At 43.7% G+C, this 1057597-nt stretch overlaps 2 protein-coding genes and 1 non-coding gene across 7 annotated transcripts; 1 reads left to right on the top strand and 2 right to left on the bottom strand.

The window, feature by feature from the left end:
* Positions 1–50106: 50106 nt before the first annotated feature.
* Positions 50107–72369, top strand: LOC126092065 (von Hippel-Lindau disease tumor suppressor). 2 transcript variants are annotated; one of them, XM_049907479.1, is made up of 3 exons: positions 50113–50244; positions 52639–52766; positions 71288–72369. In XM_049907479.1, exon 3 carries the CDS (start codon positions 71304–71306, stop codon positions 71802–71804), a length of 501 nt encoding a protein of 166 aa, XP_049763436.1. In that variant the 5' UTR covers positions 50113–50244; positions 52639–52766; positions 71288–71303; the 3' UTR covers positions 71805–72369. The 2 variants fall into 2 exon arrangements, with proteins under 2 accessions (XP_049763435.1, XP_049763436.1); XM_049907478.1 differs by lacking the exon at positions 52639–52766 and having other exon boundaries at positions 50107–50244; positions 71288–72368.
* A 44621-nt stretch (positions 72370–116990) lies between these two features.
* Positions 116991–1035318, bottom strand: LOC126092261 (uncharacterized). 4 transcript variants are annotated; one of them, XM_049907771.1, is made up of 9 exons: positions 1035119–1035318; positions 798244–798266; positions 633812–633883; positions 508991–509064; positions 372316–373056; positions 128463–128600; positions 127258–127460; positions 125728–125896; positions 116991–118872 (listed from the first exon to the last, which is right to left on the bottom strand). In XM_049907771.1, the coding sequence occupies exons 5-9, from the start codon at positions 372671–372673 to the stop codon at positions 117884–117886; spliced, it is 1857 nt and encodes a 618-aa protein (XP_049763728.1). In that variant the 5' UTR covers positions 372674–373056; positions 508991–509064; positions 633812–633883; positions 798244–798266; positions 1035119–1035318; the 3' UTR covers positions 116991–117883. The 4 variants fall into 4 exon arrangements, with proteins under 4 accessions (XP_049763728.1, XP_049763731.1, XP_049763730.1 ...); XM_049907774.1 differs by having other exon boundaries at positions 508991–509061; XM_049907773.1 differs by lacking the exons at positions 508991–509064; positions 633812–633883; positions 798244–798266; positions 1035119–1035318 and adding an exon at positions 397757–397887.
* Trnat-ugu (transfer RNA threonine (anticodon UGU)) lies at positions 384903–384977 on the bottom strand. The gene has a single exon. It is a non-coding gene; the product is annotated as a tRNA-Thr (tRNA).
* Positions 1035319–1057597: the final 22279 nt, after the last annotated feature.

Here is a 1057597-nt window from a genome sequence, read left to right as displayed (position 1 = left end):
TGGAAACGAAACGATGCTAAGAAAACGATATCTATGGTTAGAAAATCGGACAGACTATTCATCCAATTCCTTGCATCTGGGGAAAAGTTTCTGATTGATACAGGTTCAGAAGTTAGTGTGTATTTTAAAAGAAAGAGTTACATCCAAAAAACTACGTCACATCACATGCTCACTGTCGCCAACAACTCTGCAGTCCCCACTTACGGTGAGAAACGATTGGCATTACATCTCGAACCTGATTTCAAACTGGTATGGACTTTCATTATAGCAGATGTACCGGTCCCTATTATTGGTGCAGATTTCTTATGTAAATATCACGTTATGCCAGACCTTGTCAATCGACGATTGGTTCCGATACGTAAGGAAAAGACATTGCCTCCCCTCACTTCCGCATCGGGGCAAATGCAGTGCGAAATGCTCGGTCATTCTACCACTTCCTCCGTGCCAGAACGCGTCGTTGCGAATTCGTGCTTATAACAATGCGGGACGCACATGTGAGAGCCACACAAGAAGAAGTTTCTCAAATGCAACGATTCGTTTGCTGTAGGCAATATGACAACATCAAAGGAAGATGCATCTTTTTGCAGCATACTTCAACGCTTTTCAGCAGTCATTCGCCCGGCGAACGCCACCAGGAAGTGCTTTCATAAGAGTCAGCATCACATTCTCACGAAGCCCGGCCAACCAGTTGCATTCCGTCCAAGACGTCTGTCTCCAGAGAAACTACTTGCGGCGCAAGCGGAGTTTGATCGACTTTTGGCGACAGGTATAGTAACTAGGTCACACAGTGCGTGGTCCTCACCCATCCACATGATTCACAAAAAAGACAATTCTTGGAGGATATGTGGTGATTATAGGGCACTCAATTCTCGAACAATACCGGATCGGTATCCTGTTCCCAATGTGATGGATTTCAATTATAGTATCGGCAATGATACCATCTTCAGTGCGATAGACTGTGCGAAAGCGTACTTACAAATTCCAATGGCACCAGCAGATGTTCAAAAAACTGCAGTGATCCCACCGTCTGGCCTGTTTGAATACAACTTTATGCCATTTGGTCTTAGAAACGCGGCCCAAACTTGGCAGCGGTTTATGCATGAAGTGCTACGAGAGCTGCCATTCGTTTTTAGCTTCATGGACGATGTTTTAGTTTTCTCCTCATCGGCGAAAGAACACAAAGAACACCTGCAACTGCTTTTACAGCGCTTTGAACGCTATTGTATCTTAGTTAATGAGGCAAAGTATGCATTGGGCAAGCAGGCAGTCAAATTTCTCGGATATGTGGTCTCGGCAGCAGGTCTATCACCGCTGCCTGAACGTGTGGAGGCAGTTCAACGGATGCCCCTCCCAATTACATACAAAGGACTTCGCCGATTCCTCGGCAGGCTCAACTACTACACCTCAGGAAACCTTGTAATACCATGGACATATGAGGCTGAATTAGCGTTCCATAAATTAAAGGAACATTTGCAACAAGCAACCTTGCTGGCTCACCCAAGAGTACATTCGTCCTTGGCGATTATGGTCGATGCAAGCCAGACAGCAGTAGGAGCGGTACTGCAACAGGAATTTAGTGGTGAATGGCAGCCACTCGCCTTTTTTCCAAAAACCTTGGACCAAAGGCAGCAAAAGTGGAGCGCTATCGACTGTGAACTGTTAGCCGTGTACCTTGCAGGCAAGTACTTCCCTTCTTCGATAGAAGGGCAATATTTCTCAATTTTCACAGATCATAGACCGCGAGTGGCCATCATTGAGAGTGACGCACACCCCACTTCACCACGGCATTATAGACAGATAGAATACATCACACAGTACACATCGGATATACGTCACATAGCGGGGTAGAACAACCTGGAAGTAAACTGCCTATCACGCAACTGTTCTAGTTTGAACGCCGTACGATGGTCAGATACAGCAACAACACAACAACATGATCTGTTCCTGTGCCGTCTCCTACAGAGCCAGCCAACGGCATTACATCTTAAACGCATTTCGATTCCGAATGCACCAGAAGGAATTTAGTGTGATGTCAATAAAGGAAGACAAAGACATTACATAACAGAAGAATACCGCCGAGAGATCTTCAAGGCCTTACACGATCTTTCTCACCCTGGAATTCGAGCAACAGCAAGACTAGCATCCGCCAAAGCAGTGTGCCCAGGGATAGAGAAAGACTACCGTGACTGGACACGCGCAGGCTTAACGTGTCAGCGCAATAATATGTTTTTTCACCAGTAGCTCAATTTCCAATACCGTCAGCAAGGTTTATGCACATTCATGTCGACGTTGTGGGACCACTTCCATATGGTGGAGGCCACCAGTATTTACTTATGGTCCTCGACCGTTTCACTAGATGGCCAAAGGCCTACATCATAAGAGACATCACAGCCGAGTCAGTAGCAAATGCGTTGGTATGCTCCTGGTTCTCTCGGTTCGGTGTACCATTCGATATTACCACTGATAGGGGCAGACAGTTCCAGAGCCAGTTTTTTAAGGAACTTTTGCTGTTATGCGGCTGCAACCATTTTCGTGCAGCTAGTTATCATCCAGCTAGCAACGGGACGGTGGAGCGGTTTCACCGCACTCTCAAAACTGCTCTAAGGTGTAGTACGTCTGACCGGCCCGAAGCACTGCCTCTGGTCCTCCTCGGATTACGAACAACCGTGAAAGAAGATTTACAGTGCTCTCCCGCGCAATTAGTTTATGGCAAAGAGTTGAGAGCCCCAGGGGAATTAATCCCCACACAATCCTCTCGATTGTCCACTTCAGAGCTTTACACGCAGTTTGCGCAACACCCTAGCAGCAGAATGCGAAAACTCCAGCCTACCAGTCCTGTCAGGCACGGGGAACGAAATGTGTTTGTGAGTAAAGACTTGACGCAGACATCTCATGTGTGGCTCAGAGACGATGCAGTATGCCCACCACTCGTTTCTCCATACTGTGATGCCTACCAAGTAATAGAGAGAGGTGAACACTGGCTCAGAATCGATAAGAACGGCAGTCAAGAAAAGTGTCCATTGAGCGCATCAAACCCGCGTACACCGGCGCGAACACTCTCAGCATTCAAGCCATGGTGTCAAGTTCACCCAACGAGGAACCCATCATGGCGAGGCCAGAGAACATGGACGAAAACCCAGGAACACACACAGAGGAGCAGGAAGAACAGGATCGGGTTCCAACAGTGGTTACAAGAGCAGGTAGACAAGTGAAGTGTAAGTTCCCTGACATACTGGGAGCATCCGGTTTTTTTAAAAAAAGGGGGGCTCATCAGTGGCAACACTTTGACGTTCTTTGCCACGAGAGTTTAGCGCGATCGCATCGCTGACCTATTAGAGCATAAACTTTGCCGCTGTTGGCATAGTGACTTAGAGTTGTTTATGTTTATCGTTATGTTTTCGAGTGTGAAGGTAATAAAAGTTATTCTGAGCAACAGCGTATTATTCTATAGTTCGGCATACTAGAGAGCCGCCACAGTATCTTTTATCCCCTTTCTTATAAAGAAGCTTAACTTTAACGTATTTTAGCCACTCTGGAAATGTTTTGCCAATGAAAGATTGCTTACATAAATAACTTAAGATAGAACTCAACTCACATGAAAACTCTTTGATTAACTTTACTGTTGTATTATCATAACCATTAGAATACTTTTATTTTAAGGATTTTACGATGGATGCTACTTTTTTGGGAGAAGTGAGTGTCATTTCCATTTCACTAAAGTTATTTGTAGAGATAAGACTCAGATATTTCATTGCACCACTTACTGAACCTGATAGACCCACACAGTCATCAACAGAGACAAAGTATTTGTTTAACAGGTTTGCAACACTACATACACATGTTACCAGTGTGTCATTTATTTTTAGAGCTATCTGTTCCTCTTCCTTTCTGGCTCCACCTGTCTCTGTCTTCACTATATCCCATATAGGTTTAAAGTTGTTCCCTGATGTAATTATCTTTTTCTCGTAATAAAGCTGCTTAGATTTCTGGATTACTTGCTTCAATGTTTTGCAGTATTCTTTGTAATGCATTGCAATGCTAACATCAGAGGTGTTCCTTGATAGCAGATACATTTTCCTTTTTGCCCCACATGATACCTTTATTTCTTGTGTAATCGATTATTTATTTTTAGACTTGTGTTTGATTTGAGTTACCTTTGGAGGAAAACAATTTTCAAAAGAAAAAGTAACTTCATTAATGAATCTTTTGTAGTCTCCATTTGTGCCAGAAGTATTGTAAACATCTATTCAGTTCATGTTTAGAGCAATCTCCTAAAATTTTCAATTTTTGTATGATTTATTCCCCTCCTGTTCTCAGATTTAATAGATTTTTATCCAGGCATGTTTCAAATTTTAAAACAAGTTGCTGCATGTCATGGTCAGATAGCCCATTTACTATTGCTTTTGTGATATGAATTTTTTTCCTAGATTTGTTTGCAAAGATATTATCAATAGCAGTCTCATAACGTTTACATACCCTAGGCGCGAATTTCACAGTAGGAATTAAATTGAATGACAATGTTACTGATTGCAATAATTGTTCACTGACAGGGCTTTTCAATAAACCCACATTAAAATCATCAACAATCGCTATTTCTTTGTTTTTTACTGTGAAATGAGACAACAGAGTTTCCAGACTTTTAATGCAGAGGTTAATGTTTCTTGAAGGTCCTTTGTACATACTTGTATAAAGGCAGGCAAAAAAGAGGAATTGCTGAATAAAACTGACTAAGGGACTCCACAAATACTGCATTACAATAACTTGCAACCCACTGTGGAACCAGATACCTGTTATATTGCCCTGCATATTGAAAAGTCTTCCAAACCCGATGTGAAAACAATCTGAATACAGCCTATGGTCAGTAGCGCTAATTCAGTTAAAGTGTCAGACATACAATTTGTGTAGGCATACTTTGTTCCCAAGGACAATCGTAGAAAGTCGATTCATCAGCTCCTTCTTACACAAGAATGGAAGGAAAGAACGGATTTTTCAAAACTGCTGAAGGAACATAACAAACATCGCATCTGTAGGGAGGAGCAGAATTCGAATAGACCAAAATTCCACATAAGCTGCAAACATTTTAACAGAATCGTCGCCGCTTCACAATAAACAGTCATTACTGATGAAGAATTAATTCAAGCCATAGGATCACCGATAAAAGTACTCAGCATCAGAAGGATGACTAAAGCCAGGTTTACACACGCAACTTATGTGGAACCACAGTTTGTGTCTTCTGTGGTGGCACCATGAACTATCTTTCACACAGGATGCAACAAATTCTGCATAATTGTACAGCTTTCAACATGGCATTAACTGAAATCATATGGGCAGTTATTGATATTATAGAGCAGGTTATGGCATTATAGCTGCGACAAGAGTTAAATACAAGGCAGACGAAACCCAAATGTTAGATCCAAAAATAGAGTTCGCACAGTGATTAATCAGAGGCCACAAATTTAGGAATGAAATAACGCTCGAAGATGAAAATGCTATGCGCTATGTCAAATTAACAGTTAGCATGTAAATACCATATGCAGATACGCCACTCTTCCAAGAATTTAAAAATCTATATTATTCGTCGATTTAAGCGTTTTGAATAACTAATTTTTAGTTTAACAGGTATCTCATCACACTTGCATATATCCACAATCTATACAGAGACCAAATCAGGACTCGCTTTTTTGATTGCATATTAAGTTTAGTTATTATGCATCCAAATACCTTTCAAGATTCGTTTCAGCACACACACACACACACACGCACGCACACACACACACACACACACACACACACACACACACACACACACACAGACACACACAGACACACACACACACACACACACACACACACACACACACACACACATGTACAAACATAGTAAAATGCACACACTGCTACAGAAAATTAAACATAGGTTTTTGTTCTTGTAGTTCCAAAAGCTGCAGAAGTTTACCTGCCGACCACTGTTTTGACATTTTGTAGCAATAAAATGAAAACACAGTGAAATCGAATGGTGTATAGCAATGATAACTGTGACAGAATGTTCATGTTTCGAAATACAACCACCAGGCAGCAGTGGTGGAAGAAAAGTGGCATGATAAAGTACAATCAAGTTGAATTTTTTGTGGCATGACAAAAGATGTGTCTCTTGAATAGCGCCACTGAAAACTGGAAGTTCAGACATGCAGCTGCTTTGCAGCTGCAGTATGCCTCTAACTGTGGCGACACTTCTGTTATGTTTGTGAACCCAACTTAAGTATGCTTTAAATAGGATTTCTTAGTCATCTTTCTCTTACAAAACCTGTGTAACTGTGTACAGGATGAAGTGTCAAGCCCAACTATATATAGGAACACTCAGAGAATGTTCCAGTTGCCTAAGGTTCGACCATATGTCGTTTTCAGAAATGACACAGAAATCTTGGTGACAATAATTCAGCACTTGAATCCTCAAACTCAAATCCCATACATATTCATTGTTAAGGAAATCATAAGTCAGTGGGGAACAGGGTCCAGAGTATGAGAAGCAGAGACAAAGAAAAAAAACACTTCTGCTGAGCTCAACATTCCATACATTGAAGCTAAGAATATAATAACTAGCAGATCTTATGCAGCTATTATGCTGATAAGTGGAAGAGAGAAGACAAGTAAGCTTACTGCATTTTACCTAACACAATTCAGGTTCACGACACACAGGCAGTCCCAGCAACAAACAAAACGTCCAGTAACTTCCACTGTACCATGATTCTAGTCATTCATTATCAAAGTGAACTACCATTAGAGCCCATCATAAATATCCTTCTCAAGTGGAAACAGATACAGACGGCAGTTCTCCTTCAGATGTGTCATGCAAGATAAAAATTAGTGAAAAACTTGTGAACCTTGTTGCTGGACTTATAAAACAAGCCCAGTCACCTAACACAGAACCAATAAACTCATTAGCTATACAACTGGCAGTTGCTAGCATTTTATCTTAATAAGTGAAAAAAGTACACTTGAAAATTTTGCAGTGGACCGCCCCTCAGCAATCTCAAACAAGGACACTTTAGAGCTGTGGTCTTCAAAATATGGCCCACAAATCGGATGTGGCCTGAATCAAGTATTTGTGTGGCCCACAGTTCTCAGCTATATTTTACAATATGTGCATCAACCAACTGAAAGCCAAAACCATAGATGTCAACGAAAGTGAAGAGCTTCTTAAGAATTCATTTTTCTTGCTCACTAACTAACAAAATTATTTGCAGAGACATTTTAAGACATGGTTAATTTTAATTGACGTTGGTAAATTTGGCCATGACCTGGGTAAAGTTTATTGCTTACATCAGGGGCAAAGTAGTATGTATCACGGTCACTTCAGGCTTACCAGATGTGAGAGAGTGAATACTTTTTTTATTGTTTTGTCTTCCTGTGCTGACAATTAACGAGCACTGCACAACTAGCGCTGATCTGATCAGTTGCTGTTGTATAAATACCAAACAGAACTAAAACGGATTTGTGAATAGTCATTATAGAGATGGTCATCTTCATATGTATTACATTTTTGCAGCAAGTAATGTACAAGCAAATTAATGCTGTTGTAATACAGTGCAACGAGTAAAAGAAAAATGTCCTACAAAACATTTGTGATCAAGTCTCACACTGCAACTACTGTTATTAATTAGTATAACATACTAATTGATGGATATTACCAGTTAATTAAGATCGGTAGGGAAAAGTGTGGAAAGTAGCCAATATGGGAAAAGTCGCCATTGCGTCATTTTTTTCCCTGAACAGCGGTGCTTCAGGCTGAGAAGTGGTCAGACTAGTTCTGAAATACATCGCCATTGTCGTCAGTGAGACTGACAGAGAAAACTTTTCCGGTATTTTTTTAGTAAAAATGTTTTTGTTTTTGAGTCATCTCATGTAAGATAAGAGATTTACAACATTCTTGTTATTTCATTTGTATGGATAGTAATAATTTTTTACCATATCAGTATTTAAACTATATCTTTTGGCTTACAAACGTATTACTGCTTCTTCAGTTTGATAGTTTCTTATGTGGATCACTAATGCTGATACGGCATATGATCTGGAAAAGTGGCCACTCTACTCATCAGGAAAATTGGTTAAGGTGTTCACCCCAATTGGGGTTCACTCTCTCCAAAAAAAACACCCATAATACAACACAAAAAATACCTTCTAGGCTCATTTATACAAAAATTATCAATGTCTTTCTATACCTTTGCGTCAATTTATGAATTAATGAAGCTGCATTATTTAAAACCATCTCTGTTCTGTTGCATTTAGACAAATACAAAAGACCTATTGTATATGGTCTGTTGCAGCACTTAGTATTCTTTCAGATACTAGAGTGGGTGTGTGAAGAGGACTAGAAAAAGTGCCCAGACATCGAAAAAAACATGGGATTCTGATGCGACGACACTGGCCACAGTACCTTCTTAGGTACATTCAATGTATTTAGTTCCAATATATTGTTATCTTTCTTGCTCAGAAAATTTGGTGTGATACATTATAACATGTGGATTCAAAACTGTACATACTGAACTTCTATCAGTAACCATTGTTTGCTGAAAACTGACATTCTCTTTGAGTGGCCACTTAATGCTCCTGCCATGCATGCCACCCTTCCTATGAAGGTCAAGGTGTCCACCTACAGTGTCAATATTTTGTCTTAAGCAAAAAAGTTTGACAATCACTTCTTTAGAGCATGAACTTTTTGTGAATAATGTCGATATCACAGCGATCTCATGACTGGAATCAAATATCGAGTTTAAAGGTTATCATGTTCTCTATCAAGATAGAAATTATAGGAAATCAGGCATAGGTCTGTTAACTGGATTTGTTCAAATTTACCCTGTGTCCATAATCACGTTGTATAAATGGAGATGTTGTCTTAACTGCTAACGACGCCTTTGGCGCAATTGTTTTATTAATCTCCATTGCAAGATGTAATTTTAGATATTTCACTTCTGATGAAGGTATATTTATATATACCGAAACTTTGGTCAAGAATTTTAATAAATCTTTATCCTGCAACTGTTTTGGCTGTAATCATTTACCGTGTATCATTATTTAATCAGTTAAATCTACAATTTTTAATATGTGCAGAGTATGGTTCAAAATGGCTCTGAGCACTATGGGCCTTAACTGCTGAGGTCATCAGGAGTGCAGACGGTAATGCTCATAATTCTTCATAGGGATGTGAAATCGATGACATCCTTGGACAATCCATTTGGGAAACAAGGGATGCATTTAATTGATTTACATTAAATGATGGATCTCCAAGACTGTTTACTGTGCCACATTGGAGAAAATCGGCTGTCAATTTATTTATTTGTGCATCATCACTAGCAGACACTTTTGAGTTAACTCATATCCAACAGTATACAATCATTTTCGAATTGAAATATCGTTATATAACCCACCAGTTGATATTACCTATGAACCAAAATCAAAATGGAATGTGAGGAAAGCAAACTTGACTAGATATCAAAGACTTTTAGACAAAGAACGTAGTACATTTGACCTGTGAGAAGGGTGCCTTAGCATCCACAGTAAATTTGTAAATATAATCAAAGCTGGAGATCCAGCCACCATTCCTCAGAAAAATATGACAAGAAATCAAAAATTTCGAACTGTGCAATGTAGAATGCTGAGTATTCACATGTAGCTGGTCAATGTAAATTAGCATTTACACAGCACAAGTGCAACACCATATGGGAAAATTTTTGCCCTAAAGCTAAACAATTCTTAAACTGCAAAAGGAGTCTTCCTGGAAAAAATGATGTAAAAGTATTGCAAGAAATACCCATCTCTCAGAGGTCTGGACAATGATGAGAAGAGTCAACAATAAATCCTTACTGCCAAAATGTATAACCAATTGGCTTGAAGACTTCATAGGTATTATTGCACCTTCAGCAGTAGAAAGAGACATATTACAGTTTGGAAAGAGCATTCATGAAGGAGCACAGGCATGTACTGAATTATTTGCAAAACCTTTTACAGTCCAAAAATTAGATATAGTACTTGTATATTCTACTTACAAAGCAATGGGAAATGATCAAATAAATTGCTCTTTGATATCCAGGTTACCTACAAAATCAAAAACTTATTTTTACAGATTTTTAATGCAATATGCACACAAAGCAAAATTCCTCAACAATGGACCACACATATTATTGTACATGAACTAAAGCTCAGCATTTATGCTTCAACATCAGAGTCATATCGTCAAACTGCACTGGCGTTGTGCTTCTGAATGCCTTCTCAAATTACATTTTGAGTGGTGGTTGGAACATAATAAAATTTTGCCATTGTCATAGTGCGGATTTTGGAAAGGGAGTAGCACTGTTGACTATTTAAGTATCCTCATGATGGACACTTGACAAGAAAAGTTATCTTCCAACTTTATTGTTGGATATATTGGGAGCATATGACTCTATTGACGTTTTATTGTTCTTGCAGAAGTTAGACCACTTAGGTGTTCTTCAAAATAATCTACACAGTATAACTGTGTACCTTGGAAAGCAAGACAACAATTTATATGGACTCTTCGCAGTGTATAGAGGACTACCTCATGGTGCTATTCTAAGTCCCCACTTACATGCCTTTCTTGTAGCAGACTTGGAAAATATATTTGGCCACACTACTCATGTGCTACAATATGCAGATGATGTCTCCATATATACAGTGTCCATCAGCCTGGAATTGTGTTGATCATGGACAAATAATGCCGCTGATCTATATATGAATGGTTGCTGAGGAAGTGTCTCCATTTGTCACAAAATATTCCGTATTTTTCTTTATATGAAAACACAAAACATATCCAACAAAGATAAGCCTGGAACCTTTTCGATTTAATGTACGAACATCAGCAAAGGTATTAGGGCTTTTTCTAGGTAGTAGATTAACCAGGACACAACATATTAATGATACTGTTATGAAAACAGAAAAAGCTCTGATTGTCTTATGTGTAGTGAGGAGCCCAACCAGACATACTCCTCATCCTTGACTATGGACAACTACACTCTATAATGGACTATGGAAGTTTTCTATTTGGAATGTCCTGCAAAATGTGCTAGAAAAACTAAATACACTTCAGTATTGGTCTATTACACTGTGCCTATGAGCAATAAAGTCATCACCAACTAATGCCCTTCCGATATAAGCCAAAGAAATGCATCTTGATATCCATAGAGATCTACTTGCTAAAAAGGTTCTGCTTCAAAGATCCATAGTAATTAAGCATCCTGTCACAGTTAAAGCTGAACAGTTATCAGAAAGAAGATACCCAGTTGAATACAAATGAACACGACTGTCAATGATAGGCTTCCATAGCCTCAGATTTATGTTGCCTTTGGCATGGCAGAAAGGAATATTATCAGTGTTCAGTAAAGAATATAAAACAACAGTCTGCCAGTCTGAAGTTTTTTATCTACATGACAGAATGGGTCAAGAGCTTAGAGTTTATATGGTAGTCATAAATTAGCTAAAAAGTTTTTATTACCTTCATTATGAAGTATTTACTTTGCAGAAGTGGCAGCTATTAAAGAAGCAGTAAAGTTTGGAACTGAAAAAGGGATCAACACACTAATTCTGGCTGACTCTAGAAGTGCTTTGGAGCAATTAAAGCATCGAAAGTGGAAAGCTGAAAACAGTTTTATCTACAATATTATGAATTAATAACGACAGTCGACAACAAAACTTAAGATGTACATGTAATGTGGATAAAGGGGCACTCAGGTATTCACAATAATGAAGTAGCAGATCATCTCTCCAAAGAAAGCATCAAAAAAATGCACCCGATTTTTACATGGTTTCCTTATTCTGACTTACTTCATGTTTCACAAAAGAGGCATATAATCAATGGGAACAGCAGTAGCAAACATCACAGCATGAAAAGTGTGTTTCGTTCGTTTCCACCAGTGCAATATACAAAAAAGAAGAGGTGCAATCAGAAGAATCTCCAAAGGTGGTATGGCACATCAGTTTTTAGACTAAAGTTATGAAATGCATGTTTCATTGCACACCCCTAGGGGATTGGAGTGGTAGACCTGTACACACGCAGTGAACATCCATAAGAATACAGAGATTTTTATCATATCATTTTGGAATGTTTCACATATGCTTCATGTAAAAATAAACAGTCAAAAAAAATGAAGACTTCCTTACCAAAAATGTTAAAACATTAATAAGTGAGAACAACCTCAAAATCAATAGATTCATAGTAAGCTACCCTCAAGAAGCAGAGATAAAGCTCTGACACATAAAAAACTGAATTTGTAATCGTAATTTTTTAATATATATATTGTATACTTAAAAATTAACTGAAGTCATTAAAAATTGAAAATAATTAAATTTAATAAACAGAATATTGGAGTTATTTAACAGTGAAACCATGGTCCAGGGTTAGCATCTTTGATTAGTGATCAAAACGTCCTCTGTTACAAGTTCAAAACCTATCACTTCTTTAATTTTGATTAATAATCAACATTGGCAGTCGAAGACTACTGGCACAAGAGGTCACCCTCATTCTACCTTCAGAGGGTAGAGGAGCGGACAGAGGTTCAGGGAACTCTTTTGTCCTTGGGGTGGGAAATTGCCCCTAAAGGCGAAAATATCAACAAGGATGAGTGGCATGAAGATGCAGAAGGAAATGGAAACCACTGGATTAGCCCGCATCTCGTGGTCGTGCGGTAGCGTTCTCGCTTCCCACGCCCGGGTTCCCGGGTTCGATTCCCGGCGGGGTCAGGGATTTTCTCTGCCTCGTGATGGCTGGGTGTTGTGTGCTGTCCTTAGGTTAGTTAGGTTTAAGTAGTTCTAAGTTCTAGGGGACTCATGACCATAGATGTTAAGTCCCATAGTGCTCAGAGCCATTTGAACCATTTGAACCACTGGATTAAAGACACATAACGAGTATCCACAGGACATGTTATCTGTAATTGAAAATGTGTCATGGTGACCTCTCTTTTGGCAAAAGATTCCAGAATAGTACCCATTCAGATTTCAGGGAAGAGACTGTCAAGGGGGGGGGGGGAACCATGAGAAAAAGATTGAATAATCAATGAAAGGATAACACCCAATGAGTCAAGGTGTGGAATGTCAAAAGTTTGAACATGTTATGGAAGCTAAAAAATATTAAAAGGGAAATGCAGAAGCTCAGACTAGATATAGTAGAGGTCAATGAAGTGAAATGGACAGAAGATAAGGATTTCTTGTCAGATGTTTATAGGATGATGTCAGCAGCGCCATAAGATGGTGTAAGGGGAGTAGTGATTCGTTATGAATGGGAATGTAAATCAGAGAGTGTGTTCCTGTGAAGAGTTCAATGATCAGGATTAGCAGAAACCAACACTGACAATCATATTTCAGGTATACAGCCTGACATCACAAGCTGAAGATCATATAGACAGACAAAGTATATGAGGATATTGAAAGAATAATACAGTACATAAAGGGAGATGAAAATCTAATAGTCATGGGGGACTGAAATGCAGATGTAGGGAAAGAAGAAAAAGAAATGGTTACAGAATAATATGGGAACAGGACAAGGAATGAGATGGAAGAAAGACTATTGAGTTCTGTAATAAATTTCAACTAGTCAAGAATCACAAGAGGAGGTATACTTGGAAAAGGCTGTGTGGCACAGGAAGATTCAGTTAGATTACATCATGGTCAGTTAGTGAATCCGAAATCAGATACTGGAATGTCAGGCTTACCCAGGAGCAGATATCGACTCAGATCCAACGTAGTGCTGAGGAAGAGTCGGCTTATGTTACAGAGATTAGTCAGGAAGAAAAAATATAAAAAGAAGTGGGATACATAAATACTAAGGAATGATGAGATATACTTCGAGTTCTCTAAGGCTATAGATACAGTACTAAGGAATAGCTCAATAGGCAGTAGAGTTGAAGAGACATGGACACCTCTAGAAAAGAAAATCACAGAAGTTGGAACGAAAAACATAAGTACAAAGAAGGTAACTGTGAAGAAACCATGGGTATGAGAAGAAATACTTCAATCTATCGATGAAATAAGAAAGTACAAAAATGTTCATGGAAATTCAGGAATACAGAAATACAAGTCATTGAGGAATGAAATAAATAGGAAGAGCATGGAAGCTAAGTCGAAATGCTGCTAGAAAAATGTGAAGAAATCGAAAGAGAAACGATTGTCAGAAGGACTGACGCAGTATATAGAAAAGTGAAAACAACCTTTGGTGAAATTAAAAGCAAGTGTGGTAACGTTAAGAGTGCAACTAGAATTCCATTATTAAATGCAGAGGAGAGAGCAAAGGCCTGTGTTGGGAGGGAGATATGTCTGATGAGACAGAAGAAGAAACAGAAGTCGAATTACTAGAGATAGGGGATCCAGAATTAGAATCAGAATTTAAAAGAGCTTTGGAGGATTTAAGATCAAATAAGGAAGAAGGGATCGATAAAATTCCATCAGAATTTCTAAAATCATTGGGGGAAGTGGCAACAAAACGATTATTCACATTGGTGAATAGAATATATGAGTCAGGTGACATACAGTCTGACTTTCAGAAAAATATCTTCCACACAATTCCAAAGACTGCAGAAGTAGATAAGTGCTACAATTATCGCGCAGTCAGCTTAACAGCTCATACACCCAAGTTGCTGACAAAAATAATACGCAGAGGAATGGAAAAGAAAATTGAGGCTGTGGTAGATGATTATCAGTTTGCTTTAGCAAAGGTAAACGCACCAGAAACGCAATTCTGACGTTGTGGTTGTTAATAGAAACAAGACTAAAGAAAATCAACGCGTTCATAGGGTCTGTCGACCTGGGAAAAGCGTTTGACAATGTAGAATGGTGCAAGATGTTCGAAACTCTGACAAGAAACAGGGGTAGGTTGTAGGGGAAGATGGGTAATATACAACACGTACAAAACAAACGGAAAAATAAGCCTGGAAGACCAAGAACGAAGTGCTTGGATTAAACTGTGCAGGAGAGGTATGTATTTTTTCCCTTACTCTTCAATCTATACATCGAAGAAGCAATGTTAAAAATAAAAGAAAGGTTCAAGAGTGGGTTTAACATTCAAGGTGAAACGATATCAATGATAAGATACACTGATGACATTGCTGTCGTGAGTGAAAGTGAGGAGGAATGCAAGTTCTGCTGAATGGAATGACCGGTTTAATGAGTGCAGAATAGCTGTTGAAAGTAAATCGAAGAAAGACGAAAGTAATGCGAAGTAGCAGAAATGAAACAGCGAGAAACTTCAGACAGGATTTATAGTCACAATGTAGATGAACTTAAGGAATTCTACTACCTGGGCTGCAAAAGAACCAATGATCGTCGGAGCAAAGAGAACATCAAAAGCAGACTTGGCCAAGAGAAGTCTACTATTATCAAACATAGGCCTTAATTTGAGGAAGAAATTGCAGAGAATATACGTTTGCAGAACAGAATCGTATGGTAGTGAAACGTGGACTGTGGGTAAAAAGGAAGAGAAGAGACTCGAAGCATGTGGTGCTACAGACGAATGGTGAAAATTAGATGCACTGATAAGGTAAGGAATGAGGAGGTTCTGTACAGAAACATACAGGGAAGGAATGCTTGGAAAACACTGACAAGGAGAAGGGACAGGCTGTTAGGACATCTGTTAAGACATCAGGTAATGACTTCCATGGTACGAGAGTTAGCTGTAGAGGACAAAAACTGTAGAGGAAGACAGAGGTTGGAAAACATACAGGAAATAATTGAGAATGTAGGGTACAAGTGCTACTCTGAGATGAAGTGGTTGGTACATGAGAGGAATTTGTGGTGGGTGACAACAAACCAGTCAGAAGGCTGACAACTCAAAAAAATAGTGAAAAATATAACATTATTCTTTCTCAGTTGCATACAGAAAATATTGTTAGGCAGATCAGGACTGTAGCTACATTTATAAAATGTACTGGAGCAACAATTTGAGGAGCAGCCATTACCTCTTCTCTAAGACCATTCTCACTACCTCTCCAAGCTCATTTTAACAATGTTCACACCTCGTCTCTTACAGCCATCAAACTGTCTGCTCTTATCTAATTTGGGAACAAAACAAGTAAGAAAAACTTTTTCTCAAAACATAGTTTATTTTATTTTTAATACTGATGTGATAGATAAATCACCTTAACAATATCATTTCTGCTTCTTGTATCATTGCACATGCCAAGTAATGCTCACTAGTTAGATTTATTAGATTTTAATTAAATACAAAAGCACTTTCCTTGGAGATGTGTGTTTAATTAGTAACACAATCTTCCTATGTGTAAAATAAAAAAATAAAAATATATTACAGACAACACAGAAAACTGTGAGATAAATAAAATAACATCTAATAATGTATCATAGCTGGTAGAAGTGAAAGTATGCTGACTCACAACTCATTAGTAAAGGTAGTATAGGACATGTGGAGTGTCCACAAACTATGAGCAACACTGTCGCTTGAGACTGAATTTGCAGTACTGGAAGGTGTGTTTGATAGTACCTTTGCTTATTTTATGATTTTGTTAAAAGTGATGTGAGTAAACATTGCAGAGGAAGGCTGCGGTGATAAAGTGATGTAAAGAGTTATAGTTAATCATATTTAAAGAAGAAGAAGAAGAAGAATAAAAAATGACAATGTGTGTCATTCCAGTGTGCAAATCTGGCTGCAGAGTAAATAAGGATAAACTTTTTTTCAGCCCTCCAAAAAACGAAAGAGGGTTTTCCAAATGAGCGAGAGAGATCTGACTCATAATTGATGTGTGTGATTCACATTTCACTCAGCAACTTATCACAAAACCAGACTTGTTTGTCATCGACAGTGAACAAGTTAAAATTCCAAGACAAAGTTGGTCCCCAAAACCAGTAGCAGTTCCTCATTTATTTCCCAGATTAACTGAAATATATACCGAAAGTATTACACAAAAGAAAATCACCAGTAAAATACTCACAAGAGAGCAACCATGGCAAAGAAAACGTTGAACGAGAAGTTACAATGTCGCTGAGTGTTCATTCTGCCAAGGAATATTTCCAGGATGAAACATTGCCAGATGCTGCAGTAATTGCATTAAAAAGAATATCAAAGTGTAAGGAACCAAAAGTTGTGTGATTATGTAATAAATGAAGAACAGCGAATGCCAAAATAAGTTTTCTGCGAAACTCATATGAAATGTGTAACATGGCTGAGAAATCTCCTTGATCGTTCTAAACTCAGTAAGCAAAATGTAGGAATTAGTAGCAAAACCAGAAAGTTATTTGGTCTATAGGAAATCTGGTTGACGACACCAGAATAATTTGGACGTTTTCAGACACTGTGCATGAAATAAAACTGGTAAGAAATAATTTTTGTGATAAAGCTGAGGTACTTTTCGACAATTTCTTATCGAAGAATTTGTGTGTCAGAAAATTCCCCAGCATTCTCCAGATGAAAAGTTTGTCACAAATTAACTCTCACCCACTTGGATCCGATGTCTTATCAGCGAATGAAAGTAGAATTGACTCTGCAGTGATTCAGTAACTCAGTAGCCAACAGAATAAAGTACTTCAGGGAAACTGAAGCAGTAGGACTCGGAGGCAGTGAATCAACAGTATCATTCACTAGCATGAACAATTTAGTGGACGCACTTAACTCTTCGTTTCCTAAGGGAGCTTTGCACAATAAATCAGAGCCTTGCAAAATGGTAACGTAATGGAGAAGCGTTCTCTCCATTAGAAGTAAAAGCTTTGCTTTAAAAAAACTCTCCAGTCTCTCAGAACAACCATTGAAAGTAAATTAGGACTATCTGATTACTTTTGAAAAAGAAGTCTCAGCTATGTCCCAACAGCAAAATTTAATCAGGATCCATTTCAGCGTATATTTCCGTATCTTATGGTCCCTGAGTTGCAATGAACATCCATCACTAATAGAATTCCTGAGTTTCCATATTTTACAGTGTGTTTCCATTCCTGTTCAACTTTGATTATCTTCTGGTGAAAAAATTTAACATAAATGTGGATTGTCTTTGATGTCACATATAAGGCAGAAGTAGACGTTAGCTAGAATTTCACAGCAAAAGAACAGACTTCTGGAACTGAAAGACCCAATGAAAAAACGCTGTGTGTTCCACATAGCTTCACAGAGGCTAGACTCGATCAACAACATTTGCTGGAGAATCTTGAAAGCTCTTTAGTGAAAGATTATTTGGTTTATCATCTGGTAGGTTATGTGATGCATTAAGCAAGAAGATTCACAAAATACCTAAAGCATTTGTGCCTTCTAAATGGGAATACATGTGATATGCCACTTTGCTTACTGACGAATGTTAGATATTGTAGCTTATCTAAGACCGTGTCCTAAGTGAGCGACAGAAGCGACCGACAACGAGCAACTTCTGGATATGCGACACTCCAATGACAAGCAGCAGCATCTTGCGAAAAGCTCGAGTGTCCTGCATGCGAGCGACCATATTGCGCTACAAGATGGCTGCTCAGAGCCAACCAGCTGTTTCTCTAAAATGGAGCCCCTAAACTGTAGCATACTGTAGCTGGAGTATAAGGCTACTACTTTCCCTAAGAAAATAAAGCGAGAAGGAATGCTGTGCATGAAATTTACAAAGGGAGGAATCTCCATGGAGAATTTCATAAATATCATCAACTACGAAGATCACCAGAGAAATTCTTCGAATACACGTGAATGAGCAGAGGAGCATTCGATTACCTCAACAATAAATTAAAGACGAATGTTTTTTACATGATCAAGAACTTTTAACAGCCAATAAATGTCAGAGAATGACTGACTTCATTACTGAACATCCTAAATACAGATCTAAATAAACAGTTAGACACGAATTTGCAACAAACTGCTCTGGTGAAAAGCCGACACGGTAGCTCAGCTTGTTCGGACAGAGGGTTTAACTACCCTCTGTAATTAAAAACTGAGTGAACGGATCAATATAGAACAAAATGAGATCAACAAAAAAAATGTTATAACAGTAGCGTTGCAGACTGTGGTTATGTGCACTGAAAGATGTTCGGTTCGATTACATGTGCTTTTTTTTATATTTTAACTGACTCAGTTAAAATTCATTATACAATGTTTTATGTATACTGTTTACACTGCATCTCTAAGTATATTTTTAAGGTTTTTCCAAAGAATTTGATCTTTTTATGTGTATACACACCTATCCCAGTATATCACACACACTAAATTCTTAATAAGTTACAATGAACCTGAAATTTTACAGATATTTCATGTTGGGAATGTAATTCAGCAGCATACAGTTTTAAGGCCTAGCGTTTCAATTAAACTAAATAGTCTGTAAAAGTAAAGCATACAACATTTTTGAAAAGTAAGTCAAACGCTCTGTGAAATGATCTGTCTAGAAGTATGAAATAAATAATATTAGGGAAATGTTTGGTGCACATCATTTTCTGTTCATTATTTCGAGCATCATTCAAAGGCAGATAGAACGTTTCTCTGATCTACTTATTTCTTTTACACAAACAATTTCATAAAATATTTGACAGATTCCTTTCATTTTTTATTTTCAAGTTTTCTCAGAAAGCATGCATGACTCCTCGTTCGCCTACCTTACGTTTTCTGTGCTCGAAAATCCTAACTTTGGTACTTGATTCGAAGGATGTCTTTTTGACATTTAAATACTGCACCAATGTATCATTTTATATGCAAAATAGCTAGGCATTAAACAGATGAAATTTTTTGGCACTTCATTTACATTGTTTGACCGCAGCTTTCAGTGAAATATTTCTATTTTGTATCAACTCATTAATTAAGTTTTCGTTAATTAGCCTGATTACTTGCAAGCAGTTAAATATATTCAAGTAAAGCTGGACCTCACGCTGGTCACTTTGATCCCCCGTTTACCTATCTCTTTCTCTTTGTTTGGCTATGAAAATTCGGACTAAACCTCACGGTATAATTTATAGTGAGACTTTTTTTTGCTCTGCTCACGCGCTTACAAAACCGTATCGAGTGTTAATCATACGATACAATAGTCCTTTTTAAGTGCTGTCATTTCCAAAAATCGTCGTTTCGATATCTTGAACCGATTATGAGATACGACGATTTTTACGACCACTTGATTCCCAAAACGCAGGAAAGGTTCGGACGCGCTGCGAGCGACCCATCCGCAGATAGAGCAAACAATATCTCTAAAATGAAAAGAGATACCATTCTGGTCTCAACTTTAAATACGATTTAGGTATATTGGTTGCATTTCATACACAATAATGTATGGCCTTCAATGAACTATACGGAAAGCCTACGCAATGTGATTTTACCTCTACAAATTCTTAAAAATTTCTTGCAGCCATGTACTCAATTTCGAGCAGCACAGTAACTACGACGAATAACGAAAATAAATTCAGGCCTTTAGCGAACAAAGATATCAATCTATAAGATGCGGAAGAATAAAATTTTTACACAGAATATTTTTATTAAAATCGGATCATAGCTGCCAATGCGTTCACACCACTGCTTTGCCAAGAACACACGTGGCTGCCGCTCTCTGTCGCACGTGCTGCAGCAACAAGATTCAAACACGTTTGAATTAAAACGTCGCCAGTTGCAGCGGGAGACAGGCAGCGACACAGATGTCGCTCACTTCCGTAACTATACCTGGCACATTCGGCTGTGTTTTTCTGCCTTAAGCTGTCGGTCGCTTCTGTCGCTTAAGTAGGACACGGCTTAAAAGAAAAAATCTGTGCACATACCAGTCAAAAGGCGTCTGCAATGTTCTTACCCAGGTGGAAAATATAGTTGCGGCAAAACTTTATAAGGACAATTTATGGGGCGACGTTTATGACTTTGCAAATAATTTGGATAACATTAGTGTTGAGATATCGAAAGCTGGACGCTGTAAAGATTTTGTGAGGGACGTTGCTCCTAAGCTGAGTCTTCACTTTATGAACTGCTGGTTTTGCACTGGTATTAAACAAATTCGGAAGGAACTGAAGACTTCAGAAATTTCCAAGCTGCTTGGAAACTGTCTAAACTAGCAGGCAACTTTCTGTCCACTGACGTAAATTAATTATATCCACGTACTTTCCATTTCATTACATAAATTTCATGGTTGGATCAGTTCATGTGCTGTGTTTACTGTACTTCCATGGGTCACAAGCGAAGCAACTGACACCTCGCATCAGAAACGGTGAATTAGGAGAGTCAAAAAACTTTCTCGTCTACTCAATATGACAGTGTTAAAAAAGCAAAATGGAAATGGAAAGTTAATTTGGAATAAGTGCTGTCTCATATGTATTAATATCAGCTTTCAATATAAACAATTAACGTCATGCAAGAGCTGTTTACTTTGAGAGTTTAATGTCTGGTGTAGTTAAATGTTTTCCTTAAACTTGTACCTGCAAAATGGCTATGATTTTAGAAAAAGAAATATTTCATTACACAGAGAAATCACGGACAAACAACATACTATAGAAACTGAGTGGCCTTCTTTTACTACTTTTAGCTTGGAACTACTAAATGGGTCACTTGAGCGCACTCAGCTGTTGCATTTAGATAATTGCTTTACAGAAATTCCCAGTGTAATTTTTGGTGTCAGAAAAAATAAAAACTTAGTTTAATTACCTTTATGCGTTGTTTCATAATTTTCTAGAACTATTCTTTTATCATATTGAAATGAGAATTGTTTCTTAACTTCCTTGTTGATTAAATTTTTGTGTTAACATCTCTGGTTGTACGCTAATGAATCTTTCTTTCACTTAATTCTCAATTAATCTTCTCATAGATTTGCCATTAAACTTTTTAATATTCCTATAGTTGAAGCTAAATTTTTTACCTTCATCACAGTATTTTCATAATTTTTCTCTAGACAGTAACTTTTAGGTCTCGTCAATGTCTAATTTTTAATCCAGTTGTAGCCTTCCCCATCAGTTCATTCACACAGCATACAACCTGTTTATATAGTACTTTTACCATTAGGAATATATACTATATTGTTTGTATCTAAATATATAATTGATTCTCCTAGCTTATCTAATATATCATTCAACTTAAGCCTCGTACGTGATTTACTGAATGCTGCTGTAACAATATTTGTGGATGTATTATTTTCCACAGAATAATCCTCAAAAATTCTCATAACAAAATTTATATCTATATTTTCATCTACATACATACTCCGCAATCCACCATATGGTGCATGGCGGAGGGTACCTCGTAACACAACTAGCATCTTCTCTCCCTGTTCCACTCCCAAACAGAACGAGGGAAAAATGACTGCCTATATGCCTCTGTACAAGCCATAATCTCTCTTATCTTATCTTGTGGTCTTTCCACGAAATGTAAGTTGGCAGCAGTGAAATTGTACTGCAGGCAGCCTCAAATGCTGGTTCTCTAAATTTCCTCAGTAGCGATTCACGAAAAGAACGCCTCCTTTCCTCTAGAGACTCCCACCTGAGTTCCTGAAGCATTTCCATAACACTCGTGTGATGATCAAACCTACCAGTAACAAATCTAGCAGGCTGCCTCTGAATTGCTTCTATGTCCTCCCTCAATCCAACCTGATAGGGATCCCAAACGCTCGAGCAGCACTCAAGAATAGGTCGTATTAGTGTTTTATAAGTGGTCTCCTTTACAGATGAGCCACATCTTCCCAAAATTCTACCAATGAACCGAAGACGACTATCCGCCTTCCCCACAACTGCCATTACATGCTTGTCCCACTTCATATTGCTCTGCAATGTTACACCCAAATATTTAATCGACATGACTGTGTCAAGCGCTACACTACTGATCGACCATCCAGAAGTATCTCACAAAGTTGTTGTAAATCTGTAACACATTCTGTTTTACTCAAATTTTTTGTTGTCTAAATTTTCACGATAATGAATTCCTGGATTTTCTTTTATTTTACCAGGATCTAATTCAATATTCAACTTTTATTTCACTGTTTTGATATATAACGCACTGGAATGAAAATTATGGGGACTGGTTTCTAATTTTATAATCATAAATGGTTTTACATAATTTTTAAACATGCTGCTTTTATTTCTTAAATACTATACATATAGATATCTAAAATTTGTAGCCTTTTTCCACACCTTTCTTTACTTTATCAGTTGTCTAAGCCCCAAAATATCTTATTTCATCATAGTTGAGATTAAGTTTCCTTATTTTATCTTATGCACATTTGACACACATAGGAAACAGCACTATTTCATTTTTATCAATCCTTACTATACTGGCAAAACAGAATGATATGAACTTCTAGATGCCGATAAAATTTACTGTAACATTGTTCAGTTGTGTTTTCTTCCTTGCAGATGGTATTATGAAAAAACATGCATAATAGGAAAGTCGTGTTCCTGGCTTATTTGCTTATAATCAAAATATTACTACACAATCTGAATTGTACAGAACCTGTGGCTTATCAGAACCTTAACTCACACTAAAAATAGAACAAAGAAGAACTCTTGAGATAACAGGCTTAGTTTGTGAGTTATCTTCTGAGTATTGTAGATAGCAGCCAAAATAACACATAAATGTAAAGACAGTGACTTTAGAAATCCGCTAAGCATTGTACAGTGACAATAAAGAGATCTCCAAGATCAGGTGTCTCAGTGTTACATCTAATATATGGCAAGCTGTCATCTCACCTTTCAGATGTGTATCTGACTTCTGTATGGAACAAGAAATATAGCTCAAAAGGTATTCAGTAGTAGTTTGGTTCATTCATTTACTTTTCGATTTACACTTTCTCCTCTTCAGAAAACACTTTTCTTTGCATTTTTCACACTGCCAAATAATTGCTATGACAAATATGTTCTCATAACCAACTTTTATTGGATTGTGTTCTTTTCATTAGCATTTCTGTGAACTCCTGATCTAAAACCTGCGAAATAACAATTGAAAATGGACTACTCACTTCTTTTAATGACATGTTAAATACAGTGTCAGTAGAAAATCAGATTGAGTGTGTGGAAGTATTTATTAGTGGCTAAAAACGATGGTGGGGGGCATGTATGCACAAGTTTTAAAAACATCATCAGGACAGCACATCACTTTTAAGTTCTTAGTTGTCGATGGTAGACATAAACAAAATTTACAATGCTCTTTATGCATCCATAACTTATGTCATTCCTGAAACTGTCTGTTTAATTCTGATAAATGGTGCTAATCATTGAGTATACATCCATCAGCTACTTGACTTCAAAATTGCTGGTGAAGTTTCATATTATGGTTTTTATTCATTTGTTACAGAATTTACGCTCAATGCTAGAACTTTCACAGAAGTTGAAAACTGCATCAAACATTTTGTTCTATGATTTATTGATGATTAGATTTCCATTAATACTGTTCTGAAGATATCAAATTTAGCTATACCATATATTGGGCCTAAGCTCAAAATTCAAGGTGTTATAGTAAATGATTACAATTCAGCAGCATATTCATTTACACCATATGTGGGTACAGGAGAAGTTGTCACTTTCATTAGAAATGAATATAAATTAAAAAATACAGAAATAAGTAAATTTTCTATCGATCAGGAAATAGAAGCAGGTGCTTATGAATTAACATTGGAGACTATATCATCTATTGTTCTTAGATCTCAGATCACAAGGTACAGTCAGTATCATTACATAAATTAGCTGCATGTATAGTCTAGGAACACTCTATGAAAACAATGATTAATGACTAAATAATGGAATATTTCAACAAAACTTGATAAATTTTGACTAGGGAGAAGTTTAAAAGAAAACTAATGCCAGTTCTAATCAAAATAAGTTCATAGTAGTTTTCCCAGAAAACAATAAAATGTAATGCATGGAAGTATACAAAGAACCCTCAGATCAGTGTCTATGTTAATGTACCCTCTGGAAGAAAGAAAGACAATTAAAAAACAGTCAGGTCAAGTAAAGATGTAGGAGTACAGACATATTATGATCAGTACCATAACATTTCAAGAAAAATGTCCAGCAGTAAGATCATCTTGTCAGAAATAGACACATCACACAACGAAACCAAAGCAATTAGCCTATTGTTGAAAGAGAGATACTTAAGGAGTCTTAGAAGCTGATACTGTTTCCACTAAAGAGAATTGAAGCATCGTGAAGAACAGTTCATATGCACCAGATATTTTTTAATAATTTAATTTTAAAAGTAAGTGAGAAAATCTGTTCAAGAAGCTCAGAAGTGAAACGAAAACAATATATGAAATAATGACAATATAGTGAAATGAGATTTTCTCACAGATTCCCATCCACAATAAATAGTATTATTATGTCCTTCAACAATAAAAGTTTGTGTTTGTTATGGCTTTGATGAAATCTCCAAAAAACACTAAAAAGGCATTAGTCCTGTGTCTCGTCCCAAATAGATAAAAAAATATGCCATTGTTAGGCCTCTCTATAACCAAAGTAATTCTGCAGATGTCAGTATCATAACTTAAGTGGTAATTGGAAGCTTAATCAATCATATTTTGGATTCCCAATGCAGTGCTCTACTGAAGTGGAGGTGTATACCATCCCTGAGCATATGATAATTTTTTAAATGTTGAAATACTGTCGGATGTGGGTCTTCTCTGCCTTATCAAAATAATAGTGTCAGTTATAATACTACATGAAAGAATTAAGTTTTTGTGGAATACATAGCTCAGCACAAGACTGGATTAATTCCTATTTTCAAAACTAAATATTTGTATAATACAAACAAGATTGCCAAAGCATCATCCCAGTGGGTGTTCTACAGTGTTTGAAGATGGGCATATTGCTATTATTGCTCTGTGTTAATCATCTAGCGTTCTATTTTAATCAGGAGGCAAACTTACTCCTTTTTGCAGATGATGCATATATCATTATCAGCCAGCAAAATAAATATCCACAGAGAAAACAGTCAGTGATATTATGGTTAAAGGTGTTAAATGATTATGATAGGTGGACTACCATTAAATGTTGACAAAAAACAGATGATTCAGTTTTCTACTGTTAAAAATACCTCACCTGCTATGAATGTTGTCTACTAATGAAAATATATACGAACAGAATAGAAAATTTCATGTAGCTGGATGTGCATATAAATGAAAACTTAAGCTGTAAAAACCATGTAGTAAACATATGAAGAAGTTTAGGTACTGTTATTTCTACCATAAGAATAATTTGCCAATTTTGACAACATAAAAATCAGCACGTGAACATATTTTCACTTACTGTTAGCTAACAGGATAATATAATGGAGTAACTCTTCACTTTGGCAAAAAGTGTTCATTGCACAAACAAAGTTTTTAGAATTATATGTGTAGGGGTAAAATATCCCAGAGGTAAAATAGTTCTCCAATTGGATCTTTGGGTGGTGACTGCTCAGGACGACGTGGTTATCAGGAGAGAGAAAACTGGCATTCTACGGATCAGAGATTGAAATGTCAGATCACTTAATTGGGCAGGTAGGCTAGAAAATTTAAAAGGTGAAATGGACAGGTTAATGTTAGATTCATTGGGAATTGGTGAAGTTCAGTGGCAGGAGGAACAAGACTTCTGGTCAGATGAATACGGTGTCATAAATGCAAAATCAAATAAAGGTAATGCAGGAGCAGGTTTAATAATGGATAAAAAATTAGGAGCATGGATAAGCTACTACGAACAGCATAGTGAACACATTATTATTGCCAAGATAGACATGAAGCCCACGCCTACCACAGTAGCACAAGTTTATGTTCCAACTAGCTCTGCGGATGGTGAAAAGATTGAAAAAAATGTATAATGCGATAAAAGAAATTATTCAGATAGTTAGAGAGACGAAAATTTAATAGTCATGGGGCACTGGAATTCGAAAGTAGGAAAAGGAAGAGAAGGAGAAGTATTAGGTGTATATGGACTGGGTATACTTAATTATAGCTAACACTCGGTTTAAGAAATATGAACGATTATATAATGGTATGACAGAGATTTAGGAAACAGGTTTTAAGTTGCAAGAGATTTCCAGGGGCAGATGTTGTCTCTGACCACAATTATTGGTTATGAACTGTAGATTCAAACTGAAGAAACTGCAAAAAGGTGGGAATATAAGGAGATGGGACCTGGATAAACTGAAAGAACCAGTGGTTGTAGAGAGTTACAGAGAGAGTATTAGGGAAATCTTGACGAGAACAGGAGAAAGAAATACAGTAGAAGAAGAATTTGTAGGTTTGAGAGATGAAATAGTGAAAACCGCAGAGGATCAAGTAGGTAAAAAGACAAGGATTAGTAGAAATCATTGGGTAACAGAAGAGATATCGTATTTAATTGATGAAAGGATTAAATATAAAAATGCACTAAAAGAAGCAGGCGAAAAGGAGTACAAGGGTTTCATAAATGAGATCGACAAAAGTGCAAAATAACTAATCAGGGACGGCTAGAGGACAAATGTAAGGACGTAAAGGCATATATCACTAGGGGTAGGATAGATACTGCCTACAGGAAAATTAAAGAGACCTTTGGAGAAGAGAGAACCATCCGTATGAACCTCAAGAACTCAGATAGAAAACTAGTTCTAAGTAAATAAGGGAATGCAGAAAGATGGAAGGAGTATATAGAGGATCTACAGAAGGGCGATGTACTTGAGGGCAATGTTATGGAAATGGAAGAGGACTTAGAGGAATATGAGAAGGGAGGTATGGTACTGCATGAAGAATTTGACAAGGCACTGAAAGACTTAAGTCAAAACAAGGCCCTGGGAGGAGTAAACACTCCATTAGAACTAGTTGTAGCCTTGAGTGAGCCAGCTATGACAAAACACTACCATCTGGAGAGCAAGACTTCAAGAAGAATATAATAATTCCAATTCCAAAGAAAGCAGGTATTGACAGATGTGAAAATTACCGAACTATCAATTTAATACGCCACCGACGCAAAACACTAACACGATTTCCTTACAGACGAATGGAAAAAGTGATAGAAGCTGACCTCAGGGAAGATCAGTTTGGATTCTATAGAACATGCGAGGCAATACTGACCCTACAACGTATCCTATAAGACAGATTAAGGAAAGGCAAACCTACGTTTCTAGCATTTGTACACATAGAGAAAGCTTTTAACGATGTTGACTGGAACACTTTTTTTCAAATTCTGAAGGTGGCAGGGGTCAAATACAGGAAACCAAATTCTACTTACAATTTGTATAGAAATCAGACGACAGTTATAAGAGTCGAGGGGCATGAAAGGGAAGCATTGGTTATTCAGACTGTATATTGAGCAAGCAGTAAAAGAAACAAAAGAAAAATTTGGAGTAGGAATTAAAATCCATGGAGACGAAATAAAAACTTTGAGGTTTGCTAACAACACTGTTATTCTGTCAGAGACAGCAAAGGACTTGGAAGAGCACTTGTGCACATTGGACAGTGTCTTGAAAGGAGGATATAAGATGAACATCAACAAAAGCAAAACAAGGATAATGGAAGGTAGTCGAATTAAATTAGGTGATGCTGAAGGAATTAGATTATGAAATGAGACACTCAAAGTCGTAGATGAGCTCTGCTATTTGTGGAGTAAAATAACTAATGGTGATCGGAGTAGAGAGGATACAAAATGTAGATTGGCTGTGGAAATGAAAGCATTTCTCAAGAAGAGAAATTTGTTGACATCGAGTATAGATTCAAGTGTCAGGAAGTTTTTTCTGGAACTATTTGTATGGATTATAGCCATGTATGGAAATAAAACATGGATGATAAATAGTTTGGACAAGAACAAAATAGAAGCTTTCGAAATATGGTGCTACAGAAGAATGCTGAAGATTAGATGGGTAGATCACATAACTAATGAGGAGATACTCAATAGAATTGGTGAAAAGAGAAATTTGTGGCACAACTTGACTAGAAGAAGGGATCGGTTGGTAGGACACATTTGGAGACATCAAGAGATCGCCAATTTAGTATTGGGTGGAAGTGTAGATGGTAAAAATCGTAGAAGATGACCAAGAGATAAATACACTAAGCAGATTCAGGAGGATTTAGGTTGCAGTAGTTGCTCGGAGATGAAGAAGCTTGCGCAGGATAGAGTATCATGGAGAGCTGCATCAAACCAGTCTCTGGACTGAAGACCACAACAACAACAACATGTGTAGTTCATACATGTATATCTCGTAGGCATCTGTTTAAATAACTGGGAATATTGGCCAAACAGTGTAATGCATTTAATCATTCATGAAGTTTGTAGTCAACAATCAACTGCAATTTCAGAGCATTACTAATAGTCAACAATATAATACAACAATGATCCGCACTTTCTTCTGTCAAATCTGGCTTTAGTTCAGAAAGGAATGCAATAGAAGTTTTGGTAACCTTATCACTCAGGTACAATATCAGAAAGAAGGAAAAAGTGTTTTAAAATGTACTGTATTTTAAGGTTTCTTGAATAGAAATACTTAGTTGTATGCTGGATGTCTCTCCAAAAGGTCGCCAGGCGCATTTTCTCTGATCTTTCGGCAGAGATTTCCAATTTCTGTTGTGCAATCTGTAGCTGGACACAGCCTAAAAAAGATACTGCTGATCATGTCTTTTATGCAACACTAAATTTCGATGGAAAGCATCCATTTGTTTCCTGTTATGAACAAAATTATTTTTAAGTTGGAACTTTATTTGCTCACACAGTAGAGTGGTTCCAAATTAGACTAGTGCAATATTCGTTTTGTTGATATGTACTGCCCTGCCCATGTTGACTGCTACCACCATGCAGCAGCACTTCTCAACCACTGTTAGAGTACGGGTTATTCTTTGTTTTTTGCTATTCCTATTCATGCATATCTCCAAAAGGAATATAGCACTAGACTAATTTGGGATCGCTATGTCAAATGGGCTCATAAAATTCCCCTTTAAAAATCAACTTGCTTTAATAAGAAACAAGGCGACGTTGTCTGTCGACAGCAGGCTTAGAACGAAGGAGATGACGAGCATTATTCCTGTGAGCCGATACCAACTACGCATTGCAGAAACAAAATTGTAAATATCTTCCAAAATACCAGAGAAAACGCGCCTGTCTTAGGAGAGACACTATACAGAGGGTCAGGCATTTAAAACTCTTTTTGGAAATATCTGGAAAGCTAGAAATCGCATTAAAAATGGTTATAATAGAAGTTATTTATCTTGAAGGGGGACATCCAATGGCAAAAGACACAACCATCCTGGCCCCTGCGCCTGTGGTGTGAGAGGGGGTCAATTTTGATACCTCAAACAGGCACCCATCATTTTTTGTTGTGGATTCAGAGCCTCCAGAAATAATGGGATAACCACTGTATTTAACTTTATTCATTGCATGATAGATAGAAAAAAATAAAAATGATTCAAAAATTGTTTGAAATGATAATATGAAATACACGTCAGACTGAGATCTCACGAGGTTAGAAAGGTAGTTATTCTAAACTTCTTAATGAGAAACCATTTATGTATAGCAAAAACACTTGGACCTCCAGAACATAATATACTACTTTTCCATATTACTGGTGTATTTTTTTCACAGATGTTGCTGAAATTTAGAGCAGTTCGTTGTTTATCAATGAAATGAAAACTACTTTTAGCGTTATGGCCACAGTCATGCTCCAAACAGTGGAACTACTTCCTTGAAACTACAAGTGTTACAACTTCAGAGAGAGATGGACAAGCGACAGTGATGCATGATTACAGTCTGTGTTACATCAATGGTAATTTGACTCGTAAATAGTGTATTGCAGAAAAAGTCATCATTTCAAATATTTCCTTGTTGTTTAACAGATTTTTAACACATTTTGGTTTTTATCGGTTGCAGCACCATCTTTCACACAACAAAAACAATACTAAATACAACAGTTAAGTATTTTTTCCTCAAGTATCCCAATTGCATCACAATACGTCAATTACATGCCGAGAAATTGCGAAGCAAAGCTGACGCTTGAAATAAATGAAGCGCACAGCTAGCGCACATCCTGAGACTCAAGCATGAACCTCACGCTGCCTGTATCAGCGGCTCACACAATGGGAAGGTATGCCAACCCTCAAAAATAAACAAGTTACTGTCCAACCAAAGTTACGTTATTCGGATTGTAAATGTATGTTTATTCTAGCAAAATGACAACTAGAGCTACAATTAGAATTAACACACTTGACTTCACTTTGCTAAACACATTTAGTACAGAAACTGTATTGTTGGGCATTACATCCAGCACAGAAAATACACCCACATCTTGACAAATGAAACTGTGTCATGTTACATATGTTCGAAGTGCCCTGCGTTTGCATCTATACACTTTTGCAGATGGGTAACTAGAGAGTGTTGCACAGATTGTAGAGTTTCTACAGATATTGCTACACATGCCCCAGTAATACGTTGTTGCATATCCTGTAATGTCATTGGGGGTTCTTGATACACTCTGTCTCTCACTGCGCCCCAGAGAAAGAAGTCTAATGGCATCAAATCGGGGGACCGTGCTGGCCATCGCACAGTACCTCCCCGCCCCATCCACCTATTTGGAAATGTCGCATCTATAACGTCTCTGGCAACTTTTTCGTTGGGTGTTGGACATCCATCACGTTGGTACGACATTACATTGGCAAATGTAACAAGCCACAAGGAAACAGATTTTAATGTGGCAATGTATGTGAAATATGTTACAGTATGAGAGCAGTTCAGCAGACCAGATTAGGAGACACTTGTACACTGAAGATAGAGTGTGCCGTGGTGATATTGGTATGTTTATGGCTGGACACAAGCGCTAGTGCAGGCAACCCCTGCTCTGAGCACAGTGCTACATGCAATGCATTATGTCAGAAACTGTGACTCCGTTGCTATCCTTTACAAGCCACATATTTCAGAACTTACGAGGTTTAGAAACGTGAAACCAAGTGTGTTACTACTAACTGTACCTCTAGTTGTCATTTTGCAACAATATTGAAAGATGTTCTTGTAGTTTATAAGTGCATTGAAAGCCCATTTCTTAGTCTTCCTTAAAAGTACTGAAAAATATTTATAAATAGGAAGCTTGCTCCATACAAGGTTGACTACCTTTGAAAGTCAAACATGGAAGGAAATCTTTCAAGAAAAAATCCACCGCTTGGCAATAACCAAGGAAGACTGCACTCGGATACGGTGGGCAGTCACCTGAAAGATAACTTGGATGAGGCATCAAAATGAAAAAACAGAAAAATCATATTTGGAACTCACAAAACAAAGGAAGACAACACAAAAAATAATAAGGAGAGTTAAACGTCAGTACCAAAAAGATATACTTCTAATGATAGAAACAAATAGTGAAAAAAACAAACTCAAGAGACTATTACACAATATTTGGCAGACAATTACAAAGATATGATCCTCCAACATTTATGTTAAAAGATAAAGATAATAACCTAGCCCATAGCAATAGTAAAAATACAGAAATTCTAGCAGAAACATTTAACAAGTTACTAAATTGTGAAGATCCCCCAGAACTTCTTCAGATAAGCACAGAAACCCCAATTAAAACACCAGCAGAAAATATAAATCCACCTACAATTAATGAGGTCTACAGAGCTTTGAAAGAACTCAAAAACTACAAAGCAAGAGGAGAAGATCAAACGTTTGCTGAACTTTGGAAATATGCAGCAGAACCAGTAAAGATAGCATTACACCAATGCATAGTAAAAATCTGGAATGAAGAAAATTACCAGAAAATTGGACTACTGCTATAATACATCCATTACATAAGAAAGGAGAAAAATCAAATCCAGACAACTATAGAGGAATTTCCCTTTTGGACTGCACGTATAAGATCATGCAAGAATACTATACAACCGCTGTAAAGATCAACTAGAACTGGAACTGGGAGAATATCAAGGAGGATTTAGATCCTGGAGAAGCTGCCCAGAACAGATAATCACCTTGAAGTTAGTTATGGATATCTACAAAAGAAGGCAAAAACAACTAGTCATAACCTTTGTAGATTTCAAAAAGGCGTATGATTGCATCCATAGATCTTCAATGATGAAAATATTAAGGAATTTCGGACTTCATCCTAAATTAATAAAAATTATACAGTTAACCTTAACAAACACCAAATCCAAAGTAAAATTTAGAGGAGAAATATCTGAACCATTTACGATTAAAACAGGGTTGAGACAGGGAGATTTTTTATCACCATTGCTATTCAATTGTGCTCTTGAATATGTAATGAGAGAATGGTACAAGGAAAATCCTATGAATATTAAAATTGGAACTAAGAAAGATAAAATAAACCTAAATTGCTTGGGATTTGCTGATGACCTAGCACTACTAGCTAATAATATTCAGGAAGCCACGAAACAAATAACAAGCTTACAAAATATAGCACAAAAATTAGGACTCCAGATATCATTTGAAAAGACTGAAATAATGGTAACGGATCCACTTGTAATAGATCACATCACAGTGAACAATAGGGAAATTAAAATAGTGAAACAATTTAAATACCTGGGTGAAATTATAACACATAAATTGGACGAGAAACCTGCATGGCGAGCAAGAACTAATAAAATGATAAAAGCTCAAAAACTAACATGGTCTACGTACAATAAAAAATGTCTATCAATTAAAACCAAATTAAAACATTACAAGACGGTGGTTCAACCAGAGGTTACATACGGAAGTGAAACTCTTTTTAAAGTCACCCAGAAAAACAGAATTGACAAAATTTTAAAAGTAGAGAGAAGAATTGCTAGAACATGCATAAATAAGAAATATCAAAAAGCTGGGCAATGGCGGATAGTTCCAAATGAAGTGGTATACAGAGAACTGGAGCCCATCACCGATACTATACGAAAGAAAAGGATCTCTTTTTGTGGTCACATTCTGAGGACACCAGAAACCAGATTATCAAGGAAAATTATTGAGAAACTCTGGAATTTGAAACAACAAGGAGGATGGCTTAAGGAAATAAGAGAGGATATGGAAGAACTGGAAATAACTCTGGATGATTTGCAGAACAAAACGCCAAATTTAAAGAAGTTGAGGGACACAGAAATAAGATTTAAACCAAAAATTGACAAACGACATACAATGAAAAGGGTATTTCCAGATGAGGAACGACGAAAAGCATCGGAACGAATGAAGAGATACTGGGCCACTCGGACGGGGAAAATACCAAAGAAGAGGACCAGAAATGATTGACTGAAGTGGTCCAATGAGGCTGTAAAAGCAGAAGAAGAAGAAGAAAATAGGAACCTATGTACCTATTTGTCTACAAAACTATTTTCAATTTCTTAATACAATCTTCAAATTAGGTAACGAAATTCAGAATATAATGTGATATCAAGATCATATTTCACTTTGTAACCTCTATGCAACTCCCACAGCAAAATTCTATCCAAATGTGAGTCTGTTCATCTATCATACAAGGTGTTCATGACTAATTGGGTTTTAGGAATAATATTGTTAATCAATTTTCTGCTTTAATTTGAATGACCTTGGATAAATTATATTGATTTATAAATCAGTGTGATACTTTAGTGCTCCAACTTTGGTATCTTTATTAAATGCCCTGGATAATACTTCCAATAATCATTCAGTCTATGCTTACAATGGATACAATAGAAATATAATTAACAGAATAAAAGTTCAGATATTAAAAATAAACTGTGGTTTTTGTATGCAACAGCGTTCATATTATACTCTTTGCCTATATAAAACAAATAATACAAAATGGGATTGAGAAAGCAATAAATTCACTGCCGCAAATGAATGTTTGTAAAACGCTCATGGGCCTCTGCATTACAGAACACCTTCATTTCCAGCACACCTCAATAATTATCTTTGACAAATAGCAGCAATCCTAAACACTGTACAAGTGATCTTCTATTAGCATGCTGTCTGAATTGGTTTAATATTATAAAACAGGAACTACTATTTCAGACAATGATATGTTTTAGTTTAAATAAATTTTCTGTGATTCAGTTCTTTAATAAATTACTTTCTCAACAAGATTATGGGAACAAAAACTCTCCATGTGCAATTTATGGCTTCTCTATCATTCGTCCAACAGATAAATGATATGATCCAAGGTCCATAGTATGTGTAAGAATTGGATGATGACGTTCTATCTTCATCTCCTTAACAATTTGAGATGGAAATGGGCATTTGGTCAGTATTTTGGCTGCAAGAAATAATTCTACTCACATACCACTGAACCATCACTTTCATTGATGTTAAAATGAATGCCTTTTGCACACAAATCTTTAACCATGTCCATCCAGTCCTTTGGAAGGTCAACTTTTGTTTTTTTTTGTCTGATGAGGCCGATGTCTTTGTCGCCTTCCAGAATCGATTCAGAACGCTTTTCATGATGGCCAAACAGTGGATGAACGTGAAAAGTCACTGCTTTTGATTTGACTCCACATAAGTCACTGAATACTTCCAAATTTTTAATCTCTGGATCCAGAATCCTAGGGACATAATGACAGAGGACAGAAACTACGTCATTTCAATACTTCTTCCCTATTATTTCAGAATAGACATAAAATACTACTTTACCATCTGAGAGTCGATGTATGTTAAACAAATCTAGAGAAATGTAAGAATACAGAATCTCAGAGTGGTAACATTGAATAAAAAGTTCTTGGGTTTCCAGCTGCATCAAGTGATTAAAATTACATGAGCTTTCCACCAAACACTCCTTGGATATTGTCAAGTGATATGACTGGCAGTAGGCTGCAGATACCCCCCTTATATACACTAGCTGCCGCCTTTGATGTCACTTGTGCCTGCGGCATCACCATGGGCATACATTGTCACAGCAATGGGTGTACCCAATTCAACCACACGATCACTGGATACCACTCCATGCTAAGCTGCAGGCCACCGTCTCCATTTGGGGTATTACCGGTTATCCATATTTCAATGACTTCTTTAATTATACAGTCCCAGGAACTGTTAGTGCGAACCATGGCGGATGTTTCGTCAAATTTTATCCAGTGTCCGTTTCCTAAAGCATGCTCAGAAAACGTGCTCAGCTAAAGCAGATTTGTCGAGGTAGCTAATGCGATAAAACCTCTCACACTCTGTCCTGTGTTATTTCATAGTGCGTACTGTTTGTCCAACATGAGACTGGCCACACTTGCGAGGTGTGTTCTAGACCTCAAGTATTTTAAGACATGCTGTATCTGTAACTGGTCGTAGTGTCTGAGATTTTTGTCGAAGCCCTGAAGATCGATTTGATCTTGTGTCTTTTTAGCAGATGGTTTATTTTGCCTGACGAGAAACACAGAATGACAAGAAAGAAAGTTTCTTTTTCTGCTCCTCGTCATTTGTCTTATTGTAAGTCTTGCTTCAAATAACTTCATTTAATCCATGAACGTTATAGTTGTTGTTCCTGAAGACTTTTGGTAGGTGACACAGCTCATGAGAAAGGTTATCAGCGTTTGATATCACTCTTACACAATGCGTGAAACGAGCCATATTTTTACGAAAGCAAAGTTGCCAGCACCCAACATGACCAGGACTAAGTGCAGTGGCCTATGAGTACTACGAAATGATGAAAACATTGTGGTCCTTCCTGCTGACAAGGGGAATGCATCGTTATTATGGAATATACAGACTATGCACAACTGAACGACAATATTTATTGGAAAATCCCACGCGACCCAACATCGAGAATAAGAAGACAGGCACCTGAACTTCTTAAGCGCTCTTCGGTAGAAGACAGTGTGTTCAACAATCTTCTTCCACAGGTATCTAGTCCTCGTTAGTCCACTTACTGCTCATGCTTTACTGAAGACACACAAGGACAGGACGCCACTCCGCCTCATCATATCATCCACTGGTTCAGCAACATACAAGCTGGTGAAGTAATTGGTCAGTCTCCTCGCTCCACATGTGAGACGCTGCAAACATCATATTAAAAATTCAGCAGACTTTATCAGCCAAATTAACCGTCTTTCACTTAGTGAGGGTGACATATGGTCATGTGGTGTCGCTCCTTGCGAATGCGCCATTCAAAAACTCTTTGAACCTGATATCCCCGTTCTTTGCAAGTGATGTGGTCAAACTATTCAGCCACGCTCTTACGTCTTCTTACTTTGTGTACAACGGCCAGTATTACGATCAGATGGATAGCGTTGCAGTGGGTAGCCGATTAGCCCCAGCTTTTCCAAATCTCTTCATGGATGATTTTCAGAATATTGCCTTAGACATGGTGGCATTAAAGCCTAGTTGTTTCTTTCGACACGCTGACGACATGTTCGTCATTTGACCCCATTGACGTGAAAAAGTTGAAAAGTTCTTGGAACCCATCAGTGGCATTAACAATAATATCCAGTTTATCTTGGAGGCAGACAAAGATGCCCTTTCTCGACGTACTCGTCCACCGCAAACAAAATGGGTGCCTTGGCCACAGCGTCTATAGAAAACCCTGCCCCACCGATCTGTACTTGCATGCCATCAGCCATCATCACCTAGCACAGGAGCGCACTGTTTTACAAACATTGGTGCCTCGAGCAAGAGTGATATCAGAAGCTGATAACTTACCCCATGAGCTGAGTCACCTTCGCAATGTCTTCGGGAACAACGACTATAATGTTCATCAAATAAATGAAGTAATTTCAAGCAAGATTTATAATAACAACACCGACGAGGGACGAGAAAAGGAACTTCCTTTCTTGCCATTTTGTGGCTCTGTGTCAGGCAAGATAAACGATCCGTTGAAAATAGACAAGAGCAAATCGATATTCAGGCCTCTGACAAAAATCTATCAATAACCGCGACCTTTTAAAGAAGAAGTAGGTCTCAGAATACCTAGGTTCTACAAGATACTTTGCAAGTGTGCGGACTTAGAAAAAGATATGTGCTCCTTTAGTTTCAGTCTGCACTCTTATTCCTTAATTATCCTCGATTGCGTACTAAAATCTTATATGTTCCTTATTAGAGCAACTTCTTATTGATTTTTCTCTTCCATTGTTAAATTTGAAGACTCCTCACATTTATCCTTCACTTGTCTTTATTACATGGTTTCGTTACCAGTGTTAGCCTTGTCCTCCTTCCTTTACTTCCACACCTTTATTTATTTTAGTATTCAAACTGCTTATATTTTTCTTCTGATCCTCATAAATAATACTGTTATTTAGCTTCACCTAAAGTTGTCGATTATTCACACTTATATGCATTTTCTCATTTTTAAGGTCCAATAGGACATCATAAGTGACTGACCAATCCATTCCTAAGAGAACTGGTACGTTAAGCATAATACCACCAACACAGCTTGTTGTAAAATGATTCCTGAAATAGTGAAGTTCAAAAAAACTTTGTGCCCTGCCAAGGACTTCTATTCTTTTCCCACATTTCCTTGGACAAAAAACTCGTCTGACCGCCTGTACCCAAAATAAAATCGATAGTTTGATCTTCCACTCTCCCTGCATTATTAATGTGGATATTTTCCGAACTTATTCTTCCTTCTCAAACAACAACTGTTTATTAAAAGGTTGTTATCGTTGATATCTTATAGGATCCTCTCCGTGCACCATTAACTTCTCTCCAGTTGGATGTCTTAGTTTCAAGTTTATCTTTTGCTCTATGGAAATAACCCAACTGATCTAAAAATTTCAGTGTGGTTGGGACAGAGTCAATCTTTTACCAACTAATGTCTCTCTCACATTATCTTTTAAATGTATGATGAGAACTTCTATCAAGTGTACTACATTTACTGGTTCATCAAGGTAAAAGGTTGGTTGAGGTGATATTCTACAAAATTTCGATACCCATCCCAATCGTCACTGTATCTCTGAGGTTAAAAAAATTCCAGCTTCAGCTTCCTTGGTGCTTTTTCTGTCTAACATTAGGCTTTAAAAGCATGACTGAACTCATCAGTAGTGGAGAAACGATTTAAATACAACATAGCATACTGCAAGGCATCTTATTGCCGGTGACTAATGATAAACATTATACTTCAAGTGTTATCCAAGACAAAAGAAATGTCTCTTGAAACGACTGCAAAAAATAACAGGATGTACTGAACCCCTAAGTTTAAAATAAGGAAAATGTTCACCACTTTTCTTCATGCCTAACATTACTTCTTCTAACAAACTCCATCTACCATTTGTAGTGATTCGAGAATTTCCACGTAAATACTGGAACCACTCGACCTTCTGCCGCCTCGAACACGTGATGTTTTAAATATCAGTGTGAGAAAGAGAGCCTATTTACTGCCCAACACATGTCTTTGTGTGCAGGATGGACATTGGTCATGGGAGGACAGGAGTTGCGTCAGACGAGCGACGCCGACAAGTGTTTGCCGCTCGTGCCATAGACCCTGCATGGAGGTTGCAAAGAGTAACTACATATTATTCCTTGGTGGTCGAGTAATTATAATTGTTATAGACAATTGAAACGAGATGTGTCTAGAGACTCTTACTTAATCTTCTACATTTGCAGCCACATCCATACCCCGCAAGCCACCTGACGGTGCGTGGCGGAGGGTACCTTGAGTACCTCTATCGGTTCTCCCTTCTATTCCAGTCTCGTATTGTTCGTGGAAAGAAAGATTGTCGGTATGTCTCTGTGTGGGCTCTAATCTCTGATTTTATCCTCATGGTCTCTTCGCGAGGTGTGCGTAGGAGGGAGCAATATACCGCTTGAAACCTCGGTGAAGGTATGTTCTCGAAACTTCAACAAAAGCCCATACCGAGCTACTGAGCGTCTCTCCTGTAGAGTCTTCCACTGCAGTTTATCTGTCATCTCCAAAACGCTTTCGCGATTACTAAATGATCCTGTAACGAAGCGCGATGCTCTCCATTGGATCTTCTCTATCTCTTCTATCAACCCTATCTGGTACGGATCCCACACTGTTGAGCAATATTCAAGCAGTGGACGAACAAGTGTACTGTAATCTACTTCCTTTGTTTTCGGACTGCATTTCCTTAGGATTCTTCCAATGAATCTCAGTCTGGCAATTGCTTTACCGACGCTTAATTTTATATGGTCATTCCATTTTAGATCACTTCTAATGCCTACTCCCAGATAATTTGTGGAATTAACTGCTTCCAGCTGCTGACCTGCTATCATGTAGCTTTCTTTTGCAGCACATTACACTTGTCTACATTGAGATTCAATTGCCATTCACTGCACCATGCGTGAATTCGTTGCAGATCCTCTTGCATTTCAGTACAATTTTCCATTATTACAACCTCTCGATATACTACAGCATCATCCGCAAAAAGCCTCAGTGAACTTCCGATGTTATCCACAACGTCATTTATATATATTGTGAATAGCAACGGTCCTACGACACTCTCCTACGGCACACCTGAAATCACTCTTACTTCGGAAGACTTCTCTCCATTGAGAATGACATGTTGCGTTCTGTTATCTAGGAACTCTTCAATCCAATCACACAATTGGTCTGATAGTCCATATGCTCTTACTTTGTTCATTAATCAGCTGTGGGGAACTGTATCAAACGCCTAGTGGAAGTCAAGAAACACGGCATCTACCTGGGAACCCGTGTCTATGGCCCTCTGAGTCTTGTGGACTCGAACATAATATCTGTTCCAAAATTCTACAACTGATCGACGTTAGAGATATAGGTCTATAGTTCTGCACACCTGTTCGACGTCCCTTCTTGAAAATGGGAATGACCTGTGCCCTTTCCCAATTTTTTTGGAATGGTACACTCTTCTAGAGACCTACAGCACACGGTTGCAAGAAGGGGGGCAAGTTCCTTCACGTACTCTGTGTAAAATCGAACTGGTACCTCATCTTGGTGTTGGACTTGCTAGAAGCAAGACCTGTTTTTGAATTTCTGGTGGCTATTAAATCCACTACATTGTAATTATAGTTAATAGTACCTAGTGGCTATCCACGTAGTTGACTTGCAAGAGTTTCTATGCTTATATGAAACTTGTGGAAATGAGCTTAACTGAAAGTATGAGTATAGCGAGTCATTTCTAGTGAGAGAGAGAGAGCATTTTTTTAGGTCCTCTAACTAGCATTATTACTTCGTAGAAGAAGCTGTGGAGATTGACGCAGCTGCTTATCCAGAGAATAGGATTGGATAAACGTTTCAAGTTTCTTACCTGCAGTAAGAAAAGTGTGATGTTCGCAATCCAGTTTCGCACCACGTCTCTTGTCACCGAAACTGTTGGAACGTGGCTACCGACGTGATCAGAACTCGAAGAAAGAGGAATTTTGAAACAAAAGCAAGATAAAAAGATATTGTGAGTTGCCATAGCAACCAGTAGTAGCCAAACAGGGAAATTGTTTTGCAGAGTGGGATTCTGCATAGACAGTGAAAAGGGGTGAAAATTAATAAATATCATGCAAGAAAAGATGCAAGGAAAATCTCAAAATCTCAACAGTTTAGACTAAGAAGAGGTACGACGAGATCTATTCGACAATGAAGATCCAGTGTGGAGAGTAAGCAGCCCTCACACACATTGTGGGGGCATGGATCCTGTAACCAGAAACCAATGCCAACAGCGCCAGCTGCTGCTCACCGGTGCTGACTACAAATCCGTTCAACAGCACCAACACTGAAACCAACCTTCGATGTTGCCGGCATCCGTGCCGTTAACTGGCGCTGATTCCACACTGGCTCACCGATGCAGCCTAAAACTCTATGCCGGGTGAGTGAAAGACAATAATTATTTAAGTGTGAAGTTAAGGACACGACTCAATACTAGACTGTTAGTACAGTTATTATACTCAGAAGCGAATTTATTTTAATGGTCATTAGACCTAAAAGTAAGGGGAATGTAGCTAATACTCAAAAAACTCGGGAAACATCAGAACCAGTCATGGCCATGGCAGTGAGAAAAGAAATGCCAGACTGGACTGAGGTCGCAAATTTAATTAAAGCATTAAGTCTTAAATTAGACTCATTGAATACTCAACTATATGCTACATTACATGAACAGAAAGCGGATTCAGCTGCTATAAAAAGGAACTAAGTGCTACTTTAAGTGAAAAACTAGAAGCACAGAGTGACGTTTTAAATGCTAAGTACAGTGTCTTAAATGATAAAGTGGAGAGTTTGCAATTAGATTTAAAAATGAATTAAGTAATTCCCTGACTATCCATGTAAACCAATTGTTCACTGACTTTAGTCAGACACAGAGTAACCAATTTCAGGACTTAGATTAAAAAAACTGGAATTTGATATTGAAGATAAATATACTAACGTAGAATATTAACTTGGCGAAAAGTTAGGATCATTTCAAAGTGTATGCAGTGTTACATTAGATGCTGTAAAGCATAGGTTGGGCACAGTTATTATGCTGCTACTTTGCCCTATAGTGACAGACAGTCATGACATGCACCTTTGGCAAATTTATCTTGCCTATACATCAATGTACATATTTGCCAAGGGTATATCCAGTATATACATTTTTTCAATCGACAATGTGTGGATTCAAAATTTATTTTAAGTACATAGCCTTTATGTACAGCTCTTTGTTTCATAACCACATCAACCATATGAGAGAAGTAGAGAGCTAAACCGAAATGAAATGGCAGAAATTCATAAAAAAGAACAAGAAAGCTATGTGCCACTGTCACTTTGTGCATAGACTTCTAAATGGCAAACAAATTTTATTCTCTTCAGGTGTTGGCATTATGTGGATCCACTATTGTGCCCTACTTTAATTAACCACTCATCAATTGAAGCTGGAAGTAATAGTAGCTTTCTCACATGTTTACTTCAGTGGTTCCAGTTGGGTACTGTTTATCTATTACTAGCAAAATATCTACAATTAAAGGGTAACTTCTGCTACATGACCACAGTTATTACAAATACTAATACCTGTTTGTAAATTACTCAGGGAATTTTGAGTACTTTTCTCAACGAGAATCCTAAATTCACCCATCCACAATCACAGAAATCACAGTATTAATCACAGTATTATCTCAGTGATGCCATTACAGACACTAAAATCGCAATTATTCATCCTCATGGTATGCTGACCACCTAAATACACATATATGCATATATCCCAAACATCCTAATTCCTTGAGCACACAAACAGTATCACTAGTTAATATGCATGGAACCAATGATTATAAAGGAACCTAAGTGCCAATTATCAATGTCTGGTCTAACTACAGCGCTTACTACACATTGTTGTGAGCTATTAATCAATTCTTAATATCCTTGAAATCAACAATTGCCAACATAAACAATTCAATGAACTGTAGCACAACTACTGATAATTAATGTTAAACTTCGACATACCAAAATCTGTCAAATACGATCTTAACCACTTATCCAAAAACTATTTCTCTGAATAGACTCAACCGAACAGTTAAATAATGACCATCAGTATGACAGCTCACAAGTTAGTCCTCTACTGGCCAGTGCTCAAATGATTTGTTCAAGGTCTGGTACTCCAATGACCATTTGCCCCATGTTAAAACCATATAGGAACTATTCAACAAAAAAACCTTCATGCTACTTTTACTTTTAACAATTACTGCCTTAGATTCCACAGCTGGGAGGTGTTGCATCTATGGCGAACTACAGCAGGATCTACCATCTTTGCTGCAGATTGTTACTGCTGGCAGTGAAAGCAAGTTGCACCATCATTGGCCACTTGCTATGACAATATTAGTGACGAATCTCACAGCATCAGTACTACACCATTTTCTTTAAAACAAATGCATAAAAGCAAAGCTTTGTACTAACATAATTTTGTATCTTCAACTTATCTCTTTCTACTAATTCAGTTGCTAATATTACAAGTTAAGATGATGTAACTCTTCATGATAACAATTAAAACTTTATTATTACTTACTGACCTGCTACAGATTGCATTCAGGAGGGGTGGGGTTCTACCCCAATTGGCTGTCCCTATGTAGGTTTTCCATGGCTTTCCTAAGTTGCTAAAGTGAATGCTGGGGTAATTCCATTCATAAAACCATGGCTAGTTTTCTGCCATATCCTCGCCTAATACTATCCTACTTTGTATATGTTTCACATATGTATATATTTTTTTCTCTATGTATCCAACATATCTGACACTGTTATGCTGAATGGTCTAAGGATGAATATATAATTAAATAAATAAATTACCAATAACTTCTGTTCCTCTCATTCATAGGAAGACAACACCTATTTAATGTTCTAATGCAATGTGGATGAAGAACATACATATTAAATACATGAAAATAGCGTTATTAGATCCGATCAAGAGTCTAATGAAGAAAATATTGAAGTTGAATCCTGCAGACCTATTACACTTCTTCCCAGCCCAATCAAAGTATTAGGAAAGCTAGTAAGGCACAGACTTCAATACTGGTCTGAAAACTAAGGCTGTCTACAAGAAACACAAATCGAATTTCGATAGGGGACTGAATATCAGCGAAATTCTGATGCATTTAAGTGAGGTGCACCGAAGTACTTTAACAGAAACAACTATATTGTGACTGTCTTTACAGGTATGCAGAGTGGCTGCAGTAACATGTCTCTGACAAAAATAGATAGTAAACTGAGTGCCTAGAGCATCAGGATTAACCCAACTCTTTTCTGCCCAAAAGGCAAAGGTTTATAAAAGTAGCTCATTGTTTCTGGACCAAGGAAAATCACAAGGTTTGAATATGTTTTTGCTGCTGTCTAACATACATATAATTGGTCTTTGTGAACTGGTGCATGGTAAAATTAGACTACTCCAATATGCTGATGATACTGTATACATATTTACACAGAAAGTGTGATATCAGATGCCTGTTTGGTGGTTTACGATACAGTCATGGTCAAGCTACAGTTATGGCTAATAATTAATGGGCTAATAATAGTTCTGAATAAAACTACGATGTTAACCTTCCCGAGGCATCTATTCTCTAATATAACGGATGTATTCATGAGCCCAAGCTACAGTCATGGCTGATAAATAATGGGCTAATAATACTGCTGAATAAAACTATAATGTTAACCTTCCCTAGACATCTATTCTCTAATATAAAGGATGTATTCATGAGCCCAATCACCCTTCCAGTTAAAATGTTGTTAAATACCTGGAAGAAACTTTGCTACTAAACTAACCAGTGAGAGCTGTAACAGATAAATGCAAACGATTGTTAAGTATAATGATAGGCGTCACAGGACTAAAGCAGAGAGTACATTCATTTGTATTTGAATATTATTGAACCAGTAGTTCGACTTACTAAGGTAGTATCTGCTATGACTCAGCAAACTTCAATATCTTCTCTAAATTTGACAGAACACAGTACAAAATGCAGTGGATATGTATAGGGGTGACGAGCTCCACATCAACAAATGCCCTATCACTGGGAAAAATTAAAACCGCTGTTTCACTTGAAGAGATGGTTCATAGCAGCCAAATTTATATTTAGGCAGATCAGAAGGTCCACACTCTAAGAGAAGAAACAGAAACTTAGGATTGACTTCTGCTTTGACCAACAATGGGTTTTAATCCATTAATCACCAAAAGAAAATGATAAGCGCTGAAGAAATGTTATATCATGAGAACCTGTTTCATTTGTCTCTAGAGACACTGACAAATAAGGATGACACGATAGAGTACATTAACCTCACGGAACATATAAATAGTGTACACAATTATGTGTGAGTATTGGTAGCACTGACAACCACACATACACGCAGTACATAAAGCTCATCTGGTAGAGTTTGTACATATATAGACATAAGAAAGCGAAGTAAAGGGGCTGCTTTAAGGTGCCTAAAGAATATCATGACTGCTTAACTGATTACCATATTAACAACCCTTACATCCAGGGTGAAGTACACAGATGAAAGAAACATAATATGCCTAGATTCATATTTAGCTACTGATGTTTCTAAATAACTGTACAATGAACAGCCATAACAACCATTTGGAGTACAAAATTCTGAAGTAGTTTGACTAGTTACAAGACATGAACAAATCGTTTAGGACTATGTAGATGAAACGGACACGGCTGTCTTAACGGCAGTAAATTCACAGATAAACCTACTGAAGATAGTAAAAAAATGGACCATAACGAAGACAACTGAATTCTGTATTCTGACCTAACCACTCTACTCAAGAGCAACAAAGACAATTGAAAGAAGAAAAAAATATCGTTCCTATTTAGAGGCAGGCATCGTAGGTGAAGGTATCTGAAATAATATACAAAATACTGGTTCATGAGGAGAAGTATTTCATGAGGATTATATATAATAATTACTTGGGTTAAGTTTAACCATAGCTGTTTTGGGCTACACTTACACAGAACCGATAGAAAAGACACCCTCCAATTATTAATTGTGAGAAGTAGAGGATATTGATCACATTGTAAAAAAGTGCACTCTGTACTAAACGAAACAGACAGCCTTTTAACGCAGCTTTACAGTGTAGGTGTTGAGAGTCCCCTAACGATCATCACTCTTTGAGCGAAGGAAGGTTTAAGAATCTTCAAACTAGTTGCACAATTTCTCGGTGTTGTGATGTCTCAGTATAGCACCAGGTGGGCCAGCTTCAGAAGAAACCCTCTGTAGAGCACAGATTTACTGCAAAGTCTACATGAATCAACACATGAAATAGAGGTCTCCTGAAGACAACAATCCAGCAATATTGAGAATGGAACATGTATAGCTAAACTACTTGTGCTGTTTTCACAACTGTTCAGGTGTCTTTATTTGGAGCACCAGAATACATGTAAATTTAGAAAATTTTATTCATATTGAAACATATAATGGTTAGTTGAAATTTTGTTCCAGGAGAGAGAATTTTGTATTTGTTGATGGCTGTATGGGTCACAACACAAAAGCTGAATAAATTTACAAAACTATTGTTGTAACATTGAATTATAATGTAACAAACATGTGTGTACAGTTTATCATGAGGAAGACAGATAAAGTATTCAAGGGTAGTTCAGATAGTTTGTAATCAAAATCTCCACTGGGGAGGATTACGGATCTCACGAATCAGTTTTGAGGCTGAAAAAATTGCAGTAACCCGCACAGAGTGTGATATCTACAGTAGGGCTATCTCAGGGTAGTGCAGAAACTGTTGTAGAGAATCCTTCGTTTAAAATAGGCTTTATCTTCTATGACTTACTGCAAGTTTTTTTTCTATCATTTGCAGCTACAGTGACACAACCCCATAAGTGTATGTTACAACTGCCTCCAACTACATATGTAAATAAATGGAAATTGCTTAAATAAGGGGACCAAAATGCTACTACAGATTCGAAATGTTGGAGGAGGCATTAGGGGGGACTGTATGCAGAGATGATGCAGAAATCAACTGCAGGAGTCGTTACTGTGATTAATATTGTCTGTGGAGCTGTAAAACGCAAGTTTAAACGTATCTTTTGGCGAAAAATCCCTCAGTTTCTTAAAAGTATGGTACTATCTGTATCATCTCGTCTATCCAACTGAACTTGCCTATAGCGCCAACAACGAATGTCGAATTTGAATTTTAGCAACATTTTGCTCAAAGCAACTGGAAACAATTGTTCTGGAAAACTTCTCTCTAAAAACTTCTCTTTTAGCTAGAAAGCAACAATCATTCCCTTAAATCAGAGAATTAATCATTAAAGTTGTCTGCTGAGTTCTTACAAATTTGCATACACAAATTTTTCATTTTTGAGATGATTGTACCTGTGGGAAACAAGTAATAACCAGTGTTCATATTCATTATATTTCCTAGCATATATCTGAACTTCTGACGCTTCAAATTGGGCTCTGAAGCGTTTAAATTGTTGAATAATTAAATTGTTACTTTGATTACTATCCATTGCAAGCTTGTTCATTTACCCATGTATACTATTTGTGACCTGAGAACAAGATTATGTCACTGATGAAATGGTGTTGCGTATGGTGGAAATATGTAAGCCAGGATCCTAAGAATTTGCATTTATTTCAGCATTTTGTGGGATTGTAACCGACCAGTCTGGGCCAAGGTAATTCAGTAGGTTAGGGAAATTGCTTTGTTGGATTTACACTCAATTATGATGTACTTCTTGGGGTATAACAAAAGTTTATTTGCTGTTGAGGTGTGGTGTGCCTGTTCTGTTCCTCTTGTTGACTGACATTAGCAAGAGCTAACTTCGACAATGCAGATTTGTTGAGTTACTATCTTTCTATTCACAATTTTCAGTTCTTTATTGTTGCTTTGGGCTTTCATTAATATCATGGCGTCCTGTTTCACATGCGATATGGAAACCTGTAGATTCTTGTTTGGATTTCTCGGCTGTCATCTGGACGCCTGCAGTGGGTCAGATTCATGCTCATGGCCGTTTTTTTACAGAAGTGTTTTTCACATATGCTATGAGCTGCATCTTTCTTATAGTTTGTACCTCTTTCGCTTCATAATAGAGTGTATGTTCTCCTTACAGGTAACATACTCGCACAGAAGTTCCTATCACCTACCACAAAACATTCATTAATACAATGAAAGACACCTGGCCAGTGTAGATATTCATGTCGTTCGTGAGCTTTTACTCACAAGTCACATTTGCCATTTCCATCTATCAACAAACTTTACTTATGGTAAAGTAAAGAAGAAAGCGCTACCTACAGTCCAGAAGCGCTGTGATGATTAACGGTTGTGCACTATATTTACACTTCTCCATGAAAACCTACAGTAGTGGAAATCAGTATATAGGCGTGGATATTTGTAGGAAAATTAATATTGTTATTAGTAATACTTGCACGCAGTGTATATGCAGTAGTATGAGACCCAGTATACTAACAAATGCAGTCAAATGGTATATCATTTGACGCCAGTATTACACCATACAACAACACATTAACGATTCAAGTGATAGAGTGCGGAACTCAGTATAAAGGTAGTCAGCCATGATTAGTGTTATTGTGTGTGTACATGCCTTCTGTGCTGATAGGACACAGATGCCATTAGTGACAGTGCATATTCTGTACATAAGCCATGACTGTGACATAGTAACATGGAAAACAGTTATCATTTGATGAAAAAGGAGACATCGGTGCATAGAAGACTCTCTAATCGTCAATCGCCAAGCAGTTGCACCGTTCGAGTGCAGTGATTTATAATTTCGTTAGATTCTGCCCACGATATGGAAGGAACAGAAAATATGCGCAAAGTTGAAAATTATCTGAGGCGTTGAAATGGCTACTTTTGATTAAAGTGAGGAGCACAACCGTTACTCTTCTCAACTTGTTACTGATTTAAGTTTCCAATAACTGCCAGACGTTTATGACAAATTTTGCCAAATGAAAACACCTTGCATTGAAGAAACGACAAACAGGTTCGTTTGGAGTTTGCTGCATGACAAATGTTATGTACTAGAGAATGGGATAAAGCGATCTTCTATGATGAGAATAATTTTAATGGTTCAGATGGATTTCAGAATAGTTCGCATGGTCTGAGGACAGAGCAACATGTAAGAATCAGAAGAAATTTTGGTAGTGAAAGTGTTATGATTTGGGTAGCGTTCTGCACTAGATGTAAATTTCACATTGCTTGGTTGAACACTAGAATGAAATGTAATATGAACGCTGAGATGCTAGAGACAGAATAGATTAGAATGTACGAGGACCTACAGGGCGAAAGGTTAATGTTCCAACAAGATAACGCATTTGTGCAGATATCGATGTCTTTTCCTGGCCTGCAAGTAATCTGAATTTGAACTCCGTGGAAAACCTGTGGGGAATACTTGCAAGGCGTGTTTATGTCAATGGATGTCAATTTGAGGCTGTATGTGAGCTAAAACAGCGATGTGAGAAGAATGGGTGACAATTTCACTGCAAGAACTGCAAACCCTAAGAAAATCGATGCTGAAGAGAATGTACTAAGAATGCATGACACAACAGGATAGTTTGTCCTTTTATATCAATTTTCGACCAGGAAATGCAAACGTCTTATTTTGTCGCTCTTTTTATGAAAGAGACTATGAAATTCCTCAATGATTATTTATGTCTTAGACGTATCTACTACTTTCGTAATAAATTCGATACATGTATGCTTCAGATATTGTACATAACCCTGCCCTTACACTGATTTTCACTACTGTTCCTATACGTGTTTGGCATTTTGACAAACCAAGTTTATCTTATAGCCACAGTCTAACATGTGGTAGAGCCTACATACCTATATCACGTGACTGAGTGAAAAAAGAATTTTATTTAGAATTGTTTTATAGTTTAATGTTGACTCAACCAATTGATTTATGTAGCTTTGTTGTGTTCGAAGAAGATACAGTTTTTCCCCCTTTCGTTTCGATTGTCGGTTTGACTGTATATCGATAAGTCGATCGAGGCTTAAAGTGTTTGTTACTGTCAGTTCGTCAGAGCTTATTACGTTATTAGTTTATGTTTGGTCGAAGTTGACGGTGTGTGGTATTAGTGGGTAATTAGTTTCAATCTCACGTCACCATATTTTGTTGGTAAGTTTTAAATAAGAGTTTAAGCTTGGTATTCATTAATTATATTTTTACCCTAATGTACACTTGTAAGTTGTTGACATCTGATGGTAGGAGTAAACATGTTAACAGGCCGAAACATAGGCATAAAATTGCGACTGTAATTTTAAGTTGTGGAGGAAATGAAAATATATTTAACAGTTGACATAACGGTAGGTGGGTTCTACATATCGTGCCGTCGATTATGTGTGGGATGTATTGATGGAATGTGAGAAGGCGTTGTTGTAAACTCATAAAAAATGGAACATTTGTTTTTAAAATTAGAAAACCTTTCATCCGGGAATTTTTTTGTCATGTGAGCTTTAGTTGTGCAGAATATTTTTGGTGCGGCATTTAATGTTGCAGTTAGGTCCAATGTATTGTGCCGTCCGGTATCTTACGTTGGAAGGTGACAATTGTGTTGTGGTAACAGGTCGAGTTCTATTGCAACTTTATGTACGTGAAGAAGTGTGGTCTTCATTTCTCAGATCAGTTTGGTTGTTTTGCGCACATGTTGTGCTTTTATTGCATACAGAAATCATCCTGCAGAAAATATTTTTCGGTACTGTTACATCAAAAAGTTAGCAAGACACGAAGTATTAATTTTGAAGCATATCTCCAAAATGGTGGTTGCTTGTATGTGAGAAATAAAATAATTTTTTTTGCCTCCTCGGATATGTTTGTAATTATTGTGTGTTAAGATGTGTGTATAAAGTATGTTAACTGTTTTCCCTTCTTGAAATAACACGAATTTAATGTTATAATTTATTTTACTAGCCTGAGTTCACATAAACTGTTGAGATTATTATTATTATTATTATTATTATTATTATTATTAATTTCTTTAGTGAGGGGCTAGCCTATGTAGCATTTGTGATTTCTTCCCCTTGAATGTATTATTGGAAAAAACTTTTGAATATGTATCAAAATGGGCTAATGCGTTATACTGTAAGCTCCCAGCCACCTCCCTCTTGAAATGTTGGTAGTGGTGACAGTCAGTTCTGTAATGTCACCAAAGGTATACATTGAGTTGAAAGGTGTTAACTTGGTTGTGTTGGTGAAACTAATGTATTTGGCTGTTGAATAGAGGTTCTGGTAACAAGTTGACCTGTATGACAGGCTAATGTTTGTGTGCCATATTTGAATGCAGTTTTCATCATAACAGCAAAAACTGGAAGGGAAATTCAGAAAATTTTTATTAAATGATGGACCAGATACAGAATATTTTGATTCATATTATGTAGACCTACATATATTGGACATAAACTAAGAAAAAAGCAAGGGAGGTTCATTAAGTGACTTTTATCAAAATGATGTATCACACACTGAATGTCATCTGAGTTTGTTTGTAAAGCAGGTGTAAAATTTTGTTTCTGAGGGGCTGTCAGCAGCTGCATGCTTATTTTCAGTAGAAGCTACTTAAAAGGGTGATAGATGTGCACTCTATTCTTGGCTTTAGCTAAGATATGTTTGTTGCCTACATTAATTATTTACAAATCAGTATAGGAAGAAGCAGCATTGTTCAGTTCACGTAAATGTCCTAAGAAAGCCTCAAAGCACATGATTATAAAGAGGATTCAAATTGTACAAAGATTGTGTGATTAGGTTTCATTGAAGACTTGTTATGTTCTGTGTAGTAATGTCAGCCTTAGTGTTAAAGGGAATTCATTGGCCATTAATTATATTACATGAAATAGGCTTCATCTTTGGTGCATAACAGAAATTGCTGTTGTATACAGAAAATCACTATGGGTGATTTTTGTGTAAAACTAAACCTGAGATTTTTTAAATTTCATTTTTAATTAAATTTGTCATCGTTTTTCTGAATCTATTAAAGTAAAATGTTACTGCTCTGGACCATTATTGAAGTTATAGCATTGTTGAGATATTATAGTTAAACTGTCAGAGGAGGTTCGAGATCAGTAAGTTTGCTTTTTATATTTAAATTTAGGTTGCAGCTATTGTTATTGTGTCAACTGTTAAGTTTCAGTAGCTGAACCTTTTGGACAGTCTTCAGTTTTTAAAGAAAAGTAATATATTAAGTAAGCAGCTAATTTACAAGAGCAGCAGTGTATTTAGTATCCCATCTGCAATTAAGAAACATAAAGTTTGGCCTGTAACTCAGAAATTGTAGCAGTTCTGTTTGTTTTAGGTTAGGAGTGAGTAAACCCAATAAAAAAAATCTAGTGACCTATAAAGCAGTGTGTAATGTACAAACTATCAAGTATAAATATTGGAAGTAATTGTCTCACATGTTACTGTTTGTTAGATTGTTACAAAAATCCAACTGTTTAACACTTCATGCCATTTTAAGTAATGTGGGATGGTATAACTTGTGCCTTAATGAATTGTACTTATATTGATTTATTATTTATTCAGAAGATGAAAAAAACAGTGTCAGCAGCAAATATGGGAAAACTTTGAGGAAAGTTACAGAAAGATGCCAGCAAATAAAATTCCAATAAAGAGGACAGAATAAAAGCAGATGGGAAAACATGAAGATAAAGGTATCCTGTGAAAATTTTTTAATTGAACATTGTAAGAAGGAAGGTAAAAGAAGAAATACGGCTGTAAACTAAAATCTGTATTGACTGAAGATGAGTTTGAGACATGTGATTACCATATAGGGTGATATAAGATTTTCAGTCCCTCAGCAAAGAAGTGCTTCTTTCCAGTTACCCCTCCCCTCCATCCCCACCCCCCGCCCCCAAAAAAATTAGGCGTGGATGAGAGAGCCTAAAGCCTGCTGTGCCAAAAAAGGGAGCAAAACAGATTTTTTAGTGAAGAAGAAAACTTTATCTTGTAAATTTAATGGTGATAATGTGCTCAAAATGCAAAACATTTTCACAGTTGATAAAATAAGAAGGCAATCGAACAATATGAAGAATGTAAAGTCTATTGCAGGCCCAGTGACTTGGAAGTGGGTTAGTTTCCAGAAACATTGCACGAATTTGACAGTAAAGGAAGTTTTTTTAAATCCGGATTTGAAATAAAGTTTTTCAAGTTATATCCAGTGTAAATTATCTCATCTTTACAGGGTCTCAGGTTTGTGATGAACAGTCATGTGTTGAAGATCTGCAGGCACATGATCTCGAAGGAGTTACAGTGCCAGCGCCAGTTGTGAAAAAGATTATGCCAAGAACATTTATTTTGTTGGATTTTCAGACTGTGATAAGCAAATCTGCCAAATACACATACCCTGGAAATGCAGAGAGAAATGTTGAACAGAATTGAGACAAACAGATTATGTGTATGATATTTGTAGGAAATGAGAAGGATGTATCCTACATAGTTTGAACAAGTTCTTGCTGTTCTTACAAATCTAGTTATTGTGCACATTATAAACTTTTTATATAATGAATTTTCAGGAAATTTAGACATTTTTGAAAGTGAGTGAGAAGTCATCTGCATTTAGTTTCTTTAGTGGTGGGTTCTTAAAATTTAAATAATTTGGTACACAGAACATTAAACTAATACTCTGCTCAAATGTATCATATTTATAGGTAACAAAACTTTTCACTAGGTTGTTTAATTGGGAAGTGAGGTCTAGACATGTTATGGGTAAAAGTTTATAAAGGGCTGTTGGGAAATCTAAGATGGCTGAATAGCCGAATTGTGAATCAGTGTTTCATATGATTTGTGTGCGTGTTTTAAATTGAATCATGAGGTTAGGGAGGTTGATGGGTGAAGATAAGTTATCTCATTATATTGTTGAAAGTAACAACACTTTCCCTCATAATCATACATGCATAGGCATTGCCAGCATCTGCATAGGTGTGGCCCATTGTAAACTTTAGCTTATGTTACATGCTGATTCATCTGTAAATGAATACAGTAGAATTGATTTTAATTTATAAAAAACTGACCCTGGGTGACATGATTGATACCTATGAAAATTCCTTGCCCCATCTGTGACAATCTTAGATTGAAATTTTTATAAGTAAATAGTAATAATGAAAAACTTATTCATGTTTCATCACATAGAGATTTAAAAATTAGGTTGTTTTGAAAAATCAGCCTTCTACAAATATTTATTTTACCCAGATATGTTTCAACATCTATGTGTCATATTCTGTAGGTCAAATTTTTATTTCTGAAAATTACATCAATAAAGGAACTGAATTTTACTATACATTGGTTTTTGTGCCCTGTTTTGTCTTTTGATAGCATGTCATGTGCAAAATTTTTCGTCCTATTGTGTGTGTCTGGCTGATGTCTCGATCAACTGCTACTCAGTGTACTGTTTCCACACAGTTCTTCCCAGAATTTTTGCTCACTACTTCATCTCACATGAACTTTCACAAAATGTGGTGGTGACACGTGATCTGAGCACACTCTTCAGATTCCATACCCAGTGAGAGGTGTTATAATAATGCACTTCATTTAGCGATGTAATTTTAAGAAACAAAAATTTGACCCGCAAAAGATGACACACAGATTTCAAAACGTGTGGGTAAACAAATAAAAAAAGTTTGCACGTGGCTGATTTCCAAAACAATACAATTTGTAAATCGCAAACACGGGAAAACATAGAGGAGCTTCAGACCTTGGTAAAATGAGTCTCTCTTAGAGATTTGTTTTAACAGAGCGGATTCAGTATTTTAAAAAGACGTACATAATTCACAGAGCTCTTGTAAAATGCTGGTCGACGTTCAGTGCTATGTCGTTTTTCTGTCCCAGCCATGACAGGTTTAAACCTGATTTTAACATCTGACTTTATAAATTTCTGACTTTCAGATTTAAAAGGAAGGTAAAACAACTCATATGATCACCAATCTATGTTTAATTCATTCCTGTTTATTCTATTTGTTACATTAACTTTTAACTGACAAAAAACGTATTGCAACTTTCCCACCTGTGATTATGGAATCTCCCCCGTGTAATAGAAGGAATTTGTAAATACTGTAAATATTAATTTAGTGCTCAATAAACACAAAATTACTAATATTGTGAACACAGTTAACGTACAAATCATAATAAATATGAGTATTGAAATAGTGAATACAATAATTAAATAAAATTAATAAATCAACATAAATGACATACAACAAGTATTTGTAAGATAGTGAATACAATTATTATCTTAAATTCTGATATCCGTTGTACTTTTGTTAATTGATAGATAAGTAGATTAAACATGGGCCATCCACAGACTGCCCTTATTTGCGATATAGTGCAGATCTTGGCAGCTTGTCATATTGGTAGCAACCAAGTGGAAGATCTAGTATGTAATAGAAAATAATGAGCTGTAAGCCAGAAAATAAGAATTACTTTATTTCTTCACATACTGCTTTGGCAACATATTGACATTTCTCATATATTACTGGTGAGTACTGATGGCCATTTGTAAAGTTTTACCATCAGTGATTATCGTTGTTTTATAAATTGATCTCAGCACTATTCACATCATAAAACTCATTCACACAGTAAAATGAGTTATCTGATTGCCAGTTATTGTACAATCTTTGTTTTAAGTTTTTTTAATGGCATAGCCCGAGTAATTTGTGGTAGTTTATTGAATATTTTTCACATTAAGCGAGTTACCAGTTTTGGTTACCCTATATCTTGATATGTCATAATCTGCCTTCATTATAGTGCTGTCATGAATATCTTACCAACAGCTCATTTCTTGCCATTGTCTTCAACAAATAATACACAGATACATGCGTACCAATTTATAAGCCAGTAGTAAGAGCTTGCTCTAGAGATGACAGTGCTCCCTAGGACCAGTGCATTAGGTGTAGTCCATATCAATTCAGGCAGGCTAGGAAAAAATCTTACCTTCATAGCTTCGGTTGTTATTGGATTTAGCATATGTTATAATGAAGAACTAAGTAAGGAATACATATTTTTTTGCTTTCTCCAGAAAAGTTTCTGCTCAGAGGTACAGCCCTCCACAGATGACGCTGTGCATACCCTTTTGAAGATGCAAATTTTAGAATTCTGTATCTCTGGAACCATTCTAGATATTTTGTTGTTTTTTTATTTGAAAGATAATTGCTTTATGATTACAAAGAAATCCTCCATTTGGACTTGGCTGTCAAAGTTCTTTTTCTCTAAGGTTCTGAGCTTTTTAATTAATTAAGGAAAAATATTTATTTTCAAAAATGCCAATACATAAAATTTTGATATTTTCTGTTGTTTAGTACCATATAGTTCCCCATTCCCTGAAAAGGAGGGCTTCAACTTAGAAGTCTAACAGGTTTTATAAACAATTCAAATTTTTGCCGTACATAAAACCTGTTTTATTTCCACATTATCACATAATAGGCTCTTAAAGTCAAAACCTAGCGTTATTTAGCATTATTTTAATTTTGAAAGATGAGTAAGAGACTCATTTTTTAAGCATTTTAATTGGTTCAAAATATATGTGAAAGGTCCAAAGACGTAAATGTTTCAATTTATACAACTTCTGTGCAGTCTGTTTTGTACTGAAATTAGCCAGTCAATGAACTAAACGTGTGTTGCACTGCTTCAGTACCTTCCTTTGATATAGAGTGGTGCCTTCCTGTTGAATGAATAGAAACTGGAGCACTTACAGTCTTCAAAACATTGTGAACGGGAAGTGAACCCTGATGGTGGTGTTGCTGTCCTCCAACTGGAGCTCATGGAATTCTTAGATTTCTTCTTTTGACAAAAGAATGAGGGCTGTGGATGTGTAAGATTTCACGACTCTCGTAAAAACCTCAGCATTCTGAATCACAGCTTTATTTAAGGCCCATTCCCGAGACCATTAGCACTGTATACTCAGTCTGTTGGAACAAGTGACTTACTCAATTCAAACAAGTGGTAATGATTTTTAAAATGACTAGGAGTGCTATCAGAAATGATGATGATATTGTGTGTCCCTATTTGCAGTTGAAGAATTTTTGGCATTGCTTGCAAAGCATGTGCTGATTCCTGTCCTGTGTCATCACTTAAGTCCAACACTTGTGGTCTTGTTTTGAAAATATGTCACTCCTGTAAAAATTGGAACCTGGTCATTACTCCAATCCTTGTACTTCTTGTGGGAGAATTGCAGACCAGTTCTCGGCAAAATTACAGTGAAGCACTAAACATAGGCCTAGCTCTTCAGCCTGTACAAACCCCTTCACTTCTACAACGTGTTGTTGTTCCAGTTCTTGTTACTGCTTTCATTGACCATTTACTAAGTTCATCAATGAAAGTGTCAAAGGCAGCAGTTTTCTTAATTAGTTTATTTTCCTCCTGTGTCGCATATGTAATTTCTGCAGAGTTATCTGCTCCGTCTTCCAGACCAAGTGTCTGTAAAGACAGTCCTCCCTTCCCAGGGCAGTCATCACATTCTTGAAACAAACAAGTGTCTCGCTTAACTTCACAGACCACCAGTGACTTCAAACGCCCAACCATGGTGTCATATGTCAAATGCTCCAGTAAGTTCTTCAAAGTTACCACAAGAAAGTTCAAAATTCGTGTAGTACACACATAAACAGACATCTCTAGGTAGGTGTGGAACTACCCACTTAAGTTGTAGTGCGTAATCCTCCAATATGTGAAGTTGTATAGTTGCTCTTGTAAATTGCAAAAGTTTCTTTAATACTGCAAGTCATGTATCTCTTCACTTTCACAACTTTTAGATCTTCAACTGTTACAATTATAGTGTCTTTCTTGTTGGAACTCTGGTGAGAACAGTCCCATTTATCTCCCAGATAAAATGACTGCACTATTTGAACTTGAGCTGCTTCTGCAGGATGACTGTAATAGGGATCTGGTCTTCCAAAGATTCCTTTTATAGAGCTCACATTTCTTGATTTGTCATGCACTTTGGTACATATGGAACATAGTTCAAAATTGTTTTCTTTTAAAACGTCTCTGGAGTAATAGTTAAAATTTGCACCTTTTCGCTATAGGATGCACAATATTCAACAGCCGAATTGATATTTATGATAGATTTCTGGCAGGAGGTGCAAGAGTGCTTTGGTCCATTTTCTTCTGAAAATGGAATTTCTATTTTGAAGAGTGTGGTCAGCGTTGCTGTAGTGTATTCATCCATAACTTAAATAATTTCTCTGTGCTTTCTTGATGCATAGAGCTTATGACTCGACTTCAATGACCACGGTTTCTTAACAGGACTAACACCTATCTCTGTAGTTGACCGATTCAGGGTATTTAATTCTTCCAAAATCTGCATCATCTACACCATGGGAGGCTTCACTTTGTTCAGATGCTATCATTGTTGTTATTATGTCAAAACATTTAGAACACAAAAAGTTGTCACTGGAAACATCTTCACTTTGAAACAGAGTCATCAAATAAAACACTTATTCCCAACCTGAAGGAAGTCTGTTTTTTGTTTGTCTTATATATCACTCTTCAGATAGCTTCTGTGATATAGAATAAGACCTCCCAGTTGCTGTGGTAAGTTAAAGCACTGAAAGTTTCCTTAAAACATTTTTTATTGGTATCCAAACTTTGTCACTAGTAAATTTTTTGAATCATGTTCTTGGGCCAGTAGGGTTGTGAAAATGCACAAAAACATCATTGTTTTCCTAACTTATCTTTCAACCTCTGCAAGCCACCACTGTCCGTCATACACACATGCCACTATGTCATTCAATATTAAAGACAGAGATGTAATTTTACATAGCATCAAACTAAGTTTTCTGCAATGCCAAGGAATTTGTAGAAATGCCTTGTTCCTTTTATTGCTATACAGTTTTCAAATCTGGATTGAAGTGTTGTTTTCATATGCAGGACCACTTCTTCTTTCTTGATCAGAAAATAGGTAATGCCTTTAATATTATCCTTGCAAGAGACATACATGTCCTGTACTGTGAGAATTTGGTCTGTGGTTGGTCTTTGTAGGCTAGCTTTACTTACTTCACATTTTGTTGTACCTCCTACTCCACCACATGCATTTTTACCTTGGCAGGATGCAAAAATGTGCCATTCAGCCTCCAACCCATAGTCTACTTTGCGGTTGCACAGGTTTGAAAAATTCTTTTTGTTCTTATACTGACTACCACTTCCATCTGAAAAGTATATCAGCTTTGGAAAAATTTTCTTTTATGTAATTTATTACATACTTTTTGAAACACATGTACAGCCAAAGTGTTGTGCTCCAAGTAGTCACTTAGAATGCAAATTGAAGAACTGCAAACGTTGTCTTTCTCATTTTTAAAGAAGAGAATAAATGGATGCGCTGTTGTCTGGTCATTGACCCAGTGGTACCCTTGTATTGCATTCTGAATGACAAATGTAAAATTTTCTGCAAAATCAGCTAGTACTATGCATTTAGTTTCATGAAGTTGTCCTTTTTTTCCTTCAAAAACTTACTTTGGATTTTAGAAATGTAGTGGTGACTTTTGAGTTTTTGTAAGTTATCCATTAAAGATTCCAAGTACTCTTACTGAGATTTAACCTCTGTTATCATTTCTGCCCTGTCAGTTGTGACCCACTGTTTGAAGGTAATATTGTCTGGCATTTCCTCCTCATATTTGTGAAACAATACAATAACTGTATCCTTACCAACTCATCATGCAGTCATACTGTTACTGTCACAGACCATTAAATCTGGTTACTCTTTAGTTAAGATCACGGAGTTTTGCACCCGCAATCATCGGTTTGACATTTTGATCATGTAAACAAACACATGTGGAGTATGTCCCTGAGGATCCAGCCAAAATACACCACTTAGGGAGGTCACAAAATTTTGACCTTCCAATTTTGCATTCAGGGTGAGAATTTTTGAAAGCTACATAAAGTTCATTTAAATTTGACAGCATTAGTCGTTTCTATTTATAACAACTCTTTTGCTATCTTTGCAATGTGGACACAATCTACTGTTTTCATCATCTTCAAAAAAACTGCTGGATCTTTTTAATTTTTTCTTCACTTATATCTATTCCTTTCTTCTTTCCTAAAACTGAAAGAATGCCGTGCTCTTTCACTAATTTTTGGGTTAGTTTAACCAAATGATGAGAAATGTCGAATTCATGAACTATTTTTTCTCTTGACCATGAGTCAGGGAGCAAACTTAAAATTCTAACACTTTCATCTGAAGATGTCACTGAACATTTAATTTTTAATTTCTCTATTAAGCTCAAATATTAAGTGTCAGATGATGCTGGTGGTAGGTTTTCTTCTTCTTTAGAAATAATGTTTGTATCTGTATTATTAAAGCATAATTCCAAGTCTTTTCTAATTTTGTCTGAAATTTGTTATACCTTATTTTCCTTAGATGCTTTTCTTCCTCTGCTACTTAATTTTATTATTTTTGAAACAGGAGATAAGTCTAACTTAGAACAAGCAAAATCCAATATGCTAACAGCTTCCTCATTAGGAATATAAATGTCATTAACAAGGTTACATAATTCTGGTTCTCGATTCACAGCAGATATTTTTGAGTAACAATTTGGGCACAGGGAATTTCCAGGAATCACATTAAGTTTGACTTGGGAAGCTGTTTTACTCACATAATAAGGACAAATGTTCAAGTTTTATTTCCCACAAACCTTTAGTAATAGGCTTTTTATTAACTTTAAGTGGATCACAGCATTTTCTTCCAAAAATGTGTTTGTACTTCAGAATATTTTTCTTCTCACGATACTCACACACTGATGTTACAAAAGAACTTACTTGAAATTTAAACAAAGTTTGTCTAACATCATCAAAGTCGTTGACATTTTTCAAGTTGCTTGAAACTGAACCGTAAACTGTTTTGTGACACACTTCAATTGCTATCTGTCCAACAGAGCAATCCAGTTACTCTCAAAATTAGTTACAAATTATACACAGAACAAAGCACATAACACATTGTACACTCTCGAAGTGTGTACATCCACTCTTAACAGAGGTTTCAGAACAGACTGGCTACAGCAATGTCACACCCAGCAATAATGTACTTCTACAATGCCACACCCAGCAATAACATACTTCTTTATTGACAATAAACCTAAATATAAATGGCCATTTTTATTACCACGGAACAGTAGTGAAAACTCCTATTGTTTAATATTGCATTATTAAAATAAACTAAATGAATATTGAGTGATCGTGTTAACTAAATGTATGCCACAATTAAATTTTATTACAATGAAACAATAAACCATTTAAATAGGCAACAGCCATCAGATCAGTTGTAGAGTAATGTGAATTATTTCCTCATTTTCAAAAATTCATATCTTTGTTCACAGTCAGATATCAATGTTGAAATTTCTGCAGTATGTTGCTATCATATAGGTGTACAAACTGTGCAAAAATCATATTTTTATATTCAGTCCCACCTGGGATAACTAACCCCAAAGGTTACAAAAATGAAAATTTTTAAATTTCAAAAATTCATAAAAAAACTAAGGAAAAATTAGCAAGTGTTCTTGCTCTATATGAGGCTAGTAGTGTATGATATCTAACTATAGGAAAAAAATACACTCACTCCTTGTTTGTTATTTTTGGGCCTAAAAAGTGGATTTTTGAAAATTTGGATACCAAACTTTGAAGGTCATTTTGACTGGTTATTTTTGAATTTAGGGTATTTTGTGTAATAGACAATGTTGCAATGTTGTAGGGGACACTTTTCTAAAAGCAATCATGTCAATTGCAATGTTGTACTTAACCCAGTGCAAAGATGTTCAAATTTTTGCTAATGTCTCCAGACTGAAAAATTGTTGTGCACCTACAAATAAAAATGCCGCCATCCAGTAAAGGTGCAAGATAAATTATTTTAAAAACTGTTTTGAACTTCTCAAATATAGGGTAATCACATATAAAAAAATTAAAACATTTAAAAATGGTCAACCAACCATCAATGAACCGCTTCATATGGATTGACCGTTTTGTCCGTTCAAAAGTAGACTGCGAGTGTTTCGTTTATGCATCTTCACGTCCGTCCCTCTTATGCTGTCTCAATACTATCCACCACCGTGGCATCTGTTTGCCAATGGCACCTTTTACACAGCCTGTTTGAGAGTCTGTATGCAGAAGCTGCCAAACTACTGCTGTCGTACCTCCGCGACTTTCACCTCAGCATATATGCATGCCGTTTGTCTGCCATGTGTGACGCACCCGTCCTATCCCTCCTCCTTCAATGACTCCTTTGATCGTCATTATGGGGTGTATCCCTTTTTTCTGTTACTTCCTGGAGTTCGTTTTCGGCTCTTGCTCTGTCAGCTTACCTTCACACTACCAGAAACTTTCCCATTATGAACCTTTCACCACCTTGGCTTCGTGTGGCGGCCCGTGTTCACCTTGGCCTTCATTCGCTTCCAAAGGACACTACTTCAGCCTCACTCTATCTTGTTCAGTTTCACAACCTTTGCATGGACCTTCGTGATAGTGCCTTTACGTTCGCTGATTGCTCTTGGACTGACTGTGGTGTCGGATGTGCCTTGGTCATTGGCACCTATGTTTTTCGGTATCTGCTTCCGGAACACTGCTCAGTATTTACAGCAGAGCTCTTTGCCCTGTATCAGGCCACACAGTACACCCAATGATATAGGCATTACAATTGCCATCTGTTCAGACTCTCACACTACCCTTCAAAGCATTTATGTGCTGTACACTGCCCATCCCTTAGTGCAACAGGTCCAGGAAAGCTGCTACTCGCTAACTCTTGATGGAGCCCTGTAATGTTTATGTGGATTCCTGGTCATGTCTGTCTGACAGGAAAACAAGGCCGCTGACACTTGTACCAAGACTACTGTCCTTGTACCTCAGCCTGCTAGTTCTTACTGTCCCTCTGATGATATCTACGTTGCCGTCTATCAGCATGTGATATCACTTTGGCATCACAACTGGTCCTCCCTTCGTGGGAACAAGCTTCGGGCTATTAAGCCTCTCCCAGTGGCTTGGACCCCCCTGCAGGTTCGGGGGTTAGAATAGGCCCGCGGTATTCCTGCCTGTCGTAAGAGGCGACTAAAAGGAGTCTCACATGTTTTGGCCTTATGTGATGGTCCCCTCTCGGGTTTGACCTCCATCTTTCTAAATTATTCCGAAGAGCGAGCCAATTGGGGAAGGGCGCCTTACATGGTGCACTGTATCCGTCGTGCAATTAGACCTTTAGCCGTCTTTCTCGTCGTTGCAATGGTGTCCCGCTCGTTTTCGATCTCTTGGGCGATTACCACACTGCACTCTGCAGTGTTTCTTTTAACTGCGACGACGACCTTGGCCATTTTTGCACCTAAGATCCAGCACGGTAGCCAGTCCGTTGTGGTGGGGCCGCCATGTACCCTCTTGGTTGTAGCCCCCTGACAACACAGGGATCGCTCTACTGATGCCTGCACCGTTAACTCCCCACGTATGCCAAGGAGTAGATGCCTATCCTCCTGGGGTATCAGGACTCCCGGCAACGGCCATCCTGCCAGGTGGCCTTTGCTGTGGCTGGGTGGCGCCCGTGGGGAGGGCCCTTGGTCGGAGTAGGTGGCATCAGGGCGGATGACCCGCAATGAAGCGTGGTACATCATCTCTTGCTGGCGGCCAGCCGCCAGCAGTCTCTAAGCGTTCTCGGGCTCAATTTAATGCTCAGAAGTACGATCCGAAAACGTTCCCCTCCCTGGCCACGCCGTGGGAAGAGCGTAAGTCCCAGGATGGAGGTAACAGTTATTCGCCCCGATTCTTAGTTTGCACGAGAGCTGATGGGGAGTCTTTTCTCTGCACAAAGCCTCAGTTCTTCGTCGAGCATTTAGAGGACAAGTTTGGGGAGGTGGAGGGCTTGTCTAAAATGCGCTCTGGCTCAGTACTGATACAAACGGTATCCTCCGCCCAGTCACGCAGGTTACTTGCTTGTGACAAGTTGGGGGATGTTAACGTTACTATTACTCCACATAAGAGTTTAAATATGGTCCAGGGTGTTATTTTCCATAGGGACCTCCTTTTGCAGTCTGATGACGAGCTGCGCGCCAACTTAGAACGTAGAGGTGTTCATTTCGTCCGGCGCATTCATCGGGGTCCGAGGGACAATCAGGTTGCTACCGGTGCCTTCATCTTGGCCTTCGAGGGTGATACGTTACCGGAAAAGGTCAAGGTGATGGTCTACCGATGTGACGTCAAGCCCTATATCCCTCCCCCGATGCGGTGCTTCAAGTGCTGGAAGTTCGGCCATATGTCTTCCCGCTGCACTTCCAGCCTCACATGTCGAGATTGCGGACGCCCATCTCATCCCGATACTCCATGTGCCCCGCCTCCCATCTGCGTCAACTGCGGGGAGCACCATTCACCTTGCTCGCCAGACTGCAGAATATTCCAGAAAGAGCGCAAAATCATGGAATATAAGACCCTGGACCGACTGACTTATACTGAGGCCAAACGGAAATACGACCGATTACATGACAACTTCCTACGCCGCTGCTACAACACCTGTGCTAGCCCCATCAGTTTCGCACCTTCCGGCCGGATCGACGAGTGGTACAACCCCTCCTGCCCCCTTGCCAGTTGGGGGCTCTACCCACCGGGTTGCTCCTGTGCCACCTACCTCAGGAGCAACACCATCCCCCCATCGGGGACGTCGGTCCCCGCTTCTAAGCCGGAGAAGTGTCCAACTTCTTCGGCTTCTCACGCTCGCAAGGGGTCCCTTGGGTCCCTCCCTTCCCAGGTTTCCACCGGCGGGAAGGCTGACGATCGACAGTGGCGTAAGTGCCCACAATCTGCAGGTCGAAGGGCTTCCCGATCCTCCTCAGTCCCGGAGACTGAATCGGTGAAGCCCTCCCAGCCAGTTAAAGCCAAGGAGCAGCGTGAGAAATCAAAGAAGAGCAGCTCTAAGCCCAAGGAACGCGCGGTGGTAGCCACCCCATCGCAACCTTCTAGCTCTGCGTCTGGGGACGAGGTGGAGATTCTGGCGTCCGCTGAGGACCTCGATCTCGCCGGTCCCTCAGACGCCGTGAATAGCAATAGCACTAGCACGGGTGCTCAATCGGAGGCAGCAGGTGACCCAGCGGCGTAATCTGCCGTCCCAGTCCCGGCACGCCTTTCTCAGCCATGGACAAAACCATCCTCCAGTGGAACTGCAGCGGTTTCTTCCACCATCTAGCTGAGCTCCGCCAACTTATCAGCCTTCACCCTTTCCTCTGCATTGCTCTGCAGGAAACTTGGTTTCCAGCAATGCGCACCCCCGCCCTCCGTGGCTATCGGGGTTATTATAAGAACCGAGCAGCTTATGAAAGGGTGTCTGGTGGCGTCTGCATCTATGTCCTTAACTCTCTTCACAGCGAGTCTGTCCCTCTACAAACAGCTTTAGAGGCTGTCGCTGTTAGGGTGTGGACGCCGCAGGCTCTTACCGTCTGCAGTCTTTACTTTCCACTGGAGGGTGATGTCGCGCAGCATGTCCTGGCTGCGCTGATAGCCCAATTGCCGCCACCTTTCTTATTACTGGGCGACTTTAACGCCCATAACCCTCTGTGGGGTGGGTCAGTGGCAACAGGTCGAGGCGCCACCGTCGAGCATTTATTGTCACAGCTCGATCTCTCGATTTTGAATGATGGTGCCTCCACACACTTCAGTGTGGCGCATGGCACCTACTCCGCCATTGACCTTTCAATCTGTAGCCCTAGCCTCTTACCATCTGTCCACTGGAGTGTGCATGACGACCTGTGTGGTAGTGACCACTTTCTGATTTTTCTGTCACTACCACAGCGTCACTCTTCTGGGCGCCCTAGCAGATTGGCTATGAATAAGGCTGACTGGGACTTGTTCTCCTCCACTGCCGCTATTGAGCCTCTCTCAACTGATGCCATTGATGCGGTGGTTACATCGGTCACCGCCGGCATCGTCACTGCCGCCGAGTCTGCCATTCCCCGTTCTTCTGGGTCCCCTCAGCGGAGGGCTGTGCCTTGGTGGTCGCCTGAGATCGCTGAAGCGATTAAAGATCGCCGGCGGGCGCTCCAGCGTCACAAGTGACATCCCTCCATGGACCACCTTATCGCCTTCAAACGGATGCGTGCGTGGGCCCGCCTCCTTATCCGCCAATGCAAGGAGGAGTGCTGGGAGCGGTATGTGTCCACCATTGGACTCCATGTCACTCCATCGCAGGTCTGGGCCAAGATTCGACGGGTCTTCGGCTATCGGACCCCTGCCAGCGTCCCTGCACTCTCACTGAATGGAGCAGTCTGTACTGACTCCGACGTCATTGCAAACCGCTTAGCAGAGCATTTTGCTATGAGTTCCGCTTCTGCGAATTACCCCCAGGCCTTCCGCTCCATTAAAGAGCGGATGGAACGTCGGAGCCTTTCTTTTCGCACCAACGCTTCTGAACCCTACAACGCTCCATTCAGTGAGTGGGAATTTCAGAGTGCCCTTGCCGCTTGCCCTGATACCGCTCCCGGGCCAGATCGCATCCACTGTCAGATGCTGAAACACCTTTCAGTGGACTGCAAGCGACGCCTCCTCGACCTTTACAACCGTCTCTGGGTCGAGGGTGAGTTTCCGTCGCAATGGCGGGAAAGTATTGTCATCCCCATTTTGAAACCTGGAAAGAACCCTCTGGAGGTGGACAGCTACTGTCCCATTAGTCTCACCAACGTTCTTTGCAAGTTGCTTGAACGGATGGTGAGCCAGCGCTTAAATTGGGTGCTGGAGTCTTGGGGCCTTCTGGCTCCGTCTCAGGGTGGGTTCCGTAAAGGCCGCTCCGCCACCGACAATCTGGTGAGCCTTGAGTCGGCCATCCGTACAGCCTTTGCCCGCCGTCAGCACCTGGTCGCTGTCTTTTTCGACATGCGGGAGGCGTACGATACGACATGGCGTCATCACATCCTTTCTACGCTTCATGGATGGGGTCTTCGGGGCCCTCTGCCGATCTTTATCAGAAATTTTCTGTCGTATCGTACCTTCCGCGTGCAAGTCGCGGCCTCGTATAGTTCCTCCCTCGTCCAGGAGAACGGGGTACCCCAGGGCTCTGTCCTCAGTGTCTGCCTGTTTTTAATTGCAATAAACGGTCTCGCTGCGGCAGTAGGAAATTCTGTCTCCGCTTCCCTGTATGCTGACGACTTCTGTCTTTACTATAGTTCTATTAGCATTGCAGCAGCTGAACGTCAGCTACAGGGCGCAATCCGCAAGGCGCAGTCTTGGGCTGTAGCGCGTGGTTTTCAGTTTTCGGCTGCCAGGACCCGCGTTATGCATTTCTGCCGGCGCCGAACGGTCCATCCTGAGCCGCGGCTTTATCTTGGCGGCGAACTTCTTGCTGTGGTGGAGACCCACAGGTTTTTGGGTGTCCTTTTTGATGCCCGGTTGACTTGGCTGCCTCATATCCGGCAGCTTAAACAAGCGTGTTGGCGGCATCTCAACGCCCTGCGTTGTTTGAGCCACACCCGCTGGGGCGCCGACCGATCTACCCTGTTGCGGCTCTACCAGGCGTTAATCCAGTCTCGCCTGGATTATGGGTGCCTAGCTTATGGCTCAGCATCCCCATCTGCGTTGCGGGTGCTGGACCCAATTCTCCACAGCGGGATACGCCTTGCCACTGGTGCTTTCCGCACCAGCCCTGTGGACAGCGTCCTAGTGGAGGCAGGTGTACCTCCACTGCAGTTCCGACGCCAACGTTTGCTGGCTGCTTATGCTGCCCATGTTTTTAGCTTGCCCGGGCATCCAAATTATCGTGTCCTGTTCCCGCAGTCAGTCGTCCATCTGCCAGACCGTCGGCCCCGGTCAGGTTGTCCGATCGCCGTACGCATCAAGGAGCTTCTCTGCGGGCTTGGGTTTTTCCCAGTTCCACCTCCTTTCCGGGCGCCTCTGCGTACACCCCCGTGGTGTGTTCCTCGCCCTTGCCTTCGGCTCGACTTGGCACAGGGCTCGAAGGACTCGGTCCCTCCAGAGGCCTTCCACCGCCGCTTTTATTCCATCCTGGCCACGTATCAGGGCTCTGGAATTGTTTACACCGACGGTTCGACGGTTGCTGGTCGTGTCGGGTATGCGCTAACTCTAGGGGACCATTCCGAACAACGGTCCTTGGCGGCTGGCTGCAGCGTTTACACTGCTGAGCTAGTCGCCATCTTTCATGCCCTAGAGTATATCCGCTCCTGCTCAGGTGAGTCCTTCGTTATCTGTAGCGATTCCCTGAGTGGTTTACGAGCTCTCGACCAGTGTTTTCCTCGTTCTCGTCTGGTGATGGCTATCCATGAGTCCCTGCATACTCTTGCGCGTTGCGGCCGCTCTGTGGTCTTTGTGTGGACCCCTGGTCATGTCGGTATCCCGGGCAATGAACATGTTGACCGCCTGGCGAAAGAGGCCACGAGTAAACAGTCTCTGGACGTTGGCCTCCCAGAGACTGATTTGCGGGCAGTCCTCCGCCGAAAAGTTTTTGCGCTTTGGGACGCTGAATGGCGCAATCGGATCATGCCCAATAAACTCCGTGCCATCAAGGAGACGACGACTGTGTGGCGGTCATCCCTGCGAGCCAACCGCAGGGACTCTGTCGTCCTTTGTCGGCTCCGCATTGGCCACTCCCACCTGACACACAGTTATTTACTGCGCTGGGAGGACCCTCCTGTATGTCGCTGCGGGGCGGCTTTGACAGTGGCCCACATTTTGTTGGCCTGCCCCCTTTTAGCTGTGGTCAGGCAGACATTTGCGCTGCCTGATACGCTCCCTGCCCTCTTATGTGATGACCCTGGTATGGCTGACTTAGTTTTCCGTTTTATTCGGGCAGGGGGTGTTTATTATTTACTCTGAGTGTTTGTTCTGTTCTTTTGTGTTGATTCTGGCCATTGGCCTACGATTTTACGCTGAGTTTTTAATGTGTTCTCGGTGGTTGGCTTTTCCTTTTTATCTCTATGGTCGGCCAACCACTGTCACACTCTGTGTGATTTTAATTTGTTTCGTCTGATCTCTGTAGGAGTATTTCTTGTCCTGTGTCGTCTGACGTCTTTCCTGTTGTTCCTTTATTTTTATTCTCTTTGGGTGGTTTCTTTTTTGGAAAAAGGGACCGATGACCATCGCAGTCTGGTCCCTTTAATCCCCCCCAAACCAACCAACCAACCAACCAGTGGCTTGGACGACTACCTCTTGGCCCTCTCACCACGAGATCATTTTAACTAGGTTACCTATTGGGCACTGTCTTTTTAGCCATCACCATTTATTAAGTGGTGCTCCCTCACCACTTTGTGCATACTATGCTTAACTTCTGGTTGTCCACCATTTACAAGTGGAATGCCCTTTTGTTAACTGTGTATGTTCCTGTTTGTGTTTGTCATCTCAGAGGTCAGCCATTTTAGCGAACAATGTATGAGCTGTTTACCACATTTTACTTTTAATCCGTCATAGCAATATGGCGAAGGCCATTTAATTTTTAGTTCTGGGCTTCCTTTTCTCTATGGTATATTTTGTAGACCTTCTCCAGACCCTGTTTTTAGCTGTCTTCTCTTCCATCGATTGGGGTTGATCTGTAGTTGTTTTTAGCTCCTCTTTTTGTCTTCATGTTCTATCGGTTTTGACATGGGCAAGTATGACACTAGTTGTTTTTGCACTCTAGAACAAAAGAAATGCCAGCAATGACATCGGGGCACTTACAAGTGGGGTAGTGTTTGCAGGGTAGTCCCACATCCAAAATCGCTGTGTACACAGTCACAGATGGTGCTGTATGGCACAGAGAAGATGTCTACAGACACTCTGCTGTGGAGGGCCATAGGAGGAATGGGAGCAGGAGAGTCACAAACTGATGTGGCCCAATTGCTTAATGTGAATTGTTCTTCTGTTTCTGGGATGAGAGAACCAAAACTGTATCCTGGACAGAGCCGGACTACATGTGACATCAGAAAGAATGGACCATTGTTTGCCTGTAAGGGCACAGTACCGCCTTACTACCGCACTGCAACAGGCATCTTACCTTGCAGCATCCCTTGGACATGCCCCTGTATTGAGGCAAACGGTGTACAAAAGGCTTCAGCAGAGTGGCCTTTATTGTTTGAGACCTGCTGTCTGTTCATCTCTTGCGTGTCTTCTCAGAAGGGAATGTCTAGATTTGAGTCTTCAACATGCCTCCTGGATGGTCGAATGGTGGGCCAATGTTCTTTTCACAGATGAGTCCCTATTTGGTCTGGAGAGTGATTCTTGACGGATTCGAATCTGGAGGGCTTGTGGAACACGATTTCAGACCCAAACATTGTGAAGGAGGACCTGTATCGAGAAGAATCCCTAATGGTTTGGGCAGGAATTATGTTGACCACTCGAACACTTCTTACTGAAATTGTATGGGTGAATCAGCAAGATTTAGCTGCAGTCAGGTACTGTGAGGAGAATTTGGGATCTCATGCACGGTTGTTGCGAGGTGCTGTGGGCCCAGACTTCATATTGATGGACAATAATGCTCGACCTCATAGAGCACGAGTGGTTGATGTTTTCTGGGTAGTCGAAGATATTTGCACGTATGGTGTGACCTGCTCGCTCTCCTGATTTGAATCCCCTAGAGCATGTCTGGTATGCACTAGGGAGATGGGTTGCATCACATCAGCATCCAACTACTACTCTCAAAGACGTGTGAGCAGCTCTGCATGAAGAATGGGTGTTATTTTTGCCTCAACATGAGATTGATGACACCATTCATAGCATTTCCCATTGTTTTCAGGCCTGTATTTGTGCCAGAAGTGGTCACACCACATACTGAAGACATTAACCTGTTGTCAGAACATGCGTGCAAATCTGTTAAGTTGGGAAAAAACTAAGAACATTTTTGTCTACTATTATGCATGTTGCAGTTGATTATGTTCTGTTGTATTCTTTACACGGTTTCTACTTTACAGTCATCTGTTCATACTGTTTTGTGGCAAAATGAATTCAACCTTGCAAAGTTTCCATTTGTTGCTTTAATTTTGGACACTGGTGTATATGATCTATTTCAACATAATCTAATTTTTTCATCTGCATTATCCAAAGAACGATTGCTTCAGTTGAGACACATAGGTTCTTTTTGTTTTGAGCTTGTTTGTGATGGGTTCTGTTGATGTAATAACTGGGACGCTGTACTGCTTGTGTCCTGTTCTTTCTGATTTTTGAAGTTGTATTGTTGTTCAATCAAAATAGTAAATAGTTATAACAAATAATTATACAGTTGCACTTCCATATATCTTCATTGCTGTTTCTTATCTTTCAGATGGGTGACTACAGTTATGGCGGATGAGGAGAAGGTCCTCAGATCTTTGAAAGCCACAAACAGTGCTTTTCTTAGGTTCATTAACAGCACTGAACGCAAAGTTGATGTTGTGTGGATGAACTACCAGGGTCAACATGTGAAGTTCAAAACCCTATTACCAGGCACGTTCTTCGATGCAAACACTTACGAGTCACATCCGTGGCTTTTCATTGATGCAGATACTCGTGACAGACTAGTTGTAAAATCAAAAGATGTGTATTTACCAGAACCATGGTTCAAACAGTATGAAAGGATACCCATTCCTATAGCTGCATTGCCCATGAGGATTGAAAGAACCAAAGTATACATTACAATACCTGTCTTTCCTCTGCGACAGAGGGCTCTTCAGATTGTAAGAGATATGCTTCAGAGGCCAGAAGATGCTTTCAAGCTTGAAATTCCAACAACACTGCAGAAGCAGCTGGCAAGAATGGTTAGGGAGTGTTCACAAACACGCTTGAATTGCAACCCACCATAATATTTATATAAGATGCTATGTTTTTTTATATGTTTTTGTGCAGATTAAGTTATCCTTCAGTTAGGTTGTAATTTGCATAGGAGCTAATTGTCTGTGATCGTTAGGGTACTGATGAAGTTAGCCAAAATGACAGCAAATTATAACAGCAGGGATGAGGAGGGAGGTGCACATAATATGTGGTGCTCTACATGCAAGTCATATGGACTTGTTTTCATGGTAAAAATAAATAATTTTTATCTCTCAAGTGACTACTCCAGATAATGGAGTTATACTTCCAAATTTGCTAGCAATAGTGGGAACAAATAATTTTTTCAACACATTTTGATGGAAGCAGCAGAATATATTATTGTTTTCTTTTTGAATCTTTTTGTGCTTTCATTATTCATCTGTATAGAGAAATGTTAATCAAGAAGTTTGACATTTGTATTTGTTTAATGTGCACAGTTAAAGAATGTAAGATAAAGGAAGATAATGTGACTTTATTTGTCAAGTTAGATGTGAATTATGAAACAGTGTCTTATATTTTCTGTGTTGATAGTTGAATGAAAATTGTTGAAATTAATAATAAACAATAGTTTTGAAAACCTGTTTTCTTTTGTCTCAAGATACCACACGTCTGAGAATTTGCTTCTGTTCAATGGTGATTTATTTATTGCGTGTTGTATTTTATTTGAATTGTGTTGACTGGAGCATAATTAAATATGTATAAATACTATCCTGTGCTATATTGCAATTTAACTTAGATACAAAACAGAAAATTTTGTTACTTTAGGTTTCTACAATGCTCGCACATTGAAAATTTGCCCAAAATGGTGGTAAATATCTGTTGGAATATTTCTCAGCTCAACTGTTATATTGGAACCGGTCAAAGGAGTGTGCATACAACATGTTCAAAAAGCGTAAACATACTTTTGCCAGTAACCTGATATTAATTACAAGAAAGAATACATCATGTAAGACATGCCCTGATGAATGAAAATATTATGACCATCTGCTTAATAATGTTTTAGTTCACTTTTGGAACACAGTGCAGCAGTGATTCTGCAGAACATGGATATGACAAGTCCTTCTTAGGTTTCTGGATGTATGTGGCACCAGGTGTCTGCACCCAGGACACCAGATTTCCATGCATTACAGACCATTGGTTTGTGGATGCGGACTGGTGCATGATAATGTCTCCCAGAAATGTTCCATCAGGTTCAGATCGGGTGAATTTGGTCACAGCGATTGTGGTGCTTTTGGCTCCTACCACAGGTCCCTTGGAAGGCCAAATGAATATTCCCTATATTAGCATAGTACTGCCCCCATTGGCCTATGTCTGTGGCATGGTGCACATTTTGAACAGCAGTCAACTCTGGCAGCTCAGACCTGAGCTGCTGGAGTTGACGGTCGTGTGCATGAGGTTGCTTGCTTATGTGTATGAAAGGTGTATGTGTGTGTCTCTATTTCTCTCCTACTGATAAAGGCTGTGGGCGAAAGCTTTATGTAAGTGTCTTTTAATTATGCCTGTCTGCGACTTAACACATCTTTTTTATGGTAAGTAAGTCTCTTTTCCTACATTGTTGCCCTTTTTCGAAGTCAACTTACATCGGTGGATTTCTCCATTTGTGGCCCATATCATCACTAGAATGATTCCAGTTCATCTCTGCTCTGTTTGGTTACTTTCCTGACCACGTTGCATGCCCACATCAGCGCCAGGAGGCATTCCATCTCATGGTGGCAGTGGTTTTGCTCATCAGTGTCAGTTCAAATGTTACATTGGTTTAGGTATAGGCCATTTCTTGTGAAGTACATTGTGGCCTATTAGATAGCTTGAGTAATGTAACAAGGAACATTTCAGTAAAATTCTTCTGGGTATGTGATCATGTCATATGTGATATAATGGCTGGATACCCTGGTGTATTTTGTTGGTGCTTAGTAACTCGTACATTAACAATGAGAGTACACCGAAATGGCAATGTTAACAGCCAGCGGAGTAAATTTCCCAAGCTTCGAATAACTTTAAAGGCAAATGGCTGCTGCCCAAATACCACAAAGAAAACTGTATCAATAAGGAATGAGATCCAGGGCGCACAAGAAGGACCACCACAGCAAATTTTCTGTCATGTGTAATAGATGTTTGCAAGAGCGTGGACAAGATTCTAGAACACTGGTGAATAAAACCTCTCTACTACTGCACTAATAAAAGACGACTTACTGGGTTCCAATAAAGATGCTATGCACAAGGTTCATATGCCATTAGTATATCAACTTACCTGTAATTGTGGACTGTTCTGCATTGGTGGCATGTATGCATCATATACAGACAGGTTAAGGAGCATGAGAGATACATACCACTTGGTCCTAATTCTACACTGACAGTGGCAGAACATGAAGAGAAGTGTGGCAGATCCATAAAATTTAAACAAGTCTGTATATTAGTTGGGCAGCCACTACTAGCAGAAAAATTAGAGGCTTTCGAGATACTGAAGTGGCCGGCCAACATGAAATGTGCAGAGGGCTTCCCTGCCCTTGCTGCTTTGGTTACCAGATATGAGCCAGCCACTAGGAGGGTTGTCATGGTGCAAACACCTCACTAGAGGCTACAAGGAGTGCTGACAGGTATGTTGCCACTGGCCACTATGTAACTAGCACTGGAATTTTCCACTGGATTCACTGACAATCAACATTTATACCAAATATCCTCAGCAATAAGTATCTGATATATCTATCACTCAGTCATACATAGTATGTTAGGACCCCCAGACATTCTCAAACAATGTCTAAAAAGCAGTTGCTATTAAGCAAATGTAGTCAATCTTAAAGTTTCGTGCAGTAGCAAGTTACAGGTTGGCAGTTTTATCAGTCACACGCAAACAGGCTCAACTCTTCTGCCAGAAGAAGGAGCCACTGGCTCCGAAAGTTTGTAAAAGTTAAACCCTTCTATGCATGCACATGCACATGTGCCACCGCCTTGAAGAATAGATTTTTATCTATCCGTTTACACTAATTTGTTATTGTGTAAGATTTATGACAATACCAAGTTGCAATCAATACAGGTGCTTACAATATTTTGCAAACCAGGCAAAGAAAATACTGGAATGTCTCTCGAAGGTAGTCTGCATAACAAAAGATCACTGATTTGACTGAATCCCATTTTTACTTTCAAAATTATTGTTGGGTGAGCAAAAGACAACTGTCCCATAAAATATTTAAAAGTCCAACATGGAACTGACTTTATTAATGAGAAGGAGAACTGTCCATCACAGAAAATGCTGGACACTGTTATTTTGAAGCACCAGTTGGTTCTGCCAAATGTGTGCACCTGCGCATCACCAACATGCCCTGCCCGAGAATTTCACTGTCATTATGTTTGAGTGAGTTAGAGGAGCATACATGTTTCATGATCTGTTGGAGGAGCACAAAATGGTGCTCATAATAAATCAGTGTGTGTCCATTGTTGAGAATTACGTAAAACACAGTTCATGGAAAACATGTATGGAACGGTTTGTGCAAGTGCCTGAGGCTAGAAATGTTTTGATAAAACTTCCAGTAATCTCTGCACTATAAAACTTGAGGTAAAATGGCACAAAACGGGTTCTGTAGTGAATAAAAACTGATAACTACCCGAAAAGTGTTTGGACACAAGAAAACATTTCTCGAGTGCAGGGAAGCATGGAACAAAGTCCAACAAATTCTCAGTACTGTTTCCTGTGCAAGTGGGACTTGAGGGATGGTTGTTTCCAAACACTATTAAAAAGGACCTGCATCTGTATCCTTACAAATTTACTACTACTACTACTACTACTACTACTACTACTACACATGATTTAAAGTATACAGATGAACCTTTACGTGTGGAGTTTCGCTACTGGTTTTTGAATGAAGGGGAATCGATACATTTAGAACTACAGTTTTTCACTTCTCCAGATGAGGCACAGTTTTGCCCGTGAGGGTATGTGAACTCTCAGAGCATGTGCCATTGTTGTTGTCTTCAGTCCTGAGACTGGTTTGATGCGGCTCTCCATGCTACTCTATCCTGTGCAAGCTTCTTCATCTCCCAGTACTTACTGCAACCTACATCCTTCTGAATCTGCTTAGTGTATTTATCTCTTGGTCTCCCTCTACGATTTTTACCCTCCACGCTGCCCTCCAATGCTAAATTTGTGAGTGATTCCTTGATGCCTCAGAACATGTCCTACCAACCGGTCCCTTCTTCTTGTCAAGTTGTGCCACAAACTCCTCTTCTCCCCAATTCTATTCAATACCTCCTCATTAGTTATGTGATCTACCCATCTAATCTTCAGCATTCTTCTGTAGCACCACATTTCGAATGCTTCTATTCTCTTCTTGTCCAAACTATTTATTGTCCATGTTTCACTTCCATACATGGCTACACTCCATACAAATACTTTCAGAAACGACTTCCTGACACTTAAATCTATACTTGATGTTAACAAATTTCTCTTCTTCAGAAACGCTTTCCTTGCCATTGCCAGTCTACATTTTATATCCTCTCTACTTCGACCATCATCAGTTATTTTGCTCCCCAAATAGCAAAACTCCTTTACTACTTTAAGTGTCTCATTTCCTAACCTAATTCCCTCAGCCTCACCCGACTTAGACTACATTCCATTATCCTCGTTTTGCTTTTGTTGAGGTTCATCTTATATCCTCCTTTCAAGACACTCTCCAGTACGTTCAACTGCTCTTCAAAGTCCTTTACTGTCTCTGACAGAATTACAATGTCATCGGTGAACCTCAACATTTTTATTTCTTCTCCATGGACTTTAATACGTACTCCGAATTATGCCATTATGCATCAGAAAATTCTCATCAGTACTTCGAAGACCATAGCACAACCTCAAGATTGGTTTTTGGTGCACAATGTCTGGTGTCCACATCATAACACGAGTCCTTCACCAAACTGTTTATACTAGATGGTATATCCATAAACTGTTTAATCCGTATGTGGATGAACTCTCAGAAGATGAACGACAGTATGGATACTTTCAGCAAGGTGGAGCTACAGCACACTCTGCCTTGATGACCTTGCTAAAAATTTCATTGAGGAGAGGATGTTCAACAGAGGTAATGCAATCTTGTGGCCATCTCGATTGCCTGATCTCTCCCCGTTATTTCTACCTGTGGAGAAAATTGATCAAGTATACTCATATAACCTTCACACATACTAAAAGACAGAACTACTCACAATTTGATAAATCTGTCATAGCGCTGAACCAACAACATTGGTGACAGTTTCCAGTGTCTTCTGTTGACTAACAAGGGTCAATCCTGCATCAGTCTTACTCTATTTTTTTTCCTTCTTTGGGACAGATTTATTTTGCCCATACTATGTAAGATATTCACATTCTACCAACTATTGCATTGTTGTGCTCATTTAGTTTCATAATTAGAACTGAGTGAAGTTGCACAGCAGGAGAAACCATGGACTAATATTTGAGCAGAGTGAGTTATACTCTCCATATGGCATATTTTGTGGGATTTCCTTAAAATGACTGCATTTGAATGCCAGAATTGCTCCTTGAATTGCACTGTGTGTAATTCTCGTCTCGCAACACTGGAACTAATGCTCTGTCTTTAATTTTCATCATGTGAACACAGTATTAAACATGCAATTCCACCTCCATCCTCCACTGTCCCTTTGGAAACTGATTTGAAATGGATTGTGAACTGTTACTTACATAAGGTCCTAGTACTGAGGAAGCTCCATAAATACTTTTGGTGTGTATGTAGGAGATACATTCTACTGTTAATGGCGATACAGAAAGTTTGTTATACAATTTATGCAGTTGCATCTTTATTCCTTTCAATTACTTGTAGAACTTAAAAGTATTTTCTTAGACCAACTTTAGAAGTCGAGTGTACACAGGTGAGTCAAAAAAACCTAAGATCCTTTGTACGGCAGCACTTTATTAGCTCTTTTTTTCCTGTGACAGTGACATAGAGGTGCTCATCTACCTATAGTGACGTACAGATCAAGAGAGGCATTGTGCATCACAATACGGTTTACTCTCAAAATCTTGAAAGTATATATTCTTAGAAGAGGTGAGGAATATATTGCTTTTATGTATGTCTTTCAAAAAGAAAAAGGAGGTAAAATTAGAGATTCTAGCTCACGTGGAGGCTTATCAGAAACCATTCTTCTGGCATATCATTTGAAAGGGGAAATGGAATTTGGGGGGGGGGGGGGGGGATGAATTGTCTGTAATGCAGCATATAGATGTTTACAGTTTGATTGGTGTGAGCAAGATTGCTATGTCTGCTATTATTGTAACTTGTGTAGTGTCTCTTCTCTACAGAACAAATACTTCCTTATACATGGAATATTCTTATTATTTCGTATTCTGATCATCTAATGTCAGTTTGTCTGGCAGAGAGTTCATCGAACCATTTTCTTACTACTTCTCTAGCAATCCACTCTTGAATCCGGCTTTAGCCAGCTTTCTGTTCCTATAACGATTTCAGCTTCAATGCTTTCTATCAGGGATTGAAGCTTTGGTACTTTTCCAACACAGTTACGACACTTTACAACGACAATACTGACTGTCACTTGTTCGACTCTCTTCATTCCTTTGCCCTGTACTCTTTGAGACTGGAGCCCTTTTTGATCTTTCCTGAGACTGTCTAACCTAAAAAATAAAAAAAAAAATAATAAAAAAAAAAAAAAACTGTCCAGTCCACACCACACAGCCCCTGCTACCCGTGTAGCCGCCTTCTGTCTGTAGTGGACACCTGACCTATTTAGCGGAGCCCGAAACCCCACCCACCCTGTGGCGCAAGTCGAGGAATCTGCAGCCTACACGGTCGCACATCCTTCTGAGCCTCTGATTCAGACCCTCCACTCAGCTCTGTACCAAAGGTCCACAATCGGTCCTGTCGATGATGCTGCAGATGATCAGCTCTGCCTTCATCTCGCTAGAAAGAGTGGCAGTCTTCACCAGTTCAGATAGCCACCAAAAACCAGAGAGAATCTCCTCCGATCCATAGTGACACACGTAATTAGTGCCGACATGAGCCACCAGCTGCAGCTGGCTGCACCCTGTGCCCTTCATGGCATCCAGAAGGTCCCTTTCCACTTCTTGGATGACTACCTCCAGTATGCAAACAGAGTGCACATTGGCTTTCTTCCAGTCCTTAGTTGCCTTATCCCTAAGGGGCTCCATCACCTGCCTAACATTGATAAAAAATTGACGGTGTGGAAGAATGCAGTTGAGAATTTAAAGCAGACAGGTAGCATCGGTGTGAATTATTTTAGACATACATGAAATTAGTGTTATGGAAGTTTTGTGCAAGGTTGGCCTGCCAAAACAACTGTTTTTTCTTGGCATTAAAGTTTACCTTGCACTAGTAAATTTAATTATATATGTTTTTAAGTGGGCACAGTCATTGGCCCCACTCAACACCTTTGTTGTATCATATCCTCAGAAACCGAAAACTCAATCTCAAATTTATTACCTTTACTCTAGGGCTCTCTGAATTCCCTAACAATCCACATCAAGAGCACCCAAACAGTAGTTTGTGCTGGAGGGGGGTGGTCCTGTGGGTATGGAGTATTTTTAATATTTTGGAAGATGAATAGTGAGTTGTAAGTAGCCATAAAAAAGTTCCAGCTCCACCCCTGTTAAAAATGTTCGTAATACCAAATTTTAAATCATTTTCATGAAAGAAAAACATCTGACTGTTACATTTTTCCTTTCCACAAGAGCTTATTGATTTGGGAGCAGGGGCTCTGTTGTATTCATATATACTCTGCAACCATCACAAAGTGCTTTGAAGAGGCTACTTTCCTTTGTACCACATTCGGCATTTACATGTTGACTGTGGGAGCTGCTTAAATGCCTTTGTGCATGTTGTAATTAGCCTTATCTTTGTGGTCTCTACGGTGGTGTTATGTGCAAGACCGTAGTATATTCCTAAATTTCTCAGTACTTATTCTTGGCACTATGCAGGTAGACTTTCACAGGGAAATTGGTGTATGTCTTAAAGAGTCTGCCTGTTTATGTTTTCCAGCATTTCTGTGATTGTAGATTGTATTTTATTGGTCCTGTTGCCTACATAGCAGCTTATGCATAAGACATTGGACAAGTCAAGTTATAAATATACAGGCTGAAAGTCATTTCAAGGCATACATATTTAAGCTTAAAATAATACACTTTACACGTAAGTATTTATATAACACATTTCATAAATTTAAATATTCTTCAATGGAGTAAAAGCAGTGATGCTGTAAATATGACTTTAGAGATTTTCCAAATGTATTGACCTCAGGAAGTTTGTTATAAAGCTTAACTCCCATGTAAAAAGTACCTTTTTGGCACAGTCCTGTGCTGATATAAGTTTCTGTTTTGTCTGGTAAAGTGCTCATGTATATCAGTTTTTTTGCAGTCTCCGGTCCTTGCCTATTACATTTAATTTAAAGAACAAAAGGGTTTCCATAATGTATACACATGGTAATGGTGGAATACCAGATTTCTTAAACAGGGGTTTACAAGAGTCTCTAGGCTTGCACCCAAACAAGATTCTAATGGCCCTTTTTTGTAGTTTAAAAGTGCTATTAGCTTTTCTAGAGTTTCCTCAGAAGGTGACCCCATATCTAAGACGAGAATGAAAGTACGCATGATATGCATTCAATACTGTTTTCTCACTACAGCATGATTTTAATGAACAAAGAAGGTAACATGTTTTGCTCAGTTCTGCATTGAGATATTAAATATGCTTATTCCATCTGATGTTACTCTGCAGCCAAAGTCCTAAGAATTTGGTTTCAGTACTGTTACCAACTGGTTCATCATTGATAGAGACTGATGGGATAAACATGTCCTTGTTAGGAACATTGTGGAATTTTAGAGCAACGGTTTTCTTACTGTTTATTACAAGCTGATTACTCTGTGCCCAGCTGCTAAGTTGTTTCGTGACCGTGTTTACTGTCTGCTGTAACTGTTTATCGTTGTCTCCTTTTAGTAGAATCGTGGTGTCATCTGCAAATATGATTGTTTTGTGTGCATCAACATTTAAACTTAGATCATTTATGTACAGAAGAAACAGAAGGGGTCCCAATACTGATCCTTGGGGTACACCACATTTTATTTGTTTATAGTCAGATAAGTGGTTAGATACAGTTTTTAGTTCAATATTTGTGTGCTTGATGCACACTGCCTGCATACGATTTGTCAGGAAGGAACTGATCCACTTGTTGGACAACCTCGAATACCATATATTTCTAGCTTTGATAGCAGAATTTTATGGTCCACCATGTCAAAAGCTTTTGACAAGTCAATAAAGACTCCTATTGTTTCCTGTTTTTTGTCCGTCAGGTTTAGGATGGAATTGATGCACTCATAGACAGCAGTTGTCGTTGACCTCTTATTTCTGAATCCATGTTGTTCATTACATAGGATGCTGTTTTTATTTATAAATTTCCTAAGTTTCTCATACTTAACTTTTTCCAGTACTTTAGAGATGCAGGAGGAAATTGTGATGGGTCTGTAGTTATTTACATTGTCTTCATCCCCTTTTTTATATACAGGAATAACTTCTGATGTTTTCAACAGATCAGAGAAAGTGCCTGCCTGAAGTGAGCAGTCACATAAGTATGTGAGTACTTCCATTAGGTTTAATGCGCTCTTCTTTAACATTGTTGCAGGTATACCATCAATACCTGCCGATTTGGAATTTTTTAGTCCTTCCTATCATTCAAACAAATCTGTGGCCATGCTGTCATCATTTGTATGTGTTCTGTGTGCACTGTTAGCTCTATTTGATATGGGTCATACACTCTTGAGCAATGTTCTCAGATGAGTCTGGCAAGTGTTTTGTAAACAGTGTCCTCTGTAGAGAGACTACATTTTCCGTGTGACCTACCAATAAACTGAAGTCTGCTACCTGCTTTACCTGTAGTTGAGCCTGTGTTATCGTTTTGGACCATATCCCCACAAATCGCCACACCCTGGTAATTGGACTGTTGTAATTGATTTTATTGTCATAGGATACTACATTTTTGTGTACTTTATGCTGGCCTAATATCTGGAAAGGTCAGTAGACTCATGTGGAAAAATGGCATCCAGTGAATTTCATTCTCTTGACATGTTAAAGATGTCCCATGTCTTCATAAGCCAGCTGTAGATTGCATTCCATGTGAACTATCAGCAACACATCCGACTAAAACAGCCAAGCAAATCAGCTGTTGCTGAAACTACCTCGAATGTAATTGTGAAATGAGGAGACCAGTATTGTGGAGCAAATGACTAGCTTTTGGGACAGCAATATTAAGGAGCCTGTTGAAATAGAGATATCAGCAAACCTTATAAACAGGGATGTAAAATTTAATTTAAATAATATGTACAGTCCATCACTTAAGATATTAACCATGCCGAGAATAGAATTCAGCTACAGATAGTGGGCATGAGACTAACAATAGCTAACAGTGTGATTGGACTCCAGACAGCAGGTACACATAATAGTAAGGCTCACAGCTCTTGCTAAAGACAGCTTTGTTGGTGATGGAAATACTATGCAGAAAATGGAAACAACAACTGAGGTGAATACCTGGATCACTCTTATTACATGCACAGTTTTTTCAGGCAGTACTTCACTACAGATAACTGCCTCTGAGTCTGAGGTTACTATTAATATCATCTTGCAGGTCATTAGTGGTACGGTGTGTATAGCAAGGATCTGAACACACTTCCCTGGGACGTACCTAAAGTAACTTCAGCTGTTGAATACTCTCCATGTGAGATAACATGCCGTGTCTTTCCTGGCAGGAAATCTCAATCCATTCACAAATTTCATTTGGCACTCTATATGATCATACTTTTGTTAATGAGTCTTGGTGTGGTACTGAGCCGAAGGTTTTTTGGAAGTCAATAAATACTGCATCCACCTGTTTGGCTTGATCCCCTGCCTTTCAGGATAACTTTTGAGAAAAGTGGACGTCGAACTCCACAAAGTATTCACTTCAGAAACTCAGCATACAGAAAAAGGCAAAATACCCACCAAGAAAATGCAACAATTTTTGTGGGTACCATTTTAAGTGAGTGTCCAGGAGAGCAGAATGACTGCAGAATGAGTGAGGACTAGAGAAAATAGTTGCCTGCTCTCTGTCAGTTTGATTGCCATGCCCCCCATTACTGAAGAGAAGAGGCTGCAGAACATGATGTAAGATTAGGTTCAACTGAACCAATGGTTTTAATAAGGTATGTAGTCATTTGGCTTCTTGAATTATATCTCCATAAGACATAACACTCTAGCTCATATAGTATGTACAGGAAGAAAGTTTTACTGTGTTGCACTCCCTATTTGCTACTCATAGATTTTTGTGTTTTGGTGACCAGCATTGTATCACAGGAGATGGTGGTCAAGTGCTGTATATAGTATATTGCCCATTTTTACAGTTACTCTTGGTGTAAAAACACTTATGGCTTTTAATGTGCTTTACAGTGGTTCATTATTTTTTGTACTTAAAGTGACCACAAAAGTATTAAGCTTTTGCTCTTTGTGGTTATGTCATTTGTTGCTCAAGAGTGCAATCATCTTGAAGTGCTTTAAAGATCTACTTGTGATATTAATATATGATTTTTTTATTACACTAACTACAAGTGATTTAGACTTTGGTTTACTTTGATAACTTTTAGAATATTTCGTTGACTTTTGGAATAACTATTTGCAATAAGAGGAGAGTGAGGGCAGCACTGAACATTACTGCTAATTGGGACAGCATAGTGGTGAAGATGGGACTCTCATTCAAGATGATAGGTGATCAAATCCTGTCCAGCCCTCTAGATGAAGTATTTGTGTGGTGTCTCTAAATCACTCGATAGATGCCGGTATGGTTGCTTTGAAACAAAGAAGACCAGTCTCCTTCCTCAATCTGAGCTTGTGCTCCATCTCTATGATTCTCATCTGTGGGATGTAACATTTTTAAGTTAATTGAAACTCACTGACAGATTAAACTGTATGCCCAGAACTTAGCCTTTCATGGAAAATGTTCTTACAGACTTTATACGGGGCCAGATCAGCAGCAGACGTCACAGCCTCAGTTCTGCCAGTACCTATCTCCTCTTCTCCAAATATCAGAGAAGCTCACACACATACTTGCCTGGACTGAAATTTCTGGAAGAAAGAACCTTGCAAAGAAATTACTGTGGCACATTATAGGTCATTGTCCTGAGAATGAAATTTTCACTCTACAATGGAGTGTGCACTGGTTTTGAAAGGCCAAAAGATTAGAACTAAGTACTAGCACTGGCACACAAAACCTTGAGTATTGTGGACAATAATCCTGCTGAAGCAGTTCTCCAGGCACGACTCAATGACCTAACCCCCCCCCCCCCCCCCCCTCCAGCTTCAGTTTTATTAATAAACCTTTACTGCTTTCTAAACTTGAAGCTGTGGGGTGGAAAAGGTTGCTTAGGAGACTGTAGCTATGGAGGCTGTTCCTTTGGGGACAATTCCTGAGGACATGTTTGCTATGGAGACAGTTGCTATCGAAACAGTTCCTATGGATATTTTTGGATACAGTTGCTATGGAGATTGTTCCTATAGAGACAGTTTCTATGAGGTCAGTTATTTTGGAGATGCTTGCTTGGGAGAAGGTATCTATGGAAGTCGTTCTGTGATGAAGCAGGTTGGCTCCCATTATCCTACTTTGTATGCACTCCTATTCATGTATTAACTTTCAGTAAGTTTTTTCTTTCAAAATTCCAATTTTAAAGTTCCTACATTAAACACACAGTATGCAAATAATCAAAATTGTAGAAAGAAATCCCCCCCCCCCACAAAACGTAATTATTATCATTATTCAGTTTGTTGTTCTGACTATAATGAACCAATTAGTTTCATCAGAAATAATGGCAATCAAAAGTTCTTACAATTAAGTTTTGGGCATCTAGCCCTAGGCAAAATCTTACGTGCTCATACATAGATACAGAAGGAGAGGCTAATTCCAAATTAAAAGACTATTTTTCCTGTTTTCAGTAACATATATGCATTATCCCAGGCTTCATTAGTTCGAAATTAAAGACTTCACATGGTTTGAATTTTCAGCGTGAATTATAGCCAAACTACTGTACATTTCAGGGATATGTTGATATATTTTTGATTGCCTGATTTTTCTGAATTCAGTGACACCCATATTGATGAGCAAGAGTTCCTAATTAAAATTACTAAATTTTTAATATACAAGATGTATCCCATGGTCATGAACCTAGAATTTCCACTGCATAGGCATAAATTGTAGTTGGAGTCATAAACGATGATGGTAGAGTTTAGGCTTGTTCTGCGCTCCTACATCAGCATTCCCTGACAGCCAGTGAGCATTCAGTATTGTTCCAAGTAGTCTGCTGTGAATTTCATGGATAATAAAAATGTTAAATGTGATCATAATGTGTTATTTAGTGAATTTTTATTCCATTTGTTGCGAGTTGTGATGTTCGATGGTGGTGGTAGGCGAAAAATTCTGCGCAAGCAACTGAGAGACAATTTGTAGGATACACACTTTGATCAAGCTCAAAGCACTTGCATGAGCATACTGCAACTGACACTCGAAATTGACAATTACACAATCCTCATCCACACCTTGACCTGCATGAATTGCCACAATTTGTGAATCAGACTATAGTTGTGCGTATTTTAATAGATGATACCCATGATGAATATGATAAATAATATGCAAACAAAATTGAATGACAGACTCAATAGCCAATAAAAGATGATATTTTTAACTTATAGAATGTATAAACTGCTGTAAATTAACAATGTTCGTTAACATCGTGGAGCTGATCGTTGGAGGCCAGCAATCGTGCTATTTCAGTCAGCTTGTTCTAAGTCTTTGTTTAGTTTTGTTCTAGCTTCAGTATTAGCTTGGAATCAGTTTCGTATAAAGTCCAGCCTCGGGACCCATTTGTGCTTTTTATATCTTTGGTTTAATTAAAACTGAGCAGGCGTATTGAATCGATATGAGCACTGTCTAATAAAATATACAATTCTGGTTCAGTTTGAAGGCAGTGGTAATTGTTTTGTGACATATTAGGTCTGTTCAAAAAATTCTAGAAATTTCTCCACAAAATTTTTCTGTGCTTATCTTTCACTTTTTGTGCGTGGTCTCCTTTGAAATCCTCTTCTCCACAATTGATAAACCTCTTCCTATGCATTTCTACTTCTGGAAGCAGTCTTGGTATGCCTCTTGCTGGATCACCTGAATTGCCACATGCAAATTTTCTTTTATCTCGTCTATCGTGGCAAATCTTCATTCTTTTAATGGGTTTTTCAACTTTGGAAACAAAAAAAAGTCTGCAGGGGCCAGGTCTACATCTATATCTGCATGATTACTCTGCTATTCACAATAAAGTGCCTGGCAGAGGGTTCAATGAACCACTTTCAATCTGTCTCTGTACCATACAATGAAGGCTTTCACGACCGGATGGTACTGTTGTTGATAATTCTTCCGGGTTATATGGCCATGGCCCATGGAATTCTTCTATTCCTAATGTTTCGTCCAATACTACGTTGTACATCTTCAGAGGTATGGCTGGTCCTGCTGAGTCCTGCCGACTCAGCAGGACCAGCCATACCTCTGAAGATGTCCAGCGTAGTATTGGACGAAACGTTAGGAATAGAAGAAATCCATGGACCACGGCCATATAACCTGGAAGAATTATCAACAACTGTCTCTATACCATTCCACTCTCGAACGGTGTGTGGGAAAAACGAGCACTTAAATTTTTCTGTGTGAGTCCTGGTTTCTATTATTTCATCGTGATGATCATTTCTCCCTATGTAGGTGGGTGCCAAAAGAATGTTTTCGCAATTGGAGGAGAAAACTGCTGATTGAAATTTCATGGAAAATCCTGTCGCATTGAAAAATGCCTTTGTTTTATTGATTGCCACTCCAATTCACATATCATGTCTGTGGCACTATCTCCTCTATTTCATGGTAATACAAAACAAGCCGCCCTTCTTTGTACTTTTTCGATGTCATCCATCAGTCCACCTGATGCGGATCCCACACTGTACAGCAATACTCCAGAATAGGGCAGCCAAGCGTGGTGTAAGCAGTCTCTTTAGTGGACCTGTTGCACCTTCTTAGTGTTCTGCCAATGAATCACAGTCTTTGGTTTGCTCTACCCACAACATTATCTATGTGATCATCCCAATTTAGGTTATTTGTAATTGTAATCTGTAAGCATTTTGTTGAATTTACAGCCTTCAGATTTGTGTGACGTTGCTTAATCGAAATTTAGTCAATTTCTTTTACTACTCATGTGAATAACTTCACACTTTTCTTTACTCAGGGTCAATTGCCACTTTTCACACCATACAGATATCTTATCTAAATCATTTTGCAATTCATTTTGGTCATTTGATGACTTTACAAGACTGTAAATGACAGCATCATCTGCAACAATCTAAGAGGGCTACTCAGATTGTCTCCTATATCATTAATATAGATCAGGGACAATAGAGGCCTATAAAACTTCCTTGGGGAACGCCGGATATTACTTCTGTTTTAATCAATGACTTTCCATTTATTACTACAAACTGTGACATTTCTGACAGGAAATCACAAATCCAGTCACACAACTGAGGCGGTATTCCATAGGCATGCAGTTTGGAGCACAAGGAGTGCACAGTGGCTTCCTTCCCCTCCTTGGCAGCCATGTTCCTAAGGGGCCCCATTATGTTCCTAATGTTGGAGCTCCCAACTACCAGCAAACCCACCCTCTGTGAATACCCAGACCTTGCGGACCAAGAAGCTTCCTCTGGAACAGGGTGGACATCTGCATCCGGTTAAGAGACGTCGTCAGCCACAGATAACGCCCAAAACCTGTTTGCAAAATGAACTGGGGAGGCTTTACGATCGGCTTCTTGGAAAGTTTTTCGCTGCCTGCCAGACTTTGGAATGATCCCCCATTGGACCACGGTGAGAGGTCAGGCAGTACCCAGGGTGGCCACAGCAGTGGACCAATCAGGGGACACTTGGGTCGTCCTCAACGTCCCTTGCATCCCTGCGTCCGACCCCCCCCCCCCATAGTAAGCCCCTTTGCAGCAGCCTCATGCTGTGCGATGGAAGCCAACACAGCCTGGAGCTGTGAGCGAAGGGTCACCAACTCAGCTCGCATCTGTACACAGCAATCAGGTCTGGAGAGTACGGAGGATGAGGCAACACAGTGATTTCTTATTTGTGCAGTAGTCATGCACTAACAGGGTGATCATGTTGTTGACATTATTGTTTCATTGACATTCCTGACATACGCTTAATTGATAGACATTGAAGGGCGTCCTGAATGAGGGTCATCTTTAACTTCTGTGCGGCCATTATTAACCCATGTGAACCATTTGCAACACCTATTACAGCTTAAGCACTCGTCACCATAGGCTTTTTGCATGATTTGGTGGTCTCTGTAGAGGTTTTCTTGAGTTTCATGCAAAATTTAACACACACGCATTGCTCCTTAAACTCTGCCATCTCAAAGTTCGCAAACTTTGTGACATAATGATCTACTCAATACAGCATTGAACAATAACTAACACACATACAACAATGAAACTTCTGGCATTTACACATTATACATGGGGTGTGCAGGGATGCCAACTGCATTTTGCTCCAAGACATTTTAGGTGTGAGATTAAGAATGTTCCAGAATTTTTTGAACAGACCTTCATATTTACTTAATTGAGAGTGAAGCAACCTCAGAGCACCACACAAGTATTGCATGAAATCTAATCTTCACCAGTAGGATCTAGGTGAAGCAATTAAAGACTGGTGAAATTACATTTCGGACTTCCAAATGAGACTTCTGGCTCTTTTTTAGTTGAAGATCCCACACCTTATTTCAGGAGGTCACTTAGTGAAAGTGTGCGGCTGCTGAAGAAGACCTTTACAACAAAAGTAATGTTACAGTTCCTATAGACATTGTTGCTATGGACAAGGTCGCTTTTGAGATGGCTGGTGTCAGGACAGTTGCGATGGAGACGGTTGGTGTGGAGGTGGTTGCTGTGGAGATAGGTATGAACTGTGCCTAGGTATCCTTATTGATTTATGTTGTATGGACATGAAGCTGTTGCCTAAGGCAAGTTTCCGTGCCTAATTTGTCTCCTAATGCTGGAGACATCATTAGAGGCTGTAAAGACTTGGACAGTTGTATAAAACTCAAATGACTATCTGTATCTTTATACCCTCTGTTGGTGTCTCCATCACAAGAAGACAAAATGTTAGGCACAAAAACGTGCCTATGGCCTAATGTCCATGCAACAAAAAATCAGCAAGAATGCAAATACCAAATATGAGAACCTACAATGACCTGGATGGCTCTGTCAGTAAGAATGTCTCCTGAGAAAGGCAAGAGTCTGGGTTCGAGACCTAATTTGGTACAGTTTTTATCTGGCAGGAAGCTTCAAAAATAGTGCACACTCCACTGCAGAGCGGAAAGATTTATTCTTAAGCTTCCCCCTTTTTTGGATGTCAGTGACAAAACCAAACTATTTGCTAGTCTTCAACTAGGAACTACAAAACAGCGTTTTGTGGACAATACTGTATCCATTTTGCCATCATAGCACATCTCACAGACATGGGACTGTTGCTTGTAAACATGTGCCATGTCAGTGCTCTTGGAAAAGAGCTGTGGCAGTGACGTGGCTCTGATGTTGTTCCCACATAGTGTTTTGCGAAGATGTAAAAATCAAGATTTGAGCAGTGATTAGGTAATTCCCAAGAATAATTGCCTATCAAAGTCGTGGGGTCCAAATGACACATATCGAACGTGCGATTGAAAATCGATCATGCGATTGGAGGTGGGCGTTATGATCAGTTATTTGTGATCGTCATTCTCTTAATTGCTCTAAGTTACGTACCTCCACAGATTATTTGTGAGTTGCTAGGGAAACCGAGACAATTCATGTCAGTAGGGATTGGGATGTCTGGTGTTCTTGACGTTACTTCGGCGGATTCTCTCACATGGAAAAATCTAATTCCATGCTTATCCAGGGTAGAAAATCGTTTCACATTTTGTCACAAATATGGAGTACTACCGGACGAAGAAAGGAGGGACCGCATAGACTGTTGATGTGAAGTGTGTAAAACTGTAAGAAGAGTTTGGATGCTGAAATACCATTACAATTTTACTGTGGACAGTGCAAAAAACGAATGAGTATCAGGAAGAATACATGGTTCAACTCTTCCAAATTATCCATCCAGACCAGCGTAATTCTTCTATCTTGCTGGATTCGAGACTGCACCTTGCAAGTAGCAGCATTGGAAATTGACTTATCTGCTACTACCATGTGCGACTATTTCGGGTTTTGCAGAGAAGTGTGTTATGTGGTAGTGACGAACGACAGTGTCCCTATAGGTGGACCGAGTAAAGTTGTTGAATTGGATGAATCTCACATAGCAAGAAGGAAGAAGCAGAGAGGACGACCTTCAAAGAGTGAAATTGATCATATCTGGGTATTCGGTGAAATAGAATGAGAGTCCTGGAAGTGTTTCATTGTCACAGTATTGCCCACAGACAAGGTCACTTTAGTGCATCTGAAAAAGCACTGCATACTGCCTAGCAGTAAAGTTATTACAGATGGGTTTCAGTCCTGCAAGACACTCAAAGCAGAAGGATTCGACCACAAGTTCATCAACCACTCTGTAGAGTGGTTAACACAATGGTTCAAAACAAATAAGCTAGTAATAAATTCTGAAAAAACTGTGCCAGTCGGTTTCCACACTTCATAGAAACTCCACCGAACAACACTTATTTTTGACATTGACAGAAAAACTCTCTCATTTGTGATGTGAGAAAATTTTTAGGTTAACATATTCAGGATAACCAGAAATGGGAGACACACCTGAATAATGTATAAAAAGTTAAAAACACTTAATATACTATAAGAATCCTCTCACAAAATAAAAGCTGTGCATCAGTGGTCACAATGTGCCACAGCGGTATCCATTCACTACTGATGTATGGATTATCTTTTGGGGGAATTCCATACGTAGGAGAAAAACATTATAACTATGTAAAAAGATTGTTAGAATAGTAACAGAGACTCCCGTAGACCAATATTTAAAAGTCTCATTATACACCCCCTTCCTTGTTTATATATCTATTAAGTACTAATCTTCATAAAAGAAAGCGTATAAAAGGAAGAAAATATCTTCAAGAATAATTGTGATTTCCACTCTTGTGATACTGGGCATTGTGTTGTATAACCACACGCCACCTTATCGGAAACAGATACAAAATTTATCTAAGTTGAAAGTGAAACTAAATGATACTTGCTTGACTGCTGCTTCTTTTCTGATTCTCAGTTTTTGGAGCACCAATAAATTATAGTGTAATTGATCACATAATTATTCTTAACCATACTATTCTTTCTATCATCTTATCGTATTTATAATTATGTTACCAGTATTCAACACATATCAAATGTTGTTTTCTAAATCACAATATGTGCAAATCTGTATGTACTGTATTAAACCTGACTTATCCTATATCAATTAATCATAATTTACAGGTTGAATAAAGAAAAACAAATACAAATATGAGTAAGTCTGATACGCCCAAAATATTGTGCCAATGAGAGATAGCAGGTGGGATGGGTCATTTGATTGTAGGGCACAGAAGGCATTTTTCACACTTTTTGGTTTGTTCCCTCCCTCCTCATGAGAAGACTGAATAATTCAGAGATCTCTTGTTGGAAATTTAATGTTTTATCACATTGTGTGGGGTGTGTGAGTGGGCATTTGTCATGTTTTCACAGAAGAGCAATAAAATCAAAGCTTTTCAGTGTGCTCTAGCACTGATCCCACTCATCAGATAATCAAACCTGGTTAGTGTATATTGCAGGAAATTTTGCCTACTTTAATTTTTCATAGTGTAATCAACTTCTAAAAATGTATAGTTTTCAATATATAAGTTAAAGCCAAAAAAACGAGTGATAATTTTGAAATTTTTGCTCTTTTTGTGAAGCTGACCTCCAACAAGGTAGCAAATTTAAAATTTGGATTCTGAATCCCAAGAAACATATAGAGCAGTCATGGAAAAACTTCCACAATTTTGTTATGAAATCCGGTGTTGTGAAGACTGATTTACCAGACTGCATGGGAACTCATATAGCTTGGATCACAGGTGTGAAGTAATGGAGACTTTGAAAAGAGGCTTTGAAAAAAAGGTACAAAATAAAAAGAAAAACGAAATTGTCTACTGTATATTCTGTTCTGACAGATTCTGACCAAACATAAGAACCTATTTTCCAGTGAACATTTCTCTATTAGGCTCTACTTTCTAAACAGAAAAGTTTCAGACCTTTGCCTTCCTGCTTTTTCCTTGATGTTGTGGTCTTCAGTCTGAAGACTTGTTTGATGCAGCTCTCCCCACTGCTCTATCCTTGCAAGCCTCTTCATCTCTGAATAACTATTGCAACATTCATTCTTTTGAATCTGCTTACTGTATTCATCTCTTGGTCTCCCTCTACAATTTTTATCCCCCACACACTCCTCCAATACTAAATTTGTGATCCTTGATGTCTCAGAATGTGTCCTATTAACTGATCCCAGTCTAGTTACACCACAAATTCCTTTCCTCACCAAGTTTATTTAGTACCTCTTCATTAGTTGGTTACGTGATCTACCCACCTAATCTTCAGCACTCTTCTGTAACACCACATTTCAAAAGCTTCTGTTCTCTTCTTGTCCGAACTGTTTACCATCAATGTCTCTCTTCCATACAAAGCTACACTCCAGGCAGATAACTTCAGAAAGACTTCATGTCAATTAAATTTATATCCAATGTTAACAAATTTCTTTTCTTCAGAAATGCTTTTCTTGCCATTTCCAGTCTACTTGTTCTATCTTCTCTGTTCCAGTCATCATCAGTTGTTTTATTGCTGAAATAGCAAAACTCATCTACTGGTTTCAGTGCCTCATTTCCTAACCTGATAGCTTCAACATCACCTGATTCAATTTTATTACATTGCCTTACTGTGGTTTTGTTTCTTATATCCTACTTTGCTATTTCTAGTCCTTTGCTATCTTTCACAGAATTACAATGTCATCAAAAAACCTCAAAGATTTTATTTCTTCTACTTGAACTTTAATTCCTTCTCCAAATTTTTCTTTGGTTACCTTTACTGCTTGCTCATTATACAAGTTGAACAACATTGGGGATAGGCTACAACTCTTTCTCACTACCTTCTCAACCACTGCTTCTTATTCAGGCATCTTGACTCTTATAGTCTCCGTATGGTTTCTGTATGAGTTGCATATAAATTTTTGCTTCCTGTATTTTACCCCTAATACCTTCAGAATTTTGAAGAGTGTGTTGCAGCTGTCATTTTCAAAAGCTTTCTCCAAATCTACAAAAGCTATAAACATAGGTTTGCCTTTCCTGAACCTATCTTCTAAGATAAGTTGTAGGGTCAGTATTGCTTTGAATATTCCTACATTTCTCTGGAATCCAAACTGATCTTGAGGTCAGCCTCTACCAGCTGTTTTATTCTTCTGTCAATAATTTAGTATTTTGCAACGATGATTTATTAAACTGACAGTTCGGTAATATTTGTAGCCATCAGCACTTGCTTTCTTTGGAATTGGAATTATTACATTATTCTTGAAGTCTGAATGGTATTTCACCTTTCTCATATGTACTGTGTAGCAGGTGGAATGGTTTTGTCAAGGCTGGTAGCAAAGCAAGCTGGGGCCCATTCCCATTTTGTTTTGTTATTTATCTTCTTAAGTGATATATTGTTTTTAGCTTTCTGAACTATAATGTGCCATAAGAGAAAGCTGCCGTTCAGTAATTCTGAGTAAAGACCAGGCCCAACTTTGCCAAATTACATTAGTCAGAATAATTTCTTGATCAATATGAACCATTTCAAGTAACTAGTTTTGTTAAAGTCCAGTTCAATTAACTAACAGTAATTATTTCCCATTCCAGTCAAATTGTTGAAATGAAACAGATCTAACTATTATACTACTGATAAAGTTAGGAAAATAACCCGTAAAAACCCTTAAAGTATTCATGTAGCTAATTTCCAAAACTTGATAGGAACATTGGTACTTAATGAGTGTCCAGCTAATTCACACTTTTATGTGTGGTATTGTTTATTTAGCTAGTTTTGCAGTTTTCGTCACAAAGAAGGCTTATTTCAGTCAAAACTCTTATTGTAATATAAATTTCAGCCCAAAATTAATTTTTCTGTACTATTTAATTAATTTGGAATGTAAACTTCTAATTGTAAATTACGTATATAACATGTGAAACTTTAGAAGCCATTTTTGCAAAACTATACAAACACTGGGCCTGAAGCAATTTAAAAGTCAGCGTGTTCCTAGTTTCGAGCATGGAACCCATGTCAGTCAAAAGAGCAATAGTGTAGTGGTCCATTGATGTGCTGTTGTGACTTGGAAGATGGACAGTAAAGTAGGACAATTAACAATGATTACTCCAGAATGAGATTTTCACTCTGAAGCGGAGTGTGCACTGATATGAAACTTCCTGGCAGATTAAAACTGTGTGCCGGACCGAGCACGTGAGTTGTGCTCGGGGAGGTCAGTCGGTAGAGTGCTTGCCCGCGAATGGCAAAGATCCGAGAGTTCGAGTCTCGGTCCGGCACACAGTTTTAATCTGCCAGGAAGTTTCGTATCAGTGCACACTCTGCTGCAGAGTGAAAATCTCATTCTGGAAACATCCCCCTGGCTGTGGCTAAGCCGTGTCTGCACAATATCCTTTCTTTCAGGAGTGCTAGTTCTGCAGGTTTGCAGGAGAGCTTCTGTAAAGTTTGGAAGGTAGGAGACGAGGTACTGGCAGAAGTAAAGCTGTGAGGACGGGGCGTGAGTCGGGCTTGGGTAGCTCAGTCGGTAGAGCGCTTGCCTGCGAAAGGCACAGGTCCTGAGTTCGAGTCTCGGTCCAGCACACAGTTTTAATCTGCCAGGAAGTTTCAACAATGATTACTGATTTAACTTGTACTCCCCCAGTAGATGAGTGGTCAGTGCGACAGAATGTCAATCCTTAGGGCCAGGGTTTGATTTCCGGCTGGGTTGGAGATTTACTCCACTCAGGGACTGGTTGTTGTGTTGTCCTAATAATCATCATTTCATCCCTATTGACGTGCAAGTTGCTGAAGTGGCGTCAAATCAAAAGACTTGCACTCGGCGAACGGTCTACACGAAGGGAGGTCCTAGTCACATGACACTTACATTTTACTGATTTAACTTTAATATTAAAGTGTCACACATATTGTTCATCTGAGTGTGGCTGTTGTTGTTTGTTTATGTTATACTGCACAATGATTATTATTGTGTAATTAGAAGGTGCAGTATGTGCATACCTGGTAAATAAGACTTATTATTATTATTATTATTCGTTACAGTCAACTTTGGACTACGCTAAGCATCAGTCATTTCTTGTGCTTTTTCTTGCGTTCTTCCCAGTACTTCTTCATTTTTTCTGAGTGGGCTTCTTTACGTTCTTGCGACCAGGTTGTTCCCGTCTTCTTTGATTGCGTTCGGTCTTTGAATCCCTGTATTTTGTTGATGGCGTTCCTATATTCCATTCTGTTGTAAACTGTCTCTGGTATAATGTTCATTTCTGCAATGTCTTCTTTTACTTCTTTCAGCCAGTTAATTTGTGTCTTTCTGCTTTCCATGTATTCCAGGATTTTCTTTGCCGTTCTTTCTGGTGCCATTCTTTTGACATGCCCATAGAAACTCAGTCTTCTCTTTTTAAAGGATGTTGTCAGTTTTTCAATTTTCTCGTATAACTCTTTATTGGATCGCAATTTATATTCTTGTCCATCCTTTTTAGGTCCTAAGATCTTTCTCAGTATTTTTCTCTCTTTTATTTCCAATTTCTCCAACAGACGTTTTCTGTTCAGTGGGATGCATTCAATCGCATACAAACTTTCTGGTTTTATTACCGCATTGTAGTGCCTGAGCTTGGCATTGATGGAGATCGACTTTTTATTGTATACATTTCGGCATAGCTGGTATGCCGTTTCCATCTTTATTGCTCTTTCCTGTAGTGAAACATTTGGTAACCCTGTCGGTGTAATCCATTCCCCTAGATACTTAAATTTATGAACTCTCTTAATTATTCCATATTTAGTTTGCAATGTCTGTGTTGGGTCTGTTTTGTCCTGTATCATCAGTTCTGTCTTTTCATACGATATTTGTAGACCTGTCTTCTCAGCGATCTCATGCAGCATTTCTATCTGAATCTTTGCTGTTTCGATGTCATCTGCCAATATTGCCATGTCATCAGCAAATGCCAGACATTCAATTTTTGTTTTATTCCTTCCTAACGTTATCCCATTTTTCACTCCAGCTTCTGCCATCTTCTTTCTCCATTCCCTGACCACTTTTTCAAGGACAATGTTAAACAACAGTGGGGAGAGCCCATCCCCTTGTCTAACACCTGTTCCAATTACAAACGGTTGTGACAATCTACCCAAAAACTTCACTTGCGATTTTGTTCCCGTAAGGGTTTCCTGGATTAGACTTCTGCTTTTATCATCAATCCCAAATTCTTCTAATGTGTTAATCAGAGTTGGTCTATCAATAGAATCATATGCTTTTTTGAAGTCTATGAATGTAATTACTAGATTTTTCGATGTGCGTGCGCGAAGTTGTATTATGGAGAGTAGACTGAATATCTGTTCACTGCATGATCTTCCTTTTCTAAACCCAGCCTGATATTCACCCAGTTCTTTCTCTACCTGATTTTCAATCCTGTTTTGTAGTGCCTTGGATAGGATCTTATAGGCCACTGATAACCTGTAGTTATTTGCATTTGTCTTGGCACCCTTCTTATGTAATGGATGAATCAATGCTGTCTTCCATAGACTTAATTACATAATTATTTCATGGTGACTGCTGCCACCAAGGAACTACAAGCTGATTTATGACCAGATGTGTCTCAGGCTCTCCCATGGATATCAGTAGTTCTTATGGAATGTCATTTACACCAGTGGCCTTGTTTCGACTTAGGTCTTTCAGCGCCCTGTCAAATTCTGCTTACAGAGTCATTGCTCCTAACCATCTTCATCTGTGCACTCTTTTCTTTCTATAATATTGCCTTCAAGAACATTTTCCTTATATAGCCTTTCTATATACTCTTTCCACCTTTCAGACTTCCTGTCTTTGCTTAGTCCTAATTTTCTATCCGAGCTTTTGATATTCATCAACTGCTTCTCCTTTTTTCAAGAGGCCTCTTTTAATTTTCCTGTAGACAATATCTATCCTTTCCCTGGTATAATATGCTTCTAAATCCTTACATTTGTCCTCTAGCTACTACACTCTCTGTCAGTCTCATTTTTAGACATTTCTATTCTCATTCACTTGCTTCATTTGCTGCATTTTTATATTATTCCCCTTCATTAATTATATCCATTATCTCCTGTGATATGAAAGGATTTCTACTAGGCCTTGTTGTTTTACCTATTTGATCCTCTACTACTTTCAGTATTTCATCTCTCAAAGTTACCCATTCCTATTCTGCTGTATTCCTTTGCCCATTTCAGTCAATAATTGCCTAATGCTGCCTCTAAAACTTTCAACAACCTCTGGTTCTTTCAACTTATCCAGGTTCCATCTCAATAATTTCTGACCAATTTTCAGTTTCTTCAGTTTTAAGCTACTCTTCATAACCAATAAATATTATTTTGGTCAGAGTCCACATATGATCCTAGAAATGTCTTATCATTTAAAATCTGGTTCTGAAATATCTGTCATACCATTATATACTCAATCTGGAACCTTCTGGTGTCTCCTGGTCTCTTCCATATACGCAGTCTCCTTTCACAATTCTTAAACCAAGTGTTAGGGATGACTAAATTATGTTCTGTGAAAAATTCTACTGGCAACTTCCTCTTTCATTTCTTTCCCTCAGTCCATATTCTCCTCTCTTCCTCTTCCTACTACTGAGCTCTAGTGCCCCACCACAAGTAAAATTTCCTTTCCTATAACTATCTGAATAATTTCTTTTACCTCATCACATAATTTTTTAAATCTCTTCATCATCTGTGGAGCTAGTTGTTGCTTTGTGTCTATCTTAGCTAATGCATTCACTTTCTGTTCATAGTAACTTACCTGCATTCCTATTTTCTTATGAATTATGAGACCTGCTCCTGTGTTTACCACTGTTTGATTTATAACACTGTACTCCCTTGACCTGATGTCCTATTCGTCCTGTCGCCAAACTTCGATAATCTCCATTATATCTAACTTCAACCTATCCATTTCCCTTTTTAAATTTTATAACCTACTTGCCCAATTAAGGAATCTAACATTATATACGCTGACCTGTAGAGCGCCTGTTTTATTTTTCCTGGTAACAACAGCCTCCAGAGTAGTACCCTCCTGGAGATCTGAGTGGGAGACTACTTTACCTCCAAAATATTTTATCCAGAGGAGTTCATCATCATTTAAATGTACAGTAGAGCTACATGTCCTCAAGAAAAGTAACAGCTGTAGTTTCCTCTTGCTTTCAGCCATCCTCTTTCTGTATTAAGGATGATATGATATAATCAAGATGTTCTAGTCTTTTGGTACATTTAAGCTTTTTTTTGAAAGATGATGAGACTTACCAAACAAAAGTGCTGGCAGGTCGATAGACACACAAACAAACACAAACATACACACAAAATTCTAGCTTTCGCAACCAACAGTTGCCTCGTCAGGAAAGAGGGAAGGAGAGGGAAAGACAAAAGGATATGGGTTTTAAGGGAGAGGGTAAGGAGTCATTCCAATCCCGGGAGCGGAAAGACTTACCTTAGGAGGAAAAAAGGACAGGTATAAACTCGCACACACACACATATCCATCACATATATATAATATATATATATATATCTGTGTGTGTGTGTGTGTGTGTGTGTGTGTGTGTGTGTGTGTGTGTGTGTGTGTGTGTGTGTGTACGCAAATATGTGCGTGTATGTTTGTTCATCTGATGAAGGACTTCAGTTGAAACTGTCTTCTTTTAAATGTGTGTGTCTGCTACTCAGTGCCTCCTCTATGTAACTGACATTGTTTTTATCAGATATTTTCTTTAGACTCTTTTCAGTTAGGCAGTGGCATCATGGAGCTGGATTCAGAGGATGTGTGGGAAAGAAAAACAACAGACTTTGTAAATCATGACAAATAATAAGTAGCATTAATTTCAAAGCATAAATGTGTCATAGCTTTTTCACTATCCTGCTGTGAGCACCAAAAACTGGAAGTATGGCTGGTCTCTCTCTCTCTCTCTCTCTCTCTCTCTCTCTCTCTCTCTCCCTCCCTCCCTCCCTCCCTCCCTCCCTCCCTCCCTCCCTCTCCCTGTTACACACACACACCACACACAGAAGGAGAGAGAGAGAGAGAGAGAGAGAGAGAGAGAGAGAGAGAGAGAGAGAGAGATCATCTTTACGACACTGTGACAAATGGCACACACGTACTGAGGCACAAATGCATTTGTAATGTTGCATTGAGGCTGGTGTGAGTAATGGGAAGGAGCCAAGGGAAAATAAGTAGGTCTAGTGGCTAGAAGTGCTAGGATTGTGGTTGAAGTGGAGACATGGAAGGGACCCTGTGATGTAGTGCAAATGAAAAGAGCTATGAAGGGGCTTTTGAAGCTAGCCTTGTTGTGCTTAGTGGTCTGCACTGAAACTGGGTAGATGAGACAAAGGCTACACCATAGCTCTGCTGACACTAAAATCATTATGTAATTCTTTTTTGCTGTTTTTCAACATGGTGACCAAATCAGTCACGGGGTGATATGGCTCTGTATTTGGACACAGTTTTTCTGTGTTAAAATTGGTTATGACTATCTAGCTGTAACCAGTTGTTATACGTGCTGCAGTCTCAATCATCCCACCAAAGTCCTCAATAGACTGACGAAGTGTGCAAAAAGTGTACAGCTCACAGGCATAAAAAAGAATGTAAAAATGAGAAAGTCAGTGCAGGCTGCAACCCCTTCAAGAAAAGAAATAGGCAAGGCTCTAATAAAGGCAGTGTACCAGGCTGCCCAACATACCAATTTCTGAACAAGCTGTTGGAAAGGATTTAGTCTGACTAAAATAAGAAATTGACAAATACAATATTAAAATGACAGGTAGACAATTATTACATCACTCCACATATAACACTGAAACAAGATATCTGGAGGACATAGGAAACAAAAGAGACTCACAGCACAGGTACAAATAACCCTCAATGAGAGTGAAGGCAAGTGAGCTTCACAACACAGGTGCATATCACCATAAATGAGGGTGAAGGAAGGTGGGTTGACATAATGAGAATCAACATAACACAGACATTTTCAATCCACTAGTGCATACACATGTGGTCCAACTGAGCTAAGTAGACGCTATAGAATACATCAATGATATGAAGGCAATCAAAAAGTTTCCATCTGAAGGCCATATAATCCAGAATTAGTATGCCAATCAGGCAAAATCACCATGAGCATTAAGGCAACCATCCCACTGGTGCACTAGACTGAAGATACCTGTTTGGTAAAACACCATGTCCTGCTGCATGAAGAAGACCAAAACTGCCTGCTGCATATTCATATCTAACAGGCATTGTTGACCCTTCAAGGTCTTTTATAAGGAACAAAGGAGTGATAATTGCATAGGGAGAGATCAGGACTGTAGGGTTGGTGCTCAAATGGGTCCCTCTTCAGTGTTGTCTGTAAGGGATGAGGTTGTCTTCTCAGATTGGCTGTGTCTTGTGTCAAATCATGGCCAGCAGGGAACTTGGTGCACTGTCCCCCAATGGTGATTTTTGATAGATGTGCTGCCCCCTACACAATCTTCATTCTCTTGAGGATGTCCTTCAGCAGCCAAGAAAAGGATAACAGCAGTCAAATGGAAATGTTATGATTACCCCTCAAATGACAATGGCAATCTCAATTAATTATGGGGTGGCAAGGCAACTGAAATGGGAACTCTTGTAGTGGGCCACCATTCAGACAAATCAGCTGCTATGGATTAAAGAAGCAGAAGAAGAGATATTAAATACAAACTCAGGAGAAATGCATCACAGCACGCACATAAACAGAAACAAAGGTACACTACAAATAAACATTGAGGACTGAAACAAGTATTCCACCACACAGAGCTGTAAAACAGTTAACAGACCTACATCAAACAGAAAATACTCAAGTGTAGAAACTGCTGAAATTAATAATAGAAAGCAGATCACAAACTGCACAGAAGACATCATATGATGCTAATTGTGGGCAACTGCAGGATGATGACTCATCAGACAACGACACACAACATATTTACACAGACATAAATTATACAGCAGCAAGACTTACTGTTGCTGCATACACAAAGGAGAATCAACATCAGAAAACCCCATATGACAACACAAAGTGTTGGGGTTACATTAAGCTAGTAAGCTCTGTCTCAGATGGATTTGCAGATGTGAATACATCAGTGAATACTGCAAACCCAAGGGATGTAAGTGTAAGTGATATCTTCACAACACCTAACTCCCACCACACATGAACCATCAATCAAGAATAACTGCAAGGAGAGAAACACTGCCTCACCACTAGATGTTGCTGTGTCAAGCTCTGCATCACTGACATCAAATGATGCAGAGAGGCTGCCACAATCAGCGAGCTGTTACAGGACTGCTTCTAGTTCTGAAGAAACAGACAGCATGGAGAAATTGACACCATCATCAATGCTGACCAACACAGAATCACTATCTATCTGTCATCATCTAAACTATGAGACTATACTCAAAGACATTAGACTAAATAGACTTGAAAACAAAGATTTTGTTCAAAATGCACAGTGGCTAGTTACATGACTAATACACCCTCTAGAGAATAATACCTGTTCTCCAGTGATGCAAGAGACTGTATGGTGTCACAAGGCTAAGGCCTGTCCCACCCCTCATTAAATCGACCAAGACTTATACTAATAATTGTAAGAACAGTTATTATTATTAATATTATTATTATTATTATTATTATTATTATGTTCTTTAAGTTTGTTTTTGGGTTTTCAGAAATACTGTGGGAAGAAAGTTTATTTATGTTGCAGATAACGTGGAAGACGTTGCCCAACAATCACCATGAAAGTTCGACTTAGTGGCAAGTGGGCAAGGAATAAAACGAATGCTGCAAACTACTGCTAGCCATGGAAGATCCTGGGCCGCGAGGGCGTGGAGCTTCCTAGGTCATTGTTGGAAAATGTCAAAGGAAGAGATATTCTGCTTTCTCTTTGTAAACAGATCGATCGAGTCTTGAAAGGTTCATGTAAAACGTATAGGCGGGTGACACATTAGGTGGGACCCGATGCCTGTAATACTTCCACAGTTATTAAAAAGTTGTTAAACAGCAAAACCAATAGTTCATCATTTATATAGATAAAAAGTAGTAAAAATATAGGAAAGGAAGAGTTGCGGCCTCAGAACAAAAAGTGATACATTGCTCAGCAACGAGGAAGGACGTAAACAGCGGGCATTACGTGGCGAAAACAAATCAACTGATAAAATAGTAAGTCTGTAATTAAGCATAAAGCCACGTAACACTGCAACTGATTGTATGATGTTAAGATCAGAAAGCCTACTAACTGACCCTAGAGAACTACATGATATTCTAATTAAAGTGTGAGCGAGAAGATCTGAAACATTGAACGTTGACCAAATCTATAAGGACTTAGTAAGAACATGTGCTGGGACACACTTCAATCACACTAAGTCCACACTGCAGTCTTGCAGTTTCATTGAATGGCAGTCATTAAGATATTGTGACTTAATGCCATGAAGATCATCTTTGTATGCAGCAAATTAGGCAGAGTGGTGGAAGAGCGTGGTGCAGACTTGATGTCTCTAAGAACCTTAGACAAGGGAGGCAAAACTAACATTCCTCTCCCCTACTTCTGCCCCCCCCCCCCCCATGTCATAGTGATCTCTGGAGGTAACAACAGCATGGTAGCTATCTATCATGGCAGTAAATACAGAAATAAATGTGAGAGCAACTGTACAACTGTCAATTAGCCATGTTGTGACAGTAAAAATTGGTGCCAAACCAAGACATGGGTGACAGCAACATTTTATGCCCAACACAGCTGTAAAAGGAACTGTTACACTTAACAAATACAAGACATGGCAGTTTATGCAGCTGACAGACCATTAATTATGTGTGCAAAAATAAATAAGCAAATGCTCCATGCTGTGATGTGCACAACTGATGTAAGGTGACAAATAATAAGTGATATCAAACCTGTAGATGTTAAACAGAGGTCAACCACCTGCCACACAAGTTACACTGATATCGCAGTGGTAAGTGAGAGGGCCTTGAGATCGATAGTCAATTGAAAAGTATTGGAAGAACTTACACAGAGTGACCAACCGTACTTACAGGGTCTGCAATTAATAGACTTACAGGCTTTGACAATAAGAATAAGCTTCTTATGAATAATGGCCAGTCAGCCACAGCAACCCCCCCTCTCCCCACCCCTCCTGTCCCCAGCCACACTCTTTGGCTCACATGGATAGCTCCATGTTGTGTTTACTTGCTGGTATGTCCTTGTTACATTGCATACAATGTTTTTGATCACCCAATTTTTTATTCACTGACATTCCACCCAAGGACAGTATGGTTTGAATATGCCACATTGTTTACTGTGTTTTAATGTCTATATGCACCTAATGATGTGGCTGTAAATGCCTTAATAAAATTAATTCAGAATACAACTGTTGCGGAGTGCTTGCCAAAAAATGTGCAGATATCCTGACCACAGAATTGTTTGAAATCAACAGATGATGCATGATGTTTGCACATCTTAGAGAAATGCAGATACTTTCAGTGCTATATAACAATCTCCTTGACTCTTGTAAAGACAGAATAGCAGAGTGACTTGCTGTACATTGTAAGGTTATGAAGAAAACCAGTAACGGATTCCCACAGTGCTCTGTCTGTAGGCCAGTTTTTTGGAGTATTGTCTTTGAATGAATACAACTGGTAGAGGAATGTGAACACTCCAGTGGAGTCATTGCTTATGCAGATGATTTGTTCATGATAGTAGCGGCAGACTGAACAGCACACACAGATAAACAACTGGTGTAGAAGCAATAAATTCATAGCAGACAATGTAACAGCCTACATATTGCTGAAAGGCAAACTACAAAGGAACCCTAAGATAGCCCCGCAGTGCCCTTGTGGTCACGCATTAACAGTGCGCCATGTTTTATTGTCGTGTCCCCGTTTTAGTCAATCTCATGTTGTCCTGTCTCTGCCATCTACTTTACAGGATATTTTAGCGGATGACGCTCGAGCAGCTGCTCGTGTTCTTCGTTTCATTACTTTGACTGGATTGTCCAAAGACATCTAACTCTTTCACTTATTTTATCTGCATCTTTGTAAGAACTTTCTGGTGTCCCCCCCCCCCCTCTTGAGTTTTACTAGATTCTATGTGCTCTAACAATTGTAACTGGGCGCTAATGACCTCAGTAGTTGAGCGCCCTTAAACCCCAAACAAACCCAAAAGGAACCCTAAGATCAAACTAGACAAGACTTCCATAACACACAACACAGCAACATGATACCTTGGCATATACACTAATAAATCACTTAACTTCCATAACAACATATAGATATTTCTGATAAGACCAAATGACTATTATGCAAACCAACCAGTTGTTGTTGTTGTTGCGGTCTTCAGTCCTGAGACTGGTTTGATACAGCTCTCCACGCTACTCTATCCTGTGCAAGCTTCTTCATCTCCCAGTGCCTACTGCAACCTACATCTTTCTGAATCTGCTTAGTGTATTCATCTCTTGGTCTTCCTCTACAGTTTTTACCCTCCATACTGCCCTCCAATACTAACTGGTGATCCCTTGATGCCTCAGAACATGTCCTACCAAACGATCCCCTCTTCTAGTCAAGTTGTGCCACAAACTACTCCCCAATTCTGTTCAGTACCTCCTCATTAGTTATGTGATCTACCCATCTAATCTTCAGCATTCTTCTGTCACCACATTTTGAAAGCTTCTAATCTTGTCCAAACTATTTATCGTCCATGTTTCACTTCCATACATGGCTACACTCCATACAAATACTTTCAGAAATGACTTCCTGACACTTAAATCTATACTCGATGTTAACAAATTTCTCTTCCTCAGAAATGCTTTCCTTACCATTGCCAGTGTACATTTTATATCCTCTCTATTTCGACCATCATGAGTTATTTTGCTCCCCAAATAGCAAAACTCCTTTACTATTTTAAGTGTCTCATTTCCTAATCTAATTTCCTCAGCATCACCCAACTTAATTCGACTACATTCCATTATCCTCATTTTGCTTTTGTTGATGTTCATCTTATACCGTCCTTTCAAGATACTGTCCATTCCATTCAACTGATCTTCCAAGTCCTTTGCTGTCTTTGAGAGAATTACAATATCATCAGCAAACCTCAAAGTTTTTATTTCTTCTCCATGGATTTTGATACCTATTCCAAACTTTTCTTTTGTTTCCTTTACTGCTTGCTCAATATACCAACCAGTATAAACACTGAAAACTGTAGATTACCACTTGTCACACCTTGCATGTATCTCTTTGTGAGCTTTGAGTTGACCATATGTCTTGTGGCGAGTACATGGGCACACTGCCTGAGCTTTGTTACTAACAAAACAGCTCTTTGCAAAGGCAAAGAAGTGTGCTGCTCAGGCTATTGACAGCTTTGCAGTCCAAATCATCTGAAGCTCTGTGTGTGACGTTGGTAATATACTCATTAGACTGCACTAGCCCACTCAGCTAGCCTTGTGGTCTAACGCACTGCTTCCCAAGTGGGAAGGCGTACTGGTCCCTGGTACGAATCCGCCCGGCAGATTAGTGTCAAGGTCTGGTGTGCCAGCCAGCCTGTGGATGGTTTTTAAGGCAGTTTTCCATCTGCCTCAGCGAATGTGGGCTGGTTCCCCTTATTTCACCTCAGTTACACTATGTTGGTGATTTCTGTGCCAACACTGTCTCCACATATGCGTTCACCATAATTACTCTACCATGCAAACATCAAGGTTACACTCGTCTGGAATGAGACATTCCTGGCGGGGTCCAATGGGGGCTGAACCGCACAATAACCCTAGGTTCGGTGTGGGGCAGCGGTGGGGCGAATGGACTGCTGTAGCCTGTTGTGGGGTTGTGTACCACTGAGGGCTATGGTGGGGATGAAGCCTCTCTCTGGTACCGAGCACCGTGGGTTTTGAATCCACACCAGATGGCATGGAGCTCGATGACCACTAGAGGTCTCTGCAGCAGTCGTGCCATACGCCGTGGCTGCGCGCGGTCCTGGCCCCGGGTCTAACGTGAGGGCACCACTGTAGAGCACGTGGTCCCAGCAGCTAATAGCGACATACCCTGTCATGTATTTAGGCGGCTGCTTCTCACTCAGTGAGGCAGTCTGGTATTCCCATTGATTCAGTTGATATCTCCCTTACAGACATTGTGTTTAGGTTGCGTGTGCTACTTCCCGTTTACGAGTGGATGTTGTTTTTGATTTCTTGAGGTTATCTCTTGTGACCCCATTGCTTAATACTTTGTTGTTGATCTTGTTGTTTTGCTCAGTTGTCTGTCATCATGCTTGTCCTATTCCCCTTCGTCCGTCTTGTTTGTTCGCAGGCCGCTCCCATTCGATCACGCCACGTTTTCATTAGGGGCAACCCCGCTACCGTTCCTGTCACAGTTACAACACCTCTCCATCATTTCTAGGTCCCCAGTTCAATACATACATACATACATACATAGATAGGCTGCACCATCAGATATCAGGCCGTAGCTTATTGGCTCAACTTTCGAAGACTGGACAAGGTAACTACCATAACAGGGGAAGAAATAAGAGACAAATATCACTTAAAGAAATGGTGGAGATGGGAATGGGATAGCAGTGATAAGCCCCAGATAGTTTATACTTTATTCCTCAACATCAGGGAATGGCTAGGAATGAGATATATCGGGCAAGTAGAGGCATCATCCACTTCCCATCTGGACATACGCCATACCCAGTGAATTACACTGCATGAAAGGGAAGGATGTACTTATGGGGAGAGAGGTTCCACGGAGCACCTTATGATACACTTCACACTTCTCACACAGGCCAGATGACTAGAGCTCACATACAAGGACTTGTACCATGTAATTAGAGACGAAACAGCATTGAAAGAAATCAGTTGTATGGCAGATTCAATATCAAAGGCCCCACACCTTCAGTATATCCAAGAAGGCAAAACAGATTTGACATAAGACCAAGGTAAATACTAAGGCTCAGTCTAGGTATAATGGGGATCAGTGAAGTGAAATGGAAAGAAGACGAGTATGGGGTAATATCAATAGCAGCAGAAAAGGGTATAATGGGAGTAGGATTCATTATGAATAGGAAGGTAGGGAGAGGGTGAGTTACTGTGAACAGTTCAGTGATAGGATTGTTCTCATTAGAGTTGACAACAAACGAATACTGACAACAATAGTTCAGTTATACATGCCAATATTGCAAGCAGAAGATGAAGAGATAGAGAACTTACCTGAGGATAGTGAATAGGTAATTCAGTACCTCAAGGGCAATGAAAATTAAGTCATGAAGGATTCAAATGCTTTTGTAGGAGGAGGAGTAGAAGAAAGGGTTACAGGAGAATATGGGCCTTTTGGTAGGAATTAGAGAGGAGAAAGAATGCTTGGGTTCTGAAATAAATTTTAGCTTGTAATAGTGAATACGTAGTTCAAGAATCACAAGAGGAAGAGGTACGCTTGGAATAGGCTGGCTGGAAGATATGGGAAGTTTCCAGTTAGATTACATCATGGTCAGGCAGAGATTCTGAAGTCAGGTATTGGATTGTAAGTCATATCCAGGAGCAGATATAGAGACAGATCACAGTTTAGAAAAGATAAACAGCAGGCTCAAGTTTATGAGACTAGTCAGTAAGAATCAACAAAAAATGAAGTGCAATATGGAAGTACTAAGGAATAAAGAGATAAGCTTGAAGTACTCTTAGGATACAGATACTGCAATATTGGCTGTTAAGTTGAAGAGGGACAGACATCTCTAGTAAGGAAGAGTAATCACAGAAGTTGGAAAGGAAAACTTAGTTACAATGAAGGTATTTGCAGATTAACCATGGGTAACAGAAAAAATACTTCAGTTGATTGATGAAAGAAGGAAGTACAAAAATGTTCAGGGGAATTCAGGAATACTTAGGACTGAAATAAACAGGAAGTGCATTGGAGCTAAGGCAAAATGGCTGTACGAAAAATGTGAACAAATCAAAAAAGAAATGGTTGCCAAAAGGACTGGCTCGGTATATAAAAAAGCCAAAATAACCTTTGGTGAAATTAAGAGTAAAGATGGTAACATTAAGAGTGCTAAGGAAATTCTACTGTTAAATGCGCATGAGAGAGTGGGTAGGTGGAAAGAGGGCAATGGAGGCCTCTGTGAGGGAGAGAACTTGTCTGATGATGTTACAGAAACAGGAGTTGACAAGGAAAATATAGGGGATCCAGTCCCAGAAACAGAATTTAAAAGACCTTAGGACAACTTAAGATCAAAAATGACAGGAGAGGTACATAAAATTCCATTGGAATTTCTAAAATCATTTGGGGAAATGGCAACAAAATGACTATTCATGTTGGTGTATAGAATGTATGGGACTCCTGATATACCATAAGACATCTGGAAAAACATAGTCCACACAATTCCAGAGGTAGCAAGAGCCGACAAGTTTGCACCATTAGCTTAACAGCTAACAAGAATAATATACAGAGAAAGGGAAAGGAAAACTGAGGATCTGTTAGATGACTATCAGTTTGGCTTTAGGAAAGGTAAAGGCACCAGAGAGGCAGTTATGATATTCTGGGTGATAATGGAAGCAAGGCTGAAAAAAAATCAGGATACTTTCATAAGATTGCCTGACCTGAAAAAAAGCATTTGACTACTTAAAACGGTGCAAGATGTTTGAAATTCTTAGAAAAATAGGGGTAAGTTGTAGGGAAAGATGGATAATATACAATATGTACAAAACAAACAGGGAAAAATAAGACTGTAAGACCAAGAACAAAGTGCTTGGGTTAAAAATTGCTGGAGAGGGATGTGGTCTTCTGCCCTTACTCTTCAAAGAACCAATGCTAAAAATTAAAAAAAAAAAAAAAAAAAAAAAGTTCAAGAGTGGGATTGAAATTTGAGGTGATAGGGTATCAGTGGTAAGATACACTGATCACATTGCTATCCCCAATAAAAGCGAAGAAGACTTACAGGATCTGTTGAATGGAATGTACAGTCTAATGAGTACATGATATGGATTGAGAGTAAATCAAAGAGAGACAAAAGTAATGGGGAGTAGGAAAACTGAAAACATAACATCAGAATTACAGATTGAAAAGTAGACGAAGTTAAATAATTCTTCTACCTGGGCAGCAGTATGACTCCTGATGGATGGAGTAAGGAGAGCATAACAAGTAGACTAGCACTGACAAAAAGTGCATCCTGGCCAAGAGATGTCTACTAGAATCAAATGTAGAGGAAGAAATTTCTGAGAATGTATGTTTGGAGCACAAAATTCTATGGTAGTGAAACATGGACTATGGGAAAACCAGACCGGATGCAATTCAAGGCATTTGGGATGTGATGTAACAGAAGAATTCTGAAAATTAGATGGACTGATAGGATAAGAAACGGGGAGGTTCTCTACAGAATCAGGTCAGAAAGGAACATATGGAAACCACTGACAAGAAGAAGGGACAATGATAGGACATGTGTTAAATCATTGGGGTATAGCCTCCAGCCTAATAGAGGGAGCTGTAATGGGTAAAACTGTATGGGGAAGACAGAATTTGAAATACATTTGAGGATGTAGGTTGTAATTGCTGCTCTAAGATGAAAAGGTTGGCACAGGAGAGGAACTAATGGTGGGACTCATTAAACCCATCACAAGACTGATGATATACAGACATAGATGGTGAAACTGACCCAAGCAATAATACAGATGATGATGATGATGATGATGATGATGATGACAGTTGCCTTGACTAAATCTCCTAGTATGTAAGCCAAGACAGGTTACTGTTCCTAGAGTAATGTTAAAGCTGTAAAGTAGATATACTCTTAGGCACATAGTGTACTAACAGCATGAACCAGTGGTTGGTGCGGGGCTTGATATCTTTCTAAGGTATTCCCCATAACTCCCCTGCCACCCCACCCCTTTTCTGCTGAATTCAGGCGTCAGGAATCAATAGCTTATCTTTAATCTTTCATCTCATCTTTAAACTTCCTTCAGTTTCAATAAATTACCAAAATTCTTATTTAACATTCACCATTTCCATGAATTAATTACTTAAATTTTCCTTTGCAACTTATCATTGTTACTTAGATTTTTATTGCTGAAAACAGTGTTTGCTTGGAATAATGAACAATTTATATTACCGCATGGAAAAATTTTAAAATGTATGAGCTCTTTTTAAAATAATGGGCAACAGGTCTCTAAATATTCAATAAATAAAAAAGTGGTCTTCATTCTAAAGACTAATTTGATGCAGCTCTCTGTACCAATCTATTCAGCACAAACCTCTTCTTCTCCAAATTACTACTGCAACCTATACACATTTGAACCTGCTTACTTGATTAATCCCTAAGCCTCTCTCTACAATTTTTACTCCCCACAACTCCCTCCATTACCAAACTGATGACTCCTTCATGCCTCAGGACTTGTTCTATCAATCTATCCATTCTTTTACTCAAGTTGTACCATAAATTCCCTTTTTCCAGAGTTTGATTCAGTATCTTCTAATAATCCACCCATCTAATCTTCAGCATTATTCTGTAGCATCACATTTGAAAAGCTTCTGTTCTCATTTTGTCAGCACAGTTTACATCCATGTTTCCTTTTCCATACGAGGATACACTCCAGACAAATACCTTCAGAAAAGACTTCCTAGCACTTACATTTACAGGGTGTATACGTGGACAAGGAAAAAAAATTCCCGGATTTCCCGGTTAAAAATACACGTTCTCCCGGGTGACAATATATTTTTCCTTATCAATCCTTTGAATGGTTATGGTTTTATACACGGGTGTACAATTTCCCGGCACTTTAAAAAAACTAAACTCAGGGAAAAAGATACGTTTTGGAAATATCTTTGATGTGCAGCAACATGTATGCTGCGTATTTTCGTATTACGAAAATTCCACCAAACACCGCATGTTATTTTCCGAATAATTGAAATCGAGATTGCGATGTGCTTTTGTAAGCCGTTCTGGCTCATGTCACGTGATGCCGCCAGCCGATGACAGCGGATATTCAGACCATAGGACACGTGATGTAGTCAGCCAGCAGCAACATCATTGTTAAGTAGCACGAACACACAAACGGGGAAAGTAAATAATTTAAATTAATATACATAGTGTTGCTACAAGAAAAGCAAAGCTTTCACATATAATACCGGCCTCAAGCTGCAAGAGAAGCTAATCTTTCTCATATACTGTTGATCTTTTTTGCGCGTGTTACACTTTAAGATATATCGCACAAATGTGCCGGTAAAATTTTTAATTACGACATAAATGTCTGATCTTCAGGGTTTGAAATTCTTCTAAATGGCTCGTCATCAAAGAGTTGATTTTTAAATGAGAGTCAAACGCTCTGTGGTTTAATAAATTCATGGTACATTCGTTTCAGCAGGTGCCAGAGAGCGCAGATAACAGGAGACACCACGCTTGGCTAGCTATCATGATGTAGGAAGCCCGTATGTACGTACGTGTAAAATACAGAGGATACTGCAAGAGCATCGGAATTTTGTGAACCATATTAAAATGTACACATTTAAAGTGCATACCTAAAGGGCACATTCGTATGTCCAGATTCCCAATGAAGTAGACCTCGATCTGATATTAAGCTTTTCAGTGTGGTTTTTGGGATGTAAATTTTCTTGAAGCACCAGTACTGAATTATATCATGTTTGGTTCTTTATTATGGCATAAAGATGGAAAGGTGGAAATAAAATAAAATCTGAAACTAATGACATATTTCAGCCTTCTGTAATATGTGAATGTGTTTTAATTCACTTGATAGCTCCCGGTCACAGATATCCGTTTTCTTTTCATTTGACGTGAGAGTAAGCGAAGGGGAAACAGCAAAACCACTAAATGTAAACACGGGTCACGTGGAGACTACCCACTATTACTCAGACTGCTCTGCGCATCAGCCCCAGATCTACGACATTTGCGAAGCGGGTCAATACTAAAAAAAAATCGAATTTTCAAAATATGTTCATCTTGTAGTGCACATCTTGCTGAAAAGTCTGAAATATAAAATATATGTATTCGAGGAAATGTAAGACATATTATTTGGTCTTCAGTATGCCAAAGTGCAGTGCCACGCCTGTTCATAAAGCATTTTTCTACAACACGTTCAAACTATATTCAGGACAGTGCAAATTGAAATGTCCTGTGGTGCCTCTTCTGCTCCCAGTCGGCCGGTTTGACAGCCTGACCCTCTTTAAAAAAAATCTCGCAATTAATAGCGGATGGGATTACTTGTAATCGAGAGAACAACAACTCTTCAGAAAATCTGAACTCTTTATTGCCTATTAGTTAATAACTTGCTGTTTTGTGCGATAAAAAATTAAATATAGGATATATAAAACCAATACTGACAAGATATAAGCAAGAAATTACACATTTCTTCAAACCTTTGCTCCTAGCATTTTTTTCTCTCTAATCTTGCTACAGCTTTACATGGCGTGCTTTCCTTTCTGCGAAAGAACCTCATCAAAGTTCGTCAAACGATTTGCTACATGAAAAATCAAAATGTCGTTATCTAATACCGAAAAATCTGTTAATACAAATAATACCTAAGACTGGTGTTGGTTCTCGATCTCAGCCGGCCGCGGTGGCCGTGCGGTTCTGGCGCTGCAGTCCGGAACCGCGGGACTGCTACGGTCGCAGGTTCGAATCCTGCCTCGGGCATGGGTGTGTGTTATGTCCTTAGGTTAGTTAGGTTTAAGTAGTTCTAAGTTCTAGGGGACTTATGACCTAAGATGTTGAGTCCCATAGCGCTCAGAGCCATTTGAACCATTTTGTTTCTCGATCTGATTACGTCTATTTTGTCACTGTCTGCTAGATAAAACAAAATAGGCCTTTCTAATATGGCAGCAATTTTGTAACACACCAAATAAACGAGACTGTTTTGGCACAAATGGCCATTTTTATAAGACGACAGAATATAGTTCACGAAGTACCAATATCAAATGCCTATTAGGCCTACTACAAGCGAAAAGTTTTATGTTAGGAAATAGTTTTACATTTCATTCATACGCGCCAGCTTCTCAAGCATGAGATCGGAAAGTAGTACCGGTATTACGAAATTCTTATATAAATTTGGAATCGTCTTATTCTTCCATAATTTGTGTGATGTCCCCGTCCGTTCTCCCCTTCCTCGTTCTAACAAACAATCCTGTCGTCACCTATACTGTAGCTATTGGTGCCACTGTCAAAATTTGTTCGCCGATCAACTTCACTAACCCCGCCAGAATCACAGGTTTAGTTATCCCGCGATTATTTTCCGGTTAGGCGTTATTACGTGTTCGAACAACGTTTTCCGCATTACTTCCAGAATAGAACTTATCGGCTGCTAGCCGGGGACTGTACTACTGGTCCTTACTAGTGTAGCGATCTGGCCAAAAATTTTCTGTCAAAATTTCATTTTTTTTTGGATACACCGAGAAGATAATACGTAATCTTTCTCACCTGTTATTCCTGTCAGTCGTTTATTTCCATTCTGATAGACTGAATCTATGGATTTCGCTAGTAATTATAACAATGCTGATCATTCGCAAACCCAATCAATCAGACAGTGATTGGCATTCATCCGTTCGGCTTTACTCCCTCAGCTCGTATAGTCTTGTCCCCTTTTATCTGCGAAAGTTTATTTCTAGATACGACGAGGATTCTTCTGACAGACATCACGTACACAATGCATGCATTCAAAAGTCAACTTATGATTCATTCAGAAATCAATTTAAAATGTGTTCAAAAATGTTCAAAAACCAACAGGGAAGCGTTTCAAAATCATATGAATAATCGATAGGCAAATGTGCGCTGGATGCTAGGCGCTTTGTGAAACAAGTTTTTTTCCTCAGGAGTATGAATTTGGCGCCCCCTTTTCCCGGTAGCATCTAGCTTGCTGCGACGGCTTGTACAGCCAACAGCCACATTCCTGTAGCCAGAAGCGGGAGAATCTGCTACTGAAACGTGATTCAACTGCGCATGCGCGCGAGCCCGCTCGTAACTCTAAAACGAATCCAATGTAAACAGTTGTGACTTCACGCTCATTGGAGGCAATTTGTTGTTATGAAGCACTGCATAATCTCCCTAAAGCCTTTGACACATTTTGAATTGGCAGACGCTTGCATGAGCACTGTGTGTCGTTGTTGTATATGGTTCATTTCCTATGCAATTTAAGTTATTTTTGTTTTTTTCTCTCGTTTATGTTTTATTGTTGAAGTATTATAATGCAGTAGCGGGATACAGTAATATCCTTTGTTAGAGATTCGGTTCTTACCAGTCAAAATTACAAAAATTTAACTGTAAACTAAAACAATGAAAAATTCCCGGAATTCTAAAAATATCCCGGGTTTTTCCCGGTTTTCTCCCGGATGAAAAAATTCTCGGGTTTTTCCCGGATCTCCTGGTTGTCCCGGGTCGTATACACCCTGATTTATATTTACTGTTAACAAATTTTCTCTTTCAAAAACAATTTTCTTGCTATTGCATTTTATATCCCCTCTACTTCAGCCATCGTCAGTTATCTTGCTTCCCAAATAGCAAAACTCACCTACTACTTTTATTGTATCCTTTCCTAATCTAATTCCTCCAGCATCACCTGATTAAATTAACTACATTCCATTGAACTTGTTTTACCTTTGTTGATGTTCATCTTATAAACCCTTTTCGAGACACTATCCATTCTGTTCAACAGCTTGTCCACGTCCATTGCTGTCTGATAGAAATACAATGTAATCAGCAAATGAGAATGCTTTTATTTGTCCTCTCTGATTTTTAATTGCTTCTCCACAGTCTTTCTTGGTTTCTTTTGCTGTTTCCTCAGTGTTTTCCTTTCATATCCTTCAACTTGTAGAACTGCAGTCTGGTTTCTGTACAAGCTTAGATAATCTATTGCTCCCCATATTTTATCTCTGCTAGCTTCAGAATTTCAAAGAGCGTATTCCAGTCAACATTGTCAAAAGCTATAAGAAAAGGCATTCTATAAACACAGCATGCCTTTCCTTAACGCATCTTCCAAAACAAGACACAGAGTCAGTATTGCCTCCATGGTGCTCCATTTCTCCAGCAGCCAAACTGATATTCCTTAAGATCAGCTTCTCCCAGTTTTCCCATTTTTATGTAAGTAATTCATGTCAGTATTTTGCAAGGTGGAATTATTAACTGATATTGCAGACACCAATCAGAAACTGCCTTCTTTTGAATTGGACTCATGACATTCTTCCTGAAGTCAGAGAATATTTTGTCTACCTCAAGTATCTTGTACCACAGTGGAATAGTTTTGCTCTCTCACGAGAATGGTGCTAATTCTGAGGGATTGTCGTCTTCTTCAGGGGACTTATTTTGACTTAGGTCATTCAGCGCTCTGTCAAATTCTTTTCATTTTCATCTGCTTCCTCTTTTCTTTCTACAATATTGGCCTCAATTTCATATCCCTTGTATAGGCCTTCTACATATTCCTTCCAACTTTCAGTTTTCCATTCTTTGCTTAATACTGGCTTGCCATCTGAGCTCATAAAGCTGCTTCTCTTTTCTCTAAGGGTTTCTTTAATTTTCTCATAAGTGTCATCTATCTTTCTCATGCCTCTACAGCCAAGCATTTCATACTGAGCCTTACCTGTTTTGTCATTTTGCACTTGCAGTCAGTCTCAAGCTTTAGATGTCTGCATTCCCTTTTGCCTGATTCATTTTATGCATTTTTATATATTTTTTTCCTTCATCACTTAAATTCAGTATGTCCTGTGTTATCTAAAGATTTGTGTTTTTTTATCTATTTGATTTCTGGTGCCTAGACTATTTTTTTTTCTCAAACCTGCAACACATGTGTTTACACTTTGTGGTACCAGCCTACAAGAAGCTATTTGTGGACCAGCTTTGAAACTTCATATTACATCACAAGGGTAGGCCACTTGTTCAGATTCAGTGTTTAATTGTACATAACCATTACCTATGCCAAAATACATTATTCATTCCTTTATAATCTTAATGCAATATCATTAGTGCATTTCATTCATGTGGTATTTGCTTATGCAATAAGGCCATATTTTTTTATACGGACCTAAAATTTTCTGGTGGCTCCATAAAAACTTAAGTGCATATTAATTTTCAAAACCACCAACAGTATTTCGACTCTTATAGCTTCTCCCCCTTACACACCAAAAGGTTCCTTACCTTACACCTGACTACCTGTGAAAATGGAATATACAGATTGAATAGCAACTATTAAAATGTGCTGACTGTTGTGTAACAGATTTTCTTAGCTTTTTCATGTTCTCTCATCCCTGTGAAACTTTATCTATCTAAATAATGAATATGAAGATGTAACAGTACTGTTCTTATCACTTGGTTGGTACCAACCCAATGACACCAACCCCCAGAACTCTCTCTTTTTTATATCTTGGAATCAGGATTACCCTTCCTTAAGACACTCCTGCCCTCACTCATACACCAATTATGCCAACAATTGAACCTGAGAAATACTTTGAGGCAGCAGGATGCTTGTCCTGTTCCCGACAACAACTCTCATAAGCTACGCCTATGTAATTAGTCCAGATGGAAGACATTTCCTGCCCATTCATCCATCAAGAGAGAAAAGTATCTCTTAATGAATACTGCTGAAACAACCCATCAAAAAAATTACATTATCTATGAACTCCACATCAACACAGTCTGTTTTGATGTGACTAACAATCAGTTATCCAAAGGCAATGTGACTGTGATCAAAAGTAAACTCAGTGTCACAAGCCACTGCTGTCAATTTCCAAAATTTTGCTTTAAAAAGTATTCTCAGAGCATTACCAAATTAATCAGATCATTTGTAGTCATTTATTTTCCCTGATATTATAATGGTGGTGTTGGGGGGGGGGAAAAAAAAAAAAAAAAAAAAGGAACTGTATTTATTTAGTTCAAATACTGGACTCACTATAACTAAAGCACATGGAAAATTTCTTTCAAATTTTTATTTTCAAATGTTATTGCATAAATGGAAATTCTACATTTTGTCATTTTACGTACAGTATATACATTAGTTAGTACAAATGAGATGCATGATTTATGTTTACTTTGTAGCACTCCATTAAATTATTCACATTTGAAAATTTATCTTCCAGGGTCTTGCATATAATGAGTGATCGTAGTTTTTTCAAAATCAGTATATTGTTTATAAAGTGCAAAGTATTTTTGAACAAGCATGTTCAGAACCTTTCTTTGTACCTAATCATGTTGTATCTTGGATAATCTTTTCAGCCATTATGCCTCAATTATCCCATTTAAAAGTGTAGCATTTTAATTTTTGAACACATGACTCACACTTGTACAGTCTTGAAATAGTGTGTGTTCATCTGAACTTTCTACATATAGAATGGAGACATACACTGAAAATTTGTTAACTGAAATTCAATGAACATCTGGTATAAGGAAGTGAAAGAGGAGGAAATGGAAGCTTACTCATTGCATACAAAAGTATTTCTGCAATTTGCTCACAATTTGATGTGTACCTGTGGACAAAAAGCTAATATTCTGAGCAACAGATACTTTTGTATCAGACTGCATTGATACACTTCTGTAACTGTTGAAGTGTAACATAATTCAGTGCAGAACATATTTATGTGCATGTTTGACTTTCTTCCTTTGTTTTGATACAGAATTAAACATATAATCAGATGAACCTGATGATTTTTTTTATAAATTCAGTAAATGTGTTAAATGCGACATCACAGTTGCTTACAACAATTAAAATTCAGCCATTATATTATCTGTATTGATAACAGTACAGAATTTTTGCAGATAATTCTGACAATTTTAAGCATTCTGAAAGCTAAATAATGTACAGTCAATATCAGCAAACTGTATCGTAAGTTACTTCTTCCTTTAGCACTGCACTGCTCTCACTGCCACTATCAAACTGCACATAATAATAATCTTCTTTGAGTTTCTCTGCACCTCTGTGTTTCAGGAAATAAAAGTCTAGTTTCCTGACATCTCTAGAGGAGGAATTCTTTGGCTCACATATTTCTGCATATATATTTTCTTCATCAATAGTATTCTCACCATTTTTAAAATTGTTTACTATTGCATCTGCAACATGAGAGTAAGGGAGGTCATCAGGCGAAAGTGACAGTCCAGATGATACCTCTTTGTTCCTTAAATTTGCATTTGGAGGTGGCAAGGGAGGACTCTGAATTCTTTGCTGTAGATGAGATGTAGATGCAGTACGACTTTGGCCAGATATTGCAGATGATACCTCAGGCTGATACATTGGTGGGTAGTTTTTGTTGTTGATATATTGCTGAACCTTTGGAGATACGTGGTTATGGTGACAGCGATTTTCACTCGGTGGACCACTGTCGGGTGGTATTCGTGACTCGTTTCTCGGTGGCACAGCAGGAGGCAAGTTACGCCCTTCTTCTACCTTTACATTTGCATTTCCATTATATGGCATGTAAGTAAATGATGCAGACTTCTTAGTAGCTTGTCTTGTTTTTATTTTCTCTGCCTTCTCCTTGGATGCTGGTAATGGTACTTGCAGTAAGGTCTCATTCGATGGAAATATATGATGCGTCACTTTAATTTGACGTCTCCAGCGATCACCATGTTCACGACAAAATGCAAGCACACCCTGGAGTAGAGGTGATTTGAACATTCGCATCTCTGTCTCGTGGTGCAGTAAAGGTCGTGACAGCAGAAACTGGGAGTCTGCATCGATTTCGAGGAACTTTGGCTGCATCTGGGATGTAAACTGTCCATGACATGAGAGATCAGCATCTGGTGGCAGTGTACACGCCAGGATAACATCTTCCTGCTGGCAGCTTTCAAGCCAAAGATTGCCTGGAACATAAAAAATGGAACAATAACAAAATGATAGTTTAAATAGTAACTACTGTTGACAAATGCTTATTACTGCATCAAGTCTATAACCACTGATCACGAAAAATTCCTGGCAAGAGTAGTTAACATTATTTTATTCATTTATTTGTTCCTCTCTTTCATGTTGTAACATGGAGTTTCACTGTGCACAGTGGCACTAGTTTCTCTCATCTACAGTGAAAGTGTGTTGGGCATGGGAGACTGAGGGAACTTGGGCAGTGTGTCATTACATAAGGGACATGCCCAGGTACTACTGTACCAGTGCCTTGCTACATTGGTATTATTTGAAATAAAATACCATGACCCATAAGTAGGCTGCTGCTTACATATTACTCCATCTAGGAACTGTATACTGTAGAATCACAAGGGCTGAAGATAAGCTGCCGAAACTGGAATATGGGGAACATATCAGGAGAAATGTAATTTCAAATGTATAAAGGACTGAAGGAGGCCAAACTGAGCTCCAGTCAGGATATGTCTTAGTCCAAAGAGACATACCAAGGAGGGTATGGAGGAGTAGGATGTATTATTGATAAAAGATCGAAATGAAGATGCTGTATCTGAAGGTCTAGCAAAAATAGTTCTAAAGATAACTATTAGAAATTGTACAAGTTTAATGCCTAATATCGTTCCACACAGAGGAACAGGCTGAAAGTCTATATACAGTGTTTAAAAAAATGAAAACCGAACTGTAGGAAAATTGTGGTTTATTTTAATGTGAAAGTAATGATGAAGCTCAGGACGAAAAGAGGTAGCATATTAAATACATTTACCAAGAGAAATCTAAATGGTCACTGGGTTTGGAAATAAAGAAATAGCATAGGGTACTGTGGACTTAATGTGACTCAACATTTTTGCTTTCCACAGCCTAATAAAACACGGAACTGAGTTAGCAAGATAATTAGTAATTAAACAGAAGTCCATACAATTAAGCACAAAGAAAGAAGACAATCAAAACTGAAAATGAAGAAGTTCTTGGCTTAAATATTAGAAATAATACTGTAACCAACATTCTGTTGGAACAAAATTTAAACAGAAACTTGATAAACAGAAGAAAATAAGAGCCCATTATTAGTCCAGTACTATAGAATTTGCAGAACTAACAAGTTAGAAACATTTACAACAAAGATGTAAGTGATAGCTGAGATCCAACTAAAGCCTAATGTCTAACAAGAACCTACTACCAAGTGAGGTGGCACAATGGTTAGCACAATGGACTCTCATTCGGAAGGATGACAGTTCAATCCCATGACTGACCAATCTGATTTAGGTTTTCTGTGATTTCCCTAAATCGCTTCAGCAAATGCTGGGGTGATTCCATTGAAACAGCATGGCTGACTTCCTTCTCCATCCTTCCCTAATTGAATAGGACCAATGAACTTGCTGTTTGGCCCCCTCCCCCAAACTAACCAACTAACCAAATTCAGAGGTTCAATTTTCAATGTGAAACCTATGAATATTCTATTATTCTAATGCCCCCTTTATGAATGGAATGAAATGTGATTTATTAGTCTCATTACATACTGTATACAGATAATTGAATCGTTGGGCAGGAGACATGTCACGTTTACAAAAAGTATAATGATTTACAAAAGGTCTTTTTATACTGTTTTAAGAATGTTATCCATTATAGATGAACAGTTTGCAAGTATATCTAATAAAAATACATATAACACTACAATATATGTTACATATTAACAGTTTACAGATTAATAGTCTCTGTTCAAAGTGTAAAACTGTCTTCCATAGGTTCTTCAATGATAAAATAACATTTTTCTCTAAAATGTTATGATGTAATATTTTCAAAGAGCCAAAGGCTGAAGAATTTCATATGGCTTTCTTCTGTCACAAATCGATTATTATGGACTGTTTTTATAGGACACAATGCTTATGATTTAGAGACAAAGTCTATCTCTTGAAAACATTTATTTTTACTCTGTTTTTATGGAACCAAGATTCAAGTTTTCCTAGTACATTTTGTACACTATCTGGAATTTTTTCTATAGTGTCATTTTCTATCAGGACTGAGGTGTCATCTATCAACAGGACTGAATGGGCATTGATATTTAATGATAAATCATTGACATACAACAAAAACAGGCATGAATGCAGTAATGAATCCTGTGGTACCCCTTGGGAAATAGTTTTTCATTTGGAGTAGTAGTTAACTGAATTTAGTTTTAAAATAACTCATTTTTCTATCAGGTAGGAATTGAACCACTGTAATGCAGTATCCTTGATCCCAACAATGGAAAGCTCCTTCTGCATTCCCTTTCTGTAATTTACACAATATAGACAGTTGTAGGAAGCAAGGATTACACTCTATTAATTCAATGACACTGTTTTGAACAACATGAAGACTAACATATGGGTCTTCAAAGATTTCTTAAAAATTCATATACAGAGTGTTTATAAATGAATATCAGGGTTTTAACACTTTATAATATTTATTATATTAAACTTACAGTTATAAATGATATGTCAAATGAAATAGCAACTCAAACAGTTTTACCAAGCACCTTATAAATGTTCAATGTGAGCACCATTTGTCACGTGGCACACATCAAGTCTACAGCTGAGTTCTTTGCAAACGTTGATAAGTGTGTCTTCAGTGACTGAAGCAACATCTGCTTCAATCCAGTTTCTTAATTCACGGAGGTCTGCTGGTAGCGGAGGCATGTACACACGATCCTTGATGAAGCCTCAAAGGAACGCATGGCGTTAGGTCGGGTGAATGTGCAGGTCATGCAAAGCAAGCCTTGTCACTGGGCTCCTTGTGGCCTATCCAGCACTTGGCTGTAGACTTGATGTGCGCCGTGTGACAAATGGTGCTCACATTGAACATTTATAAGGTTCTTGGTAAAACTGTTTTAGTTGCTCTTTCATTTGACATATAATTTATAACAGTGAGTTTAATGTAATAAATATTATAAACCATTAAAACCCCAATATTCATTTATAAACACCCTGTAGTTTACAAGATGCAACTGTTGTGATTATGAGAATGAATGTGTTTCTGAAATGATATCAAAAGATGAAGATGAAGATAAAGACATTTGACACATAAAAAGCAAGAAACAGTTGGGAATGATTGAATGATGGCAGAGATGAGAAGACCAGAGAGAGATGCGGAGAAAGAAAAATTTGCAGAATCATTCTGACACAGTATACATATTAAGACAAGACCTGATATTTGGAACAGCTGTATAAAGCTATTCATTTACAAGGAGAGGAAACAAAGATGATGTAGAGAATTGTAAGCTCTCTAGGCTTTTGTTATTGGTATAAAAGCAGACACCCAACTTACTTTGTACATTACAAGCTTTACCTTCACTATCAGCAATTTCTGGAAACATTATTTCCATTAATTGCAGAAATATAAGTTTTTGTTGTCCACAATCTGAAATTTGGTTTGAACACTGTAGTGCTTTTTTAGACACGGTTCAAATGGGTATGGTATGTCTTTGTTTCCTTGTGATTTTGAACTGATTTACGCAGCCAGATACAAGTGGACCTTTAGATCAGTATATACTCTGAACCATGGTACAGCTTCACATTTTCCACAGTGGTGAAAGGAGCAATAACTGACAGAAAAAAATCCCAAGACCAATGGAGGATTGGATTCTGAGCCTTAGGATTTGCAATTTGAGACACTTAGTCACTTGGCACTGAGCCACAATCTCTATATATAAAAGGCAATGTCTGACTGACTGACTCATCATTGCCCAGCCCAAACTGCTAAGGATACAAAGCTGAAATTTGGGGAAGGTGTGGAGCTTATGCTGTAGGCATCATTTAAGAAGGGATTTTCCGAAATTCCAACCCTAAGGAGATGAAATAGGGGATGAAGGGATTTTTGGAGAATGTCGCTATTAAGGCAATTTTGAAGCTAGATCTACAAAAATTGGTATTTGGTTTCTCAGTCAGAAATAAAGAAATATGTTTTTCAGCATTTTTTAAAATTTTACGCTATGGGGGTGAAATAGTGGGTGGAAGCTTTTTTTTTGGAAACATATCATTATTAAAGAACTACTAAAGTATTTTTAAAGCAACATCAATAAACATTGGTATTTGACTCCTCAGCTACAAATAAAAAAATATGTTTCATTGTTTCTGGAAATTGAATCCCTAAGGGGGTGAAATAGGGACGAATTTTTTTTGTGAAAATATTTTATTATGAAATAATTTTAAGGTTAAATCTATGAAAATTTAAATTTGGCTTCTGAATTAGAAATAAAAAAATTACATGTTTCACTGTTTTTGGAAATTCAATCCCTATGGGGGTAGATGAAAGTTTTTATGGAAATATTTCACTGTGCAAACATTTTTGAAGCTAGTTCTATGAAAATTTGTATTTGGCTTCTCTGTTAGAAACAAAACATACCCATTTTGGAAATTCAAACCCTAAGGGGGTGAAATAGACGGTGAAATATTTTATGAAAATATTTTATTGCAAAAGCATGTTTAAAGGTAAATCTTTGAAAATTGGTGTTTGGTTTCTCAGTCAGGGATGAAACTTAAACCCTGAGGGAATGAAACAGGGTCAGACTCATCACTGCCCTGCCCTAACCGCTAGGACAGAAACTTGAAGTTTGGAGAGGGTGTGGATCTTATTTTGCAGGCACTGTTTAAGAAGGGATTGTCTGAACTTCCACTCCTACGGGGATGAAATAGGGGAAGAAAGGCTTTTTGGAGGTACATCACCATTAAGGGAATTTTGAAGCTAGAACTATGAAAACTGGTATTTAGTTTCCCAGTCAAAAAATAAAAAAATATATATGTTTCAGCATTTTGAATTTTTGGGAATTCAACCACTAAGGAAGTAAAATAGTGGGTGAAGGTTTTTTTAAAATAAATAAATAATTACTAAAGAACTACTAAAGGATTTGTAAGGCTATATCTGTGACACTTGGTGTTTAACTTCACAGTTAGAAATATATTAAAAAAAACTTGTTACAGTGTTTCTGTGAATTCAGCCCCCAAGGGAGTACAATAGGGGATGAAAATTTTTAACAAAATATTTTGTTACATTAAAAATTTTAAAGCTAAATTTATGAAAATTGCTATTTCACTTCCAAGGCCTGATTGACAAAAACTTTGGACTCCAGCTAGCAGAATCACTTTTTGGTCACAAGTACATTTGGAAAAGACAGTGCTCATTTGGCCTTAATTAGCATGAAAAGTTTAGAAGATGTTGCAATATCTGAACAACATAAAAAATTTGATTAAATAAAAACAAAAAAATCTCTGCAAGCCATACAGTCCATGTGAGCAAAGCAGCAAGTGGTAAGCTAGTGTTAAAATATGCTAAACATGAGAACACTGGCATACACAGTAAAAAGTAATCCACTGGATGTATTGCTTAAAAAATGAAATTTGTCTCCATCTGCAATTGAACAATGAGCCATCTTTGTTATAGGTTGGATCATTGTATCTGCTATCTGACAAGGAAGATCTTCTTGTCTTTGGCTTTGTTAGGTTTGTCTCCCATATCCAATGCTGGCATTAAGTAGTCACATTCACAATGTACAAATTAATATTCAGAAACTATGAATTAGATGGTGTTTTAGCCCACACATATTATAAAAATGGATGTCTGTATGTGTGTACATGCCACACATTTTCCTAAACCACTTGACTGATATCAACTAAACTTTTTACACATATCCCTTAATGCCACATAACAATAGCTGTGGGGATAAGAGCTACCTACCTATAATAGTTCAGGAGATGTGACATCAAAAACAATTAGATGTGTTAAATCTGCTGCATCATGTGTGACATTTAAATTTATTACTTCTTTCCTACTGGCTCTATTTGTAACATATTTTACTTACAGTATCCACATATGCTGCTGAATACACCTACACAAATACATGCATTTCAAGATATATGCCATCATAAACACTGAGATGCATGAAAAAATGCCACATCATGCATGAAGTTTTAATACATTTATTGTTTACTACAATGACACTCCTGCAGTGAGTCAACTTAAAGAAATGCCTGGCGCCTGGCAGTGCTTTTAACAGCTTTCAATTGGAAAGCACAAATGGGTGTAGGCAAAAGCAATAGCTGTCTACAGAGCTCTGAAGAGGCATTGCCACAGAGACATTTACAAAATCGTGTTGTAGATTTGTGAAGCAGCTGCATCCAGTGTACAGACACTGTCTGGGATCTTTCTACAACTGTTTCATACTTTCAAAAGCATTTTCATGGAAAGATGGAAATGAATTTTTGCAATATTGCACTATGAACATGGTTAATTTCTTGTTTTTGTCTCTAATAGAAAACGCAAAATAAATAACCAGGCAATGCCAATTTTGTCAGATAGTAACTTAATAAGAAGCATATATTATTTTGTACCATGACTCTTTTTTTAAAGTATAACCTGCAAATTGACTGATTAATTATACATGTCATGTACAATAATTTCTTCAGTGTGCATGGTTCTCTGTAAATTAAATTGTTATTTGCATACTGTAGTACAATTTCAGTATGATATATTATTAAAATAATTTTTTGGTGCTTACATTAAAATTTCTCAATAAAGAATAAGTTGCATGTGATGATTTATGTCTTTGCTGCATGACAGTTCTAACAAAAAAGACCCACTTTCCCAAAAAATTAAAAATTAATTAAAAATCAGGTCACTATGAACATTATCATTGATTACACCATATAGACTGCATATTGTGCTCAGCATATTATAGGACGGTCTTCTGGCTTAACACCATTTCTGTGTACTTGTTTCATCACCACTACAACTATGTTGTAAATGTCCTTGTGAGTTAATAGGATATTCAGTGTCAGTACCTGTAAAACCAGCAGGTAAAGGTGATGGCAATGGTCCTGCCACAAGGCACACTCTGATTGGGAACTGTCCATCCCTGAGCAGGTGTGAGAGCTGAGACACGATGTGCGTCTCATCCAAACCAGACACTGCATACAGCTGACCTGTTGTTGTCAACGGGATGAACACCACCTGCAGGAAACATTCAACCACTTACTTCCATGTCATGTCAAGAGCATGGGTACAAAATGACATTTATTAACTATTTGGAAAAAAAATATTTGCTGCAACACAAAAACATTACACGTGGTTCTAATCACAAATTGTTGAGCTATATTTTTTTACACACAGTTTCCTCTGCCTTTGTTTCATTCATTAAATAACCAAACATTAAATTTAAAATTTAAAAAGGAGCTTGGCTGCTGTACTTGCAACATTCTTAAAATAAGCCCCCAAAGCTAGTTTTTAGTTTTCAGCAATTGTTCACTAGAATGAAATCCTTATATAAACAGAGACAGAAATGCTGGTTGGTTTGATTTTGTGCTTGTAAGAATTCACTGGTAATTTTGCTCCACTGTGAAATATTTTAGATCACTGTAATGTTACAAATGTTAAAATTTCTTTTCCTGAAGTCATTTCATGCTTTCCGTTTTCTCATACTTGTGTCAACCTATAATACTTTAGAATCTAAATCTATGTTAGAGAAAAACTCTTGTTTCTCTTGTTGCCTTTATGAACCTTTTGCTTTCTCTTTCTCTTTTTCTGTTCTCTTTGGCGAGTTGAAAAAGATAATTCAGTAATACAAGAGGGAGAAATTTAAACAGTGCTAGTATAAGGAAAAAGAAGACACAAACAGTGCCATGAAAAAAAAAATAGTAATAGATTGTAAAACAGGATGTGAAAATGAATTTAAAAAGCCTTTGGAAATAGCAAATATAAATTGAGTGTTAAAAAGTGAGAGAGGAGGTTCACGGGAGATAGAGGAAATAAAGATATTAAAATGAGAGTATCCAATAAACAGTAGAATTGATTTCTATTTGCACTGGGGATTGGTAGTGGGTGGAGGAATCAAAATTACCCACATGGTGCCACAAGCATTAGTGCCCTGCAACCAGTCCTGGAGAATGTTTCATGCATCAGGTAAGTTGCAGTTGCCTGAGATGCTTCAGCCTGGTTGTTAGACTGTCAGTGATCATTTTTGTTTGTGTATTTATGACCACAATACTGAATTAACACTAGTATATCTGAATGGAAAAACTTGTCCTTCCAGTTATCATTGAAATTTCTGAAAACATTTTGGTGACATTTTTGTTTTATTTACCACAGAATATCCAGATCTATTTGTGCATCTTAGCAGGGATTTATCTCAGAAGCACAATGACTTCAGCACTCATGAACAGTGGACTGATTTCTACAGTGAACCACAAAAACTTGAATAATAATTAATCTGTCTTCAACAGAACTGAGCTGTTTGGAAATAGTTCCAATGAAGTGACACCTTTTCAGTTTCCTGAAACCTGTTACTACAGTTTTATCTAGCAATTTTAACTAACCTGGTTCTTATCATCAAGGCACTGGGCATATTTGTCTCCTTTGCTGCTGGCTCGTCCAATGAGAGGCAGTGAAAGGCGCTTATTGTTGTGCACTTGGACATTGTTTACATCTTCAAAAACAGCCAACAGTTTAATGGCGTGACCAGCTCGTACGCTTGTCTTCAGATATTGCATCTTCTTGTTTACTGATTCCTGCTGGATCTCTGCAAACAATATTACGATGCATTCAGTCATTAAAAGTATTTACAGCTTATCATGCAAAGCTGCACATTTATATGTATTTAAGAATGTATCAATCACAACTTGGAGACAAGATTTATGGTAAATACAATGCATAAAAGAACAGTTTGCACAACATGCCAAAAAGTAGCCCAATAATTTTATATCCACAATTTTTCTGATTACAGTTTTATATTTTGTTTCATTCAAAATAGTTTTATAGAAAACTTAAAATCTGTCCTAAGAAATATGGCTCAATATTCGTGCTTATTTTATGCAGCTTACTTACCTTCAGAACATGGGCTTTAATTTGCTGTAACACATCATATGTTATTTGTAAATAACAAAATGGATCAGCAATGATTTAAATATTTCATCACCATTTGTGCATCCTGCCAAAATTGTCACTATGTAAGGAGTGAGTGCTTTGTTGGGAGCAGAGTTCTAACTCTGAACAAGTTTTGTTAACATTCATATTGGAAGTTATTATGTGCTGTGAACTTTTTGTATTGGAAGGGTTGCTACAGGAGTGTTCATAATTCCTTAAATAACACAAAGGGTTAAACAGTTCTTCATATGTAACTGAACCCTGAGTAAGCTACCATGGAACCAAATGAATCATTATTTATTATAAAAATCATATGCAGTCATAAAACTAAAGCAAATAGATTATTGGAAGTAGAAATGACTAAGTTCCAATCATATTTAGTTGAATCTTTTCCCCCAACATAATACACAGTTTATTCTGATCTGTTAAAATTATAGAAGAAATAAATTTGTACTAAGGGCACAAGGTAGTATATATTGGTGGAATATATGCAGTAAACCAATTGGAGGGAAGGAAGGGGGGGGAGTTAAAATTTGCATCTCCCTAACTATGGGATACGAACTAAATTTCAAAATCACTTTAAAAAATTATTGCTATGAAGAGGAATGATACTGTATTGAAGCAACCTGTTTTGCCATCCTGTATTTCTGGAACTTACCTTTTGTATCGTTGAGTCTGTAGGCAGTTAGCTCAGTTCTGGTGACAAAAGTTGTGATCTGTGCAGCCACTAGCTGCTGTATGTTTGTGTAACATCGTGCAGTAGGTTGGCCTTTGGAATTTACTCTTGAGAACCAGCCTGGAATATAATTGTTTATATTAGGTAATTATACTAAAGATGTTTTATTATTGATTTTTATTCTTACAAGCATGGAATACATATATAACAGAGCAGGTATCAGAGTTAAAATTAATAAAAAAGTTCTAAATTAACTTTTTTATGCATATAAATAGGGAATAATATTTGAAAAGATTGCTTGTCTTGTGGTCATGTCAGTATTAAGCCCTTCTAAATACGACCATACTGGCTAAACATTGTATAAGTGTTTCCAGACATTTGTTATTAAAAATACCTAACCCTAGCAGATTTTTTTAGGTAACAAAAATCCATGTGTGTCTTATTTATTGTAGCATAGAAATTAAAATAAATGTTTAAGTAAGGCTATGCAGTCTGTGGCTATCAATGCGGTAATGCGATCATCTTTCCTTTCTCTTTCCCTTCTTTCTATTTCAACACAACATGACACTTTGACAGCTCTCTCATAAATCTTTCCAAAATGTGGAGAACAGCTTCCAGGCCTTTACAAGCAGACTGCCACTAATTAAAGCGCCAGCGGATGACTGTAAGTGCAAGTGCAAACACAGCCAATACAACTACAACTTTTTTTCGTGAACTGCTGAGCTGACTGGATAAACAAAACAGAGTCACTGGAACTTTTCTAGATTTATCTAAGGACTTTGAGTCTGTTACTCATTCAGTACTTTTATTCAAACTGATGTAGGAGAAGTGACACAAAATTTCTTAAGCTGCTATTTATGCGATAGAAGACAGTGTGAAAAAACTATGTTATAAGAATACCTGGAAAATCCTAACAGTAAACTCAAACAATGGAAACTCCAGGATGTGGAGTAACAATACTATGAAAACGACAGTTGTTACTTGCCATATAGCAGAGATGGTGAGTTGCAGATAGGCACAGCAAAAAGACTGCCAGAAAGTGAGCTTTCAGCCAACAAGATCTTTGTCGAAAATAGACAAAAACACACACACACACACACACACACACACACACACACACACACACACACACACACGACCACAGCCTCTGGCAGCTGAAGCCAGAGACTAGTTTCAGCTGCCAGAGAATGTGGTCATGTGTGTGCGAGTGGCATTTGCATGTGTGTGTGTGGGTGTGTGTGTGTGTGTGTGTTTTGTCTATTTTCAACAAAGGCCTTGTTGGCCGAAAGCTCATTTTCTGACAGTCTTTTTGTTGGGCCTATCTGCAACTCAGCATCTCTGCTACATGGTGAGTAGCAACAACAGATTGCTGCCCATCCTGTCTGCCAAATCATTTATGTATAAAGAGAACAATAGTGGTCCTATCGAACTTCCCTGGGGCACTACGACGATACCCTTGTCTCTGATGAACATTCGTTGTCAAGGACAACATATTGGGTTCTATTACTTAAGAAGTCTTTGAGCCACTCACATAACTGTGAACTTATTCCATACGCTCATACCTTCATTAACAGCCTGCAGTGGGGCACCGTGTCAAATGCTTTCCGGAAATCTAGAACTATGGACTCTATTTGTTGCCCTTCATCCATAGTTCACAGAGTATCATGTGAGAAAATGTCAAATAGAGTTCTGCACAAGCAATGCTTTTTAAAACCATGCTGATTCATGGACATAAGCTTCTCAGTCTCAAGAAAGTTTATTGTATTTGAACTGAGAATATGTTCAAGGATTCTGCAACAAACTGAAGTTATGGATATTGGTCTGTAATTATGTGGGTCTGTTCTTTTACCCTTCTTATATGCTGGAGTCAGCTGCACTTTGTTCTGTTGCTTGGGACTTTTAGCTGGATGAGAGATTCACAATAAATGCAAGTTAGATAAGGGGCCAGTACTATAGAGTGCTCTCTGTAAAAACTGACTGGGATTCCATCTGGATCTGGTGATTTATTTTCGTTCAAATCTTTCAGTTGTTTATCTGGATGCTTATTACCATGTTGTCCATACGGGAGCCTGTCTGATGGTCAAATGGTGGGATGTGTGTATGATTCTCCTTTTTGAATGATTTCTTGAACGTGAAATTTAAAACTTCAGATTTCGTTTTGCTATCTTCAACTGTCACACCAGACTCGTCAACAAGGGACTGAATGGAAGCCTTAGACACACTTAGTGATTTTACATTACATTTACATTTACCAGAATTCTCTTGGGTTCTGTGACAGATCTTTTGCTAAGGTGTGATGGTGCTAGTTTTACACTTCACGCATCAATCTTTTAACAGACACACGAATCTCTACTAACCTTTGCTTGTCATCATTTATGCATTCTCTTTTGAACTGAGAATGTAACAGCTTCTGCTTCCTCAGCATCTTCCAAATTTTGTTAGCAAACCACAGTGGAACTTTTGATCCTTTATCCACTAACCAGGCACATAACTCTCCAGATCACGATTTACAGTCTGATTAAACTTGGGAGCAGTACCTACCACATGTGATATGAGTATTTCAAGATGTATTAGAAGATATTTAATATGAGAATATCCATTTGTTTCCATAATTATAAAAACACACAAAGCAGCAATAACTAGGGAAGATATAAAATAAGTGACACAGAAGCTGGGTATGTCATTACTACATAAATACTGCACAAAATGAGAACCTGCAGACTGGTGAAAATGGCTCTGAGCACTATGGGACTCAACAGCTGTGGTCATAAGTCCCCTAGAACTTAAAACTACTTAAACCTAACTAACCTAAGGACAGCACACAACACCCAGCCATCACGAGGCAGAGAAAATCCCTGACCCCGCCGGGAATCGAACCCGGGAACCCGGGCGTGGGAAGCGAGAACGCTACCGCACGACCATGAGATGCGGGCGCAGACTGGTGAAGTGGGTCACTTATATTAAAATACTAGAAATATCCTTGAACAGCCTCCAAAATTTTATCAGTGGAGTTTGTGTTCCCCTGTATAGATACAGTGCAAGTTTGGTTTTGATGGTAGTCAGTTGGTTGTTATGTTTTAATGTGACAACCACTTGTGTTTGATGTCAACATGCAATTGCAACTCGCAGATGACAGGTGACAGCACTAACAGTGGAGGGTACATAAACCCTCTTGGGGGGGATGTGAAAACAGTGCACTTCTTATCATAATGTTGAAATAGAGCAATTTATATGATGTCCAAAAGGACACGACCATTGGCATTCGGGTCAAGGGTGGAAGCATTTCAGAAATGGCTAAGTTTATAAACTGTTCACAGGTCGCTGTGATTAAAGAATAGCACGCATGGCAAAATGGCACTATCCAAAACTAGTCCCAAGGCAACTGTGGTGCACCATGGACAGCAGATGAAAGGGGCAAACAATGACCGTGGAGATGTGTATGGGTGAATTCACATGCAACTATTGAGCAACTGACAGCCCCGATGAACAAAAGGGCTACCAACAGTGTCTCCTCAACAGCACTTCAGAGAATGTTTCTGTGTATGGGCCATAGCAGCAGGTGCCAGGTTCATGCATCCATGCTGATCATCAATAATCAGCGACAAAGGCTGGAGTTTGGGCACCAATTTTGCAACTGGATATCTACTGAGTGGTGACTGGTGACCTTTATAAATCAATCACATTTAATTGGACAGATGACCATTGGCATGTACCATGTGAAACAAATGAAAGCAAACATGCTGTAAGTATTGTCAGAAGGGTCTACACTGGAGGTCATTTCCTGGGTGATTTCATCCTTCTGGAAGTCACAGTGGATCAACACAAACATGCATCTACATTGGGGACCATGTCAACCCTTACATGCTGTTTGTGTTTCCTTGGCATTATGGCATCTACCAGCAGAACAATTCAATGTGTCACACAGCTAGTAGTGTACATGCATGGTTTAAAGAGCACTAGTATGGCCCCTAAACTCCCCAGATTTAAACCCAATCAAGAATCTGTGGGACCAGCCTGATCAGGCTGTTCGCACTTGGATCCTCAGCCGAGACAGTGCAGCTGCCCGTGGTAGTCTAGTCAGGATGTCTCAAAATCCCCGTCAGTACTTTCCAAAACCTTGCTGACACTCTTCCTGCTTGTCTCGCAGTGATCTATGCTGTGAAAGGTGGTTATTCAGGCTTTTGACTGGTGGTCACATTATGTGACTGGACAGTACATAAATAATCATTAGTTTCAGTATACTTTAAGCAGGTAACAAAGTTGAAGGTGTTTCCCTTTAAATTACACCACAGGTAAATACAAAAAATGCAGGTGTTTGTTATTTATTTAATGCAGCTGAGCATTGTGCACATCCCATCATTGGTTAAGTTTCACACATTATCATTGTTCTTAAGAGTTGTCTTTATATTTACAGTTTTTTCTTGATTAATGGAAGCCAGCATATAATGGTTGAAAGTTCATTTCATCTGTTTTTTTGAGCAAGTCAGAAACACAATAACGGTACACATACTTTTTCAATAATATGATTGATGGACAAAGTATCAATCTCGCCATTAAAAGATCACACTGGTTGTTTAGGAGCACAGCAGATAGTGTAGAAGAGGTACCAGATGGTCTCCTGACTCTCCATTACTGATATTAGTCACAGCAGTGAAGTGATGTGTATGTGCCAATTGGTTGCATGAAATTAGTGCAGAAAGGTGGGTTAGGGACAACATGTGACGCTATAGCAGAAAGAAAATATTGTGTTTGAGTGTACCTGTGAACACATTGTGAATGATGTTGCTTGATTTGTTTACGTATCAAGGTGACTGTCCAATGTGTCTGCAAGGACGATATACCACTTGCAGTCACCTAACATGGCATAAAATCAGAGATCACAAGAGGTTCCTGACCAATAGAAATTGTCCTGCAATTTCGAACCTAACTGGAATTATTGCTGGCAGCAAATGCAGATGCCTGTCAGCCAGTTTCTGAGCAAAGATTATGAAGGAAACTACATGTAACGGACATTTTGTAGTCAAGTACCTCGCAGAAGGCTATTACTGACAATGGCTGCAGAGCTGTAATTATTCAAGCAGCTCAATAACATGGTAACTAGCTAATTAGAGACATGCAGTATAGTCCCACGAATCGTAGTTTTGCCTCTTTGCAAATGATGCAAGGCACCTAGTGTACTGACAGTTGAATGAAATGTTTAACCTGCAGTTTGGAGGGGTGTTGTTTGGGCTGGAGGTTGTTCTTTGTTGTTTTAGTTGCGCTTTTGTACAAAGACTTGGGAGTATTCGTTCAGCAAACTGTGACCATGAACTAAGATATTTATTTCAACATTTTTGGTGATCAAGTGCAGCACTTTCGCCAACATCTTCACGATGAGCATGCTGTGGACACTTCTGTCGTCCTGGATGACAACAGCTGTATCCATATGGCCGCGCATATTGCACGCAGATGGGGGTTATACAAAAATCTGGGAACACTGTGAGAAATGCTTGCTTGAATGTAAATGCAGATGCTAGTCGCACCTGCAGGTTGTGCTGTTGTATTTGACCACAAACAGAACCTTTGCTATGTCTTCAATAAATACATTGTGAGTGTCAGTCATGTTCAGAACAGTGCTTTCTGTAGTTGTGAGTACATTATGTTGGAGCTAAGTGAATTTGGACGCAGGTGCTCGTATTGTCAGTGCTTCCATAACCGAGGAAACCAAACTGTTTCGAAAGGCACTTTATCAATGATTTATACTATATACAGGAAATAGGGGGAAGATCAGTTTGGATTCCGTAGAAATGTTGGAACACATGAGGCAATACTGACCCTATGACTTATCTTAGAAAATAGATTAAGGAAAGGCAAACCTTCGTTTCTAGCATTTGTAGACTTAGAGAAAGCTTTTGACAATGTTGACTGGATTACTCTCTTTCAAATTCTGAAGGTGGCAGGGGTACAATACAGGGAGAAAAAGACTATTTACAATTTGTACAGAAACCAGATGGCAGTTATAAGAATCGTAAGACATGAAAGGGAAGCAGTGGTTGGGAAGGGAGTGAGACAGGGTTGTAGCCTATCCCCGATGTTATTCGATCTGTATATTGAGCAAGCAGTAAAGGAAACAAAAGAAAAGTTGGGAGTTGGTATTAAAATCCATGAAGAAGATATAAAAACTTTCAGGATCGCCGATGACATTGGAAAAGTTGGGACTAGAATTTAAAATCCATGGAGAAGAAATAAAAACTTTGAGGTTTGCTGTTGACATTGTAATTCTGTCAGATACAGCAAAGGACCTGGAAGAGCTGCTGAACGGAATGAACAGTGTCTTGAAAGGAGAATATAAGATGAACATCAACAAAAGCAAAACGAGGATAATGGAATGTAGTCGAATTAAATCAGGTGATGCTGCGGGAATTAGATTAGGAAATGAGATGCTTAAAATAGTAAATGAGTTTTGCTATTTGGGGAGCAAAATAACTGATCATGCTCGAAGTAGAGAGGATATAAAATGTAGACTGGCAATGGCAAGGAAAGCGTTTCTGAAGAAGAGAAATTTCTTAACATCGAGTATAGATTTAAGTGTCAGGAAGTCGTTTCTGAAAGTACACTCCTGGAAATGGAAAAAAGAACACATTGACACCGGTGTGTCAGACCCACCATACTTGCTCCGGACACTGCGAGAGGGCTGTACAAGCAATGATCACACGCACGGCACAGCGGACACACCAGGAACCGCGGTCTTGGCCGTCGAATGGCGCTAGCTGCGCAGCATTTGTGCACCGCCGCCATCAGTGTCGGCCAGTTTGCCGTGGCATACGGAGCTCCATCGCAGTCTTTAACACTGGTAGCATGCCGCGACAGCGTGGACGTGAACCGTATGTGCAGTTGACGGACTTTGAGCGAGGGCGTATAGTGGGCATGCGGGAGGCCGGGTGGACGTACCGCCGAACTGCTCAACACGTGGGGCGTGAGGTCTCCACAGTACATCGATGTTGTCGCCAGTGGTCGGCGGAAGGTGCACGTGCCCGTCGACCTGGGACCGGACCGCAGCGACGCACGGATGCACGCCAAGACCGTAGGATCCTACGCAGTGCCGTAGGGGACCGCACCGCCGCTTCCCAGCAAATTAGGGACACTGTTGCTCCTGGGGTATCGGCGAGGACCATTCGCAACCGTCTCCATGAAGCTGGGCTACGGTCCCGCACACCGTTAGGCCGTCTTCCACTCACGCCCCAACATCGTGCAGCCCGCCTCCAGTGGTGTCGCGACAGGCGTGAATGGAGGGACGAATGGAGACGTGTCGTCTTCAGCGATGAGAGTCGCTTCTGCCTTGGTGCCAATGATGGTCGTATGCGTGTTTGGCACCGTGCAGGTGAGCGCCACAATCAGGACTGCATACGACCGAGGCACACAGGGCCAACACCCGGCATCATGGTGTGGGGAGTGATCTCCTACACTGGCCGTACACCACTGGTGATCGTCGAGGGGACACTGAATAGTGCACGGTACATCCAAACCGTTATCGAACCCATCGTTCTACCATTCCTAGACCGGCAAGGGAACTTGCTGTTCCAACAGGACAATGCACGTCCGCATGTATCCCGTGCCACCCAACGTGCTCTAGAAGGTGTAAGTCAACTACCCTGGCCAGCAAGATCTCCGGATCTGTCCCCCATTGAGCATGTTTGGGACTGGATGAAGCGTCGTCTCACGCGGTCTGCACGTCCAGCACGAACGCTGGTCCAACTGAGGCGCCAGGTGGAAATGGCATGGCAAGCCGTTCCACAGGACTACATCCAGCATCTCTACGATCGTCTCCATGGGAGAATAGCAGCCTGCATTGCTGCGAAAGGTGGATATACACTGTACTAGTGCCGACATTGTGCATGCTCTGTTGCCTGTGTCTATGTGCCTGTGGTTCTGTCAGTGTGATCATGTGATGCATCTGACCCCAGGAATGTGTCAATAAAGTTTCCCCTTCCTGGGACAATGAATTCACGGTGTTCTTATTTCAATTTCCAGGAGTGTATTTGTATGGAGTGTAGCCATGTATGGAAGTGAAACGTGGACAATAAATAGTTTGGACAAGAAGAGAATAGAAGCTTTCGATATATGGTGCTACAGAAGAATGCTGAAGATTAGATGGGTAGATTACATAACTAATGGTTTAAATGGCTCTGAGCACTATGGGACTCAACATCTTAGGTCATAAGTCCCCTAGAACTTAGAACTACTTAAACCTAACTAACCTAAGGACATCACACACACCCATGCCCGAGGCAGGATTCGAACCTGTGACCGTAGCAGTCCCGCGGTTCCGGACTGCAGCGCCAGAACCGCACGGCCACCGCGGCCGGCACATAACTAATGAGGAGGTATTGAATAGAATTGGAGAGAAGAGAAATTTGTGTCACAACTTGACTAGAAGAAGGGATCGGTTGGTAGGGCATATTCTGAGGCATCAAGCGATCACCAATTTAGTATTGGAGGGCAGTGTGGAGGGTAAAAATTGTACAGGGAGAGCAAGAGATGAATACACTAAACAGATTCAGAAGGATGTAGGTTGCAGTAGGTACTGGGAGATGAAGAACCTTGCACAGGATAAAGTACGAGGGTCGGTCAAAAAGTAATGCCTCCCATTTTTTTTCTACTTAAAGAAATTAAGTTAAGTGAAAAATTTGAATTTGGCGCCATTCCTCAAACCTTCTTCTGCAATCCACTGCAGTAGTAACTTTCTGTGTCAGCAGGTGGCAGCACAGCAGAAGTTTGTAAGATGGCCGACATCGATGTTCGTTTGAGACAGCGTTGTGTGATTGAATTCTTGAATGCAGAAGGTGAAACGCCCATACGCATTCATGAAAGACTGAAGAAGGTGTATGGTGTTGTGACAGTGGATGTCAGCACTGTTAGACGATGGGTTCGTCGTTGTAAGGAAGCTGAAGGGCAAACACCGTTGACTGACGAAAAGCGGAGCGGCAGGCCGGTGAGTGCAGTGACTCCACACAACATTCAGCAAGTTGATGACATCATTCGTGGTGACCGTCGGGTGACGGCAGATGAAGTGTGTCGCATTATTTCTCTTAGTAAAGGCAGTGTGATCACGATTATTAAACAATTGGGGTACTCAAAAGTTTGTGCACGGTGGGTTCCAAGAATGTTAACCGATCAGAATAAAGAGGCAAGGAAAACAATAGTCTCCCAACACTTGCAGCGCTTCCGTTTGGAGGGAGCTGAGTTTCTGAAAAAAATTGTGACCGGGGACGAAACATGGGTGCATTTTTTTGAACCCGAATCAAAGAGGCAGTCAATGGAGTGGCGTCACACAAGCTCGCCGAGGAAGAAAAAATTCAAAACTGTGCGATCGGCAGGGAAAGTTATGGCAACAGTTTTCTGGGATACAGAGGGTGTGATTCTGGTTGATTTTTTGGAGCAGGGATGCACAATAAATTCTGTTCAATACGTCACAACCCTCAACAAACTTAAAGCACGTCTTCAGCGAGTTCGCCCAACAAAATCAATGGCAGATGTTCTTCTTTTGCATGACAATGCAAGACCACACACCAGTCGTCACACCTCTGACGAGATTGTCAAAATTGGATGGGAAGTTTTGCCTCATCCCCCATACAGCCCTGACCTGGCACCATCAGACTTCCATCTGTTCGGGCCACTAAAAGAAGCTCATCGTGGGATTCATTTTGAAGATGAGGAGGCCGTCAAAACATCCGTGCGTCAATGGCTTAGGAAGCAGAGCTGTGATTTTTACCGTGCTGGGATACATGCCCTTGTTCAAAGATGGACCAAAACTGTAGAGATGGGCGGAGATTACATTGAAAAATGACAAAATGATCCTCAATGTTGTGGTTTTCAACCTATGTAATTGCATTTAAATTTCCTGACAATTAAACGTAGAAAAAAAATAGGAGGCATTACTTTTTGACTGACCCTCGTAGCATGGAGAGCTGCATCAAACCAGTCTCTGGACTGAAGACTACAACAACAGGAAATTGGAGAAACACCATCAGCTAAGTCAAAACATGAACATAAGCTTCTGTTGAGCAATTGTTGCAGACAGTCATTGAAGAGGACTGCGACAAAAAATAAGGGCATAACAGCTGCAAAAGTCACTGCAATCTGACTGTCACATTTGTGAATCCAGTCAGCACCAAAACAACATGAAGGGAGCTTCTGTAAGCAGGCAGTTGCAGGTTTCCTGAAATTACAAAACCATTAATTACTGATGCAAATGCCTGTAACAGGAAAACTTGGTACTGAAGCCATAAAACCTGGATCATGGAAAAATGAAAGAAAGTAATTTGGTCAGATGAGTCTTGCTTCACCCTGCGTCCAACCTCTGTGTGAATTTTTTGTCCCAAGAGCGAAACAGGGCAGGGATTCAGTGATGATTTAGGCAGCCATATCGTAGTATTTCATGGCCCCCAACGTTACCCTCAGAGGTCGCACTACAGCCAAGGATTATGTGACCGTTTCCGCTGATCAGATCCATTCCATGCTACAATGTTGGTTCCCCAGTGGCGACGCTGTGTTCTAAGATGACAGGGCCCCTGTTCACACGGATTGCATCGCCCAGGACCGGTTTTGTGAGGACGTGGATGAATTGTCGCATTTGTGGTGGCTGTCAAAGCCACGAGACCTCAATATTATTGAGCCTTTGTGGTCTACTTTGGAGAGCAGTGTGCGTAGCCGCTTATCCACCAACAACGCCGTCACACGAACTTGCCTCTATTTTGCAAGAAGAATGGTATAGCACAGCACTCCGTCTGCAGGCCACAAGTAGCCCATCGGGACCATCCGACCGCCATGTCATCCTCAGTTGAGGATGCGGATAGGAGGGGCGTGTGCTCAGCGCACCGCTCTCCCAGTCGTTATGATGGATTTCTTTGACCGGAGCCGCTACTATTCGGTCGAGTAGCTCCTCAATTGGCATCACGAGGCTGAGTGCACCCCGAAAAATGGCAACAGCGCTTAACTTGGGTGATCTTACGGGAACCGGTGTATCCACTACGGCAAGGCCGTTGCCTAGAATGATATAGATTCTCTTGAAAACCATACAGGACCTGTATTTATCCAATCCTAGACGATTGGAAGCTATTTTAAATGCCAACCGGGTTTCCTAAATCGCATTAGACGTGGTAAAGTGTTGTCTTTTTGATGTTTCCATATTTTTATCTGCTTCCTGTACATTTCTGGTCGACAGAAAAACAAGGCAGTCTATCACACCTCGGAAGGTCCGCTACAGCATCCGATCTTAATCCCACTGATAATATCTAGGATTATTTAAGACACTGAGTACAACGTAGCACTCAATATCTTCGCAGTTTGGTAGCTATGAGCGATCTACAATGGGTAGCTTCATCTGGATATGGCACAAAGTGTGGACTGTCCCTCGACGAAATGAGGCCGCTACCAAGACGGGGGGCGATGTTAAAGGACAGTGGGTGGTGTCTTGTGAGGGTGGTTAACTTTTTTGTGCGGTGTGCTTACTGTACGAAGTACAGCTCCAGTTGCGCAGCAGGACTTACTGACTCGAGGAAACATGCCTGCGATGGTAATGCTTCAACATTAGCTTTCAGTATACTTAATAAAACCATATCCAAGCGAACGTCGAAATTCAGACTGAAGTTATGGGAGTAGATTACAGTGCGACGGGTTGTGTATACTAGGGGTATCAAATGGCGCGGATTGTTTGCGTTCGGTTTGGAAGCGGAGTTCCCGACTGCCCGGTGGAACAGGCAACAACAGATGTGCGCTGGCTGGCCGTCGGGCCATTATGCAAATGGGGGGGCCGAGTCACGTGTGCGCCTTGTCCTTGACTTGACGGGATCCCCGCCCACGCGGCGTGTGTACACACGTGCGCCATATGGCGGCCGGGACACTGGAATCACCAGGGCATCGACTACTGCCACTCCCATTTTCCGAAAGAGCTGTGACCAGTCGTTATTTCCGGAACTTGCAAACGGAATATTTCTCAGTAGCCACTACTTTGTACAGGCATACAGTGCACTCGTCCTTCATGCTTATTCCGAACTATCTGTACACATACGTAAGACTACATCCGCAGACGACGCAGTCGTGTACTTGGAGGTCACGACGTTAGAAATTTGTTGTGAAATGTAGGGGAACTTGTAGATGATGCGTTCCTTGCAAAGACTCAGTCTAAAAAGTTCGAGACTGGGTTAACCCTTTGAGCCGCAGGGTTTCTGTCTAAAACCACAATTTTATTATTTATTCATTTATTTTTATTTATTTTTTGAAGCACCAGTACCTTTCGCATGAAACCACCGATGCTATTGCAAGACAGAAATTCCAAGCGGTACTCAGAAGTACTTCTACGAAAGCAGCGCAATGCAGCAGTCGCTTACAGCGTCAAAGCAACAGTCTGTGCGGAGACTGTGCTACGTATTTCCAGGAACTTGTGTCTGCCAATTTTTTTCACGTACTTTACTTAACGTGTGGTTTTTGCAGAGTGATCAGATTGAGGAGATTATTGAAGTGAAAGTAAGTACAGGGTGATTATAATTAAAGTTAAACTTTAAAATCACCGTAGAAATAACACCACTGGTCAGAATGAAGTCAAATTGCAACGGAATATTATTGGAGATGGGAGCAGAAGAAAAATAAATAGTTACAAAAAGTAACAATCATAATTTAAAAGTGGTCGACTACCAATGACAAATGAACCATACAACAATGCCTAAGGTATACGTTTGACGTTAAACAAACTGTACTACTCAGTATGCATGGGTGTACAGGCGTGATACTGTAAGCCCACCCATCAAGGCAAGGTCATATCACATCGGATGGCAAAAATCGGTTTTTAATTGTCCTGAGGCCAAAAACCGCATAAGAAGCATCAATAAAAATCAAATCGGATTATTAATTTCCGTGTGACTGGCTCGAAACATGTTCAATATGTTGTCCACCGTTCCCTGCAACACGTTGAAATCGAGAAACAGCATGTTCCACAATTGATCGAAGTGTTTCCGGGGTCACGATCAGAATGTGTTGCGCAATGCCTGCATTAAATGCAGCTAAGTTTGCGGTCGGAACACTGAATACAACATCTTTTAGATAGCTCTACAGCCGGAAGTCACACGGATTAAGATCCGGTGATCGGGACGGCCAGACTGTAGGGAAATGGCGGCTGATAATTGTAGCATTTCCCAAATGGCACTTCAGCAGCTGCTTTAACTGGATTTGCAATGTGCGGAGGTGCGCCATCTTGCATAAAAATAATCCCATTCACACATCCACGCTGTTGGAGAGCTAGAATGACGTAGTTGCGCAAAGACACTCATAGCTCTTACCAGTGATGGTACGGATAACAGGACCGGAAGCAACTGTCTCTTCGAAAGAATATGGCCCTTTGTTAAATGATGTCGTAAACCCGCATCACACACTGACCTTTTCAGGATGGAGTGGTGCTGGTTGATTTGCGTGTGGATTTTTCGTTGCCCATATTCGACAATTCTGTGTATTGACATATCCTGTCAGATGGAAGTGGGCTTCGTCTGTTGACAAAATCTTCCACTGCCAATCATTGTCCACTTCCATGCGAGCAAGAAATTCTAAAGCATAGGACTCTCCTGCTGGCAGGTCAACAGGAAGCAACTCGTGCACATGGGTAATTTTGAATGGACAGCAATGAAGGATGTTTCGTAGATTTTACGCACCGTTCTCACGGGTATGTCCAATGTTCGGGCAACTCTCTGTGCATACACGTTTCCACACCACCACTCGTCTCCTACTGCATTGCTGTGGCCACTGCTTCCACTGACGTGAATCAATTCGTTTCGTCCCTCTACCGGGTTGCACACACACAGAAAAAGTCTTTTCGAATTTCCGAAAAAAATGTTCAAATGTGTGTGAAATCTTATGGGACTTAACTGCTAAGGTCATCAGTCCCTAAGCTTACACACTACTTAACCTAAATTATCATAAGGACAAACACACACACCCGTGCCCCGAGGGAGGAGTCGAACCTCCGCCGGGACCAGCCGCACAGTCCATGACTGCAGTGCCTGAGACCGCTCGGCTAATCCCGCGAGGCTCGAATTTCCGAACCATTTTCTCCAGACCCACTGCAGTCATCGGACCAACACCTTTTTTCAAACCCTTCAGTGTTCGGAACTTCTGCAGAGCGACGTGTGCACAGTCAACATTCTTGTAATACAGCTTTACAAGCAGAACGCGATCCTGCATTGAGACAGTCATGGCGAACGTCGCAAACGCGAAAGGAGTGTACCCGACTTGTTTATATCAACTTCAATGGGTCTTGCGCATGACAGGGGTTTTCATTTACGTATTCTGACACACAGAGCGCCATCTATTGATCAATTTTCACACTATTTTTTCTTCTGCTGTACGTTTTCCCCTTTCTCCGATAATATTCCGTTGCAGTTTGACGTCCTTCTGAACAGTGGTGTTATTTCTACAGCATTTTGGAAGTTTAATTATAATCTCCCTGTATATCTAAAGTTACCGTAAGGTACATTTGAGTATGAGTGTTTCAACAGGGAACCACTGGGGCTGTATGAACTTTTATAATTTATTTTATAATTGGAAGTAAAGTTATTAAATTTCAGGCTCGTTTATTGCTTGCTATTTAGGACTATAATTTGTTTTAGGGATAATGAGTTCATGGAAGTTTCGAGGCGTCACCCATGATCTAAACGTTCGTCTTTTAGAAGAAGAAATTCCGAGTGATGTGATGTGATGTGATGTAATCTGAGGCAGAAAGTGACCCTGAGGATGCTTCTGTGGATGTTCTCCATCAGGAGAGTACTACGGAGCAACAGCTCCTTTCCCAGGTCCTGAACTACTCGTTGAAAATACAGCTCATGACCATTTTGATGACGACCGTTAAGATGAGCCTGTACTCACAAGTAAGATGGTTTACATCGTACAAGCTAGCAGCTGTGCGTGACTTCTCTCGAAGAGGTCGGACCAAATGTTGATGTAAGCTGTGAAACTCCCGTGGAAATGTTTCCGAACTTGTTTTCACAGCACATGATAGATCGGTTGTTTATTTTTTGACAATTTCTCGTTCTCGCTGCTTTGGATGACAAAGGTTAATTTTGCTAAAAATTTCCAAATTATATTTTCTTTCATAAGAAAATAAAGAAAATTCGAGATAGTGGTTTTAATGCTTCAGATGTTCCACGTAGTACCCCCACCCCCCCACCCAAAAAAAAAAAGAAAAAGATTGAGAAGAACGCACAGAACTTTAGTAAAACCATGTGAAGCTGTCACAGAAGTTGTTCTTAGTGATGTTGTTCAACTTATGCGTCACATTGACTAGAATGTAGGTTATGCCGTCAGAGCGTTGATCTTTCATGTGAATTACTGCACTCCCTCGTTTAGTAGTAGGTTCGTATTGCTAACACAGTCTCGCATAGTAGTAGGTTCGTATTGCTAACACAGTCTCGCAATTCGCGGCGAGCGTCCACGCGTCGGTCGGTCCCCCCCTCCCCCCCCCCCCTTTGCACAGACTTACGGACTTTTCTCTTTTTTCAAAACATTCTACTGATTATTTTGAACACCTAATTTAGACATGTTTCTCCATTGCGACTCGAGGTACAACATCGCTGACACATTACGGCCGCACGTCCTCTACTTAACACTGTCCGGTCACAACTGACTGTGAAACACATCTGTTATTAACAGTTCTAAGTTCAAACAGCCATCTTAGGTACTGCTCTGACGTCGTTTATACGTCAGGAATAAAATCAGTCTCGGGAACTTTTTAGACGGACGGTATGGAACTGATCCTGAAATAAAGGTAATGTTATGAACCGACATAGCTAGAAAGGTGCGATATCGTTTGGTTACAGCATCTGCCACCAGTCACAGGAAAGTGATAAGTCGAGTATCTGGGGCTATTTATCCAGAACAATTAAAGCTGAAGTGTTCTCGTAAATCTAGCTCAAGAGTTGTCTGATATCAAGTTGATATTTATGGAAAACTTCTTCATCTACATCTATATCCATACTCTGCAAACCACTGTCTAGTGAATGGCAGGATTTGTTCGTATTCGCCATGTTGTTGACATAGAGCTTCACTGAGCACACAATTACTAACTCCTCTAGTAGGAAACTTGAGGAGATGCACGCAGCCACCGGTTAAGAAGTAATATGGGTATTGAGAATGACTAAGTGTGGAACCCGATTTATGCAATATACGAGTAAACCGCCGATTTCCTAAAGAATCGAATTCCCGTCTATAAAACAGCTTCGAACGTCTGATTACCTTACAAACAAGTTAATGTGTTAAACATTTGAAGTTAAGCATGTAAAACTTTCAAAGTGCGAAAGGGTTCAGTAAATGTTTGAAATTATTTTTAAAGTTTGTTGTGAGCCGCCAAATGCTCTAATTATCAGGCACTGAGTGAGTAACTTGCACTCCGTTTTAAGCAGAAGCTAGTTCTCCACGCAGCTCAATCTTTACAACGCCGTATCTCCTGAACTACGTGTCGTAGAATAATATAATTTTGCAGATACGTTCAGTGGTGTATGAGGATACTGTCTGAAAAATGTGTTACGAATATACTTAATAGTAAAGAAGAAATATATTAAAACATCACACCTGATGGTGAAGGTATACTGCATAAACAGCGAACATGCAATAAGCGATAAACTTTTCCCTTTCAACATTTTGTTGAGAATATATCAGCGAGAAAATGTTTCGTAAAGGTTTGAAATCATGTGCAAAGTCTGTTGCAAGTCAGTAAGTGCTCTCATCAAATACTGGATGAATGTGGAATGGGTATTTGCGGCCAGTTCGTTACACTGACTCGAGATACGTACAGACTTTCTAAGTATAAAACTTGTCTTATTGAGTTAAACCTTTGTCGTAAGATCATATCTCTTAATGAGCAGATTACGACAGCATTTTAAATTTTGCAATTCTGTCAATAATTATATGGAATACAGAAAATAAAATTTTTGTTGTCCCTGGAAACCATTAGGTAGGCACTCCACAACTAGGCCCGTGTGTCATGCACAATGAACTGGGTTAGCTGTTGAGTGTGTACCGTCCCCAGTGAAATATTACAAATAACTTGGAAATGACAGGGAAAGAAAAAAACATTTTAATATTAGATTATAAGTGAACACTAACCGCTCAGGCGAGATACAGTTTTCTCTCATGCGTATTATTATTATCTAAAATTCTATGAATCATTTTCGAGTGCAGAGAATAAAAAGATGCACTCGAAACAAGAATGGACCAGACAGCTGAAAAAGAAGCTATCATTTGTCTTATTTTAGCCGTTATCACTTCTCTTGTCTTCGTTGGATTAGACGGACATCTTGGCGAGTGCCGTTGAATGTAAGCAATACTGTATCTTTAATCAGATATTATATTAATTTCATGTTATTATTCACTTTAATTTGTAAGAGGTGAGCCCTATCTCATGTCCGCTTCCTTGACTGTATTTTGAGTAATTTACAGCGCAACAATTGCGGCGGCCGTTGCAGCCAACGACGCCACGATGTGGCAATCTAAACATATAAAATTATCGGAAGCGAAAAACTCTGCCGCTACAATTATAACAACATTTTTTTTCACAGCCGCCAGACGTTTCAGCAGAGCACGTAGTTTTAAGATTTCTATTTTAAGTTCAATAGCCGAGATCCAGAGCCACGACCCATACTACAATGCAAACTCGAGAAGTGGTAAGAAATAATTCTCTCGCGCGTGTGTGGGCAAAATGCAAATAATAATTAAAGATCTCATACTTTATTAAAAAAACCTAATTAGCCGAAGCAATAATCTGAAAAACTTTATTCGAATTTTCGACGTATATGTCCATGTCCTAAGATCAGTGTGTCTTAATAGTTAGTAAAGTGACAAATAATTTTGCTAAAGATTAACTTTGATTAAACGGACAATTTCCACAAAAGCAATTTAATGTAACTCAAAATCAAAACCAAATCATCAGTTATTTTGAGCAAAGTCCACCACGTTACGATAACAATACTCCATCAATATCAATGGATAATTTGTGTAAAAAATAACAAATCACGTTGTCACGCGAGAAGTGACATACAGTGCCGAAAAAAAATGTACACCCTTTTAAAGGTTTTTCAATCCACTCAGGATTTATTGCTGCAACAGTACATATGGAGTACATGAAATGATTACAATTGCAGATCGAGAGCACAAGCGGTTCTGAGGTACCAGGTATCGAACCATGCTGAACCACACGGGCTGCAGTGCTGGCGCTGACTTTGGCATCCAGTCGATCGTACAGATGACGAATGCTGTCGTGGGATACGTCACGCAGTCCCTGCTCGACCTGTTCACGTAGTTCTTTGAGAGTTGTCGGTTGACAAGTAGTACGAGTCACTTCTAGTCCCAGCACGTACTAGATTGGAGACAAGTCCGGATATCGTGCTGGTCACGGAAGTTACTGTACGTCTTGCAGAGCACGTCTAGTTTCTCGGGCGGTGTCTGGGCGAGCATTATCCAGTTGGAACAACACATCACCTTCCTGTAGGTAGAATGGCAAAAGAACGGCTCTAACAACATTCTATACATACTGAGCACTGGTTAGCGTCCCCTCTAGAAACATCAAAGATGAACGAGAGTTGGCCGGCCGGAGTGGCCGAGCGGTTCTAGGCGCTACAGTCTGGAGTCGCGTCACCGCTACGGTCGCAGGTTCGAATCCTGCCTCGGGCATGGATGTGTGTGATGTCCTTAGGTTAGTTAGGTTTAAGTAGTTGTAAGTTCTAGGGGACTGATGACCACAGCAGTGTCCCATAGTGCTCAGAGCCCGTGCGGTCAAGGCGCTGCAGTCGTGGACTGGGTGGCTGGTCACGGCGGAGGTTCGAGTCCTCCCTCGGGCATGGGCGTGCGTGTTTGTCCTTAGGTTAATTTAGGTTAAGTAGTGTCTAAGCTTAGGGGCTGATGACCTTAGCAGCTACGTCCCATAAGATTTCACATACATTTGAACATTTTTTTGCTTAGAGCCATTTGAACCATTTTGAACGAGAGAAGTACCTTATCACACCCCTAGCCTGGGATGGGGCAAGTATGTCTTGGATAAATTCACTCTACGAGACAGCGCTCGCGAAGTCTATGTTGTACGTTCAAACGGCCATCATTTGCATGCAGGCAGAATCTACTTTCATCGCTGAAGACCACGGCGCGCCATTCCATCTTCCAAGTGATCCTCTGTTGGCACCAGTCGAACCGTGCACGTCGTTTCTGTGGCGTGAGTGAAAGACGGGCTAAGTTGTGTGTGCCCACAGTTTGCGACAGTTGGTTTTGACACGTCTGGGCTCAAAAGCCCTCTCACCTGTGCTGTGATAACTGTACGATTTGCCACTGCTATACTGCTATCCTTACAATACGGCGATCCCGGAGGGGGGTGGGGGGTGAGAGTGCTGGGTGCTGCGTGAACGTCCAGAACCTCGTCTACTGGTGTGAGAATGTTCACGTGAGCACGGATACCAGCATCGTTGCACAACTGATGCAGCGCGTCCAACAGGTGGGCAATTCCCCGAAAGGAACTTCCCACCTCTCGGAAAGCTACAATTTGACCCCTTTCAAACTCGTCCAGTTGACTGCAGGAAGCACGAGCGCGTCATGGCATGGCTGCCTGCTTGCTTTACACGTTTGCACCACTCTGAGCCTTCTGGCTGTGAGCATTCCTAGAGCTATGCCTCTACGCTATTTGTTGGCAGACGACGTGGTAACTGTTATCAGTACATCTACTGCCCACAGGAAATATATGTCATCATCGGAACAAAGTCGACATTGTTCTTCCAGGTGCACTATTTTTTTTCTGGCGGTGTAGATATGTGAGCATTAACTGATAACATCTGTTGGCGTAGTGTAGTTAGAAGCTACTCTCCTCTGTACCACACTAGGTTTTCGTCCCTTTACATTCTCACATGGAACACAGGAAGAACAACTGCTTAAATACCTCTCTATGCACTGTAATTAGCCTAAACATGCCTTAGTTGACCCTGCGGGAATGATACATATGGGGCTGTAGCATACTCCTAGGTTCCTCACTCAACACTGATTCTTGGAACTCTAAGTAGGCTTTTATGATATACTTGATTTCTGTTTTCAATCATCTACCCATTCAGATTTTTCACGCTTTTCCATGGGCAAAACAAATCTGTGACCATACATTTTGCCCTTCTTTGTATTCGCTCACTGTTCCCTGTTGGTCCTATTTCGTATGGATCCCACAGACTTGAGCCATGAATGCTTTTGTAAGACATCTCCTTAGTAGACTGACTACATTTTCCGAGAATCCTACCAATGAACTGGAGTCGAAAACCTGCATTACTTGCGATTGAGTCTAAACCCAGAATCCTACCAATGAACTGGAGTCGAAAACCTGCATTACTTAACCCACGAAGGCGTCCACGCACGACACTTCATCGACCTATTGTAACATACGATTTCTGAGCCAGAAGGTGAAAGTTTCCAGAGGAGTTGTTATCGGATTCACATTTTATTGACCACAGATTCTTTCGAATCTGGCCAGACACAATGTCGCATCTTGGGACTGCGATCCCCGGAGTAGATATCAGAAATGGAGCGAATTTGAGACCAGTGTCACAGGTTACATACTTTGCAAATCAAGGCATCACTGTTACGTCAGTGGTATATCACCTTCCTTCCTTCCCGCTGAAGTTAATGCGATTATGCGAGTCTGAGAATTGTGGTACTGCAGTCACTTCATGCTTATCGACTCATTCTGTCACTAGAGCGTTCAGAAGTGTAAAGCGACTTAGATCTGAAGTTGAGTACACATCTTCCTGTTGTAAAGCAGCACTGATAAGGCGAAATGATCAATTAGTGGGATCAGACAGCCTTTAACGACGCCATGTTTTCTGAGACTACGTAGTACGCAAGACGAAAATTAAACGATGCAATGTATACACTTCCTGATTTGTTCCACTGGAGGAGGAGTGGTCTCCGAATGAATTCCATACCTTAGTCCGCACTTCAAGCGAAAAACTTACAAATTTCGTCCAGTGACCAAAAAGCGTGCTAATTCTGTATTCTTTAGGTCGTGGCAATTTGCCTTCATGCCCTAATAGCGCCTTGGGAAGGTTAACACTCATTTCTGTATCTTCATCCTCGTGTCACGTTTTCTTGTACTGTCGTCAAGACGTCTCGAAGGAGTGTACATGTAAAGGTAATGGTGAGACGGTGTTAGACACGGACAACAATAGTTTTACACACACACATACACAGAAACAAACAGAACAAAATTCACTGTTAACCGATCATTGATTGCACTGGTGTAGAATAATCTTCATGTCCAACGGTTACATATGTAGTGGCACTGCCCGAGTCTGCAGTTATAACTGCGAACTCTTGTATTCACACTCCTTTCTGCGTGGGTCGGGTCCACCTGTAACCGATAACAGACTCACGTGACGAGTTTTCAGCTGAACGAGCAGTGGCCGAAACTCGCGACTCGCGTCTCCGAGCACGAGGAGACGGCGAGGTCGGAGATGACGTCATAGCACTCGCCGGCGAGTTTAAAACGAGTATATGGAGCTCAATCCTCAACTCTCCTCCAAAGATCAAAGTGGTAGTGTCTTGGCTTTGTCTGTAAACCTGGAGCTGATGTGTTGGTTTTACTTAATCTGCGTAAAGTTTGCTATAGGGTAGGTATATATGCCGAAGGCTCTGGCCAAAGTGTGCTAAGCTCTACAATGATGAGCCAAAACATTATGACCACTGCCCAACGCGAGGTTTAATGCCTTCTGGTGGTGCTGCGGCACGTGACGCAGTAAGGAAAGAATGTATACTGAAGAGTGACTAATGGGCAGTCGTTATAGCGAAGATATGAGCCGCAAATTCAGGAATCCACTGAAATAAGTGGCTCTGACAAAAGGGCACATAATTGTGGTGCTGCGGCTGGACACGAGAATCTCTGAAACGGCGACGCTGGTTGCCTATTGGCGTTCTAGTGTCGTGAGCACCTACGGAAAGTGTTTGAAGGATGGTGAAATAACAAGTAGGCCGTATGGTATTGGACGAACACGACTCATCACAAAACGTAGAAATCGGAGGATTCCCCACTGTGTAAGCAAGGATAGGCAGCGATCTGTGGCAGATCTGACGACAGAGTACAATGAGGCGCCACATCACACGACCCCTACGCGTTCTTGTGCTGACTCAATGACATCGTCTGTTATGACTGCAGCGTGCACAGCATCACTGAGTTTTCACCTTGGATCCATAGAAACGTGTCGCCTGTCGAGCATTTTTTGTTGATGGTTGTGTTCTTACATGCCGTCATCCAGGCGAATGGCTGTACGAATCATGCACCGCGCCACAGATGCAGGTCAGTGAGGGCAGAATTATGCTATCGGGTACTCTGAGTTGGGCTTCCACGGGATCTGTGGTGTTGATCGAAGGCATCATGATAACAGCGAACTACTTTTTATTGTGGACCACCGGCATCGCTTTGTGCTTGAAATCTTCCCATACGGCGATGACATCTTCCTGCACGGTAAGTGTCCGTGTTGCAAGGTCAGAAACGTGCTACAGTGGTTCGGGGTGCATTATAGTGAACTCACATTGATATCTTGGTCAGCAAATGTGTCTGATCTGTACCCACTGGAACACATATCGGGCGCCAGCTGCATGCCCATAAACCACCATCCCGTAAATTGCGGGAATTGCTTGACCTATGCTTAGACATCTCGTGCCATATACTTCTGGAATCGTATCAAGGACTTGTAGAATCCATACCAAGCAGAATCGCAACTGTTTTGTGTCTGCATAGTGGACTGACCCGCAATTAAATAGGTGTTCATAATGTTTTGACTCAGCGGTGTATTAAGGTTTAGTGAATTGGTCATAATGTTTTGACTCAGCAGTGTGTTAAGGTTTAGTGAATCGGTCATAATGTTTTGGCTCAGCGGTGTATTAAGATTTAGTGACTTTCTATGACGTCGAGTAGTTTTCCAACACGATTTAGGTTGGAGATACGCTTGAGACAAGTCATTGCAGGAGGCAGTCCCTTCCAGAGACTTTTTTTCAGTGGGAGGCGGGGATAGCCGAGAATGCCCAAAGCTCGAATGTTTAAACAGTTCTGAAGTTTCCAGAATGATACTTTCACTCTGCAGCGGTGTGTGGCGCTGATATGAGACTTTCTGGCAGATTAAAACTGTGTGCCGGACCGAGACTCGAACTCGGGACCTTTGCCTTTTTTGGGCAAGTGATCTACCAGCAGAGCACTTGCCCGCGAAAGGCAAAGGTCCCGAGTTCGAGTTTCGGTCCAGCACACAGTTTTAATCTGCCAGGAAGTTTCAGTTCTGAAGTTGTTTGGAGGTCGGAATATGTAGAAATTGGCCAGCAGCCGTCCTGGCTGTAGGAGGCGAGTTGTGGGCTCGCTGGGGTGGAGGTTGTGCTTGACAGTGTTACACGTTTCTGATGTCGGAGATCAGTGATCCACAAACTTATTCTCGCAGAATGGAAAGCTTATGTTAGATTGCAGCTGTGTTGATCAGGTGAACAAAAATATGGAAACACCATAAACACACTACCATGCCTCATACGGTGTAGGAAACACGTTGGGCATTCAAATGAGCTTCCAGTCGTCTCGGAATGGATAAACCCGGGCCCTGATAGGTTTCCAAGGGAACCTTGTACCGCTCTTCCTGCAAAATAGTGCCAAATTCACGTAACGTTGATGGAAGTTGACAGCGATCGCGCACCCTTCTCTCCAAACTGACGACAAGCGCTCAGTAATATTGAGATCTGATGGTGTGGTGGTGGCCAAGGGAGATGCGAACAATTCACCCTTGTGCTCACAAAACCAATACTGTACGATGTGAACTTCGTCACCTGGGACGCTGTCGTCTTGGAACACAGCATCACCATTGGGGAACAAACAATGTACCATGGGCTGGACCTGATCTGCCGAGAAGGTCACATGATGTTTGGCAGTAATGTGATCTAGCAGAGTAGCCGTGGGGCTCATAGAACACCACGTAAGGCTGCCCAAATCGTCAACAAATCCTAGCAGTGTTTGTTTCTTAGACTGTAAACTCTGCCAGAAGTTGGAAAGAGTATGAAACAGTCCGGAGCCGCGCTGCTGCTACGTCGCAGGTTCGAATCCTGTCTCGGGCATTGATGTGTGTGATGTCCTTAGGTTAGTTAGGTTTAAGTAGTTCTAAGTCTAGGGGACTGATGACCTCAGATGTTAAATCTCATAGTGCTTAGAGCCATTTGAACCATTTTTGAGTATGAAACAAGACTCATCCGACTAAGTGACATTCTTCCATTGCTTCACAGTCCAGATTCCGTGACTTCGGCACCACGTATTCTTGGGGGCGGGAGGGGCATCTGTATCACTAATGAGTGGTTTTGGAATTCCAGCTAGCCCGGAAGTTCCCTGCCTATGAAGCTCCCTTCGTGTTGTTGTGACGGAGGCAGGGTTCGCGAGTGCGTCACTCTGCAGTGGCTTTTGCAGCAGTCGCCCCTTGTGTTTCGTTACATTCCTCTTTCGTCCGCGATATGATACAGCGGATGAAGTTTTTCCGATTTCCTTGTATGCGGAGTAAATCTTCGATTCAGTGCCTCCTGAAACAACAAAAACTTCAGCGCCCTTTGTTACAGAAGTACCCACCAAACAAGCACCGACAATTTGCCCAACTTTGAATTCACTTGGCTCCGACATAATGTGCTCACAGCTGACCTGAATGAGACTGACACTTGCTGCTTATCGAGGGCATTGCCCACGTACCGCTCTTGGTCAAATACAATACCACAACTTCCAGGCTTGGCTAGCAACTGCATTTATGTTCAAACATGCATTTCTAGCAGCGTTTTCAAATTTTTGTCCAACTCCTGTATATCCAGGCTTGGAATTGAGATCAGTTCTTTCGGTATTTGTTGGCATGTGATGCGGCTTAGTGCATACGCGCCACGCGGGATTAGCCGAGCGGTCTCAGGCGCTGCAGTCATGGACTGTGTGGCTGGTCCCGGCGGAGGTTCGAGTCCTCCCTCGGGCATGGGTGTGTGTGTTTGTCCTTAGGGTAATTTAGGTTAAGTAGTGTGTAAGCTTAGAGACTGATGACCTTAGGAGTTCACACACATTTGAACATTCTTTTTTTGGCATTCGCGATTGATAGGCGAACACCTCGTATTAGTTACGCAGACACCTCGCATTAGATGGTAGAGTTTTTATCTAACTGGAGTTAGTGTTTGATGGAAGAGAGAGATCTGGCGAGGTTTCATTAACGCAATCGAACTTCATTTGTTTCTTTGGAAACATGAAACCTTTCAAATTTGTATTGGATCTCGACCAACATAACTTTGAGGTATTACCGAGGTTTCGCCTTTGTGAAGATCTGTATGGAAGTTGCGGAGGTGTTTATTGTCTATTAGTGGTGCACATTTTCGAGTCAGCGAATGAGGCGTTGTTGTGGTAAGAAATTGGGGTCATATTTGGGATGAAGCCCGTTGAAATCCCCGTTCTGCTATCCAGATAGTTAGGTTTTCCGTGATTTCCCTATAAATTAATTAAGACTAATGCCGTGGTGGTTCCTTTGAAAGGACACCGCCCATTTCCTTCTTTATGCTGTCCCAATCTTAGCTTGTGCTCTGTCTCTCATGACCTCGTAATCGGCGGGACGATAAATAATAATCTGTCTTCTTTCATTTTCCAGTCCAGTGGTCGGATCCCGGAAGCTATCTAGATGCATCTAACCTCTACATCTACATCTACATCCATACTCCGCAAGCCACCCGACGGTGGATGGCGGAGGGTACCTTGAGTACCTCCATCGGTTCTCCCTTCTATTCCAGTCTCGTATTGTTCGTGGAATGAAGGATTGTCGGTATGCCTCTGTGTGGGCTCTAATCTCTCTGATTTTATCCACATGGTCTCTTCGCGAGATATACGTAGGAGGGAGCAATGTACTGCTTCACTCCTCGGTGAAGGTATGTTCTCGAAACTTCAACAAAAGCCCGTACCGAGCTACTGAGCGTCTCTCCTGCAGAGTCTTCCACTGGAGTTTATCTATCATCTCCGTAACGCTTTCGCGGTTACTAAATGATCCTGTAACGAATCGCGCTGCTCTCCGTTGGATCTTCTCTATCTCTTCTATCAACCCTATCTGGTACGGATCCCACACTGCTGAGCAATATTCAAGCAGTGGGCAAACGAATGTACTGTAACCTACTTCCTTTGTTTTCGGATTGCGTTTCCTTAGGATTCTTCCAATGAATCTCAGTCTGGCATCTGCTTTACCGACTATCAACTTTATATGATCATTCCATTTTAAATCACTCCTAATGCGTACTCCCAGATAATTTATGGAATTAACTGCTTCCAGTTGCTGACCTGTTATATTGCATCTAAATGGTAAAGGATCTTTCTTCCTATGTATTCGCAGCCCATCACACTTGTCTACATTGAGATTCAATTGCCATTCCCTGCACTATGCGTCAATTCGTTGCAGATCCTCCTGCATTTCAGTACAATTTTCCATTGTTACAACCTCTCGATATACTACAGCATCATCCGCAAAAAGCCTCAGTAAACTTCCGATGTCATCCACAAGGTCATTTATGTATATTGTGAATAGCAACGGTCCTACGACACTCCCCTACGGCACACCTGAAATCACTCTTACTTCGGAAGACTTCTCTCCATTGAGAATGACATGCTGCGTTCTGTTATCTAGGAACTTCAATCCAATCACACAATTGGTCTGATAGTCCATATGCTCTTACTTTGTTCATTAGACGCCTTGCGGAAGTCAAGAAACACGGCATCTACCTGGGAACCCGTGTCTGTGGCCTTCTGAGTATCGTGGACGAATAGCGTGAGATGGGTTTCACACGATCGTCTTTTTCGAAACGCATCCTGATTCCTACAGAGCAAATTTCTAGTCTCCAGAAAAGTCATTGTAATCGAACATAATACGTGTTCCAAAACTCTACAACTGATCGACGTAAGACATGGCATGGATAGCGAGTGAGGATTACCATTCCGCGTCGCCACTTGATTGACTAACCGGCTTGGTCAAGTGCGGAGGAGCCGCACTGTGTACACAGTGGACAGACGACGCTCTTCTGGGAAGCTGTGAGTCACGAACCTGCCTGGCGGAGTTCCCATTAGCACTCATTATGGTTGCGGCTGCTGCGGGCGCAAATAGTTCGAGGAAATTTGTTTTTTGGCGCCAGCAGCGTCTCTGTCCTGTGACGCAATATCTCGACGCGGCAGCCAATCATTATTGACGTCCCATATTTTGGACCTGTCAAATATACTCAAGTCAGGACTAACTGGTTTGAATTTTTCTCTTTAATCTCTCGTATAATTTACTGTATTTATTAATCCTGTCAAGATAAGGGCTATAAGGCTGTCTCTTACATCTAAGCAAGCATTCTTCATATTTTACATTACATTCAGTACGACGTACACAAAAAGAGAGTTGTGTGGCATCGTTAGCTGGGAGACACCCCCACCGTACACAACGGCACTCCTCCTTGTGGTGTGTGTGCGACCTGTTTTAAGGGTGACTGCGATGGGTTTATGTAGAGTGCGGTGTTATGTTTGTGTCGAAAAAATGGCTCTGAGCACTATGGGACTTAACATCTGAGGTCATCAGAACTACTGATACCTAACTAACCTAAGGACATCGCACACATCCGTGCCTGAGGCAGGATTCGAACCTGCGACCGTAGCGGTCGCGCGGTTCCACACCGAAGCGCCTAGAACCGCTCGGTCACAGCGGCCGGCGTTTGTGTTGAAACTCAGTCGTGGCACATAGTCCATCCGACTCGAATAACATCAAAGGAACCGTCCCCATCCAACGGAAGGATCACCATCAACAGTGCCCCATGAGACACTGCGGAGAGGTTTGGAATTTAATCCAGGACGTTAGCGCAAAGACTAGGTTGAGCAGGCACCTTTTGTCACTACCTCTCCTCCCATTGCTGGACAAGTACTGGTTTCGAACTTTTCTTCTAGCGACTTCGGCTGCGGAAATGGGTCGACATACATAATGTAGAGGTGTTACATGTAACGCGCATACCAACATGTAGAAATAATAAAAACACTAATAGCTATAGCAGACAAAAAACACTGTATTTGTGGAATTCCAACACTGCATTGTTAGAAGAATCGCAACTGTGTTCAATGTATTACTTACTTTTCAGTATCAGTTGCACTGACAATTTGGGTTAATGATGAATAGTTTCGAACTTTCCCGTTCATCATCGAACCATTACCTGCATGGCTGTTGTGAGCTATTCGTAAATTCAACTTCGAACATTCTGCGTCCTTAATGTAAGCGTCCATTTTACTCTAAGTCATACCGCTAACAGATGACTTAGTGTGAAACGGCACTTAAGGACACAGACTGTTCGAAGCTGAACAGTTATGAATAGCACAGAATGTGCGAATGTTATTCATAAATCATTTCAGATGGACTCGAATAATGGTTCGCTGATGAACGAAAAAGTTTAAAGCTAGATTCCCAATAGTAGATACAACTTATACTGAAAAATAAAAAACAAATTATTATGACTAGTAGAATAGTGGAGATATATTACAGGCAGGTACCTTTAGATTGTGGACCGTGGCAGTAAGGGAGAAGGATTGAGGAACAAGGTAATACAAATGATACGTGACTGAGCTAGAAAGCAAAAGAGAACGAAGCGTAACCGAAAACAGAAGTGAGCATTTGCTTCAACGTTTGGGGGAAAAATGGCCATATATGACAACTGTTTAAAATTTTGCCGTCAGCGAAATATAGCATTTGAATGGTTTACCGCGTATGACATTGTTCAAGATGCAGCATGCGTAATGTACTGCCTTGGAGAGCTACCCCAGGGATAGTCCTGGTTCTTCATGGCCCTGCACAGGGCCGTGAGATGTCTTTTGTGTTATGCAAACTGAGTACGGGGTTTGTAGGTCTTATTTATTTCACTGCTTGCATAAATACTATCCTGGGGTCGTTCTTTGCGAGACAGGGATACTGGATCCTCCTGTGTGAGGTATCTGTTTTCCACGCCAATTTAAACAAATGATGCGTCTCCATCTCCGCGTCAGAAACACAAGACACATGTCGCTTTATGACGTCAGGAAATTCAGAAGGTGGCCTACTGTTACGGACTAAGAATTGCTTGATATTGAGCCACTGAGCTGACACAGCTCAGGTGTGGCATGAGTGTTTTGTCGAGGTAGACCCTCTTGTGCTCAGTCTGAAATTCTTTTGCATTTCTTTTTTAACCAATCTCCTTGCCTACTTTCTCATTAAACCTTCACTATATTGAAGCACAAAGACATTTCACAAAACCAAGTTTTCTCAGACTTGTGGCTTCAAATACCGCTGACTCTTCCGTTGGTGAAAGGAATTAATTGAACCTCGTATGCGGCGTAACGCTTTGGTCACTAAGATTCGGTTTTTCTTTTTTAGTACTGGCGCTTTATTTCATCACAGAAATCTTTATTGCGTCATTTCACACGCAACGCTATTTGTTTTGTTGACAGTTTAAGCTTTCCTCTCATCAAACAATTTATTACATTTTTGGTGAGTTTCATAGTACCGAAAACCCACCCCATACTACTCTATGACGCTCAGATAGTTTTCAACGTGATAGTGAACCTAGACAATAAACGCGTTCTACGTCAAAATATCATGTAATATGCTCTATTGATCCGCATCTCTGCCGTCCTTCCTAAAACGTATAGCTAACTGATTATGTCCCAAACGGTATAGGCACCTCTGTATTGTCCAGAGCGAAGACCGGTAGGTATAGGTGCGTGGGTAGACAGAAGAGTGAGCGCTGGTGGTTTTGTCGGAGGACGGGGTGTAGAGAGGGGGAGGGGTGAGATAGACGACTTGCCTCCACTGCGACGCAAGTGGAGCGCGCAGCGAACGAATTTCCTGAGTGAGCGCACACTGTAGAAATCCGACACACTTCTTCCGTTTACGCAAGGCGCCAACACAGATCGCCGTTCTAGAATGACTTTCCTCTCGCTCTTTATAGAGCCCACAAAAAAATTGTACGTATACATTATTCCTGTTAAGTTTCACTAAATGTCTTCGTGGTTTGACCAGAGTAAAGTAAACGTTTAGACCTCAACCTTCTTTTACATCATTATTATTATTATTGTAATTATAGATGGCGTCTGCCTCCTTGTCTGTGCGACCATGGCATCAGACTGCTACAGGGAGGAACGTGTTATTATTACAACGAATGGTCTTCAAAAATAAGTTACACGTTAATATGACAGTAACTTTCACTGAATGGTGCACTATGCTTCAAAGTGACACATGTGTATGACAGTAGTCTTCAATATCGCCGCCAAGTCTCTGTAAACAACGATCGGAACTTCCTACCTATCGTTCCATTCTTTGATGGTAGAAATCCGCTCTTTTGTCACGGAGCCATTTGAAAATTGAAATGTGAAACGTGGAGCTATAAAGAAGTGAGAAAGCGCTATACACTTGTTGCTTTGAGACAGGCGCCGTCATGTTAGATGCCCCAGAACAGTAGCAGACTACTGTTTCCGATTGTTTCTTGTTCTTCATTTCTCTCGTGTGCACGCAATAGTTGTTTTAAATAGTGCTTCCGTGAATAACACAGCGTGAGGAAGGCATTTTCAAACGAATTCCTGATCTTAAACGCATATGTGATCCAGTAATCTGAGCATTTCGTCACGTTAAAGGAACTTTGTTTTTGTTATATGTTTCGAATAACCAAGAAGAGAAGCGCGTGTTTTGAACAGGCTGCTTTCGTAATCCAGCATTTTCCTTAATATGGACTTACAAGTGGTATGTGATTCCCTTACACTTTAAACTACAATCAGAATTATCAGTACTCCCGTATGTTTGATCAAAACATTTTTACCATAAGCTAATGTTTGGGGCAACTAACACGGCGGACGTTCAAGTCTGTGACGTCATGACACCTCTCCTAGTTACACTTCCATGGTATGAACGTTCTTGCGCTTGGGAAATCTGCAATTGCCGCGAATCAGTTCCTCGGTTGGCTGGACACGCTCGTCTGCGGTCGATGTCGACGGCCTTCCTTCGCATTCAGCTTCATCCACGTCTGTGTGGCCTTGGTCAAGTTGTTGGCACCTTTTCATTACAGCTGCACTCTACATCGCGTTTAGTGCATATACCGCCACAATTTCGCGATGAATCTGCGTGCAGTTTACACGTTTTGCTCATAAGCGTCATACTGTCTCTCGTACTTCAACTTCAGAGTATGTTTCCAGTTGCCGTGCCATTTCTATGGACGCTGGGGGTGATGCGCCTGTTAATCGTGCCACAGCGCAACTGTGTCTGCTGGAAACCAACAACAGGTAGTCTCTTTTGATAATGCAGAATTCTTATTATGCAATGGTCTTAGCGTAGGAGGACATGTGTGACATCACTTACAAGCCCCCTCGTGCTATTACACTACTGGCCATTAAAATTGCTACACCACGAAGATGACGTGCTACAGACGCGAAATTTAACCAACAGGAAGAAGATGCTGTGATATGCAAATTATTAGCTTTCCAGAGCATTCACACAAGGTGCTGACATGAGGAGATTTTCCAACCGATACTCCATACACAAACATCAGTTGACCGGCGTTGCCTGGTGAAACGTTGTTGTGATGGCTCCTGTAAAGAGGAGAAATGCGTACCATCACGTTTCCGACTTTGATAAAGGTCGGATTGTAGCCTATCGCGATTGCGGTTTATCGTATCGCGACATTGCTGCTCGCGTTGGTCGAGATCCAATGACTGTCAGCAGAATATGGAATCGGTGGGTTCAGGACGGTAATAAGGAACGCCGTGCTGGATCCCAACGGCCACGTATCATTAGCGGAATCTTATCCGTATGGCTGTAACGGACCGTGCAGCCACATCTCGATCCCTGAGTTAGTAGATGGGGACGTTTGCAAGACAACAACCATCTGCACGAACAGTTCGACGACGTTTGCAGCAGCATGGACTATCAGTTCGGAGACCATGGCTGCGGTTACCCTTGACGCTGCATCACAGACAGGAGCGCCTGCGATGGTGTACTCAACGACGAACCTGTGTGCACGAATGGCAAAACGTCATTTTTCGGATGAATCCAGGTTCTGTTTAGAGCATCATGACGGTCGCATCCGTGTTTGGCGACATCGCGGTGAACGCACATTGGAAGCGTGTATTCGTCATCGCCATACTGGCGTATCACCCGGCGTGATGGTTATGAGGTGCCATTGGTTACACGTCTCGGTCACCTATTCTTCGCACTGACGGCACTTTGAACAGTGGACGTTACATTTCAGATGTGTTACGACCCGTGGCTCTACCCTTCATTCGATCCCTGCGAAACCATACATTTCAGCAGGATAATGCACGACCGCATGTTGCAGGTCCTGTACAGGCCTTTCTGGATACAGAAAATTTCGACTGCTGCCCTGGCCAGCACATTCTCCAGATCTCTCAGAAACTGAAAACGTCTGGTCAGTGATGGCCGAGTAACTGGCTCGTCGCAATACGCCAGTCACTACTCTGGATGAACTGTGGTATCGTGTTGAAGCTGCAAGGGCAGCTGTACCTGTACACGCCATCCAAGCTCTGTTTGACTCAATGCCCAGGCGTATCAAGGCTGTCATTACGGCCAGAGGTGGTTGTTCTGGGTACTGATTTCTCAGGATCTATGCAACCAAACTGCGTGAAAATGTAATCACATGTCAGTTGTAGTATAATATATTTGTCCAATGAATACCCGTTTATCATCTGCATTTCTTCTTGGTGTAGCAATTTTAATGGCCAGTACTGTATTACTATCATTCTAACAGATACCAACATTTGCGTCTACACTGTTTTTAGTATATAAAGAAATATACGTACTGACTGATTTAACTCCAACAGTCATGTGTAATCCTAAGATTTAATTTCAGTTTGTTTTATACTTGTTTTTATGTCTTCTTCAGGATGGCAGTTACATGACTTTCACGATTAAATCGAAGAAAATGGTATGAATTTGTGCCATTATATCAATTTGTTTTGTTATACATAGGCATTTCTGATTGATCTACGTGGGTGGATCGGGAGTTGTCAAATGCCAGTAAAATAAAAGAACGTTTTTATCATTCCATGTTATTTCGGGATTGCAACAGGATGATGTTGACTTCCTCACTCGATATTTCGGCTGACAAAGAAACAGTCATCATTACGAAACTTTACAACAGGATATAACTTACGTGCGTCGCTATGCTTACAACAGAAATATAGCGACGCGCACAGGTAATCTCCAGACGTAAGATACGCGTGAGGTGGCTGTCTAGTTGTCGGCGGGAATATCACGACAAGAAGTCAGCATCATTCTGTTGCAATCCAGAAACTTCATGAGATAACATCCAGGCTGACCACATCATATCGGCTCTCGTCGTTAGTGAGACGGACGGATTCGATCTGCAGCCGGGGCGCCACCCCGAATCCTTGAAGCGGAGTGCAGCTGTCCGGGCGGATCTCATGCAACAGCCGTTACGTCAGGAAACTTCAAGACGACCAGTATTAATACCATAATAGTTGTTATTATTATTATTACTGTTATTGCAGGATTCCATTGGTGAAGAACAGTTCGCACTATTCAACAACTGTGCGAGTCCGTGATCATTTTTAACCTTAAACTACATTCATGGGGTAATTTACTACCCCGGAGGTAATTTATTACCCCTTGCGTCACTCTTTTGATTGCATTTGCATTCTTATTGTAACGCTGCCACTCCGCTTCTATGTAATCTTAGCACCGTCTGTGTTTATGCACTGTGCGGGCGTGTGCTAACAACGACCATTGTTTCCATCAGTACATACCGTTGGAGTGAAGCACGTCTGAACAATGATAACATTTGGGGTTATTGTTAGCTAGTGGAAACTCTAACTCACCGGATACACCAGATTTTCAAGATGCAGCCGAGTTTAATTGGGTCTAAGCACAATGGGACTTAACATCTGAGGTCATCAGTCCCATAGACTTAGAACTACTTAAACCTAACCAACCTAAGGACGTCACACACACCCATGCCCGAGGCAGGATTCGAACCTGCGATCGTAGCAGCAGCACGGTTCCGGACTGAAGCGCCTTGAACCGCTCGGTCAATGCGGCCGGTCGGCTTGGCATTGATCAAAGTAAATATCAAAGAGAGGAAAATGAATTCCAGAAATTTTCTATGGACTTGCAGACTGCGATGGACGAAGTTCTTTGCAAAAATTGTGAATATGATAATAGAATTGACGAATCTCCAGTGCCAGACCAATCGGGGCGGAGTCTTACATGCCCACGCCGTAAAGACACAAGAACTACCATAACGGGTTCTAAATGTAAAAATACGTGTGCAGAAGTATTCCTTTGACAAAAAGGTGTGTCTTAACTGTGATGAACAAAAATAAGTACTTAGATGATTCGCTTATCCACCTACTGTCATTTTTAAACTGAAAGTCATTATTTATTTTTTTCTTTATAGTGTCCTTAATTCATCATTATTTGACCTCATTGGCTTTTTAAGTTAATTCTTGAAACTCTGCTTAAGAGGCCAGTGTTAATGTAAGAACCTTAACTATTTAAGATCGTGTTTTCTTTTTTAATAAAGATTGATTTTTCATAAATAGAAATCTTTCTTTTATTGGTTCTTTCCCGTAAGTTGAGAGAAACATAGATGTTAATAAGTTTCAGACGGTTTTTATTTTTGGCATCGAAAATTATCCCACGAAGTTACAAACGTAAGTCTAAATAGTGAGTTTAGGTAAGGGTTAACAGCTGATAATTCCTATCTTTAGCACTTGTTAATGGCAATGGCCTATCTTTAGCACTTGTTAATGACACTGGTGTGTACAGTGACACACTTGTATCGAAGAACCCTTTAGAACGTTATGGTATGATTTTCAGCTTTATTGTAATTGTTATTTGCTGTTTGATCTTGTTTTACTGAATTTTTAAAGATAAATGTTGGTGTGTTAGGCTGAAATCGTTATTACACTGAAGAGAGCTTGGCTTTTTTCTCGTTTATTTTTCCGAAACACTTCTCGTGTGACTAATCTGACCAAGTTTGTGGGAAAACATTATCTCCCCCGACTCCCTCTCTCCCGGAGGCGTGAGTGTTTTTAAGATGAGGCGCCCAGAGCTTTGCGTGTTGGTACTCCGCTCTGCAATGGAGAGTGGGCCCGGGGGCTGGACCCATTCTCAAGGACGCCGCATCTCAAGTAGGGTGGGAACACGCCACCGTACCACACTCGCTAACGAGAAATTCTAATTAGCACTCGGAATTTAGCGCCAGAGGTCAATTTCTTCGGACGTAACGAAGTGAGTCCGTGGTAGCCCCTAAAAACAAAGGCAGCGCCCGAACCGGGTCCCAGTTCCATCGCATGCAAATACAGCAGACCACAGCCGCGCTCCCATTACCGCCAGGAAGAGAGAGCAAGAGCCACTGCATATAATAAGTCTATTCCGCACGTTGCGAACGCCATGTGAACCGCAGTTCGATTACTAAACTCTCTGGAACCACGGAATGATAACACATTTGGCTTGAACAATGACGAATTTCATCACTGTTATTTAACATCTATACCAGGGACCAACCACTCCCCGCAAACACAAAGAGTTTCCGTTATACCGATGATCTACCATTAGCGAGTCAAGCGAAATATTTTGCTGTCGAAGCCCACCTGACAAACGTGTTGAGCGAGTTGAGTGCCAACTCTAACAATCCCAGCTACAACTCAACTGCTTGTGTTACATCCTAAGCACATTCAGATACGTCACGTACTTAACAGTACATGGTAAGGGGTAGAATTAGTATATATGTCCTTTCCAAAATATCTGCGTATTCTGACGTACGAGAACACGAGCATGAAGGTGGAAGCTAGAAACAATATCCTACACAAGATCACTGATAGCACGTGGGGTTCTCGACGACAAAACCTGATAATGAAGACACTACCAACAAGTCGGTTGGTCGGTCGGTTGGTTGGTTGATTTGCGTGGTCATCGGTACCAACGGATTAAGGGAGGGTGCGGAAGGAAGTCGGCCTTGCGCTTTCAGCGGAACCATCCTGGCATCTACCGGAAAAGAGTCAGTAAAATCACGGAAAACCTAAATCAGCATGAACCGTCGTTATAGTGCTGAAGAGTACGCGTGCCCAGCCTGTTACAACACCACGCAAACATAGAAGACAAGGTACTAAACGAAACTGTAGGCTTATTACAGGTTGTTTGAGACTTATGCAATTTGTGCGACTCTACCTGTTAGTAGGCATAGTGCCACCAGATATTCGTCGTGAAGTAGCTGCCAACGCAAAGAGAACTAATCAGGCTCATTAGGAAAACCATCTATTACACGGGCACATTCCAGCAGCTTCGTTCTGGAGTTGAAAATCCAGGACTAATGTCCAGATATGACACTTCCCTGTGGGTACCCCCAACTGTGACTGCGGAGAATCAGAAACCGCGGAACACTCACTACGCCCAGTATCCTGTATTTAACATTTGCTCGCGACTCCGAGCGCAATTAACGTTGCAAGATTTCTGTCAGCGGTAGTTTAACTTTATAATTCTTTCCTTCATTTGCTTTTAATAGTAATTAACATGTATTGTAATTGTTTCTATTGCGAAAAACACAAATATAATAGCTGGGTTTCTGTACAGAAAGCTCTATTCGCCTTCGTAGTGTCCCCCCCCCCCCCCGCCTCTCTCCCAATTACCCCATTAGTCAAGTCAGCAGAGCACTGAACAAAGCATTATTATGTGTTAATTTAAATTAAGACATTTTGTCTTTTAAGTAACATTTGTCTGTATGCATAGCCGCTGATAATGAGCTAACGTGCTTCAAACACGATACAATATGCTAAATTAAACGTAAAATAAATAAATTTGAATGGTAGCAGAAAAATACAAATAATTATTCCACACAGTCACGGTTTCTAAACGTAGCCAACATAGCCACAATTAATTCAAAAGTACTTGATACTGAATCTCTTTTCTGTACACTTTCTTTTCTTTGAAAACTTTTTCGTCACTTTTCTATCAGTTACGGTATTTAAGATGATAATTTACCATCGATTAAATTTTTTAATACAAGTGTACTAGTATTCTTTAGCTTAACATTGCCACACTCTTGCAATATGGCATACTGACGTATTGAAGGGAGTAGCCAAGACAATATCATGTCTGTTGTCAGTTGCGGAGTTCGGATACTGAGGTTAAGGGCAGTTTTAGGCAACTTGCAGAGTTCGTGTGTTGGACAGGCAAAAGTTGCGGAGTTCGCGTGAACCTTTACAGGGGACCTTCCTCTGTTTTTCTACACGTGGTCGTACAATTCACCGGAACACAAACTAATCTTCAAGTCGTTTCATTATTCTGTAAATAACGCTTGATGGTATTTTCAACCATGACTTATGAAACTGTTGATTGAAACACTCACACATGCCTTCCTTGGTATATTATTAGATTATTATTGAAGTCTGACCGTATTTCTCTCGTTTCATATATCCCGCACACCGGGAGGAAAAAATTTGTCGTGGTTACGAAGACATCACAGTTGAACAAATCTTAGGCAAAAAGGTCACTAACATTAGATAAGCCTGAACAAAGAATTTCTTCTTCTTCTTCTTGACATGTGTCGTTATGGTTGTGCAGTAGTTCCCACAGAATTGACAGGAGTAATAATGAGGATTGGGAAGATCTCTTTCTTTCACTGTGAGGAACAGATTTGTATTTCCCAGAGACCATATCTTTCCTCTGTTTTTGTCTAGTGTATTTCTGTTCTGCCTAATACTAGGCAGGCAACTTTCATTCTATTTAGGCGATATTTACGAGTTGCATAATTCCGTTTAATACTGGGATTGTATGTCTCAGCAAATTTATTTTGTGGCATAATTTTTATGCGTTCTTCTTGATAGCTGCTTTGAGGGTATGTTTCCGTAACGTCTCGCAGAAATCTGTAATCTTTTTCCCTTGCATATGCTCCGAGATCCATCGGAAGACGTTATTTTGCATATGCTAATATTTATTGAGCTATACCCCTTACTGTACAGTCATACAGTTTTGCAGTTCTGTGTAGTCTTAATTTGGTCATCGTCTGTAGATCTGTACTTTTGATAAACGTTTGTATAAATGTCGCCATTTGGATACATTTAGACCGTTTGTCTTCATCATGCGGCATGAGAAAGAGTTGTCGATTCGACATGATTCATAGTTATCTAAAGTTGTTGGTCCATGGAATGTTTCTGTACTGATTTCTGGTGTTGACACGTAGTACAACCTGGAGTGAATCGGTTAAGGATTCATAGAAGGAACCATCCCTAAAATCTCCAGAAGTGCTTTAGGAATTTTCAGATGTAGAAGTAATTTCGAGCGTAACGTAAAGAAGTGTTATAGGACTATTACTGTTCACAGTAAATATAAATGACCTAGTCTGCTCGAAGACTTGTACACAGAGAAGTCGAAACGTTAGAAAATTATGGCAAAATGCAGGAATATCTCCAGAGACCGACGCTTCGTGTAGGATTTGGCAGTTGACCCTCAACGTGAACAAATATTAAGTATTGTACGATTACGTGATTGCGCAACAAGCACTGGAAACAGTAGCGTCTATTAAATAACTGGGAGTACGCGTACACAGCGTTTTACAGTGGAACGACCACATAAAACTAATGGTAGGAAAGGCAGCTGCTAGACAGAGCATTAGGAGAAACCTTATGTAACGTACAAAACGCTTGTTCGATCGATGCTTGAGTATTGTTCGTCAGTCTGGGACCCTTACCATATAGGACTGATAGAAGAAATAGAGAAGATCCAGGGAAGAGTAAGCACATGGAGATTCTCATCCAACTCCCGTGGCAGACATTAAAAGAGAGTCGTTTGTAACATCACAGTTTCATTCTAACGCCTCCAGCGTAGAAAGTATATTTTACTTACGATATATTTTAAGTATGTTGTCCTCTGCGATTTTTACCAGAGAGATGTCCCTACAGACTCACGTGGTATGTTGCTTTTAAGTGCGAGCAGGTGCCGCCATGTTAGATGCCCTAAAACATTAGAAGACTACTGTCTACGATGGCTTATTGTTTTTAATTTCTGTCGCGTAACCCAACATTTATTTCAAATAGAAAATATTACAGTGCTTTCGTAACTAACACGTCAGGTAGGCATTTTCAGACGTTTTTCTGGTCTTAAACGCATATTTGATTCAGTGAGGCGACGCGTTTCGCCTCGTTAATGTAACTTTCTTCTTGTTACACATTTCGAATAACCAAGAAGAGAAGTGATGATGATGAAGTCCCATACTCCTTGACAGAGCGTACGGGACGATGCGGGAGACCCGCACCGCCTTACTAGGCAATGTCCTAGTGGAGGGGGTGTGCCACTGCCTTCCTCCGACCATAATGGGGATGAATGACGATGATGATGATGAAGACGACACAACAACTCCTAGTCATCTCAAGGCAGGGGAAAATCCCTGTCTCCGCCGGCAATTGATCCGGGGACCCCGTGCTCGGGAAGCGAGAACTCTACCGCGACACCAAGAGCAGCGGATGTGATACGAAAAAGACTGCTTTCGTAATCCAACATTTTCCTTAATACGGACTAATGGAGCTGTTATTTGGTTATGTCCACTTTCCGAAAAGGAACGTATTTTGCTACATTTGGTCAGTTTCCAAATTTTCTATCTCACAGAGTTCACCCAGAGAGATTTTCGAGTTGGACTGATAGGAAATCTACAGTCACATGACAGAAATAAATACAGTACGTTAGAAGTGAACAGCACAACAAAAACCCATGTATACCAAAGAAAATATTGCTGGAACAACTTCACTTGCGAATGAAATGTGATTCCTTTACACTTTCGATTATAAATGGATCTGAGCACTACGGGACTTAACAGCTATGGTCATCAGTCCTCTAGAACTTAGAACTACTTAAACCTAACTAACCTAAGGACATCACACAACACTAAGTCATCAAGAGGCAGAGAAAATCCCTGACCCCGCCGGGAATCGAACCCGGGAACCCGGGCGCGGGAAGCGAGAACGCTACCGAACGAGCACGAGCTGCGGACTATCGATTATAACCAGAATGATTAGTACACCCATAAATGGCACAAGCTGTCATTTTTGATCAAAACGCTTCCAGCAGAAGCTAGTGTTTGGGACAACTATCACGTCGGACGTCGCCTTCAAGTTTGTTTACCTCAGCACATCTCACCTTATTACACCTCCACAGCAGAGATTTGAATTGTTACTCTCTCGATTTTCAGTTGTCTTCTCTGCAGAGACGCAGGCAGTTTCAGAGTTGCTTCTGCTTCACACTCAAATAAGCCAGAAGCATTTCTGGAAAGTTCCGATTTATTCATTTAGCAGCCATCTTATGAAATCATAGTTTAATGAAATGTTACTGTGGCATATGAAGTACTGACCACGATCATATTAGAATGTATAGAGTGCATGATCGATAGAGTGCTCAAAAATAATTGAAGAACAAAGAACGAAATTCTGTCTTTCGTCATTTAACAAAAACTACGAATTCTTTAGGAATTCACATTTGCGGAACTATCGAACAGTGACGGAAGGTCAGAGATAAAATAATTGTAAACTGTTGATGGTGTACAGCGACCAGCCACAAGTAACCTAAAACCAATTTGTGGCTGGTTGCTGTAGACCATCAACAATTTATTTCATATAACATCCACGGTCTCCTATTGTGTCTTTATTCGGCAAAACTGCGATAAAGTAATTGTTTCCATATATCGCATATGGACTCTAAAAAGACAAAATATTTATTACTACCAAATTATGAGCCGGCCGGTGTGGCCGTGCGGTTAAAGGCGCTTCAGTCTGGAACCGCGTGACCGCTACGGTTGCAGGTTCGAATCCTGCTTCGGGCATGGATGTGTGTGATGTCCTTAGGTTAGTTAGGTTTAAGTAGTTCTAAGTTCTAGGGGACTGATGACCACAGAAGTTAAGTCCCATAGTGCTCAGAGCCATTTGAACCATTTGAACCAAATTATGACTATTGAACAATATAAAATCTTTTTTCCCAGAACGTATGTTCATAGGCTGCCTGCTGCCCATAGCTCACGAAAAGGCATGAAGGCAAGATTAGAGAGATTCGAGCCCGCACAGTGGCTTGCCAACAATCTTTCTTCCTGTGCACCATTTGCGGCTGGAACAGGAACGGAAAGGAAAGGAGTGGCAGTGGTACACAAAGTGCCCTCCGCCATACAAAGTAAGGAGATTTACGGAGTATAGATGTAGATTTAGAAATTACGTTGTTGTGGGCTACAAGAGGGAGGTTAGTTTGATGCAGCTCTCCACGCTACTCTGTCCTGTGCAAGGCTTTTCGTCTTTGAACAACTACTGCAACCGACATCCTTTTGTACCTGCCTCCTATGTTCTTCTCCTGGGCTCCCCCTACAAATGTTACAGCCATCGCCTAACACTGTCCTCGAATGCTTAACTGGTGATCCCTTAACGTCTCAGAATGCGTCCTATCAGCCGATTCCTTCTTTTAGTCCCGGCGTACCATCAATTCCAATCAGAACCTCCTTGTTGGTTACATGAAGGGCTTATTTCAATAGTGGTACAAGTCTATTTTTGTTCATTCTGAGATACAGAGCCCTAAAGTTAGAAGAGCGCTGAAAAATCTGCAGTTGAGATACTAGAAATATTAAAGTGTATATATATATATATATATATATATATATATATATATATATATATATATGGACTTCTACCACTATTGAAATAAGTCCTTCATATGATCTACCTATCTAATCCTCAGCATTCTTCTGTAGCACAAAATTACAAAAGCTTCTCTTCCTTTCTTGTCTGAACTGTTTATCGTCCACGTTTCATTTCCATGCAGGCTATACCCCAGATGAATACAGTACCTTCAGAAAGACTTCCCAACACTTAAACCTACAGTCGAAGTTAACAAATTTCTTTCTGTAGAAACGTTTTACTTGTCATTGCCAGTCTGCATTTTATATTCTCTTTTTCTTCGGCCATCATCAGTTATATTGCTGTCCAAATTGCAAAACTCATCTCCTACTTTTAGTGTCACATTTCTTAATCTAATTCCCTCAGCATCATCTGATTTAAATCAACTACATTCCATTAATCTTGTTTTGCTTTTGTTGATTTTCATGTTAAATCTTCCTTTCAAGACACCGTCAATTCTGTTCAACTGCGCTTCCAATTCCCTCGCTGACTCTGACAGTATTGCAATGTCATCGACAAACTTCAAAGTTCATATTTTTTCTCCCTGAATTTTAATTCCATTTGCAAATTTTTCTATGTTTTCCTTTACTGCTTGCTCAGTGTACAGTTTGAATAACGTAGGGGATAGGCTGCAACCCTGTCTCACTCCCTTCTCAAGCACCGCTTTCCTTTGGAGTCCCTCGACTCTTACACCCGCCGTCCGGTTTATGTACAAGTTGTACACTGGAGCACCAAAGAAACTGGCATAGACATGCGTATTCAAATACAGAGATACGTAAACAGGCAGAAAAGGCACTGCGGTCGACAACGCCTATATAAGAGAACAAGGGTCTGGCGCAGTTGTTAGAGCGTTTACTGCTGCTACAATGGCAGGTTATCAAGAGTTAAGTGGGTTAGAACGTGGTGTTATAGTCGGCGCACGAGCGAGATATCGATGAAGTGAATATCAGGAATGCGGTAAAACATCAAACCTCCGACATCGCTGCGGCCAAAAAAATATCATGCAAGAACGGAACCAATGACGACTGAAGAGAACGTTCAACGTGACAGAAGTGCAACCCTTCCGCAAACTGCTGCAGATTTCAATACTGCGCCATCAACAAATGTCAGCGTGCGAACCATTCAACAAAACATGATCGATATGGGCCTTCGGAGCCGAAGGGGCCCTCGTGTACCCTTGACGACTGCACGACACAAAATTTTACGCCTCGCGTGGGTCCATAAACACCGATATTGAACTGGTGATAACTGGAAACATGTAGCCTGGTCGGACGAATCTGCTTTCAGATTGTATCGAGCGGATTAGCGTGTACGGATATGGAGACAACGTAATGAATCCATGGACCCTGCATTTCAGCAGGTGTCTGTTCAAGTTAGTGGAGGCTCTGTAATGGTGTGGGGCATGTACAGTTGGAGTGATATGGAATCCCTAATACGTCTAGATACGACTCTGACAGGTGACACGTACGTTAGCATCATGTTTGATCACCTGCATCCATTTCGTGTCCATTGTGCATTTTGACGGACTTGAGCATTCCAGCAGGATAATACGACACCTACAGATCCAGAATTGCTACGAAGTCGTCCCAGGAACACTCTTCTGAGTTTAAACACTTCCGATGGCCACCAGACACCCCAGACATTATTGAGTATATCTGGAATGCCTTGCAACGTGCTGTTCAGAAGAGATCTCCGCCCCCTGGTACTCTTTCGGATTTATGGACACGACTGGAGGATTCATGGTTTCGATTCCCTCCAGCACTACTTCAGACGTTAGTCGAGTCCATGCCACGTCGTGTTGCTGCACTTCTGCAAGCTCGCGGTGGCCCTACACGATATTAGGCAGGTGTACCAGTTTCTTTGGCTCTTCAGTGTATATAAACTGTTGTCCAAAAGCAAATGAGGATAGCCAGATCGAGATTTGAATTCTGCTTCTCCTAGTACACGAATGCGGTGCACCTTGCTGGATGTTCGTCACGATTACTACTTGCGTTTCTCCGTAAACAGATTACTGTTAATGGCCAGCCCACTTCCTCTTTGTGCGGTCCAGGACCGTGAGAGCGCCGTCGCGCCCCTGCCGGCTGGCCCGCGGCACTGCCAGAACTGGCGGATCGTGCACGTCGGGTCGACATGATCGTGCACGCGACTCGGGGCTCGCTTCCTTACTGGCGGGGTTCCGCTACGCCGCGTGGCGCAGACTTCGCCAGACCATTTCTCCACCGTGAACGCAGGACAAATTTCCTAACGAAATAACATATAGCTGTTGCAGAAAGCTATAGAAATATCGCGAGAAATGACGTGCTTGAACATAAATGTATGTGCTAGCCAAGTCTGCAGGTTGCTCTGTCGTATTTGAGGACGAACGGCGACTGCGCAATGTCCTCAATAAGTTGCAAGTGTCTGCCGTGGTCAGAACGGTGCTCTGTGAAGCTGTGATTGCATTATGTCGGAGCTAAGTGAATTCGAACGTGGGCAAATTGTTGTTGCTCGTATGGCAGGTGCGTCCGTAACCAGCGGAGGCGTAGTGTTTGCAGTTTCGAAGACTTATTCCGCCCACGGGGAAAGCGGTAAAAATGTTGTCGCTAAGCCACAACGGGGACGAGTGTATGTTGGTTGTCACTGAAAAGAATTGCGATGAAAATTAAGAGGACGATAGCTGCAAAATTCACTGCAAAACTGAATGTTGCACTTGTGAACCCTGTCAGCACCAAAACAACAGGAATGGAGCGCACTGAGCAAGGTACTGCGAGCTGGAATTCCAATACCATTCATGAGTGTTGCAAATGCTTGTAACAGAGAAACGTGATGCCGAGGGCATAAAACCTGGTCTATGGAAGAATGGTAGAATGTCATTTGGTCGCATGAATATTGTTTCACCCTGTTTCCGATTTGTGGCCGAGTTTACGTATCTCCGACGTAATGCACTGACAGCTACACAGAGCACCGTTCTGACCTCGGCTGACACTTGCAACTTATTGAGGACATTGCGCAGTTGCCGTTCGTCGTCAAATACATACATACTTGGCGCGGGTTCGGTGATTATTTGGGGAGCCATATCCTGGTATTCCATGGGCGCCATGGTTACACCGCACGGTCGTGTTACTACCAGAGATTATGTGTTCATTTTTACTGATGAGGTCTGTCTCATGGTAGAACGTTTGTTCTCCAATGGTGGTGTTGTATTCTAAGAAGATACGGCCCATGTTCACACAGATCGCATCGTCCATGACTGATTTTGTGAGCATGAGGATGAACTGTCGCATCTCCTCTGGCCACAACAGTCACCGGAGCTCAATATTATTGAGTGTTTCTGGTCTACTATGGAGAAAATCGTATGTGCTCACTATCCACACCCATCATTAATACCTGAACTTGCTATTATTTTGCGCCAACACGGTATAACACTCCCTTGAAAACTACACAATACCTGCTTTTATCCATTCCGAGAAGACTGGAAGCTCTTCTGAATTCCAATGGTTTTCCTACACCAAATTATACATGGTAATCTGTTGTGTTTATGGTGTTCCCATATTTTTATGCCCCACCAGTAGCCATATCCGCCTCCATAGGCGAGATTACCGACGCACTCACGTGTGGCGGTGCTCGACCCGACCGTAAGTGATTCGAGTCCTGTTGGTTGAACAAATCACCGTCATCAATATTTGGCAGGCACGGGTAGGAGAGGTGATGGCGTGAAGTCCAAGATCATCAGACTGTGTGCCTAGGTTTCCAGACTTCTCCGAGGTGATTGTTTGATCCAGTGTAGCCGGCCGCTGTGGTCGAGCGGTTCTAGGCGCTTCGGTCTGGAACCGCGCTGCTGCTACAGTCGCAGGTTCGAATCCTGCCTCGGGCATGGATGTGTGTGATGTCCTTAGGTTACTTAGGTTTAAGTACTTCAAAGTCTAGGGGACTGATGACCTCAGATGTTAAGTCCCATAGTGCTTAGAGCCATTTTTTTGACCCAGTGTAATGGGTATTTCATGAGGTTACGGGACTACAGCTGGACAGCGTTGACATGTTGCCAGGATATTTCGGCTGACAACCAGGAAGCCATATTCAGGGAGTTTTACAACGAAGGCTACTGGCGCACGTCATAGGCAATACTGGAAGCAGAATCCTGAAGAGATATTAAGTTAAGTCATCTTCCGGCTGTCTACAAAGGCCTGCTGTGATCTCCTCAGCTCGCTATAAGATGATCTGGATTTACGGAAGTCACAGACAACCATTTCAGCGTGGCAACGCTTACATTGGTCAAGGACACGCAAGACAGATGAAAAGTACTGGGAACATGATCGTCCCACTCATCTTTCGCAGCACAGTAAACAACCCGCAGCTCAGGATTGTACCTCGACGGGACATTCTATGGATCCTGCCACGAAAATATTGGCCACGATGAGATCAAATGGCTCTGAGCACTATGGGACAACATCTTAGGTCATCAGTCCCCTAGAACTTAGAACTACTTAAACCTAACTAACCTAAGGACATCACACAACACCCAGCCATCACGAGGCAGAGAAAATCCCTGACCCCGCCGGGAATCGAACCCGGGAACCCGGGCACGATGAGATCCTTCTTCTTTTTTCCCCCTATCATTCCGTTTAGTAAGAGGGTCCGATTTTTCAGAATTTTGCAAATTTCATTTAACTTTGTGGCCAGATGTTCTTCTAACGCCACAGTCGTTATGTAACAAAATGGGAGAGGGGAGTGGGGTGTGGAAGGTCGCTTACGCCACCTGTCTGTAAATCGTATGAAGTTTGTTCTGCGTTACCATTTTTTTAACGATTTGTATATAGTAGTCTCTGAGGGGAACTTGAGGAACAGTCCAGCATTTACCTCCATTTGCGTGGGAAACCATCTAAAAACACATTCCGGATGACCAGTGTACCAACCCACGACCGTTAGTTAACTCGCCGCACGGATTCCGTCCAGGCTGCGCGCAATTTGCTGTCCCGCAGGCTCGCGCGCTGCGCTTTACATCTGGATTTCAATTATTAAGGAATATGTGGAAATACGGAACTCGCTGGCGGATTAAAGTAAGTGGTGGAAGTAAAGCTGTGAGGACGAGTCGTGAGTCGTGATTGGGTAGTTCAGTCGGTAGAGCACTTGCTGGCGAAAGGCAAAGGTTCCGAGTTCGAGTCTCGGCCCCGCACACAGTTCGGTGCACACTCCGCTGCAGATCGAAAATGTCATCCTGTGGAAGAACGTCTGGTGTAAAATACGAGGGTAATCCCAAAAGTAACGTCTCCTATTTTTTTATAAGTACATAGACCTGTTTATTTCTACAATGGTTTACATAAGTTTACAGCTGGAACATTTAGCTATTTTTCGACGTAATCACCATTTCTGTCGATGCATTTTTGTAGACGATGTGGCAGTTTTTGTATGCCCATGTCATACCAGCTCGCCGCCATGCTGTTCAGAAAGTTATCAACCTCTTCTCTCACCTCGTCGTCGGAGCTGAATCGCTTTCCGGCCAAATGTTCTTTTAACCTAGGGAACAGGTGATAGTCGCTGGGCGCCAAGTCAGGACTACAGGGTGGGTGGGTGATTATGTTCCACTGAAACTGTTGCAGGAGAGCAACAGTTTGCCGTGCAGGAGAGCAACTGTTTGCCGAGCTATGAGTGGGCGAGCGTTGTCAAGGAGAATGTGTACGCCCTTGCTCAACATTCCTCTTCTCCGGTTCTGAATTGCCTGTTTGAGTTTTTTCAGAGTCTCACAGTACCTGTTCCAGTGGGCATTAAGTCGACCAACAATACCCCTTTCAGATCCCAAAAAACGGTTGTTATGACTTTCCGGCAGACTGTTTGTTTGAATTTCCGCGGCTGTGGCGAACAAGGATGCCGCCGCTGGCGTGGTTGTTGCTTGGTCTCAGGTGTAAAGTGGCATGCCCAGGTTTCGTCACCCGTGACAATTGAGTCCAGAAAGTTGTCCTGTTCGGCTGCAAGTCGATGAAGAAATGCGCGGGAAGCATGTGGTCCTCAGTCAGCTTGCGTGGCACCCATTTTGCGCACACCTTCCGGTAGTTCTATGTTCCCGTTAAATTCTGTAAGCGGTGCTTCGCGAAACCTTAGGAACCAACGTGCAGAGATCATCCAATGTCATCCGTCGATCTTAACGCATGCTTTGCTCAACCTTAACACTGTCTCCTCAGAAATTAACGGTCTCCCGCTCCTTTGTTCGTCGTGAAATTCGGTCCAACCAGCTGCACATTCTCTATACCACTTGACGAACATTTTTGACATCCATGCACTACTCACCATACACTTCCGTCAATTGGCGGTGGATTTCAATCGGCGCAGTGACCTTTGCGTTCAAAAACCGAATAACTGCGCGATTCGCACTTGGCGGTGACATCCAACGGGAGCTCCATTCTCAACGGCTACCAAGCCAAGACTGAGCGCCTCAGCGCGGCGTGCGCATGTTTACACACAGCGCGTGAAGCACTCTTCATAACAGTGTGACCACCTGACACACAGAGTTCTGCACTTATAAAAAAAATAGGAGAACTTACTTTTGGGATTACCCTCGTATTATTAACCGTTATGGCAGCTTTCGACTTGATAAGACATGGGATCCGGTAATTGTAGTAATTTATTCCGCGGTTCCACGTCTATCAAAAATTAATTTTATTATTTCGACCATTGCATTTTAACTCCGAGAGCTCGCAACTTGAGAGAGGGCGTGCACGCAGTATCTCCGCTATGCATGTGCCGGCGGCGACCCGTGCACATGCGCTACTGCACCACTTTTTGGTATAAACCTAACGACGTGTATCAGCAATTGCCATTGTAAAACTAATCCGAAGACGGCTGCCTGGTTTAAGCCGAAATGTCGTGGCAAGATATTGATGCCATTCGGATGAAACCCCGGAACTTCGTTGAAGGACTGTCCACAGTGTCTCTTGGGAGTGAGGCCTTGAAACACTGCTGACGGGGATCCGTCCATCGGATGGGGCCGTTAAGCAGGACGCCTCCCTTTGGCGGGATTCGAGAAGCGCAGGCAGCATCGGGTTTCACCCCTTCCCTTCTCTCATCATCATACAACACAACCGTAACACATCCTTTTTCCTCATTCCTCTTCAAAATGGCTCAAATGGCTCTGAGCACTATGGGACTTAACATCTGAGGTCATCGGTCCCCTAGAACCAACTACTTAAACCTAACTAACCTAAGGACATCACACACATCCATGCCCGAGGCAGGATTCGAACCTGCCACCGTAGCGGTCGCGCGGTTCCAGACTGAAGCGCCTAGAACCTCTCGGCCACACCGGCCCGCTCATTCCTCTTCCTTTCCCTTCAGTCGTACTGCCTGAAAAAGCTCCGAAAGCTTTCCTTAAGTTTTACGAACTTCCAGCATGCTGCAGTATTTGTTGGGCAGCAACTTATGTGAAGCAGTACAACGGAAAAATGTACAGTTATGCTCTGTAACTGCTCATCCGCACTTTGCTATGCGCATATGTTTGTTATCCTCTTACATGCTCTGTCTTCTTCCATTCTGACCACTTGCCCTGCCCACCGCAGTCTTCTTGTTTTAATGGTAGTGACACTGTCAGGTTCTTTAAAAAAGTGTTGGAGTTCTGCATTCGTACGTATGCGCCAACCTTCTTGATTATATATTGGGCCACATACACTCCTGGAAATTGAAATAAGAACACCGTGAATTCATTGTCCCAGGAAGGGGAAACTTTATTGACACATTCCTGGGGTCAGATACATCACATGATCACACTGACAGAACCACAGGCACATAGACACAGGCAACAGAGCATGCACAATGTCGGCACTAGTACAGTGTATATCCACCTTTCGCAGCAATGCAGGCTGCTATTCTCCCATGGAGACGATCGTAGAGATGCTGGATGTAGTCCTGTGGAACGGCTTGCCATGCCATTTCCACCTGGCGCCTCAGTTGGACCAGCGTTCGTGCTGGACGTGCAGACCGCGTGAGACGACGCTTCATCCAGTCCCAAACATGCTCAATGGGGGACAGATCCGGAGATCTTGCTGGCCAGGGTAGTTGACTTACACCTTCTAGAGCACGTTGGGTGGCACGGGATACATGCGGACGTGCAGTGTCCTGTTGGAACAGCAAGTTCCCTTGCCGGTCTAGGAATGGTAGAACGATGGGTTCGATGACGGTTTGGATGTACCGTGCACTATTCAGTGTCCCCTCGACGATCACCAGTGGTGTACGGCCAGTGTAGGAGATCGCTCCCCACACCATGATGCCGGGTGTTGGCCCTGTGTGCCTCGGTCGTATGCAGTCCTGATTGTGGCGCTCACCTGCACGGCGCCAAACACGCATACGACCATCATTGGCACCAAGGCAGAAGCGACTCTCATCGCTGAATACGACACGTCTCCATTCGTCCCTCCATTCACGCCTGTCGCGACACCACTGGAGGCGGGCTGCACGATGTTGGGGCGTGAGCGGAAGACGGCCTAACGGTGTGCGGGACCGTAGCCCAGCTTCATGGAGACGGTTGCGAATGGTCCTCGCCGATACCCCAGGAGCAACAGTGTCCCTAATTTGCTGGGAAGTGGCGGTGCGGTCCCCTACGGCACTGCGTAGGTTCCTACGGTCTTGGCGTGCATCCGTGCGTCGCTGCGGTCCGGTCCCAGGTCGACGGGCACGTGCACCTTCCGCCGACCACTGGCGACAACATCGATGTACTGTGGAGACCTCACGCCCCACGTGTTGAGCAATTCGGCGGTACGTCCACCCGGCCTCCCGCATGCCCACTATACGCCCTCGCTCAAAGTCCGTCAACTGCACATACGGTTCACGTCCACGCTGTCGCGGCATGCTACCAGTGTTAAAGACTGCGATGGAGCTCCGTATGCCACGGCAAACTGGCTGACACTGACGGCGGCGGTGCACAAATGCTGCGCAGCTAGCGCCATTCGACGGCCAACACCGCGGTTCCTGGTGTGTCCGCTGTGCCGTGCGTGTGATCATTGCTTGTACAGCCCTCTCGCAGTGTCCGGAGCAAGTATGGTGGGTCTGACACACCGGTGTCAATGTATTCTTTTTTCCATTTCCAGGAGTGTATTTTACGTAGCACCTTTTTCTCCCAAATGCTAAGGATCCTTTCCTCATTTACAGTCACGGTCCACGTTTCGGCACCATACGTAACAACTGGTCTTATAATTGTTTTGTAAATGAGGATTTTGGATTTTCGTGATAGAAGCGAACTCCTAAGCATGGGTAATGCAGCAAAGTAGCATCTGTTACCTGCTGCTATTCTGGCTTTCACCTGTAAGAGGATTTTTGATGGCAAGGCTGGAGGCAGACGGCGGAGGGGACGCCCCAGAAAGAGATGGGTGGATGGAGTTGAAGAAGACATGAAAAAGCTGGGTGTCAGAGGATGGAGACGGAAAGCCATGGATCGGATAGAATGGCAGGATATTGTGATGCAGGCCAAGGCCCTTCAAGGGCTGTAGAGCCGAGGAGTAAGTAATATGTTTGGTATCTTGACAGCATTCTTTTATTTTGGGAAATACGATTTTGATTATCGGGATGGTCAGAAAACAGGTCCCGATCCGAAACTAGTCAAACACGTAAATAAAAGTGAAATATCCAATACTGAGTGTTTCTCCTTTTGTTCTCTCATTTTCGCTTGGCGATTAAATACTTTTATCCATCCAGTTGTGTTTTGAAACATTATACTGCGCTTTACATGCTTCCATTACAGTCACGCACACTCTAGATATACATATACAACACAGCTCCCACATATCATCACCGGAGGGGGCCAATGTGCGCCGAGGAAGAACACGTTTTCCGAAAGGCGGCTGAACCCACCCCGTGGGATTTCCCGGCCAACAGTACCATACGACATTTGATATTTCAGTCTTAATGAAAACTTCTTTCCGCACTCAGCCACTCACAAATTTTGCTTGATACCGCATACGATCGCACTTCTGATAATAAGCTTGGATGTGATACTGAGTCAAATGCTTTTCGGAACTCGAGAAATGTGTCATCTAACTGACGGCGCTGATCCAAGGTCATGTGAGAAAATGGGAGTTGAGTTTCACGTGATATGCGTTTTCGGAATCCATGCTGGTTGGCATGGAGGAAGCCATTCTGTTCAAGGTACCTCATTACGTTTGAGTTTTGAATGTGTTCTAAGATTCTACAAGAAACGGATTCAATAACATTCTACTGGACAGTAGTGTTATGAAAAACTTCTGCAACAATTCTTGTTGACAGGTGTGAGCTTTGCTCTCTTCTAACTATTGGGCGAGAGTTTTTATTCGAGGCATCTACGGTAGATTATCGTTAAAAGAGGGGCTAACTCAGTCGCCGTCTTCGATAAGGTCTACGTCGCCGAGACCTACGGTGTAAATAGACAGTCGCAGTAATACACGAGAAGCTCGTTACTCTGAATGCGCAGGCAGTTTGTATCACATCGAACTACAGATTCACGTAAAGATACAAGTTTACACTCACTTGGCGACAGATCGCCTTGAACCTTGCCGAGATGGTCGCCGCTAGATAGCTCCGCTGCTCGAGCGTATTTCATCCCGAGTTCCATTTACTACTTCGCCAGCGGACGCGGTCGCCGGCCATTAGGAGGACCGCAGGTGACAAGCAGGGAGCAGAGTCTGACGCGACACAGGTTTCCGGTCGTAGATCGCTCACAGGCCGTGCCCACCTGCCCACGCGAAATCCTCCGCTGGCTTGCTGTTCTTATATGGATGGCAATAAACAGCAACCGCCACAGAGGCGGTATTACAAGTCTTCGCCACTATCGGAAGCTACTCCCATGCTACGTCTCACAGCATCAACGGCTCCTCATTCATTCTCTGAACTACTTACACGGTCCAGTCACATTACTGCGACCACCTGTCAATAGCCCGAGTAACCAACTTAGCGCAGACAGCTGCGAGACGGGCAAGAAAAAAGTCAGTCAAGGACGTTCTGGAAGATACCGACAGGAATGTGGAGCCATGCCGACTACAGTGCCATGGGACAAAAAGCCCGATCGAGGTGAACCCATAGATACTCGACTGGGTTTAAATGCGGGGAGATGGTGGTCAGGCAAGTACGGTAAACTCATCCTGGTGCTCTTCGATCCACGCTTTGTACACCGTGAGCTGTGTAACGCATTGCTTTGTCCTGCTGGCAGATGTCATGACGCCGAGGAAAAAACGAAACAACAAAAGAATTGTATTTTGGGTTGGATTTTGCCTTCCAGAATGATGAGGTCACCAGGGAAAGCGACGAAAACATTCCCCAGACCATAACGCTCCCTCCTCTGGCCTGGTAACTTCCGACAATCCACCGGCCATCTGCCCGACAGAGTCACCTGTTGCCACTCAGTGGACAGTTGCGGTACTGGTGCGCAAATTCCAGCCTTCGTCGCTGATTAACAGCAGTGAGCATGGGTGCATGACTGCTGTGGCGATCCAAACGCAGTAACGTTCGCTGAATGGTCGTTGCTCTTTGGTTCATTTGGGTGGTCAGTTGCACGTCTCTTCGTCTGTACACATCACCACTTCTGTCGTTCACCCCTACATCTATGGCCCGGTGTGCATCACATTTGCCTCGGTGCCGGTCTCTGATAGCGCCATTTTGTAATGCACAGTGTACTTTAACCACGGCGGCAAGCGAAAGGTTTATAAACTTAGCCGTTTCGGAAATACTTACACCCCTGGCCCGGTAACAAATGACTTTGCTCTTTTGGACGTCAGATAAATCGTCCCGTTTCCGTATTACGACGACTTCATTGTTTTCCGTGTTTTATATACCCTCCACTGCTAGTGCTGCCAGATGCTGCCTGTGAGTAATTCTGCACGTTGACGTCGAACATAGGTGGTGTGTATGATGTGACTCATCATGTTCTGACGGGGAATTATTTCATCGATAAAATTACGGAAATTCAGCTGTAGCCAACCCAGAACTAAAGACATTTTTTGGACGGATAATAAATGTAATGATAATCAAGCAAGGAAGAATAAGATGAGTTGGCCACAAATCGTCAATAGCAAATCCTTAGACTTTGTTTTTCCTTGCGCAAAGGTGGTCAGTTGCGAACCTGACTAATATGTACTATCCATGCGTCATACTATCCATGCGTCAGTTTACATTTGCAGTTTGAGGTTATGTTGTTTGTTGTTTTTTGAAAAACTGTGAATAGGAATTTAACTACAGAACAACTTGTATTTGTTTTGCAAACACTATAGAAACATGACCATAATTATAGTGATGTTTTTGATTTGTCTGTGTAACGTTTTCCAAATATCCAATCTATATCTCGACAAGGAATTCACAAATTTAATTTAATATTTGCAGACGATGGGTTGGTAGCGAAGATTCATCGTTCGTGTTGGCAAAAATCTGTTACTATGGAACAGAATCTTAATATTGTTACGGAGTGTTTTGTGCAATCACCAACTAAATCTGAAAGAAAAGCGTCAAAGGAGTATGGAATAGCAAGAACAAGCCCACAAAGAATTCAGAAAATGCTGAAATTGGGGCCATATAGGCCTACTTTAATTTAAGACCTAAATGAAGATGATCTGGACAAGCTTACGGAAGACTGCGCGTTGTACACAATGCGACAAGAATACGATCCCAAGTTTTACAAAAGCATCTTTCGAGCGACGAAACAACTTCTAAGCTAAATGGCAGAGTGAAAAGACACAGCTGTGTCTACCGTGATTCTACTAGAATTCTCCTGGCGTGAGTGTATGGACAGGGCTATTTGCCGATGGTCTCATCAGGTCTTATTTTTTAACGGTATTGTCAGTTCTGTAAAGGACCTAGATATTCTTCAAGAAGGTTGTTAAAACTGGAAAATAATCCCTTTTTTGAACATCTGCAGCCGGTCAAGGAAAAGTTTTGGCAACAAGATCGAGCGCCGCCGCATTATGGAGTTACTGTGAGAGACTTTCTGCATAAAAACTTTAATGAATGGATTGGCAGACAAGTTACTACTGAACAGCCTCATGATCCTCAGATATCACACCCACGGATTTTTCAGTCCGGTGTATACAAAAAAATGAGGTTTGTTCCGTCGAGATTCGTGATTTTGAGCATTTGAAGGAACGACCTCAGTCAGAATTTGGATATCTACGGTCACGGAAGATTTGCGACAAAATTTGTAAATCAGTGTTTAAAAAATGTAATGTTTGCTTAGAGCAGCGCGAAAACCACGTTGAACATCTTATGTAGTTTCAATGAACACTACACGTACTTCTCATTTACTCAGTATTATTGCATCAAACGCATTTTTGACAACTGACTTATGGCACAGACTACGAAGAACATGCTAGGAAGTCTGAGTATTAAAAAAGTGTTTATAGGAAAGCCCGGGTTGAGAAGTAGAAGAGGAGGAAAAGGTGGCTTGAAGATATGGAAGAGGACCTCAGAGGACTGGGAATCAGGAACTGAAAAGGGAAAGCAATTGATAGAGACGAATGGAACCAGATAACAAAGGAGTCCAAGATTCTATAAGGACTGTATCGCCGACCAGTGGGTAAGTAAGCCGTAACCAAAATTAATAGAGAATATGTCCTCCAAAATAGGTCGCATTCTCTCTGAACATAAAGTCAAGGTTAATTTTCTGCTATCCTCAACGACATCCAAGCTCGTGGGATCTATGAAGAATGAGTTGTTTCTATGAGAGGCAGTCTGGATTTTGTATACGAGGCGTACTTGACGTACAGTTCACGAAAGGTGCGTGCATCATTGTTGCTATGCCCGTCTGCTAAATCCTGATAATTCTACCGTTGACAAGCATTGTATTTAGACAGGTCAAGCTGTGGACTACGCGAACACTCAGGTCTTAACATCTGTCTCCTGAGATTTGATGTTGTGGGAATTGATTGAAATATGTTCGACTAGTGATTTAATTAATCATGATGATGCATTCAATCCTGCTAAAATGTGGAATCCGGTAGAAGTCAGATCTCACAGACGACCAGAATTTGAGACACAACACTCATTAGCGTACATCTCTGCCGCCCGTGTGGTACATCTTCCATGACAGTGGTCTGAACTTATTTTATGAATCATTGAGAACTTCAATTAGGGTGACAGTACGCTGACTTGAGCCAACCCCTATAATAAAAGGGGCCCGTGTCGTAACCAGCGTGCCGTTTCATTGGGCCCTGATCTGTGATGAGGGGCCTAAGCAGAGGATGAGAAAGAGCGCTTTTAGTGATAATCTGAAAGTTAATACATGCGATAAAAACTCTAAATCTAATTATTTCCAGACCAGGAAACAGCCACAAAATTAGACAGGCGTCAGATCCTGTTCTATAAGCGGCAGTCAAATAGTTTCCGTTCCAAGGTCGTACAGTCCAGAATAGGTGTGCCAATCAGGCAAACTCGCCGTGAGCACTGAGGCAGTCATCCCACCAAAGCACTAAGCAGAAGATACCTGACGGGTAAAACATCGTGTCTTGTTGCGTGAGGAAGTCCGTAACTGCCTGCCGCACATCCTCGTCCAACAAGAATTTTGACCCTTCAAGGTCTTTATGAGTGACCGAAGGCATGATAATCGCATGGGGAGAGATGAGAACTATAGGGTGCGTGCTCGATTGTCCCCCATTTGAACTGGTGTAACTTCTGTGATACGCCATTTGTGATACAGGGACGTGCGTTATCACGAAGCAGCAGTACCCCTCAGAGCACCATTCCACAACAGTGGTTTTCGACATACATGCTGCCCCATACAATTTATTCATTCTTCGATGGATGTCTATTGGTGTTTGTCCTTCAGCAGCCGACAAAAAATAGCTGCACATTCGCCCTCTTTGGATGCATTTGGTAATAACATCGCCATAGTTCAGGTTTCCCCATTTATCGCACGCACGTCGGAAAGACACGAATGCCGTACTAATTCCTTGTCTACATGTAGGTGCTTGTATACCAGCGTCAGAGTCGCGCTACGTTGCATATACACATGAAGCAATGCCTTCAAACGGAAACTATTTGATCCTCCCCGATAAAGTGTCATATTTTGAAGTAAAGTGTTTAATACTCTTAAACGAACAGGACGTACTATCAGAGTGAGCCGTCTTTTTCACAATATCTCGTTTGTACTGTGGCGTCAGCATGAATACGAGAAACAAGCCGGCAACAGAGGTTCGTTGTGGCTTACCGCAGTCGGTAGCGTATATCCGTGGGATTTCGTGCCACTGAAATCAAATTCCGCATTCCTCGGGGTGCTGCGGTTTTACCAGCTCGACCTTTGTTTTTAGCGCTTCGATCATTTTTAGCGACCTTCAAACTGGAGATTCACGTTTCACAACTTCCAACATGTTCGACCTTCAGGTAAATCTACGTGAGGTATATCCTGAGTTGCATCTGTATATACTAAGCGGCAGAGCAATCTGATTCTTCGTGCAACAAGCCACTGCGATTCACAAAATGGCGGAAATTCATCCGTAACGCAATTTTAGCTGCCGCTAACATTTCGATTCTACAACAACGTTGAGCCATCTTTGGAGACAGCTGTAAAGTCTGACGATAAAGTGCTACCGTCAACCTTATATGTCGGAAACAAAAGCAAAATATGTATGAATACATGGCATATCCCAGAGAAAGAAATACCGCACGGGCAGCAAATATACAGGGTGTTTCAAAAATGACCGGTATATTTGAAACGGCAATAAAAACTAAACGAGCAGCGATAGAAATACACCGTTTGTTGCAATATGCTTGGGACAACAGTACATTTTCAGGCAGACAAACTTTCGAAATTACAGTAGTTACAATTTTCAACAACAGATGGCGCTGCCGTCTGGGAAACTCTATAGTACGATATTTTCCACATATCCACCATGCGTAGCAATAATATGGCGTAGTCTCTGAATGAAATTACCCGAAACCTTTGACAACGTGTCTGGCGGAATGGCTTCACATGCAGATGAGATGTACTGCTTCAGCTGTTCAATTGTTTCTGGATTCTGGCGGTACACCTGGTCTTTCAAGTGTCCCCACAGAAAGAAGTCACAGGGGTTCATGTCTGGCGAATAGGGAGGCCAATCCACGCCGCCTCCTGTATGTTTCGGATAGCCCAAAGCAATCACACGATCATCGAAATATTCATTCAGAAAATTAAAGACGTCGGCCGTGCGATGTGGCCGGGCACCATCTTGCATAAACCACGAGGTGTTCGCAGTGTCGTCTAAGGCAGTTTGTACCGCCACAAATTCACGAAGAATGCCCAGATAGCGTGATGCAGTAATCGTTTCGGATCTGAAAAATGGGCCAATGATTCCTTTGGAAGAAATGGCGGCTCAGACCAGTACTTTTTGAGGATGCAGGGACGATGGGACTGCAACATGGGGCTTTTCGGTTCCCCATATGCGCCAGTTCTGTTTATTGACGAAGCCGTCCAGGTAAAAATAAGCTTCGTCAGTAAACCAAATGCTGCCCACATGCATATCGCCGTCATCAATCCTGTGCACTATATCGTTAGCGAATGTCTCTCGTGCAGCAATGGTAGCGGCGTTTGCCGCGTTTGAATTTTGTATGGATAGAGGTGTAAACTCTGGCGCATGAGACGATACGTGGACGTTGGCGTCATTTGGACCGCAGCTACAACACGGCGAACGGAAACCCGAGGCCGCTGTTGGATCACCTGCTGCACTAGTTGCGCGTTGCCCTCTGTGGTTGCCGTACGCGGTCGCCCTACCTTTCCAGCACGTTCATCCGTCACGTTCCCAGTCCGTTGAAATTTTTCAAACAGATCCTTTATTGCATCGCTTTTCGGTCCTTTGGTTACATTAAACCTCCGTTGAAAACTTCGTCTTGTTGCAACAACACTGTGTTCTAGGCGGTGGAATTCCAACACCAGAAAAATCCTCTGTTCTAAGGAATAAACCATGTTGTCTACAGCACACTTGCACGTTGTGAACAGCACACGCTTACAGCAGAAAGACGACGTACAGAATGGCGCACCCACAGACTGCGTTGTCTTCTATATCGTTCACATCACTTGCAGCGCCATCTGTTGTTGAAAATTGTAACTACTGTAATTTCGAAAGTTTGTCCGCCTGAAAATGTACTGTTGTCCCAAGCATATTGCAACAAACGGTGTATTTCTATCGCTGCTCGTTTAGTTATTATTGCCGTTTCAAATATACAGGTCATTTTTGAAACACCCTGTATATGCTACCGTAGTGGCCTCGCTGAATTATAATGTGCGTCCGGTAAATGGTGTCAGAAAATAAAGGAAACAAGAATTACAAACCAAATACTTTTACCGCAATTAGCTACAAAAAACTTCGGGCATTCTTTGTAATTGGAAGCTGTCAGCAAACGCTTCTCCCGAAATCGCTCGAAGTACTGTGGTCACGCGTCGTCGGATGTCCACGTCATGAGACCTGTGCTATCAATACGATCATGGTGTTCACCACCCTCTCAAAAAAGCCATCTGACAAAATCCAAGATAAAGACAATGTTGATCGCCTTTTTCAGCAGCAAGGGCTTCTTACATCATGATTTATACCCGAAGGAGGTGCGGGGAACACTGCTACCACCGTGTCACTCACTGTTACTTGGTCTCCAGGTTGCACAGGTGGCATCGGGCACGTAATGATGTGTACATCCAATAACGCGTGACCACGATGCTTCGAGCGATTCCACAAGAAGCGTTTGCTGACAGTTTTCAACGGCTTTACAAAGGACGCCAGAAGTGTGTTGTACTTGATGGCGAATAGTTTGAATGCCAGTAAAGGTATTATCTCCTGTTTCCTATATTTCCCGAGACCATTCACCGAACTTCTCAGATGCAGCTTCTATGTTGAGTCAAAAATGCTGTTCGATATGGGAACAATATCGTTTGTGAGATCTAACTACAGCCAGTTCTGGACTCATCGAGCTTGAAATCATCATCACGATTGATTGAAACACTGGACAAATGTGTTTCATTGGCTTTCCTGTAAACTGAATTCCAGACGGACGAATCCGATATTAAAATATGGACGTTCACGTAGCTGGCAGCGTGGCCTGCCTCAATACAGTGCTTCTCCACTCCAGGCTGTAGCTGGAGGGATAGTGTCGATGTTCCACGCAACTTTCTCGAGCTGATCGTAAAGTACGTCCGATATGTGATAATCCACATTGACATGGAATCTTATACTCCTTCGCTTTCTATAGCACAAGTCGACCTACACAGAACCAGCGACCGTGGCTATTTTGGTGCTGGTTGAAAAAAAAACTTGAAATTAGAGAGGATACGACGTACTTTAGACTGCAGATTCGCTATGAGCGTTAGGAAGGGCATGGACTTGAACCTTCCCTCTTCAGTTCTGGAGGCGATACATGCACAAACGGGTTGAACTGGAAAACCTTTCGTATCTCCTGTGATGGACAGCAATTACGTTCAGTCCATACGGCTGGCTCCGAAATGTTAACCTAACCTAAACTAACCTAACCTAAGCGAAAGATAAAGTTTGATTACGGCTAAATTCCTGCAATTTTGTGCATCTACACTACTGGCCATTAAAATTGCTACACCACGAAGATGACGTGCTACAGACGCGAAATTTAACCGACAGGAAGAAGATGCTGTGATATGCATATGATTAGCTTTTCAGAGCATTCACACAAGGTTGGCGCCGGTGGCGACACCTACAACGTGCTGACTTGAGGAAAGTTTCCAACCGATTTCTCATACACAAACAGCAGTTGACCGGCGATGCCTGGTGAAACATTGTTGTGATGGCTCGTGTAAAGAGGAGAAATGCGTATCATCACGTTTCCGACTTTGATAAAGATCGGATGGTAACCTATCGCGATTGCGGTTTATCGTATCGCGACATTGCTGCTCGCGTTGCTCGAGATCCAATGACTGTTAGCAGAATATGGAATCGATGGGTTCAGGAGGGTAATACGGAACGCCGTGCTGGATACCAACGGTCTCGCATCACTAGTAGTCGAGATGACAGGCGTCTTATCCGCATGGCTGTAAAGGATCGTGCAGCCACGTCTCGATCCCTGAGTCAACAGATGAGGACGTTTGCAAGACAACAACTATCTGCACGAACAGTTCGACGACGTTTGCAGCAGCAGGGACTCTCAGCTCGGAGACCATGGTTGCGGTTACCCTTGACGCTGCATCACAGACAGAAGCGCCTGCGATGGTGTACTCAACGACGAACCTGGTTGCACGAATGGCAAAACGTCATTCTTTCGGATGAATCCAGGTTCTGTTTACAGCATCATGATGGTCGCATACGTGTTTGGCGTCATCGCGGTAAACGCACATTGGAAGCGTGTATTCGTCATCGCCATACTGGCGTATCACCCGGCGTGATGGTATGGGGTGCCATTGGTTACACATCTCGGTCACCTCTTGTTCGCATTGACGGCACTTTGAACAGTGAACGTTACATTTCAGATGTGTTACGAACCGTGGCTCTACCCTTCATTCGATCCCTGCGAAACCCTACATTTCAGCAGGATAATGCACGACCGCATGTTGCTGGTCCTGTACGGGCCCTTCTGGATACAGAAAATGTTCGACTGCTGCCCTGGCCAGCACGTTCAACCAGATCTCTCACCAACCCAAAACGTCTGGTCAATGGTGGCCGAGCAACTGGCTCGTTACAATACACCAGTCACTACTCTTGATGAACTGTGGTATGATGTTGGGCAACTGTACCTGTACACGCCATCCAATCTCTGTTTGACTCAATGCCTAGGCGTATCAAGGCCTTATTACGGCCAGAGGTGGTCATTTTGGGTATTGATTTCTCAGGATCTATGCACCCAAATTGCATGAAAATGTAATCACATATCAGTTCTAGTATAATATATTTGTCCAATGAATACCCGTTTATCATCTGCATTTCTTCTTGGTGTAGCAATTTTAGTGGCCAGTAGTGTAGAAATACACCGTCAATACTTGAAGATTCATAACAAGCCACTATATTTACTCGTACATGTGCCAGACTTATTTCAATTGATCTGTTAGCTGCTTCAATTCCTAATCTACACTGTTGAGCAGAACTTACAGACGGAAGTAACTTTTGGATGATGTGTTACTGCTAATTAACATAGCTCGCTGGAACGTGGACCATACATAGAAAGAAATGCTACACATAGAACAGGAAGGAAACTGATAGAAATATGCAATGAGTTGAACAGAAATGACACTTACTCATAGAAAATACTTATGCTGAAGTCAACGCCATTCAGGATGGTCCCATGGATATTAAAAAAGGAGGAACAAGGCTCTTAGTAGAATGAGAGATCACCGCAGATGGCAATGAAGGCTCTGCAACGTGCTCCGTACTGGCTACAAGGTTGGCAATGAGTCCTTGTGGTAGGGCGTTCCACCCCTCCAGAAGCGCGCTTCACAACTGCTGATGGTCGTTGGTGCATGTGCACTTGCTGCAGTAGCCCTCTTCAATGCATCCCACGTGTGCTCGGTGGGATTTATGCCGGGGGCAACGGGCAGGCCAGTCCATTCGCCGAATATCCTTTCGTTCCCAGAGCTCTTCCACTTGCGCTGTTCGATGCGGTCTGACACTGTCATCCATAAAAATGAAGTCAGGGCCGAATGCATCCCAGAGAAAGAGAACATGGGGAAGGAGTAGATATCACAATAAAGTTGACCAGTGAGTGTGCTTTGTTCAAAGATTTGGCGCTCAGTACGCCAGTGCAACATTATGCCTCCCGACACCATAATACCAGGAGCACCAAAACAACCACGTTCGACAACGTTCCTGCGTGCGTATAGCACCATAATATGACGAGGGGTGGCCATTTTCCAGATGGTGTCCACACATGCCACTGAATGCACCCGCAAAATTTTATCATTTTACGACACATACTTCAAGAGATCTGGTATCATACACACTGAACACCCAGACGTAGCTCCCTCTGATTTTAATTTCTATTCAGATGAACCGCTGGCTATGAAGACAACATTTTAGTACAGACAACAATCTGCAGACTAGCGTAGAGAATTGACAGAAAGCACAGGCGGCTGCCTTCTATGAAGAGTTTATTGGAAAGTTGCTACAACGCTACGACAGATGTCCACGTCAGAGTGGCGACAGTGTAGAGAAATAGCTGGAAGGTATTGCTAACTGTTGCAAACAAAACATTTGACTTTCAGTGTGGTTTTCATTTCGCGACGATTGAAACTTACTTTCCAAATAACCCTCGTATAAAACAATAAACGAAAAGAGATAAAATAACCAAAAACGTGTAGACGAGTTTCCTCACACACGAAAACAACACAAACGCATTGTCCCTGTTGTGTTGAGAAATTACTAACAGTGAGTGAAGAGTTGTGGCGGATTAACCACGCTTCTCCAGCGAAGTCAGCGCCGTCTCCAAGGTCGGGTGAGAAAGGCAGTGCTGTAAGAGAATGTTTAAAAACACGATGTATGACATATAGGTCTAAAATTTGAAAAAATCCTCGGCAGTCATAAAATTCTCCACCCCGGACATTTTTGCAACCTCGGACAGCGCTAAAAAAATCAGAAGTGTGACGGCTAACCCCCGGACGTGTGGTAGGCAGAATTCTTAAAACCACCGTAGGCTACCCTAGACTAACACAAGTAAGCGTAGACTACATCAGTTTTCTTAATAGTCTTGGCCAGTTAAGATCGTGCCCACATTACCTGTACAATAGATTTGCTACACATCTATCGTGAGTTACCTCATATCCATCGTTTTGTTTATGTATGCGATCATTGTCTTACTAGATTTACCTAGAAATTGGAAGCGGTGAACCATCTAGAAACTAAGCGATTATATGTAAAGAGTTGGGTAACCTACGTAACATTTTTCTTCTACATAGTTGCCCTCCTTTCTGTTGCTTAAAGGTGGACATTATTCATACCAAAACTGAAACTGTCAATGTTTGATTCAGGTTTCATTCGAAAATTATTAATATATGACATGAAACAGAGGGATGTTGCCGAACGATTCTACTGCGGCCAACATACATCGCGAGTAAGGAGTACGAAGACAAGGTACGAGAAATTAGGGCTCATACGGAAGCGTGTAGACAGTCGTTTTGCCCTCACCCTACTTGCGAGTGGAACAGAAGGGGAAATGACAAGTAGTGGACCAAGGTACCCTCCGCCACGCACCGTACGGTTGCGGAGTATCTATGAGAATGCAGATGTTGTACTAAAAAAAAAAAAAGATTTATCACATAATGATAGAAAACGCAGTTTCCTCCCACGTTCCAAAAAAAGTAGAATAAAAAAAAAACAAATATGTATCAAACGTCGCATCAATACTTCGTAACATGTTTTTCTTATTCATAACAACTTTAGCATTTATCAATAATAACAGGAAACTATTGCCTTTGATCATGACGAAGTACGCAGTATTGAGTACAAAATAACAACAATAGCTATGTAGCACCTGCCCGCGAAAGGTAAAGGTCCGCGTTAGAGTCTCGGGCCGGCACACAGTTTTAATCTACCCGGAAGTTTCAATACCTATATAGATTATTTAACATTTGGGCATGTAAACTGTTCTTGCATCGAAGGTTATTGCTTTGGTTGCATACAAGAGCGGAAGTTATCTACTGACCTAATTTTTTTTATTTATCGGTTGTCGTGTTTTATTTGTGTTTCACTGTTGCTATTTGAGTTTCTATATTGTCGTTTTGTCATTTGGAGGTAGGGAGTGGAGTTGTGGACGCTAGCTGTAGAGAAATCGGAACATTTCCAACATATTCTTGTGTTTGACCTCAACAGAGCGGTGGCAGAAGCAGAGGCAGCCAGAAACATTTGCAGAGTGTATGTGAATAATGGCATTGGACAGAAAACGGCAAGAAAATGGTTTTTTCACGTTTTAAGGAGGATCGTTTTGTCATTCGTGACTTTCCACTTTCATGAAGGCTTTCGAGTTTAATGAAGATCGTTTAAATGCATTAATCCACAATGATCCACGTCAGTGTATTCTAGACCAGGCAAATGTAATGAAATGTGATCATTTCATCATCGTGCGACATTTGCATGCAATGTGGAAGGTTTAAAATCACAGACATCAGCGGTTGGCCATATGTGTATCTCGGCTTGCTCACAGTCAATTGGCTCGTGAACAACACCGACCATTCCTATCCCGTAGGTGACGTGAAATGATGTCTTTACGCTATCATAAGGAAAAGAAGGGAATGGTTGAGCCCAGACAAAGCAGCAACTTTCCGCACAAAACCTGCACGCAACCACAAACAACAATGTTATGCATCTGGTGGAGCAGCGACGGTGCGTTGTACTACGAATTGCTTCTCGGAGTTGTAACCACCACCGCTGACATTTATTGACAACAACTGAGACGTGTTGCAGACGCAGTCCAAGAACAACGGCCAGGGGAACTGCGTGAAATGATGCTACTCCACGGTGACGCCAATACGCGTTCTGCTACGCTGACAAAAAAACACTATACACGACTTGTGTTGAGAAGTCATTCCGCACGCACATTATTCGCCTGTCCTTGCGCCCTGAGATTTTCACCTTTTTTGCTCTCTATCCAGCAACCTTCCAGGAACTTCCCTTTCGGATGAATATACACTCCGAACATGGCTCGACAAGTTCTTCGCCTCAAAACCACGTGATTTCTACAGATGCGCATCGAAAAGTTACCCCAGCGTCGGCAGACTATTGCAACTAGTGAAGGATAGATTATTGATGACTAATGTCTCTGTTGTGTGCATTTGTTGTGTTTATTGAACTTACGCTCGAACTTACGCACGAACCCAATACTAAAAAAATTGTATTTATATTCTGTAATAATATGAAACAGACAAAGGATTACCACCGAATGATGTGCGGTTCTAATTATGTGCAAAACAAATGTTCAAAGAAATAAAAAACAAAGAGAAGTCGCTAGGTCCAAATGGCTCTAAGCACTATGGGACTTAACATCTGATGTCATCAGTACCCTAGACTTAGAACTACTTAAACCTAACTATCCTAAGGACATCAGATATATCCATGTCCGAGACAGGATTCGAACCTGCGACCGTAGCAGCAGCACTGTTTCGGACTGAAGCGCCTAGAACTGCTCGGCCACCGCGGCCGGCAAAGTCGCTAGGTCACAGATTCTCTTTTCCGAGGGAAATTTCACAAATAACGCTCAGACTTGTATTACTGTGGATTTTTTGAGGCAACAACAATGAAAATTATATCAGATGTAGTTGGGAGTTTAAGGAAGACGCACGTATTTTTTTTTTCTCTGTGTACTGTAACATAAAATTGGCGAGACGTAGAAACAGGTCCTGCAGGGGTCTCGGGTACTAAGACTGTTGAGACCAGTGGTCGTCCATCAACATCGAAACTTTACGCGGAGAAAACCGACAGAAATACACTGTGTGTTGAGTGAAGATTGTGGCGATTTACAGTGGACCGTAGTACAGATTCACATTAGGTTAATCGTTTTCGTGGTGGTCGTATGAGCATACACAATAATCCAGGATCCAGAAGGCCAATACCGTCAAGAGATTAACGAAGTGTGAAGCTTGTGGGTGATAGTCTTGAAGAAGAGCCGGCCGTGGTGGCCGAGCGGTTCTAGGCGCTTCAGTCCGGAACCGCGCGATTGCTACGGTCGCAGGTTAGAATTCTGCCTCGGGAATGGATGAGTGTGATGTCCTTAGGTTAATTAGGTTTAAGTAGTTCTAAGTTCTAGGGGACTGATGACCTCAGATGTTAAGTCCCATAGTGCTCAGAGCCATTTGAACCATTTTTTTCTTGAAGAAGACCACAGTGCGAGTTGTGAGGAACCCTCTGAAGCCACAGAATTCCCCAGCACCAGTATTCTGAATTCTGTCAAATGATTTGAAGAAACGAAAAATTTCTGTGCGAGATGGCTCTCACATGGATGACTGCTGATGGCAAGCACAAACGCTTGGACATTGCAACCTTGCTGAAACAACATTTCGACTGTGAATGTCAAGGATTCTTGTATCGCATTGTCGCTATTGATGAAACGTGGATTAGAGACTTTGAACCGGAATTGAAATCACAATCCTACGAGTGGAGAGCTTCAAATTCCCCAAGTCCAAAAACATTTTGACGTGCTCAATCACAGCTCAAGCAAACGATAAGTTTGGCTTATTATCACCAAGGAATCATCATGACAGATAAAGTCCCACGTGGAACAAGTGTCACAGCTGCGTATTATCGTTAACTTCATGAACAACTTGCATAGAAAGATGCACAATACCCGACCTCAGTTGATCGAGGCTGGACTACTCATTCTCCCCGACAATTCTCGCCCGGATATCGGATATACTGTAGCCCAAAAACTGCCCGAATACGGATGGGAAGTGTTGCCGCATGGAAAGTGTTGCCGCATCCTGCCTACAGCCCGGTTATGAGCCTAGCAGACTTCGGCTGGTTCCGGTTGAAGAAACCTATATGTGGACGTCGTTATCTTTCTCTGGAACAGCTTTAAACCACCGTTACCCGAGCCATTCGACAGATGAACAGAAGTGGTATCCCGGAAGGAATAGCAGAGCTTCGGAAACGTTGGGCTGAGTCATAGAGAAGCAGGGCGAGTATATTGAACACCTGTAAAGATATTGAAAAAAGTAGATGAGTAAAAACAAAAAAATAAATGTGGAAGCAAAAAAAAGTTAGTGTGGATTATTTATAAAATGTCCCTCGCACACATTCATTTATGTTTGTTTCCCCACCAATGCTACCTGTAACCCTACTGTTTACTACACTGAAGAGCCAAAGAAACTGGTCCAAGTACCTAATATCGTGTAGGGCTCCCGCGAGCACGCGGAAGCGCTGCAACACGACGTGGTGTGGAATCGACTAATGTCTGAAGTAGTGCCGGAGGGAACTGACACCATGAATCGTGCAGGGCTGTCCATAAATCCATTAGAGTACGAGGGGGGCGGAGATCTCTTCTGAATCGCACCTTGCAAGCCATCTCAGATATGCTCAATAATGTTCATGCCTGGGAAGTTTGGTGGTCAGAGGAAGTGTTTAAACTCAGAAGAGTGTTCCTGGAGCCAGTCTCTAGCAATTCTGGACATGTGGGGTGTCGCATTGTCCTGCTGCAATTGCCCAAGTCCGTCGGAATGCACAATAGACACGAATGGATGCAGGTGATCAGACAGGATGCTTACGTACGTGTCACCTGTCAGAGTCGTATCTGAACGTATCAGGGGCGCCATATCGTTCCAACTGCACACGCCCGCCGGCCGGTGTGGCCGAGCGGTTCTAGACGCTACAGTCTGGAACCGCGTGACCGCTACGGTCGCACGTTCGAATCCTGCCTCAGGCATGGATGTGTGTGAAGTCCTTAGTTAGGTTTAAGTAGTTCTAAGTTCTAGGGGACTGATGAGCTCAGAAGTTAAGTCCCATAGTGCTCAGAGCCATTTGAACCATTTTTTGCACACGCCCCGCAACACTACAGCCTCCACCAGCTTGGTTCAAATGGCTCTGAGCACTATGGGACTTAACATCTGAGGTCATCAGTCCCCTTGAACTTAGAACTACTTAAACCTAATTAACCTAACGACATGACACACATCCATGCCCGAGGTAGGGTTCGAAACTGCGACAGTAGCGGTCGCGCGGTTCCAGACTGAAGCGCTTAGAACCGCTCGGCCTCAGCAGCCGGCCAACTAGTTTGAAAAGCCCCTGCCGACATGCAGGATCCATGTATTCATGAGGTTGTCTCCATTCCCGTTCATGTCCATCCGCTCGATATAATTTGAAACGAGACTCATCCGACCAGGCAACCTGTTTCCAGTCATCAACAGTCCAATGTCGGTGTTGATGGGTCCACGCGAGGCGTAAAGCTTTGTGTCATGCAGTCATCAAAGGTAGACGAGTGGCCCTTCAGCTCCGAAGCCCATATCAATGGTGTGTCGTTGAATGGTTCGCACGCCGACACTTGTTGATGGTGCCGCACTGAAATCTGCAGCAGCGGAAGAGCTGCACTTCTGTCACGTTGAAAGACTCTCATCAGTCGCCGTTGGTCCCGTTCTTGCAACATCTTTTTCCGGCTGCAGTGATGTCGGAGATACGATGTTTTATCGGATTCCTGATATTCATGGTACTCTCGTGAAATGGTCGCACGGGGAAATCCCAACTTCATCGCTAACTCGGAGATGCTGCGTTCCATCGCTTGTGCGCCGACTGTAACCCACGTTCAACCTCACTTGTATTTCGATAACCTGCGATTGTAGCAGCAGTAACCGATATAACAACTGCGCCAGACACTTGTCGTCTTATACAGGAGTTGCCAACCGCCGCACCATATTCTGCCTGTTTACATATCTATATATTTGAATACGCATGCCTATACCAGTTTCGCCGGGGTGACCGAGCGGTTCTAGGCGCTTGAATATGGAACCGCGCGGCCGCTACGGTCGCAGGTCGAAATCCTGCCTCGGGCATGGATGTGTGTGATGTCCTTAGGTTAGTTAGGTTTAAGTAGTTCTAAGTTCTAGGGGACTGATGACCTCAGATGTTAAGTCCCATAGTGCTCAAGCCTTTATACCAGTTTCTTTGGGGCTTCCGTGTATGCCATTTATGTACTGTACCAAAACCAGTGAACCGTAGTTTTCGTAGAGCGCAATTCTAACGGTAAGCCAATGTAACGTGCTAATGCGTTTCTATGCCGTGCTGTTTACCGTAGATTCGTATTGCAAACTGGCAACATTTCGTCGAAACGAGCGTGGCAGCGCGCCGCGAGGACGGGGATCAGCGCGGCGTTGCTGTGCGGCGGAGGCGCCTCCAGCCGCCGGCCTGCCCTGCAGGACCGGCCCGCTGCATGTGCATCCCGGCCGTGCAGCGGCCGGCTCAGCCCCAGCAGCCGCCGGCCGCTGGCTGGCTGGCGGGCGGTCACTCACCCCGGCGCAGCCCGCGCCGAGGTCACGGCGCGCTCTGTCCGGGCCCCAGCCCTCAGGCCTCGGGCGCGCACTCCTCAAATGTCACACCACACGCTACTTTGTTGGCCGCACATTTTACGCCGATGACCAAAAACTTTATGGCCACCTGCTAAATAGCGTTTAAGTCTCCTGTGGAACGGATTCCAGACACCAATTAGTACATCTACATCTACATCTACATGGATAATCTGCAAATCACATTTAAGTGCCTGGCAGAGGGTTCATCCAACCACCTTCACAATTCTCTATTATTCCAATCTCGTACAGCGCACGGAAGGATCGAATACCTATATCTTTCCGTATGAGCTCTGATTTCCCTTATTTTATCGTGGTGATCGTTTCTCCATACGTAGGTCGGTGTCAACAAAATATTTTCGCATTCGGAGGACAAAGTTCGTGATTGGAATTTCGTGAGAAGATTCCGTAGCAACGAAAAACGCCTTTCTTTTAATGATGTCCAACCCAAATCATGTATCATTTCTGTGACACTCTCTCCCATGTATCGCGATAATACAAAACGTGCTGCCTTTCTTTGAACTTTTTCGATGTACTCTGTCAGTCCTATCTGGTAAAGATCCCACACCGCGCAGCAGTATTCTAGAAGAGGACGGCCAAGCCTAGTGTAGGCAGTCTCCTTAGTAGATCTGTTATATTTTTTACGTGTCCTGCCAATAAAACGCAGTCTTTGGTTAGCCTTCCCCACGACATTTTATATCTGTTTCTTCCAATTTAGCCGTCCAGGGTGGCCGAGCGGTTCTAGGCGCTACAGTCTGAAACCGCGCGACCGCTACGGTCGCAGGTTCAAATCCTGCCTCGGCCATGGATGTGTGTGATGTTCTTAGGTTAGTTGGATTTAAGTAGTTCTAAGTTCTGGGGGATGATGACCTCAGAAGTTAAGTCCCATAGTCCTCAGAGCCATTTCAACCATTTTTTCTTCCAATTTAAGTTGTTCGTAGTTAATTCCTACATATTTAGTTGAATTTACGGCATTTAGATTTGACTGATTTATCTTGTAACCGAAGTGTAATGAATTCTTTTTAGCACTCATGTGGATGACCTCACACTTTTCGTTATTTAGGGTCAACTGCCAATTTTCGCACCATTCAGATATCTTTTCTAAATCGTTTTGCAATTTGTTTTCATCTTCTGATGACTTTATTAGGCGATAAACGACAGCGTCATCTGCAGACAACCTAAGACGGCAACTCAGATTGTCTTCCAAATCGTTTATATAGATAAGGAACAGCAAAGGGCCTATAACACTACCTTCGGGAAAGGCAGAAATCGCTTCTGTTTTACTCGATGACTTTCCGTCTATTACTACGAACTGTGACCTCTCTGACAGGAAATCACAAATCCGGTCACATAACTGAGACGATATTCCATAAGCACGCAATTTCACTACAAGCTGCTTGTCTGGTACAGTGTCATAAGACCTCCGGAAATCCAGAAATACGTAATCGATCTGAAATCCCTTGTCAATAGCACTCGTACGAATGAAGAACTAGTTGTTGTGGTCTAGCGGTTCTAGGCGCTCGGTCCGGAACCGTGAGATTGCTACGGTCGCAGGTTCGAATCCTGCCTCGGGTATGGATGTGTGTGATGTCCTTAGGTTATTTAGGTTTAAGTAGTTCTAAGTTCTAGGGAACTGATGACCACAGATGTTAAGTCCCATAGTGCTGAGAGCCATTTTTTTGAAGAACTAGTTGTGTTTCACAAGAACGATATTTTGTAAACCCATGTTGAGTGTGTCAATAGACCGTTTTCTTCGAGGTAATTCATAATGTTCGAAAACAATACATGTTCCAAAATCCTGCTGCATATCGACGTTAATGATTTGGGCCTGTAATTAAGTGGATTACTCCTACTACCTTTCTTGAATATTGGGGTGACCTGTGCAACTCTCCAGTCTTTGGGTACGAATCTTTGGTCGAACGAACGGTTCTATATGATTATTAAGTATGGATCTAATGCACCAGCATACTCTGAAAGGAACCTAATTGGTATACAGTGTGGACCAGAAGACTTGCTTTTATTAAGTGGTTTAAGTTGCTTCACTACTCAGAGGATATTTACTTATACGTTATTCATGTTGGAAGCTATTCTTGATTCGAATTCTGGAATATTTACTTCGCCTTCTTTTGTGAAGGCATTTCGGAAGGCTTTGTTTAGTAACTCTGCTTTGGCAGCACCGTCTTCGATAGAATCTCCATTGCTATCGCGCAGAGAAGGCATTGAGTGTTTCATGCCGCTAACAGACTTGACATACGACCAGAATCTCTTTGGATTTTCTGCCAGGTTTCGAGACAAAGTTTCGTTGCGGAAACTGTTATAAGCATCTCGTATTGAAGTCAGCGCTAAATTTCGAGCTTCTGTAAAAGATCGCCGATCTTGGAGATTTTGCGTCTGTTTAAATTTGGCACTATATACATAACAGGTGTATGAAAGCAGTTTGTAGGTAGTTGACTACATGCGGAACTTTGGGTCTGTTGTGAAGCCTGCTCGGATAGCCTAGTGGTAGACAATTACATGGGGTGCGTCCACCCATCACCTTTATCACGCGTCGAAATCTGCTGGAGACGCTTTCAGTGAGATCTCTGGATGTCTGTGGACGAATGACAGCCCATACTTCCTACCAGAGAAGGTAGTGTGCTGGACGCTACGGTAACGAGCGAAATCGACGTTCGAACTCATTCCAAATATACACGGAATGTATTCTCAGTTGCGAACATGGACAATCATCGGTTGTATAGCGGAACAACGACAGTGCAAATCTGCGCCGGACTGGGATTCGAACCGGGATTTGCCGCTTATCGCCAGCGATGGCCTTACCACCAGGCAATTCGAGCAGGCTTCACAACAGACCCAAACTTCCTATGTTGTCAATTACCTACAAACTGCGTTCATAAATCCATTATGTATATTCCCATACAGGGGGATATTTTAATTGCAGGTCACTTTCCCGGTGTCGGCAGATAAATACAATACTGTTGGCTGTGAAGCATGCTCGGATAGCCTAACGATAAGGTGACTGCTCGCGATAAGCGGGAAATCCAGGTTCGAATCGTGGTCTGGCACAAATTTTTGCTATCGTCATTCCATTACACAGTTGATCGTTGCTCATATTCACAACTGTGAATACATTTCATAACAGCTGTAGTCACCGCATGCATGTCCGAAGGAACATTGCATTGCACTTCTAAACAACACAGGCGCTACAGTATCGTATAAAACCCGAAAGTGTTCGACTGCGGCCAAGCCAACACTCTGGGAAGACCAGTCTACTCCAGTTGTGGTATCCTGCCCACTCGTCTAATATAGGGTGCCTAGGAAGCTGTTTTCTCGGATTTACAATTCAAGTAAATCTTATTAATGGAGTTTATTATTGTAAGTTAAATTGACAATACTGAACTTGGCACACAAGAAGGTGACATACAAATAATCAGTGTCCTTTGGTACATACAATTTCAATGCAAGCAAAACACAACAGTTCATAAGTCACGGCTACAGCTTTTGTATGACTGATCGTCGTTTAGTGTGGCCCCTGCTATTTTTTTTCTTTCTTGTTATTTTATACCTTTACAAAAGGTAGGCCGGCAGCGGCCTATCTACGCCGCTCTTCAGCCACAGAAAGAAACATAAAAGACACATGAAGACATAAAAACAGATGTACAAGTAGGATAAAAACGGAAGACATACAATGAAAAAGAAAGGAAGTCGTTCACGGAAGGCACTGGTCGCACAGGGAATATCAGCTCAGTGCACAAACGTTGACAGACGGTTGAACACGTGAACATAGGAGCACTGACGAAGAAACACCATTGCACTATTGCACTAAGACGAAGAGAAATACTAACACAATGATGGCGATCTTCGGCGCACTATAAACACACTGTTGTACGAAAAAAAGGGGGGGGGCTGTCACAGGGAAATATGGGAGGGTAAGGGGGAGGGGGGGGGAGGATTCCAGGTGGAGAGAAGATGGGAGGGAGAGAGGAGAGGGTATGAAGGGGATGTGGAAGTCCAGGGATGGGGGGAGAGGGAGAGAGGAGGGAGGAAATGAGGAGGGAGAGAGGGGAAAGAGGGTGCCCTGGAGGAAAAACACAGGAGGAGCAAGGGGAGGATTATATCTGGTAGGAGTGATAGATGGAGGGAATGAGGGAATCATCCAGGAGGGGAAGTTGGCAGAAGCTACCTTGGACAAAGGGTATGGAGTGTGGTAAGATGGAGAATGGGTGGAATGCAGGTTTACAGGTGTGGCAGCGGATGGGGGTGGGAAAGGATGGCAGAGACAAGTGGGTGAGGGGGATCAAGTTTATGGGAGGTGTAAAGGATCTGTATCCATTCAAGGAAGAGGAGGAGGTGTGAGAAAGAAATTAAGTTGCAGGGGATCGGCATGAGGGATAGGCGAATGCGATAGTCGAGGTGGAGCGCATGGCGTTCCAGGATTTGAAGGGACTTGTAGAAGGTAGGAGGGGCGGAGATCCAGGTGGGATGGGCATACCAGAGGATGGGGAGGATGAGGGATTTATAGGTGTGGAGGGATCCAGACTCCATGTGCGGCCAGAAAGGAGCTTGAGGAGGCGGAATCAGGAGCATGCCTTGGCTTGGATGGTCCAAAGATGGGGGATCCAAGAGAGGCGACAGTCAAGGGCAACGCCAAGGTACTTGAGGGTGGGGGTGAGGTTGATAGGACGGCCGCAGACAGTGAGATAAAAATCTAGGAGATGGAAGGAAGGGGTGGTTTTGCCTACAATGATCGCCTGGCTTTTGGAAGGATTGACCTTGAACAGCCACTGGTTACACCAAGTGGTGAACCACTCAAGATGGGATTGGAGAAGGTTCTGGGAGCATTGCAGGGTGGGGACGAGGCTAAGGAAGGCGGTGTCATCGGCGTATTGGAGAAGGTGTAAGGGGAGTGAAGGCGGAGGCATGTCCGCCGTGTACAGAAGGTAGAGAAGAGGGAAGAGGACGAAACCTTGGGGCACACTGGTGGAGGGGTGGAAGGTGTAGGCATCCGCGTTATGGATGGTGACATAGGAAGGACGGTGGGAAAGAAAGGAGCCGATCAGACGGACGTAGTTAATAGGAAGGGCAAAGGTTTGGAGCTTGAAGGGGAGACCGGAATGCCATACACGGTCGTAGGCACGCTCAAGGTCGAGAGAGAGAGGAAGATGGCGGAGCGACTGGAATTTAGTTGTTCGGAAAGGAGGTGAGTGAGATGAAGGAGAAGGTCATCGGTAGAGAAGGACGGCGGAAAGTCACATTGGATAGAGGGAAGGAGGCGCTGGTGGATGCGTCGGGTGAGGATGGATTCCAGGACCTTGCTGAATACCGAGTTAAGGGTGATGGGACGGTAGGAGGAGACAGCGGATGGCAGTTGGCCGCTGCTCGGGGAGCGGCGCTTATATTCTCTTCGTATAGGGGCCCTCCTGTCGTGGTGTCGTCCTAGTCAGCGTAACGTTCCAGGCCGACGTGCCAGCGCTTAATGTTACACTGGAATACTAGCATTGTTATTGTCCACAAAGCACAGCAACACAGTGCTGCTTTATGACACAGTGCACTGTCATGCTGGCACAACCACCGCTTCCAAACTGTTCCTCTACTGTACGCAGTACACGATGCTACAGAATCCTTCCGCGTTTAATGTTCTCTTAAGAGCAATAAAGCGACAGCACCCTTACCGCGAAAAACACCTTCATACTTTAACATCACCTGCTCCATTCTTTACCCCTGGCACTATACATTGCGGTAGGTAGCGTTTTCCGGGCTTTCGCCGAACCAGAACCATTCCATCGGATTACCACAGCGTACAGCGTGACTCATCATTCCAAATCACTCCAACCACCTCCTGTCCGATGTCGTCGCTCTTCGCACCACCTCGAGCGTCGCTCAGCACTGACTGCAGGAATGTGTGGCCTATGGGGAGCTGCTCGACCGTTGCACGCAATTCTTTTAATCTTCCTACGCGCAATCATTGTGCTAGCTGGATCGCTGGCAGAACTTTACGACTCACGAGTGATTCCTTCTAGTGATATCGTGCGATTTTTATACATACGCTTCGCAATGGTCGACGGTCCTTGACCATCAGTACGTGAGGCCTTCATTTGGCTGTGGTCGTTCTTTCACTGTCACATCAGTCGACCTGGGCTGCTTTAGAAGAGTTGCATTGTCCTTGGTGGATTTGTTACTTATATCCCCATCTACATTGGGAAAAATGATCATTACAACAAAATAAGAGAAATAAGATCTCCTGTGGAAACAATTAAGTGTTCGTTTTTCTCGTGCGCTGTTCGAGAGTGGAACGGTAGCGAAATAGCTTAAAAGTGGTTCTATGAACCCTCTGCCAGGCACTCAATTGTGACACTGCAGAGTAATCACGTACAGGTAGATGACATCCGACGACTAGTCCACATCTGAAGTCACTTGCTCTCCTGACTAACCCAGTCTGCCGTTACTACTTTCCCACCGACTACACAACACTTGCCGCCTCCTTACATACAGGCGGATCCGCTTCTCGTGACGTCTAGTGGTCAACACGTATGAGGTGCCCGGTACTTTGGATCAGGTCGTGTATATGGCACCAGATCTCTACGCAGACGTTACATAACTCGCGTAAATTACAGACCTGTGAAGCGTAGGTACAGATGTGTTCCGTCGCTTTCAGATCAAGCGAAGTTGGTGGCCAAGACATCGACGTGAGATCGCTATCATGCTCCCCAAACCACTGTTGTACTATTCTGGCCTTGTGTCAGGGCAGTTTCCAGATGCCATCGCCGTCGGTGAAGAAATCAAGAGCCGGCGGCTGTGACCGAGCAGTTCTAGGCGCTTCAGTCCGGAACCAAGCGGCTGCTACGGTCGCAGGTTCGAATCCTGCCTCGGGCATGGACGTGTGTGATGTCCTTAGGTTAGTTAGGTTTAAGTAGTTCTAAGTCTAGGGGACTGATGACCTCAGATGTTAAGTTCCATAGTGCTTAGAGACATTTGAACCATTTTGAAGAAATCAAGGATGAAGACAGATGATATGCAATAACGTTCACGCCGTCCACAACTGCCACGGTGCCCTCGATTACTATCACGTCCCATGGAAACCCAGGCGAATTTCTCTTACAGAATAATAGTGTCGTCAATGTCTTGCGTCTGTGGCGTAGTCCATGTTTCGAGCAGCCAATTCGACCTGATGGTTGCGTATGCGGACACGACCATCGGCAAACGTGACTCTTCCGTTCAGCCGACATGTTTCCATTGATCTACTCTTCAATGCCGCGCGGGATTAGCCGAGCGATCTAAGGCGCTGCAGTCATGGACTGTGCGGCTGGTATCGGCGGAGATTCGAGTCCTCCCTCGGTCATGGGTGTGTGTGTTTGTCCTCAGGTAAATTTAGGTTAAGTAGTGTGTAAGCTTAGGGACTGATGACCTTAGCAGTTAAGTCCCATAAGATTTCACACACATTTGAACATACTCTTCAATTTCGATGGTTCCGAGCCCACTGCCAACATAATTGACGATGTCTTTAGGTCAACATGGGAATACAGGGGTTGGACAAAAATAGAGAAACGCCGATAGAAATGCATGATTTAAACATAAACGCAGAACCTAGCCAAGCTTTCAGGTTACGCGGTTGTATTTAACCGCGAACGGAACCTGTCCAGTGTCCACAATACGTTGCAAGTGTCAGCCGTGGTCAGAACGGTGCTCTGGGTAGATCTGAGCGCATTATGTCAGAGTTAAGCGAATTCGGTCGTGGACAAACTGTTGGTGCTCGTATGGTGGCTGCTTTCGTAACCAAGGAAGCCGAAGAGTTTGGTCTTTCAAGAGGCACCTTATCGAAGATTTATACCGTACACATGCAAAGCAGAAAACGTCATCCGCTAAGTCACGACGCGGAAGAAAGTGTATGAAGATTACGATGAAAAATAAGAAGACGACAGCTCCAAAAGTCACTGCAAAACTGAATGTCGCACTTGCGAACCCTTGCAGCACCAAACCAACACGAAGGGAGCTTCATAAGCAGAAAACTGTAGGGCGAGCTGGAATTCCAAAACCACTCAACAGTGATACAGATGTGCATAATGGGAAAACGTGGTGCCGAAGATGTAAAACCTGGACTGTGGAGCCGCGGAAGAAAGCCATTTGGTCGGATGACTCTTGCTATTTTGGCTGATCGCGTATATCCTGTGGTACAGTGTTTGTTCCCCAATGGTGATTATGTGATCCAAGACGATAGGGACCCTGTTCACACACTTCGCATTGTCTAGTGTTAGTTTTGGGAGCGCGAGGATGAAGTGTTCCAGTTTTCCTTAGCACCACACTTACCAGATCTCACGGTTATTGATCCTTTGTGATTTACTTTGGAGAGAAGAGTGCGTAATCGCTATCCACCTCCATCGTCGGTACCCGAACTTGCCTCTATTTTGCAGGAAGAATGGTATAAGATTCCCTTGAAAACCATACCGGACCTGTATTTACGCACTCCGAGGTGACTGGAAACTGTTTGGAATACCATATTAGGTATGCTAATGTATTATGTTTTTGTATTACCAGTTTTATTATCCAACCCCTGTACATGGTGGTCGGCTACTGTGGAGCCCCATCTTCCTAAAATCTGTGCCAGGTGGCATTTAATCCCGTGGTAGAGGTGATCATAATGTTTTGGATCATCAGTTTATGTGTCACCAGCATCACCTATCTGACATCCATTGTTCGATGATACTTCATCAAGTCTTTTCCATCTAATCCACCTTGAAACTTAGCAAACTACCTCACAGTGTGTGGTGCAGAGAACATCCGGTACTATCATGTTTTTCCTCCTTCTCCTGTTCCAATCACAAACTGCGCGTGTGAAGAATGACTATTGATAGGGCTCCGTATGAGCTCTAATTTCCTTAATTTTCTCGTCGTAAACATCTCACGAGATGTATATGGGAGGAATTTCAACAGTAAACATCTAACCAAAAGAATTCAGAAATCTGTACTTAATAACTGAACCAATGTAGTCCGTGGACATCATTCTGATTTGCAAGAAATCATGTATGGACTTCCCCATGGTTCAATCTTAGGTCCACTATTGTTCCTCATACAAGTAAACTATCTTCCGCCTAAAATACTACAACAAGGGAATTAGTTCTTTTTGTAGATGACATTAGTATTGTAATCAATCCAAGCATGTATACAGAAACAGAAGATATGATAAACAATGTCCTTAAAAAACCATTCATTAGTTTTGTGCGAATGGTGTCGCCCTCAGTTTTAAAAAGAAATGCAACACATTCAGTTCTGCAAAGCTGGGGATACTACACAAGGTGATGAAATAATAAGTATGGTGGAAACATCAAAATTCTTAGGTGCCAATACTGGTGAGGATTTAAACTGGGAAAGATACATTTTGGTACTCCTAAAACAACTTAGTTCAGCTACATTTGTACCTAGAATCACTGGAAATCTTGGGGACAGACAAATCAGTAAGCTGACATATTTTGCATATTTTCATTCAATAATGTTATGGAATTGTGTTTTGTGGTAACTCATATGAAACGTCCCCATTGAACAATTTTACATGTGAAACGTCCACTTAGAACAATTATACAAGCCTGTGCTTAACCTGACACACAATATTATTTAGCGCAACGCAATCTGACTTTCAATAACCCCTACAAAACAATGGCCCTGACTAACTTTAACCTATACCTTTTACAAATCACTTACCTCACAAAAATCTTCGCTACTCAAGCTACTGCAAAACAGCGAGCGCCACTACTGCCAGCTAAATAAAAGATTCAAACCACTGAAGGTACTAACTACTGATAGGGATAGTTAGCAAATGAAAGATATTAATAGAGAACAAACAATGTATTTACCTTAATATTCATAATTGACATTCAGTCTTACAGATTATCAAAACTCCGCCATCTCTCTCCCCGCGTCCACCACTGCTGGCGGCTCACCTCCAACTGCCCAGCGCTACGCGCTGTTCGCATCCAGCTATAGCAGTTCATGACAATAATGGCAGACAACAATGCAAACTAGCCACATACTGCACACAGCACAGCCAGTGATTTTCATACAGAGTGCTATGTAACGTTGCCAATAAAAAACATAAACAGCAAACTTACATAAAGAAAGCCTAAACAGCCTACTTACACTCATCTTAAGAATGAAAGTCTTCATTGCTCAACAACTTCCTGTATGAATAATATGTGTTGCTCACCGACGATCATCTTGTAGACATCTGTTCAAGGAGTTGAGCATTCTAACTACTGCTTCACTATACATTTAAGTTTAGTGCAAATAATCCACTGCAGTTCAAAAGGAACAACATAATTACAACACCAGAAGGAAGAGTGATATTCATTACTCTGCATTACGGTCGTCTTTAGCACAAAAATTGGTGTACAGTGTTGCAACTAAAATTTTTGATAACTTACCCAGAGAGATAAAATGTCTGCCAGATAGTAAAGTAAAATTTGAAAAGAAACTAAAGAAGTTTCACTCTGAGAACTATTCTACTATTGTAACGTGTAAAATGTGATAGGTACGAATTACTAATTCACATCTGTATACTTCGTAATAATAATAATAATAATAATAATAATAATAACTAAGAATTCTCGTAAATGTTCCGCATGTAGCCACGTTTACAAACTAATTTGCAATGTGAATGTAAAACGACTCGCTCTACATCATTACGATTTTTCATGTAAAATGACTCGCAGAACATAAAACTAGCTAATTATCTCCGTGGCGCACAAGGGCTCTCTTCTAGCGTCTACCACTGGAATTTGATGAGCATCTGTGTAACATTCTCGATTCTAGCAAACGATCCCGCAACGAAACGCGTCGCTCTTATTTGGATGTTCTCTATCTCTTCGATTGGTACTAGTTGTTAAACGTCGCAGACTGATCAACAATAGTCAGTAACGAATGTTTTGTATGCTACTTCTTTCGTGGATAAATTACATTTCCGTAGCATTCTTTTATTGAGTTTTGCTCGGCATCTGCTATTCCTACAACTTGTATTACGTGGTCATTCCACTTCACAGTCGCTCTCGATGGTTGGTTCTCCGTGTTTGCATTTATCACTCTTTCCAGTGATTAATCGCCGCTAGTTTAATCGGTCAGTACTGGAGCTATCAGCCTATTTACGTGCAACACGCTACACTTATTTACGTTCACGAACCACTACGAATCCAAGAACCAATAGTCGGTTCTCTGGAGGCCTTACTGCATTTCGCTACAGGTTTCTGGCGTTGCAGTCTCCCTACATACAGCGGCGTCGCGCGCGAATAGCATGATGGTGCACGCAAAGTTTACCACTACGTCATTAATATGAACTGTGAACAGTAACGCCCTGAAACTTCCTGGCTGATTAAAACTGTGTGCCGGACCGAGACTCGAACTCGGGATCTTTGCCTTACGCGGGCAAGTGCTTGGGTAGATCAATCGGTAGAGCACTTGCCCGCGAAAGGCAGAAGTCCCGACTTCGAGTCTCGGTCCGGCACACAGTTTTAATCTGCCAGTAAGTTTCATATCAGCGCACACTCCGCTGCCATGGTGAAAATATCATTCTGGAAACATACCCAGGCTGTGGCTAATCCATGTCTCCGCAATATGTTTCTTCCCGAAGTGCCAGTTCTGCAATGTTCGAACAACTTCTGTGACGTTTGGAAGGTAGGAGAAGAGGTACTGGCAGAACTGAGGTTGTGAGGACGGGTCGTGAGTCGTGCATTGGTACCTCAGTTCGGTTGAGCACTTGCCTGTGAAAGGCAGAAGTCCCGACTTCGAGTCTCGGTCCGGCACACAATTTTAATCTGCCAGGAAGTTTCATATCAGCGCACACTCCGCTGCAGAGTGAAAATCTCGCTCTAGTAAAGGCCCTGTAACACTCCCTTGAGGTACGCCCAAAATCACATATCAGTTCTGTTCCGTCAAGAACGACATCTTGAGTTATATCTGCAAGAAAGTCTAATCACAAATCTGGTCCGATACTTGATAAGCTCATATTTTGCTCACTGAACGACAGTGCAGAACTGTATAGAATTCCTTCCGGAAGTCAAGGAACGTGGCGTCCCTATGCGGTCACTTGCGACCACACTTTTGCGGTCTGTGCTAAACTCTGTCTCATGGATTTGCGTGGATCTGGATATATCAGACCTCACGATAAAGAACCAGACCTGGAACAAACTCCCGTCTTGGCATATTGCAGACTCACTGTGATTTTAACTTTGAAAGAGTGCAAGAAATTTGTACTTCAGACATTCTTACTTCAGTTTTAAGACTGGATCAAAGCTTTATCGTTATATAATACAGATGGATGCAAGCAGAGTAATATATTACGGGATAGCGCCTTCAATGTTCAACCCCCCCCCCTCCCCCCCGCGAACTATTAACAAATTGAACCATTTGTAACTATGGACACCTTGTATACACCAAATTTCAGGAAGTTTGGATAATACTTAGATGTTGCACACGTCGATCAGTTTTGCAAAAGTAGGAAACATTTACGATTTTTCAGACTTCATGTTTCATCAGGAAAACGAAGAATGAACAACTTAAAATAATATTAAAACTAGACACTAAAGTTAATAGGAATTACGATAGGCAAAACATGTTAATACATTAACCAACTCTGAACGATGTATTCCCTTTTTTGTTCGGCTGATAATTGTAGCATTTCTGAAATGCCTCTGCAGCAGCCGCTTTAGTAGCTGTGTAATGTGCGGAGGAGCGCCATCTTGCATAAAAATGATCCTAACCACCATTCATACTGTTGAAGGGTTGGAATCACACTGGTGCGCAAAAGGCTCTCATGCTTGACTTGTCTTAACAGGAATGGTTTTTTTGTTGCTGGTTCTTAACGGATTAGTTAAAACTTTTTATCAGAGCAATTCCTCTTTCTGCTGTACCACTGACCACCTTAAGAGCGTTCACATGGTTTCTTAGTAAGTCACTGCAGTATTCTGTCATGTCATGGAACCCAAATAATTCAAAAAACGTCTTTTTTATTAGTAACGAGGTGGCTCAGGTCTTCTCCTTCAAAAACTAGGTTTTTATCTTCTAATCGCTTCATTTCCTTTTCCTTTGCAGGTTTGGTTTCTAAATTTTTAGTCATATTTTCCTTGACAGCCTGAGTAATATGTTCTTCCAAAGAAGCCAATCATATTTTTGTTTCTGACAGATGATAAAGGTGTTTCTTAGCGACTGTGAGAACTATTTTTTGTGACGTCTGCTTCTGAGTATGTGCTCGGAAGATGCAGCATATCCAAATCATTATTTTGAGGCCACAGACTTACAGCCAACCACTTCGTGCCAAAAGCGAACATACGAGGCTGACAAAATCTGTAACCCTGTCATTCCTGTCAGTTCTCGTTGAGGAATGTTCAGTTGTTTAGTGAACAGGACAACTTTAGCTGAATATATTGACTTTGGCATCTACTTTGCTCGATGCAGAGCCCATGAGATCCTGAAAGTGAAGTTTTTAGAGGTGCCTCCCTGGTCCACAGAATTTGAAAGTCCAGAAAAATCTGGATGTCAAGACCACTGATAGTATGCCACAACACTCTTCAAACACTTCTTTCAGTATTAGTTCACGGGCGTGATAACAGCAAGCCAACTACAACAATTCCTCTTCAATTATCGTACATGGCCCTTGGATCAGTCCTGTATTATATGCTGTAGCGTCAGAAGATATACCGGTGACATTGTCACGTAGCCCACTGTTCACCAGGGCCTTTCAGAGCAACAGGTACATCAAGCAAATGCTCAAAATCTTTGCCAGTCACTAGACCTGCAACTCTACCTTCCAAAGTTTTGACACGCCCGTTGGCAACTGAGGGTTACAATTTACTACCTTCGTTTTCTTTGTTATTTTACTTCTATTGGTTTCCAGAACTCGGTGAATTGTAGCTGGAGATTCGGAAATGTTTGAAACACAGCGATCAAGTTTCCTTGCACTTGCTATAAATGAAGTAGTTGCTTGTCGAATAGAGGGCTATTCTCGACCCCAAGCAGACATGAGCGTCTAGTCAAGAGGTTTTAATCTAGGACTTGAACGTAATTTCATCGTTGCTGGAGGCGAAAAATCGGTCTCTTTCACTAGATGCTGCTGGTGATAAGGATGTCTTCCAGTTTAACTGTCTTACTGATTTCAGCGATTGCTTTGTATTGTTTATTCTTCTATGAATCTTTTTTTCATCTCCTGTATACTTAGTTCTTAATTTCGAGATCTTCTCTCTGTGAACTAAGGAATTCTTTACTTTTTCGTGATATACTAGTCACGTCCACCACATTTTGCCGGGAAATATATTGCTTTACTCATATTTTCGATTTCTCTTTAGCCAAATTTTGGTAGGTCTATTCCTTGTACAAATTCTGTATACCATCACTGATATTTGCTTTCCTCCACACTTCCTGTAGTTTAGTACTGACAGATTTAGCAGCATCCGAAAGTGTTTTTTTCATTTCCTTGTGACGGTAAATAAAAACTAAAAGTATTTGTTTCTTTGAAGGGAGCCGAGCTCCTAAAGACTCACCACTAGGCACCTTTTCTAGCAGCCAAATTCCTCTTTTGGTTCCCATTTTAAAGTTCAATTACCTGCAAAAGATGAAAGAAATACATGAGAATCCAATTAGTGCAAAGCACTGCAATGTTAGAAATTTCATTAGTTTGAGATAAAAGTGAGCAATGCGCACAACCCCTAAATATTATTCAATCTTCTTGAAATCTGGCATATACAAGGTGGTTCAGCTGCCCCTACCGCTGGGTTTTATGCATCTACAACAGTTTCAGACATCACTTGCAAGATTTTCATAAATTTTCATATACTCTCGCTCACTATATGCAAACTATCAGTCGTACAGAAAAAATGAACAGGGCCTTTTTAAAGGGATATTAAGGTAGTTAACTTTCATACTGGGATGCGTTTTCGCTAGAGGCCGTAGTTTTCGACTTATTACAAAAAAGTTCAAAAGCGAATTTCAAATAATTCAAATTGAATAGCCAGAAAACTGTGGCCTCCAGCGGAAAGGTATCCCAGCACAAAATACACCTACATTCAATTTTCTGCAAGAAGGTCTGGTTCATTTATTTGTGTGCGACGTGACGAGCGAGAGAATATGAAAATCAGCAACAGGGACAGCTGAATCACCCTGCATACCTTTTACATCACTAAAACTCGGGCTGTACGTGAAGTCCTATGAAAATGACATCTTTGGAAAAATGAAACATGCTAACGTCCCCCACCAAATAATACTGCAACCACTGGCCTACGTTCCTGACGCGGTGCATACATTACTGGCCATTAAAATTGCTACACCAAGAAGAACTGTAGATGATAAACGGGTATTCATTGGGCAAATATATTATATTAGAACTGACATGTGATTACATTTTCACGCAATTTGAGTGCATAGATCAATCAGTACTCAGAACAACCACCTCTGGTCGTAATAGCGGCCTTGATACGCCTGGGCATTGAGTCAAACAAAGCTTGGATGGCGTGTACAGGTACAGCAGCCCATGCAGCTTCAACACGATACCACAGTTCATCAAGAGTAGTGACTAGCGTATTGTGACGTGCCAGTTGCTCAGCCACCATTGACCACACGTTTTCAATTGGTCAGAGATTTGGAGAATGTGCTGGCCAGAGCAGCAGTCGAACATTTTCTGTATCCAGAAAGGCCCGTAGAGGACCTGCAACATGCGGTCGTGCATTATCCTGCTGAAATGTAGGGTTTCGCAGGGATCGAACGAAGGGTGGAGACATGGTTCGTAACACATCTGAAATGTAACGTCCACTGTTCAAAATGCCGTCAATGCGAACAAGAGGTGACCGAGACGTGTAACCAATGGCACCCCATACCATCACGCCGGGTGATACGCCAGTATGGCGATGACGAATACACGCTTCCAATGTGCGTTCACCGCGATGTCGCCAAACACGGATGCGACCACCATGATGCTGTAAATAAAACCTGGATTCATCCGAAAAACTGACGTTTTGCCATCCGTGCACCCAGGTTCGTCGTTGAGTACACCATCGCAGGCGCTCCTGTCTGTGATGCAGCGTCAAGGGTAACCACAGCTATGGTCTCCGAGCTGATAGTCCATGCTGCTGCAAACGTCGTCGAACTGTTCGTGAAGATGGTTGTTGTCTTGCAAACGTCCCTATCTGTTGACTCAGGGATCGAGATGTGGCTGCACGATCCGTTACAGCCATGCGGATAAGATGCCTGTCATCTCGACTGCTAGTGATACGAGACCGTTGCGATCCAGCACGGCGTTCCGTATTACCCTCCTGAACCCACCGATTCCATATTCTGCTAACAGTCATTGGATCTCGACCAACGCGAGCAGTAATGTCGCGATACGATAAACTGCAATCGCGATAGGCTACAATCCGACCTTTATCAAAGTCGGAAACGCGATGGTAAGCATTTCTCCGCCTTACACGAGGCATCACAACAACGTTTCACCAGGCAACGCCGGTCAACTGCTGTTTCAGAAATCGGTTGGAAACTTTCCTCATGTCAGGACGTTGTAGGTGTCGCCACCGGCGCCAACCTTGTGTGAATGCTCTGAAAAGCTAATCATTTGCATATCACAGCATCTTCTTCCTGTCGGTTAAATTTCGCGTCTGTAGTACGTCATATTCGTGGTGTAGCAATTTTAATGGCCAGTAGTGTATTTCGAGCAGCCATTGGTCTGGATGATTGCAATCCGGACACGACCATTGACCAGGTGTACCAAGAAACGCGATTTATCATTCCAGGGGACACGTCTCTACTGATTTACGGTCCAGTCTCTACGATCCTCTGCCCACTGCAATCATAACGTAAAAGTCGTCTGCTGTGGAGCTGCGTATTGAACAAAATGCGCTGAACAATGTGCTCTGAAACACATCTGCCTGCACCAGTAGTGTATTCTGTTGTTATATCTGCCACTAATCGCCGGCTGTCTTGGTTTACGAAGCGGCCAAACGTGCGACCTCAACGTCCTTTGATACTAAGTGAACGTCCAACGTCTCGTCGCTTACTCGTGGTTCCACCTACCTTCAAGAACTTTCCGTAGACGCCTGGGACAGTAGTAGATGAACAGCCGACTGGCTTCGTCGAATCTGCGATGTTCATTCGGAAGTGTGGTACCATAACAATCAACCGTTTGTCGTAGTCGCTTATGTCAATGGGCTTCCCCTTATTTGGAGTCCCTGCTAGAATATTTCCCCATTCGTCTCTGGCCACGTGCACGCATCCCCACCAGTTTCGTAAGGAAATTCTTACACATCATCCATACAGCCCCGATATCTCGCCACGCGAATATCTGTGGCAGTCGATTCGCTTTGGACGACAAAGTGCACGCCAGGGTACACTCACGGTTTTATAGGAAAACGAAAACATTTTTCCGTGAAGGCACTGACCGTCTTGTCTCACAGTCGGGTAATAAACAGTAAAATAATAAACAGTTTAATTACTTTTTTCCATCTGTCTCGTTTTCATTTGACTGCCCCTTAAGTGAGACAAGATTCACAAGCGATGGTATCGTAAATTACCACAATACGCACGTCTGAACACATGCAAATCTTCGAGCAATCATGAGGGTGATGCATCAGGTTCGCTTCAGTATCAGTATATAGCTTAGAATTGTCAGTGAGAGACTCATACGGCCATAAAGCTTACCAAAAAGATCAATAGGTGCTGTGTATTACCGATTTCTGCATAATGAGTTACCAAAGCTACTGGAGAATGTTACCGTTGGAAAATGACAACGACTGTGGTTTATGAACGACGGGGCATCGCCCTGTTTTCTGTGGACCGTGCGACAGCACCTTACCTTGGTGTAGGAGGCCCGGCAGCATGGCCTCTCCACTCACCGGAGCTGAATCCGTTGGATTTCTGGCTGTGGGGGCATTTAAGGGCCCTGGTGTACGCTCAACCCACCGACCATGCGCTGACATCATAAGAGCGAGCGACCAGCGCATGTGACACAATCCGAATGGAACCAGATGTCATCAGTGATAAAATCCACTACATCTGTAAAACTATTTATTTCCAAATAGGAACGCACAACCCAGTTTCAGGACCTGTGTCGCATCGTCAGGTGCATGTTAAAATGCGAGTCCGTAAATGATGAGGCTAAAATTTGTTAAAGTAGTGCAAGAGTGCAACCTCAGTTGAAACTTCCTGGCAGATTAAAACTGTGTGCCGGACCGAGACTCGAACTCGGGACCTTTGCCTTTCGCGGGCAAGTGCTCTACCAACTGAGTTACCCAAGCACGACTCACGCCCCGTCCTCACAGCTTTACTTCTGCCAGTACCTCGTCTCCTACCTTCCAAACTTTACAGAAGCTCTTCTGCGAAACTTGCATAACTAACACTCCTGAAAGAAAGGATATTGCGGAGACATGGCTTAGCCACAGCCTGGGGGATGTTTCCAGAATGAGATTTTTCACTCTGCAGCGGAGTGTGTGCTGATATGATAGTTTCATATCAGCGCACAGTCCGCTGTAGAGTGAAAATCTCATTGTTAAACCTCAGTTATACATCATTTATGGACTCAAATTTTAATATGCTCCTGAAGATGGACACAAGTCCTGAAACCGTGTTGTAGTTCCCTTTTTAGAAATAAGTAATTTTACAACTGTAGAGGATCTTATCACTGATGATGAATAGCAGTTGTGCATGTCCCATCAAGAGAAACGGAAGCAGGTGTATTTGAAAGAGTGCGTGATTCACTGCGCAGAAGGGTTGAAAGATGCGAGCTACCCAAGTGCAGCACTGGCTATAGCGTTTATTTATGCCTAACAGGCGGCTCAAATGGTTCAAATGGCTCTGAGCACTATGCGACTTAACTTCTGAGGTCTCAGTCGCCTAGAACTTAGAACTAATTAAACCTAACTAACCTAAGGACATCACACACATCCATGCCCGAGGCAGGATTCGAACCTGCGACCGTAGCGGTCGCTCGGTTCCAGACTGCAGCGCCTAGAACCGCACGGCCACTCCGGCCGGTCCCTAACAGATGGGAATGAGAGGACAGACTGACCCACATCTTAACAGGTTTAGATTTCGGACATACGATGGTAGGAACTTATCTTCTAGTTTTGACCCAAAGCGTCTGCTGGACGAAGATATGACACTTTTATTCTACACTCAGTATTTAATGAGTGTCACAGTTTCCAGAGATTGTGCAGCAATCGTGTAATTAAAAACTAAAGGGGATTTCTGACTATTTACGTGCAATAATTTACAAACTGGCAGTTCTCGCACTAAGCGTCGATCCTCTCGAGTTCCACCTGCATTTCGCAGCCGTTTCCTCGAGGAGCTTCCGACATTATCCACCAGATGTGTGTGCGCGTGTGTTTGCGCACGCACGAGCGACCAGTGCGGCGTGCGCTTTGGGCCCGAGCGGCACGGCGAGGTGCGGCGCTGCGCGGCGGAGTTCCTTGAACCTGGTCGTGGGTCGTGAGCACTGAGGCGGGAGCGCGGAATGCAGCGGCCGCTGACGCCCCGGGGCCGCGGCTCGCTCTTCTCGAACAGCCTCCCAAAGCCTCGAGTCGAGCAGCTGCCGACTCAGCCACATACGGCGCGCTCCTCTACTGTCCCTCCAAGTTAGCAGACATTTGCAACCAGACGCGGACTCCTGATTTCCAGTCTTTGTTGGACTAATAATGAGCGTATGCCCCCTTGCGAGTGAATGAGGATGAAATGATGATGAAAGACACACAGCACCCAGTCATCTCGAGGCATAGAAGATCCCTGACCCCGCCGGGAATGGAACCCGGGACCCCGTGCGCGGGAAGCGAGAACGCTACCGCAAGACCACGAGCTGCGGACTTCGTTGGACTACTTACTTCAAAGCGAGAGCGCCCAAGTCGAATTCGAGCCTCGTATGGTACCTTTTTACTCAGGCTACTCCCCACACTTCTGTGTAGCTACCTTTACCTAAATGGCAACATGGGTGAACCGTGGGGCTATGCACATGCGCATGGGGGTCGGCGCGAGGAAGTCACGTGATCTGCAGGCCACATAAAACCTATTGAGTACTTTCCAGATACACCTGGAGTATATTACACACTGAAGTTCATATGCATAGTAGAGAGCGGGTAAAACAGAACTCGCCCAGAAGACCCTTGTTAAGAACAGGAGAACTGCCCATCACAGAAAACACTGGAAAACGCGATTTCAATCTGTCAGTCGCTTTCTGTTACATGTCTGCGCATGCTCATCTCCTTCGTGCCACTGTCCCGATACTTCGCTTTGTCATTAGTTTGAGAGAGTGACAGGAGCAGATGTATTTAGTGACCAGTTTAAAGCAACACAAAATGGTGCTTACGATAAAATAGCACGAGTTCATGCAGGAGTGCTACGCGAAGAAGCATGATTTGCGGAAGACGTGTGAGGAATTGTTTGGGCATATGCTTAAAAAAAAAAAAAAGTATGGCGCCTCAAAATAAGCACTCACTTTCCTATCACGAAGAAGAAGATTTTTAAATCACGATCAAGATCGTTGAGATCCCCTCGGGACAGAAAGTGTTTCACTCAACACTCAAACACTCACAGCCGGCGTGGAGATCTCCTTTGTCTTCTGCGTGTTAGTCTTGTCTCATAGTTACCGTTTTCAGGAGGCACTGGTATCTACAGTTATACACTGTGGTACACATGCCTTGTAGCGAATGGTAAATTAGAATATTGCTCAGTTTCGCATTATTCGGAGGTGATTCCATCTACATCTACATCTACATGGTTACTCTGCAATTCACACTTAAGTGCCTGGCAGTGGGTTCATCGAACCATTTTCATACTACTACTCTACCATTCCACTCTCGAATGGGGCGTGGGAAAAAGGAACACCTAAATCTTTCCGTCCGACCTCTGTTTTCTCTTATTTTATTATGATCATATCTCCCTACGTAGGTGAGTGTTAACAAAATATTTTCACATTCGGAAGAGAAAGTTGGTGAATGAAATTTCGTAAATAGATCTCTTTCCAATTTAAGTTGCTCGTAACTGTAATTCCTAGGTATTTAGTCGAATTGACAGCTCTTAGATTTGTGCGATTTATCGTATACCCAAAATTTATCGGATTTTTTTTTTTTTAGTACGCATGTGGATGACCTCGCACTTTTCTTTGTTTGGAACCAATTGCCACTTTTCGCACCATACAGGAATTCTCTCTAGAACATTTTGTAATTGGAATTGATCGTCTGATCATTTTACTACACGGTAAATTTTTATCTAAAAAAAGTCCCTTATGTGGTACCTTCCAAACGGCATGTGACATGATGCTTTTAATCAAGCTGTCGAGAGTGTATGCGACAGACAGAACATCTACATCTACATCTACATTTATACTCCGCAAGCCACCCAACGGTGTGTGGCGGAGGGCACTTTACGTGCCACTGTCATTATCTCCCTTTCCTGTTCCAGTCGCGTATGGTTCGCGGGAAGAACGACTGTCTGAAAGCCTCTGTGCGCGCTCTAATCTCTCTAATTTTACATTCGTGATCTCCTCGGGAGGTATAAGTAGGGGGAAGCAATATATTCGATACCTCATCCAGAAACGCACCCTCTCGAAACCTGGCGAGCAAGCTACACCGCGATGCAGAGCGCCTCTCTTGCAGAGTCTGCCACTTGAGTTTGTTAAACATCTCCGTAACGCTATCACGGTTACCAAATAACCCTGTGACGAAACGCGCCGCTCTTCTTTGGATCTTCTCTATCTCCTCCGTCAACCCGATCTGGTACGGATCCCACACTGATGAGCAATACTCAAGTATAGGTCGAAAGAGTGTTTTGTAACCCACCTCCTTTGTTGATGGACTACATTTTCTAAGGACTCTCCCAATGAATCTCAACCTGGTACCCGCCTTACCAACAATTAATTTTATATGATCATTCCACTTCAAATCGTTCCGCACGCATACTCCCAGATATTTTACAGAAGTAACTGCTACCAGTGTTTGTTCCGCTATCATATAATCATACAATAAAGGATCCTTCTTTCTATGTATTCGCAATACATTACATTTGTCTATGTTAAGGGTCAGTTGCCACTCCCTGCACCAAGTGCCTATCCGCTGCAGATCTTCCTGCATTTCGCTACAATTTTCTAATGCTGCAACTTCTCTGTATACTACAGCATCATCCGCGAAAAGCCGCATGGAACTTCGACACTATCTACTAGGTCATTTATATATATTGTGAAAAGCAATGGTCCCATAACACTCCCCTGTGGCACGCCAGAGGTTACTTTAATGTCTGTAGACGTCTCTCCGTTGATAACAACATGCTGTGTTCTGTTTGCTAAAAACTCTTCAATCCAGCCACACAGCTGGTCTGATATTCCGTAGGCTCTTACTTTGTTTATCAGGCGACAGTGCGGAACTGTATCGAACGCCTTCCGGAAGTCAAGAAAAATAGCATCTACCTGGGAGCCTGTATCTAATATTTTCTGGGTCTCATGAACAAATAAAGCGAGTTGGGTTTCACACGATCGCTGTTTCCGGAATCCATGTTGATTCTTACATAGTAGATTATGAGTTTCCAAAAACGACATGATACTCGAGCAAAACACATGTTCTAAAATTCTACAACAGATCGACGTCAGAGATATAGGTCTATAGTTTTGCGCATCTGCTCGACGACCCTTCTTGAAGACTGGGACTACCTGTGCTCTTTTCCAATCATTTGGAACCTTCTGTTCCTCTAGAGACTTGCGGTACACGGCTGTTAGGAGGGGGGCAAGTTCTTTCGCGTACTCTGTGTAGAATCGAATTGGTATCTCGTCAGGTCCAGTGGACTTTCCTCTGTTGAGTGATTCCAGTTGCTTGGTGGGGGGAGGGGCGAGGGCTCAGTTCTTGTCCTGATCGCCAACGTTACATTTGAAATAAATTCTGTAGCACTTCTCTGCAAGAAAATTAAGTTTCCATTTCTTTTATTAAAAAATTAAATGTCCACAGTTAAAACAAAAAGAATTTGTCCTGTTCATATAGGTAGGAGACTTTTTCTTCTGAATTTACGCCAAACACAAACTACAAAATTTCAGAACATTAGAACAACAATAGTCACGTTCAGTAATTATCAGAAATCTCTTAGATGGAATTTGCAATAAAGACAACGTGATTCTATATGTTCAACGATAGCCCACATGTAGTGGTGCAAAACCACTTTTGTTTCCTCGAGGTAGAATTATCAGCTGCAAGTCATGTGTGGTAATTCCTTGTACATACAAATTTTTCAACAGTTAAAACTGCAGCACATCTAAGTTCAGCTACAAAAGAATAACCAATGTGCAGCATTTTCAAGGATTTCATGTCACGCGCTAACTGAACCCGATCACCGAAAACTGATTTTATTTTAGAATTCAGCACCCACGATTTACCAAAGTATACTAGTTACATTCTTTGCAACAAAAATGTTGTTGACCGCTGCTATACATTCACTGAACTTCTCAGACACGTGCTAACAAGAAACTTTCTAACAGTGTGCATTCTTTTACACAGCCAACGTTTCGTTCTGGAAATAATCCGTTAAACTGTGGACACGTCATCGTACGCGACACACTTTCTATCGGAGATGTTCTGCAGGGAACGCTGTGGAGCCTCTGGTGCTAAGAAAGTGAGAGAAATGACTCAGAGCATTATAACTTTGAAGCGTGTCTGCTTACCTCTCTCGGTAAGTATACTGCCGCCAAAAGGTAACGACATGATATCGAGTACCAATATTGAGCACAGTCGTAACAACGTAATACGTCGTATACCTCGTAGACTGAAAGATTCATTCTCTATTTTCAAGTGATAATATGTTCCAACACTATGCAGTACCTTGAAGAAAACGACCTATTGTCACATAACCACATCACTGTTATGAAACAATTATCTCTTTGTTCACACGAACATTTGATTCCATATATCTAGATTTCCGGGAGGCTTTTCACATCTTTCCTCACAAGTGGCTTTAAATCAAATTGCGTGGCTATGCAGTATCGCCTCAGTTGTGGGACTGGATTCAGTATAGCCTATCAGAAAGATCACAGTTCGTAATAATTACTCACTGAAACCAAAGATACGTAGTTGGGTTTCCCCAAGAGGACTTACAGGTCCTCTGCTGTTGCTAACCTATATAAACAATTTAGGACACAATTCTTATGCTGTTCGCAGATGAAGCTGTCGGTTAACGGACCAAAATTAATTACAAAATTTAGAAGAGATTAGAGTGATTAGAAAAATGACAACCGACCGTGTACAATAAAAAGTGTGTGGCCCTCGTCATAAGTACTAAAACAATTTCGTCAAATTTCGGTTACACGATAAATCACATAAATTTGAAGGTTGTCGATTCAACTAAATACCTGGTGATTACAACTACGAACAACTTAAACTGGAAACATCACATTAGTGAATCAAAGACTGCGTTTTATTGGCAGAACGTATAGAAGATGCGACAAATGTACTATAGAGACTGTCTACACTAGTTTGTTCGTCCTATTCTTGAGTATTTCTGAGCAGTATGGGATCGAGCCACGGATATGATTAACGAGTTGGAGTGGTAATCATTAAAAAAAGACATTTTTCGCAGCGGCCAGGTCTTTTCACGTAATTCCTTCGAATGCCAACATAGAGAGGAACGACCACCATGATAAAATAAAATGCATCAGAGCTCGTAGGGAAAAATTCAGGTGATCAATTTTCCCACGTGCTATTCGAGAGTGGAACGACAGAACAGTAGCCTGAAAGTACTTCTATGCACCCTCTGCCAAATACTTCAGTGTGAATTGCAGAGCAGTAATGTGTGTTACAGATGATCACTGACGCGTTCCTCAGGAATTCAGTCTGATGTCTTTACCGAATTCTGGAGAAAGTTCAGCTCCAGTGTTTCCTAGTTCTCACACCCAGACATTGTATTTCACAGCTTCTATCTGGAAGAAAAATCCCACGGACGTAGAATGAGGATGACGTTCCTGGTGACGCTGATATCTCTCGGCGTTCGATGTGACGTACTTACAACCGGGGACGTGAGACGAGTCAGGGTAAGTTATACAAGGAAATATTTCTTACACTTACACTAGATTTTGTATCCCGCCGGGAAGGCAGCGCGTGGGTCTGCTCCTGTAAACTGAATGGGTAGGCCGAATGTATAAGTGAGCAGGAGCAGGTGAGGTAAGACTCTCGGTACAGCTTTTTACGTGAAAGTACATTTAATTATTAGTCAGTGACATACGTAACTTTACAATTGAAGAGCCCGTAGGTGCAAAACCATATTCCGTCGTAAGTAGTACATAGTCTCAATAGCAAGCTGAGGTTGAAGCGATGTTTCCAGGCCGTCTGCTCTTGATGAAAATGGGCAGAATCTGGAGCGGAGCTCGTAGAGCTCTCCCGCACCGGGTAGAGTGCGCTGTCGTCGGTGTCTGCAGAGCGCACCTACGCATCGTAGCTATCGATACCACACTAGAACTACAGTTAATGGTCTGCTGCTGCAGCCTCGTGTTTAACTGTTTTACGCCTCGAATTCAGACATGGGATTAGCTTTTGCTTAGGAGCTCAAATTTCTATGAAATACCATTTTTGCGAAATATACGTTACATCTTAATAAGTTAAATCCATGGATCAAATAATAAAAACTAAACCCGGAATTTTTATTGTAGTTTTATACTAATATTATTATATACAAAAACAAAGGAAAAATACCTCTATGAAACCAATCACTAAACAACTCGTAAGTTTTTTTCAGTGACGTTCTTGTACGTATTTTGGAACAGTCCTCTTCACCAGTAATTTGGCGCCCATCCCATCTTCTTTGTTAGCGGCCCTCCTCGCCAATCTCTGCTAAATATTCAGGAAAACGGACCGAGTGGTTGTATGAATAGTACACCTTAAGATTCGTGTTACACTCTCTCCCCCTCCCCAAGGGATTTGAAACCATTAAATATCTTGTTCAACAATTCAACATAGTTTTCAGTTTTGCATTTTTCCTAGAAAATTTCTGACAACTGCAAGAAATGAAGTCCAGGATTTTCGCTCAGCCTCATTCATCGAATGTACGAAGGCAGAATCGTTAATGAGTTATTTGTGGGCCTCCTGGTATTCTTGCCTTTTTTTGTGCTCAACCGAGGCTTTTTTTTCTTTTATACGCAAATCATAATCCGTTCTTATCAAGAGCCTTTACAAACTGCATCATAAGGCCCTGCTGGATATGTAGTGGAAGAAACATGATTTTCTCTCGTTCATAAAACGGGCCGTTAATGACATTCTTTTTCCCAGCGTCCTTACTCTCTTAGGCCACTCTTTTCTAACCCTGTTGTGTGTTTCGCTTCTGCTAGCCCAGTGGCACAAGAATTTAAAAGCTTCATAACCTAGTATGGAAAATACACGGCGAAAGCCAGTAGGTCAACGTACTTAACAAGAGCGGGCGTTCATTATCAAAGCATGCGGGTGACACGGTTTTCCGTCCACAAACTGCCCGCATTATCACGGTTTCGACACTCTCATGGCGATGCTTTTCAGTTTAAGGGCGCGTTTGATACATTCAAGAGACATTCAACTGATGAATTATCTAAAACAGGCTATTATTACACTTTACTCGTAGTACAAGGGTCAACGCTTTGACGTTGTAACGGCATTCAAGACAACGTGACTTGCGAGTTGAACAACCTCCCGAAGAACGTTTCTGTCATTTTCGCATGGTTGTATGAACGTTCTGTGCGCTTTACTCAAGTGGGGGGAGATTATGTAAATCACCTGAAGCGTTAAAACCACCACATAAACTTCCCTCTGTTTTCAGGACTGAGAGGGTCTGTTATTTTTTGGAATGCAGATTGTCGTGAGTGTGTGTAGCGTAGACCGAAGTCTAGATTACGTTCGCAGGTGAGTGGTTGTGAGTTATACACTCCTAGAAATTGAAATAAGAACACCGTGAATTCATTGTCCCAGGAAGGGGAAACTTTATTGACACATTCCTGGGGTCAGATACATCACATGATCACACTGACAGAACCACAGGCACATAGACACAGGCAACAGAGCATGCACAATGTCGGCACTAGTACAGTGTATATCCACCTTTCGCAGCAATGCAGGCTGCTATTCTCCCATGGAGACGATCGTAGAGATGCTGGATGTAGTCCTGTGGAACGGCTTGCCATGCCATTTCCACCTGGCGCCTCAGTTGGACCAGCGTTCGTGCTGCACGTGCAGACCGCGTGAGACGACGCTTCATCCAGTCCCAAACATGCTCAATGGGGGACAGATCCGGAGATCTTGCTGGCCAGGGTAGTTGACTTACACTTTCTAGAGCACGTTGGGTGGCACGGGATACATGCGGACGTGCATTGTCCTGTTGGAACAGCAAGTTCCCTTGCCGGTCTAGGAATGGTAGAACGATGGGTTCGATGACGGTTTGGATGTACCGTGCACTATTCAGTGTCCCCTCGACGATCACCAGTGGTGTACGGCCAGTGTAGGAGATCGCTCCCCACACCATGATGCCGGGTGTTGGCCCTGTGTGCCTCGGTCGTATGCAGTCCTGATTGTGGCGCTCACCTGCACGGCGCCAAACACGCATACGACCATCATTGGCACCAAGGCAGAAGCGACTCTCATCGCTGAAGACGACACGTCTCCATTCGTCCCTCCATTCACGCCTGTCGCGACACCACTGGAGGCGGGCTGCACGATGTTGGGTCATGAACGGAAGACGGCCTAACGGTGTGCGGGACCGTAGCCCAGCTTCATGGAGACGGTTGCGAATGGTCTTCGCCGATACCCCAGGAGCAACAGTGTCCCTAATTTGCTGGGAAGTGGCGGTGCGGTCCCCTACGGCACTGCGTAGGATCCTACGGTCTTGGCGTGCATCCGTGCGTCGCTGCGGTCCGGTCCCAGGTCGACGGGCACGTGCACCTTCCGCCGACCACTGGCGACAACATCGATGTACTGTGGAGACCTCACGCCCCACGTGTTGAGCAATTCGGCGGTACGTCCACCCGGCCTCCCGCATGCCCACTATACGCCCTCGCTCAAAGTCCGTCAACTGCACATACGGTTCACGTCCACGCTGTCGCGGCATGCTACCAGTGTTAAAGACTGCGATGGAGCTCCGTATGCCACGGCAAACTGGCTGACACTGACGGCGGCGGTGCACAAATGCAGCGCAGCTAGCGCCATTCGACGGCCAACACCGCGGTTCCTGGTGTGTCCGCTGTGCCGTGCGTGTGATCATTGCTTGTACAGCCCTCGCGCAGTGTCCGGAGCAAGTATGGTGGGTCTGACACACCGGTGTCAATGTGTTCTTTTTTCCATTTCCAGGAGTGTAGTTAGTGCGCTTGCTATCTGGTGCAACGATTACACACATCTTGTGAGTCGGAGACATTGATAGGAATGATATGGCTGCCGGTAGGTTCTGAATGGCCTCACAGGGCCCTAGAAGAGTCACAGGGGTATGTTGTCATAGTTCTTCTACTTCCAAAAGCCATCTGCCGAGCTTCTTATCTCTTGGAATCCACCAAAGAATTTCCTTGGACAGCTACCACCGCTCTGCCTGGAAGCGTGTACTTCCCACATCCATTTCGTATGCAGGCCTACTACGATCATAATCACGTCTCCCTCTCCAATCCGTTCACTGACCCATGTGTTTGGTTTTCGTACTCTCCTCGTAGTTTCTGGCACATTTCTCTCCAATGTCTGCTGAACAACCATTAGTTTTAAAATGGTTTTCACGTTAAAAGTACTTGCAGTTAGTTATAAATAGTAATACTCAGTGATTATTTACTTTTCTTTTCGTAAATCGAAATTTTGTTTTGAAAATTCTGTTTAGATTGCTAAAACTACTCTAGAGCATGCTTTAATCTGTTTATTTCTTTTGCTGTGCACCCAAGCGTTGTACAAAAACTCAGTCGGTTCTATCGCTCCATTGTTAATTTGACCAGTTTTCTAGAAAGAAATACCATGCAACAAATCAGAAGTAAAGAAGTCATCAAAGAAAACATCAGAAGAGTGACGATGATGAGAAGATTTTTTTTATCAAAAGATCTCTTCTGCAGTTAAATGTTTTCCTAGAATTGCGGTAGAACATGTCAGCATACACCATATTACGGTCAGGTTGCCAATAATGCTATACTACCAAAGTATTAATGCCTAAGTAAAAAATACCGTGCATTTAGAGAACTTCATATTCACCGACTGAACAAAAAATACATGTCCATCCAGCATAATCAATACAGGTAATACTATGCAGTAATCGCTGAAATATAAGCTGCGAAATTTTATTATATTGATAAGTACTGATGACAGATTGTATTGCACTCATCACTTGATAATGTAATGGCGTCGATCTCAAATTACGAAAATGAATGAGACTCACTGTCTAAAATTTGTAACTGACACTAAATGACTGTCATTGCAATGACGCTTTTATGACGAGGATAGTTTATAATGAGTCCTACTGTTCACAGGTTAGGACTGTCGTCATATGACTACCGATGCCTTACATCAGTGACTATAATAGAACACCCACAAGTTATATTTTACTGTCGACGACTTTCTACTATCTGTGTTTAATACTTTGTATTGTATGGGATCTAAAAAATTGTATCATTGTACACGTGGTTGAGAAAATATGGCGTCATAAACAATGAGACGCGTGAAAAACTGTCACTTCATCCATGATGTTTAAATCTATTACTTCTCTGCTACTAATTTAATTGACAACACATTTTGCAGACAGTATCTACATATGCCGCTGAACGTACCTGCAAAATTATATCATTGTATGACAAATAGTTCAGTGGACATGACATCATAAACATTGGGCTACGTGAAAACGGAACTGTGGGGTCACATTCGCTAGAGATACAGGAGAAATGCGTTTACAAATATGTGTGAAATATGTTAAATATACTAGAAATACACGTGTCATATGCGTACATGGGCAAAGCCACGGATAAAGAATTCCCTCCAAAAACCCTGGATCGATTTCAATAAAACTTGGGACACACATTATTACTATGTGGGAAGAAATACTGTGGGGTACGAACCTCCAACCTCCTATTCTGGTGGGGTTATAACTTTGAGAGAGAACAGGGAGAGGAAGAGATGGACAGACAGAGAGGGCGGGAAGGAGACGCAGATATGGAGGAGGATGAGATGAACAGAAAGAGGGGAATAGAAAATGGACAGACAAAGGGAATAGAGACATAGGGGGGAGACGGTGATGGACAGATGAAGGAAAGAGGGGGAGGAAAAGAAGGACTGAGAAAAGTAGCAGGGGATATCGAAAGAGAAAGGGAAGAAGAGGTGGACATCGAGAGAGGTGAGGAGGAGATGGAATGAGAAAGTGGGAGGAGGAGATGGACTGTGGAAGGAGGAGGAGATGGACAGAGAGAGGGGGGAGAAGCACATGAGCAGAGAGAAAAGGAGGAGGAGGAGATGGACATAAAGAAGGAGGAAATAGAGGGGGTGAAGAGGAAATAGAAGGGGCAGGAGGAGATGGACACAAGGGGAAGGAGCAGATGGACAGGGAGAGGAGTGAGTAGCAGATGGACAGAGAAGGGAGCAGGAGGAGATCGACAGAGAGTGGGAGGTGGGGGAGGGGGAGGTGGAGGAGATGAACATAGAGAAGGGGGAGAAGTAGATGGGCAGAGAGCGGTGTGCAGGAGACGAACAGAGGAGGAGGAGTAGTAGATGGACTAATAGAACTGGAATAAACACATACCTGGGCAACGCCGGGTACTCCGCTAGCTGATTCAATATTTACAAGCTACTAACACATTGTCGTTTCACGCCCTATCGACATAATAGTTGTAACAGCTCGTGCACCAAATATTAGCGTGTAACCAACCAACCAAAATTAGCTTAAAGCAACTGAAGAAAATCAGATGGTATCAAAATAAGAATCGTCACAGAGGAATTTCAACGTCCCTGTCACTGTTATGAATCCAGTGTCCAGATCACAGGATGGCGACGCTCAATGTCTTGTAAAGAGTCGCTGTTTCCCTCGGCGATCCCACGAAGACGGGAGCTCTCACTTATTAACAAAATTATCACATTTAATTACGAAATTAGAAAATACGTTGAAAAAAGGCAAACCTACATATATAACATTTATAGATTTAGGGAACGCTTTTGAAAATTCTGAATGGAATACACTCTTTGAATGTAACATTTATAGAATTTAGAGAAAGTTTTTGAAAACGCTGAATGGAATACACTCTTGAAATTCGAGGGTATCAGGAGTAAAATACAACGAGCGAAAGGTTATCCACAACTTGTACGAAAGAACGGAGTGGTGCAGGGTTGTAGCCTATCCCCAGCGTTATTCAGTGAGTGTACCGAGCAAGCAGTTATGAAAATCAAGGTGAAATTTGTAAAGGGAAATAAGATTCACGGAGAAGAAATAAAAGAAATTAAGATTCCCCTATGACACTTTAGTTCTGTCAGAGACGGTGAAGGACTTGAAAGAGTAGTTGAACGGAATGAATATTGTCTTTAAAACAAGTTATAAGATTAACAGCAACAATAAAAACAAAAGCAACAGATAGTAGCCAAATTAAATTAGGCGATGCTGAGACAATTACAGGGGTTGGACAAAAACATGGAAATACCAAAAACTCAAAACATTACCATGCTTAATACGGTGTAGAAAACCCATTGGCATTAGAGACAATGTCCAGTCGTCTCTGAATGGATAAATACACGTCCTCTACGGTTTTTGTTCTTCCTGTAAAATAGTGCAAGTTGAGGCAACGATGGCGCGGGTGAATAGCAATCACGCATCTTATCTCCAAGTAGACCACAAATCCTCAATAATAATGAGATCTGGTCACTGTGTTGGCCAGGGGAGATGCGACAATTCATCCTCGTGCTCACAAAACCAGTCCTCAACGATGCCAGCTGTGTAAAGAGGAGGCCTCTCGTCTTGGAACATAGCGTCGCCGCTGGGGAACAAACACTGTACCATGGGACGGACCTGATCAGCCACAATGGTCACATAATCCTTAGCATTCATGCAACCTTGCACAGTAATCATAGGGCCCATGAAATACCACGATGTGACTGCCCAAATCATCACCGAAGCCCCGCTAAGTCTCACTCTCGGGACGTTAACTCGGTCAGACGTCAAAGGAGACTTACCCATCCGAATGACTTTCTCCCGTTGCTCCGTCAGCTTTTATGACTCCGGCACCACTGTTTTACTTTTACAGGTATTTACGTCACTGATGAGTGGTTTCGGAATAAGCTCGGCTTGCAGTTCCCTGCTTATGGATCTCCAGACATGTTTCTTTTTTTGTGCTGACAGTACTTGCGAGTGCGACGTTCAGTTCTGGAGTACTTTTGCAGCCCTCGTCTTATTTTCCGTCACAATCATCTTCACTGTGTGTGTGTAACGATTCCCAACACACACTTTGGTCCTTGTGACTTAGCGGATGACATTCTTCTGCTTTCCCTACATACGGTATAAATCTTTGATGCGGCGGATCTTGAAACACTAAACACTTTTAGACTCCGTTTGTTACGGAACCACCCACCATAGGATCACCAACGATTTGCCCACATTCGAATTCACTTAGTTCCGGCGTAATTCTCTCACAGCTACACAGAATACTGTTTTGACCACTACTGAGACGTGGAATGCATTCAGGGTGTTGCCCAGGTGCTGTTCGTGAACAAATAAAATAGCGCAGCTTGCAGACTTGGCAAGCAGCTGCTTTTTCTGGTTGTGCTACTTGTGCAGCAACGTAACTGTTGATATCCGAAATAGAGAAGATATACACTGAAGAAACTGGTATACGCATGCGTATTCAAATATAGAGATATGTAAACACGCAGAATACGGCGCTGCGGTCGGCAACACCTGGCGCACTTGTTAGATCGGTTACTGCTGCTACAATTTCAGGTTACCGAGATATGAGGTTGAAGGTGGTGTTACAGTCGGCGCACGAGCGATGGGACATAGCAATTCCGAGTTACCGATGAATTGGGAATTCCCCTTAGGACCATTTCACTAGTATACCGTGAATATCAGGAATCCGATAAAACATCATATCCCCGACATCGCTGCAGCCGGGAAAAGATCCTGCAAGAACGGGACCAAAGGCGACTGAAGAGGCGCGTTTACCGTGACAGAAGTGCAACTCTTCCGCAAATTGCTGCACATTTCAATGCTGGGCCATCAACAAGTGTCAGCATGCGAACCATTCTACGAAACGTCATCCGTATGGGCTTTCGGAGCCGAAGGCCCACTGGTGTACCCTTGATGACTGCACGACACAAAACTTTACCCGTCGCCTTGGCCCATCAACACCGACATTGAACTGTTGATGACTGGAAACATGTTGCCTGGTCGGACGAGTCTCGTTCCAAATTGCACCGACCAGATGGACGTGTACGGATATGGAGACAAACTCATGAATCCGTGGACCCTCCAAGTCAGCAGGAGACTGTTCAAGCTGGTGGAGGCTCTGTAATGGAGTGGGGAGTGTGCAGTTGGACTGATGTGGGACCCCTGATACATCTAAATACGACTCTGACAGGGACACGTAAGCATCCTGTCTGATCACCTGCATCCGTTCATATCCATTGTGTATTCCGACGGACTTGGACAATTCCAGCAAGACAATGCGACACCCCACATGTCAAGAATTGCTAGAGAATGGCTCTAGGAACACTCTTTTGAGATTAAACACTTTCGATGGCCACCAAACTCCCTAGACATGAACATTATTGAGCATATATGGGATGTCTTGCAACGTGCTGTTCATAAGAGATCTTCAACCCCTCGTACTCTTACGGATTTATGGACAGCCCTGCAGCCCTCCAGCAGTTCAGACATTAGTCGAATCCATGCCACGTTGTGCTGCGGCACTTCTGCGTGCTCACGGGGGCCCTACACGATATTAGGCTGGTGTACCAGTTTATTGGCTCTCCAGTGCAAAATGCATTGTGGCAATAACAAGAAAAGCATTTTTGAAAAGGAGGAAATTGTTAACAACTAATATAAATGCCAGTGTCAAGAAGTCTGTGCTGGAACGTTTCTCTGGAATGTAGCCTTGTACAAAAGTAAAACATGGACGGTAAGCATCTCAGACACAAGGCACTAGAAGTTTTGAAATCCGGTCGAATAGGAAAACGGTGAATATTAGATCGGTATTTCTGGTAAGTAATGAAGACTTTAAAATTAATTCCATTCATTATAAATGACAGGTGAAAGCATGTGACTGTAAAAGCAATGACTTTGTTTATGAAGTAACTTTGTGCGCTACCTGACACGATTTTCTTTTTATAACCATGCCCATAAATTAAGGATAATGCTGATACATGGTGAAACAACGCTCTGGTGGGCGGTTTGCGGGTTTAAATCACCTCAGGGTATAACCATGCGGTGCATCTGACCTGGCGGTCGTCGCACGGTGACGCTGGCAGCAGTCCACATATGCAGAGGTGTGTTGGTGCACGTCAGAGTACGGTGCAGCGAGTAAGTGTGCACACGTTTTCAGACGTGCTAATGGTGAGTGTGTGTTGAAAATGGTTCAAAGAACACATACTGATGACGTTATGAGGGGTAGAATACTAGGGCGACTGGTGGCTGGTCAAACAGAGCAGGTCGTAGCACGGGCCCTCCGTGTGCCACAAAGTGTGGTCTCAACATTATGGCAACGGTTCCAGCAGACAGGAAACGTGTCCAAGGGCTACATTACGGGACGTCCACAGTGTTCAACGCCACAAGAAGTCCGATATATCACCATCAGTGCCCGCAGACGGCCACGCAGTACTGCAGGTAGCCTTACTCGGGACCTTACCGCAGCCATTGGAACGGTGGTCTCCAGACACATCGTGTACAGACGACTGAACAGACATTGTATATTCGCCCGGAGACCTGCAAGGTGCATTCTACTGACCCCTCGTCACAGGAGAGACCGTAAAGCCTGGTGCCACGAACACATTACATGGTGATTGGAACAGTGGTCCCAGGTTATGTTCAGGGACGAGTCCAGGTATACACTCCTGGAAATTGAAATAAGAACACCGTGAATTCATTGTCCCAGGAAGGGGAAACTTTATTGACACATTTCTGGGGTCAGATACATCACATGATCACACTGACAGAACCACAGGCACATAGACACAGGCAACAGAGCATGCACAATGTCGGCACTAGTACAGTGTATATCCACCTTTCGCAGCAATGCAGGCTGCTATTCTCCCATGGAGACGATCGTAGAGATGCTGGATGTAGTCCTGTGGAACGGCTTGCCATGCCATTTCCACCTGGCGCCTCAGTTGGACCAGCGTTCGTGCTGGACGTGCAGACCGCGTGAGACGACGCTTCATCCAGTCCCAAACATGCTCAATGGGGGACTGATACGGAGATCTTGCTGGCCAGGGTAGTTGACTTACACCTTCTAGAGCACGTTGGGTGGCACGGGATACATGCGGACGTGCATTGTCCTGTTGGAACAGCAAGTTCCCTTGCCGGTCTAGGAATGGTAGAACGATGGGTTCGATGACGGTTTGGATGTACCGTGCACTATTCAGTGTCCCCTCGACGATCACCAGTGGTGTACGGCCAGTGTAGGAGATCGCTCCCCTCACCATGATGCCGGGTGTTGGCCCTGTGTGCCTCGGTCGTATGCAGTCCTGATTGTGGCGCTCACCTGCACGGCGCCAAACACGCATACGACCATCATTGGCACCAACGCAGAAGCGACTCTCATCGCTGAAGACGACACGTCTCCATTCGTCCCTCCATTCACGCCTGTCGCGACACCTCTGGAGGCGGGCTGCACGATGTTGGGGCGTGAGCGGAAGACGGCCTAACGGTGTGCGGGACCGTAGCCCAGCTTCATGGAGACGGTTGCGAAAGGTCCTCGCCGATACCCCAGGAGCAACAGTGTCCCTAATTTGCTGGGAAGTGGCGGTGCGGTCCCCTACGGCACTGCGTAGGATCCTACGGTCTTGGCGTGCATCCGTGCGTCGCTGCGGTCCGGTCCCAGGTCGACGGGCACGTGCACCTTCCGCCGACCAGTGGCGACAACATCGATGTACTGTGGAGACCTCACGCCCCACGTGTTGAGCAATTCGGCGGTACGTCCACCCGGCCTCCCGCATGCCCACTATACGCCCTCGCTCAAAGTCCGTCAACTGCACATACGGTTCACGTCCACGCTGTCGCGGCATGCTACCAGTGTTAAAGACTGCGATGGAGCTCCGTATGCCACGGCAAACTGGCTGACACTGACGGCGGCGGTGCACAAATGCTGCGCAGCTAGCGCCATTCGACGGCCAACACCGCGGTTCCTGGTGTGTCTGCTGTGCCGTGCGTGTGATCATTGCTTGTACAGTCCTCTCGCAGTGTCCGGAGCAAGTATGGTGGGTCTGACACACCGGTGTCAATGTGTTCTTTTTTCCATTTCCAGGAGTGTAGTTTGAACAGTGATAATCGCCGGGTTTTCATCTGGCGCGAACCAGGAACCAGATACCAACCTCTTTATGTCCTTAAAAGGGACCTGTATGGAGGTCGTGGATTGATAGTGTGGTGTGGGATTATGATTGGTGCACGTACACCCCTACATGTTTTTGACAGAGGAACTGTAAGAGGCCAGGTGTATCGGGACGTCATTTTGCACCAGTATGTCCGCCTTTTCAGGGGTGCAGTGGGTACCACCTTCCTCCTGATAGATGATAACGCACGGCCCCACCGAGCTGCCATCGTGGAGGAGTACCTTGAAACAGAGGATATCAGGCGAATGGAGCGGCCTGCCTGTTTTCCAGAGCTAAACCCCACCGAGCACGTCTGGGATGCTCTCGGTCGACGTATCGCTGCACGTCTTCTAACCTCTGGGACACTTCAGGAGATCCGAGAGGCACTGATGCAAGAATGGGAGGCTATACCCCTGCAGCTGCTCGACCACCTGATCCAGAGTTTTCCAACCCGTCGTGCGGCCTGTGTACGTGTTCATGGTGATTACATCACATATTGATATCGGGGTAGACGCACAGGAAACTGTGGCGTTTTGTAGCACACGTGTTTCGGGACGGTTTTCTCAACTTATCGCCAATACCATGGACTTACAGATCTGTGTCGTGTGTGTTCCCTATGTGCCTATGCTATTAACGCCAGTTTTGTGTAGTGCCAAGTTGTGTGGCACCACATGCTGCAATTACCCTTAATTTATGAGAATGAGTGCATTTGAGTTCTTCACGCACTTGAAAATGGGAATCGTTTCCCGAAACGCGTCGAGCGAAACAATGAAAAGAACATCTTGACAGGCATCAGAAAAAGTTATTTTATAAACAAACCCAAAATGAGGTGATACTGAATCGAATTGGGGAGAAAAGATTTTTTGGGACAAACTGACGAAAAGAAGGGATCGGGTTGATGAGACATAGCCTTAGACATCAATGAATCATCAGTTTGGTAAGGAACAGAAATGCAGTGGATAAAATTACACAGGTAGGCAAAGGCTGGAATACAATAAGCAGGTTCAAGTGGCTGTAGGTTGCAATACTTGTACAGAGATGAATATTGTCTTACACAGGATAGTCTAGGTGCATCAAACCAGTCTTTTGACTGAAGAGCACTACAACAATACGGAGAATAACGGAAACGCACCATGACGTGTCAGCTTACTAGTTCAATGTATCACTTCCTAGAGCATACTCGTTGAAAGACGAGATAAGGGAAGTAGATTGCGGGCGGCGAGCAGAAGATAAGCGGAGTAATTGCCGGTGTGGGAGGACTGTTTAGGCGGTTCCCAGGGCACGCGAGGCCAGAAGTTCGCCTTCCGTCTCTTGCCTCACGATTGGTATCGTCCGCCGGTATCTGGAGCCCGCGACTCCGCGTTTACGCAACGCGCACGGCGTGGAAGTGGAACCTGTTCTGGGAGTAGCACGGAACTCTGCCGGCGCGCCCTCTACAGGCCGCACTCCATGTGCTCACTGGCCGACAACACGCTGCCACTGGTGCGGCGCACGGTTGGGGTCTCCGAAGCACAGACCAACTATAAATGGTTCATTCGTTTACAGAGTTCTATATTTTCCAAAGCGTGACATGTACAAATATGATCGATACATGAACAGAACCGTGAACTCATCGACTTTGCATTGCGCACACCATTTACGGAGAAACTGCGAGAAAAAGAGATAAAAATCTGCCTGAGGAAAAAATCACACTCACTCTCACCCAACATCACGGAAGACAGCGTTAAAAGTGTTCAAATGTTTTTATACTGTTTATTAAAACTTCTTTCTTTGGGAGAAAGAAATTTTATTTAACGATCCCAAAGAAAGCAGGTGTTGACAGATGTGAAAATTACCGAACTATTAGTTTAATAAGTCACGGCTGCAAAATACTAACGCTAATTCTTTGCAGACGAATGGAAAAACTGGTAGAAGCCGACCTCGGGGAAGATCAGTTTGGATTCCGTAGAAATATTGGAACACGTGAGGCGATACTGACCCTACGACTTATTTTAGAAGCTAGATTAAGAAAAGGCAAACCTACGTTTCTAGCATTTGTAGACTTGGAGAAATCTTTTGACAATGTTAACTGGAATACTCTCTTTCAAATTCTGAAGGTGGCAGGGGTAAAATACAGGGAGCGAAGGCTATTTAAAATTTGTACAGAAACCAGATTGCAGTTACAAGTGTCAAGGGGCACGAAAGGGAAGCAGCGGTTCGGAAGGGAGTGAGACAGGGTTCTAGCCTCTCCCCGATGTTATTCAATCTTTATATTGAGCAAGCAGTAAAGGAAACAAAAGAAAAATTCGGAGTAGGAATTAAAATCCATGGAGAAGAAACAAGAACTTTGAGGTTCGCCAATGACATTGTAATTCTGTCAGAGACAGCAAAGGACTTGGAAGAGCAGTTGAACGGAATGAACAATGTCTTGAAAAGAGGGTATAAGATGAACATCAATAAAAGCAAAACGAGGATAATGGAATGTAGTCGAGTTAACTCGGGTGATGCTGAGGGAATTAGATTAGGAAATGAGACAATTAAAGTAGTAAAGGGGTTTTGGTATTTGGGGAGCAAAATAAATGATGATGGTCGAAGTAGAGAGGATATAAAATGTAGACTGACAATGGCAAGAAAACCGTTTCTGAAAAAGAGAAATTTGTTAACATCGAGTATAGATTTAAGTGTGAGGAAGTCGTTTCTGAAAGTATTTGTATGGAGTGTAGCCATGTATGAAGTGAAACATGGACGATAAATAGTTTGGACAAGAAGAGAATAGAAGCTTTCGAAATGTGGTGCTACAGAAGAATGCTGAATATTAGATGCGTAGATCACATAATTAATGAGAGGTATTGAACAGAATTGGGGAGAAGAGGATTTTGAGGCACAACTTGACTAGATGAAGGGATCGGTTGGTAGGACATGTTCTGAGGCATCAAGGGATCACCGATTTACTATTGGAGGGCAACGTGGAGGGTAAAAATCGTAGAGGGAGACCAAGAGACGAATACACTAAGCAGATTCAGAAGGAGGTAGGCTGCAGTACATACTGGGAGATGAAGCAGCTTGCACAGGATAGAGTAGCATGGAGAGCTGCATCAAACCAGTCTCAGGACTGCAGACGACAACAACACAACAAATAAAACTAAGAAAGACAAGAGGAAAACTAGAGGACAGTTACAGGGACATGAGTGCTGTACCACCCGAACAAGACAAAGCCAGAGCAAAACAACCACACGCGCAAAGATGCGAGTTGGTGCTAGGGCCATAGAGACTCGCCACTTGTGCGAGTTCCGCCATCGCCCAGGGTTGACTTAGAAGTGAACAGACAGTTGTTATAAATTGCATTTGCTATGTAGTGTGAAGTTTACCTACGATTGAGGGCCTTTTTTGTGTTATATTACACGCAATATTGCACAATTAATCATTCAACAAGTCACAAAGATAAGTAAACCTTTTTAACTCATTTGTGTGACTTTATGATTAATTTGTTGGAGTGTTGCAGTACCGCCGGCCGCGGTTCTAGTTGCTTCAGTCCGGAACCACGCGGCTCCTATGGTCGCAGGTTCTAATCCTGCCACAGGCACGGATGTGTGTGATGTCCTTAGGTTAGTTTGGTTTAAGTAGTTCTAAGTCTAGGGGACTGATGAAAAAAATGTTCTAATGTGTGTGAAATCTTATGGGACTTAACTGCTAAGGTCATCAGTCCCTAAGCTTACACACTACTTAACCTAAATTATCCTAAGGACAAACACACACACCCATGCCCGAGGGAGGACTCGAACCTCCGCCGGGATCAGCCGCACAGTCCACGACTGCAGCGCCTGAGACCGCTCGGCTAAGCCACGCCCGCGCGGCGGACTGATGACCTCAGATGTTAACTCCCATAGTGCTTAGAGCCATTTGAACCATTTTTGTTGTATTACGTTCTCCTATCGTGTTATCTGACCCTGGGGCATAGCTGCGTAATACTGGCATGGAGAAATCGTCTTAACAGTGTACTGGTCCGGCGCTCGTGGTCTCGCGGTAGCGTTCTCGCTTCCCGAGCACGGGGTCCCGGGTTCGATTCCCGGCGGGGTCAGGAATTTTCACCTGCCTCGAGATGACTGGGTGTTTGTGTTGTCTTCATCATTTCATCATCATCCAGGAAAGTGGCGAAATTGGACTGAGCAACGGTTGGGAAATTGTACGGGCGCTGATAACCGCGCTGTTGAGCGCCCCACAAACCAAACATCATCATCATCATCATCATCAACAGTGTACTGCACCAGAAGCAGATTCACGAACTCACCAACTCGGCCGCCACAGCAGAAGCGACGAGTCCTTTACAAAAACTGGCGACGAGAGGTTACAAAAATGTGGCTGGCTGATCACTTACCAAAAACACTGATGAGCCAGTCGCTCTGAAAACACATCAGAACGTCACCATAAAATTTTAGGGAAGCAGTCGCATTATTCACAAAATTTTAAAAGTCGTGGCACATTCGTTTGATTCTCAGCTAAAGCAGAGGGCAAATCTGTCGGTAAATGAACACCCGCGTTTTGGTTCGAAAATAAAACACACTCTAATAAAATATGGCACACTGTGATCTGTGTCGCCGGAGCTAGAAGCCACCGGTCATCGGGCTATGCCTATGCGCAGAAGAGTAAGGAGGACCTGATCTCGTCTGTGTGGCTGAATGAGGTACGCCATGGCCGCGTCATTGCAAGATGCAGCTTATTATCTGTAATTTCCAACCACTCCTGTTCCCACCAGCGCATGACTATACCTGGACGATGGCCGCTGTACTAACTGATGATTGCGACATGCTTTCTTGGCTGCCACATCCGCCCTTTCGTTCCCCTTGATACCCACGTGCCCTGGCACCCAGCAAAAAGACACCTCCTTCCCTAGCCTTTGTAGCTGGAGGAGGGCATATTCCGGACTGCTTTATCTGCTGGGTACAAGCGTTGTAGAGAGTGAAGGTCACTCAGGAAATCGGTGCAGACAAGGAATTTAGCGCTCGCGACATGCCTCACCCGCTCTAGTGCCCGCAAGATCGCGTATAGTTCCGCGTCGACGACAGTACAGTCTTGCGGCAGTCGGACCTTGAGAATGCCATTAGGGAAAACAGCACCGCAACCAACGTGATATTCGGCGAGGAAGCAACCTTCCGTGTATCTGGGAAGTTTAATCACCACAATATGAGTGTCTGGGGTACTGAATTTCCTCATGAAATTGTGGCACATTAACGAGACTTACTGAAGGTTGCTGTTTTCGCTAAACACGTCCGACGTTACCTGAATGACGTCGTTCCAGGACGCTGGACTGGAAGAGGAGGAGCAGAAGATGAACATCACCAGTGGCCTGCCAGGTCTCCAGACCTCACACCTTGTGACTTTCATCTGTGGAGTCACGTAAAAGACCGCGATTTTATCCTCACCATGCTTCACACTCTTGAAAGTCTGCGACATCGCACTGTTGAAGCTGTGAATTCGATAACGAAAAACCAACTGCTTCGTGTCTGGTAGGAAATGAGCCACCGTTTTGACACTTGTCGCGTAACACACGAAAAACACACAAAAAATTGGAACTTTTCTCTTTCTCAGGAGCGTTGAAACTGTATTCCTATCTTTTGTAGTTTGGAAGCAATAAATGTTTGAAACCTGTTCCTTCTTTGTGAATAGCCCTGTAGTCAAAGTAGAGTGTCTAATGCAAGTTCGCGTATGCATAATATCCATATTTACCATCTGACACTACCCTGAAGTAACGTACTTCATCACACAGATTTCAAGATTGAGATTTGTTTTCGTAAATTCATCTGTGTGGACGAGGAGATCTTTTCGAAGCTACTCAGCATCACTGAAAAAGATTTACTAGCAAGATACAAAGATGAGGCAGCCCATAAAATGAAGAGATAAATACATATATTCTACACAAAGTTTCATAATAGCAAAAACTTCGAGTCTGTAATTCCTGTTTCTTTCTGACAGTCTGGTAGGCACGTTACGATTTTTGACCAATTGGGGAACATTCCAGTTGTTAGTCTATGGAAGAAGAATTTCAGGAACTATTTTATTAAAAAAAATAATATCGACCGTTGGAGATAATAATTCTATTAAATTAATAAGGAAGACCCAGAACCTTTTAGAAAACAAAAAGCGAAAAAAACTGAAAGTAGGTGGACGCAAACCTGCTGCCTTTCTCTTCACAGCTCAGTACGGTATCAGCTACGCTACAGCTTCGACATCGGAGCCAGGCCTCCATGAGTGTTATACACAGTGTAAAGTCTGTATCCACAAATGTCGTATTTGATATTTAACTACGACAAATAGTACCAAAACGACGAACTTATGATAGATAATCATTGTACCGTACCACTGAAACAGTATACGTTCACAGCACCCAAGTTATCAGATACCGACATGTAATTTCCTGTCATTTTATTACAACAAATCGTATCTAAAACTACCCGTTTTCCAGAGATTCTCAATTTGTTGATGCTTTGAAAAGCTTAACTTATACCACCTTCTCTATAATAATAATAAAAAAAAAACAAATACGAAGTTTAACTCACAGAACATGGGCGTCTGCTAAGTTCTGCTTGTGACGTGAGAACGATGTCGCAGCACACTGGTCGTGTTCTTCTCCACGAGGCAACAGTCTGACATGCCAGATTCTTCATTTCACGTTCTGCAGTGTAGTGGGACGTAAGAAGTCTACGCTCTGACGCCACCAGCTCCACGTCCACGTGCGTTTTCACGTCCCGTAAGGGGACGGTTTCAGTATAACCGACCTCATTGGCGACAAGATGGGCACCCGGATACAAAGTTAAAATTTAAAAAAATGTGCTAAATCATGAATGCAGCAAACCCAGTACAACGTGATATGCGCAAAGAGATAGACTGAGCGAAGTGGCGCAGTGGTCAGCACACTGCACTCGCATTCGGGAGGACGACGGTACAAACCCGCGTTACATCTACATCTACCGGGTGATCAAAAAGTCAGTAAAAATTTCAAAACTTAATAAACACGGAATAATGTAGATAGAGAGGTAAAAATTGGCACACATGCTTGGAACGACATGGGGTTTTATTCGGAAAAAAAAATCACAAAATGTCCGACAGATGGCGCTGGACAGCAAAACGTCAGTGACTGCTACCGTGACGGGTGAGAGGTACCCCGATATGTTACAGAATCGCATCATTCCCAGCCTGGCTGATAAACACCTGCTGGAACGTACGATGTTTATGCAGGATGGCGCTCCACCCCATATTGCTGGACGCGTGAAAGATCTCTTGCGCGCGTCGTTAGGTGATGATCGTGTGCTCAGCCGCCACTTTCGTCATGCTTGGCCTCCCAGGTCCCCAGACCTCAGTCCGTGCGATTATTGGCTTTGAGGTTACCTGAAGTCGCAAGTCTATCGTGATCGACCGACATCTCTAGGGATGCTGAAAGACAACATCCGACGCCAGTGCCTCACCATAATTCCGGACATGCTTTACAGTGCTGTTCACAACATTATTCCTCGACTACAGCTATTGTTGAGGAACAACGGTGGACATATTGAGCGTTTCCTGTATTGAATATCATCTTTGCTTTGTCTTACTTTGTTATGCTAATTATTGCTATTCTGATCGGATGAAGCGCCATCTCTCGGACATTTTTTTAACTTTTGTATTTTTTTTGGTTCTAATAAAGCCCCATGTCATTCCAAGCTTGTGTGTCAATTTGTACCTCTCTATCTACATTATTCCATGATTTATTCAGTTTTCAAATTTATACTGACTTTTTGATCACCTGGTATACAGGCACTCCGCAAGCCACCATATGGTGCTTGGCGGAGGGGGCCCTGTACCACCACTTTTCATTTCCATTCGCTCTATTAAACTCGCAAATAGAGCTAGGGAATAACGGCTATCTATATGCCTCCGTATGAACCCTAATTTTGTCGTATCTTATTTTTGTGAGCCTTACGTTCAATGCAGTAGAATCGTTCGGCAGTCAGCACAAATGCTGTTTCTCTAAATTATCTCAATAGTGTTTCTCGGAAACAACGTCCCCTTCCCTCCAGAGATTCCCATTGGAGTTCCCGAAGCATCTCCGTAACACTTAAGTGTTGTTGGAACCCACCGGTAACAAATCTAGCCCGCCTCTGAATTTCTTCGATGTCTTCCTTCAATCCGATCTGGTACGGATCCCAAACGCTCGAGCAGTACTCAAGAATAGGACGCACCAGCGTCTACACGCGGTTAGGTGAACCACTCTTCCCTAAAATTCTCCCAATAAAGCTAAGTCGACCATTCGCCTTCACTACAACAGTTCTCACACGGTCCTTCCATCTCATACCGCTTTGCAACGTTACGCCCAGATATTTAAAGGACTTGACTGTGTCAAGCACTACTAATACTGTATCCTACCATTGTTGTTGTTGTGATCTTCAGTCCAGAGACTGGTTTGATGCAGCTCTCCATGCTACTCTATCCTGTGCAAGCTTCTCCATCTCCCAGTACCTACTGCAACCTACATCCTTCTGAATCTATTTGGTGTATTCATCTCTTGGTCTCCTTCTACGATTTTTACCCTCCACGCTGTTCTCCAATACTAAATTGGTGATCCCTTGATGCCTCAGAATATGCCCTACCAACCGATCCCTTCAAGTTGTGCCACAAATTTCTCTTCTCTCCAAATCTATTCAATACCTCCTTATTAGTTGTGGTGATCTACCCATCTAATCTTCAGCATTCTTCTGTAGCACCACATTTCGAAAGCTTCTATTCTCTTCTTGTCAAACTATTTGTCGTCCACGTTTCACTTCCATATATGGCCACACTCCATACAAATACTTTCAGAAACGGCTTCCTGACGCTTAAATCTATACTCGATGTTAACAAATTTCTCATCTTCAGAAACGCTTTCATTGTTATTGCCAGTCTACATTTTATATCCTCTCCACTTCGACCATCATCAGTTATTTTCCTCCCCAAATAGCAAAAGTCCTTTACTACTTTAAGTGTCTCATTTCCTAATCTAATTCCGGCAACATCAGCCGACTTAATTCGACTACATTCCATTATCCTCGTTTTGCTTCTGTTGATGTTCATCTTATATCCCCGTTTCAAGAGACTGTCCATTCCGTTCAGCTGCTCTTCCAGGTCCTTTGCTGTCTCTGATAGAATTACAATGTCATCGGCAAACGTTAAAGTTTTTATTTCTTCTCCATGGATTTTAATGCCTACTCCGAATTTTTCTTTTGTTTCCTTTACTGTTTGCTCAATATACAGATTGAATAACATCGGGGATAGCCTGCAACCCTGTCTCACTCCCTTCCCAACCACTGCTTCCCTTTCATGCCCTTCGACTCTTATAACTGCCATCTTGTTTCTGTACAAATTGTAAATAGCCTTTCGCTCCATGTATTTTACCCCTGCCACCTTCAGAATATGAAAGAGAGTATTCCAGTCAACATTATCAAAAGCTTTCTCTAAGTCTACAAATGATAGAAACGTAGGTTTGCCTTTCCTTAATCTATTTTCTAAGATAAGTCGTAGGGTCAGTATTGCTTCACGTGTTCCAATATATCTACGGAATCCAATCTGATCTTCCCCGAGGTCGGCTTCTACCAGTTTTTCCATTCGTCTGTAATGAATTCGTGTTAGTATTTTGCAGCCGTGGCTTATTGAACTGATAGTTCGGTAATTTTCACATCTGTCAAGACCTGCTTCCTTTGGGATTGGAATTATTATATTTGTTGTGTCTAGACAAGAGAGCCTAGACACAATGAGAGGAAGCCGAAAGGCACGCGCTTAAACTCACGCAGGCTGGCGTGAGGTCTGAAACAGGATACGTAATGAATGCTATAAAGAAAAGTACGTAGCTTCTGGAATACTTAACTTTAATCAACATTTGTAGAACATCGCTCTTGATGATACATTAATAGAATCTCAATATCACTTGAATACGGCGCCTTGCTAGGTCGTAGCAAATGTAGCTGAAGGCTATGCTAACTATCATCTCGGCAAATGAGAGCGTAATTCTCAGTGAACCATGGCTAGCAACGTCGGCTGTACAGCTGGGGCGAGTGCTAGTACGTCTCTCTAGACCTGCCGTGTGGCGGCGCTCGGTCTGCAATTACTGACAGTGGCGACACGCGGGTCCGTCGTATACTAGCGGACCGCGGCCGATTTAAAAGCTACCACCTAGCAAGTGTGGTGTCTGGCGGTGACACCACAATATTCTTCTTGAAGTCTGAAGATATTTCACCTGTCTCATACATCTTGCCCACTAGATGGTAGAGTTTTGTTAGGCCTGGCTCTCCCAAGGCTGTCATTAGTTCTACTGGGATGTTGTCTACTCCTTTTCCTACCATTACAGGTTTTATATTCCTACTCATCCGCATTAACTTACAATTTTCCACATTTGGGGCTAGCTGCCACTCATCACGCTGGAAATTCTGTCTTAAGTCATCCTGATTTAGGTTTTCCGTGATTTCCCTCAATCGCTTCAGACAAATGCCGGGATGGCTCCTCTGAAAGGGCACGACCGATTTTCTTCCCTGATCCGAGCTTGTGCTCCGCCTCTAATGACCTCGTTGTCAACAGGGCGTTAGAAAACTAAACTCATCCTCCCCTCCTCCGCAGAGGGAGAGGGAGAGAAAGAGAGAGAGAGAGGGAGGGAAAGATATCTTGTGTGTTCAGTGTGTGAGAGAGGGAGAGAGAGAGAGAGAGAGAGGAGTGAGAGAGGACGGATGAAGTAAGTTGGTCAAGATAAAATTGGTAAAACTCTCGCCCCCCCCGCCCCCCCTCTCTCTCTCTCTCTCTCACACACACACACACATACACACACACAGTTACTGCTACCAGAAAGGGAGTTCATCGCAGTCATAACATTACGGCGGCGTAACACGCATTACCATAATAACGGCAGCCTCCCGGCCGCCTAATAAACACGAGCGATCGGCAGTAAATTCGCCATCGGAGTAGGCCGCCGCCCCTCCCCTGACACGTCTACACAGCCGCTGTGGCGTCGTTTGTCTGGCTTTTTTCCCCGCTAAAGGCAACGCCGCGGTGGGAGGAGATGTGGGCGTCTGGCAAGGGCGGTGCAGTTGCGACAGCTGCCGAGCAGTTTCCCTTAAACGGGGTAAGCAGAAAGCCGCCTCAACAGGCTGTCCGTCATCCGAACCGTGTAGCCGCCTCAGATGAAGCATGACACTACACGGGCCAAAACGTCGCTTTCGAGGTATTCTTCCTCCAGGCAAGCCGCGTGTTCGTATTTTATCGCCCTGCCTAGTGCATAACCGTCCAATAATGTAAATCAAAATTTTCTTATATAGTGTGCCGCAAATAGTGACTTGCTCGTTTTACTAAACACGGTATCAGTTTCAAGCCTGTCAGCTTGATACAAGTAACAACCTGAGTGTGGTTTTTAGGTAATACTCCACTTCTTTTTAGTCATCTGTCTTCTGACTGGTATGACGCAGCTTACCACGATTTCCTCTCTTGTATCAACTTATCACCGTACTAGCTTCACAACAGCGGTGGCATCCTACGTCCTCAATTATTTGATGTATTCCAATCTCTGTATTCCCGAACGGTTTTGGCCTCCACAGCTCTCTCTAGTATCATGTAACTTACTCCCTGATCTTTTAACACATGTCCTATATCGTGTCCCTTCTTCTTGTCATATGTTTCTTTCTTCGCCGAGTCTGCGAAGAATCTCCTCATTCCTGATATTATCACTCAACGTAATTTTCAATATCCTTCTGTCGCATCACATCTCAAGCAATTCGATTCTATTCTTCTCCAGTTTTCCCACAGTACGTGATTCATTTCCATACAATGTTGTGCACCCAACGTACATTCACAGAAATTTTTTCCTCAAATTAAGGCCTAGGTTCAAATGGCTCTGAGCACTATGAGACTTAACTGCTGTGGTCATCAGTCCCCTAGAACTTAGAACTACTTGAACCTAACTAACCTAAGGACATCACACATATCCATGGCTTAGAGCCATTTGAACCATTTGAAAGGATATGAACGATAAGATTCGCTGATGGCATTGCTATCGTCAGTGAAAATGAAGAAGAATTACAGGACTTACTACACTGAAAGAGCAGTGTAATGAAACCATATTATGGACTGGCAGCAAATCGGACGACAACGCGCAGGACTCGCGCTCTCAGAGTTCAGTACAAACTTATTCAAATGGTTCAAATGGCTCTGAGCACTATGGGACTTAGCTGCTGTGGTCATCAGTCCCCTAGAACTTAGAACTACTTGAACCTAACTAACCTAAGGACATCACACACATCCATGCCCGAAGCAGGATTCGAACCTGCGACCGTAGCGGTCGCGCGGTTCCAGGCTGTAGCGCCTAGAACCGCTCGGCCACTCCGGCCGGCTAAGGCCTAGGTTTCATATTGAAAGGAAGGTCCTCTCTGTCTGTGGTAGTCCAGTTTTTATGTCCTTGCTTCGTTCGTCATATGTTCCTTTTCTTCTAAGGTAGCAGAATCCATTCCGTCAACTTCGTGACTCTCAGTTTTGACGTTGAGTTTATCGCTAGTCTCATTTCTGCTACTCCTCATTACTTTCGTGCTTCTAGCTCTCCGTGCCTCAATCTGTAGAAACGAAACCCTTCTTGGATCACTTTATTGTCTCTCTGGTAACATTACTGTTTCTTAGGAACGGGTAAACGTATCAAGTTGAAATTTATGCCATACACTGAAGTCGATGGTCCCTTGGTGATGTAAAAAATTTGAGCTTCTAAGTCAATACAATCAAAAGCTACGACCACTTATATCACATATTTTGACACTCGCAAACTACCCCTCAAAATCTATGGATTAAATTTGTGCTGGCCTCGGTGGCCGAGCGGTTCGAGGCGCTTCAGTCCGGGACCGCGCGACTGCTACGGTCGCAGGTTCGAATCCTGCCTCGGGGATGGATGTGTGTGATGTCCTTAGGTTGGTTAGGTTTAAGTGGTTCTAAGTTCTAGGGGACTGATGACCTCAGATGTTAAGTCCCATAGTGCTCAGAGCCATTTGAACCATTTGATTAAGTCAGTTCCCTAGACTTAGAACTACTTAAATCTAACTAACCTAAGGACATCACACACATCCACGCCGATGGCAGGATTCGAACCTGCGGCCGTAGCAGCAGCGCGATTCCGGACTGAACTGCCTAGAACTGCTCGTCCACAGCGGCCGGCCATATCCTTTCACCATGAATTTTAATCTCGCTCTTGAACTTTGCTTTCACTTTCGTCTTTGCTTCTTCGATGTAGGGACTGAAGGGTAGGAGTGAAACACTGTATCCCTGCCTTAAACCCTTTTCAATCCTGGCGCGGCCGGCCGGGGTGGCCGAGCGGTTCTAGGCACTACAGTCTGGAACCGCGCGACCGCTGCGGTCGCAGGTTCGAATCCTGCCTCGGGCATGGATGTGTGTGACGTCCTTAGGTTAGTTAGGTTTAAGTAGTTCTAAGTTCAAGGGGACTAATGACCTTAGATGTTAAGTCCCATAGTGCTCAAAGCCATTTGAACCAATCCTGGCGTTTCGTTCTTGGTCTTTCATTCTTATCGTTCCCGCATGGTTCTGGTACATATTATCCCTCCTTCCCTATACTTTACTCCTATATTTCGCAGAATTTCGAGTATCTTGTACCATTTACACTGTCAAACGATTCTTATAGAACGAAAAATCCTATGAACTTATCTCGATTTTTTTAAGTGTTACTTCCTTTATCAAATGCTACATCAGAACTGCCGGTGGCTTCGCCTCTCCGAAAGTCATAAATATCGTCATCAAACAAATTCTCAATTTTCCAGACAGGTCAGGAAAAATGTGACACTTTTCTCTTTCTGTTTCATTTAGTACTATCCTTGCACTAATTTAAACCAAAATTTTCTTACGAGGATGTGCTGAAACGTAATGCTTCTGAATTTTTTTACCAGTAAATTCTTGAAGTTTTTTAAACAAAACAAATGTTATTAACATTTTACATCTTTATTCTTCGTGCCTACATATTTGCAGTACTCTGTCACTAGAGCGGACCGAATCGTAGCGTGCAAATGGTGGTGTGGAACGTAACTGTTTCGGATCGTGAGAAACAGTATACTGCAAAGGAGTTTCGAATCCGAAGATTTTGTGCACACGGGGAATACCCTCTCCTTCAGCCGCACACAATGCCAGACCACACATGTGTGCTGCGACACCTGCAACAATCCTACAGCTTCGGTTCAGTGTCATCGATCATCTCTCATACATACCCGACTTGGCTCCATCCGATTCTCACCTAACTTAAAGAACACGTTCGATGACTTCATTATGATAGAGATGAAGCGGTGCGAGGAGAGGTGAGGTTGCAGGCTCCGACAACAAAATCGAACATTCTACACTGGTGGTATCAACAAACTGGTCTCTCGCTGGTAGAAATGTGTTCGTCGCCGGAATGACTATGTTGAGAAATAAATATGCAGACATGAAGAATAAAGATACAGAATGTTAATAAAGTTTTTCTTTTTTGAAAAGCTTCACGTTTCACATAAATAACTCGGAGGCATTACTTTCCAGCGCGCCCTCGTATACAGTGTTGTTGAGAAGAGGGACATACTCGTGTTACTTAAAAGAATGGAGATTCAAATCAGTTGGCTTGCTACAACGTAAAACCTGAGTGTTTTTTATTTGATTTTCCAAATTCGTCAACACAAATGTCAGACTTTTTTTTATTAGTATGGTTACCGTTTGCGCTTTAAAGGTAATCTACAACCAGTAGATAGATACCTCTTGTTATTATTCTCTTGCCACAACGTCTTAATCGTCTGAGTCTGCCGTCCTTCTAGTATCATGCGTCTTGAGTTTCAGACTCTATCAAATGTCTGGAAATGAACTTACGGGATTCGATCTTCTGACGTCCGCTTGGTTGCCGGTGGATTAACAACTACTTCTATGTCATCCCTTTCGGTACCGGCTAGCCACTGTACACTGTGGGTCCCTTTTACGACTTCTTTTTTGAGTTAATCGTTGGTTATCCATTCGTGCTATAAGTCCGTAATATTTCAGATGACTCTTCTCTTGCTGTAGAGCGAGATCATTCTGTCAGCTCTTCTGAGTTTTGTGTACCCAGGTGCTACCTCGGATTTTGATTCTGAATATTTTCTTCAATATCTGCCGTTCCAATTTCTGGATGGTAATGAAATTTAGTGAATTATGATGACGTCCCAACTCTCTGACTGTGATGAAGTTTGCCTTTGATGGTAGAATTTTCACTCTGCAGCGGAGTGTGCGCTGATATAAAACTTCCTAGCAGATTAAAACTGTGTGCCAGACCGACACTCGAACTCGGGACCTTTGCCTTTCGTAGGAAAGTGCTTTACCATCTGAGCTACCCAACCACGACTCACGACCCGTCCTCACAGCCCCAATACCGCCGGTACCTCGTCTCCTAGCTTCCAAACTTCACAGAAGCTCTCCTGCATACCTTTCAGAACTAGCACTCCTGGAAGAAAGGATATTGCGGAGACATCAGCCGGGAAGTTTCATATCAGCGCACACTACGCTGCTGAGTGAAAATTTCATTCTGTAAACATCCCCCAGGCTGTGGCTAAACCACGTCTCAGCAATATCCTTTCTTCCAGGGGTGCTAGTTCTGCAAGGTTCGCAGGAGAGCTTCTGTGGAGTTTGGAAGATAGGAGACGAGGTACTGGCGGAACTGAGGCTGTGAGGACGGGTCGTGTGTCGTGCTTGGGTAGCTCAGATGGTGGAGCACCTGTCCGCGAAAGGTAAAGGTCCAGATGTTCTGCAGCACATCTAAAAATTAGACTAAAATTGTGTCTAACACAGAAGAGCAACGATGTGCTAGCAGACGGCATTTCCCGATGTAAGCGAGAAATCAGCCGAAAAATCACCCTAAGTACAAATCAATCTATTCTTAACGAACTGTTTTCCGATCTAAAAGCAAATCAGAATGTAAATAACTTAATTAAAGACCACTGATGACGCTTTACGTCAATGAAGCGAAACGCGTCTGGTGAAAAAATCACCCTTTTTTGTAGCTGCAGCGACAGAACAAAAATACCCTGAAGAATTTAAAGCAACTACGGGCACTAAGGCCACACAAATGAAGAATTTAATGGAGGTCTAGTTATTTGGTGTTAAATTTCCAGTTATAGCGAAAATTCCAAGACTGGGCCATAGACTTAGCTACGCACAAACAATATGCTTGAATATTTTTCTCTGTGTCAAAACATTAATGACGGTCTAATCACCGATAAAACTTTCCTTGAGATTTCTGTCGGTTATCAGGCGAAAAGGCGAATGCTAGAACTGGAAATCCCCTCCTATGTACTTCCAGTGGGGAACTACTTTACTCCACTCCCAGCTAAATGCAATTTGGCTATAAATTTCTACAACACCCATGCTTCCCTAGCTGGGTAGAGAGCGATGTCTGTGAAGCAAAAACAAGCAAGACTGAAGTAAAAAATGAGTTTTCTCCGAAGAACTGTGAGGCACAAGACACGTCGAGAACATATCCATAACCTAATGGGAGAGCCTGCTCCTGAACTACCTTACAAGAACAAGTTTGTTTGTGTGGCCATCCTCCGCAGCAAGCATATAAATACTTGTTTTGTAAATAAAACTGACTCTTCTTGCTGCTAGTTACTTTATTTATCCCATACGTGTTTCGCCTTCTCCTGTTCTAAGGCATCATCAGTGGGATCTATAACGATACAGTTTTGTTAGTTTTAGATTATTAAACAATTCACTTCGCGATTTATTTTTTTTTGTAAAAAAGTAATTACTTACGATTTGCTGATCTACGTTTCCTCACATCTGGTCTGGAGGTCGCACTACCCTTTTATCACTGCCATATAATCACATCTTTGTGTTCTCGCATTCCACACACTATTTACCATGTTTCTCACTCTTTTTTGTGGTGGACTATTGTTCTTTTGTCACTCGATACAACTATTTCGTCATACACTGTTTTTCACCTTACAAGATTTGCAAAACACTGAATATACGAGGTGTGGCTAGAAAAAAACCGGACTAGTACTGGTGAAACAATAAAACGAATGCAATAAGGCTGAAAGTCACGTGGCCTGTCACGTGACTCTCGCTCCGCCTACTGCTCGAGTTTCATCTGCCTCCTGCACTCAATCTGCCCGTGGCGTCTGTTTTAAGTAGTTGACGTTTTGCCTGTGCGTCGGAAAATGTTGAGTGTACAGAAAGAACAGCGTGTTAATATCAAATTTTGTTTGAAACTAGGAAAATCTGCAAGTGAAACGTTTGTAATGTTACAACAAGTGTATGGCGATGATTGTTTATCGCGAACACAAGTGTTTGAGTGGTTTAAACGATTTAAAGATGGCCGCGAAGACACCAGTGATGACACTCGCACTGGCAGACCATTGTCAGCAAAAACTGATGCAAACATTGAAAAAATCGGTAAACTTGTTCGACAAGATCGCCGTTTAACAATCAGAGCAGAGCAGCGATCTTGTCGAACAAGTTTAACGATTTTTTCAATGTTTGCATCAGTTCTGGTCTGCCAGTGCGAGTGTCATCACTGGTGTCTTCGCAGCCATCTTTAAATCGTTTAAACCACTCAAACACTTGTGTTCGCGATAAACAATCATCGCCGTGCACTTGTTGTAACATTACAAACGTTTCACATGCAGATTTTCCTAGTTTGAAACAAAATTTGATGTTTACACGAGGTTATTTCTGTACACTCAACATTTTCCGACGCACAGACAAAACATCAACTACTTAAAACAGACGCCACGGGCAGACTGAGTGCAGGAGGCAGATGAAACTCGAGCAGTAGGCGGAGCGAGAGTCACGTGACAGGCCACGCGACTTTCAGCCTTATTGCATTCGTTTTATTGTTTCACCAGTACTAGTCCGGTTTTTTTCTAGCCACACCTCGGTATTGCGAGTGACGCAGTGCAAAAAGAACTTAGAGTGGTGGGGATTCACAACTGAAGATGCAGCCTGAGAATGCGGTGTACATAGAGCTGCAGAGCACCACTTAGTCCGCCCGAATGTAACTGTAAGCCGGCCGCGGTGGTCTCGCGGTTAAGGCGCTCAGTCCGGAACCGCGCGACTGCTACGGTCGCAGGTTCGAATCCTGCCTCGGGCATGGATGTGTGTGATGTCCTTAGATTAGTTAGGTTTAAGTAGTTCTAAGTTCTAGGGGACTGATGACCACAGAAGTTAAGTCCCATAGTGCTCAGAGCCATTTGAACCATTTTGTAACTGTAAACTTTTGGCTGGAAGACTTAGGTACAGCAAAATTCCGAGCAGCCAAGCCTGTCACAACGTGTGCTTTTAAATCTATATGATATGTAGAAGTCTTCTGTATACCAGTAAATTTGTTATTTATTTGTAAAAGACTGCTGAATTGTCGTGAATATGAAAAGAATAATAATAATGATTCAACTCACTCTCTCCTTGCTCGTTCCAAGCAAATCATCGGCATAATAGTCTCTTTCACTATGCAAACACGTTTTTTCGTGCAATTGTTAATGTGGACATACTGAATCTACCGTTAGCACCAGTCTGAGTCATTCACGACATCATCAAAATGGCACACATAAACCACTCATCGAAATCGAAAATGCGTAACATACTCGCAATAACAAGAAATACAATTATTCTCATGATATCACATTCATTAACTTATCTAACTCACAACCACTCACCTGCGAACGTAATCTAGACTTCGGTCTACGTTACACACACTCACGACAATCTGCATTCCAAAAAATAACAGACCCTCTCAGTCCTGAAAACAGAGGGAAGTTAATGTGGTGGTTTTAACGCTTCAGGTGATTTGCATAATCTCCCCCCACTTGAGTAAAGCACACAGAACGTTCATACAACCATGCGAAAATGACAGAAACGTTCTTCGGGAAGTTGTTCAACTCGCAAGTCACTTTGTCTTGAATGCCGTTACATCGTCAAAGCGTTGATACTTCATGTGAGTGTCTCCATTTTGCCGTTTTGTGATGTGGTTGTATAGACAATGCCAAGGCTCGACTCGCATGATGACTTTTTCAGTAAGAGAACTGTGCGCGTTTTGCAGTTTAAACAATTGGCCGCGAGCCGACCGCGGTGACCGAGCGGTTCTAGGCGCTTCAGTCAGAACCGCGCGACTGCTATGGTCGCAGGTTCGAATCCTGCCTCGGGCATGGATGTGCGTGATGTCCTTAGGTTAGTTAGGTTTAAGTAGTTCTAAGTTCTAGGGGACTGATGACCTCAGATGTTAAGTCCCATAGTGCTCAGAGCCATTTGAACCATTTGAACTGGCCGCGGGCGCTGAAGCGTGTTTTTTTTTTTTTTTTTTTTTTTTTTTTTTTTTTTTTTTTTTAGGGAGACAAAGTGTGCGACGCAAACTTTGCACAGTCTGGCGAATATGTTGAAGACATGATTTAGAGATGTTGCTCTATTGCAACTTGTGACACACTGCGACCGCACGTCCATTACTTGGCACCGCCTGGTCACAATTGGCTGGTCGAATGCATGTCTGTTGCTTACACTTGTTGGTTCAAGCTGCCAGCGTAGCTACTGCGCTGACATCGCTTATACGCCAGTAATGAAATCAGTCTCAGAACTTTTCGGACGGACGCTTTTACCAATTTTCTGATCTCTTTCTGTTCGGCGCCACACGCTACAGTATCATTACGCCGCCGGTCAAAGCCAGCGCTCGGTATCGGTAGATTATTTTGACCCGTTAAGCGCTGTTAGTAAGGACTTCCCCCATAAGAACGCACGAGGACTCGGAAGCAACGCTGTACAGGGTACGGACCGACGCGTTCTCCGGAGCGCCTTACGCAACGGCCGCCGGGCGACAAAGGCGCTGGCAACCTCCCACGCAGTCGCAGTCACAGGGCTGGGGCCGCTGCTTTGCATTTCCGGTACTCGGCTCGGCCGCGGTGCGGCTCGCGGGCCGGTTGCGCCACGCATTAGCTGCTCCCGATCTTCATTTTTATTGCCTTCCGCGTGCCATTGTGTCGGTGGCCGCGCTCCACGTTTTTCCTTGGGAATTGCGAAAGCCTCGGCGCACACGCGGGCGAACGGCCTCTCGCGTTACGACAATAGCGCCGGCACTCGCGTCCCACACAGACGCGGCGAGGGAACGCGTAACGGCTCCTCCCTCTGTCCGTCTCTTAAAGCACCCCAGGAAACTCACGAAGGTGACAGCCCGGTTGTCGCCATTCCTCAGATCCTCCAATACGCTGAGAAGTACACTACTGGCCAATAAAGTTGCTACACCACGAAGACACGAAATTTAACTGACAGGAAGAACATGCTGTGACATGCAAATGATTAGCTTTTCAGAGCATTCACACGACGTTGCCTCCGGTGGCGACACCTACAATGTGCTCACATGAGGAAAGTTTCCAGCCGATTTCTCATACACAAACAACAGTTGACCGGCGTTGCCTGGTGAAACGTTGTGATGCATCGTGTAAGGAGGAGAAATGCGTACCATCACGTTTCCGACTTTGATAAAGGTCGGATTGTAGCCTATCGCGATTGCGGTTTATCGTATCGCGACATTGCTGCTCGCGTTGGTCGAGATCCAATGACTGTTAGCAGCATATGGAATTGGTGGGCTCAGGAAGGTAATACGCAACGCCGAGCTGGATCCCGACGCCCTCGTATCACTAGCAGTCGAGATGACAGGCATCTCATCCGCATGGATGTAACGGATCGTGCAGCCACGTCTCGATCCCTGAGTCAACAGATGGGGACGTTTGCAAGACAACAACCATCTGCACGAACAGTTCGGCGACGTATGCAGCAGCATGGATTATCAGCTCGGAGACCGTGGCTGCGGTTACCCTTGACGCTGCATCAGACAGGAGCGCCTGCGATGGTGTACTCAAAGACGAACCTGGGTGCACGAATGGCAAAACGTCATTTTTTCGGATGAATTCAGGTTCTTTTTACAGCATCGTGATGGTCGCATCTGTATTTGGCGACACCGCGGTAAACGCACATTGGAAGCGTATATTCCTCATCGCCACACAGGCTCGGATGTGTTACGACCCGTGGCTCTTTCCCTGCGAAACACTACATTTCAGCAGGATAATGAACGACCCCATGTTGCAGGTCCTGTACGGGCCTTTCTGGACACAGAAAATGTTCGACTGCTGTCCTGGCCAGCACATTCTCCAGATCTCTCACCAATTGTGGCCGAGCAACTGGCTCGTCACAATACGCCAGTCACTACTCTTGATGAACTGTGGTATCGTGTTGAAGCTGCATGGGCAGCTGTACCTGTACGCGCCATCCAAGCTCTGTTTGACTCAATGCCTAGGCGTATCAAGGCCGCTATTACGGCCAGAGGTGGTTGTTCTGGGTACTGATTTCTCAGGATCTGTGCACCCAAATTGCGTGAAAATGTAATCACATGTCAATTGTAGTATAATATATTTGTCCAATGTATACCCGTTTATCATCTGCATTTCTTCTTGGTGTAGCAATTTTAATGGCCAGTAGTGTACTTCGTTTCCGACTTCGTTATCCTTTATGATTCCAGATCAGCGCTGAAACTGTTGAGAAATTAGCACCAGTGAAAGATCTAACCATCCGACAGCATATGACATCGTGAATCTAATGTTACAGATCACACACAGGAATGAAGTTATCTCGTGACAAGCCACTGGGATTCACGGGTCCTCTGAATCAAAATACTCGGAAAATATCCCTGAACAGCCTCAGAAATTTTGTCTGTGTGGTTGAGAAATGTTCAAATGTGTGTGAATTCCTAAGGGACCGAACTGCTGAGGTCATCAGTCCCTAGACTTACGCACTACTTAAACTAACTTATGCGAAGAAAAACACACACTCCCATGATCGAGGGAGGACTCGAACCTCCGGCGGGAGGGGCCGCACAATCCGCGACATGGCGCCTCAAATCGCACGGCCACTCCGCTCGGCGGAGTTAAGAAAAAAAAAATTAAGAAATGGCTCTGAGCACTATGGGACTTAACATCTGAGGTCATCAGTCCCCTAGAACCAACTACTTAAACCTAGCTAACGTAAGGACATCACACACATCCACGCCCGAGGCACGATTAGAACCTGCGACCGCAGCGGTCTCGCGGTTCCAGACTGTACCGCCTAGAACTTTACGGTCACCCTGGCCGGCCAGAGTTAAGAGTTCAGCATATAAACAGGCTGATTTTGCTACGTGAGGACAAACTGCTGGAAACTATTCCTGAGAGGATAAAGAGCAGAAGAAAAGTCTATGTTATCTGATGGCCGGAAATGCGTCACAAGGGAGGTAAACCGACTTGAATGTCTGTCTTTGACAGTCACGTCAATATCAGCAGCAGGCAGGTGGCCCGCTACCTTGGGGTGAGCCAGACGGCTGTATGGAACATTCTCCACGACAGCTGTCACTATCCGTGTCACTTAAAGCGCATACAGAGTTTTTTACCTACGGATCTGGCGCTGCGTAGTTAGTTCGTCGCACAGGCCATCACGGTGCTGGGATTTTTGCCGTCCACCTTATTCACAGATGAGGCTGCCTTTGTGAAGGGCGATACTGTCAACCTTCACAACACCAACCTGCAAGAAATGGATTTGGTTGATTGGTTGGTTTGGGGAAGGAGACCAGACAGCGTGGTCATCGGTCTCATCGGATTAGGGAAGGATTGGGAAGGAAGTCGGCCGTGCCCTTTCAGAGGAACCATCCAGGCATTTGCCTGGAGTGATTTAGGGAAATCACGGAAAACCTAAATCAGGATGGCCGGACGCGGGATTGAACCGGCGTCCTCCCGAATGCGAGTCCAGTGTCTAACCACTGCGCCACCCCGCTCGGTGCAAGCAATGGAGAATTCCCACAGTATGTTGTAAGCGAATCAGCACCGGTGCAGCCTCACTGTGTGAGCAGGAATTATCTGTGACCACCTCATGAGACCAGTAGTCCTTTTACAATGCTTCACAGGCGAGATGCATCTGCACTTCCGGCGGGTGACCCTCCCTCCCCTGCTGCAAGACATGCCTTTGCTGGTGTGAAGGATATTGTGGGTACTGTATAGCGGTATGCTACTCCAGTTCACTGCCCTTTTGAGTGTGGAGCTAAAACACTAGCACTGACAGAACATTTCCACTTGTCTGGTGTATTCTCATAGCTGCTCTCCATCAAAGAGACCTACACTATCAATGATCCTTTATCTCCACCTTCAAGTGGATGTACCTCCCTTGGAACGCATTTCCAGCCGTATATCCCTATTAGCACCTGTCCATAATGCACGGCCTGTGGCGGAGTCGTTACACGACAATGACATCCCTGTAATGGACTCGCCTGCACAGAGTCCTGACGTGAATCCTATAGAACACCTTTGGGACGTATTGCAACGCCGACTTGGTGCCAGGCCTCACCGACCGGCACCGATACCTCTCCACAGTGCAGCACTCCGTGAAGAATGGGCTGCCATTCCCCAAGAAACTTTACAGCACCTGATTAAATGTGTGCCTGCGAGAGTGGAAGCTGTCATCAAGGCTAAAGGTGGGCCAACACCATACTGAATTCCAGCGTTCCCTATATGGGGCGGCACGAACTTGTAAGTCATTTTCAGCCAAGTGTCCGGATACTTTTGATCACATAGTGTATATTCCTCATAAACACTAAACCTCAAATTCTCTAGTTCATGTTTTATATATTTTAATTATTGTCTGCCCCGACACTTTTTCTGATATAACAAGCTGACTATTCCAACTATCCTTTACACAAGCCTCATTAAATGTTTCCTCCACGTACTTGGGGTTTTCCACAAAGAGGGTGTTCCAAGCATTTACGGTCAAAGTTGTACAAACGACAGCCAATCCTAAAATAAGTATTCAAGATAAAGTACACATTGTCGAAAATTATGGTGTGTAGAACAGCGGAGCTTTGTTTCTAAAGGATTACATGAGATCGTTGATGTAGTAAACCGCAGTTGAAACTGAAATGAAATGATCGTATGGCATTGTTGGCCGGGAGGCCCCATTAGGTGGAGTTCTGCCGCCGTATTGCAAGTCCTTTCTAATTGACGCCATTTCGGCGACTTGCGAGTCAATGATGTGATGATGAAAATAATTCTGAAGGACACACACAACACCCAGCCCGCTGTCGGGAATCGAACCCGGGCCCCCTGCGTGGTAGGCGGCAACGCTACCAGTACGCTACGGAGGAGGACGAAACTGAAATGGAATTGACTGGCCTCTGGTGCCGCTCGAAGAGTGCGTTCCGAAGATACTTGGGGCCCTCTGGAATTCAGCGCTTCAGTCCGGCCGTGTCAATAGCTTCCACTCGTCCACGGCGTATCTTCTGGTATTTGTTTCCAGGAAAGGTTCATTATTCAGGCCGAGAGCGCTTCCCGAGTAACACGATAGCGGCTGGGATTCCGTCCGAGAGCTGTCCCGAACCCGCAGCTGGGCCGAGCCCTTACAGCCGCCGCACACGTTGGTCTTACGGCCTAAAGGGCTTGTTACAGCCCACTTCAAGAAGGAATAACGGTACGCGCGCGTGTGTGTATGTATATAAGAGAGAGAAGTGGTGGGGAGGACATTTGCTATTTAATATTCCCTTTGGACATGCCCTTGTTAAAAAAAAAAAAAATATTTTTGCGGAAGGCATTGCAAGAATGCGGGTGAGGAATGATTTGCCTCCACTTCTTTACGATGTAAAGAAAGCCCGAAGTTGCAACTGTCATTGGTGTGCTCTAGTCCAAACAAAGCTTCCTCAAATCCGTAATAATACACTCCTGGAAATGGAAAAAAGAACATATTGACACCGGTGTGTCAGACCCACCATACTTGCTCCGGACACTGCGAGAGGGCTGTACAAGCAATGATCACACGCACGGCACAGCGGACACACCAGGAACCGCGGTGTTGGCCGTCGAATGGCGCTAGCTGCGCAGCATTTGTGCATCGCCGCCGTCAGTGTCAGCCAGTTTGCCGTGGCATACGGAGCTCCATCGCAGTCTTTAACACTGGTAGCATGCCGCGACAGCGTGGACGTGAACCGTATGTGCAGTTGACGGACTTTGAGCGAGGGCGTATAGTGGGCATGCGGGAGGCCGGGTGGACGTACCGCCGAATTGCTCAACACGTGGGGCGTGAGGTCTCCACAGTACATCGATGTTGTCGCCAGTGGTCGGCGGAAGGTGCACGTGCCCGTCGACCTGGGACCGGACCGCAGCGACGCACGGATGCACGCCAAGACCGTAGGATCCTACGCAGTGCCGTAGGGGACCGCACCGCCACTTCCCAGCAAATTAGGGACACTGTTGCTCCTGGGGTATCGGCGAGGACCATTCGCAACCGTCTCCATGAAGCTGGGCTACGGTCCCGCACACCGTTAGGCCGTCTTCCGCTCACGCCCCAACATCGTGCAGCCCGCCTCCAGTGGTGTCGCGACAGGCGTGAATGGAGGGACGAATGGAGACGTGTCGTCTTCAGCGATGAGAGTCGCTTCTGCCTTGGTGCCAATGATGGTCGTATGCGTGTTTGGCGCCGTGCAGGTGAGCGCCACAATCAGGACTGCATACGACCGAGGCACACAGGGCCAACACCCGGCATCATGGTGTGGGGAGCGAACTCCTACACTGGCCGTACACCACTGGTGATCGTCGAGGGGACACTGAATAGTGCACGGTACATCCAAACCGTCATCGAACCCATCGTTCTACCATTCCTAGACCGGCAAGGGAACTTGCTGTTCCAACAGGACAATGCACGTCCTCATGTATCCCGTGCCACCCAACGTGCTCTAGAAGGTGTAAGTCAACTACCCTGGGCAGCAAGATCTCCGGATCTGTCCCCCATTGAGCATGTTTGGGACTGGATGAAGCGTCGTGTCACGCGGTCTGCACGTCCAGCACGAACGCTGGTCCAACTGAGGCGCCAGGTGGAAATGGCATGGCAAGCCGTTGCACAGGACTACATCCAGCATCTCTACGATCGTCTCCATGGGAGAATAGCAGCCTGCATTGCTGCGAAAGGTGGATATACACTGTACTAGTGCCGACATTGTGCATGCTCTGTTGCCTGTGTCTATGTGCCTGTGGTTCTGTCAGTGTGATCATGTGATGTATCTGACCCCACGAATGTGTCAATAAAGTTTCCCCTTCCTGGGACAATGAATTCACGGTGTTCTTATTTCAATTTCCAGGAGTGTAGAAGATAACTTACGCAATAAGTGGATAATAGGAGACTAAAAACAGTTACGGACGTACGTTCTTATATTGTGGAAAACTACTCATCATATGAAAAGATCTGTGGACAAAAATAGGATGCATACTAAGGGGAAAAGAAATAAAAATCGAACCTCACCATGATTAACTTTCTCGTCAGTACTCTTTCTCCGTCAAGGCTATATCCTTCTACATATGCCTACATACTCCCCAAGCCACCAGACGCTGCACGGCGGAGGGAACCTCTATTACTGTTAACCCACTCCCTTTCCTGATCCAGTCGCAAATGGGGCGAGGGAAAAACGGCTGCCCATATGCTTTCGTACGAGTCCCGATTTCTGTTATCTCGTATTCTCGGTACTTGCCCGAAATATACGTCGTCGGCAATAGAATCGTTCTCTTTATTTTCTCAACAGAGTTCTGCGAAAAGAACATCGTCTTCCCTCCAGAGAACCCCTTTGAGTTCACGGAGCATTTCCGCAATACTCGCGGGTTGATCGAACTTACCGGTAAAAAATCTAGCTGCCCATTCTATCTGTCATATCATTTATGTACCTAGATGACAATAGCGGTCCTCTCACACTTCCCTGGGCCACCCCTGACGATACCCTTGTCACTGATGAACACTCATCGCCCTGGACAACATACTGGATTCTATTACTTAATAAGTCTTGGAGCCACTTACCTATCTGGCTACAATCTATTGCGTATGCTCGGGCCTTCGTTAACAGGCTGCCTTCCTCCTTCTCCATCCGAGACGATGCTCTGTCTGTGACGACCCCGACGTCGACTGCCTCCGCACAGGCCTCTGAGACCAGCGGCGTGGGCGTCCGCTCGCGTCTACATCCACAGCCATAGCCACCAGCTACGCCCACGCTCGGACTGCCCGCTATTGAGGCCGGCGCGTAGTGCTACACGCTGTTACGACACGCTTTTTCACGAGCCGGCACGGTTCTGCGCGGCTGCGAGGTGACAAGCGTAAATAGCCACTCGGTAATTGCAGCAGTTTGCTCGCCACTACCTCATTGTGTCGCAGTTTGGCGCGAAATACGCGCGCCGCTTCGCTCCAACATTTGTGCCACCTCTTTGTTGACCGTATGATTGCTAAAACCGCAACCACTGATAGAAAATAACTGTGCAAAATAACTGTGCCCTCCCAGAGGTGGACGCGGTACGAGCACATCACGTCAAATTAAACTAAAGCAAAAACTCGTAACGGATCCGTACTACACGGTTTGTTTTTAAATAATGTCTCCGAATCAGATTCATTGGGAATATCTTAAGGAAATATAGATGATCCACAAAACAAGTGGCTTACAAAACACTTACAAGACCGACTTAAGAATAGTGTTCATAAGCCTGGAACACTTACCAATGCAGCGCATTTCATAACTAGCCTTAAATGTTCAAAAATGTAAACTTTCGCTGTATATTGTGTTTATTAATATTTCCACAAGAGGCATGAAACGTAGACGCTTGGGATTGCAAATAAATTCCCAGTAAGGCATAGAAAGGTGTACACGATAACTTCGTAAATAAAATTATACAGGATGAGTCAGGAGGAGAGGTACATGCTTTGAGGGGTGATGGTATTAGTGATTCTGAACAAAAAAACTTCATATGGTCGTATGCCCTATTCCGAATGGTTACCGAGATGGAACACACTTAATATCACTTTTGAACGTTTTTCTTGAATAACTCGAAAACGGCACCCTCCAGCGAAAACGTGTCGCAGTACAAAATTAAACTATATTAAATTTTCTACAAAAAAGGTCCTTTTCATTTTTTTCTCTATAACTAATAGTTTGCGCGAAGACAGCGCGAGAATGTTGAAAAACTCGCTCGACGCGCATGCGCTGTAGCTTACGTAGTTTTTGTAGGCCAATTTGAGGTGGCATATTCAGGTAGCAAGTTGAGACGAACAGTCTGATACGGGGCACTTGTGCTCTATCCAGTCGGGAAACTACCTCAAATTGGCCTATAAAAACTGCAGCCGCTGCCTTGAAGCTGACATACGTGGTTCAAGCCTCGCCCAATCCGCGTCAAATGGTTCAAATGGCTCTGAGCACCATGGGACTTAACAGCTGAGGTCATCAGTCCCCTAGAACTTAGAACTACTTAAACCTAACTAAGGACTTCACACACATCCATGCCCGAGGCAGGATTCGAACCTGTGACCGCAGCGGTTGCGCGGTTCCAAACTGAAGCGCTTAGAACCGCTCGGCCACCCCGGCCGGCAATCTTTTCCTAACGACTGGCCATCTGGACCTCCCATTTCTGTTACTCTCATTCCTGGCCAGGTTCTGCATATACCATAAATGTGGAGGAAATCGGTGTTGACGAATAGGAGCGATCCCATTTTTCGCTCGCAGTAGCAGACTTCGGTTTATTGATACAGTACAAGGAAGCATAACGTCAACAATGAAGACTATTTAGAAAATACCCTTGAGATTCACCGTAGAATACTGCTCGAAAGTGTAGACCCCGTTCCAAACAGGACTAACAGGGAATAATGAACGTAATACAACGAAGGACAACACGAACGGTTAAAGGTTTTTTTGATTCACGGGAGAGCCTCACGGAAACGCTGAAAAAACCTGAATTGGCAGACTCTTGTAGACAGACGCAAACTATCCCGCGAAGTCCTACTTACAAAAAAACAAGAACGAATATTATTTGAACAGTTTGTAAATATTCTACTGCCCCCCCTCCCCATGTATCACTCCCGTACGGAACACATTGTTTGCAGCATATTTATGTACCTGAAGATGGACGAGGGGCGTTCAGCAAGTGATGCAACACATTTTTTCCGCGGCAAACTTCGGTTGAAAAAACGCATAATTTGATGTCGGACATCTTGGATAGTTTAATGAAGTTCCGACAGGTGGCGACACTAAACGTATCTTTCAAATTAGCGTCTGTAACGGTGGTGTGTTCCAAGCAGAGAGCTGAGTTCCAAGTAGAGCAAGTAGAGAGCTGTTACTGAATTTCTTTCGGCTGGAAATCAGGGCATCGCAGGTATTCATAGGCCTTGTAGAAGTCTACGGAGACCTGGTGGTGAACAAAAGCACGGTGAGTCGTGGAGCGAGGCGTCTGTCATCATGGCAACAAGGTAGCGCAAACCTGTCCGATCTCCCGCGTGCCCTCAGGAAATTGAAAAAAAAACACTTTAACGTCTTTGTCGCCAAAAAAATGTAAACGAATTTCTGCTTCTCTACGCATGGCCTTACGCAAGCCTGCTCATCCGACAGGAGCTCACAAGACTTCGTTGGACTGTTCTTGGTCATCCACCCTACAGTCCGGATATCGCACCTTCTGACTTCCATGTGTTTGGCTTAATGAAGGATGAACTCCGCGGGAAGCAGTACGTGGACGATTAGGAGGTTATTGATGCAGCAAAACGTCGGCTCCGACCACGAGGGTATACAGGCCCTCTCTGTGGTGGTGGTAATTTCCTATGGGACCAAACTGCCGAGGTCATCGGTCCCTGGGCTTACACACTACTTAATCTTAAACTAACTTACGCTAAGGACAACACACACACCCATGCCCGAGGGAGGACTCGAACCTCCGACGGGGGGAGTCGCGCAAACCGTGGCAAGGCGCCTTAGACGCGCGGCTACCCCGCGCGGCATGCCCTCGCTGTAAGGTGGCGTAAGGCCGGCCTATTGAACAGACATTATGTTGAAAAATAGCATTCTGTAGCCAAAAGAGTGGGGAATAATATGGTGTATTGCAATCCTGAATGAAACGAATCTGCCGTAAATAAATAAATAAATATGTTGCATTACTTATAGAACGCCCTCATAGTTAGCCCCCACCGAGAGGTCGAATTTGCCAGTCCTCTCACAAGCGGGTTATTGGGGTATTCACACAGGGGGACGGTCAGAAAACTAACGTCAGGTGGAACGCATAACGAGTCCGCTGCGAAGTACTGTTACAAAACAGTCATTGCAGGGTGCTGTTTCCAAGCGTTCCTCTCAGGGGGCAGTGTGTCTCGTTTCTTGCGCGGTCTTGCGTTGCCGCGGGAAGAAAACTCAGCCATCTGCAGAAGTGTCGCACGCTCTTTCACAACGGATAACGTCCGTGAAGCTCATTTCATTCTGTCGTAACCTCAAACAATAGGCACTGTCCCAGAATGGTGGTTAATTTTCTCGGACGAGCCATTCAACAAACTGCAAATCGCATTTCTCAAGAGGCCTACTTACAGTATCTGTTTTCTGGTTTATATTACACCGGATTCCACTGTAATACTATGAGCAGGTTTTTTTTTTTTTTTTTTCATGTAAGGGGGTAGTATAGAGGCTTGCATACAAACAAGAAATGAATTACGGAACTATTTTTTGGCGGTGACAATTACAACTTTACGGTATTCCCTCGTATTTCTCGGGGCAGTTGGCGTCTCTCTTCAAGCCTCTGCCAGGTGCGATTTCTCAGTATTTTCGTGGCTCTCCACTGCGGGTCACGAAAATCTGTCACAATTCGTGTTGCCCTTTTTTGTGTATGTTCATTGTTCCCTTTTAGGTATATGTGATACAGATCCCACACACCTGAGCAACATTAAGATTAGTCACACGCATCGTTTGTACCTGGTCTACTTTGTAGATCAATTACTGTTTCCCGGTATCCTCCGAGTGAACCGAAGTTTGCCACCAGCTTTATCTACGACTAAACTTATATGATAATTCCATTTAATATCCTCACAAAGTGTTACATCTAGCATTTACGTGAGTAGAGTGATTTTAATTGGGACTCACTGATAGTGCAGCTATAGGATAGTTCGTTTTTGCGTTTTGTGAAGAGCACAATTTTATATACCTGAACATTGAAAGCAAGAAGCTAATCTTTCCAGTACCTTACAATCCTATAAGGATCCGAGAGGAAATCTGTGCATCTTTTTTTGCGGAAAGTTTTGCATTATAGATAACGGTATCATCTGGAGAAAGTGTGACATTACTCTTAATACATTAAAATTAATGAATGTATTTGTGCCTGTTCCACATCTTCTCCTAAACCACTGGATCGATTTCAACCAAACTTGGTACGCATATCTCTTACTGTCAGGCAACAATCGCTGTGGAGGGGGGAGTAATAACCACCTTCCTAGCATAGTTCAGGATGTATGACGTCATAGCCACTGAAATGCAAGAAAAACTGCAGCATCATGCAGGACGTTTAACTTTGTTACTTGTTTACTACTAACTCCATTCGTAACGTATTTTGCAGACAATATCCGCATATGTCGCTGAATGTACCTACACAAATACATAAGTCTACAATACGTATTTCAAGAGATACGACGTCATAAGCACTCACTGAGATGCATCCAAAAACAGCGCACTAGGGATGAAGTTTAATCCATTTATCCTTTACTACTGACAGACTCCTATAGTCGAGTCAACTTACGAAAATCCCTGACGTTTACCAGCACTTTTGATGGCTTTCAACTGCGAAGCGCAAACGGCTTCAGACGAAAACAATAGCCGTCTACAGAGCTACGAAGAGCCGTTGAAAAAGAGACGTTTACAAAATCGTCTTGTAGACACGCCCAGCGTACAGAAACTGTAAGCTAAAAACTCAGTTCACTTTGTGTTTTAGTTTCTAACGGAAAATTGACAAAATAAATATCCGGACAATGTCGGGTTTGTCATCTAGTATTATCTAAAAAGACTATGCACGAACAGGCGGCGGAAAGCCCCGCGGTACCAACCGACCGCCGGGTCATTCTCAGACGACTGTCGTGGGGATATGGAAGGGCGTGGGTCGGCACGCAGCTGTCTTCTTGACATGGAGCCCCTACTGATCGATCAAGTAGCTCCTCCAGAGGCGTCACGAGGCTGAATATACCACAGTAGTTCAACGGCGCATTGCTGCCCAGATGGTCACCCATCCAAGTACTAACCACGCCCGACGGTGCTCAACTAAAGTGATCTGCCGGGTCGTCAACAAGATGCTTCAGTGAGCTGGACAAGTTTTCTGTCTCCTGCAGTTATGTACAGTGTCTATGCTACAAACCATAGCAGGCAGAACTTTCTCCCTAGGGTACGTGACGTTATGATGAATGCCTGTGAGTAGCTGTTTCGATCAATATATACGATATATACAGGGTGGTCCATTGATCGTGACCGGGCCAAATATCTCACGAAATAAGCGTCAAACGAAAAAACTACAAAGAACGAAACTTGTCTAGCTTGAAGGGGGAGACCAGATGGCACTATGGTTGGCGCGCTAGATGGCGCTGCCATAGGTCAAACGGATATCAACTGCGGTATTGAATAGCATATTTCATGACGGGTGATTGGTTGTCGAAGCACCATACCATGGCCCGCACGTTCACCGGATCTGACGTCCCCGGATTTCTTTCTGTGGGGAAAGTTGAAGGATATTTGCTATCGTGATCCTCCGACAAAGCCTGACAACATGCGTCAGCGCATTGTCAATGCATGTGCGAACATTACGGAAGGCGAACTACTCGCTGTTGAGAGGAATGTCGTTCACGTATTGCCAAATGCATTGAAGTTGACGGACATCATTTTGAGCATTTATTGCATTAATGTGGTATTTACAGGTAATCAAGCTGTAACAGCAAGCATTCTCAGAAATTATAAGTTCACAAAGGTACATGTATTACATTGGAACAACCGAAAGAACAACCGAAATAAAATGTTCAAACGTACCTACTTTCTGTATTTTAATTTAAAAAAAACTACCTGTTACCAACTGTTCGTCTAAAATTGTGAGCCATATGTTTGTGGCTATTACAGCACCATCTATCACAAAGCGAAAAAACTGGTCCATCTAAAACATTCATATTTCTTTACGTACTGTACGAATATGTATTAAAATGGGGGTTTCTATTTACAAAAAAAAAAAAAAGCAGTTGATATCCGTTTGAGCTATGGCATCGCCATCTAGCGGGCAAACCATAGCGCCATCTGGTTTCCTCATTCAAGCTAGACGAGTTTCGTTCTTTGTAGTTTTTTGTTTGATGCTTATTTCGTGAGAAATTTGGCCCAGTCACTATAAATGGGCCATCCTGTATAATATAACTCTTTAATCAAACTTGTACTGTAACTCAGTATGGGGCTGGACACCTTCGGCTACATAATTTAAACAGCAGGCACGTGTGTCAAGGTGACAGTTGGTGTGGAAGTTTCCTCGCTACCAAATGGAGACTCTGGCTGTTTTATTATGCCAAGAGGCGAGCCACGTGATGACGCAATCTCCTCTATACGCGTATCGATGTCGTCAGAAAACCATTATGGCGACTACTCTAGCTATCTAAGTGGCCTGCAGGTGTTTAATGTGTTCTCCTTTGCTGTCTTAGGGGTCACTTTCTTCAGCCGACAAATAATCATCTACGATCGTTTGTTTTCCAATCCCATGAGGTACTCCGCGAATGATGCTGTTGCATGTAGAGATGTCGCAACACTAGGAAACTGTAGAGAAATGCAGGACGACCTCCTGTGGTGCGATGCTTGGTGCAGGAATTGGCAGTTGATCCTCAACGTAAGCAAATGCGTACAACGCCACTTATTTTATGATCACACGATAACCTAAGAAGTACTGGAAGCATTTACATCCACTTAATATCTGAGAGTATGAGTAAGGAGCAATTTACCATTGGAACGACCACGGTTAGTAAAGAAACGACGAGCTTATCGACTATCTGACCAGATTTTCGACTGGATTCAAGACTTCCTTGAAGACAGAAGTCAACACGTCGCTCATGACGGAACAAAATCGACAGATGAAAAAGTAATTTTCGAAGTACTCCAAAGAAGTCTGATAGGATCGATACTCTTTACAATGTATATAAATGACGTAATAGAAAGCGTCGAAAGGTCTTTAAGACTGTTCGCTAATGATGCGTTTGTCTACAAGGAAGTAGCTACGCAAGAAGACAGTATCGCTTTGCACAGTGACCTGCAGAGGTTTCGTGGATGGTACAGTCTGGCAGTTGACCCTCAACGTAAACAGATGTAACATATTGCGGATACATAGGAAAAAGGAAGCCATTACAGTACAACCGCACTATTGATGACAAACTGCTGAAAACAGTACGTACCGTAAAATATTGAAGAGCGGCATTACGTGCATTGACCACATAAAACAAATAAAAGGAAAAGATGCCAGTAGGTGATTCATAGGAAGAATCTTGAGAAAATGCAACTCATCCACGAAGAAAGTGGCTTACAAGACACTTGTTCAACTGATTCTCGAGCACTGTTCATGAATATGGAGCCTTAGGAGGTACGACAGGTAGGAGAGAGAGAGAGAGAAAGAGAGAGAGAGAGAGAGAGAGAGAGAGAGAGAATCCAAAGAAGAGCGGCGTGCTTCGTCACAGAATCGTTTAGTCGGCGCGAGAGCGTTACCGAGATGCTCAACAAAGTCCAGTGGCAGACGTTGCAAGAGAGGCGTTGTTTATCACTGAATGGTTTACTACTGAAATTTCGAGAGAGCACTTTCCGGGAGGATTCGGACAACATATTACTTCCTCCCACATTCATCTCCCGAAATGACCACGACCAGAAAGTTCGAGAGATTAGAGCTAATACAATTCACCGACAGTCATTCTTCCTACGCGCCATTCGCGATTGGAACTGGATAAGGGGGATTAGTTAGTGATACCAGAGGTACCCTCCGTCACACACCGTTAGGTAACTTGTGAAGTATGATGTAGTTATATACACTCCTGGAAATTGAAGTAAGAACACCGTGAATTCATTGTCCCAGGAAGGGGAAACTTTATTGACACATTCCTGGGGTCAGATACATCACATGATCACATTGACAGAACCACAGCCACATAGACACAGGCATCAGAGCATGCACAATGTCGGCACTAGTACAGTGTATATCCACCTTTCGCAGCAATGCAGGCTGCTATTCTCCCATGGAGACGATCGTAGAGATGCTGGATGTAGTCCTGTGGAACGGCTTGCCATGCCATTTCCACGTGGCGCCTCAGTTCGACCAGCGTTCGTGCTGGACGTGCAGACCGCGTGAGACGACGCTTAATCCAGTCCCAAACATGCTCAATGGGGGACAGATCCGGAGATCTTGCTGGCCAGGGTAGTCGACTTACACCTTCTAGAGCACGTTGGGTGGCACGGGATACATGCGGACGTGCATTGTCCTGTTGGAACAGCAAGTTTCCTTGCCGGTCTAGGAATGGTAGAACGATGGGTTCGATAACGGTTTGGATGTACCGTGCACTATTCAGTGTCCTCTCGACGATCACCAGTGGTGTACGGCCAGTGTAGGAGATCGCTCCCCACACCATGATGCCGGGTGTTGGCCCTGTGTGCCTCGGTCGTATGCAGTCCTGATTGTGGCGCTCACCTGCACGGCGCCAAACACGCATACGACCATCATTGGCGCCAAGGCAGAAGCGACTCTCATCGCTGAAGACGACACGTCTCCATTCGTCCCTCCATTCACGCCTGTCGCGACACCACTGGAGGCGGGCTGCACGATGTTGGGGCGTGAGCGGAAGACGGCCTAACGGTGTGCGGAACCGTAGCCCAGCTTCATGGAGACGGTTGCGAATGGTCCTCGCCGATACCCCAGGAGCAACAGTGTCCCTAATTTGCTGGGAAGTGGCGGTGCGGTCCCCTACGGCACTGCGTAGGATCCTACGGTCTTGGCGTGCATCCGTGCGTCGCTGCGGTCCGGTCCCAGGTCGACGGGCACGTGCACCTTCCGCCGACCACTGGCGACAACATCGATGTACTGTGGAGACCTCACGCCCCACGTGTTGAGCAATTCGGCGGTACGTCCACCCGGCCTCCCGCATGCCCACTATACGCCCGTCGCTCAAAGTCCGCCAACTGCACATACGGTTCACGTCCACGCTGTCGCGGCATGCTACCAGTGTTAAAGACTGCGATGGAGCTCCGTATGCCACGGCAAACTGGCTGACACTGACGGCGGCGGTGCACAAATGCTGCGCAGCTAGCGCCATTCGACGGCCAACACCGCGGTTCCTGGTGTGTCCGCTGTGCCGTGCGTGTGATCATTGCTTGTACAGCCCTCTCGCAGTGTCCGGAGCAAGTATGGTGGGTCTGACACACCGGTGTTAATGTGTTCTTTTTTCCATTTCCAGGAGTGTATGTAGATAAAAGAAATCATAAGAAAGGTAAATGCCGGAGTGGGATCCATCGCAAGATTCCTCTGTGCATCTATGGAGGAGACAGCTTTCAAGACCCTCATTCTACCAATTCTTAAATATTGTACTTAAGTCCGGGATCCTTACCAGGTACGACTGATAGAGGAAATAGACACAAGTCTAAGAAGAGCAACGCGTTTCGTCACAGATTCGTTTAGTAAGCACGAGAGCACGACGGAGAAGCTCATAGAACTCCGGTGACAGACGCTGAAGCATTGTACGTCATTGTGTGGTTTATTGCTACAACTAGTTGACGAACCCAGCATTTCCCAGGAATTCATTTTGTCAATTTTCTATTAGAAATGAAAACAAAAAAAATTAAATGTATCTGTAGCGTAATATCGAAAAAATTTCGTTTCTATCTATTAGTGAAAATACACTAGAAATTATGAAACAGTTGTACAAAGAAACATGCACAATGTACAAAGGTATAAGTACAGTATCCATATTAAGAAACATAGTATGCAAAAAATAAATTCTTTGTTACGTTTACGAGTATTTAACTCAGATCTTTATTACAAATAATATTTCTAGTTACATGTCCAGGAGCTACGATGAATAAATTCTTGGGTGAGCCCACCCTTGAGCAATCGATATAAAGTTGACAATGAGAAAAAAACGGACATCTCAGGTCCATTCGGCAGTATTTAATAAGCTGCCCCTGTGACTTGTTAACTGTAATGGCAAATGTAAGTTTCGCTGGAAACTGAAATCTCTTGAAGTGCTAAGGAAGATCTATCGAAGTAAGAGGTATCCGTGGGATTTACACAGTTGCATTCTCTTCCTTTTCTGTTAAGACGAAAACCTCAAGTTTATTACCCAACATCTTCCTAATACACAGCCTTGTGCCGCTGCAAAGTTTTGTCGGACTGACGTTTCGTCGTAAAGTAATCGCTGAGTCCACTTTCAGTAAGGGGCGTTGTGGTGGCTATTGTTATCGCGTACAGCCGTTTCCACTTCGCCGTTGAAAGCTGTCGCTGCCAAGTGACAAGGATTTCCTTGAGATGAGCGTCTTAGTAATAAAGAATGAACGTATTAAAACTTCATGAATGATGCGGCATTTTTCGCGCACCTCAGTTTTTACATCATATCTCTTGAGCTACGAGTGCAATGATATATTTATGTATGTACATTCAGCGGCATGTGGGGACACTGTTTGCGAAATACGTTGCGAATGGAGTTACTGGCAAAGAAGTAATGAATTTATACGTCATGCACAACACTGCAGTTTTCCACGCTTCTCAGTGTTTATGACGTAATATTTACTGATCTATGTGTCATACAATGATATAAATTTGCAGATACATTGAGCGGCATATGTGGAAACTGGCTGAGAAATTTATTTATATTGGAGTTGCTGGCAAAGAAGTAATAAATTTAAACGTCATGCACAATACGGCAGTTTTCCACGCATTCGAGTGTTTGTGAAATCATATCTTCTGAAGTATGGGTGGTACGATGTTATAGTTTTGCTGGTGCATTTAGCGGCGTATGTGGATACTGTCCGAGAAATTTATTGCGAACAGAGTGAGCAGCACATAAGTAATAAATTTAAATGTCATGCATGATACGGCAGTTTTCCACATCTCTCATTGTTTATGACGTCATATCTCCTAAGCTATGAGAGGTAGATAGCTCTTATTTCGACAGCGATTGTTGCCTGACAGTAATGGATGTGTGTATCACGTTTGCTTGAAATCGGTCAAGTGGTTTAGGGGGAGACATGGAACATACACACAAACATGCCTCCGTTTTTATAATATGTATTTATTTGGAGGGCGTACGTTGCCGGAATTCAGCCGACATACACTGCTGGCCATTAAAATTGCTACAACACGAAGATGACGTGCTACAGGCGCGAAATTTAACCGACAGGAAGAAGATGCTGTGATATGCAAATGATTAGCTTTTCAGAGCATTCACACAAGGTTGGCGCCGGTGGCGACACCTACAACGTCCTGACATGAGGAAAGTTTAAAACCGATTTCTCATACACAAACGGCAGTTGACCGGCATTGCCTGGTGAAACGTTGTTGTGATGCCTCGTGTAAGGAGGAGAGATGCGAACCATCACGTTTCCGACTTTGATAAAGGTCGGATTGTAGCCTATCGCGATTGCAGTTCATCGTATCGCGACATTGCTGCTCGCGTTGGTCGAGATCCAATGACTGTTAGCAGAATATGGAACCGGTGAGTTCAGGAGGGTAATACGCAACGGCGTGCTGGATCCCAACAGCCTCGTATCACTAGCAGTCGAGATGACAGGCATCTTATCCGCATGGCTGTAACGGATCGTGCAGCCACGTCTCGATCCCTGAGTCAACAGATGGGGACGTTTGCAAGACGGCAACCATCTGCACGAACAGTTCGACGACGTTTCCAGCAGCATGGACTAACAGCTCGGAGACCATGGCTGCGGTTACCCTTGACGTTGACGTTGCATCACAGAGAGGAGCGCCTGCGATGGTGTACTCAACGACGAACCTGGGTGCACGAATGGCAAAACGTCATTTTTTCGGATGAATCCAGGTTCTGTTTACAGCATCATGATGGTCGCATCCGTATTTGGCGACATCGCGGTGAACGCACATTGTAAGCGTATATTCATCATCGCCACACTGGCGTATCACCCGGCGTGATGGTATGGGGTGCCATTGGTTACACGTCTCGGTCACTTCTTGTTCGCATTGACGGCACTTTCAACAGTGGACGTTAAATTTCACATGTGTTACGACCCATGGCTCTACCCTTCAAAACTGGTTCAAATGGCTCTGAGCACTATGGGACTTAACTTTTAAGGTCATCAGTCCCCTAGAACTTAGAACTACTTAAACCTAACTAACCTAAGGACATCACCCACATCCATGCCCGATGCAGGATTCGAACCTGCGACCGTAGCGGTCGCGCGGTTCCAGGCTGTAGCGCCCAGAACCGCTCGGCCACACACCAGCCGGCTAACCGTCTAATCTTCAGCATTCTTCTGTAGCACCACATTTCAAAAGCTTCTGGTCTCTTCTTGTCCAAACTATTTATCGTCCATGTTTGACTTCCATACATGGCTACACTCCATACAAATACTTTCAGAAACGACTTCCTCACATTTAAATCTATACCGATGTTAACAAATTTCTCTTCTTCAGAAACGCTTTCCTTGCCATTAACGGTCTACATTTTATATCTTCTCTACTTCGACCATCATCAGTTATTTTGCTTCCCAAATAGCAAAACTCATTTACTACTTTAAGCGTCTCATTTCCTAATCTAATTCCCGCAGCATCGCCCGATTTAATTCGACTACATTCCATTATCCTCGTTTTGCTTTTGTTGATGTTCATCTTACATCCTCCTTTCAAGACACTGTCCATTCCGTTCAGCTGCTCTTCCAGGTCCTTTGCTGTCTCCGACAGACGTACGTCATCGGCGAACCTCAAAGTTTTTATTTCTTCTCCATGGATTTTAATTCCTACTTCGAATTTTTCTTTTGTTTCCTTTACTGCTTGCTCAATATAGAGATTGAACATTGGGGATAGGCTACAACCCTGTCTCACTCCCTTCCCAACCACTGCTTCTCTTTCATGCCCCTCGACTCTTATAACTGCCATCTGGTTTCAGCACAATTTCAGCTAATTCACTAAATTCTTTATTCTGAGTTTGTGAGTGGATCACGGTTTTATTGAGCCTGATCATTTCCTTTGAAGGAACCGCTCACAAAATGCTAACTTAGCAGTGTTGGTTTTCCCTTTATACACGCGGGATTTAACCGCCTTTCGTAATGTTAATATGACGATAATCGAAACAGTGCCTTTTGGAACTGCCGGAATGTACAAGACAGGTGATTCTACTTATCAGACGTGGTGCCCGTAAATTCTTCTCCAGTAATTTTTATAACTTGCGGCATTGCACACGAGAATACGTAGCGTCAGTAATCGCATAAGGATACTAGGCTTGTAATTGCATTTCTCCTCATTCGTGTATCAATCCAGTGTGATCTTGTGCAGTTCAGTTGTTCAACTTACGGAAGTAATAAATAGCGAAAATTTAAACAAATAGTTTACCTTTTATATGTGGTATAGACCCACACGTTTATCGGCTGATGACTTCAACGTTATCAGCACCAATTCAGATAATTCAACCTTCCAAGAGAACTAACAAATGGCAAAAAGGACGCCTGGATTCCCCCTCTCCCTCCTTCTCTCTCTCTCACGTATAGCTCCCCCAGAAGAACAGAATAGAGCAAAAGCTAGCGTTCCGGCATAGACATCAGACAGGGGCCGACAGATAAATCAGAAGTAGGCAGCCGACCTTGTTTCAGCCACGTCAGACCGTCTTTCTTAAACATCTTGTTAGGGCTATCAGGCTAGGCAATGAAGTCAGACGATGATACCTCGATTCACAGAGCAATAGAAGATTTAAGGTTCGTGACACTGGCCACACTCTTAGTTCTATATCTAGAGTTCAGATAGGCTATAAGCGCACATCACAACAGACATGTATAGTTACCGAGTGCTTGGGAAACTGAACATGTATAGTAATTATGTCCTATTAGAATGCAATAGCAGTTTTAATACTAGTACAAGGTTACACTGTCATTCACGTTAACTTTAGACCAGCCTAAAAAAAAGAGTTACGCTTTTCCTATACCTAATGTTCTCGGTAACTTTACACCATGCCAAAATAAAGAAATAAGAAGGGTGTTAATTCGGTATTAAAGGTTTACTTTGAAATATGAAGTTATTTGTATCGACTAACCACTGTTCAGTTGAAATCACTACTGCAAACTCTCTTCACAGCCAACGCAATCAAAGAATAAACACAAGCCTAAGAGCTTATTCGAAAGTAGAAAGACAGTTGAAAAACTGTTACTTTTAGTACAAATACTTTCAGTAGATGGGTCACCAGCTCTTTGAAACAAAAGTACTACGTGGTACAAAGGTACCCTGCCTCGTAAGAAGTTACCCTGGTTGGCTGTATTTACAGTAGGAATAGTGCTTGAGTCACTGGTTTATTAATCTGCGAGGCGGCTCAGCGAATTTCTCACCAAAGATTCGCAGAGAACTCGAACAGCCACGTGTTGCACGGCGCTGCTCGCCGAAGCGTTATTAACGGAGGCGGCTTCTTTGTGTAGCGAAGCTGATCAGCGCCGCCAATGAACCTACAAGGACACACTTGTTTGTGCTGCAGCAAAAATTATTACAGCGCTCTGATAACATCTATATTATTTGGAAGGCAGCCATTTGTGAAAATAAATCGCCCGCCAGCTGAACTCGAGCTGAATATTACTAATTCATTCGCAGCGATTCAACTGGCGGAGCGAGCGCAAGATTTCATCAGCGTTGTCAGTCATGTCAAAGCATAACTTGCTGAAAGGCAGCTTTCCACTCAGTGAATGGACCGAGTCTTTTTTTCCGAAAAAAAGCGCGCTTTTTATATTACCTTGGCAGAGAGGTCATTAACAACAAAGTCTTGCCTCAGATTTCGGGGAACATTGAGTGTGGCCTCCATTAATGCGCTAAAAGAGATCTCTTGGTTCAGGGACCGATATCTGGATGCTTCTTCAAAAATAAAATCCAGATATTTAAAAATGCCTTGATTAACTGTGGTGGAGTGATAACACCTGGAACACGCCAGATCAGAACTGACTACGTAACTTGAGAGGTGGAGATTTCTGTTATAACTGTATGCCCGAAACACAATGGCAGTTAACAGCACTGAAATATGGTATACTGACTAAAATGGAAGGTGTTAGAACATGAAGCATTGCTCCGCTATTTATCAAATATTTGTAGAGATGATCATCACATGCCAGACGTGGGACAGCTTGTGCTACATAATGTTCCAAAACCCCACGCATAAAAACAGGATTTTTCCGGGGCTCATATCTCGAGTGCACTCACATCTCGAGTCCTGTTGGCGATAGAAAAGTAGGATCAAGTGTTTCGGATAGTCCTTGGGCTAACACACCAACAGAAGGATCATCCTACTGCGACCATCCTACAGTACAGGTCCAAAGTTTGAATATTACACACTTCCTCCAGCTTAGGAAATTGGAACAAATCGGTTGGTTTTTTTTCGTATTACATGAGGCCTATGGCGCACCTGCCTATGGCGCACCTTAAAGGGCTTAAGTAGGCACTATTTAGTTCAAGGTCGGTTCCTGAGGAAATCCGCGGACTCCACAGCGGCTTGCACAGCAAATGGCTGAAATTTTTCCGACGTGTTCCTAAGATCCCGATCCCGAATAACATTGAAAATTTTCTTGATATCTTCAACCGTTTACGAGATACAGAAGTTCAAGGTTGTCCTACTTTTACACATATATTCCGGTGGACGGTAAAACCTAGTTTACAAAGTGATGTAGCCGGCCGGAGTGGCCGAGCGGTTCTAGGAGCTTCAGTCTGGAACCGCGCGACCGCTACGGTTGCAGGTTAGAATCCTGCCTCGGGCATGGATGTGTGTGGTGTCCTTAGGTTAGTTAGGTGTAAGTAGTTCTAAGTTCTAGGGGACTGATGACATCCGATGTTAAGTCCCATAGCGCTCAGAGCCATTTGAAACATTTGAACAAAGTGATGTACTACGGAGAAATATGCTGTCAAGTGTCTTCGTTATCATCAGAAGGGTTCAGGGAATCCCATATTGTTCCAGCACTGAAGCAAAATTTTAGTGCAGGTAAAATTCAGTCTGAGGTTAAAATTAAATAGTTTTGCTCAATTTCAATTTTACGTAAATAAACTATCAAAATTTTACTGACTCGTAAAGTTCTTTTCGTATGAGTGACATTCCCTGCCGTTGCAGGGTCAAGAAGGGAACCAGGGGGAAAATGCTTCTATCGGAGCACAAACAAGGCGAATATACTTCTGATTAATAGACTCGCTGAAAAGGGGTGTACCAGCTGCCTCATTCTACCTTCCGCGGCAACTTCAAAAATTTTTGCAAAACTTTTGGCATGCGAAGCAGTGGCAATGGGAAAGAGACGGAAATGTAACAAATACTGGAAGATAGTAGACAGTGGTTGTGATATAGAAAGAGCGTAGGAGACAATGACACTGTGAGAGAAACAGACGGACACAGAGGCAGTGCAACATACACTGAAGAGCCAATGAAACTGATACATCTACCTAATATCGTGTAAGGCCCCAGCGAGCACGCAGAATTGCCGCAAACAACGTGACGGACTCGACTAATGTCTGAAGTAGTGCTGGAGAGAACTGACACAATGAATCCTGCAGGACTGTCCGTAAATCCTTAAGAGCATGAGGGGATGGAGATCTTTTCTGAACAGCACGTTGCAAGGCATCCCAGATATGCTCAATAACGTTCATGTCTGGGGAGTTTGGTGGCCAGCGGAAATGTTTAAACTCAGAAGAGTGTTCCAGGAGCCACTCTAGCAATTCTAGGCATGTGGGGTGTCGCATTCTCCTGCTGGAATTGCCGAAGTCCGTCGGAATGCACAACGTACATGAATGGATGCAGGTGATCAGACAGGATGCTTACGTACGTTTCACCAGTTAGAGACGTATCTACGTATCAGAGTCCCACATCACTCCAACAGCACACGCCCCACACCGTTACGGAGCCTCTATCAGCTTGAACAGTGCCCTGCTCACATGCAGGGTCCATGCATTCATTAGGTTGTCTCCATACACGTACATGTCCATCCGCTCGACACAATTTGAAACGAGACTCGTCCGACCAGGCAACATGTTTTCAGTCATCAACAGTCCAATGTATGTGCTGACGGACCCAGGCGAGGCGTAAAGCTTTGTGTCGTGCAGTCATCAAGGGTACACGAGTGGGCCTTCAGCTCCGAAACCCATATCGATGATGTCTCGTTGAATGGTTCGCATGATGACATTTGCTGATGACTCAGCAATTTGAAATATACATCAATTTGCGAATGGGTTGCACTTTCGTCACGTTGAACGATTCTCTTCGGTCGTCGTTGGTCCCGTTCTTGTAGGATCTTTTTCTGGCCGCAATCGTGTCGGAAATTTGATGTTTTACCGGATACCTGATACTCACGGTACACTCGTGAAATGGTCATACGGGAAAAACCCCACTTCATCGGAGATGCTGTGTCCCATCGCTCGTGCCACGACTATAACACCATATTCAAACTCACTTAAATCTCGATAACCTGCTACTGTAGCAACAGTAACCGATCTAACAATTGTGACATGACAGACACTTTTTGTCTTACCGGTTTACATATCTCTGTATCTGAATACGCATGTCTATACCAGTTTCTTCGGCGCATCTTGACAGTGACAGAACATGACTGGGAAATGAGTAAACGAGAAGGAGACAGTGTCGGTGGTACGGGAATAAAAACAAGAAGAAAGTGGAAGGGGTGAGAGACAGTGATAATGAGAGACAGAGTCTATGACAATGTCAACGAGGAAGAGAGAGTGACAGTTAAAACCTAGTATTAGTAGGACAGAATGAAGGATACTGAGGCATTGAGACAGGGGATAGTGACAGTGACAGAGAGACACAGAGAGGTAATGAAAATGAGATGGGTTGAATGAGTGAGAGAGAATGGGCAAGTGGGAGTGGACGGTTATGAGCGACTTACAGCGATGAACTAATGGGTGTGAACGAGTTACACCCCTTAAGTGGTGCTTTTGGGAATGAGAAGAGAGTTGCATGTTAAAAAGAACGCAAATATGTTCTCATGACAAAATTTTTGGCAAAATTTTAAAAGCGCTGAGGAACCTAGAATGATGTAGCTGGTACCCCACTTTCCAGTTAGTCTTCTAATACACAAGAGTGTATTCGCCATTTTTGTGCTCCGACAGGAACATCTTCCCGCTGGTTACATGACTGAACTTTCACTGCATTGTAAATATATGTGAACTTTCACTGCATTGGCTGGCTCTGAACACTATGGGACTTAACTGCTGAGGTCATCAGTCCCCTAGAACTTAGAACTACTTAAACCTAACTAACCTAAGGACATCACACACATCCATGCCCGAGGCAGGATTCGAACCTGTGACCGTAGCGGTCTCGCGGTTCCAGACTGTAGCGCCTAGTACCGCTCTTTCACTGCATTGTTTGACAGTTTTCGCTCCAGCGATGCTTCATGTGCAGAGTAAATTATACCGCAGGAAGTTTAGGGATGGTGTTTGACTTTCAAAGACTGTGAATTTGTAGTTGTGTGAAGTAGAGAGCCTCTTATATAGGCCCACTAAATGCGAAGGTTAAGGTTATCTATTGTTTTTTATGTGGCATGTCATTTTTATTCTTCATATTTTTCTGTTCTTTCAAAAAAGTTTTCTAAGTAGCTTTTAAGTTGCAGACCTCTTTGTTCTTTAAGGATGTCATTCGGCTACTTTTTCGTATGTTTGTAAATTTCTAGTTCTTCATTGTTCATAGAATGACCTTTAGGTGATCTGGAATCACATTTTAAGAACGACAAAGAAACGCTTCAAGTAACCAATAAAATTTTTACTTACACCTAAAAAGCCAAAACGATAAGGCAGAATAAATCGAAAAAGGGGCAGAACAAATCCAAATTGTACATAAAATACATAAAACTCATGCTATGAACGTTCTAGAAGAATCGGAAATTTGCACACATACGAAAAAATATCGGAACAACATTTTTAACGAAAACAGATCCGAAAACATAAAAACTATTCGGAAAACTTTATTGAAAACCGTAAAGCATAAAAATGATACGACATAAAAAACTTTACTCTCCGCATACCTACAGATTTATAATTTTTGGAACTCCAACACCGTACCTGAACTTCCACGGTATAATTTACTTTGTAAATATAAAGCAAGCAAAAGCTGTCAAACAACTGTCAAGAAGTACTGTACACTAAAAGTCCAATACAAAAGAAACTACGTGGTTTATAGTAACTACATATTACCAGGCAGAAAACTCGCTCCAAGATGCACTATGGACGTCATTGCGCCTTGACGTAAGTATAACGTAATGTAATATTACATAGAAAATGGCAGTTACGCTGAAACAAGCTGCTTTTGAATCAGTATAATCATCACGAGGCGAATAAAATAATTTGCAGCTAAACTTGTAACAACTGAAGGAACATGTCATATTTTTCTCGGTGCATAATTACTAATTTTCATCAAGGTTGTGGTGATTATGTATGGGTTCCTTTGTATGAAGGAGCGCCCCAAGAGCGCGGAAATAGCTGTGGTGGCAGGTAGCCGGCGGTCGCGGCAACCTAACATATCCGAGAAATTTCCTCAGACCTCACATGTAAAAGCGATCCACTTTTTTCAGAACGTCCACGAGGAGTATGAACAGGAAATGATATCAACCACGACAGTACGCTGTTTTCCGCCTGGTACTCGGTAGTGAAACAGGTCCCCAGCAGGATCACTCAATCGAACGCGACGCTGTCTTCTGGAGCAACCAGTAAGTGACGTTTGCACCAGGTAGTTAGCGTATGAAACAGTGATGGCTCACACACCCAGTGGACGAGCAGTTTAATTTCTTTAAAACTGATATCCTCCTTAAGATGTGAAGCCTTATGTTCTAGACTATGGTCTGTTTCAAACTACTTCGGGACTGACACTTCATTAAGCGCACGTGGAAGCACGGAGCAAAGTGGCCACATCTCGCACGGAACACATGCGTAGTCCTACACTTCATTCTGCATACACATCTGCAGCTGTACTCCGAAAGCCACCTTACGGTGTGTGTACCAGTGTCACTTTCTGATCCACTCGTGTATGATCGCGGGAAGAACGACTGCTGGTAAGCCTCTATGTGAGATCGAATCTCTCTGATTTTATATTCGCGGTCTTTGCACGAAACGTATGTAACGCGAAGGAATATACTGACTGTCTTACTTCAAATGTGGGCTAATCATTGGATGTGAGCTGAGTAATAAATCCATCAGGGTTATTTCAGTCCTTGTAAAGCTGCCCAAGTCACCTGTTGGTGATGTTATTGTGAAGCAGAAACGCGAAGGATCACCCACAGGTGACTTAAGGCCAGTCAGACATGTACTGATGGACAGGGGCCACCGGGCATTGCGGAGGGTGGTCGTAAACAATCTAATAAATTCGGCACCAGTAATCACTGAGAGTTCTATGAACAGTGCAGCTGACTAGGGAGTTCAAAGGAATGGGCTAAAATGGTCGAACAGCTCCTCATAAGGCACACATTTTTGCTGTCAACGCTAAGCGATGCTCGAAGTGGCGCCAAGACCAACGCCACTGTACAGTGTTTTACTGGAAGTGAGTGACTTGGAGAGATAAACCACTGTGTATCCTGTGGTAAGGCGATCTGGCGATTTGGGTTTCGGTTCAAATGGCTCTAAGCACTATGGGACTTAACATCTGAGGTCATCAGTCACCTAGACTTAGAACTACTTAAACCTAACTAACCTAAGGACATCACACACATCCATGCCCGAGGCAGGATTCGAACCTGCGACTTTGGCAACAGCGCGGTTCCGGACTTAAGCGCCTAGAGCCGCTCGGCCACGAGAGCCGGCATTTGGGTTTGGTGAACGCCTAGAGAACATTACCTGCCATCGTGTGTGGTGCCAACAGTGAAGTACAGAGGATGTCGTGTTCAGTATGGGGGTGTTTTTCGTGACCCTTATTGCTCTTAAGAAAACGCTAAATGCGGAAGGATATGATGGCATTTCACAATGGTGCATACGAGTGTTGGAACTTAAATGGTGGCAACTATTTATTCACAACCGATACGAAAGAATTACATGTTTGCACCTATTACTGTCCTTCAGAGTAGTCATCAGCGTTGTGTAGAACCCGTTGCCAGCGATGTTTAAGGCGTAGTACACCGTTAGCAGAGCCTGCTCTGTTGATGGTGCGAATGGAGCCGTCTACTGCCTGTCGAATCTCTGGAACAGCGAATGCCACGAAGTGGTTCCTTCATCTTCGGAATCAAACCAAAGTCACAAGGACTTACGTCCGGGGAGTATGGTGGATGGTACTGTACTTCCCAGTCCCATCGACCGAACAGAGCACCCACAGCTTGTCCGCAGCTCGTGGTCGTGCGGTAGCGTTCTCGCTTCCCACGCCCGGGTTTCCGGGTTCGATTCCCGGCGGGGTCAGCAATTTTCTCTGCCTCGTGATGACTGGGTGTTGTGCGCTGTCCTTAGGTTAGTTAGGTTTAAGTAGTTCTAAGTTCTAGGGGACTGATGACCATAGATGTTAAGTCCCATAGTGCTCAGAGCCATTTGAACCATTTGAACCCACAGCTTGCGCTGTATGCGTCCGTGCACTGTCGTGCAAAATGATGGGTAGGTTGCGCATAAAGCGTCGCCGCGTGTTTAGCAAAGCTGGTCCAGGTGATGTTCCAAAACCGATCAGTAATACTGTGCACTGACGGTCTGTTGTGGAGGAACGTAATAGAATCACCATAACTTTAGACTGCTCCATTCGCACCATCAACAGAATAGGCTCTGCTAACGGTATACTACGCCTTACACATCGCTGGCAATGGGTTCTACACGACGCTGGTGACTACTTTGAAGGACAGTAACAGGTACAAACATGTAACTCTTTTGTATCGGTTCTGAATAAATAGTTGCCACTATTTTAAGTTACGACCCTCGTATTTGGCAGCATTATATACTGCGTAAAGCAGAGGAACAGTTCGGAGACGACGATGACTGATTGTGCCAGAATGGCAATGTGCCCTCTCATAAAGCAGTATCTGTGATCTGTGGACAGTAACATTTGTGAAATCCACTAACCTTCTCACAGTCCCGGCCTGAACCCAAGGGAGCATCTTTGGGTGAATTAAAATGTAGAGTTCGCTCCCGACAAAAGCGTCTAATACCACTATCTTCTCCAGCTCTTGAGGAACAATGGACGACCACCTGTCCACAGACACCTATTCTATGAAGTCTCGGGACTGCAGCCGGATCATATTGACTTCTTGCGCGGGCACTCACCTGAAAGTGGCTGGACGGTTGCTAGCCGAAATATTGCGGCAAAAAGTCAACATGATCGGGAGCAATCCCGAAACATCACAGAATATTCAGTACGCCGGGAAAACTTCGAGAATGACATTCAGACACCTCACTGAATATGTCCCCAGCAAAGTTAAAGTCATCATAAAGCCAAAGGGTGGACACACATTTCATATTAGTGTCCACTAACAGGTGTCCGAATACTTTTGATCAGAAAATGTATTTCAGCTATAGAGTAGAATCTAAGCTTGTAACCTCTTCCCCGTATTACGATCGTGGTACGGGCCTTCCTGTTCACCTGCATACCAGTGATTAATCTTGATAAAAAAAATACTGTGCTACTTTGATACAATGTACTGGATTAAACATTGCAGACATGCCAGGACGTCGCCGACTAGGACAGCTATCTCAGTGTCGGTGTGTTTACATTTGGGCCTGCCAGAAGATGGGTGGTCCTTCAGAAGAATTTCGCAAAACATTGATCAGTACATAGCCTAAATTTGTGTCGAATGCATTACAACATTCTTGAAAACTAGTGTCATGAATAAAAACATTTCCTTACCCGATGTACGAGGGCGTGCTGATGAGTAATGCCTCCGAATTTTTTATATGAAAACTCTTAAAGATATTTAAATAAAATATACGTTATAAAAATTCTACATATTTATTTTTCATGTCTACATATTTATTCTACCACATAGTCACCCTGGCGACGGACGCATTTCTCCCAACGAGAGAGCAATTTGTCGATATCGTCACTGTAGAATGTCTGACTTTGCTGACGGAGCCAACTTCACTATCAAAGTCAAGTCCTCGAAGGTGTTCTTTAAGTTTGGGAAACAGATGAAAATAGGATGAGGTCATGTCAGGACCGTATGGACGATCATCGATGACAGTGAATCGAAGGCGTCTGATTGTTGCAGCCATCGCGGCGCTCCGTTCGTGTGTGGTTTGGTATTGTCTTGTTCAAAGGCAGGGTGCTCCGTGTGTAAACGGACCCTTCGGATTAGAAATTCTATTACAGCACTCTGTTTCTCACGCATCGACATACTTACGTTACGTACCACCAAGTTACACGCTACAATTCGGAGCCATCTAGCGCAGAGGGCCACAAATATGTGGAAATGAAGGATAAAGAAGTAAAATGTTAATAAGGTTGTTTCACTTAAAAAACTTAAAGAGTTTTCACATAATAATCCGGAGGCACTGCTTTTCAGCACACCTCGTTATCTGCAAAGTTGCAAGTGTCTGACATTTAAACAGTAATAGAAATTGAGTCCGCCTTGATGCAAAACACCTTGTTATTCGTTTATTTCTTTATTATCCCCAAACTAGTTTCGGCGAAAAATATCACCATCATCAATGGTTTTTGTTTTCTCTTATTTATTGTACACTACTGGCCATTAAAATTGCTACACCAAGAAGAAATGCAGATGATAAACGGGTATTCATTGGACAAATATATTATACTACAACTGACATGTGATTACATTTTCACGCAATTTGGGTGCATAGATCCTGAGAAATCAGTACCAAGAACAACCACCTCTGGCCGTAATAACGTTATTAACATTTTACTTCTTTATCCTTCATTTCCACATATTTCTGGCCCTCTGCGCTAGATGGCTCAGAATTGTAGCGTGTAACGCCTGGGCATTGAGTCAAACAGAGCTTGGATGCCGTGTACAGGTACAGCTGCCCATGCAGCTTCAACACAATACCACAGTTCATCAAGAGTAGTGACTGGCGTATTGTGACTAGCCAGTTGCTCGGCCACCATTGACCAGACGTTTTCAGTAGGTGAGACATCTGGAGAATGTGCTAGCCTGGGCAGCAGTCGAACATTTCCTGTATCCAGAAAGTTCCGTACAGGACCTGAAACATGCGGTCGTGCATTATCCTGCTAAAATGTAGGGTTTCGCAGGGATCGAATGAAGGGTAGAGCCGCGGGTCGTAACACATCTGAAATGTAACGTCCACTGTTCAAAGTGCCGTCAATGCGAACAAGAAGTGACCGAGACGTGTAACCAATGCCCCCCCATAACATCATGCCAGGTGATACGCCAGTATGGCGATGGCGAATACACGCTTCCAATGTGCGTTCACCGCGATTTCGCCAAATATGGATGCGACCATCATGATGCTGTAAACAGAACCTGGATTCATCCGAAAAAAATGACGTTTTGCCATTCGTGCGCCCAGGTTTGTCGTTGAGTACACCACCGCAGGCGCTCCTGTCTGTGATGCAGCGTCAAGAGTAACCGCAACCATGGTATCCGAGCTGATAGTCCATGCTGCTGCAAACGTCGTCGAACAGTTCGTGCAGATGGTTGTTGTCTTGCAAACGTCCCCATCTGTTGCCTCAGGGATCGAGACGTGGCTGCACGATCCGTTACAGACGTGCAGATAAGATGCCTCTCATCTCGACTGCTAGTGATGCGAGGGCCGTTGGGATCCAGCACGGCGTTCCGTATTACCCTTCTGAACCCACCGATTGCATATTCTGCTAACAGTCACCGGATCTCGACCAACGCGAGCACCAATGTCGCGACACGATAAACGGCAATCGCGATAGGCTACAATCCGACCCTTATCAAAGTTGGAAACGTGATGATACGCGTTTTTCCTCCTTAGACGAGGCATCACAACAACGTTTCACCAGGCAACGCTGGTCAACTGCTGTTTGTGTATGAGAAATCGGTTGGAAACTTTCCTCATGTCAGGACGTTGTAGGTGTCGCCACCGGCGCCAACCTTGTGTGAATGCTCTGAAAAGCTAATCATTTGCATATCACAGCATCTTCTTCCTGTCGGTTAAATTTCGCGTCTGTAGCACGTCATCTTCGTGGTGTAGCAGTTTTAATGGCCAGTAGTGTATGTTACAGCATGTTTTAAGCAATTATTGGCGCTGTTTGCGACATATTTTCGGTGCTCTTTTTTCCGTCGCCGTTTTTTACTTAGCGAACATCATGTTCGCGAACAGCACGATGGCGTAATATTCTGGATCAGAAACTAAGTGCGAAAGTTTTGTTTTTCTGTGTGTAAAAGCAGACACATACCATCCAACGAACATGACATTATGTTCACTAAGTAAAAAACGGCGACAGAAAAAAACACAGAAAATATGGCGCAAACAGCGCCAATAATTGCTTGTAACATGCTGTAACATACAATAAATAAGATTAAAAAATAAAGAAATAGACGAATAACAAGGTGTTTTACATCAAGGCGGACTCAATTTCTGATATTACTCTTTTTCTATGCGAACACGGACCAAATGGAAGAGTTCCAAGATAAAATCATTGTCTGACATTAACTTTGTCTGCTATTGAATTAAATTGTGCCCCCATAGTGCTCAGAGTCAGCCATTAATTGTGCCGTAATTGTGGGCAAAATTCTGAATGTCAGAAATGTTATGTAACTATCACACAGGATTCGGTAGCTCACGATAACAATGAGAGACCAAGTCTGGATTTAATGGACAGCAGCATAGACAATTAATCGCGCACTGTCGTCTTCTTTGTGTCTCCAAACGGAACATCGAGAGCGATAAACAGAATGCAAACTTTTTTTTGTCTAGATGGTCATAAGACAGCACAGGAGTAAGGAACAGGGTTAATATGGAATCTATGACTATGCTCGAAATGAATCAGAATGTTGTCGTTTCCAGGAAGTGGGCTGAAGTCACTGGAAGTGCTTGGAGAAAATTCAGTTGGATGGAGAGTCTTCCGCGAAGAAGGGAAGTATTCGCTGGCCATCACACGACAGTGGTGACGACAATGGAGAAAGTGAGAGCTGGCTAGGTGTGACGGAAGGGCAGCAGACCGAGACGTCGACGGGACGCAGAAAGGACACCACGCGGTCTGAAGAGCGCAGGTAGGCGATAGGAGACTCCGAGAGTCGATGAGTACGAGGGGTCTTCGCGCGACCCTAGTGTCAGAAATCGTGGCGCCAGGGCTAGGCAACCGGGGCAATAGGAAAATGCAGTTATGTGGCGAGCAGCTAGGTGCGTCACCTTTACAGGTCACCTCTTGAGGTCTGCAAATGCGTAAAGGACGTAGGGGTGATATTTTACAGATATCAAGTTGAGTTAACGCCAGAAAAGAATCCGTTTTGTTTGGGTTTACAATGAAGGAACATTCTAAATACAGGTAAATAACAGATGTTAATTACACAAGATCATGGAGAATAAATACACGCACATGGAGACAATGAACTGAACAATAATCAAAACATCCGAAAATCCTAGAACAGTCCTTCTTTCTTCATTCAGCGTAGAAGGAGAAGAATAAGCAACAGGAGGAGGAGGAGGAGCAGGGCAGAAATTATCAAAGCAGTGTTGTATACAGAGAAGTCGCAATGCTAGAAGAGTAGAAAAATGCATTAAAACCTGTAGAGCGTCGACGCTTGACGCAGGGTTCGACAGTTGACCTTCAGCATAAATAACAGTAAAGTATTGCGCCTATATAATGGGAAGGCCCTTACTTGTACGATTAGACGATTGCAGAACAATGACTGGAAGCAATCACAGCCATTGAACGCGTGGGAGCATGCGTACGAGAAGATTTAAAATGGAACGAACACATAAAAGTAATCGCAGGAAAGGCAGATTGCAGACAGAGATTCATGAAATGTATTCGCAAACTGCGAATTCGGTATCACCACAACTATACAAATTACTGGAAAAAATGAAAATTTGTACCGGACCGGGACTCGAACGTGGATTTCCCGCTTACGGAGCAGTCGCCTTAACCGCTTTTTTTCTCTATCCTTTTTTTTTAATCTCATTTTGTTCGCTTTTGTTCGTTGCATCTGGTCGGGGCGGATGTCGTAAGACACCCGTTTAAGTTCGTCGTTGATCGATTAACTCAGTTTTTTTTATTACAGAGGGCAGCTAACCCTCTGACAGAACACGCTGAGCTACCGTGTCGGCAACCGTTCGGCTGTCCGAGCACGCTTCACGGACACGCCGAAACTTCCATTTAACTTTGTGTCTGCTGTTCATACTGCTCGCACTGTTATGTGATTCACGCATAGGGAGAGACTTAGTTTTATCGTCAGACTGTCCTCGCTATTTTCATGCATGTCCGAAGGTACATTATATCGAACTTTACAGACACAGTCAATACAGACACTGCACTAATGTACAGACTGAGATACGCTGGAAGAATCCTGAGGAAGCGTGGAGGTAGCTTACGAAAATACCGTTCGGCTGATAACTGAATATTGTTCGTCAGTCTGGGGCGTGTACCAGATACGATTGTTATCAGAAGCAGAGATGATCCCAAGGGGATCGGCACTGTTTCTCCCAGCTTCGCCTAGCATGCGTGGAAGCTTCACCAGACGACACAAGAGATGCGTTGCGCATCATCGTGTTGTTAACCGTTAAAAGTCCATGAACGAACTTTTCTGATGGGAATCAACCAATATATTGCTTCCTCCTATGTATATCTCGCGGACAGACCGTGAAGGTAAATTAGAAAGATTCGAGATCTAACAGAGGCTTACCAGCAATCGTCACTCCCGCGCACCATTCGCGACTGGTACAGAAAAGGGGGAAATGACAGTGGTATGAAAAGTACCCCCTCCTCCCCCGCCGCACACCGTAAGCATGCTCTTGCAAGAGTGTAGATGTAGTGTCAGAACAACGTAACAGCTATCCCCCCCCTCGCCCCCCCTCTCCCCCACACTTCTCTCTCCTCCGCCAACCTCTCCAACTCAGCGTAGCACTTGCGCTCAACGCCCTCAATTTTTTCTTGAATGTATTATAGTCTTTCTTTCCCTACAATTTCTATCTTTTACAGCTCCCTCTAATAGCACAGAAATTAATCCGTGACGTTTTAACACATGTCCTATCATGCTATTCCTTCTTCTTGTTACTGTTTTCCATATGTTCGTCTCCAAGTCGATTCTGCGGAGAACCTCTTCATTCCTCACGTTATTAGTCCACCTAATCTTCAACATCCTTCTGTAGCACTACACCTCAAACGCTTCGATTCTCCTCTTTCCGGTTTTCCACAGTCCGTGATTCAGTTCTGTACAATGCTGGGCTCTGAACGTACGTAATCAAAACTTCCTTCCTCAAACTAAGGCCGATGTTTGATACCAGCAGACTTCTCTTGGCCAGGAATGCCCTCTCTGCCTGTGGTAGTCCGCTTTTTATGTTCTCCTTGCGTCGTCAGTCATGGGTTAATATGCTGCCTAGGTGACAGAATTCCTTCACTTCGTCTACTTTGTACTCCCAAATTCAGATGTTACGTTAATCGCTAATGTTACTTCTGTTCCTCCTCTTTACTTTATCCGTTCTTAGGTTTAATCTCAGTCCGTATTGTCTTCTCATTAGCCAGTTGATTTCGTTCATCGAGCCGTGCAATCTTCACTTTCACTGATGATAGCTACGTCATTAGCGATTGTTATCAGTCATATCCTATCACTCGGAAAACCAGTCCTGAACCTTTATTTCATTTCTGGCATTGTTTCATCGATGAATGGATTGAACAGTGCAGGTGAAAGACTACTCCCTGTCTTGTACTCTAACCCAATCCGCGTGCTTCCTTCTTCGCCTTCCATTGTTATTGTTTCCTTTAGGTTCTCGTACACACTGTATACTACCCGTCTTTCTCTAAGCGTACACCTATTTTCCTGAGAATTTCGAACAACTTGCACCATTTTACACGGTCGGACGCTTTTCAAGTCGACAAATTCTACGAACGTGCTTCGAATTTTGCATAATTCTTGCTTCCACTATCAAGCCCAAAGCCAGAACTACCTCTCTGGTATCTTCGCCTCTCCGAAACCCAAACTCGCAGTCATCTAACAGATCCTCAATGTACTGTACCATTTATCTGCTAAAGAGAACGGTGGAAGGTAACTACAGCTAGTGACGCTCGCCTAGCAAGTTGAGGCGTTTGAAGAGCGCAGTAGGTTATCGGGTGGACGACGTTCTGCAGACTCCATATGTTACGAGAGCTGGCGGCGTGTCCAGCGGACGTGACCTTGCGGCCGAGAGTGAAAGCGGGTCCCCGTGGGCGGCAGAAATGGCGTCCCTGCAGCTTCAGCCTGAACCTGAACCTCGGCTCAGGCAGGGCCACCTCCCGACTGGTGGATCTGCTGCAGCAGATTTACCGCCCACTTCTGCACGCGTCTGCGCTACTTGCCGCTATGCTCTTATTATCACTATCATTTTGCTGTCGAAGCTCTTTTCTTGGCCGCACATGCTTCCCAATATGTACTAAGAAAATGTGGTTCTGTCATGAGCGAAAACAATTTTTCTTGTTTTGCTACTCATACATGTTCCGGAGAAGTTTCTCCATATTTAGTGGGTTTTATTTATTATGTTATTGTTACATATTGGTGTTCGAAAGTCTGTTTAGTATTTGTAGCACGGCTACAATTATTGCTGGTGCTGAGAATGTGGTTTCTTACGAAATGCATCCGCAATTTGCGGATACGTATTGACATCAACTGTTTGTGAGAAGAAAAATTGTGCCAGACTGGGACTCTAACCTGGATTTTCCGCTTAACGCGAGCAGTCGCCTTAACCTCTTCGGATATCCGTGCTCATGTCGAGGAACTACCCATTCTTCCATATCTCCCGTTGTCCACAACCCTTTTGCTCGAACTTTTCGTGAGCCCTGCAGAGGTGGAGACAAATATTTTGTTATCGTTAGTTTAGTGTTTACTGTCCCGTCGACAACGAGGTCATTAGAGACGGAGATGGCTCGTAATAGGGAAGGATGGGGAAGGAAATCGGCCGTGCCCATTCAAAGGAATCCCGGCATTTGGCTGAATCGATTTAGGGGAAATCCGGGAAAACCTAAATCAGTATGGCTGAACGCGGGTTCGAACCGTCGTTCTCCCGAATGCGAGTCCAGTGTGAAAATATATATGTCAATATTTACAGTGTTTATATAGTCTCTGTACACATCAGAATGTCCAGCAGACATGCATGCATTACGTTGAGAGGGCAACAATTTACTGAATTTTCTCTGTGCCTTGTTGAAAGTTCCGACGTTATTATCGAGAGACTGAACGAATGACTCAAAAAGCTCATTTTTAGTGTTAGCTGCGGAAGTTTGAAATGTCATGAAAAGCCTCGCCGCAAAGAAAAACGCGTTTGTTTTAAAGATTGCCATCCCAACTCGCTTCTCGTACCCCTGTCACTATCTCCCGTATTTCGCGATAATACGAAACGAGCTGCCCTACTTTGAACTTTTTCGATGTCCTCCGTCAACGTATCGGGTAAAGACTCCATGCAGCACGGCAATACTCTAACCGAGGACGAAAAAACGTAGTGTAGGCCTATGTAGGCAGTCTCTTTAGTTGACCTGTCACACTTTCTAACGGTTCTGCCAATAAAACGTAGTCTTTGTTTTGCCTTTTGCCTGTAATCACATTTAATAATGGATGTAGTGGCAGACAGACTACTTGAGAAGCTGAGAATGATTTTGGGGAAGCATACAGTGGAAGGCCTTCACAAAGTGGACATCAGAAGAGTGAAAAAAGCTGAGGTTTCAGCAAAACATGTGACCAAAGAGGCAAGGAAAAGGAGAAAGCAGCTGTTACTTGATAGAACTGGTGGTGAAGATGACCTAGAATATGGAGCAGGATGTTTTTAATAACATCATATAACAATAAAGGTAAGGAATTTCATATGAAAACTTTAATCGTCCTTTTCTCAGTTTATACATTTTTCACTACAAATGCCCCGTTTTCTCAGAAACTATTCACCCTGTTGCACTGAAACTTTTACAGGGTCCTGCACAACTATCCAGTAAGCCATGGATTTACAACCAAGACTATGCGTTCAGCTCAGCTATTTTTATGTATATTTATGTTAACAAAATTTTTACAGAAATACGGGCATTGAGTAAAAAATTTGTAAAACTTTTTGTTTTGATGCAAAACCTTCCATCGTAGATCAGTAGAATAAAGAGACAGTAGTTAATATAATGCAGAAATTTTAAATTCGTATCTACAACAGTCTCTGAGATAATGGGTCTTTAACATTGGTGAAGTAACATAGGCGTGATAGGGGCCCGGGTCTCCCCTTAAAACAAACCTGATTTTCATCCTCATATTGGCGCTACTATCGGTACCCTTATGCGACTGGCGCGAAATCTGAGTAGACATATTCTTGTTGCGAACTTTTTATGTGGCACAACTCCTTCTTGGTGTTGTTATTTTTTTCCGTCAGTGTAAATACTGCGTTTCATGGCTACTATTTCAAAAATATTTTTTGGAAAATTCAACAGTAAAATTCATGTACTGTTTACTGATACAATTGTACGATGAAATTGGTTAAACACTTATTCTTGTTAACAAACAATTGCCTCGTTACACCATGACCCTAGTGCCACCTACCAATTTATTCCATTTGATATCATTCGTAATCCTTGAAGGCAGTTCGCACTTGCCAGTTGTGAAGGTAAGTTGACTGGACATCACGTATTCAGTTGGACAAGTTTCTTCTAACTCATAGTAATGAAATTTAGCATTTGATAGCTTTCAAACCACATTTGTACCTTCTGTATTATTGTTCCTCTTAATAGTGAAAACGTAACATGTCGCATATTTCTGTTGATATCAGTTATGCCTCTATATTTTTATAGCCTTTGATAATAAGTTAACTCGAAACGCATAAGGCATGTGGAATAATAAAGTTGTGGTCGAGACATCTCAAAGTGTTTAAGTGCCTAATGAATTTGTTACTCAGGTGACATCCAGTGACTTGTCGTCGTTCGAATTCACTGAGTTCTGCTGCCCGATCCACCCTGATGTTAGTGCTTCTCCACTGACAACACAACAGTCCTGCCGCCACCTTCCCTTTTTTATATTGGTGGTTGAGCCTCTCTTGACATCTAGCGATCAATTCAACATAACGCAGTGATATCCGGATATTTTTGATCAGATACTGTACCTTTCCCATAGGAGTGCCTGCGTCTACAGCTGTGCCTTTCTGCTCTAGCCATTCCTGTTTCGCCATTTTGCACTTTGTGGGTTTAGATAACTTTATAGTGGTTACGTCGAGATCTCTTTACAGGGAAACTATGGAACAGTAGCTTAATTAATTCTTCTGGTCGAGCACGTGTTACGTAGCTCGATTGCAAAACGAAAGTTGGCTACCTTCTTTCCGAAGATCACACCTAAGATCGTACACCACATGCGAAGATTAGTAAAATTATTAGTTATACAGGTTGTTTTCCGCCTCAGCAGTCGAATTGTGGACACTGAATAATACTCATAGCTCAAAAAATTATCTTCCTAATGTAATTACGTGAGTTGAATTAAATATTCCCTCTACCAGTTAATTTCGGTTACTAAGCCGACCATGGATTACTGTTAACTCCAAGATCAGCAAGTAAAGCTCTCTCTGGCTGGCGTATTAATATTCTCAGGTATGAGAAGTTATTTGTGGAATTTGTGCTCGCTTTAGTCACCTCCTGAACAAGGAACTAACCACTTTTGGTTCAAATGGCTCTGAGCACTATGGGACTTAACAGCTATGCCCATCAGTCCCCTAGAACTTAGAACTACTTAAACCTAACTAACCTAAGGACAGCACACAACACCCAGCCATCACGAAACTAACCACTTTTCATAAATATATACTTTATCATACTTTATTCCGCCTCAGCTACACTATATCGGCGATTGCTGCGCAAACAAATTCCCCACGTACGAGTACACCACCATTACTCTACCACGCAAACATAGGGGCTACACTCGTTTGGTGTGAGACGTTCCCTGGAGGGGGAGGGGGGGGGCACCGGTGACCGAACCGCACAATAACCCTGAAAGAGTGGTTCAGTGTGGAGCGGCGGAGGGGTGAAGTGGACTGCGGTAGTCGTCGTGCGGTTGTGCACCACTGCGGCTGCGGCGCGGACGTAGCCTCTCCGTCGTTTTTAGGCCCCCGGTTAACATACAATACAATACAATTTAACATACATATGTGTGCTGTCGTGGCTATCACAGAACCGCTGTCATGCAGCTGAACATACGTCACTTCATTTTTCTTTTTCAGCGCACACTCCGCTGCAGAGTGAAAATCTCATTCTGGAAACATCCCCCAGGCTGTGGCTAAGCCATGTCTCCGCAATATCCTTTCTTTCAGGAGTGCTAGTTCTGCATAGTTCGCAGGAGAGCTTCTGTAAAGTTTGGAAGGTAGGAGACGAGGTACTGGCAGAAGTACAGCTGTGAGGACGGAGTGTGAGTCGTGCTTCGGTAGCTCAGATGGTAGAGCACTTGCCCGCGAAAGGCAAAGGTCCCGAGTTCGAGTCTCGGTCGGGCACACAGTTTTAATGTGCCAGGAAGTTTCATGTCGGCGCACACTCCGCTGCAGAGTGAAAATCTCATTCAGGTTTTACATATATTTAACATAGGCCACAACATCTTTTTGCGCGCGGCCATCGGCGTCTACACCCGACAACGTCAACATTTCGTACAAGATTGCGGTTCCCTTCTGCTGTGTCCTAAGAACAAGACACAGCCAGGGCAAAAGCATCACAGGCGCAAAGACGCGAGCTGATGCAAGTGCCATTGAGACTCGCCGCTTGCGCGAGATCCACCAGCGCAACGGGCGGCGCTGAGGATGAAGATATCGACTGCACCTCGGCCAGTTGCAGGCGTAGTACAATCCGCCTATGACCGAATAACAACGGACAGAAGCCTACTCGGAAGATGGAAGAGCAGCTCTCACTCGCATGTAGATTATCGTCCAGGGCTGACTTCGTCGTTTAGTGAAGTCTTTGTATTGCTATGTAATGTGAAGTTTATCTAGATTATTTGCACTTAGCCATGGAGGGCTTTTTTGTGTTAGATTACATGCAGTGTTGCAGACTTCATTAATCACCATTTAACTCATTAGTGTGACTTTGTTACTGATTTATTGGAGTGTTGTAGAACCTTCATTCTCAAATGGCTCTGAGCACTATGGGACTTAACTTGTAAGGTCATCAGTCCCCTAGAACTTAGAACTACTTAAACCTAACTAACCTAAGGACAGCACATACATCCATGCCCGAGGCAGGATTCGAACCTGAGACCGTAGCGGTCACGCGGTTCCAGACTGTAGCGCCTTTAACCGCTTGGCCACACCGGCCGGCCCTTCATTCTCCTATCCTGTTACCTGGCCCTGTGTAATAGTGGCAGGGAGAAATTGTCTTAGCGGTGTCCCGGACACCGTTTACGAACTTACAAACTCGGCCTACCGTAACAAGAGTGGCAACTCGGACTGCACAGCAGTAGCGCAGAGGCGTTTACAAAACAAGCGACGAGGGTTTTCAAAACCTTCGATTGCTGCTTAGCTGCTGTGCCGCCATGAAACATAGGAAAGAAACAAATACACACATTTGTAGTTTTTACTTAAGTTACATGGCCCTTTGATTGTGGCACCATACACAATCATTAACCTGGCTCCAGGGAGGTAGGGTGCCCTTCCCTATTCCTCCACTGGGGTAATTCCTGTCTGGCGCGTCCACGTCGCGGGGGTGGGCATCCTACACTTCAGTAGGCCGAAGTGCTAGGATGGCTGAGTTCAGGCAGGGACCCAATCCCGTGGGGTATAACACGGAACCCATGCCCAGGGTTACGGGTGAAGACCTTAATGGCAGCGACGGCGGAGAAGGAAGACTTCGGAACGGCGTAGCTGGCAGATGAGGCAACCCTCCTTTCTGGGGATTAAATGAGAAGGGAACCACTGCCTTGTGGTGGAGGAGAAACTCCAAAGGCTAAGGGAGACAACCCCAACAGAAAATCCTTCCTTGCGTTAGGCCTAGCAAGCCAGTAGGAAAGTGTTCATATATTGCTTTCAACACACAGACGAGCCTCGGAACGAACCACTCAGGATTTGACCCCACTGCTTCTTCAAGTACTGGTGCAAATGACGGGAGACCTGATGTTACTCATCAGTACAAGAAGAAGAAACCAACTGGACTAAAAAATAACCTAAATATTGGCACCCTTAATATATTAACCCTCAATGGAAAAATGGAAGAAATGACAGATGTACTGACAGAGAGGAAGTTAGATATATTGGGATTAAGCGAAACAAAGTGGAAGGGAAAAGGTGAGAAGAATTTGAGAGGAGGAGGAAAACTGTACTGGAGTGGGAATAACAGGTCTGGAAGAAATGGTGTGGCAGTGATGGTGAATAAGAATGTACAAAGCTGTATTGAAAATGTGAGATATATATCAGACAGGATCATAATCTTAAACCTGAGATTCCAAAAAGAAACACTAAAAGTAATCCAGATTTATGCACCTCAAGTGGGATGTAGCGAAGAAGAGAAGATGGACTTTGAAAATGTGTTAGAAAACCATATAGAGAGTGCTAATATAGTGATGGGAGATTTTAATGCACAGGTAGGCAAAGACAGAAAGGGATTTGAGCAAGTATTGGGATGTTTTGGATATGGAGGTAGAAATGAAGAAGGGGAAAGACTCCTGGATTTGTGCCAGAGAAATGGAATGAAAATAGCAAACAGCTGGTTTATGAAGAGAGAAAGTCATGTTATCACCAGATACAGTTGGGATGGAAGAACGAAGAGTGTAATTGATTATATTCTAGTAGATAGGGAATGGGGAGAGAAAGTAACAAATGTGAAGGTAATTCCAAGTGTGAGTGCTGATGGAGACCATAGATTACTGGTGGGACAATGGAAAATGAATCAGTGTGTGAAAAATAGAAAACAGAAGAAAGTGACGAGGATACGGGATTGGAAATTGAAGGAGAGTGAATGTGCTGAGAAGTACAGAGAATTAATAACACAAAAATTTCCAAAAGAAGTTTTCTGCGATGTAGAAAAAGAATGGAGTTTATTCAAAGACACTTTAGTCGAAGCAGCACAAAAAGTATGTGGCAGAACATCTGGAAAGGAAAAAATAAGACAGACAAGTTGGTGGGATGATACCACAATCCAAGCAGTTAGAAGAAAAAATGGAGCATGGAGAAAATGGTGGAAAACTAAAAATGACGAAGACCATAAAAGATATATAGAGGAAAAGAAGAAGTGTAAAGAAATAGTGGAAACAGCAAAGAAAAAGGCATGGGAAGAGTTTACAAAAAAACTTGAAGAAGATGTGAAGAGCAATAAGAAAATGTTCTATAAAATGATGAAAAATAAAAGGAAGGCTTCTGAAGTGCCAGTAAAGATGGAAACAGAGGACGGAACCATTATTGAAGATCCAGGGAATATAAAAGATCTCTGGAAAGAACATTTTAAGAAGCTGTTAAACGCTGAGGACCAGGTACATGAGGAAACAACAAATAATGGAGAAATTGAGATAAGTTGGGAAGCAGAATTAGGACAAATTACACAGGAAGAAATGGAAAAAGCTGTGAAGAAGATGAATGGGGGGAAAGCCCCAGGACCTGATGAAGTATCAGTGGACATGATAAGAGCAGCAGGTCCAGTGGGAATGCAGTGGCTGTATAGAGTACTATCAAGCGTGTGGAGAAATAGTAAAATACCTGGCGACTGGAGAACAAGAGACATTGTTCCCATCTTCAAGAAAGGCAATAAAAGACTTTGTAAAAACTACAGAGGAATAACCCTCATGAGTCATACAGCCAAGATTTTTGAAAGAATTTTACTAAATCGAATAAGTGAAAAGATAGAAAAGGAGCTGAGTGAAGAATAGCATGGGTTTAGGAAAGGAAGGAGCACAATCGACCTGATATTTTCTATCCGTCAACTGATGGAAAAAAGTTGGGAGTATAACAAAAGGGTGATAATGGTTTTTATAGACATAGAAAAGGCATATGACTCAGTTGACAGGGAAAGACTCTGGGAAGAACTGAAGAAGATAGATATAGAAGATGGATACATTAATGTTATAAAGACAATGTACAGAGGCCACAATTGTAGAATTAGAACACCATTGGGGAACTCTGAATACTTCGAAATAAGACAAGGACTTAAGCAAGGAAGTATTCTATCTCCTGCGCTTTTTAATGTTGTGATGGAGGGAATGAATAGGGCAGTTAAAGATATAGTAAAAGAAAAAGACAAAAAGATGATTTTTGCAGATGATATGGTAATATGGGGTGATAAAGAGGTAGATGTACAGTTACAGCTTGATGCGTGGAAGGAAATAATGAAAAGGTATGGATTAAGAATAAATAAAGATAAGAGTGAAGTAATGGTATTTGGAAGAGAGAAAGGAATCAATGGAAATATTACCTTGAATGGAAAACCCCTCAAAGTGGTAGAAAGTTTCACTTATTTAGGGAGTGAAATATCTAGGGATGGAAGAATAACTAACGAAATTAATAGGAGGTTACAGAAGGGAGGCAATTTCTACCAAACAATAAAACATCTGATTTGGAATAATGAAGTTTCAGAAAGAGCAAAACTCCTGATGTATAAGAATTATTACTTCCCTATTGTCACCTATGGTGGAGAAACATGGACAATGAAAGAAAGGGACTGGAACAGACTGCAAGCAGGGGAAATGAAATTTCTCAGAGCAGTTAAGGGAAAAACAAGAATGGACAGAGTAAGGAATGTAGAGATTAGAAAGGACCTCAAACAAGAAAGTATGAGAGAAGAAATTGAAAGAAAGAGATTAAGATGGTATGGGCATGTTAAGAGGATGCATGGGCAGAGACTCCCCAAAATTATGGAAGAACTAAAGATGGATGGGAAACGACCTAGAGGGCGCCCAAGAACACGGTGGAAAATGGGAGTGAGAATATCTGTTGAAAGGAGAGGTGTGACCTGGCAGCGAGTGGAGGAAGAAAAGTGGTGGGAGGACCGAGCCAAATGGAGAGGATTCGTCAGCACCCAGATCCGGCAGTAGCTGGAGCGGGATTCGGATATAGATAGATAGATAGACTTAAGTTAAATAAACTCGAGTAGACACCATATGGTGAGGCTGCGGTAAGTGATACAGAAAAAAACCCTTATCATCAGGTGTATCTCATTTTTTCGTATTACATTTGATCGTTTTTTGCATTTTAACGTTTTTTTCTTTTTTTCTTTTCATCGGTTAAATTCAAATTAAAGCGCATGGGTACGAAATGCGACTGCTCGGTTTCCTGTGTCCACGGTACTTGGAACACATCGAGCGAATAAACGAGCGACCAGAAGACACTCTCGCATGTCGCTGTCTTGTCTGGGTCGAAGTTTTAACGAGCGGCGGTCTGCACGGGGGCGCACGTGGTCGCGACGATTTAGCAGCGGCCGGCATTTATCGCGTGCTAATTCGCGTGACAGGCCGGCGGTCGGATGCCGAGAAACGGTGGAATAATTCACTGGAACCGGAGGGCGAAACTGGTGGCGCGGCGCAGCCTTTCCGGGGCCTATCTGGCGGCTGGATCTGGCGCTGGCCGGACAGTAAATTCGCGGAAATTCGGGCGGACCGTGCGAGCGCTTCTGGGAGTGGGGGCATTACACGGGGGCAGGGAACCCGACCGGATCGTCCGATTCCGCCGCCGTCGACAGCGCAGAGTTATGGCTGGCTGCCGAGACATAAAGAAGGCCGGCCGCGGGGAAAAAACGGCGAGATGGCGGACCGAGGGGGCACGAAAAACTCCAGCCGGCCGCCGTGTTGGCAGCGTGTACTTCTGTCACTCGCCTCATTTATGCTTCTGGATCGAATAATTCGTGAAAATGAACGGCTGGTGATGTTGCTTGTTGAACCGTAGTTCGCTGTGCTCTAGCAGCTTAGGCACTCCGTAGGGGATGACAATTAATTACGTGAGCTCAGAAGAGGAGGAGGAGGGGGGGGGGGGAAGGAAGGGGGGAGAGTGGTCCGGCAAAATCTCACCGTCCAATTTAAAGGGATGGGAGGAGGGCATTGAATATCTCACGTGAACTTTTTAATTCCAGGAATATGCAGTGACGGAAAAAAGTCGCAGCACTAAGAAGGTTCAAATGGCTCCGAGCACTATGGGACTTAACATCTATGGTCATCAGTCCCCTAGAACTCAGAACTACTTAAACCTAGCTAACCTAAGGATATCACACAATACCCAGTCATCACGAGGCAGAGAAAATCCCTGACCCCGCCGGGAATCGAACCCGGGAACCCGGGCGTGGGAAGCGAGAACGCTACCGCACGACCACGAGCTGCGGACACTAAGAAGGAATTGGGCTACTTAAAAGATAATTGGCAACCGTGTTTCTGCATCTGAAAGATGACGCCTAATCGCGCCAGAGTGATACTACATACTATGAGGATGTAAATTAAGTTTGCTTTACATACACGCTGTAACGGTGATGAGCGTTAGTTACCTTTGAAAGTGGACGTGGTGAGTTGACGTTGGTCAAAAGTGTCTTTAAGGCAACAAAGACGTCATTGTCAACACCCCACAGCGTTTGAAAGAGGTCTGTAATACGGCTGCGAGAAGCTGGATGTTCCTGCTGCGATACTGCAGAATGTCTTGCCTGGTATGTAGTCACTGTACATGATTGTTGGCAGTGGTTGTCACGAGAATGTCTCAGCAGCAGTTGGCACCATACTGAGAGCGCCAACTGTTACGAATCGGTTACTTCGAGGACAGCTCCGAGCCAGGCGCCCTGCAGCGTGGATTCCATACCGCCGCCGTTTGCGACTTCAGTGGTGTCAAGCGAGAGCTAATTTGAGGGCAGCGAGGAGGTCTGTTGTATTTTCCGATTAAATCTGGTTCTGCCTCAATGCCAGTGATGACCATGTGTCGTTAGAAGGAGGCCAGTTGAGAACCTGCAACCAGGCATGGAACTCCATCCCACAAACTGACGTCCGGCACCTTTGTAACACAATGCACGCACGTTTGCATGTTTGCATTCAAAATTCTGGCGGTTACAATAGTTGCCCATTGAATTACAGACCCATATCACTGACCTCAATTTGCATTAGGATTTTGAAGCATATACTGTACTCGAACATTATGAACCACCTTGAAGAAAATAACTTATTGATACATAACCAACACAGATTCAGAAAATATCGTTCTTGTGCAACACAGCTTGCTCTTTATTCCCATGAAGTTATGAGTGCTGTCGACAAGGGATGTCAGATTCAATATCCCTAGATTTCCAGAAGGCTTTGATAACGTTCCTCACAAGCGACTATTATTCAAATTGCGTGCACATGGAGTATCGTCTCAGTTGTGTGACTGGATTCGTGATTTCCTCTGAGAGAGGTCACAGTTCGTAGTGATAGACGGTAAATCATCGAGTAGAACAGAAGTGATATCTGGCGTTCCGCAAGGTAGTGTCATAGACACTCTGCTGTTCCTGATTTATATAAATGATCTAGTTGATAATCTGAGCAGTCCCCTTAGATTGTTTGCAGATGACGCTGCAATTTACCATCTAGTAAAATCATCAGGCGATCAATTTCAATTACAGAATGATCTGGAGAGAATTTCTGTATGGTGCGAAAAGTGGCAATTAGCAAAATGGTTCAAATGGCTCTGAGCACTATGGGACTTAACATCTATGGTCATCAGTTCCCTAGAACTTAGAACTACTTAAACCGAACTAACCTAAGGACAGCACACAACACCCAGCCATCACGAGGCAGAGAAAATCCCTGACCCCGCCGGGAATCGAACCCGGGAACCCGGGCGTGGGAAGCGAGAACGCTACCGCACGACCACGAGATGCGGGCGGCAATTAGCACTAAACAAAGAAAAGTGCGAGGTCATCCACATGGGTACTAAAAGAAATCCGATAAATTTTGGGTATACGATAAATCGCACTAATCTAAGGGCTGTCAATTCGACTAAATACCTAGGAATTACAATTACGAGCAACTTAAATTGGAGAGACCACATACATAATATTGTGGGGAAGGCGAAACAAAGACTGCGCTTTGTTGGCGGAACAGTTTGAAGATGCGACAAACCCACTAAAGAGACAACCTACATTACACTTGTCCGTCCTCTGCTCGAATATTGCTGCGCGGTATGCGATCCTTACCATGTAGGATTGACGGAGGACGTGGAAAAAGTGCAAAGAAGGGCAGCTCGTTTCGTATTATCGCGATATAGGGGCGAGAGTGTCACAGATATGATACGCGAGTTGGGGTGGCAGTCACTGAAACAAAGGCGGTTTTCTTTGTCGGCGAGATTTATTTTCGAAATTTCAATCACCAGGTTTCTCTTCAGATTTCGAAAATATTTTGCTGTCACCCACCTACGTAGGGAGAAATGATCATCATAACTAAATAAGAGAAATCAGAGCTCGAACGGAAAGATTTAGGTTTTCCTTTTTCCCACGCGCCATTCGAGAGTGGAATGGTAGAGAAGTAGTTTGAAAATGGTTCGATGAACCCTCTGCCATGCACTTAAGAGTGAATTGCAGAGTAACCATGTGGATGCGATGTAGATATATTAATGTAGCAGCATTTCACATTTGAAATGACTCATCTCACGCCTACATCAGCCCGTGATCTTGCAATGTTAATCACTTGAACACGTTACCTAGACGAAAATATTTCTGAAATTTCATTACCCTACATTAATTATGCGTTTGTGTTACGCCGGGCGGGATTAGCCGAGCGGTCTAGAGGCGCTGCAGTCATGGACTGTGCGGCTGGTCCCGGCGGAGGTTCGAATCCTCCCGCGGGCATGGGTGTGTGTATGTTTGTCCTTAGGCTAAATTTAGGTTAAGTAGTGTGTAAGCTTAGGGACTGATGACCTTAGCAGTTAAGTCCCATAAGATTTCACACACATTTGAACATTTCGTTTGTGTTACGACTTATTTTTCCGTCAGTGTATACTGAAGAACAGGTGGCGCTTATGTATTCCTATGCCTGCAATTAAGGGCAAAATTTTTAATAAAATGAATAAGCGTTGTAAGGGATGGAATGGTTCAAACCAGTGCACCCGCACGCCATGCTGCAGTCAGGGCGGGATGAGGGAGGCCCAAGCACTACAAGCCTTGTCCGCAGCGGAAATTCCCCTGTGGCTACGTCTGCGACGGCGCGGCCCCCCAGAACTATAATGGGGACCGTGCTGGCGCCAGTCGCTCGCCCAGCCAGCACTTCTTCCTGGAACGGCCATCCACGTGGGAGGCCCCACCTGTTTACTTCGTCCCACGCACCACCTCTCCTCACTGTTAGCAGTTGTTAGGGGACTTAAGTGATTGACTGCTGCTGTTCAGAGCTGTAACTGATTTAGTGGACGGCATACCTGCCACAATGTATGGCTTACTACTATTGTAGTATTGAGTTCAAAAAGCAGTTTGATGTAGCTCTGTACATTACTCTGTCCTATGCAAGCCTCTTCACCTCTGTATAGCTATTGCAGACTACAACCATTTGAACTTGCTTATGTATTCATACCTTGGTCTCCCTCTATATTTCTTACCATCCCACAATCCCCTCCAATAATAAACTGACAATTCATTGACTCTTCGGGATGTGTCCTATCAACAGATTTCGTCTTTTAGTCAAGTTGTGCCATAAGTTTCTTTTTTTCCCCAATTCGGTACAGTAAATCTTCACAAGGAACTCGTTCTACCATCTAATCTACATTCTTTTGTAACACCGCATCTGAAAAGCTTAGCTGAACAACATAATGGATAGGTTAGACCCTGTCTCACTCCCTTGTCAACCACTGCCTCCCTCTCATGTCCTCTGTTTCTTATGAGTGTACTCTTGTTTATAAGTGTGGATTAAGGATAAATAAAGCATCCGTGCTGGATATTACTGATCTATGTGGCAATTAATCATTTAAAAATAATTGAGGATCCACAAATATTTTGTAAGAACTTTATTTTACAGGTGTGGTCGGTTGCGGGCCCATTTTCAGATGGCTACACGTTTTTTATTACAATATATCAGTTTCTAAATTTCTCAGCTAACTTTCGGAGAACAAAGAAGCATGAAAACTACGTATGTCTCTAAAATTGTAATGAATCTAGTAGTTACAAGCTACAGGTGTCAAGTTATCGACGAGAGTACTAAAAGGATTCCACTAAATTTCGGTTACACGATAAATCTCACAAATCTAATGGTTCTGAACTTAACTAAGTACTTGAGGATTACAATTACGAATAACTTAAATTGGAACGATCACATAGACAACGTTGTGAGGCAAGTAAACCGAAGAGTGCGATTTATTGGTAGAACACTAAGAAAATGCATGTATACTAAAGTGACTTGTCCGTCCTCATCTGGAACACTGCTGCGCAGCATGGGATCCGCATCTGACACGATTTACTGAGGGCATCAAACAAGTTCAAACAGGGGCAACTCATTTTGTATTACTAGGAGATTTTCGTTGCGGGAGGATCTCCTCATGAAATTTCAATCAATCCTCTCTTCCGAATAAGAAAGTATTTTGTTGGTGCCCACCTACACAGGTAGAAGTTATCATCGTAATGAAATCAGGTCTGTGATGGAAATAAACAAGTGTTCGTTTTCCCCGTGGACCGTTCGAGAGTAGAAAAGTAGAGAAACATCTTGAAGGTGGGTTGGTAAATCCTCTGCCAGTCACTTAATAGCGAGCTGCAGAGTAATCATGTAGATGGAGATGTAGATGTACATTTTTATTACAGAATGCTCTTCAGTTGCTTTGCCACATGCATAGGCTCGTGACCTGACCGCTCTCAAAGCACATTCCAACGAGGCAGAGGCGTCCAGTCTCAGGCTGACCGTAGTTGCTGTCAAGAACAAAGGAGCTACGGTTCGTGTGTTCACAGGTGGAACCCGCAAACCACAGGACATTGAATAAGGCGAGCCCGAAAGGAAAGGACTCCACGACTAAGAAAAAAACTCACACAAAAAGAATGGCTTCTCGGACGTTGGCGGAAATGATTGAAAGAAACGACGATCCCCCCATCTACATGCTTGCACAGCCACCGTCTGCAGACCCCTGGTCGCAATGGTAGCGCAAAGTGAAGTACTAATACTGATGAGAGCGCACCTCTGTTTCATACTGCGTAAATTGTGACACTGTCAAAAGTGTGAGAGTTTATTGGTAATATACTTCTTAAATCAATTCCATGACACGATTCTTCTCAAACTTTCAGACGAAGGCTGACGCATTGTTAGAAATTGTAAAGTGGTCTAAATCGATGTAATAAGCACCTATGGAAACAAATAATAACAATTACAATACAGATATCAAGCAGGATTCAGACCGAATAGGTCACGCCCAGAACAAGTTTTTCACCTCAAAACCGCACTCAAAATGCATGCCATCACACGAACTCTGTAGTATGCATATCTATAGATTTTAAATACACGTACGACTCTACAGACAGGCCTTCACTATTCCAAATTTGGGCCTAGATCCCAAAACCGAGAACTCAGGAAACAAACACTAACTGGCACGAAATCTAAAGTAAAATTTATGGGGGAAATCTCAGAACCCTCTGACATGCAAACGGGTGTAAGCCAATCCTACTGTGTTTTCCCCAAAACAACTTTTATATCTTGCGATTGCGGACAACCTGGCGATACTTACAGAGGACGAAGAGACTGCCGTCAAACACTTAGAGATACTTCAAGAATGTGCAGAGAAAATATGGTTACAAATCTCCTTCGAGAAAACTGGATTTTTTGCTCAAAGACAGAAATTGCGAACCTGAAAACAACATACGATAAAACCAACAGGGTCCCGTACTTTAAATAGGCCATAAATCGGAGAATACGTCGAACCAACGGGCTTTGAAAAAATTTGAAGCAAAATCGGCTCCAAAAACTAAAAAACCGTAAGGGTTAGTACAAAACCTCTACAACAAAAAATCCATGTCAAGATAGACGTAAAAACCAGAAAAACACAAGTCAAGATAGACAAAAATTCAGCACTACCACACAGTCAGAAACACAGACACTTAACAGAAAACACGACTTCACATGTCAAGATAGACAAAAATTCAGCACTACAACACAGTCAGAAACACAGACACTTAACAGAAAACACGACTTGAAGAAATATAAAAAAAAGAGACACAGAGAGAGAGAAAGATGGTTAGGAAAATATTACGAGCAAGACAGCCAATCAAAATAACGGAAAAGTTTTCAAACATAAAAAAAATGTTCAAATGTGTGTGACATCTTATGGGACTTAACTGCTAAGGTCATTAGTCCCTAAGCTTACACACTAATTAACTTAAATTATCCTAAGGAAAAACACACACACCCATGCCCGAGGGAGGACTCGAACCTCCACCGGGACCAGCCGCACAGTCCATGACAGCAGCGCCCTAGACCGCTTGGCTGATCACGCGCGGCTTTTCAAGCACCAAAATTGACATTAAGGAAAGGCGAAAGAAATTCTTTGGTCATCTCAACAGACTACCAGAAAAACTATTGACTAGAAGGTAATAGTGTATGTATCATCACTTAAGAACTCAACACCCTGACTGAACGGAATTTGAAAGGACCTCAAAATCGCAAACACAAAACCAACCGACATTTCAGAAAGATACGCCTTCAGACACAAAACAGATAAATGGGAAGTTACATCAGAACAACCAAAACAAAAATAGTACAGACCATAGTGGTCGGGAAAACGTAAAGAAGCTTTGTCAAAAAGAGTGAGAGCCTAATGCAACAACAAGAGAAACCTAACGATAAGTTTATTGAGTTGTTTGCATAACGTATTCCATTTATTGAGAGAATTCGCTAATAATAATAATAACAAAATCTTTTATACCTATACCTTATTCTATTGAAACAATGACAGAATTAAAAGAAAGGTTGAAAAGTGGAATTAAAATTCTCGGTGAAAAGAAGATAAGAATAAGAGTAGCTGATGACATTACAAATCCCAGTTAATGTGAGGAAGAATGTGAGGACCTATTGAATGGAATTAATAGTTTAATGAACACGCACTACAGGCAGAGAAAACCGAAGAAAGAAGGAAGTAATGAGAAGTAGCAGAAATGAGATTAGCCATTAGCCATGGTGGGCAAAGTGAAGGAATCCTGCTATCTCAGAAGCAAAATAAGCTACGACGGAAGAAGCAAGGAGAGTATAAAAAAGACTGGCACACGTGAAGAGGGCATTTCTGGCCAAAAGAAGTCTAACAGTATCAAATATTGACCTAAATTTGAGAAAGAAATTTCTGAGAATGTACATTTGGAGCACCATTTGGAAGTAAGGCATGGACTGTGACATACCCGGAGAAGCAGAGAACTGATGCATTTAAGATGTGGTGCTACAGAAGGATGTTGAAAATTGAGTGAACTGATAAGATAACAAAGTCGGATGTTCTCCGCAGAATCGGCGATGAAGCGAACATATGGAAAACAGTGACAAGAAGAAGGGAGAGGATGTGATAAGACGTAAGAGAATAACCTCCACGGCTCTAGAGGGAGCTTACAAGGGAACCTCCCCATCGCACCCCCCTCACATTTAGTTATAAGTTGCACAGTAGATAGGCCTTGAAAAACTGAACACAGATCAATCGAGAAAACAGGAAGAAGTTGTGTGGAACTATGAAAAAATAAGCAAAATATACAAACTGAGTAGTCCATGCGCAAGATAGGCAAGATTAACTACAGAATGAGCTCAGGACCGCCGTGGTCCCGTGGTTAGCGTGGGCAGCTGCGAATTTTTTTATTTTCTGACAATTATTATCTCCTTGACAGCTATACAGGACATAAGGATCAGGCATTGTACAATTTTAGTGTGGGAGTAGACGTGATTACCATTCCTCCAGGTTGTACACCTCTTGTGCAACCGTTAGATGTGTTTGGTTTTCGGCAAGTGAAATACTTTGTGAAAAGATTCTATGATTTTGCGAAGCTGCACAGGTACACAGAGCAGTATTGTTTACGTGATCGTGTGACAATTATCAAAGTTCAGGCACTCACACATAATCAAATTCGCTCTCCAAAATTCCAGGACATGTTCAGATTTGCTTGGACATATGCAGGATTTGCCGGTCTACACACGGAAAAAATTGAAAACGTTAAAAACGTATGTTTTGACAGAGCACAGGGTTCAAAAAATGGTTCAAATGGCTCTGAGCACTATGGGACTCAACATCTTAGGTCACAAGTCCCTTGGAACTTAGAACTACTTAAACCTAACTAACCTAAGGACAACACACACGCCCATGCCCGAGGCAGTATTCGAACCTGCGACCGTAGCGGCCTCGCGGTTCCGGACTGCAGCGCCAGAACCGCACGGCCACCGCAGCCGGCTCAGAACACAGGGAAAACTGTGCGACTGTGAAACTGTTGCATTCATTTGTTGCAGTTTATGTGACAAACTCTTATGTTTTCATCACTTTTTTGGGAGTGATTATCACATCCACAAGAAAACCTAAATCGGGCAAGGTAGAAGAATCTTTTTACCCATTCGCCAAGTGTACAAGTTAGGTGGGTCGACAACATATTCCTGTCATGTGACGCACATCCCGTCAATAGTGTCGTATAGAATATATCAGACGTGTTTTCCAGTGGAAGAATCGTTTGACCTATGAACTTGCGATTAAATGTTTTCGGTTCCTATTGGAGAGGCACGTTTTTTCGTCTACTAATCGCACGGTTTTGCGGTGCGGTCGCAAAACACAGACACTAAACTTATTACAGTGAACAGAGACGTCAATGAACGAACGGAAATAAAGAAAGTAAACTGTTCACTCGTGGGAAGATTTGAACCAAGGACCTGTCGTTCCGCCGGTGCTCACGCTAACCACGGGACCACGGCGCTCCTGAGCTCATACTCGCCCTGATGTTGCTTATGTTGCGCATGGACTACTCAGTTTGTATATTTTGCTTACTTTTTTCATAGTTCCACACAACTTCTTCCTGTTTTCTCGATTGATCTGTGTTCAGTTTTTCAAGGCCTATCCACTGTGCCAACTTATAGCTAAATGTGAGGGGGGTGCGATGGGGAGGTTCCCTTGTTAGAGGATACAAACTGTAGATTAAGACAGAAATTGGAATACGCCCAGCAAATAATTGAGGAGGCGGGGTGCAAACGCTACTCTGAGAAGCAGAGGTTGGCACAGGATGGAAATCGTGACGATCCGCATCCGTCCAGGCAGAAGACTAATGAACACACAAAATTGAAAGCTTTACCATTATTATTCTAAAACGTCTCAACTTTTTATGGTCGATATTATTAAAATACTAGGCACTTCTGGCACATTAAAAATGGGGTTTGCGACACGCTATACAGTAGGGCCGGCCAGAAATTCTGCACGCGTGCGGTGCTCCTGCACATGTGCAACTTCCGGGTCACAGCGTGTACACCGCAGCCGTCAGCGTTCATGTAGTGCATGTTTCTACCCACAGATGTCGCTTTATCCACTTGCTGGGATACTCTGTACCGGCGCATTCTAGTGCTCTTTCCACAGCTTGCAAGCCAACCATGGGAAGGTATTTCGCGTATTAAACATTTAAAATACTGTCACAGTCTACTAATTGAGACGTCTACTTTTATGTTAACATTTTAACCCACTAAGACAAGTAATGCAGTTAACAACCGTGGGCTTTTATTAAGGCAGCTTGACTAACGACACGTAAATACGAGTAATGTTTTTGATCTAGTATTTAAGAAAGAGAGCACTTAGCGACTTCCAACGAACCTTATTCGTGATTTCAAATAACATTAAACTAATGCAAGGTTTCCTATAACTAATTCTCGGTGCCCTCAGTTACACCCACATAATTTCTGTCTCACTGACCTCTGAACAGAATGATAACCGCTGCCCTCTCGATGATCACCTGTTATTTCAATACCATTATTGCTACATCTTTCAACAGCTCCGTCTGAAATCTGCATAATAACCGACAATTAGATGAATGTTACGTTTTATCGACTTCAGCTGAGCGTAGCCCTTCACACATTAAAAAAAAAAAACCCTAAATGTAAGTATACATTGGAACAATCGGTATAATGACCAGCTTTCCTGGTAATAATGTAACATTGAGCAGAATGAGGCACTAATGCACATATAGTAAACAATAATTTTTAATTATGAAAGGAATAAATCCAGACACGTTTATCACTGGTCTTGAGAAATGATAATCTAGTTGATGTGTCTCATCCATTTTCTTAAGGACATTTAATTTTGCTTGCCGTTCTTCACTCTTGAGTACACTACACTCGTTTTTGTGATATGTATCGTAGTGTCTTTCAATTGAAAACTTACGCTGGCCGCCCATTATTCGGCGGCATAGCAAACACTGTGAGTTTTCACCAACGGCTACAAAAAAGAATTGCAGTTCTCAGTCATTTTTAAACGACTGAGAACATAGATCTCCCGTCCTTTGCTTTTTCACAGTACCTGCCATTTCTCAGTACTTCTCTGTTAAGGTTAAGGTTACCAGAGGTAAACGAGACTCGGTATGTTGCTTGTACCACATAAACAGGGAAGTGGAGCCGCCGCCGTTCATTTAGGACACATGTCTAATAACAGATGTCGCTGTGGCTCGCTGTCGCACACGTGCGCACATGTGCAGCACTTCCGCACGTCTGCACACTGTGCAGCGTTTTGCCGGCCCTGATATACAGGGTGTCCCAGGGAGAATGGTCAACATTCACGGATATTAAAGGAACGATCATTCGAAGCAAAAAAGTCTGGGTAAACATGGATTCTAAGATGCAGACCTTAAGAGCTACGAGCACTTCTTCATCTCCGATATTGTGAAACGAACCTCATCTACTGCAAGCTCCTTGATTTGCATATTTTGAGAGACGATTATATGGACCAAGAGGAGAAACAAAAGTACATTTTTTCGAATGAAAATATTAGATTATGACATAAGGATGTAGACAGTTTGACATATGCAAGTTTGGATCGATCCCGGGTGAGCCCTCACGATAAGCGGGAAATCTGGGCTCGAGGCACGGTCCGGTACGAATTTTCATATCTCACCGATGGGTAGCACAGTTATACCTAACACAGCTGATGCTAAAAGAATTCGCAATTCAGTAATTATATTTCGAAATATACAGTATTTCGATTGCTGTAGATTCGTGAAGTACAAAAAAGTAAAAACAAAAGGCCAGTAAACATCGGCTCTAAAGTGCATACCTTAAAAGGTATGAATACTTGTTCATCTTCGTTACTGTGAAACATATCTGACACATCTCTTCTATTGAACAAGTGCCTATAGCTCTTAAGGCATGCACTTCAGAACCCATGTTTACGGGACTCTCTTTCTTTTTCTAGTCCATACTACCATCTCTCCAAATATGGAAAGCAAAGAGCTTGCAGTAGAGGACATCTGTTTCACGGTATCGAATATGAAGAAGTGCTCATAGCTTTTAAGGTATGCAATTTAGAGCCTATGTTTACTGGCCTTTTATTGCATCAAATGATCTTTCCTGTCATATCCCTGAATACTGACCATTCATCCTGGGACACCTTGCACTTAGTTGGATGGGTGAGGGACAGTAACAAATTATGACCCCCCCCCCCCCCTTCTCCTGCCCGCGCGAACAGAACGGTTCCGTACATGTTCAGGGTCGTCCAATGATTCAAATGGCTCTGAGCGCTATGGGATTTAACTGCTGAGGTCATCAGTCCACTAGAACTTAGAACTACTTAAACCTAACTAACCTAAGGACATCACACACATCCATGCCCGAGGCAGGATTCGAACCTGCGACCGTACCGGTCGCGAGGTTCCAGACTGCAGCGCCTAGAACCGCTCTGCCACGCCGGCCGGCCAGGGTCGTCAGAAACATGTCGTCCACTCCTGTGCTACCTAGGGATATTTAACTAATTAGAACCACTTCATATACCATGTGGATGATTTGTATAACATAGATAAAATTGGTAATTGCATGCATTTGAAAACATATCAGCGTCACTAGAACGCTATCTGTCGTACATTTGGGGGTGGTGTAGGATTTGGATTACTATCTAGTAAACAAGAAGGCCAGCCCTCTTTCCTTTGCGTCGGCAGGGTACGATAATTTCTACCAGGACGGAGATTCGCACCGGCTACACTTGGGCCATGGGCTGCGTTTTCGAACCTTATATTTTCTCGTCTTCATTACAAAAAGTAAGTCACACGATTAGATTTGAACTTCCCATCGTTAACGATGTCATTACGGACGGGTGATAAGCTCGTATTTGGTTAGAAAGGGAAGGGAAATCAATTGTGTCCTTTTCAAAGAATCTGTCCTGGAATCGGAGAAACGCTGGAGAACCTACATCTGGAATACTGCGCCGGCACTTCAACTGCAATCTTCCCAAGTGCGGTCACCGCAAATACGCTGAGCTCCACTCTCAACCCAGAAAATAGGATTTTGCTAAACCTGCCGCACGTACTGCATTCCCTTGCTGCGGTTACTTGCTGGAGCTATTACTGCAGCTTTCGAAATATGCGAGGGAGCTGGCACGGCGACGTGCCTAAGCCGCCGTTTCGCTGTAAATTCACGGAAAATCGACGAGTCAGGTATTTACTGTGTAAGCATTGCTGTTGCGCGCCCGGCGCTAGCAGCTCGCGGACCCTTCTCGCTCCGGAGAAAGAGCTCGCTGCGCTCACCGGCTTGGCGGGACACTTTTTGTGCTCCTCATCTGCATAATAACCGCTCCCCTCCGGGTATTTCCTTTACAGGTCAGAAATTCCAAAGAAGGCCGCTGTTAACTCGCTACTGGAAACAGAGTTACCTACTATGCGTCGCCACGCACTGCAGTCCCTCGAAAGTTTTCGGTCTGGCACTACTTGTGCCAATGAGATTTCATTCGCTACGGGTTTTGCGGTATTTCTTCATCAAAACAATTTTGCGTAATTTTCCCATTCCTACGATACGCAAATAATAATAACAATCCTGCACCGATATGAATTTACATCATTATTCCACAAATTTCGCGTCAATATGGACGTTCTTTTACCAGGTAACCCTACGATAAAGATCACAGTTTGTTGATTAGGTGTTGATATTTGAAAGATAGCTAATGAGAAAATTAGTATTCCCGTCATGATGTATAATACGAAACGGCCTCCTATGCAGTCGTCCGCAGCTCGTGGTCTAGTAGTTAGCGTTGGTGCCTCTGGATCAGGGGGTCCCTGGTCCGACCCACGGCCAGATCGGGGATTTTCTGGGCACGGGGACTGGGTGTTTGTGTTGTCACCATCATTCGGGAAAATGATGAGACTGGACAGTGAATAAGATTAGAAATGTGTACGTGCGCTGATAACCGCGCAGTTGAGTGCTCCAAAAACCAAAAATCATTATCATCATCAACTTATGCAATCTCTCGGTATCAAGGACCCACTTCCACGCACTGACTCACTCAATAATTGTGACACAGTGAAAAATGAATATGCGGAGAGTCGATAATGAAACGGTTTGTAGTAGAATCGCTAATAACAGGATATTTTAATCCGACTGACAAGGGCCAGTGCAGTGGATTGTTGAAATTCAGAAGAATCCGATGTGAAAGACTTCTGATGGCTGTTTCTATTAGATGGAAATGAGCGTTTGGCATCGTTGGCAGGGAGGCCCCTTACGGGGCAGATCCGGCCGCCTTGGTGCAGGTCTTATTACATTCGACGCCACATTGTGCGACCTGCGCGACAGATGGGGATGAAGTGTTGATGAAGACAACACCCAGTCCCTGAGCGGAGAAAATCTCCCACACAGCCGAGAATCGAACCCGGGCCCGTAGGACGGCAATCCGTCACGCTGACCACTCAGCTATTGGGGGGGGGGGGGGACTTTCTATTAGATTCTTCCGCTAGATAATAATCGCAGCGTTTAGTAACTTCTCCAATACGCGAAAAAAATTGGCAAAATGCAATTTAGGCTCTTTCTAATATTTGTTTCATTGTCGTTGATATTTGGAGTTCTAAAAACGCAACTTGCACCGTGTTATGTAAGTTGTACAGATGATGTTTAAAAATGTTTACGGACTTACAAATCACGCGGTACAGTGTTCCCCGCGTAAATACATTACTTATACGTGTGTAAGTTAAAATCTCTTAGAAAATTCCAGAACATTCTGTTCATTTTGCATTTTCTGATGTCGAGATACTGGTGGTACTAGTGTAAAAGTGTTGCTTAACTTCCATGGTCTCTTCTATATTACTGACATGCTGATCCCAGTACAACTCACGGCGAAAGAGTGGGTGATTTGAATCAGATTCCGATGTCCGATCGCACGGACTGGTTGAGAAGTCTTTGTCGCCTGTCCTGTAGAGGTGACAGGGAATTTTTCGTTATGGAAATCAATCCTTAGCATTGACGAATCCTCAACTGCGTTTCCAGTTCGTAAAGCACGATCTCGCGGACGGGGCAGGTTGCACATTATAGTACTGATAGACTCTCTGCTGTCGTGGTTCTTACAATTCTTCTTTTCATATGACATATAGGCTCGCTGTACATTGAGCAATGTGACCGGATACATTGAAACCAGTGACAAACAAGTGCCCGTTTTATGTTGCATCCTTTGCGAGGAGGTCTTCATTTTGTTGGTAACTTGATGCGTTGGTACCCATAGATGGTTCACGAAAGTTGTGTGCCATTACTTGCTTACAGTTAATCACGCTAGTTCGACACCTGAGGTAGGATTGAGAAGCACACCGCTGAAGTTCAAGGGCGAAGACCCAAGATAGCGTATAGCCACAGTGTCAATAGCGTGTGCCATCAGCCAACGAAAGCACGACACACATCCCGTGTCACACTAATTTCCACTCGCGCGAAGGTATTTTTAACGCAATCTAGGACCACGCGAGTCAATATTGACCCTACGACCTACCTCAGAAGATAGGCAAACCTACGTTTATTGCATTTGTAGATTTAGAGATAGCTTTTAACAATATTGACTGTACTACATTCTTTGAAATTTTGATAGCAGCGGGGATAAAATACAGGTACCGACAGATTATTTACAACTTGTACAGAAACCAGACAGTAATTCTAACAACAAAATGAAAGTAAAGTAAAGCAGTAGTTGAGAAGGGAGTGAAACACGATGTTACTCAATCTGTACATCTGATACCACAGTTCATCAAGAGTACTGACTGGCGTATTGTGACGAGCCAGTTGCTCGGCCACCATTGCCCAGACGTTTTCAATTGGTTAGAGATCTGGAGAATGTGCTGGCCAGGGCAGCAATCGAACATTTTCTGTATACAGAAAGTCCCGTACAGGACCTGAAACATGCGGTCGTGCATTATCCTGCTGAAATGTAGGGTTTCGCAGGGATCGAATGAAGGGTAGAGCCACGGGTCGTAACACATCTGAAATGTAACGTCCACTTTTCAAAGTGCCGTCAATACGAACAAGAAGTGGCCGAGACGTGTAACCAATGACACCCCATACCATCACGCCGGGTGATACGCCAGTATGGCGTTGACGAATACACGCTTCCAATGTGCGTTCACCGCCATGTCGCCAAACACGGATGCGACCATCATGATGCTGTAAACAGAGCCTGGATTCATCCGAAAAAATGACGTTTTGCCGTTCGTGCACCCAGGTTCGTCGTTGAGTACACCATCGCAGGCGCTCCTGTCTGTGATGCAGCGTCAAGGGTAGCCGCAGCCATGGTCTAAGAGCTGATAGTCCATGCTGCTGCAAACGTCGTCGAACTGTTCGTGCAGATGGTCGTTGTCTTGCAAACGTCCCCATCTGTTGACTCAGGGATCGAGACGTGACTGCACGATCCGTTACACCCATGCGGATGCCTGTCATCTCGACCGCCGTTGAGATCCAGCACGGCGTTCCGTATTACCCTCCTGAACCCACCGATTCCATATTCTGCTAACAGCCATTGGATCTCGACCGACGCGAGCAGCAATGTCGGGATACGATAAACCGCAATCGCGATAGGCTACAATCCGACCTTTATCAAAGTCGGAAACGTGATGGTACGCATTTCTCCTCCTTACACGAGGCATCACAACAACGTTTCACCAGGCAACGCCGTTCAACTGCTGTTTGTGTATGAGAAATCGTTTGGAAACTTTCCACATGTCAGCACGGTGTAGGTGTCGCCACCGGCGCCAACCTTGTGTGGATGCTCTGAAGAGCTAATCATTTGCATATCACAGCATCTTCTCCCTGTCGGTTAAATTTCGCGTATGTAGCACGTCATCTTCGCGGTGTAGCAATTTTAATGGCCAGTAGTTAAGTTCATCGGCACCGCCTGCCATCATGGTGTAAAATGGTCTCAACATGATCACATTTTGACCGAAACCGGTTACCATTGTCGATAAATATTTTATTGCCATCAAGACTGGTGTCGTTGTCCGGTATTCGGGCCAAATGTGATTATCACGAGCCTGGCCGATGGCACGTCAGTCGAATGAAATGTTTTCTCAGGCCAGACCTGCGGTATGTCGGTCGGGTGGGACCGTGTAGAGCGTAGGTTAGGGGGTTAATTCAGTTTTAAAATAATAGATACTCGTAGAAGTCTACGCGGATAAGACAAATTCTACACACACTCGCACCGTATCAGAAAGTCGCTAATCCACAAACGCAATCGCATCTGTAAGTCTTTCACCTGCACCTGCGATTATTAAAGTTTTGTGAAGCTCTTGGGGCATGCCTGAAATTATTCGTAAGTCGGTCGATGAACCTCCGTCCTAGATGACATCATGCGGCCCCCCTGCGGCAGACAGTAGACGCCTAGCAAAAGGCGAGATGCATCTGCAGTGCCTGCCGTCCTTTGAGACACGCGTGACGACGCTGCCGAGATCTGTTAAGCGGCGTCACGCAGCCGGTCGCTGACAGCCGGTAATGGATGGACGGAGAGCGACGGCTGGGCAGGCGTCCCGTCCTGTAGGCGCGCCACCCCGCCGTACCGTGTCCGATTTCTGCCAGAGAAACTCTCGGAGGAGCACTTTCATCCAGGGACCTCGCGTCTCACCTTACACACCGGGCGACCACCTACCGCCTCCTATTCGAGCTTTCTGTGCCCGCCTCGTTTCACGTGTCACCAATGCAGAGAAAATACAACACCAACTATCCGTGCACAGAACGCTACTAGAATTTCCACACTTTTATGGCCGTCGAGTTCGACATTTGCAAATCATTGTTATGTGCTTGCCTGGGAAAACGTGGTCTTCCATGGAAGGGAGATACCAGACCGGTATTCGCCGGAGGAAACCTCAGTGGGTTTAATCCGTCCTCGAAGGAGGTACGTTTCGGAATTCTCGTTCGACAGATACTTCTGCTTCTCAATCTAGGGCCCTTACTAGGTAGGGCTGATAGTGGAAAAAGAGAAGATCCGAAGAAGAGCAACGCGTTTCGTCACAAATTGGTTTAGTATGCATGAAAGCGTCATGGACATGCGCATTCGGCTCCTAGAATTTCTCTCCATACTAAGTATCACGTCGCAGCCCCTGACGGACTAATATAGAAGGGAGTACAGGGCAGCGCTGCGACCTTCTGCAGGCTTTAATATCGCAAAGTTTAATATCAGTTGTACTCCAGAATCATGTTGCAATTGACTTCGCTTAATGACATAACTAAAGTTACGAAACCGTTTGTGCTTTTTAAATAAAAGTAACCACACAGCTGCAGGGGTGTTCGTTACTCAACACGAAGTTGTTTAGCTGTGAATATCCGTTAAATGAACTTTTGTGTCCAAGACTGCCTAGTCCGGTAGAGAGAGGCGTCGTGCACTACGATGTGGTTTACTGTTACATTCCGACAGCATCGACGCTAGCTCAGTCAACTAACGTATTGCTACATACAGTACATCTTACGAAAAGACAATGACGGTTGTGCCGGACGAAAATACACTCGCCGGTGCAGCAGTGGTTTCTTTAGTTTGCTTCGGTTGGAGATCGAGTGGGACTACTGTTGTTGTCGTCTTCAGTCCAGAGATTAGTCTGATGCAGCTCTCCATGCTACTCTACCCTGTGCAATCTTCTTCATCTCCCAGTACCTACTGAAACCTCCATCCTTCTGAATCTGCTTAGTGTATTCATCTCTTGGTCTCCCTCTACAATTTTTACCGTCCACGCTGCACTCCAGTACTAAATTGATCATCCTTCATGCCTCAGAACATGTCCTACCAACCGATCCCTTCTTCTAGTCAAGTTGTGCCACAAATTTCTCTTCTTCCAAATTCTATTCAGTATCTCCTCAGTACCTCTTCAGCATTCTTCTGTAGCACCACATTTCGAAAGTCATTATTTTCATCATGGCAGCAACAACAGCAACCGTTACAAATTGTCTCGAATGAAAAACAGCCCATAGTTACACTAAATTACATTTATTTTAAACCTTGACCATGGTTTCTGCTATAATAATATAGCCTTCTTCAGAAGTCATAGACACTAATAAATGAAAATGTCTTAGCCCTGCGACTGAGTCGATACCAAAAAAATAACTTCAACAGACATAAGCCTGTTTCGAACATAAGTAAAATTAGATATGTAATCTGTTCACAGCTAAAGCAGTATCAGAATACGTGAGGGCAGCTCATGCATTTGTGTGCAGATGCATTTTGGACATGAAGTGTATATTTTTGTGTTATACGAATGTGAAAAAAGGCAAAAAAAGTTTCGTTTAGCTTATGCATTGTCCGAACCTATTCCTCACATAGAAATTGCCACGTAGCTGAAATACACTAATTGTGTAAGACATATCGACCTTCGCCTAGTTATTCTAGACAGGTAAAGGAACAATGGGATGACGTAATGGTTGACATATGTGGTTGCAGTTTTAAGACTTTCTCCACTAGGATCATCTTCAAGTTAAATAGGACCCGGACATAATTCACTAACCCAAATCTTAACTATGTAAATGGAGTAAACTCCTTATAAATCTTCATTAGTTTTGGACGAAGTTCAGCTGCTGGTGTCTACAACATGCAATTTTGTCACTCCAAATATTTCATTTCATCCATTAGAAGAAATCCATACGAACATAATGGGTGGCTAGGAGCCTCAAACAAACCGTGCTTACAGACTTCGATCCCACAGAAGAGAAACATGCAGCATAATAAGTGAAACGCGCATTCCCAAAATTTTCACACTAAAGACTGAAGTGCAACAGTGTTGCATTCTACACAATTATTCTTAAAATGAGTCTGTTTGTGAAGGTAGTCATAAGTTTCAATTAAAGCCTTAAAAATATAGTTACGTGATTAGTTTCTTGTTTATTAGCAGGTGCATATATCTAGCAGATACATGTCTACAACTGTGGTACACATGGAGAACACAGCGATACAGTACCCTCGGACGCCGCTAGAGTAGGAGTAGATAAAATAAAATGGTGTTGCCCATCCTCAATTTATCAATGGAGTTTAACTATTCTAGCAGTGTGCTACAGTACTGTATAATGGTTGTAAACAAACAAAATATTAATTAGGTAACTTTATTTTCGAGGTGTTACTTAACGTTTTATGACAATTTCTCGCATTGTCATGTAAATACGAAAAATTTTATAATTTATTAAATAAAATTTTGAAAAACAAAACTAAGTAAGTGCGGAAAAGTACTAATGCAAAGGTCTAGGTTTCAGTTTCAGTTCAAAGGTTGGGCGGAGCCATGGGCATTCCACCTGGAGCAAAACCATTCCTAATGAAAATTGAACTCCTAACGAAATCTTGGACTCTGCTCCGGACGCTTTCATCGAGGTGTCTGAATATCTGCGGTGGAGAAATGGCACCCAATTCGTCCCTAAGAGCCGAAACCAAGTTCGATGGTGGGGCTGAAGCAGAATCGACATTCTAACTCATCCCAGAGGTGTTCAGTTGGCATCAGGTCGAGACTTTTGAACAGGCCAGTCCATTTACGGAATGTTGTGAACACCAACCACTGCCTCACACATGCTGCTTTACGATAGGGTGTATTGTCGTGCTGATACAAAGAATAATCGCCCTCAAACTCCTTCTCTACATACGCCTTACACAACTCTGTAAAGTGTATTGATGTCCTTCAGCACTGAGCGTTTTCTTAAGCGCAATAGGGAGACCACGCCCTAACCACGAGAAAGACGGTCATACCGTAGCACAACTTCCTCCGTACTTCAGCGTTGACACTACACACGACGGCAGGTAACGTTCTCAAGCTCAAAACAGGATACAGCGTTATTCGTCGCTCCAAATCACTCGTTTCCAATCATCCACTATTAAGTGTCGTCGCCCTTTCACCACCTCAAGTGTCGTTTTGCACTGACTGAGGAAATTTGTGGCTTATGGGCAGTTGCTCGACTATAGTCCCCCGTTCTTCCCTCAGCACTGTCATTGTACTAGTGCACTGCCGGTAGCATTTAAGAATTCACAGGCGACTTTTTACCACCACGCTCCGCGATGCTCGACGGTCCCTGTCCAGCAGTATATGACTTCTGATCGATCTAGGCTTAGCTGTGGGCCATTCTTCGAGTTTCCACTTAAGAATTACATCAGTCGACTTTGGGCAGCCTTAGGAGGATTGAAGTGTCCCCGACGGATTTGTTACTCAGGTGCCAACCAATTGGTAGTCCCCGTTCGAGGTCACTGATCTGTCTCGATCGACCGGATCTGGTGTTAGCGCTTCTCTGCTGACAACACAGTACTCCGCGCCTCATTTTATACCGCGAGTCCGGCTGTCGTGACATCTAGTGGCCAATTCCGCATTACGTAAGCGTGTCCGGACACGTTTGACTACATAGCGTGGTGTAGAAGAGGGTAAGTTATTGACTGACTCTTCGTGGCACATACGCTCACCGAATACCACGAGTAAACCTTTCTGTGATGCAAAGCGCCTCTTGTAGCGACTGCTATTGGAGTTTGTTGAGCATCTTCGTAACGCAGTCGTCCTGGCCAAACGGTCCCGAAATCAAACGCATTATTGGTTCTTCCCTATATCTTCCATTAATCTTAACAATACTGTCACAATTTGCATAACGCGTAACACGGTAAGGAGGAGGGCACTTTATGCCCGCCACAAAATAAAATAAGAAAACAAGTTTCGTGAATGAAACTTCCTGGCAGATTAAAACTGTGTGCCGGACCGAGACTCGAACTCGGGACCTTTGCCTTTCGCGGGCAAGTGCTCTACCAACTGAGCTACCCAACCACGACTCACGCTCCGTCCTCACAGCTTTAATTCCGCCAGTACCTCGTCTCCTACCTTCCAAACTTGACAGAAGCTCTCCTGCGAGTTGGTAGAGCACTTTCCCGCGAAAGGCAAAGGTCCCAAGTTCGAGTCCCGGTCCGGCACACAGTTTTAATCCGCCAGGAAGTTTCATATCAGCGCACACTCCGCTGTAGAGTGAAAATTTCATTCAAAGTTTCGTGAATTTTGTTCCCTTTTATTAACAACATACTTTTTAAAAATACATTGATATGTAAGAGGAGTCTTGAACCTGAAAATATGAGTGACAGTTGTTGTAAAAAAGCAACATCCACTACTAAGACTTAAATTTTTGCGTTAAGTATGACTGGAAAACGAATACAATTGCGGAATCTGGTAAAAGAAATAATTAAAAACCTATTTTTTATTCTATAGAACAAAACATATGATTAAATTACAACATTTGCAAAAGGTAGGCATAAAGTACACCCCAACCCCACCCAGCTTGGTACTGCGATGGTTAATCCTACTTGTTAAGCGTTCCAGACTGATGGCCAGTATTCAAGAATCAGTCCGGCAAGTGTGTGGTAAGTTGTTTGTTTCTGGGATGAATTACATTTTGTTAATTTTACCTCAATGAATCGCATCCTGGCATCTTCATCGCGGCGGAAACTTTCAATCTGGTCCTCGTGCCTTCTGGAGTATAAACACTGCTGAAGCAGGCTAAAAATAGTTTTAGCACGCCAAGGTTGGAACGGTGCAAAATATAGCATACAGTTCAAATGGCTCTGAGCACTATGGGACTTAACATCTGAGGTCATCAGTCCCCTAGACTTAGAACTAATTAAACCTAACTAACCTAACGATATCACACACATCCATGCCCGAGGCAGGATTCGAACCTACGACCGTAGCAGCAGTGCGGTTCCGGACTGAAGCGCCTAGAACCGCTCGGCCACAGCGGCCGGCTAGCATACAGTATGTGTGTGTGTGTGTGTGTGTGTGTGTGTGTTTTGTGGCGAAAGTGCGGTTGTATTTGATAGTCAGGAGCCCGCTGTGGCGCAGTTAACAAGTGGTCCCACATTACGTCAGACACGTACCCCGGGGCAGGCAGCCAGGCAAACGAGACACTTAGTTAGCAATTCAGGAGGCCGGCGACGCAGCGCGCAGCTGCAATAGCGCCCCGGCTGGCCTCTGATCCCTCACATTCGTAGCGAGAGAAACGTGCCGGGTCCCGATCGCCGCCCCTGTCAATTTGCAGCGCCGTCTCTATAACGCGGAAGCCCAGCTCCAATCAGCACTCGCTGCTCCCTGATAGGGGGCGTGGCCGAACGGCCGCGCTCGCCGATCGGAAGCGGACCTTCGAACTTCTGGCACTTTCTCCGCCGTTTCACCCGAGTGCGCGTCAGCACCCAGAAATTCGGTCGCGACAACTCATACCTGCAGTGATGAAGTCCGACATCGTCACGATGAAGGTATATGCGATTACGATGCTCGAAGTTTTAATGTTTATACCAGTCTCTGGCAGGCAGGGTTTTTGATTTGATTTGATCTGATTAACACTTCTAGTCAGTAATGATCATTCCTAAGATCACCCTACAAGACTGAGAAACAATACGAACACAATTATAAGCGAAAGTAGCGCACCACAGTTAGCAATATTAGCAACAATATCTAGGAACAAAGTGAGAAGAAAGGCAACCTGTAACACAGGTTTGTTACCATATGACGATATAACAATGTTTCCAATGTTGTAGTCCTTTCACGTTGTAAGTAGACATTATTGCTGATAGTTTCTTATTATGTTACATAGTTTTCATATACGCTATCTGATCAACATTATCCGGACACCCGTATGTAATACGGAATTGCTATTTATATGTCACGAGAGGCGCATCTGCCATTATACGTTGAAGCGCAAATTTTTTTTGTTATTTGTGTTCTGCCTTACGCCAGGTCTTGTCATGCGGGAAGCCTCGTCAGACAGGTCCATCGCATGAGCGTCTACGGAAGTGATTCCAGTGGTGGTTTCCCGTTGCCTTCCACTGATGGTGATGAAAGTATAATGAGGACAACACAACACCCAGTCCCTGAGCGGAGAAAATCTCCGACCCAGGCGGGTATCGAACCCGGGTCCCTTGGCGTGACAGACCGCCGCGCTGACCACTCAGCTATCGGGGCGGACTGAAGCGCTAAAGAAACTGCTATAAGCATGCGTATTCAAATACAGAGATATGTAAACAGGCAGAATACGGCGCTGCGGTCGGTAACGCCAAATACGACAACAAGTGTCTGGTACAGTTTCTAGATCGGCTACTACCGCTCCAATGGTAGGTTATCAAGAGTTAAGTGAGTTAGAACGTGGTGTTATAGTCGGCGCACGAGCGATGGGACACAGCGTTTCCGAGGTAGCGATGAAGTGGGGTTTTTCCCGTACGACCAAAAAAGGGTTAAAATGTGTGTGAAATCTTATGGGACTTAACTGCTAAGGTCATCAGTCCCTAAGCTTACACACTACTTAACCTAAATTATTCTAAGGACAAACACACACATCCATGCCCGAGGGAGGACTCGAACCTCCGCCGGGATCAGCCGCACAGTCCATGACTGCAGCGCTCTAGACCGCTCGGCTAATCCTGCGAGGCCCGTACGACCATTTCACGAGTGTACCGTGAATATCGGGATCCGGTATCCGACATCTCTGCGGCCGGAAAAAGTACCCTTGCTGACTGCACGACACAAAGCTTTACGCCTCGCCTGGGCCCGTCAACACCGACATTGTACTGTTGATGACTGGAAACATATTGCCTGGTCGGACGAGTCTCCTTTCAGATTGTATCGAGCGGATGGAAGTGTACGGTTGGAGACAACCTCATGAGTCCATGGACCATGCCTGTCAGTACTGCACTACTCAAGCTGGTAGAGGCTCTGTAATGGTGTGGCGTCTGTGCAGTTGGAGTGATAGGGGACCCCTGATACGTGTAGATACGACTCTTGACAGGTGAGATGTACGTAAGCATCCTGTCTCATTACATGCATCAATTCACGTCCATTGTGCATTCATACGGAATTGGATAATTTCAGCAGGACAATGCGACACCCCCACACGTCCAGAATCGCTACAGAGTGGCTCTAGGAACACTCTTCTGAGTTTAAACACTTACGCTGGCCACCAAACTCCCTAGACATTAACATTACTGAGCATATCTGAGGTGCCTTGGAAAGGGCTGTTGAGGAGAGATCTCCACCCCGTCGTACGAATTTATGGGCAGCCTTGCAGGACTCATGATGTCAGTTCCCCCCAGCACTGCTTCAGATATTAGTCGAGTCCGTGCCACGTCGTGTTGCGGCACTTATGCGTGCTCGAGGGGACCCGTAACGATATTAGGCAGGTATACGAGTTTCTTGGCTCTTCAGTGTAAAAGGAGGCGGGGAGTATCCTGCTGTCGGTAGTATAACAGTATAAAGAATCGCTCAGGAGAGCGCAGTGGACTGGTCATTGGATGCCATCTCAGTAAGAAATACTGCAGGAGCATTTTAAGCGATCTAGAGCTGCCGAAGTCGACTTTTGGTGATGTCAGTGTGAAGTGGAAACACGAAGGAACAATCACAACTACACCTAGACCAAGCACGCGCCGTATACTGACGGACACGGACCGTAGACCATTACGGAAACTGGTGTAAAAAGTCGCATGATGTCAGCGGCAGGCGTCACTCGTGGGCTTCAGTGTGGTATCAGGAGTCAAAGAAGCACAATGACTGTTCGTTAAAAGGGTTGGGGTACAATGAACGAGCAGCTACTCATAGCCCGTACATTTCGGTACTCAGTGCTAAGTGACGAAGTGGTGTAAAAAGAGTAACGCCACTGAACAGTGGGTGATTTGAAATGAGTGTTTTGGAGTGATGAATCACGCTATAGCGTGTGGCAATCAGATGGAACGGTGTGAGTTTGGGAATATCTGGAGAGCGTCACCGGCCATCATGTATAGCGTTAACAGTGAACTATGAAGGAGGTGGTGTTGCGGTATGGAGGTGTTTCTCGAGGTTAAGGATGGTCCCCACACTACTCTAAACGCGGAAGGATTTGAACACATTTTACAGCACTGTGCCGGCCATAGTGGCCGAGCGGTTTTAGGCGCTTAAGTCCGGAACCGCGCTGCTGCTACGGTCGCAGGTTCGAATCCTGCCTCGGACATGGATGTGTGTGATGTCCTTAGGTTAGTTAGGCTTAAGTAGTTCCAAGTCTAGGGGACTGATGACTTCAGAAGTTAAGTCCCATAGTGCTTAGAGCCATTTGAACAGCACTGTGTCCTGCGTACTATAGAGGAGCAGTTCGGAGACGATGACTGTACCAGCATAAAAATGGACCGCGTCATAAAGTAGCGCCTCTGAAGCATTGGTTTCAAAGACAATAACATTCCTAAAATCGACCTATCGACCGACCTGCCCCGAGTCCCCATGTGAACCTAGTGGAACATCTTTGGAAAGAATCAGAACGTCAGAATGTCCACTAGTACGTATGTGGATACAATTTGATCAGAGAGAGTACTTGCGAGCGCTTAGACCGAATTTCGGTACGCAGTAAGTGAGGTGGAATCCGTCAGGGTGGTCATGTCCGTAAAAAATCGTGTCAGATGCGCGCACCATACGCAGCGACAGCAATTTCACACTACTCATTAAGAGGTACAATCCCACGTTAAAAGCTGAAATTAGTATACGATTTGAGGCAGCGTAATTCACGCCAAGCAAATTACCCAGGCTGTTTGCATTTAGTATTTGAGAATAGGAACATTTAATAACTTTCAGCACACTTTACACGTAATTTCAGAGCTTTATAAAACTTTTTCTTGCTGACACGACCCACGATGTCCTTGAAGGAAAATCTTCATCGCTTACTACATTTTCTCTGTTCAAGCAATAAAGCTTCAAGCATCACGCACAACGTTTTAATTTTTTACTTCTTCACAACTAACTCTATCGGCAGCTCATTTTGCAGACAATATCCACAGGTACCACTGAATGTAGCTACAAAATTACATCATTGTACGACACATAATGCAGGAGATACGACGTCGAAAACATTGCGATTGGTGAAACCCTGCCTGTTTTGTAAATGGGAATTCCGTTTTGTAAAGAATAGAAGGTGAGGGTCACTTCTTCTCACTAAATGCCGAAAACAGTTTTCGGATCGGTTTTGTTATGACCGCCTTAAAATAGCTCGCCTGGAGAACTGTACGTATAGGATGTTCTAACACGTCGAAATGTCGCAGTATCTGGACAAGTCACAACTGGAAAACGTCCACCACAGCCTAACATGGTGAGTGTTTATGGTCAGAAGTCTCGATAATTATGCGAAGCCTTGTCTTCCTAAGATGTACGCTGTGTACCTTTCAGACCTCCTGAATTTCAAATGATCGCAGAAAGGAAAGTTGTGTCGTAGCCGGACACTAAACTAGGCAGGTCACCACGAAACCTGTGGAACGAAGACCGACTCTAAGCCGATAGCCAAAAACGCAATAGAAAGCGACCGTTACGAGTACGACAAACGTGAGACCGAATCAGTACGATGAACGAAGACCAGAATAATCTTGCACAACATCAAGCTCCAACAAGGTTACAACATCAAAATAAAAACAGAGAAATTCTGGCCATCACGTAGAGGTACCGACATTCTTTCCGTGTACCGACCGTGAATGGATCAGTCAGTGAGGGGGGGGTGGGGGGAGTGGGAGGAGGGAAGCTGATGGGAGGGGAAAATACTGGTACCCTCCACCGCACACAGTGGCTTTCGCAGTACTCGTGTACGTGTAACCGGTTACAGTCTTATTCCGGAACACGCTTCTAAACAAGAATGGCTCACACCCCATTTTACACAAATGTTTCAAACTGCTACATACATAGTCTGACAAGATTAATGAAGCGCCGAGAAAGTAAGGAGGAAACGAAATGAAACGAAACGGGTTGAGAGTTACGTGATGTTCTGGAATCAGCTTCAAATGGTTCTCTACATTTACTCAGTAGCGTTCTTCGAAAAGTACGTCGCTTTCCCTCCAGCGATTCCCATCTGATTTCCTGAAGCATCTCCGTAATACTTCTGTGTTTTTCGACCTTACCGGTAACAGCACCCCGCCTCGGGATTCCTTCGATGTCTTCCTTTAATCAAACCTGGTAAGCAACCCAAACACTCGGACAGTACTCAAGAATGGGTCACACCAGTGTTCTATATGCGGTATACTTCACAGACGAACCACACTTTCGTATAGTTCTTCCAGTAAACTGGTGTCCACCATTTGCCTTCCCCACCACAATCCTAACATCCTAGCTCCATTTCACACCACTTTGCAACATTATGCTGGGATTTTCAGTCGATCTGACTGTGTCAAGTAGCACACAATTAACGCAGTATTCGAACATTGCGGGATAATTTTTACTGCTCGTCTGTATTTGCTTCCATTTTTCTACGTTTAGAGCAATCTGCCATTCATCATACCAAACAGAAATTTTATGCAAGTCGTCTTGTATCCACCTACAGTCACTCAACGACGACACTTATCCGTACACCACAGCACAGTCAGCAAACAACCGTTAATTGCTGTTCTTCCTGTCCTCCAGATCATTTATGTACCGGGTGAACAAAAAGTCAGTATAAATTTGAAAACTAAATAAATCACAGAAGAATGTAGATCGAGAGGTACAAATTGACACACATGCTTAGAATGACACGGGGTTTTATTAGAACCAATAAAATACAAACGTTCAAAAAATTTCCGGCAGATGGCGCTTCATCTGATCAGAATAGCAATAATTAGCATAACAAAGTAAGACAAAGCAAAGATGATGTTCTTTACAAGAAATGCTCAATGTGTCCACCATCATTCCTCAACAATAGCTGTAGTCGAGGAATAATGTTGTGAACAGCACTGTAAAGCATGTCCGGAGTTATGGCGAGACATTGGCGTCGGATGTTGTCTTTCAGCATCTCTAGAGATGTCGGTCGATCACGATACACTTGCGACTTCAGGTAACCCCAAAGCCAATAATCGCACGGACTGAGGTCTGGGGACCTGGGAGTCCAAGCATGACGAAAGTGGCGGCTCAGCACACGATCATCACCAAACGACGCGCGCAAGAGATCTTTCACGCGTATAGCAAAATATGGGGTGGAGCGCCATCCTGCATAAACATCGTACGTTCCAGCAGGTGTTTATCAGCCAGGCTGGGGATGATGCGATTCTGTTACATATCGGCGTACCTCTCACCCGTCACGGTAGCAGTTTTGCTGTCCAGCGCCATCTGTCGGACATTTTGTGAACTTTTTTTTTTGTTCTAATAAAACCCCATGTCATTTGAAGCATGTGTGTCAATTTTTACCTCTCTATCTACATTATTCCGTGTTTATTAAGTTTTCAAATTTATACTGACTTTTTGATCACCCTGTATACAGAGAACAACAGCGGTCCTATCACACTTCTCTGGGACACTCCTGACGATACTCTTGTCTCTCATCTCCACTCGCCGTCGAGGACAACGGGCTGGATACTGTTACTTATATGGAGCCGAGCAATCGCTACGGTCGCAGGTTCGAATCCTGCCTCGGGCATGGATGTGTGTGATGTCCTTAGGTTAGTTAGGTTTAAGTAGTTCAAAGTTCTAGGCGACTGATGACCTCAGCAGTTAATTCGCATAGTGCTCAGAGCCATTTGAACCATTTTTGAACTGTAACTTAAGCAGTCTTCTAGCGACGCACATATCTGGGGACCAATTCTATACGATCGTGTCTTCGTTACGTTTGCTTTTCGAAAACCTAGCAATATGGAATCTGCTTGTTGCCCTTCATCTACAGTTCACATGATATCATGTGAGAAAAGGGTAAACTGAGTTTCGCTGGAGCGATGCTGTCCAAAACCGTGCTGATTCGTGGACAGAAGCTTTTCGGTCTCAAGGAAATTTATTATATTCTGAGAATATGACCAAGAATCCTGCAGCACACCGATGTTAAGGATATTGGTCTGTAATTTTGCGGGTTCGTTCGTTTACCCTTCGTATATACAGGAGTCACGTGCGCTTTCTTCAGTAGCTTAGGACTTCGCGCTAGGCGAGAGATTCGAGATAAATGCACGGTATGTAATGGGCCAATGCTATTGAGTACTCTTTGTAAAACCGAACTGGGATTCCATCCGAACGTAGCGATTTATTTACTTTCATCTCTTTCTTTACACCGGAATTGCCTATTACTTTGTCCTCCATATGGCAGTCTGTGTCATGGTCAGACGACGGTATAATGACTATAAAGAATCTGCCTCGATTGCAAATAGAAACCGGATGTTGACCTAGGTTTCGGCGCGGATAACTACACCTTCTTCGGAACACGATATCACCGACTCCAGGTAATTGAAAAATGGGTTATTCCCCCCCCCCCCCCCATATTTTTAGCCTGCTTCTTGCTGTTAGTATTTTGTCTGTGCTGCGTGCATGCATTTTGACTATCCGCGGAATTTGCTATCCCACATATAGAGTTTCGGCCCATCCACGTTCTGTAATTCTATAAAATCGTCCTCGAGATAGGACATTATATATACACACGCATTAACTTCCTGCGCCTTTGACCCGGTAATCGGATCACTTTCATAAAACATTTTATGCCAATCACATGGAAGAAGACGATTTCTCAATTTGCGCATGCGCGTTCCTTTCTGACATTCTCACAGCTTAGCTGCCCGATCCACCTCAGTTTACATGAGAGTCCGCGGCCCACAAAACGTTGACTGGGGTGAGGAGGCACGCTTCTGACGTTCGAGCTAAGTACAGGTACTGACATGGTACACACGTACCGTTTATTTTACATTTTATGCGAGTCTTTTGGCCTTTTTGGCGTACTGTATTAATGTTTGTAGTTTTAGTGTGCTCCGAAGAAGGCGTGGTTATCCGCGCCGAAACCTAGGTCAACATCCGGTTTCTATTTGCAATCGAGGCGGATTCTTTCTAATCATTTAATTATTCACGATTGCTGACGCGCTGCAATGTTAAAAGTTCTCCAGACGACAGTATGTTTGTACGATTTAACGATTTCTTAAATGCAAAATTTAAAACTTCAACTTTCCTTTTGTTATCTTCTACTGTCACACCAGACACGTCAACGAGTAACTGGGTACAAGCTTTCGACCCGCTTAGCGATGCTATGTGAGACAAGAATTTCGTCGGGATCTCGGCTGGGGCCTTTGTTACGGTATCATGGAGGTAACTGTTTATGCTTTGCGCATCGATCTTTTTACATATGTACGAACCACTACTAAATTTTGCCGGTCGTCATTCGCGCATTCTCTTTTGAACTGAGAGTGAAACAGGATTTGTTTTCTCAGAATATTCCGAATTTTGTAATTACAGCATGGTGGATCTTTTACGGCCTTAATCCAATCCAGTCTATTTAAACTTTGCCCATAATTCCTCTACGTCCATCATACTGGAACTAAACGATGTCCATTCATTGTAAAAGTGTGATTCTAACAGCTGCTTATCTGCTCTTACTAGCCGAAATACTCACCTAGCCTTCTTCATTGATTTATTAACTTTAGTAACCGCAGTAGCTACGATCACATCACGATTAGTAATCCTTGTCTCTATACTGAAACCGTTGATAACGTCGAACCTGTTTATAGCTATAAGGTGTAAAATATTTCTATTGTGTATGGGCTGTCGAACTAGCTGTTCAAGATAATTTTCGGAGGGTGTGTTAAAAAGTACTTCTGAAGACTCCCTGACAGTACCGTTGCTGTCCCAGTATGCACTCGAACGGTTGTACTCCTACTGTATACTCCAAACGCAGCTGTTTGTGTTGTAACACTGACGTCAGCCTACGCATGGGACAGTAATTTCCTGGTCTGGCTGTTGCTACTGTCCGATCAGTGGTGCTGGATGGCACAGAACGTTTCTGTTAGTCCATTCTTCTGGCAGGCGCAAATGTGAAGCGATTACGTTGTGCTTTGTGCACAGTTAGGTGATCCTTCCTTCTAGTGATTAGACGTGGAACCTTGACGACGATGATGCCCGTTTTCACATTCCCATGCAGTCCAATAAATGGCAACTCTCATCCGAATGAGTCACAAACGTGTATATGCACGATTCGACCAGCCAGTGAAATGGACCCCCACAATGAGGCCCCTTTCAGACTGCGTCAGGTGGTGACGACGGTGTGTCACACGAATACGCGGTATCTCCGTGTCGTTTACAGCGATAACTAACCATCCGACGCTGTTCACGTCCCTTATAACCCCTACAAGGCCTGGTAACTACACTAAGCACGAACAACACTAATGCGCTCTGGTGGCCGTTGCGAGTGTCTCAAACAATTGCTACTCTAATCATTCACATACCCGCAAATGGTGTGTGCATGTTTGAAGTTACATGGATATCTGACCAAGTCTTCTGAGTGATTCATTTTTCTGTCAGGCAATGTAGATGCTTGCCAGGTCTGTGGATGTGTCGCAAGTTGGTCGCTTTTGTCCCTGATCCCCGCCCCCTGGTATCATTAGTACACTCAGCGTGTGATTCTCGCCTCTGGGAGTTCGTAAGTAACCAGAGCTGCTTAGTAAGCATGGGGAGAACTCAACTCTTGCTTGAGTCTGTCTTCGCGCATCATACTGAGTGCATCTATCGTAGCCGCGGAAACCTTTTACTGTTCTCTTAAGTTTGCAGTGAGATCATGTAATAATCTACACATCTATATACATATTTCGCAAGGTAATGAACATGCATTGCATTGTGTACTTTGAACTACTATTACTACTCCTGTTCCACTTGCACATGAAAGCTCCTTCGTCGACTTGAGTGTTCCTCATCTACTCCAGGTGCTGTTAACTGTGGCTCTGAAGGAATCAGGTGTGGATGTTTCTGGTGTGAATGGATCAGCCGTCATTCTCTGACGTTCATCAGGGTACGCCCGATTGCTACTTAACAATAATAAACAACCGTTCGCTCGACGAAAGATCCGTACTCGAAGACTGGAAAGTTGCACAGGTCACACCAATATTCAAGAAACGTAGTAGGAGTAATCCACTAAATTACAGGCCCATATCGTTAACGTCGATATGCAGCAGGATTTTGGAACATATATTGTTTTCGAACATTATGAATTACTCGTACCTCGGAGAAAACGGTCTATTGACACACAGTCAACGTGGTTTAGAAAACATCGTTCCTGTGAAACACAAGTAGCTCTTTATTGACCCGAAGTGTTGAGTGCTATTGACATGGGATTTCTGATCGATTCCGTATTTCTGGATTTCCGGAAGGCTTTTGACACTGTATCACATAAGCGGCTCGTAGTGGAATTACGTGCTTATGGAATATTGTCTCAGTTATGTGACTGGATTTGTGATTTCCTGTCGTAGAGGTTCGTAGTAATTGACGGAAAGTCATCGAGTAAAACAGAAGATATTTCTGGCGTTCCCCAAGGTAGTGTTATAGGCCCTTTGCTGTTCCTTACCTATATAAACGATTTGGGAGACAATTTGACCAGCCCTCTTCGGTTGTTTGCAGATTACGCTGTCGTTTATCGACTACTAAAGTCATCAGAAGATCAAAACAAACTGCAAAACGATTCAGAAAAGATATCTGAATGGTGCGAAAAGTGGCAGTTGACTCTAAATAACGAAAAGTGTGAGGTCATCCACATGAGTGGTAAAAGGAACTCGTTAAACTTCGGTTACACGATAAATCAGTCTAATCTAAAAGCCGTAAATTCAACTAAATACCTAGGTATTACAATTACGAACAACTTAAATTGGAAGGAACACACAGAAAATGTAGTGGGGAAGGCTAACCAAAGACTGCGTTTTACTGGCAGGACACTCAGAAAATGTAACAGACTTACTAAGGAGACAGCCTACACTGCGCTTGTCCGTCCTCTTTTAGAATACTGCTGCGCGGTGTGGGATCCTTAGCAGATAGGACTGACAGAGTACATCGAAAACGTTCAAAGAAAGGCAGCACGTTTTGTATTATCGCGAAATATGGGAGAGAGTGTCACAGAAATGAGACAGGATTTGGGCTGGACATCATTAAAAGAAAGGCGTTTTTCTTTGCGACGGAATCTTCTCACGAAATTCCAATCACCATCTTTCTCCTCCGAATGCGAAAATATTTTGTTGACACGGACCTACATAGGGAGGAACGATCACCACAATAAAATAAAGGAAATCAGAGCTCGTACGGAAAGATATAGGTGTTCATTCTTTCCGCGCGCTATACGAGATTGGAATAATAGAGAATTGTGAAGGTGGTTCGATGAACCCTCTGCCAGGCAATTAAATGTGATTTGCAGAGTGAGGTCATTCACACGAAGTAGATGCTTTCGTTGTCCTGATCATAATCCATCGCATGTCCTGTTTGGTATGATTCAACACATGCCACATGCCAAATAGGTGGACATAGCACTCAATGGGACCTGCAGAATCATAACAGGTTGTACAATTGAAGACAAGTTTGTAAACAGGTTGCTGTAAACAGGTTGCTTGAAATCTATTTCAATCGAATGGCCTTACCACCTCGCAGGAATAGCACCACCTGCTGTTCGAAGAGAGACACCTGCGAATGAGGAAAGAAAGAAAGTGGAGCAGAAGGGAACATATCCTCTGTATGGGCACGAACCGTGCCCGCAACAACTGAAGTCAGGGAAGAGTTCCTTAGAACATTGACCGTCCTTGGAGCCCCTGCTGGAGAAACTAGGTTGCAAATATGGAGGGCTACAATCTTCCTTCCCCGTGGCTGGAAAAGAGTTCCAGAAACTTCACCTCCTGTCTATGGTGAGAAATGTACGACTTGCAAGACCTTGAATAGACTGAGACCTGGAGATGGGAGAAAAAAGAATTTGATAAGATGGGGCTTCACTGATTAAGACGATATTCATTATGACTGTGGAGAAGGTCAGGTAGTTCCATATGCTTCAATTCTGTGTCCAGCCTCCTACGGAGAAGATGAACTTCATCAACTAACAGAAAATGGATTAGATGTGGCCAAGTTTTGGGCAATGGTAATATGATAATAACTTTGTATAACATGTATGTTTCTGATACGATAATAAATAAATAATCCCAGTTATCCAATCGGGTACCGGCGACCTACTGTTTCACGTGGAATCAGAACCACGTGTTCCTGGTGACTCGTCACATCAGAAAACTAAACGCTCTATGAAAGGCACACTGAAAACTTCCGTGATTCGACCGGAATTCGATCCCGCAACTACTCGGTTGCCAGGCACGCACTTTGCCGCTAGACCACCAAGACCAACACAGAGAACAGTGGGCTTTAGGGAGCCAGGGTTAGAACTGCCCACAATAATAGTACAAGTTGGATTATCCGGCTTGCAGATGAGTGCGTAGTTCGGCGGTTTATACATTTCTGGTTGTGAAGACATAGACTGCGAAAACATCGGTGAGTATTCTAAATAACGATGACTATAAACCGGAATTCGAGCAGCTAAGTGGCGTGGGTGTGAAGAACAAAGTGTGTTTCGTAGAGGAAAAAAGGGAAGAGGATCGAGGAATCCGTTATGACACACACCGAGGCACTGAAATGCGTTTGTGTTGTTAGAGTGTGCAGGGCAAAATTCGCTTGATTATGCCGGTGTTTTGGCTCTTCTCAGGAAAAAGTACATGGAAAAGGGAAACAAAAAAATAGACGACTATTTCACGGGAGTGAAATGAAAGCATGGTGATAAGAAACACAGTGTCTTATGGGTGTAATTTGCAAACAAATTATCATTTTCCGGTTATTAAAGCGTAGGTAATGCAATCGGCTTTCAAATGAGGCATGTAGCATGTTTAGTAAATACGATAAATAGCAGATTCCGGTGAAGATATCTGTATTTCGTGTTATCTCTGGTTTTTTAATCACAGCGCTGGGGTCCGCTGTAACCCGGACAGCCGGCAGCTTTCTGTGCTACGTTGTGAGCCGCTGCGCCATGTAGCCGTGCAAAAATGTGATTCGATTGTTTTGATTAACAGCTCTACCGATTGTGAGAAAACCGGAATGCAAAATGAAGTCCCGCGTCCGCACCGGCAAAGTTCATGCGATCTGGATTTTCAGTGTGAAAAACCTGTCTGACATTGGATGAGCACTGGATGACCAGTATTACTGAGCGACAAAAACGCTCCCACTTGCAGGTTTCCCACCCAAAGGCTTCCGGGGGAACAAAAGAGTAGATTTCCAGTACTTCATATAATTATTTACCTAATTTCAAAAACTGTCAAAACCTACACATTAAGAAATATAATCAGTGCACATCCCTTGCGGCAGCATAACTCAGACGCGTATATTACCGAGACTGTATTTATCCAGTATTTGAGAATGAGTCTACTTACCTATTCCCAAAAAACTTATACATACACTACTGGCCATTAAAATTGCTACACCAAGAAGAAATGCAGATGATAAACGGGTATTCATTGGACAAATATATTATACTAGAACTGACTTGTGATATCATTTTCACGCAATTTGGGTGCATAGATCCTGAGAAATCAGTACCCAGAACAACCACCTCTGGCCGTAATAACGGCCTTGATACGTCTGAACATTGAGTCAAATAGAGCTTGGATAGAGTGTACAGGTACAGCTGCCCATGCGGCTTCAACACATTACCACAGCTCATCAAGAGTACTGACTGCCGTATTGTGACGAGCCAGTTGCTCGGCCACCATCGACCAGACGTTTTCAATTGGTTAGAGATCTGGAGAATGTGCTGGCCAAGGCAGCAGTCGAACATTTTCTGTATCCAAAAAGTCCCGTACATGACCTGCAACATGCGGTCGTGCATTATCCTGCTGAAATGTAGGGTTTCGCAGGGATCGAATGAAGGGTAGAGCCTCGGGTCGTAACACATCTGAAATGTAACGTCCACTGTTGAAAGCGCCGTCAATGCGAACAAGAGGTGACCGAGACGTGTAACCACTGGCACCCCATAACATCACGCCGGGTGATACGCCAGTATGGCGTTGACGAATACACGCTTCCAATGTGCGTTCACCGCGATGTCGCCAAACACGGATGCGACCATCATGATGCTGTAAACAGAACCTGGATTCATCCGAAAAAATGACGTTTTGCCATTCGTGCACCTACGTTCGTCGTTAGGTACACCATCGCAGGCGCTCCTGTCTGTGATGCAGCGTCAAGGGTAGCCGCAGCCATGGTCTAAGAGCTGATAGTCCATGCTGCTGCAAATGTCGTCGAACTGTTCGTGTAGATGGTTGTTGTCTTGCAAACGTCCCCATCTGTTGACTCAGGGATCGAGACGTGGCTGCACGATCCGTTACAGCCATGCGGATAAGATGCCTGTCATCTCGACTGCTACTGATACGAGGCCTTTGGGATCCAGCACGGCGTTCCGTATTACCCTCCTGAACCCACCGATTTTATATTCTGCTAACAGTCATTGGATCTCGACCAACGCGAGCAGCAATGTCGCGATGCGATAAACCGCAATCGCGATAGCCTACAATCCGACCTTTATCAAAGTCGGAAACGTGGTGGTACGCACTTCTCTTCGAGGCATCTCAACGACGTTTCACCACGCAACGCCGGTCAACTGCTGTTTGTGTATGAGAAATCGGTTGGAATCTTTCCTCACGTCAGCACGTTGTAGGGTCGCCACCGGCGCCAACCTTGTGAGAATTCTATGAAAAGCTAACCATTTGCACATCACAGCATCTTCTTCCTGTCGGTTAAATTTCGCGTCTGTAGCACGTCATCTTCGTGGTGTAGAAATTTTAGTGGCTAGAAGCGTATTTTCAAACCTATTCGCAACTTTTTCTCACTAAAAACTCGAACAAAACAATAAAAGTACAAAGGTTTATGGGATACTATGGTCACACAGTTTAACTTCAGCATCACGCATGACGTTTTCATTTACTACTCTGTACTACTAACTCTATTCGCACTACACCAGGAGACAGTATCCACATATACTACTGAATGTAGTTTGTGTTGCGCCAGAATATTTTTATTGGAGGGTCACGGTTTCTCTGTTCGCCTTCTCTTATTATGTATTACAATTAAGTTTAATTTTTTTATAGATTTTGTTTATTGTGTTGTATGATTATGTTGTACTAATGTTTGTATGCAAACCATAGTTGCAGATGCACAGTGAGTAATCGGGGCGCCCTTCACAGGGTGAAACTGCCTTCTCCTTGCCTAGTAGCCAGGGCGACGTCAGAGAGCAGTGAATGAGAGACCAATGCTACACCACAACTCAACTGAATGGAACTGAATGGGAGCAGGCGGTGTGATTGATGTTCGTAAGGTCATTGTCAATGATCGATATCTTGCAGACGGCGGCTAAAGACGCGTGGACAATTCTGGGAGGTTAGACGTAGAAAACATTCAGCTTGTGTTAATTTTATTCAGAATCTGACGTTTCAGTGTCGAACGCCGATGGTTTTGAATGAGGGAGGCAATATTAAATTTTCCGTTAAACTTCATGGTACTGTAGCACAGGCGGTTACATAATTCTTGTTGTCTAGGATGGGAGATCTGCTCGGAGGACTGTAAGCCAAGTGAGTGACGTATAGTTTATCATTTGGATCACTGATACAGAGAATAGCTGCACTGAGTACTAGCTAAGTTCTCAGCAGCACTGGAAACTCCTATAAAGGTACTGTTTCTGAAAGTTGCATCTACAAAAATACCAGTAAATGTTTAAAAAAGCAAAAAAAGAGAAAAGTGAACGCCAAATGCAATTTTGAGTTCTGATTTTCATTTATTTCTGTATTAAAAGAGAACTACCGACTTTACTGTAAATATCCACTTAGTAAGTCATGATATGACATGTTCATAATCCTAATTATAGTACTTGAACGAGTAATTCAAGAAGTAAGGGTTCTTATATTGAATTATATGAGAGCTGGTTTCTGTTATCGAACTGATACAGAGCTAATTCGTCTAAAATATATTGGTACGGCTTTGAGAAGAAACGAAATCTGAATTCATAAAGTCTAAAAAGAAATAAGAGCAACTCAATGATATTAAAGCCTAATGATTAACATCTGAAAGTCTTACAGTACATTGATAGTTTACATTTTGTTAAATATGGTTCAAATGGCTCTGAGCACTATGCGACTTAACTTCTGAGGTCATCAGTCGCCTAGAACTTAGAACTAATTAAACCTAACTAACCTAAGGACATCACACACATCCATGCCCGAGGCAGGATTCGAACCTGCGACCGTAGCGGTCGCTCGGTTCCAGACTGTAGCGCCTAGAACCGCACGGCCACTCCGGCCGACTTTGTTAAATAACTCGATCTTTAAAAGAAAAAGTATTCATGAGTTTATGTCACTTCAGTATGTATGTATGTATTGAACCAGGGACCTGGAAATGACGGAGATGCGTCATCCCCGCCGTGGCCCTCAGTGGTTCACAACCCCACAACAGGCTGAAGCAGTCCACTCACCCCACCGCCGCCCCACACCGAACCCAGGGTTATTGTGCGGTTCGGCCCCTAGTAGACCCCCCCCCTCTTGGGAACGTCTCTTTCCAGACGAATGTTAAAATCCCAATGTAGGCGTGGTAGAGTAATTATGGTGTACGCGAACGTGGAGACAGTGTTTGCGCAGCAACCACCGACATATCGTAACTGAGGCGGAACAAGGGGAACCAGCCCGCATTCGCCGAGGCAGATGGAAAACCGCCTTAAAAACCGTCCACAGGCTGGCCGGCACACAGGACCTCGACACTAATCCGCCGGGCGGATTCGTGCCGGGGACCGGCACGCCTTGCCGCTCGGGAAGCAGCGCGTCAGACCGCACGGCTAGCCGGGCGGGTTACTTCAGTATGTTCGTAATATCTCGGAATAAACTGGTGCGAGATGGTTACCTCTGGTGTTGTCAGGAGTTTGTGAAATAATAAAACCAGTCAATCGATGTACCAACGCGATTTAAGTATCAGAAACGCAAATGGGTAAACTTGAAACTCACATTAAAGAAAACATTTACATACGATCTTATCGTATTTACGTCAATAAGCTGTAGTTACTTCAACAGTGATATTTCGATTGAGTGTTACGCCATTGCGTGTGATTTGATTTACAGAGCGTAAGTGCGAGAAATAACGTCTAGCGAAAACAACAAATTATAGCTTACTTCATGACTGTTTTAGAACATGAATTATTAAAATGTTATAACTTACTAATTAATTCCAAATTTTGTCTTGAATTCATACAGCACACTGGCTGAATGAAAATAGAACTCTAATAGATTAGACACAGAATCCTATCCTGATTTAGACAGATGTCAAGTGAGTTCCTGTCCATTTGTCCTAGACAATTTATGTCTTTAAGACTTAGACGTAACTATTCAAGTACTGACAAGCGTTTCTAGTCCGTAATTATCTGGCTGTGTTTGCACGTTCTAAATACAATTATAGTACTTATATAGACGTTCACACTGTATTCATACTTGCATACTGCTCTGAACAATTGGTACTTAGCCGGCCGCGGTGGCCGTGCGGTTCTAGGCGCTCCAGTCCGGAGCCGCGCTGCTGCTACGGTCGCAGGTTCGAATCCTGCCTCGGGCATGGGTGTGTGTGATGACCTTAGGTTAGTTAGGTTTAAGTAGTTCTAAGTTCTAGGGGACTAATGACCACAGCAGTTGAGTCCCATAGTGCTCAGAGCCATTTGAACCATTTGAATTGGTACTTACTGTTTTTATGAAAGTTCTGAGTACCGAATTTTGGATGCTTTTGAGATATTCTTTACGAAGTCAGTAGAGCCACGCACGGAACAGTTCATTATATAGGTCGAACTAAACAAAAACAAAAGCAGTCTGTTGCAGTGTCAGGAAGAGCGGTGTACAGGCCTTACACCTGGCAGTCTGTCGTAAACACTGCTGAGCAGAGTTGTCTGACTTGGTGGGTGGATTAAAAATTACTCTTAGCTAGAGACATTACTGGAGATTTTAAGAATTCTGTCATTGTAGATACTATGAATTCCTGATCTGCATCATTACAACCAGAAAAATTATATGACTGTACGCCACATGTTGCAAGAGTTATGACTTCGTAAACGTTTGTAAAGTATTAGTCGTTTGACGCTGTTGTATGCATGTGAGGTCGATTGTTTAAGGAATCGGATGTTTGGGCGGGGCGGCTTGCTGGTGAAATCATGAAAAATATTCTTCATTTGCGTGGTCATAGCATGCGTAGTCTTTTTTTACAATTATTAAAGTTATTTAAAATCAGCCTTTGCTGCTACTCAAAATGTGTTTTTACATTACCTTTCGCGTTTCGTTTTGTTGGGTTCACACTTCGTAGATGGCGTGAAATAAACCACATTTACAATTTTCGTTTTCTCTCTAGAGATAAAAACAGTTAGTTACAAAAGATATTGGGGTGTTATTTTTCAGTAAAGGCAGTTTCTGTTCAATATCCGCTTGCATGTGCAAGTGTCGTCCACCAGCACATTTTCCAGGTATTCGTGCGTGTAGCACTAGGTGAAGTGAAAAACAAAATTAACGATTTAGTTGACAACTCTACACACGGAATACACGCAAACAAAAGGTTAGGCAGCAGTACGTAAATAAACTCTTACTGGCTGCTATTTTGGTCGCACTCCAGACGAAGAAATTATGCGTAATGCTGTAAATCTACGTGGGAGTAGGGCAAAAACATCAGCGCCAAACGCAGGAATACCTGACAGTTCCTGTTGATAGCGGACAGCAGAAATCCAATGCCGCAAGCAAAATGTCATACTTGAATATCTTTTGTAACGCATTGTTTTTAGTTCTAGAAAGCAAGTCAAAATTATAAATACGTTTGATTCCTGACCACTGGCAAGTTTGGTGTGTTTGTTGATGTTACGTGTTATTTTTAAACACATCTGACCATTTATACGTCAAGTCTTTCTATAAGAACGTAAAATGATCATGTAAGGTATAAGAATAATAACAATAATACGAGGGTCACTCCAAAAGAAATGCAAACTATTTCTTTTTAAAATCCATCTTTTATTCTACATGTTTGAAAGTTTTACAGTGTGTTAGATACATCCTTTAGGAACAATACTTTCATTTCTCCACATAATTTCCATCCCTCTCAACTGCTTTACGCCATCTTGGAACGAGCGCCTGTATAACCGCACGGTAAAATTCTGGACCAGCCTGTTGGAGGCACTGTTTGGCAGCGTGCACAAGGGAGACATCATCTTCAAACCTTGTTCCACGAAGAGAGTCTTTCAGTTTCCCAAAGAGATGATAGTCACATGGAGCCAGGTCAGGACTGTAAGGCGGGTGCTCCAGTGTTGTCCATCCGAGTTTTATGATCGCTTCCACGGTTTTTTGACTGATATGTGGCCGTGCATTGTCGTGCAACAGCAAAACATCCTGCTTTTGCCGATGTGGTCGAACACGACTCAGTCGAGCTTGAAGTTCCTTCAGTTTCGTCACATATGAATCAAAATTTATGGCGGTTCCACTTGCAAAGATGTCCACAAGGAAGAGTCCTTCGGAATCGAAAAACACCGTAGCCATAACTTTTCCAGCAGAAGGTTTGGTTTTGAATTTTTTTTTTCTTGAGTGAATTTGCATGATGCCACTCCATTGATTGCCTCTTCGTCTCTGGTGAAAAATGATGGAGCCATGTTTCATCACCTGTGACAATTCTTCCAAGAAATCCGTCTCCACCATTCTCGTACTGTTCCAAAAGTTCGCTGTATACAGTTTTTCTTGTTTCTTTGTGAGCCACGGGGAACCCACCTGGCACAAACCTTTTTTAACGCCACACTTTCAGTATTCTGCAAACACTTCCTTCCCCTATCCCAACGTAGCGTGATAATTCGTTCACTGTTATGCGTCTGTCAGCAGTCCCAATTCGTTAACTCTCTGCACATTGTCTGGAGTGCGTGCAGTACGAGGCCTGCCGCTGCGAGGACAATCTTCAATATTGCCGTGCCCGCTTTCATCACGTAACCTGCTTGCCCACCAACTAACTGTACTGCGATCGACAGCAGCATCTCCATACACCTTTTTCAACCTCTTGTGGATGTTTCCCACTGTCTCGTTTTCACAGCACAGGAATTCTATGACAGCACGTTGCTTCTGACGAACGTCAAGTGTAGCAGCCATCATGAAGACATGCTGTGACGGCCCCACTCACGGGAACAGGTTGAACTAAGTTTGAAAACAAGCGGGAAGGATGAATCTACAAACTGTAAAACTTTCACACATGCAGAATGAAAACTGTATTTTTACAAAAATAGTGTCCAATTCTTTTGGAGCGACCCTCGTAATAATACCTTCAATATTAATTACAGTTAATGATCCTAAACATCACTGTCCACATAGTGGAACCCTCATTGTCCAAGTTACGATTTGACGGACGAATAGGTATTAGGGAGACCGGAAGTACGGTGGTATGCTGATGCGGCGTGCAGGCGGTGTCAAGATCAAGACCGACGAGGAAGGCCGCGGCTACGGCCGGCGCGGCCGTGGGAGAGAATAAGTGCCGGCTGGCGGGAGCGGCGAGCAGCGGGGAGAGAAAAATACCAGCAAAACTGGAAGAGCTGGAAAGCGCGCCGCCCGCCACGTGCCCGGGGCGCTGGCTCGTTTCGTAACGGAGGCTGCGCGGCCCACACCTAATGAAGCGCGCACACCTCTAGAAAGCCGGCAGACTGGCCAGCCGGCCACTTCCGCCACACAGCTCACCGCCAACCTGTGGTGAGCGGCCGATCTGCGGCAGGCTTCAGCGACAGCTACCGTCTCCTTTAAACTGTGCCGCCCAGATCTGACAAAATACACTACTGGCCATTAAAATTGCTACACCAAGAAGAAATGCAGATGATAAACGGGTATTCATTGAATAAATATATTATACTAGAACTGACATGTGATTACATTTTCACGCAATTTGCGTGCATAGATCCTGAGAAATCAGTACCCAGAACAACCACCTCTGGCCGTAATAACGGCCTTGATACGCCTCGGCGTTCAGTCAAACAGAGCTTGGATGGCGTGTACAGGTACAGCTGCCCATGCAGCTTCAGCACGATACCACAGTTCATCAACAGTAGTGACTGGCGTATTGGGACGAGCCGGTTTCTCGGCCGTCACTGACCAGACATTTTCAGTTGGTGAGAGATCTGGAGAATGTGCTGGCCAGGGCAGCAGTCGAACATTTTCTGTATCCAGAAAGGCCCGTACAGGACCTGCAACATGAGGTCGTGCATTATCCTGCTGAAATGTAGGGTTTCGCAGGGATCGAATGAAGTTTAGAGCCTCGGGTCGTAACACATCTGAAATATAATATCCACTGTTCAAAGTACCGTCAATGCGAACAAGAGGTGACCGAGACGTGTAACCAAAGGCACCCCATAATATCACGCCGGGTGATACGCCAGTATGAAGATGACAAATACACGCTTCCAATGTGCGTTCACCGCGACGTCGCCAAACACGGATGCGACCATCATGATGCTGTAAACAGAATCCGGATTCACCCGAAAAAATGACGTTTTGCCATTCGTGCACCCAGGTTCGTCGTTGAGTACACCATCGCAGGCGCTCCTGTCTGTGATGCAGCGTCAAGGGTAACCGCAGCGATGGTCTCCGAGCTGACAGCCCATGTTGCTGCAAACGTCGTCGAACTGTTCGTGCAGATGGTTGTTGTGTTGCAAACGTCCCCATCTGTTGACTCAGGGATCGAGACGTGGCTGCACGATCCGTTACAGCCATGTAGATAAGATGCCTGTCATCTCGACTGCTAGTGATACGAGGGCGTCGGGATCCAGCACGGCGTTCCGTATTACCCTCCTGAACCCACTGATTCCATATTCTGCTAACAGTCATTGGATCTCGACCAACGCGAGCAGCAATGTCGCGATACGATAAACCGCAATCGCGATAGGCTACAACCCGACCTTTATCAAAGTCGGAAACGTGATGGTACGCATTTCTCCTCCTTACACGAGGCATCACAACAACGTTTCACCAGGCAACGCCGGTCAACTGCTGTTTGTGTATGAGAAATCGGCTGGAAACTTTCCTCATGTCAGCACGTTGTAGGTGTCGCCACCAGCGCCAACCTTGTGTGAATTCTATGAAAAGCTAACCATTTGCACATCACAGCATCTTCTTCCTGTCGGTTATATTTCGCGTCTGTAGCACGTCATCATCGTGGTGTAGTAATTTTAATGGCCAGTAGTGTACATTCCCAGAGAAGAGTATTCTTCCGACGTAGGTCCGCAGGTGGTATGTGGCTCAAAATTGGCAGCCATTGTGTTGGGGTTGATCTCATGGTTCCGCTGACAATTCGCATCGTGCTATTCAGCTGCACGTAGATTTTTTTTTGTGTGTGTGTGTGTGTGTGTGTGTGAATACTGTTCATCCAGACTGGAGCACAGTACTCTGCAGTCGGGTAGACCAGTTCGAGTGCTGACGTGTGTAGTGTCTCCACCAAGGAACCCCAAGCAGTGCCGCACAGCTTCTGGACAATATTTTTCCTCGTCTTTAGTTTGGCTGTAGTAGTTATCAGATGTCATTTATGAGTGAGCGTTCGGTCCAAAGTGACTCCAAGATACTTTGGATGCTCATTAGATCGGAGCCGTTTTCCCTCGAGACGAACGTCAGTTTGTTTGCTTGCTAATTTATTACTGAGATGGAAACATGTAGTTTCGGTTTTTGTAGGATTTGGCTGTAATCTCCACTTACGAAAGTATGTACTTAATGTCTCCAAGTCAGATGTCAAAATTGTTTCCATGACCTCAAAGTTCTTGTGTTGTGTTGCCAAGACCCAATGGTCTGCGTACCCAAACTTTCTTGGAGGTGTGGACAAGCTGAACAGTAGTGGAGCCGACACGGAGCCCTGTGGTAGAGTTGTTCAGAGTTCTCTGAACGCTTATCTGTTCTCCTGCTACTACTTGGAATGTTCTGGCTGCAAGCATGGCATCTGTAAGTCTGGTAGTTCTCAGGCAAGGCACTGTTTGCACGAATTTGCACAACAGGCCATGTCTCCAGACAGTGACGTAGGCAGCAGACAGATCTATGAAAACAGCTGATGTTTTTATTTTCTTTGGTAACCAACCTCTAAACACGTAGTTAGTGACACAATCTGGTCTGTACAGCTGCGCGCAGGGCGGAACCCGGCTTGCTCCATGGGAACTGACTGCAGAATTTTGGTGGCAATGCGGTTACAGAGAAGTCTTTCCAGGAGTTTATAGACAGAGCTCAATAATGCGTCGCTCGCCATGACGGGAGAGGTTAGGAATGCGACGAGTGAGTTGAAAAACGTCCCAGAGTAGGACTTTGCTGACAACTTCGCAAGGTTGTACAAACGTTCTGTGCGTTGTACTCAAGTGCGGGGGGACTCTGTAGAACACCAAACGCATGAAAACAAACTTTTCTCTATTTTTTATCAACCCAGTCTCGAAACTTTTTGGACTGATACCGTACAGCGTGTACCCACACACCATCGGCAAAATTTCGAAGATCGTTCAGGAATATTTTCTGAGTATTTTGGGATAAAATACCTGTGGTCTCCTGTGTCTCGTTACAAAGTAATTTCATTTGATTTCTTACCCCGATTTATCTTCACTTCTGCACTGCAATGAAATATCTGCATAACAGTGCAAATGTGGACGGTATGTGCCGTGTGCCTGGTACGTTTGTATCCACTGAGGCACAAAATTATTACCTGACTTAAATCCGACTGATGGAGTTTTAATTCTAAAATCCAATAGCGGAAATAAAAAAAATTCTGTGTGAGGAATTCGCGTCCACCGCCGTAGGATTTCGTGAAAACGTCGGGATAAAATCATAAAAAGTATTTCGTTTTAATATGCAAATTAATTATGAATCTCTTTAATATGGTGGTTACACAGACTAATATAAAGGTTACAGAATAGATAAATCACGAGCTTATCGCCTGTAGCGTCGGTTAACAACATGACGATACTTGATCGTGGCCATAGACACTCGTCTGACGCTGCCAAGTTGCCATCTGAGTATATTACCTCTGTGTTGCCTTGCAACAACGCCTGCTCGTGATCCGTAGACGTTTCGACTGTCGCTGGCCGCTATATGCGCGATAGTACAGCTACGTAATCGCTGTGTACCGTTTTCTTTCATTTCCTTTTCGACGCTTCCGTAGCTGTCGCATTCGCTTAGTACTGGTCTTTTCAGGCATTTTGGACTCCTTTCGATGCGAGATTATCTTTTACTTGCGTTTTCTATAATTCGGAGCATATTTACGAGTCGTATGGAATAACAGAAAGGGAAGAGGACGTAGATGAAGATGGAAAACAGAAGCCGACCTCGGGAAGATAAAATTTGCGTTCCGCAGAAATGTTGGAATACGAGAGGCAAAACTCACCCTACGACTTCTCATAGAAGATAGGTTAAGAAAGGCAAACCTACGTTTACGGTATTTCTATAGTTACATAAAAGCTTTTAGCAATGTTGACTAGAATACTCTTTTTCAAATTCTAAAGATGGCATGGGTAAAATATAGGGATCGAAAGGCTATTTACAACTTGTACATAAACCAGACGGCAGTTATGAGTCTAGCCGAGTGGTTCTAGGCGCTTCAGTCTGGAACCGCGCGACTGCTACGGTCGCAGGTTCGAATCCTGCCTCGGGCATGGACGTGTGTGATGTCCTTAGGTTAGTCAGTTTTAAGTAGTTCTCAAGTTCTAGGAGACTGATGACCTGAGATGTCAAGTCCCATAGTGCTCAGAGCCATCTTCTTATGAGTCTAGAAAGGGAAGCAATGGTTGAGGAGTAAGTGAGACATGGTTGTAGCCTATCTCCGATACTATTCAATCTGTATATTGAGCAAGCAGTAAAGCAAAAAAAAAAATTTGGAGTAGGAATTAAAGCCCAGGGAGAAGAAATAAAAACTTTGAGGTTTGCCGATGACATTGTAACTCTTCAGAGACAGCAAAGGACCTGGAAGAGCAGTTGAACGGAATGGACAGTGCATTAAAAGGGGGATATAAGATGAACATTGACAAAAGCTAAACGAGGATAATGAAATGTAGTCGAATTAAATCATATGATGCTGAGGGAATTAGATCAGCAACTGAGCCACTTAAAGTAGTAAATGAGTTTTGCTATTTGGGCAGCAAAGTAACTGTTGATAGTCGAAGTAGAGAGGATACAAAATGTAGACTGGTAACGGCAAGAAAGGGGTTTCTGAAGAAGCGAAATTTGTTAACATCGAGTATAGATTTGCGTGTCAGGAAGTGTTTTCTGGAAGTTTTAGTATGGAGTGTAGCCATGTATGGAAGTGAAACATGAACGATAAACAGTTTAGATAAGGAGAGAATAGAAGCATTTGACACGTGGTGTTACAGAAGAATGCTGAAGATTAGATAGGTAGATCCTGCAAACAATTGGGGAGAAAATATATTTGAGGCTCAGGGATCGGTTGATAGGACACATTCTGAGACATCAAGGGATCATCAAATTAGTATTGGAGGGAAGTGTGGAGGGTAAAAATCTTTGAGGAAGATCACTAGATGACTACAGTAAGCAGATCCAGAAGGATGTAGGATGCAGCAGTTATTCGGAGAAGAAGAGCCTTGCAAAGGATAGAGTAGTATGTAGAGCTATTTCAAACCAATCTTCGGACTGTAGACCACAACAGTATGACATGACATCTTTCATTTAACACCGGTTTTCAGTTATATTCCGGCGAATACTTTTATTGTCTTACTCTGTATCCTACTGATGCGCTGCAAGCTATTCACAAAGACGTCCGCCCCCGGTAGCTGAATGGTCAGCGTGACGGATTGTCAATCCTCTGGGCCCGGGTTCGATTTCCGGCTGGGTCGGAGAATTTTCTCGGCCCAGGGACTGGGTGTTGTGCTGTCCTCATCATCATCCCATCATCATCATCATCATCATCATCGACTGCAGGTCACCGAAGTGGCGTCAAATTGAAAGACCGGCACCCGGCGAACGGTCTGCCCGACGGAGGACCCAAGCCATACGATTAAATAAATAAATTCACAAAGACACGTGAAGCGATGTCTAGCTAAACGCGTTGCCACGCTACGAGTTATGACTCCACACGAAGGTAATTTGAAGAATCACGCGTATGCGCCTACGATGACGTCACAGAACAAATACTGCACTACAAACACGTGCAGATATAATCTATCCGTCGTGGACACAAGCGGTATTTGCGCGTTATTAGTCTCGTAGTTGTTAGCAACGTAAATCTGACGGTATTTTGTCACAAAATAAAGTTCGACCACCTCCTAACTGTAACGAGCGAATAGGTGTTTCGACGTCAATAAATTATCACTGGTTGCAGCAAACTTGAAGTCTCAGCTGATTTTCGTAACAGTCATCATGAGGCATTAACTAAAATGTTCGCATGTAAGAAACATTATCAGAATCGCATTCCATGTTTTGACCGTTCCTGGAAAGGAACATCCGCATTCTCTGGCGCGCCGTTCTCCACGCTCGAGGGTTGCAGAGCCGGCACGATCTGAGTTAGATGGCGGCGGTAACGGCGCTGGCGAATCAGTCGGTGGCCACCGGCCGGAGATGGCGGAAGCGGCCGCTGAGCTCCGACACGGTCCATCGGCGGAGAGGTTCAAGAACCGCGACCGCACTCTGCCGGCTGCCCTACGGCCTCCCGGGCAGACACCGACTCCGCTGTTCAGAGAAGGGCGACGAAGGGTCTGGTAATACTCGAACCCGATTTCTGCAACTTGTCTTTCAGGTGGGAGAGCGAGCGTCTACACTGACGAGACGAAACGTTACGACCACTGCCCATCGGTAGACTGATTGCCGCCTGGTGACGTTGCGGGCATGAGACGCGGCAAGGAAAGTATGAGAGTCGTTCCAAAAGTTCGGTCATTGTGAGATAGAATTGAATAAAATAATTTATTTTACCTGACAGGACACCTTCACTCTTGAACTGTCTGATTGGTCGGGTCATCTTACTGGAAGCTTCAACAACTGTAACAAAACTTTTTCCACGGACTTGTTCCTTCAATTTCAAACTTTGGTGCGCTCATATCAGGACTCTATGGTGAGTCGGGAAGTATTTCCCATCCTTATTTGTCGAGTGTTTCTCTCACTGGTAGGGCAATATGCGGTCTTGCACAGTCGTGTGAAATAAGGACACGAACTGCAACCATGACGAATTTTTGGTCGCAAAATATTTTGCAGAAACGGTTTCTAGTACGCGCCTGTTGCGGATGCCGCCTGGACAACTCTGTAGCTACGACTCCATTCATGTCATATACAAAGACCATCATCAGTTTCACCTTTCGCCGTTGGCGGCGGAACATTTTTGGATGTGTAGACTCGGAACTTTTCCACTGTGACGACTGAGACTTCAGTTCTGGCTCAAAATCTCGTATCCAGGTTTCATCAAGTGCAACAGTCATTTCAGAAACTGTTCTCCAACTGTTCGATAACGCTGGAGCAATTCTTCGGAGACTCTTTTGCGACATGCTGTGTGTTCTTCACTCAGGTCATACGGAACCCATTTGGCAGCAACTTCTCTCATCTTTAACTTTTCAGTTATGATTCTGTAAACTGAAGTGACAGACCTTCTAGCGTCATATACAATTTCCTCGCATGGTTTTCGTCGACCCCCTTCCAAAATGTCATTATCAGTAACCTGAGAGGTGTCGTCTGTTTCAGTTGACGGCCTGCCGCTTCTTGGGTTGTCCTCAGCGCTTACCCAACCTTCGCCGAAACGAGCAGACCACCGTGATGTTATGCTACTATCTACTACACTATTCCCACACACCTTTCTCAAAGTGTTTTAAATTTCCGTTGGGTTATTTCCACTTAGGGATTCCATTTTGATGTAGGAACGCTGCTGACTACGTGTAATCCGAACTGATTCAATTTCATCTTCAATTTTAAAACTGAATTACTTGCGACACATCCACACGAAGCAACAAACACATTCACGACGGTCACGCCTAAAGTCTCGTTCACAACTGTCATGAATTTCAACTTAATCATGCCACCGTAACACTTGCGCATGCGAAGTGTGCAAGACTTTTGAAATGATCCTCGTATATACAGGGTGGTCCATTGATCGTGACCGGGCCAAATCTCACGAAATAAGCGTCAAACGAAAAAACTACAAAGAACGAAACTTGTCTAGCGTGAAGGGGGAAACCAGATGGCGCTATGGTTGGCCCGCTAGATGGCGCTGCCATAGGTCAAACGGATATAAACTGCGTTTTTTTAAAATAGGAACCCCCATTTTTTATTATATATTCGTGTAGTACGTAAAGAAATATGAATGTTTTAGTTGGACCACTTTTTTCGCTTTGTGATAGATGGCGCTGTAATAGTCACCAACGTATAAGTACATGGTTTCCAGGGGTCAAAGAGATTTTCCTCTGACAAGTTGCTAAGCAACTCACGTTAATTATGATAATTCGCTTGGAAGTAAAATAACGAAAACGCTAGCTAATGCTGCGAATAATGACTCTACTAGTGGCATCTGTGATAGCAGAATAATTTTCACCTTCCCTTTGAAAGCAAAAGAAAAGAACTTTCATGGCATACTCAGATGGTTAAGCATATCTCGCCAACCTACGTAAACTGAAATTCCATAAATTCGCTGCTAAAACACTTTCTCTGATGTCTTAACATCACCTATTGCTGCCTTACTTTCTTCAAAACTACTCAACTGTACGAAGAGAGGTCACCGGCCGGTGTGGCCGAGCGGTTCTAGGCGCTTGTCTGGAACCGCGCGACCGCCTCGGGCATGGATGTGTGTGATGTCCTTAGATTAGTTAGGTTTAAGTAGTTCTGAATCTAGGGGACTGATGACCTCAGATGTTAATTCCCATAGTGCTTATAGCCTTTTGAACCATTTGAAGAGAGGTCTTTTGACCCTTCGCTTCAGTATCTGGGATAATCCTAGTACCTGTTGGCGTATGTTTCTGACTAGAACGGCTCTCAATGAAGAAGAGTCAGATGGAAATGAAAGCAACTCAGGACGCCAGGCTGAGGCCAACAACAACAGATTCAGCAATTTCCTTCGCTCCATACATTAATGGGGCAGGTATGAAGTACTCTTGGGCATGCAGTGTGGGCATTATCTGATCAAAAGTATACGAACAACCCTGCGTAATGCGGAACTGGGAACTAGTTTTCACGAGAGACGGCCCCGCCACTGTGAAAGGAGTCTGGGAATATTGTGTAGTCAGCAGAGAATCAGTAACAGCAGGATAGGTCGCTCAGAGACTTCGAACGCTGACTAGTCACCGGATGTCAGCTCCGTAACAAATACATCAGGGACGTATCAGCCATTCTATAGCAGCCCGCCGCGCGGGATTAGCCAGCGGTCTAGAGGCGCTGCAGTCATGGACTATGCGGCTGGTCCCGGCGGAGGTACAGAGTCCTCCCTCGGGCAGGGGTGTGTGTGTTTGTCATTAGGATAATTTAGGTTAAGTAGTGTGTAAGCTTAGGGACTGATGACGTTAGCAGTTAAGTCCCATTACATTTCACACACATTTGAACGTTTTTATAGCTGCCCAGTTCGACTACTGGTGATGTGGCTATGAAGTCGAAACACGACTGAACAACCACAGATAAACCAAGACCAGGCAGACCACACGTATTAACTGTCAAGGATCGTCGAGCATTGCGAAAGGGGGTTGCAAAAAATCGAACGAATTGAGCAGAAGGAATCACTCGTGAGTTCCGAAGTGCTACCAGCAGTCCAGTCAGCACAGTGACTGTGCGTAGGGAGTACAGAAGAATGGGATATCATGGTCGAGTAGCCCCTCAAAAGCCACACACTTAGCAACCCCTTAGGCTGTTTAAAGAGAGACGCCACTGGGCAGTCGATGACTCGAAAAGAGTGACTTGGACTGATGAATCACGCTGTACCCTACGGTAATCCGATGGAAGGGTCTGGTTTGGCAAATGCCTGGAGAACGTTAGCCTACATGCCGCCATATGTAGGTTCGACAGTGGAGCGTGGAGGTCATGATATTCCTGGTTATGGTGAGATCCTCATATTCCGCTTAAGAAAAATACTATATGCGGAAAGGCATGAACGCATTTCACAGGATTCTGTACTGCCTACAGCAGAGGAACAGTTCGGAGACCATAATTACAATAACATGACAATTAACACTGTATTAATGCACCCGTGATGTAGGGGTAGCGTCTTTGCTTCATAATCAAAACTTCTTCGCTCCCGGGTTCGAATCCTGCCGCTGCTTAAATTTTGATTGACAATCAGTATTGGCGGCTGAAGACTTCCGGTATAAGAAGTCACCCCTCATTCTGTCAACGGCCTTGTCAAAGAGGGCGGAGGAGCGGATAGGGGTTCAGGGCACTCTCTTGTCCTACGGGTGGGAAACTGCCCCAAAAGGCGGAAGAATCAGCAATGATCAACGGCATGAGGATGCAGAAGGCACCGCATTAAAGTTACGAGTCGGGGCGTGGAATATCAGAAGATTGAACGTGGAAGAGAAAATGGAAAATCTGAAAAGGAAAATGAAAAGGCTTACTCTAGATACAGTAGAGGTCAATTAAGTGAAGTGGATAGAAGACAAGGATTTTCGGTCAGGTGAGTATAGGGTACTATCAACACCAGCAGAAAGTGGTATAACGGGAGTAGGAATTGTTATGAATGGAAAGGTAGGGCAGAGAGTGTGTTACTGTCAACCGTTCAGTGTTAGGGTTGTTCTTATCAGGATCGACAGCAAACCAACACCGACAACGAGAGTTCAGGTATAAGTGCCGGCGTCGTAAGCTGAAGATGAAGAGACAAAGAAAGTGTATGAGGATATTGAAAAGATATACAGTATTAAAGGGATACAAAAATCTAATAGTCATGGGAGACTCGAATGCAGTTGTAGGGGAAGGAATAGAAGTAAAGGTTACAGGAGATTATGGACATGGGATAAGGAATGAGAGAACAGAAAGACTAATTGCGTTCTATAACAAGTTTCAGCTAGTAATAGCGAATACTTTGTTCAAGAATCATAAGAGGAGGAGGTATACTTAGAAAAGGCCGGGTGATACGGGAAGTTTTCAGCTACATTACCTCATGGTCAGACAGAGATTCCGAAATCAGACACTGGATTGAAAGGCGTACCGACGAGCAGACATAGACTCAAATCACAAGTCAGGATGAATCAATATGCAAAGAAGTGGGATACGGAAGTACTAAGGAATGACGAGATACGGTTGAAGTTCTTTGCCGGAAGGACAGACTCAGCATACAGGAAAGTCAAAACAACCTTCGGTGACATTAAAAACAAAGGTGATAACATTAAGAGTGCAACGGGAATTCCACTGTTAAATGCAGAGGAGAGAACGGATAGGTGGAAAGAATATATTGAAAGCCTCTATGACGATGTGATAGAAGAAGAAACAGGAGTCGATTTAGAAGAGATAGGGGATCCAGTATTATATTCAGAATTTAAAAGAGCTTTAGAGGTTTTAAGATCAAATACAGCAGAAGGGATAGATAACATTCCATCAGACTTTCTAAAATCATTGGGAGAAGTGGCAATAAAGCGATTATTCGCGTTAGTGTGTACAGTATTTGAGGCTGGCGACATACCATCTGACATTCGGAAAAACATCATCCACACAATTCCGACGACTGCAAGAGCTCACAAATGCGAGAATTACTGCACAATCAACTTAACAGCTCATGCATCGAAGTTGCTTACAAGAATAATATACAGAAGAATGGAAAAGAAAAATGAGGATGTTCTAGATGACGAACAGTTTGGCTTTAGGAAACGTAAAGGCACAAGAGAGGCAATTCTGACGTTGGTTGCGGTTAATAATGGAAGCAAGACTAAAGAAAAATTAAGCCACGTTCATAGGATCTGTTGACCTGGAAAAAACGTTCGACAGTGTAAAATGGAGCAAGATGTTCGAAATTCTGAGAAAAGTAGGGGTAAGCTATAGGGAGAGACGGGGCATACACAATATGTAGGCCTACACCTGCCAAGAGGGAATAATAAGAGTGGACGACCAGGAAAGAAGTGCTCGTCTTAAAAAGGGTGCAAGACAAGGATGTAGCCTTTCGCCTCTACTGTTTAATCCGTACATCGAGGAAGCAATGGTGGAAATAAAAGAAAGGTTCAGTAGTGGAATTGAAATTCAAGGTGAATGGATGTCAATGATACGATTCGCTGATGACATTGCTATCCTGGGTGAAAGTGAATTACATGATCTGCTGAACAGTCTAATGAGTACAGAATATGGATTGAGAGTAAATCGAAGAAAGACGAAAGTAATTAGAAGTAGTAGAAATGAGAACAGCGAGAAACTTAACATCAGGACTGATGGTCACGAAGTAGGTGAAGTTACGGAATTCTGCTACCTAGGCAGTAAAATAACCAATGACGGACGGAGCAAGGAGGACATCAAAAGCAGACTAGGGCATTCCTGGCCAAGAAAAGTTTACTAATATCAAATATCGGCCTTAATTTGAGGAAGAAATTTTTGAGAATGTACGTCTGGAGTACGGCATTGTATGGTGGTGAAACATGGACTGTGGGAAAACCGGAACAGAAGAAAATCGAAGGATTTGAGATGTGGTGCTACAGACGAATGTTGAAAATTAGGTGGACTGATAAGGTAAGGAATGAGGAGGTTCTGCGCAGAATCGGAGAGGAAAGGAATATGTGGAAAACACTGATAAGGAGAAGGGACAGGATGATAGGGCATCTGTTAAGACATCAGTGAATGACTTGCATGGTACCAGAGGGAGCTGTAGAGGGCAAAAAATGGTTCAAATGGCTCTGAGAACTATTGGACTTAACATCTGAGGTCATCAGTCACCTAGAACTTAGAACTACTTAAACCTAAGTAACCTAAGGACATCACACACATCCGTGCCCGTGGCAGGATTCGAACCTGCGACCGTAGCAGACGCGCGGTTCCGGACTGAAGCGCCTAGAACTGCTCGGCCACTGCGGCCGGCTGTAGCGGGCAAAAAACTGTAGAGGAAGACATAGATTGCAAGTGCTACTCTGAGATGAAGAGGTTAGCACAGGAGAAGAATCCGTGGCGGACCGCATCAAACCAGTCAGAACACCGATGAAAAAAAAAAAAAAAAAAAGAGAGAGAGAGAGAGAGAGAGAGAGAGAGAGAATTGCAACAACTGTGAGGCAATGGTTTGAGGACAACAACAATCCTGAAATTGACTGTTTTGCGGATAATCCCGACCTCAACCGAATGGAACAACTTTGGAATGAGTTAGAATATCGAAATTGCCCCTACCCATTGCTTTCTAGGGTTTGGGCTCTTGAGCAAGACTGGGTTGCCATTTCTGAAGACCTCATTGAAAGTGTTCGCAGCAGAGTGGAAGCTGTTATACGGACGAAGGGTGGACATATCACATATTAATGTCCATTATATGTCTAGATGCTTTTGGTCATATTGAACGGTTGTAATATTTTAGCTACTGCGATGGTACGCCAGGTCGACGATCGCAGCAATCGCTGTGCTGTGAGCGCTTGGGTGTGGTGGCTGGGTGGGCGCCAGTGATCCCACGTCAGCCCAGTCTTGAGCAAGCCGGAGCCGCGGCTAGCGGTGGGCGGCGTCGCCTGCCGTGTCGACGCCCTCGCGCCGGGAGATTCATGGCCGACGGCCGGCGTCGATCGTAAACGCTCGCCTCCTATCAGGTGTCAGGCGACGGCAGCGGCAGCGGCAGCGGCGGCCAGAGACGTCCACGTGTCCAGTGGTCAGGGGACTGCGGCGGAGGAGTGCCGGCAATTCTGCGTGGGCGGCGGAAGCGGTTGCACGTGGCGACGTCCCCGACCTGTCTGCGCCCACTTCCTCACACTCGCTACCATCTACATACCAAACCAGGGGCCGATACAGGGCCCCATTCCGTGGGGAGTCACAGTTGGTTAATGTCTTTGTCTCACTCCCCCCACCCCCTCGCCCCCTTCCCTCCCAAACATAGGATGTTAAAGGAAGAACGGGACTCGAAGCAAAAAGAAAAGTCTTGTAAACACGGACTTTAAACTACATACCTTAAGAGCTATGAGCACTTCTTCAGCAGAAGAGGTATGTTTCACAGTAGAGAAGATGAAGTGCTGATAGCAGTTAAGTTGTGCATTTTAGAGTCCATGTATTCTAATCTTATTTATTTCGAATGATCGTTCCCGTATTTGGACAGGACGACTTGCAAAGGTTAGGAGAAATCCGTGCGTCTGTTAAAAGATCAACTGCTCGAAACATACAACTATCACTGCCATACCTTAGCAAAATATCTGATAGATAACCCAAGAGAATCGCTAGGTGGGTCTAGGGCTTCCATCCAGTCACTTGTTGACCAATCTGGTTCAAATGGTTCAAATGGCTCTGAGCACTATGGGACTTAACTGCTAAGGTCATCAGTCCGTTAGAACTTAGAACTACTTAAACGTAACTAACCTAAGGACATCACACACATCCATGCCCGAGGCAGGATTCGAACCTGCGACCGTAGCGGTCGCGCGGTTCCAGACTGTAGCGCCTAGAATCGCTCGGCCACCGCGGCCGGCGACTGTCGAATACAGTCCCTTGTGGACGACATAGTAATAAGCATCCCTGGAGTAGAAAAACAACTTAAAGAGCTGAAAACAAGTCACCAGGTCAAGGTGGAATCCCAATTCGGATTTTCAGGGAGGGGGACCGTGGCTCCTTACCTAGCTTGCATTTATAGCGAATCTCTCGCCTAGCGCAAAGTCCCAAGCGACTGAAGAAAAGCGCATGTGACTCCCGTGTGTAAGAAGCGCAAAAGAACGGACCCATAAAATTTGAGTCCAACATATTCTCAGTTCGAACACAATACATTTTCTTGAGACAGAGTAGCTTACGTCCACAAATCAGCTTGGTTTTAGAAAGTATCGCTCGTGCGAAACTGAGCTTGCCCTTTTCTCACATGCTATACAGCGAACTGTGGATGAAGGGCAACATGCAGATTCCATATTTCTAAATTTCCGGAAATCGTTAGACGCGGTGCCCCACTGCAGGCTCTTAAAGAAGGTACGAGCCTATGGAATCGGTCCACAGATATGTGAGTGACTGGGAGACTTCTTAAGTTATAGAACACGGTATGTTGTTCTCGACAGCAAGTGGTCATCAGAGATAAGGGTATCGTCTGGAGTGCCCCAGGGAAATGTGATATGACCGCCATTATTCTCTCTATATATTTAAATTATATGGCGGGCAGGAATCTGCCGTTCTTTGTCGATGATGCTGTTGTGTATGGGCAGGTGTCGAAGTTGAGTGACTCTCGGAGGACACAAGATGACTTAGACAAAATATCTAGTTGGTGTAATGAATGGCAGCTAGCTCTAAAAGTAGAATAATGTAAGTTAATGCGGATGAGTAGGAAAAACAAACCTGCAATGTTCCGATACAGCATTAGTAGTGTCCTACATGGCACATACCGTCCTTTAAATATCTGGGTATAACGTCGCAAAGCGATATGAAATGGAACGAGCATGTGAGGACTGTGTTAGGGAAGGTAGGTGAATGGTTGACTACGGTTTATAGTGAGAATTCTAGGAAAGTGTGGTTCATCTGCAAACGAGACCGCACATAAGACGCTAGTGCGACCTATTCTTGAGTATTGCTCGAGTGCTTGGGATCCGTACCAGGTCGGATTAAAGGAAGACATCGAAGCAATTCAGAGGCGGGCTGCTAGATTTGCTGCTGGTGGGTTCGAACAATAGGCAAGTATTACGGGCATTGTTCGGGAACTCAAATGCGAATCCCTCGAGGGAAGGACACATTCTTTTCGAGGAACACCACTGAGAAAATTTAGGGAACCGGCGTTTGATGCTGACCGCACAACGATTGTACTGTCTCCAACATAGATTTCACCTAAGGACCACCAAGATAAGGTACAAGAAATTAGGGCTCATACGGAAACGTATAAACAGTGTGTTTTCCTCGCTCTGTTTGCGACTGGAAGGAAAGGAAATGACTAGTAGTGGTGCGTTGGACTGGGGAGTATCTACATAGATGTAGACGCAGATCCCTGAATACTGACCATTCCTCCTGTGACACCCCGCATGATGTCATTTTCTATGTGCCACTGGTATGTACGATTTTAATAATAATAATAATAATAATAAAATCAATAAAATATATAAAATGTTTCAGTGTAATAACAATCAGTTGTTTAATTACCACAGAGTGTATTAGGTCTAAAACTTTGCTTCCGCCGTTTTTTCTTGAGGTTCGAGGCTTTATTGTGACAAAGCTACAAAAAGATTTACGATTCAAAGTATTATCCATCGCTAGCCACTATTTTGTCCCATCTATCGGACATCTTACGAATCCCACGGCGGAGGAACTGGTCGTCTTTTGTGGAGATCCATGAATCGATCCAATTTTACACTTGTTCATATGACCGTAAGTGATGGTCAGCTAGGCCGTGTGTTACTGATAGAAAAAGGTGGTAATCAGAGGGAGCAATGTCTAGAGAATACGGCGGCTGGTGTAGGACTTCCCATTTCAACGATTCCAAGTATTTTTCGACGGATTTTGAGAAATGGAGTCGAGCATTGTCATGATGCAAAATCACCGTTTCATGCCTACCGCTATAATGGGGCCGCTTGTCATTCAGTACTCGGCTCAAATGCATCAACTGCTTTCGACAACGATCCCCTGTGATTGTTTTCGTCGGTTTCAGTAACTTTGACAACCCTCCCTCTTCCACCGCCATGCCGGTCTTCGATGTCGAAATCACGGATCGTGAAGCGTTGAAACCATTCTCTACACGTTCTTTCAGCAATAGGTGCCTCACCAGAGATCTTACGCAGCATTTTATAAGCCTCGGCCGCAGATTTCTTCATATTAATGCAGAAAATTATAACTTCCCACAAACGATGACCATTGGGGTACTAAGTTGACATATTCAATCGAGACTAACTTCGTGGTGTAATCACAAATCAGATAATACTTTCATGGCGTTATGGTTAAAAGCGCCTAAGATTATTGCATGACACTTAGGACCAACTACCCGCAACACCACTTGACGCTACTGTTATCTGTTGCAAAATGGCGAAAGCAAACTCGCAGAACTAAATAAAATATTTTAAGACAATAACAATAATTTGCTTCCCATCAGCTCTTTTTGTAATAGGCCTAATATCGTGTAGGGCCCCAGCGAGCACGCAGAAGTGCCGAAACACGACGTGGCATGGACTCGACTAATGTCTGAAGTAGTGCTGGAGGGAATTGACACCATGAATCCTGCAGGGCTGTCCTAAATCCGTAAGAATACGAGGGGGGGTCGAGATCTCTTCTGAACAGCACGTTGCAAGGGACCCCAGACAAGCTTAATAATGTTCATGTCTGGCAGTTTGGCGGCTAACGGAAGTGTTTAAACTCAGAAAAGTGTTCCTGGAGCCACTCTGTAACAATTCTGGAAGTGCGGAGTGTCGCATTGTCATGCTGTAATTGCCCAAGTCTGTCAGAATGCACAATGGACACTAATGGATGGAGGTGATCAGACAGGATGCTTAAGTACCTGTCACCTGTCAGGTTCGTATCTAGACGTGTCAGGGGCCCCCTGTCACTGCAACTGCACGCGCCCCACGCCATTACACAGCCCCACTAGGTTGAACAGTCCCCTGCTGAAATGCAGCGCCCATGGAGTCATGAGGCTGTCTCCATACCCGTGCACGTCAATCCGCGCGATACAATTTGAAACGAGACTCGTCCGACCAGGCAAAATGTTTCCAGTCATCAACAGTCCAATGTTGGTGTTGACGGGCCCAGGCGTGGCGTAAAGCTTTGTGTCGTGCAGTCATCAAGGGTACACGAGTGGGCCTTCGGCTCCGAAAGTCCATATCGATGATATTTCGTTGAATGATTCGCACGCTGACATTTGTTGATGGCCCAGCAATGAAATCTGCAGCAATTTGCGGAAGGGTTGTACTTCTGTCACGTTGAACGATTTTCTTCAGTCGTCGTTGGTCCCGTTCTTGCAGGTCTTTTTCCGGCCGCAGCGATGTCGGAGATTTGATGTTTTACCGGATACTGGATTCCGGTGCACTCGTGAGACGGTCTTACGGGGAAATCCGCACTTCATTGCTACCTCGGACATGCTGTGCCCCATCGCTCGTGCGCCGACTGTTACACCACTTTCAAACTCACTTAAATCTTGGTAACATGCCATTGTAGCAGCAGTAGCCAAACTAACAATAGCGCCAGACACTTGCTGTCTTTTATAGATGTTGCCCGCCGCAGCGCAGTATTCTGCCTGTTAACATAGACCCGCATTTGAATACGTATGCCTGTATCAGTTTCTTTGGCGCTTCTGCGTATATTCACGGAATATGTTAACAGATTTGACACGAGGAGGGTCCTCTTAAAAGAAACGGTGCATTGATACACTTCGTAGTAAGCTGTCACTTGAAAATGGCCCAACAGGCCGAAATCACTACCGTATTTAAATACATTTAATAACTGTGCAAGCGGAAACTATTGTCCTGCAGGCATGTGGACGTAAAAAAAGACAAAATACATGAAGTTTACCAGGAAAGACGATGAAATGACAGACTGAATCTATTACCAGCGGTAGGCTACAGTTTTGAACATGTAGGTAAACGTAAGCAAAAGTTATCTTCCACAAAGCCAATCGCGCTCGACTTATTCCCGTGTCATCTTCTACCAACTGCATCAATGCATGCATAATGGAGGGGCCTGTGATCAATACACCGCTCTCTCAGTTGCTGTCGGGTTTGTTGACTATAGAACAGCTACTACCCGGTCAAGCAGCTCCTCAGTTGGTCTCATGAAGCAGAATGCGCCCGTCCCAGTCCTCTCACCAAGGAAAATGTATCTGGCCGTACTGGGAATTGAACCCGGGTCCCCCGCATTACAGTCAGCCGCACTGACCACTTTCTTTAAAATCTCATTTTGTTCATTATTGGTCGTGTATTTGTTCGGGGCGGACGTCCCATGACGCTTGTTCAAGTTCATCGTTGATCCACTTTGTTTTTTTTTTTAATTTTTTTTTAATTACAGAGGGCAGCTATCCCTCTGACCGTACATGCTGAGCTACCGTGCCGGTTACCACCCAGCTATGGAGACGGATGTTGAACATGCACAGAACCTATACTATCCAGCCCCTTATATTGAGAGGATACACGCCAAGCGAACTCAAACAGAATTCTGCATCTTAAGCAGAGGTCGATGCTTCCAGGATATTAAATAGACAGATTAAACTATAACTATACGTGTACAAGGTGGCTGGCTGAGTCGCAATTTACGAATGAGTACACAAGAGCAGCTGTTCAGAATATTTGGACACAGGGCGCTGCGCGAGATCTGTGGAGAAGTTCGGGGTAAGAATGGTGCATGAAGATTTAGAGTGAATGCTGAATTGGACGGCCTTACACAAAGAGCTGACGTTGGAAGAACAGTAAAAAGTATGAGAATAGCCTAGCTCGTACACGCTTTTAGGGAGGGGCGCTGGAACAAAGACAAAAAAATGAACGGACGTTATCTGGAAGAAAACAAACACCAAGAAAGCGGTGGATAGACAATGCGGAGAAGGATACAAAAACTCTTACAGTTAGAAGATGCCGAAGAACCGCAATGCAGGGATCAGAATGGGGTAATCCTGTTGAAGTGGCTAAGATATACGAAACATTGTAATACCACGCGAAGAAGAAATACATGTGGGAGTACGTCAAGTGGTGCTCGGCTCTTGTTGGAAGTTAAACGATCGGAATTTTAACAGTAAGTTGCTACGTGATAACGCCTCTCTAGAAGAGCCTCCGACGGTACTTTGTAACCGTCTCCGTAACACTCTTGCGCTTAATATACGATTCAGTGCCGAGACGAACATCTGCAATGGCAGATGTTAGGAGAAGCGTCTTGTTTATAGCAGACAGTCGTATTTCATTACTCCTACGCACTGCAGCTAGCGTTAGGACCACGAACGTAAAATTAGAGGAGTTCAGTCACTTGGAGAAGTGAGCCGACAGTTTATTACCCTCTGATTGCAGGTGTTTTGTTGCAACACGACAATGCTCGTCTTCATACTGCCTGATCAACCGCAGGAACACTAAAGGATATCGAATTTCAATGTCTCGAACACACAAGCGACGAAGAGGTCAAAACAACTGTGCGCGCGTGGCTGTATTCACAACCAAAAGAATTCTTCTCACGGTCCATGAAATTCCGAAGCGTTGGAATGCTTGCATTACGAGTCATGAGGACTACATTCCCCGGTAGCTGAGGGGTGCCGGCACGGTAGCTCAGCGTGCTTGGTCAGAGGGTTAGCTACCATGTGTAATAAAAAACTGAGTGAACGGATCAACAAAGAACCTGAACGGCTGTCATCGGACGTCCGCCACGAACAAATTCATCGACCAATATAGAGCAAAATGAGATAAAAAAAAAGTGGTCAGCGCGACAGAGTGTCAATCCTAAGAGCCCGGGTTCGATTCTCGGCTGGGTCGGAGATTTTCTCCGCTCAGGGACTGGGTGTTGTGTTGTCCCAATCATCATCATTTCATCCCCATCGACGCGAAAGTCGCGGAAGTGGCGTCAAATCGAAAGACTTGCACCAGGCGAGCGGTCTGCCCGACGGGAGGCCCTCGTCACACGACATTATTGTTATTAGGACTACTTCGAAAACTGATGACCTGTAATTTTTCTTATTACAATTTTGGGTAATAACGAATAATTAAAGTTGAAAGGTATCTATATTAAGACAAATGATTCTAAAAAATGTAAATATCACGATAAAACAGAGTTTATATGGTATGTTTGCCACTTGGCGTATCTTTGAATATAAAAATCAAAAGAAATCACAGTTGTGGAACGTTTGCCACTACGAACATCTTTGTGTGCCTGAACACATGAGTGCCATTCTTTGGCTACCAGAGTTTGTATTATTTAGCAGAGGGACGATAGAAAGAGTCAGTAGCACTTGTCGGCCAGAGAGCGAGAGAGAGAATGTTGCGTCATGGCGGAAGTGCCGCACAGAAAGGAAATTTGAGATGTTCCCTGATATGATTGGAGATAGAAAATGATTTTGACATGATTTTTTAGAGAAACGATTGGCCGGCCGCTGTGGCCAAGCGGTTCTAGGCGCTTCAGTCCGGAAACGCGCGACCTCTACGGTCGCAGGTTCGAATCCTGCCTCGGGCATGGATGTGTGTGATGTCCTTAGGTTAGTTAAGTTTAAGTAGTTCTAAGTTCTAGGGGACTGATGACCTCAGATGTTAAGTCCCACAGTGCTCAGAGCCATTTGAATCATTTGAAAGAGACGATTGTTTTGGCAGAAGGTAACAAGCGTCAATATTCATTTGCTGTAAGCGCTAACTGCGAAGTATTGTAGTGTGAAAATTTCATTGTGTCTAACAATATCTACATTTTAGCATCCAGGATGCATTATCAGTCAAGTGATCAGTATTCTAATGAGTTTACGCCCACCATTGTCAGTTAAAAGTGTTTCATTAGGAGAGTAAACGGTAATTTTACATACCCTAAATATTTGTGTGTGTAAAAGATAATTTTACAATTAATGATAATGCTATAAAAGGTTATCTTTCATGTTCGTTCCAGTTTCTTTGCTGTCATTAAAAGGATTACGTATAATTTCAGAGTACTTTCCTATTCATTTATAGATATTTCTCGAAGTTTATCCCCATTATTAGATGAAGAAATAGAGTTAGCAAAACCTGTACTGTCACGCCTTGGTCTATTGCGTGATCAGTGAACCATATTTTCAGGAAAGGAACAAAAGTTTAAAAAACAAAAACCAGCCTGAAAAATAAGGTAAAAAGGCAAACTACCGCGCGGGGATTTATTTCACCTCATCATTCTTGCAGTGAGTCTGTGCAGAGGCAGGTTATCCGTTGTAAAGTAAGACCTAAATGAACATTTTGAGACGAAATTAGAAACAGTTTTCATTTACAAAATGTCATATAAATTCAGTGGATGCGTTTTGTAACGGGGCATATTTTCATTAAGCAACAGTTAGTCATTGCGTACGATTGTTTCTTGACAAAGGCTTTGTGAGTGTTATTGAAAACCATTCTTTATTTTCCATTTCATTTACAGACAGTCGTATGCGTTTCAGATAAATTAAAAGTAGGGTAGCAAAGGTAAGTTTAGATCAGACACTGTAATCGGAATTTAAAAGGTACACGTGCTGTGCTGTTGGGCGGCCGGTATGTTTGGTAATGAACACACTTCGTACGCCGCGATCATAGTGTAGACACTTTTATTGTTCCAAGATGACCAGTTTCACCAGTCTTATGTTGCCATCATCTGATCTTATAGAACTAGTCAAAGCATAAAAGGTATTCCCCATCTGTACATGTATTGATAAAGATCCAGTTGATTTTGTCAACTGTGCACATTTTACCAACTGCGTGCGTTTTATCAACTGGATTTTTTTCAAGACATGTATAGGTGGGGAGTGTCTTATATGCTTTGACTAGTTCCATAAGATCAGACGACGGCAGCATGAGGCTGTTGAAGCGGGTCATCTTGGGACAATAAAAGTGTCTACACTGCGATCGCGGTGTACGAACAATGATGATCTTTCCCAGACATTAAAAGTACTTGCTGTCACATTGGTAGCGAGAGGTTTTGTCACACAAACACACACACACACACACACACACACACACACACACACACACACACACACACGTACTCACACAGTTTCCAGTTAACTGGTTTCAACCTCTTAATTAGTTTCAAATTTTTCAGTCGAATCGTACCTTGCAGGACGTCCACCAGAAAGTGGAGGAATCGCAACGAAGATGCAGCACACGTGCTTAGCGTGAAGAAGTATAAGCATAAAACACCGAGCCTGTGCAGAACTGCGAACAGCTGCAGCACTAGAGAATGATGGCCCGCGGCCCCAGAGGCATGTCCCTGGTAATGAGAGCGCAAGAAAAAGGAAGTAGGTTACCGCAGGAACAAGGCAACAAATCTGTCCCGCGCCTTGTAATTTTACGAAATAATTAATCAATCAATAAAAGCTGAAATTACTTGGTCTGCTTCGATTAAAAATACAGCAGACAAGGCAGCCTTGGCAGAAGGCGGCCTTCGACTTGAGCCGCTATTTTTGTATTGTACTGAACGTCATGTGTGGCAGAGGACGCCGGACAATTGGAGACGACAGGTAGAGGGGGCGAAATCCGGTGGTAGAAGCACGTCATAATACCCAATATCGTAACATATAGAAGGAGATATATCGGTCTTCCAAGTATGCCACACTCTATAGTGCGCGTATAACAAATAGCAAAGGGAAACAGCAGGTGCTAGAACGTTATTATCTGCACTGTTTTTCGCAATGTATCCCTTTTACAAGGTTATAAGAGGAACGTCAACACCGTCAGAAGCTGAAGTAACTTCAGGCGTGCGCAAGGGAAGTACCGGGTGATCAAAAAGTCAGTATAAATTTGAAAACTGAATAAATCACAGAAGAATGTAGATAGAGAGGTACAAATTGACACACATGCTTGGAATGACATGGGGTTTTATTAGAACTAAAAAAATACAAAAGTTCAAAAAATGTCCGACAGATGGCGCTTCATCTGATCATAATAGCAATAATTGGCATAACAAAGTAAGACAAAGCAAAGATGATGTTCTTTACAGGAAATGCTCAATATGTCCACCATCATTCCTCAACAATAGCTGCAATCGAGGAATAATGTTGTGAACAGCACTGTAAAGCATGTCCGGAGTTATGGTGAGGCATTGGCGTCGGATGTTGTCTTTCAGCATCCCTAGAGATGTCGGTCGATCACGATACACTTGCGACTTCAGGTAACCCCAAAGCCAATAATCGCACGGACTGAGGTCTGGGGACCTGGGAGGCCAAGCATGACGAAAGTGGCGGCTGAGCACACGATCATCACCAAACGACGCGCGCAAGAGATCTTTCACGCGTCTAGCAATATGGGGTGGAGCGCCATCCTGCATAAACATCGTACGTTCCAGCATATGTTTATCAGTCAGGCTGGGGATGATGCGATTCTGTAACATATCGGCGTACCTCTCACCCGTCACGGTAGCAGTTACAAAACCACAATCACGCGCCATCTGTCGGACATTTGTGAACTTAGTTTTTTTTTTGTTCTAATAAAACCCCATGTCATTCCAAGCATGTGTGTCAATTTTTACCTCTCTATCTACATTATTCCGAGGTTTATTAAGTTTTCAGATTTATACTGACTTTTTGATCACGCTGTATGTTGAAGCCCTGCTGTTCGTATTGTATATTAATGACGTGGCAGATAGCAACTTATTTTAAATGTACATAAATGTAAAATTGTGTATTCCACAAACACAGCAAATTAATACACCATTACGACAATGTCAATGAGTTATAAGCGGAATCAATCGACTAGTACATATACCTGAATGTAAAAATAGCCGTATATCAGTTTATTAAACTACTGGTTTCGGTCAAACAACGTACATCTTCTGGGATAAAAATACGATATTAGCTACAGGACAAATTCCAGTCATGATCATATGTACCTAGATAACTGTTATACGTGTGACCTCCCCCTTAGCTGATCTGCCATGCAGTGAGCCCGGTTTCCATGCCCAGCCGGGTCGGAGAGTTTCTCCATTCGGGAACTGGGTGTTGTGTTGACCTCATCATCATTCCATCACCATCGCCACACAAGTCGCCTAATACGACGTCAACTGGAAACGCTTGCAACTCGGCGGCCAAACTTCCTCAGCACCGTACAGTGCATGGCGGAGGATTCCACGTGCCACTGCTGGTCATTCCCTTCCCGGTTCCACTCGAAAATACAGTCAGGAAAAAAAAGACTGTCTAAAAGCCTCTGTACAAGCCTGAATCTGTCTCGTCTTATCTTCATGGTCATTACGCGAAATGTAAGTTAGCAGCAGTAGAATCGCTCTGCCGTGGACTTCAAAGATTGGTTTTCTACATTCCCACAATAGCGCTTTGCGAAAAGCGAGTCTTCTTCCTTCCAGGAATTCCCATTTGAGTTCACGAAGCATCCCCGAAATCCATGCGTGCTGACTGAACCTACTGGTAAAAAGTCTAGCAGCAAGCCACAGAATTGCTACGATGTCTTCCTTTAATCCTAGCTAGTGCGGATCCCAAACACTCGAACACTACTCAAGACTGGGTCGCAGCAGCGTTCTCCACGCAGTCTCTTTTATTGACGAGCTCCACTTTCCCAAAATTCTCCCAATAAAACGAGTCGAGCATTCGCCTCCCCTGCTATCAACCTGACGTGTTCATTCCATTTCATATCGCTTTGCAATGTTACACCTAATTAATTATGAAAAATCCGCCTCGATTGCACAAACTATCTGGTGTTTACCTAGGTTTCAGCGGTGGAGAGCCTGTGACCATCGTACGTTGGCTGGGGCGAGGCAGCACACACAGGGTTGAGATAAGTTATATTATTGACTTGGTACATATTTTTATGGGGTCTTGCCGCTGTAGGTGTTGATTTTAGCCTTTGACTATGCCTATTTAGGCAAGCTGTTTTATATTTGTTCTGAAGAAGGCGTGGTTACCCACGCTGAAACCTAGGTAAACACCAGGTAGTTTGTGCAATCGAGGTGGATTTTTCATAATTATTTCAATACTTACGATTGCTGACGCGGTGCAATGCCGAAAGTTCTTACACCTAAATATTTAATCGATGTGACTGTACCACGCTGCACCCTAGTAATGCTGTATTCGAAAGTTACAGGATTGTTCTTTCTAAACATCCGCATTAACTTACATTTTTCTACATTTAGAACAAACTGCCATTAATGAAAACGACTAATAATCTTGCCTAAGTCGTCTTGTGTAGTCCTACAGTCAGCAACGACGATACCTTCCCGTGAACCACAGCAGCAGCGCCGTAAATTCCTGCTTATCCTGTCCGTCAGATCACTGATGTAAGTAAAGAATAAATGAGATCCTATCACACTTCCCTGGGTCATTCCTGACGATTGCGTTGTCTCCGATGAACACTCGCCGTCGAAGACAACGTGCTAGGTTATCTTACTTCAGTCTTCGAGCCAATAACATAGCTGGGAACCTAATCGTATGGTCGGGCCTTGGTCCACAGTGTGAGTTGTTTGACATATGGCCATTGTGTCAGAGCACGATTCTGGAAAACATTTTAGAAGTACTGGAGATGCCCAGCTTATTCGAAACACACTGTATAATGTAACCGAAAAAAAGTGACTTGTCAATGTTGCAAACATTCTTTTCCTACCATCACTGCCAGCTATGCGATCTGGTGGCTATTATTTGGTGAATTTTTGGGATACCTTTTGTACGGCGGAGATGAAGTGCCGTCTGTGCGACCTTGGTGGAACGTCGGAGCGCAGCTGGCGGCGTGGGTTCCACCGTCGGCTAACAGATGGCACGATCGTCCCAAAACCACCCAAAATGAACGGCCGCGCCGCCGGCCGCGGAGTTATTAGGCGTTTTAGGCGCAGCTACATTGTCTACGGCGCGGCGGCGAGAGTTATCGCCCGTCGTGACCGCGGGGCGTGGGCCGGCCAACAGTTGAGTGTCTGAAATACGAGCCGCCGGTGGAATGGAAATGAGGAGGTGTGTGTGTGTGAGGGAGAGAGGCGGCGCGGGGGCGCGACAGCCAGCCCTGCCCACTGGCTGGCCGCAGCGCGCCATAACCATAACCACCCGTACTGGTCACCACCTGCTGCCGGGGATCCACTGCAGTGCTGACCAACATATCCGGAAAGAAGAATTAGCGTTTAACGACCCGCCGACGACGACGTCACTACGGACGGAGAACAAGCTCGGACTCAAGACGTTCGATGCTAATTTATCTGATGTGAATTTTAAAATTTTCCCTGCGAATTGACTGTTCAAACTAATTTCGGGCTTGCAACCGGTCGTCGTTCAATACTTCGCACGATATTTTAACTGGGCACCTGCCAGTCATCTTCAGGTGAGCCATCACAGACTGGCGAAAACGTTTTTTTTTTTTTTTTTTTTTTTTTTACTTTATTGAATTTCGATTTCCCCCGAAGGGAGCGGGCTGGCAGCAGCTTAGTACGCTGCTCTGCAGCCTACAGCCTTTTTAAAACGTAAGAAGAAGATAAGAAGCAATAAAAGCAGGCGATAAAACGGTGACTTACATTGTAAAACGGCGGAAAATTGGGGAACGTTAAAACATAAAGCGAAGGGTTGAGAATGGTAATAAAATATACAGGAAGCAGACAAGTAACACAGTAGACAGACAATTAAAAAACATGGCGACAGTCTGGTTTCTGTTTGCAAGAGATATAAAAATCATACCCAGCGACAGTATGATGTCCGTTCGCAACGCTTCCGAAAAGACACACAACACTGAACACTCACTGTAAACACTACACGAAAATGTCGGCACAAAGATGACACACCCTAGCCAAGGGCAGATGGGGGGGGGGGGAGGGGACTTGGACAGATGAGGGGGAAAACAAGGAGGGAGGAGAGGAAAAACGAAAGGGGGGCGGAACCAAAGGAGGGAGAGGACTCATAAGGGGGGAGGGGCAGGGCAGACGCGAGAGGAAATGGGAAAAGGCAGAGGAGGGAAATGCAAAAGGACTCGGGGGAGAGAAGGGGGGCAGAGAGAGGGTAGGTGGGGAAAAAAGAGTATGGAGGGGGGGGGGGGGAGAGGGAGCCCAAGAAAAGGACGGAGGAAAGGAGGGGGGGGTGAGGATCAGAGAGCGCTCAGAACATCCGATTCCGTCCCATTCAGATTTTTTTTCCCACTTGGAGCGTATTTGGTAAAGTGCGTGATGAACACAGTGCTGTCTTGGAGATTACACTAATGGCCATTAAAATTGCTACACCACGAAGTCCGCAGCTCGTGGTCGTGCGGTAGCGTTCTCGCTTACCACGCCCGGGTTCCCGGGTTCGATTCCCGGCGGGGTCAGGGATTTTCTCTGCCTCATGATGAGTGGGTGTTGTGTGATGTCCTTAGGTTAAATAAGTTTAAGTAGTTCTAAGTTCTAAGGGACTGATGACCATAAATGTTAAATCCCATAGTGCACAGAGCCATTTGAACCATTTACACCACGAAGATGACGTGCTACAGACGCGAAATTTAACCGACAACAAGAAGATGCTGTGATATGCAAATGATTAGTTTTTCAGAGCATTCACATAAGGTTGGTGCCAGTGGCGACACCTACAACGTGCTGACATGAGGAAAGTTTGCAACCGATTTCTCATACACAAACAGCAGTTGACCGGCGTTGCCTGGTGAAACGTTGTGATGCCTCGTGTAAAAAGGAGAAATGCGTACCATCACGTTTCCGACTTTGATAAAGGTCGGATTGCAGCCTATTGCGATTGCGGTTTATCGCATCGTAACATTGCTGATCGAGTTGGTCGAAATCCAATGACTGTTAGCAGAATATGGAATCGGTGGGTTCAGGAGGGTAATACGGAACGCCGAGCTGGATCCCAACAGCCTCGTATCACTAGAAGTCGAGATGACAGGCATCTTATACGCATGGCTCTAAAGGATCGTGCAGCCACGTCTCGATCCCTGAGTCAACAGATGGGGACGTTTGCAACACAACAACCATCTGCACGAACAGTTCGATGACGTTTACAGCAGCATGGACTATCAGCTCGGAGACCATGGCTGCGGCTACCCTCGACGCTGCATCACAGACAGGAGCGCCTGCGATGGTGTACTCAACGACGAACCTGGGTGCACGAATGGCAAAACGTCACTTTTTCGGATTAATCCAGGTTCTGTTTACAGAATCATGAAGGTCGCATCCCTGTTTGGCGACATCGCGGTGAACGCACACTGGAAGCGTGTATTCGTCATCGCCATACAACTGGCGTATCACCCGGCGTGGTAGTATAGGGTAGCATTGGTTACACGTCTCGGTCACCTCTTGTTCGCATTGACGGCACTTTGAACAGTGGATGTGTTACTACCCGTGGCTCTACCCTTCATTCGATCCCTGCGAAACCCTACATTTCAGCAGGATAATGCACGACCGCATGTTGCAAGTCCTGTAGGGCCTTTCTGGATACAGAAAATAATCGCCTGCTGCCCTGGCCAGCACATTCTCCAGATATCTCACCAAATGAAAACGTCTGGTCAATGGTGGCCGAACAAGTGGTTCGCCACAATACGCCAGTCACTACTCTTGATGAGCCGGCCGGAGTGGCCGAGCGGTTCTAGGCGCTACAGTCTGGAACCGCGCGACCGCTACGGTCGCAGGTTCGAATCCTGCCTCGGGGATGGATGTGTGTGATGTACTTAGGTTAGTTAGGTTTAAGTAGTTCTAAGTTCTAGGGGACTGATGACCTCAGCAGTTAAGTCCTATAGTGCTCAGAGCCATTTTGAACTACTCTTGATGAACTGTGGCATCGTGTTGAAGCTGCATGGGCAGCTGTACCTGTACACGCCATCCAAGCTCTGTCCGACTCAATGCCCAGGCGTATCAAGGCCGTCATTACGGCCACAGATGGTTGTTCTGGGTACTGATTTCTCACTATCTATGCACCCAAATTGCGTGAAAACGTAATCACATGTCAGTTCTAGTATAATATATTTGTGCAATGAATACCCGTTTATCATCTGCATTTCTTCTTGGTGTAGCAAGTTTAATGGCCAGTAATGTATTTGTTCATAAATGATTTCGGTCACTGATCATCTTCAGAGAGGAAAAATATTTTTTACAGAGAGAACACGGAAAGACAGTGACGCTTTCAGAGAGGAAGACTGCGGCCTACCTGTGTAGGAGGCGGGCAGCACGAGCGCGGGCCCCTGCACCTTGGGCGCGCGGGCGGCGGCCGCGAGACTGCGCGCCTGCACCTTGGCGCTGCGGTACTGGCGGAACAGCAGCAGCGGCTGCGGCTGCGGGCCGGGCAGCCAGGAGACGCGCACGACGCGCGGCAGCGAGTACTTGTCCAGGAAGTGGCGCGGCGTCAGGCGCTCGCTCGCGCGCAGCTCCAGGCTCGCCGACAGCGGCATGCGCGCCGCCGCGGCCGCGGGCGCCGGGTGCTGGTGCGTGTACGTCGGCATCGTCGTCGAGCGCCGCCCGCCCGACGAGCCCGAGCTGCGCCCGCTGCGCCCCGAGATGGACGACATCCTGCCGGGTTCCACTTCCGCTCCTCAGAGCCGCATTTCCGTCCGCACCGGCACTTCCGTCACCCTCGCCGACGGGGCAGTTCCGACTTCACGACAGGTCACCGGCAGGCCGACGAGCGGCAGCGTTCTCGCGACTGCACACCGCGCACTCTACTCCGAAACCCGTCTCCGACAGATCACCAGTCCCGGCCAGACTGACCATCTCATTCGCCACGCACTGCACCCTCTCCTCGAGAAATCACATCTCGACACTTCCTCTCGCGGGGAGAGAGTCGAGACTTATTTCCCACAGTACGCAGGCGCGCAGCGATGTCTCCACTCTTCCGGTCCCTCCGGCTGCACACGGCTGTCGGTGTGGGGATGAGGCCGGGCGGCGTCGTGTCCTGCGGGAAGAAAGCAGGCGCTTAGTGTCATGTAGGAGGCGTAGCGACGCCGTAGCGGGCGCACAATGGCTGGCGGCTTCCTGCACGGGCTCACGACCACCGTCCGCATGCGGCGGGCGAGCCGCGCTGCTCCCGACAAGGCAGCGCAGCGCGTGACGATATGTCGCCACCGCGATCGAAGGCGCTGTCCGCTGCACGTGCTGTCGAGCACTCAACGCAGTCGCTCAACAGCACCAGCACAGCGTAGCCCAAAAATGTTGTCATTTCAATAGATTATTCCATCGCTTTTTGGTAGAAATATTTCATATACAGCCTGTGTCAAAGCCTTTCTGTCAAACGTCTACACTTCAGAGATCTCGATACTGGGAAGATGGTTCAAAATGGTTCAAATGGCTCTAAGCACTATGGGACTTAACATCTGACAAGGGAACCTCCCCATCGCACCCCCCTCACATTTAGCTATAAGTTGGCACAGTGGATAGGCCTTCAAAAACTGAACACAGATCAGTCCAGAAAACAGGAAGAAGTTGTGTGGAACTATGAAAAAAATAAGCAAAATATACAAACTGAGTAGTCCATGCGCAAGATAGGCAACATCAAGGATCATGTGAGCTCAGGTGCGCCGTGGTTAGCGTGAGCAGCTGCGGAACGAGACGTCCTTGGTTCAAGTGTTCCCTCGAGTGAAAAGTTTACTTTCTTTATTTTCGCAAAGTTATGATCCGTCCGTTCGTTCATTGACGTCTCTGTTCACAGTAATAAGTTTAGTGTCTGTGTTTTGCGACCGCACCGCAAAACCGAGCGATTAATAGATGAAAGGACGTGCCTCTCCAATGGGCACCGAGAACATTTGATCGCAAGGCCATACGTCAACCGATTCCTCCACAGGAAAACACGTCTGATATATTCTATACGACACTGGTGACGGCATGTGCGTCACATGAGAGGAATATGTTGTCGACCCACCTAACTTGTACACTTGGCAAATGGGTAAAAAGATTCTTCTACCTTGCTCGATTTAGGTTTTCTTGTGGATGTGATAATCACTCCCAAAAAAGTGATGAAAACATAAGAGTTTGTCACATAAACTGCAACAAATGAATGCAACAGTTTCACAGTCACACAGTTTTCCCTGTGCACTGTCAAACATGGTTTTAACGTTTTCAAATTTTTCCGTGTCTAGACCGTCAAATCCTGGATATGTCCAAGCAAATCGGAACATGTCCTGGAATTTTGCAGAGCGAAGTTGATTGTGTTTGAGTGCCTGAACTTTGATAATTGTCTGAAAATTAAAAATTAAAACTTTTCACTCGAGGGAAGACTTGAACCAAGGACCTTTCGTTCCGCAGTTGCTCACGCTAACCACGGGACCACGGCGCTCCTGACCTCAGATGTTGCCTATCTTGCGCATGGACTACTCAGTTTTATATTTTGCTTCTTTTTTTCATAGTTCCACACAACTTCTTCCTGTTTTCGCGATTGATCTGTGTTCAGTTTTTCAAGGCCTATCCACTGTGCCAACTTATAACTAAATCTGAGGGGGGTGCGATGGGGAAGTTCCCTTGGGAGGTCATCAGTCCCCTAGACTTAGAACTACCTAAACATAACTAACCTAAGGACATCACACACATCCATGCCCGAGGCAGGACTCGAACCTGCGACCGTAGCAGCAGCAGCTGCTGAAACTCCTAGGACCGCTCGGCCACAGTGGCTGGCCTACTGGGAACAACTTCTGTCAAAGACAAAATGTTCGCTGACACTATCCAGCGATCCTAAGCGTCCCTTTGTGTTGGTTTTGTTGGGTTGTTTCGGGGAGAAGACCAGACAGCGAGGTCATCGGTCTCATCGGATTAGGGAAGGACGGGGAAGCAAGTCGGCCGTGACCTTTCAAAGGAACCGTCCCGGCATTTGCCTAGAGCGATTTAGGGAAATCACGGAAAACCTAAATCAGGATGGTCGGACGCGGGATTGAACCGTCGTCCTCCCGAATGCGACTCCAGTGTGCTAGCCACTGCGCCACCTCGCTCGGTGCTGGTTTTCTACCTGAGGTCTATGAGACTGGCGACGCACCATCAGATTTTCGGAAAAACATCACCCACGCAATTCCGAAGATGGCAACAGCAGATATGTGCGAGAACTATCCCACAACCAGCTTAACAGCTCATGCATCCGAGCTCCTGACAAGAATAATATACGGGAGAATGGAAAAGAAAATTCAGGATCTATTAAATGACGATCAGTTTGACTTTACGAGAAGGGATGGTACTCTGAGTCAGTTCTGACGTTGCGCTTCGTAGTGGAAACAACGGTCGAGAAAAATCAAGACACGCTTATGCGGCACATCCAACTGGTAAAAACGTTCGACAATGTAAATGGAGAAGTGAGCTACAGGGAAAGGGAAGTAATGTACGTACAATAAGTACAAGAACCAAGAGGAAACAAAAGATTGGAAGATAAAGAAGATCAAAAGGGGTGCAAAACAGGGATGCAGTCTTTCACCCCTACTATTCAATCTATACATCAAAGAAGCAATGTGGGTAATACAACGAACATTCGAGAGTGGTATAGAAACTCAGGGTCAAAGGGTTTCAATAAGATTCGTTGATAACATTGCTATCCTCAGTCAAGATGAAGAATAAGGGAGTCCGCCTCGTACATGAGGGATCAGCGCAAGAAATTGCTAACCATAGGGGACCGGGTTCGATTGCCGCCCGGGTCGGAGACTTTCCCCGCTCGGGCACTCGGTGTTGTGTTGTCCTTGCATTCGGATCGTCGCAACTGACTCGAAAGTCACCTCAAACACGCTGTCGTATCGTCTTTTCACTCAGACAGCTGTATGGGCACGAAGCGAAAGCCAATGAACTGAAATAATAATATAGTCAATAGATTACAAAATATGTTAAATGGAATGAACAGTCTAATGAATACAGAACATGGACCGAAAGCAAACCGGAAAAAGATCAAACTAATGACAAGTAGAAGAAATGAGAAAATCGAGAAGCTTAAAATCAAATCTGTTGATCACGAAATAGACGAAATTAAGGAATGCTGCTACCTTTGATGCAAAATAATCCATGACGTACGATGCAAGGAGGACGTAAAAAGCGGATTAGCACATCCAAAGAGGGCATTCCCAGAGAAAACTGCTATTACCAAATACCGGAGTTAATCTGAGAAAGAAATTTCTGAGACTGTACGTTTAGAGCACAGCATTGTATGTGTGTGAATTGTGGACTACAGGAAAAGCTGAACATTGACAACACAAGAGTTTCAGACGTAGTGCTATAGAAGGATGTTGAAAATTAGGTCGACTGATAAGGAATGGGAAGATTCTCCACGAAATCGGCGAGGAAACAAACATATGAGAAACAGTGACAAGAAGGACAGGGTAATAGAACATATGTTAAGGCATCAGGGAATAATCTCCACAGTACTAAAGGAGTTGTAGAGGGGAAATCTGTAAGGGAAGACAGATTGGAATACATCCAACAAATAATTGAGGACGTAGGTTGCAAATGACGAGTTTAACGCAGGAAAGGAATTCGTGGCGGGTCCCATCATATCAGTCTGAACACAGACGACCCAAAACAAAATGCCCGTTAGAGGTGGTAGGATGTCATCACTCTCTTGTGTGTTACCTGCGATCCAGTCATCTGCTCCATACGAAATTGGTAAGGCCCATCAAAATTAAAATTCCTGAATCGCTTCTAAAATACCTTTCTCCTCTTAGAAACACTCATTCTTAAGGTATTCTTGTTGAAAATCACTATCAGTTTAGTGGGGTAGGTAGTATGCAGCACACCTGGTTAGTAAACGCTGCTGGTTCGGTGAAATTTAATCGTCTCAGGGCCGTGGAGTACTATAGGAAGCCCAGAGTCGCTGGTAAGCATGATCGGACATTTTGCCCTTAACGTCGTTTATCGCCCCTCGACGTCTGATGTAAAGGCTTTGAAGCACCTTGTATGAGAGTGTAAACAAAATATATAGAGTTTTCTTAGAAATCAAGGAATATTAAGGTTCAGTGTCTCAATACAGGCCTATAACGAAGAGAAAGAATACAGTCCAATGAATCTACATCAGTAAACACCTAAATCGGTTAATCGGTACCGGTTGCAGGTTGTCTATCTAATGGCTTCAATGGGCAACAAAGATTCGATTTTTAGTACTTCATATAGTTATTGACCAAATTTAAAAATTTAAAATGCTCTCATAATCTACTCATTAACAGGTACAATCTTATGTTGAAAGTTTAACACAGCAAATCAGTTATTACTGTTAGAAACTGTGTATATGCCTTGAGGTAGCGTAACTCAAAGCGCATATTACCCGGATTACATCCATCTATTATTTGATAACGACAGCACATCGCGAAGAAGAAACTTTTCAGCTACACTGAAGAGCCAAAGAAATTGGTACACCTGCCTAATACCGTGTAGGGCCCCCGCGAGCACGCAGAAGTGCTGCAACACGACGTGACATGGACTCGACTAATGTCTGAAGTAGTAATGGAGGGAATTGACACCATGAATCCTGCAAGGCTGTCCATAGATCCGTAAGAGTAGGAGGGGGTGGAGATCTCTTCTCAACAGCACGTTGTAAGGCATCCCAAATATTCTCAATGATGTTCAGGTCTGGGGAGTTTGGTGGCCAGCGGAAGTGTTTAAACTCAGAAGAGTGTTCCTGCAGACATTCTGTAGCAATTCTGGACGTGTGGTGTGTCGCAGTGCCCTGCTTAAATTGCCTAAGTCCGTCGCAATGCACAATGGACATGAATGGATGCAGGTGATCAGACAGGATGCTCACGTACGTGTCACCTGTCAAGACTTGTATCTAGACGTATCAGGTGTCATATCACTCAAACTGTACCCGCCTCGCACTATTAGAGAGCCTCCACCAGCTTGAACAGTCCCCTGCTGACATGCAGGTTCCATGGATTCATGCGGTTGTCTCCATAACCGTACACGTCCATCCGCTCGATAAAATTTGAAACAAGACTCGTCCGACTAGGCAACATTTTTTCAGCCATCAACAGTCCAATGTCGGTGTTCACGGTCCCACGCGAGGCGTAAACCCCATATCGACGATGTTTGATTAAATGATTCGCACGCTGACACTTGCTGATGGCCCAGTACTGAAATCTGCAGCAATATGCTGAAGGGTTGCCTTTCTGACACGTTGAACGATTCTCTTCAGTCGTCGTTGGTCCCGTTCTGGCAGAATCTTTTTTAGGCCGCAGCGATGTCGGAGATGAGATGTTTTACCGGATTTCTGATAGTTATGGTACACTCGTGAAATGGTCGTACGGGAAAATCCCCACTTCATCGCTATCTCGTAGATGCTGCGTCCCATCGCTCGTGCGCCGACTATAACACCTCGTTCAAACTCACTTCAATCTTCATAACCTGCCATTGTAGCAGCAGTATCCGATCTAACAACTGCACCAGACACGTGTTGTCTTATGCAGGGTGGTCCATTGACCGTGACCGGGCCAAACATCTCACGAAATAAACATCACACGAAAAAACTACAAAGAACGAAACTCGTCTAGCTTGAAAGGGGAAACCAGATGGTGCTATGGTTGGCTCGCTAGATGGCGCTGCCATAGGTCAAACGGATATCAACGACGTTTTCTTTTTTTAAATAGGAACACCCATTTTTATTACATATTCGCGTAGTACGTACAGAAATATGAATGTTTTAGTTGGACCACGTTTTTCGCTTTGTGATAGATGGCGCTGTAATAGTCACAAACGTATAAGTACGTGGTATCGCGTAACATTCCACCAGTGCGGACGGTATTTGCTTCGGGATACATTACCCGTGTTAAAAGGGACCGTTTACTAATTGCGGAAAGGTCGATATCGTGTTGATGTATGGCTATTGTGATCAAATGCCCAACGGGCGTGTGCTATGTATGCTGCTCGATATCCTGGACGACATCATCTAAGGGTCCGTTCCGTTCGCCGGATAGTTGTTATTTAAGGAAACACGAAGTGTTCAGGCACATGTGAAACGTCAACCACGACCTACAACGAATGGTGATACTCGAGTATGTGTTTTAGCTGCTGTCGCGGCTAATCCGCACATCAGTAGCAGACAAATTGCGCCAGAATCGGGAATCTCAAAAACGTCGTGTTGAGAATGCTACATTAACATCGATTGCACCCGTACCATATTTCTATGCACCAGGAATTGCATGGCGACGACTTTGAACGTCGTGTATAGTTCTGCCAGTGGGCACAAGAGAAATTACGGGACGACGACAGATTTTTTTGCACGCGTTCTATTTAGTGACGAAGCATCATTCACCAACAACGGTAACGTAAACCGGCATAATATGCACTATTGGGCAACAGAAAATGCACAATGGCTGCGACAAGTGGAACATCAGCGACCTTGGCGGGTTAATGTATGGTGCGGAATTATGGGAGGAAGGATAATTGGTCCCCATTTTATCGATGGCAATCTAAATGGTGCAATGTATGCTGGTTTCCTACGTAATGTTCTACCGATGTTACTACAAGATGTTTCACTACATGACAGAATGGCGACGTACTTCCAACATGATGGATGTGCGGCACATAGCTAGCGTGCGGTTGAAGCGGTATTGAATAGCATATTTCATGACAGGTGGATTGGTCGTCGAAGCACCATACCATGGCCCGCACGTTCACCGGATCTGACGTCCCCGGATTTCTTTCTGTGGGGAAAGTTGAAGGATATTTGCTATCGTGATTCTCCGACAACGCCTGACAACAAGCGTCAGCGCATTGTCAATGCATGTGCGAACATTACGGAAGGCGAACTACTCGCTGTTGAGAGGAATGTCGTTACATGTATTGCCAAATGCATTGAGGTTGACGGACATCATTCTGAGCATTTATTGCATTAATGTGGTATTTACAGGTAACCACGCTGTAACAGCATGCGTTCTCAGAAATGATAAGTTCACAAAGGTACATGTATCACAGTGGAACAACCGAAATAAAAGGTCCAAACGTACCGTTCTGTATTTTAATTTAAAAAAACCTACCTGTTACCAACTATTCCTCTAAAATTGTGAGCCATATGTTTGTGATTATTACAGCGCTATCCATCCCAAAGCAAAAAACGTGATCCAACTGAACCATTCATATTTCTTTACGTACTACACGAATATGCAATAAAAAATGGAGGTTCGTATTAAAAAAAAACGCAGTTGATAACCGTTTGACCTATGGCAGCGCCATCTAGCGGGCCAACCATATAGCGCCATCTGGTTTCTCCCTTCAAGCTATACGAGTTTCGTTCCTTGTAGTTTTTTCGTTTGACGCTTATTTCGTGAGATATTTGGCCCGGTCACGATCAACGGACCACCCTGTATAGGCGTTGACGACCGCAGCGCCGTATTCCGCCTGGTTACATATCTCTGTATTCGATTAAGCATGCCTATAACAGTTTCTTTGGGGCTTCAGTGTAATTTCAAACCTTTTATTCATGAGAGTTCGATTCTATAAGAATTGGTGGTTATAACAGATCACGCCATGTTGTGCCGACTCCATTGTAGCTTGAATGGGTAGCTTGAATGGATTTTTAAGTTTGTTTTATATACCCGACTTCTAATTTCAGCACACAAGTCTCCAGGGTTGAGCAGTTATTGCCCGATGACGACACGCAATACAGCTTGTTAAAGCGGAGTTCGCCGTTATTAATTATGTTTTTAGATTTAATTTTATTACTCGTACAGAGACTCAACGTTCCTTTGTTTAACAGCGCGTCGTCAAAATAAGTATGAAATGCGCTGCAGTCTGGAACCGCAAGACCGCTACGGTCGCAGGTTCGAATCCTGCCTCGGGCATGGATGTTTGTGCTGTCCTTAGGTTAGGTAGGTTTAACTAGTTCTAAGTTCTAGGGGACTAATGACCTCAGCAGTTGAGTCCCATAGTGCTCAGAGCCATTTGAACCATTTTGAAATGCTAATGTCTTTGCAATACATAATGTCGACTATTGAGTTAATGTTTGTACCTTTTCCGCTTCTATAGTCTCAGTATCAAATGTTTGCTAATTTCAATGTACCTCCTATCTCAGTTCAGTATTTAACACAAATTATATATCAATGTCATTTCAGAGATATTACGTCAGTTCCACACTAACGGAATAACACGTAATTGTCATTTAACATCACTTTTATTAATAATCCTTTTTCTTATGACGTAAATGTTAATGAATGACCACTATCTAGGAGGAAAGAGGGATTGATCCTAATCATGAGATAATAGCTTTTAATGAGCCCCCAATCGTTAATTAAATAAAAAGTCATGTTCAAGGATGATATGGAACAACTTTCGTTACGTCCGTTTTCATGTATCTGTCAAAACTAATCCAGTCACCCACAATTCAAATTAACACTGACGTTAACCCCTTTTGTCGGAACATCGAATCGTAACTATTATGTGAAAGTTTACTCTAGTCCCCGAATTAATTCCTTTCAGATACGGGCACGACCGAACAGCAGAACGGAACACAAACGACTTGCTTTAACAACAGAACAACGCAATGACGTTACATTGCGACAACGTCCGCCCAATGAACATCTCTTTGACTTTATCTTTTCTAGTCTGCTTACTTAAATTATTGCTAATTACAGTTTATTCAGCTATTTAACGAAAACATCTAACAAAAAAAATTATCCCAACGTAAAAGATCCGTTATATGGTGGAGAGTGTTTACTGGTTCTTTGTAAATTTGACTCAATATTGTAATCACTGGACTGACATCACATACGCTTTCACCGCGTCAAGTTTCGTTTCCTCTTCCCTTCCTGGTGGTTCACTCTCATTGTCACGCAGTGTACCAGACGTGCCCCGCGTTTTTCTTTGTACCGGCAGGCACCTCAGTATGTGGCCAGTGGAGGGGACGTCCTTGCCTTGTCGATGGCACGTGAGGAGCGTGGTCTGGGGAGCTGGCGCCTTGCCCTCTATGTGCAGCACGTCGCGCGGCTGCGGCACCGTTACGCTGCCGCGGCAGATGACTCCTTTATGGTCATTCCCGAAGACACTCGTAACTGCACAACTGCTCGCCGCCACGTCGAGCGGCTCGTAACCCAGCCACTGTTACTGCCCCTCTAGCACCTGCTGTGTCTTATAGCTAGGACGTTCACATGGGCTTCCAAATCCGCTTCAAATGGTTCAAATGGCTCTGAGCACTATGGGTCTTAACATCTGAGGTCATCAGTCCCCTAGAACGTAGAACTACTTAAACCTAACTAACCTAAAGTCATCACACACATCCATGCCCGAGGCAGGATTCGAACCTGCGACCGTAGCAGTCGCGCGGTTCCGGACTGAAGCGCCTAGAGCCGCTCGGCCACTGCGGCCGGCCACAAATCCGCGTTTCGTACCTGTAAACCCTACATAAGTAATCTGCAAGCCAGTGTTCAGTGTATTTTCAGACTGATCCGCAGCGTCAATTCACAGACTTCGTTGTTCAGGTGTCTCGGAGCTCTACCTCTGCCACCCCTGCGCATCATGGGATCTGTTGTTGACCGTATTGATTCGTTCACAAGCATCTACCATACAATGAAATTTTTTTTTAGTTTATTGCATCTAAGTATCAAGCGCTTTCAATAAGTACTGCAACACATCTTTCTCTCAGACCAGATTGGTTTCAATCGGGATTCCAATACCCCATATTATTCCGCACTCTTCTGGATACAAAACCTGTTTTTTAACGTAATGCGGCGGCCATAAGCCATCTCATTGGGAGGGTCTGTATGCCCACATGGTACCGCTCTACTGATCAACGTCGGAGCGAACGCCTTGCTGCATCAGTAACCTTCCCATGGAAATGGAAATGCCATGTGGCTAGGGCCTCCCGTCGCGTAGACCAGTCGCCTGGTGCAAGACTTTCGAGTTGACGCCATTTCGGCGACTTGCGTGTCGATGGGGATGAAATGATGATGATAAGGACAACAAAACACCCAGTCCTTCTACATCTACATCCATACTCCGCAAGCCACCTGACGGTGTGTGGCGGAGTTACCTGGAGTACCTCTACTGGTTCTGCCCTCTATCCCAGTCTCGTATTGTTCGTGGAAAGAAAGATTGTCGATATGCCTCTGTGTGGGCTCTAGTATCATTTTATCTCATGGTCTCTTCGCGAGATATACGTAGGAGGGAGCAATATACAGCTTGACTCCTCGGTGAAGGAATGTTCTGGAAACTTCAACAAAAGCCCGTACCGAGGTACTGAGCGTCTCTCCTGCTGAGTCTTCCACTGATCATCCTGCTCCTTGCCGGCCTTTGTGGCCGAGCGGTCCTAGACGCTACAGTCTGGAACCACGCGACCGCTACGGTCGCAGGGTCGAATCCTGCCTCGGGCATGGATGTGTGTGATGTCCTTAGGTTAGTTAGGTTAAAGTAGTTCTAAGTTCTAGGGGACTGATGACCTCAGTAGTAAAGTCCCATAGTGCTCAGAGCCATTTTAACCCAATCCTTGAGCGGAGAAAATCTCCGACCCAGCCGGGAATCGAACCCGGGTCGTTAGGTATGACATTCCGTCGCGCTGACCACTCAGCTACAAGGGGCGGACACCTCCCCATCATCTACGTACTGCTTCTCGTGGAGTGCGTTCTTCGTTGGGCCAAACAGATGAAAGTCGGAAGGCGCGACGGCCGGGCTGTGAGGGGGTCGAGGAAGAACAGTCCAATGAATGTCTCTGAGCACTATGGGACTTAACATCTATGGTCATCAGTCCCCTAGAACCTAGAACTACTTAAACCTAACTAACCGCTACGGTCGCAGGTTCGAATCCTGCCTCGGGCATGGATGTGTGTGATGTCCTTAGGTTAGTTAGGTTTAAGTAGTTCTAAGTTCTAGGGGACTTATGACCACAGCAGTTGAGTCTCATAGTGCTCAGTGCCAGTTTTGAACCTAACTAACCTAAGGACATCACACAACACCCAGTCATCACGAGGCAGAGAAAATCCCTGACCCCGCCGGGAATCGAACCCGGGCGTGGGAAGCGAGTAGTCCAATGAAGTTTCGTCAGCTCCTTTCGGGTGTGCAGGGTTGTATGAGTCCTTACATTGTCATGTAGGAGGGGAAGTTCGTTTGTTTTTTTGAGGCAACGAACACGCTGAAGTCGTTTCTTCAATTTCTCGAGGGCAGTACAAAGTACACTTCAGAGGTGATCGTTGCACCACGAGGGAGGATATCAAACAGAAAAACCCCTTCAGAGTCTCAGACGAGCGTCGCCCTGAGGGCGCGGCTTTGAAGTTTTTCTTCGGAGGAGAGGCAGTGTGTCGGCATTCCATGGATTGCTTACTTTCCTTCCGGTTCATCGCCTGTAACGATGTTCAGCCACGTAAAGTGCAAGCAATTCAGCACAGATGGTCCTTCGTTCCTCTTTATGGCCTTCTATCAGGTGGCGAGGAACCCAGTGGGCACACATCTTGGAGTAGACGAGTGTGTCAGCAGTACCAACAGGGCCGTCCATTTGAGCAGCGAGGTATTTGACTGCGACCCGTCGATCACCTCGAACGAGTGTGTCCGCACGTTCCAACACCGCAGGAGTCAGAGCTGTGTACGGCCGACCGGCGCGCAGGGGATCGCACAGGTTTGCGCGACCTTGTCGCGATGATCAGAGACTCCTCGCCCAACGACTCACCTCACTTATGATCACTGCCAGGTCTCCGTAGTCATTAAGCAAGTGCCTATGAATGTCTGTGATGGTCTGGTTTTCAGCCAAAAGAACCTCAATGACAGGTCCCTGCTTGGAACGCACCTCCATTAAATGAAATGATAATTATATGGACACCCTAGCTGGAAATAGGCGTTGATATACTTCATTGGCGACATGTTGAAAATGTGTGCCCCGACCGGGACTCGAACCCGGGATCTCCTGCTTACATGGCAGACGCTCTATCCATCTGAGCAACCGAGAGCACAGAGGATAGTGCGCCTGCAGGGAATTGTCCCTTGCACGTTCCCCGTAAGACCCACATTCACAACATGTCCACACCACTACATTCGTAGTGCGCCTAACAGATGTTTGCCCTTCATTACAGCTGCCATTTTGAAGGACACCGATCGGAGCTTCATGAAACTATAGGGAATGAAGCGGGTATACTCCATGATATCCCACAACAGATTCCGCATTTTCTTAATCCAAATTGGCGGAGAAAAAAAATGTGATTCATTACTCACTCATTTTAATGTTCAATTACGTTACATTATTTTTGAATACTTATAATTTTTTCATGAAATTGAGCTTAACTGTAACATGTGCAGACGTACTACCTATAGTGACATACGAAAATCTGTAACAGACCACTTAGGCTACCCAAGCACGCTATATGGACCGATCCAACTTCCATATGTCACACACCTATCTACTTCTTCTCATATATGCATTTCAAGAATAAATTTCAGTATTTGAAAATGTAGGTCGTCATTAAATATAAATATACTAAATACTTAGTCACAAACAGAGATATAGCTCTTGTCCAGGGATTGCACAAAATTACTGAAACACCGCCGGGAACGCATATCAAAACATTAAATGCAGATGTTAGCCAAGCCTACAGAATGCACTGTTGTACTTGTCCTCTAACAGCAGCTGTCCACTGCCCTCAATACGTTCTGTGTAGCTGCGGTTGCATTATGTCGGAAACGTGTTGGTAACGTATGGTGGATGCTTCTGTAACCGAAAGTGTGTACCGAGTGATAGTAACAGGCGACTATTAAAAAGGAATGTGACAAAGAATAAGGGGACGAGAGTTGCAAAAGTCACTGCACAACTTAATGCCATACTCTCGAATACTGCCAGCACCAAAACAACACAAAGGAAGCTCCTTAAGCAGCGAAATGCAGAGCGAGCTGGAGACCTGAAACCAGTCGTCAGTGATGCAAATGCCCGTAACAGGGAAACGTGTTGCCGAAGCCATAAAACCTGGACTATGGAGGAAGTCAAGAACGTCTTTTAGTCGGATGAGACTTATATTACGCTGTTTCCAACTTCTGGCCGAGTTTACATCCCAAGAGTGACAATTTGCGGGGCTTCTGTGATGATTTGGGCAGCACGTTCGTGGTATTCCATGTTTCCAATGGTTGCTCTGCAAGGTCGCATTTCTGCCAAGGACTATGTGACCATTCTGGCTGAGCGGGTCCAGCCCTCGGTACAACGCTTGTTGCCTAACGTGATGCTGTGTTTCAAGACGACAGGGCCGTTGTCCACACAGCTGCTATCATCCAGGACTCGTCGTGTGAGCACGAGGATGAATTGTCGCATCTCACCTGGCCACTAATGTCACATGATCTTTGTGTTCTACTTTCGAGAGATGGCTGCATGATCGTTATCTACCCCCATCATCGTTATCTTGTCACTATTTTGCCGGAAGAGTGGTGCAAGATAGCTTGAAAACCATATATGACCTGTATTTATCCATTCCAGGACGACTGGAAGCAATCTGAATGCCAAGGGGCTTCCTCCACCGTATTAGGCATGGTAATATGTTTATGGTGTTTCCATATTCTTGCCCACTCCCTGTCTGTATCTGATGGTATTTGGGGTTGCCATCAGGAATTCCTCATATCCTTTCTCTCATATGGATGGCGCTGCATTCTTCTCTGATGTGTTAGACAGGCTGCCTCGGTGTGCCGCAGTCGCACCCTGGTGAGGGCAGCATTCTCCATTTAAAAAGTGAATCTGCACACATGTTCCATGTCCCATTCTAAATCAGCTGAGAGTTGACTGTATCTTGCGGGGTTGGTCAAACCCAGGGACTATCTTAGTAATACAATTGACATGTTGCTGGAGCATTTTGGAGACATTCTTTCCTTCTAAAACTGGTGATGTGATCCCCAGTGAAACTGTTTGCAACTGAAAAAGGTGGATGTCGTGAACGAAGTCTGTTGGTTCGGAGATCAGGGGCGTCAGAATGCATCTGTACTCCAGGATTTGCAAGGATCAAGTTTTCTATTCTTCTTATATTGGTGGATAGTGTGTAACGGGACAGATATCCAAAGGGTTGGAGCAGACTTAAATGGCTCCCGAAATGATATGCATGGTATTATTAAGTTGGACATCAACTTTATTTACAGGAGCGCTGTTCAACCGCGTCGGTGGGCAGTACTTCGCCGCAGAGTATACCGAGCCCAGCGTAAAAGCCACAGAGCTGTCGTTGGTGATACCCATGTGGTTCCACAAAGGTCTTGAACTAGATTATTTATTGTCCTCTGCCTAGCGGCAGTTTTTGTGATGTGAGATTTAACACAACAGCATTCTATCTAGTGTGACACCCAAACATGTTGTGTCTTTATGGTGGTTAAGGCGTGTGTCACGGCTAGACTTCCAGAGACCTGTTGGGTTGTCTTTTAGTAAGATGAAAGTTTTTTTATGTTTTAGCAGCATTACATCGAAGCATCCATTTTCGGAAATATTCTCACAGTACAGAAAAATCAGAGTTCAGGACTTCTTCGCACAGTTTCAAAGCTAGTTTACAAAACAATATGGATTTGGATAACACTTCCTCGAGCATTGACAGAAAAATATGCGCTATCTATCTGGTTTCACTTTCAGTAACGTTGTAGCTGAAATGAACTACAAAAATCGAACTAACTTTATATTCGTCATAGCTGGCTAAAGCGTACTCAGTCTATTAGCGGCAAAGACTCTTGTACATAGTCAGTGGATGGTGACAAAAGTTTCACTAATTCTGCACAGTAGCAGCAATGTGTATTTAGCCATTCGGTTATGTTGTAGCCATTTCAAGTTGGAGTTTTTGCGTAACTCACGTTGTCTACGAGGTCCTAATAAAACAGTTCCGCACGCATTAATTGTCGTAGATCAGTTTTTAACCATCCATTCTTCAACTACTTCCTCCTCCTCCTTCTCCTCCTCCTCCTCATGCGTTCAGTGACATCGTACTCCTTTCATTTTGCAAAATCACTATTTTACTGATAATCGCACTTCAGTGCGCCGACGATAACGGAACAGTATGATTTTCAGATTTTCAAACGAGATTCATGTCAGAGAAATGACGCTAGGAAAATCGACGTTTGATCGGGCTATCAGAATCGGTTCAAGTCACACGACAGACGAACAGATTTCTGGAAGTCGCGTTTCGCCTTCCCCAAGTCAAGTGGCACGTTAACTCAGTGAACGAGTAGTCTCCTAGTGTGTAAGGAATATTCAGAAGCCTCGTACTACGCTTTGTGTTGCATATATGTGCTCTCAATGATCGCATTTGTGGACAAACTGGCTGTACGCACTGAAAACTATGCAGCATAACCATCAATGTTGTTTAAATGTTAAATGATATGTCAAAGAAATGTGGAAGAAAAACCTCAGTAGGAAGAAAGGGCAAGCGGAGAAGAGACCAAAATTCTAACCTGTAGAAAGACCTATTTGTCCGCAACGGAAGTGATTAACAGTAACAGAAAGTGAAATGCAGATTAGCTCAGCATAAAAATTGAGAATTATACTGCAGTAAATTAATTTTTTCTTTTAAATAGAAAGCGAGATTATGCAGAATGACAGAAGCAAGGTCGCTATCAGATATGGGATAGTGTAGGCGAAGAAAAAATTTCTGCAACGTAAGAGCTTGAAATGGTATCAAACACTGTTATGGAGTTAAGGGAGAGATTTGTATACGTCTAGATATCAGAATTTTGCGTAAGTGCAACTTGGACTATTGGAAATAGGAGAAGAAAAAATTACTACAGAAAAATGTTAAAAATTAAATGGACAAATAAGCTGCGGAAAGAAGAGGTGCTAAAAAAATTAAGTGACGGTAAGCTTATATAGACAAACCATATCAGGCGGAGAAACAAGTCTGTAGCACCTGCAACAACATACAGGAGCAGATAACATAACGCTATAAAAGGTAATGAGCAAAAAATTATAAGGACTAAGAAACACTGTTTTTCAACAGTTTTCTGACTGACGTGAATGAGCCCAACGCAAGTTACTCAATTGTGCCAGCGTGTTGTGCCAAGTGCTTCGTCTCAGAGCAACACTTGCACCCTCAGTTACTTGTTGGATGTATTCCAGTCTCTGTCTTCCACTTGCAGTTTTTACCCTCAACAGCTTCCGCTGGTACCACGAAAGTTATTCCCTGATGTCGTAACACATGTCGCATCATCGACTCTCTTTTTCTCGACAGTGTTTGCCGTATCTTCCTTTCTTCGCCGATTCTGTGGAGAACCTCCGCATTCCTTATCAGTCCACCTAATTTTCAACATCCTTTTGTAGTACCACGTTTCAAACGCTTCGAGTCTCTTCTGTTCCGGTTTTCCCACACACCATGATTCACTACCACGCAATGCTGTAATCCAAACGTACATTCTCAGAAATTTCTTCCCCAATTAAACACTATAACGTAAAGAAGATGTTGTTTGTAGAATTTATGTAGACATAAAACGGTTGGTTCAAGGTAAAAAGAAGGGCTTAACGGCGTCAAAAAAGTCGAAGGAATGATGAAAAAAATGGTATAAAATTCACCAGTCTCCGGGACGCGTAGGTGTCACGAACTGGAAACTGCAACTGTTCCCTCGCGATTACTGATGCAGACTGAATGAAGCGGTGCGGCAGTAAAACATTACACTTCTACATGGCACCGATTAAAATCGCTGCTCACTTATTCTGATCGATTTTTTGCTAGATCTTTATAGACGTTCGCCCATTTGGCTCGATCGAAGTTAATTGCTGCTTCTGACCATATTCAAACGTGATAATCCCGTTCCTCTAACGACCTCGGTTTCAACCGACCATCCAGCCACTACAAACTCCCAAAAGGGAACGACCAAACCTCTGCGCGTGGGCGCGAACGTTCGCCCGACGTCGCTGGGCAACTTCATCTTGACCACTGCACTTACTCCTTCCCCTCGTGATCATTTGCTGCGGAAAAATGTCCTTTTAATACCTTGCGTCTGATCGCAGAGCCATATCCATACGTATTATAAACTGGATGTATTTATGTCTCATCTCCTCCGAAACCACTGGAGCAATTTCAACCAAGCTTGGTATACATATCCTTTACTGTCGGGCAACAATCGTTGTGGCGCTAAGAACAACCCACCTAACGTAGTGCAGTAGATATATCATAAACAACAAGATGTGTGAAAAACTACCACAGTTTGTTTGACGTTTACATTTATTACTTCTTTGTTACTCACTGTATTCGCAAAATATTTTGCTGAGAGTATCCGTATGTGCCGCTGAATGTACCTACACAAATTTCTGTATGATGCATAGTTACATAGTTCAAGAGAAATGACGTCATGAAATTGAGATGTGGGAAATTACCACATCGTGCATGAAGCTTTAATACATTATCCTTTTCTACTGAGACTCTCCTAGAGTCGAGTCAACTGAGGGAAATCCCTCGCACATGGCAGCGATGTTGACAGCTTTGAACTGCGAAGCGCAAATGGCTATAAGCGAAAACTTGTCGCCGCGCTGAATGGCAGCGGTGTTTGAGACGCCATGTCACGGATTGCGCGGCCCCTCCCGCCAGAGGTTTGAGTCCTCCCGCATGGTGTGTGTGTGTGTGTGTGTGTGTGTGTGTGTGTGTGTGTGTGCGTGTGTGTTGTTCTTAGCAGAAGTTAGTTTAAGTAGTGTGAAAGTCTAGGGACCGATGACCTTAGCAGTTTGGTCCCTTTGGAATTAACACACATTTGAACATTTGAAAACTGTGGCCACATATCGAGCTATGAAGAGGTGTTGCCATGGAGACGTTAACAAAATCGCTTTGTAGACACGGGAAGCAGCTGCGCCTAGCGTACAGAAACTGTCCGGGATCATGTTTCTTAATCTGCATACTGTACTTATACATCTGTACATTACGCGTATTTTTATACGACTATTTTATAATTTTACAGCTATTTTTCAACGAAACCATGGAAACGAAATTTTTTCGATACTTCATAATAAAAACCGTTCATTTTTTGTTTTTGTTTCTAATAGAAAATTGGCAAAATGAATGTATGAGCAATGCCAGGTTTGTCAGCTAGTACTCTGTGAGACATTATCTACGGAGAAGGGTAGTGTGAATGTTCACACGCGTGTTTGGCTACTGAGAGACTTTAACAGGAAATAATAAAATTCTCTCCCGCTTCCAGCCGCGTTATGAGGATGTTTAACCGCTTGACCGCGGCTGGAACCTTGGGAAAATTTTATTAGTTCACATCGACATCAGACCAGACATAGTGTAGCAGATATGTTGAAAAATCTTGAGTGAAAGACATGAAAATAAAGACGGCGTGCAACTCGCGACAACAGGCTGCGAAATTTTCACGCAATAACTACGAATATTCTTCACCCCACCATGCTTGTATCCCCTAGAGATCGTGCAGGTAGAACCACGCAAATAAAATTTCACAGATAAGCACAAAGAAGTCATTCTGTCCACGCTCCATATGTGAATGAAACATTGAGAAATGCAAATATACGCAGAATAAAAAGTACCCTCTGCCACAAATTCGCAATTATTGGCACTATATAGATAGCAAACCAATCAGACATTGGGACGCTCTCATTAGAGAGTAAGGAGACTATACAGGATGTTAGTGGTATAAGAACATATATTGTTATCATTGGTGCCTTAATATGTACCCACTTCAATGTGTTGTTTTTTCTCTGGGTCTAACAATCTTCCCATAACCACATTATTTACTACCTGTTGTTTTCTGCACGGTCGTAACAGCACTACGCCTGTCGGTGTAGGCTAACCTTTTTGCGTCCATGTGTGTCCTGAGCTGCTGCCCAGGGAAAAATCAATATTAGTGGCTTGCACATACTACATGTATTTGTAGATAGTAACCAACATAAATCATGCTCCTCGCAATACCTATAATTATTAGTCTGCAAATGATGTAAACACTGATTTAGTGTTGTTTAGTACACTTTCCTTATATCTGCATTAATACCCCGATGCCCTGTATAAAGGAGTAATGTTCATCAAAGGCTGCAGCACGATTAGGGCATTGAGACATAGACAATTAGCTGATGGAAGTTGCTGTCGCTGTCGGGGAAGACATCAATGATTACTGGTACAGGTCACATGCGAGTCCAAGTGCATCCCCCCACAGCATAATACTGCCTCTAAAGGCCTGCATCAGTGGCGCGTGCATGTTTCGAGTAGCCGTTTGCCTGGGTGATGATACAGTCGTACACGGCCACAGACCTGGTGTAACGGGAAATGTTATTCCTCCGGCCATGTCACTGATCCACTCTCAAATCTCTATGAGCTCGTGCCCACTGTAATCGTTATTGACAATGCCGTTAGGTGAATATGGAAACACACAGGTGTTGTTTGCTGCGAACCCTCGTATTCAACAACTTGTGTTGACAGGAGTGCTCTCAAATATTTATGCCTGAATCAGCTTTGTGCTTTATCGTCAAATCTGCCACGGATCGACGAATATGCTGCTTTATAGTGGACAAGCATCCCACCTCCAAGTTCTGCGATAAAGCGTGAACGTGCAACACCTTGGCGCCTACTCGTGGTTTTAACGTCCTTCAACCAGATGCTCAAGACAGTAGAATGCGAACAGCATCGCCGTTTCCGAGACGCTCGTTGCCCGGCAATGGGCCAACACAATCTGCCCTTTGTCAAAATCGCTTGTTTCAGTGGGTTTCCTCATTTACGCCTCGCAAGAATTATTTCCCATTCGTCTCTCCTCGACTTACACGCTTTCTTTTCCGTAACAGGTGGCGCACAGCCACCAAGTATCATTCAAAATCGTGGTGGACAGTAGTCATAACGTTCTGGCTCACGAGTGTAAATCCAAAGTACTTGTACATAGTCTGCTCACTAAGAACTGGGGTCCACCATCTCTGCTTTGAGGTGATGAATATTTCTTCATTCACTCTGTTCTGTAAATTTCCGGATCGAGCGTATGCTTAGCGATCTCTTCTCTGGAGGTGATTGTTAACACGATATTTTCGAACATAAAAGGAAATGCATTCAAAAAAATATTTTTTCACCTCAGCATCCTGTTAAATTAAACATGAAAGATTGAAGAAATATTTTGGTAGCCGCTTAAGTTTCTACTTCGATACTACAGCTAAAATACGCACATGTATCATATACACTGTACAGTCAGAATACTGTGTCTGCCTTTCAAAAGCCTGAGTAACCACATTTAGCAGCGCGGACAACTGTGAGACGTCCAGAGAGAGAGAGAGAGAGAGAGAGAGAGAGAGAGAGAGAGAGAGAGAGAGAGAGAGAGAGGTAGAGAGAGAGTTAATAAGGCTCTGGAAGGTACCAACAGGGTTATGGAGCAATGCCGACACCAGTGTCGTGCCAACTGCGCTAGGTTTCTCGCTTGAGAGTCCATGACGTGAGCAGCCCGATCGAGGTGCTCCCACAGAACCTTGATTGGGCTTAAATCCGGGCTGTCAGGTGGCTAGGAGAGTACGGTAGCCTTCACTCATTCTGGCTCTCTTCGACTACGTACGTACACTGCGAGATGTGTGACACGTTGCACTGTCCTGCTGATAGCTGCCATCCCGGCGAGGAAAGACAAATTGGATGTAGCGATGGACACGGTATCAAGAAAAGATGCAAACTTGGATTGATCCATTGTGCCTTCCAAAATGACGAGATCCTTCAAAGAATGCCACGAAAACATTCCCCAGACCACAACGTTCCCTCGTCCGTCCTGGACCCTTCCGACGGTCGTTGCATGGTGTTTCAGACATTTCACGCCTTTCACGCAAACGGCCATCTTTCCGATGGAGCATAAAACGCGACTGATCTGAAAAGTTGACCTGTCGCCAATCAGTGGACGTCCAGTTAGGGTAATGACGTGCAAATTCCAGTCTTCGTCGCTGATGAGCAACAGCCAGCATGGGTGTACGAATCAGGCGCCTGGTGCGGAGGTCCATACACAGCAGCATTCACTGAATAGTCTTGAAGAAACATTGTTGGTATGAAACTTCCTGGCAGATTAAAACTGTGCGCCGGACCGAGAGTCGAACTCGGGACTGGCAGAATTGAAGCTGTGAGGACGGGTCGTGAATCGTGCTTGGGTAGCACAGATGGTAGAGCACTTGCCTGCGAAAGGCAAAGGTCCCGAGTTCGAGTCTCGGTCTGGCACACAGTTCTAATCTGCCAGGAAGTTTCATATCAGAGCAGAATCCGCTGCAGAGTGAAAATCTCATTCTGGGAACATTATTGGTAGTTCATTGCTTCATATGGGCGCTTAGTTGCTCAAGAGTTGCTCGTCTGTTCGCCTGTATACACATACTCAGCCAGCGTTCACCTCTGTCATGTATTGCCCGTGTGCATCATAACTGCCTCGGCACCTATACTGGTGAACGAAACGTTGAAGATATATCTCTTAGTGGCTGCCTACATTTCTACATCAGTACTGCAGCTTAATCATACACATGGAACGACATGATTATCTCCTTTTATAGATCAAAATATACCATTATTCTTGCCGTATACAGTACACATCAATCATGTGGCATGCAGTGTAATGCAATACACTCAGATGAAATGAACTCTGAACGCTTGTGATTTGATCAAACGCCTGTTGAGATTCAGCTAACCCCATTATTGCTGTGTACCATATACGGTGCGAATAATTGCATCTTACGCAATAAAACAAGGTATGTACAACTATTCCTGTTTATGACTGAATGGTGTAGAAGCTTCGCCACCTACAGAGCTTATTTCCATAATGTTATTTCACCTATGATGGATCTTGGGCGTTGTTCAATGGACACACCGCAGCCAGCGACAAATACCTTTAAAAACGCAAAAACTTTTTAAAAAGTATTTTTGGCTGGTTGTGGTCTTCCTCGAACAATTTTTAACCTAGATCTGCTATTTAAAAGCTCATTTACCACAGCCGGTATGTAAAGAATACTGTAAACATTCTGGATTTAATAGCTGCAATGTTATGTTTTAGCTTGGTTATCATCATTACAGATTGCAACGTGTAGTAGTTTTTAAGTGATCTACGTTCATTTGACTCGATAACTAGGTTTTTTAATGTCTAGTCTACATTCCAGCGCGCTGGTGGCAATGCAGGTTCTCGAAACTAAGTTTGTATTAATGAATATTTGTTATTACCGTCTAGCAATATATTCATTAAAAATTCGAAATATTCTTCTCGCAAACTCAGTGTCCTACGATACTACGCATGGAAAACAAACTTTGTCTTCTCAACATGTATATGTACAATAGTTTTTCTTTCTCTTAATACATGCTTTCCTTCTGTTACAGAGATACAACCATGAATACGCCATTACCGTATTAATGTGGTCGTTTTGAAATGGAAGCGACATCATTAAAATCTGAACGACTGTTGAAAACGTATAGCTCGAAACAGATTTCGTAAATAACTGTGAATGAAGAGTATGTGTCACATCTAAGGGTAATCTGAAAAATAAATGATGAATTATTGGTGCCCGAAAAAAGCTTAAGGCGATTACTTTCAATCATTTGAGGTTTAATGGCGCCACATAGAAATGGATTGCTGTTTAACTGGCTGCAATGAGTCCACGAAGTAATTTTTAGTGTTCACGTCCGATCTCTGTTCGGAGGTGCCGCACTACATCTCTGTCAAATCAAATTAACACATTTCACGACAGAAAAAAAAAACAAAAAACGAAAACACATAGCAACATAATGCGTTAGGAAAAATCATCGCTGAGAAGAAACAGAAATAATACATGCCGAATCAAACAACGTCTCCTTCCATTCCAAAGTCCGCTGCACGTGGTCTCGCGGTAGCGTTCTCGCTTCGCTACCACGGGGTTTCAGGTTCGATTCCCGGCAGGGAGATGACTGGGGGTTGTGTCGTCTTTATCATCATTCATCCCCATTACGGTCGGAAGAAGGCAATAGCAAACTACCTCCAGTAGGACCTTGCCTAGTACGGCGGTGCGGGTCTCCCGCATCGTTCCCCTATGCTCTGTCACGGAGTATGGGACTTCATCATCCATTCCGAAGTTCATCAAGAATCGAAATAGCCAGAGGTCAGTTACGCAATTGCATTAGTTTCATATTTTTTAAAAACTGACCCATTAACTGCTTTTATCGATGTTACAACACACAAACAGCCATTTCAGTAAATAAAATGCCGCCTACAATATTTAAAGTCGTAATTCCTCCTGAAAATAGTCACGTTTTTTTAGTGGATGTTAACTACGAATCGATGCACTTTTTTTTTTAACTGCACCAAAAGATCTTCCAAATCCATGCACTTAACTTAAGATGGTATTCTCCTTGAAATACTTCTTTCCCGTAACAAAGATAAGTACTGTGGAACGTAACGTGGTAACGCGGCATAATGCTCATTAACATGCTTACCGCATTGCGAACAGTTGTGTATACAACGAGGGGAGAGCTGCGAAACCACTCTTAATGCCGCTGGTTGGACATCGAAACAGCACTTCACCGCTGCCGTCGTATGAGACGAGTCATGAAACATTACCTACGTTTGAGATAAACTGTCACGAGACAACTACCAGTTTTTCGAGTAGCGATGAAGAAGTACTGCAAATGCGAATCTTTGCACTTTGCTAAAATATTTAATCTCTGTTTTTGTTTGAAGTGACCAGCTAGCAATTACAATTAGACGCGACCGATGAACTCACACTACAAGTCCTTTAAACCCGGCCATGCAAAAAAGTTTATTGTCTTTTACTATATAGGCCTTGCGAGATAATGTGCAGTCGAAACGGAATGACACAATTTCGAAAGGGTAATATGAAGTAAACCAAATGCTGTAAAGTCCTTTGATGAAAGCTTCGCATTCAAAAGTGTGTGAATTTCTTTTAATGGCGTTACTGATGAAAATTGCGTCAGACTTCTGTCGTGTAATTACACTGAATGATGCTATGTAAGTGGGATATGAAGGAACCACGAAGTGCTTGGTGAAACTGTTCGTCGACAGTAAAGTACGATAGTAAACTTCATCAGTACAGTACGATAGTAAAGTTCACTCCCTCACCCCCCCCCCCTTCCCGCTCCACCTTTCTCTCTCTGTCTCCCTAGCGTGTCTACGATCCAAAAAGTTGTATACGGTGCGACATGCCGTGTGATTCCTTGGCTCAAATGGCTCTAAGCACTATGGGACTTAACATCTGAGGTCATCAGTCCCATAGACGTACAACTGCTTAAACCTAACTAACCTAAGGACATCACACATGTCCATGCGCGAGGCAGGATTCGAACGTGCGACCGTAGCAGCCGCATGGTTCCGGACGTGATTCTTTGGACGATACATGCGAAACATCAAAGGAAAATGTGCCTCTAGAAGCGTAACACACCGGCATTTGAGCGGCAGAACATTGTTATTACGTAGTAGCCCGGAGACAATGAAGAAATAACGTATAAAACAACAATAAAGCGCTGCTTTACAATAAAACTTATTCTGACGAAAACGAAGTAACGAACGTACGAAATAAAGCACGACAAACTTGTACAGAATGCGCGCAAAACTCAGCATGACATAAAGCCATTTGCGGTCATTGTTTCTACACGCCGACTGGAGGCAAATGAACGACATCCGGCGAAAGACATTTACTTCCACGTGGGTTGTCTGTATGACGCTGTACCATGTATGCATCAAGAAGTATAAAGCATAACGAGCTAAGTTACAGGTCATGACACAAGGACAGTGGTTTTGTAAAATAAAACAAGTTTGAAAAGAACCTGGACAGACGACGAAACGTGAATGGTAAAAGATACCACGTCACTCACCTGACAGAGATCCTACAGTCCCGTGCATCAACAGGTATCGAAGAAAGGAGCACAGTCTTTACACTTCTCGCTTGCCGGCTGTGGAGACACTGCGCACAAAGAAGAGTATGCGTACCACTGGACAGTCTGATCTTGACTGAGCCATGGGCGCGCAGCAGCTGTCAGAGCGTGTAGGGTGCCGTTGGTGGGGGAACGGCAGGTGGAGGGGGAAGTTAGACACCGACAGAGGGGGGAGGAGCGGCGGAGGGGGTTAGCTCCACATTCCACACGGACGTCTACCGCGAGGGCGCCCCACATCACGAAGCTCGGTCATTGGCGATGCAGGAAGAAGTCTATAGAACACAACGCGGAATAATGTGCGAGGAAACGCGCGTAAATGGTCCAATGGCAGAGGTAAATGACAGGGAAAATTAACATCGATAAGTCAAATGGCTCCGAGCGCTATGGGACTTAACTTCTGAGGTCATCAGGCCCCTAGAACTTGGAACTACTTAAACCTAACTAACCTGAGGACATCACACACACCTATGCCCGAGGCAGGATTCGAAACTGCGACCGTAGCGGTCGCTCGATAAGTTAAAAAAGGCCGAAAAAAAACTGCAAGAGAAACGAAGGGGAGAAAGGGATTCATGACCAGGTGAGACGAAGCGAAACTGAAAAATGAATAATGGTATTCTTGGGTCCGTTGAGTCATAGGTAAATCATGTGGCAGACTTGGGTTGGTTGGTATATTAATTTTACTGCCTATGGGGAAACTGCAGTCACTCTACAGAGGGGATTGTTTGCAAAACATTCATGCGATACATCTTAGAATATTACTCAAATAAGTTGAGGTCTGCGCGGATAGGAAAAATATTGTCAGCATCTGCAAGTCCCTTATCTACATCAGCAAGTCTTTTATCTATGGATATTAAAATCTATTAACCACTTCAACACGTTGAGTTCGCTGAAGCCCTGACGTTAGGCTTATGTCTGATCTGAACGAAACTGGGGAGAAAAGAAATTCTGGTGTAACTTGACTAAAAAGATGGACAATCTGAGACATCAAGGAAACGTCAGTTTCATATTGGATGGAAAAGGGGGGAGGGCAGAATTTTAGAGGGAGACCAAAGAGACGAATACAATACGCAGGTTCAAATGAACGTGGCTTGTACTAGCTATTCCGGAATGAAGAGGTGGACAGAACAGCACGGAGACCTGCATCGAGCCAGCCTTCTGACTTAAGACTATAACAATGACAACAACAACAATAACAATCCGTCATATTATTAATATGTTCCTGACGTTACAAATTTCTGTTGTAAATGTTGACGCGAATTTTGAGAAATTCTCTGCAGCATATTTTCTCAATGTTGGGAAGCGAAATGAAGTCGTGTTACAAGTTTTCACACACGTCTTGCATATCGCGTAATGTTAGTCATATAGTTCGTTCATCAAATGTACATTAATGGCCACAACGTGAAGTCGTGATAACATGCTACACATGTAAACATAATAAGTGTTGTGCTATGTACTTGCAAAAATATTGGAGGGGAACGTTGACAGAGACACTGATTTCAGACGTAAAGGCATATATGTCTAATTTGATACACGAACAGAAAAAGTAAGACCATGAAGCGAAGAGTCCGATGGGTGCTATCGCAGCTTTCAGGAATCACGTAAGCGACCTCTGTTAATGCAAACGAAACAGTAATGGTCTTGGTTTATCTGCGGTTGTTGATGTCGTCGTCGTTGTTGTTGTTTGCTTTTCCACTTCACGATCATATCACCACGGTTGACTTGGGCAGCTTTAATAGGATTGAAATGTCCCCGATTTGTTACTCAGGAGCCGGCCGGTGTGGCAGAGCGGTTCTAAGCGCTTCAGTCTGGAGCCGTGCGACCGCTACGGTCGCAGGTTCGAATCCTGCCTCGGGCATGGATGTGTGTGATGTTCTTAGGTTAGTTAGGTTTAAGTAGTTCCAAGTCTAGGGGACTGATGACCTCAGATGTTAAGTCCCATAGTGCTCAGAGCCATTTGAACCAATTTTGTTACTCAGGAGACATCCAACGACTAGTCCACGTTCAAAGTACCTGAATTCTCCAGCCCTACCTGTTCTGCTGTCGCTGCTACTCTACTTGCAACACAGTACTCCCCCCCCCCCCCCCCCCGACCCTACCTCACACTAGCGGGTTCGCGTCTCGTGATACCTAGTTGTCAATTCCGGATTGCATAGCTGCGGCCGGATGCTTTCCGTCAGATAGTGTAGAAAGAAAGGCGGCACGAATGGTCCTTAACATCACGCCCCATACGCGAATGGAATGGGAAGAAACCTCTATCACGCACTTTCAAGTCATTTACAGTGAATGAATGAAGATAAATACGTAGATTGTTTCATACAAGGTGATTCAGCTGCCCCTAGCGCCGTCATTTTATACAACACACAATGTTTAGATGGCCTTCATATACCACACGTGAGATTTTCATATTTTCTCGCTCGCTATGAGCTAACTATTAGTCCCACAGAGAAATTGAGCAGGACATTTTTGTAGAATTTTTTTTTTACTGGGATACATTCTCTCTGGAGGCTGTAGTTTTCGAGTTATTCAAGAAAAACTTACAAATGTGACCTTCAAACTCACCCCCGCTCCCACACTCTAAGCCTAGCGATCAGGACCTCTAGTACATTGTCCACAGCACTCCCTGTTACCATTTTGCAAATGTTTACCGCTGCACAAATTATTTACCACACTCGACCTTTTGTGGTTTTCATTGACCGGCCTTATTACGCCACCGGCTTAGCCGAGCGCTTATAAATTGTAAAATTAAACTTTGCGTAAATTTTACTTAACAATTTTGTGAATTTTTAACAGTATGAAATAGACAATAACCTCGTTGTATTCCTCAGACCATCTGACTACGAAACCACTGTGCTTTGGACCGAATCATCAACGTAATTTGTTTTAGCGTAACGTTTAGAATAGTCGTTTTCTTTCATTATCCTCACCGTCACGTTTAAATTAATAATGTTAATTAAATAGCCGAATGTGCTGTTGGTGTAACAGCGCAATTAATAGAGACAAAAGAATGTCGAATATCGGAAACAGTTCGCGTTGACGGAAATTTTTGTACAGAGGTGGGAGGGAGTGCCACGAACAGCCTACTACAAATCCTGACTGGTGAGGGATGTGTGGAGTAGATGTGCGTTTGAAGGCAGCTTTTGTAAGCTTTATTGAATAACTCGAAAACCGAGGCCTCCAGCGAAAACGTGTCCCTGTACAAAATTTAACTACAATTAAATTTCCTCCAAAAAACTATGTTCATTTTTTCTGTAGGATTAATACTTCGCGCATAGCGAGCGGGAAAATACGAAAATATCGCTCTTCGCTTATGAAGGACAGCTCTAATATTGCGGGTTGCATAAAACGACAGCGGTAGTGGCAGCTGAATCACGATGTATAGCACCACAAGCTCTACTTATATTGGATAACTAATGAGGAATTAGGGAAGCAAATAGTGAAGAAAAGAAATTTTAGAAATAACGTGAATACGAGAGGAGAAAATTGATTGCCTGATGGGACATAAACTGAGGCGTCAAAGAATCTTGTAATTTAGTAATGAAGGGAAATGAGGGGTGGATTGAAGAAGGAGACCAAGGCTCGAATAACGTGGATGTAGTAGTTATACAGGAATGAAAAGATTTGTACAGGATAGCCAAGCGTTTAGAGCTAGGATTCACGAACTCTTTATCTTACGGAACTCTTTCAGGATTCTGGTACATTGATGGGACACCTTGTTTATCCTGAAGTTTACAAAAATTTAAATTTTTTTATTCAGTGATTATTTAAATCGAAAAAATTAAAAAAATGTCATTTTAGTAATAGTTCAATTCACGGAACACAGTTTGGTAAACCCTGGTTTGGAACTTCATCAAACCTGTTTTCGGACTACACACTACAACAACATACCTTTCCAATCATATCTCCACAACACTGCAATGTTCTCTCGTACAACGTTGTATTCAGAACAAGGAAACGGCCCAAGTGTTCATGCTGCATACAGAAATCAACATATGACGCATATATGTCCTTGGCGCTCCAATGTCGTACGCAGAATTTAAAAAAAAAAAATCGTTGGTGGGCTAATAGACGTAATGGCCCCTCCTCTCTACGAAACTTCCCGATTTAATCGGCGACCGCACACAAACATCGGTGAGCAGGAACACTTAAGCAGCTGACGGACTGGCTGGAAGCATGCGCGGATGATTTCACCCGGCCAGCGGATTCCGCGGCGGCCAGCAGTGGTGGGGGGAGCCCAAGTGGCCGGCTGGTGGCTGCCCTTGATCCACGTAACAGGCGGATCATCTCCGCGCCAGTCCGCCGCTGCGGCACAGACTGGGCCCCCACATAATCCGCGACTTGCAAAACGGGACAGAGCGCCACTTGACCATTAACGGGCAGCGACGTTTGATGGATTATCCGCAACACCTACTTCTACTGCATCTTCACCAAAGGAGGCGAAATAAATATACCAGAATTTGAAACAACAACGGCTTCCTGCATGAGTAATTTTGATGTATAAGGGGCAATTAGGAAGTTTCCGTTCGAGGGAGTTGCTGCAGGATATATGTAACGCAGCGCCACTCCGATGAGGGTGTATAAGCACCGACATGCAGGGGATGGGTTTGCCTGGCTTTCGTGTCCTTCCCACGTGCGTGTCGTAAATGTGGAAACGTGATCTATGGCGACGTTACTGACAATTGCGTCCACACAGCGCCAACATTCTATTATTCTTTTCTTCGCTGTCGAACGACAAGCACCGGTAGATATCCACTGGGGAATCAGGAATGTATATGGGGCAGAATGTCTGTCGAAAACCATCGCTGCTCCATATCACAAATATCGTAATGCAGAAGTTACGACAACTCAAGTGCACCCGTCCTACAGTCCTGATCTCGCCCCATGACTTCGGTCCTCTAAAAAAGGTCTCAAAGAGTCGATGATTCCTATTGGACGAGGATGTGCACCCGACAATTAGGACATCTTCACGCAGCAGGACACGTGTTTTACCAAACCCTGCGCGTCGGGGGATGATTGCCTCAATGTTCACACCGAATTTGACTGGCATACCGATTCAGGGCTGTACACCCTTCGAACAGAAACGTTTTAATCGCCCCTTATCGCTACCCTCGATATAGAGAAGCAACAGTTTAAACCGCTCAATTAACGTAAGCCTTTCGGACCAAGTTCTGTACCAATTGGATTTCTTTCGGAGAATACTGATGAAAAACTCCATTTTAGCAATAATGATCAGCCACTCGCTAGAAAGTTGCAAAGGTCATACGAATACACAAGAGAGAAAATACAAGTAATCCGCTGAATTATAGACCCATCGATTTGCATTGGGTTTTTAGAATGTATACTGAGTTCCAATATTATGAAAGTGCTCCCCACAAGCTCATTTCCTCCTGCCCCTCTCCCCATCTCCCCCTTCCCCTCTCTCTATCTATCTCCTCCTTCCCCTCTCTCCAACCATCTCCTCCCATCCACTCTCTCTGTCCAGCTGCTCCTTCCCCCTTTAATTCCATCTCGTCCTCTTCTTGTCCACCTCCTTCTCCCCCTCTCTTTCTCCACTTACTCCTCCCCCTCTCGCTGTTCATCTACTCCTTCCTCCTCTGTCTGTACATCTCTTCCTTTTTCCTGTCTCTGTACATCTCCTCCTCTTCACTCTCTCTGTCCATTTCCCCCTCACTCTCCTGCTATTCATCTCCTGCTTCCTCCCTCTCTGTATCCATCTCCTTCTTCCCCCTCTCTGTCTGCCTATCTTCTTCTCCTCCTCACTCCACGTTATCACCCCCCCCCCCCCCCGCAATAGGAGGCTGATGTTTCTTACCTCACAATAGTTCTCTCCAGATTGTAACTAATATGAGTATCAGGTTTGATTGAAATCCTTCCAGACGTGTAGTATCAGCTTTCTATCCTTGACTTTTCCCACATACGCACATTTAAAATATATTCCATATGTATTTAAAATATTTCACACATATTTGTACACATATTTCATCTGTATCGAATTACGCCCTGCATTTTTATTTCGACCTAGGTCAATGTTTATGGAACTGTATCTCCTAAGCTATGTGTCATACAATTACATAATTTTGCAAATACATCGAGTAGTAGTGTAAGTAGGCAGTTTAGGTTTTTACGTTGGTAACGCCACGTTGGGCTCTGTATGACAATCACTGGCTGTGCTGTGTACAGTCTGTGACTGGTTTGCATTGTTACAATATTCACTATTGTAGTGTTGGGCAGTAGGATATGAACAGCGCGTAGCATTGCGCAGTTGGAGGTGAGCCGCCAGGAGTGGTGGATGTGGGGAGAGATGGCAGAATTTTGAGAGCGGACGATCTGGACGTGTGTCCATCAGAAAGAGTAAATTAGTAATACTGTATTTCATGAACTGCCATATATATATATATATATATATATATATATATATATATATATATATATGATGACTTTTGAATATTATTAAGGTAAATAAATTGTTTGTTCTTTATCAAAATCTTTCACTTGCTAACTATGCCTATCAGTAGTTAGTGCCTTCAGTAGTTAGAATCTTTTATTTACCTGGCAGTATTGGCACTCGCTGTATTGCAGTAGTTCGAGTAATGAAGATTTTTGTGGTGTAAGTGATTCATGAAAGGTATAGGTTACTGTTAGTCAGGGCCATTCTTTTGTAGGGATTATTGAAAGTCAGATTGCGTTGCGCTAAAAATATTGTGTGTCAGTTTAGTGTTGATCAGAATAAGTAAAGAGAGAAATATCGGAGTACGTTCAGTTTTGCTCAACTGTTTGAAAATCAAGTAACGTAGAGGTTTACCAGCACAGTCATTCTTAATTATTCTAAGGGGATGTTTCAGTATATGTATATGTGTCTACTGTCTGCGAACTGTCTTGCGAATAGAATTAGTAGTGCGGAAGTAAAGAATTAAAACGTCACGCTTCATGCGGCGATTTTACGGCGTGATCAACGAAAATGTAATAAGCGATAAACTTTTCCTTTCGTCTTTTTGTGTGTGTTGCCAGAGAGAAGTTTCGTAAACGCTTGAAATTATGTGTAATGTTTGTTGCAAGTCTCCAAGTGCTCTAATTCTCAAATACTGGGTGAATAAAGTATGAGTATTCACGCATCATGGGCTACACTGCTTTTTGGCCCCCACCCCCCTTTGATAGGTAGGTGGGTCCTACCCCCACAGTGAGTTTTCTCAGGTAGTAAGTGATATGTGTACCAGGTTTTGTTGAAATCGTTCAGGTGGTTTAAGAGGAGATGTGGACCATACAAACATAGTGTATCCATTTTTATAATGTACAGGCTGAACATGAGTAAAACCGACAAACTGCTTTGGACGGAAATTGAGGAGAAGAGGTCCTAGGAACATTTACCCAGAAATGCATCTTTGCCACATTAGATGGTGCTGACGAATAAAAGTTCCTCAGACTACGTGCCGTGTGTTCCTTCTGTGTTCCAGGCTGTGCGATTGACGCAGCGTACTGTAAGCATCAAAATGGTCCGGTATTCATGTTGGGAACAAGTGGAGTGGCGTTTGTGTACAGCAGAGAAGATGAGAACGCTCGAGAGGCAGCACGGTTGTACCAAAACAAGTATCCTCACAGTCACCAGCCCCATCACACAACCTTTCAAGTCCTCTTTGGCTTTGTGTAATGACGAATCCTTTCAGACAGACGCACGTGCAGAGAGGCAGTGGACTATGCGTTCACCAGATTTGGAGGGCTGGGTTCTGCAGGGCACTGAGACGAACCCTAGTATAAGTAAGCTACAGGCAAGTGGCACACCAACATGATGTAAACCGAAGTACGATTATGGGTGTCCTGCATGACAACTGCTATCCTCCCTTTCACCTGCCACGAGTGCAAGGATTAACAGCAACGGATTTCCCCCTATGGGAAAGATTTTGTCGATGGTTTCCGCATCAGACCATGACAATTGTGTGATTTCTGCCATCAGTCCGCTTTACAAACGAAGCAACCTTTACGAGAACTGGCATCATCAATCTGCACAATCGTCATCTGTGGGTTACAGACAGCCATTGGGGAATGGTTGGGCCGCCTCATCAACATTCGTCAGCATTCACGTGTGGGCAGGAATTCTTGGCGACCAGATATTTTTACCGGTTATTATTCCACAACGCCTCTACGTAGGAGCGTACCTGAAATGCTGCGGAATACTATGCCTAGGCTGCTTGAAAATGTGCCTTCGGCAATACGACAATTTACGTGGTTTCCGCGAGACGAAGCAACACCCCACTTCCGCATTACAATTCTGACGTAGGATAGGACACGGAGGCCCTGTAGCATGGCCTGCTAGGTCACCGGGCTTAAACCCCCTAGATTTTTACCTCAGGGGGTATCTGAAAAGCATTGTGTATGCTGAACCAGTTCGTGATGTGCAGGACCTTCAACAGCGTGTTCACGACGCCTCTGACGCTATTTGGTGAGAGGCTGGCACATACGGAAGAGTCCGGCAGTCCATGATACGACGTGTGAAAGCGTGCATTGCATCCCATGGAGGCACTTTCAACATGTGCTGTGACACCGATGCGATGCAGCTCTATACTCTGTTCAGCAACCATTTGTTGTAGTTGCACGCTCAACGTCTACTTCTGGACATAAGTTCGCGTAGGACCTTTTTTCCTTCGTTTCCAGACAGGAATCCGTCCCTGCTGTTTGTCGGTTTATGTTCATTCGGTGTATGGATGTGAATCAACATATTTGGTGCGGCCGACGCTGGCAGAGCGAGAAAGACCCACATAACGGTTGCATTATATCATTTTACAGGCAGAAATCACATCTGTGAAGCTTGAAAATGCCCAAAGGGGACAAAATTAGTTAACAGCGAAAAATCATAAAATAAAGTGTTTCTTCAAACACCAAAATAGTCTGCGCAGGGCAATGATTTCCCTGAAGGACTCTGAAAATGGGTCTACGGACACTGTGTTGAGCAAATAAGTATGAGTTGTAGAATATCAATGTAGATGTAGATGAACCTGAACTACGCTGACAACATTTCGGAGACCGTTTAGGTAAGTTTTCTGAGTGTTTTGGTATCACGGCCCTGTGGTCTCTGGTAGCTCGTTATAGAGTAACTGTATTTCGTTTTACTTCTTACCCTCATTTACGAGGACGTAATGTATAACTGTCACTTTTGTGTCATCTCGTTGCAACTGTCGAGCCTTGTACCAGGGGAAGCAAGGAGAGGATGTTGTTTGGTGGCCAGTATCCTCTTTCTACAACACAACTGCACGACAGAGATTTTATTAACATAAACAGAGAACTACTTATCTTTAAGCAAGTTGTGGTGGTACAAGCTCTTCTGTAGTAGTCCATGGTACTCTCACTGCTGGTGAAGTACAAGTCCCACTATAAACACTAGACTCTCGTAGCCGATGATGTGAACTGACAGACGCCAACTAGAATACTAACTCAGCTAGTAGCTGATCTGACTCTGTCTGCAACTGGGCTGACTGTCTGTGACTGACTGCATTTGGGCCCTCCTGTCTGCAGCGGCGTTGTCGGCACATTGTTGCGAGTCTGTCTTTGGCCTCTCTCCTGAAAGACGAGATTGCTCCGGCGCCTACTATAGATCTTCTCGCAACCTCTTTGCCGACCAGTGTGCTGGCGACAACTTATGCCAGCACACTCGCCTCCAAAAAATCAAGTTACGATCACGAAAGCTGGTAATGGTGTGGTCCTTCTCTACATATTCAACCTTGAATGTGACACATTTTTCCAACGTGGGACCGCTTGGTGGAGACCTTCGTTACAGAAGCCTGTACAACCGACTGGTCAGGAAACATTCCTCCCTGAAAATCATCTCGTCGTCATTCTGGAAACCCTGTCACACAATGGGTTCTTCATCTAAGGGATGAGCCTTGTTACCACACCAGGAGAATACAGAGGGCCACAGAGAATTTGATAATCAAAGGGAGCAACATGACTGGCTGCACTCTGGTGCAGAATGAACAGAGATGTAGTATTGGACCAAAACCACCCACTTGGAAAGCTTCCTGTGTTGCTTAGTATTCACACCCTCCTGTAAGATTGTCATGAGATATAGGAGGGATGCTCCTGTGATGGCTTTTGCCTTAAGAGCACAATCTCTTAGCACAAAATCATGTAACGCATCAAAAACACTCGACATCGCCTTGTTCGATATGGTTGATGTTAGGCGACTGTCTTTTCGGAAACTGTCCTACAACGAATATAAAATACGTATATAAAGACTCATTACATCAGAATAATTAATGAACAATGAGAAATGTAATGCATACCAGTACCAGTGATTGTCAGTACTTAATTACCGTAATTTCCACTTTCATTCCAAACTGTATGCTTTTTTATAAATAAGATGACTTTGGCAGCACATTGGGTTGAGAGGATAGCATGACAGGCTCCAGTTCACTATGTAACAAAGCAGTAATAGGACCATTCCCTTTATGGATCTGTATGTCAGTATTGATCGTTGTTCGATTAATTTTGATATTTTTAGGAAGAAAGCCACTTCTGACGTCGTTATACACAAACTATCTGACCACATATTGCGGTTCAAAAAGACGACATTCAGGGCTCTGTTCCACAGACCGTACTGTCCCTTTTCCCGTGAAGTTCATGGTCCGGAATTCACATAGGCAGACAGAGGGTCCAACCTCGTGGGAGTTCTCAGAAGGACGTGCCGGGACGGGTGATGATTCATTGTCATGGAGTCCGCTGGATTTCCTTATTTCCTTGATAGTCCGTCCCGCGGCTGGGTGCTGGATGCATCACAACAATACAGATACGATCTCCTGTGGCATAAGATCTCCAGTAGTGACCGCTTTACAACTCAGGAGTGGAAAGAGAAAAGTCCAGGAAGACACTATTGAGCACAAAACGTAGTAAGCTGTGCTTCTTTGGAATGCATGGGAAGCTATAAATAAAATTATAAAATACAGTGACAAACCGCTTTTTTGGGCACTTTTGAAAGCATGGGCCGCCGCCGAACGTTGGCTTCACAAAAACTAAATGTGTATGCAACAAAAAAACTGTCAGGACTGCTAATGTTCAAATGGTTCAAATGGCTCTGAGCACTATGGGACAACATCTATGGTCATCAGTCCCCTAGAACTTAGAACTACTTAAACCTAACTAACCTAAGGACATCACACAACACTCAGTCATCACGAGGCAGAGAAAATCCCTGACCCCGCCGGGAATCGAACCCGGGAACCCGGGCGTGGGAAGCGAGAACGCTACCGCACGACCACGAGCTGCGGACGACTGCTAATGTAAATAAACTGAAGGTTACAGATAGAAAATCGACTGTTTGTCACAGACTCACTTCAGTGGCAACAGACAGAGACTGAAAGAGGGTATGCTGCCTTTTTCATCTCTGAACGGTAGGATACGCGTTACTGGTTAACTGTCTAAAGAAAAATTAACGGAATGGGTCCAGGACCTTCTAAGGAATACATTTACTGATTTGATTGGCACTCAGAATATACACTCATCAACCAGAACATTATGACCACCGACTTACTATCGATATAAACCCGTGTAGGCGATAGCACCTTTACTTGGCGAGGAATGACACAATCACTGTGCATGTAGTGTCAGTCAGCGAGCTGTCCGTGTGTAGAATGGGAAACGCGCGATCTATCTGAGTTTTTTACCGAGGGCAGATTATGAAGGCCTGGAGGGTCGGAACGATCATTTCGGAGACTGCACGACTTGTCGGGTGTCCGAAATGTGCTGTGGTGAGTGTCTACAACACTTGTCGAAACCAAGGTGAAACCAAGTCCAGACGTCATGGTAGCCACCCCTCATTACAGATGTCGGCTGGGCAGACTGGTAAAACAGGGCAGGTGCGAACTGTGGCAGAACTAACATCAGACTTTAATGCTGAGCAACGTTCAAGCATGTCTGTGTGCACCGAACACTCCCAACGATGGGCCTCCACAGCCGATGACCCATGCATGTGCCAATGTTAACACCACGACATCGGCAACTACGACTGAAAAGGGCACGTGACCATCGGCACTGGACGATGGCGCAGCGGCAGAGCGTTGCGTGGTCTGACGAATCCCAATATATTCTTCATCATACCGATCGGAGGTTGCGAATACGTCGTCTTCCACGGAATAGCTGCGGGGTGGAGACGAAGCTGGCGGCGGCTCCATTATACTCTGGGGCACATTCACGTGGGCATCCATGAGTCCAGTGGAACTCGTGCAAGGCACCACGATGGCCTAGCAGTACCATACACTGGTTTCAGTCCACGTACACCCTTTCATGATGATCGTGGCACTGGCATTTTCAACAAGATAATGCGCCATGTCACAAGGCCAGAAGTGTGATAGAGCGCCAAAGGTAGACATACAGGCTATTAAGTCGGTGGTAATAATATTCTGGCTCATCAGTGTACACAGGTCAGCCAATCTAAACGGAGTAAAGAATGCAAAACGCAGAAATATGAGTTTTCCTTTTAGTGAGTATTCGGTACAAAATTACTTCTTCACTGTGAGCCACCACTGTCAGCTCTCACCTACGCCGTCCTGCGGCGCCAGCACGGCCATCTCTGGGCATCCGAGATTCTGAGCTGATTCGAACTTAGCTACTGGCAAACGTCGTTGGTGTGCTGCCCACGAATGATTCTGCAGCTACTTGAGCTTCGACCGACAGTTTCATATGGTGAGATCGAGCTACGACCATGAGATGATCGGTAGGGATAGTATAGTCAGTTTTTTGGAATTTTCTTAATCTCAAGCCTCACTATGAAGTCATGTTTTCAGAGTCAACAGACCAGTTTGCTTCCAACTCCAGCCACAGGAACAATGCATTCCTTCCTCTAGTACCAACTGTCGTTTGTGCTAACATCAACACAGTCATGGTGCAATTGGTTCAGTTTATATGTGATTACTAGAATCTTGCTCCAGACCTTTTTGTCAGATGTGTCAAGTTTGTACTTGTGTATTATTGTTGCTTGTCATGTCTGTTCGTTCGGAAACGTCTGAAAGAATGGACTCCGTAATGAACTGAATGAATTGTGATTCTTGTTTTATTTATAGTTCAAATACGGTTCAAATGAGTCTGAGCACTATGGGACTTAACATCTGAGGTCATCACTCCCCTATAAATTAGAACTATTAAACCTAGCTAAACTAAGGACATCACACACATCCATGCCCGAGATAGGATTCGAACCTGCAACCGTAGCGGTTGCGCGGTTCCACACTGAAGCGCCTAGAACCGCTCGTCCACAACGGCCTATTCATTTGTAGTTTAAATGGCTGCGTACAACAGCAAAGCACAGCGGACGACCACCTTTTTCGTGTTTGAAACGTCGTGTAAGATGTCGAAAACAGTTGCACCAGTGATCTTTCACTTTTTCCACTACTGTCTGCCACACCATTCTTTGTCATTCAGACTTGTTTGATAAGGGTTGTACAGAAGCCATGGAGAACCCGCTCCCAAGGGCCCAGGCACAGAGGGGGCGCAAATACTGACAGCTTAAGAACTAATCAAGAGACGCACATGAGTTCTGCAGTGCCACGTGTACCTTACTTCTGTCCGAGGCTGTAAAAGCGCGCTTTCGTCTCACCAGTGACATCATACTGGTAATATACTGTTTGAAGTAGGCTTTCGGTTTCTGCCGATTTCTGCCCGCTGAGGACTGCAGTCAGATTATTTAAGCTTGAGTGCTTGAAAGTATTTAGCAGAATAATTAGTGAAAGGAGAAAATAGATCTCACATGTAACATACCTTTTTATCTCCCTTTATCATTCTGCCAGAAACGCTGAACTGGCAGCTCTGTAGCTTAGTCTTAAAAATATGCAGCAGATTTTTTTTGCCAAATATAGCAGGAATATCGGCACAGCTGAACTAGTTTACGAAACAGAGGCTCTCAAATACCAGTAGAAACATTTTGAATCAAATGAAGGGCACTGGCTGCAAAATACTTTTTGATTAAAACTGACTACCAATTTCGTGTCAACTAAAGACGCATTCTCAGGTTATCTATGCAAAATTAACAAGGAAATTAATTTTAAAATGAATGTTTAACAGTGGTCTGAAGAATAAAGGGATGCTGAAAAGCAGTATATAAGAATACTCGAAGAGTACTTGCAGAGTTTCGTTTTAACAAGTCATAACTGTAAAGTAACTGCCTTAGAGTCAAATCCCATCTCTCACGTCAAGTTGTGAACAAGTAGAGCGCTAAAAGCGATAGTCGATAGTTAAAATGTAGGGGATAACAGAACTTACAAAAATTAAACCAAGCTAAAGCCAAACAAAGCTATAGACTAGTAAAGTACCTAGACAACTACTGCCTTGCCAACATTTTTATGACTGCTTCGAGCACAGTATGACGGATAACTTAAGCAATTCTTCTACCACGATAGTTCTTTGGGCCAGATACGTAGATGACATCATTTTGCTATACAAGGGTTCATTTCATGACTGTGATACGTTTTTATGTGAGCTCAACAAAATGCATGACAGGATCCAGTTCACTATGTAACAAAGCAATAATAGGATCCTTCCCTTTATGGATCTGTCTGTCAGAATTGATCGTTATCCGATTAATTTTGATATTTTTAGGAAGACAGCGACTTCTGACGTCTTTACACACAAACTACCTGTCGACCCATTGCGGTTCAAAAAGACAGCATTCAGGGCACTGTTCCACAGACCGCACTGTCCCTTTATACCGTGATGCTCATGATCAGGAATTTAAAATAATACAGTTCACCGCGTATTCAAATGGATATGACGCTAATTGTGTTGATAAAATTAACAAAAATATAGGAGAGAATTTGAACGCGAAGCGTAATGCTGCTCAAGCCCCACTAACATCGGGAGCTTTCACCCTCCTAACTTCAGCAAGTAGCAGGTCATGATAATAAATTCCACAGGATACCATTCTATGGTCATAGTTCCAGCAGAATCAGCAAGTGTTTGACTTGTAAGGATATAACTCTGGCTTTTTACATCCCAAAGAATAATGGCCAAAATTCAGGCATAGGAAGGCTGCAAAATGGGATAAATTTAACTCATCAGGGATATACAGGGTGTCCCGTTATCTTGACCACCCTCAATAACTGTTTGTACAGACGCAAATTACAAAATGTTTCAAGCAAATGTTCTTTAGCCGTCAGGGGGACATCAATCAGCATGACTGCCTTCGTTGTAGGTTTGTTTTTTTACAAAGATATGAACCACGGTATGACTTTTTTAAATGGCACCCTGTATTTTTTATTCGGTAATTCATTTCCTCTCCTAAATACCTATTCAAAAATGTATCACAGTGTACCATTCACCGAAAATAACGTTATTAATTACATAACACAACACTGACTTTGATCCCGGGATCAGAAACTCGTCCACTTGCTGGAGTTGTCAGAAAACAAATGAAAACCAAGTAAAAACATAACACAAAATTGACTTTGACTCTCCTGCACCATTGCCCATGAATAGAACATTCAAAGGTGCTCAAAGTGGTGACCCTGGACACCGATACACTGGTGCACTCGTTGAATGAAAGAATTATTTACTGCTTCCAGTGTTGCCTGCTGAAAAGAGGTACAAGCAAGCACGATACGTCCCTGCATGTCCTCTGGAGTTGTTGGAATATCGCGATAAAAAAATGGTTCAAATGGCTCTGAGCACTATGGGACTTAACTTCTGAGGTCATCAGTCCCCTAGAACTTAGAACTACTTAAACCTAACTAACCTAAGGACATCACACACATCCATGCCCGAGGCAGGATTCGAGCCTGCGACCGTAGCGGTCGCGCGGTTCCAGACTGTAGCGCCTAGAACCACTCGGCCACTCCGGCCGGAAATATCGCGATAGACAACGTCTTTAATGCATCCTCAAAGAAAAAAGTCCTGAGGATTTATATCAGGAGACCTAGCAGGCCAAGTAGTTGTTCCTCCTCGACCAATCCATCTGGCACGATACCTTCGGTTCAGAACACGACGTGCACGCAAGGCGTTATGTGCTGGACAGCCATCGTGTTGATACCACATAAACATTCTGGTCCTTAGCGGCATTTCATACAGAAGAAGAGGAATAATTCGTTTAAGTTGGTATACGCTGTACAGTTTAGACTACCATTGATGAAATAAGGGCCAATAATTATAGTACCAAGTATCCCACACCAGACGTTAACTCTCCATTGACGCTGATGTTCCACCTGTTTAAGCCATTGTGGGTTGTCGCTGGACCAATAATGCATGTTCCTTGTATTTAACTGTCCTTTTTTGAGAAGGAACATTCATCGGTAAATAGAACATTGGAGAAGAAGTTCGGGTTGGCGAGGATTTGCTGCTGTGCTGACAGAACTGTACACGATTCTGGAAATCATTCCAATGCAATTGTTGATGTAGGTGTACATGATAAGGATGGAACCGGTGACGTGTAAGAATACGTTGTACACTGGTTTTAGGAATGAAAATCTCGTGTTCAAGCTGTTGTGTGCTCACATGTGGATTCATAGCAACGGAAGCGAGAACAGTAACTTCAGCAGCTTCATCAGTGCGAGTGCTACGACGATTGCGTTGTAGTGGGTTGAAACATCCCGTTTCCTGAAGCGTCGCAACAAGACGAGAAAACATCAGTCGAGAAGGTGGGTTCTTGTCAGGATATCTCTCTCTGTATAGTTTCACTGCTTGCGTAGCATTTCGCCTACCTTCAACAACAACAACAATAAAAGAAACGTTATGTCGATGCAATTTGTAGGAAGGACAACCTTCACTGTATGCCTACTCTACACAACAGTATTTAAAAGGACTAAACTACTCTACTAAATGTACACGTACATAACAAAACAGTATTGCGGTTACTGTTCTGCTAACTTACATTCCACATAGATGAGTAGCATTTCTACCTTCTCTTCGTTGGTGAACATTCTACTCACATAACTCTTCAACTGACGATGGTTGACGGAATGACTGGTGTGCATTCTACTTATGTTTACATTTGTCCTCTGTCAACGTCAGGACATGAATGTGTTCCATTACCCCGAGTACCTGCACTACGAGCTGGGAGCGTCAACGTCAATGTTGTGTTTGTAATTAATAACGTTGTGTTTCAGTGAATGGTATACTATGATACATTTTTGAATAGGTCTTTAGGAGAGAAAATAAATTACCGAATAAAAAATACAGAGTGGAATTTAAAAAGGTCATACCGCTGTTCATATCTTTGTAAAAAAACAAAGCTACAACGAAGGCAATCATGCTGCTTGATATCCCCCTGACGGCTAAAGAACATTTTCTTGAAACTGTAATTTGCATGTAGACAAACAGTTATTTAGGGTGGTCAATAAAAGTCGGCCCTAAACGCGTATTTGCGCGTAACTGGTCACCGTATAACCGACATTCGAAAGAATATGGACGTACTACATTTCGAGAGCAAAGACAATACCCTCAATATTTCAGAAGACGTGGAGATTTACCTGCTATTTACCTAGTATTCTACCTTGAACGCACAGACAGATCTGCGACACAACGGTCTTTTAGAATATTTTGTTTGTCTAAACAAATAAGCATTACTTCTATAGCCCACTATATTATCATCACAAGTCTTTCTTTCGCTTCTCAGATTAGGCTTTTCTGTTTTCCCTCTAATACTGTGTTGTTTTTGTGAAAGTGGTAATTTCTATTACCAATCAGGCTTTATTTTTTCATTTTAATTATCCATTTTCAGTATTTTTACAAATTGTAATTGGGAAACAGGAAATTTGTATTACCCTCAGACCTTATTAATATTTTACATTTTAACCGTCCACTTTTAGTATTTTTATAAACGGGGTCAATCTTTTCTACACTCTGTTACATACACTATGTGATCAAAAGTATCCGGACACCCCCAAAAACATACGTCTTTCATATTAGGTGCATTGTGCTGTCACCTACTGCCAGGTCCTCCGTATGAGCGACCTCAGTAGTCATTAGACATCGTGAGAGAGCAGAATGGGACGCTCCGTGGAACTCACGGACTTCGAACGTGGTCAGGCGATTGGGTGTCACTTGTGTCATACGTCTGTACGCGTGATTTCCACACTTCTAAAAATCCCTCGGTCCACTGTTTCCGACGTGATAGTGAAGTGGAAACACGAAGGGACACGTACAGCACAAAAGCGTACGGGCCGACCCCGTCTATTGACTGACAGGGACCGCCGACAGCTGAAGAGGATCGTAATGTGTAATAGGCAGACATCTATCCAGACCATCACACGGGAATTCCAAACTGCATCAGGAACCACTTCGAATACTATGACAGTTAGGCGGGAGTTGAGAAAACTTGGATTTCGTGGCCGAGCGGCTGCTCACAAGCCACACATCACGCCGGTAAATGCCGAACGATCCCTCGCTTGGTGTGAGGAGCCTAAACTCTGGACGATTGAACAATGGGAAAACGTTGTGTGGAGTGACCAATCACGGTGCACAATGTGGCGATCCGATGGCAGGGTGTGGGTATGGCGAAAGCCCGATGAACGTCATCTGTCAGCGTATGTAGTGCCAACAGTAAAACTCAGAGGCGGTGGTATTATGGTGTGGTCGTGTTTTTCATGGAGGGGGCTTGCACCCCTTGTTGTTTTGCGTGGCACTATCACAGCACAGGCTTACACTGATGTTTTACGCACGTTATTGCTTCCCAATTCCGGGATGGCGATTGCACCTTTCAACACGATCGAGCACCTATCCATAATGCACGGTCTGTGGTCGAGTGGTTACACGACAATAACATCTCTGTAATGGACTGGCCTGCACAGAGACCTGACCTGAATCCTATAGAACTCCTTTGGGGTGTTTTGAGACGCCGACTTCGAGCCAGGCCTCACCGAGCGACATCGATACCTCTCCTCAGTGCAACGCTCCGTGAAAATGGGCTGCCATTCTCCAAGAAACCTTGCAGCACCTGACTGAACGTATGCCTGCGAGAGTGAAAGCTGTCATCAAGGCTAAGGGTGGGCCAACACCGTATTGAATTCTAGCATTACCGATGGAGGGCGCCACGAACTTGTGTATCTCAAGTAACTAGTTTTGCACAGCTGTCCCCACCCTTCATGTTCTACAGCGACAGTTTTGTATCCGTCGCCTCTGTCGCCAACTGTAAACATTTCCGCATTGCAGAGCGGTCAGCACAGCTTCGCCAGCTACCGCTCAACCGCTTCCAGCTCGTCACATGGTAAGGATTTTCCTCGTTTATCGGGTTCGTACATTGACATTGTCTAGGTGCGTTACTATGGTTTTGTTTATTCCGTTTGGCATTATCAGTTTTTATTTTTATAGGTTCTGCTATCCCCTTAATTTTAACTATGGACTAATGCTATTAGCGCGCTTTGTTTACATCTTGACGTGAATGAGAGGGAGTAGCTCTACGACAGTTAGCTTTCGCCATGGCTTGTTAAAACGAATTTTTCTGAGTAGTCTTCAAGTATTGCTATAGGGGGTATTCGAATAAGACTTATAAAGTGGACCGAGTACATAATATTTGCTTACCCAGCTAGCCGCACGGTCTAACGCGCTGCTTCCCTAAGGCGGTTTTCCATTTGCCTCGGCGAATCGGAGCTGGTTCTCCTTATTCCGCCTCATTTACACTATGTCGGCGTTTGCTGCGCAGTGTCTTCACACATGCGTACACCATAATTACTCTACCACGCAATCATTTGGGGTTACACTCGTCTGGTATGAGAAGGTGCGGGATGCGGGGGGGGGGGGGGGGGGGCTCCACTGGGGAGCAAACCGCACAATAACCCTGGGATCGGTGTGGGGCGGCGGTGGTGTAGGTGGACTGCTGTGGCCTGTTGTGGGGTTGTGAACCGCTGAGGGCTATGCGGGATGAAGCCTCTCTGTAGTTCCTAGACCCCAGGTACAATACATACATAATACTTTGAATAGGAACCCGCGTCTAGAAGCGTACCGCTTCCGTTCTACGACGGCTTCAGTTTAGATGTGTAATGCGTCCACGTCTGATGAGGGATTGGTTGGTTGGTGTGGGGAGTAAAGGGACCAAATTGAAGGGGTCATCATCCCTTTTTCCACATTCAAACAGGTTTAGGGTCAAAAACATTCCGAAAAGGAGTCAGAGAAAGTAAAAAGCGTAAAACTAACTCGGAACTACACTGAAGAAGAAAACTGAAGGAACTAGTGAAAAGAGGAAAACGTACACTAAAAGGAAAAATTAGTGGAAGGTATTGACATAATATAGCAGATGGCTTGGGCTGGTGATCACAAAATTGAAAAGGATGAGCCAGCCACTCTGCAACACACTAAAATCTTCAGTCTCAAAAACAAGGCTAGAAGAACACAGATTGGGGAAAGACGAATAGCAAGGCGAACAAACAGCAAAGAAACAGTGAGGAAGCGTTAAAATGGAGAGAGGTTGGAGATCTGGAAGAGAAGACAGACGCTCACCATTAGATTGTGTGATAAAAACCTCCCTCACGAATAAAACGTAAAACGATATCAGCCGTTGAAGCATTGTCTTCCAACACTGTTGACTGTGCGGTGGGAAGGTTAAAAGCGCGCCGGAGAGCGGCTAAAATTAGGCAGACCAGTAAGATATGGACGACAGCCAAGTGGGACCCACAGCGACACGGAGGAGATGACCATGAGTCAGCCAAGTATGGCCGACGCGGAGCCGGCAAAGGACAACGGAGTCCCTGTGAGTGGCTTGCATGGATGACTGCCACACATTCGTTGCTCCTTGACAACACATAGTTAATTTGGTGTATTGAAGTTGCGCCATTCAGCATCCCAGATCCCGAAACCTATATGGCGTAAGACTGATTGGAGATCAGTTTCCAGTGGGCTGAGCTATAGATTTCGTTTACTGGTAGCCTGTTTGGCCAGCCTGTCAGCAAGGTCATTGCCCAGGATCCCAACATGTCCTGGGCTCCAAATGAAGGTCACTGTTGATGAGGGCATAGAAAGTCTCCTGGATGGTCCTTACTGAAGGATAGCGAGGGAAGCACTGGACGAGAGCTTGTAGGCTGCTTAAGGGATCACAGATGATAAAGGGGTCGCCTGTGCAGGGGCGGAAATGCTCAACAGCGTGAGAGATGGTTACCAGTACCACAGTGAAAACACTGCAGCCTGCCATGAAGGAGCGTGTTCAGTATGTCCAACGTGAGCGTAAGCGAAGCCAATATGACCGTCGATCATTGAGCTATCGGTGTAGGCTAGTCTGAGCCCTGGAACTTGCCGAGAACAGACGAGGGCCTCAGGTAGAACTGAGCCTTTAGGGCCTTGCGATAGGTCCAGACGAAGCTGTGGCCGAGGCATGGACGATGGAGATGTATGTAAGTGGACCTTCAGGAAAGGTGGTAGAGGAAAAGTGCCGAGTTCAGAAAGAAGCGAACGGACACGGACTGCAATTGGAATCCCCGATCTGGGCCGCCGTAGCAGGAGATGGATCGCCATGTTAGGTAAAAGGAGACGGTAATTTGGATGGTGAAGCGAACAATGCATGTATGCGGCGTAATTCGCAAACAATTGCTCTCGCCTGATTCGCAATGGAGAAACGCCAGCTTCTACACGGAGGCTGTTCACTGGGCTCGTTCGGGAAGCTCTCATTGCGAGGCGAACTCCACAGTGGTGGATAGGGTCCAGCAGACGCAGTGCGGAGGGCGATGTTGAACCATACAGAAGGCTCCCATAGTCAATACGGGACTGTACGAGGGCTTTGTACAGCTGCAGCAGTGTAGATTAGATTAATACTTGTTCCATAGATCACGAATACGACACTTCGTAATGATGTGGAACGTGTCAGGTTAATAAAAGATGTCTATACAAGATATTACATTACACAAAATATTACATGACACTAATGTTTAGGTTTTTTTTCCTTAATTTATATCTAAAAATTCAGCCAATGAGTAGAAGGAGTTGTCATCTAGAGATTCTTTTAATTTATTTTTAAATGTTGGTTGGCTATCTGTCAGGCTTTTGATGCTGTTTGGTAGGTGATCAAAGACTTTTGTGGCAGCATAATTTACCCCTTTCTGTGCCAAAGTCAGATTTAACCCTGCATAGTGAAGATCATCCTTTCTCCTGGTGTTATAGCTATGCACACTGCTATTACTTTTGAACTGGGTTGGATTATTAACAACAAATTTCATAAATGAATATATATACTGTGAGGTTACTGTGAGGATCCCTAGATCCTTAAATAGATGTCTACAGGATGACCGTGGGTGGGCTCCAGCAATTATTCTGATTACACGTTTTTGAGCAATGAATACTTTTCTGCTCAACGACGAATTACCCCAGAATATGATGCCATACGAAAGCAGTGAATGAAAGTAGGCATAGTAAGCTAATTTACTGAGATTCTTATCACCAAAATTTGCAGTAACCCTAATAGCATATGTAGCTGAAATCAGACGTTTCAGCAGACCATCAATGTGTTGCTTCCAGTTTAACCTCTCATCAATGGACACACCTAAAAATTTTGAAAATTCTACCTTAGCTACAGACTTCTGTTCAAAGTCTATATTTATTACTGGAGTTGTGCCATTTACTGTACGTAACTGTATATACTGTGTTTTATCAAAATTTAAAGAGAGTCCGTTTGCTGTGAACCACTTAATAATTTTGTGAAAAACATCATTTACAATTACATCACTTAGTTCTTGGTTTTTGGATGTTATTACTATACTTGTATCATCAGCAAAAAGAACTAACTTTGCATCTTCATCAATGTGGAATGGTAAGTCATTAATGTATATCAAGAACAGTAAAGGACCTAAGACCGAACCCTGTGGGACCCCATACTTGATAGCCCCCCAGTTTGAGGAATCAGCTGTTGTTTTAACATCACATGAACCACTTATTTCAACTTTCTGCATTCTTCCAGTTAAGTATGAATTAAACCATTTGTGCACTGCCCCCCTCAAACCATAATGATGTAGCTTATCTAAAAGAATTCCATGATTTACACAATCAAAGGCCTTTGAGAGATCACAAAAAATACCAATGGCTGATGTCCGGTAATTCAGAGCATTTAATATTTGATCAGTGAAAGCGTATATAGAATTTTTTGTTGAAAAGCCTTTCTGAAAACCAAACTGACATTTTGTTAGTACTTTATTTTTACAAATATGGGAGGCTACTCTTGAATACATTACTTTCTCAAAAATTTTTGATAGAGCTGTCAGAAGAGAGATTGGGCGGTAGTTGTTGACATCCGACGTATCCCCCTTTTTATGCAATGGTTTTACAATGGCATATTTCAGTCTATCAGGGAAAACACCCTGCTCTAAAGAGCTATTACATACGTGGCTGAGAATCCTACTTATCTGTGGGGAACAAGCTTTAAGTACCTTGCTGGAAATGCCATCAATTCCGTAAGAGCATTTACTTTTCAGTGAGTTTATTATTTTACTGATTTCAGAGGGAGAGGTTGGTGGAAATACAGTTGTTTCAAACTGCACAGGTATGGCCTCTTCTTTCAGTAGCCTTGCCTCTTCTAGTGAAGATCTAGATCGTATTTTCTCCAAAACATTTAAAAAATGATTATTGAAAATATTTTCAATTTCTGATTGTTTGTTAGTACACTTGTCATTCAGTTTTATGGCACTAAAGTCTTCCTGTGCTCTTGGTTGCCCTGTTTCTCTTTCAATAATATTCCAAATTGCTTTAATTTTATTATCAGAGTTACTGATCTCAGACATGATACACATGCTTCTGGACTTTTTATTAACTTTTCTTAGTACCACACAATAGTTTTTATAATATTGAACAATTTCGGGGTCAGTACTCCCTCTCGCTGTTAGATACAGTTCTCTTTTACAGTTGCAAGATATTCTTATTCCTTTAGTTAGCGAAGGTTTTATATATATTTTCTTGGGAAAACAATTTTCAAATACCCTTAAAAATGTATCGTGAAATAAGTTATATTTCAAGTTTGCATCGGGTTCCTTATACACTTCATCCCAGTCTAGCTGCTGTAGGCTTTTCCTAAAGTTTGCAATATTTATATTGTTAATTGAACGCACTGCTTTGAAATTCTGATTTGATATACTGCATGGAGCTATGTCATGTACTGTAACTAGCTGTGCAACATGATCTGAAAGACCATTCTCAACAGGATAAGCATTTATGTCCTTAAACTTATCTTGGTCTATAAAAAAGTTATCTATCAATGTCCTGCTGTTCTTTGTTATCTGAGTGGGAAAATCAATGACGGAGCTCAAATTGAAAGAACTGAGTAATACTACAAGGTTATTCTTCCTATTACACTCTTTCAGGGAATCAACATTGAAATCCCCACAAATGATAATTTGCTTCCCCCTGTCTGACAGATTGCACAACAAAGCATCCAAGTTTTCTAGAAATAGCTGGAAATTCCCTGAGGGGAACCTATACACTGTTACAATTATGAAAGTGCCATCATTTAGTTTTAGTTCAGTGGCACATGCTTCCATATGTTGCTCTACACAAAATTTTTTAGTTTCTAAATTTTTTACACTGTGTAAGCTTTTGACATATATGGCAACTCTTCCTCTCATCATATTATCTCTACTTACATGTGCAGCTAATTTGTACCCATTCATGCTAACCTTTTGCGTATCAGTGACAATGTGATGCTCAGATAGGCATAGTACATCTATTACATTCTCAGTTTCTATATCTTCTAAACAAAGCAGAAGCTCATCAATTTTATTCTTCAATCCCCCAATATTTTGATGAAATATACTAACATTATTTTTCACTTTACTTTTGTGAGTATCTTGAACTTTTTTAACATCTTTAGTACTTGGTTGGTTGAGTTTCCCACTGGACACTGATCTTACACTAAAAAAGAGTTTCCACCTTGAGATGTAGTTCCTCCCCCCTTTAAATTTCCTGCTATCGGCCCAGCCAGTTTACCCTTCCCTTTCTTGTTGAGGTGTAGGCCATGTCTAGTACAGTCCCACCTACAGAGTGAATCAACAGGAACCACACCAAAGTGTGACCCTGCACCATATCCAAGTAGCTGTACCAACTCCAAATTAACTCTCCTGACAGAAGAGCTCAAATGAGGTCGGTCGTGGCGCTTCAGAACCGACACAAACCGAACACTGGTATGACTCGATGTTGATGCAATCTTTGCCAGGTCACACTCTATGCTGTACCCCTGCAGAAGTTGGCCCACACCCCTAGCATGCGAACTACCTAACAACAAGACTTTCTTTCTCTTTGCAGACTTCCCTACATTCTTATTCAATTTGCCGCTGAAAGCTTGTTGAGCCCTGTCTACATCTACTTCTGTGAGAGGCTCATCAGTTTCTGACTGAGGCAACAGGTCAAACCTATTTTGTACATCAATAACAAAGCTGTCAGAAGAATTTCTTGGCCTGTTCCTTATGCCTGTTGCCACTTCCCACCCCTGTTTACCCTTCTCCCCCCTTAACCTGCCCAGTTCTCGCCTAGCCTCATCTAACTCAGCCTGAAGGGCAGCAATTTTCCCCTCCTGTTCCACAATCTTTCTATCTCTACTGCATAGCCTACAGAACCACTGATGAGTCTCGCTCATTTTCCCAATTCCCACGCCACTACAATCGCCCCAATGAAAAAAGTTACTACATCCATCACACCAGACCCCGGAGCTAACGGTTCTACGGCATGTCAGGCACTTTACACTCATGGTACAAGTCGATTTTAGTGACAGAAAGACAATTAAGTTACCGGAAAACAATGAAAATACGTGTACGAAAAATTAGGCATACTCGCGACAATGTAAACAGTGGTTCAGAAGTTTATTACTGGAAATTACTTAAGAGATGACGATACTCTACAGATATAATGGGGCAGCAAACGTATTTAGCACACTAAACTATCAGTAAATCCACTTAAAATTGCGGTACGAAGTTTAATCTGAAAGTTCAAAAGTTCGGCCTGGCCGCGATATGTAAACAAAACGAACTTTACGTGATTACTGTGAAAATACGCGAGTAAGACAAAACCCTTTAATGGTACGCTTGAAGAGTACTATACTAAACGTAATAAATTAGTTTAAAGTGTTAAAAACAGTTTATTACTACTTAAATTACTTATCTTGTACGAGAGCTGTGACTCAGACGTCCGAATAGCAGGACGATTAGCACCCCAGTCGGTGTGACTCAGGCATCGAATAATATTAAGATGCCGCCAGCACTTCTCCTTACGATGACAAAGAAGGGGAAGCCAAGTTAAGTGGGTGTCGGACACCAGTCCCAAAAAGCGGTAAGTCTCCACTACATCAAGTAGTTGGTCACCCAGGTAAAGCTCTGGATGGGGGTGGACAGTACGACGACGATGACATAAGTGCATGACGCAAGACTTTGCGGCTGAAAACTGAAAGTTGTGAGCGAGGGCTCATGGCTGCGCCTTTTGTGTGGCTCCCTGCAGTCGACGTTCAGCCACACCAATAGAAGAGGAGCAAAATTGGTTCAAATGGCTCTGGGCGCTATGGGACTTAACTGCTGTGGTCATCACGCACTTGTCAGCTCTTGCAGTCTTCGGAATTGTGTGGATGATGCTTTTCCGAAAGTCAAATGGTATGTCGCCAGACTCATACAGTCTACACACCAACGCGAATAGTCGTTTCGTTACCACTTCCCCCAATGATTTTAGAAATTCTGATGGAATGTTATCTATCCCTTTTGCCTTATTTGACTTTAAGTCCTCCAAAGCTCCTTTTACGATAGTTAAAAAGAGTGGGACAGAGCCCTACGGGACCTCATTCACTTGGATATGGGGCGAACTATGGGAAGCACCGACCCGAACTCTGAAAGTGTTGAGCGACAAAAAGTTCCGTATAATAATCGTGAGCGGGCCCCGGAGAGTGGCGAGTATGTTGTGTGCCAAGTTTCGTCAGGTTGAAAGACAGCAATAAGATGTTGTCGCCGATGAAAGGCCGATCGGATGGCAGAGTCCAGGTGGACCAAGTTATCGATGGTGGAGAGCCCTTGGCGAAAACCGCCCTGGGACGGAGACCTCGAGACTCGACGAGCCAGTACAACCGCCGGCTCACCATGCGTTCGAGCAACTTGCAGAGAACGTTAGTGAGGCTGATAGGACGATAGCTGTCCACATCTAGCGGGTTCTTAACAGGTTTCGGCACTGGAACTATGATACATTCTCACCATTGCGACGGGAATTCACCATCCCTCCAGATGCGGTTGAAGGCGGCAAGGACGTGGCGCTAGTAATCCGCTGACAGATGGATAATCATTTGGAAATCGATGCGGTATCGTCCAGGGGAAGTGTCAGGACAATTGGCAAGGGAAGTGAGAAATTCCTACTTGCTGAAGGGAGCTTTATATGGGTCAGTGTGGCGTGGAGCCAAAGATAGGTGTTGTCGTTCCACCCACTGTTCTAGCTGACGAAATGTGGGGCAGTAATTCTCAGATGCAGAAGAGCGAGCATAATGATCAACAAGACGCTCTGCGATTATGTCTCGATCGGTATACACAGCTCATTGTGGAAAATCCATGTATACCTGCAGAGGTCTGATATCCGTAAAGGCGTCTGAGCTTGGTCCAAACCTCTGAAGGAGAGGTTCGTGTTCCAGACGTGGAAACGTAACGTTCCCAACACTGGTGCTTCCATTCTTTGATGAGTTGAGGGAACTGGGCACGGAGCTGTTTGGAAGCAATGAGGCGCTCCAGGGACGAGTGGCGCTTATGACATTGGAGGGCTCGCCTATGATCTCGAATGGTCGCAGCGATTTCTAGCAACTACCAAACACTGTCTTCTTTATATAAAGATCTTAATATTTTGGAAAATTAAACAAATGTTATTATTAGCTTTCTACATTTTCATTTTATTTGTCTGTACATAATTATTTCCCAAAATAATCTCCCTGGCGACGATCACATTTCTGCTAAGGAGAGATAAGTTTGTTGATACCGTCACTATAGAATGTTTCACTTCTTTGACGGAGCAACAACCTCACTTCTACTCGCACCGATTTATTAAAGCGAAACCCTTGAAGGTGTTAATTAAGTTTTTGGAGTAAATGAAATCGGATGATGCCACGTCGGAACAGTATGGAGGATGATCGACGACAGTGCATTGCTGCAGATGCCGTGTGTGGTCTGGCATTGTCATGCTGAAGGACAGCTTGCTCCACGTGTGGACGAACGCTTCGAATTAGAAACTCGATTACAGCACGACGTTTCCCACACACCGACATAATTACGTTACACACTGCCACGAAACACACTACACTTTCGAGTCCTGCAGCAACAGTCGGCTGCAAATATGTAATGTAAAGAATTACGACACAGCAGCTTAACAGCGTTTGTTTTATTTAAAAATGTTTCGCTCTGGTACGACGGAACGCCAGCCTTATGACGTCGATAGCGGCAAGCCTATGCTGGCCAGTGCATACCGTGTTGACCGGCTTCCTCCATCCCCCCTAGAGGTGGCTGCCTCAATATCGACATCTCATCTGTTGTATTATGTGCACAATACGTATCTGACGTTTTAATATTGTTCCAATGACGCCTTTGGGCGCCAGATGGGCATCTACACTACTGGCCATTAAAATTGCTACACCAAGAAGAAATGCAGATGATAAACGGGTATTCACTGGACAAATATTTCATACTAGAACTGACATGTGATTAAATTTTCACGCAATTTGGGTGCATAGATCCTGAGAAATCAGTACCCAGAACAACCACCTCTGGCCGTAATAACGGCCTTTATACGCCTGGGCATTGAGTCAAACAGAGCTTGGATGGCGTGTACAGGTACAGCTGCCCATGCAGCTTCAACACGGTACCACAGTTTATCACGAGTGGTCACTGGCGTATTGTGACGAGCCAGTTGCTCGACCACCATTCACCAGACGTTTTCAATTGGTGAGAGATATGGAGAACGTGCTGGCCAGGGCAGCAGTCGAACATTTTTCTGTATCCAGAAAGACCCATACAGGACCTGCAACATGGGGTCGTGCATTATACTGCTGAAATGTAGGGTTTCGCAGGTATCGAATGAAGGGTAGAGCCACGGGTCATAACACATCTGAAATGTAACGTCCACTGTTAAAAGTGCCGTCAATACGCACAAGAGGTGACCGAGACGTGTAACCAATGGCATCGCATAACATCACGCCGAGTGATACACCAGTATGTGCGTTCACCGCGATGTCGCCAAACACGGATGCGACCATCATGATGCTGTAAACAGAACCTGGATTCATCCAAAAAATGACGTTTTTCCATTGGTGCACCCAAGTTCGTCGTTGAGTACACCATCGCAGGCGCTCCTGTCTGTGATGCAGCGTTCAGGGTAACGGCAGCCACGGTCTCCGAGCTGATAGTCCATGCTGCTGCAAGCGTCGTCGAAATGTTCGTGCAGATGGTTGTCGTCTTGCAAACGTCCCCATCTGTTGACTCAGGGATCGAGACGTGGTTGCACGATCCGTTACAGCCATGCGGATAAGATGCCTGTCATCTAGACTGCTAGTGATACGAGACCGTTGTGATCCAGCACGGCATTCCGTATTACCCTCCTGAACCCACCGATTCCATATGCTGCTAACAGTCACTGGATCTCGACCAACGCGAGCAGCAATCGCGATAGGCTACAATCCGACCTTTATTAAAGTCGGAAATGTGATGGTACGCATTTCTCCTCCTTACACGAGGCATCACAACAACGTTTCACCAGGCAACGCCGGTCAACTGCTGTTTGTGTTCGAGAAATGAGTTGGAAACTTTCGTCATGTCAGCACGTTATAGGTGTCGCCACCGGCGCCAACCTTGTGTGAATGCTCTGAAAAGCTAATCATTTGCATATCACAGCCTCTTCTTCCTGTCGGTTAAATTTCGCGTCTGTGGCACGTCATCTTCGTGGTGTAGCAATTTTAATGGCCAGTAGTGTACCTTCCCAGTCGGTATTACCCAGTTCTTGGGTGGTGCTCCGTCGACCTCCTCACCTCGTTGTGACCTCTGTCCACCAAGCATCGAATCGTCCACCCGGGGCCGCTACAGACATCTACGACGCAATTTGAGAAGTAAAACGAAGACTCAGGACAAGTATTAAAATTCAGAGCGACAGAATATAATTGATATAAGATTCACTGATGACATTATTATCCTCTGTGGAAGTAAAAAAGAATTTCAGGGACAGCGAAAATACGCAATGCGGACTGAGAGTAAATTGAAGAAAGACGAAAGTAATGAGAAGTTGGAGGAATGAGATTAGCGATAAACTTAACGTGAAAGTTAGGAACTACGAAGCAGACGAAGTTAACGAATTCCGCTATCTGGGAAGCCAAATAACAAATGACGGACGAAGCAAGGCGCCAACAAAGAGAAGGTCAGGGCGGGCTAACAGGGACCTCGTGACCTATGAAGCCCACTAGTACCAAGCATCGACCGTATTCTGAGGAGGAAATTTCTGAGAGTGTGCGTTTGGAGCACTGCATTGTTTTTTAGTGGATCGTGGTCTGCGGCAAAGCCAGAAAAGAAGACAATCGTTGCGTCTGAGTAGTGATGCTGTAGAAGAGTGTTGAGATTAGGAATGAAGAGGTTCTCTGAAGAATAGGCGAATAAAGAACACATAGAAAATACCAGTAATAAGGGAACATATGATAGAACATAAAAAGCACTCTGTCGTCAGGCCACGAGTGGCCTACCGGGACCATCCGACCGCCGTGTCGTCCTCCGTGGAGGATGCGGATAACAGGGGCGTGGGGCCAAGACACCACTCACCCGGTCGTTATGATGGTATTCTTGACCGAAGCCGCTACTATTCGGTCGAGTAGGTCCTCAATTGGCATCACAAGGCTGAGTGCATCCCGAAAAATGGCAACAGCGCATTGTGGCCTGGATGGTCACCCATCCAAGTGCCGACCACGCCCGACAGTGCTTAACTTCGGTGATGTCACGGAAACCGGTGTAACCATTGCGGTAAGGCCGTTGCCTCATATGATAGGACATGCGTTAAGATATTAAGGAATGACTTCAATGGTACTAGAGGGGCTGCAGAAGAGAGAAGAGGGGAGACAGTAATATAGCCAATAAATAACTGGGGAGGTAGTGTGAAAGTTAAACTGTGAGATGAAGTGCTTGTCACAGGAGAGGAATTCGTGGCGGCCCGCATCGAAGTAGTCAGAAGAGTGAAGAGACAAAAAAATAAAAGAATGGGAGGCGCCTGTTTCCTTGCACACCTCTATATGATGATGATGATGAGGTCCCATACTCCGGGGAGCGTAGGGGACGATGCGAGAGACCCGCACCGCCGTACGAGGCAAGGTCCTAGCGGAGGTGGTTTGCCATTGCCTTCCTCCGACCATAATGAGGATGAATGATGATGATGAAGACGATACAATAACATCCAGTCATCTCGAGGCAGGAAAATTCCCTGACCCCGCCGGGAATCGAATCTGGGAACCCGTGCGCTGGAAGCGAGAATGCTACCACAAGCCCATGAGCTGCGGACCTCTCTCTCTCTATGATAGGAGTGACCAAATGCAATGAAAGTCTAGAAAACTACGGAGATCCGAACGGTGTCGTGTAGGGGTGTACAAAGTAATCTCCGGACCAAAATAATCTGTGAGGAAGAGATCGCCCACCTTCTTGGATGCGCTCCTGGCAGTGACAGTATAAAGACCAAAGCAGATATTTGACCTTCGTTAAATGAGAGGAAAGATCAACGAGTATTATTTCTGGAAGAAGTAAGCTGGTAGGAACGATCAGGAATGTTGATATCGACGCTAAGCTGCGAACAGAACGAGTTCTAAGAAATGTAAACACACATTAAAATTCCAGCGGCCGGTGTCGGTTGGCTAGGGGACGAGGAAGAAGTAAAAACCTTTTGGCTGTCGACCTCTCCTCTCGAGAGCACATCTAACTCGGCAGCTATTTGGCCCGGCGTGCGTCGGCAAACACACACGAACCCACACACTAGCGTTTTTAAGCGCCCTCCGAGAGCCCGGCTGTCGCTGCGTGTCGGTCCCGTCGTGGACTCGTTTGGCTGGTGACCGGCTGTCAAGGGACCGCGGCCGGTGCTCAAGGTCGTTGCTACCGGGCGGCTTGTGGACGCCGGACACGGCGCGCCGGCGTTCGCCGTGACTCAGCTGGGCGGCGGCGCGCGCGTGCCGCGCTCAGGCTCGCAGAGGTATGGCGCAGCGCCGCGGTACTTAGTCACCGCGCACGCGGCACGCATCTAGCCAGATTTTCTGCGGACAGGGCCCCCTAACGGTGCCCGGCTCACTTACACTGCGTACGGAATTTTGGTCAAGGCACTCGTACGTACGCTATGAGGCTAGCCCATTCCGTGGATGTTATTGCCCACAAAGCACTGGCCCCACAGACACTGCTTTATGACAGGGTGCATTGTCACTCTGACACAATTATCGTCTCCGAATTCTTCCTCTACTGTACGCAGTATTACCACACTCTAACCATGAAAAAGTCCCCCATAACGTAACCCCATTTTCTGTGTACTTCTATGTTGACACTACACATAAACATGAAATGAAATGATCGTATGGCATTTTTGGCCGGGAGGTCCCATTCGGGTTCGGCCGCCAAAGTGCAAGTCTTATTTCAGTCGGCACCACATTGGGCGACTTGCGGCCTTTTCTTTATTCTAACTATATATATTTATTTAAATATATTAACAACGATACATTTAAAAAAATTATTCTATTAACCTATTATATTCCAAGTGTTGGTTAACAAAAAAATAAAAAAAAATGGCTCTGAGCACTATGGGACTTAACATCTATGGTCATCAGTCCCCTAGAACTACTTAAACCTAAGTAGCCTAAGGACATAACACAACACCCAGTCATCAAGAGGCAGAGAAAATCCTTGACCCCGCCGGGAATCGAACCCGGGAACCCGGGCGTGGGAAGCGAGAACGCTACCGCACGACCACGAGCTGCGGACGTTGGTTAACATCACTTTCATTTTATAGGTTTTGGTTTTTATATTCTTTTCTTCTCGTGAGGATGAAATGATGATGAGAACAACAAAACACCCAGTCCACGAGCAGAGAAAATATCCAACCCCACCGGGAATCGAAACTGGGTCCAGTGAATGGGAGACAAGCACGTTACCACACAGCTTCTTCTTTTTTTTTGCGTTTTGTTCGTTGTTGATCGTTGTTTTTGGTCGTTGCGGACGTCACATGACATCAGTTCAAGTTCGTTTTGTTGATCCTTCTACGCAGTTTTTTATTGCAGAGGCCAACCGACTCTCTGACCGAACACGCTGAGCTACCGTGCCGGCAACAGCTAAGTAGGCGGACACACTGCACACGATGGCAGATAACGTTCTTCAAGCATTCACTGACTCAATTTCCTCGATCGCTTTATCACAGGGTACAGCGTGATTCATCAATGCAAATAACTCTTTTCCAGTCATGCACTGCCCAGTGGCGTCACTTTTTACACAACCTCAAGCGTCACTTACAAGGGAAACTCCCCATCGCACCACCCTCAGATTTAGTCGTAAGATGGCACAGTGCATAGCTCGTCAAAAATTGAACACATATCAGATATGAAAACACGAAGAAAATGTACTGAACTGTAAACAAAGAAGTAAAATAGAGACAGTGAGTGAACCAATCTCAGAATATGCAGGGGAGACTCGCGTTGAAATCTGCTCCTGCCCCAAATGTTTTATTTTTTATTTATTTTTTCACGAAATTATGATATGTCCATCCAGTCACTGACATGTCTGTATTCAAATGTGTGTCTGTGTCGTGGTGTAACGTCCGTTTGCAACAGCGAGATACGTACCTCCTACACAATTGGCCATCACAATTGCTCACCAGAAAGATCACGTGCTACAGATGCGAAATTTAACCGACAAGAAGAAGATGCTGTGATATGCAAATGATTAGCTTTTCAGAGCATTCACACTAGGTTGCCGCCAGTGGCGATACCTACAACGTGCTGACATGACAAAAGTTTCCAACCGTTCCTCAAACACAAACAGCAGTTGACCAGCGTAGCCTGATGAAACGTCCCTGTGATGCCTCGTGTAAGGAGAAATGCGTACCATCACGTTGCCGACTTTGATAAAGGTCGGATTGTAGCCTATAGCGATTGCGGTTTATCGTATCGCGACATTGCAGCTCGCGTTGGTCGAGATCCAATGACTGTTAGCAGAATATGGAATCGGTGGTTTCTGGAGGGTAATACGGAATGCCGTGCTGGATCCCAACGGCCTCGTATCACTAGCAGTCCAGATGACAGGGATCTTATCCGCATGGCTGAAACGGTTTGTGCAACCATTTCTCGATCCCTGAGTCAACAGATGGGAACGCTTGCAAGACGACAACCATCTGCACGAACAGTTCGACGACGCTTGCAGCAGCATGGACTATCAGCTCGGAGACCGTGGCTGCGGTTACCCTTGGCAGTGCATCACAGACAGCGGCGCCTGCGATGGTGCACTCAATGACGAACCTGGGTGCACGAATGGCAAAACGTCATTTTTTGGATGTATCCAGGTTCTGTTACAGCATCATGATGGTCGCATCCGTGTTTGGCGACATCACGGTGAACGCACGTTGGAAGCGTGTATTAGTCATCGCCATACTGGCATATCACCAGCCGTGATGGTATGGGGTGCCATTGGTTACACGTCTCGGTCACCTCTTGTTCGCATTGACGCCACTTTGAACAGTAGACTTTGCTTTTCAGATGTGTTACGACCCGTGGGTCTACCCTTCATTCGATCCCTGCGAATACCTACATTTCAGCAGGATAATGCACGACCGGATGTAGCAGGTCTTCTACGGGCCTTTCTGGATACAGAAAATGTTCGACTGCTGCCCTGGTCGGCACATTCTCCAGATCTCTCACCAACTGAAAACGTCTGGTCAATGGTGGCCGAGCAACTGTCTCGTAATAATACGCCAGTCACTACTCTTGATGAACAGTGGTATCGTGTAGAGGCTGCATGGGCAGCTGTAGCTGTACACGCCATCCAAGCTCTGTTCGACTCAATGCCCGGGCGTATCAAGGCCTTTATTATGGCCAGAGGTGGTTGTTCTGGGTACTGATTTCTCAGGATCTATGCACCCAAATTGCGCGAAAATGTAATCAAATGTCAGTTCTAGTGTAATTTATTTGTCCAATGAATACCCGTTTATCATCTGCATTTCTTCTTGGTCTAGCAACATATACGTTCTCCATACGTATCACATGTTATGACTCTTGCGTTCCGTTTTGGAAGTTTTGGCTCTTGAATTCCTTTGTTGTAACATGGTTCACAACCGTTTATTCGTTTTCATTTCTGTGAGAGGTTATGCGCCATGTCGCCTGCTCTCACTATTCATCACATTTACTTGCGACGGTAATATATTCTTACCAAATGAGTATATTCTATAACGAATGTATACTATGACAATGCCAAGACTATAGGAGAACAGACACGTCGGTGACCAGAAGGAAAGTTCATAATTTTGTGAAAAAAGTCTGGCGTACGAACGAGATTTGAAGCCCAATCTCCCTCGCCGCAGTCCAACGCCGAGACCACACAACCACGGCGCGGCAATCATTACGATTCGCTCGATGTGGCACAACCTGAGCTTGGATTGTTCACTGTTTCTATTCTTTTTTATTCACAGTTCCTGTTTTCATGCTTGATCTTTGCTCAGTTTTTGACGGACTATCCACTGGACCATCTTACGACTAAATCTACTGAGTTTCCCTTGTTAGCATGGAATACAGAAATATATGGCTTATGGGAAGCTGCTCGACCGTTGTACCCCATTCTATCCAACTCCCTACGCACAGCCACTGCGCTAACTGGACGGCTGGTTGCACTTGGGAACTCGCGAGTGATTCCTTCTACTGATTTCGAGCGATTTTTACAGCCACCCTCCGCAATCTTCGATGGTCCCTGTCCATCAGTACATCAGGTCTGCCTGGTCTTGGTTTAGTTGTGGTCCTTCCTTCGATTTTCCACTACAGAGTCACGCCACCAACAGTCAACTCGGACAGCTTTAGAAGGCTACTCAGTTAACGTCGAGTGACTAGTCCACATTCGAAAAGACTTGGCTCTCGTCGCTGGCCCATTCTGCTGTAGCTGCTTCTCTAATGACTACACAATACTCAAAAATGGTTCAAATGGCTCTGAGCACTCTGGGACTTAACTTCTGAGGTCATCAGTCCCCTAGAACTTAGAACTACTTAAACCTAACCAACCTAAGGACATCACACACATCCATGCCCGAGGCAGGATTCGAACCTGCGACCGTAGACAACATAATACTCCACGCCTCTCTTTTTTATTGGCGGGTATGCCTGTCGTGGCGTCTAGTAATCAACACTGGATACATTCGTGAGATACTGTAGCATGCTGTTTTTAACATTATCAGCTCGTACTTAAGAGCGTGTTGGTCCATCTTTGGAGCGCAATACAGAAGCGATTCAGCGTGGCGTAGATTTGACAAGGCCTTAACGAGTTGCCAAATAGCCTCCCCAGTGCGTTCTATGAGGCTCAGATCAAGCTAACTTGGTGGCTAAAACATTGGCGCGAGCTTAATGCGGCGCTTCTCAAACCAGGTTGTAGCACCATTTTGGACTCTTGACGCGAGCTGGAATATGCCATTACCGTGGGGATAGACACCAAGTTGAACGAATTCTCGAGGTCCGCAATAAAGTTCACGTAGTCCACAGCTGTGATGATGCCTTCGATTACTACCACAGATCCCACAAAAGCCCAAGTGAAAGTCCTCTATAAAACAATACTGTCCTCATAGGCTTGCAACAATTAATCAGAGCTTATTTTGATGAGGTATTAAAACTTTTACGTGAACAAGAACGGCTACACCACAGATGTAAAAATCAGGGGGTCCCGAATTTGACCCACTAACTGAAATGTATTCTGCATTTAAAATTTACAGACGAACAGGAAAACGAATATTAAACACTGGACTCGTAGACCGTTTTCTAAATGATTGCGTGGCGAGAGTAGGAGGTGGAACGTGGGCACCATCCCAGTATTTACCTACTTGGATGTGAAAAACCGCCTGAAAACCTCATCCTGGCTGGTCAGCTCACGATCCCTCGTCTTTAATCCGCAAGGCAGGTGCCATTCGAGGCAGGCGCGGCTCCCCGTATCCCTGAAGCGGCGCTTTAACGCGCTCACCTATCCGGGCGCGTTGAAATCGGCAGGAACACAGCACTGGGATTCAATAGAAGTTTTCACACGTTATCAAGCATAAATTAAAAATATAAGTTACATAATGATATCAGGGAAGCCACTACGGAGGTGAGACGAGCAAGATCTCTCTCTCTCTCTCTCTCTCTCTCTCTCTCTCTCTCTCTATCTCTCTCTCTCTCTCTCTCTCTCTCTCAAGCAATAGTGAAGCATTACGGCGTATTATCTAGCCTACATGTCGCAGCATCTCGCCATGTTATACAGACGGCGGCCGGTCGTATCTTCCGACTGCGTGAATCATATAGACCATTTGCGTATCGTGAATGGTAAAGGTCATACTCGATTTTCAAAGCTCTCACGACTCCTATAATTGCTTCCGGTCTTAGAGACCAAGGCAACATGGCGCCTACCGTGAGATCCTCTGTGATAGACACTGACTACGCGGAGGCTACGTGCTGACTGCTTCAGAACATCGACAAAAGTGATGCTGAATGATCCTATTTAAAAACTCGCACCCTACAAGAAAACAGAAGGCTGTCTGGATGGGCGCTATTTCCTATCTGCCCTAAACAATCTTCAAAAAACTGTGTCTGTCTTACCAGCGAGTTCTGAGAAAACTCTCCAAATCTGTTACGTTGCCATTACCTAGCTGGTCCAGAATGTCAGCTACCTCCCACGAAGGTATTCATGCACTCCTGGCGTCCTTCTTCAAACCAAAGAGTCAGTCTCTCTAACAGACACCGCCAGCGTGGTTGGTTGGTTGATTTGGGGGAGGAGACCAAACAGCGAGGTCATCGGTACCATCGGACTAGGAACGGAAGTTTGGTTGGTTGGTTTGGTTTGTGGGGCGCTCAACTGCGTGGTCATCAGCGAGGGAAGGAAGTCGGCCGTGCTCTTTCAAAAGAACCATCCCGGTATTCGCTTGAAGTCGTTTAAGGGAAATCACAGAAAAGCTAAATCAGGATGGCCGGACGCGGGATTGAACAGTCGTCCTCCCGAATGCGAGTCGAGTGTGCTAACGGCGTCTTGGTGACTGCCAATAGTTACAGTTTTAGAGGCGTTGATTAAAATTAACCTGGGCCACAATTAATCATGCACAGAGAGAATAATGTAATTGCAGACTCCGTCTCGTCTCCGTCACACATAGACAATCGGGAGACAAGGTCTTTTTTTATTTTAATTTATAACTTAATTTCACTTTGACGATGACTTACTAATGTGAAAAAATGCTGCTTCGTACCATGTTCCCCATAAAGCTGGCTACGTAATTCACATCAAAGGTCGGAGGAAGGCAATGGCATGCCACATCCAGTGGTACCATGCCTTACTTCCATACGGTGTCCTGTAATGTACTGCAACACTGTCGTGTTCAAACCATCCTTCGAGGTTGGTGACAATTTTGCGTAGGTTCGAAAAGGAATCGTCATAAATATAAAACTGTATAAATCTATTGCTCGCACGCATCGTTGGGAATGAGACATCAAAAACTCCGGAATCATTTATGACGATTTCTCAGAAATTTGACCTTACGAGGTAAAATTACTCGTTTTTGATGGCTTCTCAGTTCTATTAACGCGCACCAGCTGACGCCGGTGGCAGCAACCATCCGCATGTACTTTAGTTTTAGATCGGAAGATGATCTAATACGGCTCAAATCGGTAATTATAGTCAAATCAAAAGTGATGTAGACTTTTGGCAGTACGGACACTCTGTAGGCACGGGGCTCACTGCGACGATATGATATGAGATACGAGACATTCCACTGAAGATCGCGCGCCCTGCGGTTGTCCATGTGACACTCGCGTTCCCGCAAGAGCGATACGACAGGAAATAAGACAGAGGCGGCGCCAATAGCCTCGCGTGTGGTGCAACGCAGCCAGCCTTGTCACAGACAACTTCCAAATATGTCACGTATTTACTTGAGGCTGGAAAGAGCTACGGCTGTCCTTCCAGCGTTAAAAGCGGTTTCGGTATGGTCTCTACATCTGGCATGCAGCACTGTATGACCTAAAATGCATCAAACGTAACCTGGGCAGCGACTACATTTTTTACTGCAAACTTTTCAAAATGTACTCCGTCATTTTCTTAATTTCGCAGTATCGCAATAACTATGGGCAACAGCGTGGAGAAAATCAGTTTGTTGTCAAGCTGTATCAGACTATAAGATGCAAAAAAATCATTTTTTTATTGAATAGTTTTCAAAAAATCGAATGAGAAAGGCTGCTTAGTGGAGAATACGCACGAATCACGAAACAGTGGTCTTTAATTTTTTACACAAAACTAAAGGTGTGACTGAGAAACTAACTTCAAAGGCGGATGTAGCTTGATCTACGTGTAACAATTTCTTTGAGACATAATAGATGACTTGAAATTTCGTCCTTCTTGTACCGTAGGATACAGCAGAGCAACCAGCACTCCGTGTTGCTCCGCGCGATGCTACAGAGAAATGAATCAGTGTTGCGTCGCTGTCATCCTACAGTGAAACAGAAAAGTTGTTTCAGGTACGTTTCTGCACGCTCTACCGATGCCGTTGCTTCTGCATTGTATCGCGGCTCGCATTGCGTATCGTCTCGTATGTTTTTTCGCCTCAGCGAGAACCACGCCGTACAGTCAGATACACGAGACAGATGCAATTTGAGACACATAGACGCCCAAGTGGCGTCCTGCAGAAATGATGAGTAAATAACGGTCAAAACGATGCAGAATCTCGGGCATGGATGTGTGTGATGTCCTTAGGTTGGTTAGGTTTAAGTAGTTCAAGTTATAGGGGACTGATGACCACAGCAGTTAAGTCCCAAAGTGCTCAGAGCCATTTGAACCATTTGAACGATGCAGAACATAGCGCGAACGCTATAGCGAGATCGTAAACAAAAGGGAACCTAGACCACTTGAGGGGACAGGAGCGGTGTGGGGGGAACAAGCCCCAACTCCCGGCTCGCAGGACGGGCACCCTACGTCCGTGATCTGTGCCCCTGCGAAACCAAATCTGACGCACGGTCTAAGTTTAGGAATTCCTTCTGGCGAGAGTCGTACTCAAACGTGGTGATGGGCCAGGACCAGCCTCTTCGCTAATGTCAAAATAGAAAAAGAAAACAAAGAGCAACACGCAGCACAAAGCAAACCGGTGGGCACAAAGCTCTCGCTAAACGCTGCCACGCAATTGCTTACTGATGACGTCAGAGTCGTAAACGAGGTAATTCAGAGTCGACTTCCATCGGGATCTTACACAACATGCCCATTCCTCCATCTTAAAGTGCCACGTTAAAATGTCCGTATAGCAAACGAGGACTGTTATGTGCGGTGCAAGAAAGGTTAGAGTGTTTATGAATAGAATAGAATCGGAACGTTCACAATTGCAGGATTAGTGATAGACGGTAAATCATCGAGTAGAACAGAAGTGATATCTGGCCTTCCGCAAGGTAGTGTCATAGGCCCTCTGCTGTTGCTGATTTATATAAATGATCTAGGTGATAATCTGAACAGCCCCCTTAGATTGTTTGCAGATGACGCTGTAATTTATCGTCTAGTAAAATAATCAGACAATCAATTCCAATTACAAAATGATCTAGAGAGAATTTCTGTATAGTGCGAAAAGTGGCAATTGGCACCAAACAAAGAATAGTGCGAGGTCATTCACATGGGTACTAAAAGAAATCCGATAAATTTTGGGTATACGATAAATAGCACAAATCTAAAGGCTGTCAATTCAGTAAATACCTAGGAATTACAATTACGAGAAACTTAAATTGGAAAAAACTACATAGATAATATTGTGAGGAAGGCGAAACAAAGACTGCGCTTTCTTGGCAGAACACTTAGAAGTTGCGACAAACTCACAAAAGAAACAGCCTAAATTACACTTGTCCGTCCTCTGCTGGAATATTGCTGCTCGATGTGAGATCCTTACCAGGTAGGATTGACGGAGGACATTGAAAAAGTGCAAAGAAGGGCAGCTCGTTTCATGTTATCGCGCAATAGGGGTGACTGTGTCACTGATATGATACGCGATTTGGGGTGGCACTCACTGAAACAAAGGCGGTTTTCTTTGCGGCGAGATCTATTTCAATCACCACCTTTCTGTTCCGAATACGAAAATATTTTGTTGATACCCACCTAGGTAGGGATAAATGATCATCACAATAAAATAATTAAATGAAACAACAAGTTTACTGTTACCAGTCACCGTTTTATTTTATTTTTTCCACGACGCGTTTCGATGGTTTAAACCTCCATCATCGGGTGGATTTACATTAGTTAGTATTACATATGTGTGTATGTTGTGTTACGATTTTGGAGGAACTTGTGGCACTGCCTAGTGGGGAAACAAGACACTATTTCAGAATATGGTTTTGGATAACTTTTGACAAAAAATAAACTGATATCTAATGGTAAACTTTAATAAGTAAACTAGAGTACCTCCAGTGGTCACAGGTTCCTTTTTCTGTCGTAACACTTCACATGTATACTGCCACATTTGTAAACAAATATGGCGTCTGGAATCAGCTGGGCGCAAGGTTCGTACAGCAGAAGAGAAGACATAATTGCAGAATGCAAAGAATATAGATCGTAACAACATTATTACAGAATAATCGTTTAAACCATTTGGGTGTGTTTGTTTTGAGGTTCGTACCTCAATATATGTGTACACACACATATATTCGTACCTCAATATATGTGTACACACACATATATTCGACACCTCAAAACAAACACCCCCAAATGGTTTAAACGATTATTCTGTAATAATGTTGTTACGATCTATATTCTTTGCACTCTGCAATTATGTCTTCTCTTCTGCTGTACGAACCTTGCACCCAGCTGATTCCAGACGCCATATTTGTTTGCAAATGTGGCAGTATACATGTGAAGTGTTACGACAGAAAAAGGAACCTGTGACTACTGGAGGTACTCTAGTTTACTTATTAAAGTTTACCGTTAGATATCAGTTTATTTTTTGTCAAAAGTTATTCAAAACCATATTCTGAAATAGTGTCTTGTTTCCCCACTAGGCAGTGCCACAAGTTCCTCCAAAATCGTAACACAACATACACACATATGTAGTACTAACTAATGTAAATCCACCCGATGATGGAGGTTTAAACCTTCGAAACGCGTCGTGGAAAAAATAAAATAAAACGGTGACTGGTAACAGTAAACTTGTTGTTTCATTTAATGTCAGTAACAGTCACGGTAAAGCCTAACCTAAAAATGTTCACAATAAAATAAGAGAAATCAGAGCTCGAACGGAAAGATTTAGGTGTTCCTTTTTCTCACGCGCCATTCGAGAGTGGAATGGTAGAGAAGTAGTATGAAAATGGTTCGATGAACCCTCAGCCAGGCACTTAAGTGTGAATTGCAGAGTAACCATGTAGATGTAGATTTCGGTAACGACGAGCTTTTAGGTGCACAAAATATGAGTGAATCAGATATTCTTCAAGAAATCTACTGAAGATCATGAATCAAAGTAAGAAACAGTGCACACAATAGAGTATACTTCACAGAGTAAACACCTATACTTCCAATTATTGATTCTACAATCAACGCTTTTGTTCGAACAACATGCAATAACACCCGTTCCCATCAGACCAAAATACTTTCTGTCGCACTCCATCGTTTAGCTGCATTCTCGAAGTTCTTCTCAGCAGCAGTAACACGATTATGGAATAACCTCCCTCATTTTATTAGGGAACTGAATACCATCTCCATTTTCAATAGACAGTTAATGACATATCTACTGAAGCAACAATAAAGACCGCAATTGTCGCTGTACCCCAGATCTTCCTCATGGTCCAGTATTCTTAGCTGTCCTTAAATTTACCTTCATCAGAACTCGCTACATCATAAAACCTCTGTTTTGACACCTACAAATTCTTTTTATATCTGCCACTATCATTATTATTATTATTATTATTATTATTATTACTCTCGTATTAATGGCAGCAGCAACACTAGTAGAAGTACTGACACTATTAACGTTTATTAGTTCCTAGTCAGCATTATTTACTTACACTGTCTCTAGAAACGCTCAACTCATTCTCATACAATCTGTCATAATAAAATTATTTTTCTTTCTTAAGTAATTATTATATGGAGAAGGTACTGTATGTGTGAAACCCTGGTCTCATGCAAGAGAGGGCCAAATGGCTCTCACCAGATCAGGTTAAATAAATAAAATCTTACTTATTGTATGAATATCCATGGTACCTAACGCGACCAAAGTGGAAAGTTGATTTTTGTGGGGTTTGGCACAGAATAAATGAATATACCTACAAAATGAGATCGAGCGAGGTGGCGCAGTAGTAGGCTAACCCACTGAATTCTTTTGCTGGAAGACGGTGATTCACATCTCCGTTCAGAAAACACAATCACAGAAAAAATTTGCACTGACAACGAATATTTCTGTTGACGTCGTCACACACCAACAAATCACAAATTCACACATTGCGTCGGATCACAGATTTCACAGTGAGTATTTGCTGCAATCGTGTTTAATGCATTTGGAAACCTATTAACACGCAAATCTCACATGAGGTTGAGTTTTGGTACTACTTATGCATTGACCCGGCCACGTATACGCCACTGTCTGCTGACCATGGCCTTTCACTCTGGCGAGAGGACCCACTAGTTTGTAGAGCTTGTGGACTATGTATTTAAGTATCTCACATTTTCATTGGGCGTGTTTTATATTCTGAGGAGAGGGCAGCAGTAGATTTAAATGGAAAAATTTTCCGTATTTTAGCTGAAGACGAAAGTATCGTGTTACGTGTTATAAAATTTTGTGAGTTGTCCAGACTATAGCTATACCTTATGAGTATTTTAGTTTGTTGCAGAGAGGCTGTCCCATCAACATAGATCTGCTGTAGAATTTTAACAATTTTGTCTTTAATCTCTGTCTTTACTTCTGATCCCATGTTTTAAGAACTGACACGTGTGTGTGTGTGTGTGTGTTTTTTCGCTTAATTTTATGGAAAATAGTTATTTTTATTCTAAGTCTATTTTTAACGCTGGTAAGTCGTTGTAACCATAGTCGCCTCATCAGACGCTAAAGATCTCGATTCTGTGCTGTCAAACATTTTTCTTATTGCCCCGTAAAATTGCGGGCGATCTGCTGTATGTCAACAATTTACTGCCGCGATATTTCAGTGTTGGCGTCTTCTGGCCATCTTCTATATCTACATCTACATCTACATCCATACTCCGCAAGCCACCTGACGGTGCGTGGCGGAGGGTACTTTGAGTATCTCTAACGGTTCTCCCTTCTATTCCAGTCTCGTATTGTTCGTGGAAAGAAAGATTGTCGGTATGCCTCTGTGTGGGCTCTAATCTCTCCGATTTTATCCTCATTGTCTCTTCGCGAGATATACGTAGGAGGGAGTAATATACTGCTTCACTCCTCGGTGAAGGTATGTTCTCGAAACTTCAACAAAATCCCGTACCGAGCTACTGAGCGTCTCTCCTGCAGAGTCTTCCACTGGAGTTTATCTATCATCTCCGTAACGTTTTCGCTATTACTAAATGATCCTGTAACGAAGCGCGCTGCTCTCCGTTGGATCTTCTCTATCTCTTCTATCAAACCTATCTGGTACGGAGCCCACATTGGTGAGCAGTATTCAAGCAGTGGGCGAACAAGTGTACTGTAACCTACTTACTTTCTTTTCGGATTGCATTTCCTTAGGATTCTTCCAATGAATCTCAGTCTGGCATCTGCTTTACCGACGATCAACTTTATATGATCATTCCATTTTAAATCACTCCTAATGCGTACTCCCAGATAATTTATGGAATTAACTGCTTCCAGTTGCTGACCTGCTATATTGCAGCTAAATAATAAGGGATCTATCTTTCTACGTATTCGCAGCACATTACACTTGTCTACATTGAGATTCAATTGCCATTCCCTGCACCATGCGTCAATTCGCTGCAGATCATCCTGCATTTCAGTACAATTTCCCATTGTTACAACCTCTCGATATATCACAGCATCATCCGCAAAAAGCCTCAGTGAACTTCTGATGCTATCCAGAAGGTCATTTATGTATATTGTGAATAGCAACGGTCCTACGACACTCCCCTGCGGCGCACCTGAAATCACTCTCAGTTCGGAAGACTTCTCTCGCCGGCCGGAGTGGCCGTGCGGTTCTAGGCGCTTCAGTCTGGAGCCGAGCGACCGCTGCGGTCGCAGGTTCGAATCCTGCCTCGGGCATGGATGTGTGTGATGTCCTTAGGTTAGTTAGGTTTAATTAGTTCTAAGTTCTAGGCGACTGATGATCTCAGAATTTAAGTCGCATAGTGCTGAGAGCCATTTGAACCATTTTTGAAGACTTCTCTCGATTGAGAATGACATGCTGCGTTCTGTTATCTAGGAACTCTTCAATCCAATCACACAATTGGTCTGATAGCCCATATGCTCTTACTTTGTTCATTAAACGACTGTGGGGAACTGTATCGAACGCCTTGCGGAAGTCAAGAAACACGGCATCTACCTGGGAACCCGTGTCTATGGCCCTCTGAGTCTCGTGGAGGAATAGCGCAAGCTGGGTTTCACACGATCGTCTTTTTCGAAACCCATGCTGATTCCTACAGAGTAGATTTCTAGTCTCCAGGAAAGTCATTATACTCGAACATAATACGTGTTCCAAAATTCTACAACTGATCGACGTTAGAGATAAAGGTCTATAGTTTTGCACATCTGTTGGACGTCCCTTCTTGAAAACGGGGACGACCTGTGTCTTTTCCAATCCTTTGGAACGCTACGCTCTTCTAGAGACCTAAGGTACACCGCTGCAAGAAGGGGGGCACGTTCCTTCGCGTACTCTGTGTAAAATCGAACTGGTATCCCATCAGGTCCAGCCGCCTTTCGTCTTTTGAGCAATTTTAATTGTTTCTCTATCCCTCTGCCGTCTATTTCGATATCTACCATTTTGTCATCTGTGCGACAATCTAGAGAAGGAACTACATTGCAGTCTTCCTCTGTGAAACAGCTTTGGAAAAATACATTTAGAAGTTCGGCCTTTAGTCTTTCATCCTCTGTTTCAGTACCATTTTGGTCACAGAGTGTCTGGACATTTTGTTTTGATCCACCTACCGCTTTGACATAAGACCAAAATTTCTTAGGATTTTCTGCCAAGTCAGTACATAGAATTTTACTTTCGAATTCACTGAACGCCTCTCGCATAGCCCTCCTCACACTACATTTCGCTTCGCGTAATTTTTGTTGGTCTGCAAGGCTTTGGCTATATTTATGTTTGCTGTGAAGTTCCCTTTGCTTCCGCAACAGTTTTCTAGCTCTGTTGTTGTACCACGGTGGCTCTTTTCCATCTCTTACGATCTATACTTCATAATCTCTCATTATCATAATCGTTCTCGTTTATCTTCGAAAGTACCTATTAATATACTTACCCAAATCATAACAAAATGAACTTAGGTATAATTGTAGCCAAAGGATGTCTTGTATTCATCGAAGAATATTCTTCTATCGTTAGACCATAGCTTTTCAAGTGATCTGCATAATGATTTCTACACAAGGGAAAATATTTCATGAGTTAGTAGTTCCGGATTTTATATAAGGGGCGATGAAAAAGTTCCTGTTCGAAGGTAGTACAGTCCAGATTCGGAATGCCAACCACGAAAAACAACTGTGAGTATTGAGATAATCATCTCCACGTGACTAAGTCCGTAACTGCCTGCTGCGCCTCATCGTCCGACAGGAATTGTCGACCCTTCAATGCCTTTCTTAAGGGACTGAAAGCGTTATACTCACGTGGAGAGAGATCAAGACTACAGGGCAAGTCCTTTAGTGTTTCCCATTTGTCCGAAATGGATGAGACTGGTCTCTCATATTGACCGGCGTCTTGTGTCGAACAGCGACCAGCAGGGAACTTGGCGCACCATTCCACAACGCTGGTTTTCGACAAAAATGCTGATCCGTTCACGTTCTTCATGCTCCAGTAGATGTCTAGCGGTGTTTGTCATTCAGCAGCCAAGGAAAGAATAACAGCACATTGGTCCTGTTTGGACGCATTTGGAAATAACGTCCCAATAGTTCATGTTTCCGCATTTGCCGCTCGCCCGTCAGAAAGGCACAAATGCCACACTAATCTTTCCCCTATATGTCGGTGGTTATATATCTGCATCGGAGTCGCATGTAGGCTGCAACAACGCAGTAAAACGGAAACTTTTTGAGCGCACATTATACGTGTTACGCAAGTCCTCGGTCGTCTGCTAGTAATTGTTGTCAAACATAAAGACATCAATGTCATTTCAACACAGTTGTAAACAAAAGCACGTCCTTTATATTGCATATAAAGGAAACGGTAGATCTGATAGCAAACTGTTAATTTTTATACTCACTTATACTGTGCTAGCTGTAGTACCTTAATGGTACTTGTGTTTTTGTGTTATAGTTATTATTATTCTAAACAATAACGATAGTGGTAAACTAGTTACGTAATACGTTTGGCCAGAAGAACGCTTTAGTGCAGGTAAAACGATCGTCGTTCTTTAGCCTCGGTCCCAGGCGTCGCTCTCAACAATGAAACACGATGTGTGCTGTAGCCAAGCATCGTTTCAGTGTTAACATAGAACTGTGTTTGCTTGTTCTCACTTGCACTTTTTAATAATACGTGCTGTTCATGAAAAATTTGTGAAGAGAGTTGATTTTTAGGGAATCTGAAGGCTAAAGCAAGAAGCTGGAAAGTGAAATGTAGGCGAGCGTGCGTAAGCAGCCAGCCTCCATTTGTTATCACTCATTACAAACCAATACTACATAGTCTACTATAAACAGCTATACTGCTAGAGGCTATGACACCACATGTCTAATCAGAAGTGTAAAATGGTTCAAATGGCTCAAAACACTATGGGACTTAACATCTGAGGTCATCAGTCCCCTAGGCTTAGAACTACTTAAACTTCACTAACCTAAGGACATCACACACATCCATGCCCGAGGCAGGATTCGAACCTGCGACCGCAGCAGCAGCGCGGTTCCGGACTGAAGCGCCTAGAACCGCTCGGCCACAACGGCCGTCTCAGAAGCGTATAGCTTTATTTACAAGTTCAGTTGTACCAAGTACACTTTAGTACCGAGATCAGTTCACACTAGTGATCCAAATTGATACACAATTTACGATGGTAATTTGACATGGTAAACTGTAGGAAATGATATCGCAGTATCAGAAAAAAAATTGTTGATACGTATGGTGTACTTCATTCTGGCTGGCCTCTACGATCTCTAGTTAGCATCGCTGCCTAGTAAAGCGGGTTTCAGGGGTGCGAGTCCTTTGTACGTGTGTGCACTGGTGCACACATTGTGTGTGTGTGTGTGTGTGTGTGTGTATGTGTTACATATCTGAAGAATCAATGTACAGCAACGCGCAAATGTTTGTGTATAGCGTACATACAACTTACAAACATCCTCTAAATACATAGGATATGGGTCGGACCTCCGCGGGACTGCTACGGTCGCAGGTTCGAATCCTGCCTCGGGTATGGGTGTGTGTGATGTCCTTAGGTTAGTTAGGTTTAAGTAGTTCTAAGTTCTAGGGGACTTATGACCTAAGATGTTGAGTCCCATAGTGCTCAGAGCCATTTGAACCATTTCTTCGAGATGGCAAAGATAGACCATTTATTTATAAAGAAACGTAAAAAACACGCAATCTATTTTAGTCAGAAAATAAAACTAAATTAACGAGACAACAGCGGGAATGATGGGTTCTGGGCTGGGCAAACTTATAAGGGTTAATACCATTCAATATCAACCAAAAATTCGAAAAATGGGTTACTCGGATTCATCTAGAATAATCAGTACTAAAATATAGAGAAAACAAAAAATCAGAACCGAAAAATTTGCTTGACTAATATAGCTCAAACGAAGTGAGCGATACCGGACTCCCTTCCCCCTGACCCTCCCCACCCACCAAACCGACAAGGTAACTGAGAAATGATGCTCACGAACATTCTAGAATAAGCCGAATATAAAAATACAAAAAATTGCACAATTGGAACCGAATTTTTCGCTTGACCTCAACAATTTAAGCTGTGGTCTCAGGTTCCAACCAAACAACACACTTGTAAAACAGACGTATCTGGAATAAACAGCGTAGCTTAGAAGCATCATATTTTAACTACAAGAACAACAGGTAACTCTTAACAGGCCGCTTATATCCTTTCCGTCATAAACTCGTGACGTCAGACAGGACTTCATGGATCAAAGCGAACGGGTGGATTCGGACGTTGCTCTTTACCGTAGTCGAGGGTGGTGCACGGAAATGACGATTGCTGGTAAGCCTCCGTGTGAGATCGAATCCAACTGTTCGTTCATGGCTTCGCGAAGTATACTCGTAGGTTGGAGCAAGCAATGTATTGTTTGATTCGTCTATGAAGGTTACGCTCACAAAATTTGAATAGCAACCTGTACCTTGCTGCAGAACGCCTCTCTTAAAATAACGTCTGCCACTGGAGTTGGATGGGCTTTTTCGTGACGCTTTCACACTTTCCAAACTACCCTGTGACGCAATGCGCTGTTCTTCTAAGGATCTCTTCTATTTACTCTATCAGTCTTGTTTGGTAAGAGTTGCTTATTGACAACCAATACTCAAGCAAAGGTTGAACGAGGGTTTTATAAGGTACCTCCTTCGTGGGGGAGACACTTTAAAGCATTCTTCCAATGAATCTCAGCCTGGTGTCTGTCTTTCCCACAATTTTAGTTTTACGTCGTCGCTACACTTTAAATTGTTCCGTACGGACATTCCCAAATATTTAATGGACGAGATTTTTTTCAAATCAGCAACCGTCTAACCACAAAATAACGGGATTTCGCTACAATCTTCTTGCGCTATGGTCTCTCTGTATGCATTAGCATGAGCTGCAAACATCCCCATTGAGTTTCCGGATAGAAATCATGGTAAATGATCATTTGTTTACCGATACATTGATACCAGTATCGCAATAAGTGCTTGGAATAACGTATGAACTGTATTTATGACAAGCGCGTGGAAGTATAGACAAATAAATGTGTATTTGATCACGATTCCTCATTCATTGTACAGAATTGTTGTCTTGTGACAGCCAGAGCGAGAGCACCAGCAGCAGCGAGTACTGTTTGTATAAAGCGTTTATTTTGCATTTTGTTTACGACCTTGCACTAAGGAAGGGATTCTATTTGTGTTTATCTGCTCTGCATAGTAACTAACAGTTCTTGATAAAACTTTACGTAGTTTTCGTGTTAGATTTCTTAGTGTTTTCTTGATCGTTTAGAACAGAAAGCGCCCTAAAACCGTCTTTTGTTTGTTTCGCGGCCGTTAGCCACTAGTCACTTGAATCAGTAGTTGTCTTGTGACAGCCAGAGCGAGAGCACCAGCAGCAGCGAGTACTGTTTGTATAAAGCGTTTATTTTGCATTTTGTTTACGACCTTCCACTAAGGAAGGGATTCTATTTGTGTTTATCTGCTCTGCATAGTAACTAACAGTTCTTGATAAAACTTTACGTAGTTTTCGTGTTAGATTTCTTAGTGTTTTCTTGATCGTTTAGAACAGAAAGCGCTCTAAAACCGTCTTTGTTTGTTTCGCGGCCGTTAGCCACTAGTCACTTGAATCAGCAGTTGTCTTGTGACAGCCAGAGCGAGAGCACCAGCAGCAGCGAGTAGTGTTTGTATAAAGCGTTTTTGTACTTATTTACTGCGCTTAGCTTTTAAATAGTTTTTCTGGGAAAACCTAGCGTAGTTTTCGCGTCTCGTATTTCAGTGAGTGTTTCTTGATTATCAGAGCAGCTCATCAGAAGATTATCTTGGGAATTTGTCACCGTATAGGGTAGGGTAAACATAGTCATGTGTAGGGACTGTGGTTGTTGTGAGCGGACGCAAGGAGAATTGGCCACTCTTCGGGGGCAGGTGGAGGCTTTGTCTGTTAGGCTCATCGAGCTCGAGGCGCAGGCGTCGGCTCGTAGTGGCGTTGGGGCAACTGTGGTGAGACCTATGCCTACTTCGGTGGCCTTGGAATCACATGGAGCCCCTGATGTCGCTGCGTCTTCCGGCAGTGAGCATCTTACCGGTCAGCCATCACTCCAGGGTGAATGGCGGACAGTGGTGGGCTCGCGCGTGCCTGGCCGAAAGGCGAAGGTGGGATCTGGCCGCGTGGCAGCTGCCTTACCCCTTTCCAACAGGTACGGGGTGCTTCCTAGTGGTGATGACATCGTTTCCGAGCCACCACAGGATGCCTCGCCTGTTGGGCAGTGGCCGATTCTCCGGCAAGGTCCCGACAGTCACAGAAGGCGGGCCTATTAGTTATAGGGAGCTCCAACGTTAGGCGGGTTATGGAGCCCCTCAGGAAAATAGCGGGTAGGTCGGGGAAGAATGCCAGTGTGCACTCGGTGGGCTTGCCGGGGGGTCTCGTCCGTAATGTGGAGGAAGCCCTTCCGGCAGCTATTGAACGCACTGGGTGTGACCGGCTGCAGATACTAGCACATGTCGGAACGAATGACGCCTGCCGCTTGGGTTCTGAGGCCATCCTTGGTTCCTTCCGGCGGCTGGCTGATTTGGTGAAGACAACCAGCATCGCACGCGGAGTGCAAGCTGAGCTTAATATCTGCAGCATAGTGCCCAGAGTCGATCGCGGTCCTCTGGTTTGGAGCCGTGTGGAGGGTCTAAACCAGAGGCTCAGACGACTCTGCGACTATAATGGTTGCAAATTCATCGACCTCCGTTATTGGGTGGAGAACTGTAGGGCCCCCTAGACAGGTCAGGCGTGCACTACACACCGGAAGCAGCTACTAGGGTAGCAGAGTACGTGTGGCGTGCACACGGGGGTTTTTTAGGTTAGAGGGACCCCCCCTTGGGCGAAACGATAAAATACCTGACGGCTTACCAGAGAGGACATTATCATCGTTGATAAAGAACGTCCGTCCTCAGAGACCAAAAACAGGAAAAGTTAACGTAATATTGGTAAACTGCAGGAGTATCCAGGGCAAGGTTCCTGAATTAGTATCTCTTATTGAAGGAAATAGTGCGCATATAGTATTAGGAACGGAAAGTTGGTTAAAACCGGAAGTGAACAATAACGAAATCCTAGACACAGAATGGAATATATACCGCAAGGATAGGATAAACGCCAATGGTGGAGGAGTATTTATAGCAGTAAAGAATTCAATAATATCCAGTGAAGTTATTAGCGAATGCGAATGTGAAATAATCTGGGTTAAGCTAAGTATCAAAGGTGGGTCAGATATGATAGTCGGATGCTTCTATAGACCACCTGCATCAGCAACCATAGTAGTTGAGCGCCTCAGAGAGAACCTGCAGAACGTCGTGAAGAAGTTTCGTGATCATACTATTGTAATAGGGGGAGACTTCAATCTACCAGGTATAGAATGGGATAGTCACACAATCAGAACTGGAGCCAGGGACAGAGACTCTTGTGACATTATCCTGACTGCCTTGTCCGAGAATTACTTCGAGCAGATAGTTAGAGAACCAACTCGTGAAGCTAACGTTTTAGACCTCATAGCAACAAATAGACCGGAACTTTTCGACTCCGTGAATGTAGAAGAGGGTATCAGTGATCATAAGTCAGTGGTTGCATCAATGACTACAAGTGTAATAAGAAATGCCAAGAAAGGAAGGAAAATATATTTGCTTAACAAGAGTGATAGGGCACAAATCGCAGAATATCTGAGTGATCACCATCAAACGTTCATTTCTGAGGAAGAGGATGTGGAACAAAAATGGAAAAAATTCAGAAACATCGTCCAGTACGCCTTAGATAAGTTCGTACCGACTAAGGTCCAAAGCGAGGGGAAAGATCCACCGTGGTATAACAATCATGTACGAAAGGTACTACGGAAACAAAGAAAGCTTCATCATAGGTTTAAGAGTAGTCGAATCATAGCTGATAAGGAAAAGCTGAACGAAGCGAAAAAGAGCGTAAAGAGAGCAATGAGAGAAGCATTCAACGAATTCGAACATAAAACATTGGCAAACAATCTAAACAAGAACCCTAAAAAGTTTTGGTCATATGTAAAATCGGTAAGCGGATCTAAATCCCCTATTCAGTCACTCGTTGACCACGATGGCACCGAAACAGAGGACGACCGAAGAAAGGCAGAAATACTGAATTCAGTGTTCCGAAACTGTTTCACTGCGGAAAATCGTAACACGGTCCCTGACTTCAGCCGTCGCACGGACGCCAAAATGGAAAATATTGAAATAAACGATATCGGAATTGAAAAACAACTGCTATCACTTAGTAGCGGAAAAGCATCCGGACCAGACGAGATACCCTTAAGATTCTACAGTGATTATGCTAAAGAACTTGCCCCCTTTCTATCAGCAATTTATCGTAGATCGCTGGAAGAACGTAAAGTACCTAGCGACTGGAAGAAAGCGCAGGTCGTTCCCATTTTCAAGAAGGGTCATAAATCAGATGCGAATAATTATAGGCCTATTTCGCTTACGTCAATCTGTTGTAGAATAATGGAACATGTTTTGTGTTCTCGTATTATGACGTTCTTAGATAATACAAATCTCCTTCATCATAACCAACATGGATTCCGCAAACAGAGATCATGTGAAACTCAGCTCGCCCTATTTGCCCAAGAAATTCACAGTGCCGTAGACACTGGCGAGCAGATTGATGCCGTATTCCTGGACTTCAGGAAGGCATTTGATACGGTTCCGCACTTACGTTTAGTGAAAAAAATACGAGCTTACGGAATATCGGACCAGGTTTGTGATTGGATTCAGGATTTCCTAGAAGAAAGAACACAACATGTCATTCTTAACGGTTCAAAATCTGCAGATGTAGAGGTAATTTCGGGAGTACCGCAAGGAAGCGTGATAGGACCTTTATTGTTTACAATATATATAAATGACTTAGTTGACAACATCGGTAGCTCCGTGAGGCTATTTGCAGATGACACGGTTGTCTACAAGAAAGTAGCAACATCAGAAGACTCGTACGTACTCCAGGAAGACCTGCAGAGGATTAATGCATGGTGCGACAGCTGGCAGCTTTCCCTAAACGTAGATAAATGCAATATAATGCGCATACATAGGGGCAGAAATCCATTCCAGTACGATTATGCCATAGGTGGTAAATCATTGGAAGCGGTAACGACCGTAAAATACTTAGGAGTTACTATCCGGAGCGATCTGAAGTGGAATGATCACATAAAACAAATAGTGGCAAAAGCAGGCGCCAGGTTGAGATTCATAGGAAGAATTCTAAGAAAATGTGACTCATCGACGAAAGAAGTAGCTTACAAAACGCTTGTTCGTCCGATTCTTGAGTATTGCTCATCAGTATGGGACCCTTACCAGGTTGGATTAATAGAAGAGATAGACATGATCCAGCGAAAAGCAGCGCGATTCGTCATGGGGACATTTAGTCAGCGCGAGAGCGTTACGGAGATGCTGAACAAGCTCCAGTGGCGGACACTTCAAGAAAGGCGTTACGCAATACGGAGAGGTTTATTATCGAAATTACGAGAGAGCACATTCCGGGAAGAGATGGGCAACATATTACTACCGCCCACATATATCTCGCGTAATGATCACAACGAAAAGATCCGAGAAATTAGAGCAAATACGGAGACTTACAAGCAGTCGTTCTTCCCACGCACAATTCGTGAATGGAACAGGGAAGGGGGGATCAGATAGTGGTACAATAAGTACCCTCCGCCACACACCGTAAGGTGGCTCGCGGAGTATAGATGTAGATGTAGATGTAGAATATGTGCGCATATCGGAAGAAGTCACATTGAGCTATACCTGCTTTGAAAAATATTCATTGGATCTGCGGTACACCCACGAATGCATCGATAAGTAGATGATCATTTTATCATGATTCCTAGGTTAGCCCTCGACCATCTTCCGCAGTAAATATATAAATATTCGTTATTATTCATCTCTTTGTATGTGTATGAGCTCATAGTTTTTTCATCTTGAATGTCGGTTAAGGAGTGGGTTAAGAGTGATTGGGTCTTGGGTGTTCGGATGGTTGGATCCTTGGTTCATATATATATATATATATATATATATATATATATATATATATATATATATATATATATAAAGAGAGAGGGGGAGGGAGAGAGAGAGAGAGACAGAGAAAGAGAGAGAGAGAGAGAGACAGAGATCAAGAACAGAAAGGAACAGATGGTAGGTTGACATTTATGTACACAAGTACAACAACAAGAGAGACGTAATTTGCAAATTATGTTAGGAAAATATCATTCAAAGGTCCTCGGAAGGGAGATCTGGAAGTTTCACCTGATGAGTAGTGAAGTGTTCCACATCATTTGGCGTGCGAAACTCAAAGTATGAAACCTGCAGAACCAAAAGATCTCGACCTGAACATGTGACGAGTTTTGATAAACGTAGCGGAACTGCGCCGTTTAGCTTATGACAATATGAGGGGAAACGCGGATTTTAGCAAGGCAAACTGTGATTAATAATGTGTTCTTGTAAAAATTTTAATGCGAACTGTTTTCGAATCTACAAGGATAGGTGAATCAAAACAGTATTTTCCAAAATTATTCACTAAAGATGCTCGTAATATAAATTGCGAAATCCGTCTGGAATATAATTAAATATTGTATTGCAGTAAGAAAGAAGTTTCAGCTTAAGAAAAGAAATACCGCCGTGATTATCATTATTATTGATGTTTTTTCGGAATAAAAATGATTTGTTGTATTTACAAATTGTTTGGTGGAAGATTAGGAAAAAGAATGTGACAGACTCATATACAATACGTACAGACTTCTGGTCTGCCATCTCAGCCGGTTGTGCGATCGTGCGAACGCCGCTGCTCCACTACGGGCGCTGTAGTGTGGTGCACGACAAGGTCGTAAGAATTTAGATCTGGTTCCTCGAAACCGCTTTAGAAGCGCAGAGTACAAGAGCAGCGTTCGTCGTATTTAAGCACGTAATACACTGGTGCGAGAGATCAGCTGGATCACTGACCCATAGTCAGAGTACGCCACTGCGACGCAGCGAAAGCCATTTCGTAACCGTGTGTTGAGGAAGTGAGCAGCCGGCTCGTCATCGTGAACTGTCGGCAGCTGTGGAGCACACGGCACGTGCGAGCAGAAAGTGAAAGCCGGCCGCAGGTACCAGCTGCACACCGCGCGCCGCGCTTCATTTCCGACAGGGCCCAGCCAGTGACGTCATCCCCAGCAGGTCTGACGGGGGCGGTGAATAGGCCGTAACTCTGATATACGTCCGCAAACTACACCCTAGACACGAACGTCAGGGCCGCGTGTGTGAATAGGCAGTTCGTTATCAACTCCGCGTTGACCGAGGAACGTGTCGTAAAACATGTTTTACATGATTGTGGCTATAAGCGTGATTCAAAGGACATGGAATGCGGAAAGAAGTATAAGGGAGAAACACGACATTTAAACTCCAAACATAAAAAATGAAAACAATTCACTTCGCAATGGAGCTGGGAAGCACTTCTATTTTTTTTTTTATCTTAATAGAGACATTAGCACAAGGAGACACTTTTTTAGAATTTAAAGAAAATAAAAACTGTGCAAGTGCGAGAAGGACTCGCGCTCCGAGGTATCCATGCAAACTTAATTATCCACGCACACTAAGTTGACAAAAGTCACTATATAACGCTGTTGTTGTTGTTGTTGTTGTTGTGGTCTTCAGTCCTGAGACTGGTTTGATGCAGCTCTCCATGCTACTCTATCCTGTGCAAGCTTCCTCATCTCCCAGTACCTACTGCAACCTACATCCTTTTGAATCTGCTTAGTGTATTCATCTCTTGGTCTCCCTTTACGATTTTTACCCTCCACGCTGCCCTCCAATACTCAATTGGTGATCCCTTGATGCCTCAGAACATATCCTACCAACCAATCCCTTCTTCTAGTCAAGTTGTGCCAAAAACTTCTCTTCTCCCCAATCCTATTCAGTACCTCCTCATTAGTTATGTGATATACCCATCTAATCTTCAGCATTCTTCTGTAGCACCACATTTCGAAAGCTTCTGTTCTCTTCTTGTCCAAACTATTTATCGTCCACGTTTCACTTCCATACATGGCTACACTCCATACAAATGCTTTCAGAATGACTTCCTGACACTTAAATCTATACTCGATGTTAACAAATTTCTCTTCTTCAGAAACGCTTTCCTTGCCATTGCCAGTCTACATTTTATATCTTCTCTACTTCGACCATCATCAGTTATTTTCCTCCCCAAATAGCAAAACTCCTTGGCTACTTTAGGGGTCTCATTTCCTAATCTAATACCCTCAACATCACCCGACTTAATTCGACTACATTCCATTATCCTCGTTTTACTTTTGTTGATGTTCATCTTATATCCTCCTTTCAAGACACTGTCCATTCCGTTCAACTGCTCTTCCAAGTCCTTTGCTCTCTCTGACAGAATTACAATGTCATCGGCGAAACTCAAAGTTTTTATTTCTTCTCCATGGATTTTAATAACTACTCCGAATTTTTCTTTTGTTTCCTTCACTGCTTGCTCAATACACAGATTGGAAAACATCGGGGAGAGGCTACAACTCTGTCTCACTCACTTCCCAACCACTGCTTCCCTTTCATGCCCCTCGACTCTTATAACTGCCATGTGGCTGGTAACGATATGAACTTATAAAAATGGCGGCAGTATCGCACACGCAAGATATAATTCGCATTGAGAGAGCTGTGAGTTGTACTCAGGTGACTCACGTGAAAACATTTCCGACGTGAGTATGGCACGACAGAAATTAGCAGACTTTGAACGCGGAATGGTAGTTAGAGCTAGACGCATGGAACATTTCATTTCGAGATAGGAATTCAAAGTTCCGAGATCCACAGTGACAAGAGGGTGCCGACAACACAAAACTTCAGGCCTTACCTCTCATCACGGAGAATACAGTGGCCGTGGGCCTTCATTTAACGATCAAGAGCAGCGGCGTTTGCGTAGAGTAGTCACTGCTAAGAAACATGCCACATGCGTGAAATAACCGCAGAAATCAATGTGAGACGTACGACGAACGTATCCGTTAAGACAGAGTCGCAAAATTTAGCGTTAGTGGGCTACGATAGCAGTGGACCGACGCATGTGCATTTGCCTGCAGCGCCACACCTGAGCTCGTGATCATATCGGTTGGGCTCTAACTACTGGACAATCGTAGTCTGGTTAGATAAGTCCCGAAACGGGGTTCCTATTTAAAAAACGCAGTTGATATCCGTTTGACTTATGGCAGCGCCATCTAGAGGGACAACCATAGCGCCATCTGGTTTCCCCTGCAAGCTAGACGAGTTTCGTTCTAGTAGTTTTTTCGTTTGACGCTTATTTCGTGAGATATTCCCCACAGAAAGAAATCCGGGACGTCAGATCCAGTGAACGTGCGGGCCATGGTATGGTGCTTCGACGACCTGTCCACCAGTCATGAAATATGCTATTCAATACCGCTTCAAACGCACGCGAGCTATGTGCCGGACATCCATCATGTTGGAAGTACATCGCCATTCTGTCATGCAGTGAAACATTTTGTAGTAACATCGGTAGAACATTACATAGGAAATCAGCATACATTGCAGCATTTAGATTGCCATCGATAAAATGGGGACCAATTATCCTTCCTCCCATAATGCCGCACCATACATTAACCCGCCAAGGTAGCTGATGTTCCACTTGTCGCAGCCATCGTGGATTTTCCGTTGCCCAATACAGCAGCTTAAATACCTACTTGGGCATCAACATTTGTTGCAGGTCGTGGTTGACGTTTCACATGTGGCTGAACACTTCGTGTTTCCTTAAATAACGTAACTATCCGGCGAACGGTTCGGACACTTGGATGATTTCCAAGCAGCATAGCATGATTACCGAGCAGCATAGCACACGCCCGTTGGGCATTTTGATCACAATTGCCAAACATCAACACGATATCGACCTTTTTCGCAATTGGTAAACGGTCCATTTTAACACTGGTAATGTATCACGAAGCAAGTACCGTCCGCACTGGCGGAATGTTACATGATACCAAGTACTTATACGTTTGTGACTATTACAGCGCCATCTATCACAAAGCGAAAAAAGTGGTCCAACTAAAACATTCATATTTGTTTACGTACTACACGAATATGCAATGAAAAATGGGGGTTCCTGTTTAAAAATAACCGCAGTTGATATCTGTTTGACCTATGGCAGCGCCATCTAGCGGGCCAACCATAGCGCCATCTCGCTTCCCCCTTCAAGCTAGACAAGTTTCGTTCTTTGTAGTTTTTTCGTTTGACCCTTATTTCGTGAGATATTTGGCCCGGTCACCATCAATGGACCACCCTGTATACCCTCCGCAACTAGCGCTGCCACTTCACGTGTGTGAACGGTTTTTGCGAGTTGACGTCAAACATAGACTGTGCTCCCATTAATGTGACTGGTCCATGTATGTTCTTACGAGTGATGTTCGCTTCTGTCGTCCACCAGATGTCAACATATATTAGCGTGCACACAAAACAGAAAACTGGACATGTATACTGGATTCTTTCATGGCAATCCACATGAGTAAATGTATTCAGTTTGTGTGGACTAACGTATCTCTAAAACTTAGAAGCAAAGCTAAAGTATCAGTAGGAAACAAGTAAGTAGCCACATCCTGATAGTGTATCAATTCAGTTTTACAAATGGTACTCTTCGCTATTGCCCCCTTACTTAGCTTACATTTATGGCTAATCTCTTGCCCAGCGCAAAGTCCCAAGTACCTGAATAAAAGCGCGGGTGACTCTTGTATGTAAGACGGGTTAAAAAGAAACGGACTCACAAAATAACAGGCCAATATTTGTAATATATGTTAGCTATAGAATTCTCGTCCATAATTGAAGGTCGAGAGTAACGAATTTCTTTGAGAGAGGGAAGCTTCTATCCACTTATCAACAAGGATTTCAGCTTGTCCCTTTCTTACACGATATTCTGTCAACCGTGGATGACGGGCAACAGGCAAACTTCGTGTTCCAAGATATCCGGAAAGCATTTGGCACATTTCCAGGCTACAGACTGTCAACGAAGGTCCGAGAATACGGAATAGGTTCTCAGAAATTGAGTATCTCGAGGACTTTTTCAAATGATAAAACTCAGTGGGTTGTCTTCGCGGTGAGCATTCATCGCAGATACGGGGTCTTACTCTCCATAAACGATCTGATAGACAGCATTAGCGGGAATCTGCGACTGTTTGCTGACGACGCTGTAGCGTACGGGAAAACTAATCGTTGAGTGACTACAGGAAGATGTACGATTACTTGGACAAATTTCTATTTGGTATGATGAGTGACAGCTTGCACTAAATGAGGAAGATTGTAGGTTAATGCAGAACAGTAGGGAAAACAATCCTTTAATGTTGGAATTCAGTATTAGTGTTGTGCTACTCCATACAATCAAGTCGATTAAATATACGAGGGTATTCCCAAAAATAAGGTCTCCTATTTTTTATAAGTACATATACCTGTTTATTTCCACAATGGTTTACATCAGTTTACAGCTTGAACATTTAGCTATTTTTCGAGATAATCACCATTTCTGTCGATGCATTTTTGTAGACGCTGTGGCAGTTTTTGTATGCCCATGTCATACCAACTCCTGCCATGCTGTTCAGAAAGTTATGAAACTCTTCTTTCACCTCGTCGTCGGAGCTGAATCGCTTTCCAGCCAAATGTTCTTTTAACTTAGGTAACAGGTGATAGTCACTGGGCGCCAAGTCAGGACTATAGGGTGGGTGGGTGATTATGTTCCACTGAAACTGTTGCAGGAGAGCAACGGTTTGCCGAGCGATGTGTGGGCGAACGTTGTCAGATTGTGTACGCCCTTGCTCAACAGTCCTCTTCTCCGGTTCTGAACTGCCCGTTTCAGTTTTTTCAGAGTCTCACAGTACCAGTCAGCGTTAATTGTGGTCCCAATGGCATAAAGTCGACCAGCAATACCCCTTCCCGATCCCAAAAAACGGTTGTCATGACTTTATCGGCAGACTGTGTTTGTTTGAATTTCCGCGGCTTTGGCGAAGAAGGATGCACCCACTGGCGTGATTATTGCTTGGTGTCAGGTGTAAGGGGTATGCCCAGGTTTCGTCACCCGTGACAACTGAGTCCAGAAAGTTGTCCTGTTCTGTTGCAAGGCGGTGAAGAAATGCGAGGGAAGCATGTGGTCCTCAGTCAGCATGCGTGGCACCCATCTTGCGCACACCTTCCGGTAGTTCAATGTTTCCGTTAAAATTCTGTGAGCGGTGCTTCGGGAAACCTCAGGAACCAACGTGCAGAGATCATCCAGAGTGATCCGCCGATCTTCACGCATGCTTTGCTCAACCTTCAGCACTGTCTCCTCAGAAATTGACGGTCTCCCGCTCCTTTGTTCGTCGTGAATTTCGGTTCGACCAGCTGCAAACTCTTTGCACCACTTACCAACATTTTTGACATCCATGCACGACCCACCATACACTTCCGTCAATTGGCGATGGATTACATGGGCCCAGTGCCCTTTGCGTTCAAAAACCGCATAACTGCGCGCAATTCGCACTTGGCGGTAACATCCAAAGGGAGCTCCATTCTCAACGGCTGCCAAGCCAAGACTGAGCGCCTCAGCGCGGCGTGCGCATGTTTACACACAGCGCGTGAAGCACTCTTCATAACAGTGTGACAAACTGCCACACAAACAGCGTTCTGTACTTACAAAAAAATACGAGACTTTACTTTTGGGATTACCCTCGTATGAGTAACACTGCAAAGCGACATGAAATGGAACGAGAACGTAAAATTGGTAGTAGGGAAGACGAAAGGTAAGACTTCGCTTTATTGGAGGAATTAAAGCAAAATGTAGCGCATCTACACTGCGCTACACAATTAAAGGGTCACTTTCTCGAAACCACGCAATTGTCTCCCATTGCGACGACTAAGTTTGTAATTTAGCTCAAAGATGCCTACAACCTTCCTCTGTAACGGCACAAAAGCAAGGCGTCCTGCGACGTCACCGTTGGACTCGGCGAGGCTCCAAACAGCAGGCAGTCGACACATGCTAAAAGAATACTACTTTATCAGAATAATTTTCCCTCTGCAGTGGTGATATGAAACTTCCGGGTAGGTTAGTACTGTGTGCAGGGCCGAGACTCGAACTCAGGATCTTTGCCTTTCGTGGACAAGTGCTCTACCGACTAAACTGCCCAAGCAGAACTCAGAACCCGTCCCCATAGCTTTACTTGCACCAGTAGCTCGCCTCCCTCCTTCTGCTCCTTTAATCCGCCGGGAAATTTCAGGCTAGGGGTTATGCTTGTCACGTTCGGTGTGGAAGCGACGAGAACGTACAGAGAGCTGACCTAATATCTTGTCGGGCCTTCTTTTGCGTGGCATAGTGCCGTAACTAGATGTGGCATGAAGCCAACATGTCGCCGGAAGTCCCTGCAGAAATACTGAGCCAAGCTGCCTCTGTAGCTGTCCATAATTGCCGGTTATCTGTGTGGCCAAATCATTCGCTCGAATTGTCCAGAATGTTCTTCAAAGCACTGGCAAGCAACTGTGACCCAGTGACATGGCGCATCGTCATCCATGAAAACTCTTGGGAAACATGAAGTCCATGAATGGCTGCAAATGATCTCCAAGTACCCGAACATAACAATTTCCAGTCAACGATCGGTTCAGTTGCACCATTGGACCAAGTCCATAGCACGTAAACACAGCTCACACCATGATAGGTCAACCACCAGTTTTCACACTGCCTTGTGGACAACTTGGATAAATGGCTTCGTAGGGTCTGCGTTACACTCGGACCCTACCATCAGCTCTTATCAACTGAAATCGGAACTCATCTGAGCAGACCACTGTTTCTCTGTCGTCTGGGTGCAAGCGATAACCGATATCGTCACGAGCCCAGAAGAGCCGCTGCAGGCGACTTCACGCTGTTAGCACGGTCCTCTGCGGCCATAGCCCACTAACGCCACATTTCGCCGCACTGTCCTAGCGGATACGTTCGTTTCTCACTGATCACTGCGTTTATTTCACGCCGTGTTGCTTGCTTGTTAACAGTGAAAACTCTGCGCAAACGCCGCTGCTCTTGCTCGTTAAGTGTGAAACTTCTTTATTTAAATGAGTGTCTCTCTACTTAAATTACTGAATGACTGAGACCCACAATATCCTAGTGCAACGTAATCTGACTGCTCAAATAATTAATTCGAAAGAATGGCCCTGGCTAAAAAGAAATCCTAACAATAATCTACGCATTTCATTAAGCACTTACCTCACAAAAATCTTCATTATGCGAACTACTGCAATACAGCGAGCGTCAATACTGCCAGCTAAATAAAAGATTCTAACTACTAAAGCCACTAACTACTAATAGGCATGTGATTAGCAAAGGAAAGGTTTTGTTGCAAACCAAATAATGTGTTTTTTTTTACCTTAATAATGTGACATCCAGTTCAAACACGAATATAAATCGTCATTGACATCTACTACAAAGGTATATAATCATGAATAATATTCACTCTCAAAGTCGAATACGTACAGATCGTTTGCCCACGCTAACACTTCAGACCTCTACCCTCCATCAATGCTAACTTTTCACATCTAACATCGATCACTGCCCAACAGTACTTCCATCACTGCTGGCAACTAACTTCCAACTGCCCAACACTACTGGCGATTAAATTCCAACAAGTCCAACCAGCCACAGAGCCTCTTACAAAGAAAGAGCAGTAAGAGATCCAACGCATAGCACTACCAACAGCACTGCCAACACAGGTGCCGCCCACTTACAAGTCCAGGTCGTCGGCCACTGTGTTGTCTGCGGTGTGAGGTAAAGCCTGAAATTTTGGATTCTCAGCACACTCTTTACATTGTGGATCTCGGAATATTGGATTCCCTAACGATTTCCGATATGGACACTCCCATGCGTCTACCTCCAACTGTAGTTCCGCGTTCCAAGTCTTTTAATTCCCGAAGTGCGGCCATAATCTCGCCGGCAACCTTTTCACATGCACTGCTTTTCTATATTTTGTGTATGCGATAGTATCGCCATCTATATATGTACATATCGCAATCCCATGACTTTCAGTCACTGCAGTATATTAGCATGGTTTTTCTTCTGTGATTGCAAGCCAGTGACCGCCTCAATGAAGTCGTGGGCTGTTTGTTACGCTTCACTGAGCGTCTGTTGTGGTAGAAGCTAATTTTTCTGTTTTCCTCTATAACGCCGCGTGCTGGTAGATCAGGCTGACGCTACACAGAGTGTGGCGTAAGGGTGATTTTTCTTTGCAAATTAGTTTTTACAGCCAAGTGCAGCATACTAAAAAAAAAAAAAAATGACTCTGAGCACTTTGGGAGTTACCATCTGAGGTCATCAGTCCCCTAGAACTTAGAACTACTTAAACCTAACTAACCTAAGAACATCACACACATCCATGCCCGAGGCAGGATTCGAACCTGCGACCGTAGCGGTCGCGCGGTTCCAGACTGAAGCGCCTAGAACCGCTCGGTCACATCGGCCGGCAGCATACTGATACCATGTTTATTAGTAAATGATATCTAGGAACTATGTCCAGTAAAACCCTCAGCACGTTCCCCTCCCCACGACCCACGGTCTTACAGTATCAGTTTTTGTGTGTGATCCTCCTAGTCTCTTACACCGATGTACGAATTACTCGTATTACGGCTATATAGTCAGAGAGTTTCTGATAATTGCAGTTATTAATCTATGTACTTAATATTACGAATATTTAACGGTTTGAGGGTTTAATTACAAGTTGGAAGGCAGAAAGTGAGGAAGAACCTGGTGTATGTGGAAGAACCGTAGTACCAAGAGGATAAGGGATAGGGAATTATAGTGAGGGAAGCGAAAAGTGGAGCCCTGGTGGAGAGAGGGATAGGTGGGGAAGAGTTATGAAGGGTGAGGCAGCGAAACAGATTATTGGCAACCATGGAAATAACACATTATATTAGGAATCAGAAAACGAGAAGGGTGCCATCTGGACAACAATTCTTTGAGGTGTCAGTTGAGATAGAGATGGACCGGTGAACAACGCGCTGTTACAGTGAAGGCGTTTAACAAAAACAATAGCAATGTAGCCGCGCAGCGTGTATTTCGTGCTCATTATCATTCACGTCATTCCCCAGTTTAGTTGGAACGTGCTGTCAAAGTGTGCCTCTGAGGAGAGCGGGTGATGCGGTGCGAAACAGGGGTAGAAGTGCAAAATGCGTCTGTACACCAGAGAATGTTTCAAGAGCGGAAGAAGCTTTCAGCCAATGTCCCAGGCGTTCTGCACTCAAGCGGGCGCTACAACTTCATATATCGGGTGCAGCGTACGGCCAATATTGCACAGGGAACTGCAATACCACCTGTGCAAAAGTCAGATAGTGCAAAACTGAATGCGGACGACGTCCCAAAGAGATTACACTTTTGCCAGGAATTGTTGCAACTCATGAGTGACAGCCCAGTGTTGTGCGACAATCTGGTCATGAATGATGAGGCCAAGTTTTATGTGTCAGGCTTTATTGAGAAGGAAAACTTTAGATACTAGTCACGTGAAAATCCCGAAGTGCTTCATGAAACGCGCTTCATAGTCAGAAAATGGTAGTGTGGTTCAGCATATCATCGTTTGGAATTTTTTTTAGACAATTGCGGCAATGCTCTTACCATGAGTACAGGAACACATTCTTTCAACAAGACGTGGCCACACGCCATACCTCGCGGCATTCCATTAACGTGCCACAGAACATCTTTCATGGTCATGTAAGTTCCAAGTACGGGGACATTTCCTGCCCTCCAAGATTCCCTGACTTTCCAGTGTGTGTTTCTTCCTTTGGGCTAATTTTAAATCTGAGATCTTCCGGTGTGATCTACCAAACCCTAAACAGGAACTGAAGGGAATTCGTGACGAAATTAACCGAATTCCAGCGTCAGTTCTGCAAGATGTGATATCTAACCTTTGTGAAAGACATTGAAATGCGTGTAAAGGAAAATAGTAGCCACATAAGTGTCATCATTTACAAATGATGGACATTTTAAACTGCAAGCTTTGTAAATTCACGGTGTATTTCTCTTTACATCACTGTGCATAAATTTTTACCGGTTACGGAGATTCCAGCCGCGCAGAGTGGCCGCGCGGTTTGTGGTGTCATGTCACGGGCTGCGCGGCCCCACCCGCCGGAGGTTCGAGTCCTCCCTCGGGCATGGGTGTGTGTGTTGTTCTTAGCGTAAGTTAGTTTAAGCAGTGTGTAAGTCTAGGGACCGATCACGTAAGCAGTTTGGTTCCTTAAAAATTCACACACATTTGAACATTTGAGTTATGGAGGTTTCAAAATCGCCTGTTTCACTACCGCAGCTGTCGGTAGGATGGATAAATACGTGACCGATTTCACTGTCTGGGAGAGGCTGGTTGGTTCAAATGGCTCTGAGCACTATGCGACTTAACTTCTGAGGTCATCAGTCGCCTAGAACTTAGAACTAATTCAACCTAACTAACCTAAGGACATCACACACATCCATGCCCGAGGCAGGATTCGAACCTGCGACCGTAGCGGTCGCTCGGCACCAGACTGTAGCGCCTAGAGCTGCACGGCCACTCCGGCCGGCTCTCTGGGAGAGGCAGGTGGCTCAAGTTGCATTGCGATTACATATAGTGTGTCAGTGTAGAGTTGGTGAGATGAATTTGTAAAGACACGCAGCAAACCAGGATTGGTGATCAGACGGGGGAACAGTGAGTTTATTGGAATATTGTGCGGTTAGTACGGAGGTGTTCACTGCGAATAAGGACGAGGCGGAAAGGGAGGGGGCAGGGGGGGGGGGGGGAGAAATTTGTGATGACATGGTGGAGATTCCGTGTGTGGGAAGGTAAATGGATAAATGGATTTGGCGTTCAAGGACTGAGGGGCAACAAAGTGGCGCGACTCGCCCAGCATTCAGGGCAAAAGCCTTGTACCGGAGCGACGTTACTTTGCGCGACCTGTACTGACCATTCACAGAGCGTGCCGCGGCGCCACCGGCGCTCCCGAATGCCTCTCCCTGTCGCCGGCAGTTACTGCGCTGGCCGGAAGCGCGAAACGGGTCCTGCGCGGAGCAGCACTTTCTCACGTCGCTACACGTCCAGCCCTATCTGGCCCGGCTACACTTCCGCCCGTCCATCACGGGCTGCGTCTCCGCTGACGTTTTTACCTCCGTCGGGCTTCCGGTCGCTCGGCTCTACATTTCCCTCTCGGCACCTCCCGCGCTGCGTTCATAGAGAAAGTCGCAAATTCCATTGTTGACACCGCACAGGAAGGTATAAATTTCCTCACCCAGTCTCCCCTCCCTCCCCTCTCCCACCACTTCACCCCAGTTTCCGCCTAAATGGCTGTTTAACGCTAAACGGAACGACAGGCGATGTCACCGATGAAATGGAGGTGTTTCAGACTTGACGGAACGTCGATACGCGTCATTTCGCTAAGCCCAGAAGTGAACCGTGAAAGTGAGCTTAATACGATACCATCCATTGCTCGGCTAGTCCCGCGCGGCACAGTCGTTCACGCGTCGCTGTTTTCGTTCGGGATTCAAGGTGTGCGGACAAACTTTGCACACACTTTTCCCTTCTTCAAAATATTCAGGAGAGTGTCTTGAACACTTGATTCAGAAACGTTGCTCCATTGCAGTTTGTGAAACAATGACGTCGATACGCTAGCGTCGCACGTCCACTGCTTAACACTGCCTGCTCACAGCTGACTCGTGAATGTACATCTGCTGTTTACAATTGTTGGTTCAAGCTGCCATCGCAGTTGCTGTGCTGACGTTGCTTATACGTCAGGAATTAAATCAGTCTCAGCATTCTTAGGACAGTTTATGCTAAAGCGGATGTTTCACTTTCGTGGAGAGGACACATCAGACATACGATTTCTAGAGTGACCATGAACATGAGAAGTGGTTCTATCGTGAATTGTACATTAGGTTGCAAATCATGCTTTATCTGTTCTCGCTCTTTCCTACGTGTAATTTCTTTCCTCATATCTTACACTTTCCATACTGTGATCGTTTGAAAATGAATGTTGGGCAGAGATACACTGAACGGTTATCAATAATCGAGTATTGTTTTCGATAATGCGTCCAAAACGGTTAGGCCGTGTTCCTTTTCAGAAATGATCTGTGTTTCATACAAAACTTACGTTCGCAACATTCTCTTAAGCAAACTGGTGATGATCATGTGAATTCTAAGATTTCCTTATCGTGGTGGATGTGGGGGCTGACTGTCCCTTAGTGATGGGGTTCTTACGCGGTGACGCGGATGCTGCCAGATCAGCGAGTGAAATTTGACCCGCCTAAACGAGCGTCGGTCACTTTCATTCCGGTTGCTGTAAAGGCGAACACATCCCACAGCGAGATTCCCCAGTATGGCTGAGAAAGCTGCCCAAACCGTGTAGCGGCTAGGAGCTTCTCGGAATACACAGACACGCTCTGAATGTTCTGTCGTGGTTCAGCTGCAGTCATTCCTTTAGACCAAAGTTTAATTTACTGCTGCTATCATTCTTACCTTTCCTGACGGCTACTGGAAATCTATATGATTCATTTCACCTTCAGCATCCTTAAGTCACAGCAACGTACAGCAGTATCTTGGGCAACTTGATAATGTTAACTGTTTACTATTTTTAATAAATTAATTTTTTCTATCCATACATTGATAGAATGACCTTTCACTGAATTGTGTCTTGTTGTATAACATTCTATTTCGCTAATTTTAAAAGTTATTGGTGGAATTTCATTTTGCTAGTACTGCGGCAAGATGGATTCGACCACAGGGTAAGACAAAACTGTTAAGAACTGAATACATTTTCATTCTTAGAAGTTATAAAACAGAACACTGATTAACTGAACATTGTTGTATCTTGTTGACTAGTATGTAATGAAAGTGTTATTCTGTTGAAAACTGCCGGCCGGAGAGGCCGTGCGGTTCTAGGCGCTACAGTCTGGAACTGAGCGACCGCTACGGTCGCAGGTTCGAATCCTGCCTCGGGCATGGATGTGTGCGATGTCCTTAGGTTAGTTAGGTTTAATTAGTTCTAAGTTCTAGGCGACTGATGACCTCAGAAGTTAAGTCGCATAGTGCTCAGAGCCATTTGAACCATTTTTTGTTGAAAACTAACGTAGGTCATAATTAATGTTTTTGATTAACAAAAACACATGCACAATTTTCTCTCCGTGAGCATTTGCAGTCTTGTAGCGGAGAATCGACGTAGATCCCACCACATCCATCGCATTGCGTTATACTGTCATGGGAAGCTTTTCTCTGTGATTCTAAATGTTCTGGTTCCATCTAGCTTCTCTATCGCGCAACATATGTCTGATAAATAACTATCTACTAACTGTTAACTAATTCGTCCGAACAGGCCTCGGTAGGCCCAACGGTACCGACCGACCACCGTGTCATCCTCAGACGATAAGCATCATTGGATGCGGATATGGAGGGGCACGCCGCTCTCCCAGCCGTTGTCAGTCCTCGAGGCGGGAGCCGCTACTTCTCAGTCACGCAGCTCCTCAATTGGCCTCACAAGGACTGAGTGCGTCCCGTTTGCCGACAGTGCTCGGCAGCCTGGACGGTCACCCATTCAAATAGTAGCCAGGCCCGACGATGCTTAACTTCGGTGATCTGATCGGAACCGGTGTTATCACTGCGGCAAGGCCGTTTGACATCTATCTTATAAGTGAGATTCTTAAAACACTTAAACTTCGCGTACTGATAATTTTGCGTTTTTCCGCTTATATTGAATGTCTTGAAAATTATAACACGTCACTCAGTAAGACGCTACTTATCTAACGGCCACTGAAATAGCGGCAGCTGCTTCACTGTGCGACTTTTTAGTGCACTACCGTGTGAGGCGTTAGTGGAATCCGTATGTTGGTGCTACATGGAGAACGAACATAAACTTACAGAGTCATCTAGACCCAATACCGGACTTGCCCTGGTCTCTCTTGCCGCACTTATTATGTAAACTTTACGGATACAGCAAAGCCGGCCGGTGTGGCCGTGCGGTTCTAGGCGCTTCAGTCTGGAACCGCTACGGTCGCAGGTTCGAATCCTGCCTCGGGCATGGATGCGTGTGATGTCCTTAGATTAGTTAGGTTTAAGTAGTTCTAAGTTCTAGGCGACAGATGACCACAGATGTTAAGTCACATAGTGCTCAGAGCCATTTGATCAATTTGATACAGCAAAACTCGAAAAGACGTAAAGGCAGATTTTAAGCAGTCATTGGGTCGTAACAATAGTGCTGTACAGCACAAACACATGCTAACTAGTGGCGCTACAGATCCATTACGTCATTTATACATGGCAAACGGTTGTTTGAGCATAGAACCACAGTGGGTGCCTCTGTGTGTGTGTGTGTGTGTGTGTGTGTGTGTGTGTGTGTGTGTGTGAGAGAGAGAGAGAGAGAGAGAGAGAGAGAGTACACAGATAAGAAGGACAGCTTGTTCGAGAAACTGACGACCTGTCACAGGCAGAGTGGAGTAGGTCAAACCCAATGTTGTCTTTTTTATGCCACGAGTCCTTCGATTGGTCTGATGCTGGGCTCCATCTTTACTTATCTTGTGCTAAACTTTTCGTATTCCTGTAACTACTACGGCTAACATACTCTATAACTTACTTTTCATACCCTAGTCTTTGTTTGCCCTTGCTGTTTTTCCCCCTGCTGCTCCTTCTAGCGTCAAGTAAAGTAATCCATCGTAAATTGCTTCATGACGCCTGAACAGATGGCTCTTCTGGCAACAGCTTCCATAGGGTTCTTCCCTCACTTTTTCTTTCACGCTTTATCTGTCCGCTTAATTTTTATTATTTTTTGATGGTACTACATTTCAAATGATACCACTTTCTTGCTATCCAGATTTACGACAATCCACATTTCACTTTATTACAATGCTGTTCTCCACACGTTCACTTTCATAAACGTCTTTCTCAGTTCAATATAAATATCTTAATACCATTACAGTACTGATTGCTGCGTAATTAAATTGTTGTCGCCCTGTTCATAGATTAAGGCAGCAGTTTGCAGGCACACGTATGACTTCCATAAAGTTCAGACAAGATCCACCAGTGGCTGCGAAATACACAAATGACGTGGAGCTAAAGGGGTAGCTACAATTCTATACTGAAACAGCTCTGTAGAGTCGTTTCATAAGGCTGTTCATTTCATTCAATTACGGCTTATGTGGTTCACTGCGTAGTTGCGGTTGTGCTTGTTAATTTTCGCAGGAGGAATAAACAGCGGAACTAAGTGTAATTCCAGACCTATGCGCCGTAAAATGAATTAATTTTTTAAAACATTATGTTCTATTTTATGTTTCCTGATCCTCATGTATTATGTTCCTTCCTCATTTTAACATGTATGTGCGAGAATATGGGCGAATGAATGTCTTCTCGTATCCTTCTGTGTTTAATTTGTAGTGGGGGTGGAGTTGGTTGTCGTGTGCTGCGAGCAGGAGATGTGTGCTTCTCATTACGGGGGGAACATAGGATGATCAACTTAGGATCCCCGCGTAGAACCCAGCTTGCTCCGTTCGTTCTCGAGACCCAGAGGGCATCACTTGGTGCCCAGCTTGATGCGGTGTTCCTTATCTTCAAAGTTCCACACTGTCACCTAATGAACAAATGACGAGCATATGGACTATCAGATCAACTTTGTGATTGGACTGGAGAACAACAGAACACAGCATGTCGTTCTTAACAGAGAGAGATCTTCAGACGTAACGATAGGTTTGGGCACACCCAAAGGGGTTGTTATTGGATCATTCCTACGCACAATACACTATCTCATCAATAGTACCAGCAGAACTATTTGCTGACTTTAATACTGGATCTGACACCCTTCGCCTTCATGACGGCTTTAACTCTGCTGGGGACACTTTGAATAAGGCGTCTGAATGTCTGTGGAGGAATGACAGCTCATTGTTCCTCAAGTGCCAAAAGCAGAGAAGACAGTGATGTTGCACGTTGGGGTCTGCAGCGCAGTCGACTTTCTAACTGATACCAAATGTGTTCCATTGTGTTCAGACCACTCTGCTTGTCCACAAACCATTGCCTCGCAGACGCTGAATTAAGGCAGGGAGCATCATCAAGCTGACAGAATCATCGTCTCAAAACTGTCCCTCTACTGGATGTCCTATAAAATACTGTAAAGCCGGGGCGGAGTGTCCGAGCGGTTCTAGGCGCTACAGTCTGGAACCGCGCGGCCGCTACGGCCGCAGGTTCGAATCCTGCCTCGGGCATGGATGTGTGTGATGTCCTTAGGTTAGTTAGGTTTAAGTAGTTCTAAGTTCTATGGGACTTATGACCTCAGCAGTTGAGCCCCATAGTGCTCAGAGCTATTTGAACCAACCAAAATACTGTAAAATATGTACATATCCTGGTGCATTTACCGTTTTCTTAAGCGCAATAAAGGGACTACACGCTAACAGCGAAAAACACTCTCATACCGTAACATCACCTCCTCTACACTTCACTGTCAACACAACACATGATGACAGTTAACATCATCCGAACATTCACCAAATCCAAACCATTCCATCGGACTACCAAAGGGTATAGCGTGATTAATTACTCCAAATAAGTCGTTCACATCGAGTCTCTGTCCCGTAACGTCGCTCTTTACGCCACCTCAAACGTCACTTAGCACTGACTACAAAAATGCGTGGAATATAAGGCGCTGCTGGACCACTGAACAGTCAGTGTGCTAGCTGGAGTAAGTTTGGAACTCAGAAGTGATTCCACGTGCTGATTTCATGCAGTTTTATTACAACCACTCTCGCGAAGCTCGACGGTCACTGTCCGTTAGTGCATGAGGTCTTTCAGGTGTTGTTTAACTGTGTCCGTTCCTTCCCTCTTTCACTTCACAATCGCGTCGCCTACAGTCGATTTGACTGATTTGTTACTCACGTGACATCGAATGACAAGTCCACGTTCGAAGTCAATAAGCTCTCCTAACCTAGATAGAGTATCCGTAAGTGAGCTAGAGGGTAACGTCGGCAGTTGAATGACACTGAACGAGCATGATGCTGTGCTGTACAAGAGAAGTCGCCAAGTCAGGAAACCGTAGAGGAATACTGGAGGACCTGTAGGTGAGCGACGCTTGGTGTAGGGATGGGCAGACCAACAACGTAAACAAATGTAACGTGGGAAAGAAACTGTCTGTCTGTCGCTGTATGCGCTGTAATCCTTTTACCGTTTTGTCATGTTTTCTACGCACGACGTGCTCAGGTTGCAAAAGAATTGTCACACAGTTATCGTTGTTTCTCTAAAATTTCCCGAAAGGAATTGGGGAGAACAAGATCCCCATTTTGCAAAGAATAGCATTTCTGTTCCTCAAACAAATGTCTCTCTCTCTCTCTTAGTTTTTCGTGCTACTGATCTGTTACTATCTTCTAGCCGCATGTCCTTGAATGTTTGCTGTCATGCCTTGCTGGTGGTGGCTCTGAACAATGTACCAGTACGCTAGGATTGCTCGCACTACCGTCTCGTTTTACTCAAGTTGTATTGTCAGTGCTGTCCACTCATCTTGATGTGACCACCTGTCAAAAGCCTGAATAACCACCTTCCGCAGCGCGGACCGCGGTTAGACGTTCCGGAAGATACCGACGTGGGCGTGGAGTCATGTCGACTTCAGTGCCGTGGCAAACGTATCTAGGTTTCGCGGTTCAGGATCCACTTCGCAAACAGATCGATCGAGGTGGTCCCAGAGATTCTCGACTGGGTTTAAATTCGTGGAGTCTGGTGGCCAAGGAAGTGCGGTAAACTCGTCCTGGTGCTCTTCGAACCACGCATTTACACTAGGAGCTGTGTGGCAAGTTGCATTGTTGTGTGTGTTGGTGGATGCCATAGTGTGAGGAAAAACGAACTGCACGTAGGAGTAGACATGGTCTCCAATGACAGAAGCATACCTGCGTTGACCCATTGTGCCTTCCAAAATGACGAGATCACCCAGGGAATGCCACGAAAACATTCTCCAGACCATAACGCTCCCTCCTCCGGCCTGGACCCTTCCGACGATATAACGACCACGTGTCCAGTGGAGCATAAAACGAGATTTCCCTGCAAAGGCCACCTGTCGCCAGACATAGGACGTCCAGTTGTAGTATTGGTGTGCAAATTCCAGCCTTCATCGCCGATGAACAGCAGTCAGCAAGGGTGCACGATCCAAGTGTATGCAGCGGAAGCCCATATGCAGCAAAGTTCGTTGAACGGTCGTTGAATAGCTTCCCCGTACACATCTTTGCAGCCGTAGGTCACCCCTGTTACCTACGGCCCTTGATGCACCACAGTTAACTCAGCGCTGCATTGTGCATTTTAACAATGACAGTTTGCCATCTGTTTCGAAACAGGCGTTTCGGAAACGTTTCAACCCTTGTCCCGAAAGCCAATGATCATGTTATTTTGGACGTTAGATAAACTGCTCCGTTTCAGTATTATGACATCGCCTACACTGTTTTCTACGTCCTCCCGACACACTTTACGTACCCTCCACTGCTAATGCTGCCACCAGCCCACCCAGAACATAGGTGGGGGTCACATTGTATTGTATGTTAACTGGGGACCTAGAAACGATGGAGACACTCCGTCCCCGCAGCAGCCGCAGTGGTCCACAACCCCACGACGACTACCGCAGTCCACTTCATCCCTCCGCCGTCCCACACCGAACCCAGGGGTTATTGTGCGGTTCGGCCCTCGGTGGACCCCCCCCCCCCCCCTAGGGAACGGCTCACACCAGACGAGTGTGGTTAAGTAATGGTGGTGTATGCGTACGTGGAGAACTTGTTTGCGCAGCAATCGCCGACATAGTGTAGCTGAGGCGGAATAAGGGGAACCAGCCCACATTCGCCGAGGCAGATGGAAAACCGCCTAAAAGTCATCCACAGACTGGCCGGCTCACTGGACCTCTACACAAGTCCGCCGGGCGGATTCGTGCCGGGGACCAGGCGCTCCTTCCCAGTCCGGAAAGCCGTGCGTTAGACCACTCGTCTAACGGGGCGGGCGGTGGTCACATTAACATCACAGTACCGTGTATTTGCGGCACTTTTCGGAGAGCTGGTCTGTCAATTCGCCATTCAGACCTGTTTGACCAGACTAGAAGCGTCTGCGCCAGGTAACCACTGTGTCATACGATTGCGCATTGTTGCCGTCCACCTCCACTACTTAGCAGACATTGCTGCAGCGTTGTTCCCATCCAAAATTACACGACATTACTCACGGCCATCACTGCGCCGCATTCTGGCGTCAGGAGCCGTTCAGCATCGACTGGCCGCCGTGTCATCTGGCCGCCGTGTCATCCTCTGCGAATGATGTTCGTATACCGGTACGTTATTGAGGGGTGTGGGGTCAGAACACCATTCTTAGCTTCCCAGACCTTGAAGCAGTTATTTTTCTCTCAAGTGGCTTCTCAGTTGGCATCACGTGAGTGCATGTGAAAAACACATAGATGAAGTTTACCGTGTAAACTTCTTGGGATTGAAGTTTGATAATAAATTCAACTGGTAGGAGCAAGCCACAGAACTGCTGAAGCGCCCAAACAGCTCTCTATAGGCAATGCGAGTGTAGTGAAACATAGGTGATATAAAAATAAGAAAGGTATCATATTATGCTCAATTTCATTTCTAAAAGGCACATGGCATTATTTTTTGGAGTAAGTCATCAAGCCAAGCTGAAGTTTGCCAGAGCAGAAACGTATAATAAGAACTGTTTGTGGAGCGAACTGTAGAACATCTTGCAGAGGCTTGTTTAGGGAACTAGGAATACAAACTATTGCTTCCCAATATATTTATTCGTTTATGAAATGTCCCATTAATATGTATTAAAAAACTAGAAACCCGCCTCGATTGCGAAAAAGCACCTAGTGTTAACCTAGGTTTCGGCGTAGATAACTACACCGTCTTCAAAACAATAAAACCCACAAGTGCCTAAGAAGACCTTTGTCAATGATTAAAAGAACACCATAGCTACACATTTATAAATGAAAAAAAGGGGAATCACAAACAGTACATGTGTACAAAGTCTAAACCGTTACTTAACTTAATGGTGTAACCTCCACCTCACACCGGCCTATGTTCGATGGGCCATGACCCGCCATAAACTGCCTAAAGGATATATTGGTGGTCATCTCCTTCTACCCCACTGACGAATGTGGTAACAGAACCATCTAATGAGTATACGTTATTAATAATACCGAATAATGCGAGTATTAGTGTACTCCAACTTCTGCATATATTCAGTGCAGTAATGCGATCGCAGTAATTATGCGTTCTAAAATGATTTTTCTATTTGATGATACATGGCTACAATGAGAGAGCTGATTATATTTTCAGAAAGTGAGATAAATTTTCAGAGGAGAAAGGAAACATTTCCGAAAATTTTGAAATAGTACAGATTTCGTTGAAAAAATGTAAAAATAAGAGAATCATCCTATCAGGGCGTTTCGACATTGTTGCAAAACATGCGGAATATTTGAGAGCAGTTATGAATAATGAAAGTACCAAATAAATCAGTGGTATTCGTGGACGAAACGTGGGAGCATACGCGTTACGCTATGGAAAAGTTGACTAACAGCAGTGCAGGCCAAACAGCTGTTGTTGTCCACGCTAGATCAGCAATGGGTTTCATAGGGGAAGCGGATTGAATTTATGATCCAAAATCTAAATCCCAAGATCATCACGATGAAATAAGAGGGGATAATCATCAGAAATGATTAGAAGAGAAACTGATTCCTAGCATTTCAGCTGGTCGTATGATTGTTCTTGATAACGCAACATATCATACTGTTCAGGCAAATGAGGCCCCCAGAACTGCGACTCGCAAAAATGAGATAACTGAATGGCTCGTTCACAACCAAATCAGTTCTGAACCGAGCTTAACAAGAAATGAGCTTTTACAAATTGTGAATTGTAATGGGCCAACTTCCGTTTTTAAAGCAGATGCAGTTTTAAAGCGTCAGGGACATACTGTTGTCTCCCACATACCAGCGTTATCTGAACCCTATGGAGCTAATACGGTATACAATGAAATAGAAAATTACAGAAAAAAAGTTTCTTCCATTAACTCAACTACCCTAAAACAAACATCCAACATGTTTGGTGAAAAGCCAGCGAACATGTGAAAGGAATTGAAAATGAATATTGGCGCAGAGATGGGTAATTGGAAAAAGCAACAGAGTGAACAGCAGAGTGAAGATGAATGTGCACACATGACGACAACAGTGATGTGAAAACTGACACAGCGGATGACATTCGCACGAATTCCAGTGAAACAGATACAGCAGATGAAGTACCTGGCGTCCATCCCTTGCTTGATAGACCATCCTTTCCATAACTGTAATCATTAAGGTTAGAGCAGTTTTATTGCATAACTGTAGCTGTACCACCCTTGCTTCCCTCCGCAACTCCAGTTATGCGCTGACTCAGGTAAACCGACCGATGCGCCCTCACTCTCAGGTGCAATATTATTGTTGTCGACTAATACATAAGCACATTTGTTTCTCTTTGCAAATATTTATCGTGTATTCTTGTTTTTATGATATGTCCTACATCACGCAATACCTTCTCACTATGTCTCCATTGGAACAAAAGATACATGTAATCAAACACCTGACAGTACCGGGAACTGAACACGGGTCCTCCGCACAGCTCTTACACACGCCGAACCCTCAGCTATAGAGCCGGACTAATGGCAGCAGTTCATCAGTGGTCTGCGCCACCTTTTTCTCCTCCACTGTACTGTGGGGTGAAGATGTCAATGTGTACCAGGACAGCAGTCCGTTACTTACTTATTTTACTTTACGCGATCAGGACCGGAGGACCACACGGAACTACAAGCCTCCTCTCTTCCACTGGAGTCTGTTTTGTGCCTTCTCTCGCCAATCACTCTCTATCCCTATCTGCAGCAGGTCGCCTTGGTTTCCATCTCTCCCCTTTCCTTTTGTCTTTCTCGTTGTCTTCGTCCGTTGAGACTAAAATCCATGGATTTCAAGGGCTATCGCTGTTTATTCATCCGTGCGACATTCCCTGTCCATACTAGCCCCCGCTTCTTATCAGGTCTACAATGTTTTGTCTATTTTATATTTTATCCAGCTCACAGTTACGCCGGATCCTCTATTCCCCAGAGATCTCATCTTGTTCCCGACCATCTTCCTTGAGACTTTTCGCTCGAAAACGAGAACATTATTTAAGACTTTTTTGTGGACCTTCCAAATGTCGCAACCATACAACCCTGCGGGTGGGATCACTGTTTTGTGCAGCTGGAGTTTGAAATTCCTTGAGAGTCTGCGCGATTTCAAAAGTTGAGTCAGACTGAAGTATGATGATTTGCGGCTTGGATCCTCGCTGTTATTTCTGCCTCACACATCTACATCTACGTGATTACTCTGCTATTCACAATAAAGTGCCTGGCAGAGGGTTCAATGAACCACCTTCAAGCTGTCTGTCTACCGTTCCACTCTCGAACGCACGCGGGAAAAACGAGCACTTAAATTTTTCTGTGCGATCCCTGATTTCTCTTATTTTATCGTGATGATCATTGCTCCCTATGTAGGTGGGTGCCAACAGAATGTTTTCGCAATCGGGGGACAGAACTAGTGATTGAAATTTCATGAGAAGATCCCGTCGCACAGAAAAACGATTTTGTTTTAATGATTGCCACTCCAATTCACGTATCATGTCTGTGACACTATCTCCCCTATTTCGTGATAATACAAAACGAGCTGCCCTTCTTTGTACTTTTTCGATGTCATCCGTCAGTCCCACCTGATGCGGATCCCACACCGCACAGCAGTTCTCCAGAATAGGGCGGACAAGAGTGGCGTAAGCAGTCTCTTTAGTAGACCTGTTGCACCTTCTAAGTGTTCTGCCAATAAATCGTAGTCTTTCGTTTGCTCTACCCACAACATTATCTATGTGATCGTTCCAATTTAGGTTATTTGTAATTGTAATCCCTAAGTACTTAGTTGAATTTACAGCCTTCAGTGACTTATCGCGTAACGAAATTTAGCTGATTTCTTTTAGTACTCATGTGAATAACTTTGCACTTTTCCTTATTCAGGGTCAATTGCCGCTTTTGGCACCATAAATGTATCTTATCTAAATCATTTTGCAAGTCGTTTTGATCATCTGATGACTTTACGAGACGGTAAATGACAGTATCATCTGCAAACAATCTAAGACGGCTATACAGATTGTCTCCTCTGTCGTTAATATAGATCAGGAACAATAGAGGGCCTAAAACACTTCCTTGGGGAACGCCGGATATTACTTCTGTTTTACTCGATGACTTTCCGTCTATTACTACGAACTGTGACATTTCTGACAGGAAATCACGAATCCAGTCGCACAACTGAGGCGATACTCCGTAGGCACGCAGTTTGGTTAGAAGACGGTTGTGAGGAACGGTGTCGAAAGCCTTGTGGAAATCTAAAAATATGGAATCAATTTGACATCCCCTTTCGATAGCACTTATTACTTCATGAGTGTAAAGAGCTATTTGTGTTTCACAAGAACGATGTTTTCTGAATCCGTGATGACTGTCAATAAATCGTTTTCTTCGAGGTACTTCATAATGTTCGAATACAGTATATGTTCCAAAACCCTACTGCAAATCGACGTTAGTGATATGGGCCTGTAATTCAGCGGATTACTCCTACTGCCCTTTTTGGGTATTGGTGTGACTTGAGCAATTTTCCAGTCTTTAGGTGCGGATCTTTCTGTGAGCGAGTGGATGTATATAATTGCTAAATATGGAGCTATTTTATCAGCATACTCTGAGAGGTACCTGACTGGTATACAATCTGGACCGGAGGCCTTGCCTTTATTAAGTGATTTAAGCTGGTTTGTTACACGGAGGATATCTACTTCTATGTTTCTCATCTTGCAGTTGTTCTTGATTGGAATTCAGAAATATTTACTTCGTCTTCTTTGGTGAAGGAGTTCGGAAAACCGTGTTTAATAACTCTGCTTTAGTGGCACTGTCAGCAGTGACTTCAGCGTTGTTATTGCGCAGTGAAGGTACTGATTGCGTCTTGCCACTGGTGTGCTTTATGTATGACCAGAATCTCTTTGTGTTTTCTGCCAGATGTGTCTTTGTGAATATTATCCCCGAAATATTTATAGTTACGAATCGTTTTGTTTGATCGGGTTCCGACTACCAGTGGCTGGAGAGGGTCTCTCGAATAGGCATCACCAGACACTCTAGTCTGCGATTCATTCACAAGGAGACCAATTCTGCTCGCTGCCGTCTCCACGCTGTCCATAACCTGCGACAGTTTTCCCCTGTATCTGCATAACAGGGCCACATCGTCCGAAAATGCGAGATGTGTGACTTTCTCACCCTCTACCTCGATCCCCCCGAAGTTCTTGCGGAAAGCTTTCTTCACTGTCTCTTCAAGCGCCAGGACGAACGATACGGTAACACACTATCTCCCTGCCTCAACCCTGTATTCATGTAAAAGCTCACCGTGACAAGCTCGGACTAAGCTGACGAGTTTCTTGGTTATTCCAAACTCAGTTACGCAACTGATCAGGTTCTCCCGGTGGATGCAGTCGATCATATAACCGTAATTTTTCGAGGTAATAATTCCAATTTATGACTACTCTTCGTATCTTACTTTCTTTACTTCTCGAATCCTTTGCCTTATCCTGCCTCCCTTACCCTACTGATCCAGTTTTTTAGCCTCTAATGGTTTCGACGCCGGAGGGAAGGGAAACTGTATCTTTCCTTGCAGGGAGGGTATCGCGAGGATTTGAGAGACGGCTGAATAGGTAAGGAGGTGACGCTAAAGGCGGCGGCAGACTTATTGGGTGCGAGGCGGGCTGATCTGTCGGCGGCCCCGCTGGGCAGCTTTCGCTGCTGCCGCCGCCGCCGCCGGCGCCGTCGCCAGATGAGGTATCGGGGGCAAGGTGAGCCGAGGCGCCGTTCCAGCCAGTCTGCGGGCACGCACCGCGCTTGCGTCACTCACGCATTGTTCTCCAGCAGGGTCCGGCCACCTCTGATACATCGGCTGGCAATGGCCGCAAACATACTAGCGAACGCGAATAGCTAAAATACTGGCCATTAAAATTGCTACACCACGAAGATGACGTGCTACAGACGCGAAATTTAACCGACAGGAAGAAGATGCTCTGGTATGCAAATGATTAGCTTTTCAGAGCATTCACACAACGTGCTGACATGAGGAACGTTTCCAACCGATTTCTCATACACAAACAGCAGTTGACCGGCGTTGCCTGGTGAAACGTTGTTGTCATGTCTCGTGTAAGGAGGAGAAATGCGTACCATCACGTTTCCGACTTTGATAAAGGTCGGATTGTAGCCTATCGCCATTGCGGTTTATCATATCGCGACATTCCTGCTCGCGTTGGTCGAGATCCAATGACTGTTAGCAGAATACGGAATCGGTGGGTTCAGGAGGGTAATACGGAACGCCGTGCTGGATCCCAACGGCCTCGTATCACTAGCAGTCTAGATGACAGGCATCTTATTCTCATGGCTGTAACGGATCGTGCAGCCACGTCTCGATCCCTGAGTCAACAGATGGGGGCGTTTGCAAGAGAACAACCATCAGCACGAACAGTTCGACGACGTTTGCAGCAGCATGGACTATCAGCTCGGAGACCATGGCTGCGGTTATCCTTCACGCTGCATCACAGACAGGAGCGCCTGCGATGGTGTACTCAACGACGAACCTGGGTGCACGAATGGCAAAACGTCATTTTTTCGGATGAATCCAGGTTCTGTTTACAGCAACATGATGGTCGCATCCGTGTTTGGCGACATCGCGGTGAACCCACATTGTTGTTGTTGTGGTCTTCAGTCCTGAGACTGGTTTGATGCAGCTCTCCATGCTACTCTATCCTGTGCAAGCTTCTTCATCTCCCAGTACCTACTGCAACCTACATCCTTCTGAATCTGCTTAGTGTATTCATCTCTTGGTCTCTCTCTACGATTTTTACCGTCCACGCTGCCCTCCAGTACTAAACTGGTGATCCCTTGATGCCTCAGAACATGTCCTACCAACCAATCCCTTCTTCTAGTCAAGTTGTGCCACAAACTCCTCTTCTCCCCAATTCTATTCAATACCTCCTCATTAGTAACGTGATCTACCCATCTAATCTTCAGCATTTTCCTGTAGCACCACATTTCGAAAGCTTCTATTCTCTTCTTGTCTAAACTATTTATCCTCCATGTTTCACTTCCATACATGGCTACACCCCATACAAATACTTTCAGATACGACTTCCGGACACTTAAATCAATACTCGATGTTAACAAATTTTTCTTCTTCAGAAACGCTTTTCTTGCCATTGCCAGTCTACATTTTATATCCTCTCTACTTCGACCATCATCAGTTATTTTGCTCCCCAAATAGCAAAACTCCTTTACTACTTTAAGTGTCTCATTTCCTAATCTAATACCCTCAACATCACCCGACTTAATTGGACTACATTCCATTATCCTCGTTTTGCTTTCGTTGATGTTCATCTTATATCCTCCCTTCAAGACACCATCCATTCCATTCAACTGCTCTTCCAAGTCCTTTGCTGTCTCTGACAGAATTACAATGTCATCGGCGAACCTCAAAGTTTTTATTTCTTCTCCATGGATTTTAATACCTACTCCGAATTTTTCTTTTGTTTCCTTTACTGCTTGCTCAAATTACAGATTGAATAACATCGGGGAGAGGCTACAACCCTGTCTTACTCCCTTCCCAACCACTGCTTCCCTTTCATGCCCATCGACTCTTATAACTGCCATCTGGTTTCTGTACAAATTGTAAATAGCCTTTCGCTCCCTGTATTTTACCCCTGCCACCTTTAGAATTTGAAAGAGAGTATTCCAGTCAACATTGTCAAAAGCTTTCTCTAAGTCCACAAATGCCAGAAACGTAGGTTTGCCTTTCCTTAATCTTTCTTCTAAGATAAGTCGTAAGGTCAGTATTGCCTCACGTGTTCCAGTATTTCTACGGAATCCAAACTGATCTTCCCCGAGGTCGGCTTCTACTAGTTTTACATTAGAAGCGTGTATTCGTCATCGCCGTACTGGCGTATCACCCGGCGTGATGGTATGGGATGCCATTGGTTACACGTCTCGGTCACTTCTTGTTCGCATTGGCGGCACTTTGAACAGTGGACGTTACATTTCATATGTGTTACGACCCGTGGCTCTACCCTTCATTCGATCCCTACGAAATCCTACATTTCAGCAGGATAATGCACGACCGCATGTTGCAGGTTCTGTACGGGCCTTTCTGGGTACAGAAAATGTTCGACTGCTGCCGTGGCCAGCACATTCTCCAGATCTGTCACCAATTGAAAACGTCTGGTCAATGGTGGCCGAGCAACTGGCTCGTCACAATACGCCAGTCACTATTCTTAATGAACTGTGGTATCGTGTTGAAGCTGCATGGGCAGCTGCACCTGTACATGCCATCCAAGCTCTATTTAACTCAATGCCCAGGCGTATCAAGGCCGTTACTATGGCCAGAGGTGGTTGTTATGGGTACTGATTTCTCAGGATCTATGCACCAAAATTGCGTGAAAATGTAATCACATGTCAGTTCTAGTATAATATATTTGTCTAATGAATACCCGTTTATCATCTGCATTGCTTCTTGGTGTAAGAATTTTAATGGCCAGTAGTGTACATCGTTAGATGCCACCGTAGTAGAAAGTTTACCTGTTCAGACTCTTTCAGTACCTTTCGGTCAGTACAAAATATGTATCTAATGGAAAAAATGACTTACACTATTCTAGATACCTTACAGCAGATCCAGATCCAAGGCAAGTGCTCGTTGAAGAATATCATCAAGAAGCCACCAAAAATGCTGTAATGTTTATTTATTTATCGATAACCAGTTTACGTCGAGCTGTTATCTTTTAGTTGCGGATAACATTACATCACCTTTAAGTATGGATCCAAGAGGCGTCGAGTACATAATTACGTATTTTCAGTTGCAGACCCTGTCATTTACAGATGCATCCATTGTCTTATACATGTATCTAAGTGCACAAACTAGCGTTGTTTCGCATACCGTCTCACTGAAATCGTGTCATAAACTCTTTATCGTTGCAGTAGAGCAGTGGTTACCACCATTTTTTGATAGCTGACAACACGAGCATTTCATTGTATTTCGGTCACGAAAGTAAATTACTTTTGAAAACATCGTTGCTATTATCATTATCTCATAAGAATCTGTTGGTGATTATATAATTTACCAGTAATTAAATGGGGTGGAGGTTACAGCGAGTGAAACTAATGTGTGAACATAATCTTCCTCACACAAGTCCACGCTCAACACACACACTTTGTGCCTTGCATTATGACAGTAAAACTGAGAACTTGTCACGTGTGCGTAAGTATCTCGTAAAAATGCCTTCCCGCAATGGACCATAAGTTGCTCCATTACTCACTACGTAATGGATAAACGCACTAATCGATACTGCAACACAACAGTAGTTCTCTAGTGGCTGCTATATTGCTGTACGAACTACATAGTTTATTATTATTATTGTTATACTTACTGGTGACAATGGTCAGACACCAAGCATTGGTACCTTGAAATTTCCATTTCCTGCCAGTTCAGAAGGAAGAAGGAAGAAAGGTTAAGGTTTAAAATCCCGACGAAATCTGGGTCTTTAGAGACAAAGCAAAAGCTCGGACTGTCGCAAGGTTGGGGAAGAAATAGGCCGTGCCCATTCGAAGGAACTATCTCGGCATTTCCCTGGAGCGATTTATGGGAATCGTGCAAAACCAAAATCGGAATGGCCGCACACGTATTTCCACCGTCGTCTTCTCCAATGCGAGTCCAGTGTGCTGACCACTGCGCCACATCGCTCGATGCCAGTGCAGATGTGGGGAGTTCAGGAGTCAAATGGTTTACAAACAATACGTATGGTGTACACATTTTAACTTGGTTGATTTTCAACAGCAGTGCTGGGGATGTATGAAGCAAGCATTGCGAGGGAGGGTAGTGGTGAAGATGAAGCATGTTCTGTAATAAGTGTCTTCCCTCACAGTGGACAGTTAGCTCTCTTTTCTGGGAAGGAGTTGTAGTTAGCACTCACGATGCACTGACAACTGCTTCATCATTGTGTACAAAACGTTGTCAGGAGTAAGTAGTACCAACTGTCTCATTGAATGATTACTTTGTGATTCAATAAAACACACGCAAAAACTAATCAGCATTTACCTTTCGTCATTATAAAAATAAAAGTGTTCAAGGAAAATTCTTTTTCATTCCAAAGTTTAGTTAGGCGTTAATGTTGATGGTGGTAGACGCAGGGGGGACGGATACTAGTTAGTACCTGGTTGCACACAGACGGAATGGTCTCAGAAAGGTTGCAAAGCACTGCCGCAGCGCTCCCCACAGAGTCCCTCCTTCAGTGGGGCAGAAGAATGGAAGTCAGAGGGTACGAGATTCAGTCTGTAGGGCATATGAGGACGAACAGACCACACGAGTTTTGTAATCTCGGGTATGCACACTTGTGTGTTGTTTTGGGTAATCGTGGAGAAGAAGAGCGTTCGTTTTTTGTAGCCTCGATGTAATCATGCAGTATCCTCGGGCTTAGATACTGCTGCAGTACCGCCACGTTCGTCAGATGCCAACACAATGTAAATAACAACATGTTTACAGGCCGGGTTGCGGAAGACTCCACTCAAACTGGCGGCACCACCATCGTCGCAACATTTTTTTTAAGCTCTTGAAATTTCCACTTCCTGCCATTTCAGAAGGAAGAAGAAAGGAAGGTTAAGGTTTAAAATCCCGACGAAATCGGGGTCTTTAGAGACGAAGCAAAAGCTCGGACTGTCGCAAGGTTGGGGAAGAAATAGGCCGTGCCCATTCGAAGGAACTATCTCAGCATTTCCCGGGAGCGATTTATGGGAATTTTAAAATCCTAACGAAATCGAGGTCTTTGGAGAAAAGGACGATTGAGACAGTGCACTACAACACACGGTGACTACCGTCACAAAAAATTGCTTATTCAGTGTCCTGAGAGTCTCACAATAGACCTCATACTTGCTTTGTGGTCTTGTGTCAGCGAGCGATTAGGATGCATACTCATCCACTTTTCCAGTATTTAAGAGGAAGCACGGATCCAAGCGACGAGTTCCGACTGTGGAGCCACGTCCGACTTCGCTGCTCTTCCACGACTATCGCCGAATTCAGCAAGCAGCACGACCTCGGTCATCGAGAAGCTTTTGACTGTCCGTTCAGCACTTCATATACAAGAGTTTGTTATTGGACCTGGCAGCTAAGTGACTGCTTAACTCCCTGTTAAGTATGGACTCAGTGTCTAACTGGTCCATTAAACTCTCTTAGTTCGGACTAGAAACAGAAGCGATCATATGGCTTTGGACTGTGTGTAATTTACATTCCATCTCTTCACAAGTTCAACTGTATAAACTGTGACTTGAATACAATTTAGGCTTTAGTTAAGCTAATTTTGACAGTTTTGCGCCTTTGGAGAAACGGACGATTGAAAGAGTGTAATACAACACAAGGTGACTGCCGTCACAAAAAATTGCTTATTCAATGTCCTGAGAGTCTCGCAATAGACTTCAGACTTAATCATTTGACCACGAGAGAGAGGACATCGAACAGAATACCTCTTCAGAGTCCCAGAAGACTGTAGCCACGCCTTTACCAGCTGGGCGTACTCTTCCGAACTTCTTCTCTGAAGGAGACATTGTGTGGAATCACTCCATGGATTGTCTCCCACATGAACGTTACTGCACCGTGCAAGATGGCTAAGAAACAATTCCCTTCTAGCAGTGCGTTTCTGCGTATAGTGATTATTGTACATTCTGATCGTATGTGTTTCTTGCTTTTGTTGTGTTCTACCAGTGAATCCTCATTTCCTACAGAATCGAAGTCCCATGTATAAAACACCTGCAGATGTCTGAGTACTTTATATATGATCAATGCGTGGAAAATTTGACCTTATGCTTCTAAGCGAGAAAAAGTTTAGAAATGGTTCGAAATCATGCTTAAAGTTTGTTGGAAGTTGCTATGTGCTCTCATTATTCGATGAATATAATCTAGGTCGTTATTCTGTAAAGATATAAAATTCACACGGACTAACACTGAATCATGTGCGGTTCTAATTATTTGCATAACAAACAACCAAAGAAATAAAAATAAGTCGTCGGCTCCCAGTTTCTCTCTTTCACTTTCCTTACCAGTGCTACCAATACTACCGGTAATCCTTCTATTTACGTGCTGTAACAAAATAACAAACCGTTGTTTTGGTACAGCGCAACTCTACGACGGTGAGAAAAAGAGTGGCTGCAAGAGACGGATGACAAGCTGCGTCTCGTTAAGTCCTCAACGCGGCCGCGGGGCACCTCCTTCCAGCCTCGCAGGCGGGATGAGGTCCTCTTTACTCGCCTTCGCACAGGCCACAGCACGACGCATGGATTCTTGCTTCGGTGAGAGGACGCTCCAATGTATGGTGCTTCTGGCGCAGAGATCACAGTTTGCCGACAGATTTGTCCTCTATTTTAACTGACAGTCAAACGTATGTGGTACGACTTTAAAGATTTTGTGAATTGTCCGACTTGTTCCCTAAAATTTTACGGCGTTTTTAAGGGAATATCTGTGTTTTTCGTAAGTGATCAGCCAGCCTCATATTCCCGTGAATCTATTTTAATTTTCCTCTTGCTTCACTTAGATTTACTTAACAATTTTAGTTCGTCTGAACAATTTTAACTCTATTTTCCAAGATTAGAGCTAGTCTGATTGCACGGTCGATCACGGGTGAAATTGGGGCACAGTGAATGCCATTTTACCTGGGGTGAGAGTGAATGCAATTTTATCTCAGATTGCTCTTTTTCTCTTTTCTCTCATTTTCTCCGTTTTAATCACACTCGTTCCTACTACTCTGATATGGGCGCTGATAACCGCGCCCTTGAGCGCCCCTACTCACAAACACGCACGCTTTAAGCAAAAGCAAGTTTTCCACACATCTTAATGTTTACGACAACATGCCTCCTGAACAATGAGTTGTGCAATGATATGATTTTGCAGATACACTCAGTGATATATGTAGATATCGCTTGCAAAGAGTGTTGAGAATAGATTTAGTAGTGAAGAAGTAATAAATTAAAACATCATGTCTCGTGTTCAGGTTCTACTGCGCGGCATCCTAAGCAGAAGCTAGTTTTTCACGCATGTCTATGATCTAGCCCTTGAGTTACACGACCTACAATGATATAGTTTTGCAGTTACTGAGATATATGCGGATACTGCCTGCAAACAATGTTGCGAGTGGAGTCGGTAATAAATAAATAATAAATTAAAACGTTTTACCCATGAACAGCGAAAATGTAGCAAGCCATGAAATTTTTCCCTTTAATCATTTTGTGGGGGATCTCAGAGAGAAACAGTTTAGAAAGACTTTTCAATTACGTCTAAAGACTGTTGAAAGTCGCTATGTGCTCACATTCTCAAATACCGGACGAATATAGTCTGGCTGTTTGCGTGCCGTCTTTACGCTGCCTCAAGACGAACACACAGTTTCTAACTGTAATACTTGTATTATTGTGTTAAACTTTTAACATAAGATTATTCCTCTTAATGAGTACTTTATGACAGCATTTTAAATTCTTAAGAGCGGTCAATAATTACGCGAAATATTGAAATTCAAATTTTTGTTGCCCTGGTAGATGTTAGATGGGCAGCCTGCAGCTCGTACTGAACTATGGTTTGTCGTAATGTTGAAAAGCTGAACAAACTGCGACCCGTCACTGTTTTATGATAATTTATTTAATTCTACCAGTTGCAGGCTGGTTTGCCCAACTTCAGACGGGGGTCTAGGATAGGCCGGAACGTGTCGATTTGATTGCGAGATGGCGAAGCTGACGAATGTGAAAGAAAAACAAGTTGGTTGTGGTGATAGATTGATCTGTAGCTTAGACCGAGGTCTAGGTTAGGTCGGAATGCGACAGTTTGTTTACGAGTTTGCGAAGCCATATGAAAAATAAACCTATGTGAAGTTCCTGGGGTTTGCACAGACAATATAATTATCATCGCATTTCGTATCTCCACACTAATTTTATTCTGCACAATGACACAAACTCGGCTTTTGCAGCCAATGACTGAAACTACATCCATTGCTTTTCCGCGATTTTTGACCACTCATTGTAGATAATGATGAGAAAATTTAAAAGAGCCAGGAAATAGTGTCCGAACCACATATGTGAGCTTTGTGGATACGAGAATACTTTAATTACGGCTCGTACAGAAGCGAAATAGCTCGCTTTGTCCGTATGTGATAAGAGAAGTTTCTGCGATCAGGAGTGATACAATAGAGAATGGAATCTACGGTGAGCTGTCAGGCGGAAATGCGTATTTAATGAGGCTCGGACATAGTGTCTGGCGCCCGCTACGGTTCTCCCGTTTCTTTTGCGCACCCAAACAGCGCAGCTGCCGTTAGCTAAGCACGACTGCCGGGCATCCGGAAGGCTAATTGCCGGCGCAGCCGCGGACCCCGGCGCTGTACGTGGGAGCGTGGCCTGCGTCCCGGACCACTCCACTGTCCCCCTCCCTTCCCCGGCCCAGCTGCCGTGACGTCACCAGCTGAGCATGGGACGGGGCAAACACCTCGCGATGGCCAGCGCCAATCACAACCGGAGGCCTCTGGAGGATATCAGCTGACGAATAAAACCCTTGGTACCGTGTGTTCCCGGCGATGTCCATCGCTTTACGTACCACGCCCGTTATGCATTGCGCTCACTAAGATTACACTGAGCCTCAAATGGGTTTTCCCGTAACTATATATTCCAATACCGCTTCTGGATGCTCATGTACGCTCCCCAATATCGAGTCTTTTTGCGTGGCCCTTATCCGGAACACACACACACACACACACCACAATTTATCCGTATTATATGGAATGTTTTGAAGAGCGTGACTGCATTGCAAATTTATGAAATAATTTCTGCTGACTAAGGTCATTTGCTACACGAAGCGTTTCAGCAGCATGCTGCTATTATCAGGAGCATTCCAGCTACACTACTGGCCATTAAAATTGCTACACCACAAAGATGACGTGCTACAGACGCGAAATTTAACCAACAGGAAGAAGATGCTTTGATATGCAAATGATCAGCTCCTCAGAGCATTCACACAAGGTTGGCGCCGGTGGCGACACCTACAACGTGCTGACATGAAGAAAGTTTCCAACCGATTTCTCATACACAAACAGCATTTGACCGGCGTTGTTTGGTGAAACGTTGTGATGCCCCGTGTAAGGAGGAGACATGCGTACCATCACGTTTCCGACTTGGATAAAGGTCGGATTGTGGCCTATCGCGACTGCGGTTTATCGTATCGCGACATTGCTGCTCGCGTTGGTCGAGATCCAATGACTGTTAGCGGAATTTGGAATCGGTGGGTTCAAGAGGGTAATACGGAACGCCGTGCTGGATCCCATGGCCTCGTATCACTAGCAGTCGAGATGACAGGCATCTTATTCTCATGGCTGTAACGGATCGTGCAGCCACGTCTCGATCCCTGAGTCAACAGATGGGGACGTTTGCAAGACAACAACCATCTGCACGAACAGTTCGACGACGTTTGCAGCAGCATGGACTATCAGCTCGGAGACCATGACTGCGGTTACCCTTGACGCTGCATCACAGACAGGAGCGCCTGCGATGGTGTACTCAACGACGAACCTGGACGCACGAATGGCAAAACGTCATTTCTTCGGATGAATCCAGGTTCTGTTTACAGAATCATGATGGTCGCATCTGTTTTTGGCGACATCGCGGTGAACGCACCTTGGAAGCGTCTATTCGTCATCGCCATACTGGCATATCACCCGGCGTGATGGTATGGGGTGCCATTGGTTACACGTCTCGGTCACCTCTTGTTCGCATTGGCGGCACTTTGAACAGTGGACGTTACATTTCAGATGTGTTACGACCCGTGGCTCTACCCTTCATTCGATCCCTGCGAAACCCTACGTTTCAGCAGGATAATGCACGACCGCATGTTGCAGGTCCTGAACGGGCCTTCCTGGATACAGAAAATGTTCGACTGCTGCCCTGGCCAGCACATTCTCCAGATTTCTCACCAACTGAAAACGTCTGGTCAGTGATGGCCGAGTAACTGGCTCGTCACAATACGCCAGTCACTACTCTTGATGAACTGTGGTATCGTGTTGAAGCTGCATGGGCAGCTGTACCTGTACACGCCATCCAAACTCGGTTTGACTCAATGCCCAGGCGTATCAAGGCCGTTATTACGGCCAGAGGTGCTTGTTCTGGGTACTGATTTCTCGGGATCTGTGCACCCAAATTGCGTGAAAATGTAATCACATGTCAGTTCTAGTATAATATATTTTTCCCATGTATACCCGTTTATCATCTGCATTTCTTCTTGGTGTAGCAATTTCAATGGCCAGTAGTGTACATGTACATTTCAATTAGTAAACCTGGAAAGGTGAATCAGTACACCTGGAAAGACGACATCGACTTTGATCCGATGACGGTACCTGCCACCTGGCGGATAGTAAATGCACTGATACTGGTTTCGACGGCGTCCGCCAACAATAGAGTACTGGCATAGCTACCAGAGCGGCACCTGTGTCTACTCTTTAATAGGCAGTGCTAACAACCAGAAGGCTTAGTTTGGTGCAAACGTGTGAAGCAAGCAGGTAACCATGCCACAGAGATGCACCCGTGCTCCCTACATCCAACTGAGCTAGTTTGAAAGTTGTGATTAGGCTCATTTGCTGTATGTATCCTTCTGATTATGTGTCGAAATAAAATTCTGTACAGAAAGATACATATACTTTAGTATGTACGTTAAAAGATTTGCATGTTTCGATCATTTCATTAGTGCATTTACTTACGCTGTTGCTGGTATTTAGTTGTCTTGCACACTTTCACATGCTGGTGGTTATGTTACTCCAGAGATACTTAACTGCTAAGATAAACTAGTTTCAATTGCTAAGATGTGCAATGAAGATGAAATTTGGAGGTATACTGGGTCTCAGAAACAGTCTGATAAGCTTGTATGAGTGTTGCAAGGTAGGTTGTGCTGAGATATAGCTGTTAAGAAAAAAAATTCGATACGTTACCCCATTTCCTAGTTAATTAGCATTGGAGTTAGCCAATAAGGCTGTTGCTCACGCAAATTCAAACGGCCCGTTAGAGACGGAGACGTCAACCATGTTATTCGTTTGGTTTCCTTGAACCGAACAAGAGAGCGGTACAAAAATTGGACATGGTACGGTAATTAGGTTCGAACCCGAGTCAGTGACTGAGCAGTCTCGAGCACTATCATCTGCGCTTTGAGAACTTCTGATACTAATTGTCGCTGACGGACCGCTGGAATTTGCACGCCCAAGGACGTTATTGGCCAACTTCAATGCTAATTAACTCAGGAACGGCACAGCTTATGGAAGTTTTTCTTAACAATTATTTCTGAGCGCAACCTACCCAGCAGTGTGTTACAAAAAGGTACGGCCAAACTTTCAGGAAACATGCCTCACACACAAATAAAGAAAAGATGTTATGTGGACATGTGTCCGGAAACGCTTAATTTCCATGTTAGAGCTCATTTTAGTTTCGTCAGTATGTACTGTACTTCCTCGACTCACCGCCAGTTGGCCCAATTGAAGGAAGGTAATGTTGACTTCGGTGCCTGTGTTGACATGCGACTCATTGCTCTACAGTACTAGCATCAAGTACATCAGTACGTAGCATCAACAGGTTCATCACGAACGTGGTTTTGCAATCAGTGCAATGTTTACAAATGCGGGGTTGGCAGATGCCCATTTGATGTATGGATTAGCACGGGGCAATAGCCGTGGCGCGGTACGTTTGTATCGAGACAGATTTCCAGAACGAAGGTGTCCCGACAGGAAGACGTTCGAAGCAATTGATCGGCGTCTTAGGGAGCACGGAACATTCCAGCCTTTGACTCGCGACTCGGGAAGACCTAGAATGACGAGGACACCTGCAATGGACGAGGCAATTATTCGTGCAGTTGACGATAACCCTAATGTCAGCGTCAGAGAAGTTGCTGCTGTACAAGGTAACGTTGACCACGTCACTGTATGGAGACTGCTACGGGAGAACCAGTTGTTTCCGTACCATGTACAGCGTGTGGAGGCACTATCAGCAGCTGATTGACCTCCATGGGTACACTTCTGCGAATGGTTCATCCAACAATGTGTCAATCCTCATTTCAGTGCAAATGTTCTCTTTGCGGATGAGGCTTCATTCCAACGTGATCAAATTGTAAATTTTCACAATCAACATGTGTGGGCTGACGAGAATCCGCACGCAATTGTGCAATCACGTCATCAACACAGATTTTCTATGAACGTTTGGGCAGGCATTGTTGGTGATGTCTTGATTGGGCCCCATGTTCTTCCACCTACGCTCAATGGAGCACATTATCATGATTTCATACGGGATACTCTACCTGTGCTGCTAGAACATGTGCCTTTACAAGTACGACACAACATGTGGTTCATGCACGATGGAGCTCCTGCACATTTCAGTCGAAGTGTTCGTACGCTTCTCAACAACAGATTCGGTGACCGATGGATTGGTAGAGGCGGACCAATTCCATGGCCTCCACGCTCTCCTCACCTCAACCCTCTTGACTTTCATGTATGGGGGCATTTGAAAGCTCTTGTCTACGCAACCCCGGTACCAAATGTAGAGACTCTTTGTGCTCGTATTGTGGACGGCTGTGATACAATACGCCATTCTCCAGGGCTGCATCAGCGCATCAGGGATTCCATGCGACGGAGGGTGGATGCATGTATCCTCGCTAACGGAGGACATTTTGAACATTTCCTGTAACAAAGTGTTTGAAGTCACACTGGTACGTTCTGTTGCTGTGTGTTTCCATTCCATGATTAATGTGATTTGAAGAGAAGTAATAAAATGAGCTGTAACATGGAAAGTAAGCGTTTCCGGACACATGTCCACATGTCTTGTCTACGCAACCTCGGTACCAAATGTAGAGACTCTTCGTGCTCGTATTGTCGACGGCTGTGATACAATACGCCATTCTCCAGGGCTGCATCAGCGCATCAGGGATTCCATGCGACGGAGGGTGGATGCATGTATCCTCGCTAACGGAGGACATTTTGAACATTTCCTGTAACAAAGTGTTTAAAGTCACGCTGGTACGTTCTGCTGCTGTGTGTTTCCATTTCATGATTAATTAGATTTGAAGAGAAGTAATAAAATGAGCTGTAACATGGAAAGTAAGCGTTTCCAGACACATGTCCATATAACATATTTTCTTTCTTTGTGTGTGAGGAATGTTTCCTGAAAGTTTGGCCGTACCTTTTTGTAACACCCTGTATAAGCTTTTCAGATTGTTTCTGCATTGCCCGTATATGTCAAGACATACGTTAGGTAACACGATAATATGGTAAAGAAAATGTTTTTTTATTAAAGACAATGTTTTCAATGAGATAAGTATTCAACATTAATATTGTTACTTTCGGTCTTATCATTTAGTAACATGTTACTATGTACTGAGCCATGAATGAAAATTTCTAATTTTTCATATATGTTCAGTCAGGAATACATTCCTGAAGTTTGTCGGACTTATTAATGTTCACCCTGTATACAATTAAAGAAAAAAGATTTCATCTTCACTGAATATTACTATGTTAGCAATGGAAACTAGTTTATCATAACAGTTAAGACTCTTTGGAATGATGTAAACAATTATATGTGAAAGTGTTAAGCTGTGATGTGTTTGTGTGTTTGTCACTGTTCTCTGTTTGCCAGACAACTAAATTTCCGACAAAAATGTAAGTAAACGCACTAAGGAAATGATCTAAACATGCAAGTCACTTAATGTACATTCTACAATATATGTATTTTTCTGTACTGGATTCTGTTTCGACATACACCTTCACCGGCACGTACAGCAAATGGACGTAATCAGAGTTCAGATTAATGTATTGTACATGTAGCTAGGATGCACCTGATAATGGCAGAATGCTGCCGAAACACGTCGTGCTAATGAAATATTGGTTAAAAAGCGACTGTTAGCAGTAGAAATTATTCCACAAATATACATATTCAGTGTTATGCTGGATCTCGGGAACTTTGCGGCCGTAAATGATTGTTGGTGAATTACGCAACTAACCCCAAATACTTTTAAAATGCTTTATTTCAGTCCCATAACTGGTTCAGGTATTCATGCACGTCTTCAGATGGGCAATGTTTCCAAGTACGTTAGTGCTGTTAATGAAAATATTAATGTAATTGCAGACGTTAGCCATCCGAAAACGGGCATCAATGCCTGAAACTGGTTACGGGACTGAAATAAAGCATTTCAAAAGTATTAGTGACTGCCTGCGTTGTTCACTAAGAATATACATATTTGTTTTGTAGCCTCAAAACGCCCTTTTCATTACACAGTATAATGTTTATTTACATTCCAGACAATTCAAAAAATGGCTCTGAGCACTATGGGACTTAACTTCTAAGGTCATCAGTCCCCTAGAACTTAGAACTACTTAAACCTAACTAACCTAAGGACATCACACACATCCATGCCCGAGGCAGGATTCGAACCTGCGACCGTAGCGGTATCTCCAGTGCATTTGTTCTGTAAAATACATTTCTGGTATACTTAGAGATTCGAAAAAGTTCACATCAGAGTTTGAACACGAATAAAATATTACATAGAGCTGTTGGTTTGACTGTACAAAATCTATTTCCTCTCATCTGGTCATAACTCATAGGGCGCTGGTGAAACCAACTAGCCGCCTGTGGCGTATCTTACACCCATCGCTCCGACACAATGAAGCCACCCTGCCCTGTTTCTGAATAGGACATTGCCCATTAACAGATGACTTCATATTCTGCGAAGAAGATGACCCAGTCTGTGATGTCAGTGGCATACCACTCACCATAAGCCATGTTTCATTAGAGTGCATTTTATATTTGGATCATAGGGCAGCGGCTATTGTAAGCGGTGATTTGCACTTAGCTTTAGCAGATAATGAGACGAATATGACAAAACTTTGAAAATTTTATGCTTTGTGTGGATTTCAGAATGACTGGTTCATCCATTACTGACAAGTGACCAGCCTGTCACAATTATATGATAATGCTTTAATCACTTCTTTGTTGGATCTAACTCTCTTTTGAGCCATTACATAACTTTTACAATCCGTGCGCGCGCCTATGTGTGTGTGTCTGTGTGTTTGTTGTGTGTGTGTCACCTACACCGAAGTACTTTAAAGACATTATTTTATTTTTTATTCCAGTAGAATATTCTTTTACACTGAGCTAATTTTACGAAACGCCTCACTATACATTGCGCTGTAAAATTTAAGAACGAGGCAGATAAAAAAAGGAACACAAAATATTAATTTTGTCTACATCATTCCGTGTTGTCAGCATGTACACAACTTTCCAGCTAGAGCGCGCCCCGCTAAGCACAACAGCGCAGGCGCAGCGCTCGTCCGTCTCCGCACTACAAGATGGCGCTGCCTTAGGGACGGACCAAATTCTGCTTCCGCCGATCCGCGTATTAATATGTAACGCAGCCAATGAGATTGCTGCTAACGTAGAACCTTTTCTCCTTGTGGATCACACTCGTGCAGTGATACATGAACGCGCGAGGTATTATAACGAATGTACAGACCTCCGATTAGTCAGTCTGCATTTGTCTGCACCAGTCTGTACCAGTCTATAGTCAAGTTTCAGTCTGCGCCAAATAAGATTACCATATTGCTGTACATAGCCATGAAGAGAAATGTATAGACACTCTGTCAAGTATCAGAGATATGTGAGAATAAGATTCACGTACCAAGACCAAAGGAACTTCAGATTGTCAATTGTAAATAGCACCCAGAAACAAGTTACGTAAGGTTTATGCTTTTTATTATTTTAATAAATGTGTGTGAAAATTAATCAAGTTCTGTTTAAAGCTGGTCACCGTCAATCTGCTACTCTAAGCGTGCAAGTGGCATTTCTATCATTTGACCTAACGGCAGAAGATAAACACCCCACGATAAGACCAATAGACATATTGCTGACACTCGCCTACTTCGTTAGAGCGACAAGTCAAATAATCTGATGGTGTGTGCACCGAAGGTCTTACAGTGCGCACACCACAATTAACTAGGTGGAAGTGTATGAAAGTGCGGGAGTACGTTACCAGAGGTCTTTCAGTCGTGCACAGAACGCTGGACGTCATATGGCGTGAGCTCAGAGCGACTGTATGTCAAATGCCTACCCCTTCCCCTCCCCCAAACTCTTTTCGTAACCAAAACGAGATAGTTGAACGAACGGGAAACGACACCCTGTCAACCAGCGAACAGTAAGGTTCACTGTGGTGGTGTTCTTCATTTCAACATGGTCCGGAGACATTTGGACAATTCATACGAGGAAGAATATAATCAGGATACTAGAAGAAGGGAGTAGTGTGATGAGTGTATCCAAGGGGCAGATCCAGTCTCTGTAGTGTTTCTGGACACATCCTCCTATGGAGAGCGGCCGTAGTACGTAATGCACCCAGGAAAGTCGTCGAATATAATCGTTTCGTTGCTTCAGGTGTTATGGTGTGGGGAGGCAGAGTGTTGCATGAGCACACTGACCTCCAAATCTATGAACACGGGACACTCACTGCTCAGCGTTATTATGACACTGTACTCCTTCCCCATGTGCGTCTTTACAGGGGTGCATTCGGCCCTGATTTCATTTTTATGGATAACAATACGTGAGCACATCGAACAGCGCCGGTGGCGCAGCTCTTGGAACGAAAAGATAATTGGCGAATGGACCGACCTGCCTGTTCCCTCGACTTAACTCGTATCGAGCACGTGTTGGATGCGGTAAGAAGACATATTTCAGTATGTCCACAAGCACCAACGACCATCTAGCAGTTATCAACTGCAACGGTGGTGGAATAGAACACCTTACCACAAGAAGTCCTTACCAACCTTGTGGCCAATATGAGAACACGTTACAGAGCTTGCATTCCCGACTGTGGTGATCATGCACCCTATTAAGAACTACGTCCCGCCATTTGTAATGTCCAGTGGACAATCGTTAAGGGGAGGTTTACTATCTTTGGTCCGAAAAAAAGCATGTTCTTTGAGAACTTTTTCTCGGGATGTGTTATAGATATCAATGTCAAATTTGCTCAAAATGTTTACTGATATTTCGTCTTTTTTTTTTTTTTTTTTTGTTCATCAGTCTACTGACTGGTTTGATGCGGCCCGCCACGAATTCCTTTCCTGTGCTAACCTCTTCATCTCAGAGTAGCACTTGGAACCTACGTCCTCAATTATTTGCTTGACGTATTCCAATCTCTGTCTTCCTCTACAGTTTTTGCCTTCTACAGCTCCCTCTAGTACCATGGAAGTCATTCCCTCATGTCTTAGCAGATGTCCTATCATCCTGTCCCTTCTCCTTATCAGTGTTTTCCACATATTCCTTTCCTCTCCGATTCTGCGTAGAACCTCCTCATTCCTCACCTTATCAGCCCACCTAATTTTAAACATTCGTCTATAGCACCACATCTCAAATGCTTCGATTCTCTTCTGTTCCGGTTTTCCCACAGTCCATGTTTCATTACCATACAATGCTGTACTCCAGACGTACATCCTCACAAATTTCTTCCTCAAATTAAGGCCGGTATTTGATATTAGTAGACTTCTCTTGGCCAGAAATGCCTTTTTTGCCACAGCGAGTCTGCTTTTGTTGTCCTCCTTGCTCCGTCCGTCATTGGTTATTTTACTGCCTAGGTAGCAGAATTCCTTAACTTCATTGACTTCGTGACCCTCAATCCTGGTGTTAAGTTTCTCGCTGTTCTCATTTCTACTACTTCTCATTACCTTCGTCTTTCTCCGATTTACTCTCAAACCATACTGTGTACTCATTAGACTGTTCATTCCGTTCAGCAGATCATTTAATTCTTCTTCACTTTCACTCAGGATAGCAATGTCATCAGCGAATCGTATCATTGATATCCTTTCACCTTGTATTTTAATTCCACTCCTGAACCTTTCTTTTATTTCCATCATTGCTTCCTCGATGTACAGATTGAAGAGTAGGGACGAACGGCTGCAGCCTTGTCTTACACCCTTCTTAATACGAGCACTTCGTTCTTGATCGTCCACTCTTATTATTCCCTCCTGGTTGTTGTACATATTGTATATGACCCGTCTCTCCCTGTAGCTTACCCCTACTTTTTTTCAGAATCTCGAACAGCTTGCACCATTTTATATTGTCGAACGCTTTTTCCAGGTCGACAAATCCTATGAAAGTGTCTTGATTTTTCTTTAACCTTGCTTCCATTATTAGCCGTAACGTCAGAATTGCCTCTCTCGTCCCTTTACTTTTCCTAAAGCCAAACTGATCGTCACCTAGCACATTCTCAATTTTCTTTTCCATTCTTCTGTATATTATTCTTGTAAGCAGCTTCGATGCATGAGCTGTTAAGCTGATTGTGCGATAATTCTCGCACTTGTCAGCTCTTGCCGTCTTCCGAATTGTGTGGATGATGCTTTTCCGAAAGTCAGATGGCATATCGCCAGACTCATATATTCTACACACCAACGTGAATAGTCGTTTTGTTGCCACTTCCCCCAATGATTTTAGAAATTCTGATGGAATGTTATCTATCCCTTCTGCCTTATTTGACCGTAAGTCCTCCAAAGCTCTTTTAAATTACGATTCTAATACTGGATCCCCTATCTCTTCTAAATCGTCTCCTGTTTCTTCTTCTATCACATCAGACAAATCTTCACCCTCATAGAGGCTTTCAATGTATTCTTTCCACCTATCTGCTCTCTCCTCTGCATTTAACAGTGGAATTCTCGTTGCACTCTTAATGTTACCACCGTTGCTTTTAATGTCACCAAAGGTTGTTTTGACTTTCCTGTATGCTGAGTCTGTCCTTCCGACAATCATATCTTTTTCGATGTCTTCCATTTTTCCTGCAGCCATTTCGTCTTAGCTTCCCTGCACTTCCTATTTATTTCATTCCTCAGCGACTTGTATTTCTGTATTCCTGATTTTCCCGGAACATGTCTGTACTTCCTCCTTTCATCAATCAACTGAAGATTTCTTCTGTTACCCATGGTTTCTTCGCAGCTACCTTCTTTGTACCTATGTTTTCCTTCCCAACTTCTGTGATGGCCCTTTTTAGAGATGTCCATTCCTCTTCAACTGTACTGCCTATTGCGCTATTCCTTATTGCTGTATCTATAGCGTCAGAGAACTTCAAACGTATCTCGTCATTCCTTAGTACTTCCGTATCCCACTTCTTCGCGTATTGATTCTTCCTGACTAATGTCTTGAACTTCAGCCTACTCTTCATCACTACTATATTGTGATCTGAGTCTATATCTGCTCCTGGGTACGCCTTACAATCCAGTATCTGATTTCGGAATCTCTGTCTGACCATGATGTAATCTAATTGAAATCTTCCCGTATCTCCCGGCCTTTTCGAAGTATACCTCCTCCTCTTGTGATTCTTGAACAGGGTATTCGCTATTACTAGCTGAAACTTGTTACAGAACTCAATTAGTCTTTCTCCTCTTTCATTCCTTGTCCCAAGCGCATATTCTCCTGTAACCTTTTCTTCTACTTCTTCCCCTACAACTGCATTCCTCTACAAACGGGAGTTTCTTCGACCGGAAATGTCGAGGAGCAAAGGCGAAAGTGCCGTCGGAACGAAACAAAATTTCGATGTAGACCTCCACGCGCGGTATGTCACACGTCAGCCCGCTATGAAATCAAAATTGAGTTGACGTTAGCAAAGTATAAAAGATTCTTTAGGAGTTGTACCACGCTTAAGTTATTTGGACCATAGGAAACAAAATGGCGGCCATTTGAAAAAATAGGTTTTTTTCATAGATTTTTCGACTTCGTCGGCCAAGTAAAAATATTTATAGTTAATGGATCGGAATAAAAGTGGTACAACTTCTAGACAATTTAGTTAGCTTCGTCGGAAACAACGAATCATGCCAATCGGTTCAGTAGATTTGAAGTTACCATACCGCGCGATAGAAAAAAACAAAAAGGTCATTTCTAGAAAAACGCGTTTGAAATTTTGACTACGTATAAATGCAGTATTATGCAACTTACGTTTAATCTGCTATTCCGGGTCCATAAACTAGTCCTTCCTCTGTTCGTTCTGGGCCATCCTGCGCTGCTCCAGAGCCGCTCGTACGGCCGGTGACAAGCGGTTTTCGGCCGCCTGAAAGCGGTGGTCGTCCGAATGCTTGGCGAACTGCATCGAATAGAGTCCCAGGGTGACGTTCATCGTTGTCATGGTCTTCAGAATTGCTGAACACCCTTCGTTGAAGGTGCTCACTGCTAGGAAAGTCGCAATATTCACAACACAGTCTTCTCACCGGAATGCAAATGCTTGGGGGCTAACTTCCAAACACACGCGTTCAAACTTTCATTTTAATTTTATATTTTTCCTCCCAAGCACCGGTACAAAAACTCGTCCTCTGTAAGAATAAAACTGGTGCGTGAAAAAGACCGATTTCAAGCAGGTGCATTTTTTTGTTCAACCGCGAATAACAAACATTTCCGTTCCATATTCGGAAAAACCGTTTCAGGGGTTGATTCTACACACTTTTATGGAACCAAAACTGCAATTTAAAAAAACCGATTTTTTGAACAAAAAGATAGTAGACCTCCCCTTAACTGTTGTGAATTCAATGTCATTATTGTCTCTGAATAAAAGGGTCATTTTTGTTCATCTCACTACGTATTTCTTTCAGTCACGTTCTCTACTATGTTATAACAGTATATGTCACATCCGTCTTTAAGTTCTGTGCACCACTATATTTTAGTAGGGTGGTAAAGAGCTCGACATAATACGCCAAAAAACTGACAACTAATGAGTCCTTTCCTACTTCTTCGCTAGTACTGCACTGTCGTCAGAACTCTGGCGCTTGCTATGAAAAATGTATGTTACCTTGTTATTGGCAATAAACAATTGGCGAACCATTAACAAGAACGCTGCTAAGCATTGTTTGAAAACTAGCCAGTACTTTTGAGTTGGGGAAACAGCGAGAAAGTTAAACCACATTGTCTAGATGGGCATTTGAAGCATGTCTCTTAACTATTTCGTGAAATCACTAGGTAAATTGTTAAGAAAAAGGAGAGGTACCTTAAGGATGCAGTACCCAATCAGAGAATGTTGTAGGCTTGCCAGTGGACAGAAAATGCCATACGTTTCTTGAGTACTCATGAAGTAAAGGGTTCAGAAGATCTACGTCAAACCAGGAAAATCTTTCTGAACATTCAAAAATCAGCACTTCAGTAGTTTCCTAATTTTGTTGTCGAACTTTGTCAGCCGACGTAATTCCGCAACCGAAATAAACGTTTCCAACCACCTCTGCTGCCTTCAGTCCTGTTATCTTTTTATTTCACGCGACACTCTTCTTTCATCTTCATAAATGAAACAGTAGACCTCATGGTCTAGTGTGGCTTCACTTCTCTATCTTCTTTCACTCACAAGCAGCGGAAAGGTGCATCAAGTCTGCAAAATTCGACTCCTTTTTATAAACACTACACTTCAGATAACTACTGGCAAACGATTGAAGAACATGTCTATCGCGAAACATTTCAAAAAGCGACATGAATTGCAGGCACTCACTTTACACTTTTGACGTTGATTGTACTGACAGCATGTTTTTCATTTATTTCGAGAACTGTGTCTCAACAGTTCGTGGAAGCTAAACGTTTCAAAACTTTACTGCTCAACCTGGTTACCCCGTTAGCTAGTTCCACAGTATAAAATGATATTCTTTTGTTTTATGACCGCCGCCTTCCTTTTTGAAATGCTTCTCGTACGGACTACCCGCTGCAACACGTAACTGGCAGCTCAGTGTAAGTACCGTAAAGGACAGGGCGCGAACCAGTAGCGTAGCAACTGTTGAAAGACTATAAAACTGTGTTGCCACACTGAACACGCGCCTTTGTTCGCCCGGCTCCGTGGTTTGAATTCCACAGCAACTGAGCGGCACTGAACTACTGGTCGGATGATTTGGGGGTGGCGGCGCCATTTGGCTTGCGATGAGTCCAGTTATTTCCTGGTCATGCTGTTGCGAAGTTATAGCCCCCGCATTGGTAGCGTGTTCCATTTTCCTTCTCTCTTAACTTTATTGTTTATTGGCAATGACTGACAGAATCGGCAAGTCACTGTTAGAGCCCAGATTTCCGTGCAAATACATGTTGCATGCACGTTTGCATATTCTGGCCATTTGGGGAGTAAATGCATATTTCTAAAGTTTCACCGATTTAACTGCATGAAATTGGATATACAAATGATATCATTTATTTACCTCAGTGCATCTGCTGCAATAACTTACATAATACTCGTAGCTGATTATATGGCCATTTTTCTTGTGAATAACGTCACAAGTTGCAACATGTCGTGAATTTTGTTACAGTCTGTAAATTTCATGGTTCCTTCAACCACCCTGGTTCTGCTCGGTAGATGTCGGTAGAAATCAGTATACCTCGTGCCAATAAATTTAAATAAAAAAGTTTCTATTGTTGTTAAGCGACGCTACCTTGTATATGGTGTAGGGCAGGAAAGCAATTAAAATTTTTTATCCTAGCCTAAAGCAAGTTACATGTTTTGGTCATGCGCTACATCGTGAAGCGGAAACAGTAAACTTAAAATATGAGAATCTGAACACACTGATGTACTCCAGAAACAAGGTAAATAAACCGCACAACATCCAAACGTTTGATCATTGTGACAGCATTAATTAAGTCGTATGCTCACTTTTCTCACTTTTCAGGGGATTCTTGAAAGCATCTGCACGTGTCGCAGCACTGAAAGATACACAGGTGGATTTAGCTTTGCCACCGTTATCAGATCAAATTCTGATTTTGAGTTGACAAAAAATATTGTGTGGCGGAAATATAAAAGACTTTCAAATTTATCTGCCTTTTTCTGAAATTTATTCACTTAAGTATTCATCAGTCACTTCGCGTGATGTAGAAAGTTCGTTTTCTTTGTAAAGAAATGTTTTGGCTAATATACGCACGAGCCTAAGTTAAGGAAATTCGGAGATATTGGTTGTTGTGTACTGTTTTACAGTAAAATAGAAATAATTAAAGAAATGAATTTGATACCGCATATTTCTGTTGTCTTAATGCCTCACTGCGCTTGTTTGGTGATATGATATTGCAAGAATGCGCGCGCTTTAACGATTTCATAGTGCATGAAAATCTGGGCTCTAGTCATTATTTCGTCTGAAGTGTAGAACAACAAAAATTATTGCAAATAGTTGTGGAATTGTGTCAAAAGTACCCCTTCGCATGGTTATTGCACTGAAGAATTGGCGTCCGCAGCTCGTGGTCGTGCGGTAGCGTTCTCGCTTCCCACGCCCGGGTTCCCGGGTTCGATTCCCGGCGGGGTCAGGGATTTTCTCTGCCTCGTGATGACTGGGTGTTGTGTGATGTCCTTAGGTTAGTTAGGTTTAAGTAGTTCTAAGTTCTGGGGGACTGATGACCTTAGATGTTAAGTCCCATAGTGCTCAGAGCCATTTTTTTGAAGAATTGGCATGATATAGGTAACTAGGTTTTCATCCAGTCTTTGCTCATATTATAATTTAATTAATGAAAATATCTAGAGTAAACTAATATACCAGCATATCGGAAAAAAATCATCAATCAACAGCAGAAAAATTGCTTTAATTTAATAATTTGAGAACCTATGTTATTTGCGTTCTCCAAGGAGCATCAAGGAATTTTGATCATCGTTTGTTTATTGCGTTTTCCTAGCGCTCTCCTGTTACTGACGTAGTCTAACATGCCTCACGTAGAATACTATGTATTTTTTTTCCCTAAGTTAACTGGTTGGCCACATACACATAAACAATCTTTTTAGTGAAAATTACATTTATCGCCACATTTACCAGTCCAAACGCACTAAGCCACACAAATTCGTACGCAAAATACTCACAAAAATGATTTCTTCCAGCGATAGTTACTAAGAAGATTTGGACGTAAAGAACTGTCACTGTAGATCAGGATCATTCCGTGTATAAGGGGTGTAAGGCTCATTCTGAGCTTTTCATCAGAAATATTTGTAACCGATCTCGATCAATAATGTTGTTGTTGTGGCATTCTGTCCGAAGACTACTTTGATGCTGCTCTCCACACTGCCCCGTGTAACCCTCTTCAGCTCTGTTAACTAACGCAGTCTACAGCCATTTGAGTTTGCTTACTGTATTCGAGCCGTGGTCTGTCTCCAATTTCTCCCTCCACACTTCCTTCCACTATCAAACTGGCGAGAGCCGGCCGCAGTGACCGAGCGGTTCTAGGCGCTACAATCTGGAACCGCGCGACCGCTACCGTCGCAGTTAGTTTCGAATCCTGCCTCGGGCATGGATTGTGTGATGTCCTTAGGTTAGTTAGGTTTAAGTAGTTCTAAGTTCTAAGGACTACCCCCATGAGCCATGGACCTTGCCGTTGATGGGGAGGCTTGCATGCCTCAGCGATACAGATGGCCGTACCGTAGGTGCAACCACAACGGAGGAGTATCTGTCGAGAGGCCAGACAAAAGTGTGGTTCCTGAAGAGGGGCAGCAGCCTTTTCAGTAGTTGCATGGGCAACAGTCTGGATGATTGACTGATCTGGCCTTGTAACACTAACCAAAACGGCCTTGTTGTGCTGGTACTGCGAACGACTGAAAGCAAGGGGAAACTACAACCGTAATTTTTCCCGAGGGCATGCAGTTTTACTTTATGGTTAAATGATGATGGCGTCCTCTTGGGTAAAATATTCCGGAGGTAAAATAGTCCCCCATTCGGATCTCCGGGCGGGGACTACTCAAGTGGACGTCGTTATCAGGAGAGAGAAAACTGGCGTTCTACGGATCGGAGCGTGGAATGTCAGATCCCTTAATCGGGCAGGTAGGTTAGAAAATTTAAAAAGGGAAATGGATAGGTTAAAGTTAGATATAGTGGGAATTAGTGAAGTTCGGTGGCAGGAGGAACAAGACTTTTGGTCAGGTGAATACAGGTTCATAAATACAAAATCAAATAGGGGTAATGCAGGAGTAGGTTTAATAATGAATGAAAAAAATAGGAGTGCGGGTAAGCTACTACAAACAGCATAGTGAACGCATTATTGTGGCCAAGATAGACACGAAGCCCATGCCTACTACAGTAGTACAAGTTTACATGCCAACTGGATCTGCAGATGATGAAGAAATTGATGAAATGTATGATGAGATAGAAGAAGTTATTCAGGTAGTGAAGGGAGACGAAAATTTAATAGTCATGGGTGACTGGAATTCGAGTGTAGGAAAAGGGAGAGAAGGAAACATAGTGGGTGAATATGGATTGGGGGAGAGAAATGAAAGAGGAAGCCGCCTGGTAGAATATTGCACAGAGCATAACTTAATCATAGCTAACACTTGGTTCAAGAATCATAAAAGAAGGTTGTATACATGGAAGAATCCTGGAGATACTAGAAGGTATCAGATAGATTATATAATGGTAAGACAGAGATTTAGGAACCAGGTTTTAAATTGTAAGACATTTGCAGGGGCAGATGTGGACTCTGACCACAATCTGTTGGTTATGAACTGTAGATTAAAACTGAAGAAATTGCAAAAAGGTGGGAATTTAAGGAGGTGGGACCTGGATAAACTGAATAATCAGAGATTGTACAGAGTTTCAGGGAGAGCATAAGGGAACAATTGACATGAATGGGAGAAAGAAATACAGTAGAAGAAGAATGGGTAGCGCTGAGGAATGAAGTAGTGAAGGCGGCAGAGGATCAAGTAGGTAAAAGACAAAGGCTAGTAGAAGTCCTTGGGTAACAGAAGAAATATTGAATTTAATTGATGAAAGGAGAAAATATAAAAACGCAGTAAATCAAGCAGGCAAAAAGGAATACAAACGTCTCAAAAATGAGATTGACAGGAATTGCAAAATGGCTAAGCAGGGATGGCTAGAGGACAAATGTAAGGATGTAGAGGCTTATCTCACTAGGGGTAAGATAGATACTGCCTACAGGAAAATTAAAGAGACCTTTGGAGCAAAGAGAGTCACTTGTATGAATATCAAGAGCTCAGATGGAAACCCAGTTCTAAGCAAAGAAGGGAAAGCAGAAAGGTGGAAGGAGTATATAGAGGGTCTATACAAGGGCGATGTACTTGAGGACAATATTATGGAAATGGAAGAGGATGTAGATGAAGATGAAATGGGTGACACGATACTGCGTGAAGAGTTTGACAGAGCACTGAAAGACCTGAGTCGAAACAAGGCCCCGGGAGTAGACAACATTCCATTAGAACTACTGACGGCATTGGGAGAGTCAGTCCTGACAAAACTCTACCATCTGGTGAGCAAGATGTATGAGACAGGTGAAATACCCTCAGACTTCAAGAAGAATATAATAATTGCAATCCCAAAGAAAGCAGGTGTTGACAGATGTGAAAATTACCGAACTATCAGTTTTATAAGTCACAGCTGCAAAATAGTAACGCGAATTCTTTACAGACGAATGGAAAAACTGGTAGAAGTCTACCTCGAGGAAGATCAGTTTGGATTCCGCAGAAATGTTGGAACACGTGAGGCAATACTGACCCTACGACTTATCTTAGAAAATAGATTAAGGAAAGGCAAACCTACGTTTCTAGCATTTGTAGACTTAGAGAAAGCTTTTGACAATGTTGACTGGAATACTCTCTTTCAAGTTCTAATGGTGGCAGGGGTCAAATACAGAGAGCGAAAGGCTATTTAGAATTTGTACAGAAACCAGATGGCAGTTATAAGAGTCGAGGGGCATGAAAGTGAAGCAGCGGTTGGGGAGGGAGTGAGACAGGATTGTAGCCTGTCCCCGATGTTATTCAATCTGTATATTGAGCAAGCAATAAAGGAAACAAAAGAAAAGTGCGGAGTAGCTATTAAAATCCATGGAGAAGAAATAAAAACTTTGAGGTTCGCCGATGACATTGTAATTCTGTCAGAGACAGCAAATGACTTGGAAGAACAGTTGAACGGAATGGACAGTGTCTTGAAAGGAGGATATAAGATGAACATCAACAAAAGCAAAACGAGGATAATGGAATGTAATCGAATTAAGTCAGGTGATGCTGAGGGAATTAGATTAGGAAATGAGACACTTAAAGTAGTAAAGGAGTTTTGCTATTTGGGGAACAAAATAACTGATGATGGTCGAAGTAGAGAGGATATAAAATGTAGACTGGCAATGGCAAGGAAAGCGTTTCTGAAGAAGAGAAATTTGTTAACATCGAGTATAGATTTAAGTGTCAGGAAGTCGTTTCTGAAAGTATTTGTATGGAGTGTAGCCATGTATGGAAGAGAAACATGGACGATAAATAGCTTGGACAAGAAGAGAATAGAAGCTTTTGAAATGTGGTGCTACAGAAGAATGCTGAAGATTAGATGGGTAGATCACGTAACAAATGAGGAGGTATTGAATAGAATTGGGGAGAAGAGGAGTTTGTGGCACAACGTGACAAGAAGAAGGGACCGGTTGGTAGGACATGTTCTGAGGCATCAAGGGATCACAAATTTAGCATTGGAGGGCAGCGTGGTGGGTAAAAATCGTAGAGGGAGACCAAGAGATGAATACACTAAGCAGATTCAGAAGGATGTAGGTTGCAGTAAGTACTGGGATATGAAGAAGCTTGCACAGGATAGAGTAGCATGGAGAGCTGCATCAAACCAGTTTCAGGACTGAAGACAACAACAACAGCAACAAGTTCTAAGGGACTGATGACCTCAGAAGTTAAGTCCCATAGTGCTCAGAGCCATCTGAACCAGCGAAACTGGCGAGTTCTTGATGCCTCAAGATGTGTCGCATCAATCGCTCCCTTCTTTTAGTCAAGTTCTACATCTATATGGAACTCTACAAATCACATTTAAGTGCCTCGCAGGGGGTTCATCGAACCACCTTTACAGTAATACTCTATTATTCCAATTTCGTACAACGCGCTGAAAAAACGAACACCTGAATCTTTCCGTGCAAGCTCTGATTTCTTTTATTTTATTACGATATTAATAAATTTTCTTTTCTCCATTTCGACTCAGTACGTCCTGATTACTTAATCGTACTATGCATCTAATAAAGCAATTTTCTGTAACATCACATTTAGAAATATTCTAATCTCTTCTTGTCTGAACTGCTTAGCACACACATTCCACTTCTGTACATGGCCACTGTCCAGACAAAAATCCTCACTAAAGACTTCCTTACACCTAAGTGCATATTAGACGTTAACAAGTTCCTCTCCACCAGAAATGCTTTTCTTGTATTGCCAGTCTGCATTTTATATCCTCTCTACTTTGGTTATCACTAATTATTTTGCTGCTCAAATAACAAACCCCATCTACTACTTTTAGTGTCTCGTTTCCCCAAATTCCCTCAGCGTCGCTTGATTTTCTTCTATTTCATTCCTTTACCTTTGTCTTACTTTTGTTGATGTTCATTTTATAACTTCTTTTAAAGACTGTATTCATTCCATTCAACAACTTTCCCACGTCCTTTGCTGTGTCTGGCAGAATTGCAATGACACCAGCAAGCCTAAAAGTTTTTATTTCTTCTCCATGAACTTGAATTCCCTCTCCAAATTTCTCCTTTGTTTCCTTCACCGCTTGCTCAGTGAACAGACTGAATAATATTGGGGCAGGCTACAACCCCGTCTCACTCGTTTCATAAACGGTGCTTCCCTTTCATGTTCTTCGAGTGTTACAACTGCAGTCTAGTATCGGTACAAATCAACTGTAGATAAACGATTCACTCTGTGTACTTTATCCCTGCTACCTTCAGAATTTTAAAGAATGAATTCCAGTCAACACCATCAATAGCTAACTCTAAATCTTCATATGCTATAAACGAAGGTTTTACTTCCTTTAACCGGCCTTCTAAGATAAGTCGTAAGGACAGTACTGCTTTCTGCTTTTCTGCATTTCTCCGGAACCCAGACCGTAATTTTCTCAGGTCGACTTCCACCAGTCTGATTTTTTTGCCGCCTACGTCACAGTTAATTTAAATTAAGTTGACATAAAGAATAAAATCAAGAAGAACTAAATAAAAGAGGTGAGGAAAGACGTCTATGTAAGAACGTGATCAAAAGAAGGGAAAGGTTGGTGCGACGGCTGCTGCTGTATCGAAGAACAGTCCACTTTCAGCTGGAAGGAGCCGTGCAGGGGAAAAACTGTAGGGCAGACAAAGGTTAGAATACGCAAAATAGATGATACAGGATGCTAGGTATTGTAGCTGCGGAGAGAGGAAAACATCTGCACCTGGGAGGACAGCAGCAAACCAGGCGAAAGATTTATGAGTCACAAAATGGTACGGTTGTGGTTTGGTAGCCAAGTGAGTAAATGTCACACTACAAATGCAAGTTCTCGAGATTTTTAACTGTCACTTACAGCTTCGTTCAGCTCTGGAAATGATACTTGAATGCGCGAAAAACTGTAAGTTGAACTCTGTTAGGAGTCTGCGACAAAGCGTAGAGTCCTCTAACCGGGTGAGTCTGTCCAGAGTTCCGAGGGAAGGCAACAGGAAACTACCTCCCATAGGATAATACCTAACAGAGCAGCGTGGTGTACAAACCGGATGTCAAACTGAGGACTGATTTTCTTTGTGATAAGATCTACATCTAGATCTGCACTCCACAGGTCATCTTACTGTCTGTGGCGGAGAATACTTTTCATTACCCCTTTCCTCTTCCACTCACGAATGTTGTGTGTGAAGTACAACTGTCGGTGACCTTTAATTCCTCTCATTTTCTCGTCGTGATCATTTCGTGACGTGTATACAGGAAGAAGTAATACGTCGACTGACTCTTCTTGGAATGTACGTAACAGTAAAACTCTCCTTGATTTACAACGCCTCTCATGTAGCGCATGCCGCTGGAGTCCGATGTGCATCGCGCTTACTGAACAAACCAGTAACGAAACATGCCGCTCTTCTTTGAATCTTCGATATTAATCCAACTTGATATGGGTGCCAGATGAGTGCACAAGAATCAGTGGAGCGAATGTTTTGTAAACCACATCTTAGCTCAAATACATTTTTTTAGAATAGTTTCAAAAAGTTTCAGCTTGGCGTCTGCTTTTTCTGCGCCTATAGTGTGATTTAAATTACTTGGCAACTCACGTCAGGGTCCAAAGTCGCGACGTTGTGGCGATTGGTACCGTCTGCAGGCAGCCACCACGACGTTCCGCTCTCTGCTGCAATAGAAAATCTCTTTGAAGTGTTTACCAACTAAACTACGCAAAAAATCTGATATTAACGTGCAATATAGATCTCTCTAGTGTCTGTGAGCATGTCAAAGAAGTGTTCTTAGTTTTAATTCTTAATGATTGCATTGGCTTCGCCAACGTGAGCACGAATCCCCTGGGAAAATATATGATCTGCACCATGGACGACGAAGAATTTGGCACACGAGCAGTGTTCTTTCTCACGTACCACAGCTCTCTCGCCTGGCTGCACAGCTCCACTATCACCACACCACACTGCCTGAGTGTGAGGCGGAGGAAGAGAGGGAAACTACGATAGTGTCGCGTTTAGGAGACAGTGCAGCTACCTCATACAAATTTATTTCATGTTTATCAGAAACACAGATCACAAACAACAGAATTTTTCAGTATCATTTAACTATTTTTGGTGTGCTGGAGACTTAATTTTTATCTTGTGTAAACTGCCGGCACAGGGACAGAGGCAGACAAGTCCTGAGATTTTCACACTCAGGTTGCCAAGTGAACGTGACTTATTTAGCTTCGCAATCGAAAAAAAAAGCCTTTCACACAGTAATGTTCATCGAAATATTTTATTGCGCTTGTAACTTCATTATACAGACATGGAAACTCTTCCCAATGGAAACAACTAAGCCCTCCCGGACAATTTTAACGCAAAAGGGTTTGTCTTTTAAACGGAAATTACATGCAGATCGATCAGTTCCATCTGCTTACACGTACATGTGCTCTTTCAATAAAGGACAAATGGTCTCTCAAACTGCAATGTCCTTGAAAGGTTTAGAAAAATATCCTTGTAATTCTTTCAGGGCCACAAATAATTCTTCATACCTCCCATTTTCTTTGACGCCAATGACCTTAGCAGAACGCACCGTGCTTTTTTTCAGAATTTGGCCCTCCTACAGCGTGCTTTTTTAAAAATGCATACCCATCGAATCACAAATAAGTTATCACCTAGCAATGTGGGCAGTGTGCAGTTGGTGAGGTCTGCAACCCATTCCGGAAGATCTAATTTTCGTTCCCGCTCCCCTCTTTCCCAGGCATGCCCCTTGATTTAAGCAACGTACCTTGCAGTAATGCAGGGTGTAACGGGTATAACAGTAGATACTTTTATACGTGGCATCTTAATATGTACACACATCAGTGTATTGGTTGTTTTTCCTCTGCATCGAACAGTCTTCCCAAAAACACATCACAAACTTTGTGATGTTTTCAGTTCAGTCGTACTGCACTATTAAGTGGACTACGCCTGTCAGTATAGACTAACCGTTTTGCAGCCACGTTTCCACACTTCATCACCTGACCTCTGCCCAGGGCAAAATAACGTTTAATGGCTTGCTCTAGCCACATGTACTTGGATGTACTAACCAACCTAAAAACATAAAACTTGTAATGGCTAAATTATTAGTCTAAAATGATGTAAATACTGATGTAATGTTGTTAAGTACACCGTCCTCAGTCACCAATAGAAATATCTGCAGTTACACACAATACCCCCTGTATACAACGTCTCCATACTCTCCTTTCCATTTCATCGAAATCTGTTGCAAATGACAGTGGAATAATGCATGCGACTTCAGAAAATTTACTATTCGTACCTCCAATTTCATCACGTTCTCCGTGTCTGCAAGTTTAGCACGAAGTGCTTCGTGATGTATGGAACAATGAATTCTGTCTGTCGATGGTTGTAATTTTTTGCTCTTTCATTGTCCACCATCTATAATTTTTTTCTGCAAGTTGTTGCGATGTCGTTCCATAACATATTTGCGGTATCCGTCAGTTATGCGACTTTATCTATTATACGATACTGAAAATTCGTACCCTTCTCTTCTGTGATTCCCATTCATTTTAAAGGCTTGTGACTACAGATTAGTATAGCGCATCTTTTTGTGCAAAAATAGACTGGACCTGTGAATTCCTTTATAGAGGGAACAAATATCAAAGGCAAAAAGTGCTGATACTATGATTCTGCCGAAATGAAAAAAGTCGTGCCGACAGAAAAATGCGCCTCCACTATGCTAACTGAAATGTAGAAGGACAGAGCAAAAGCCTAGACAAGCCGAGCCTCGGCCCGCATGCGGTTTTGCACACCGTGGCCGACCATCGTCTAGATGCTGATAATACCGATTAAAGTTGTGAAACAACCGCAGGCTACCGTAGACTATCGTAAGTCAGCGTAGACTATGGTTATTTTTCCTAGTAGACTTCGTCAGCATAGATCGTACATGCTTTACCTGTATATTAGGTGTGTTGCATACGTATTGGGCGTTACCTCACTGCAGTCACTTTGTTTACATATGGGATCAGTTTCTTACTAGGTGTCACCAGAAACCGGAAGCGGTGAACCATCTAGAAAATGAGGGAGATATACACTGACGGAAAAAAATCGCAGCACCAAAAAATAATTAATGCAGAGTAATGAAATTTAGGGAATACATTTGTCTATGTAACATATTTAAGTGATTCACAATGCAAGATGACAGGTTAATGTAAGCGAGAGATAAGCCATTGCATATGTGAAATGCTGGTGCATTAATAACCGATGTAACTGCTAGAATGTTGACTGCAAGCATGCAAATGTGCATGCATTGTGTTGTACAGGTGGAGTAGGAGTAATCCGCTGAATTACAGGCCTATATCACTAACGTCGATTTGCAGTAGGGTTTTGGAAGATATACTGCAGTCGAACATTATGAAGTTCCTCGAAGAAAACGAATTATTGACACATAGTCAGCACGGTTTCAGAAAATATCGTTCTTGTGAAACACAAATAGCTCTTTATACTCATGAAGTAGTAAGTGCCATCGACAGGGGATGTCAAATTGATTCCATATTTTTAGAGTTCCAGAAGGCTTTAGACACCGTTCCTCACAAGCGTCTTCTAACCAAACTGCGTGTCTACGGAATATCGCCTCAGTTGTGCGACTAGATTCGTGATTTCCTGTCAGAAAGGTCACAGTTCGTTTAACAGACGGAAAGTCATTGAGTAAAACAGAAGTAATATCCGGCGTTCCCCAAGGAAGTGTTATAGGCTCTCCATTGTTCCTGATCTATATTAACAACATAGGAGACAATCTGAGTAGCCGTCTTAGATTGTTTGCAGATTATGCTGTCATTTACCGTCTTGTAAAGTCATCAGATGATCAAAACGACTTGCAAAATGATTTAGATAAGATATATGTATGGTGCCAAAAGTGGCAATTGATCCTGAATATGGAAAAGTGTGAAGTTATTCACATGAGTACTAAAAGAAATCAGCTAAATTTCGATTACGCGATAAGTCACATAAATCTGAAGGCTGTAAATTCAACTAAATACTTAGGGACTACAATTACAAATAACCTAAATTGGAACGATCACATAGATAATGTTGTGGGTAGATCAAACCAAAGACTACGATTTATTGGCAGAACACTTAGAAGGTGGAACAGGTCTACTAAAGAGACTGCTTACGCCACTCTTGTCCGCCATATTCTGGAGAATTGCTGTGCGGTGTGGGATCCGCATCAGGTGGGACTGACGGATGACATCGAAAAAGTACAAAGATGGGCAGCTCGTTTTGTATTATCACGAAATAGGGGAGATAGTGTCACAGACATGATACGTGAATTGGAGTGGTAATCATTAAAACAAAGGTGTTTATCGTTGCGACGGAATCTTCTCATGAAATTTCAATCACCAGTTTTCTCCCCCGATTGCGAAAACATTCTGTTGGCACCGACCTACATAGGGAGAAATGATCATCACGATAAAATAAGAGAAATCAGGGATTGCACAGAAAAATTTAAGTGCTCGTTTTTCCCGCGTGGCCGGCCAGAGTGGCCGAGCGGTTCTAGGCGCTACAGTCTGGAACCGCGCGACCGCTACGGTCGCAGGTTCGAATCCTGCCTCGAGCATGGATGTGTGTGATGTCCTTAGGTTAGTTAGGTTTAAGTAGTTCTAAGTTCTAGGGGACTGATGACCTCAGAAGTTAAGTCCCATAGTACTCAGAGCCATTTGAACCATTTTTCCCGCGTGCCATTCAACAGTGGAACGGTAGAGAGACAGCTTGAAGGTGGTTCATTGAACCCTCTGCCAGGCACTGTATTGTGAATAGCAGAGTAGTCACGTAGATGTAGATGTAGATGTGGAGGATGTCAGTATGTGGGATGAAGTCTCATGCCCGTTGCACTTTCTCAGTTAACACAGGAACGGCACATATGTCCCATCTGTGCTCGACTGGAAACAGATCTGGTAATCGAGCACATGTCGACACTCTGTAAGCATTTTGGGTTACAACAGCGGCATGTGGGTGAGCGTTATCCAGCTGGAAAACACCTCCTGAAATGCTGTTCATGAATGTCAGCACAAGGGGGCGAATCGCAAGATTGACGTACAAATTTTCAGACGGGGAACGTGGGATGAGTACGAGAGTGCAACTGCTGTCATATGAAATCGCACCCCAGACGATAAGGGCCGGCCGGAGTGGCCGTACGGTTCTAGGCGCTACTGTTTGGAGCCGAGCGACCGCTATGGTCGCAGTTTCGAATCCTGCCTCGGGCATGATGTGTGTGATGTCGTTAGGTTAGTTAGGTTTAATTAGTTTTAAGTTCTAGGCGACTGATGACCTCAGAAGTTAAGTCGCATAGTGCTCAGAGCCATTTGAACCATTGTGAACAACAGGCTTTCATCAGAAAACAGAACAGACCTCCACGCCGCCCTCCACCAATGAGCTCTTGCTGGACACTACTGAACTTGCAAATGGCGGTGGTTCGGGGTCAGTGGAATGTACGCTTCAGGGCGTCTGGCTCGGAGCTCTCCTTGAAGTAACCGATTCGTAACATATGCGACTGCAGTCTTCCTCGGCGTATTCCACTGATGAACCCGAGAAGAATTCATCAACGATTCGTAACAGTTCATCGTGTCACTGCGGTGCCGACTGCTGCTGCAGATGCTTTGCGATGCGCCAGGGCCACCGGCGTTTCGCTGTCGGCGGTGCTACTTGGCCGTCCGGAGCCCGGTCTTCTTGCGATCGTACATTCTCGTGACAACCGCTGCCAGCAATCATGGACAGTGTCTACATTGCTGCCAAGTCTTTCTGCGATATCGTAGAAGGACCATCCAGCTTCTAGTAGCCTACTACACGGACCCGTTCAACTTTTGTGAGGTGATGTTAATGGCGTCTTCGTGGCCTTAAAACGTTTCTTGGCAAACATCAACTCACCACGTCCAATCTCAAAGGTAACTAACGCTCACGACAGTTACAGCATGTACACTACTGGCCATCGAAATTGCTACACCAAGAAGAAATGCGGATGATAAACGTGTATTCTTTGGGCAAATATATTATACTAAAAATGACATGTGCTTACATTTTCACGCAATTTGGGTGCATAGATCCTGAGAAATCAGTACCCAGAACAACTACCTCTGGCCGTAATAGCGGCCTTGATACGCCTGGGCATTGAGTCAAACAGAGCTTGGATGGCGTGTACAGGTACAGCTGCCCATTCAGCTTCAACACGATACCGCAGTTCATCAAGAGTAGTGACTGGCGTATTGCGACGAGCCAGTTGCTCGGTCACCATTGACCAGACGTTTTCAATTGGTGAGAGATGTGGAGAATGTGCTGGCCAGGGCAGCTGTCGAACATTTTCTGTATCCAGAAAGGCCCGTACAGGACCTGCAACATGTTCTGTTCATCTTCAGGCGTTGGTTGGTTGGTTGGTTTGGGGAAGGAGACCAGACATCGAGGTCATCGGTCTCATCGGATTAGGGAAGGACGGGGAAGGAAGTCGACCGTGCCCTTTGAAAGGTACCATCCCGGCATTTGCCTGGAGCGATCTTCAGGCGTTTATACATACATAGGCTACATACATATAGAGAAATGTTACTTAAAAATAAAAGTGTTAAACTAGTTTATGTATGTAGTATGTATAAACGCCTGAAGATAAGCAGAACATGTCCGAAACGCGTTGCATTATGTTACATTAAGCAAAAAATAAAAAGTGACTGGTAGCAGAAACTTGAAATAAATAATCATCCTGATTTAGATTTTCCGTGATTTTTGTTAATCGCTTCAAGCAAATGCCGGGATGGTTCCTTAAAGGGCACGGACGGCTTCCTTCCTCGTCATTCCTTAAGCCGATGGGACCGATGACCTTGCTGTTTGGTCCCCTCCCCCGAGTGAACCAACCAACCATTTACTTACGCATTGAACCGCAGTTTTGATAGAGAGTGCAACTCTACCGTCGTTGACCAGAAGCGCGTGAAAACTTGCTGCAAAATTATACGCTGCGAGAGATGCTAGGGAGGTGGTGAGCGCAGGGCGAGGTTCCGCGATGGCGTGATGTGGGACACGGCACCCCACGCACTGCAGGCGCAGGTATTTGTACCGCCGGACAGACGGACAGCTGCGGGCCGTTTGCGCCACGCTCCTCGGAAACAAATCGCCGCTGTCTCAGCGGCCAGGTGTTAGCTGCAGCGCCGCCCCGCATTGCATGCGCGCAGATTGCCATCATGATAAATTCGAATCAGCGCGTGCATCTAGTCTGTGTTTCATAAGGCACGTCTTAAATGTTCAGTGGATGCCATAATAACACAGTGAAAACGGAAGACACAAGCAAAATACCTGATGAAATTACGGTGAAGAGCAAACATCGGCTAAGGATGCGTTTCGATGGCCGATATTTTACGACAATATTTGGCACCAATAGCGCTGCTGTCTACTTTTGGTGCAATGTGGCCGCAATACACAGTAATTTTGTGGTTCGGCTGGGCAATATTGCTGCCGTTGCTGATGTACTGCCGAGGGTTTGCCTATGTTGTTCACAAAGGGTGGAGAATTTCGCACTGCAGCGCAGCGCAATGTCTGTCTGTTTCCTAGTCTGTATATGGTTCCCCCTCACTCTCACCTTTGCTCCCTACTTCATTATTACCATCTTCCTTTCAGGGATTAGGCTGTTGCCTGTTCCGAACTCAGAAACAAATCATTTTCGTCTTTTTCAAGGTCTTCCAATATCTCGTTTCCCATTCAGCTTGTAGTTCAGGATCTTTTGGATATTTTTGAATTTTTTTCATTCATGTCGAAAATATTTAATTCTTTTCTAATATCTTCATTTGTGATCGCGTCTTTTCTTGTGCAGCCCTTCCTCTTCCTTATATTTTTCGGGATTTCGTTTCCGTAGGACAGCACAGGAACCGTCATCCCTTTGTAGAATTTGATGATGGTCTCTTTTTGTTCTTTATGGCCCAATGTTCTGCTAATGGTGACACAGAAAACTTAGTTTGTGAACTTCATTATCAATATCAGAGCCAAAATCAAAACTTGAAGTACAGCCTAAATAAGAGATTTGAGAGACTTGTTCTAAAACGGAATTATCCAAAACAATTTTTAATCAGACTCGATATTTTCCGTTACAGCCATTCTTTTGCATACTTCGTTCAGCTGGTATACAGATCTTTGGAGGTCATCTTCATTCTTTTGAATTATAACGATGTCATCTGCAGATAAAAGTACATGCAGGTATTCCTCATTCGTTATCTTAATCCCTTTGTTTACTTTTATTTCCGTTTACGAAGAATGAAATCACTGTAAGTATTAAAAAGGGTAGATGATAGTCAACATCCTTGTCTGACACCCTGGTTAATAATTATTTCTTCTAATTGATTCCTACCGGTGCTTATGACAATCCGCGTATTTTTGTAAAGACTTTTCACTACCTCTATTAGGTAATGATATCCACATTCAGACCTAATCTAGCATAGACTGTCATGGCTCACAATGGACAAGTGTATTTTGTAAATGCGATTTATGCGGGACCAGTGCTGTGGGACGTCAGAATCAGTGTGTAAAGGATATGAGGATAGCAACCTAGCCACCCCCACCCCCGCAGACAGGCAGCGGCGGGCCGAAGAGATGCCCCGTCCCCCTTTCCGGATCGTCCAGGCTACAGCTGAGATGAAAGACAACGTACCACAGCTTCTACAGTCGCTACAATTATACTGAGTATAATCAATAAAAACATAAAATTTCTGTCTTTTTTTTGTTTAATATTCGACGCGTTTAATTCTATAATTTACACATTATTTCACTCTCTATCGGAAAAAGTGGGACAGCATTTTAAAAAATAACTTCTTATTTTTTACTGACGTATTAAACGTAGGTACGGTTTAACTTCGTAAACTGTATTTTACATGAGAAGGAAATCCACCAATAAGCACCTAAAATTTAGTAAATTTTGCGTGTAAGCAGTTTAAACTTGATAAACTTTGCAAATTTTGTATGTACAGAACTGAAAAGGAATTTTCTGTGCGATAGGTAAGATAAATACTGTCTTAATAAAGTCATACTTAATTCATACAGTTGCTCAGTATAGGTACTGAAAGTTTTACCCTTGGATAAAACATTATATTGAACTTTTTCTATCCTGTAATCTTTCAAAATAGAATACGAACCATTGACTTCAAGGTATTTTTTTTTTCTTTATTGAATTTCGATTCCCCCCGAAGGGGACGGGCTGGCAGCAGCTTAGTATGCCGCTGTTCAGCCTACAGAATTTGTTTTAAAAAGATGAAGAGAATAAATAATAAAAACAGTCGATAAAATCGGAGACTTAATAGTAACATGGCGAAAAAATCGTGGAACTTAAAACATAGAACAAAGGGGTGATGATGCGAATAAAATACATACGAAGCAGACAGGTAAACTAATAGACAGATAATTAAAAAACACGACAGTCTGGTTTCTGTTCGCAAAAGACATAAAAGTCACATTCAGCGACAGCATAGTTTCTGTTCGCAACATTAGAAAGACGAACAACACTGAACATTCACTGGAACACCGCACTAAAAGTTTGGCAAATGTGACATACCACAGCCGAGAGCAGGTGAGGGGAAACTGGACAGATGATGGGAAAATAAAAAGGGGGGAAGGAGAGGAAAAGCGAAGGGGGGAGGGGGGGAAAGGAGCCGATGGGAGACGAGGACCCATAAGAGGGGTGGTGGGTGCTGGGGAGACGCGACAGAGAGAAGGGAAGGCAGAGGAGGGGAACACAAAAGAGTTCAAGGTATGATTTTGGATAGTTAAAGTTGACAGTCCACACAATCGTTTCGAGAAGATGTTGACCTAAGAGAAGTCGGTATCAACTTGACTCTCGAAATACTCCATTTACCACACGTAGCGAGCTGACCTGGTATTGTATTTTTTATTAACGTAGGCCTTGGGTGAAATTTGAGGCCTTTTAGATGGCGGTCTTGGTATTAAAGTCTACTCTTCAACCACATTTATTGTAACTAGGACACTGGTACTCAAATCAGTGGCAGCCTGTAACCACGACATTCGTAGTTATCCTGCAAACGACTCGTCTGCAGATCCATGTTTTAAGCAACATCTTTGCTTTTATTATTCACCCATTTCAGTTTTCGCTACAACACGGTCCAGCTAAATTAATGTGACCACAGACTATGTTCGACGCCAACGTGCAACAACTACTCACAGACGCTAGGTGGGAACACGAGCAGTGGAGGGTGTGGTGTCATCGCCAGACACCACACTTGCTAGGTGGTAGCCTTTAAATCGGCCGCGGTCCGCTAGTATACGTCAGACCCGCGTGTCGCCACTGTCAGTGATTGCAGACCGAGCGCCGCCACACGGCAGGTCTAGAGAGTCGTCCTAGCACTCGCCCCAGTTGTACGGACGACATTGCTAGCGAAGCTACACTGACAAATACGCTCTCATTTGCCGAGACGATAGTTAGCATAGCCTTCAGCTACGTCATTTGCTACGACCTAGCAAGGCGCCATTTATCCTTTGCTATGTATCTAATGAAGCATGAACCATCAGACCGATGTACACCAATTATGGATTAAAGTTAAGTATTACATCAACTACGTACTTTATTTAGTAGACTCATCTCCTTTAACTGTTACAGACCTCACGCCATCCTGCGTGAGCTTATAGCGTGCATTTCGGCCTCCTCTAGCAACACGGTGTTGGCTCTTCTGCCAACACATCAGAGGGTACATAAAGCGTGTCGAGGGGACGCGGAAAACAGAGCAGCCATTGTCATAATGAGGAAGCGGAGCGATTATCTGGTCTCCAAAAGGGCATGATCATGGTTTTCGGGCCAAGAGTGGAAGCATTTCCGAAACGGTTAAGTTTGTAAACTATTCGTGTGCCAACGTGGTTAAAGTATGCCGCGTATAGTAAAACAGCGCTCTCCAAATCCGTCGCCAGGGCAATTGTGGTGCTCGCCGGCTGTAGATGAGAGGGGTGAATGACTGCTGCGGAGACTTATAAGGGGGAATAAGCTTACTTAAGCAACTGACCGCCCAGACGAAGCAAAGGGTTACCAGTGCAGTGTCTCCTAAACGACGGTTCAGTGTACATTGCCGTGCAGGTCTCTGTAGCAGGCGCCGGTTTCATGCACTCATTCTGACTGCTGTTCACGGGCGATGTACGCTAGAAATGTTCAAATGTGTGTGAAATGTTATGGGACTTAAATGCTAAGGCGATGAGTCCCTAAGCTTACACACTAGCTTACACACTACGTAACCTAAATAATCCTAAGGACAAACACACATACCCATGCCCGAGGGAGGACTCGAACCTCCGCCGGGACCAGCCACAGAGTCCATGACTGCAGCGCCTTGCGCCTCAGACCGCTCGGCTAATCCCGCGCGGTGATGTACGCTAGAATTTGCACCCCAGTACCGCAACTGGACATTCAATGAATAGCGGCAGCTGGCCTGTTCAGATTAATCTCGTTTTATTCTCCATCGGACATACGGCCGCTGGCGTTTACGGAGTCAAACGTCTGAAACAAACACCCTGCAACAATCGTCAGAGTGTTATTGTCCAGGGAATGTTTTCGTGATATTCCGTGGGTGGTCTCGTCGTTCTGGAAGGCACAATGGACCAACACAAGTATTCATTTGTCACTACATGCAGTTTCTTTTTCCTCGGCACGACGGCATCTACCAGCAGGATAATGCTACGTGTCACACTGCTTGCCGTGTACGTGCGTGGTTCGAAGAGCATCAGGATGAGTTTACCGTACTCTCCTGGCCACCAAACTCACCGGATTAAGCCCAGTCCAGAACCTGTGGAACCACCTCGCTCGGGCTATTTGCACCGTGTATTCTCAACCGCGAAACTAGGCGCAGCTGGCTACGGCATTGGAGTCGGAATGGCTCCACATCCCTGTCGGTGACTCCCAGAACCTCACCGGCTCTGTTCTCCGCGGCTCGTGATCTTACGGTAGCGTTCTCGCTTCCCGTGCACGGGGTCCCGTGTTCGATTCCCGGCGGGGTCAGGGATTTTCTCTGCCTCGAGACGACTGGGTGTTGTGTGTCTTTCATCATCGACCTGCGAGGTGTCTCCCGGCTCTCTTTCTGCATGTTCGCCCTGCGAAAAGCGGTTTCCAGGCTTGTGACAAGTGGTCACATTAATGTGACAGGACCCTGTAATTACACTACTGGCCATTAAAATTGCTACACCACGAAGATGACGTGCTACAGAGGCGAAATTTAACCGACAGCAAGAAGATGCTGTGATATGCAAATGATTAGTTTTTCAGAGCATTCACACAAGATTGGCGCCGGTGGCGACTCCTACAACGTGCTGACATGAGGAAACTTTCAAACCGATTTCTCACACACAAACAGCAGTTGACCGGCGTTGCCTGGTCAAACGTTGTTGTGATGCCTCGTGTAAGGAGGAGAAATGCGTACCATCACGTTTCCGACTTTGATAAAGGTCGGATTGTAGCCTATCGCGATTGCGGTATATCGTATCGCGACATTGCTGCTCGCGTTGGTCGAGATCCGGTGACTGTTAGCAGAATATGGAATCGGTGGGCTCAGGAGGGTAATACGGAACGCCGTGCTGGATCCCAACGGCCTCGTATCACTAGCAGTCGAGATGACAGGCATCTTATCCGCATGGTTGTAATGTATCATCCAGCCACGTCTCGATTCCTGAGTCAACAGATGGGGACGTTTGCAAGACAACAACCATCTGCACGAACAGTTCGACGACGTTTGCAGCAGCATAGACTATCAGCCCGGAGACCGCGGCTGCGGTTACCCTTGACGCTGCATCACAGACAGGAGCGTCCGTGATGGTGTACTCAACGACGAACTTGGGTACACGAATGGCAAAACGTCATTTTTTCGGATGAATCCAGGTTCTGTTTACAGCATCATGATGGTCGCATCCGTGTTTGGCAACATCGAGGTGAACGCACACTGAAAGCGTGTATTCGTCATTGCCATACTGGGGAATCGCCCGGCGTGATGGTAAAGGGTGCCATTGGTTACACGTCTTGGTCACCTCTTGTTCGCATTGACGGCACTGTGAACAGTGGACTTTACATTTCAGGTGTGTTACGACCCGTGGCTCTACCCTTCATTCGATCTCTGCGAAACCCTACATTTCGGTAGGATAATGCCCAACCGCATGTTGCAGGTCCTGTACGGGCCTTTCTGGACACAGAAAATGTTCGATTGCTGCCCTGACCAGCACATTCTCCAGCTCTCTCACCAATTGAAAACGTCTGATCAATGGTGGCCGAGCTACTGGCTCGTCACAATACGCCAGTCACTACTCTTGATAAACTGTGGTAATGTGTTGAAGCTGCATGGACAGCAGTACCTGCTCAGTCGTATCAAGGCCGTTATTAAGACCAGAGGTGGTTGTTCTGGGTACTGATTTCTCAGGATCTATGCACCCAAATTGCGAGAAAATGTAATCAATCACATGTCAGTTCTAGTATAATACGCTCCTGGAAATTGAAATAAGAACACCGTGAATTCATTGTCCCAGGAAGGGGAAACTTTATTGACACATTCCTGGGGTCAGATACATCACATGATCACACTGACAGAACCACAGGCACATAGACACAGGCAACAGAGCATGCACAATGTCGGCACTAGTACAGTGTATATCCACCTTTCGCAGCAATGCAGGCTGCTATTCTCCCATGGAGACGATCGTAGAGATGCTGGATGTAGTCCTGTGGAACGGCTTGCCATGCCATTTCCACCTGGCGCCTCAGTTGGACCAGCGTTCGTGCTGGACGTGCAGACCGCGTGAGACGACGCTTCATCCAGTCCCAAACATGCTCAATGGGGGACAGATCCGGAGATCTTGCTGGCCAGGGTAGTTGACTTACACCTTCTAGAGCACGTTGGGTGGCACGGGATACATGCGAACGTGCATTGTCCTGTTGGAACAGCAAGTTCCCTAGCCGGTCTAGGAATGGTAGAACGATGGGTTCGATGACGGTTTGGGTGTACCGTGCCCTATTCAGTGTCCCCTCGACGATCACCAGTGGTGTACGGCCAGTGTAGGAGATCGCTCCCCACACCATGATGCCGGGTGTTGGCCCTGTGTGCCTCGGTCGTATGCAGTCCTGATTGTGGCGCTCATCTGCACGGCGCCAAACACGCATACGACCATCATTGGCACCAAGGCAGAAGCGACTCTCATCGCTGAAGACGACACGTCTCCATTCGTTCCTCCATTCATGCCTGTCGCGACACCACTGGAGGCGGGCTGCACGATGTTGGGGCGTGAGCGGAAGACGGCCTAACGGTGTGCGGGACCGTAGCCCAGCTTCATGGAGACGGTTGCGAATGGTCCTCGCCGATACCCCAGGAGCAACAGTGTCCCTAATTTGCTGGGAAGTGGCGGTGCGGTCCCCTACGGCACTGCGTAGGATCCTACGGTCTTGGCGTGCATCCGTGCGTCGCTGCGGTCCGGTCCCAGGTCGACGGGCACGTGCACCTTCCGCAGACCACTGGCGACAACATCGATGTACTGTGGAGACCTCACGCCCCACGTGTTGAGCAATTCGGCGGTACGTCCACCCGGCCTCCCGCATGCCCACTATACGCCCTCGCTCAAAGTCCGTCAACTGCACATACGGTTCACGTCCACGCTGTCGCGGTATGCTACCAGTGTTAAAGACTGCGATGGAGCTCCGTATGCCACGGCAAACTGGCTGGCACTGACGGCGGCGGTGCACAAATGCTGCGCAGCTAGCGCCATTCGACGGCCAACACCGCGGTTCCTGGTGTGTCCGCTGTGCCGTGCGTGTGATCATTGCTTGTACAGCCCTCTCGCAGTGTCCGGAGCAAGTATGGTGGGTCTGACACACCGGTGTCAATGTGTTCTTTTTTCCATTTCCAGGAGTGTATATTTGTCCAATGAATACCCGTTTATCATTTGCATTTCTTCTTGGTGTAGCAATGTTAATGGCCAGTAGTATATGATACACCTTCTTTACAAATATGCTGTTGCGCTTCTTCTCAGCTTGGTGCCTCAAGAGGCGCTTGTCACTTGAGTCTGAAACAGGCCCTGGCTGTGAGAACATGACTCTGACACTGCCCAGATAGAAAAACTCATCTGCCGCTTTTAATGTCTCATTTCTTAATCTAATTCTCCCCAGAAGCACCCGATTTGATTCACCCTTAAGAGTATTGTAACCACTTGGCTCGGATCACAGTGAGGTCAGATACTGAAGGCATACCGTGATGTTGCAACTACACCAGAAATGTATTTATCATGAAACAGAGAGACGGGCGTGCGATGGAATTGGAACGCTGTTAATTTTATTCCCACCACTGTGCAACAGCCGTCACAACTTAATCGCTCCTGTCGCTGGCACTGGTGTGCCAACACGATATGGAATGTATTCTTGTGGGCCAGCCCGAAAACCAGTTCGGGGGCCACCTTATGATTTCTTAATAGGTGACCAGAACGACACCTCCCACACACGGGTGCCGGCGGTCCACAGTAGCAGCTCGCGCGCGGCATGCTGGGAAATGACAGGAACACCGCGTCGCGGGTGCGACAAGACCCGACGCCGGGGCATTATTCTCTGTACCTGTCCGTGTAATCGTAGGCCGGCACGCTCGATTGCATCTGGATTTGCGTAATCCTTACATTCACTTGGAACGACTTCTTTTTCTGACTTGACATATTTACACAAACAGCGACTTTCTGTCCGACTTTCGTACAACGTTTCCAGTGCCCTTCCATCATCAGCTGAGACAGCTATGCCAGCTTTACACGCATTCAGCGTTGAGCAAGACACGGCTCTATCGTCAAAATGAACACGCGATCGTCAGACAGCAAATGACCTGTTCCGAACGTCAGAATTCATTATGCGATGTACTGACCGCGAGGTGTGACAGGTTACCTAAGATATAGGATTTGAACTCGGGAGCAGGAGGGGTTGAGTTATGCCTTACTTTCTTTCTTTTTTTCCTTTTTCACGTTTCTTTATGGCGTCGGCATTATTGTAGTTTTGTAAGTGTTACTGTCTTTCCTCTGATTAGTCGGGAACCGCTGCAGGAATAGCATTCACATTTGACAGCTGGTGAAGACGTGTTTGGGACTGGTTTCGCGATATATAATTATGGGCATATGATTCCGTCATGAGCAAATGCAAGTTATTCTTCTTTAAGTCCTAAACATTTTTTTGGCCAAGTTTCGACGTTGTCATAAGGTTCATTTCTTTTCCAAATATCACATAAACCCACTGATGATGGTGAAACTTCGCCGAAAAAATATTTAAGTTTTAAAGAACAAGAATTTGGTTTGTTCAAGACAGAGCCATATTCCCCTAATTATATAGGGCGTGTGCAAAATGTACGTTTGGAGCGCAGCATTGCTGTTGCTGTTGCGGTCTTCAGTCCAGAGACTGATTTGATGCAGCTCTCCATGCTACTCTATCCTCTGCAAGACTCTTGATCTCCGAATAAATACTGCAACCTACATCGTCCTGAATCTGCTTACTGAATTCATCATCTCTTGGTCTCCCTCTATGATTCTGATCCTCCACGCTTCCCTCCCAAACTAAATTGGTGATCCCTTGATGCCTCAGAATGTGTCCTATCAACCGACCCCTTTTTCTAGCTAAGTTGTCCCACAAATTCCTCTTCTCCCAAATTCTGTTCAGTACCTCCTCATCTGTTACGTGATCTACCCATCTAATCTTCTGCGTTCTTCTGTAGCACCACATTTCGAAAGCTTCTATTCTCTTCTTGTCTAAACTATTTATCGTCCATGTTTCATTTCCATACATGGCTACACCTCATACAAATACTTTCAGAAAACACTTTCTTGACAATTAAATATATACTCGTTGTTAACAAATTTCTCTCCTTCAGAAACGCTTTCCTTGCCATAGTCAATCTACATGTTATATCCTTTCTACTTCGACCATCATCAGTTATTTTGCTCCCCAAATAGCAAACCTCAGCTACTATTTTAAATGTCTCATTTCCTAATCTAATTCCCTCAGCATCACCTGATTTAATTCGACTACATTCCATTGTCCTCGCATTTCTTTTGTTGATGTTTATCTTTTCCCTCCTTTAAGACATTGTCCGTTCCGTTCAACTGCTCTTCCAAGTCCTTTGCTGTCTCTGATAGAATTACAATGTCATTGGAAAAACCTCAAAGTTTTTTTTTCTTCTCCATGGGCGTTAATTTCTACTCCGAATTTTTCTTTTGTTTCCTTTACTGCTTGTTCAGTATACAGATTGAGTAACATCGTGAATAGGCTACAACCCTGTCTCACTCCCTTCTCAACCACTGCTTTCCTTTCATGCCCATCGGCTCTTATAACTGCCATCTGGTTTCTGTACAAATTGTAAATAGCCTTTCGCTCCCTGTATTTTACCCCTGCCACCTCCAGAATTTGAAAGAGAGTATTCCAGTCAACATTGTCAAAAGCTTTCCCTAAGTCTACAAATGCTAGAAACGTAAGTTTGCGTTTCCTTAATCTGTCTTCTAAGATAAGTCGTGGAGTCGGTATCGCCTTGCGTGTTTAACACTTCTACGGAATCCAAACTGATCTTCCCCGAGATCGGCTTCTATCGGGTTTTCCATTCGTCTGTAAAGAATTCGTGTTACTGTTTTGCAGCCGTGACTCATTAAACGGATAGTTCGGTAATTCTCACACCTGTCAACACCTGCTTTCTTTGAGTTTGGAATTATTACATTTTTCTTGAAGTCTGACGGTATTTCACCTGTCTCGTACAACTTGCTCACCAGATGGTAGAGTTTTGTCATGGCTGGCTCCTCCAAGGTTATCAGTAGTTCTAATGGAATGTTGTCTACTCCCGGGACCTTGTTTCGAGTTAGGTCTTTCAGTGCTCTGTCAGAGTCTTCACGTAGTATCATATCTCCCATTTCATCTTCATCTACGTCCTCTTCAATTACCGTTATATCACCCTCAAGAACATCGTCCTTGTATAAATCGTCTATATACTCCTTCCACCTTTCCGCTTTCACTTCTTTGCTTAGGGCTGGTTTTCTATCTGAGCTCTTGATATTCATACAAGTGGTTCTCTTTTCTCCAAAGGTCTCTTTAATTTTCCTGTAGGCAGTACGTATCTTACCCCTAGTGAGATAAGCCTCTACATCCTTACATTTGACCTCTAGCCATTCCTGCTTAGCCATTTTGCACTTCCTGTCGATCTCATTTGTGAGACGTTTGTATTCCTTTTCGCCTGCTTCATTTTCTCCTTTCATCAAATAAATTAAATATCTCTTTTGTTACTCAAAGATTTCTACTAGCCCTCATCTTTTTACCTACATGATCCTTTGCTGCCTTCACTATTTCATCTCTCAAAGCTAGCCATTCTTCTTCTACCGTATTTCTTGTCAATCGTTCCCTAATGCTCTGCCGGCCGGTGTGGCTGTGCGGTTAAAGGCGCTTCAGTCTGGAACCGCGTGACCGCTACGGTCGCAGGTTCGAATCCTGCCTCGGGTATGGATGTGTGTGATGTCCTTAGGTTAGTTAGGTTTAATTAGTTCTGAGTCCTAGGCGACTGATGACCTCAGAAGTTAAATCGCATAGTGCTCAGAGCCATTTGAACCATTTGAACTTAATGCTCTCTCTGAAACACTCTACAGCCTCTGGTTCTTTCGTTTTATCCACGTCCCATCACCTTATATTACTACCTTTTTGCAGTTTCTTCAGTTTTAATCTACAGTCCATAAACAATCAGTTGTGGTCAGAGTCCTCATCAGCCCCTGGAAACCCCGGTTACAAAATTGTCAAGGCTTTTGTGGCCACTTGTGGGTAGGCGCGAGCTTCATATCTATCTTGGCTATACTAACGCGTTCATTATGCTGTTCGTTATAGCTAATCCGCGCTCCTATTTTTTTTATTCATTATTAAACCAACTCCTGCATTACCCCTATTTTATCCTGCATTATCCCTATTTGATTTTGTATTTATAACCTTGTATTCATCTGACCAGAAGTCTTGTTCCTCCTGTCACCGAACTTCACTAATACCCGCTATATCTAACTTTAACTTATTCATTTCCCTTTTTAAATTTTCTAACCGACCTAACCGATTAAGGGATCTGATATTCCACTCTCCGATCCGTAGAACACCAGTTTTATTACTCCTGATAACAATGTCCTCCTGGAGTAGTCCTCGCTGGGAGATCCGAATGGGGACTATTTTACGTCCGAAATATTTTACCCAAGAAGACGCCATCATCATTTAACCACACAGTAAAGCTGCATACTCTCGGGAAAAATTACGGCCGTAGTTTCCCCTTGCTTTCAGCCGTTCGCAGTACCAGCACAGCAAGGCTGTTTTGGTTGCTGTTACATGGCCAGATCAGTTAATCATCCAAACTGTTGCCCCTGCAGCTACTGAAATGACTGCTGCCCCCCTTCAGCAACCACGCGTTTGCCTGGCCTCTCAACAGATACAGGATATTCGACGAAAGGGTTTACTTGCCCATTTCCCGGACTTGAATCAAGCGTCTGAGGCATGCGTTGCGCAGACGTACTTTAGCACCTCAACATACATCAAAGGGCTATCTAGCAGCTGTAAAGCGCGATGGTGGAGAAGCAGAACACCTCACCACAAGAACTCATTATCCAACCTACAGACCAGCATGGAAGCACGTGGCAGAGTATGCACTGCCGTCCGTGTCATCACACACCTTATTAACAACTATGCCGTCGGTCGTTGTCACCGAGCGGTTCTAGGCGCTTCAGTCCGGAACCGCGCTGCTGCTACGGTCGCAGGTTCGAATCCTGCCTCGGGCACGGATGTGTGTGATGTCCTTAGGTTAGTTAGGTTTAAGCAGTTCTAAGTCTAGGAGACTGATGACCTCAGATGTTAAGTCCCATAGTGCTCAGAGCCATTTGAACCATTTTTGAACAACCATGTCCTGCCTTTTTGTAATATCTACAGGATCATCGTAAATCGCGGTTACGTCTTCGAATAAAAGTATCATTTATGCTCCTCTCATTGTGTATTTCTTTCATTTACCTTCTGCTCTATACTGTATCAGTTAGTTCTGTGTATGGTCTAACTTTCATCGAGCTCCGTTACCTTGCAGTGATACATCATACGAAAGTTACTTTCGTCCTTAAGTTTTACACATGAGTGTTTTTAATGTCAGAGAATGATGTTCATTTAATTTCCTTGACCCTGCATTTTGCTTCTTTGAGTAAAGGTCTGCCCCAGACGATATCCCCGTAAGATTATATCTCGACTATGCTACAAATATAGCACCATTCTTATCCATCATCTATCAGAGAGCATTGGAACAGCGGGAAGTTCCACGAGACTGGAAGAAGGCCCAGGTCATAGCAATCTATAAAAAGGGTAGAAAATCGGATACACATAATTACCGGCCAATTTCACTGACATCCATATGTTGTAGAATCATGGAACATATTTTGTGTTCAGACATAATAACCTTCCTACACTCTGAGAAGCTCATATGCAGAAACAAGCACGGTTTTAGGAGACAGCGGTCATGCGAGACACAGCTGGCTCTCTTTGTGCATGATATACAACAGGCTCTAGACACCGGCTCCCAGGTTGATGCCATATTTCTCGACTTTCGAAAGGTGTTCGGCTCAGTTTCGCACTGTCGCTTGCCCCAAAAATTGCGCGCTTACGGTCTATCCGATGACATATGCGGTTGGATAGAAAGTTTTCTAACAGACAGAGAGCAGTATGTCGCCCTCAACGGGGTGACTTCAACAGAAACAAGCGTAACTTTAGGTGTGCCCCAGGGCAGCGTAATAGGTCCGCTCCTCTTTACGACTTACTTAAACGATCTGGTTGATGGTATTGACAGCGGCATTATACTGTTTGCCGATGATGCTGTAGTCTGCAAGAAAGTAGTATCACCCGAAAGTTGTGAACAAATCAATGAGGATTTGCAGAAAATAAATGAGTGGTGTAATGACTGGCAGTTATGTCTCAGTATTAGTAAGTGTAACCTACTGCGTATTACAAGGCGAAAATCCCCATTAATGTACGAGTACAAAATAAATGCCCAGTCTTTTGAAGCGCTAACATCCGTCAAGTATCTGGGTGTGACTATTCGAAATGATCTCAAATGGAATGATCAGATTACACAAGTGACGGGCAAGGCGAACTCTAGATTGCAGTTTATTGGTAGAATCCTGAAGCGATGCAGTCCTTTAACAAAGGAAATTGCTTACAGTACGTTAGTTCTTCCAGTCTTAGAGTATTGTTCGTCTGTATGGAACCCTTACCAGTTGGGTCTGATTCAAGAGATTGAGTTGGTCCAAAGAAGAGTGGCAAGATTCGTGACTGGTACATTTAGCCATCGGCAGAGCGTTACAAATCTCATAGAAATTTTGAAGTGGGACACACTTTCAGATAGACGGCGCGCTAAACGGAAGGGGCTGCTCACAAAATTCCGAAATCCGGTCTTCGCCGAGAATGTAGAGCGTATATTATTACCACCAACTTTCAAATCGCGCAATGATCACCATTCAAAGATAAGGGAAATTAGAGCTCATACTGAGGCGTTCAGACATTCCTTTTTCCCTCGCGCGATCCGCGAGTGGAACAGAGTGGGGGAAATATGACTTTGGCGCGAATTGTGCCCTCCGACACACACCGCTTGGTGGCTAGCGGAGTATATATGTAGACATGTAGATGTAGATAGCGAGTACACCAGTACCGCTTTATTGATTTTGAATTGTGCGGTAAATTTAATTTTATTCCTTTCACTTCAGAATCTAACATTTGGAATTGCACTTGACGAACACACTCAAGTTCATTCCGTGTAACATAACGAGGATAGGTCATCTCTTGCTTACACAGGTATTTAGCCTGCACTACTTAAATTTAAGCCGACTATCGTTTGTATTACAAGGCCTATGCTCCGCAGCTGGCGGAGGCGTTTCAGAGCTTCGGGCGTTGAGGCCGGAGTGTGTGGCGAGCCCGCGACACCGTTAGCGTTCTCGCGCGGTCTTTTTCTGCCCAGAAAACGGCGCTCATCCCAGCCCATTCTTCAGCGGCACGACGGCCGCCGCCGCGGTCACGTTTCGCATTCAGCGGTGCCCTCGGAATTAGCGTGCATGACTGGCCGGCTCCGAGCCCCGGCCGCCTGATTTTGACGCGGTCGCTGCGCAGAGCGAAGGCCAAGTCCAAACACCTCGATACACCTGCCACTCCGCGTGTCATTCGACGCAGAGGCAGAGGCGTGATTTTACGGGCGGCCGTGTCGCCGCCAGACGAGCGACGAGCCGAAATAATAGTCTAGCTATGTGGTAATGGCATTGCCTTTCGTGACAAGCAATATCTCGCGCTTCAGACGAGACGCTGGCGCTCGCGAGTCAAACCACAACAAGCTGTCAGAACTGTAAATGGTGACCGCAGGGAATGAAGCTTTCGTCAGAACGTCTGCAAAATAAGTGAAACAGGTTCCAGGTACGCGGACAAAAAAAAAAAAAAATCCCAACAAGCTCCTGCGATTTACTCGTTTCTACCAAGTCATTGCCACTCGGCAGAGTTTCGCGCGATGCTGGTACTTACAACAGTCGAAACATAAACAACTATACGATCTTAGGCTTCTTCTGCAAATTTACACTCTTCGACATAAAAACTGGCCGGCGGCCGACCGTCGCAGAGTTTCAGTACGCGCCGATCGAGACATGGCACAAATAACCTGGCCATCTCGATTATTCTCGAAGTCCGGCAGTCTTCACAATTTCGCAACACTGTAGGCTGCGGCAGTTCCTTGAGGAAACCTTGTCCTCTGTTCGAACTGTTGTGCAACATCTGTGCCCGTAGTCAAGGTCCACGTATGGCTTCATGATGAATTTAATGCTGATCGAAAGTGATAGGTAAGGTACTCAGATTTAGTCGTTTATGGACGTTTAGTCTTTTATCGACATATAAAGTCATCAGAAGATCGAAACAAACTGTAAAACGATTTAGAAAAGGTATCTGAATGGTGCGAAAAGTGGCAGTTGGCCCTAAATAACGAAAAATGTGAAGTCACCCACATGAGTCCTAAAAGGAACTCGTTAATATTCGGTTACACGATAAATCAATCTAATGTAAAAGCCGTAAATTCAACTAAATACCTAGGTATTACAATTACGAACAACTTAAATTAGAAGGAACACATAGAAAATGTTGTGGCTAACGAGAGACTGCGTTTTATTGGCAGGACACTTGGAAAATGTGACAGACCTACACTACGCTTGTCCGTCCTCTTTTAGAATGCTGCTGCGCGGTGTGGGGTCCTTACCACATAGGACTGACGGAATACATCGAAAAAGTTCAAAGAAAGGCAGCACATTTTGTATTATCGCGAAATATGGGAGAGAGTGTCACAGAAATGATGCAGGATTTGGGCTGGACATCATTAAAAGAAAGGCGTTTTCGTTGCGACGGAATCTTCTCACGAAATTCCAATCACTAACTTTCTCCTGCTAATGCGAAAATATTTTGTTGACACCGACCTAGATAGGGAGGAACGATCAACACGATAAAATAAGGGAAATCAGAGCTCGTAAGGAAAGATATAAGTGTTTATTCTTTCCGCGCGCTATACGAGATTGGAATAATAGAGAAATGAGAAGGTGGTTCGATGAACCCTCTGGCAAGCACTTCAATGTGTTTTGCAGAGTATCCATGTAGATGTAGATGTAGATGTAAAGTAACAAAATGCTTCCAGAATGGAGGGGAGTTGTTAACGCCCGTGTCAGCAAATGTCCACAGGTGGTGCCTAACTGCTATTACATATAATTAGCAGAAACCCACGTGTCAGCTAAATTCTTTCTTTCCTACGTCACTTCGCTTACTTCGTCAAAAAAAGTGGGCTCACCACAAAAAATGGTCCTCTCTCAATATCACAATTTTGCATCGTGGTTCGAACTGTACAGTGTTGAATCCAGTATGCCATTTATTACTCTCTAAAACAATAACACAGCTCTCATAGGCTACGCTCGATATATCTTCCGTTCCCTCTAATGTAAACCCTTCTTCACAGATTCAAGCGAACGATAGTGAACAGTGGCGAATTGTCTGTGAATGCGCATTTGCTTGTGTACGCTTTAATGTCATACACTTTTAAATACTCGTATGGGAACGTTTGGTAGATTTGTTGATTTTATACCGAATATTATGCATGCCATTTGTGTTAGACAAACTGAAGTCAGGCCATGAAATGAATCCAGTTCTGAAACAGCCTTCACGTCGCTTGCTGTCAGTTTTCCTTGCTCAAGTAAATGAAAAGTAGAAAACCACGAAGATCGCCATGTTGCACACTTTAGCGCTCGCAGATGTCAACATCGCACCTACCGTCTTCAGAATACTCGTCTATTCAAGCCAATATAGCGGAACAATAACAATTATTTTAAACTGAAATATGTCCACATTTCATGGAATTCGTTGAGGTCTGCGTCTGTATTACGGAATTTATAAAATAACGCTTTCTCAGATCTACTCACGTTTATTTTCCACAGTTACTGACACGGAAAGTTTCGGCAGGATGATGAGGTCGTCAGATGCCTAACAGTTACTCATACATCAGTTACTAATTTACGATTCATGTGAAGTCCCGAAAAGATTTTGTACCTAGTGTGCAAGTGAGGCTATGTTCCGAATGTTATTGATCCTTCCCAGAAACATTAATTTATTTTAGTGAGCATCAGTATTTACATAATCTCAGTGACATCATTAATTACGTATTGTGGAAATATATCCTCATTTGGCTTACAATGAACATGAACAAACACAACACGGTAACTTCACACATTGTTTAAATGATAAAGGATCTTCAACTGGTAAAGTAACAAGTACACAATAACGCACCCACTTATTTGTACGGGTATTACCTTAGAAGTTAAAAGTGTATAATATCTTAGCAACTGAAGAATCTTTGGCAGCCGGCCGTGGTGGCCGAGCGGTTCTAGGCGCTACAGTCTGGAACCGCGCGACTGCTACGGTCGCAGGTTCGAATCCTGCCTCGGGCATGGATGTGTGTGATGTCCTTAGGTTAGTTAGATTTAAGTAGTTCTAAGTTCTAGGGGACTGATGACCTCAGATGTTAAGTCCCATAGTGCTCAGAGCCATTTGAACCATTAATCTTTGGCATATAAACAACTTCGTGAAGCGATGGTGTTCTGTTTGTTCCTGTGCTTTGTGTGCCGAAGAAGGATGTATTCGCACAACATGTAAGTCATTATATCACTAAGACTGTTTAAAAATACAACATATATAACATTGCACACTAAAATAATCTTTCTCAACAGGGAGAGCAGTATTTGAAATACAACGTTACTGGCACATTCAGCAAAAATATATTCTCGTCAGCTTACGTGAATCGCAAATGAATACTAATTTACATTTAGGCGCCTCATGATCACAGCATGCTGCCCAAACGCGTCGTACCAAAGAATATTTGACAATAGATGTGACTGAAATTGAGAAAGTACGAGGGCGTGCTACAAATAATGCCTCCGAATTTTTTATGCCGAAACTCTTAAGGCTTTTTAAATAAAACAGACATTATTAACAATCTACGTCTTTATTCTTGCCTACATATTTGTTTCTCAACGTAGTCTCCCTGGCGACGAACACATTTCTCCCAACGAGAGAGCAGGTTGTTGATACCATCACTGCAAAATGTTAAATTTTGTTGACAGACCCACAACATCACTTCTTCTTGCACCGCTTCATCATTATCAAAGTGAAGTTCTCGAAGGTGTTCTTTAAGATTTGGAAACAGGTGAAGATCGGATGGGACTGTAAGGAGGATGATCGTGGACAGTGAACCCAAGGCGTCGGATTGTTGTAGATGTCGCATCGCTCGTTTGTGGTCTGTTGTAGGAGGGGGTGTTCCATGTGTGGACAAACTCTTCGAACTCGAAATTCAATTATAGCACGCTCTTTCTCACGCACCGACGTAGATACGTTACAAATCGCCATGTTACACTCTACAATTGGAGCCCTCTGCCGACAGAGGGCCGCAAATATGCAGACATGAAGAATAAAGATGTCGAATGTTAATTACGTTTGGTTTATTTAAAAAGCTTTAGGTGTTTTCACATAGAAATACGGATAGCTAACTTTCGGACATTAAAGTAGCAGAAAACTCGGGAATGGCAAGGAACTCTCGAAATTACAAGCTAGTTTAACACTGGACACTATTCAGTTACTTGCGTGGGGACCTTCTCACGTGGATGAACTTGCAGCTGCCTACTTGAAGGTAACATTCTGGCCAGTGGAAGTTATTCATTCATAGGCGGAATGTACCTGCCATCAAAAACAAAATCTTCGCCAGAAGATGATGGGTACGAAACTCATTGAAACGTTGCGACAAGAAGACGCCACCACTCGGCTAATAACCCGAGAAGAATTCATCAGTAGTTTTTTGTTTGCTTGCGGGAGGTGGCGTTCAGGAGGATACACCTGCTGCATATGCATATAGTTATTATTGTGGCATTGCCAGTATCCTTGGTCCTGGGCGACGTGCATTATTCAGTTTTAATCAATTTTATCTGTTGACGGTGATGTGGATATACTTCTTAAGAGGACACGGCTGCAAGGCAAGTAACAACGTTACTTTATTATTACTTTCATTGTTCCTCTTTATGTTTTATATCGGTCACTTGTAGAGATTCTAGTACTATAATTCTGATGATGAAGGCTTGACCTTCGAAAGACGTGAATTCCAGTGCTTTTTAGATTGCCAGTAGGTTCAATAAGACCGAAAAACTGACTTTCCGAATGTAGGGGCAAACGACTGAAAGAGACAACATTTCTCTCATTCACACGTTCATGTAGCTATAGTTTGTAAACCGGCATTCACAGTCTTCGTGCTTGGAGAAATACTTATTTTATGTTATGTAGATTTTATATTGTGTATTGTGTACTTAAACCGGGGACCTAGAAACGACGGAGAGGCTTCGTCTCGCCGTAGCCCTCAGCGGTTCACAACCCCACAACAGGCCGCAGCAGTCCAACCGCCCCACCGCCGCTCCACACCGAACCCAGGCTTATTGTCCTGTTCGGCCCCCCGGAACGTCTCATACCAGACGATTGTAGCCCGAAATGTTTGCGTGGTAGAGTAATTACGGTATACGCGTACATGGAGACAGTGTTGCAAAGCAGTCGCCGACATAGTGTAACTGAGGCGGAATAAGAGCATTCGCCGAGGTACATGGAAGGGCGGATTCGTGCCGGGGACCGGCACGCCTTCGCGCTCGGGAAGCAGCGCGTTAGACCGCACGTCTAGCAGGTCGGGCAGATTTTGTATTACTTCGACTTTATATCATGTAGATTATGGCTTTATCAAAGTTATAAGAGTTTGTTGCTGTTATACATCTTAAATTAATTGCTACTAGAATTTTTCGGACGTATGCTTTTCAAAAGTTATATTGTATCGAACTGTTTTTTTCTTGTACACTAAGCTCCAGCAATATACGAGGGATTTTTTTAAACCTGCGATCAATCGCGAAATTAAAACCACGGTGAAAATACGGTGAAGCTTTGCGCAGATGTGTTGCGTAGTATCTCTAGTATGCCCGTGCGTCGCGTCACATCGCACTTCTCAGTTCTGAGCGTACAGCATGTAAAGATGCCGACAACAACAGCGTCTTCCGCTTGCTAACAGCCCTCGTACTGCAACTGTCATGCGTTTCCTTCTTCGTTTTAATTCTCGGCTGCACACTGCAGGTGCGACGAAGACGCTCCTGCAGCGTTTTCGATGGGAATTCTGTGATCGCCCACCATACAGCCCGCACCTGGCTCCCTCTGGTTTTCATCTCTTCGCTCATATGAACCACTAGCTATGAGAAAAGCATTTTTGAATAGACAACGAGCTGCAGACCAGCGTAGTGAATTGGCGAAAAGCACAAGCGGCTACCTTTTACAACGAGGGTATTACAAAGGTGCTCCCATGCTATGACAAATGTCAAACTAAGAGTCACGACTATCTAGGTAAGTAGCAGGTAGGTGTAGCTAAAGTTGGCGGATAAAAATTTTTAATTTTCACTACGGTTTCCATTTCGCGACTTGCTGGAGGTTGAATAAGAATAAGCCTCATACTGTCCACTGATGTAAAGAAATTACTCTTCCTGAAAGACATATTTATACAGGGTGATTATGCTGAAAGGAGACAAAAACTGCAGGTAACGATGCCTGAAAGCATTATGATCAGAAAAGGTCATGCGAGCATATAGCCGGAAATGCTTTCCAATGAAGGTAAGCCCATTTAATAGTGGAAATGAACAATCCGCAGGTTTTAACGATTGGAGGCACACGTGAGAACACACCAAGCTAGTGAGAATATTACATCTCTACTAGTGTTTCAGGTCCACATTCAAGACGGCCGTAACCTTGTCCATGACAACTGCCACTATCGTATCACTAACAAAACGTGAAAGTTTACTACCTACAAACTTTCCTCTGTAGCATCCTTGTAGCATAGATAGCATGAATCCCCTGTTGAACGTGGAGCTATAACACTAGCAGAGACAGAATATTACCTCTTGTCTAGTGGATTCTCATGTGCGTTTCCAATAATTGAAACCTGCACTGTTATATATCATTTATTTCCACCTGCAAGTGGGCGTATCTCCCTTGGAACGCACTTCTGGCCACATGTCCACATGAGCCGTGTCTGACGAGGCTATGTGTGTTCTTGTTGTACACGAAGTATCACTGGGCTGTGTCCGTCTGAATTAGGAATCTACATCTACATCTACATTTATACTCTGCAAGCCACCCAACGGTGTGTGGCAGAGGGCACTTTACGTGCCACTGTCTTTACCTCCCTTTCCTGTTCCAGTCGCGTATGGTTCGCGGGAAGAACGACTGCCGGAAAGCCTCCGTGCGCGCTCGAATCTCTCTAATTTTACATTCGTGATCTCCTCGGGAGGTATAAGTAGGAGGAAGCAATATATTCGATACCTCATCCAGAAACGCACCCTCTCGAAACCTGGACAGCAAGCTACACTGCGATGCAGAGCGCCTCTCTTGCAGAGTCTGTCACTTGAGTTTGCTAAACATCTCTGTAACGCTATGACGGTTACCAAATAACCCTGTGACGAAACGCACCGCTCTTCTTTGGATCTTCTCTACCTCCTCTGTCAACCCGACCTGGTACGGATCTCACACTGATGAGCGATACTCAAGTATAGGTCAAACGAGTGTTTTGTAAGCCACCTTCTTTGTCGATGGACTACATTTTCTAAGGACTCTCCCAATGAATCTTAACCTGGTACCCGCCTTGCCAACAATTAATTTTATATGATCACTCCAATTCAAATCGTTCCGTACGCATACTCCCAGATATTTTACAGAAGTAACTGCTACCAGTGTTTGTTCCGCTATCATATAATCATACAATAAAGGATCCTTCTTTCTATGCGCTAGGGGTCTTTTTTTAAAATAAGGGATTTGAGTTGTGTGCCTGTTTTCTGTGTGTAAGCTTGTCTTTGGTGTTTTATGTATGTGTTATTGGTCTCTAAAGAGGAGTGTCAGGGTTAATTTTGGACGTTTGTGAGAATCTTCTGTTGGTTTGTTTCCTAAATTTTGTATGAGAAAGTGGGGCGAAGTTTGTGTAGTTTCGTAAAATTTTGTGGATTTTTCCTGAATAAGTGTGTAGTTGGTGGGTTGGCCTAGGAGGTCTCTTATGCGTGTGTTAGGGACGTATCTGCCCGTCCCTAACACACACATAAGAAGCCATGTCTGGACAGCGTTGGATTACCAGCCTGACTGACAACCGCCGTACCGCCCGACAGCCAAGAGTGATGGTCTCGGACGCCATTTCATTTTAAGGCAGGAACGTTTTTGTCATCTGCGGCACCGTTACAGCGCAGCGGTATGTCGACGATATTCTACACCTGATTTTGTTGCAGTTCACGGAAGACCATCCAGGGCTTACATTTCAGCAAGATAATGCCCTCCTGCACACGGCAAGAGTTTCTACTGCTTGTCTTTCTGTTTGCCGAATCCTACATTATCCAGCAAGGTCACCGGATCTCTACCCAACTGAGAACGTTCGGGGCACTATGGGCAGGGTCCTCCGACCATTTCAGGATTTTGATGATCTAACGTGCCAGTTGGACAGAATTTGTCACGATATCTTTCAGCAGGACACACTACAAGTCGATCACTCAATGCCAAACTGAGTAACGGACTGTATACATCTACATATATACTCCGCTAGCCACCAAGCGGTGTGTGGCGGACGGCACAATTCGCACCAATGTCATATTGCCCCCCCCCCCCCCCCTCTATTCCACTCGCGGATCGCGCGAGGGAAAACGACTGTCTGAACGCCTCAGTACGAGCTCTAATTTCCCTTATCTTTGAATGGTGATCATTGCGCGATTTGAAAGTTGGTGATAATAATATATGCTCTACATCCTCGGCGAAAATCGGATTTCGGAATTTAGTGAGCAGTCCCTTCCGTTTAGCGCGTCGTCTGTCTGCAAGTGTGTCCCACTTCAAACTTTCTATGATATTTGAAACGATCTCGCGATGGCTAAATGTACCAGTCACGAATCTTGTCGCTCTTCTTTGCACCTTCTCAATCTCTCGAAGCAGACCGAACTGGTAAAGATCCCACACAGACGAACAATATTGTAAGACTGAATGAACTAACATTGTAAGCAATTTCCTTTGTTGAAGAACTGCATCGCTTCAGGATTCTACCAATAAACCGCAATCTACAGTTCGCCTTGCCCGTTACTTGTGTAATCTGATCATTACATTTGAGAGCATTTCGAATAGTCACACCCAGATACCTGACGGATGTTACCGCTTCAAAAGACTGGGCATTTATTTTGCACTCGTACATTAATGGGGATTTTCGCTTTGTATACGAAGTAGGTTACACTTACTAATATTGAGAGATAACTGCCAATCATCACACCACGCATTTATTTTCTGCAAATCCTCATTGATTTGTTCACAACTTTCGGGTGATACTACTTTCCTGCAGGCTACAGCATCATCGGCAAACAGTATAATGCCGCTGTCAATACCATCAACCAGATCGTTTAAGTAAGTCGTAAAGAGCAGCGGACCTATTACGCTGCCCTGGGGCACACCTAAAGTTACGCTTGTTTCTGTTGAATTCACCCCATTCAGGACGACGTACTGCTCTCTGTCTGTTAGAAAACATTTTATCCAACCGCATATGTCATCGGATAGACCGTACGCGCAGTTTTGGAGCAAGCGGCAGTGCGGAACTGAGTCGAACGTCTTTCGACAGTCGAGAAATATGTCATCAACCTGAGAGCCGGTATCTAGAGCCTGTTGTATATCATGCACAAAGAGGGCCAGCTGTGTCTCGCATGACCGCTGTTTCCTAAAACCATGCTGGTTTTTGTAGATGAGCTTCTCAGAGTCTAGAAGGTCATTACGTCTGAACACAAAATATGTTCCATGATTCTACAACAAATCGACGTCTGTGAAATTAGCCGGACCGGAGGTGGACCAAAGCATTATAATAAATCATGTAATTTTTTTGAAGTTGTAATCATTTGTTTATTTGTACATGCACATCACATCTACAGATTTCTATCCCGTTCTGATAAGTCCTTCGTGGTGCGTCGTTTTTTATCTAAGAGTGTATCACATATAGTTGCTTTAATCTCAAGTTAAATAGGGAAATATGAGTGTTGTTAACACGTATAACTAATATACTTCGTCTCTACTTATATTGGTGTGACCTGTGCTACTTTCCAGTCTTTAGGAACAGACCTTTCGTCATGTGGGCGGTTGTGCTAAGAAAGGCGCTATTGTATCTGCATACTCTGAAAGGAACCTGATTGGCATACCATCTGGACCGCAAGACTTGCCTTTTTTAAGTGATTTGAGTTGTTTCGCAACACCTAAGTTATCTACTTTTATGTCACTCAAGCTAACAGCTGTTCTGGTATCGAATTCTAGAATTCGCTCGTATCGTGGCGCAGTGTAGACGTTGACGGCGGAGTGGAAGGCAGCAGAGGGTTGCAGCGAAACGAGGAAGTCGACAGAGTAATAGGTTCAAATGGTTCAAATGGCTCTGAGCACTATGGGACTCAACTGCTGAGGTCATTAGTCCCCTAGAACTTAGAACTAGTTAAACCTAACTAACCTAAGGACTTCACAAACATCCATGCCCGAGGCAGGATTCGAACGTGCGACCGTAGCGGTCTTGCGGTTCCAGACTGCAGCGCCTTTAACCGCACGGCCACTTCGGCCGGCAGAGTAATAGGCACGGCATGTAATACCTCAAGTGATACTGAGAACAGAATCAAAAATCGAAGGTATTGCGTTTCAGCACTCCCTCATAACAACGAAGGAAAGTAAAAGCTGTAGTTTCAGTTTATCAGCTCACCCGGAAGATGGCCGAAAGATACTCCGCCAGGTATACCTCCGTAATCTACCGGACGTTTCACTGCGTCGCAAAATCATAAAGACGCACATTGTAGCTTTTTGCTCGCCTGAAATTCTCGAATCCAGAGGGGACTTCTGATTACCGCTCGCGTCGTGGCGCAGTGTGGACGTCGACGGCGGAGTGTAAGCCGGCAGTCCCCTGGGCGTTCTTCCCGGGGCTGGCGTGCGGCCAGCGCGGCCTTGCTGCCCGCCGGCGTGTCCTTGGCCGCCGTCTGCGGACTCATATTTCCGCCGTCTGGCCGCGCCGGCGCGCCAGGGTGAAGGACCGCGGCCGCCTGCCGCCCGCCGCTGCCGCGCGCCCCCAAATGGACGGACACGCCGATACCTGCCCTCCCCACTCCAGCCGCCCACACAGGCCGGCCGCCGCCGCCAAAATCCCTGTCACACGGCCCGGTCGGCAGGCCTAATGAATGACCCGCCTACTGCCGGCTTCGGGTTGTCTCTACTGTGCCGCTACGGTATCGCCGCAAGGTCGCACTACATCACCCGCAGCAGAGCCGCTTCGTTCTCACGTACCGCTATCAGGGAAGGCCCAGGGCCTGGGCGTATGCGGACAAGCTCCTGTCCAGGCTTTTGATTTTTTCTTTAGTCGGCACGGGAGGGGGAAGAGGGGTGTGTCATATTTTGTCTCCCACCCACCATCAAATATAATACCACTTCCCCTTTCAACTTGTCTCAGCTCTTTTTCTTCTTCTTAGCGCCTTCCTTTGGAACGGGGCCCGCTTTTTGGATCAGCGCATGCCATTTCTTGCTGTCTAAAACTTCCTACGGATTTATGTTTCTTGGTCTTAGATCTGAGCTCTTAGTGTCTAGGTCTTCCACGTTGTCTCTGGCCTTCGACAATGAGATGATAGGCCGAGCTGATGACTGAAGTAGATGGCGCCCGTATGGCGGGTCCATCCCACCAAAGATTCCATTGTTGTACCGTTTCATTGATTGGATCCACTCCAAGTAGTCCTCGGATCGTTCAATATTTTATGTGGTCGAGCAGGGAAATGCAGAATGATCTTCTCAGGATCCGCGTTTTCATGACATTTAATGAGTACTCAGCACTTCAGGGTGTGGGCCAACACTCAGTACCATATAACGCAACGGTCCTCACCATTGTACGGCATACAGGGTGTCCATAAAGTCCCTTTACAACGTGAAAATTTTATTACCATGATAGTTGTTGAAATATTTTAACAACATTTTTTTTATTCTAATCAGTGTTTATAAAAGTTTTTTTGATAATGTTTAATAGACCTCTATATGGACGTCTTTAGTTGCACGAAGCACATCAAGACGGTACTCGATTTTTTTCCATGTTCGCTGTAGCATACCGTCATCAATGGTGGCAATGGCATTACGAATCCTTTGCTTAAAATCAGCAATGTTCCGTATATGTGTTTGATACACGATATCTTTAACATAACCCCAAGGGCGTGATATCTGGCGAACGCGGTGGCCAAGGAACTGGCCCATCCCTCGCAATCCATCTGCCTGGAAATGTTTCATTGAGGAACCGACGAACATGCAGTCCTCAATATGGTCGTGCACCATCTTGCTGGAAAATGATAGTTGGTTGTAAGTCAATCAGTTGTGGTGCTACATAATCGGTCAGAAGGTCGAGGTAAACATCTGCAGTAATTCCGTTAGATTGAGCAGCAATCAGTCGTAGAATTAAGTTGCTTTAATATGGTATGCCAATCAGGTTGCTTTCAGAGTATGCAGACACAATAGCGCCTTTCTTAGCAATCATATACAAACGCTCACATGACGAAAGTTCTGTTCCTAAAGACTGGAAAGTAGCACAGGTCACACCAATATTCAAGAAAGGAAATAAGAGTAACCCATTGAATTACAGACCTATATCACTGACCTCAATTTGCAGTCGGATTTTGAAGCATACACTGTGCTCGAACATTATGAATCACCTCGAAGAAAATGACTTATTGATACATAACCTACATGGATTGAGAAAACATCGTTCTCGTGAACGCAGCTAGCTAGCTATTCCCATTTATTCCCATGAAGTAATGAGCCCTGTCGTCAAGGGATCTCAGACGATTCCATATTCCTAGATTTCCAGAAGGCTTTTGATACCGTTCCTCACAAGCGACTGTTTATCAAATTGCGTGCATGTGGAGTATCGTCTCAGTTGTGTGACTGGATTCGTGATTTCCTCACAGGGAGGTCACAGTTCGTAGTGATAGACGGTAAATCATCGAGTATATCTCGCGTTCCGCAACGTAGTGTCATAGGCCCTATGCTGTTCCTGATTTACAGAAATGCTCTAGTTGATAATCAGAGCAGCTCCCTTAGATTGTTTGTAGATGACGCTGTAATTTACCGTGTAGTACAATAATCAGACGTCCAATTCCAATTACAAAATGATCTAGAGAGATTTTCCGTGTGGTGCAAAAAGTGGCAACTGGCACTAAACAAAAAAACTGGGTACTAAAAGAAATCCGATAAATTTTGGGTATACGTTAAATCGCACAAATCTAAGGGCTGTCAATTCGACTGAATACCTAGGAACTTAAATTGGAAAGAGCACATCGATAATATTGTGGGGAAGGCGAAACAAAGACTGCGCTTTGTTGGCAGAACACTTAGAAGATGCAACAAGTCCACTAAAGAAACAGCTTACACTACACTCGTTCGTCCTCTGTTAGAATATTGCTGCGCGGTGTGGGATGCTTACCAGGTAGGATTGACGGAGGATATCGAAAGAGTGCAAAGAAGGGCAGCTCGTTTAGTGTTATCGCGCAATAGGGGTGAGAGTGTCACTGATATATGCGAGTTGGGGTGGCTGAAACAAAGGCGGTTTTCTTTGCGGTGAGATATTTTTACGAAATTTCAATCACCAACTTTCTCTTCCGAATGCGAAAATATTTTGTTGACACCCACCTACGTAGGGAGAAATGATCATCATAATGAAATAACAGCGGGCCGGAGTGGCCGTGCGGTTCTAGGCGCTACAGTCTGCAGCCGGGCGACCGCTACGGTGGCAAACTGCTGTGGTCATCGGTCCCCTAGAACTTAGAACTACTTAAACCTAAACTAAGGACATCACACACATCCACGCCCGAGGCAGGATTCGAACCTGCGACCGTAGCGGTCACGCGGTTCCAGACTGTAGCGCCCAGAACCGCACGGCCACTCCGGCCGGCTTCGAATCCAGCCTCGGGCATGGATGTGTGTGATGCCCTTAGGTTAGTTAGGTTTAATTAGTTCTAAGTTCTAGGCGACTGATGACCTCAGAAGTTAAGTCGCATAGTGCTCAGAGCCATTTGAACCAATAAAATAAGAGAGTGAAATGGTAGAGAAGTAGTAAGAAAATGGTTCGATGAACCCCCTGCCACGCACTTAAGTGTCAATTGCAGAGTAACCATGTAGATGTAGAGGGCTCCGAATTGTAACGCATAACATGGCAATGTGTGACGTGACTATATCGGTGCATGAGATACAGTGCGTGCCGGCCGCGGTGGTCTAGCGGTTCTAGGCGCTCAGTCCGGAACCGCGCGACTGCTACGGTCGCAGGTTCGAATCCTGCCTCGGGCATGGATGTGTGTGATGTCCTTAGGTTAGTTAGGTATAAGTAGTTCTAAGTTCTAGGAGACTGATGACCACAGATGTTAAGTCCCATAGTGCTCAGAGCCATTTGAACCATTTTGAAGAAACAGTGCGCTGTAATCGAGTTTCTAACGCAGAAAACATTCGTCCATTTGAAACTGTAGAAGCATAAAGGCTGTGTGCAATGAAAATTGTATCGACACCAATAACGTGGAGGTTTGTTGTTTGTGCACGTAATGAAGGAAATTCAAACCTCAACGTGTGTAGCAGAGCTCAGAATGGACGATGGCATACGGCGTCTGTTTGCAAAGCTTAAGAAACACCTTCGAGGACTTCGCTTTGATAGTGATGAAGCAGAAATGTGATTGTGGCCCCGTCAACAAAGTCAAACATTCTACAGTGGTGGTATCAACAAACTGGTCTCTCATTATGAGCAATGGCGTCGTCACCAGGGTGGCTATGTTGAGAAAGAAATATACAGACATGAAGAATAAATATGTATGATGTTAATAGAGTTTGTTCTATTTTAAAAACTTTAAGACTTTTCACATTACAAATTCGAAGGCATTACTTTGCAGCACACCCTCGTATATCAGTTCCTCACGAAGGGACAGGATGGCTGTGGGTAAAACCGCACTAAAATACATACAAAGCAAATGACAAAAAATGACGTTTTTTTAAGTGATACGTTGATGGCGGATCTATGATTTTCAATCCTTTTCAGATACTACGCTTAAAATGTAATCACGGATAATAATGATGAGCCGGTCGAGGTGGCCGAGCGGTTCTAGGCGCTTCAGTCCGGAACCACGCGGCTGCTACGGTCGCAGGTTCGAATCCTGCATAGGGCGTGGATGTATGTGATGTCCTTAGGTTAGTTACGTTTACTTAGTTCTAAGTTCAAGGGGACTGATGACCTCACATGTTGTGGCGTTTCTGCTATTTGGGGGCTGTGACTGATTAAGCAACTCTCTGTTCCCACACTCACGTTCCTGACCGCTCAAATAATTATTCAGCAGTGATTCAGGCCAAGTGTCCAACAACACGGGCCTAATATTCAAATCTCCGAATATGTGCCCTTGATATTTAACTGAAACTATGTTTTAGCCCTGGATATATATCTGAATGTGTACTGAAATAAATTCTTTCCTACACCAAATTTAAAGCTCAAATTCCAAAGAGTTTGTATAAATTCCAGAGAATAAGTGTTCCGCTTTGTTAATATTTCTTTAGTCAAAATGTACAGGGTTCCTTTTACAATAGACTGCGACAAATAAGATGTATAATGTGAAAATGTGCAGTTCCGTATTCTTCTCGCAGCCAGTTTTAACTACATAATAGGGCACTTAATCTATTAGAAGACTTGTGTCTCCCATATAATCCTGGCTGATTCAAAAGTAACTGTGCGCACTTATTGGGTGTCATGCATCAAAATAAGATGAATCTGCATTTTTTTCAGAGTTATGCGGTAGAACAGGGATGACAAGTGCAACACAAACAACACAAAATTAACTCTCCTCTGAAAGTAACGACACGAAGAGACCAGAAATTCAACTCAGCTACGCACTGTACGTTTACCCCAGGACATTAAAAATCTGGTGTCCATGTACATGAAGACTTCTTAGCGCTCTCGGTATGCTGTAGACTTCATCCATATGATTCTGCACAGTTGCACAGTTGTTTTCAGTTCGCTGGTGTAGTTGTGCTACATCATCAGTTGCAACACCATACACAAGCTTCTTGAGGCGGCCCCAAAGGTAGAAGTCCAGGGTTCAGATCCGGAAATCTGGCGGGCTAAGCAACTGCTCCTGCTCGGCGTGTCTACTTAACGGAATAATCAACACTAGGATACTCTCTCGCCTCCTGACTGAAATGTGCAGGGGCACCGTCGACAGAGTAACATTAGCCGACATGCAGGCGAACACGACACGCCAAAAACCTGTATTGGTCCATGACGTAATGCCTACCACAAACAACATTATGAATCGTAACTAGAAAATAAATCAAGTTCAGACAAAACTTTAACATTTTACTGCTATTTTCATCTACACATTAGACCAACGAAATATGTGCAGTTACTTTTGATACATTAAAAAAAAATCAGACATACAACAATGTGCTGTTCTGTTGTCTTCCCCGCAATCGGTTTTAAGAGAAAATGGGAAAGCTTTGTTTATGGCTTATCGGCTTGTGATTATAGTACTGCCACGGAATCATCCGAAACTTCGTAATCCTAACCGTTTGCAGAAAAAAACTGTGTGAAATACTATATTGAGATACTACCCCACTTACCCAGCAGCTGCAGAGGTCTATCTTATACCCCATATACCAATGATCCCAAGCGATTTTACCATTAATTTTAAGCAACTTCAATTCGCAATCAAGGTTTAGTTTGCACTAACAATAAACAAGGTTCGAGGGGAAGAGGACAGATGGGGAGAGGAAACATAGAGCGGAGGAAGGAGGAGATGCGAAGAGAGAGGGGGAGGAGCAGGAGGAGGAGGAGACAGAGGGAGAGGAGGAGATGGAGAGAGAGGGAGGAGAAAATGATGAACAGAGAGAGGGGGCGGGAGATATCCGATTGTCATACATTTTATTTTATTTTATTGTTAAATTACGAAGTATTGCCTGGTTTGTTAATAACTTCAGAAAATGGAAGAGAGTATCCCAGTCTTCTTCGGTAGCCAAACTGACCTCCCCTCACGCCGGCTTCTACACAGTAGTCGTTCCATCTTTCTGCACGTAATTCGTGTCAGTATTTTGCAATCGTGACGTAAACTCATCGTTCTGTAATATTCACAGGTGTTGGGGATACGGCCAGGAAACCAAGTAAAACTGGACTGAGGCGGCAGCGCAGAACTCTGCAGGGTTTACTCTTTTCTATATCATATTTACCGACACTCTATCGCGCGGGGGATAGTCCTGTGTGAATGGAAACGAGAATCGTTCACTCCTGTTCAGAGAAAGCGTAGAAACGTGATGTACACAATTACAGGCCAACATCGCTAAAATCCTTCTCCAGTAGAAACGCTGTAGTATCCTTACAGTGTTAATATTTTTGAGATCTTATTTTCCATTTCAGCTGTTTAAACGAAGATATCTATGTTCCAGATGTCGAGCCACTTTCGGATATTCTGCGACCGCGATATGCCTCTAACTCCACGTCTCCGTTTCCCTTCTTTCTTCAAAGATAGGGTGCATCAAGCAGCACTTTTCTATTCGAAAAATGAGTCCTAAGCGCACTGCTTTTCTGGTTGTTATGACTTTAAGAATTTTAGCAGCAGGATGAAGTACATTTTCGTTGGTCGGGTGATCTGTTTATGGGATTCTTAGGATGGTACGTCTACATTTCAAACTCCTTTTATCTGTCCCTGCATGAGTTTTTGATTGTTTGAGCTTCTACGCTGTTCAGTCGAGATAAGTCATGACACTTTACGACTCGCTAGTGCGTTTCACATTGAAGATAACGGCTGCACATCAGATATTCACTTGAAGGGAGGAAGGAAGACTATGATTTAACCTCTTAACCTACAACTACGTGTGAGATTAAAGGTCCGGTATTCGGAGCAAATGTGATTATCACACATGTGATTATTGTGGCCCGTCAGTCGGGCGAAATGTAAACTTCATGGTTCTGAGCCGTGGTACTTCGGTCTGGTGATCGAAAGCCCTGCAATCGTGTTCACACCTTGGGCCCAGGCCGCTGGAACTTACAGCGTCTGTTAACGGACTAATGTCCCATCGACATTGAGATCATTACACACAGAACACAAGCTCGGATAGGTTTTTTTCGAAAGCATCATCCCGACATTTGCCTTAAGCGTCTTTGGGAAAACGCAGAAAAGCTACATCTGGATGGCTGGATGCGGATTTGAACCTTCGTCCTCCGGAATACGATTCCAGTGTGCTAACCACTGCGCCACCTCGCGTGGTGATATTCACTTGAAGATGGTTGTCTATTTGTCAGCTGAAATACCGTGGCAATATATCGGCGATATCCGACTGCAAACCCGAAACCTCATGGAATACCCATTACGCTGGGAAAACATCACGAATCACTGCATACCAGGTGATTTAAGTTTCAGAAATGTTCTCAGTGCAATACCAATTCTAGTTTTCATACCTTCAGCTAGATCCCACTTTTTTCCGCTAGCCATCCTCACAGGTATTTCATTCTGATCAAGTACGTTCCGCTCCAATTTTATGATACTACTGTCTATCCTCTTCTTGTTGACGACAATGATTTTTATTTTTTGGAAATTCATATTACGTCGAAACTCTTTGTTGGCCATATTAACATACGGTTTCGTATACACACTGGTGTGGTTTCTGAACGCGCCAGGACGCACTTCCCCTACCGCTGTATCAGCAAGGACTGCTCACACGTGGGCACAGACTGTTGAAACGCGATGTGTAAATGCCCGTCTCTTTTCGCACCGCTATTCCCAAGGTCCAGATGCTCGAGTTCCATGTTGAGACCCAGTTAGTGTCTTTAAGAAACGTAAGCGTCGTTCAAACACTTGAAACTGGTTGCGGCTTCAATGGTAGTGTTCCAAAATATATTACTTTCCTCACGGGCGGATGCGGGGAAAAATTCACTCGTACCTTGTTGTTCTCATGAGACAGGGAAGTCAATGCCTAAATGCAGCTGACTCCTACAACTTAGACGTTATTAAGTTGCAAAACTGCACTAGGCAGCAAGAGGAAATAAATTGCAGAGTACTGTTAAGAATTTTTGACTATTACAGGAGAATATCTCAATAAAGGTAGACAGCGACATTACAAGCAGGGACAACCCGCAAAAACTTGAAACACTGTTTTCGCAGTTCTTCACTTGGTAACGTCTACAAGATATAAATTGTTGTTGCGGATTTTATGAATAAATATTTTACAGTCATGACGTCTTTTAAAAGTTTTCACAAGACTGTGAACCTCGTCCACAAAAGGTTACTCCGACTGAATACGCGTATGTTCATTCAATTTAAATTAAGAATAAAAAATATTTTATTTTTTTAGAAAATTATGGTTCAGTATTTGTTGATTAACATTTCAGGTTGAAATAAATACAGAATTCAATAGACATAAAAAATGTGACTAGTCAGAATTTTACGGCAATCTCTACAGACTAAAATGCTACACATGCAATAGTGGACGTCTCTGTTACACCGGGTGATCATTAATAAAACCAAAAAGCTGCAGGGACGGATTCCCGACTGAAAGTAGAGGAGCATGTGTCCGGAAACGGACGGTGGACGTGCAATGACAGCAAGTCATCCCGGAACGCAATACAGAGCTGCATCGCATCCACGTCACAACAGACGTTCAAACTAGCCTCACGGGATGTAATGCACGAGTTCACACGTCGCATCATGGATTGCCGCATTCTTCCGCACGCTCCCATCTCCCTCCGAAGAGAGTCACAGGCGTCGTGGAAACGCTGTTGAAGGGTCTGCACATCATGAACTGGTTCAGCATACACAACGCTTCTCAGACGCAGCCAGAGGTAAAAGTCCAGGAGGTTTAAGTCCGTATCAGATCTAGCAGGGCATGCTACAGGGTCTCCGCGTCGTATCCAACGTCCGAGGCAGATGTGGTGTCAGCGAACTCTAATGCGGAAGTGGGGTGGTGCTTTATCAAGCAAAAACCACATTTCCTGTCGTATTGCCAAAGGCACAAACGGTCCAGGGAGAGTATTCCGCAGGAAGTCCAGGTACTTTCAGCCGTCAGGCGTTGTGGAAAAACAACCGGTCCAAGCACGTGGTCGCCAAGGGTCCCCGTCCACACATTGATACTGAACCGATGCTGATGAGACGCCTCAACCATTCCCTGAGGATTGTCTGTGGCCCACAGATATGATAATGCAGATTGATGATGCAAGTTGTGGTAAAGGTTGCTTTGTCGATAAAGAGGATTAATGACAGAAATTCCATAATTGAGATGGTCTGGTGCAAAACCCATCGACAAAATGTTTCCCGTAGAGGGAAATCCACTGCTGATAATCTTTTCTCTCGTTGCATGTGATGGGGATAGTGGTGGTTGTCGTGCAGGATACACTTAATCGTACTTTGGCTTACACCATGTTGGCGGGCCACTTGCCTAGACCTTGTGCAAGGGTTCATTCAGTCTTCCGCAGCACCCGGTCTTCCAGATCTGGTGCACCCACAGTTCGCCGGCTCCCTACACGTTCGTTTGTGTGAAAGGACCCATGATCGCACAACGCCCAAAAAGAGGTTGAAATGTTGTGTGATGTGGGTGGTGTCTGTGAGGGTACTTGTTCTGGTATAGCCGTGCTGCCTCTCGACCGTTGCCTTCTGCTTGGCCGTGCACAAACACCATCTCCGCTTGCTGCTTGCAGTATGCTGCGTCAAACACACACACTGCAACACACGTCACGTGGTCAGAGGAACTGTCATTCGTCAGCGCAATCTTCCATGGCAATGGTGCATTTCCGGTTACATGTTCATAGGACCTATTTTCCTCTGTTTCCAGTCAGGAAACGGTCCCTGCATTTTGTCGGTTTCATTATTCTCCCTTTATACACATACCAGAGCGAGCAATGCTTTGGACACCTTTCAAGTAGATTTTTTTGAGTTTTTTTGAGAATTGCTTCGTACCGCTTTAGGAAATTAATGTCTTATTTGTTGTTGCGGTATTCAGCTCAAGACCGGTTTGAACAGATTTCTACGCTGTGTCCTTTGGAGACGTCTTCATCTGTGCATAACTGCTGCAAGTCACTCCCCTTCTAACCTACCTATCGCAATCAAGCCTTAGTCTCCCTCTACAAGTATTACCCTCCCCCCCCTCTCCGCCACCCTCCCCCACCACTACGTCCCCGACACCCCCCCCCCATTTCCTTCCATAGAAAAATTCACTATTCCTTAATGTCTCAGTATGTGTACTATCAACCAATTTCTTATTTTACCCCAATTATGCCACACACTTCTTTCCTGCCCAATTCAGTTCAGTACCTTCTCGTTATTTATCCGATGTACCCATCCAGTCTTCAGAATTCTTCTATAAAACTTTCCTTGATATCTCAGAATGTGTCCTATCAACCGATTCCCTCTTATAGTCAAGCTGAACGATAAATTTCTTTTCTACTCAGTTATATTCAGTACCCCCCCCCCATTAGTTATTACATCTACTCACACAATCTTCAGCATTTTAGAACCTTCTATTCTCTTCTTGTGCGAACATGTTGATGTAAAAAGCTACACTCCAGGCAAATACCTTCAGAAAAGTCTTTCTAATACTTACATACATATCTAGTGTTAAGAATTTATTTTTCCTGACAGATATTTTTCTTGCTATTGCAGTCTGCAGTTGACGTCATCTCCACTTCAGCAACTATGAGTTACTTTCCTGCCCAAGAAACAAACCTGATGTACTGGAACAACTTTTAGTGTCTCATTTCCTAATACGGGGTGTTCAAAGAGTCTCTCCGCAGTGCCGCAGATTGTTAGCCGCTTGTGCCGTATGCCGTAGTGAATATACCGAAATGAAACTCAGTGAAATACAAGTTATTAATTTATTGAATATTCATTTTTGCTTACAAATTTTCACATTAAATGTTGAAAGTATCAGCCCTCTGGGTGAATACACAATTCTGTTTCCAAACAGAAGCTGTAACATTTCTTCTATAACAGAAGCAGTGAAAGTGGATATTGCAGTTTTCAATTTATCGATGGATTTTGGTCGGTTTTTAGAGATAGTTGCTTTTGCTGCACCCCAGAAGAAAAAATCAGGTGGTGTTAGGTCAGGCGATCGTGGAGGCCAAAGTCCCTGTGAAATTATGCGATCACCAAAAACATCAGCAAGCAGTGACATTGAAACGCGAGCTGTATGGGCGGTTGCACCATCTTGTTTAAAATAGCCGTTCAGTATTTCACTTAACACAAGTTCTGCTATGAATGGGTACAGAATATCATTGCAGTATCGTTGTGCGTTTATTGTTTCGTTGAAAAATATGAGACCCACAATCCGACGTCTAGAAATTGCAAACCAGACACCTATTTTCACAGAATGAAGCGGTTCCTCAGGAATACACAATGGATTTGCAGTACTCCACATACGAGAATTCTGCGAGTTCATGTACCCGGATAAATGAAACTACGCCTCATCAGCGAAAAACGTTTCAATAAGAATATCCCATTTTGTTGAACGAAATTTTTGAACCATTGATGACAATAATTCAGTCTCTTGCCATGATCAGTATTTTTCAGTTCTTGCACGACTGTCACTTTGCATGGGAAAAGATCTAATTTTTTCGTTACAGCTGTGTGGGCCGTTCCTGTACTAACATCGATTTCCTGGGCGAGTTTTCCTACTGACTTGTTCGGACCCATGGACATTTTATCGGAAATATCCAGTTGTTTTTCCTCAGACAAAACGCTAGGACGACCACTTCTCGGTGCATCTGTCACTGAACCCGTACTTCGAAATTTGTTAATGAAATCTCTCACAGTATCGCGATGTTGGAGTGTTGTTTCTGGGAAAACTGAACTAAATGTTTGATGAACTGAAACTGTGTATTTACCGCCAGCTTTGAACACTTGTTCGACTGAAAACACACGTTCTTCAATGGTTAGCAATTTAACAATGACAAAAACAAAACAAACGAACAAACAAACTAAACTTAGACGTTCACGTCAACTCGTAACGACACACACCAACGATACTACTGACGCTGGCTGAGATAAATGAAACAGTGGAATGTTGGGAGAGTCCACTTGAAGGGAAGTAACCCAGGCAGGCGAACAATCATACGGCACGCGCGGCTAACAATCATACGGCACTGCGGAGAGACTTTTTGAACACCCCGTATAAGACCTTATGTCTCGTCTAATTTAATTCGACTACACTGCATTTACCATCGTCTTGATTTTTTTGACATTCATCTTATAACCTCTTCACAAGACATTGTCCGTAAGTATGAATAAAATCTCTTTGCGAGAGGACCAAACGCCGGCGCGCCGACCGCCGAGCTGCAGACAACCCGCCACGCTCCCCGCTCTCGGTCTATCCAGCGCCGCACCTCCGGTCTACCTAGCCTCTGCGTGGCCTTTTACGGGAGCCCCACACCGCCGCTGCTGCCTCACGGGTCAGTCCACGCAGGCGCCACGACGCTGTCACCGGTGGACCACCTCGGCCTGTCTCACTGCCTCACATCGTCCTAACAGCGCCACTTTCCACTCTGAGGTTCCGTAAAACATAATGTGCACGCCATATAGTCGAGGCTTTCATGGCCGCTACATGCGTCCTTGCTGCTTTTTGTTTTACAGGCATTAGGCTGTGGGATAGGGCATGTTTATCCGCCTAACTTTTGACCTTCTAATGATGGAGACGCTATAAAGGCTTAGACAGCAGTTTCAAACTCAAAAAGACCGCAGCAAGTCTCAGCTGTTTATTTACTGACGAAAAACGAAATCGTCACAAAGAGAAGGAGATGTGCGATATACACGAAAGTTGGTTGGCGTGTTCCTAGATCTGAAAAATGATATCTATTCAAATTTCGCGCCAGTCGCATAGCGCCACAATAAGGATGCAAATCAGGTTTCTTTTAAATAGACCCTGTAACGATCGTGAGCGTTAGTTACCTTTGAGTTTGAGTTGATGTTAGTCTAGAATGCGACAAAGAAGCCATCATCAACATCTCACTGAGTTTGAAAGAGGTCGTGTAATAGGGCTACGAGAAGCTGGCCGTTCCTCCTGTGATACTGCAGAAAGACTTGCCAGGAATGTAACCACCGTACATGATTTCTGGCAGCGGAGGTCACGAGAATGGGTTCTGTAAGAAGGCCGGGCCTCAGACAGCCTGATAAAACCCTAGCACTGTCACGAACGACAGTTGCATAGATACGAAAACAGTTATGGTTGTTGCCGCGCGGGATTAGCCGAGCGGTCTAAGGCTCTGCATTCATGGACTGTGCGGCTGGTCCCAGGGGAGGTTCGAGTCCTCCCTCGGGCATGGGTGTGTGTTTGTCCTTAGGATAATTTAGGTTAAGTAGTGTGTAAGCTTAGGGACTGATGACCTTAGCAGTTAAGTCCCATAAGATTTCACACACATTTGAACTTTTTTTTTTTTTTAGTTATGGTTGATCACCTGTATAAGTTTGATACTTAAGTCTTTATAGCCTCTGAGAATATCTAGAGCATTGGAAGACGAAGCTTTAGGCAGAGGATAATGCACTGAACCATGGCCTTATGCCAATGAAACAAAACTCGACAAGATTTTCACTTATAACCCGCTTTCTCCGATGTTTCCGTGACTACATTATATGTCTGTAGTTGATTATAAGCCTCATTTTATCATGGACAGCAACACAGATGAACTATTTATTTTAAAATCGTTAGATGGTCACTGCTGCAGTAGCCGCGTGTTCTCTCTTTGATGCAAAAAGATGAAAAAAGTCTCTGAATTCGTTCGATGTTTGATAAAGATTCCAAACAGTTGGCAACATTCTAGGACTGGTTCCATTACATCTACATCTACATGGATACTCTGCAAATCACATTTAAGTGCCTGGCAAGGGATTCATCGAACCACCTTCACAATTCTCTATTATTCCAATCTCGTATAGCGCGCGAGAAGAATGAACACCTGTATCTTTCCGTACGAGCTCTGATTTCCCTTATTTTATCTTGGTGATCGTTCCTCCCTATGTAAATCGATGTCAACAAAATATTTTCGCATTCGGAGAAGAAAGTTGGTGACTGGAATTTCGTGAGAAGATTCCGTCACAACGAAAAACGCCTTTCTTTTAATGATGTCTATCCCGAATCCTGTATCATTTCTGTGACACTCTCTCCCATATTTCGCGATAATACAAAACGTGCTGCCTTTCTTTGAACGTTTTCGATGTACTCAGTCAGTCCTATCTGGTAAGGATCCCAAACCGCGCAACAGTATTCTAAAAGCGTAGTGTAGGCAGTCTCCTTAGTAGGTCTGTTACATTTTCTAAGCGTCCTGCCAATAAAACACATCTTGAATCCGATTTCTTTTACAAATGCGCTGCACTTTCCCACAATTCTTCCGTTAACCTTCCCTAGCATTGAGCAAAGAAAATCTAACCTTGAAAATATTTACATGAATGATGCGGAAATGGACCTTGTTAATGAACAGGAGAACTGCCTTTCACAGAAAATGCTGGAAACCGTGATTTCTATGAAACAATCGGCTGCTGTCACATTGTCTGCGCACGCGCATCTCCCGCGTGTTGTGTCCTGAGTACTTCGCTGTCATAACGTTTGAGCAAGTCAGCTGACCAGATGTGTTTCGAAACCAGTTGAATGCAACACAAAATGATGCTCCCAACATAACGGTGCGTGTTAATCGTCGAGGGTTTATCGTAGGTCGCTTGAGCAACGAAGGGTACCTACAGTCCAATTAAAATTACTTGCTAGTTGACACTTCACGCATTGGAGCAGGTTTCCTCCAATCACAGCGCTCATCGTCACCCCCAAAACTTTCGCCGTTGCCAAACTGCTACAACATTGGTTAGTTGGCTTTCAGTTTGTCCGGCATTCCTTTCTGACGTGTTAGGATCCCGAGTTATGGGTCTGGCACATTTATTTCGTATTTCATCACACATGATAACAACACCAACGATGCTAATGAAATATATGTCTTTTATACAAAGCAGGAACCAAACACTACTGGATACTTTCGCACAAGACGCGATTTAGCGTCACATATACAGTTATCATAATCACAACGGTACGCTTACATTAGGTAAGCTTCCACGACATTGTGTGAAGCCGAATTTTGAAGGCTACAATTCATCGTTACGACTGGGTCACTACAGACATAAATATAACTATTTAACACAGTGTTACGGCGTAGCGCAATAGATAGCGTATTAACCTTACGTGTGGAAGGTGATAGGTACGAAACTCGTCAAATGTAGAGAAAAATTTTCTATTTTTTATCTAATCGAAAGGGTTTTATCACTATTTTCATTCAACTAATTGTTTTAAATGTATTTTTTTTTACTTCTGATTCTTTGTCACTTCTTTCCCGTCACCGTATTGACTTTTTTATTTGCTCATATTTTTCTACCTAACATTCTTTTTTTGTTTGCGTCGCCTACAATCTGCAACCAAGTGCCAACGAGAATTACTGATCGGCTAGTAACGCCGTAGCACTTGTAGCCAATATGAAGATAGTTTCATGTAACAAATGATAGCAAGAAATTTGTTTTCTTTTAACGCTGCAATTATTTGAGATTAGAGATTAGCTTTAATGGCCGTGAACAAAGGGCTCGTGATTTTAGTCCTGCCACGGATTGTTGACAATCGCGAGATTGTGGTTAGCTTAGGACACGAGTTTAAATTCAGAGCTACAAAAGGCTTCGCCTGCCGCAGTTCAGTCACTGGTCATTTAAACCAGTTGTCGACAAAGTATCTCGCATTTCCGAAACACCTGGCGGAGGCCACTTCCAACATTGCTCCGCATTACAAATTAACAGGATTTGTGAAGTGACTCGCTGTTTTTGTGTGTCACCTATAACCGAGCGGTAACCAGTAGCCGATATGGCAACACTGTAGCGGTAAGTGAAATGCGTCAACTATAAATTAATTTTAATCGGACAAGAGCGACTGGAAAAAAGCGCAGATCATTCCCATTCTCAAGAGGCGTCGTAGGACAAACAGGCCTATATAGCTGACGTCAGTCTGTTGTACTATTATGGAACGCGTTTTATGCCCATGTTGTTGTTGTTGTTGTTGTTGTGGTCTTCAGTCCAGAGACTGGTTTGATGCAGTTCTCCATGCTAATCTATCCTCTGCAAACTCCTTCATCTCCCAGTACCTACTACAACCTACATCCTTCTGAATCTGCTTAGTGTATTCATCTCTTGGTCTCCCTCTACGATTTTTACCCTTCACGCTGCCCTCCAACGCTAAATTTGTGATCCCTTGATGCCTCAGGGCATGTCCTGCCAATCGATCCCTTCTTCTAGTCAAGTTGAGCCACAAACTTCTCTTCTCCCCAATCCTATTCAATACCTCCTCATTAGTTACATGATCTACCCACCTAATCTTCAGCATTCTTCTGTAGCACCACATTTCGAAAGCTTCTATTCTCTTCTTGTCCAAACTATTTATCGTCCATGTTTCACTTCCATACAAATGGCTACACTCCATACAAATACTTTCAGAAACGACCTCCTGACACTTAAATCTATGCTCGATGTTAACAAATTTATCTTCTTCAGAAACGCTTTCCTTGCCATTGCCAGTCTACATTTTATATCCTCTCTACTTCGACCATCATCAGTTATTTTGCTCCCCAAATAGCAAATATCCTTTACTACTTTAAGTGTCTCATTTCCTAATCTAATTCCATCAGCATCACCCGACTTAATTCGACTACATTCCATTATCCTCGTTTTGCTTTTGTTGATGTTCATCTTATATCCTCCTTTCAAGACACAGTCCATTCCGTTCAACTGCTCTTCCAAGTCCTTTGCTGTCTCTGACAGAATTACAATGTCATCGGCGAACCTCAAAGTTTTTATTCCTTCTCCCTGGATTTTAATACCTACTCCGAATTTTTCTTTTGTGTCCTTTACTGCTTGCTCAATATACAGATTGAATAACATCGGGGAGAGGCTACAACCCTGTCTCACTCCCTTCCCAACCACTGCTTCCCTTTCATGCCCCTCGACTCTTATAACTGCCATCTGGTTTCTGTAAAATTTGTAAATAGCCTTTCGCTCCCTGTATTTTACCCCTGCCACCTTTAGAATTTGAAAGAGAGTATGCCAGTCAACATTGTCAAAAGCTTTCTCTAAGTCTACAAATGCTAGCAATGTAGGTTTGCCTTTACTTAATCTTTCTTCTAAGATAAGTCGTAGGGTCAGTATTGCCTCACGTGTTCCAACATTTCTACGGTATCCAAACTGATCTTCCCCGAGGTCGGCTTCTACCAGTTTTTCCATTCGTCTGTAAATAATTCGCGTTAGTATTTTGCAGCTGTGACTTATTAAACTGATTGTTCGGTAATTTTCACATCTGTCAACACCTGCTTTCTTTGGGATTGCAATTATTATGTTCTTCTTGAAGTCTGAGGGTATTTCGCCTGTCTCGTACATCTTGCTCACCAGATGGTAGAGTTTTGTCAGGACTGGCTCTCCCAAGGCCGCCAGTAGTTCTAATGGAATGTTGTCTACTCCCGGGGCCTTGCTTCGTCTCAGGTCTCTCAGTGCTCTGTCAAACTCTTCACGCAGTATCATATCTCCCATTTCATCTTCATCTACATCCTCTTCCATTTCCATAATATTGTCCTCAACTACATCGCCCTTGTATAGACCCTCTATATACTCCTTCCACCTTCCTGCTTTCCCTTCTTTGCTTAGAACTGGCTTTTCATCTGTGCTCTTGTTATTCATACAAGTTGTTCTCTTTTCTCCAAAGGTCTCTTTAATTTTCCTGTAGGCAGTATCTATCTTACCCCTAGTGAGATAAGTCTCTACATCCTTACATTTGTCCTCTAGCCATCCCTGCTTAGCCATTTTGCACTTCCCGTCGATCTCATTTTTGAGACGTTTGTATTCCTTTTTGCCTGCTTCATTTACTGCATTTTTATATTTTCTCCTTTGATCAATTAAGTTCAATATTTCTTCTGTTACCCAAGGATTTCTACTAGCCCTCGTGTTTTTACCTACTTTATCCTCTGCTGCCTTCACTACTTCATCCCTCAAAGCTACCCATTCTTTTTCTACTGTATTTCTTTCCCCCATTCCTGTCAATTGTTCCCTTATGCTCTCCCTGAAACTCTGTACAACCTCTGGTTCTTTCAGTTTATCCAGGTCCCATCTACTTAAATTCCCACCTTTTTGCAATTTCTTCAGTTTTAATCTACAGTTCATAACCAATAGATTGTGGTCAGAGTCCACATCTGCCCCTGGAAATGTCCTACAATTTAAAACCTGGTTCCTAAATCTCTGTCTTACCGTTATATAATCTGTCTGATACCTTTTAGTATTTTCCACTAACATACTAAAATGTATGCTCATATATTAAGACGTTTTTGGATAACGAAAATCTCTTATATAAAAATCAGCATGGATTTCCCAAACAGAGGGCTTGCGGAACTTACGTCGCTCTCTTCGTACATGAGATCACAGCGCTTTGGACATTGGAGCTTAAGTTGATGCCGCGTTCCTCGATTTCAGGAAGACATTTGACACTGTCCCGCATTGCCGTTTAGCGAAAACGTTTTTTAACTTACCGAGTATCTGACCAGATTTGTGACTAGATTCAAGACTTCCTTGGAGACAGAACTCAACACGTCACTCCTAACGGAACAAAATCGTCAAACGTGGAGGTAATTTCAGGGGTACTCCAAGGAAGTGTAATACGACCGTTACTGTTGCTGAAGGATTGGTGGCGGAAGCAAAAACTGCTCCCGAGTGGCGCTGAGCATGTAAACGATACAGCAGAAGCTCTTCAAGGCCGCTCGCAATGCCAAAAGACAGTAACCATTTTCAGAAATACCTACAGAGTATTTATGAAAGGTGCTGAGTTTGGCAGCTAAGCCTGAACGCGAATAACGTAACGTACTGTGCGTACATAGGAAAGGAAATCCACTACTGTACAACTCCACTATCGATGACAAATTACTGGAACCAGTAACCACAGAAAATATGTTGCAGTATCTGTCTCGAGCAACCTTAAGTGGAATGATCACATAAAACAAATAGGAGGAACAGCAGATGCCAGACTGAGATGGTTCAAATGGCTCTGACCACTATGGGACTTAACTGCTGTGGTCATCAGTCCCCTAGAACTTAGAACTACTTAAACCTAACTAACCTAATGACATCACACACATCCATGCCAGAGGCGGGATTCGAACCTGCGAACGTAGCGGTCGCGCGATTCCGGACTGTAGCGCCTAGAACCACTTGGCCACTCTGGCCGGCGCCAGACTGAGAGTTATAGGAAGAATCTCGAGCAAATGTCATTCATCCATGATGGAAGCAGCTTAAAAGGCGCTTCCTCGGCCGATTCTTGAGTATTGTTCTTCAATCTGGACGTTTCTGGAAATTTGTGGTAATATGTTATGGGACCAAACTGCTGAGGTCATCGGTCCCTAAGCTTACACACTAAAGCTTACACATGACTTAATCTAACTTAAACTAACTCACGCTAACTACAAAACACACACCCATGCCCGAGGGAGGACTCGAACCTCCGACGGGTAGTGGGGGGGGGGGGGGGGGGGGAAGCCGCGCGCACCGTGACAAGACGCCATAGACCGCGCGGCTACCCTGCGCGGCTTCAATCTGTGACCATAACTAGGTTTACAGACGCGCTCAACAAACTCCGTTGACAGACGCTACAACAGAGACATTTTGAATCACGGAGAAGTTTGCAATTGAAATTTCGAGAGATTATTCTCTGGGAAAGATGTCGTGCAGAGCATTGATGTAAATGTGGTAATGCGGAGCGCAAATCATGGAAAACTTGTGCGGAACTACTTACACAAAAGTTTGATACTGGAAGGGTTTTGAGAAAACCTCCAGCAAAGTTTGCAGTGTAAAAGTTATTGACTTCACGAATTTTTTAAGAAAATGGAGATAGTTAACGTGGTTAATGCTGATAGAGGTTTTTGCCTCAACCTCACTATTGAGACGAAGAATTAAATGAAACATCATGAGTGGGTACTGTTTCAGTGTACGTAACACACAACGGTAGGCAACAAATATTTAACAACATGTTGCAGAAACAGTGCTCAAACAACAGAAAATAAACAAAAATTGTGAGACTACAGTCCATATCAGCAAGTTCAAATTCCTTTCCTTCCCCTAACGACAGTTATCGGTTACAAGGGCAATAGTAGCTAAAGTCACTACCTGTCACGGTCTTCGGTGTGATTTCTTGGGCGTCCTGTCCTTTGCGTAACAGTTTGTTGTCACGGATCTGAGTTCCTGTGTCCTTGCTTCACGGCTTCTGCAATCCGCGTCCAATCGTTATTGTTACGCTGATTCAGTCCGTTCCCATGGCTTTCCACTGCTGCCGTCGATTGTGGGTCGTGCATTCACAATTATGCACAGAAGGACCAGTTTCCCGTTCGCGGAAATTCAGTACAAGGCGGGTAATCAAGGAGAAAGGACATCGTCGTTGTAAGCAACATCGCAACCACGGGCCTTAATAGCACCCCCCCCCCACCCCCCACTTAGTGACACTGGACACCTTGTCCTGGGAAATACTCCTGGGAAATACTAACCTGCATCGACTTTAGGCTACACAGGTCACTCTGCAGGAAAATGTTCAAATGTGTGTGAAATCTTATGAGACTTAAGTGCTAAGGTCATCAGTCCCTAAGCTTACACACTACGTAACCTAAATTATAATAAGGATAAACACACACACCCATGCCCGAGGGAGGACTCGAACATCCGCCGGGACCAGCCGCACCATTCTTGAGTATGCTGTGGAGTGTTCTTCGTATCGATACTACCCATTTCATTTCCTACCTCATTCGCGTGTGCACTATCGATCCAAAGTATCCGGACACCCCTACGTAATGCGGATGTGACAACTAGATGCCACGAGATGCGGACTCGCCAGTATAAAAAGTGGGAGGGAGTATTTGGATTCTCAGTAGAGAAGCAGTAACAGCACAATGAGTCGGTCAGGAGAGCTCAGTGAGTTCGAACGAGCGCTACAGTCACTGGATGTCAGTTGAATAACTAATCCATAAAGAAAATTTCAACCCTTCTAAAGTTGCACAAGTCGACCGTGGGTGATGTGATTGTGTGGTGAAAACGCGAAGGAACAACCACAACAAAACGAAGGCCAGGTGGACCTGACGTACTGAGAACAGTGACCGTTGAACATTGGGAAGGTTGTTTGTAAAATCCGCATGAAATTAGCGGCAGAATCCAGCCAGCACAATGACCGTATAGAAATAAAAAGAATGGGTTAGAATAATCGAGCAGCTCCTTATAAGCCAAATACTGGGTGTTCAAAAAGTCTCTCCGTAGTGTCTTATGATTCTTAGCCGCGCGTGCCGTATGCCGCAGTGAATATACCGGAATGAAACTCACTGCAGTATCGTTGAGCGTTGATTGTTTCGTTGAAAAATGTGGGACCCACAATCCGACGTCTAGAAGTTGCAATTCAAACTCCTATTTTCACAGAATGAAGTGGTTCCTCATGAATACACAATGGATTCGCAGTACTCCACATACGAGAATTTTGCGAGTTCATGTAACCGGATAATCGAAACCACGCCTCATCAGTGAAAAACGTTTCATTAAGAATATCCATTCTGTTGAACGAAATTATTGAACCAAGTTCTAATTTTTTCCTTATAGCTGTGTGGGCCGCTCCTACACTAACAGCGGTTTCCTGGGCGAGTTTTCTTACTGACTTGTTCGGACTCATGGACATTTTATTGGAAATATCGAGTAGTTTATCCTCAGACAAAACGCTAGGACGACCACTTCTCGGTGCATCTGTCACTGAACCCGTACTTCGAAATTTTAATCAAATCTAGCAAACAATCGCGATGTGGAAGTGTTGTCTCCGGGAAAACTAAACTAAATGTTCGACTAACTTAAACTGTGTATTTACGCCAGCTTTCAACACTTGTTCAAAAAATGGTTGAAATGGCTCTGAGCACTATGGGACTTAACTGCTGAGGTCATCAGTCCCCTAGAACTTAGAACTACCTAAACCTAACTAACCTAAGGACATCACACACATCCATGCCCGAGGCAGAATTCGAACCTGCGTTCGTAGCGGTCGCGCGGCTCCAGACTGTAGTGCCTAGAACCGCTCGGCCACTCCTACCGGCAACACTTGTTCGACTAAAAACACACTTTCTTCAATGGTTAGCATTTTAACACTGACAAAAACGAAACAAACGAACAAACGAACTAAACTTAAACGTTCACGTCAACACGTAACGACACACACCAACGATACTACTGACGTTGGCTGAGATAAACGAATCAGTGGAATGTTGGGAGAGTCCACTTGAAGGGAAGTAACCCAGGCAGGCGAACAATCATACGGCACGCGCGGCTAACAATCATACTTCACTGCGGAGAGACTTTTTGAACACTATTACTTCTGTAGTCAGTGCTAAGCGACGCTCAAGGTAGTGTCAAGAACGATGCCATAGGACAGTGAATAACTGGAAAACGATTGATTCGGAGTCATGAATGACGCTATACCTTGTGACAATAAGGTGGAAGGATGTGGGTTTGGTGAAGACGCGGAGAACGTAACATGCCATCACATGTACTGTGTAATGGAACTGAAATGATGGTGGGCTGACAGTAATTTGGAGCCCGCGCGTCGGAAACGGGCGCGCTTGTGTGAGACTGCCAGGGAGTGCACCCTGATGCCATCTATTGGCGAAACTGGGAATTAGCGCTGCCTGTCAGACAATGCACTAAGCTCTCAGAGTCAAATGTATTCTTTTTCTTGGTAATTATATGTTATTACTGTATAATTTAATGTTGTAAAGCGCTAGTAGTAAATTATTATGACTGGTATGAACTCCAGGGTAGTAAATATAAATATTCTTAAATACTAAATGATTTCGGTAAAAAGGTGGTAGGGGAACGCCCCACTCTTGGTGATACGAGCGTAGCTAGGGGTAGCTGGAGACGCAGGGATTGAACAATGGAATGGCCTGGGGAGTGTTGACGTGATCGGACGTGCGTAACTGTGCTCATGCAAAAGTGATTGTGCAACAGCGAAGAGGCGAATATCGTCGCCGTTTTTGGAGTAAAACGCGACGAATGGTTGTTGAAGCCGCCTCTATGCCACTGGGGCTGATTGTAAGAGTTCCTGTGCCCAGATTTTATGGCGGACGTGCAGTAGCTTATACGAGTGCTACAGCTCATAGTTCCAGCCGCCATTAAGGGCATGAGGCGTGAAGAGCTGCGTTAGCCACATGCATCTCACCACCAGCACCGACACGTCTACCCAAGGCAAGACTGCTTGCAATTGTTAAGTCGAACTTTGTATACATGTAAAAGGAGAATACCAGTTTTCTTTTATGCAAGTGCAGAGGACAGAATATAGTAATGAGTAAAATTACGACGCATGTTGTTCATTGTAAAGTGTAGTAACCTCAGACATACTATAGTGAAATCAGACTGAGGCCACCATCGCCTCTTTCATTTACAATTCTTTTGGTTGTAGAATACTTTAGCGTATAAGAATGTTGAAAAGAGCAATGGTCACACCAGAATGAGTCGCCTATTTATAGTTAGTTAAATTTTTCTGAGCAACCTTTCAAGTAAAGTCACTTGACTAATTCTGTATCAATGGTCCAAAGAGTAATATCCAAAATCATTAAATAAGTTGAAGGATAGAATTTTGTTAACCGAAGTTGCATAAACTGTCTTGGTAGTAATTACCAAGCCAACTCACAGAAATTGAGAGAGTATTTGCTTTGTAGAATCATCTAGAATGATCAGAAATAGTAATATTCAGAATTAAGTTTAAATTCAACTCAAGCCATTTCACTTTGAAACGAGCCCAAAAATTGATTTATTCTTTTGCTCCTTCAGAGCTGGCGACCGTAGTTATAAGTATTTTCAGGAGGATTCGACGGTAAGTCTGCTGCTCTCGTCGTGCTGATAGGATTATCCACTGCTGCTAGCAGTGGTGATTGGATACATAAGCTCACTACCAAGTTAAGTGGGTCAGGTAGGCAGTGTTACCGTGTGAACTGTAGGGCACTGTAGGCCGTGGATCGAACCCATTCAATCATCACAGCTCTTAGGGAAATAGTCCGGTTAGGAGTGTACTAATCATTAGGTAAATACTGGCGAGTAACGGTCAAAAATGTATACGCAAGTGAATTTAGCAAGGTCCACGTAGCATCTAGTTAATGTGGTGCAATGGCGAGGGTAGGAGTGGAGTAAAAGTGAGCTGAGCTTGTGGCAGCTGTGCTGGATTCAAATATTAACTACGTGAATTCACTACTGCCTCTTACCATTGGGACTGAGCTATTTACAGTTAAAATACGTAGCAGTAAGCGCAAAGGCGTGACAGCTACAAGTCCGTATTGGTTTTATACATACGGAATTGGGAAGTGGGTCATTCCGTCAGTGGAGGGGGTTAAAACAACCGAGTCAGTGGAGAACATACCCCATTTACTGATGGAAAGATTCAGCGGTTCGGTCGCAACTGCCAACAGTGAAGTACAGAGGAGATCGTGTTGCGGAAGGAGAGTGTTTTTCGTGGTTAGGTTGTGGTCGCATTATTGCGGTTGAGAAAACACTTATTGCATAAGAATATGAACACATTCTACAGCATTGTGTTCTGCATACAGCAGAGGAACAGTTCGGAGACTATAACTCTGTATAAGGATGAAAATGCACCCTGTCATCAAGCAGTGTCTGTGACATAATGGTTTCTGGACACTAATATTCCTGAAATGGACTGGCTTTTCCAATGTCCCGATGTGAAGTGAATGGAACAACTTTAGAATGAGTCAGAACGTCGATTGCGCTACAGACCTCGGTGTTCAACGTCACTATCTGCTCTGGTTTCGGCTTTCGAGGAAGAATGGGCTTCCATGCTTACACAGACATTCAGACATCTTACTGAAAGTGTCCCCAGCAGAGTTCAAGCTACCAAAAATTCGAACGGTGGACACACCCCATATTAATTTCCATTAACAGGTGTCCGAATACTTCCGATCAGACAGTGTAGAGCGAGGAAAAAGATATCTCTATGCCCCGACAAGTGGCCTAATTTGAGATTCAGGTTTTCTGGTAAATCATATGCGAAATGTACCATGGAGTCAGCCATTGTACAACCTACCTTACATATGGGTTCTACAAATTTTACCAATTGGCTTCCCATCCTTTTTTCTTCCAGAGATTCTCACTCATATTCCCTGAGTGTCCCTGTCAAAACGTCAGTAATGAGCCCCTTGACGAGTTACGGTCTTAAACAGTGTCTTTCTGAACCGCTCCTACATCTCGCATCTGCTTGACTTTTACTCGTAATACGAGGGACGTTCCGGAAGTAAGTTCCGTCATTGCTTTTCACACGGAAACTTTGTTGTCAAAAACAAATACACTAAGTTATCATAATCTATACATCTTGCACTATTTTTCGACAGCTGTCGTAGAGTGCGATCAGTTTGAAGAAACCACTCTGGTAAAAATCGCTGCCTCACTCGTGAACTGGAATGCTTGCACATCACTGAGGCGACGACAGTTTCTGGTGTGAAGTGGTGCACTCATCTCTCATCGCCTCTATGATTCTGAACAGGAACTCATTTCCCTCTCGTAGGTACCGTATCTAGTGGATGAGGCTGATACCTATTCTCTTGTTATTCGGGGTAAGGTTTCACGGCACATTCTTGCAAACACTTTTCGGTAACCCAACATATCATGGAGCATGTGTCTGGTCTCAGCAAGGCCAACACGCAGTGTGGACGTCACGTCTGACACAGTTAAGCACCTGTCCGCAGACACAACGTTCTGTACTGTAGCAACGTTATTTTCATTCGTGGATGTGGAGGGATGCCTACTTCGATCTTCAGCATCGGCACTCTGCCATTCTTCGCCTAGCGTGCAACGCCAGCGACGAGACGTGGCCTCTTCACCATGCACAGTCCTTAGGCGTTTATGGATGACGGACAATCTAGTCCCACGTGCCCATTCGTACTGGATAACAGCACGCACTTCCATTAGCGACCACGTTGTCAGTGCACGTCTGTCATCGTGATGTGTACGCGAAGAACAGGTCTGCCGCTATTCTCTCTTCTTCGTCGCTCTGCGCATGCCCCATTCCTCCTCCGTTGACGCCTCTTCCGTCGTCGAACTAGCAACGGCTATTGGGTCATACGGCGTCTGTTTGAGCCATCTGGTGTTCTAGCTTCTCTTTCGAAAATAATGACGAAACTTACTTTTGGAACGTGCCTCGTACATCGAAGCAGAGTCCCGCTTAAGATTCCTTGTCAGATCCATCTGATTTAACCAGAATCTAAACAACAAATACGAACAGGATAGTTCATAGGCACTTCTGGTGTTGCAGAAGACGTCTGCGCGAAAGCTACAAAATATAAAAAAAAATTAACACGCCCTCTGTGAGCTATAAATGACCACCGCGATAGTCAATGGCTCCCGACGAAGAGCATGGGGGTGATTGCCGATAGCTCGAGATTTTACTCAAAGGTGACGCGCCAAGAAAATGAGAATATTTTGTAGGAGGATGTGGCGAGGTAAAACAGCGTTTGGCGAGTAATATATTCAGTCTGTTAAAACGGAATTGCTTTTCATACACTGGTGTGACTGATATTAAACCTGAAAATGGCAACGACATCGAAACTGGCCAGTCGTTGGAGGTACTGGGGCTAGCCGAAATAGACTTCGGGTCTTGGCTTTTATATTGTTTTTTGCAATTCTTAGAGAGATTCTGCTGAACGTGGCAGCTATCTTAACTTTTTGACTATAAAATCATGAAGGATGCATTAATGAAATACATGTTTACGTAACCCAAAAAACACTTTTCCGAAAGGCTTGTAATTGCGCCAACCACCAAGGGTGCATAGTTATTTGCACATCTTTAGGGGTGAGTTAGAGTAACATTGTATGGATAGGGATAATGAGGCACAACACAAAAATTTTCTAGGAAAAACAGTTTATTTTATCTTAATTTTTCAAAGAATAAATTCTTCAAAAAACAAATTACTCGTGAAGGAATAATACTTGAAGAAGAATAAATTCTGCTTGAATGTGTAGGCACCAGTATGAACGTAAATGTAAAAATAAAGAAAGAATTCTTGGTGAAAAATAAAATTTGCTTATTATTATAGCTACCTATAGGTGCTCAGATTGAATTAGCTCAATGTTTTAAATCCCCACGAATATAGGAGTTGGGTGCTCGTTTATTACAGTAGGTGCGTTCAATTTCTCCACAATTTTACTTTGATGCTGTCAAATTGCGTCATCCTCGTTGGCCATCTTCAGTTTTTTCCATTTTTGACTATGGTAGAGACGCGAATATCGTTGCCATTCATTTCCATAACCCTTCCAGGCGGACAGGGTAATTCAGCAAAACAAAGTCATTTACATGGCATTTAATGAGTTGAGGAGGCCCTTCAGATTGTGCTTGATTCGTTGTTTGTCTTGTTTAGCTTCATTACAAAAATAGAAGCTGTTTGCCAACTAGCCTCTTACGCTAACTAACCCCGGTCTCCCCTACGTATAACTGTTTTTTTTTTCTGCTGGTGATGACAGCCATTTAAGGAAAATAATGTCATTTAACAAAATCATCACGGCTGTATGCTCTTGGTTTAAGATAAATATTCATGTAAGAAATTTAAATTTGGGGTATCTCTTAAGGTTGTCGAAGGAGCTCCAAGGCGGCAGCTAAGGCCACGCAGCTACGTCAAGATTTGTGGTTATGATCTTGCATTGGCTAAGGCTTTCGCAACCTCATCAGGTTTCAGAACGCATCTGCAGTAAATGCTTTTTACTTTCAGATAAATTCTTCACTTTCATCAAGGTCACTGCAGCAGCCCATTGCTTTTATATGCTTAGCTTAACTTCTTACCCAAGTCTGTTAATAAACGTGGTAACTGTTCGTGGTAACGTTCGCAATTTCACTTCGTTTTTGTGGCCGCCGGATACCTGAATGATTGCAAGGTTACAGCTCAGCGTGGCTAACAGATGTGACCTGATCTCGATACGTTGGCTTCGGCGCAGCGAAGGTATTAAGTCTGATCATCTTTAATGGGGATATCAGAAGCACGGCAGCCCAGCGCTCGGCAGAGCAAGACTGCTAATGGCTCCGCCTAGGAAACCGTATCAGTGATAGTCTCAGACGAAATAATAATAGTAAAAAAAGTGCTTTGGCAATTAAGATACCGCGAAACAAGTTCGTGAGCATTAGGAACAAGTTTCTTCTGCGGTGCAACACAGCAACAGTGATATTAGAGGAAAGCGAGAAGCTCTTGAGATCAGCGAGGACAAGCTGTTTGTCCGAGCTTAAGAACTACCCAGCACGCCGACCGTCTCACGGACGAAAAACCGTCATCACGAAGGATATAAACGTATCCCTCTCACAGACGTGTTTTTATTTCATCTCGTATGATATCGCTTCCGCGAATGTAATACGTACAGGAGATGAACAACAACATGGAAACCCGAGAGAAATACATGCTTGAACATACACTACTGGCCATTAAAATTGCTACACCACGTAGATGATGTGCCACAGACGCGAAATTTAACCGACATGAGTTCACTACACAGCTGGCGGCTACACGGGCAGCGGAGGCTGTGTGGCGTGGACTGGGCGGTTTTTTAGGTTAGAAGGTCTCGGGAAAGTACGGGGTGGGCTGCAATCTCAAAGGGTGCATGGCAAATACAGGACGTGCTTGGATCAGGGAACAGTCGGAATTGTGGTTGTAAATTGTTGTAGTTGTGCTGGGAAAGTCCCTGAGCTTGAAGCGCTAATAGAAAGCTGAAATCGTTATAGGTACAGAAAGCTGGCTAAAGCCTGAAATAAGTTCTGCAGAAATTTTTACGAAGTCTCAGACGGTGTTCAGAAAGACAGATTAGGCAGAATTGGTGGTGGAGTGTTTGTGTCTGTCAGTAGTGGTTTATCTTGTAGTGAAGTCGAAGTAGATACTCCGTGCGAATTGGTATGGGTGGAGGTTATACTTAACAGCCGAACTAAGTTAATAATTGGCCTCTTCTACCGACCCCCAGACTCCGATGATATAGTTGCTGAACAATTCAGAGAACATTTGAGTCTCGTAACAAATAAACACCCCACTCATACGGTTATAGTTGCTGGGGACTTCAACCTTCCCCCGATATGTTGGTAAAAATATATGTTCAAAACCGGTGGTAGGCAGAAAACATCTTCCAGATTGTCCTAAATGCTTTCTCCGAAAATTATTTCGAGCAGTTAGTCCACGAAACCACGCGAATTGTAAATGGTTGCGAAAACACACTTGACCTCTTAGCCACAAACAATCCAGAGCTAACAGAGAGCATCATGACTGATACAGGGATTAGTGATCACAAGGTCGTTGTAGCTAGGCTCAATATCGTTTCTTCCAAATCCACCAGAAACAAACGCAAAATAATTTTATTTAAAAAAGCGGATAAAGTGTCACTAGAAGCCTTCCTAAGAGACAATCTCCATACCTTCCGAACTGACTGTGCAAATGTGGACGAGATGTGGCTCAAATTCAAAGATATAGTAGAAACAGCAATTGAGAGATTCCTACTTCATAAATTGGTAAGAGATGGAACTGATCCCCCATGGTACACAAAACAGGTCCGAACGCTGTTGCAGAGGCAACGGAAAAAGCATGCGAAGTTCAGAAGAACGCGAAACCCCGATGATTGGCTAAAATTTACAGACGCGCGTAATTAGGCACGGACTTCAGTGCGAGATGCCTTTAATAGATCCCACAACGAAACAGTGTCTCGAAATTTGGTAGAAAATCCGAAGAAATTCTGGTCGTATGTAAAGTACACAAGTGGCAAAATGCAGTCAATACCTTCGCTGCGCAGTGCCGATGGTACTGTTACCGACGACTGTGCCGCTAAAGCGGAGTTACTGATCGCAGTTTTCCGATATTCCTTCACCAGGGAAGACGAATGGAATATTCCAGAATTTGAAACACGAACAGCTGCTAGCATGAGTTTCTTAGAAGCATATACCTTAGGAGTTGCGAAGCAACTCAAATCGCTTGATACGGGCAAGTCTTCAGGTCCAGATTGTATACCGATTACGTTCCTTTCAGATTACGCTGATACAATAGCTCCCTACTTAGCAATCATATACAACCGCTCGCTCACCGATAGATCTGTACCTACAGATTGGAAAATTGCGAAGGTTGCACCAGTGTTCAAGAAGGGTAGTAGGAGTAATCCATCGAACTACAGACCTATATCACTGACGTCGGTTTGAAGTAGGGTTTTGGAGCATATACTGTATTCAAACATTATGAATCACCTCGAAGGGAACGATCTATTGATACGTAATCAGCATGGTTTCAGAAAACATCGTCCTTGTGCAACGCAGCTAGCTCTTTCTTCGCACGAAGTAATGGCCGCTATCGACAGGAGATCTCAAGTTTTCCGTATTTCTAGATTTCCGGAAAGCTTTTGACACCGTTCCTCACAAGCGACTTCTAATCAAGCTGCGGGCCTATGGGGTATCGTCTCAGTTGTGCGACTGGATTCGTGATTTCCTGTCAGGAAGGTCGCAGTTCGTAGTAATAGACGGCAAATCATCGAGTAAAACTGAAGTGATATCAGGTGTTCCCCAGGGAAGCGTCCTGGGACCTCTGCTGTTCCTGATCTATATAAATGACCTGGGTGACAATCTGAGCAGTTCTCTTAGGTTATTCGCAGATGATACTGTAATTTACCGTCTAGTAAGGTCATCCGAAGACCAGTATCAGTTGCAAAGCGATTTAGAAAAGATTGCTGTATAGTGTGGCAGGTGGCAGTTGACGCTAAATAACGAAAAGTGTGTGGTGATCCACATAAGTTCAAAAAGAAATCCGTTGGAATTCGATTATTCGATAAATAGTACAATTCTCAAGGCTTTCAATTCAACTAAGTACCTGGGTGTTAAAATTACGAACAACTTCAGTTGGAAAGACCACATAGATAATATTGTGGGGAAGGCGAGCCAAAGGTTGCGTTTCATTGGCAGGACACTTAGAAGATGCAACAAGTCCACTAAAGAAACAGCTTACACTACACTCGTTCGTCCTCTGTTAGAACATTGCTGCGCGGTGTGGGATACTTACCAAGTGGGAATGACGGAGGACATCGAAAGGGTGCGAAAAAGGGCAGCTCGTTTTGTATTATCACGTAATAGAGGAGAGAGTGTGGCAGATATGATATGCGAGTTAGGATGGAAGTCATTAAAGCAAAGACGTTTTTCGTCGCGGCGAGATCTATTTACGAAATTTCAGTCACCAACTTTCTCTTCTGAATGCGAAAATATTTTATGAGCCCAACCTACATAGGTAGGAATGATCATCAAAATAAAATAAGAGAAATAAGAGCTCGAACAGAAAGGTTTAGGTGTTCGTTTCTCCCGCGCGCAGTTCGGGAGTTGAATGGTAGGGAGATAGTCTGATTGTGGTTTGATGAACCCTCTGCCAAGCACTTAAATGTGAATTGCAGAGTAATCATGTAGATGTAGAAGAAGATGCTGTGATATGCAAATGATTAGCTTTTCAGAGCATTCACACAAGGTTGGCGCCGGTGGCGACACCTACAACGTGCTGACTTGAGGAAAGTTTCCAACCGATTTCTCATACACAAACAGCAGTTGACCGGCGTTGCCTGGTGAAAAGTTGTTGTGATGCCTCGTGTAAGGAGCAGAAATGCGTACCATCACGTTTCCGACTTTGATAAAGGTCGGATTGTAGCCTATCGGGATTGCGGTTTATCGTATCGCGACATTGATGCTCGCGTTCGTCGAGATCCAATAACTGTTAGCAGAATATGGAATCGGTGGGTTCAGAAGGGTAATACGGAACGCCTTGCAGGATCCCAACGGCCTTGTATCAATAGCAGTCGAGATGACAGGCATCTTATCCGCATGGCTGTAACGGTTCGTGCAGCCACGTCTCGATCCCTGAGTCAACAGATGGGGACTTTGCAAGACAACAACTATCTGCACGAACAGTTGGACGACGTTTGCAGCAGCATGGACTGTCAGCTCGGAGACCATGGCTGCGGTTACCCTTGACGCTGCATCACAGACAAGAGCGCTTGCGATGGTGTACTCAACGACGTTCTTGGGTGCACGAATGGCAAAACGTCAGTTTTTCGGATGAATACAGGTTCTGTTTCAGCATCTTGATGGTCGCATCCGTGTTTGGCGACATCGCGGTGAACGCACATTGGAAGTATGTATTCGTCATAGCCATACTGGCGTATCACCAGGCGTGATGGTACGGGGTGCCATTGGTTACACGTCTCGGTCACCTCTTGTTCGCATTGACTGCACTTTGAACAGTGGACGTTACATTTCAGATGTGTTACGACCCGTGGCTCTACCCTTCATTCGATCCCTGCGAAACCCTACATTTCAGCAGGATAATGCACGACCGCATGTTGTAGGTCCTGTACGGGCCTTTCTGGATACAGAAAATGTTCGACTGCTGCCCTTGCCAGCACATTCTCCAAATCTCTCACCAATGAAAACGTCTGGTTAATGGTGGCCTAGCAACTGGCTCGTCACAATAGGCCAGTCACTACTCTTGATGAACTGTGCTATCGTGTTGAAGCTGCATGGGCAGCTGTACCTGTACACACCATCCTAGCTCTGTTTGACTCAATGCAAAGGCGTATCAAGGCCGTTATTACGGCCAGAGGTGGTTGTTCTGGGTACTGATTTCTCAGGATCTATCTACCTAAATTGTAATCAAATGTCAGTTCTAGTATAATATATTTGTCCAATGAATACCCGTTTATCGTCTGCATTTCTTCTTGATGTAGCAATTTTAATGGCCAGTAGTGTATATGCAGCTGCTAGCCAAATCTGCAGCCGCGCTGTTTATTTGACCACGAACGGCACTTTTCCAATGTCCTCAATACATTGCAAGTGTAAGTCGTGATCAGAACAGTATCCCATGCAGTTGCAATGGCTTTATGTCGGAGCTAAGTTAATTCTAAGTAGGCGAATTGTTGGCGCTCGTATGGTGGACGCTTCCGTAACGAAGGGAGCCGAACTGTTTGTGGTTTCAAGAGGAACCGAATCGAAGATTTACACGGTATACATGGAACGCGGAAAAGCATTTTCCGCTAAGTCACAACGCGGTCGGAAGTGTGTGTCGAGTGATCGTGAAGGATGGTCATTGAAGAGGACTGCAACGGAAAATAAGAGGAAGACAGCCGCAAAAGTCACTGCATAACTGAGTGTCGCTCTCGTGAGTCCTGTCAGCACCAAAACCACGCGAAGGGAGCCCCATATGCAGGGAATTGCATGGGAGCTGGAATTGCAATACCAATTACAATGAATGTTATGCCAATGCCCGTAACAGGGAAACGTGGTGCCGTAGTCACAAAACCTGGACTACGGAGCAATGGATCAGTGTCAATTGGTCGGGTGAATCTTGTTTCACATGGTTCCCACTCTCTGGCCGAGTTAAGGGGTCAAGAATGACACACGGTGGGGTTTCGGTGATGATCTGGGACGCCATACTGCTATATTCCATGGGCTGCACTGTTACTCTACAAGGTCGCATTACTGCCAAAGATTATGTGACCATTTTGGCTGATCAGATCCTTCCCATGGTACAGTGTTTGTTCCCCAGTGGTGATGCTGTGTTCCGATATATACCTCCATCAATGTTACTTGAAAACCGTAAAAGACCCGTATTTATCAGTTCCGACACGAGTGTAAACTGTTTAGAACGCCAACGGGTTTGCTACACCGTATTAGGCGTGGCAACGAGATATGTTTTTGGTGTTTGCATATTGTTGTCCACCACCTGTACTAGTGTACAGTAAATTTTAAAATTTAGAGTGCTAAGCGATATTGCATTTATTGTTGAGGTGGCCCTTGGGTCGAACTTGAGGCCAATTAGATGCTGGTTTAATCGCAAAGTTTACATTTGTACTGATATATTTCATACTGAAGTCAGTGGCGGCACTTAACGACACATTCGCAAACTTTGTCGACACTTAACGACACATTCGCAAACGTTTCGTTTGCAGACCCATGTTTACTGAGACATTTTTGCTTTTGTCATCGAGTACTTTCACTTGTGTCAGTTTTCACTAATTATAATACACCCTGCACATGTAGTGGACGTGCCCGCATCTCGTGGTCGTGCGGTAGCGTTCTCGCTTCCCACGCCCGGGTTCCCGGGTTCGATTCCTGGCGGGATCAGGGATTTTCTCTGCCTCGTGATGGCTGGGTGTTGTATGCTGTCCTTAGGTTAGTTAGGTTTAAGTAGTTCTAAGTTCTAGGGGACTGATGACCATAGATGTTAAGTCCCATAGCGCTCAGAGCCATTTGAACCATTTGTAGTGGACGTGGTGGTCTAGCGGGTAGAGCGCTACACTGCGGCCCATTAGCTCCCGGGCACGAACGGAGATATACTAAAAATTTACGTTAGTGTTCATTATAATTAACAACAGAATTTAAGATTTTCCCCGTTCGGAAAGCTCGAGCATGCAAAAGTAAAAAGTGGCACCCGTAGGTGTAGAGTGAAATTACATAAACTAATAACGAAAAGCGTGTTACGAGATGTGCAGAACTAATCGAGCGTCAACCCGCTGGACAGCGCAGCTCGTGCGAATGTGTGCCACAGGAAGCTAGGCCCACTGACTGACTTTGCCGAACTCTGCCAGCATATTAAGAGGCACAATGGCGACCGTATTAGTAGACTGGAGTCTTTTGTATAGAGCACTGTAGTTAATTCCTGTTCCATGGTTTCAGTTTTTTTATAAAGGTCGCGTTCCCCCTTCACCCTCCTACACACCTCCACCCCTTCCCCCCCCTCCCCCAGCACACACACACCCGCACACATACACACACACACACACACACACACACACACACACACACACAATCACGAGCGCGCACGCAAGTCACGTCCATTGACAACGGAAAACCTTAGAAAGAACGTTAGAAAGAAAACGTTTTTTGGAGCGAGAGATTTTATATGCCCGTTTAATAGAACGGACCCATATTATTCAAGTGCGATATTCGGTTCGGAGTTATGTGTTAAAAGGGCTAGAAATACACGAAGGAATATCAGGTACTTGAGCATCTGCTACAAGGTATACAGGGGTTGAACAAAAATATGGAAACACAAAACCACAACATATTACTATGCCTAATACGTTATACGAAAACCTGTGGCAATGGATAAATACAGTTCCTGCATGGTTTTCAACCAAGTCTTATACCATTCTTCTCGCAAAACCAGTAGCAAGTTCAGGTAACAATGACGGACGTGGGTAGCAAACAGGCAACCTTCTCTCCAAAGTAAGTCACAAAGGCTCAATTATATTGATACCTGGTGACTGTGGTGGCCACAGCCGATGCCTCAATTCAGCCTCGTACTCACTAAACCAGTTCTGGAGGATGCGACCTGTTTGAACAGGGGCCCTGTCCGTCTTGTAATACAGCATCACTACTGGGGAACAAAACATTGTACCTTGGAACGGACCTGATCAGCCAAAGTGATCACATAAGCCTTGGCGATAATCCGACCTTGCAGGGCAAGCAGGGGCCTACGGAATACCCGATATGGCTGCCCAAACCATTACCGAACCCCCGCTGTCTTTCAACCCCGATCAGAAACTAGAAACAACGTGAAACAAGACTCATCCGATCAAATGGCATTCTTCCGTTGCTCTTTAATGCAAGTTTTGTGGCTTCGGCACCACATTTCCCCGTTACGGTCATTTGCATCACTGCTGAGTGGTTTTCGAATTTCAGCTCGCTCTCCAATTCCCCGCCTATCAGACTCCCTCCGTGTTGTTTGGTGCGAGTGCGACTCTCAGTTTTGCAGTGACTTCTGCAGCTGTCGTCCTCTTATTTTTCGTCACAATCCTCTTCAATGACCATCAGCCACGATTACTCAACATACATTATCGGCCGCGTTGTGACTTAGCGGATAATGTTTTTCCACTTTCGATACTGTGCCTCTTGAAACACCAAGCACTTCGGCTACTTTGATTATGAAAGCACCCACAATACGACCACCAACAATTTGCTCCGACATAATGCACCCACAACTATACAGAACACTGTTGTGAGCACGCCTGACATTTGCAACGTATTGAGGACACTGGACAGGGCAGTTCGTGGTCAAATACAACAGCACAATCTGAATTTATGTCCAACTACGCATTTCTCACGTTGTGTTTATATTTTTGTCCGTTCGCTTTAAGCACACCGAAAAAAACATTACTTACCACTTAACATGTCCACCCCCGGTAGCTGAATGGTCAGCGCGACAGAATGTCAATCCTAAGGGCTCGGATTCGATTCCCGGCTGGGTCTGAAATTTTCTCCGCTCAGAGATTAGGTGTTGTGTTGTCCTAATCATCATCATTTCATCCCCATCGACGCGCAAGTCGTCGAAGTGGCGTCAAAACAGAAAGACTTGCACCCGGCGAAAGGTCTAACCGACGGGTGGCTCTAGTCACACGGCATTTACATTTTATTTACCACTTAACATAACGCACTGGTCACTTTGGGGCGTTGTGGATGGTCTAGAACTGGTGCACATCTGACCCTCCAGCTCTGACATAAGCCATGACAGCGAAGTGATGTGTACGTGCCAGTCAATTGTATCGAATCAGTACAGTAAAATGCGTAGATGTCGAGATGTGGAGACACAACACCAGAAAGCAGATATCATGTTTGTACGCGCCCATGAGCTCGTCGTGAATGAAGTTGCCTGATTTGTTGGTGTATCGACGAGGACTATCCAACAAGTCTCCAAGTATTGGTCGAAATGGTCAACCACGCGCGGCCGTGTAACAAGGGATAAGAAAAGTGGCTCTAAAGACAGCCTAACGATAGGAACTCGAGGCGATTGTCACGCCTCGTCAATGACAACAGATTAAAAACACGACGGTTTTCGCGAGCATTTACTGTTTACAAGGCGTCGGGTATGAGTGAAGCAAGTTGGACGTCACAACGGTGGTACTTTTTGCGCAGTACGATATTTGAATCAGAATAAGAAAGCGACTGCCAGCCAGCTGTTTACAAATGAGCTACCACAGCAACAACAAATCAGAGAACGAGCTCGGTGGCGCCTTCTGCTTTGTTCGCCGTCGTCATATCGCTCTGCAAAAAAATGTTCAAATGTGTGTGAAATCTTATGGGACTTAACTGCTAAGGTCATCAGTCCCTAAGCTTACACACTACTTAACCTAAATTATCCTAAGGACAAACACACACACCCATGTCCGAGGGAGGACTCGAACCTCCGCCGGGACCAGCCATATCGCTCTGCAGACGACGACTTAGCCCTCTACTGCTGTTGTTGTAATTGTTTGTACTGAGATATTTTTTTTTGTTATGCACAAAAGAATGTACGCGCTGATACTTCCCTATTTATCCACAATGCAAAGGAAACTGGGCTAGTGGCGAATGAGGATAAAACGATTTATCTCACTGTACCACGCCGTCAAGTTCTTGTTCCTTTATTTGTTATCGACAGGTATACCTTCGAATGACTTCAGGAATCCACGTACCTGGCTCCATACTGACTAATAAAAGTGAGGTGACGAAAGAAATGCATCAACGAATAATAAACGCCAGTCGCATGTCTTTAGTCTGAGCGATTTATTCAAGTCGCGACTGACATTGCAGAGGAATAAAATCCAGCTTTACATGACATTAGTTCGGCCGGTACTTTTACGTATATGGTTGTGAACCCTGGGCGACATCAGCAACACCTGAAGAAGCAATATCTGCCTTCAAGAAGAAGGTACTTCGAATGATGTATGGACCAGTCTAGAATGCCACGGAAGATAAATGGGAACGAAGAACGAAAGAGGACCTGTACCAGCGGTTTGGAGAGCCACGTACTCGCCGAATATTAGGGCACAAAAGCCTGCAGTGGTTTGGCGACATCTTTCGAGCTGGTAGATCCCTCCCATACCGATTCCTCCTTCTTAACCTGCTGGAAAACGTAAACGGGGGAATGGAAGGATCGAGTATTAATAATCCTTAAAGAACTGGACGTGGCAGCGGTGGAAGATGAAGCTAGAGAGCGGCAACGATGGACTACTATCTGCAGTACGTATCTCCTGTGTTGTAACTGATCTTTCTGACCTCCTTTATTATCCTGCTTTTTGTAACGTATTCTTTTATAATTTGTAATATAGTGCTGCTTCTTTCTCCTTTTGTAGTGTGGCTATTTCTTTTGTTTTTCTGCTATAGGCCTTAAAGGCCCTTTAATGCAGTAAATGATGATGATACACAAAACAAAGTTCGCAGATTATATCGAAAGTGAGCAGAAAAGTGATAAGGCTATTACCAACCTTCAAGTGCAACTCGAAACTGAAAGATTAACGCAAAACTCACGAAGGAATTGGTCACCGGTTCGAATCCTGCCTCGGGCATGGATGTGTGTGATGTCCTTAGGTTAGTTAGGTTTAAGTAGTTTTCAGTTCTAGGGGACTGATAACCTCAGAAGTTAAGTCCCATAGTGCTCAGAGCCATTTGAACCATTGTTTGAACGAAGGAATCGGACGTACAAGTAACGGCGAACCGACAACATCGCTCCTTTACGTGTATAACTGCCAATCTATTTTGTTGTACATCTTCATCTTTTCAGGACGCAGTGACTGATTCATTGTATTACGTGCATGCATTCACAGAAACTACATTTCTTCAGCTGATATTTGGAACGTACATGTTTCGTGCATCTCCCGACTGAACCGACAGGCGGAAGCTTCTGCTTTTGGTGCGTCCTTTTAAACGCGAGGATGGCGCCACTGCGCAAGCTGCCACAGATACACAACGACGAAGATTACACGAACACATTTAAATCCATGGCTTTTCTACTGTACGTGGGAAGCCTGCCGAGCAAAATTGGCCAGATCCTCAGCAAAAGGAAAGTTAAAGTGATTTTTTCGAACTCCATCGAAGACAGCGCCACTCTTCGGTTCCGTCAAGAATGACTTAATGCTCCGCAAGGCTGGTGTTTACAATGTACTCTGCAAATGTAGCCTTTCATACACCGACAGGACACGCGTACAGTCCATGAGAGAGGCACGGAACACCGAAGGTACACTCGGGTCTTACAGCCTAATTAATCGGACTTGGCGGAGCACTGCATCGACACTCGTCACCATGCGCTGCATAACGGTGCGGAAATTGTAGTGTCGACTCGTACTCGGTCATGAGGGAAGCAATGGGAATTCTGGCGAAGAAATTAAGGAACAGAGATAAATCTGTTTCAGCTTGGACAGCAGGAATTCCAATTCTTTCTTTAATCAAGTCGCAAAGACGTCGCTGTACTGCAGCTCCTACTGATGCATCGAGAGCATCGTTACGCCAGCACGGATCGATCGTCTAACCACAGATTCTTTGCCGCCGAACAACATTTCTACTCCTTGGGTGTCTGTGGCGGAACGTGCAGTGGCACGGTCCTCGAGCTTAACAGGGTGGACGCGAGTGTTGCAACTTCAGTCTGTCGTCTCACTCGGAAGATGGCCGAAAGGTATACGTCCCAAATATCAGTTGGAGAAACAGAATTCATGCGGTTGCACTCTCGACATCTAATTGATCACTTTTTTATTCTAACCCAGGTATCGCGTATTTGGGAGATTATTAATTTTGCCCGTAGCTGTTGCTGGTTAGTGATTCTTTCCTTAACTTGTCGGAGTTAGCGGTAGCGCATTAGGACGCGTAGCGCCTTGCACAGGGCCGGCTGTCGTTGGTGCGGAGGGTGGGTTCCAGGAGGCGGCGCCTGGGTGGCGGGGAGCAGCGGCGTGCGCTCGTGCGCGGCCTGTTTGCTCGCGGTTCGGGTTTCGCGCCGCAACCCGAGACACCGCCGGCCATCACGCCCACACACTGCTCGCGTGCTCACACCGGCGGCGGTCTAAGGCGGCGTTTCTGTGCCAGCACGGTAATACCCTGGTAGCATTTGAAAACTGAACCTTCGTTTGGGAGTGTATTTTATTTTTTAAACTTCAAGTTTAGTACGAGGTGCATTCAAGTTCTAAGGCCTCCGACTTTTTTACTAATTAACTACTCACCCGATATCGATGAAACTGGCGTTACTTCTCGACGTAATCGCCCTGCAGACGTACACATTTTTCACAACGTGACGCCATGATTCCATGGCTGCGGCGAAGGCTTCTTTAGGAGTCTGTTTTGACCACTGGTAAATCGCTGTGGCAATAGCAGCACGGCTGGTGAATGTGCGGCCACGGAGAGTGTCTTTCATTGTTGGAAAAAGCCAAAAGTCACTAGGAGCCAGGTCAGGTGAGTAGGGAGCATGAGGAATCACTTCAAAGTTGTTATCACGAAGAAACTGTTGCGTAACGTTAGCTCGATGTGCGGGTGCATTGTCTTGGTGAAACAGCACACGCGCAGCCCTTCCCGGACGTTTTTGTTGCAGTGCAGGAAGGAATTTGTTCTTCCAAACATTTTCGTAGGATGCACCTGTTACCGTAGTGCCCTTTGGAACGCAATGGGTAAGGATTACGCCCTCGCTGACCCAGAACATGGACACCATCATTTTTTCAGCACTGGTGGTTACCCGAAATTTTTTTGGTGGCGCTGAATCTGTGTGCTTCCATTGAGCTGACTGGCGCTTTGTTTCTGGATTGAAAAATGGCATCCACGTCTCATCCATTGTCACAACTGACGAAAAGAAAGTCCCATTCATGCTGTCGTTGCGCGTCAACATTGCTTGGCAACATGCCACACGGGCAGCCGTGTGGTCGTCCGTCAGCATTTGTGGCACCCACCTGGATGACACTTTTCGCATTTTCAGGTCGTCATGCAAAATTGTGTGCACAGAACCCACAGAAATGCCAACTCTGGAGGCGATCTGTTCAACAGTCATTCGGCGATCCCCCAAAACAATTCTCTCCACTTTCTCGATCATGTCGTCAGACCGGCTTGTGCGAGCCCGAGGTTGTTTCGGTTTGTTGTCACACGATGTTCTGCCTTCATTAAACTGTCGCACCCACGAACGCACTTTCGACACATCCATTACTCCATCACCACATGTCTCCTTCAACTGTCGATGAATTTCAGTTTGTTTCACACCACGCAAATTCTGAAAACGAATGATTGCACGCTGTTCAAGTAAGGAAAACGTCGCCATTTCAAGTATTTAAAACAGTTCTCATTCTCGCCGCTGGCGGTAAAATTCCATCTGCCGTACGGTGCTGCCATCTCTGGGACGTATTGACAATGAACGCGGCCTCATTTTAAAACAATGCGCATGTTTCTATCTCTTTCCAGTCCGGAGAAAAAAAATGAGAGGCCTTAGAACTTGAATGCACCTCGTAGTATTCGGCAGACAGCAGAAGTAATTCGCTGCTCTAAGCAGTGCAGCAAAATACGATGGCACTGAGTTGGTAGCTGGCTCCCACCAATTCAGTCGTTACGAGTAGGCCAAATGGCCCGGTAATGAATCATAGTTGAGGCGAAGTGGGCGAGGCCTGAGAGCTAATCTGCTTGGCAGTCAATACGTGGGGAAACCACAAGTGTTCTGGCGTGAAACTCAGAATTTTCTTATTAAAACTAGTTATTTAAGTCCACTTATGACATAGCAAATACGAGGATGAGCCTACGGGTCATCAGGGCTTTAATACTCATACCGTAATATCAGTATGCAGGAAACCACTCAATTCAATGGACATTTGAATAATTGCGAAACAAACGAAGCTGTAAAAAGAGTTAAGAAGTTTTACGATGTAAGCAAGGACATTGCGGTCGTCCGAAAATCTCACAAGTCGGCGATAGGATGTACTTGGAGCCTGTTCAAAAATGGTTCAAATGGCTCTGAGCACTATGGGACTTAGCTTCTGAGGTCATCAGTCCCCTACAACTTCGAACTACTTAAACCTAACTAACCTACGGACATCACACACATCCATGACCGAGGCAGGATTCGAGCCTGCGACCGTAGCGGTCGCGTGGTTCCAGACTGTAGCGCCTAGAACCGCTCGGCCACTCCGACCGGCATCAGGAGCCTGTTCTTATGTAGTCTTGCCATGCTTTCGAATTTTATTAACTTTTTCAGAGGACTCATTTCAAAATATTAAAACGTTACTGTTTTACTATTGTTTGCTAATAAAAGCACAATATTGGCATTCCAGGACTTGTTTCAAATAAATTAGCTATCAGCGTGTCCACTTATAATGACAGGTAAGCTGCTTGCATCTTCTGAAGAATCCAGTGCACTACATGAACTGCTTCGAGGCACAACATCTACAAGAGATTCATAGAGAATAGGTAGGAGGCAGTCCTACGCGTCGATTCATTAAGATAATCCACGAAAGGGTCAGCTTAACTAGCGCAGTCTTGGGTGGGAAGGCATGACCATTTATACTGTACATCACCTATACAACTTTCTACACAATCGTGGCTGAACTTCATATCGGTTTAGAACAGTGAGGAGATTTTGCAAGCCCCTAAAAAATATCACGTAGGAACATTCGAAGGTAATTCTGAGAGTAACTATCTAATGTGTATTCCCTCTGCACAGACCAATACTGTTAGATGACGATCAGTTCGGCTTTAGCAAACGTAAAGGCACCATAGACAGTCCGGATGTTGCGCTTGGAAGAAGACTGAAGAAGAATCAAGACACGTTTAAAAGATTTTTCGACTTGGAAAAAGTGTTTAGCAATGTAAAATGCTGCACGCTCTTCGAAATTCTGAGCAAAATAGGAGAAAGCTACAGGGAATGACCGTAATATATAGTACGTACAAGTCTTCCGGTCCAGATGGTATACCAATCACGTTCCTTTCAGAGTATGCAGACACAATACCGCCTTTCTTAGCAATCACATACAACAGCTCACTTGACGAAAGCTCTGTTCCTAAAGACTGGAAAGTAGCACAGGTCGCACCAATATTCAAGAAAGGAAATAGGAGTGACCCACTGAATTACAGACCCATATCACTAACCTCAATTTGCAGTAGGATTTTGGAGTATATACTGTACTCGAACATCATGAATCACCTTGAAGAAAATGACTTATTGATACATAACCAACACGGATTCAGAAAAATATCGTTCTTGTGCAACACAGATAGCTCTTTATTCCCATGAAGCAATGAGTGCTGTCAACAAGGGAGCTCAGATCGATTCCATATTCCTAGATTTCCAGAAGGCTTTTGATACCGTTCCTCACAAGCAACTATTAATCAAATTGCGTGCACATGGAGTATCGTCTCAGTTGTGTGACTGGATTCGTGATTTCCTCTCAGAGAGGTCACAGTTCGTAGCGATAGACGGTAAATCATCGAGTAGAACAAAGTAATATCTGGCTTTCCGCAAGGTAGTGTCATAGGTCCTCTGCTGTTCTTGATTTACATAAATGATGTAGGTGATAATCTGAGCAGTCCCCTTAGAATGTTTGCAGATGATGCTGTAATTTACAGTCTAGTAAAATCATCAGACGATCAATACCAATTACAAAATGATCTAGAGAGAATTTCTGTATGGTGCGAAAAATGGCAATTGACACTAAACAAAGAAAAGTGCGAGGTCATCCGCACGGGTACTAAAAGAAATTCGCTAAATTTTGGGTATACGATAAATCGCACAAATCTAAGGGCTGTCAATTCGACTAAATACCTAGGAATTACAATTACGAGCAACTTAAATTGGAAAGACCACATAGGTAAAAATCTGGGGAAGGCGAAACAAAGACTGCGCTTTGTTGGCAGAACATTTACAAGGGAACCTCCCCATCGCAACCTCCTCAGATTCAGTTAAAAGTTGGCACAGTGGATACGCCTTGAAAAACTGAACACAGATCAATCGAGAAAACAGGAAGAAGTCGTATGGAACTATGAAAAAAATAAGCAAAATATACAAACTCAATGGTCCATGGGAAAGATAGGCAACATCAAGAATAGTTTCAGCGCAGGGGCGCCGCGGTCCCGTGGTCAGCGTGAGCAGCTGCGGAATGAGAAGTCCTTGGTACAAGTCTTCTCTCGAGTGAAAAGTTTAATTTTTTATTTTCATTACTATTTTTGGGAGTGATTATCACATCCACAAGAAAACCTAAATCGGGCAAGATAGAAGAATCTTTTTACCCAGTCACCAATTGTACAAGTTAGGTGGGTCGACAACATATTCCTGTCATGTGACGCACATGCCGTCACCAGTGTCGTATGGAATATATCAGACGTGTTTTTCTGTGGAGGAATCGGTTGACCTATGACCTTGCGATCAAATGTTTTCGGTTCCCATTGGAGAGGCACGTCCTTTCGTCTACTAATCGCACGGTTTTGCAGCGCGGTCGCAATACACAGACACTAAACTTATTACAGTGCAGAGAGACGTCAATGAACGAATGCACAGATCATAACTTTGCGAAAATAAAGGAAGTAAACTTTTCACTCGAGGGAAGACTTGAACCAAGGACCTCTCGTTCCGCAGCTGCTCACGCTAACCACGGGACCACGTCGCTCCGGAACTCACACTATCCTTGAAGTTGCCTATCTTGCGCATGGACTTCTCAGTTTGTATATTTTGCTTATGTTTTTCATAGTTCCACACAACTTCTTCCTATTTTCTCGATTGATATGTGTTCAGTTTTTCAAGGCCTATCCACTGCGCCAACTTATAACTAAATCTGAGGGGGGTGCGATGGGGAGGTTCCATTGTTAGAAGATGCGACAAACGAACTAAAGAGACAGCCTATATTACACTTGTCCGTCCTCTGCTGGAATATTGCTGCCCGGTGTGGGATCCTTACCAGGTAGGATTGACGGAGGACATTGAAAAAGTGCAAAGAAGGGCAGCTCGTTTCGTGTTATCGCGCAATAGGGGTGAGAGTATCACTGATATGATACGCGAGTTGGGGTGGCACTCACTGAAACAAAGGCGGCTTTCTTTGCGGCGAGATCTATTTACATTTCAATCACCAACTTTCTGTTCCGAATACGAAAATATTTTGTTGACAGCCACCTACGTAGGGAGAAGTGATCATGACAATAAAATAAGAGAAATCAGAGCTCGAACGGAAAGATGTAGGTGTTCCTTTTTCCCACGTGCCATTCGAGAGTGGAATGGTAGAGAAGTAGTACGAAAATGGTTCGATGAACCCTCTGCCAGGCACTTAAGTGTGAATTGCAGAGTAACCATGTAGATGTAGATGTTGTGTAGATGTAGAAACTAGAGGGAACAATAAGGCTGGAAGACCAAGAACGGAGTACTCGGATTAAAAGGGGATAAGACAATGATGCAGGCTTTCGCTCCCACTGTTCAATCCATACACCCACGAAACAATGAAGAAAATAAAGGTTCAATAGCGAGACTGAAATTCATGGTACAAGGATATCAATGATCAGATTCGCTGATGACCTTGCTATCCTCAGTGAAAGTCAAGAATTACAGGATCTGTTGTATGGAATGAACAGTCCATCTAAGTAGTGCAGATCATGGTTTGCGAACAAATGGAAGAAAGACGAAAGTAATGAGAAGTAGCAGAAATGTGAATAGCTGAAAACTTAGCATCAAAACTGCCGTTCACAAAGTATGCTAAGTTAAGGAATTCTGTTAGATTGTAAGCAAAATACACCATGTCTGGCAGCGCAAAGAGAGTACAAAAAGTAGACCGCACAGTCAAAGAGGACTTTCCTGACTAAGCGAAATCTACTCGTATCAAAAATTGGACTCAATTTAAGGAAGAAATTTCTAAGAATGTACATTTGTGGCACAGAATTGTATGGTATTGAATCATGAACAGTAGGAAAATCAGAAGAGAATCGAAGCGTCTGATATCTGATGCTACAGAATAACGTTGAAAATTAGGTGCACTGATAACGTAAGGAATGGCGATGTTCTCCGCAGAGCCACTGTACTTTACATGGCGGAGGTATCTCCCTGTTCTGTCCCACTCAAATATAGGCCGAGCTTTATAGTGCTTCCGGGAGATTACGTAGTCCAAGAGATTTCACAAAAACTTGAAAAAGTTAATTCATCATGTGAAGCAAAAAAATTGCATTTAAATCATTCTTGTGATGTTACTTATTATTAATGTGCTTTAGTTAAAATCTTCATTAGGCGGTCTGATAAAGTTTTGAATTTTCCACGTGGCTCTGCTAGCAAGTCTGCCAACAGTCGCTGTATCTACAACAACGAAATCAAATTTCATCAGAATTCTGAAATATACATAAACTAAAATCAAACTATAAAGTTACGTGTAAGAAAGTAGGTTGTGAATAGAAATTTACAAGTTAATACATATGTTTCTCTGCTCTAATAGACACCAACCACTGTCTTCCTCTCCTATGTTTCTTTCCCTTTCTCACCATACTGCCACATGACGGCACTACAAAGGCGGCTGGACCAATTATGAGTTCCGAATCGCTTTCCACTCTGTACAGCTGCAAAACGGCGAATATTCGTTGTCCCCAGATTGACTCTTATGCAGAATGAACCGCAGAAGATCAATCCCCCATTTTCTTTCATGAATAGTTCAGAATACTGGAACGAGGTTTTCGGCAATGATAGTATGCAGACGAGAAAGTAATTTTGTTGTCTGTTTAATGCCCTTAGCCCTTCTAACAACCGAAATTGAAGCAAATCTTTCTTAATGGAAAGATACTCTTTAATGACATTCTGAAGCTCTTGATAAAACGTCTACAGTATTGTAATGCTTGTTGATGTTGGCTTTCAAACTTCTCGCAAAAATACCCCAGAAATGTGCTGAAGCTGAAGTGTAAGGCAGTCGGCATCGCCTATTGCCGTGTAAACAACACCAAGAGCCGCTCTCATGCCAAGCTCCGTCGGTATATGCAGCAAGAAGACACGCCTACATTACTACCATAAAATGTATTTCATCATGGTTCCACATCATACGAATCAGGTACAAGGTCAGCCGATAAAAAAGTACATCCTTACACTGAGAAAAACATATTTTCTTTATTATACCGACTGATACAAGAGTTAAAAGGATTAAACATGCTACAAAAATATGAGCCCCTCCGCGTACTAACATTTGTCGAAACCATCACCGAACGAAAGAAGTTTTACGGTCCTCTCGACACACCCTATAGGTCGTGCTAAACGACGGTTTGAGTGATGGAAACATGCCTACGCAGTCAACATTGGAAACATGGATGCTACGTGGAAACTTTCCAAGCTCCATAACGCTCGCCCGTGAGCACTCGACAGCTAGATTATATACAGCACGCAGGAACACGTGGATGCCTCGCGCAGTTCACGCAGCCAGTGGCCCGAACCACAATCAGGACTTTATTGCCCTGTTCCATAAGGACCTAAATCATGAACTTTATGACTTAACCTGAGTAACCTTTCTCCCAAGCCGATATCGCAAATGCACTCAGATGCGACAGTATCTAAGGCGGAGTTACCGGTTCCGTCAATGCTTTTTTCAGTGCCGCTCACACTATTGGTTAGTGAACTGTTTTCCTGCAAATTCCTGCACCCTCTGCATTTCCACGATCACGTGATCTGGCGGGACAAACCTCTTCTCATCACTTATCTTGTATCAGGCGCATATGAGAAACGCGGGAATAGCGCTGCAACATATCCTTCACACCAGCAAAATCTTGATCGGACCTATTCTCTCTAATGTGAGTGGGGCCTAACTAACCGCCTCTTGAATGTCACACACACTGCCTTCCCTTCCGCGTCGCTATGGCTTTCTTCTCATGGATCTTCTGCCACCTCATCAAATTTCCAGTCTTCCTCACACAAAATGAACGCTTCCGAATATCTGCACTTTCCGCAAACTTGAATTCAGCTATTCCGTTGTTGCTTCTTTAGTTTTAAATCCTAGTAGACTGCCACGTCCTACTAATATCTCACCAACCCTACACCAAAACGCACTCTTTTATGCTCTCTAAAAATAATTTTAACCAATCTTCTCCCACACGATGAAATACGTCTCACTATTTAATCATCTTTACTTCTACTCTTCCTTCGTTATCGCACTACACATCACGATTATCTCCTTCCCTATCAATCTTTCCATACTTCTTCTTGTCACTACAGTCTGACCCAACAACGACATTCATCGCCACAATAACAGTTCATGCGACCCCTTTGCTTATACTCATACTCTATGAGCTGCTATTCTTCTCACTCTTAACTATCCTTCCCCAGTGCAGCTCTTTCAAATGTCATTGGATTCAAAGTGCTTCTTTTCATGATCTCAACACTTCTGTCATGTCTTTTCATCTTTTTAATTCAAAAACGGAAAATTCATTTTAATATCATAAATGAGAGCTACCTTAACAATAATTAGAAAAAACCTAAGTATGTGATTCTCATTTTTACTAGACTCATGCTCATAAATTAAGGATAATTGCAGAATGTGGTGCCACACAACGTCGCACTACACAAAACTGGCGGTAATAGCAAAGGCACATAGGGAACACACACTAAACAGATCTGTAAGACCACGGTATTGGTGATAAGTTGAGAAAACCGTCCCGAAACACATGTGCTACAAAACGCCACTGTTTCCTGCGCATGTACCCCGACACCAATATGGGATATGATCACCATGCACTCGTACACAGGCCGCACAATGGGTTGGCATACTCTAGATCAGGTGGTCGAGCAGCTGCAGGGGTATAGCCTCCCATTCTTGCACCAGTGCCTGTCGGAGCTCCTGAAGTGCCGTAGGGGTTTGAAGACGTGCAGCAGTACGTCGACCGAAAGCATCCCAGACGTGCTCGATGGAGTTTAGGTCTGGACAACAGGCAGGCCACTCCATTCGCCTGATATCTTCTGTATCATGGTAATCCTTCACGATTGCAGCTCGGTGGGGCCGTGCGTTATCGTCCATCAGGAGGAAGGTGGGACCCACTGCACCACTGAAAAGGCGGACATACTGGTGCAAAATGACGTCCCGATACACCTGACGTTCCTCTGACAAAGACATGCGGGGTGTACGTGCACCAATCATAATCCCATCCCACACCATCAAACCACGACCTCCATACATGTCCCTTTCAAGGACATTGAACGGTTGGTATCTGGTTCCTGGTTCACGCCAGATGAAAACCCGGCGAGAATCACTGGTCAGACTATACCTGGACTCGTCCGTGAACATAACCTGGGACCAGTGTTCCATTGACCATGTACTGTGTTCTTGACACCAGGCTTTACGGGCTCTCCTGTGGCCAGGGGTCAGTGGAATGCACCTTGCAGGTCTCCGGGCGAATAAACCATGTCTGTTCAGTCGTCTGTAGACTGTGTGTATGGAGACACCTGTTACAGTGGCAGCGGTAAGGTCCCGAGCAAGGTTACCTGCAGTACTCCGTAGCCGTCTGCGGGCACTGATGGTGAGATACCAGTCTTCTTGTGGTGGTGTACTCTGTGGACGTTCCGTACTGTAGCGTCTGGACACGTTTCCTGTCTGCTGGAATCGTTGCCATAATCTTAAGATCACACTTTGTGGCACACGGAGGGCCCGTGCTACGACCTGCTGTGTTTGACCAGCCTCCAGTCGTCCTAGTATTCCACCCCTCATAACGTCATCAACATGTGTTCTTTGAGCCATTTTCAACACACAGTCACCGTTAGCACGTCAAAGACATGCAGGGGTGTACGTGCACCACGTCTGCACACTTACTCACTGCACCGTACTCTGACATGCACCAACATACCACTGCGTATGTGGACTGCTGCCAGCGCCACCGTGCGACGACCGCAGGTCAGATGCACCTCATGGTCATACCCCGAGGTGATTTAAACCCGCAAACCGCTCACCAGAGCGTTGTTTCACCATGTATCAGCATTATCTTTAATTTATAAGCATGAGTGTATATTGTTTCAACTGCATGCATTTTTAACCTGTGGGCGAAGAGCGGAATGTTTTTACCTTTGAGTGCCGTGAATGGCACGCCACTTGAGGTTAGCACTACTTCCTCCTGCGAGTCATAGTACATCACTAGCGAGCAAGGTGTTTATCTAGCGAGCGCGAAGCGGCAAGTGAGAATTTACAGTTAGTCCGGAGTCGGCGGATATGTGGCTATCAATGTGTGATTTGTGCCCTATGCCGCGTGGTTTTGGAGCCCTCGCTGGGTTGTTGTATGCTAAGGCGATCACATCAACAGGTTTCCTGGCGGAAGATTGTTCTACGGATACTCTGCAGAAGTGACTGTACTCCGTGTTTGCTCCGTGGTAATACTATTTTACCGTTTGTGGAACAAGCGTAAAGCAGATGCTTTTGTGAAGATTGTGCTCCGAGATGTTGCAAAACTGTGTTTCCCGGAAGTGTCAAACTCAATTAGATCTGAAGCATTGGGCTCTCCAGGTTGTTTTTGTTGCTGGTGTTTGGTCTTCAGTCCGAAGACTGGTTTGATGCAGCTCTCCAAGCTATTGTATCCTGTGCAAGCCTTTTCATCTCCGACTAACGACTGCGACCTACATCATCCTTCTGAATCTCTTTACTGTATTCATTTCTTGATCTCCCTCTAAGATTTATATCCCCCTCCCCCCAACCAACGCTTCCCTCCAGTACTAAATTGGTAACCCCTTGATGTCTCAGAATGTTTCCTGTCAACCGATCACTTCTCCTAGTCAAGTTGTGCCACAAATTTCTTTTCTCCCTAATTCTCTTCAGTACCTCCTCATTAGTAATGTGATCCACGTATCTAACCTTCAGCATTCTTCTCTAGCAGCGGTTCTAGGCGCTTCAGACCGGAACCGCGCTGCTACTAAGGTCGCAAGTTCGAATCCTGCCTCGGGAATGGATGTGTTTGATGTCCTTAGGTTAGTCAGGTTTAAGTAGTTCAAAATCTAGCGGATTGATAACCTCAGATGACAAGTCCCATAGTGCTTAGAGCCACTTGAACCATTCTTCTCTAGCACCACATTTCAAAAGCTTCTATTTTCTTCTTATCTAAACTGTTTTTCGTCCATGTTTCACTTCCATACATGTCTACACTCCATACAAATACTTTCAGAAGACTTCCTTACACTTGAATCTCTTCTTCAGAAGCACTTTTCCTGCCATTGGCAGTCTACATTTTATATCCTCTCTACTTCGACCATCATCAGTTATTTTTCTGCTCAAATAGCAACACTCATCTACTACTTTTAGTGTCTCAGCATCATCAGATTTAATTCGACTACGTTCCATTATCCTCATTTTGCTTTTGTTAATTTTCACTTTTTATCCTTCTCTCAAGACACTGTCCATTCCGTTCAACTGCTCTTTCAAATCCTTTGCTGTCTTTGACAGAATTAAAACGTCATCGGCAAACCTCGAAGCTTTTATTTCTTCTCCATGGATTTTAAACCCTACTCCGAATTTTTCTTGTTTTCCTTTACTGCTTGCTCAGTAGACAGATTGAATAGCATCAGAGCATATGCTACAACTGTGTGTCACTCCCTTCTCAACCATTACTTCCCTTTCATGGTCCTCGACTGTTATAATTAACGTCTGGTTTCTGTACAAGATATAACTAGCCTTTCACTCTCTGTGTTTTACCCCTTTAGAATTCGAAAGACAGTATTCTAGCAAACATTGTCAAAAGCTTTCTCTAAGTCTACAACTCCTATAATCGTAGGTTTGCCTTTCCTTAACCTATCCTCTGTGAGAAATCGTAGGGTCAGTATTGCCTCGCGTGTTCCTACATTTCTGTGATCTTCCCCGAGGTCGTCTTCTACCAGTTTTGCCATTCTTCTATAAAGAATTCGTGTTTGTATTTTGAAACCGTCATTTATTAAACTGATAGTTCGGTAATTTTCACACCTGTCAGCATCTGCTTTCTTTGGAATTGTAATTATTATATTCTTCTTGAGGTCTGAGGGTATTTCGCCTGTCTCACACATGTTGCTCACCAGATGGAAGAGTTCTGTCATGGGTGGCTCTTCAACGTCTGTTAGCAATTGTAACGTAACGCTGTCTACTTCCCGGACCTTGGTTCAAATGGCTCTGAGCACTATGGGACTTAATATCTGTGGTCATCAGTCCTCTAGAACTTAGAACTACTTAAACCTAACTAACCTAAGTACATCACACACATCCATGCCCGAGGCAGGATTCGAACTTGCGACTGTAGCGGTCACGCGGTTCCAGACTGAAGCGCCTAGAACCGCTCGGCCACCAGAAGCCGGCTCCCGGACCTTCTTTCGACTTAGGTCTTCCAGTGCTCTGTCAAGACCTTCGCGCAGTATCACATCTGTATCTCATCTTCATGTAATTCCTCTTTCATTTCCATAATATTGCTCTCAAGTATATCTCCCTTGTATAGACACTCTACATGCTCCTCCCATCTTTCTGCTTTCCCTTCTTTGCTTAGATCTGGTTTTCCATCTGAGTTCTTGGTATTCAGACAGGTGGTTGTCTTTTCTCCAAAGGTCTCTTTGATTATTCTGTAGGCGGCATATGTCTTTCCTTCTTGACATATGCTTCTAAACTCTTACATTTGTCCTCTAGGCATTCCTGCTTATTTGTTTTACGCTTCCTGTCAATCTCATTTTTAGTCCTTTGTGTTGCCTTTCGCCTGCTTCTTTTACTGCGTTTTTATATTTTCTCCTTTCATCAGTTAAATTCAATACCTCTTGTGTTACCCAAGGATTTGTACTAGCCCTCGTCTTTTTTCCTACTTGATCCTCTGCTGCCTTCCCTACTTCATCTCTTAAAGCTCCCCATTCTTCTTCTGCTGCATTCCGTTCCCTGTAACTGAGGTGAGTTGATTTGGAGGAAGAGACCAAAGAGCGAGGTCATCTTTCTCATCGGATTAGGGAAGGATGGGAAAGGAAGTCGCCGTGCCCCGTCAAAGGAACCATCTCGGCATTTGCCTGAAGCGATTTAGGGAAAATACGGAAAACATAAATCAGGATGGCCGGGAGCAGGGATTGAACTGTCGTCTTCGCGAATGCGAGTCCAGTGTGCTAACTACTCCGCCACCTCGCTCGGTTTTCCCTGTAATTGTCAATCGTTCCCCAAGACTCCATCTGAAACTCTCTACAATCTCTGGTTCTTTCAATTTATCCAGGTCCTATCTCCTTAAATTCCTACCTCTTTGCAGTTTCTTCACATTTAATCTACAGTTCATAACCAATAAATTGTGGTCGACATCTGCCCCTGGAAATGTATTACAAGTTAAATCTGGTTCCGAAATCTCTGTCTTACCATTATATAATCATTCTGGAACCTTTGGGTCTCTCTAGTCTCTTTCACGTATTCAACTTTCTTTTATCATTCTTAAACCAAGTGTTAGCTATGATTAAAGTATGCTCTGTGCAAAATTCTACCAGTCTCTCCATAATGAGCTGAATGTTAGTCTGTTTCAACTCACGTCTTTTACTGTGGTTTGGGAAAGTATCGAAATGTCACGCCATCTTGGTGCTGATGTAATGTAATGTGGTGACGTTCAGCTAAACAGACCAGTCTATCAGCGACGACATTCGGGATGACAATTACTGCAGGTACTATCTCGATAAAATTAACCTACTTCTTCTCGAGCTGCACTGCTTAAGTTGTTATGTATTTTAAGAGTGTTCACGTTAATATATATATGGACATCGATCACCTTTAAGGATTGAAACTAGTGAGCTGTTAGAAATTTGACTCTTAGACAAGATCTAGTTGCATTAGTTAGTTGCTAAGTTATCCATTGTTTTCTGCATTTCTGCCTCTGAAGGTAAATTTATTGGATTGTACTAACGTAAACCTCAGTTGAAGATTAGAAAAGATATTTGGCTTCATTTAAGGGATCATTTTCGTTTGAAAATACGTGCTCACGTGGAGAACTAAGTATAATGTGATTTTGAGTTGTGTATTTGAGTATATAGTGTTTTCATGAATATGACTTGTAATCACCCTGAACACTGTGTGCTCATGTAAATATGTAGGTTACAGAAAATTGCTTAGGCGATTTGACCCCATAACCATGTTGGATCATACAGAATTGCAATGGCCATCTTTTACGGCTTTCAGACTGTGAACGTTGAGTGTATATTTAGAGTTCACATCCAGTTATGATTCCGGAATACGTTATCAGCATTTCTATTATCGGTTAGACTTGAAATTTTTATGTTAATCTGTTTATAATAAATATGTTGTGTTTAAACTGGCACCTACGGTGAATCAGTCGCTACACACTTTCCTAAGTTCCATAATCCTGATATATCCGGGATATCCTTCCCTAAGTTCCATAATCCTGATATACATCTGGGATTTATACCTCCCCCATCCATCCGTTTGGGACAAGGGGGATGGAATAATAAAGAATACAAACAGTCTGTGGCTCTGATGACCTCACGTCCGAGATGAGAAGAAGGCTTTCTAGCGGCTGCTTCTCAGAGCTGTGAGTGCACGTCGCTGCAATGAAGCCGGACGCCAGAGTTCATGGTGCACCTTCACTTCTTTTAGACGAAGGGCAGGGATAGTGGACGCAGTTTCGCATGATAGGTGGGGGCACAGTTTGCTACAATACCGGCCATTAAAATTGCTACACCTCGAAGATGACGTGCCACAGACGCGAAATTTAACCGACGGGAAGAAGACACTGTGATGTGCAAATCATTAGCTTTCAGAGCATTCACACAAGGTTGGCGCCGGTGGGGACACCTACAACGTGCTGACAATGAGGAAAGTTTCCAACTGATTTCTCATACACAAACAGCAGTTGACCGGCGTTGCCTGGTCAAACGTTGTTGTGATGCCTCGTGTAAGGAGGAGAAATGCGTACCAACAAGTTTCCGACTTTCATAAAGGTCGGATTGTAGCCTATCGCGATTGCGGTTTATCGTATCGCGACATTGCTGGTCGCGTTGGTCGAGATCCAATCACTGTTAGCAGAATATGGAATCGGTGGGTTCACGAGGATAATACGAAACGCCGTGCTGGATCCCAACGGCCTCGTATCACTAGCAGTCGAGATGACAGGCATCTTATCCGCATGGCTGTACCGTATCGTGCAGCCACATCTCGATCCCTGAGTGAACAGATGGGGACGTTTGCAAGACAACAACCATCTGCACGAACAGTTCGACGACGTTTGCAGCAGCATGGACTATCAGCTCGGAGATCATGGCTGCGGTTACCCTTGACGTTGCACCACAGACAGGAGCGCCTGCGATGGTGTACTCAACGACGAACCTGGGTGCACGAATAACAAAACGTCATTTTTTCGGATGAATCCAGGTTCTGTTTACAACATCATGACGGTCGCATCCGTGTTTGGCGACATGGCGGTGAATGCACATTGGAAGCGTGATGGTATGGGGTGCCACTGGTTACACGTCTCGGTCACCTCTTGTTCGCATTGACGGCACTTTGAAGAGTGTACGTTACATTTCAGACGTGTTACGACCCGTGGCTCCACCCTTAATTCGATGCCTGCGGAACACTACACTTCAGCAGGATAATGCACGACCGTATGTTGCAGGTCCTGTGCGGGCCTTTCTGGATACAGAAAATGTTCGACTGCTGCCCTGGCCAGCACATTCTCCAGATCTCTCACTAATTGAAAACATCTGGTCAATGGTGGCCGAGCAACTGGCTCGTTACAATACGACAGTCACTACTCTTGATGAACTGTGTTATCGTGTTGAAACTGCATGGGCAGCTGTGCCTGTACACGCCATCCAAGCTCTGTTTGACTCAATGCCCAGGCGTATCAAGGCCGTTATTACGGCCAGAGGTGGTTGTTCTGGGTACTGATTTCTCAGGATCTATGCACCCAAATTGCGTGAAAATGTAATCACATGCCAGTTCTAGTATAATATGTTTGTCCAACGAATACCCGTTTATCATCTGCATTTCTTGTTGGTGTAGCATTTTTAATGACCAGTAGTGTATTTGCAGCACTCTTCCCAGAAGCGATCACGGTCCTCGTACATGCCTTATCTGCGACGAGTTGGTATGCGTGTTTCACTACATCTTCATCTACTCCTCAAGCCACCATATAGTGCATGGTGGTGGGTGCTTTGCACAACTACCAGTCGTTGCTTTTTCTGTTCCACCCGCGAATGTAACGAGGGAAAAACGGCTGTTTACAGGGTATCCGGGATAAATAGTCAGTATTCACGGATATGACTGGAATGATCATTCGAAACAAAAATGTCAGTTAAACATGGGTTCTAAAACGCTTATTTTAAGAGCTATGAGCACTTCCTGATCCTCGATACTGTGAAACAAAACTCTTCTACTGGAAGCTCTCTGCTCTGAATATTTTGAGATTGGCAGAATGAACCAGAACAAGGAAAAAGTTTCTGTTAAACAAGGGCTCTACAATGCATATCTTAAGAACTATGAGCACTTGTTCATCTTTGCTACTTTGAAACACAATTCCTGTAATGACCAAGTGCTCATAACTTTTAAGGTATGCGTCTTAGAGCCCATGTTTACTTGACGTTCTTGCTTCGAATGATCATTCCTGTCATATCCCTGAATGTTGGCCATTCCTCCTGGAACACCCTGTAAGTATGTTTAAAGATGGGGATATTCAGCCACCAAATATTTTATAAAATTTGTTGTGTAACTTTCAGCTGTCATTTATTTTGCACAATTCGCTACTATTTTAGGTCAATGACCATTATTAAGATTAGCTGACAGGAACGGCTGATTTGAGTAAACGTTATTTGCTCTTTAAGCCCACCACAATACGTCAAAAATTTCTCACAATAGCAGCGCGGTCTGGGGCGCCTTGTCACGTTCCGCGCGGCTGCCCCCGACGGAGGTTCAAGTCCTCCCTCGGGCATGGGTGTGTGTCTTGTACTTATCGTTAAGTTAGTTTAAATTAGATTAAGTAATGTGTAAGCCTAGGGACCGATGACCTCAGCAGCTTGGTCCCGGTAGATCTTACCACAAATTTCCAAATTTTTCTCACAATGCTGTGTACGATAATTTTCGTGAAGAAGCAAGTACTCGTCGACAGCTAGTAACACACTGACTTAATAATTATAGTCCTGTATCATTAACGTCCGTCTCTTCTTCAAATTAAATGGTTCATATGGCTCTGAGCACTATGGGACTTAACATCGGAGGTCATCAGTCCCCTAGAACTTAGAACTACTTAAACCTAACTAACCTAAGGACATCACACACATCCATGCCCGAGGCAGGATTCGAACCTGCGACCGTAGCGGTCGCTGCGGTTCCAGACTGAAGAGGGTTTCTTGATTTTCGGAAGGAGTTCGATACAGGAGCGGCGCGATGCGTGTTTAGCAACACGGCCCGTGCGGATGCGTACAGTCCGTGTGTAGAAGTAATTACAGCGTCTGTGCGAACCCAGCGAGCGTAATGAAAGGGAAAACAGAAGCGGCGGCGTTCACAGCCACCGCACACAGGCGCTAATAGTCAAATATCACGCGACGTTCCCGTGCGGAAAAACATAACAAGTGCTGGCTGTTTCACGCGAAGCTGGATGCTTCTGTCGTTAAGCTGGATGCTTCTGTCGTTCCATCACGGCATTCTTACCCTGTAGCGGAGTATTCGCTGAAAAGTACGCTTATGGATGACAATGGGGCGGACCTGCACTCAAACCGTCTTTTAAAATGGTAGATATTTTCCATCCAAATGCAAAGCGACCTAATGTTAGTCTCGATATTGCAATCAGATTTAATCTGTCAGGAACAAATTATTACAGTTCTACAATAAAACTGTATGACTGACAGATTGCTCTGACAGACGGATAGGGGGGAGGGGGGAGAGAGCGGGAGAATGTAATGTTTTAGTGTGCAGCGAGCCACGCTAGAAAAGTCTCTGACACAAACTAATATGAAGTTACAAAAGGAAAAGATGATTGCTCCACACGTTATACGTCATAGACGAAAACCAGAATGCATGTTTTCAATGAAATTCTTTTGACTAGTAAGCAGGGTACTTTTGCATCACTAGAACAACTATACACAGGGCACCCTGTCTATAGAAGTCAACTAAATGTCATAAAATCGAGGCATCGTCGTAGAATCAAATACGGGGTTCTTAATTGCAAAATAACTGCACATTTGATACTTGTCGATTACAGCGCCATCCAACACGAATCGGAAACATTTTGCGTAGAATCTGAATATGCAGTATAAATGCGGGGTTCCTATTTGAAAATACAAAGTTGACCCCGCACACGGAGGAGGAGGGGTGGTTAACAGGTGGTCAGCAACAGCAAAGACAGATGGCCCCTTTGCTAATATTAACCTTTCACCTAGAACATTTTTTGCCTGAAGCTGTAGAAAGGGCACAACAAGCTTTCAAGGACTTGAAAAAGGTAGGGAAATTTGTAAAGAGAAAGAAAGTTCTGTTGTTAGGTAGTTCCCATGGTAGAGGTGTTGGCCAACTACTGCAGGAAAATCTAGGTCCAGAGTACCAGGATACAAACTTTTTCAAGCCTAGTGCAGATCTGGGTCAGGTAACAGAGGATGTAGGTTCTTTATGTAAGGATTTCACAAAGGAGGATGTCGTGGTTGTAGTGGGTGGTCCGGGAAATAGCACTGACAGAGACTCTGAACATTCCATAGAGAGTGACCTGGTGAAGATAGCATCAGCAACGACGCATACGAGTGTGGGATTTGTGTCTGTGATGAGGCGCTATTTGAACTCTTCCGTCGGGAGGGTTAACTTGCAGTTGGAGTGGCTGCTTAGGACGGATATAGCGTCCCATATTGGTTTGATTCCTGTGGATGTTATCGATAGGTGGGACTACACTAGGCATGGCCTTCACCTCAATAGGAAAGGGAAGGGAAAACTGTCTGGGTTGATTGCAGAAAGCTTAAGGGGGGGACACTGTCACAAGTAGTAAAATACCAGTAGTCAAGGTGTCAGAGGGATGCCTTTTTTAGGATAGGGAAAGGGGAAAGAAAACGAGTTTTAAGAGAGATTGGCAGTCACACTCAGTTTGAGAAAACAGATGAACAGGAGTGAGATTTTAGCATACAGCCTCCACTTAAACAATGTTTAACAGAAAGTAATCAGAAACTGCCAATTCATCTTCGCCGAAGCAGTTATAATCCCATTAGTATGCAGTATCAGTTATCTTTATTACACCAGAACATTCCGGACTCAGAAATAAAGTCGATGAACTACTCATTTTATTGATGAAATGAATTCATCTAACCAAATCGACATAATCTGCCTCTCTGAACATCAAGCGACCACTGGTATAGATATGTTAGACATTTCAGGATTTAAGCTAGTTTCCTACTGACATTAAACTTCGAAAAGACTCACTATATGCAATTCAGAACCTGTAAGAGGTTTCCACCCAGCATATGCATAACTTATGAAGAAGAGCAGATAGAAGAGGTTGACAGTCTCAAATTCCTGGGATTACAACTTGATAATAAATTTAGTTGGGAGGAGCACACCACAGAACTGCAGAAACGCCTTAACAAATCTGTATTTGCAATTCGAGTGTAAGCAGACATAGGCGACATTAAAATGACAAAGCTTGCATACTTTGCCTACTTTCATTCCATAACGTCATATGGTATAATATTTTGGGGTAACTCTTCAAGTCAAACAAAAGTTTTCAGAGTCCAAAAGCGTGTAATACGTATTATTTGTGGAGTAAATTCACGGACGTCCTGTAGAAACCTCTTCAAAGAACTGGGTATACTAACTACTGCCTCTCAGTATATTTACTCCTTAATGAAATTTGTCCTGAATAATATATCTCTTTTTCCAACAAACAGCTCAGTTCATACATACAATACCAGGAACAAAAATGATCTGCGCAAGGACTTAAAAGCACTTACTTTAGTTCAAAAATGGGTCCACTACTCAGGAACACCCATCTTCAATAATTTGCCAGCAAACATAAAAAAATTATTTTCAAATAAAGATCAGTTTAAAAGGAGCCTGAAAGACTTACTAGTGGCCAACTCCTTCTACTCCATTGACGAATTTTTTAATAGAAACAAATGATGTATTGTATATACTCATACTATTAGTATTGTTATTTCAGCTTAAAAAAAATTTGACATGTTCCACATTGTAATGGTACTTGAATTACGCAACCATTACGACACCTCACCTGAACCTCTCGATACCAGCTATATTCTACAGTGTTTCTGCAAAGTAGTTGACATATTTCTGAGACAACATTCAGATTTGATTTCATTTGTGATACATCGATATGTTTATATTGCAATGATATTATTCTTATGTGTATTCTTTCTTTTGTCACTATGATATTTTACGTACTTGTAACTCTGATTTTTGGGCGCGTAAGCGATTGTTAGTTTGTTGTTAAGTTGTTAGAGAGTCGGACCTTGAGAAAGTCAAGTCTTGGACGTCATGTTGGAAAGATGCATATTGTAGTTGGCTTATAAAATGTGAGGAAGATGTTTTCAAGTATGTTTTGTATTGTGAAGTGATGTTTTGTGTGTTACGTGATATTGCAATAAAAGCAATTAAAAGGAAGTGTAACTTAAATTCGGAGAGCTGATTATTTTTTTTTACATCACTATTGTGCTAACTTTGAAAGGTGTAATCTTCAAGAATGGTTTGTGAAGCGCATCTACAAAACTTTTGAATATAGCACGATAAAACCTAGGCCTTTTTGCATCCGAGCTTGGAATCATAAACACCTAGATTTTCAACGATTGAGCCATGATTTTACGACGAGACCAGCGTGGGAAACACAAAAAGATGAGTGCCTAGTTTTTTTCATTATTACATGACATGACTATTAACTGTGCTCTAATGACACCTGCCACATAATATGACTGTTGCTGCCAGATAGTGCAGTATTTAGCAGCGTGAGCAACACCACAATCGTTATTAAAATTTTGAACTTTGTTGTGGTAGGGTTGTTAGAACATCCACGAGGATCTCTTCAGCACGGATCTATGGAACGAAAAACTAATCTAATCTAATCTCATGCGTCGTTTCAGATATATTTATTTGTCTCAAGTTAAAATAAACAGCCTGTATAAAAAAGGACATTACGACCATCTTCGGAGAGGTCCTCTTCAGGCCGACGAAGTTGCTCAGTTCTGACGATGATCTTTCCTCTGAACTGTCCTGTCTCGCTTGATAATATTTATCTGCACTTCGCACTATCATCAGAGACCTGTTTGGGCAGGAGGTTTATGTCTGTGTTTCGTTATGACGTCAGTTGTGATGAAACAAACAAAATAAGACAGTAAATACGAAAGACCATCAGCATAAATCAACAGCTGAGTCCGGCTGAAGAGGACCGCTGAAAAGAGGATGGAAATGACCGTTTTTTATTCTTGTTTGTAGTGTTACAAAATGACAGGACTAATATCCAAAGTAATTTTACTCAAAATGACAATGGCCGTGCAGGCCTACACATGTTCGCTGCTGAGCCAGACATGATGACCAGCTGGTTAACGGCTTTGTTGGCCGACCTCTGGAACGCAGCACAGCAGTGATTCTGCGTGGCGTGGATCCGACACGTCCTCGGGAAGTTTCTGGAAGTAAAAGGCAGTAGGTGACGCAATTCCCGTAAATTAAGCGCCAGTGGTTTCTCTGAGCGGAGCTGCCGTCCGATAGCGTCCCACTTGTGTTACATAGAGTTCAGATCATGCGAATTTGGTGGCCGACACACCAGCGTCAGTTCACTGTTGTTGTACTGAAACCACTGTAGCACGAGTATGGGCTTGTGGCATGGTAAGTTATCTTTATGGAAGATTCCATCGCTGTTGTGCAAGACATCAAGCATGAAGGGATGCAAGTGGTCCACAATAATGTTCACGTAGTTCACAGCTTCCATGGTGCCGTAGATTACTACCACAGGTTCCACGGAAGACCAGGTCAATTCCCCTCATAGCACACGAGTAATTCTGCCCTTACCGTAACGCAGCCGTGGCGCGGCGAATGTTTTTTGAGCAGTCGTTCTCCTGGATCAGAGCGTATCCGGAAACTAGCACGGATTCGGTGTAACATGAAACGTGATTCATTGGACTAGGATGCAACTTTACATTGACCCGTGCTCCGAAACACTTTAGTCTGGACCAGCATTGCACTGTGTCGTCAGATCTGCCACAGATCGCCTCCTATCCTGCTTTACAGAGCAGACAAGCCTCGGACCTGTACGTTCTTTGATGAGGCATGGACGTCCAACACCTGGTCATCCACTCCCGTGGCTTCACCGTCCTTCAGCCACACTCCACGACTCTCAGGGCAACAGTAGATGAACAGCCGGTTAGCTTCGGTGCTTCCGAGACGCTCTTCCCAAGGCACCAGGCCAAACCAATGTATCCTTTTTCAAAGTAAATCATGTCAGTAGATTTCCCCATCTGTGACCCGTATCTTTGATTTAGTGATTCCCCTTTCGTCCTTGGTCCGCTTGTATACAAGTTTATTATAAATGACTGAAGCGATTTCAAAAATTTACTGTAGCTGCATTAGTTGACATACTATCACAAAACTGAACACGCATATGGAAAAACTCAAAAAGTGTTGTACTGTTGCAGCCGCAGTTCAGATTTCTGCCACTAGAGAGCAGCAGTGAGCAGTTACGCAAAATTACGACAGGCGACGAGAAAGCTCTTGTGCTTGAAGTGCATTCCCATCGGTCTGCCGAAATAGTGCAACGACACTTCAGCACTATGTTCAACAAAGATCCACCAACCGCCAACTTCATTTGGCGTTGGTATGCGCGGTTTAAAGCTTCAAGGTGCCTCTGCAAAGGGAAATCAACGGATCGGCCTGCCACAATTGGAGACCGACAGAGTGGACTTCGTCCACCAACGGGAGGGTCTTCACCCCACATCCATCATGCGGTTTGTGAGTTCTTGAACATGAAGTTGAGAAACCGATGGCTCTGTCGTTGTGGAGTTGATGATTAGCAATTCATGTCATGGCCTCCACGCTCTCACCAAACGATTTTTTGCTGTGGGTTTATGTATAAGATTCAGGATTTACGCCTGTTCTATCAACAAATCTACCGGAAATGCGAGCTCGCAACAACAGTACTTTTGAATAGATCGATAGGGACGTGCTGCGCCGAGCGTGGGAATAACTTGATTGTCGGCTAGATCTCTGCAGAATCCATAGAAAGGGTAGGGAGAAGGACTTGTAATATGCAAAAAATGTTTTGTGTTTTTCCATGTATGTTCAAACCCCTGTGAGAATATGTTAGACAATAGCTACAGAAAATCTAGGTATTTATAATGACCTTGCACTTTCATTATCGCATCATGTTCCCGCATCTCCACCAGGGGGCTTTCAGAATCACGGTGGGCACGGGTCGTAAGGTTTTTGCTCACTAGTGGTCTCAGAATGTGTCGTCTTGCTCGGTATGATAGAAGTTGTAGTGGTCATAACCTCTTTCCTCCTTTTGTTTATCATTGCAGTACGTCAGCACTCTGAGAGTTGTCAGGTGCCACTGCGGCGCTCTTCAGGCTAAACTGAGAGCTGACACATGTGACAGTCATAATGGCTCTAACCGGCTGTGCATCGAGGCGAACTGAAAATACGGGTATGTCATTCCGTGTTGCTTCGGCTCTGCGCCAGAGTTCAACCATCGTAGTGGCCGGCAAATAGTGTATTGCCATTCTCTCGTCAATCCATGACCAGATGTTACCAGTGGGTGAGACAGCTGGAGGAGGAAAAGGCCAGGGCAACAGTCGAACACCCTCTGTGTCAAGGTACAGGGGTTAGGCAGAATATGGAAACACCAAAAACACAACACAGTACCGTGCGTAATACGGTCAGGGATAACACTCAGCAACTGCACAGCCTGCACAGCCTGCACGTTTGGCTAGCACCTGGTTTTATGTTAAAGCGTGCATTTCTCGCGATGTTTCCAGTTTTTTTCCAACCCCTGTAGGTCAGGATAGCACGGGCTACATGCGATTTTGCCTCGCCTTGAAGAGAGATCACGTGAAGGACGCCTCGGAGCACAGCGAACGGCTTGAACATGTCAGAAATGTGATGACTGTTTTCCCAGTTACCAGCTATGTGAATCTAATTAATGGTACTGTATACCCAATGACACTCAAGGTGACAATGACGAACACAGTCTAGCAAGTATTGTTCTCCTCAGAGAACAGATACGTCCATCGTGGTGCTATACGCAAAACCAGGACACAATGCGGTGCCACTGCTGTGTATAGTACTGTCGCCTGACAAACTACTTGCGTCGCACGTCTCTCTCTCTCTCTCTCTCCTGCCGCGCAAGGGAAGCCACAACATCGGTCGACATGCTAATAGTCCTTGATGATCCAGACGTCGCACTGCATACTTTCATTGGTACAAAGAAGCCCATGAACTAATTCGGTGTGGCTGCACGGCCCAGGAAACAGAATTCCTGTCCTCTCAGGCGCTAGTCGCATGGGTCACTGACATCCTGGATGGCGTTAAGTATGCCCCCTTAGCCCAACGATTCCATAATTGTATGAAAGTAATGGGATCCCAAACAGCGCGACCAGAAATATCACGATAGGATAAACCACCATCTCAGTAGGCAATGTTCCTGCCGCTGTCGACTCCAACACGTGTTGGTGGACGTGTTTCCTTCTGTAAGTATGTATTAAACCGAGGACCTAGAAACGACGGAGAGGCATCGTCCTGCCGTAGCCCTCAGTGGTTCACAACCCCACAACAGGCCACAGCAGTTCAACCACCCCACCGTCGCCCCACACCGAATCCAGGGTTATAATTATTAAACTATACATAAGATCATCTTCTCATAAACGACCAACATTCAAATGCAACGAGAAACCCGGCACGTAACTTCTTTATACAGAATATATCTGCCATTTCTCCTTTCCTACTTTGTGCGGTTGCCTGAAATGCTACTCTCTTGCATGTCCGAGCGTGTAATGCATTTCGCGCCAATCTGGAGCTTGTTGCACGCCGCCTTCGTGGTGTCGCTGTTTTAATGGCAAGCAGTGTATCGCGCTTTTGTAGCATTAAAACTGAGACCTCTTTATTGCTGACTTACCCTAACATTTATATTATTAGCTGTACTCCCCTCAGCAAACGGCTGAGCGAAATAGCCCACTTGCACTGAGTTGGATAGGCCTTCATACTACCGAGCGGCCATCGAATTTTGGTTATCTGAAGTTTCCCCCAAATCGATTAAGTCGAAGGCTGCAGTGCAGCACAGAAACAGTCTTGGTCGCAGTGTTGTAATTATTTATTTATCAGTGAGACGTTTTCGTCTGATCAAAGCATCTTCACATTGGCTGATAGCCAACTTCCAGCAAATAACTGCATAACTGCTCTCGTCAAATATTCGGAAACATTACGCGGTGTTTCCGAATATTTGACAAGGGCAATTACTTGCTGGGAGTTTTTAATCCACGGTATCGCATGTTCCTAACACCATCTAATGTGAAAATGTCTAGATCAGGCGGAACGCCTCGTAGTAAATATATAAAAACTACAACCCTGCAACCAAGATTATTTGTTTGTTCATCGTATATTACACGTTCCTGTACCATCCCCGCTATGAGTTGGAAAACGTTTTAAAGTCGAAGGCCGTCATTTTCTCCTTGAAAAAGAGGCGGCCAGCATCACTCTGAATCCTTGGTAAATACGAACTTGTGCTCCGTCTCAAATGATCCGTCGTCGACGGGGCGCTAAAACACAATCTTATTTTATCCTAAGGAACATAATGTGGCTACAGTTTTAATAACTAAATGGTATAGAATCAGATGATTCCGACGTACAATTAAACGGAGTGAGTGAATTAAAACTAGAAATCTAGAAGTAATGACTTTCCTTCGAACGCCGCTCCCTATTAGCATATGACACCAATGCTGTCGCAGGCAGCACCGTCAAACCTTTCGCAAGAACGTAATGTACAGCCGCTCTATCGACAACGTAGACAAAGACAAAGAATCTATGCTGTGGGAAAGAGGTCACTCCACAACCGGCAAAAGCATTTTCCTCAGAAAACACCACAATGCCGCTGTGCTAAACGGCACTGTTACCGACTTTCCCACACATTTAAACACAGGCGCGGGACGCGGTCCTGCCTGTGATGTCGGTCAGTATTACAGGGCGGAAAGTGTTGTTGACCGCAGGGTTGATCTGAAGGAAAGTGAAGTCACGAAAGGAGATACATGAAACACAAGGTTATCACACGGAAACTGTCTTAAACCGATCGGGAATAACCAGCTGTTGTAAACAACCAGTTTCTGTTGTTGTTTTTGTACGACATGCTGTCGTTTATAGGATAAAGTACCCGATATAAGAGTTCTCTCCCCCTTTTCTTGCTCTTGCCCCACTTTTATCTCTCTATCTTTAAAAATTTCAGTGTATTTCAATTGTTATTGAGCCTTACAGTTCCCCAGATCACTATGGGGCCATATTTCTGTATAGCATGAGGCGAATATTACGCACGGGAGTGTCTACGAGGCAATACGCACTTTACGTAGATAATCTTTTGTCCAGATGAAAAATTAAATACATGAAGCGAAAATTATTTAGCTACCAGGGGAACATTAACGAGCATTGCTTTTTTTGTACCTTTGTTCGTTATGAAGATACGAACACATGTACGTCTTTTTAAGTAGCAACGTATATGTTTTATTCAGTGCTCCATTCCTCTCTCCATGACCTTCTCAAAACGTATTACGTATTCACGTAAACACAACATTCTGCTCAGTAAGACAATAGTCAACTTAATAAGAAACAGAAGGGGCATCTTTATCATCATTTTCTAATACTATAATCCCCTGTGAGCACAAGAGGAGTGCTCAAAGTGATGAGCAAGGATTGTAACAATATGGCCCACGCGATCGATGAAAGAATCAATCGCTGCTTTCAATGTTGAAGTGAATTACAAGCAAGCACGATACGTTCCTGCACGTTCTCAGGCCAATCATTTGTTCCTTGACGACCAGTCCATGTGGCAGCATACATTCGGTACACAGTAAAGCAAGGCATTATGTGCTGAACATCCATCGTGCTGGTACCACGTGAGCATTCTAGTTTCTAGCAGCGCTTCATCCAACAGGTAAGGAAGATTTCGTGTGAGAAATTTGGCATAGCTCCTGCTATTTAGGTTACCACTGATTGAATGCACTGAGGTGACAAAAGTCATGGAATACCTCCTACTATCGTGTCGGACCTCCTTTTTCCCGGCGTAATGCGCCAGCTCAACGTGGCATGGACTCAACAAGTCGTTGGAAGTACCCTGCAGAAATATTGAGCCATGCTGCCCAATAGCCGTCCATAATTGCGAAAGTGTAGCCACTGCAGGATTTTGTTCACGGACTATCCTCTCGATTATGTTCTGTAAATGTTCGATGGGCGGCCAAATCATTCGCTTGAATTGTCCAGAATATTCTTCTAGCTAATCACAAACAGTTGTGGCTTGGTGAGATGGTGCATTGTCATCCACAAAAATTCCATCGTTGTTTGGGAACATGAAGTCCATGAACGGCTGCAAATGAGCTCTAGGTAGTTGAACATAACCGTTTTCAGTCAATTATCGGTTCAGTTGGCCCAGAGAACCCAGTCCATTCCACGTAAACTTAGGCCACATCCTTATTTTACCTGGCACAGTGCCTTGACAACTTGGATCCATGGCTTCGTGGGGTCTGCACCACACTCGAAACCTACCGCCAGAAATCGGGACTCATCTGAATCCCGCCACGGTTTTCCAACCGAGCCCAGGAGAAGTTCTGCAGGCGATGTCGTGGGTTAGCAAAGGCACTTGCGTCGACAGACTGCTGCCATAGTTATTAACGCCAGATTTCACCGCACTATTCTAACGGATACGTTCGTGATACGTCCCACATTGATTTCGGCGGTTATTTCATGCAGTGTTACTCGTCTGTTAGCACTGAAAACTACACGTAAACGCCGCTGCTCTCGGTCGCTGCTCCGGGCTCTGCGCTGTCCGTAGTGAGAGGTAACGCCTGAGATTTGGTATAGTCTGTCGGTAAACTGAAGAGCGAGCGAGCGAGTCCCCACTCTGCCTACCCAGCTACGTCACGAGGCGCTTCTACAGGCTGTTTCACAAATTAGTACCGGTCCTGCCGCGGCGCGCGTTTTAAATCTTTGTCGACGCCGTGTACAGATACGTCCTGGCAGCGTTTATTTTTAAACAAATGCGTTAAGACCATAATGAATCCAAAAGACGATAGCTTCTTCCGAAACACAACATTATAGAGTAAGTAATATTAACGTAGGAACGGAAGTCAGGATTCTGCTACAAATACAGAACCGAATGCCTGTTCATGTGAATGTATGTACCCTCTACTGCTATTCGCAAAACGAACCCCGTATGGTGCAATCAATCTGTAGAATTTACGCCTTGTTCTTACTTTATGTTTCTATTAAAAGCTAGAAATTTCCAGGTAAATCCCATTTTACGCTCTGTCTTACGTAAAATATCTTTCTGCCAAAGAAAACAGATTTTTTTTTTTTGACGGCAGTAAGCAATGTCCATAATGTCGTCATTATTTTTTGGTTTATGTGGAAGACCTCCATCGTTTGTCGAATGACCAATTTTGTGAAACTGCCTATAACGAAGAGTTTCCGCCCAAAATTATCAGTTTTCTTTCGTGGCGGTTCCAGTAAACCACGCGGTTTATTTTCGCGTTTCTTCCTTATGCGTCCTGTTGTGGCGAGGCTGACGTTTGCATAACTTGCAGCCCTCTGATTGGGACTGGTAATATTAGCCCAGAGTTCTTTTGTGCCGCCTCTTTAACACATGATGTTGTAACATTACAGACAATCGAACGCTCGTTACTCCATTAATACCTCCTCTTCTCCATATTCTGCACATTTTCTTGCAATGCAGGGCGATTATCCATCACTTCCGGATACCGAAGTATATCAGTAAGCATACAAAATTAACTGTCTGACACTGGCAATTAAGATCCCACGAACAGAACGACGTGTACCACTGCTCGCTGATCTACACCGCTAGGCAGGTAACGGGCAACTGATTTTGGGTGCCCCTGTAGGCCAGTGGCAGGGTTCTTCTGGGAATGGCCGCTTCCCCCACCAAAAGCACTGCTCGCTCTTCAGTTTACAGACAGACTATATTCTCGGCACACTCTTGACACTGCGGATCCCTGAATACTGAATTTCCTAACGAAATTGTAAATGGAATGTCCCCCGCGTCTAGATCCAACTACCATTCTGGTTCAAAGTCTGTTAATTCCCCTCGTGCGGCCATAATCACGTCGGAAACCTTTTCATTTGAATCACCTAAGTGCAAATGACAGCTCTGGCAATGCACTGCCCTTTTATACCTTGTGTAAGACGTACTACCGCTACCTGTATATGTCCATACCGCTATCCCGTGACTTCAATCACCTCATTGCAATGGCCAATAAATCTAGAACCAAGCACCCCTTGCAGATATTAATACTCCATTGCTGATGTTGCACCTCTATAATACACTGTTGGTTTTCGTTGGGCCAATAATGCACGTTCTGTGTATTTTCCCGCCCTTTGTTTGAGAAGAAACGTGCTTCAATGGAAAAAAAACTATTGGAGAAGAAGTATTGATCGGAGAAAATATGCTGCTGTGTTCACTGACGGAACCGAACACGATTCTGGAAATCATTTACGCGCAGTTCTGAGTGCAAGTGTGCGTAATAAGGATGGATGTGTTGATGTGTTAGAATGCGACGTACACTGGTTTTAGAAATACCAATCTCCTATTCAATCTGTCGTGTGCTCACATGTGGATTCATTACAACTGAAGCGAGAGCATTAACTTCTGTGAGTTCTACGAATATTGCATTGCTTTGAGTCGAAACTTCCCGTTTCTGAAGCGTCACAACATGACGAGAAAACATCCGTCGGGAAGGTGAGCTTTTGTCAGGATATCGCTCCCTGTAGGGTTCCTCTACCTGAGTAAGTATTACGCCTACATTCAACTACACTGTAGGAAATATCATGATGATACAGTATTTAATCGGGCACTGCCTTTACTGTCACATCATAGCATTTAAAAGCAGTTCGGTACTGTACTAAGTATACTCCTGTTGTAAATAATTAAACATTATTCTAATTACTGTCCTGTTTACTTACACTCTCCATAGCTGAGTAGCATTTCTACCTTCTCTTGATTGGTGTACATTCACTTATACAAGCCTTCAACCAAAGACCGTTTAACTGTATGACCAGTGTGCATTTTCTTTGTGTTTCCATTTATTTACAATCGACTCCATCAAGGAGACGAGTTACACTACTCCGGGTAACTGCACTGTGTGCTAGTACATAGAGTAACATTTAATTTCATGTTATATATTTACTGAATTCACGATTATGAGAGTGGTACACTGTGATTCCTTTGTGTTCGGCTCTTCAGGAGAGGAAGCGGATTACCGAATAAAAAGCTCTTTATATCGAACAAAATTCCAAAGAAGTCAGTCATCCTGGTCAATGTTCCACTTCTAGGTAAACAACATTTGCTTGAGCTTTTTTTCTTATTTTGCTTCTGCACATAATGTTATTTGTGATGGTCGTTATAAATGGGGCACCCTGTATAACTGAAAAAAATCCACCTCCTTACCTGCACAAAGTATCAAACATGCGAACATTCAAACAGTAACCCAGATATAAGAAAGGAGATAAGATGGCGTGTAGCAATTACAGAGGGATCACACTACTTAATATGGGATATAAAATATTCTCTAATATACTATTCGACAGAATCCTCCCAATCATACAGACGGAGACGGGGCCGTGCCAATGTGGATTTCTCCCCGGGAAGTCGAGAAACTTGGTAAGGTTTGTGAGAATGACAATGAGCGAATCACAAGATAGCATATGAATACAAGGAATGACGTCCAATGCATTGAGTATTAAAAACGAAGTGCGACAAGGGGATACACTGGCACGTCTTCTCTTTAATGCTACCCTGGAGAGGGTGATGAGAAATTCAAACCTTCTGAATAGGGGAACGATCTTCTACAAATCAGTGCAGATGCTGGTCTACGCAGATGACGTAGATACAGTAGCAATAACCCAAAAAGCAATGAACGAGACATTTATGGCTCTCGAACAGGCTAGTAGGAACATGGGGTTAATTATTAATGAACAAAAAACAAAATATATGGCAGCTGGAAAAGCACATAGGGAAAATATTCCAAATGCAATAACAATGGGCAGTTATACGTTTGAGAGATTTGATCATTTCAAGTACCTGGACTCTACAGTTACCCATCTAAATGATACCTCCTATGAAATTAAGCAGAGATTAATACTAGCCTATAGAACCTATTTTGGCCCAACAGGACTTCTATCCTCAAGGCTCCTGACTAGTACCTCTAAATTACCTATGTATAAATCACTTATACGGCCAGTGCTTACATAAGCCTCTGAAACCTGGACATTAACAACTAAAGATATTGAAATACTGGATGCATTTGAAAGACAGGTACTTAGACGAATTATCGGCCCAATCTGTGAAAGAGGAAGATGGAGGAGGAGATACAGCCATGAGTTGTATATTATATACATAGACCAACCCATCAGAAGGATAGTGAAATCATCCACACTGAGGCTCGCAAGAATGATACAGACGTACCAAAAAGAGTATTAAAAGGAAAGTCTGCAGGGCAGCGAGGACATGATCAACCAAGATCCAGATGGGAAGATGGAGTAATCGAAGATCTTAGGAAGATCGTCTATAGAAACTAGAGAGTACTGCCAAAAGACCGAGAGAAATGGAAGGAAACTGAAGAAGAGGCCAAGGCTCATCATGAGCTGTAGAACCAAGAAAGAAGAACTATTTCACTTAATGAGCAGTTAAATGAAATTTAAGTGATTTCGGACTTTTTTATCTTATGCGAGGGTTGGAACTTTAATAGCGACAACTATTTATTTACAGCTCGTCCAAATAGATAGGTGTTTCAAAGTTTTGCTGACCTTAAAAGTAGTCACCAGCATTGTGTATAACCCGTTGCCAGTGATGTGCAAGTCATAGGATACTCTTTGCAGTGCCAGTTGTGTTGACAATTCGAGCGGATCGCTCTATTGCCCGACGAATTTTTAGCAGTTCTGAAGCGAATACTGCCCTGCAGAAAGTGTCGTCACAACCTGCGACCAGCTTGGAGACAGAAGTGATGACACTTTCTCAAGGACCTGACCATCATTTTGCAGGACAATGCTCATGCACATACAGTGCAAGCTGTTACTGGTTTGCTTGACTGATGGGGCTACTAAGTGATACACCACTTACTGCACTCCCCTAAGTACTAAGTGATATACCACTTACTGCACTCCCCTGAGTGAAGCCCTCATGAGTTCAACTCGATAGCCGGCCGCGGTGGCCGAGAGGTTCTAGGCGCTTCAGTCTGGAACCGCGCAACTGCTACGGTCGCAGGTTCGAATCCTGCCTCGGGCATGGGTGTGTATTGTGTCCTTGGGTTAGTTAGGTTTAAGTAGTTCTAAGTTCTAGGGGACTGATGACCTCAGATGTTAAGTCCATAGTGCTCAGAGACATTTGAACCACTTTTTTTCAACTCGATTTCTAAACTGACAGAAACAGTTCACAGCCTTCGCAATGCTGGTGACTACTTTGAAGGTCAGTAAAACTTTGAAACACATATCTATTTTGTGCAAGCTGTAAATAAAAAGTTGCCATATTTAAGTTCCATCCCTCATATATATATATATATATATATATATATATATATATATATATATATATATATAGAGAGAGAGAGAGAGAGAGAGAGAGAGAGAGAGAGAGAGAGAGTACATGTGAATGTCCAGAATCTCCTCCCAAACCTATTGAACGATTTCAACCAAATTTGGCGCAGTAACAGCACGCCTCACCAGCATCAGCACTCTGGGATTTATAACCTCCTAGCTTAAATAGTAGCTAAGATATGGGCTAAAACTTGTTTTCTCCAGCCCCTAACATATAGGGTGCTCTACATAACAGCTATAACAGCCATTTTGTGTGTGAACAGTATTGGCCTGCCAAATCAACCTGCTTTGCAGGGCAACCTATATGTCAGGAAAGAAGAAGTGGTTTTTCAGGCCCCAACATGTAGGCCACTTTTACAATGGCAACATATGGAAGGGTGTAGTAACTACTACAAAAATACGCATAATGGCATTTAAACCTCATATACACAGTTTGCATCAAGAAAGTCTACATAGGTAAGCAGAAAACAGTTTTTTTATTCTCCCATAAGATTTTTGTTAGATACAAAGTTCTTCGGGTGAAAAAGGTGGCGGTGCCACATGATAAACCCAATTCGTTGTTTTTTCACAAGGGTAATGACTCCACTAACTATGTCAATTTGTCATGCAAAAATAGATTATGAACAGAAGCTTTTAATGGGTCCGGTAAACTGGACGACTCCTATGAGTCTGTCACATACTGTTCCAGTCTATGCGTTGATACTAAAGAGAACTTGGACAACTCATCAAATGATTCACTGAATGACATTTTATATGCATGACCAGAAAAGACAAACGTGATATGTAGCAGTAACTGTGATAAAAATTAACAAAATGTTGTCCCTCAAATTTTGTAAGTTGTTCATCACTTGTTTTATACACTATCTTTTCTTTCTTCTTCTTCAGCTATCCTACTGTCTCCTGCAGTGGCCACTGCTTATGTACGTATTTGTAATTCTAAGTTAATAATAATTACACTAGTTGGAAATAGTGTACATGTGTTTATCTTAAGAGTAATAATCACCATTTTCATACGTGACGAACCATAGCATCCGCTTACTGTAAGTACTTGTGTCACTTTCCGGAATAACAGCTTGCTGACGAACAATTATCAACCATTTTCTACATCTCATGCTGATCGCTACTAACGGTAGCAAATCTTTTCGAGCATGCAGCTATTACTTCACTATGAAGTCCGATGTCAAAGCGAAAATAAAATTGGCTTATCTATAATAATCAATATTCACGCAGTCGCGAATTAGTAATTGCGGGCCTATTATCCCGGCATTGGATTACGAATCTACAAATCTTCATTCTCAAATAATTTCTTTCACCAACGTAACACATCTCTTCAGTCGGACAGGGAGATTCATAAACCTTATGCATTCTTCCATGATCACTCGAGGATTAGCATCTGCCCACATGCAGATGTCGTAAATTACTACCCAACTCTGTGTTAATCGCACTTCAATAGTAAAAAAAGCCAGCTCTAAAGTGTGGATCTTCGCATTCCATCTTGGAATCCATTGACAGAACTGTAATCCGTGATGGTGGTTTGTGACCTAAGGGATTGAGTAACTGCTCATGCAGAACTGAACATATACGCTGATGAACCAAAATATTATGAGCACTGCCCACCGTGACGTTGGATGCCCCCTGGTGACGCGGTAACAAAAATTTGTAAGCGGAGCAGCCTAGCAAAAATATGGGCTGCAAATGGGAAAATCCACTGAGATAAGCGACTTTGACAAAGGGCAGATTATTTTTATGCGGGGTCTGTGAACGAGTTTCTCGAAAAGGCGAAGCAGGTCGAATGTTCACGCGCTACTGTCGTGAGCATCTACGGAAAGAAGTGGGTCAGTGAAACTACCACTAGGCGCTAAATGGTTGAACGTCAACGACTCTTCATAGAACGTGGGGTTCTGAGGCTTGACTGCTCTGTAACATAGGATAGATGGCGATCTGTGACATCTCTGCCCAGAGAGAATAATACTTGCGCACGCACAAGTGTTTCGGAACACACCATTGTTGAACATGGAGCTCTGCAACAGACCACCCCTACGTGTTCACATGTTGACCTAACGACATCGTCAGTTACGATTGCAGTGGGCACGGGAATTCGGGATTCGACCGTCGATCAACGGAAACGTGTCTGTTCTTTGGGTAAATCACTTTTGCTACACTGGGTCGACAGTCGTCTCTACAAACGTCGTCGGCGAGGTGAACGGAGGTCTAAACGTGCAGCGCGCTCGCGTGGGACCTGTGGTAGTAATCAAGTACATGCTGACAGTTGCGAACTACCTGCATCCCTTCATGCTTGATGACTTCCCCGATGGCGATGTCATCTTTCAGCAGCATAATCGTCCGTGTCTTGGAGCCAGAACCGTGCTACAATGGCTTGAGGACCATTATAATGAACTCAGGTTTATGTTTCGGTGACCGAATTCGCCTGATCTACATCCTATGGGATTCATATGGGTCGCTATCGGATGCTGTCACCGTGCACGGGCCGCGCAGGGTAGCCGTACGGTCTTAGACGCCTTGCCACGGTTCGCGCGGCTTCCCCCGTGGGAGGTTCGATTCCTCCCTCGGGCATGGGTGTGTGTGTGTTGTCCTTAGCGTAAGTCAGTTTAACTTAAATTAAGTAGTGCGTAAGCCTAGGGACCGATGACCTCAGCAGTTTGGTCCCATAGTCCTTACCACAAATTTCCAATTTTCACCGTGCACGCAGATCAGTGGCCCGTTATTTACGCGAGTTACGTGACCTGTGCGTAGACATCTAATGCCACATACTTTCACAAACCTACCAACAAACTGTCAGATCCCCGACATGCAGAATCAGTGTTGTATTTCGTTCCAAAAAAGGACAATCAAGCTATTAAGCAGGTGGTAATAATATTTTGGCTCATTAGTATAAATGCATGATAGAAGTCTTCAGCAACTCCAGTTCGTCGTAGTTTGCTGTAAGGTAACATCTTGAAGTATAAAGTTTCTTTACTAAGGGATAGCGAGTTTTGTTCGCAACCTGCTTTTTTGTGCGAATAAGAAATGCAGATAGTTTTCTCTGCATCCGAAGGACATCTCAATTTAAATATATTTTTTTAATGCAGTGTGGGAAAAGAGGGATGGAAAGTTAGCCATTAATTTGTTTTTTCCTTTTTCTTCATGCCGTTTAATGTACACTCTTGAGAAGAAGGACACACAGTGACAGACAATATGAGTGCGACATCCTGCGGTGAAAAATGAGAACTATTTAGAAAATCAGTGCCATCTGTGAGTGAGTCATAAAAGCTTGAAACATATCCGTGAGATTTAATTAAGCATTCGTACCACAGTTAAAAAATTCAATATTCTTGATTTTTTGCGACGATTTGTGACAGGAAGGGTAAAACGGCATACGCGCATTAAAAAAGTTATTAGATTTTATATTTACGTGCATTATAATTTGTTCTAGACTGCAATACAATGTACTATGGGAAAGACTGTTTTTCATTATCCAGATTGCAGCCTGCTAAATTTCTAAAAAAGCTTCAGTTGCAGCTTTTAAGGCAGAAACATTTTCTGGGGTTTGCTGTTGCTGTGATAGAGGAAGTAACTAAATTTGAATTGTACCATCACACTGCACTTAGGTGGTAATGTTTACAGAGAGTAGCGTAGCTTGACAAAATCTTCAAACAAGTAAAAATAAAAATCCATTTCATGGCATTAGACGGAACGTGTGACTTACAGTATACGGTGGCCATCGTGGTGACGTATTATTGTGAGATTACAGAAGAGAGAATATGCTAGCTGAATGCTTTCAGTTAGACAGAGATCTGCGTGTTCTCCTATGTATGGATGTTAATTATTGTCTCCTAGTGTGTGACTCTATGAGACTTAGTCTCAGAGACTATGGTTAACGGACCAGTGACATTTACTTAGCCTATGGGGATTCTGATACCATTCAGTTGACGTATTTACGCAAATATTACTGCACTGGAGAACCAATATTAATTTCGTTGCACATTTAAATGATACTCTTTAGGTCCACAATTTATCAGTTTCAGTGTTTTATCTGACTGAATTAAACAGGACATACAGTTTAAATATTTGTTGACACCTGTGTCAGTTATTCACTTGACTTCAATTCTTCTTCCTTTATTATCCTTATCTAACATGTTTCAAACTATGTTACTTAGTAATTAGCATTACATGCCAATACTTCGGAATTCCACTGTAATGTCACATATAAACTATGCAGATGAGTGCAGCTCGAACCTATGACTGTATCGAGTAATATTTGTTAATAGAGACGTATCTAGAATGAGATTTTCACTCTGCAGCGGAGTGTGCGCTGATATGAAACTTCCTGGCAGATTAAAACTGTGTGCCGGACCGACACTCGAACTCGGGACCTTTGCCTTTCGCGGGCAAGTGTTCTACAAGGTTCGCAGGAGAGCTTCTGTAAAGTCTGGAAGGTAGGAGACGAGGTACTGGCAGAAGTAAAGCTGTGAGGACGGGACGTGAGTCGTGCTTGGGTAGCTTAGTTGGTAGAGTACTTGCCCGAAAAAGGTAAAGGTCCCGACTTCGGGTTCGGTCCGGCACACAGTTTTAATCTGTCAGGAAGTTTCAATAGAGACGTACATTGCCCAAGTACTAAACCACACACCACAACAGCAACACTGAATCTACGAGGAGCGTTCAGTAAGTAATGCAACACTTTTTTTGTTATTATTCCCAATTCTTTTGGTTACAAAACACAATTTTTCAACAATATCTCCGTTCTAAGCGACGGCCTGACGCCAACCTTACTGGGAAGGCCCTTATGCCCACATGATACCACTCCACTGGTCCACGACGGAGCCAACGTCTGGCTGCATCATTAACTTCCCCATCCTCCACGTATTGCTTCCCGTGGACTGCATCCTTCATTGGCCCATATAGATTTAAGTCGGAAGGTGGGAGACCCAAGCTGTAAGATGGATGAGGAAGAACAGTCCAATGAAATTTTGTGAGCTCCTCTCGGGTACGCAGACTGTCAGCACTACCAACAGAGACGTCCAGCTGTGCAGCGAGGTGTTTGACAGCGATCCGTCGATCTCCTCGAATGACAGTGTCCGCACGTTCCAACATTACATGAGTGACAGCTATGTGGGGCCGGCCGCCACGCGGGAGATCGCATAAATTTACGCGACTGTTTTGCGATGATGTCAGACGCCTCACCCAACGACTCACCGTGCTTATGTGCACAGGCAGTTTCGTGTAGACAGTTTTCAAGCGCCTGTGAGTATCTGTGATGCTCTGGTTTTCTGAAACTCAGAGACAGCTCTCTGCTTGAAACGAACCTCCGTTACGGGCACCACTTTGAAGGCTACGTATCATCTATCCGAAATTCATGAAACTATAGGGACTGAAGCGGGAATGTTCCACGATGTGGCACAGCAAATTCCACTTTTCTCAAACCAAACTGGCTGAGAAAGAAAGTGTTGCATTATTTATTGAACTTATTAAAGAAAAAAGAAATATGTCGCACAGCTTGAGTAAAAGAAGTGATTGGTTGCTGGGACACATCGTGAGGCATGAAGGGTCCGCCAGCTTCCTGTGTGGAGGGAAGTGCGGAGGTTAAAACTGATTCAGACCAACTCCTGCTTACAGTAAGCGAGTTCATGTAGCGCAGAGATGAAGAGGCTTTCCCAGTATAGACTAGCGAGGTGAGTTGTGACAAACCAGTCTATGGACAGAAGAACACCATAAGAACATAGAGAATACCGTAAGTCACAGTTTCAGATAATCCAATAGTGCTCTGATTATCAATTGGCGCGAAACCTCTGAGAAATTGAGAAATGGTGGCGATACATTTGTAAGTAGGCTGTTTAGGTTTTTATGTTGTTAACGCCACGTAGCGCTCTATATGAAAATCACTGACTGTGTTGTGTGAAGTCTGTGGCTGGTTTGTATTGTTGGAATATTTGCTATTGTAGTGTTGGGCAGTTGGATGTGAACAGCTCATAGCGTTGCGCAGTTGGAGGTGAACCGCCAGCAGTGGTGGATGTTATTTGTTCTCTATCAAAATCTTTCATTTGCTAAGTATGCCTATCACTATCAGCAGTTAGTGCCTTCAGTAGTTAGAATCTTTTATTTAGCTGGCAGTATTGGCGCTCGCTGTATTGCAGTAGTTGGAGTAACGAAGATTTTTGTGAGGTAAGTAATTCATAAAAGTTATAGGTCATTGTTAGTCAGGGCCATTCTTTTGTAGGAATTATTGAAAGTCAGACTGCGTTGCGCTAAAAATATTGTGTGTCAGTTTAGTGTTGATCAGAGTAAGTAAAGAGCGAAATGTCTGAGTACGTTGAGTTCTGCTCAGCTGTTTGAAAATCAAATAACGTAGAGATTTACCAGCACAGTAATTCATAAAATTTTCCTAAGGGGATATTTCACATTGAGTACTGAGACTTCCCAGGAGCAAGTCTCGGTCCGGCACACAGTTTTAACCTGCCGGGAAGTCTCATATCAGCGCACACTACGCTGCAGAGTGAAAATTTCATTCTCGACATTGGGTATTGTAGACAACGACATTGCCACTTCAGAAACACCGATTCTCTCGGCGTTCTCAATTAATTCTTAGGTGGGTGATCAAATGGGTACGACTAGTTCCGTTGGCTCTGGGACACCAAGTCGCCGAAGTGGTGTTCAATAGAGCCTCGCACCCGGCCGTTGCGCCATAGAGCGTTATTGTTATTGGGTACAGTACTATAGCTGGGGGCGTGGTGAGGAAGAGGCTGCATGGTACGAAGCGGAGCGCGTCGGAGGTGGCGGGGGCGGCGGCGGATTTCCGGCAGCTCCGGCTCGGCAGAACAAAGCGGCCAGAGGTGAGGTTCGCACAGCGCTCCTCTCGTGGTCTCTCTCTCTCTCTCTTTCTCTCTCTCCCCGGACCGCACGCCACAGCACGCCTCAGCTAGACCTGCCGTTATATCTGCCGACTACGGCTTCCGGCCGCCGCCGACCGCCGCGGACACAGGAGGGGAAATCTGCCAATATGCAGGGGAATAGTCCATGCCATACAGCCTCCCTACAGTTACTTGACAAAATTTGTCTATGAAGGGCGTGCAATAAGTAACGCAATATATCTTTTTTTAAAGGCTGGTTTTATTCAAGATTTCAGTACACCATATTATTCCCCACTCTTTTGGCTACAAAACTGTATTTTTCAACACAATCTCCGTCCAACGTGACGGCCTTACGCCACCTTCCTGGGAGGGCCTGTTTGGCCGCATGGAACCACTCTACTGGTCGACGTCTTGCCGCATCAATAACCTCCCGATCATCCACGTACTGCTTCCGTGGAGTGCATCGTTTATTGGGCCAAACAGATGGAAGGTGCGAGGTCCGGGCTGTACGGTGGATGAGGAAGAACAGTCCAACGAAATTTTATGATCTCCCCTTGGGTGCACAGACTTGCATAAGGTTGTTATGCAGAGAGAGAAGTCCCTTTGCATATTTGTGGAGAAGGACATGCTCTTCATTTTCCTGTGGGTAGCACAATACACTTCACAGTCGATCGTTGCACCACGAGGGAAGACATCAAACAGAATAATCGCTTCCGAGTCCCAGAAGAACGTCGCCCTGACTATGCTGGCTGAGGGTGCGGCTTTGAACTTTTTCTTCGGAGGAGAGGTTTTTAGCACCACTCTGTGGATTGCAGTTTTGTTTCAGGTTCGAAGTGATTAACTCTAGTTTCTTCGCCTGTGACAATCTTCGAAAAAAAAAATTGTGACGCTCAGCCTCGTAACGCGCAAGCAATTCCGCGCAGATGGTCCTTCGATGGTCTTTATGGTTTCCCATTTAGCTGTGCGGAAGCCAGCAGGCACACAACTGTGAGTACCTCCGATTGGTGGGCGAGAGTGTCAGCACTACTAACGGAGACGTCCAGCTGTGCGGCGAGGTGTTTGGTTGTGATCCGTCGATCACCTCGAAGGAGAGTGTCCGCACGTTCCAACATTGTGGGAGTCACAGCTGTGTGCGGCCTGTGACACGCGGAAGAAACCTTACTGCGATGATGTCAGACGCCTCGCCCAACGGCTAATCGTGTTTTTGTTCACTACCAGGTCTCTGAAGACATTCTGAAAGCGCCTATGAATATCTCCGATCCTTTGGTTTTCCATCGGGGCAGGACTCGAATCTGAAGTCTGGAAAGTAGGAGATGACGTACTGGCGGAAGTAAAGCTGTGAAGACGTATCGTGTGTTGTTCTCTGGTAGCTCAGTTGGTAGAACACTTTTCCGCGAAAGGGAAAGGTCTCGGTTTCGAGTCCCAGCCTGGGACACAGTTTTAATTTGTCAGTAAGTTTCATGTCAGAGCACACTCCGCTGCAGAGTGAATCATTCATTCTGGAATTTTTCATTTTTTTAGTTTGTAATTTATAATGTAGACAGTGAACAAAATTTGGAACATGGGTTGTGTTAGTCATGGGGACTCGATTGGTTGCATATGTAGGTTAATGTACCATTTTCTATTTTAATATTCTGTGAAATCTCAGATATTGTAACATAGATGTAAAAAAATTTTTGGGTTTTGCTGTCGTATATATAGGCAGAAGCTCAAAATTCTTTGAGTCGACACCTGTATCGTTGAGCTGCATCGATGTATCCATGTATTACAACGTTACTCAGTGAAGAGAGTTCTGTGATAGCGTTGAGAGCGACCAGTAATTAGGCCTTAGCACCATGTTTTATTTATAACATAGAGTCTTATATGTATGAAAATGCATTTCTGCTGCTTTTATATTTTTGACTGTGCCTAATGGCGAAATACTCGTACTTTTATGGTACGTAATACTTTCCGGACGACACACATAGCTATCCATTAAATTTTTATTAGTTTGTGAAATAACTCCAATTACAAATCGTTGCTTCCTTATAGGATCATATTGTGTTTTTAGATTAAATAAAAACCCCTGTTGTAAAATAGGTTCGTCACAATCTCCGTATTGACAATTTTCATCACGTCATAGACGAACTTCTGAGTGGGTATGTATATGGTTGGGTATAGTTTATCAGTTATTGCTTCAGATTAAGATTTAAGCAAAAAGATCCGGTTATGTATGGAATTGGCATCACGTAGCCCTGTTTTCGCCGAGGACATCGTATTTATCAGCCTACTGACGTGTTCCACATCATGTCGCGAATATGATACCGCAGACACAAAAAGAAGGTTACTGTATCGAGAAGCGCTTCATATAACTTACGGGAATGCAGCCGGATGATTTATTCGACAACCGCCGATATTTCGAGATATGTACACCGTGCAACGAGAGATACAGGCTGACAATTATTGAACTACATGAAAAAAACGTAAATTAGTTACAAACTATGGCGTGCACCACTTTAGTCAACACGTAAACGTCACTACAGATATTCTGATTTATGTTATGACATGTTCGATACGCCTGCCATTACTGGCGATGATGTGGCGCAGACGGATAGGGAAATTCTGTATGACCCGCTGAAGTGTCGGAACATCGATGCTGTCGATGACCTCCTGAATGGCCGTTGTCAGGTCAGCAGTGGTTTTGGGGTTTTTGCTGTACGCCTTGTGTTGAATATAGTGCCACAAATAGGAGTCTCATGTGTTCAGATCCGGAGAATATGCCAGTGACCTCTAGGTACCACAGAGCCAGAACGCGGTCCCCAAAGTGCTCTTCCAGGACATGAGGCAATCTCCTGCTTCATTGGGGTCTGGATCGGTCTTGCTGAAACCACATCTTGTCGAAATCAGGGTCACTCTGGATAATAGGATGAAATCACTTTCCAAAAACTTCACGTATCGTTCCGTAGTCACCACGCCATCAAGAAATATCGCACTGGATATTTCGTGACTTGACACTGCACACCACACAATCACCCCTTGAGGGTGCAGAGATTTCTCCATCGCAAAATGTGGATACTCAGTCCGCCAAAAGCGCCAATTTTGCTTGTTGACGAACCCATCCATATGAAAGTGGGCTTCGTCGCTAACCCAAACCTTATGCACATCATTTCTGTAGACAACAGTATTGGTGAAACACAACCACTGTTCCATGGCCCTGGGGCTTAATGGCTGATGGGTTTCAATTTTGCATGGGGAGAGATGTAGGTCTTCAACAACAATTTGTTGCAGTGCCTCCAAGTTAATTCCCACCTGTTGTGCACCTCGTCTGATCGATTTCCTGGGGCTGGTTTGAAACACAGCGCGTGTCTTCTCAATGTTTTCAGGCGTTTTCACCCTTTTCGGACGACCGGTATTGCCAACACTGTCATCACGAACACTTCTCTCAAACTTGGGTATCAAATTCTTGTTTTTTAGCAGAATTGGACCGGTTGTCTTCACCTTGAACTCGGTCGCAAGCTTCCTTGGAGCCGCACTTAGGCTGTTATTGTTCGCATACGTCTCCCCCCCCCCCCCCCCCCCCGGAGGTTCGAGTTCTCCCTCGTGCATGGATGTGTGTGTCATCCTTAGAGTAAGTTAGTTTAAGTTAGATTAAATAGTGTGTAAGCTAAGGGACCGATGACCTCAGCAGTTTGGTCCCATAAGATCTTACCACAAATTAAAAAAAAAAATTGTTCGCATGGCGGGCCTTCACAAGCGCTATACGCTCAGGCTGGTACCGTGATAATTTCATGTGAGAATGGCCGACAACAACAACGCGCGTGCACATGCGCATACTATTTCCTATCATGTCCCGCAGCCAACCGTACAGTTCGAACGTCCTAACACAAACCGTTCAGAAGTTATGACGATTTTATTTCATATAGTTCAATAACTGTCGTCCCGTATAAAACCTCAGTATGCGGGACTTATGCCGTAAGAAAACACGCACACGCACGCACACACACACACACACACACACACACACACACACACACACACACACACACACACACATTAAAAAAAACTAGCGCCAACAAACAACCGAAAGTGAGCAACGTCTGAAGTTGCCGACAGTGATTATTAATTACCAACAGGTGAGGTAGTATAAACTCCGTCCCTCTGATGTTCGAACAGAGAGAGCAGGATTCTAAGCAGAATTGAAGCATCTCATAAGACCACTTGCTAATTCTACCTCAACTGTTACTTTCAATAATACGATCCCGACAGCTGAAAGTGTACGCCAGACTCTCCGTGTTTCTAAATTCCATAGGATGACTGGTACAAAGCGATGTTTTACAATGACAGATTTGAGCGGTTGTTGTAAGCGTCTGTGACGGTTATTTTCAATACATGGGTCCTCGACGGTCCTGATAGTTTGAGCAATTATTACATGCCACATCTACAAAGAACGAGGTAGACGCCTGCCTTACGAAAACCAAAATCAGCCTTTTGCGGAAACTAAAAGGACCCTAATCTTAAATGGTGGTCGAAAAACACATTTCATATATTATTTACGCAGAATACGATCAGTCCTGTTGGAAATGCTACTTAGGTAAGGCAGAAAGGCCGTAGACTTCATTGCGACTTCGTTAGTTTCATCAGTTATCCAAGTCACGATTGGTCGGTAGCGCAAAGTTGGTCCGAAGTGTCTTTGTTGTTATCATATTGGACAAACGTGATTTCGAGATGGGCTAACTCAGCTGACAGATTCTCTAGTCTGAGATGACGTGGACCGCATAAAACAAGACACGAAGTACCGTTTCATGCTGAACATTATGGTGACAACCATCAGCCTAAAGATACAAATCTGTGCTACATATAAATGCAGACTGAAGTGGCGAATGACAGTTTGTACCAAGGCCGAGATTCGAACCCAGGTCAGCTGCTCGCTAGAGAGATGCGCCAAACACTACCCAGCCCTGCAAAGTGGCTTTGCACAACTGCACGGACGAACCTAAGCACGCCTCCCTCCTCTATCCACATTCCCATTCACGGCCCAAACCAACCTGGTTTTCCCCCCAAAATCGAACAGCATTGTAGAGGCCTTGCAACTGTATTGGAGTAGCACCTCAACATCGAAGGAAACGGGAGATACCGCCTGAAACCCAAGCATAGATATTTTTGATCAAACGAAACTACATGGTTCTAGAGACCTTTTCAGTTCAGTGGAATGAAGTGTGAATGGGAATTTGGACTGAGGAGGGAAAGCATGCTAGAGTGGTCCGTGCAGGTGTGCACAGCCACTGTGCCAGGGTGGCGTTGTGTTAGCGTATCTGTCTAATGAGCAGGAGATCCAGGTTCGAATCCTGGCCTTGGTACGAATTTTCATTCGTCACTTCAGTCTGCACATATACATCAGAGATGTCTGAGATGTGAAAAAGTTCTCTGGATCCTAGAGTTTCATTTGACAGATTTGTGTGTTGTCTTCCGATAAACGGCATGTCCCAACGTATCATCAACCTTGAAACCTCCCCTTAGACGGCCGGAGTGGCCGTGCGGTTCTAGGCGCTACAGTCTGGAGCCGAGCGACCGCTACGGTCGCAGGTTCGAGTCCTGCCTCGGGCATGGATGTGTGTGATGTCCTTAGGTTAGTTAGGTTTAATTGGTTCTACGTTCTAGGCGACCGTTGACCTCAGAAGTTAAGTCGCATAGTGCTCAGAGCCATTTGAACCATTTGAGCCAAACCTCCCCTTAGAAAAGTTTATAATTACTGTGCTGGTAAACCCCTTACGTTATGTGATTTTCAAACAGCTGAGCAAAACTGAACGTACTCAGGCATTTTTCTCTTTACTTGTTCTGATCAACACTAAACTGACACACAATATTTTTAGCGCAACGCAATCTGACTTTCAATAATCCCTACAAAAGAATGGCCCTGACTAAGAATAACCTATACCTTTCATGAATCACTTACCTCACAAAAATCTTCGTTACTCGAACTACTGTAATATAGCGAGCGCCAATACTGCCAGCTAAATAAAGGATTCTAACTACTGATGGCACTAACTACTGATAGACATACTTAGCAAATGAAAAATTTTAATAGAGAACAATGTATTTACCTTAACAGTGTTCAAAAGTCATTATATATACAGGGTGTCCCAGCTATCTTGTCCACCCAAAATATCTCTGGAACAATAACAGCTATTGGAAAACGACTTTCACCGGTATCAATGTAGGGCTGGGGCCAATGAATGTACATATTTGGAAACGTTCTAAAACGAAAGCATATGTGTTTTTTAACACAAACTTACGTTTTTTTAAATGGTCGTCCCATATTTTTTCTTCAGCAATCCATAGCATGACAAAGCACATACACAATGGCGTTGATTGCATCGCAATATTCCCATTACATCCCGAGATATTGAGACGCGAAGTTGACGCTTGAAATACCCGACATGCGCTGCTAGCGCACGTCCTGAGGCTCAGGCGTGAACCCCATGCTGCCCGTAATCGCGATGTGATTGACATGTGTAATCACACCTCCATACTTATCAAGAGGATGGCAGCAGACAGTATTATTCGTTTCGGACCATCGCGATTACGGGCACCATGGGGTTCACGCCTGAGCCTCAGGACGTGCGCTAGCAGCGCATGTCGGGTGTTTCAAGCGTCAACTGCGCGTCTCAATATCTCGGGATGTAATGGAAATATTGCGATGCAATCAACGCCATTGTGTATGTGCTTTGTCATGCTATGGATTGCTGAAGAAAAAATATAGGAGGTCCATTCCAAAAAACATAAGTTTGTGTTAAAAATCACATATGCTTTCGTTTTAGAATGTTTCCAAATATGTACATTCATGGGCCCCAGCCCTACATTGATACCGGTCAAAGTCGTTTTCCAATAGCTGTTATTGTTCCAGAGATATTTTGGGTGGACAAGATAGTTGGGACACCATATATATATATATATAAGTTCATGGCATCCAGTCTTATAAATTTCGTTTTTCTGTCGGACACACGTCCAGAGCGTCCGCTCTCAAAACTCTGCCATCTCTCTTCCCTGCATCCACCACTGCTGGCGGCTCACCTCCAACTGCGCAACGCTCCGCGCTGTTCACATCCAACTGCCCAACCCTACAATAGCAAATATTCCAATAATGCAAACCAGCCACAGTCTGCACACATCACAGCCAGTGATTTTCATTCAGAGCGTAACGTGACGTTACCAACATAAAAACCTAAACAGCCTACTTACAACCTTCCTCCAGACCAAGAGAAGAGAACTATGTTTTTCCATCACCATCGTGAAGCAAAGATTCGGGTGGATTGAACTCAGATGTTCTAAAAAGCCGTTTACATGATCACTTCGATGGTGTACAACAACGAAAGTACCGTCTACAATCGCTTCAGCTTAGTGCCTCACGATGCACGCTCTCCCGAGTGAAATGGCAGACCGCCGTGCGGCTGAATTTTTGGACCTGCTGAGACACGAACGGCGCATCTCATTAATAGTGGTATGGTCGGTACTGGAAGGTGAGGGCGGATAGAAAGTAAAGAAAAGCACCTTAAGAACGCTCCGCCTAAATGAGACTATTTTCGTCTGCGGTGGTACAAACGTAAATGAAACCCTATGCTTCGTTTTAGAGTGGAGACCATTACTGTAGAAGAAGAGCCGTGCCACAGTGCCTCATAAGTGCGGTTAGCCACAGTCGGCGACCCGACCGGCGCATAGCCTGCACTCTTTACGACTGGCTGCTGCCCGACACGAGAGAGCAAAAGGACCGCAGTTGACCCCTGTCTAGAGGGGGGAGCTGGAGGCAGATAGTGGTGCGCCGGCTGCCGCTACGCTCCGGACTCGCGACGCCCCCGCAATTCTAAATCAGTCACGGCCGGAATGGATTTGCCGGCCGCATTGGCAGCGCGATTGAAAAGCCATCGCGGCGAACGAGGTGTCACAGGCGGGCGGGCGTGGGCGGCTGGAGACGCCGGTGATTGCCTGCTCTCCCCCGGAGTCCTTGGACGTTCCCCGACGGGGCTGCGGGTCCCGTGACTCACCGTTGCGGAAAGTGTCGTCCTGTCGTCCCGACACAACCGGTCGGGGTAGCGGACGCAAATCCCATTACGCGGCAAGGACGCCCGCTATTGCCAGCGTCTCCGCTCGACTCCCGTACCTGTCAGCTGCTTCCACTGCAGCCGTCTCAAATCACGCAAGTTAATCAAAGGGACACATGCTCAAAGAAATCTCGAGTTTGCAACTGGTCATCGTTAACTACACTCCACGATATATCGAATGGGTACCTGCTAGTCACTTTTAGGTGGGCTGCCCAAGACGGTGAAGACGTCCTGAAAACCTCAGTTTATTATTACGCTGTGAAAATTCCGCGCTTGCGACGAGCTCGTGTTGACAGACCACGCTAGCAGAGATCAGAAACGCAGCAAGTACGAGTCTAATGTTGAATGTTACGTACATTAGAAATCGAGGCGGCACTATTACGGCAGTGCTGTACTGGCTCCTTCCTTCCCACCGTAGTTCTGCGAGTATGGGAATGATGGCGCTGCCATCGCTTCCTATTCGTTGATTCGTTCTCTCTTACTGAAGTGTCCAGAGTTGTAAGGCAAGTCGTGATGCTGTACGGATGTTGAGCGCACAATCTTGCTGCTGTAATGTGAAACTGACAGGGTGAAATGATCGACTGTCGCATTAAGATGGCCTCCGGCTTTCCAGGCGGGAAGGAGCACCTGGTCCCCGGCACGAATCCGCCCGGCGGATTTGTGTCGAGGTCCGGTGAGGCGGCCAGTCTGTGGATGGTTTTTAGGCGGTTTTCCATCTGCCTCGGCAAATGCGGGCTGGTTCCCCTTATTCCGCCTCAGCTACACTATGTCGGCGATTGCTGCGCACACAAGTTCTCCACGTACGCATACACCACCATTACTCTACCACGCAAACACAGGGGGTTACACTCGTCTGGTGTGAGATGTTCCCTGGGGGGTCCACCGGGGACCGAACCGCACAATAACCCTGGGTTCGGTGTGGGGCGGCGGAGGGGTGGACTGCGGTAGTCGTCGTGGGGTTGTGGACCACTGCGGCTGCGGCGGGGACGGAGCCTCTCCGTCGTTTCTAGCATAACGTAACATAACAAAAGATGGCCTCTAACGCAGCTCTTTTTTGTTAGGCTGTGGAGGGTGCCAGATAGGAATAAAGTAATACACTGTATTCAACTGCAAATGCGCTTCATTACAGGAAAAGCGATGTCTGGGAAAAGTTCGATTCGATGCCTTCAGACGAAAAATATACAAAGCTGATGAAAACAGAATAGTTGTATCCTTGTTTATTTCTTGTATTTTTGTTTATTCCGCCTCATTCTGTGTATGTGTGTGTGTGTGTGTGTGTGTGTGTGTGTAACCTCTAGGGATTGATCAATGAGAGGATACGGAACAAAATAGCTCTCATGAACTTATGTCATGATGAAGGTGGAATAAAGAAGAATACAACTACTTTGTTTTCATTAGACGAGGTTTGTATGATTTTCGTCTGAAGCATCGAATCGAACTGTTGCCAGACATCACTTTTCCTGTAACGAAGCGCATTTTCAATTGAATACAGTGTATTACTTTATTTTTATCTGGCACCCTCTACAGCCTAACTACTTCAAATATTGCGGAAATGGAACTGCACATAGAATGGATTGGTCGTCAGGGACTCGTATTGTTACTAATAATATTTAAAAAGCGTATTTTGTGCAAACATACACTTTTTAAGTGGAACAATGCTTACTGACATTACCAAACTAAAACTAGGGTAAAATAGAATGTCAGATGGAAATGAACAACGCGTTGCCATTCCTCCACGGACACATAATTCAAAGTGTCCACAGCTGATTTCAAGCCGACATAAAGGCGAAGGGTGGACACACCCTGTAGTAAAGTCTAATAATAAATGTCGAGAATTTTTCATCAGACAGTGAATGTTGGCGAGCTAACGTTTCATGTCAGCGCATATCCAGCTACTGAGTGAAAGGTTCTATTTTACGCTCGGATCGAGTCTTTCTTTAACACGCGCTTTCTCCCATCGTTGCGATCTGATAACATCTTTCCACGACCGTCGTTGACCTGCAGCTGACTATCTCTTTGAATTTAGTGATAGAGGGCACTAACACTGTCTGTCCCAGAGGAATAGGGCGGAAGTCAATTATCAGCATAACTTTGCTTAGCGGTGAGCTCGGAAGACAGTGTACGGCAAATGCAATAAATTGTATTGAGACGCAGCTGCCGCAGTGAATATTTCTTTCTCCACGTCTTATATAAAACTAGAAAACGACATTGTATTGGCCACCAAAGAAGCTTAATTTCTTATTCAATTAATATACTCCACCCTTGAAAACCCTGTCCTGCTGCGCCTCTATAACCAAGTCTCAGCTTCCTTACATCTCCACACACACACACACACACACACGCACGCACACACACACCATGTTCTTTCTCGGGGTAGTTTCAAAGAGATTTTCCTACGATGAGGGCGTTCACTTTGCCGTTCTCGAATTGCTCCGTGACCAATGAGAGGATGTCTATCGTCGAAGAATTCAACGATTGGTAAAACGTTCAGTTCAAATGGTTCAATTGGCTCTGAGCACTATGGGACTCAACATCTGAGCTCATCAGTCTCATAGAACTTAGAACTACTTAAACATAACTAACCTAAGGACATCACACACATCCATGCCCGAGGCAGGATACGAACCTGCGACCGTAGCAGTCACGCGGCTCCGGACTGAAACGCCGAGAACCATTCGGCCACCGCGGCCGGCTAAAACGTTCCGTCTGTTGAAACTTCCAGGCAGATTAAAACTGTGTGCCGGACCGAGGCTCGAACTCGGGACCTTTGCCTTTCGCGGGCAAGTGCTCTACCTTTCTTCCAGGAGTGCTAGTTCTGCTAGGTTCGCAGAAGAGCTTCTGTGACGCTTGGAAGGTAGGAGACGAGGTATTGGTAGAACTGAAGCTGTGAGGACGTGTCGTGAGTCGTGCTTGGGTAGCTCAGATGGTAGAGCACTTACTCGCGAAAGGTAAAGGTTCCGAGTTCGAGACTCGGTCCGGCACACAGTTTTAATCTACCAGGAAGTTTCAAATCTGTGCACACTCCGCTGCAGAGTGAACATCTCATTCTGGTTCCGTCCGTTGTTTACAGAGACTTGGGGACTGTGTGTCATCATGTATCTGTTTCATTTTGAAGATCATGATTCAATAAAAGTTACTTGGCCAGTTACAATAACAGGTAACAGTTTTTGAAGACCCCCTCGTATATTGATGTAAATTGCCTAGTCGAGAGTACCTTTTTTCGTTTATTGCCAGGCTAATATGGGGCGCATCTTACATACACTGTTTTGAAACAAATAATCCGCACTGGCTGTAGAATACCTTTTATTAAAAGTGATGATCGGTTTCGCTTCAGTACAAGACGCAACCACAGGTGATAAGGTTCCTTTTTAACAAGTCATCACCTAAATGCAACTGCCTTAGAGCCACTCCACACCATTCACATCAAGCTGTAAAGAAACAGCGTGCTAAAACTGGTTGTCCAAATTTAAAACGAAAGGTATAGCAAAAACTACAAAGATAAAATCTGGATAAAGCCAAACGGGCCTAACAAAACCGTCCTGCTTGTGGCACGGTTCCGCTATACCCCTCGTTTTAAATATGGGCTATTTGTTTACAGCTTGACGTGAATGATGAAGAGCGGCTCTAAAGCAGTTACATTTCGGCGACTCGTTATTATAACAGGTCAAGTAACTTTCATCGAATGATGATCTTCACATCAAAATGACACAGGTACATGACACGATTTTTCAACATAGCCGCCAAGTCTCTATAAAAAAACGGCCGGAACGTGCTACCAATCGTTAAATTCCTAGACGATAGGAATCCGCTCCTTGGTCACGGAGCAATGCGAGACCGGCTGTGTAAAAGCCCTCAACGTAGGAAAATCTCTTTTCTCCCAGGCGTTCCTCCTCAATGCCTGACATCGTCCTCTGTGGTCCATGTCGATTGCGCTGCCCGCTGACCACCACCATCCACGTCTGTCAAACTGTGGCCACCATTTCACTGCGGCTGCTCTCCACAAAGCGTTTCATCCATATACCACCAGAATTTCACGGTGAACTTATGTGGCCGGCCGGATTGGCCGAGCGGTTCTAGGCGCTACAGTCTGGAACCGCGCGACCGCTACGGTCGCAGGTTCAAATCCTACCTCGGGAATGGATGTGTGTGATGTCCTTAGGTTGGTTCGGTTTAAGTAGTTCTAAGTTCTAGGGGAGAGTCATTTGAACCATTTTGGACTTATGTGATATTTAGACGTTTTGCTCACAAGAATCCCACTGCCCCGGGTACTTTGGAGTGGGTTTCCTAATGCTGTGCCATTTCATTCCCACAGTGTGGTGCACCTGTTACCCGTATCTGCAGGACATATACTCTCTTCTGACAAAGTGCCACTCTCTTTGCGAAAAAATCTTAGAATAGCATGACATATGTAACTTACTTTTTGAAGTCCCTACGTGCCAGCTGAACAATACCACATGTATAACACAAGATGCAAAACTTTGAAGATGTGTTGCCGGTACGTCGCTTAGTGTAAGTAAATTAAAAGGACGAACAGTAATGTCCCCATTGGGTAGTGTTGACAACACTCTGGGCAACAGTCTGTTAGAACGGGAGGGTCTAAAAGTCTACAGAGATGGCGGCCGGGCTAAATATCTCATTTTTTCTCGATTAGAGAAAACAACAAGAACAGAAAGTTAAAGAATCCTAAGATCCTTCAGTTCGACCTGTAGCAACACATCCAAATATACCAGATGGTTTTAATTAAAATGAAGTCCCAGTGTGGGTTGCAATTATAGTACGGATGCGAAACTTGTCAGATATACTAATGTGTTAATGCTGAATCAATTTACGCTGAAAAAAAGTTAGATTCTGGCCACCAAGTGCAAATTCGGCTCTGTGAATTCGAGAGAGACGCACAGAAATTTTTCCTTGCGTAATGGTTTAGGAACGGGACACGGGCAGAAAAGATCAAACAAACGAGAAAGGCATAATGCTGACTCTATTATTACCCGCCGCTTACACCATTTGTTCAGTATGAAAACTGGAGACGTTGACAAGATGCTGTGCAGTGCCAGATTTGCACCTGGTGGCCAAAATTGGAACTCCGTAAATCGATTCCGCATTAACGCATTAGCATATCTACCAAGTTTCGCTGCCATACAATAATAATTACAGCCCACACTGGACCTCCGTGAGTAGGTGCACTCAGTTCTGGATCACGACTAGTGTTTTGTTGTCTTGGCTCGGCACGGTCAGGGAGGTATCAGGCAGATCGCGCAGGGCGCGGTGGAGCAGACAGTGGCTACGTCACATACTGGGGCGACGCTGGACACTGGACACTGGACACTGGTCGTGAAACCGATACTCACCTCACCTCAGCGTCCCTCCCCTTCCAGCGACCTAGCGACCTGGTTGCGCAGACCGTGAACTCGACGCAACGCCTGCAACACAAACACACGCACCACTCTCAACACTTTCCCTGTTACTGCACGGCACGGCAGCCGCGTTCATCTTGGTACCAAAACAAATATGTCATTATTTTTGTAATCATAACTGGAAAAGCAGCGATATACAAACTATACTCAATATAAATTAAAAAGCAATGTTTATGGCATGAACAGATTTATTTAAAAATAGAGATCATTTCAATCCGATTTAGATCATTATTAGGCGATACTTATTTATTTTTGTTTTACACATCTAGTTCCGTTGGAACAAATTGAGGAGCAATCTACAAAGCCATGGAACGTATCAGAACGTGAAATTACAACATAAAAGTAATAACAAATAAAATAAAATGTTTATGTACCCAAAAAAGAAAAGTCATAAGTTTATGTAAACGCAATCAACAATACAACACAGGAATCAGCTTAATTTTTCAAGGAACTCCTCGACAGAATAGAAGGAGTGACCCATGAGGAAACTCATCAGTTTCACATTGAAAACGCGAAGGTTACTGCTAAGATTTTTGAATTCTTGTGGTAGCTTATGTGAAGTGCGATCCAAATGCAGACTGGATTTCGCCTAGTATTAACAACTGAGTGAAATCTGCTAATTCTTGGGAATAAGCTGATATTGTTAATAAGAAACGACAATAAAGAATATACGTATTGAGAGACCAGTGTAAGAATACCCACACTAGTGAACAGAGGTCGACAAGAGTTTCGCGAACTTATATCACTTATTGCCCGAACTGTCCGTCCGTTTTTGAGCCAAAAATATCCTTGGAGACTGGGAAGAGTTATCCCAAAATATAATACCATACGTCATAACCGAATGAAAATAAGCAAAGTAGACTACTATTCGTGTCGAACTATCATTTACTTCAGATACCGTTCGAATAGGAAAATTGCAGCATTTCGTGGGCTTTCCACGACAGTTTACTATCTATCTGTATAAATAGAAATTTGAACTGCTCAGTTTCAGTAATCATATGTCCACTCTGTGAAATTAAAACGTCGGGTTTTGTTGAATTGTGTGTTACAAAATGAAAAAACTGAATCTTACGGTGATTTAGCGTTAGTTTATTTTCTACAATCCATGAACTTATCTCTTGAACTACACTATCTGAAACAGTGTCAATGTTGCACACAACATCCTGTACTACCAAGCTCGTGTCATCAGCAAACAGAAATATTTTACAGTTACCTGTTAAAACTAGAGGGCATACCATTTATATAAATAAGGAACAGGAGCGGCTCCAGCGCTCATCCCTGGGGCACTCCTCCCCCCCCCCCCCCCTCCACCCATTTGACCGAGCCACACTCATATCCCACATCATAGCCATTTTCAACACTGTGGATAATGACCTTTTGTTGTCTGTTGTTAAAGTAAGAGGTGAACTAATTGTGAGCTACTCCCTCGTGTTCCATAATGGTCCAACTTCTGGAGCAATATTTTGTCATAAACACAATCAAACACCTTAGTTAAATCGAAATAAAATGTCAAGCGTTCAAAACCTTTTGTTTAATCCATCCAGCATCTCACAGAGAAACGAGAACATGGCTTTTTCAGTTGCTAAACCACTTCTAAAACCGAACTGTACTTTTGATAGCAAATTATGTGAAATAAAATGATAAATTATCCTTACATACATAGCCTTTTCAATAATTTTAGCAAATACTGCTGGCACAGAAATAGGTCTAACATTGTCTATATTATCCGTCCCTTCCTTTTTATAAAGCGGCTTTACTACTGAGTACTTTTATCGTTCAGGAAATTTACAAATATAGCCAAGTACAGCGCTAACATGTGCAGCATAGTACTTTAATTGTCTGCTAGGTACTACATTTTATCCATTAGACTCCTTAGTCTTCAGTGATTTAAATATTGATTCAGTCTCCGTCTTGTCAGTATCACAGAGGAGTATTTCAGACATCAGTCTCGGAAATGCATTTCCCAAGTGAGTTACGTGCTTCCCTGTAGAAATTAAGTTTTTATTTAATTCAACAGCGATGCTCAGAAAGTGATTGTTAAATGTTGTACGTATATATGACTTATCAGTAACAGAAATATTTTTACTTCGAACTGACTTTATGCCGTCGACCTTGTGCTGCTACACACTACCCTCATGACTGGCCATACACTTTTAATTTTATCCTGTGAATTAGCTATTCTATTTGCGTACCATACACTCTTTGCCTTCCTAATAACGTTTTTAAGCGCCTTACAGTACTGTCTGTTCTGTCTAACATTTTGATGTAATTCCCACTTTTTTTCTACACGATATCCTTATCCCACTAGTCAGCCACCAAGGCTGCCTTTTACTGATAATACCCAGTGTAGAGCACTCTATTAGAAAGCAACTATCAAAGAGTATGAGAAATGTGTTAAGGAAAGCATTATATTTGTCATCTATGTTATCGGCACTATAAACACCCAGCCACTTTTGTTCCTTAACGAGATTTAAAAAACTCTCTATGGCTCTGGATTAGCTTTTCTACATAGTTTGTAATTGTATATAACATCTGTTTAAGCGCAAAAACCTTTTAGTGTCAAAACTGGTGCACCATGGTCTGAAAGGCCATTCACCCTTTTACTAACAGAATGCCCATCTAGCAATGAAGAATGCAGTAAGAGTAAATTAGAGACATGGAGATATGTCTCAACAAGAATTGCAGCTTAAATTAAAAGTAACTGCAGTAATTAATTGATGATATACCCATACGGTGACACGAGTAGGAACACTACGTACGGGTCATGGATGTCAACTGGTGGATAGCGTGAGGTAGCCACACGTTAAGGAGAGGAGGCCCCACCCCCATCTCCCGCCTCACGTCAGTAGTAGTCAGTCACGTACAATGTAAAGAGAAGAGTGACAAATGAGTTGTACATACGCAGTATGTCATCGAACCCATCGTTCTACCATTCCTAGACCGGCAAGGGAACTTGCTGATCCAACAGGACAATGCACGTCCGCATGTATCCCGTGCCACCCAACGTGCTCTAGAAGGTGTAAGTCAACTACCCTGGCCAGCAAGATCTCCGAATCTGTCCCCCATTGAGCATGTTGGGGACTGGATGAAGCGTCATCTCACGCGGTCTGCACGTCCAGCACGAACGCTGGTCCAACTGAGGCGCCAGGTGGAAATGGCATGGCAAGCCGTTCCACAGGACTACATCCAGCATCTCTACGATCGTCTCCATGGGAGAATAGCAGCCTGCATTGCTGCGAAAGGTGGATATACACTGTACTAGTGCCGACATTGTGCATGCTCTGTTGCCTGTGTCTATGTGCCTGTGGTTCTGTCAGTGTGATCATGTGATGTATCTGACCCCAGGAATGTGTCAATAAAGTTTCCCCTTCCTGGGACAATGAATTCACGGTGTTCTTATTTCAATTTCCAGGAGTGTATGTTATTAAAGTTATAGCTCTACTCCTTAAAACCCTTCCACGGTTTGACATTGCCTTTCTACCAAGCAGCAATCGTCTCCTGATTTCACGGCTGCAGTCATCATCAGCACAGACCTCTATTGTTTCTCCTCCTATATCCACAAAATTATACGTGTAGTTGCCGTAATTTTAGTTTTCTTAGGATTCACCTTAAGTGCAAGTTTTTCAGTTTCTTCTTTCACCTTCAGCGGAAAAGTATTTAACTCTTCTTCACTTTCTGCCAACAGTATAGTATCATTTGCATATCTGATTTCTTTATATCTATCCCAGTTACTTTAATTCCGGTTTCTTCTTCGTCTAGCCCGGCAATCCTCATAACGTGCTCTGCATACATATTGAATAACTAAGGTGATAAGATGCAGCCTTGCCGTACCACTTTCTGAAACTTGGTTCATACACAGTTCCCACCATGGCTTCTTGATCAGAGTATAAACTTTGTATGAGATGAATGAGGTGATCTAGTATTCCTATATTTTTTAGTACTTCCCATAATTTGGCATAACCAGTAAAGTATACATACATGTCTTTCTGGAATTCTCTTGCCTTTTCCATAATCCACTAAATGTTTGCAATTTGACCTCTGGATCCTTTCCCTGTACAAAACCCAGCCGCTAGTTCTCGCTCTAGATACTGGCGAAGTCTATTTTCAGCATGACTTTGCTAGCATGTGACATAAGTGTTCGGTGATCTGAGAATCCTTTAGAAATTCCCTCCTTTGGGATCGGGATGAAGACTGATTTTTTCCAGCCTTCTGGCCACTGTTGCGTCCCCATATTTTCTGACATGTTGAATGCATCAGCTTCCCTGCATCCTTTCCAATGACTTTGAACAATTCTGCTGGAATTCCATCATGTCCACTAGTTTTGTTTTCAGCCATATTTTCAAAAGCCCATTTAACTTCACTCTCCAAAATATCTGACCATAGTTCTAAAATAACATTAACTTCATCACCATCCGCATTGTCAGTATGCAGTTCTTTCTTACACTGATCTCCTACATATTCTGCCCACCTTTCCTTAACGTCCTCTGCTGGTGTTGAATCTTTCTCACTTTTACCTTTTATCATTCCAATTTTCTCCTGGAATTTTCCTTTGATGTGTCTAATTTTCTTGTAAACATCCCTTGTTTTCCTCATTCTGTTATCTTCAATTTCTTTGCACAGTTCGTTTAGGGAGACATTTTTATCTCTTCTAGCTAATTTCTGAAACTCCATATTTAAACAATGCTGATCTATCCCCTTTGATTTTTGCTTTCCTTCGTTCTTATGCAACTTGCAGTACCTCAGCCGATAGCCATCTGTCCTTATTGTTATTCTTTTTCTTGGGAATGTGTTTTCCTGTTGCGTCCTTGACAATATTGGCTACTTCTGTCCACAGTTCTTGTGGGCTTTTGTTTTCTAGCTCTAATGTATTAAATCTGTTTCGAACTTCTGCAGCGTAATCAAAGGGTATGGTCTTAAGGTCGTATTTGCAAGATGGAACAGCTTTTGCTACTTTCCTCAGTTTCAGACGGAATTTTGCAATTAAGAGCTCTTGATCTGTACGCAATCAGCTCTACGTTTTGTTGCAGTTGACTGAACCGCACTCTTCCGTATCTGATTAAAAAATATGTAATCTATTTGATTCCAAGTATACAGGCGTCATTTGGGTAGGCTGGAACAGTGTGTTAGTAATAAGAAACGAATTATCTTAGCAGAATTCGTGTAGTCTCTGTCCTTTTTCATTTGCTCTACCAAGAACAAATTTCCCACTTTCGCGATCCAATCTCCAACTATGAAGACGGCATCCTTTTTTGGTGTCGACATCAGTAATTCTTGTAAATATTCATAGAACTGATCAATAACTTCCTTCTCAGCATCGGTGGTTGGCGCACGAACTTGAATGACTGTGATATTAAGGGGTTGACCTTGAAATCTCAGCCGGCCGGAGTGGCCGAGTGGTTCTAGGCGCTACAGTCTGGAACCGCGCGACCGCTACGGTCGCAGGTTCGAATCCTGCCTCGGGCATGGATGTGTGTGATAAACCTAACTAACCTAAGTCCTCTAGAACTTAGAACTACTTAAACCTAACTAACCTAAGTAGTTCTAAGTTCTAAAGGACTGATGACCTCAGAAGTTAAGTCTCATAGTGCTCAGAGCCATTTGAACCATTTTTTGACATCTGAGCAGGCCGGAGGGGCCGAGCGGTTCTAGGCGCTACAGTCTGGAACCGCGCGACCGCTACGGTCGCAGGTTCGAATCCTGCCTCGGGCATGGATGTGTGTGATGTCCTTAGGTTAGTTAGGTTTAAGTAGTTCTAAGTTCTAGGGGACAGTCCCATAGTGCTTAGAGCCATTTGAACCATTTGAAATCTGATGGACGTCATTCTATGATTTTGACAGTTGCATTCCATTACAGCTTGTTCTTCTCTGTCACTAACTATGAGGGCTACTCCATTACTTCTGCTGTTCTCTTGTCCAGAATAGTGTACCATACGGCCATCCGAAGCAAATTCTCCCACCCTATTCCACTTCATTTCACTTATTCCCAATATGTCGATGTTAATCCTCTCCATTTCCCTTTTGACTACATCTAATTTTCCTTGACATATGGTCTACATAACTGTAAAATGAGTATTGTCTCTTTGTAGTTACTAAAAAAAATTATGAACGCACCTTCCAACTTGAATTAAACTGATCGTCATAGCATTGCGATGGGTTCCAGTGGTATATAGCGTGAAGAATAATTGGTCTTCTTTTTACGGAGGTTTCAGTATGTACGAGAGCTGCCGTTGAGATTCTCCAGATGCTGAGTTTGTAAGACGTATGCGTTGCCGGCGATGGTGGAGGCATGACAGAGTCTCTGACCAGAGAATAGTATGTAGTTAGTTGTTGCTTGTCGCTAGTCGGCAGTAGTCTTCAGTAGTCTGCAGTAGTCGACAGGAGTCGGCGCGTGCCTGCGCGTGTCGGCAGTCTGCTCTGGTCGGGACTCTGGAGGATGAGTACTATTGTAGAAGGTAAAGAAGCAGCCTTGCGCATATCTAGTAATGTATATTAACTGTCATTAATTTCTTTTTTAAAAAATGCCCCAATAATAATTTTTATAATATAAAGTAATTTTTTTTTCAAAAAAAAGCATTCATTTCAATTTAAAGAATATTTCTAATGCATGATCATTCCTTCCAAGAATCAGAAAAAAATATACGCCAGCATTGCACGAAGCTGTGCCGAAAAATTTCTACATAAGAGCAGATATATTCGCAGTTTTTATTGAGGTAAGAATTTTTTCCTTTTTTTTAATCAGAATACAGGGCCGAGGCGCAGCGCTGCTGTCGTCATAAAATTTACCAGGTTACTGAATTTTTTTTATTATTTCCGGGTTTAGGAATTGAATTTTGTGGTTACATTAAATGTGAATGCATTTCTGCACAGAGATTATAAATGGGAGTCAATTTTGTTCAGAGGTTACAATATAGAAAATTCATTTAATTATTATTTTTGTGCGGAGGTTACACTTGGTTCATGGTTTCTAATATAAATAATTCTGTGGGGAGGTTACAAGTTTATGCAGAAGATGATTCTTCATGCTCATAAAGACCATTATTCTCGGACTTTAAGGTACTCTCTGCGATTCATAGCACAATTTTTCTTTATTACGGCTTTGAAATATTTGTAAAGGATGTCTTAAATTCAATAAGGAACCTAATTTCTTTGAGAAAGACATTTTATGCGAGTAATTCCACTTCAGGTCAGTTAAGAGTTAATACTCATAACAAGGCTTAGCAATGAAATTAATAATTATCCATCTTTTAATAGCGGATAAAGTCGTTAGACACAGTGCACTGATGTCCAGCAAATTGGTGTGTCCTGCAATTGGAGTGCCTGACCTTCGCCTTCCAGTTTATAACCCGGCCATTCACTGAGGTGACAAATGTCAATGATCGGTTCAGTTGGACCAGAAGACCCAGCCCAATCCACGTAAACACAGCGCACTCCAGTATGGAGTCACCCGCAGGTTGCACAGTGCTTTGTTGACAATTTGGGTCCTTGACTTCGTGGGGTCTGCGCCACAAGAATCCTATCATCAGCTCTTACCTACTGTAATCGGGACTCACCTAGCCAGGCTAAGGGTTTCCACTCCTCTATGGTCCATCCGATACGGTCACGAGTCCAGGAGAGGCGCTGCAGGCGATATGTCGTGCTGTTAGCAAAGGCACTCGCGTCGATCATCTGCTGCCATAGCCCATTAACGCCAAATTTCGCCACACTGTCCCAACGTATACGTTCCTCGTATATCCCACATTGGTTTCTGCGGTTATATCACGCAGTGTTGCTTGTCTGTTAGCACTGACAACTCTACGCAAACGCCGCTGCTCTCGGTCGTTAAGTGAAGGTCGTCGGCAACTGCATTGTGCTTGGTTAGAGGTAATCCTGAAATTTGATTTTCACGGCACACTCTTGACACAGTGGATCTCGGAGTTTAGAATTCCCTTAACGATTTTCGAAATGGAATGTCCCACGTGTGTAGCTAAAACTACCATTCCGTGTTCAAAGTCTGTTAATTCTCGTCTGCGGCCACAATTCACAACAGGGAGCGGCAGCGTTCATAGTAGGATATTAAAAACACACCATCAGGCAGTAGCTGTAATTTATTTATTACCTCTTATGCCAATTAATAGTTAAAGGTATACATCTACATCTACATTTATACTCCGCAAGCCACCCAACGGTGTGTGGCGGAGGGCACTTTACGTGCCACTGTCATTACCTCCCATTCCTGTTCCAGTCGCGTATGGTTCGCTGGAAGAACGACTGTCTGAAAGCCTCCGTACGCGCTCTAATCTCTCTAATTTTACATTCGTGATCTCCTCGGGAGGTATCAGTAGGGGGAAGCAATATATTCGATACCTCATCCAGAAACGCACCCTCTCGAAACCTGGACAGCAAGCTACACCGCGATCCAGAGCGCCTCTCTTGCAGAGTCTGCCACTTGACTTTGTTAAACATCTCCGTAACGCTATCACGGTTACCAAATAACCCTGTGACGAAACGCGCCGCTCTTCTTTGGATCTTCTCCATCTCCTGCGTCAACCCGATCTGGTACGGATTCCACACTGATGAGCAATACTCAAGTATAGGTCGAACGAGTGTTTTGTAAGCCACCTTCTTTGTTGATGGACTACATTTTCTAAGGACTCTCCCAATGAATCTCAACCTGGTACCCGCCTTACCAACAATTAATTTTATATGATCATTCCACTTCAAATCGTTCCGCACGCATACTCCCAGATATTTTACAGAAGTAACTGCTACCAGTGTTTGTTCCGCTATCATATAATCATACAATAAAGGATCCTTCTTTCTATGTATTCGCAATACATTACATTTGTCTATGTTAAGGGTCAGTTGCCAGTCCCTGCACCAAGTGCCTATCCGCTGCAGATCTTCATGCATTTCGCTACAATTTTCTAATGCTGCAACTTCTCTGTATACTACAGCATCATCCGCGAAAAGCCGCATGGAACTTCCGACACTATCTACTAGGTCATTTATATATATTGTGAAAAGCAATGTTCCCATAACACTCCCCTGTGGCACGCCAGAGGTTACTTTAACGTCTGTAGACGTCTCTCCTTTGATAACAACATGCTGTGTTCTGTTTGCTAAAAACTCTTTAATCCAGCCACACAGCTGGTCTGATATTCCGTAGGCTCTTACTTTGTTTATCAGGCGACAGTGCGGAACTGTATCGAACGCCTTCCGGCAGTCAAGAAAAATAGCATCTACCTGGGAGCCTGTATCTAATATTTTCTGGGTCTCATGAACAAATAAAGCGAGTTGGGTCTCACACGATCGCTGTTTCCGGAATCCATGTTGATTCCTACATAATAGATTCTGGGTTTCCAAAAACGACATGATACTCGAGTAAAAAACATGTTCTAAAATTCTACAACCATTTATTAATGTGTAAATCATTGTCCATTGCGTGGATTACTTTTTAATATGCCTCCTGTCAAATAATGCCCCCTCTGCACAGCACATAACTCATCGTGGCGTATTCCCTGGGACATTGCCGACGGCAGTTCTGATGCGAACCTTCAACTCAGGTATGGTGACACAACGTGTTCGGAACACTTCTTGCTTCAGGTAGCCCCAAAGGAAAAAGTTTGCTCATGAAAGGTCAGGTGAGGGAGGCGGCCAGTAAATGTCACCAAAACGGGAAGTTACTCTACGGGGAAATGACTGTCGCAAGAAATCCATGCAAATTCTGGCTGTATACGAGGTCGCTCCGTCTTGTTGAAACCATAATTGTTCCACATCCACATCAGTCATACCTAATTGGGGAAGAACGATGTCTTTCCACATCTGTAGGTAGCGTTCACTGGCGACAGTTACAGCCACACCGCTGTCATCCTCAAAGAAGTAAGGGCCAATAATCCCAAAGGAAGCAACTACACACCACACTGTGACACGAGAACTGTGCAAGGGCTCGATGTGCAGTTCATGCGCTTTTACATCTCTCCAATAACGCATATTCTGTTTATTCACTGAACTACATAACTTGAGATGAGCTTCATCTGACATCAGGATGGTGTGCAACATTTGTGGATTTTGGCGAAGGAGATCACGCATGGTTAAGCAGAATGTTTCGCGTGAAACCCAATCGCGAGGCCTAATTTCCTGAACAATCTGCAGCTTATATGGGTGAAAATGGAGAGCTTCGTGCAATATTCTCCTGAATGAGCGATCGGACATTGCACAGTTTGCGCATGACGACGAGCAGATCTTTTTGGGCTATGCAGTAGTGCAACACGAACATTTTGTACGGCTTCTAGTGTCCGCAGAGTTCTTTCACTTCTTCCCGGTTTGCAATTGCAAACAGAACCTGTTGTTCGAAACGCACGTACGAACCTGACAATGGTCCGTCAATCTGGAACTTTCCCATGACGTCCCAAGTTTAAATGTTGCCGAAATAGACGCTGTGTAGCAATAACACAGTCGTTATTCTTGAAATAACTTTCATCAGCAAAGGCACCATGGTGTGCACTCCACCGCTCCATATCACTGTCACACTCGAAATGGCAGCTCACTAGTACACGAATGCAGCACGAGCTGGCGCGCATTCCTGCAGTACGTCATTGTACTACGCAAATCAAATTACGCTACGAACGTTGCCGCACCCTCTAAATCACCTGAGTACAAATGACAGCTCCGCGAATGCACTCCCCTTTTGTACCTCGTGTAGGCGATACCACCGTCATCTGTGTTCCGCGCATATCGCTATCCCCAGACTTTTTGTCACCTTGCTGCTTGTCATACATTTAAAGAGAGCCCTTCTTCACTTTAAGCAATGCGCCGTCAACCATATGTGCCTGCATCTAAGGCTACCGCGAACTTAACGCACGGCCTTTCCTCTGAAGTAGCGCACAGTCTGCACTTGCCCCGCGCTGCACACCGACGTCCGAACACGCCATTTTACCGCGATTTCTCACTGCCCAGGTGGCGAGTGAGACAGAGCGTTCGTGTTCGCCTTGTCGCCTCCTGAACAGGCCGGGACTACAGTGCTGTAAAAGCGACCGATGTGCCCTTTTGTTCGGTAAGCTCACTATCAAGGGGACACTCTATACTGTAAACCACGGATTTTGATGCGCTTCCAATATGTTGTAGAGGCACTTAGCACTTACCCTGAGTACCTGGCTATCCGGTTTTTTAGAGACGGGAGAGGATTTTTGAAAAAAATCGATTTTGAAGTTCATTGCGCGTTTTGTGTATCTGTAACACTAGTGGTATTTCGGGTATAGCGGCGTAGTGCAGCGGTAAAGGTTCATGGCTACCGTGCTGGAAGTACCGTGTTCGAATCCTGCTCGTGTAATTTTTTTTTTAAATCGACGGAAATTTTCAATTTCATTTTAAAAGAATATCGACAAACAATGTAAGGTGTGCGAAATTATAAAGTTGTACTCAGTTATTAATTTCTTGAAATATTCAATCCGTTTGTGGTTCGCATCATATTCTCCCAATTCATCATCAATAATGATCTGTCTTTCGGCCAAGAGATCCTGTATTGCGATACATATCTCATCGCCAATTGCAACTGAATAGGCAGATATCACGCTAGGCGGTGTATTCGTTACGAGATTCAAATCACGGAGTAGATTTTCGAAGTATTTAATGGCATTTGTGATTTCGCCTTTTGATTATTCGTTCAACTCCTCTACTTACGGATCTTCTTCTCGCTGCACAACTGCAGAAACACTTGATTCTTCCATTTCACAGAATTTTTCTAACACACAGCTCTAGAGACGCTTTGCGAGCAACTGACGCTGTAGTGTGATGCGAACGTAAAGGAATGCTACTCGCATTCTGGCGTTCCCATTACGGCTAACGGTATTCACGGGAGAGGGGGCGATAATGGGCGAAGATAGATTTCAGGTAATACACGAAGCGACCGTTGTACGAACATTTGGAACTCCAACTGCGAACCACAAACGGAATGAATATTTGAAAAATTAATAACTGAATACAACTTTATAATTTCGCACACCTTACGCTGTTGTTTATATTCTTTGAAATAAAATTGAAAAATTCGGTCGACTTTGAAAAAAAAAAAAAAAGTACATGAGCAGGATTCGAATACGGTACCTCCATCGCGGTAGCCATGAACCTTCACCGCTGCGCTACGCTGACCTACTCGAAATATATCTGATGTTACGGATATACAACTCCAAAATCGATTTTCTCAAAAACCAAGGCCTGTCGCTAAAAAACCGGATAGCCAGGTACTCAGGGTAACTGCTTGTACAACATACCCGGTGATCAAAAAGTCAGTATAAATTAGAAAACTTAATAAACCACGGAATAATGTAGATAGAGAGGTAAACATTGACACACATGCTTGCAATGACATGGGGTTTTATTAGAAGCAAAACGAATCAAGTTCACAAAATGTCTGACAGATGGCGCTGGACAGCAAAACGTCAGTGACTACGCATGAAAATCGTGTATAAAAGGAGCTGTAATGTGAGAGAAAATCCTTCCTCCCTCCTTCTGAGCGGCTTTCCCCTCCTACTCCCCCTCCATGTCTTGTGCCTCCTTTCAGTGTCTCTGCGCTCCCTCCTGTCCTGTCTTCCCTTTTCCTCTCCCGCCCCACGTGTCTCCTGCCTCTTCGTGAACCCACGGTTGCCCCCCTTTCTTCATTCCGCCGCTTCCCCAGCTGCCCCATGCTCTCCCCTCCTTTTCCATCCTCTCTGACCTTTCCCTGGGCAGGTCCCACCTGGTAGTTTTATTCTTCGTCGTGTGTGCTCCAAGTGGGTTTTAAGTGTGTTGTTTTGGAGTGTTTTTAATACAGTGGCCAACTTTTAACCTGTGCATGCGCATTCAGTGTCTTCTCTGTGTTTTAAGAATCGCCAACTGTGTTTTTTAACTTTCTGGTGACTTTTTTAACAGTCCCCCATGAACATCTACATGTCAGTGTATTTTTACCTCCATTTTCTCCCCTTACTCTCTTTTATGTTCCCCTTTTTTATCTCCTTATGTATGTATCATTTTATTCTTGTTTTAGTTGTCATGTCACTCGGCTGAAGAGCGGCGGATTGTGACGCTGAGAGCCCTTCCCTGCCCATATGGGGCAGGGGAATGAAATCACAATAAAGAAAAAAAAAAGAGAGAGAGAGAATCAGATGCGCCAGCAGTCGTAACATGTTGACGTTACCTGAAAAGGCGTTTCTAGTGAAGCTGTATTATCAGAATAGAGAATGTGCTAGTTCAGTGTTACGATCCTATCGCCATAGGAAGGGGATTCGAACGGGTAAAGGTCTGTTGACAAATGCAAGTGTGGCAATAATGATTTCGAAGTTCGAAGCCACAGGTTGTTTAGACGATAGACCCCGTAGTGGCCGACTGAGCACAAGGCGTAATGCTGCTGAGACAGTTCAGGAAGAAATGAAGACTGTAGCGGGTTCGTCTATCCACGGGGAAGTCAACACTCGTGCAGTCGCCCGTCGCCCGTCGCTAGTCGCCTCGGCATTCCATACACTACTGTTTGGTTGGCATTTAGGCGTACCCTCCGATGCTATCCGTACAAAATCCATCGGCATCATGAACTTTTACCTGGCGAATTAGTGAAGCGGAGGGCATTTGCGGTGTGGGCGTTTCAAAAGATGGCGGAAGATGATCATTGGTTGAGCAACATGTTGTGGACCGACGAAGCACGTTTCATGCTCCGAGGGTCTGTCAACGGCCACAACTGCAGAATATGGGCTACCGAAAATCCTAGAACTGTCGTGGAAACTCCATTGCACGACGAGAAAGTCACGGTATGGGTTGGATTTACCACATCTACCGTTATCGGACCTTTTTTCTTCGAGGAAATACTTGATTCTGGTTTTGTAACTGCTACCGTGACGGGTGAGAAGTACGCCGTTATGTTACAGAATCGCAACATCCCCAGCCTGGCTGATAAACACCTGCTGGAACGTACGATGTTTATGCAGGATGGCACTCCATCCCATATTGCTAGACACGTGAAAGATCTCTTGCGCGCGTCGTTTGGTGATGATCGTGTGCTCAGCCACCACTTTCGTAATGCTTGGCCTCCCAGGTCCCCAGACCTCAGTCCGTGCCATTATTGGCTTTGGGGTTACCTGAAGTCGCAAGTATATCGTGATCGACCGACATCTCTAGGGATGCTAAAAGACAACATCCGACGGCAATGCCTCACCATAACTCTGGACATGCTTTACAGTACTGTTCACATCATTATTCCTCGACTACTGTTGTTGAGGAATGATGGTGGACATATTGAGCATTTCCTGTGAAGATCATCATCTTTGCTTTGTCTTACTTTGTTATGCTAATTATTGCTATTCTGATAAAATGAAGCGCCATCTGTCGGACATTTTTTGAATTTTTGTATGTTTTTGGTTCTAATAAAACCCCATGTCATTCCAAGCATGTGTGTCAATTTGTACCTCTCTATCTACATTATTCCGTGATTTATTGAGTTTTCAAATTTATACTGAGTTTTTGATCACCCGGTATTTGAAGCGCATCAAAATCCGTGATTTACACTATGGAGGGTCCCCTTGTTAGATGGAACTCAGTCCGAAGTATATTAGTTGCGTTTTCACTTCAGTCCCTTCAGGAGGAGCCTGTCGATTTCATGAGAATTTACAGCGGACTGCCCTCATTTCAGCTGGTGGAAATTTTGCCGGAGCAGTCCCTAAACGCCATCACAGGTGCGCGCTCCCCTCGTCGGCCGTCGCAACAGTACTGCCTGCGTGGTGCGGTGCGGTGCGGTGCGGTCGGCTGCCCCCGGGGCAATTACTGCGCCGTTACACGCTGCTCCCACGGCCGGCCGGCTCCTAGATGAGCGAAGATATGCAGACACGCGCTCTGTCGCAAGGAAGTGCCCGCGCTGCCTTTGAAGCGTACAACGCACATTCTAATATGGGAACACAGCGGCGGCCGGACTGTGTTTCGTAAATTTCGGTCACTGAATTCCGCCGCGCATAATCTGCTCTGGGAAAGAACGGGCGGCCGCGTGTGAATGTGTAAGGCTATGTCCGCCGGTGCGTGGTTGTGCGGTCCGCGTCCTGTTAGGCAACGGTCTGGGAAGGGCCGAACGACGTCTTTGTTGAAGCTCTCAGTTTTCCTTTCACGCTGAGAAATATCTCAAATTGCTTCCGTCAGTGAAACAAGAAGTTGCCGCGTCCTCAAAGTTCCACAGAGTAGCAATGAAATGGCCGCGGTAGTGAGACATCAAAGTTACGGAAGTTTCGATTTACGAGAGTAGTTTGACAAGTTCTCGGAATCAAATAAAAGGAAACGACTTTCCTTAGTGAAACTTTTTTATTTTTCAGCTAGCTGACAAAGCAGGCGTTGTGCGGCTATTCATTTTGCCACTTTTCTATTAGAAACGATAACAAAAAATCAACTGCGTTTGTAGCGCAAGATCGAAGGCATTTCATTTCCAAGTATTCGTGAAAACAGATTATGAAACAGGCAGACAAAGCAATATGTACACTACTGGCCATTAAAATTGATACACAAAAAAGAAATGCAGATGATAAACGTATGTTATACTAGAACTGACATGTGATTACATTTTCACGCAGTTTGGGTGCATAGATCCTGAGATCACCCTGAACAACCACCTCTGGCCGTAAGTAACGGCCTTGATACGCCTGGGCATTGAGTCAAACAGAGCTTGGATGGCGTGTACAGGTACAGCTGCCCATGCAGCTTCAACAAGGTACCACAGTTCATCAAGAGTAGTGACTGGCGTATTGTGACGAGCCAGTTACTCGGCCACCGTTGACCAGACGTTTTCAATTGGCGAGAGATCTGATGAATGTGCTGGCCAGAGCAGCAGTCGAACATTTTTTGTATCCAGAAAATCCCGTACAGGACCTGCAACATGCGGTCGTGCATTATCCTGCTGAAATGTAAGGTTTCGCAGGGATCGAATGAAGGGTAGAGCCACGGGTCGTAACACATCTGAAATGTAACGTCCACTGTTCAAAGTGCCGTCAATGCGAACAAGAGGTGACCGATACGTGTAACCAATGGCACCCCATACCATCACGCCGGGTGATACGCCACTATGGCGATGACGAATACACGCTTCCAATCTGCGTTCACCGCGATGTCGCCAAACACGAATACGACCATCATGATGCTGTAAACAGAACCTGGATTCATCCGAAAAAATGACGATTTGCCATTCGTGCACCATAGTGGTACGGGCCAAAATTCCGTTCAGATTATCGCGTATTTGCGTTTGTCCTATTACAATAAACATACCAGGAAGGTTAAAAACATTCGCGGGGTCACCACGATATGGCAGCGCTAGTGCAACGATGTTCCTTCGTAATAACAGGTTATCCTTTATGAGTAGTGTGGTGTCACCGCCAGACACCACACTTGCTAGGTGGTAGCTTTAAATCGGCCGCGGTCCATTAGTACATGTCGGACCCGCGTGTCGCCACTGTCAGTAATTGCAGACCTAGCGCCACCACATGGCAGGTCTAGAAAGACGTACTAGCACTCGCCCCAGTTGTACGGCGACTGTGCTAGCGACTACACTGACGAAGCCTTTCTCTCATTTGCCGAGAGACAGTTAGAATAGCCTTCAGCTAAGTCCATGACTACGACCTAGCCAGGCGCCATTAACCATATCTGGAGAGAGTCTCATTTGTATAGTCAAGAGCGATGTACCACAAGGATGAATTAAAGTTAAGTAAACAGACGATACGTACTTTTTTTTATAACATTAATTACGTATCCTGTTCCAGACTTCACGCCAGTCGGCGTGTGTGTACGCGTGCCTTTCGGTTACCCGTCACTGTGGACTGGCTGTCTTGTCAGTCCACTACAAGTAGAATTGTAAAACTTCCGTAGGCTAACGTAGACTATCATAAGTAAGCGCAAACCATGATAGTTTTCATAGTAGCCGTGGTCAGTTAAGGTCGGTGCATCATTACCTGTACGTAAGGTGTATTGCATACCTATCGGGCTTATCTCATATCCATGGCTTTGTTTACGTATGTGATCAGTGTGCCATCAGATTCTCCTAGAAACCTGGAGCGATGTACCGTCTAGAAACCGAGTGAGGATGTATAAAGGGCCACGTCACCTATGGAACGTTTTTGTTATCTTCCTGTATAAACGGTATTTACAGAAAAAACTGAAACTGTCAATGTTTAAGTCAGGTTTTATTCGAAAACTGTTGACTTGCAACGCGAAACAAGACTGATGTTGTTGTAAAAATTAAAAAAATAATAGATTTATTATATAGTGCTCGAAACGCAGTTTCCTAAAAAAAGATAGAATCAGAACAGAAAAATCGGAACAGAAATATATTAAACATTACTTCAATACTTCATCGAACTTACGTAAGACATGTTTCTGTTGTTCGCAAACTACTTTCGCATTTATCTGTAATAAGCGGAAACTCTTGTCTTTGATCATAATGAAGAATGTTCTTGTGTTGTGTTGTGTGGAAATGAACATCAGACGACCCATCACATTCTAACAAGTTGTAGCAGAAGAGCCTACTATGGGAACTTGGAAGATTTCTTTGAAGTGACAGAGGCAGCCCTTGAATGGATCGACAGATTAGATATTAATTTATAGGCTTGTTTTTTAAATTATAAATTAATATATTTTTGTAAAACTTTGTAAAACTACGTAATCGACAATTGCTATTCGCTGTTCATATGTAATAATAAATAAATAAATCCTATAATGTGTGACACTTACTGTCACTAATGTCATGTATGACACATTAGATGTGTTTTCCGGTGGAGGATTCGGTTGACTTGTCGCCTTGTTATCAAACGTTTGCTGTTCCGATTCGAAAGCTACTGCCTTTCGACTGCTAACAGACTAGTTGTGCAGAATCAACAGTCATTATAGGTCTCTACCTTATATCTAGCTGTTGCAGACGGACGTTACACCAAGACATAGACGCAAATTTGAATAAACGAACAGCGAAAAAAACAAAAAGGTGATGTGGGGCAGATTTGAACGCGGCTCGTCCGCTTGGCGGTCCAACACTGTAACCACTATTTTTTCTTTTAAACCACGACTCCATTTCTCTTCTCGGCTGCTCTATATTGTACTTCTTGAGCTTGGACCATCCACTGTTTCTGTTTTACTTTTTTTCACAGTTCAGTACGCCTTCTTCCTGTTTTCAAGCTTGATCAGTGTTCTGTTTTTGACGGGCTGTCCACTGTGCCCTCTTACCACTAAATATGAGTGGGGTGCGAGGGGGACCTTCCCTTGTAAGCAACGGCCTGTTCGCGTCTCTCCAGAGGGCACCCACGCGCTGACTTAACGGGGCACCAACCAGCTCGCATTCAGTCGTTTACCACCCATAGCTGGCGGATGGTCATCCACGGGTAGGTGCTGGTAGCCATGTGGGACACGGGAGCTATGAGCAGTTGCTGGAACTGAATGTTATTTCGGTAGAGTGGGTGGCGCTATTTCATCAACTTGCCTACCTGGGAAACACGTCGCTCGGATTTGGTCGATGACAACCCTGGAACAATCTGCAATTGATAACTACAGAATTCAAGGGCAAAGTGGAATTACTAAATCGTAGGCATTGGCACCCGCTGGAGTTGCTAGGTGAGCACAGTAGTATGTAGACTGTACGAACATTTGGAGCTATCCGCTGGGTCGTAGGGATCATTATATTATGTGTTTTAGGTTTGAGTTAATTCAACTTTTAGGTTTGAGCTAATTCGACTTTATTTAAGAGGTCTGCCAGTGGCTAAAAGGTTTCTGTCCGTTCGGAGTCATTCTATTTTAGCAGGTTTCAGCCCGGTTTTTAATTTATCAATGTCCGTGTTGCATTTGTGTGATTTAATTTTGAACTCAGATTTAATATAACTGTTTGTTGTTTTAGTGAAAGCTCTGGGTGTTGTTGTTTAAATTTTATTTGTATTTTCTTTTATGCAACCACCTTGAGTCATTTCCATTTTACTTAAAGACTTTAAACAACATCTAATTGATTTAGCTAAGCCTTTATATTACCATTGCGCATGTGTCATTTTCATTTTACCAAAGAGTTTAAACAACATTTCCTTGATTTAGCTAAGCCTTTGTGTTACGATTGCGCATTGCTTCATTTCATTTGCTGGGCTTATTTAGGCCTCAGTTGATGTGTTGACCACTGATGCATTTTATTTTTCTTTAAAAAATGCGTTAAACCTTATAGATTTGTTTTAGTAAGGCCTGGATTTCATATGGTGCCATTTGAAATTGTTTTGAAAGAAGATCCACAGTATCTAGTGCTTTCAAACATCAGCTGATAGTTTGACAAAATTCAGTTGTTAATCTTTTTGCTTGTTCTCTTAAATTTCATTGGAATTGTTAAAGTTCTTTCGAATATCAGCTGGAAGTTTCTCAGTTTTCCTTGGTTCCTTAAATTTAACTGCACTTTATGTGTTGAAAAGGAAAAATGGCAATACAAATTTTTATTAAATAGTTCTGTGGATGATGAGTTACGCTTTGGTGACCTGGCACCTTACCACTCCCAGTCACTCCCTTGCTACAGTATTTCAATACGAATTTCAAACAGAAACAAAAGTAATAAAGGATACGCCTCAAGAAGGCGTACTAGGATTCCTAATGTTAACAGTTAACCTAAACAAATTATAAGACAAGTTCAACAGCACATTCGATGTTATCGATCGTCGCTGGATGATTGTAACGACTTATAAAGTAACTTACGATTTACGTGGCAGGTCCCTCTAAATGTGGATAAATTCATTAGAATGCCTACAACATAAAGAAAGAACCCTACAGTTTCTGGTTACAAAATTAATGGGAAGCTTCCGAAATATGGCTGAATGTTTGCGAAAATACTAAGAAGCAACATGAAATGGAACGAACCTGTAATATTAATGGTAGGGATGGCGAGCAGAAAACACAGTTATTGGAAAGATTCTCAAAAAGACCAATGCGTCTACAAAAGCCACCACATACAAGACGCAAGAGCGACCAACTCCACAATACTGCTCCAGCGCCTACCGTGGCTACGAAGCACGCACAACAGCAGATATTGAACGAATCCGAAGTCACAGTATGAAGATCGTAACAAATTCATATACCGGGTGATCAAAACGTCAGTATAAATTTGAAAACTTAATAAACCACGGAACAATGTTGATAGAGAGGTAAAAATTGACACACATGCTTGGAATGACATGGGGTTTTTTTAGAACAAAAAAAATACAAAGTTCACAAAATGTCCGACAGATGGCGCTGCACAGCAAAATGTCAGCGACTGCGCATGGCAATCGTGTGTAGAAGGAGCTGTAATGAGAGAGAGAATCAGATGCGCCAGCAGTCGCAGCATGTTGACGTTAACCGAAAAGGTGCTTTAAGTGAAACTGTATTATCAGAATGGGGAACGTGCTAGTTCAGCGTTACGATTCTATCGCCATAGGAAGGGGATTCGAACGGTGAACGGTCCGTTGACAAATGCAGCTGTGGCGAGAATGATTCTGAAGTTCGAAGCCACGGGTTTTAGACGATAGACCCCGTAGTGGCCGACCGAGCACAAGGCGTAATGCTGCTGAGACAGTTCAGGAAGAAATTGAGACTGTAGCGGGTTCGTCTATGCACGGAGAAGTCAGCGCTCGTGCAGTCGCACGTCGCACCGGCATTCCGTACATTACTGTTTGGTTGGCACTTACAAAATCCATCGGCATCATGAACTTTTACCTGGCGATTTAGTGAAGCGGAGGGTATTTGCGGTGTGGGCGTTTCAAAAGATGGCGGAAGATGATTGGTTGAGTAACGTGTTGTGGACCGACGAAGTTCATTTCACGCTCCGAGGGTCTGTCAACAACCCACAACTGCAGAATTTGGGCTACCGAAAATCCTAGAACTGTCGTGGAAACTCCATTGCACGACGAGAAAGTCATGGTATGGGTTGGATTTACCACATCTACCGTTATCGGGCCTTTTTTCTTCGAGGAAATGCGTGATTCTGGTTTTGTAACTGCTACCGTGACGGGTGAGAGGTACGCCGATATGTTACAGAATCGCATCATCCCCAGCCTGGCTGATCAACACCTGCTGGAACGTACGATGTTTATGCAGGATGGCGCTCCACCCCATATTGCTAGACGCGTGAAAAATCTCTTGTGGACGTCGTCTGGTGATGATCGTGTGCTCAGCCGCCACTTTCGTCACGCTTGGCCTCCCAGGGCCCCAGACCTCAGTCCGTGCGATTATTGGCTTTGGGGTTACCTGAAGTCGCAAGTGTATCGTGATCGACCGACATCTCTAGGGATACTGGAAGACAATATCCGACAGCAATGCCTCACCATAACTCCGGACATGCTTTACAGTGCTGTTCACAACATTATTCCTCGACTACAGCTATTGTTGAGGAATGATGGTGGACATATTGAACATTTCTTCTAAAGATCATCATCTTTGCTTTGTCTTACTTTGTTATGCTAATTATTGCTATTCTGATCAGATGAAGCGCCATCTGTCGGACATTTTTTGAATTTTTGTATGTTTTTGGTTCTAATAAAATCCCATGTCATTCCAAGCATGTGTGTCAATTTGTACCTCTCTATCTACATTATTCCGTGATTTATTCAGTTTTCAAATTTATACTGACTTTTTGATCACCCGGTACATTAAAAGTGTTCGCAATTGCGAATATGGAGAACCATCAGCTGTAGCATGAAATGACAGCAATGGAAATTTGTGCCGGGTCTAGACTGGGACCCGGATTTCCCGCTTATCGCGAGCGGTCGCCTTACCACGTGGCTATCCGTGCACGGCTCACGGCCACACCTTTACCTCCATATGCCATCAATCATGCATCTAAAGCCTGTACTCGTTCATCCATTACGTATATTCCTGTAGAGGGGAGCCATTTTACTTGAAAGCCGCTTGCCCGGTGTCGGCGGATAAAAACGATATTGCAGTGCTGTGTTATTCTGAATTAGCATGCAACCTTCGGACAAGCATGCACGTTTTTCATTACGGCTATAGTCGCCGCAGTGCCTGTGCCTTCGGACATCGATGTATATCCAAAGGAACTTTGCATCGTTATTCAGAATAACAAAGGCACTGCAATATTGACTCCAGCTGCACAATGTATTGGTGACAATTTGTGTCACAACGGGACTCTAGCCCGTATTATCCGCTGTGCGCGAGGGGTCGCCGTAACAGCATCGGACGTCCGAGCAGGCGTCTTATGCCGGCCCAAACCTCCACATATCACACTGTATCCACATTCCGACTCGCACAAATGCTGTGATTCCCGCACCGGGAGATACTTACGGTTATTGTCGCGGCCTTGGTATGAAATATTATATTGCAGTGTCTGTGTTTGTAGGATGCTGTCGCAATGTTATTCAGACATTCATGCAGGTCTGAAGGACACTGCAGAGTACATAGCAAAAACATAGGCACTGCGATGTAGTAACAAGTAATTATTGAATAGTTGTCGTTCCTCAGAATCGTGATAAGTATACACTTCTGGAAAAAAATTCATACGCCCGGAAAGAGGACGTCGATTTCGATCCGATGACGGTATGGAGAAGAAATTAAAACTTTCAGGTTCGCCGATGACATTGCAATTCTGTCAGATACAGCAAAGGACCTGGAAGAACAGCTGAACGGAATGGACAATGTCTTGGAAGGAGGATATAAGACGAACTTCAACAAAAGCAAAACGAGGATAATGGAGTGTAGTCGAATAAATCGGGTGGTGCTGTGGGTATTAGATCAGGAAATGAGACGCTTAAAGTAGTAAATGAGTTTTGCTGTTTGGGGAGCAAAATAACTAATGGTGGTCGAAGAAGAGAGGATATAAAATGTAGACTGGCAATGGCAAGGAAAGCGTTTCTGAAGAAGAGAAATTTGTTAACATCGAGTATAGATTTAAGTGTCAGAAAGTCTTTTCTGAAAGTATTTGTATGGAGTGTAGGCATGTATGGAAGTGAAACAAGGACGATAAATAGTTTGGACAAGAAGAGAATAGAAGCTTTCGAAATGTGGTGCTACAGAAGGATGCTGAAGATTAGATGGGTAGATTACATAACTAATGAGGAGGTACTGAATAGAACTGAAGAGAAGAGAAATTTGTGGCACAACTTAGCTAGAAGAAGGGATCGATTGGTAGGACATATTCTGAGGCATCAAGGGATCACCAGTCTGGTATTGGAGAGCAGCACGGAGGGTAAAAATCGTAGAGGGGGACCAAGAGATTAATACACTAAACAGATTCAGAAGGATGTAAGCTGCAGTACGTACTGGGAGATGAAGAAGCTTGCACAAGATAGAGTAGCATGGAGAGCTGCATCAAACCAGTCTCTGGACTGAAGACCACAACAACAACAACGACGGCATATGCCACCAGGAGGATAGTAGATGTAGTGGTAATAGTTTCAACGTCGTCCAACGGCGTAGTGCCATAGCTACCACAGCGCCAGCTGTGTCTACCCTTTAATAGGGAACGAACGCTCAGAGCCAGAGGGCTCAATGTGGTGCAAACGTGAGCGAAACAAGCAGACAACCTTGTCATGGAGACGCAGTCGTGCTCCTTACAGCTAAGTGAGCGAGTTTGAAAGGAGTCAAATTGTTGCTTTCCGAGTGGCGGGATGGTCCTTTCGCAGAATTGTCACGCAAGTTGGACGTGCTGCGTCAGTTGTCTAACGATGCTGCTGTGAGTGGTTACGTGGACGTTCTCACGTTCGCAGACGAGGTTGGGGACTTCCTCGCAGCACAGACTCCCGCTAGAATCGTCGTATTGTACGGGCAGCAGTGGCAGATCCCAGCGTTTTGATAAAGGTCGGATTGTAACCTATCGCGATTGCGGTTAATTGTATAGCGACATTACTACTCGCGTTGGTCGAGATCCAATGACTTTTAGCAGAATATGGAATCGGTGGGTTCAGGAGGGTAATACGGAACGCAGTGCTGGATCCCAACGGCCTCGTATCACCAGCAGTCGAGATGACACGCATCTTATCCGCATGGCTGTAACGGATCGTTCACCCACGTCTCGATCCCTGAGTCAACAGATGGGGACCTTTGCAAGATAACAACCATCTGCACGAACAGTTCGACGACGTTTGCAGCAGCATGTAGCATCAGCTCGGAGACCATGGCTGTGGTTACCCTTGACGCTGCATCACAGACAGGGGCCAAGATTTTCGTGTCCTTCTCAGTTCAGTAAGGCACGATCTTGGTCTGCGGAAGGCCGGGATCTGTAAAATTCCTTGCCAGTGTGGCAAAGCTTACATCGGTCAGACGACACGCACAGTACATGACAGGTACGTTGAACATGAAGCGCCACACTCGCCTTTCGCATCCCAGTAAATCGCCCGAAGCTGAGCACTGTATTACCACAGGACACGCTATGGATTTTTATGCCACGAAAATCTTGGCCCCAGCGAAAACTTTCTGGGATTCAGTAATTAAAGAATCTGTGGAGATACGCCTAGCGCAAAATCCTATAAATCGAGATGGTGGTTTTCAAGTGGACAAGGCTTGGGACCCGGTGATCTCTCTAATTTCCTGTGAGAGAAGACAGTTTATTCATAATGGGAAGTCTGGCGACATCTGGCGTCTGTTTTTAGCGACGCGGGCGCGCATTCTGACAGAGGGCGGACATTTAGTTTTCACCTCACGCATGCGCCTGTGCGCCACAGATAGAACAGTACCTGCAGAGGGCGCGGATTTTGATAGAGGACGCTCCTGTGACGGAAGGCAATGCGCATGCGTTTTCGCGCCAGTTTTTTGCTATAAAGTTGACTCTGGGAACTTGCAGTCTCCAGTGACGGACACTCACCTGAAGATGGCTGGACGATTGCCAGCCGAAATATCGTGGCAAGAAGTCAACATGATCCGGCTGCAACCCCGAAATCTCATCGAACATTCAATACACCGGAAAAACATCAAGAGTCACAATATTTCGTTTCCTTGTACAAAGTCAGCTTCCCGTTGGATGGACAAAAGAAACTACTTCGATTCCAGGACGACCTCCTAGAGGAAACTCGTCGAGCTGAAATCGATACTAATGAATGGCTAAACTGGTGACCGCAAGGAGGGGCTGCAGAGGGAGAAGAAGGCGATAGCAAAAGTTAATAAAAAAGGCGTACTGTTTAAGGCGAGTACTCGCGAGGGGCGGGGTATAAGGGTTCGGATCTCGACCTGCCACAAAATTTCATGTCCCTTGACATGTGAATTTTACCTGGTTTGTCGCCGACACTGATAACACTATCTTGTTTGAAACGCCTTTCTCTTTCTGAAGCTTTATACAGTCTTAAACATTGTGAACTGGATACTTTTAGTGCTGCGTTTACACTAGACGCTGGCGAAATACGCAGGCGTTTACACGTCAGAGTCGGATGTAAAGTAACGTAGCTAATTCACAACGATAAAAGCTTGAATCTTTCGGATGACATCTGGATGTAAGATAGGAGTGGTATAATGCCGTATTTAAAGTCGGAATAAGGAGATTCTACGTCTTCATAGCTGTGTTTATTGCCTCTAGGTTCCTGAGACGTATGACGGCTGGCGGTAGTCGTTTAATACGCAAGTGGTACCGTATATTCATTATTCAACGAGGCCGGTTAAAGTGCTTCTCGGATTCCCCCAGCACGACTACCGGACGCCGCGGTCAGTAAAACATCCACGCGGAGTAATGAGCAATCCTACATTCATAGACCAGAGCGGTGACGCCATGGCCTTGTACATCTTTGATCGCATCTGCGAACAGGACGCAATGCTAATCATGCGTCCATTTATCAAGGAGGGCTTCCCATTGCATGCATGAATACGGGATCTAACGCAACCGGTACAGAAAGGAGTGCACTCGGCGCCTGGTGAGAGTCTATAAACTACAGAGTTGCTTCCACCTCTCTCTCTCGTCACACGTATTAGAACGCACGTCCACCTAGAAACGTCTCGCTGTACTCTGACAAGTAACGGAGGAAGGAAAGAAACAAGATGACAGAGTAGCGTCCCGTCGACGTCGAGGTTATTAGAGAAGAAGCTCAAGCTCAGTCCAGACACATATTTATCTTTTATTTACTTACTTACCTATCAGTGGCAACGGCCTTGCCGCAGTGGATACACGGTCCCCATCAGATCACCGAAGTTAAGCGCTGTCGGGCGTGGCCGGCACTTTGATGGATGACCATCCAGGCCGCCATGCACTGTTGCCATTTTTCGGGGTGCACTCAGCCTCGTAATGCCAATTGAGGAGCTACTCGAACGAATAGTAGCGGCTCCGGTCAAAGAAAACCATCATAACGACCGGGAGAGCGGTGTACTGACCACACGCCCCTCCTATCCGCATCCTCAGCTGAGGATGACACGGCGGTCGGATGCTCCCGATGGGCCACTTGTGGCCTGAAGACAGAGTGCTACTTATCTATCAGATTTCATAGATCCATGCAAGTCAAAGCTACTTGATCATTCAGCGAGTCAGAACATAGTTTACAGAATGCTGATTAGAAAATGTATGAACGAAAGAAGTAATAAAACACGAAGAAACAGAGAGCATACTAATAAATAACTCAGTGCAGAGAAAATTTGTTTACTGTTGCGATGAACACCTGAACACAGTAGAAGAAGCATGATACAAGAAAATCTTTCGTCTGCGCTTTCAATACTTGGGGTTAATCACTCAGTTCTTCTCAGTTGTACTGGACTAAAACCTGCTGAGTAGTGCCCACCTTTCTGTACAATGCTTAAGGAAGTGTTATACCAGTGCGAATCATTTTTCCGTGTAGTCTTCATTTAATGAATGTTGCAGTTTCTTCTGAATGAGTGTATGTTAACAACAACAAATCACGTGATGAAATATACACCATCTGATCGAAAGTGTCGGAACACATATTAGTGGACGTTAATATGGGGTGTGACCACACTTGGCCTTTATAATGCCGAACTCTGCTGGGAGTGCTTTCAAATAAGTACCTGAATGTAGGTGTGGAGGAATTGCAGCCCATTTTTCCTCGAGAGATGAAAGCAGAGAAAGTAGTGACGGTAGACGTTGGCGTCGAGATTCAAGCCGACGTTCTAACTCATCTCAAAGCTGTATCGCTGTTTTCAGGTTGCGACTCTGAGCAGGACAGAGTACTTCAGGAATGTCGTTGCCCACACACAAACCACTGCCTCACAGAAGCTGCTTTATGACAAGGTGCATTGTCATGCTGATACAGTCCGTCATTGTGCCCGAAGTGTTTCTTATTGTATCCAGTACACAGTGCTGTAATATGGTTTCATATCCGTCCGCATTTAATGTTTTCTTAAGCGTAATACCAGGACCACGCCCCAAACACGAAAACCATGCCTATATTGTCACACCATCTCCTCCGTACCTCACACCGAGCGAGGTGGCACACAGGCTTGCACACTGGACTCGCATTCGGGAGGCCGACGGTCGAAATCCCCCTTCGCTCGTCTACTTTTAGGTTTACCGTCATCTCCGTATGTTGCGCCAGACAAATTCTGGTCCGATCATTTTGCAAAAGACGCTACCGATTTCTTTCCCCATGGTTTTGTAACCCGAGCTTGCGCTCCGTCTCTGAAGACCGCGCTTTCGAGGGGTCGTGAAATTCTAATCTTCCTTCCTTCCTTCCTTCCTTTATTCCGTACTTCACTGATGACACTACGAATGATAGTATGTAACGTTCTCCGGGCTATCTCCCAACCCAAACCCTTCCGTCGAGTTATGACAGGGTATAACGTGAGCCATCATTCTAAATTACTCGTTTCCAGTCATTCATTATCTAGTGGCGTTCCTCTTTACGTCACCTCAAATGTCGTTTGGAATTGACTACAGAAATAAGTATCGTACGAGGATACCTTGCTTACGTAATACCCTAATTAATATTATTTTACTGTACTGTCACCTAGCATCTTCGCTATCTGTGTATTACTAGCTCGGACTGTGCCTTCGTAATGAGTCAAAAGTTTCAGTATCCAGATTTTTAAAAGTTCAGATACTTGATTTAGTACTTCGAGAATTGCCCTATTTTCACATTCTTTTCACCACTTAATTTTCTCCGTACTAGAAGGAGACCTGCGGACGTCTCAATGCCTCCAAAGAAGACAACGAGGCCCACGTCAAGATAATCAGGTAAGTAAAACTTCCTATGTTCCTATTTGGATGTATCCTTCGATGGAACTCACTTCAAAATAATGATCACGTCCGGTCTGACGCCAAATCACTGAGCACAGCAGAGGATGGGCCCATTACAATGTCTACAAGAAGACAGCCCGTCAGTGCCATACAAAATGCCAATAAAAGTGGTTGCCTCTTTGTCAAACTTCGCCTGTAGTTTGACGAGGAACTTCGTTAACACTGAAACGCAGATCTTCGAGGACAGCAGCGTCCGATGGACGTAGCACGTAGGACATAAGAAGCAAACCTGCAAAAGCAAAGGAACCAGCCCTCGCCAAATGTACCTCTGGCTGGTTGGTTGGTTGATTTGGGGGAGGGGACCAAACAGCGAGGTCGTCGACCCCATCGGATTAGCGCGGGAGGGGGAAGGAAGTCGGTCTTGCCCATTCCAAGGACCCATCCCGCCATTTGCTCGAAGCGATTTAGAGAAATCACGGAAAATGTAAATCATGATGCGGGTCTGAACCGTCATCCCCCCGAATGCGAGTCCAGTGTACTAACCACTGCACCACTTCGCTCAGTGTGTACGTCTGTAACACAGCTTATGGGGAAATGATTCATCGACTGTGGGAAAACCGGAAAACAACAGTGTCGACGTCTTTGAGATGTGGGTGTTACCGGTGAATCCTGAAAAGAAAGTGGACTGACTGGGAACGAAACGCCGTTCGCAGAAAACTAAAGTAAACAGGGAGACCGTCATCCCAGATTCCAAAAAAGTCAAAAACCTAGGTAACAAACAAAAACTGCACGAAGCAAAATGAGCGTAACGAGAGCATTGAGAGAAGAGTTCAATGAATTCGAAAGTAAAATTTTGTAAACCGATCTGAGGTTTTAGTCTTATGTAAAAACACTAAGCGGGTCGGAATCCAGTATTCATTCACTTAATAACAATACTGGCAACGAAACGGAAGATAACAGAGAGAATCCCGACTGATTTCGGTCTTCCGAAACTCTTTCACGGTGGAAGATCGTGATACGTTTCCTACTTCCTGTCATCGTGCGAACTCCGAAATGGCAGTACTTGAGATAGCCCGCCGCTGTGGCCGAGCGGTTCTAGGCGCTCCAGTCCGGAACCGCGCTGCTGCTGCGGTCGCAGGTTCGAATCCTGCCTCGGGCATGGATGTGTGTGATGTCCTAGGTTAGTTAGGTTTAAGTAGTTCTAAGTCTAGGGGACTGATGACCTCAGATGTTAAGCCCCTTGGTGCTCAGAGCCATTTGAATCATTTCAGTAGTTGAGGTAACTAGTTGCAGTTTAGAAAAACAACTAAAAACGCTTTATAGCGGAAAGGTATCATGACCAGATGAGATACGTGTAAGAATCTACACAGATGATGCGAAAGAAGTTGCTTCCCTTCTTGCAGCAGTTTATGGTAGATCGCTGGAGCAACGAAGGCTACCTAGTTACTGGAAAAAAGGACGGGTCATTCCCGTCTTCAAGACTGAACGTAGGACAGATACATATAATTAAAGACCTATATCGTTGACGTCAATCTGTTGTAGCATTATGGAACATGTTTTATACTCTTGAAACATGACGTCTTTAGATAAGAAAAATCTCCTCTATAAAAATGAACCTGGAGTCCGCAAACAGATCTTGCGAAGCTCAGGTCTCTTTCTGTTCCTCTATGAGATCCCTAGTGCTGAAGATACTGGCGCTCAAGTTGATGCTGTGTTCCTCGACTTCAGTAAGGCATTTGACACTGTCCCGCACTGCTGATTCGTGAAAGAAATACGAGATTACTGAGTATCAGACCAGATTTGCGATTGGATACAAGACTTCCTTACAGACAGAATTCAACATGTCGTTCTTAACGGAACAAAATCGACAGATGTAAAGGTAATTTCCGGAGTATTCTAAGAACGTGTGACAGGACCGTTACCGCTTACAATATACTCTTAACAGCCAAAGAAACTGATACACCCGCCTAATATCGTGTAGGGCCCCCGCGAGCACGCAGAAGTGCCGCAACACGACGTGGGATGGACTCGACTAATGTATGAAGTAGTGCTGGAGAGAACTGACACCATGAATCCTGTAGGGCTGTCCATAAATCCGCAAGAGTACGAGGGGATGGAGATCTCTTCTCAACAGCAAATTGCGAGGCATCCCAGGTCTGCTCAATAATGTTCATGTCTGGGGAGTTTGGTGGCCAGCGTAAGTGTTCAAACTCAGAGGAGTGTTCCTGGAGCGACTCTGTAGCAATTTTGGACGTGTGGGGTGTCGCATTGTCCTGCTGGAATTACCCAAGTGCGTCGGAATGCACAATGGATACAGGTGATCAGACAGGATGCTTACATACGTGTCACCAGTCGAGTTGTGTCTAGACGTATCAGGGGTCCCATATCACTCCAACTTCATACGCCCCACACCATTACAGAGCCTCCATCAGCTTGAACAGTCCCCTGCTCACATGCAGGGTCCATGGATTCATGAGGTTTTCTCCACACCGGTACACGTCCATCCGCTAGTCGACACAATTTGAAACGATACTCGTCCGACGGACCCAGGCGACACGTAAACCTTTGTGTCGTGCAGTCATCAAGGATGCATGGAAGGGTCTTCGGCTCCGAAAGCTCATATCGATGATGTTTCGTTGAATAGTTCGCACGCTGACACTCGTTGATGGCCCAGGACTGAAATCTGCACCAATTTGCGAAGGGCTGCACTCCTGTCACGTTGAACGATACTCTTCAGTCGTCGTTGGTCCGTTCTTGCAGGATCTTTTTCCGGCCGCAGCGATGTCGGAGATTTGATGTATTACTGGATTCCTGATATTCGCGATACATTCGTGAAACGGTCGTACGGAAAAATCTCCACTTCATCGCTACGTCAGAGATGCTGTGTTCCTCGTGCGCCTACTATAACACCTCGTGCGCCTACTGTAACATCACGTTGAAACTCACTTAAATCTTGATAACCTGCCATTGTAGCAGCACTAACCGATCTAACAGCTGCGCCAGACACTTGTTGTCTTATATAGGCGTTGCCGACCGCAGCGCTGTATTCTGCCTGTTTACATATCTCTGTATTTGAATGCGCATGCCTATACCAGTTTCTTTGACACTTCAGTGTATATAAATGGTCTAGTAGAAAGCATTGGAAACTCTTTACGACTGTTAGCAGATGATGCTGTTGCCTATGAGAAAGTATCAACGTCAGATGATAGATTCGCAGAATGACCTGCAGGATTAATGAATGGTGCGGTGTAGGACAGTTAATGGAGCACGTAGCTACACTCATGTTCATAAATTAAGGATAATTGCTGAATGTGGCACTATATAAAACTGACGCAAATAGCATTTGCACATAGGGAACTCACACGACACAGATCTGCAAGCCCCCGGTATTGGTGATAAGTTGAGAAAACCGTCCCGAAACACAAGTGCTACAAAACGCCACTGTTTCCTGCGTATGTACCCCTACATCAATATCGGATGTGATCGCCATGCACACGTACACAGGCCGCACGACGGGTTGGCAAACTCTGGATCAGGTGGTCGAGCAGCTACTGGTGTATAGCCTCCCATTCTTGCACTAGTGCCTGTCGGAGCTCCTGAAGTGTCGTAGGGGTTTGAAGACGTGCAGCGATACGTCGACCGAGAGCATCCCAGATGTGCTCGATGGGGTTTGGGTCTGGAGAACAGGCAAGCCACTCCATTCGCCTGATATCTTTTGTTTCAAGGTACTGCTCCACGATGGCAGCTCGGTGGGGCCGTGCATTATCATCCATCAGGAGGAAGGTGGGACCCACTGCACCCCTGAAAAGGCGGACATTCTGGTGCGAAATGACGTCCCGATACACCTGACCTGTTACAGCTCCTCTGTCAAAGACATGCGGGGATGTACGTGCACCAATCACAATCCCACCCCGTACCATCAAACCACTACCTCCATACAGGTCCCTTTCAAGGACATTAAGGGCTTGGTATCTGGTTCCTGCTTCACGCCAGATGAAAACCCGGCGAGAATCACTGTTCAGACTATACCTGGACTCATCCGTGAACATAACCTGGGATCACTGTTCCAATGACCATGTGCTGTGTTCTTGACACCATGCTTTACTGGCTATCCTGTGACCAGGCGTCAGTGGAATGCACCTTGCAGGTCTCCGAGCGAATAAACCATGTCTGTTCAGTCGTCTGTAAACTGTGTATCTGGAGACAACTGTTCCTGGCTGCGGTAAGGTCCCGAGCAAGGCTACCTGCAGTACTCTGCGGCCGTCTGCGGTCACTGATTGTGAGATATCGGTCTTCTTGTGGTTTTGTACACTGTGGACGTCCCGTACTGTAGCGCCTGGACACGTTTCCTGTCTGTTGGTATCTTGATATCACACTTTGTGGCACATGAGGGCGTGCTACGACCTGCTGTGTTTGATCAGCCTCTAGTCGCCCTAGTATTCTGCCCGTCAAAACGTCATCAATATGTGTTCTTTGAGCCATTTTCAACACACAGTCACCATCAGCACGTCTGAAAACGTCTGCACACTTACTCGCTGCACCGTACTCTGGCATGCACCAAGACACCTCTGCGTATGTGGACTGCTGCCAGCGCCACCGTGCGATGACCGCAGGTCAAATGCACCACATGGTCATACCCCGAGGTAATTTAAACCCGAAAACCGCCCACCAGAGCGTTGTTTCACGATGTATCAGCATTATCCTTGATTTATGAGCATGAATGTAAATGTAACACACTGTGCATACATTGGAAAAGAAATCACTACTAAACAACAACACTTTTTTGCTACTGCTTTTATCCCGCATTGTGCGCAGGGTCGGCAGGATTATGTACGGAATTGGCATGATTAATTTTAAGGGGGTGGCCGGATGCCCTTCCTACCGCCACCCCATACCCCCCGGGACAGTAGTAATGTACCCCAGCTGTCTACGTCTAGTGTAAATCGTGGAATAGTGTGAATGTGTCTCAAATGCCTGCGAGTCGTGGAACTGAGGCGGGATGGGGGGACCAGCCCGGTATTCACCTAGCAGGATGTGGAAACCCGCCTAAAAACAACATCCAGGCTGTCCGGCATACCGGCCCTCGTCGTTAATCGGCCGAGCGGATTCGATCCGGGGCCGGCGCGCCTACCTAAGTCCAGGAAGCAGTGCGTTAGCACTCTCGGCTATGCTGGCGGGTTACTATACAACTACACTATTGATGCCAAATTGTTAGAAACAGTAAGAAAACTGGAATTGACCACATGCAACAAATAGTAGAAAGATCATTTGCTATACTGAAATTCATATGAAGAAAAACGAGAAAACTGAATTAGAGCTAATACAGAGAATTATCGATAATCATTCTTCCTGCGCACCGTTACTGTGTAGAATAGGGCATGGGGGATCAGTTAGTGGTACCGGAAGTGTTGTATACATAGTTCTGCGTAGTCAGCGCGTACACAACTTTCCCACTAGAGCGCGACCCGCTAAGCACAACAGCGCGGGCGCAGCACTCGTCCATCTCCGCACTACGAGATGGCGCTGCCATAGGGAGGGACCAAATTCTGCTTCCGCTGATCCACGTATTAATATGTAACACAGCCAATGAGATTGCTGCTAACATAGAACCTTTTCTCCTCGCGGATCACACTCGCGCAGTGATACCTGAATACGTGAGGTATTATAACTAGTGTACAGACCTCCGATTAGTCAGTCTGAATTTGTCTGCAGCAGTCTGTACCAGTCTGCATTAGTCTGTACCAGTCTGTACGTGTTCTACATTAGTCTGTACCAGTCTATAGTCAAGTTTCAGTCAGCGCCTAATAAGATTATCATATTCCTGTACATAGCCATGAAGATAAATGTATAGATACTTTGTCAAGTATCAGAGATATGTGAGAATAAGATTAACGTACCAAGACCAAAGGAACTTCAGATTGTCAATTGTAAATAGCATCCAGAATCAAGTTAAGTAATTTTTATGCTTGATATTATTTTAATAAATGTGTGTGAAAATTAATCAAGTTCTGTTTAAAGTTGGTCACCGTGAATCTGCTACTCTAAGCGTTCAAGTGGCATTTCTATCGTCTGACCTTATGGCAGAAGATAAACGCGCCACGATAAGACCACGAGACATATTGCTGACACTCGCCTACTTCGTTAGAGCGACAAAAATAATCTGACGGTGTGTGTACTGAAGGTCCTACAGTACGTATACCACAGGAAGTAACCTCTGCTACACAGCGTTAGGTGGCTTGCGGAGTATGACGTAGATATGGAATTGGCGAGGGAAGTAATACAGTGAGAAGACAAATGTACAGCATGATAGAACATGAGTTATGGCGCCAGGGAATAATGTCGCAGTAGGCCGCATAAAACTGACAAGAAGACCGATAAACGTAACGACAACTGCCGCTTTTGCAGCGGAGGCCCGAGTCATTGGCACCGTCAGCTGCTCCACGGCGCGCTACGCCACGCCCCACTTGCTCTCCGGAGCGTGGAGCGTGCCGCAGTGACTGGCAGCCGTCTCGGTCTCGGTCCGCGCATGCGCCGCTCGACTGCCTCGCCGCGAACGCTCTGAGGAGTCCCCGGCATACGTAAACAGGCGCCACCATGTCCTGCAGCGGCGACCGAGGGCGTGACGCCGGCATACCGACGCTTGGCGCCGCATCGCGCCAGCTGTCTGGTGACACGTGCCAGAATGCCTCTCCCAAGGCCACCGGAGTGGCTGCGAGTACGTTTCGGTAACACTGGTAACAGGCTAGCCAGTAATTTCGTCACTAGCGATTCTTTAATGTGCTCAGTCCTTGTGCACCGAACACAGCATCACCATTGCTGAACAGACGTTGGGCACGATCGGCCAAAATAGTCACATAATACTAGGCAATAATGCGACTTTGCACAGTAACCGAGGGGTCCAAGAGAAACAACGATATGTATGCCCAAATCGTCACCGAACCCCCACCGTGTTTTACTCTTGAGACATAAACTCAGCCGGAAGGTGGGAACGGTGTGCAACAAGACTCATCCGACGAAATGACTTCCTTCCATTGCATCAAAAAATGGTTCAAATGGCTCTGAGCACTATGGGACTTAACTTCCAAGGTCATCAGTCCCCTAGAACTTAGAACTACGTAAACCTAACTAACCTAAGGACATCACACACATCCATGCCCGAGGCAGGATTCGAACCTGCGACCGTAGCAGTCGCGCAGTTCCGGACTGAAGCGCCTAGAACAGCTTGACCACCGCGGCCGGCGAGGTACAACATTACCAAATTTCAGAGAACTTCATATTACTATAAGAAGTATCAGAGTATCGGCATAGGAATAACCATTGGGGAAGACAGTAATATTATCCTGTTACTATAAAAATAGTGTTCAAACAGAAGTTAAAAAATACTGCTACTACAGAAAACCGAATAATCGATCACGATTATAAGACTTCTACGATACGCACTTTTGTTTTCAATTCAGTTAACTGCGGCTCTGTAAAACTGCTCGAAATATTTTGCACTTAGCAGTGCTGCAAAGTCTTAAACTATGGAAAGACAGATTTTTCAAGCTTTTTTGAGAACTGAGTCGTAATGCTTTCGTAAACTGATGTCTACACACTGACCTCCACATCCTCCAAGTTTAAAGGAAATCTAAGAAGGCCAGTGGGTAAGCTTTCGTTGCGGGTGTAACTGAAAGATGTTCTCATTGACAGGATTCTCCTCCTGGAATGCATCACAAATAGATACTTCCTGCTGGCCGCGGTGGCCGAGCTGTTCTAGGCGCTTCAGTCCGGATCCACGCGGTTGCTGCGATCGCAGTTTCGAATCCTGCCTCGGGCATGGATGTGTGTGATGTCCTTAGGTTAGTTAGGTTTAAGTAGTTGTAAGTCTAGGGCACTAATGACCTCCGATGTGCTTACAAGGGAGCCTCCCCATCGCACCCCCCTCAGATTTAGTTATAAGTTGGCACAGTGGATAGGCCTTGAAAAACCGAACACAGATCAATCGAGAACACAGGAAGAAGTTGTGTGGAACTATGAAAAAAAAAATAAGCAAAATATACAAACTGAGTAGTCCATGCGCAAGATAGGCAACATCAAGGATCATCCGAGCTCAGGAGCGCCGTGGTCCCGTGGTCAGCGTGAGCAGCTACGGAACGAGAGGTCCTTAGTTCAAATCTTCCCTCGAGTGAAAAGTTTACTTTCTTTATTTTCGCAAAGTAATGATCTGTCCGTTCGTTCATTGACATCTCTGTTCACTGTAATAAGTTTAGTGACTGTGTTTTGCGACCGCGCCGCAAAACCGTGCTATTGGTAGACGAAAGGACGTGCCTCTCTCCAACGGGAACCGAAAACATTTGATCGCAAGTTCATAGGTCAACCGATTCCTCCACAGGAAAACACGTCTGGTATATTCTATACGACACTGGTGACGGCATGTGCGTCACATGACAGGAATATGTTGTCGACCCACCTAACTTGTACACTTGGAGAATGGGTAAAAGATTCTTCTACCTTGCGCAATTTAGGTTTTCTTGTGGATGTTATAATCACTCCCAAAAAAATTATGAGCCTCGTTAGCAGGAATACTCTCTCTTCCGTGCGCCGTAGTCGACTGACGTCGTGTGTTTCGATGTTTGTTTAGGTGTAGCGTCCCCATAATACGTTGCAGTTACCTCGCATCGGATGGGCGGACGGACGGACAGATAATAATTGTCTGAAAATAAAAAATTAAACTTTTCACTCGAGGGAAGACTTGAACCAAGGACCTCTCGTTCCGCAGGTGTTCACGCTAACCACGGGACCACGGCGCTCCTGAGCTCACATTCTCCTTGATGTTGCCTATCTTTAGCATGGACTACTCAGTTTGTATATTTTGCTTATTTTTTTCATAGTTCCACACAACTTCTTCCTGTTTTCTCGATTGATCTGTGTTCAGTTTTTCAAGGCCTATCCACTGTGTCAACTTATAACTAAATCTGAGTGGGGTGTGATGGGGAGGCTTCCTTGTTAGAGCCATTTGAACTATTTAGATACTTCATTTTCTCCCAGAGTTCTACGGTCCGGCCATGCCATATATTCTCTAGGACTTTGCACTGGGGTGTTTTAGTTTCAGGAAGCAGGGCCTGTGCCACATCGTTTTTACATCAATAGCATCCGGAAACCCGTTGGACTAGATAGCAATGAACCGGGCGTAAGTGAACAGGTTTGCGACGCAGCCACCGTGGGTTGCACGAGCGATCCGCACTGGAGTGTCTGCACCGTTTCTAGGAAAGCAAAGGCCAGGAACAGAAGTAACCAGACCACTAGATGCGGGGTACTTGACGCTGCGTTCGCCGAACAGAATCTAAGTGGCGAGCGCCAAGAGGAATTGAAAAAAGGTCACATCTGTTGTGTCAACGCACTAAGAAAGCACCTAACCGAGGCACAATTCTTCAGAAACTCCAGATTGTTGTTTATAAGTTATCATGATGAAATGCTAACGTTGATATATCCAGCCACGCTACCGTGAAATAAAAAATAAGAACACGTAATGATGTGACGTGCTATTTAACAATCGTACCATGGAATTTCATCCGACTTGTTGTACTTGAGGAGCCAGCTGTTGACAATTAACAGCGTAGGGCACAGGACATCTACACGGTGTTCCAAACCTTACTGGGCCAAAATTAGAAGGATGACAGAGAAAATTAAACTGAATACTTTGAGATAAGTAATTAATAGTCGGAAATGAATACTTACAGCAAGCTTCCGGTTATCGTGTTTCCAGATTATCCATACATAGTTGGCGATTTTTGAAAAGAAAAATGCCTGAAGTGTTACAATTACAACGAACATTTTTTCGCTTAGGATTGCGCATTTGAATCGAGTTTTACCTGCCCTAATTGTCCATCTGACATCCTTGAAATATTACTCCGTTGTTCTTCATTTCAGATGTAGTCAATGAAAGGAATCAGTCCTTATTAATGTCCCCGCGGCGAACAGCTTTTCCCTAGAAGCTAAAGGCCGATAATTTCCAACTCATCTTAACCTTATTGTCAGTGAAAGTGATCTGGGTTTACTTCTGGGACGGTTCCCCTCAAAACTTTTGCTCTCTGTTGATACAAAATGCAAGCATACTGTTAAGACTAGACTACGGCTGTGTACTGGATCCCAGCGCGCCTGGGCTTTATCTCGCCGAATTAGATACTCTATTCTGACCTGTCTACAAAATACACGTTCGACGCCACAGCTTTCCCTGTCGGGGAGGCAGGAGTGAACCCCTTGAGCATTAGACGCCAAATGCTGTCACTTAAATGTTTCGTTCAAGGCTTGGCATTCATAAACAGTTCTGTCTACAAAGAAGAGACTGCATTTACCAATTATAGACTGTTCCTAGCAGAAGAACCAAATTTGCTGTCATTTGTACTGGTTTGAAACTTGGTCTCCTATCTTGCATTCTATAAGTTGTTCCTCGCATTTAAATTTATTGAATATGGTCCTGACACACTCAGCTGGCAGATTCCAGGCTATTATTTTGATATCACAATCTCGAAAAGTACAAATATAAACTGCGTATTTAATGGTGTTGTTGAAGCTCAGTTGCCTGGTTATATCTGTACACATATAGATGAATTCAAAATTCCTCAAAAAGGGTATACTGGATGTGCTTTTTTGTGCCTTCAGATCCCAGTCAGTAAAGCCTTCTAACTCCCTTGAATGTTTACGGCGCGGCGGATACAGTGGCAATTTTGAAGCACTCAGATTTGTATCTGCAAATGAGTTCTTAAAAATATTAAACGCGGCCGACGCCCAGAGTGTGATTCTGAGTCAGAAGCTGATGTAAACCCAATCTCGTTTTTGTGTCTCAAATCTGAGCGTGAAAGATAGGAATTTTGTAAGACGTTGAAGACTATGGGATACCGCCTCCCTCAATCAGCTTCTCCTACTTTATTTACTAAAGACACTTGCCTTGATAAATTGATCGATCATTTGCCTAACAGTAGAGGGGAAAATACAAGGGTTGAAACTTTAATAGTGACAACTATTTGCTTACAGCTCGTACAAAATAGATACATGTTTGAAAGTTATACTGACCTTGAAAGTAGTCACCAGCATTGTGTATAGCCCGTTGCCAGCGACGTGGAAGTCGTAGGATACTCTTAGCAGTGCCATTTGTGTTGACAGTTCGAGCGGTGCGGTCTATTGCCTGATGAATTTGTAGCAGTTCTGAAGCGAATGCCGTGAAGCGTTTCCGTCAGTTTAGAAATCGAGTTAAATTCACGAGGGCTTAAGTCAGGGGAATGCAGTAGGTGGTATCCACTTAGCAGCCCCATCCGTCAAACAAATCAGTAACAGCTTTCACTGTACATGCTTGGCCGGCCGAAGTGGCCGTGCGGTTAAAGGCGCTGCAGTCTGGAACCGCAAGACCGCTACGGTCGCAGGTTCGAATCCTGCCTCGGGCATGGATGTTTGTGATGTCCTTAGGTTAGTTAGGTTTAACTAGTTCTAAGTTCTAGGGGACTGATGACCTCAGCAGTTGAGTCCCATAGTGCTCAGAGCCATTTGAACCATTTGTACATGCTTGAGCATTGTCTTGCAAAATGATGGTCAGGTCCTGCAAAAAATGTCATCATTTGTGTCCTTATGCTGTTAATTTTTGGAACACAACCTACGACAAGCTTAAGACAGAAGTGATGACACTTTCTGCAGGACCTGACCATCATTTTGCAGGACAATACTCAAGCACGTACAGTGCAAGCTGTTACTGATTTGTTTGACTGATGGGTCTGCTAAGTGCTATACCACCTACTGCACTCTCATGAGTTAAGCCCTCTAAGATCAACTCGATTTCTAAACTGAAGGAAACACTTCACGGCATTCGATTTAGAACTAATACAAATTCGTCGGGCAATAGACCGCGCCGCTCGAACTGTCAACCCAACTGGCACTGCTAAGAGTATCCTACGACTTCCACATCGCTGACAACGGGTTATACACAATGTTGGTGACTACTCTGAAGGTCAGTAAAACTTTGAAACGCGTATCTATTTTGTACGAGCTGTAATTAAATAGTTGTCACTCTTAAAGTTCCAACCCTCGCATGTAGGTTTTTAATAACATTCTTATTTTCATTTCTCTGTACTGTATTTAGATTTAAGAAATAGTTTGAACTGATAGCGCTGAAACGTCTAATTTATTTATCGTATAATTTGGTAAAATCTTTTGTTAAAAATTGTGACAACTTGAGCTTTTGATTCTGTAAGTATGCATTTTTGTATTTTCTCGGTACAAACAAGAATACAAAGTAAACATTTGTATTTAATGGCTAAATACGAGTATAGTAAAAACTTAAGAGGCGAAATAAAACAATAAGAAAACATCACAGGGATGAATGCATTGTCGATCGTACGTTGCCAGACGTCGTTAGATCTCATAGTACCGTAGCTTCTGAAATGGATGATTGACAGTGAGTGTTATCACACTGATTATGGTCGCTGAAGTTGCTGACGAACTGCAAGTGTGACCATGATGACAGAGAAGCTCAAAGGTGTTGTTCTAGCGATCAAAAATAAATTAGAAGCTGCAGGTTTTGTATCCCGCCTGGATAGGCGGCGCCTGGGTCTGCTCCTGTGAACTGTTTCTGTAATATAGGCCGAGGGTGAAGGAAGCGAGTAGGAGCAGGAGACGTGAAGCACTTCGGTACTGCAGGTAACTTTAAAACTTATAATAGAGTCAAAAACACAAGTAAATATCAAATCCACATATAAATTTGGCCAGGATGAACACCTAGATGTGAAGCCGTAGTCCATGTTTAATCCTGTGAAGTTAGGATGACTGTCCTGTATAATCTCAAAGCTAACAAATACTCGTTGCTGTTCACACTTTAACTGAACGTAACTACTACAAAGTCTCAATAGCAAGCTAGCCCACTCGGTAGTAGAAGCGATATTTGATGAAATGCGGCGAAATCAAGACGGCACTCCCTGAGCTCCACAGCGTCGGCCAGAGGGCGCTGTGGTCGGCGTAGTTAGTCTTCTCTCGCAGTGCCAACTTGTGAGAGCGTGCACCTATGTTGTGGCATCGTAACTATCGACACCATAGCAGGTAATTTAAAAAAGAGCGAATCTGCAGTAAAACTTACTCAGGATTATGGGATTCACATAGTGAGAAACTAAAATAAAAATAAATAATACCGGCTAAATTTTGCTACGAAAACTGGCAGTGACAGACAAACTGGACCGTCGCAGGTGTCTGAATGTCTGTTACCGCACGGCAACCCATTCTTCCTCAACAGCAGAAACACGAAGAGGTAGTGATGTTGGACGTTTGGGTCTAGAGCGAAGTCCACATTATGATTGATCTTAAAGGTGTTCCATGGCGTTCAGGTGTTAAGATTGAGTGGACCAGTCCATTTCAGGAATGTTATTGTCTAACAAACTATAACTCCATAGATGCTGCCTTGTGACAGGGTTCATTGTCATGCTGGTACAATCATAGTCTACGAATTATTCTTCTACATTAAGCAGTATACGGTGTTGTAATATGTGTGTTCATAATCCCTCCGCATTCCGTGCTTTCTTAAGCGCTATACGGGAACCACACCCTAACCCGGAGCCGGCCTGAGTGGCCGAGCGGTTCTAGCCGCTACAGTCTGGAACCGCGCGACCGCTACGGTTGCAGGTTCGAATCCTGCCTTGGGCATAGATGTGTGTGATGTCCTTGGGTTAGTTAGGTTTAAGTAGTTCTAAGTCTAGGGGACTGATGATCTCAGAAGTTAAGTCTCATAGTGCTCAGAGCCATTTGAACCATTTTGAACCTAACCCTGAAAAAAAAAGCCTCATAACGTACCACCATCTCTTCCGTTGATCTGATGGCAGGTGACGTTCTCCAGCCATACGCAAAGCCCAATCCCTTCCATCGCATGGACACAGGGCATAGCGTGGTCCACCACTCCAAATCACTGGTTTCCAGTCATCCACTCTCCAGTGACGTCGCTCTTTACACCACCTCAAGCGTCGCTTTGCACTGACAACAGAGATGTGTGGGCTATGAAGAGCTGCTCCACCGTTTTACAGCATTCTCTTCATTTCCCTACAGTAGCTGGACTGCTGGCAGCACTTTGGGATGCAGGGGGTGAATCCTTCGCTGATTTTACGCGATTTTTTACAACCAACTTCCGCAAATCTCGACGGTCGCTGTCCGTCGGTACACGAGGTCTGCGTGGTTGTGGTTCAGCTGTGGTCGTGGTTCAGCTGTGGTTGTTCTTTCCCTTTCTACTTCAGAATTACGTCACCAACGTTGATTTGGGTAGTTTTAGAGAGGCTGAAATGTCCCTGGTGGATCTGTTACTCAGGTAGCGTCCAGTCACTAATCTACGTTCGAAGTCATTGAGCCCTCCTAGCCGGCTCATTCTGGTGCTACCGCTTCTCTACTGACAACACAATACTCCCCGCCTCCTCTCGTACTGACGGATCTGCCTCTTGTGCCAGTCAATGGTCAATTCCACATGAAGTAGGGATGTCCGGATAGTTACGATCAGGTAGTGTACCTTATGCAAAGCTAACTGGAGCAGCCCTGAACGTGTCCTTCACCAGAGTGAGCGAAGGATTCCTCATTATCTGGCCCGATGTCAATACAGAAAAAACAGGAGAAATTCAAGGCTGTGAAGACTGAAGGAAAATTTTACACTTAATCAAGTTGGGTAAATCGATTTAAGCACCGCTACGGGATTCGAGAAACTTCCGTTCAGGGCAAGAAACCTAGTGCTAACAAGACGCAGGTGATGTTACTTATTACAGATTCTTCAGTTATATTTAACTGATTTACAGATTAGATTACATTAGTACTTGTTCCATGGATCATGAATACGACACTTCGTAACGATGTGGAACGTGTCAGGTTAATAAAAGGTGTCTATTCAAGATATTACATTACACAGTACACTACATGACAATTTTGTTTTGGGTGGGGGGGGTGGCGATATTACCCACTTACTATATCCAAAAATTCATCTAATAAGTAGAAGGAGTTTCCATTCAGTAATTCTTTTAATTTCCTTTTAAAACGCTATATGGCTATTTGTCAGATTTTTGATGCTTTTAGGTAAATGACCAAAGACTTTTTTGGCAGCATAATTTACCCCCTTCTGAGCCACAGTTCGATTTAACCTTGAGTAGTGAAGATCATCCTTTCTCCTAGTGTTGTAGCCACGTACACTGCTATTACTTTTGAATTCGTTCGGATTGTTAATAACAAATTTCATAAGTGAATATATATATCGTGAGGCTACAGTGAAGATCCCTAGCTCTTTAAATAAGTGTCTGCAGGATGATATTGGTTGAGCTCCAGCAATTATTCTGATTACACTCTTTTGTGCAATGAACACTCTCTTAATCAATGATGAGTTACCCCAGAATATGATGCCATACGAAAGCAGAGAAGCTAATTTACTGAGATGTATATCGCCAAAATTTGCAATGACCCTAATAGCATAAGTAGCTGAAGTCAAACGTTTCAGCAGATCTTCAGTGTGTTTTTTCCAGCTCAACCCCTCATCAATGCAAACACCCAGAAATTTTGAATAGTCTACCTTAGCTACCGATTTGTGATCGAAGTCTATATTTACTAATGGTGTCATTCCATTTACTGTGTGGAACTGTATATACTGTGTTTTGTCAGAGTAGAGGCCTACACGAACTTTAGTCTCCACGAACTGAAGCGTATGATAATTTTGGATTAGCTTTAGTTTTCAGTTATCCGTGCTGTCTCTGTCCGTATTAACTCAGGTAATCGAGAGGTAACCGTAGCTATTTTCTGACATAAAAAGACTTCAGAGTAAAAATTTAAGCCGACACTAACAATCCGAGTAATGAGCACCAGCCTCAGTGCACGCATGACAATAGTGCATACAAGTTTCGCTGCTCTCTCTTCAATATTCTAGTCGTACGAGGTAGATAAAATACAACTAGCCCAGAATATGTTTCATACACCTTAATATAAGAAACCTGACTCACTTCATCCCCTCCCCAATAAGGGCAGAAGTTGTTAGTTGGATGAAACATCGGAACTGGGAAATGAAATGAGCGTATGGCATCGTTGGCCGGGAGGCCCCTGTTCTGCTGCCAAGTGCAAGTCTCATTTCATTCGACGCCACATTTGGCGACTTGCGCGCCGGTGATGAAGATGAAATGATGATGAGGACAACAGAACACCCAGTCCCAGAGCGGAGAAAATCTCCAACCCGGCCGGGAATCGAACCCGGGCCCGCTTGCATGGGAGGCGAGGACAGTACCACCCAGCTAAGCAGGCGGGCGGAACTGGGAAGAAGTGAAGGAACTATCTAGAGAACAAGAAACCGAACAAGGTGGCGCAGTGGTTAGCATACTGGACTCGAATCCTGGAGGACAACGGTTCAAATCCGCGACCGGCCATCGTGATTTAAGTTTTCCCTGATTTCCCAAAATCGCTTCAGGCAGATGCCGGGATGGTTACTTTGAAAGGGCACGGCCGACATCCTTCCCTAATCATGACCTTACTGTTTGGTCCATCTCCCAAAACTACCAACTATCTAGGGAATAAGATTACGCGAAGGTCTGGGAAAAAAAAAAAAAACAAAAAAACACAGCAACAGCTGAAAGCACTGGCGAAGAGAGCTCTTGCAAATATAGATGTATGGAGTATTAACTTCGAACTAATGAAGAATTTCCCGAAAATGCATATCAGAACCACAGCAGCGCATTTAAGTGAAGCGTGGACCATTGATCATCTGGAGAAGAAGAAAGTGGAAGCGTTTGAAATGTGTTACCATAGAGAAATGTTAAAAAATAAAATCGACAGATAAGGTATGGAATGAGGAGGTACTAAAAGTAATTAGTGGGGATACAAGTCTAAAGGTATGGAAGACAGTTACTGCAAGAATTGACATAATAGAACAACATCCGCTGCTCTACTCAGTAATCCTTTTTAATTACTTTTTTTACGCAAGTATTAGTGGATCTACATAGTTCGACTGCCACTGTTGCTAAGCATAACAAACAGTTCGCTTGCCATGGCGGAGTATTTCGTTCGAAATACGGGAAAAACTGGTAAATCGCTTGTGTATGGCGGGGTCGAAGCGAGCGACATCGCCAGAGATCAGTTGGTCGTGTATGGGGCCCTAAGAGTACGTCTGTGGACTACGAAGTGTATACAGGGCAGCGGATCCCCTCTCAGCTACCATGCTGAAGCAAAAGGTGATCGTACGAACTGCAGTACAAAATAACTGATAATGCTGCTACTCCTGTCGTTTGTTTTGGATTAGCTTTAGTGTCCACATTTTCTCGACTTTCAATACTCTCTTGCTTCACTATCATTGGCGACAACTGCGCTCGTCAGTGTTGGCTTCGCCCGAGATTGCTTGTTTTTATGATCTCAAATCTTTTTCGAAGAAGACCGTAACGGTCTCTTCAGATCGCTTCCGCAGTGTTGCGACATCTGCCAAGACATGCAAATCTTCGCTGAGTAAGTCCCATTGCGAATGGAGTGCCCATTTAAGCACCTTGTTTCGCAACTTTTGTAGGCGCTGCGAATTAGTAGGAGTGATGTTCCCGATACGTCTGCCGCGTACTTCTGTACTGGCCGTACGAGGGTCTTGAAGAGAACGATTCCGAGGCGCCCTAGTAGTGAGGAGATTGGTTACAGCACAGGTGTAGCACCCTCGAACTAGTCAGTGCTTTTCCTCGAACGTCCCCAGTGAGTGGCCGCCGCGTCAACAAACTGTTCAGCCTGACCATTGAAAAAGGGTTAACATCAGCCTTCGATATCGCCCGTCAGCGTTGAGCCGTTGACTCGTGACGTAGTACTGTATACAATGCTGCAACACAGCCATACTTAATCATTCCTATAGTTCAATTCTTTTATCTTGGCGGCTCGCGCATGACAGCCCAGACGCGGAAGATTGCTGCGTTGTCAGTTGCACGCTCCAAGAGAAGCAGCGCCATAGTATAGTTTGCAAACTTACGTTTAGGGGGGAGCGCGCAGTTTATGAAGTAAAGCCACCACGGCCGCATTAACCCTTTCGCTGCTTCAGAGACGTGCTACCCTCATTCCGCGCTGTGCGCGATTTTGTCATCACTGCACAGCTAGCCTGTGCAGACACATGGTGTTCCGACTGCTTTGACACACTTATCATTCGATTTCACAAAAACTATTTGGCCCAAATTTTTTACACGTCTTCTTGACTGATAACTTCCCCCCATAAATGACTTAATTTTGTTTCGATGTTCAACGCAGTTATTGTGCAGCATTAAATGTAGTAAACCATTGCACGAAATTTTGAAGAGTTTGCAGAGTTAAGTCCACAGCGTATACTTTCTGTATGGTCGATTTTAGTTGCCACTAGAAATTTCATAAAATTACATTCAAACGAATAAAATTCATGAAGGAAGACACTTCGATATTGTTTTTAAATAAATTAAATATTAAGCACCGAACAAAATTTGAACCCGGAACATTTTGCATAGCAGCCAAATATCTTGACCGTTACGCTAACGCAGCTCGTTGTTCAATAGAAACTTTGGAGTACTTTAAAAATCACGCAAAATACCGACAAACACTGTTGGTATGACGATGAATTACTCACGTTTCGTCGAAGTACAATAGGAAATAAACAATTACCGCTGTTCTTTATTGCGAAAAAGCGGTTAGTGAGAATGAATTTCCTTGCTATTGCCTGAATTAGGAGGCTTATTGCTTGTTTGGTTTAATTAATTAATGGAATATAAAGCAGCTGCTATAAAGAATGCTTTTTCCAAACTTTCTTTTATAGAAAGTCTGCTATCAAGACACTGCTTTTGTTCAATTACTTTATTTATGACTGATTGGCTCAAATGGCTCTAAGCACTATGGGACTTAACTTCTGGGGTCATCAGTCCCCTAGAACTTAGAACTACCTAAACCTAACTAACCTGAGGACATCACACGCATCCATGCCCGAGGCAGGATTCGAACATGCGACCATAGCGGTCGCGCGGTTCCAGACTGTAGCGGCTAGAACTGCTCGGTCACCCCGGCCAGCTTATTTATGACTGAAAGTTTCTAAAACTGAAGACACTCGTCTGTGCTCTGAACTGCAGTCGAGCTCTGGCAACGTCGTTCTCTGTTCATTGGCTGACTGTGTTTTGTGACGTCAGATGCGCAGAACGAACCTAAAGTCGGCCGCCGTCGTAAATGATGCGCACTTTAGTAATGCACGAGTACAGTGGTTACAATTTCACATAAACTTCGAATTATTTATGTATATATTTTATTTTCGATTATAAAATTTTTGCCTAATGCGCTACTTGATTTGAGAGATCGAGATTGCGTTTTTGTGTTATAATGATGCTAAGCTATAGATCCTTTCTTTTGTTTCGATACCGCTCTTTGCTGACTGCTGCGAATTTGGCTACCTATATTGGTGTTGCATTTTGGCTTTTTGTACTGCTATCGGTTTTTCGCGTTTTTTTTGTTAGTATCGGCGCTTTAAATTGTGCTATGTGGGTTAACTGAAGTTTCTGATACCGAGTTAACTAATTCTTGCCATTTTTTGGCTATGTGTACTTGCATCGCCTTTTTCATTTTTGCGCAGTTAACGGTTTTTGGCTTTTGTTACTGATATGAACGTTGTAATTTGAGCTGTATACGTCAATTGATGTTTTCGAAACCTGTTAAAGCTGGATCGTATTTTGCGTCTCTATCTGGCTGTTTGGTTTTTTATATTTTGCTATTATCGCGATTTTGCGGATTTAATTTTAGTTCGTGCGCACTCAAACCCCCATTGCCGCTATTGTACTGTTTGCTTCAATATTTATTATTAAGAATTTATACGATTTTCTATATGACGTTTACATTTCGGCGCCATGGGAACAGGAAATGTCGTTGATCAATAATTTGAATCGTATTTGTGTTGCATTTTGGGGCTTTATATGATGCAATTAGTCAATACAAATAAAACAGTTTCTGCATCAATTATTTTGCCAATACGCGTTTCGATGGTTCACACCATCCTCTTCAGGTGGAGAATTGTTTATTGACGTGGCTCGTGTTTGTCAGGAGTACAGACGTCTTATCACAGCTGCAGACCAAGGGCAGTGTAAGTTACTTTGCGTCTTTTGCTAATGATAAAAATTGTTTATTTAGAAAAGGCATAGATTTTATGACAGTGAATTGTGCTTACAGGGACGGCAGGGTTGTAAAAAGTCTGCATATTGTTGTCTGGTATGTGTCCTCTTCACTGCATATTACATTTACACTGACACTACAAAGATGTACGTGTTACAGATAAGAGTATGTTTTTTTACCCTGGATACAGAGATAAAGGTTAAATATGTTGTATATAAATACGTTTATCTTCTTTAAAAATATGACTGGGCTGCACGAGAATATTGACAAGTGTACAACTCAGTGTTTTATTAGGCAGTTATATATTCATTTTATTTTATTTGTAAATGTGAATGTGTTGCAGCATTGGATACAAAAAAATTATTAAATGGTTATGTAATAAATATATTTCCCTTTTGTTTTTAAAAGCACGAATGGGCTGCACTTGAACATAGGTATGTTCACACTTCAATTATAATATTAATTTCTCATACATAAAAAGTTTATAACAGATCATGCGTAAGTATTGTAGGTGGAACTTATTGCGGGCTGAATGGGAGAGGTTACATCACTGTTGTGCATTGCAACTGTAATGCAACTGTAAATTATGAGAATGTTTTAAGTATTTTGTCAAAGCTTTTGAAAAAGTTGGTTGAGTCTGCTTCACTATTATCGTTGAGTAGATGTTCCCCGAGTTTATTTCTGTGTACATAGATTTCTAGTTCTCCATATAGAAACATTCTGTGTCCTTTGTTCAGTATACGTAATATTTCGAGATTGATATCTACTTTGTCAAATTGATGTCCTGTATGTTTTTCTTTATTTTATTTATTTATTTATTTATTGCAGTTGCAGACCAAAGGAAGTGTAGGTTATTTTGCGTCTTTTGCTAATGATAAGACATCTGTACTCTTCACCAACAGTCCAGTCACGTAAAAAACTGTTCTAGACCTGAAGATAATTGTGTGAACCAAAGAAACGCGCAATGGCAAAATAAACAAGTGACACGCAGAAACTGTTTAATCTGTATTTATCAACAGTAGCAGCCCCATAATGCCGTCCCTTAGGGTCGAAATATTCCCACATAACTGGTCAAACTCAACGGATGGTATCGAAGGCCCTGGCACTCCGTGGCACGGGTCTCGTCCGCACAGTGGTTCCGACACGTCAGCTGCGATCCTCCTCCGCGTAATTACAACGAGCAGGCTCTTCTAACACAAGCATTGCGGGCAGCTGCGGAGCGCCTGCCGGCGCGGCCCGGCCCGGCCTGGCGTGGTATTCGGCGCCGCCGGCAGCTGGCAGCTGCAGCGGTGCGCGGCCTTGAACCCGGCGTCCGCAGGCGGGAGCCGCGCCAAGCCGGCTGGCCCCTGTCCGCGTCACGCCGCGCATGCGCAGCACATCCACTCCACGCAAATACACTGGCCTGCCGCAAGTTGCTGAAAAACAAAAACAGGGCGACGCGGCTAAACGCACAGCAAACGACACAGAAACTAGATACCTCACTACCGCAACTGAGTTGTTCTCGATTCTCCCTGGCAGATTCAAACTGTGTTCCGGATCGTCTCTCGAACCTTTGCATTTCGCGTGCAGGTGTCCTACCGAGTGAGCTACGTTTTTAAATAAATATTTTACTGCGGTGAAATACAATGACTTATAGCGTTGCAGTTCTAGGCGCTTCAGTCTGGAGCCGCGCGACCGCACCGGTCGCAGGTTCGAATCCTGCCACGGGCATGGAGGTGTGTGATGTCCTTAGGTTAGTTAGGTTTAAGTAGTTCTGAGTTCTAGGGGACTGATGACCTCAGATGTTAAGTCCCATAGTACTCAGAGCCATTCATAGCGTTGCATGAATGTGGATGCAGAATTTATGTATTACCAACACATCTTTCGAACTATTACGCTAAGAGAGGAATTAACTGAAAAAAATAAAGAAAAAAAAAACAGGAAGAAAATGAGGCAACGTCAATGTTTATTTGTATATGCAGGAATATAATTTTTTTGACAAAAAAAGTACATCAATTCTGAATTCTTTTTGCAGAACATTTTCTCCCTGTTGTGTTGTTTCAACTGCTTTTAGATGTAATTCAGACAAATTAAATAGCAAATTTGTATCAGTGTCAACAGAACATTTATTTTTTCCCCCCTGCAATAAGGATATAAAGTGCATTACAAAGAAGAGAACGTAAGATACTTACGTTGATGTTATAAATTATTTATTCAAATTTGTTTAAGATTAAAGTGGTTTCTCAAAATTTATGTTAAGTAAACTGTACACATAATAAAATTAGACTTGTGATGCAAAGTCTGTCATTTCCTTCACTTTCACTGGAAAAATAGTTAAAAAATTACACTAAACAATTGTTAGACTTTATATATGTAGTGTGTAACAGGTACAACTGCAGGTATTTTTCTATGTGTTACCTTAATATGTACACGTATCAGTGTGGTAGCCGTTTTTTTTTTCTCTGCGTCGAACAATGTTCCCGCAAATACATCACGTAATTTACTACCTGATATTTTCAGCACGGTCGTAAGTACACCTCTACCCCTTTCAGCATAAACTTACCATTTTCTGTCCACGTATCAACAATTTAACACCTCACCTGCTGCCCAGGAGGAAATAATCATTAATGGCTTCATCTTGCCAAATGTATTTGGAGATACTACCCAACCCAAAAACATACAACTTGTAATAAGTATAATCATTAGTCCGCAAATGACTTAAATAGGCCGGCCGAGGTGGCCGAGCAGTTAAAGGCGCTACAGTCTGGAACCGCACGACCGCTACGGTCGCAGGTTCGAATCCTGCCTCGGGCATGGATGTGTGTGATGTCCTTAGGTTAGTTAGGTTTAAGTAGTTCTAAGTTCTAGGGGACTTATGACCACAGCAGTTGAGTCCCATAGTGCTCAGAGCCATTTGAACCATTTTTTTGACATAAATACTGATGTAATGCACCATCCTCAGCCACCACTAGAAATATCTACACTTATACCCTTTACAACCTGTATGTGGTTTCAAAACATTTAATATTTATATTTACTTTCTTTGTAATTTTAAATGATTTTTCAATCTGTCCTGTTCTGCCACGTAACTGTGTTGCTGGTTTTAATGCGAACCTTCATCGTCGTCTTCACTACTTAGCTGTCTCCAGAATCGCACGCAAATAACTGTGCACTGATGGTCTATATATGGCTCCTAGATAAGACTGGGGACTTTAATCTCGCATAAGTCGATAAATTCCTATATACCAGTGCCATCGAGTTTGGTGCTAGAAAAAGTCGAATGACTGACAAGTCAGTCAAAGGCACTGTGTCCAGAGCCGGAGAAAGATTTCAAATCCAGCCGCAAAACTTGGTCGACGTTTATCTCATTCACGGCAGTTCTCGCCTTGATGGTCAAAATTTCGTCGCTCAGTTCCAGATGATAATAATTTTCTTACATATTGCCACTATCCCTTAAACATTACACCCTTCACACAAACTTCAGGTAGTTACTTAGCTTTTTTCTTATTTCTTAGGTAGAGGTGGGTAGATTTCAATAATGACATCTGTAAGACGCCTGTTAAAAGGAGATATTAGTATCGATGGTGAACACCTAACTAAAGCCAAGTACCGTTCGACAGACACGAATACGTGTATTGCTCGACGGACATTCTATAAGTATTTTAGAGGTGTTCTGGTGTGGCTCGATTAATAAACAATCTATGTAGGTTACTAACGGCCATTTCTATCTTTATAAAACAGAATAAAAAATTAAATCACAGATATAGTTAGTCAGACATGGGCTGACAACGCCACACCACCTGAAAGGAATAAGATAAGGACTCGGCAGGCGCAGCTTCGTCAGTCAGCAGCGTGACTTAACTTACTTTTATGAAACTGACCCTAACGTACAACTGTGATTCCTCATAGGCATCGTACTAAGGCAGTAAAAGTTACTACACACTAACATTAATCACTAAATGTTTATTGACTATTATTTTAGGAAAAGTACGAGATGAGAGTACCTCAGAATAAGGCATAGAAATAGGACAATTCAAGTAAACTTCTAGTTTATTAGAATAATTAGTGCAACAAACCCTCATATAAACTAATACAATGCGTAGCATCTGATACACTTAATACAGTCAAATTTGGTTCGACTCCTAAATCGGAAATACCAGAAAATAAAGAAATACTTCTCATCTGTTTGGTGAATGAAAACAATAGTTTAATAATTCCTGATCGCGGATTAAATATTGGACGTGAACGTAACCAAATATGGAATATTGAGCTCAGCCTAAATGCCATTCATCAGAAAACCTAATCAGTCACATTGCCAATAGATAAACGAAACGCCAAGCCGTGAGAATAGCAGAGCAGTAACACCTTACCTCGGACCGCTGAGCAGAATGTATAGAGAGGAGCAATGTGTGCTTGTCAATATCAATTCACAAGGTGTTACTATTCAGTATTCAGTCTACCCCGGTAGCTGAGTAATAGCCGGCACGGTAGCTCAGCGTGTTCGGTCTGTAATAAAAAAACCGAGTAAAGGAATCAACGATCAGCTTGAACGGATGTCTTGTGACGTCCGCCCAAACCAAACGCAACGAACAATACCGAAAAAAAAGTAGTCAGCTCGACGGAATGTCATGCCAAGGGGCCTGGGCTCGATTCCCGGCTGGGTCGGAGATTTTCTCCGCTCAGGGACTGGGTGTTGTGTTGTCCTAATCATCATCATTTCGTCCTCATCGACCCGCAAGTCGCCGAAGTGGCGTCAACTCAAAAGACTTGCACCAGGCGAAAGGTCTACCCGACGGGACGACCTAGCCACACATTTCATTTCGTTTTAATATCAGTGCAAAAAACTTAGCTCGTTCTCTCAAAACTAATACTGCAACCACTTTCAGTACCAATATTATACACTCCTTTCCTTCAACTGAGTGGCAACAGAATTATCAGACCGCAGCTTATACGCTACAAATAACTTCCAACCGGCGCCTGCCGCCTCAGCAGTGCCTGCTCGCACCAACTCATAACAACATGCAGTTCCGGCGCAATAACATGCACTGCGCTGCATGGAAAGCCCACTTAGGACTGCAGACATCTGACAGCAGGCTGACCAGCTCACTACAGTTGCTTCCGTACAGCTCACTCCCTACAGCTGCCACCTTGCACCTGCCCTTTTTCCTTTCTTCAAATACAGTAAAATAGAAATGACACTCACGTCTCCCAGAAAAGTAGCATCCATCCTAAAATCCGTAAAATCTAAGTATTCTAGTGGTTATCATCACATATCAACAAAGTTAATCAAAGAGAGCTCATCTTAGTTGAATTCTGTCTTAATTTTGTAATCAATATCTTATCAGCGGAACATTTCCAGACTGGCTAAAACGTACTGAAGTTAAGCCTTTTTACAAGAAAGGGGATAGCGAGATACCGTCAAACTATCGACCAGTCTCACTTTTGTCGGATTTTTCAAAAATATTGCACAAGGCTGTGTTCAAGCGTTATCTTAATAATCCGACTGCGAAGTCACAGTTTGGGTTCCTTAAGGATTCTCATATAGAGAAGGCTGTTTACAAGTACAATGAGAATGTACTTAATTCATTAGATAACAAATTAGAGATTACTGGCACTTTCTTGACCTGTCAAATGCCTTAGACTGTGTGAATCACAGCATTCTCTTAAGTAAATTGGAGTATTATAGTGTCTCCCGCAGTACTGCGAAATGGTTCGAGTCTTACCTAATTAAATGGGAAAAAAAGGGTGTCAGTGCGAAATACCTTTGGAGTAAGCAATCTGTCTTCATCTGATTGGGAATGAATTACATGTGGTGATCTCCAAGGTTCCATTTTGGGTCCGTTACTTTTTCGTGTGTACATTAATGACCTCTCGTCTGTTACATTGCCAAATGCTATTTTTGTTTGTTTGTAGATGATACAAACATTGCATAGAATAGCAAGTCAAGTTCAGATTTAGAAGTAGCTGTTAATCAAATTTTGCAGTGACAGTGATAAATAATTCAAAGTTAATTCACTGTCATTTGAAAAGACCGATTACAAGCAGATCAGAAACTGTACGAAATTTCCTTCCAGCATGTGTATAACCCATGAAGACCTGCAGATCGAAGAGGTTAACAATGCTAAATCTCTGGGATTACAACTAGATAATAAATTCAGTCAGGAAGAGCATACCACGGAATTGCAGAAGACCATAAACAAGCTGTATTTGCAGTGAGAATGATGTCAGCTGTAGGAGGTAGAAACATGAAAAAACTTTCATACTTTCCTTGTGTTATGTCATATGGGATCATACTCCGGTGTCACTCGTCAAACCGAGGAAAAGTTTTTAAGCATGCAAAAGCACGTAATACGACTCATTTCTGGTGTAAATTCAAGAACATTATGTAAATACTTGATGAAGGAACTTGGTATTCTAACTACTGCTTCTCAGTGTATTTAGCGCCTTAGACCGCTCGGCTAATCCCGCGCGGCACTCCTACTCTGTAGATGAATATCTTAACAGGGACTGTTAGACCAACTTAAGTAAAAATGTCTGTTAGATTTCAATTTTGACAGCACTTGGTAACAACAGTCAAGATTAGGTATTCTGTGTACGATAAATTTCTTAAAACTGCAAAACTATGTTTTATTCTAACAATATATCAATTCTGTAAATATTAGCTGTTCCAGTAATTTATTGACATATTTTGACAATCTCCTGACAAATGATCAGTGTAGTGAGTATTATATTCAGATGTTTTATGTTTTTTTTATGTTCTGACTTGTTCCATGCTTACGAGATCATCCAATTTTGGTGTCTATGGAACGAAAACTGAATCTAATGTAATGTAATCTAACGTGCTCAAGTGGTACATAGGGACGGGAAAAACCGACTGGTTAATACCCAAATCGGTATTTTAGTACTGAATAACTCGTATTTTTCTACATTTGTTGGGTCTCGGTTAGAACATGTTTTTTTCATTAATTACCGGGTAAAAAACTGGCGTATCAACTTGCATAGCAGCAGTGCTAACTTTTTTGGTTCTTTAGCAAACTTTTTTTTTTAAAAAGGTGAAAGTTTATTCATAAAATTTCCATTGTTTTGAAATACTGGATCGTTATAGAAATTTGGGAAAACGGTCAGCACTATTTTCATAACAACGCCTAGTTAGAAACTACCAACAAACACATGACATGAGAATCGATACAGCAGTGCTGAGGTAATAATGAATCTGTCGCCGTGTGTCGCGGATTATTAACGGCAAGCATGTGCGTTCAGTGTGGAAGAGTTGTGCGCACCTAGTCTGTACGGTAATTTGTAGCTGTCGTCCTGGGACATCACTTCTATTGCAGAATGGTATTATTCTACACGGTACAGTCACATTAATGTGACCACCGCCTATGTTCGCAATAGCCACTCATAGACGGAAGGTAGCTGCACTATCAGTAGAGGGCAATACAAAGCGTGTCGAGGGGACGCGGAAAACAGTGCAGTCACTGTCGTAAAGGGGAAACGGAACGATTTATCTGAAACCCAAAAGGGCAAGATCACTGGCTTTCGGGCCAAGGACTGAAGCATGGAAGCTCCTGAGTCCGTAAACCGTTCGCTTACGGTTTTGGTTAAAGTATACAGTGCATGGCAAAATGGTGCTATCCAAATTCGCCGTCGAGGCAAGTGTGTAGCACCATGGGCCACAGCTGACAGGGCCGAACGGCTGCTGTGGAACAACTGACCGCCCAGATGAACCAAGTAGCTACCAATAGTGTCTCCTCAACGACCGTTCAGCGGACGTTGCTAGGTATCTGACTCGGCAGCAGGCGCCTGCTTCATGCACCCATGCCGACGAAAGCTGCAATTTGCGCGCCAAAACTGCAACTCGACGTCCATTGAGTGGCGAAAGGTGTCCTTTTCAGATGAATCGCGTTTTATGCTCCATCGGACAGACGCCTGGTGACGTGTACGGCGTGAAACATCTGAAAGCAATCCTCGGGGCGTAATGGTGTCTGGAATGTTTTCGCGGCATTCCACAGACCATTACGCTCCCTGGACGATCTCGTCATTCTGGAGGGCACAGTGGATCAACACAAGTATGCATATATTATTGGAAATCATGTCCATCTCTGTACGCGGTTTGTTTTTCCTCGGTACGATGGTGTCTATCAGCAGCGCAGTGCAACGAGTCACACAATTCGCAATGCACACGCGTGGTTTGAAGAGCACCGGGATGACTTTACCGTACTCTGGCCACCAGATTCCCCTGATTTAAACCCAATCGAGAATCTCTGGGACCACCTCAATCAGGTTTGTTCGCACCATGGATACTGTACAGGATGGCAGCCAGTCAAGAAATATTTTAGGGAATTGGTTTAAGAAATTTATTTCAAAGGCCCAGTGGAATCTTTAGAAGTTTTCTCCCAGAGTAATTCCCGCCGTGTCTACGTGACACAAGTCGCTTGCCTTTCAAAACCGAGGCGGTTCTGTCCAGTTAAAGCTGCTGACTGGAGACGCCCTGAGCCCTCTGCTGCAACTGCTAGCGAATTCATGCCATTGGTTTTAGCCAATAGCGTGCGCGGGATACCGATCACGTGAGTGGACGCCGGAGCGTCCTGCTGGGAAGAACACACTTGCTTCTCTCTCTTGTAATCCAGACCTCGAGCAGAAAAGACGTCTTTTTGGAAGGCAGAGCCTCCGGCTCTGCGTTTCGCGACCGGCCACCAACGTAAGTTAACATGAACCATTTCCCGTTGTAATGGTACTTGAATTACGTAACCATTACGGCACCTCACCTCAACCTCTCGATACCAGCAATATTCTACTGTGTTTCTGTAAAGTAGTTAACATATTTCTGAGACAACATTCAGATTGGATTTCATCAATGTAGAGGTACTTTGATACATCGATATGTTTATATTGCAATGATATTATTCTTATGTGAATTCTTTCTTTTGTCACTATGATCTTTGACGTACTTTGATTTTTTTTTGGGGGGGGGGGGCTAAGCGGTTATTAGAGAGTCAATTCTTGGTCGTCATGTTGAAAAGACGCAAATTGTAGTCAGTTTATAAAATGTGAACTTTAACAGTGAGGTAGATATTTTCAAGTAAGTTTTATATTGTGAAGTGATGTTTTGTGAGTTACGTGATATTGCAACAAAAGTAATAAAAAAGAAGTGTAACTTAAATTCGGAGTGCTGATTACTTTTTTTTACATCACCATTGTGCTAACTTGCAAAAGTTTAATCTTCAAGAATGGTTTATGAAACACAACTATAAAACTTTTGAATATCGCAGAATAACACCTAGGCCTCTTTTCATGCGAGCTTGGAATCATCACTACCTAGATTTTCGACGATTGAGCCACGAGTTCACAACGAGACCAGTGTGGGAAACACGAAAAAATGAGTGCCTAGTTTATCCATTATTTCATGAAATGACTTTATTAACTGTGCTCTAATGACACCTGCCACATAATGTAACTGTTGTTGTCCGAAAATGCAATATTTAGCAGAGTGAGCAACACTACAATCATAATTAATTTTTGACCGTTGTTCTGGTAGGGTTGTTAGACCCTTCCGTTGCCCATTTTAATTAATTACTCGACCTCCTAGACTGGCCTAAACCTCCTAACTTCCGACCCTAGGCGCGCCCTTTGTACTCCGTATATTGAAATATATCCTGTTCACTGTACTTAATTCCCTGTTTTGTCATTTAACGGCAGCCCTGGATGCCCACTATCAAATCCTGACCGCTCGACCTCCTGCACACTGCCGCCAGGAGGCATATTTAACAGCCTTCTTCGCCCTTCCCTGCCAGGCTATACATTACCATCGGTTGCTGAAGTCCCTCGCAAACTTCTCATAACCTTACAATACTCAACCCAGAAACCTAGTGCAGCTGGCCACGGCACATCCCTGTCGCTACCTTCCAGAACCCCATCGACTCTCTTCCTGCACGTCTCGCTGCACTGCGCTTTGCAAAAGGTGCTTAATCAAGCTTTCAATAGGTGGTCACATTAAAGTGACTGGACAGTGTATTATTACTGGTTCAAAATGCCTCTGAGCACTATGGGACTTAAAATCTGTGGTCATCAGTCCCCTAGAACCTAGAACTACTTAAACCTAACTAACCTAAAGACATCACACACATCCATGCCCGAGGCAGGATTCGAACCTGCGACCGTAGCAGTTGCGCGGTTCCGGACTGAAGCGCCTAGAACCGCTCGGCCACCGTGGCCGGCTGTATTATTACTGTTGCATCCTAAATTTGTTATAACGTGAAAAAGCACCGTTATCTTCAGTACCTCTAAGGCAAATATTCATTACCATGTAATACGCAACACGGTTTATAAAAAGGTAATTCGTAAATTATTTTCTTCTCATTGTCAAAGTACGAGCCACTTCAAGGTCTGAGGAAAAAGCAGCAGAACTGGTGCAGGTTTCGATTTCCCATAAATACCGAGTTAAGAACGTTCTGCGTTCGGAGAAGCAGTGGCTACCTCCTCGCTGCGTGTACCGAAGTGCACCACGCAAGACGCGGCAATTACGGGCCGAGCTGGAACCGACGCACATCTGTCGCGGCCGAAATGCGTGCCAGCCACAGGTGGCCTACCACTACGCACGACAAGGCCGTCTGCATCGTTACCGCGCAATTTACAAACAAATGAACGGCGGATGAACCCAGCAGCTGTTGTGGCCACTCCCGTCCCTGCCACTGTCTGCCTACAGCCACGTACAGGATGTTCAAACCTGTCTCTCAGTTGCGCCGCCTCCTTCTTCTGCTGCACTGCACCTTGCCCGTTCCAACTTCATACGTCGTCCCATGTTCTACGCGGTTTCACTGCATTCTCCCTATCTTTTGTATCGTAGGGGCGTTCGAAGAAAAAGCGATCCATAATCTTGCAAGAGATGATACTGGCCAAAGTCACACCGCTGGTCATTAAAAATACATCATCTTGAAGACGATATGCAACGAACGCCAAACTGGCATGGAGTGTACTATATGCTTTGATATGCAAATGATTATCATTTCAGTTTGACTGGAATACTCTCTTTCAAATTCTAAAGGTGGCAGGGGTAAAATACAGGGAGCGAAAGGCTATTTACAATTTGTACAGAAACCAGATGGCACTTATAAGAGTCGAGGGGCATGAAAGGGAAGCAGTGGTTGCGAAGGGAGTGAGACAGGGTTGTAGTCTCTCCCCGATGTTATTCAATCTGTATATTGAGCACGTAGTAAAGGAAACAAAAGATAAATTCGGAGTAGGTACTCAAATCCATGGAGAAGAAATAAAAACTATGAGGTTAGTCGATGACATCGTAATTCTGTCAGAGACAGCAAAGGACCTGGAAGAGCAGTTGAACGGAATGGACAGTGTCTTGAAAGGAGGGTATAAGATGAACATCAACAAAAGCAAATCGAGGATAATGTAACGTAGTCGAATTAAGTCGGGTGATGCTGCGGGAATTAGATTAGGAAATATGACACTTAAAGCAGTAAAGGAGTTTTGCTATTTGGGGAGCAAAATAACTGATGATGGTCGAAATAGAGAAGATACAAAATGTAGACTGGCAATGGCAAGGAAAGCGTTTCTGAAGAAGAGAAATTTGTTAACATCGAGTGTAGAGCATCAAACCAATTTCAGGACTGAAGACCACAACAACAACAACAACAACATCATAATTTCAGTGCTGTCGAACAAAGCAAACATGAGGAGCATTCAATAAGTAACGTCACACATTTGTTTTTCTCGGACAGTTTTGGTCGAAAAAATGCACAAAAATGCGCAGGCTCTACAGTTTCATAAAGTTCCGATAGGTGGCAGCTCTATACGTAGTCTTTAACATGTCGTCTGTAACTGAGTTTCCTTGCAAGCAGAGGCCTATCATTGAGTTTCCTTTGGAGAAAAACCTGAGCATCGCAAATATTCATACGCGCTTACAGAATGTGTGCGGAGACCTGGCAATGAACAAAAGAACGGTGAGTTGTTGGGCGAAGCGTCTTTCAGTATCGCATCAAGGTCGCGCAAACTTATCCGATCTCGTGCCGGCCGGTCGCACAAAGCCATGATTCCTGTACTGTCGAAACGTGCAGACACTCTCATTCTAAGTGGTCGACGGATCACAATCAAACACCTCGCTGCTCAGCTGGTTGGTAGTGGTGACACACTCAAATATGTGTGCCCGCTGGTTTCCTCTCCGCCTAACAGAAGACAATTAAGAGCTACGAGGGACCATCTGTGCGGAATTGCATACGCGTTACGAGTCTGATCGTGGCAGTTTTTTGTAGAACTTCGTCCCAGGCTATGAAACAAGGGTGCATCACTTCAAACCGAAAACAAGAGGGCAGCCAATAGAGTGGCACCACACCATTCTTCTTCCGAAGAAAAAGTTCAAAGCCGCACCCTCAGCCGATAAAGTCATGGCGACGGTCTTCTGTGACTCTGAAGAGGTTATTCTGTTTGATATCCTCCCTCATTGTAAAACGATCACCTCTGAAGTATATTGTGCTACCTTAGGAAATTGAAGAAACCAATTCAGCATGTTCGTCGCCACAAAAATGAAAAAGAACTACTCCTTGTCTAAGAGAACGCAATGTCTCACCGAAGTCTGCGCACGCGAGAGGAGCTCACAAAACTTCAACGGACCGTTCTTCGTCATCCACCCCACAACTGTCGCTCAATACAAGTAATCATGAAAAAAAGAAAAAAGAAAAGAAAAATGAACAGGACCTTTTTGTAGGAAATTTAATGTAGTTAAATTTTGTACTGAGAACGTTTTCGCTGGAGGCCAGAGTTTTCGTGTTATTCAAGAAAAACGCGTCTGAAGTTCACTTTTGTATGTTTTTCATGAACAAGTGGAAAAAATGGTTCAAATGGCTCTAGGCACTATGGGACTTAACATCTGAGGTCATCAGTCCCCTAGACTTAGAATTACTTAAACCTAACTGACTTAAGGACATCACACACATCCGCGCGCGAGGCAGAATTCGAACCTGCGACCGCAGCAGCAGCGCGGTTCCGGGCTGAGGCGCCTAGAACCGCTAGTTCACAACGGCCGGTCAAGTCAAGTGTATCCCAGTACAAAACTTAACTGCATTAAGTTTCCTACAAAAAGGTCGTGTTTATTTTTTCTGTAGGACTACATATTGTGCATAAAAAGACAAAAAGATCCATTATTGTATAAGTAAAAGACTACGAACAATCACTGGAAGTTTTCACATACGTTAAATATCGAGGAGTATACGTACAGAGCGATTTATAATGTAACGACCACAAAAAACTTATCGTGCGTGCAGCAGATGCCAAACTGATATTCATTGGAAAAATCATCAGAAACTGTAATCCATCCACGATGGTCATTCGACCAACACTTGTATATTGCACATAAGACTGAGATCCACACCAGATTGGTCTGTTAGACGAAATAGAGAAGTGTCAAAGGACAGTGTGTTTCGGTACTGGTTCATTTATTAAGTCTGAAAGCGTCACAAAACTGTTCATCTAACTCAAGTGTCAGACGCTTCATTGGAGGTTTTCTGCACTACGGTGTGGTTTACTGTTAAATTTCCGAACGCCTACATTCTTAGAAGAGTCAACAAACATATTGCTCCGTCCTACGTGCCGGAGGTTATAATTAAAGTGCAGCTACTTACGGAGGTCCATTCTGGGCTGTAATTGTCGTATGGCAGTGAAACTTGGTACCTATTGTAATGTGTAAATGTGGAACCCATTTACGCCGGAAAACATTAGTTCCAATACTGGTCACCAGGTGCAAAACTAACATCGTACAGCATCTCGTCCATGTCTCCGGTGCTCAGAGAACAAACAGTGTAAGCGGCGGTTAATAATAAAATCAACATCATGCCTCTCTCGTTTATTTGACCTTTTCTACCCACGTCCCGTTCCTAATCCATTAAAAAAAAATTCTATATTTCTTTCTTTCATTCACACCGCCAAATTTGCACCTGATGGACAAAGCTGGAATTAATTTGTTTCCAGCGCAGATCGTTTCCGCATTAACGCACTAGAATATGTAACAAGTTTCGCTGCTATACTATAATTATAGTCCACAGTGGGCCAACCGGTTCTAGGCGCTTCACTCCGGAACCGCGCTGCTGCTATGGTCGCAGGTTCGAATCCTGCCTCGGGCATGGATGTGTGTGATGTCCTTGTTGTTGTTGTTGTTGTCTTCAGTCCTGAGACTGGTCTGATGCAGCTCTCCATGCAACTCTATCCTGTGCAAGCTTCTTCATCTCCCAGTACTTACTGCAACCTACATCCTTCTGAATCTGCTTAGTGTATTCATCTCTTGGTCTCCTTCTACGATTTTTACCCTCCACGCTGCCCTCCAACGCTAAATTTGTGATCCCTTGATGCCTCAGAACATGTCCTACCAACTGATCCCTTCTTCTGGTCAAGTTGTGCCACAAACTCCTCTTCTCCCCAGTTCTATTCAATACCTCCTCATTAGTTATGTGATCTACCCATCTAATCTTCAGCATTCTTCTGTAGCACCACATTTCGAAAGCTTCTATTCTCTTCTTGTCGAAACTATTTATGTCCATGTTTCACTTCCATACATTGCTACACTCCATACAAATACTTTCAGAAACGACTTCCTGACACTTAAATCTATACTCGATGTTAACAAATTTCTCTTCTTCAGAAACGCTTTCCTTGCCTATGCCAGTCTACATTTTATATCCTCTCTACTTCGACCATCATCAGTTATTTTGCTCCCCAAATAGCAAAACTCCTTTACTGCTTTAAGTGTCACATTTCCTAATCTAATTCCCGCAGCATCACCCGACTTAATTCGACTACATTCCATTATCCTCGTTTTGCTTTTGTTGATGTTTATCTTATACCCTCCTTTCAAGACACTGTCCATTCCGTTCAACTGCTCTTCCAAGTCCTTTGCTGTCTCTGACAGAATTACAATGTCATCGGCGAACCTCAACGTTTTTATTTCTTTTCCATGGACTTTAATACCTACTCCGAGTTTTTCTTTCGTTTCCTTTACTGCTTGCTCAATATACAGATTGAATAACATCGGGGACAGGCTACAACCCTGTCTCACTCCCTTCCCAACCACTGCTTGTCTTTCATGCCCCTCGACTCTTATAACTGCCATCTGGTTTCTGTACAAATTGTGAATAGCCTTTCGCTCCCTGTATTTTACCCCTGGCCTGCCACCTTTAGAATTTGAAAGAATTTGATGTCCTTAGGTTAGTTAGGTTTAAGTAGTTCTAAGTCTATGGGACTAATGACCTCAGATGTTAAGTCCCATAGTGCTTAGAGCCATTTAAACCATCTGTGAGTACTCTTCTTCAATTATTCGTTAGCCACCCTGGCATACTTCGCGAAAAGACCAGGAAGGTAAAGCTAGAGAGGTCCAGCTCACACGGAGGCTTACCAAGATTCGTTCTTCTCGTGGACTATTCTCGACTGAAACAGAAAAGGGGGAAGTGGCATGGTACACAAAGTGTCCTCTTCCACACTGTAAGGTATGTGGCAGAGTACAGACGTAGATGTACCGCAGGACAGTTCCTGTGGTGCTGGCACCAACCTCCAGGTTGTCGACTGTACTGCATACCTGCGCACGTGCCCGCTCGCACTTGCTGCCCGCAGTCCGTGTGGAGGCGCGGCTCCCCGCCGTCTCCATGACGACAGGCGTCTGGCCGCTCGTGTTAATTACCAGTGACGTCATGGGCGGCACTGCGTTCAGCGGCCCCTGCCTCTGTCGCCCACAGCGAGTGGCCTTGTGCAGCTGGGGGCGCTTTATAGCTTTCCTCCGTCTGCGGGGCGCGCCTGCACTGCCGTAATGCCGCGTCTGTCCTCGGCTGCGATTTATGTGACTCGCTAGCCGTCTGGCTGTCTTCCACCGAGCAATGAAACACTACTTGTCACCGTAGTCTTCGTGGCAACTGTTCTCGACAAACTCACCACTAGCGGTAATATCTCCCGATCGCATATCATTATAAAGTCTCTACAAAGCAAGTATCTCCCTTGCCCTCTGACGTAGTAAGTTTGAATTTGTTGTAATTAATGCCAAATCTCTAATAAAACATGTTTAATCAAAGGAGGTATGCTTTTTAAGGCCATCATTCCTCACAATCTTTAAATTTACGGTCTTTTTCTGCCTTTTATTCCTATCATCAGTTACTTATACAAAAACAGAAAAATAAACACATTGTGCTCAAGACTGTCATATTTATTTACTGTTACATTTATTACAGCCTGTAAGTATGCTCTTTAGAGGTTTTTATGTTGGTACCGCCTCGTAGTGCTCTGTTTGAAAATCGCTGACTGCGCTGTGTGCAGTCTGTGGCTGGTTCGACTCATTGTTGGAATATTCGCTTGTGTAGTGTCGGGGAGTTAGATGTAGAGATGGGCAAACTGAAACACGTAACTGTTTCGAAACAAATGAAACAGTACAATGTAATGTTTCGATACGCTGTTTCGAAACAGTGAAACAGTTTGTGTTTTGTTATCTAATAAACCTACACATTTTATCATCTTGAATGTCTACTGTATAAGTTTGTCCATATAAACACAAATGAGGTGCGAGAGCGCTAATCATATCGCAGAAAGTATGAAACTATCACTTAGGCGTCTTGGCAGTTTCGTATTTCCTGCAGCAAATGCGCTGCTTTCGTGTCGTGTGACTTTCATACTTTTCAATTGGCTGAGGACAGCCATAGCCTAAGACAGAAGAACCACCAAGAACGGAACTGCTACTGGGATTCCACTTTCTGTTAGTATGGGTAATATACCCATCCTGCTAATTTCCATGTACACTAAGGGAATCATTGTGGATAATAGGCACAGTGACTATAGTCTCACAAATAATGTCAAATAATTCGAAAAATAACAAAATATAACAGAAAAAATTTTGTCTTTCAAGGTGTTACTATAAATTCACCATGCTTGCCAGCCCTTCCCGTTCACCATTACACTATCAGTGATATGTCAAACAGATTGCTTGCAATCTACATCAAATTTATGTATATGTCTAATAACTGTCACTCTACGCCTTTTTTTATTCGAAATGTTGAAGGATTACTTGCGTTTCTTAATATGATTACTGTACATGAACAGAGAAGCGTATGTTATAAAAAAAGTGTAATTTAACTGAATGATTTTCACCTATTTATGATTTTGAATGTGAATAGTATGCGTTGTTTTATTGTTTGGTTAGTGTTTATAAAGCAGATGTTACGCCATTTCGGCATAGGACAGTCAGCTAGAAACGAAGCTTTATTTTCGGATATCTTAAGCTTCATGCTATTGCTTGTCAAAAAGATTTCGACACTCTTGAAAGTGTTTAACGAAGTGGTATGTTGTGTTTCAGTACCTGTGCCGAGCCTGAATCTCGCCCGACACAGAACGGAATGAAACATCAGTGTTTCGATACAATTAGTCCGTTCCAAGCACAGGTAGACTGAAACAGCCTTATTTTGAAACAACAATACAGTTTCTATGTCTGGCTCGAGATCGAATCTGGTCCGGTTATCCGAGACAGGGGCGGAATGAAACACCACTGTTTCGAAACAGTGAACCACAGCCGTTTCGAAACACTGAAACAGTTCCACGTATCGATACACTGTATCGAAACATAGAAACAGTGGCCAAGTCTAGTTAGATGTGAACAGCGCGTAGCGTTGGGCAGTTGGAGGTGAGCCGACAGCAGTGGTGGATGTGGAGAGAGAGAGAGAGAGAGAGAGAGAGAGAGAGAGAGAGAGAGATGCCAGAGTTTTGAGAGGTTACTATAAGCGGACGATCTGGACGTGTGTCCGCCAGAAAAACGAAATCTGTAAAGATGGATGTCATGAATTGATAGATATATATGATGACTTTTGAACATTATTAAGGTAAATACATTGTTTGTTCTCTATCAAAATCTTTCATTTTCTAACTATACCTATCAGTACTTAGTGCCTTCAGTAGTTGGAATCTTTTACTTACCTGACAGTATTGGCACTCGCTGTATTGCAGTAGTTCGAATAACGAAGATTTTTGTGAGGCAAGTGATTCATGAAAGGTATAGGTTATTGTTAGTCAGGGCCATTCTTTTGTAGGGATTATTGAAAGTCAGATTGCGTTGCGCTAAAAATATTGTGTGTCAGTTTGGTTATGATCAGAATAAGTAAAGAGGAAACTGAGTACGTTGAGTTTTGCTCAGCTGTTTGAAAATCAAATAACGTAAGAGTTTTTCCAGCACAGTCGTTCATAATTTTTCTAAGGGGACTTTTCAACCCGTTACTTGTAATCTAAAACGGACTGCGTTATATGCAATGTGTTTGACGTTTTACATCTTACAAATAGTTCTAAATTTCTATCAGTTTACAGCTAACTATCCCTATATAAGAAAAACGAAAGAAATAAAAAATCTGTATAACACTAACGTAAGAGATGACGGACTTCGATGCACGTACAGAAATGAAACATTACAATTGTCACACTGACTTCAATGCACAGAGACTTCGATGCATGGTAGAACGATGAACTCTTGGACCTCGTCGTTATAGTAGCCCTTCCCTATATGGTGTTTCTTGTTAGGAAGGAACAACTTATAAACTTATAGGTAGATAGCTACGAGTTTTCTGAAAACATTAAAAGGTTACCATTTGTTGGTACGACTCATACGAGTTTTGAAGTCGGTGTAGCACGAATTGCGAACTTGATAGTGTGGGAGTGCATGACACTACCTTTTTGAAGACAGTAGAAACTAAAAATGAGGCTTGATAATGCAAAATGTCTACCATAGGAATAGAAAGCTTGTTATTTGAGTGTCTTGAAAAAAAAAAAAAGAAAGATAGACCAGATTTCCTCACACTCCGGTGGGGGATTACTCCTATGTTACTAACAAACAAGGAATACTCATGTCGTTAGAAAAACTATGTCTACTGTCACCGTCATGTTCTCTAAAGCAAACTATGAATCTATGTATCCTATTCTCCATACTGTTTCTATTTTCTACATACACGAAACCGCGGCAGCGCATTACAATTACTGTTGCATTTGAAGTACTAACATTCAACAAGTGTCATCCGCTACACTGCCTGTGGCTGTTTACATTGGCAGTAGCCACAGGAGATAGTCAGGCGGAAGTTAGTGAGGCAGCTGATAGTGATCTGAATTGAGTCTCATGTAAGTAGTCATTCACTTCTCTCATACCTTTTCACTTTAATTGTCACATGGACTGCTTGTGTTGCGTGTCCTAAACTTAACTTGCGGATGTCCCTAACGCTTGCATTCGTTATACAAATGGCATGCTCTTCATAATATCCCGCAATCCTGCGTCTTTCACATTTATGTTGGACCAGGAGTCCTGTATAGTTCTGGTCTGTGTGTATGACTGAACAGTCGCGCTGTAAACGTGTTTTTGGAAGAGCAGGAGAGAGAGAGGAGGGGGGAGGGCGATGGAGAGAGGGAGGGGGGGAGGGAGAGAGAGAGAGAGAGAGAGAGAGAGAGAGAGAGAGAGAGGGTGAGGGTGAGGGCGAGGGAGAGAGAGAGAGAGAGAAAGAGAGAGGGAGGGAGAGAGAGGGCCTTATGGCATTTTTGACTGAGAGACCAATAGTAGTAAGTTCAAGGGCCTAACCGTAAGACGTTTTCCTCCTCCAAACAGAAAGACCCCTTTCCTGGAGGGTATATGAGTTGTGTCTTATGGGTATTTGTTGAATGTAGGAGATTGTGATTGTATGTGTATGTTGTGAGATAACATATTTGTGTTGTGCGATGACGAGAGATGGGAGAGCGTGAAACTGGTGCTGACAAACAGTCTGCTTCTCTGAATAGCGCCAAGTGGACCGCCAGGATCGGTGTCCACATCCGATGGACGTATCACCATCAACAAATTCACATGCCTTCTCTTCCTGAGACACTGTGGGTAAGTTCGGAACTGTAAGGGTGCGGCGGATGACAACCAAAGGGCTCCTGCTGTGAAATGAAATGGCACATCAGACCATCATTCCTGGTTGTCGGGCCTTATGGTGGGCCACAGCCAGGTTGGTGGTGTTCAACCGCTGCCCGGGGCATCTTAAGACACGTCTTCGCTGGTCATCGGTCTTCAGTTTGAAGCGAGACTCATCACTGAAAACAGTTCTACTCCAGTCAAAGGGATTCCAGGCCGAATGTGTCCGACACCACTGCAAACGCACTTCTTAGTGTACAAAGGTAGCCGGCACAAGGGGCGTCATGTGCTCAGCCCCTTTCTGTAACGCGCATATTAATGATCGTTGTGGTCACTGAAGCACCAGTTACACGTCGGATCGATAATAATGACGAATCCGGGGCTCTCAGTGCCTCTCTGACGATTGTGCTCGGTCCTTTCGTTCTGTCGTCTTACTAGGCCGCTCGCTTCCTTCTTGGCGATATGTTCGCCTGTGATTCACTCATTCCTGTCCACATCGTCGAATAGTGGCATTGCTCGTGTTCAAATGTCGAGCGATTCGCCAGTTATTCCAATTCTCTCTAAAATGTTGACATCTGCGTATATAATTCTCGCGCCTGTCTGAGGGTTATAGTTTCCATGTTACGACTCATTTTCTCCAATTCGTTAATCATGGGAACACACACGAAGTGTACGTACCAGCACACCACATGTATATCTTTCTCACAGGAGATGTTCAACATGCCCTCCGTGGGCACTGATATATGCCGTCGTACTGTATCTCGGATGCGCTGACGTATCCTTGGAGCATTGCGTATGGTTTCGCAGGGAGACGCTAAAAACCTTGTACTGCAGTTCCATACGCAAGAGCTTTCAAATGCCCCCACAAATACAAATCCAGTGGGTTGAGGTCCGGAGAGTGTGGAGGCTGGACAGTTGGTGCATATCTGCCTATCCATCTGTCACGGCATGTGTTATTTCGAAGCAGATGGACATTAACACTAAAATGAGGAGGTGCTCCATCGTTCAGGAAGTACACGGTTTGTCGCACAGCTATAGGCACATCTGCTAACAGATCAGGTAGTGCATTCTCTACGAAATTATGATAACTTTTTCCGTTGAGCTTGGGCGGAAGAAAGTGAGGCGCTACCAAAAAGTCACCAACAATGCCGGCCGAAACGCTGACAGAAAATTTCCACAGTTACGTGAGGATTATACCTGCCCATACATTCCGATTTCGAAAATTTACGATGTGATCTCGTTGAAACGACGCCTTATTTGTGAAGAGCACCGTTGCACTAAAGTTAGGGTTGGCACTTTGTTGAAAAACCATTCGCAGAAGAGTATCCGTGCAGAAAATCTGCTGCTTATAGTGCCTGCAGACTCTGTAAATGATATGCATGCAGCTGGTCCTTGTTGCAGTGTCCTCGTCCTCCTAGGCCTCCTCCAATCTGGAGTACGAGGCTCAAATGCCCCATGTTCGCTAAGACGACGATCAATGGCTTCAAACGTTTTCCTGCCGGAGCACCTTCGTCCTGGAAATCTCTCCCGGTACAAACGTGAACGGCGAGCGCCGTTGCCATCGGCCAATCCATACATCAAATTGGCATCTGTCATCTTTGCATTTGTGTACACTGCTATTGCACGAGCCAAGTCTGTGATTAACTTTACGTAGTAACACGTGTGCTTGCAACGGTCATACTGATCGCTGGAACAGTTGGTGTTTCCTATAAACAAGCAATGACGAACGTCTCATTGCAGCAGGTACACGTACAACAAAACACTGACTGTGCACAGACGTCACCAAGAGTCCATGTTCCGTATGATTCTAACGTTCTCTTCTTGTGTTTCCCACGATTCAAAATGGTTCAAATGGCTCTGAGCACTATGGGACTTAACATCTGAGGTCATCAGTCCCCTAGAACTTAGAACTACTTAAACCTACCTAACCTAAGGACATCACGCACGTCCATTCCCGAGGCAGGATTCGAACCTGCGACCGTAGCGGTCGTGCTGTTCCAGACTGAAGCGCCTAGAATCGCTCGGCCACTCCGGCCGTCTGTCCCACGATTAATGAGTTGGAGAAAATAAGTTGTAACATGGAAACAAAGCGTTTACAAAGCCATGTTCATTTAACATAATTTCTTCATTTACTTGTGAGGAATGTGTCCTGTGATTTGTACCGTACATTTTTGTTATATCCTGTACGCAGGGTAATTTTTTCCACCGTGGAATGTGTCTGGGAATGGACCGATGAGAGTATACGGAACAAGAAAGGTCTAATAAACTTATGTCCGAAATTTCACTGTTTCCCATGCTACAGACCATTTATCAACCGACATTGTTACGGAAACTGCGGTCTAACACGCGCTGTACCACGCAGCCACAGTTACATATGTGCTGAAAATGGCTTCCACGTACCTCAGTGCACGCGTGTACGGGCATAAGCATGTTCTGTCTCACACGTTCAAATCGGCTAGGCTCATCCAAAAAGTGTGTCAAAGGCAACATGAATACGCTGCTCCAGTGTTTCCACATCTGGAATGGGCTCTAAATACACGATACTTCTGGGATGGCCCCATAACCAAAAATCACACGGGTTGAGATCCGGTGAACCCCCTCGTGAGATCCATCGACCAAGGAAGACACGACTGAGATGCGTCCAGACGTTAACGGCGAAGTTGGCTGGAGCACCACCATCTAGCACCCACATAATCCTTCGAATCATCAGTGGCAATTATTCCAACACGGGAGGCAAAGTCACCCGCAAGAAACGCCGATAGTTCCCGCCAGTCAGGCGACGTGGAAGGAAGACCGGTCCCAAAATACGGTCGCCAATTATTCCGGCCCACATATTCCGGATACACCGATGCTGATGATTCGCTGTCACCACACCATGGGGGTTCAGCATACTACCACCAGGGTGACTGTTGTGAAAGTTGAAGGGACCACTTAGATTAAAGATGGCCCCATCTGTGTATACGATGGATGACACAAATCCCAGAATTGTGGTTCCTGGTAAGGAAATCAGTGACATAATGCTCCCGATGCGAGAAATCTATCGCTAGTAAGCCCTGCACACGCTGTAAGTGATAAGGGTAGTAACAATTGTCGTGGAGAATGTTCCAGACGGTCGTCTGGCTTACCCTGTGCTGGCGGGCCAACTGCCTGGTACTGACATGGCGGTCGCCTTACACAGGGTTAACTACATTTTGCTCCAACACTGTTGTCCGAACATTTCGGGTACGTCGTTCATGATTTCGTGCTTCCTGAAACGGACCTATCTCAGAAAAACGCCGAAACACTGTTGCAAACACTGAATGCTATGGTCGTCGTCGTCGGGAATAGGTCTCATACAACCTTGCTAACCACCGCCCGTTGCCCTCTGCCTTTCCCTAAGTAAACACCACGTCTGCAACCTCTCGATTCGAATGCGGAACCATTGTGTACAACGCTGTATCACATCTACTACAAGGTGAGTCAGCAAGAGAAGTGAATCGGACACAACATTACCAATGATTGTGGCAGGAGAGGGCGCTGGTGCATGACGTATGAGGAACAGTACCACCCTCTAAGAAGAAATCACGCATACTGTAACTGTGGCTGCATGGTACAGTGTGTATTAGACCGCAGTCTCTGTAAAGTATCATTTAATAAATGGTATCTAGCATGGAAACCAGGCATTGCCGGACATAAGTTCATTACACCTTTTTTGTTCCGTACCCTCTCATCGATCAATCCCAAGAGTTTCTACACGATGGGAAAAAATCACCCTTTATATTAGATGTTAGCTTATATTGTGCACCGAAATCTCCCTACTTAGGACATTTGACACTACTAATGTTTAATGTCTACACGGGCATCGAAGTCTCTTTGTCCTTGATAGTCAACTTCAATGCTTGTTTCCATCGTACGTACTGAAATCAATAAAACTAATATTGATTAGGACAGGTATTTTTTTCTCAGTTACTTCTTGGTGTGAAAACAGGTGGAGGTAGTAGTTGGCTCGTCACTCTATTCAGAAAAGCAGAGGAAGTTGAAATTCTCAGCCGTTGTATTTCTTAAATTGTACTTTGCACCAGTGAATCATACTTTATTTAATTATCAAAGGTGGTAACCATTAAAAGATTGGAGAAAACGTATAGTTATATAGACAGTATCAGTTTGCGAGGTGTTGTCAAACAAGGGAAGCAGCATAAAGAAAATGTTTTGAGTTCCTGCTTTTATCGTGCATTGAAGTCTCCATATTTAAGACAGTTGACAAGTCGACAATACAAAAAATTATCAAGTAAATCGCACATGGATGAAGAAGCACAGTGGAATACAGACAATGAAAAAGTAGATACTCTGGCCAAGGAAGCTGTATTCATTGAAATGTGATAAAGTGGCACCCGATGATCTTCTTCATGCCATAATAACCAGAGCAAGATGGAATGAAAATCTCCAACGGTCTTACTAAATCAAAGGGAGACACTATGCCGCTGTGGTATCTAATCTCCTTACCACGTCCTTGGTACCAAAATTGCAGATATAGCAGAAACTTTATAGGAACTTTATTGGAACTATATATATATATACAGGGTGGTCCAAATATCTCACGAAATAAGCGTCAAACGAAAAAACTACGAAGAACGAAAGTTGTCTAGCTTGAAGGGGGGAACCAGATGGTGCTAAGGTTGGCCCGCTAGATGGCGCTGCCATAGGTCAAACGGATATCAACTGCGTTTTTTTTAAAAAAATAGGAACACACATTTTGTATTACATATTCGTGTAGTACGTAAAGAAATATGAATGTTTTAGTTGGACCACTTTTTCCTCTTTGTGATAGATGACAATGTAATAGTCACAAACACATGGCTCACAATTTTAGACCAACAGCTGGTAACAGCTGGTGCACCGCCGCCGTCAGTGTCAGCCAGTTTGCCGTGGCATACGGAGCTCCATCGCAGTCTTTAACACTGGTAGCATGCCGCGACAGCGTGGACGTGAACCGTATGTGCAGTTGACGGACTTTGAGCGAGGGCGTATAGTGGGCATGCGGGAGGCCGGGTGGACGTACCGCCGAATTGCTCAACACGTGGGGCGTGAGGTCTCCACAGTACATCGATGTTGTCGCCAGTGGTCGGCGGAAGGTGCACGTGCCCGTCGACCTGGGACCGGACCGCAGCGACGCACGGATGCATGCCAAGACCGTAGGATCCTACGCAGTGCCGTAGGGGACCGCACCGCCACTTCCCAGCAAATTAGGGACACAGTTGCTCCTGGGGTATCGGCGAGGACCTTTCGTAACCGTCTCCATGAATCTGGGCTACGGTCCCGCACACCGTTAGGCCGTCTTCCGCTCACGCCCCAACATCGTGCAGCCCGCCTCCAGTGGTGTCGCGACAGGCGTGAATGGAGGGACGAATGGAGACGAGTCGTCTTCAGCGATGAGAGTCGCTTCTGCCTTGGTGCCAATGATGGTCGTATGCGTGTTTGGCGCCGTGCAGGTGAGCGCCACAATCAGGACTGCATACGACCGAGGCACACAGGGCCAACACCCGGCATCATGGTGTGGGGAGCGATCTCCTACACTGGCCGTACACCACTGGTGATCGTCGAGGGGACACTGAATAGTGCACGGTACATCCAAACCGTCATCGAACCCATCGTTCTACCATTCCTAGACCGGCAAGGGAACTTGCTGTTCCAACAGGACAATGCACGTCCGCATGTATCCCGTGCCACCCAACGTGCTCTAGAAGGTGTAAGTCAACTACCCTGGCCAGCAAGATCTCCGGATCTGTCCCCCATTGAGCATGTTTGGGACTGGATGAAGCGTCGTCTCACGCGGTCTGCACGTCCAGCACGACCGCTGGTCCAACTGAGGCGCCAGGTGGAAATGGCATGGCAAGCCGTTCCACAGGACTACATCCAGCATCTCTACGATCGTCTCCATGGGAGAATAGCAGCCTGCATTGCTGCGAAAGGTGGATATACACTGTACTAGTGCCGACATTGTGCATGCTCTGTTGCCTGTGTCTATGTGCCTGTGGTTCTGTCAGTGTGATCATGTGATGTATCTGACCCCAGGAATGTGTCAATAAAGTTTCCCCTTCCTGGGACAATGAATTCACGGTGTTCTTATTTCAATTTCCAGGAGTGTATATATACAGAATTGTAATTAGATTAAATACACATAGATACGTGCACTAACAGTTCCATATGTTGGCAGATAGCTTGATAATGACCTTGGAGCCAAAACAGCCTTATAGCACCAGAAAATATCATAAGAAAAATTCTTGGAATATAGCAGCGTTTTGGCTTACTAGACATACAATGTACTTACAAGAAATCTATAACGCTACAGGTCCAGAAGAATTCAAAATGATAATACAAGGGTGAGTCAAATGAAAACCTTAAATTTGTAATAACAAATAGAAATTTCGCGCCGTTATCCTGTAAGTTGGTAAGCGTGCTACAAACAGCGTGCAGAATGGCCTGTAGGTGGCAGCATAGTGCAGATGCACACATACCGTCGCAGTATCAGTATAAAGATGGCCGCCCTACTTGCGACTTGCACCAGGGAAGAACAGCGTTCCATAACTCGGTTTTTGCGTAGTGAAGGTGTGAAACATATTGAAATTCATCGACGAACGAAGGTTCAGTACGGTGGTGCATGTTTGTCACAGCAGCAAGTCTATGAATGGAATAGGAAGTTCGCAAATGGTGTGACTTTAGTGGAAGATGCTCCTCGTCCAGGTTCAGGCATAACGAGTTGTGACTCCACAGAACATTGCAGCAGTTGAAGCCATAGTGAAGAAAAACCGCCGAGTGACACTGAATGACATTGCAGCATGTTTACAGATTAGTCATGGGTCACCACGCCACATTGTGCACGATGTGCTCTAGTTCCACAAAGTGTCTGCAAGGTGGGTGCCACGGCAGCTGACTCCTGTACTGAGAGAACGACGTGTTGATGCCTGTGAAGAACTTCTTCGGCGCTTTGAACGAGAAGGTGATGGCTTCCTTGCAAGAATCGTTACTGGGGACGAAACCTGGGTTCACTTCCACCAACTGGAAATGAAGGGAGCGAGCAAGGAATGGCGCCATTCCTCATCACCAAAACCAAAGAAGTTTCGAACAGAACCATCAGCAGGGAAGGTTACGCTGACTCTCTTTTGGGACGAAAAAGGCGTCATTTTGGAGCATTACATGCCTAGAGGGACCACTGTCACCAGTGCATCATACACAGATGTCCAAAAAAATCATCTGCGGCCTCCAATCAAATCAGAGCGACGTGGATTGCTGTCATCAGGTGTCCTTTTGCAACATGACACTGCAAGGCCCCACACTGCCCGTACAACAGTTGCAACAATCACAGACCTGCATTTTGAGTGTCTTCCTCATCCACCATACTCGCCAAACATTGCCCCCAGTGATTTCCATACGTTTGGACCACTCAAAGACGCAATGGGAGGAAAGAATTTCCGTTCTGATGAAGAGGTACGCCACGCAGTGCACGAGTGGTTGCGCGGACTACCAAAAGAATTTTTTTCGAAAGGAATTTATGCACTTTGTATGCGCTGGAGGACTTGCATTGAGCGTGGGGGAGATTATGTTGAAAAGTGATTCAGCTCTGTACCACTTCTGCACAATTAATAATATTAAAAAAAAATATTTAAGGTTTTCATTTGACTCACCCTCGTATGTATGATGTATAACATCGTTGACTTTGATGTCAGCTGAAGCTGTCAAGTACGAACAACAATAAATAGGCCTTAGCGCATATTGCTCAGTTCCACTGCTAAGATATTACGTATATACAACTTCGTCTGCGCTACACCTACGATACGGAGCAGTACAAAGCATTAGACAGCGACAACGTTAATGGTACGTTACGCAAGTAAGTACTACGGCAGATATATACATAATCGTAATTAGTTACAAATACAGTAGAAACATGCACTATCAGTTCCATATGTCGGCAGATAGCTTGATAATGACCTTGGAGTCAAACAACCTTATAGCACCAGAAAAGAAAAATTCTTGGAATATAACAGCGTTTTTGCTTACTAGACATATAATGTACTGACAAGAAATCTATAAAGCTACAGGCACAGAAGAACTCAAAATGATAATATTTAAAAGTTCCTCTTTTTATCGTGCATTGAAGTCTCCGTTAAGGAGAAGGTATTGTCGAACACACCCAGCACTATCTACGCGTGGCTACGTGCGGTCGCGTCCTCAAAAGAAAGAAGCGAATGTGAGGCAGCTGTGGCGGCGGGCTCAATTTTATGGTGTCAGCGATTCGCTGGGACCTCTTTCAGCGTAATTGGCGCTTTAACATCATCGCACAGCCTCTCATCCTGCAGTGGAGTCGCCGGCGAGGCGTCGCTGACGGACGGTTCTGAGAAGGCGGCCGTGAATAAGAGGTGGCGCGACTGTCAGCGCCTTTGTGCGAGACAAGTTCACGGCCAGCCGCGGGCCAGCGCGCTTCTGTTGCCCGCTGATGGCTGCCTACAGACACACGACCGCGGCTGCCGCTTTATGGCGCGAGACTTATTGATTACATGCCGCCCCTTTGACTCTGCTGCCTGACGCCGCTGAGAGCCAGACTGCGGTTATGCTGCGAGCTTTCGGAACAAAAGGGCTGCGTTTCGCTGCGCAAGACACAGCTTTGTGCGCGACTTCGCGGGAGAGAAAAGGGCGAAGAGAGGTGCAAAGGCACGTAATAACTCCGTTTTTTGCCCTATGGTGAAAATCATAGAATAGTATGTTTCCATAGAAACCCACATTCTCCTACACACAATGAATTCCTACTATTTTGGTCACCCAGACATCTTTCGGCACCTGCACTGAGTCGTGGGATAGCAATATGCACATATACAGATGGCGGTAGCATAGCGTACGCAAGGTATAAGAGGGCAGTGCTTTGTCGGACCTCAGATAAAAAGTTTCCGGAGTAATTGTGGCCGCACGACGGGAATTAACAGATTTTTCAAATGGTTCAAATGGCTCTAAGCACTATGCGACTTAACATCTGATGTCAGCAGTCCCCTAGACTTAGAACTACTTAAACCTAACTTAACCTTAGGACATCACACACATCCATGCCGGATGCAGGATTCGAACCTGCTACCGTACCAGCAGCGCGGTTCCGGACTGAAGCGCCTAGAACCGCTCGGCCACAGCCGCCGGCTAACAGACTTTGAAAGCGGAACGGTAATTGGAGTCCATGTCGAAAATTGTTAGGTATTTAATATTCCGAACTCCACAGTGTCACGAATTTGCCGGAAATATCAAATTTCAGCCATTATCTTTCACCACGGAGAATCCAGAGGCAGACGGCCTTCATTTAACAACCAAGAGCAGCGGCGTTAGCGTAGAGTTGCCAGTGCTAACAGACGAGCAAGACTGCGTGACCGAGCGAGGTGGCGCAGTGGTAGCACAATGGACTCGCATTCGGGAGGACGACGGTTCAATCCCGCGTCCGGCCATCCTGATTTAGTTTTTCCGTGATTTCCCTAAATCACTCCAGGCAAATGCTGGGATGGTTCCTTTGAAAGAGCACGGCCGACTTCCTTCTCCATCCTTCCCTAATCCGATGAGGCTTATGACTTCGCTGTTTGGTCTCTTCCCCCAAACAACCCAACACTGCGTGAAAGAACCGCAGAAATCAATGTTGGACATACGAAAAACGTATCCCTTAACACAGTATGGCGACATTTGGCATTAATGGGCTATGTCAACAGGCGATCAACGCGAGTGCCTTTGCTAACAGCACATCGCCTGCAGCTCATTCCTGAGCTCGCGACCGTGGCTTGGTCAGATGAGCCCCGATTTCAGTTGGTAAGAGTTGATGGTAGCGTTCGAGTGTGGCGCAGACCCCACGAAGCCATGGACTCAAGTTCTCAAAAAGGCACTGTGCAACCTGGTCGTGGCTCCATAGTGGTGTGGGGCTACGTTTACATGGAAGGAACTGCGTCCTCTGGTTCAACTAAACCGATCATTGACTCGAAATGGTTGTGTTCGGACGCTTGGACACCGTCTGCAGCCATTCAGTGACTTCATGTTCCCAAACAACGAAGGAATTTTTGTGGATGACAATGCGTCACGTTACCGGACAGCAGCTGTTCGCGATGGTCTGAAGAACGTCCTGGACAATTCGAGAGAATGATTTGGCCACCCAGATCGACCAACATGAATCCGAACAAATATTTATGGTACATAATCGAGAGATCAATTCATGCACAAAATCATGCACCGGCAACACTTTTGCAATTATGAATGGCAGCCGGTCGGTGTGGCCGAGCGGTTTTACCCGCTTCGGTCTGGAACCGCCCGACCGCTACGATTGCAAGTTCGAATCCTCCCTGGGGCATGGATGTGTGTGATGTCTTTAGGTTAGTTAGGTTAAAGTAGTTCTAAGTTCTAGGGGACTGATGATCTCAGATGTTAAGTCCCATAGAACTCAGAGCCAGTTGAACCATTTTTTATGAATGGCTGCAGAAGCAGCATGGCTCAATATTTCTGGACGGCACTTTCAAGAACTTTTTGAGTCTATGCAGCGTCGAGTTGCGCAGGAGTCCTGCGCAGGAGAGCTTCTGTAAAGTTTGGAAGGTAGGAGACGACGTAGTGGCAGAAGTGTACCTGTGAGGACGGGGCGTGAGTCGTGCTTGGGTAGCTCAGATGGTAGAGCACTTGCCCGCGAAAGGCAGATGTCCCGAGTACGAGACTGTGCGGCACACAGTTTTAACCTGCCAGGAAGTTTCTGCTCAACTTGATCGAATCTCGGCAGCAGGCCCGTGTCAGCTGGTGTAAGACTATGCTCAAAAAGTGTCACTGAGGAAATGCAAAATACGTGTACATCACCGTAACAAATGCAAAACATGAAGCAGAATGCTGTGTACGTGCTGCAGATGAATGGCCCACGAAAAGTGATTCGTTCGAGGAATACGTCCAAGAATTTGATAGCCTGTCTTTTTGGTTCCACTGGACGACGATTCTTGTTATGTAATAAAATGAAACACATGTAGCTGTCGTTTTAATGTTATTTTATTGTATAGCAACCAATTTCGGTGACTCAATACACGATCTTCAGACCTTAGCTGATGTTGAGAGGGTGAATATACAGGATTGCATCAGTGGCCAACATCTATGAACTGGTTTCCATAGAATACTGTAACCGCGATGTTGTGTCTGCAACAATCACCTACGATCTGAGTTCACTCCCTCAGCACAGCTAAGACCTAAAGATGATGTACTGAGTCACCGAAACTGGTTGCGTGTATAACGTGGTAAAACATCTGAAACCCAACACCCTGCAAAAATCGTCGGAAGGGACCAGGCCGGAGGAGGGAACGTTATGCTCTGAGAAATGTTTTCGGGTATTCCCCGGGTGATCTCGTCATTCTGGAAGGTATAATGGATCAACGCAAGTACGCATCTGTCCTTGGAGACCATATACATCCCTACATGCAATTTAATTCTTCTCGGCGTGATCGCTTCTACAAGCAGGACAATGCATTTCACACAGCTCACAGTGTACGTACGTGGTGCGAAGAGCTCCGGGTGAGTTTACCGCACTTCTCTGGCCACCAAACTTCTCGGATGTAAACCCAATCGAGAATCTGTGGTACCACCTCAATCGGACTGCCCCGCACCCTGGTTCCCCAACTGAGAAATCTAGTGTAGCCGGCCACGCCACTGGAATCGTCATGGTTTCACATCCTTTTCGGTACCCTCAAAAATTCACTGACGCTCTTCCAGTATGTCTCCCAGCGGACCGCTCTTATGACAGATGGTGACATAAATGTCACTGGACAGTGTACCTCGGTGTAAGAGTTTATTACATTACTGGCCATTAAAATTGCTACACTAAGAAGAAATGCAGATGATAAACGGGTATCCATTGGACAAATATATTATACTAGAACTGACATGTGATTACATTTTCACGCAATTTGGGTGCATAGATCCTGAGAAATCAGTACCCAGAACAACCACCTCTGGCCGTAATAACGGCCTTGATACGCCTGGGAATTGAGTCAAACAGAGCTCGGATGACGTGTACAGGTAGAGCTGCCCATGCAGCTTCAACCCGATACCACAGTTCATCAAGAGTAGTCACTGGCGTATTGTGACGAGCCAGTTGCTCGGCCATCATTGACCGGGCGTTTTCAATTGGTGAGAGATCTGGAGAATAAGCTGGCCAGGGCAGCAGTCGAACATTTTCTGTATCCAGGAAGGCTCGTTAAGGACCTGCAACATGCGGTCGTGCGTTATCCTGCTGAAATGTAGGGTTTCGCAGGGATCGAATGAGGGGTAGAGCCACGGGTCGTAACACATCTGAAATGTAACGTCCACTGTCCAAAGTACCGTCAATGCGAACAAGAGGTGACCGGGGCGTGTAACCAATGGCACCCCATACCATCACGCCGGGTGATACGGCAGTATGGCGATGACGAATACACGCTTCGAATGTGCGTTCACCGCGATGTCGCCAAATACGGATGCGACCATCATGATGTTGTAAACAGAACCTGGATTCATCCGAAAAAATGAAGTTTTGCCATTCGTGCACCCAGGTTCGTCGTTGAGTACACCATCGCAGGCGCTCCTGTCTGTGATGCAGCGTCAAGGGTAACCGCAGCCACGGTCTCCGAGCTGATAGTCCATGTTGCTGCAAACGTCGTCTAACTGTTCGTGCAAATGGACAAACGTCCCCATCTATTGACTCAGGGATCGAGACGTGGCTGCACGATCCCTTACAGCCATGCTGATAATATGCGTGTCATCTGGACTGCTAGTGATACGTAGCCGTTGGGATCCGGCACGGCGTTCCGTATTACCCTCCTGAACCCACCGATTCCATATTCTACTAACAGCCATTGGATCTCGACCAACTCGAGCAGCGATGTCGCGATACGATAAACCGCAATCGCGATAGGCTACAATCCGACCTTTATCAAAGTCAGAAACGTGATGGTACGCATTTCTGCTCCTTACGCGAGGCATCACAACAACGTTTCACCAGGCAACGCCGGTCAACTGCTGTTTGTGTATGAGAAATCGGTTGGAAACGTTCCTCATGTCAGCACGCTGTAGGTGTCGCCACCGGCGCCAACCTTGTGTGAATGCTCTGAAAAGCTAATCGTTTGGATATCACTGCATCTTCTTCCTGTTGGTTAAATTTCGCGTCCGTAGCACGTCATCTTCATGGTGTTGCAGTTTTATTGGCCAGTAGTGTAGTATATAAAATGGAAGGATAGCATGGATGGGAAGAAACCCCAAGAAATGTTACTGTGGGAAGTATCCTCAGCTATGCATTTTACACTGGTTTGCTGAGTATGGATATAGGATGTAGATCTCAGTTCTCGGACTGGCCATCACCGCCTCAGAGGTCTTGCGATGCCGGAGTGGCTGCACGAGAGGCCGACGAAGTGGTCCCCATAAGGAGAGCGCGCGGCGGGTGCGTGAGTAGCGCAGGGCGTGGCCGCGGCACGCAGCAGGCGGCAGTCTGCACGCACGCACGCGCGCCCACCAGTCCCCAGCCGCAGACGGCGGCCTTCCTTTTTGGTGCGGGCAGGCGGGCAGGTGCATACTGTCCACCTAGTAGCGCCCACGCTGCCCACGCCCCGCCGGCAACTATGCGCTTACTACCGCAGGCTACTGACCCTGCCAAGGCGCGCGGCTCGGTCCATTACTCAGCGCGGAAAATGGCGATAGGGCACACACTTACAGAGGTGGCATCCTGGAGTCGCGTTGGTCTACATCTACACTACTGGCCATTAAAACTGCTAAACACGAAGATGACGTGCTACAGACGCGAAATTTAACCGACAGGAAGAAGATGCTGTGATACGCAAATGATTAGCTTCAGAGCACCGGTGGCGACACCTACAACGTGCTCACATGAAGAAAGCTTCCATCCGATTTCTCATACAGAAACAGCAGTTGACCGGCGTTGCCTGGTGAAACGTTGTTGTCATGCCTCGTGTAAGGAGGAGAAATGCGTACCGTCACGTTTCCGACTTTGACAAACGTCGGATTGTAGCCTTACGCGATTGCGGTTTATCGCATCGCGAGATTGCTGCTCGAGTTGGTCGAAATCCAATGACTGTTGGCAGAATATGGAATCGGTGGGTTCATGAGGGTAATACGGAACGCCGTGCTGGATCCCAAAGGCCTCGTTTCACTAGCAGTCGAGATGACAGGCACCTTATCCGCATGGCTGTAACGGATGGTGCAGCCACGTCTCGATCCCTGAGTCAAAAGATGGGGAAGTTTGCAAGACAACAACGATATGCACGAACAGTTCGACGACGTTTGCAGCAGCATGGAGACCATGGCTACGGTTACCCTTGACGCTGCATCACAGGCAGCAACGCCTGTGATGGTGTACTCGACGAGGAACCTGGGTGCACAAATGGCAAAACGTCATTTTTTTCGGATGAATCCAGGTTCTGTTTATAGCATCGTGATGGTCGCATCCGTGTTTGGCGACATCGCTATGAACCCACATTGGAAGCGTGTATTCGTCATCGCCATACTGGCGTATCACCCGTCGTTATGGTATGGGGTGTCATTGTTTACACGTCTCGGTCACCTCTTGTTCGCACTGACGGCACTTTGAACAGTGGATGTTACATTTCAGATGTGTTACGACCCGTGGCTCTACCCTTCATTCGAACCCTGCGAAACCCTACATTTCAGCAGCATAATGCACGACCGCATGTTGCAGGTCCCGTACGGGCGTTTCTGATTACAGAAAATGTTCGACTGCTGCCCTGGCCAGCACATTCCCCGGATCTCTCACCAATTGAAAACGTCTGGTCAATGGTGGTCGAGCAACTGGCTCGTCATAATACGCCAGTCACTACTCTTGATGAACTGTGGTATCGTGTTGAAGCTGCTTGGGCAGCTGTATCTGTAAATGCCATCCAAGCTCTGTTTGACTCAATGCCCAGGCCTATCCAGGCCTTTATTACTGCCAGAGGTGTTTGTTCTGGGTACTGATTTCTCAGGATCTATGCACCCAAATTGCGTGAAAATGTAATCACATGTCAGTTCTAGTATAATATATTTGTCCAATGAATACCCGTTTATCATTGCATTTCTTCTTGGTGTAGCAATTTTAATGTCCAGTTGTGTACATCAACATTCCGCAACCCACATAACGATGTGTGGCTTAGGGTACTTTGATACCATTAACTGATCCTCCGTTCTCTGTTCCACTCGCGAATGTCGCGTAGGAGGAATGATTGTCGATAAGCCTCTGTATTAGCTCTATTTTCTCGAATTTTCTCATCGTGGTTACATTGCGCGATGTATCTGGGAGGAAGTAATATGTCGTCCTACTCTTCGCGCAATATACTGTCTCGAAATCCCAATAGCAAACCTCTCCGTGATGTACAACGCCTGTCTTGTAGCGACTGCCAGTGGAGTTTGTTGAGCATCTGTGTAACGCTCTCGCGGCGACTAAACAATTCCGCGAGAAAATGCGCCGCTCTTCGTTGGATCTTTTGTATCTCTTCCATCAGTCCCACCCGGTAAGGGTCCCAGACTGATGAACAACACTCAAGAATCGATTGAACTATCGAACTATAAGTCAGTTCTTTCGTTGATGAGGTACAGTTCCTTCAGATTCTTCCTATCAATCTCAGTCAGGCATCTGCTTTTCCTAACATTTGTTTTGTTTGCTCATCCCATCAATGTCGTTCTCGACGGTTACTCCTAGATTTTTTTACGGTAGATACTATTTCCTGCAATTTGTGATCAATAGTGTGGCCATACAGTAGAGGATTTCATTCATATGTATGCGCAATTCGTTACATTTATTTCCGTTCAGTATCAATTGCCAGAGTTTGCACCATTCATCAATTCTCTGAACATCATTGTACATCTACATCTGCATGGTTACTCTGCAATTCACACTTAAGTGCCTGGCAGAGGGTTTGTCGAATCATTTTCATACTACTTCTCTACCTTTCCACTCGCGAATGGCGAGTGGGAAAAAGGAACTTTTAAATCTTTCCGTTATAGCTCTGATTTCTGTTTTTTATTATGATGATGATTTCTCCCAACGTAGGTGGGTGTCAACAAAATATTTACGCATTCGGAAGAGAAAGTTGGTGATTGAAATTTCGTAAAAAGATCTCGCCGAAAAGAAAACCGCCTTTCTTTCAGTGACTGCCAGCCCAACTCGCGTATCATATCGGTGACACTCTCACCTCTATTGCGCGATATCACGAAACGAGTTGCCCTTCTTTGCACTTTTTCGATGTCCTCCGTCAATCCTACCTGGTAAGGATCCCACATCGCGCAGCAATATTCCAGCAGAGGACGGACAAGTGTAATATAGGCTGTCTCGTTAGTGGGTTTGTCGCATCTTCTAAGTGTTCTGGCAACAAAGCGCAGTCTTTTTTTCGCCTTCCCCAGAATATTATCTATGTGGTCTTTCCAATTTAAGTTGCTCGAAATTGTAATTCCTAGGTATTTAGTCGAATTGACAGCCCTTAGATTTGTGCAATTTATCATATACCCAAAATTATTCGGATTTCTTTTAGTACCCATGTGGATGACCTCGCACTTTTCCTTCGTTTAGTGCTAATTGCCACTTTTCGCACCATACAGAAATTCTGTCTAGATCATTTTGTAATTGGAATTGATCGTCTGATAATTTTACTAGACGGTAAATTACAGCGTCATCTGCAAACAATCTAAGGGGGCTGTTCAGATTATCACCTAGACCATTTATATAAATCAGGAACAGCAGGGGGCCTATGACACTACCTTGCGGAACGACAGATATCACTTCTGTTCTACTCGATGATTTACCGTCTATCACTACGAACTGTGACCTCTCTGAGAGGAAATCACGAATCCAGTCACACAACTGAGACGATGCTCCATATGCACGCTATTTGATTAATAGTGGCTTGTGAGGAACGGTGTCAAAAGCCTTCTGGAAATCTAGGAATATGGAATCGACCTGAGATCCCTTGCTGACAGCACTCATTACTTCATGGGAATAAAGAGCTATACAAATCGGAACAGTCTTTCGGCGTAGCTACTTTCTTATAGACAATGGCATCACCTGTTAACAGTCTTGAAGAACTTCCGACGCTTGCAAACTACACTCCTGGAAATGGAAAAAAGAACACATTGACACCGGTGTGTCAGACCCACCATACTTGCTCCGGACACTGCGAGAGGGCTGTACAAGCAATGATCACACGCACGGCACAGCGGACACACCAGGAACCGCGGTGTTGGCCGTCGAATGGCGCTAGCTGCGCAGCATTTGTGCACCGCCGCCGTCAGTGTCAGCCAGTTTGCCGTGGCATACGGAGCTCCATCGCAGTCTTTAACACTGGTAGCATGCCGCGACAGCGTGGACGTGAACCGTATGTGCAGTTGACGGACTTTGAGCGAGGGCGTATAGTGGGCATGCGGGAGGCCGGGTGGACGTACCGCCGAATTGCTCAACACGTGGGGCGTGAGGTCTCCACAGTACATCGATGTTGTCGCCAGTGGTCGGCGGAAGGTGCACGTGCCCGTCGACCTGGGACCGGACCGCAGCGACGCACGGATGCACGCCAAGACCGTAGGATCCTACGCAGTGCCGTAGGGGACCGCACCGCCACTTCCCAGCAAATTAGGGACACTGTTGCTCCTGGGGTATCGGCGAGGACCATTCGCAACCGTCTCCATGAAGCTGGGCTACGGTCCGGCACACCGTTAGGCCGTCTTCCGCTCACGCCCCAACATCGGGCAGCCCGCCTCCAGTGGTGTCGCGACAGGCGTGAATGGAGGGACGAATGGAGACGTGTCGTCTTCAGCGATGAGAGTCGCTTCTGCCTTGGTGCCAATGATGGTCGTATGCGTGTTTGGCGCCGTGCAGGTGAGCGCCACAATCAGGACTGCATACGACCGAGGCACACAGGGCCAACACCCGGCATCATGGTGTGGGGAGCGATCTCCTACACTGGTCGTACACCACTGGTGATCGTCGAGGGGACACTGAATAGTGCACGGTACATCCAAACCGTCATCGAACCCATCGTTCTACCATTCCTAGACCGGCATGGGAACTTACTGTTCCAACAGGACAATGCACGTCCGCATGTATCCCGTGCCACCCAACGTGCTCTAGAAGGTGTAAGTCAATTACCCTGGCCAGCAAGATCTCCGGATCTGTCCCCCATTGAGCATGTTTGGGACTGGATGAAGCGTCGTCGCACGCGGTCTGCACGTCCAGCACGAACGCTGGTCCAACTGAGGCGCCAGGTGGAAATGGCATGGCAAGCCGTTCCACAGGACTACATCCAGCATCTCTACGATCGTCGCCATGGGAGAATAGCAGCCTGCATTGCTGCGAAAGGTGGATATACACTGTACTGGTGCCGACATTGTGCATGCTCTGTTGCCTGTGTCTATGTGCCTGTGGTTCTGTCAGTGTGATCATGTGATGTATCTGACCCCAGGAATGTGTCAATAAAGTTTCCCCTTCCTGGGACAATGAATTCACGGTGTTCTTATTTCAATTTCCAGGAGTGTAGATCATTTATACGAGGTCCTTCTTATTAACGTTTAAATACCTCCGAAGCGATTAGATGACACTGAGACAAGTAATATAATACAAATCACTGGAAATACCCCGGAAGTGGGTGACAAATGAACATGTGAGATCACCAGATGACGTACCTCGGTGCACGCGCAGCGGCTGAGCCTATCGGTCAGTCGCACCTGATCATCTCAACCCAAGTCAAGCATTCACGTCTGTGTGGCTCTGGCCCCGGGTGCGCGGCTTTAGTGCTTGGAGTTCAGAGTTTGACCTTTACGCGTGACAGGCTGTATTTTTTTCATTGCGACATAGTTAAGTTTTATTATTTTATTTACGATAAAAATCTATTGTATTGTGTCACAAGCAAATGCGTATAAGCCTCCGAAATGCATCGTTACCACTACATGACATATGTTGTCTTTACTGAATGGCGTCTGTAAACAAAAGAAGAAGGGACACAAGGTAAGAAACACAAAATACGCAGCTTTTACTTGGCTATAGCGAGGACAACAATTTTGTAACTTCTAAGCTCACAACAGATCACATTTAACTAAAGTTGTTTGAAATTTGCACCGTTTGCTCGAATGTAAGTAGTGCATTGCTCAATCATGCCTTCACGCCCACGCCCAAGCGCCGCACGTGCGGCGAGTTACGTCATCTACAGACGTCACATGTACGACACTTCTCGAAATTTGCGACCCCGTGTGTCTTACACTAAACTACCCGCCTCACCACCATCTAAATCGCTTCGGAGTGTTTTAAACGTTAATAAGAATCACCCAGTATACATTGCAAATAGTAACGGCCCTATCACAGTTCCTTGAGGTAATTCGGAAATTACAATGAAATGAATACCCATAGCTGCATACAGGCGTTGATATAAGTCAAGCGGGACAGTTGAAAATATGTGCCCCGACCGGGACTCGTACCCGTGATTTCCTGCTTACATGGCAGACGCTCTATCCATCTGAGCCACCGAGGGCGCAGAGGAATAGTGTGACTGCAGGGACTTATCTCTGTCACGCCTCCCGTGAGACCCACATTCGTAACATATTGTCCCGCCCATTATACTCATTACTCGCGGCTTTACAGCCGATTCACGTGAGAGTTCGGGCACTGTTTGTGCATCCGCACAGAAGAAGATGGTCAAATAGCCGGTGAGCCTTAACTATATTTATATGAAGATGGTATCTGTTCTTTCGGATATGTCCGAATAATTTTTAAGCTGTTTCTCAAGATAGTGAGGTTTTCTGTAACTGGATTTTTAGATTCCCATTTTGTTAATTAGAAGCACCGATTTTTCATGCTAACATCTCTGCAGTCTCTAGTTTCTTATTGCTAAATACTTATTACTTCAATTTCTCAATTAGATATTTAATTTAGTATTTGTACATAATTTTGTCAACGACAACAATCTATTGTCAATAATGATAATGTACGTCCTTCCAGAATATTCTATATGTTTACACAAAGAATATTTGGTGTTTTAGCAAATTGGATTAATTCATACCTATAAAGGCACACATACAAGGCCTTAGGAAGCACTTAATCGTCCGATAACAACCCGGATGCATATAAAAAAAGGTGGTATCAGACACTTCATAATAATCTTGGGGGGATGCTGTATCGTTATAACCTCCTTCGTACTTCACTATTGGCGCTACATATTATGGTAGGTGTTCGCAGAACCTAAGCATTTCCAGCGGACTGCCGCAGCGTTCAGAGTGACTCATCAGTCCAAATCACTCATTTCCAGCCATCCACTGTCCAATGGCGTCGCTCGTTACTCCACATCCAACACCGCTTAGCACTGATTATGGAGAAACCGGTGCCTTATGACGAGCTGCCCGACCATTGTACTCTTCCACTGACTTCATGCGGTTTTTTACAAGCATCCTCTGCGATGTTCGATGGTCCCTGTCCATCAGCGCATCAACTCTACCTAGTCTTCTTTTAACTGTGGTTGTTCCTTCGCGTTTTCAGATCACAGTCATGTCACAAAACGGTCGACTTGGACACCTTTGGAAGACTTCCTGGCAGATTAAATCTGTGTGCCGAGACTCGGACTCAGGACCTTTGCCTTTCGCGGGCAAGTGCTCTACCAACTGTGCTGCCCAAGCACGACTCACGACCCGTCCTCACAATTTTGCTTCCGCCAGTACCTCATCTCCTACCTTCCAAACTTCACAGAAGTTCTCCTGTGAACCAGTGGACACTCCGCTGCAATGTGAAAATTTCATTCTCGAAAGCGTTGGAAGAGTTAAAATGTCCCTTCTGATCATGTTGCTCTCGTGACACCCAGCGACTAGTCCACTTTCTAACTCACTAACGTCTCTTCAACCTCCCCCCCCCCCTCCAATTTTGCTGCTACTGCTTTCCTAGTGACAACACAGTACTACCCGCGTCCTGTTATATTGGTGGGACCACCTCTCATGACATCTAATGGTCAATACCGCTTTACACAGGGTTGGCCATACACTTTTGGCGACATGTGAAGATAAACACACCGGAAAAATATTAGTTGCCCCAAGGAGGCGCCTTTTGGAACACTACATTTAATCCGGGAAACAGCTTCAATTCGGCGAGGAAGAGAGTCTACAAATTTTTTTAAAGTGTGTCATATCCACTTGAATGCATCATTGATGATTAAATCCTGTAGAGCTACAAAATTGTGGGGACGTTGTTGCTAGGTTGTCCATGTTATTCCAAATAGTCGCAGACTTTTTTATGGGGTTATGATCGGATGGTTTAGCAAGCGTCTCGAGGTCCGATAGGATGTCTGAGTGTTCGTCACGCTAGGAGCGTATGCAAGTAGCCTTGTGAACACGGCAATTACAAAGCATTTTATATTCTGGGTATCCGCAGCTGTTGGAGCTCCTAAATTGGCATCTCTAGGATGAATACTCAACGTTCCAGTTCTCCCACCAAAGAGAAGTCCCTGGCAGGACCGATAATCGAACCCGCGTCCGCCGCGTGGCAGTCAGCAGCGCTGACCACTCAGCTACGGAGGCGGAGATCAAGCGAAATATGGTGTACGGTTAAAGAGGGCCGGTCGCAGACGACTGTGCTGAAAATTAGAGAAACACTGCCTTGGAGGGTGTTTCTCGAACCACGAATTGGACCCACTCATTCGGGGCACCGCGGACGTGTTTCAGGGTGTTCATTTCAACACGCTCAGTGATCAAGTGTTGCCCTTTCTACTACATTTTACTTACAAGTATGCAGTGAATAGTCCCGTCTTCCAATATGACAACAGCAGTGTTGTGATGTTAAGAAGAACTCAGCTGGCAGCTGGTAAAATCGTTTTGTTGACACAATCATTTTCGCGGCCTGAAGCAGCATCATCAGATGCAACATACATGGTAAATAATTTTTATGTCTCTATGCTCGTCGTCGAATATGAGGAGTCTTGGAATCCTACGTACTCGGTTCGCTAGACAAACAATTCAAAAAAACCGTATTAATGAGTTTCAGTACAAAATGAAAAGAAACAACACTTAATCTTGCGATTACACAGACGTGTCGCAAGCAAAGGACGACATACGAAATAATCAAGTTTCTTCAGTATAGACAATCCTAAGACGCTGCTACACAAGTCACTAGTGCTGAAGCTACTACTGAACTGGGCCGCGAGCAGTCGGTCGCGGCGCTTATGTCCTCGTCACACAGGGGCCGCTGCTGTCGTGCTGTCGTCCTGGAGAGGGGTCGGTCAGCGTGCGATTGGTTGACGTCTTCTCACAGCCATCTCTTCTCTGTCGTTCCCGACTGGCGTGCCGGCGCTTGACTTTATTCCGTAACAATAGTAATACACAATGCATCAACTTTACGGATTACTAAAACTAATAAAGGTAATATCTAAATACACTCACATTGCGAGTATTATCTATATTAAATTGGTGAACGAATGGTGACAAAGACGTGATCCATTAATTTCGTTAAAATTGTTGGTGGGTAGATACATTACACGCAAGTGACCGTCCTGCGATGTATATAGGGCAAACACGTACATGATTCCGCAAAAGATTTCAAGAACACTTTAACTTAAATAATACCCAATCTGCACCAACAACACACGCGAAGCGGAGCACACTTTCACTAGCCAACCAGAAAATTTAAGTATACTTCATGAAAAAGAAAAAAAGCCCTATTTGGAATATGTTAAAGGAAGTAGAAGTTTTTAGGTATAAAGGAGAAAATCTACGTAATAAGTTAGAATAAAAGCACTATTGCATTGTGGCTAATTCTGATTGTTTATACGATTAAGTATTAGTATGAAATAAAATTCAGTATTAAACTGGCTTGTATAGGAAGCGACCTTCCATAAAAGGGTCTACGAGAAATACGGGCTGCAACGCATTTGTGACGTCACATTAGTCGTTCGCCACACTTCGCGAACGCTCGCCTCCGTGCAGGGCCCATGGAAACTCAATATATAACTGAAAAGGTAAAGTAAAGATCTTAACTTTGTCGTATGCTATCGAGAGGCTGCAAGCTTTGAAACGCGCGGTCAAGAATTATTAAACTGTCTGAAATAGTTACGCATTCCCCCCCCCCCCCCCCTTCTCCAGAAACGGCCGCTGGCACTCGTAAGACCTGCAGCGTCACGTGCTGTGACGTAAGCACCACAGCCTGCCTTTCTCGTGGGCCTCATTCCACAAGATTCCGTTCCACCAGTCTGTCAATCCGTGTTAGTCGCTTGTGCTGGCCGCTTCTACTCGTCCCAGCAGCGGGTTGTCCTGCCGTCACCGATAAGGAAGTCCCAAATGGCTCTGAGCACTATGGGACTTAACATCTGAGGTCATCAGTCCCCTAGAACTTGGAACTACATAAACCTAACTAACCTAAGGACATCACACACATCCATGCCCGAGGCAGGATTCGAACCTGCGACCGTAGCGGTCACGCGGTTCCAGAATGCAGCGCCTAGAACCGCACGGCCACTCCGGTCGGCTAAGGAAGTACCTCATTATACCGTTTCACACAGTAATCTGCACTGTGATCCGCCAGATCAGGTTAGTAGTGACTATGTTATAGACAATCTGACTTTTATAAAAAATTTCCTTAGCGTCCTCCCAATACAGAATACATTTTCTTCTTTTTGATGCTGCCAAATTTTAAAACAAGAGTATGTAACTAAATGGTCCACCCATCAGCAATTTTAACGAAATTAATGGATCACGTCTTTGTCACCCTTCGTTCGCCAATGCAATGTAGGTAATATTCACTGAATAATACACCCTGACAAGGAGTGATAGATACACCAAGGACCTTTTCGCATTGTGAGCATATTTTAGATACTGCATGTATTAATTTTAGTTATCCACGAAGTTGGTACCTTGTATATTACTCTTTACCTTGTGGGTTGCTGCTTTAGGCCGCCAAACCGATTGTGTACCAACAAAACAACAATTTTACCAGCTGCCAACGGAATTCTTCTTAAGATCAAAACATAGCTGTTGCCATATTGGAGCACGGGAGTGCTCACTGTATACTCATAAGCAAAATCTAGTATAAAGGTCAACATTTTTTTTTTTTTTACCGGGAATGTTAAAATAAACACTCTGAATCACGTCTACGGTCCCCTGAATAAGTGTGTCTAAGTCGCGGTTCGAGAAACATCTCTCAACGCAGTTTCTCTTTAACTTTCAGCATAGCTGTTTGCGTCCGGCACTCCTTCACCGTACGCCATATGTTGTTCGACGTCCGCTTCCGCAGCTGAGTGTTCAGCGCTTCTGACTGCCATGGGGAGGTCCCGGGTTCGACTCCCGGCCCTGGCAGGGATTTGTTTCTTCGGTGAGAGGACTGGAACGGGGTGCACTCAGACTCGTGATGCCAATTTAGGAATTACTCCCGAGAGTAGCAGCGGCTACAAGTCACGAATACTGACCATGGCCGGGAGAACGGTTTGCTGAACCTTCGCACTGTATCCAATGACGCCATTAGCGGAGGATGATACGAGGGTCGGTGGGTACTAAGGGTCCCACAAAGGGCTTTACACGGAGTTTACGGTTACGTATATTTGGTTCAGTGCTGTATCACGTTTTTCTCTGTTGTGATAGTCTTTACTGCTGATTCCAAAACGATGCAGTTTCAGCTCATATTGTTCAATCGAAACACGTTTTCCATGCAGTAATTAGAGCATAAAATGTTATCCACAACGTCGTTCGCAGAAAGATGGATGCAAACTAGATGAAACTTTAGAAATAATTGGTTTCAAGATGTACGACACCATTCGTATAAGAAGCCGCTACGGCGAGAGTGTACGAGAGAAGTTGGCAGATAATTTTGTTAGCACTGAAGGTGCTGTTCCTTGGAAAATGAACAAGACATAAAATATATTTTAATAAGTAATAAACAAAATAATACATACCACATTCGTTATTCTCTGAAAATTTTTGCACATCTCCCAAGCATTACGTTCTTCGGTCTTATTGCCGTAATCCTTATTTGTAGAATCCCAAATTACAGGACGACAATCTATTTCAAGGATGGAAAGTTCCACGTCGACAGTCAAATGGTTCAAATGGCTCTGAGCACTGTGGGACTTCTGAGGTCATCAGTCCCCTAGAACTTAGAACTACTTAAACCTGACTAACTTAAGGACATCATACACATCCATGCCCGAGGCAGGATTCGAACCTGCGACCGTAGCGGTCGCGCGGTTCCAGGCTATAGCACCTAGAACCGCTCAGCTACCCCGGCCGGCGTCGAAAGTCATCTTTACGGCAGAAAACAGCACTATCTTCTTTAAAACGATACAGAAAATGCACGTGACTCAACGACCACAAAGCGCGAACAAACGACAAATGGAGGACAATCACGCGAGGCGGCAAATGTTTACCCCCGCCCTCCGCAACCGCGATGTTGCTTCGCCACGTGTGGAAGGGTCCAAAGCAGCTGAATCGCCGTGACGAGCCGCGAGGATCGGCGGCTGCACAGCGGGTCGCCCCAGCAAATCGGCAGCGTTTTGACGTTCTGCCCACTGGTCCATTTTAGCACTAAGTCTGAGGGGGGTGTGCGATGGGGAGTTTCCCTTGCGAGAGCTGTGCCGTGCCTGTGCTGCGGGCAGAACGCGCTGACGTGCGGGAACTCTGTCGCTCTGCCGGGTCTCTGCTCCGTCTCCGTTGTGTGCAGCGTGCGGCGGGCCTCAAATACCGCACACCGCCACGCTCACAACCCTCCGGTCACGATTATTAGCATATTGTCAATAATACTCCTGAGCCAGGTCGCTGGTCGATCATCAGCCATCGGCTTGTTATCTTTGGCGCGTCCCCGGGCATGAGCATCTTTGTTTTTTCGGCTGGGGCGCGCGGGACGGCGAGAGGCAGTCGGTTTGGGGCGGCCGGGGAGACTGGCGGAGTTGTGGCTCGGGCGTAAGCACATGTGTGATGTCTGTTACGCCGGGGCTGTTTGCTAATCGTCATACTCGTGCGACGGTTACTGGTTGCCTGGAAGGCATTTCATATAAACTATGCCACGCCTCGCAGTGAGAGGGGAGTCCGGAGTTGGTGTTGGCCTAGATGTTTGTACAAAATTGAGGTGCCTGTGTGAGAAGCAGGGCGTGGGCCTGTTGGTTGCTTCGTCCTTCTGGCAGCCACCGCAAGCGGATGTTCGGCCGGAATGTCTACAGTTTGTGGTGAGCATAGCGTGAACAAGTACTCGTAGGATGTGCTCCCAGCCTGACTCTTAGCCTGTGTTATTTGTGGGTGCCGATCCCTTGTCTCTTACTGCTTCCGGGTTTCCTGTAAGATTTCACAGCAAAACTGTGTTTTTGTGGTATTCTGTGTTTATGGCTCAGCCTCCGCCTAGAAAGGGGAAAGATTTTGAATTCCTTAATGCTGTAATTTAAACATATTTAAAAAATTGTTCTTTCAGAATAAGCGCCTGTCTCTTTGGGACACTGCAGTTCAAACAGGAGTGGCGTAATGTTAATGAGTATTTGTTAATCGTCAAATGAAGTGTATTTAATGTCTTGCTGTTTTCTGGGGGCACGCAGCTGTGTTATTGAACTCATTTTGAAGCGTTCTGTCGGGTGAATGACTGCTCCGCACTTCAATGTATTCTTTTGAGTAGTATTATAAGGTTTTTTGGATATTTGTTAGTGGAATGTATTGATTCAATTTTGTTTTTCTGTTTCTTTTGAATTACGGTGAATTGTTTAGTTTACCTGGTTATTGGCTTAACTCGCGCTTCACGCACTAAATCAGCTGATATTGAAATTTTTTTTATTCCTTTTTAATGTCAGGCAGATTCAAATGTAACTTCATTTATGTTATTTGAAATACATGTGTTGCATTGACCTTAATGTATTATGTTCTATGAAGTAAGGGACCCAGTCCTTCATTAGTGCTCAACAGTGGCGTGTGGTTCGGGTTGTGAGCCCCGTGCTCGGACCACTCCCTCTTACCGCTGTACAAGAAATTTGAGACTACACGTATTTCTTCCACTAAATTTCCTTCGCCGACTGGGCTGCTTGTGAATGGGAGGGACAGCACGAACTGCATGGCGTGTGGGCCAGAGGAGCCCGGCAGCGCTCGCCTAGCCGGCCGGTCCGTCCCTCCGTCCTTGGCGCGCGCGGGCCGGGCTGTTTGCATCCAGAGTGACGAGATGCTTCGAACGATACCGACGCCTCGCCCGCTGCCCCGCGCCCCTACTCCGTGTTCGCTGGCTGCGACGTATCTCCCTCCACAATCTGTCATGCAAAATGTACGACATTCCCTTTGTTTGCGCGACCTTCCAGTTCAACGCGGCCGCACGCCGAGTCGTACTAACTGTATTCCGCTCTCGCTATCTCAATAACCGCGGAATGTGGCACAAACATATTCCGTGGCCCGGTGCAAGGTGAGGTGAAAATATTAAGGACTTTCATAAAGAACACGCAATACTCTCTCGTTCCCGTGTCACTGCACACCCCACACCACCGGTCCTTCTAGCGTGCAGTGGTTAAGACGCCGGACGCTTGCACGAGATGAACGGGTTTGGAGCTCTCCTCTGACGAACCTGATTTATTCTTTCGCAGCTCTTCCTGAATTACTTCATGCAAATGCGTTAATAGAACTTAGGCTTCTCTCTCATTAGCCATTTCAGAAATGTCCTCGCATGTCGTCAACTTACCTCTCACCGTCAAGGAACAGGAGGAAACGTAACTGCTTTTACGTCAGAGATACAACAAATGCGATAGTACTTGTAAGTCTCCCTCTCCATCTCTCTCTCCCTCTCTCTCTCTCTCTCTCTGCTACCTCTCTCTCTATCTCTCTCTCTCTCTTGCACACACACACACACACACACACACACACATTATGGTTCAAATGGCTCTCAGCACTATGGGACTTAACAGCTATGGTCATCAGTCCCCTAGAACTTAGAACTACTTAAACCTAACTAACCTAAGGACATCACACGACACCCAGCACACACATTATGACCAGTTCGCACCGCCAGACTGAATGGCACCTGGTACCGTTGCTGGCACGAGACGCGGTAAGATAAAGCATCCAAACAGAGGCGAATACGGCAGTCATTATGGTGATTATAGATCTACACGTACAGTCGTGGACAAAACGAGCGAGACCCCTCGCCTTTTCGTTATGCTGATCCGCACGGCATTAAAGTCTGCTACACAGCATAACCGGCAAGGCGACGAAGTGCTACCAACATACTATGCACAGGCGTGAAATTGACAAACTATCTGACCTTTTTTAGGCTGTTTTCAATAATTTGTAAGACTATATTAATGCTGATTAGTGTGTTAAATACAACACTTAAATATAAGACAGAATGAAGGAAGAAACGCTAATTGGTATGAACTGTACCAATAAAAATGAATTTCAACTTATCGAGATAACATAACTGTTTTAGAAAGACGAAGAACGCCGGATCGTTACGAATTAGCAAAATATTATCCGCTTTCAGCCGCGAAACGGCCTGTGTCAACGTTCAGACCAGTCCTACTGGATTACCGTTGCTGACCTACCATGAAAGTGTGCAAATTTAGCAATGCGTGAAGATTCATAACGAAATTCAGTTAAAAATCATTCAGTGCCACACTTAAGTCAATTCCATTATTGACAGAAGCGGAAAAAGTATCTTCAGTATCTGTCGTAGCTGTTTTCGTTGTTAGGATTTCGTCACCTAAACCGGTAAAAACGGAACCCTACTAGTCTCACTTTCTTGACCGTCTATCGGTCTACCCAACCTTTAAAACTCGTTTACCTCCAGAACGGATAGACGTAATAAGCGGAAATGTATCGCACTTCTTGCGGTAACCGGTCCCTTGGTGGTGTAAAAAAGTGCGCTTCTATGTCAACGCAATCTAAAGTTACGGCCGTTTCTGAAAAGAAAATTTACGCGAAAGGTCAAAAAATGGCTTCAAGAACTATGCGACCAAACTGCTTATGTCATCAGCCCCTAGACCTAGAACTACTTAAACCTAGCTAGCCTAAGGACATCACAGACATCTATGCCCGAGGTAGGATTCCAACCTGCGACCGAAGTAGCCGTGCGGTTCGTGACTGATGCACCTGGAACCGCTCGACCACAGCACCCGGCGGAGCCCAATTCACCTCATGAATAATGATAAACTATATTCGCCAGCAACTCAGATCGTTTGATCACGGAACTTTCACGAAGCTACATTCAAACTTTGTTCGAAGTCGTCTGCAATATCCATTTATAAACACCCTAGGAACGTCGTATGCGATATCCACTTCTGAAGACGCTGGCAGATACTGCAGTACCATAACAAGTAGGTAAGAATTTATTGTTATTGGCCCATGCATAGCACTTTATTTCAATATCAATTTAACGCGCCTAGGTGTTCATATATGGCTGAAACTAATGAACAAAAAGTAAATAAATAGCAAACAACTTCGATGTTCAAATCAAATGAAAGTCACATGTTGCAATTACAACATAATTTCCTTGTTACATCTACATGACTACATCAACAAGATTTCTTTGCAATCCAGACTTACGTGCCTGGCAGAAGGTTCGGACTATTTCTCTACCGTCCCAGTCATTAACAGTGTGCGGGAAAAAGGACCACTTAAATCTTTTCTTGCGAGCCTTGAATTACATTACTACTATGGTTTCTTCCTGTGGAAGTTCCCGAGGATTGGCATTCAGAACAGATGTTGGTGATTGAAATTTCGTGAAAAGATCTCGCAGCAACGAAAAACGCTTTTGTTTTCATGAATGTTACCCCAACTCGATTATCAAACCTGGCACCCTTTCTCCCCTATTTCGTGACATTACAAATCGTGCTACCGTTCCTTGGACGTTTTTGCGAGCGCAGTCAATCACTTCTGTCAAGGATATTATAGCAGTGGACGGACAAACGTAGTGTAGGCAGTGTTTTCAGTTGGCCTGTTGCGTATTCTTAGTGTGCGGCCAACAAAACGCAGTCATTCGTTTGCCTTCCACACAAAAGTATGTTTTCGATCGTTCCAGTTTGAGTTTTACTGGGTACTGAGATGAACTGACAGTGCTTCGACTTGTGTTTTGTCATGTAACCGAAAGTTAATTATTGTTACTGAACGCAGCTTTCGTGTTTAATGTATTCCTCATTCAACAGAGTACACTCCTCCTACACCATATATAACTGTTTCAAAGTATTAAATTGTTACTGATGTTACCAAGTTGCAGTGGTCATCTTAACTTGCCGTTTTGAAACAAAGGAAAATATTATAGCGAAATGTAGCAACTAAGAAGCGGAGTATCCAAATAAATAAACATTTCCGGTTTAAGAAGTTGCAGTAGGTCTACTACACAGTAACGTAAATTAGGAGCAAAGTCCATTAGTAGATCGTTATCAGGAAAATCAGCCCTCATAAAGCAAAGTGCCACTACAAGAAAGAAAGTTTCCAAACATGTAAATGAGTAGTCGAGGAAAGTGGACGCATTCTGTCTACTGAATCCCAACGCACGCCACTTACGAGGGGACATGCCAAGCGTCATATCCCGATCTTGCTGAAACTTCCCTCAGTGAAAGAGGGGACAAAATAAGCGAGCACGTGTCTTAGCTTATCTGCTTACACTCTACCGCTTCTGAGAAAACAACGGTCAAAGTTTTCAATGCGCTGTTGCTATAGTGTAGATACCTCTTAGCGGGTAAGGATTCAACTGAAGCGGTGGCTCTGCGGCTACCATAGCGACTTCGGAACTTTGCGCTGCGAGTTCGAAACCCGGTTTTTCCTTCCCCCCCCCCCCCCCCCCCCCCTCACACTCTGAATTATCTACGAATGTTTATTCCAATTTATGTTGAAACACTGTTGTCGTTATTCGTCAGTTAATTTATTGAGTAAAGAAAGAAGTTAAAAAGGGAACACACAGTGCGTAGTGGGGCGATCACTCTATTGTAGAAATAATTCAGAAGCCAAGATCGCTTAAATACTGTTTACTGGGTAACCGGGTTCAACACACTAAAGGTGCCGTCATCGGATCTGAATGTAGATTAACATTTATAAACCATTTGGATATAACGATACATGAGGCAGACCAGATGATTTTAGATCAGCTTGTCTCATTCGTTTATTATTTTTTTAATTAATTTATTACACATAAAGTTAATTGGCGAATAATGACAACATTATTTCAACATAAATTAGAAAAAAAACAATCGCAGATAATTCTGATAGAGAGGCAGGAAAAAATAGTAATAAAGAAAAACAATATGGTCTCGAACACAGGAATCAAAGTTAAGAAGGAACGACGGTAGCCACTGAGCCACCGCTTCAATTGCGTTCTGGGCTGCAGAAGGTATCTACACTATAGCAAGAGCGCGTTGATAACTTTGACCGTCGTTTTCTCGGAAACGGTCGAGTGTCTGCAGATAAGTCGAAACACATGTTCGCTTATTTTGTCCTCTCCTTCACTGAGCAAAGTTTCCGGACAATCAGCCTATGACACCTGGCGAGTTCTCCTCGTTAGTCGAGTCGCTTCTTACGCCCGGCGAGAATTATGTATGCCTCAGAGAAAACTGCGCCACTTGGAAACACGGCGAGCGAGGATAAACACGTTTTCCTTCTTATACGGCAACCTTCTACAGCTAAAATTCACGAAGTGTTGTTCAGGTTGCCTCATATATTTCAGAAATGTTTCTTGCTTTAGGCCTGCCGCATATGCAAAACGTAAACATTTCATTTCATGTAATATTTATCAGGATAAGACATGACAAGAGTGGACCAGTCCCTTCTGAGAAAAATTACAGATTCTAAGTTGCTCCACTATGTAATGACACGGGTACGGGCTTGCGACCTCTCGTTTATGCCATCGATTTCCGTGTTACACATACTTGGCCACTGCGTTGTGGCTGCCGTCGTGGAGGAGGCAGTCTGTTTCCTACTAGCGCTGTTTCCGCGACGAATCATTCAGTCAACGCTAAATGGCCCATCTGGCTGAGGAAGACAAGGGCGCTATAATAGCACTCCATGCAGAGGGATCTTCAAATGGCTATACAGCACGAACTATGAGTCTTCCCAAGTCGACGGTAGCCAGGTGGATCAGACGAAAGGAAGAGAGTGGTAACCTGAATGGAAGGCCTCATGGGCGTCGCCGCAAAACAACAGCAGCTCAGGATCAGCAGATACGCTGTTTCAGTGAGAACCACCCATTTGTCACCCCACGACAAATTCAGCAGACTTTGGGTCTCAATGTTAGTAGTAAGACCGTCACTCGTCGTCTAAGGGAAGGTGGACTGAGAGCAAGAAGCGCTGCTGTGAAAGAGACATTGACTGTTTCCCACAGAGAAGTTCGCCTTGCTTTTGCTGCTGAAAATGTCGACAACCCTCTCCAGTTTTGGAGGCGAGTGATTTTCACGGACGAAAAAGTTTTCTCTACGGCATCAACCGGAAAAGTACTTGCTTACCGGCCTGAAGGTGCTAGGTATAATCGAAAATATATTACAGTTGCCGAAGGAATGGCAGGGAGTCGGTAACGGCATGGGCATGGATATCGGCCGAAGGGTGTGGGCTCCTGTGGGAAGTGGAAGGAAGATTCGATGCGCGCAATTACATATCAATTCTGGAGAACGTGATGTAGCCTTCTGTGACAGCAAGATTTGGCGATGATCAGATCATGTTCCAACAAGATCGCTCGCCTATTCATATGGCACGTGTGGTTAAGAGGTGGTTCGACGACCATAGTAATATTACTGTAATGGAATGGCCACGTAAAGGAGCTGACATGAATCCCATTGAGAATATTTGGGCAGAAATGGTCAGAGTAATACGAGAAAAGCGGCAGTCACCGTCGACTCGCCGACAGCTTTCTGATGTGATTCATGACGCTTGGAATGAGTTACTTGAATCTCCTAGTTATGTGGCTCGAGTTGTGGGCTCAATGCCCAACAGACTTCGAGCTGTTGTGGAAGCCGAAGGAGGCTATACGCGATACTAAGCAGCATCAGCGGAGGTGGTTTTTTTTTTCAGCCCTTCACCGATCAGCTGCAACAGCTGTTTCAAGTTTTTTCTTTATTTACAGACGTATATTTTATATAATTTCAAGGAACCGCAGTAAGTGGAATGTGGACAAACAAATTAATTCACAGCAAGATATGTAATATTTAATTTGACAAGAGAAGAAATACACACCTTATATATTCATGCAGTCTGTAAAAAATACATGACACACGTGTATATACAAGAAGGGTACAAAACAATTCAGCACAAATGAAAAATATTGAGGAGAAGCTCGCCGATGAAGGCGTAATTGGAGAACAAAGGTTGGGCTAGAAGGAGAGGTAATGAGGCCCGAGAAAGCAGAGAAAAATCAAATACCCAGTAGACTTTGAGTCGTTGTCGCTGCAGAGGGCGGTTGGTATATGCGATTCGGAGCAACAGTAGAAGAATAGTTTTATTTACTGATTTTTGAGGCTTTATTTTGTGACGGCTAAACAGTGCTGCATCATGAGACCCACTATTTGTCCACATGTGGCTAAACATCAGAGGTGTAAAAAATTTTGAGAGATGCCGAAGTTCTCTGGAAGAGTAACGTGTTTTAGACAAGAAGATGATTTTTAGTTCACTTCATTTTAACCATTCACACTATGCTTTGACATTCTAATCTTTGATTTCATTTTATTATCATGTATCTTTTCTTCAGTGAAAGCCAACGGTAGTAAGTTTTAAGATATGAAGAATAACTGGAAGTTTTTAATTTGTGGAATAGCGTATTTAACAGTTAACATTTTCAACAGATCTGTAGTTATAGGACATATTAAGAAGCAAGTCAAAAATGGCATTGTGGAAAGATCAGGTTGGTTTCTAAAGAGTAACGACGATAAAATAGCAAATACGAAAGTATGGGTAACAACTATTGTTGATAGTGAGGAGCAATAATCGATATCCAGAATGAGATTTTCACTCTGCAGCGGAGTGTGCGCTGATATGAAACTTCCTGGCAGATTAAAACTGTGTGCCCGACCGAGACTCGAACTCGGGACCTTTGCCTTTCGCGGGCAAGTGATCTACCAACTGAGCTACCGAAGCACGACTCACGACCGGTACTCACAGCTTTACTTCTCCCAGTATTTCGTCTCCTACCTTCCAAACTTTACAGAAGCTCTCCTGCGAACCTTGCAGAACTAGCACTCCTGAAAGAAAGGATACTGCGGAGACATGGCTTAGCCACAGCCAGGGGGATGTTTCCAGAATGATATTTTCACTCTGCAGCGGAGTGTGCGCTGATACGAAACTTCCTGGCAGATTAAAACTGTGTGCCCGACCGAGATTCGAACTCGAGACCTTTGCCTTTCGCGGTCTGTGGCTAAGCCATGTCTCCGCAGTATCCTTTCTTTCAGGAGTGCTAGTTCTGCAAGGTTCGCAGGAGAGCTTCTGTAAAGTTTGGAAGGTAGGAGACGAGGTACTGACAGAAGTAAAGCTGTGAGTACCGGTCATGAGTCGTGCTTTGGTAGCTCAGTTGGTAGAGCACTTGCGCGCGAAAGGCAAAGGTCCCGAGTTCGAGTCTCGGTCGGGCACACAGTTTTAATCTGCCAGGAAGTTTCAATAATCGATATGCCACTATTCTGTAATTGTTTTTCTGAAGTTTATCGTCAATCCTAGGACTGAAACCGATACTCTGTTTTACGTAAAGAATATAACCTTCAAAATTTATTGATCAGCGCAGAATATTAAATGGTTCAAATGGTTCTGAGCACTACGGGACTTAACATCTGTGGTCATCAGTCCCCTAGAACTTAGAACTACTTAAACCTAACTAACCTAAGGACACCACACACATCCATGCCCGAGGCAGGATTCGAACCTGCGACCGTAGCACTCGCGCGGTTCCGGACAGCGCGCCCAGAACCGCTAGACCACCGCGGCCGGCTATTAAATCATAGTTTATAGATCAGGAAACTAATCCAACTGCCTTTAATTTTATTCTCACGGATGACATTGAGACAGTAAATAACAAGAGAAATAACAAAATTCTCAGAATCAATATAGAGAATTCAAGTGTCCAGTGAATTCAAAAGTTTGCTATAATAGCGAATAATTGCTTTTACTGACTCCTTCATGCCTACGTCTTCTGTCAGACAATATTTGAAACTAGGACTAGCAAGGTAAACAATTTTTCCACAAATTGTCAAATTGGAAGTCGGAGAGCCAGTTACATAAATTACGATGGCAACAAATGTTTTTCAAGTTAACTGATCACAGGAGGCATCCAACACATTTATTGTGTGTTACATGCACAGTATGTAAACTGGCAACGACAACAACACACAATACCACTAACAAGGGAACATCCCCATCGCACCCCCCTCAGATTTAGTTATAAGTTGGCACAGTGGATAGGCCTTGAAAAACTGAACACAGATCATTCGAGAAAACTGGAAGAAGTTGTGTGGAACTATGAAAAAAATAAGCAAAATATACAAACAGAGTAGTCCATGCGCAAGATACGCAACAACAAGGACAGAGGGAGCTCAGGAGCGCCTGATCCCGTGGTTAGCGTGAGCAGCTGCGCAACGAGAGGTCCTTCGTTCAAGTCTTCCCTCGAGTGAAAATTTGAATTTTTTCTTTTCAGACAATTATTATCTGTCCGTCCATCCGTCAGTCCGATGCGAGGTAACTGCGCCGTAGTATGATGACGCTACACCGAAACAAACATCGAAACACATGACGTCAGTCGACTACAGCGCACGGAAGAAAGAGTATTCCTGCTAACGAGGCTCCATGGCTGGCAGTTGACTGTTCGCTACTTTAGAAGGGAGTGCATTAAATACGTGAGATGCATTCCGTGGGCAATATGAATCCAGCAAATAGAGCTCGCGACTTCAATAACACTGTCAATGAATATTTTCCGAACTGTAAGGCATCGGAAAGTTCCTTAAGGGATCGAACGATTGTCGAACATTTGTATGATTATTTCCTACATTTGTTGATAAACAGTACGTGTGGTGACGATTGGCTGAAAACAAAAAATGAAACGACTCACTCGAGGGAAGACTTGAACCAAGGACCTTTCATTCCGTAGCTGCTCACGCTAACCACGCGACCACGGCGCTCCCGAACTCACACTATCCCTGCGCATGGACTACTCAGTTTGTATATTTTGCTTTCTTTTCATAGTTCCACACAACTTCTTCCTGTTTTCTCGATTGATCTGTATTCAGTTTTTCAAGGCCTATCCACTGCGCCAACTTATAACTAAATCTGAGGAGGGTGCGATGGGGAGGTTCCCTTGTTAGCTATGAAACAACTGTAGCAAAACGGAGCATCCTCGTTATCCATGTGATGGATAAGACGACTAATTCGCAACATAAATGTCAGTGTAAGCATCAATTTATGTTGGAACGTGCTTCCTGGACCAAATAACAAACGTTTCCTACGTCTCCAATACGAATCGTGAAGCAAATGTAATTTAAAGGACATAAAAATATCGAGTGATTTTACTAACATAATTATAAACCACCCACGAACATAAATCGATGATCACATAGTTGTCAAAAAGTATTCTACAGTATTGCCATTGTCCATTAGACTAGCAGCAGGAAGAAAACGTACGCTCAGCTGTGCTGAGATATCTTGCACTGACGAAGCTCGCGCTTCGAACACACCACAGCATTTGTCTGCCACCATTTCATGGGAAACGAAATATCTCAAGTGTACAGCCTTAGACATAAAAACACCGCCGGCGCAAGCACCATGCGATCCGCGATATGACGCCGTTGAAAGCACGGCTAACCCGCGCCGGAAAGCTGTTAATATCATCTGATGTTGCTAACAAGTTATTTACTTCTGGTGAATGATTTTCTGCGCAATTCATTTAAGATAGAATAACTAAAATATATTTGATGTTACGGAAGACGAAGGACGCCTAATTCGTTTGCCTCTCTTTATTTATGATGTTACATTCGCAATCTGAGCGTACACTCTTTGACATAAAACTCGACCGGCGGCCGGCCGCTTCAGAGGCTAAGTCCGCGCCGATCGCGACATGGGACAAAAAAACTGGCCAACTCGCTAATTCTCTAAGTCCGGTTATCTGCACAATCTGGCAACACTGTAGACTGCGGCACTTCCTGGAGGAAAACTTGTCCCAAGATAGAGAGACTCTAGGCTGATTGCGCCTGTGGTCTAGCGGTAGCGTGAGTTGTTTTTGTTCATAATGTCAGTGGATCGAGAGCAGCTGGCATAAAATATTTTTATAGCCTCTTCTGTCTGAATGCTGAAGACGTGAGTGTAATGGTAGCGCAGATTCAATCTATTTCGCTTTGTGACACACCGATATCAAAATTTTATCTAGTAACGATTTTGCGGCAGATTTCCTGCAGACTGTCCTCCTCTGGACGCCGTATGCGGCAAAGTTCCTGGATCCATTTGCTGGCTACTGGCAGCGGCCGTGGCGACAGCAGCGGCGCTGCACTCCCCCGTACTTTATCGAAAGCGCCTGCTACCACTCATCGCTTTTGATGATTTAAAACGCTTTATTATTAAATGTTGCTCCACAGAAAATTTCTACAATTTCCATTCACGCTCAAAAGCAACGGAGACAGACGCCCTGATTAGTAGGCGGGTAATCGGCAAAAGCTGAGTATGGCCCGAAATTAATTTTATAGCCTGGGACGAAATTAAACCACCTCACTACGTTCGATGAATTTATAAATGCTTCATACCTCGTTTCTTTTCCTTTCAAACTTAATTATTTGTACAACTTTTGGTCAATGTTTGGATGTTTTCGTCAAGCCAGAGTGAGCGTCTGTGGTGTAAAGCGTATTACAGTTCTTGTTTCATTCCTTATGGTAAGTCTATGCGATAAACTGTGTGAATACCTTGCAATGCATGCTCTGTAGCAGTGCAGACACACTGCACATTTGGAGTTCCATGTATGGGTTCATGAAGTATTTATTGTTGATCGGAAGTGATAGTTAAGGTCATCAGATTTAAACCAGAAAAATTTGTCGTTTTGAAGGTTTCAGAGAACGGAAAGGAATTGCTAACGCCGGTGTTAGAAAACGTCTACAGTTAAATGCTATTGCAAAAATTTAGAAGATGGGAACTATATTAATGAACATGTGCACTTCATAAACAACCTTCTGACATGTTAGACCTATATGACGAACAAAGCTCAAATTTATATCGTTGACAGTCGGTTTGAATCTTTTCAGGACCTATTTTACAGTGAAGCACCTTGGAATTTGCAAAGCAGAAATCCATGATATTAACTTAATTTACTAAGTCGAAATCGGACGAAGATTGATGTTTAAAGGCATTCTTCAGATTTCGCATAAGAAATTTTTACTAGCAGTTTGCAACTCCATTAATGAAAATGGAAAATAAAAGGTTGTAGTCAGCGGCTTCTACCGTGATTCGAACTTATAGTACAAGCACTGCAACGCACAAGGGAACCTCTGAGCTAACGACACACTGGCGGCCAGAGGCGGACTATAGTCACTGCGAAGTTGCCTGAGCCTCAAAACGCAACCTTAAACACACAAACAGAGGAGGTGGAGATTACTGTTTTAACGTCCCGTCGACAACGATGTCATTGGAGCACAAGCTCGGATTAGGGAAGGATGGGGAAGGAAATCGGCCGTGCCCTTCCTAAGGAACCATCCCGGCATTTGCCTGAAGCGATTTAGGGAAATCATTGAAAACCTAAATCAGGATGGCCGGGCGCGGGATTGCACCGTCGTCCTCCCGAATGCACACACAAACAGGTGTTACTTATGTGAAGAACGCCGTTCTTGGAGTCCAGAAATTAAATATACTTTCTAATTGTGTCATCTTGCAGTGGATTATATCGTACGAGTCTTCGATGTGGAAAACGAATGTCAAGTGAATTTAGCGAGGTAACGCCGACCTACACCCGGAAGTAAATGCACTATCAGAGTGTTGACAAATACTTGCTACGACGCTGCCATTTCTCGGCTCTCTGACGAGGCAGCTCTTCAGCGAAATGCTTGCCGTGATTCTCCGATACGGTTCTTCAGAGTGGAGACGCGCGCGCACGTTTGGTTTTTATGCGGCGTTCTCCCCTGATGGTTTCTGACGTCGCCTTGTGGGCTATGTATACATATGAGACATTCAATTATCATTAATGCAGAATGATACAAGTTTCAGCTTCCGGCGTGGAAGAAGGCTGTTGACGCCGACACTATATCATTTCAACGTAGGGAAAGCAAGACGGATCATTCAATGTTTCTCATTCAACATAAAGCATGTGAGATAAATTTCCGTAACGTTCATAATCATCTAAAAATACAAACGAAATAAAATACACCGGAAGCTTATTCGAATTGAATATAATGTAAGATAACAAACGCTTTGCACCTCGATGTCGAATTTGTCCACTTGCAATCGTTTGCAGCATGCACGTAGAATGTCATGATTACCACGAGAATGAAGAAATATGTTGGTAAGGATGGAAGCAAGAAGAGACGCAGTCAACAAATATTCTATTCATCATGGCATTCATTTCATTTGACACGTAAGAAGAGGTAAAGCGGGAATTTACTTTCGTTAACACGAAAGATATGCCGCACATATTGATAACGAGGAAGTCTGCGTCTTCATACGTTTCCTCCTTGAAATCTGTATGCTCTATTATATACTAAGTAGCCCGATCATTGTTTCAGTAATGTTACCCTCTTGTTTGACCCCGTAACGATGAACAGATTCCAAATGCATGTCTCTGCGTGAAAGTAGCTGTTCGAACCCTTCCTGGGTTGTTTTTTGTGTTTTATTGCTTGGAATTCCTGAAGCAGACCACTGTGCCTTCCCCCCTCGTGGGTTAGGTCTCAAAACTAAACCGCTTTATATCCAATGGCATATTTTATTCATACAGCATCAGCATAAGACTCTTGCGAGTGAGAGAATGACAATAACAATCGTAACAAGAACAAACAAATAATAAATGATGTTTATTCCAACGCAGAACGAGAATGGCTTTAAATATAAAAATCTATATCTATATCCATATCTATTGATCTTTGAGTTGGCACAATGCAAATATATTCTTAGCATTTAGTTACTGAATTTAGTTCTGGATGTTTGCAGAGAAAAGGAAAAGTTGGTACTTCTCGCTAGTGTAATATAATGTGAACCAGCAACTACCCTTTCCTTAGAACACGACTCAAGCAGGTCCTCAAGTAGGCACTGCTGCATTCTGTTCCCTGACATTGCTCTGATGACGGTTAATGCAGATAGTTCCGATTATGAAATACAAAACGTATTGCAGGTTAGTTCCTAGGATAGTAACATTAAATTTGCGTTGTAGACGGCACATGAACGTGACGACTATCCATATTACTCATCAATATAAAAAGACAATATTTTGGGAATTTAGCAGGATTACCCAAAATGAATTCTGAAATTGGGTGGCTGACCGCACAGGTGCTAAACGTCGTCAAGAGTATACGATGTCCTAATCGCATTAGGAATATGAAGATCGTCTTCGACAGCTCGCAACTTTCACATTGCTATCTCCACCCTACTCCAGACAGCTCTCGGTGGAGTTACACTACGTTGCCGATGTTATGGAAGGCCTTCAAACCGACAACAGACCACATATTGAAAAATACAAGCGAATTCTCTTGCAGCGTAAGCTTATTGTAACTAATCTAAAAATTATTGGAGAGGAACATTGTCCTATTCAAAAAAAGTAAAATGTTACACACTGTTGACGTCAAACGGACATTATCTATGTCCTGTCTGGTGTCCTACTCATCTATAATATCAAGTGTACTATGAAAATGATTATATGTAATGGATTATAAGGTAATGCATTGATACCAGATGGTGGGGGCCGGCCGATGTGGCCGTGCGGTTCTAGGCGCTTCAGTCTGGAACCGCGTGACCGCTACGGTCGCAGGTTCGAATCCTGCCTCGGGCATGGATGTGTGTGATGTCCTTAGGTTAGTTAGGTTTAAGTGGTTCTAAGTTCTAGGGGACTGATTACCTTAGAAGTTAAGTCCCATAGTGCTCAGAGCCATTTGAACCATTTGAACTATGTAACACAAAATGACATTAAAAATTTAAGTTATTCACGAGCAGCTAGTTGAGAATATGTATGAACTTTAAATGGCACGACGAACCGTCTTGTTCTGCATATGGATTCAAACCCAGCTCATGCAGACTAAGCAAAGATTTCGTGACTGACGGAAACTACCAGTCATTCCTGATTAGGCATACAGAGAGTGATATACCTCGATTTTAGACAGTATCAGTTAGCAAATATCAACTTTAAATTGCATAACGCAAACATTTTTAACAGACGCGAATTCCTACCCAGCATCTATTGTCCCTGTTAACGAACTACGAGAGATGTTAAATATTGCTTCTTCACAAGTAACTTACTTGAAATGCCGTGAGGTAAAGCTGTGTGTTGGACACGGATTCGAACCCGGAACCTAATCGGATTGCTATCGAAGCACAGTCAAATGTGACATATCGGAATTTCGCGGCAGTAACTAGATGTTTTAACTGAAATGACGAGACGAAACATTAATTTTTTCCTTCCCAGGACTCCAACCCGGCACCTATCGCTGTTATATTCTAGAGAAAACTAACGTTAAATATGGGTTTGTTGCACCAGCAGTGACATGTGAGCATGTTTGAACTGAAATAATATGACGAAGAGTTCAGCGCTCACTGGGAATAGAGCCCCACACATATCGTTGTTGACTACACACAAAGAGACGTCAGCTACCGAAGTTTTCTCCACCAGCTGCTCAGAATAGCATCTTGAACTTACAGTCATCTCGCAAATAGTTCTGTGTCTCACTGGGAGTTAAAAACGTCGGATATCGTTAGTGTTGACAGCGAATGAAAATACATTAAAAATCAAAATTATTATCCACCAGCAGATAGGTGTTCTCATGCTAGAGCTTGATAATACATAATTAAATCTTTAGTGCCGGGCCAGGATTCGATCCCATTCACGCATAATATGTGAAGGTGTTGAGGAATCTGCAGTTTTGAACAAACAACAAATTGTAGCCGAGCTGTACTGCCACGAAGGGATGAAATTCCGCGTTAAGGGCGGTCTGAGTTGCATTCCCAGTTCAGAACCAATTTTATCGACATACAGAAGCTCAAATAAAAGATGGAATAAGTGTCCTGTGACCATACATAGCGTTTGTGTCGTCACTTGAAATAAATAACTAGTATAAGAAAGGTTACTGGTGATAGAGTTTCTACATGTCGCCACTCCAGACTTTATTGTGGTTCAACCTACCGTCTACTTGGTAAAGAAGGAATATCATCTTTAATGTGAATTTTCAGACCACGCGGCCATTATATCTCCTTGTCTTGGTGTAGCCAGGAGAGAATGGAATCTGTCTCTCCCTATCGAAAATCATTGACAGAGGTGGGAATCGAACCCAGACCATAGGTATAACAACCTACCATCCGTCCAACAGACCACGAAATCCTCTTCTCTGCGAGTCATTTTTCTATCGTAATGCAGTTGCGCCACACTGGATGAGAATTCTGACACACAGGCTCCCTGTAGTAATTTGCAGCATGTTCAGTAAATTCATTTACTTGGTTGACGAATCACCATGAACTAGCTGCCTCGGCTACCCAGTGCATACATTCGACTATTTTGTAATCACAGAAATAAAATCACGTTACTGCCACCTACACACAACTGCCAACATTGTAGGATGCAGAAGTTTAAATAGGAAGTGTTCCTTTCCACTTGAGCTATTCTATTGCGCTATCTGTTACTAGAAAACGTCGTTCAGTCCAAAAGAAAAGCTGTAACTGTTTGTCTCTCAGAAGTCAAGACCTGGCCATATGCATAATCTCACAGTGCTGTGGAATCCAAAAGTTCTGGAGGAATAGTTGCCGAGCTCTGAAGCTGTTGTTGCTACGTGTCAGCTTGTAGCATAGATAAGATGTCGCGATTTCGAATCCATTCAGTGCTACATTTTTTAAAACGCAATTCTGCTCTCTGCTGAAGTTATCAATCTAATGGAACTTTGAACATAATTCCCTTCACTTCTCAAACCAAAGTAGTCGCATGTGGAAAAGGACTAACTACTGTGACATTTTGTTCTATTCAGGTTTAATAGACAGCAGGCAGCAGATGATCTCGAAGATGTGCAGGGAGAGCGCATCGTGCCATAATATGTCAGAAACGTATTTTCTACATTAGCCGTCGTGTGGTAGTGATATTTTATTCTTCTTCAAACTTTGATTGACAGCTTTAACTCAGAACAAATTTTCTACATGCATGTAATCAATAAACTGCATGTGCATTGTCAGACTGTCATAGGTAACATCAGAGAATTCGCATATATCGTTGATGATTAATTTCTCTCTCATGTTTACTATTGTTTTAACAACACTAAAGGAAACCTTACGAAAATTGTGCACTGTATTATAAGAAATGAAATAAAACTAACCATGATAACCTTACGACGAAAGTATCTGTACACAAGCATGCCTCTATCGACACGAATTAGTAAAATACTACTCACTTAGATTTTGATTGGGTCTGTGTTTAATTGGTATGCGGTGTCATACTCAAGAGGTATGCAAATGTGGCATTTCATAAATATAGTTACGTATTCCTAGAAACCCAAAATTCGCTTGTCAGCAGCGGAAACAGGCGTTACCTGTTGTGCAGCATAATAAGTTTTTCAACATTGCACTATGAGCTGAAAGCATTTTCTTGCGATTTCCTTATTGATGTTTGATCTGACTGCTTGTAGCTCTTTCACAGAAGGGATAAAAACGTCTCAGTCAGTGAGACTCGAACTGCGAACCGTAACAGACGCTGTTTCACAGGTCAGCACGTTACCACAGAGCTGGCGAGGAGGTATGGGTCTCACATTCCTATTACGACGGCAATAGTAACTAGAACTCGTAAACCGCTATTTAAAGGTCGAGATTGGTTGCGATTTCCACCTGCAACGACTTTCCTGGGCTGTAAACCGTAAATTTTCAATCTTTTGTTACCCCTCAAGCTATAATAACTCAGATTATTCAATGGAAATGACAGGTAAAATCAAGCGAACTTTGAGGCTTAATTCCGTGCACACCAGGAAGTAACTCGTCGATCACAGAGTTGCCAAACATACGTTGCCTTGTTGCCAAATCTCAGTTACAGTACCAGCAGGAAGAAGACGAACCGATGTGATCCTACAGCGGTCTGGGAAGTGACCATAGCTGGTGTCTCCAAGTCGCGGCTGCTACGGCCTGGAATACGTAATGCGTCTGATTCGCTTTCTGTAACTAGGTTTAGGGACTGGAGCGTAGTTACAAATAATACTCAGAACTGACTGCAAACTGAGCATCATAAATCAGTAACTCTCATTGTAGTTTTTATATTTCTTTCGTAAGTGCACTCAAAACAAAGAAAGTCATTCACAGGCGTTTTCGTGCCTCGCCGATAGTCAAGCACAACATACAAATAAAAATAAAAAAGAATGTGTGTGTGTGTGTGTGTGTGTGTGTGTGTGTGTGTGTGTGAGAGAGAGAGAGAGAGAGAGAGAGAGAGAGAGAGAGAGAGAGAGAATAAATAGCAATGAGAGAGAGTGTAAAAAATTGTTGTAAAGAAATTAAATCATGGTATTTAAAGAAATCTTTCATTAAAATGACACGTTCCACATCATTACGAAATGTCGTATTCATGATCTATGGAACAAGAGTTAATCTAATGTAATCTAATCTAAGCTAATCACATCATATTGATGATTAGCCATGAAGAGTCATGAATTACCGAAAGTTTTGCCAATACCAGTAACCAAATCTAAACTTGAAAATAAAAGACGACAATTTTTGTAATAAACCGTGACTCCTATCAAGACCCTTTCATCCCTGTTATCTAACCACGAAAGATGTCTGATATACCTCCATTCTGAAGTAACAAAGTGTGCATGCATTTAAAGATGAAGTGCATGATGTGAAGTTCTGTCACGGAGATACGAACCCAACACGTAATCCGATTGTTAACTAAGAAAAATCAAATGTTACGTATCGGTTTTTCTTACGAGCCGCTAGGTGTCTGAATCTAAAATAAGGATACAAACTTTTGTGCCTAAGCGACAATCGAACTGCACACCTACCGTGCATCCACGAATATAGCTTAAGTATCAGTTGCTTACTCATGAACAGTAAGATGTGTGCGTGTTTGACCAGAACTAACGACACCTGTTGCGATTGTTGGCAACACATGAACAGACATTGAAATTGCGCGTTAATTTTCACTAGCAGGTGGGTGTGCACTTGATAAAGCTAGAAATGAAATTATGAATATTTTTGTACTGGATCAGGTTTCAGACCCACATGCTTACCTTTGGAGGAGACCTAGAGAAGATTGCAGTCTTGGGAAAAGGAACGAAATGACTGAACTATACTGTTCCGAGAGATTCAGATCCTCGAAAGAGGAGATACGAATTCGAATCACAGTCTAGCACCAAATTTTTAAACTGCTCTAGTTCAATCAAGTACAAGTAAAATAAGAGCCCTGTCCCTTTAAATGGCTATCGGTTCATCAAATAATATAAAATTTTCTAATGTAAGTAAGCTTACTGGCGACTGTATTTCTTTTTACCATGACTTCCGCTGTGTCATTTCCCAACGTAAACCGGCTCTGCCCAGTTGGTAATGAAGGAACGTGATGTTTAATGCGGATTCTGGATTATAACGTCTTTCTCTTGAGGTTACCAGAGGTAAAATAAATCTGTTTGTGCCTCTTAAAAGTAAATGCCTGAACCCAAGCATTGCACCTGTGATAGCTCGTTCCACGAGACCATTGTGGCCACATTACCCAGCCCCAGGAGTGTGCTGTAACGGATGATGTGCTTAGCTTACAAAATTAGTCACGGTGGAAAAAAAGCGAGTCTATTAAATGGTCAAGTAGAAGCAAGCTTCTGACGCAGAGATTATGCTATTGTCATGTCAGCAGGATGTAAAGACTCTTCTAGGCATCATAGGCTGGATGTGAATCCATTTTGATTTTTCACAAATTCAGCAAATTTCTTAGTTCGAGAAAATCCACTGTGAAGTGTGAAGTTGCCGGATAATTCGATAATTACTGTTATTATTAATATCATTTTATTCATACTGCTGCTGTAACACAAGTGCTTGAACATCATTTAGTGCCTTTTGGTCACTATAGAAGTAGTTTCCCAAGAACAGGTTCTTTCCCGTTCTACGGAATCCTTTTCATGTTAATATCAAACACCAGCAATTACTCGTAGATTACATTAAAACTAAAGTAATTGACGAAGACGTTACTTGGTAATAGAAACGCACTGCCTTTCTTCATTTACTTTCGCCTAGAAATGGCTATCGAGTACTGACAAACCAAAAGGCAAGAGATCTTACTGCCTTCCGATATACGTTGCTGTTAGTTCTTCCACATGATTTGGTCGACATGACCTGTTTCAAGTAGTGTATGACAGACCGTGTTTTAGAAAATCTATTATTTCCCTTTGCAATAAACAGAAGTATTTTCATTCTAAGCTGTCCAAGTACAAAATTTTCGCAATATTAGTGCAAATTTAATATTCGCTTCTATAATGTATAAAAGTATTTCACAGTCGCAAAACTCGCATCCGAAACGTTGACCTTACACTTAGTCGCTGACCATAAATTCTAGCTCAGAGTGACACCAGTTTAAATAACCTAATGTAGCGAAGACTGTTTGCCAGTGCTCTTTCTCACCGGAAAATACGCAATTGACTCATTTGGCTCCATAAGTACACTGTAACAGTAATTTCTGTGTGAAATTTGTCAGTAAGCTTTCGCCTTCCAACCGGCAAAATACGGAAGAGTACGGCCGGTAAACAATTCACAAACCACGATTTAGTGCCGATAAGACGATTTCTTTAAACATTGTCGAAGCTGAGGGAATTTAGTTTCTGCTTAAATCGTCTTAAGCAGCAACGTTCACAGATATCTCAAATAGGAAAAAGCTGAATATCCAGGTACGAAGGTTGTAAAACAAACTTCCCACAGTTTGTGTCAGGTTGATCTTTTCGTTTGATAACACTGCTTAAGTATTTTGTCTAAGAGGTATCACAAGTAGTATCCCTGTAGCTGTGGGAATCATTGGTTGAAAACGAGTTTAACACCAATGGGTACAGAGCTGCTATATTTTCAAAATTATTATCAACCTAAGTCTGAGTTCATCCACAAACTGAGGCGTATTTATAATATTGAAGCTAGACTGTGTATCCTTGTCTTTCTTGAGTGGTCATTGGAAGGCGTTTACACACACGTATACAATACTATGAATACTTCGAATGCTATGGTTAACGTTGCTCTCATAAACTACTTTTTTTTTTAATTCTTCTGGGTCTTAAGCGTGCAATATGTGTTGTAGATACAGTCTCAGACCAAAAAATTGACCACCGAGTCGTTCACGTAAGGTGGACAATACAGTCATGCTCCTCTCAGAATTCTATGTCTGGCAATATGCTCGATCTAGCAACATGTAGACTGCAGCACTTCCCAGAGGAAGTCTTGACTCCAGTCTTAGTACATTACTCTTGACTAAGACCGTAGTCTTGAGGTTAAACGCGAGACCAGCTAATATGATATTGTAGATTCGCTTGAATTACACTCATAGCTTTAGCACCGAGAGGAAAGGGGCGATAAAAATGTTGTCGATATGTGCTTTCGGTCGCCAGACGTCATATTAGCTGGTCTCGCGTTTTACCTCAAGACTACGGTCGTGTTCCATCAGCGGTATGAATAAAACGATATTAATAATAACAGTAATAATCGAATTATCCGGCAACTTCACACTTCACAGTGGATTTTCTCGAACTAAGAAATTTGCTGAATTTGTGAAAAATCAAAATGGATTCACATCCAGCCTATGATGCCTAGAAGAGTCTTTACATCCTGCTGACATGACAATAGCATAATCTCTGCGTCAGAAGCTTGCTTCTACTTGACCATTTAATAGACTCGCTTTTTTTCCACCGTGACTAATTTTGTAAGCTAAGCACATCATCCGTTACAGCACACTCCTGGGGCTGGGTAATGTGGCCACAATGGTCTCGTGGAACGAGCTATCACAGGTGCAATGCTTGGGTTCAGGCATTTACTTTTAAGAGGCACAAACAGATTTATTTTACCTCTGGTAACCTCAAGAGAAAGACGTTATAATCCAGAATCCGCATTAAACATCACGTTCCTTCATTACCAACTGGGCAGAGCCGGTTTACGTTGGGAAATGACACAGCGGAAGTCATGGTAAAAAGAAATACAGTCGCCAGTAAGCTTACTTACATTAGAAAATTTTATATTATTTGATGAACCGATAGCCATTTAAAGGGACAGGGCTCTTATTTTACTTGTACTTGATTGAACTAGAGCAGTTTAAAAATTTGGTGCTAGACTGTGATTCGAATTCGTATCTCCTCTTTCGAGGATCTGAATCTCTCGGAACAGTATAGTTCAGTCATTTCGTTCCTTTTCCCAAGACTGCAATCTTCTCTAGGTCTCCTCCAAAGGTAAGCATGTGGGTCTGAAACCTGATCCAGTACAAAAATATTCATAATTTCATTTCTAGCTTTATCAAGTGCACACCCACCTGCTAGTGAAAATTAACGCGCAATTTCAATGTCTGTTCATGTGTTGCCAACAATCGCAACAGGTGTCGTTAGTTCTGGTCAAACACGCACACATCTTACTGTTCATGAGTAAGCAACTGATACTTAAGCTATATTCGTGGATGCACGGTAGGTGTGCAGTTCGATTGTCGCTTAGGCACAAAAGTTTGTATCCTTATTTTAGATTCAGACACCTAGCGGCTCGTAAGAAAAACCGATACGTAACATTTGATTTTTCTTAGTTAACAATCGGATTACGTGTTGGGTTCGTATCTCCGTGACAGAACTTCACATCATGCACTTCATCTTTAAATGCATGCACACTTTGTTACTTCAGAATGGAGGTATATCAGACATCTTTCGTGGTTAGATAACAGGGATGAAAGGGTCTTGATAGGAGTCACGGTTTATTACAAAAATTGTCGTCTTTTATTTTCAAGTTTAGATTTGGTTACTGGTATTGGCAAAACTTTCGGTAATTCATGACTCTTCATGGCTAATCATCAATATGATGTGATTAGCTTAGATTAGATTACATTAGATTAACTCTTGTTCCATAGATCATGAATACGACATTTCGTAATGATGTGGAACGTGTCATTTTAATGAAAGATTTCTTTAAATACCATGATTTAATTTCTTTACAACAATTTTTTACACTCTCTCTCATTGCTATTTATTTCTCTCTCTCTCTCTCTCTCTCTCTCTCTCTCTCTCTCTCACACACACACACACACACACACACACACACACACACACACACACACATTCTTTTTTATTTTTATTTGTATGTTGTGCTTGACTATCGGCGAGGCACGAAAACGCCTGTGAATGACTTTCTTTGTTTTGAGTGCACTTACGAAAGAAATATAAAAACTACAATGAGAGTTACTGATTTATGATGCTCAGTTTGCAGTCAGTTCTGAGTATTATTTGTAACTACGCTCCAGTCCCTAAACCTAGTTACAGAAAGCGAATCAGACGCATTACGTATTCCAGGCCGTAGCAGCCGCGACTTGGAGACACCAGCTATGGTCACTTCCCAGACCGCTGTAGGATCACATCGGTTCGTCTTCTTCCTGCTGGTACTGTAACTGAGATTTGGCAACAAGGCAACGTATGTTTGGCAACTCTGTGATCGACGAGTTACTTCCTGGTGTGCACGGAATTAAGCCTCAAAGTTCGCTTGATTTTACCTGTCATTTCCATTGAATAATCTGAGTTATTATAGCTTGAGGGGTAACAAAAGATTGAAAATTTACGGTTTACAGCCCAGGAAAGTCGTTGCAGGTGGAAATCGCAACCAATCTCGACCTTTAAATAGCGGTTTACGAGTTCTAGTTACTATTGCCGTCGTAATAGGAATGTGAGACCCATACCTCCTCGCCAGCTCTGTGGTAACGTGCTGACCTGTGAAACAGCGTCTGTTACGGTTCGCAGTTCGAGTCTCACTGACTGAGACGTTTTTATCCCTTCTGTGAAAGAGCTACAAGCAGTCAGATCAAACATCAATAAGGAAATCGCAAGAAAATGCTTTCAGCTCATAGTGCAATGTTGAAAAACTTATTATGCTGCACAACAGGTAACGCCTGTTTCCGCTGCTGACAAGCGAATTTTGGGTTTCTAGGAATACGTAACTATATTTATGAAATGCCACATTTGCATACCTCTTGAGTATGACACCGCATACCAATTAAACACAGACCCAATCAAAATCTAAGTGAGTAGTATTTTACTAATTCGTGTCGATAGAGGCATGCTTGTGTACAGATACTTTCGTCGTAAGGTTATCATGGTTAGTTTTATTTCATTTCTTATAATACAGTGCACAATTTTCGTAAGGTTTCCTTTAGTGTTGTTAAAACAATAGTAAACATGAGAGAGAAATTAATCATCAACGATATATGCGAATTCTCTGATGTTACCTATGACAGTCTGACAATGCACATGCAGTTTATTGATTACATGCATGTAGAAAATTTGTTCTGAGTTAAAGCTGTCAATCAAAGTTTGAAGAAGAATAAAATATCACTACCACACGACGGCTAATGTAGAAAATACGTTTCTGACATATTATGGCACGATGCGCTCTCCCTGCACATCTTCGAGATGCATCTGCTGCCTGCTGTCTATTAAACCTGAATAGAACAAAATGTCACAGTAGTTAGTCCTTTTCCACATGCGACTACTTTGGTTTGAGAAGTGAAGGGAATTATGTTCAAAGTTCCATTAGATTGATAACTTCAGCAGAGAGCAGAATTGCGTTTTAAAAAATGTAGCACTGAATGGATTCGAAATCGCGACATCTTATCTATGCTACAAGCTGACACGTAGCAACAACAGCTCCAGAGCTCGGCAACTATTCCTCCAGAACTTTTGGATTCCACAGCACTGTGAGATTATGCATATGGCCAGGTCTTGACTTCTGAGAGACAAACAGTTACAGCTTTTCTTTTGGACTGAACGACGTTTTCTAGTAACAGATAGCGCAATAGAATAGCTCAAGTGGAAAGGAACACTTCCTATTTAAACTTCTGCATCCTACAATGTTGGCAGTTGTGTGTAGGTGGCAGTAACGTGATTTTATTTCTGTGATTACAAAATAGTCGAATGTATGCACTGGGTAGCCGAGGCAGCTAGTTCATGGTGATTCGTCAACCAAGTAAATGAATTTACTGAACATGCTGCAAATTACTACAGGGAGCCTGTGTGTCAGAATTCTCATCCAGTGTGGCGCAACTGCATTACGATAGAAAAATGACTCGCAGAGAAGAGGATTTCGTGGTCTGTTGGACGGATGGTAGGTTGTTATACCTATGGTCTGGGTTCGATTCCCACCTCTGTCAATGATTTTCGATAGGGAGAGACAGATTCCATTCTCTCCTGGCTACACCAAGACAAGGAGATATAATGGCCGCGTGGTCTGAAAATTCACATTAAAGATGATATTCCTTCTTTACCAAGTAGACGGTAGGTTGAACCACAATAAAGTCTGGAGTGGCGACATGTAGAAACTCTATCACCAGTAACCTTTCTTATACTAGTTATTTATTTCAAGTGACGACACAAACGCTATGTATGGTCACAGGACACTTATTCCATCTTTTATTTGAGCTTCTGTATGTCGATAAAATTGGTTCTGAACTGGGAATGCAACTCAGACCGCCCTTAACGCGGAATTTCATCCCTTCGTGGCAGTACAGCTCGGCTACAATTTGTTGTTTGTTCAAAACTGCAGATTCCTCAACACCTTCACATATTATGCGTGAATGGGATCGAATCCTGGCCCGGCACTAAAGATTTAATTATGTATTATCAAGCTCTAGCATGAGAACACCTATCTGCTGGTGGATAATAATTTTGATTTTTAATGTATTTTCATTCGCTGTCAACACTAACGATATCCGACGTTTTTAACTCCCAGTGAGACACAGAACTATTTGCGAGATGACTGTAAGTTCAAGATGCTATTCTGAGCAGCTGGTGGAGAAAACTTCGGTAGCTGACGTCTCTTTGTGTGTAGTCAACAACGATATGTGTGGGGCTCTATTCCCAGTGAGCGCTGAACTCTTCGTCATATTATTTCAGTTCAAACATGCTCACATGTCACTGCTGGTGCAACAAACCCATATTTAACGTTAGTTTTCTCTAGAATATAACAGCGATAGGTGCCGGGTTGGAGTCCTGGGAAGGAAAAAATTAATGTTTCGTCTCGTCATTTCAGTTAAAACATCTAGTTACTGCCGCGAAATTCCGATATGTCACATTTGACTGTGCTTCGATAGCAATCCGATTAGGTTCCGGGTTCGAATCCGTGTCCAACACACAGCTTTACCTCACGGCATTTCAAGTAAGTTACTTGTGAAGAAGCAATATTTAACATCTCTCGTAGTTCGTTAACAGGGACAATAGATGCTGGGTAGGAATTCGCGTCTGTTAAAAATGTTTGCGTTATGCAATTTAAAGTTGATATTTGCTAACTGATACTGTCTAAAATCGAGGTATATCACTCTCTGTATGCCTAATCAGGAATGACTGGTAGTTTCCGTCAGTCACGAAATCTTTGCTTAGTCTGCATGAGCTGGGTTTGAATCCATATGCAGAACAAGACGGTTCGTCGTGCCATTTAAAGTTCATACATATTCTCAACTAGCTGCTCGTGAATAACTTAAATTTTTAATGTCATTTTGTGTTACATAGTTCAAATGGTTCAAATGGCTCTGAGCACTATGGGACTTAACTTCTAAGGTAATCAGTCCCCTAGAACTTAGAACCACTTAAACCTAACTAACCTAAGGACATCACACACATCCATGCCCGAGGCAGGATTCGAACCTGCGACCGTAGCGGTCACGCGGTTCCAGACTGAAGCGCCTAGAACCGCACGGCCACATCGGCCGGCCCCCACCATCTGGTATCAATGCATTACCTTATAATCCATTACATATAATCATTTTCATAGTACACTTGATATTATAGATGAGTAGGACACCAGACAGGACATAGATAATGTCCGTTTGACGTCAACAGTGTGTAACATTTTACTTTTTTTGAATAGGACAATGTTCCTCTCCAATAATTTTTAGATTAGTTACAATAAGCTTACGCTGCAAGAGAATTCGCTTGTATTTTTCAATATGTGGTCTGTTGTCGGTTTGAAGGCCTTCCATAACATCGGCAACGTAGTGTAACTCCACCGAGAGCTGTCTGGAGTAGGGTGGAGATAGCAATGTGAAAGTTGCGAGCTGTCGAAGACGATCTTCATATTCCTAATGCGATTAGGACATCGTATACTCTTGACGACGTTTAGCACCTGTGCGGTCAGCCACCCAATTTCAGAATTCATTTTGGGTAATCCTGCTAAATTCCCAAAATATTGTCTTTTTATATTGATGAGTAATATGGATAGTCGTCACGTTCATGTGCCGTCTACAACGCAAATTTAATGTTACTATCCTAGGAACTAACCTGCAATACGTTTTGTATTTCATAATCGGAACTATCTGCATTAACCGTCATCAGAGCAATGTCAGGGAACAGAATGCAGCAGTGCCTACTTGAGGACCTGCTTGAGTCGTGTTCTAAGGAAAGGGTAGTTGCTGGTTCACATTATATTACACTAGCGAGAAGTACCGACTTTTCCTTTTCTCTGCAAACATCCAGAACTAAATTCAGTAACTAAATGCTAAGAATATATTTGCATTGTGCCAACTCAAAGATCAATAGATATGGATATAGATATAGATTTTTATATTTAAAGCCATTCTCGTTCTGCGTTGGAATAAACATCATTTATTATTTGTTTGTTCTTGTTACGATTGTTATTGTCATTCTCTCACTCGCAAGAGTCTTATGCTGATGCTGTATGAATAAATTATGCCATTGGATACAAAGCGGTTTAGTTTTGAGACCTAACCCACGAGGGGGAAGGCACAGTGGTCTGCTTCAGGAATTCCAAGCAATAAAACACAAAAAACAACCCAGGAAGGGATCGAACAGCTACTTTCACGCAGAGACATGCATTTGGAATCTGTTCATCGTTACGGGGTCAAACAAGAGGGTAACATTACTGAAACAATGATCGGGCTACTTAGTATATAACAGAGCATACAGATTTCAAGGAGGAAACGTATGAAGACGCAGACTTCCTCGTTATCAATATGTGCGGCATATCTTTCGTGTTAACGAAAGTAAATTCCCGCTTTACCTCTTCTTACGTGTCAAATGAAATGAATGCCATGAGGAATAGAATATTTGTTGACTGCGTCTCTTCTTGCTTCCATCCTTACCAACATATTTCTTCATTCTCGTGGTAATCATGACATTCTACGTGCATGCTGCAAACGATTGCAAGTGGACAAATTCGACATCGAGGTGCAAAGCGTTTGTTATCTTACATTATATTCAATTCGAATAAGCTTCCGGTGTATTTTATTTCGTTTGTATTTTTAGATGATTATGAACGTTACGGAAATTTATCTCACATGCTTTATGTTGAATGAGAAACATTGAATGATCCGTCTTGCTTTCCCTACGTTGAAATGATATAGTGTCGGCGTCAACAGCCTTCTTCCACGCCGGAAGCTGAAACTTGTATCATTCTGCATTAATGATAATTGAATGTCTCATATGTATACATAGCCCACAAGGCGACGTCAGAAACCATCAGGGGAGAACGCCGCATAAAAACCAAACGTGCGCGCGCGTCTCCACTCTGAAGAACCGGATCGGAGAATCACGGCAAGCATTTCGCTGAAGAGCTGCCTCGTCAGAGAGCCGAGAAATGGCAGCGTCGTAGCAAGTATTTGTCAACACTCTGATAGTGCATTTACTTCCGGGTGTAGGTCGGCGTTACCTCGCTAAATTCACTTGACATTCGTTTTCCACATCGAAGACTCGTACGATATAATCCACTGCAAGATGACACAATTAGAAAGTATATTTAATTTCTGGACTCCAAGAACGGCGTTCTTCACATAAGTAACACCTGTTTGTGTGTGCATTCGGGAGGACGACGGTGCAATCCCGCGCCCGGCCATCCTGATTTAGGTTTTCAATGATTTCCCTAAATCGCTTCAGGCAAATGCCGGGATGGTTCCTTAGGAAGGGCACGGCCGATTTCCTTCCCCATCCTTCCCTAATCCGAGCTTGTGCTCCAATGACATCGTTGTCGACGGGACGTTAAAACAGTAATCTCCACCTCCTCTGTTTGTGTGTTAAGGTTGCGTTTTGAGGCTCAGGCAACTTCGCAGTGACTATAGTCCGCCTCTGGCCGCCAGTGTGTCGTTAGCTCAGAGGTTCCCTTGTGCGTTGCAGTGCTTGTACTATAAGTTCGAATCACGGTAGAAGCCGCTGACTACAACCTTTTATTTTCCATTTTCATTAATGGAGTTGCAAACTGCTAGTAAAAATTTCTTATGCGAAATCTGAAGAATGCCTTTAAACATCAATCTTCGTCCGATTTCGACTTAGTAAATTAAGTTAATATCATGGATTTCTGCTTTGCAAATTCCAAGGTGCTTCACTGTAAAATAGGTCCTGAAAAGCTTCAAACCGACTGTTAACGATATAAATTTGAGCTTTGTTCGTCATATAGGTCTAACATGTCAGAAGGTTGTTTATGAAGTGCACATGTTCATTAATATAGTTCCCATCTTCTAAATTTTTGCAATAGCATTCAACTGTAGACGTTTTCTAACACCGGCGTTAGCAATTCCTTTCCGTTCTCTGAAACCTTCAAAACGACAAATTTTTCTGGTTTAAATCTGATGACCTTAACTATCACTTCCGATCAACAATAAATACTTCATGAACCCATACATGGAACTCCAAATGTGCAGTGTGTCTGCACTGCTACAGAGCATGCATTGCAAGGTATTCTCACAGTTTATCGCATAGACTTACCATAAGGAATGAAACAAGAACTGTAATACGCTTTACACCACAGACGCTCACTCTGGCTTGACGAAAACATCCAAACATTGACCAAAAGTTGTACAAATAATTAAGTTTGAAAGGAAAAGAAACGAGGTATGAAGCATTTATAAATTCATCGAACACAGTGAGGTAGTTTAATTTCGTCCCAGGCTATAAAATTAATTTCGGGCCATACTCAGCTCTTGCCGATTACCCGCCTACTAATCGGGGCGTCTGTCTCCGTTGCTTTTGAGCGTGAATGGAAATTGTAGAAATTTTCTGTGGAGCAACATTTAATAATAAAGCGTTTTAAATCATCAAAAGCGATGAGCGGTAGCAGGCGCTTTCGATAAAGAACGGGGGAGTGCAGCGCCGCTGCTGTCGCCACGGCCGCTGCCAGTAGCCAGCAAATGGATCCAGGAACTTTGCCGCATACGGCGTCCAGAGGAGGACAGTCTGCAGGAAATCTGCCGCAAAATCGTTACTAGATAAAATTTTGATATCGGTGTGTCACAAAGCGAAATAGATTGAATCTGCGCTACCATTACACTCACGTCTTCAGCATTCAGACAGAAGAGGCTATAAAAATATTTTATGCCAGCTGCTCTCGATCCACTGACATTATGAACAGAAACAACGGACGCTACCGCTAGACCACAGGCGCAATCAGCCTAGAGTCTCTCTATCTTGGGACAAGTTTTCTTCCAGGAAGTGCTGCAGTCTACAGTGTTGCCAGATTGTGCAGATAACCGGACTTGGAGAATTAGCGAGTTGGCCAGTTTTTTTGTCCCATGTCGCGATCGGCGCGGACTTAGCCTCTGAAGCGGCCGGCCGCCGGTCGAGTTTTATGTCAAAGAGTGTACGTATTATCCATAACCACACTTTAGCGCCACACAGATACGTGAATGTAACACATTGGCGTACAGTTTTAGACATAAAAACTGACCGCCGGCCGCCTGCCACAGAGACAAAGTCCGAGTCTATTCACTTAACGTAGCCAATAAAACTGACCGGCCATCTGCACAATCTGGCAACCCTATAAGATGCGGAAGTGTTAGGAGGAAGTGTTGTCTACTTCCGAGATGTTCTCGGATTGTATGAGCCCGTGGTCTAGTGCTAGCCGGCACGGTAGCTCAGCGTGTTCGGTCAGAGACCCGCTTGGCCTCTGTAATAAAAAACTGAGTGGAAGGATCAACCACCGAACTTGAACAGGATGTCCTGCGACGTCCGCAACGACCAAACACAACGATCAATAATGAACAATAAGAAAAAAAAAGAAAATAAAAATTGGTAATCGTCATGCATTCGAAGCTTATGGTCGCCTGTTCGTGTCCCACTATTTTTTTTACCACATTTCGGTCTAAAGTTATGATTCTGATTGAGCATCGAAGATAATTCGCTTAACATTCTACCCACCAGCAATGACAAGTATTCCAGAAACAACTCCGCAGGACAGCTCGTGGCTGCGCCGCGATCATAACAGCTTACGCTCGAGCGTTTCCTCACGCTGCAGCGGCTACCGGCCACCGGCCAGACGCCACCCGCCGCCTGAAATCCTGCGCCGCCCATGTGAACGCGGCGCCACGCTGTCAGTGTATGTATCAACTGTCATTTTCGAATTTGAAGTTCTAGTTATCATCTTGCAGTTAAACATTCGATTTTGCATACTTGAAAATCATGAACTACAGTTAAGCATTGTAAAATTGAGTCGCAAGTGGAAAAAGGTGTAACACCTGAAACACAACGTTTGCTTTTGGTATAACAGAGGGGTGAATGCAGAGGAGGCAGCTATAAAGATTTGAACTGTGTTTGGAGCCAGTGCTTTTGGAAAAAGTACGCCAGAAAAAGATATTCGTGTTTCAACAAAGATCGTTCTGGCATGAATGATTTTCCACATTAAGGAAGTCTAGACTACTGATATATGTGATAGATTACCATTTAACCATCATGCGACATTTGCATTCAACAGGCAAAGTTCAGAATTCTGGTGTAGGAGTACTGCATGCTCTAATTCGAAACAACAAAAATCAATGGAGTGACTATTATTGAACGTCATCAGGTCACTCATCGAGCATTCCTATGCAGTACTGTTACTGGTGACGTATTTTGTTGCCTTTATTGTCAACTTCCTAAGAAGAAATAAAGGCTGTGCTCCACCAAAAGACGTAAACTCGAGGAAAGAGTAACGCGAACGCGATATTTTACATCTGATAATTCCAAAAGTATGTTTTGGGCTACGAATTCTGCCCCCAGGGTGTGTGCAACACAGCTAGCATTTGTTGCCACAACTGAGACACCTTTCTTTCGCAGTGTAAGAAAATCGAGCAACAAAACTACATCACCTGTGCTACTGCTTGATAACGCACTTTGTTGATTTGAGAAACAAAACTATCCAGCAGATTGATAGGAAAGTCGTCTGTCAGGCACTTGTATTGATAGGGAAGTCCTCTCCCAAGCACTTGTCCCTCTCGTCATATATTTGTAAAATTTTACCTTTCCCGCTCTTGATCGATCAACCGCCAAGGCAATTCATTTCTAGACGAAAACACTCTTAAAACTACTCTGGTTTAATAACATCGTTAGAACCAGTAGGTTTCTACAGGCGTAGAATTTGTAAACAACTTTAGCATTGTCAGATCGTTTTAGATATCGTGAAAGAAAATTCTGCTGCTGATTAATATCTCTTTGATAATTACTGTTGCGTTTAGTAAACTAATGGAAAATGCAATTAAAATATTCACTGTACTAATACAAATTACATTCAGCTTACTACAGAAACATCACAACGGCAGTCTATCTTAATAAAGCATTGAGTGTCTGTGAGACGATTGAGTCTATTTTAACACGAATTAGTAGGATATTACCAACTTTTGACTTCGGAAAGATCTGTATTTATTTCATTTCCTGTACCATTCGTAAGTATTATGAAAATGTGACATTTCATAGATAAAATTATGTATTCACAACAACAAAAAATATGTCGGCAGAAAACAAAAGTGGCATTATGAATTTGGCAGTACCGTAAGGTTTTCAATCTGACACTAAGAGTTACTGAAAGTAGCAAGACGAATTTTGCTCGTGCGTTGTCTTACGATTCCCTTATTGAGTTTTTATCAGCCTGCTTGTAGCTGTGCTACAAAAGAATTTAAAAATCTGGCTTTCAGCGAGTCGCGAAAGGCGAACGATAGCAGCTTGCACCCGTTAGCTAAGCATGTTACCTGGGAACTGGTTTTTTCCTAAAGTGGGAAGACGTCCTTTTGTGGTTGAATTGTTGGCAAATGTCAGTCAGACGTATGCCGTTGGTCTAAGCGTTTCGGTGTGTTGAATTTGTACCAAAGATTTTTCTACAGGTTTTTTCTGCCCAAATAGAGAGTTGAAGTTTCCCATTAGTGTTTTCACGTCATCCTGGTGAATTTTGCTCATAGTATTTTCGACAGGGTTCCAGAATTTTTCCCATGCACTTCTAAGCGCTACATTCTGGAACCGAGCGAACGCTACGGTCGCAGGTTCGAATCCTGCCTCGGGTATGGATGTGTGTGATGTCCTTAGGTTAGTTAGGTTTAATTAGTTCTAAGTTCTAGGCGACTGATGACCTCAGAAGTTACAGTCGCATAGTGCTCAGAGCCATTTGAACCATTTTGAACCAGAATTTTTCGACATTTTCGGTGTTTTTCTTATTTTCGATGTTGGTGGGGACACGCGCATTGCTGAGTGTATATTTTCTACGGGGCTCTGAATGAGCCTAGTACCTAAGCTTACACACTACTTAACCTAAATTAGCCTAAGGACAAACACACAAACTCATGCCCGAGGGAGGACTCGAACCTCCGCCGGGATCAACCACACAGCCCATGACTGGAGCGCCCCAGACCGCTCGGCTAATCCCGCGCGGCTACTTAAAGTATACTCGTCCACAAAACCCATGTGGACAATTATCTGATAATCGGTCAAGCTTCACTTTGTCGCAGCTCTTTAGCATACAAGACCATTTACTTTCAGGCTCCTCCTTACAATTCTTGCAATGCAAGGTAATTGAAAATTCCCATCCACTCGACGCCAATTGAGGGACAGACTGGTGCATGTGTTGTTCAACACACAGTAGTTGTCAGCCTCACTAGAATCAATGACTGTGTGTGTGTGTGTGTTTTCGTTTTCATGCGCAATCTGAATCAATACTATTAACATTAGAGAGACAACCAACAATAAATAATTCATCAAATATGACTGTAAAGTATTTTAATGCGATGGGAAGTTACTAACTGAATTTTCACCCAACCCACGCCCTGCATATTACGTTAAGTAAGATGTATTAACTCCATAGTATCGTTAGCAGAGACAGTGGGCTCTTGTTGTCGAGGCTCGCGACAAGCGCAGCGATCAGCAGTGCCCAATGCCGCCGCGATTTGTTTATGTTGGCTGAGCGTGGACACTGCAGCAGACGCTTCGCCATAAACAGAAAGAAATCACCTTGGCTCTGACCGCTGTGAGCGAATATCACTGCCTGCGTGTTCTTATAGTAACCAACGTGAGACTCTACTCACAGGTGCCACGGAGCAATTGCAACGGGTATCATGTCATTAGTCATCAGAATATTAACCAGTGATGAAATGTCCACTCTATTTGAATCCCAAGAAAATAGGAACCTTCTCACAAAGGAATGTGAGGTGATATCAAAATTTATCCAACATACAAAAATTAACTGCAGGGCTTTCATGTATGCAGTAGTAGCACACAAGGAAATATTATGTCTTAGAAGCGTATATTTCATTTCCTCTTCTCATATTAACGCCCTTGTTTTAGTATGAAGTGGGAAAATAAACACGAAAAACTTAAGTTCCTGAGAAGCATATAAGTCATTTCCTCCTCTCATATCATAACTTTTGTTTTAGTATGAGGTAAAAAAATAAATAGTTTAGGCTTCTGAAACATAATATGACACCAGATTCTTATCGTAGGCGCTATCGGAAACGCAAAAAGCAGGGAGCTGTCCATTGTTTTGTCCAAAAGTCTGTTTGGCTCTGAGCACTATAGGACTCAACATCTTAGGTCATAAGTCCCCTAGAACTTAGAACTACTTAAACCTAACTAACCTAAGGACATCACACACACCCATGCCCGAGGCAGGATTCGAACCTGCGACCGTAGCAGTCCCGCGGTTCCGGACTGCAGCGCCAGAACCGCTAGACCACCGCGGCCGGCCCGTAAGTCTGTTTCCTTTCATGCATTACTCACGTTAGGAGATTCTTATTTAAGGACTTGTGGGCATCAAGTTCTTCAGCAGAACAAGCCTTATGTTATTGTGCTAATTACGGTATGGAAAAAATGCAACAAAGACGAGTTCCCCTGGAGCACAAGTCTGTATTCAGCAATGACCGCCAGCTGCCACAACACTTCACAGAATCCTTGCGGCGGGCAACACAACTGTGCGTGCACTTCAGACTTCATTCAGTAAGACGTCAGGAGATGGATGGAAACGTCAAATTAACGTTTCTTTCCGAGTCGTATTCAACACAGAATGAGGTGTTATTAAGGTAGTTGAACGTTCTAGCAATTACACTTATATAATTCCAATATGAGTATTCAGATAGCCAAAAGAACCCGTTAGTGCGAAACCATCTGGAACTGCATTAACATCAAACTGCAAGAACTTGAGACAATACGTGGACTCTTCTCTACGCTAGGTGACCTATTACTGATATTTAGGATTCTCTCCGTCCTAGGCGTAACGGAAACGGAACTTCAGAGGCGTTTTCCGCTGTTCTTGACAAACATGAGAAACTTGTAATCACTGTGAGTTACAACTGCGTGATGATAATGGTTCAGGTTGTCAGTAGTTGTGGTGATGTTATGCTGTCAAACTGCTTACGGCAACGTTAATGGTGGCGCACATAATTTAGCGCTGACTACCTACTTAAGTAAAGATAGTGTTGTGGCGTCGTCGTTTGTCTTTATTTGGTCTCAGCTTGAGTAATCCGATTTAACGAACATAGTACTACATTCGCGGGCTGCTAATGATACAGTATGACTACAGAGATCATCGTGCGGGTATTAATTTGTGACCGACTGAGCTTCGAACCTAGACCTGCTGCTTACTAGACAGACGTTCTGACCACTGCACTATTACTTTTTCTTAATGTTTGAGAAGTCTTTCAGCACCAGGTAGGTGGAAGCAAAGAGGGCAGGGGTCGAAAATCCGAGGCCTGGCCACAGTGCCTCCCCCATACCTGTGCCCACCGTCGGAGCTTCGAGTCCTCCCTCCGGCATTGTCCATAGTTTAAGTTAGATTAAGTAGTGTGTTAGCTTACTTGGTCCCATACGTTCTCACCACAAATTTACAAAATTTTAAATCCAAAATACTGCATCTCGGTTCCTACAATAGTGCAATAAGTGCGCACTGGTTAGATGTAACTGAAGAGAGACTCCAACTCGGATTGTGGTTAAGGGCGAACCCCAAGCGAATGGCCACGGACAGTTGGGAGCGGAAACTTAATGTCATCGGAAGCTTGTTGAAGGCCCATGACATGCGATCGTTAGACTGACTGCAGAAAGTTCAGTTTATAAATACATACATACTTAGCAAAATTTATCATGTCACAGCAGTCTTACCGATACTGCAGCTCACTGCACATGAAATATTAGCTGTAGCCGCTTGGTATGTGTGGAAACAAAATATCTTCAAAGTACCCTTCCACACGGCGACTTTGCAGAGGCAAAACACGGGACTTGGAATTAAGACGTGCTTTTAAACTAATACACGTTACTAAGACAGGCATCACGAAACTTCTGTTCCCCTCGTTAGATCCTGGAGATAGGAACGCTCCTGTTAATGTAGCACGCCAGCCTAGATTACGTCCGAAAGTACTATGGCGATTGGAGCTGTATAAGACGTCCACCAGCACAAACCAACACTAGAACCGTCTATGATTATATTACCAGACATCGTCTACACAAACCAATTCCGGTGAATTAACCTACAAAAAACTGGATAAACGTCTGGAAAAATATGAACAATAAAATTATACCAACTAGAGTCAGTGCCGTATGGTGCGACGTTGTAAACGAAACCATACCCACAGCGGAACGATTATGAAAAATCAAATTGAGACCATCTTCATACTGCGACAAATGTGGGCTTGTAGAAACTGTAGCGCACACCTTCTTATGTGAAAATAGAATCAGAATTTGGAACTGGACTACGAAGAATTTAGTTTAGCCGGCCGAAGTGGCTGTGCGGTTAAAGGCGCTGCAGTCTGGAACCGCAAGACCGCTACGGTCGCAGGTTCGAATCCTGCCTCGGGCATGGATGTTTGTGATGTCCTTAGGTTAGTTAGGTTTAACTAGTTCTAAGTTCTAGGGGACTGATGACCTCAGAAGTTGAGTCCCATAGTGCTCAGAGCCATTTGAAGAATTTAGCACTATCCACAGAACCGCAGAAAGTCGTATACCGATAACTGAAGCTTTACAACCCAGCTGGAAATGTTACCCGTCCACAAAGAATAACAGTTATTCGTGGCTTCTGGGACAGTTTGTGTTGTACGTCGTAATAACTTAGAACTTAGAAGAGTGCATGTTTTATATTGCAGAAGAACATTTTAAGCTGAAGAAGAATAACAAATATAAGGAATGTTTTAAAATTTTGTTATCTATTGCTTTATGTGGGCTACAAAGAGATGGACAGTTTTATTGATTAGAAGCAGAATACTATTCTTTCACTTTTTTTTATTCCTGGAATATTCTTTTACGTCGGTTCTTAAATCACAACTGTTCTAATTTGGCAAACCCCCTCCGGCTCCGAAACTTCTTCCATTTTGAAAAATATATGGCTTCCTTACAGTCTTCATATGCATCCAGTGCATAATAACTTAAATTGTGAATATATTTCTGAATGAATGTTTGTTATTTATTTTTCCGTCACCCTGTTCACTGTTATAAGTTATGTTCCACAAGGAACGCACGCCATTGGAGGTGACAATCTGTAATTTATTTTACCTTAATTACTACTTCAATTTTGTTCAACAATTTAAAGGACTATATGGGTGCAAACATGGAATACATGTGAATAATGCAGCTGCTCATTGGCAGGTATGGGGGAGGTACTATGGCGAGGCCTCGGATTTTCGTCCCCGGCCCTCTTTGCCTCCGCCTACCTGGTGCTGAAAGAATTCGCAAACTTTAAAAGAAAGTAATAGTGCAGTGGTCAGAACGTCTGTCTAGTAAGCAGCAGGTCTAGGTTCGACGCTCAGTCGGTCACAAATTTTCAACTGCCGTCGTTGCTGTATTTCAACGCTGTGACAGTGTGGACGTCGGACCTTCGATATTTAAGATGCAATTGTTTTTTGAGGCAATAGAGGTGATTTGCGAACATTTGTCTTGCCATCAAAATAACGGGACTCCAACGGAATCCAATCCTTAGTCATACCTTCGTGCCGGAGCTAACCCATGCCATATACATGCGAATTAGATTGTAGTTCATATTTAGTCAAATAACGAATGGTCAGTATACAAGTATGCCGGCCAGGGTGGCCGAGCGGTTCTAGGCGCTACAGTCTGGAACCGCGCGAGAGCTACGGTCTCAGGTTCGACTCCAGTCTCCGCCATGGATGTGTCTGATGTCCTTAGGTTAGTTAGGTTTAAGTAGTTCTAAGTTCTAGCGGACTGACCACCTCAGACGTAAAGTCCCATAGCGTTCAGAACCATTTGAACCATTTTTGAAGTATTCAAGCAATTACAAACAGAAGAAGCAGGATTGCAGCGAACTGATCACTTAACCAAGTGCAACATAGAGTACCTGTGTAATGAGTCATTCCAGCCACATTCCTGAGGATAATATTTTTTAAGCAATTCATTGCAGAATTAATGTAATACCCGCACGATGATCTCTGTAGTCATACTGTATCATTAGCAGCCCGCGAATGTAGTACTGTGTTCGTTAAATCGGATTACTCAAGCTGATGCCAAATAAAGACAAGCGACGACGCCACAACACTATCTTTACTTAAGTAGGTAGTCAGCGCTAAATTATGTGCGCCACCATTAACGTTGCTGTAAGCAGTTTGACAGCATAACACCACCACAACTACTGACAACCTGAACCATTATCATCACGCAGTTGTAACTCGCAGTGATTACAAGTTTCTCATGTTTGTCAAGAATAGCGAAAGCGCCTCTCAAGCTCAAAAAAAAAAAAAAAAAAAAATGGTTCAAATGGCTCTGAGCACTATTGGACTTAACTGCTGAGGACATCAGTCCCCTATAACTTAGAACTACTTAAACCTAACTAACCTACGGCCATCACACACATCCATGTCCAAGGCAGGATTCGAAACTACGACCGTAGCGGTCGCGCTGTTCCAGACTGTAGCGCCTAGAACCGCTCGGCCACCCGGGCCGGCGCCTCTGAAGTTCCATTTCCACTACGCCCAGGACGGAGAGAATCCTAAATATCAGTAACAGGTCACTTAGCGAAGAGAAGAGTCCACGTATTGTCTCAAGTTCTTGCAGTTTGATGTTAATGCAGTTCCAGATGGTTTCGCACTAACGGGTTCTTTTGGCTATCTGAATACTCATATTAGAATTATATAAGTGTAATTGCTAGAACGTTCAACTACCTTAATAACACCTCATTCTGTGTTGAATACGACTCGGAAAGAAACGTTAATTTGACGTTTCCATCCATCTCCTGACGTCTTACTGAATGAAGTCTGAAGTGCACGCACAGTTGTGTTGCCCGCCGCAAGGATTCTGTGAAGTGTTGTGGCAGCTGGCGGTCATTGCTGAATACAGACTTGTGCTCCAGGGGAACTCGTCTTTGTTGCATTTTTTCCATACCGTAATTAGCACAATAACATAAGGCTTGTTCTGCTGAAGAACTTGATGCCCACAAGTCCTTAAATAAGAATCTCCTAACGTGAGTAATGCATGAAAGGAAACAGACTTTTGGACAAATCAATGGACAGCTCCCTGCTTTTTGCGTTTCCGATAGCGCCTACGATAAGAATCTGGTGTCATATTATGTTTCAGAACCCTAAACTGTTTATTTTTTTACCTCATACTAAAACAAAAGTTATGATATGAGAAGAGGAAATGACTTATATGCTTCTCAGGAACTTGAGTTTTTCGTGTTTATTTTCCCACTTCATACTAAAACAAGGGTATTAAAATGAGAAGAGGAAATGAAATATACGCTTCCAAGACATAATATTTCCTTGTGTGCTACTACTGCATACATGAAAGCCCTGCAGTTAATTTTTGTATGTTGGATAAATTTTGATATCACCTCACATTCCTTTGTGAGAAGGTTCCTATTTTCTTGGGGTTCAAATAGAGTGGACATTTCATCACTGGTTAATATTCTGATGACTAATGACATGATACCCGTTGCAATTGCTCCGTGGCACCTGTGAGTAGAGTCTCACTTTGGTTACTATAAGAACACGCAGGCAGTGATATCCGCTCACAGCGGTCAGAGCCAAGGTGATTTCTTTCTGTTTATGGCGAAGCGTCTGCTGCAGTGTCCACGCTCAGCCAACATAAACAAATCGCGGCGGCATTCGACACTGCTGATCGCTGCGCTTGTCGCGAGCCTCGACAACAAGAGCGCACTGTCTCTGCTAACGATACTATGGAGTTAATACATCTTACTTAACGTGGGTTGGGTGAAAATTCAGTTAGTAACTTCCCATCGCATTAAAATACTTTACAGTCATATTTGATGAATTATTTATTGTTGGTTGTCTCTCTAATGTTAATAGTATTGATTCAGATTGCGCATGAACACGAAAACACACACACACACACACACACACACACACACACACACACACACACACACACAGTCATTGATTCTAGTGAGGCTGACAACTACTGTGTGTTGAACAACACAAGCACCAGTCAGTTCCTCAGTTGGTGTCGAGTGGATGAGTTTTTTCAATTACCTTGCATTGCAAGAATTGTAAGGAGAAGCCTGAAAGTAAATGGTCTTGTATGCTAAAGAGCTGCCACAAAGCAAATCTTGACCGATTATCAGATAATTGTCCACATGGGTTTTGTGGACGAGTATACTTTAAGTAGCCGCGCGGGATTAGCCGAGCGGTCTGGGGCGCTGCAGTCATGGGCTGCGTGGCTGATCCCGGCGGAGGTTCGAGTCCTCCCTCGGGCATGAGTGTGTGTGTTTGTCCTTAGGATAATTTAGGTTAAGTAGTGTGTAAGCTTAGGTACTGAAGACCTTATCAGTTGAGTCCCATAAGACTTCACACACATTTGAACATTTTTTTATACTTTTAGTAACCAACCCACCCACGATCATTACGTAAGATTTCTCGAAGGCTTAGGGAATTGATTTCATTAAGTCGTCGACAGTGTAGCGTGATGGTTTACTTCCCAACATATGTTTTCAATATTTGTACAAAGGTCGCTTGCTTTTGTAGATCCACGTGGCAATGGCCTTGTTACCTCTGCCCTCATATTCTCTATCTGGTTGATGTTTGGTGATCGTGGAACAAACGGCAACAGCTTTATCCTCTCTTGGGCCTGAAACCAATCTCGCACTGCTCTGTTATGATGGATGGGGCTCTGCTCTTGTAAATAAACTATTATCTCGTTAGTACATGTATTTATATTTAAATAACGTATTTGTAATAAGCACATTGGATTATTATTTTCCACAGTGTTTAAGAATTCAGGCCCTGTCATAGATAAGTAATCTATATTCAATAGTCCGATTAAGAATGTGATTTGCCTAGTCTTATCACATGATGAGAGTCGTAGTCAGATATCCACATTAAGACTGCCTAGCTGAATCCGATTAGAACTATCTGGTATCGAAACGAAATTACAGAAATCGGATAATTTGAACGTCTGTATTGCAACAATGCTGCGCACATAAATTCCTATGATGGAGTAACAGGTAGCAACTGTCTAAGAAAAAGTGAGAAATATGTCTTCTAACAGCAATGTAACGTAATTATAACCCACATTTATGTGATGGAAATACTGAATCGAACAACACACATCTATTTCAGTGGTGGGAAGATACACCATATCGGATTTGCTGATGACATAATGACAATAATAATAATAATAATAATAATCGCGTGTGGCGGATAGGGGAAACCCTCCCCCATATGGGTGGTACCGAGGAAATCAAATACTAGGGGTGAACCAAATACTAACACAATCCTGAACGGCTACCAAATCCGTTGAACCCAAAATCCAGACACGTCTGAGCGAAAATCACCGCTACTCTGGTCACCGTCTCTTAGCTCAATGAGCTTGGCTGAAAATATTTGCTTTCAAAGGCTTCAACACCCTCTGGTCCTGTCCGGTCCTCGTATCACCCAAGCCAAACCAGTGAAACACAAGCAAACATGAACTATGCAAGCAAAGTCAACTTTACCCCAGGTGGTACACAACCCGGCTGTCGACAGGCGGCAGTTGGATTTTCGGATTCTGGTGAGTCCAGCTTAGCACGGCAGAGAATATCGAAGATCTCTAGTAAATTTCCCTACAGGGAAGAAACATGCATTTAAAAGTAAACATCGATACATTGATCCAAACACGAAAACTAAATAATCTCACAAAAGAAATCTACCGACAAAAAATTCTCATCCTTGCATTTCAAGAACCACGACTAACTGACAATGAAACCTTGCATTAGGGAAACCATTGCGTCTTCAAAAGCAAAATACAACAAAAGGTAGAGAAAGGCGTACCAGTCTTCGGCATTGCATTTCTCGAACACAGATCTATCATCAACTCTGTCAAAGAAATCACACCCATCAACAATGAAAAGGTTCAAATGACTCTGAGCACTATGGGACTTAACACCGCAAGTCATCAGTCAGCTGGAACTTAGAACTAATTAAACCTAACTTAACCTAAGGAGATCAAACACATCCATGCCCGAGGCTGGATTCGAACCATCGACCGTAGCAGTCGCGCGGTTCCGAACTGAAGCGCCTAGAACCGCTCGGCCACCGTGGCCGGCCCATCAACAAGCGACTTATGACTATGCCCATTCAGAGCCACAGTAAAAAATATACGCTCATCAATGCACGTGTGCCCACCAACGTCGAAAATAAGAAAAACTCCGAAAATGTCGAAAAATTCTGGAACACACTCGAAAATACTATGAGCAAAATTCACCAGGATGACGTGAAAATACTAGTGGGAGACTTCAACTCTCTATTTGGGACAAAAGAAACCTGTAGAAAAATCATTGGCACAAATTCAACACACCGAAACACTTAGACCAACGGCACACGTCTGACTGACATTTGCCAACAATTCAACCACAAAAGGACGTCTTCCCAGTTTAGGAAAAAACCAGTTCCCAGGTAACATGCTTAGCTAACAGGTGCAAGCTGCTTTCGTTCGCCATTCGCTACTCGCTGAAAGCCAGATTTTTAATTCTTTTGTAGCACAGCTACAAGCAGGCTGATAAAAACTCAATAAGGGAATCGTAAGACAACGCTCGAGCAAAATTCGTCTTGTTACTTTCAGTAACTCTTAGTGTCAGAGCGAAAACCTTACGGTACTGCCAAATTCATAATGCCACTTTTGTTTTCTGCCGACATATTTTTTGTTGTTGTGAATACATAATTTTATCTATGAAATGTCACATTATCATAATACTTGCGAATGGTACAGGAAATGAAATAAATACAGATCTTTTCGAAGTCAAAAGTTGGTAATATCCTACTAATTCGTGTTAAAATAGTTTCAATCGTCTCGCAGACACTTAATGCTTTATTAAGATAGACTGCCGTCGTGATGTTTCTGTAGTAAGCTGAATTTAATTTGTATTAGTACAGTGAATATTTTAATTGCATTTTCCATTAGTTTACTAAACGCAACAGTAATTATCAAAGAGAAATTAATCAGCAGCAGAATTTTCTTTCACGATATCTAAAACGATCTAACAATGCTAAAGTTGTTTACAAATTCTACGCCTGTAGAAACCTACTGGTTCTAACGATGTCATTAAACCAGAGTAGTTTTAAGAGTTTTTCCGTCTAGAAATGAATTGCCTTGACGGTTGATCGATCAAGAGCGGGAAAGGTAAAATTGTACAAATATATGACGAGAGGGACAAGTGCTTGATAGAGGACTTCCTTATCAATACAAGTGCCTGACAGACGACTTTCCTATCAATCTCCTGGATTGTTTTGTTTCTCAAATCAACATAGTGCGTTATCAAGCAGTAGCACAGGTGATGTAGTTTTGTTGCTCGATTTTCTTACACTGCGAAAGAAAGGTGTCTCAGTTGTGACAACAAATGCCAGCTGTGTTGCACACACCCTGGGGGCAGAATTCGTAGCCCAAAACACACTTTTGGAATTATCAGATGTAAAATATCATGTTCACGTTACTCTTTCCTCGAGTTTACGTCTTTTGGTGGAGCACAGCCTTTATTTCTTCTTAGGAAGTTGACAATAAAGGCAACAAAATACGTCACCAGTAACAGTACTGCATAGGAATGCTCGATGAGTGACCTGATGACGTTCAATAATAGTCACTCCATTGATTTTTGTTGTTTCGAATTAGAGCATGCAGTACTCCTACACCAGACTTCTGAACTTTGCCTGTTAATGCAAATGTCGCATGATGGTTAAATGGTAATCTATCACATATATCAGTAGTCTAGACTTCCTTAATGTGGAAAATCATTCATGCCAGAAGATCTTTGTTGAAACACGAGTATCTTTTTCTGGCGTACTTTTTCCAAAAGCACTCGCTCCAAACACAGTTCAAATCTTTATAGCTGCCTCCTCTGCATTGACCCCTCTGTTATACCAAAAGTAAACGTTGTGTTTCAGGTGTTACACCTTTTTCCACTTGCGACTCAATTTTACAATGCTTAACTGTAGTTCATGATTTTCAAGTATGCAAAATCGAATGTTTAACTGCAAGATGATAACTAGAACTTCAAATTCGAAAATGACAGTTGATACATACACTGACAGCGTGGCGCCGCGTTCACATGGGCGGCGCAGGATTTCAGGCGACGGGTGGCGTCTGGCCGGTGGCCGGTAGCCGCTGCAGCGTGAGGAAACGCTCGAGCGTAAGCTGTTATGATCGCGGCGCAGCCACGAGCTGTCCTGCGGAGTTGTTTCTGGAATACTTGTCATTGCTGGTGGGTAGAATGTTAAGCGAATTATCTTCGATGCTCAATCAGAATCATAACTTTAGACCGAAATGTGGTAAAAAAAAATAGTGGGACACGAACAGGCGACCATAAGCTTCGAATGCATGACGATTACCATTTTTTCTTTTCTTTTTTTTTCTTATTGTTCATTATTGATCGTTGTGTTTGGTCGTTGCGGACGTCGCAGGACATCCTGTTCAAGTTCGGTGGTTGATCCTTCCACTCAGTTTTTTATTACAGAGGCCAACCGGGTCTCTGACCGAACACGCTGAGCTACCGTGCCGGCTAGCACTAGACCACGGGCTCACACAATCCGAGAACATCTCGGAAGTAGACAACACTACCTCCTAACGCTTCCGCATCTTACAGTGTTGCCAGATTGTGCAGATGGCCGGTCAGTTTTATTGGCTACGTTAAGTGAATAGACTCGGACTTTGTCTCTGTGGCAGGCGGCCGGCGGTCAGTTTTTATGTCTAAAACTGTACGCCAATGTGTTTCATTCAAGTATGTGTGGCGCTAAAGTGTGGTTATGGATAATACGTATGCTCAGATTGCGAATGTAACATCATAAGTAAAGAGAGGCAAACGAATTAGGCGTCCTTCGTCTTCCGTAACATCAAATATATTTTAGTTATTCTATCTTAAATGAACTGCGCAGAAAATCATTCACCAGAAGTAAATAACTTGTTAGCAACATCAGATGATATTAACAGCTTTCCGGCGCGGGTTAGCCGTGCTTTCAACGGCGTCATATCGCGGATCGCACGGCTGCTTGCGCCGTCAGTTCGAATCCTTCCCCGGGTGTGGATGTGTGTTAAGTTAGGTTGGTTTAAGTAGTTCTAGGTCTAGGGGCTGATGACATAAGCAGTTTGGTCCACATTTGTTGGAGCCATTTTTTGATCTTTCACGTAAACTTCCTTTACATAAACGGCCGTAACTTTAGATTGCGTTGACATAGAAGCTCACTTTTTTACACCACCAAGAGACCGTTTACCACAAGAAGTGCGATACTTTTCCGCTTATTATGTCTATCCGTTCTGGAGGTAAACGGGTTTTAGAGGTTGGGTAGACCGATAGACGGTCAAGAAAGTGAGACTTGTAGGGTTCCGTTTTTACCGGTTTAGGTGACGAAATCCTAACAACGAAAACAGCTACGACAGATACTGAAGATTTGGGCTGCATAAATAACACCCCCTACTCTTTATTCGAAATGTTCTAGTTGCAGTCGATACATCAGCATATTAATCGTAGCTACGCTTTCGATCCAAATCACGTTTACAGGAATGCAAATAGAATCCATTTGCCTATACACGTGGTAGTTCACATCCCAGTATTAATGCTACCGCGTTTTAGAAGTGCGAACATTCCCATTGCTAGCTAGCTTAAGAAACACTTAGGCTAATGAACGTTTTGCGGCTGTGGCGAGTCTAGTGGAGAATTCTAAACAGTGTAGAATACGTTTGGCAGCTGTGTAGCCGTTTATTTCCTGGGGTGGTGCAAAAATATCCTACTAAATTTACTCTCTAAAAACAGTATTTTGCTATTTCGATAAACATCCCGAATGGTTGTCACATAAGCGGTGACATAAAGGAAGAAAATTCATGTTTTTGAGTCCAGAAAGCTCTATGGAACAGAAACTGCAGATCATTTTGCCATTTTCATTGCGAAATTGGTGGCTTATTCATGTCTGGGGTAATAATAGAGGGCTGCATGGGTTGTCTGCTAGCGTAGTGAAAGGAAGGTCTGGTTTGTTTTCGGTTCTAATCTCAATGGAGGCAGGTAGAATATCAGTAAAGCAATTTTAAGAAATTCTCGCGGCCCCAATACGTTTTATCGCTACCTTTATTCTGTACTGGCGCCCTGTGCATGTCAATATGACACTCTTGTAGAATTTCGTACATGTTACTGCCTACTTTTTCCGCTTCTGTCAATAATGGAATTGAGTTAAGTGTGGCACTGAATGATTTTTAACTGAATTTCGTTATGAATCTTCACGCATTCTTAAATTTGCACAGTTTCATGGTAGGTCAACAACGGTAATCCAGTATGACTGGTCTGAACGTTGACACAGACCGTTTCGCGGCCGAAAGCGGATAATATTTTGCTAATTCGTAACGATCCGGCGTTCTTTGTATTACTAAAACAATTATGTTATCTCGATAAGTTGAAATTCATTTCTATTGGTACAGTTCATACCAATTAGCGTTTCTTCTTTCAGTTCTGTCTTATATTTACGTGTTGTATTTAACACACTAATCAGCATTAATATAGTCTTACAAATTATTGAAAACAGCCTAAAAAAGTTCAGATAGTTTGTCAATTTCACGCAAGTGCATAGTATGTTGGTAGCACTTCGTCGCCTTGCCTGTTATGCTGTGTAGCAGACTTTAAAGCCGTGCGGATCAGCATAACGAAAAGGCGAGGGGTCTCGCTCGTTTTGTCCACGACTGTACATGATTACTCGGCACTTCACAGTTAAGTGCCTGCAGAGTGTTCATTGAACTACCTTCAAGCTATTTCTCTAGCGTGCGGGAAAACGAACTCTTAAATCCTTCCTTGCGTGCTTGATTTCCCTTATTTCATTAAAATCATAATGTAGTTGGGCGGCAAGATAATATTTTCGCTTTCGGAGAAGAAAGTTGGTGATCCTGCCGTACCGGAAAACGCGTTTGTTGTAATGATTGCCACTCCAATGCGCTTATCATATCCGTGGCACTCTCCACCCTGTTTCACGACGATACAAAGCGAGCTACCCTTCTTTGCCCTTTTTCGATGTCCTCCGTCAATTCTATCTAATAAGGATCTTACGCTTCGCAGGTGTATTTCTTAAGCCGACAGAATTTAGAATTACATTAATACCTTCAGCTGCTAAAGGGAGTCGATATATATCAGCGGGGACAGGTGAAAATGTGTGCCCCGATCGGGACTCAAACCCGGGATCTTACAGGGCAGACCCACTATCCATCTGAGCCACCGAGGGTACAGAAGATACCGCGACTGCAGGGACTTCTCGCGCGCGCCTCCCGCGAGACCCACATTCTCACCTTGTAACCCACACACTACATTCGTAGTGTTCCACCCCAACACACTCATTACTCGTGGAATACATTCTTACCAAGTCCCGTAAGAGTTCGGGGAATATGTCATGTGCGTGCTTTCCGCTTGAAGAAAAAGTATATCCTACAAATCCACCTCCATCAGCGACGACAACTCGCAACAAATGGAATACAAATTCACTAAACACCTCGCTACGATCACGTTTAATGCTCACATTGGCTACAGCATTAACAGCAGAGCGCTCACAATGCTAATGAACGCTCAATGGTTTTCGGAGTATTCGTGACGTAAGTGCGCAGAATAAGCCTAAACTCGACCGCCAACGTTCGTGACTCCAACTACAGTAACACACTGTCACACTACATTCTTTTACAAACATGAACGAAAAGTTACAGTGATGGTAATAAGAAATATTCTTAAGTAAGAGGTTTTGTCACACACAGTTCCCAAGTTCCAGCACATAAATTTCAACGTGTGGCCTTATCGCACGAATGACATTTCTTGTTACACCACGCCGACGGTCGTGTCCGGATATGACGTCATGTTGATGAACGACTGCTCGAAAAATGCACCACATCACGGACGATCGGTGGGTTGCAGTATTATGTTATAGTGGACATTCATCCGGGCTTCCATGGGATCTATAATAGCAGCAGTCGAAAGCACAATGGCAGCTGAGGAGCATGTGAACATTTGTGCAGACGACATGCATCCTTTAATGCCTGATCTCTTCCATTAGCATAAAGATCCGTGTCACATCTACATCTACGATATTATTTTCCTGTTCACAATTAAGCGCCTGGCAGAGGGTTCAGTGAACGACCTTCAAGCTGTCCCTCTACCGTTCCACTCTCGAACGGCGCGCGGGAGAAACGAGCATTTAAATTTTTCTGTGCGAGCCCTGATTTCTCTTATTTTATCGTGATGATCATTTCTCCCTATGTAGGTGGGTGCCAACTGAATGGTGACTGAAATTTATGAGAAGATCCCATCGCAACGAAAAACGCCTTTGTTTTAATGATTGCCACTACAGTTCAAGTATCATGTCTGTGACACTATCTCCCCTATTTCGCGATAATACAAAACGAGCCGCCCTTCTTTGAGCTTTTTCGATGTCATCCGTCAGTCCCACCAGATGCGGATCCCACACCGCACAGCAATACTCCAGAATATGGCGGGCAAGCGTGTTATAAGCAGTCTCTTTAGTGGACCTGTTGCACCTTCTAAGTGTTCTGCCAATGAATCGCAGTCTTTGGTTTGCTCTATACAACATTATCTATGTCACTGTTCCAATTTAGGTTATTTGTAATTGTAATCCCTAAGTATTTAGTTGAATCTACAGCCTTCAGATTTGTGTGACTTACCGCGTAATCGAAATTTAGCGGATTTCTTTTAGTACTCATGTGAATAACTTCACACTTTTCTTTATTCAGGGTAAACTGTCACTTTTTGCACCATACAGATATCTTATCTAAATTAGTTTGCAATTCGTTTTGGTCATCTGATAACTTTACAAGACGGTAAATGACAGCATAATCTGCAAACAATCTAATAGGGCTAATCAGATTGTCTTCTCTGTCATTAATATGGATCAGATACCATAGAGGGCCTATAATGCTTCCTTGGGGATCGCCGGATATTACTTCCGTTTTAATAGATGACTTTCCGTCTATTACTACGAACAGTGACCTTTCTGATAAGAAATCACGAATCCAGTAGCGTAACTGAGGCGATATTCCATAGGCATGCAGTTTGGTTAGAAGACGCTTGTGAGGAACGGTGTAGAAAGCCTTCTGGAAACCTAATAATATGGAATCAATATGACATCCCCTGCCGATGGCACTCATTACTTCATGAGTATAAAGCGCTAGTTGTGTTTAACAAGACCGATGTTTTCTGAATCCGTGCTGACTATGCGTCAAAAAATAGTTTTCTTCGATGTAAGTCATAATGTTCGAACACAGTATATCTTCCAAAACCGTACAGCAAATCGACGTTAGTGATATGGGCCTGTAATTACGCGGATTACTCCTATTTCCATTTTTGGGTATTGGTGTGACTTGAGCAATTTTCCAGTCTTTTAGGTACGGAACTTTCTGTGAGCGAGCGGTTGTATGTAATTGCTAAATATGGAGCTATTGTATCAGCATACTCCGAAAGGAACCTGACTGGTAAACAGTTTGGCCCGGAGGCCTTGCCTGTATTAATGATTTAAGCTGCTTTGCTTCACCGAAGATATCTACTTCTGTGTTTCTCGTCTTGGCAGTTGTTCTTGCTCAGGTGGACAATTCCTATCCTCCCCTGACCTAATTACCAAGTTGGTTTTATCCACCGACCCAGCGGCACGTACTGTTAGCTAATAAACAGATTGTAATAATACTTAGAAGGCATATTTTTTGTGCAAACAAATACTTCTTTAAATGGAATAATGGCATTAACAAACTAAAAGTAAAGTAAATTAGAATGTCAGTGTTGTCTGTTGCAGGGCTGTAGTGCGTATCGTTTACGAGATATCCTATTTTAAAAAGCTTCCACATCGACACTTGTTTGTGCCATTCAACTTGCGTAGTTGCTAGCTACGATGTTGTCATGTTTGTTTAGAACGTGATTGTCTGTTCCTTAACTGCATTGCGACTTACTAGTCAATTCGTGCGTGACAGTCCAAGCAGTAGGTCGTGAGTGGAGGATGGCAAGCCGGCTGCTGTGGCCGAGCGGTTCTAGGCGCTTTAGTCCAGAACCGTGCGACTGCTACGGTCGCAGGTTCGAATCCCGCCTCGGGCATGGATGTGTGTGATGTCCTTAGATTAGGTAGGTTTAAGTAGTTCTAATTTCTATGGGACTGATGACTTGAGATGTTAAGTACCATAGTGCTCAGAGCCGTTTGAACCATTTGGAGGATGGCATTTATCGACACAGAAAAAGCCGACATGCTCATGATGTATGGAGAGCGTAGGAATAATGCAGTTCGTTCCTGTATGGAGTATGCGGCAAGACATCCCAATAGACGTCAACTGCCTCGGCAGTTATTTATCAACCCCTTCAGCCAGTTAGGTGAAAGTGGTAGTGTAACACCTGGACACGTAACAGAAGGAAACAAGAGAGGAAAGAAAAGGGAGAAATTAATGTTCTTGCTGCTGTTAGAGTTGATCCACACGTTAGCTCCCGCGTAATCCACGAGGAAATGGGGTGAGTCAGGCAGGTGTCCTACGTATTCTCCATTAACATAGGTTCCATCCCTATCACACACATATATATATATATATATATACATCAAGAGCTGTATGGAAACGATTATGACAATCGCGTTAACTTCTGTACATGGGAATAGAGACACGACAATCCAGATGTATCATCTATCTTGTTAAGTGCTGAAGCCACGTTTACCAATCACGGCCAGGTAAATCGCCGAAACATGCTATATTGGTCTGTTGACAATCTGCGTTGGCCTAGTCAGGTGGAACGTCGGCGTCCATGAAATGTAAACGTGTGCTTTAATATAGTGAACCATCAGATCATAGGCCCTGTTTTCGTGGACAGAGCACTGAACGCATACTAGAATCGCAGCCTCCTAATAGACCGTCTTCCACGGATGCCAGAAGTCGTTCCTCTGCAGACTAGGAGGAACCTGTGGTACTAACACGAAGACCGTCCAGCAATAAGTGCACGAAGTACTACAGCATGCCTTCACGAATAATTCCCAAATCATTGTATTGCACGCAGAGTACCTCTACCTTGGCCGGTATGTTCCCCGGATATGACGCCCATAAACTTTCTTCCGCGGGGAAAGTTGAAAGAGGCTGTCTACAATGACATACCAACTACACCCGCTGATATGGAACGGCGTATTACTCGTACTGCAGCCTGCTCGGATATCTCTGCTGAAATGCTAGCAAGTGTGCAGCAGTCATTCCATACGAGACTGGAAGCGTGTATTCTCGCTGCCCGGGATCACTTCGAACACAACCTTCATGGTCAATTACCTCGTTACTGGTCAGAATCCACATAAGTATTGTATAAGCTTCTGTTGCTCTTCAGTGTGCGCTACCACAGGTATTGTGCAAATGTCGGTTTGGGAACTTCTCGTAAACGACTCGCACTAGAATCATGCTACAAACACCACTGATATTCTAATTTACCCAACTTTTAGTTTGTTAATGGCAACAGGCAATGTTCCGTATAAAAAGTATATGTTTGGACAAAAGAATACATTTTATTATTACAACCTGTTGCTTAGCTAACACTACGAACCCCATATTATCAATCTATTTTTGTGAAAACCGCAAATCAATTGCACTTTCAATTTTTTGCAATATCTGTGGTGCAAGTTTTATAAGTTTTAGGGGATTCGCTCTATATATAAAATACCAATACGTTGATGAAGAGGTGGACGGGTGGGGGGAAGTTGAGTAACAATCACTCGAGAGAGAGGGGGGGACAGAGGGAGAGAGAGGGCGAGAGAGAGGGGGAGAGAGAGAGAGAGAGAGAGAGAGAGAGAGAGAGAGATTATAGACTACTGTTTGTGAAAACTGCAACACTCAGAAGAAATGGTATGAGTCACTCCAAAACCGCACGATGTATAGCACAGACGAACCATAATAAGAGATTAAGATTTTACAGAGGCGGAGAGCGCAATGGTGCAGCAGCCGTCCTGTTTTATGTGCCCGAATAGGCCATTGTTACTCAACACCCAGCGCAGAGCCGGCAAACGTCGGGGGGAACGCGCACGACAGTGCCTCGTCGGCGTGTAAGAGAGCAATATCAACTTTGGAGTTGGAAGGAGGCAGAACGACTGGTCTCTGGAAAATGGGTTCGTCTTACCGAGATATTGCAGGTTGTTCGGGATACCGACTACGCAGCAATGCGTGTGGAACGAGTGAATACAAGGGTATTGTACACAGAGACGGGGGGATACCGGACGGCACAATGTGACCACAGCGCTGGATGACTATCTTGTACACATGGCCATAACCGATATAGCAGCTTATTCCGTAGCATTCACTCGAATTGGAGTACTAGACTGATACTGGTAGTATCGCGTACACAAGGTATAAAGGGGTAGTGTACTGGCGGCGCTGTCATTCGTGCTCAGGTCATTCGTGTGAAAAGGTTTCTGACGTGATTATGTCCGCACGACGAGAACTGAGAGGAGCTCGACGCAAGGGGCACTCAGTTTCGGAAACCGTTAGGGAATTCAGTATTTCGAGATCCACAATGTAAAGAGTCTGCCGAGAATACCAAATTTCAGGCATTACCTCTCACCACGGACAACACAGCGGTCAACGGCTTCCACTTAACGACCAATAGTTTGCGTAGAGATGTCAGTGCTAACAGACAAGCAACAATGCGTGAAATAACAGCAGAAATCAATGTGGGACGTACGACGAACGTATGCGTTAGGACAGTGCGCCTAAACGTTGCGTCAATGGGCTACGGCAGCGGACGACTGACGCGAGTGCTTTACTAACAGCACGACATCGCCTGCAACGCCTCTCCTGGGCTCGTGACCGCATCGGTTGAACCCTAGACTGCTGGAATACCGTGCCCTAATCAGATGAATTCCGATTACAGTTGCTAAGAGCTGATGGTGGGGTTCGGGAGTGACGCAGACCCCACGAAGTCATGGACGCAAATTACCAGCAAAGCACTGTGCAAGGTGAAGTTGGCTTCATAATGCTGTGGGCTGTGTTTACATGAAATGGACTGGGTTCTCTGGTCCAACTGAACCGATTATTGACTGGAAATGGTTATGTTCTGCTACTTGAAGACCATCTGCAGCCATTCATGGACTTCGTGTTCCCAAACAACGACAGAATTTTTATGAATGACAACGTGCCATGTTACCAGGCCACAGTTGTTCGCAATTGGCTTGAAGAACACTCAGGACAATTCGAGAGAATAATTTGGCCACCCAGATGGCCCGACATGAGTTCCATCGAACATTAATGGGACATAATCGACAGGTGTACAAAATCCTGCACCGGCAACTTTCGCAGTTATGAATGGCTATAGAGGCAGATGGCTCGGTATTTCGGGGGAGGGGGGGGGGGGAGGGGAAAGGTTCCAACGACTTATTGAGTCACGACGAGTTGCTGCACCACGGTCTGCAAAAGGAGGTCCGACATGTTATTAGAAGGTATCCCATGGCTTTTGTCACCCCAGCCTACAACGGGCGCTCGTCATATCTGCGTCGACGGTCTGGGGTGTTCTGTTGAGGACAGGATTTGTGGCACGCATACCACTGCGACGTCCTCCATTCACCAAAAACCGCCAAAGCGTCAGACCGTTACGGGAACTTCAACGCCATCACTGGCGTGCTGAGTGACAAAATTTGGTGTTTTCGGACGAGTTCGCTACATCTTTTCCTGCGGTGATGACGGCGTACATGCTATGCGCTACCGTAGAGACAGCGATCGGGCAGGCTGAACTCTCAAATGGCATAACAGACACAAGCTAAAAGTGATGATCTGCGGCGCCTTGGCTGTAACACGCGGTCTCGCCTCCTACACTCTGACATATGTCTTAGAGCCCGAGATACTGTACGTCCCGCAACCGGCTCCACAAGCCATATTTCAGCACGACGGGTACCACCGTTTCTTTGGCCTGTACGTTCGCCTGACATGTCACCCATGGAAAACACCTTGGATATGATCAGTCAGCAACTTGTTCGTTCAGAGCCTCCTGCAACCACCGTCGGTGCTTTGTGGACACAAACAGCGTGACTGTGTGTTATACAGCGGCGCCTCCAAGCACTTTTTAATTTGATGCCACGACGTCTAGAGGATCTGAATGCAGCAAGTTGCGGCTTCACACTGTACTGAATTATCACGGTCAAAGTGCAACTACAGGTCTCTAATTTTAGTCGCTCGTATGTATCAAAGTCCTAATAAATGGAAATAATTTCTCTGAAATCACAAGTCTCACTTTCGCGTTGCGGTTTTCACAAACAGTAGTGTATATATATACGAACCGTGAAGTGGAAGACTTTTTAAGGGACATATATATCCATACCGCAAGGAGAAAATAACTGGATCGCTACATCCCAAAAGCGCCTCAGTCATTCCATCCCAGTTTCGATAAAACTAACAATAACGTAATTACACTTCAATCACTCTTTCTCTTTGCCTGAAAAATATCGGTAATGTGCAATATTGATGTGAATATCAATGTTCGTTTCACATTTTGAAAAGAAATTGTGCACATACAGAAGTTTTAACTTCGGTGACTGAAGTCCTTTTAGTACATTTCGGGATTTCCTGTAGTAGTTACTGTATCTTTTCCTTAATAAATGCGTTCAACAATGGCTGTAATAATAACTAACAGTTACTAATGTACTACAAAAATTGCAATAGCTCTGTATGTAACATGCACCGTATTACTGATAGAAAAATGGATTTTCTTATTTCTTGGAACACTTTTATGACAAGTTTCAGCTGGAACACAAGTCTTCTTGTAAAACCGCTGCCTGTAAGTCTTGAAATCTAGTATATCTATGGCATCAGATTCTTTTACAATAAATTTTTGGCGAGTTCGTGTATCGTATAGAACCTGTCATGCTTCCTATGTTCTCCTTTAACAATGCTAAAATTCCTGTCACAAGGACAGGGAAATAGTGTTCGATTTTCTCAAACCGGTTACAGTCAACCAGTGTCGATAAAACACCCGATGCAACATGATTTTGTTCTGTCCTCCACAGCTGTCGGAATGTAAGTGTAATTCAGTGATTGATGGAGGAACGCTCTGCAGAAACTTCTACAAGAAAGTGCATACTTCGTTCGACTTGATACACATACTGTACACTCACACACATACACACACACACACACACACACACACACACACACACACACACACACACATACAAACAATATGCTTCAGCTTTTGAATGTCATGAATAAAAGATATGAGCTGTTAAATATCGCAAATAAAATGTATCCTGGACGAAAATTTTGCACGTAATCAACTAATAGCAGGTAAATGGAGCTTGTCTGTCCTTTTAGCTACTTCTGTGAGCTTTTTTAGTACAAAAGTTTTATGCCCTTCTGTCGTAAACCATTAGCTTTTCAATGCCACATCGCTTTGCATGTTGCCTGATAGCTTCTCTTGTTCATACTGGAAGGGCTCCCTTGACAGACTAGAAGATCTTCAGTCACTGAAAGAACTCCGTACTACACATTATATGCGTTCTGCAGCGTCATTCCTCCAGTGACCACGCCTTCTAGCATTGCAAGATGCGGCTACCTGTCTGCAACACGTCAAAGTGCTTAACTCCATTTTCGATGCTTCCTGACTGAGGCCCTTTTAGCAGACGGTGATTCAATTTTTGGTGTGATTAAGGTTTCGTATTTGTACAGGAACACACAGGCGCACGCACGCACAAACACTAGGCTTTCTTTTCCGTCACGCACGCATGCAGAAGAGGGTTGGCCAGCATGACGGATGCAGAGAGGGGAAAGAGCAGCCGTGATAAATACGGCATGTTTACGGACAAAAAGGCGAGCGCATCTGCCGGCCAGGTCCTGCGGATATCTTCTTTTATTTTTCGCAGCCTTGTGTTGCACCGCCCAGGATGCAAGCTGTTGCGGCTGCAAGCGATACGGAATTCCTAGACGGCGCTCCGCCGATTGCCAACAAGCAATGGCGCAGCCTTTACTTCAGTCCACAGATCACAGCAACCATCAGCGACCTTGCAGAACGCATTAGTAATAAAAGGGGCACGGTTCGGGCGCTTCCAACATCGGCATCTAGAAAGGTGAGGGTACAGCAACAATGGGTGCGAACTGCCGAACTAGCAGGTATTCTCGTACATCCGACATCGACTGCGATCGCTGTATCATACTAAATCTATTGCTTTACATGAAAACTATTTTGTAAACTACAACGTAAAATTTGGTCCTGATTTATAACATACACTACTGGCCATTAAAATTGCTACACCACAAAGATGACGTGCTTCAGACGCGAAATTTAACAGACAGGAAGAAGATGCTGTGATATGCAAGTGATTAGCGTTTCAGAACATTCACACAAGGTTGGCGCCGGTGGTGACACCTACAACGTGCTGACATGAGGAAAGTTTCCAACCGATTTCTCATACACAAACAGCAGTTGACTGGCGTTGCCTGGTGAAACGTTGTTGTGATGCCTCGTGTAAGGAGGAGAAATGCGTACCATCACGTTTCCGACTTTGATAAAGGTCGGATTGTAGCCTATCGCGATTGCGGTTTATCGTATCGAGACATTGCCGCTCGCGTTGGTCGAGATCCAATGACTGTTAGCAGAATATGGAATCGTTGGGTTTCATGGCTGCGGTTACCCTTGACGCTGCATCACAGACAGGAGCGTCTGCGATGGTGTACTCAACGGCGAACCTGGATGCACGAATGGCAAAACGTCATTTTTTCGGATGAATCCAGGGTCTGTTTACAGCATCATGATGGTCGCATCCGTGTTTGGCGACATCGCGGTGAACATACATTGGAAGCGTGTATTCATCATCGCCATACTGGCGTATCACCCGGCGTGATGGTATGGGGTGCCATTGGTTACACGTCTCGGTCATCTCTTGTTCGCATTGACGGCACTTTGAACAGTGGACGTTAGATTTCAGATGTGTTACGACCCGTGGCTCTGCCCTTCATTCGATCCCTGCGAAACCCTGCATTTCAGCAGGATAATGCACTACCGCAAGTTGCACGTCCTGTACGGGCCTTTCTGGATACAGAAAACGTTCGACTGCTGCCCTGGACAGCACATTCTCCAGATCTCTCCCCAATCGAAAACGTCTGGTCAATGGTGGCCGAGCAACTGGCTCGTCACAATACGCCAGTCACTACTCTTGATGAACTGTGGTATCGTGTTGAAGCTGCATGGGCAGCTGTACCTGTACACGCCATCCAAGCTCTGTTTGACTCAGTGCCAAGGCGTATCAAGGCCGTTATTATGGCCAGAGGTGGTTGTTCTGGGTACTGATTTCTCAGGATCTATGCAACCAAATTGCGTGAAAATGTAATCACATGTCAGTTGTAGTACAATACATTTGTGCAACGAATACCCGTTTATCGTCTGCATTTCTTCTTGGTGTAGCAATCTTAATGGCCAGTAGTGTAATTGACGTTTTTCAGCCTTCACAAACAAATTGCTTGGAATTATCCGTATCTTTCAAAAAAAAAAAAAAGTGTGTGAAATCTTATGGGACTTAACTGCTAAGGTCATCAGTCCCTAAGCTTACACACTACTTAACCTAAATTATCCTAAGGACAGACACCCACTCCCATGCCCGAGGGAGGACTCGAACCTTCGCCGGGGCCAACCGCACAGTCCATGACTGCAGCGCCTTAGACCGCTCGGCTAAGTATCTTTCCATAATGATCATTTTGCTTGTCTTTCTTTATTTATCTTTTTTTTCATCTGGTTCAATTTTTCGCATTTGGTTTCTTTTCTAGAAACTGTTCCGCAATAGTAACATACTCTCTAACAGGAAACCCCTTGAGTGCTAGATCGAAAAAGCCCATTTATGTTTACGACTGTCGACGCCCCACATATTATCTGCCATGGAACCACAGTGTTCGATGCTAATGGCAACAGGGGGCGGGAGTCGATGTAGCAGTGGTGAACACAGCATGAGGCTACGGAGCGTAGTTGAAATGCGTAGTCGACGAGTAACTCACAACAGCGGTACAGTGCTTGTGACGTTGACATAAAGCATAGCAATGGCAACGATAAACAAAGCAAACATTGCATTATATCTACAAAAATAACTGTCGAAAACCACATTTCTCAGAAAGGAACGCAAGGAATTTCGCAGAGTGAGAGAAAAGTAGCAGATAAAATATTGGTGGTTCTCCAAGATGAGTCAATGGAATCTGTGGTGCCGCATAAGCTCGACTGTGCGGACAATATACGTGAGGAGTACAATGATGACGAAACGTGCTTAACAAGTGAAAGCGATAACGGGTGTCGAGGCAGTAGTTCACCATCCTCGTCGGACAGACAACCACAAATCCCGTCTCCAGTGAAACGTAGCGAAGAACAATCGTTGTCCAAGGAGCGGGTACTAAATATAATTACGACACAGTAGATCATCCACAGAACAGTAAAAAACTATTATGAACAGATTTCGAGTAATTCCGCGCAATATGACCGTGTAGTGTGTAATAAAAACTACTGATGTGCAAGAGAGCACAAGGCGCACTTGTTACACAAACTGGTGTTTGCGCGTTTGAAACGTGCTCGATACAACTTACAGGATGTCCATGATAGTGACCTAGTACGACACACGCATCAAACTGCGGGCGACATAGATTACTGTGATTTCAAGGGAAGCAGTGGATGGTTGCATAACTCCAAACAATGCTACAGAATTGGAAGATGTATGAGAACGAAATTTCACAAAAGCTTCAACTCGACGATGGGCAGCGAACTGCAGAATCTGCCCGAATATTTGTAGATTAAATAAACAAATTTTCAGTAAGGAATTTGTTTTCAACTCCGACCAATCCGAATTTGAAGAAGAAATGTATATAAAAGGAACCCTGGAAGCAAGGGAGTCGCATCAACATCATTCGTATACAATAATGTCATACTATGGATGGTAAATTGACTGGAAAGTCATTTATTTCCGCCTATTATTGATTTGGGCCCCTTTACACGGGTCACTCCCTCACCGAGCTAAGGAATTTTTTTTTTTTGGGGGGGGGGGGGGGGGGGAACTGCCTTTAATGTGAAGGTTTGTGTGCTGGCTTATTCACATTTATCTTGTAACTAGTCTAAGTTATGTGACTGGCGAGAGACGACTATTTTTGCTTAGTACAAGCTAGCTGCTTAAAGATTTTTTTTTTTTTGTATTGTTCCCTTATTGATATAACATGTTTAAAATCTTCTTATTGTTAACCTCAAACTTTGCAATATCCTTTACATAGAGCTATTTTAAAAGAGTTTTTTTTAGTGTTGTGCCGGCCAGGGTGGCCGAGCGGTTCTAGGCGCTACACTCTGGAACCGCGCGACCGCTGCGGTCGCAGGTTCGAATCCTGCCTCGGGCATGGATGTGTGTGATGTCCTTAGGTTAGTTAGGTTTAAGTAGTTCTAAGTTCTAGGGGACTGATGACCACAGCAGTTAAGTCCCATAGAGCTCAGAGCCATTTGAACCATTTTTTAGTGTTGTCTTATAAATATATGTCAAGTTAAAATCTCATTATTGGCAAATTGTTAATGTCATACCTGGTAATCTCCTTTTCATAATGAAAATTGTACAGCTATTTGAAATTGTTTTGAAATTTTTTTAAAAAAATGCCAGACTGAAAAATTTATTACTGAGAAAGCCTTTTAAAATAATAGATAACCTTAGCAGTGTGTGTTATTTCACCAGCACCTCGAGGCCCCTACTTCCACGATAACGTTTTTGGAATAACGCGTACTTGAGTTGTTGTTTGTGAATCGCCCTAACTGACGGTTCATCCTTATTCTGGGCTTCCTGTGCATCTTCAAACACCCATCAATCGGCAATGGAGCAGCTTCGATAGTGACATATTCGTGCATGAAAACTGCGTGATCTGATAACAGCATCGGGCATTATTGCAGAATATTGTGCACTGCCGTACGGTAGAAAAATGACCGTCCATTAACAACGCGCAAATCTGCTCGCACAAATACATCTGAACTCGTTAACTATACTATTAAGATAGTAGGACAGTCATTTACAAATTTGGAGCCATGCAAAGGGAATTTTGTATCCACCTATTTCGAATAACATCGGTAGTACTTTAGTATTAAGTCGATATACATTACACAGGCTAAAAATATCATAAACATACCATTTAGTTTTATCCTGACAGCTATGGAGGATCACTTTCATATGCCAAACAGGCCATACAAACAGTACGGCAAAAATGTGTCGTCTTCCGATTCACTGTTTACCGGCAACGGTCATGCCACTGCAGCATCGGACAAGTATGCACCAGTACGATCTACACAGGACTTCGCAGCAGATATTTTTACGACTGACATAGTGGCTTTATTTAAACACTGCCTGACGACAACTTATTTCCAGTATAACAACGAGTTTTACGAACACACCGACGGGGTGGCGATGGGAAGCCCTCTCGGCCCAGCTGTTGTCAATTTATTTATGGAGATCTTCGAACGGCGAGCGCTGCAGACTGCCAGTAAAAAGCCAGCTAAATGATACCGCTATGTTGATGACACATATGTAGTGTGGACTCATGGTGAAGAAGAGTTGGATGTCTTCTTGGTGCATCTGAATAGTATTAACGGGAAGATACAGTTTACGATGGAGAAAGAGAGCAACGGACAACTCAGTTTCCTGGATGTGTCGGTAATTGAACGGATCGATACCTCCACAAGGAATCTAACCGTCATCCTGGGCAAAAAAGAGGTGTCATGAAAACCTTGGTGGACAGAGCCAACAAAATCTGCGGGCCGACTTACTTACAAGATGAATTAAATCACTTACGGCCAGGCTTAATGAAAAACGGATATACCAGCAAGGAAATTGATCGAGCCTTCCATCAAAAAAGAAAAGAAATCAGAAGTCCAGAGCAACAACGGTCACCTACTGGAAAAGTTTTCCTACCGTTCATTAATAAAGTCACGGACCGTATCGGGAAAGTTCTGGCCAAGTATGGGATCGAAACAATCTTCAGACCCGCCAGGAAGATTAAGGAATATTTAAGAACTGCAAAAGACGCCCGACACCCCCTAGCAACACCTGGGGTATACAAAATTCCAAGCAGTAGTGGACAAGTATATATTGGAACAACAAAAATAAATGTAAACACCCGCTTAGCCGAACATAAAAGAAACTGTCGCTTAGGACACATCGAAAAATCGGTCGTAGCTGAGCCCGTTGCGCGCATGTATAGAGAAGCAATAGAGATTCACAAACACTATAACAATTTGAATAGAAAAGAGGAAGTTTTAAAGTTAGACAAAATATGGATGTCGACGTTGCGCCAGCAGAATGACAATCGATTACTCTTAATAGAGAATGATGACCCCTTCCAAAGATAGGCATACCGTCGGCATCACGTGACGAATGGTGGTGTCCTCTGTGCGCTCTATAAATGCGAGAGTACCTGGAGCCTCAGTGCCATCCGTAACACGGATTCCTACACCTTCTTCCCCTCCGCCGGTGTGCCCCAAGGTTCCGTCCTTTCTCCTCTTCTGTACCTTTTGTATACGGCGGACATGCCGCCGCCTTCACCCCCCATCCACCTTCTCCAGTACGCCGATGACACCGCCTTCATTGCCCCCACCCTGCAGCGCTCCCAACAGCTTCTCCAGTCTCAACTTGACCGTTTCACCACTTGGTGCAACAAGTGGTTGCTTAAGGTCAATCCTTCCAAAACCCAGGCGATCATACTAGGCAAAACCACCCCTTCCTTCCACCTCCTCGATTTCTATGTCACCGTCTATGGCCGTCCTATCGCCCTCACCCCCACCCTTAAGTACCTCGGCGTCACCCTTCACCGTCGCCTCTCCTGGACCCCCCACGTCCGGACAGTCCAAGCCAAGGCACGCTCCCGACTGTCTCCTCAAGTTCCTTTCTGGCCGTACATGGGGTCTGGACCCCTCCACCATCCTCCATACCTATAAATCCCTCATCCGCCCTATCCTCTGCTACGCCCACCCTGCCTGGATCTCCGTTCCCCCGAACTTTTACAAATCCCTTCAGATCCTAGAACGCCATGCTCTTCGCCTCGGCTATCGCATACGTCTCCCCTCCTCCACGCGGATCCTGTACGACCTTATTCCGTTCCCCCACCTCCTCCTTTTCGTCGAACGGATACGGATCCTCTACAACTCCCATAAACTCGATCCCCCTCATCCGCTGGTCTCTCCCATCCTCTCCCGCCCCCGTCCGCTGCCGCGCCTGTATTTCCACGTCCCACCTGCTCTCCATCTCTCCACGCTCCTTAACCTCTCCCAAGATGGCTTCCGCCAGCTCCCCCTCCCTGATGATGCCATCCTCCCCTCCATCTACCCCTCCTATCAGCTTTGATCCTCCTCCCTCTTCCTGTGTTTGATCCTAAGGGCACCCTCTCTCCCTTCTCTCCCCTCACTCCTTCCTTTCTCCCCACTCCTCCCCGGGGCTTCCCCTACCCCCATACCTTCATTCCTCCTACCATCTCCTCTGCCATTGGCATCTTTGCTCTCCCCTCTCCCTCCCCCACCCCCTTCTTCCCCTCTCGGTAGGTCCCCGGATTCGCACACGTTAAGTGGACATTCGTGCGCCGGAGATCATCGCCATCAGTTTCTCGTGTGTGTGCCATCGTGTTTGTGGTTTAGTGTTCTTCGCCGTCACGTTTCTTTGTTCACCTGTACCGTCTAAGTCGTCAGTGTTTGTGCGCAGTGCCGACAGTTTTTAGTGTTTTTTCGTCGAGTGTGAACAGCTTCGTGTTATTTGTTTCTGTGTCTGCTGTTTTTTGCCCCCCTCCCCCACTTTGTTCAGTATCTTCTGTGTCTCCTTTGTTCTTTTCATTATAAAACTTGCGGCTGAAGAGCAGCTTAGTATGCTGCTGCCAGCCCACCTTATGTAAGGTGTTTAAATAACAATAAAGAAAAAAAAGAAAAGAGCCTCAGTGGCAGTAGCTGGACGACCTCAGAAGATGTCTCCCGCAGATGGAGACGAAACGTTAGGTGGAAATTTTATACATCGACCACGGCCTCTCAGCCCGGAAGTTTCAACTGAAGACAACACCGGCCGTGAAAGCCTACACTGTATGATTTTTCTATTTCTATTCCGTCCAGATTTTGAAGCGAGTTGGCCCACTGTGCGGCGGTCTGAGCCTGCCTCCGCGGCATTGTGTTTCCCACAGCGCCAGGCACAGAGCTTTCGTTGCACGTAATTCCCCCACTATTCCGGGTATGGTCCACATCTTGGGAAATAGTACGCAAGACGAGTGGTCGATTCACTGTGAAGCATGTGCAGTGTCTGCAGCACTGGAGACTCTGTGTACAGATAGAGATGCGCAACGTGGCTCTCGATGCTCGGTACAGCGCACGGCGCTAGCCGAGCTGTGAGCAGGGCGGAGGAGAAGCGCGGAGAACAGGTCCCGCCCCGCGGTCATCGACTCCGCACGCCGCCAGCTGCGCCCTGCCGACACCCGCCCATCCTCCCACTACCGCCCGCACTCTCAGCCAGCAACACTGTCCCTCAAACTAACGTGGCTATTCTAGCTCTCGCTGCCCGCCGTCCGAAGCCTAGTTATTCACATCAACTCTAAAAAGATTATAATGTTGATTACAGGGCGTTCGGTAGCATCCTTATCAGTGCCTTTAAGTAATAGAATCCAGTACGTTGTCCTCGATGGTGAGTGTTCATCGGAGGTGAGGGTATCATCTGGAGTGCCCCAGGGAAGTGTGGTAGGTCCGTTGTTGTTTTCTATCTACATAAATGATCTTTTGGATAGGGTGGATAGCAATGTGCGGCTGTTTGCCGATGATGCTGTGGTGTCCGGGAAGGTGTCGTCGTTGAGTGACTGTAGGAGGATACAAGATGACTTGGACAGGATTTGTGATTCATGTAAAGAATGGCAGCTAACTCTAAATATAGATCAATGTAAATTAATGCAGATGAATAGGAAAAAGAATCCTGTAATGTTTGAATACTCCAGTAGTAGTGTAGCGCTTGACACAGTCACGTCGATTAAATATTTCGGCGTAACATTGCAGAGCGATATGAAGGGGGTCAAGCATGTAATGGCAGTTGTAGGGAAGGCGGATAGTCGTCTTCGGTTCATTGGTAGAATTTTGGGAAGATGTGGCTCATCTGTAAAGGAGACCGCTTATAAAACACTAATACGACCTATTCTTGAGTATTGCTCGAGCATTTGGGACCCCTATCAGGTCGAATTTAGGGAGGACATAGAAGCAATTCAGAGCCGGGCTGCTAGATTTGTTACTGGTAGGTTTGATCATCACGCGAGTGTTACGGAAATGCTTCAGGAACTCGGGTGGGCGTCTCTAGAGGAAAGGAGGCGTTCTTTTCGTGAATCGCTACTGAGGAAATTTAGAGAACCAGCATCTGAGGCTGACTGCAGTACAATTTTACTGCCGCCAACTTATATTTCGCGGAAAGACCACAAAGTTAAGAGAGATTAGGGCTCGTACAGAGGCATATAGGCAGTCATTTTTCCCTCGTTCTGTTTGGGAGTGGAACAGGGAGAGAAGATGCTAGTTGTGGTACGAGGTACCCTCCGCCACGCACCGTATGGTGGATTGCGGAGTATGTATGTAGATGTAGATGTAGATGAATATCAACGCAGATACGGATTCACGAGATCAGCAGACTCTACCCCCCGCCCCCGCCCCCCCAAAGCCTTTTATATTTTCACACATTCGTACACTGATGAAATAATTATTACGCCTGACCACAGTGAAACAGTGCTGCTTCGTGGCTTTGCGAGCAAATGATGCGGTAAGGAGAGTAGACTATCTGATGTGAAGTATCCAGACACGTGTTAGTGGACATCAATATTAGGTCTGTCCACTCTAGGCATTTGTGACGATTTCAACCGCTGGAAATACTTTCAGTGAGATCCAGAGTGAGATTTTCACTCTGCAGCGAAGTGTGGGCTGATATGAAACTTCCTGGCTGATTAAAACTGTGTGTCGGACCGAGACTCGAACTCGGGACTTTTGCCTTTCGCGGGCAAGTGCTCTACCATCTGAGCTACCCACGCAAGACTCACGCCCCGTCCTCACAGCTTTAGTTCCGTCAGTAACTCGTCTCCTAACGTCCGAACTTTCAGAAGCTCTCCTGCGAACCTCAGATTGTAGAGCACTTGCCCGTGGAAGGCAAAGGTCCCGAGTTCGAGTCTCGGTCCGGCACACTGTTTTAATCTGCCAGCAAGTTTCATATCAGCGCACACTCCGCTACAGAGTGAAAATTTCATTCTGGAAACATCCCCCAGGCTTCGGCTAAGCCATGTCTCCGCAGTATCCTTTCTTTCAGAACTGCTAATTCTGCAGGTTCGCAGGAGAGTTTCTGTAAAGTTCGGAAGGTAGGAGACGAGGTACTGGCAGAAGTAAAACTGTGAGGACGGGGCGTCCGTCGTGCTTGGGTAGCTCAGATAGGAGAGCACTTGCCCCGCGGAAGGCAAAGGTCCCGAATTCGAGTCTCGGTCCGGCACACTGTTTTAATCTGCCAGCAAGTTTCATATCAGCGCACACTCCGCTACAGAGTGAAAATTTCATTCTGGAAACATCCCCCAGCTTTCGGCTAAGCCATGTCTCCGCAGTATCCTTTCTTTCAGAACTGCTAATTCTGCAGGTTCGCAGGAGAGTTTCTGTAAAGTTCGGAAGGTAGGAGACGAGGTACTGGCAGAAGTAAAACTGTGAGGACGGGGCTTCCGTCGTGCTTGGGTAGCACAGATGGGAGAGCACCTGCCCGCGGAAGGCAAAGGTCCCGAGTTCGAGTCTCGGTCCGGCACAAAGTTTTAATCTGCCAACAAGTTTCATATCAGCGCACACTCCGGTGCAGAGTGAAAATTTCATTCTGGAAACATCCCCCAGGCTGTGGCTAAGCCATGTCTCCGCAATATCCTTCCTTTCAGGAGTGCTAGTTCAGCAGGTTCGCAGGAGAGCTTCTGAAAAGTTCGGAAGGTAGAAGACGAGGTACTGGCATAAGTAAAGCTGTGAGGACAGGGGCGTGAGTCGTGCTTGGGTAGCTCAGATGGTAGAGGACTTGCCCGAGGAAGGCAAAGGTCCCGAGTTCGAATCTCGGTCCGTCAAACAGTTTTAATCTGCAAGGAAGTTTCAGTGAGATGTCTGAACGTCCGTGGGGGAACGGCAGCACACTCTTCCTCAGGAGCCATTGGGCTCATGTCGGGACTTTCAGCACTACAGTTCATTTCAGGAATATTATTGTCCACAAACCATTGCCTCACAGATACCGTTTTATGAGAGTGTGCATTGTCGTGCTAAAAAAAGGTCGAGTGGCTAGGGCCTCCCGTCGGGTAGACCGTTCGCCGAGTGCAAGTCTTTCGATTTGACGCCACTTCGGCGACTTACGCGTCGAATTGTCGTGATAACACAAGCATAGTCTGTCAACAGTCCCTTTACTCTACGTAATATACAACGCTGTAAAGTGTGCACATATCCTTCTGCATTCACCATTTTCTTAAGTGCAATGATGGGACCGCACTATAACCACGAAAAACGCGCCTCTATTGTAACATATCACCTCCTGTACGTAAGTGATGCCACTACACATCGTGGTAGGTAACGTTATCTATACATTTGGCAAACCCAAATCGTACGTCGGATTGCCACAGGGTACAGGGCTATTCATCAGTCCAAATCACTCGTTCCCAGTCGTCCAGTTGCTTCGCGCTTTACATTACTCCAAGTGTCGCTTAGTATTGACTGCAGGCATGTGTGTCTTATGAGGTGCCCGACCTTACAACCCCATTATTTTCAACTACCAACACACAGTCATTGTGCTAGTCGGACTGCTATAGCACTATGGAACTCACGAGTGATTCCTTCCTCTGGATTCCATGCGATTTTTTTACAGAGAACCTCCACAATGCTCCACGGTCCCTATGCCTTAGTACATGACGTGTGCTTGGCCTTGATTTAGCTGTGGTTATTCCTCCGCGTTTCCACTTCTCAATCGCATCACCAATAGTTGACTCGGGGCATCTTTAGAAATGTTGAAATGCCCCTGATGAGTAACTCAGGTAAAATTGCAATGAGCGTTTGGCGTCAATAGCCGGGAGGCCCCTTACGGGGCAGGTCCGGCCGCCTTGGCGCAGGTCTTGTTACATTCGACGCCACATTGGGCGACCGGCGCGCCGGATGGGGATGAAATGATGGGGATGATGGAGACATGATGTGTCACACCCAGTCACCGAGCGGAGAAAATCCCCGACCCAGCCGGGAACTGAACCTTTCCCGTAAGGCGGCAATCCATCGCGCTGACCACTGCTGTCGGGGCTGACAGTAACTCAGGTAACACACAATGACTAATGCACTTTCGAAGCGACTGACCTCTCCTGACCGATCCATTTTGCTGTCACTGCTTCTCTACTAAACGCAATCCTCCATGCTTTCTTTTATACTAGCTGCTCCACCTCTCGCGACATCTAGGGCTCAATTCCGCATTTCATAGGGGTGTCTGGATACTTTTGATCAGATAGTGTATGGAATTACACCGCCGACAGGGCCGCAAATGGAAAAAATCGATTGACACAAGCAACTTCCACAAAGGAAAGATTCTTATTGCCCAGCGCCTGGGAACCAACATCTTGGAATTTGCCAAAGTGGTCGGCAGCTCACTTGCTGCTCTCGTCAGCATCTGTGGAAAGTGGTTGAAGGAAGGTCACGCGAGGAGTACGATTAGCTGACAAGATACTGGACGTTCACTTCTCGTCACAGACTGTGAAGGTTGGACGCTTGCCCGTTCTGTTAGGCGATCTGTGGCAGATTTGACGGCAGAGCGAGATGCTGACGCAGGCACAAGTTTAGGACACTTTGTAGATAGTGGGACTCTGCCGCAGATAAATCCTACTTGTTCTCATGTTGATCCAACGACATCGACAGTCACCGCTGTAGTAGGGAGAGGGTCATCAAGATCCGACCGTGGGTGTAAACGCGTCGATTTATCGGATAACTCACGTTTCTTGCTCCACCGGGGCGATGGCAGCGCCCAAACATGCCTTTATGCGGACGAACTGGTACTCGAAACACCCACCGCCGCACGGAGTCAGGTCGCTGGGACTGGGAACAGTATTATATATTATAGGATATATTCACCTGGTGTTCCATGGGACCTGATGTAGCAATCGAAAGTATCGTGACATTTCTAGACTACGTTATTGCGGAGCACACGAGTCCCTTTAATGCTTTATGTCTTCCACGACGGCGATGATATCTTGTAGCAAATAACTGTCCAAGGACAAAATCGCGCTACAGTGATTTGAAGAGAATTCATGCTGATGTCTTGGCCACGAAATTCAGCTACTTTTAACACAATGAAACCCATCTGGGACTCTTTCGGGAGTCACCTTCGTGCCCAGAAACAACCAGCCCGTAATTTACGGGAATAGCGTGACCTGTGCTTGGACATTGGTGGCGCATACCTCCAGAAACCTTGACCGGAAACCTATCAAGGATTTGTAGAGCCCATGCCACCCAGAATCTAATTGATCTAATCATCAGCATTGGGCATTTAGTGTTTTTTCTTTCACAGTAGTCTGCTTACTGATGTCATTGCAGAACGATATATTTGAAGCGAAAGTTCGTATCCCTTGTAATCCTTTGTGGTGCCAACAGATGTGGCACCGCAAAGACCACATCAATGTGGTCCGCAGCATTGCCTCTAGCGTGCCTTACTGTAATGTAGTTTGATGCTCTTTGCATTTTTTCCATTCATATTTTTGTGTTTTGCGAAACTGCTGTCAAAATTTTTTAATTACTCAGAAAAAGGAAGGGAGAAATAGAACAGTAAACATAGAACAGAAAACATAGAAATAGAACAGCAAACCGGCAAGCGAGTTAAGACTCGGGGGGAAATACTACACGGCTGAAAAAGGGCAACAACGAAAATGCAGCGAAGTATGCACGACAACAAACGAGTTTAGCGTCAGTTATTACTACTTTTGGCCACATGTCACTTAAAAACTATCATTACTGCTGCTAAACCATCTCAGTCGTATATGAATTCGGTAGACAAAAATCTCATCATTTTGACAGTGCCTAAAGAAACTAATCATTTCGAGGTTTCCTAACATCTAAGCTCTATGGCTGTTGATCTCAAAAGAAGTCGTTTATTGTAAGTAATCTTTCTCAGTGGGAGTAGCAGTTTACTGAAAAACTAGGAGTCACAGTCCATTATCAGAATTTTTTTGTTGAATTTCTGTAGTATTCTTGAAATAAAGAAAGACAGTTATGTTAGCGCTATCCATGAATTTTTTAGGAAACAAAGAAGGACTTTAATAACAGAAATCTATATGCTTAAAACTTATTTAAAGATTGGAACTAAATCACACTGCACAGCTATACACTGACAGATACTTTTTGACACTATGGAATTCCGTTTGATTTGGTTAATTAATAACTGTTACTGTATCTAAAGTATTCATTATTCTCAGTAGTTAACCGAATAATAAATAAATAATTCGCTTTTAATTCTTACCGTCAAGCAGCTTTCTCGTCTTCCTGAAAAAGAAAAAAATTGGCACTTAGATCAGTTACCTCTTACACTCCACATATACCAATTTCCAAATTTCACAGAAAACTATGGGGAATAAAGTAGCTTGAAAAGTGAGGTCCTCGGAAAAGGTGAGGAAATCTACAAATTCCAAGCAGACGTTAACACAGGATACTTCTCACTTGCTTGCACGAGTCTCGCCCATATGGAACCACTCGCGGCCAGAGCGATTGCAAAAGAAATCTCCAGCCAGGTACAGCCACCACACATCCGCAGGTTGCCGACAACAAATGGTACACGAGTTCGCAAATGTACGCGTGGAACCGGACAACCACACGAAACTGCGTAAGGCTAGACAGAAAGGAAACGATTTTCCGGTAAGAAAATAAAATAACGGAAAGCCTGATTTTCCTGAAGGCAATCGATAGTGACAGAAATAAGCAGCATTCCACTCATTTACATCCATCATTAGCCACTGTCCACAGACCTGTGTCCACAATCCTAGCGATTAGTGAAAATGCTAATAACGGTGAGGTAACACTTTCATTTTATATTGTATAAAGTACGACGTCAGAATTGTGAGAGTTGCTATTGTAGTAATATATCAGTTCCATGACACACGTAAATATCAAATTTTGCGATGAATGCTTTTCAAATGGCGTGTTTTTCTGAATTAAAAGTTCTTCCGACTTATGCTAAAACGATGGACTGAGCACAGATTTAAAGAAATTATTATTGTTGTTGTTGCTGTTATGGTCTTCAGTCCTGAGACTGGTTTGATGCAGCTCTCCATGCTACTCTGTCTTGTACGAGCCTCTTCATCTCCTAATAACTACTGCAACCTACATATCTCTGTTTAGCATTTTTCTGCAGCAACATATTTCGAAAGCTACTATTCTCTTTTTGTCTAAACTGTTTATTGTCCATATTTCACCTGCATACATGGTTAAAGCACAGACAAATACCTTCAGAAAACACTTCCTAACTCTTAAATCTATATTCGATGTTAACAAATTTCTCTTCTTCAGAAATGCTTTTCTTGCCATTGTCAGTCTACACTTTACATCCTCTCTACTTCGGCCATCCTCAGTTACTTTGCTGCCCAAATACTAAAACGCATCTACTGCTTTAAGTGTCTCGTTTCCTAATTAAGCTCCTTAACATCACCTGATTTAATTCGACTGCATTCCATTATCATTATTTTGATTTTGTTGATGTTCATCTTATATCCTCCTTTCAAGACACTCTCCATTCCGTTCAACTTCTCTTCCAAGTCCTATGCTGTCTCTGACAGGATTACATTGTATCGGCAAACCTCAAAGTTTTTTTTCTTCTCCGTGGACGTTAAATACCTGCTCCAAATTTTTCTTTTGTTTCCTTTACTGCTTGCTCAATATACAAATTGAATAACTCCGAGGATAGGCTACAACCCGGTCTCACTCTCTTCCCAACCACTGCTTCCCTTTCGTGCCCCTCGGCTCTTATAACTGCCATCTGGTTTCTGTACAAATTGTAAATATCCTTTGGCTCCCTGTATTTTACCCCTGCCACCTTTAGAATTTGAAAGAAAGTATTCCAGTCAATATTGTCAAAAACTTCCTCAAAATGTACAAATGCTATAAAAGTAGGTTTGCCTTTCCTTAAGATATCTTCTGTGAGAAGTCACAGAGGAAGTATTGCCTCGCGTGTTCCTACATTTCTCCGGAATCCAAACTAATCTTCCCCGAGATCTGCTTCTATCTGCTTTTCCATTCTTCAGTAAATAATTTGCGTTAATATTTTGCAACTGTGACTTATTAAACTGAACATTCGGTAATTTTCTCACCTGTCAGCAACTGCTTTCTTTGGAGCTGGAATTACTGCATCCTTCTTGAAGTCTGAGGATATTTCACTTGTCCCATACGTCTAGCGCACCAGATGGACGAATTTTGTCATTTCCGACTCTCCCAAGGCTACCAGTGGTCAACTTCCGGGCCCTTGTTTCGACTTATGGTAGATCTTTCAGAGCTTTGTCAAATTCTTTTCATAGTATCATATCTACCATCTCATCTTCATCTACTTCCACTTCCCGTTCTATAAATTATTCTTAATAATAAAAAGATGTTACCACTCATATGGCACCACGTAATTTTAAATTTTCTTCTGCTGCTGACTTGAAGTGGCCACCTGACTTACTTTGGATGAAAGAAAGTAGCAGCTTGGATGGAAGTGTTCGGGTCAGCCGCAACCGTAAGAAAAAAAATTCAGCAGTGTTTTCATAAGGATCGTATCCGTCGACTGCATGAGAAATTTGTGAGCACTGGGTCTGTCATCAATGATTGTAAAGCAAACAGTGAACGTCCAAGAAGTATTCGAATGGAGTATAACATCATAAACGATAGGAACAGAATAGAAGCTTTTGAAATGTGGTGCTACAGAAGACTGTTGAAGGTTAGATGGGTAGTCATGTAACTAATGAGGAGGCACTGAACAGAGTTGGGGAGAAAAGTAATTTGAGGCACAATATGACTAGAAGAAGGCCCTTGTTGATAAGACACATTCAGAGACATCAAGGAATCACCAATTTGGTACGGGAGGGAAGTGTGCGAAGCAGATTCAGAAGGATGTATAGTGCATAAGTTATTCGGAGATGAAGAGGCTGGCAAAGGATAGAGTAGCATGGAGAGCTGCACGTAACCAGTCTTCGGACTGAGAACAACAACAACAACAACAACAAATGCTCAAGGTGCGATGATCAGGTACCAGGGCAGTCAGGTACGAGATTAGCACTGGAAACCGCAGTCGCCCAGACAAGTGTCGTAAGAATTCTCCAACTCGATCTGGCAATGTAGCCGAACCACATTCAAGTGATACAGGCCCTATCTCAAGCCGATAAAATTGCTCGTGTACGACCTGCCGAAGTGTTATTAGAAATTATGAACACAGACCTTCATGTTGTGTTGTTTATGTTGGATGAAGGTGCATTTCACGTCAGCGACAACATGAATAAGCGCGGTTCTACATCTACATCGATTCTTCGCATGACAGTGGGTATCCTGTGCCACTACTGGTCATTTCCTTTGCTGTTCCACTCGCAAACAGAACGAGGGAAAAACGGCTGTCTATATGCCTCAGTACGAGCCCTAATTTCTCGTATCTTACCTTCGTGGTCCTTACGCGCAATGTATGTTGGAGGTAACAGAATCATTCTGCAGTCAGCTTCAAATGCCGGTTCTCTAAATTTTTTTAATGAGTATTCCTCGATTCCTCGAAAAGTACGACACCTTTCCTCCAGCGATTCTCATGTGAGTTCCCGAAGCATCTCAATAATACTTGCTTGTTGTTCGAACCAGTAACAAATCTAGTGGCCCGGCTCTGAACTGCTTCGATGTCTTCCTTTTACTAACCTGGTACGGGTCCCAAAAAGTCAAGTAGTACTCAAAAATAGGTCGCACTAGTGTCCTGCATTCGGTCTCCTTTACAGGTGAGCCACACTTTCCTAGAATTCTCCCAATAGACCAAAGTAGACCATTCGCCTTTCTACCACAATCCTCACATGCTCATTCTTTCATATCGGTTTGCAACGTTACCCCCACATATTTAAGGGGCTCCGGAACGCCCTATACTTGCAATGTTAAAATAACGCTTATAAATTACATCTTTCCTCACAAAGTATTTGAGGTAGGAAGTTGAACTTTTTACAGATTATTTATTGGAATATGGGCTACAACTTAACACAGGGATTTTACAAAATTTTAGTTCAGTTATTAAAGATGTTCTTTTTTCAATTGTAATGAAAATTCACAACATTTTTTTGCAATTTTTTATTTATATATTCAAAAATATACAGTTTTTTGGAAAAAGGCTGTGTTAAATTATGCAGAAGGTACTGTGTAACATTTACTGAAACTTTGAAACAAATATGTTTGGAAGATCCTTAGAAAACATGTAATTAGTATGAGAAAATAAAAGTTTTCGGAATCGAGCGACAATGATTGGATTAACTTTTTAGTGCATTCCAGGTCCATAGGATGGATTATCTTCATCCTCTGAAAACTCCTCCTCCTGCTTCCTCTTGCTCCTCCTCCTGTTTACTCTTGCTTGTATTTCTAGACTCTTTACAGCCCTGTCTGCAGCCCGAAGGCGTTCCTTGTCTAAAGCAAGCATCGCTCGTACTATGTTAGAACCTATCTTCATTCCCATGTTTCTAAATACCTTGCACCTTACAATGTTGCCATCATTGAAAGTCGCAACAGCATTATACACACCAAAGTGAAGTGTTTCTATTCCAACAAATACAGTCTTGGGGATTCTCGACCATATAACACTATTTACACTTTCATTGGAGTTTTGAGTTTTTCCGTGAATACACTTTTTCAACAGTTCAGGTGCTGCTAAGTCTCTGAAAATAGGTTTAGCCACAACACATACTTTATCTCACATCACTAAAATGTACCTGATGAACACGGACGTTAATAATAACAACATTTGACAGCTGTTTAACAGCGCCACAGTGGGTCACGCCCATGTAGAACACATTTTTAAAAAAATTTAAAAATAGTTGTAGTCTTCGGAATTGAATAAATTATATATCTATTAAAAGGTAATAGTCTGCAGATTCAGAAAACGCAAAAAAGTAAAAATTGAACTTTTCATGATTTTGAGCCTTTCCGGAGCCCCTTAAACGACGTGACCATGTCAAGGAGGACACTACTGATGCTACATCCAAACATGAATTGGTTTTTTAGCCACTCATCAGCATTTAGTTACATTTTTCTACATTCTACACCTACATCTACATTTATACTCTGCAAGCAACCCAACAGTGTGTGGCGGAGGGCACTTTACGTGCCACTGTCATTACCTCCCTTTTCTGTTCCAGTCGCGTATGGTTCGCGGAAGAACAACTGTCTGAAGGCCTCCGTGCGCGCACGAATCTCTCTAATTTTACATTCGTGATCTCCTCGGGAGGTGTAGGGGGAAGCAATATATTCGATACCTCATCCAGAAACGCACCCTCTCGAAACCTGGCGAGCAAGCTACACCGCGATGCAGAGCGCCTCTCTTGCAGAGTCTGCCACTTGAGTTTGCTAAACATCTCCGTAACGCTATCACGGTTACCAAATAACCCTGTGACGAAACGCGCCGCTCTTCTTTGGATCTTCTCTATCTCCTCCGTCAACCCGATCTGGTACGGATCCCACACTGATGAGCAATACTCAAGTATAGGTCGAACGAGTGTTTAGTAAGCCACCTCCTTTGTTGATGGACTACATTTTCTAAGGAATCTCCCAATGTATCTCAACCTGGTACCCGCCTTACCAACAATTAATTTTATATGATCATTCCACTTCAAATCGTTCCGCACGCATACTCCCAGATATTTTACAGAAGTAACTGCTACCAGTGTTTGTTCCGCTATCATATAATCATACAATAAAGGATCCTTCTTTCTATGTATTCGCAATACATTACATTTGTCTATGTTAAGGGTCAGTTGCTACTCCCTGCACCAAGTGCCTATCCACTGCAGATCTTCCTGCATTTCGCTACAATTTTCTAATGCTGCAACTTCTCTGTATACTACAGCATCATCCGCGAAAAGCCGCATGAAACTTCCGACACTATCTACTAGGTCATTTATATATATTGTGAAAAGCAATGGTCCCGTAACACTCCCCAGTGGCACGCCAGAGGTTACTTTAACGTCTGTAGACGTCTCTCCATTGATAACAACATGCTGTTTTCTGTTTGCTAAAAACTCTTCAATCCAGCCACATAGCTGGTCTGATATTCCGTAGGCTCTTACTTTGTTTATCAGGCGACAGTGCGGAACTGTATCGAACGCCTTCCGGAAGTCAAGGAAAATAGCATCTACCTGGGAGCCTGTATCTAACATTTTCTGGGTTTCATGAACAAATAAAGCGAGTTGGGTCTCACACGATCGCTGTTTCCGGAATCCATGTTGATTCCTACAGATTAGATTCTGGGTTTCCAAAAACGACATGATACTCGAGCAAAAAACATGTTCTAAAATTCTACAACAGATCGACGTCAGAGATATAGGTCTATAGTTTTGCACATCTGCTCGACGACCCTTCTTGAAGACTTGGACTACCTGTGCTCTTTTCCAATCATTTGGAACCTTTCGTTCCTCTAGAGACTTGCGGTACACGGCTGTTAGAAGGGGGGCAAGTTCTTTCGCGTACTCTGTGTAGAATCGAATTGGTATCCCGTCAGGTCCAATGGACTTTCCTCTGTTGAGTGATTCCAGTTGCTATTCTATTCCTTGGACACTTATTTCGATGTCAGCCATTTTTTCGTTTGTGCGAGGATTTAGAGAAGGAACTGCAGTGCGGTCTTCCTCTGTGAAACAGCTTTGGAAAAAGGTGTTTAGTATTTCAGCTTTACGCGTGTCATTCTCTGTTTCAATGCCATCATCATCCCGGAGTGTCTGGATATGCTGTTTCGAGCCACTTACTGATTTAACGTAAGACCAGAACTTCCTAGGATTTTCCGTCAAGTCGGTACATAGAATTTTACTTTCGAATTCACTGAACGCTTCACGCATAGCCCTCCTTACGCTAACTTTGACATCGTTTAGCTTCTGTTTGTCTGAGAGGTTTTGGCTGCGTTTAAACTTGGAGTGAAGCTCTCTTTGCTTTCGCAGTAGTTTCCTAACTTTGTTGTTGTACCACGGTGGGTTTTTCCCGTCCCTCACAGTTTTACTCGGCACGTACCTGTCTAAAACGCATTTTACGATTGCCTCGAACTTATTCCATAAACACTCAATATTGTCAGTGTCGGAACAGAAATTTTCGTTTTGATCTGTTAGGTAGTCTGAAATCTGCCTTCTATTACTCTTGCTAAACAGATAAACCTTCCTCCCTTTTCTTATATTCCTATTAACTTCCATATTCAGGTATGCTGCAACGGCCTTATGATCACTGATTCCCTGTTCTGCACTTAGAGTCGAAAAGTTCGGGTCTGTTTGTTATCAGTAGGTCCAAGATGTTATCTCCACGAGTCGGTCCTCTGTTTAATTGCTCGAGGTAATTTTCGGATAGTGCACTTAGTATAATGTCACTCGATGCTCTGTCCCTACCACCCGTCCTAAACATCTGAGTGTCCCAGTCTATATCTGGTAAATTGAAATCTCCACCTAAGACTATAACATGCTGAGAACATTTATGTGAAATGTATTCCAAATTTTCTCTCAGTTGTTCTGCCACTAATGCTGCTGAGTCGGGAGATCGGTAAAAGGAGCCAATTATTAACCTAGCTCGGTTGTTGAGTGTACCCTCCACCCATAATAATTCACAGGAACTATCCACTTCTACTTCACAACAGGATAAACTACTACTAACAGCGACAAACACGCAGCCACCGGTTGCATGCAATCTATCCTTTCTAAACATCGTCTGTGCCTTTGTAAAAATTTCGGCAGAATTTATCTCTGGCTTCAGCCAGCTTTCTGTACCTATAACGATTTCTGCTTCGGTGCTTTCTATCAGCGCTTGAAGTTCCGGTACTTTACCAATGCAGCTTCGACAGTTTACAATTACAATACCGATTGCTGCTTGGTCCCCGCATGTCCTGACTTTGCCCCGCACCCTTTGAGGTTGTTGCCCTTTCTGTACTTGCCCGAGGCCATCTAACCTAAAAAACCGCCCAGTCCACGCCACACAACCCCTGCTAACCGTGTAGCCGCTTGCTGCGTGTAGTGGACTCCTGACCTATCCAGCGGAACCCGAAACCCCACCACCCTATGGCGCAAGTCGAGGAATCTGCAGCCCACAAGGTCGCAAAACCGTCTCAGCCTCTGATTCAGACCCTCCACTCGGCTCTGTACCAAAGGTCCGCAGTCAGTCCTGTCGACGATGCTGCAGATGGTGAGCTCTGCTTTCATCCCGCTAGCGAGACTGGCAGTCTTCACCAAATCAGATAGCCGCCGGAAGCCAGAGAGGATTTCCTCCGATCTAAAGCGACACACATCATTGGTGCCGACATGAGCGACCACCTGCAGATGGGTGCACCCTGTACCCTTCATGGCATCCGGAAGGACCCTTTCCACATTAAGAGCTAGCTGCTGTTGATCAGACCAACTATAAAATTTGTCCAAGTCATCTTGCATCCTCCTACAGTCAGTTTCCACACCTTGCCGTACACTGTAGTATCGTCAGCACACAACCGTAGACTTCTGCCCACCTTGTCCGCCAAATCATTTATGTATATAGCGAATAACAGCGGTCCTGTCACATTTCCCTGGGGCACTCCTAACTATATTCTTGTCTCTGATGAACATGGGCCATCGAGAACAACTTACTGGCTTCTATAACTTAACAAGCCTTCGACCCATTGAAATAATAGTGATCAAATTCCATATGCTCGTAACTTCTTTAACAGCCTGCAATGGGGCACCGTGTCAAACTCTTTCCGTAAATCTAGAAATATGGAATCTGCCTGTTGCCCTTCATCCCTAGCCCGCATTATATCAGACGAAAAAAGCAAGCTGAATTTCGCACAAGCGATGATTTTTAAAACCATACTGATTCGCGGACATAAGCTTCTCGGTCTCAAGAAAATTATTTTATTCGAATTGAGAATGTATTCAAGGATTTTGCAGTAAACCGATCATTGCGTCATCTGGGTTACAGACAATCCTCATGCACTATGAGAGCGCACTCGATCCTCTCCGAAAGTTAGTGTATGGTGCGATGTTTCGAAGTTTGGAGTACTTGGTCCGTCTTTCTTAACTATGTGACTGTAACGAGAGATTTTTACCTAGATCTGTAGGAGAATTTTGTTGCTGATAATCTTCCCCTCCGTATTGTAACATCAGGTTACTGCCAATAACATGGAGCACCACATTATTATTCCGATGTTATATTGATGAAACATTTGGCAAACGCTGGATTGAAGAGGTGGCCCTTTGGCGTGTGAACCTACGGAAATGTGATGGCCTGTACGGTGAAATGACTTTGGACATGAACTGATAACGAAGAACACGTCGAAGAAGTGCATTGGCTTCATTTGAACTTGTGTACGTAGAGTGTGTTTTAATATTATAATAAATACTTAAATACTAACAAATAATAAAATAAAATACAAATAATTAAAGGCAATTCCAGCTAAGTGTTAACATCTTTTTTGATAACTCTCTGTTATCAAGTTTTATACATTTCATTGTTGTTATGATTAAAAGCCTAGGCAACTAGGCAACTGTGTTACGTTAAAAGTGAGGGAGTGAGCACCAGCTTATAACTTGTTTGAGCGGGTGGAGAGAATATAACATACTCGCAACAACCTCCCCCGTTTCAGAGCCAAAATCTGGATCCGCACCTGGCGTTTAGTGAAACGAGCTGTCTTCCCGTATGAGCAACATTGTTATGACCATGTTTTACAAACAAATATTATCACTAGCATTTCAACTTTGGGAACTGATGAGAAGTTCTTTTCATCTTCAGTTATTTTGCTTCATGGCTGCTGTCACTCCATTTCGTTTCTATTCCTTTCCGGATGCGCCGCATAGCTGATGGATGAATGGACGGTCATGTGTTCTACGGGCACAGAACAAAGGAATCTCTCAGTTTCACGCTCTGCAAATGAGCGGGAATGCGATATTGCACTACAGTGTGACGTCCTAGCATATGTTGTTTTACCGTAATAGTACTGAATGTGTTAAGGTGCAGGCAGACAAGCTAAATTGTATTTCCCACAGTGTGAACCAGGAGCAATTCGTAAAGATAAGTTATATTCCTCGTCTAGATATGAGACTATTATTTGATGGAAAGTTAGGAGAGCTTTAAAGGTGGGCAGTTACAAGCAAAAATTAAGCCCCCGTTGTACAGAGACTTTTACCTCTCCACAGCGCTATACATAATGCAGAGTGGTTCATGGCAAGACGCGACACACACACACACACACACACACACACACACACACACACACACACACACACGGAAGAGAAAGAGGAGAAAGTTGAAGTCGCTGCAAAATAACATACTGCGCAAGCGATGACCGATAAGGTACTCCCTACTACCCTCACCAGACCTTAAGAACGTAACACCGCATTACTGTTGTGGACTTCAGTCGGAAGACTGGTTAGATGCAGCTCTCCACACCAGTCCACGACTGTAACTTGCATCCACTATAATCTGCTTGCTACATTTATTACCCCCACACTTCCGCTACTCAGTTCGAATCAGTACCTGCTAGTTCGTACGCAGATTTTCTTGTCTCCAGTCTGCTGACAGATTTGAAGCGGCCCCCCGCGAATTCCTTTCACCTCAGAGTAGCACTTGCGACCTACGTCCTCAACTGGATATATTCAAGTCTCTGTCTTCCCCTCCAGTTTTTACCTCTACTGTTACCTTTAGTACCATGGAGGTTATGCGCTTTCATCCTGTCCCTTCTTCTCGTCAGTGTTTTCCGTATATACTTTTTTCACCGATTATGCGGAGAACTTCCTTATTCCTTATCTTATCAGTTCACACCTGATTTTCAATATTCTTCTGTGGCGCCACATCTCTTCTGTTCCGGTTTTCCCACGGTCCATGCTCCACTACCATACAATGCTGTGCTCCAAATGAACATTCTCAGAAGCTTCTTCTTCAGATTAAGGCCAATGTTTGATACCAGTATAGTTCAGTTCGCCAGAAGTGCCTTCTTTATTTGTGCTAGTCTGGTTTTCATGTCATCCTTGCTTCGTTCGTCATGGGTTATTTTGCTCTACAGGTAGCAGAATTCCTTAACTTCGTCTACTTCGTGATCATTAAGTTTGATGTTATTTTATTGAATTGAACCGGGGACCTAGAAACGACGGAGAGGTTTTGTCCCCGCTGTAGCCCTCAGTGGTTCACAACCCCACCACAGGCTACAGCAGTCCACTCACACCACCGCCGACCCACACCGAACTCAAGGTTATTGTGCGCTATGCCCCCTCCCTCCCTCTCCCCCCCCCCTCCCCCCAAATTGATTTTTTAACTAATTTAGGTTTTCTTCTCATGTAGTTCAATAATTGTCACCTGGTATATTTAAGTGTTAGGAACAGTTTTATGGGTGTATTTGTCTGGAGTGTAGCCTTGTATCGAAGCGAAACGTGGACGATAAACAGTTTAGACAAGAGGAGAACAATAGCTTCTGAAATGCGGTCTACAGAGAATGCTGAAGATTAGAGTAGTAGATCATTTAACTAGTGAGCAAGCACTGAATAGAAATGCGGAGAAAAGAAATTTATGGTACAACTTGACTAAAAGAAGAGATCAGTTGATAGGAGGACACCTTATCGGACATAAAGTGATCACCAATACAATATTGGAGAGAAGTGTGGGAGGTAAAAATTATAGAGGGAGACCAAGAGGTGAATACAGTAAGCAAGTTCAAAAGGATTTAGGTTGCAGTAATAGTTTCGGAGACGATGAGGCTTGCACAGGATAGAGTAGCATGGAGAGCTGCATCAAACCAGTCTTCCGACTGAAGACCATGACAACAACAATACAGTAGTATCCATTGTCTTCTTTATTGTTATGCGGTCGAGTATTGCTGATTCTTCCGCCTTTTAAAGGCAGTTTCCCTTTGATTGGTCGACAGTGAAAAAATGCAGTCAGTCGACAGTGGAGATCGCTTACGAAACACTAGAATCTTGATCAAGTGTGTGGGACACATACCAAACAGGACTAACATGGGACACTGAACGTCTATAAAGAAGGGTGGAAACCTGAATTACAAGACACTTGAAAACAGAAGCGAATCGTCTCAGGAAAAGCTACACAGATAGTTTCAAGAACCAGTGTTAAGGTGGGAACATACGACAAATCCCTGTGCCTCTCTTGAGTAGGGATCGCTGAGATAAGATTAGATTAATTAAAACACGCAAAGAGGCGTTTAAGCAATTTCTATTCCAACACTCTCTGCGCCAATGAAACTGAAAGAAACCATAGCACGTGGTACAGTGCGAGGTAACCTCTTTCATGCATTATAAAGTGGTTTTTGCAGAATACATGTAGACGCATGTTTGGTACAGTGGCAGGGGAAACGGGGGTAGGGAATTCCCCAGCCTTTCATACGCTCTCGCTTTCGTCTCGGGAACGGTGTTGCCTCTCAGAAGAACTCGAGATACTTAAATTCATCGACATCTTCAGCCGGTCAGTCTCTGCAACGTAGCAGCCACATTAAAACCCTCTCTGTTGTCTAAATGTTTTCAGGTACATTTTCACAGCGTGCTGTGAGATTACTCAGATTTAATCTGGACGAACGCCGTAATGCGACTACCTTCATGGACATGCTTTTCATCGTCTCACACACTGGAGAGAAATCGGAAGCCCGCGGTGATTCTCGAAGCAAGCGATAGAGTGAAAATGTAGCGTGCGTTACGAAAACCCTTTACGGATACTGTCATACGATTCTCACACCTTGTATGCATTTTAAGACTGAAGACGATGTAGCTGTGTTTTACCCCCCCCCCTCCCCCTTAGGGAGATCCATCATTGCAAATTCAGCTCTTTCTAGTCTATGCGGTTTTCCGCCATCTCTTTTGTAGCTGCGTATGAGACACTTACTTTGATGTCCTGAATTAACTGGTATCTTCTTCCTCCTCTGTTCCTCTTCCCAGCCATGATACTGCATCCTTGTGCAGTCTCCCCCCATCCACTGTCCTAGCTACTTTATTTTGCTTCTCTGTATCCAGTATTTGTCTCTCTTCGCTCACCTTCTGTAACACAACCTCATTCCTCATTTTATCTGCCCATTTCTCATCTTCCATTCTTTTCTACAAATCGACATCTCAAAAGTCTCCAAGCATTCCTCGTCTCTCTATCGTAATGTTCATGTTTTGGCACCACACAGGACAACATTCCATATTTCACTAATTTTTTTCTGTAATTGTTTTTTAACAGACCACAGAATACATTCTTTTTTCTGTAAAACGCCTTGATTGCCGCAACTACTATTTTTTTATTTCCTAATTACATCCACATTACTGTTTATTTTGTATCCTAGGCGTCTGAAGCCATTGATTTAGCTTTCTTCAAAATTATATTCGTTCCACTTTCCTCACAGCTGGTGTTCAGTTCTTTCAAGTTATTGTAAATAACGTTTCTATTTTCACATAGTCATACCATGCTTATACACTTCACTATCCTTCCTCACATTGTCATAGCACCATTTCGTCGGAAACTGTTATCATCAAAATCATTGAAACAGACATTAAACAGAGTAGATGAAATAGAGATGCCTTGTTTAACCGCTCTCCTAATATTAATTCCTTCAGTCATTTCGTCTCATATTCTTACTTTCATTCTTTGTCTTACATATTATTGCTTATTAGCCTACTTTTGAAAGTATCCAGTCTGGCCATCTTTACGCTTTGCGCCACTTCCTGCAGCGTATTCACAGTTGTTTCTCTATATTTTTTAACAATTGTAGTAATTTTAGTAAATCAGCTACCTGATATAAACGTTAGCTTTTACAACGGACGTATAATAAAGGGAGAATGTGTTACAAACTTCAGCAGTACACTGCTTTGAAGACGACGGCGCCATGTTAAATGCTCCAAAACATTATCAGACTACTGTTTACGAGTACTTCTTGTTCTTAAGGTCCATCGTGTTCACGCAACAGTTGTTTTAAATATAGAATGTTACAATGTACAGCGTTAGCAAAGCATTTTCAGACTTTTTCTGGTCTGATGAGCATATTTGATCCAACAATATGACGCATTTGGCCTCGTTAAAGTAACTTTCTTTGTTTTATACGTTCCAGATAACCAAGAAGGGAAGTATGTGATATGAAAAGGCTGCTTTCGTAATGCAGCATTTTCCTTCATACGGACTGACGAAACTGGTGTTTGGTCTATGTCTCTTTCCCAAAAAGGCTGAACACATACTTTGTTATGTTTGGTCGACTTCCAATCTTTCCTTCTCACAGCGTTCACCCAGGGAATCCTCGAGCTGGACTGATAGGAAATATAAAGTCAAATTACATAAATAAAACCACTACACTAAAAATAAACTGTGCAACCAAAGTACCTTTGTATAAAAGATTACATAGCTTAACGAGTCCACTTACGAACGAAACTGATTCCTTTACACTTTAGACTATAATTGGAATGATTCACCTGTAAATGGCATTAGTGATCAAAACACTTCCACCAGAACTTAATGTTTAGGGCAACTTACATGGCGGACACTGGCTTCAAGTTTGTGACGTTATGACAATTGCTGATCGGAGAATGACAATTCCCCTTAGCTTACCGTTTTGGTTTCTGCGCTTTGTGAAGTAACATTTGTGACATGTGGCATATTGTAAACTTTGTGGTTGTTTAGATGACGAAGTTCTTTCATTTGGTGTGTGTCATTCTGGAAATTTCTTTTTCGCTAGAAGAAGCTCAATCGCAATCGATATACTTTCATTGTATTTGGACCAAGGGAGAAGTGTAAGAACATAGATTATATGGGATATTAATCTGTGTTGAGTCGCATATTTATCCGGAGTCTGGAAATAGTTTCTATGTGGCAAAGCATAATCACAGCTGAAAAAGTGTCTGTTAATAGTAGAACTGAAGATTTATCAGTGGATCATATTCTGCTAACTGCTAGAAATCGCAGACATTGGCGGTAAAGATTTCCTTACTTTTTTGTGGCATAAAGTCAGATTATTAGAGGCAGAAACCTCTTTGTCTTTCTTTCCCTCCAGTTAATTCCGACATTCTTCAGGATAAGGACATCTAGAAGTATAATCCACTGAACTCTATCAAAGGCTTAATCCACTGAACTCTACCAAAGACTTTTTCGAAATGTTATGAATGAGTATTGCGTTTTTAAGCTATGATGCGACAGGCCGTATTTGAAGGTTAAAAACAACTTTTGCAGGACCGTACACATTGTACTGAATGGCAATTCCAGTCGTTGTTAAAATCGCTCATGTTTTCCCGGAAGACAAAATCGCTCATGCTTTCCCGGAAGACAAATTTGTGGACCGTACGGGGACTGGCACGTTGATGGCCACACAGAGCAGGAAACATTGAGCGCCTGGAGGAGCGCAACCCGCAAAACATCTGTACATCGACCTTGGTTCGCTGGAATGTGCGAGGATTCGAAGGCGGTTTCAAATGCTGGACAAAGCTACCCGGATGAAAAGAAAAAGAACAGTTCCATAAGCGATGGTGCACTACCTCGCTCGAAACCCCAGCAATTCCGTAAATGCATATTTGTGTTTAAAGCATTGCCTGTTAACAGATTCTCAGGACACTCACGAAACAAAAAAGGAAAGCTCCCTGATCCTTAATTGGTTATGACCAGTGAAGAATATTAGGGAGTTTGCGTTTCAGTAAACGCACGCCGACTTCCTCGATACAGCAAAAAAGTGAGTAAATAACAGTCTTTAATGTTCATTTGGAAGGAAAAGTGCAAATGAACGAGCGTGCCCTGTAACAGCGTTAATATCGCAGTCCGGGGTTTCCTAGAATTACGGACGTGCGGTAATGGAAAGACTCGGCGGACAGCGTCCTCCATAAAATCGGGTTTTAATGCGCCCGCTCTTGACTTCTCGGCTCATTTAGGCTGAAATACGTCCCGTACCGGGTACAAAGTGCTTACAACGCGCTCGCCCATTCAGGTAGAAATTTCTGCGCCACAAGTAGACAACGATACGGACATGACAGCGCGCAAACACGCTCCTCAGATGTTTTCTCCAAATGGGGTTCCCATTAAAAGTAGTCAGAGATTAACTATATGCGTCCTTGAAGTCGCCAGACACCAGTGTTCAGGTTCTGTATCACTCATACGAAAGAAGTGGGCGTCCCGCTTATGCAACACCTTGTTGAGGTGTCTCTTCGCATTTTCTCACACCGTCATCCATCGAATCACTTAATTCCTTCTTGGTAATCATCTTAACCTTACTGGCAGATACTCGGACAAAGTCAATAACCTTTTCCTTAATATCGACAAATTTATTACTGTCAAAAGGGACAACTCGCCATGTTTTCGTTTTCAGTTTCTGTGTTAATAGACATGCATGACAATGCTTCAGAACCATTATAAACCTTTACTCTTGATCTACAGTTTCAAAATTTGTGATAGGATGACAGATATTCGCAATAAAGTTCCACAGCAATACAGGAGATGTTTATTTTATTATAAATTTAGCTATAGAGTACAAAGTTCATTAACAGGGAATTAATTTCAGTCAACGATGAACAGTTTCAGACCTGAGTAAATCCAGTATACTAAATGATTCGTGTCATTGCATACATAGGGTGTTCCAACTGCCCCTACCGATAGGTTTCCTGCAATCTGCAACACCTTCAATAACCATGAGTGAGACTTGAAACTTCCTGGCAGATTAAAACTGTGAGCCGGACCGAGACTCGAACTCGGGACCTTTGCCTTTCGCGGGCAAGTGCTCTACCAACTGAGCTTCCCAAGCACGACTCACGCCCCGTCCTCACAGCTTTAATTCCGCTAGTACCTCGTCTCCTACCTTCCAAATTTCACAGAAGCTCTCCTGCGAACCTAGCAGAACTAGCACTCCTGGAAGAAAGGATATTGCGGAGACATGGCTTAGCCACAGCCTTGGGGTTGTTTCTAGAATGAAATTTTCACTCTACAGCGGAGTGTGCGCTGATATGAAACTTTCTGGCACATTAAAACTGTGTGCCGGACCGAGACTCGAACTCGGGACCTTTGCTTTTTTTTTTAACGCGGTTCCTCTGCGTTATGGTCCAACAATGCGACCACTTTTTTTTTTTTTTGAACATGAAGGCAAGGTAAACAAACAATCTTTATTCGTACGATTGTGCTGTCCTAGGGATAAGGAAAGTATCGAGACAGCAAAAACAATTTGGAAACCATAAAATATAAAATCAACATAAAGGCCGCCCTCTTTTTTTTTTTTTTTTTTTTGTAACGTGAGTAAAGTAAATGACAATCCTAGTCACGGGCGGGAGTGAAAATGAAGTTTTCATCTGCATCACAATCCCTGCAGCACGCATCATAAATATGGCAGAAAGCCATATAATCCTGACTATTTCTGCCATTGTGGACGGGATGTATTTCTCCTGCGTCGACCATTCGTAGGACCAGTATCTGAGGCGGTTTCGGTGTTTACCATCGTTGTGTGTGTGTTTTTTTCACGTGAACATAATCCAGTCACAACTGGCGCCAACAGGTAGGGGCCAGTCTTCCTGTCAGTGTGCCATGTGCCAATTTAATTGAACCGCACAGTACTGTCTCTAGTTCTGCTGCAGAAGTCTTCTCAGTTCTGGGGCACCCCAGCTGCCGAGCGGATTGTGAAAAACACTTCCTAAAAAATTGGAAAAGTAAGTCCTGCATTTCGTATGACTCCGTATGAGCTCGTGTTGCTCTTGTAAATATATCCAATAATCCATCACGGACTTAATATCGTACGAATACAAATATTTCGTCGCATGTCCAGCGATCCAATTGACCGCATACGTCTTTTGTTTGGAAAAAAAGGTCTTGTCCGGTAGAAAAAGTACATCCGATGTGATTTCTGTGTAGTTAGTGCGCCGAAGGAAGACCAGTATTCGACGCGTCAGCGTCCAGACTTCCCTCGCTGCGCCATACACTAAACCATGTTCTTCCGTTGCTAACAGTCCACAGTTTGTGCAAAGAGGAGAATCGACCATATGAATTGTATGTAATCGACTCCTGGTCACAAGTTTACGGTTTATAAGAATATACCACATCGATCTCGCTGCTGTTGACAGTAATGGAGTATGCACTGCACACCAAATGTGGTTCCACGTTCTCGACGGATACTTGAATTCCATTATGTTGCGGCCATGTTGATCCATCAAGCACCTATAGATCTCCCGAGTCGTGGGTATTCTCGTCGAAGGTACTTTCAGACGAACATAACTGTAATCAACAAGAAATGAGGCAATGTGTGCAAGAGAAGGCGAAATATTGCCCACCGCAATAGGGGGTTCGTACGAAGGCGGATCAAGTATTTCTATCAGATCTGACGTTATGGTATGCTTACGTTGTTGCCAATTTCGTATCATCGCTCGCATGTAAAGCGCCAGAGCTTTGTTTCGCACGTCTGTGAGGTTGAGGCCACCGTTCCGGAACTGTAGCGTTGTCATATTTGATCTTAAATAACATCCCAGTACTAACATAGTAACCAAAGGCAGCCATGAGGCGGTCTGTAATACCCTTCGGTATTGGTAGGATCTGCGCTAAATGGGGCAGTCGTGACGCTATGTGCACGTTAGTGTATGCCACACGTTGGATCATGTCAAAGGCTCTCAGTGAGTTGTTGCGTATCGTCAGACGAACATTCTGCAGAAGCCGCCGATAACTCGCCGCCGCTGACCGCCGTAGTGAACGGGTAAATGTGATCCCCAGACATCTCAGCGATTCCAGCGTCTGAAACGGTCCCGGTATGTCTTCCAGACCCCGTCCAATGTGCATAATTTTGGATTTCGTCATGTTAACGACACTGCTTGCCGCCGTCCCCTAAGAGTCTAGATGTTCAACACCTGACGCACTTCATGTCCTGATCTGACAGGAAGGATCAGGTGGTCCGCATATGCGCGACAAACGAAAGAGTTCTCATTAAGCGCTATCCCAGTAAGTGAGCGCCTCATAACAGACATCAGCGGCTCAAGTGCTATCGCAAACAGCATCATGGAGAGTGGGCACCCTTTCGGACTGAGCTGTTAATAGGAATCGAGCCCGCTTCCCGACTATTTACAGTCACCTTCGATGTAGCCCCTCGTATTAGCCTCATAAAGATGGAGATGAAAACAGGTGGAATCACCATTCGGCTCATGACTGACGACAAGAAGTTATGGTTTATCCTGTCGAACGCACGATCGAAGTCCACAGATATCATCGCTGTTCGCATTTTACACGTTTCCGCAAGGAAGATAACGTCACGGCATTCACTTAACGCCGAGGAGATGTTGCTTCGCACCCCTAGGCAAGCCTGATCAGGGGATATTGTCCCGGATATCGCCAGCTCGATACGAGACGCTAGTAGTCGTGCAAAGATTTTATAGTCGGTGTTTAGCATACTAACACTTGATTAACACTGCGACTCCCCGCCCTCTTCGGGATGGGAAGAAGAAAGCCCGTCACAAAATCCGACGGTAGGCGCATGTCCGGACGCATCGCCTCATTGTACATCGACACCAACTCTGGCATCATCATGTCCACGAATTCGCGATAAAACTCTAGAGTAATCCCATCTGGCCCTGGTGATTTATGGGCCGTTCCTTTTGTGAGTGCCACCTTTATATCGTCTTCTGTGAGTGGCTCCATAAGCGCTGCCTTATCCGTCTCTGTCAGTGTCGTTTGCAGATGTTGCAGTATCTCTTCCCCCACCCGACAGTCCGTCGGTGTACCGGCATAGAGGTGGCGGGAATACTCTAAAAATTCATTTGCAATGTCCTGTCGTGTTGTCAGTTGACGGCCATCTAAACCGTGGAGCACTGTCACCAATGCCCGGAGGTAACGTTTACGTTCCCGCGACACATGGTGCATCGAGATATGTTTCCCAGTGACGGTGTCGAGAGGTCTTGCCCGTATTGGGATGCCACCCAGTCGTCGTCGCGTGATCGATAGGATTTGTGCCTTGACTCGATGAACTTCCGCACGATGTTCTGCAGACGGCACCTGGAATGACAGCTCACAAAGTATGATGTAATAATAATCAAGAGTGTTGCCATCTCGTCTTATCCCGACCATACTGTATTAGAGCTCTTCTTATTGCCGGCTTAGTACACTCGAGCCACCATTGAAGCTCGGAGGTATATGTTGGTAGACGGCGTTGACATGTGGTCCATACCGCCTCGACTCTCTGACGACATTCGGGGTCCGCCAAAAGTGACGAATTGAGCTTCCATGTCCCGTGGCTTCTCCACACTCTTTGCCTAGGGAGTGATATGGTACAAATGTAAGCCAGATGATCAGTAAATGCAGCAGGCCATCGTTCCGCGTCGACCACCTTATCCTTTAGGCCAACCGAAACATATATTCGATCGAGTCTGCACGCCGAGTGACTGGTAAAAAAAGTATATCCCTCACGGTTCCTATGAATCATGTCCCAGGTGTCGCTAAACTCCAGATCCCGGCATAGCACATGCAATTCACGACAGGTATTGTAATGTGGAGTCTGGTCTTTTTGGGCTAAAACAGAACTGAAGTCACCACCTATAATGAAATGATCGAATCTGCCGGTAAATAAGGGCACAATCTCTTCCGAATAATATCTCGCACGCGCTCGTCTGTTGTCTGTGCCGGAAGAAGCATAAACATTGAGAATGCGAATTCCATTAACAGTTATCGCTAGTCCTCGTGCCGAAGGTAGATAAGCCAGGTCGCGGTCCGGAATCCCGTCCCGGACCAATATCGCCGTTCCACTGCAGTTGTTCGAGTGCGGCGAGGTGTAGGAGATGTATCCATGTACTTCCTGGAGCTCAGGAATGTAAATTTCCTGCACCATCAGTGTATCTACATCCGACGCGTATATCATGTCCCTAAACAACTGCTGTTTCACGGGCGATCTAATGGTATTTACATTCACTGTCCCTATCCTGTATGTCTGGGGTCGAGTAACTGTCATCTCGACATGATGTTAAAATGGCATAGTTTCACCGTATCGATAGTCCCTTTGCACATCCGCAGAGGGTCGCCCGACGGACGTGTCTCTGCGGTATTAGGTGTCTTGAGATGCGGACGGATGCAAGTCCCCACCAATAGAATGGTCCGCATCGGTGATTTCGTCGTCCTGCTCATAGCAGCTGATATTATTGGGGTGCTCCAAATTTTCCAGTGCGGCATTGATGTGTGACATCTGTTGTTCTTTCGCAGCATTAGACTCCGCCGCAGAAGGGGTATCAGGCCCCTGAGCGGATGCGTCGTCTGAACGACATGACATCTTTTCACCGTCCGAATTCATATGGTCTGCGACATCCGAAGCTTGTGGTTCCAAGTCAGACAGGTCCATAGAGTTAGACTCATCTGGGCTCCCAAGAAGAGAAGGGAGCGTCTCCGCAGAGTTTAGTCGGCGCTTCTTGTGGCGCTTTGGCGAGCGTTGTTTGCGGACCCTAACCTCGGCCTCTGGTGTTGGCGAATCTTATATCTCCTGTTGACTCGCCGCCGCCACAACGCCCTGGGGCCGTTCCACTTCAGCTTCCATGCCTATTGTGACGCTGTCATCCTCTTTCTGCACCACCTGTAGTGTTTGAGATTGGAGGTTGGTCGGAGCTATTCCTTCTTCAGTGGGGCCCGAAGGCGCCTCAATCAACTGCGGCGTCGGTTCGATAGTGCGCTCCGACCTCGGCGTCACCTCCCCGCGAAGCGCCGTCACGTAAGTAATCGGCAGTGACTTTGGTGTAGTCGGAGTCTGGAAGTCTCCGCTGGGGAGTTGCACGAGTCTCCTCTGCATACACGCAGATCGAAGATGTCCTTCACCACCACACCCGGAGCATGTCCGGGGCTGTCCATCATAGATGACAATAGCTCTACAGCCGCCGATGTTTATGTACGATGGCACATGTTTCGTAAGGGCAATTCGCACCTGTCGGACACCATTGAGCACTGGATACGTGCTAAAACTTGCCCAACATTCGGCTGTATGACTAATAACTCTGCCATATGGTTGGAGTGATTCAGTGACCAATGATTCGGGTACCTCGAAAGGCAGCTCGAAGACTCGAATCGTACGCACTCCCAGGCCCGAATGAGCGACTAAAACTTCGCCAATATCACCATCGGAGTGTCGGAACTGGAATCCTCGTTTGGCGGCTTCAATGATCCTATCGCATGCTGCGTCGTCAAACATCTTTACGTAAAGAGTGCTGCTCACGATTGATAAATGAATTCCAATAATCTCCGTGTAATTAAGATGCACTTCGTCCCTCAAGAAACGTTCGATTTCGAAAGCCTTCGGTCTTGTATACTCGTTACAGAACGTGAACTGTATCGTGGTTTTTCGGAAATTATGTGCCATTTCGTTCGATTCAAACAGTAAGACACGCGAGTGACGACGGTGTAAACACCGCTTCTTCCGCGAACGTTCGCAGCCGGGACGTAAACAAGTCCGAGCTGCTCCGCGGCTAAATGCGGACTGCCAACTGAGCCACCCAAGCACGACTCACGCCCCGTCCTCACAGCTTTAATTCCGCCGAGTTCGAGTCTCGGTCCGGCACACAGTTTTAATCTGCCAGGAAGTTTCATATCAGCGCACACTCCGCTGTAGAGTGAAAATTTCACTCTAGAAATCATGAGTGAGATTTTCATATTTTCTCGCTCACTACGCGCAAACACTTACTCCTACACAAAAAGTGGACAGGACCTTTTTGTAGGAAATTTAATTTAGTTAATATTGTATTTGAATATGTTTTGGGGGAAGCCATGGTTTTCGTGTTATTCAAGAAAAACGTATTAGATCACTTTTTTACGTTTATCTTGAATAATTCGAAAACTACGGCCTCTAGCGAAAACGTTTCCCAGTATGATACGTCACTACATTAATTTTTCTACAAAAAGATCCCGTTCGTAATTTCTGCAGGACTAATAGTTTGCACATAGCGACTGAGAGATTATAAAAAATCTTGCACGTGGTATCTAGAGGCACACAGGTTGCATAAAACCCATGGGTAGGGGCAGCTGAATCGCCCTCTACAGATAGTACAGTTACATTAATCAAACAAGCTTCATCACGAAATCAAAGAGTTCCTTTTTTATTTTCTTGTCATCATTATTATTATGCTGTACATGTTAACACTTTAAAGATATGAAATATACTTCAACATGCATGGTGTAATGATCGTGATATTAAAAAAAAATTTTTTTATTTTGTGGCGAAGCTTGTACGGCTCTATACGCAATGACACGAACTACGTAGTACAATACATTTGGTTCATGGTGTGGGTTCCTGTAGTCAAGTCCTAGTTCATGAACCACGGGCAACGTATGAGTGGCCAAGTAAGTGGTCCCGACAGTCGGGATGCCATTTACTTTGGAATAAGGCTGGGCATCTCGGACATATTCTGAGTCGTGGTCACCTTTGTGCTCATACGGCAAAGACTACCAAATCCACCGGTTAGTCCCCCAGCCGTTAGGGGTAAAACCCAATGGGACTCGGGGCAAGTAAGGCTAGCAACCTGCTTCCCTGGTACTTTAAATATGATGCTGGCAATAATCAGAGCAAAATGCCTCGGACCTTCGGAGGTGACGGAGTCCCACCTCTAACTGACAAACCAGGTACTCCTAAGATACGACTTGGCAAACAAATGGTAATGAGATGGGGAGCTATTAATATCAATGGGGGCTACTCTGGGAAGAAGGTAGAGCTGGCAGAGGCTGCAAGTAAGATGGGGCTGGACGTTTTAGCTGTTAGTGACATTCGGGTAAGGGGTGAGAAAGAAGAGGAAGTGGGAGAATACAAGGTATACCTGTCAGGAGTCAAAGCAGGAATAGCACAATGGGGTGTAGGGCTTTACATCAGGAAAGAAATGGAACCCAGTGTAGTTGCAATAAGGTATGTAAACGAACGACTGATGTGGATAGATTTGACAGTGTCTATCAAGAAAATTAGGATTGTGTCAATATATTCGCATTGTGAAGGGACAGGTCAAGATAAGATGGATAGTTTTTATGACGCACTCAGTGATGTAGTTGTTAGAGTAAAGGACAAGGACAGTGTTCTGCTCATGGGTGATTTTAACGCCAGGATTGGAAATCGAACAGAAGGGTATGAAAAGGTTATGGGTAAATTTGGAGAGGATATGGAGGCCAACAGGAACGGGAAACAACTCTTGGATTTCTGTGCCAGTATGGGCTTATTAACCACAAACTCCTTTTTTAAACATAAGAACATTCACCGGTATACTTGGGAAGGCAGGGGAACCAGATCTGTCATTGACTATATAATAACAGATCAGGAGTTCAGGAAGGCTGTGAGGGACACACGTGTATTCAGGGGATTCTTTGATGACACTGATCATTATTTAATCTGCAGTGAAATTGGGATTGTGAGGCCGAAAGTGCAGGAGGTCAGGTCCATATGTAGGAGGATAAGAGTGGAGAAACTTCAGGATAAGGAAATCAGGCACAAGCACATAACAGCGATCTCAGAAAGGTACCAGTTAGTTGAATGTAGTCAATTACAGTCATTGGAAAAGGAATGGACAAGGTACAGGGACACAGTACTAGAAGTGGCTAAAGAATGTCTTGGAACAGTAGTGTGTAAAAGTAGGATGAAGCAAACAGCTTAGGGAATGATACAGTCAAGGCAGCCTGTAAAAGGAAAAAGAAGGCGTATCAAAAATGGCTACATACCAGAACCCAGGTAGACAGAGAAAGTTATGTTGAAGAAAGAAACAAAGCCAAACAGATAATTGCAGCATCCAAGAAGAAATCGTGGGAATACTTTGGAAACAGGTTGGAGACTATGGGTCAAGCTGCTGGAAAACCATTCTGGAGTGTAATTAGCAGTCTTCGAAAGGGAGGTAAGAAGGAAATGACAAGTATTTTGGACAGGTCAGGAAAACTGCTGGTGAATCCTGTGGATGCCTTGGGCAGATGGAAGGAATATTTTGAAGAGTTGCTCAATGTAGGTGAAAATGCGATCAGTAATGTTTCAGATTTCGAGGTAGAATGGGATAGGAATGATGATGGAAATAGGATCACATTTGAGGAAGTGGAAAAAATGGTCAATAGATTGCAGTGCAATAAAGCGGCTGAGGTGGATGAAATTAAGTCGGAACTCATAAAATACAGTGGAATGTCAGGTCTTAAATGGCTACACAGGATAATTGAAATGGCCTGGGAATCGGGACAGGTTCCATCAGACTGGACAAAAGCACTAATCACACCAATCTTTAAACATGGAAACAGAAAAGATTGTAACAACTGCAGAGGTATCTCTTTAATCAGCGTTGTGGGTAAAATCTTCGCAGATATTGTTGAAAGGAAAGTGCGAGTATTAGTTGAGGACAAATTGGATGAAAATCAGTGTGGGTTTAGGCCTCTTAGAGGTTGTCAGGAACAGATCTTTAGCTTACGGCAAATAATGGAGAAGTGTTATGAGTGGAACAGGGAATTGTATCTATGCTTTATAGATCTAGAAAAGGCATATGACCGGGTTCCTAGGAGGAAGTTATTGTCTGTTCTACAAGATTATGGAATAGGAGGCAAACTGTTGCAAGCAATTAAAGGTCTTTACATGGATAGTCAGGCAGCAGTTAGAGTTGACGGTAGATTGAGTTCATGGTTCAGAGTAGTTTCAGGGGTAAGACAAGGCTGCAACCTGTCTCCACTGTTGTTCATATTATTTATGGATCATATGTTGAAAACAATAGACTGGCTGGGTGAGATTAAGAAATGTGAACACAAAATAAGCAGTCTCGCAAATGCGGACGACTTTGTTGTGATTGCAGATTCGATTGAAAGTTTGCAAAGTAATATTTCAGAGCTTGATCAGAAATGTAAGGACTATGAAGATTAGCATCTCCAAAACGAAAGTAATGTCAGTGGGAAAGAGATATAAACGGATTGAGTGCCAAATAGGAGCAACAAAGTTAGAACAGGTGGGCGGTTTCACGTACTTGGGATGCATATTCTCACAGGATGGCAACATAGAGAAAGAACTGGAAGCGAGGTGTAGCAAAGCTAATGCAGTGAGCGCTCAGCTACGATCTACTCTCTTCTGCAAGAAGGAAGTCAGTACCCAAGACTGAGTTATCTGTGCACCGTTCAATCTTTCGACCAACTTTGTTGTATGGGAGCGAAAGCTGAGTGGATTCAGGTTACCTTATCAATAAGGTTGAGGTTACGGATACGAAAGTAGCTAGGATGATTGCAGGTACTAGTAGATGGGAACAATGGCAGGAGTGTGTCTACAATGAGGAAATCAAGGTATGAACTCTATAGATGTAGCAGTCAGGGCGAACAGGGTTTGATGGTGGGGTCATGTTACACGCATGGGAGAAGCAAGGTTCCCCAAGAGACTCATGGATTCAGCAGTAGAGGGTAGGAGGATTCGGGGCAGACCGAGGAGAAGGTACCTGGATTCGGTTAAGAATGATTTTGAAGTAATAGGTTTAACATCAGAAGAGGCACCAATGTTAGCACTGAATAGGGGATCATGGAGGAACTGTATAAGGGGGGCTATGCTCCAGACTGAACGCTGAAAGGCATAATCAGTCTTAAATGATGATGATGATGGTGATGAATACATTTATTCAGGTCTGAGGATGGTCACTGGTGAATGAAATTAATTATCTCATTAATGAACTTTTGTGGTCCTTGACTGGATTTATAATAAAAAATGTTCAAATGTGTGTGAAATCTTATGGGACTTAACTGCTAAGGTCATCAGTCCCTAAGCTTACACACTACTTAAACTAAATTATCCTAAAGACAAACACACACACCCATGCCCGAGGGAGTACTCGAACCTCCGCCGGGAGCAGCCGCACAGTCCATGACTGCAGCGCCTTACAGCGCTCAGCTAATCCCGCGCGGTGGATTTATAATAAAATAAGGATTAAGACACAACTTACAAGAGAAAAACAGTGGAAACAGCGATGGTAAAACTACTTCACAAACGTTATTACAGTCGGCAGCTTTGTCAAGTCATGTGGAAACTACCAAAATACACGAGAGGAGAGATTATTTACCTATGAAAAAGTCTTCATGGGAATTATATGTACATATAAAAATTCTAAAGATTAAAATACGCAATACACACTCACATTTTAAAGAAAACTCTGGAATTTTTGACAGAAACGGCAGATCATTCCCGTATTTCAATGTAATGAAAGTCAGTTACAAACAAAATGTCTTGCACATTGAGAACCACAAGGTGTGTTTGGGAAATAATTTTTTTCCCCTCTACAGTTGTTCGAAGAAATGATCTGTCGAACGCTGTGTCTCCATGGAGTTGTTTGAGGCTTTCTACCCTCTCATTAATGCTCAGTACAGTCTGGCGCTCTAATGTCATGTAAAGGAGGCATTTTGAGTCAAGTTTTTTCAATGCTTTAAGCGGAATATTGTACTTTACACTGCTCATTTCCTTACAAACCATGACAGAGGCGGGGAGTTGCATAGTAATTTTATTATAATATTCTTACTTGAGTCCTCCTAGCTTCGTTCTAATGCTTCTAGGTGTTTTAAGAACAATGAAAACCAAACAAAAACCGCAGGACCTGAAAACAAGTACGCAAACAATTGAGAAACTTACAAAACTCTTCGTTGTCAGTACCTAGCTTTCTGGTGCAGTATTTCCAAATGATATTATTAACCCTAAGTGCAACAAGATATTTGCATTCAACAGCGTTTCTGAAAGACTCTAAAGGCTGTTAGTGCAACGAAAGTTGGTGCCCAATGAGTCACCAACGGGACAGGGACTAAAATTTAGGACAGCAAAGCAAAAGCAGCAATGCTTAACCACGTCTTTAAATGTTCCTTTACAAAGGAATACCCAGGAGTATTGCCCCAATTTAATTATCGTGCAACTGAAAATGTGAGTGAAATAGATATTTGTGTCAGTGGCGTTGAGAAAGAGCTAAAATTGTTAAAATTGAACAAAGCTCCAGGGCTCGACGGAATACCTATCAGTTTCCATACTGAATTTGCGGCTCAGTTCGCCCCTCTTTTAACTACAATCTTTTATAGGGCACTCGAAGAAAAACCCGTACCCAGTAGCTGCAATATAGCACAGATCACACTCGCCAGCAATAACGGTAGCAGAAGTCATTCAGTAAACTACTATCAGTATCCTTGGCATTCATTTGTTGTAGAATGTTAGAACATATTCTGAGCTCAACCGCAACGAGGTATCTCGAACAAAAAGGCGTCTTCCCTGTCAACGAACGTGGATTCCGAAAACAATGATAACGTGATTCGCAGTTTTCTCACATAACACACTGAAAACTACGGTCAAGGCAGTCCGGTATCTGTAGTATTTCTCGAGTTTCGAAACGCATTAACTCAGTATGACCCCAATGCCTATAACAAAAGTATGATCCTGTTGCGTACTCTCTTGACGCTCTTGGAGCCCACAGCATACCAACAGGACACGGCCGTGTGCGGTGTGCCGTGTGAGATGGGACGGCGACTGACAGAAGTGTTGGACTTGAATGTAAGACGACGACCCATTGTCCAATGCGTTTTATACCATATTATTTTATGGATTCTCTATTTGTATTCTAGCGTTTTAATCTCATGAGCTAAATTTTACAACCTGATGATAAGAAAATTATTTCTCGAAACACAGCGTTGGAACTGCCAGTTATTACGGTACGACATTGTTTTATTCCCCAAACGTGTACCGGCCGTTGTGGCCGAGCGGTTCTAGGCGCTTCAGTCCGGAACCGCGCGACTGCTACGGCCGCAGGTTAGAATCTCGCCTCGGGCATGGGTGTGTGTGATGTCCTTAGGTTAGTATGATTTAAGTAGTTCTAAGTTCTAGGGAAATGATGATCTCAGATGTTAAGTCCGATAGTGCTCAAAACCATTTGAATCCAAAAGTGTTTCATAATATTTGTGGCACCTTCGGTGGGTTTTTCTCTCATTACTTCTGAAAGCAAGACATACCAAATTTTATGTAAACTTGGAACCCATTGATATTAGACATTTCTTTAGTTTAGATTACATATGTTAGTTTTTCCACGTTGTTTGTGCCCTGTGGCTGTCAAATGAAGGCAACACAAGTGTACGCTAATACAGCATGTCCTCTGCAACACAGGGATGTTGAGGCAACTTCGGTATTATATTTTTGCCTAGAATATAACGTCAAACCCGTAGATACAGGAAAAAAACTGGTTTTTTGCCCATTTAGACGTTTAACACTGTCATAGTTCATCTATTCTGAGCTTTACTTCCTTAGTATTTGGTTGTTAAACGGTGGTGAAAAATATTTCTTCTTGGAAGACGGTGGACGCTTTCACTGCATTATTATTTTCTGCAGTCACATGAACTGAGCTTAAATTCCATTATGACCATTATTTCAAATTTGTAACATAGTGTGACAATACATTGTGTTCAGTCGTAAGCAATATAAGTAAATTATAAACCAATCCACGGTTTACGGTGATGAACAATCAGTCACAAACAATCGATTTTTTTACACTCAATCAGGTTTTAGTGCCCTGTCACATTATTGTGACCACCTGTCAAAAGCCTGAATAGCCACCTTTTGAAACGCGAGAAGTTCAGGAAAGAGAGTCAGGGAGGTTCTGGAAGGTACTGACGGAGATGTGGAGCCATGCCAACGCCAACGCCCCAGTCAGCTCCGCTTGGTTTGTCAGTTGAGGATCCATGGCGCGAACAGCCCGATCGAGGTAATCCCACCGATTCTCAATTAGTTTTAAATCCGGAGAGTTTCGTAGCGAGGAGAATATAGTGAAGTCATCCTAGCGCTCTTCAAAGCACGCACGTACATTGCGAGCTGTGTGGTACGTTGCATTGTCCTGCTGGTAGATGACATCGTGTCGAGGAAAAACAAACCGCAGGTAAGGGTGGACATGATCCCCAGTGATAGATGCGTACTTTTGTTGATCCAGTGTGACTTCCAGAATGACGACAATATTCCCCACACCATAACGCTCTCAGCATGGATGCAGTGTGTTTGTTTCCAGATGATGATGATTAGTGTTTTAGGGCGCACAACAACGAGGTTATCAGCGCCCGTTCACAAAAGATCAATTCAGAGTCGATCTTTGCGAAAATTGGTAATGTTCAAATTGCAAGATGGGACACAGCACATAAAAACAGGTAGATAAAACTAAAAAGAAAACAGCAGTACAAAACAGGTAAAAATAATTAACGGTAGCTGAGTGACCACTTACAAATAATGGGTGACCAAACCACTGTACAGCACATTAAGACCTCAATCCCAATATTTTGGGAAGACGTCCAGACATCACACAAAAACGTAAAACTCTAGCGACACTCGCCTCCTTATTAGTTAAAAGAGAGGGCAGGTCTGGTGGGAAACTGAAATCTTCCCTCAAACCCGCATAGAAAACACACTCTGTTAAAATATGTCGTATCGACAGCTGTGTTCCACATGTCTGACATGTTGGTGGCTCCTCACGACGTAACAGAAAACCATGTGTCAACGGACAATGTCCAATTCGAAGCCGTGTAAGGGCTACTTCCTCGGCTCGTCGTTGTCGGAAGGAGGTGAGCCACGGTCGGACAGAATCCTTCACCGCTCGCAACTTATTATCCCTCACGTCCAGCCTCCCACCAACGCAAGACCTTCCGAGTCACGAAAGATGTTATTGCCTGCAGGGGGACGGAACAGCGAGCAGAAGGTGGGATGGAGCAAGCCTCCTTGGCAGCCGCATCTGCAAGTTCATTTCCAGGAATCCCTATGTGCCCTGGAACCCAGCAGAAAATTACATCCTTACCCTGCTGTTGCAAGGCAGGAGTGTGTCCTGCACTTCTTGCACCATCCGATCTGCTGGGTACATCTGTTCAAGAGCGTGTAGAGCACTTTGGGAATCGGAGCAGATGATGAATTTCGTGCCATGATGTCGGCGCACATGCTCTAATGCTTACAGAATGGCAAACAGCTCTGCATAGTAAACTAAGAACTGCTCTGGGAGCCCTGTCCTACGGACAGTATCGGGAAACACAGCAGAGCAGCCCATAAAATCCCCCTGTTTAGACCCATCCGTGTACACAGTAATAAAATGGCGTTCTAAAATCTCAGTAAGTTTAATTTTAAAAAGGTGGTCCGGGGTACAATACTTCTTGTAAGCAGCCAGACCAAGAAGTAATCTTGGCCTTTGTAGTAGCCAGGGAGATCCCCTACTCCATCCCTGGTGGAGGACCTTAATGCCCTCCATTGTTTCCAGATGTTTCACGCCGTACACGCCAACGGCCATCTGTCCGATGGAGCATAAAACGTAATTTAACTGGATAGGCCACTTGTCGCCACCCAGTGGACGTCCGGCTGCGGTATTGGCGTCGAGTTCCAGCCTTCGTCGCCGATGAGCAGCAGTTCGCAGGCGCCTGCTGCAGAGGCCCATACGCAGCAACATGGAAGAGACACTGTTGGTAGCCCCTGGGTTAATTTGGGTGGTCGATTGCTCAACAGCTGCACGTCTGTTCACCCGTACACATCTCCAAAAAATGTTCAAATGTGTGTGAAATCTTATGGTACTTAACTGCTAAGGTCATCAGTCCCTAAGCTTACACACTACTTAACCTAAATTATCTCAAGGACAAACACACACACCCAAGCCCGAGGGAGGACTCGAACCTCCGCCGGGACCAGTCGCACAGTCCATGACTGCAGCGCCTTAGACACATATCTCCACAGCCGTCATTCCCCCCTGTCATCTATTACCCGTGGTGCGTCACGGTTGCCTCTGCGCTGCTTTAGACAGCAGCATGTTGCCACATTTTGCCATGCACCGTACACTTTGACCATGGCAGCGCGCGAAAAGTTTACAAACTTAGCAGTTTCGGAAATACTTCAATCCTTGGCACGAAAGCCATCCATCATGCACTTTTGGATTGCACATTGACGTCATTGGTCATATTATTATTGTGAATGGACCGTATATCCTGGTAATTGTTACCAAAATAATATTTCTGAAAGACAGCAAGACAGCCGTGTGGATTATATCCTCAAATAGGACTTGTAGCAGTTCTGGCTCGTAGAAACATAGCTTTATGTCCACGTATCACTTCTCAGTTGAACATACAGTAGCTGACGTGTGCTGTCATAGGGTGGAGTGAGATGCTGCTCTTCGGCTACAGCACTCGCGGGAAAATATGAAAACTGAATAGACTTGTTTTCTGATTGCCTGCTGTATTAAAATATAGAGAGACTATGCTGTGGGCTGACCGCTGAGGAAGTCTTGTGTACGATTATTATTATTATTATTATTGGATAATTGAATAACTAGAGCGGATCAGATCACCGTATGTGTGTCGTCAGCACCGTAGCAAACGTTTCAGTTGGAAACTACGCGCTTTACAGTTACTTCGGTTGTTAATTTCCAGAGATTATTGCATTTAGATAAGTGTAATTTGGCTCTAAAAACGTTAATAATATTTGCTACTCAGTTCGAAAGTGAGAAAGAATCCTATTTTGACCTACGCAACATAATAGTTGAGCTTGCTGTTTTATCTGAAGAAATGTGCATGATAAGGAATCCTTATGAACTACGGAATTCATTATTTCGGTGAGAAAGAGGCTCAGCCAGTTTCATAGTAGTCTCGATAAAACCTTATAGAAAAAGAAACCCCCTACCTCTGTGCTGGAAAGACGATATCACTTGAAGACGCCACGTCGGTGTAAACATTAGAAATTCTGTAATTTTCTATGACGTGGAAAGGTGCAACTAGGTCCCATACACGTCCTGCTACTCAAGTTCAAATGAACACAGTTGCATGCCGTCTGCAATAGCACTGAGAAAGGAATCGAACTGATTACTCTTTCAGTCATTTCGATCAGGATCAACGTAGATTCCAGTATCTTAGTTGTTTGCTGTCTCCATGCAAAACTATCTAACGTAGACCTCTTCATCTCCTAATAGTTACTGCAATCTACATCCATTTGAAACTGTTCACTATATTCACCCCTCAGTTTCTCTCTACAATTTTTACCCCACATACTTCCCTCCAGAACTACACTGATGATTCCTTGATGTCTCAAAATGAGTCCCAACAACCGATCCCTTCTTTTAGTCAAGATGTGCCATAAATTTGTTTTCTCCCCAGTTCTGTTCAGTACCTCCTCATCAGGTACGCGATCCAACCATCTAATTTCAGAGTTCTTCTTTACTCCCACGTTTCAAAAGATTCTATTATCTTCTGCTCTGGACTGCTTATTGTACACGTTTCGCTTCCGTCCAAGGCTACACACCAGATAAATACCTTCAGAAAAGATATCCTAACATTTAAATTCTCATCAGATGTTAACAAATTCCTCTTTTTTGCAAGTCATTCCCTTTTACAGCCGGTCTCCATTCTATACCCTCTCTACATCGGCCGTCATCAGTTATTTTGCTGCGCAAACAGCAAACCTAATCTACTACTTTTATTTTCTCTCTTTTCAAACAATTCCTTCAGCATCACCTGATTTAATTTAATTACATTTCATTACCCTCGTCTTACTTTTGTTTATGTTCGTCTTACATTCTCTTTTCAAACACTGCCCAACCTGTTCCACTGCTCTTCCAAGTCCTTTGCAGTCTGTGACGGAATTACTACATCATTAGAAAACCTGAAACTCTCTATTTCTCCTCCTTCAACTTTAATTCTTACTCCCAATTTTTCTATAGTTTGCTTTACTGCTTGCTCAATGTACAGACTGAATAACATCGTGGGTAGGCTACAGCCCAGTCTCCCTTCGTTCTCAGTTATCGGTTCCGTTTCTTGCCCTTCGACTTTTATAATTGCAGTCTGGTGTCAGTTAGGTTGTAAGTAACCTCTCATCCCCTTTGCTATCTTCAGAATATCAAACTGGCGTAGAGTACACAACACAGAACACAAAAGTACCAGAAGTGCAAGGTCCATGTTATGATACGGAAATAGAGACCGCCGCTCTTAGTGGCCAGCCAGTGAACTTCGAATCGGAAACAAATGGCGCAATAATCCGTATTGTCGCTTTGTGAAATACGGGTACTAGAAGATAACATTTTTCTTTTGTAGTCTATGAGTGGGTCTGGTAGTCTGTCGGTAAAGTGTAAAATCCAATACTGCAACTTCGATAGTGTGACATGTAACAAGTGGAAATTATATTCCGTATTACGACCATATTGTGCGTATTGCACTCTTTGAATAACAACGTAAGTATGTTGTTCACATCGTGCTTAATTTTTGTTCTCATTCGTAATATTGGCTGGACTAAATTATTCCATATTTGTTTTTGTTTCATATGAAACAGAAGCTCGTTTCGTTGCATTGTATTCTGTAGATTCATGTCTGTTTCTTACTGCTTACGATTCCGTGTATGAACTGCTCAATTTAAATGATTTGTTAGTGTATTGCTCGTAATCTAGGTTATTTTTGTTCGCATTCGTTTTTTGTAGTCTCGCATTTAATGAGGGTCACCAAAATCATTATTGACTTCTGCTAAAATGTACCTTTTGTAGTACCTATTAATAACGTGTAAAAACATTTGCGTAACTATTGTCGCATTTTTAGCGTTTGCAAGGACGAATGCTCCAGTCATCAACACTACAAACCGTACTCATCTGTGTCTAAATCCATACTCTGCAAGCCACTGTGAAATGCAATGGCACTCAGTGGCGAGGAGCAACATCATTCACAGCAGAATATTCATTTCATGACCAATACTGCCAAAACCTGCTGCCATGGTACAGAAAACGGATGTAAACAAAAATAAGGTACAATAAAAGCAATATAATTAACGTACATTTAAATCGAGCAGTTCACACACAGATTTGTAAGCAGTAACAAAACACAGAAGTACACAAAACACCATCTGACGAAACCAGATTCTGTTTTACATGAAACAAACCAAATCTGCAATAATTTACCCCACCCAATATTACGGATGCGAGCAGAGATCAATCAGAATATGAGCAACATATTTACACTACTTTCCATTAAAATTGCTACACCAACAAGAAATGTAGATGATAAACGGGTATTCATTGGACAAATATAATACACAATAACTGACATGTGATTACATTTTCACTCAATTTGGGTGCATAGATCCTGAGAAATCAGTACCCAGAACAACTACCTCTGGCCGTAATAACGGCCTTGATACGCCTGGGCATTGAGTCAAACAGAGCTTGGATGGCGTGTACAGGTACAGCTGCCCATGCAGCTTCAACACGATACCACAGTTCGTCAAGAGTAGTGACTCGCGTATTGTGACGAGCCAGTTGCTCGGCCACCATTGACCAGACGTTTTCAATTGGGGAGAGATCTGGAGAATGTGCTGGCCAGGGCAGCAGTCGAACATTTTCTGTATCCAGGAAGGCCCGTTCAGGACCTGCAACATGCGGTCGTGCATTATCCTGCTGAAATGAAGGGTTTCGCAGGGATCGAATGAAGGGTAGAGCCACGGCTCGTAACACACCTGAAATGTAACGTCCACTGTTCAAAGTGCCGTCAATGCGAACAAGAGGTGACAGAGACATGTAACCAATGGTACCCCGTACCATCACGCCGGCTCATACGCCAGTATGGCAATGACGAATACACGCTTCCAATGTGCGTTCACCTCGATGTTGCCACCATGCGACCATCATGATGCTGTAAACAGTACCTGGATTCATCCGAAAAATGACGTTTTGCCATTCGTGCACTCAGGGTCGTAGTTGAGTACACCATCGCAGGCGCTCCTGTGTGTGATGCAGCGTCAAGGGTAACCGCAGCCATGGTCTCCGAGCTGATAGTCTCTGCAGCTGCAAACGTCGTCGATCTGTTCGTGCAGATGGTTGTTGTCTTGCAAACGTCCCCATCTGTTGACTCAAGGATCGAGACGTGGCTGCACGATCCGTTACAGCCATGCGGATAAGATGCCTGTCATCTCTACTGCTAGTGATACGAGGCCGTTGGGATCCAGCACGGCGTTCCGTATTACCCTCCTGAACCCACCGATTACATATTCTGCCACCAGTCATTGAATATCGACCGACGCGAGCAGCAATGTCGCGATATGATAAACCGCAATCGCGATAGGCTACAGTCCGACCTTTATCAAAGTCGGAAACGTGATGGTGCGCATTTCTTCCCCTTACACGAGGCATCACAACAACGTTTCACCAGGCAACGCCGGTCAACTACTCTTTGTGTATGAGAAATCGGTTGGAAAGTTTCCTCATGTCAGCACGTCGTAGGTGGCGCCACCGGCGCCAACCATGTGTGAATGCTCTGAAAAGCTAATCATTTGCATATCACAGCATCTTCTTCCTGTCGGCCAAATTTCGCGTCTGCAGCACGTCATCTTCGTGGTGTAACAATTTTAATGGCCACTAGTGTACAATGCAATCAAAGAGTACAATAAACACAAGAAGGTGTAATCAGATGCGCAATGTGATGAAACCACTGCTCTTAACTACGGAAGAATAACAAACATGGAAGACTAAAACTCAGCCAACAAGAAAGCGGAATGACGGACTGATAAAACTGCAGCGCTCCAGGTGCCCTGGCAACGAACTAAGGTTGTGTTACCGGAAGTCCCTATGTGAGTTTCACCAGTGGTGTGCATTGTGCTTGTTAAAGTATCACAAAAAGAGCACCACAGTATCGAGCTTCTTAAGGGAACTGCTTGGGGAGGATAGGCTGTTTGCAAGTGGTTGGGCGCGGTCCACTGAGCGTGTAAGTGTTACACAGAGAGGCAGCCGCGCTGGGCGCTCGTCCGCATTTCAGATGTGCTGGGCGCGAACGGCAGCCAGCCCAGCCGGTCGAGATGCTATCTCCCTGTCCGAGGGGCGCCGTGCCTCGCCGCACGCCGGGCTTACTGCCGCCTGTGTCGGCGCATACCGAGCTGCGGTAACTCTCAAGCCCGCCGCCTCAGCACGTACAGAGACACGTATAAGGGGCATTCAAATGAAACCCGTTCACTAGTGTAAAGTAACGGTAATGATGTCATTAACTCAAGAATGTAGTTATACACAGCAGACATACTCAAAAATAGTCGCCAAAACTGTTGGCACATTTATCCCATTGCAATACTGGCCAGTCGATTCCATCCTTAAAGAAGCTAGTAGGCTTCTGTCGGATCCAGGCCTGGACCCAGTCACACACTTCGTCATCCGTTGCGAATCGATGTCTGCGAATAGCTTGTTTTAGAGGTCTGAATACATGAAAGTCACAAGGTGAAAGGTCGCGACTGTAAGGTGTATGTTCCAGCGTTTCCCACCGAAACTGCTGCTGTGTCGTCTCCACCGCATTGGCCGTGTATGGGCGGGCATTATCGTAGAGGAGGATAACGCCATTGGACAACATGCTTTGGCGTTTCGACTTGATGACTCGTCTAAGGCTTTCTAAAGTGGCTTCATAACGCTGGGCATTGATGGAGGTTTCCCTTTCCAGGAACTCAACAAGCAGTGGGCCCTTGTGGTTTGAAAGGACACCGTGACCATACCAGAGCCGGTGTGGCCGAGCGGTTCTAGGCGCTTCACCCTGGAACCGCGCGACAGCTACGGTCGCAGGTTCGGATCCTGCCTCGGGCATGGATGTGTGTGATGTGCTTACGTTAGTCAGGTTTAAGTAGTTCTGAATCTAGGGGACTGATGACCTCAGATGTTAATTCCCATAATGCTCAAAACCATTTGAACCATTTGTGCATCGCGCTATTGAAGTAGCTACACATTTTACAACGTGTACATTATGCAAAAAATAGTGTCGAAGCAGGGATTAAACACAATGAAGATTATATTACAATTGTATTCATTACTTTGAATCGTATCATCTAGCACATATCAACGAATAAAAGCATTTCACAAATGTGAAAAAGTTCAAAGTTACCTCCACGCCAATTTTCATCGAAAGCAACTGAGCAGGTCAGTCATGAAAAAGTAACAGACACAGTTAGTTTCGCATTTATGATATTAGTATGGATAAAATTGTCAAAGGCGATATCTTGTTTTTCTGTGATTCGACTGTAATGAACTAAAACCTATACGGTGCCCCAAGCTGCGCTCAAGTCAGCTGCGGTAACCTCATGAAAATTCTTCTACCAGTTTCGGAGAAGCATGTTCAAACAAGAAAACAGAGACAGACACGATAATTTTACAGATTTATTATTAGTATAGATTTCGGAGATTCTTCGGGTATATTTTGTATTTTGGTACAAAGGGTCTATGGTATCCGGTGACTCATTACAGATTAAATGCATTTTTCTTGAGAAGGGCATGCGGGCAAAGTAGTGACTAGATAGTTGCACGAGTAGTTTATCGTCGGGGGTGGGAGGCTAGTAGTCAATTCGCTAGGGAAGTAGAGCTCAGTTTGGGGGGGGGGGAGTAGTATTCAGTTGGAAAGGGCTGTTAACTTTTGGAGAAGGGAGAGTACTGGTCACAGGGGATGGGCATAATAGACAGCGGCCAGTTTTGGGAAAGTTTGACCGGTTTCTTGGATGTATCGGTCAGTTTTCGGGGAGAGATGATAACTTTGGAGGAGAAGTGATAATTTTGGGGAGAATTCACCCGTTTGGTGAATTTCTGGAAGAAGGTGGGGAGTAGCGGTTACTTTCGGATGGGAGTATTAGTCGGTTGTAGAAGGAGGTAGTGTTTATTTTCTATTGGGAATAGCAGTTTTTTTGAGAGAGAGAGGTGGGGGGGGGGAGGGGAGAGAAGGAGGGAGGGAAAGAGAGAGAGAGAGAGAGAGAGAGAGAGAGAGGGAGAGGGAGATATGGGGGGGGGGAAGGTTGTCCGTTAATACGGACGAAGGGAAGGTGCTGGTGATGTGTACATCGACCAAATTGGCCTCTATCACTGCATGGCAACTTTGATTGGGATAATACTGATTGGGTTACTGTAGGTTGCACAGGACTGGCATGGAAATGATGGAGAGAGACAGTGACGTTGGATGCATCATTCCTAGGGCCATCAAATACATGTTTTAGAAACTAATGTTAATAAAGAGGCATTGTCTACACAGGCAATTAAAAGGCTGCAAGGTGTGCTGCGCGCTGCACGAGCCCCGTAACCTTCTCGGCCGGCACTTTCTCCCGCCCGCGATGCGCGGGCGAATGCGCCCACGCGACACTCGAGTACGAATGAAGCCGTGCTCTGTGCAGAGAACAATGGCTGTCGTAAACAGTCGGTGCGCCGTGAAAGATCAACGAGATGTCCTCTTGTTACCGCCTACCACGGTGCGCAGTTCAAGGGACTGTTCTTCTACTTAGTACCCCAACAGACAGGCAGAGTCAGACCCAATGGAGACACAGTGAAATAGATTTAAGAATCGAATCGGCTGTTTATTCGTGTTCACATGAACGTTGGCCGCTAACATATGTAAGCTGGATCAAATATCTTGAATACCGAAAAGAGGGACAAAGCATGCACAAAGCTTTGAAATTTCTCTTTCACTGCGACTGGTTACGTTTTCATTCCAAAGGTTCTGTTTCCTAGAATGTTACTGATACACTCGAAGATCTGTTTAGTTACACTGAACGTCTGGCACTCAAGGACTCCGACCTACAAACTACAGCTCTTTTCCCTATGGGATGTAGATGTAAAAAGGTATCGTTATGTTGGTATGTCACTGAACAAAACACAGCATCTAGGTTGTACACACGCTTGAAAATAAGCCCTTCGTCTGCACTTAACCCTACCCTAGAACTAGTAATGTGGGTCGTATTCAAAATCAAGCTGCGTTCACGAAGAGATTAAAAAAATTAGTTATCATTATCGTAGCTTTCTTCTCGTCATTCCCACGTCTCTTCTTTCAGTCCAACAGGGAACTAATATTTTTGCCTCCTTGTGAACATTTCCACTGAGAATGATATTTATATATCCATTCGCCAAATATCAGAAGCCTTATAAAATAAAATATTTGAGGTACTATTTGTGGTCTTTCCAAGGCTTTTGATTGCGGTAGTGTTGGGGCATTTTCGCCTGCGATTGCTTGTTAGGTGGTTAAATCTTTGCTGCCGAGGTCAGAGCAAATTTGAGAAGACATAAAGACAGCAGTATAGGTCAAGACGGTGGCATTCCACAGAACGGAAGCACTGATTTGCTGTAACTACTTCACACGGTATTGGAATGGACATAATTGTTAGTAAATTTGTGAGTGTACTTTAAATACTAAAAACTACTTGAAATTTTATAGTTTGCGTCTACATTAATAAGTGATGGTGTGCTGCGAAGGGTGCTTTTGGTACCTATAACTGATTTTCCTCCTCTGTTCCAATCGCGAACGGTGCGTGGGAAGAACGACTCTCACTAAGTCTCTGTGTTATCTCTAATTTCTCGATTTTTCTCATTGTGGTTATTTTGCGAAACATATTTGGGGGGAAGTAATATGTTGCCTGACTCTTCCCGGAAATAACTCGTTCAAATATTCAGTAGTACACTTCTCTGTGATACAAAACGCCTCTTGTAGCGTCTGCCGCAGGAGTTTGTTGAGCACCTCTCTAACGCTGTCGCATGGACTCAACGAACCTGCGACGAAACGCCCCGAGCTTCGTTGGAACATAGGTATAGAATGGGATAGTCACACAATCAGAACTGGAGCCAGGGACAGAGACTCTTGTGACATTATCCTGACTGCCTTGTCCGAGAATTACTTCGAGCAGATAGTTAGAGAACCAACTCGTGAAGCTAACGTTTTAGACCTCATAGCAACAAATAGACCGGAACTTTTCGACTCCGTGAATGTAGAAGAGGGTATCAGTGATCATAAGTCAGTGGTTGCATCAATGACTACAAGTGTAATAAGAAATGCCAAGAAAGGAAGGAAAATATATTTGCTTAACAAGAGTGATAGGGCACAAATCGCAGAATATCTGAGTGACCACCATCAAACGTTCATTTCTGAGGAAGAGGATGTGGAACAAAAATGGAAAAAGTTCAGAAACATCATCCAGTACGCCTTAGATAAGTTCGTACCGACTAAGGTCCAAAGCGAGGGGAAAGATCCACCGTGGTATAACAATCATGTACGAAAGGTACTACGGAAACAAAGAAAGCTTCATCATAGGTTTAAGAGTAGTCGAATCATAGCTGATAAGGAAAAGCTGAACGAAGCGAAAAAGAGCGTAAAGAGAGCAATGAGAGAAGCATTCAACGAATTCGAACATAAAACATTGGCAAACAATCTAAACAAGAACCCTAAAAAGTTTTGGTCATATGTAAAATCGGTAAGCGGATCTAAATCCCCTATTCAGTCACTCGTTGACCACGATGGCACCGAAACAGAGGACGACCGAAGAAAGGCAGAAATACTGAATTCAGTGTTCCGAAACTGTTTCACTGCGGAAAATCGTAACACGGTCCCAGACTTCAGCCGTCGCACGGACGCCAAAATGGAAAATATTGAAATAAACGATATCGGAATTGAAAAACAACTGCTATCACTTAGTAGCGGAAAAGCATCCGGACCAGACGAGATACCCTTAAGATTCTACAGTGATTATGCTAAAGAACTTGCCCCCTTTCTATCAGCAATTTATTGTAGATCGCTGGAAGAACGTAAAGTACCTAGCGACTGGAAGAAAGCGCAGGTCGTTCCCATTTTCAAGAAGGGTCATAAATCAGATGCGAATAATTATAGGCCTATCTCGCTTACGTCAATCTGTTGTAGAATAATGGAACATGTTTTGTGTTCTCGTATTATGACGTTCTTAGATAATACAAATCTCCTTCATCATAACCAACATGTATTCCGCAAACAGAGATCATGTGAAACTCAGCTCGCCCTATTTGCCCAAGAAATTCACAGTGCCGTAGGCACTGGCGAGCAGATTGATGCCGTATTCCTGGACTTCAGGAAGGCATTTGATACGGTTCCGCACTTACGTTTAGTGAAAAAAATACGAGCTTACGGAATATCGGACCTGGTTTGTGATTGGATTCAGGATTTCCTAGAAGAAAGAACACAACATGTCATTCTTAACGGTTCAAAATCTGCAGATGTAGAGGTAATTTCGGGAGTACCGCAAGGAAGCGTGATAGGACCTTTATTGTTTACAATATACATAAATGACTTAGTTGACAACATCGGTAGCTCCGTGAGGCTATTTGCAGATGACACGGTTGTCTACAAGAAAGTAGCAACATCAGGAGACTCGTACGTACTCCAGGAAGACCTGCAGAGGATTAATGCATGGTGTGACAGCTGGCAGCTTTCCCTAAACGTAGATAAATGTAATATAATGCGCATACATAGGGGCAGAAATCCATTCCAGTACGATTATGCCATAGGTGGTAAATCATTGGAAGCGGTAACGACCGTAAAATACTTAGGAGTTACTATCCGGAGCGATCTGAAGTGGAATGATCACATAAAACAAATAGTGGGAAAAGCAGGCGCCAGGTTGAGATTCATAGGAAGAATTCTAAGAAAATGTGACTCATCGACGAAAGAAGTAGCTTACAAAACGCTTGTTCGTCCGATTCTTGAGTATTGTTCATCAGTATGGGACCCTTACCAGGTTGGATTAATAGAAGAGATAGACATGATCCAGCGAAAAGCAGCGCGATTCGTCATGGGGACATTTAGTCAGCGCGAGAGCGTTACGGAGATGCTGAACAAGCTCCAGTGGCGGACACTTCAAGAAAGGCGTTACGCAATACGGAGAGGTTTATTATCGAAATTACGAGAGAGCACATTCCGGGAAGAGATGGGCAACATATTACTACCGCCCACATATATCTCGCGTAATGATCACAACGAAAAATCCGAGAAATTAGAGCAAATACGGAGACTTACAAGCAGTCGTTCTTCCCACGCACAATTCGTGAATGGAACAGGGAAGGGGGGATCAGATAGTGGTACAATAAGTACCCTCCGCCACACACCGTAAGGTGGCTCGCGGAGTATAGATGTAGATGTAGATGTAGAACATCTCCGTCTCTCATATCAGTCCTACCTAGTAAGTATCCCGTACTGATGAACAATATTCAAGGATCGGTAGAACAAGTACCTTCTAAGTCACTTCTTTAGTGGATAAATAGTGTAGTTGTACAGTAGTGGATTTATTTCCCTATGTACGTGCAATGTGTTACATTTATTTACCTTCAGGATCAACTGGCAGTCCCTGCGTCATTTATCAATTCTCCGTAGATCCTACTACAAATCGTCACTTTCTTATGGCGTTGCTGACTTTTTATAGACAACCGCATCACCTGCGAATATCCTTAAGGCCTTCCGACGCATTCCACTAGATCAGTATACAGTAACGGTCCTCTCATATTAACGGTCCTATCACACTTTCTTGTCCGCAGCTCGTGGTCGTGCGGTAGCGTTCTAGCTTCCCACGCCCGAGTTCCCGGGTTCGATTCCCGGCGGGGTCAGGGATTTTCTCTGCCTCGTGATGACTGGGTGTTGTGTGATGTCCTTAGATTAGTTAGGTTTAAGTAGTTCTAAGTTCTAGGGGACTGATGACCATAGATGTTAAGTCCCATAGTGCTCAGAGCCATTTGAATTTGAATCACACTTTCTTGGTGTACTCCCGAAATTACCTTAACACCTGTCGATGTTTTTCCGTTAAGAGCGACCTATTTAGCTCTACCTGCAACGAAGTCTGGAATCTACACTACTGGCCATTAAAATTGCTACACCAAGAAGAAATGCAGTTGATAAACAGGTATTCATTGGACAAATATATTATACTAGAACTGACATGAGATTACATTTTCACGCAATTTGGGTGCATAGATCCTAAGAAAACAGTACCCAGAACAACCACCTCTGGCCGTAATAACGGCCTTGATATGCCTGGGTATTGAGTCAAACAGAGCTTGGATGGCGTGTACAGGTACAGCTGCCCATGCAGCTTCAACACGATACCACAGTTCATCAAGAGTAGTGACTGGCGTATTGTGACAAGTCAGTTGCTCGGCCACCATTGACCAGACGTTTTCAATTGGTGAAAGATCTGGAGAATGTGCTGGCCAGGGCAGCAGTTGAACATTTTCTGTATCCAAAAAGGCCCGTACATGACCTGAAACATGCGGTCGTGCATTATCCTGTTGAAATGTAGGGTTTCGCAGGGATCGAATGAATGTTAGAGCCACGGATCGTAACACATCTGAAATGTAACGTCCACTGTTCAAAGTGCCGTCAATGCGAACAAGAGGTGACCGAGACGTGTAACCAATGGCACCCCATAACATCACGCCGGGTGATACGCCAGTATGGCGATGACGAATACACGCTTCCAATGTGCGGTCACCGCGATGTTGCCAACCACGGATGCGACCATCATGATGCTGTAAACAGAACCTGTATTCATCCGAAAAAATGACGTTTTGCCATTCGTGCACCCAGATTCGTCGTTGAGTACACCATCGGAGGCACTCCTGTGTGTGATGCAGCGTCAAGGGTAACCGCAGCCATGGTCTCCGAGCTGATAGTCCATGCTGCTGCAAACGTCATCGAACTGTTCGTGCAGATGGTTGTTATCTTGCAAACGTCCCCACCTGCTGACTCAGGGATCGAGACGTGGCTGCACGATCCGTTACAGCAATGCGGATAAGATGCCTGTCACCTCGACTGCTAGTGATACGAGGCCGTTGGGATCCAGCACGGCGTTTCGTATTACCCTCCTGAACCCACCGATTCCGTATTCTGCTAACAGTCATTGGATCTCGACCAACGCGAGCAGCAATGTTGCGATACGATAAACCGCAATCGCGATAGGCTACAATCCGACCTTTATCAAAGTCGGAAACGTGATGGTACGCATTTCTCCTCCTTACATGAGGCATCACAACAACGTTTCACCAGGCAACGCCTGTCAACTGCTGTTTGTGTATCAGAAATCGGTTGGAAGCTTTCCTCATGTCAGCACGTTGTAGGTGTCGCCACCGTCGCCAACGTTGTGTGAATGCTTTGAAAAGCTAATCATTTGCATATTACAGATTCCTGTCGGTTAAATTTCGCGTCTGTAGCACGTCAACTTCGTGGTGTAGCAATTTCAATGGCCAGGACTGTAGTTGCAAATCTGGTCTGGTACTCTATTGGCTCGTTTTTTTTTCTGTGCTAAACGGCAGTGCGTGACAGTGTCGAATGCCCTCCTGAAGTAAAGGAAAACGGCATCAACATGGGCGCTCATGTCTACAGCGCTGTGGATCTCATGGAGGAACAGAGCGAGCTAAGTTTCGTAAAATCTCTGTTTGAGGAACCCACGATGATTTTTACAGAGGAGATTTTCCTTCTTCAAAAACGTCGTAATACATGAACATAAAACATTTCCACCAGACTGATGTTAACGATACAGGCCTGTCCTACGACGCTTCTTGAAAACGGGAATGACCTGCGCCTCTTTCCAGTCGCTAGGTAGTCTCCGTTGCTCCAGCGACCTAAACTACTGCTAGAAGGGGAGCAAATTCTTTCACATAATCTCTGTACAACTTTACAGATATCCCATCTGGTCCTGATGCCTTTCCACTACAAAGCGATTTTAGTTGTTACCTCAATTACTGCCATTACTACATTCATTGAAAGGCGAGACCGTATCATGATGCACCGCGGTGAAACAATTTCGGAGACCGAATTCATTATTTCGACCATCTCTCTGCCTTTTTCCGTTTCAGTGCCTATTTTACGTAATACGGAACCTGTTAGAGTTTAAAGACAAATCGGTTGACAAAATTTTCTTTCAGTCATTCTCTCATTGCTCCCCTTACGCTTTTTTTTCGCTTCGTTGAACTTTCGTTTGCAGCTAGATTTCGACTTCTCTTGTGCCTGCGATAAAGCTCTTCTTTGTCTACGTAGCGGTTTTTAACATGCCATTAAACAACGGAGGGGGGGGGTCTTTTCTATCCCTTGAGACCTTGCTCGGAAGGTCGGAATAGTAGTAATTTCTTAATTCACATTATGCTATGTCTGAGAGCTAATACTTTGAGTGACTAACAAAACAACTATAGCAGTTAATAGCAGCTATGGCGCTACAAACTGACGCCCTACACACACTGGTCACTCACGTACTCGTACCAACTAAAATTCATTACCGATCATTTGTCCCTTATTCCAAATACTCTGTTTAGGATCCACTATCGTTCGTATAATTTTTACCCTAATGGTTTCGGATTGTCTGTATAGGCGTTTTGATACTAGCGTGTAAAGTCGATGAGTCAGCAACGTAACTGCAATAATCGTGTTGCACTATTACTTCAAACTCCATTTCATTATTCGTGATGAGCCGCAAGTGGATTTTTATGCTCGCGACAATTTAATATCAAAAATATTAACATAAGTCGTATCCAAAAATTCCCGAAGTAAACTGAAAATATTACGTCCTCCGTAGATAATATTCTGCTCCATTAACTTCAAAATAGTTCTCCTGGGAGGGAATTCACCAATGCCATTGTTCCTGACACTTTTTCAATTCACCCCGTAAGTCTGTTTTTCTTAGAGGGTTTACTACCCCGTGCGAGTCCGCTTTCATCTCTTCCCCTGGATCAGACATTCGCTTCTTCAACTTGATTTTAATATTGGGAAAGAGGAAGAAGTCACCGATGATAAGTTAGCTGATAAGGCGAGTGAGAAACAGCTGACAACACGTTAGTCAAGAATTTCTGAATAATGTAGACCGCATACGGTCGTGCATTGTCACGATGGAATTCCCAGTCATTTTTGTGGAAGTTGTTCCCTCATGTCCTCCCTCAAACATATTATAACATCGCGGTAGGAACTCTTTATGGACTGCCCGACCAGGAGGGACGAACCCTTAATGAACAAGCCCGCTAATATAAAAAAAAGGAAAAAAGAAAATGCAGACTTGTCGTGCTTTTGTAGGTCGAAGTGAGGGAGGACATTTCCACTGTGATTGTTGCGTAATCTCACCGCCATAAGCCCAACTTACGTCACCAATTACAGCCTTTTCAAGAAAGCTTTGATCTTTTAGATCAGTTGTGTAAGATCCCTGCAGACTTCTATGTGATGTCTTGATGCATTCGTGGCACGAACTTCGCCATAATCCTTCTCATGTTCAGTTCTTTTGACAGAATACGTTCACATGTACCGTAAAGTACTCCTAAGGTGTTGGTAGGATCTTGCATGATCCGTCTACGATCTTGCTGAATCAGATCCCTCACTTAATGAACCTTTCCTGGTCTGATGCCACTTGACGTCAAGAACTGTCGTCATCAGCAGTCGATGGTCGCTCGTTTTCGAAACGCCCACGCTAGTCATCAATACGTGTCTGAGTTAAAGTGTTGTCTGTAAAAATTTTTTGCAACATTTTCTGCGTTTCTGTAGCAGTTTTCCGTAGTTCGATAAAAAATCTTTTTAGACATTTGCTCTTCCAGGTGAGCCTTTTCAGCGCAAATTCAAATTTTACTTTGAACTTATTCAAGAACCTACTTACTTTTGTATCGGTCGGTGACACAAGTTGCTGTTCACATGAGAAGATCTCTATTTCGCACACACACAACTAAGAAGCACAAACAAAAGATCTGTTCACAGAGGAGGACTCACTGACTATCCCGATGTAAACTGCAACGCAGTTTTTACGATTTGCCGTTCAGTATTTACAAGAAACAGTAGCGACCGCTTTCACGTCTGCCTATCGTGGACTGACACACATGACTGGTTGAAACACGGAGCCACACTGCTGGCTATCAGGCGACTACGATAACGGGTCATTAAGCCAGCAGTAACGGAACCGCTCGTCGCACGCCAAGTTCTGCCCTGAATTACTTCTGAGTCCGAGCTTCTTACTTGTTCATTTCTTCGCGATAGATCCCATGAGAACTTACAATCAACAGAGACATGATTAACGCAAGGGTCACTGCTATTTGGAGGTCCAGGAGTCGTGTTACCATACATGATGCAATGTCTCAGATAAGCGATTTATTATAATCTGTTACATAGGGAAGCGCTGGTGGCTGTTCGGTCTCAGCGTGAGGTAACAAAGGCCACAGAAATGTCCCAATGTTTGAGTTTACCACTGTGGTTTTGCTTTCAAGGCACAGGAAATTTGTAAAGCAGCTCAGAGAAAAATCGTCGACGAAGAACGTCTTGATCACAGTTTGCCGAGATACGCGCCATGAAGCAACTAGACTGCAATGAGCTTTGCAAACAACTATAGTGTGCAGGATAGCAAGCAAAACTGCCAGAATCTTCTTCGTGTAGGTGATATCTACAGTCGTACGCTGGTGGTTCGTGGGCCGTTAACAACATGACATGACATCCTTTCTGAAAGACGTTGAGCGGAGGAACATCTTGTATTGGGTTACTCCAAATGGAGTTATATATTGTACTCGGACGATTGCGATTTAGCGCCATTTACAAAATGGAAATGTGTGTTGTTTTACGTTACGGTCTTCAGTCCGAAGGTTGGTGTGATGCAGCTTTGCATGCTAGTCTATCCTGTGCAATCCATATTCACTTAACTACTAGAACCCATCTCCCCTGGAACCTGCTTACAGTGTTTTAAGACTTGGTCTTCCTCTACAGTTTTTATCCTCACACATCCTTCCATCACCGAATTTAGAATTCCTTGACGCCTCACGATATGTCCTATCAACCGACCGCTTCTCTTATTCATGTTGTGGTATAAACTTCTCATTTTCCCTTCAGTGCCTCTCCATTAGTTATTCAGCATTCTTCTGTAGCATCAGATTTCAAAATCCTCTATTCTCTTCTCGTTTGAAGCGCTTATCGTCAAATTTCACTTACGAACAAGGCTACAGTCCAGATAAATACCTTCACAAAAGACTTCCTAACACTTAAATTGATATTGTTAAGAAGATACACTTTTTCAGAAATGCCTTTCTCGATAATGACAGACTGCGATTTAAATCATCTCTATTTTGGCCTTCATTAGTTATTTTAGTGCCCAGATAGCAAAATTCATTAACTAATTTTAGTTTCTCATTTCCTAACATAATTCCCTCAGAATTCAATTACACCTCATTACGCTTATACCTCTTGTCCAGACACTTTCCACTCCGTTCAGCTGCTCTTCCAGCTACTTGGCTGTTTCTAACAGAACTGTAATGTCCCCAGAGACGCCGTCCGGACAGGCCTCGGAAGACATCGATACCGACCAACAGCCGTGTCATCCTCAGCCGAGAGGCGTCACTGAATGGACACAGCACACCGCTCTCCTGGCCGTTACCATTTTTCGTGACCAGAGCCGCTATTTCTCAATCAAGTAGCTCCTCAATTGGCCACACAAGTACTGAGTGCACTCCGTTTGCCAATAGCCCTCATCAGTCCCAGACGGTCGCCCATCGTAGAGCTAGCCAAGGCCGGCAGCGCTTATCTTTGGTGCTGTGACAAGAACTGGTGTCACTACTGCGGCAAGGCCGTTGGTGATTCCAGAAAACCACGAAGTTTTTTACTTCTTTCTCTCCCGGAATTTTAATTCCCTTTCCAGATTCCTCTTTCGTTCCCTGCTGCTCACTGTGCAGATTTAACAATTCCGAAGATAGATTACAAACTTGTCTCATTTCCTTCTCCACCTGTGATTCTCTCTGATCTCCCTCCATTCTTATAACTGTCATCTGGTTTCTGTACAAGTTGAAAATACCCTGTATTTTGCCGGCCGATGTGGCCGACCGGTTCTAGGCGCTTCAGTCTGGAACCGCGCGACCGCTACGGTCGCAGGTTCGAATCCTGCCTTGGGCATGGATGTGTGTGATGTCCTTAGGTTGTTTAAGTAGTTCTAAGTTCTAGGGGACTGATGACCTCAGATGTTAAGTCCCATAGTGCTCAGAGCCATTTGAACCATTTTGAACCCTGTATTTAATCCCTAATATTTTCAGAATTTCAAAGAGTGTAGTCCAGACTACAAGTGCTATAAATGTACGTTTGCCTTGTTTCAACATACCTTTTTGAGTAAGACGTAGGGTCAGTATCGCCTTGAATGTACCTACATTTCTCCGGATCTTCCCCGAGGTCGGCTTCTACTAGTTTTTTCATTTTTCTGTAAATAATTCGTATCAATATTTTGGCACCGTGATTTATTAACCTGATGGTTCGGTAGTATTCACACCTGTCAATACCTGCCTCCTTTGTAATTGGAATAACTACATTCTTCCTAATGTCTGAGGCTATTTCGCCTCTGTGAGACAGCTTGTAGACCTGGTGGAATAATTTCGTCATGGCTGGCCCCGTAACTATGATAGTGGAACGTTGTTCACATAGTTAAAGAGTTTTTTCATCTCCCAACCTTTATGAAAATGAAGACATCTGGACAGAGATAAAAAGCTGTGTAACTGGGTACACAACGTTCCAGTATCGTGGTCGTGGGCTGTGATAGGACAGTATCCATTGCTAATGAACGTACGAACATCCACGCTAAAACTGATAAACGGATCAGATTAAGCGACGAGTAAGTTTTACATTTGAGGAGTGCGCTACCTGCTGTTATGTTCGATACTACCGTCGCAGCGCGCGAGCAATCCGAGTCCGGCTGGAGCAACCGGAATGGGAAGTCACAGACTTGATTATAGCCTGTTAGGGGATCCAGTTAACTGGCGAGTGAAATTGAACTTTCAACTTGTGAGCTCTCTCCAATTATCTACAATGCTGGCATAGGAGCCGACGAGGAAACGGATGGTGTCGTCTGGCAAAAAGCACCCGACGGACGTTGACAATGATTTTAAGTATCGTACAGAGAAGCAGGTACGCTGAAGTTTATATCGAGTCGCGGTTTGATCTTACAAAAGGGCTTCAGTTGAGAATAGAAAAGGTCGTGAAAATTTTGATCGATTTTGGTGTTTTTTATTGTCAGTACTGGTTCATTACACGTCTTAGGAGCACAGCTATAAGCATGCATAAGCTCGAATGGCAAATAACACACCACAGCTTTATTTTAATTAAATGCACGTTAATATTTTACATCCACGTAAAATATTAACCACCGTTATGCACCATCTATATATGATGCATACGTCGACTTTATGGATAAGATCTTTGTAAGAACTGTTCAGAAGTGATGTGCTCCCATAATAACAAAACCAACATTTCCAACTTATTTTATCAAAATGGTTCAAATGGCTCTGAGCACTATGGGACTTAACATCTGTGGTCATCAGTCCCCTAGAACTTAGAACTACTTAAACCTAACTAACCTAAGGACATCACAAAATCCATGCCCGAGGCAGGATTCGAACCTGCGACCGTAGCGGTCACGCGGTTCCAGACTGAAGCGCCTAGAACCGCTCGGTCACATCAGCCGGCCAACTTATTTTATCGAAATTACAGTAAGTGATGTTTACAAAAACAATGAACGCAAATTAAAAATACTTACGAGTAAAGTTCGTTATGGCTTAATGTACCACTAATGATTTTTCTTTAAAATAAGCCACAGTCTTCCTTGTATACGTATTTTAAAAACATAGAGTTCACATACATGGTCCAGTCACATTAATGTGACCAGTACCTATGTTCGACGTCAAAGTGCAATAAACACTGACGGACGACAGGTGGCCTTACTACCAGTGGAAGGTAAATAAAGCGTATCAGGGGGACGCAGAGAACAGTGAGAACAGTGCAGTCGTTGTTGTAACGCGTAAACGGGCTTTCGGGACAATGGCAGAAGCATCTCTGAAACGGCTAACCCTGTAAACTATTCGGTGCCGCCGTGGTTAAAATATGCCGTGCACGGCAAAATGGGGCTGTCCAAACCGGCGCCGAGGTAACTGTGTTGCAGCACGGTTCATAAGACGACGGCTGCGGAGATGTGTACGGGCGAACAGCCGTGCAAACTATTGACCAACTGATCCAGATGAACTTAGGGTCTACCAACAGTGTCTTCTCAACGACCGTTCAGCAAACATGGTTGCAAATGGGCCTCCGCAACGGGAACGTTGTTCATGCACCCATGGTGAATGCCATTCATCGGTGACGGTGGCTGGAATTCGCGCGCCAATACCGCAACTGGGCGTCCACTGAGTGACGACACCTGCTCTTTCCAGATGAACCACGTTTTACGGTCCATCAGACAGATAACCTCTGGCGTGTACAACAGTGCAACAATCGTCGTAAGGGTCAAGGGTCCAGGGCAGAGGAGTGAGTGTTATGGTCTGGGAAAAATATTCGCGGCATTCCCTGGGTGATTTCGTCACACTGGAAGGTACAATGTTTCAACAAAAGCATGCATCTCTTGCATCTATCCTTGCGGACTATGTCCACCCCTAAAAGCGGTTTGGCGGTGGCCGAGCGGTTCTAGGCGCTTGAGTCCGGAACCACGCGACTGCTACGGTCGGAGGGGACTGATGACCTCAGAAGTTAAGTCCCATAGTGCTCAGAGCCATTTTTGAACGAATGGCATCTGTGCAATGTCCTCAATACATTCCAAGTGTCAAGTGTCAGTCGTGGTCAGAACAGTGTTCCGTGCAGCTGTGTGCGCATCATGTCGGAGATGAGTAACTTCGAACGAGGGCAAATTGCTGGTGCTCGTATGATGGGTACTTCCGTAACCAAGGTTGACGAAGAGTTTGCTGTTTCAAGAGGCACGGTATTGAAGATTTATACCATATACAGGGAGAGCAAAAAAACATCTCCGCTAAGTCATAGCCCGGACGAAAGTGTTTGTTGAGTGATCGTGACAGACGGTCATTGACGAGAAGGGGGACGAAAAATACGAGGACGACAGCCACAAAAGCCACTGTAGAACTGAATGTCGCGCTCGCGAATCCTGTCAGCAGCGAAACAACACGGAAGTAAGTCCATCAGCAGGGGATTGCAGAGCGAGCTGTATTTCCAAACCCAATCGTCAGTGAGGCAACCCAGGAACATGGAAACGTGATGCCTAAGCCGTAAAACCAGGACAGTGCTGCAACGGAAGAAAGTAATTTTCTTGAGCGAGTCTTGCTTGAATCTTTTTCCAACTTCTGGCTCAGTATACGTCCCAATAGCCAAACACGGAGGAGGTTCAGCGATGATTTGCGCAGACATGCCGTTGTTTTCCATGGGCCTCATGTGTACTCTGCAAGGCTGCACTACTGCCAAAAATTATGTGACCATTTTGGCTGATCGGGTCCATCCCACGCTACAATGTTTGTTCCCCAATGGCGAAGCTGTGTACCAAGACAACAGGGCCCTTGTTCGCACAGCTTGCATCGTTCAGAACTGTGGGCACGAAGACGAATCGTCGCATCTCCCCTGCCCACCACAGTCACCAGATCTCAATATTACTGAGTCTCTGTAGTTTACTTTGGAGAGACGTGTGTCTGTGTGATCGCTATCCACATTAGTCATCGTCATCCAAACTCGCCATTATTTTGCAGGAAAAATGGTATAAGGTTTTCTTGAAAACCATACAGGACCTGTATTTATCCATTCAGAGACGACTGGAAGCTGTTTTTGAAAGCCAACAGTTTTCCTACACCATATTAGGCGTGGTAATGTGTTGTGTTTTTGGTGTATCCATATTCTTGTCCACCCTCTTTATCCCGACCTCGCCTGGAGGCCGTATTGCTCGGCCGGCATCTCTTCACGACTAGAGCTTGCTTTTCCCGAGTGGTGGCACTCAACAGCGCGTTGATCACGCTGAGCAGATGCGATGCGTGCCGGTCGTTCGCGGTGACTGCGCCGTATTAGGGAAGAGTAATTATGGTTTCTAGGCCAGTTTCTCAGCTATTACCACAACCGCAAAAGTTGTCTTTCCAAACCACGAGTCATACAGAGAAGTACTACGTCAGCGTCTGGCAGTATATATGAATTTCCAACGTATCCAGAGCATCGGACTATAATGAGATAAAAAGTTTACAGTTCGTATTGTGCAATGTGTCATCCAATTTCGAAGAAATGTCTGTTAGGCGCTAAGGAATTAGATACTTTCAAAGCTCATACGTTTAGAGAACCCTTCACAGAGCCAATGTTCTATGAGGCAGGAAAAGAGCGCAGGTCACAACTGTTTATTACAAAAAGGGAAAAGAAAGAAGGCACAGGAATGAAATGCTGATATAGCTAATGACCATCGCTTGCTGGATCCTAGAGCATATTTTAAGCTCGAACATTACAACGTTCCTGGCACAAAAGAAGCTACTTTCAGTGAGTCAGAACGATTTCACGAAAACCCACTAGTGTAAAAAAAAAAGTTCCTTTAATTCGAATATGATATGTAACAGGAGATGTAGGTGAACAGACAGAATTCGCCTTCTTAGATTTTCGAAAGGTATTCGGAATATTTCATCACATTGTTGACTGATAAGCAACATACAGCTTTGAGGAGTAACTTCTCATATACACCATTCGATCAAAAGAACCCAGACACCTATTAGTGAATATTAACACGGGGTGTGTCCATCCCTCGCCTTTGTGACGGCTTGAACTCTGCTGGGGACATTTTTAATGAGGTGTCTGACTGTCTGTGGAGGAATGAGAGCCCATTCTTAATCACGAAACGGGAGAAGATAGTGATCTTCGAGGTTGAGGTCTATAGCAAAATCGACGCTCTGACTCATCCCAGACGTGTTCCACTGGATTCAGGTCAGGAATCTCGGCAGGCCGGTTCCTCTCAGGAATGTCACTGTCCACAAACCACTGGCGCACACATCGTGTTCTGTGACAACAGGGTGCACTGTCATAATGATACAAACAAGAATCGTCCTCGAACTGTTCCTCTACAGTTCGCAGTACACAGTGCTGTAAACTACGATCATAACCTTCGACATTTAGCGTTTTCTTAAGGGCAGTAAGAGGAACACATCCTAACCACGAGAAACACTCCCGTATCGTAACACCACCTCCTTCATGCTTCACTGTAGTCAGTGCACACGATGGCAGGCGTTTGTCAAACCCATACGCTCCCATCGGATTGCCACAGCGTGTTGCGTGATTCCATGATAACAAATCCACTCGTTTCCAGTAATCCACTGCCCAGTGGCGTCGCTTTTCAAATCACCTCAAGTGTCGCTTAGCATTGAATACAAAAGTGTGTGGCTTGTCAGAAGCTGCTCTACTATCGGACCCCCTTTCTTTTTAACTCCCTACGCACAGTCATTGTGCTTGCTGGACTGCTTGTAGCACTTTGAAACTCACGAGTGATTCCCTCCACTGATTTCACACAATTTTTAACAACTACCCTCCGCGACGCTGCCTGTCCGTCAGTACATAAGGTCTATCTGGTCTCGGTTCTGTCGCGTTTTCACATCAGAAGTACGTCACCAACAGTCGATTTGGGCAGCTTTTAAAAAGCTTTCTGCAAGGCCTGACCATCATTTTACAGGACAATGCTCAAGCACGCACGGTGCAAGCTGTTACTGATTTGTTTTACTGATGGGGTTGCTAAGTGCTATACCACCTACTGCACTCCCGTGACTTAGGACCTCGTGAGTTCAACTTTATTTCTAAACCGAAGGAAACACTTCACTGCATTCGCTTCAAGACTGCTACAAATTCGGCAGGGAATAGACCGCGCCGCTCGAACTGTCAAGACAACTGGCACTGCTAAGAGTATCTTACGACTTCCACATCGCTGGCAACGGGTTATACACAATGCTGGTGACTACTTTGAAGGTCAGTAAAACTTTGAAACACGTATTTATTTTGTACGAGCTGTAAATAAATAGTTGCTACCATTAAAGTTCCAGCCCTCGTAGTTCCGGCCAGTGTGGAGGCTACAGTTTCCACAAAACTTGTAGGCATCAATCTAGTGAGTTCTAAAGCTAAAACCATGAACGTGGTCTACGAAGGAGGGCATAGTGCGATCAGTGTCTCCGTATTGTGACCAAAGCACAGCTAAGGAGCGCGAACAGCTGCGGGGCGTTGCGCGTCCGGCAGTTAGGGGACGCCGGATACGGAGTTCCCCGGCTAATTGTGGGCCACAGCCCGTCCTCGCCCAGGGCGCTACATAATTTCTGCATCCTGCCGCGCCTGCTCTCTCACCTCGGTTTTCATTCATATCACAGGAAAGGAACCGAAGCAGAGACACAGAAGCAAGAATATAAGGTCCAAATTTCTGGAAATAGAGGCGTGTGAAATCCGGAATCGTATTTATTTTTCGGGAGACAAAAATAGTGATTCCTAAAAAACACCGTTCTCTATCCTATTGACGTCGGAAAGTTCCGTAAAAGTTTTGAGTTATCGTGTCTCGCAGTTTGTATGAAGCCAGCTTCTACGTGCGGTGCGACAAACCTGCAAATATACGTGAGCGCTATACTCGTGCGTCATTCGTACGAGATAGTTATACAGCAGTGACGTTGCCTAAGTTAGTTATTTACATGCTCCATCGGTCATTTTAACGATTCTGTTATCGAAATAACGTGGAACGAGTCAGTTTACAAGATATGTATAAATGATTTATTTAATTCTGAACATTTCCTTTCCCCTCTATTTGGTGATCATCAGTTTTCAAATGCTCAGCGTTCTTGACCACCTTACATAGTAGGGCATGTAATCTGAGTGCAACTTTCTCGGTCCTTTAAATTTCACATGGAAAAATCTGCAGCTGAAGAAAACGTAAGCCAAAAAGATGAGTGCAGTAAACTATAATATAGAATCAATGAGACATTTGATATGTGCTACCAGACTGCTTCAGTAGAAATCTACAGCTGGTCGATTCTCACTGAAATACGAATACAAATAGTCTGTGAGTGTGTGAAATCTTATGGGACTTAACTGCTAAGGTCATCAGTCCCTAAGCTTACACACTACTTAACCTAAATTATCCTAAGGACAAACAAACACACCAACGCCCGACTCGAACCTCCGCCGGGACCAGACGCACAGTCCATGACTGCAGCGCCTAAGACCGCTCGGCTAATCCCGCGCGGCACAAATAGTCTGTTTTGTCGAGTGAATGTAACCTATATGACGCTATGTCTGTTATCTTGATTGGCCAGGATCAAATGTTTGTTTACTTCCAAATACATAATCGCAAACCACTGTAAAGTGTATGGAGGAGGGTGCTTCAAATCAGTATTAGCTACTTTCTACCCCGTTCTAATGGGCGACCGACGGGAAAAAGTACACGTTAATGTGTTCGCTTCTTACCGCAGACCACGTAGTATGCCATTAATTTCAGTAGGCCCGTAAAGGTTGTAGTGTTATTTTTTGCCGGACTACTGAGTCGTCTGAACTCTGTGAAGGACAAAATGGTTCAAATGGCTCTGAGCACTATGGGACTTAACTGCTGAGGTCATCAGTCCCCTAGAACTTAGAACTACTTAAACTTAACTGACCTAAGGACATCGCACACATCCATGCCCGAAGCAGGATTCGAACCTGCGACCGTAGCTGTCACGCGGTTCCGGACTGAAGCGCCTAGAACCGCTCGGCCACTCCGGCCGGCTGTGAAGGACAGATGAGTAGAAGTGCTGATGTGCTGTTGTTTGTTACTGACTTTGGTCTTGAGTATGTGCGGCTTTTTTTTTTTTTCAGAGGGGCAAGGCAAGGCATGGTGCATCGTCGGGGCGAAGAGGGCCGCGGATATCTGGCCTCTTCTGGAGGCGGGTCGAAGGCCGTAGCAGCTAAGGAGCGCGCCATTTTTGTTAATAGAGTACACTCCGAATTTGTCACAAAGATCTCATTTTATTAATTTTGTTGGCTTGGCAGTCTTAAATATATGAAACGGAGGTTGTTACTACGTACGGAAGTTTTGATATTGCTCAGAAATTGTTTAGTGTGGTTTCTCATCTAGACGATAAATAGTTATAGAAGTTGCAGTGTCTGTCTTCTAATGGGAATATAAAGCATTCCCGGTGAGTCAAGGTATTTTATTTTATTATTTGTTATTATTTTTTTACAAAGTTACTATGAAACGGTGAAAGAAATTATTAAGTCTTCCTTCCCTGTTTAAACTGTTGAACAATCTCCTCTTTAATGGAAAGGCAGAAGGCGAATAGTATGAAATACGGATATCTCGACAACAGCGAAGTTTAAGCTTCAGATTTTGAAGTGATGTAAACCCTCTGGACCAGTCGGAAAAGAACGGTTTTGGTTTTAGCAGAGTGAATGAGAGAGACAGAGAGAAGAGAGAGAGTTTACGGAAAACCGGTCACGAAGAGTTTTTCCTGTTTCGCCGCCCTCCCACGCATTACTGATGAATCTTTCCCCTCACCCGTGAATAAAAAAATGGACCTACACCGAGGCTCAATGGCACCTTAGCCGCACATCGAAGTCCGAGGCGTCATAAACGTAACACAGTACTGAACACCAATGCATCATCGCAAGGCGTGTATTGGGGCAGGGGAGGAGTTCTGCCTTAGAACGCATTTCCCGTTTAGAAAAATCATCCTGTATATTAGACACACAAATGACAGTATATGGAGTGCGTTGACCCGTATCAGAAAGTTTAAACAAGGTCGGTGAGTTTAGCTCGCCATAATTTGCAGCTCCCGTAAAAGGCGACTTGGGACGGGTCATGAGAGTGTGGAGGTCATAAGAGACGGAGCACAAGCTCGGATTAGAGAAGAATGGTCATGGCCTTTCGAAGGAACCATCCCAGGATTTGCCTTAAGCGATTTAGGGGAACGACGGAAAAGCTAATTCAGGAAGGTTGGACGCGGGTTTGAACGGTCGTCCTCCCAAATGCGAGTCAGTGTGCTAACCACTGCGCTACCCCGCTCGGTATTAATGGTGCGGGATGACACAGTGTTTCAGGGAGTCCGTTTCTTGTTCTCGAATGACAGGCGGAGATGTGAAGGAGTTACGATGTGCTTAATACACAGCACGGCGATTCTCAGTTGTGGTCGTGAGGCCTGGTTGGCCGGAACCTTGACGAGCAAGCTTGCCCACACGTTCGCATGCAGTCCAAGAAAGGGCCGCTGTCACACCCGAATGCCCCACAAATATAGATGTTGCATGGCTCCATCAGCCCGTCAAACGGATGCTCACAATGAGCCTCCTTTCAAACTCTGTCACGTGCTGATAACGCTGTCTCGGGCGACTATGCGGCACTTCCGTGCCTTTCATTGTGATCACTTAACGACTGATGCCGTTCACGTGCCTTTACCAGGTCTGATAGCAACACTAAATGCGAACAGTACTAACGCACTCTCGTGGCCGCTCTGCCAGTCACAGAGAATTGCAACTCTTATCATCCACATAGCCGCCCAAGGCCTGTATGTGTACGAGCTATACTGACGTTCGACCGTGGCATCTCGATGTTCCACTATTATGTCATGTAGTGTATTTTCTTTCTGCGAATAACGGATACATCATGAAAGGTTTTGTATCAGCCTGTAAGCGGACAGTGTTCCAAGCTGGCAGAAATGAGAGCGCGCCTAGTTCTGCAGCGCTGAGATGGCGCAGACCGGATGTTTTGAGGCGACAGCTGCGTCCAGCGAGAGCCGAGAAAGTCGGCGTTGCGCAACGTCCCGCACACTTGTACCTGTGCTGGGGCTGCACACCTGTTCGCTCGCTCTCTTCCGCACTTCCTGCCTTCCTCCTGTACTCTGGGCAGCTGGGAAGCTTCCTGTCCACGCGTCTCTACTGCTCCAGAGGTGACAGGAAATCCACACTCTCATGACCCGTTCCAAGTCGCCTTTTACGGGAGATGCAAATTATGGCGAGCTAAACTCGCCGACCTTGTTTAAACTTTCTGATACGGGTCAAGGCACTCCATACACTGTCATTTGTTTGGCTACTATACAGGATGATTTTTCTAAACGGGAAATGCGTTCCAAGGCAGAACTCCTCCACTGCCCCAATACACACCTTGCGCGTTCAGTCCTGTGCTACGTTTATGACTTCGTCGACGCGACGTTAAAGACTAATCTCCTCCTCCTTTCGCACCATTTATTGATTTATTGGAAACAAACAGCAGCCGGACTAGGGAATTACTGTCGCATTCATACGCTGCTATTAATACCCCAGCACAAACGACTGCGTTTGGAGCCGTACCGCGACCGAGAAGAGTGGGTTGTTCAGCGATGAATCGCTGATTTGCAGTTCTCTACGTAACTGCCGTCGGCGATTAGGATAGGGTGCCATTCATGTAATGTCTTGGAAAGGCACATCATGCTACTCCTTCCATCATGGTGTGGGGAGCGTGTAATATTTCTGGCTTATTCAGCCATCATATTAGGCTCCAGGAAGCTATTCCCAGGGCAGTGGAGATGCAAGAAGCATAGAGATGACGCAATGTGGGATGAGGTACCGGTGGCAGATGTTAGATTCGGTACCATTCCCGTGAGAAAGACCGCCTATATGACGCTGCTGCTCTGTGATTGGCTGCTGTGTTCGGCGGTAGGGCGCCCAAACGTTAAACTTTAGTTGCTATTCTTAATTAAACCTGTCATCCAAATTACTTCATTCTTTTAAAATAAACATCTCGCAACAGCCAGCTATAAATCAGTCATTTCAAAATTATTAAAATCAAAGTATTACTAAAACAAAAAACTGACGATATTACTGCCGATGCACTTCGGTGGCGTTCGGGTCACGCTTTGCTGGCTTGGCGCGCGAAGTGTCTAGGGCAGTCTGGCTCTCCAGTTCTGACCGTTCCAGTAGACAGACATGTTGTCTGTTATAGCAGTATTTGTTTCATGCAATTTTATTTACTACAGTTCCGACCGTCGCTAGGTACAGACATGTTGTCTGTAATAGTAGTATTTGATTCATGTAATTTTATTCTCCAGTTCTGACGGTTCCAGTAGACAGACATGTTGTCTGTGGCAGGATGTATTTCATGTTATTTTAGCCAGATATGGGGTGTAAAGCTAGCTCGCCTCCACGTGGTGCACCCCGGGTAACGCTAAATGAGCTAGCACATAATGGCAGTCAGACAAACCGTGAAAGGTTCTCCTGACTATGCAAGTAGACACAAAAAACGTCCTCCTAAGGATATGCCAACAAGGAAACTTGGACCTACGGTCCGAATCTGCCATCTCAACATAGAGAGCATAAGCTATTCTAAGTGCCAATACTTATCAAAACTACTGAAGAAAGACAACATTGATCTGATCACCATTCAGGAAACACATTGTAGTACTGAAGTACAACTGCGGAAAAGGGGCAAAATACCCGGATTTGAATTACTTGGTGCCACTTACCACCATACCCATGGTGTTGCAACCTACATCAGACATGATATAGAAAATGCCTCCCTTATCTCCACGTCGTCAGGTGATGGAATCCATAATGTCACAGTAAAAATTGGGAGCGTAACCGTTACAAATATTTATAAACCTCCAACCACTCCATGGCCAAGATCAGTAATTCAGGCTCAACCTCACCCAGCAATCTATCTGGGAGACTTCAATAGCCACCACGAACAGTGGAAATATAAGGAGTGTGATGCTAATGGTGAAACCTTGGTGAAATGGGCTGAAAATGAAAATCTTAACCCTATCTTTGATGCGAAAGACCGTTACACATTCAGATCAGCTGCCTGGGAGCAGGAATACAACCCGGATCTATGCTTCACCTCAACTGACGGAAATAACCAACCACTACCAGCTACCCGTAAAGTCCTGTGCGACTTTCCTCATAGCCAGCACCGACCAGTCATTATTGAAATTGGCAGCCAAATCCCACTGGTGACTTCCATGCCTTGCCCCAGATGGAATTTCAAGAACGCAAATTGGGAAAAGTACTCTCGAGACCTTGATAAATGTCTAGGATGGATTCCACCTACCCATAAAAACTATAGAAGATTCATCGGAGCAGTAATAAGCACTGCCAAGAAGCACATCCCTAGGGGATACCGACGAGAGTATGTCCCAGGGTGGTCCAAAAACAGTGACGAGCTCTACCAGCGCTTCCTCAAGTCGGGCGACAAAGAACTGGCCGATGACCTTCTCCATAGTCTTGATACTGCAAGACAACGTAAATGGACAGAAGCAATGGAGAGCCTGAATTTCCAGACTTCAAGCCGACAAGCATGGACCCTGTTAAGGAAATTAGGAAGTGGAGCACCTATTCAAACGTCTCCCCAAACACCATGGCATCTCATATAGTGGCCACGTCCAGAGCCCCTAGTGACAGAGCACACACGATCAAGATAAAACGAGAACTCAGGAATCTGAGGAATAAGGCGACAGAAACTGAATACGCTCTCCCTTTCTCACTCGAAGAAATAGAAACAGCACTCAAAGAGGTCAAGCCAGGGAAAGCACCAGGACTCGACAGCATTAACCCAGAACTCCTGATACACTGCGGTAAATACACAAAACTCTGGCTGGCGAGATTCTTCACCGACATCATCCAAACCGGTAATGTGCCTAGTGACCTCAAAAGATCGAAAATAATAGCCATCTTAAAACCAGGGAAACCAACAAACTCACCGAAGAGCTACAGGCCCATAGCACTACTGTCAGTAATATATAAATTGTTAGAAAGGCTCATCTACAATAGAATCTGCCCCAATCGAACAAGCAGGTTTCAGACCAAACCGCAGCTGTGTCGATCAAGTTCTCTCACTCACGACGTACATTGAAGCTGGGTTCCAAAGAAAGCTTAAAACCACTGCAGCATTCATAGACCTGTCAGCTGCCTACGACACAGTCTGGAGAGAAGGCATGATTTATAAGTTTCTCCGCATAATCCCATGTAAACTAACAGCTCGCCTACTAAACAACATGCTGAATGACAGAACGATCCAAGTCACCATGGGTTCAGACATTAGTTCACCGAGGAAATTAAAAAATGGCCTACCTCAAGGATCGGTGCTTGCACCACTCCTCTTCAATCTCTACATTGCAGACATACCGGAAACAAGATCAAAGAAGTTTGGCTACGCCGATGACTGGGTCCTTGCAACGAGAAGTCAGTCATTTGAAGGGGCAGAGGAGTCCCTAACAGCTGACTTGGAGAAGATGGGAGAATATTTCCGAAAATGGCACCTGCAACCTAACGCCAACAAAACAGAAGTATCATGTTTTCACCTAAACAATAAAGCGGCTAAGAGGGAGCTCAGAATAAAATTCGAGACCACATGGCTTACCCGCAATAAAACCCCAAAGTACCTAGGTGTGACCCTCGATAGAACACTCTCTTTCAAAGGTCACCTAATGAAAACAGCAGAGAAACTAAAAACAAGGAATAACATTATACAGAAGCTCTGTGGAACGACATGGGGAGCGGCAGCTACTACGTTACGGACATCAGCCTTAAGTCTGGTCTTCTCAGCTGCCGAATATTGTGCGCCGGTATGGCTACACAGCCCCCACACCCATAGAATCGATGCACAGCTCAATAACGCAATGAGAATGATCGCTGGTGTAATAAAGACTACACCCGTGGAATGGCTCCCAGTACTAAGCCACACACCACCCCCTAACCTACGCCGCACAAACGCTCTTATAAGAGAGTACAAAAAGATAATGAGCAATCGGAATCTACCCATCCATGAGAATTTTGAAGATGCCACCCAAAGCCGCCTCCGCTCCAGAAGGTCACCCATCAGAACCGCAATAGCCACATCTGCAACAGAGGAAGAATTCAACATAACCAGCGCCTGGCACCAAGAATGGTCCTTAAAGAACATCAGCAAACTTCCATGTATCTCCCAGAAGCCTCCAGGTTTTGACTTATCACGCAAAACCTGGGCAACTTTAAACAGAATTAGAACTAAACATGGCAGATGCGCCTATTCCCTCTACCAGTGGGGCATGACAGAATCGCCGCTATGTCAATGTGGAGAAAATCAAACTATCCAGCACATAATAGAAGACTGCCCCAGGACAGCCTATGATGGGACTCCAGAAGATTTCCTGATGGCGACTCCAGAATCAATTGCATATATTAACTCATTAGATGTTTGTTTGTAATTACTTTCAAACTACTATAACTTTGTATAACTACTGTAACATGAGTATTATGTGTAATTTTGTATAATTTTGTATAATTCTGTATAACTATTGTAATAACTAATTGTAATTAGAATATCTAATGCCAAATTATTACAATTTTGCATATTGATTGTAATAACAATTGTGTCTAAATGCCATACGCTAAATAAAATTAGCCAGATATAATGACTGTGGAAAGATATCTTCAATACGTTGTGATCAAGAATAGTTTCTTGTGTCTATATCAATAAAAACGCGAGTGGCATCCCAAATGAGGTATAGTTTATTCGTAGCAGCAGTTCCTTGCGAAGTTAATTTCAGCCTCAAGAAAAAGAACCCACGACCTGCGTGCTGTTTTCTGCGCTGGGGACATCATCATCATCAAGACAGCAGGTTAGTGAAGTGTACAAGAACTTATGTATTCCACACAGGGCAGTGGAAACAACTAGGCACCTCACATGTACTGCATGCACAGTACAAATGTGCTCAGTGACACGTCATCTGCAGTAATGCAGAGGAGGTAAAGAAGGATGAAAGTATTAACACTAATCTCACTTTTATTCCTTTTTTTCTTGCCGTAAGCGATCGGGTATGACTTCAGGTCGCGGCTGAAGGCGATATACGGAACTCTGACCACACAATGGTACGTCGCGGATGTCCTATGTCCTCATTTCTTACGTCTCATGTGACAGTATTATTATGCAGTTTTTCAAGAGGAGAATGCTTCTCCTCACATGGCAACATTTCCTAGGAACTGCCTGCATGATGAGGGCTGAATTATCATTTCGTTTGCTCCTTCCTTTCTGGATGCTTAATTTTTTTATGAGGCAATTTCTCACTCAGAAAAATGGAAAATATGTAACATGGACAGGGTCACAGAAGCACAACAGCTACACAATTTACTGACAACGTACGAAAATTTGTGCTGAACTGGAACTCAGACCCGGGTTTCCCGCTTGTCGAAAGCGGTCGCCTTAACCACTTAGTCTATCTGAGCACACTTCCAGAACGGATCCAAATCTCCATAAGTCCCATTGTCTACTTCCCATACTGCTCGCACAGTTTCGTGATTTCCGCATCATGGAGAGACTTATTTATTATTTTTCTCACGAGATTGCCTTGGCTTGGGCATGAAATACATCTGCAATTTCTGTATCTGACAGTTCTTGTATAGTTCGATTTGATGCTCCTTCAGATACGCATTGCAATGAACTATGCAGACGCCGTCAAAATACAGATACTGCACCAAAGTATTTCTAGAACTCGTCAAACTGCATTACTCTCGGAAACACACAGGAAGAGCCAGAGCATCACGGAGATGCTGAAAAAATTGAACTGCCTCCAAAACAGACGCCAACTATCCTGTGAAGTCCCACTTACAAAGCATCAAGAACCAGTATTAAGGGAGGATTCTACGAACATACTGCAGCCCCCTACGTATTGCCTCCGTAGAGATTAGAGTAGTTACAGCGCGTTTAAGCACCTATTATTCTAAAATACATCTTTAATTAAAACCGTCACAGCTGTATTAATAAACAGTTATTGAGTCACGAACGATATCGTTATTTCAGAATACCATCAGGTCACCTACAGTTAAACAAAACAAGAAGTTAACCTAAAAGGTATAATACCTAAGAACTGCCTCTGTAGCTGAGTGCCCAGCGCGGCTGATTGCCCTGCAGACGACCTGGATTCGACTCCCGGTACTGCCAGAAACGTTTCTTCGATGTGAGAATTGGAACTCGGCACCCTCAGCCTCCTGATACCAATTGAGGAGCTACTTGACCGAGAAGTAGCAACTCCAGATCAGGAAAACTACCACATTTGTATGTTAATGATGTGTCAACCGTTCTCTCCCACTGCAAATATCGCCGATACGCTGACGATCTTCAGTTATATCTAAGTGCAAGTCCATCAAATCTGTGCACAGCCATCCAGCATGTCACTGTTTATTTACTTGCCTTATCTGAGTGGGCGCGGAGATTAGTTTTGAAACTTAGCCCATCTAAAACGCAAGCAGTCTTAGTCGCTTATAAAAAACTTATTACCACTGAATTAAGAGAATCTCTTCCACCCTTAATCCTACATCCAGTTAAGCTCTTCTAGGCGGTGACTGTAAATAAGTTCAGAGGCAGTCTTTGTGCACGGTGTTGACACCGAACCATGTACCCTCTGTACTCTCTGTCTTGAACGGAGCCATCCGTCCACTTATGTCCGCGTTTGGCTGGTGGATGTTCGTCTTGGGTGCCACACTACTGGCCATTAAAATTGATACACCAAGAAAAAATGCAGATGATAAACAGGTATTCATTGGACAAATATATTATACTAAAACTGACATGTGATTACATTTTCGCGCAATTTGCGTGCATAGATCCAGAGAAATCACTACCCAGAACAACCACCTCTGGCCGTAATAACGGCCTTGATACGCCTGGGCATTGAGCCAAACAGAGCTTGGATGGCGTGTACAGGTACAGCTGCCCATGCAGCTTCAACACGATACCACAGTTCATCAAGAGTAGTGACTGGCGTATTGTGACGAGTCAGTTGCTCGGCCACCATTGACCAGACGTTTTCAATTGGTGAGAGATCTGGAGAATGTGCTGGCCAGGGCAGCAGTAGAACATTTTCTGTATCCATAAAGGCCCGTACAGGACGTGCAACATGCGGTCGTGCATTATCCTGCTGAAATGTAGGGTTTCGCAGGGATCGAATGAAGGGTAGAGCCACGGGTCGTAACACATCTGAAATGTGACGTCGACTGTTCAAAGTGTCGTCAATGCTAACAAGAGGTGACCGAGACGTGTAACCAATGTCACCCCATACCATCACGCCGGGTGATACGCCAGTATGGCGATAACGAATACACGCTTCCACTGTGCGTTTACCGCGATGTCCCCAAACACGGACGCGACCATCATGATACTGTAAACAGAACCTGTATTCATCCGAAAAAATGACGTTTTGCCATTCGTGCACCCAGGTTCGTCGTTGAGTACACCATCGCAAACGCTCCTGTCTGTGATGCAGCGTCAAGGGTAACCGCAGCCATGGTCTCCGAGCTGATAGTCCATGCTGCTGCAAACGTCGTCGAACTGTTCGTGCAGATGGTTGTTGTCTTGCAAACGTCCCCATCTGTTGACTCAAGGATCGAGACGTGGCTGCACGATCCGTTACAGCCGTGTGGATAAGATGCCTGTCAGCTCGACTGCTAGTGATACGAGGCCGTTGGGATCCAGCACGGCGTTCCGTATTACCCTCCTGAACCCACCGATTCCATATTCTGCTAACAGTCATTGGATCTCGACCAACGCGAGCAGTAATGTCGCGATACGATAAACCGCAATCGCGATAGGCTACAATCCGACCTTTATCAAAGTCGGAAACGTGATGGTACGCATTTCTCCCCCTTACGCGAGGCATCACAACGACGTTTCACCAGGCAATGCCGGTCAACTGCTGTTTGTGTATGAGAAATCGGTTGGAAACTTACCTCATATCAGCACGTTGTAGGTGTCGCCACCGGCGCCAACCTTGTGTGAATGCTCTGAAAAGCTAATCATTTGCATATCACAGCATCTTCTTCCTGTCGGTTAAATTTCACGCCTGTAGTACGTCATCTTCGTGGTGTAGCAATTTTAATGGCCAGTAGTGTATATGAATAACATAACGCGGAAGCCTGACATTGCGCGTGTTGTTTGCTCTCTCCATGGGATCTGTCAATAACTGCGTTGCGCCCGTCTGGAGGACACAGCAGAATAACTACTGCACTATTTTGAAACAACCCAAAGATTTAACATATTAATGATACAAAGTAGGGTGCAGGTTGAGCAATGAGAACGTTTCTCGGTAAGGCCAACAGAGTGCTGAATGAGAGACGATAGTGGGGCCTTGCTGACAGAAGCATTCAATAGGATGCCAGAGACGGAAGGTCACCACTTTTTGTGGACGAGCTAGGGGGCCGGCAGTAGCAACCAGCGACAGGGCATTGGGGAAGTCTGCTGAGGAGACACCCGGCGCCTGCTTCCGGTTGACGTAGCCATTGAGGAGACTCCACTCAGAATTACGGCCTAATTCAGCTCCGAACACCTAGGCTACAAGGATTACATACGTTCTATCTAAGATTTGGGTTTTACCGTGTTTTCCCTGAAGCGCTACGAGCAAATGCCGGGATGGTTCCTTTGAAAGGGCACGGCCAATTTCCCTCGCCGTCCTTCACACAATCCGGGCTTGTTCTCCGTCTCTAATGACCTCGATGTCGATGGGACGTTAAACCTAATCTTCCTTTCTTCTTCCTTCTGTACTAGTCTCGCAGGTAAAAATGGCTGCTGTGTGGTGCACCACACTTTATCTCTTGTAAAACGAACGCTGTAGCTTCAAAGACTTTCTGGAAGACCGTTCTTATTAACTGAATAGCCTCATACGAAAAGGGCCTCGGTCAGGGAATATCCAAAATGGAATTAAACACAGTGACATGTTGCTGAAGGACAGCCGCATCTTTTAATGATAGAAGTCACTCAAGCAGACGCTTCGCTGTGGCATCAAAGATGCTACAGAAATAGTGTTACCGATTGTACGGACTTCGGTCAGTAGCCGAAGCTCTTCCAGCATGTCAAGGGAGCTGTTCAATTAGATGCATGAGAGAAGCTATCCGGCAACACATTCAAGGATTTCCACTAAAAGGAAGTCATTATGCTGGCAAGAGTATAAAATATTTAGTTGCCAAACTTAACATTCTACTGTTGCAGAAGTTGTTTAAAAAGAAACATTCCCAGTTAAAGATCACCTTATGCAACATATTTCACGAAAAACTTCAGCTTGCATTTAGGATGCCCTCGGATAGACAGCTGCTACACTTGTGATGAGCTGAAGGTGAAAATGAGAAGCCTTCACCTTAACGATGCTACAAAGCGATGGGGCACTGGAGAGCAAATGCTTCACAAGAGAAAGCCCCAAAAAGTTTTCACTAAGCTTACAGATGAAGCTAAAAAGAGAGAAGAGCCCAATGTATTTGCTATTACTTTGGACTACATGCAAAATACCCAAATTCCACAAATTCCTGCTCCAGTACACATTTTATCTGCGACAGTTGACTGCTGATATATTTAATGTTTGTAACATTAAAAAATAATGCGCATATCCATACATATCATAAAACCAATGGAAAGCTAGAGCCCACAAAGCATGCTCTTTCTTCTACAACTATCTGCAGTCCGTTCCTCCATCACTTACATAATTACACTTAGATTCCGGGAATTGTGGAAGTCAGAGCAAAAGTCATTTTGAATCGAGAATATCACTGGCATTGACTAACTGTAACCGGTTTGAGAAAATTTAGCACCATTTTCCTGTCGGGGGTCATTCTTTTCTCCCATGTGACAGGGATTTCAGCATGATCAAAAGAGAACTTACAAAGCATGACAGGTTCTATAAAATACACGAATTAGCGAAGATCGTAATAAATTTCAACAAAGATCAAAAAAGTATTGTGACAGAAATGTGTAATTATTGGTTATTATTAAAGCTACTGTTCAAAGTATTTATTAAGAAAAAAAACTACATAACATAGGAAATCGCGAAACGTGCTATAAGGACCTCAGTCATCGAAGTTAACTTTTTTATATGCACAATTTTTTTTTTTTTTTACAGTGGATATGATTCCTGATATTCACATCAAAATTACGCATTAAAGATATTTTTTCGGGATGAAAGATAGAATAGTTTAACTGTAATTATGTTTTTACTGTTTTTCTCGAAACTACATCCGAATGATTGAGGTCCTTTTCAGCATGTACCGATTCAACTAATCTTAACACTGTAGTGACGGTTAAGAATATCATTTACAATAGCTACCATGTTTCCTGGAAATATATCAGTCATAAACGAAATCTGAAATTGTGAGTTACTATTTCATTAAGTCGTCATAAATTATTGCCTCTCCCCCCGTTGCAAATTTCTTATAGAGTATTCAACGGGGTACGTAGTAGAGCATGTTTCTTTTAATGTCTGTAAGGGCGCTGATAACCTCGCTGCTGAGCGCCCCTTTAACTCCAACCACACACACAATAGAGCATGTGTGGAGCAGTCTAGCATCATCTTGTCGAACACAGAGCTGTGAAGACAACACAAGTTAGCGGACTTTCTGACTACGAAGAAAAGCGACCAGTATAATTTCAAACAACAGACTTAACTGCCTCAGTTACCTTTTATTTAATTAACTCTCTCACTATTGTACCTTGTAGTTATATACACTTTGTGTTCTGCCTTACGGCAGGTCTTGCCATGGGGGAAGCCTCTCAGAGAGGTCCACCGCATGAGCGTCTAGGGAAGATTCCAGTGGTCGTTTCCCGTTGTCTTCCACTGATGATGATGAAATGATGATGAGGACAACACAACATCCAGTGCCTGAGCAGAGGAAAATCTCCGACCCAGCCGGGAATCGAATCCGGGCCCATTGGCGTGACAGATCGCCGCGTTGACCACTCAGCTATCGGGGCGGACAACTTGTTGTTGGAGCACTGATAGTTAATTTCTATTTTTTCACTGGTATCTCAGTAGTGAAATTAGTAGAATTATTTTTCACCTTTTTAACCAATCTGTCTGGCTCGATTTCTTCCACCCAACTGACACTAGCCTTGCAGCGTTGTTGCTGAAAGCATTGGGTTGAGAGCTGAGGTTAATAGAGATCAGTGGTACGATTGTAACAAGTTTTACGTTGCAGTGAGTCAGTTTCATCCGTTACCGTCAAAACTGAGGAAGAGAATGGGGGACTAGAAAGTAGTGATAGCAGCAGGCCCGCCTGTTGCCAGAGACGTGAGAGTTTTTTGTACGGCATTTAGAACCCTCGACGTATTGGTAGCAGACACCGTAAGCTGTCTACGTACGATGCGCATGTATGTTCTTAGTAACTTTTGGTTTTGCATACGTTCTATTATGGCAACGGCCTTGCCGCAGTAGATACACCGGTTCCCGTGAGATCACCGAAGTTAAGCGCTGTCGGGCGTGGTCGGCCATCTACATCTACATTTATACTCCGCAAGCCACCCAACGGTGTGTGGCGGAGGGCACTTTACGTGCCACTGTCATTACCTCCCTTTCCTGTTCCAGTCGCGTATGGTTCGCGGGAAGAACGACTGTCTGAAAGCCTCCGTGCGCGCTCTGATCTCTCTAATTTTACATTCGTGATCTCCTCGGGAGGTATAAGTAGGGGGAAGCAATATATTCGATACCTCATCCAGAAACGCACCCTCTCGAAACCTGGCGAGCAAGCTACACCGCGATGCAGAGCGCCTCTCTTGCAGAGTCTGCCACTTGAGTTTGTTAAACATCTCCGTAACGCTATCACGGTTACCAAATAACCCTGTGACGAAACGCGCCGCTCTTCTTTGGATCTTCCAGGCCGGCATGCGCTGTTGCCATTTTTCGGGGTGTAGTCAGCCTCGTGATGCCAATTGAGGAGCTACTCGACTGAATAGCAGCGGCTTCGGTCAAGAATACCATCATAACGACCGGGAGAGCGGTGTGCTGACCACACGCCTCTCCTATCAGCATCCTCCACTGAGGATGACACGGCGGTCAGATGATTCCGATGGGCCACTTGTGGCCTGTAGACGGAGTGTTTTTTTTATATACGTTATATTATAGAATCTGACGCAATACCGAAACTAAAACGAAGTCCGATAGTTCGACACAGATATATTTCTGAATCTCTTCAGTAATGAAACCAAAATAAAAGCGAAAAATTATTGCGACCTGTGGCCTAAATAAAAAGACAGTGCACCGTTAAGTGAAAAGCTGCGCCGTTTCTTATCTATTTCCATGTCCAAAGACGATCTCAAAGCATAGTTTCAACACAATAAAATTTATTGCCTCAACCAATGGCTATAGCCATGTCTGACTGACCACGTCCTCCCCCCCCCCCCCCCCAAAAAAAAAAAAAATTTGAAAATTATACCCTTCCCCTACGCTCCCTGTGCTGTTTCTTGCAATGTTTGCAGGAAGGAGTTTACAATCCCATACCTAGGATAGGTAACACAGGGTGTAGGCAAATCAGAGAAATCCTGCAACTGCAGGATTTTCTAACCGCATAAGGAACATCACAGCCCAGTGTACCTCCAATAGTAAAGATAAAACACGACTAATAGACAAGTGTGGGGTATGCAACATGATCTGTCTGATTTTGATAAGTTTTATATCGGTCAGTCAGAAAAAAAGACATAGCAATTAGGTTGGCTGAGCATAAATGTAGCAGGACGTTGCAGAATATGACTCTGATTTGCTGAAACGCTTGGTAACAATGGCGAAAAGCTTAATCGGTTGGAATTCCTGGAAACCAAAAAAAATCTAGCTTGCTGTCATGATTTAATATTAAATGACCAAACACAGCTGAGTTCTTCCCCTTTTCTACACTCCACTTAACCGCTGCAGATTTCCAATGCTTCACATATTATCTGTCCCATTCCGCTTCTCCATTTTTCCTGTATTTGTTTATTTTATTGTGATTTTCTACGTATCCCGCAGGTTCTATTGTTACAAGTGTCGTTTCTATCTTTGATGCTGTTTCTGTATCACCTTCCATATGTAATATCTACTCACGCTTTCCTTCAGTACTTTTGTAACATACTACTTTAATTTTATTGGGACTGTTAATTTAACTTTGTGATATCACGTATCGATACCACCCCACAGGCGCAATTGCAAGTTTCTGTCAGACGCTGACAGCGGTTGCGTGGGACCCGGGGGACCCAGTGGTGCGTGCCCACTGAGCCACGCCTCCGAGCGCCCTCTACCGCTGCAACATAGCATGGCCGAAGGTTGGAATTTGAGCGTCAGTTTATAACATCCCTTCCCCAAGTTAACTAAAATAATGTACTAATTCTCTCTTGAATGAATGTGTACTGTACTGAGCGACTGTGCAGATAAAAACAAGAAAGAAAAAAAAACAAGAATATTATGAATGTTTGTGAAGTTAATAGCAGAACTTTTTCTAACAAAAATCTTGAAGAGTCTCTGAAAATAATAATAATAATTATAATAATAATAATAATTATTATTATTGTTATTATTATTATTATATCTCCAGCAATAGAGATACGCAGCAACGTTTGCTGAACGGACGTTGAGAACATGCTGTTCGTAGCCCCTTGATTCACATCGTCATACAGTTGGTCGCCGTAATGCGGAAACGGAGCGAGTGCACTGTTTTCCGTGTCCCCCGACACGCTTGATATAATCTGCCCTGCTAGTGCTGCCACATAGTGGCAATGAGTGGTTATTGCACGATGACGTCGAACATAGGCGGTGGTCACATTAATGTAACTGGGCCGTGGATATTGACCGTAAATAATTACAGGTATGCGTCCCTTGAATCTCTTGACTCTTTTAGTGTATAAGTGAATTGTACCAGTATAGAAGCGAGAGTGACTACATAACTGTAGATGGTAATTCAACACATTGCCGCCACATGGACATGACGATTTTTATATATCGCTACAACGACTGATCGGTTAGCGGTGGTATTGTTATGTTTACATACGCATTTATATAGATGTGTAATGCACACATGAAACTTTTTCGAAGTTTGGCGTTCATTTATTTTAATATTTAATCTATAAAGAATGCCTAACAATTATGTTGACATACACGCAGTTTCGACGACAGTTCAAGAAAACAGGACAGGGCGATGAAGCGTACCCTCTTGAATGCTGATTAATTATAAAAATAAATTTACAGCTGTCTTTGAAAAATTTGCATGAATGACTGGTAAGCTATATATAACTTGCCATTATCTCAGAAACGCAAGTCGCCACGGTCAAGTGGAAACACAAATAGCGCGGTTTTTGGTCAGAGGCACATAACAGTAATGTTGCTCTGCGCCCTGTTTTTGTTTGACGGAGCACATATGTTTTCTCACTTCGAAGCTATAATACACAAAAACACAGCCATTTTGTTTGCACTGGAGAAATTGTATATTCGTAGTCTGAAGCTTGGAATATAAACGTAACTTTTTCCAGACATCACTCTTTCTCTTATGGGACATAGTTGCAGTTTTATTACTTAATTTTCGACTTACACTCTCCGCAGTCTCGCAAAACATAGCGCCATTAGAGGCCACCTGACGTCGGGAGTATGCCATTTTCGCCCTGTGAATGCCACTTTACAACAGCAAACGTGTGCACTCAAATTTCGTGCTACGTTACGGCACGCTACAGTAAGAGGGAACGAGTCGACGAGAATAAAGCGACAGATGCGCCACCGTTCTCACATTTGTCTTACTCACGGAACTACTAAGGGAGGGGAAGAAGTTGGCTCGAACTCACTCCATTTCTGATCTCTAGTGCAGAACATCCGCAATACTATTTTTCCAAACATTCGTAAGAATTAATCCCCTCACTTGCAGCACGCTTGTCAGCCCAGCAATGATTATGTGCAGTAATTATATTTACGATACTTCGAGGATTAAAAAAATGGCTCTGAGCACTATGGGACTTAACTTCTAGGGTCATCAGGCCCCTAGCACTTAGAACTACTTAAATCTAACTAACCTATGGACATCACACACGCCCATGCCCGAGGCAGGATTCGAACATGCGACCGTAGCGGTCGCGCGGTTCCAGACTGTAGCGCCTAGAACCGCTCGGCCACCCTGGCCGGCTTGAGGATTGAAACTGAACTCTGACAGTCGCACTAGGCCGACGCAAAGTCTGATGATGGCCGAAAACCACCACTTAACAAAATAATTAATACTGTAGAACAGTGGTCGCCAAATTTTGTCCCAAAGTAAGTATTCTTACGCAGCGCGGTTCTCAGTCGTATTTTATAATAATATTCATCAAGTAATTAACAGTTGCAAACACGTCAACTAACGTTAAAGGTTTCTCAAAAATGTAGGTTTCTAGCTTAATAATAAACACAAATACTTACAGACACAGTAACACATACATAAAAAAAAGTTTTGTATCACCTCGGTTCCGAGAGTTCCGGAACCTGTACAGAAAATTGGGATAGAAATCAACATAAACATCATTTCCGCCCTAGCTACTGCTCATGAAAATCACACATTGCCTGTTGTACCACCATGCAGCAAGACCTTCAGAGGTGGTGGTCCAGACTGCTGTACACACCGGTACCTCTAATACTCAGTAGCACGTCATCTTGCATTGATGCATGCCTGTATTCGTCGTGGCATATTATCCACAAGTTCATCAAGGCACTGTTGGTCCAGATTGTCCCACTCCTCAACGGCGATTCGACGTACATCCCTCAGAGTGGTTGGTGGATCACGTCGTCCATAAATAGCCCTTTTCAATCTATCCCACGCATGTTCGATAGGGTTCATGTGTGGAAAACATGCTGGCCACTCTAGTCGAGCGATGTCGTTATGTTGAAGGAAGTCATTCACAAGATGTGCACGATGGGGACGCGAATTGTAGTCCATGAAGATGAATTCCTCACCAATATGCTGCCGATATGGTTGCACTATCGGTCGGAGGATGGCATTCACGCATCGTACAGCCGTTACGGCGCCTTCCATGACCACCAGCGGCGTACGTCGGCCCCGCATAATGCCACCCCAAAACAGCAGGGAACCACCACCTTGCTGCACTCGCTGGACAGTGTGTCTAATGCGTTCAGCCTGACCGGGTTGCCTCTAAACATGTGTCCGACGATTGTCTGGTTGAAGGCATAGGCGACACTCATCAGTGAAGAGAATGTGATGCCAATCCTGAGCGGTCCATTCGGCATGTTGTTCGGCCCATCTGTACCGCGCTCCATGGTGCCGTGGTTGCAAAGATGGACCTCGTCATGGACATCGGGAGTGAAGTTGCGCATCGGCAGCATATAGCGCACAGTTTGAGTCGTAACACGACGTCCTGTGGCTGCAAGAAAAGCATTATTCACCATGGTGGCGTTGGTGTCAGGGTTCCTTCGAGACATAATTCGTAGGTAGTGGGCATTGACTGCAGTAGTAGGCCTTGGGCGGCCTGAGCGAGGCATGTCATCGACAGTTCCTGTCTCTCTGCATCTCTTCCATGTCCGAAAACATCGCGGAGACGCCTGGACACTTCCCTTGTTGAGAGCGCTTCCTGGCACAAAGCAACAAAGCGGACGCGATCGAACAGCGGTATCAACCATCTAGGCGTGGTTGAATTACAGACAACAAGAGCCGTGTACCTCCTTCCTGGTGGAATGACTTGGAAGTGATCGGTTGTCGGATCTCCTCTGTCTAAGAGACACTGCTCATGAATGGTTGTTTACATCTTTGGGCGGGTTTAGTGACATCCGTGAAAAGTCAAAGGGACCGTGCCTGTGATCTAATATCCACAGTCAACGTTTATCTTCAGGAGTTCTGGGAACCGGGTGATGCAAAACTTTTTTGGTGTGTGTATTTTCAGATCCACTTAATTTTATTTAACTTTGGTGAATTCGGCCGTGATCTACATAACATTTTCTGCTTTTTTCGTGGGTAGAGGGGTGAGTAGCGCGGCCACTTTGGGTTACAGGAAGTGAGAGGGGTGATGTTTCACTGTTTGTTTTCCAGTTCTGACAACTCACGAACGTGCGTGACTCGTACCGATCAGCTGCTGTGGTATAAATTTTCACAGGGGGGGGGGGGGGGGGGTTACATGAACTCGGGTATGCGCATTGCAATCACGGCAATATTAAAATGCATTTCGTATTTGTAGCAACATATATGTCATTATATTAAGGCTGTTGTAATGCAGCGCAATGAGTGGAAGAATCTTGGCATTAAAACATTAAGTAGTTTTTTGATCGTGTCTCATGTTGTATAATGCATTTCAATGTAAGTACAGTTATTACTGTTATTAATCATCCGCTCACACAGACAACACCAACACTTCGTCAGGCAATTACAGTGTCACAGCTTTAGGTTCGCTGAGGATGGCAGCAGTCTGAAACAGAGAACAGTCGATACGAAATGTTCCGTCTGGTGCCGACTTTTAATGATAAGCACTTGTGGGCTCACGGCCAATTTATCGCGTCCTCACTACAGCTAATCTACTGGGGTCTCACAACACTGTAATTTACGTTGGTTAGCAACTAGTAATAATATCGGTACGTATGTGCCCCGAGATGTAACCTCACACTGCCAGTATTTGCCACTGAGCATAAAGGTTTGACGATCCATGCTGTAAAAGATACGGCGTGTGCTTTAATTTATAATGAAGCAGTTGTTCTGACAACAAGCGACGGAGGAATCGATAAACATGATGTCTGTACAGCTCTCACAGAGCTACCTTGCCGCTGAACTACTGCCACCTGAGATGTGGAGGCAACTGCCGTTAGCAACGCGCGCCAGAGGATGTCGGAGAAGGAACTGTGGAGGAGGTCCGGCAGGCTGTGGCCGCAGGCGAGGCGCGTGGCGCGAGCGCGGACGCGTGTCGGCGGCGGCTGCCGGGGCTCAGTGGCTGTGCGTGGAGTCGGGTGACGCCCCAAGTGGGCCAAGGCTCCGCAGGCAACTGGGGCAGTCCAGTGGGCCGGCCGGCGGTCGCCCGCGGCCCGCACCTGGCTACTGGCAGCTGGCAGCTGGCAGCTGGCGCCTGCTCGCGACTTGGCTGCCTCGCCGAGACAGTGCGACACAGTCCACCGGCACTGTTATGCCGAACCGAGCGTCAGATGTCACGTGAGGCGGCGCCGACAGTATAAAATGAGGCATTCCGTATAGAGCTGTCAGTGGAGAAGCAGTATCAAAAGAAAGGGTAGGTTAGGAGAGCTCACTGAATGTGGAACAGTCTCTGGGTATTGAGCAGGTAACAAATTTATCAGGGGCATTTCAACGCTTCTACAGCTGCCAAAGTCAAGTTTGGTGATCTGACTGTGCAGTGGAAACGGGAACGAAGGACCACAGCTAAACCAAGTCCAGGTAGACCTCATGTACCGACGGACACCTCGAATATTGTGCACAGTGGCTGTAAAAATTCGCATGAAATCAGCGGAGGGAATCACTAGTGAGTTCCAAAGTGCTACCACCAGTCGAGCTAGCACAATGACTATGCTTATGGAGAATGGGGTGCCATGGTTCAGTACCTACTCATAAGTCACATACGCTGGCGACGTTTAAGGGGAGGTTTACTATCTTTTTGTTCAAAAAATCGATTTTTTTTAAATTGCATTTTTGGATCCATTAAAGTGTTTAGAATCCATCCCTGAAACGGTTTTTCCGAATACGGAGCCGAAATGTTTGTTATTCGCGGTTGAACAAAAAAAAAAAATGTACCTGCCTGAAATCGGCCGTTTTCACGCACCAGTTTTTTCTTTCGGAGGACGAGTTATTGTACCGATGCTTGGGAGGAACCACACATAATTGAAATGAAAGTTTGAACGGGTGTGGTGGAAGTTAGCCCCCAAGCATTTGCATTCTGGTGCGAAGACTGTGGAGATTGCGACTTTCCTGGCAGTGAGCAGTTTCAACGAAGGGTATTCAGCAATTATGAATACCATGACAACGATGGACGTCACCCTGGAACTCTATTCGAAGCCAAGCATTCGGACGACCACCGCATTCAAGCGGCATAAAACCGCTTGTCGCCGGCCGTACGAGCGGCTCTGGAGCAGCGCAGGATGGCCCAGATCGAGCAGAACGCTCTCTGTGAGGAATAGGAAGGACTAGTTTATGGACCCGGAGTAGCAGATTGAATGTAAGTTGCATGACATTGCATTTATACACTCCTGGAAATGGAAAAAAGAACACATTGACACCGGTGTGTCAGACCCACCATACTTGCTCCGGACACTGCGGGAGGGCTGTACAAGCAATGATCACACGCACGGCACAGCGGACACACCAGGAACCGCGGTGTTGGCCGTCGAATGGCGCTAGCTGCGCAGCATTTGTGCACCGCCGCCGTCAGTGTCAGCCAGTTTGCCGTGGCATACGGAGCTCCATCGCAGTCTTTAACACTGGTAGCATGCCGCGACAGCGTGGACGTGAACCGTATGTACAGTTGACGGACTTTGAGCGAGAGCGTGTAGTGGGCATGCGGGAGGCCGGGTGGACGTACCGCCGAATTGCTCAACACGTGGGGCGTGAGGTCTCCACAGTACATCGATGTTGTCGCCAGTGGTCGGCGGAAGGTGCACGTGCCCGTCAACCTGGGACCGGACCGCAGCGACGCACGGAAGACCGTAGGATCCTACGCAGTACCGTAGGGGACCGCACCGCCACTTCCCAGCAAATTAGGGACACTGTTGCTCCTGGGGTATCGGCGAGGACCATTCGCAACCGTCTCCATGAAGCTGGGCTACGGTCCCGCACACCGTTAGGCCGTCTTCCGCTCACGCCCCAACATCGTGCAGCCCGCCTCCAGTGGTGTCGCGACAGGCGTGAATGGAGGGACGAATGGAGACGTGTCGTCTTCAGCGATGAGAGTCGCTTCTGCCTTGGTGCCAATGATGGTCGTATGCGTGTTTGGCGCCGTGCAGGTGAGCGCCACAATCAGGACTGCATACGACCGAGGCACACAGGGCCAACACCCGGCATCATGGTGTGGGGAGCGATCTCCTACACTGGCCGTACACCACTGGTGATCGTCGAGGGGACACTGAATAGTGCACGGTACATCCAAACCGTCATCGAACCCATCGTTCTACCATTCCTAGACCGGCAAGGGAACTTGCTGTTCCAACAGGACAATGCACGTCCGCATGTATCCCGTGCCACCCAACGTGCTCTAGAAGGTGTAAGTCAACTACCCTGGCCAGCAATATCTCCGGATCTGTCCCCCATTGAGCATGTTTGGGACTGGATGACGCGTCGTCTCACGCGGTCTGCACGTCCAGCACGAACGCCGGTCCAACTGAGGCGCCAGGTGGAAATGGCATGGCAAGCCGTTCCACAGGACTACATCCAGCATCTCTACGATCGTCTCCATGGGAGAATAGCAGCCTGCATTGCTGCGAAAGGTGGATATACACTGTACTAGTGCCGACATTGTGCATGCTCTGTTGCCTGTGTCTATGTGCCTGTGGTTCTGTCAGTGTGATCATGTGATGTATCTGACCCCAGGAATGTGTCAATAAAGTTTCCCCTTCCTGGGACAATGAATTCAAGGTGTTCTTATTTCAATTTCCAGGAGTGTATGTAGTCAAAACTTCAAACGCGTTTTTTCTCGAAATGACTTTCTTTTCATCGCGCGGTGTGATAACATCATATTTAATGAACCGATTGGCATGATTCTTTGTTTCCGACGAAGCCAACTAAATTGTATAGGAGTTGTACTACTTTTATTCCGATCCATCAACTATAAATATTTTTACTTGGCCGACGATGTCGACAAATCGATGAAAAAACCCTATTTTTCTTCAAATGGCCGCCATTTTGTTTCCTATGGTCCAAATAACTTAAGCGAGGTACAACTCCTAAAGAATCTTATATACTTCGCTAACGTCAACTCAATTTTGATTTTAGACGAGCCAGCTGATCAGTAACATACCGCGCGTGGAGGTCTACATCGAAATTTTCTTTCGTTCCGACGGCACTTCCGCCTTTGTTCTTCGACATTTCCGGTCGAAAAAATTCCAGTTTGTAGAGGAAATATCAATAAACAATTTGACCAAATTTGACATTGATATCTGTACACATCTCGAGAAAAAAATTCTGAAAGAACATGCTTTTTTCGGGTCAAATATAGTAAACCTAACCTTAAGGGGGTCAACAGAGTGCCGCCACTGGACAGTGAACGGCTGCAAACGAGTGATTTGGAGTGGTGAATTGCAATGCGCTCCCTGTGGCAGTCAGATGGAAGGGTTTGGGTTTGGCGAACTCCTGGGGAACCTTACCTGCGATCATGAGAAGTGTCAACAGTGAAGTAAGGAGCAGATGGTGTTAAGATATAGGGGAGATTTTCCCGATTAGATTGTGGTCCCCATATTGTGCTCAAGAAAATGCTAAATGCGGAGAAATCTGAACACATTTTACAGTATTTCGTATTGTGTACAGTAGAAGAATACTTCAGAGGCGACGATTGATTGTGCCAGCATCACAGTGTACCCTGTAATAAAGCAGCATTTGTGAGACAATGGTTTGTGTACAACGACGTTGCTGAAATTGACTAGCCTGGCCAGAGTCCCGACCTGAACTTAACGGAACAGCTTCTGGATGAGTTAGGACGTCTATTTGGCTCTAGACCCCGGCATCGAAGACCACTACCTTCTCTGGCTTCAGCTCTCCACACAAAATGGGCTGCCATTCATTCACAGACATTCACGTACCTCAGTAAAAGTGTCCCCAGGTGAGTTCAGTATGTCATAGAGACGAAGAGTCGGCACTACCGATATTAATGTCCAGTTACAGGTATGCGGTTACTTTCCATAAGATAATGTGGTACCAGTACGGTAGGTGGGCATATGATCCGATTTAAAAGGCGATCCGATCTAAAATTCAGCAAGCTCTCAACTATCCGGATGCGCATTATATGGTGGGAAGTTCTTATGGGACCAAACTGCTGAGGTCGTCGGTCCCTAATCTAACTTACACTAAGGACAACACACACACCCATGCCCTAGGGAGGACTCGAACCTCCGACGGGGGAAGTCCCGCGAACCGTGCCAAGACGCCCCAGACCGAGCGGCTGCGGATTATATGGCTCGCGGGTTATAACGGCATAGTTAGGCTATTTTACATTTATAGAATCCGTTTGGGAATGTAGACTGGAATGCACTCTTTGGATCTCTGAAGGTAGTAGCGCCAAAATACAGAAACCAGAATGTTATTTACAACTTTTAATATTTTTGGTTTTGCAGCCAACGTATTCAGCTACGAGAAGCATTTACTCGAGCAATTGAGAAGGCAGCAGTGGGTAGATGATGTAATGTGCCGTGATGAACCGGTGACAAGATGGTTTATTCGGTATGTGTATCGCCACAGGCTGCCTAAATTGCGGTCCTTCTCCGCGGTCGGTTGCAGTGCTCGGAAGTAGCGCGCCAAAATGGTAAACTTCTGTTATTAATATTAGAAAAACTAGACAGTGAATTTACTTGCATTTCATATAAAAGTATCTCTCAAAAGCACGCTATCATTCGATTATTTCAAAAGTGTTAATTACCAGCAGAAGAATAAACAATTGCTGAACGAGAAGGTAGATTAAGCACTTCGGGATATTCGGGTTGCGCCTAAGTTGCATGACAGATGAGGTGGCTCGGCTGTCAGGGCAGGGCTCGATCGGCAGTCTCTGAGCACAGGCGTGTTGTCTGCCGCGACCGGTATTGGTTAAGAACTTAATTAGTAATTACACAAACACGCAGTTCGTTAATATGTTTATTCTCTGTGAAAGCGCGAAGAATCGAAATTATTTGTGATTCATAAAGTGGACCATAATTGTGCAGTTCCTTGTATTCTATTAATAAAAAGCGTGCGACATCCCGTTTAAACAAACCGGTTCAAAATTTAATTATTTATATATTACCAGTTCCTCGCTAACATTTTATTACAGCCGAAAGACAACGATTTCACTATCTATGCGGTGTTTTCTGCAAAGGGACAACGAGTATAGAAGACTGCAGGGTGGTGAACATTATCCAGAAATTGTGCATTCTACTCAGGGGCGATGAACGCAACCAGGTAACTCGCGTTCAGTGTGGTTCAAAAAAAAAAAAAAATGGTTCAAATGGCTCTGAGCACTATGGGACTTTACATCAGTCCCCTAGAACTTAGAACTACTTAAACCAAACTAACCTAAGGACATCACACACATCCATGCCCGAGGCAGGATTCGAACCTGCGACCGTAGCGGTCACGCGGTTCCAGACTGAAGCGCCTAGAACCGCTCGTCCACAGCGGCCGGCATGCAGTGTGGTCTTAGTACCAGTGAGACCAGTGACATGTCATCTGTCTTAGAAAAGAGGGAGTATGAAGGAAGCAAATTTTCGAGGGTTGGGATTTATCATACAAACACAAATCCCTCTCGCATTCTCTCTCTTTCACTTGTAAACTTACACAGAAGTTATAAGAGGCGAAAGACATTAAAACGAAGCAGTGGCTGGGAAGGAAGTGAGATAGGGTTGCAGCCTTACGCAATCTGTACATTGAGAAAGTGGAAAAGGAAACTAAAAAAATTTGGGAAAAGGAATTAAAATTTCAGTAACAAGAAGTAACAAAAGCTTTACGGTCTGCCGACGACATTAGCGTTCTGTTAAAGACGGCAAAGGACGTGGAAGAGCAGCTTCAGCGGAACGGACAGTGTCTTGAAAAGAGATTATAAGATGACTATCAAGAAAAGTAAAAGAAGTGTAACGGATACCCGAAATAAACCAGGCAGTGCTGAAAGAATTGCATTAGGAAATAAGACAGTAAAAGCAGTACGTGAATTTTATTGTTTGGGCAGCAAATAAATAAGAATGGCCAAAGTAGTGAAGATGCAGACCAACAACAGCAATAAGAACTCCGTCCCATCAGGCCTTGCAAGGTCCAACAGAACCGACCGACCGCCGTGGCATCCTCAATCGATATACGTCTCTGGATGCGAATACGGAGGGGCACGTGGTCAGCACACCGGTCTCCCGGCCATTAGTTTTCGTGAGTGGAGCCGCTACTTCTCAGTCAGGTAGCTCCTCCACTGACCTCACAGGTGTTGAGTGCCTCCTGTTTGCCAACCGCGCTCGGCAACCCGGACGGCCACCCGTCCAAGTGCTAGCCAACCCCAACAGCGCTGAACTCTGATTATTTTACGGCAACCGGTGTTACACAACAACAATAGCAAAATTAGCATTTCTGAAAAAAAATTGCTAACATATAATATAAACCTAAGTTTAAAAAAGTCTTTTGTGGAGGTATTTTTTGTGGAATATAGCCTTTTACGGAAGTGAAATGTAGACGTAGATTTACACGGAATATTAATCAAGGGAATACCGACATGTGCTGCTAGTGGGCACTGAAATAAATCAACGGGGAAAGTTGGAAATTTGTGCCGAACTGGGACGCGAAACTGGATTGTTCCGTTCCTCGCGAATAGTTGCTTGACCTCCTGTTTTTTTCTTTCACGATGCATTTGCGTTAACAACTGCACTTTTATTTTTACGCGCTGACCATTGCAGTATCTTTCTTTTTGCAGACAAGTGCATTTTTTACGTTTTGAACAGGAACAATAGGAAACAAAAAAAACTACATTTTTGTTATTATTACAAACTGAGATTAACAATTTCTTTATCCATATACATATATAAGTGAAAAGGATAACTATAAACCAGGGTGACGTAAAATTAACATTGTAATAAGCATCAAGCGTTGGAAAGGTTAATATACGTAGAAATGAAAAACACAATAAAATTACGTTAAAAAGAAATACTTCTCCAACTATGCTTCACATTTCAATGAATGTCTTTCACAAATTAAAGCAAATCCTGGTTCACATACAACATTTAAGTGAAGTTAAATTGCGGTAACAATCACTGCATTACCATACCACAAGTAATATTTCTGTATTGCTTGAAAGCTAATAAACTGAACATTATTCTTGCATTACATAAAGAAAGAAACACACACCACAATGGAGAATCGTATTTCCAATCCCCCCCGCTGTTCTGTCATCCGGGTACGTCTTCTCGTAAGTACTGGTATATGATATCCACCGATTCTCATCTTCCGTTCATTGTCTCTTCGCATCATAATTTAACTTCTCCTACCCTGAACGTTCCAGATATGCAGGGGCTCTTGAAACGCACTCCATAGGAAGTCAGAGAAATACTGTCGGTATTTCGGATTGTCCACGATCTTTAGATGTCTTTCCTGTAAAAAGGTCCAAAAGTCCATTACAATCTTTGGACCGTCTCTGAACAAGCCACGTTACCGTGTTCGTTTTGGTACGTGGGTAGTACGTCCCGTCCGGGAAGAATATAATCCCTGGTTCAGTGTTGCTTTGTCCCATTCGAAGAAAAAAAGTGATCATTTGAGTCGCCAAACGCCACACTTCTGGAGAGGGACCACATATGAGGCGATGTTCATCGTCTCCAGAGCTTGGCACTGAGGGCAAAATGGTGAATCTTTCATATGAATCAAATGGTTCAAATGGCTCTGAGCACCATGGGACTTAACTGCTGAGGTCATCAGTCCCCTAGAACTTAGAACTACTTAAACCTAACTAACCTAAGGACATCACACACATCCATGCCCGAGGCAGGATTCGAACCTGCGACCGTAGCGGTCACTCGGTTCCAGACTGTAGCGCCTAGAACCGCTCGGCCACTCCGGCCGACTTTCATATGAATCGCATGGAGTCTGGATCGAGTGACATTTTTACCATTAACTGTTAGGTACCACGTTGCAAGTGTCTCTGTGTCTAAGGAAACATGGTGTATCGATCGCCATACTATTTGCCAATTGATATGTGGATACTTCCTCTCAATATGATTGCTGTGGCGTCCAGTCGTTAGTATCCGATAGATGTCAGGCGCCGTTGCAGGCCTGGTTTCCGGCAGAGCCGTCTGGACGTACCTGTACGCTATAAAAAAAGTGCGTATATGCTGGAGTGTGGGAAATGTGCTGGATCGCCACTGGCGCCATCGAGAAACTGGTGCTAGTGCTTCTATTAAGATTCCTGTCAGACAAGTCTGATGTCTCCACAGTTTTAACATTGCGCTGATATACAGTGCCACCGCTCGATCAAGAACATGCGTAAGACCAAGTCTACCCCTTCTAAGAGGGAGGGTAAGGTCGTCGTATCTTACTTTAAGGCCGCGCGGGGTAGCCGTGCGGTCTGGACGCCTAGCCTCGGTTCGCGCGGAGCCCCGTCGGAGGTTCGAGTCCTCCCTCGGGCATGGATGTGTGTGTTGTTCTTAGTGTAAGTTAGTTTCAGTTAGATTAAGTAGTGTGTAAGCCTAGGGACCGATCACCTTAGTAGTTTGGTCCCATAGGAACTTACCACAAATTTCCAATTTCTTACTTTAAACAGTAAACCTGCACTCACAAAGGAATCGAACGCCGTCAGTATTCATCGTCTCGGCTTTAGGTACACAGTCCCTGACCGACCCAAATTTCCAACTTATCCACACACTACTGACGTATTACCCCTGTCTATTACTCTCACCGGGAGTCCCGCCCTAGTTGTTATACATGTTGTTTCCGTCCTTTCAGACATGTCCATAAGAACAGGCACGACATAAATATTTCACGGAACACTTTGAGTCTCTCTTGAAACGTCTGCCAGATCACTTTCTTCAGCATATCCGTGACCCTCTCACGTGCGTCAAACAAAACCTGCGACCATTCGTGCTGCCCTTTTCATACCTTCAGTTTGCTCTGTTAGTCCTATTTTGTATGGGTCCTACACGCCTGAACAGTATTCTAGAATGGGACACACGTTTATGATGCAAGCAATATCCTTTGTAATATTTTCTCAGTACCCTGCCCACGAACCGAGTTCTGCCACCTGCTCTGCCTGCGACTGGACCGTGGTGATCGTTCCTTTTATCACCACAGATTTTTATGCCCAAGTATTTTTATGAGTTTACAATGCCCAATTGTGACTCGTTGATACTTTAGTGCCGGGCGGAGTGGCCGAGCGGTTTAAGGCTTCGTGTCACGGACTGCGCGGCCACTCCCGCAGGAGGTTCGGGTCCTCCCTCGGGCATGTATGTGTGTGTGTGTGTTCTGTTCTTAGCATAAGTTAGTTTAAGAAGTGTGTAAGTCTAGGGACCGATGACCTAAGGAGTTTGTTCCCTTAGGAATTCACACACATTTGAACATTTTGAATTTGATACTTTAGTCATGGGATACTACGATGTGTGAAGTTGTTATATTTCTGGCTATTGAAGCCAAATGATTTATTCCCAGGTTTCTCATCTCAGTTGAGAGAAAATGCATTAGCTGAAGCATGATGTGAGAAAGTGGAGTGCGGTACGAACAACTGATAGCACTGTGAGTACACCTTATGCGAAAAATTGCGCCAGCTGTGTAATCTTGTAATATGATTGACCTCTTGTGGCAGGAGAAGGAGGGATTACCCTCAGGCCAGCACGCCAAACGTCACAATCGCGTTCATTATTTACTTATAAAGTATAATTAAGATTCCATTTGTAGTCATAGGGGAAAACCTTTAGATATTAAGTTATCCCCCACAGACTAAAAATTTCATTTTTATATCAGTTTTGAAGAACATCTGAATAATGAAATAGAGCCTAATCTATTCGTGTGGCATTGGCTTCCCACCGAATCACTGCCCAGTGAAGTGATTCGTGCTGCCCACCTCAGTCTTGGTCAAGGGGCCGCACAGTATAAGTCTGAGAAGAGGGGCCGAACAGTACAGTCTAATGGATTTCAGTGCGCATGAAAAATCGTCCGTCTACGAGCAAATCAGAGAGTAACAGAGCTTATAATGCTTTTTTAAACTGGTGAAACATTTAAAATAATTTCCACAATGTTCATTAGCGTACAAGGATTATTTCTGAATAATATGGATGATTAGACGTCACGTGTGACTTTTGTACACTTGCAATTTTAAAGACGCAACTTTGGTTGCCGTTTTACGATTTTCTTTGAATGTGAAATTAAAAAACACGTTGGTATTGCGACAAACTTCTGTATTTTCATCTTAATAGCTCAGGGATCCTTAGCCAGTTGATTAGTGGTTTCATAACACCATCACAGCAAGAATAGCGGATTCAAAACCTACTTGCTACTTCTGTGCACGGATGAGAACAACATTTGAAGACGCCAGGCGGTGCTTGTATGCAGCAAGACACAAATAGGTCCCTCATACGCCGTGCTACGCCAGTACAAATAGAGGCACGTGCAATCTGTGGTGCCGGGCGTTGTGGCCGAGCGGTTCTAGGGGCTTCAGTCTGGAACCGCGCGACCGCTACGGTCGCAGGTTCGAATCCTGCCTCGGGCATGGATGTGTGTGATGTCCTTAGGCTAGTTAGGTTTCAGTAGTTCTGAGTTCTAGGGGACTGATGATCTCAGATGTTAAGTCCCATAGTGCTCAGAGCCATTTGAACCAATCTGTGGTAACACAGACAAGGGATCCGCAAAGCGCATGCGCTCTGAATACTGACGTTCATCACATTCAGTTGCAAGAGTATATTTTAATAAATACGCGCTTGTTGCAGAGGATACCGTACATGGCTTTCCCTGCTGACATTTTGCACACGCGTTTAGTGGAGTATCGCCGTGTACAATTTTGCATTTCTGAAAATTTACAGCATCATTTTGAAGTCTTATGAAGAACTGACTACATCTACGTCATTACACTGCTATTTAGAATTAAGTGTCTGACAGATGGTTCAATGAACCACCTTCAAGCTGTCCCTACCGTTCACTCTCGAACGGCGCACGGGAAAAACGAGCAACTAAATTTTTCTGTGCGAGCCCTCATTTCTCATATTTTATCGTGATGATCATTTCTCCCTATGTAGGTGGGTGCCAACAGTATGTTTTCGCAATCGGAGGAGAAAACTGGTGATTGAAATTTTATGAGAAGATCCCGTCGCAACTAACAACACCTTTGTTTTAATGATTGCCACTCCAATTCACGTATCATGTCTGCGACACTATCTCCCCTTTTCGAAATTTAGCGCATTTCTTTTAGTACTCATGTGAATAACTTCAGACATTTCCTTTATTCAGGGTCAATTGCCACTTTTCGCACAATACACTTTGTTGTTGTTGTTGTGGTCTTCAGTCCTGAGACTGGTTTGATGCAACTCTCCATGCTACTCTATCCTATGCAAGCTTTTTCATCTCCCAGTACCTACTGCAGCCTACATCCTTCTGAATCTGCTTAGTGTATTCATCTCTTGGTCTCTCTCTACGATTTTTACCCTCCACGCTGCCCTACAGTACTAAACTGCTGATCCCTTGATGCCTCACAACATGTCCTACCAACCGATCCCTTCTCCTAGTCAAGTTGTGCCACAAACTCCTCTCCTCCCCAATTCTATTCAATACCTCCTCATTAGTTATGTGATCTACCCATCTAATCTTCAGCATTTTCCTGTAGCACCACATTTCGAAAGCTTCTATTCTCTTCCTGTCTAAACAATTTATCCTCCATGTTCACTTCCATACATGGCTACACCCCATACAAATACTTTCAGATACGACTTCCGGTCACTTAAATCAATACTCGATGTTAACAAATTTTTCTTCTTCAGAAACGCTTTCCTTGCCATTGCCAGTCTACATTTTATGTCCTCTCTACTTCGACCATCATCAGTTATTTTGCTCCCCAAATACAAAACTCCTTTACTGCTTTAAGTGTCACATTTCCTAATCTAATTCCCGCAGCATCACCCAACTTAATTCGACTACGTTCCATTATCCTCGTTTTGCTTTTGTTGATGTTCATCTTATACCCTCCTTTCAAGACACTGTCCATTCCGTTCAACTGCTCTTCCAAGTCCTTTGCTGTCTGACAGAATTACAATGTCGTCGGCGAACCTCAAAGTTTTTATTTCTTCTCCATGGATTTTAATACAGATATCTTATCTAAATTATTTTGCAAGTCGCTTTGATCATCTGATGACTTTACAAGACGGTAAATGACAACATTATCTGCAAACAATCTAAGACGCCGGCCGAAGTGGCCGTGCGGTTAAAGGCGCTGCAGTCTGGAACCGCAGGACCGCTACGGTCGCAGGTTCGAATCCTGCCTCGGGCATGGATGTTTGTGATGTCCTTAGGTTAGTTAGGTTTAACTAGTTCTAAGTTCTAGGGGACTAATGACCTCAGCAGTTGAGTCCCATAGTGCTCAGAGCCAATCTAAGACGGCTATTCAGATTGTGACCTATGTCGTTAATATACGTAGATCAGGAACAATAGAGGGCCTACAACACTTCCTTGAGGAACACCGGATGTAACTTCTGTTTTACTTGATGCATTTCCGTCTATTACCACGAACTGTGACCTTTCTGACAGGAAATCACGAATCCAGTCGCGCAACTGAGGCGATATTCCATAGGCATGCAGTTTGGCTAGATGGCGGTTGAGAGGAACGGTGTCGGAAGCCTTCTGGAAATCTAAAAATATGGAATCAATTTGACATACCCTGTCGATAGCACACATTACTTCATGAGTATAAAGAGCTAGTTGTGTTTCACAAGAACGATGTTTCCTGAATCCATGCTAACTATGTGTCAATAAATCGTTTTCTTCGAGGTAATTCATAATGTTCGAATAGAGTGTATGTTCCAAAACCGTAATGCAAATCGACGTTAGTGATATGGGCCTGTAATTCAGCGGTTTATTCCTATTTCCCTTTTTGGGTATTCGTGTGACTTGAGCTATTTTCCAATCTTTAGGTACGGAACTTTCTGTGAGCGAACGGTTGTATATAATTGCTAAATATGCAGCTATCGCATCAGCATACTCTGAAAGGAACCTTTCGCTCCTTTTTAATTACGGTATTTCAGTATAGATAACTGCATCAGGGGTGAGAAGTGTACTAGGACCGTGTGAAAGATGAGCAAAATCGTTGACCCGTTGGGCGTATGGTTCCCTTGTCAGAACACTTCAGTTCACAAGGCCTCTTGACTCTACGTGCGAAGTTAGCCCCAAGGCAAAATATAAATAGATTTTTTCACTATTGTATACAACAAAATAATAGTCAGTTGAGATTCAAAACACGCTCGGATACTAAAGTCATTTCATAACAATGATATTATGCAGCAATGTTTGGTGGTATGCTGTCTAGTGCGAAAGTGCTCCAAAGCCGAAAGCTCCGCTGGCTACTGGTGTTCCACGAACAGAGGCCGCTGGTGAGCGTCACGAGGGCAACGCAGAGCGCCGCAGCCGCTGTCAACCTCGCGCCGCGCCTGACTCACCGGCACTTCCTGGTCTGCCTTTGACCAACTGCTTGTTCTGCATCACAGCAGCTGCTACTGGAAACTAAATGTACCGTTGCTTCCTAATACACCATCACTCAGTAGCCCGTCTAGGGGGACTCAGTCGTCCAGCGACATTCACGCCGACAGGTGGCAGCCAAGACGCTAGGTAACGGCGCGCCGGAAGTTTAAGGTCCAGCTGTTTCCTTGTTTTGTTTACAAAAGCGGGCTTCCACCGTCAGATCCACAACTCCTGTGGATAAACAGGGTGTTTAAAAAAAACGTTTAAAAAATTTGGGTACAGGTCCCTTACACTAAAACATGGAAAAAATGGCCAATAAACAAGGCCTCCAAAATGCACGCCTTAAGAGCTCTGAGCACTTTTTCAGTAGCACAGATGTTCTTCATTGTAGCGAAAATGAAGACGTGCGCGTAACTGTCAAGACGTGCATTTTAGAGCCCATGTTTACTGGACAATCTTTTCTTGTTTTAGTCCATAATTACTCTCACAAACAAGGGAAGCAAAGAGCGTGCAGTAGAAGAGCTGCGATTCGCAGTATAGAGGATGAGCAAGTGCTCATAGCTCTTTAGACATGCGTTTTAGAGCCCACGTTTACTGGACTTTTTTCTTCTGTTGGGGTAAGAAAACTGTACCCAAATTAATGAAACGTCGTTTTGAAACATCCTACACGTATCTTGTAGTTGCTGGTTGTCTAAGGCTCCAGGTGCAAGGATCCATTTTATGTTTGAGGCGATTTGCCTTTATAAGTAAGAAATTTTGAGAAATGTTTGTTTACTATGGTTCTGTACAAAAACCAAGACTTCTTGTACTTGGCTTAGGTAGTGTTGCCAACCTACATCACTCGAAAAGAAAACCTGAATCACCCAAATCACGGTCTGATATCAATCGTGCGCACCATTCAAAATGGCTCTGAGCACTGTGAGACTTAGCCGGCCGGGGTGGCCGAGCGGTTCTAGGCGCTACAGTCTGGAACCGCGCGACCGTTACAGTCGCAGGTTAGAATGCTGCCTCGGACATGGATGTGTGTGATGTCCTTTGGTTAATTAGGTTTAAGTAGTTCTAAGTTCTAGGGGTCTGATGACCTCAGATGTTAAGTCCCAAAGTGCTCAGGGCCATTTTTGAACTATGGGACTTAACGTCTGAGGTCATCAGTCCCCTAGACTTACTAAGGACATCACACACATCCATGTCCGAGGCAGGATTCGAACCTGCGACCGTAGCAGCAGCGCAGTTCCGGACTGAAGCTCCTAGAACCGCTCGGCCACAACGGCTGGCGCGCATCATTCGTGCCTATGCAACTGATTACAGTTGCAATTCTCTATGACAGCTAGAACGGCCACAAGCTTGTATTAGTGTAGTTACTAGGCCTGGTAGGGTACATAAGAACAGTAAACACCATCAGATATCGAGCGATCACTTTGAAGGAGCCAGAATTGACGTATACTCATGTGGGGCAGTGTTATCAGCACCTCACGTAGTTTGAAACGGGCCTCATTGTTTTTCTCCATTTGACTGGCTGAGCGATACGTGCAGTATTCAGATTTGCGCGACATTCAGATGTTACAGTGGCCTTATGTTAGACTGCACGAGAATGTGAGGGCAGGCATACTCGGGGTCAAGGTTCTGGTCGACCTCGTGTGACCACCACAAGGGATGATAGCCGTTTTGTGCAACAAGCAGACTGTAACCCGTTCCACATCTGCGTCTGCCATCCGAGAACGGGTAATGGACTCCTTGCAACATTGTATGTCACCCCGCGCCACTGGTCGGAGTCCGGTAGCAACAGTGTTGGTGAATTATCGCCTCATGCATAGGCTGCTGCTAAGACTACAACACAGTCCGATATGTCAGAGGTGCTGTCGTGGCCGGGAAGCGTGGACTGCAGACGAATGACGTTGCAATATACTCTGCGATGAATGACGGTTCTGCACCATCCCAGATGACCAGTGACGGCGAGAACGGTGGCGACTTGCGGACAGGTCCCATTCTTCTAATGTTTTGGAGAGACGCAGCGGTGGGAGCCATCGGATATGATTTCAGATCACGTCTGGTAAAATAAAAATACAAATGTAGTGTGACAAGGGCCTCCCGTCGGGGTAGACCGTTCGCCGGGTGCAAGTCTGTCGATTTGACGCAACTTCGGCGACTTGCGCGTCGATGGGGATGAAATGATGATGATTAGGACAACACCCAGTCCCTCACCGGAGAAAATCTCCGACCCAGCCTGGAATCGAACCCGGGCCCTTAGGATTGACATTCGTTGATTCCTTTACTCAGTTTTTTTATTGCAAAAGGCCAGCGCCTCTTTGACCGAACACGCTCAGCTACCGTGCCGGCTTTCTTAATTTGTTCTTTGCGTTTCTTCAGGGCAGACGTCCCATGATACCCGTTCAAGTTGGTCGTTGGCCCGTTCACTCAGTTTTTTTATTGCAGAGGGCAGCTATCCCTCTGGCCTAACACGCTGAGCTACCGTGCCGACTAAAATTAGCAGTCACCGTTCTAAAACTTCCTGTCAGATTAAAACTGTGCGCCGGACCAAGACTCGAACTCGGAACCTGTGCCTTTCGCGGGCAAGTGCTCTACCATCTGAGCTAGCCAAGCACGACCACTCAGCTACCGGAGGCGGACACGGCTGGTGATGACTGACGGAACTCTGACGGCACACGCGACAGTATCGGAGCGCCATTTTTCAACAGGAACATGTTCGTCCACACATGGACGAACTGTCTGCGTGATATTGACGTACTCCAGTGGCCGCAAGATTTAATTAATTCATATAATTTAAATAAGTGAGTGATGGTCTCTATGATGAACTATACATAGTAGTGACTGACCACAATGAGACTGAAGTGTGTATGTTTTACATTAATATCAGCAATTTTGCATTCACAGCGTGATAGTGCATCCATCTGAAGAATTTTGCATTTACGTCTATTGGTAAATGATAATTGTAAAGCGATTTCAGTCTTTTTATTGCCCCATAATTTTATGTACTTGCATCATGACACATGTACTTATAAATAGTTTGGATCGAGGGATCAATTATATGCTGTGTATTTCCCATTTGAATTTTATCTCCATAAGCAATGCCATCTATTTTTTATGCGACAGAGATCTATCTACCTATGGTCGCAATGCAGTTAACTGTAGGGCAAATGCGACTGACAATATACTAGTCTCATGATGACTTTGTTATCTTTTCAAAAATTGTGTAATTTACCCCTCCCTTCCTAACTCTCCCTCCTCCCTCTCACTCCTCCTCTACAATCAACACCCCCCCCCCTTCATTCTTCTTCCTCGTTGGTATCTTTGTTTACCTCATTTCACCTTCACCCCCACTTTATCACTATTCTTCCACCCGCTCATTTCTTCTCCCCCTACCCATATGCATTACAACGATTCGTTCCTACCTTTCTTCCCTTCGTTTCACGTACACATGAAAAAGAGCATATATGAAAACGTAAACAATAATTAATTTGATTAATGTTACTGTTAATTAACGTTAATGCTAATCCATGAATTCTATAAATTTAAATAGGTTCCTAATGTTGTCCTTGATGCACTGCGGACAGTAGTCAATTTTTACAAGGAGGCTACGGCCGCTTACATTTTATAAGTAAAGCCAACAATTTTGTATCTGCACTACGATATTACACCAATGTATGGCGTATCGATCTATTAAAGAACAATGTAAAGTAATTTTAGACATTTCATCATTGTACTTTCTGCATTTGTGGCCTTTCCAAATGCTTTTGTAAATATTTTTAACGGAGAGATGGATTATGAGCTTTGTATGTACTATATACAAGCATGCTGAATTTTGTCTCCATAAGCAATTCCATCTATCGGTTAGTAATGTAACTCTGATTAGTACTTATTTCTAAAAGGAAATCCCTCTATTGGTTCGTAACTCTACTTAATTCTTTGACAATGTAATTAATTACTTGTAGGATAAATGTCAGAGACAGCTTATTAGTCTTACGGTTACTTCGTTAATGTTTTTATTTCTTAAATTTCTGTGCACGAGTATGTAGGTAAGTGGCAGACATACCGCTACACTAGCACCCTCTCATCAGTTAAAAAGTACCACAAGCTAGTACCTCAACATAAGACCGAGTCTCAGTAACTGTTTGAATACTAATCTATAGCCGCTATCAAGAAGAGCAAAACTAGACATTACACAAGCGATGTTAATCACCGTCCACTGGGTTTAAGGTTACACCGGTATTTAAAGACAAAGCAGTGCAAGTGAACAACGATGTATAAGGGGCGATCAAAAAGTTCCCGTTTGAGGGCGTTGTTGCACCGTACATGCAACGTAGCGCGAGTCTGATGCGAGTATATAAGCACCGACATGTAGGCAAGGAATTTGTTGGTGTTCGTGTCTTCCTGACTTGCGCACGGTAAATGCACAAACGTAAACTACGACGACGTTATCATTAAATGCATCAAAACAGGACCAACGTACTGTTATTCTTTTCTTGACTGCCGAAAGAGAAACATCGGTAGATATCCTTCCGAGAATGAAGAATATGTATGTGACATGTCTGTCGAAAATCACAATTGTGGAATGATGCGTCAAGTTCCGTGCTGGTCGCGGTTCGAAACAAGACACCTGTCGATCTGGAAGGCCCGCCGCATCCATTACGGACGAGTGGGGGCATTCGAGCACCCGCCCTCTTGTCCTGGTCTCTACCCATGCAATTTTCACACCTCCGGTAACTTAAAAAAGGTCTTGAAATACAGACCATTACTGTCTGTCGGGGATGTTCAAAACGGTTCAAATGGCTCTGAGCACTATGGGACTTAACTTCTGAGGTCATCAGTCCCCTAGAACTTAGAACTACTTAAACCTAACTAACCTAAGGACATCACACACTTCCATGCCCGAGGCAGGATTCAAACCTGCGACCGTAGCGGTCACGCGGTTCCAGACTGAAGCGCCTAGAACCGCAGGGTCACACCGGCCGGCTGGTCGAGGATGTGCAGCAGGCAGTTACGGACTTCCTCACACAGCAGGACACTGCGTTTTACTAAACTGGTATCTTCAAAATGGTGTGTCGGTGGGATGATTACCTCAATACTCACGGCGATTTTGCTTGATGGGCATAAAGTGCCCCTGTGTGAAATCAATGCACATCATAACATCAACTACTCAGCGATGGGGAGTTCTCTTCCTGCCAAATTTATATGCTTGACTTCAAGTGAATTTGTCAAATACAACAAGATGCGGATTAGACTAATATGAGAGAGTTTAAAGTAATTGCTGTCCCTAGTACAAGTGCATTTTTGGGCCCCCGCCGGCATATTTTTATGGCTATTGGGTGTCTTGTGTATAGGTCCAGGTCCATTGTAGTGTCCACCTCATCAGAAATGATACTGAAATCTGTGCATGACAGTCTCATCAGGCTGTGCGAGAGGTGTAAGAGTGCGCTTGCATTGCTTACATCACCAGTAGTTTTTTGAGTTTTCTTTGTGTCCCAATCCAGCGTTTTCATGTAATGTCTTTTGAATTTTGTGCTCTGAAGATTGTCGTCCGATTTTTATAATTGTGATTGTACTCTTCGCTGACACATCACGACAGTTCAAGAAAACTCGGGACGTTTTTAACTTTCGCAGATTCAGTCTCGTATCTTCTTGAGTTTTAGAAAAAAATCACTTTTGCAGTCCAACAGTAGCAGCAACACACACATTCGTTTTTAAAACAACGTTTTGTCTGCCTCATATTGAATATTTAATATACAGAATTTTCACATTGTTAAACCACGTCATGTCTGAGTTCAAACTCGAGCTTTATAAGACATTCATAATCTTCTTTATCAGTGATAAGGGCGTATTTCTGGAAAGAAATGGCAGGGTAGGAGACGGCAGCTGACCACCCTCCACTCCACCCTCCCCCCCCCCCCCCCACACACACAGAGAGAAAAAGAGAGAGAGAGAGAGAGAGAGAGAGAGAGAGAGAGACAGAGAGAGAGAGAGAGAGGGAGGGAGGGAGGGAGGGAGGGAAGGAGAGAGAGAAATAATGTTCTTTAGGAACCGAATCCGCTGCCTGTTCCAACACAGACGTATTAATTCACTTAAAAAAAAAAGTATGTCTAGGCAGAAAGACTTGGCATGAAATCTGAAAAGACTTCCACCACTGCTCTCTCAGAAAATAAATAAAAAGATTGAGATGGCTTCGCGTTGCTGAAGCTTCTGGAGATGTTTTGGGAATACAGTGCATGAGTAAACAAAACCACATATTGGACCGCAGTGTGACCAATTTTAGAGAATGGGCCCAGCGTTTGGAATCCTTATTTAAAATTTGTGGCAAGATCTTTTGGGACCAAACTGCTTTCGTAATCGGTCCCTAAACTTACACACTACTTAATCTAACTGAAACTAACTTACGCTATGGACAACACACACGCTCATGCACGAGGGAGGACTCGAACCTCCGACGGGGAAGCCGCGTGGACCGTGACAAGACGCCTCAGACCGACCGGCTACCCCGCGAGGCCGAATCCTTGTTAAACACGTGAGCGCAGGCATCTAAAGAACCCACAGACGTAATACTAGTATAGTGATCGGTTAGGTTAGATTGCTATAGCCTATGCGGAAATGTAACAGAGATCCTCAGGGAACTTGAATGGGAATATATGGAAAAAATGGCAGACACTGTTCTCACATTAACCTATTGAGTAAATTGGAGAAGAATATTATAGGAAGACTGTACTTACACCACTGTATATCTCGTGTGGGTATCTTGAAAGAAAAATAAGAGTGATTACAACGCTTACAGAGGTATGTAGGTAGTTATTTTTCCCCGCCCAATAAGTGAGTAGAAAAGGACAGAAAACTCCACCGCGCACCGTACAGTGATTTGCGGATGCCAAAGGAACGGCTGATCTAGAAGAGGTGTGTCCAGTACTCTGCTGCGGACCACCTGTGCCGGCGTGGAGCTGGTGGGTGACCAGTGGCTCTGCAGGTGCACCCGGCGCGCACGCGAGGAAGCAGAAACCGGGCGGCTCTCGCAACTCTTCGTGACTCACCCACCACTCCGCTGCCGGCCAGCCTTTCGCCAGATGCGGCCATTCAGCCGCGTCGCGGACCGTTTCCTAACCGACCGCGTTTAATTGCCGAACGTCTGGCTCCGATCATCGATTTCTGAAGCTTTCCGACCGGACTTCAGTGCCGTTTGCCCTTTGTTCCAGATCAGCAGACCGTGACTTCACCAGCCCTTGGTTTTGAAAAGCGGCCGTGGTACATCGGAAATATCGATTACATGATGATATCGACACTCATCTATTTACACATCGATAACATGTATACATTCCCGATGCTACATCGTTAATACTGAAATTCTGTACGAATTATATCCATACTGAAATATCGATATTATACTATCGAATATCAATGCTTTACTCAGATAATAGAGAGTTATTGCATTTTGAACGTACTTGTACTAGATATTATAACGCGAACGACGGACGCAGCCTTTCCGGTAATTACTGACTTGATTACGTGAAAAGATACAGCCACGTTCTCTCTTCAAAGTTGCGCATTGTTACCTCGCCGCGCGTGCACAAAAGTGATTGCAGAAACAGTTTTGCGTGAAGTTGCGACGGATAAATTTGTTGACGATGAGAAGTAGGTAAGCGTGACACTGTTGGAAAAAAAAAAGTCCAAACGTGAAATCCAGAATCGTTAAAGCTGGGTAAGACGATGGCGTGCGAGCTGCGACAGGAGGGAAACGAGACCGACCGGAGTGGAATCCAAGTATCTAATGCGAAGAAGAAGAAGACGAAGAGGCAAAGTACAAGCAATAATTTCCCGCTTCTGATAAATGAGGGGTGATCAAATATTTTTCGTTTGAGAGTGTTACTGCTGCATATGTGCAACTTAGCGCGACTGCGATGCGGGTAGAGTTATAAGCACAGACTGTAGATAAGGGATTAGAGCGCCTTCGTGTATTTTCGACGTGCTTGCGGTAAATGCGGAAGTGCGAACTACGCCGTCTTTATTACCAAATGCGTCCAAGCAGGACCAACATGCTGTTATTCTTTTCATGGTTGATTCGAGCCCTATGTATGTGTATGCATGATGTACTGTTTCCCCTGGTGGACATGAATATGAAATGTATAGATGACATGTTTTTACGATAAAGTATTGTATGAGTAACCTGCGAATTTTACCAAGGAACAATATATTATGCTATGATGTATGCCTATTCCATGGAATTGAGTTTCTGTGTTTGAACTCTGACCTCTTTTGTCAGTACTATTCTTCTTCTTGGCTTATGACCTGGACGCGAACCGTAAGGAGCGTTTAACGAAGAAGGTTCGTCTTGCTGTATCAGCAAATGTAAGTTATTAACAAAACTGAAAATAGGGATGTTTGTGACTTAAAAATTGTGTCCGTGTTGAAATCATTTGTAATCCTAAAACCGAGCGAGGTGGCGCAGTGGTTAGCACACTGGACTCGCATTCGGGAGGACGACGGTTCAATCCCGTCTCCGGCCATCCTGATTTAGGTTTTCCGTGATTTCCCTAAATCGCTTCAGGCAAATGCCGGGATGGTTCCTTTGAAAGGGCACGGCCGATTTCATTCCCCATCCTTCCCTCACCCGAGCTTGCGCTCCGTCTCTAATGACCTCGTTGTCGACGGGACGTTAAACACTAATCTCCTCCTCCTTGTAATCCTAAACCTTGCTTGTCTAGAGTAGACATGGGCGCCATCTTAAAAAATAATTAAGAGCTTGAAAATTCCTGGCAGATTAAAACTGTGTGCCGGACCGAGACTCAAACTCGGGTCCTTTGCCTTTCGCGGGCAAGTGCTCTACCAGCTGAGCTACCCAAGCACGACTCACGCCCCGTTCTCACAGCTTTAATTCCGCCAGTACCTCGTCTCCTGCCTTTGACTTTCTTTTAACTCATCGTAGAGACGTGCCGCCGGTTAGAAAACTAAACCTTTCTTTCAGATTCTACGAGCCTGGCGGTCGCTGCAAATAATTTAATAAGATTCACTTTCAGATTTTCTTAAAGTTGCGACATAGCATCCCAGGCAGGAACGCCTGGTCACAAGATTCTAGTTCTGGTATAAGATTTCATTTGCAAAAGCTGCGCTTGTTATCTTATATTGGGAATCAAGATGAAACCACGATTTTGAGTTACGGAATTTATTGTTGTACAGTGAACGGACTGGTGAAATATTATCTGGTGCTATAAGCACATAACTTTTAACTTGACGTCGACTACGCATATATTGAAGAATATCTGTGGTGTTTTAATAGTTAAACAAATGAGTATTTACAATTTCGTAACCCCTGAGAACTGAGCTAGTTTACTGAGTGCTAACACGCGTCGGGCTAAATTAAACAACATATCACACGGGTAATAATATTCCTACATTAGTTATTTCTCTTTTATGCTGAGCCATTGCATTAATGTGTGTTTCTTTTTTATATAAGTCACGGTTCATATTCATTCTATTACGTTACACTGATAGTAAAGAAAAAGAATCACCACGATTTTTATTTTATTACATTACAATGAGTGCAGCGCAAGTGCAGTTTTCTTGGCTGCCGAAGGACAAACACCGGTAGACATTCACTGGAGGAGGAGAACGAGGAGATTAGTGTTTAATATCCGTCGACAACGAGGTCATCCATACTCAGATTACGGAAAACCAACTCAGATTAGGGAAGGATGGGGACGGAAATCGGCCGTGCCCCTTCAAAGGTTCTATCCTGGCATTTGCCTGCAGCGATGTAGGAAAATCACAGAAAACCTAATTCAGGATAACCAGACTCGCGTTTTAACCGTCGTCCTCCAGAATGCGAGCCCAGTGTGTCTATTGGAGAATGTAAAATATGTATGGGGCAGCATATTTCTGGAAAACCACCGTTGTGGAACGGTACGCCGAGTATCTTGCTGGTCACGATTCGACACACGGAGCCAGCAGAAATTACGCCAGTGGGAGGCACTCAAGCGCTGATCTCTTTCCAAGTTATTATCACGTTTTCGGTCCCTTGAAAAATGTCTTGAGGGATCTGGGACTCCAGTCGGACGAGGACGTACAGAAGGCAGTTACGCACTTCTTCACACAGCAGATCACGGTGCTTTACCAAACAGTTTACCAATAGTCCAGCCTGGTGCGCCGGTGGAATGATCATCTCAGTGCTCACGGCGATTTTGCCTGTTTGGCATACCGACTCTGGACTGTACGGCCTTCGAAATGAAACTTTTTGATCGCTCCTTATACAAGAAATACGTTGGGAAATACAGAACTCTGAAAACGTATGAATCATTTATGGTAGTCCTATACACACTCCTGGAAATTGAAATAAGAACACCGTGAATTCATTGTCCCAGGAAGGGGAAACTTTATTGACACATTCCTGGGGTCAGATACATCACATGATCACACTGACAGAACCACAGGCACATAGACACAGGCAACAGAGCATGCACAATGTCGGCACTAGTACAGTGTATATCCACCTTTCGCAGCAATGCAGGCTGCTATTCTCCCATGGAGACGATCGTAGAGATGCTGGATGTAGTCCTGTGGAACGGCTTGCCATGCCATTTCCACCTGGCGCCTCAGTTGGACCAGCGTTCGTGCTGGACGTGCAGACCGCGTGAGACGACGCTTCATCCAGTCCCAAACATGCTCAATGGGGGACAGATCCGGAGATCTTGCTGGCCAGGGTAGTTGACTTACACCTTCTAGAGCACGTTGGGTGGCACGGGATACATGCGGACGTGCATTGTCCTGTTGGAACAGCAAGTTCCCTTGCCGGTCTAGGAATGGTAGAACGATGGGTTCGATGACGGTTTGGATGTACCGTGCACTATTCAGTGTCCCCTCGACGATCACCAGTGGTGTACGGCCAGTGTAGGAGATCGCTCCCCACACCATGATGCCGGGTGTTGGCCCTGTGTGCCTCGGTCGTATGCAGTCCTGATTGTGGCGCTCACCTGCACGGCGCCAAACACGCATACGACCATCATTGGCACCAAGGCAGAAGCGACTCTCATCGCAGAAGACGACACGCCTCCATTCGTCCCTCCATTCACGCCTGTCGCGACACCATTGGAGGCGGGCTGCACGATGTTGGGGCGTGAGCGGAAGACGGCCTAACGGTGTGCGGGACCGTAGCCCAGCTTCATGGAGACGGTTGCGAATGGTCCTCGCCGATACCCCAGGAGCAACAGTGTCCCTAATTTGCTGGGAAGTGGCGGTGCGGTCCCCTACGGCACTGCGTAGGATCCTACGGTCTTGGCGTGCATCCGTGCGTCGCTGCGGCCCGGTCCCAGGTCGACGGGCACGTGCACCTTCCGCCGACCACTGGCGACAACATCGATGTACTGTGGAGACCTCACGCCCCACGTGTTGAGCAATTCGGCGGTACGTCCACCCGGCCTCCCGCATGCCCACTATACGCCCTCGCTCAATGTCCGTCAACTGCACATACGGTTCACGTCCACGCTGTCGCGGCATGCTACCAGTGTTAAAAGACTGCGATGGAGCTCCGTATGCCACGGCAAACTGGCTGACACTGACGGCGGCGGTGCACAAATGCTGCGCAGCTAGCGCCATTCGACGGCCAACACCGCGGTTCCTGGTGTGTCCGCTGTGCCGTGCGTGTGATCATTGCTTGTACAGCCCTCTCGCAGTGTCCGGAGCAAGTATGGTGGGTCTGACACACCGGTGTCAATGTGTTGTTTTTTCCATTTCCAGGAGTGTAGTATCCAATTATAAGATTAGTGATGAACAACTTGAGCACATGAAGAATGTGTGCAATAAAGGCGAAACTTCCTGGGAAATAGTCCCTGTCTCACTACCATACAACGCTGCGCTCCAAACGTACATTCCCAGAAATGTCTTCCTCAAATTAAGATCTACGTTTGATGCAGGTAGACTTCTCTTGCCCAGGAATGCCCTTTTGCCAGTGCGAGTCTGCTTTTTACGTCCTCCTTACTCCGTCCGTCACGGGTTGTTTTGCTGGCTAGGTTGCAGAATTCCATGAAGTTCTTCATCAGCTTCTTGATCACCAGTGATGATGTTAAGTTTCTCACTGTTTTCATTTCTGTTTTTTTTTCTTTGATTTACTCTCAATCTACATTCTGTACTTATTGGACTTTATTCCATTCTTCTTCCTTTCACTGGGGATAGCAATGTCATCTGTGAATCTTATCATTGATATCCTCTCACCCAGAATTTTAATTTTATTCTTGAACTTGTCTTTTATTTCCGTCATTGCTGCTTCAACCTATAGATTGAACAGTAGTGGCGAAAGACTACATCCCTGTCTAATTACCTTTTCAATCCGTGCATTTCGTTCTTGTTCTTCCACTCTTATTGTTCCCGCTTGGTTCTTATACACACTGTATATTACCAGTGTTTCCCTATAGCTTATCCCATTGTTCTCAGAATTTCTGACATCTTGCACTATTTTACATTGTCGAACACCTTTTCCAGGTCTACAAATCCTATGAACGTGTCTTGATTTTTCTTCAGTACCGCTTCCATTGTCAACCTCAACGTCAGAACTGCTCCTCTTGTGCCTTTACCTTTCCTAAAGCCAAACTGATCATCACGTAACAGATCTGCAATTATCTTTTCCATTCCTCTGTGTATTATCCTTGTCAGCAGCTGGAAAGCATGAGCTGTTAAGTTGATTATGCAATAATTCTCGCACTTCTCGGCTCTTGCAATTTGATGATATTTTTCCAAAAGTGTGATAGTACATCGCCAGTCTCATACATTATGTGAGTAGTCGTTTTGTTGCCACTTCCCCAATGCTTTTAGAAATTGTGATGTAATGTTATCTATGCCTTCTGCCTTATTTGGTTTTAAGTCTTCGACAGCTCTTTTAAATTCTGATTCTAGTACTAGATCCCCTCTCTCTTCCCTACCGTTTCTTCTGCTATCACGTCGTCAAACTAGTCCTCCATCTCACAGAGCCCCTTAGCGTACTGTTCCCACCTATTCGCTTTCTCCTCTGCATTTAACAGTGGAGTCACCATGATACAAAGGGATATCGGTTGTTGACTTGGCAAGGACGTTCTCCAGATCTCTGAGCCACTGAAACCGGTCTGTTCATGGGTTGCCGAGCCCCTTGCGCGACACCATTCACCAGCAACTACAATTAATAAGCTCTGGCAAGCACCTCGTGCAGTAGGGAGTGACGTACCCGTATCTGGCATCCAAGCTCAGTTCTGCTCGAATTCCAGTCGGGTTAAAGCCGAGGTTGCTGCCAGATATGTCAGCATCTGTAGCTATACTAATAATAAAGCTGTCTGTCTGTTTGAACACGCTAATCTGCTAATCTCCGAAACTACTAGACGAATTTTCATGGGATTTTCACAGCTTAGCACTTCGGCTGGTTACCTTAGTGAGACAATAATCATGGCGCAATGCACCAGATAACCATTAGATGATGCTGTTAGTTTCGTATTACACCAAAGAGCCGATAGATTATTTATTTACAGGGCGAGTCAAAACTCCTTGGACACCTTCATAAGTTGAAAGATTAAAGGGAAAATTGACATGTGATGATGGGAACATAGGTTTGACGTGGGGCCGCAACTTTTGGCGTGAATGTCATTCATGGCCGCCATCTTGAAATCCGCGATTTTGGATTCAAGTCTTTTTTTTCAATGGGAAAGGGGGGGGGGGTGTATGACACATCAAATAACACTCGCTTGAGCTCTGGAATTTAGTGGTGTAATTTGTTTTTGTCTATCTTGTGCCGTTTAGAGGTTATTAATGTTCAAAGGTGGGAAATTACCTTCATACCGACTGCTACAACACATGTTCTACGTGTTGTCCATCCCGTGCAATGCACAACTGTAGTCGCCGCAACCACTCTGACTGCACACGGAGGAGAGTGTCTCCTGCAATTTGGTCACAGGGGTGTTGTATGCGTTCCGCCAGGTGTCTCAAATCACGGATGCTCTCAGCATACACTATCTGCTTAAGATGTCCCCATAGCACGGGATGGAAAACACGTAGAACATGTGTTATAGCAATCGGTATGAAGGTAATTTCCCAACTTTGAACATTAACAACCTCTAAACTGTACAAGAAGGACAAAAAGAAATTACACCACTCAATTCCAGAACAGAAGCGAGTGTTATTTGATGTGTCATACACCCCCCCTCCCATTAAAAAAAAAAGACTTGAATCCAAAATGGCGGATTTCAAGATGGCGGCCATGAATGACATTCACTCCAAAAGTTGTGTCCCCACGTCAAACCTATGTTCCCACCATCACACGTCAATTTTCCCTTTAATCTTCCAACTTATGAAGGTGTCCAAGGACTTTTGACTCGCCCTGTATTTTTCTTTTTACCTCAGTGACAAGTATTTTCGGAAGTTTATGCCAGTGGCAGAATTAAACGCCGCAGTCTCATTTATGTTTGATTTCTTGGCTAGGAAAAACGAATTTATTGACGAAGTGACCGTATAAGGGTTTCGTTTCTGCCGATTGAGTTACGGAACACTAAAAAGCGAGGGCATGCAAGGGCGCTTCTTTAACCTTTGGGCAGACCACAGGTGTACAGCCAACTAAATTTCACAGCATGTATGGCCCTAAATAACCTACAGAACTGATCATGCACTCTTCCTACTGTACTGCACATGCACAAAAAGCAAAATCTCGTCGCTCGCTACTGTTCCTGGTGCTGCAGTGCGGTTTTGGCGATGGCGTTGCTGAGGACGCGGCTATCTCGCGGAACTGTGCCACGCGCCTCTCTGGGTCGCCCTGCGGCGTCGCGGCGTACGGGCCAACCTGTTCTACTATGTATGTGTGTGTGTGTGTGCGTGTGTGTGTGTGTGTGTGTGTGCGTGTGCGTGTGTGTGTGTACCGTGGAGGCGCAAAAACTCCCGCTGCTGGCACGCTGCTGTCTTTTTTAGCACTTCGGGATCTTCCGTTTCCTGGACGGCGCCGAAGATTGGACATTTCCGTGTAACAGTCGTAATGGCGCACAACACTCCACATTTCATACCCGTCACTCTAAACAAGATGCTGCGAACGGGAGACCAGGTTCGCACTGTGGGTAATTGACCCAGTTTATGTCCGGAGGCATCAGTGAAACAGTGGTATCTGCAATAACATTTATTTCACATGTTGAGTTTACAGCGTTATAGTCGCAAGCGTCTTCAGGGTTGCGGTCGGCGTCCGGGCGTAAGCACGTGCTGCGAAGTAGTGATGGCACTTAGCCCGGGAGACGTGACGTCGCCCCACAGGTCGGCGAGCCTCGGACGCCTGTTGTACCGACGGCTGCGGGGGTGGTGAGAAGCCGTGCCGCGGTGCAGTGCGGCTCCAACCTCAGCGCTCTCGAAGACAACGCGTAGCGCGCTCGGATGAGAACAGCCGGCTGTGGTCCAGGATGTCGACTGTCGTGAAGATTAGGCCCCGCTCATCCACCGTGGATCGACCAAGACTGCAGCAGATGTTCGAGAGTCGGCCAGAGAGTTGGCACGCCCGGACATTGTGGAGATGACAGCTCGCAGGTCATCCTCGATCAGTCTTAGAGTAAGGCTTGCCGCACACTTGGCTTCTCCTCTTCCGCAATGTCCCACTAGGTGGCATCGGCAGACCATGGCTTTGGTATGCATCAGGGTGGCTGTGTCCCAGTGTTGAAGTCAGCAAGCATGTAGCAGGTAGACCATTATAGATCAGCTTGTTGTGGTTTCACTGAAACAACAGACTGTCTTTCTCTCCGGTTCTAGCAATACGGAAAGAATTGAGCACCATAAGCTTTGTTATTTAAAGCGCCGCACCTGCACCTGTGACTCGGTCGCTATGTGTGTACGAACGATTTTGCCCTCGTTTATCGGTCCTGTCAGTGCTACTTGCCTTGCTGTTGTTATTCGATGATTATTGTGGGTCTTGGAACTTGGGTCTTTCTGCACATGTTTTACGTTGCAGTGGCGCTCTGGCGCTGAGGTTACGAAGTGTTACTTCACACTACCTCGTTATGTAGCACTGAAAATTTTACGGGGAAACAAAGGCTTGAATATACTAAGCATATTCAAATGCAGTGGGTAAAGGTAATTACGCAGAAATTAAGAGGCTTGCACACGATGGACTAGTATTAAGAGCTGCATCTTGTTAAGATTACAGGTCTCTACAGCTTCTCTCAGTGCTGTTATTTGTCTCGTCTTTTACATAATTACATTGTTAATAAAAAAACATGAAATACGTAAAGAACGTTTTGGGAGCAGGAAATAAATTTTACTATATTCTTAAGAAGAAAGTAATACACGAAAGGAAAGATTTAAATAATAAAAGTGGCCCCTTTACCTGACTATTTCGATTGGGAGAACTTCGGTAAACACTTCGAGCCTCTCTCACTTGAGTTAGTGTATTCTGTTCTACTATAGTTACAACTGAATGTAGTGGTTTGTGTATGGAGTATGTGAGTACTGTTTGTTACTGCAGTTATTTCCTCCATTTTCCCGCGCCATAAGCTGCAGAGGAGCCTTGGAAGGGGTGACCCAGAACCTCATCTCCTCGAAGGACACTTCATATCTATGTAATGCTTTCGTATTTGTGTAGCTGAGTCTTATTATACTGCATATGTATTTTTATGTTCAATATTATCAAGTTTACATGTTTTACAATTTACATATTATACAATTACATGTTTGAAAATAATGATCCAAGGAACTAAAAAAATTGCATTTATTACTTGAAATGTTACAGCTGTGTGATCTGCAACTACGCCGCGTATTTGTATGTATCTGGTGATACTGCTGTGTTCATGTCATCAACCGTGTCTGTATGCTCATCTATTTCTATATCAGTGTTTGAATCTCTGTTGTCCCATGTACAATGCTGTCGCGTACGGTGTGTATGTGGTTGTCATCTTGTATATGGTCGTTCCTGCTTATAAGTCTTGTGTTGCGTCCCTGATATTTCATCAGTGATGCTGTTCATCATATTCCATTTATCTGAGTCTCTCACAGCTTGACCTGCGTGTTCGAGTGTGCCGTATTTTAGCGTTATATGTTCGGGTGATTCATGTTCCTCCATTCACGTGCAATATTTGGCTAAGGCCAAAGCGGAGCAGAGATGTAGGGTAAGTGCCATGGCCCGTCACTAGGTGTACAATGTCGCGACTTGGATCAACGTGTCTGAGCTTCAACCGTTCGCGGACGTTCCGGAAGAAGGACAACACCCGACATCCCTTGCCATTCTTTCAGCCGTGTCTCAACCTTCCAAAGCTTTGATTGAAGTTTTCGTGTAAAATGCTCCTTTGTTATCTCATGTACCTTATCCAGCCTTCTCTTTTGAGCCAGTATGCTGCCGCTCTGTGTCTGATGGTTATGACAGTGGGGTTTGTTGGAAGTACACACATAGTGCTTTCACGTGCGTGGTGCCAAATGCCCCTGACATTCTGAGCAATACGGTCTTTGTACACGCCTCACAATGGTTTTGTAGGTCGTGAGTCAGTCGATGTGCCCGTGCACTTTCTGCGAAACGTGTAATACAAAGAGGACTGTATGATACATTTGTAGTGTCTGCAAGGTAGTCTGAACTGCGTTGAGTTTAGCGTGGCAAGTTTGTAAATTAGTCTTGTCGCTTTTTCAATCGTAATGTTACGTACTCGTTAATGTCAGTCGCAGGTTGAGCCTTGTGGGCGTTCTTTAGTTCTTTTCTTGATGAGATTTTGTGTTCCTGCTTGTCATTGAGCCCCCTATCTTTTCAGTAGTCGAGTAAGCTGTTGTATGTCCGTTGCTACTGCAACTGCGTATTTGGAGTCTAAAGCCGTACTGATGCGAATTACAGGCGAAGAGCCTCCTGTGTGGCTCTAATCGATTATATAGGAGCTTTTCCTGTACCTTGACCAAAGTGTATCAGAGGCAGATGGGTCTGTAAGTCTTCGGATCTGTTGGGTCTTGATCCTCTGATTTTTTGATGATTACTACGTTCGCAGTTTTCCACATGGTGGACTGGAGATCATAACGATAACAAGAACACAGTTAGAATTTGGCATGTGGATCCTAGGTGCTACATTTTTTATCTATTAACGATGCTTGCCGTGCCCTACATTCGGCGTCTCTGTGACGCCATCTTTGAACAAGACTACGCGAAAGCGCATTTCGTCGTTACTGTCCTGACGTACCTCGATATACGGCGTGTTCGACTGTTGCTTTGGCCAGCGCCCTCCCCAGGTTTCTCCCCCACGGGCTGCCGAGAGCCTGGCACGTCTCCCCTCGCCGAACACAGAGAGTGTCCAGCTCGGTCACTGAGTTGAAGCATCGTGTCAGCTGCGACGTAACCGCGGTAATAGTTTGAGGAAAAAATGTTCGTTTTAAAATGGTCCTTCTTGTTGTTTCCTTAATGAAAACATAAATGACTAATGGTGATATTATTAACTGCTGCTTGCACCAAAGTTCGACTCGTGAGCTTCCACGTAGCCAGAACGAATAATAAATTAAATAAAGCACGAAAAACACTGTTCATACGGCTTCCCTAAGCGTGGTTGGACTTTACAATATTAGTTTCGTCACTGTCCAAGGCCCAGTCAACGCATCCGTCACATTTAACGCTAAATGAAAGCAGTCACAAGCTTATTAAAACTGCAGGCACAGGGTGTATATGCGGACAAGGAAAAAAAATTCCCCAATTTCCTGGTTAACAATACTCTTTGTCCTGGCTGAAATCACACTTTTTCCGTGTTAAGTGACAGCATATATTCCCTCAAAACTGCAAAACTTATCAATCCTTTGAATGGTTATTGTTTTATACACGGGCGTAGAATTTCCCGGCACTTTAGAAAACGAAACTCAGGGAAAAAGATACGTTTTGGAAATATCTTTGATGTGCAGCAACATGTACGCTGCTTATTTTCGTATGACGAAAGTATACACTGGAATTCCACTAAACACCGCATGTTACTTTCCGAATCATTGAAATCGAGATTGCGATGCGCTTTTGTAAGCCAGTCACAGCTCATGTCACGTGATCTCGCCAGCCGATGACAGTGGATATTCAGAGCATAGGACATGTGACATAGTCAGCCAACAGGAACATTACTGTTAAGTAGCACGAACACACAACAGGGACAGTTAATAGTTTAAATTAATATACATGAAACAATGAAAAATTACCAGAATTCTAAAAAATTCCTGAGTTTTTCCCGGTTTTCTCCCGGATGAAAAAATTCCGGGGTTTTTCCCGGATCTCCCGGTTGTCCCGGGTCGTATACACCTTGAGGTATGTTTTTGCGGTGAAATAATGTTCACATCTCACTTTTCACAGACTGAATTTATTCCAGAAAAAAAACGAAATATCCTTTCACACTATTTACAACAGTTTATTATTAATTGCGAGAACCTAAGTACGTCGACCACCATCTGGTGTTCGCTTAATCTCTAGAGAATCCACGAAAATTATTTAACGTGCTTCGTCACATTTCTAAGCTGAATTTTTGCAATAGCGAACTAACAATATTTTTAATTGCATATCACCATCAAATTTAACTGCAGAACAGTTCATAGAAGTTTAGACAAAGTCTCCTAACCCAAAATTATTCAGAGTCCAAACGCTGAACAAGGTTTTAAACTCTTTCCGATCGACACTCGCGAAATGTTTTGAATTTATACTACGTCCTTGCAAACTAAAATCGCCGCGCGGGATTAGCCGAGCGGTCTAGGGCGCTGCAGTCATAGACTGTGCGGCTGGTCCCGGCGGAGGTTCGAGTCCTCCCTCGGGCATGAGTGTATGTGTTTGTCCTTAGGATAATTTAGTTTAAGTAGTGTGTAAGCTTAGGGACTGATGACCTTAGCAGTTAAGTCCCATAAGATTTCACACACATTTTGAACAAACTAAAATTATTTCAGAGTTTCTCGCGATTGTTACACACGAAACTTGTACAAGTCTCGACCAAACTACTTAGAAAATACTTCGTTTACACGCACGAGACAATTTCCAACCGCACATACGACCTGTCTGTGCGCGAGTACCACTCCAAATGAGAGCCGAAATCCCAGTGTCCCACGCTAAAATGGCCGCCGATACTTATAGCTTCGAACTGAACGTGAGTCAACTCAAGCGTTTCCAACTTCCGAAAACAAATATAAACTATAAATTTAATAACATATACCAATTACTCAGTCTAGACATAAGTTTCATCATCTTTCCAGTTCTGCTCTTAGTTTCTGTGTAGCTTCAATGGTTTTCACAAAAATAGTGTTTTTACTTATATCGACGCTATTTTGTGTCGCTATATTACTAATACATATTAAACAGTACTAACAGACAAACCTGGAATTGCTCAGGCGTTCATTTTAACGAACTGTATTTGTTGCGTAATATCGAAACTGAATTTTTTTCTAAAGTTTCTGCCCTGGATGTTGCTGTGTGTGTTAGTACACTCTTTAATACAGTGAGTGACGTTTATACGCAAAATAATTGATAAAAACTAATAGAATTATTTAATTAAACGTCCATATAATTATTTTCGTTACAGTCAGTAAATGCAAACAGAGATTTGTCTAGGAGGAAGAAAAAGCACGTAACAAATGTTTTGCTTTTAGTTAACAGCACATAAAATAAATGTAATCAGAACTATTATTTTGTTATCTATTACGAGGAACTCTAACTGGTGGCAATCCTTGCAAGAGGTGCGAGGCGGTAGCAGCTGTCCGAAGACTATGGGCTACAATGCCAACATTGCACGTCGTCCACCTTAGTTGCATAAGCTTAAAAATGTCTACACTCCTAAACGAAAATATGCTTCATATTATACTGACGAATAACTGCCACTTCGACCAGGTTACGCAAACTCTTGCCTTCATTCTTCACACGCTTCTGCTTAACCCGGTAGTGGTGTGGCCTGGAATTCTAACGATAGTACGATAGTGATTTGTGGGGTGTACTACATCCCGTCTAGTTTTTTTTGTATATATTTTGAATGTTTTAACTTTGATATTAGTGGTGACGGACACAGTCAAACGGTAAATTTACATTGAACAATAGTAGATGGTGCTGTTGTAATTCTCAGATGCTCATGCGAAGATCATTGACACCAGCTCTTTAGTGTAATCTACAGGCAAGCAGATGGCGCTGAATTTATTTTCTTAATACTAAACAGCGGAAGAAAAGGAAATGTTGGAAATGTTGAGGTGTCGGGCTGAAATGGAAGGTGAAAGGATATCAGTGATCAGATTCGCTGATGACATTGTTATCCTCAGTGAAGGTGGAGAAGAAGTACAGGATCTGTTGAATGGAATGGACATTCCAATGAATATTCGCTACAGAATGAGAGTAAACCGATGAAAGGCGAAAATAGCGAAGAGTAGCAGAAATAAGATTAACAACACTCTTTAAATCAGAACTGGTGACCAGAAAGTGGATGAAGTGAAGAAATTCTGCAAACTTGCAAGTAAAAAACACATGACGCAGAAAAGAAGGAAGATATAAAAAGCAGAGTATCAAAAAGAGGGTATCCCTAGCTGACAGAAGTCTACTAGTATGAAACCTAGCTCTTAACTTGGAAGAAATTTCGGGGAACTTGCGTTTACAACAGGCAGATCGTCCAATGAAAACTATAACTCACAAATGGCCTGTATGAGCGACCTTACTTGCATACAACAAAAAAATACTGTAGTATTTTAAGGAAAGTCATTAAAATGTTCAGAAGTGTGCACGCCTTGAGAGAAATAAATAATGCAAATAATAAGATTAAAACTATATGGGATATTCATTTTCAACTTCTCACGGCGTAATGAATAGTCCATTAAACTAAATGACTATGGTATGACTGATAATTCACAAATTGTGAATACTGTTAACAGTCACTTTCTAAATGTACTCGTAGCAGCAAAAACATGATTAAATGGTTCGCTTGGAGAAGAAAGGTAACATGTCAAAAATATTATTCTACAAAACTTTAAACAACTAGATGTAGCACTAACACAGTTCATTGAAACTAAGAGAATTATAAAAAGTCTGAAAAGCAAAATCTCATATGGTATTGATGGAATTTCAAACAGAATTCTGAAAAGTTGCTCTGTCTGACATATGTAATGCGTTACTGTCACATGGAATTTTTCCAGCCAGATTAAAATATTCTTTTGTTAAATCGCTTTATAAATTAGGTGACAAGAAAGACTTAAATAATTATCGTCCAGTTTCCACACTGATATCTTTTTCCAGAATATTAAAAAAAAGTAATTTATTCAAGAGCAGTCTCGCATATAAACAGAAACTAGATATTTAGCATATCAGAGTTTGGATTCCAGAAGGGTTGCTCAACTGAGAATGTTATTAAACATTCACTCATCAAATAGTAGAAACCGTAAATAATAAAATATCACCAGTTCCAAGGTGTTTGATTGTGCAAATCATGTTACAATCATAAAAAAAACTTAAACTTTCCTGGAAGTGACGGCCTTACACACGTGATTTGAATCACAACAAACTGAATGCAAAAAGTTGTGCTGAATAGTTCAAACAATGTTGTCAAGGTAGAAAATTTTAGTTGTTGGTGAGAAACCACAGTGGTCAATTTTGAGGCCGTACCTATTATATATGTGTATGAACATTCAAGAAGCTGAGTTGGTACTTTTTGCAGACGATAATAGTATTATAATATATCCAATTAGAGAGAAAAAAACAGAAGAGACTATTTATGATGCTTTTCAAAGTTTTCAACTATTAAGTGGTACTCTGAAAATGGACACTCCCTTAATTTTGAGAACACACACTATATTGAGTTCTGTACAACCAATGTAATCATACCAACACTGAGGCAGCACATGAACAGGAGTCAGTATATTGGGTAGAGTGCTGCAAATTTTTGGGTACACATAGTGATGAAATACACTGTTTTGTGTGAAGGACAATCTCAGCCATAAGTAGATATCTTGAATAATAACCGCTCGGCTGTCTTGTAAATAATTTATTTAACGAATGGTTTAGTAGAAGCCACATCATCGGGTTAGATATGGTAAATCATGACATTAAATTTACAACATGGATGGGACTGAACATTCCTTGTCTATGAATGTCTATGAAATGACTCTAATTGCGTCATTTATTCGTAGACAGCTAATGTTCGGTACCGCCCCGTCAATTTTTAACGTAATGATTTACCGTATCTGATCTGATGATATGGCTTCTAGACTAGGAAACGGGTCGTTAAATAAATTATTTACAGGAGCCAAGCTGCTATTATTCAAGATATTGATGAAAACTTGGAACTGGAAGAAGCATATTATTGAGCTGACCGCAGGTCAAATGCACCGCATGGTCATACCCCGAGGTGATTTAAACCCGCAAACCACCCACAAGAGCGTTGTTTTACCATGTATCAGCATTATCCTTAATTTATGAGCATGAGTTTAGCACAATACACTTCAGAGCTGATCGTTGAACCATTAGGGAGTACATCCATCACAATAATCACTTCAGAGTCCCAGAAGACCTTCGCCATGAATTTACCGGCTGACAGTGCGACTTTGAGCTTTTTTCTTCGGAGATGTGGTCTGGTGCCAAAACATGAATTGCCGTTTTGTTTCCGATTTGAAGTGATGAAAACATATATCGCCTGTGACGTTGTTCGACAAAAAAATTGACACGATCAACCTCGTACCATGCAAGCAACTCCGTACAGATGGTCCTTCGTTGATCTTTACGATCTTCTCTTAGGTGGTGAGGAACCCAGGAGGCACACACATTGTCGGCCGTGGTGACTGAGCGATTCTAGGCGCTACAGTCTGGAACTGCTCGACCGGTACGGTCGCAGGTTCGAATCCTGCCTCGGGCATGGATGTATGTGATGTCCTTAGGTTAGTTAGGTTTAAGTAGTTCTAAGTTCTGATACCATTGTTGATAGTGGTGGCAAGAATCAAGAAAAATCAAGTCTATTTGCCGACTTAAAAAAAGCGCTCTGCAACACAAATTGATATAAGATGTTTTAATCTCTCAAGAGGAAAAGGCAGCTTAACAGTTCATACCTCCAAGAGGCAGACAAGATTAATGTTAGGATGATTAAAAAGAAAAATTGTGATCTGTTAGATAATGATCAGTTCGATTTAGGGAAGATGAAGGTACCATGGTGTTTTGAGTTTATCTATTGCTAAGGCTACCTCTTCCTGCGAAAAAGGGAGTGTGACATCCTGATTTACATATGGTCGATTAGGTTACACGTTAGCACAACATGTTCAGGCGTTCCAAGAATGCCACATGTGCAAATCTCGGTTTGCCTTACTCCCATACGGTGCCTAGTCAAGTAGTGAACCATGCCACGACTTGGCTCCACATGTTTTAGTTTTAACCTCTCAGATACATTTGGAAAAAAGGAAAAGACACAACGCCCTTTGTCTGATGTCTCCCATTCTCTTTGCCACGTGTCTAATTTCCATTTGTGTAGCTGTTGCTTGGTTTGGAACTAGACCACGTGGTTTTGATTTAAGCGCAGCTACATTCGGAAGTCTAGTGTGGGCTATATTTATTTATTTATGTTTCACATTCATTTACATGTATTCGTGAAAACACCTCATGAGCTATGGTGGGTAGGTGGGTGGGGGGGGTGGGGAGGTGGGGGGTCCCCACTGCGATTATTGCCTGACGGAAGGGATGTGTGTGCCAAATTTGGTTAAAATCGGTCTAGTGGTTTCAGAAGAGATGTGGAACATATATGCACACATACACACATATATACTTATATTTTTATAGTCTCTATGCTTATACGAGAACCAAGAAGGAACAAATAAGACTGCAAAAACAAGAATGAAGTACTTAGATTAAAAAGGGGGAAAGACAGGGATGCAGCTTTTCGCTCCAACTGTTCAGTCTGCACATCGAAGAATGGTTTAATCAACGTTGTTACTAAGGATTAATATTATTGTCTTTCATTAATTGATAGTGACAATAATAAAATTGAATGGCATTTATTAGTTATTATATTATATTGTATCGTATTAAACCGGGGACCTAAAAACGACAGCCCGGGAACGTCTCATACCAGACGAGTGTAGCCCCAAATTTTGAGTGGTAGAGAAATTGTGGTGTACGCCTACGTGGAAACTGTGTTTGCGCAGCAATCGCCGACACAGTGTAGCTGAGGCGGAATAAGGGGAGCCAGCCCGCATTCGCCGAGGCAGATGGAAAACCGCCATGAAAACCATCCACAGGCCGGCCGGCACACCAGACCTCGACACTAATCCGCCGGGCGGATTCGTCCCGGGGACCGGAACGCCTTCCCCCTCGGAAGCAGCGCGTCAGACCGCGCAGCCAGCCGGGAGGACTTATTACTTATTAGTCACATGCCAGTTAGAGTCATACGCTTCTCATTTCTCACCCAATGTAACATGTTCACTGACAGAGCTTATCTGTAAACAAATCAATTCGTTCAGTAATATCAGAAAACGTAAAGAGACTGAAACACGCTAACCGCTTTGCGCATTGTCTGGAAGATTGTTTAACATTAGGTCATGGAAATTCTTTCCTTCATTTACTCGTTCCATATTTTTCCAGATAAACTCAACTTCGTCGTTTTCATGTCCTTCCTGCTCTGATGATGTGTCGAGATCACTGACAATAAGAGCATTCTCTTCATCTACGCCGGCCGCTGTGGCCAAGCGGTTGTAGGCGCTTCAGTCCGGAACCGCGCTGCTGCTGCGGTCGCAGGTTCGAATCCTGCCATGTGCATGGATGTGTGTGATGTCCTTAGGTTAGTTAAGTTTAAGTAGTTCCGAGTCTAGGGGGCTGATGACCTCAGATGTTAAGTCCCATAGTGCTTAGAGCCATTTAAAACATCTTCCTCTACATTGTCGGTGTCAAATGGCCCCTTATCAAGTACGTGATCAATCAATGATCGCACTTTCTGGCCCATAACAATCCACATATAAACAATATTTGCTGTTAATTATACGCTCAAATATCATATATTATGGAAACTACGCTCAAAAATGCAACGAAATAGCCACCTTGGCTTTTTATTCTTACGGGACGATAGTGGCGTGTTGGAGTTTCACAAATCCCAGCATGCCCAAACTTGTTTCAATAGTTCTCATGAAGTCCTATTATCAACTAAAGCTACAAACACACACACATCTCGTAGCAGCAACCAAGAACCACAGAGCAGTGTGACATGCTATCTAGCAGTTAACTATAGAAATTCGTCGTAAGGGGAGTGCCACACCCCTACACACCGCTGCCGGGTTAAAGAGCCGCCATCCACACAAACTTGTCAAGCTCTTGTCAGGAGGCCGCGGCAGGCCAGAACCCTGGGAGGGGCCCAGCAGGCAGCATCAGTCAGCTGCGGCTCCCCGTGTCGTGCAGCAGCGACACGACCGCAGCGGCGCGTCTGTTAACGCGCGGCCGACCGCAGACGTAACCAGAAACCACGCCCCTCCGCTGCTAAGAGTCCCGACCACAGTGCCGCGATCAGAGATAAATACGTGGAAGCTTCTCGGCGCCGAGAAATCGCCGATGTACAGATAGATCGTTTCTCAGCAAGAGGAGCAGCATGATTATTGCGACTGTTCACAACATGTTGTTGTTGTGGTCTTCAGTCCTGAGACTGTTTTGATGCAGCTCTCCATGCTACTCCATCCTGTGAAAGCTTCTTCATCTCCCAGTACCTACTGCAGCCTACATCCTTCTGAATCTGCTAGGGTATTCATCTCTTGGTCTCCCTGTACGATTTTTACCCTCCACGCTGCCCTCCAGTACTAAATTGGTGATCCCTTGATGCCTCAGAACATGTCCTACCAACCGATCACTTCTTCTGGTCAAGTTGTGCCACAAACTCCTCTTCTCCCCAATTCTATTCAATACCTCCTCATTAGTTATGTGATCTACCCATCTAATCTTCAGCATTCTTCTGTAGCACCACATTTCGAATGCTTCTATTCTCTTCTTGTCCAAACTATTTATCGTCCATGTTTCACTTCCATACATGGCTACACTCCACACAAATACTTTCAGAAACGACTTCCTGACACTTAAATCTATACTCGATGTTAACAAATTTCTCTTCTTCAGAAACGCTTTCCTTGCCATAGCCAGTCTACATTTTATATCCTCTCTACTTCGACAATCATTAGTTATTTTGCTCCCCAAATAGCAAAACTCCTTTAAGCAAAACTACTTTAAGTGTCTCATTTCCTAATCTAATTCCCTCAGCATCACCCTACTTAATTCGACTACATTCCATTATCCTCGTTTTGCTTTTGTTGATGTTCATCCTATACCCTCCTTTCAAGACACTGTCTATTCCGTTCAACTGCTCTTCCAAGTCCTTTGCTGTCTCTGATAGGATTACAATGTCATCGGCGAACCTCAAAATTCTTATTTTTTCTCCATGGATTTTAATACCTACTCCGAATTTCTCTTTTGTTTCCTTTACTGCTTGCTCAATATACAGATTGAATAACATCGGGGAGAGGCTACAAGCCTGTCTCACTCCCTTCCCAACCCCTGCTTCCCTTTCATGCCCCTCGCCTCTTATAACTGCCATCTGGTTTCTGTACAAATTGTAAATAGCCTTTCGCTCCCTGTATTTTACCCCTGCCACCTTCAGAATTTGAAATAGCGTATTCCAGTCAATACTGTCAAAAGCTTTCTCTAAATCTACAAATGCTAGAAACGTAGGTTTGCATTTCCTTAATCTATCTTCTAAGATAAGTCTTAGGGTCAATATTGCCTCAAGCGTTCCAACATTTCTACGGAATCCAAACTGATCTTCCCCGAAGTCGGCTTCTACCAGTGTTTCCATTCGTCTGTAAGTAACTCGCGTTAGTATTTTGCAGCCGTGACTTATTAAACTGATAGTTCGGTAATTTTCACATCTGTCAACATCTGCTTTCTTTGGGAATGGAATTATTACATTCTTCTTGAAGTCTGAGGGTATTTCGCCTGTCTCATACATCTTGCTCACCAGATGGTAGAGTTTTGTCAGGACTGGCTCTCCCAAGGCTGTCAGTAGTTCTAATGGAATGTTGTTGACTCCCGGGGCCTTGTTTCGACTCAGGTCTTTCAGTGCTCTGTCAAACTCTTCACGCAGTATCGTGTCTCCCATTTCATCTTCATCTACATCCTCTTCCATTTCCATAATATTATTCTCAAGTATACCGCCCTTGTATAGACCCTCTGTATACTCCTTCCACCTTTCTGCTTTCCCTTCTTTGTTCAGAACTGGGTTTCCATCTGAACTTTTGATATTCATACAAGTGCTTCTCTTTTCTCCAAAGGTCTCATTAATTTTCCTGTAGGCAGTATCTATCTTACCCCTGGTGAGATATGCCTCTACACCCTTACATTTGTCCTCTAGCCATCCCTGCTTAGCCATTTTGCACTTCCTGTCGATCTCATTTTTGAGACGTCTGTATACCTTTTTGCCTGCTTGATTTACTGCATTTTTATATTTTCTCCTTTCATCAATTAAATTAAATATTTCTTCTGTTACCCAAGGATTTCTTCTAGCCCTCGTCTTTTTACCTACTTGATCCTCTGCTGCTTTCACTACTTCATCCCTCAAAGCTACCAATTCTTCTTCTACTGTATTTCTTGCCCCCATTCCTGTCAATCGTTCCCTTATGCTGTCTCTGAAACTCTGTACAACCTCTGGTTTAGTCAGTTTATCCAGGTCTCATATCCTTAAATTCCCACGTTTTTGCAGTTTCTTCAGTTTTAATCTACAGTTCACAACCAATAGATTGTTGTCAGAGTCCACATCTGCCCCTGGAAATGTCTTACAATATAAAACATGGTTCCTAACTCTCTGTCTTACCATTATACACTGCTGGCCATTAAAATTGCTACACCATGAATGAATGCAATGATAAACGGGTATTTATTGGACAAATATATTATACTACAACTGACATGTGATTACATTTTCACGCAATTTGGGTGCATAGATCCTGAGAAATCAGTACCCAGAACAATCACATCTGGCTGTAATAACAGCCTTCATACGCATGGGCATTGAGTCAAACAGAGATTGGATGGCGTGTACAGGTACAGCTGCAAATGCAGCTTCAACACGATACCACAGTTCATCAAGAGTAGTGATTGACGTATTGTGACGAGCCAGTTGCTCGGTCACCGTCGACCAGACGTTTTCAATTGGTGAGAGATCTGGAGAATGTGCTGGCCAGGGCAGCAGTCGAACATTTTCTGTATACAGAAAGGTCCGTACAGGACCTGCAATATGCGGTCGTGCATTATGCTGCTGAAATGTAGGGTTTCGCAGGGATCGAATGAAAGGTAGAGCCACGGGGCATAACACATCTGAAATGTAACGTCCACTGTTCAAAGTGCCGTCAATGCGAACAAGAGGTGACCGAGACATGTAACCAATGGCACCCCATACCATGACGACGGGCGATACGCCAGTATGGCGATGACGAATACACGCTTCCAATGTGCGTTCACCGCGATGTCGCCAAACACGGATGCGACCATCATGGTGCTATAAACAGAACCTGGATTCATCCGAAAAAATGACGTTTTGCCATTCGTGCACCCTGGTTCGTTGTTGAGTACACCATCGCAGGTGCTCCTGTCTGTGATGCTGCGTCAAGGGTAACCGCAGCCATGGTCTCCGAGCTGATAGTCCATGCTGCTGCAAACGTCGTCGAACTGTTGGTGCAGATGGTTGTTGTCTTGCAAACGTCCCCATCTGTTGATTCAGGGGTCGAGACGTGGCTGCACGATCCCTTACAGCAATGTAGATAAGATGCCTGTCATCTCGACTGCTAGTGATACGAGGCCGCTGGGATCCAGCACGGCGTTCCGTATTACCCTCCTGAACCCACTGATTCCAGATTTTGCTAGCAGTCATTGGATCTCGACCAACGCGAGCAGCAATGTCGCGACACGATAAACCGCAATCGCGATAGGCTACAATCCAACCTTTATCAAAGTCGGAAACGTGATGGTACGCATTTCTCCTCCTTACACGAGGCATCACAGCAACGTTTCAGCTGGCAACGCCGGTCAACTGCTGTTTGTGTATGAGAAATCGGTTAGAAACTTTCCTCATGCCAGCACTTTGTAGGTGTCGCCACCGGCGCCAGCCTTGTGTGAATGCTCTGAAAAGCTAATCATTTGCATATCAGAGCATTTTCTCCCTGTCGCTTAAATTTCGCGTCTGTAGCATGTCATCTTCGTGGTGTAGCAATTTTAATGGCCAGTGGTGTATAAACTATCAGAAACCTGTCAGTATCTCCAGGCTTCTTCCATGTATACAACCTTCTTTCATGATTCTTGAACCAAGTGTTAGCTATGATTAAGTTATGCTCTGTGCAAAATTCTACCAGGCGGCTTCCTCTTTCATTTCTTACCCCCAATCCATATTCACCTACTACGTTTCCTTCTCTTCCTTTTCCTTCTATCGAATTCCAGTCATCCATGACCAATAAATTTTCATCTCCCTTTGCTATCTGAATAATTAATTTTATTTTATCCTACATCAATCTCTTCGTCATCTGCAGAGCTAGTTGGCATATAAACTTGTATTACTGTGGTAGGCATGGTCTTCGTGTCTATCCTGGCCAGAATAATGCGTTCACTATGCTGTTTGTAGTATCTTACCCGCACTCCTATTTTTTTATTCATTATTAAACCTACTCCAGCATTGCCCCTATTTGATTTTGTATTTATAACCCTGTATTCCCCTGACCAGAAGTCTTGTTCCTCGTACCACCGAACTTCACTAATTCCGAGTATATCTAACTTTAACCTATCCATTTCCCTTTTTAAATTTTCTAACCTACCTGCCCGATTCTGACATTCCACACTCCGATCCATAGAACGCCAGTTTTCTTTCTCCGGATAACGACGTCCTCCTGAGTAGTCCCCGCCCGGAGATCCGAATGGGGGCATATTTTACCTCCGGAATATTTTACCCAAGAGGGCGCAGCCATCATTTAACAATACAGTAAAGCTGCATGCCCTCGGGAAAAATTGCGGCTGTAGTTTCCCCTTACTTTCAGCCGTTCGCAGTACCAGCACAGCAAGGCCGTTTTGGTTAGTGTTGCAAGGCCAGATCAGTCAATCATCCAGACTGTTGCCCCTGCAACTACTGAAAAGGCTGCTGCCTCTCTTCAGGAACCAGGAGCCTCTCAACAGATACCCCTCCATTGTGGTTGCACCTACGGTACGGCTATCTGTATCGCTGAAGCACGCAAGCCTCCCCACCAACGGCAAGGTCCATGGTTCATGGGGGGGGGGGGGGCGGCTTCACAACCTATATTCCAACATTCCTGTCACTTATGTCTTCTTTCACTGCTGGCATTGATTTATATAGATGAATAATGCCAATCTCCATCCCGTTTCGAAGTTCACATGACCTGCGTGGCGTGGCTAACTCAGTAATGGTCCACTAATTCCTCTAACCGATATCCGAAACTTGTCCTTCAAGCAGCGTAACATACCCGTAGCACAGCCCCGCGTTCTGGGACCGACCAACAGCCGTGTCATCCTCTGCCAATGGGGTGATTGTGAGCGGTACGGAGGGCGCGTGGTCAGCACGCTGCTCTCCCGGCCGTTGTCAGCTTTCTTGACCCCGGAGCCGCTCCTTCTCACTCAAGTAGCTCCTCAATCGGCATTGTTGAGGCTGAGCGCACACCATTCCAGTCGTTCCACCAAGGACTGCTAGCGATACAAGGAATCGATCCTGAGCCCTTGTAAGGTACCCCTTCTCTGCAAGCCATATTTTATTTACTTATTTTCCAGTTTTAAACTTTGGTGTCGTATCTGCAGATCTCCTGTAGCATTAAGTGAGTAAAGCGGTACTGCAGAACGCACGTAGTCGACAATAAGATTTCAGTTCCCACGCTGGCTCAAGTAGCCGGTGGACCACGTGGTGTTAACAGTGGACGGTCGTGTGAGGCGCTGTGGCGAAACATGAGAATGCCCACTAAAACAGCAGCGAGGTACGTAAGAAAAGGAGAGTTATTCTGGCGCGAAGCAAGTAACCTTGCTTAACAAATAATTGATGAGAAAAATCACTTTTTCCAATACAGATATTAAGGAAAGCCTATAGGTCATAAGTAATGTCTTCAACAATATTACAACGCCAGTAATAGATCATCTTAATAAATAAATGAATAATGTTTGAGATAGCGAAAACGTACAACGGCTACGAAATATCACGAGTGTAAGTACGACGTGCACGCTGTGCGCCATGTGCACCAGTACCTGGTAGGATGTCATCTGACCTTGTTCTGCGTGAGACTATGCTCTCAGAAACCTGTTAGTTCTCAATTAACCACTATTAATTGCGCCGATATTATCACATCAGAGTGGAATCCCTTTTGGACGCTACTCCGAATAATATACCTTCCCGCTTCATCACTTAGAATCACAGGAAGTAGATTTGCACTTTATAAAGAGGCCGAAGACACTGATGTTGTTTCTGTGAGGGAAATACAACTTTGAGAGCTTCTCAACAAACCAGTTAAAAAAAAACCTACACGACGACTCTCTATGATAGTCCAAGGACGGATTGTCTCATTCTCCGCAAAACTCGGAAGGAAACGCATGGACAATCACTCTGCACACCTATTACACTATCCTCCATCGACTCGCTGGCGAAACTAAGACATTACTGGATGTTTAGTAAAAGTGGGGAAGGTTCTTGCATCCTCCTTATGGCAGCCAGGCAGGTTGACAACACAAATACTTTTGCGTAGGAGAGCGTATATATTTATTTGACCATACGAGTCCCCTGCACCTCGGAAAACGGCACACGGATACGGCAATTTTCATTCTCGTTTTACTCTAGTTTGAATCGGTTTCCCCTAACATTTACTTTTATGTTAGTAACTTGAGAAGCTGTAATATTTCTGGCATTACAACCATCATACTGGACTACATGAAGCTCTTCTTAGAACAGTCGAGAAGCCAGCAGTGGCAACATGACGATAGTGGTGTAAGGTACCGGTGACACATGATTTGTTCGGTACGTGTATAGTGAGAAAGACCGCCTAAATTGTGGTCCTTATCTGCGATTGGCTGATGCGTTCGGAAGCTGCACGCCAAATTGACAAACTTCTGTTACATTAGAAAAACTAAACAGTGTATTTACTTGCATTTCATGTAAAAGCGTCTCTCAATGGCAGGCTACAATCCATTATTTCAAAAGTGTTAATAACCAGCAGAATAGCAAACAGTTGCTAAACGAAAAAACAGACGAAGCACTTCGAAGATATTCAGATCGCGCCTAACTTGGATGGTGGGCGAAGTGGTTCGCCAGTCTCTGAGGACAGAGATGTTGTCTGCCTTAGTCGGTATCGGTTAAAGACTTAATCAGCAATATCTGGTTATTTGGGTATGTAATTGAGACCAATTTGATAGTAATTACGCAAAGACGCAGTTCATTGTTTTGATTATTTTTTTATGGAAGTGCGAAGATTGGAAATTATATGTGATTCATAAAGTGGAATGCAATTGTGCAGTTTCTCGTACTGTTCTAATAAAAAGCGAGTGGCATCCCGTATAAACAAACTAATTGGAAATTTAATAATTTATTAAGTATCAGTTCCTCGCTAAGAGTTTACCACAGCCTCAGTGTAATGGATTCACGACCTACATCCTGTTTTCTGCGCAGGGGCAACATCTGTACAAGACTGCAGGTTGGTGAACATTAATTAGAACTTATGCATTCCTCTGAGGTTGGTGGATGGTTCAAATGGCTCTGAGCACTATGCGACTTAACTTCTGAGGTCATTAGACGCCTAGAACTTAGAACTAATTAAACCTAACTAACCTAAGGACATCACACACATCCATGCCCGAGGCAGGATTCGAACCTGCGACCGAAGCGGTCGCTCGGCTCCAGACTGTAGCGCCTAGAACCGCACGGCCACTCCGGCCGGCAGGTTGGTGGAAGCAAATAGGCACCTCGCGTGCACAGCAACCTTATAGTAAATGAGGTAAGTGACACGTCATCTGTGGTAACACAGAAGAGGTACGAAGGTGAGAAATTTTCGAGGGAAGTGGTTTATACAACACGCACGTATATATTACCCGCCCGCTCCCTCTCTCTCCTTTTCAACTTGCCGTAAAGTGTGCTACCAGATTCTTACATTCTCCTAAATAGTGTCGACTCTGGTTCCATATCAAAGACTGACACCAAAGCCAAAGAAGACAAGTATTCATCCAGAATTAAATCGCGCAATGCAAAATGATGAAATGGACAGATTGCACTTACTGAAGCGTGTTTCGTACATTGTGTAAATGTTATCGTTATGTTACGAACATTTTCGGAATAAAAATATATGCAATTGAAATTCTTAATCACAGAGTGTTTCACAATTACTATTACAGTCTTCTAGTGGATGTGGAGTGGACTTCGTAGATGAAGTTTTTATAAGAAACCCATGCCCAGAAATGTATCAAGTACAGCATGATTGAAGATCGGTTCAGAATAAAAAGTCCTGCTTCACGTTACCCACACAAGATGAGACGAGGGCGCCGTCATCAGTAGCTGCTTTAATTATATCGTCACATACCATTTTCGTCCGACTACTGCTCCAAGGAACTGGTACGACCGCAGCTAGCAGGGTTGACTCCAAAGGGTTGAATCGAAAGAGTACATTTTAGGATATGAGTCTCTTATCAAAACTTTGTCTACTGACCCAGATTTACTTTGATGCAAGGAAACATGAACAAAATTGGATTTCAGAGTAATTTGAAATTGCACAAAAGGTAATTTGCAATAAAAGACATGGAATTATAACGTATAGCTTGGTGGAACCCAAAAGAATGACGTCACATGCCACCACTACAAAAGATGCCGCCTCGGCTGAATGTGGCGGTGACAGACAGTGGCTGATCTGGCACAGGGGACGTAAACACATGTGTCACGAAACATAGCACTGTTTGCTCGTTTTGAACCAGTAAACCTGCTCCCCTTCCCCAACCGCCACCACCAAATCTTCAAAGAATCTAACGTATAAAACAGGGTGAAACGTCTGATTACCTCACAAATGAGTTAACCTGTTAGAATAGTTGACGTTAAGCGTATAAAACGTTTGTGGATGAAGATGCAAAAGTCTAATTATGTTCGGTTTATTTATTTCGGGTTATTCACCCATTGCCTAATGAAAAAGTTTACAAAAGATTAGAAATTATGTTTACAATTTGTTGGAAGTCGGTAAATGCTTTTATTTCTAAACACTGGACGAGTATAGTGTTGCTAAAACACGCCCTGTTTTAGAAAATGATAGTTTTTCACGCATCTCAGTCTTTATGGCTCATATCTCCTGAATTATGCGTCGTAAAAGAATATAATGTTGCAAATGTATTCAGTGGTTTATGTGCATACCATCTGCAAAACGAGATGCGTATAGAATTAGTAATAAAGAAGTAATAAATTAAAACGTCGTTCCTAATTCTCAAGTTTTTCTGCACGAAGAATGAAATTTTCGTAAGCAGTAATTTTTTTCTTTTAATTATTTTGTGGGGCGTGTCACCGAGGAGAAGGTGCGAAAAGGTTTGAAATTATGTGTACATTACTTTCGAAGTAGCTAAGTGCTCTCATTCTCAAATACTGGATGACTGTACAATAATTTCGCTGATTTGCGCACCACGAGTAACACTGCCTCAAGAATTCCACATGCCCCATGCATACTTTCTCAGAAATTTCTTCTTCACTTTCAGGCCTCCATACTAGCAGACCGCTTTTACGAGAAAAATGTCTTCTTTGAGGGTGCTAATATTTTTCTTATTCCTTTTTGCTTGGACCATAATCCGCTATTTTGCTTCCATGGCTCTTTGCTTGGAATTTCTTTTGTCTGTATTCCTTCTACAGTGTTGTCACCTTGTGTTCAGCTTTTGGCACCAGCCCCTGGTTCTGATTTTTTCAAACTCCATGTTTTTATTTGCCATATTACATGGAATACAACGGTTACACCGGGTGCTGGGGGTGATATGGAAAGAAGATAAAGTGCTGGATGAATGGAAAAAAGGAATTATAATACCATTGTTCAAGAAAGGTAGTAGAAAGAAATGCAACAGCTACCGAGGAATCACACTGTTATAATACTGCCTTAATGGAAAAGGTCATAGAAATGTTCAGATGTGTGTGAATTCCAAAGGGACCAAACTGCTGAGGTTATCGGTCCCTATACGTACACACTACTTAAACTAACTTACGCTAAGAACAACACACACACCCATACCCGCGGGAAGACCCGAACCTCTGACGGGAGAGGCCGCGCAGTCCGTGACATGACGCCTGAAACCGCGCGGCCACTCCGCACGGCAAGGTCATAGAAAAAAGACTTCGGAAAATTCTAGAACACGAAATGCAGGAACAACAGCATGGGTTCAGAAGTAATAGGGGAATAACAGATCTCGTTTTCTCCCCCCGTCAGTTAATGTGGAAGTATTGCGAAAAAGGAAAGGACTTGATAGTAGTATTCGTGGATTTGGAAAAAGCATATGACAGTGTACCAAGGGATAAAATATTGGAATTCTTGAGAAAACATAATGCTCCTGATTCATTAATTAAAAAAGTCCAGATGCTGTACGATGGTTGTGAAAGCAGTGTACAAGTAGGAGATGGAAAGTCAAAATAGTTTGAGACAAAGAGAGGTGTTCAGCAAGGCAGTTCGCTCTCCTCTTCACTCTTCATTACACTTATGGAAACAATCATGAAAGAAATCAAGGAAGAAGAAAATCAATATCACAATGCTTTTGGTTTTGCTGATGACATTGTCATTTGGGGAGAGACGGAAATGGAGGTTCAGAGGAGACTAGATTATTGGAACAGAAAATTTTAAAAATTCAAGTTAACTATGAGTAAGAACAAGACAATGGCAATGAAGATGAGCAGGTCATGACACCTTGTAACATTATACTGTAGGGGGACACACGGTTGAATGTGTGAAAAGCTTCAATTATCTGGGTAGCATCATATCACGCGATGGAAGTTCCAAAATAGAAGTCTTAAACAGAATAACAAAAGGATCTAGCTTTTTCCACCAGGTACAAAATCTAATCTGGGATAAGGAAGTCCCTCTAAGAGCCAAACAGACCATGTATAAAACTTATCTCCTGCCAATCAGGATGTATAGTCTAGAGGCTTGTTTCATAAATAAGAGAGAAAAGAGTCAAATACAAGCATGTGAAATGAAGTTCCTTAAGTCAGCTCTACAAAAAATTAGGAGAGGCAGAGTCAAGAATGATTATGTAAGGAGATACCTGCAGGTAACATTGACTACAGAGGAGAGGACGAGTGCTTTGAGATTGAAGTGATTCGGTCATGGGAAGCGAATGCACCCGACTCGAACTCCATGCCAGCGATTGGAGATAGAATTACCAGGAACAAGATCAATTGGGCGGCCTAGAAAGAGATGGACAAAGCAGGTTAAGGAATATCTCAAGAGGAGTAACATAGGATGTAGTGGAGAGAGAAAAGCTATACCAGGACAGAAACCAGTGGAGGCATATCGTTCACCAAGTTCCTACCCGGCTCGCTGGAAAGAAATCCTGATGATGATATCAATGGGAGATGTAGGTCTGGGTATCTACTATTGAGGGTTAGATTAAATGTCGGAAAATAAGCATAAGTAAATTTCTAGAGTATAGGCGGAAGCCAAGGCCAAAGTTAAAAACGCTGACCATGGCTTTCGGCAGCAGGACATGTGCGAGACAAGGCGATGTCATTTCACCATTGCTTTTTAATTTGGTCCTGGAGAGGGTAATTCGGGAAATGAAAAGGTAAGGTAAAGGGGTGAAGGTAAATGGAAGGACACAGTTACTGGGATATGCAGACGGCATTGCAGGTGTGATCGAAACACAGGAAGAAGTGGCAAAAACTGTAGGGGATTCAGCAAAGAATTCCAATACGATTGGATTGCGGATTAATACGGAGAACACTGTAATGATAAAAGAATCCAGAGAAAACCTTTAACACCCAATTGTAGGTACGAATATGGAATATAGCCGGAGTGAAAAATTTTAAATACCTTGACACATAGTTCAAAAGGCATTGCAATTTAAAACAATGCATTAAACAACGTATTGTCAATGAGTCTAAAGCTTATTTGAGTCTGAAGCAGATCATTTCGTCAAAAAATCTATCAGTTAAGAGCAAACTTAAATCCTATACTGTAGTGAAAGTACCACTGTTGTTATATTGGACAAAAATCTCAAGCACTACAAAAAAAGAAGAAGAGATCTTTGAACGGCAAATTGTGAGAAAGACGTTTGGATCAAATTGCGAAGCAAACACCTGGAGATGTTGAAAGAACGAAGAACTGTACGACCTGATGAAATAACCGAATATCGTACAGAAAATGAAAGCGCGGAAAATATGTAGAGCTGGATACATTGCTTGGAAGCTAGACTTTTTTTTAGGCCAAAGCTGTGTTTACGCGAAAAATTTGGTGGTTCCCGTTCAGTAGGAAGACCAAGATGCGGTGGGAGGAAGAACTGTAGAAGGAACTTCAGCAGCTGGTTATGCATGAGAATTGGATACAAAATACACAAGATCGGCATCTATAGAGGAATGCTCTTCAAATTCTTTGATTATCAATGTGTACGGGCGACACAGTTCACTTTTGTTACACACTGCGACAGTAGCGTTCCAAGTACACAAAAAGCTTCACTTCTGAATACGGTATCGGATAAGTGCGAATACTATCTTTATATTGAATTTTAACGTTGTTTTTACAATACGGAGCGTACGCAGAGCCATAAAAATCGATAATAACTAAACAGATTCGGCTGTTTTTACACTTAGTTCACGATCATTCATGTCTCTTGATAATTTACTAATGCTTGGAAAGCAAGAATATAATAATCATTTCGTTAATTATGTAAAGAAATAATTAAAAACCAACATTAATCTGACTGCCAGTTTTGTCACCGCTAGGTGCGCTGGTGTCGTTCCAGCTGTCAGACGGTAACAACTTTCAGAGCAGTGAGTGATATGTTAGACCAGTGGACGTCAAACGGTTTCGCTCAGCAGCCAATAGTGATATTGTGGGGCGACTCCACCAGCCACATGATCACCGATCTTATTGATAACCGGTACTTTATACTACGAACCAGCTATAGACTAGCTGTAGTAATGGTACGATACAACAGCCTTAATTAATTTAATGTTGTTTGCTATAAATAAATACGGCATTTCAAGACAGCCGTGTCTGTAATGCGCATTCACGTATCCCTAATACTTCCCATGTCAAAATTTATACCATAGCAGCTAGTGAGTACAAGTCGCACAAAACCTCGTTAGTTGTCAGTAGTGGAAGACAAAAAATAAAACTTAGCTCATCTCACAAACACTGATGAATCAAAACATTATGACCACCTGCTTAATGGCTTCTTTGTCCGCCTTTGGAACTAAATACATTACCGATTCTGCGTATCAATGATTCGAAAATTCGTTGGTAGGTTTCCGGAGGTATGTGGCATTAGGCGTCTCCGCACAGGTCAAGTGATTCGCGAAAGTAACGGGCCGCTGATTTGCGTACGCGGTGATGGCGCCAGATAACGACACAGAATGGGTCCATAGGATTTACATCAGGCGAATTTGTTAGCCGAGACATCAACGTTAAGTTCACTATAATGCTCCTCATAACGCTTTAACACGGCTCTGGTTCCAAGACACGAACAATTATACTGCTGATAGATGACAGCGCGCGCCGGCCGCTGTGGCCGAGCGGTTCTCGGCGCTTCAGTCCGAAAACTCCGCTGCTGCTACGGTCGCAGGTTCGAATCCTGCCTCGGGCAGGGATGTGTGTGATGTCATTAGGTTAGTTTGGTTTAAGTAGTTTTAAGTCTAGGGGACTGACGACATCAGATGTTAAATCCCATAGTGCTTAGAGCAATTTGAACGATTTTTTTTAATTTTTTATGACAGCGCCGGCAGGGAAGACATCAAGCATGGCGGGATGCAGTTGGTTCGCAGCTTGCAGCGTGTCTTCGATTACCACCACAGGTCACACGCAAGCGCAGGAGAATGTCTCCTATAGCATAATACTGCTCCTATCAGCCCGCGCCTGTGGCGCGATGCAACTTTCGAGCCGCCGTTCACCTCGATGACGGCGTTTGTGGAGACGACCTTCGACCTAGTGTACGAAAATGTGACTCACCCGAGGAGCCCACACGTTTCCATTGAATGAAGGTCGAATCACGATGGTCGCGTTCCCACTGCAATCGTAATAGAAAATGTCGTTGGGTCAATAAGTGAACACGTAGGGGTGGTCTATGGGTAGTTCCATGTTCGACGATGTACGATGAACGGTGTGCGTGAACTAGCATTGTGCTCTTTCGGCAGAGATGCCACAGATCTGGTTTACAGAGCAGACATGCCTCCAAACCCCACGTTCTGTGAAGAGTCGTGGACGTCCAACCATTTAGCGCCTATAGGTAGTTTCACTGTTCTATCTCTTACCGTAGATTCTCACGACAGTAGCATGTGAACACTTGACCATCTTCGCCGATTTCGAGATACTCGTTCACAGGCTCTGCGTAATAATAATCTGCCCTTTGTCAAAGTCCCTTATCCCAATGGGTTTCCCCATGTGCAACCCATTTCTTCGCTAGGGAGATCCCCCGTCCGTGTCTGCTCCGCTTACATCTTACACTCTCTTGCTACCGCGTCACGTCCCCGCAACCCCACCAGGCGGCATCCAAAATCACGGCGGGCGGTGGCGGTACCTTCTGGCTCATCAGTGCACTCTAGCCCCGCCGTGGCCGCGCTGCTAACCGCTCTGCCCCTCAGGTAAGCGGCCTACTTTACTCAACTCATGGCCGAATTAAAATGAAGCACGCCTGTCTCTGTAAGTATTTTTGTTTCTTAATGAGCTCCTAACGTTAGTTGACGTATTTGGATCCGGTTGTCAGTTGTTAGATGCACATTATTACAAAATACGGCTGTGAGCCGCGGGCCGCATGAATAATTGATTCAGCCGCAGTTTAACAACCACTGTTTCAGACTGTTGGGTAATCTTGTCGCAAACCACTGCGTTTGTTGAACTTGCCGTGTCTCTGTTCCTTATTCTTGTCCGTGTGGCGCACGCTGTCACCAGGCCCATTAACCTCTCAGTATCCGATTTGTTTCCAGGCTGTTGCGGGGGGCTTAGCCTCCGGACATTGTAGTATTCCAGGGAGAAACCGATAAATATTGCTGGAACAGGTTGTCTTAGTACTTATTCCGAATCTTCCTCACAGTAAATATGCGACCTGTAGTCGATGGCCGGCCGGAGCGACCGAGCGGTTCTAGGCGCTTCCGTCTAGAATCGTGTGACCGCTACGGTCGCAGGTTCGAATCCTGCCTCGGGCATGGATGTGTGTGATGTCCTTAGGTTAGTTAGGTTTAAGTAATTCTAAGTTCTAAGGGACTGATGACCTCAGAAGTTAAGTCCCATAGTGTTCAGAGCCATCTGAACCATTTTTGTAGTCGATGTTACTGCCTGGAAACCTATCAGATAATTTTCAATTATTTTATTTGTCTTAAAGAAATTTTTGCACCTGTCAAATGTGGAACTCGTCGCAGCTTCACCCTGTTCGCGTAATAACTGTAACTGGTATTATGCAGACATCATTTCCACGTTTCTCAACATGTTCGAAGGTGCACTTTGCTGTGTAATGACTTTCCAAGTTCTGCGAAGCATGCAGCGGTTGCCTCACGCCAGCCGCTACAATCTCGCGCTCTTTCCGAACAGACTTCCATCAGCAGACTGCCGCGTCAGGTTACAACACCGAAATGCGCTAAATGTCGACAGTGGTTTTTGTTCACCTCGAGATTCCTCGAAAGTTAGATGACAGCCGGCAATTTGGAAAAAAATCTCTGCTATTTGCAATCTAATGATTCCATCTACAAGCGACTACAAGACGCTAAGAACTATGAAACGCACCTCAATTTTTAAGCAGTTTATTTAAAAAATACCATTTTCATTATTTTCATTATTATATTGCATAGCCAGGTTCAAAAAGTTCTTAGTTTATAAAATCGGACTGACCTTTAAAAGCCCTGAAAATCGTCATCTGAACTTTCTTCTTCTTCTTCGTCGTCGTCGTCGTAATCTTTGTCCTCTTCATATATAACATGATCTTCAAATGGCTCTGAGCACTATGGGACTCAACTGCTGAGGTCATAAGTCCCCTAGATAACATGCTCTTCACTGCCATCGAGAGCGTTACTTATACCGCACTTTCTGAAAGATTTAACATTAATGTTTTCTCTTACTCTAGATCACGACTGTTTTATCAATTGACACATCTGTTCGATTGTAGGTCGTTTTAAAGCTCCCTTCGGCTTTAATGCATGTGGGGGTTTCATCCATCATCCATTGTCTCATAAATGGTTTATTTATCGAGATATGAAGAGGTTGCAGTTGTGAAATAAGTCCTCCCGGAGTCTCAGTTTTTCTTTCACAGAGTTTTTCAAACGACTCAGTCGCAGGTTCGAATCCTGCCTCGGGCATGGATGTGTGTGATGTCCTTAGGTTAGTTAGGTTTAATTAGTTCTAAGTTCTAGGCGACTGATGACCTCAGAAGTTAAATCGCATAGTGCTCAGAGCCATTTGAACCATTTCAAATGACTACTAAATTAATCTAGCATGGCCGGCCGGAGTGGCCGAGCGGTTCTAGGCGCTGCAGTCTGGAACCGCGCGACCGCTACGGTCGCAGGTTCGAATCCTGCCTCGGGCATGGATGTGTATGATGTCCTTAGGTTAGTTAGGTTTAAGTATGTCTAAGTTCTAGGGGGCTGATGACCATAGAAGTTAAGTCCCATAGTGCTCAGAGCCATTTGAACCATTTAATCTAGCATGAGAAGAGAACTCTTTTTCAATCAAGCACCTCCTCCTCCCCTACACACTGTTAATCCATAATTTTATACCAGCCCCGTCCATCCATCACCTGTCATGTACATGAACAACGACATCTGGCTGTACTTCAGAAGGTTTTGGCATTATTTTGTGCTTGAAAATCACCACTGGATTAAGTTTAGTACTGTCAGCACAACATTAAAGTGTAACATTGTAGTGCATTTTTTCATGTATACTTGTTTTTATAGTTACCGTTTTAGCACCTTTCGTGGCAACAGTTTATTATCCGATACATAAAATGTCAGAGGAGTTTCGTCCAAATTCGCTATTTGGCTTAGTTCCACACTGACTTTCTTTCGATGTTGAATAATAAAGCGACGGAAAGATAATATTTTCTCTTCATATTCGTAGCGCTAGCATGAATTACAGTGTCATTTTGACGGTGTCCTTGAATTCATTTCAATACGTCATCTTCTAGTTTTCTCCATCTTGCATTCAGTCTTCTATTTGTACATTTAATCTTCCTCATTTATTTCAGTTCTTCTTTAGTAGCTCGCCAATCACGAATGGTTTTTTTCTGTTGGTAGCAGGGCGAAATGCTACTCTGTTTCCATGTTCTTCCGCATATGCTATACTTTCAGTTTATAGCCCGCATCATATGAATATCTTCTATTTTTTCCATTACTAAACTAACTACTAACAAAAATATCGTACTGTTATCGATGTCTTTCAATTCAAGTTCATTGGCACCGTAGACTGCAGTGACGTATCATCCGCTAGAATAATCAGTGGTTCCGAACGTTTCTTAGTCCACTACCCCTGAGTGCAATCAGATATTATCTAGTATCCCATCCAATCCCCTAACAGCCCCCCCCCCCCCCCGCCCCTCCGCTACATCACTCCCACTCCTCAACCCTCAACCACTTCCCCTCGCCATCATCAGCTTAAACGCCTACCTTAACTTTAGAATGGAAAGCAATTTTCTTTATAAATCTTTGTCTTTAAAATGATGACATTTAGTTTCTCTCTCTCTCTCTGTGTGTGTGTGTGTGTGTGTGTGTGCGTGTGTGTGTGTGTGTGTGTGTGTGTGTGTGTATGTGTATACTACTCTCCCTAGCGGCATTTGCTTTACCGACACTATGCATCCCATTTAAAATTCACCTAGTTAAAATGTGTGCGCTATAGTTACTGTCTGTAAATCGCCTGGCTGCTGGACTCCTTACTTCTGAAGTGGCAGACATTGCACGACTTCAGGCTCTTAACGCTTTGTGTCTGACCACCCTAATAACAACAATAGTGATAATAATTCTGTGTACGGCCTATAGTGTTTCACTGCCAGTTAGTTCATATATCTGTTTCAAAGTAAGTAACGAAGCAATTTCTGGCCTATTGCATGAACTATCTACAAATGGTAGAAGACATTTTCATGAGATATTTAGTGTTTGTTACGTACGTCTTACTTTTTATTTTCGTAGCTGTCTAGTTCGAAGTACAAAGTACTTTTGTAATCGATGGTCTGTGTGAGATGCCTGTGACCTTCACCGTATGGTGTCATGCGTTAATGCTAGTAATTACGGAAAAAATAATCAATGATTGATAACTTATATAATCAGTATTAAAGTCTTGCAAAATTTTGTTAATGATAATGATGTTTCAAAAGTAATTCAGTTACATGACTGAAACACAATCACGCTCTTTTGGGTTTTTACCACTCATAAAAGCTCATTTTATCCCTCAGGGGGCAATCACCCGCAGGTTTGGAACCACTGGGCTAGATAGTGTTCTGGGTTTGTGATGGCGGGGTGGGAGGGAGACAGTGTTAGCAAGCTTGTGAATCCCCGCAGCTCATGTTCGCCGCACCTGTGCACTGCTGCTGCCTGGTGAATGCATTGTTGCCAGACAGAGACAGGTTTCCCGCAGCATGGAACATATGGCCATTTTTAAGACTTTCGGGAATTTTAAATCAAACACTGGACATTGTCTATTAATTTAGAGTATGAGACGCACCTGAATTTTGGAGGCAATTTTTCGAAGAAATCCGTAAAAGAAAGAAAAGGAAAGAAATGGAACCCAGCGTAGTTGCGTTAAGGTATGTAAACGAACGACTGATGTGGATAGATTTGACAGTGTCTAGCAAGAAAATTAGGATTGTGTCAGTATATTCGCATTGTGAAGGGACAGATAAAGATAAGATGGATAGTTTTTATGACGCACTCAGTGATGTAGTTGTTAGACTAAAGGACAAGGACAGTGCTCTGCTCATGGGTGATTTTAATGCCTGGATTGGAAATCGAACAGAAGGGTATGAAAAGGTTATGGGTAAATTTGCAGAGGATATGGAGGCCAACAGGAACGGGAAACAACTCTTGGATTTCTGTGCCAGTATGGGCTTAGTAATCACAAACTCCTTTTTTAAACATAAGAACATTCACCGGTATACTTGGGATGGCAGGGGAACCAGATCTGTCATTGACTATATAATAACAGATCAGGAATTCAGGAAGGCTGTGAGGGACACACGTGTATTCAGGGGATTCTTTGATGACACTAATCACTATTTAATCTGCAGTGAAATTGGTATTGTGAGCCGAAAGTGCAGGAGGTCAGGTCCATGTGTAGGAGGATAAGAGTGGAGAAACTTCAGGATAAGGAAATCAAGCACAAGTACATAACAGTGATCTCAGAAAGGTATCAGTTAGTTGAATGTAGTCAATTGCAGTCACTGGAAAAGTAACGGACAAGGTACAGGGACACAGTACTTGAAGTGGCCAAAGAATGTCTTGGTACAGCAGTGTGTAAAGGTAGGATGAAGCAAACAGCTTGGTGGAATGACACAATCAAGGCAGCCTGTAAAAGGAAAAAGAAGGCATATCAAAAATGGCTACATACTAGAACTCAGGTAGACAGAGAAAGTTATGTTGAAGAAAGAAACAAAGCCAAACAGATAATTACAGCATCCAAGAAGAAATCTTGGGAAGACTTTGGAAACAGGTTGGAGACTTTGGGTCAAGCTGCTGGAAAACCTTTCTGGAGTGTAATTAGCAGTCTTCGAAAGGGAGGTAAGATGGAAATGACAAGTATTTTGGACAGGTCAGGAAAACTGCTGGTGAATCCTGTTGATGCCTTGGGCAGATGGAGCGAATATTTTGAAGAGTTGCTCAATGTAGGTGAAAATACGATCAGTAATGTTTCAGATTTCGATGTACAATGGGACGGGAATGATGATGGAATTAGGATCACATTTGAGGAAGTGGAGAAAATGGTCAATAGATTGCAGTGCAATAAAGCGGCTGGGGTGGATGAAATTAAGTCGGAACTCATCAAATACAGTGGAATGTCGGGTCTTAAATGGCTACACAGGATAATTGAAATGGCGTGGGAGTCGGGACAGGTTCCATCAGACTGGACCAAAACAGTAATCACACCAATCTTTAAACATGGAAACAGAAAAGATTGTAACAACTACAGAGGTATCTCTTCGATCAGCGTTGTGGGTAAAATCTTCTCAAGTATTGTTGAAAGGAAAGTGCGAGTATTAGTAGAGGACAAATTGGATGAAAATCAGTGTGGGTTTAGGCCTCTTAGAGGTTGTCAGGACCAGATCTTTAGCTTACGGCAAATAATGGAGAAGTGTTACGAGTGGAACAGGGAATTGTATCTATGTTTTATAGATCTAGAAAAGGCATATGACCGCGTTCCTAGGTGGAAGTTATTGCCTGTTCTACGTGATTATGGAATAGGAGGCAAACTTTTGCAAGCAATTAAATGTCTTTACATAGATAGTCAGGCAGCAGTTAGAGTCAACGGTAAATTGAGTTCATGGTTCAGAGTAGTTTCAGGGGTAAGACAAGGCTGCAACTTGTCTCCACTGTTGTTCATATTATTTATGGATCATATGTTGAAAACAATAGACTGGCTGGGTGAGATTAAGATATGTGAACACAAAATAAGCAGTCTCGCAAATGCGGACGACTTTGTTGTGATGGCAGATTCGATTGAAAGTTTGCAAAGAAATATTTCAGAGCTTGATCAGAAATGTAAGGACTATGGTATGAAGATTAGCATCTCCAAAACGAAAGTAATATCAGTGGGAAAGAGATATAAACGGATTGAGTGCCAAATAGGATGAACAAAGTTAGAACAGGTGGACGGTTTCAAGTACTTAGGATGCATATTCTCACAGGATGGCAACATAGAACTGGAAGCGAGGTGTAGCAAAGCTAATGCAGTGAGCGCTCAGCTACGATCTACTCTCTTCTGCAAGAAGGAAGTCAGTACCAAGACTGAGTTATCTGTGCACCGTTCAATCTTTCGACCAACTTTGTTGTATGGGAGCAAAAGCTGGGTGGATTCAGGTTACCTTATCAATAAGGTTGAGGTTACGGATACGAAAGTAGCTAGGATGATTGCAGGTACTAGTAGATGGGAACAATGGCAGGAGGGTGTCCACAATGAGGAAATAAAGGAATGAACTCTATAGATGTAGCAGTCAGGGCGAACAGGCTTAGATGGTGGGGTCATGTTACACGCATGGGAGAAGCAAGGTGACCCAAGAGACTCATGGGTTCAGCAGTAGAGGGTAGGAGGAGTCGGGGTAGACCAAGGAGAATGTACCTGGATTTGGTTAAGAATGATTTTGAAGTAGTAGGCTTAACATCAGAAGAGGCACCAATGTCAGCACTGAATAGGGGATCATGGAGGAGTATTATAAGGGGGACTATGCTCCAGACTGTACGCTGAAAGGCATAATCAGTCTTAAATGATGATGATGATGATGATGATGATCCGTAAAATGAGGTAGCTTCATTCGTAACCAGTATCGCTATAATTCTGGACTGCTTTTCATGTGTACTAATTTACAGTTAAATGAAATGAACAGTCTGCAGAGATCAGAATATAGAATGAGAGTAAAACAAAGAAGAAAGTATAGTGGAGTATAATAAATCAGATTAACACTAGGCCTGAGGATGTAGAACTCCTTGAAAATTTTAAAAAATTTCATTCTTTTTGACTTACAATGTTTCCTGGTTACTTTATTGTAATTTACATCCGATGTTCACCAGAAAGTGCGTTATCGAGTTACAAGGGGATTTGTGAAAAACTGTCTCCGAAAACCATTCACAGCGGGAAAAAATAGTCGACTAGTAATTTCAACGATGGCCTAACAGGCATTATGGAAATTATGTACGTGCACGAACTTGAGATCGGACAGGCCTGTTCCAACTTCGGCACAAAAGCAGACGAAAAAGCATATCAAGCGAGCAGAGCCCGCAGAACCACTACAGCCACGAAGAAGACGGAGGACGGCATCTTATGGATCTGGAAGAATTGCTGTATGGTCAAGGGATCGCAGATTAGAGATATGTTTAACTTAATTACAAAAACGTAACTCAAAACTTTAAATACATTTTCGCGAAATTGTATTTTTCAAATTGGCGGGAAACATAGCTTGAGAACAACACATACGATTTTGATCGGAATTTGATGCCGAAATTCTAAATTAAATTCTTTATCAGCGTATATAGACTTTTTACGATATCTTCAAAAGTCTATTTTCGGTGCACGCTTTTGACTCGATTTTGTGGTCTAAGAAAATACATTTGTTTTAACACGTCATTATATTGTTAGAACTTAATATTTTTCAGTTAACCTATGAATGCTTATAGAAAATAAGAGTATATTGTTAGTAACCTATACAAAATTCCTCCAATAGGAAGACTTCGGGAATTCTCGCCTATGATCAACGTTCCGGCTGTAAGGGATCCTTTTATATGGTGCGGCGGTTACAAGGAGCGTCCGATGTGGATACAAAAACATTTATTAAAGACAACAGCGTAAGGAACAAATCCGTATCATCAGATTTAGCATTACTTTTTATTTGACTTGAAAAAATCACGAAAATCACCCATCTTTTATGCGTTCAAAGAGGGCTGCCCCTTTAGCATCAAAATTTGAGAACACATAAATGAAAAAGTGAAGGCATTTGCTGCCTTGAAAGCAAAATGGTACATTATGTATCAAGTAAGAAGGAATAAGAAACGTATTAGCACAGGCAGAGAGGACACTGCTCTCTAAAACAGTTTTGAACAAAGGCCTTAAATTAAGGAAGAAAATTCTGGGTAAGTACGTCTGGTGCACAGCATTACATGAAAGTGAACCTTGGACGGTGGGAAAACCTAGACACATGAGGTGTGGTGTGCATAAGTACGCTGAAAATTAAGTGGACTGATAGGTAAGAAATGGGGAGACTCCCCGCAGAATCGGCAACGAAAGGAATATGTGGAAAACTCTGACCAGAAGAAGGAACAGAGTGTCAGAATACGTGTGGAGACATTAGGGAATGACTTCCCTTGTACTAGAAAATACTATAAAGGGTAAAAACTGTCGTGGAAGACGGGCACTGGAATAATCGGACAAATAATAGTGGACTTTGTTTGTAAAGTTCCACTGTGAGAGGAAGAGCTTACCACAAGAAAGAAAGTGAAAAGGCTGATGACCAAGAAACCGCTTACAGTTATTAAATAGCGCACATTATAATCATTCCCTTCAACTGACTGTACGTCTTTAATTTAAGTTTGGTGGTGTGGAGATTCTCCGTCTGGTAGATCCAGATACAGCTACAGCAAGACAAATTAAGAGACTGGTCGCAGTGCTGGCGAGCAGGGAGTCAACTCGTTACGGTCCAGACAGGGAGCAAAGGTGAGAATAACACTCTGACTGCTTATTAATGAGAAGAGCTGACTGACTGAGAGAACGAACAGACGGCCAAGAAGGTGATGCGAGAAAGCTAAGGAGGTAAGAGAAGTGAAAATTAGGTAGAGATAGAAGTTTAATAAAATTGGAAGTAAGTTGTTTTGTTGTTGGTGGCTGTAAAGTTTTCTCTCGTGTCTGCTTGGCGTTCACCAGACTTCAGTTGTATCAGTGTCGGTTCGAAAAGTGGGTACAAAATAGCCGAGTCGATACAAGATCCTGCCAAACGCGAGGTCAGTGCTGTGATCGAAAAAGGGGAAACGTTCTTGGTAGCAGTGTGACGGTCGTTGATACTTGGGTACCTCAACACACGCCTGAAAATAAACCACACATCTGAGAATAATAGGCAGTCACATTAAATATTACCAGATATACATAATCGAAGGGAAATTCTATAATGATCGCATTTGAAGAAACATAGCAGTCATTTGTTGCATCAAGAAGGAAGACCACGTGGCAATTGTTGGCTCTATTACACAGTATCAATGCTGATTGGGGACGTGTAACGTTACAACTCCTTCAGGCTGTACAAAATACACAGTATGAGTGTTGTAGCGGGTAATTTATTAACAGTACGATAACGTCCGTCCGCCCAGAGGGTATATGACTATCTTTGGGTGGCAGGTTGTGCCACGTCTATGGTCCGGTCCAGTTGTTCCATTAAGCGACTTCCTCTTTTTACAAAGTTGGGTGAGTATCTGACTGGAAAAAGATAATCTGGTTATGAAACGTTCTCGAAGTGGTAATAAACGGTTTAAGATATCAGGCGGATAATTTTTTAAAGCTTTGAAATAGAAAAGCTCGAAACTAGGCTCATAAAATCTGGTGAGATCGGTGTTGGCTGATTGCAAAGGTGACAAAACATCACTTTTAAACACACACGGAGGTAACACTAACATATAGCGCTTCGGAAATTTTTTTGTACTCACTTTCTTTAAATTTGGCTTAACCGATGAGGAATGGTTTTGTCCCACTATTGAGAGTGCCATATACAAAGAAAAAATACATTCTAAACTTTCAGTTAATTAAGAAACATTTCTAACGGTCTTCAACATCATCTCATCGACAGAAGTCTAGGAAACACTAAGTCAGCAGCCGGTTATAAAGTAGCGAATCGTACATCGAGGAGACTATGAATAATCGTTTGCTTTTTTCATCGGAACAACTCTTTCGGTACAGATAAAAAGCTTAGCTGAGTACAACAAGCTGATTGTTTGTTAATGATAAGAGCAAACTGTATGACAGAAACTATCTTGAAGCTCTACATTCGTAATGAATAAACAGCATGAAACGCATTCAAACGTTTTATCTAAACCATTAAAAATATAATTTCTAATGGACGAGTGAAGAAACCGTCTCTAACGTTTTATTAAATGACGGTTCTTAACGATTTTGCCAAGTGAATGAAGAGACAAATTAATCGAAATAATCTAATAAACACTCACTTGCTGGAAGGTGGAGGTCTACTGGTCCTACCCTTGCCCAAACATTGTCAACAGATCCAAACTCGTTTCGATCGTGCACGTCCAAAGAGCCACCTACGGACGGATAACTTAAAGATGACTCTTCTTCTGTAATCCATTGGTCTCCGTCATCTGTGGTGTTTCTGATAAGTAGGAATTAAATCCTTGTGTTTTGCTAGTGGCGAAACACGTCGAAGATGCAGATGTTTTCATGGAGACTACTAATGACAGTGCGAGATTCAAATTTCAAGCGTGATGCAGCGGTGGAACGGTACCAAGCGCAGACACCGTGGAAAAGTTGCAAAACGTACGAATGGCTGTTTTCACATTGCTCCATATTGGCTTCCCGCTCACACTGCTGGCGAAACGTTGTGACGTGATCAGGAATAAGGGTAGCGAGGAGCGCATTATTAATGCAAGCGATTTCCCACATCCCTCTGTTGACAGAAATAGAATACAGTTGTTTGTTAGTTACTTTTGATGTTGGCCATTTCGTAGTACTAGGAGCAAAAGCTGAAATCATTGTGCCACGGCTGAACGCAGAAATGCTTGATATAAATGTGTGGACGTCGTTTATCATGGATTTCTGAAACGGAGAACAACAGCGCAAGTATGTCATGCAATAAAAGAGCTGATCCTGTTAATGTGAATAACGCAAGGATTTGTCCAGATGATTTCCGCTCCGAAGATTATGAACGGGACGGATTATGAAAATGAGCTTCTGGAGTTGTCATTGAAAAGACAAAGAACGACGTTGTGTTGTCACATGTTTTTCCAAGAGAAGAAAATGAACTGGGCTTCCTAAGTTCATCATAAGTGAGTTCTGTACTAACATAAATGTAAATATGACAGGTGATTATGATTGCACTACTTGCAGGGAACAAGAACTAGATCTGTTGCGGTTTCCTAGAGCTGGAACAGTAAACACTGATGACTGCGAATCCCAAGATGCACTGAAATATCTTGTAGTTTACAAGGTATTTAAATGCAAGCACATTGACAGTTCCTTCGCCTCGGTCCCAGATAAATTTCTTCCGCATTCAGTTTACATCGCGGGCAGAGACTGGATCTTCTTATTCTCCAGCGGCCACTTCTTCAATTGACTGGTTAAAAAACGTAAGGGAGTTTGAAAGATTATTTTGCAGTTTTCATGAACGACATGAAGGTTAAATTGACGCAGGGATCCAAAAGTTAATTTCTATAATAACCCAAAAATTTTCCGAAATGCATCACAAAGTGTTTGCCGTCTACGTACTTACACTAGAATAAGGCATCTGAAGACAAAAACTAAAACAGAAAACACAATAAAAACCTGCCGCGAAGAAAAATCTTCAGTGGGTTGCGTCGTCATCTTGCCGAGCTGCAGTGAGTATTTATGAACGCAGTATGATCTACCTCTTAATATTAAATCTTTGAATATGGCTACATAACAAAAAAGTATTTTTCTTATAATTTTAGATTTAAGCGATGCTTAATTATGTGCATCAGCACTTAACAATACATAATTAATGAGTAAGGCTACCACATATTTTTAAAAAAAACATACGAGACACCTAAAATGATACTCCAGTATCACCCTCTGGGACGAAGACGACCTGGACATCCACTAAAACGACTTATGGATCCTGTTTAGCTGGAATCGAAACAGGTCAACAATGGCTTTTCGTGATTGGAATATTATGATGATGACGATGACTTTTACCTTCGATATTCATGTAAGGAAATTGCATTTCAAAGATAATAGAAAGCCATTTTTATTTATATAAAACTAGTACAAAGTAGTTAAAAGAAAGAATACTATCACATTTAGAAAAATTTAACATTTCTGACAAATCTTTCGTGCACAGAACAAGACTCATGCAGCCATCCATGTCTGCTTATTTACATATTTTACACTAGAATGAATATTTTCACAAATCTTTCTGAGACTCAACAATCTGCCATACATTTCCGTGCATGGGAAAGTGAAATTACATTGTAGCAATAAAGAATTTGCAATCGTAGATTCCAAAAGATTGGTATTTTCACATGAGCAGTACTTTTCATTTTTGAAAAAATACGTTCTGTGGGTGCACTTGAGTCTGAAAGGCGAAGGATAAATTCTGTAACCTTTGGGAGGATTGTTATTGTAATGTTTTTCTCCTCGAATACTTCGAAAATTTTCACCCACATATGGTGTACTGCTACACTGTTAGCATTGCACATAAATTTTTTACTATAATTATTTTAGCCATACAAAATTCATCAAACATGAGTGAACAGTGAAGGATTTCATTACCTATGCCTTGTATTGTTGAAATGCTGCCCTCCACGTCTGACCATTTTGGTTTTGATTTGAAAGTAGACCAACGGAAGTCGGTATCATGTGGAAATATCTGATCCCATGAAACTGTATAGTCATATGCTAAAATGTAGAACATATTTACAAATGAAAAAAATCTATCTTGAGCTGGTCGGTCACACTCACACAATTTCAGTAACATGGATTTAATTTGGAGACTCAAAAAGTTATTATTTCTCCTATTTTTTACCTTTTTTTAGCTCATAACAACTTAATGTTTCTGCAACACAAATGTTCTGTCTTTCAATTTCTAGAATGCTTGTCTGAAAGACACCAAGCTGACTGTGCACAAACCATAACCATAATTATAATTCATCGTTATTGAAAAATAAATACAAAGCAGCAGGGCATCCTGATTCTGAGAGGAAAACATGATTTTAAAGTAGGATACAATTTCACAGTCCTTTCAAGCGCAGGCAATAATGCTAACCAACTTATGCTGCTGTAACCCACTACTTGCTGATATTTAATTATTTATTTAATAATAATTTAATAATAACAATAATTTAATAATAACAATAATTTAATAATAATAATTATTTAATAATAATAATAATAATTAAATAATAATAATTATTTATTATAATTTACAGATTTCCTTTAGTCGTTACACCCTAACACTGTACAGAACTACTTACAAATTTTACACTCAGTCAAGACTGAAGACCACAACAACAACAACAGCTCTAATTTGCTGAAAACATTTTCTTTACCTCCTATCTTAATCCCATCAAACATACTATTTGTACTAAGAGCTGAGAGACACGCAAATTTTGACTCTAAATTATGGGCCTGTAAAAGATTCTGTACACGCTGTAATAAGACAGCTGATGTTTCATTTTCGACAGAACAGAAATCTAACAGCCTTATATGTACCCCACTTTCAGGTTTGAAATATCTGACAATGAGAGGAAGTAATTTAGTAGATTTATGATTGCTGATATAGATAGAACTGCTTGTAAAATTCACTTCAATAAGGTCTTCAGTAAGAAGCTCTTGGCACCATGGAGCCAATACATTATTAACAATACATTCTGTTTTTGTATTTGCACAACTAAGCTTGATATCATACAGTTTCTTATTCATTTTCGATATGCAGTCAATGGACTATAGCTGTGACTGTGACACACAACGTGGCAGAGAAATGTTCCTTCTGCTGCAGCCAATTTTAATCCTTCATTTCCTGAGACAGAAGGCATTTGTAAAAGTAACTAACAAAATAAAACAATGCAGTAGTTAATAACAAAAGTATAAGAACTCAGTATTATAATATTCTATTGACATACCTAATGTTGTACTTGGGAAGAAAATGCTCATTTTCGATGACGTTGCAGCAGCTGTTGAACCCATAATTAAACCTCACTGTTAATTTTGATACTTTCCAGAAAAGGATACCTTTCCTCGATTTTAGATGAAAACATGCACTTGCGTTTAGGCATAATTTGAAGAAATATCGTATCGCAGAACGGAGGAGAAATATTCTCTGAATAATGCATGTGAATACAATACTGAAATGATTATTCAGAAAACTGAAAAAGGTCACACGCACTTCTGAAAACATTCAACACTCAACTGTCACCACTGGGCTGAAGTCGGCACAAGAATGCACAGAAAATAAATAAGAATTGTCGATATTCAAATAAAGAAACAAAATATGTGATTCAGTTTAAACCTTCGGCAAACAACAGTTTTACTTCTCAGCGAAGTCATGCGTTGTTGCTGTTTGAAATTAAATACACTCCTGGAAATGGAAAAAAGAACACATTGACACCGGTGTGTCAGACCCACCATACTTGCTCCGGACACTGCGAAAGGGCTGTACAAGCAATGATCACACGCACGGCACAGCGGACACACCAGGAACCGCGGTGTTGGCCGTCGAATGGCGCTAGCTGCGCAGCATTTGTGCACCGCCGCCGTCAGTGTCAGCCAGTTTGCCGTGGCATACGGAGCTCCATCGCAGTCTTTAACACTGGTAGCATGCCGCGACAGCGTAGACGTGAACCGTATGTGCAGTTGACGGACTTTGAGCGAGGGCGTATAGTGGGCATGCGGGAGGCCGGGTGGACGTACCGCCGAATTGCTCAACACGTGGGGCGTGAGGTCTCCACAGTACATCGATGTTGTCGCCAGTGGTCGGCGGAAGGTGCACGTGCCCGTCGACCTGGGACCGGACCGCAGCGACGCACGGATGCACGCCAAGACCGTAGGATCCTACGCAGTGCCGTAGGGGACCGCACCGCCACTTCCCAGCAAATTAGGGACACTGTTGCTCCTGGGGTATCGGCGAGGACCATTCGCAACCGTCTCCATGAAGCTGGGCTACGGTCCCGCACACCGTTAGGCCGTCTTCCGCTCACGCCCCAACATCGTGCAGCCCGCCTCCAGTGGTGTCGCGACAGGCGTGAATGGAGGGACGAATGGAGACGTGTCGTCTTCAGCGATGAGAGTCGCTTCTGCCTTGGTGCCAATAATGGTCGTATGCGTGTTTGGCGCCGTGCAGGTGAGCGCCACAATCAGGACTGCATACGACCGAGGCACACAGGGCCAACACCCGGCATCATGGTGTGGGGAGCGATCTCCTACACTGGCCGTACACCACTGGTGATCGTCGAGGGGACACTGAATAGTGCACGGTACATCCAAACCGTCATAGAACCCATCGTTCTACCATTCCTAGACCGGCAAGGGAACTTGCTGTTCTAACAGGACAATGCACGTCCGCATGTATCCCGTGCCACCCAACGTGCTCTAGAAGGTGTAAGTCAACTACCCTGGCCAGCAAGATCTCCGGATCTGTCCCCCATTGAGCATGTTTGGGACTGGATGAAGCGTCGTCTCAAGCGGTCTGCACGTCCAGCACGAACGCTGGTCCAACTGAGGCGCCAGGTGGAAATGGCATGGCAAGCCGTTCCACAGGACTACATCCAGCATCTCTACGATCGTCTCCATGGGAGAATAGCAGCCTGCATTGCTGCGAAAGGTGGATATACACTGTACAAGTGCCGACATTGTGCATGCTCTGTTGCCTGTGTCTATGTGCCTGTGGTTCTGTCAGTGTGATCATGTGATGTATCTGACCCCAGGAATGTGTCAATAAAGTTTCCCCTTCCTGGGACAATGAATTCACGGTGTTCTGATTTCAATTTCCAGTAGTGTATTAACACGATTTAATGCAATCGAGATATAGGAGGCGTTGAAGCAGTGGAAGAAGGAGAGGCGATTGTTGACCACTGTAGTGTTGTGTGGAAGCACGCAGTACTTCAACAGAAACCTAACAAAAATAAATAAAGCGATAGCCTAGAAAACAAGGTAATTTCACGACGTATTTTCAAAATTACAGATCCCAAAATTTTCAAACAATCATAAATCAGTATTTTTAATTTATGCCATAAAATGTATTTGATAAATTTGAATATAGAGGACATTTGTGCGTCCCGACAAAAATTACGTGGACGCCGGAGGCCTGGCCCACAAAAGGGGACGGTCCCGTTTTTTACGGATTTTACGGTAGACTTATTCATACGTTTGCGGTACAACAGCATTTTCGATGATGTCTTGCTGTTAGCCAACAGCAGCGCGAAGCCCCCCCCCCCCCCCCCCCCAAGTCCACCCCGTAGTGGTTTAGCTGACTGTATTCTAGTTGCCTTGACATTTGGCGTTCACAGCATCTGCTATAAGTCGTTGCCTTTTGCGAAAATAAGGCACTACAACCTCCGATTCTGAAGTGAAGTTTTTGAGTTTAGCTTCATGAAAAAATATCTGCGAGCAACAAAGGTACGTGTCGTTCTGTCCTAGAAGATGTTTCAAACATGTCGTAGATTCATTATTAGAAGCAGCTATAAGAGAACAAGTTCAAAACCAAATGTGACATGGAAGGAAAGTTATGTCAAAAGTCATCCCAAACCTTTTCAGATATTTATCCCACAGGAGCACTAAACTGTCGCGAATTTGTAGACATCTGAAATGTTAGTAAGGTTTTATAATTGATGATTAAGTGAAGCGACTCATAAGACTGTAGATCGGTACATTCACTTACGACTGCTAAAGAACACTCACATAATGTCTTGTAATTGTTTTCGTTAATGTGAGTCTTCCCCCACGGCAATCGCATCTTCCAGCAGGGTAATTGCCCCTGTCCCATCGTCAGAATAGTGCCGCAGTGATTTGAGGAACGTGCTATTGAAATCGCGTTGACATTTTGGTCACCAAATTCTCTTTACCTACACCCTAGAAAATGGTATAGAGCTCCAGCTCCTCGCACACAAACCACCGGCCCGTAATTTACGAGAATTGCGTGACCTGTGCGTACTCATCTTGTGACACATACTTCCGAAAAATTACAAAGTACTTGTCGAATACATTTGGCGCATAATAGTTGCAGTATTGCGTTTCAAAATTGGACAAACACGTTATGAAGCACGTGGTTATAATGTAATGTTTTGGCTATGTGTGTGTGGTTTACGGGTATGTCTACGTGATGTCTCTTTCTTCTTGCGCAATCGTAGACGCGCGTAACTAAAAGGGCTTCTACAAAAATTTGTAGAAACACACAACGCACGTGTTGCCTCATTGCGCAAGCGGTCTGTTAGGGATTCCTTTCCGTGCTGTGGAGCTTATAATCTACGGTTATTATGATGAAATGGCGGCAGAAAAATAAAACGCAAAGGCGACTTTAGGTTAGGAAGTATCCAAATAACTGAGGTACGAGAAAATACAAAGTGACGACAATGTTTTGTTTGCGAATTTCAGGAGGACGTCACATCGACATTTTCGATTTTCTGCTTGGGATACTGCGGCGATAAGGCTGGCAACAACATTTCGCTTGTTAGCAACCGGCGACTTGTAAAACAGTTCGAACCATATTTATTTCGGATTTGAAAACAAAGCATTTCAGTGATCACTGCTGAATCTGAGAATTACCTAAGTAGATTCTTAGCTGCAACTTGAACGTTAATTAACTTTCAATGCTTCATTTGTATTTTATTTTACAAAAAAGTTTTTTAAACAACTATGATTGTCAATGATTGTATGTAGATTAACTTCCTCGGACTAAACAAATTTGGGAATTTCATAGAAGTCAGAATCAGAGAAAGGAGTTTGTTTCCCAACTTTGTATTTTTTGTATCATCAAATTCTTCGTTTCAGTTTATAGTAGTTCGCTGAAGAGTTACACGTACACCATCATTTCTTTTATTCAGATCTCAGACTCCTTAGTTGTTGTTATTAAGTCGACAAAGCATGAATAGTCGTCCACAGTCCTCATAAATACTTTTCATAAATTTCGAGTCTTACGGTATCTTATTCTTTACAATAACATAATGGAATACCATTTATCTAATACTTGACGCTTAGGGCATCACATCTCAAGTTTTTATTCAAATAATCTTTAGAAGCAGCATTTCATATGACTTCTTTTTGTGTGTAATCGTCTTTAAATTCAAGCGTGCTTTCTTTGAAGTCAGACATTATTGCACATAAATCGCCGCGCAGCATTACCTCGACACACTACATAACAAAATACACATGGGCCCCAGTGAGCCGCGCGGGATTAGCCGAACGGTCTGAGGCGCTGCAGTCATGGACTGTGCTGCTGGTCCCGGCGGAGGTTCGAGTCCTCCCTCGGGCATGGGTGTGTGTGTTTGTCCTTAGGATAATTTAGGTTAAGCAGTGTGTAAGCTTAGGGACTGATGACCTTAGCAGTTAAGTCCCATGAGATTTCACACACATTTGAACATTTTTTGGCATGTCGTGTGCATCACAGCGTAAGAGATTCCCGGCTATGAGCTTTTACGCACGACCTCCATTTCGAAGAAATTACGCATGTAAAAATCCACATGTGTAGCCGCGCTATTGTAAAAGTAAGCGCACGTGCAGAGCTCAACAGGAGGAGGACATCATGTGGACGCACCTTTAAGAGACGTACAGTGCATCACAAAAGTATTCGACCACCCTCATTGTCCTTGAAAGGTGAACTTCTCTTCCAACATTTGAAGCCCACGAGAAGCAACTGCCGGTTTATACTGTAGTGTGAATATTGTCTAACAAAGTACCACAACTAGGTCGCTGTATAATATAATTAACTACGTGCAATGTATATTTGCATTATAAGACACCACAACATGCAGTCACTTTATTATTCGGGCACATGTCGCATCGGCGGAAGTGGTGCTAGCTGTAGACCGAGCAGGCTCATTCTGTGCTACGTTTCCGTGTTGTTACCAAGCATGGTGCACAGTACGATGGGGCGGAAAGGAAACAATACGTCGTTTGAAAAGAGACAACTTGTTATTTTCCATCACGGTAAAGGACGTTCCGAAAGTCAGATTGCCGTATTGTTACAAATGAGTAAGTGTACTGTAGGTGACATTATACGAAGATTCAGCAGAGAAGATAGAACTGATGAGAAACCAAAAACAGGGCGACTATAGAAGCTGAGTAGAAGAGAGTAAACCGGAGTAATAAAAAAAATTAAAACAAATCCGACGTTGTCGACAACGAAAATTGCTGCCGCACTGCAGCAGGAATATGGGAAGGACGTGCACCCTGAAACAGTCCGACGAACTATCAGACGAGAGGGGAATAATGGTCGAGTAAGCAGGAAGAAGCCTATGATAAATGAAAGGAACAGAAAGAAACGACTGGACTTTGTGAAGCAGCACATAAATAAAAGTGTCAGTCGGTGGAACGAAGTAATTTTTGTCCATGAATGTCAAGTGCAGATGCTCTCCTCAAACGGAAGACCTATGACTTGGAGAAAACCACGTGAAGAATTTCAATCGAAGCATCTGAAAACCACAGTTAAACACGGTGGTGGAGGTGTCATGATTTGGGGTTCCATATCTTCATTTGGGGTAGGCGAATTAGCATCCATTGAAGGTACAATGGACGAGCATAAGTATCTGAACATCTTAAAAGAGAACTTACCGCAAAGTGATATAAGTTTCGGGCTTTCGAGGACCAAAAATGGTTCAAATGCCTCTGAGCACTATGGGATTTAACATCTGAGGTCATCAGTCCCATAGAACTTAGAAGTACTCAAATCTAACTAGCCTAAGGACATCACACACATCCACGCCCGAGGCAGGATTCGAACCTGCGACCGTAGCGGTCGCGCGATTCCAGACTGAAGCGCCTGGAACCGCTCGGCCACACCGGCCGGCTTTCGAGGACATTCAGATTGTATCAAGACAATGAACCGAAGCATAAAGCGGAGATTGTGAGACTACGGACGCTGTATAATTGCTCTAAGGTTTTGAATACCCCTCCTCAGAGTCCAGACATGAACCCAATAGAAAATCTTTGGAGTGAATTGAAGCGAAAAGTACGACAGACGCCAGTGACCTCAAAACAAGCTTTAAAGGAACAATTACTGGAAGAATGGCGACAAATAAGTCTTGATTATACGCGAAAGCTCGTTCACAACATGCCTAAACGCTTGGAAAAAGTGATTAAGTAAAAAGGAGTGCATACAAGGTATTAACATGTACAGGGTTGTGATTGTTATACTTCATAAGCGCGAAAATTTTTGTGGCTGTGATAGTGGGCATGTTTATTTATGTATTATTGTTTATGTTTTTTTGAGTTAAGTTTGCAAATAAGAAAGTGCTGTTCTGTTATTTATTTCATAGAACTGTGCCATTTTGTGCCAAGACTTGCAATATGTGATACCTGTATATGATGAAGTAAAATTAAAACGTAAAACTGGTGGCCGAATACTTTTGTGAGTCACTGTATGTTTAGAGGAGGGTATAGGAGAGACACAGATGTACGGTGGCAACACTGAGTGGCGCGCAAACGCTCCCAGGTGCCAACCTCTAAGCTGCAACGGCGCGCGGATCGGCCCACTGTCATTTCTGAGACAGAAAAACGGCGACGCTTGTTACTTCATTACGGCGCCCAGGCGGGCTCAGAGTCGTACCTGTCCTCCCCTCTTCACTTCATCAGGCGGGTGACCCAGGTTCCTAGCTGCGCCGTGCACGCCTACAACTTTTTCTCTTCCTTACTTTTGTGCCGAGCTACTTACAGATCTAAATCCTTACAAGCGACCAACGACAAGAGGAGGAAGGCATTATCATCATCATCATCATCATCATCATTTAAGACTGATTATGCCTTTCAGCGTACAGTCTGGAGCATAGTCCCCCTTATAAAACTCCTCCATGATCCCCTATTCAGTGCTAACATTGGTGCCTCTTCTGATGTTAAGCCTACTACTTCAAAATCATTCTTAACCGAATCCAGGTACATTCTCCTTGGTCTGCCCCGACTCCTCCTACCCTCTACTGCTGAACCCATGAGTCTCTTGGGTAACCTTGCTTCTCCCATGCGTGTAACATGACCCCACCATCAAAGCCTGTTCGCCCTGACTGCTACATCTATAGAGTTCATTCCTTGATTTCCTCATTGTAGACACCCTCCTGCCATTGTTCCCATTTACTAGTACCTGCAATCATCCTAGCTACTTTCGTATCCGTAACCTCAACCTTGTTGATAAGGTAACCTGAATCCACCCAGATTTCGCTCCCATACAACAAAGTTGGTCGAAAGATTGAACGGTGCACAGATAACTCAGTCTTGGGTACTGACTTCCTTCTTGCAGAAGAGAATAGATCGTAGCTGAGCGCTCACTGCATTAGCTTTGCTACACCTCGCTTCCAGTTCTTTCACTATGTTGCCATCCTGTGAGAATATGCATCCTAAGTACTTGAAACCGCCCACCTGTTCTAACTTTGTTGCTCCTATTTGGCACCCAATCCGTTTATATCTCTTTCCCACTGACATTACTTTCGTTTTGGAGATGCTAATCTTCATAGTCCTTACATTTCTGATCAAGGTCTGAAATATTACTTTGCAAACTATCAATCGAATCTGCCATCACAACAAAGTCGTCCGCATTTGCGAGACTGCTTATTTTGTGTTCACATATCTTAATCTCACCCAGCCAGTCTATTGTTTTCAAAAAATGGTTCAAATGGCTCTGAGCACTATGGGACTTAACTTCTGAGGTCATCAGTCCCCTAGAACTTAGAACTACTTAAACCTAACTAACCTAAGGACATCACACACATCGAGGCAGGATTCTAACCTGCGACCGTAGCGGCCGCGCGGCTCCAGACTGTAGCGCCTAGAACCGCTCCGCAACCCTGGCCGGCTATTGTTTTCAACATATGATCCATAAATAATATGAACAACAGTGGAGACAAGTTGCAGCCTTGTCTTACCCCTGAAACTACTCTGAACGATGAACTCAATTTACCATCAACTCTAACTGCTGCCTGACTATCTATTTAAAGAGCTTTAATTGCTTGCAAAAGTTTGCCTCCTATTCCATAATCTCGTAGAACAGACAATAACTTCCACCTAGGAACCCGGTCATATGCCTTTTCTAGATCTATAAAGCATAGATACAATTCCCTGTTCCACTCGTAACACTTCTCCATTATTTGCCGTAAGCTAAAGATCTGATCCTGACAACCTCTAAGAGGCCTAAATCCACACTGATTTTCATCCAATTTGTCCTCAACTAATACTCGCACTTTCCTTTCAACAATACTTGAGAAGATTTTACCCACAACGCTGATCAAAGAGATACCTCTGTAGTTGTTACAATCTTTTCTGTTTCCATGTTTAAAGATTGGTGTGATTACTGCTTTCGTCCAGTCTGATGGAACCTGTCCCGACTCCCACGCCATTTCAATTAACCTGTGTAGCCATTTAAGACCTGACATTCCACTGTATTTGATGAGGAGGAAGGCAGCTACAACAAAAACGAACAAGGATGGGTCTGGGTGTGTAGACTGCTGGGAAGCAACATAAGCGTCTACCACTAGCGGCTGTTCTACGCAGAACAGTGCAAGTGCAGGAAGTGGCCGTGATTCTAGCGGTACCTCTCTGAGTACGCGGTCGAATGCTCTGCATGTGTCCGCACTTCGCGAGGCGGGCTGCCTAGCCTTAACGGCGGACAAGAAGCGGCATTTCTTACGTGACCACTGCATCACACAATTTATCTGAACAAAAGAGTCTGGACAGGCCTTTGTAATGCGGACTTAAGCACTAGATGTCACGAGAGGCGGACCCGCCAGTATAAAAGGATGCGCGCAGTCGTGTGTTGTCAGTAGAGAAGCAATAACGGCAGAAGGCGGTCAGGAGAAAAATCAAATGCATTATGGGACTTAACATCTGAGGTCATCAGTCCCCTAGGCTTACCAGGTGTACCGGTGTGAAATGAGCGTTAAGATACAAATGTCTCTATAGGGAACATTTGTTCTGAACGAGCCTAAATTTTTTTTTTGTTTGGTTGGTATGACATCAATCAAAGATATTTAGTACACATCAAGTCATGGAACAAACAACATCATATGTTTTCATCATGTTAACAATGTCGAATTTTGTACCAGAAAGTGATAATTTGCGGAAAGAATCAATTTTTTGTTTTCATTTTAAAAAAAATTGCTGCAGAGTCGCATCGAATGCTTGTCGAGGCATATGGTGATCATGCTCTACCAGAAGCAACATGCAAAAAATAGTTTCAATGGTTCAGAAATAATGATTTTGATGTAAGAAATGAAGAAGGGGAAGACCACCAAAAAAGTTCGAAGACGCCGAATTGCAAGCAATATTCGATGAAGATGATACTTTGAGTCACAAGCAAATGGCAGCAATGCTAAATTTTGCATAACAAACAATTTCTGACCGTTTGAAAGCTATGGTAAAGATCCAAAAGTGTGGAAAATGGGTGCCACATGAATTGAATGAAAGGCAGATGGAAAACCGAAAAACCATTTGTCAAATTTTGCTTCAAAGACATGAAAGAAAATCAATTTTGCATCGAATTGTTACTGGCGATGAAAAATGGATTTATTTTAAGAATCCTAAATGGGAAAAATCATGGGCTAATCCGGGACAACCAACAACATCGAGTGCAAAACCAGATCATTTCGGCAAGAAGACAATGAATGCTCTGTTTTGGTGGGATCAGAAAGGTGTGGTGTATCATGAGCTTCTAAAACCCGGTGAAACTGTGAATACTAATCGCTACAGACAACAAATGATCAATTTTAACTATACATTGATCGAAAAAAGACCAGAATGGGCCAGAAGACACGGCACGGTAATTTTTTTACACGACAATGCACCTGCACACAAAGCAAAACTGGTTCAGGATACAATCAAAACACTTGGCTGGGAGCTGCTACCCCACCCGCTGTTTTCACCAGACTTGGCCCCTTCCGACTACTATTTGTTTTCATCAATGGGACACGCATTGGCTGAGGAACACTTCGATTCCTACGAAGGAGTCGAAAATTGGGTGTCTGATTGGTTTGCTTCAAAAGACGAACATTTCTATTGGCGTGGTGTCCACAAACTGCCAGAAAGGTGGTCAAAATGTATAGAAAGCAATGATCAGTAATTTGAATAAAATGTTTTTACTTTTCAATTCAAAATTAGTGTTTCATTTTCACAAAAAACGCTCATTTCATACCGGTACACCTGGTAGAACTACTTAAACCTAACTGACATGAGGACATCACATACATCCATGACCGAGGCAGGATTCGAAACTGCGACCGTAGTAGCAGCGCTGTTTCAGACTGAAGCGGTTAGAGCCGCTCGGCCATAGCGGTCGTCTCTGTCAGGAGAGCTCATTGACTTAGAATGTGGACCAGTCACTGAATTTCACATAAGTAATAAATCTATCAGGGACATTTCAACCCTCCTGATGCTGTTCAAGTCCACTGTTGGTGATTTCATCGTGAAGTGTAAATGAGGAGGAACAATCACAGTTAAACTGGAACCAGGTAGACCTCATGTACTGACGCACAGAGACTGTCGAGCATTGTGGAGGGTGGATGTAAAAAAAAAGTAGCATGAAATCAATGTAAGGAATCACTCGTGAGTTCCAAAGTGCCATCAACAATCCAGCTAGCACAGTGACTGACCACAGAACGGGGCACAATGATCGAGCAGCCTTCGTAAGCCACACATTTCTGCAATCAGCGCTAAGCGACTCTCGAGATGGTGTGAATAGTGACGCCACTGAACAGTGGATGATTGGAAACGACTGATTTGGAGTGGTGTATCTCGGTATAACCTGTGGCAGCGCCCGATGGAAGGATTTGGGTTTGGCGAATGCTTGGAAAACGTTGCCTGCTGCCAAGTGTAACGCAAACACTGAAGTACGGAGGAAGTAGTGTTGGGGTATGGGGGTATTTTTCGTGGCTGTGGTGTGGCGTTTAAGAAAACGCTAAATGTGGAAAGATATGAGCACGTTTTATACGGGGTGTTCAAAAAGTCTCTCCGCAGCAGAGAATATACCGAAATGAAACTCAGTGAAATACAACTTATTAATTTATTGAATATTCAATTTTACTTACAAATTTTCACATTCAATGTTGAAAGCAATGATAAGTAATTTGAATAAAATGTTTTTACTTTTCAATTCAAAATTAGTGTTTCATTTTCCCAAAAACGCTCATTTCATACCGGTACACCTGGTAGAACTACTTAAACCTAACTGTTGTTGAATACACAATTCAATTCGTGTAATCATGTTTCCAAGCACAAGCTGTAACATTTCTTCTGTAACAGAAGCAGTGAAAGTGGATATTGCAGTTTCCAATTCATCCATGGTTTTTGGACGGTTTTTACAGACAGTTGCTTCTGCTGCACCCCAGACGAAAAAGTCAGGTGGTGTTAGGCCAGGCGATCGTGGAGACCAAAGTCCCTGTGAAATTATGCAATCACCGAAAACATCAGCAAGCAGTGACACTGAAACGCGAGCTGTATGCACGGTTGCACCATCTTGTTGAAAATAACCGATCAGTATTTCACTTAATACAAGTTCTCCTATGAATGGGTACAGAATATCAATGCAGTATCGTGCAGTATCCTTGTGCGTTTGTTGTTTCGTCGAAAAATGTGGGACCCACAATCCGACATCTAGAAATTGCAATCCAAACTCCTATTTTCACAGAATGAAGTGATTCCTCATGAATACACAATGGATTTGCAGTACTCCGCATACGAGAATTTTGTGAGTTCATGTACCCAGAACCGGCCTCGGTGGTCGAGCGGTTCTAGGCGCTCAGTCCGGAACCGCGCGACTGCTACGGTCGCGGGTTCGAATCCTACCTCGGGCATGGATGTGATTGAAGTCCTTAGGATACTTAGTTTTAAGTAGTTCTGAGTCTAGGGGACTGATGACCTCACATGTTAAGTCCCATAGTGCTTACAGCCATTTTTTTTGGGCTGCCATAAGGAGGAATTTTCGAACCATTGACAATAATGCAGTCTCTTGCCATGATCAGTATCTTTCAGTTCTTGCACGACTGTCACTTTGTATGGGAAAAGTTCTAATTTTTTCCTTACAGCTGTGTGGGCCGTTGCGACACTAACATCGATTTCCTGGGCGAGTTTTCTTACTGACTTGTTCGGACTCATGGACATTTTATCGGAAATATCCCCGAGTAGTTTATACTCAGACAAAACGCTAGGACGACCACTTCTCGGTGCATCTGTCACTGAACCCATACTTCGAAATTTCTTAATCAAATCTGGCACAGTATCGCGATGTGGGAGTGTTGTCTCGGGGAAAACTGAATTAAATGTTCGACGAACTGAAACTGTGTATTTACCGCCAGCTTTGAACACTTATTCGACTAAAAACACACGTTTTCCAATGGTTATCACTGTAACAGTGACAAAAAAGAAACAAACGAACAAAGCAACTAAACTTAAACGTTCACGTCAACACGTAACGACACACGCCAACGATACTACTGACGCTGGCGGAGACAAACGAAACAGTGGAATGTTGGGAGAGTCCACTTGAAGGGAAGTAACCCAGGCAGGCGAACAATCATACGGCACGCGCGGCTAACAATCATAGGGCACTGCGGAGAGACTTTTTGAATACCCCGTACTTTTACAGCATCGTGTACTACGCACAGTAGAGAAACAGTTGGGAGACTACGACTGTTTGTATAACATGACAGTGCACCCTCTCATAAGGCAGCATCTGTTAGGTAACGGTTTGTGAACAATAATATTCCTGAAATGAACTGACCTGTCCTGTGTCCAGATCTGAACATAATAAAACATCTTAGGAATTAGAACGTGGACTTCGCTCCAAGCCCCAGCGTCCAACATCTCTACCTTTTCCGGTTTCGGCTCTTGAGGAAAAATGGGGTGCCATACCTCCACACACATTCAGCCGCGTCGTTGAAAGTGTCTCAAGCAAAGTTCAAGCCGCCATAAAAACCTAGGCTCGACATACCGTCTATGCGGTCTATGACCACCCGTCAGATCGTCGACGAGCGTTCCCAATCTTGGACTGTGCGCGCGCTGTTACTTTACGGCAAGAAGGGCTATCAGAACGCCTGTCGAACTGGCGTACACCACAGCGACGCAATCCTAACAGTGAGTAGCTATCGTAAGACAAAGATTGAACATCTGCCTCGTAGTGGTCGCTCGCGGCTAACAACACCAGCTAAGGACCGCTGCCTGAAAATTGTCTCGTAGGTACTCCGAGGAGAATGAAACAGAACTATATTCTGCCATTTTGGACGCAATTGGGAGGGCTATGTCGACAGTACGTAACAATTCCATACGATCGATTTCGTCCCTATGATTCGGTTATGAAGGGACACCCAGCGGCGTGGCATGCGTAAGGTAGGCTAGGGAATAGCTGGAGTGGCATGTATATCAGTGGCATGGCGTTCTGATCATCGCCAAGTGGAGGTTTTGTCTGACACCTGCTGATTGTCATAGTTGATTGTAGATCCGCCTCGACAAGGTTCCGCTGCCGTGTCAGGCATGCAGTCCCCCGGGTACGCCTGGAAGATGGGTCAGTCATGTCTTGGGCCAGTTTCATGTGCGACACCTGACACTTCCCATAACAATCGAGAATACTTTGAGAGGTGTGCAGTATCGAGACAGGAACCTCCAACCTGTTGTCCAGTGCTACAGTCAACATTTCTGCGATTGGGCTCATATTCTGAGACGATGATGCACCAGCACACTGCTCCCACCCTGCGAACTTATTCCTCCAGGATGCAGGGATCGGCCAAATGGAATGGCCTGCCGTATCTGCTGACCTCCACTCGGTTGAGCATGCTTGTAGTCAGTTGAAAGTTGCAGCGCGTTATCGCAGGAAGCCTCCACATACACTACACGGTCTGAGGAGAGCCGACGTCGAAGAGTGTGACAAGCTTGAACTGCGCGACGGAGGATCCAGGCATGTACAAGTAAAGCTGCACTGACTCCTGTGCACCTTGCGCCTAGTCGCCGTGAGCCTATTCAAATGGCTCTGAGCACTGTGGGACTTAACATCTGAGGTCATCAGTCCCCTAGAACTTAGAACTACTTAAACCTAACTAACCTAAGGAGATCACACACATCCATGCCCGAGGCAGGATTAGAACCTGCGACCGTAGTGGTAGTGCGCCTGTGCTTGCCCCGCACGCGAGTACAGTAACGAGTGTATGCGCGTGCTTCTTTCTCAACAAGTTGCTCAATGCTTAAGAACGATTCCATTCACACCTAGAGAGAACCACGCAAGCTATTCCTGTGATCAATCTGCAGCTGCAAGTTAAATGCATCTATGTGGCTGGCCAGTGGGCAGTGGGTTCGTTTGTCAGAGGTAGCCAGGTGTGCTAACGATGTGGACCAGCGATATTGCTGTATAAGCATGCCCTCTAATGGCAGGCTGAGGACCACATAACAGTAGAGAGTGCTCCATTTATCTGATGACCTCATGCTCGGCGCAGTAGATGGTTGGCAGCGAGCGCTCCGTTGCCCGGCGAATCAGATGCCGTGTCACCCGTCTTCTACAGTAGTACTAAATTCAAAATGTATGCAAATAAATTTTGTACTCACCCATGTCACGTAAGGAGATGTTGCAACTGTCTGCCACTTTACCTTTTAGCGCTCCCCACAAATCGCATAGGGTTATGTCGAGACTTCGAGTGGGCCAGATATTATTACTAATGATTCTGTCATGGAACACATCGTGAACTGCGTGCAAAGAAACATTGGCTGTATGAGTCCTGGCCGAATCCTATTGAAAAAAAACCCGAAGCTTCGTTCTTTTTCAGACAATCCATTAAAATACGATCGCGAAATGTTTTGCACTTGTCTTTCACTGTTAACTGTGTCATTAAAAAACTGTGCCTATAATACAGCCACCGCTAACTGCGCACCACATTCCTATTTTCTGATCGTGAAGGGGTTCCTCTGAAGTAGAATGAATCTATCGGATCTCCAGTGTCGATATTTTTGGGAATTAACGTTGGAAGTAGGCTGTTTAGGTTTGTATGTTGGTAATGCCACGTAGCGCTCTGTATGGAAATCGCTGGCTGCGCCGTGTGCGGTCTGTGGCTGGTTGGACTCATTGTTGGAATATTCACTAGTGTACGGTTGGGCAGTTGGATGTGAACAGCGGGGGCAGTTGGAGGTAAGCCGCCAGCAGTGGTAGATGTGAGAGATGCCAGAATTTCGAGAGGTTACTATGAGCGGACGATCTGGACGTGTGGCCGTCAGAAAAAGGAAATTTGTAAAAACTGGATGTCACGAACTGATAATATGACTTTTGAACACTATTAAGGCAAGTATATTGTTTGTTCTCTATCAAAATCTTTCATTTGCTAGCTATATGCCTGTTAGTAGTTAGTGCCTTCAGTAGATAGAATCTTTTATTTAGCTGGCAGTATTGGCGCTCGCTGTATTGCAGTAGTTCGAGTAACGAAGATTTTTGTGAGGTAAGTGATTCATGGAAGGTATAATTTATTGTTAGCCAGGGCTACTCTTTTGTAGGGATTATTGAAAGTCAGATTGCGTTGCGCTAAAATATTGTGTATCAGTTTAGTGATGATCAGAATAAGTAAAGAGAAAACTGTCTGAGTACGTTGAGTTTTTCTCAGCTGTTTGATAATCAAATAACGTAAGAGTTTTTCCAGCACTGTCATTTTTTACATACAAAGGGGGAGTTTCAACATACCCGTGTAAATGGAATTAAGCCCCGTGTGAAACCAGATTGAGGTAATGATCCACTTCACCGTCAAGCAATTGTTTCAAAACCCATTCGCAAAACCTAACTCTGTGTGTGGGATCACTACGTTTAAGTTCTTGCACTGCTGTTACTTTAGGGCCTTAGCCCAAGTAGCTTAGTAGCTCTTCATGCAGAGGTGCAAGAAATTTACGTTTGCTATGAAAGACGTCTAAGAGACTTTCAAGGGAAATTTTCCAGGCGATATGCAGTGTCATCGAGATGAGCTTCTATGCACACTGAAAGTGATCGTTTACGTTTCTTGTCACGAACACTCCTCGTTTCGGGAGGACGACGGTTCAATCCCGCGTCCAGCCATCCTGATTTAGGTTTTCCGTGACTTCCCTAAATCGCTCCAGGCAAATGCCGGGATGGTTTCTTTGAAAGGGCACGGCCGACTTCCTTCCCGTCCTTCCCTAATCCGATGAGACCGATGACCTCGCAGTTTGGTCTCTTCCCCTAAACAACCCAACCCTAACTCCTCGTTTCACGAAATTTATTCGCTGATTTATGAATTGCAAAGTTTCAAACATAGCTGCTTGGTTCAGTGACCGTTTATAAATTAAAATTGAAACAAATGAGGCCTCGGTCACAATTTTTAGTCTTAATCACCAGGTTTCAACACTTCTAAGAGTGCCTTCATCAGAATTTAAACGTTTAAAGTGGCCTATAACATAATTATAAATTTATGGGAAAAGAAATTTTTATATAAAAAATGTAAGTACTGACTAACAATACAAGACAGAGACAGTATTTAAATGTCTCACATAAAATAGATAACAGGCCAGAAGGGCTTTAGTCACAAAGTTTTTTAAAAATAATGCATAGAGGCGAGCCACTATGGGCTGCTCATACCTGTACAGCCACAGGTTGCAAAACTGTCCATTTACAATAAACAGGTGAGCAACGCGGATAGACGCAAGACTGTTGCAGCTGTCTTCCCGGCTGGGACACTACTGCGCCTGCGCTCGGCGACCTGTGCGCACAAATCAGACGCATGCATGGCTTTGCGTCGGTGCATGCGCCTTCTTGTTTGTACGAGGTATGACCGTATGCAATCTGTGCGTATTGAAAGTTGTAAAGATGCAAAGGCACCTTTGGGGTGGACAGGAAGGTACTGAATGTTTCCCAGAAGCAGATTTTTTTATTTCACTGGCATGAAAAGTTGTTCACTTTCGAACAGACTCCTTTTATTACGTTTATTGATTCGTTTTCACTTCACAGTATCATACTGCTTATTATTATATTCCCTGCTCTCCTTGACTCTTAGCCCACACGCATTCGCAGATTTACATGCACTGCAAAACGTTTTGAGCCGTTAATTTTCATGGAGAAACACATTCTAAATCACGCACTTTTATTGTAATGACCGGTTTCAGCCGAGTTAAGTGATCTTCAGAGCTAAAAGTAAAATAACGAAAAACAAAAACGCAATTACTAGTTACTATACAAGTAATTTAAAGGTAATACATGAAATGAATTTTAAGTATCTCTACCAGCTTACCTAACTGATGATAGCCACCACGGGTGCCATTAAACTGCTTATACATTACGAAAATCAAAGTATGTCGGAGAGGTGGCGCTACAGACGCAGTGAAAATGGTGATGTCCAATCATTTATATATTGAAATGTATATCTGTATTCATAGTACACATGTTTCAAAGGCTAAAATTTGAATAAGATGCCTTAAATTACAGCAAAGTAAGCCGGCCGGAGTGGCCGAGCGGCTCTAGGCGCTACAGTCTGGAACCGCGCGACCGCTACGGTTGCAGGTTCGAATCCTGCCTCGGACATGGATGTGTGTGATGTCCTTAGGTTAATTAGGTTTACGTAGTTTTAAGTTCTAGGGGACTGATGACCTCAGAAGTTAAGTCCCATAGTGCTCAGGGCCATTTTTTTACAGCAAAGTAAACAATAGAATTACTGTTTTACAGTAAGGCAGTTTAGTTGGCAGAGTTTGCTAACACGTTTATATCGACAAAATAGTTATGCTAACTACCGAACTAGGTAATACAAACATCAACAAAAAGTTTTGCTTCATCCCGGTTCCCAGAACTCCTGAAGACAGATCTTGACTCTGGATATTGTACACAGACACAGTTTCTTTGACTGTTCAGAGGTGCCATTAAACCCGCCCAATGATGCAAACAACCATACTTGAGAACCACCTATTAGACGGAGGGGGTCCGTCAGCAGATCAGATCCAGTCATTCCACCAGGAAGGCGGTACACGCACGGTTCGTGTTGTCTATAGTTCAACCATGCCCAGACGGTCAATAGCGTGGTTCGATCGCGTCCGCACTGTTACTTTGTGACAGGAAGAGCTCTCAACAAGGGAAGTGTCCAGGCGTCTCAGAGTGAACCAAAGCCGATGTTGTTCGGACTTGGAGGAGATACAGAGAGACAGGAACTGTCGATGACATGCCTCGCTCAGGGCATCCAAGGGCTACTACCGCAGTGGATGACCGCTACCTACGGATTATGGCTCGGAGGAACCCTGACAGCAACGCCACCATGTTGAATAATGCTTTTCGTGCAGCCACAGGACGTCATGTTAGGAATTAAACTGTGCGCAATAGGCTGCATGATGCGCAGCTTCACTTCCGACGTCCAGGACGAGGTCCATCTTTGCAACCAGCCATGCAGCGCGGTACAGACGGGCCCAACAACATGGCGAATGGACGGCTCAGGATTGGCATCACGTTCTCTTCACCGATGAGTGTCGCGTATGCCTTCAACCAGACAATCGTCGGAGAAATGTTTGGAGGCAACCCGGTCAAGCTGAATGCTTTAGACACAATGTCCAGCTAGTGCAGCAAGGTGGAGGTTCCCTGCTGTTTTGTGGTGGGGCCGACGTACGCCGCTAGTGGCCATGGAAGGCGCCGTAACATCTTGTGAATGACTTCCTTCAGGATAACGACATCACTCGACTAGAGTGGCCAGCATGTTCTCCAGACATGAAACTTATCGAACATGCCTGGGATAGATTGAAAAGGGCTGGACGACGTGACCCACCAACCAGGGATCTACGCCGAATCGCCGTTGAGGAGTGGGACAATCTGGACCAACAGGACCTTGATGAACTTGTGGATAGTATGCCACGACGAATACAGGCATGCATCAATGCAAGAGGACGTGCTACTGGGTATTAGAGGTACCGGTGTGCACAGCAGTCTGGACCAGCACCTCTGAAGGCTCGCTGTATGGTGGTACAACAGGCAATGTGTGGTTTTCATGAGCAATAAAAATGGCGGAGACGATGTTTATGTTGATCTCTACTTCAATTTTCTGCACAGGTTCCGGAACTCTAGGAACTGAGGTGATGCAAAATTATTTTTGATGTGTGTGATATGACGATCAAACGCTGTCCAGTCGCATTAATATGAGCAGCTGTCAAAAGCCAGAATAACCACTTTTTACAGCATGGACCGCTCCGAGACGTGGAGGAAGAGAGTAAGTGCGGTTCTGACAGGTACCGACAGGGGATGCTGAGCCATGCCGACACCGGGGGCGCTGCCAGCAGCGCTTGATTTCTCGATTGAGGATCCACGGCGTGAACAATCCGATGGAGGTGGTCTCACAGGTTCTCGATTGGGTTTAAATTGGAGAATTTGGTGGCCAGAGGAGTACAGTAAACTCCTCCTGGTACACTCTTCGAACTACGCACGTACACTGAGAAGTGTGTGACACATTGGATTGTCCTGGTGGTAGATGCCATCGCGCCGTGGAAAAACAAACTGCATGTAGGGGTGAACATGGTCCCAAGGATAAATGCCTACTTCTCTAGACCATAACACTCCCTCCAACGGTCTGGACCCTTCCGACGACAGTTTGCTATCAGAAGTTTCACGCCGTACACGATGGAGCATAACATGTGATTCATCCGAAAAGGCCATCTGTCGCCACTCATTGGACTTCCAGTTGTGGATCGACGTGCAAATTCCAGCTTTCGTCACCGGTAAACAGCAGTCACTGTGAGTGCATGGAGCAGGCGCCTGCTGCAGAGGCCCATATACAGATTGTTCGTTGAACAGTCCTTGAGAAGACGCTCTTGGTAGGCCCTTGGTTTATCTGGGCCCGGCTGGGGTGGGCGAGCGGTTCTAGGCGCTACAGTCTGGAACCGCGCGACCGCTACGGTCGCAGGTTCGAATCCTGCGTCGGGCATGGATGTGTGTGGTGTCCTTAGGTTAGTTAGGTTTAAGTAGTTCTAAGTCTAGGGGACTGATGACCTCAGAAGTTAAGTCCCATAGTGGTCAGAGCCATTTGAACCATTTTTATCTGGGCATCCAGTTATCCAACAGCAGCTCGTCTATTCGCCCGTACACATCTTCGCAGCCGTCGTTCACCTCTGATTTGTGTCCCGTGGTGCACCATAGTTGCCTTTGCGCCGATTTCGTATCGCGCCGTTTTGCCATGCACGCTATAGTTTAACAATGGCGGCCCGTGAAAAATTAACAAACTCAGCCGTTTGGGAAACGCTTCCAGCCTTGTCCCGAAAACCAACGATGACCCGCTTCTCGAGTTAGATACTTCCCTCCTTTTCCGCATTACATCAACGACTGCCCTTTTTTTCACGTTCCCTCGATTTTCTTTACGTACACTGATAAGTCGGAACACTGGGACCTCTGCCTACCGAGACGTTGGATGCCGCCTGGTACTGTTGCGGGCACGCGACGCGCTAACAAAACTATGTAAGTGGGGCAGACACGGACGAGGTATCACGCTAGCGAAGATATGAACTGCAAATGGACGAATCCATTGAGATAAGCGATTTTGACAAAGGGCAGATTATTTACGCAGAGCCTGTGAACGAATATCTTGAAAATAGTGAAGCTGGTCGATTGTTTACGTGCTACTGTCGTGAACATCTACGGAAAGAGGTGGAAGAACAGTGAAACTACCACTAGGCTCTTCATAAAACGTGGGATTATAAGAGGCTCGCCTGCTCTATAATGTGGGACAGACGGTGATCTGGGGCATCTCTGCCGAAAGAGCACAATGCTGGTGCCCGCACAAGTGTTTCGGGGCACACCGTTCATCGTACATTGTTGAACATGGAGCTCCACGTTGTTGTTGTTGTTTTGGTCTTCAGTCCAGAGACTGGTTTCATGCAGCTCTCCATGCTACTCTATCCTGGGCAAGCTTCCTCCACGTTGTTGTTGTTGTTGTTGTTGTGGTCTTCAGTCCTGAGACTGGTTTGATGTAGCTCTCCATGCTACTCTATCCTGCGCTAGCTTCTTCATCTCCCAGTACCTACTGCAACCTACATCCTTCAGAATTTGCATAGTGTATTCATCTCTTGGTCTCCCTCTACGATTTTTACCCTCCACGCTGCCCTCCAATACTAAACTGCTGATCCCTTGATGACTCAGAACATGTCCTACCAACCAATCCCTTCTTCTAGTCAAGTTGTGCCACAAACTCCTCTTCTCCCCAATTCTATTCAATACCTCCTCATTAGTTATGTGATCTACCCATCTAATCTTCAGCATTCTTCTGTAGCACCACATTTCGAAAGCTTCTATTCTCTTCTTGTCTAAACTATTTATCGTCCACGTTTCACATCCATACATGGCTACACTCCATACAAATACTTTCAGAAACGACTTCCTGACACTTAAATCTATACTCGATGTTAACACATTTCTCTTCTTCAGAAACGCTTCCCTTGCCATTGCCAGTCTACAGTTTATATCCTCTCTACTTCGACCATCATGAGTTATTTTGCTCCCCAAATAGCAAAACTACTTTAATACTTTAAGTGTCTCATTTCCTAATCTAATTCCGTCAGCAACACCCGACTTAATTCCACCACATTCCATTATCCTCGTTTTGCTTTTGTTGATGTTCATCTTATACCCTCCTTTCAAGACACTGTCTATTCCGTTCAACTGCTCTTCCAAGTCCTTTGCTGTCTCTGATAGAATTACAATGTCATCGGCGAACCTCAAAGTTTTTATTTCTTCTCCATGGATTTTAATACCTACTCCGAATTTTTCTTTTGTTTCCTTTACTGCTTGCTCAATATACAGATTGAATAGCATCGGGGAGAGTCTAAACCCTGTCTCACTCCCTTCCCAACCACTCCTTCCCGTTCATGCCCCTCGACTCTTATAACTGCCGTCTGGTTTCTGTACAAATTGTAAATAGCCTTTCGCTCACTGTATTTTACCCCTGTCACCTTTAGAATTTGGAAGAGAGTATTCCAGTCAACATTGTCAAAAGCTTTCTCTAAGTCTACAAATGCTAGAAACGTAGGTTTGCTTTTCCTTCATCTTTCTTCTAAGATAAGTCGTAAGGTCAGTATTGCCTCACGTGTTCCAGTATTTCTACGGAATCCAAACTGATCTTCCCCCTAAGTCGGCACCGACCAGTCATTCCGTTCGTCTGTACAGAATTCGCGTTAGTATTTTGCAGCCGTCGCTTATTAAACTGATAGTTCGGTAATTTTCACATCTGTCAACACCTGCTTTCTTTGGGATTGGAATTATTATGTTCTTCTTGAAGTCTGAGGGTATTTCGCCTGTCTCATACATTTTGCTCACCAGATGGTAGAGTTTTGTCAGGACTGGCTCTCCCAAGGCTGTCAGTAGTTCTAATGGAATGTTGTCTACTCCCGGAGCCTTGTTTCGACTCAGGTCTTTCAGTGCTCTGTCAAACTCTTCACGCAGTATCATATCTCCCCTTTCATCTTCATCCACATCCTCTTCCGTTTCCGTAATATTGTCCTCAAGTACATCGCCCTTGTATAGACCCTCTATATACTCCTTCCACCTTTCTGCTTTCCCTTCTTTGCTTAGAACTGGGTTTCCATCTGAGCTCTTGACATTCATACAAATGGTTCTCTTTTCTCCAAAGGTCTCTTTAATTTTCCTGTAGGCAGTATCTATCGTGCCCCTAGTGAGATAAACCTCTACATCCTTACATTTGTCCTCTAGCCATCCCTGCTTAGCCATTTTGCAGTTCCTATTGATCTCATTTTTTTTTTTGCCTGCTTCATTTTCTGCATTTTTATATTTTCTTCTTTAATCAATTAAATTCAATATTTCCTCTGTTATCCAAGGATTTCTACTAGCCCTCGTTTTTTTACCTACTTGATCCTATGTTGTCTTCACTACTTCGTCCCTCAAAGCTCCCCATTCTTCTTCTACTGTATTTCTTTCCCCCATTCCTGTCAATTGTTCCCTTATGCTCTCCCTGAAACTCTGTTCAACCTCTGGTTTAGTCAGTTTATCCAGGTCCCATTTCCTTAAATTCCCACCTTTTTGCAGTTTCTTCAGTTTTAATCTACAGTTCGTAACCAATAGATTGTGGTCAGAGTCTACATCTGCCCCTGGAAATGTCTCACAGCAGACCACATATTGACCCAGCATCATCCTGAATTACAATTGCAGCGGGCACGGGACCATGGGGATTGACCGTCGATCAATGGAAACGTGTCGGCTGTTCAGTTTTTTTGCTGCACTAGGTCGATGGTCCTCTCCACAAACGCCGTAATCGAGGTGCACGGCGGCTCGAAACTTTCAGTAGTATAATTGTCCATGTCTCGGAGTCAGTGGTTTGAGGAGCATTAGGGTGGTTCAAATGGCTCTGAGCACTATGGGACTTAAATGCTGAGGTCATCAGTCCCCTAGAACTTAGAAATGCTTAAACCTAACTAACCTAAGGACATCACACACATCCATGCCCGAGGCAAGATTCGAACTTGCGACCGTAGCGGTCGCGCGTTCCCAGACTGTAGCGCCTAGAACCGCTCGGCCACTTCGACCGGCAGCATTAGAGTGAACTCAAGTTGATATCTCAGCGACCAAATTTCCTCATGTAAATCCTATGGAACCCATCTTAGTAGCTATCAGGCGCCGTCACCGCATACTCAGATCAGCGGTCCGTTATTTACGCGAATTTCATGACCTATGCTTAGACATGTAATGCCACAAACTTCCTCAAACCTGCCAACAAATTCTCGGATCCTTGATACGCAAAATCAGTGATGTATTTCGCTCTAAAGACGGACAAATAAGCTATTAAACAGGTAGTCACAGTGTTCTGGATCATGAGTGTACCTTCCACTGCTAGCGCTGCCACCTGTCATCTGTGAGTGGTTATTCCACGTTGACTTCGGACATAGGAGATGGTCACATTAATGCCACTGGACCGTGTAATTCATTATGTTGTTGTTGTTGCTGTTGTTGTGGGTTCGAAGATATTTGTTGCAGATCTTCACAGTCTGCCTCTCTTTATCACTCCATAACTGCTGCTCACTACAACCATTTAACTTCTTTGCTATACGACGGGGTGTCATAAGGTTTGTAGTTGTTGATGTTGTGTTCTTCAGTCCGAAGACTGGTTTGATGCAGCTTTCCATGCCATTCTATCCTGTGCAAGCCTCTTCATATCCGCGTAAATACTGCAACCTACATTCCTGCTTACTGTATTCATCTCTTGGTGTCCCTCTATGATTTTTAACCCTCACATTTCCGTTCACTACTATATTGGTGATCACCTGATATCGCAAATATATCCTATCAACCAATCCATTCTTTATTAAAGTTATACCATAAATTTCTCTTCCGTGTAATTCTATTCATTCGTCATTAGTTATGTAACCTACTTACCTAATCTTCAGAGTTCTTCTGTAGTATTTCAAAAGCTTCTATTCTCCTCTTGTCTAAACTGTTATCGCCAAGGTTTCACTTCCATTACTGGGTGTTGTGTGACGTCCTCAGGTTAGTTAGGTTTAAGTAGTTCTAAGTTCTAGGGGACTGATGACCATAGATGTTAAGTCCCATAGTGCTCAGAGCCATTTGAACCATTTTTTTTCACTTCCATTCATGGCTATACTCCATATACTCCATACAAATGCTTTCAGAGAAGACTTCCTAACATTTAAATCAATACTGGGTGTTTCTTCAGAAACGCTTTTATTGCCATTGGCGGTCTACATTTTGTATCCTCTCTACTTCGCCCATCAATTATTTGACGGCTCAAATTGCAAAATTCATCTACTATTTTTAGTGTCTCGTTCAGTAGTTTAATTTTCTTAGCATCGCGTGATTTAATTAAACTACATTCCATTACACTTGTTTTCCTTTTTTAAATGTTGCTTTTATATATTCCTTTCAAGATATTGTCCATCCTGTTCAACTGTTCTTCCATGTCTTTTGCTGTCTGCTTTCAAGACACTGTCCATTCCGTTCAACTGTTCTTCTAAATTCTTTGCTGTCTCTGACAGAACTACATTGCTATTAACAAACATCCTGAACTTCAGTTCCTTCTCCAAATTTTTCTTTGGTTTTCGTTACTGCTTGCTCAATGTACAGATTGAATAACATTTGGGATAGGCTACAGCTCTGTCTCACTTCCTTCTCAAACACTGTTCCCCTTCAATGCCCGGCTCCCCTCGTCGGGGGTTCGAATCCTCCCTCGTGCATGGATGTGTGTGTTGTCCATACCGTAAGTTAGTTTAAGTTAGAGTAAGTAGTGTATAGGCTTAAGGACCGATGACCTCAGCAGTTTGGTCCCATAAGACCTTACCACAACTTTCCATTTCCTTCAATGCCCCTCGACTTTTATAATGCCGACTTGTTTCTGTACAAGCTGCAAATAACCTTTCGTTCCCTGTTTCTAAATATAACCTCCTAAAAATAAAGTTACCTAATTAATTTGTTTGTCTGCAGGTACATTTCTGCAGCTCTGGCACACAGTGAAATAGCCGCGACACAGTACCATAGCACTCAGCTAGTGAAGCTGAAACAAAATGTCATAACCCATCGATAAAGTGGATTACCGTGTGGTAATTTGTTTTCGCCAGAAATGGAATGTTGCAGCTGGTCAAGCATATGCAAACGGCTACAGAAGTCATATTTTGCTGTCCATCCTGTAACAGTCTGCAGTTGCGCTAAATACAAATAGAGGGATAATTGAATGTAGCTGAATTAAATGAGGCGATGCTGAGGGAATCGGATTAGGAAATGAGACACTAAAAGTAGTAGATGAATTTCGCTGTTTGTTCAAGAGAATAAATGACAATGGTCAAAGTAGGGAGAATATAAAATGCAGACTGACTATAGCTAAAAAAGAGAAATTTGTTAACATCTACACATCTTATAAATTAAAGTCCACCACCGCGTTTTTGTGCCTGTATGTCATGGCGAATGCCAGGAACTACAGTAGGGATTTTGATACGCTTTCCACTAACAGACAGACTAATTCACGAGGAAGGTTTGTCCATACCAACACACATACACAACTTGTGTGACCATCCATACACTCAAGGGGGAGGGGGGGGGGGGGGGGCGGACCACACCACGAAAACAATATCCGAATGGGACGGAAACCGCCAGCCGGGGTGGCCGAGCGGTTCTAGGCGCTACAGTCTGAAACCGCGCGACCGCTACGGTCGCAGGTTCGAATCCTTCCTCGGGCATGGATGTGTGTGATGTCCTTAGGTTAGTTAGGTTTAAGTAGTTCTAAGTTATAGGGGACTGATGACCTTAGAAGTTAAGTCCCATAGTGCTCAGAGCCATTTGAAGCATTTTTTGGGACGGAGACCGGTAGATGTGATGCGCATGGACAGATAAACAAATAATTAGTTTCTGAAAAACTGGACGATTTATTCAAGAGAAAACAAAGAAAGCCAATAACGCGTAAATTCCCCTCTGGTCCTTATGCAGACAGTTACTCGCCTTGGCATTGATTGATTCAGTTGCTGGATGTTCTCCTGAGGGATATCATTCCAAATTTTGTCCAGCTGGTGGGTTAGATCTTTGAAGCACAAGATAGTTGGAGGGCCCTGTCCACAATGCTCCAAACGTTCTCAATTGGGGAGAGATCTAGCGACCTTGTTGATCAAAACTGGGTTTCGCGAGCACGAAGACAAGTAGTAGAAACTCTCGCCGTTTGGGGGCGGGCGTTATCTTGTTGAAATATAAGCCCAAGACGGCTTGTCATGAAGGGCTTCACAGGGTGACAAGCTCGCCCATATTTTATGTAAGTGGCCAGCCAATGACAATTTCCTGTGGCATTCTTGACTCTCTGTTTTCGCTTTCTTTACGTTTTACTTTCTTCTACAGCATTTTCCTTCTTTCTTTGTGAGTTCGCTTAGATTTTGCTAAGTCTGTCCACATTCGTTTCTTTTAATGCTTGTCAGGGCGCTGATGACCTCGTCGCTGAGCGCGCGTAAGCCCCAACACACACACACACACACACACACACACACATGGATACCAAAGGTACTGCTGTGTTGTAAGAGTGCTGCGGATGAAAACCGAAGTGGTCCTACTATGAAGTAGAATGACAGCCTAGATCATCACTCCTGGTTGTGGGGTCGTATGGCGAACGACAGTGAGGCTGATATCCCACTGCTGTCCGGGGGGGGGGGGGGAGGGGGGGGAAGGGAGGGGGGTATCCTCCATATACGTCTTTGTTGGTCATCGGGGCTCAGTTCGAAGTGAGACTCATCACTGAAGACAATTCTACTCGCGTCAGTGAGATTCCACACCGAATGTTCCCGACACCACTGCAGACCGGCTTGTCGAGGTGCAGAGGTGAATGAATGGTAGCCGGCGCTAGGGGCACCGTGAGCTCATCTCCGTTTCTGTGAACCACCTATTAATGGTCCTTGTGGTCAATGAAGCACCAGTTGCAAGTCGGATCGATGGCAATAATGAAACCAGGGTTCTGAGTGCCTCTCTGACGATTGCTCGGTCTGTCCAGGTCGACCGCTTCCTTTCTGACGCTGTGATCAGCCATGTATCTCCCATTGTTGCCAACATCGTCGAATTGTGGCATCGCTCCTATTCAAATGTCGGGTGATTCGCCGATTACTCCAACCGGTTACTTTGAGCACAGCTACACGTCCACTCACAAACTCTGACAACTGCGTACATTGTTCTCGCGCCTGTCTGCGAGACTTAGTTACTGCACAATCGAGTACACAGAATGAATTTTGCCAAGATTTTACGCCCTAATTTCAACATGTTCCCTGTTTACTGTCCTTGCGGGATTCGCTCAGAAATTGTGCTACTGCGTAACACTTTCCATCGGCTGCCAAAGTTTACAGTTTTCCATTTTCCTTTGATATCTGTATTAATATCAATTTGCGAGCAATTTTCGTAACTTCTTCATGGCGCGTCATTTTTTTTTCTTATAGTGCACTTAGTGCACCCACGTGAAACTGGGAAGGGTTGCTAGTTGAATGTCAACTCAAGCGTCAGGTAGTATTTTCTGAAAGTATTTATATACAGTGCTGCCTTGTACCGAAGTGAAACATGGACAATAAGCGGTTCAGACACGAACATGATAGAAGATTTTGTGATCTGGTACAATAGAACTATGCTGAAGATTTGGTGGGTGGTACGAGTAACTAATGAGGAGGCACTGAACCTAAATGGGGAGAAAAACTGAGGTACAATTTGATTAAAACAGGGGACACATCCTGTAACATCAAGGAGTCATCAGTTGAATACTGGAAGTAGGAGGTGGGGGGGGGGGGGTAAAAATTGTAGAGGAAGACCTTGGCTTGACTGCAGTAAACAGTTTCAAATGAGTATAGTTCGCAGTACTTATACAGGATGATTTAAGTGCCCCTACCGATGGGTTTCATGCAACACACAATGCCTTCAAAAACGACGCAAAAGATTTTCATATTATCTCGCTCGCTTCATGCAAACTGTTAATCCTTTATTTAAAAAATGAATAGGACCTTTTCTAGGAAATGTAATGTAGTTAAGTTTAGTACTGGGATACGTTTTCACTGGAGGCTACAAATTATTCAAGAAAAACGCGTTTGAAGGTCGCTTTTGCACGTTTTTCTTGAATAATTTGCAATCTACAGCCTCTAGAAAAAACATATCCCCATACCCAATTTAACTACATTGAATTTCCCACAAAAAGGTCCTATCAATTTTTTTTCTGTAGTACTAACAGTTTGCCTGCAGCGAGGGAGAGAATATGAAAATCTTGCATTTTGTATTTGAAGAGTAAAGGACAAGGACAGTGTTCTGCTCATGGGTGATTTTAATGCCAGGATTGGAAATCGAACAGAAGGGTATGAAAAGGTTATGGGTAAATGTGGAGAGGATATGGAGGCCAACAGGAACGGGAAACAGCTCTTGGATTTCTGTGGGCTTAGTAATCACAAACTCCTTTTTCACCGGTATACTTGGGAAGGCAGGGGAACCAGATCTGTCATTGACTATATAATAACAGATCAGGAATTCAGGAAGGCTGTGAGGGACACACGTGTATTCAGGGGTTCTTTGATGACACTGATCACTATTTAATCTGCAGTGAAATTGGTATTGTGAGGCCGAAAGTGCAGGAGGTCAGGTCCATGTGTAGGAGGATAAGAGTGGAGAAACTTCAGGATAAGGAAGTCAGACACAAGTACATAACAGTGATCTCAGAAAGGTACCAGTTAGTTGAATGTAGTCAATTGCAGTCACTGGAAAAGGAATGGACAAGGTACAGGGACACAGTACTAGAAGTGGCCAAAGAATTTCTTGGAACAGTAGTGTGTAAAGGTAGGATGAAGCAAACAGCTTGGTGGAATGACGCAGTCAAGGCAGCCTGTAAAAGGAAAAAGAAGGCATATCAAAAATGGCTACATACTAGAACTCAGGTAGACAGAGAAAGTTATGTTGAAGAAAGAAAGAAAGCCAACAAACCCATTCTAATTACAGCATCCAAGACGAAATCTTGGGAAGACTTTGGAAACAGGTTGGAGACCTTGGGTCAAGCTGCTGGAAAACCATTCTGGAGTGTAATTAGCAGTCTTCGAAAGGGAGGTAAGAAGGAAATGACGAGTATTTTGGACAGGTCAGGAAAACTGCTGGTGAATCCTGTTGATGCCTTGGGCAGATGGAGGGAATATTTTGAAGAGTTGCTCAATGTAGGTGAAAATACGATCAGTAATGTTTCAGATTTCGATGTACAATGGGACACGAATGATGATGGAAATAGGATCACATTTCAGGAAGTGGAGAAAATGGTCAGTAGATTGCAGTGCAATAAAGCGGCTGAGGTGGATGAAATTAAGTCGGAACTCATCAAATACAGTGGAATGTCAGGTCTTAAATGGCTGCACAGGATATTTGAAATGGCGTGGGAGTCGGGACAGGTTCCATCAGACTGGACGAAAGCAGTAATCACACCAATCTTTAAACATGGAAACAGAAGAGATTGTAACAACTACAGAGGTATATCTTTGATCAGCATTGTGGGTAAAATCTTCTCAGGCATTGTAGAAAGGAAAGTGCGAGTATTAGTTGAGGACAAATTGGATGAAAATCAGTGTGGGTTTAAGCCTCTTAGAAGTTGTCAGGACCAGATCTTTATCTTACGGCAAATAATGGAGAAGTGTTACGAGTGGAACAGGGAATTATATCTATGTTTTATAGACCTAGAAAAGGCATATGACCGGGTTCCTAGGTGGAAGTTATTGTCTGTTCTACGTGATTATGGAATAGGAGGCAAACTTTTGCAAGCAATTAAAGGTCTTTACATAGATAGTCAGGCAGCAGTTAGAGTTGATGGTAAATTGAGTTCATGGTTCAGAGTAGTTTCAGGGGTAAGACAAGGCTGCAACTTGTCTCCACTGTTGTTCATATTATTTATGGATCATATGTTGAAAATAATAGACTGGCTGGGTGAGATTAAGATAGGTGAACACAAAATAAGCAGTTTCGCATATGCGGATGACTTTGTTGTGATGGCAGATTCTATTGAAAGTCTGCAAAGTAATATTTCAGAGCTAGATCAGAAATGTAAGGACTATGGTATGAAGAATTGCATCTCCAAAACAAAAGTAATGTCAGTGGGAAAGAGATACAAACGGATTGAGTGCCAAATAGGAGGAACAAAGTTAGAACAGGTGGACGGTTTCAAGTACTTAGGATGCATATTCTCACAGGATGGCAACATAGTGAAAGAACTGGAAGCGAGGTGTAGCAAAGCTAACGCAGTGAGCGCTCAGCTACGATCTACTCTCTTCTGCAAGAAGGAAGTCAGTAGCAAGACTAAGTTATCTGTGCATCGTTCAATCTTTCGACCAACTTTGTTGTATGGGAGCGAAATCTGGGTGGATTCAGGTTGCCTTATCAATAAGGTTGAGGTTACGGATATGAAAGTAGCTAGGATGATTGCAGGTACTAGTAGATGGAAACAATGGCAGGAGGGTGTGCACAATGAGGAAATCAAAGAAAAACTGGGAATGAACTCTATAGATGTAGCAGTCAGGGCGAACAGGCTTATATGGTGAGGTCATGTTACACGCATGGGAGAAGCAAGGTTACCCAAGAGAATCATGGGGTCAGCAGTAGAGGGTAGGAGGAGTCGGGGTAGACCAAGGAGAAGGTACCTGGATTCGGTTAAGAACGATTTTGAAGTAATAGGCTTAACATCAGAAGAGGCACCAATGTTAGCACTGAATAGGGGATCATGGAGGAATTTTATAAGGGGGACTATGCTCCAGACTGAACGCTGAAAGGCATAATCAGTCTTAAATGATGATGATGATAATGATGATGTATTTGAAGGTATTAGGGTAAAACCCATAGGTAGGGGCACCTGAAGCACCCAGTAGATGAAGATGTTTGCACAGTGTAGACTACGGAGGAGTGCTGCATCAAACCAGACTTCGTACTGAAGACCTCAACAACAAAAAATACAAAAACTCACTGTTTCCATGATTTGGTTATTAATTATTCAATTTTCTCTTCAATTTGTTAATTATTGTTGTATTACAACTGACTTTTGGACCTACTTTCAAACTTTCTTCGTAATGTTCTTCCTTATAGTATTTAGTTGTATGTACACTGCGGGTAGAGAACAGAAAATCATCAGGAAAATGAAGGTATGGTTTATGCCACATTAGGGCTTATTCCTTTATTTTTCGTAATTTAGGAATCTGAAAAAATTATGTGCAGTTAATCAGTGTTTCGATAATACGGAATTTCTTTTCCTCGCATTAGTTTCAATTTCGAATTTCTCATTCACCTAATGATATCTCTTGGGGGTTGCAGCAATGACGTATAGATTTCTTACTCTTATATAATAACGTAATTTGAATCAATATATTGCGTCTCAAGGGTTGTTAATACAATTCTGTAGAAACTCAAATTTTGTTGAGACTGAACCAAAATGTTTTGCGGAATCCGAGGACCCCAGAAAAATCGTACTCATTTCTGGATTCTACAATTCCTCGCAAACGGCGTATTGTGACAAATCCACTTCTCGGGCCGGTGCTGTGATTTGACTAATTGAAATCCAGCACTTTTTCTATGTGACTGGTAATGAATTCATTGAATAACTCACAATACGGAGGACGGTGTTGTTAGTGAAATACATCTTTCCTCTGTTCCTTTTCTTGCGACGTAAAACAGTGACAATATTTCCATAAATAATTTTCAGGTTGTTGTGGAGGGTGCGCTGATTTGAAACTTATTGACAGATTAAAACTATGCGCCAGAAGGAGGTTTCAATTGAAACAAGGCTTGGTGTTTGGCACTCACACCGCATATTTATTGAGGTGTTTGAAGCGATTTCATAAATTTAATGTAGCTACTAATGTAAGTAGGCTGTTTAGGTTCTTATATTGGTAACGCCACCGCCACGTAGCGCTCTGTATGAAAATCACTGGCTGTACTGTGTGCGGTCTGTGGCTGGTTGGCATTGTTGAAATATTCGCTATTGTAGTATTGGGCAGTTGACTGTTAACAGCGCGTAGCGTTGCGCAGTTGGAGGTGAGCCGCCAGCAGTGGTGGATGTGGGGAGAGAAATGCAGAGTTTAAGAGCGGATGATCTGGACGTGTGTCCATCAGAGACAGTAAATTTGTAAGACTGGATGTCATGAACTGCTATATATATTATGACTTTTGAACACTATTAAGGTAAATACATTGTTTGTTCTCTTTCAAAATCTTTCATTTGCTAACTATGCCTATCAGTAGTCAGTGCCTTCAGTAGTTTGAATCTTTTATTTAGCTGGCAGTAGTGGCGCTCGCTGTATTGCAGTAGTTCAAGTACCGAAGATTTTTGTGAGGTAAGTGATTTGTGAAAGGTATAGGTTAATGTTAGTCAGGGCCATTCTTTTGTAGGGATTATTGAAAGTCAGATTGCGTTGCGCTAGAAACATTGTATGTCAGTTTAGTGTTGATCAGAATAAGTAAAGAGAGAAATGTATGAGTACGTTCAGTTCTGCTCAGCTGTTTGAAAATCAAATAATGTATGGGCGCTGTTATATTTATAGTATTTTGTTTCTACACATTCGTAACGCAAATTCTCGACCTGAGAAATTTTTTTTATATGAGACTGTCACTGCTGTCGTAAATATTTCGGTAAGAAAGTTAAGTGACCTTCACGTAATGCGACGTGGACGCCCAGCTGTGCCACCTGCCTGGAGAAAAAACCCCATTAGGTGGGAAAAAAAGAGAGACCATTAACCTCGCTATTGACATTCCTTTGTAGAAAGCATCGCAAATACGACACGCTCATCAGTTGCAAACATATGATTATATTGTGGAGCGCGTACTTTGTGATACTTACTGAAATGTTTGTAAACAGATGGGAAATATTCTTACATCTGCGCATCTGATTATGACAAGTGTCTTTCTACGAGAGTTGAGAGAATTTCTACTAACTTTTAAAAATGCCACATGACTACTGAATGATATTTTTATGCTTTGCTTTTCATAGTTGCTTATTTCATTTGATATCTGATTTCCAGCTATGTTGCAGCATTGGTTTTATAAAATAAAATTAAATGCATTTGCTAATGTGAACACTTTCTGTCAACAGATCTATTAAATAATAACTTTATGATCCACATTCTTCGAAAAAGGAGCACTTGGAAAGGAAAGAACAATAAGAAGGGATCAATAACAGTTACTGCATACATAATTTACTTTTCAACTACTTGGTAACTTTTTGGTAGAATAACTTCTTGTGGTGCACCACTTTAATGACATAGATATTAATATGTGAATAGACATTTCCCTTATCTGCATTGTTGTCTTTAGTGTACTATTTTTTCTTCTTGAGGTATGTCATATTTAGGTATAAGTTATTGTATTTGCTGCTGCTGTTTGCCAGGCATAGTGCTACTAAATTTCACTTTGTATTACTCTGTTAAGCCAGTTTTACTACTGATTTATTTTTCTTGTTTGCTGCACAGTGCCTTATATTAGTTGTAATATTTCAATTGCTTTGCTAATTTAGATATACTGCTGCTTGCTTTACCAATTTGCATTTTTTTTGTCATTGCTGTTTGTGTTAATTGTTTTGTACTGCTGCATTGCCTCGTCCCTTAGTATATATATCTGAGCTCAGTAGATTTAAGTTAGCTTAAGATGGGGTAGACTATATAAGAAACTAACTATGGAGAATAGGGAAAGAACGCATTGAGAAGTTATATGAAAAAAATTTGGGCCAAAATGCGTATTGTACACTGATAAATAATTATTTTGAAAGAAATATGAATAGAATACAGAAAGCAGGTATAGATGGGACTTTTTGGGAATAATGATGAATGAAGGGAGATCTCCAAGAAGTAAAGAAAGTTTTGTTTGCAAAATACTGCAGTAAAACAAACCTTGTCCTTTCCTTTTGTATTATTCCGCAATGTGTTTGTGTACCCTTGTGTATTTGTGTTTTCCTGTCTTTATATGTTTATCTGATAAGACTTATGTTGTAGAATTTTTCTAATACTCAGTGACATTCACTATGCTGAGGAATACTGTTATCCTCAGATATAATTTGCATTTATAATATGTCATTTACTTTGTAGATGATGTATAGATGTTTAGACATTATTTATTCTGTTTTGTTTTAATGCTCATGTGTGAAGTAGATTTTCAAAAGTTATTCTGATCTTTTATGTATGTACTTATGTCATAATTCTTGTAACACTGATGTACATGTTTATTTCTATTCTTTTGTAAAGCCTGTATTACTACAAATGTTATCTGTATTATTACGTTTTCATGATGTTTTCTGTATCACTGTAATTGTATTCTCATGTTATAAAATTATGGTGGACACCAGTTCATCAAATTAAGTAACTTGTACGCATACATTTCACTGCACACATTTCTGTTGGTCATAGTATACCCACAATATGTGAAAAAAAACAGGACTGTTAGTGTTTGCACGTGTGTTAATAATTCAGCAAGGGACTCGTTAACAGCATTGCTGGTTCTAAGGACAATTCCAAAAACTTTGTGAGTGCACAACTGATGGTTTATGGACTTATTATATTGAATGCAAGACTCTTCGATGGTGATTGTGCACCTGCACAGTCGTAACGGACGGCTGCTAGCCACCTCTACAAGGACTACAGTGGGTCCACATCTTTGATGACTCACCAATACCGTTATTTCTACAAGGACTGCAGTAGGTCTGCACCTCTGGTGGTCCACCAATACCATAATCTCTACCAGGAATACAGTGGGTCTGCTCTGTGATGACCTACCTACCAGTATTCTTCAAAACTTCGACTGACTCTGCTGTGGGTTTGCTCTGTTGTAGCCCATTACCTGTCAGCATGTCAAGAGTCAGCACTGTCTTTCCGTTGGAAGGACAACACTGCTTCTTCAAGACTGCATGGAAATCCACTACTTCCATGTGGATTTTCTTTTACTACTCAGACTTTGAGAAAAACACTGCAATTTTACTGTGATGAATGATCAGAACTGTCTTTATGGACTGTGAGAAAATTTTAGCTTTTGACCAGCATTGTATCAGTAAGTGTGTGCATTTGTTTTCTTTGTTATTGTAATTGTGAAAAAATTTTAACAAATATGTATTGGCCAGTGCCCAAAACAATTTGTAAAATTTTTTGTGGGGAGCATGGGGGCTATAAAAGTAGGCTGTTTAGGTTCTTATATTGGTAACGCCACCACCATGTAGCGCTCTGTATGAAAATCACTGGCTGTGCTGTATGCGGTCTGTGGCTGGTTGGCATTGTTGTAATATTCGTTATTGTAGTGTTGGGCAGTTGGCTGTTAACAGCACATAGCGTTGCGCAGTTGGAGGTGAGCCGCCAGCAGTGGTGGATGTGGGGAGACAAATGGCAGAGTTTGAGAGCGGATGATCTGGACGTGTGTCCATCAGAGACAGTAAATTTGTAAGACTGGATGTCATGAACTGCTATATACACTCCTGGAAATTGAAATAAGAACACCGTGAATTCATTGTCCCAGGAAGGGGAAACTTTATTGACACATTCCTGGGATCAGACACATCAGATGATCACACTGACAGAACCACAGGCACATAGACACAGGCAACAGAGCATACACAATGTCGGCACTAGTACAGAGTATATCCACCTTTCGCAGCAATGCAGGCTGCTATTCTCCCATGGAGACGATCGTAGAGATGCTGGATGTAGTCCTGTGGAACGGCTTGCCATGCCATTTCCACCTGGCGCCTCAGTTGGACCAGCGTTCGTGCTGGACGTGCAGACCGCGTGAGACGACGCTTCATCCAGTCCCAAACATGCTCAATGGGGGACAGATCCGGAGATCTTGCTGGCCAGGGTAGTTGACTTACACCTTCTAGAGCACGTTGGGTGGCACGGGATACATGCGGACGTCCATTGTCCTGTTGGAACAGCAAGTTCCCTTGCCGGTCTAGGAATGGTAGAACGATGGGTTCGATGACGGTTTGGATGTACCGTGCACTATTCAGTGTCCCCTCGACGATCACCAGTGGTGCACGGCCAGTGTAGGAGATCGCTCCCCACACCATGATGCCGGGTGTTGGCCCTGTGTGCCTCGGTCGTATGCAGTCCTGATTGTGGCGCTCACCTGCACGGCGCCAAACACGCATACGACCATCATTGGCACCAAGGCAGTAGCGACTCTCATCGCTGAAGACGACACGTCTCCATTCGTCCCTCCATTCACGCCTGTCGCGACACCACTGGAGGCGGGCTGCACGATGTTGGGACGTGAGCGGAAGACGGCCTAACGGTGTGCGGGACCGTAGCCCAGCTTCATGGAGACGGTTGCGAATGGTCCTCGCCGATACCCCAGGAGCAACAGTGTCCCTAATTTGCTGGGAAGTGGCGGTGCGGTCCCCTACGGCACTGCGTAGGATCCTACGGTCTTGGCGTGCATCCGTGCGTCGCTGCGGTCCGGTCCCAGGTCGACGGGCACGTGCACCTTCCGCCGACCACTGGCGACAACATCGATGTACTGTGGAGACCTCACGCCCCACGTGTTGAGCAATTCGGCGGTACGTCCACCCGGCCTCCCGCATGCCCACTATACGCCCTCGCTCAAAGTCCGTCAACTGCACATACGGTTCACGTCCACGCTGTCGCGGCATGCTACCAGTGTTAAAGACTGCGATGGAGCTCCGTATGCCACGGCAAACTGGCTGACACTGACGGCGGCGGTGCACAAATGCTGCGCAGCTAGCGCCATTCGACGGCCAACACCGCGGTTCCTGGTGTTTCCGCTGTGCCGTGCGTGTGATCATTGCTTGTACAGCCCTTTCGCAGTGTCCGGAGCAAGTATGGTGGGTCTGACACACCGGTGTCAATGTGTTCTTTTTTCCATTTCCAGGAGTGTATATTATGTCTTTTGAACACTATTAAGGTAAATACATTGTTTGTTCTCTTTCAAAATCTTTCATTTGCTAACTATGCCTATCAGTAGTTAGTGCCTTCAGTAGTTTGAATCTTTTATTTAGCTGGCAGTAGTGGTGCTTGCTGTATTGCAGTAGTTCAAGTACCGTAGATTTTTGTAACGTAAGTGATTTGTGAAAGGTATAGGTTAATGTTAGTCAGGGCCATTCTTTTGTAGGGATTATTGAAAGTCAGATTGCGTTGTGCTAAAAATATTGTGTGTCAGTTTAGTGTTGATCAGAATAAGTAAAGAGAGAAATGTCTGAGTAAGTTCACTTCTGCTCAGCAGTTTGAAAATCAAATAATGTAAGAGGTTTATCTGCATAGTAATTCATTAAGGTTTTAAGGGGACGTTTCACTAACTTCACATTTCTGCCACGAGAGCGCACCAGTGAGCAGTCGGGCAAGGTGGCGACAGGTGCTGAGAAAAAGCATTTTGTTGTGCTTGAAATGAGTTCACATCAGTCTGCCGTAGCAGTGTAACGACACTTCAGAACGATGTTTGACAGACAGCTACACCTACTAACTCCATTCGGCTATGATATGCGCAGTTTAGAGCTTCAGGATGTCTCTGCAAGGAGAAATCAACTGCTTGGCCTGCAGTGGGTGACGAAATGGTTATGATTCGTATCATGTCCTTCACGCCCACGCCCTACGTTTATAGCATTTGTAGACTTAGAGAACGCTTTTGACAGTGTTGCCTTGAATACTCTCTTTGAAATTCTGAAAGTAGCGGCGGCAAAATACAGGGAGCAAAAGGCTATTTACAACTTGTACAGAAACCAGAGCGCAGTTGTAAGAGTCGAGGCGCGTGGAAGGGAAGCAGTGGTTGAGAAGGGTGTACGACAGGGTTGTGACCTATCCTCAACGTTATTCAATCTAATTCAATCTGTACACTGAATAAGCAGTAAAGGCAATCAAAGAAAACTTTAGAGTAGGTTCAAGAAGAATGAATAAAAACTTTGAAGTTTGCTGATGACACTGTAATTCTGGCACAGACAGCAAAGGACTTGCAGTTGCACGGAATGGGCAGTGTCCTGAAAGGATGATACCATGTGAACATCAACAAAAGGAAAACAAGGATAACAGAATGTAATCGAATTAAATCAGGTGATGCTGAGGGACTCACATTAGGGAAAGAGATATAATAGTAGATGGGTTTTCCTATTTGGGCAGCAATATAACTGATGATGGCCAAAGTAGGGAGGATATATAACGTAGGCTGCCAATGGCAAGAAAACAGTTTCTGAAGAAGAGAAATTTGTTAGCATTGAATGTAGATTTAAGTGTTAGGAAGTCTTTTCTAAAAGTATTTGTATGGAGAGTAGCCATATATGCAAGTGAAACATGGACGATAAACAGTTTAGTCAAGAACTGAATAGAAGCTTTTGAAATGTGGTGCTACGGAAGAATGCTGAAGGTAAGATGGGTAGACGGCATAACTAGTGACGTGGTATTGTATATAACTGGGAAGACAAGAAATTGGTGGCCCAACTTGACCAAAAGAAGGGATCGGCTCATAGGACACATTCTGAAACATCGAGGGGTCATCAGTTTAGTATTAAAGGGAAGTTTGGGGACTAAAAGTCATACAAGGAGACCAAGAGATGAATACAATAAGCAGGTTCAGAAGAATGTAGGTTGCAGTAGTTATTCGGAGATGAAGAGGCTTGCATAGGGTAACTTAGCATGGAGAGCTGCATCGAACCAGTCTTGAGACTGAGGACCGCAACAACAGCAACAGACAGAGAATCAGTATGTCAAAAAAACTTCTTGAGTTTTTCTATGTGTGTGCGAAGTCCTGAGACAATATATTAAATAATGTAGCTACAGCAAATCTATGAACTCGCTTCAATCATTTGCGTATACTAACCTTGTATATCACTAAACAGCTACAACCACACTGTTCCATTTACAGCTTGCCCATCTATAACGGATTTCAGGGCCAACAAAAGTTCAATTGTCTGTATCTGTATGGTTATTGGCCGAAATTAAAAATTTTGGATGCTGTCATAATCTGTTCATTAACAAGTACAATCTTATGTTAAAGAATTAACACATTAAGTCAAGTATTAAAGTTAGCAATTGTGTGTATATCTTGAGGCAGTGTAACTCATGGCGTGGAAGTTACCCAAACTATATTTAGCCAGTAATTGAGAATAGGGACACTTACCGACTTCCAACAAACTTTACACATCATTTCAAACACTTCGTAACTGACACTCCCCACGCAATAACGAAACGATCTATGTTTATGCTACACTTTTCCTGTTCATTCAGTAAAATTTCAGCATCAGTCGTGACTTTTTAATTTGTCATTTCCTTGAAACTTCCTGGCAGATTAAAACTGTGTGCCGGACCGAGACTCGAACTCGGGACTTTTGCCTTTCGCGGGCAAGTGCTCTTCCAACTGAGCTACCCAAGCACGACTCACGCCCTGTCCTGACAGCTTTACTTCTGCCAGTACCTTGTCTCCTACCTTCCTTACTGCTAACACTATTCCCAACACATTTTGCAGACGGTATCCATATACACTGTACCACTGACTGCACCTGCAAAATTATAACGTTGTACGACACATAGTTGAGGAGATATCAAGTCACGAATATTGAGATGCTTTGAAAACCATTTCCTTAGAAGGAGGGCAAATCACCCAGAATATTCTCATCCAATGTTCGATAATAAGAGCACTTAGCGACTTCCAAAACACGTTAAACATAATTTCAAACCTTTTCTACACTTTTTCATTAGTCTATGGATGTATAATCTGAAACTAGTAAGACCAACATACTTAAAATTTTTCGTCTCCAGTGAAAGGTTTTACATGGTTAATGTCTAACATTTCACTCATTAACTCTCTTGTAAATTAATCAGACTTCTGAAGCTGTGTTACACATCGGGATTCGTGTCTTTAAGCAATCTGGGGTGACGTTAGTGGTAATGAAAAAACTCGATGGCGAAAGATGTTTGGATGTCTTAACTGACGGGTCACGGTCGCAATTGTTGTATCTGTTCACTCGAAGAGAAACTGCACGCGACTTTCCGGAATGAGCTTAATAGCGCGAGGCTGAGCGTTAATTGCGCGTTTCTGTGAGTGCCACGCAGAGGAGAGGCCTCCTCCGGATTGGTTTCGCCCCGGCGTGACGTGACCGCCTCCGCTCCTGTCTCAATAAATCTCGCGCTCCGCGACCTGGGGGACGTTAAGGTACGATTACTTTCAGGCTCTTCAGACCCCATCTGCATGAAAGCGTCGTACAGTTTGTATAATGAGGCGCGTTGGTGTGGCGCACAATTAGCGCGCTATTGCATCGGTTACAGTGTTGCAATTACGCCACACGGCCGTCAGTCCTGGTTGACCGAAATGTGCCTATTAGAGGACTTGTACAACGCTGCCCTCCTCTCTGCTCGTCCTGCACTGACGAAGCGCAGAAAATATTTTTGACCATTTCATTACACCACTTCGCAAGAGTTTTTATTTCAGCTTCTGCCAAACCGTGCAGAATCCATGGGGAATTGACGTTCGTCACAGTTAAATGTTGTTCTAATATCGATTGTACTGCAGTCTTTGTTTGAAGTACACCTTATAATGAAAGTTGCCAATGACCTTGTTTCCACCACAGATTGCAACACGCAATTCACACAAACTGTCGGACTACTTGATACGTACAAATACTCGGACTACACAATACATTCAGACAACCAGATTACCCGTTACACAAAAATACTTCAGGAATCGTAAAACTTTGGTTATTCTGTGTTGTGACTGAATAAATTATAAAAAATTATTTCACTTAGGTAGTAATAATTAAAATGTACAATAGGTAAATATTTCATGTGTGAAAAGTTGCGTTCATTTTAATTTTGAAAGAAATTATTTAAATGAATCAAATATTTTATAATTACTATTTAAATAAATATTAGATTGCAGTTTGAAAAACTTCTGAAATGTAGAATGAAATTTTCAATCTGCAGCGGAGTGTGCGCTGGTATGAAAGTTCTTGGCGGATTAAAACTGTGTGCTGGACCGAAACTCGAACTCGGGGCCTTAGATAAACTTCAGCGGCAATGGGTTTTGGGCATACAACTTGCACCATCTAGTGACACTCCTTTCAACTAGATGGAGCATGAATTTGGAGATACGAGTAGATCACATAGTACTGCATTGCCGACAGTACATAGATCACTAAGGATGAAAAAAGCGAAGTCAGATGATTTTTTTGGCTCTTTGATCACATTGCTCGGCCACTCTACATTTTAAAATGTAAACACAAACGGCAGCACGCGGGCATTTTATACCACTACACCACACTGAGCAACAACAAAGATGGCGAACTTCAAGAAGTCATGACAATAAGTAATGAAAATTACCAAATTTTTATTATTAGCGAACATTGTTCATCTTCCCCACTTATTTGTTTTAAGTAATTACCAACTTCTTGCTAGCAATCGCGAAGTAGTATTTTTGCCAGTTTTGCAATAAAATTAATCTTGAAATACGAGCAGGGAGGCTTGAACTTGTAAGTTACAGACCTGACCTCTTCACTAACGCTGCCCATAGCACGATATTTTTTGGATCAACAACTGATTTTAGTCGACCTTCATGAAATTCATCGCTAGAGATGCTCGATCATGACGAAATTCGGCAGTATATTTAGAAACATTCTTCTCCGAAGGTGGCTGACTGTCGAAGGCTGAAGGAAGCGATTCGAGGCACAGCTATGAGTCAGGTCTTTAGGAAAATCGTAAAAAAAAACTCTCCATTTAAAACCTTCCCATAGACGGCAAAAAATCGATAGGTGTCAAGGTGATTTGAGAAATACTCCAGCGAAATGTGTTACAGCCTTTATTGTTTGCACTTATGTACACTATCTGATCAGAAGTATCCGAACACCTATTGGTGGACATTAATATGGGACGCTTTCAATGAGGTTGTAAGTGGGCTGCTTGTGTGTTGGCAGCGCTGTGTAGCGCTTTGCATTGGATCTCTGACTGCGTTTTTTTTTGTAAGAGACTCTGTGGCTGGTCGGACTTGTTGGAAGTTAATTGCCTGTACTGTTGGGCAGTTGGAAGTTAGTCGCCAGCAGTGATGGAAGTTGGGTAGTTGGAGGTGAACAGCTAGCAGTGATGGGTGTCAGATGTGAGAAGTTACATTGATGAACGGTAGAGGTCTGAAGTGTTAGCGTAGGCTAACGATCTGGACGTATCTGACTTGGAGATTGTATATTAGTCATGATTATATACCTTTGCACTGGACCTCAGTGGCGATTTATATTCGTGTTTGAACTGGATGTGACATATTAAGATAAAAAAAAATACAATATTTGGTTTGCAACAAAATCTTTCCTTTGCTACCATCTGTCTGGTAGTAATTAGTGACTTCAGTAGTTGGAATATTTCACTTAGCTGGCAGTATTGGCGCTTGCCAGTGTGCGATTTGCAGGGGGGGATGGGGGGGATTTCCCCCCCTCTGCATCAGACCATCCCCTCCTCTGGCTGTAGTTTATGCATCCCAACCTGGATGTTTATTTCCCACGCACTGGAGTAAAACTTTACATATTATTTAAATTTGTGGAGCCGAACACTGAAAGTTTTTAATACAGTCTTACTATTAATACTATTAATTTGTTTGCTTATTAATTTTGCAAAAGTGTTATGTAGTAGTTAAGCATTTCAAAACATTTAGAACTGAATCATCATTGTCATGTTGTCATTGTTGCTTTCGTCTAAGGTGCGTCATCCGTTTACTTGCGAGCTTGCGAGGAAAGAAGTGTGGCAGTCAAACCGCAGCAGTCGTACCGCAGAGTTGGGTGAGCTGGGGGCTGAAAGTCCCACCCACAGGGTGGTGACCGGCCCGGTACCTGTGCGAACATTTACCGTTAGGCCATCTTTCGGTAATGGTATGGCGCGGACTAACGCGCCTGGGACGGAAGCACACATTAATAAATAACGCACCATCGTCTGCTTCTAGTTCCTAGGATACTATTTCTTGGACCTTCTTTAAATACTCTTCCACCATCGTTTACTTTTCCTTTGGTTTTCATTTCCGTTGTTAGCTGCATGTGCAAGTACCAAGTAGGCCGCCGCTGCGATACTTTATCATCCTTTATACTGCAAGACCGACACACGTGTGGCACAAATTCTGTTGCTTTGGTATAAATTAACCTGCCGCATGCAACGTACGTCGCAAGATGTTGCCTGTTGTAGCATGCTACAAGACGACGCACGCCCCATTTCTGTAGCATGCCACAATGTGGCAAGACGTCGCCCCAGCGTGAACGAGGCTTTAGAGCCAGGTCTGCATTGTATGATGGAAGTGATGTGTTGCGTACGAAACTAAAACCTGCTATCAGATCCAAACGTCGTGGAAAACTGTGAAGAGGTGTCACCCTGCAGCAAGATAACGCTCGCCCATATTCTGCCAAACAGACGCAATAAAGGAGTTGAGATTCGAGGTGCTGTGACATCCACCATACAGTACAGACCTGGCTTCAAGTGATTTTCACATGTTTGGACCCTTAACGGAAGCACTACAAAGAAGAAGATTTAAGGGTGATGAAAACGTCATTGCTGCGGTGCAAAATTTGTTACAGATGCAACCGAAAAACGTGTTTTCTGATGAAATAAAAAAAAAAAAACTCTTAAAACGCCGGGAAAACTGCATTGAAGTCCAGGGAGGTTACGTAGAAAAAATCGCATGTTTCAGTTTTCTGTCATCAGAATAAGTACAGCTTTTCACAAATGTGCCTTTACTTCTTGAATTCCCGTCGTATACCTGTATGTAGATGATTTTGTAAATAAGCTTTACCTATAATGTACTTTTAAAGATATAACAAGGGATGGCTTCTCTGATAGTGCATACGCGTTAATTGTGAGTTTCGGCATTAACATCTATTTATAAATAACTGTTTAACCATGGGTAACGCCACGGTCTAAGCAAGTGACATATATAATTATACTAACCCCCTAAGACATCCCCCCCACTGGTAAAAGCACAAATCGCACACTGGCGCTTGCTGTATGGCAGTAGTTCGCATAATGAAGATTTTTGTGAGGTAAATGATTAATGAAGTGTACAGGTTATTGTTAGGATTTCTTTTTAGTCAGGGCCATTCTTTTGAATTAATTATTTGAAGTCAGGTTATCTTTTTTGTTTTTTATTTTTATTTTTTGTTTTTTATTTTTTATTTTTTTGTTCTTTGTTTTTTTTATTTTTTTCTGTACTTAAACTTCGGAATGAAATGAGAAGTTCAAACTTCTATGTTATTTGATTCTAAAGCAGCTGAGTGAAACTGAACATACTGAGCGTACTTTCTCTTTACTTAATCCTATCGTGTCAACACTGACCTACAATATCCTAGCGCAACGCAATCTGCCTGCTCAAAAAAGATAACCGGACTTCAAATAATTAATTCAAAAGAATGGCCCTTACTAAAAAGAAATCCTAACAATAACCTACACATTTCATTAATGACTTACCTCAGAAAAATCTTCATTACGTGAACTACTGCAACACAACAAGCACCAATACTGCCAGCTAGATGAAAGATTCTAACTACTTAAGTCAGTAACTACTAATAGGCATATGGCTAGCAAAGGAAAGATTTTGTTTCAAACCAAATAATGTATTTTTTACCTTAATAATGTCACATCCAGTTCAAACACGAATATAAATCGCCACTGAGGTCCAGTGCAAAGGTATATAATCATGACTAATATACAATCTCCAAGTCAGATACTTCCAGATCGTTAGCCTACGCTGACATTTCAGACCTCTACCCTTCATCAATGTAACTTCTCACATCTGACATCCATCACTGCTAGCTGTTCACCTCCAACCACCCAACTGTACTTCCATCACTGCTGGCGACTAACTTCCAACTGCCCAACAGTACAGGCAATTAACTTCCAATAACAAGTACGACTAGCCACAGAGTCTCTTACAAAAAAAACGCAGTCAGAGATCCAATGCAAAGCGCTACACAGCGCTGCCAACACACAAGCAGCCCACTTACAAGGTGTCTGATGTCTGTGGAGGAAGGGGAACCCACTGTCCCTTAAGAGCCGAAACCAGAGAAAGTAGTAATGCTGGAGGCTGGAGTGTGGTGCGGCGGCGACGATCTAACTCATGTCAAAGGTATTCCGTTAGGTTCACGTAAGAAATCTGGGAAGACGAGTCGATTTGAGGAATATTATCGTCCACAAACACTTGCCTCCCAGATGCTGACTTATGACAGAGTGCATTGTCGTACTGGTGCTGTTGAGATTGCAGACGGACGGCGTAGGTTATCTTCAATTAGAAATATTTCCGACAATTAGTAATAAAATGATATTTATTAAATATGGAGAAATTCTAAACTTAAATGATGCTTCTTCTTGTGAAATGTCCGGCGCAAATACACGCTTGAAATTATTACAAGTCCTCTAAAATATTGAAATCTTGTCACTGTGCCTCCGAGCGATGTCTGCGTAGAGTCCAGAGCTGGCCTACGATGCCTACGGAGGCTAAGTTTCGGAGCCAACGGACGAACAGAGCAGCCTGTAGTCAAAGATTCTATGATATATCGTAACATTATAAAGATGTCCCATGTTTGGAAAAACAGCATATATTGACGTATGCAACTGCAACGCCTTTTACACCAGTACAGAGGGACACTGATTTTGTGAATATTAGAGCAGTCCTTGACACTCATATGTTTGTAAACACTATGTATCTATCAAATCATGTGTTGCATGTTACAAGTCTGTTGTGTGACAAATCTGAAGTGCTCAGTGATACAAATTTACGTGTGCAATGGTAGGAATGTGGTGGAAATGTATTCAGTGACAAATCTCAAGCGCTCAATTATACAAGTTTATGTGTGCAATAATGGGAATACTGTGAAAACTACGAACGTCGTCTGCTGGACGAAAACTATGAAAACAAGTACTCCAAACCGACATTTCACGTGAGTCACACCCCAATGCAAATCTGTAACGCAACCATCTGTGTGACGTGCTTATAATTATGTATTATTTATACGTTAGGACAACTAATCAGTAAAAAAAGCACCACATGTTCTAATGAAAGCATGAAAGCCGTCTGACGATGAATTGTAATGATTCGAAACCGGTAACGGCACCTTTTGAATAAAGGAACTTAAATTTGTGGCTGGTTGCTGTCTCAACACCATCAACAGTTGTCTTCAAATAACAGCCACGGTCTCCAACCATGTCATCATACGACAAAATTGCATTCTGTTCATATGTACGCATGCCGCACAGCCCCACTGTTCAACACCATCGTAAAAATGAATAACTGTTTTGCTGTCTTTCCTGGCATTGTAGTTTTGATGTCGGCTACTGAAAGTTAGTGACACAACCCAGTCTGTGCTGAACGTACGTAAAGTGCTTCCAAATTTCAGAGACGAATGTCTGCAGTACCAGTGCTCTTTTCGGGCACACGCCAGTAAAGAATAATTGTCTCATTGTGAACGGCCTACAGTACCAAGCCAGTTTCGTTCTGCAGAAACTAAAGTGTAGGTGTAGGCTCCGAAGTGAGGACAAAAGGCGCTGTGCTCTTGTCTTTGACCAACGGAGCAAGCGCGTTTACAGTTAGGCATCCGGCAGGGCACGCATCTCGCCCTCTCATCTCTCTCTCTCTCTCTCTCTCTCTCTCCCTCTCTCTCTCTCTCTCTCTCTCTGACTCTCTCATGTCGTCGTGAGTTGTGGTTGTGGGCGTCCTGTGAGACGCCCCTTTTGTGCATGCGGTCCTGTGCCAGAGCGGAGAGCAGAGATCGGAGATCGTGGCACAGGCGGAAAGAGAGCTGATAACTGTAGTGGGCAAGGGAGACGGGAAAAGCGCTCGGACCGACCGGCTATTCGGGCGGAAGACGCCCCGTAGTGGCAGCTGTCGAAAGCGAAGGTCACGGGTTCGAATACCGGGCGGGGCGTCGCCCCTGCAGCTGCGGCCGGTCCTCTCGCTGCTGCGGGAACCCCGGTCTGCCTTCTTCGGGAGCTGGGGAGCAGCAGCAGACAGCTGCAGGCTGCAGCCGCACCAGCTGCATGCCGTGAGAGCTGAGCTGTTCTCGTGAATAGCAAAGTGACAGACAAGTGTACGCTTTTAAGTTTATACGAACGGCTCTAGATGGCGCTATTGACAACATTAATCCCGAATATGAGAAAATCGCAGTGGCCTGTATTGATACTAGAGATGGGTAGTTCGCGAACGAACGGGTGCAAAGGAACGGTTCACCAAGATGAACGAAAGGACCGAGGAACGAATTCCAAGGAACGATCGGATCGTAGTTCACTTCGGTCTACTTATAGTTCCCGGGAACGAGGAACGATCGGTTCATAGTTCACTAGTTCACTTCGGTCGCGGCGGTCACTTCGGCAGTTCTCGTTACAGCCTCGGTCGCGTGCTCGTCTGTCTCGGGCTCCCTCGGCCACACTCGTCGTTCTAAGCTTGACCACCTGTCTCAGTTCCACTGCCGACTGCTTCTAGTTAGTTCAGTATCCAGTTGTTCGTTTCGTTCACTGCGCTCGCCCACTTTACATGTGTTCCAAACTGTTCTGCACTTGGGTCTGGCTATTCAGCGTCCACAACCGGTAATCAAAAAGTATTTTATAGTTACGTAAATTACATAAAAATTAAATCGTATGTAATAGGTACGTCTTTTCAGGTAACAAAAGGGCATATCAGCTCATTTCATTACATCGATGAACAGCAGAAGATATACTTATAACAAGGCAAGTTTCTTTTGTTATTCATATATTTTTTTGGTTTCGCCGACTTGATTTAGTAACTAACTTTCAATAATTTGCTTAATTTTTAGTGTAAGAAAATTCATATAAAACGATTTTCGTGTATCCTTCATATACACAACATTATATTTAGGAAGGCTCTAATCATTTTTAAGTTTGCTTGTTCCCAATTTGCATTAACTGCTAGTTTGGTTTCTTTGCAAAAAAAGTGGGTCATTGTGGCTCAGTAGGAAAAGCGGTGCCTCTCCATTTGAAAAGACATAGATTGCCATAAAATCGTATTTACTTATTATCTCAAAAACATTTGTTCAGAAGGAGCCAAACCAAAAACTTTATTACTGCGAACTTAATTATTATTATTATTATTATTGCTGCATTAACTTTAATAATGCAACATAAAAACCTAATTTTTACTACGCGTGTGACGCAAGTATGATGAGAAGACCACCTTTTATTTTATGCTTCTCTACTTCGCCTACGAACTCAGAGACAATGTGAAGTATATATAGGGTGTAAACGATTATTGTTTACAACGTAACATAGCTATGTAGTGGAAGTGGGAACGAAGAATTTTATACAAGACACTTGTGGTCTATTAAGTTGGAAACAGCCACCAACAGGTTTACAAGGCTACATGTGCTGTAGCCCATGCGCGTCGCGTGAGATTTTCATGTTCTCTTCTCCAGCTCTCTACACATCGTCATCGATTGTTTCGCAATTGTTGTTTGCATTAGCTTGTTATTTCTTCGCTGCCTAATTAATACATGTTTGTCTGGTTGTTGCATCTGCTCGTACCGGGCAACACATCGTCCGTAATTGTCGAGCAGTCTGTACTCGGGGCCGGTTTTCCGTGCGCCACCCTATATTATTTCCCTGCGATCAGCCACACAACGCTACATTTGTCTAAACGAGAGGTTCTGCATAATTACAGAAATTACTTCTAAAAGTGTGTAAGAATTCTGTAATGAATAAAAACTCTGTACTCCAGGGGGGAGGCAAGTGCCCCTTCTTGGTGCCCTCCATCCTTCAGTCACTACTAGTTTTCTGTTTTTCATAAGAACCATATACCAAGCACAAATGAACGGTGAACGAGTAAAAATGAACGGTTCCCAAAAAAGAACGATCAGCAGTGAACTAGTTCCAAAGTATGAACGAGTTTGCCCATCTCTAATTGATACCTTTAAATTGTGTAGACTGGATAGTTTATTACTGGAACGAGTGATCTAGAGTGATGAATCACACTGGACCCTGTGGCAATCCGATGAATGTTGTGCCGACTGTGAAGTATGGAGTAGTTGCGGTTACCCAATTGGGGACTTTTTCGTGGTTAGAGTGTGGTCCACTTATTGCTCTTAACAAAAAGCCTGTCATAAAGCAGCCTCTGACACGCAGTGGCTGAGGGACAGTAATATCGTCCCAACCTGAGCCCAACGAAACACTTTTGGGGTGAGTTAGAACGCCGACTTCGCCCTGACCCCAGCGTCGAACATCAGTAGCTTCTCTGATTTCGGCTCTTAAATAAGAACGAGCTACCATTCCTCCACAGACAATCAGACACATCGAAAGTATTCCCAGCAGAATTCAGATCGTCATAAAGGCGAATCACTATTAACACTACGCCGTCCGGCGACACCACAGTGGTGTCGTGAGCACAGTATCGCGCAGTGGTCGGCGACAGCACTTTAGTATCTTTTATATTATGTTGGCGTTTTGTTTAGGTAACAATAAATTACACACGTCAACAAGTCCGTGCCCCTTCATCATGGCAGACGAAGGAGACGATACGATTATTTACGATGAATGCGCGGACGTCTTGTCTGACGTTTCGGACGACTCGGCCGAGTGGGTGGAAGACATTGAATATCAAAAAAATGAAAGTGAAGCAGATTCGTTCGAAGATAATGAAATACGTCCAAGAAGAATTCGGCGAACGATACGGTTGCCAACTGATGAATCAGAAGAAGACGACAGTGCACAGTGGTCAGACTTTGATTTACCGAGGACCAGTAATAAATTTGAAGTATCTACCGGTTCAAACATATTTCCCAAAGATACACAGAGCTTCGAGGATATCGTAGAATTGTATATTGGGAACGATGTATTTGAATATATTAGCAACGAAACCAACAAGTACTACAGTCAAAATTGCAGTAGAAGAAACTGGATAACAAAAATGCCAAATTTGTCGACGTTACGGGACCCGAAATTAGAAACTGGTTTGGGCTTGCCATCGGTATGAGAACTGTAAAAAAAATCAAGGATCTATGATTATTGATCAACGGATCCGTTGATACACACCCATATTTCGCAAAACGATGTCCTGCAACCGATTCAAACAAATATTATCATTTTTGTATTTTTCCGACAACAATAAATCGGATAATGCCGACCGGCTTTTCAAAATACAATTCGTAATTGATTATTTTTCCAAAAAGTTTAAAGAAACCCTTAATCCAGGTCAAAACATCTCAGTTGATGAAGGAATGATACCATGGCGTAAAACGATACGAATGATCTCTACAATACATGATGCCACTTCGACTGACACTCAAATAAAATGTAGAAAAACCAATCACACAATAAAAAAACCTGAAAGTGTATTAGACTACAACAAATACCTGAAAGGAGTGGATCGGGCAGACCAATATTTGAGTTATTGCCCTATATACAGAAAACTATAAAATAGTCATAAAAGGTTTGCATGTAGCTCTTTAATTGCGCAATATTTAATGCGTTCCGTACATGGCAATATTTCAATACAGACCACAAGAGTCTCCGATTTCACGATGTTTTATTGAAAGTGTCTGATTCGTGGATAAAAGACCATGTACATGCTTCTGACCAAAACTTGGGGGTTGTCACAACATCGCGTACGTCTCATCATGATCCGGTTGATAAGACTTTCCGGTCACATAAAGCAACACCAGCTAATACTTATTTCCGAAACGAATAAACGAAAACGAAGTATCTGCCATGTATGTTCCAAAAATAAAAAAAGAAGAACAACAAACTTAATGTGCAAGTCTTGTGGAGTTGCGTTACACCTTGGAGATCGTTTTGCTGCATATCATACGAAAGAAAAGTACTAAGTACCAAAGACAATTCAAATAAACAAATATATGAAACAAACAAATTTTGTATTTATTTAGGTATGTATATCTTCGACATTTTATGAAAGTAGGGGAACTTATGACAACTAACGACAAGATTAGTAAAACTTAACAATTTATAATCTCCCGATAATGTCAAGAACAGCCTGCGACAAGCCAAGTAATCCGAACTAGCGCTGCCTTCGCCAAGCGAATACAGTTGTACGAGACGTGCGGACGGCAAAGTGTTGCTAGGTGCCCACATACTTTTGATCAGCTAGTGTGCGTTTCGCTTCCTAACATGAGAGGTGGTCAAAAAGTTTCCGCTCAAAAGCTATGCAGTCCTGAATCCGTATCCCAATCACACAAAATCGCCTTGGGCATTGATGGAGTCATCCCACCGACGCACCAGACTGAAGATACCCGTTTAGTGAAATACTGTGTCGTGCTGTGTGAAGAAGTCCGAAATTGCCTGTTGTACCACCTCGTTCGACAGGAATCGTCGCCCCTTCAAAGCCTTTTTTGCGGGATCGAAGGCGTGATAATCGCATGGGAGGAGAGATCATGACTATGGGGCGCCTGCTCGATTGCCTCCCAGTTGAGTTGTCGTAACTTCTGCATTACGACATTTGTGATATGGGGACGCGTTATCATGAAGCAGTAGCAGCAGCCTTGGTGCACCATTCGGCAGACATGCTGCTCCATTCTTCATTCTCCGATGGATATCTAGCGGTATTTGTCCTTCGGCAGCCAAGTGGGCACACTTGCTAACAACGTCACCATAGCTCACGTTTCCGCATTTACCGCACGCACGTCGAAAAGAAACGAATGCCACACCAATCCCTGCCTACTCGTCGGTGCTTATATACCCGCATCTCAGTCGCGCCACGTTGCGTATACGCTGCAGAAAATTTTGCTCTCCCCTTATATCTATATTCGCTTACATAAATATATATTTATTGCCACGATAAGTCTATATATCATATCGTCTTTACTTCAGTCTGTTATTTTAGAGCCCAAAGATCAAAATTCGTCTTCTACCTTCAGTGTCGTAATATAATTCCCTCGTCGCCTAATTTAATTCGACTACACTCTATTGCCCATATTTTACGAGTGTTGATATTCTTATTACAACTTCTGTTCAAAACGCTATCAATTCCGTTCAACTGATATTCTCATATCTTTCTTGTCCCTGACATAATTACTGTGTCATCAGTAAATCGTAAATGTCGTATTTCTTGACCCTGAATTCTAATTCCCTTTTCAAATTTGTCCTAAGTTCCCCTACTGCTAGCTTAGTGTACGGATTGAATAACGCGAAAAGGCTGTAATCCCATGTCACTTCCTTCTCAACCACTACTTCCCTTTTAAGTCCTTTCGCTATTAACAGTGTAGTCTGACATTCGTATCAGTTAGAGATTACCTTTTGTTACCTATATTTCATCCCTGATAACGTCATAACTCGAAAGCGTGTGTTACAGTTAACACTGTCAAAACCTGTGTGTAAGAGCAGTCACAGGATCAGTATTGCTTCGCATTTTCCTCCGTTTCTGCAGAGTCCAAACTGATCTTCCCCCAGGTCGGCTTTTACTAGTCGTTCCATCCTTCTATAGAAAAATTGTGGTGGTATTTTACTGTCATGGACTCACTTTTACAGGATCCGTCGCACAATTTCCTTCCTAAACCATCTCTTTCGTTCTGATACCTCACTGTTGATCGGCCTTTAATAACACCGGGAGAATACTGAAAGCGGGAGACGGCTGGGAAGGGGTGACAGTGAGAGCCCAAGGGCACAAAGGGGGGGAGGGAAGGAGGTGTATGAAACGCACCATTTGCACGCCGTCAGTTCTTAAAATAGCATCCAACAATAGGTGGCACATCCGTGGGAACGCTTAATGTGCTGAACCTGAGGATTAACAATGCTCGGATATTACGGCTAATTACGGTGGAGATATATGCCACGTTAAGATGCAAATCAGCAGTAATTGATATTCCGCGCGTATTTAAATAATAACACGCTGAGGGCGCGCGAATATGCGCTCGTGACATTATCGAGCCGTGACGTCACAGTGTCAGCCGGACCGAGTCAGCAACAGGTGTATATGGCGCGTGCGTGAGTCTGTGTGTTTGTGACGACAGTTGGAACAGCCACTTTAGAACCGAATGTCGCATTCGCGATCCCTGTTAGCATCAAAACGACACGAAGGTAGCTTCGCAAGGAGGGAATTGCAGAGCGGGATGTAATTCCAAAACCACTCATCAGTGATGAAAATGCCCGTAACAGGAAAATGTGGTGCCGAAGTCATATAATACCTGGACTATGGAGCAATGGAAGAAGGTAATTTTGGCGGATGAGTCTTGTTTCATACTGTTTCCAACTTCTGGATGAATATACGTCCCAAGAGTGAAACATGGCGAGGGTTTGGTGATGATTTGGGCAGACAAGATATCCTCAAATTTTAAAGTGTCCTTTTGCAAAGACGTAATCGGTTTCTCTTTTCACATATAAATTACTTATCATTACTTCGTAACTGCAGTGCAAGTTCGAAGGCGACCAGCATCTAGGCTATACCTATGCGTACCACTAAATCTTTCTCTATCTCAGTTCCAGTTATTATTTTTCTTTTCTCCCCATCAGTCTTCCGAATGGATTGGCTCGGCCCATCAAAGCTTCCTTCTTGTGCCAACCTCTTCACCTCTGAGTAGCACGTAAACCCAACGTCCTCAGTTAATTGTTGGATATGTTGCAGTCTCTGTCTCCCACTATTTACGGTTCCCTCTCTCTAGTAGTATGGAAGTTACTCCACGATGTCTTAACACACGTGCTATCACCTTGCCTGTTCTTGTCAGCGTTTTCCACGTACTGCTTTCCTCGCCGATTTCGTATTTTACCTTTCCTTCCAATTTTCGACATCCTTCTATAGAAGCACATCTCAAAAGCTCCAATTCTTTTCTTTTTCCGTTTTCCCACAGTCGCCGCGCGGGGTAGCCGCGCGGTCTAGGGCGCTTTGTCGTGGTCCATGCGGCTTCCCCCGTCGTAGGTTCGGGTCCTCCCTCGGGCATGGGTGTGTGTCTTGTCCATAGCGTAAGTTAGTTTAAGTTAGATTAAGTAGTGTGTAGGCTTAGGGACCGATGACCTCAGCAGTTTGGTCCCATAAGACCTTACCACAAATTTCCAAATTTCCCACAGTCCGTGATTCACTCTCATCAAGTCACCAAACGTATATTCTCAGAAATTTCTTCCCCAAATTACGGTCGATGTTTGATGCTAGCGTAGTTCTTTTGGCTATGAATGTTCTCTTTGTCCAGGCTGGTCTTAGGGTTACCGTTTATAGCGGATTCTGCCTTTTCTTCGCCCAAATTTTCTTCCACCGTTAATTTTTTGTCGGAAGTGAATAATTCTCCGTTTTTGTATTTCAGTTTACTGCTAATTGCTTATTATGTAATAAATACAATCTTAAAACGTATCTTCCTGAAAACTGATGCTGCTATAGTTTTTTGGTTATGAGTTAGTTAAAAATTATAACTAAAACACTACAAAGGTCTGACTTAAGTGTAACAGAGATATACAAACAAATTAGACTTCGCCATTCTAAAATTCAGCAGAGAAGGAAAGACAACTGTTTTGGTAGCAAAGCAAAAGAACGAAATGGATCGTCTATTCAATTACAGAAAAAAGTAACTGCAGACCTTCAGAGCTTTTATAGCAATATGCTTCCGAATCTACAAAAAAGTTATGATATGTATGACAGGTGACAGCCCCTATGCACCCCTTGTAGCATTTACTCTGCAGAAAGGGACTGAGTTCAAAGATTTTGAAAAGGGCGTTGAACTGTCTCACCCAAGCGAAAATTTTTGCATGGGTGACCGTGTAAGGAGTTCAGCAGTGATTGAAATTATCTTAGCAGCGGTGTGAGCAAAGATGGTGATTATGTTGCAAACTTGCTTAAACTCTTTTCTTCAGTATTCCAGCAATGTGTATCAAATGGTACGATTTTTGTTGAGCATCCCTGGCTGCAATGCCTTTAAGGAGCGAATCATATCATTCAAGACTAATAAGTGGTGTGACACAGATGTGATGTTAAACAGATGTTCAGCAGTTTTAATCGAGGCAGAACTGCTGATGACAGTGAATTATGAAAGCACGCGCTGTTCAGATATGTTTAAATTTGCAAACAGTTAAAAAATTCGAAAGATTCAGTGAAATACAATTAGAATCAATCTGAATCTGATAGAATAGCCCTTGAAAAGGATAAATACGTACTTTTTGTCTTCTTTAGAAGTGTACTCCTGCAATATTAATATTTGGTGCACTCTGTTAAATATATGGATGTAATTTTTGTGTCATATAATATACATGTGTGCGTATTTTAGCTTTGAGAACATTGTAATAAACAAATAACTAGCCGTCAGTCCTTCTTTATTTCACAAAATCTGGCAACCCTAGCTAGACTGCTTATTGCATCGTCCTTGCTTACCGTCATGCGTTATTTCGCTTCCAAGGTAGCAGAATTCTTTCACTTTGTCTTCTTCAAAAGAAGAGTGGAGATTTACCTGTTACCATCGGCGTAGCTTCTTTCTCACCACATCACAGTTGTCTTTTTTCTGTCCAACAGGGGACCAGTGTCTCCGTCGCACTGTCAACTCGGTTCCGGCTTTCAATGTAACGCAATGTTAACAGAAGGATATCACTCTATGCCACATATTCATTGCTGTATTTTTATTTTTACTATTATGATTATTATTATTTACAGCTCACGTACTATACATATTGGAATGTTAACTTACTGAGGACGCCTGATTAGCTGCAATAGATGACCTGAAAGTCCTAATATTATCAGGTGAAATAAATAAATACTTTTTTTGCATGCGAAGAAGGTGCGTCGTGACTCGCTCTCCGTACTGAAGTACCAGGTGAACTACTGTATGTGTGTGTGTGTGTGTGTGTGTGTGTGTGTGTGTGTGTGTCTGTGTGTGTGTAATGATGTAACGTGAGTGTGATATGAAAACTCCAACTCGATGGGATATTTTGTTGACGCCTTAGACGCCGAGCGCTGTCACTGTGAATAGGGCTCAGTTTTTTTGTCAACCTGGCTTCAAACCAAATAGGTGAACCAAAAGGAACGTGTTCGTGATGTCTCTTCTATAAGAATATAACATTTACGTTGGTATAAAGGCCAGAAATATTTGTGAATTTGGAAATTTACCAAGCGGCACCTATGCTTTAGCAAACAAAATATTATATAAAATCTAAAATAGATGAATTTAAATTTACTTAATGCGGTTTATCTAATGACAAAAAGTAAGTAAGATTATGATTCAACGTCCCGTCGGTGAAGGAGTGATTAGCACGGAGAACAGGCTGCATTTCCTATCACATCTAAGCTAGTGTTAGTTATTTTGTTGCCCAATTAGCAAAATTCATTTCCTAATCTAACTCTCCCAGCTTTCACTGATTTAAATCGACTCCATTCCATTACCAAAACTGAATATAGAAATCAAATAACTTTTTCTTATTTTTCGGGAGATGCGCAAAAACAAACAAAAAAAAACAAAAAATAGGAAGTTCCGTATAGTAAATGATGAATGGCAAAAATGAGGAACACAACAAAACTTATTGTTTTTGGTGTTCGTACTTAGTTGAAAAATAGTTCGAGAAGGATCGAACTATTGCGCCTTGGCTGCTGCGCTGTATGGAACAGCATTAAGCCAGTATTTTAAATGAAAGAAACAGTAATGGCTGGATTCTGGAACACCTTTACATCTCTACTTCTTTGCGAAATCCAGGTCAGCGCAATGCGGTGTGCGCGGAGTTGTGGCTTATTAATTTCACGTTGCTACTTACCGCACAAGAAGAGCAGGCATTCATCTCGTAAATAGTAGCGTGCAAGCTGTACTTTAAAGATTCTTCTACTCAATCGCCATAATGGGAGGCCGCTGTGCGAGATAAACCGTCGGGACTGGAACCGGGCACCTTGCCCAACTGTTCGGATTGCGGCCGCCAACAACATCCACCACAACACAGCGAAGAGCTGTTCTTTTTTTTTAGTTTGTTTATGTAGTGAAGCTAATCGTGACAGCTGCAAGCGTTTTGCATTTGTTGACGCACGGTTGGCTACATTATATACTGCGAAGGTGGGGGATAAATTTGTTTTAGAGAAATAGTCTCAATGCTGTTTCCATTGAGTGGGAAGTATTGTTGTTCAGTGAGCTTCCAAATCTGTGTTGTGGTCTTCAGTCCTGAGACTGGTTTGATGCAGCTCTCCATCTACTCTATCCTGTGCAAGCTTCTTCATCTCCCAGTACGTACTGCAACCTACATCCTTCTGAATCTTTTTACTGTATTCATCTCTTGGTCTCCCTCTACGATTTTTACCCTCTGCGCTGCCCTCCAATACTAAATTGGTGATCCCTTGATGCCTCAGAATATGTCCTACCATGCGATCCCTTCTTTTAGTCAAGTTGTGCCACAAACTCCTCTTCTCCCCAACCCTATTCAATACCTCCTCATTAGTTATGTGATCTACCCATCTAACCTTCATCTGTTACTCTCTCCGAAAATAATGAAAATGTTGGAACAAAAACCAGTTAACATCATTTTGGTCAAGTGTTACTTCCAAGATGTATAATGTGCACTAATTCACTCTAGACCTTTCATTATTGTGTGGATGTATTCACAGAAGATACAGCTACTTGGAAACACACACACACGTGCAGATATTTTTATTGATAACTGATTTGCTACTGCGAATAGTATGTTTTAAAGTTGGTTAGTACCTCCAACAAGAGCAAGCCATTAATCCTTATTTTCCCCTCGGCAGCGGGTCAGCTGTTGACGCGTAGACGCAAAACGATTAACCTATACCGACGACCATGCGCCGCGAGGAAAACATCAGGTAGGAAATTATGTGATATGTTTGCAAAAACTGTTAGGTGCAGAAAAAAAGAAAAACAACTAACACACTGAAGTGGATACATAGTAAGGTAGCAATGTCTTTCATAAGAGACATCTGGCTCAGTTTCTTTGGTATTTCGGTAGGTATCTGCAGTTTTGTTTTTCCAGCGTACAGCTGGAGTCGACCCAAACAAATACTGCTCAGAACATGTCTCATGCGACGCCCAGTGTTAATGGAAAGTGTCGATTTGTTTCTAGTTACAAACGAAATTATTTTTGAACCGGAATTTTACGTTCCCGTTCAATAGAGCGCGCCTAGAATCAGTCTGTTGAGATATTCGGTTTGTCGATATCCATTAACAGGGACAGTAAAACACGAAGAATAAACAACAATACATCTGCGACTCAATAGTGCTGGATGTTTGGTGTTAACAGTCAACACGGGCCAGGGCAATGCTGGGTTATAGGTTATACTCTGCAGTTTTCTGTTCTTATCAATACATATTGATAAAATAAATATCGCACTAGACTAATGTGAGACCGCTCTATCGAATGGACACATAAACTTCCGTTTTAAAAATCATTTTGTTTGTAATTGGAATCAAACCTACGCCTTTCGTCTGCAGTGTGCGTTCAAAAAATGTTCAAATGTGTATGAAATCTTATGGGACGTAACTGCTAAGGTCATCAGTCCCTAAGCTTACACACTACTTAACCTAAATTATCCTAAGGACAAACACACACACCCATGCCCAAGAAAGGACTCGAACCTCCGCCGGGACCAGCCGCACAGTCCATGACTGTAGCGCCTTAGACCGCTCGGCTAATCCCGCGTGGCGCAGTGGGCGTCCCATAGAGGATGCGATGAACAAGATTTGTTTGGGATGACTGCAGCTACACACTGCAATACCGATACCGCAGATATCTGCCGAAATACCTGCGAAAATGCGCCTGACGACTCTTGGAAAGACACCTGTAAGCTGGCGCCAGCACACCATGCGGCATAGAGGTTATGAGAGTATCGACAGAGGCCAACGACAGACTTGCCGGAAACGTGCCGCCAACGCCCTCACAGCCGCCCGTATTTTGGGCCGCCGCCGCAGACCGGAAGAAGGTCAATTAGGTAGTTCAGTTAGTTCGAGCCTGTTACGATGAGTTAGTTCAGTTAGTTCGAGTCTGTACGCCATGTGAATTCCAACTTGTCACCGAGATGGAGCTGCAGTCACAGCCTCTAGCAAACAGACAGGCAGCACATAGTGAACATCATAGTGTTCATAGCGGACTTTCTCACCAGCAGTGAGGTTAAAGTGGACAATACAGGAAAGCTTGTATCACAGCACATGGGGGCTTAAGTTAAGTAGCTCTTTGTTTATGAATAAAGAACCCAGTTAGTAATTGCGTGCAGTTTGTGTCATAGAACAAGGATACCGACCACCAACCAACATCCTCTGCTTGCTTCTCATAGCACAGATCTACAGAGACGACGACACGACATAAAAGCGGGCGGTTAGTGTGGCCGAGCGGTTCTAGGCGCTTCAGTCTGGCTGTGTGTGATGTCCTTGGGTTAGTTAGGTTTAAGTAGTTCTAGGTTCTAGGGGACTGATGACCTCAGATGTTAAGTCCTATAGTGCTCAGAGCCATTTGAACCATAAAAGCGGCTGAATAGGATTCAACAACACCCTATATGTATATATACAGGGCTAACATTAATTAAACCGACAAACTGCAGGAACAGAGTCTGACTGTATCTGGAAGAAAAAAGGTCCTATGAAGATGTATCCGGAGAAGCGTCGCTACCACGGTAGATGGCTCTGACAAATGAAAGTTCCTCTAACAACGTGCCATGTCTGTAGCCCACAGACGACGATTATGCAGACTGATGACGTCAGTTGTGGTAAAGGTTGCTTTGTCGGTAAAGAGGACTGATGACAGAAATCCCATAACTGTGATGGACTGATGAAAAAGCCATCGGCAAAGTCTTTCCCATGGGGGGGGGGGGAATCCACTGCTGAAAATCCTTGCACTCCTTGCAGGGACAGTAGCAGTTATCATTCAGGATACACATAATCGTACGTTGGTTTACACCATGTTGGCGGGAAACTTGTCTGGAGCTTGTACTAGGGTTCGTCTTCACACCTGGTGTACACACTGTCCGCCGCCTCCCTGCATGTTTGTCAGTCTGAAAAGCTCAAAAAGGGGTTGAAATGTTATGTGATGTGGTTGGTGTCTGTGAGGCTACATGTTTTGGTAAGCCGTGCTGCCTCTCGACCGTGTCCATTGGCTTGGCCATACCATCTCCGCTTGTTTCCGACAAGAATACCGGACCATTCTGCTGCTTACAGTACGATGCTTAAACCACACAGCCTACAACACATAAGGAACACACGTCACGTGGTAAGAAGAACTTCCATTCTTCAGCGCCATCTGCAGGGGCAACAATGAATTTCTGGACCCATATTTATAGGACATTTTCCTCCACTTCCAGTCAGGAAACCATCGCTCAAGTTTGCCGGTTTTATTAACGTTCACCCTATTTAGGTGGAAAAAATCGCAACACCAAAAAAAAAAAAAAAAAAAAATAAATAAATAAATAAAAAAAAAAAAATTGATAATTGACGTAGAGCAATGACATTTGGGGAACATAAATTCTATGTAACATGTTTAAGGGATTAACATTGCAAGATCACAGGTTAAAGTAAGCACGTCATGTGCTATTGCAAATAGAAAATGCTAGTACTTTAATAACCGCTTTAGCCGTGAGAATGTTGAATGCAAGCATGCATGTATTCAATCGTACAGCTGCCGGATGTCAATTTGTTGGGTAGAGTTAAATGCTGTTGCACTTGGTCAATAATGATACTGAGCGAATGGCATGGGTGGCCGGGAGACCCCTCGCGGGGCGATTCGGCCGCCGCTCCACAAGTTCTTTAACGCCACTATGGCGACTTGCGAGTGAATGAGGATGAAATGATGATGAAAGACACACAACACCCAGTCATCTCGAGGCAGAGAAAATCCCTGACCCCGCCGGGAATCGAACCCGGGACCCCGTGGGCGGGAAGCGAGAACGCTACCGCAAGACCACGAGCCGCGGACAACTTGGCAATGAATAACACTAGAGGCCATTAGAATTGCTACACCAAGAAGAAATGCAGATGATAAACGGGTATTCATTGCACAAATATAATATACTAGAACTGACTTGTGATTACATTTTCGTACAATTTGGGTGCATAGATCCTGAGAAATCAGTACCCAGAACAACCACCTCTGGCCGTAATAACGGCCTTCACACGCCTGGACATTGATTCAAACAGAGCTTGGATGGCGTGTACAGGTACAGCTGCCCATGCAGCTTCAAAACTATACCACAGTTCATCAAGAGTAGTGACTGGCGTATTGTGACGAGCCAGTTGCTCGGCCACCATTGACCAGACGTTTTCAGTTGGTGAGAGATCTGATTCAAATGGCTCTGAGAACTATGGGACTCAACATCTTAGGTCATAAGTCCCCTAGAACTTAGAACTACTTAAACCTAACTAACCTAAGGACATCACACACACCCATGCCCGGGGCAGGATTCGAACCTGCGACCGTAGCAGTCCCGGACTGCAGCGCCAGAACTCTACGGCCACCGCGGCCGGCAGAGATCTGGAGAATGTGCTGGCCAGGGCAGCAGTTGAACATTTTCTGTATCGAGAAAGGCCCGTACAGGACCTGCAACATGCAGTCGTGCGTTATCCTGCTGAAATGTAGGGTTGCGAAGGGATCGAATGAAGGGTAGAGCCACGGGACATAACACATCTGAAATGTAACGTTCACTGTTCAATGTGCCGTCAATGCGAGCAAGAGGTGACCGAGACGTGTAACCAATGGTACCCCATACCATCACGCCGGGTGATACGCCAGTATGGCGATGACGAATACACGCTTCCCATGTGCGTTCACCGCGATGTTGCCAAGCACGGATGCTACCATCATGATGCTGTAAACAGAACCTGGATTCATCCGAAAAAATGACGTTTTGCCATTCGTGCACCCAGGTTCGACGTTGAGTACACCATCGCAGGCGCTCCTGTATGTGATTCAGCGTCAAGGGTAACCGCAGCCACGATCTCCGAGCTGATAGTCCATACTGCTGCAAACGTTGTCGAACTGTTCGTGCAGATGGTTGTTGTCTAGCATAAGTCCCCATCTGTTAACTCAGGGCTCGAGACGTGGCTGCACGATCCGTTACAGCCATGCGGATAAGATGCCTGTCATCTCGATTGCTAGTGATACGAGGCCTTTAGGATTCAGCACGGCGTTCCGTATTACCCTCCTGAACCGACCGATTCCATATTCTGCTAACAGTCATTGGATCTCGACCAACGCGAGCAGCAATGTCGCGATACGATAAACCGCAATCGCGATAGGCTACAATCCGACCTTTATCAAAGTCGGAAACGTGATGGTACGCATTTCTCCTTACACGAGGCATCACAACAACGTTTCACCAGGCAACGCCGGTCAACTGCTGTTTGGGTATGAGAAATCAGTTGGAAACTTTCCTCATGACAGGACGTTGTAGCGGTTAAATTTCGCATCTGTAGGACGTCATCTTCGTGGTGTAGCAATTTTAATGGCCAGTAGTGTACAAGGAGGATTAATACGGTTTTTGTGGATGACGCTGGAGTTGTTGTCCGATGATGTCTCATATGTGCTCGACTGGAGACAGATCTGGTGAACAAGCAGGCCAACGCAATATGTCGACACTCTGTAGAGCATGTTGGGTTACAATAGCGGTACGTTGGTGAACGATATCCTGTTGGAAAACACCCCCTGAAATGCTGCTCATGAATGGCAACACGACACCTAAAATCACCAGACTAACCTACAAATTTGCAGTCAGGGTGCGTGGTACAACCACGAGAGTGCTTCCACTAGCACACGAAATCGCATTGCAAGACTATAAACCCAGGTGCAGATTCGCATGTCTATCACATAGACAGGTTAGTTGCAGGCCCTCAACCGGCCTCCTTCTAACAAACACACGGCCCATCTGGGCCCCGAGGCAGAACCGAGTTCCATCAGAAATTACAACGGACCTCCAGCCTGCCCTCCAGTGAGCTCTCTCTTGACGCCACAGAAGTCGTAAATAGTAGTGGTTTAGGGTCAATGGAGTGCCCACAGCAGGGAGACTGGCCCGGAGCTGTCCTTGAAGTAATCATTGGCAACAGTTCGTCAGTGTAGTGCCAAGCGCTGCTCAATTTGAATAGACACCATCTTTCAGAAGTAGAAACATACCTACCAACTTCCGTTTATGTCGCACAACTCCTTCTTGCTTTTTTTTTCTTTATTGTGATTTTAATCACCTTATACAAAGGCGGGCTGTCAGCAGCATAGTACGCCGCTCTTCAGCCTTGAGTTTTACAATAAGTATTACATATAGATGGCACAGAGAATACAATCAAAACGGCGGGCAAAAAATGTAGACACTAAAATACAAAAAACATGGAGCCGTTCACGCTGAACGAGAAATATCACTAACACTAGTTGACACGGTGCACATAACATGGAAGATGGCGACGGCACACGTGAACAGTGGTGGCGTGACGGCGAAAGAACATTAAACACAAACGAAAGCACACACACGAAACACTGATGGCGATGAACTCCGGCGGGCGAATGTTCACTGAGCGTGTGCGAGTCCGGGGACCTGCCAAGAGAGGAGGAGGAGGAAGGGGGGAGTGGGAGAGGGAGAGAGGAGAGCAGAGATGCCATGGGCAGGGGGATAGGGGGAAGGAGGAAGGGGGAGGGGAAGCCCGGGGGAAGAGGGGTGGAGGAAGGGAGATGGGGGAAAAGGAAAGAGAAGGGAGGGAGGGTGCCTAAAGAAAAGGACGCAGGAAGTGGGGGAAGGATCAAAATTGAGGGGAGGAGAACATCATCAGGGAGGGGGAGCTGGCGGAAGCCACCTTGGGAGAGGGTAAGGAGGGTGGAGAGACCGGGTGGGACGTGGGAATACAGGCGTGGCAGTGGGCGGGGGTGAAAGAGGATGGGTGAGACAAGCGGGTGAGGAGGATCAAGTTTGCGGGAGGTGTAAGGGATCCGTATCCTTTCAAGGAAAAGGAGGAGGTGGGGGAAGGGGATGAGATCGTACAGGATCCGCGTGGGGAGGGGAGACGGATGCAATAGGCGAGGCGGAGAGTCTTCTTGCTATTTTTTCTGTAGGTATATATACAGGGTGGTCCATTGATAGTGACCAGATGGCGCTATGGTTGGGCCGCTAGATGACGCTGCCATAGATCAAACGGATATCAACTGCGTTTTTTTAAAATAGGAACCCCCATTTTTATTACATATTCGTGTAGTACGTAAAGAAATATGAATGTTTTAGTTAGACCACTTTTTTCGCATTGTGATAGATGGCGCTGTAATAGTCACAAACGTATACGTACGTGGTGTCACGTAACATTCCGCCAGTGCAGACGGTATTTGCTTCGTGATACATTACCCGTGTTAAAATGGACCGTTTACCAATTGCGGAAAAGGTCGATATCGTGTTGATGTATGGCTAATGTCATCAAAATGCCAAACGGGCGTGTGCTATGTATGCTGCTCGGTATCCTCGACGACATCATCCAAGTGTCCGGAACGTTCGCCTGATAGTTACTTTATTTAAGGAAACAGGAAGTGTTCAGCCACATGTGAAACGTCAACCACGACCTGCAACAAATGATGATGCCCAAGTAGGTGATTTAGCTGCTGTCGCGGCTAATTCGCACATCAGTAGCAGACAAATTGCGTGAGAATCAGGAATCTCAAAAACGTCGGTGTTGAGAATGCTACATCAACATCGATTGCACCCGTATCATATTTCTATGCACCAGAAATTACATGGCGACGACGTCTACAGTTCTGCCACTGGGTACAAGAGAAATTATGGGACGATGACAGATTTTTTGCACGCGTTCTATTTAGCAACGAAGCGTCATTCACCAACAGCGGTAACGTAAACCGGCATAATATGCACTATTGGGCAACGGAAAATCCACGATGGCTGCGACAAGTGGAACATCAGCGACGTTGGCGGATTAATGTATGGTGCGGCATTATGGGAGGAAGGATAATTGACCCCCATTTTATCGATGGCGATCTAAATGGTGCAATGTATGCTGATTTCCTACGTAATGTTCTACCGATGTTACTACAAGATGTTTCACTGCATGACAGAATGGCGATGTACTTACAACATGATGGATGTCCGCCACACAGCTCGCGTGCGGTTGAAGCGGTATCGAATAGCATATTTCATGACAGGTGGATTGGTCGTCGAAGCACCATACCACGGCCCGCACGTTCACCGGATTTGACGTCCCTGGATTTCTTTCTGTGGGGAAAGTTGAAGGAAATTTGCTATCGTGACCCACCGACAATGCCTAACAACAAAAGTCAGCGCATTGTCAATCCATGTGCGAACATTACGGAAGGCGAACTACTCGCTGTTGAGAGGAATGTCGTTACACGTATTGCCAAATGCAATGAGGCTGACGGACATCATTTTCAGCATTTATTGCATTCATGTGGTATTTACAGAATCACGCTGTAACAGCATGCGTTCTCAGATATGATAAGTTCACAAAGGTACATGTATCACATTGGAACGACCGAAATAAAATGTTCAAACGTACCTACGTTCTGTATTTTAATTTTAAAAACCTACCTGTTCGTCAAAAATTGTGAGCCGTATGTTTGTATTACAGCGCCATCTACCACAAAGCGAAAAAAGTGGTCCAACTAAAACATTCATATTTCTTTACGAACTACACGAATATGTAATAAAAAATGGGGGTTCCTATTTTAAAAAACGCAGTTGATATTCGGTTGACCTATGGCAGCGCCATCCAGTGGGTCAACCATAGCGCCATCTAGTTTCTCCCTTCAAGCTATACAAGTTTCGTTCTTTGTAGTTTTTTAGTTTGACGCTTATTTCGTGAGATATTTAATATTTAGCCCGTTCACGATCAATGGACCACCCTGCGTGAGTCACCTAACGTTACCGATGGATATATTTCGTAAACCACATCAAATACTGAAGAACCGATTCCACAGACCGATCGTGAGGAGAGGGGCTAGTGTAATTGGTTAATACAAACCATAAAAAAATGCACGAAATTATGTTTTTTAACACAACCAACGTTTTTTTAAATGGAACCACGTTAATTTTGTTAGCACACCTGAATATATAAACAAATACGTAATCAGTGCCGCTTGTTGCATTGTAAAATGTTAATTACATCCGGAGATATTGTACCCTAAAGTTGACGCTTGAAACCTCTGACGCGTGTTGTAACAAACACGGGCCACGGTCGGCGAGCAGCATCTGCAGGGACATGTTTACGATGACGACCGTGTTTAAGAGTGTGGCTGTAGTGCACTGTTGTGGTTTGGTCTAGCTGTCGCAGTGTCCGCATGTAGCGCTTGCTGCTATTGTTATTCTGCATTCGTCTCCACACGCAGACCAACTGTAGTACACTGTGTTACCAGACGTCTGTGATAGTGTAGTGTTGTAGGAACTGTGACCATGGTGTATTCGAACTCTGAAACGGCGGAGATGATACTCATCTATGGCGAGTGTCTACAAAATGCAGCTGAAGCCTGCAGGGTGTATGCAGAACGGTACCCGGACAGAGAGCATCCAACGTGCCGCACATTGCAAAACATCTACCGCCAACTGTATGCAACAGGTATGGTCGTAGCACGCAAACGGGTCCGTAACAGGCCCGTCACAAGAGAAGCGGGTGCAGTTGGTGTGTTAGCTGCTGTTGCCATGAACCCACACATGAGTACACGGGACATTGCGAGAGCCGGTGGACTGAGTCAAAGTAGTGTCATGCGCATACTGTATCGTCACCGCTTTCACCCGTTTCATGTGTCGCTACATCAGCAATTACATGGTGATGACTTTAATCATCGAGTGCAATTCTGTCAATGGGCATTAACAGAGAATGCGTTGCAGTTCTACATGTTTTCCGATGAAGCGGGTTTCACAAACCACGGGGCAGTGAATCTACGGAACATGCATTACTGGTCCGTGGACAATCCTCGCTGGCTCAGACAGGTAGAGCGACAGCGATCGTGGACTGTAAATGTATGGTGCGGAATCATTGGCGACCACCTCATTGGTCCTCACTTCATTGCAGGGGCCCAAACAGCTGCAACATACATCGCGTTTCTACAGAATGGTCTGCCAACGTTGCTCGAAAATGTCCCGCTGGAAACGCGTCGACATATGTGGTATCAGCATGATGGTGCACCTGCACATTCCGCAATTAACACTAGGCTGACCCTTGACAAGATGTTCGACGGGCGTTTCATAGGACGTGGAGGACGCATAAATTGGCCAGCCCGTTCTCCTGATCTTACACCTCTGGACTTCTTTCTGTGGGGTACGTTAAAGGAGAATGTGTACCGTGATGTGCCTACAACCCCAGAGGATATGAAACAACGTATTGTGGCAGCCTGCGGCGACATTACACCAGATGTACTGCAGCGTGTACGACATTCATTACGCCAGAGATTGCAATTGTGTGCAGCAAATGATGGCCACCACATTGAACATCTATTGGCCTGACATGTCGGGACACGTTCTATTCCACTCCGTAATTGAAAACGGAAACCATGTGTGTACGCGTACCTCACCCCTCATGGTAATGTACATGTGCGTCAGTGAAAAAGACCAATGAAAAGGTGTTAGCATGTGGACGTAATGTGCTGTTCCAGTCTCTTCTGTACCTAAGGTCCATCACCGTTCCCTCTGGATCTCTACGTAATTCGGTTCTCTCCGAAACACACGATCGAACAGCGGAGGAGTGGTACTCAAGCGTCAACTTTAGGTTACAATATCTCCGCATGTAAATATGTTCAGATGTGCTAACAAAACTAACGGGGATCCGTTTAAAAAACGTAGGTTTGTGTTAAAAAAACATACTTCCGTGCATTTTTTTATGGTTTGTATTAACCAATTACACTAGCCCCTCTCCTCACGTTCGGTCTGTGGAATCGATTCGTCAGTATTTGATGTGGTTTACGAAATATATGCAGCGGTAATGTTAGGCGACTCACCCTATATATATATATATATATATATATATATATATATATATATATATACTCCTGGAAATGGAAAAAAGAACACATTGACACCGGTGTGTCAGACCCACCATACTTGCTCCGGACGCTGCGAGAGGGCTGTACAAGCAATGATCACACGCACGGCACAGCGGACACACCAGGAACCGCGGTGTTGGCCGTCGAATGGCGCTAGCTGCGCAGCATTTGTGCACCGCCGCCGTCAGTGTCAGCCAGTTTGCTGTTGCATACGGAGCTCCATCGCAGTCTTTAACACTGGTAGCATGCCGCGACAGCGTGGACGTGAACCGTATGTGCAGTTGACGGACTTTGAGCGAGGGCGTATAGTGGGCATGCGGGAGGCCGGGTGGACGTACCGCCGAATTGCTCAACACGTGGGGCGTGAGGTCTCCACAGTACATCGATGTTGTCGCCAGTGGTCGGCGGAAGGTGCACGTGCCCGTCGACCTGGGACCGGACCGCAGCGACGCACGGATGCACGCCAAGACCGTAGGATCCTACGCAGTGCCGTAGGGGACCGCACCGCCACTTCCCAGCAAATTAGGGACACTGTTGCTCCTGGGGTATCGGCGAGGACCATTCGCAACCGTCTCCATGAAGCTGGGCTACGGTCCCGCACACCGTTAGGCCGTCTTCCGCTCACGCCCCAACATCGTGCAGCCCGCCTCCAGTGGTGTCGCGACAGGCGTGAATGGAGGGACGAATGGAGACGTGTCGTCTTCAGCGATGAGAGTCGCTTCTGCCTTGGTGCCAGTGATGGTCGTATGCGTGTTTGGCGCCGTGCAGGTGAGCGCCACAATCAGGACTGCATACGACCGAGGCACACAGGGCCAACACCCGACATCATGGTGTGGGGAGCGATCTCCTACACTGGCCGTACACCACTGGTGATGGTCGAGGGGACACTGAATAGTGCACGGTACATCCAAACCGTCATCGAACCCATCGTTCTACCATTCCTAGACCGGCAAGGGAACTTGCTGTTCCAACAGGACAATGCACGTCCGCATGTATCCCGTGCCACCCAACGTGCTCTAGAAGGTGTAAGTCAACTACCCTGGCCAGCAAGATCTCCGGATCTGTCCCCCATTGAGCATGTTTGGGACTGGATGAAGCGTCGTCTCACGCGGTCTGCACGTCCAGCACGAACGCTGGTCCAACTGAGGCGCCAGGTGGAAATGGCATGGCAAGCCGTTCCACAGGACTACATCCAGCATCTCTACGATCGTCTCCATGGGAGAATAGCAGCCTGCATTGCTGCGAAAGGTGGATATACACTGTACTAGTGCCGACATTGTGCATGCTCTGTTGCCTGTGTCTATGTGCCTGTGGTTCTGTCAGTGTGATCATGTGATGTATCTGACCCCAGGAATGTGTCAATAAAGTTTCCCCTTCCTGGGACAAGTAATTCACGGTGTTCTTATTTCAATTTCCAGGAGTGTATATATATATATATATATATATATATATATATATATATATATATATATATATATAGGGTGATTCAAAAATGCATGTAAATATTTTAAGGGTGTATTTGTGAGGTAAATATAAGACAAAAATGTTCTATAAATGTTTTTCCATAAACGTTTAATTCCAGAGTTATCGTTAAATACGAAAGTCATGTCCGTATCAAAACGACGGCAGTGCAAGCAGCAGGATGCCATATTCTGGTACGTAATTCACATACGTATCTCCCAACAGTTGATTCGAAACTGCATGAATAGTGTTTGTTTTTGTTTGCACGTGTTGTTTACTCCTACTGTACGGAAGATGGCGCTGATGTTGTTGGTAACGGAAAAGTACGTCCTGTCGTTCATTCATCGTCGGAAGGCCAAAGGTTTCGTGCACATGATGTACTCAAACAGTGAGTATGCTGATATGCACCTTGTGTATGGTGCAGCAGATGGAAATGCACTTGCAGCAAGACGAAGGTACAGTGAGCTGTTTCCAGGAAGACGGTTACCAAGTCATCAGACGTTTGTATCTGTGGACAGACGTATGCGGGAGTATGGCATTCGTCCTGGGCCGCATTCAGGTCGACCACTTGAGCATGCAGTGAACGTCGAGGAACATGTTTTGGACCTGGTAGACCAAGATCCATCTATCAGTACGAGACAAATTAGTGCAGCTGTACGACTTCCACAATGTACTGTATGGCGGCTGCTTCGGAGACAACAGTTGCATCCATTTCACCTGCAAAAAGTGCACGAATTGACACCTGAAGACTATCCTCGCCGTCAGCAATTCTGCCAGTGGTTACAAGAGCGTCATTTGAATGATCCAATGTTCATTCGGCGGATATTATTCACAGATGAGGCCATGTTTACTCGTGCGGGTGTAATCAATTCGCATAATATGCACCAGTGGGCTGTCGAGAATCCTGGCGCGAGAATTGTGCGTGGATATCAACATCAATTCTCCATAAACATTTGGTGTGGTATTGTGGGGAATTACTTACTCGGACCTCATGTTCTGCCTCCAAGGCTGAATGGGCACGCGTACTGCGAATTTGTGGAGGGAGAATTGCCTGGATTGTTACAGGATGTCCCTCTTGCAACACGAGCCACCATGTGGTTTATGCACGATGGTGCTCCCGCCCATTACAGCCGCAACGTAAGGGCGTACCTCAATTCTGCGTATCCACATCGATGGATAGGTCGCGGAGGACCAATTGCTTGGCCAGCCAGATCACCTGACCTGAACCCTTTAGACTTTTATTTATGGGGCCGACTAAAGACATTGGTGTATTCTTCTGCAGTACCGAACAGAGAAGTGCTACAACAAAGAATTGAAGGTGGTTGTGAAATTATTCGTGGAGAGTTGAACGGACTGTGTAATGTGCAGAGATCATTGATGCGACGAGCACGGGTCTGTCTGCAAGTTCAGGGACAGCATTTTGAACATGCATTGCATTAAGATTTGTGCAAATACAGTACAGTACAGTACAGTACAGTTTGTAAAATGCTTCAATTTTCCTTAGTTATTGTGCATTGCTGTAGTTCAATCAACAGGACCTAAATTAATACAGTGTTCGCGAGGAATTGTTTCAGTTTGTTACGTCACGTTTATTTATCAGTTTGCGTTGTTAGTCCAAATGCACTGTAATTAAACTGTGAACTCTGGGAATTAAATACCTTACGTTGTATTGAATGTATTATCCTGTTTTGTTCATAACTCTGTAATAAGCCAAGTATGGAAAAAATTGTATAGAACATTTTTGTCTTATATTTACCTCACAAATACACCCTTGAAATATTTACATGCATTTTTGAATCACCCTATATATATATATATATATATATATATATATATATATATATGTGTGTGTGTGTGTGTGTGTGTGTGTGTGTGTGTGGATCTGTGCTGTGACATGGATTCGAGAAGTCCTTGGTAGGTTTGCGGAGGTATGTGGCACGCAGCATATGTCTATATGTCTACATATGGGAGACAGAAATCAAGTAAATTACGGACCGGAGGTTTGCGGGGGCGGAGATGGCGCCTGTTAGCATGCAGGTGTGTTACACTGGGTTCAGAGTAAATGAATTCCGTGGCCAACACATCAACGTGAGTTCACTATCATACTCCTCAAACCACTGTAGCACGACTCTGGCCTAATGATAAGGGCAGTTATCCTGTTGTAAGATGCTATCACTGTCGGGGAAGACGTCAAGCATGAAGGGATGGAGGTGGTCCACAGGAATGTCTGACTAGTTCATAGTTGTCAGGGTGGCTTCGATTACTGACGTAGTCACCACGGACGAGCAGGTGAATGTCCCCCATAGAAAAATACTGTCGCCATCGACCCACGGCTGTAGGGCGGAACAACCTTCGAGCAGCCGTTCGCCTGGATGATGGTGTATCCCATCGTCCTGACGTAAAAGGAAACGTGGTATCCGATCAGGCGACACGTTTCCATTCATCCATGACCCATTCTCGGTGATCCTGTGCACTGCAGTTGTTAATTGTCAGTGTCGTTGGGTCAACATGGAAACACGTACAGGTCTGGTGCTGTGGAGTCTCATGTCCAACAAAATGTGCTGAACAACATGCTCCGAAACATTTGCGCTTGCATCAAAGTATACTCTGTCGTCAGATTTGCCACAGCTCGCGTCCTATTTTGCCTTACAGAGCAGGCAAATCTTTGACCTCCACATTCTGTGAATGAGGTATGAATGTCCTACATCCTGTTGCCTACTCGCAGTTTCACCGCCCTTCTACCACCTTCCATAGATGCTCACGACACTAGCAAGCGAAAAGCCGACACCTCCGTCAGTTCTGAGATGTTCTCTCCCAGACACCGTACTATAACAATCTGGCCTTTGTCAGAGTCGCTTATGTTAGTGGATTACCGCATTAACGGTCCATATCGTCGATCGAATGATTCTCTATCCATCTTTCCTTACAACGTTACGCACCCGCAAAGCCACCATGCAACATTCAGTCCAATGACGGGCAGTAGTTATAATACTGGGTGATTGTACTTAAAGTACATCTTCTCACTGAGGTCCAGTGTGAGCTGTAATTATTGCGTGGATGCAAAACTTGGTAGATTTCTAATGCGTTAATGCGGAAACGATTTACGCTGAAAAGAAATTAGTTCCAATTTTGGCCACCAGATTAAACCTGGCGCTGTGTATGCAAGAAAGACGTATATAAATGTTTGCACATGTAATGGGCTAGGAACGGGACGTGGGTAGAAAAGTGTGGTGTCACCGCCAGACACCACACTTGCTAGGTGGTAGCTTTTAAATCGGCCGCGGTCCGCTAGTATACGACGGACCCGCGTGTCGCCACCGTCAGTAATTGCAGACCGTGCGCCACCACACGGCAGGTCTAGAGAGACGTACTAGCACTCGCCCCAGTTGTACAGCCGACGTTGCTAGCCATGGTTCACTGAGAATTACGCTCTCATTTGCCGAGACGATAGTTAGCATAGCCTTCAGCTACAGTTGCTACGACCTAGTAAGGCGCCGTATTCAATTGCTATAATACTTCTGTATCATCAAGAGCAATGTTCTACAAATGTGGATTAAAGTTAAGTATTCCAGAAGCTACGTACTTTTCTTTATAGCATTCATTACGTATCCTGTTTCAGACCTCACGCCAGCCTGCGTGAGCTTAAAGCGTGCATTTCGGCCTCCTCTAAAAACAGTGTTGGCAATTCTGCCGACACTTCAAAAAGTCAAACAACTAGAAGGGCATAATGTTGATTTTATTGTTAACAACGGCCACTTACACAATTTGTTGAATGTGAGCACCAGGGTTGTCGAAGGGATGCTGTAGCCGTAAAACGACGTGATCTACACGTGCTGCCAGCAGTTCCGGTGGAATCTGAACAACATGTTCCTGTACACTGCCAACAGAACAGGTAGAGACCGAATGCGTCTCTGGTAAACGCATTCTTCTAGATATCTCGAGATTGGATGGATTTTGTAAGGTGACCTTGCAAGCAATGCATCCGGAAAACCTCTGAAGACATCACGTTCATGGAAGGTTGCATTAAGCAGATCACTGGCCGAGCAATGTGAGATGGTTGCCCCATCTTCCATGAAAACAGTGGTTCCCACACAGTTGCAATCTTCCAAAGCAGGAACAACATGCTGCACAAGGAAGTCTCGATAACGTGCCGAGTTAAGAACGCGCTTCAATCCATTCCACACAGTCAAATATGGCGAACGCAATGGGACTCTTCGAGCACAACACACGGTTTAACCGTACCACAAATTTGGCATTTCTGTGTAGTCACTGCAGCCCGTAGTGTAAAATGTACCTCCATAGAACGTTGCCCAACCACATGTAATCAACTTTGATACGTGTCAGCTACCGAAGTGCAATTTCAGAATTGCGCTGCGGATCATTACGTTTCAGTTGATGCACCGCCTGGACCAGTGTAAAATAGACAGCATACCTTTCCGTACTGTTGACCATGGGACGGACAATTCTCGTGACAAAGCACGAACACGAGCCGGGGCACATGCTGCATGGTCAGTTACAGCAGCAACAACATCGTCAATAACTTCCACAGGTATACGGCTCCTTCCTCTTGCAGGTTTCATGCCAAGATCACCTGTGTTTTCGGATTTCATCATCATCGTCTTTAAACCATTTAATGACATCAGATCTCTCCTCAGACCTTCCAGTCGGCGAAACTGTGTCAGTGCAGCACTGCAGCTGCTGCCGTTCACATCAAACAGATTCACTAACAGCACACAGTCTGTTTCCTCGATAGCCGTCCTATTCACTCACATTATGACTTGTCAAACGACATACAAACTGTGAACAGCGCCAAATTTGCACTTGGTGGCCAACATTGGAACTAATTCTTTTACAGCGTAAATCGGTTTCGAATTAATACATTAGCACATGTACCAAGTTTCGTTACGTACGGTAATTACAGCCCACACTGGACCTCCGTGAGTAGCTGCACTTTAATTGTAACCATCCGGTATGTTGTCTCATCAATACACACACACATCAAAAAAAGTTCTGCATCACCCCAGCTCCCAGAACTCCTGAAGATAGACGTTGACTCTGGATGTTGTACACAGATACAGTTCCTTTGACTGTTCAGAGATGTCACTAAACCCGCCGCCGGCCGTTGTGGCCGAGCGGTTCTAGGCGCTTCTTTCTGGAACCGCGCGACCGCTACGGTCGCAGGTTCGAATCCTGCCTCGGGCATGGATTTGTGTGATGTCCTTAGGTTATTTAGGTTTAAGTAGTTCTAAGTTCTAGGGGACTGATGACCTCAGATGTTAAGTCCCATAGTGCTCACAGCCATTTGAACCATTTTCACTAAACCCGTCCAATGATGTTAACAACCATGCATGAGCAGCGCTTATTAGACGGAGGGCGTCCGACAGCCGATCAGTTCCAGTCATTCCACCAGGAAGCAGGTGTACGGCTCGTGTAGTCTGTAGTTCAACCGTGCCTAGACGCTCAATACCGCGGTTCGATCGCGTCCGCGTTGTTACTTTGTGCCAGGAAGGGCTCTCAACAAGGGAAGTGTCCAGGCGTCTAGGAGTGAACCAAAGCGATGTTGTTCGGGCATGGAGGAGGCCATTGCTGCCTCACTGAATATGGGTATGAATAGGAATGTAAAGAAAGGTAGGAAGAGGTTTCTACTTAGCAAAGGCAACGAGAAACAGATTTCAGATGACTTTAGCGGCCAACACGAAAATTTCATCTTCAGCACAATGAATGTTATCAGTGTACGCAGTTAAAGATCAATGTACAACACGCTTTAGGTAGGTATGTGTTGAACAAAGTTGGGAGGAATGGAAAATATCCGCCGTGGATTCGGCAGAAAAGTTCGAAAGCTTCTACGAATGCAAAAAGACCTTCACTGCAAATTTAAACTTAGCCATTGCCTCACAGACAAACAACGGCGTAAGAAGAGCCACGCGTGAAGCGTTCAGCGAAATCCAAAGCACAATTCTGTCTGCCGACTTGACAGAAAATCCCAAGAAGTTTTATTCTTATGTCAAATCACTAAACATATCGAAGCCATCTGTCTAGACACTCTGTGACCATAAAGGCACTGAAACAGAGAACGACATAGAAAAGGTCGAAACACTAAACGTCTTTTTTAAAACTGTTTGACACAGGAAGATCGCACTATAGTACCTCCTTTAAATCGTCGCACGAACGACAGAAAGGCTGATATCGAAATAAGTAACCATGGAATAGAAAAGCAACTGGAATCGTTCGACTGAAGGCCACTGGACGAGATCCTATACGTATCTTACGATTTTACATAGAGTACGCGGAAGAACTTGTCCTTTTCTAGCAGTAGCGTACGCTAGGTCTCTGAGGAAGTGAAGTGTTTCGATGATTGGAAAAAAGCACAGGTCATTCTCGTTTTCAGACGCACAAAACTATAGCCGCACAGTTGTAAAACTTTGGAAGATGTTTTATACTCACGTATTATGACGTGTACGGAGACCTAAAACCTCCTCTGTAGGAGTCAATATGAGTCCGAGCAACAACGATCGCGTGAAATCCAGCTCTCTCTGGTCATCTAGAGACCCAGAATGCGGTAGACACCAGCTCCCAGATAAATGCTGTGTTCCTTGACTTTCATAAGGCTTTGTACATGGTTCCGCACTGCCGCCGGATGACGAAAATACGAGCATAAGGAATGTCACACCCACTGTGTGATTGGATCGAAGAGTTTCTAGCAAACAGAACACAACATGTCATTCTCAGTGGAGAGAAGTCTTCAGACATAAAAGTGACTGCGGGGTACCCCATGGGAATGTTACAGGCCATTACTTTTCGCAATATACATAAATTAAATACTAGACAATATGAAAAGTTCCACGAGGCTTTTTCGTGGAAGATGCTGTTGTATACAGAGAAGTCGCAACGCTAGAAAACTGCAGTGAAATGCAAGAAGATGTGCAAGGGATTGATGCTTGATGCAGAGAGCGGTTGTTGACCATCAACGTAAGCAAAGGTAAAGTATTGCGATTACAGAGAGCGAAATATCCTTTACTGAATGATTACACGATTGCATAACCATCACTGGAAGCAGTTACTTCCATAAAATGTTTGGAAATATGTGTACGGAGCAACTTAATCTGGAAAACCCGCATAAAACTAATCGCAGAAAAGACAGGTGCCAGACGGAGATTCATTGGAAAAATCATCAGGGAATGTAGGCTAATCCGTCAACAAAGGAGGTAACTTACAAAAACATTGTGCGACCAATATTTGACTATTTTTCGTCAGTGTGGGATTTGTACCGGATAGGACTGATAATGGAAATAGAGACGATCCAAAGAAGAATAGCACGTTTCGTATAGGTTCATTTAGTAAGCGCGAAAGCGTCACAGTAATGATCAACCAAGGCCATTGTCAGATTCGGCAAGAGAGGCGTTATTGCTGAAGTTCCGAGAGCGTATGTTGCTGGAAGAGTCAATCAACTTACACTGAAGTGACAAAAGTCATGGGAAGAGTCAATCAACTTACACTGAAGTGACAAAAGTCATGGGAAGAGTCAATCAACTTACACTGAAGTGACAAAAGTCATGGGAAGAGTCAATCGACTTCAACTGAAGTGACAAAAGTCGTGGGATGCCTCGTAATATCTTGTCGGACCTCCTTTTTCCCGGAGTAGTGCAGCAATTCGACGTGGCGTGGACTCAACAAGTCGTTGGAAATCCCCAGCAGAGATACTGAGCCACGCTGCCTTTATAGCCCTCCATAATTGCGAAAGTGTTGCTGGCGCGGGATCTTCTGCACGGTCTGACCTCTCGATTATGTTTCAAATGGTTCAAATGGCTCTGAGCACTATGCCACTTAACTTCTGAGGTCATCATCATCATCATCAGCCAATTCAATCATTAGATGATGTGGCCTCTTCGAGTCGTGGATTCAGGTAGGCTTTCAGAAGTCTTCTCCAAGTTGGACGGTCTTGGGCAGTTCTCTGCCAGGTGTTACCAGCGATCTTCTTGATGTCTTTGTCCCATCTGTCTGGTGGCCTTCCTCTAGGCCTCCGGTGCTCTCTCGGACTCCACTCCAGTACTAGCTTCGTCCATCTGTTGTCTTTTCTTCTTGCGACGTGGCCAGCCCACTGCCATTTCAAGGAACCTACTCTCTCTAAGATGTCATTAACCTTCGTCACAGACCGGATGTCATCTGCCCTTTTCCTGTCCTTTCTTGTATAGCCCAGCATTGATCTCTCCATAGCTCTCTGTGCGGTCCTAAGTTTCCCTTTTGTGAATGAGTTCAGTGTCCATGTCTCGCATCCATACGTCATCACAGGAAGAATGCATTGATCAAATACTGCTTTCTTCAGATTTACTGGCATTTTTGATCTGAATACTTCTGAATTCTTCCCAAATGCTTGCCAACCAAGCTTGATGCGTCGATAGATATCTGGTCTTATGCCTCCCATCAGTCCCCTAGAACTTAGAATTATTTAAACCCAACTAACCTAAGGACATCACACACATCCATGCCCGGGGCAGGATTCGAACCTGCGACCGTAGCGGTCGCGCGGTACCAGGCTGTAGCGCCTAGAACCGCTCGGCCACGCCGGCCGGCAATTATGTTTCATAAATGTTCGATGGTATTCGTGTCGGGTGATCTGGGTGGCCAAATCACTCGCTCGCTCCAGCATGTTGTTCACACCAATCAGGAACAGTTATAGTCTGGTGACATGGCGCATCCTTGTTTGGGAATATGAAGTCAATGAATAGCTGCAAATGGTCTCCAGGTAGCCGAACATAACTATTTGCAGTCAATGATCCATTTTGACCAGAGGACTCAATCCATTCCACGTAAATTCAGCTCACACCATTATGAACCCACCACCATCTTGCACAGCGCCTTGTGACAGCTCATGTCCATGGCTTGATGGGGTCTGCACCACACTCGAACTCTACCATCAGCTCTTACCAGCTGAAATCGAAATTCATTTCACCAGGTCACGGATTTCCGGTCGTTTAGCGTCTAACCAATATGGTCACGAGCCAAATGGAGACGCTGCAGGCGATGTCGTGCCTTTAGCAAAGGCACCCGCGTCGATCGTTTGGTGCCCTAGACCATTAACGGCAGATTTCGCCCCACTGCCCTAACGGATACGTTCGTCGTACGTCCCTCATTGATTTCCGCCGTTATTTCACGCAATGTTGCTTGTTTGTTAGCACTGACAACTCTAAGCAAACACCGCTGCTCTCGGTCGTTAAGTGAAGGCCGTCGGCCACTGCATTGTACGTGATGGCAGATAGTTCCTGAAATTTGGTATTCTCGGCACTCTCTTGACACTGTGAATCTCAGAATATTGATTTCCATAACGACTTCCAAAATGGAATGCCCTTTCCAAATTTAATAATTCCGATCGTGCGGCAGTAATCACATGAGAAACCTTTTCACAAGAACCATACGAGTACAAAGAAAGCCAGCTCCGCCAACGCACTGCCCTTCTATACCTTGCGTACGCGATACTACCGCCATATGCATATGTGTACATCGCTATCCCATGACTTTCGTCACAGCGTATTGCTCCCTCCTACGTATATTTCGCTAAAAAAATGGTTCAAATGGCTCTGCGCACTATGTGACTTAACATCTGAGGTCATCAGTCCCCTAGACCTAGAACTAGTTAAACCTACCTAACCTAAGGTCATCACACACATCCATGCCCGAGGCAGGATTCGAACCTGCGATCGTAACAGCAGCGCGGTTCCGGACTGAAGCGCCCAGAACCGCTCAGTCTCAGCCGCCGGCATTTCGCTAAAACACCATGCAAATAGAGAGATTCGAGCTCACACGGAGGCTTACCGCTTACCGTTCTTCCCGCGAGCCATTCGCGACTGGAACAGCAAAAGGGGGTAGTGACAGTGGTACTCAAGGTACCCTCTGCCACACGTCGCCAGGTGGCTTGCGGAGTATGGAAGTAGATGTACATGTGAAAGGCTATGACCACATTTTACAGCACTGCGTTTTGCGTACAGTAGAGGAAGAGTTCGTAGTCGATGGCTGTATCAGCAGACAATGAATGGTCCCTGTCATAAAGCAGCCTCTCTGAGGAAATGGACTGTGTACAATAACGCTCGTGAAATGGATTGGTCTCTGGTTTCGGCTACTGAAAAAGAATGGGCTGCCATTTCTCTACAGACATTCAGACACCTCATTCAGAGTGTCCGCAGCAGATTTCAAGCCATTCAATGTTAATGTCCTCTAATAAGCGTCCAATTGCTTTTAGTGTTTCACGAGGATATTCAAAACACTATGATATTCAGGTTGTATGCTAGCATTTCTTCCGTTTCTTCCATTGATTTGCTTTTGGTTGCCATTGCTCAATCGTAATCGTAGTCAATTTTTGTTCTGCCTGATATCAAACAGTAACAAGAAAAGGTGACGGTGAACTGATTAGTCTACAAAATAGTGTTGTAAGAGCGCAGAATATTACGTCCTGGACACCACACAAGTTTTTCCTGAATAAGGAGTCGAAGGAGTCGTAACAGACCAATCGCATTAACATTCATGAACCTTTTGAAATGGGAAGAATCTCATACTGTTCGGGCGTAATATAGTGGATGAAGTTCTGCATACGAAATAACTACGAATATTTTGGGCACTGACTGGTATTGATACTATGATAAACGCACACAAAACAGTTGAATCATAATCCGATAAATTTATATTATCGTTATGAGACTAGATGAAGCGTAGTTCCGTTATGACAACCTGAAGGCAATGTTGGCTGAAACAAAGGAGTGAAGATGGTGACAATGTACTGAAACTAGCGAAAATCACATTGTTGGATGGGAAAATTGGTGCCTATTGTGCTTTAGAAGTCATGCTCTTCATCATGACTGATTAATTATTTAGAAAATGGCGTAATACTGCACCGCTGTTATTACGGAAAGCTGACGGACTGTTCGCCTCATTAATTGAAGCAGAAGCAACCACAAAATGCACCGGAATAGCGCATCTGTTCACAAATCTTCCGTTTGATATAGCAACACGGCATGAGCAGATAGTTCCTTTGCCAACCCTGCCTCCAGAGTTGGTGCTGCTTTTACCATTTTTCTAACTTCAAATGCTGCTTTGGAATGAAGAAATTTTCGTCTACTACAGAGACTGTGCTGTATTGTGGATTAGTGCTTATTTAAACTTTGGACTGTTAGTTATTGGAAGGTCTAAGTAATTTCCTCAAGAATTGATAATCTGGTCGTATCAATTTCCAAATAAGACATTCACAACAACCTCACATGAATCCCATTTTCAGTCGCAAGGCTCTCTAATTCTATAGCTTCAAAACTGAAATTTCCGCTGTTAGTGAACCTGTTTCATGTGAATGGCAACAATTTCAGTGCTGCATTGACACAATATCGCCGACTGAAATGTCTGAGAAGAGACCCGTGTCATTAAATGGCCTGACCGGGAAACTTGCTCGTAACATTCTCCTAAGTTTTCTCTGAAGCGCTCTGACAGTACATCTCCTGAGGCAGATGCCTACAAAATCAGCCGACTACCATGTTTGACCCACCTTCGAACCTACCTTTCCCCAAATTAATACGGTTTTGGATTCTATTGCAATTTCCCTAGATGCGGCAGTAAATAAGCTGGGAACATTGGCGTCTTGCCTATCCTTGCAATATACACACATCAAAAAAAGTTTTACATGACCTCGGTTCCGAGAGTTCCGGAACCTGTTCAGAAAACTGGAATAGAGATTAACATAAAGATCATTTCCGCCCTTTTTATTGCTCATGAAAACCACACTGCATGTTGTACCACCGTATAGCGAGATCTTCAGAGGTGGTGGTCCAGATTGCTGTACACACCAGTACCTCTAATACCCAGTAGCACGTAATGGCCTTATGTAACTCATCACTTATAGCCTTTCCATTCCGTTGAATAGTGATATTATCCTGTTCTGTAGCTGTTGTTTTGTCTCTCTTTTAACTACATTCGATATCGCCTTGTCTCTTGTGAAAATTACTGATTTGTGACATTGTGTGCGTATTCCTTGATTTTTAATAATCTTCCGTAGTAATTTTGAGCTGCTTTTGTAGTGTGCAACTGTTACAGAATCTTTACACGTTTTTTGCCACCAGATACAGTTTCTTTCACAAGATGCTTTGATCCCTCTGGATACTGGGACCAGTAGTACAAAAGTTGTATGGGAAACACATCTGGAGATCTTGATGGCCACGGAAGTACCTCGACATCACGCAGACAGTTCGTAGGGACACTTGCCATGTGTGGACCAGCATAGTCTTGTTGAAGTATGGCGCCATGATACTCTCCCATGAGGGATAGCACATGAGGGTGCAGGATGTATGTGACCTATTGTTGCGTCGTCCGTTTCCTCGGTCACTACCACCTCCCCATGACAGGACGCCGAGAGTAACACCACTGAGCCACTCCACAACAATGGAAGAATGGGTCCTCTCCCGAGGTCGCCGTCATACTCGCCGAAATACAGTGTGACGCCATTCATTAGAAGGCCATGCTTGCCGGTCACGCACAACTCCAAAGGCAAGCCGGACATGTGTATAAGGTTTTGTAACTGTCCGCGCACCTGTCACAACAGAAAAGAATCACTAACTTGTTAAATTAAAAATTTGATTACCAAGTTAAACAGTGTGTGCTTTCATGCCCATTACAGCATGTCGCCTTGAGCCACTGAGACTACGGCCTTCTGTCTCTTTATGCGAAGCACGCTGGAGTCGCTAGGCTGGTCGGAACACACAAGATGCCAAAATCAGAAAGGTTTACGGCAGCATCATTTACTGCCACCACGGATATTTACTTTGTATGCTGAGATACAGTGGAAGTGAGCGACCATCTCTGTGTGGCAGTGGTTTGCCACCGATGTAAAATCAGCATTACATAGTTCGCTGACGACAAAGCAATAATCGTCAAAAGTGTACAGCAATGCATTATACCGTTTGCTGATAACAATGCAGTAATTCTGAAAAGCGTACACCAACTCAGCCGGTCAGTCGGCTGTTTAATGAAATGGGGCTAGTGCTGCCAGATGGTCAAGAAAGCTAAAGTAAATATTGTGCCCACCAGGTGGACATACTAAATGGTTAAGGGGGTTTGTCATCGTTTAAATTTCCAAAAAGCCAATTTTTTTCTTAAAATTTTCTTTGGGATATCAATTTTATTCATCGCAGGTTCGCCAGAAATCGAGTTAGAAGGCGATTTCTGAAGAAGTGTCTCCGGAATCCCTTCACAAAGAAGGTTGCTGTATGGTCAAGGGATCGCTGACCTGAGGTATGTTTCATTAACTATGTAAACCAAAACTCGAAATAATATTTTTCAAATTGGAGGGAAACATAACTAGAGAACGGTACACACGATTTTGATCGGAATTTCAAGCTGGCATTATAAATTGAATTCTTTATCAGCATACGTAGCCGTTTTGCGATATCTTCAAAAGTCTATTTTCGGTGCACGCTTTTGTCTCGATTATATGGGCGAAGAAAGTGACATTTGTTTTAGCAAGTCATCATTTTGTTAGAATTTCATATTTTTCAGTTAACCAATATGAGCTGTTAGAAAATATATTGAAAATGACTTATTCAAAATTATTTTGTTACCAGCCCAATACGGGGGGTTCGGGAATTCCCGCCGATGACCAGTGTTCCAACTGCAAGAGGTCCTTCAACCCGGTGCAGCAGTTACAGGCAATGTCTAATGTGGACACAAAAATGATTTCTTAAGGACGAAACTGTAAGGAGTAAAAGTATACTATCAGATTTAACATTACTTTTTATTTTATTTGAAAAAATCACGAACGTCGCCTATTTTTCTTGCGTCTAAAGGGTGTTACCCACTTAAATAAACTTCAGCAAGAGAGTCTTGAAAAGTTGGACGAATTTTACTACCTAGGAAGTAGAATAGATGAAAGAAGAACACAAAATAACAAGCACTGCACAACGTAAATGAGAGTTCTATAAAAGGAAAAACCCACTAATGCCCAAAATTATAAATCTCGAGACCAGAAAAAGATTCACAGTAAGCCATGAATGAAACATAGCCCTGTGTAAGTAGAGAACTTGGACAGGGGGAAAGACAGAAATGGAATGATTGGGAAGCCTCTGAAGCGTGGTGTTCTAGGAGAATGGAATGAAGACTTCTTATTACGAGTTAATGAGAATACATGTATAATTAATAACACTTTTGCGCAATTCTTAACTAGTCTTGTATCGCCGTTGAGTAACATAGGACTTGATCATTCCCCATAATGAGTTGTCTTCCATGGTAATGTCCGGTCTTCCTGATGGCCAGTTCAAAGCTGATAGATAGCCTTGCCTAATAAGTCGAAACTGTTCATCAAGAAATTCACGTAACTGAAAAGTAAAGTGTGCTGTAGAACCGCCGTTGCAACAAACCAAATAAGAATATCCATTCACGTGTCCTTCAAGAAAATATGTTGCAAACACTGGCATAGTGATCGAAAGCGTCCGGCCACACTGCCTCACTTAATTGATAGCAGGATTTAATGATCAGTTGGGTGAAGTTCATTAACCACAATGGGTTGATGAACAACTACTCATTTATTATATCCTTTGTCGAAAGGTATTATTGAATCAAACTCATAAAATCATGCCACAAGATCCGAGTAAAACACCAACTTTCATGAAAGTTTCAGTCTTGAACGTCATTTCCTATGTACGAATTAATGTTCAAAATTCTTTCGACAAGCGACCGTAAAATTCAGTATACCATTTGCCTTTTTGCGACCGGGCATTAGCGACCGACCACTCGTGAAGACTCCTCACTAACGATGTAAAAATGTCGATTCAAGCGCCTATTTACAGTGAAAAAACACTAGAATTAACTCATTTCGAATGTCAAGCCTTCATCTTCAGAATTACTGATCGATAAGCATCTAAGAGCGACCAATGTAGCCGGCTTGGGTGGACGAGAGCGGTTCTAGGCGCTAGAGTCTGGAACCGCGCGATCGCTACGGTCGCAGGTTCGAATCCTGCCTTGGGCATGGATGTGTGTGAAGTCATTGGGTTAGTTAGGTTTAAGTAGTTCTAAGTTCTAGGGGACTGATGACCTCAGAAGTTAAGTCCCATACTGCTCAGAGCCATTTGAACCATTTTTCGACCAATATAAAACACAAAAAAAAAAAGCAATAAAAATAATAGACTAACGTGACTACCTCCCTTGCAGCCAGATCTTCTTGAGATGTACATTCATGTCACATGTACATCCCACAGACAAACACAGAAGTAACGCAAGTGAGCTGTTCATGAATGTAAACATGAAATCAAAGAGACACTGAAGAAACAACGATAACGTTAAATCGTGTAGGGTAGCTCGGAAACTTAAATACCATCATGAAAGTAGGCTGGCTGTATACTATACAGTCGGCAAATAACTGCAGATTTCAAAAAACTCTCTGCAAAGTTTCTGAAAAAGCTTAATATCGGAAAATATTTAGCAACTCTACAGTATACTGCTAGCTTTCTGCCCATGACGGGATTTGATAGTTGTTGTTGTTGTTGTGGTCTTCAGTCCTGAGACTGGTTTGATGCAGCTCTCCATGCTACTCTATCCTGTGCAAGCTTCTTCATCTCCCAGTACCTACTGCAACCTACATCCTTCTGAATCTGCTTAGTGTATTCATCTCTTGGTCTCCCCCTATGATTTTTACCCTCCACGCTGCCCTCCAATACTAAATTGGTGATCCCTTGATGCCTCAGAACATGTCCTACCAACCGATCCCTTCTTCTGGTCAAGTTGTGCCACAAACTTCTCTTCTCCCCAATCCTATGCAATACTTCCTCATTAGTTATGTGATCTACCCATCTAATTTTCAGCATTCTTCTGTAGCACCACATTTCGAAAGCTTCTATTCTCTTCTTGTCCAAACTATTTACCGTCCATGTTTCACATCCATACATGGCTACACTCCATACAAATACATCATCTTTATATATTCGTACCTCTTTGATTTCATGTTTACATTCATAAAGAGCTCACCCGCGTTACTTCTGTGATTGTATGCAGGATACAGCTTTCACCAAGGTATATGAGCTGTGGACGCATAAGGTTGTTATTGTGACGCTGCCAGTACTTACGGACAACATACGCCATTCCATTTTAATCTATTTTACCAGTTGACAGTGATGTGGATGCATACTTTAAGAAGACACAGCTGCAAGGATAGTAGGCACGTTATTTTATTGTTTGTATTGCTTTTGTTTTTGTTTTAAATTGGACGCCCTTAAGACGTTTCTTGTAGTGTGATTCTAAAGATGAAGCTTGACCTTCGAAACGCGTAAATTCTGGTCGTTTTACATTGTAAAAAGGTGGCTGGGCCGATATTTTAGCTTTGATTTTTACAACTCCGACCTCACCCATTATGGACAAATGCAGAATCCTTACCAGCGAGTCCCGCGCTAGCGCACACTCAAAAGTAAGCCACCGTGATACTCACTGGTGAGTTCAGAGACGCTTACCCACGCGTTGTCTCACTGCACACTGGTTGCATTTGCTCGTCATCGATCGAGATGCAGCAACAGGCCTCACACGATGTCATCCCGACCAATATCATAACACGAGGCGGGTTCCTTTCCAACTCTTGTACGTAATGGGGTTTTCCTTAGATCAGGAAGCCACATTCTTCTAGTCTGAAATGCATGATATCGCACATTCATCAGAAAATGCACTCTTGAGCGCGACATGGCCCGTAGAAGCTGTGCCACAAAACAACGGAAAGCAACAACTCGCTGCTCCTTGGTGCTGTCAGGCAATTCCTTTCACGAACATCAATCCTAATCTTTTTTCTTTCAAATCTCTTTTTAGAGTGCCCATGCAATTTGACGCTGGGGCTCAAAGCTCAGTTGTTCTTTTGTGAATGGATTTCGTTCCTCAACAGGGGTACGAAGACTTTCTTGAAACCCTATACAACCAGGATGTTGTAATTTTCGGGGTCACACTTCTGTATCCAAATTAGAATCCACCTCCAGAAGGCGTATGAAACACTTTAAATTCCACGGGTATTGCGTGTTGTCCACACAGTGTTTTGCTCGAGTCATTTTGACGACGACGATGATGATGATGATAATGATGATGATGATGATGTGTTATGGCCATTAGGTCAGTCCATCACTGCAAGTTCAATATTCCACAGTCCTCCAGGTTCTCTGCGATCCTTTTCGTAGCTGTGAGTAAGGCATTTATTTTGATGTTGTCAACTAACTGGTATCTTCTTCTTCCTCTGGCGCTCTTCCCAGTCACTAGTCCTTTACTGCATTCTGTATTATGCAGTCTCTCCTAATCCACTGTCCTAGCCGTTCCTTTTCTCCTTCTTAACTGTTTCCAGTGTACGTCGTTTCTCGTCCACGCTTTGTAATACAGCCTCATAATTTTTATTTTTCCATTTACAGCCTCCATTCTTCCCCATATCCGCATCTCCTTAATCTCTAAGCGGTTCTCCTGTCTCTGGCGCAGTGTTCATGTTTCGGCACCATACAAGGCAACACTCCATGCAAAACACTTCACTAATCTCTTCCTGCTTGGTCGCCAAACTGAAAAAGATCTCCATCTTGTCGCCCCAGAACGTGTTCTGTGTCTCGAGATTGGTTCGACCATGAAGAAAGAACATTTAAAAGAGTGTACAAAATTAAGTGATTGCAATTCAGACATAACAACATTGTATAATTCGCGTCGTCTGGAACTGGTCATGAATGCTTGCGTCCGATATATCTGTGACGTTCGACTTTTTGATCACATTTCACCAGCATATGCAAAATTGTCCTGGCTGCGTGCAGACAAACGCAGAGATTTCCATACACTCTGTCTCATCTACTGCCTTATAAATGTACACTGTCCCTCATATCTCTCCTCGTCCTTAACGCTTATGTCAGAACAACATGACAGAAACACACGTTCCCGTCATAATAAAATCCTCTCTGTTCCACTGCATCTCTCAGTCACCTTCTCCAAGTCCTTTACAGTAGCGGGAACCCGACTCTGGAATAACCTCCCTCGTTATGTTAGAGAACTTAAAAACATGTCCGGCTTCAAAAAACAGTTAATGACGTATCTACTTAAGCAACAGTAATGCCTTCCTCTGTACATGAATGCGCTTCACCTCATTACTTCCCTCTTTCCCACTCCCTAAATCTCCCTTCCCCAAAACTCGCTATACTAGTAAACATCTATTTTACACACCAAGATATTAATGTACATCTGCACAAATCTTCATTACTATTGCCAATTTTTTTCATCTTTATCATTATTATTTGAATTGATTTTTTTACTATTATTATTATTGCTTTTATCATAATTTGTATGTATAGCACCTGTCGTAAAAATACTGCCAACATTTACTTTATTAGATCTTAGTCATTACTCTTGATTCATATTGTCACTAATCAAATTTTCTTATTTAAACTATTGTCATGATGTAACTCTGATGTGTGAAATGCTGCAAGTGTGGAACACTGGTCCGATGTAAGAGGCGGCCTGATGGCCCTAACCTGATCAGGTTAAATAAATAAATATTGGGAAGCAAGAAGACGAATTACGATGATCCAAGCGCCAGAAAATTAAAGTAATAATAATAATAGTTTATTTATTGGTACCATAAAGTACTGCTCCTTCTGTAAAACATTTATTTTGCTACAGCTAGCCTTGCTTTTATTACTGGATTACATGTCATATTGCTGGTAGTTAATGCATCCTAAGCCCCTGAAGTTATCGGCTTGGTTCAACTCAGCACAGATTTTCACTTTTGTCTTCCTTCGTTGCCTTATAAAAAACAATGCTTTAGTCTTCCTTACATTCATCTTCCTTTCATAATAATCACAGCTGGTGTTCAGTTCTTTAAACATATTTTTAATTGTCATTTCATTTCCAAGTAGCAAGACCCTATCATCAGCAAACCTTATACTTCCTCCTATTATCACACGACACTTTTGTTGTTCGAGTCATAACGAAGACAAACTATTCTTGTTGTTGTGGTCTTCAGTCCTGAGACTGGTTTGATGCAACTCTCCATGCTACTCTATCCTGTGCAAGCTTCTTCATCTCCCAGTACTTACTGCAACCTACATCAATCTGAATCTGCTTAGTGTATTCATCTCTTGGTCCCACTCTACGGTTTTTATCCTCCACGCTGCCCTCCAATGCTAAATTTATGATCCCTTGATGCCTCAGAACATGTCCTACCAACCGGTCCCTTCTTCTTGTCAAATTATGCCATAAACTCCTCTTCACCCCAATTCTATTCAATACCTCCTCATTAGTTATGTGATCTACCCATCTAATCTTCAGCATTCTTCTGTAGCACCACATTTCGAAAGCTTCTATTCTCTTCTTGTCCAAACTATTTATCGTCCATGTTTCACTTGCATACATGGCTACACTCCATACAAATACTTTCAGAAACGACTTCCTGACACTTGAATCTATACTCGATGTTAACAAATTTCTATTCTTCAGAAACGCTTTCCTTGCCATTGCCAGTCTACATTTTATATCTTCTCTATTTCGACTCTCATCAGCTCCCCAAATAGCAAAACTCCTTCACTACTTTAAGTGTCTCATTTCCTCATCTAATTCCCTCAGCATCACCAGACTTCATTTGAGTACACTCCATTATCCTCGTTTTGCTTTTGTTGATGTTCATCTTATATCCTCCTTTCAAGATACGACATTCCGTTCAACTGCTCTTCCAAGTCCTTTGCTGTCTCCGACAGAATTACAATGTCGTCGGCGAACCTCAAAGTTTTTATTTCTTGTCCATGGATTTTAATACCTACTCCGAAATTTTCTTTTGTTTCCTTTACTGCTTGCTCAATATACAGATTGAATAACATCGGGGAGAGGCTACAACCCTGTCTTACTCCCTTCCCAACCACTGCTTCCCTTTCATGTCCCTCGACTCTTATAACTGCCATCTGGTTTCTGTACAAATTGTAAATAGCCTTTCGCTCCCTGTATTTTACCCCTGCCACCTTTAGAATTTGAAAGAGAGTATTCCAGTCAACATTCCGTAGAAATGTTGAAACACGTGAGGCAATACTGACCTCACGACTTATTTTAGATGAAAGACAAACTGTGTACTACACGAAATTTTCAGTTTCCAGTCGAGGAGAAAAAGAAATAGAAGAATAACAAGTTACGGAGCACAGGACCCGAGCTGAGTTGCTAACGCGAGCCTGGGTGCGCAGGGCGGGCAGCTGGCTGGCGAGTGCTGCCCTGCTCAAGGCTGTGGGTTCGGTCCCCGGCCGGGTCGCTGACTTCAGCCGCCAAACTAAAAATAATGAAGCACGAGCCCTAGCGCGACGGCAGCGCAGCTACACCTGCGCCGTCGTCCCTACACGTGATGTGCAGGAATCGTAGAGGCGTCTTCCACAAGCTACAAATTGTCCAATGCCCAAATAATATCGGCACTTGTGCAAATCTTATATTGCAAGATCGTCTCAAATCTATCTGAAAAGCTTTTAACTAAAACAAACAGAGAACGTGTTAATTGCTCTCCTGTGTGTGTGTGACGTTCCGTACAGGATCTGATTTCCGAACAGGATCTGATAAATCCAACACCACAGTCTAATAGGAAAGGTCTGGTAGAATGGTTTTACAGAACTTCAGACATCCAATCATCAATGATACGCTCAAATATTTGGTGCTGTCCACGTCGATGCTAGTGCCACATCGATACCGCCAATGCCATACTGAATAGAACCAAAAGTCGCGTTTTGTGGAGGATTAGCACCTATGTTCTAAATCTTAAGCCTCTGGAAGTCACTGCCGTCTCGAGAAACAGCATTAAGATTATGAGTGTGACTTGAACAGATCTGCTAAATACTGAAAACAACAGTGTCTTTTTTAGCGTGACAAGAGTAGAATGCCGCACTTTGAAAAAAAAATGGAGCAATGTGTGAAAAGAATGATGTTCGCTTATCTACATTGGTAGTCTTCTTCCAGAGGAATTGTGAATTAACCCTTCCTTATGCTGGAGAGACTGTCTACGATTTCAAATGTTTTTCCTTGATTATCTTCATACGATTGCTGGCTTGATTCTCCATTTACTTGCTATTTATAAGAACACATAATTAAACTTACATTTCGACGAAGACTACGTGTTTCATAAATGACTGAGTATGCTCATATCTTCTCCAGTGAAAAGGTTGGGTAAGTGAAACGCCATTCCTTAAACACTGGCTACAATATGTTGACACCGTCTTTCCATAGAAGTTGTCAAATTCGCTTCCAATACTTGCCGATGCTGGCGCTCCTGTGTAAGATTTAGGCGTTTTTCCTCGATCGTCTAGGTAAGTGCTGGGTTGGTTCTTCAATCTTAGTTCTTATGTATAAAAATATTTAACCGAATTCACATTTTAATGAAGTCTGAATATTTCATAAATGGCTGAATTCACAGTTCTCTTATCCTCAAATATATAATTCTAGTGAAACGCCGGCCGGAGTGGCCGAGCGGTTCTAGGCGCTACAGTCTGGAACCGCGCGACCGCTAAGGTCGCAGGTTCGAATCCTGCCTCGGGCATGGATGTGTGAGATCTCCTTAGGTTGGTTAGGTTTAAGTAGTTCTAAGTTCTAGGGGACTTATGACCTCAGCAGTTGAGTCCCATAGTGCTCAGAGCCATTTGAACCATTTTTTCTAGTGAAACATAATGTATGAAATACTTCCTGTAACTCTTTCAGTGTTGACACAACATTAGCAAAGCAAAAGAAGAGCCTCTTCAAGCGAACGCAAAACTAAAAAATACGTTACTTGTGCATCTATGCTGTCGTGAACTGTAAAATAGCAACTGAACTTATAAAGCTATAAGAGGTGACTATTGTTGTGAAAACAATACTACATCATCTATTCCAAGGTCCATACCACTACATTTATGTTCCTCCACATAAAAACCATATGTTGACGAACCAGGCGGAATGTATATTTTTGTTTGTAAGTGCATCAGTGTTGCACAATAAAAATACTGATGCCAGCGAAGTGCAGTAATTACTGAATATTCGGATAAAGATTGAACATTTTTCTTAATTACCTACAAAATGCAAAACAGGCTGACGTTTTGTAAGATAATACACAGTGTTATTCTCTGAGTTATGATCTAATTTGGAACCACAAGGAAAGTTTCTTAACCGTAGCACGTACTCCGTAACACTAAGACGCCACACATGCACAGCCAACACCACCTTCGTCAGTTATTTAGAAAATTTACAACCTAAGCGCCTTTGCAGCTCAATTTTTTTACTCCTAAGGCAAAAAATACACATCGAAATATGAGACAGTTAAGGAAGACAGTACGTTACGAGGGTTTCTCATCTGAAATCAGCATTCTTTTTACTTTTTACTATGCTAGTCCTCAACAAGCAATGTAACCCTTGATAAAGACAAAACATTATGTAGCGGAGTCCATGGCAAACATAAACACAAAATATTTAACAACGGTATGTGATTGGTTCTACAAACGATGTAAGTCCTGCATGTTCGTACTTACCCCAAGCTGCAGCACGCCTGGTTGGGGAGGTCACGAAGCTGCGGCGTCAAAAGTTCCTTGTTTACATCAGACGCTGCACTGCCTGGCTACGCTTGGTCGCTGGAAGCAAAGATATTACACCACACGATTCCGACGTGCCACGGCGGCCAGTCGGGAGTGCAGCCGGCTGTCTTTCGCTAGCGCTGCCCTTGTTTTTTCCTTGTTTTTACTCCTCCCGCTCAGTCAGTGTTGGCTCAGTTCTCCTCCTTCCCACCACCGACCACCTACAGTCTACGCGCAGCGCTGGCCATTACTGCGCATGCGCGCTGCATAATGACGTCAGCCTGGCGTCACGCACGAAGGCTGTGCATTGGTCGTTCTCGGGCGCCTTCGCTGCAGAGCATGTCCAGCGCTGCAACAGCTGCCTATGCAAAATCGTTCGCCACAGAAAGACGCGGATCAGGAAACTAAATTTCGATTTGCTTGTACGCAGAATTGTATCTCGTTCATTCCTGGTTATTTTACAGAATAATCAACATCAGTACATTGGAAACCACTCTGAAGTGCACGGCAGAGGGTCCTTCCCGAAGTATCACATATTACGACTTTGTCTCGGTCCATCTCCAAATAAAGTGCGGGAAGAATGACTGTTTAAATATCTCTGTAACAGTGGTTACTCTGCTTGTCTTCATGGTCCGTTTGTGTGATACATTGCCTTGAACACATGAAAGTACCTCGGAACAAACTTCAAATTTGCCTGAAGTGTACTACATGCTTGGCCATGCAGATGATTAGCATTTCAGCCTATCTGCAAGAGAGGTTACGAGGAATGCCATCTCCATTCTGTATTACACAGCGGGTTTCTCTTCCAGAATTAGTATTTTAAAGTTGTTTGTTTGTTAAAAGATCGTTTGATGCCTCTCCCACGACGGGGAAACGTGTTTCAGTATTTTTAGGAAATCGAATCTGCCATAATTGTGATCTAACGATACTGTAGTTTATCAATCGGTGATATTGGTCGAGATCCCACGACAATCGTGCGAATATGAAATCGATGGTTTGAGGGAGGCCATACTGAACGCCACGAAGGATCTTAGGCCCAGTTCACGCAGAAGTGGCGTGGCTCGGACGTCTGATGTGGACATGGCGCTGTTTCAAGCTATTTCCTAGTTGGTAAATGAAGCAGTTTACGCAGAGGTGGCGCGGCGGAGTCGTGTCGCTCGGTGTCCGCGCTCCGTCCGTTTGCAGCCACCGAATGTCGTACCGAAGTGACGTGCTGTTGTTTTCATTAATTTCAGTGTCAAAATGCGAAATTATTTAGAGTTCGATGTAAATCTTTATGAAATAATAGAGAAGTATTCTCAATTATACGATCATAAATGTGCAGATTATTGCAATAGCAGCATGCAAGACAAAGCTATGGCAGAACATCGCTAGAGAACTAAACCTAACAGGTTAGCCAATAAATATCATTATTGATAATATTGTACAGGGTGGTGCATAACAGAATAGTACACCTGAACAACGTTGTAGCTACCAAAAAGCAGATTTTACTGGAGAAAAAAAAACTTCTTTTTGCTTACCTATTTCTGTTTTCTTGACGTAGGCAGTGTATATGAGGTACAACGCCATTCTGCATATTTTAACCGTTACGAAGCAATTGCTTATATCATCTTTGAAAAAAATAGCGCTTTTTTTATTTTCTTGGACGAACAACGTTGTATCTGTGTAGTTACAATACTGTTCCGCTGAAAAACTGTTTCTTTTTGTGTTACTTATGGCAGAAAGCTTACGTTACACGATATATAAAATCATTATCGTATGGCAACAAACGGTGAATTATACACTGTTATCATATCGGAATATAAATTACATCGTCAGTCTACAAAAATTGTCAGTACAAATCTGCACAAGCAGCAGAAAATTTAATAACATTTTTGGAAAGAACAACAATATAGGTCGGACCACATAATGTTTACTGCAGTACAAATCTTGCACAAGCAGCAACAGAATACGTGGAAAAAATTAACAGTATTCCTTTTGCAAATATATTAAACATGAGCAGTCAGCATTACATTTTCTGTCCTCAGTCAATGGCTTTTGCAAGACATACGTGCAAATCCGCCCTTCGCTTGGTACTCACAGAAAACCAGTTTTTCAGCTGGCATATACTGTCACTTGTCAAATAAGGCTTTCTTCTTGGCACTTTTTGCTGATGGAAATGAATCTTACAAGACAGACAAAATTGTAATGTTATCTAGCGGCAGGTTTCTTTTCCCAGTAGCCGGCCATTGTGGCCGATAGCCGGCACGGTAGCTCAGCGTGTTCGGTCAGAGGGTTACGTGCCCTCTGCAATAAAAAAACTGAGTTAATCGATCGTCAACGAACTTAAACGGATGTCTTACGACGTCCGCCCCGAGCAGACACAACGAACAATACCGAACAAAATTAAAAAAAAAAAAAAAAAAAAAAGCGGTTCTAGGCGCTTCGGTACGGAACCACGCTGCTGCTACGGTCGCAGGTTCGAATCCTGCCTCGGGCATGGATGTGTGTGATGTCCTTAGGTTAGTTAGGTTTAAGTAGTTGTAAGTTTAGGGGACTGATGACCTTAGATGTACTTAGAGCCATTTGAACCATTTTTTCCCCCAGCACCTCATGGCTTCTTTGCAATGCTTTGACAAATTCAAGGTTGCTCGATGTTATGACATTTGCCTTCCCCTTGCTGTGGAAGGGTTGTCAGATGAAACGTGTAGCAAGATATACTTACTTATTTTGAATGAACCTCTGTGCAACATGTGGTCAAGTGTGCTAAGACCCCTGAAATCTTCTGGTTCCACCTTGTGCAGAAGAAATGCATTGGCCTTGGCATTGGCGACAACCGGAATCCAGTTTTCTGGATGAAAGGACATTTTGTTCCTCTCTGCTATGGCAAAATGTCTATCACACCGTGGTAAAATATGTCCAGCGATGAGGAATTTTTTTCTCTACAGCAGTGAAATATAAACAGGTGATTAGATTTTGTTGAAGCATCATAATATTATGAACATCTCTCAAAAAATCAGCAATATTTAGGTGTACATTCAAAAGAAAATGATACGAAAAATAGATGTTATGAACAAAATATTACATTCCTTGCTTTTCTCCGAATGTTGTCCTTCAGTCTGTCTACTACAACACAGAAACACTTTTGAGAGATACCATCAAAATGGTGGAAACGATCGCGAAGCATGTTCAGTTCTTTCGTTATGTCGAATGTGCCATATTTCTTCCTTTTTTCAGCCATAACGAATGTACTCACTGTCTTCTTGGCTTCTCAACATTAACGAGTTACAAAAGATCTGGTGCATCAATATCTTTGTCTGATGAAGATGACATATTCCGTTCCACTTGTAGCACGACACTCTCACATCGCTCTGACAGCGTCACTTCGGCGTGAATTGCTTGCATCCCTTCCACACGACACGCCTCTGGCTCACGGTGAACAGGCGTCTGCACCATGCCATTTCTGCGTGAATTCGGCCTTTGACAGCGCCACTTCCGTGTGCATCGCTTGCATTCCACCCGTGCTACGTCCTTGCCTCGCTGCCACCAGAGTCCATGCCATGTCACTTCTGTGTGAATTGGGCCTCTGACAGCGCCACTTCAGTGTGCATTGCTCACGTCCCACCCAACTCAAGCCATGCCTCGCCGCTGTCAGCTGTCCGTGCCATTACACTTATGTGTGAAATGTATCTTTGACAGCGCCACTTCAGTATGCATTGCTTATGTCTCACACACTCCACATCCCTACCTCGCCTTCTGTGTGAATTGGGCCTCTGACAGCGCCACTTCAGTGTGCATTGCTCACGTCCCACCCAACTCAAGCCATGCCTCGCCGCTGTCAGCTGTCCGTGCCATTACACTTTTGTGTGAAATGGATCTTTGACAGCGCCACTTCAGTATGCATTGTTTATGTCTCACACACTCCACATCCCTACCTCGCCTTCTGTGTGAATTGGGACTCTGACAGCGCCACTTCAGTGTGCATTGCTCACGTCCCACCCAACTCAAGCCATGCCTCGCCGCTGTCAGCTGTCCGTGCCATTACACTTATGTGTGAAATGGATCTTTGACAGCGCCACTTCAGTATGCATTGCTTATGTCTCACACACTCCACATCCCTACCTCGCCTTCTGTGTGAATTGGGCCTCTGACAGCGCCACTTCAGTGTGCATTGCTCACGTCCCACCCAACTCAAGCCATGCCTCGCCGCTGCCAGCTGTCCGTGCCATTACACTTATGTGTGAAATGGATCTTTGACAGCGCCACTTCAGTATGCATTGCTTATGTCTCACACACTCCACATCCCTACCTCGCCTTCTGTGTGAATTGGGCCTCTGACAGCGCCACTTCAGTGTGCATTGCTCACGTCCCACCCAACTCAAGCCATGCCTCGCCGCTGTCAGCTGTCCGTGCCATTACACTTATGTGTGAAATGGATCTTTGACAGCGCCACTTCAGTATGCATTGCTTATGTCTCACACACTCCACATCCCTACCTCGCCTTCTGTGTGAATTGGGCCTCTGACAGCGCCACTTCAGTGTGCATTGCTCACGTCCCACCCAACTCAAGCCATGCCTCGCCGCTGTCAGCTGTCCGTGCCATTACACTTATGTGTGAAATGGATCTTTGACAGCGCCACTTCAGTATGCATTGCTTATGTCTCACACACTCCACATCCCTATCTCGCCTTCTGTGTGAATTGGGCCTCTGACAGCGCCACTTCAGTGTGCATTGCTCACGTCCGACCCAACTCAAGCCATGCCTCGCCGCTGTCAGCTGTCCGTGCCATTACACTTATGTGTGAAATGGATCTTTGACAGCGCCACTTCAGTATGCATTGCTTATGTCTCACACACTCCACATCCCTACCTCACCTTCTGTGTGAATTGGGCCTCTGACAGCGCCACTTCAGTGTGCATTGCTCACGTCCCACCCAACTCAAGCCATGCCTCGCCGCTGTCAGCTGTCCGTGCCATTACACTTTTGTGTGAAATGGATCTTTGAGAGCGCCACTTCAGTATGCATTGCTTATGTCTCACACACTCCACATCCCTACCTCGCCTTCTGTGTGAATTGGGCCTCTGACAGCGCCACTTCAGTGTGCATTGCTCACGTCCCACCCAACTCAAGCCATGCCTCGCCGCTGTCAGCTGTCCGTGCCATTACACTTATGTGTGAAATGGATCTTTGACAGCGCCACTTCAGTATGCATTGCTTATGTCTCACACACTCCACATCCCTACCTCGCCTTCTGTGTGAATTGGGCCTCTGACAGCGCCACTTCAGTGTGCATTGCTCACGTCCCACCCAACTCAAGCCATGCCTCGCCGCTGTCAGCTGTCCGTGCCATTACACTTATGTGTGAAATGGATCTTTGACAGCGCCACTTCAGTATGCATTGCTTATGTCTCACACACTCCACATCCCTACCTCGCCTTCTGTGTGAATTGGGTCTCTGACAGCGCCACTTCAGTGTGCATTGCTCACGTCCCACCCAACTCAAGCCATGCCTCGCCGCTGTCAGCTGTCCGTGCCATTACACTTATGTGTGAAATGGATCTTTGACAGCGCCACTTCAGTATGCATTGCTTATGTCTCACACACTCCACATCCCTACCTCGCCTTCTGTGTGAATTGGGCCTCTGACAGCGCCACTTCAGTGTGCATTGCTCACGTCCCACCCAACTCAAGCCATGCCTCGCCGCTGTCAGCTGTCCGTGCCATTACACTTATGTGTGAAATGGATCTTTGACAGCGCCACTTCAGTATGCATTGCTTATGTCTCACACACTCCACATCCCTACCTCGCCTTCTGTGTGAATTGGGCCTCTGACAGCGCCACTTCAGTGTGCATTGCTCACGTCCCACCCAACTCAAGCCATGCCTCGCCGCTGTCAGCTGTCCGTGCCATTACACTTATGTGTGAAATGGATCTTTGACAGCGCCACTTCAGTATGCATTGCTTATGTCTCACACACTCCACATCCCTACCTCGCCTTCTGTGTGAATTGGGCCTCTGACAACGCCACTTCAGTGTGCATTGCTCACGTCCCACCCAACTCAAGCCATGCCTCGCCGCTGTCAGCTGTCCGTGCCATTACACTTATGTGTGAAATGGATCTTTGACAGCGCCACTTCAGTATGCATTGCTTATGTCTCACACACTCCACATCCCTACCTCGCCTTCTGTGTGAATTGGGCCTCTGACAGCGCCACTTCAGTGTGCATTGCTCACGTCCCACCCAACTCAAGCCATGCCTCGCCGCTGTCAGCTGTCCGTGCCATTACACTTATGTGTGAAATGGATCTTTGACAGCGCCACTTCAGTATGCATTGCTTATGTCTCACACACTCCACATCCCTACCTCGCCTTCTGTGTGAATTGGGCCTCTGACAGCGCCACTTCAGTGTGCATTGCTCACGTCAAACCCAACTCAAGCCATGCCTCGCCGCTGTCAGCTGTCCGTGCCATTACACTTATGTGTGAAATGGATCTTTGACAGCGCCACTTCACTATGCATTGCTTATGTCTCACACACTCCACATCCCTACCTCGCCTTCTGTGTGAATTGGGCCTCTGACAGCGCCACTTCAGTGTGCATTGCTCACGTCCCACCCAACTCAAGCCATGCCTCGCCGCTGTCAGCTGTCCGTGCCATTACACTTTTGTGTGAAATGGATCTTTGACAGCGCCACTTCAGTATGCATTGCTTATGTCTCACACACTCCACATCCCTACCTCGCCTTCTGTGTGAATTGGGCCTCTGACAGCGCCACATCAGTGTGCATTGCTCACGTCCCACTCAACTCAAGCCATGCCTCGCCGCTGTCAGCTGTCCGTGCCATTACACTTATGTGTGAAATGGATCTTTGACAGCGCCACTTCAGTATGCATTGCTTATGTCTCACACACTCCACATCCCTACCTCGCCTTCTGTGTGAATTGGGCCTCTGACAGCGCCACTTCAGTGTGCATTGCTCACGTCCCACCCAACTCAAGCCATGCCTCGCCGCTGTCAGCTGTCCGTGCCATTACACTTATGTGTGAAATGGATCTTTGACAGCGCCACTTCAGTATGCATTGCTTATGTCTCACACACTCCACATCCCTATCTCGCCTTCTGTGTGAATTGGGCCTCTGACAGCGCCACTTCAGTGTGCATTGCTCACGTCCCACCCAACTCAAGCCATGCCTCGCCGCTGTCAGCTGTCCGTGCCATTACACTTATGTGTGAAATGGATCTTTGACAGCGCCACTTCAGTATGCATTGCTTATGTCTCACACACTCCACATCCCTACCTCGCCTTCTGTGTGAATTGGGCCTCTGACAGCGCCACTTCAGTGTGCATTGCTCACGTCCCACCCAACTCAAGCCATGCCTCGCCGCTGTCAGCTGTCCGTGCCATTACACTTATGTGTGAAATGGATCTTTGACAGCGCCACTTCAGTATGCATTGCTTATGTCTCACACACTCCACATCCCTACCTCGCCTTCTGTGTGAATTGGGCCTCTGACAGCGCCACTTCAGTGTGCATTGCTCACGTCCCACCCAACTCAAGCCATGCCTCGCCGCTGTCAGCTGTCCGTGCCATTACACTTATGTGTGAAATGGACCTTTGACAGCGCCACTTCAGTATGCATTGCTTATGTCTCACACACTCCACATCCCTACCTCGCCTTCTGTGTGAATTGGGCCTCTGACAGCGCCACTTCAGTGTGCATTGCTCACGTCCCACCCAACTCAAGCCATGCCTCGCCGCTGTCAGCTGTCCGTGCCATTACACTTATGTGTGAAATGGATCTTTGACAGCGCCACTTCAGTATGCATTGCTTATGTCTCACACACTCCACATCCCTACCTCGCCTTCTGTGTGAATTGGGCCTCTGACAGCGCCACTTCAGTGTGCATTGCTCACGTCCCACCCAACTCAAGCCATGCCTCGCCGCTGTCAGCTGTCCGTGCCATTACACTTTTGTGTGAAATGGATCTTTGACAGCGCCACTTCAGTATGCATTGCTTATGTCTCACACACTCCACATCCCTACCTCGCCTTCTGTGTGAATTGGGCCTCTGACAGCGCCACTTCAGTGTGCATTGCTCACGTCCCACCCAACTCAAGCCATGCCTCGCCGCTGTCAGCTGTCCGTGCCATTACACTTATGTGTGAAATGGATCTTTGACAGCGCCACTTCAGTATGCATTGCTTATGTCTCACACACTCCACATCCCTATCTCGCCTTCTGTGTGAATTGGGCCTCTGACAGCGCCACTTCAGTGTGCATTGCTCACGTCCCACCCAACTCAAGCCATGCCTCGCCGCTGTCAGCTGTCCGTGCCATTACACTTATGTGTGAAATGGATCTTTGACAGCGCCACTTCAGTATGCATTGCTTATGTCTCACACACTCCACATCCCTACCTCGCCTTCTGTGTGAATTGGGCCTCTGACAGCGCCACTTCAGTGTGCATTGCTCATGTCCCACCCAACTCAAGCCATGCCTCGCCGCTGTCAGCTGTCCGTGCCATTACACTTATGTGTGAAATGGATCTTTGACAGCGCCACTTCAGTATGCATTGCTTATGTCTCACACACTCCACATCCCTACCTCGCCTTCTGTGTGAATTGGGTCTCTGACAGCGCCACTTCAGTGTGCATTGCTCACGTCCCACCCAACTCAAGCCATGCCTCGCCGCTGTCAGCTGTCCGTGCCATTACACTTATGTGTGAAATGGATCTTTGACAGCGCCACTTCAGTATGCATTGCTTATGTCTCACACACTCCACATCCCTACCTCGCCTTCTGTGTGAATTGGGCCTCTGACAACGCCACTTCAGTGTGCATTGCTCACGTCCCACCCAACTCAAGCCATGCCTCACCGCTGTCAGCTGTCCGTGCCATTACACTTATGTGTGAAATGGATCTTTGACAGCGCCACTTCAATATGCATTGCTTATGTCTCACACACTCCACATCCCTACCTCGCCTTCTGTGTGAATTGGGCCTCTGACAGCGCCACTTCAGTGTGCATTGCTCACGTCCCACCCAACTCAAGCCATGCCTCGCCGCTGTCAGCTGTCCGTGCCATTACACTTATGTGTGAAATGGATCTTTGACAGCACCACTTCAGTATGCATTGCTTATGTCTCACACACTCCACATCCCTACCTCGCCTTCTGTGTGAATTGGGCCTCTGACAGCGCCACTTCAGTGTGCATTGCTCGAGTCCCACCCAACTCAAGCCATGCCTCGCCGCTGTCAGCTGTCCGTGCCATTACACTTATGTGTGAAATGGATCTTTGACAGCGCCACTTCAGTATGCATTGCTTATGTCTCACACACTCCACATCCCTACCTCGCCTTCTGTGTGAATTGGGCCTCTGACAGCGCCACTTCAGTGTGCATTGCTCACGTCCCACCCAACTCAAGCCATGCCTCGCCACTGTCAGCTGTCCGTGCCATTACACTTATGTGTGAAATGGATCTTTGACAGCGCCACTTCAGTATGCATTGCTTATGTCTCACACACTCCACATCCCTACCTCGCCTTCTGTGTGAATTGGGCCTCTGACAGCGCCACTTCAGTGTGATTTGTTCACGTCCCACCCAACTCAAGCCATGCCTCGCCGCTGTCAGCTGTCCGTGCCATTACACTTATGTGTGAAATGGATCTTTGACAGCGCCACTTCAGTATGCATTGCTTATGTCTCACACACTCCACATCCCTACCTCGCCTTCTGTGTGAATTGGGCCTCTGACAGCGCCACTTCAGTGTGCATTGCTCACGTCCCACCCAACTCAAGCCATGCCTCGCCGCTGTCAGCTGTCCGTGCCATTACACTTATGTGTGAAATGGATCTTTGACAGCGCCACTTCAGTATGCATTGCTTATGTCTCACACACTCCACATCCCTACCTCGCCTTCTGTGTGAATTGGGCCTCTGACAGCGCCACTTCAGTGTGCATTGCTCACGTCCCACCCAACTCAAGCCATGCCTCGCCGCTGTCAGCTGTCCGTGCCATTACACTTTTGTGTGAAATGGATCTTTGACAGCGCCACTTCAGTATGCATTGCTTATGTCTCACACACTCCACATCCCTACCTCGCCTTCTGTGTGAATTGGGCCTCTGACAGCGCCACTTCAGTGTGCATTGCTCACGTCCCACTCAACTCAAGCCATGCCTCGCCGCTGTCAGCTGTCCGTGCCATTACACTTATGTGTGAAATGAATCTTTGACAGCGCCACTTCAGTATGCATTGCTTATGTCTCACACACTCCACATCCCTACCTCGCCTTCTGTGTGAATTGGGCCTCTGACAGCGCCACTTCAGTGTGCATTGCTCACGTCCCACCCAACTCAAGCCATGCCTCGCCGCTGTCAGCTGTCCGTGCCATTACACTTATGTGTGAAATGGATCTTTGACAGCGCCACTTCAGTATGCATTGCTTATGTCTCACACACTCCACATCCCTACCTCGCCTTCTGTGTGAATTGGGCCTCTGACAGCGCCACTTCAGTGTGCATTGCTCACGTCCCACCCAACTCAAGCCATGCCTCGCCGCTGTCAGCTGTCCGTGCCATTACACTTATGTGTGAAATGGATCTTTGACAGCGCCACTTCAGTATGCATTGCTTATGTCTCACACACTCCACATCCCTACCTCGCCTTCTGTGTGAATTGGGCCTCTGACAGCGCCACTTCAGTGTGCATTGCTCACGTCCCACCCAACTCAAGCCATGCCTCGCCGCTGTCAGCTGTCCGTGCCATTACACTTATGTGTGAAATGGATCTTTGACAGCGCCACTTCAGTATGCATTGCTTATGTCTCACACACTCCACATCCCTACCTCGCCTTCTGTGTGAATTGGGCCTCTGACAGCGCCACTTCAGTGTGCATTGCTCACGTCCCACCCAACTCAAGCCATGCCTCGCCGCTGTCAGCTGTCCGTGCCATTACACTTATGTGTGAAATGGATCTTTGACAGCGCCACTTCAGTATGCATTGCTTATGTCTCACACACTCCACATCCCTACCTCGCCTTCTGTGTGAATTGGGCCTCTGACAGCGCCACTTCAGTGTGCATTGCTCACGTCCCACCCAACTCAAGCCATTCCTCGCCTCTGTCAGCTGTCCGTGCCATTACACTTATGTGTGAAATGGATCTTTGACAGCGCCACTTCAGTATGCATTGCTTATGTCTCACACACTCCACATCCCTACCTCGCCTTCTGTGTGAATTGGGCCTCTGATAGCGCCACTTCAGTGTGCATTGCTCACGTCCCACCCAACTCAAGCCATGCCTCGCCGCTGTCAGCTGTCCGTGCCATTACACTTATGTGTGAAATGGATCTTTGACAGCGCCACTTCAGTATGCATTGCTTATGTCTCTCACACTCCACATCCCTATCTCGCCTTCTGTGTGAATTGGGCCTCTGACAGCGCCACTTCAGTGTGCATTGCTCACGTCCCACCCAACTCAAGCCATGCCTCGCCGCTGTCAGCTGTCCGTGCCATTACACTTATGTGTGAAATGGATCTTTGACAGCGCCACTTCAGTATGCATTGCTTATGTCTCACACACTCCACATCCCTACCTCGCCTTCTGTGTGAATTGGGCCTCTGACAGCGCCACTTCAGTGTGCATTGCTCATGTCCCACCCAACTCAAGCCATGCCTCGCCGCTGTCAGCTGTCCGTGCCATTACACTTATGTGTGAAATGGATCTTTGACAGCGCCACTTCAGTATGCATTGCTTATGTCTCACACACTCCACATCCCTATCTCGCCTTCTGTGTGAATTGGGCCTCTGACAGCGCCACTTCAGTGTGCATTGCTCACGTCCCACCCAACTCAAGCCATGCCTCGCCGCTGTCAGCTGTCCGTGCCATTACACTTATGTGTGAAATGGATCTTTGACAGCGCCACTTCAGTATGCATTGCTTATGTCTCACACACTCCACATCCCTACCTCGCCTTCTGTGTGAATTGGGCCTCTGACAGCGCCACTTCAGTGTGCATTGCTCATGTCCCACCCAACTCAAGCCATGCCTCGCCGCTGTCAGCTGTCCGTGCCATTACACTTATGTGTGAAATGGATCTTTGACAGCGCCACTTCAGTATGCATTGCTTATGTCTCACACACTCCACATCCCTACCTCGCCTTCTGTGTGAATTGGGTCTCTGACAGCGCCACTTCAGTGTGCATTGCTCACGTCCCACCCAACTCAAGCCATGCCTCACCGCTGTCAGCTGTCCGTGCCATTACACTTATGTGTGAAATGGATCTTTGACAGCGCCACTTCAATATGCATTGCTTATGTCTCACACACTCCACATCCCTACCTCGCCTTCTGTGTGAATTGGGCCTCTGACAGCGCCACTTCAGTGTGCATTGCTCACGTCCCACCCAACTCAAGCCATGCCTCGCCGCTGTCAGCTGTCCGTGCCATTACACTTATGTGTGAAATGGATCTTTGACAGCGCCACTTCAGTATGCATTGCTTATGTCTCACACACTCCACATCCCTATCTCGCCTTCTGTGTGAATTGGGCCTCTGACAGCGCCACTTCAGTGTGCATTGCTCACGTCCCACCCAACTCAAGCCATGCCTCGCCGCTGTCAGCTGTCCGTGCCATTACACTTATGTGTGAAATGGATCTTTGACAGCGCCACTTCAGTATGCATTGCTTATGTCTCACACACTCCACATCCCTACCTCGCCTTCTGTGTGAATTGGGCCTCTGACAGCGCCACTTCAGTGTGCATTGCTCACGTCCCACCCAACTCAAGCCATGCCTCGCCGCTGTCAGCTGTCCGTGCCATTACACTTATGTGTGAAATGGATCTTTGACAGCGCCACTTCAGTATGCATTGCTTATGTCTCACACACTCCACATCCCTACCTCGCCTTCTGTGTGAATTGGGCCTCTGACAGCGCCACTTCAGTGTGCATTGCTCACGTCCCACCCAACTCAAGCCATGCCTCGCCGCTGTCAGCTGTCCGTGCCATTACACTTATGTGTGAAATGGATCTTTGACAGCGCCACTTCAGTATGCATTGCTTATGTCTCACACACTCCACATCCCTATCTCGCCTTCTGTGTGAATTGGGCCTCTGACAGCGCCACTTCAGTGTGCATTGCTCACGTCCCACCCAACTCAAGCCATGCCTCGCCGCTGTCAGCTGTCCGTGCCATTACACTTATGTGTGAAATGGATCTTTGACAGCGCCACTTCAGTATGCATTGCTTATGTCTCACACACTCCACATCCCTACCTCGCCTTCTGTGTGAATTGGGCCTCTGACAGCGCCACTTCACTGTGCATTGCTCACGTCCCACCCAACTCAAGCCATGCCTCGCCGCTGTCAGCTGTCCGTGCCATTACACTTATGTGTGAAATGGATCTTTGACAGCGCCACTTCAGTATGCATTGCTTATGTCTCACACACTCCACATCCCTACCTCGCCTTCTGTGTGAATTGGGCCTCTGACAGCGCCACTTCAGTGTGCATTGCTCACGTCCCACCCAACTCAAGCCATGCCTCGCCGCTGTCAGCTGTCCGTGCCATTACACTTATGTGTGAAATGGATCTTTGACAGCGCCACTTCAGTATGCATTGCTTATGTCTCACACACTCCACATCCCTACCTCGCCTTCTATGTGAATTGGGCCTCTGACAGCGCCACTTCAGTGTGCATTGCTCACGTCCCACCCAACTCAAGCCATGCCTCGCCGCTGTCAGCTGTCCGTGCCATTACACTTATGTGTGAAATGGATCTTTGACAGCGCCACTTCAGTATGCATTGCTTATGTCTCACACACTCCACATCCCTATCTCGCCTTCTATGTGAATTGGGCCTCTGACAGCGCCACTTCAGTGTGCATTGCTCACGTCCCACCCAACTCAAGCCATGCCTTGCCGCTGTCAGCTGTCCGTGCCATTACACTTATGTGTGAAATGGATCTTTGACAGCGCCACTTCAGTATGCATTGCTTATGTCTCACACACTCCACATCCCTACCTCGCCTTCTGTGTGAATTGGGCCTCTGACAGCGCCACTTCAGTGTGCATTGCTCACGTCCCACCCAACTCAAGCCATGCCTCGCCGCTGTCAGCTGTCCGTGCCATTACACTTATGTGTGAAATGGATCTTTGACAGCGCCACTTCAGTATGCATTGCTTATGTCTCACACACTCCACATCCCTACCTCGCCTTCTGTGTGAATTGGGCCTCTGACAGCGCCACTTCAGTGTGCATTGCTCACGTCCCACCCAACTCAAGCCATGCCTCGCCGCTGTCAGCTGTCCGTGCCATTACACTTTTGTGTGAAATGGATCTTTGACAGCGCCCCTTCAGTATGCATTGCTTATGTCTCACACACTCCACATCCCTACCTCGCCTTCTGTGTGAATTGGGCCTCTGACAGCGCCACTTCAGTGTGCATTGCTCACGTCCCACCCAACTCAAGCCATGCCTCGCCGCTGTCAGCTGTCCGTGCCATTACACTTATGTGTGAAATGGATCTTTGACAGCGCCACTTCAGTATGCATTGCTTATGTCTCACACACTCCACATCCCTACCTCGCCTTCTGTGTGAATTGGGCCTCTGACAGCGCCACTTCAGTGTGCATTGCTCACGTCCCACCCAACTCAAGCCATGCCTCGCCGCTGTCAGCTGTCCGTGCCATTACACTTATGTGTGAAATGGATCTTTGACAGCGCCACTTCAGTATGCATTGCTTATGTCTCACACACTCCACATCCCTACCTCGCCTTCTGTGTGAATTGGGCCTCTGACAGCGCCACTTCAGTGTGCATTGCTCACGTCCCACCCAACTCAAGCCATGCCTCGCCGCTGTCAGCTGTCCGTGCCATTACACTTATGTGTGAAATGGATCTTTGACAGCGCCACTTCAGTATGCATTGCTTATGTCTCACACACTCCACATCCCTACCTCGCCTTCTGTGTGAATTGGGCCTCTGACAGCGCCACTTCAGTGTGCATTGCTCACGTCCCACCCAACTCAAGCCATGCCTCGCCGCTGTCAGCTGTCCGTGCCATTACACTTATGTGTGAAATGGATCTTTGACAGCGCCACTTCAGTATGCATTGCTTATGTCTCACACACTCCACATCCCTACCTCGCCTTCTGTGTGAATTGGGCCTCTGACAGCGCCACTTCAGTGTGCATTGCTCACGTCCCACCCAACTCAAGCCATGCCTCGCCGCTGTCAGCTGTCCGTGCCATTACACTTATGTGTGAAATGGATCTTTGACAGCGCCACTTCAGTATGCATTGCTTATGTCTCACACACTCCACATCCCTACCTCGCCTTCTGTGTGAATTGGGCCTCTGACAGCGCCACTTCAGTGTGCATTGCTCACGTCCCACCCAACTCAAGCCATGCCTCGCCGCTGTCAGCTGTCCGTGCCATTACACTTATGTGTGAAATGGATCTTTGACAGCGCCACTTCAGTATGCATTGCTTATGTCTCACACACTCCACATCCCTACCTCGCCTTCTGTGTGAATTGGGCCTTTGGCAGCGCTGCTTCAGTGTTTATTTCTTATGTCCCACCTATGCCACATAGGCAACGGCCTTGCCGCAATGGATACACCGATTCCCGTGAGATCACCGAAGTTAAGCGCTGTTGGGCGTGGCCTGCACTTGGATGGCTGACTATTTTTCGGGGTGCACTCAGCCTCGTGATGCCAGTTGAGGAGCTACTCGACCGAATAGTAGCGGCTTCGGTCAAGAATACCATCCTAACGACCGGGGGTGCGGTGTGCTGACCCCATGCCCCTCCTATCCGCATCCTCCTCTGAGGATGACACGGCGGTCGGATGGTCCCGGTAAACCACTCGTGGCCTGACGACGGAGTGCTTTACCTATGCCTCGCCGCTGCCAGGCGCCCATGTCACAACATGCGAACTTCTGTGTGAAGTCTTCAATAGGAATTGCAGAGCACCCTCTGTACTACTGGTCATTAAATTCCACCGTTAAGAAGAAACGAAAATCACGAAACTGTTTGCAATTATACAGTGTAGTAGGAGGAAAACCGTATTACATTTGTAGGGGTATTGAGGGTATAAACCGTGTGAAATTTATTGTAGAAAGCTGCCACCTTTGGCAGCAACGATCGTTCTAACTACCTTGTCTTCGAGTCAAACTGAAGTGGATGATTGTTATGGTTACACCATTTCATGCTGCTGCAATTTTATGTCAGAATTCATCAACCATCGTGACAGACACCCGACAGAATGCCAGTCTCTTGGCAATTTGTGGACAAATATTTTCAATGGGTGAGAGGTCTGAAGAATGTTTTAGATGGAACAACAGTCTCATTCCCCCTGTATCTAAGCACAGGAAACATAGCGTCCAGGATTACGTTAGCAGGATGAAGACATTGGCGATGAAACACAGCAGTTAGCTTGAAAGCTTCCCGTCTCCTCTACATCTCTTTTGTTACGCAACCTTCCCTTCTACAATAACCTATGAAACCTTCCCTTAGGATTTCTTGCTTAATAATAACAAATGAAATCTTCCCTTTGAAATTAATTCTCTTTCTCAGTCTTCGCATACAAATTTAAATGATGTTTATTAAAAGCGATTTTCTGATTATTTCGACGAAACATAGAATGTGTCGTCGTCGTGGCCCTCAGTCGTTACCTGCAATAACCCAAAACTGTTCCTTACCTTTTTTACTGTTACTGGATAGCCATCTGACTGCTACATCGAACTGCGACATGAATATACTTACTCTGTTTTACTATACTCTATTAGCTGCTGGTCGGCTGTCATAGTAAGTGGCTGTATTTATTACCAAAGCTGACGTTTTTCTTTAATTAATTTGACTGAAGTTACGTAATTCGTAGTTAAACTTTTTCTTGACAACAAAAAAATTTTGCGAAGTTTTACGTTGATGGTTTTTTGGGATGGATTATAATCAGTAATGCAATATTGCTGGCAAAAATTAATTATATTCTGAATGGAAATGATTTTACAAACCTTCAAATGGGACTTACTTTTTACAATAATCTTATAACTAGCATTGCGCAAACATACCTTCAGTAGTCTTGAGTTTCTCAAAAAAATAATTCAATAATATTAGCTCCTCTTATGATAATAGTTAGCTGATGTCTCTGTACATCCGTTTATAAGCTCTTGTAAATCATAGATGGTGGCTGGCAGGCACACCGCTCCTCTCAACCTCTCGCTTCAGACCTGCTACCGACTCGCTTCACTTCTCGCTTACTACTCACTTCCTACGAACGCTGAAGTGCGGTCTCTCCCGCCAACAATGCTTTCTGGTGCAGACAATCCGTGCTACCATTACAAAATGTATCAGTGCGCGGTCTTTCCCGCTCTTTTCTTAAACTGCATCCATACGTGGTCTCTCCCGCCCTTTTTAAAATTATATCAATGTGCGGTCTCTCCTGCCAACAATACTCTGGTGCACACATTCCCTGCTACCACAATTATTTCCAACCTGACAAATATTAATTATTCCTACTTAATCCTATTAATGAAATATAAACATCATTCATAAATTGTGGTTTGACAATAGACAATAGAAATATACACGTCTTACAAGCTTTAAAATGCCAGAAACATAGCAGCTGTTGTCTTAATTACAGGCTATGTGTTCACGCTGTGTATCCAGTGGTACTGCGTACTATCATGCTTGATGTGGGTTCCTTATGACAGGGGCAAACACTATATGGGAACATTCATTCTCCTTGAAGCCTCCACACATGTGCAAATGCCGTCGGTGCGTAGTTGAGATATCTTACCGAATTAATGGAACAGCCCAGACTGCATCACACACTCCTTAAGAACCCACTTTAATTCCAATTGCCCACCGGAATCACTATCTTAAAAATTAACACGAAATCCTAAGGTGGGAGCTGCTATAAAATCCTACTGAATGACTGTTATTACTCAGTTGACAAATAACAATTGTAATGAACTGAAGGAAATTACAAGTTACTTCAAATGAAATACAAATAAAATTAAATTGATGTTTTATTATATTAATAGCAATGACACAGCATGACTCAGTGACAAGATTGTTAGAAAACGTGATTGCAATAAAGGTATTGAGCCGTGCATGGCTCGTGTTCCCGCCATCCTGTATTTTACACCCTGTTTTTAACGTACTTCTACCTCACTACGTTAATTTAAATTACTACTGTCACTGAGATGCTGCTTTGCTGACCATGAGGGGCGCTAGCAGCGCATATCGATATATCCCTTCTCGTAGTACCTTTGCTCGACTGCTATTACTTCCCGGTCGTTGTCTGTTGTGGGCAATTCGGAAAGCCAGTTCGTGTCGCGAGTTCGGGTTGCGAGTTCGGGTCTGCCAGTCAGTTGGAACGTGTCTGGAGCGCAGTGCGGACCTGCCAGTCGGGAGTCGCAATGCGGCACTAGTGCAGTCGGGTTGGAGCAGCAGTGAGGTCTGCGTCGACATGGCTCGCCCGACCATTGCCGCCGCGCATCACTTGAGCCGGGCCACGGTCTTGCTGGATCGTCTGTCGGTCGTCCTACCGGAAGACGCGTTTTGGCTCACCGATCGTTCCCGGATTGTCTTCGTGCGTGCTTTGTGACTGTTGGGTATCATTCAGGTCTTCGTGCAAGTGCTTGTCAGGTTGTGTGTGTAGTTTGTGTGATTTGGATTGACAACTTATTTTAAGTGTTGTCGACGTACTGCCTCTGAGAGGTCGGTCGTCTCATCGGACGACGTGTAACTGGTTCTCTGAGCCCTTCTGGGCCCCTTCAGCTACCATCTTGTGGAACTCGGGTCGGTCCTTTCCTGGTGCAGGGATGTCGGTTAGTCAGTGGGCGTGTTTCCTCTGCATGATTGGGTCCGAGCCAGGGTCCGCCGGCGTGTATCTGGAAGTGAGTGGGAGACGCGTCAGCAGTGCAGTCGCGACAGAGCAGCAGTCGCGGACGGACGGCTGGGCAGTCGGTCGGTTGGTGCGGACCAGGAAGGACATCTCCGTGAGGTGCAGTCGGCTGGGTCCGGTGGCGGTCCCTGCGTATTGTCGGAGCGTGTGTGGAGCTGCCCGATTGCTACGAGCTTCGTGGTTCACCGACCCAGGACGTCAAAGTTGAGTGGTGTTTTAAGTACCCAAGCTTCGTCCATTCACATTGTGGTTCGTTTCGGTGGTTCGCTGTTGGGGAGGTTTTCCTGTGAGCAACACCAAGTGTTTGGACATATTTGATTGGGGATAATTACGTCCGTAACATTTTGTGTTTGAGTTCTCATGTACCGATAGGTGGAAAGCAAGTGGTTTTGTCGGTCGATCCGTGGCTGTCCCCTGTTTGGGTTCCAATGGATCAAGTGTAGTTGGGCTCACCAACTGTCTCGCCTAAGTGAACGAGGGTAGACCGATCTCCCTAGAGGCTTCTGAGTGCCACTGGTGTTTAATTATCTGTTTTCAGCTGCTTAAAATTTGAGGCTTATGATTATTTTTTCCTTTTTCTTAAAAATTTTGCAAAATTAATTCTTTAATTTATCTTTCAAGCTTAAACATTGCGGCCTTCTGCCTTTAAAAGCCTATGGTAATATATTCTAAAATTTTGAAACTTAATGGTGGCCTTCAGCCTTTAGTATTGCACCTTGCATATGTTTGTTCTATCTACTTTGCTTTGAGGTTTTCCACCTAGCTTTCATAGATATTTTTTAAAATTATTTTATTGCTATTTTAATTGGATTTTTATCTTGTTAATTTTTTTAATATTTCTTTTTGGAGGCCTTCAGCCGTGAAAGAGTTGCATTTGGTAAACGTTTGGCTATGTGCCGCTTTGGTTGTAAATGTGTTATTAAATTACAATAAATTACAATTAGAAGGTGAAACTGACCCCTATCCTTATTTGGCTCTTTCCACAATCCTCATTACCTGTTCTACCCAACGGGTTTAGCGGGCGTCTCAGGTATGAAGCATTTGGGGGGGGGGGGGGGGGGCAAGGCTACCGTGTCCTGGCTGCACATTTAATCACTAATACGAATGCAACCCACCAAACGTTTTAGGTACTTCTGTGGTTGATTGAGTAACAAATGAAAACGATACTGTCACTGGAACCAGAATCAACGGTACTGTGGCAATGGTACATCCCCTTTGGAGACATCAATACTGATCTATTGCCGGTGTTGATTCATACTCTCATCTGCTGTGATGGTAAGTCGGCTGTGCATGGTTGTAGTGAAGAACTGGAATCTCGCTCTTCAGGACTTGGACGCCATGAACCCCCAACGACAGTCTGCGCAAGCGCGAATCAGGAAAATATTGTCTTCCGCCAATAGCGTGGAAACTGTCGCGTTTCTACATCTACATCTACATCTGCATGGATACTCCGCAAAACACATTTAAGTGCCTGGTAGAGGGTTCATCGAATCACCTTCACAATTCCCTATTATTCCAATGCCGTATAGCGTGCGGAAAGAACGAACACCTATATCTTCCCCTGAGAGCTCTGCTTTCCCTTATTTTATCATGGTGATCGCTTCTTCCTACGTAGGTCGACGTCAATAAAATATTTTTACATTCGGAGAAGAAAATTGGTTACTGGTAATTCGTGAGAAGATTCATCCACAGCAAAAAACGCCTTTGTTTTAATGATTTCCATCCCACATCCTGTATCATTTCAGTGTCACTGTCTCTCCTATTTCGCGATAATACAAAAGTGCTGCCCTTCTTTGTACTTTTTCGATACACCCCGTCAATCCTATCAGCTAAGGATCCCACACCGCACAACAGTATTCTAAAAGAGGACGGACAAGCGCAGAGTAGGCTCTCTCTTTAGCAGATCTGTTACATTTTCTAAGTGTCCTGTCAATAAAACGCAGTCTTTGGTTAGCCTTCCCCACAACATTTTCTATGTGTTTCTTCTATTTTAAGTTGTTCGTAATTGTGATACCTAGGTATTTAGTTGAATTTACGGCCTTTAGAGTCGACTGATTTATCGTTTAACTGAAGTTTAACGGATTCCTTTTACCACTCATGTGGATGACCTCACACTTTTCGTTATTTAGGATCAACTGCCCATTTTCGAACTATAAATGTACCTTTTCTAAATCGATTTGTAGTTTGTTTTGATCTTCTGATGACTTTATTAGTCGATTACGACAGCGCCATCTGTAAACACCCTAAGACGGGTGCTCAGATTGTCTCCCAAATCGTTTATATAGACAAGGAACAGCACAGGGCTTATAACACTACCATGACGAACGCCGGAAATCAGTTCTGTTGTTCTCGATGACTTTCCGTCAATTACTACGAACTGTGACCTCTCTGACAGAAAATCACGAATCCAGTCACATAACTGAGACGATATTCCATAAGTACGCAATTTCACTACAAGCCGCTTGTGTGGTATGGTGTCAAAAGCCTTCCGGAAATCCAGATATACGGAATCCATTTGAACTCCCTTGTCAATAGCACTCAAAACTTCATGCGAGTAAAGAGCTAGTTGCGTTTCACAATAACCACGTTTTCTAAATCCGTGTTGACTGTGTGTCAATAAACCGTTTTCTTTGAGGTAATTTATAATGTTCGAACACAATACAGGGTGAGTCACCTAACATTACCGCTGGATATATTTCGTAAACCACATCAAATACTGACGAATCGATTCCACAGACCGAACGTGAGGAGAGGGGCTAGTGTAATTGGTTAATACAAACCATAAAAAAATGCACGGAAGTATGTTTTTTAACACAAACCTACGTTTTTTTTAAATGGAGCCACGTTAGTTTTGTTAGCACATCTGAACATTTAAACAAATACGTAATCAGTGCCGTTTGTTGCATTGTAAAATGTTAATTACATCCGGAGATATTGTAACCTAAAGTTGACGCTTGACTACCACTCCTCCGCTGTTCGATCGTGTGTATCGGAGAGCACCGAATTACGTAGGGATCCAAAGGGAACGGTGATGGACCTTAGGTACAGAAGAGACTGGAACAGCACATTACGTCCACATGCTAACACATTTTTATTGGTCTTTTTCACTGACGCACATGTACATTACCATGAGGGGTGAGGTACACGTACACACTTGGTTTCCGTTTTCAATTACGGAGTGGAATAGAGTGTGTCCCGACGTGTCAGGCCAATAGATGTTCAATGTGGTGGCCATCATTTGCTGCACACAATTGCAATCTCTGGCGTAATGAATGTCGTCCACGCCGCAGTACATGTGGTGTCACCGCCAGACACCACACTTGGTAGGTGGTAGCCTTTAAATCGGCCGCGGTCCGTTAGTATACGTCGGACCCGCGTGTCGCCACTATCAGTGATTGCAGACCGAGCGCCGCCACACGGCAGGTCTAGAGAGACTTCCTAGCACTCGCCCCAGTTGTACAGCCGACTTTGCTAGCGATGGTTCACTGACAAATTACGCTCTCAATTGCCGAGACGATAGTTAGCATAGCCTTCAG

This window comes from Schistocerca cancellata, chromosome 7 (genome assembly GCF_023864275.1).
Source record: "Schistocerca cancellata isolate TAMUIC-IGC-003103 chromosome 7, iqSchCanc2.1, whole genome shotgun sequence".
Taxonomy (NCBI): Eukaryota; Metazoa; Arthropoda; class Insecta; order Orthoptera; family Acrididae; genus Schistocerca; species Schistocerca cancellata.
Note: the sequence above shows the minus strand (reverse complement) of the source record. Positions and strands in the feature narration are given on the sequence as shown.

Coding starts and splice junctions, on each gene's coding strand:
- LOC126092065 (XM_049907479.1), top strand. CDS start 71,304: ATGGCGGATGAGGAGAAGGTCCTCAGATCTTTGAAAGCCACAAACAGT.
- LOC126092261 (XM_049907771.1), bottom strand. CDS start 372,673: ATGTCGTCCATCTCGGGGCGCAGCGGGCGCAGCTCGGGCTCGTCGGGC. Junction 127,461..128,462: donor CAGACTCAACGATACAAAAG/GTAAGTTCCAGA, acceptor TATTGTTTGCAG/AGATCCAGCAGGAATCAGTA. Junction 125,897..127,257: donor GCCTTGATGATAAGAACCAG/GTTAGTTAAAAT, acceptor TGTTTCCTGCAG/GTGGTGTTCATCCCGTTGAC.